This window comes from Triturus cristatus, chromosome 3_1, assembly GCF_964204655.1.
Source record: "Triturus cristatus chromosome 3_1, aTriCri1.1, whole genome shotgun sequence".
In the NCBI taxonomy this organism is placed as follows: domain Eukaryota; kingdom Metazoa; phylum Chordata; class Amphibia; order Caudata; family Salamandridae; genus Triturus; species Triturus cristatus.
The window spans coordinates 875,724,990-876,873,865 of NC_140583.1; the positions used below are offsets into that span (position 1 = coordinate 875,724,990).

Sequence of the window (1,148,876 nt, forward strand, 5' to 3'; positions counted from 1 at the left end):
CATAACACAGTTGAGGCCCAAAAGAGTAGCCATAAAATAAGAAAAATTAAAAAGACACAGAGAACGAATAGCAAAAAATGAGGCATACCAAATTATCAAGCATCAGACATCTTCTATAGAGAGATAAGGAGTATGCTAACGCGCTATTCATAAGTCTTTTTGAATTGTATCTTTTCCAAGTGTACCCTATGATCTATGTGGTAAAAAGGCACCTACAGAAGCATATGTTTCAGAAAAGAAAAACGGTAACAACATCCAACATTTGAAAATTAGTCACAACTCATGTGTCATGGACCGATTCAATGTTTATGTACCACCAGGGAAACAGAGAGACTATTTGCCAACACTAATCGTTCTAAGCTCCTAATTTGATAATACATGTAAAGGGAGCCATACACATTCAATTAGCACCAGAAGGAAGCCATGCCATTACACTATCTTAGTGTGAGGTGGGGACTTTGATACCGAGCAAGATGCATCTACGGTTGACCAAGTGAAGCTGGTGGTCAGGATGCCCCCCCACACCTGAGTGTGGGGGGGCATCCTGAGTGAAGCCCGCCTTGCAGGAAATTGCTCAGCCAAGGCTAATCCTGGTGCTACGCCCCCTCCTACGAGAATCAAAATAGACAACTCCGAATGTACAAAGTTGAAGTAGGCTCTAGATACCACAAAGATGAGGGGAAATCTTTCTGAAATCCCTGGGACAGAAACACAAGTGTGGTACTGTAAATTCTGGACCCGTGCTATAAACATCGTCGTATCATGACGATTTGGGTATAAGCAGACAGAGAATGATTAGAATACTATGCACAAGCATTTTCGTCATATTCAGGTGACGAAATCACCCGAAAATCAGAGTTTCCGTCCTGAACCCTCGGGTTCCATTTGAATGGCAGCCATCTTGTGATTGCCCTCACATAGGCCAATCTTAGGGACACGTACACCTTTGCTGACTCCTCTGTGACCTGGGCAAGCTGACTCCACTGCCTGAAGCCAAACCTGTTCGGCCAGTTCCTTTCCCAGTGGCCGAATGAGATTAGTGTCAAGGCACAACATATCATAAAACCTTTCATCACACACAAACCATGCCTAATCTTACACACACCTGTCCTTGTCCCTCTATTTATGACTTGCTTTACGAGGAGGAGGTGCCCGTTTTTATAGGGAGTCCATCGATATCTGATGAAAGTACTAAGCTTCACCGGGTAATTGATTGAGGGCTGGACAAACTGAAATATGGGCTTGTCATCATGACTCTGCTTTTTCTTTGTAGTGAAAATATGTGAATGGTCAACTGTAAAATAAGGAATGTTTGCCTAAAGCATAATATTTTGTATAAAAGAGAAGGTTGGCTTTGTAAGGTTGAGCAGTCTCCTGAGAATATACACCGTGTTGTACTTCTAGGATACCTGTTACTGGCTGCAGCCAATAAATACGATCTTTGACTTCACCAAGAAGACTCTGTGTTTCTGTAGTCTGAAACAGGAAGGACTCGAAGTCTTTGGGTGTGTTCCCTGGCACCGCTGAGTTCTGAAAAACCCAGTACTTCAGTTGGCGCCCAATGTGGGGCGATTTCAGCGGTACCGGTCCAAGCCAGAGGTTCGTGAGGAGCTTCGTGTGAAAATTCTGGAGGAAGGCCGCCACTTCATCGACCCCTGTATGTCGACGTGGTCTGAAAGTCTTTGCTGCGAGTTTCCCCGCTTCCCGACGGCTACAAAGGACTGCTGCCCTGACTATCGCCCTGTTTTGGACCCTTGATGATTGGTAGAGCGAAACGATAGACGAGTCTTCTGGTGACGTCATCGATACCTCAGTTAAGTATAAGTGGAGTGTCTCCCAGTTCTTAGTTTGGTTCTTAGTTTGGTATCCCCTTGGGATCTTTGATTTGGAACTTGCAAGTACCAAAGCCGAGGGACTCGTGTATTCACGAGACTATCGTATTCGGTAATCCTTTGAAGTTTGAAGCTAGACTAGAGAGCGACGATGCCTGGTCTTAGCAGACTTGGAAATTTGTTTTGTCTTGGTTGTAATAGGGATTCCCGATTGGAGGACTCGTGTCCGGTTCCTCCGATTGGAACTCCAACCTATGAACTATATGTGAAACATGGCATAGGCCCCCTCACATATAATGAAGTATGGATCCGGTACACCAGGAAAGATGGTGTTTTAAAATGGCCCCAATATGGTAGTTTTGACACAGAGATTCTGGATAATTTGGAGGTTAAACTTTTTAAGAAGAAAGCCCGGCCGGCGATGTTTGACTCTTTCCGCCTATGGCGTAAGGAAGCCAAACAGAAGGAAATTAAATTAGCAAAGAGAAATAAGAGAGAAAAGGGTATCACGATAGTGCAAGCTGCTATGCAGTTTAAAGATAATGAAGAAGAACAGATAAGTGAGCAGTTGCACAGGCAACCTAACATGGTGATCGATAAATGTTATCCAGTTTTGCCGCTTCTCCAGCAAGATGCAGCAAAAGAAATTGAGAAAGATCCTTTAATGTCACACTTGTTGAGTTCGCCACCACCTTATGCACAGAGTGCTACAGCACCTCCGCAACGTTTAGTTGTGCAGCCTCCGGTTATTGTGCCTCAGGTTCTTCCACAGCCGCCAGCTCCTCTTCAGTTGGCTCCTACTCCTATGGCGCAGCCCCCTCAAGGGCCGCCGACTTTGCTACCTGCTCCATCTGTACTTCCTACGACTTTGTCTACTACATCGACTGCCTCTCCTGCTGTTCTTTCTGATACTGCCTCTGCGTCTGCACCTGCGTCTGCCTTGTCTCCCTCTGTTTTTCCTCCTTTTCTTTTGTCCACTTCTCCTTCTATCCGACAGAGAATGACTGATACTGTTGCTAGCCTTATATTTCCTCTCTTCGGGTCATCTGGTGTGTCTCCTGATTCGGAGCGTAAGCAGTCACGTAGTCAACTGCCTAATTCTCGAGAGAGAGAAATGTTTGACCGTATGGCGCGTAAATGGGTTACTTACCCTTCAAGATATGATGTGGAGTCTGTTATGGATGTCTTCCGTCAATGGGTAGCACCGAAACAAAGATACGTTTTTGAAAAAATTTGCATTTTCCTTTGTGAGGAATTAGAGGATAATGATTTGGAAACAAATCCGCAGGATTTGTGCCGTGTACGGTTTGAGTTTTCAAAGGGCACGATTGTGGGTCCCGATGTTGAGAAAGCAATTGCGACGTTGTTGTCCTTTAGAAATGAGGATCCTTCTCAGTCACTGTTTGAACATGACTCCTCTGTTAGAAAAAATGTGCGACAGTTCCCAATGAGAGAAGTCCCTCCGGTATGGAAGGACGCCGTTGCGGCTGATGCCGCTAATCAAATTGCTGCTATTCCAGCTCATTTTCAGCGTGTTTGGGTACATGCTCCTTGGAAACTAGCTGAATTTTTAGCCCTTAAGCAGACCTTGCCTGACCCCCGTAAAAACCCTGCAGGGTATTATAAGGAATTATCACAGACTGCAGATTCATGCATTATGAATTTAGCTGACATAGACATGTTATTTGGGAATGTTGTTCCACAGCCTTTGTGGGGATTGATTCGCCATACAGATCATGCGCAAGAATTAGGTGACTCATGGGCTAATATTAGTGCTGCAAATGATAGACAAGTTGGTGGTGCCAAGCCTGAGCCTTTGGTAGCAGAACTTCCTGCTAGGATCATTACTTACATGAAGACTTTAATGCCTGCGATGCGTGTGAATTGGGATAAATTGTCTGCGTGTAAGCAGAAGAAAGATGAAACAGTGTCTGATTTCTTCACCAGGTTTGAGGAAACGTTTATTGACCACAGTGGTCAAGATATGAGTACAGAAAGTGGTCAACGGTTGTTCGTTGACAAGTTTGTGCACAATTTGCTTCCCGAGCTGTGTAAGAAATTGAAAGATTCAGAGAGTTCTCGGGCCGTTTCCTCTTCGGCACAAATACTGGCTACTGCACAGTATTACGAAAATAGGGATAAAGATGAGAAGGATAGAGCAGACAAGAAAACTAAAGAATTAAAGACGAAGGTTCTTTTACAACAGGCGTATCCACCACGTGGTGGTCAGAGTAACTATCAGCAACCTCAACAGTTTCAGAGAAACTCGCAAAGGTTCGAGTATTCTCAACCACGTGTTCCTGTAGGTCCCAATCGGTGTTCATATTGTAAAGAAGAGGGTCATTTCAAGTATAGTTGTCCTATTTTGTTACAGCGTACGAATGGTGCTTCTGGCGCAAGAGGTCGAAGTGTTCAACAAGCTCCTAGAGGTAGAGGACGCGGAAGTCTTCCCCAGAACGCACGTTCCCTTCCGTCTCAAAATTCAATAAATAGTTTTGACCTGCAAAATAACGCGTCTGGTAGGACGGCTCAGTACTATGCTGACGACTACTATGCGGAAGATGAGAATACGGAAGGTAAAAGTTGCTAGGACAGCCATAGACAAAGAGAGGGAGTTGGTTCAGTTCCAGTAGATCAGAGTGGACCTTATGTTAAGGTGATTACATCAGGTGTGTCAAAGCCTTTTCTGTTGGATACTGGTGCTTCAAAGAGTTCTATTATGCACTCAAAACTCCCTGGCGCACCTTTGTCTGGCAAGATGAATGTTTCAGTAGGTTTTTCTGGCGCCCCGGTTAGGAACCCGATTTCTAGTCCTATGTCCCTTTCTGTTGGACCTTGTGAATTGGAAGCACCCCTTATTCTGACAACAGGTTGTGGTGAAAACTTGTTAGGATTGGATTTGTTGAAAAGATTGTATGCGACATTATATTGTTCTCCTTTGGGAGTACAACTTACACTAGGTAGGAAAGTGATCTCTTCAATGTATTTGTCAAAGGATAAACTCCCGGCCGAATTGTCGTTTCTTCCTGATATTCTTTGGGCTACTGGTCCTAATGATGTGGGTCTTTTGGAAATACCGCCATATGGTGTGACATTGAAAGCCAATGTTAGATTGCCACGCATTCCCCAATACAAGATCTCTAGTGAAGGTGAAAAGGCGCTGTTAGCGATCATTTATGATTTGATTGAAAAAGATGTAATTGAAGAGACAAGAGGCAACGTTTGTAATAGTCCTGTTCTGCCTGTTTTGAAACGTACTGACCCTTCTCAGCCACCTGTTTACAGGTTTGTGATTGATCTTAGAGAGGTCAATAAAATAGTTGTGCCACAGTTTCCAGTTGTTCCTGATATCACTGCCCTATTGACTATGATTCCAGCTTCCGCCACCTGGTTCTCGGTGATTGACTTGAAGAATGCTTTCTTCAGCATCCCGATTGCCGAGGAGAGCAGGGATATTTTTGGCTTCAGTTTAGGAGGCCGAAGCTTCCGCTTCAAACGCGCTCCTCAAGGCTACTGTGAAAGTCCATCAATATATAGTCAGGCTTTAAAAACACAGCTTGATGCAATTGTTTTACCTGATGGCGCTACCCTTATTCAGTACGTCGATGATTTACTAATCGCTGCAGATACTGAGGAACTCTGTAAAAAAGCCACCTTGTCGTTGTTGCGTCATTTGTCTGATTTACATCACAAAGTGTCTCTTTCAAAGCTGCAATATTGTCGACAAGAGGTGACCTACTTAGGTCATCTCTTATCGAAGGAAGGAAGGAAACTGACCCCAGAAAGAATTCAGGCAATTGCAAAATTGAGTGTGCCAAGAACACAGAGAGAAGTATGTGCTTTCTTGGGCATTACATCATACTGTAGGCAGTGGATACTGAATTTTTCTTTGCTGGCCAAACCTTTGGTAGCATTGACCTGTAAAGATACACCTAATCCCGTTCCATGGTCTGAAGATTGCCAGAAAAGTTTTTCTGAATTGCGTAATGCATTGTGTTCGGCTCCTGTGTTGGGTACCCCCGACTACAGTAAGCCCTTTACACTGTATGTCCATGAGAAAGAGGGTTGTGCATTGTCAGTGCTGACACAGTCTTTTGGAGACAAGCAGCGTCCTTGCGCGTATTTTTCGTCGACTTTGGATCCGTTAGCTAAAGCATTGCCGAGTTGCTTGAGAGCCACAGCGGCAGCAGCTGTTTCTATTCGACAGTCTGCTGGGTTAGTGATGAAGAATATGGTGATGGTTCCACATGCAGTGGACACGTTGTTAAACAGGACCAAAACACAGCACTTAACTAGTGCTCGATTGTCAGGTTATGAGTTGACACTGTTAGCGAGTCATGTGCACATAAAGAGGTGCAATACGTTGAATCCAGCCACGTTATTGCCGATTTCAGTAGAGACAGATGATGTTGAACAGCATGATTGTTTTCTCAGAACAGAAGAAGAAACAAAAGGGAGAGTAGATCTTAAAGATACTCCTCTTGTAAAGTGTGATGGTACCTTATGGGTGGATGGTTCATGCTTCAAGCTTCCGAATGGTGATACGACTGCAGCATATGCTGTCACCACTTTGCATACGATTGTTGAAGCTGCACGTATATCACATAATTCAGCTCAAGCAGCAGAGTTAATTGCACTTACGAGAGCGTGTGTGTTATCGAAAGGAATGAAAGTGACCATGTATACCGACAGCCAGTATGCGTTTGGTGTGGCTCATAGTTTTGGACGATTGTGGAAAGAACGTGTGTTCCTGACTTTGCATGGAGCTAAGATTCAGCATGGTCAGTTGGTGAATGAGCTTCTTGAGTCACTGACCTTGTCGCTACAAGTCGCGATTGTGAAATGCAGTGCACACAAGAAGGTTACTGATGATGTTGGTCGTGGCAATGCGTTTGCTGACGAAATCGCAAAAGAAACAGCTAAAGATGTGATGAATCGAATGTATGTTGCAGGCCCTGCAAGATGGGTTGGTGATGTTGGAATGTGTGAAGATACGATAGAGAGTGTGAAGTCTCTTCAAGCTGAAGCTTCAGAAAAAGAGTTGAGTGTGTGGAGAGAAAGTACGGGCAAATTGGATGAAAATGGTTGTTGGGTTGACTTGTCAGAACATCAGCGATGGTTGTTACCCGATGCGTATGTGCTTGCAGTGGTGACAATGGCTCGTGGAATGGCCCATATCAGTGTGAAAGGGATTTGTAAGTTGTTGGCTCCAGTATGGCAAAATGCTGGAATTCCTAAATGTGCAGAGAATGTGGTCAAGAATTGCATGGTGTGTCTGAAATACAATCCTGGTAGGGGAACCCCAACTCCAGCTGGTCATTTTGCGCCTCCCACGTATCCGTTCGAGGTTTTGCAGCTAGATTTCATCCACATGGAAAGGTGCAACAATTTGAAATACGTACTCGTTGTTGTTTGTGCCTTTTCAAGATGGGTAGAAGCATATCCCTTAAAAGACAACACTGCCTTATCCACAGCTAAAGCCCTTGCCAAAGAATTCTTCCCTAGGTTTGGAATGCCGAGAATGGTCTGGAGTGATAATGGGAGTGAATTTGTGGGACGAGTGATGAAGAAAGTATGTGATGGGCTAGGAATACAGCAGAAATTCCACGCTGCAAATCACCCCCAATCAGCTGGACTAGTAGAGTGCTATAATGGCACGTTAAAACTGAAATTAGCCAAGATTCAAGCGAGCTCTGGTCTTAAATGGCCTGACGCTCTGCCTCTAGCACTCCTATCAACAAGAATGACTGTGCATTCGTGAGTGGGACTTAGTCCTTATGAAATTGTGTTCGGCCGCCCAGCCAACATATGGGGAGTGCCAAGGCCGACAAAATTCAGTGAGATCGAACACCCTGTACTGCTTGATTATTTGTATGAATTGACGGCTAAATTGCGTGTTTTACACCAACAGGTTCATGATACTCTGCCTCAGGTCTCTGAAACTCCAGGACATCTTATCGATCCTGGATCATGGGTGCTGGTCAAAAACTTCCAGCGGACGAGGAATGACCAGCCCCGTTGGACCGGCCCCCATCTCGTCCTTTTCTCAACAAGATCAGCTGTTCGAGTGACAGGGAAAAAGAGCTGGATCCACGGCGTACACTGCAAGAGGGTCCCTTTGCCTCTACCGTATGACCGGTGGGTCCAGGAGGGGATCGCCGACTCTGAGACTGAGACTGTGCCTCGTTTTCTGCCTTTTAGCGATGCACGTGTAAAAGGAACAATTTCTGTGCAAGAAAGTAACAATATTTTGCAAGAAGCTGTGCCACCGTCAATTCGATTGAACACTACAGAGCCTGAACTTTTGTTCCAGGACCAGACAGTACCTGGAAAAAGCCGTTATAATATGAGGCCGAGAACTATGGACAAATAAAAATTTCTTTTTCTTCACTATTTTTGAAAGTGCAGCTCTCTCATCTGAGAAACTTCTTATTTTTGTTTTTCGAACCGCCATCCGGGTTCAGCTGCAGGGTCGTGGTTGCCCAAGTCTTTGGAGTGCAGCTGAAGACGTTAGGTCGACAGTTCTGGTTGGTCTAAGGGAGTTGCCCTGAACTGACAGAAGCATTCCTCAGCATAGAACACCCTACCACCACGAGCAGCAATTAGAGAGGATGGAGTTTTTCGAGAATGAGAGACCTGCCAAACAGATGAACTTTAAAGCCTGAAAGTGTATAATGGTGACAATGAAACGATTTTTGATATTATGTATTTTCATGTTGCTTAGTGTAATGACATTTTTAATAGGATACATTTTATTCTCTTTTCAAGTGACATTTGCACCCACTACACAGCCCATACCTCCTTCTACTGTTTCCTCGCATTCTTTTTACCCTCTGCCTGAACACGAGTCCGCTAGAAGATTAGAATTTGTCAATAATTCATTCATTCAGCTTCTACACCAACACCAATTAGTAGTGAACACAACTAACTGTTGGGTGTGTGGTCTTATGCCTCATTCTACTGATAAAGGTATCCCTTATCTGGTCCTGCCTTTCAGCCATAATGGTTCTGTATGGGCATATAGAACGATGTTCATATACGCTCATGAGGTCAACCCCCTACGTTCTGTGAAAGATAATGCTAAGAATAGCGCTCTAGTTAAGAGCATAGTAGATATGATTAAGGAAGACATTTCTTATGAGACTATCCCGAGAGATGAGACACTAGCATATATTGGAAGGAACATAACAGGATATGGAGTTACTCTAAGTGAGAACCAGCGAGCAAAGAGATCCTCCCCTATTTGGATTGTACCCCATCAGGGTCACCTATGTCTGCAAGGTAATGGCAAGAATCCCAGAGCTCAGTTAGGGAGAAGTATCTGTACTGAAACATATGTTTTTGCGTCTCAGACTTCCCCTTCGTTCTTAGCAGCTAAGGGTACCTATTTCATCTGCCATAACAGAGCCTATACATAGTTGCCCCCTGACTTCTCAGGCACATGTTTTGTTTCGTTCCTGTTGCCTCCCACCTATACGGCCGCGGCAGATTACCATAAGACAAGAATAGTTAGAGGTGTCATCAGTAGAGAAGACACTACAGGACAAGAACTTGGAGATTTCGTAAAGGGTTTTCTGCCGTTTTCGGGGCCTATGGTTAACAGCAGGAACATAAGGCAATTGACAAGGGTGGTTGAATCCACGGTAGTTGAAACCGCCGGTGCCCTTGGTAATTTGACTGCTGAGCTCCAGTCGGATCGCCTTATGACTCTTCAGAACAGGGTCGCATTAGACGTCATACTTGCAGACCGAGGTGGGGTATGTAAAGTGGTCCAATCAAGTTGCTGTGTTTTCATTCCAGATAACGCTCCGACAGTTTACCAGGCCATTTCCAAACTGCACAAGATTTCCGAATCTATTCACGTGGAGAAAGGAGATTGGTCATTGATGGGGTGGTTCTGGGAACTGATATCTGCCTGGGGATGGAAGATTCTGATAGTCATTGGGATGATCTTAGCCATTCTTTTCCTGTTTTGTCTGTGTGTACAGTGTGCTCCTGCAATGTGTGGCCTCTGTGCTACATTGTGTATAAGGAAACCTGTATCAAGAGACGAGCTAAGTAATAGAATGATGCTACAGCAACATCTCAACGACTTTATGAATATAGACCTGGACTCAGATCTGGACTCAGATTAACGTGAGTTTAGGTTATTGCCTATGTAAGGGCAAAAGGAGGGTCTGTGGTACTGTAAATTCTGGACCCGTGCTATAAACATCGTCGTATCATGACGATTTGGGTATAAGCAGACCGAGAATGATTAGAATACTATGCACAAGCATTTTCGTCATATTCAGGTGACGAAATCACCCGAAAATCAGAGTTTCCGTCCTGAACCCTCGGGTTCCATTTGAATGGCAGCCATCTTGTGATTGCCCTCACATAGGCCAATCTTAGGGACACGTACACCTTTGCTGACTCCTCTGTGACCTGGGCAAGCTGACTCCACTGCCTGAAGCCAAACCTGTTCGGCCAGTTCCTTTCCCAGTGGCCGAATGAGATTAGTATCAAGGCACAACATATCATAAAACCTTTCATCACACACAAACCATGCCTAATCTTACACACACCTGTCCTTGTCCCTCTCTTTATGACTTGCTTTACGAGGAGGAGGTGCCCGTTTTTATTGGGGGTCCATCGATATCTGATGAAAGTACTAAGCTTCACCGGGTAATTGATTGAGGGCTGGACAAACTGAAATATGGGCTTGTCATCATGACTCTGCTTTTTCTTTGTAGTGAAAATATGTGAATGGTCAACTGTAAAATAAGGAATGTTTGCCTAAAGCATAATATTTTGTATAAAAGAGAAGGTTGGCTTTGTAAGGTTTAGCAGTCTCCTGAGAATATACACGTGTTGTACTTCTAGGATACCTGTTACTGGCTGCAGCCAATAAATACGATCTTTGACTTCACCAAGAAGACTCTGTGTTTCTGTAGTCTGAAATAGGAAGGACTCGAAGTCTTTGGGTGTGTTCCCTGGCACCGCTGGGTTCTGAAAAACCCAGTACTTCACAAGTGCCTTATCAAGTTCAAGAAGAGCCATATACATCTCCAAGCTTGGGCAGCCCTTGAAAATCCTCTAAGCTTCCGGAATCTGGTCAATTGGGGAATGCTTCGGCCCAGCTAGAAACCTGGACCCAGTAATTGCAGCCACTGCCTGGGTCAAATACTTCACAGAAATGTATAAAATCACTGCCCACAATATTGTCAATGCAATATCTTGTCTCCTCCCTCGCAGTTCTAGCAACAACTAAAAAATAAATTTAGAAAGTTCTGTAAATGTCCTGGCAGAGGCCCAAAATTTTAGGAGTCTTCTTTGTAAGTTTACAAAAGAAAACGTTTTCGCAGCTATCTAGACCCAAACATCGAACAAGGACTGGGCCCAGACAGAGAGCCCTGCAACGTCTATCGTAATGACTTGTTTAAATGTGCATCAGTGCTAACATCAGTATTCAATGCAGCTTAGGACGCTGATATGGTGCTGGTCTCATGGAAATCCGCAAATATAGTTCCCCTCCACAAAAAGGGTGCACAAAACAATCCAGCTATCTCCCAGTCTCATTGTTAGAAGACACCAGGAAGATCTTTGGAAAAACCTCACTCAGCAGACTGGAATCCTGGGTTGTTAATGTCACCATTTCAGTCTGGATTTAGAACAGCCAATAGCATGATCGATCAAGTAATGAGGCTATACAATATAAGCCAAAAATACTCTTATGTAAAGAATACGACATTGTACATGACCTTTGTCGATCTCAAAACTGCCCTTGATTAAGTTAATAGATCTATTTCGTGGGAAATCCACCTCGAACTGAGTTTACCTTATAAGCAAGTGTATTCTGTGCAACAACAACTACATCACAACAGCACAGCAGCTGTTAGATAACAGACTAAAAGGGAAACTTACTACCAGCTTTGACATAAAAAGTGTGTAAGGCAAGGGTGTGTCCTTGCACCCCTCCTATGTAATCTTTTTAGGTCTGGGATAAGAGACAGCTTTAGCTGTCTCCCCAGGCCTCTTGCATTTAATACATAATTTATTACAAAATATACATAGAGAAGGTCCTTGAAACAGACTTCTTCAGCCAATGCTCTATCATGGTGTCAATCAAATGTAGGTTCAGCCCATGGACGACATACATACAATGGAGAAGTAGGTCAGCCCCCTTCAACCATTGCTCTGTTTGCTGTGTCAATCACATTCTGAATAAGCCCACAGGGCAGGGATTCATTATCTGGAGTGTTGGGCATCCTGAGTGATGGCATTTTGCCCCATCACAAGTCATTCTACGGAAAAGACAAAGTAGTGCTAACACCTCCTGCAACTGCTTCTCATATTTGTCCTGCCTACACATTCACTGTAAGGATCAGGTCTGCAGTGGCGTTGATACTGTGCACTGCCCACAACTGGTACTGTGCAAAGGTCGTCACTGCTATTATTGATTTTTAGGGCTCCCATCAGGCTGCTACCCCGCCTGGTGCTGGTTTACTCCTTCCCCTTATGCTTGCATTGCCATGTCAGAACTGTAGTCTTTTTACCTGTTTACTGTCTGCCACTTGTTCACCTGCAAGGCAGGAGTGCAACTGATGGAGCACTGGGCCTTACAACATAAACTCTTCGTCAAGCCATCAAAGATATTTCGTGAAGCACTGAAATGGAGAACTTGTGAAGCCAATGTGACTTCACGAGCAGGACAATGAATCACTGAATGTAGTTGAATGGTATTTCGAATTAATAATCAATCCAGTATATATGCAAACCAAGAATAAATTCAGTAAATGCAGCACCACAATAGATAAGCTGAAATATCTCAGTAGGTTAAAGCGCAATAGAATTACATATTGAATTGCAATAATCACAATTGTATTAACACAAATTAAAGCATACAGGTGTACTATAAAGAAACTTCCCTTCTCTCTCCTAAACACAGGTCAAATATAGGGTCATCTACCAAGTGTCTCTAAATCAGGAGCATAAAGGAAGGAGAAGTCAGCATGATCAGACTCCAGCTGAAGTCCAAAGAAATGGAAATAAGTGTTTTGCAAAAAGCTTAACACTTGCAAAAATAGGGCAAGCACAGAGGTGTGTACCTCTCTAAGTCTAAAGGGAATCCCTCCTAACTCTAACTATGAAAACACCACTTAAAAGTAAAAAGAGATTCAGAAACATTTTTATCTTCTTCACCCTAACAGGGACCAATCAGAAGACTACTTGAGAGCATCTGCAACATGGCTTCAGGTTCACATCGTATCGAACTGAAACTGCAGTTCTCAACCTTGAACATCTTGCCATCCTGGTACATGATGAACAGGTGGCCTCTTTCGACCATTGTTTCTCCACGTTCACTGCCAAGTTTTCCTTCAAGCCTCTCTATCAACAGTCTAATACAGACAATAACCTTTCTCTAGTTACCATAAATTATGATGAAGAACCTGCAAGGAAAAGAGAAAACATACTGGCAAAGCAAAATGCATTTCGACTGCGACTGTGGCCTATTGTTAGGCTAACCGTATTTAAGCTTTTAATATGCACTTCGAATACATGGTTATACATGCACAGGTGCAAAGTTAGAAATATAAGCAAACCATGAATAAAAGAAAACAAATGTATATATACCAATACAGCGTGAAGTGTAGAATGTGAATAAGAATACATAATTTCATTTTAACTGAACACTGGTGCACACGTATATAAATCTCTAGTTCTACAGTGAATATATTTCACTAATGAGTTTAAATGCATCTCCCACGTTAATAAAGTTAAGGAACACAGTAAATATAATGTCAAATGGACGTAGATAATTGCATTTCTGTGAGGTGTAAGGGTGGAGTCTAAATTGGACTGCTCCACAACTTAAAGATGAACTTTACAAGCGACAACTGCAGCAGCATCACGTTTTTTCAGCTGCAGTGATGGGGGTCGGGCTGAGGCAGCATTTTTGCTTTTCAGGACGAGTACCATCAGGCATGGACTGTACAGGCAAGCTCTACAGCACTGTCTCCATCCCTTCTGTGGGGGTAGATTGAATTAATACATTTTATTTTGATTAACAGTCATTTAAGGTTTTTACTGTAAGGCCTTCACGAAGCATAGGTGAGGCCTGCACTTCAATGTTTAGCAATGATGCACCATTTTTATGACAGAAGATGTTGTGGCGTTCCAGTCAGAGCTGCTGACTTTAGAACTGGAGAACCAGGTTCCTTCTCAGCATCTCTCAACATCTTGGGCAAATCACCTAATATTATCTGCCCACAACTAAAAAGCATAATTTCGGTGCAACTTTATGTTTTGGCAAATTTCCCCTTACATTTTTATTGTTGATGCCTTTAAAAACAAATCTTTTCTGAAACGGTTCCAAATCTTTTCAGTAGTCATCACTCATGTAAAATACAGTTACAGGGTCTTTGAACTTGTTTCTTCAGATCCTGAAACACTTCTGGGACTTTGAAATTTCGCGAGGACACTAGTAACGTTCTCTGAATTGAAAGGGATATGCGCTCCCGATTAAAAACATAAGTGAACTCCATAGCATTTTGAACACAAAAGTGGACAACAAGGATATAGTATGAAATGATTTGCTGTCCAAAGGTCTGGAACCAGTGTGGGGTTGCTGTCTTTCAGATTTGATTTTCTGGCTGCATGGCATACACAGCCTTTGTGCGATGCAAAGGCTCTCACAGCAAGTAGTGACGATACTGGCGCCAAGTAGGAGTATCCCAAAACATGGACATAATGAAGTGTGAAGACTTCTCACCTTGTTGTCTTTAGCCTTCCTGAAATAGCAATTAGGGAAAGACAAAAGAGTGGAATCTACCTAGAAATGTTCCTGTAACAAAAACGGCCCCCAGGGGCCCAAAACCGGATCCCACCCGTGCGGCGCACCGGGGGATTGCCCGGTGCCCGCTACGGCCAGTCCAGCCCTGCCCCAACCCCATTTCCCCCACAAAGAGCCTGGGAATGTGGCGTGACAGTGCCTTAACTATGGAAGCACAGGTAAAAAAACACTCACAGCTTCCTGTTTTAATATGATCAGAGCCCTACAAAAAATTCTTGACCTCTTATCCACTGTCTCTAGGAGAATAGTGGTGCAAGCACTGATCCTGTCTCATCTAGATTCGAGGAACTCCTTGCATCTGGGCGCCCCTCAATACATCATCGAGAGAGTGCAACTGATCCAGAATGCGGCTGCTAAGATGAGTCACAAACTGCTCAAACACCACTCATCAAAAAATGCATTAGCCACATTGCACAGACTGGCAGTAAAAGAGAGAATCAACTTCAAGACACTCTACCTGGCTCATAGAGGAATACATCAGAATGGCCCTTCTTTGATCATGGTCCTTCTGGTTCCTTATACCCCTTCAAGGACTCTAGGATCTTCTAAGGCACAACTGTTAAAGGTGCCTTGAATTCAAAGGACCAGATGGGGCGGCAGGTCCTTTTCATACTTGACCCCAAAATTTTGGAATGCTATGACAGCCAACCAGAGAAACGACACAAATGAGACCCATTTCAGGAAAATTCTTATGACTTGACTATACCCCCAGTAGCTGTTCTGTCCAGTATTGATTCACCATAAGCGGTTATGCCTCACTCAGTGCTGGGAAGCCTTCGGGTATCTATGCGCTTTACAAATCAGCATAGCATAGCATAGAATGTCTCCATCCTCCCTCAGTTTAGTACCTGGGTGTCCTTCCTATGACTTCAGGGATGTAGGTACTAAGCTTCCACTGTCTGGTGGACCTGTATTCCAACCTCCTTCTAGTGTCATGTCAAAACGGGGCCATACAAATTGATTCCACGGGTTTCAGAAATCAGACTTTCATCACAACACGTTCTATCAATCCCAACTTAACTGATTGAATTTACATGAGTGTGGCTGTAGGACCCAAAACATCTAATCATTATTGCCACTGTAAAAAGAGAAAGGCGTCCTACTACCACCACTACATGCCGGCAACCAAAAACACAGACAGTAGTACCATGTCAATATAAAGGGTATTCTTGGTGTACCCCTCAACAACACAGAACGAACCTATCCACTCAATGGCTAATCAATAGCTAATCACTCCTTGAGATCCCCTTGGCAAATGCAATATATATATATATATATATATATATAGAGGAAAGTTCAATGGCCATGTAACTATTAACCACCGTAAGGATAGTAAGATAAAATACAAGCTAATGGTGAGCTCTGTAAATTAACGCAGAAACTTCAAGTCAACAACATCTCAACATTTGAGTGGGGAGCTATGTATTAAAAGAATTTCAGGATGTATGTTTGCAATTCTTGAATTAAACTGTGCCAAATGTGGGAATATTAGGTTCATGATCATTCAATTACTTTATTTTAGTCACAAGCAACCTTAAAAAGTACAATACAGCATAAACAAAAGCCAGATCTTAATAGATCAATTAAAACAAGTTATGAATATGTTAAAATAAGTATAAAAGCAAGTATCACTTGGCCAAGGGCTTTAGAAAGTGCATAAAGCAGATGGAGTCGTTATGTATGAAGTCAAGACATGTGAGAGGCAGTAAGTACAGGTTTTAACAAATAACGCCTAAGGCTAAGAACTGACAATTAGCAACAAGAATACGTAAATTGAGATTACAATGCACATTTTCACAGATGAAAGGCCAGACAGCTCTAAAGTAAATAATACACAGGGTTATAAGTTACAGATTCAACCAATTCTTAAAACAGTGATCATGTAATTATCAGTGGTCAATTGTCATTTTCAATTGCACGCTTGCTCAAATAGAAATTCAGTGGCTCTAAAGTAAATTGTGCAACAAACTGTAAGGTCTCTGGGCCAAGCCTACATCGCGGCTGGCCTAACTGACCAGGCCTTTGTCATTTTCAATTGCACAGTTGCTCAAATAAAACTTCAGTAACTCTAATGTGAATTGAGCAGCCAACAGTAGTGTCTCTGGCCTGGACCTACATCATGGCTTACCTAGCAAACCAGGCCATTATGATTTTTGATTGTACACTTGCCTCCCCAAAAAACAGGTAGCTCTAAGTGAATTGTGAAACCAACTGTGATGTCTCTGGCCTGAGCCTACATCATGGTTTTGGACAACAACTTCTTCCCGTGAAAATGACTAAGGAGTGAGAAACTGAAATAATAATAATAATTATCCACATTTGTAAAGCGCGAACAATCACCCGTAAGGGTCTCTAGGCGCTGGGGGCCGTCGGTAAGATTAAACAAGCTATTGCCCAGAGATTAGCCCAGCACCGTGCTGGGCTAATCTGCCGCCGGCGCCGGGATCGAACCGTGATCCCCAGATTCCAGCGTCAGTCGCCCTGGCCGCGGCGTGAACCAGGGAAGATTCCCTAAAATGAAAGTGTAGAAAGCAATAAAAATATGTGAAGACCTAACTGCTGTACCATCCTGTTTGCTCAGGAAAAAGGTCCACAAGAGCATGACATGAATTGAGAATATTCGCCATATAATCTTTCAAATCAGCAAACATATAACTTTGAATGTGTAACATAAAATACCCAGAAGAAAAAAATATTTTTTTCATAACATGAAGGAACGTATTCGTGAATAAGTGAAATAAAATATGTGGTAAGATTATGCAAATGTCTACTTATTTTTTTTCTTACGTGGTGCACAGGTGGCAACAATTAAAGGTTTCCTATGATTAAAGTGCATCTGTTAATAGAAATATATTTTTCACACCACGCCGGCATCTTTCACAACAGGCCCTTCCTTAGATCGAGAAATGCTGTGTTTCACCTCAAGGAAAATAGAAATTAATTGTCTTTAGGGGTCAATTTCCCACACTGTTGGTTCCAAGCCTATTCCACTCCCCCATCCCACCACTGATCGTGAGTTAGATATGTCATGCTAAATAAATCAAAGCGTGTGAAGTCCCTTCTCAACTTCTGCTTTACCATGTACACAGTCCTGTTGTCACCAATGTGTCTGTGGAGCAGATTCTGAAGGCACATACTAGGTCCACGTATGTCCACGAAAGGGAACTGAAGACTTTACTACAAAGAAAAGATACCTGGTGGGCAGTAAAAGCTGTGGCGTAGCTAGCCCTTTGGCCGCGCGTGGCGGTCCCTGAGTTTACTGCCGTGCAGGGGCTGGAGTGAAGTTGGGGGGTTGGTGCTGGCGAGATCTCCGTTTCGTTTGCTGCCCCACGGTGGCCGATTGAAGAGCAGGCGTAGGTGTGGGAGGGAGGGGTGCCCGCCTGAGACTGCAGCAGGTAAGAGCGGTGGGAGGCTGCCGCCCCCAAAACTCGGGCCGCCTGGGGCGGACCGCCCGTCCCCCCCTTTGCTACCCCACTGAGTAAAAGCAGACATGGAAGTGTGGCAGACATTTTTGAGGCAGTGAGTTTGTGGTCGTTGGTGGATCTGGTGATTTGGCAGATATGGACTTTGTCAGGTGCAGCAGATGTGGCTGGACGGGGATGAGCTGCAACGAGCACTGCTCTCTAGAGTAAAGGCCAGAAGGAGCCATGACACTGGCTTCTTCTGGCTTGATGGTGAATTTTAACATGGATACAAAGCAAGGTTTCTCTAGGGCACAGAGTGAGCTAGGATAGCAAATATTTTTCTTGGGATGCATGAAGCAAATCATGGAGTTCAAGAAGAAGCAAGTATAATGATTAAACAATAACTTTGTAAACAGTGCCTTGTTAACAGTATAAAAGGTTGCCTGGGTTAGTCTAGGAAGCGGATCTGTGCCTGCCTCAGTTGTCAATGTGTAACTCTTGTGATTAGGTTCACCAGCACAGTGCAGAGGTGCTGAAGTGGAACTGATCTAGGTTTAAAGTGTGCCTTCCTGGAATTGGCTTTTGAATTAGTTTTACTGTTTAGTTGCATTCAGTGGAATCTGCATTTCACTTAAACATTGTGTTCCTGTGTGACAGTGAATGTGTCATTTGCTTTCACCAGCCACCATTCTAGTGTGCTTCCTGATTGTCATGTAACTTAAGCTGTGTAGACCAGAGCCTCTTATGTCACGGTGGAATGATGAGGCAGTTTTGACTAGGTCTGGGTCAGTGTGTCAGGTGGTGACTGGAGTGAAAGCAGTAGGTTGTTCTGCACTGATTGTCCTCTCACTTTGCTTTAAATGTGAGGTGCCCCAGGCTCCTGGGCTCACAAACTGAGCTGCTTGATTACCTCAGGACTGAGAGGTACATTCTATCGTTGCCGGATGGGAAGGGTTACCAGGAGACGTATCAGTGATATTGATGGAATGGTTTACCATTGCTGATTGGAGACTAGCAAAGGATAGGGAAGTGGGTGCTGAGTGCGCACAGGCAAATGAAGAGTCTCATTCCCACTGGTAATGTCAGGGGAGACTAAATACAATCTTGCAAAAATTCTGCAATACTGAGGAGCACCCTCACAGAAAGTGGGGTTATTACTCTGAGCAACTGCAGAAGATTAAGACAAACTCTGACCCTACTGGGATACTGACACCTGAGGTCATGTGCCTGAAAAGATGTCATTCCACTCTTTATAGTCCTTGTGAAAAGGCAAAATAGATTATTGATGGTGCTAACATGTCAAAATCCAAATAGTTCATTCATATTCCTTGAGTGTAATAAAACCCCAAAAGATTAAAAATATATGTGTTGTACGACATACAAAATATCTCCAAAACATTATATTCATTCATTTTATAATCAGTAAAGCCCTTCTAGTGATTCAGGTTTAAAAGTGCCTAAGTGAAATGGAGTAATGAGTATTTCCACTCAGTCATTAGAGTACAGATCGTATGAAATGGAGCAATAGATTTTTTAAAGAGTAAGTGCCCGAATTATAGTTTGGCGGAGAGGGTACTCCTTTGCAGCAGCAACGGAGTACCCTCTCCACCAAACTGAAGGGCCGCCCGCCTAATTTGCAGCTGAGCAGACCTTCAGTTTGTTGATGGTGGAGACCACTCTGTCTCCACCGTTGACATACATCTACGAAGGCCAGACACAGTAAGGACCTTCAGAGGTTTGGTTATTGGTCCGCCCACCCAATTTAAAGTGGGGGGGGGCAATGGCCAGTTTTCACTACCTGTCAGTCCTAGGTAAAACCTATTGGTAAGGGACAGTGAAAACTATAAAATGACCCCCAAGCCATGGGGGAAAAGTTCCTAGGCGAGGGGGTAATAGCTTTAATTTTCTAAAAGAAAATTCTGCTTTGGGATTTTCTTTTTTAAAATAAAAAAAACATTGAAAGTTTGCCTCACCGCTCCATCATATTGACAACTCATCTGTCAGAATGTGAATAAATTTACAGGAACCACTGTGAAGGTAGTTTCTGTAAATGCAAAACATGCCCGCTGGGCCTGCGGTCATCTCCAAATTTGCCTTAGGCGGTGGAGTGCTTTACGCTGTCAGAGAGTAAATACCCATCTGCCAAACTCTAAATCAGGCTCAAAGTACGCTTGATGAAAGGTATATTGGAACTTTTTGAATTGGGGTTTATTTGCCTTTGAAAACTATCAGTATTGGAAGAGCGCTTGAAAGAGACATTTTATTTCACATTACTGCACGAGCATAGAGATTTCACCAGATTTCCAGATCTGATGAGATGTTGTACCTAAGATTTTGTTTGTGCAAGGCAACAAAGAGAACTTGGTGGGTTTTATTTCAGCCAATGCACTGGGCAGTGTCTCCATTTTTGGGTTGATTAAACAAATGAATTAATGCAGCCTATGAAGAGCGATGGTGACCTCAGCAGGAGCTCCCCATGCCATGGAAATTGTGACATGCTATAGACTGGTGATGAAACATATTTCCCTTAAGCATCTCTGTATTCTCTTGTGACATCATCAAAACCTTAGTCTCATATTATGCTGTAATGTTTTTGCTGGTGGCAATTTGACACAGGGAAATAAACCTTTTTCCTTATCAGAGTCACACTAGTGTGACCGATTGCCTCCTCTTCTTTTCAGTGACTTATCCTCAATATTTTATATGAGTCTGCTTCCCTGGGAAATTCACACTACTATAGCTGATTTTCTGAGGGGCTTAAGCACCTGTTTCCCACTTTTAGTTCAGATAGCCAGTGCACTATTATTATTTGAATAAAACAATGCAAAGCATAGTTACAGGAGTAAAATATATAGCATAAGGAAGGCTCAGTCTCTGCTCACAGTACTAGTACTGCTCTGACTTATAGAGCACAAAAGCCGAGTTTTCCTTGGTGCGATTCCAAAATTAGCCACCTTGCTGACCATGTGTGTTATTCCAATTAGTACAATTAAAGTCAGTCAAGTGCTCAAGGCCCTGCTGAGATAAGAAATGTGCCAGTGATAGTCACAGAATAACACTAGGTTGGCAATTTGTGATTTGAAACACCTCTTAAAGGGCCATCCAGTGAACAATGTCACAATAGATCTCAAAACCCCAGATGATGTCTCTGACAAATTGTGTTGTGGGTTGGGGGCAGTGAACTCTTCTCAAGCAACAGCCACAATCCTTACCACAGTGAACCACCAAGGGCACTAGACTAACTTGTGCTTAACCCTCTGGTAGCTTGTCACAAAAGTATGCAAACCTTAACTTAGAGACAATGCTAAAATATGTATGCAGCAAACAATCAGTAATACAATGAAAACACAACACAAGAAGAATCCCACATCAATTTCGAGAAAACTTTATTAAATTATTTGACACCAAAACGACAAACATTCAATCAGTAGAACCGTAGATATGCAATATAAAAGATTTAAGTAGTTATAGCGCCTTAAAGCACATGGGACAGCTCGCAGTCATCTGGTCTTGCTAGACCAGGGGAAACTCACACGTTCAGGCCAACTGTGATGGAGCATGGACTGGATACAGTTAGTCCAGCTGAAAACGTTGCCTTCTCAAAGTCCAGCGTGAAGAGTCCAGTTTGTGGTGCAGGAGGCCGCGTGGACCAGGGAGAGCTGGTTGTCGCTATAGCGTGAAGAGCATGCTGGGCATCACCGATGGTCGTTGCTGTAGTGTGGCGATCTGGTTGGGTGTTGCGGATGGTCGTTGCTGGAAGTCCACATTGGTGGTCACTTTGAGCTGTTGATGCTTTAGCGCAAAGTGCAGATCTCGCGTTGCCAGTTGTTCTTGGCAGTCGCTGTAGCATGAAGAGTCGGGTTGGCGGTTGTCACTGGCAGCAAGACCTTGGGGCATTCACAGTCGTGGAGAACCCAAAACTTCAAGATTTCTCCTTTTCTTCCAGGAGGAGGTCACCTGATCCAAAACCAAGGGTCCGGTTCCTGGGAGACACCGCTTAGGAATCAGGAACTACCTCCAGCAGAGGCCAGCAGGGCTCAGGTAGGTCTAGGTGCAGTTCAAGGCAAGGTCAGTGCAGCATGGCAGCTAGGCAGCTGCAGGGAGCCTCTGGAGCTTGTTATGTCCCTGTAGCTCAGAAATGGAAGTCAGTCAGCTGACCCTTGGAGTCACTTCAGGCTGACTGGGATTAAGGGAGCAGGTCCAGTCTTAATTCTCAAACACAGCAGGACATGCCTCAATAGCAGGGTAATCCTTCTTCTCTAGTATCCACAGCTCCAGGAGTGTACTGAAGAGTGGGTCTGAGGGACTTCATTTTATACCAGGTTCCAGTTTAGAAATGTAACAAACTTCTGTAGTACTCCTGCCCCCGCCCCCCTGCAGAAGTGTCTGGAATTTTGTGCCTCCCTGCCCTTGTCCCAGGATGTCTGGAGTCACAAAAAGCTAGTGTGAAGTTGCTTGTGAGTGAGCTGAGGCAGTGTCTTTGAAGTGCATGTGAGGCTGTGCACAGCTTGCCCGCCTCCCCCATCTTGCCAGGATAGCCCATCCTGCCAACAACCAGTCCCCCTATTGTGTGCCTTTCTGAGAGGAAAACACAAAGGAAAACTGCCAACTACACCTAATCATGTGACCCAGGAACAGGTTGCAGACACCAAATGGTTAGGACAAGTAAATGCCAAATTTCTAAATGTGGCATTTTCAAAATTGTGGCTTAAAATCCAACTTAACGATTAAGGAGGATTTTAAACTACAATCCTTTAGACACCAAACGTGACATTCCTATCTGCTTCCAAACAAAAGTCATCACTTATTAAATGTAATAAGGTAACACAATATTATCCTGTGAGAGAGGTAGGCCTCACAGTAGTGAAAGACAAACAGAAGTGTTCAGTATCAGGACATATAAAGCTTAAAAGTACATGACCAGCTTTTGAAATACACTTCGCCATGTCCTATGGGCTGTATAGGGCCTACCTTAGGGGTGACATATATGTATTAAAAAGAGAGTTTGAGGACTCGGAAGGGATTTATATTGCCAGGTTGAATTGAACACTGCACACAGGCTGCAATGGGAGGCCTGAGACATTTTCAAGGGGCTACTTAAGTGGGTGAAACAATAAGTGCTGCAGGCCCACTAGTATAATTTAATTTAACAGCCCTGGGTATATGATATTACTCTTTACTGGGGACTTAGAAGTAAACTAAATATGCCAATCAGGTATAACCAATTTTGCCATGTTTTAGGGAATGAGCGCAAGCACTTTAGCACTGGTTAGCAGTGGTAAACTTCACAGAGTCCTAATGCCATAAACACAGGAGAGGTGAAAGCTAAACGTCATGAGTTTGGTACTTGGCAAGAACAACTTAGCCTTCCATCCTTTCGAATTTATTATAATAGGTACCATTAAACTGGCCAATATTAACACCTGGGGCTGCATTTTACATGGTGCACACTTTCCTTCATTTCGTCCGGATGCACCTTTAAAAAGGTGTGCCCGATACAATGAAGGAAAGTGCGCCGCATTATTGGTCAATACGCTGCCCCCAGGGCAGCTGCAAACTTGTGCTGCCCTGAGGGCAGAGCATTCACATGAAATACGGAGTGGCTGCTTTACAGCCGCTCCGTGTTTCACTGTGCAGGCAGCAACCTGCCTGCACTTTGAAGGGGGTAAGAGAGCCCCTTGCAGGCGGATGCAAGGGGATGTCTAGGGGGTCCATAGGACCCCCTTTCTCTAAGCCAGAGGCCTGCCATGATGGCGCGCACTGACAGTGCGCCACCTTTTAAATGGTGCACTGTTAGTGTGCCTCCTGAGGGCTTCTTTGCCTCTGCGCCTGCATTGGTAATATGGTTGCAGGCGCAGTAGCAAAGGGATTCCCTCATTTGCATGGGTCACACCCCCTGCAGATTACGCTGGCGCTTTATGTGCACCAGCGTAATCGGTATTGCAGAATGAGCCGCACAAGCATAAGCGGCCCCTTCTGTAATATCATAGTGCCCCGGGGGGCGCAAAGCGGGCGCAAATGCCTGTTGCACCCCCGGGGTTGGGAGCTAGGCTAGACCAGGTCTTCTGATAGCCGGGACGACTGCTTATATGCATGTAAAATTTGAGGCATGAGCAGAAAAGAGAGAAAGTGAGGAGAGCAGAGCTGGAGAGGAGGTGGGTGAAAGCAGGACAAAACAAGCATTAGCACATACTGTGCATTTAGTGTGCACGAAAAAGCATTGATGACACAGTGTGTCAAGATGTAACCGTCTGTGGTATACCGGCGCCCTGTATAACTGATGGATGACAGTGCTCGCGAGAAGCAAAAAAGTGAAGACGGCTGTACGAAAAAGGGCAGAGATAGAGGACAGAGGCTAATGGACTGGAACAAAACAGTGTAAAGCATAAGACAATGGAGGAGGAATGGAGGAGAAAAGTAGAATAAGGTGTACTGATACAGCACTAGTTGTATATTTGCTGCATCACATGTATACAGCAGCACAAGCACTCGATGGCACAACATAAAACAATGGGGCCCACCAGGAAAAATTATGAGGGGCACATGAGTCTCCCATATTTCACAGATATTAATTGATACTGGACTGTATGGGGGCCCCTGAAAGTTTGAGGGGTCCCCTGAAGTGTTGGGGGTCCCCATCCACCACAGGGTCTGCAGGGACCTGTGTTAGGTACCTGCTAGCACAGTATGATCTAATTAAAGTATCATGACTGTCGGACCCAGGTTGGGACAGCGATTTGGGGGCAGACAAAAATCTGAATTATAAGGCACCTCTAGATACCCCTCCAGAGCTGATGCATTTATGTGCATACAGGGTGGAATATGTGTCTAATTGAATGTGTCACCATGAAGTTCAGGATAACAGAAAGAAGACCACAAAGTGAAGATAATGGGAATGGGGATTTTAAGAAACTGGGTTATTAGTTGTGCAGGATGTGAGGCCTGCACAAGTAATAGGTCCACATTTTCTCCTTGCTGGAACCAAGCACCTCAATGTAATGCTTGACTCTCTCAGGGTAGAGAAGCCGAGCAGTCCAAGGCCTGCTTAGAGGAGGTGGTGTGGGCTGGTAAACAATATTCGCTGGAAAACAACAATATTACTCAATAAATAATTGTCCAGTCAGTGATGTTTCTATGAAAAATTAAAAGTTGATTTATTACAAAGGCTACTGAATGCTATGCATTAATTTACAAATATATACATCTAGCCAATAGAAATACTTTAGGTGACATTCTGAATTCACATTTGAACCATACTGGGTCATCACCCTCAAAATCACAGTACTCCTCCATTCATATAAGATAGCACGTCACAATTTAAAAAGAGGCCTTACTTTAACTGAAACAGGCCTGTTGGCTTTGTCAAGGAGTCATCACAACAATAATATAAGGCAAGCCCATTGGCTTTATCAAAATCAGTAAAATACCAATATCATCTTTAAAATCATCATAATATCAGTGAACTCAATAACCACTCAATAACCACATTTAAGTGCAATCAATAAACATTAATATGCTTATCAAACATCACTGTCAACTTTATCACTTTCAATAAAGCGTTAAAAGTCAACCTAACATGTGTTTGAATCTTTCATTTACACATTTAGGCCACATAGAATGCAGCCATAGAGCCAACCACTAGAGGTCAATGCACTCCCAAGCTGCAGAATAAAGGTTCCAGCCTTAACAATGCTTCAGAATTAATGAATGAATCCTCCTAGGTCATGTTTCCCTAGACCTTAGAGACGTACAATTCATTTCCAAAAGGTAGTCAGAGGGCTGCTGTGCTCCTGCAGTCCCCAGAGAACTTTTAACTAACATTGGTTGGACCCCTGACAACCTGAAGCCACTACAAACAGAGAAAACCTTATGCAAACTAAGCCCCACTGAGGGCAATATGGGGTGCTCCCTATGTGGAGCATTGGATATATAAACAGAGGCTCAGGCCATTTGGTTTATGTACGTGTGGCCTCACACTGTGTTACTTTTCTTCATTTTTCCATTTTTTTGTTTTCTAACACAAATGCCCCGTCTCACCCATGTCACCCACAAGGCAGGTTTTCTTGTGGAGATTAGAAGGGGAGCCCCAAGGGCACATAATGTTGGCCAGCTACCCTTGCCCAGCTACATGCTGGGCAGGAGCTGGCAATGTCTTTTTTCCTGCTCTCGCCATGCTGGAGCACTTCCCCAGTGTTTCTGTGGCGAGGAGCAGTGTAATTTTTCTGGTTCCTGGGGATAGGTTTGTGGGACCCTGCCTCTGTCTTCTGGGATCCAGGGATAGGGTTCTAGCCCCCCCCCCCCATTTAATGTTGCATGGGCCTGGGTGCATGGAGTCCATGGTCCTAAAGTGAATCTGGGGAAGGGGTCCCAGGGACTCCTCTCCCTGGAATAAAAATAATTAGTTAATCTTGGACTGACCCCCAGGCACTGGTCCATCCCAGGGGTAAGGTTAGAAATAGCAGTGAAACCCCATGAGCTCTGTTTGGAATGTTTGAATAGGCATCTTAAAATGTACATAGCTCGAGCCTAGTTTGGCTGATTTAAAAGATTGTGGGCTCATTTTACTCCTGATGGTGAACTCAGACCACCAGGTGTAGTTTCAGCAGGCCTCACAAGGGGTGCATTGTGCAGAGAGCTGGTTTCACTGGCTCCCTGCACCAGCATTCTCCTCTGCTATCCCCACAGACCCAGTGGCGTAACGAAACCTGAGGGGGGCCCCCTGAAAAGAGCATGGAGGGGCCCCCCTTCCAGACTTACTCAGGAGCTCTCAGGCCAGGGTACTGCTGGAGGGGTCCCCCTAGAGGTGGGGGGGGGGCCCTCCGCACTGCTGCCCCCGCGCACTGCAGGGGCTGCTGGGGCCTTTGTTACGCCACTGATTGGCTTACCCCAGAAAAAGTAACTTCTGATGTATTAGGCATAAGCTTTGCTACAAGCTAAAAAGTGCAATACAAACAGTCTTTTTAGTGGACAAAGTTGGCTCAATCAGATGCTGCCCTCAGAGCAACCAGCAGGTGGGTGGAGCCTTAGCACCTCTCTCAGTAGTAGTCTGAAAGCTCTTTTTTGTTGATAGCATAAAGTAAGGTGACAATTACACTATCAAGCAAGACTTAAAAATCTGTTTAGATTTGTGTCGCCCTGGACTTCACATACTGCTCTCATACACAAAACTGCACTCAGAAGTCTAAAGTTAATAATGGAAGGGAAGGGGCCTACGACTGCAGTAGCATTACTCATGAATGCCCTATTACCATCTGTACTGCTACCAGAGGAAAACAAACACTGTCAATTATTTAGTTATCTAAGACACTTTAACAGTGTTATAATGTCAGGTGTGTGCTCCTGATAGTTCATGCTCTGGCAGCCATATTGCGGCTGGCTCAGGCAGCTGGATAAATAAAATAATCACAGTTGCATGGAGAGGAAGCCCTTTCTTCTGTGGAAGCACACAACTTTTGCCCAATCATAACAAGTACTCCTGCGAGTCCTGCCTAACATGTGTCCGGAGCCAAAGCCATCCTCTCTCTAGTTCAGCTAAAGGTCTTTTTAATATTTTTCACATTACATCTGGCAACAGATGTGCTGTCAATCCTGATCTAAAAAGTAGGTACCTAAAAGTAAGCGGTTAAAGAACGCAAGTCAGCCAACCAAAAGGATGGTGAAGAGATATGCTCCAGGGGAGGGACAAAGACCAGATGGACCAAGACTGACAAGAAAAAACACTAATTAAAAAGCAGGGAAATGACGGTGTCAATAAAGTCAACCAATGGTAATCAATGGGGGGATTTAAGCCTACTGTACGTTCTTGGCAAGCCCACAATAGGTATTTTGCAACCAGACGGCTTCTGCTGTCTGATAGGGCAGATCCAAAAATTAAAACCTCTGCTTCCCCATTACAGTGCCCCTCTCTTTTATTGGTGTGGCTATGTTCAACATTTAGGTGCGGCCAGACCCTGATCAGACACCAGAGATGTGTCCTTTTCCATTCAATTCCTTTTCTACAGATGAACATTGCAGTGGCACATTGGGAACACGCATTGACAAAGCACGAACAGAGCAATTACAGAACATGAACATGAACGCTGCAATGAAAAGCACTAATACTGCAAAAACAAACCAAAAGCACTACCCTGGCAGATCACAAACACTGCAAAGGACTATCATGAACACTGGACAGCCTGATCATTAACATTGCAATGGTACAGAACAAAGACACAATATGATCAGTGAAATAACTCGACCAACACCACTGCAGTGATAAACCAAAAACATTCTAAAATCACAACACAATGCTTGATCATTAACATTCCAAAGACAAATCACAAACACTACAGTGTCAAGTAAAAAAACACCTGCAAAGCCAGATAAAGAAATCTGCAAAGTCACATCGCAACTGCTGCAATCATCGAACACAGATACTGCAGAGACAGTACAAGAACACTGCAAAAGCAGACAAAAAAACAAGACAGCAGATCATGAATACAGAAATTTTAGATCACAAACTTTGCAATGCAGCATCAAGAACTGTGCAATATCAGATAATGACCACAGTATCAGAAACACTGCAAGTGCAGATCACAGGCACTGTAATAACATATTGCGAACATTGCTATGGCAGAACCTAAAACCGCATCAGACACATCACCGACACTTCAAACACTGAATGCAAAAACTGCAATGACAGAACCAAAGCAATGCATAAAACAAAGAAAATAAATACACTGCAATGGCAGAACCCAAGCTATGCATAAAATAAAGCAAATAAACTAGAATGGCAGAAAACAAATAGTTTGGTGGTGGATCACCAACGCAGCAAAGACAGCCAAACAACTCTGAAAATATAGACCCAAAAGCCTTCAATGACAGACTGATTACTACAACAGCCTTCACATGCAGTGTGCTTGCAATTCCAACAGCAGACGTTGAAGGCTGCTCTGACCCATCACTGACACTGAAACAACATACAACACACGCAGCAAGTGAAATAACAGATCACAGCACAGGAAGGAAAGAACGCTGCATTGTGCTGGCACTTAGCACTTTTCAACCTCTTGTGAGCATTCAGATGTAGAATTTGATGCTATACTTGGTATATTTTGCTATACTTTCTCAAATGTTGTGTAATTGTGTTAAGATGAGATGACGTCCAGTGATGCGATGCACAGTCTCTTCCAGGACTAGTTTGATGATGTTCCACCCTATCTATTAAAATTATCGCTGAAGTTTTACATAGTGTGAACTCTCCCTAAGCATCGTAGCGCTTTACATGAGCACCAGTTACATTACAAAAGGTCACATTTATTTTATAGTCACTGAGAGATTAAAGTGATTTGCCTAGAATCACAGGATGTTGAGCTGGCGCCGAGACTAGAACTTAGCTCCCCAGTTCCAAAGTTGACTGCTCCCTAAAAATAGAAAGAGCGGGGGGGAGGTAACTTTCTCTCTCTCTCGAAGGTGTACGGATCACCCACTTTCTATTGCAATCAAGTTATTTGTACTGCACCCAACAGCCTTTCTGCTGTGGGCAGACTGGTAAAAGCATGGATTAGAGGCAGGCGGCGTGACTGATCCGTCTGTAGAGAGTGTCCAGATGGCAGGAGGCTGTTCCTGGACTGCTTTAGTCTCTCCAACACTTCACCATGACTCTCAACTCTCTCCCATGCCCCGATTCCTCATTGTCAGCCTCCCACCCAGTTTCTACCCCTTACCTCTTGGTTCCCAATACCTCTCTTTTCTCTTCCCATTTACTTCCAGCCACAAGCCCAGGCCCAGATGCTCGTAATGCTCTTCAGTGAGATATCAGTGTTTTGGGGACAGCCATGCCACCCACAACACTTTCCCTCTATTCCTACTAGTCACAGATTTTGGAATTTCCTGTGGATTGGGGACATCTTGTAAATTTCCTGCAGATTTTTCGAAATGGTCTAATTTTTTGTATTTAAAGAAGGTGGCAGTCAGCGAAACCATCATAGAGAAGGAGTAATGAACAATGTTAAAGATCCAGGGCCATGGATACAGCTGACAACATCTGACAGTACTTCATATAAACAGAATTAGGTCTGGTTCTCGTCAAGACCTTTTGATCTTACAGAATCTAGAAATAATATGTGTGATATAATTACTTATAGGGCCTTCAGCAGGCCCTCTTTATACATTGGTCTGTTGTTGAGTCATTAACATTTGTATACGCCCGCTATAGCATGCAGCTTGGGGTAATGGGTCAGCCCACTTCATCCATTGGCTGTTTTACCTCAGGTGACGACATTCTTCCCATTCAAAAAAATAACATCCACACACAATGTAGTTCCCTTCGGTGACAGGGACTACTTTGGCTATGTGTGCATTTTGAAAACAAACGCTATTTCTGCTTTTAGCCAATGTTTTTTTTAGACTGAGGAGGGCCTGGCTGATTTCCCAACTATAAAGTTGCACAAAACATGTCAAAACAATCATTGACAAAGCCAAAAGGCTGGCAGTTAACACATGACCTACTGGGTTTGACAATGCTTGTTTTAAGTACTAGCAACTCAGTTTCTTGACATACTAGGCCAAGCAGCGGGTACCTGCGCAGTAACTCTTCGCACAGTAAGCTACTACTTCAGGTGCTGAGTAACATGGCGCGGGCTCACTTCTATCCCTTTACTGATATGACCTAGGTCACCTGCTCTTAGGTACCCATGCGCGCCAAAACGGCTAAGGCAAGAGGTGGGCGTGGAGAGATTCTGGCATCAGTGCACAGAGAGGCTGAAGGGAAATGTCGGTGAGGGGTAGGGAGGCACAGACATCAGGACACACAGATCCATGGCGCTGGGGCAGGAAGCGCCCCTGCTGGGGCCCAATTTTCTTCTTTCCATTAGTCTCCAAGAACCCACTCTGGTCGATTGAACCTTTTTACTTTCCCATATAGCGTGGAGGGAGCAAACACAATTATCAGAGAATATTTTCCGCAATTTGACATCATTAAGGACTCGAACTCGATTTCTATTGCTCTCGGGATTTTATTATCAACAAAAACATCTGCAGATATAGGCACCTTAGCACAAGGCACAACAGGTAAATAGGCACTAACACAAATGCTACTCTACGAAGAATCCGCATTCGACTAAATATAAACAAAAGTACAGCTTCTAAAAGCATGAGGTAGATAACTACCAAGCCAATGTCGATATTAGGAATCATTAAACAAAAGCATCTCAGTCCCTACTCTATTCTAGATGACATCCCTGCTTACCATTCCCTTAAGACCCAAGAAATCGTGAAAAGGTGTCAGAAGTGAGACTTCCTAAGAAGTCTTCACTTGGAGAGCTTGATCTAACTCGCTCCTTCTAGCTCCTCGACCACCTCGTCTCTGCTCAACCCTCGGGGCGCTGTCCCTAATACAAAACCCCAAATCACAGAACACGCCCTCCGGCACACCTCCTTGACCAGGTCTTCTTCCAGTAATTTTCCATCCAGCTCTGTCCATCGTCCATCGTCCATCAGCTTGGCCTTGGGTCCCAGACACCGTCCGCACTAGGAGTTGCGATTGGCACATTCCAAAGTACTCCCATGTCTGGCTTCCCCTATAATTCAACTCTTAGACAAAGACCTTTTCTACTAACGAACCAACTGTCCTTGCACCTGCCGTGAGATCATGGGATGGAAAAATACTTCGCATCTTTAAACTTTACAATTTACTGCAGCCCAAAACCTCTACCAGAATAAATCATTGCGGCCTACCGCATTCAGCTAACATAAGAAATAACAGGCCTTTCTTCTCAACGATATATGTGCATTCGGGCCTCTACTCGGTTAAACACGCTATTAAATCACATTCTAAGCATTAGTGCTTTTACTTTCATATACATGAATAAGCGACCTACATGAGTAATTTTAATCATGTCACACATTTAACCTAATACGTTGCATTGAACGGAAACTAATCGTCATGCATTTTACTGAATACATTCACAATATGTTTTCACATCTCTAACACTTCTATGTTGCGATATAGCTGATACATTTCTTAATACATTTCGCACGACACATCTAAATATACATTGATTATATGCGGGTGCCAACTAACGGTGAATATGATGCACCCCTACAACTTTCAAAACTTTTAGGCGCTACATCAGTTCCCCCCTTTGATGACAACTGTCATCACACCATCATATTCTCATCTCTCCTGGAAGAAGAAGCTGATCTAAACGGTAGTTGTTACCAATCTATTCTGTCGGATCCCTTCCATCCTTTTAAGATTCTGATATTGACGATCCTGCAATCTCGCCATTCTCTGCTCATTCGCTCGGAGGGCTCTTTCGACCCTATTCCCTCTGTACCATTTCCAGGCTTTTACGAGTCCCCACAGACAGATCACACAAACCACAGCAATTATTATTGGCTTCAACACAGATCCAAGAAATCCCATTCCCAAATTTGCAAACCAAGTCCCCACTCCTTGACCAATCTTTTCCCACACATTCTCTTCTGTCAGATCTACTATTTCCTTGTGGATTGTGGTAATGTTGTCTATGTATTTCTCCAGGTCCTCACTATTGTCTGGAATTTACGTGCAACATTCCTGGACCTTCAACAATTTACAGACTCCGCCCTCTTTTGCCAAAAATACATCTAACGCAAGTCGATTCTGCAAAACCATATTCCGTATCGATAACATTTCTCCATTCACCAACAGCAATGACCTCGCCGTATTCATTGACAATTCATCCACCACAGTCGCCAATCTTCTTATTTTTACATCATTCAGGACCACACCCAAACTAGGCATAGTCACTCCGAATATATCACCAATCACTGCTCCTGCATTTACAGCTCTACGCACTTTAGAATGACGTCCCGTCTCTAGTAGATTCAAATCTTCAGTATGATAAATCTTTGGGAAAATGATAGCCAAATAACACGTACCATACCAATTCGCAGGCAATTTCACATATGCATTCCTCCCACATTCATAATACACAGTCGGAATCACCTGTACCGGACCTAGCAAGAAGTTCTTAGCAGAGTCCTCCATGGTAAAGGTATGTTCACACGTACTATGCCCCACTAAAACCTTCTCCTTAGGAGTTTGAGGACGGGCAACACACAGTTTCCCCTTCTGTACTTCCTCTAATGCAATCGGTCCATAACTTCCCTTTGATTTGTGCAATCTCTCCTCATCAGTCCAATCCACTGGACTATCTCCTGTATCTCGTGTCTGGGTCAGTTTTCTATATCTATCCTCTATCTGACCTCTGAACTTCTTTTCCGTTTCTGACAACCAACATGTCAAATTATGTCTATGAGCATAAGCTGTATCTAGCTTCACAGTCTGTATGAAATACTTCCGAAGTCTATCCTCTGACTTGTAATAATCATACTTATTCAAATGCTTGTATGCCGGAACTTCAGGAAGTACTGTATCATAATTTGAAAAGAAATACTCAAACTGTTTCCTTTCATAAAACAAACTAAGCAATAGGCTACAAGAAATCCCATATGTCAATGGGAGATGATGGTATCTAATACCTTCGTCTACTGAAGCAGGCAACTGCATGCACACATAACAATCCTTCACATCCATCACATCCATCACATCAACATACTCATACAACAGCTTCGCATAAGCATTAAGTTTAAAATCAGCTCTAGACAAATCTATATGAAACATACGACTCTCTTCAAGCGTCCGAACTCTCTGATCTCTAATAGTGACCCCTCCCTGTCCTAGAGTGGTAGGTGTGGGTGCTCCCTGAACCTCCCCCTCCTGTCTATGGGGCACCATGTACGAAGTTACTACTACTGCAAATATAACAGCTATCACTACCCCTAACAGTGTGCCTATCACTATTTTGGCTCTACGGTGTGTATTTCCAGGTTCCGCCATCTCTGAAATGTTCTCAATGTTCAGTACAGTCTCTGCTGACACAAGTCTCTTTCTCATCCAGCAATTCAGTTCAGCTGCTCTCTTAAACCGGGGGAAATCCCTAACAAAGTTCAATTTCTCATCTCTTTGGATCAGGAAGACTTCCCTAATTCTTCTTCGCCTTCCAACGGAAAATACCTAAATTTATTCTTCTTCCTCTCGGGCCTAGGTTATCTTCTTTTCAAACTTTATATACAGCAAATTTACGATCAGTCCAGAATAACTGCCGATCCCAACAGCTCTAGGACTCCCTGCAAAATTTCAAGTTTAAGGGTTGTCAGTTCTTGGGGAGCTGGTAAGACTGCAAAGGTTGGGAAGTCCAGCGTTTCCAAAATCAGACCACGGATGATGCTAAAAAATGGCAGATTCGGAATATTGATGGTCAATATTCCTTCGATCTCCAATCCTGGAATCTTCAACAACACTTCCACTCTCGGAAACGGGAAACTGTTGACCAGTGTGATCGATCTCAACCTTCCCGTGTTCAGTAAACTTGGCATCAGTCACTGAGTATGCCCACTCTGGTGAGGCGTAATTTTGGCACAGCACTCTTGTTCTCGTCGACCTTCTCAGAGCACCTTGGGGTCGATCTTCGTCACTTTTCTCTGCTTCTGATTCTTCGGAAACTGGGGCGAGATCTGTTCTTGGTGCCGATCTCAGGTTTACCCGTCTCTGACTCACGGGCCAAACCCTTTCTGCTTCTGTGGCACCTCCACTCTCCCTACTGGTACCCTGTGCACTGCTTTCCCCTTCAGCAGAATTTGACTCGGTACTGCCCACTGCAGCTCTTTCTTCTTCTTCCGAGTCCGTTTCAGTGTTACTTTCACGTTCCCTTTCGGCTTGGTTTAGTGCACAACCAGCTGCGTCAGCAACCCCTACAGCTTGACTTGCCCTCTCAGATGGCTCTGCCACCTCAGCTGGGTTCTCGTTCTCGAGAGGGGCTGTTTCTTCCAAGGGTGCTGGAACTCTACGGGTATGGGAGGCGTGTACCCAGTTCGGCAATCCTCCACACTTCACTGTGGTGTTCGTAACTAGAATGATTTGATGTGGCCCACGCCACCGAGCATCCAGACAACTCTTCCTCACGTGTTTGCGCACCAATACCCAGTCCCCTGGGCACAAGTCGTGGCACAGGTCACTTGCGGCTGGAACCGTTGCTGTCTGCACCTGCTGAGACACAGAACGGACCACATCAGCCAGGCCTTTACAATAGTCCAAAATCATATCATCAGTGATGTTAATCAAAGCAGTGGCAGGTATTGCTGGCAAGCGCATCGCCCTTCCCATAAGAATTTCATGGGGTGACAATCCAGTCCTCCTATCAGGAACACTACGGAGACTCATGAGAACTAAAGGTAATACATCTGGCCACTTCAAAGATGTCGAAGAACACACTTTCGCCATTCGGGCTTTCAAAGTTCCATTAACTTGCTCCACAATCCCAGAAGCCTCTGGTCGGTAACTGCAGTGCAATCTTTGGTCTACATTCAAGGCAGCACAAAGCAGCTTCATGATTTCACTGTGGAAATGCGTTCCTCTATCTGATTCAAAAGAGGTCGGAAAACCGTACCTCGGAATTAGTTCTCTCAATAGTAACTTAGCTACGGTGAGTGTGTCACACCTACGTGTCGGGTATGCCTCTACCCACCTGGAAAAGACACATACTATGGAGTGGTGTGGCTCACTGGTTAGAGGCAGCAGACCCGGAAGCAGAGGACGGCCCGGGACCAGGGTTCAATTCCCGACGCGGCAGGGTCGTGGACCAGGGCCAGCGGACTCGATAATTCTCACCTCGGTGCCTACTCTAACCAGGGATCACACTCGGCAACTCCGGGCATTAGCTTGCCTCATCTCCACAATGGCCCCCCACATTCGCCGGGGATGCCTGGTTTCACCTTGGAGATACCCAGGAGGGACCATCTCACAGGGATAGCCAGGACGGGTTCCCCAGCAGTCTACAGCGCCACGACGCCTCAGGGCAGCAGTGCACTTTACAAGACACATACACACACACATTCACTATGACTAATATGTACCTCAACCCATTACACTTCGGCATTTCAATAAAATCCAACTGCATTCTATTAAAAGGTCCACCTGACCTACCTATGTGACTCAACGTCACAGCGGTCCTCTTTCCTACATTCATCTGTTGACATGTGACACACCTCTGGCACACAGCTTCAGCTACCGTCCGAAACTTCGGATTGTACCATGTCTGGCGAAACACTCGCATCATTGCATCTCTGCCAAGATGTACAGCACCATGTATCAACCTCGCCATGGGATTCAGCAAACATTCTGGTAACACAGCTCGTCCATCATTCGAAACCCATATATCCACATCTCCCTTCTCACATCCCGCTCGTATCCAGCTGTCCCGCTCCTGTTCAGGGACTCCATCTTGCAACTGCTTCAGTTCCTCCCATGAGTCTGCCATAGCTAACATCACATTGTAATCTGTTTTCTCTTCGCTTTTCACAACATGTTTCTCAGTATAATTACATCCCTGTTCTGCACAAAATCGAGCAACTTCATCTGCGTAATTATTACCCAATGACACAAAATCGTTTCCTTTAGTGTGTGCAGAACATTTAACAACAGCAATTTCATCTGGGCTTTGCAATGCTTCCAACAATTGTCGTACATAATCCCCATTTCTGATGGGTGAACCAGAAGATGTCATAAACCCTCTCTGGGACCATAGCTGTCCGAAATCATGAACTACACCAAACCCATATTGACTATCCGTGTAAATCGTTACACGGATCTTATCAGCGGCCAAACAGGCACGGGTCAAGGCAATAAGCTCAGCCACCTGTGCGGAGTGTACTCCTTCTAGACAAGCGGCTTCAACCACCCCTGTGATAGTACACACAGCAAACGCTGCTCTCAGTCGACCAACACTGTCTCTTAAACATGAACCGTCCACAAAGAAAATCTCATCTGAAACTGGGAGCGGTTCATCGACAATGTCAGGTCTCGGTTTGGTGCATAGTTCCGTCACATCGAGACAATCATGGTCCTCACAGTCTTCATCATCATCTACATTTGGAATAGGCAACAATGTAGCAGGATTTAAAACGGAACACCTCTACAGCATCACATTGTCTGCAGCAAGGATGACTTGCTCATAACGAGTCAACCTATTATTTGTGAGGTGCTGTGTTTTAGTCCTAGTCATCAACAATTCAACAGAATGTGGCACATGAACAGTAAGTGGATGACCCATCACAATGCTCTCACATCTTTCGATACTGACACCTGTTGCAGCAACGGATCTGAGACATCCGGGCAACGCAGAAGCTACTGGATCTAAATTAGCTGAGAAATAGGCAACTGGTCTACGGACACCTCCGTGACTCTGAGTCAACACTGCTAATGCGCACCCTTCCGTTTCACAACAGAATAAGGCGAATGCCTTGTTATAATCTGGCATTCCCAAAGCTGGCGCGCTGCATAAAGCTTCTCTCAGCCTCAAAAATGACCTTAAGCAGTCGTCATCCCATGGTACCGATCACTCACATCCTTACGCGTCAGCCGCTGTAAAGGAGTCGAGGGAACCGGCATTCTCAAAATCGCATCAATACGATCTGGAGACACCTTTCTCTTGCCTTTCTCAATTCGGTGCCCCAAATACTGTACCTCGTTCAAACAGTATTGCAGCTTGTTTGGAGACACCTTATGACCATTCTCTCCCAGGTAATTCAACAGAGCAACGGTATCAATTCTGCAGACGTCTTCGGTCTCCGACGCAACAAGCAGATCATCAATGTATTGCACTAAAACAGAGTTTTGTGGCAACACAAGACCTTCAAGGTTTTTCTTCAGGATCTGATTAAAGATAGATGGGCTCTCCGTATACCCCTGTGGGATACGACACCACGTTAACACACGATTTTCCAGCCGAAATGCAAAAAGAAATCGGCTTTCCTTATGTAGAGGAATCGAGAAAAAAGCTTGACACAAGTCAATCACTGTGAACCATTCAGCTTCACATGGGATCTGAAATAGGATCACAGATGGATTCGGTACCACTGGACAACATGGAACAACTATTTCGTTTATTTTTCGCAAATCTTGCACAATCCTAAATTTCCCACTTGGTTTCTGTAGTCCCATAATAGGCGAATTACATGGGCTACCGATAATCTCCATTAGTATTCCCTGCTTGATCATAGACTCAATCACAGGTTTAATTCCTGTGATAGTTTCAGGAGATAACTTATACTGGGGTGTCCTCGGAAACTCTACGTTTGGTTTAATCTGGATTTTCACTGGGTCTACTCCCTTGACTAAACCAATCTCCTCACCACTAAGGTCCCATACGTCAATAGACACTGAGTCCCTCAGATCAAGTGGAAGCTCCTCCACCGTCAATGCTGGGTACATTTCCACACACTCACGCTGATTTGCAACCTTAAAGGTCGCGTCATCATCTCTCGTCTGTACCTCCACTCCTTTCGGGGTACAGTAGATCGTGCAGTTGAGCTTGCACAATAGATCTCTCCCTAACAGGCAAACTGGACTAGAATCGCACACCACGAACTGGTGTCAATCACTGAAATTTCCTATCCTTATTGGAATTGGCTCCGTCAGTGGACTACTCAGTTTCTTATTTGCCACACCAACAACCTGGATACTTTGTCCAGAAAGAGCTAGACCTGGAACCACTGCCGATCTTATAGTCGATCTGGTAGCCCCTGTATCAACCAAAAAGGTTGTAGGGTGACCGTCAAGGTCTGCTTCCACAAAGGGTCCTTTCTGATCTACCTCTAGGATGGCTCTAAGCATGTAATCCTTATCTCTCTTTGAACATGATCGTGCCAACAGGCTTGTATCGTTTTCCTCACTCACTTCAAACATTGGCATTTGCAAATAGGTTCGAGCTCCCTGCTGTACATTCTGTATTCTGGGTGGCTGGGGAACCTGCACCTGCGGAACACCAGTCCCCCCTTTTATCGTTCTGGGTCTAGTCACTGTCGGTACCGCCTCCGCCCCAGGGACCTGAACTACTTCTCCTTCCGGCTGTATCTGATTCCATGGGTTCAGGGGACACTCGCGTCTCCAGTGTCCAACCTGGTGACACTGATGACATGCTGTAGTCTTTTTCAATGTCGCCACATCCATTCCTGTTCTAGGGTCTATTGGTCTTGGCCTTCCCTGCCCCTGAACATTCTGATTTCCCGTCTGATAATTTCCCTGTCTCCTTACCAACGCTCCCCCATTAGGCTGTCCTTTGCATCTGAACAAGCATCAAGTTATCTTTCAACTTCCTGTGTTTGGATTCAATCTCATCTGTGCAATATCGGGCGTACCGTAAAATCTCATCAACAGGCTTGTTTTGCCAACAAATCAAATGCTGTTGTATCATGAGACTAACCTCTGGCCTCAATCCCAACACAAACTTTGAAACAAACTGTCCCATATCTTTCGTGTCCAACGCATCTAGGCCACTGTACTGCTTAAAAGCCTGCAAGAGTCTCTCATAGAATTCATGTACCGTCTCCTTAGGTTCCTGCACTGTCCTGTCTATCTTCACCCAATCGATGTCTTGTGGTGAGACCTTCGACTTCAACCAAGTAATCACTTGCTCGTACTTCCTCATCACTAGCAGTGACGGACCATTCGTGATCGCGTTCCTATCAGGCTCGTAAGTCGGCCATTCAATGGCAATCTTGCATGCTGCCCACAAATCTCCCGGAACCACAATATCAAATAAGGTATTCAGATCGATCCACAATACCTTCGAGATCTTTACAAAGCGGTCAACCTGCTTATACCACTCTGCGGGCTTCTCCCTAAGCCGGGGAAAATCATTGGTAAACGCCGCCAAATCACCCCTGCTCCAGGGTACATGCACGTATCCTCCATTCTGCACTTCCCTTAAAGGGAAATTCCTTATCTCCAACACCCCTCCACCCGGGGGTGGGGTCTCCCCTATCGTTCTCCTAGACCTTTTCTTCTTGGACCATCTTTCTTCCCATTTATCAAGCATCATCCATGCACGCATGGCTGTGATCAGATCTCTGCTGTGGGACCTCAGTCCAGTAACCCTTTTCTCCTCCAGTTCCTGGTCACTGTACTGCAACCTATGACCTCCTTGCAATGTTTTAGTCTTGGACAGATCCACCTCATATCGCTTAGCCAATTCTGACAATTTCTCATGTGCAACTCATGTCTTCCGAGTCACATCCTTCGCTACAAAGAGTAATTCATCTGGTCAATATATTAATATTCTCTAAAGGGGTAAGTTTCCACCTATTATCTCATCCACTTCCGCCTTTAACCTCACTACATCTATCATCCCCCCTTTCAGGGCTCCTCTCAGCACTTCTCGGCAGACTACCCCTTCTCTACCGCTGTCCTCACATTCTTGCTCCTGCGACCTACTCTCTGCTGGTATACCCATTGGAGCGGACCGATCCATGAAAATGACCCGCTCTCTCTCTGCTGTCATCACTCTTGGGCTTTGGTTTCTCACTGGTGGTACCCATGATCGTAAATCTGATCTCGACTCCATCAGAGACCTCGGCCTCTCTGGTCTCTGTTCTCCTTGTCCCCTAGATGAGTCTGACATGGCTGGAAATGGTGTACTCCATTCTATAGGGTTCGGAGTCCGGGCCATTCCACCCACTAGGTCACTTCCTGCGACCTCTCTCCTTACCCCCTCGGCTGTCTGCTCTGGGTTCGCAACCTCCTCTGAATCTGGGTGGTAAATCGAAACAATAGGTCCAATAGTGACCGGTACCTTTAGAGCATCCGGTAACCTCACATCTCTCTCGACCTTTACGCTAGCCACAGACTGGCTCCTTGTACTCTCTGTTCCTATCGAGATCCTTACTTCTACTCTCGTCTCTGGTTGGATCGTTACTCCTCTAGTCTCGTCTATCCAAACCAACGTCTCTTCTGGGACCTCTGGGTTATATGGAGGTGGTCTCTCTGATAACAACCTCTCCAATAGGCTATCATCGTAACACTATCATCCTCACCTTCTGACTTTACGTTCTTTACCCCCTCCGAAGTGATCAATAAGGGATACAGTCTATCTCCCTCTATTGCCTGTACCCTCCATCTTTTCTCCGCTGCATCCCATCTGGCATCCTGAAAAGCCCTGATCGACTTTTTCACCCTTTCCTGATTTCTTCCTCTTTCTCCATCATGCGCTGCTCTAATCCATGCATGTAGTGCTTCAAATTGTGTTGGCCTTGGCAAAGGTCGTAAAGCCGTCATCACAGACTTCAACTGGTACAACACTGCTAACCTGAATGAGCCATACATCGGGAATGCTAATTTTCCTTCATTTTGAGTCATTTTATGCCAATTCTCAAGCCAAATTATCCTATGCAATCCCACATTCTTTGCCATGTAATGTGCTGGAGTATCCTCAGGAGGGGCTTCTTCTCCCTCTCGAGTAACCACATGTTTGTCACCTCTACACAGTTCTCGAAAAACCTTAAAACACTACATGATTGACAAAATTCGATCTCACACACTGTTTACCTCTTGATGTCGAACCCTCCAATAACAGCGCGACTAACACCAACCATCCTATCACAGCGCGACACTCTCTGGCGTCACCTTCCTTCGTTCGCAGCAGTTCCCTTTCCTTACGCTTTACGTCTCACGCCTGCACTCGTCCCATTCATACACTGAAATAACCGTTTGTCCCAAACAAGTTACTTCTCTGGCTGTCCGTCCACAGCCTCTGACTGTTCGTCCACAGTCTCTCGAAATTGTTGACCTCGGTTGGCAACTGTCTGTCCCCGTCCGGCCAGACAGATCGCCTCTGATAGGTTACAAATACTCAAATCCACATACAGCAACCCACGACCAGCGTCGAGTTGTCATGCACTCACACATTTGCTCCCCCTATCTCGGTCCAGGTGATCGATGGTACCTCACGATCTCCTTTGGGTGGTCAACAAAATCTACCATGGGTGTCTTCCACACCACAATTCCCGGGCTGCGCGCGCTCACAGCCTGATCTCACAATCACTCAACATTCACTCCAACTCCGAAAGACATCACACAACGAATCAACACCGCAATCTACAACATCTCATCCTATTCATACTCACTCCACGAACTGCTGCTTCCTGCCGCACTGCTACTCGCCGTCAATGTTCATCATCCGCCGTCGTCTGCTGCTCACCATCTGATGATTCACCATCACTTAACGTCTATGGGTCTCAAGGATCACTTATCCTAGTCTAATCGTCCCTCGCTATCAGAAGTAACCATCCTCTGCTACCAACTGCTGGGGCCCAATTTTCTTGTTTTCCATTAGTCTCCAAGAACCCACTCTGGTCGATTGAACCTTTTTACTTGCCCAATAGCGTGGAGGGAGCAAACACAATTATCAGAGAATATTTTCCGCAATTTGACATCATTAAGGACTCGAACTCGATTTCTATTGCTCTCAGGATTTTATTATCAACAAAAACATCTGCAGATATAGGCACCTTAGCACAAGGCACAACAGGTAAATAGGCACTAACACAAATGCTACTCTATGAAGAATCCGCATTCGACTAAATATAAACAAAAGTACAGCTTCTAAAAGCATGAGGTAGATAACTACCAAGCCAATGTCGATATTAGGAATCAGTAAACAAAAGCATCTCTGTCCCTACTCTATGCTAGATGACATCCCTGCTTACCATTCCCTTAAGACCCAAGAAATCGTGAAAAGGTGTCAGAAGTGAGACTTCCTAATAAGTCTTCACTTGGAGAGCTTGATCTAACTCGCTCCTTCTAGCTCCTCGCCCACCTCGTCTCTGCTCAACCCTCGGGGCGCTGTCCCTAATACAAAACCCCAAATCACAGAACACGCCCTCCGGCACACCTCCTCGACCAGGTCTTCTTCCAGTAATTTTCCATCCAGCTCTGTCCATCCTCCATCGTCCAACAGCTTGGCCTTGGGTCCCAGACACCGTCCGCACTAGGTGTTGCGATTGGCACATTCCAAAGTACTCCCATGTCTGGCTTCCCCCATAATTCAACTCTTAGACAAAGACCTTTTCTACTAACGAACCAACTGTCCTTGCACCTGCGGTGGGATCATGGGATGGAAAAATACTTCGCATCTTTAAACTTTACAATTTACTGCAGCCCAAAACCTCTACCAGAATAAATCATTGCGGCCTACCGCATTCAGCTAACATAAGAAATAACAGGCCTTTCTTCTCAACGATATATGTGCATTCGGGCCTCTACTCGGTTAAACACGCTATTAAATCACATTCTAAGTATTAGTGCTTTTACTTTCATATACATGAATAAGCAACTTACATGTGTAATTTTAATCATGTCACACATTTAACCTAATACATTGCATTGAACGGAAACTAATCGTCATGCATTTTACTGAATACATTCACAATATGTTTTCACATATCTAACACTTCTATGTTGCGATATAGCTGATACATTTCTTAATACATTTCGCATGACACATCTAAATATACATTGATTATATGCGGGTGCCAACTAACGGTGAATATGATGCACCCCTACAACTTTCAAAACCTTTAGGCGCTACATCACCCCCATTAATACATCTTGTAACAGGTTATAATGGGAATGAACAATAAAAGGGTCCTTCAAAAGTTTTGCTCTGGCAGCATCTGTTGTATTTTCAAACACACACTGTCACATATCCCCTTTGCCTTTAGTGAGGTGACACCACTGTCCAGCACCCCACTGTAAACTGCAGAAGCCCTTGTGACGTCCTTGGGCACAGACCCTCCATGCTTCAGTGCGCTCGACAGCCATACATTGAATGTAGACAATACATAAAATACACTGGGTGCAGTTTAATGTAGTTTGGATGATTATGTTTGGCACTGAATTTAGTAAAAAATAATATGACGTCTTACCCAGATTTTTCTAGGGATTTGACTGCTTCCTTTTTTTAGGGGGGAGGGGCGCACTCCAGTTATCCTCGCCCTGTCTTTTTCTCAGACAAAAATCCTGATCGTACTTATAGTTCCGCTTCCAGTAAGACTCCAGATCCAATTCAGTTGCCAGGTGACTTGAATGTCAAATATCTTTTTCACGGGAGGAAATGTGGTCTCTGTTGACGTTACTGACTACAGAAGCAGCAAGCAGCGAGTTCAAATCCCGGCTTGCTGACTTATCACGGTGTGATCCGCAAATCACTTTATCTTGATACACTTGTTAATGCTTAGAAAATGACTGCCCAATTGTATTAATACCTACGTAAAACGGACGCAACTGTAATCAAAGTGCTGCAAACACCGGCTACATACCTCTTCTAGGTCCGGAATGGATGTAATAGTGCGAATTTTGCTTCCCTTCCTTTATTACCAGGAGAGGTCTGTCTTCTGCAGGATTAGCGCCGAGGCCCGACACTGCCTTAAGTTTGCCATCCCCGTGCTAAGTAAGGAAGAGGCTCAGGTGCCCGCGTGTGCGCACTGCGCAGCAGTTGCGCACCATTTAATTTAATGAAGTGCCTCTGAGGCCCGAACGGGGCCCAGGCGTGCGTGCTGTGTGCACCATTTAATTCATGATGAAGTGAGGGGGCCCCTGGAGCGTGGGGGCCCCCCCTCAATGCAGGGGCTGCGGGGGCCTTTGTTACGCCCCAGCACAGACCCCATAGCCTCTGTGTAGTCTTGCAAGGCATCTGAGGGGCAATGGAGTTTCAAGTATTCCCCCAAATGGTCTTCTGGAGATATAAGGGAGCCAGTATCACTGCCCCTGGAGAGACTCATTAGTCCTGGGGTCAGCGGTAGACAAAGTCCTCAGTCTATCAGGCACCTTTAGATACCCCTCCGGAGCTGAGGCATTTCTGTCAAATACAGTAAAGTCGGGATGAAGTTGGTCAACTAGGTTTGTCCTTGCTGGAAATGATGCAGATGACTTTTTCCGGCACTTTTCTTCCTGTTGCTGATCAGGGAGTCCACTTCTTGATCTTTGAAGTGAGGCAAAGTCTTCTCTTTTGAAGCCTTGAGAGTACAGCAGGTGCAATACTTATGAGTGCAATACTCTCTTGGGCAATCCTTCTTCTTCTGATGTAGCCAAGCTACCAAGGGTTGAGCAAGGATTCATTTATTGAGACTTGACTGGACCTTATTTGTGACTGTGGTGTTATTACTAGATGTAGGTACCTACCTGCACCTACTGATAAACCACCTTCCAACCTGCGAAAAATCCTTTTGAAGTGTAATCAGGGCATGGCCCAACTTCTCCCCAGCCATCTTGTAAGAAACACCCACTCCTGTCTACACCCACTCCCTTTTGTGCACTGCCTGGCTCCAATATGCATTTCCCAATGGGAGAGCCATCACCAGCCCAGGCAGCTGGAAACTTGCTGAAATATTAGGCAGAAAAATGCCAACTTTTTAAAAGTTATCCCAACAACCGGGGATGGAGCCTAATATATCAGTAAGGCTAAGCCACCTTAAATATATTTCCGACAAAAATGCCAGTACTGATAACCCTTTACCACACTTATTTTGCTCTGAACACTCTCTTTAATAACAGTGTTTAATTTGTGTATATGTATGTTGGGTGGGTAGCAAAATTATTGTTTGATGTATGAATTGCGCATTTATGTCTGTCTTAATATGTTTTTGTATCTGACAATTTTCCAAATTATTCTTTAAAATGAAAAAATTGATATTTACTGATCACTGTTATTAAAGAGAGTGTTCAGAAATGTATAAGTGTGGTAAAGAGTTATCAGTACTGGCATTATTGTCAAAAATATAACTTTCTAGGTTAGCCCAATGATTTCCTATGGCCGCAGCCAGCCTTGCTACAGTGAAAATCGTTTATGGGGATATATTTCACTGTAAAGACTTGTTCAACATTAATTTCTACATGCCCTACTTTTAAATATCTGCTCTTTGCCTTTATGGTCAATATGGCCTACATATGGATGGCTTATAAATATTTAAAAGGAAGGTGTAGGGCTGCCAAAAGGGTATTTTGATGGCTCAAATGTGCAGTTTAAAACTGCCACAGGCAGGTTACCTGTTTGCATCTTCCAAGCTGCGTATGGTTTAAGTCTCTTTCGTACAGCCTGTACCTGTGCACACATGTTCAGGTGTAACCAGCCCAGTGCCCCTTACCCTAGCTACATTTCTTCAGCCTTGTGAGAAGTTGGCCTGGTATATGATGTTCACTAGTTAAAGTGACCACCTTGTACCATGCCAAGCAACCCTTATGGTGTGGTTGTAAGTCAACCTTTTCGGACTAGCTGCCCTAGTGGTAGCATAGGCTAAGCAGTCTTTGAGGCTAAACTCGTTAAAGCGTGTTAAGCAGGCTGTTTTACCAAATGTAACCCCCCTTTATACCAATGAAAGGACACCACACAGATATATATTCAAAATATATATGTATTTATTACTCAAAGTATCCCCTAGACTCTTTATGAGCACAGGAGCACAAATCGTTAAACAAGACAATGTTATAATATACAGAAGTTGCACTTCATATGGATGGGCCCTGGTGGCCACTCAAACCATATACTAAAATAGTGGTATAAGTACCACGAACAGGAAAGGGAAAAGGCCTAGGGCCTCTAGAATCGCTGGGCCTACAAGGAGTTAACTTCAGTTAGTGACCAGGAGGTCCACGGGTCGCGTGTGCAGTGAGGAAAGTTACACGCGGGCTCCCATAGGTTTTCAATGGGTGCGTAAAAGTTTAAAAGTTACTGCAGAAAGGGTCTTCTGGGTGGACTACGAATTTAAGATTCAAAACACAGACACTAGAGATGTTTCTCTACACTTGGGCACCCGAGTGCCAGCTTTACCTCACCCACAGGAAGCGGGTGCATAGGTCTCGAAGTGCGTCGGGTTTCTTCTATCGATTCAATGGAGCCTGGTGACAAAGATGCTGCAGGCGGTCGGTCCAGAAGAGATGCGTTGGATCCAAGGGTGGATCGGAGTTGTAGAAGACCTGAAAGCAGAGGGGACAGTGTTCACAGTCACTAGCCAGTGACCGGCGTGGCACCAGGTAGGTACCAGGCGATGTTGGGTGCCAACAGGTGATGAGGTGTAGCTTGTCTCCGCAGCCACGTGGCCCCTGAAGGTCAACGACGTCCAGGAGTCGGTTCACCAGCTGTCCCACGCAGGTTCTCGCTGTCGGCGGTGTCGGTGACTCAAAAGAGGCAAACAAGCCTTGGCAAAGGCAGGAGTTGTGGAAACAGAGGAAAGCTGATTGTTCTGACCAGCAAGGTCAGAGGGGCTGCTCCTTTGGAGAGCAGCTAGGGCCAGTCTGGAGCAACCAGACCAGCATCGTTGATTTTAAGTTAGGTCGCCAAAATGGCCACTAGCCAACGGGCCAGGGACCGGGCAGGCGCGTCAAGATGCAAAGTGCAGAGGGGCCTCACGCAGATTGTGGAGATGCTGGAGGGCTCACCTTTGGTGCGGATGCTGCTCGGTGGTTGGGCTTCTCAGGACCCAAAGCACAACTTGGAGGGAGCTTCTGTTGTCGCGCTTGCAGCTTGTCGTCAGTCTTTCAAGATGGCTGGCTCCACGTGTCTCGGTGCCTCCACGGGTTCTTTCTTTGCAGGGACTGTGGATCGGGCTGTGAGAGGTCTGGAGGTCCAGGTCTTGTCGGGCTCTGGGCTCGGGCTCCGGCAGGAGGCGGCGGCAAAGCAGACGTCAAATAGCTGGTTGGTGCTTGCGTTAGCAAGATGGTCACTCCCTGACCATAGGGGAGATTTCCTTCTGTCCTCTGTGCAGCAGAGCATCGAAGTTCCCGTCTTCTTCTTGTGGTTAAGTTGATTCCAGGATGTCTGAAGTCTTAGGACACAGCTCCTACCTTTAAGCGGATTCTAGGGGCCGGACTACCTGCTCGGTCCCTCCCTAAGGGTGGGACCAGGAAGGGGGGTGGTTACACCCCCAATCCTTTGTCCAGCTCGCCCCAGGTCCGGGGCTGGTGTGCCCCAGGACCGGTTTGAACTGGCATATGCACCAAGGCTCCTTGTGAGCCTCAGGCATGTCTGATTCCATTCAAGCCCTACCTGACCAATACACAAAATCCTGTCTGGGGTGGTGCATGCACCTCCCCTGGCTGGAAACCCTTTGTCCACACCTCCCAAGCTGGAAGGACTCCCAGCAGCAGGAGGGTAGACTTGTGTCTGTGGTGGCAGCATCCATTTTGTGGAGCTGAGGCTATGTATGATTTTACCCGGGTTTCAGGTACTGTACATGTCGTGTCCCTCTAGAAGGGTGGAATGCTAACCCCGTCGCCAGAATTGGCGAGGGGTTAGTATTCCAATTCGTATGACACCTTACTCGACATGTTTTGATAAAGCCAAACCAAAGATAGCATTTAACCGCGAGGTTCATAATGCACTTAAGAGTATATGGTATGACGATATCTGGAAACGGTGGAAGGAAGTAGTTCCGACCACTGCAGACAGGTTCAGCTCATGCCAGAGCACCATCTTACATGGAACCAAGCACTCTGCCTTCAGGATTGTCAAGGCCTGCCATAGGAGTGACTTATAGGTTACCAGGTGTCCCATTTAAGGTTAGGTATAGGTATACTACACCTAAGTAAGAGGTGGTTACACCAACTTACCCCAGCTGAGTGATCAGCCAGTTGTGTCAAATTGTTAGGCCAGGCCAGGGGTGGCACAATACATGCTTCAGCCCCTGGTAGGCCTTAGATACACCAATGCCCTGGGTACCTAGTGTACACTGGTACAGGGGCTCACAGGGTGATCCAATTCCAATTGGTTATGCACCTAGGGTGCATAGTGTCAATTTAGTTAGAGAGAACAGCAGGCTGGGGGTCTGATTAGCAGGCCCACAGCCTCAATATGTCAAAAACCAGTGAAGCAAAAAGCAAAAATTTGGGGTGACCATAGGATAGCAGACCCTACTCTCCTACAAGCCTTATCCTAAAAGGCAGACACTGGCTGTAAACATGTAAACACGCATTATCCAATCTACCATGAAATTACAGGGCTCAGGTAAGGAGACTCACACACAATGAAGGTTCAAAAAATCCAAAACACTGGTGATTCACAAGCTGAAAATCTGGGTTTACTAAAGGGGCAGTATCCATTTTTAACATGGTTGATGGCAAGATTTAAAAGACGTTGATTAAAATGGGATGTTTTCCTTAAATGTTTTACAGCTAGCCCTGAAGAAAAGATAATTCTCGAAATGCATTGGGTTAAACTTTTAAGGATGAAATGCATGCTGCCATAAATCATGGAATATATTATCGCGGATTGTCACGTTTTAGACACATTTCAAGGTCAATAAAATATGGAAGCTTTGAATATTCATGTCTCAACTTATTTACATTGAACAAAAGAATCCAGTGGGGCCGTGGAGTCATATGGACCCACGGCCCCACTGGGGCAGAGGACTTGGCCTAACAGCTAGGGTGGTCGGCCTCGAACCAGGGGAACTGGGTTCGCGTCTCGGCAATGACGCTGAACATCCTGTGATTCTGTGCAAATCACTTCATCTCCCCGTGCCTAACAAAAATGAACGTGTGTCCTCATGTAACGTAACTGGTGCTATGTAAAGCAGCTCTGATACCCGATTGAGGTCAATTTCGCGCTTTATAAAATTATAAAACTCTGCAAAAAAAAAAAACTAGGCTGTGCACCCTGCACCTGCTGAACTATATCGTTCCCCAGTTTTGTTAAAGTATCTTGGGAAACGGGCAGAGTGCGAACCAGGAGTTCCACGCTAGAAAATTCAGCTTGAGGGCATTGTTTCAAAATAATGTCAACATTTTGGGCGTGCATTCTCTCACAATGTCAAAGGTGTGCAAAATAACCATGGATTGGGATACGGCCTAGACTAAGTGATCACCAGTAGCTACCTACGCCTAGAATGAGCCAGGATGTTTTCTGAGACGACTGATGTGAGCACAATAGTCTTGGGCCAGGGTGATGAGAAGCTGTTTGGATGTGTGCCAGTGGCTCACGTGGACTTGTTGCTCCGTGCGCCTGAATGGCCTGTTGCTTCCACTCATTTGTGTCTAAACTAAACTGTAATCTAGGACGTTTTTGAGTTCATGCAGTTCATTCCCAAAACGGATCTTGGTTGCAAATGTCTACTCTGTGATGAGTTACCGTATTTGTTGCATTTTTCCGAAAGAACAGCCCACTAGGTATTGCTACAGAGTTTACTCCTGAATTCTGACTAACTGAGCAAGAGCAGCAGGAATTCGAAAAACACATGGTAGTGCTACTCTGGAAACAAGATGCCAGACATGTCCACTAGGTGGCAGCGCTCCTCCATACGACCATAACCGACGTTGACACATTGTAAATACCTAAGGTGCAGTTCATCAAAGTGACTTCTTGCCTGTTATCTTTTTTTTTTGGATTGAAAGACTGGACCTGAAACACAAAAAAAGCAAAACATGATATTGAATGGAACCAGCGATCAAATATTTTAGCTTAAAATTGTTGATGCAAAATCCAAGTGAAGGCATTAAAATACAATTGTTAGTTTTTTAACATGTCATAAAAATAAAAATAAAGTCTGCTTCTATTTCAGACAGTAAAGGGAATGAAGATTTTGTGGAGGAATAAGAGCTAGATTGTGTTTTTGGGTAGCACGAATATGAGGTGTGTAATGGCCTATATGCCAGAGACCTCGTGGCTATCGCGCTGCATCGCGCAGTAAGGCTCTCCGACACACGATGTGGTTTCCAGCGTGGTCCCGACTGCCGATTGCGGGCCACGCCCCTTTATTTATACCTAGCGCATGACGTCATGCGTCAGCGCTCGTTCCTCACCTCCGACGCGGGTAGACTATACCGCTACCCACGTCGGAGGACACTACATTCCTTCTAACCTTTATCAAAACAAACAATAAACATTTTGACCTAGTAGGTCTGTTACCAGTCACTGGAATTCTAGTCCCAGGTCCGTCACACCAGGAGTCAGCCAGCTGGGAGGACGGCGCCGGATTTCTTCTCAGGCTGTATCCGGACTGCTGTCCCCGCACTGCTGGTGTTGTCGGGACCCCTCCTTGCGAGGCTGCGCCCCCTGGGGACCGCTCCTGAGGGCTGGGCAACTTCCCGCCTGGTGTTCCTGGCGGCGACGTCACACTCTGGTCTGGGTGGTCCTCGTGGTCGGAGGGGGTGGGCCCCTGACTCCGTTCTGACCCTCCATCCGCTGGCAGCTGACTCGGCCAGTCGCCCTGGCGTTCCGACGGATGCTGGTCTGAGGCCCCGGGGTGCACTCTTTTGAAGAACGATATGTTCCTGGTTACCTCCTCGGTCCCTCGCCTCGCGGTGACCAGAGTTCCAGTTCGGCGGACTTCTGTCCAAGGTTTGTGTTCAAAGGGGAGCCGGAATTTGCTCCCAGGATACCTGTCCTTGAGATAGACTCTGTCTCCAACTTGAATGGTTGACATCCGGGCTCCCCGGTCGGCACTGGCCTGTTCATTGGTGTAGGTCCTGTTGGCTAGAACCTTCCCCGCGTCGATCTGAGGTGGAATCCAGCTTGGGTGATGCGGGATGGTGTCTCGCACTATTCGGCCCATGCTCGCCGGTCTCTGTCGTGAGATGAGGCGTCAGCCGGTATTCTCTCAGGAAGCAGTAGATGGCCCTCTCGAGCGGCGACCCTTCGGCGTGCGCAATGCGTACCACTTTGTTGAGGGTCCGCATGAACCTCTCCGCTTCCCCATTGGCTTGAGGCCAGCGCGGGGTCACTTTCCGGTGGTGGATTCCCCACTCCTTCAGATAGTCCGCAAATTCTTGCCCTTGGAAGGGTGGGCCGTTGTCCGTCTTGACCACTTCAAATATTCCGTGCGTGGCGATAGTCTTCTCGAACTTTGTGATGACCTCCGCGGCGGTCTGGCTTCCCACCACCTCGACCTCCGGGTACTTTGTGTAGTCGTCGATGATCACCAGGGCATAGCGTCCATCTGGGAGGTGCCCAAAATCTGCGCTCACCTTCTCCCACGGTCGTTGCGGGTTTTCCTCGGTGATGACGGGGTGGGGATGCTCCGGCTGACCTGACGCCTGGCACCAGGAGCATGTTCGGACCGTTCGCTCCACCATAGGGTCCATCCCCGGGAACCATACCTTGGCTCTCAGCCGACTCTTTGTTTTCACCATGCCTTGATGGCCCCGGTGTGCCAGGTCTACTGCTTGCTGGGTCAGACTGGATGGGATCACCAGTCGCGGGCCCCGAAGAAGACACCCGCTGGTGTCAACCGAGAGTTCATCCTTGACCCGCGTGAGCGACTCCAGGATGGCCTTGGCTTGCAGCGTTCGTCTGGCCATGGAGGACTGGATGGGGCGCCAGTCATGTGACTGGACGGCCGTCAGGACTAGTTGCCCGTCGGAGGACACTACAAGGTGAAGGCTTTGAGTCAATGAAGTGGGAAGGATCTTCGTAAGTATTGCAGATTATATTCCTGTTTAGAGGACTCAACAGGTATCTTGCAGTGAAGACTTGCTATAATCCTATATACCCTGCACCAAGAAAGGGTTAATTTCATTTCTTTATATGATCATTAATAAATAATCATAAAAGCACATGGCGAATCAACAGCACATAACAAGCGCAATTTTGCCACACAAAAAATCATACATATTTATTTACAAGAAATATACAAAAATATTATAGCCATAAAAATGTTAACAATAATTAAAAATCATTAAAAATATTGTAATACAAGTTATAACATACAAAAGGCAATAGCCCTATCTTTGATACGGCGCAAACAACGTCATCATTTGATCAGTAGAGGTTGATGTCTGCGCTGAGTGGCGGGGCAGGGTGGAAGGGTTTGGGACTACTACAACGAAATACAAATAAAAAAATCATAAATAATTTACCTGACTGTCCTGCCGCAGCGCTGCATCGCCACTTTTCTCCTTCTTCTTCTCCTCCTCGCCAGCACAGACTCCTAGAATCCCCTGCAGCAGGTCTAATTCACGAGAACAGTGTCAGGATTGGCCTGAGCGCCCTCGATTTGCACTCCCAGGGAGACTAGGAGCCTGTGGCTGCTCTCTCCAACCCACCAATGCAGCTGGGGTTGGAGAGAGCTTCAGTGCGCATGACGCATTGGCCGGCCCGAGAAACCTTCATGCGCACTGAATCACAGTGCTCACCACTCTCCCTCCGTGACTGCCCCTTCCACCACCCCGATTGCCCCCACCCAAGACTCTCCCGGGAGAGAAAAATCAAATAAAAATAGACCTGGTTTATCATGATTTTATTTTTCAATTTTTGCAGCGCTGGAGAGAGGTGATGTTTCTCCGACGTAGCAGAGGAGCTGCCGCTGCATTTGATCATGGACAAATATAGTAACAATGTCAATCACCAGTGCTCAAAGGATTAAAGTATTTCTACACAAGACAGCAAATGTCAAGAAAAAAACACTCTTGTCGGCAAATTGAGCATTTGGGGGGAAAAAAGCTAATGCTGATCTGCGTCTGCTCAATTACATTGTCCTACGTAATGACTATGCATAAATGGCTGGTAGAATTTGCAAAAAAAACCAAAAAGTGTAGCTGAGTCTGGGAAAAGAAATAATCACAGGGAAAACGGCAGATTCCAGCCATTTCAAACTTGCCGAGGAAAAGCAGATTTGCCATCTAATGGCGCCCAGTCTGAATCTAGTCAGGAGTGTCTGTTACCCTGTATGTAGCACCAGGTGAAGGTAGGGCTCCCACAAGCCTGGTACCCGGATTCTAGGTCTAGGAGGGCCATGAACAAGCATGGATGGGCCATGAAAAAGAATGCAAGAATGGGCAAAATGCAAACGTTTCATCTCTCCTCTCAGAGGGTTGGGTGCGTGTTTCCATGAACTGCGCAGTTTTCCCATTCTCTCTAAGTTTGCCTTATTGGGTGCTCATGTCCTCACTCATGTCATGCTCTCGCTTCCACTGTGTAAAGTCAGCAGTAAGTCTTAAGTCATGGCAGTGGCGCTCAGTGCTTAGTTTGCAAAAAAAAGTAAGTGCCAGGGCCCTCGTCAGATTGCCACTGCAGCTTGCACCACCCATTGCCCATGCCAGCGCTGCCAATGACAGTACCTTTGTGTAAATGTGACAATTCAGACTATTTGAGACCCCCAAAACTATAATAATGGCTTGGGCGGCAGGTATTAGTTGTTTTTATTGTATATTGAATTAATAAGTACCTGTTGTTCTGCTGATCGCTAAAAAACACAAACAGCGCCACCATGTGGCAGCTGTCATAAGTGATGGTGTTGATAATTAAGTGCCGAGCACAGGAAACCACCGGCTCCAATTCAGCACTGGTGGTGACACAGTCTCTTTAGACCCCTGGCTGTTGTAATATCAAAATGCTAAAGGATTTAATGAATTAAGCGGGTGACCAGTACCCCCTCTCCCTCCCCCGCTTGTGTCTTAAAAGTGATTTGTGGCTAGTTCCCATTTTTACCATTAGTTCTTACAATTTATTTTTATGAAAAGCTCAACCAAGGCAAACTCTTTCTACCTTTTCTGCTATCCGGTTGAGTGCTCATATCCATGAGCCAGGCAGAACCTTCCCATTCTTTGCGTTGGCCATATTGGGTGTATGCTTCAGCGCTTATTGTGACATGTTCTAGCCCTCAATGTGTAGAGTCAGCAGCTCTTTATTCGTGGCTGTGGTGCCACAGTTTATTTAGACACCTGGCTGTTGTGAAATCAAATTAGTACCGGATCGGACAAATTAGGTGGATGATGAGTCCACCCCCCTGCTTGAGGTCTAAAAAGTGGTGTTTAATTGGTTCTCATTTTTACCATTAATTCTTAAATTTACTTTTGTGAAAGCTTAATCAGTGTAAACTATTTTTACTTTCTTTCTCTGAGCTGCAGAGAATCTGAATGTTCTCTTCCTCCCACCCCCCTAGATGCTGCCCAAATGACCAGTTTTTACCAGCGATCAAAAAACCTGATAACGACGTATTTCACCATCCTATCTATAACGCCAATTAATTACTCATGTTGTTTTCCCATATGATATTCTTTCTGATGCTACCCCTTTGCCTTTTCCATGCCATTTTCTAGGTCATCCCCATGGACAATCTGAAGGCTTTGTTATATAATGTAAGATCAGTAGCAAAACATCCTCTTCAGATTGCTCATCTCTATGAATCTCATAATCATGATCTCTATTGCATGGGACTTGAGCGGAGGCTTGGGTACAGAGATATTTTGATCACACACTGCATGAACTTCACCAGAAAACTATTAGACCTTGAGAGTAGAACAAGCTAAGTAGCCATTATTTATAAGAAGATAATATAGTTTAAATCAAAACATTTTCAAAGAACATTTCAAAAAGAAGCTCTTGCCCTCAAATGCAAAAATAAATTTGCTTTTATTTTATCCCCTCTCCCCCCACCCCACACAATTTTCAGTCTCAGACTCTCCACTTCCAATACAGAAGATATAATCATCTAGAAGCCCGGTTAGGGCAACCATCGCATTTTAAAAGAGCTCAAGATTTACAATTAATACTAATGAACAGTCAACCCACTCATCATTCATGACATCTAGAGGCAGGCAAGTTTACCTCCTCTGACCTAACACTGCACCATATATCCTTGGCTATTGTTATAATAGATCATCACCGAGTCCTTTTTACTCTGGAAACATCCAAAAACCATGAAAACCAATAAAAAGAAGGTCAATAACAACAGACAGATGTTAGAGATGCTTCTCTACCCATGGAGCAAGTGAATTAATTACAACCATCTTTGCCTCCCATTCCATTACGGTTAATTCAAATGACCTGAATTGAACTTTAGCCGCTTTTAATCAAAATCTAACAATTTACTTTGAAAAGACATTACCCATTGACTCGCGTGGATACCTAAAAAATCTTTCTCAAAAGAACAAGCCTTGTTTTACACCTGAACTACACACCTCTTAACTCAAAGCCAGGACAGCAAAAATTGAATGTTGGTCAAATTATACAGAGGAGGCTAAACAACATTATATCATTGCAATAACCTTATTCAAATAACTAACTAAACTACTATTCTACTCACACTATGCTAGCAGCCAACAGATTTAAAGAGATCTTCCAGGTTATTGTAAAATTGGTGTCCTCTCTGACACATGAGAAGCAATTTGAGCCTTGGCAAGCTCTGTTCAACAAACTGTCACATTCCTTGCCACCAAGATCAATAACATCGGAACCCAGATTGAGAAAGAAGCCTCCCTTACTACCACTGTTACATTTTCCCTGGTCTTAGAGCAAACTCATCCCCTATGCAGAGACTTCAACCACGCAAGTATTTAAGATTCCTACCCCACAGGACCCTCAGGCTCTCTGGCTGATATACTCCCAGCTTCCATAATGCAAGTACTAAGTCCGCTGATCATTTCAAGTATAGTCAGTCTGTTTAACCACCCCCTAAATCAGAGAGTCGTCCAGTTAGAGTGGACGGCAGCAATGGTCAAGCCTGTGTTAAAAAAGCTTCCCTTTAAGTTGGGGACCCTAACAACTTCTGTGCACTATTCCTGTTACAGTATCTTGGGAAGCTTTTGGGAAAAGTGGCATTCTCATACTTACACACCTTTATCGAGACCAATAATATTTTGTAACACCTTCAAGCAGGCTTCAGATCGGGTCATAGCACAGGCTTGGTACTTACTTGAATGATCTCCTGAGGTCAGTGGGCCATGGTTTAAATGGGGGAAACATCCTTTAACCCACAGTCACAACAGCAACCTGCCTTTACAGTCATCACTACCCTGACTGCGACATTACCATGTTTTACTTTACCATGTAAATCATTACAATGACTTGCTTGTTGGACTGGTATTGGATTTTAAAGTCCAACACCTTCCCTACTGTTGCAGAGACTGAAGTTGCAATAGTAATTTATACTATTCCAAAGTCCAGCGCCCTCTAAAGCAAGTTGTTGTAACAACTTGCGTGGTAGGGTAATGCTTGGTAACATCGCAGTCAGGGTAGTGATGGTGCTGTAAAGGCATGCGGGGTAAATGCATACAGGGCTTCGTCATACAACCTTTAAAAGGGGCAGTGGTCAGTTTGAACATTTCCGCAGCTTTTGATACTACTGACCAATCATTGTTGCTGTCCATACTGAAGGATGCTGGCCTCAATAATCTTCCCCAAAAATGGCACCACTTTTTTTTTATAGCTTGGGCCCGACCGTTTTCTGCTTTCAAGTCAGTGCTAAATCGGTTTGAACACGAAGTGCCGCACGGTTTATATTTTCCCCTCTATTGTTTAATGTTTACAGAATACTGTTAGCCTCCTTTATATATGCTAAGGGAGCACAGTTTTACATATACACTCCCCAACTAACAACTGCTCAGACCACCCCTTCCACATCTGGTTGCCTGCAGGAGGGTTTAATTGATGCCATAATCTGCATTCACCAGTGGATTGCCTCTAATCTTATCAAATTGAATCCTTTAGAAATGGGAATGCTGATCACAAAAAAATTACATTGCAAGTGGAACTCAACTCTCTGGCCCATGAGGGTGCCCCCCCCCCCCCAACTCCTCCAGCTAAAGTTTGCTGGAATCTGAGAACTCACTTATATGTGGGACTTTTCCCGGAAGTGCAGAGATCCAAGGTAGCCAACTTCAGTGCAAAATCATCCTCTATATTGCACCAAAGCACCACATCCCCGTAGTTACAGCCTTATTCCAGCCACAGATGCACTATGAAAATCCTATCTACTCAGGACTGCCAGAAAAACTTTTAGAAAGCTTCAGCTCGTGCAAAATGTCACCGACCAGCTACTGACTGATGTCAGATTCTTTCTGTAACATCCCTAACTACCTTGTGAAGGGAGATTGCTGCTCCTTTTGTTATAGAGGGAGTGTCTCAAAATACCCTGGTGCTCATGTGTGCTTTCTGGAGGGATGTGATCAAACTGTCTTCATCCCTGCTGCTTTCACACCTGTCCTTAGGCTTTTACATAACCCAAAGAATCCCTTATCTCTCCAGTCAAGCTGAAAGTGAGGTTGTAGGCTCACGCTTCAATAAATACCACCCCATCTCTCTGCTCCTCTTCCCAGCCAAAGTCCTCGAGAAGAACATCAGCCGCCAACTTACAGAGCACCTGGATTTTCACGGTCTGCAGGACACTTCCAAATATGGATTCCACACCAACCACAGCACCGAACCCACACTGATTGCACCCACATGTGACATGAGATCCATCCTCGACCAAGATAAAACGGCAACCCTGATCCTCCTCGATGTCTCAGCAGTGTTCGACACAGTATAACATCATACCCTGAACAGAAGGCTCCACAATATCAGAATCCAAGGGGACGCCCACAATTGGATCGCCTAACTCCACAAAGGCAGAACACAGAGAATCACCCTCCTGCCCTTCACCTCAGAACCTAAGAACATTTGCAGCATCCTTCAAGTCTCATCCCTCAGCTCAACCCTGTTTAGCAGCTACATGACGCCCCTAGACATTGTTGTAAGATCACATGATCTCAACACCATATCCTGTGCCGACGAAACCCAGCTCATCATTGCCTTATCAGAAGACCCCTCCGCTACGCTGAATAAACTTCCACAGATGCATGACGGACATTGATGAATGGATGAGGAATAACTGCCTACAACTCAACATAGACAAGACGGAAGTGCTGATCTTTGGAAACACCTCCCCATGGAATGACGCATGGTGGCCCCCCGAACTAGGACCCGCACCAACACAGACCGACCGACCACACCTGCAACCTCAGCATCATTCTGGACAGCAAGCTCACTATACAAAAACAAATCAACGCAGTCCGATCCGTCTGCTTCATCATCCTCTGCATGCACCGCAAGATTTCTGATGGAGGGCATTTATAGTTCATCAAAGCAGAGGCAAGGGACCACATGGGTTTCCAACAGAGGAGTCTCCACAGGTTCTGCTGTCAGAAACCTTTGACCCAGTAGGCCATTCACTACAGAACCACCAGGTCACAGAGGCAGTCATGTAGAACTATTTAGTAATGTGTGTCTTTTAGCTAATGAGTGAGGTATGGAGGACTTGTACAGGAAATTCAGCAAAGGCCCTTAATAAAGCGCAGAGATAAAACTTCCTGTACAAGATAGCCTTTGTCATTTTGGTGTTCAGAAATACCCCCTACCCCTTTAGGGTCTGTCTCTGTAAATCAAAATAGAGTGCTAAGTGGGTCAAGAAATATAGAATTTCCCCTTTTCATCATACGCTGAATTGGCAGATGTAGTGCAGGTACAGAGATCCCTGCCAGGCTTGCAGGAGTTGTAAATATGAAGTGCGGTCCTCTGCCGCTGCAGGGTGGGCATAAGACCCGGTGGGCTTCAGGGCGTGCACCATATGCTAAATGACCACACCGTTTGAAGAAGGCCAGGCTGAAAGGCTAACAGGAAATTGTCTTTCTAGATTAAAAATAAAGGAAGACTGTTAAAAAAAAAGCCATGAGAGTGGAATCAGCCTTCAAACCAGTGCTTAATTTGTAAAATATTAAGTGCCAGGGCCCTCACAGCTTGCGCCACCCACTGCCACCGCCAGAGCTGCCAACGACAATGCATACACAACTGCTAGCCATCACTTTGCTGTAAGTGTGTCAATTCTGACTGTTCAAGGCCTCCCAAAGTTGAAGGAATGGCTTGGGAGGCAGGTATTAGTTGTTTTAATGTTGATTTGATTAATAAACAACTGTTGTTGTGCTCATCTCTATATTACACAACAGCGCCACCATGTGGCAGCTGTCATAAGTGCTGGAGTTGACAAATAAGTGCTGGTGCTGAGCACCGGAAACTACCAGCTTAAATTAAGCAGTGCATCAAACCATGGTATCTTGAAAGCTTCACAGGTTGGCAGGGTCCGAAAATGTACAGTTTCAACAAGAGGAGGCCAGTGTCAACATTTTTTTACGTGCCTTGGCACATTTCTTTAATATGGGTGGGCACACAATAGGGAGACGCTGACGAAAAGATTTTGAGATAAATTTACCTTTATGTGCAGGATGTTTTTGTAATCATAGTATGCTACTGTTGGTCTTTGATCAACGTGGAGATACTACTCGCTGATCTGTGTTTTAGATTCTTCGAAATTACCTTTTAATTATTAACTTTAGCATCAAGGTAGACACTTAAACTTGTCTTTTCAAGGCCTTCGGCATTCTCTGAGATGAGCTGGCATGGCACACGTACATCATGCAATGATGGACCAGTGTCAAGTTAGGAAAGGCCGGTTACATATTAAAAGTCTGCTGGCTCCCTACCTATGTAGGGTATTCTTCACCAATGTCTGTTGGTTTGTTATGTGATGTGGGTAGCATTGTTCCAAAACAAAAACCATTTTCCCAGTCTTTGAAATCTGATTGCTTTCAATGTGAGGAAATCCTATGTTGCCGGCACAATGGCCTCCTGCACAACTCGGGCCTGAGTAGTGCTTCATTTCTAAAAGAATGAGTGCTGGTGCCCAAAGCTCAACTCAAAAGCTTACGGCCAGCACTGGCACGCGGGATACCAAGGCTGCGCAGACTTGAATCCGTCCTAGGCCCTTTTAATCCACTACCAGAAACTCTTTGTCCCTTTATCTCACTCTTGTGGGTTCCTGCTTGCTTTCGCCTTTTGTGATGGGTTTTTTCCTGTCTTTCTCTTTCTCCTTTCAGCTTTGCATGATTTTCCCTCTCTTGCACTCTGTAAATGGCAGAAGAGTGAAAATAAGTGCTGGTCTCCAAAATGAGTGCAGATACCCATACCGGCAACCACCAGCTCAAATTAAGCATTGGACCTAAGACTTAGGAATTTAAAGCTTGACACCCAGCAGGCGAAATGCAGGCACAGGATGAAGGCTGACCTCAACAGTAGCGTGTCTGGTATTATGGAGTTCACACCAAGTGGCAGCATATTTAGGCCTGCTCTGGATTATTCAGTATCTGTGCATGTATGGTGTACTTTCGTGCAACACTGGCCACTGCACTCCATTATTGACCGTCAATCATGGGGTTCATTTCTAGCTCAGGCCTTCATATAACTTTAAGGCAAGCAGCCAAAGTGACATCTTATATGTGCTCTTCAAAGGTTTTGCAGCGGTATCAGTTTGTATCATGCCACTGCATATAATGTAGATGTCTAATATTGGAGTTCACTGAGAATTCACAAGTGAACTCGACAACAGGAGACAGTGAGGCTCTGTCTCAAAGTACTCTCCACCAAGAACACCCAGGTCCAGGTGAAGAACCATCTAGCTTCTCACACATTATGAGCAACTCGGGCTGTAGTACTGCTGCATCGGCTTGTAGCAGAGTCAATTAGTGGCCTTTTTGTTTATTTCAGGAATTCCCGCCTTTCCAGGGAGAAACGGTTGCAATATCTTTAAACCACAAAACACCCATTACCGGATGTTGCCTGTTTGAAAGCGCGGGTGGGGCAGGGTTGTCCCTGGAGGTCGTGCTGGTGCCGCGCGCCTGGGATATAGATGCAAAGACGGCATAGAGGCCTTTGGCGGGCACCGAGAGGATGCTGTGGGTGGCGGAGACGTTGCATGGTGGCCAAGAGCGAAGCAATGAACAGGGTGCGGCGTCGGAAGAGCTGTGAAATGGATTTATCCGACGTGAAGCGTTGGTGTCACAAACCACTAAACAGCGCACTGCGATTGGTCAGCACGAATGAAACTAGCAAAGTCGGAAAGACACACGCCCACCACCCCTCGATACAGGTCGATTAAAGGCCAGAAGCGTATTATTTCCAAACGTGCATTCCTATTAAGCGTATTTGTGCATTGGCTTCCGGAACTTAGATTGCACCGTGCGCCCAAATGTCTTGTGTTTTTTTTCAACAGAAGATATCTTTCTAGCAGCCTTTGTTTTAAAATGAGAACTAGCTTCTCTCTAACTATGTGGAAGAGCACCCTTATCTAACTAAGCTTTCCTCGTAGATCGTAAGCCTATCAGGAGCCAGAAGGGCTTAATTGTATCTAAAAAGAGAAATACATTTCTTCGGTACTGGAACCTGAGCAGCGATCAGCTCGGAAAATGAATTTTATGTTTTTTTGGTAGAAATACGTGGACAGATTTACTAAGGATTCCAGAAGACAGCAAGAATGCGCCACCCTTACAAAGACATGGTGGATTTCTGCTGTCTCATAGCGCTGGCGCATTGTATACTGCCTAGCGCCAATGGGTTAAGACAATAGAATTCTTAATGTAAAACCCATATATAGTATTCATTTGACACTAACTAGGATATTTCAAATTACAGTACATTGCAAATCGCAAGCCATTCTCTTGAGATAATACTTCCATGTGTAAAAGCACAAATAAAAATAAAAAAAGCTTTACTAAAAAGGACACCCTCTGTATTAATAAAATGTCCTTAAAATCTTTAAAAAAAGAAGAAAAAACAATCTCATTTATCAAATCTATGGCATCTTATTTATAATACAGTAAAAAGCTCATTGTCCACCCTCGTATTCTTAGCGATTCCAAATGTGAGAGAGATTTCCTTCTGGAGATGGCGGATACAATACATGTAGAAATCATGCAGCATATCCAGACTATCTGAGCTTCATGGTAATGGATATATCTTCCAACTTTAAATAGCGGTAATAAAACTGTTTTTCTTAACTCGTTATACAATTTACAAAACAAGATAAGATGCATAGTGAATTGATTTGATATGCCACCACAGGGACATCTAGGCAGCATCTGCCACCAGTCATTCATTTTTGGGAAGACAACCAAAATGTGCCAAATGCCTAGACGTAGTCTGGTCAGATAGATTCTATGTTGCACATTTCGTACGATTAGTAAGTAATTTGATATTCCTTCATGTATTGATCCTGAGAGGTAGATATGGACTGCGTTCTTACTGCTCTCCCAGTTATTCCTTTCTACTTCTTTCCTTCGAATTAAAATAATTGTAATTTACTTCTTACTATAACACAGAATGATGCTAGGATCCTCAACTCTATTATTCTCGTATACCATTTTCAGTAGGCTTTCAATATGGGGCAGCCATGGGATCCTTTTCCCAAACTCCAATGCCAAACAATCTGTTATGATAGCTTTGGTAAATTTTGTTCCCACTTTACCCCATAAGCTATGGAAGAACAAAACAAGGCTTATTTGAACAGCAACCTCTAAAAAAGCTACAGCTAATTCCTTATGCACAATGTAGGATGAACTAGACTTTGGGACCGCCAAAAGTCTATCTAGAAAAAGGTTCTTTTGGGTCTGTAGAGGGGCACTTTCTACCCATTCCCACAGCGGGCCCCATAGTTAACACTTGGGCGACATTTGTGTTTATTTATATAAAATGAAGTCATTCTCTTATAGGTTTATTGCCTACTTTGGCCGAGAATCTAAAAAGAGCTTCTATAGATCTTGAAAATGTCAATTTTCCTGTTTGAACTTGTGCCCCCCATCTTCCATTGCTGGTAAATTGTATACCAAGATATGAGAAACTTTGGTTTTCAACCGGGCCCTCTCCTTCAATATGGTGATGCCTCTTTTTTACCTTCCCCTTTCCACACACCATGGCAAAAGTTTTCTTTAAATTAATGTTCATATATTTTCCTTCCATATAAGTCGCAAAGGCATCCATCAAAAGTTGAAGCCCATTTGCGGTAGTGGAAATCAATAACGCATCATCGGCATATAGTAGGATTGTGAAAGGAAGGTAATAATACCACTTGGTGCGCCTAACTCTACCAAAGTTTTCCAGAGCTTCGCGTGGTTCACCAAGTCAAATGCACTGCTTTACTCTGAAAAGTATAGGTGTACATGGCCCTCTTTAAACTCTAGATGAAAGCACAGACCAGACCACTCACCAGGAAGTAATGGATTCCACAGACATATATTTCCTGTTCATAGATTCTTATTTCTCCGTGTGGTGGTAGGAAGTCTGCAGTTTTTTGTATCTCCTTCAGCTATGCTTTGAATAGCACTGCATACTTCATTTATTTTTCAGGTTCTCTGACTTTGGCCTGGGTGAATGATCTCTAAATTTGTTGCATCAGAGAGGTGAAGTCTGTTAAAAAAAAATCTAATTTTTGTGTTGATAACCATTGCCCTTCTTCCTCAGTACGGGCAGGATGATGGAAGTCCGGGTCATGGTAGTTTGATACTTGAATAATGAATGATCGAAGGGCCTACAAACATGTTTGGAGAACACATCCTATCTACAAATAGAAGATGCAGAGCCTGGTTAGTATCACCTAATCTGAGAGCATTTTGACAGATAAGTGCTGTGTGCAAGCTAGTCACTCCCACTCTCTTCCTCTGCTATGTGCTGGATCACAAGGTTTTCAGAGACACCAAACACTGACCACAGCTAGAACTCTGGTCCCCTGTGTTGCAACCAACATCCTATGTGAATCTGTTTATAGACCAGGCATATCACTTTATATACTACACCTTAATGAAAGGAGAGGCCCTCTGAGCTGAGTTCCCCTGACAAAGAACAAGGTGACATCTATGTTCAAACATGAAAGAAAGAATCGCTGCACCAAGAGCTGTAGCTTTGCGAGAGAGAATCAGCCAGACTATAACAATTCCTAGGTTCCCTTGATGCGTTTCCTTGCACACTTTGACACTATTCTAAAGGCTCTACCACTGTCAAAGACAGTTATGGATCCTTAGATAAGGGCCTTTATTTCAAGACTCTAAACATAAAGCAATGTTGATGGCAGACTTTTAGGTCTACTGAAAATTGTCAGTTATCAAGTCTCTGCGTGCTTCTTTAAAAAGAGGGGGAAAAGAAATGAGTTTGGGTGCTTTATATCAAATGTTCTTTAGTCTGATCCCCGTGCAAGTGAGACAGAAACATTCAAAATATATAGAAGGCAAGAGCCAAGATTACAATCAGACTACCAGAAAAAGCTCTTTCTATGTGCGAAAGCAGTCTAAAGATCTACCTAATGCGAGATACAGCATTGATTTTTGGCCCATAACCTATGTTTAAATTGCACATATTGCAATGGAATTATTAAAGGACCAGGGCCCTGATGTATAAAAGCATAAGGAGTCAGTAAATGGGTGCAAATGGCTTTGCGACTGCTAGAACAGCGATTTGAGATGTACAGAAATGGCTTACGGATTGATTTCTTTATTTTGCACAAAGAACAGACAAAATAAGGAATGTTCTATTTTTTAAGGATTCTTAAGAGCAGAGGGCCTCATTAACAAAGAACTGACGCATCTGCATAGATGCGTCAGTTTACTTGCGCCAGTGCTCAATGTCCTTGCGCCACCATGGATACGCTCTATTTACAATACACTGATCCATGGAACAAGGATTAACAGATGCGTCCGAAATTCTTATGTACAAAACACTTGCAATTAGAAAATATGCTTTATATAGTAACAATCCCTCTGTTAGGACACAATGGTACAATGCTAATGCCAAATATCAAAAAATTATATTAAACTAAACAAAACAATGACCAAATGTTTGTCACATTTATTGTAGAAAAAACATACATACATATATTCCTATTAAAATCAATTGTACATTTCACAGAACATATTAAAATACATTGTTCACACTACTAGAGAATTATCAATCCATGTACACATAACAACCTGTTATGAGCCCGCATAACAGAAAACAACAGAAGACAATGCACTTTGTCATATGTTACACATCCTATTGGGTCATAAATGTATATCCGCAGTTTGTGATATATCAGTCACAATTATATCTACAAAAAAAGGCCACGGTTGTCCCTCGGATTGTGTTTCCAATTGCGTCGACGCGTTTCGATGGTATTTCTTATAAGGCCATCTTTTTCAAGACAGATTATAGGCTTAGATCCTCGTCTATTGTACTCGGACCTATTGGAAGATAAATATTTTTAGTGAACTAGTCTGACGTTCTACTAGCACTCAAGTAAGTGACTTTCACTTTAATATATTTTCTCTTTCTATAATTGTGTTTATTCTATTATATTTACATATCCTATTTTAATACATGTGTGCCAATGCAACTATTAGCCGACAGGTTCACATTCTATATTTCTGCTGGTTTCCCTTTATATACTTCTCAATATCCATCATAGCTGTGTCCATAATTGGTTTCATCCTCACCTGTGTAACTATACTCCGTTTGCTTTAAACTTTACTTCGTCTCTTCTTATTAAGTCTAGTTTTTAAGCTTTGTATGTCCTCATTCGTCTTATGTAGGATTTCTAAATATTATTTACTGTGAAGCAAGTAGCAAGATGTTACCTCTAGAGGATCTCGTTAATCAACGAATCATACACTACTGCAAATGCCTCTCGTTATCAAAAAATCGCTTACTTGGCTGATTTACGGGATCAATTTACTTGGTTTGTGTTTTCAGCTGGGCGGCGGGGGTCCGTTAAGATTCTCCCTCTATACGCGCCACCTATTTTAAAAGATATACGCGGGCATTAGCGCAATTCAATCTTGTCGGTACTTCACAAATTACTCAAACGGCATAAAAACTGCCCAGTTCAATGTTATAACCCTGCAAAGGCTCCCGCTCCACTCTAACCTTATGGCCTCTGTTTTCCTGGCGTCCTGTGCGGAAGTGCTGCTGTCTCGTCTCCCCATATCTTTTCCTATCGCGTCTGCTTATTTGTTAATACAAACGTGGGCCATGATTGGTCCGATTGAACATGTGCCGAATACCACGTGGTGTTCTTATTACGTATGAGAATGTTTCTGTCAATAGTGCCAGATCTAACACGTGTCCCCTCCAGCTGAAATGTGGGGAGAACTACCCTTCCCCTTGGGAGTTCTCATCACTAAGGCAGAAAAATCTGGACAGACCATCAGCATTGGCGTGTTCTGTACAAGGTCGGTGTTCCACCGTAAAGTCCATCCCCTGTAGGGAAATGGACCACCTCAACAACTTTGGGTTCTCACCCCTCATCTGCATCAACCATCTGAGAGGCCTGTGGTCTGTCTGAATCCAGAAGTGAGTCCCAAACAGGTATGGTCTCAACTTCTTCAGTGCCCAGACCACAGCACATGCCTCACGCTCAATTGCACTCCACCTCTGTTCCCATGGAAGTAACCTCCTACTGATGAAGGCTACAGGTTGGTCTAGGCCCTCTTCATTAATCTGTGATAGAACAGCCCCCACACCATGCTCTGAAGCGTCTGTTTGAACAATGAATTCCTTTGAGAAGTTGGGCGCCTGAAGCACGGGTTCTGTGCACATGGCAGTCTTCTGTGCGTCAAAAGCCTTCTGACAGGTGTCAGTCCAGTTCACTTTCTGGGCCTGCTTCCTGGAAGTCAGCTCAGTCAAGGGTGCAACAATGTTGCCATACCCCTTGACAAACCTCCTGTAGTACCCAGTGAGTCCTAAAAAGGCTCTCACCTGTGTCTGAGTCTTTGGAGGTTCCCATGCCAGGATGGTATCAATCTTGGGTTGCAGGGGCGCCACATGGCCGCTCCCTACCTGGTGCCCAAGTACACCACGGAACCCTGCCCTATCTGGCACTTACTCGCCTTGATAGTGAGGCCTGCCTTGCGCAGTGCCATCAACACTTCCCAGAGGTGGCGCAGATGTTCTTCCCAACTGGCGCAGAACACTGCAATGTCATCTAGGTAGGCGGCACTGAAATCTTCCAGTCCAGCTAACACCTGGTTGACCAACCTCTGAAAGATGGCAGGGGCATTCATCATCCCAAAGGGCATAACCCGGAACTGGTAGTGCCCATCTAGTGTAGAAAATGCTGACCTCTCTTTTGCCCCATCAGTTAAGGCGATCTGCCAGTACCCAGACATCAAATCAAATGTGCTGAGGTACCGTGCAGCCCCCAACCGATCAATGAGCTCATCAGCTCAGGGGATGGAGTGCGCGTCAGTCCTGGTGACTGAATTGAGTCCTCGGTAGTCCACACAGAACCTGAGTTCAGGTGTGGCACCAGGCGAGGCAGCCTTTGGGACCAAGACCACTGGGCTGGCCCAAGGACTGTTGGAGGACTCAATCACCCCGAAGGCAAACATCTTGGAGTCTTCCTCCTTGATGTAAGCCCTGACCGTGTCAGTCACTCTGTAAGCCTTGTGCTTCACAGGAGGACTGTCCCCAGCCCACCAGCAGCATTTGATTTACAAGCCCTGGGCACACATGGTGCACTGTAGTAGGGTCTGACAAGTAAATCAAATAACCCAATCATGGAGTCACTAATTAATACATCAATTTAACATAGGGAGCACTGGCACTGTGGTACTGAATAGCAACGGCACAGTGCCCAAAGCATCTAAACCAGCAAAACATGTCAAAAACAGAGGAGGCAATCAGAACAAATTGAAGGGAGACGCACGCCAATGGTACCAGGTCTAACAACATGTTATTAATGCTTTCTGACATTGTAGTAAATCCGTCATACATAGTGTTTTTTAATACACCAAGTTTGCAATTTATTTGACATAGGGCCTTATGTTGTTTCTCCTGAACCTGAAGCATCTTGTTTTCCACTCTTTGGAAATCAGCTGGAGAAGATGTGCCAACTACCACTTGGGTGGTTCTTGTGCTACTCAGACTTCTTTGGAATCTAGTACTTCCAACTGTTGTGACAGCTGTTGAAATAGATGCTGTGGCTGGTGTCAAAATATTAGGTAAACTAGTGGCAAAAATAGCAAATTGAACATTTAGTTATTGTGTTTCGGCTAGCTGATCTTGTAATAAAACTCCACTTTCACACCTTGCTACATGTGAGCGGCTTGTCTCAGGAGCAGAGCTGTTTCCTTCCTCTGTTAGTGCTTTCCAGGGGTGCATTAGGAATAGTATGATCTGAAATGATTAACAGGGAAGACGTCATTGAAATGAGTAAGGACATATACTTAAAGTCCACATTAACAATGAGTAACATGTCTGTTCAAATGCACCATTACTGAATGATGTGAAAGAGCTATAGTCTATTACTAATGTTGACTCATAACTAGATCAGATCTTGGATACGTCAAGTTTCAGCACTGTCTAAATTGACTCTAAGTGTTTGAAATATATAGTTTGAAAAGGAGGCCTTAATATGCAACTTGAGTTATAAAAATGGAAACTACATGGAACACAATGCATTGCAAGTATCACAATAAAACCTACCATGGAGAAAACCTGCATGATCTATTTGTATTTAAAGTGTTTCTAGTAAATATGGACCTTTGACAAAATTACACAAACACCACATAGGCATTAAAACTTACCTTCTGCACTTGTAATGTGTTCTGATCTGTCAATGTTATTGACACCTATCACAGCCTTGGACTGCAGAGTTTTTTCAGTTAGCTATTCAAGTGTTGTTGCTGGAGGTTCTGTACACGGTCCACCTCCAGTACATGGTGCATCTTGTGTTCTTGTCACAAATCTTTCCTAAATGCGTGTCCGTAGGTCGTACCACTGTTTTCGTAATCTTCCACACTGCTGTTTGTCATACCAACTGCATTTATCCCCTGCTAGATGCATAACCATATTTGTCTTTTGGTTGATTCTCTAATAGTAGTAGATGATTTCTCAAATAATTTATCATTTCTTGAATGCATTCTTCTGTTAATATTTCCAATTCCTGGTCACTAACTTTCCTTTTTCACTTCCTACTGCTTTTTTCCTGTGAATTATGGTTAGACATGATGCAGGATGAGGGTGGATGACAATGGATTCTGTCTTCAAACTCCAACAATCAATCAATCAATCAATCAGTCAATCAATAACTCAATCAATCAATCAATCAACTTTGTGGCCTGATATACTCCTCCAGTCTGGAATATAGATCTGTGATGTAATTAGTGCGAGACAGAGCACCATTCACAATTAGAGAATGATAAGGAATCCTTATTTGCAATTCACAGCTCTTAGATAGCTAACCATAATGAATCGCTATAAAAGGAAAAAGCCAAACTGTACATACCATTTTGCGATCTCTTAATACAGATTCAGTACTAATCGGTATTACGAAATCACAAAATGAATAATCTGTACATTAGGGCCCAAATATCTACCATCCAACTTCTGGAAGGATCTATAAAATAAATGCATATGCCACATGTAACTCTTAAGGAATAAAATCAACAATCAACAATGTACCCATCTGTAAATATATCCACTCACATGAACCAACGTGTTGTCTGTCTGTGGCACATAGTACCAACTAAACCATGGTGGATGTGATCCTATAAAAGCCACTTCTTACCATCTTAAGGAAATAGCGCTACAGTCACTATAACCTGTTTTGGTTGGATATGCCCAACCATCATGTACATCCATTGCCCTGGCATTATGTCTTAAGCCTCATTTAAGTGTTGAACGTCATGGTGTGCCAATAGGCACAGTGACAATGCTTTCATATCCACACAAATGCCTACCTGCACAAAATGGATCCTGTGAGCAATGTGATCTACCAACACAGTTTCACATATCCACACGCCTTTCTCTGAGATCCTGACAGCGAGATCAAGCACATATGATAGACTCAATGATTACACTTAAGAGCTACAAAGTTGCCCAAATTATGCATGCACTGACAAAATGCAGATACTAATGCCCAGACTCCTCCTGATTTAGCATCATACCTGTTAGAAATGGGGGTCTCTAGTTGGCAATGGTTTGCACCTTTGTCCAAATAGGGACCCATCTTCCTAGACATGGTAAGGGGGATAGACTGCTAAAATAACCCCTGCTCACCCCCTTGGTAGCTTGGCATGAGCAGAGGAGGTGATGTGTCAGTTCCTTACTGGAGAGGAGGTGATGCGTCGGTTTCTTACTGCTTGGGGAGGTGATGAGTCAGTTTCTTACTGCGTCCCCAACGATGCGACAAACTTGATGCTTCGATGTAATGTGTGATGATCTGGTATGATGCAATGCATGAAGACCTGGGATGCGCTGTGATAACTTCAGCCACGTGCCCTCGATGCGCCGGTTCTTCCACAACAGGGCTTGTGTCAAAATTGGTGCGGTGATCTCGGACGGCAGAGATAGGTGCACAGGATTCATTGCATGGCAGACACTTCAGACGTGAGAAGGCACTGCGTTGATTCTTCGGTGGCGGCGATGCATTGGACAATTCTTCTCGCACCGCTGTGATGTGTCAGAAACAGGCAATTCATCGATTTATACAGTTCTTGTAGTTTCCAGTACCAAAACAGGGGAGGGGGGCTGGGGGTGAAGTCTTTGTGTCCCTGAGACTTCTGAACAGGAGGCAAGCTCTTGGAGATCTTCCTCAAGCAGAGGACACAGCACACAGCAAAGTCCTTCTCCTTCCCTTGGCAGAACATACCCACTGCAGTCCAACCCCAAACAGCAAACAGCACAGGGGAAGTATTCCTCCTCAGTTTCTCCAGCTCTTCTCCTTGGCAAAGGTTCCTCTTGATTCCCAGAAGTGATCTAAAAGTATGGGGTCTGGGCCCCTCTTTTTACAATACAAAATTCTTTGTTCTCTGTGGCAGAGAAGCTCTTTGCCAAGCCAAAACCAGTTCTGTCCTCTCTGGTGCAGATTCCTGGCAGGAGGTAGAGACAGCATTGTCTAAGGCAGACCAAGCCCATTCAGGTGTGAAATAAATCTCCTACCCCTACTCTGAATGCAGCCCAGGTCTATTCAGCCTAGCCCTGACGCACCCTGGAAAGGCAGGACACACATAACACCCCCAAGTGGCTGTTTGAACAGAATGCACATCCCCAGCCCCTATCACTTCTAAGCCAGACAGTCAATACACAACCTAGCTGAGACTCACTGAATTGGTAGGCAAGAAAATACCTACTTTCTAAAAGTGGTATTTTCAAACCCAGAATGTACAAATGACCCTCACTAAAAGATGCATCTTAACATTCTGAGTTCAGGTATATCAAACTTCATTTTCCCATCTTGTTCCCATGGGCAGTTATGCCTATAAGATGTTATAAGCAAACTCCCCATTCCATCCTATGGGACAGATAGCCTTACAATAGTGGAAAATGAAATTGGCAGTATTTCACTATCAGGGAGTGCATGCATATTAATTCCCAAAACAAAAACCTGGATGAAACTAGAGCAGCTCTAACTGATGTTACCGCCTCTGGCTTCCTGCCAATAGCATTGTAGCATCTGAGACAAAAGGAAAGCTAAACTCTTAGATTCAAAACCCTACACCTAGGAGGGGCCCTAATAGTCATTGTGTGGACCTCATCTTGGCATGTGACAGTATTAAGATCGGATTGATTGTAATATCCCCAGAGTGTTACGTTTGGATCTGTGTCTGTCTCGAGACCTAATAGTGTAGTGTAGTTCCTATATTCCTGATAGACTCTGCGCATTGGAATAATATACACTATAGTTTTGACATAGAACTAAGGTCAGTATGTCTCTATTGAGTACATTAAACTTAATTACTTGTGTGTGCTAGCTAACTCAGAGGTCACTAGAAACTTCTCGAATAAACAAGAAGGAATTAGTTTCTGACAACCGCATGAACATGACAACTTTGTTTCCCTTAGAATCGGAACAATCTCAGAATCGTGGAAACAACAGATAACAGTTTCACTTAGTCAATCGTGCATGCTTCGTTTCTACAGAGTTACACAGAAATAGATAGACGGGCGTTTCAATAAAAAGGGTTTATTGAACAGTCCTATTTCTCGTGCAAGAGATATGAACTGCTACAATCGTAAGACAGAATGCGAATTATAATATGTACAGCGTTAGCAGTATGATAAAATATTACTGCAATAGCATGGTTTATAGCTATGACAGATATTCATAAAAATTCATACATAAATAACACAGGCTAAAATGTTAATACTCATCTTATGCTGCTAGCTAGTTCTACCCCAGTGTACCTAACCTAAGTGTAGTACGAGGTAAGAAGTAGGTGCTGTTTGTCTATAGTCTAGTTTAGCTATTGTTGCCAAAATTTGCCAAAAGCCCCTCTAGGTTCTAGTCCGCTCCATACCTTAGAATGAATGAGGTTGAAATCTCTTTCCGAGTCTCAATCTCTAACACCCCGCAAGGGGAGTCAGAAACACTGGAGCTGGATTCTCTGCAAGTAGGATGACAGCGTTTGGTCAGTGCGTCAGGCGGGGACTTGACTTCCTTCCGAACTTGCCATGGCGAGCAGCGTCGTGCAAGTAGGCAGCCGAACCATGGTTTGCCATGGCAAGGGAAGGTATATTTATACCTTGAAGGTGTTTAGGAATGCCAGTATTGACGTAAAAGTCGGGCAGTAGAACATCATGAATGAACCCCTAAGGAATAGATGTTCATGCATAATAAATGAGTTCTTGGAGAAATCAATATCCAAGCAAGGGGAAGTCCTAAAGGCTTAAGAGTCTGGTTTTCTAAGAACTCGTTGTGACGTAGATGAATGGATGTAGGTGATGCCTGTATTTGGTTAGCATGGATAATGCCTAAATAAGGGTAGGATTTCTATACCTAAATATGGGCAATGCGAATTGTGCCTATATAAGGACATAAATCGGGAAACCTATATACGGTATCTAAATCGACACACAACACCCACTCCACTTTTGTATGAACAACATTACTAAATTCTAAACATGCTAAATATATCTAAAATATAGCTACACATGGATGGCTATGAACATGTCTAAAAATACATTGTAGGAATGCATAAAAACTGTTGTCATGCATACAAATGCATTGGTGCTGTACATATTAAAGCAATGTTTCATTCTAAGCATATATTTACATTGAATGCTAAATGAATGAACATACATATATATATATATATATATATATATATATATATATATATATATATATATATATATATATATATATATATATATACATTATGAAATGGCTCGTAAATACGAAAGAAAAAAGGCCGAAACCATTTCATGTCAAGCTACATAAATCAATTGGTATTGACAAGGCGACATAATGTCTCTGAAAGTGTTTCAAAGAAATCTGTTCTCTATGAATAGTTCTACTAGAAGCAGATTACTGTACCATAAAAACAAAAATTCTAATTTGTAGAGCGAAAAAATTAATCAGAGAAAAAAAGTCCCCAGTTTTAGTCTTTGTTTTGAAAAACGAAGGCCAAATTCAGAGCCTTCCCGGTACACTGTGTGCTGAATCAAAAGTCAGTGTATGAGGATGGAGAAAACATGAAATCTTCTAACCCTGTAGACAAAAAGTCGTCTACCTTTGTAGGTGAAGTTTGGATTACCTCGTTTAGAATATTAACCGCACATAGATGAGAAGCATCACCTTCAGCATTGGTCGCATCAGCAATGTTCATATTGGATGTTACCTGCGTGCCTGTTGTTTACTCTCGTACCTCAGCAGTTGCAATTTGCGTCTGTGAGATCTCAATGAATGCCGTCATCAGGATTGGTAGCTGCTGGGGACAACACAGAGCGTGGGCCATTACCGGGTCCAGCAGAGTATCGATATCCGTAGGCATGACTGATGGGAGTGTTAGACAGATGTCTAGCATGCATTCTTCACCGCAAAGCAGGCAGCGTAGAACAGGTAAGATGCAATCTTGCCAGATTGGTCTGAATGACAGAAACCCTGTGGTATTTAATTCTCATAGAGAAGGTGAACCTAAAATTTGGACGATGTGCTCACGACACTCCATTTCCAATAGAGCTCTCTCTATGATGCTGGGAGTGACGCTGGTGATTTGGCTTGCCATATTGGAGCAGAAGAAGCAAATATAGGATCCCTGCAACGAGTCCAAAAAGTAGTGGCAGTCCGCCAAACACAGAGTGCACGAAGTTGGGAATTATTCCGAGGACTGCTTGAAAAGGTGCTAATAGTCCTGAACACACGGTCTTAAATACATGTACAATACTGCTCGTATCAGACATGTTTAAGATACGTTCTAACATTTCTGAGAAATGTATAGGGTAGTTTGTATTCAAAAGGGCTTGTATCTCGGCAGAAGTCCTTGTGACTTGTAGAACATAGGTTTCTTTGGCCGAGGTCAGTGGCACAGTTTGTTGTAAAAGAATGGCTTTCATTCTGCTTAGAGTATCAATTCGTATAGAAGAGGTGTTCAGTGAAGGCCATAGAGGCGACTCCCTGACTGTCTGTATTTGTGGAAACAAGGCTTGCATACAGCAAGTGACCCTGTATGTAACCGTTACTGGATATGGGATACCTGGCAACATGCCACAGCAGCTGTGATCATTCAACATGAGGTAACTTCCATTCAAAAGTAGTCCAAAAATTGGATTAATCACTGCAGCTGGTGAGCCTTGCAGGTGACAGGATAAGTTTGTAGTGGAACCATCGCAGGCCCCGTGTAAATTAATACCCTGACAAAGGAGAGACCCGCTTAGTGCATTTTCACAGTTTGTACCGCTAAGAAACACTTCACTCCCCCCACTCCAACATCTATGTGTGTAAGGTAAATCTCAAGATGACTTGATGTATTCTTTACCCAACGTTTCATATTTGCCTGCTGTTATATGTTTTAGGCAATACTGTAAATGGAAAGTTGTAACAGGCAGAGTAATTTTACCATGTATGATCCACTCAGTAGCTGGTTTTTCTGCCACTGTGAATGGTAATTGCTCCAGTTTTTCAATGCTCAGCACCGTATAGTCTGCTCCCCTTTGTGCCAGATTGATCTGTTTATCAGTGAGATTGAATTCTGAAAACAGTGACGTGTTGATTAAACGCCAAGGCACATAGCCTGTACGCATGTTTTGTAGCGTCCCGCCTAATAGCATAATAGAACGCAGTTGAGACTGACCATGTTGCAACATGACCAAGTCCTGTTCCATGATGTCTATGGCAGAAGACACAATGCTGTCCAATGAATATATCCTGGACGACAGAGTTGTTAACCCATTGTCTACTGCAGAGAGAGATCTCTCTAAATTAATGCGATCAATTTCTCGTATTCGTTCTGCAGTCTCTGCTTGGGTAATCTTCCATATTTCATTATAAGCAGCGTAGATACCGGCATATATGAAACATTTTTGACTTGGTTTTCTTGGTCCTAGCAAGAATTCCCTAAGGTCTGCGCCTTCTGTAAGTAAAGATAAGTGTTGTTTTACATCCTGCAGTGTAGCTTTCTGTAGCCAATCAAGGCAGATTTTTCCTACACTATAAGTTGTTACTACCCCTGGATGCTGTCTTTGAACATAGCGTGGGTCTGGCCTATTGATAGTGAAACCCCGTGTTTTGTTCAGGAATCAATCTTGACAGTTGTTTGTGTCTGTGGGCCAGAGCAACCATTTTTTCCATTCTGGATCTGATCTGTTATGATGTAAAATATTATGCACGTCGACCTTCCCCCATGTAGTGCTATTACTTGCAGGTATTGGTATGATCGGTGTATTAATGTCTTTGATCTTGGCTAATCCAAGGCAAGACGTTTGTTGTACAGTGTCATACAAAAACATAATTTGCTCATTGATGATACAGGCTCTAAACAAAGCTTCTACACCCTGCACTTGCCAATCTTTTGTACCCCAGACAGATTTTGTCTCAATGTTGTCTTTCCAAAAGTCGAAACCCTGTCTAGACAGTTGGGCAATAAAGGCTGCAGAATAAATCTGTTTCATATTGGTTAACATACTTTTCGTTCCTGTCTTATTCACATTCTTAAAATAAAATGATTCTGGATTTGACAAGTTGAACCCTGAAAAATATGGAAACTTCATTGCAAAAGTTTTCGAACTACCCTTCGGAGGTGTAGGACAATGTTCCCATTGGTTATACATAAATACATTTCTAGGTGATGTAGTTTTATGCAAGAAATGATGACCATAGTGTTTATAACAATACATTTGTTTATAGTCTGATGAACCCTCTAAATATTCATGATTTGTGAATACTGCAGACATTTCTAGATCAGACATCATGTTATTAACAGTCTCGAAGTCCCAATCATCAGAAAAAAACTAGAAGTAATAAAGTCACTTAATGAAATTTTAAATAAGTGTGGAATCTTCAAATGATCCAACGGGCCAAAAATGTCACATTCAGTTCTGTCCCAAACTATACCATCTGGTATCGGAACGGCTGTGAAGTTCACTGCTGACAAGTCTCTTGCTTCACGATGGGATGATTTGTGTGGCTGGAGAAGTAAATTCACTCTTTTACTTGTTGTGTCCATTTGAATATATCTTCTGTTTATCAGCATACCCAGAGTTATTACCAGAGCTAACCAAAGTAGAAAGAAGAATATTTCCAAAACAATCCATAGTTCAATCCATGGTGAAACCCAATAAGTCTTTTTCAGGAGATGAAAAAAGTCTGTTGCTTGTTCTTTGAAAGTTCTTTGTGCTGGCGTCATTTCAGGTTCGCTGGGATCCTCAGAAAACGTATCACAGTTAATGAAATAGCCAGAGGCAGTTCTGTCATTGGTTTAAATTGCATCAGGATTTGTTGAATTCGCTGGAACCAGTTGATCACTTGTTACTTCGTTGTAGACATGTTTATCAGGATGAACAGTTATTTGGGTCTCAAGAGGGACGAGTTCCATAGCTTTTTTGCTTAGTCCTTCATTTCTCACTGTAGAATCTTCTAAGGTGATGAGTCTCTCAGTTTGAACCTCTTGGATTTTTTCATTTAGGTCCTGTAAAACAGCCAAACGATCTTTGATATCAAACTTTTTATTTTCCACCACCGTGCCTTTCATGTCAAGGTCCGGAATCAACATTCAAGTTCCAAATAGGACTTCATATGGAGTGACACCCCCTAGAGAACTTCTTGGCAAATTCTTTAATGAGCGTTGGACCCCATAAAGATGTTTGACCCACCCATCACCCGAACCTAATACCCTAGCTGTTATAGACTGCTTTATGTCCCGGTTTTTTCTTTCCACAACAGAATTTCCCTCAGGATGGAATGGAGAAGAATACTGCAATGCTACGCCCAAACTGGCCATGGCTTCTTTGTAAGCTCGAGAGCTAAACGCAGGACCCTGATCAGAATGTAGTGTGCCAATTGTGTATGTGCCGATAAAGACTCGCAAATCTTTTATAACAGTTTGAGCGTCAGCCGAGCGCTGAGGCCACATCCATAGCAACCTTGATTTAGTGTTTGTGGGATTGCATTTGTCCAAGAGGACGCCTGCACGTAGATAGTCTAATACTGTCTAATAATGGTGTCTGAACTGGGCTGGCAATGTTGTAGTCAGGTGTCTGGTGGCGTTCATCTGTTATTGATGAAGATATGAATCCGTCTATTCATTCCTGGCCACCAGTACATCTCTTTCAGTTTAAAAATTGCTTTAGAAGTCCCCTGATGTGTCAGACCCTCTCCCAGATGTGCTTCGTAAATCAAAGCTGCTCTTTGTTCCATGTTTGGTATTACCCTATCCCCCACTCCAGGGATTCGAGCAAATGGAACATTGTTTGCATTAATTATATATGAGTATTTGAGTGGAAACTTTTTAGGTAACGCTGCACCGCTACCTTTGCTTGAAGCATTGCCAGCCAGTTTTATTTCACTGTCTATATTTGTTTTTGAACGAGTGATTGCAGCTACGGAAGCCGTTTGCACAGCCCCTTTCGCGGCTTTATCAGCCAATGAATTCCCTTCAAGGTGAACGCCATCACATTGATGACTCAGCGTGTGTATCACGTGAGTGTTTTGTAGTCCGTTTCGCAACTGAACTACTTGTTCCCAAAGCGTTTTATGCTTGATTGTGCCACCTTTTGCATCTTTGAAACCATTTTGAAGCCAATTCTGTAAATATTCATTGTATGATTGAACACAATAAAAAGAATCGCACACTATGAGTGTGGGGAATACGCGGTCCGTATTTTCAAGTGCCATTTTAAATGCTTGTAGTTCAGCTCGCTGAGCTGTACAATCTCCTAGAGATTGCATTTTTGTGACCATTGGTCTAAATTTGCCATCTTGCATACGACCTTTAACGATCGTGCATGCTGCACTATAAGCTTGCCTACCCCCTCCCCCGTAGAGGGTTGTGCAGATCCGTCAGTATAAATTATATATTCGTACTAGTCAAGAGGGAGAATTTCAGTAGGCAGATGAATTTCGTGTTTGTATTCTAGGAATGCTTGTGTTTTTAAATAAGGATCAAAAACATATTCAACATCAGTTGCAGCAAGAGAATTAACCCATTGTATCCATCTTGGATGTAAAGCTTTTGCATTCGGAATACTCGCTTTTGTAACTGCCCCTGTGCTAGGGCTCTCTCTTTTGCTACAGCGGTTTGAACTGCTGTCAGAATTTTTTCTGTCGATGTAAATTTCATTTCTGCTTACGTATACAAATGTTATTTGTATGCAATTGGTACTTTTTCACCTTCGTTAAAAGTTAAGTAGGTGAATCCGCATTGACCCGGAGCAATTTGGATCACTATGTACTTTCAGCAACGTCGTTGTATGGTTTTCACAGGAATAATCTGTTTGAGTGTGAAGGTAAAAACTCGGTGTGCGGATTGCAACATGCTTTGCTTTGTGACTGAAATTGTGTGTGTTATAGGGTTTAGTGTGTATATGTATTGGAGAAACACTTTCAAGTTATAATCTGTGCTAATAATGTAACAATATACCAATGGGGGGGAGGGTGAGTCTCTAAAGTTTGGAGTGATAAAATGCCAATCTTATAAAAGCATGTAACAACTACTGACTAAAATGGTTGGTCCCTCAGGTGAGAGCTAATGAGCTGAGTTTCTCTTCTGCTCTGAAACTTTCAATTCAACTATAAGGATTGAAGTATGCTTTGTAGTAGCCTCATGAGAACTAAAACCTTCTTGAGTTCGGGCCAAATTAAATTGGAGGAATAGTCTGTGTGCACAGTGATTATGTCATTTTAGGATAAGAACTAGGTTGTTTTGTTATTGTATAGCATTTCACTGCATGTTACTGCATGTTACTGTAACTTGAAACATGTGTACCATATGTACAATACATTGATCTTCACATGTATTTGTTTTACTGTAACTTATAGGGGATTGTTTACCTGTATGCCATGATTCTATCATCGTTGCTGTGGCAAATGAATGTTGAGATTGGTATCCTAAGTACACTGTGGTACCCTGTCCAGGTTCCATTCAAATGTATGTTGATGACTGATGTTCGCCATGTTTGCCAGCATTGTGTTAGACTTTGTGAGTTTCACATTGCAGTATTTATATGCTTTTAATTTAGACAACTTACACCACAGAACAGGTGGGACATCACATTGGTTGCATCTGTCAATGTGGCTACAAACCTAAGTGTATGTCTGTACATGAACTGTCAGTATGGCTGAAACATTTGTATGTTTTGTGCTGTTGACGTCACATTATTATCCAGTATTGGCATTTACCCATATCTGGGGCCTACACTGACATTGCATGTCACACATGGCCTTTCAAAAAACTTCTTCCTGTGCTGCTCCTGACACTTTCATCAACATACAAATATATTGGCATGTGTGACACACATAGTCATTTCCACAATACTTGTTCTCACTCCCTTGAAAGTGTTGAATCTTGACTAATACGGAGAGTAGGTACGGAATTGAGGAGATAGTTAGCTCACTCTTTTCTCTTGTGTTGCCTTTGTACTCATATTGTTTTTTCTAGCCTACCTCATGGTTGAATCGTGATTCCTTACCCTGTGGAGATGATGTGGCTCCATTTATTCACACACGGTGAAATGACACATTAACAGTCACTGATGTTCTATAGTTACTGCCATTGACAGATTAGTGAGTGTATGTCAATGTGGGACATCATTGTGTACACGCCGCAGTGTGTTGGACTCACTATATGCACATGAATAAAGGGCTCAGGTATTTGGGAATGTGTTACCTATTAGCATTGCACTGCATCACTGAGAAAGGGCAGTGGTGGACAGTATTTAGGCCACACAGCACATCATGACTTTTAAACCTGCACTCACGCACAATAGGCTGCCTAGCACAGAAACAGTCACGCTTGCAACATGGTGCTTGTAAGCCTGTATTTCATGTAGAATTGACTTTGTGCAGGAGGGGCCACCTTCCTGCTCAGGATGAACCCTTGGGGGCCTGATAGTGTATGTATGTGTGCCAAGGAATGCAGCACACATAGGTTGCAGGAGTGTATTGGGTGACTTAAGTTATTTGTCCTTGGTACACATGAAGAGCAATTGATTTGGCACATTTCACAGTTTACCTGGTGTGAGATACATGCCATGCCTCATAAACCATGGGAGTTGCATGGGGACACACGCACAACGCAAAAACCAAAGGAAATGATGGACGGAGTGTTGAACATTGCAAGCACTCACCCCCAGTTAACTGATCTGGGTTTAATCCATCACCGTTCTTTAGCCCACTCTGCCACCCCAGTTCAGACATGGCCATATGCAAATCAGTCTGACCCTGTGCCTCATGGGAACAGTCCAGCCCGAACTGCCAAGCCATGTCTTCCCTGGACCGGAAACAAGCTTCCTAGGACCGGTTTCTGACATTTCAGCCGTCTTCAGCCAGGCTTGCTTGAATCCAGTGGCAAAGTGAGCAAGGGACTCACGTCTGAGCATACCCTGCCAACTTATGGCGAACAAAGCAAAAACCAAAGGAAATGATGGACGGAGTGTTGAACATTGCAAGCACTCGCCCCCAGTCAACTGATCTGGGTTTAATCCATCACCGTTCTTTAGCCCACTCTGCCACCCCAGTTCAGACATGGCCATATGCAAATCAGTCTGACCCTGTGCCTCATGGGAACAGTCCAGCCCGAACTGCCAAGCCATGTCTTCCCTGGACCGGAAACAAGCTTCCTAGGACTGGTTTCTGGCATTTCAGCCGTCTTCAGCCAGGCTTGCTTAAATCCAGTGGCAAAGTGAGCAAGGGACTCACGTCTGAGCATACCCTGCCAACATATGGCGAACAAAGTGAAAACCAAAGGAAATGATGGACGGAGTGTTGAACATTGCAAGCACTCACCCCCAGTGAACTGATCTGGGTTTAATCCATCACCGTTCTTTAGCCCACTCTGCCACCCCAGTTCAGACATGGCCATATGCAAATCAGTCTGACCCTGTGCCTCGTGGGAACAGTGCAGCCCGAACTGCCAAGCCATGTCTTCCCTGGACCGGAAACAAGCTTCCTAGGACCGGTTTCTGGCATTTCAGCCGTCTTCAGCCAGGCTTGCTTGAATCCAGTGGCAAAGTGAGCAAGGGACTCATGTCTGAGCATACCCTGCCAACTTATGGCGAACAAAGCAAAAACCAAAGGAAATGATGGACGGAGTGTTGAACATTGCAAGCACTCACCCCCACACACGCACAACGAACATGGAACCCCTACCTTATACACAGTGATGCAATATTGTATTTTTCACAGTGTTGCATTGGATCTTTAAACCATTGAAAGGCACACACAGTGACTTTACCTGTCTAAACATGTGTGACTAGGGAGTTTGAATTGCAAATGTGCCATGATGTATGGTGCACGTATTAGGCACACCTTTTTTTTTTTTCAACAAACTTTATTGGTTTTTCAATGTGCACCCAATTAGGTATCAATTCTTGGTTACAAAAATCACATTCCTTATTACATTCAAACAAAGCTTTATACTGTGACTAGCCCTCCACTACCCACCCACCCATTCTCCCTGAATCCATGGAACCCAACAAAGCAATACACAATAACCTAGCCCAACACAGCTCTGTCTATCGTGTGATACAACATCTCTACTATATAAGCCCATTATAAACACATGAATTCAAGCTAACCCAATAGGTATCCAAAACTCCCCCCCATTCCTCCCCGCCCAGGCATGTCGCTACTAGAATTGCACCTCACTTTCATTATTCTGCAATGTCACACAAGTTGACGTATACCCAGGACCAATATTATGGACATGTGCTTGTGCATGACCCCAATCCCAGCTGCTAATCATGGTCATTGCAAGTGCTTCCCTTTCGTTATTAGTGTGCTTCAGTGTAGCGGTGCTCGGGGCCCTACACAATCGGCGCTGTATCATCATCACTATCAGTATCTGGGCCTTTTAACAATCCCACCAGCCTCTCCCATGCACTCGCCCCCTCCAGTGCCCTCTCACTTCCGGATCTTGTGGCCAATTGGAGCCGCACTACTCCATCACATTCAGCCCATTTCAGAAACTCTTTCTTCCATCTGTTCACTACAGGGGGTATTCTCGCCTTCCAGTGCATTGTGATTTCCCTTTTTGCCAGCAATAATCCCATATCAGTGAACTTACTGGTGATTTTAGTTTGGGCTGTGTGAGGGAACCAGTGTTGAATGCATGTCCCCAAAGCCACATACAGCTCTCTGTCCGTTACTGCATTCAACCGGTCCATCACCTCCATCCAATAATCTGCCAATAGCGGGCATCCCCATATCATATGGGGAAAGTCCGCTCCCTCCCTTCTACAACGCGGGCATTCATCTGTATCTGTGTTAAAATATACTTTGATCTTCGCCGGGGTGAGATAAGCCCTGTGCAGAATATAAAAATGGACCAACTGAAACCTAGCATTTCTAGTGCGCTTCGACGCTCGCACTATTATGTCAGCCCAAGCCCTATCTGGTATCTCAGCACCCACATCCACTTCCCATTTGTGCTTAAGCCCCTCCAAAGGGGCAGCGTCTCCCGGGTCAGTCGCTTATAGAGACACGTGACTGCCTTATACTTCCCTGCAGCGGTCACAACATACTGACAACCCAGAGATGTCCTGGGCTCCGTTTGGCCCTCCTTCCAGTGCACCTGAACAGCCGCCGTAAGGGCTGCATGCAGTAAAAAGTCTTCCCCTCACAAATCAAACCGCTCCTGCAACACATGGAAGGGCAACATAGTCCCGTCCTCATAGAGGTCCCCAATGGTAGTCAACCCTTTCTCCTCCCATTCGCTCAGATCCCGCCATTAATCTCCGTGAGGAAGAGCCTCACAAAAAAGCAAGTGGTATATCGGGAGCATATGGCAATGCCATACCCGCTCGTTTAACACTCCTCCTCCAGCACTGCCTCGCTGTCTTAAGGTCCCCAGGTAGATCCCACAGCCGAATGGGGAGGCCCAAAAGGAGTTGCAATAGCAGTTTCTTCTCTGGCAGTCTCCCTCTCTCCTGTACCGGGCCCCTCAACCTCGCCACCACTATCTGTGTCAGCCATTGCAGTTGCGTAGCTAAGTAATAAGTTTAAAAATCCAGAACCGCCCATCCTCCCTCTAAGCGCGGACGTTGTAATATCGATAAGGCTACCCGACGCCTCCCGGTGCCCCATAAAAATCCGGTGACCATAGATGTAAGTTGTTTAAACACCCGCGCCGGTATCCAGACCGGTACGGTCGTGAAATAATAAAGCAACCGGGGAAGAGCCACCATTTTAGGTACGGCCACTCGCCCCGCCACCGATAATGGCAGCGTGCTCCAAAACTCAAAACTGCCCGTCAGCCCTCTCAATGCTCTCATCACATTCCTCTCTAGCAATTCTGAGCTTTCATGGTAGATCTGAACCCCCAAGTACTGGAGGCATCTGGTTTCCCACCGTACCCCTGTTACACTCTGCAAGTCCCCTCTACTATTGTCAGTTGGGAATAGACAAGATTTGGACCAATTAACTCCAAGGCCGGATACCTCTCCTAGTCCATGTAGTAGTGCCTTCGCCCCTTCCAATGCTTGCTCCGTATCCTCTAGGAACATAAGCAAGTCATCCACGTATAAGGCAATATGGTGGTTCTGGTCCTGCACTTGAAGGCCCCGATAGTACCTCCCAGTTCTAGCCTTCATCGCCAAAGGTTCCATAGCCAGTGTGAACAGGAGTGGAGACAGCGGGTATCCTGTCTCGTACCCCTACCCACTTCGCGGGCTTCAGATATCACCCCGCTCGTCCTAACTCGTGCCGTGGAGGACTTATTGAGTAATGTTGTCCATGATGTAAATGCATCCCCTAATCCGAAATCCGCCATTACTTGGAACAAATACTGCCACTCCAGACTATCGAATGCCTTTTCTATATCAATGGCAAACACCGCAGCAGTGTCTTTCGGGTAGGTGTTCGATTCAAGCACCTGTAGTTAGCGCCGTATATTTAAGGACGTGTTTCGAGCAGGAATAAAGCCCGCCTGGTCCCGAAGGATTAAGGTCGGCATACGCGGTAATAGCAGAGTTGCCAAAATGCGACTTTATATCTTATAGTCCGTATTAAGCATGGAGAGCGGGTGGTATGCTGCTCTCTCCCATCCCGGCTTTCCTGGTTTAAGGAGCGGGCCTCTCTCGTGGAAGTCGGGAAGTGGCCCAGGTGCCTAGCTTCATTATATAATTCTACCAAGCGCGGTGCTAGGAGTTCAGAGTAGGCTAAGTAAAATTCAATTGGGAGGCCATCTGACCCCGGCGTCTTCTTCCGTGCCATGTGTTTAATCGCCGTCAGCACCTCCCTCAATTCAATATCTCCACCCAATGCCTCTGCTTGGTCTTCGTCCAATGGCGGGAACTGAAGCCCGCGCATAAACTCAACTAAATCCTTTTCGGCAGTGGACGTCTTGCTCTTGTAGAGCTCCCTGTAATACTTATAAAACAATCCATTAATGCCCTCTTGAGTAAAACAGGCTTCTCCCTGATCATCCCTGGTCTCCAATATCGGCATCCCTCTCCGCGATGGATTAGCTAACTAGGCCAATAGCGCTCCTGATTTATCCCCCTCTACATGGGTGCGGGCAAGATAAGCCTGATGGTCAAAGCAGCGCAAGCGCTCTACCTGTCCCGCTACTACCTCTTTCGCCTCCAACAGTTCTGCTTGTTTGTCAGGCCTCCCAGGACGGTCCCTTTCTGCCTCTCTTAGTCGCCGCTCCGCCTCTGCTACTTCTGTCAATAGTACCTTCCGTACCCCAACTGTTGCAGCGATACAACAGCCCCGGATCACCGCCTTAAAGGCGTCCCATTCCACCAGGGGCGTGGAAGCAGTCCCTCCATTGTCCTCAAAGTACCACGTGATAGCCTCACCCACAGTCGCGCGATATAGCTGGTCCTCCATCGCCGCTGGGCGCAGGCGCCAGGTCGGAATCTGGGCTCGGTCTCTCCACCACTGCATCCAAAGCAAGACAGGATTATGGTCTGAAAGGGTCCTAGCCAGATACTCCCTCCCTTACACTCCTGCATGTACATCTGGAGAACATAATAACGCATCCAGCCGCACATGAAGGTCATGCAGTGCAGAAAAATAGGAATAATCATGCTCCTCCGGATGTTGAACCCTACAAGTGTCCACCAAGCCCCACCTCTGCTACCAATCATGCCTCGCCTCCGCAATCTTATGTGTGGGGGCTGTTGGAAGCGAGGGGTGTGAGCGATCCAACAATACATCTGACACACAGTTGAAGCCCCTCCCAATAACACAGATCCCGTAAAATAAGGAGCCAATTTCCCGGACAAATGCGAAAGAAACATCGGCTGTTCAGTGTTGGGCACATAAATGCTCCCCATAGCAATATCTCGGCCATCCAGTTTCCCAAGGACCACCACATACCCCACTTCCGGGTCTATGAGCTTTTCCCTGCATAAAAAGGGCACCCCTGCTCTAATCCAAATCAATGTCTCTCGAGCAAAGGCAGAATAGGTTGTGTAAAACAATTGACCTCGCCACCTTCGCTATAATGCCGCACCCTCCTGCGCCTGTAAGTGTGTCTCCTGTAAAAATGCTACTTGCACTCCTCTCTGTATCAGGTAGGCATACAGCTTCTGACAACGCCACATGGAGTGCATATCCCGCACATTCCATGATAAACACTTCAAAGTATTATTGGATCTCGTCCCAGCCATACAAAATAATCAATTTTGAAAGCAAATGCCACGACATGCCCGGCCCCAACGTTCCCTAAAACTAAACAACATCCCCAACTCCCCCTCCCAAGGACAGCTACTCTGAAATGGGTATCCATCCAAACCACACAAACACACAAATTCCTCTGCCAATTACAGAGAATTTGGGGAACGCAGATGACTTGGATCCCTTTTCTCTATAAGCATCAGCCCCCTCGCCATGAAAGCAACCCCAGCCCATATCAGCATCCCCTCATGTTCAATAATCAGACAAGGCTTCTCTGTCCACCCTCAAAAGGTCATCCTCTCATCAGATGAGGTCATCCGCCGTCTGCGGTGTCACCTCTGGCATGCGCCCCTCGCTACCCATTGAGGTGCCCGAATAGGGTGCCCACTGGGTCCCCAGTTGTGCCCACTTCGTCAGTCGATACACCAGTTCCACCTTGCTCCAGGACCGCCACTGCCTGCAGGGCCTCCACCCTTTCCTGCGCCATCTGAGAGGAAGTCTGTAGGTCGTTTCTGGGTTCTATTGCGGGGCCATCTGCGTGAGCCCCTCGGCCTGTTCACGTTCCCATCCTGTGCTCTCTCCGGGTTTTCACCCCTCGGCGTTTCCTTTTTATAGGTCTCCAGCCAGTCCCATGCCTCAGCAGGGGAGTCCATGTAATGCGTAGTTCCATCTAGAATTATGCGAAACCGCGCTGGAAACATCAGAGTACTGAAGACCCTCCTCCCTGAGCGCCTTCTTTACTGCCAGATATGAGGGTCTTTTGCGCTGCACCTCCAACGTGTAGTCGGGAAACAACGCAACCTTAGCATTGTCCACTGCAAATGGACCCCCCAGTATCGCTTTCTGAAGGAGCAAGTCCCTATCCCGAAAGTCGAGCCACCACCGGCCTCGGTGGTCTTCCAGGGGCCAATGGCCTAGCCGGGACTCTGTGCGCCCTTTGAAGTGTATAAAAGGCCGTGAGACCCTCCGGGGCTATGACAGTATGAAACCAATGTACCAGAAAGGCCACGAAATCGTCTCCTTCCGCCCCCTCAGGCACACCCACCACTCGGACGTTGTTTTGGCGATTGCGCCCTTCTGCATCCTCGGCTCTGCGTTCGAGCAAATTCACTCTGTCCGTTAAGGCCTTCAGCTGTCCAGTCACTTCAAGTTGCGCTGGCGCAAGTTCCCCAATGGTGTTTCATTCTTCTTGACCTTCTCTGACAATTTCTTGTGCTCATCCCGTAATAGCCCAAGACCCACAGCCACCGTGCTGATGTCCTGGTGGAGCGTTGCTTTAGTGTCTGCTATTGCCTCTAGTACCTGCAGCTGCTCATCCGAGGGCGCCCGGGTCTGGGAGGCAGCGTCATCGTCCTGCTCCTGGGGCGCGCTGGTCCCCCGACCCCTGGGTTTGCCCATACTGTCAGTGGTCTATTCTGCTCTCTCCGGGCTTCTCCTATCGCTGGCTCCAATTACCCCCCGGTGATGCTTAACCACCGCCTTCCATGTGCCAGCTGCATGGGATTTACCGGCCACCGGGGCCTAGAACCAACTTCGCGAATGAACTAGTGGAGTTGATAGCCCTGCAAACAATAGCGTCCAGCAATTTTATCTTGCTTGGGGACTTTAACTTCCACGGGGAGGCCTCAGAGAATCCTGAGACGGATAATCTCCTAAATAGTTTAAAACAAATCGGCCTCTCCCTCCTCTCAAACGCCCCCACGCATAGAGCAGGCTACGCTCTTGACCTGAACTTTTCTAATTTAGCCCATCTCACCGACCTCCCTCCCCTCCCTTTAACATGGTCGGATCATTTTATGGTCCCTTTCACTATCCGACAACAGCATTCTACTATCTTACTGGAATCCGAATCTCGCTCCTCTCAATTCCGCAGACCCTGGAATAACCTATCTCTAGAAGCCTTTGCGGCTACCTACAATGCCCTGCCTCAGGCGCCCCCACCGTCAGGCTCAGACACGTCAGAGTTGTTGATGACTTTCTCTACCAAACTAACTACAGACTTTGACTCCATAATCCCCATAAAAAAGTTTTGCCCCTCCAAACAACGAAAATCAGCCCCCTGGTATACAGAAGAACTCAGGATGGAAAAATCTAGGTGCAAAGCCTTAGAGAGACACTGGAGAACTAGCCAAACTCCTACGGACCGAAGCACCTACAAACATTCATTGTCAAAATACCATCAGAATATAAAATCAGCAAGAAAATCGTTTATACTAAAACAAATTGACCAGGCTACTAACTCCTCAAAAACCCTTTTTAACATAGTTAAAGACTTTGTCAACCCTCAGGCGTGTAGACTGCCTCAAACGGAGTCACAAGACCTCTGTGACTCTCTGGCAACCCACTTTGAGGAAAAAATCAATCTGATCTACGCAAATTTCTCACCTTTACTAACTCAGATCAAAATCCCCCCCACGAGCCTTGCCGAACCTAACCAACAGTCTTCGGGCAAGCTCAAACAATTTGCACCGTTAACCATTACGGAAGTCCACACCTTGCTATTATTAGCTAAGTCTGGGTCTCCTAGTGACCTGTGCCCTCCGAGAATCATGACCCTTATTGCCCCATGCTGTGCCTCAGAAGTCCGAGCAATATTCAACAGCTCCAAAGAGTCGGGCAACATCCCTCCCATCTGGAAGGAAGCCTATGTTCGCCCTATTCTGAAAAAAACGACTGCAGATCCCTTCACACTTGCTAACTATCGGCCCATATCACTACTTCCCTTGTTGGCCAAATCACTCGAAGCAGCTATAAACAAACAGCTGAGCCATTATCTCAAATCAAACTATCGCTTAGACCAATCGCAATCAGGTTTCCGTCCTGGCTTCAGCACTGAAACTGCGATTCTTGCGGTCACTGACTCACTGAGGCTAGAAATGGATGCAGGAGGATCAGCCATTCTGGTCCTCCTAGATCTCTCCGCAGCTTTCGATACGATATCACACTCTAAGCTGTTAGAGAGATTGAGCTCCTGTGGCATCCAAGGCAAAGCCCTGAAATGGCTTCGAAACTTCCTGGCAGACAGATATCAAACAATTATGCTAGGTCCATTTAGATCAAATAAGCATGGACTGGATAAAGGCGTCCCTCAGTGTTCATGTCTCAGCCCTACCTTGTTCAATCTTTACATGTCCCCGTTGGCCAAAATAGCTGAATCCTGTGGGTTTGAGATCATCTCATACGCGGACGATACCCAGCTTATTTTTAAAATCGACCCAAATGCCTTATCAGAAAATGTACGCTTCGCAGCAGGAATGACCTCTATTTCAAACTGGATGACAGAATTTTCTCCAGCTGAATCCTAGCAAGACAGAGATCTTATTGGTAGGGAAAGCGTCTCTTTCTTGGTCTATGGAATGGTGGCCAAAAGAACTTGGAAGTGCCCCGGTTCCTCAGCAAGTAGTGAAGAACCTGGGGTTTACACTAGATTAGGCCCTTTCGATGAAAGATCATGTAGCTACAATCACCAGCTCCTGTTATTATAGCTTGCGACTTTTGCGTAAGATTCTTCCCTACCTTCCCATTAAGCACCGAAGAACGCTTGTACAGGCAATGGTGATTTGTCGTCTCGATTACGGCAATGCGATGCTCGCCGAACTCAGCCCATCCCTGTTAAAAAAACTACAGGTCATCCAGAACACTGCGGCACGAATGATACTTGATCGCCCGGCGGGCTCGCCTTCAGCCCCCGTCCTATCAGAGCTCCACTGGCTCCCAATCGGGAAGCGTTCCCATTTTAAGACCTGTTGTCTAACCTACAAAGCCTTGAACGGTATAGGTCCCAAATACTTGGCAAACAAACTAATAAAAAGTACCTCCATTCTTAACTTACGGTCCAATGCAATGGAACTTCTGAAGACTCCTAGAATCCGCCGCTCCCACTCAGGGGCGAAGGCCTTCTCTTGTCTCACGCCGCGTTATTGGAACTCGCTTCCTATCGCCCTCCCTCACTGTTTTTAGGAAAAAACTGAAAACATTTCTGTTTCTAACTCCCTAATACCTGACGTAGATGCCTCCTCCCATTCTCCCCTCTCAGCGAACAACGAAGTAGAGCGCCGAGATGCCCCTGGGTGAGTCGCGCGCTATAAAAATATCCCTAACATAACATAACATAACAGCTGCTGCAAGTGGTATCTCGTTCCCAAGGCTCAATATCCATGCCTCCCATTAGGGATAGCCACCCCCAGGTCACCGCACCTGAATTGGCTCAAGAGCAGGGGGTACTCGGCCCACTCCTGGCCCCTTGAGGTCTCCAGTGGGCACTCAACAGAGAGCTGCGCCAAGGGGGGCTACCTAGGTCAGTATCTCACAATTATATATCCGTGTCCCACCTATCAGTAATGGGTCCACAGCTCAGGAAAACTGACCTGTTCAGTCACTTCCCATGATGTACCAAGGCCCCTGCAGCAGTGCACTCTGCGCGCGCTCCGCAGACCTTCACGCTAACACCACAATGAAGTGGGTATCTCCTCTGCTAGCAGCGCAGTCCTGCGCCGGTTCTCCCAGCTCGGATCGGTTGCTGGCATATTGCACCCCCACAGGTATCAGCTCAGTGGGCATCAGCCTGTCCAGACGCCTCTCTCATCACCCCGCAGTCACTGCAGCATGGCCATCTAGATATTGTCCTCAAACCTGCACGCTGTCGACACCTTTCATCCACTTTCGCTCCCAGATGGCCCCAAATCACCGCCTGACCGGGGGTCTCCTCATCAGCCTCAGGCCCCCAGTGGGCCTATCGCGGTGTATAGTGTGTTCACAGTGCTGAGGTACAGGGCGGGGTCATGTGCTCCAAAAGCAGCGGAGCAGTCTGATGCCGGATCCGCCTGATACAGTTCCCACAGATTTGTGCCCCAGTCTGTGCCTCTGTCCTGCCACAGGTGGTCCCTTGATCCCCCGGTCTCTGATGGTGCTCTGGTGGGCGGGGCCCCGCTCACTCATCGAAATACTGAGCGGTTCCGTGTCGGGTCCCCCAGCTCTCGCCGATTAGCCCCGCAGGGCTTTAGTCGCTCAGGCGTCACCTCGCTGTCACCTTCAGTGCAATCGCTGCCTATGGCGCGGCGTTGTTCGGGTTCTACGCAGCCCTCTGATTGCCGCCATCTTGTGCACTGGGCGCCTCGTAGAGTTTTGCTGCCCCTGTCCACCTCCAGTGCAGCTCCGATCAAGCCGCCGGCACGCGGGAACACCCCCCGGGTCCTCGCACCTCTCTGGGATCATCTGCAGGGTGACACCAGGGCCAGGGTGCCAATTAGTACAGGATTACGGCGAGTCAGGTGCGAAGCTCAGCACTCACACATACGCCATCGGCTCCGGTCAAGCCACGCCCCCTCAAGTATGAGGCACACCTATCATACATATAGCTATATCTTGGTCGACAGACACAGAGATGGCTATTTTGTCATACATCATTTACTTTTAGTAGGTCTGTTATGTACTTCAGATTTCCTTACCAACAAGTAGGCCATTTACATATTTCCCATCCCGGGAGCGCTCATTGATGATGGAGTACCTGAAGATGTAGGCATCATGAGCACTCCCAGGGTACTTGGCCAAAGCATTTGTAAACATGTGCATGATTGTCTGGACATTGATGGAGTAGGTGTGCTTTCTATTGCGGAACAGGTATGATGTTGCTGCAAGAGGAACCAGTTGCACATGTGTGCAGTCCATAGCCCCCAGAACATGTGAAAACCCTGCAATGGCCTAGAAGCCTTGCTTGTCCAGCTGCTGCTGTTCTGTCTTGGAGAAAAGGAGGTACTGGAGTGTGAGGCTGATGGTGGCATCCAGGATGTAGGGTAGGAATGCAGATGGCTGTGTTATTTCTGCCACTCTGGCTGTTGTACTCTGGAATGAACCAGGATGTGGAGGACTGCCATCAGTTTGACCTACAGCGGAATGTTGGTTGGCCTGGAAGTTGGTGGCTACAGCCTTGGTGCAATCTGGTTCAGTAGTCCAATGATGGACTCCCTTCTAAGTCTGTAGTATGTGATGACCTCCACATCCTATCTGAGGTCACTGAGGGAAATCTGTATGCAAAAAACACTCTCCCTTCTCCATAAAGCCCAAGTGGTGGTCGTGGTGGTTGCGGTGGTGGAGTTGGTGGTGGTGGTCTCCTCACAACTCTGAGTTGAGGAATGAGCACCTCCATGGCATAATTGAGTTTGACAAACTGCTTTGTGTGTGTTCTCTTTATGTACCAGAGCCACTGCATAATTTCTTACGCCAGGGTTACCAATGCGCAGGAATTATGACACATTTCCAGCTCTGCACATTGCTTTCCGATGATGCGTCACATATTCAAAAAACCATAAACATCACCACGTCAGCTTTATGTTAGAATTAACGAGGTAACGCCTACCTTGCATATTTAAACCTCTGAGTGGCGCAGCTGGATCTGGTGCAGGAATTGTTCGACGCAGGCCTACTAAAACTGACACATTGGGCAGCATATGTCGACTTGTAAATATGGAGTACTGCCTACTCTGCCTTTGTGTCAAAAATAATGATGCACTGTTGGCTCTCATAGATGTGCCCCTTTAAGTGTAAATTAGCCCCTTGGTCATAGCCATGCAGGCAGAATGATACAACAAGAGCCTACAACTAAGGGTGGGCGTAGTGGGCATAGTGGGGCTACGTGAAGTAGCACGTAGTGTGCCCAAATCTACGCACACTACGCGCTTCGCGTAGCCCCACTACGTGCCACCCACCTCCCGCCCGCCCTCCTTTTAAATAATATCAGCAATGTAAAATAAATTAAAGTAAAGAGACTTACCTTAAGCGCGGCGTCTCCGGGGCTCCCTCTTCTTCGTTTCTAATTTCTTCTGACAAATGCGCATGCGCGGACGCCCGCGCATGCGCATTTCTCGCAAGAAATGCGCATGCGCGGGTGTCCGCGCATGTGCATTTGCCAGAAGAAATTAGAAACGAGAAAGAGGGAGCCCCGGAGACGCCGCGCTTAAGGTAAGTCGCTTTACTTTAATTTATTTTTCATTGCTGATATTATTTAAAAGGAGGGCAGGCGGGAGGTGGGTGGCGGGTGGCAGGCAGCTACGCTTCGCCCTCGGCGTGTGCGTAGCGCTGCCCTGCTTCGCCTACTTCGGAAAGTGCGAAGCAGGCAGCGCTACGTACACTACGTGGGCGAAGCGTAGTGCTACGCCCGGGGTTACCTACAACATGAGGTGAAAGGAATAGTCCTGTGAATGGAGATATGCCCATTCTATTTATATTTTAAAGAAATATTAACAATAGGTAATGTTGACAGCTGCGCCGTCAAACCTAACTTACATTTTTTAACTGCTGTCCATTTGCTCTGGATGCCTGCCCGGAGATAGGGCCTTAATAGGTTGCTGAATTTCTTCTAGGTACAGATTGGCTTCTAGAACCCCGACTTGCTCAGCAGATACATTTTGAATAAATTCAAAACATGTTGCTGCCATAGACCATTTTTGGGTTTAGCCTGATTTCCAAAGCCTCCTATTAGAAAGTCACTTATTTCCATTTGCTGTTCCCAGGAGTACTTTTTTGGTCTTGCACCTAGCGATGCAGTGCGCAGCATTGCTCGCGCAGGCGAGAGTCCTTTTGTGGAGGGTTCCAAAACGGACCCAGGAATCGCACACGCTCATGCGTGTGCGATTCCTTTTGGTCCACGCTATTGACGTTTGCGGTCGTCTTTTTCAGAAAGACAGCCCGCAATAGGCCAAAGGCAGTTGCGTTGCTCCGCCCATGGCCTATTGGTGTCTGTTACCCCTACGCCGACATCTGTTTTCAATTATCTTGCCCAGACACGGGCACGATAATTGAAAACAGATCGCGCGCCACTCGTTCTGCTTGTTCTTCTTCTCAGAGTTGTTAAGCTGGTTTTCTTCGTTATCACATATTAGAGCACCTTAAAATATCAGAGTTCCGGGTGAGCTGTACAAAACCTCTCGTGTTTGACTTAATAGACTATAATGTTTCTCCAGTAAACCGCATGTCGTGCGCACATGGCATTTGAGTGGCCTTTTCGTTCAATAATGGCATTGTGGTGGGGAAGGGGTCTCTAAGTTCATGTCAAAAAACAATTACTTGTTTTTTTTATCTTGGCTGGTGCATGTCTTAACTCTTTCCACCCAATGCGTTGCCTTTTCTGCGAGACGATGCTGTCCCCCACCACACCCTTTATCCTTTATCTTGTTAACTTCAAACCAGCGCTCGTACCTACTAACTAAACCCAGCCTCCTTTTGAAACACTCTCCAACGATCTCTCTCTCTCTCTCTCTCTCTCTCTCTCTCTCTCTCTCTCTCTCTCATTTGCTTTCGGAACCTTCCTCCGAAAATTTTATTGGAGGTCATGTTTCCTACCTCGGCACCAAATCGTAGATATGATCATATACATTTTAAAGCTTGGGCAAAGTGGGCAATTGCCTAGGACTCCACCACGCAGCCCCCCCCCCCATCTCCCGCCCTCCGGGAAAGTGAATCTTCTCTCTTTGTGTCGCCTCTACTTCTGTATTTGAACCCATCTGCTTTTCCCTGCCTACCTCTAACTCATTCTCTCTTTAAATTTCTTAAGGATTTCTTGGTGCCCCAGTTTAGGCATGTTTCAGCTGTTTTTTCAGCAACCACAGTTTCGGAAAGTTTATTTGGAACCATACAGCCTTGAATTTGCACAAAATGGTTAATAAAAGTACAAGTTGTACCGCACAGGGATCCCAAAAGTATGTCTTGCTTATGGCCCAAACTTCCTCAAGATGCCACCGGGGAGGATACAAGACATTGACCATTCTAGCTCCAAGCAGGAGTCATTTTGTGTAAAGGAGCTGCGGCGTGGCTGGAGACTGCTGGGCTTTGCAAAGAGTTAACTGTGTGCAAGTGTGCTGCGGTGGGCGTTCAACTCTCTGGTGTCCACAGATGTGACTCTGGGTTCATGGGATTAACTAAGTGAAGTTTTCAGCACAGATGTGTCAGGGTTGAAGCACCGCAGTGCTCTTTCCCTTCCCCAAACCCACCTCTCTTTCTTCTACGCCCCCTCACCCTCCTTTGCTCTTTTCTTCCCTCCTCTCTTTGTGCCTCTTCTCTTTCTCTTTTCTATTTTCACTCATTTTTTTACATCGCTCTCCTTTCACCCACTGAACTCCTTTAGATACTCACGTTCTCACTTCCTCCTTCTTCGCTTCTATAACTCTTCCCCCTCTCCTGTCCAACCTCTCTCCTTCCCTCCCCCCACTAATACAACAGGTTAAAAGTTACATTGTTAATGATCAGAAAAAATCTCGGCTTCCTTGTACTACTAGACTAAATTCACACTCTCTCAGTTCAGTCTCTTAATTTGAAATTGAGAGCCTTTGCAGCGCTTTGAAACCTGCTAACTATAAAAGCCGTCACTATAAAAGCCTCTGGATATAGACGTGCACGGAGGGGCCCCCGCTCTGGATTTTATCCAGAGCGCTCAGACCGGAGTAATGTGCTGAGGGGGCCCCCTGCAACTAAGGGCCCCCCCGCACCGCGGGGGATGCGGGGGCCTGCATTTGCCCCTGTATAGAAATAAACATGGCGAGGAAGGGCTGCATCTCAAGTTGTGGGTGAGCCTTCAACTCGCTTACCTGAGGCTTGCAGCAACCAGGAAGGGGAACTGGCGGCGACGAGGCTGCTCTGGCTTCTTAAGAAGTGGGTGAGTCACATGACCGCACTGAGGCAACACTTTATGGCAACAGTGAAGCTGTAGTTGCTTCACTTTGGGGTGTCCTTAGGGTACAGCCTCCCAATGTTGCAACCAAGAGTTACACGCTTTAGTGAGTGTTCATTGGTTTATGAGGGCTTGCAGATGAAGCTGCGGATAGCGCTTATAATTTGGCCAACCGTAGAAATGTATGAGAAATGCTCTTCTCTAAGGGTGCTTTAGGCGCTATAATCTATCTATCCATCAAAACCTATAAAGCGGAAATCAAATCTGTGCAAGCCACATACTATGAAGAACAAGCATTTGCAATGCAATAGGTCTCACATTTGCGAGAGTTTGAGCTATTTTTATTGTAAATGACATTGCCTTTTATTTATGTTTTGGTTTTTGAAACATAAATAAAAGCCATTGTCATTTACAATGCCAATAGGTCAAACTTGCGTAAACGCGAGACCTATTGCATTGCAAATGCTTGTTCTCAGTTGCAATAACTTTCTCACTCTTCTGACCCATTTCCCAACATTCAACTATGCCTAACATGCACAGCCAAATGATACCTGCAATGTATTGAATGCAGCTTAATTCCTATCAGCCCAAGGTTGTCATTAACCCCTTGCCATATTTTATTCTTCCTCTTCTGTTGTAGGTGTTGATCAAATTTTGAAAGATTTGTTTTGCGAGTAACTACATAGAGCCGAAGACGGCAGACAGAAATGTTTTCCGATCTGTCTTCAGGATTAAAATCAAGCCAAGAATCTTTGTCACGCAGGCACTATCTCTTGCAAACACGAGCACCTCTTCACCTTTCTGTGATCCCGGCTTATCAAGTGTAAACAAAATTGGAATTTCTACATTTAGTTGGAATCCTAACATTTCCTAAATGGAAGAACGTCTTGGCCAGATAACCGCGCCCAGGAGAGGAAAATGCGAAGACAGGGACACTTTGCTTCATCCATACTTTTTATTGCCTTCTTTATTTTCTCACAGCCCAATACAGTGTTTAGGTTTTTTATATATTGTGTTGGAGGTTAATATGCGGTTGGTTGCCTACTAGAATGTTTCTTCACTCAAACATGAGTTCTGACACTGATACAAACATTAAAATGGAAAAAAGGTGCTAAAATTGTGTTATAAATGTATGAATCATATGTAAAACATTATATTCAGAAATTATTTGGGCGCCTGGAGAAATGTTTGCTTTAATTTTCTGTTTGGAAAAGCCTAAGACACACTGATCTAAAGTATTCACAGTTTTTTTTTGTTTATTTCAGCCAGATTTCCTTGAATCAAAGTTCTATGCTCATCAGCCCCATTTGAAATGCATGTTTCCAGCGCATTCCACTCTTCTGTTCGGTTTACAGATGTTTGGTGGATTAGCTGCTCTCCCACTCACCAGCAGACAGCACTTGCCAGGAAGGTGTGTGGAGCAATCAACAAGGAATTGTGCCAGGAAAAAGGACAGCAATGAAGCAAAAGGGGATGCACCGGGCCACAATTATGCTGGACCACGCTACGGACCGGCTGTGGCTTATGTCTCTTGGGCTAGGTTGGTTTGCGTCTGTGTCACATTAATGACTTAGGCGTCCCAAAACACAACAGACGAATTGCTTTAATAGGGATTCCTTTTTGGGACATCTATGAGGTACAATAATACGTAATATTATGAAGTCAGAAATCACTCTGTCTGTTACAGTTCTTCCTAGTGTTAAGTCACCAGGAACCCAAGGAACATTTAGTGCCCTTAAAACTTAATTTCCTCTTTCAGTCCCCATAATAAACAACATAACTCTTCCAGTGGTTCCTGACTCGAGGGATCACTTTAGATCTCGGAGGATGGGTTACTCTGTGACAATGGTGACGGATATCCCATCCTCCAAAATATAAATGCCATATGATATAATGGGATTTATATTTCGGCGGAAGGGATATCTGTCACGGTTGTGACGGAATAATCCGTCTGCCGATATCTAAATCAGGCCCTGAATGTTTGTGAAACTATTGGGACTGTTCAACTTTCCTCTTTCCCAAAGGTTATCAGTCACCGAGGTCCCCACACCATTCCCTTGCTCTTCCTCCCAGATCCATTAGTTGGTTGGCGCATCTCAATTGTATGTGCACCCTCATCGCAACATATTCAGCATCCAGCCATTATAACTTTGCTTTTTGTCTTCTCACCTAAATACAATGGGACAGATTCACAAAATGTTTTGCAGATTTGTAAATACCAGATTTTGAACATTTGCCAATTCACGAAAAGAATTGGAGTATAAAGGAGTGTGCTGCATATGTGCACTTTCTATTTTTGTGAATATGGAGCTTGGTAAAATGCCAGGGCGTGTTACAGATGCAAAATCCACGGTGTCCTTCATTTACATTGTAAGAATTTCGGTTATTAGTTGATCGGTGGAAGCCCCACTCGTATAGTAAGCACAATCCTTGCCAGGCTGAACCACAAAAGTCACTAAATTAACCTGTGCTTAACTGTCTGGTAGCTTGGCACAAAAGCAGTCAGGCTTAGCTTAGAGGCAATGTGTGAAGTATTTATGCATCGCTCAAACAGTAATGAAGTGAAAACACTACACAGTAAAATCCCAACCGACTGTGGAAAATAGAGTAAAATATACTAAATAAAATGATATCAAAATGACTAAAATTCAGTCACTAGAACCGGAGATATTGATTTTTAAAGTTCCAGATGAAAATAGCGCCAAGAAGCTCAACGATCAACTTGTTATCATCTCAGATGGTTGTGCTGGACTGGGAGAAAGTCACAAGTTCAGGCTGACTGAGATGGAGTGTACTTAGCCCATTCTGCAGGGTCATCCCCAAACTTTTTTGCCTTCACCCTTTTGTTTTCTGAACTCATTTATGTTGACTTTTAGGACTCTGTGCACTTTATCACTGCTAACTAGCTAAAGTGTTTGTGCTCTCCCTTTAAACATGGCCTTACACCCAATTGGCAAATTTAATTTGCTTATAAGTCCCTAGTAAAGTGGTACCACATGTACCCAGGCCCTGTAAATTAAATGATGTTACTGGTCCTTCAGCACTCATTGTGCCACCTACTTAAGCAACACTTTAATGTCTCACACCTGCCATTTCAGCCTATGTGTGCAGTTTTCAACTGCCATTTCGACCTGGCAAAATTAACCGTTGCCAGGTATAAACCTTCCTTCTTAGTACATATACATCACTCCTAGGGTAGGCCCTAAATAGCCCATAGGGCAGGGTGGAGCGTATTTAAAAAGTTGGACATGCACTTTTAACTTTTACATGTCCTAGTAGTGAACACCTCTGAAGTTCATTTTTCACTTATGCAAGGCCTACCTCTCCCAGCGGACTGCTGCCCTGACACTGTGGAGAGGGGAGTTGGACATTTACTGGGGTCTGCTCCACACGATCATGCTGTGAATACTTTGTGGGCCTTTCACAAGCAAGATCCTTGTACCCTTTTCACACGGGGACACCTGTAGAGACCCTCATGCCACGGGCAAAGACAAGGGTCATGGGGACTAAACCTAGGTGAAGATGGACAGTTTGTGGTTCAGGCCCCGCCGGTCGCCAACCCTCAGCTGGGCCTCCCCACGACCTTGTCACGTTCAGTTGCTGCCATCATGGACATGGCCACCATCCTCTAAGATTAGTGAGGTCGGAATAGATGTGGTGCTGCTGCACCAAGACTTGGGCAATGTGGTTGACAGGGTCTCGGAAGCAGAAGGTGAGGTCTACACCCTGGAGGACGAAGTGGCTGCTCTTAAACTCTCCGTCGCCAAATTGACAACCACAGCTGCCAACCTGGAAAGCCGTGCCAAAGCCTCTGGAAACCGATCTTGTCGAAACAACTTCTGGTTTTTAGGTTTCCCCAAAAGCGTTGAGGGCCAACAACCTGAAAAGTTCCTGGAGACCTGAGAGGAAACTGTCGCCCTGGTTCATTGTTGAGAGGGTGCACCGCTTCTTGGTGCAGTATCCCCCACGGCCCTTCATAGCCTGAGTCCTCAACTACAGGGATGCAAACCTTCATGAAGCCCGACAGGCAAGTACCATGACCCCTGATTACTGTCACATTATTACCTTCCCTGACTACACAAAGGCTGTCCAACAGCGAGGGGAGTCTATGAAGAAGTGAAACAAAAACCTGAACCATGAACATTCAATACATGCTCATCTTCCCCGCAAGGCTTAAGGTCACCCACTATTCTAAGACCTACTTCTTCGACTGAGAGTGGGCACCTAAATCTTCATGGCAGCCCCCCCTGACGAGGACAAGCGTGCCATACGGGTCTTCTCCTGCGACTCGGGTGCCCTGGAGAACGTTGTCATGCAAGTAGTGGCTGACTACTCATAATCTCTTCGGTGCTTCTGGGGTGGGTGGCGACCGCTCTTGCATCGGAGAATGGCACCAGGAGACGAGCGGCACGAACTGTGATCATCGCTCTGTGTCTCCCCACCTGCCTGATCACTGGGGGTCCAGCCCAGATGTGGATACCTGACCTGGGCTCTGGCAGTGGCACCATGCTTGCTGTAATTCTGTAAAAATATCTATAAACCCTAGACGCTATGCAAGTCCTGCTTAATCCTGCATTGGAGGAGGCCACACGCTACTGTTTCACTCATGATACTGTTGAAATGTTGGTTTTCAGAAACTTTGAGTACGACAGATGCTTCAGGGGGAGAAGTATAGGGTGGTGGGATTGGGTGGTTGGGTTGTTTTATATTTTGCTAATTGCTTTTATAACTCTTTTTGTTTCAGACTGTTTTTGAATGCATTTGCCACATTGGACACCACATGGGGGGATGGCAGCGCTTTCCCCTCTTGCCCTCTGAGATCAGGCTGTCCCTGGGGGTCCCAGTCACGTGCTGCACTATGTGTAAACCGGGGTCCAATGTCACACTTTAAAGTCATGTCATGGAACGCATATGGTCTCCTGGAATTTATTACGCAGAACGCAGTCCACCAATATGCTAGGCACCCCAGACATGATGTTCTTATGCTCCAGGAAACCCATCTTCTAGGCTCTCAATGCCCCTTCCTGGGGCAATTTGAGTATGACAGGGTCTATCATGTGGGCTTCACCGAGGGGTTCTGGGGGTGGCGATACTACTCCCTAGGTTCTTTCCACTGGTGGTGACCTTCACAGTCATCGATATTATGGGCAGCTATGTTTGAGTGGAGGGCCTCCAGGCAGGAAAGCTTTTTAACCTCCTCAGCATGTACATTCCACCCCAAGTCCCAGCCCAGGCCCTCTCTGTCTCAGGGAAGGTGCTCCTCGCATTTTCATCGGGATCCACGATTGTTGGTGCCAATTTTTATGCCTCGCCTGCTGAAGCCTAAAATTGCTCCAGTTCGCCCAACACCCATAAACTCTTTCATGCCTGACTCTACCCTTGTGTATCGATTCCCTGGGCCTGTGTTACGCCTGGCATGTATGGCACCCCAGAACCCGGGAATACACCCATACCTCTACTGCCCACATGACCTTCTCCCGTATTGATTTGCTGCTCTTGCCGGGTCCAGATATCCTCCATGTCATGGATATCGCTATGCTTCCACAGGGTATCTCGAACCACTCTCCAGTTTCTCTCCAGTTTGGGCACCCAAACTGCCTGGTGGATGCCCAATGCATGGAGTTTCTGCCGTCCGAGGCACAAGCCTACTTTGACCCGAATAAGGGTATGGTTGAGTCCCATGGGACCCTGTGGGCGGCGAGCAAGGATACCATTAGGGGTCAGGCTCAGGGCTTCCTTCTGGGAACACTCCCAGGTCTGATGGGTAACCCCTGGAGTACTACTGGAAATATCACAATGTACTTAACTGCTTTGCACTAGCTATGTACTCGGAGGCACACAACAAGGAGCACTTCCTAATGGGGATTGACACTGCCACAATAGTGGTTTTTCCCAAAGCTGGGCAATAGTCAGGGCAGTGCTCTTCATACCGACCAATTTCCTTAATCAGTGCAGAACCCAGATCTACACTAAGATCTTTGCCACCCCTCTGCTGAATATTCTGCCATCCCTGGTCACCATTACCAATTTGGCTTCATTCCCAACTGCAGCACTAGCCACTGTATACAGCGCATTCAGCTGGCCTTGGCCTGTACTGCAGCGCAGGGAGGCCCACGCGCCCTTCTCGTAATTCATTTCGAGAAGGCCTTTGATTCAGTAGGGTGGTCCTTCCTTCTCAAGGTCCTCAAGCAAATGAGGTTCGGCCCCAGGTTCCGATTCTATGTGAGTTTACTATACGCTGCATCAATGACAAATGCAAGTTAATGGAGTCCTTCCCGATGAGTTACCAGCAGGGGTACCCGACAGGGTTGTCTCCTTTCCCTGCTCCTCTTTGCTTACGCCATTGATCCATTGCCATGCCTCATTCACAATGATGTGCAGATCAGAGGATGTCAGTGGGATGATCAGCTTATGGACAGAATCACATTATACTCGGACGACATCCTTATCTTTCTCGAACCCCCACATCTGTTGGGGCCCTGAGTGCTAGAGATCCTTCACCTCTATGAAATGGCCTCTGGTCTGCGAGTTAATCAAAGTAAGTCTCTCTGCTGGTGTCCAACTCTATTATTGGGCACCGCAACTAGTGGCCATCAATGACTGGCCAACTGGGGGCTGGGATGACCCAGCTTATTGACTGGAACTTGCTCGCTTGGGGCTGGACGCGTTTATGGGGTTGCTCAGTGCTAATCCAATACATTTATCCTTTCTTTGCCTGACAGCGGTGGTACTCAACATGTGGCGGGCTACTGTGTGCTTCACAAGATAAGACAAGTCACTCACGCAACTCACCCCCCTTTGGGAGGGACCCTGTCTACACAACACAGAACAACTTGAGTGCTTCAGGGGGTGGGATAGGATTGGGCTCACTACCTTTGGGGACTTCTGGCAAGGAGGTAATCTCTGTTCCTTCCAAGACCTGCAACTGAAGTTCTCCCCTTAGCGTAATCCCAATTCCACAAATACCTACAGTTGCACCACGCCCTGCCCTGCCACTTTCTGGACTCCACTGTCCTTCCTGAATTTGGTCCACTCAAGGCTAAGGTCATCATGGGTCGACTCAATAAAGGGGTGATTCCCTGTATCTATGGCACATTAGTCATTCATGCCCTATAGGACTTTATTTCACTCGAGCAGAAGTGGGAACGATGGGTGGGCCTCCTGGTGGACTGGCGAGACACATGTGCAATACCCAGGAAGATCCCCGTCTCCTCCAGACTGGGTCTCACCCAACTGTATTACTTGCATGCATCTTACCTCACACCCCAGCGTATGTGGCAGGCTGGAGCACTCCCACACCCCATTGGCTTTTGCTGCCCTACACACACATTTCTTCCATGTGGTTTGGTACTGTCCCTGACTGCAGAGATTTCGGTGAGGAGTGGAGGCAACCCTTTCCTAAATCCTGGAGGGAAAGATGGAGCTAACACCGATGGTCAGCCTTTTGAATATCCTGGAGGTTCCCGAGCTGAGTATACCTTGGTGTTGGTGGCTACCCTGGTTGCAAAAAAGGGAGATCACCCATAGGTGGAAGCTGCTCCAAGCTCCCACATTGGCAAAAGGGGGTTGACTGGTGTGCCATGTTGGAACTGCCAGCCAAACAGGAATGAGGATGTCCACAGAAGTACTAGAAGATCTGCGGGAAGTGGTGGGCATACTTTGGATTTGGCATCCCCACGGGTTAACGGTGCCCCCCCCCCCCCATGTACAGCCATGCTGTTATTGTATGCGATCTAATATTGTCTATGCAATGCACTTGGAACACTCTATTTTTTATGTTTTGTCTGTGGAAAAAAAATCAAAAACGTGTTTTCAAAAAATACTGGCTTCCACTTTGTCAGGCAGCCTGTAAATTTTGTTTTTGATCAGCATGATGTCGCCAGTGTCAGTGTCATGGGTAAACTCATTGGTGAGACCAGGGGTTAGCTAGAACAGCAAGTTGAACTGCCCCTGCAAGTGGCCCCAGTCCCTTTGTTGCTCCGGGGTCAGGGTAGGGGAAAGGACAACTCTTTCCACTGACCCATCTTGCTCCTTGGAAGACAGGAGGTCAGGAGGAGGCTTGTTGTGTTCCTCCACACCATTATCTGTCACCAGAAGCATGGTTACCTCATATCTGTCAAAGTGAGGTTTGAGGCGGTTGACATGCAGGACCACCAGGGTGTTCTAGGGGGTCTTGAGGTCCACCTGCTGGATGACCTCCCCCTTGCACTGCTTGGCCTCATTGGGCTTAGTCCACTGGTTCTGCAGGGCCTGGTGCGCCAATGACTCTATTACCCACACTTTCTGACCAGGCTGAAACTCGACCAGAGTGGCCTTTGGGTCATGCCAGAGTTTAATTACTTCTTGGCTGGATTCTAGGTTCTCAGAGGTCTTTTTCCAAAAGTGCCTTATTTGAGTCCAGAGAGCCAACGTGCAGCTGACTACAACTGGGGGGGGGTTGGGAGGGGGTTCCTGGGAGCTTGCTCCCAACCCCCTCCACAAGGCTGAGAGACTTTCTTATGGGGTGGCCACACAGAAGTTCAAAGTAACTGAATACTATACCCCTCTATGGGTGGAAAAGAAGACGTCCCACTTATGCCTCAAGGGTCTGACAGACCAATGATCATGCATTTGAGGCTCTTGTTGAATTTCTCAGCAAGCCCATGAGTATGGGGATGGTTGGAAGTGGAGAACCTGCAAGTAACCCCACTCTCATCCCACATTGACTTCATGTACGCTGACATGAAGTTGGTTCCCCAGGCAAATACGATCTCCTTGGAGAAACCCACCTAGGTAAATATTCCCATAGGCGCCCTGACTACTGCGTGCACAGTCACTGTCTGAGGAGGTAGGCCCCTGGGCACCTGGTGGCATGGTCCACCAAGTCCAGAATGAACCTTTTGCCTAGGGCTGTCTTGGGGTCCAGACACCCTACAATGTCAATGCCCACCCATTTAAAGGGGTGCCTATGACAGGTAGACGAATCAGGGGAGCCTTCTGCTTTACCCCAGACTTACCAATGGCAAGGCAGGTAGGACACGACCTGCCAAAAGCATCTGAGGTCATTCTCATTTGGGCCAATAAAAGTGGGTGACCAGCCTTACACAGGTCTTGGCCTGCCCCAGATGTCCTGCCAGGGGTAAATCATGAGCCAGTCCAAGGAGGAAGGCCTGTAGCACTGGGAGACAACCAATACACGGGTGGCTCCAGGCTCAGGGACCTTAGGATCACTATACAGGGCATCATTCTTCCAGTAGATGATATAATCACCAGAGGTGTGTACATTTGCCTTGGCCTCGGCCTGTTGCTATAGGCCCTCAAGAGTAGAGCACTCCTTCTGTGCTTGGAAGAACTCTGCCCAGGAAAGGGCCTCTTCTGCTTGCCACTCGGCTACCTCAGGTAGGTGTCTCAGAGCAACAATGTTCTACCCTGTAAGTTCTGGGGCATAACCCTCATGCTCAGCTACCTCCCGGACCATGGAAACCTCTGAAGTTCGTCTCCCCCTGCACCTCCTCTTTTGGCAGGCCTCTAGGCCATTTTTCTAGGCTCCAGGTTCTTTTAACTCTCTTCTCAGGCTTCCCTGGACCGTGTGGTCAATCATATCCACTCGTGCAACCATAACATCTCCACATGGAACTGGAGCTAGACCTCGATGTCTAGCTCCAAATCTAGACTCCCTTCCACATGGTGTGCTCCATGTCATTTCCAGGCAGGGCTGGACTCACAGCTACCCTTAGGGAGCCTGAGGCCCACCCCAAATCAAAGGGAACCAGAGCCACAGGACAGTGATTCTCTTGGCTGTCAGCTTTCATAGCTTGGTAGACGACATTGGGAATCACCTGCTCTGAGGACATCAGATGACACCTAACAGTAGTCATGCTGGCTTCTGTGTCTCTCAGAGTCTCCACACTCTGTCCATTGATGGTGACCCACTGCCTGTACGTTTTAGCCTTGCTCGACATGTGAGACTTTGGTACCATCTCTTTCTCACCTAGGAACACTAAGGTAGTCTCTACAAACCCCCCCCCACGCTAAATGGGGCAACCTTATCCCCGAGTAATACACTTGCCATTCCTGGGGCCTGCCCACAAGTGGGGGGCTGCTGCCTTTTTTTGGGGAAATGGGATCCTCTTTAGAGTGCCTATACCTGTAGAACTTGTGGCACTTAAGTGTAAAGTGACCTAAGGGTTTCTTTCCATAGAAACCACCCTTCTTTTGTTCAGGTTGGGACTGGAAATTCTTTCCCTTAGTTGTATTCCTATCTCCCCTCTCTTTCTTCTGGTGGGAAGCCTGTCCAAACCTTTTGTGATCCCCTGTGAGCTTCTTGGACTCTCTAGTGCTGATTCAGAGGTCTGCTCCTTAGCAAGTTCCTTGGGTACTGTGAGCTTGGTATCTATCAAGTGTTGGCCCGACTCTATAAAGCAATTACAGAGTAAGTGCTCTCTTAAAATCAGGTTAAGCCATCCATCAACATCACTTATATTGCTGCTTGTAACTCAACCATTCAGTGCCTTACCGGAGTATTGCACGAAAATCATCCTCAACTGATTAGACCATTTCTCGCTGCCCTTAAATTTTTATCTAAACTTGTTAAGGATGAAACCAAACTTGGTGACAAGGGATGCCTTCATGGGAACATAGGACATCTGTTCAGCAACCTCTAAGCCTAACAAGTTATCCCTCCCAACATTTTGCATATGCTTCCAGAGATTAGCCCCCCAACTCGTCCTCTAGGACCCAATGCATACACAAGGCTCCCTTATATGCGGTAAACCACTAGTCAATATCATCCCAGACTACACAACTAGGAACCAGGTCTTTAGATATGTGGACTCTTTGGTCTCCATTGGCCACCTTGTTCCAGTGGTGACTGGCATGTATTTAGGGTGGTGGGACAGGCAAAATACGGGTGGCATTAAAATAATAATAAAAAAGGCCATCCTCGTCTACACCAGGGACCTATTTGCAGCTGCTTCCTCTCAGGCTGCCTCTGCCTTTTCCTTCCCTGCAGCTAATTTAAGCTTGGCAGCTGCAGTCTGATTTCTCTTTCAGCTCTCCCTTTCTCCAGCTCCTCAGGGGATAGGTTGACACTGCTTCCTGCTCTGGCAGGAAGCTTCACTCCTGGGGCAAGTTGTCCCCCTTCTCTTGCTGTAGCTTGGGCCTGTAGCTAGGCCATCTCCTTCCTCCTCCATTTATCATCCTCCTGTGCTGTAGATTGTAGCAGGTGGACCTCTTCCAGGCCTGGAGGGCTATCTGGAACTCCTTGTTTAGCTCTTTGTCAACAGCAGCCTCCTCTCCCTGCATAGCTTTGTCTGCTCAACCACAGTGTACTCTTTGATGTTGCTCAATATTCGCTCCATTTTCGAAAACAAGTGTCACAGGTGCACAAGTATGAGGAAGGAATGAGTTTGTAAAAAGTAGCCAATCAAGGAGAATTTAGAAAACAGTCAATTTTGATGTCAGATTATTATTAGGGACTTTATGTTTTGTACAAATCACTGAGTGGTACTGCACAAACACAAGTACTGGATCCCACCACTGATCATCAATGTAAGAAATTGGGTTATTAGCCGAGAGGGGTGGATACCCATCTCAAATAATAACCACAATCCTTGTCAGGGTGAACAACAAAAGTCACTAAATTAACCTGTGCCTACCCCTCTGTTAGCTTGTAACAAAATACAAAAGCAGTCAGGCTAACTTATTCAGCACTCAAACAGTAACACAGCACTAATAAAATACCAAACCAATTTAGAGCAAAAAATTACAATTTAAAAAATAGAAGTAAACCAAAATGACAAAAATCTGGTCAGTCGAATTGGAGATATTCATTTTTAAAGTTTCAGGTGCACATAGTGCCTAGAAGCAAAAAGCGCCACTCACAGTTATCTGGACATGCTGGACTAAGGCAAAGTCATAAGTTCAGACCAACCATGATGGAGTACAGGGACCCACTGAAGAGTTTTCACAAAGTGTGCGGAAAGAGTGCCTTTGGAGGGTGCCACAAGGAGGCTGCTGTTAGAGCGAGTAGCAGATCCAGTGGCACGGACTATTGTTGTATTAGTGCATTGAACCAATGGGCACAAAGAGCATCTCCAGTTGGAGCTTCACATTGTCTTTCAATTTTTAGTGTGAAGAGTTTACTTTGTGGTTGCAAGGACCCCAAAACATCTGTATCTTCACCTTTTCTTCAGGTGGAGTTCACACTGATTCCAGGAAAGGGTCCAGACCTGGGGGCACCTATTTGAGATCAGGACTCACTACTGATGAGGCCAGCAGCAGGCCTCAGGCAGGTCCAGTTGGTGCTGGTCAACTGTGCAGTTGTAGGGAGGCCTCTTGAAGCTTATGTCCCTTTGGCTCACACACAAGGCCTACCAACTAACCCTTGGAGTCACTCTGGGTAGCCTCGGATCAAGGCAAACAGGTCCAATCTTCCTTCTTCAGTCAAGTTTTTTTTATCTGCTCCTGGTACGAGCTCTTTCTTCTAAAAAAGGTGAAACCATTTAGTACAGAAAGCATCTTCTGAACTGATGTTCAAGCCCTTGTACTCTGCATTCGGATGGTGGTTCTCCAGCTCTGTGCCATTGTAGAGTCCTCTCTGGCACCGTTAAGGGCCTTTTTCAAACTGCAGCACATTTAATCCAGGGTCTAGAGAAATCTGATCACATCACCCCCATCCTGACTTGAACTTCAGTGGCTCTGCCTGCCAGTGTGCACCATCTTCACAGCTAACTGCATCATTCACAAAGCCATCAAATCTAGCACCCCCACTTATCTAAGAGATGAGCTCACCATCTCTGCTTAGTGTCAGCACACTCACAACAAGGCCCTTAGTCAGACTGCAGACTAAGAAGTATGAAAAGGGAAAATATAGTCCTTTTCAATGTATGCACCTAGGATCTGAAACAACATCCCTGTATCCATCAGGACTGCCCCAACACTGCTCCAATTTAGAAAAGACTTGAGGACGCATCTCTTTAAAGAACATTACATCACAATGCATTGACAGTTCACAAACCAGCTATCTGTATCATCACTCATTGACCTTTTGCCTGTCTTTATCACGGTTCAGCGTTCCTTCTGCCTTTTGCCTAGCTTTTGGCTACTTAAGGCTATGCATTCCATTTGAAAACCTGTCTCCCAAAAGTGGCGATAGCAAGCAGTCTTATTCCAGGAGGAAGTGCAGTGTTTGAAACACAAATATATTATGACTAGTCATCTTAGTTTATTCAGTACCCATTCGAGTTACATTTTGATGATTTGCTTTGGAAGAAAGTAATACAAGTTAAAGCCCAAAACTTTGCTATGCGTCTCATATGCCTGCTTCTTCGCAATAAAAGTCTTTTGGCATCTTTACATGCACAATATTCTTTGAAGAGTGCAAAGTGTCATCAGGTGTGCAAAGTATACTTAAAAATGATAATGGATAGAAAGTCATTGTAAGTGCCACCTCGACTGAGTGCCAGTTACTAAATAGAACACAGACACTGAACAACTATGCACCCGTGATGACCTCTACCAAAGATGGTATTCTCACCTTTCTGTGTTGGGGGGAGTGGCAGCTGAAGGAGGAAATGGCAACACTGTGGCTAGAAGGGACACTAAATAGATGCTGGGGCTGTGGAGGGATGGAAGAATGAAGAGATGGAGAGGCAGTCAAGAGATGGGACATTGGTAAGATTCAGGGTATTTGAAAAAATCTGGTGATATGTTAATATAGTCCATTTGTGATATAAAACCACCACAATGCACTATGCTGTGAATTAAATGCTCGAAAATGGAGTGTTGTGCCCTTGGTGGCATTGAGTCATCTGGTCAACTTAATGATGAGGGGAGTGTCTGTGCTGCTTGGTAATTAAAAATAATTGAAATGTTAGGTTAATAAAACCATAACTTGTTGACTTGAGCCACTGGGTATCCAGCACAGGTTTTACTTAGATCCAAAACATTTTATATACATGGCTGCCATTGGGCCAGTGTGTGAAGAAGTGGGTTGTTAGTTGAATGGGGGTGACCTCTGCTCAAACAATCACAATCACTGGCAGGGTGAACCATAAAAGGCTACTAAATTAAACTGTGCTTAACCCTGGGTAGCTTGGCACAAGAAGCAGTCAGGTATTAACTTAGAGGCAATGTGTAATGTATTTATAGAGCCCACAAACAGTAATAAAGTGAAAACACACACAAGAAAAAATCTAAACCAATTTAGAAACATAGAGTATATTTAGATGAAATATTTGACACCAAACTGACAAAAATCCGATCAGTAGAACCAGAGTTAGTGTATGTTTTTAGTAAAATCTAAGACCTAAAACATCAAAGCACCAACAGCAGACATCTTGTAGCGCAAGAACAAGACAAAATAGAAAAATGTGGCCGACCACAATAGAGCGCAGGCCAGATACAAGAAGTTGATTGGACCTGGTGAGTGCTCAACTTCTGATTTAGAAGATTTTCTTGAGAAAATGTTCTGAGAAGGTAACTTTCAGGGGGACAAGGCTGCAGGTGGTGTCTGAGGAGGGAGCGTCATCGTCGGGGGAGCAGCTGAACGAAGTCGCGGAGAACATTTCTACGTTTGGACTTTTTTGGAAGTCACAAATCTTCAGCAGGACAAACTGGAGGCTGTTGCCAATGAGAGGTCCAGGAGGCTGGATACCCCTTCGCGCCGAGGGACCACTAAACAGGATTTGCTGCTGCAGAGAAGAACGCAGCGGGAGCTGCCACAAGGTCAGTCTGACTGACGATGCACCTTGGATGCATAGACACCAGTTTGGCCCCAGTGTTTGCTCAGTTCTCAGAGCAGTCTTTAGCCAAACAATTTCCAAGTCCCAAGTTTTGGATTTTGGGTATCTAAGCACCTTTAGCGCCACCACCAAGGGTCGAAGGCTGAAGGGGAACTACTTAGGGAGATAGAACTCCCACATGCTGGGTCCAAGTGTGGGTTCAAGATGGTGGGAACCTGTTATGTCTTTGTTGCTCTGAACAGGAGGCCATCGAACTAGCCTTTGGAGTCACTCTGGTAATCCTAGGTTCAGATGAAGTAGCAGGCCTCAAACAGCAGGGCAGGCCTCTGAGGATTCAAATCAGGCTCTGGGCAGCAATGCAGTCTTTCAAGGTGCAGCAAAGCAGTCTTGTGGAGTACACAACATGCCATAGCAGCAGGCAGTCCTTTAAGGGTCCTGCCACAGGTCTAGAAAGTGAACCTAAGAGTGAGTCTGAGGGTCCTATTTTTATACCTGGAGCCTTCTTTGAAGTAGGATAGGTTTTTAGAGGTTTCTCTTTGAAGTGCTTGGAATTTCCTAACTCCCTTGCCCTGGCTCCAGGCTGGCTGCAGGGACAATGCAGCGGTGACAAGTGCTTTGTTTTAAGGCAGGGCACAGCCTATTCAGTTGCAATTGTAGCTGTGCCCAGCTCTGCCCCCCATTCTGCCAGGGATTATGTGTGCCCAGTAAGGCACACATAATCCCTCTATTGTGTGACTGTCTGGGAGGAATTCACAAAGTCTAACTGCCAATTGCACCCAGTCATGTGACCTAAGTCAGGCAGCAGGCACCAAATTGTTAAGGGCCGGAAAATGACAACTTTCTAAAGGTGGCATTTTCATACTTTTTATTCAAATCCAACTTTACCATTAAAAAGGATTTTTAATTACAATGTTATTTATACCAAATATGAAATTTTTATCTGTTCTCAATCAAAAGTCAGTATGCATTAATTCTTATAAGGCAACCCAATGATATCCTATGGGACAGTTGCACCACACAGTAGTGAAAAACAAATGTAGGAGTTTTTCACTACCAGAACATGTCAAACTTGAAAGTACATGTCCAGCCTTTTAATTATAATGCACACTATACTATGGGCTACCTAGGGTCTACCTCAGGTCTGAGGTATATGCAATAAAAGAGGAGTTTCTGGTTTTTGTCATGGAGGTTATATTGCCATGTCGAATTGGCAGTTTAAAACTGCATTCAGGCTGCAATGGCAGGCCTGAAACATGTTTCATGGGGCTACTGAAGTGGGTGGGACAATAAGTGCTGCAGGACCACTAGTAGCATGCAATTTACAGGCCTTGGGTATAAGGCGTACTACTGTGCAAGGGACTAATAAGTAAACGGAGAGGACAAAAGCACGTTTACACTTGTTAGTGGTGTTAAAGTGCGCAGAGCCCTAAGGCCAACAAAAATGAATGTCAGCAAAACAATTGAGGGAAAGAGGCAAAAGGTTTGGGGGAAGACCATCCTAAGACTGACAGATCAAACGCCATGTCACAAGGGTCACAACAGGCAGGTCTGGATTTTGCACACTGGGAGATATATGCCCTCTTGTTGTAATGTAGACAAAGAAGTACATATCTCAGCATCAAAGTACTGTTGATATATGTGGGTGATTGCATGCCTAGGGCTAAGCTGTTCGCAATTTCCCACTGTTGGTGGCCATGCAAGTTTTATATGCGGCCCCTTATGTGCCCCCCCTAAATATCATATATAGAGATTCCACTGAACAGAGCCCTAAAAAGTAAAATAAACTCTCTCAATATTCTCCTTAATCTCCTTTCCTAGCACAAGAAGCAGACAAATATGTATGTGGAAAGTTTTGCTGTTACCCTTAAATGAAATCCCCCATCCTGAAACATGCTAATCATCAGTAGCAACCATACCGGGAGGAGCTTCTGTTAAAAGTGCCTGTACTTTGAAAGCCACACAGAGAAGAACTTGCTACACTGTGCAGTAGCTTCACAGTGCTTGACTTAGACTGGGCAGCCAATGACTAGCAATATGATAACCATGAGCCAATGTTGAGTCAAAACAGCACTGAGAGGAAAACTGTGAATCCAGATGCCAGCACTGGGAGACTTGCATCTCCCCCTTAGGATCATGCCCAAAATATGGGTCAAAATGAAACTTAAAATGGAGGACATGTGCTAGAAGAGTAAGAGTTCATAATAAAGAGAAACAGAGTTTGAATTGAAAAGTTGCCAAAACAGCGTAATTCAGTTGTAAAAACTCTTTCTACATTTTCAGCAAAGAACACAAAAGATAGCACTACAATTACCTTCACACTCACTGGGTATTGTATGAAGAGAATGTAAGAGCTGGCAAAAACAAATGAAATTAATTGCTGTTTAAAACCATTACCAATTGTCATATTTAAGACTGCTAAAATATAGTACAGTGACTATCCCTATTATATACGGAAGAGAAACAGTGGTTATTTAATCTCTGTGCTTACATAAAATTGCATCTTAGAAGTAAAAGATGCAAATATGCAAACAATATCATAGTACCTAAATAGCATTTCAAGTCTTTGATTAATAATTTACAGTTGTTCAGCAACAGGAACCTTAATATTTAATAACAATCCATTTGCACAGTCATAATATTTCAACACTCTCACAATTGAAAAAGTCAGAGACATCCATTGCTGGATTTTTAGTTTAAAAAGATAATTTTATTATAATGCAGTAATTATGTTAATAAAACACTGACTAGAAAAATGATGAGAATAAATAATATTATTAAAATAATGTATAATCAAAAGTTAGAGGCTCCAATGTGAACCTCAATGTCTGGCGTACCTGGGGGTTAAGATATACCATGATCATCCAGATCTCCTAGAAGTCAACATAGACCAGACCATTTGCTCCCTTCGGTCTCATGCAGATTTCTGGAAGACCTTGCCGTTTTCTGTGGCAGGCCGAATAGCTCTGCTAAAGACGGTGGTGCTTCCCTGCCTCTTATACTATTTCAGTACCCTCGGGGTATGGATCCCGCGGGCACTATTTAAAGACCATCATTCATTAATAGTTGCCTTCATAAGGGGAGCGAGCCACAGACGGGTGGCCTCGGCCACAATGCAGTGCTCAACATCGACTGGAGGACTGGCAGTCCCCAACTTTGAAACGTATTACATTGCAGCACTACTGCAATGGTTGGGACACTGGATGGCGAGCAAGGGGAACCTGGATAGACTCCAGAACCCACGTGCGCCGCCCCTTGCTTTTCTTACCAAGGTGTTCCTTAGGGTTAGGCTTGAGACGCCCAGGAACTTCAGGTGGTCGCTGGATGCTGGTACTGCTGCCTACAAAAAATGCATAGCAAGGTCCCATACTCTCTAGATATTCCCCTCACCAAACTGTGAGAATGGCCCCATGGCGCAGACTGGAAGGACTTGCACAGTGGGTGGAAGCAGGGGCGACGAGAGTGGGAGATCTGTTTAGGGATTCTGAAAGGATCCCATTTGAGGAGTTCCGGGAGGAATTCGATCTGCTGCAGTGACCCTTTCTCCTTCATGGGGCAATCACAACGGCACTGCGGAAACATGGGGCGCTGGTCCCTCTGAGACAAGTGCACATCGGAGCTGCCAATATATGGCTCTATCCGTGGGCACCATAAAGGCGGTTTTATGCTTATATAAGGCAATACGGGAGGACCGTCAGCGTCCACTTGAGCACCTGTGCTTGTGATGGTTGGAAGACCCGGGAACCCCCATAGAGGCTAAACAATGGGACACTATCCTAGAGAGAACCATGAAGGTATCCAGAAATGCACACTTCAAGCTTATCAACTATTACGTCCTCCACAAAATGTACTTAACACCAGAGCGCATCATGAGGTATTTTAATATGCCAGACGCAGTTTGCCCCAGATGTGGAGATCAGGGGGCACATGTTTTACATTAGTTCTGTACTTGCCCTCTCTTACCCCATGCTGGGTGACTTTTGAGAGGAGGTTACAGCTACAATCAGATCTGTCATAGAAAAAGAGGTCCCCAGCATCTTGGGCCATTGTCTATTGGGATTGTCTTCCACACAGCTAGAGCTAAGATTACAAACAAATTCCAGGACCTGGAAATTTTGAAATAATGGAAGGTGCACCAGGAAAGGAGTCCAAACGTTAAACAAGAACTCCTTAAAGTTTCTTCTATTCTTTATAGTAAAAAAGCAGTTCAGACATCAGCCAACACGTTTCGTTCTTTACAAAATAACTTCTTCAGGGCTGAAACAATTAGACACAAGACAGCACATAAATATACACAAAAATTCATATATAACCACAATCATAAGAAACATATAATACATATAAAGATACAAATAACATCCGACACATAACAGCAATTACATATATATAAATACATTAAACCATCATTAATAATTTGGTCAAAAACTAATACCATACCAATATACTGCACCAAATACCATGTTGTCATTTAATTGTGTCATTTCTGATGCTTGTGTTACAGTATTACTTGATGCATTATAGGCGGATAGGGTTTGCCTAATAGCAAACCTTGATGCTCACTAATCGTTCTTCTAGATAACATGCATTTTACAACTTGTTACAACACAACCTTTGATGTTCTTCTTTTTAGACATTTGGGGCTGGAAGTGATGAATTGAAACTCCTATTGTGAAGCCTCTAGATGGGATTCCTTGTGACTTTATATTCATATGCTTTGAACTACACCCTGCAAATGAATTGCTTATACTACTTAGTAAGGTGAGAATTCTGGAAATATGCTTTGGGGATTTCTCAATGTTCATCCATTTTTTTTAATACACAGGTAATAATAAAACCTCTAGCGATTGTGTTAAAACAGTCCCAAATGTGAAAATCAATGTCTTCTGAACAATGATCTTGAAAAAATGTACTAAGGAAAGTAGTAAACCATTAGGTTGAGGTAGATTATCTAAGTGTGCAATAACAGGTGCATGAGCAGAAATTAGTATTGAATAGGGGTGGGTGCAACTCGTGGAGTTTCACTCTGCGGAATTCCTCCGTGTTGCATAAAAACTCTGCAAGATTCCATGGGGATGCGTGGTCAGCGTGCTGCTCGCTGAGTTTTAGCGCCGAGAGCTGTAAAATCAGAGCAAACGGTACCATGAGGCATGCCAGATGTCGCTGCTAATTTCTGCCACTCGGGTAGATTTTCTTCCAGAGCTGCAGCTTTTTCAATGTGAGCGGTAGCAACCTGTCTCGAGCGGCCATGATTAGAAATCTCACTGGGAGGTGGTCTAGCTCTCGATTTTTTCGTTTAAGTTGGGGAGCCGCTCATGAGAAAAAAACGTTGCCATTCGACGGTTGGTGGAGTTTTTCCGGAAATCCATGCTGCGCTTGGAGCTCCAAGTGGAGAGTGGAGTGAGCAAAACTCAGCAAACTAGAGTGGAGTGAGCAAAACACAGCGAACTCCTCCTCCGGAGCCGATTTTATCGCCAACCCCTAGTATTAAACCAATATCTGTGAAATTCCAATTTTGAGATACAATATGAGAAATTAAAATATAGTCTATTCTTGACTAAGTGTGATGAACCCGAGAGAAGTAAGCAAACTCTCTTACTCTAAGGGTACATAACCTCCAAGCATCTAATAACAATTTGTTACATAAAGTTATTACGCTGTTTTTTAACCATTTCCTGGGGGAAAGAACACTTCACCTACCAAACCTCTTTTAATTTGTAAAGATTCAGATTCTGTAAAATGTGAGTCTTGTATAAGTGCAATGTCAGCATTAAGTTTGAGTAAGTTTGACAAATGGCAATATTTGTTGTCTATTAATAGGTGAACCTAACCCCTTGTTATTCCCAGAAATTTGTTAAAGGTATATTATAAAGATAACAGGTATCAAATCAGACTGGGCATATTGTAAAATTAGCCATATATATGTTAATTAAAAGAAGAAATACATTAAGAAAGAATCATGCCGATATAGTAGAAAGAAAAGGAAAAGGGGTGAAAAAATGAGGGAAAGGGGGGAACAGAAGAAGTATAAAAGACACAGAAAATAGAAAGATGTCACATCAATAGGACATGAAGGAAGGATAAACAAGAGGAAACATAAAAATATATTTTTCATAAAAGAAAAAAAGATGAGAGTTTTGAGGCCACATAATGGAAGATGACAAACCTGGGCTCCAATGGAGGGATTCATGAGAAACGTTGGTGAACGGGAGGTAAGACAAGCACAGCAAAATTGCTGGGAAATAAGACAAGCCTGCAAAAATAATACAAAATAAATGTAGTGATAATAGCAACTTGTATGGAAAATAACTGCAACAATTATTTTTAAACAAGCCAAAAGTTCATTTTGGATATTGTAAAAAAACATTGTAAGCTGAAACCTTTAAGAAAAATATGTTAAAGAACTTAGATAAATGAAAAAAGTAAATTTTTGTGAATCTGGACATTTCAATTTCTTCAGCTTTACAGTCCTCTAGGAAACACCTTAATCTCTCTAGGTCTTCATATTTTGTTGTTGTATTTTTGTAAGCTACCTTGAAAGGACTATGGTGAAAAAGGCCAAATCTTGCACTGAGGAAATAAAGAGGCAGTCCCATGCTCAAGAATTATTTAAATCTATGAGCAATACCTTTGACAAAGTCTTGCCAAAAATACAGGAAATTACCTCAGCAAGAAATTTGTTTCTTAAGTTTGGCTGCTGCTATGACTTTAAGCAAGTCTGTATATCCCAAGAAGTATAGAATAATTCCTCTAGCCTTATTACATGGTGTGATAGTGGTAAGTCTGTGTCCCAACCTGTGGGCTCTTTGAATGTTGAGTGGTGGCAATTCTTACTGATCCAAGAATTTAGGTAGAAATTTTTGAAAATAAGATTTTGGATCAGTACCTTTGATAAGTCTTATATTTGTAGGTTCATCCTTTTGTTTTGGTCTTCTAAGTCCTGAACTCGTTTTGCAGAAGGGAAATTTCTGACTGACGGAAGTTTACTTTAGATTTGATGCCTTGTAGAGACCTGATGTTTTACCTCCCTGACTCGCTCCTCCTTTCAAGACCATCTGTTATTAAGTCTTTGTAACTTTGTGTTGGTTTCTTCCGTGGAAGGATGCAATGCTTGAATTTCCTCTAGCACTAGTTTCATGGAATTAGATGGATGTGGTTTTGCTGGAGAAGGGGGATGTTTTTTACAGCTTTTGATGGTTTGTCTCGAGGGGTTTACAAAGGTTTTCAAAGCATGTGATTGATAAGAAGAGGAATTAGTTGAGGGCTTCTTCAAAGATGAAGAAACAATTCCTTATTGTTTAGATAGACCTGAGTAATACATTGTGTCAGCAAAATCGTCCGAATGATCTTTTGCCACAAGTTTGTTCACGCAGAGAGTACATTTGGTTTCCTAAATTTCCGCATAAAGGAGGAATAACGTGTAAGAAGTGCACCAGCAAGATGATTTGAGACTGAAAAAAATTACCTAAACAATTTAAAGTTTATTATTAAAGAAAGAATGTAGGCTATTTCCCTATATTCTGCAAAAATATGAAAGTCTGGTAATTATTCAAACAAATGCTTCTTAGTGGGATAAAATCGTACTAGTTGTGGAAAAAAATAAATGTATGTGAGAATGCCATAAAGAACATATGTTGCCTAATTGGAATAGCATTTCTGAAAGAAATGCCATTTGTGTGTAAAAAAAGGGTCATCACAGCTTCCTTACTACCTGAGAGAATGGCATCAGTAAAGGAAAAATGGTAGGCACACAAAGGAAGAATGAACGCATCTTGGGGAGAAGAAAGGTTATGCGATGTCATGACATGTTCAGAGGCCGAGAAGTAGGGTCTTGAGCCTTGCATGCCGCCAACCTGGAATTCTTACTTTTACAGTGCTGCTGTGATGAAAGATGTCAGCGTGGCTTTGTATTGCTCGAGTCACACGCTTAGGCTCAAGCAGGAGCACCATCTCTATTGGGCACCAAGCCATACCCAATCAATTTCTGAATTTAATACCTGACTGCGATACGCCATGTGTTTCTGTATATATATAAGGCATATTGCTAACTACGTTCTCCTGCTTTTCACTTGTGATGGGTGGAACTTCTTCAAACAATGTTCCTGTGCTTCCAATCACTCCCTAAAGGAATCCTGAGCCTCCAAAATACAAGATCTTAAGCAGCATAAAAAGCTCAGTGAGCACATATTTTCTTCTGACTTGCTGGCCTGCAGTTTGTGCTGTACTGTAGTTAAACAATGATCACCAGCTGTGGTGCCCTCTTCGTTTGTTATTCATATCCATTTTAGAAGGAGTTTACTCCGACACCTCTTAATGCTGATGCTCCGTGAAAGTGGGACTCTCCAAAATTATGCTCTTGGTGCTGAGAAAGCTTCCCTGAATGGGGCAGATACGTTTATGGCAATTTGAGTTGTTGAAGGCAAGGAATGGCTTAGGAGGGTAGTAATGAAAGTGAAGATCCTCAAAAAAGTTGTCTGTTCATCCACTCCCAATGTTGTGATTTCAGCATATTTCTGCTTTCCAGATCTTAAATGTTTTTGCTGTGCTCATGATGGAGCAGGTAAAACAACATTGTGTATACCTCCTCTATTTTGCATGAAAATACTATAATAAGATCTTTAGGACTGTAACGTGCTGAGCAAAGAACTTTCGGACTTTGAGCTTTGGTCTGCTTTATTTGGACAATTTAACGGCTAAATTTGGTTATGCAGAGCCAAATGAATTAGGAAAAATCCAGATAGCAAGAATAGGTAAATATGAATGCCATGCGATTTGTGCTGATTGAACAAAACTTCTAAAATTTTGATCGACCAAAAGTGCTAATATTAATTGCAAAACAATATTTAGATAAACAAATATTTGATTAACAGAAATTACGAGTTTGTGGTTTTTCAATGAAAAGAGTAGAGAATTCTGAGTGTTAAATGTGTTTTAGCTGGTTCTAAATCACCATCAACCAGTCCAACTAATTGGTCCGTCGACCAAGTGGTGGAGTGCCTTGATGTTTAAGGTTAGGATTCTATAGGTGGTGATGCTAATGTATATTCTGTAAAATAACTTTTCTTCCCTATAGGTAATAAGGTACTCCCCCACATGTCCAGCGCTTGATCCTATCATCCCTCCTGTGTGCAGACTCGTGAGTGGAGGCGTGTGAGTGTTGGTGTTATGGGCCCCACCAATGAGTGCGTGTGTGAATGAGCTAGTGTGACGTCGGGTCTGCGACGCAGGAAGGGATAGTTGTAAATTTGCCTCCTTCTCTCTTGTTTCCCGGTCTCGCACTGGATCACTCACTTATTAACTCAATTTATTTCTTGGGCACGACCCGGGAGGAACAAAAGATTAATTCTACCAAAATAATGCTGTGGTCAAAGATCTGTACGCCTACGGTCACAGGTAGCAGTGTTTCAGGTACCCAACCAGTTTCTGCCCCAAATGGGTTAACCGTCGTTTGGCTGTTTCAAAACAATACTATTTTGTTCATTAAATCAGTTATCGGCAGAATATGATTGTTGCAGGCCAGGGACCACAGTATTCTATATTTTCAAGACTGGTTCCACATGTTCATTTTGCCTTTCGATTTAAGCAGCACATATATGAATAAGAGGTGCTGTATGTAGCACATGTGGTGCCCATAAATGAAGTCTAAATACTAAATAGTGTTGTTTACTGACAGGTGATTCAAAGAAGGATCAGGTAGCAATAGCATATCACTTACCTTCATTTCATTTAGGCATTTTGGCCAAACATAGCCCTCTAGCTCCCTAATGTAATGTCTAAGCAAGGATATCACCATAGTTATGACAAAAATGGCTTTCAGCAACAAAATATACAATCCCCAGATTTGTCATGTGTTTCTGGTGAAGGGGGCACTGAAGTATCAATAACGGCAATCAGTGAACATTTCTGATACCTCCACAGTGATTTTTACATCTCAACATAAACCATGTATCAGGACTTGACTTTCTTTATTGTTAACTCACTCTCCAGCACTACTACATTAGAACTTGGCATCAAAAAGAATGCAGACTGTATTCCCTAGAACACGTTAATTAAATACAAATAAAAAGTGTTCTGCCAGTAATTGATTGATACAATTTAGCATGTTATGGTTCCAAAATAACAAATCTACAAAAAAGTAATCAGTGAATTTTGACAATCAAAGGACAAAAAAATCCACGAAAATTATGTTCAATTTGAAACAATTAATTCAAAAGATTGATCATCATACTGTAGGCAACCAAAGTAGTTACAATATGTACAAGAGGCCAATATGCATGGAATATAAAACTGAATCAATCACAAACCCAATGATATAGGCATATGAGTTTGAAAGTCCATCAATAAAAGATATCAGTAGGCCCATGGAGTTTCAACGTTTCAACCCCTGTTAAGACCAATCATCCAGGGTCTTCATCTGGACAAAGAATTGGTAACAACCTACAGAGTGAAATACATAGATAGTCTGTCTAGTCTCAGAGAGAAACATAATTGGGTAGGTGATGACAGAAGGCAGATAGATGTATCTTACCTAACCAGGTCAATCTGGGTCAAGTTCTAATCTTAGAATAATAGTTTTATTTATTTATGGATTTATTTAGCGCTTTGAATCACCCCCGAAGGGGTATCTCACGGACCCACAATAAGAAAACTGTCACAAGGATCAAGAGCTAGAACATAGCAGTTTTCGGAGCCTTTCTGAACTGCAAAACATCTGGGCACTGCCTCAATGAAATGGGGAGCTGATTCCAGCAGAGAGGTGCCAGATATGAGAAAGCTTTTCCCCCTGTCCTCAGCTTCTTAACTTTAGATATCTTGAGGAGGGATTTCGAGCCCGAACGGAGATCTCTACTGGAAATGTAGCGGTTGAGTTTCTCTGCCAGGTAAATAGGTCCTATACCTCACAGTGCTTTGTGAGCCATACAGCAAACCTTAAATTGTATTTGTTTGCGTATAGGTAACCAATGGAGCTGCTGGAGAAGGGGGAGTGAGGCAATTCTGTACATGGCATTCAGTGTTAAACGCGCCGCCATATTCTGCACTACCTGTAGGCGATCCATAGAGGACTCATTCGCGGCAATCAGCAAAGAGTTACAATAGTCCAGTCTGCTCAGCACTAAGATTTGGATCAGGGACTTTCATGTGGAATCTGGGAGGAAGGGAATACTCTTCTTAGCAGGCTCATCACATGAAAACATGAGCTAACCGTATGGGTCACATGCTCCTTCATAGTCAGGGTCTGCTCGAGCCGAACTCCTAGATTTTTTACCATTGTCTTTGGTACTGGGACTGTCCCTAGCTCTCTTGGGCACCACTCTGGGATCCACAGCAGTGGGGCCTCTCCAAATACTATAATCTCAGTATTTCCGGCGTTTAGTTGTAAAAAGTTGTTACGCATCCATTGAGAGATGGCCAACATGCCGGAGGAGAAGGTGGTTTGAGCTGTCTGGAGAGATTTCTTGAAAGAGAAGGTAAGTTGGGTGTCATCTGCATATGATATTGGGACAAACCCATGGTTCCTTAAGAGTGCGGCCAAGGGGGCGATATAGATGTTAAATAATGGGGGGCACTCCCTTGGTCAGTTCTTTAGACTTAGATCGATAATAGTTGTAACTTTCTAAATGAAGGGGAGAGAAAAAGAGAAGACTCCTACAATTAATACAGAGGAGATCACTCCCCAAGGAAATATCCAAAAGAGAGGCATGCTGAGGATAGTGCTAGTTTGATTTATTCCTGGGATGTAAATTGGAAAGTGAGGATACATGCACACAGAGAAAAGTGTGCATAAAAACATGCTATGCTTGGTCAAATTGTGCAAAATACAGCAATCACTCAAAATATGCAGTAAAGATGGGCTAAGAAGTACTGAGCAGTCAGGTTCCAGAAGTGCCTGAAAGACGCATGTGCACAGACATGTACAAACTCAGAGTCATGCATGCAGATCCTCAAAAAACAAATACACTCAGGGCTAAGTTACATGCAGCTCATGGAGGGGTTTGTTCGGAATGGTCAGAATGTTAAAAACAAACACCCAGACGGAAAGTCAGGTCTGTGTGGTAAAAATGGAGATAAGCATAGAAACCATGCAGTAAGTAATAAATGCATGTCATGTAATATTGCACAGTGCACAAGCATGGTGTACCAACAACAAGGACCTAACCTGCCTTATCAAGTAGCATAAAGAAATTACTGCGCACTATGCACAAAATGTAAAGACAAAAAACAATTCAGGTAAATGCACTTTCTAAAAACCATGTCCAGTAATTGAGGAACAAAACAGCACCTCTAGTGCGGCAGTGCTCCACATAGTCCATGCCTTCAGAACACGTCAAGATGGCTGAGTCCATAGCACGTGGCCCAATCCGCGCTGAACATCTAACAAAATTAGGCCAAGAGTGGGAGTATTTAAAGAGGCATGATCGCCTTGTGAGCTAGGCAACCAGCCCTATACATGTGGCCTAAACATGAAGTCACAACACCTCCCAGTGAGTGCAATGTGAGCTCGCAAGTACAAGCAACGTGGGAACACTAGACCGCTCGCCTTGATGCAGCCCTGCCACATGATTCCATGTGAGCTTCCACAATGAAAACAAGGAAAAGACTAGACCGCTGGCCCTCTACACCCTAATTACATATGATACTATGTGCCACCATTCGACGCATTTGGCTTAAAAATTTACTCTAAAAATCACAAAGTGTAAATGTCCACCATGTGTCAAGGTCACAATGTAAGCCTCCATTGGCTTTGGGGTAAAATATCAATCAAATATTTGAGAGAATCCAGAGTAGTGAAAGAACACCCTAATGCCGTGGAGGTCCCAAAAACTCCCCTTATTCCAGCGCCCCAAATGGGTGCATCTGACGGGACTTAATGTACCAACATCCCACAACACGAGGCGCTGAGAGTAATAGGGAAAACACTTGATACCAGGGAAATGCCACAATGGGTTCCCCCTCTTTTCTGGTGAACTTGCCTGAAATTGTTCTTAATAGGAACTTCTTCCTTTTCCTTGACACCTACTATTACCAAAGAAAGGGCGTGGCCATGGGAGCAGGCTTTGCCCCATATTTGGCGGATCTGTTTCTGAACGAAAACACACATCTTTACAGCAACACCAATCCTTATAAGTCCGACATTGTTTTCTGAAGTTGATACATCAATGATGTGTTTCTTATCTGAGAGGGCATCAACACAGCACCCCTAGATTTTGTAATGTGGATCAACTCCTGTTCTAAAGATATCCAATTCACCATGGAACATCGTAATTCACGTATCACATTCCTAGATCACACCATCAACACAGAGGATGGGGTTCTATACACATCCCTTCTCAGAAAACCGAGTGAAAGAAATTCCCTTTTGGTGTACTCCACTCACCATCCCAGAGGCCTAATTGACAATCTCCCCTATGACCAGTTTTTGGGAAGGAAGATTTCTTAAGGGAATCTGACCGACTCTTCAACCGTTTGGATGAGAGAGGTAATCCTGCCTGTTTACTCAAAAGATCCAGCAAACAAGCATGGTACACCGATAGGGAACACCTATTGACCCCGAAAACACACACTGAGACAGAGGGATGCATGATTTTTTTGAGTACTTTTGACACTGGCAGGAATGCCATGAGGAACATAATTTTCAAACATTGGTACCTGGCTAGTGACACCATCCAACACAAGGATCTACTGCTTTGTTCCTTCAAAAGGGGTCACAATGTTAGGGACAGATTGGAAAGAGCAGCATTACTCACTTCCACGACCCAAACTATTCAATCACAATGGAGTGTGCTACATATCAGAGGGTATTTCATATGTGGCAATGTGCAGCCTGCAATTTCTGCAATGAAACCATGGTCTTCCCCCATGGGAGTGTGCCACACAACTTGAATGGTTATTCCAACTGTAATTCACAAAAGGTTATCTCTGCATTATGGTGCCCTTGTTCAAAGATCTACATAGGACAGACCACGCAAAAGGTCAAAGCATGCATCCTTCAACACAAGAGCAGGATCAACTACAAGATCATTGGAGGCACCGATAGTGGACCACTACGTGGAACTAGGTCAAACACCAAATCAAATCCACTCGCAAGCTGAAGTCCTGAGACCAGATCAATGGGGTGGAGACCAGACTAACAAACAACTGGAACTCGAATGCCAATGGATTCAGAAAGTCAACTCTATGGTAAATGGACTTCATGACCAGGATGGATGGGGCACTTTATAAAACATGAAAGATGAGGTTGTCCTTTTCCTCCCCCAGGAGTTCATCCTGTCCCCCAACCTCCAGTGGTTCTATATGATCAGTGTTTCTCCTGCCTCTAATGCTCATTAACATGTATTGATGCACATTATACATTCATGACATTCTTATTCCTCCTTCTAGACAATGTTGGCGAACCCACAGGGTCCATCTCTAACAGTTCATTCATTGCTTCCTCTTTTACCTGTTCTTTCATGTGAATGCTCACCACTCCTCCTATATGCAATGCAGGTACACTTTTCACCAGATACACACTACATCAAAGCTCTTTTTTCTACCACTGGACTGAGCGCTATAGGAGACACATGCCCTCATGCCTCTGGTTCCTCTTAGATTGCATTTGCTCTAGAGTGCTCCTGTCATTTTGTGACATGCGTTGGCTTTGATGTGAATTGACTCCTGTTAGACGCACCCTCTTTACATACTGGGGTGTATCCGTCCTAGACCTTGATACATCACATGCAGTGGCCTCTGTACCTTTCATTTTTATTTTATTTTCAAGTATGCACATGCCCCGGTAAGATGCATTGGATGAGAGATAGGGTATCTAGTTATTTGTGTTTGTTTAACGATTTGTCTTATCTCGAGCGCTCTAGTCAAGTTTGGACAGGTGCTTTTTTTGTTATATCTACACTCATTGAATCCCGTCAGATGTACCTAATTGGGGCGGTGGCATAAGGGGAGTTTTTGAGACCTCCACAGCATTACAGTGTTCTTTCACATCTTAACCAAGCATAGCATGTTTTTATGCACACTTTTCTCTGTGTGCATGTATTCTCTCTTTCCAATTTACACCCCAGGCCTTCTTCAAACTAGCACTATCGTCAGCATGCCTTGCTTTTGGATATTTCTTTGGGGATTCATCCCCTCTGTATTAATTGTATGTGTCTTCTCTTTTTCTCTCTCCTTTGTTTAGAAAGTTACCACTCTTATTCTAAGATTAGAACTTGAGCCAGATAGATCTGGTTAGGTAAGATACATCTATATGTCATAACCTGCTCGGTTATGTTTCCTTCTTAGACCAGCCTGACTACCTATGTATCTCACTCTGTAGTTTGCTACTAGTTCTTTGTCCTAAGGAAGAACCCAGATGATTGGTCTTAATAGGTATTGAAACGTCGACACTCCATGGGCCTACCCATATCTTTTATTATTGAACTTTTAAACTAAAATGTCCATATCATTGGGTTTGTGATTGAGTTAGTCTTACTGTCCATGGGTATTGGCCTTTCGTACACATTCGAAATACCTATTGTTTTTGCACTTCTTCTTTTATTTTGTATGGGTTGCTGATTTTCACTTTCACTCTGCCGTCACTTGGAGAACCTTTAGTTGGCTACAGTACAATGATCAGTCTTTTGAATTCACTGTTTCAAATACAAAACTAAACATCCTCATTTTCGTGGATTGTTTTTTGATCTTTGATTGTTAAAAATCACTAATTACTGTTTTGCTTAATTGTTATGTTGGACCCAGCATGTGCTGAGTTGTGTAAAAATATTCCTGGCAGAATTCTTTTAATTCATACAGGAGAACTTCAGCAGAGTGTGATATGGTCTCTGGATCAAAACAGTGGAAGGACTGAAGAATTCCTGGGAGGCAGTACAGCAGTCTTTCCTCCATAGATCCAATCATGTGAAGACTGGTCTTATCACAACTTCATTTCTTCGGTTTTCCCTCTGGCATTAAGAACAAAATGCATCCTTTCACCATGGGCCATCCATCCAGTTATAATGAACCTACGACGCATTGTAGGGCCTAATACCCTTCGATCCCGTGACAGCTACTTTACTCCCCTATCAAATGTAAAAGCCATTTCTGTTCACTCTTTAATTGATTCTGTACCTAATACTTTAAGGGGCATGACATTTCAGAGAAAGCTAAAGCAAGGTACAATATGTATTTGGGTTGTGGCCTACGGTGTGTTGTCCCCCACCTAGAAAGCATTGGATCAGTATGGAGTTGGCTCTGTGAGGCCAGAGGAGTGGGAGTTCAATGTCATAGTAATTCTGCATCAGCCATAAATAACAGCTCACGTCCACCTTCCAAACTTCATGCCTTCTTTGCAGCCCCATTTGAGAAACCTGTATTAAAAGAGGTAGACATCATACAAAATAAAAAGAGGTATTTTGGATGAATTATGACGCAGAAACCCTTTATGAATTTAAAGGAGCTAAGATCAGACAATTCTATCACAAAACAAGTCAAGGGACAAAAGTGCCATAGTCATTCTTGGTACTGATTCATACAGTGCAGAAGTATTCACACAGACTAACAATTCAGAACACTACAGAAGGATAAATACTAACCCAATAAAATACACAACTTAATAACATAGTTACTGGATGAGGGTTCAGAGAATGATGGCTGTTAGAAAAGGAATAGAACTTGTGTATGATTTTAAATCCCAGAACACCAGTTATATACATACTATCCACTACACACAAGGATTTAGCCCCCCCCCCCCGCCCATTCCCGGGAAGATAATGTTGGGTTATGGCTTACTATTAGAAACAATATCTAAATATGTAGATGACCTCATTAACCGAGAACTATGATCAATGTAAATCAACTTAATCTTACTACATTTATTATACCACAACATCTGATTTTTTTCTTGATATACTAGAATCATTGTGTGCATGACTTTCTCATACTTTGACATAGATAGTTTCACAAGATTCATAGTCAATTTTAACTCACCTCGTTATATTTCATATCGGTACCCTAATATAGGTCCAGGGAACATCGTACTCTTTCCTTACATCATCTCCCCTTCATTTCATATGAACGAGCCTTATAAGGACATAACTCCTAATAAGGACAGAATGCCTTATAGGGACAGAATGCCTTATAAGGACTGACGCCTTTTATGGATTAAACCTTTCACCTCGTTCCATGCAGAGTGAGGGTTTTTCCCAATCAATATTGCTGAGACGTCACCCTTAGCACATATGAATAATTTATGAGGACACTACCGAGGGGGTATACTTTACCTCTCTTATCTATGCACAAGGTTTAATCCCCAACGTAATCCTCATGCTAAACAATGGCTAACACACGCACAAGGACTGTCTACAGCACCTCTTGCTATCACTAGGCAGGAGGGAACCGAGACTTCAAAGTCGACACACTGACCAGAGATGCTGATGGTGCTGCATGCAGTTGCTCCAGCTGACAGTGGTCTAAACATCCCTTGCAGGGTGTCCAACTCGAGACAAGGACGAAGTCCCACAGTCTCATTATTCAGGTAATGGGGTTCGACTAAATCCTAGCGGGATTCTTGGCTCTTAGGCTTATTAGCTCTTTCACACCTACTCACATGCTAAGTACACTTAGGTACATCCAGACAGGCATCGTAGGAGTATGTGCTTTATTTTATAAATGCATTTTATATTCATGTATATGTTCATGACTATTGCAAAATGGTAGAACTGTACTATTCCTTTTTATTCACTGTACTGCTAATCCTATATCTCTGCTACTGTGTAATCAGGGTTTGTTGTGTTCTGAGGTTGCCAAAAACTAATCTCTCTGATGAAATGAGATTCTAGTGGCACTGTGAGCTAGCTAATGCAAACTAGGCTAACATACGCGGTGGGGGTGCTCAGAGTCAGTCTACCACCCGACCCACAGTATATGTTGTCCAAAAGCGCAGGTCCTGCAGGGGTACTATAGGAACTACACTACATGGCGCCACCAACGTTTGGTTTGATACTTATTTAACAGCAGAATCTGGGTAGCTCAGTCGTGCTCCTTCTCAGAGACCCCTATTCACAAAAACCAGAGACGTTTGGAGTGGGTGGGCACAAAACTCTGCCACAGCTGAGTAGGCGAGATATCCTATTTATTGGCTGTTGGTTAATCAAGCTTGAAGGACATTTTTCCTAAAATTGTGTAAAACACCTTATCTTAATTTCCTTGGACAGTTATTCAGTGTCTTAAACACAATGACTACCGAAGAAGGAGATTTAGACCCACTGGCACAGGCACTTAATCAGTCAGAAGAGGACGATGCCGATGCAATATATATTGCAGCCAATGTAAGACACACTCTGACAGTCAAACTACTCAAAAATGGGTTACTACCCAGAGGAGGTGTAGTAATATTCATGGTAGAGGCACACAAAGATTTCCAAACAGAGGCATTCTATTCCTGGGTTACATTCCCAGCAGCAAATGCTATCACAAAAACTTTTCATTATTACACACATGAAAAGACCCCAGCGGTCTACACTCCATTTGAGGAGATTGAAATTTCACTTACCTACCAGGAACATATTTTCTGGTTTAATGGCACCCTACCCCACACAAGAAACAGAACAAGACTCAGTCCTTTTGGAAAACATGGCCGATATTAGCGACATATGCACCACATCCTGACATTGACACAATGCCAGTTGATGAATTGCTTGTTCAACACAAAGAGTTGATAAAACTTTACAGAAACATGACACAGTTCGTTATGAGGACACTTTCGGTCCAACAAACAGTAATTACACCAAATGCAGCACCTACACATAGCACAGCTACTGAAATGACTCCACAAACATTCAATCATTCGCATTTATAAAGCGCCCTACTCACCCATAAAGGGTCTCAAGGTGCTGGGGAGGGGGGGGGGGGCAGTGCTCGAAGAGCCAGGTCTTGAGCTGCCTTCTGAAGGAGAGGTGTTCAGGTATGGCGCGAAGGTGGCTGGGCAGAGAGTTCCAGGTCTTCGCTGCCAGGAAAGAGAAGGATCTTCCTCCGGCGGTGGCTCTGCGGATGTGGGGTACGGCTGCCAGGGCCTGTCCGGCGGATCGTAGAGTGCGCGGAGGAGTGTAGAAGGAGACGCGGTTGTTGATGAGTTTGGGTCCGAGGTTGTGAAGGGCTTTGTGTGCGTGGGTGAGGAGTCGGAAGGTGATCCTCTTGTTGACGGAGAGCCAATGGAGTTTTTTCAGGTGTCCTGAGATGTGGTGGTGGCGAGGGATGTCCAGGATGAGTCTTGCGGCAGCGTTCTGGATCCGTTGGAGTTTCCTCAGCAGCTTGGTGGTGATGCCCGCGTACAAGGTGTTCCCGTAGTCCAAGCGACTGGTGACGAGGGCGTGGGTGACGGTCTTTCTGGTGTCTGTGGGGATCCAGCGGAAGATCTTGCGGAGCATGCGGAGGGTGTTGAAGCATGCTGAGGTCACCGAGTTCACCTGTCTGGTCATGGTGAGGGATGAGTCCAGGATGAAGCCGAGGTTGCGTGCGTGGTTGGTGGGTTGGGGAGTGCTGCCTAGGGCGGGGGGCCACCAGGAGTCGTCCCATGCGGTGGGGGTGGGGCCGAGGATGAGGACCTCCGTCTTGTCGGCGTTCAGTTTCAGGCGGCTGTCTGTCATCCAGTTCGCCACTTCCTTCATTCCTTCATGAAGTCTGGTCCTAGCTGAGGTGGGGTTGTTTGTGAGTGATAAGATGAGCTGGGTGTCGTCGGCGTATGATATAAGGTCCAGTCCGTGTTTGCGTGCGATGTTCGGCAGGGTGGTCATGTAGATGTTGAAGAGAGTGGGGCTGAGGGAGGATCCTTGAGGTACGCCGCAGATGATCTCCGTGGCTGTGGATCTGAAGGGGGGCAGGCGGACTCTCTGAGTCCTTCCGGAGAGGAAGGAGATGATCCATTCAAGGGCCTTGCCTCTGATGCCGGCGTTGCTGAGGCGTCGTATCAGGGTGCGGTGGCAGACCGTGTCGAAGGCTGCGGAGAGGTCCAGGAGTATGAGGGCCACGGTCTCACCCTTGTCGGTCAGGGCTCTGATGTCGTCCGTGGCTGCGATGAGGGCGGTTTCGGTGCTGTGGTTGGTCCTGAAACCGAACTGTGTGGGGTCGAGGGAGTCGTTGGTTTCCAGGGCGTTGGAGAGTTGGGTGTTGACAATTTTCTCAATCACTTTGGCGGGGAACGGCAGGAGAGAGATGGGCCGGAAGTTTTTGAGTTCGGTGGGGTCTGCTGTGGGTTTCTTTAAGAGGGCGTTGAGCTCTGCGTGTTTCCAGCTCTCCGGGAAGGTGGCGGTGGTGAGGGAGGCGTTGATGACATCTCGGAGGTGCGGTGCGATGATGTCGTCGGCTTTGTTGTAGATGTGGTGCGGGCAGGGGTCCGATGGGGATCCAGAGTGGATCGAGTTCATGACGCGGGTGGTCTCCTCGGTGGTGGTTGGGCTCCAGGTGAGGATGGTGGTGATGTCGGTAGCGGGTTCCGGGGGGGGTTCGTGTCGGTGGTCGGGAAGCTGTTGTATATGTCGGTGATCTTGTGGTGGAAGAAGGTCGCGAGGGAGTCGCAGAGGTCCTGTGATGGGGGGATGGAGTTGTTTTCTGCGTCCGGGTTGGAGAGCTCTTTGACGATGCCAAATAGTTCCTTGCTGTTGTGGGCGTTGTTGTCAAGTCTGTTCCGGTAGGCTGTTTTTCGTGCGGCGCGGAGGTGTTGGTGGTGTTGGCGGGTGGCGTCCTTGAGAGCTGACATGTTCTCTTCGGTCTGGTTGAGGCGCCACGTCTTCTCGCGGGCGCGGCATTCTTTCTTGGAGTCCTTGAGGTCGGGGTTGAACCAGGAGTTTTTCTTGTGGTTGTTGGTGCTGGCTTGAGTTTTCAGGGGGGGCCAGGAGGTCGGCGCAGTCGGAGATCCAGTTGGTGAGGTTGTTGGCGGCTTCGTTTGGGTCGGTGGTGCTGGTGGGTCGGTTCTGGGAGAGGGTTGATGCGAGCTGATCCGTGGTGATACGAGTCCAGTGTCTTCTTGGTGGTTGCTGGGTGTGGTGGTGCACAGTGGTCTTCTTGAAGATGAAGTGGACGCAGCTGTGGTCCGACCAGGTGAGTTCGGTGGTGTGGCTGAAGGTGATGTGTTTGCTGGAGGAGGAGATGGGGTCGAGCGTGTGTCCGGCGTAGTGGGTGGGTGTGTTGACTAGCTGATTCAGTCCCAGGTTGGTGAGGTTGTCCAGTAAGGCGGTGGTGTTGTTGTCGGTGAGGTTCTCCAGGTGAAAGTTGAGGTCTCCTAGGAGGATGTAGTCGGTGGACGAGAGTGCGTGAGGGTTGACGAAGTCTGCGATGTCTTCGCTGAACTTGGTGCGGTGTCCTGGTGGTCTGTACATGAGGGTGCCTCTGAGGGTGGTCTTGGGGTCGCTGTGGATCGTGAAGTGGAGATGTTCGGCGTCAGGGAGTGAGTTGTCGTTGTTGGTTGAGATGCGGATGGAGTTTTTGTGTGCGATGGCGATGCCTCCTCCGATGCGGTTGGTGCGGTCTTTCCGGATGATGAACATTACACACGTAATGGGTAAATTGCCCACAAAACGTGAACAAATTCCTTTTTGGGTAGCTCAGAAAATAACCCAGTTAGAAGCAATATTCCCAAATACAACACCATTTAAAAAACACAGAATGTTAACAATCTGTTTGCCCATGGGGATAACACCACAGTTAGAGGACTGCACCTCTTGGGGTACAGTTTTTGCTGCCATATATACTAGAACTCATGGTATTCCTTCATTAGCAGTAATACCAGATGTATTAAGACAAATACAAAATGAGTAAGGAGCAGAGCCTGCCCTAAACATTAGGGATGAAGTTATTAAATAATTACGACCAGGTATCAGCCACACTAGTAGCTAACATTAAAGGGGAAGCAGCATCAGTGGCAATCCGCCAACGCCTAAAGGAGTTTTCTCCATAAATTCAGGAGAATGAACTACGCAAAATAATCGAAACTGCATATGCAAAATTAGGCAGGGATAGTTTAGGGGAAAAAGCTTTATAATCTCAACTACTGGGCAGTCCCGAAAAGAACACTTTTAAGCAGACACCTACTTCTTCTAAAAAGAAGTGGGATGATAAAAAACAAAACTCTAAAGACAAGAGATCTCAGTCCCGAGGTAGGTCTCCTCAACAGGAATCCTTTAAAAAGAGGTACAACCTTAGGAATAGGGACAATATTAGGAAACCTGGCAGGTATCAGGATACTGATACACGTTCCTCTCATTCCTTTCAGGGCTCGAAGAAAATCTCCAAAAGAGCAGAACGGTCAGAACATAGAGAGGAGCGCACACAGTCCAGAGACAAGCAGCGCGCTCAAGACTTTACTCCTAAAAAAGAAGATAAGCAAAATTCAAAACCTCAATTTAAGAAACAGAAAGTTGCTGGTCTGAAAATCAGACAAGACCAGAATTCTGAGGACACAACTTCTGAACGGGGAATGGGCTCTGACAATGCTAGACAGTGAGGCAGAAGTAACAATAACTCGCCGGAACCTGAAGGAATTTCTGGAGGCAGCAGAGTTGAATGATTATATCACGGTGGAAACACCAGACACCAGGATGAGCGTCCCACATAAGTTATATGAAATAACACTCCGGATAGAGGGGGACAAGCCCAGGAAGGTGAAAGGTCTTTTTTGGAAGAACTTATCATCTGGTTATGACACCCTATTAGTAGAACAAGATTGTCCGCCAGCATTCGTAATGGAGTGCCCCAGGGGAGAAAGTATAATTTTTCCTGCATTTTCTGATCATGTTCCCGTTCACCTTAAACATACATATGCACAGGAGTAGGCAGTAGCCCAAGCTCCAGCATTGTACAAAAATCATGTTGGGTGGGATGAGGACTCAACCTACCACGTGATCCCATTAAAAGTTTCATCTAATGCCTAGAGGCAATATCCAATAGAGCAAGAAGCTAAAAAATATGTCAGGGATATCTTAGATCAACTTGAATACCAGGAGGTCATTGAAAAATGTACCTCTCCAATGAACAATCCTTTGTTTCCCGTCCCTAAACCTGACAATACATATCGTCTAGTTATAGATTATAGACATTTAAACTCATGCAGAAAGACATTTGCTGTCCAAAATGCACATAGTGCCACATTAATGAATAACATTGTGCGCAAAATATACAAAACAACACTTTGTATCTCAAATGGATTTTTCTGCCAAAATATAGCGCCTGAAAGCAGGTATCTGACCGCATTCAGTGTGTTAGGGTCCCAACAACAATTTTGTTGACTAGCCCAAGGGTATAAGAAGAGCCCCGGGGTATTTTCAACAAGAGCAACAGAGTTACTTCAAAAATTTGATGAAGAAGCGTTGTCCTATGTGGATGATATTTATCTAATGGACGACGACTTAGAGAGGCACTTGATCAGGGTAAGCACCATAATTATGGGATTTGCCACTGAGGGCTACAAATTTAACTTTAAAAAATCAAAAATAGCCCACCTCAATGTCATATTTTTGGGATATGAGCTGTCAAGTGAAGGGAAAATTATGGCAGCAAACGTTTTAGAAAAGTGTGCACTGCTCCAGCCTCCAAAATCATAAAGAAATTTACAATCAATATTGGGATTCCTAAATTTTGGAAGAACATACATTTTAGACTACGCACAAAGGATAAAACCTTTCTACGACTTAATAAAACCTGACTTTTCAGCCAGAAATTGGACACAAGAACATACTAATATTCTTCGTTCACTCCGGGAAGACATGATTGCTTCCAAACACGCGTAAACGTATGCCACTTGGTGATCCGTATAATTGAGGGTCAATGCGGGTATACTTATATAACCTTCAATGAAGGAGAAACAGTACCAATCGCATACAAATCACACCTGTACACAAATGCAGAAATGCGTTTCACTTCAACAGAAAAAATCCTGACAGCTGGTCAGACTGCCGTAGCAAGAGAAAGAGGACTGGCTCAGGGGAAATGCATTATTGTCGTAACCCCGGTACCGGCTTTAGAAGCTGTTACAAAGGCCAGCATTTCAAATGCGAAAGCATTACATCCAAGATGGATACAATGGGCAAATTCTCTTACTGCAACAGACGTTGAACACAGATTTGATCCAAGTTTAAAAACACAAGAATTCCTGCAATACGAACAAGAATATCTCTACCAAATGAAATCTTGCCACTAGATCAGTATGAATATATTATTTATAAAGATGGATCTGCTCAACCGGCCATAGGAAGTAAGCAGCAATACAGTTCGGCGTGTGCTATCGTTAAAGGTCGCATGCGTGATTGCAAGTTCCATCCTAGTTGCACAAAAACGCAATCTCTAGGAGACTGCACGACTCAGTTGGCAGAATTAAAAGCACTGATACTGACACTTGTAAATACGGATCACGAATTCCCCACACTAATCGTGTGTGATTCCTTTTACTGTGTTCAATCGTACAATGAGCACTTATATCATTGGCAAGAAAACGGGTTTAAGGATGGGTAAGGTGGCACAATTAAGCATAAAATGCTATGGGAACAGGTAGCAGAGTTAAAAACCGAGCTACCAAGGAGTCAACAATGTGATGGCGTTCACGCTGTAGGGAATTCATTGGCTGATGAAGCCGCAAAGGGGGCTGTTCGCACGGCTTTCGTAGCTGCACTCACTCGTTCAAAAACGAGAATAGACGGAGATATTATGGTAGCTGTCATCGCATCACGCAATGGCAGCTCAGCAGTACCTAAACAATTTCCACTCAAATACTCCTATAAGTTAGATGCACAAAACATTCCATATGCTCAGATTCCTGGAGTGGGGGAAAGAGTAATACCAAATATAGATCGTAGGCAAGGTTTAATACTAGCTGCACACGAGGGTTTGGGCTCTGCGCACACAGGCGTTACAGTGACTATTTCCTTACTGAAACAGCGCTATTGGTGGCCAGGGTTAACTAAGCAAACTAAAGACTATGTCTTGAATTGCGACATCTGCCAGTAGATCTAAGGCTCCACGATAGCAAAACCTGCGCAGACGCCATTATTAATATCAGACAAACCTCTCGCAAGTGTGTACGTGGACCACTGCGGCCCCTTACAAACGGACGGGGCTTACAAATATATCATGGTTGCAGTGGATTCCTGCTCAAGATTCCTACTAGTATGGCCTCAGCGCTCGGCTGACGCCCAAACTGTCATCAAAGATTTGCGAGTCTTTATCGGCACATACGCAGTTAGCACGTTACGTTATGACCGCAGCCCTGCATTTAGCTCTCGGGATTACAAAGAGCCCATGGAAGGAATGGCCGTAGAAATGCGGTACTCCTCTCCATACCATCCTGAGGGAAATTCGGTTGTGGAGAGGAAAAACCGGGACTTAAAGCAATCTTTAACAGCTAGGGTATTAGGCAAGGGGGGTAGTTGGGCCACACACATTTATGGGGTACAGCGGGCATTAAACATCCAGCCAAGAAACTCTCTAGGGGGTGTCACTCCATATGAAGTCCTCTTTGGGTCACGAATGTGGGTACCTGATCTTGATCGTGAAGGCGCAGTGGCAGATAAAAAAACATTTGATATCCATGATCGTTTGGCTGTCTTACAGGATCTAAATGAATCAAGGACAAAACAAAGCAATGTCCATCAAAAGCAGACCGCCACTGAGGAAGTCAAGGTAGTCACTGCAAGACCTGTCTGGATCCTAAAAGTCAGGGCTCTGGCCAGAGAGAAAATTGCGGACAAAAAGCAATTTGGACGTTCATACAGATAACCTGTACCAGTCCTTGCAGTACACGGAACAAGAAAGGTGCTGCTCCCGCCTCTTGCCGGAAAAATGTTTGTCTCAATCAACTTAATCAAACCACACTATGCGGCGATACTAAACAGTAGGCCTCGTGGACTCCGCTGTAGCAGACACCCTCCTCTAGCTACAATCCAAGAAGTTCAAACAGAAAGACTCATCACGTTTGAAGAGCCACCTGTAAGGAATGAAGGACTAAGCAACAATGCTATGGAACTCGTTCCTCTTGAACCCGAGCTTCAAAATCAAGCTCAAAGCAACACCCAAGTTGCACTTAAACCAAATGCAGAATTCTACATCAACATGCCTCGTCGAGAGGAAAATAACATTTCAACTAATCCCGATGCAATTCCTACAATTGATCGAACTGCTTCTGGCTATTTCATTAACTTTGATACGTTTTCTCTGGATCCAAACGAGCCAGAAACGACGTCAGCCAAAACACCATTCAAGCAACACTTAAAGAACTTTTTTCTCTTTCTTCAAAAGACATACCTGGTATCACCTTGGCTTGAATTCTGGGTAATTTCTGGGATATTCTTTTCCTTTTCTGGCTAGGCTTACTACTAACTTGTAGTATTCTTATTAATGGACACTATGTTCAACAAAGTTCCACAGCCCAAAAGGTCAACATCCTACTGAAGCCACATCGATCATCACATCGTGACCAAAGAGACTTGTCATCAGTGAACATTACAGCAGTTACTATACCGGATGGTATAGATGAGACACGGATGACTTTAACATATTCGGCCCGACCGAACTTTTAAAAATTAATCATGTATTTAAAATTTCATTAAGTGATATCATTACCTCAAGTACATTTTCTGATGATTGGGACACTGAAACAATCAATAACATGTTGTCTGATTTAGAGATACCTGCTGCGTTTTCTAATATTGAAATGTTAGAGGGTTCTTCAGATTATGACACATTGTACTGTTACCAACATTATGGTCATCATTTCCTGCACAAATCCATTTCAGCTAGGAATGATTTTGAGTACCATCAGTGGGAACATTGCCCAACACCACCAAAAAGTAGTTCACAAGCGTTTGCACAGAAATTGTCATACTTTTCAGGGTTTAACACAACAGATCCAGCCTCATATTACTCTAAGGTTGCACCAACATCAGCATTGAAAATTTATCATATAGATTTCGATGCCGGAGTGGGGATCGAGAAGTGTTTCAAACTGCAAGAACGCTTTAAGTGGGTCTCTCATGTGCCAAGATATTGTTTTGCATGGAGCATGTAATGGTTCAATAGCGAATCTGTCTTTCCACATGAAAGGAACTCCAGCTGCAGTGATCACGCCAGTGTTAGAGTTACTTTCAAATGGGAGTTACTTGATGCTGAATTATCAAGGTTGCTGTGGTATGCTTCCGGACATCGCCTATCTGCTCAACGTGAACACCAGGGTTACTTGCTGTATGCAAGTATTGTTCAACCGACAAATACAGTCAGGGAGGAGCCGCTATGGCCTTCACTGAATGTTTCTTTTATACAGTTTGATGCTTTGAGCAGAATGAAAGCCATGCTTTTACAGCAGACCGTACCCTTAACCTCCGCTCGAGAAATTTTTGAACTTCAAATCGCAAGGCCCTTCGACAGAGATACAGGCACTTATACGTACCAACTGCCCCCTACATTTCATGGAAATGGTGAGTCATATCTTTAATATGTCAGATACGAATGGTATTGTACACCTATTTAAGACCATAGGGTCAGGATTCCATAGCACTTTTCAAACAATCCTCGGAGTTATTCCTAACTTTATACACTCCGTATTTGGAAGCATTTTCGGGGGTCTACCTCTGATCCTGCTCGCAATAGCTGGAATCCTGATTGTCATTTACCTGCTACGCAATGGACGGACCAACCACCAGCGAGATGGCAAAAGCTCTCCTGGAGAGATATTACCGTGAGTGCATGGTACAACATCTGGGTGTGCCACGCCTTTGAGAACTAAGTGCTTCTTGGTTCCTATCGTTCAGACCAGTCTTTGAAGACTGCATCGTACCTGTTTTCCGATGCCTGTTTTGCGGAGGAGAATGCGAGTTGGACATCTGTCTGACAACTCTAATGGAGACGCCTGTGGACTTAGACTCCAGGCTGGAACCACTGCGGTCCCATGCTCGACTATGTCCTCAGCGTATTCCCATCTTGACAAATGCATTCCTCGAGGATCCGCGGGTACCCTTTTCAACTGAGTTGAACTTCAGCTCCACCATTGGCACCAAGGTATTGACTACAGCACCGGCTGCCTCTCCAACAGCTGTTGGCAGCACTGAATTTCATCTATGCACCCTTGACGTGCTATGCGAGGTATTACAATGTTTGTCCCCTGCGGCTGCAGGCAGCGATAATGTTGCGTCTCCCAGCCAGGACATTTAATCTAAATCTGGCTCATCGTGTGCTGGGAACGAATTCAGAATTTTTTTTCCCCCTTTCATTTCAACAAAATTCCTCAAATTGACACTTTTAATAACAAAGCATGGCCTTCTAAGTACGCTTACAGTAGTTCAACTTGTGTGATCAAACTCATTTAGGACTGTGAGCTGCGGAACTTTACAACAAATATTCATATTTCAAGAGAACATTTCATTCTCTCCTTGTTTTTTAAACTGTTTTTAAATGATTTTTTAATGTTTTTAGAAACATTTTAAATGACTCATTGATAATCATATACACTGACACCATTATAAATATGAATCTCAAATTGTGTATTATTATTGTTGAGTATTAGGAGGAGAGGGTGTTATATTTCATATCGGTACCATAATATAGGTCCAGGGAACATCGTACTCTTTCCCTACATCATCTCCCCTTCATTTCATATGAACGAGCCTTATAAGGACATAACTCTTAATAAGGACAGAATGCCTTATAGGGCCAGAACGCCTTGTAAGGATTGACACCTTTTATGGACTAAACCTTTCACCTAGTTCCATGCAGAGGGAGGGTATTTCTCAATCCATATTGCTAAGACATCATCCTTAGCACATATGAATAATTTATGAGGACACTACCCAGGGGGTATACTTCACCTCTCTTATCTATGCACAAAGTTTAATCCCCAACATCATCCTCATACTAAACAATGGCTAACACACGCACAAGGACTGTATAAATACAGCACCTCTTGCTATCAGTAGGCAGGAGGGAACCGGGACTTCAAGGCCAACACACTAACCAGAGACGCTGAGGCTCCTTCCTGCAGTCGCTCCAGCTGACAGTGGTCTAAACATCCCTTGTGGGGTGTCTAACTCGAGACCAGAACAAAGTTCCACACTCTCATTATTCAGGTAATGGGGTTCGACTAAATCCTAGCGGGATTCTTGGCTCTTAGACTTATTAGCTCTTTCACACCTACTCACATGCTAGGTACACTTAGGTACATCTAGACAGGCATCGTAGGACTATGTGCTTTATTTTATAAATGCATTTTATATTCATGTATATGTTCATGACTGTTGCAAAATGGTAGAACTGTACTATTCCTTTTTATGCGCTTTACTGCTGATCCTATATCTCTGCTACTGTAACAGTAGTAGCAGCGCATATATTTTACACTAGAAGAACAACAGTCCAATACATTCTTATTGTAAACACGCTCGACTGTTTCTTCCGTGTATCTCTCTGAGACAAAATGAGCAAGCACGAGTGACTGGGTGAAAAGTAGTATATTGTTTCCACGAGTCTGAGGAATCCGGGTTTGTTGTGTTCTGAGGTTGCCAAAAACTAATCTCTCTGATTAAAGGAGATTCTAGTGGCACTGTGAGCTAGCTAATGAAAACTAGGCTAACATACGTGGTGGGGGTGCTCAGAGTCAGTCGACCACCCGACCCACAGTGTATGTTGTCCAAAAGCGCAGGTCCTGCAGGGGTACTATAGGACCTACACTACAACCTTTACTAATCTTCTCACTGGCAGACTGGGACTCATCCACCTCCCCAGGCTACCTTGGGCAGTCATTGAAAAGATCAGTGGCAAAGTCATCTCTTGTGGGGCCCGATGACCTTTGCAGCGCTAGCCCAACGAGGAGCAGGGCCGATGAAGCATGCCACCTCTGGTAGTGTGAGGGCACTTGCTTCTACGAGCAGACACCCCCAGTGACTTCTACCAGATATCAAATTGGTTGTCTAGTCAGTCAATACAGAACAGTATACCCTAACTTGTATTAGATGACTTCATTAAGCCATTTCTTCCAAAAACAATAGCCTACCTGAAAGGCACATCAATTGCTCTCAAAGGCATTGGGAAAGACCAACCCTACTGAAAACAATCAAGAATGGTCACCAAGGATATACATGTATTGTACACAAATGTTTCCCAAAACACAGTCCTCACAATGTGGCCATCAATTTTATTCTAAAGTGAGAAAGGATTTCCATGATTAAAAATCTTTTTTCTGTTTCAAGATCAATACTATATGCATGGGCTGCTGTTTGGCACCTACAATTGAGAACTTTTTCATAGCCAAAACAAGAAGTAGTTGGTGTTTGGAGACAAACCTTTTAACATTACGATTGCCCGATGGCCATATGGAAGTGCTACAGTGATAATGAGGTTTGCATCTGGGACGGCACCACAGAAAAACTAAGAGCTTTTCACAAACGTATCAACATGGATAATACTGCCCCTGTCAGTAGCAGACAGAATAGGCATTATAAAAATCATTGTACTGCTAAAGTCATTAATTTTTCTATAAGACTCACAGGGTATCATTTTGCTTCTCTCAAGTTGCAGCTGAACAGGGTGGATTTGGGTGGCAAACATCTGTGTACACGAAAGGACATACTTACGTTGCCCAACAATAAGGGAGAGTTCGCTCTGCCAGACTTTGAAAAATATGTGTAGGCAGCTCAGGTCACTTCTGCTAACTATACCCTATCTTCAATATACCAGTGGGGGCAGAAAAAGAAAAAAAAGAAAGCATCAACAACCTTCATCATTAGACAACTATGAAGCACTTTCTTGTTTATTATTTTTTGGCTGTTGTAAGTAGAGTCCTAAAGAAATGTTGTATACAAATATATTGCTATATGAAAATTGTTTGTAACTAGACATTTTGACATATGTGCCCTTGATATCATGCGAACATACAAAAAGAGACTCCAATGGTTTGTTTATTTAAATTAAATATTATTAAGACATTTGTCAAATCTACGCAGCAATTATGCCAATCCTTATGCTCCAGGAAATAGTTTAGGATAACGGTAAGAGTCAGAGTGATCCTATTTTTTATTAATTCGTCTTAAAAGAACAGAAACACGGGTCTGATGACCCAACAGTGATACCTGCTCAAACAATGTAGTAGCACTGAATCTGTGGCTGGTGGGGAAATGTTCTTTGTTCCCAGTTCCTAGAAAGCGTGGTTTGGACCACCAAATAGGTCCTGTTTTGCTCTCTGTTCAGGAAGTGCCATCCACATAATGACCAACTCACACTCTCACACTCTCAGATATTGATGGAGTGCAACTGTCACTCATGACTTATGGAGATTTGCCTGTGAACAGGATGAAAGCCATTTCACTGCTGTTCTGAATGGAGGAGCACAAATAGAAAAGAGCGCACCTTTTTGCGTTCCTTGTGAACAGCATTATTTCCAATGTATAGCGTCTTCCCTACGCGGGAGGGTGAAGGGAAGTGTGCAGTGGGCATACATGGATGGATGAAGGGGAGAGTGATTGAGCGTGTGACTTAATGGGTGAGTGAGAATATGATGCATGAATAGGTGAGTAAATACATGAGTGGATGAATTAATGACTATATGGATGGATGAATGAGTGATGACTGACTGACAGCAGGGCTGGATGGTTGCAAAAGTAAAGTGATGAATGAGCTCATGAATGGATGAGGTTAAGATGCTAAAGTTCGGTTGTGGGCAGGGTACGGCTCTGCTCTCACTCTGCTGCTGCTCACACCCACCATGCACTCACTCATCCATTTATCTTTGTTAGAACATTTGTAAGTGTTTGCCTGTCTTACCGTAGCTGTAACCTGCTGTGGCCACATATTCTTGCTCATGCTAGCATTGCTCACCTAATATGTCTGTCTCTGACGCTGAGGCATGCTATATTTCGGCATATTAGATAAGTAGAGTTATGAATTCCTTTACATTGTTGTAACTTTTGAAGACAGTTTTCATAGATCTAATGAGATCAGCTAGACACCTGCTTGCATTCTTTGTGGGAATTCTGCCATGGGAGCAATACTAGAAACCAATGATTATTACTGTGCTCATTTCAGGGGATCATTCTGTGATTCACGGACTATTCTTTTTTATTTTGAAAATATACATTTTCATTCTCAACCAAAACATGAAGTGAAGCCATCTTTGACACGTGCACCCAATAACTCACTCTTTGATCGATCGGCACACTCACTCAGCCATTAACTCATTCTTGCAATCACAAAACTACTCTCCCTTCTAAGCAGACACACACTCAAACTTAGCAATCACTAAAGAAGCACTTTCAGTTATACAAAAAGTGTATCTATTGTCTTTGCCAAATCATGTTTTAAAAAGAACAATAAAATTAGGCTTGGCAAATGGCAAAATAGAAATGAGACTGCAGGAGGTCAGGATGGTTTTAAGAATAAGAATCTTTGGCACTTATAGAGCCTAATGATACTACAGAAGGGGAGAAAGATAGCAAATCTGTTACTCAAATACGAAAATAAATGGTATGTAAAACTGACTCCTGGGTTCTCAAATCAGTGAGAGAAGTCCACTCTTTGGTCATGGAATCCTCAATTGACACTTTATAATCATTTTTGAAACAGAGATTCACAGAAATAATCTGAGACAAAATCCTAAACTTACTACTTTTGGTATTCACAGAAGGCACTTCCGATTTTTGGTATTCACAGAATGCACTTATGACTCCTAACTTTACATCCGCACTCGGGCTAGAATTTCCGTACTCGTGTCCAAATTTCCGCACCCGGAGCGGAAATCCCACACTTGTGCCAGAATTTCCGCTCCCGGGCTGGAATTTCCGCACGCGTGCTGGAATCTCCGTATCCGGGCCGGAATACCTGCACTCTGGCCGTTGATCATTTTCCTCAAGGCTAAACACCTGTCCAAGTGCCTTCCATCCCCCACCATGCATCAGCAGACACACTGCAGCCCAACAGCCAATCCCAACCCTGCAGCATGTGTGAAAGCAGAGCAGACACACACAAACTCTTTCAACATGTCGCTGAATGTGTTTGTTGCTCTGCCCCTTGCCAAGTGGCCAGAAGACTTGTGGAGGAGGAGGAGAGTAGAGAGGATCTTCAGACAAAGGATCAAACTATTTGGGATGTTCAGCCAAGATGTCAGGGCCAGATACCGTTTCCTTCCAGAAGTCATCTTGGAGATCGTATGTGAGTTGGAGCAGGAACTTGATTCTGTGAACTGCAGCTCCCATGCCATTCCAGCCTATCTCAAGATCCTTTCTGCTCTCCATTTCTTTGCGACTGGGTCGTTCCAAAGGGTCTCCAGTGAACTTGTGGGCATCTCTCAGGCAAGCCAGTCGCGGTGCTTGCATCAGTTACTGAGCTGCATCACTGCAAGAGCCCACCACCATGCCCTATACACTGGTCATGAGACAAAGGGCAGCTAGAGATTTCTATCTCATTTCTCACTTCCCACGTGTGCTGGGTGCAATTGATTGTACCCATGTGGCCCTTCAGCCACCCGCCGCATTACACACATCTTCTGCAACAGACACCAATGGCATTTCATCAATGTGCAGGCTGTCTGTGATGCCAGTGGAATATTTATTGATGTGCATGCAGTGTTTCCAGGCAGTACCCATGACAGCTTTGTATTCCGCATGTCACCTCTTGTCCGGCGGATGGCTGAGGGAGAATTTGCCAACATGTGGCTACTGGGTAAGTACCAAGCACTAAAAATTAGTGATATGTCTAAATGAAATGTATGAATGCCACCTTAAATTAACAACCATTGCACAATAAGAATCATAAAGCAACATGCACGGTCTCAACAGACACTGCATGTACCAAAGTATAGATCATGTTCTGTGTAAATTAAAGAGTGAAATGTAACCAATTGTCCTTTTTCCCATCCTCAGTTGATGCTGGGTATGCACCCTCCCCACAACTCCTCACCCCTTACAGACATCCAACTACTGTACCAAGGCGTAGGTACAATAGGGCACACATACGAACTCAAGCCATCATAGAGCGCACTTTTCGTCTGTTGAAGTTGCAATTCAGATGTCTTTACCATACAGGGGTTGTGCTGATGTACTCCCCTGAAGTCGTGTGCAAGATCATATCAGCCTGTTGTGTTTTGCACAATATAGCTTTAACGCATGGCTTACACATTCCTCTTGTACCTCGGATAGCTCTGAATCCAGAAAACCGGGCCATTGCACATAACAGAGGTCAGGGTATGCAAGTCCGTGATCAGCTGGTTGACACGTTTTTCACATGAGCAACCTGTTGTGTCATGGATAAATGTGGTTTGCAGTCTGTTGTCAATGATGAAAGTTGGATAATTACGACTTCCATCCTGAGACTACTTTGCAAGCCACACTAACTGCATGTAAACCACAGCTGTTGACATGAGTCAAAATATTGACCGTGCATCAGGTCATCTGCCGATGTCAGCAATCAGTGTAGTGGATGTCCCTAAGAAATCTACTGACTCAGAGAAAAAGATGTACATGTTCTGAGAGACCTTCCCGGACCTTATGAGGATGGGTTTCTTAATCACAAAAGGGCCTAACTATTGCATTCTCAGAGTTTTTGCCCCCAACAGATTTGACTCCCTCATAAATGACGGGCCCACAACGTGAGTGACGATGTTATGGGTGAATCTGGCACTATGTGTCTGGGATACACAGCACTGCTTCCCCCCAATTTTCCGAAACATAACAGACAACTCTTGTGTTGAGCACTAAATATGGACTACATGTACCATAATGCAAAGGAGGAGAAAACTAAACTGGGGTTTGATGTTGTGTCACCCCTTCCCTTGTCCTTGCCCAAATGTCATTAAATGGTCTGTTCCCCCTTTTGTTACATGTCTATGATTTTCTCTCGCACTGTCATTTCAGGTTTCTCCACTACAGAACAACAGGATGGCAGTGGATTTGATCTGTGATTGTGGATAAATCAGAATGAATACAAAATGGCTGTCAACTACTTCCTGTGATGTATTTCCTGTCTCCCACTTCCTGTATATCATTTCCTGTATGAAATAATGGGTTCCGGTTCAATTTTGGAGATTACGGCCCGAAAACGTAATTTCCGGTTCCTGAGTGTGCACCGCACATGCGGACCCTACGCACCGGAACCGGAAATTCCATTTTTGGGCCGTAATCTCCAAAATTAAACCGGAACCCATTATTTCATATAGGAAATGATATACAGGATGTGGGAAATAGGAAATACATCACAGGAAGTTGTTGACAGCCATTTTGTGTTCATTCTGAGTCATCCTTTCTCACAGATCAGATCCTCTGACATCCTGCTGCTCTTTTCAACCTTATTTCCCCCACAATGGCTGAGGGTTATGAGGAGAAAGCACCTCCTTTCACTGAAAGGGAATTAGACATTTTATCTGAGGGGGTGCTGGCCAATTTCCTCAGCTATATGGGGAGCCAAAGGACCAGCTGAGCAATGCAGCACGGGGCAGACTATGGGCCGACATTGGTGAGCACTGCATTGCAGTGGGCGTTTACACCAGGAAGGCGAGGGCATGCCGCAAGCGCTAGGCAGACATAAAACGCTGGGCCCAGCACAAGGCAGAGGAGCTACTGGGCCGGTCTTCCCAGCACCATGTGCATCGTGCCCGTCTCTCGCCACTGTACAAGAGGAGAATGAGCAGCAGAGACCTGGTAAGTGCATTATATGCAACATGTGTCTGAAAGTATGATGTGAGTGAAGACAGAGCTGTACCATTGTGTGTCCCATGCCTCCATTCACATATTTGGTGTCTATGCAGCAGTCATCATGAAGCAAAAGGCACACCGTAGCACATTGACTGTACAGGGCAGAGTGCATTTTGGGAGTTGTAGTGTCTTCATGACAACTGGGGAATTGAGCCACACATGTGCCTTTGTACAGAGATCTGCACTGCCAACACCACTAACGGTGAGCCAAGGGAATCATAACTAATGTGTGCATTGGATGAGGAATGGTACAGACACTGTCCAGTGTATGTATGAGAGGCCAATGGCTATTGGATGCTGTGACTTGCATTGCATTCGGTGAGTTTGGATTCTGATTGAGACAGATCTTCATGTGCCATGGAGTCAAGACAGACTTTGAGATCCTAGCCTCACTCTTAAGTGTTTCCAATTTTGCCAAGTGTGATCACAGACACACGTCTTACCCTCAGTGGCTTGTATGCCATTCTTCATGTACAAGTAACTGTAACAACGAGCCACTACTATTCACCAGTGCACAGAACTACCTCATCAGTCTCCGAAGCTTATATGTGGCACTGGATTGTCAGCTTTTGTGAGGGAATATCAAAAGGTTAGACTCACAACTTTACAAACCGAATTGCCCAGATCCTGTATGAATATGTGACCCCCAATCGGCATTTGTCTTGTCTCATGCAATGCTACACAGCAGATAACATTTGTCAGGACGTAAAAGTGCTAAGACTCCATATCACAGGCCAATTTCAATACCATCTGGATTCTCTTTGATCTCCTGTTGTAGACTGCCCATGTAGCAGTGACAGGACACACAGATCACAAGAATACCAAAGTTGAGGGTTGGCCAGTACAGATGTGTAAGCCACCAAAAATCTCATGAGATGTCCATGTCAGAGTCTAATCAGGAGATGACAGTGAACATACCCATAATTTAAGCTCATAAACACTAACAACTGTATAGTGTGATCAGAGGAGAACAAAGTCTGACCTTGGCTCATCTAGGTATGTGTCTTGTCCTGACGTATACAACCACTACATAATGATTTGTCTTACATTTCAGTGGGCTAAGCTGGCCAAAAGGAACAACAGCAGGACATGGTTCGGAGCAGGACATCGTTGGTGCGCCGGCGGCTACGACCTCTTTCAACAAGTGAGGAAGAAGAAGATGAGGTGGGACCCTCAACATCAGGAGGCAGGGGGGTTGCGCCAACTCGGACTGACAAGGAAGACATCTCTGGTGCTACGGACCGGGTGGAGGCTGTGGACATTGAAGTGGGGGGAAAGAACTGGACACCTCTGACCTGGGGAGGAAGGAGAGCTACTCTCCCCCGGACCATTCACCAGTTAGTTTTGGTGAGGTGTCCCCGGGGCAGGCCACTACCCAACCTGGGCCTGCCATCATCCCCTCCCTAACTCTAGAGCCCCCATTCCATCGGGGCCTCCAGCTGCATCCCCTGCAACCTGTCCCCCTCATCGTAGCTGCCAGGTCGACACCAACATTGGGTCCGAACCAGAGTCACCACACCCCTTATGTCCTACCCAACCCCTCCCTGTGTTGTCCCTTCTGTGGCTGTACCAGAGGACTTGATGTGGGCATATGAGGGTCAGCCAGACATGTCCTCTCGCATCATGTTGCAGATGTGTCTAGAGATACACATGATGTGAGAGGAAACTGCCCAAGCACTGGCCACCCTCACTGCCAGTGTCAATTCCCTGTCTGTAGCCATGTCGTCTTTCGTATCCCAACCTCCTTCCCACACCACCATCAATGCTTCCCCCGTCCGTTGCGCCATATTGTTTCCCCCATACTCCTCGTGTGTTCTGACCCCGTGTGGTGCCTGTTCCTGCACTGGTCAGCAGGTGCCCGTATCGGACTCAGAGGATCTGCACATTGTGGTACTAGAGGATGACCAGAAGGACACTTGACCTATTGGACAGAATTTTCATCGTGGACAATTATTTACTTTTCCCCTTGTAAAACAATATATTTATGTTGCCCCACCCCAATGCAAGTTCCCTTCTTTTTCTGTAGTAAGAACATCATTTGTTTTCCTTTCTCCCTTCCAAACGGACTGTTTTCAAATCCCACACTTTTTCTTACATAAAATCATATTTTGAATCATACTTTCTCTATCTTGTTTAACTTCATTGTGAATGTCTTTTGGGAGTCATGTGCTCTGCACATTATGGCTTGTTGGAATGATGAGGTTACACTTGTACATGTGTCACACACACATACATCCTCACAACTCTAGGCCACCAACATTGGTATACATTTGCCTATCAGGACATGATACGCAACAGAGTCTTGACTTGTGAAGAGAATTACTTTTTATTTACACATATTCACACTGGTCAAAAAGTTTCTGGGATGTGATCAATGGGGAACATGCTTGCGACTTCGCAATTTCGGAGGTGAAGATCGCTGTGAGTGATCATGTCTGGGTTGTCGCTGAGGTGCAGGTGGGTGTTGTGCATGTGCCTGTACAGGGTGAAGTTCATGTGCAAGAGTGGATGGTGTATGCACAGTTGGTGTTTGTGCATAGACAGGGGCCGTTTGTGCAGGTGTTGGTAGTGCCTGTTCAGGGGGTTGTGGTGGATGTACAGGTGGTGTGAGTGCCTATACAGGGCGCGGTGTTGGGTGTGTACCCTTTGTGGTCCTGTGCAGTTTGTGATACAGGTGTGTGGGTGTGATGTGCTGCAGGCAGATGTGATGTGCTACGCAAACAAATGATGGACGGAATGCTGAATAAATCATACATTCACCCACAGTCAAGAGATCTGGGTTAAATCCATCGTTCTTTTGCTCACCATGTCACCCCAGTTTAGACCCAGACATATGCAAATCAGTCTTGACCCTGTGCCTCATGGGAACAGTCCAGACCAATTGCCAAGATCTATCCATCCTATCCAAAATATGGGTCAGTCTGTCCACCACCTGAGGGATTTGGTACATGTCCTGCAGGGCCTAAGACATGTCTGACAGGGTAGCCCCTATGTCACGAATGTCCTGCCTCACATCTGACTGCTGTTTGAAGAATTCCTGCTCCTACTGACCACCATGGCCATGTGCAGGCCCTCTCTGCAGGGGTCGGCCATGGATGAGACCGCCAGGTCCAAAAGCAGAGGGGAGGGTGGCATGTGGAAGCCTGTGGACAGGAGAATGGTGCCCAGGGGATACCTGCACCACAACAGGGTTGGTACTTCCCTCAGATGGTGGAGAGATTTCCTGGGATACACTCTATAGGGAGGTGTGTGTAGGGAAACCAACATGTCTGTTTCGGATGTGAGGGCTGTGAGGGAGTGATGTCTGGGTTGGGGTGTGTGTGAGCTATGGCTGGTTAGCTCTATGTTGAGCACAGGCAATCTTTTGTTTTGGAGGAGGCAGAGGCACTTTGCTGAGCGGAGGGTGTTAGGCCTTGCAAAATGTGGGTGATGTGGGAAAATTTCAGTCCATGGCATCAGAATCTTCATCCTCTGAGAGGATGAACAGATAGTCACCATCATTGTCCAATCCTTCATCCTCCTCAGGTACTTCCTCCTCCTCCTCTTGCGAAGTGCTTGCAGCCGGCATTACTGCCTGGAGGAGCAGTGGATTTTGCCCTTTGATTGCCCGTCGCCCAACACTTGTCGAAGGTCCATCCTCCTCATTGTCATCATTACCTGGAACACAGAGGTTGCAACAGGATAAGTAATGGACCTAGTATAAGATGTCGTGCAACACAAGGGTTGGCTCTACTGTATTTTGCATCAACAGATGACGCTCTTGTGACCTGGTTTGGGTACCCCTACAAGTGACAGCTCACACCATAGCACTGAGGGTTGAAACAAAGATGTACATTGCACAAGCAAAATCACCAGCTCCAGCCACAGCTTTGTGTCATTTGCGATCCCCCCTGATGTCAACTGCTGAACCATGCTCCTCATAGGTTTTGTTGACAAAGCGTTCCCCAATCCAGTAGCTGTAGAGGGAAGTGACACCATTCTGAATCATCTGCATTACTAATTTACAAACAGGCACATGTGACACTTATGATATGTATTTAACTTTGTAAACACCAACTGCAGGTGGTTCTATGCAGGAGGGGATACTGATCTTTGTCATGGTTTTGATAGGGAAACACTTCACGCCACATTTACCTGATGGACAGGTGCGAGAGGGTTTCACTGCTGCAGCCAGGATGGCTTGCATTCCCAGGGATGGTGTTGTACGCTGCATTGGTGTCATCCTGCCAGCATGTCCATATTTCAGTACACCAGATGGTAGCTATGAGCTAATATGTATATGTCATTCTCAATGACAATTGATAGGATATTCCTGGACAATGTAAAGTTTGTTTACCTCATGGACTTTACATGTGGGCCCATGCTCACATGCAGCAATTGCCAGCTGTTACCTCCACACAGCACTGTCATCAATGAGAAGACACATTAACAGACAAACATGTATAAGAAGGTTACTGATATTTGAAGGAAGGGGATAAATAATCAGGACGCCACCGCATTACATTGATTACACCTTCACCGTTAAGACTAACATGTCTCATGAGTATGATGCTGTCTGTTGACAAGTTGACAAGTTGAAAGGAGTGTACTTCCACAGGCTGACCAGTTTCACATTTGGACATCAGTTCAAACATTGCATTGCAGAGTTCATATGTGAGATGTGCAATAGTCAGGTACATTTTATGTGTCATTTGTGATTCCCTGCCCATGAAATCACAAAGCTCATTTTGGAATGAGAGATCACACATTTGTTATGTCCATCCTTTGAGAGTCCTCTGTTCCCATAATCCATTTCCTACATCATGGTAGAACTAAGCTGACAACGGATGATGTCTTGTACAGCAGACATCCTAACCTCATATATTATACACTCACTTATATAGGTGGATACAGTAGAAGAGGAGGCAAGCAGAATGCAACATTTGACTCGACTGTAGGTAAGTTGCGAAGCTTTGATGGTTGCCGCCTACACTGGATTTGCGTTGTGCCTTTCAGCCAATAGATTTTAAAATTTAACTTCCTGAAGATTCACCTTAGCAGCCCATACATCCATCACAAAAGTACACAACTGGCATCAGTGCGAGCCTCATCCACACCAATTTCAATATGATTTGTCCATTGGAATTTTGATAGGGAGTTTTCATATCAATCCAGTTGTGTCTAGTACACTTCAAATTACACTATATACAATTTTTATGTCCATTCTGCATTCACTTGTCATACATTTTGTGTCATCCTTTCACTAGCCACCATGGTGTGATCTGGTATGTGGTTAAATGCCATATGTAGGCATATTGTGATGCAGGACAACAGGGATGTAAAGCACATACAACATACAGCGGAGATAAAAGACACATTTCTTGGGCATTCAGGTACATTATTCTTATGTTTACTTACCATGGCACCGTACCTGCCCAGTGTGTGGTCTCTGACCAAATGTCACAGCCAACTTTGTGTGTTGGCAACTTTACATTTCTGCTGCCACATGTGATGTACTCAATTTCAGACACAAAGGGTGAGCACAAGCAGTGTGGGCCTACCATTGCAGAAGCGTATAGCACCAATTATCATAAGTGATCACACATTCAACTTATAATGGCCCCACTGCCAAGAAACAATGTCTATCAAATTAACACAACAACAATTCCTGAAGTAAGGTCCACTATCGTGGTTAGTTAATGGCCAAAAAACATGCCATCCGGTGATAACATCTATAACTAGCTGGGTGGACTGGACAATTTCATGTATAGAAAAGACATTCTAAGTTGGACAGTGGGCGCATTCTCAATCCTCATGACAATTGTATCTCACTTCTTGTTCATCATTGTTATATTTGTTAACATTGGATTCCTTGATTTAGTCTACAAAAACAATTACAATCTAGTGAAGGCTCCTTTGTGACTTGTTGTGGCACTTGATTCCAGGATTGAGTTCACAGTTCTGGAACTGTTGGTGGAATATATGTAATGTTCAGAAATCACAAAGGTATGATGAGCCTAGATATGTTACATTTTGTCTTTCGCTATTCACAAACGTCATTTGCTAAAGGTAAATGTCCTTTAAGAATTCCAATAGTTGTAAAGCTAGTTTTTCCTCTCTGGTTACCTTTGAGATTCAGACACTATATGTTCCTCTGTTGTCTGCTGACAATGCATGCATTTTGACAATCTCCTGACCAGTTAGTGAGGGTGGTATGTGTTGCTCTGCATGATGTTGTTTCCTCCCAGAAGATGCAGGGACCTCTGCTACTCTAACTTTCTGTACTCTGGCTGAATGTGTTAATTGGTGAGAAGAGAGAAAAGTCACCAAATGGAAAATGTACATGTGGAACTTGTCAGACATTTCCTCATATCTTCTGCATGCTAACAGTATTGTGAAGTCTTGCCACGGCCGGTGCAGGTAGGAGCAGTGGGGCATTGGGGATGTAATGGCGTGGCAGGGTGGGAAATAGACAACGGAATATGGGAATGAAATATTTTAAAATGCGGATTCTCTCACCTTCTGCTTTGTGATTTTGGCAGGCACAAGGTGAGTTACTTTTAGGATAATTTGTATTTATTTTCCCTATTCCGTTGTCTGTTGATTTTCCTCTGCACCGAACCCCCACCCCCTTACGTTCTTGACTGACCCAGCCGCGCCTGGATAAGTGGAAGGGGCACTTTGACAATTGCTACTTAACAGTGTTATGTATATACGGCAGTAGACCTGGACCCATGTTTTAAATAGTGGTAATAGGATTTGGCATTTAAATACAAAGTATTCTGGGACTTGTGTTGCAACATACAGAGGGAAACACACAAGCCTCTGACTGACTATATTTTAATATGAACTTTGGACAACTTCCTTACTCACAATGGCAGTGCAACACAGACATTCATTTCGTATACTTGTTCTTGTCAACACATTTACCTGGTACCACGTTGTAGACATCCCTCACAGGCAGCCCATGGAGCATGTGGGGGTGGATTTTCGTGAGTACATCCTCCTCAATTGGGATGAGATGTAGGTGGGTTCTAGATTGTGGGACAGGGAGAATCCTGTTCAACTCGATCCTGGAGTACTTCTCCTTCACCCTCGTCTTTTCATCCTGCGGTTCTTCTTGATGTCCTGGACTGTGTGCACATCCTCCCCCAATGCTGTGACAGAAGTGGCAAAATGCTGCCATAGAGCTGCCTTCTGAGTGCCACTGGTGCAGTAAGGTGAGAGACCATATAGGCATTTGTAGTGCCTCACAACTAACTCCACAATCATGGTGGTCTCCTCAGTTGTGAAGTTCTTAATCCTCCTCATTTTGTACATTTTCCAGTAGCGATGAACAGCAAATGAAAACCGGAACTCTCTGTGGCCAAACCTGTTCCTTGATTGTGTGCTGCTTTTATGTGGTTTGTGATGCTGGTCTTGCAGTTAGTGTTAATTGACTTCAGCTGGAGCATGGTGGGAGATGGTAAGCACTTGAAATGATCATCAGACCTATATACGGGTATTCCGGCCCAGATACGGAGATTCCGGCCCGCGTGCTGAAATTCCGGCCCGGGAGCGGAAATTCCAGCGCAAGTGCGGAAGTAAAGTTAGAAGTCGTAAGTGCATTCTGTGAATACCAAAAATCGGAAGTGCCTTCTGTGAATACCAAGAGTAGTAAGTTTAGGATTTTGTCTCAGATTAGTTCTGTGAATCTGCCCCAATTTTATTGAGCTTTTGGGCATACATTTGTGTAAGTCTTAACAATTTAGGACATCGTTACTAAATGCGGATACTTATTTACACGTTCAAACGAATTACAGTTACATATCTAAAGGCAGGGTGGTGTTTTGTGCTAATGGCTTATGTCCTCTACCATCCTCTGTCTCTTAGTAAGTGCTCTGCAAGCTACATCATATATATTCAATATGCTTAGTTCCATTCTAATTGAACTAAACATTCAGAAATAAAGAATTCTTAACACTATAAAACTACCCACAACTGCCCCCCCTACCGTACCTCCCCCCAGACGCGTCGTGTGCATGCAATCTCTTATTTTCCTAATGGGGGGATGTATATCCAATTGCTCCTCTAACTGCCACTATGGGCCCGGGGCTTGTGTCTATCCAGCCACAGGGATTTCTACCGTTGTGCATCTTCTCCCCCGCTCCTCATCTCTTGGTTTCTAAACTGTGGGGCTCAGCTTTCACCTTCATGGGCTTCCCCTATTAGGTCTTCTTCTGCCTCAGTCTCTGGATTCCTCAATAATTCCACCATCACTGCCCCTGCTCTAGCTTCTCCAGAGCTCTTTCACTCTCTGTTTTCTTGGCTTTTTGCACCCGTACTGCCCCTTCACATTCTGCACATTTTATGAATTCTTTTTTCCATCTAAGTATGTTATGGCCCCCTCTTGATTTCCAGTGAATGGTAATGTCTCTTTTTGCCAGTACCAGGCCAAGGTCCTGAAACTTAAGCGTCACTTTATGTTTAGCCATATGGGGGAACCAGTGTAGCAGACAATAGCCAGGTGTTGCTGCCACTTCTTTTTCCGTCACTTCTGCTAAGGTTGTAGCCACTTCTTTCCACAAACCCCCCAGTTTCAGGCAGCTCTAGAACATATGTAGGAATTCTACTCCTTCTACTTTGCAACGTCGGCAAGCTACTGTTTGTATTTTGAAATATCTGTTAATTTTGCCTGGTGTGAGGTGAGCTCTGTACAGAACGTAGAAATGCACCAATTGAAATCTGGCATTCCTGGTACTCTTCCATACCTTTTCCACCCCCCCCCCACGTTTTCTCAGCTATTGGTTCACCTAAATCTTCTTCCCATTTCTGATGCAGTGTTCTCAAGGGAAGGAGCGTCTCATGCGTGAGGCGCCTGTAAAGGCAGGTGACTGCCTTAAAGGTTCTGGCTGAAGTTACCACATATTGACATCCTGCTGATGACTTCGGATCTGTGAGTCCCACCCTCCAGTGTTTTCGTATCGCTGCTGTGAGGGCAGTGTGTAACAGGAAGTCCCCTCCAGGTATACCATACCGCTCACTAAGGTCGTTAAATGGGATCAGGTTGCCTTCTTCATATAAGTTCTCCACTGTGGACACTCCTATCTCTTCCCAGGCCGCCAGTCTGCACCAGTCTCCTCCATGAGGCAACGCCTTGCAAATAATCAGTGGGATCTCCGGGCATAGGGACACCTAGTCTTAGATCTTCGTAAGCTCCTATTCCAACACTTACGCGCGGTTTTCAGTTCTGTGGTCAGATCTCGATCTTGAATAGGGAGTCTCAACACCATTTGCAACAGTAGTTTCAGGCGTGGCGTCGTCTCTCCCTGTGCCACCGTCCCTCTTAATCTACTCGCCATCCACTTTGTAAGTCACTGTAGCTGCGCTGCGAGGTAATAGTATTCAATTTCGGGTAGTGCCAGCCCTCCCACTGCTCTTGGCCTCATAAGTGTGGTGAGTGCTACTCTTCGCCAACTTGTTCCCCATAAGAACGCCGTCATCAGTGTTTTTAGTTGAGTAAATGTTTGTGCCTGGATCCAAATTGACAGCACTCCAAAATAGTATAGGAGCCTTGGTAGAGTCACCATCTTCAATAAAATGACTCTGCCAGCCACTGATATGGGAAGAGTCCCCCAGAAGTCGAACTAGCTTTCACGCCCTTCAGAGCTCTCCCTATGTTGCCTTCCAATAAATCTCCTTGGGTGTGCTATATCTGATTTCCCAGATATGTTAAACACCGGTTCTCCCACTGGACTCCCTCCATCTCCTGGGGTCCTACTCTGCCTTCCTTGGCAAGGAAGAGGCATGATTTTGCCCAGTTCACCCTGAGGCCTGCCACCTTCTCCAACCTTGTTAGGAGTTCCTTGGCCCCTCAAAGGTCCCCCCTGCATCTGCCAAGAACAACAATAGGTCGTCTCCATACAATGCAATATGGTGTGTTTGCCTGATTACTTCTAGTCCTCCATAATGATGTCCTGTCCTAGCTCTGGCTGCCAGCAGCTCCATAGCCAAGGCAAACAGCAGGGGTGACAGTGGGCACACCAGTCATGTTCCCCGCTATACTCAGCAGGGGGAACAACCTTTACAATGCAACTTTTACAACGCACTACACTTACAACACATTTTTTACAACGCACAATCCATTACAACGCATGACATTACAACGCATGACACTACAACGCATTTTTAAAAACTACCTTTACAACGCATTCCATTACAACGCATACTACCATTACAACGCATACTACCATTACAACGCATAATATTACACTACACTATCCAACACTTACCCTACTGTTGCACCCCCTGGAGTTAGAATAGTAATTTTTACCCCTATACTATCCAACACTTACCCTACTGTTGCACCCCCTGGAGTTAGAATAGTAATTTTTACCCCTATACTATCCAACACTTACCCTACTGTTGCACCCCCTGGAGTTAGAATAGTAATTTTTACCCCTATACTATCCAACACTTACCCTACTGTTGCACCCCCTGGAGTTAGAATAGTAATGTTTACCCCTATACTATCCAGCACTTACCCTACTGTTGCACCCCCTGGAGTTAGAATAGTAATTTTAACCCCTATACTATCCAACACTTACCCTACTGTTGCACCCCCTGGAGTTAGAATAGTAATTTTTACCCCTATACTATCCAACACTTACCCTACTGTTGCACCCCCTGGAGTTAGAATAGTAATTTTTACCCCTATACTATCCAACACTTACCCTACTGTTGCACCCCCTGGAGTTAGAATAGTAATTTTTACCCCTATACTATCCAACACTTACCCTACTGTTGCACCCCCTGGAGTTAGAATAGTAATTTTTACCCCTATACTATCCAACACTTACCCTACTGTTGCACCCCCTGGAGTTAGAATAGTACTTTTTACCCCTATACTATCCAACACTTACCCTACTGTTGCACCCCCTGGAGTTAGAATAGTAATTTTTACCCCTATACTATCCAACACTTACCCTACTGTTGCACCCCCTGGAGTTAGAATAGTAATTTTAACCCCTATACTATCCAACACTTTCCCTACTGTTGCACCCCCTGGAGTTAGAATAGTAATTTTTACCCCTATACTATCCAACACTTACCCTACTGTTGCACCCCCTGGAGTTAGAAAAGTAATTTTTACCCCTATACTATCTAATACTTACCTTAAATGCAATTTAATATTATGCGTTGTAATGGTATGCGTTGTAATGGTAGTATGCGTTGTAATGGAATGCGTTGTAAAGGTAGTTTTTAAAAATGCGTTGTAGTGTCATGCATTGTAATGTCATGCGTTGTAATGGATTGTGCGTTGTAAAAAATGCGTTGTAAGTGCATGCGTTGTAAAAGTGTGCGTTGTAACGACATACATCCCTCAGCAGATTAGCCCGCCCGCCTTAACTCTTGCTGTGGAGTCCTTATATAATAGAGCTGTCCACTCTACGAAGTCAGGCCCCAGTCCAAATTTCTTCATCATTTGTAATAGATAATTCTATTTGAGGCTATAAAAGGCCTTCTCAATATCTACTGCAAAGAGGATTGCCTTCTCCCTGCAATAGGAATCGGCCTCAAGAATATACAGTAGCCTTCTGACCTTTAATGCTGTGTTTCTGGTGGGGATAAAGCCTGCCTGGTCTATAAGTGTCATATGTGGGAGAAGGCGAGTAGTCAGAACCCTGCTCAAAAATTTAATAATCTAAATGAAGCATGGAGAGCGATCTATATGCCGTTCTATCACATGCAGGTTTCCCAGGTTTCAGCAGTGGAATAATTACTGCTTCTCTCGTTGAACCAGGGAGTTTCCCTCTTGCTTCGCTTGGTTATATATTTCTACTAGTCTGGGACCCAGCAGTTCATTATACGCGGAGTAAAACTCCACTGGAAGTCCATCTGTCCCTGGCGTCTTATTCCTGGCCATGGCTTTAATGGCCCCCATCACCTCACTCAGCTCTATATTTCTTCCCAGGGCCTCTGCCACCTCCTCTGATACTGCCGGTAACTCAATGTCGCCTATAAATTCTTCAAGTTCCTCATTTGTTGGGGACAGTCTACTTTCGTACAAATGTGTGTAGTGTTCCAGAAATATATCATCAATAACTTGTTTGTCGATGACGCATCACTCCCTCATGCCCCTTCAGTTCTAATATGACGATCCTCTCCTAGCCGGGTTAGCCAGCCAGGCCAGCAGAGCCCTTGGTTTGTCCCTTTCAGAGTGGGCTTGAATCATAGTTTTTATAGTCAAAGCAATGCAGCCTCTGCACCTGCTCAGCTACTGCTTCCTTGGCTTCCAGGAGTTCTTCCTGCCTATGCCTCCTTTCAGGCCACTCTTTCTCTAGGTCTCGGAGTCGCTGCTCAACCGCCAGGGTGTCCCTCATAAGCACCTTCCTTACTCCCACCGCCTCTGAGCTGCATCAACCTCGTATTACGGTTTTAAAGGCCTCCCACTCTATTAGTTTGTTCGTAGCTGTCCCATCATTCTCTTTGAAATATTGCCCGTTAGTGGTGCGTATCATCGCCTGGAAGACTTGGTCCTCCAGCGCTTCAGGTCTCAGGCACCAGGTCGGGATTTTGGGCCTCTCTCGGGACCGGACCAGTCCCAGCAATAAAGGGTGATGATCTGAGATTGTTCTGGCTAGGTACTCGCTCGTCTGTACACCTTCATGTACATCACGGGAACACAGTATAGAGTCTAGCCTGACATGTAACTCATACAGAGCCGAGAAAAATGAATAATCTCTGTCCCGTAGATGTTGCGCCCTCCAGGTATCCACTAATCCTCACCGCTGTTGCCAGTGTCTTCGCGCTTCCGCTATTTTATGCATGTGAGAGTCTGGGAGAGGCGGATGGGAATGATCTAACTCCACATCTGTAATGCAATTAAAGTCCCCCCTAAAATTACAGATCCTGTCAGCGCTGGAGCCAACGTTCTGGAAAGATGAGTCAGAAATGAGGTTTGGTCTGTGTTTGGGCCATAAATGCTACCCAATGTTACGTATTTACCATCTAACTTTCCCGACAATATGACATATCTCCCATCAGGGTCAAGTATTTGCCCGGTACACTGAAATGGTATTCCCGCCCTCACCCAAACCAGGACCCCCCTGGCAAATGCTAAGTAGTTTGTGTAATACACTTGGCCCCTCCATCTACGCTGAAGCGCGGCTCCTTCTTTCGCCATTATAAGTGTCTCCTGCAGCTGAGCAATTTGCACCCCCCTCCTCACTAGGTACATATGTAATCTGTGTTGTCTCAACATGGTGTGCATCCCCTGCACATTCCATGATATACATTTAATGTCTATAGGGGATGCCATTGTATTGGTCTCGCCCCGTCTCCATTGGCTACCCTACCCTTGACACGCCTGGCCCCTAAAAATAAACCCTGAATTAAACAAGAACCCCAAGTCCCCCTCCCAGGACAGGTACAGGTAGTCCAGCTCCCATCCAAACTCTAACAAAGTTACAAGTAAGGTTCCTTGTGATCTTGGGGTTATGTAGCTTACCCACCAGGTCCCGGAGCACCGTCAGGCCATACCCCCCAGTATTATGTCCTAGTCTTCGTCCCTGGCTCACTTGTTGATTATCTTCGTCCTTTCCATTAGGAGTTATGTCCTCAGCTTTACTCCCTCAGTCTCAGGCCGGCGTGCCAGCGGCATATATGACTGCTTCAGCTTCTCGTCTCTTCCCCACTACACAATATCGTTCACCGACTGGGGGGGTAATCTTTGACAGTTCTGATTCTAAATCTTCATTTGCACTTGTAGCCAGCCAGCCATGCGATCTGTCCACTTCTTGTGATCTCTTGTTTGATCTAGGACTAGAGCCTCCTTGGCTAAGCTCCACAACCTCTTGAAGTGCTTTGCGTCTTTCAGATCGGACTTCCGTCGAGAAGTGTACCCATGCCTTATTTTTGCCCATGTCTCTGGTCGTCTGTGTCAGATCCGGTGAGGAATTGCGCCCTTCATGTCCTGCTCCAGATTCCAACCTTTCCCAGGCTTCTTGTGGTGAGTTAAAAAGTCGCACTCCTGTTTTGCCAACTACTCGCAGTCTCGCTGGGAATAACATCGAGTAAGGGGGTCTGTAGTTGCCGCAATTTATTTTTGAGTGCTAGGAACGAATCTCTTTGTCATTGTACTTCCCTAGTGAAGTCTGGAAATATTATTACTTTGCTGTTGTTCATCTGCAGGTCTTGTTTCTGGCGGGCTTGGTGGAGAATGTGGTCCCAATCCCTGTAATGAAGAAGCCGTGCCACTATAGGGCGAGGAGTGGATCCAGGTCTGGGTTGCCTGGCTGGGACCCTGTGAGCCCTTTCAAATGCATTAAAAGGTGAGACACCTTCTGGCACTACTTCAGTTTTGATCTACTCTTCAAGGAATTGCACCATGTTCGTTCCTTCTGTCTTCTCAGACATTCCAACTATCCGTAGGTTATTTCTACAAGACCTCCGCTCACTATCTTCTGCCCTTACTTCGAGAACTTTAACCTTGGCCTCTATGTCTCTAAGCGAGTTTTGTAAGTTGTTACCGTCGTGGGAAGATCACTAAGTGTCTTTTTGGTGGTTGCCACTCTTTCTTTTAATTTGCAGTGGTCATCTTTCATTAGGTTCAGATCTGTTCCAATTGCATCTATTTTCATCTCTAGTGTTTCCCTGGAGGCCGTAATGGCTTGCATGATGTCCATCAAGGTGGGCCGCGTAGTTGTGGAGTCCCTCCCCGACTCCAGGCTTTCGTTGTTGTCATCAACTGGGTTCTGGCTCGCCCCATTCTGAGGACACCGTACCCTTTTCTCTTAGAGATTTTCCCCATCTCTCTTGTTGCATCTTCACCCCCACAGGGTGAGTATTTATTGACAGCGCTGTTGGTTTCCAGGCAGTGCCCACTGTCCCTCAATGTGCCAATTGGCTGCTTTCTGCGTTGTTCCTTGGTGCTCTGCTGAGTGCAGTACTGTGTCCCACAGCAGTAGACTGCCCTGGGCTTATGTCTCGTTGATTGCCTGGCCTATGGATCAGAATGCGCACCAATGGTTACCCACTCGCTTAGTCCTCCTGCCCCCTTGCTCTGTCCTGCTCTATCTTTGACGTCCTCCCTTGGCCACCTCCAGGCCAGTGCTCCTCACCTCAGGTGTTGTAGATCTCATGGGGTTCTCTCACCAGTTAGTACTCGAGCTACCGCCTAGTCGCCAGTGCCCACGCCCCCTGCACTTTCTTTGCCAGTCTGCACTGTAAACTTTTGGAGCCTATCTTGCCGTCCGATGCTGGGTTCCGCTCACCTAAGCCCGCCTTAGTCTTGTCTCATAGTCATTGCTAACTCAGAGGTCCGCACTCCCCTCTGAGTCGCTGCGTCTCGGGCCTTGTAACCCCGGCCTGGCTTCTGACCTTGAAGTTGGTATTCTCCGCCGGAGGATTCTCCGCCACCGCTCGGTTTCACTAACCTCCCGTATCAGCGCTGGGGCAACCGGGTCTCCAGCTTCAGCTTTCACCGGGCGCCCGCCTGAATAGGAGCATCCTCGGCTGTTTTTCCGTCTCCGTTGCGGACTCCTTTACCTCGCGGCGGTGCACTCAGACCGCTCCGGTGCCCCGTAGTGGATCACTCAACTCTGTGTCCATTCCTCTCTGCAGTCGGCTCTTGGGGCAAACCTCCATTGCTTCTGAGGCACTTTTCCTTGTTTCTGTGACGGTGCCAGACGCTTTGGTTTCTCCCCTGGCACGCCGGCCTTCAGGGTTCTCTGCTTCTTCATGTCGCGACCGCTATCTTGCTTTGCACTACGCGGTTCCCTTTTTGTAAAATCAGACAATTTTGCTGCGATTAACGAACGCCGTTCCTGTTTTCTTTGAGGAACCTTGTCCTGGGGACTTTTAGCTCCTCGGCTCATCCAAAATTAGCGTGCTCAAGGCTCAGAATATTTATAAACGGGGGACATGCCGACCAGAGCGCCGCAGACCACTCCTGACTACATCGGCATCAAGGCACACCCCCGACGCTTTTTAATCATATTATATACATTTCAGAAACACTTTTTAATATATATTTGTTGTTTATAAGGCTCCAGGGCTAAATCTTCACCTCTCCATGGTATACTTGCGGATGCTGGAAAACGTGACTATGTAGATCCTTAAAAGACACTTGACCCACAAGCTTCTATATTTCAGTTCAAGTTTTTAACATAAAGAAAGAAATAAGTTACCACAAAACCTCATGATGTGCATTCATATGCTGGAAGTGGTGTTTAAAAGTTTGAAAAAGTAGTTTTTTTCCTACTCGTAAGTAAATACTTGAACTGTAAACAAAAGGCTTCAAAGAATTAAAGTCAGTGTGCCACATTCATGAAAAAGTGCAAAATGTTTAGCTTTACAAAAGCTTAAGCGATCAAATATTTTGAAATATACCAGCCTATGTTTAAATTTTGGGAAACCGTGGACAGTAATTAACCTCAATATTACTTAATCTTAAAAATGGCAACATGCTCTTAGTATGCTTGTAGCCATGCAGAAATTGTCCATTTGAGTAGAATTAAGAATTTGAGTAAGATGTCAAGAAACCTTGCCAATGCACTGCACACCCATTGTCAAAGGGAAATATCTGTCTTGACCTACCACTGCTGAAGTGATTTCTCAAAACCCCCTCCGCCTTTATCTACCCCTCCCCCAGTAACGTTACAGAACTTAATAATTCTTTATGTCGATGTTGAGAATCAATGGATAAGAGGGACCGATGTATGTGAAGGCTTTTTTAATAATAAATCTGTTTTTGAAATAAATCCCAAACAAAATTCTAACAATGCGAGAGCGCATTAAGCACAGGTCAGAAGACCAAGGCCCTGATTCCCACAGATATTGCTGTGACTTACTCTTATAGTAATCCTGGATTACTTCTCAGTTCCAGCAGTAAGCCAGGACCACTCCTGGCTTAGTCCTGAAACTCAGGCGTAAGCCAGGAGCACTACAAGAACAAATTACACCTATTCACAACAAAATCCCATACCCATAAAAGTCCAAAAACGAGTTTTGGGGCCTCCTTCTCAGAGGCGCGGTGAGCTACCAACCAGGTGGGGGCATCTGCATGGGTTGGAAATGGATTTCATGAGGCTGTCCGTGGCACAATGCCTTATCTCAAACCTGATTACGTTAATGTCACGGTATTTACCGACTTTAACTGGATGGTAATTGTTCGTCATAAACGTATCAACAGAGCAGATAAGATCTCGAGCTCTGTTAACCTGCCCACCTCACCTGTGATAGGAGCCAGGTGAGAGAAAAGCCGCTCGCTGCCAGAGGATGCGCGTGGGATGACCCCTGGGGCAGGTCAGAAGAAATAGCAGCAATCAGATATTGTGCTTCGTAGCCAAAGAGCAGACGAGGCTCATTGTACAACACACTGCTGCCTCGACGTCTCCTGCACTGCTAGAAAGCCAACCGTGGTCTTCGAAACACTTCTAGAAAGTCTGCCTTTCTCTGAGAGCAGCAGTTTTCTATCAAAGCCTTCCTGTCCTGCAGCAGGGCGTCATTTTGAGGTGATTTGCTCTCATTAGCGTCTTATCACTTATATATTGTCCCATAAAAGCTTTAGACGAGGGAGTCAAAACAAACACAAGCAGTCCCTTATAAGTGCCTATTAACATAAAATGGAGGAAACAAACTGTTAATTGTTTAAATTGACTTCCCAAAGGCGTCCTCTGTGTGCATAACACTTGTGTGCTCTGTTGCATGTTCTCTTAACTAAATCGATTATTTAGCCTTGCAGCACAGGTCTACACCATTAATCCAAAATAATACTTAGGACAGAAATGACGCACGTGGATGTTTGTGTCAACTAGTCAAGGAAAAAGTTTAGCTAAAAAAAATATGATGGAACCAGCTTCTACTTTATAACTTGGTACCAGCATGTTGATTTTCGGTGTAAAGGGTTTATGCTTCGTGAATATCTGGACAGGGCCAGCTCGAGCGCTGGTGATGCCTGGTGTAACAGTCTTTTTTGGCACACCCTCCCACATGACCTCCTTCTCCAAGAATTCCCTCACTGCCACTCTCCAACAGTGCACCTATAGCCTCTCTCTGACAAGCATTTAATTTTTTTAATCGCTAGTCATAGTTCACTGACACTCAGGGGTTTATTTACAAGCCCTTTGTGCTGCTGGTGCCTCACCTTTTCCCATATTAAAAATGATACACAGGTGGCACAAGGGGCTTGTAAAGAAGACCCTCAGTTCTGTGATCCGCAATGGCACACGTTCTTTGCAGCAGGCACATAACCCTCTGCGCTACTTAACAATGAGTCTAAGCTGCCACTAGACATAATTCCGAGCTCTCATCAGTAGGAACATCAATCACCAGAGTTAAGTTGACATTTTTATTGTTGCCTGAAAACAGCTGGCAGCACAAGGACGTTCATGTGCTTTTAAAACAAAAGTAATTTTTAACCACAGCACCCCCCACCCCCACCCCCGCCCCCACCAAAGTCAGCCCCAGGTGAGGCTGCACCGGTGGCGCCACCCTAAAGCCAGCCTTGTATGTGGAAATGTGTTGGCTAAAGACTGGTATCTGCCAACCGATCCAGGTAACAGGTCATAATTGACCAGTCCCAGGGACGTAGCTTCTATTGGTGCAGCAGGTGCAGTGGCACAGGGCCACTGAGAAGCCTCTGACCCCTGATAATTGCTGTATTTTAGTACCCCAAGAGCAGTCGAAGGGGGCTTTTTCCTGCTTGCTCCAGGGCCCATGGCATTTTTGCTATGCTACTTAGTACTCCCGTTATTTTCATCTTCTTTGTCAACTATGTTTGAAAATCAAAACCAAAATGTTACTGTAAGGACCAGCCTGCATAGGGATTAAATTGAAGGTATGATAATGCTAATTTAAACCAGTTGTACAACATAAATCACAAACGGTAGAGTCTCTTGATGCTTTGATAATAGGCGCACCTGTTATCCATCTCAGGGGCATATTCACAAGGAACTATCTTCGATTTATCTCCACCATAACGCAACAAAAGTGGAGATAAATTTAACACCCCCTTCAGAAGCAAGTGCAAACTGCAGACATCGCCAGTATTCCCACGATAACTGCCCCAAAATCTAACACCACGGTGGACACCACCAACTAACTCTAATGAGATGCAGAGTAGACGTTCCCGTGCAAAAACACATGAAAAAACAACAACACCACTTTCACAACGAACTGACAGGACTGCGAAGCGAACCAAAAACAGGTGATAAGCCGCGGTGGCCGCAGGTATTTAACACCTGCTTCAAGCAGGTGTAAAGACTGACGCCTACCTGCCGTAGGCAACGGAGCCCTGCACACAGCCATACCCGAAGAACAAACAACGCCATGGAGCTATTCATCATGCAACTTGGAGCCCCAACAGGGCCACAACACCGACCGCCACCACCCCCAGGACCCAGACCCGCCCCCACCCCCCCCGGACCACCACAGAGGCTGCGTAGAGTAAGAAAGCAGACCTACTGAAAACGCACCACTCTCACAGACCTAACGCCCACGGAAGTCATTGCCCACTACAGTCTCAAAAGGACAACCATTCTCTGCATCATGACCCACATCACCCACAGGCTGATGGTCCCAACACAGCGGAGAACCAACATCCCACCTCAGACAAAGCTGCTGGCTGTGCTGCACCTGTTGGCCTCTGGGACATTCCAACCAACAACTGCCAGAGTCTGAGGAGTCTCACAGCCAGCCCTATCAAAGTTCATCACACCTGTCCTGGATGCCATCCTCAGGTTCATATCTCAGTACCTTCACTTTCCCAACACTGCGCAGGAACAGCTGGAGACAAAGCAATGCTTCTACGCCATAGCCGGATTTCCGGCTGTGTTGGGGGCAATTGACTGCACACATGTTCCACTTGTGGCCCCTGCGGATACTGCACACCACTACCGCAACAGAAAGCACACGCATTCCATCAATGTGCAGGCAATATTGGACCACCGGGTACTCTTCACCAATGTCGTCGCCAACTACCCAGGCAGTGTGCACGATTCCTTCATCTTCCGACAGTCCATCATCAACCAGCGCTTCCAGGATGGCACATTTGGAACGGGACTGCTCGTTGGTAAGTACCAAATCAATACACCACACATCCCACAGCCACCAACGCACAAAGCACATCTGTGGGGATGCACATGTGACCAGGCCACATTCGACATGTCAGACTACACGACCACCTAACAGACACGACTACACCACTCCATGGCCATCCTGGTCTACCCCTGCACCCAATACAGACATTTCATGGCACCACAGCCACACAAAGGCTGGATGTGTGGAGATGTGGAATGCAGGCACTGCTCTGCCCTCATGACCCTGCCCCATTCTCCCACAGGTTAGCGTCCTGTGGCGGTGGGCCCATGTCGGCCACTGGCCCTGTGCGACTCGAGTCATACCCCCTTGTGGTTCTAAGATTGCATGTCTGAGTGCCTGATGACTGTTGGTGTAGTTGCCAGCACCAGCTACTCCTTACACTGGCTTACACTCACCCCACACACAGCCAGCACAGGCGTCACTGAATTGGTGGGCCTGCCATCACATCCTGCCGAATCAAGTATTGACTCTTTTCTCCCTGCACTGTCACAGGTGATCAAGGATATGCACTCTGCCCTTGGATGATGACACCCCTCCGGGACACGAACACACCTGCCCAGCGGCAGTACAATGCGGCCCACATACGCACCAGTGGCATCGTTGAATGCATATTTGGCGTTTTGAAGTCACGTTGCAGATGCCTGGACTGCACAGGTGGGAAGCTCCTGTACAGCCCGGACGTCGTGTGCAAGATGATCATTGTATGTTGTGTGTTGCACAACATCTGTGTTCGCACCAGGGCCCCATGGATCCCAGTTCTAGAGGTACCGGACGATGATGATGGTGATGGGGCTGGTGGCCCACATCCCACTGCAGCTGCGGCAGGAATGGCCCATAGGAAGTACATCATTGACACCTACTTCTCATGAGCACGTCACATTGTGTCCATCCGTGGCAATCCTAGGACAGTAGTAGATGTCCAATTGCATGTGTGAATAAAACATATTTGCAGGTTACAGGTTGGAATTGTGCATTGTCATGTTACGTATGCCTGGGGTTACAGATGTGATTTGCCTGGTTGTGCACATTTGCCGATCCTTTTGCCTTCTGTTCCCTTCATCGTCCCTCACTGCCCCGCCGCTGCGGCCCCGCCCCCCTGACTGCCCACTGCCCATTTGCTGCCCCCGCCTCCCGCCTCCCAGCTGCTCCTTCCTCCCACCTCCCCATATATGCCGGCTGCCGAAGGAGCGCCTAAGGCAAGCCCGTCTGCGCCCGTCCGTGCCCGTCTGCGACCGCGCCCAGCGCCAGAACCCCTGGCCATCGCACCCGCCACGATGGCCGCCGCCACTATGACACCAGCACTCTGCACGCTCTTAACTCCGGACGGACCCACACCTGCTTTAAGGCCACCCCGAAATGCACACACGGTCCCTTCGCCTGCCGGAACTGCAGCTACACCAGCCTCAGAGCCGACGAACCACCCGCCAAGAAAGACCCCAACCACCTCCGATGCATACTACTGAACACCCGCTCCGCACGCAAACATGCCATCGAGCTCTGGGACCTGCTCAACACAACATCCCCGGACCTCGCCTTCCTGACAGAGATCTGGCTGAACGACTCTTCCGAACCCGACATCCCCATAGCCGTCCCAGACGGCTACAAGATCACCCGCAGAGACCGCACCAATGGAGTCGGAGGAGGAATCGCCATTGTCCACAAGAACAGCATCAGGGTCTTGACTAGCACGGACGACGTGCTCAGCACCGCCGAACACATGCACTTCCAGATCCACACAGACCCTAACTCCACACTCAGAGGCACCCTCGTCTACCGACCACCCGGAACTCGTCCCCAGTTCAGCGACTCCATCGCCGACTTTATCAGCACGCATGCCCTGACCTCCACCGACTACATCCTCCTCGGAGACCTGAACTTTCACCTTGAGAACAACAACGACAATAACTCCACAACCCTGATCGATAACCTCGCCAACCTTGGACTGAAGCAACTCGTCACAACACCCACCCATTCCGCCGGCCACACGCTCGACCCCGTCTTCTCCTCAAGCCCGCACGTCTCCGTCAGCCACACCACCGAACTCCTCTGGACCGACCACCGCTGCATCCACTTCGCCTTCCAGAAACCCACCACACACCACCGCACCCAACAGATCCCCCGCCGCTGCTGGAGCAAAATCACCGAAGACCAACTACATGCAAACCTCGCTCTCAGCCCACCCACAAACCCTCCAACGCTGACGACGCTTCCCACAGCCTCAGAAGCTGGATCGAGGACTGCGCCAACACCCTCACTCCGCTGAAGACACCAGCAAGAGGGCCAGCTGGTTCACCCCAGATCTCCTTGCCTCCAAGCAAGCCTGACGGAAACTAGAGAAGGAATGGTGCAGTGAACAAACTCCGGACAGCCACGCAGCACACAAGGATGCCATCCGGAACCACCACCACCTCATCAGGGTGGCCAAGAGGACCTCCTTCAAAGACCGCCTCGACAACAACACACACAATAGCAAGGAGCTCTTCAACATTGTGAAGGAACTCTCCAACCCCAGCTCCAACACCAACGAAATCCCGCCATCGCAAGCCCTGTGCGACTCCCTCGCCACCTTCTTCCACCACAAGATAGCAGATATCCACGACAGCTTCAACACCCAGACAGCCCCAACAGACAGCAACACAACAGACCCTCTGCACACCATCGATCATGACCCCCTGCTAGCCTGGGACAGCTTGAGCGTCGATGACACCATCAAGACCATGAGCACAATCCACTCCGGCTCTCCCTCAGATCCATTCCTGCACCACGTCTTCAACAAAGCAAGCAGCTCCATCGCACCCCACCTGCGCAACATCATCAACCTCTCCCTCGAGACCGCAACCTTCCCAGAGAGCTGGAAACACGCCAAGATAAACGCCCTACTCAAAAAACCTAAGGCAGACCCAAGAGACCTCAAGAACTTCCGGCCCATCTGTCTGCTCCCCTTCCCGGCCAAGGTCATCGAGAAAATCGTCAACAGGCAGCTAACCCGATACCTCAAAGAAAACAGAATCCTGGACCCTTCCCAGTCAGGGTTCCGCAGCAACCACAGCACCGAGACTGCCCTCATCTCCGCCACCGACAACATCAGGACCCTGCTGGACAACGGTGAGACCGCAGCACTGATCCTCCTAGACCTCTCCGCCGCCTTCGACACCGTCTGCCACCGCACACTACACGCACGCCTCCACACCACAGGGATCCGAGACAAGGCTCTGGAATGGACCACTTCCTTCTTCTCCGGCAGAACCCAGAGCGTCCGCCACCCCCCATTCCATTCCAGAGCCTCCGAGATCATCTGCGGCGTACCCCAGGGATCCTCCCTCAGCCCGACACTGTTCAACATTTACAAGGCCCCGCTCGCACACATCGCCTGACAGCACGACCTCAACCTAATCTCCTACGCAGACGACACTCAACTGATCCTCGCCCTCACCAAGGACCCCATCACTGCCAAAGCCAACCTCCACGAAGGAATGAAGGCTGTCACCGACTGGATGAAGATCAGCCACCTGAAGCTGAACTCGGACAAGATGAGGTCCTCATCCTCGGCTCCAACCTCTCAGCCTGGGACGACTCCTGGTGGCCGACGGCACTGGGGGCAGCCCCGACACCCACCGACCACGCACGCAACCTGGGAATCATCCTCGACTCAACGCTCTCAATGACCAAGCAAGTCAATGCCGTCTCCTCCTCCTGCTTCAACACCCTCCGCAAGATCTACAGATGTATCCTGACAGATACAAGAAAGACAGTCACCCAGGCCCTTGTCAGCAGCAGACTCGACTATGGAAATGCCCTCTACGCGGGAGCCCCGACCAAGCTCATCAAACGACAACAACGCAACCAAAACGCCTCGGCGCGACTGATCCTCGACGTACCACGACACAGCCACATCACCCCCCACTTGAGAACCCTGCACTGGCTCCCCGTCAACAAGAGGATGTCCTTCAAGCTCCTCATCCACGCACACAAAGCACTCCACAAGACCGGCCCAGCTTACCTCAACAGACGGCTCTCCTTCTACATCCCCAACCGCCAGCTACGCTCTGCCAACCTCTCACTCGCCACCAAAGAACAACCACCGGCGGGAGATCCTTCTCCCACCTCACCGACAAGACATGGAACACCCTCCCACTGAGCCTATGACAGACCCAAGACCTGCTGACCTTCAGGAGGATACTCAAGACCTGGCTGTTCGATCAGTAGCGCCCCCCTCAGCGCCTTGAGACCCTCGCGGGTATGTAGTGCGCTTTACAAACGATTGATTGATTGATTAATTGAGTTGTGTCCTGTGTTCAGTTGTGGAGGGGTTGCTGTTTGCACCGGCATGTTGTCAATGTCGGGTGCACTACTGCTTATATGCGTATGCTGCACGGTGGGTGTGTCGCTCCTGCGGATCTGATTTTTCTGACACTGGTCTCTTTCATGCGGTGTGCCTGTCGGTTCTGTCCTTCCATGGTGCTTGGATGTTGTGGTGTGCATGTTGTGCTCTGCAGTTGGCCAGGGTGCATCCGTGGTACTCCACTGTTGCTGTATTTTGTTCAGTGGCATTTTCCGTATGCTGTTCTTGTGCTTGTTCTCGCATTGCGCGTGAGTATTGCTGCCCTCGCGCTGCTTATCCCTGCGTTCCTCATTGCGGAAGGGCTCATTGCAGGTTTTCTGGTGTTGTGGTTTGTGTTTTTATCTCCGTCGGGGTGGTTGTATCACAGACATTGTCTGTGTTTTCGGCAGACTATCGCATGGTACCGCCGTGTTGTGAATTCCACGTTGACACAGGGTTATTTTCCCACGATGGGCTGCGATATTGAAAGTTGCGTTATGTTTATCTTGGGGTAGTTCTCACACATTCTTGTGAGTATGCCCCTCAATGTTATTGTATCATCTTCAAGCGATGAGCAATTGAATGATCCTGCCAGGACATGACCAGGTGACTAGTACTAGTCACAGATTTCAGCAATAGGTATTAAGTCACTGAGCAGTTTAACGAAACACATATAGTTCAACAGAAGCACAGGCTGTCTTTTAAAAAGTACTCTGTACTAGGCCCGAGCGAAATTTCAATTGAACCGACATAACTTGTGCAATTTCATGTATTTCACATTACGAATTTTGAAAACATGAAATTACGCCATTATGCCATGTGGCAGAATTGGGATTGATCGGGTAAAAAATCATATCGTCGGAGCACCGGAACAACCCAGACAGACAGAGAGTAACTCTTGTTTGCAACACTTGTGTTTTTCTCTTATTTGCACTTTTTTATGCACAAAGTGCCTCCTATTGTCAATTTTGGATGTGATGGTACACTTTGTGTTATAAAATTAGCACAAAATACCAGATTGACGTTTTGCGTACTTTTTCTGAATTTCATATATTTACACAAAAGAAAATCACAAAACTCTATCCTCTCTACCCATTTCCACAAGCATTTGGCAACGTGTATATAAAACAGCTGGTAGCATCCTCCTTGATCTGTCGGCAGCATTTCACACATCACAACAAACTGTTATCTCGTCTCACTGAGATTGGTGCCATAAGTTCCCCCTGGGACCTACTCAGATCAATCTTACAATCACGCCAATAGGTGGTCCGTCTGGACAACTATGTATCCATGTCGTTCTTCCTTCCTTGCGGGGTCCCACAGGGATCTTCACTTAGTCCCACGCTCTTTAATATTTACATCACTCCTTGAGAAGCACTTATCAATTCTTTTGACTTTGTCTTTACATCATATGCTGATGACACCCAAATCGTGGTCTCTCTTGGCAGTGAGGGGCCGGATCTAAGCACCCGCTTCCGCAATTTCTTGCGGCAGTCAGCACCTGGCTGTCCGAAAACTGCCTTAGACTAAATTCTAGCGAGACTGAGGTCCTGCTTCTCGGCTCCCAGACTTCTTTCTGGACTCCTGACTGTTCGCCCCATGAATTGGGTACTCCTCCATCACCAATCAGTAAAACCCGCAATCTCTGAGTCATAATGAACGACAAACTTTCCTGCGTCGACCAAGTCAACTCAGTTTCCTCCAAAGTCTTCTATTCGCTAAAACCTTTAAAAAAGATTCTTCATTTTATTCCACCCCAACTTCAGCAATCAGTTGTTCTGTCTCTCGCCATATCCAGACTCGATTATTGCAATGCTCTTTACCTAAAAGCACATAAGTCGGTTCTCAATAAGCTTCAAACACTTCAAAATGCAACATCACATCTTCTTCTCAATATTCCAAAGTATCAGTCTGTGTCGAAACACCTTGAAAGGCCCCACTGGCTGCCTATCAAACACAGAGTTACGTTTAAGGCTCTCTGTATTATTTTTAAAACCTGCCTGACCAAGGTTCTGCATTTCTGAAAAACAGCCTCAGCTGGTATATTCCCAACAGGGCATTAAGATCTGCTTCTGCCAAATTCAAACCCACGGCCTGTGGTGGTCACAGCTTTCTGTTCAGTGCCTCCACTGCTCGGAATAGTCTACCACTCTACACCAAATCATGCACCAATCTTCTCACTTCCAGGAAATCCATTAAGACCTGGCTATTTAACATATTTAAACCATTCACCCTCTTTTTTTTCCTGCACTCTATAGCTAGCGCCTGGATGTGCTTACATAAACAAAAAATAAAAAACATACAGATAATCGTACTGTTCATGACAGTGATTCAAAAGCAGGCTGTATGCTTGGTATAATTCTGCATTTTCTTTATAGTTTCAGTTTATGGTAGTGTTTTTGAGTTACATAATTTCATAATATGCACAGCCTGGATCAATTATGAAAACAAGATGTTTAGGGGCAGACTTACTAACATGTTGTATCATGGATGCGCCACTTTTTTGGTGCAGCCACGATGTAAAATGTTATAAGTGATTTACAAAACCACGCAAATCAGATTTGCATGGCTTGGATTGGGATTTTTTTCCAAATAAGTAATGCACGGCACCTGAATGCCCTGCAAAAGTCACAGGTTAAAATTGAAGCTTAGCTAATTCAGCCTTCCATTCCTTTTCTAGTTAATGCAAGAAGTATAATTGAATTGGTTAATGATAACACCTCTTATTCCAGCACTAAGAGCAGTATTACACACAGTACAATGGGGCGATTGAACCCACATTTTGCATCCGTGGGACATGTTGGTATTACAGAAGAAGCTGCAGTCCCTTGTGTAACTGCTTTGATAATATGGATCACTCTGGCACATAATTTGTGTTGGCGTGATCCCAAAAATGACATTTCCTCATTTGCATGGGTGTGTGGCCCTCTGCAAATAAGGGGACCCTTTGTGCCAATCGCGTATTACAGACGCAAACACAGGAGAGGACAATCTATTGGGAAACACACTGATGGGCACGAATGGGTTCTTGATGTTTTTGGAACTTTCTCCCTTGACTTTCTAACTTGGACTCTTATGCCCCCCGCCATTTTGTGACTTTCTTCTTTGACTCCCCTGTCCCTGTTTCCATCACTCATCACCCCCTCCCCTAGCTCTTCTCTCCCTCACTCTACTATATATGTAAATATGTAATATATAATTATCCAAGCCTAATCGCTGTTAAAATGTAATCCTTAGTGAATTTACTATTTGTATATTTAGAACTCTAACCACTAGTATATGTAGTAGACCATTGTACTAACTACCATTCCTATGTGATTTTAGAGTTTATCTGTGTCCCAGAGGGACTTTACAACTTGTACATGTGCAATTTTTTCCTGTTTATATCTCTTCGTTGAGTGACTTTACAACTTGTACATTTGCAATTTTTTTCTGTTTGTATCTCTTATGCAACTCATGTAATCGAAAGTCCTTATGTAACGCAACCGGTTCTTTTGTAAAGCGCTCTGACACCTTGGGGTAATGTTCGCGCTATATAAAATTGCATTAAATAAATAAATAAAAGTGCATACAAGATTGAGCGGACACAGAGTCGGTGCAGCCCTTGGACTGAGGTACGACAGTCCCAGGGACTCTCGAGGCACCACCACGCGAGTAGGAATATTTGTCGACCTTTATAAAATGAGGCTGGGTCCCATTCCAGTCAAGGATGAGGCTGTAGTTTTAAACTTCAGTTCTGACTTTTTTGTTTCTTTTTTGATGCAGTATTTTATTCAGGTTTTTTTATACCATAAAACAACAGACAGTCATTTCGGGATCCTGCAAACGTATACATTAGCCAATTGCCCCCGGCTCACTATATGCTGTAGTTGTAGGCAGTTGTCTAGCTGAAGCCGTTCAGTGGGCCCATACTCTTCAGAGTGCTTGTGAGTGCACGGATCATAATTGTCAGGATATGGGCTGGGCCTTCCCAGTTTCTTCTCTTGTGGCAATCCCAATGCCACTGTGCAATATTTAGCCCTCCCCTGCCCAGCTGTTCCATATTTTGCCACATTTCTGGGGACGGCCCATACCTTTATATATCACTTTTTCTCTGGCATAACATACATCCATTTTGCGTTATCAATCACGCAGAATTGGAATCCATGCTGCGCCCCAGTTTAATGCAATTTCCTATTTGGCAATTATGAAACTTAGATTAATAAAGAGGTTCTCATGGGTGGTTGCTTTTGAGTCTGTCCATCTCCCCAGCAATACTACAGGTATTTGTGTGTCTATGTGCGTGTCCATTGCTTCCTCTAAGTGAACTGTGGTAAAAGGTGCCCTTCTGTCCACATTGCTGTTGGCACTTGTCATCAGTGGTTTTCTCCATCCTGAAGTGGAGGGTTTGTGTGTAATATAACATATGCAGTATTTTTAATTGAATCCGCTGGTAATGGGCTTTTATCGCCAGTCGCCACCTTTCTGGGGAATTGTAATTCCACCCTCCAATCAATGTAATCTATGTTGCCCAAGTCTGTTTGCCATTGTGCTCTCAGGTGATTTAATTCTCCTTACGTGTTTCTCTTGAATGTGTTGTATGTGAGGGAAATGGCCCTTCAGTAATCTGCGTTCAAGGGGAGAGCTCTCTATGTTCTCTTCCTCTGGAAGCAATACCATCTACAGTGCATGCCTCAGATGGAGGTATATGAACATTTGAGAGGGTGCCATCCTGTATTCCTCCCTGATGTCATCAAACGGAACAATGTCGGTTAGCATCCCAGACCTCCTATCGGGCAGATATTCCAATTGTGTCCCATTTCTTAAATCCGGGAAGCCTCATCACCATGCCAGTTGGGTGCCCAAGCCTGAGGGGGGTCTTCGGTGTGAGCCGTTTGTCCCAATCCATTTCTTTGTTTAATTTATGCCATGTGTGCGCCACCTTTGAGGTTGCTGGTGAGGCGCCCATTGTCATTTTGCCCTGTACAGCTCGTGGAGATATGCTTTTCCCCCAATGCTTCACTATATAACCTGAATGAGGGGTCATCAAGAGGTGCCTACGCCCACTCGCTGATGATGCAAACCTGCACGGCTTCATAATATTTCGGAAAAGTTGGCAGTGCTATGCCCCCTTCATACTTGGAGCGGTCAAGTGTGGATAGTGCTATCTGTGGTTGGCCATTCATCCAGACCAGGTACCTAACTGGAAGAATGAGTTCTGGCGTAGGGGGCGTTTTGAAGTATATACGTGAATTGTGGCAGCACGATCATTTTAAAAATTGCTGTGCAGCCAATCAATGAAAGTGGTAGCATCCGCCAATGTTTCACATCTGCCTCTAAAATGTGTCTTCATTAAGTGATCTTTCAGTCTGTGAAGATCCACAATCCCAGATACTTAAAGTGTTGCTTGTTGATCTTTAGTGGTATAGAGAGGCGGGCGGTTACCACCCATGAACCCATCTGGAATATCAGTGATTTCTCCCAATTTATGCTTAGGGCCAAGTACCTCCCACAAATCTTAAATATTTCACTTATTCTCATCAGGGATTGTTCTGGCTCCACCAAATATAGCAGGACATCATCTGTATATATTGATGTGCGCTCTTCCCACGTGTGGACCTTATCTCCAATCCTCAATTTGGGCATCAACCTGTGCCCATCCTCCAGTGCTTCCAACGCCAGTGCAAAGAGCATTGGTGATAATGGGCAGCCATGTCTAGTTCCTCTGTGTATTGGGAAGTCTCGCAAGAAGGATCCCGTTGACTTTAATCCGTGTCCTGGGGTTAGCATATAGTAATTTTACCCCAGCCTGAAACTTGGGTCTGAAGCCTATTTTCTCTATGAGCACATATGAAAAAGAACATTCCACTAAGACAAACGCTTTAGGTGCATCTAGAGAGCCTAATGCCAGTGGTGATCTCACCTCTTTCGCCTCAGGTATGTTAATATAGGGTCTATGGAAGTTACGCCTGGTCGACCTGTGGCGTATAAACCCATTTAGGTCTGGATTGTCCACAATTGCTCTACTTAGTGGTCTCGCTGTGAATGGGCCCAATTGCAGTTGAAAAGAGCCTAAAAGCTTGATTTAAGAGCCCGCTGAGCCACACCAAGGGTTCAGGACCTGAAGGACCCCAATTGGGGGTCAGGTACTTGCTGAAGAGGGGTCTAGAAGCTGTTGGGGATCCTTCTATCTCCATGAGGCTCAGATCAAGCCAGTTATAGCCTTTTGAGTCACCCGGGGTCCTGGGTTCAAGGTGGTTTGCAGGTCTAGTTTTTCTCCCCAGACAAGAGGGCTGCAGGCAGCAAGTCAGGCCAGCAGGGCAGTAGCAAGCCGGCAGAGTGGCAGGCCTTTCAGTAGCACTGCAGTCTTTCTTCCTGGCAGAGTATCCACAGGTCTAGATGCGTACTGAAGGTGTGGCGTCTGAGGTCCTTCTTTTATGCACAGTTGTGCCTTTGAAGTGGGCAGAAGCTTCTAGAGGCATGCCATTGAAGTACACAATGCCCTGCCTTCCCTGCCCTGGCTCCAGACTAACTACAGGGGGTATGCAGCAGTTTGTGTGGAGGCAAGACACAGCCCATGCAAGTGTAATTAGGGCTGGGACCAGCACCTTCCTCCTATCCTACCAATGATGGGCCATCTAATCACATCTAAGCTCCCCATTGTATGTGGCTGTCTAGGAGGAATAAACAAAGCCCAACTGTCACCCACACCTAGTCATGTAACCAGAGACAGGCTGCAGGTACCAAATGGCTCAGGCAAGAAAATGCCAATTTTCTAAAAGTGGCATTTTCAGAATTGTAATTTAAAATGCGACTTCACCATAAGTTAGGATTTTAAATTAATATTCCGGGGACACCAAACATGAATCTGTTAACTCTTCCCATTTGGAAATTACATGTACAAAATGTAATAAGGCAACTTCAATGTTATGTTATGGGAGAGATAGGCCTTGCAGCAGTGAAGAACAAATGTAAGAGTTTTCACTAACATGTAAAACTTAAAAGTACATGTCCTACATTTTAAATACATTGCACCCCACCCTCAGGGCTGTCTAGGGCCTACCATAAGGGTGACATATGCATGAAAAGGGAAGGTGTGGGACTGGCAAAAGGTTAATTTGGCCAGGTCAACATGACAGGTTAAACTGCACACACAGGCTCTGCAAAAGCAGGCCTGAGACCTGTTTAAAGGGCTACTTAAGTGGGTGGCACAATCAGTGCTGCAGGTCGACTAGTAGCATTTAATGTACAGGCCCTTGGCACATATAGTGCACTTTACCAGGGACTTATAAGTAAATTAAATATGCCAGTTGGGTATAAGCCAATGTTACCATGTTTTAAGGAGAAAGCACAAGCACTTTAGCACTGGTTAGCAGTGGTAAAGTGCGCAAAGTCCTAAGGCCACCAAAAACTAATTGAGGAAAAATTAGGAGGAGGAAGTCAAAAAGTTTGGGAATGACAATGCAGAAAGGGTCAGGTCCAAAAGGTCCCATCTATCCATGGGTTTCCTTGATTTAAGTATGGGTATCACCCTTGCCATGTGCAGGTCTCTAGGTAGAGTCCATGCAGCGGTTAATGATTTTTGCAGACATTGTCTTCATAAATTCTGCCAGTACGCTATATGGGTCCATGGCCTTTCCGGATTGCAACTGGAAGAGTTTGTTTGTACTTCATGCTCAGCAGTCAGTTCTGCCTCGAGCTCTAATGCTTTGTGCATCTCCAATACTCTACGAGGGCAATCACAGACAAATTCCAGCAGGTTGGGGTCCTGGGTGGGCAACTTCTCTATATTATTTGCCATTGTCTCTGCTATTGCCTTGCTCCCCGTAATCCTCTCTTCATTTTGGTTACGAATTTCATGAATATGCGTCATCCCTGTGTCTCTGGTCGCAGGCCACGCCAGGAGTTTAACCTCTTTTTTGCCCTGTTCGTATATCTTTCTGTTTCTGGCTAGGTAGATTTGCTTGACCTCATTGAGGGCTTCTGTGGGATTGTGAGCAAGCATTTCCTCTAGTTTTCAGAGTTCCCCTTCTGCCTACTGGGTTGCTAGCTCCCTCTTTCATTTCTCTCCTACATCGTACATGATTCTCTACCACCATATGGTGGCTGTGTGTGCCTCCCAGAGGGTTAGTGCATCTTGTACCAAGTCGGTGTTTTCTAAGAAGTATAAGTCTGTGGCCTTGTGCAGCCGCTTCACCACCTGTCAATTTAGTAATCACCATGTATCCAGTTGTCAGATACTCCTCTTGCCTTGTACTTAGCTTTTATAAACCTATGGATCGTCAACTGAGGTGTGAAGGAATAATCAATGTGAGTATCTTATTGTGTACACCTCAGAAGTAAGAATACCCTGAACATGGCTGTGCAGTACTCCAGATAGCTCCCATTCCCACCACTTTGATGAAGCTCTCAAGCTTTCCCGTGGGAGCATGTCGCACCTGTCCATTGTGAGTCCTATCTAGGTGTGGGTGTAGTAGCATACTGATGTCCCCTCCCATTACTATTGTTGCTGGTAGGATTTGCATCAGTATAGTTCCCATGCATCGTAGAGCGTCTGTTTGAAGCCCCAGAGGGAAATATACATTTACAAATGCCACTGTCTCCCCTTCCCAATACCCCAACAGCATTGTGTATCTCAAGAGAGTATCCATTTAGAATTTCATAGGTGGAATGCCAGGGTCTTCTTAACAAACATTGCTACCCCTCTGGATCCTATGGTATAACCTGCATGGGCAATCACCCTATATTTTCCCCTGTTTAGTACAGGGACATTTCTCTCTTTCATTTGTATTTCTTGCAGATACACTATGTCTGCTGAGTATCTCGTGAGAGCTCTAGCGACTAGCCCCCACTTGATATTATGTCCCAGTACATTGACGTTCCATGTCAGTAGCATAAGAGTATGTTCAACTATTGTGCATATTGATCAGCCCCTGTCCTGTGGCTTCCATTTTCCATTTAGCATTGTGACCGCGGTGTGTGTCCCTTAGAACTCACTAACATTGTGAACTAAGTAATCTTCCCCCATTGGCTGTCCCTCCGTACCTTACCGTACTGTGGTCTTGGAACTGACTCCACCCCAATTCATGGTACGTCCTTTGCTCAATTAGCATAAAATGAACATTGAACATGAGTTGTTTTTATATTTATGACATTTTGGAGTGGTATGAATGAGTTTATGATAGATATGGTTGTGTATGAATGAAAAGATATTATTCGCATTTTAATATAGTGCACATTACCCTACATACCTATTATTTCATGATGCAGAATGCAGATGACAATCTATGGGAGATGTTTCCACTTTTTTTATGAAGAGAAAAAATAAGTTCGGAGAATACGTATTGATTAAATAAAGTATTAAAGTTTGAAACAAAGTCTTCCTGAGCCTTCACAATCTTATTCAAGTTTAGTACTGTTGTCATTGAATTTGGGAGGTTAGGCGGGGTCTTTACAGGTGTAGAATATACTGTGCTCCCTGCCCCATTGACCTATTTAAAGCAGGGGTCCCTCACTTTTGAATTACATAAAACTTGCATGTCCATTCATTTGTGCACTTTGCCTTTTTAGGTCTCGCGAGATTTAATGACTTGGAGAAGAGGGGCTTGAACCCGACCCTCTTCTCTCCTCTTCTCCATTGGCTGGCCTCTTAAATGCTGGCCAGCCATTGGAGAAGAGGTTTGTCTCGCAAAACAAGCCCCGTCCTTTTCGGATTCGGGGGCGTGTTTTTTGTCGATTTTTCTCTGGGCGTGTTGTTCGAGAAAAACACGCCCCCGAATCCAAAAACGCCGCTGCCTTTCTCCGAGGCATTTCTGCTTTCACCTCGGAGAAAGGCAGTGATGTGCTTGTTTTCTTCTGGGAGTAAGCCTCTCTGTATTCAGATGCTGCCTGTGTGCCTGTTTTCTGCCTCGCCGTGTGCTGGAATCCAGAGTTCGTCCCTCGGGGTCGCGTCCACATCCTTCCCCGTGCCTGAATGGGTGACGTAACCGGCGGTCATGTAAGGCGCTACTAATCTCCCCGTGCCGAGATGTGTAATGAAAAAACGGTGCTATGTGGCGCGCTCCAACACCTTCCAGTCAAGTTCACACTATATCATTGCTTTGGCCGTCGACTAGACTGCCGACTTTTGTGCTGGAGACCGGAGTTCGTCCCTCGGGGTAGCGTCCACATCCTTCCCCGTGCCTGAATGTGTAACGTGACCGGCGCTCATGTAAAGCGCTACAAATCTCCCCGTGCCGAAATGTGTAAGGTAAATACGGTGCTATGTAAAGCGCTCCAACACCTTCCGGGCGAGTTCACGCTATATCATTACTTTGTCCATCGGCTACACTGCCGACTTTTGCGCTGGAAGCCAGAGTTCGTCCCTTGGGGTCGCGTCCACATCCTTCCCCGTGCTTGAATGTGTAACGTAGCCGGCACTCATGCGGGGCGCTCCAAATCTCCCCGTGCCTGAATGTGTAATGTAAATACGGGGTTATGTAAAGCGCTCCAATAACTTCTGGGCGAGTTCGCGCCATATAAATATATAACTCTGCCAGCTGGTGCTTTTGTTCTACAGCTGCCTACATCGGGAGAATAAAGGGGGTTAAGAGTGCTGGTTAAGTGTTGTGTTGAGGGTCGCGTCCACATCCTTCCCCGAATGTGTAACGTAACCGGCACTCATGTAAGGCGCTCCAAATCTCCCCGTGCCTGAATGTGTAATGTAAATACGGGGCCATGTAAAGCGCTCCAATACCTTCCGGACGAGTTCACGCTATATCAATACTTTGTCCGTCGGCTACACTGCCGACTTTTGTGCTGGAAGCCAGAGTTCGTCCCTCGGGGTCGCGTCCACATCCATCCCCGTGCTTGAATGTGTAACGTAGCCGGCACTCGTGCGGGGCGCTCCAAATCTCCCCGTGCCTGAATGTGTAATGTAAATACGGGGTTATGTAAAGCGCTCCAATAACTTCCGGGCGAGTTCGCGCCATATAAATATATAACTCTGCCAGCTGGTGCTTTCGTTCTACTGCTGCCTACATCGGGAGAATAAAGGGGGTTAAGAGTGCTGGTTAAGTGTTGTGTTGAGGGTCGCGTCCACATCCTTCCCCGAATGTGTAACGTAACTGGCACTCATGTAAGGCGCTCCAAATCTCCCCGTCCCTGAATGTGTAATGTAAATACGGGGCCATGTAAAGTGCTCCAATACCTTCCGGGCGAGTTCACGCTATATCATTACTTTGCCCGTCGGCTAGACTGCCGACTTTTGTGCTGGAAGCCAGAGTTCGTCCCTCGGGGTCGCGTCCACATCCTTCCCCGTGCTTGAATGTGTAACGTAGCCGGCACTCATGCGGGGCGCTCCAAATCTCCCCGTGCCTGAATGTGTAATGTAAATACGGGGTTATGTAAAGCGCTCCAATAACTTCCGGGCGAGTTCGTGCCATATAAATATATAACTCTGCCAGCTGGTGCTTTCGTTCTACTGCTGCCTACATCGGGAGAATAAAGGGGGTTAAGAGTGCTGGTTAAGTGTTGTGTTGAAGATTTGTGGTGGGGGTTATGAGCAATGCCAATAGCTCTAACTTTAAAAATACCGAGACCATTGCATTGTAAATGCTTGTATATTGCGGCGATCGGAGTGACACCTGCTAAGAGTGTATCCTATCTGTCACTGGCCGTTTCATGTATGTCTCTTGTTGTCCACTGGGATGGGGACACTTAGATCTTTGGTTATGGAAAGATCCGTCGAAGCTGCCCTTGTTTCACAATGTTTCCCCCGCAGTCATTGGCGTGACCACTGGTGGAGGTAATCCCTCTTAGACCTCTCCCAGGTCTGATTTGTCCTCAATGGAGTCGTCCAGGCTATCCTAAAGGCCTCCCCACCTATTGGTTGTGGAGAGGGTTAGCTCTTTTTGGAGCGCTGCTACCACACTCACTCTTTCAGATTCAGGGTGGTCCTTTGAGAGGGCCTGGTGTGTACGCTTATTTTGCTTGCAGAGCTGTTTGCATTCCTGCCATCCTAGTGACTTTAGGCATCCTCTATCTGCGGTCTGAGGATACTCTCCATCCTCAAACCACTCCCAGACTGCTTCTGGAGTAACGAAAAATTGAGATTTGCCTTGTAGGATGTTAAAAATGGGTTTTCTGGTTGGCTAGTGTTTGCACCTAAGCCAGGCAGAATCCACCACTCTAGTCAGGATAAGGGTATTACACATCTAAAATAACCCCTGCTCACCCCCTTGGTAGCTCAGCACGAGCAGTCAGGCTTATCCCAGAGGCAGTGAAAACACTACAATATGACACCACACCAGTTTTAAAAACAGATCCAATTTTTAGCTGTGTAAAAAACAAAGACCAAAACGATAAAAGGCCGACATACAGTGATCAAAATTCGAATAATTGAAAAAAAGGCTTTATATACAGTTCCTTGAAGTCAATAGCTCCGTCTGGGGCTATCACAGAGTCGTGAACAAACAAATCCAACAGTCCTGGCCGGTCGCAGGGTCGCGGGCCAGCGATGGTGTCAGGGAGACCCGTAAAACAGTACCTTTGGAGAGGCAGGGAGTTGGACCTTGTGGTGAGCTCTGAAGGAGTGGTTTCAGCAGCCGTCGGTTCCGGATGTCGGTGCAAGAGTTGTCGAGCCCTTGAAGTCACACATGTTGCAGCTCGAACTCCATGAGTTTGAAGTCTGGAGTGCCGGCGTTGGGCTGTGGTGTGAAGTGGAGCAGTGCGGTGCCCTAAGGTCTCGGTGCAGGCAGGGGCTCGGTGACGGCCATCCAGCGGCGTCGGTGAGACCAGGGCTGCGGAGCAAAGTGGGGCGGTGCTTGTTACGGTGCTGACAGGTCATGGTGCAGACAGCAGCATCATCGCTGCTGAAGTGTTGTCGTTGGTAGACCCAAGGCTGCGGGGTGAGACCGGACAATGCGGAGTGCAGGGCCCACAGGTCGCGGTACAAGCCTGGCATCGGTTGATGATCTGGAGTCGATAGCACTGGCGTTGGTGGGCCAAGGCTGCGGTATGAGACGGGGCAGTGCATCGAGTAAACTAGGAGCGGTGCCCCAAACCATGGTGCAGGCAGCGGCGTCAATGTCAGCTTGGAGCGTCGTCAACGGTGAGACCAGGGCTGAGGTGTGAAGTGGGACGGTGCTCCGTGTTCTCCTTGAGCAGTGTCCATGTGCAGGCAGTGGCGTCGGTGACAGCGTTGGACGGTGTCATCAGTGAGACCAGGGTTGTGATGTGAAGTGAGGCGGTGCCCACTGCAGTGCCTTCAGGTGACAGCGTTGGGTTACCTTTTCTCCCCTGTGGCAGCTGAAACATCCAGTTCCAGAAGCGGTTACCCAGAAGATGTTGAAGTCTTTGATTTCCCTGAGACTTCCAACAGAAGGCAAGCTCTACATCAAGCCCTTGGAGATACTTAGGATGCAGAAAGCACAGTCCAGTCCTTTCCCTGCCCAAGAGAGAAGCAGCAACTGGAAGTCAACCCAGCAAAGCACACAGCGAAGTGGTGGTCTCTCCTCATAGCTCTTCCAGCCCTTCTTCCCAGGAGGTTCCTTAGTCCTGCAGTAATCTAAAGTTCTGGGGACCGGGCCCCAATATTTATACCACATTTTCCTTTGAAGTTGTACAAACAAAGTTCCTCTGGCACACATAAACCAAGTCAGCCTGGCTCAGGCAGGTTCACCACAGGAGATGGGGATAGCTTTCTGAGAGGCAGCCACAGTCCATTCATGTGCAAGCGACAACTCCTCCCACTACTCTAAATGCAGCCAGGTCTGTTCAGCCTGGCTATGCATCACTCAGGAAAGGCAGGACACACCTCTACCCATGTGTCTGTCTAGTGTGAATGCACATCCCCTGCTCCTGTCACTCTAAACCCAGACAGGAAATACAGAAAAGGCAGAGGCACACAGGATGGTTAGACAAGAACATTCTCACTTTCTAATAGTAGTATTTTTTCAAACACATAATATAAAAATCATCTTTACTAAAAAATGTATTTTTAAATCTTGAGTTCAGGCATACCAAACTTTATTTTTCTATCAGCTTCCACTGCCAAGCTACCTTGGTAAAGTGTTACCAAACAGCTCCTACTTTAACCTATAGGAGAGATAGCCGTTCAACTGTGAAAATGAAATACACAGTATTTCAATATAAGGACATGCAAAAATACACCACTACATGTCCTACCTTTTAAATACATTGCACCCTGCCCATGGGGCTTCCTTGGGCCTACCTTAGGGGTGACTTAGATGTAAGAAAAAGGAAGGGACTGGCAAGTGGGTGCACTTGCCAATTCGACCTGGCAGTTAAAAACTGTGCTCAGACATTGCAGTGGCAGGTCTGAGACACCTTTGAAAAGCTACATATGTGGGTGGTACAACGAGTGCTGCAGGCCCATTAGTAGAATTTGATTTACAAGCCCTGGGCACACACAAGTCCTAGTTCTAGGGACTTACTGGTAAATCAAATATCCCAATCATGGAAAACCAATAATACCCAATTTACATGGAGAGCATATGCACTTTAGCACTGAATAGCAGTGTTAAAGTGCCCTGAGTCCTAAACCCAACAAAAACAAGGTCAAAAACAAGAGGCCAAAAAGCAAAACGTTTGGGGGAGAACCCGCTCAAAAAGCCAAGTACAACATAAGTTAATATATAACTTGACAGGGAAGAACAGTGCATATTTAATCTTGAGTTGTTTTAATTGGCATTTCACCTCTAAGTAAGTTTTCCTTTGTCGTTGCACCTGCTTGGTGCAGGCTGGATAAATATTAGTGGCTGCCCCTTCCACTTGCCAAGGCCCGTGCACCTTCACTGTTAATAAGATTGTGTCTCCATCTCTGTAGTTAAATAGTCTGGCTACTATGGCTCGCGGAGGGGCACCCGGCAATGGCAGTCTTCTCGGCACTCTGTGGGCTCATTCAGTTGTGAACCATTTGGAGTTCTTCCCCCCTAATACTAACGAGGATAGCCAGTCTTCCAAATGGAGTTCCATGCTTGGCCCTACTACGTGCTCTAGGAGCCCCACCACCTGGATGTTGTTACGGCGTGAGCATCCTTCGTCATCATTTACTTTATCTTTCAGCATTGCCATCTCCTTTTAAAAACCTTTGTACGCAGACCTTATGATTGCTCACAGTTGATTGAGCTTGAGCAATTGCTGATTCCAAGTCTGTTACTCTGTCAACTAGTTTCCTATGGTCTGCTAGCAATAGGTTTACCTCCTATGTGACTGCCTCAATCTTTGCCTCCAAACTCACGTTAGTATCCTGAATGGCAGCCAATTTAGTTGCTGTGTGGGTTTCCTGCCCATGGTCCCGAATCATCGTCATTTGGTGGTAGGGCTCACCCAGCAGGTGTGCAGCACTTTCCAGCTGGTGAGGTTTGGTTGGTTTGGTGCGAACCATGACAATTACCCGGTAGATCCTGCCCAGGCCTCTGCCCGTTTACTATTCTAGCGGGGTGAAGATGGTCCTCAGTAGTCTATCTCTTTCTTAGAGGAAGCGGGCTAGTGGTGTTGGGGGAAAGATCCATTACAACGCAGTCATTACATCGTGCTGCTTTTACAACGCAACTGTTACAACACAACTGCCTTTACATTGCATGCCATTACAACGCATGCCAATACAATGCATGTCACTACAATGCATGCCAATACAACGCATACCATTACAATGCATGCCATTAAAAAGCATTATAAGTTAAGTAATGGAGATTTTTTTGTTTTAGGGTGGGTATGGGTTTTGGGGTAGAGAGGAAATAGTAATTTTTACCCCTACACTATCCAACACTTTCCCTAATGTTGCACTCACTGGAGTGGAAATAGTATTTTTTACCCCTACACTATCCAACACTTACCCTACTGTTACCCTAAAAGTATTATGCGTTGTAATGGTATGCGTTTCAATGGTATGCGTTGTAGTAGAATGCGTTGTAATGGTAGTTTTTAAAAATGAGCTGAAATGGCATGCCTTGTAAAGTCATGCGATGTAATGGTAGTTAGCCATGTAAAAACCACGTTGTAAAAGCATGCGTTGTAATTGTTTGCGTTGTAACGTCATATATTCAGTGTTGGACTGCTTTCAATGGGCGCTGTGGCTATGAGCTAGGTCTTCACCCTCTCTGGGGTTCCTTCTCTTCTGGACCACAGAGGGGTCTATTCTGAGTCCATGTTTTCCTCCTGGATCACCACTGTGCCCCGGGCACATGCACCCCATCCCACAATGCAGTGTGCCCCGTATGCAGTCACCACCAATCTCCTCGTTTATTTCCCTGGACGGGCAGCCTCGACATCTCTGGAGATAGCCGGTTCCAGCTCCCCTATGCATTTGGGTGGTTTGGAAGGGAGGGGGATAAACCCGCCACTGCACCGCCCCCAATGTCAGCATCCTGTTGGGCTGATATGACCACCTAATGGGAGCTGGCTTCTTCACCCTGGCTCTGCTGCCCTGTGTAGATCTTCTCTTTCCTGCCACAGACTGTGCGGTGTCCCTGTTGGGATTTGCTGCGGTGCACTGTCTCAGGGGAGAGGGGGGAGGAGGGGTGGTTGCCGCTTGTCTTACCGTTGCAGGCCTCCAATGCGAGTGTGGGTAGTTCCACTGTATTTCCCTTATGGGCCTCATGGGCCATGCCATCCTCAATCCCCTTGGCTGCGGCTACCCAGCTCCAGGGAGTTCTCTGCTTCTGATGTCACAGCTCGGTGCTGGTCCACTGCTAGCCAGGTGGTTCGCTTCCCTCCTTCACTGCACGGAAACATCCGTACCTGGGCACGCAGGTGAGAGGCTCACCTTGCTGCCATCTTGCAGTCACGCCTGTCCTGCCGGTGTAAATTTTTCTGCCCTTGCCTCTTTTCTAGGCCGCTTCCATTTATCTGACTTTGCCAGGTACCCCACCCCCGCCCCCCCCCGCAGCATGACCCCATTCAGCCAGTGCCCAAGGGGCTTGGGGTATCAAGATTAATGCTCTCACGTGGGCCTTGGGTGCTGGAGCTCCGGGGCTATGCTGCCACTGCCATGTTGCCTTGGCAACGCCCCCTCAGTTTCACCTTAAACTGTGTAGATGCACACTGAGTTTGCACTCATGGTAAGGACAGCATTTTTTCTGCAACCGGCTGCACTGCCCTGGTCTGCGTCAGGCACCCCCAATTAACAGAGAGCTGAAGCAAATACCCAGACAGAATGCCCAATCTGTAATTCTGGGCCTGGAAACAATTTAGTTTTGAGACTCTAGCAGAAAAATACTTTTCCTCTGGGCTTTCAGAAACCCTCTGGTTATTCAATCCCCACATTCAGCCACGTGCTCTCAGTTCCACCAGGCTGCCTATCTATCCCTCCTGTACTGCACCTCCACACCGATTAGCATAATGGCAATACGGGCTGAGACCTCACTGAGAGATAGCAAACAGGCAGTTTCAAACAGTTGCATGCATTGGGTGGGGGGTGGGGGCATGAGAGGCAGATCCATGCGCCACCCTCATTGTCGTTATTATCTAGGCAGGGAAGATGGCGTAATGGGTCCAATGTAAGCTGCTGCAGTGTTTAATTGCAAGAAAATAACAGGGCCAAAGATATTTATCAGAAGCCCACTGCAGCTGGCATCAGCCACTGTCCCTGGCAGCGATGTGAAGTGCCAGTACCAACGCTAGCTGCAAACCATCACACTCCTGCAAAAGAGACAACGTGGTGTATTCAAGGTCACACAAAGCTGTTAAAATAGCTTGGGTGCGCTGGTGTTTTTATTTTTTAGCGTCTTAGGCAGAAAGCCCCACCATGCGGTGAAATGCCATATAAATGTGCAAGTGTTAAGAAATGAGTGCCAGTGCTCATCCCCGGCAAACAGCGACACAAATTAAGCACTGAGCTGCTGACCCGATACTGTGCTCTGAAGGTCTTTAATCCAAGGCACATCTGAGGGGCTCATCTTCTGTCTAAGTGGGCAAATAGGTGAAGGAGTTTTCAGGATCTCTAGAATACCTTGATATGATCTAGAACCAATGACATGCCAGGTATGGGGTGTGGTCACCATGAACCACGAGGGGTCCCTGGAAGGGCCTGTGCTGCAATGAATTCCCTGGATATGTCATATATGGGTTCGAGCTCCTGGCTGGTATGGCTTGTTACACTGGGGCAGGGGGGTGGCTGGAAGGGGTGACTGGCCTGCTGGAGGTCCAGACCCTTCAGCTCTTCCTTGGGGCTACCCACAGCTTTGCCAGCAGGGATGTGCTCATTTCTTAATTATCAGATCCCTTAAACAAGGCCTCTGCCTATACCGCCAATGCGCCCTACCGCATAATAATCTATCCTGCACAAGTGAAGTGCAATCACCTGTTTATTCAGTGCTTTAAACGAGCCAGCACTGTCAACTACTGAGTACCTGCACTACTTTATTTTGAGGTTGAGAGTACCTGCACTTTTCAGCGGGGGTGCAGCACGTTAAATTGGAGAGTACCTGCACTTCTCACAAGCAAGTGCTCTGGTATAGGGTACGTGCTCTTCTGTGTTTCAATGTTAAGCACCGTGTTCATTCACTCTTTGGCGCACACAGTCATTCATCTAAATCCGCGTACACACCATTGTCTATCGCACCTTATCACAAACACACCCAAGCGCCTCCGCCCGCCCCCCTCTGACAGACCAGCGGGGCAGACTGTGACCTGTCGGTCCGTCCCCGAAGCACCAGCCGCCCGCCCCGACAGAGGCCAGATGGTGTGATGTGGCGATCAGTTATGGGGCAGAGGTCAGCAGCGCTACAAGCTACTTTCAAGCGTTTTATAATCAGTCTTTTCAGCTGAAATATTACTCGCAGCAGTCCCACGAATTGCTTCACAATCCCGCGCATTATGCTTTCATGAGAAGGCCGGCAGGGCAGGGGCATTAACCCTTCGCTCACAGGATACCGGCTTGGTCTTTTATTGCCCTCCTTTGTATCTCTGATTGGGTTTTCACTTTTCAAACCATCAATCAGTCGTTTCAAACCGAGCAAAAAGACACGTATGCTTCTGTTCGTCCATGGTGTCTCCCTGCGTTTTTGAATTGTTGAATATATTGTTTGTGTTATAAAATCCGTGCAAAATGTGGCTAAGCACCGGACCTGTGGTCTGCATAGGGATGCTCCAGTCACTAGTCCTACCAGTGGTCTAACTTAGAGAAGGTGCAGCGCCAGCCTTGGCAACCTGCAGAATAATGGAAAGTTGAGGAGAAAAACACTCGGGATGTTCTACACTTCTGCTTTGCAGTTTGCATGTAGCTTTTGATACCAGTTTTTAACTTAATGTAAATTGTAATTGTATACCGCTTACTACCCTTGACAAGGCATCGAAGCCCTTTTCTGCGAGTAGCACAGTACTCTGGAACCAAAAGGATTAGCTGTGGATTGGTATAGGGAAATAGGAGTTAATTTGAGCTGGGGACGTGCGAGTCTGTTAGTTGGATTGAATATGATAATGGAGGGGTAGAAGAGGGAAGAGTCTAGACGTGTTATTTGGGAGATCCTAGTTGTAAGATGAGGTTTGGGATGAGTAAAAGGAGAGATGGGGGAGGGAAGAGTCTCTAGAAAGGTATTAGGGAGATCATGGTAGTAAGATTGGTTTGGGATGAGTCAAAAGGAGGGATACATGGGGAAACATTTAGAAAGGGTTGTTTGAAGAGATCCTAGTGGTGGTAGCTTGGTACATAGGCACAGCAATACCAGACAGCGGAGTGTGCTGTGAATAAATGCTGAGTGTAGAAGTGCCTGCACTGGTACATTACAAGAAGGACATTGGGTTCCATTTTGGGAAGCCCAGGCCTGCCTTGTGAAAACATGAGGAGAAGAAGAGTCTCCCCCAGACAGAATGGTATATTGCTGCATTCCTGTAAGCTGGGTAAGACGAGCACTGGGTGAGGGGAAGCCAGGCTCTCCCTGTGCATTTCAAAGGGCTCTTTGATTCAGTGACGGAGTACAAGAAAAGGGCCTGGACACATCTCAGGAAGAGGGAGATGGAGCTGTTGAGAGAGTAGGGCTGAGGGCCCAGGATTAACCTTTGATGCACAGATCACTGTGGCTGACATCCAGGTGTGAACTCTGGTCACTCCCATGAATCTTGATGTGGGTTAATCAGCTTCAGAGTCCTGCCTGCTGTGACATCTTTCAGAAGGAAGGATAAAGGGGAAAGTTGTCCATATCAAAGAAGCAGAACCCCGACATAAAACTTCAAAAGTCCAGACACTAAATCACATTTTGTATCTGGAAAACAACTATATTTAGGGGAGTCTGGGACCCCATACTTTGTCACCTGCTGAGCAGTCAGTCGAGCTGCATGAGGAGGGGAAGCTCTGCAAGACTTCTGCCTGTGACCAGGACTAGGAGCCTAGCCTGCTAGTCTCCCCGCTGGGTGATGGAACATCACCCAGGGAAACCAAGATCACCTGCCCTGGAGTGTGAAGCACCAGTACCTGCCTACTTGCCAAGACCGGTGTGCCCTCGAGAAAGAAGAGTGTGTTGGAGGGAACGAGATCCAGAGTAGAGCCCAGATGTGTGGGGCTCCTGAGCGAGGTGTGCGGAGCTGTGCCCCACCGATCGGGCCATTGCCCATGAGCTGCGTTGTAAAGATTGGCAACTCCGTATGCCAGGAGGCGCAGCCATGTACGAGGACAGTGTCGCATCAATAGGGCTATTGCCCATGTGGAGCATGGTGGACGTTGGCGACCCCATATGCCAGGAGAGGCCTACTTGTGCCGGGAAACTGTCACATTGATCGGGCCTTCGCCCGTGTGTGGGAAGGTGCATTTACTCCGTATGGCAGGAAGGGCCACAGAACAGGTAACCTCAGGCCAGCATGACCGAACCGGGAGGCTCGCAGGGAGGGGCTTCGCAGTGACCCCATATGCCAGGAGGGGATGCTTTAAGCGATGAGGCGAGAGGTCCGGGTTGTTACTCATGACCTAAATTGCTGATACAACAAAGACAAGGGAGGCTTTGTATCCAAGGAGGCCCGAGGACAGAAGAGACACTGTCGGCGTCTCCCCAGAGCAAGAAGACTGCCACCATCCCAGAGCAAGGATGAACAAGACTTGCCATGTGTGGCTGGATCCGGAGCAACTCCGATCGTCAGGAGGCTGGTAAGTGCGGCTCGGGAGAGAGAGCCAGTGCCTGCCAGGAGCTGCACATGCGAACGTGTGCAGCCTGACTTTGCTGATCCGGGTTAGGAACGCACTGTACCGCTGCCAGGGTTCATAACACCATAACGGGTACGCTGAGAACTGGGCCTACTAGACCCTGGGCGATTAACCGCCTTTGTTTTTTTCAATCCTACTTGACTCTAAGTGACTACACTTATTGACCAAATCCAAGAGGGGGAAACCCGCGTGAACTGGGCCTAGTAGTTTACATTCTGTGGATATTATCGCATGTGAGTGGGACATAACAGCACACCAGTCAAATGGGAACTGGGTAGCCCACGGGTGGGCTGACAACTATGAGGGTACCTACCTCAAGGAAGAATGTGTTGTTGCCTATTGAATGTCATTGACCATTGCATATGCAGTAATATAATTAAAATACTTTATTTTTACAAAATATGTATTTGACTAGACATTGAATTATTGTGCGTGCTGCGCACACATTGAGTTATGAATCGTGTTCACTGATCTGTATCTACACTTCCCTCCGAGGGAGCCTTGACTGCTCGAGCTACGCTACTAAGAGTCAGGTGCAGAAGGACCCGGTTAAACAGGATCCATAATAGGGTTGGCCCAGGGACATAAGGAGTAAATGGCATCAACCAACTTGGTTGGGCCCAGTAGGCCCTGCTGCCCCATGGCCCTGTAAATGGGTTTCAGACAATCACAAACAGCTTTTACTCATGTTGTGCAGGTATCAGCCTCCATGTTTTATGCCAGTGACATAATCAGGTACAGAAACTCCAAAAACGCCCACCCCAAATTTTATTTGCCCTCAAGAGTTTTTGGTTTTAAACTATAAAGGAGACAGCAAAGGCAACATCTTGCAAGTGCTGTCTGCTCACGGAAAACTAGGCTCACATGAATGGTGATTTTATGTGGTGTTATTAGAAAAACACTACAAAGTTCTTATTTTGATGTGCACCGCTGCATCCTGTCATCAGCGAGTCACTGACCGACACTAGATACTATGACATATCTGTGGGTGAGTGTCTGTACCGAGAAGTGCAGATCACAGGTTTCATTTCTGGCAGACAAAACTGCGCCTTTCATACTTCTACAGCCACTAAATTGAGTGTTAATATCAAGAACACCTTGGTTCCAGCGCCTAATATCCCATATGTGGTGTGTACCTTGTAAGTACTTAATATAATTTTATTAAAGTGAAATCAGTTAGCAGCAAGCATTTGCAATGCAATAGGTCTCGCATTTGCGAGAATTTAAGCTATATTCGTTGTAAATAACAATGCCTTTTATTTATGTTTTCATTACTTTCTAGCCACCCTTCCCCATGTACACTTATGGCATGGCACCATTGGGCAGGGGCCCTTACAGTTGGGGCCCCTTCAAAGCAGGGGCTCCATTACTGCTTTGGTTGCGGGGTCAAAGGGCTACAACACTGTGCCCTAATGCAAGCCTTCCACGGTGTCCAGGGAGGCCCCGGTCACGCCCAGCTGTTCAGACTCCTAGCCACAATACGAACACTTGTTAAATAGTCCAAATTAACCATTGACTAAATCCTAGACCAGCCTCGGAGCTTGAGCGCCATGCTAAATGGCCCCTTGGTCCACTCTATAGGTCCAGTGCACCAAGAAGAAGAAAAATTCATCTAAATTGATGAGCCTCCTAGTAAGTTCACTTAGGTCATAGAGGCCTTAATGCTTTCCCCTGAATGTAAGACTTATGTATTTGTAAAGGCTGATCTGAGATGTGATTGACAATGTCTGGAAGAATAGTCCCAATCCAAAGAAGTCAATGGATGAAGGAGCATGAATCATAGCGCATGTGTAAAGTACAATATGTTTACCATGAATAATGCGAGTACCATTATAAGTCAAACCTAAAAAGGCCAGTTAAATCTAACCGTTCACATGCCAAGTATTGTTTTCTCAGGTCTGCTGTTCAACATTTGTATGCTCATATAAGCCTTTACAGCAGTACCAGGTTAAATTCCAAATGTACACTGATAACAACCAAACCTATTTCTGGATGTGAAAACATACACGTGAGCACATTTAACATCATCTCTTGCCTAGACTGTGTGTACCACTTTATCAATGAGCACGTCTGCTACATGAACAGAGCCGAATGAAGATTCTGGTATTAGTAGGAAAAGAGACAAATTCACTCCCCTTCGACTAGGCTTCAGATCTACTCCATTAACCTCACTGTGGAAAGCTGGGTGTACTCTGACTCAGCCTGACCATAGGGTGGATGGAGCTTGGGAGTGCCCCTGTCTGGCACAACCTGACTACTGTAAAACCATCTGCAAATTTCTCTAAAAAAACGTATTCCTAACCTCAGAGCCTGCAAAAGTAGACACACAAAATGGCCTTAAACCTTTAAAAGTGTACACGTAGTTTACTGGGGGTATAATCCCGGATTACCTGCAGAATGCATAACATTAATTCAATAACCGCTCACTTGATCAACCAAGGAAGCATCATTGGTCTTAAACTGGGCAGCAGATCCTTGAGAAATCAAGTGAAAAACTGAGGAATTCCCTAAATTCAAACATGAGAGCGGAACCAAAACAACAACTGGTTGAAAGATAATCTGACAACTGAGCTTTTCACACTCACATTCAACTGGATTTCGTACGGAGCAGGGCCATATATGGAGAATATTATACATGGGGCTCACCTTATCTAAATGAAGCATATTTTCTCCTATCACTTCATAAAGCCTTTTTGTGAAATAAAGGAAGTGAGAAGTGACGCATACAGCTATGTAGATCTATTAACTTTTTACACCGTCCAGGAGTGCCAGCACCTCACTAAAGGCTCTCAGTATGAAACAAAAAGACAGTCTTCGTGTGTGCTTAAAGCCTTTACCAGGAAATATGCAGATTATCAGATCAGTTAATGCTTAGCCTTTCTTCTGTAGTGTCCCCCAGTAAACTAGTTAGTTTCTATTTAGGAAAAACATTACCTGCATTTCTTTCTTAGACTCCCCCCTCCTCCTTTTTATAATGGCCTTCTTGCTCCTCTTTCCAAACAAAAGCAGACTGCCTAAATTATTCACCCCAGTTATGGGACAAAACCATTTCCTCATTCTGTTCTTGGATTAGTGGGGCGGCTAATCACTCCTGGGGGGCTCTAGGCACTGTTCCTAGGCACGGGGTGGTTACATGATATGCCCAGAATCACAGGCTATTGAGCAGACACCGAGACTGAAGCCTTGGTTTTAAACTATAAAGGAGACAGCAAAGGCAACATCTTGCAAGTGCTGTCTGCTCACGGAAAACTAGGCTCACATGAATGGTGATTTTATGTGGTGTTATTAGAAAAACACTACAAAGTTCTTATTTTGATGTGCACCACTGCATCCTGTCATCAGCGAGTCACTGACCGACACTAGATACTATGACATATCTGTGGGTGAGTGTCTGTACCGAGAAGTGCAGATCACAGGTTTCATTTCTGGCAGACAAAACTGTGCCTTTCATACTTCTACAGCCACTAAATTGAGTGTTAATATCAAGAACACCTTGGTTCCAGCGCTTAATATCCCATATGTGGTGTGTACCTTGTAAGTACTTAATATAATTTTATTAAAGTGAAATCAGTTAGCAGCAAGCATTTGCAATGCAATAGGTCTCGCATTTGCGAGAATTTAAGCTATTGGCGTTGTAAATAACAATGCCTTTTATTTATGTTTTCATTACTTTCTAGCCACCCTTCCCCATGTACACTTATGGCATGGCACCGTTGGGCTGGGCAGGGGCCCTTACAGTTGGGCCCCTTCAAAGCAGGGGCTCCGTTACTGCTTTGGTTGCGGGGTCAAAGGGCTACAACACTGTGCCCTAATGCAAGCCTTCCACGGTGTTCAGGGAGGCCCCGGTCACGCCCAGCTGTTCAGACTCCTAGCCACAATACGAACACTTGTTAAATAGTCCAAATTAACCATCGACTAAATCCTAGACCAGCCTCGGAGCTCGAGCGCCATGCTAAATGGCCCCTTGGTCCACTCTATAGGTCCAGTGCACCAAGAAGAAGAAAATTTCATCTAAATTGATGAGTCTCCTAGTAAGTTCACTTAGGTCATAGAGGCCTTAATGCTTTCCCCTGAATGTAAGACTTATATATTTGTAAAGGCTGATCTGAGATGTGATTGACAATGTCTGGAAGAATAGTCCCAATCCAAAGAAGTCAATGGATGAAGGAGCATGAATCATAGCGCATGTGTAAAGTACAATATGTTTACCATGAATAATGCGAGTACCATTTTAAGTCAAACCTAAAAAAGCCAGGTAAATCTAACCGTTCACATGCCAAGTATTGTTTTCTCAGGTCTGCTGTTCAACATTTGTATGCCCAAATAAGCCTTTACAGCAGTACCAGGTTAAATTCCAAATGTACACTGATAACAACCAAACCCATTTCTGGATGTGAAAACATACACGTGAGCACATTTAACATCATCTCTTGCCTAGACTGTGTGTACCAATTTATCAATGAGCACGTCTGCTACATGAACAGAGCCGAATGAAGATTCTGGTATTAGTAGGAAAAGAGACAAATTCACTCCCCTTCGACTAGGCTTCAGATCTACTCCATTAACCTCACTGTGGAAAGCTGGGTGTACTCTGACTCAGCCTGACCATAGGGTGGATGGAGCTTGGGAGTGCCCCTGTCTGGCACAACCTGACTACTGTAAAACCATCTGCAAATTTCTCTAAAAAAACGTATTCCTAACCTCAGAGCCTGCAAAAGTAGACACACAAAATGGCCTTAAACCTTTAAAAGTGTACACGTAGTTTACTGGGGGTATAATCCCGGATTACCTGCAGAATGCATAACATTAATTCAATAACCGCTCACTTGATCAACCAAGGAAGCATCATTGGTCTTAAACTGGGCAGCAGATCCTTGAGAAATCAAGTGAAAAACTGAGGAATTCCCTAAATTCAAACATGAGAGCGGAACCAAAACAACAACTGGTTGAAAGATAATCTGACAACTGAGCTTTTCACACTCACATTCAACTGGATTTCGTACGGAGCAGGGCCATATATGGAGAATATTATACATGGGGCTCACCTTATCTAAATGAAGCATATTTTCTCCTATCACTTCATAAAGCCTTTTTGTGAAATAAAGGAAGTGAGAAGTGACGCATACAGCTATGTAGATCTATTAACTTTTTACACCGTCCAGGAGTGCCAGCACCTCACTAAAGGCTCTCAGTATGAAACAAAAAGACAGTCTTCGTGTGTGCTTAAAGCCTTTACCAGGAAATATGCAGATTATCAGATCAGTTAATGCTTAGCCTTTCTTCTGTAGTGTCCCCCAGTAAACTAGTTAGTTTCTATTTAGGCAAAACATTACCTGCATTTCTTTCTTAGACTCCCCCCTCCTCCTTTTTATAATGGCCTTCTTGCTCCTCTTTCCAAACAAAAGCAGACTGCCTAAATTATTCACCCCAGTTATGGGACAAAACCATTTCCATTCTGTTCTTGGATTAGTGGGGCGGCTAATCACTCCTGGGGGGCTCTAGGCACTGTTCCTAGTTTTCAATCTGCTTTTCAGAGCACAACATGCTGGTGGCTAATCTTATGATACCACCAACATTGCTTACATTGAGGCACTACCACAACCCCACCATGAAACTAGAAGTCTCATATGCAGGTTGGTATGTATTATTTGTGTACAGAAGAGTTAATTGCTACTTTACATGCATCTCTTGTTATTATTATATTACGTTTTTAATTGTAATCGTGTAATAACTTTTGCAATATAATTTGCGAATTCAGTTGCAATCCTTTTTGGGAGATGTTCTGTTGTTGCCTCAAATCCATGATCAAAACCAGTAAAAAGAGCTTAGTCAAAACTGGAATCGAGAACGAGCAATGTAATAGATTATTTTACATATACGATACAGCTCTAACTTAAGTCCAATGAGTAGGAGTGTTTACAAAGAACATTTGATGGTAGAAAGAGCTTCTCGGACATTAGTTGATGTGCATGAACAATATGGTGTATGTATAGCCTGATTGTGACCGGATTATAGAAACTAGGGTGGAATTAAAGGGGACTGTTGCTAAAATAGTGCTACGCCACATTATATACTAATTTTTCCCTTCACATTTACAGAATACACAAGTACAGTTTAAAAAGGCGAGGAGAGCATACAGTTGACCCGCACTTACAGTTTTTGTGCAAGTGCCAAAACGGGGATTGGTATCCTGGTTCCATCATTAAAAATTGTGCCATATTTCCACCCTTCAGTGTAGACTTGTGCAGCTCCAAACACATAAAATACTGTGTGAAAAAGTAACTGAGAGTCTAGCAGTGTGCTTTCATCTGATTACGGGATGACAGAAAGCAATCAAAACAATAAATTAAAACTGCGGCGGGCATGAGACAATTAAAACAGGGACGGGCTTGGCAAACACAGCATGGAAGCTGGAGCCCGGTAACTGACTGCAAGGGAGGAGGAGGGGGCGTGAGAGCAGAGAGAGTGGGGTGAAGGAGCAGGGAAAGGGACACAACAACGAAAGCATAACCAGCACGGTTTGCGCTGATAGAACTCATACCTCGAGTTATTCAGGGAGATCAGAGCCAATCCATGACTGGGGCAGCTGCGAGGAGCAGGGCACGCACAAACAGCAGTGACCCCTGCTCTGAGGCAAGCAGCACAGCCTCTGTCTCGTCCGCCTGCCGGCTCTGCTGTGGAGTTGGGAAAACAACCCAACATTGAAAGCGAAACCAGTGCGGCGCTCGTGAAACGGGCACCGCGCTTAGATGGCGCAGAGTGAAAGGGATCAGTGAGACGGAAAAGCAGACCTGTGAAAAGCAAAGAGGTAGAGGGAACGGTTTTGAAACACACACTTGAAGAGAAGAGGAAAGGGGAAAAGACCAGATACAGACACAGGTGCATGAGAAGGCAGGCCTTGGAATCCCAGAGAACCAAATAGTGCTCACCCACCAGACAAGCACCGGTTTGTAGTGGTGCGACATGACGGAAGCCTCTCAGAGAAGGGGGGCTCGAGCGTGAGGCAAGGACACAACGCATGCATGACGAGCAACAGACAACGGGTGGGCCGGGCCTAAGGGAGACAGGGCGTGCACCAACCCCACTTCCAAAGAAGCCGGATAGAAAACCAACGATAATAGATCTCGCAAACAGACGACGGGTGGGCGGGCATAAGGGAGAAAGGGCGTGCACCAACCCCACTTCCAAAGAAGCCGGACAGAAAACCAACGACAATAGATCTTGCAAGCGAGCAGCGCATGCGCTGCAACGCGCAAACAGACAACAGGTGGGCGGGGCCTAAGGGAGACAGGGCGTGCACCAACCCCACTTCCAAAGAAGCCGGACAGAAAACCAACGACAATAGATTTCGCAAGCGTTCAGCGCATGCGCTGCAACGCAGGCGAGACCTAAAAAGCAAAATAGTAACTGTTTTCAAAAGACGAGTAACGCTTTTCATTCTTCACATTTACAAAGGCATACCCAATAAAGACCAAACTTATAAAGGGGTTTCTGTGATTAAGTACAATCCTACTTGTATTTTTAATAGCATCAGGTGTATTTGTCTTTTGGTTGTGACATACTACTCTGAAGGAAGTATCATTAACGATGAACAGGCACAAAGCCGAGATCTATTATTAAGACATGGCACTATTTAGAGCACATACCCATGTGAACACAGCCAAAGGCACCAGAGTGCTGTACAGGGCCATAGGAAAGGATGCAGTCTACATGGGAATTGAGAGGTACCTGGGTTGTGGAATGTCACAGCATCATAATTAGGGCTCCCGGTTTTATGGTATTTATTTTTTTGACTTTTCCGTCTGTTTTTATCCATATTTATTTTTTGCTAATTTTTTTTGTATTTATCCATATTTATTTTCGGTTTCGTGAAAAAATGGAGCTGAAACTAACATATTTCCACATGTATTTAACTGATAAATGTTCACTCATGCTTAAATGCCTGAGAGATTTTAATGATATGAAAATCCACAGACTATAAATCAATGCACTTATATGAAAACATGTGCATATCAGCATCAGCCTTGTGAATATCTACTGCTGTTAAAGCAACTTTACTAACATTCCTTTCGTTTTTTCAACACCCTTGCCTCTCAATTCGCACAGCTATACGCTTGGCAGCCATGACTGACAGCATTTAAAATCACTCAAAAAACAACCCAATTTCCATTTTTATCCACATTTAAAAATAAATACAGACAGGAAAATACATGGGGTTCTGTCTGTAATTATCTGTAAAATTCAGGAAAAACGGAAAACAGGGAGCCTTAATCATAATGTAGTGTTCTTTAAAGAAGTGCATCATCAACTCTTTTCTGAATTGGGGCAGGAATGGGGGTCCTAATGGAAATGGAGGAATGTAGTTCCAGATTCTCTGTTCATAAGTGGACAATGCATGTTGCCTTGTGTTTTTTTTCCTTTTTATGCTTCATTATCTCCAGTCTGAAGTTGTCCTAATTGCATGTGCACCGAGTGCCACTGCAGATGGTGAGCTTGCCAGCCTGGTAGGTAGTCATGCAAGTTGTGATGCAGCCAGGGCTTCAAGTAGATGAAAAAAGTATGTGTTGGGGGCGTCTCCAAAACGGGTGTGGCCTATGTAGTTATAGGTGTGGATTAAACACATACACTGCATTTCTGTGATTCCTTTAGGGTGCCACCGGATTTTAATTTTGGTGTCTCTCTGACCTTTCTGCTGTTGATACAATAAATTGTCCTGAGCACTAAATTAAGTAGAAAAAGTTTTAACATCCAAGAAAGAGTTGTGATGTTTCCATTGTCTTTTTTATTAGTTCCATAAGTGCTCCTTTGTTTCCTTATTTCTTTACAGCAGTTCATGTACAGAAATTATACACTCTACAGAGCCACGTGTTTCGTCATTGTGGTACATTCGCCTCCGACTTCATCAGGGCAGAAGCGTGTCAAAATCAGTCTCTGCCTCCTTATATGGATCAAATGAAAAACATTCTGCAATTACTGTTCGTGTAGGCACATTGTCTGGAATATTCATTAGAGGTCAGGGAGTGCTCCTTCCTCGTGAGTTCTGACCAGAGTTTCTATTATGGCTGTTTTGAATGTATCAAGGTAACTCGGTTCAAAGTATGCACTATATAAGAGTGACATGCTTAGCGAAAAAAATTCTAAAGCACAACATCCTGGGAATAGCTAACACACTAATGGAGTACAAGATTCAGTAAAACGTGAAATACAAACAGGAACTAGATCACTGACATGGATTACCTGAACATTTATTACATTCATCATTCAGAAATTGTCAGTTTTTTACCAGTAAAATTAAGGACATGAACAGAGGGCCTGATGGGGACCTGTTTCAGGTAAGGACGTGAATAGAGGGTGTAGGACTTGGCATTTTTGGCTAAAGTTCCCTAAACTTTTTGCTTTCCCCCTAGACCGTTTTCCTGACCTAGAGATGCCAATTTAGATGCTTTGGGTACTTTGCCACTGCTAATCAGTGTCAAAGTACAAGGGTTCCCTATGTAAAGTATAGTGGCAATTGGTTGGCCATGATTAGTATGTTGGCCTTACTAATAAAGTCCCTAGTGATGTGCACTGTGTGTGCAGGGGCTGGTAATGCAAAGGCGCGCAGAGAAGGGAACTCAGGCCTTCAGTGTAGGGCCTGCGCTCAGAGTGCCAAGTTAGCATGTTGTCCTGACAAGTGCAACCACTTGTCAGGCCTTACTTTCCCTTTTACATACACATGGGGGACCCCTGTAGTAGGTCCTAGGTAGCCCCTGGGCAGGGTGCAGTGTAGGTAAAAGGCAGGACATTTACTGAGGTGTGTGTTATGTCCTGACAGTGAAAAACACTCCATTTCGTTTTTCACTGGTGAAAGGCAATTCTGCCCAGAGGATAGAATGGGGGAGGCTGAGTATTGTGTTTGATAGCCTAGTTTCCTGTAAGTTTATAATGGAGAGGTGAAGTTTAGTATGTATGAACTCACAGTGTCATAACACATCTTTCTGTGAATATAGTTTTGTCCGTGTGTTCATAAACCACTCTTTTAGAAAGTGGCTGAGTTTTGTGCTTTAAGCATTTCTGGGTGTCTCTTTTGAATGTGGACTGACTGTCTGGATCTGTGAGGTGAGAGGATCTGGGAGAGGTCTTGACCCAGGGAGGGGTTGAGATGGCACTAGGCTGCCCTGCATCTGGAGAGTATGGGGAGGAGAAGCCCGGGAGGTGAAAAGGCCTGGGCTGGAGCTATAAACCAATTGACCCATCTCCAGCTGAGTGATTAAGGATCCAGACCCTAGTATCAAAGGGAGAAAGGTGACACTGGGAGGGAGACACCCAGAACTGATTTAGAGAGGGGTCAGGGACACCTGAGCAGAAAGAACTTCAAAGAGATGAAGGAGTATACCTAAGAGAACTGAAACCCCTAGAATTTGGTGTAGTTTTGAGTGGCAAAATGGACAGGTCGAGTCTGCAAAGGCTTTGGCCTCTTTCGTGATCAAGAAGAACCTCTGCCAAGGAAGCAGTTGCTGAAGAGAGGCTGGCCTGCAGTTTGTAGCTTTTACTAAGGAAGAGACTTAAGGGACATTTCAGTTGGTGGTGTCCCCCCCCCTTCTTGAACAGGACTGTGCTTTGTGCTGTGTCCTGAATCCCAAGGGCCTGAGGTGAGTTGGCTCCCTGTTTGGAAACACAGGAACATAAAAGTTTGCGGAGACGCCCCAAGCAATGCGGTGTGCGTGTGCTCTTGCAGCTTGAGACCCTCAGAAGTCGTGCCTTGTGATTGTGGGCACGCGGTAGTAAATTGAGCCGCGGATGTGCAAGGAGCGTATTGTGGTGCAGCCAGGGCGTTGGTGACGAGCACCTGGTTGTTGTGTGCACCGAGCGAGGAAGTGAAACTCGGACGCGCAGGGTGCGTGTCGTGGTGTAGCTAGGGCATTGGTGGGAAGCGCCTGGTCATTGTGTGCACCGGAAGGAGAGAGGAGACTTAGACGCGCATGGTGCGTGTCGTGGTGCAGCCAGGGCATTGTGGAGGAGTGCCTTGTATTTGTGTGAACCGAGAGAAGAAGTGAGTCTCAGATGCACATTGTGCATGTCATGGTGCAGCCAGGGCGTTGGTGAGGAGCGCCTGGTCGCGGTGTGCACCGAGCGAAGAAAGAAGTCTCTGACGCGCATGATGCATGCCGTGGTGCAAGCTGAGGCATTGGTGAAGAGCGCCTGGTCATCGTGTGCACCGGGAGAAGAGGTGAGACTCGGACGCGCAGGGTGCGTGCCGTGGTGGAAGCTGAGGCGTTGGTGAAGAGCGCCTGGTCATCGTGTGCACCAGAGGAGAGGCGAGTCTCGGACGCGCAGAGTGCGTGTTGTGGTGCAACCACCGGCGCTGGTGAGGAGTGCCTGGGTGGTGTGTGTACCGAAATCGAATTAGATCTCCACAGTACTGAGGGTGGGTCTCGGTGTCTACTGAGACTGCCGGAAGGAGGGCCAGATCATCGGGCCCTCGGAGTGAAGCAGTAGCGGCCCGGACCGGCAGCCCCGTAGGAGTTGTGCTGCCGGCCTGAGCTTGCCGTGCCCATCTGACGGAGTTCTGGATCAAGGCCCAAGTCGCTGAAGGAGGAGAGGAGAGTGGGGTCGCACCCCCCCAGGTAACGTGGATCACCACCTGGGGTGGGGTGCGGGCCCGGATGGACACTCTCTGGGCCTCTCGCTTCCGTCAGCTGCGTGAGCTGTTGCTTCAGCTCGGATCTAGGCCCGTGCTGGCCCAAGGAGGGACAGTATAGGGGTCGGAGTGAGAAGTGGTACTTCTGTTTTATCTTTGATCAATGATTGGGGGCAACTGTTAACAGAGCACCTAAAACTGTCGTATTACAATTTGCATTACTGCTGCTAACGAACTATCGAACTGCCTGATCTAATTTGTGCCTGACGAACTACATGCTGGGTGCGCTACGCACTGCGTTATTTTTCCCTTGGAGAGTACATGATTGTAACGTGGCGCCTTGCATTGTTTTTCCATTGCTCAAGCATATGATTGTATCATGACGCATTGCTTTGTTTCTTCCTTGCCCTGGACATGCTGGTAGTGACACGCATTGCATTATTCTTTCTGTTGCAAAGGACATGATTGTGGCGTTACATATGGCATTGTTTCTCTAGTGCACAGTACAGGGGATTATCGTTACGAATTGCAGTAGTTCTTTTCTTTTGCAACGTGTGTGATTCTAGCAAAACGACCTGCCTAACCTTTTGGGAACGGTTAGAAGTAAATATGACTGTTGGTTAGAAGTGGTGGTTGGGATTAGAACCTACCAATTCACCGGAAGGAATAATACCCATTATTATATGTTGGTTTTGTAGCGTGTGGTCATATCGTATATCTTCTTGTATAAAGATTATACTCGTTTAATAAAAACTCTTGTGGAGTCTATTTTTGGTGACATCAGTGGGTTGCTGTGAGTGTGGTTGCACATAAATGTACACTCGTGCCTTGGAGATAAGCCTGGCTGCTCGTGCCAAGCTACTAAGGGGGTGAGCAGGGCTATCTCAGACGGTGTCCTTACTTAGCCTAAGGTTGAAACGAGGGGTCCGGATTTCGCCCCTGGCAACAGCGGTGTGGGACAGGGACTCCCCCCTCCAGCATTCGGTGGCGGCGGTGAGTGACTAGGACCCCCACTTTCAACAGAGGGCCTGACAGGGACCTTTTTTCAATATCCATTCTAAAATACTACTGGGTCTGAGAACCGGAGCGACCCAGTCCACTAAAAGGTCTGGAGGCAGCCGGTTTTGAAGATTGTGCAAGTCGTCAATGGGAGCCAGTGAAGTTCTTGCAGGACGGGGGTGATATGATCATATCTTATTTTTTCAGCCCCAGATAAGACCTGCTATGGTGTGTGGTATGTCCTTTTTCTGTGAAGTATTGTCTGCTGCCCATGCAGCAACTCATAATTTTCAAGTTAAGTGTATGCTCTTTAGATGGAGAAATGTCTTAAAAACAGACTAGCAGCTAAGACCTGCACCAGCACACATATTCATGATATGGCTCTTGGTGTAGTGTGTCTAGGCATCCCTTTTGTTCACCATTTTTTTCGCCATGTGCCCTGCCATATTTTTGTAAATTTAGCATATCTCCATATTTTCCGAGAGGGCCGACTGAACACAGAGGAAGTCAAGTTTTGGTGTGAGTTATCATGTTTTCCAGTGCAGGATTAGTTATCAGTCCTTATTATAAATCGGTGTAATTAATACCAATGATACTGGGTTTAAAATGTGCATTTAATTTCCCTTTAGTGCCTCGCTGTCGGTATTTTTTTATCGTAGTAAGCGCTGTCATGTAAGTCATTTAGTGCCCTTGGGCTTTGGCAAAAGTGTAGTCTTATTTGTATACTTGGGTCAAATCCAGGTTTTGAATTTCAGCCTACCTTGGTGTTAACTGTTCTAATTTAAGTACTCTAGACTGTTTTACATAGATTTCCTTTCACTGATTAATTTGTACAAAGCATGGGTGTATGGGCCCGAAGATCTTCTAAGGATGTTGCCCGCAGTACTACCAATACGACAAAGTTGCTAAAGTACCAAGATTTCCAAATCTTGCTTCCAGCTCTTGCCTCATTCTTGACCACCCTAAACTTCGGTCTCTTTGTCTCACTTTTTCCGGGTCTTTTTCATCCCTGAATTCACCCTTTAGCAGTTTTCCTAGATTTTGCTTGCCTTTGGAATCTTTTGAATTTAAAAATAAAATCTTAAAAGGTGCTTAGAGCCCGCCCACTACTTACCTTTGCTTACCATTGGCTTGTTCCCACGTCACCTTACTTACCATTGGCTAGCTACTATGTCACTCTCTTTTCCTTGCTTACTATTGGCCAGCACATCCTCCTCGCCTTCGTCTTCCTTCCTGGGATTATATCCTTGAGTCTTTGTCTGACCATCCTGTTGTGGAGCCTAAACGAAGTAAAGCTTCTGATGGTCAGTGTCCTTCCACTGGCCAACCACTTGCAGAGATACTTTTTTTTCTTTTTATACTAGCACTCAATAGGAGTGCATGTGTTTGCAAGTCTTCTCTGACACTCCTACACATTGCTTTTCCACGTCCCTCTCACCACCTCCCACTTTGTTATTGTTTCCCCTATTCCTCTTGCGTCATTGTTGCTTCCTCACTCCAAACCACCCCTCCTGCTTGGTAGCTTCTGGCCCCTTGCAGCATTCAGAGCGGGTGTGTTTTTTCATTCCAAATCAATGTTTTTGCCTGTCTTTTTATTCATTAAGAAATACTCCATGAATGTTCCTAGCATTACAACCCATATTGTTAAGCACCTTGAGGTCTCTGTGAGTGCGTCCCTCTTCCCAGTATTGCAACTGTAGAGCAAAGTGCTCCTTTAAATGGGTAGCTTTGAAGATGTTGTGAATGTAAAAAAGGGGGGACACACTTAAATACCACTGGGTCTTCTTATGTGTGAAAAGGGCTGCTTTATTGAAACAGGTGCACTTCACCTAAAGCTTTCTTGGCCCAAAGCCTTACAAAACTAAAACCTCACTATACATCCAATCCCCTACCGTCTCTACATCCCTCCCCAACCCCTTCCTCCCCAACATACATAACCTTTAAACTTTGACATCATGACCTTTTACCTGTCTGCTCATTTCCTTTTAAAATTCCATCCTTATCTAAAATGACTAATTAACCTATGCTCAACTTGCTATTCCTGACTTAATAGTTTATCTCCAGGACTTCCCATGTGGGTTTGTTGAGACCCTCTGTTCTTACCTGCTTATCCTATCTTAATCAAATTAACCTTAAGTTAAGGCCTGCAACCTTGCGGGCCTTTCGCCTAATTATGTGGGGACTGCCACTGTGTCCACCTACCAACAAAATGGTGGAGGACAGCCCCAAAATGCCGGACTATGTATCCTTGGGCTACATTCTGTACTGAATGTAGCCGAAGAAAGCCCAGTCAACCAGACTGTGCCTGCCTTTTCCCAATACCCCCCCCGGGGGATAGACCTCCCTCCGCTCTGCTGTCCCCCAAACCCCTATTAGAATACGTATCCTCCGATGGCAGCACTGCCACAGCTGTCCAGAAATTAGTGTATCTAGCGTATCCTAAGGGCATACATCTATGTGTAGCGTTCACCCTACACTGTCTGTATACTGTTTCCAGATCCCCTGGCACAGCCAAATTGTAAGCTCTAGCAGATGGTTTAAGACTCGAGTCTGCTGCCTTGTTTGCTGCGTTTCGTGGACTAGGAACTTACCATGGAATCTCCTTAGCGTGCCCTCTTCTTTCGTGATTAATGTCCACTATTGCCCTGCATTCGTGCCATACCGGTGCACTTACTGCATGCATTGGCAAAGCCGATGGGTTTCACCTATGCGAGAGTTATTGGCTTTGTCATTATTTTTAGGTCGAGCCTGGACAACGTATGCGCTGCTGCGAGGCATGCAGTATTGGAGTATGGATTTGAAGCCCCACCCACTCTACGCCCATATTTGTCATTTGCTTGTGTCATTGTCCTTCATAAACGCTGGTTTGTGAGTCAATATCAGGCTTGTTAGTCCCTCCTTGGTACCGCCTTGTCTGCATTTGTAACCTTCCATGGCGACTGGCCCTTTTACTTCGGATGTGACACGGTATGCCTTATTTAGTATGCAAGCACTCTTTTCTTTAAAGGCTTCTCCTACTGCAGGCACGACGTACATTCGTTGCCATGCGCGCTTTCACTTTCAAGCCGATTCTTTGAAGTAAGTTATGTCTCACCTTGACAAGCGTTTGAGCTATTGCCATTTTAAATAACAATAGCTTAAACTCTCATAAATGCAAGACCTATTGCATTGCAAATGCTTGTTTTAACATGTTGCACAGGAGTGTGGGCTGCTGTGCAACATAGCTTAAAGGTTTTTTTTGTTAAAGCACTATGAAGCGGACAGCGCTAATGACGCCATGGAGCTTTTCTTTTAAGCCATGTTACACCACAGCCCTTGCTGCCGAGCAATATGTTAAATTAAAAAACTTTGCCAAAGTCAATTGATCTCGCATGGGCAAAAACCTATTGGATTTGCCAGTGCTTGTTCTTTCTCTCTCTGCCCTAATTAAGCACTGCCTTGTGCTGGTGTTGTTTTGTCGGGTGATTTCCAGATTGTATGATGCAGTTTTGCCCTTTTTGCACCACCTAACAAATGCAAAAACAAGATTTTCACTGACTCAATGTAGCAAAAAGAAATAAAAATCTCCAGTTAGTTGCTTCAAATGTTTTATTAATATTCCAGCGATATATATTGTATTTGATGCACCACGTACGTCATACATCTTGACGACGATGAGACACCAATGGATGGGTTGTGACTGCGCCAGTGTTATCACATCATTTTTTAATGTCCCTGAAAATGCAAACATTTGCTAATGTCCCTTTGCAGTGAGACTCTCAGCCAGCTGCCATGTGTCCGTTGTGAAATGACCCGTGACATTTTGAGAATGGGTGTCGACGCCGGTGTCCAGGCCTTCCAAGGCGGGAGGCGTCGGTTTGTAGATGCAAACTATCTCCCCACGATTGCTAAATGTTTAAAAACCCAATCTATCAGTGTGATTGATTAGTTCAACTGCTAAGTAGTCATAAATCATTCACATGCACAGTGAATAATGGAGATTAATTTAAATTCGAGTTTATCCTTCTTTATAGTAACGTGTCGAGAATTGGAACCTGAATGGACACTAGGTGGCGCTTTCGTCCCGATTAAAATCATGTATCGCGTAGAATATCAAAGCAGCTTTTTGGCCCCATGTTGCCATCTCGGCGTACCTATAGTCTTATATTAGAACATATTTAGGAATATGATCAAGGCACAAATTCATTTCTACACCCGAATACAGCTAATGCAAGAGAGCGGACACACATTATACTAATGCGTATGGACCATTCCTTTAGCATGCATCCCAATGTGTATAATGCTTCTTGAAACAAACAAAACAATGTGGGCTATTCACAGACTGCACTTTGCAGTACTTTTAGAAGCACCACAATAGTTCTACTCATTACCTACAAAATGATATTCACAAACCTATGTGCGGAGGTCCATCGCCTCTCATACATTTTCTGTGCAAAGATTTCTTGCCTGAGTGTGAAGATCTCCACGAAGTGTGAAGAATGTAATATATGATTGGAAAATTATTAAGTAGTAATTTTACAGTCATAAATTACCTTTATGCAGACTTCACCCCTGAAGCTGAGGGTGTGAAGACATATAAGTCTGCACTTAAGGGGACTTACACATGAGCAAATCTACAAGTGTAAGTTTACTCTTACACTTTGTAGTAAATGTACTACCTTTGGCTATACATTATTTCAAGTGTAAATTTACCACAAATTGTAAGCCTAACTAATCACACTTAGGTGGAGCGCTCCACCACTGAGCCGGAGATCTCCGTAAAGTACAGGGAAAAGTCTAAAAGTTTATGAAAGTTTTTTTTAAAAGATAGTAAAAATATTTTTACATCAATATTGCTGCAAATGAATTGTAAATATTAATTTAAATGATGAAAAAATAAAAGTAAAAAGGTACAACACTAAATATTTTCAAATTAGATATTAGATGTTTAATTGATTCATTTAAATTAAAATATCTTTAAAGATCTACTTAAAAAAACTAAATTAAAATGTTTATGTATTAATGTATTACAATTAATGTAAAAAATAGTTTAAGTGACTAATTTAAAATATATATATTTATTTTTAAGTTGAAAACGTGTATTAAACTAATTTAAAATAAACTAATATTTCTTTTTAATTGACGTTTATTCTTAGCATTTAATTAGAATTATATATTTAAAAATAAACTCAAAATAAATTAATTTAATTAAACATTATGGGGCTGATTATGATGGCGGACGGACTTAAGTCCGTCCGCCATCGTCCAAGGGATTGGGACCTCCCGCCTATATGGCGGTGGTCCCGCACTTCAAATTACAATGTGGCCGCCACCACGGCGGCCGCAAAAGGCAGTTTTAACATCGCGGCGTGCGCTGCTGGCTGCAGCACCTTCCGCCATGTTAAAAATGCAGGTCTTGCTTTTCCCTGCACTACATGGCAGGCACCTCACAGTGCCTGCCATCTGGTGCAAAGAAATGGTGCCACCCCAGCGCAAAAACCTACTGCCCCAGCACAAGGGGCGCCCGCAACAGGCCCCCGAAGTCAATCCCCGCCAGCCTTTCCATGGCGGGGGAACCACCATGGAAAGGCTGGTGGGGATCCAGCATCCAAATCTGGCGGGCGATGCCTGTTAGGTACCGCCACCATTCTGTGGAAGCGGGGCGGGTCCAACAGGCAATCGTAACGATTGTCTCTGTCGGACCCGTGGCGGATATTTTTTCCGTCCACCGGGCACGTCGCCCGCCATCCTGATCTGGCGGGCGGAAAAAGGCCTTACGATGGCGATGAACGCGCCACCGGCAGCCTGCCAGTGGCGGGTTCACCGCCATCATAATCAAACCCTATGTTCTATAGGAGTGTGTAGCAATACTAGTGGTTGGCCATGTATGGTGCTGAACTTACTCCAGATCTGGGATGCAGTACATTTACTATTCCATTTTTGTCTGTAGTAACTTTAGAAGTGAAGTTTGTGAATAGTAATCGGTTATTCTTTTGGGACGGGCGCGCATCCCTCCCTAAACAACTTCATAACGCTCCCTTAACCTCTCATTCTTCCCTAAACCCTCGCTTGAGTAGTAAGTATCCTTTTTTCAGCAACTCTTCCTGTCCCTCCCAGATTTAATACTAAAACGCAGATGTAGATGGAGACCTCTGCTGTAGGGGCAGATATCTCTGTACAAAAAAAAAAGAGAGGCGGAGGCAGAGACCTTTACATGTACGTTTGCGAAAAGCATTTTGTAGTGCATGCGTAGTACTATTGTAGTATTATAATACTAAAAAATGCAGTTTGAGAATAGGCCCCTTAGTTATAACTTAACACTCAAAAACGAGGAATACCAAAAAGTAGTGAAGTTACTACAAAGTCTAAGAGTAAATTTACACAAATAAATTTACCTTTGTGAATAAGCTTTTAGGGCGGGTTTTAAAAAAATAGACACAACACAGAGCAGCACCCAAAGAGGCTGCGCTGCATTGGGTGACAGGGAAGAAGCAGGAAAGCGCAATATCTTCAGAGACATGGCTCTCTCCTCCCCTCTCCCTAGCGCCGGCACTGATTTCAGCTGCTGAGCACCACGCACACACCTTAGCGCCATAGCGCTAGGGTGTGTGCATGAGTCTAGCATCGGTTTTGTACAGGAAGGATTCCCTTCCTGTACAAAATACCATGGCTAGACAAGTTTAAAAACTGTTTCCACTTTGTATGTGTGCTGCACAGTGCAGCACGCATGCAAAGTCGGAAAAGAAAAGAGAAATAAAACATTTATCCTGTTCGTGCCTCCTTTGAAGTGGCGTTAACTTTTGGCTCTAAACCGGGTCTAGAATTCTTTGTAGATAGGGTTTTGCCTCCAAAGGCATGGGTGGTTGCATGGGAATGCCCATGTACCACCCATGTAATACCCCCTTGGCGCTAAGTAAAGCAATGCAGTGCATTGCGCTGCTTTGCACTACTTTTAGAGCACTTTCCAGAGCAAAACTAATTTTGCGCTGGAAAGTTAAATACCCCAAAAAAAGATTTTGTGCAGGTTAGTGTCACTTTTGTGACACTAACGCAACGTAAAATGTTTGAAAATCTACCACCGAGTTTTTACATTTGTATGCACTACATGTTCACATACCTGCATTAATTTCTTCTGTAAATAGCACGTGATCACTCACTAGCAAATAGGATGTCCTTGACTAAAAGAAAACAAGCATTGGTCATGCACTTTTACTAAATTTCACTGAAGTAATACAAATAAATTGTGGGCAGGACTAGTACAAAGCCCGCTTGTGGAAAGACCAGGACTAATGGCAGAAGCAGCATCAGTGCAAGTTTGTCTCCCATTCCTATAGAATGGGTCTTGAATGTATACAGCAGTTCAGTGCAATCTGAAACATACACACACACAAGTGCACACACATTTGATGCAACATGCGACCATTGAGTGTGTTTGTGTGATGATATAAGAGTGGCAGTTGAGTGTAATTGCGAGTGTATGTGTGAAGTGTGTTAGGGTGTGATACCTATGTCTGATGGGCTTTGAAGTGTCTTATGTAAATGATCACGTTTTGGTGTTATGTGATGATGCGTATGATGGTGAGTGCATGTATGTTTGCGAGAGTGTGATGCTGCAGTCTGTACTGGTAATGTGGTAAGACGATCTGGTGTGTGCAATGATTAAGCCTGGGCGTAGTTCGTGGAGTTCCGCTTGCGGAACTCCGTGAAGTGCAACAAAAACTCTGCCGCTCTACTCGAAGCTCTGCGAGCTGCGAAGTGCGTTAGAGAAATGCCAGTTCACAGTGATTTTCAGTGCCAGGTGCTTGTCCGCACTATGCAATCATCGCGAACGGCAACATGCACAGCGCAAGCGGGCGCTGCTTCCTTTCTGCCACTCGAGTAGATTTTTACTCAAGCTGCAGCTTTTTCAACGCGAACAGACGGTTTCTCAACGTGAGCGGTCGCGAGCATACACGACCACTCGCAATGAGAAATTTGACCGCCTGCGTTGAGAAATCTCGCTGGGAGGCTGACTTTCCACGCTTGCGTTCGCCAACTTGATGTTGATCTCTCAAATGAGGAAAAATCTCATAGGAAGGTGGATTTTCATCGCTCGCACTCGCAAACTTGATGTTGAAGAGCACGAGCGAGGAAAACAACACAGCTATGCAGTGCAAAGCTGAGTTTTTCGGAACTCCGCAAGCTCCGTGTAATGCAGAGTGCAGAAAACTCAGCAAACTCCGCGAGCAGAGCGAAGTTCACCACCCAGACTTAGCAATGATGTGATGCAATGGTGGGTGGGTGTATTTACATATCTACCTGTTGCATAATATGACTTTGAATTAAAATGCATTGCACTAGGTGGATATTTTGGAGGGTTACGTATGGAACATGATCAAGTGGGGTGGGAAGGAACTGGATCGAATAAAGGACCCCTAAAGTTTGGGTCACTTGAAGCTATTAGATAAAAGTAGAAAGTTAAGGACACATATTTCGGAGCTACTGAACAATCGTATTCTGGGACAACCATCAGCATTCGCTAGTCAGAAGCCCATCAATGATGCGGCCGCTTGGGGCAAACATGCAAACACTCTCACTCATGGACACAATGCCAATGGATAGTAGAATTTCTCAATTAAGGTACCAACATGTCTGGATCACCATTTCACTAATGATGACTTTGACGTAGGCCCCTAAATACTAAAAATGCCCCCCTTTTGCAAGAGCCAAAATTATGCCACAAGTTGCCACCATATTGCCAATGTGTTATGGGAATGATATGTTATTGAATCGACATTGTGCTAGGGGAATCATTAGACCATGGCATGCCATCATAATGGCCTGTGCTACCCACAACACATCAGTATCTCTGAAATGACTGATACTATGCCTCCAAAAACTAAGCATCTGAACCCCCAACCCAACCTTGTATAGATGGCATATAAGCACATTCAAACAGATTTATACAGTACACACACACATACAAGGTCATACAGGACAAATGAGAAATCCTTTGCCAATCAAATCAACGTTCCCATGTTTTTAAAGTGTTTCCGCAAAACTAGCTGATTTTGTAAACATTTATTTGCAAAGGCTCCACTTTCCTTGTAACCAACTGGTACTAGTTTAGTACTTAAGGAAATGCAATATTTCAAGGTGCATAGTTAACTGAGAAATTCAATGCACCCAATCACTTTGATCAAACTTTAAGGGCCTCATTTTGATGTCAGTCGGAAAGCCTCCGACCTGCCGTAGGACGATTTCCGACCGACATCTTTGGTTTCACTTTCGACCGCCGTATTACAATGATGGCAGTTGGAAGTGAAACCAGCCGGTCATTCCAGCTGGCTTCTGACGGGGTCAAGGAGCCCATCGGCCAGTCCGAACCTACATGTAATCCCTTATGGACGGTGTTTCTGCAGTCTGGATTACGATGTCAGTTTCCCACAGGCTTTTCCTGTTGGGCTTTGTGACATAAAAAGCCTGTCAATAAGCAACTCCGGGGTCATCTAGCAGATCTCCCTCCTCCGTACAGCCTCCGATTGGGGCAGAGGGGGAACCTACGGTGCCCCCATGTAAATCCCTGCACCATGTGGCAGGCACCCTGAGGCGTCTGCCACACGGTGCAGGGATTTACACAAACTTACATTTTTCTATGACAGCTGGGAGTTTGCGACAGCGCCTAGTGAACACTGACTAAATATTGTGGACCCTATTCCAAAGTTATATTTACTCTTTTTTGCTATTCAGAATTTCCGAGTGCAAAGTTACTTCAAAGTATAGACTGACATATCTTCACCCCATGAAACTAGGAGATAGAGGGGCATATGTATGAAACTCCCGTTTTGCGAATCCCAATTTGCGCTATTTTGCGATTAGCAAATTGAGATTCGCAAAGCGGGATGTAAAAAATAAATCGCAAATGTTTAACGATTTCTTAATAATCGCAAAATATTCTCAGAAACCTAATTTGCGATTTCTTAATTGCAAAATTCGCAAATTAAGAAATCGCAAAAACGGGAATCTGCAATACAGGTGCAACCTGATGACATCACAAACAGGAAACTGGAGGGATTTCCTGCACCTGCTCACCTGAGCCACACCCAGAGGCTGCTTGGAGAGTGTGAGGAGGCATCCCAGGAGAGAGCAAACAGCAATGGAGTCCAACAAACAACAGGAGGGCAAGGATGCAGAGAAGAGGAAGAGGAAACCCAAGTTTTCAGAAAAGGAGCAGGAGGTCCTCATTGAGGAGATGGTGTGCAGCCATGAGCTCCTTTTTGGCAAGAAGGCACTGCGTGTCCCAGAGGTAAGGAAACACAAAATCTGGCTGGACATCCAAAATAAGGTTAATGCAGTGGGAGTGACCAATCGCACCATCGAAGAATTGCGCAAGCGATGGTATGATATGCGCCAGAGGTCGAAGGAGAGGGTGGCAGCCAGACTAAAGGACGCAAACCAGACTGGGGGAGGACCATCCACAGCAGCACAGCCAACACCCCACGAGGAGCTTGTGGAGTCCACTCTCCTGCCTGAGAGCGTCGGTGGTGTGGCTGACATTGACAGCTCCGACCCTGCATCTAGCTGCCAAGGTAAGATGCATGCAAAATCAATCTGCACTGATCCCCAGCCCATGCACACTTCCCCAAATGCGCTAAATATCCTCACAAAATGTAATTCCAGTCCAAGTCTTACAGCACACCCAGCAATGCATCATGGGACTTGTAGTACTATGTCTGACAGTGTGTCCATGAGATAAAGGAAATCTAATGCAACATGTGGGTTAGGGATAAGTGAATGATACAGTGTCAGAGGTTAGCCGATACAAACTGTAGGAACTTTATTGATTGCTAATTTCAGACAAAGACACAAACTCATGTAGTCCCCTTTACATCCACAGCACAATCCAGGGCACGTGAAGACAGTGCAGAGGGAGAGGAGCCTGCACATCCTGAGGACTCCAGTGACGAGACAGAGCTCATACCAATCCAGCGCAGGAAGCGCACACATGTGCCCCCACTGCCTCCATTTGAGGATGAAATACCGGCCACAGGGGAGGACAGTGACAGGAGAGAGGGGAGTCAGGGTGTGTCACACATGCCCATTCAGGACACACCAAGGCCAAGGATTCCACCACAGGACACACGCAGGTCAAGGCCCAGGAGCAGCACTGCCACTGAAGCCGAATAAACCGTTTTTCTGGCCTGGAACACAGCATGCTGCAGGACCAGCGCCTGCAAAGTAAATCACTCAGGTCAATAAATAGGCAGCTATGCCGTATCCACAAGGATCAGAAAAACATGGGGAGGGCATCATGGCCATGGCAGGTGCCATCCGTGACCTATGTGACACTCTGAGGCACAACCAAGCCGCCAGTGAGAGGGCTGGCCGACGTGCCAATGCACGCCTTCACAACTATACCAAGGCCGTGAACCGCCTCTGCACCACCACCAGCACTCTCACACGCAGAAGCGTCACAATGCAGGTGGAAATGGCGCACTGCTGCCAGGACATAGCCAGAGGACTAGCACAGGTCACCAGTGCTGTGGAGCAGCTGTAGACGGCCAACGCAGGTGGCAGCGCTCTCATGGCCTCTGGCGAAAGTGAAGAAACCTCCAGGAGGAGCAGCATCACTCCTACATTGCCTGGAGAAAGACGGTGCAGTACCAGACAGGGAGCAGGACCCCGGAACACCATGGAGGGCACTCATCCTGGACGCAAAACACCATCAATGCGTCACCAAAGGAGGTGAACTGTCTGGTGACTATTAATCCTAAAAGGGTGAAGTAACCCAACTATGCAGATTGCACAGTTACTTGTGCCTTACCTGCATTGTGTGCATAACATGTGCTGGGTACAGCTACACGCTTAATGATTGTGAAGTGTGAATAAACACTGCACACATTATCAAGTTTTTTTGTCTCATGTCATCATTGCTCACCTAGAAGTAGTTTTGTGTGATCTCTGTCCGTCTCTGGCGTCCAGCAGCTGCCCTGACTCCTGACGCAGGTCTGGCAGGGGGAGCAGGGCGATCGTCATCCGATGTGTCTGTATCGGTCACATCAATTGTGGTGCCTTTCCTCATTGCCATGTTATGTAGCATTGCACAGCTTGCCACGATTTTACAGCAGGTCTCAGGGCTGTATTGCAGTGCGCCTCCACTTTTATGCAGGCACCGGAAGCGGCTCTTCAGGATTCCAAAGGTGCGCTCAATTACGCAGCGTGTAGATCTGTGTGCCCTTTTGTATCTCCTCTCACTTGCATTAGCTGGATCCAGATACGGGGTCAGGATGAAGTCCCGCACTGCATAGGCACTGTCACCTGCAGGGATAGACACAATCGGTAAGTCAATGTCCCCACCCTCCAGTGTTGTAGTGGATGTATGGATGTGTGCCATGTATTTACCTAGCAGGTATCCCTCCCCAAACTCTCCAGCACTCAGACGTCTGTGTATTCCACTGTGTCTAAAGATGAAAGAGTCATGTGTACTGCCGGGGTATTTGGGTACAATATTTGTGATGATATACTTTGCATTGCACACAATCTGTATATTGAGGGAATGGTAGCATTTACGGTTTCTGTAGACATATTCAGTTGCTGATGGGGGTGTGATGGCCACATGGGTCCCATCGATGCAGCCAATGACGTGTGGGAAACGTGCAATCTGGTAGAAGTCCAGTTTTGTTTGCTGTAATGCCTGTTGGGTGTTTGGGAAGTATATGTGATGTGGGAGCCTCTGTAGCATTGCATCTAGAAAGGCATGGAAAAAGTGCGAAAGTGCACTCTGTGACACCCCACCAACCTCTGCTATTACCCGTTGAAAACTCCCTGACGCCAGGAGGTGCAGGGAGCACAGGACCTGCACATGTGTGGGAATTGTTTGTGTCCTGCGTGTAGGGTGTTCCAAGTAGGGTTTCAGCTCCTCAATCAGGTCCGTTATGGTGTGTGGGTGCAGCCTGTACTTGTCATAGAAGTCCTCTTCAGTGTGCTGGAACAGAGTGATGCGCAGCCTGAATATACGTTCCTGTCTCCTTCTCCTCAGTGCAAGAGCCCGAATACGCAGCCTCCTGGCTATCACAAACAGTGCTGCCATTGTGGTTGGTTCTGTTGCATTGTGGGGTTGTTTATGTACCTAGCAGTAGTTTACCACCTGCATGCAATTGGTGTTAATAGCGATATCTCATTTAGCGAATCTTGTAAAATCGCAATTAGCGAGGTTTTCATACATTTGTTAGCGATTTCTTAATTTGCGATATCCTCATTGCCATTTTCGCAATTTAAGACTATCGCAAAATAAGTAATCGCAAATTTATTCGCAATTTTTGTGTTTCGCAGCATTAGAAATTGCTAATTTAGCGATTTCTTATTTTTGACTAGGAATGTGTGTCATACATATGAAATAGCGAAATGTTAGTCGCAAACGCTGTTTTTTGCGATTCGCAGCCTTTGCGACTAAATTTTGCTTTCATACATATGCCCCAGAGACATCTAGGACAGAGTTTACGAGTGTAACATCATCACTAGTAACTTTTCACTTGTAGGTGGTGATCTCTGCCACTGGAGCAGAGATTTCCCGATTTACATATGGTAAAGTATAGAAAAAAGAAATAAAGTTTATTAAACTAAAACAAAACAATGAACACTATTTTAATGTAAATTAATAATGTAAAATAATTGCAAATATGTATCTAGAATGTAGAACAAATATAATAAAGTATATAAGCACATTCACTTAAATGTGGATTAAATATTTAATATATTAAACTCAATTTATTTAATTGATACATATTATTTTTTTTAAACAATACAAAAAACACAGCTTGAGTAAAAATGTTAATATATTTAATATACATTGCAATGTATAAAAAATTAATAACAGAATTATTTAAATTACTTTAATATTTGTAGTAAAAGGTTAATTTGTTCTGTCAATATAACTTTGTTAAAAAATTCTATTTATTAATAAAATAATTATGCAAATATAATTGTTAACATTAAGCAATATATATATGGTGATTGCCCCTGGTTAGTTATAGGTAGGTTACTCTTTCCATAGGGAGAGTGTTTTTTTGTTAGCTAATAATTGTGGTCTTGTTTGAAGAATTCCAAAACAAGTTAATCCACCTCAGCTCCTACCTTGAAAGTTTGGGAGTGATCTGCCATGTGGGGGGCCAAGAAAAGAGAGCGTCCCAAAACGCAACTTGCCCATGGAACTTTAAACCCAAACAGCTGAATTGAATCACACCTAATCTGACAGAAAGCTGGATCTTTTCCCAAAAAGTGTGCTTTTTGTGATTTGGTGTAAATGTGTTCAGTAGTTTTTGAGAAATTAGGGTTCAAAATGTATAGTTGTCTGGACAGTTGGATACACAGGACTCCCGCCTGTGTTCCTCGTGCACGCAACTTCAAACAATGGAGCAATCTGATTAGTCCTGAAGGTATTTTTTCCCATCACCCATTCCATCTCCTGCAGGAACAAGAGGCTCCTGCAAGTCCCTCTGGAGTTCACACAACATGGAGAGAAATGTTGCACCCACAATTACAGAGCATGGAGAATCAGTCCAGCGGGAGCACAGGTGCCCATGTTGGCTCCCATGAAAATCCAGCGGGATCCGAAAAACATTTAAAAAAAAGAGGGGACATGAGTGTCTGAGGTGGGTTTGCCCCATAAGGGTAGTTGGCTTTATGGATAACCCACGTTGCACACGGTCAAAGTTGTGTGAGGTAGGGGGGCCTCCTGCAGGGGGATGGGCACAGATCATAGACTCAGGCCAGGCCTTGCAGCCAATCCCACGCTGCCTACAGTTTTAGGCATGTGCCGCTGGTGGTTGGCTGCCCATTGGGACATTGGGGTAAGTGGCCATGCGCTCGGCCTAACCCACACTGAGCATGACCTTGGTGGGTTGGCTGCCCATGGGGTTGGTGCAAGGCATGGCCGCAGGTCAGGCCCTGCGGTGAACCATAGGCTATGCACAGCATTTGGATGTATGGAGCAGTGGGGTGGCTGCCCGCAGGGGGTTGGGCGCAGGGTCTGGACATAAGCTGTGCATAGCACGGGGTTGGTATAGTTACATATCATAATGAAATATCACTTTGCATTGAAAAAAAACCCAGAAATTCACTAAAAAACAAAGGTTAAAGTGACGTTATAGGTAGGTGAAAATGTCAGTTTTTACGTAAAATTTTAAATTATAAAAAGCTGAAATTGACCACATAGGTTTTTTTTTTTTTATATATATATAGCGGGAACTCGACCCAAAGATATCAGGTATCAGTGCGCTTTACATGAGCACCAGTTTTGTTACAGATGGACACAATCATTTTTGTTAGGCAAGGGGAGATTAAGTGATTTGCCCTGAATCACAGGATGTTGCCCGTTGTTGCCGAGACTCGAACCCGGTTCCCCAGCTTTAGCTGTAAGGCTACATCCTAAATGATATTACTGTAACTCGCATTGTCACCACGCACAATGTTGTTGTCAATGATGTAATTTCAGATGTCATATTGATGTTATCAATAATGTCATAAAATATGCCATGGGTGATGTAATATGTGAGGTCATAACGAGTGCATGTCGAGGGAGCGAGTTATAGTGACTTCAGTTAACTATAAGTTTTAATTTTAAATGTTACTTTAAAACTGACATTTACAACTAACTATAAGGTCACTTTACACTTTGTTTTTTATAGATAGATATTATTATTCAAAATAGCTTCATTTAATTAACAAAATTATCTATGAGTTTTTATTTTATTTTCCTGCCTCTATGTTTTCTATGGGAGTGTGTTGCAGTACCTGTGTGTGGTGATGGATGTACGCTAAGACTGAGCTGGAGTACATTTGCTACTGTTTTAGAACATTTTTGGCTGTAGCAACTTCAGAAGTGTTGATTGTAAATAGCAATGGGCTTACCTTCTTGAAGATAGGTGTTTGTCCCACCCTAAACCCCTCCCTACCATTCCATCACTCCCTCCTTCCTCCTCCCTAAACACCTCCCATTTAGGTTTAAGTTCTCCTCATTTTCCAGTCACTTCCACCTGTCCCTCCCACATTTACTACTAAATCATATACTTATGTGTGCAGAAAGCTCAGCTACTGGGGTGAAGATCTCCAAATATAAAAGATGGAAGAGGTGAAGGTCTCCGCCCAAAGGTTTCGGAATAGCATTTTGTAGCACAAGAGTAGCACTACTTTAGTACTACTTTACATACTATATCATGCAGTTTGTGAATCTGCTCCTGTATGTTCACATGAATAATGTCTTTGACAAAAATATCTATGTGGGGAACGGGTATACATTGCTTTGTTGCAAGCTCCAACTGTCTGTTCAAGGTGAAATAATCTCTTGACTCACCCACTAAGGTGTAGTTCGTCTAATTTAAGATAAATGCAAAGACCAACTATACATATGGGGCCAGGTGGTAATAACCATCATCTCAATCACTGAAGGCAACATCAAAATGTGATAAAGCATTCAAAGACCAAGCATGTGAATTTAGAGTGAGCGAACACCTAATGTAGACATGCTACAAACTGGTGCACGAGATGCCAGGATTCAGAACCCTAACTGATCACAAGAAGTGACCCTAAAGACGGTACAGCAGAGCCATTGACCATTTACAGAAATGAGGACAACCCCTCAGGAAGACTACAGAGCACATGCTGAATCATCTAGAGACTATCTAGAGTACATGTTAGCTCCTGAAAAGTGTTGGTACTCTACCATAAAATGTATTATAGCAGATCTGAGAAGTGCAGGTACTCTACATTTCAAATTTAAAAAGTGCAGGTCTCTGTCCTGGACAGTACCTGCCCATTTAAAGCACTGTGTTAGATCACAAAAATCAAATCACAACACCCCCACTTACTTTGACAACTTCTTCTGTTACCACATCAATATCTAAGGCCAGGACCCAGAGCTTGTGATCAGTATTTCAACATTGTCCAACACATGTTTCAGCAATTTAAACCTGAACTCATCGCGTGATAGCTATGGCACAGAGCAGACACGCTTAACTTAAGAAAATGTGTAAAGCTTTTAGAAGTACCAAAACAGTTAAATCAGATACACAACAAAATAAAAATCCATCCCAATTTTTACAAAAAGTGGATATTTTAATGAAAACAATGACACCAATAGGCAGAACCAAAGATATGAATTTCTAAAGTTTTAAATAAAAATAGCACAAAAAAATGCAACCAAAGGCAATCAATCGGGCTAAACCGAGACAAGGGTTAGGTTTGACATCGACTGAGATGGAATGCGAGTCAGATAAGAGATCCTGGTTGGTTCCGGTCAAAGACTTACATTCAGACTTCATATATTTTTCATGAAGGTAGAATCCTCAGTGAGAAAAGGCTGCAGGCTGGATCCGAAGACGACCTTGTTGACAACAGGTTAAAGAAGGAAGAGCTCTCGATCGCGCCTCAAGATGGCACTTGGGGTGGAGCGGACTCGCGTTTTGATGTAGCAGAGCGGGGGCCGCGACATCGGGAGCGGGCCCCCGGAAAACTTCACCGGATTAACGGCGAGTTCTGGGGCTACCCCATCTGCTTCCCTGGTGGGCGCCTGCAGCAGAGGTCAGCAGTTCTACTGAGGGTGCAGCCCTGAACACTGGATCTGCAACCAACGAGATCCAGACATGCGGGAGCCTCCATCCGCTTGTGTGGCCCGGCTACAGCATGTGGAAAGAAACTGCGGCCGCAGCGGACATACAGGACATGTTTTCAGGAGCCCAGAGGCACTTGTAGCTGAAAGCAGAGGTGAGCGCACCCCCCCCAGCATGTGGCAAAAGGGCAGCTCCTACCGCGCTGGCCTGCCGAGAGGGGAGATGCGTCCCGGTGAACTTATAGGGACTGCGTGACTCCCCGATCGCCCATGGACGCCTGGGAGCTCTTGTGACCTTTGAAGAGCAAAGGGAGACTAGCCCATCCTTCCTTGTAAAGTACTGTGAGTACCTGGCATACGTAAGGTGTGGAGATGGGTCCCTGGGGCCACTACATATTTGAAGCTGAGGCCGATGGCTGCCTGACGCTAACATGGCCGGCAGTATCTTCAGACTATAAGCATTTCACTCAGGCAATCCTACCAGCACACGTTGCAGGCCCCATCCCCGATGCTTATCACATGGAGATAGCGCTCGACGAGGGCATAAATAGAGGGGGAAGCCCTCCCACATTGCTCCACCAGTAAGGGCACAAGTTGACATGATAGCAGCAGAGACTTCTCTGAGAATTCCCCTCCCCGTCATATCGATCTGGCCAGGGTGACTTTTTTTTCCGAGCTGAACTTTTCCTTACAGAACCCTCCCAGGACTGTGCCTGACCTCAAGATGGCATCTGGATTTCATTCGGACCATGGTTTCTCACCCCCCCCCGCGATACTCGGACATTCTCTGAGTATACCTGATCACTATCCTGACAGCAGAGTCCGAGCATTATGTCCGACGCCCGGTGGAGCTGCTCTGTTCAGCTATTGAGGAGATCGGCCCTGGTTCATCCCCTCGGCTGTCACCTACCCAGCCGGACATTGGACACAGCTTCTCCCCGTCTCCCTGTCTCTCCCATCCCTCCTCCTCCCATAATCGAATTTCTGTAACTCTGCTCTTTTTCTTTGTTTCCTATGTTTTGATTGCACTTGAACAAATGTAACATGTTAGCCTGTAACTCTGATCCTCATGTAAAGTGCTCTGATACCTCCGGGTCTAGCCAGCGCTATATAAATCTCAAATAAAGAAATAAATAAAAAGATGAAGCAGTCGACAAAGGAGGGAGAAGCACTGGGCGGAACAGTCTGGAGTTTGCGCTCTGGAAGTCATCAACGTTGATCAGATGCTGCTCGGCACAAGGTCCGGTGAAGATTTCTATCTTTGGATAGCTGTAGGATGTAGCCAGAGAGGGTTCAACATCTTTGGTTGCCGGTCAGTATTGTACCCACTGAATCAGATTTGCTGCTGCAGACATGAACGTAGAGGAAGATTCAGCAAAGTCAGACCCACTGGTGAGGCACCCATGATGCATTGGCTGGCAGGTTGGTCCCGGTCCCACTGCGGTCCTCCAGACAGAAATGTAGCAAAAAGTTCCTAAGTCCCAGCTTTTAGGGTTAGGCAGGAGGAGTACACTCTGACACCAGCCAAGGGTTTTAGGACCTCTGCAACAGCACTTGGGGGTTAGGACCGACTCCACAAATGCCACCAGTAGGGTCCAGGGCAGGTCCACTTTGAACTGGTCAGCTGAACTCTTCCAGGAAAGTAGGCTTCTTGCAGCTCTTGTGTCCCTGTAGCTTAGCATGTCAGTCAACTGACCTTTGGAGTCCACTTCTTTGTCAAGGGCACAAGTGGGAGCAGGTCCAGCCCTGAAGGTTCTCCTCACAGATCTTAACAGTGGGTGCAGTCCTTATTCTGCTTTATACAGGTCCAGTAGTGTTCTGAAGAGGTTTCCCAGGGTTGCCACATGTATGTCTGACACTAGCCTATGGGTGGCAGTGACTCCTGGCTCCATTCTAACCAATATGGAAAAAGTTCCCTACTCTATTTTGCATCAATTACTGTGTGCCCCACTGCAAACAATTCCAGAGTGCCTGAAATAAGTATTTGTAAGACTTGTCTTTTTCAGCGGGTTTCCCCCCAGACTTTTCACTTTTTGGCCTTGTGTTTTTGACCTTGTTTTTGTTGGGTTTAGGACTCTGGGCACTTTACCACTGCTATTCAGTGCTAAAGTGCATATGCTTTCCAAGTAAATTGTGTTATGATTGGGTCTCCATCATTGGCTTATTTGATTAACTACTAAGTCCCTAGTACTGTGCACTGTGTGTTCACAGGGCCTGTAAATCAAATGCTGCTACTGGGCCTGCTGCACTAATTTTGCCACCCACACAAGCAGCCCTGTCGACCTGGCAAGTGCACCCACTTTCCAGGCCCTAACTGTCCATTTTCTCATATATAAGACACCCCTAAAGTATGGTGCATGGTACCCCTGTGGGAAGGGTGCTGTGTGGGGGAAAGGTAGGACATGTACTGGTGTTTATTACATGTTCTGATAGTGAAATACTGTTCATTTTGTTTTTCACTATTGAAAGGCTATCTGTTCCATAGGCTAACATGGGAGTTGCTTTGTAACATCTTACAAGCATAACTTTCCATTGGGACAAGATAAAGAAATGGAGTTGAGGCTTCCTGAACTTAGAATATAAAGATATGTTTTTAGTAAAGGGGATTTTTAGGTCTTGCGACCTGCGTTGCACTGCGCAGCAGTGCTCACGCAGGCGTGAGTCCTTTTGTCCGGGTTCAGAAATGGACCCTGGAATCGCACACGCTTGTGCGTTTGTTTTCTGTTTTGGGGTCTGTAATTGGGCTTTGAGTGCGTGTTTTGTTTCAACAGAGCACGCAATAGGCCAAAGGCGGGTGCATTGCTCCGCCCACGGCCTATTGGTGTCTGTTACGTGCACCAAAGCCCATAAGTTTTCAATTATCGTGCCCTGACACGGGTGCGATAATTGAAAACATATGCCTCGCAGTGGCGCGCGCGCACACCACTCGCGGGCGTGTTCTTCAGTGTCGCTTGTATTTTCTTGCACGCGGCTTATGTGTTTTTGTTTTTACAAAATATTGCCATGTACCGTCTTCAGCAGTAGCGTTATATTGCAGAGCGCCTTCTCACTCTTCTGAGCGTCCACACCGAGAAGCTGTTCTGAAAACTGCATATTACCGCTGTCGGAGCAGTGGGCACGAGAGCAGAGCACTGACAAGGGGCGAACCTAACTCTGTTTTAATGTGCGTCCCATGGTTGCTTGGATACCGTCCGTGACCTGGAAACTGCAAGGTCTACTTTCGGACATGGTCATGTTGCATCAGAATTGGCGAACAAGGAACCAGGATAGAATCTGCTGGACAGCAAAGTGAGTGTCGAGCGCGTTTGAAAATGGGGATGGGGGCTTTGGAGTGCTTGAACGGTGTGAATTCAGTGTCACTGGCTGCGAATACCAGGGTCTTTGACGCCTCTTGTACACATAGTATGTAGTGCCACCTGGAATTTACAGGACATCAGGGCACTCTCCTGGTCCCCCCAAGCCCCCCACCACCTCTTAGAGTCAGACGGAGATAGAAGTATGTGTAGTTGGTGAGTTTATAATACCTAAACTGAGGTGCACCAGCACTCTTGGTGGTGCTCTTGGCCCGCTATTTTTTGTAGATCCCAAGATGGAAACCTGAGAACACGGGAGGCTCTCACTCTGTTACTTAATAGTTGATCAGGATGCTTTAGATCATTATGTTTCTAGTTTTTGTTCCATTTATATACTGGCTGTGATTTTCTCACATTCGTGGGAGATGTGGGACTTTTATGTCCCTTAAAGGATCAATGAAATTTTTCCAAGTGTGACGCAGTTTCAGAGTTATCACAGAAAGTGCAGCAGGATCTCTGTCTGGAATCGCCTCACTGTCCTTTAAATTTAAGACCCCTTTCCTACCAATCCTTTTTGGTGAAATGTTCTTTTCTCTCTTTCTGTCCGTTATCTGAAAGAATCTGACATACAAGGGCTTCAAAGATGCAGGGACGCTGACTATTTGATGTTAAATAGTTTTTCCACTAAATTCTTAGGACCAGAGCATTTCCTTGTGTTTTTCATGAGAACCATATATTAACAGCGATGCTAGTCCGCATGCTCAGTTGCTATCTTTACTGAGAGATTTACCCAGCATCTCCTTGAATGGGTTCACACGCTAGGCATCTTTCCTTCGACCTAGACAGGCTTTAGGCAGGGAATAGAATCACTGGACAATGTAGCATACGATGGAGAGAGAGGATGCTTATTGGCCAATATGGCAAGGCCTTCCTGGTTGACTGGAATTCCCAGTGCATTGTAGGAGAATCTCTTTGGCCTAGATACTTGAGCGGGCACTATAGTCAAAAGCCTAGCAAGGCAGCAGGGGAGTGAGTCGAGATTGTGTCATTGCACTGATCCTCTTTGTGATTTATGCAGGTGACCTATCAGTCTAAGTTGATTCCTCACTTCTGAAGTTGAACTGACCTAGAACCTATGGTTTTGGATCTACAAGGAAGTCTGTACCGACTCTAAACACATAATCTCAAGGGAATTACCTGTCTGTAAATCACATGAAGACCAGGCTGCTTTTGGCGTTTGGGGAGCCAAAAACTAGTAGTAGTCAGCCAGTGCAATTTTTTTAATTTTACATTTAATATAGTGTCACTCTACCTGTGAAATGGGGTTAATGCACTTTACAATGAACAAACAACAATTTTCTTTACATTTAATCTTAAGGGAATAAAATAAGGGAATGGAGAATTAATTAAACAATCGTCAAGTACATCATTTGAGTGCAACATCTTCTTCCAAAAAGGTAGGAATGGATAATGAGACATGTGTGGTTGTGCGTGTGGTTATGTATGTGGTTGTGTGTGTGGTTTTGTGTGTGGTTGTGTGTGTAGTTGTGTGTGGTTGTGTGTGTGTGGTTGTGTGGGTGGCTGTGTGTGGGTGGTTGTGTGTGTGGTTGTGGTTGTGTGTGTGGTTGTGTGTGTGTGCTTGTAGTTGTGTGTGTGGTTTTGTGTGTGGTTGTGTGTGACTGTGGTTGGGTGGTTGGGTGTGGTTGTGTGTGTGGTTGTGTGTGTGTTGTGTTTGTGGTTGTGTGTGTGGTTGTGTGTGTGTGGTTGTGTGTGTGGGTGTGTGGTTGTGTGGTTGTGTGTGTGTGTGTGTGTGTAGTTGTGTGTGTGTGTGGTTGTGTGTGTGGTTGTGTGTGTTTGTGGGGTTATGTGTGTGTGATTGTGTGTGTGGTTGTGTGTGTGGTTGTGTGTGTGTGGTTGTGGGTGTGTGGTCGGGTGTGGTTGTGTGTGTGGTTGTGGTTGTGTGTGTGGTGTGTGTGTGGTTGTGTGTGTGGTTGTGTGTGGTTGTGTGTGCATGGTTGTGTGTGTTGTGTTTGTGGTTATGTGTGTGGTTGTGTTTGTGGTTGTGTGTGTTTGGTTGTGTGTGTGTAATTGTGTGTGTCTCTGGTCGTGTGTGTGTGGTTGTGTGTGTGTGTGGTTGTGTGTGTGTGTGTGGTTGTGTGTGTGTGGTTGTGTGTGTGTGTGGTTGAGTTTGTGTATGGTTGTATATGTGGTTGTGTGTGTGGTTGTGTGTGTGGTTGTGTGTGTGGTTGTGTGTGTGTGGTTGTGTGTGTGGTTGTGGTGGTTATGTGTGTGGTTGTGGTGGTTGTGTGTGGTTGTGTGTGTGGTTGTGTGTGTGGTGTGGTTGTGTGTGTGGTTGTGGGTGTGGGTGTGTTGTGTTTGTGGTTGTGTGTGTGGTTGTGTGTGTGTGGTTGTGGGTGTGGTTGTGTGTGGTTGTGTGGTTGGGTGTGGTTGTGTGATTACACATCACATAATTACACTGTACTCAATCCAACATAAATAAACTCCACATACCACTCAGTACAACATAATTGCACGTCACATAATTACTCTCTAATTAATGCAAGATAAATACACTCCACACAATACCACTCTGTGCCACATAATAACACAACACATAATTACACTGTACTCAATGCAACATAAACACACACCTTTCACTCAAGTTCGTGCTATATAAAAAAAACACACAATAAACAATTGCAATGCAATAGGTCTCACATTACTGAATCTTTGAGCTGCTATTGGTGTTGCATTATTATTAGCAATGCCAACAGCTCAAACTTTAATAATGCAAGACCTATTGCATTGAAAATACTTGTTATATTATGTGTTTAAAAATGCCACTTTTAGAAAGTGGGCATTTTCTTGCTTATCCATTCTGTGTGCCTCGGCCTTTTGTGTATTCCTGTCTGGTTTTAGAGTGACAGGAGCAGGGGATGTGCATTCACACTAGACAGACACAAGGGGGGGTTGAGGTGTATCCTGCCTTTCCTGGGTGACTCATAGCCAGGCTAAATAGACATGGCTACATTTAGATTAGTGGGAGGAGTTGTTGCTTGCACCTGAATGGACTGTGGCTGCCTCTCACCAAGTTGTGTCCACCTCCTGTGGTGAACCTGTCCTGAGCCAGACTGAACTGATTTATGTGTGCCAGAGGAACTTTGTTTGTACCAACTTCAAAGGAAAATTTGGTATACATTTTGGAGCCCTGACCCCAGAAATACAGATTACTGCTGGACTAAGGAACCTGCCAGGAAGAAGAGCTGGAAGAGCTGTGAGGAGAGATTACCACTTTGCTGTGTGCTTTGCTAGGTTGGCCTTCCGTTGCTGCCTCTGTCTTGGACAGGGAAAGGACTGGACTGTTCTTTGTGCATACTAAGTATTTCCAAGGGCTTGATGTAGAGCGTGCCTCCTGTTGGAAGTCTCAGGGAAATCAAAGACTTCAACATCTTTGGGATACCAGATTCTGGAACTGTATGTTTCAGCTGCCACAGAGGAAAAAGGTAACCTGACGCCGTCAATGACACCGCTGCCGGCTCCGTGACCTGAAGGCATCACAGAGGGCACTGCAACCCTGGTTTCACCGACGATCCCATCTTTCGCCACCACGAAGCTGCTGCTTGCACCGTGACCTGTGGGCACCGCACTCTGCACTGCCTCGCTTCACACTGCTGCCCTGGTATCCCCGACAACACTGTGATGCCATCACCGACCCCGCTGCCTGCACCGCGACCTGTGGACATCACTCGTGGAGAACACAGAGCACCGCTCTTCTTCACATAGCAGCCCTGGTCTTATTGACGACGACACTCCAAACTGACATTGACCCAGCTGCCTGTAACATGGTTTGGGGGCACCGCTGGTAAGTTACAAGACGCCGCTGCCCATCCCATACCGCAGCCTTCACTCACCGACGCCAGCAACATTGACTCCAGTTTGTCTACTGACGCCGCTGCCTGCACCACAACCTGTGGGCCCAGCACACCCAATTGCCCTGTCTCGCACCGCAGCCTTTGCTCTACCGGCGACAGTGCTTTAGCAAAGATAACACCGCTGCTTGCACCATGACCTGTCAGCACCGCAACGAGCACTGCCTGCTTTGCACCACAGCCCTGGTCTCACCAACGCCGCTGGATGACCATCACGAGCCTCTGCCTGCACCGCGACCTGAGGGCACAGCACTTCACACCACTCCACTTCACACCGCAGCTCGAATGCCCGCCGGCGCTCCTGACTTCAAACTCACAGAGTTCGACCAGCAACGTGTGTGACTTGAAGGGCACGACAACTGCACCAACTTCCAGAACCGGCGCCTGCCGATGTCGCTCCTCCGGAGCTCACCACAAGATCCGACGCCCTGCATATCCAAAGGTACTATTTTATGGGTCTCCCCGACACCGTAGCTGACACGCGACGCCATGAACGGCCGGAACTGCTGGATTTGTTTGTTCACGATGCCGTGATAGCCCCGGACGGAGCTATCGACTTCAAGGAACTGTATAAAAAGCATAGTTTTGCATTATTCGTAATTTGATCACTGTATGTTGGATTTTAATTGTTTTGGTTTTGTTTTACACAGATAAATATTGGATATTTTTCTAACACTGGTGCGGTGTCCATTTGTAGTGTTTTCACTATATTACTGTTTGTTATGTGCAAATGCTGTACACATTGCCTCTGAGATAAGCCTGACTGCTCGTGCCAAGCTACCAAGGGAGGGAGCAGGGGTTATTTTAGACGGGTAATCCTCTTAGCCTGACTAGATTGGTGGATTCAGCGTGACTTAGGTGCATACCCTAGCCAACCGGAAAACCCATTCTAACAGTAGTCAGACTCCATCCTATCCTCATCACCAATATAAAGTAAATAGTCAGACTCAGTAGGATTTGCAGAATATAAAGGTTAATTATAACCTCAAGCACCCATGACACGGCACAGCCATATACATCCTCTTCTCCTAATACCCTGGCAGCAACTGACATACCGGTCACTGCCAGAACCTTAGAAACATTCCCATCGCCCCTTCACATACTACATTCTAATGTTCTTACATTCCTACTGTAACATTCTATACATCATCATCTCACCACAGTACCCATCTCTACCAATATCCAAAATGGCAGAATTGTAATTCCCTCAGCCACCCTAGAGGTGTGGCCAGGGAAATGAGCAACTTCTCCTCTGTGGGCACTCAGAACTGGTTCTGGGGGCAGCTTCTCTCGTACTGAGATTGGAACCTAGCTGGCTAGGAAGATAAAAGGTATGCAGACCCAGGTGTGACTTACATCTGCCAGTGACAGGGTAGGAATCCTTTGAAGATATGCCAGGGGCTGGGCACAGCCCCCAGTCTATCCTGTAAAAGTGAGGTCAAATTCTTCCTTACCCAAAGCCTTTGTCTCAGCTTTGGGAGACAATTCACATCTCATCAAGGAGCCGTTCAGCTCCCGAGTGACAGTTGGAAGCTCAGGAAAATGAGCTTCTAGAGGCTTTAGGCAGATTAAAGGTGACATTTTAAAAGTACCTTTTGTAAAAATACAACTCCGACTTTACCAATGAATTCGATTTGTAACAAATTTTTTAGAAACTCGAAGAATTAACTTTTTATCTGGTGGAGATAAATGTATAAACTTTAATAATGTAAACCAAAGCTTTCCTATAGAACAGCTAAACCTGCTATAGTGTAAATAGCTTTTTAGTGTATTATCACGGTAAGGACATGTTTAACATTAAACTTTTACAGGCCCTACTTTTAAATATCATGCACCCTGCCTTTTAGGTATATAAAAACTTAGAGGAGATGTATTAATATTTAAAAGGAGAGTTTCGACCTGTCAAAAGAAGTTATTTAGACAGGTCAAATTTGCAGTTTTAAAACTGCACAGAAAGCCTACAGCGGTTTGCCTACAGTTATGTTTTGCACTGTCTGCTGTCCACTAGCGACATTTAACATAGGGGTGAGTTGAATTTGTCAAGTTTTACTCTGTGGAATTCTGCAGAGTTGCATTAAAACTCCTTGAGATTCCGCAAAGTTCTGCCAAAAGGCAGTGTTGAGTTGCTCGCGCTGAAATGTAATGCCAGTAGCGCGAGCTGCACTGAAAAATCAGTGCGAAGTGCACCATGCAGAGCCCAAGAGTGAGCAACCATTTGAGTTGATTTTGCTGCTGATCGAGTAGAAGATCTACTCTAGCAGAAGCAAATCTACTCCAGAAGCAGCCCTCTGACCTCCAATGCTCGCGGTTGCCCGCAACCACCTGCATTAAAGAATCACACTAGGGGGACACCAAATCTCGCTTGCATTTCTGGAGCCTTACGGGATAGAATTCCGTCACACAGCGATTGGTGGAATTTGGCTGGAACTCAATTTCCACCACTTCAGCGGGTGGAATGAGGGTCCCTGGTTCACTCTGTACCGTATACTAGGTAATTATAGGCACGTTATGTATGCCAATCAGGGGTATACCAATTAGATATGTTTTTAGGGTTCAGAGCACATGCACTGGACAGTAGTGTCCCAGTATGAAGCGTTAAAAAACCAGCAAAAAAATCTAGCACAGAGTGGGAGCGACCATGCAAAAAAGGGACATTTTCCTATACTATTGGCCCTCACAGCTGGTGCTCATTAATGACTGGTTATTTGGAGACACTCAAGACCTGACATATGGAAATGTATGTATCGTACTCTTGTTTGCTGTGAAATTGCAGTGCTGTTTATTTTATTATTACATCAAACCTACATTCAAAAGAGTTATATATAAAAAAGAATGAAGCCAGAGCTGATGCAATGGGTTGGTATGTTTTGTTATAGGTTTTTATGGGCTTTTCTCACACTGCATCAAGTAGATCAGATGCTTCTGAGTTAGGGCTGCATGCCAGGGCGTTTCTTACAATACTAACAGAGTGGTTGGCACTGGGGTTTACATTTTTTTACACCAAGCAAATAAAACCCAATCTACTCAAATTTTAAAACTAAATGAGCATTACCTCAAAGGGGCCATGAGAGTTATATCAGAATCGATGCCTGGTTCTCGAGGCCCGAAGGTCTGTCAGACTAATATGAAAACAAACTTCATGTTGACCCTTAGAGGTATTGGAAGTAACACCTTATGGTATATGAGGTTTTCAGATGGATTTTTTTTTTTAAAACATTTTCCTGTTTGCACCAAAAGTTTTGGAGGAGGACAATCAACAGGTCGGTCACATTGGCTTCCAGGGAGCAGTCACCACTTAAAAAGGAGTTTGAATTGTTTAAAGGGCAGCAGCACAGTAAGGCTTAGATTTGCCTGATGCCTCGGGAGGTCTAGCTGAGAAACAATGACCTTTGATCATAATAGCCATATGACCATCATCAGGATACTGAATTGCACCCTGCCTGCCATCAGTGACAAACAAAGATGTGCAGAGTCAGGGAAGATGGCGCCATTTTGCAATTTTTATAGAAGTGGTAGGAAGAGGATTCTTGGTTGTTATAGATAGTGGTGCAGAATTCCTTCAGACGGGGTTCCAAGCCAGTGACTGGCTCCTTGCACTGTCATCAAATAGTACATCATGGGCCTCATGTAGGTAAATAAATTTTACCGGTTCTTAAATACCGAGCCGTACCGAATCGGTAAATTAGAACCGGTAAGTTATATGTAGGTAAAAATTCGGTAACAGTTACCGATTCGGTAACAGTCGGTAAATACGAATCGGAATTCACCGAATCGGTAAATACCGAGGTGGTATCCACCGAATCGGTAAATACCGAGGTGGTATCTACCGAATCGGAAAATACCGAGGTGGTATCTACCGAATCGGAAAATACCGAATCGGTACGTACGGATTCGGTAAATAACATCACATGACTTGACGAAACAGCTAATCCTGTGCAACGACAGCCCACCCAACCAGGAACTGCCCACACCCAGGCAGGTGTACACAATTAGCCGAAGTGGCCACACCCAGGCAGGTGTACATAATTAGCCGACCCTGGAGAGGCTTGGAGTGCAGAGGAGAGGCAGGGAGCAGTTGCATGTGCGAGCGGGAAACGAACAGCATGTCCAGCCAGAGAACACAGAAAGACGGAGGGGAAAGGAGGAGGAAGCTCAAATTCAGCCCCAAGGAACTCCAGGTGCTGGTGGAGGAGGTGGTGAAGCAGCACCAGAAGCTGTTTGGGAGGCAATCCCTGCAAGTGCCTGAGGCCGAAAAGCGCAACATATGGCTGGCCATCCAGGCGCAGGTCAATGCTGTGGGAGTGACCCACAGGGACATTGAGGTCCTCAAAAAGCGCTGGTATGACCTGAGGATTGTGACCAAGAGGAAGATGGGCGACATCCAGAAGGAGGCCAGCCAGACCGGAGGTGGAACCAACAGGGCACCTGCCCTCACCGAACTGGAGGAGCTGGTGGCGGCCACACTCGAGCAAGAGAGCGTCGTGGGTCTTGGGGACGCCGACAGCTCTGCCAGAGCCGCAACACACCAAGGTAAGACGAAAGCACAGCAATGTAGCCTCCCCTACCCCTATCCCACATCCCCCATTGTGAAACGAGAATCACACTGCAGTCCACACGTGTCAGTGCAGACAGGCAATGCATTCCGGGAGATGTAGTCAGGGCAACACTAACCATGACGTAAATGTTACAGGGCAACAAGGCATGTCACGCACTCGAGGCACAAGGAGACAGAGGACAGATTGGAATGTGAAATGATTTATTGTGACGCTTGCAATGCAGCCCTTCGGGGACACTGAGCCAATGTTGTTTTTCTGTCCACAGATGTGACATCATGCAGTACAGGGCATGCTGCAGGGGAGACGGCACACCGGCCACAAAAATCACCTCTAGCCAGCACGAGTTCAGACCAGGGAGCAGGCCCACTTGCAGCCGCACCACCTACGCAGCCAGCCTCGCCGCACACAGAGCCAGCATCACCTCACCGAGAGCCAGCATCACCACCACCAGAGCCAGCATCGCCACTCATGTTCGATTCACCGGCCACATCTCCGCTTGCAGGTGTGAGAATGAGGAGGCGTCCAGCAGCCAGGCTACGAGCCTTAGACACCTCGTCAGACGACAGCATGGGCCCAGAAGACCGCACCGGGCCCCAGGAAGGGAGCCATCCCACTGTGCCCCACACCTCACAGGCAGCACAGACGGGAGCAAGAGGGCGCCGCAGGTCGCGTGTCCAGAGTCCACCAGCACCCACTGACGGCCATGGTGTCTTCTTGGGGCTCGAGGGCCAAATGTTGAAGCAACAGCGCCTGCAATCAAAGGCAGTTATGTCAGTCCAGAGGCACATGCGGGTGATGAAGACAAGCTTAGTCAACATGGACACAAACATTGGCGGCATGGCTGCGGGCATTCGGGACATGTCCCAGTCAATCCAGCAGTTGTGCAGCAAATTAGATGCTGACATCGAAGCACGGCGCCGGGAACGCCAGAGAAGGGACACTACCAGCAGGGCACTCAACCGTCTGGCAACTGCGACTTCCCTACTTTGCCGGCGCTCTGTGACGATGCAGGAGGGCCTAACACAGTGCTGCAGCGACCTGTCTCGGGGGATGGTGCAGGTGACAAGTGCACTAGGGGTGCTATTGACTAGTCAGGCGTCGACAACTGCTGCAGGGGATGCTGCGGAGAGCATCGACACCAGCAGCAGCATCACACCCCCCGTCCCCGAAGCACGCAGGAGCAGCAGGCGGCTTGGGGTTGGCTCTAGTGAGGATGCACAGGCCGTGCAATCCACCACTGCAGCGCGTATGCGCAAACATTGATGTGGCCCTGCTTATCCACTTGCCATTGGGTGACGTAACCCTGGACATACTCATTGTATAGATGGCATATTGCCAGATTGGCCTGTTCATGTGTTCATGGCGTGGTGCCACATTAAACTACGTCATGACTTCTCACAACTCGCTGTGTCCCCTCACTTACTCAGAAATAGTTGCATGTGATCTCTGCCCGTCTCTCTCTCCCATCGATTGCAGTTGGCACTCTAGCTGCGCTGCCCTCTGGCTGGCCTGACTCATCCTCGTTGTCCTCAAAATATGTTAGTTCCACATCTGTACCTTTTTTCGTGGCAAGGTTGTGCAGCATTGCACAAGTCGCAATTATCTTGCAGCAGGTGATGGGTTTGTACTGGCGTGCGCCTCCGCTCTTGTGGAGGCAGCGGAACCTGCTCTTCAGTAGTCCAAACGTGCGCTCCACCACATTGCGTGTTGTTTTGTGGGCCACGTTGTATCGTCTCTCACTCTGGGTTGCTGGGTGTAGGTAGGGAGTGAGGATGAATGAACGGCATGCATATGCACTGTCGCCTGGATGAGTAAAAGGGAACCATCAGGTACATGCCTCTATACACTCTGATTTGCAGGTTTCAAGGGGCGTCACTGTTACTTACCCAGCAGGTATCCCTCTCGGAATTCTCCGGCACTCAGTCGTGTGTAGATCCCACTATTCTGGAAGATGTAAGAGTCGTGGGTGCTCCCAGGAAACTTTGCAACAATATCTGTGATGATGTTCCCTGCATCACAGATCACCTGCACATTGATGGAGTGGGTGGACTTCCTGTTCCTGTAGATGTGCTCTGTATCAGCTGGTGGACAGATTGGGATGTGTGTACCATCAATACAGCCGATGACATGGGGGAACTGTGCCATGTGATAAAAGTCTGTTTTTGTTTTCTGCAGTGCAGCCTGTGTGTTTGGGAAGCTTATGTAGTGGTGCATTCTCTGCATCATCGCATCCAGGAACTTCCTGAAGAAACGGGACAGGCAACTCTGGGATACACCACCCACCGCAGCTGTCACCACCTGATAACTGCCGGATGCCAGTAGATGTAGGCTGCAGAGCACCTGCACATGTGGTGGTATGGCGTGCGCCCTTCTTGTTGGCTGGTCCAGGAGTGGGTGCAGGTCCCTTATCAGGTCCATGATGGTTTCGGGGTGTAGCCTGTACCTCTCATGTATCTCTGCATCAGTCAGCTGGAATAGTGTGATGCGCTGTCTGTAGATTTGTTCCTCCCGTCGCCACACCCTCAGTCCTGCTGCCTGTAGACGTAGGCGCCTTGCAATGACGTACATGGCGGCCATGTTGTCCACGCTGTTGCATTTTGGGATTGCTTATGTGCATTGTTGATGGTTACCACCTGCTTTCCATCCGTGTTAATTACCGACTCTTATTTACCGATTTTCCTGGATTTCTTAATTACCGACTGCTCCTACATGTCATTTTAGATTTTTACCACTTCATATTTACCACTTCATATTTACCGATTCGTTAAATGTGTCTTCGGTAAATATGAATCGGTATTTTAGAATTCGGTAACTATGAATCGGTATTTACCGCCTCATATTTACCGAAAAGTGGTTTTTGGACTCCTACATCTCACTTGTCTGAATACCGGTCGGTAACGGCATATTTACCGAAAATCGGCCGTTACCGACCGGTATTTCGCTACCTACATGAGGCCCCATGTGTTTTCTAATTATTCAATAGTTGATTTTCAAACAAAGCGAATAATAAATGCTCTTGAGTGATTCCATTACATTTATTTCACGAAAGGATTTGAAGAGTTAACTCGTGACTCTACAACCTGTAACATAAAACTTCTGGTTAAATCAATTATTCCTTGCCACAAATTTATGTTTTGTTCATTTGACCAGTCATTTTACATTTGAGGTTCTCTATGGTCCCATGAAGGAATCCAATTCACAAAGGTTCTTTTTAAGTGTAACCCACAAGTTCAAAAGAAATTCAAACCTCGACCTGCAGTGAGTAGCACAGAAAAACATGAGCCAGGTCCTTAATCAGCCACTGATGCAGAGGGAGTCCATGTTTGTTGCCAGGGTGGCATGCTGGGTGACTTTCAGAAGTAGTTGGCCAGCTGATTAATTTATTTATGCAGAACATGAGCAGCAATGCTCAATCCATGTTTGGGGTTGGACTTCCAAGATGAACCTTTGCAGTTTGTCAGTGAAGACCAGGCCTGGTGGGTGACAAGCTCTGTGTGGGAGGTGATTTGGGAAATGAACTTAATGCTTCCTAAATGTCTCCTGCCCGGCACTGAGTCAGTTTTCGTATTGGTCTACTCACCAATTGAAACTGCCAATCAGTAGAATTCTTTTGGACTGGAAGAACATGGTATCTTGCATGTATTCTCCAAGAATACAGCAGGGAGTTTTGTTTTTTGACATGCCAGGTTTAAGATGACAGTGCAAGCAAACGCGCTCCATTGATTCCCAGTAGAATACGGACATAACAGAAAGCGCGCCATAGTATGCACTAGGGTCACTGAAGCCAGAGCATGAATACCAGCACAAGGCTTCCCTCATTTCCCCCCTCAATGAATCCCAAATCCGGTCGCACTCGATGATCCACCAGTGGAACCTCAAACAAGTCTAACGCGTGGGCTGATCCAATGAGGTTCATGGGTTCGTTCTCCGGAGCACTCTTGATGATTATTGGAAGCGCAACTAAACCACCTGTAATCAATTGTTTGGTAGCCAAAAAGGGCAATGGCTGTAGATCCTCTGGGTAGCCCCTTCTTTCCTTACACCAGCTGCCACGAGAGGCTCCTGTAATAGAGATCTACTTACATTTTACGATATTTCTTTATTTTTATTGGTAGAACAGCACTTTTAAGTGTTGAGATAGTGACATGTTTTTAACTGCACGAAACAAATGCAATGAATAATTTCACTGTGGTGATACATTTCGAACAGTTTAACGCTCCAGGCTTGGCTTTAAATGCGCCCCTCTCCGGCCGACACCAACTACCGATCATGTCTTTTTTTGGAATGCCTGACAGAGGAACTTTGGTATAGGAATATGGTACAGGCTGGTAGTTTACCTGTGCTTTTTCATTCGGTAGGGCTGAGGAGATTACGCTTGCATTAGTTCGTATACGTCTATATTTCCGCGCTGTTGCTAAATTGATCTTCACGGGTATATCTTCATAGGAAATGTGAAAATGCACTAATGTATTTGGAATTGTGCGCGCGAAATAAGCTCGTCAGCCCTACTAACTGAGACCGATAAGTCTATTAATTATTGCCTCTGGCCGGTGCAGCCCTATTGTCTGTGCCGCCAGCAACCCGCAAGGTGCAAACATCTCATCATGCGGTGGGCGGGGCCTAAAGAAGACAATGGCGCGGCACACATTTCTTAATGTGTTTATCTGATGGTCTGTCATCGGGTAAAGAAAGCATATCACGGCAATTAATTACTCAAACGGGGAGATGGTGGAAGGAGAAGGCGCGGTGGAAACATCTCCCCCCTTCACGCTTCTGCGAAGTAGAAAAGGGTCAATCAAGATGAGGGCAATTTCTTGTCCTGGAAAAGAATGTCGGTGAAGTTTACTGGTTAACATGTTTTTTAATCTAAAGTGTTCGTAGGGCAATCAAGTTGAGAACTAAAGAGACAAAACACGGGTCAAAGTTCAATATAAGCTGGTTCGGCGGGGCTTATACATTAAAAGGACTCTGCACTGCGGCTGAGAGCAAACGATTAATGTTTCACCTGTGCCCATCTTTTCGGGTCTCTTTCGTAAGCGGCTTCTGGGACCCGCATCCAGATGTAGGCACCGAGAGCAGATCTATGAAAAGCTGTGGCAACGCAGCGGAACCACAGCTCTGGGCCTTGTGCAGTGTATGTCAAGAGTGCAGTGGGCCCCAATGCAAGCAGGGGAATGCCGCCCTCCCACAGGGCTGTCAGGGTAGCACAATACAGACATGATCAGGGTTCAGTGAGCCCCTGAGGCCTCTGGGCTCCCATGAGCATGGCACCCGCTGCATACAACTGTGACCTGCAGCAACAAAAACACCAGGGGCAACAGAAAGAGCCAACTCTTGCAAATCCGAACAGTGCTGTATGACAAGGAGGCACAAACTCAGAGAAATATTGCATTACATGGCATAACTTTATGCCCTGCAGGAACATAAAAACAGACATTCTGCTCTGAGGCAGTGGAACCTATCAAAAGGCTCCAGATGTGTTTTCGTGCCTTATGTACACGTCAGTGGACCAATCAAGAATAGCATAAATAACTACAATTTGTCACCCTTGTGCGCACATTCCTGTGACATTTTCCACACTTTGCAATGAGCTGGTGGCAACACGACGTGCAAAACTCCAGTGAGCAGAATTTGCACAATGCTCCTTGTAGATGTTATTGTAAAACGTTCTTAAATTACAGAACTACACAAAACCAAGGCGGCCTAGTCTTGCTGCCACCGCCTCCCGCTTTCTTACACCATCTCGCGCTTCCGGTCTCTTTATCTCACTAATGCAGGTTCTTTTTCATTCTTCCTTCACCCCTTTGTTACTGTTTTCTTATATTTCTCATCCTTATTCTTTCCCACTTTACGCCATTCTGTCTGTTCCTCTGGGCCAAAGTCTGATGATATGTCCCAGTGACCAAAATGTTGGAGGCCACCACCTGCAACCAACGTCATGGCACTGATATTTCATCGCTCACTGTCACACTTGTGGTCCCAGTGAATAGTAAGCACACATCCACACACATGAACACAAGAGAACAAACTGAGACCACATCCTGTTAGAGAAATATTGCTGTAGGTTTATTTAAAAATAGGCAATGCAATGGGATATCCTACAATCTATGTAAGGGCAGCCAGGACGGTAGAACCTGAGCTGCCCACTCCCCTGATTGGCCACTATGAACCAGACTTAGGTGCTTTGACCTGAGTGAGTTCACCCCCACTCTGTACCAATCTGAACTCATGCACATTGAGGAAGCATTACAAAGGGAAGCCCCCAGTTCCTAAGTTTTACAACTGCATTTAGGACCAACGAAATGCCGTCGCTTTCATCTTGGGATCCTGCTGTAAAGACTTCTGGGGAATTGGCATGAAGCAATCCTTTGGGCTCCCACAGGTGGTTACTTTTCTGCTCCAAAATGGTTTGGATCGCCCTGTACCTTGCTTGAGTGTATAGGTGCCTTGCCACTGCCCACCACACCCTAGAAGGGACCTTATGGGTCTCCAGGAATGTATGAAGGAACTCCTCCCACAGAGGTTAGTCATAGGAGGAGGAAAGAAAGGGAGAAGTGTGTGTGGGGTAAAGGAATGTGCTGCTAAGACCCTGCCCATTCACCTGTGCCTCTGTGCGAGACAAATTGAGCATTATTTGACATCTAAAAAAGTAAAACTGGTTTGACCATCTTTTAAAGAATTTTCTGAAGATTAGGCAGTTTGCTGTACTATTAAGAATGAGTTAATGTCAGTACATAGTCTGGTACTGGGTCTGGATATGAATGCTTCAGTGCAATGCAATACAATCATCCTGAATACCCAACCAATTGCAAGGAAATAATTTGGTTCACACGTTTGTGAAACTACTGAGTTTCTGAACATAAAATGATGACAATTTGTTAGGATACTTTGATAAAGCATTACATCAATTACTATCTAGCTCTAAATAGCACAAGATCATTCACATTGAGGCAGAACATGATATAAGATTTCCCCATTTCAGGCTAAGTATTACAGTTTTCGGATTGATATAATATCAGCCATTCTTAAGATTCATCCAGTGCTTGTAACAAAAAAAAAAACAGAACTGTAGGTACCCTGTAGCAGAGCACCTGTTTGTTTCAGAGAAGTGCCGGTACTCTCCAATTAAAGTTTTATGGCTCTCTTGGGAAGCGCAGGTCCTTTCCTTCTCAAAATAAAAAAAGTGCCGGTACCCAGTACCGGACAGTACCAGCCCATTTAAAGCACTAGATTCATATAATATCAACCATTATTACTTGGAGTTTAGGATTGTTCTCCTCTGATTGGGATCACAAGATAGTATTGATTAGTCGGAAAAATAGCAAACTTAAAATTAAAATAAAACTACCCAGTAGCTTAACGTGATGAATAAATTATGCAAGGCTTTCATAAAGAGTGGAATTGTATACCATTATTTAATTGTTTGGAACTGTGTGGTTGTTCTGCGATTAAAACAATACTGAAAGAATTTGCTAGAAAGCAGGCATACTAGGACATCACATTTGGTCTCATGTGTTTTCCTTATAATACTCTCCACTTAAAATGGGAACTAACCACTGGTCCTCTTTAAGAATTTGCTAATAACTTGGATGCAGTTTAACAAATATGCATGTATCTGGAAGACACAATTAGCACATGTGGCTAAGTTTCAGCATGTCTGGATTTGCACAGTACTCTCCAGGAAAAAGTTATAATAGGAAGTGGGGGCGTGAAGGGGGCGTGAGGGGATCATAAACGTTGTGCTTCCTATTCAAGTTCCAAAAGGAATTTTTGATCTTTGGACAACAATGGCAGGCATAAAACTACAACTGTACTTAGATCATGGCATTTTACATGTTTGGTGTAAAGTTGTTCAGCATGTTTTGATATATTTGATTTTAAGAATATGTTGGTGGATTTAAAAGTTTAATCAATTATGTATCTTGACTGCTATAGAACAATTTTATGTTAAATAAAGTGTTTTAGTGTTATTTAGCTAACTCTACTTTTAACTGTAATCATGACACATAGGAGCATACCTTTCCTGCATATAAACCGGTACCTAATTTTACAGTCTAGTTGTTAATTCCTAGTTACCTGTAACACGATAAGGTTAACTGCTTCTTTGTAATAAGTCATTACAGTTGAGTTAAGACGTCACAGTGCTTGCAGCCAAAGCCAGTGGATAGTGTGAAAGGCAGGCCAAGGAGCAGAATTACAACTACTAATAAAACAGAAAAGTGAACTAGCATTTCAGCTCTTTTTAACTGTTTTCCTGATAAGTACAGTTGCTAGCGGAAAGGAGTAGTTTATGGAACCCTTTTTTATTGCTTGGTGATTGTTTACTCATTAAACAAAAGCAGGATGTCTTTTAATATGTTACCACACATTATAAACTGTGGCTTTTTTAGAAAGTGGCTTATATTAAACTAAACATAGGTTTTGAAACCAAATCCTAACAGAATATTTTTGTGTTTAATTTTGTACAACAGATTTCGCATTTATTTCACATATTTGCATCCATATTTGTTCATATGAAGGCGCAAGAGACCAAGAATTTTAGCTTTTTGAGGGAAGAGTGGTATGTGATCATGCGTTATAAGGAATGAAAACCCACCTGTATAAGTTAAACTGAGATTACAAGCCACTTCACAGTTCTATGACCGTACAAAGGAATTCGGCTTTCAACCTGGGTCCTCTTTATGGTCTTGGAACTCCTTGATGACTTGCAATAGCGTCTCATTTTGTGAGTGACTTTTTGTGCACCCTTACCTGCGGACTCTGGGTGGAGGAGCTGGGCTGTTGGGCGCTTGTGGTCTGCCCTGTCGTTGTCCTCCTGCCGCCGCAGCTGCAGTTGCCAGTTGCAGTGGTCGCTGAGCGGAGGTTTCTGCCTACAGCCCCCAGAATTCCCGGCTGTGGTCCGCCCCGAAACAAACACACTTCCGCGCCCGGAGGCGCTAAAAACAGACAAGCTCCCTCGGTGGAGCGGGAGTCTCATTTTGTGAGTGACTTTTTGTGCACCCTTACCTGCGGACTCTGGGTGGAGGAGCTGGGCTGTTGGGCGCTTGTGGTCTGCCCTGTCATTTTCCTCCCGCCGCCGCTGCTGAAGTTGCCAGTTGCAGCGGTCGTTGAGCGAAGGTTTCTGCCTACAGCCCCCAGAATTCCCGGCTGTGGTCCCGCCCCGTAACAAACACACTTCCGCGCCCGGAGGCGCTAAAATCGGACAAGCTCCCTCCGCGTTGCGGGACGCGCGCGCGCGGGCGGCGCCGGGCTAAGCCCGGGCAAAGGGCGGGCCCTCTTAGGCCCTCAGAGGCCGATTGAGGCTGGTCTGGGACTATCCTCTTTCAATTTGTGATTAATATACTGTCCACTTTGTTTCTTGGGGTGGTTTGAGTGTGGGCATTGTTATTTAGAGCTCGTGGGCGTTGCTACTAGGGGGGTCGCTTTATTTATACTCCTTCAACCAACATGACGAAAGGGATTCCCAAAACAAGTATAAGGGCAGCGGCCATTGGGACCATGGATAGCTATCTGAAACAAGCAGAATCAGCCGTCGTTAAAGAAATCGAATCGGTTGAACGAAGACTGTCCTTAGATCCCATTAGGCAAACAGCTTCCTCTTTACCCGCTGTGGATTCCGCCTCTAGTGACGCTCCTTCGAATGGCGTGCATCCCTGTGTGATCTCAAATGGGTCAATTGTTGCCGATAGTCTCACGATTATATCCGCTCCATTACCTACAATCAGTTCAGCCCTTTCTCCTGCAGTTATACGTACAAGACAGTTGAGGGCCAGACCTGATTCGATTACTAGTGGCGGTAAAATTGTTCCTGGGAAAAGAAAGGCTAAGAATAATCCACACGGTAGTCGGCAACAGGTAAAACAACCAAGATCTAGTAACTTTGTATCTGGGTTGGATCAAGTTAAAGCTAGCATCCCCCACTTAGATAGAGAGGACATGAGGGAGGAAATGAATGATCGCATTAATTTGGGTATTGATACTACTAGTGAGAAATCGATGTCAGATCTCATTACGATCCTGGATGCACGTCTTAGATTACTTACCATGCCTTTAATGGCTACCTTGAAGCGAATAGAGGATCGCATCAATATAATTGAATCTCATCTTAACCTTAAGGCCTCAAAGACAGGGCCAAGTATCTCGGTAGCTGACTCACTAAGTGTAGTTACAGCTTCAGTAAATAATCTACTGGATTCCATAATCACCCCACTCCAACAACCAGTACCTCTCGCTACTACTCAGGGTATTGGATTAAGTTCTCCATTTCCAGTACCAAAAGTCTTGGGAACAACTCAGGGAGAGGAAATGTGTTCACAGAATATAGTGGGGAGGTTAGGTTCTCCAGCACAGTCTGTTAAGAGAGATTTTTCATTACACCTACCAGCAGAGGCATGTCCTTACACAATAATCTTAGCTAACGTCCCCAAATTAGAGGGTGGTAAAAAAGAACACTGGACTTCTCTAAAAAATAAGGCTCTCCATTATTTGTCCAATAAAACCGTTCTGGGACAACACCTTGATAGTCACTTCATGATGATCAGAAGGGTTCCGTGGGTGGGTAAAACAATAAGAAAATTAAAGGGAGATTGTATTGTTATACGTTTTAGATCACCCAGGCTGGTCAACGAAATATTGAGGCAGGCTGGGTCAGTGAGAATCCAGAAGGAGTACGTCAATGTTCTCCCATTGGGTTTTTTTACCCCCCATTTCATATTGGGTTAGTTCCTAATGACCAACCCAAGAGTAGTGGTTTTAATGAATATGCTGTCCCAGTTTCCAACAGATTTGACGCTTTTTCCAATCTGGAAGAAAATGAGTGACTAGGGATACAAAGAGAAATTATTATCTCTGATACTCGGGTTGCTGTTCCCGATGTAGTGACATTGGTGAAAAATGACCCTAGCATAGCCGGGCCTGATCAAGGGCCATTTGGTATACCAACAAAATTGGTTACTTGGAATGTAGCTGGCCTGAAAAATAAAATAGATGACCCAGCTTGGAGAGAATTTATAGGTTTGGGAGACATTATAGGTTTACAAGAAACCTGGGATACAGAGAATACCTTGTCCGTTGATGGTTATACGAGTTTTTTTGTGTCGGCGGAACCGTCTAATATGAGGAGGGCCAAGGGCGGGCTGGTCATTCTAATTTCTGCAAGCATTCCCGGCATACAGACTCAATTAGATACGGGATCACGGAACTGCTTGGCAGTACAAATCTCCCTGAGTGGGGGAGGCGATATTTTAATTGTTAATTTCTATAATTCGTACGATAGAGTTGCCACGACTGATCATCTGGTCGCGTTAAATCGTTTCTTGGTCGATTACAAGGAGGCCAACAAAAATTATTGCTTCATCTTAATTATGGGTGATTTTAATATTCATGGATGTCTAGACAAATGTTCGTCTTCAGACCCATTAGGCCCAATAGAGCAAGGGGAGGCTCATTTTGAACATTCAGCACAGGGAGATCTCCTTGAAACAATCTTGGCGGACTATGGTTTGTTACTCCCATCTACGATGGATGAGGAAATACCTACCTTTAAAGGGAATGGCAAACACTCAGTCATTGATTATATTTTTGTTAGTACAGCGCTAGGGGCAAGGATACATGGTTACACGGCTGTTTGGACACACTTTAGTGACTATAACCCTGTGGCCCTTAGCGTGTCGGACTTGTTTATAAAGCCTGATATAGCTCAGAATAGAAGAGATAAATTTGACATCCGCCCTACAGACCAGGATCGCAGGATCAGATGGAATAAAGTAATTCCGGGTGATTTTCATACTAACTTAAAAAGGAAGGTAGGACCCGAGATGAATATGTGCATGGATCTGGAAGCAGGGAACGAGGAGGTCTTAGGGGCGTACTCTGTAATCTGTTCCCAGATCTCAGCAGATCTCAGATGTCCAGGGAAGGTTAAGGATAATGCTGAGTTGGGGTGGTTTGATAAAAACTGTTCATCAGCTAACAGAAAGCTGAAGGCCGCCCTGAACTGCAAACCAGTGAACAGGGCCATTGTTGCCTTGTTAAGAAAAGAATATAATAAAGCCTTGGAAACTAGAAAACAGAAGATCCGGGAGGATGCGTGGGTAGAATTATCTTCCGTGGACGTCCTCAGAAATAGTGCTAAGATTTGGTCTGTGGTAAACAAACCTTTTGTTCGTGACCCTTGTAATGACCAATTAGATTGTGGTATCGGGGAACAGTTGTGGTGCTCTCATTTTCAGTCAGTCTATGAAGAGGAAAATAATGGGGAGCTGAATATGCCTCTCCCCATTGTGAATCCATATACTTTAACGGTTACCAAGACTGAGGTGGCTGAGGCCATCGGAAAGATGACGAGCAATAAGGCTCCGGGTCCCGATGGCGTTCCAGCAGACCTCTTTAAATCAGATCTTGAGACCTGGTCCATAGTTCTAATGAATGTTTTTAACAGGGTATGTGCTGCAAGTATTCCGGACACTTGGTCTGAATCTGTCATCGTACCCATTTTTAAGAAAGGATGCAGGGGGGACCCTAGTTGTTACCGCCCTATCTCCCTTATTGATTCTGCAGTGAAAGTTTTGGGGCGAGTGGTTTTGGGTAAATTAACAGCTTGGTTGGAGGACACTGATACCCTTTCATGTTTACAATATGGGTTTAGAAAGGGATGTGGTACCATAGACCAAAGCCTGAATCTCAACTTACTAATTGGTAAATACACTATTGCCAAAAAAGGGACGTTATATTTAGCCTTTATGGATCTGTCCTCGGCTTTCGACCGAGTGAACGGGTCGAAACTGTGGGGATTGCTCCTTAAGTGTGGCGTCGATGAAAATATTGTGTATTTTCTTGCTGATCTACATAGGGATCTTACCGCTACGGTTATATTTGATCGTTTGGGTAACTGCACGGGTAAGATCGGAATCACTAATGGTGTTAGGCAGGGCTGTATTTTAGCCCCCCTGCTTTTTACGCTCTATATTAATGATTTGGGTGCTGCTTTAACTGGGATGTGCAAAGATATTCCAAGGGCGGGCAAGTATTCCATCCCGGCATTATTATATGCAGATGATGCCGCCTTGTTAGCACGCACAGCAGTGGGGCTGCAACGTCTTTTAGATTCATTCGCTAATTTTATGAAAACTCTTGATCTAAGTGTGAATTTCTCGAAATCGCATGTTATGATTCTGGGTAGTAAACCTAAAAGAGTTATGACTATGCACTGTGAAGGGCATGTTCTATCTCGGGTTACTAGATTCCCATACCTGGGGGTTATTTTTGATGACAAGTCCACCTGGGCCCCTCAATTAGCAGCTAAACGCAATGCCTTTGCCAGGTCTATTTTAGCCGTTTTGGACTTTGCACGCAAACTCGGGGTGAAGCCCATGCAGGCTATGTTGAATATTTATGTTGCTAAATGTACCTCTATAGCAATGTATGGTGCTGATTTGTGGGGAATTAAAAATGTTAGGGATTTACAGGTGGCAGAGGATAAGTTTTTCAAATCTATTCTATCTCTTCCTCGGTCAACCCCTGGCTATATTGTTCATCAAGAATGTGGTATTGAATATCTAGCAGATCGCATAGCTCTAGCCCCATTACTGAAATGGATATCAATATGGTTAAATCCCGAACTGGAGTTGAATCACGAGATCTTAAAGGACTGTTTATCCCTTGAGCATGGTAATGCTATTCCCTGGTTGAACTATGTCAAGAACTTAACCAGAGAAATGGGTCGTCCAGAATTATTTGACCACCCAAGTAATCTATTAAAGGGGGACGCGAAATGGGTGAAAGATATACATAAACAGCGGGTAAATCTAGCAAGAGAAGAAAAGGAGCTACTTAAACCAACAGTAAGGGCTCATCAGTTGATAACCACTTCTAGCAGTTTTGAACCATACTTGGTCATTGTCAATAATATGAATCACCGTTTTTTATTGACCAAGTTTAGATTGAATAAATTCCATCTCCTGCTCACCGAATCCCCAGGGTGGACGAAGGAGAAGGATCTGGAGATTTGTTCTTGTGACAGATTCTCCATCAAAGACACTGTGCACTTTATCTTCTTTTGCAAACATCTGTCCCTTATCCGTAAAAAGTTTATTATCCCTCTTATTAAAGATAAAGGATTTAGACAAGTTAAACCTGCTCTCTTGTATCTCCAGTTGTTGGGCACTACCTGGGAGATATTTAATATAGCCAATTTTTTAGCCATTTCAATGAGATTAAGGAAAAAAATCATGTGGCTATAGTGCAGAAAACGGGTAACTCATGAATTCTGATCAAGTGTTATTTTTAACATGTTTGTAATGTTTGTCTTAAATGTTATTTATAATGTATGTTATTGTCTTTGGTGACTTATGCTTTTATGGTTTTTGATATGAACCGAATAAAGTATTTTTTGACTGACTGACTGACTTGCAATAGTCTTATAATAATCCCATATATATAAAATTACAAGGAAGGGTCAATTTTTATGGAAAGCATTCTATTATTTTCTGGGTAATTTCATTTTGAAAATAATTAATTGTTTTACTGTGGGTAATTTTATATCCAGTGTTCGCCGTATAAAGCAAATGCTTGTACCTGTTATGGTCAAAACAACATAACCTATCTCAGATACATGTACATATAAAGATTCATGGTTTTGGTTTAACAACAAAATAGGAATTGACGGTAAAAGTGTTTTACTACCAAAAGAACATCTCGTATGGCCTGATTTAGAGGTAGGCAATAGTGTCCCTCTCTCTCATCCCTGTGTTATTTAGAGTGCTGTATATGTGGGTTTTCCCAAAAGAAATGCTTCTTTTTTTTTTTGCAGATTTATATAGCGCAAACTCGACCCGAAGGTATTGGATCGCTATACATGAGATCCAGTTATGTTACACAAGAGCACATTCATCTCTTGGTATGCATAGGGAAATTAAGTGATTTTCACAGAATCACAGGAAGCTGAGCTGACGCTGATACTCAAACCTAGTTCCCCAGCTCCAAAGTCGGCAGCTCTGGCCGTAAGGGCACAACCTCTCCCCTATTACCAACTCCTCCAGCTGGTGAACCATTGTGTCTAGTAAATGCCTGTAGAATTGGCTTTGGAGGAGACAGAGGCTAGACCCATTTTAGGGTGCCACCTCAGATGACATGTGCATTGCCTTTTTTCCTGCCTAAACCATCATATTGGCCATGGTGGTAAGGGCAGCAAATCTAAAACACGATAAAGTGATCAGAGGATTTCTTGCAAACAGCCTAAACCTCTGTCAATCCTCTGGGTAGCATCAATTTTTGACGCAGTGTACCAAATTAGACCCAGGATATGCCTATGTTGAGATGAAATATAGTGATAAAATTGCATTTTGTGTAATCACACAGAATTTCAGGCTAGATGTATGAACAGTAGTAATAGCGATTAGCAAAAAGCGATTTTTGGTAATCACTATCACGAATGTGCAAAGAGGTTATCTAGCCCCTATTCCCTAAATAGCAATTTGTAATAGGTCACAATTAGACCTACCTTGAATATTAATTTGGTAGGTCGCACTTTGTGACCCACTAGGATTGGCTGCCATCACATGGATGGTGGCTTGCTGGGATCCACAGACCACCATGATGTCTGTGATTGCTTTTAAATAAAGCAGTAATTTCCCCAGTGCCACTTCAGCATCGTGAATATGCTAAAGCTTAGGTCTGCAGGTTTCCCCTTCAATGGGAATACAACTGTGCCATACCAATCAACCCTGATGCACTTGCACCATTAGGGCACATACATTCATAGTCAGAGAATGGCAAAGAGATAATACAGGAGAGCTTTCTAAATGGGTTGATTCTATGCTGTTCATCTCCAGCAGAGACCTCTCACTTTTTTGTTCTGAAGAAACATTGGTACCTCAGGTGCTGTATCAACTACAAAGGCTTAAATCCATTTCTGATAATGGATTGACATCCTTTAACTCCTATCAAATAAATTCTGGAAACTGTATAAGGAGTAAAAAGCATTCACCAAACTTGATTTACAAGGTGTTTACCACCTTCTCCGTATAAAAGAGGGTGACAAACGGAAAACAGCTCTCCGCACTTGTTTGGACATTTTAAGCATTGGCTAATGTAATTCGAGTTGTACAATGCCCCTTAACGTTCATGGATTCAGTTGTCTCTGATGTCTTGAATCATTTTTTACTGATCTATTTGGACTATATTTAGTTTTTCCTGAAATATTTACTAAACATCAAAAACATGTGACCTTTGTGTTGTCTAGACTTCAGCAACATCAATTTACTTGTAATCCTGAAAAATGTTAAATAGGATATTGATTATTTTGGGTTCAGATTGAATATATATAGTCTGTTCATGGATCCAAAGAAGACATCCTTAAAGGTCCTTCTCCCGCTAATGTCAGAGAAACTCAAAGGGGGAGATTTACTATTTTTTACGTAGCGCACTGCAGCAGCCGCAAATGCACCGATTTGCGTCACTTTTGTGATGCAACCACGGCGCAAACATTTTGTGAATCTCCCCCAAAGTGTCGTTGGATTTGCACATTTTTATTGTTAATTTATCAAGAATTTTACAGATGCAGCTGTTGATGTTACCTGTATCTCAAAGAAGGAATATAGGAAAGCAAGTTTTCATTGGGATTTCCACACTAAAAAAGTATTTAACATGTTTAGAAGAATGTGCACTCAAGCTCCAATCTTGTGCCATCCTGATACCTCTAAAATTTTCGCAATAGATACTGGTGCTTCTGAAAGATCACAAGGGGATTCTCTTGTTACAACTACAAGAAAGTAATGGACAAGGAAACACTGTTTTGTATTTGTACCATATTTTGTCTGAAAGAGTTCTAGAAAGAGAGTTAGGAGCAGTTAAATGGTTTGCACAGAATTTGTATAGAATAGAGACATCTAATGCGGGACACCAGGGAACCCTTTGAAATTCAGAGTGATTATAGAAATGTATAGTGTTTACAAAATCTTCAGTGTAAGAACAGTTGTCAATCCAGATGGACATTTTTCATTTGCCATTACGACTTTACCATAGCATATATTATTTGTAAGCAATCGGGTTATTGGTTGAGGGTGTGGAAGACACACTCAGGCAACAAGCACAATTCTTGTCACACCCGCTAAATTATCCTGTGCTTAACCATCTCTTTGCTTGGCACAAATCAGTCAGGCTTAACTTAGGGGCAAAGTGTAAAGTATTTATGCAGCACACACATAGTAATAAAATGAAAACACAACACAAGAAAAACCCCAAGCCAATTTAATAAATAAAATAATACCAATCCAATTTGTAGAATTGGATGCACATGCAATTGTAAAGGTTTAAGTAGAAATAGCTCAAACGAGCACATAGAGCCATTTACGGTCATCTGGTCATGCTTGACCACGGGAAAGTCACAACTTCAGGCCGACTGCAATGGAGTGTGGGCCAAATACAGGGACCAGGTTAGTCCCGCTAAAATAGTTACCTACTCAAAGCCCATCGCAAACAATTCCATTCATGGTCGAGGAGGCCGCAAGGAGGTAGAGCATTGCGGATGGCCATCACTGCAGCATGAAGAACAGTCCTGGCATTGTGGATGGTCGTTGTAGCATACAAGATCTGGTCAGCCATCACGGATATTAATTGCTAGAGCATCGTGTTGGCGGTCACCACAGGCTGTCGTTGCTGTTAAGCAAAGTGAAAATCTTGAGTTGCTGGTAATCGCTAGCAGTCACTGTAGCGCAAAGGAGATCACCGCAGGCAGCAGAGTGTCAGTGCGAAGGGGCCTGTTCACAGCCACAAAGATCTCAAAGCTTCGGGATTTCACCTTTTCTTTTTGGAGGAGTACACTTTGATGCCAGCCAAAGGTCCAGGGCCTGGAGAGGCATTGTTTGGGGATCAATGACTCACTTTAGCAGAGGCTAGCAGCACTCAGGCTGGTTCAGTTGCAGGTTCATTGAAGGGGGTCAGCTGGGCAGTGGCACGGTGGCCTCTGAAGCTTGCTGTGTTCCTGTAGCTCAGAGCAGGAAGTCAGCCAACTGATGCTTGGAGTCACTTAGGTAACCTGGGATGAAGGAAGCAGGTCCAGTCTTCCATCTCAGAGATCAGGGCAGGCCACACGCAGGTGGGCATTCCTCTGGGGCACGAGGCAGGCCTCAAGCGGCAGGGTAGTCCCCTGGGGAGCAAGACAGTCATTTCTCTTGTAATGCCCTCAGCTCCAGGAGTGTACTAAAGAGTGACTCTGGAGGTCCAATATTTATTCCTTTGGCTAGTCTTTGAAGTGGGTGAGGGGGTCCCCTATACTAGCCCCACATCTTGTTCTGCAAAGTTCTTCTCTTCCGCTTTCATGGCTTCAAGAAGTCTGGAGTGACAAAAGACTAGTGTTAGGTTCCATTTTGTGTGCTGGAAGCAAGCCCCTTTGGAATGTAAGTGGGGAAGGGAACAGTCCTACCCAAAGCAATCCAGGTAGGGGGGCCCATCCTGCCTACTCATAGTCCCCTGTGTCTCACTGTCTGGCAGGAATATACAGACCTCAACAGCAAAGCCATTCACAGTCATGTGACCCAGGACACTGGCAGAAAACACAAATAGGGCAGGAAAATGCCAACTTTCTGAAAGTGGCCTTTTTTATTGTGACTAAAAATCTGACTTTACCATTAACGAGTATTTTAAATTACAATTCAATTGAATGTATATACAGTTTTCTATCTGCTCCTAATAAAAAGATATCACTCATTAAATGTAATACGATAACCCCATGTTAGTTAATAGGAGAGGTAGGCCTTAAAGTAGTGAAAATTACTTTAGGAACTTTTCACTACCAGGACATGTAAAACTTAAACCCACATGACCTACTTTTTAAATACAAGGCATCCTGTCTATTGAGATATTAGGGTCTGTTTTAGGGTTGACTTATATGTATTAAGAGTGAAGGGTTGGGCCTGACAAAAGGTTTTTTTTGCAAGGTCGAAATGGCAGTTTAAAACTTCACTCCAGGCTGCAGTCGCAGGCCAGAGACATGATTTAAAAGGCTACCTTAGTGGGTGGCACAATGACTGCTGCAGGCCCACTAGAAGTATTTAATTTACAGGCCATGAGTACATGAATTACTATTTACTAGGGACTTACCATTAAATTAACTGAGCCAATTAGGTCTAACCCAATTTTACCATGTTTTAGGGAGAGAGCATGAGCAAGTTAGCACAGTTTAGCAGCAGCCTCGGCCCCTGCAGGTAAGAGCTGTGGGGCCTGGTGGGGGGGGGGGTTTTAACAGACGATGACGAGGGAAAATTAAATAAATAAATATATTTCCCTCTTCATTGTCTGTCGAAAGCCCCTCTCCACCCATCGGACCCCACCGCCCCACCGATCTCACCTGCACGGGCCGCTGCTAGTTAGCAGTGTAAAAGTGTGGAGGAATGTCAACAAAAACGGGTTCAGCAACAGAAGGCAGGATTCGCTCTTCCCTTGGAAAATCAAAAAAGAATCAAGAGAAACTTTCACAGAGTGCAGTCCTTGACAGTCATGCCCCTCTCAATATTCAACAATGGCAAGCAACTATACATTACACTCTGCATGTCTCTGTATGTATAGCATATGCATTGTTCTTTTGTCTTCTCTAATTGTATACAGTTATCCTGGGAAGCATTAAAAGCCATACTACTAAAACTCATTCTTGGTAGTATTTAGGAGAATATTAAATATCTTGTATCCTAAATACTACCAAAAATAAAGTTGAGCTCTATTTCTATTATTATCTTCATGATATTTACATACAATTAACGAAGAGAAAGGGTCAATGCGTAATCTACCTTTTTTAACCATGAAAATGTTCATTACCAAATACCTTAATAAACGTTGATATGGTCTTCGGAGATTTCACAGTTTTCGTCGATAAATTGCAGACCTCATTTGGGGTTTAGTAATCTGCTGCATTCATGAAACTAGCAAGTGGACTGAAATATGAAAGAGGTATGATGGATCATTATGGGAATTGCTTGCAATGCTTTATGAAAGATACACCTAAATAAGAAAGGAAAGATTTTCAGAAAATCTTCATTGAAGATATGGTCTCCAGCTAGACTATCAGTTCACCTCCAGATTCAGCTGCTTGGGATTTTTGCCCTGGACCAGCCTACATGATGCGTAGCAAAAATATTCTTCACTTGTCTTTTTCTGAAAGCACATTTTCTAGGATGTATTCTGATGACTGAAGCAGGTGGAAACTCAAAGCAGTGGGCTTGGAGGGAGGCAGAAATATTGCAAGCATCACTACAGAACCCATGCTAGTGTTTTTATACTAACAGTAGGATTGTTTGCTCAGAGTCCTGAACAATAGCAGAGCCATCCTTCCCAGAAGTGCAGGTCCACCAAGGCAAGAAGTGGTCAACAACCATCTCCAGCCACAAGAAAGATTCCGCCTGCAAGCAAGCATGCAATGACTTCCTCCTTACCTCTCTCCTGTCTGCCACTCCAGTAGTGTTAAGCATTGTCAATCATCTGAAAAGGTTGGAAGAAACAAGACAATACAGTGCACTATAGCTATAACTAGAGGTTCAAATCACCTCCTCAGTTGATTATTACAAAACATCATGAAGGCGGGCACCAAGCCAGACTATAAACAGAAGTTGACATCCTTCTGGATAAGAAAGCCGTAAAGATGGTCCAGATTTCCTAAAAAGGAAAGGGAGTTTATTCCTATTCACTTTCTAATAAGAAGAATATTTCAAGTAATAATTCTGTCCTATTCATTCTTGACTTACACTGCAGACAGAACAATGGATATGAAGCAGAATTGTCCTTACCTCCACTGAGAAGACTGAGCGTGCTCCATTGACCTACAAGCTGCACAATTCCACATTGCCATGACACCAAAACCCCTCAAGTTACAAAGTTCATGGTGGTCAATAGTCATTTTCAGTACAACATCCTTTCAATCAGTCCCATAAACCTTTTAAAAATACATGGCACTGGTGGCAGCGCATCAGAGAAGTAGGAACGTTTTTGTTTGTCCATGCCTTGATGACTGACTCATCAAAGGTTAAAACCCACTAACATGACCGTGTTTGGGGCTCCCCACAACTCCCGACTGATAGATGTTCCCTTTTACATTGCCTAAGAGTAAATTTACTTCCTGGGGGTCATCTTAGGCACTCACGAGGCAGGAGTGAGTCCCCTAAGGGAGCGACTATTTTATATCCATGTAAAATGCTGTAATTTTCAAAAGATTGTGCACCCACTTGCCTTGCATGCTGCACGACCTCTGATGTACTCCTCTCTGCGGTCTCCTCGGGCTCCAGTAAATTCCCTTAAGCAATCTTGGTGATGCTCTTGTGCCAGTAACCAGCATGAGAGAAACACCAGGATTGGAGGGAGTGGCCTCTTTCAGTGCTCACAAGAGCACTGGAGGCCTGTGCTTTCTCTAACCCAGCAGTCTTAGGACAGCTGGGTTAGAGAAGTATAAATGCGCATATCTGGCTGGCCGTTACAAGACAGCCGGCCAAATAGACATGTGCACTTTAAACTGAAGAGCACAGCACCCTGATGCCACTCAACAGCAATGGCCCTGCCCTGTCCTGACACTCGGTTTAGGACGGGAGGATGGAAAATTTATTACCATATTATTTTTTATCCCTGAAGGGCATTTTGGGCAGTGGGGTGACACTCCTCCGTCCTAATGAAGAAAATGCTCCTGCCCAACAGCCTGCCAGATTTAATCCCTTCTCGCCTCAATACCATCTTGCATATTTCTAGATCCACACTCATGTTCCAGGAAGGGACTGCTTCAACAGTGCCTGAAGGATCAATGAAGTGAGAGCTCAGTAAGCTGCGAGGGCAAACTGACCGAACAACATCTGCTGTGCAGTTCATTCCACTGTGGTGCCAAGCAAAGATTTTGTTACAAGGGGTGCCATTCTATCAGGATATTCTGTCTGAGACAGTTATGAAAAGTGCTTCTCTGACTGCTTGGGACATCCAGAGGTGACGTGGCAACTTCACTGACTTGGGGAGAGGAGTTGGCCTAACGGTTAGGGCGCTCGACCTCGGACCTGGTGGAACTGGGTTCGAGTCTCGGTAATGACGCTAAAACATCCTGTGATTCTGGGCAAATCCCTTAATATCCCCGTGCCTAACAAAAAAAAAAAAGAATAATAAAACAAAAAAATTTATGTGCGTCCGCATGTAACGTAACTGGTGCTATGTAAAGTGCTCTGATACCCGATTGGATTCGGGCCAAGTTCGCGCTATATAAAAAACCCTGCAAAAAAAACTGACTGATCTCAATGCTTGGCATGAAGCGGGCATACACACAATGGGTGGCCTCTATCTAAATGGCACACAATTGTGTCGTACAATGATCTTACACAAGAGGAAAGATTGCCTCCAGGGCATTTCCTCATGCATGCCTCGTGGATTAGTTTACTACGGCAAAGATGGGGAGACATAATTAAAGAACTGCAGACAAATTTGGTACTTCTGTATATACATGTTATGGGAAAGGGTAAACATCTAACTCGCTGGTTTGCAGATGCATTTCGCCTGCACACAGCACAGGACCTAACTCCACTGCGCACCCAGTGTGAATCTGACCTAGGTCGCCCATGCACGGACACAGAATGGAAGAAAATCCTGGCAAGTCCCACATATGTCCCTCGTAATGTTTGGTTTAGATTAATCCAGTACTTCACAATACACAGAGCATAACTCACCCCGTAGAAACTCAACTGCTATTTTCATAGATAGGACATGAAATGCCCTTGATACTGGTCTCTTACATATGCTATGGTCTTGCCCTAAATTACACCATTATTGGGAGGGGGTGCCGAAATACCTATCTAACTGCACAAATAGACAACTACTGAACACAACGGAGGTATGCATATTGGGATTGTATAAGAGAGAGAAAAAACACAGAGCGTCGCTTTCTAGATCTGGGTCTCGTGATGACTAAACGATTAATAACGAGTCAATGGAAATCTAATGATCCTCCACCTCTGCAGGCCTGGCACTATTCTGTCCTCAGCTGGGCCAAAGCGGAGGGCACATCCCTTCATAGGGAGGATACCCTGGGGCTATGAAAAGTTCCTATCTCAGATAGCTGGAACGAGATTCTGGTGGCTCTTCAAATGGCTGAGCACACTGACCTAGCAGCAGATGATCCATAGAACAAGCTGTCGGCTCTTTGTAGGGGGTTGAGGTTAGGTACTCCTCATTATGGGATAAATATAATGATAAAATCCAGGAAAGGTCCCTTGAATTGGAGTTTGTGACACTCGGAGTTACTGGTCTTACATTCGATCGGCTGCATCTACTGCTTATTTGGGGTGAGGAGCGCCGAGGAGTGGGTGCCTGAGGTTAGATTGGTTTATAGGTTCAAAATTCACTGATCTTTCGAAACTAGCATGTTGTCAGTAATATGTATATTCTGATATTGTATGTTTATCTGCTATGCAACAGAGCATGCAAAAGACACAACACAATTGATGGACAGAATGCAGAACACATCAAACCAATCACCCCCAGTACAGAGATCTGGGTTAAATCCATCATTCTTTTGCTCACCATGCCACCCCAGTTTAGACCTGGCCATATGCAAATCAGTCTTGACCCTGTGCCTCATGGGAACAGTCCATCCCGAACTGCCAAGCCAGTCCTCCCTGGACTGGGAACAAGCATCCTAGGACCGGTTTCGGGATTTCACGCTCATCAGCCAGGATAGCTTGAATGCAGTGGCACAGTGAGCCCGGGGTGAATGTATGACATTGTTCTGCCTTTTGTCCATCAATTGTTCTTTTTGCATTATGCAACAGAGCATGGGCCTCGCCTATTCCTATGTTACATGGTTATATGCTGTAATGGTTTTTTAAATCACCCCAGTGTATACTTGTTTGTATGTATGCATATGCTGTACCTTTGTACGATTTCTTTTTTTTTTGTTTAAGAAATTTTTATTGAATTATCAAGAATGAACAAGAGCAAAAACAATCACAGAATAAAAAACCATATTACAAACAATAATTAATCAATTAATATGGAAGTGCAAAATACAAAACAGAAAAGGGAAAAAGAAAGAAGAGAAAGGAAAGTAGAGGAGGAGTGAGAAGATGAAAAAGGATACGAAATATTCTAAGAACCTTATAAGAGAATAGAGAGAAAATAAATTTAAGGCATAGGAGCACGTGTAGCAAGGTAAGATGTGAATGGTAGCCAAAGGAGGTCAGATTTGATTTTCTGAGATAGACTAGAAGAAGAGACATTAGCAATTCAATGTTCATCACAAATAAAGTTCCACCAAGTCAATGAAGATACTTTGGAATTATCTTTCCAAGCTGACAAAATAACTTTGAACGCTAATGCAAGGTCGAATAATAAAGAAATACAAGTGGAGTCATCAAAGTCAGGTGAGGAGGAATCTAGAAAAATATTTTGTAATGATAATATAATATCACAATTAAAAATTTTCATGCAAGTAGACCAAACAGATTTTAAAAAACTCAGTACATTGGAACATTCATAAAGTTGATGTGACAAAGTGCCGGTGAATTTAGAACAGGACCAGCATAAAGGAGAAGAGGAAGGGGAAAACTTGGATATACAAACAGGGGTAATAACTGCTCTATTGTATATAAAATACAAAGATTGGGTTATACGAGCTGCAGCAGAAACTTTAAATAACTTAAACCATAATTTGTCCCAAGCAGAAATAGAGAGTGACAAAGACAAGTCTGTTTCCCATGCAATTTTAATAGGAGATTTAGGTCTATCAATAACAGGTAATGACAATAATTTATAAACAAGAGCGGCTTTAGGTCTGTGCATCCGAAATAAACTATATAATGGTGAAGGTGGAGTAAGAGAAGGTGCGACACTTGGAAGGTCATGAGAAGCCAATTGTGATTGTAAAGCGGTTGAAATTAAGATGTATTCATTAAGAAATGTATTAGGTAAATGAAAACGTAATTGTAATTCAAGGAAGGGAATGACAGAATTTTGATGAATAAATTGATACACAAAAATAATACCCTTCTCCTCCAAGTGTTTGAATAGAATGATTTACCCTTATATTTGAGGAATTTATTATACCAAATAGTAGAGGATAAAAAACATTGAAACAGAGATAGACCATTAGTGAATATATTATACATTAAATTATGAGAATATTTTAAAATAGGGTTATTGGCTATGAAAGTACAGTTGGACATATATATTACATTATGAAAAGGAAAATCCTTTAATGAGGATCGTTCAAAAACAATCCATCTGGGTATCGGAACATCAGTAAAATCAAAAGATAAAGCAAAGGATTGTTTAATCAAAAAAGCCGAGTGATAGGTTTTAAAATCAGGAAAACGTATGCCACCCTCGGATTTAGGATGTTTAAGTTTTGTGAGTGCAATTCGGGGGTGTTTGTTATTCCATTAAAATTTTGTACAGATGGAATTAATTTGTGAAAAATATGAAATAGGAATTCGAATGGGCAACCTTGATAATGTATAGAGGATGTGGGGTACAATCATCATTTTGATAGTATCTAACCTACCCCACCAGGAAAGATAGAGGGGAGTCCAGGTAAGAAGGAGTGATTGAATTTTAGTAATTAGTGCATTAAACGTGTATCTAATTGTGGTAGACAGAGAAGCGGAGAACCAAATACCAAGGTATTTTATTTTTGTGGGGCACCAAGCAAAATTAGTGTCATTAAACATATATTGATAGCATAAAGAGTTCAGAGGTAGAACTTCTGTTTTGGAGAGATTAAATTTATAACCAGAAATACTGGAATATAAACGAACCTCATCCAAAAATGGAGGAAGTGAAGTGTGAGGATTGGACATATATATTAATATATCATCGGCATATGCTGATATTTTGGTTTTGATGGAGTTGTGCGTGAAGCTAGAAATATGTGAATTAACACGGATGCGTTCAAGGAAGGGTTCAAGGCATAAAACAAATAACAGGGGGGAAAGGGGACAACCATGACGAGTACCTCTAGATAAAGAAAAAAATCTGGAGAAATTATTATTTACAAAAATACTGGCACGGGGCTGGAATATAATAATTTAATATCGGAAATGAAAGTGGGGCCAAAACCAAACCATTGGAGAGTTCTAAACATATACTGCCAATTAATACGATCAAAAGCCTATTCTGCATCCAGAGACAGCGCTGCAAGAGGAGACTGAAACTTTTTACCACAAGAAATAACATTTGCAAACATTCGAGCATTATCTGCAGCCAACCTGATCAGTCTTAACCAAAGATGGAATAATACTTTCAAGTCGAGAAGCAAGAATTTTAGCAAAAATTTTACAGTCATAGTTAATTAATGAGATAGGGCGGTAGTTTTTACACAGGGAGTGATCTTTTTCAGGTTTAGGAATGAGAATTATTAAGGCGTCCATAAAGGAACCAAAAGCTTTAGCTTCATCAATAAAGGAATTAAAAAGATCCAAAAGTTTGGGAACAAAAATGGAGGAAAAGGTAGAATAAAATTCAACAGATAGACCATCTGGTCCTGGTCCTTTTAATTTTTTTAAAGATTTAATGGCATTATTTATTTCTTGAACAGTAACCTCTCCCTCTAATGATTCAAATTCAACTGGCATGGAAGGAGGGGTGGGAAGGCCAGTGAAAAGAGTATCTAGATTTTGATTAGAGGGATTTGTATCATCAGAGTAGAGTGTTTGATAATATTCATGAAAGATATTAGCAATATCTTTGTCTGAGGACGCTAAACTTTTAGTGGACTCATTTAAGATGGGTCCAATATTTTTACGTTCAGATTTGATTTTCAAGTAATTGGCTAACATCTTACCAGCTTTATTTTGTCTTCCATGGTACTTAGATTTAATCTTAAGGAGGATATTGCATGCTTCGACTGTAGCAAGTTTGTTAAGTTCAGATTTGGCCCTAATCAGCTCATGAAGAGCCAAAGATGATTTAGTAGTGAAATAATTATGCTCCAATAATTTGAGCTGTTGTAATAGAGCTGCGTATTTATTTCGGGTAATTTTCTTTTTCTTTGCAACATACGAAATAGTGAAGGCACGAAAAGAAGCCTTGAAGGCATCCCAGTTATTGGAAATGGAGGTGTCAGAGGGAATATTGAACTGAAAAAATTCATTAATAAAAGCAGCGGCTTCTGTAATAAACACATTATCTGATAATAAAGAATGATTAAGCTTCCACCGGTTGAATTTTGAGGAGCTTAAGGAAAAGTCCAAAACAGTAAGAACTGGTGCATGGTCGGAGACAAAAATAGATCCAATCTTCGATGATTGAATGGAGGGGAATAGTGATTTACTAACCAAAATATAATCAATCCTGGAACGTGTTTGATGAGCATCAGAAAAAAAAGTCAACTCGAGAGAGTCAGGATTAGAAGTCTTTCAAACATCATATAATGAACGAGAGGCAATGGCCGACTGGAATGCCTTATGGGATTTATCAGGGTTAAACTTACACTTAGATTGTCTGTCAGAAAAGGGGTCCAACCATTGGTTAAAATCACCAGCAATAATAATATTAGGACATTCAATGGAGGAATGTAAAATCTTAATGTCATTCCAAAAATCAGGATCTGGTCTGACCGGGCCATAAATATTCAATAAAACCAGTTCTTTGTTTTGTAAAACAACCCTGGCCATTACCCATCGTCCATCAGCATGATTTTGCGTAGATAAAATGTGTACAGACAATGACTTATGAAACAATATAGCAACACCCCCTTTTTTACTTGAGGCAGGAGAGTAAACAACTTGACCCACCCACTGTTGTTTTAACTTAAGCGATTCCGCTTCATTAGAATGCGTTTCTTGAATAAAAGATACCTGAGAGTTTAGTTTAGATAAGTGAAAAAGTACCTTTTGACGTTTGACGGGATTTCCAAGACCACAAACATTCCACGTAACAATATTACACATGATGAGGGATTAGGGGGGTAATACAAATAAAACGTTGATACACCTCAGGGAAACAACTAGAAAGAAAAAAATACCAGGGATGAGATAAATAAAAGAAATACATTATAGAACAACAGTCAGCACTAATGGACACATGCAATAAATTGAACAACATCGAATAGAAAGAACAGATAAACAGAAAAAAGAAAGAAGAGAAAAAAGAAAAGAGGGAGAGGTAAAAAAGAAAGAAAAGATAAATCAAGGAAAGACACCCAGATCTAAGCGACAACAACAGTAACTGATGCATGGGGCGCAACAGTACTGACGAGAGATGAAACAACGGAGAAAAAGGTAAAAAAGAATAGAATTATGAAACAGCCGAATAAGTATGATATAGAAAAGAGGCAAGGACTCAAGGACGATAAGGAGAATCAGTTGCAGAATTTGTAGAAAGGGTCTGGAGAAAAGACCTCAATTTAAGAGGATCCTCAAAAGAGCGTGTGGAACCATCGTGAGTAATTTTACATAAACACGGATGAAGAATACCATTTTGAATGTTCAATTGTCTCATTTGAAGACGAAGAACCAAAAATTCTTTCCTTCGTGCATTAGTGGCGTTAGAGAGATTTGTGATAAGAAGATGTAGTGACCAGACCATTTGAGATGACGTTTCGCTCTGGCAGCAGCAAGAACTCGCATTAAATCAGTAAATTTCAGAAACAACATAATAATTCCTCTAGGTTTGGAAGCATGAGGTTGAAGACGTCCAAGTCGATGTGCTCGTTGAATATTTAATGAAGGATCCGGTGGAAGGTCTAAAAGTTCTGACAAGAATTTCTTTAGGAAGAGAAGCAAATCCGGACCTTCAAAATTTTCTGGCAGGCCATAAAGACGTAGGTTGTTGCGTCTATTACGATTTTCAAGGTCCTCAGTGTGGAGCTTGAGAAGATGAATTTCCTGTTCTAAAAACTGAATTTTGGTAGAGACATCATGAAGATCACTGATACGATGTTCCATATATAACACCTTGGCTTCCATAGTAATCCATCTATCTTCTATTTGCAGAAGTTTCTCGTTAGTCGTGGACATAAAAGACTTAAGTCCCCTCACCTCATCTAAAATGCTGTCAAGAACAGGGTTTTGAGAGGATAAGATGGGTAAGGGGGGTCATTTTTGTCTCTCTTGGGTTTGGTACCTGAAGACGAGGCTTTAACCGAGATTGGAGCTTCATTAGCCATTTTTAAATGATGTGGAGGGCGAGAAGTGGTTTTCAATAAAGATTTCAATCTGCCCATATGCTTAATGAAGACACATCATTAATTAGTGTGGTAGACAAAAAATTGCAACACTCTCCGTCAGCACTCGGTTAACATAAAAAACGACCTATATTATGTGAGGTAAAAATGTCCAGTTAACAAGAGGCTAGGTGGTACTGCTAGACTGTAGCAAAAAAAACTAAAATTAAGATAGTCAGTTGTGAAGCAAAAAGGTTAGAAGCTCAAAAAGGTAGAGAGCAGCATCATTCTGAGAAATATCAATGCATTTTAAATAAAGAAGGAGATATGCATGTTGGTATTAACTGATGCAGGATAGAAAACAGGCAAAATGTAGCAAGCCATTAACAGAGCTTCATTTTTTTTTTAATAAAGAAGAAAGTCTTAAGCAATATTCCAGGAAGAGAAGATGAAGAAAACAATGGTGCCGCGCATTTCAACGAAAGAAACGCCGGTTTACCTTATTGAGGAGCAGCCGATGCAAAATGGCTGCTGCCTCTCGCATTTCAAAACACCACAGCGGCCGCTGGTTCAAAGAATGCAGGAAACGCGGTCAGAGCGGTCTCAATCACCGCTCCGACCCTTCATCTGCTGGTATTCTGCATTGAATGCCTCGCGGAAGGCAGAAATCCGTCTGAAATCCTCGAACCGGCTCCGCATTAAAGCGGAGTTCAGCGACGAGCCGCCATCTTCCTCGCGGCACGAGACCACACCCCCTTTGTACGATTTCTAATGCAAAAGTCAATAAACATCAAACAAACAAAAATGAAAGGTGGAACTCTGATAGTCTGGGGAACCAACATGGATCATTTTACAGTATAAAGAACATGCTCCCAAAAGGAGACATCCTTTCGCATGAGCCTTCTGGAGAACAGAGTGGTACACACACTGACAAAATCCTTCCTTCTTGCATTCACCTTGAATTTGCTGTTGATTGATACAGACGGTACAATAGCAATGTGATACATGAACAAATGGGAAGTGGCGAGTTTCCTGGTCTTATCCCTGGAGGACTAAACCATCTTCAGATGGGTGGTAGCCACAAACTTATAGCTCACCACAATCAGTCCCCCAGTGGTAGACAATGCAGAAGTGGAGACTTTGAGCAGGTTGTTCCAAAAAAGTTCAACGTGACAAAGTGCTGCATCACTACTTCTACAAGTGGGGCTTGTCACTAATTGACTTGTTTAGACCGGAAGAGAGAGCAATTGTCCAAATATGGCTTCAGTGTACCACCAGTTCTCTGGTACATGATGTACCTATTAAAATGGGGCAGCGATTAAGGTATACTTTCCAGTTATTACTGTCTATAGAAAGTGACATTCACATACTGTCTTTAAACCACTTATAAGGGCAGCTTTCGAGTAATCATCACTTTGGCCCATAGAATTAGTGAAATACAAACATTCGACTCTCACAAACTATAAAGTGCTCTATAAAAACAAAGCGGTCATGATTTTAACAGAGCTATACCAATGTGCTCAGACTATGATGAAATATGGTAGGTATACCCTTGCATGACCACTTACACAACCTTTTTCACAGGATTTTACAGACCTGCTGCAATGTCCGCTTGAATGTACCCATGCATAACAGGTTTCTGGACATTGTACCTTGAAATTGTGGCCCCATCTGCCTGACAACACCGCAATACATCAGCGTTTTATCGCTCACTCTGTTTGTTTCAAACTTACGCATGGTCGCTGTGACAAACACAAGATAAGCGCACAACTCTAGTCCTCATGTACGACATCTCTACTACCCAAAACAGGAAAGAGAGTGAGGATCAAAAGTGTCCTTCCCTCCCCCTAGATACTTATAGCAAACAACAAGAACGAGATAGGTACCATGTCAATCAGCCTGCATCAAGTGTGCATTTAACAAATAAACAAATACCAGCTCCGCTGTATTCAGGCGTCCCAGCTCACCTAGGATGCATTCGGCACCATAGGTGGGTGTGGGTTCTTTTAAAAACCTAGTGGGTTTTTTTCCAGAGAGACTACTGAATGTACACTTGATGCAGACTGAATAACATGGTATCCAGCTCTTTCTTTTTGTATGACACCTCTACTACCCACATAGGCCTAAAACACATTCACTGTTCCATCCACGGCACTCCAGTGGAGCTGCACGCTACCCATCCACAAAGATCCTCAGCACCACATCAGGGTAGGGTGCACTATATGAAAATGGTAATAGTGCAACATGATACAAGATGAACTGCTGACTATTGAGCTCTCTTTTTGGTTTTAGTTATATCCTACTAAGACATTATCAAATAACGTAATATAATTGTATTTATGTTCATTTGAATTTTAGACCAAATACCGCATCACACTGCACCTGCCAAATTACAAATGGCAAAAGATGCATATATTCAAAGACAGAATGTGTTGACTATTGTTTGCTAAGATATATATTATATCAGTATAAGTCCCAGCAGGGTTTATTCCCCTCATATTATTTAAAAGGGTGTTTTTGTCATCATTCCTGAAAAGCCACAAGCCTAGGCAATTTCATCACCACTCGAGATATTTGTGAGCTTTTTAATAAAGTTCACCACCAAGATGGCCACCGTTGTTCACGTTCTAGCGTCTTCAAGCTAATGTGCCATTTTAAATATCCCGCCCCCGCAACCATACCTCACGGGAACCAGAGCTGGGGTAGGAACACGGCTAGTTGCCACGCCGCCTTTCGTGAGTATGCGTTCTTTAACGAAGCTGCCGATCATTACCAAGAGCTCCCGGTAAGACCAAAACAACTAAATGTTATTAATTGCCTGCCTTTAACATACCCTTATTCTGTTGCAGGTTGTGAGCAACGAGGTGCTCTGTTAAAAAGCTCCCATCAGCCTAGACCTACTTATTAAGGGGTGAGTGTTTATCCAGCAGTCCGGTTCGGACAACACTAAGTATGTGTTCATTTTGTTAATTTTATCCCCACCTGCCCACCACTATGAGATATTTTCCTGACAAAAAAATTTGCTAATTGCTTGCACCACGAGTGTGTAAATATGGGTGCACTTGTCTGTTACAGAACCTATGGGTTAGGTGGCTACCCCCGTTTTTGCACATAGACAAGTTCGAACATATACTGCAACAACTTAGTTGCTTCCTCCCACCATTTGTGTTTGTGTGTCTCGTTTGTGTTAGCATGTTCGGCTCCTCAATAAATTTACTATTGGAGTAATTCTCGCACTGTGTAGGGACACGGACATCAGTTATATTGTACGGATTACTTAATCATGCTGACATTGATTTCCTCAACTGCATGCCGAAAACGCTAAATCACAAGAAAAATAGGAATGAGTTCCCCTTTTGGTCAACAAGTATCTCACTTGTGCCTGATCCACACTGGGTTCATTTTGACAACGAAGCGCCATCGGAATTCTGCCTCACCTTTTTTAAAACTGGTTTTATTATCACTCTCTTTCAGGTCACAGAACACTAGGTTAATCGGACCTGGTGTTCACATGCAAGCTGGTAACTACTGCATCTCGCCATTTCCTGAACCAGCATTGCAGTAGTGTTAGAGTTGAGACACTTTCTCTAATTACTCTTAGTCCTGACGAATTGCCACTAGACCTGTTAGGGGCTACTATAGGTAAGAAACATGTTGACCTTTTGCACCACACATGCCCTTTGGGACCATTGCATACATTTAGGGCTTCCTGCTTTTAGTTAGATTAGTGCACACTAGGAATAAAATGTAGGCAATAGGGTTGCCCTAGACCTATTTTAAAACAGCACCTCGCACTCACTGCACTACTTGGTCCACACACCCACATGCACCTAACGGCTTCATCAAAAAAAGATCTCCACTAAAGAGCCCCTTCGCGGGTGCACGTTGGGCATTGCAGCACCGGCCCGATGAGGAGCAGACGCAATGAAGAAGCATGACATCCTTCGGGGAGTGTGAGGGCACTTCTTCACAGACCTGAACACTGCCACCCACACTTAGGAACTGCACACCAGTCAGTTATACTATTATATCACTATTGCAGTCCCCACCAACAGTAAGAAAGAACAAACTAAAGAGCAATCAATGGCCTTACAGTTAGGCCGTGGGATCATATTATATAAAGTTTCGTATTGGTGCAGAAATTAGGACAGTTACATTTTGCGCCATGTATGCTTATTGCTTGCTAAGGAATTTAGCGAACATTATTTGTGCCGTGGTAAAGATTTGAAAAGGGCCAAAAGTGGACTAAAATTATTTTGAACAATTTGTGTTGGGTTTAAATAATACCAAATGGACAAAGTAGATTATCCCCACTTTTGAAGTCTGCAATAGTGGATTAAGTTTAACAAAAAATAATTTGCTCCTTTTTCTATGTAATTATGTGACAACAAAAACATTTTGCCCCATTTTTGTTACAATGTTTTTCAAATGGACCTTAGTGTTAAACTCTTTGTAGGAAACTGGCTCTATATATACTACACCAAAATGAGGTATAGTGTGTATAGAGTCCAGATGTCCCCAGAGGTAGGCAAAGGTTAAAGTTAGATAGAACCTTACTCTCTATTTGTGGACGAGCAGTAAGGCAGTATCAGAGGACAGTGTTCAGCATTTGACGTACACACTCAGTCAGCGAATGAATTCACACACTCAAGAACTGAACTCTACGCCAATTGTTTTTGTATAAAAAAAATATACTGTTGTTTTATTTTAGAACAAAGCAAGCCTGGCACATGTAAGCATTACATACTTTACAGTAATAAGTTGCTGGATGTAGAACAGTTTTAAAATGCAATAGGAATTGTACTTTGCTTGATTTACAGGGGATGCAGTAGATTGCAATACTCAGCAAATACAGTATATTGTAATAAATAGGCTTTTTCAGTATATTACAGGTAAGTTACTTTTTACGTTTCTTTTCTAACTCAGTGCTGGATACCTAGATTTAGCACAGGGACATTTCCTGCACACAGGTAAGTAAATACGTTTTGGTTATTTGTGCGAATTTTAAAGAATATTTTTAGATTTCAAAACTCCACACCTGGAAACTTATTGGAAGAAAATTGTCAATGTTATCCTATGGAGGAAAAACAAGTTATCAGCTCAGAGGTAAGTTATTGACTGTGGTAGTTAAGGTTCTGGATTTAGACTCAGGGGTCCCCCAGGGTCAGTGATGCACTCTTGTTACACCCTCAGCGGCAGTAGGGCGGCTAGGTGCAGAGTGTTGAGGCCCAATATTATCCAGTGGGGGATAGGGGGCCTCTGGTTGGTGGCTGCTGGCAAGCAGGCCACTGGGTTGTGGGAGCAAAGCTCCTAGGGTTTAGGTCAGGGCAAATGGGGAAACAAAATAGCACAAAAGGTGCACCCTCAGTGGCACTGAGGCGGCCGGGTGCAGAGTGCTGTTTTGACGTCGGGCGCCCTGTTGTTTTCAATGGAGAATCTCCGGTTTGCAAAAGCACTGCAGGCAGGGAGACGAAGGACTTCTGGGTGCGAACACCACTATGAGAGGTAAGTTGGGAAGTTAAGGGTTGGTTAGGCACCATTGGTGTGGGCACACAAGGCTGTGGGGCGTCGGGTGCAGGGGTGCCTTTTGGGGTCGGATCTTCTTACCAGCTCCTGGTCGGGGTTAGGGGACCTTCTGGATTTAGGCTGCAGGCGTCGGCTGGAGGCTTGAGGCAGGTCAGGGGTCGCCGGATCTCGGTGCAGGATCGATGGGGTGACCTCCTCGTGGTGTTTTTTCACTTGAGCTCGGGCCGGGTTCGGGGGTGCAGAGTGGGCTGTATTCGTGGTTTCCGACTGCTGGCAGAGGTTGCAGCTGAACAAATCCGGTGTTCACGGGAGAAGCAGTCTTTGGAAGTGAAGGCAGGCAGGTCCTCCAGGGTTTTTGAGGTTGCTGGCTGCAGGACACACCGGGATTTTGCAGGAGCAGGTTCGCGGGGAGACAGGCCTGTAGGGCCAAGTCAGTGGGCGTCTTCCTCTTCTCTTGTTAGCTGGCTGCACGGCTGTTCGGTCCTTCTTCTTTTCTTCTTGTCATTTCTGGATCTGAGGAAGCAAGGTTCAGTGTTCTCCCTAAATACTAAATTTAGGGGCATTACTGGTAGGCAAAGGGCAGAGAACAATGGGTCCCTTCCCTGGGGTGGGTACACCTCTATTGTGGCCCCTACAGTGGGAGGGGGGCAGGAGCCTGTCCCTGGTTGGTTGAGTCCCCCTGTCCTCAAGATGGCGTGGAATCAGAGTTGTGCTTCACCTCGCCCCCACCCACCTGTGGGGTGGGGTTGGCAGAGGTGGGCACACCTCTCTCCCTCACTTGTTTTTCCCGACGTCTCTTCTGCCCAAAGTGGGGGGTAGAACCAGTGGGGACCAGTTGCTGAAAGCAGCAAATGGTCTGGAGAGGCTCACAAAGGCATCATGCTTTTGAAGCTTCACCTTCTAGAACCCTGCCCATCCGGGGGGAGGAGGCTTGGCACCTCGTCCCAGGATGTGCATTGTTTCAAGCCCCAGAGAGCAGCAGACTCTCGACACAGGGGTCCAGAAACATGTCTGGTGGTGGCAGCTGAAAGCAGCCACTCAGCCTGGACACTAGTGGTGGGTTAGTTTTCAGGGAGCATCTCTGAGATGCCCTCTGTGTGTATTTTTCATTAAATCCCACACTGGCATCAGTGTGGGTTTAATGTGCTGAGAAGTTGGATACCAAACTTCTGTTTTCAGTGTACCCATTAGGGTGCTGTGGAGTTCGTAATAACAAGCTCCCCGCACCATATACTCTCAATGGCAACACTGCACTTACAATGACTGAGAATGGACTTAGACACTGTAGGCTACAGGACTCATGCATGTGTACCCTCACCACTGGCATAGGGCACCCAGCTAGAGGGGTGACTTATCTATGCCAGGGCAGTGGGTTGTAGGCATGGCACACAGGGATGTGTGCCATGTCCACTCTTCACTTTGTTATGCACCAAAACATGCAGCCTGCAAATGCAGTGTGTGTGTGTAAAGGTACAGGGCCTCTAAGGGTGGCACAATAAGTGCTGCAGCCCTTAGAGGTCTTCCCTGGTCACAGTGCCCTGGGTACCTGTGGTACCATTTACAAGGGGCTGACCTGTGGCCAGAAAATGCCAATTGGGTTATTTCTGAGGAAAGAACACAGGCCCTGGGAACCTACTTGGCAGGGGCCCAGGGCACACCAAGAAAAAGTGCATCAGTAGTCTGGCAAAAAGTGGGGGGTTGCTGCAACAGAAACCCACTTTCCTACACTCAGTCGCGGCTCCTCGAGGGACTGCTGCGGGGCGGCGCAATGTAATTCGTTTTATTTATTTATGTACTTAACTCCGGTCGGCCGCATGCCGGTGTTTACAACCCCCCACCCTGCCCCTCCCCCGCCCCGCCCCACAGCACTCCCTTGAGGAGCCGCGACTGCCTACACTCTATTATATATGTAACATAATTTAGAATCCCTACATGTCATTTATTTGAAAACAGTTTCACAAACAGTTTCAGAGTGGTCTATGGCACCAAAATCTAAAGGTAACAGGAGCTGAAAGAAAATCAGTTGGTTACATCCATTAAACAAGCAGGCTGATATCACCTGGCCAGCGCCAAGTTAACATAATATGGTTTACTTGAAAGGAAACAGTGTGAATGGGGGCAGCAGGTGATGCCCTGGAATGTCAGTGTGCCATTTATTACATCTGGGTGCCAAGATTTGATCGCTGTGTTATGTTGTGTTATATTGATTTGTATAGCGCACTAATCACTCGGGAGGGTGTCCAGGCCCTTGTGAGTCTGTGCCTGCGTGTGTCCTGACATGTCTGGCAAGGCCCGACTGGGGACCCAAGAGCAGCTCAGGCAAAAATGCGAACTCCGCCCTGCTCCCTTCGTTTCCTCACGCTAGATGTCTCTTTCCATCCACCCATTCTCTCTATCTCCTTTTCTTCCCTCTCTTTTCTCCCTCTCTCATCCCTTTCTCTCTACCTCCCCCTCGTTCTCTTTCAGGCCTGAAGCGTCCCTGTGCCTGCTGCAATTCACCTCAGGGAGCTTGGGAAGTGACCGAGGCACCAGCAGCAGCCCTGGGCTTTCAAGACCGGCCTCCGGGACACCGGGGAAATGCCCGGTGGAATAAAAGGCCTATCCAGCCCTGATGCCTGGGCACATACATCAATCACGTAGTACCTCTATGCAACCCTAGGACGCTTCAAGGCGCGTAGGGGCGTGGTTTGCAGCCATAAATCACTAAACTGCTGACACCGGTTTGTTTTCAGTTTCTCTCCGTCCCGGTCTGTAGTTTTCCTCTCCCTCGGGAAGGATGGGTTTCACTAGACCGTGGAAGCGCTTTCTATCATTTTCCAGGCATCGTGATTGGATTAGGGCGGCTTCTCCCATCTCCATACACACCAGAAAGGCTGGCCTGGTCCATGCTGTGAAACCACGACAGGAATGCCGCTAAATTGGCATCCCTGAAACACAAAAAAGACACAACAATGAAGAAAGGCCTTCCGCAGCAGAAAGGAATGTCTCCGTCCCGCTCACTCCTACGGTGACAGCAGGCAGGGGGAAGGCGGGATGTCAGAGACAGTTTGTGCTCGCGCCCCCTCTTGAGATAGCATCTCTGGGGTACCCGCGGCTCATTGCATATTCTAATCTCCGTGTTCCTACCGGGGCTGTGCAGTACTAGGCCGGCGGGCTGTCCGGAACTTGCATGATTCACGCCGAGTCACGGCTAGTCAGCAGGCCGAGTTTGCAACCCTTCGCATCACTTGTCTTTTGGAACGCATAGACGTGCGGCGTCACTGTATTGTTTCCGAATTGCTAATGAAAAGTGCAGGTCCCTAATGTGAGGCACACACGACGTACGTCCTCATCCGTAACAACGCTACCACACCTACGTGTACACACAACGCTTTAAATGGTCCGGTACTGCCCGCTACAGAGAACCGGCAGGTTTTTAACTTGAGAGGGAAAGTACCAGACCTTCACAAGAGAAATACAGTACTGTTAATTAGAGAGTTCGGCACTTCTCAGAAAGAAGCAGGTACTCCAGTACAGAGTACCTGCACTTCTATTTTTCCATTTCAAGCAGTACCCTTCACAGGAGCGCGAGCTTCCCGCCATTCAAACTCACACAAACCCCAATCATCACTCATTATCCCTGTTACCCCTCCCTTGTTTCCCAACACACACAGCCCCGCAGTGCGCCTCAAATGCACAGGCAGGCCCCTGTTATCACACAAAGTACAAAAATTAATGTACAAATCATCCCTTCTCCCCTCACGCGAAGCTTACAGAGCCCCTCCTCTCGCGACAGGTCCATCAAACATACATCATTTACGTCCTACTCCGCTCAACGCACACAGATGCTTCTCGAGCCCCCACATCTCGCACACACGTCCTCTTGCCCCCAAATGGCACTAACCACACAACTAAACCTCGATCCTCACCTCCCTTGATGCGCACATCCTTTTATCCCCTCACACACACCACTCTTCCCACTAACACACATTCACGATATCTAACCTCCCTCACAAAAACTGACAGACCTCCTTCCCACCACAGACACACACAAATAAACACACAGACATGTAAACATCAGTGCCTTCGTCTCATACCCTAAGCACATTAATCCCTCACAAACGATCCCTCACAAAAACTGACAGACCTTCTTCCCACCACAGACACACACAAATAAACACACAGACAGGTAAACATCAGTGCCTTCCTCTCATACCCTAAGCACATTAATCCCTCACACACGAACACAGAAACCCTCCACTCCTCAAGTACACACAAACCCACATTCATTGTCTCCTGTCCCTCCAATCTCAAATCTTCCTACACACAGAGACCCTGATGTTCCCTCAAACACATGCAGACCACTCAATCCCCCACACAGACAGCCCACCTCCTGCCCGCAAACCCATCTTCTCTCAGATACACAAGCAACTGCAGACACCTTCAAGTTTTAACACATTTAAGAAATGCACACAAACAAACATGTTCGCAGTATCTGCATAGAGAGACTGTGCAAGGCTAGGCCCATAGTGGGTGTGGGTGACATTAAACTTTGCCTGTGGTCGGCCGAAGTCAGAAACAGTTGCTATGACCATGACAGATAAAGATTTCCAGAAGTACCTTAGCTTCAGTGGACCCCTGATCTCGGCAGCAGGATGTCCATCTAAAATGGAGGGCGCTTCAGGCTTTGCGTAGCTATGTTTGTGGACGTGCCGTCAACGCACACCCCTCTAAACAAGACTTGGCATTACAACTGGGGAAGCATTGGAGACCTGAGATTTACTAAAAATAGAGCTCTCTCTCGCTTTTTTTGAGTCTCAGTAACGCTACTGACTACACCCCTCACGACACACTTCTGTGGCCTTCTTGGACATTAAAATCCCTCTTACTGTTGGGGGCAATTGGCTGTGTTTGAACACATTTGATTGGAGTTTGCATAATGGTCAATGTCTCCCATCTCACATCGAAGTGTGAAATGTAATTCTTCATGGCATACCTAATTCTCTTAGGCCCCAGGCAAACCATTTTTTTTCTTGGCTTCTCAACCTTGTTGCAGGACAAAAATTAAATCCCATAACAGGCGTGTACTACCTTATAACATTGTTCTATCCATTACAAAGCCTTGAACTTGGAATGGTCCATCCCTATAAAAGAAAGCTGTCGCTGGCAAATAGTTCAAAAAGTACAAGGAACAAATTAAATTTCTCATTTGATATTCCTCAGTCTAGGACGTCAAGTATATTACTCATTCATTCTCGTGCTTTGCATAAGACTCAGGAACAACCTACCTGAGAAAAACGTAAACCCTGAACGTACATATCTTCCTTTAACAACTCAAAACTTGCTTTTTTTGTTCCATACCTCAGCATCTAAATATGTCTTTCAATGTATTTCCTTACAAATGTAGCCCCTATAAAAATACAATTTTGTAGTACAATAGATAAAGGCTTTGGAAAACTGGATAATGCAACAGTAATTTTTTTCTGCTACACACCTCATGCATTTCACTGCCTGTTGCGTATAAAAAATAAAACAAATAGGCCAACAGTCTTTAAAATCGCTGCACAAAACGGGCAATTCTGCATCAGGTGGTGTTAGGTAGTTAACTAGTTACTATTCAGCTGTTGATTGCTCTAAATGTGTATTTATACAGGTTGAAGTTGTGCCCAGATAATGTAATTATTCTCAGTTGAAGGGGTTTTCACCTGGAGTAGGAATTAAAAACCTTAAATACCTGAATTTAACACAAACAGGGTGGAAAGAATGGTCACTCCTTGTCAAGAAGTGTTCTGCTTCACTATTCACACAAATGATTACTTGCATCACCGCAGCAGTGTTATCAAACTAGCAGCTATTTCGAGAGGGTACTACCATTTTTAAAAGAATTCCAGCCATGTTGTATATCTTTTTGGGATTTGATGGTTTGAATCCTAAAGTAACTCTTAGCGGGATCGAGAAATCCTAAATACAAATGAAAAAAAGCCCTACAGTGAGAATTACATGGGAAAATAAAAAATGAAATTAAAGATAAGTATGAGAACATAGTTGTGACGTGCTGAATAAATAATACAAGAAGTGCTTAGATATAGTCTTGCTTACATGATTTGCACCATTTATTTTACTTTAGAAGGTACAAAGGGACAGTGTTAAAGACAATATGTTCCTGTGCTTTCATGAAAAACAGCATTTTTAATTGCTGGTGAATAGCGTTGTGAATAGGAAATGGTGAATGAATATGCCTTTCCTTCCTCTACACTGTATTTAGGCCTCCAGAAATATTTGGTCTTCCACTACTGGATAATTGCAGTGACCTTGAGATTACATCGAATACATTTCTCATTGCATACAAAGTTGCATCACAAGGACAATAAAATGTGTGCAGGGCGACTATTTTCTAATCACAAAATCATTTACATTTGCTGAAAAAATATATAAAAATAATTTTGGGAAATTAAATCAATTAAACGCAGTTGTCTTGTGTATGCTTTTTTCACATTTACCGTGCTGTTCATTTGAAGAAGATCTAACAGTGCTCGCGAAAGAGATACCACCTTATCATGGGTAACTTTTGAATAAGTCTCTGGAAGTGTTATAGGCTTGTTGTCTTGATTAATGCTGAAGTTTACATGAGATTGGAGATGTTTCCCTATAGAAGGTGAAAGTGTATGGAAACTGCAATAAAAACTGTTGCGAAATGGTGGTTCAAATTCAGGATAAGTTAAGGAAGTCATCCTACTGTCCATTGGAATTATAGTTAGCCCTGAAGAAGCGATTGATTTTTTACTGAGAAACATGTTAGCTATCTTTTACCTTTTTCGAATAATATGCACCTCTTCTTAAATCTAGCACATTAAACCAGTGAGGAAGTGGAGTGAGCAATTAGATCGATAAAGGCTGAATATTTCCTTTATAAATGAGGGGCCAAACTGATGTAGGACTCAGTGGACCATGCAAATAAACTTAAACTTAATCCCGCAACTTGCTGGCAAAGACTTCAAAGTTGTAGGAGTGTGTTTATGTCATTTGAGGCACAATAGTGAGTTGTTAGAAGCATTTGGCAGGTGCCATCACACTTGAGTTCAGCACTCTGAAAGGCAATATCAATATTATTCATCAAATCAAATCAAGATTTGAACAATACTATTATCATTTACATCCTAAAACAAAAGCATATTTTTATATGAATTTTGCATGTCAGACAATAGATCAAAATATCACCTTACATTATAATTGTAGTCCAAAAATCACATACACAACTATTGCTCCATTAGGTAATTATTTGCTATTAGTACCTGCAATGGGGTGATATTTTAGTTAATAATATTTTATCAGACGATTTTTAGTCCACAATATTCTAATAGTGTACAATACACAAAGATGTTTAAGTGTTAAAAACCAATTTTAACCATTTGGCAAATTTAGTGGCGCAAAGACACTTCAGAATTGAAAATGATGCTCACATTTTTCACATCCAAGATAAGAGTTTGGTTCAGTCCCAGTTACTTAGCCAAATATCTGGTGGACAAACCCTGTTTTAAAATCACAGCAATCATAATCTCTGCTTCTTTGGCTACTGTACAAGATTTAAAAAAAATCTCAAATTTCCATAATTACGTTTTGAATTCTTGGAAAGTTATGTGGATATTAAAATGCGTTTTTAAACAGTTAGGTGATGGGTGAAACGTATCTTGTGTAAATGGTACCAAAAGTAGTGAAAACAAATATCGAGACATTTCCAGTTCCTCTTGATGATCTGAGGAGGTTTGCTTGGTGGTTGTGATTGGCTTCATAGTTGGGTTTCATGTTTAATGACAAAGTCATCAGTGTAGAGTAGGACCCTATGGGATTCTTTTACTCTAATCCTAGCATCCGAATTAATTACACCGTGGCAGAACCAGGAGTGCCCGACTAGAAGTCGGCGGTCCCGCTGCCCGCATTACGATACGACTACCTTCACGGCTGTCGCAATGTGTATATTTTGCATTGCAGTGGGTGCTGCGGGCTGCAGCACACACCACAATACAAAATGTACACATTTAAACATCCCTGACCCATGTGGCTGGCACCATGCTGTGCCTGCCACATGGTGCAGGGATGTTTAGTGGGGCACCTTAGGTGCCTCTCAGGCCCCATAGTGTAGGGCCAGGGGACCCCGCTAGGGGCCCCCAAAGTCACTTTCCACCTGCCTTTTCATGGCAGGTGTAGTGCCATGAAAGTGCAGGTGAAAAGGGACATCCTAATCCCTACGGTGGTGCCTGAGCAGGCACCACCCTCTTTGCAGGGAATAGGAGTCCAACCACCACCCCCACAGGATTCCTGATCCTGTTGGACACGGCGGTCTTGCCCCCGACAGCCGAGCTCCGACCGCCTGCATCCTAAGGTGGCGGTCGGATCAATGGGCTGGATGGCCGTGGGACCACCACCGACGACCTGGCAGTGGCGGTCCCACAGCCATCGTAATCAGACCCTAAGCGACTATTACATCAAAATCTAAGTGTCTAGTAGACTTGTTTGATGCTGAAATCAAAGCCACATAGTATTGAAATTTTATTGCAAGAGAGTGAAACTGGTCAGTTTGTAACTGTCATTTCCCCCAAGGTTTGATCAACAATAACATTTTGATGAAGATGGCTTTCCAAATCTGTGTGCGATGGCATATCAAATCAACGATGATGGCATTCCAGGTCTGTTCATGATCCATACAAAACTTGGAATGAACAGCGACCATGGCCGAGTTCTAGCGTCATTTGTAGCTGAATATATCAACCAAGCTCCGCCTTAGAGTACGTACGTGATACGTGTACAATGAAACAGATTTGGGGAGATGTTCTGAGTTGCAGGTGCAGTAAGAATGGAATTAGAGTATATATGGAAATGAATAAATAAATAGCTGATAATAAATATGCTATAAAATACTTAACTTGCACTGTTAATTTGACTTTGCAGTGCTAAAGATAGCAGGGTTTGGACAGTACAAGCAAGTAGAACTAATGTTATTAGCCTATGGGTGACAAAAGCCCGAGCCACGCCCCTGGATTTAAAATGTGTTTAGCAGATTGCAAGGAATTGAAATTATGAAGAACACTGTTATGTTTTGGCAAGCAGGTACTTGAACTATTTGGGCATAATACTGAATGAAATAAAAAACATAAGGTGTAACTGCACCTTTGCCAGTAAACTCTGCTCATCTATGCGTTTACTACAGTGATGATCTTGCAGCTACTCAGCAAAAAACATACAAGTAGCCAGAAATCCTTATTCAGATGTGACTGTTAGTTTGTTGGTCACTGGTAGCATGCCGAAAGCATGGATACTGGTGAAGAGCATGTACGTCCGTGACATTATGAGCTGCAACATCGGACAGGATTACACTCACTGCCTTGCACGTTTCATTGAGCAAATTTGCTCTTGTGAATGGGCAAATTTGCACCACCATCTGCATTTATTGGCCTGTGCAAAAAATGTCATTTACACTACATGATCTGTGAAAGAATGACATTTCCACAAAAAGAAAGTTGCATTTTTGCACTGGTAGATCGGTGCAAATTCTGAAGCAAAATAACCACGTCAAAGAAGCAAAGTTGCTTGTCACTGGTGCAGTTCATGAACTTTAGGTGTGGATCCGTAGCATACATTTCTCACGGTGCTCCAGTGAGCTGATACTCACAACTCAAATTCAATGCATGCGGCATCTGCACATCTGAAAAATATGGAAGGCAATGCAGGTTGTAAGGTTTGGATAACTCCGGGTAATACTCGCTGTTACTAGTCCGGTCTTCGTCATTTCCTTTGATACAAACAGAGGCTGCCGACTTCCTTGGATGAAGTACTTGTCTTCATCCACAGAAGCCTTTTCGCCATATTACTCTTCCCCTCGTGTGAGGCTCCACCCCCGACTGTCTCCTTTAGCATCCAGAGTTTGAAGGGACACTTCCTGTATCTTCACCGTGAAACCACACCACAAATGCGTGGGGCAGGCGTAGGGCAAGTCATAAAGGGAATCAGTAAGAGAAGATTAGGCATAGCTGGGATCACCCTAAATGATCTAACATCGCCGCAAAATAAGCGTTAATGACACCACTCCCAGAGCAAGCGGGCGCTGCTTCTTTCTGTCGATCGAGTAGATATTCTACGTAAGCGGCAGCTTCCTCAACGTGAACGGAAGGTTTCTCAACGTGACTGGTAGCGACCATTCGCGACCGCCTGCGTTGAGAAATCTCGCCGGGAGTTGGTCTAGAGTAAGATTTTCCTCACTCGCGCTCGCCAACTTAACGTCGGAGAGCATGAGTGAGGAACAAACTCCGCTCCGCAGAGTTTTTCGGAACTGTGCGCTCTACGCGGAGCATGGGGCTGGAAAAACTCAGCAAATTCCGCGAGCGGAGAGCAATTTCACACCCAGGCCTAGCCAACTTGGGAAAGAAAGCTTCAGGTGATGAAGCGAGGGGCTTCAGAGGTCTATCCATAAGGTGGCTGCTTCCCTTGGTAATGAAGGGGATTTGGAAAAGAATGATGTGGCAATAAATTTACTTTACAAAAAGTCATGATTGCTTAAAATGAAAGCAGTTAGCAGGGACATCATCTTTTAAGTCTGTCTCGGCAGTGCAGCTGTCTGCAATACATATTGCTACCAATTCTTTAAAATGTCGAAAGTGTGGCCTTTGAGTCAGCCATGGGGAGTGTATTCTCTTTCCTCGTGCTATTGACTGTTTCGTAAACCATTCAGCTTCCTATGGAGTGTTTGCATTGCAATGCATGAGCGACTGTTTTACATTTCAAAAGTTAATCTCCTAGGCTCGGGCTGAAATGCACATAGATTTAGCATTGTTCCTCCTATTAATGGGATAAAAATTAGTAAAAACAGATAAATGATGCACAAATTATTCTAAGTACCTCGAAAGAGCATATTCTTTTATACTGATCGATGTCCTATGTACACGTTGGATATGCCTTAAATTATGCTTGCCACCACCTGCTACAGTAATGATAATTGTTATGCCCTTAGGAGCACAGAACGAAAACACTTTTAAAATAATGTAATTATATTGTGGAGGTGGGCCGAAGAGATGGGCACCCGGAGGGCAGACGGGGCAAGCAGTGCTGGAATGCACCCACAGCAGAATCCTGCCTCGCCATGTCTGTCTGTCCGTCCGTCCGGTGGGGGGTGAGTAGAACAGGCATGAATGAGTCATGCTGGTTCCGGGGCCGGGCGGCTGTAAGAGCTTTATGCCCTGTCTGGGGGCGGGAGGGTGTTAGAACTGCGATGTCTCAGCCCCAGGACACGCCTCCCAGATTGCAAGTAGCGGGATAAGAAAACACCCCGTGGGACCCGGGAAGTGCAGATCCCGGGAGCGACTCTCTCGGATCAGCTGCTCGCTCCCACCTGGCTGCTGGACCAGTGGTGAGGCGGAGATGCCCCCCCTGCTGCCTGGGATGGACCGACCGGCTGCTGCTGCTGTCCTTTGCCTGGGGGTCTTCCTCGGAGTCTGCACGGTCCTCACCGACGGCCAGGGTAAGATGTCTCGTCTCTCCGCCCGCTCCGCGAGCATCAGGCACCTGTTAGTGCACAGAAAGCCGGGGGGTTAGCAGAGGCGATCACAATGGGACCCCCGCAATGTGGGGGCGCCCTGTCTTCATGAAAGCAGCCTCACACTCCCAAACTTCCCCAGGGAGTTTAGAGACCCCCAGGACTATATTGTATTTTGCATGGTTTTGGTTTTGCGTTAATCCAACCGTTTAAAAGTTAAAAGACCGGTGAAGCCTTTACTTTCTGATGATGTGACTGTATTAGAAAATGCATCTTTGTCACACAAGGAAACGTTTATTTTAGCTGACACGCTGGCTGCAGCCTTGGCCGTTAGCAGGCGAGGTTACGCATTTTGCATTTATGGTCCTGACAATAATTTCTGAACAAATTGCACTTTAAAATAACTTTGAAGCGTGCTCTGATCAACACGGGCAAAGTATCTCATAAAATTATGAAAACATTGCATTTTCTCCTGTTTCGACATTTAATGACCCACGTCTCTAAAGACACATACATTCATACATTTGTTTTAAACGGTGCTGTATTCTCACTCAGATCTAGAACTAACTGTGTTCCTAATCGCATTTTTACTTGTTAATGTATGGGCAGTTTTACTGTTTGGGATTTTCTCACAGTTGTATGGATTTTGCTTCTGATACCCACCTTCTAACAGTACAAGTGCGATAGATGGATGCCCTTTGGGAATGCTATAGGAGTTGGGAAGGAAAGAGTTTATTTCTGTGTGAGTTTTGGCCACCGTACTTAGAGACACTCTTTGGCCCTGGACACAGACGTGTGGTCTGCGGGAGCACAAAGCCTCTCAGGGGGCTGCACAGACCCAGACTTCCCCCAGAGCAACTTTTTTTCCTGGGCTTTGCCGTTGCCGGGGCAACGGGGCAGCATGTGACTGGCGCCCAGCGCTGGGAGTGCAGTGCTGTGCGGCTAATCTAGGCCCGGTGCAGCCTTCCACGCACCCTCACTGACGCTGCGGCGGGCAAACCTCCCCCATTCCCTCGTGTGCCTTCAACAACTTAATTGTCATACAATGAAAACGAGGCCCCCATTGTGGCAGGCTTACTGGACGCGAGGATGACTGTCTAGGGCCACATACTCAGTGGCACGGCCCGTGTACCCTGTTACGTCGACACGTATTCAAATTCTAATCTCCTGCCTATGCTGAACTCCCTGGGTAAGCTTCTTAGAGGGATTCAAGTAAGGTAATCATACAGTTAGTGCTGCTAAAAACACCCGTTTTTGACACGAAAAACAGCCCGGGGCTCATAGCCAAGAACACATGATGAGTGCATGAGGGCAGTGCCATGACGCCGCAAGTCACGGAGCTGTTACTGCAAATACACCGGGTTCCTAACGCTGCAGCAGGTGCTGGGGGTAGCTCGTCACTGCCTGACCAAACGGTTTACAGCAATTCCATTTACATTAATTTAGGATAGGTTGAAATTTAGCACTTAGTGTCCTTGGCGGATTCATTTTGGGAATTGTATGCAATATGAATGCGTGCGTGCATCAATAACGTCACACCTGTGCTGGTAATCTATTTATTTATTTCCTATCCGTCATCCCCACAGCCAGCCAGCCGGCTACAAAACTTGATCTTAGCCAAAAGGCCGAGAAGCGCTTGGTAATCTATTACAATAACATAACTCTGGGCGTAGTTTGCGTATTAGCGCTACGCGTAGCTACGCGAAGTGCACTTCGCACTACGCACGCTACGCGTAGGCACGCAAGCTGCCTAGTGCGGTAGGGAAATGCTGTTCGCACTGATTGCACAGTGCCGGATGCTTGTCCACACTGTGCAATCATTGCAAACGGCATCTTGCACAGTGCAAGCGGTTGTTTTCTGCCGCTTGAGTAGATTTGTATACGAGCGGCAGCTTTCTCAACGCGGACTGGTAGTTTCTCATCGTGAGCCGTCGCGAGCATACGCGACCACTCGCAATGAGAAGCCTGACCTCCCCGCGTTGAGAATCTCACCGGGAGGTTTATTTTCCACGCTCGCGATCGGCAACTTGATGTTGCTGATCGCGAACGAGGAAAAAGTCTAGCCAGGATGTTGATTTTGCTCGCTCGCGGTCGCCAACTTGACGTTGAGGACCGCGAGCAAGCAAAAAATGCCCGCTATGCTACGCGTTTTTGCACTGTGCTACGTGCAATTCCCGTAGTGCGTCGTAGCGCAAACTACGCACGCTCCGCGAGCGCAGCGTAGTACTACGTCCAGGGTTAATATATATACCTGTTATATATGTATGCAGCTAATTTAAATGGTGACAGTACAGTCATGACGTCACATTTGCACTGTTATAACAATTATGCTACAGAAGGTGTCATTATTTCTATTGCATCGCAATTCCTTCTCTGGTTTGCGCTTTACTGACCTCCGTTCTCTGAGGAGTATTATGTTGCATGGCCGCTTTAAGAGTTATTACTGATTTAAATCAGTCATGTGAAGAAAGGGATTATGGGAAAGTGCCACAAGGCAACCTTTTTAAGAAAAACGGGAACCTCACTTATCTCTATAAAGTCAAAGGCTTTTCAAACACAAAAAAGTCACTGATGAAACTCTTTGCACTTCTGGTGCTAAAAAAAACCCCACACAACTCTACAATATAAGGACACACAAACCTACCCCAGATATGTTGTGTTATCAGTTAGGGCTCATCCGGTGGTCACACCACCTGCAGGCCCACAGAACTTCACAACACCGTGACACAACTTTAAATTAAGACAGCAACAGGTATTTTATTCTACATTGGGTTCTGGAGTTGGGTGCTACCTGCCGTAATGCACCTCAGCGCCTAATTAGTGGTAGTAGGCGCTATATAGATGCAAATACAACACAGTGCCAACTCTGCTGATGGCCTCTAATACAGCAGAGAAGCACTTTGAAGCCAGAGAGACCCTTAAGCTGGAAACTACTAAGTGAAAGCAGCAAGATCACGTGGCTGAAACACAAAAGTGTGTGTGAGCACAGGTAGTAGTACTGCTACAGGAGTACTCTTTTATGTACTCTTACACACCTTTGTCACTCTACCCGAAACTTCCATCTCCCTACTATTAAAAGTGCAACTAGGGCATAGTTCTTGCTATTTGTGCTAACTGTATGCGAGTTTTCCATGAATATAGTAATTTTAATTCTGTTTTAGATGTTTTAGGCCAGTTCATAAAGGCGCGTATTTAAGAGTATGTAAAAGAATATTACAGAAGTACTCATTTACGTACCCCAGAATACCTTCGTGAATAGTCCCCTAAATGTTTACGTGTTCTGCTACTTTCAGTATAGCTCATATTGATTCATGTTACTGGCCTGCCCTGACCCAGTACTGATGTTCAGTCCCACCAGAGAATGAGTGCAAACCCTGCCCAAGCTAACTGCACTGACCTGAGATACAACCATTTGTACCGTGATTAAAAAGCCACAAGTGTAAATATTATTTAATTATGCAAATATTGTACTGGCACTTAGCAACATCTTCAACATGAGACGTGTATTCATTTATGAGGATGGGGTAAATAATTTTCCTCATGGTGTGCTTGTCTAGCATCATTTTGCGAAGGGATTTTAATCCACAAATAGTTGTTTAGGATTCTTGCGAACCTTCAAGATAGTTAAGTTCACATAAGTGCCACAGTTGGACAGTGGCATATGATGTGCTGAGTGTAAAGGATTATTTGGGATTGAGGCGAAACAGCAAAATACTCTGAAAGGGAGATTTCCTCTCCCGAGTAGGGGGCAGAGATTTGTGAGGTGCAAGTTTCCAAATTCTGCAGGTGGCTTTGAGGAAAAGTCTGGCTGTTGAGGTAGCTCCTGTTATGGTATAGTACTTAAAAAGTGTGAGAGTTTTGCACTTTTTCTGAAGCATTAACATTTGCGTCCTCTATTCTAAAAGTGCACTTGTAAGCCATCAATACATACGTCAGAAAATGAATCTTAACAGTGCTGTTCAACACGCATGATTGCCCTGCCCCTGCCCCTTTATATCTGCTGAGTGGACATCCCTGTACTTCCTGCTCAGAAAGGCTTGGAGTTCCCACTAGAGCGGATGCTACATTAAGGTGGCTGTGCTCACCTGCCTTAAGGCCCACCCCTGGAGACCACCAGAGGGTACCAGATTGCAACAAATGCCCAGGTTAAGGTGGAAGCCCAGATGCCAAAATGCAATTTTGCCTGCACTTCTTGAATCCTTGTACATTAGATGGCTCCACATATCTGGTTGAAGCCTTCTCATTGGGGCAGGTACGCCAAGTCTTGGCATTCCTTCCAAACCGCATAGTAAATATTCAGGGCCTTCGTTGTTTAAGACTTGAATGGATACCTCCATTTCATTCCAGTATTGAGAGAGCAGGCACAGTTTATGTTGTGCTTCAGGTGGATATCAAGTGGTTTCACTTTTAAGGAAGATCTTGAACCCCTCTGTTATTGCATCGATATTGCCATGCACATTTTATTCAAGTGTTTTTTCTACAACCTTGTACATTGGGGCAGAATTACTAAAATATAGAAGAGCATAGCGCAGCAGCCTAAGTTTCCGTACATTAGTTGTGCAAGGGGAGAGAGTAGCACATGACATATTTACTAAAAATGGAGCTTCTGGTCTCTTTAACTGCGCTCGTGGACAAACAGGCTGCCTAGTGCCACACACACAACTTTCCACCACGGTGTATAGGTGAGTGTGTGATGTCTAGCATAGGTTGTATACTGGAAATATATCAATCTAGTACACAATCCTATGTCTATACAATTTGTAACTCATTTCTCATCTTCAATGTGTCCTGTACAGTGCTGTACAATGTGTGCATTGATTGGAGAAATAAATATATTTCTCTGACTTTGGGGCTGCCTCTGGGAGCAGTTAAGTTCTGATGCACAGCCTGGTCGTTTTGCACTGGTAAATACCCGTACAAGACTTTTCCATCAACTGTGTCACTGTGTTTGACTTTGCAGCGGCGAAGGTCTTGGTAAATCTGCCCTATTGTCTCTTTACTCCTTTGAGTGGTTTTGGTTCACGGAGTCACTTGCGGCCACTATGGTTCTATTCGAAGACTTGCTGCTTTGAGTGGTTTTGGTTCACGGAGTCACTTGCGGCCACTATGGTTGTATTCCAAGACTTGCTGCTTTGAGTGGTTTTGGTTCACGGAGTCACTTGCGGCCACTATGGTTCTATTCGAAGGCTTGCTGCTTTGAGTGGTTTTGGTTCACGGAGTCACTTGCGGCCACTATGGTTCTATTCCAAGACTTGCTGCTTTGAGTGGTTTTGGTTCACGGAGTCACTTGCGGCCACTATGGTTCTATTCGAAGACTTGCTGCTTTGAGTGGTTTTGGTTCACGGAGTCACTTGCGGCCACTATGGTTGTATTCCAAGACTTGCTGCTTTGAGTGGTTTTGGTTCACGGAGTCACTTGCGGCCACTATGGTTCTATTCCAAGACTTGCTGCTTTGAGTGGTTTTGGTTCACGGAGTCACTTGCGGCCACTATGGTTCTATTCGAAGACTTGCTGCTTTGAGTGGTTTTGGTTCACGGAGTCTCTTGCGGCCACTATGGTTCTATTCCAAGACTTGCTGCTTTGAGTGGTTTTGGTTCACGGAGTCACTTGCGGCCACTATGGTTGTATTCCAAGACTTGCTGCTTTGAGTGGTTTTGGTTCACGGAGTCACTTGCGGCCACTATGGTTCCATTCGAAGACTTGCTGCTTTGAGTGGTTTTGGTTCACAGAGTCACTTGCGGCCACTATGGTTCTATTCCAAGACTTGCTACTTTGAGTGCTTTTGGTTCAGGGAGTCACATGCAGTCTCTGTGGTTCTATCTGATGAGTATCAGACAGGCTATCCAGATACGAAATATCGAAGGTAAGTGCATATAGGGAAGGATAGATTTACAGTTTGTAACTCCACAACTTATGTACCTTAAAGACCCATATCACCAAATTACATATATGTGGAGTTAGATATAGAAAATTTAGACTTACTAAGCTGTTTATATTTTATTTTTCAATATTTTGCCCTCGATATTGCGTGCCATCGATATTGTGGTGCCAATAGTCAGGGTACAGGCCAACTGAGCGAGTTGATTCCCGGCTCCATCATTTCAAAGCAAAGCTTTTTCTCATGCAGTTTTAAGGAGCCAAAGTGCTCTACTGCCTATTAGAGTTGATTCCAACTTCTGAAGAGGATGAAAATGGACTCCTTACAATTCCAATTATGTCTTGCCACACTTGCTACATTTGTAGTACATACTCTTTCTAGGAAGAATAGGACATACTGAGATTTCTGTTTGCAAAGGCCTTGCACTATGTGAATGTTGGCCTTTATGTTTTCTGTATCACTTTTACTTGGCACAAAAGATTCTCCAGGAGAGAGGGAACTTGGATGGTTGGAGAGCCCATATAACTGCCTGACAAGAGCGGCTGGTTAGGAAAGAGCGGCGTAAGCTTTTCTAACCGCTCGCGGGTCAGAATCCGCCACAGATCTGTTAATATGTTGTGCGTGGTTCTTGAGGGAACTGAAGTGACTTTGTCTTGCCCGCTGTCCTCTGCCAGACTGGGCTAGACAAACGCCCTTCCAGTTTGCAACACCTTCTAAAAAGTAGCCAGTTCATCAGCCCAGTTTAGGGAAAGTCACTGCTGTTAATGTCTGATAGATGTGGTGTGTGGGGTGGGGTGGGGTGAGGTGAGGGGATCTGGGTGTGAGCGAAGAGTGGTAAGTAATTAGAAGATTTTGCAATCCTGGAGTCAGGCACTGTGTGTTGACTTTCCAAAAAATGATAGAAAAAGTGTTGACTGGAACAGATTGAACATTAGTGCTAAATGACACAGTACTTGTGTCCCCGTGAATATCTGGGCCCTTCAGATAGTATTACTGCTGCTACTACAAATAATAAAATATTAACTTGTTTTAATAAACAGTGCTTCGTGTCACATTTTTGCTGTAAATAGCAGGTGTTACTATTACCCCTTTTAGTGGTACTCAGTTTTCCAACCTCCGAAGGATGGATCTCTGAGTTGGCCTGGCCAGGATGTGAAACTGACAAGTACGTCAATGTAGATATGAGCGGAGGGCATATAACACGTTGTGCCATCTTGGTGGCTAGAATTGAGAAAATAATCCAAGCCTCAGGCCCTTTACACACTGGCTCATTGTTTTTAAAAAAAATATATTATTTTTATTAAGCAGTTACTTGAGAACCACAGATCATTAACGGGCCGTTTAGCAAAAACATTGTTGGCCAATCGCAGGGGGCCTGGACATCGCCAATTGTCAGTGTGTTACCCAGTCCCCTATCCCGAGAGCAACATATTGCATTGTATGACCCATTTACCTCCCTACCTCCATTCTCCTCCTGTTAAATTAGCTCCCCTGTATTGCATCCACGGTCCCCAGATCTTTTCAAATTTGCAAGGGCAGCCCCTCTCCTGGTATGTTTCAGTTCAGCTAGTTGACACCAGTCGTGGTCTTCCTCCCAGTCTTGGAACGTGGGAGGCCTATTCGCTCCCCAGAGTCTAGCCAGGTTGCGCTTTGCCACCCTGTGGCGGTGTTAACCAGGTGTATGAGTTATTTGGGCCACTTGTCTTCCCCCGTTGTGCCCAGCAACAGCCACTTGGCCTCCAGTGGGATTAAGAGACCTGTTACTTTCTTCATCACTTCTATCACCCCAGTCCAGAAATCATTTTGAACCAGGGGGCAAGCTCAGAGTGTGTGGTAAAAAGGGCCTGTGCTGTCGCAGCCCCTGGTGCATTCAGCCAACTCGCTGCGGCCCATCTTGTGTATTCTGGACCTAGAGAGATACGGCCTAAGTAACACCCAAAGCTGCCCCAGGGAGCACACTGGCTCATTGTTGATAAATAAAACTTTACTCCTGCGCTTTGGCTACTCATCCAAAAACTGAGATTGCCTGAAAACAGTGGAGTCTGTGAAGTGACGTCCCATTTTACTTCGCAATGTGCCCATGTTTCTAAGCACTATCCCTTGTACAAGATGCATTCTCTCGCCTGATATAAGAGCACTCTTTTGAATAGAAGATGTGGTATAGGTATTGTACTCTGGTCTGGCCCTATTATTAGGTATGGTGTTAACCAAGACCTTTTGATTCGACTATTATTGGACATATTAAATACCCACATATAAGGGCCTTCCGCCCACACTCTTCATCCACCGGGTGTTGCAGTGTCATTCACATTTTATTTCTGCCCGTTACAGCACACAGCCTCAGACAGTAGGCAGGCCCACTACTACCACTGGCTTACTTCACTGTGACTGACAGCATTCTCCTCTTTTACACAAGCAATTTTTACGCACATAAAGTAGTTTCTTTCAGGGGCAGAGACTGCTATGGAATTTTTGGAGACCAAAACATATTTTTGCTTTTAGAGAACTTTTAATGCATTGCTAAGGGCCAGCTGCTCAAACACATAAAATTTGTAGAAACCTTCCAAAATAAAGCATGCATTGAGAAAGCCAAAAGACTGGCAGCCAACGCCAGACCTATTGGCTTTGCCAATGCATTGTGATAATGCTGCCATATCCTATTTATTCAGCAGGTGGTGTATAGTTTCGGTGCCTAACTACTGAGGCCTGAGGGCTTTGCATATCTTCCAGGATGGTGGGCATGCCTTTTGCTTGGCAGATAGACATGTGTGTGGCATTCCTTGGTGGTGAGTCAGTGCCATAACGAAATTCAAGCCCCCCCCCCCTGCAGAGTACATGGAGGGGGACCCCATGCTCTGGTTCCAGTCCAGAGATCTGAGGCCAGGGGCCCCCTGGTGCTCAGGGGCCCCACACCTCGGGGACTATTGCTATGCCACTGTGGCGAGTGTTGTTGGGTACTATGCAATTCAGCTCCATGGTACATCAGGGCTGTGTGGGATTCTGTCTGGTTTGTCCTGTCTGCTGTTGGTGTGGTGTGTCATGATGGGAAGTGTTGTTGTGAGCCCACAAGCAGCTTCAGTATCCTTAGGCCATGCCCCCTGAGTAAAGCAGGCAACCAAATATATTTATTGAAAGACCAATCACTAGTTCAATGCCTTTTGGATCATTTTTTAAGTAAAATTCATACTCCATCATTACTCCTCCCAGCTTACATAAATTATTTTACCACATTAGGTTCCGGAGTAGCATGCTACTTGCCGAACAGATCTGCGACGCCTTGTCAGAGGTAGTAAGCGCTATATAAATACAATTACAATTGATCCTGATTGGAAGGTGGGTAGCGAGGAAAATCTCAGTGAATGTTCCAATTCAAGCTAAATCCACAGGTTAAACCATGAAGTTCCTCCACCATAAGCAGGTATGGCGGAGTAATTTCTTGCAGGGGATTCCCCACTGGTTTTTGCCATCTTGAAATCTGAGGACTTTTCGTTACCCTGAATTGTAAATCAAGCACTGTGTCTTTAAATTTCTATTGCGTTTCTTGTATGAATATCCCCTACATTGTTAACGTTTATGTACGTGCCGAGCAATGACTAGCGCCAGAGGGCACATGGTAGTGAAACGCTTTAATAGGTCCAGCAAATCTACAACCTCTGCTTCATCTCTGGATCAGGTGAACTCTGATGGTCTTTGGGGTTACCCTTCAGGTGGCTTTTTGCTAAGTGGTTTACTTAAATGTATGCCGGTTTCCATACATTTTGTGATTTACATTTCTGCCAGACTGGTGTCCAGAGGAAAAAAGGCTAACCATATAATCTCTTTAGTAATGAAAATGAGTATTAGACTCCCTTATGCCCCCCCCCCCATCAGCGACCCTATGTGTCTCTTCAAAATAATTACAAGATGTGTGAAAGCAGACCCAAGAAAATGCTGGGTAACTTAGAACAGCCTTCAAGCCCAGGGCCAACTGGCCATCCTGCCACTCGGGCCCCAACCAAACCATTCTCACAAGGCACCATTTTGGCCACCTTTTGCATCGTGGGACTGACGTGATCATTTTTGCCAAGGCTTATTTTGTTTCCCGGACCAGGCCTGTCTCTGCCACGTGCAAGGCAACCAAGGAGAGGAACAACCTCCCAGGAGGGTTAGGCCTCTAGCCAGACAAGGGGCATTTTGGAAAGAATTGCAAATTCTGCTCTTAGAAACATTTCTAGCCACAACCTTGGCAGGATGAATTACTGTTACACTCTGACTTACCCAAGACAACCAACTTCAATTCAGTCTTAGGACTGTTGTGGCAGATGGGTAAGATTTTGAAAGATTGCTCAGTGCCCTAATGCCTAAATTTTGGGTGTGCTTTGCTTTAAAAAGCACAAGTAGACAAGCAGAGGAATGTTAGTTTAAAGGAATCACAAAAAGGGAACGAGGGTCAACAGGTCCGCGTCATCCTTTTTAAGTAAGTAAGGTTTTCTGTATATAAATCTTGACATAACCAGCTACGGAGATGTCCCTATAATGCCTTCTGTTGTTGAGAAACTGATGTTTTTTTAAAGTGGACTATGTACGCTCTTTCCTCATTTTATTTTTAATAATTGACTCTTGCATAATCATGGGCAGTGACCCTCATCAGGAATGTGCCATTTAATCACACATTGATCTCAGAAAACAAGACACCCTGGCCAAAATCTGTTAAAAATTTAGGGACGTAGACACCTGGCCATTGTTAGGTTACTTACTTTTTGAAAAAGAGTTAAGGTATTAGGATTCAAAGTTCAAGCAGAGTAAAAACAGTGCAAGGCGAGATGGGACGCGGAAGAGTAGCGCAGTACGTGCTAGACGTTTAGTCCCATGTAAGGCAATCCCAGAGTGCTCTCAGCAAAGCTCAAGGGAAATTTGAGCAACAAAATCCCACTTTAATCCTGATTAAGTTTTCATGTGTTTTGGAGGAAATGACTACAAGATTCGTTTGTGGCTCTTTGAATGCAGTTTCATTTAAACCTTTCAAATCTCTTCCGCTTGGGCCTCCTGGATTTACACACAATCGCTCAGACCATCTCTGGCCTCCTACATTCTTTTTAGTTTAGGCTGTTGACAAGTTAAAGAAACGAGGTTTATTTTACTTCTTTGTACAGTGCTCAGACATTTAACTTTGTTGGGGATTTGGTTAGCGCGGATACTGCAGGTTGCAGTGATTTAGTAACTTGCGGCTTCGGTTAGAACCGGCCAATGATCCGTGCTCACATTTCTGGTTTTGCGCCCATTAGAGCAGGAAATTGCTCTTGCTTTGGTTTTTGCATCGGCTTTCACCAGGGGCTACTAGCTGGCGGTAACTGTCAGCTCAAAATGGGATAAAAATACAAGTGAAATGGGCATGAACACTGTTTGCACAACAAATTGAAAAAAATCACTCCACCAATTATAAACCACTGAATACGGTTTTCAACTCAGTTGATCTCTGATACACAATGTTTTCAAATTATTTGATCTCTGGTACAAAATATGTGCATAATTGTGAAGTTAGTGCCTACCAACTTTGCAGGGTTTAAAACAAAATGGGGCAACTTGAATGGTCTTTCAGTGAAGCAGCAAACAGTCCCCCCTCCAGTGTAGGGACAGACAAAACATTGGTGTACTACCACCACTCAGAAACTGTCTCTCATCCTCTGGTAGAAGCCACCACCCTAGGCAAAGCCCTGAGGCCTGCATTGTGCCCTATGGTCTGTTTTGTGCTTGTTCTTTAATACCAATCCCAGTTGCCCCCATTGTGGCACATCACCCATGCTATCTATCTCCGTCCCATCCCCCCTCCTTGTACCTGCACTGGAAGGTTTGCGTTGGCCAAAACAGGATTTCCTGGCGGGTGACGTCACACCTATGGCACAACCTGCCCCCTGAAATCATGGCCTGCAATGATGGAGGGCGATGCTGGCTCCATTTTGCTTTGGGCAAAGTCAGCAAAGTTCACTCACATTCATGAAGGTCAGGTTTCATGACTTTGTGAACCAAGGATAAGTCCTCATTGGCCTGGAGTTTTTTCTTTGTCTACACTGGCACGTATTGGAGAGGGGCTCAACAGCCGCTCACCCAAATGTTGAAGGGGGCGAGTCTTACCAGATGGGGATTGCTGTTCCAAATCAGGGTGCTACAGTCTAACAATTCATGTAACATGCAAAACAGGTGCAGATACCGTTTGGATACATTATTCATAATTGATTGGCGCATAGATGAGATTCAGGTGCGAAAACTCCTCTTATAAGAAATGTTATCTGGACCGGGGGTGTTTCTGCTCCTGTCGCATGCACCATGGTTTACACTATACCCAGGGCGTGCTTTGCAATTCAGTGTATCTTTGGCCATTGAGTCATTCTGCACTAACCTTTTTCACTGATATTAGCTATGTTTTTTCTGTACATTCTGGTCACTCAACCATGTTTCTTGTTTTGCTGGGCAATCTATATTTGTAGAATGCCTTCCTTAAAATAAAATTAATTTTCCTGAAACTAAGGAGTTATGCTTTCATTTATAATCTCCATTCTGGCGAAAAACAACAGTGACTGATTGTATGTGCAACTTGAAGGTTGTGCGCTTCGAGAACATTCTTCAAATGTTCGCTTGTTCCTCTTAAGGTAATGATCCACGCACGTACACCTGAAAAATAGGAAACATGATGTTTTCTCAAAGGTGTTAGTCAACAGGGCTTGCTTAGGTATGGGAATCGGATAGCTTAAGACAGTCACCAGGCTGGCAATGGTTAACGTCGCATCTGTTAAATAAATAAACCATGTAATAGAAATGTTCCTTTCACAGCAAAAAAAAACCTGCGTGTTTGCCCCGGTCTCTTCCTCCACAGAGAAGCGAGGCTCGAGTCTTTTGTGCGGAGAGAGGACGGGGCCACATTCAAATGAAGACGAGGCCTACATGAGATAGTTCATTTGTGTGTGAATAGTTTCTGTCCCTCACTTTCACGGCCCCGTGCGATGAGATGTCACGCTTGGGCACTCCATTGTTTCTGCAGCGCTGCATACTCAGAGCTGCCGGGACAAAGGGGCATAACGAGTTAACATGTAAATATTCAAGTAAGCTCGGAGGGGCCTATCACAGCCGACAATAGGGCGCGCGAGTGCCAGGACGCGGTGCGCTAACATCTTTCATTTGTGGAACATCAACTCCCTGCAGATCATAGAAGCGGCCTTTCGCTTGTCTGCCAGCCCGGGGCCCTCTTGTGAGATGGAAAGGGTGGCGCTTCTGTCTGAGCGGGGTGCAGCCCACGGTGGCCAATTATCCTGGGGTTTACTTCTGCCTTGTCAGAGGGCACTGCCCCCTTCCAAAGCTACTCTGCTGGCATGTGTTCTCAGAGAATGTAGGGGAGTTGGACAGCCAGTCAGAAAACAAGCGCTGCTGGATATGAGGAGGCCTTCTGTTTTTGCCTGTTTGAGGCTAACATAGCGTAAAGCAATGAATTACAGATACATATTGTAATTTTATTTAAAAATATGCGAATGTTCAGCGCCTAAACACTGATTCTGCTCCTTTGTTGTTTTTTCCAAACGCTGCTTATTTGTCCCTAAATTGGGGCGGCTCCTCCATTAGGACGGGGGAGCGTCGCCCCACTGCTTTCTCGCAGTGTGAGAAGCAGAAACATAAAATGGTATTTTAAATACCATTTTTTGTTTCTGCTTCCCGCACTGCAAGAAAGCAGAAGAGTATGCCAAGTTTGGGGCGGTGGGTGGGTGGGGGAGGAGTGGCTTGCCCAATGCTGTGGACCCTGACTGGTTGGCCCCCAGAGAAAATGGCCTCCCCATAGGCTCCCAGCTGGGCGCCATCCCCACCAATCACAACGCTGCCATTACCGCGTTGTGGTTGGGTTAGGGGAGGGGAGGGAGGCTGCCTGTGGCTGCTTCCTGTTCAGTAGAGCAGCGCGACCCCCTCACCCACCCCCCCACCGCGAGTCATGCTGGCCACGACTGCCCTAACTTGCAGGGTAAGCGCAACAGTTTGATAGAACCACTTTGCGTTTTCTTGCTGCCCTTTAATTCAGATCCACCTTCACATACACCTGCGGTGCTGTCCCTCAAAATATTTTTGACCATGATTACATTTTTTATATGGAATTACATGTTGTTCAGTTATTTACCACATGGTGGTTGTTTCATAGTGCTGCTAATAATGGAGGCAAAGCTTCAAACCACTTTCCAATTTTCTTACTACCAAATTATAACCACTAATTGGTCTTGCACGTTGTCACCACTCCTCACTGCTTAGAATTCCCTAGTCAGCCAAAATCTATTTCAGTTCTAGCGAAGAAGGTCGTTGCAACTCAAAACTAGCTACACCTGGAGGCCAGGCTAGAACTCAAGATCCGCCATTAGGAGGAGGTTCAGACCAGCCCACACTGCAGGAGACCTCAACTAGAATGAGGCCATGGTTGGTGCACAGCGCCACATTGTTTACTGAAAAGAACCCCTAGGCCTGCAGCCTACTGGGAGATTGCCCAGTGGTAGTATGGCCAGTCTGGCCATGCATGGTGAGTCATAGTCTTGTTTTCTTCTCCTGAAAAAAAAAAGTCAAAGAGAGCCGTATCAGGGCCTCGTTTAGAATCCTGTAGGAATACCAGGTGGTGATCACTCAGAAGAAAATCTGTCACCACAGCTCAATATTTTACAGCAGGGTCATTTTAGTGTCCCAATCTGAGATTTTCTTGATGGAGTCAGACTAGAGCATTATCTAGTTTTTTCACACACTCAAAATCCCCACATTTTCTCCCTTACTGACTTTTTTTCTCTTGCAAACTTCTCCAGACAGAACCTGGAGGAATTTGTGTAGCATCAAACTCTGGGGTTGCAATAATTCTGCACAACATAGAGTGAGAAATCAGGATGCACGTTTCACCCAATGGGTAAACAAAGAAAGGCACTTCCCCCTAGCACCTAAACATCTTTTGTAGTTAACAATGGAGAGGAGAAGGACACAATTTGAGAAAATGTATGTTTTAGAAGGGAACATAACCAAATTGGAGAGACTTGAGAGCCTGAGGTTGACCCCCCACCGCCTATAAGGATGAGGTTGAAAATAGGTCTTGGCTATACTACACACACTCACAAAAAAGTTCTATGAAGTGGGGAACAAAGCAGGTTGACTCTTGGCGTGACCCAATAGAAGGGAGGAGGAAGCCAAGTGCATTGAATAAGTCATTAATAGCAGGGGGAACAGGGCATTGTATACAGAAAAGGAAGCACAAGGATTAGAGCATTCATCCACCTTTACGAAGAATTTATGAACCCCTAAACTATCTGGGATGGATATTGAAGCCCTACATAGTGATATAACGCTTACAAAATAATTGACACTATTCAGCAGCTACCGTGCAGAGCGGTGCTGGGTTGAAAGGCATTGTTGCTGAATTCTTAAAAAGTAGCGTCTAGACTGGGGCGCCACCGACTGGGCATGTTCCAGGAAACCTGGGGAACTAGCTGATGACCGTAGGCATGCCACGATAATGGTTATACATAAAAAGGACAAGCCTAGGCCTCGATGCTCCTCTTACCATCTGAATTCATTCCTTAACCTTGAGACAAATATTACTAAAATTATAACAGGTAGACTCCTAAATGTCATAACAACTCTGATACATCCAGATCAAACATGTTTCATGACTAGAAGGTCTCTAATACCTAACCATTGTAGACTTCACAACTGTCTGGACAGGACAAGAAACGATGACGACCCATTGGCAACTCTTTCATTAGGGGCTTTGAAGGCCTTTGATTCTATTGAATTGTGTTTTCCTGTCCGAAGACCTTGAGTGCTTTGGAATGGGCACAGTGTTCATATTCAGGCTGAACTTCTTATAGAAGTCCCGAAACGTACGATAGGGGTGAACCTAGTGATATCCAACCCTTTTGAACTGGGGAGAGGTACGAAGCAGGTATGTTCAATCACTTAATTTTTATTCGCAGTGGAAATTGAACCTCTGGCTTGTTGGATTAGATATGCAAATGATTTGGTTCACGAGGGAAGATAGTACAGAGAATAGACTCTACCTTTATGCAGACAACACTCTTCTGTATTTAGGTGAACCATTGTGGACTCGCCCTTACCTGGACCTTTGGTGCAGAATCCGGGTACCAGCTCATTGAGATAAGTCTACAACATTGATAATATATGGGTGGGATGAGGATGCACTCCCATTGCGGGGCATACAAGTAATTGTGGATAGATTTGAATACCTGGGAATAGAAGTAATCTTAAATAAAGATCAGTTTCTTGCTCGTAAAAAGGACACTGTGCTTTCCAATTTCAGATCAGATGCGACGAGGTGGCAGAAACTGCCAATTTCACTGCGTGGCTGGGCTTAGGGCCGGACAGGGAGCCCAAAGCAGCCTTGGCAATTTTGTAAGACCAGCCACGCGGGATGGGGTGGGGGTGCAATTGTGAAGCACTGCTGCTTTTGTTACTGGGGGCCGATAATGCAGCATCACTGCACAACTGGCCCCCAGTAACAAAAAACGGGCCCCACTGCTGCAAAACCAGCCCCCACCCTTCCAGCCTCCCGGGAAAATGCCTGATGCCCGCTACGGCCAGTCCGGCCCTGGCTGGGCTTCCATCTGCAAGATGACAACATTACTCAAATTAGTATGTGTAATACAGAATACATCTTACCTTAGTAGTGAGAAGGCGAATCCCCACTAATTGCTCCAAACACATTATAGAACCGTCTGTGCAGGTGGCATTGTACCGCTAATATTCACCTCTAATACTGGGCCTCTCAACTCCTTGTACTTAATGACTAAATGCATGCCCTAAGCAGCCGCAGCCGGCACAGGTAAGCGCAGTGAGGTAGGGGGTGAAGTCGACAGATGACAGAATAGGTATAATTAAATAAATAAATAATACCTTTTCTGTCGTCTGTCGGCTTCCCCCCCTGCCCCGCCCCACTGCGCTTACCTGTGCCTGCCATGGGAGGCTTAAGTGATGATCCTTCAATGTACCTGGACAGGGTGGCCATGCGAGAAACCACTCACTTAAACTACATATATGGGAAATATTGAGCAGACTGGTGCAAGCAATGCAGGTGGTGCTAAAGATACAGAATAAAAGTCGATGTGAGGTCCTTGAACTCTAGTGGGCCATTAAACACTGATCCCTTGTAAACCCCAGTTTGGCCAGACATCAGGATTCCAATATGTTGCTGTCATTACCACTCTTCCACAATAAACCCATAGTAAATTTCTGCAAGTCAAACTGGCTAAGATTTACTGGGTGAAAACAGGCATTAAATTCTAATACATGCAGAATTTGTTGTGATAATAATCAATTTTTGCATGTAATGTCTCATTTGTACAAGGAAAAATCAAATGAGTAGGTATTTACTGGACCTGCACCCCTCAGTATCGGTATTTACAGAGTGCAGTGAAAACCTCACCTCCATCTGGCCCACATTTAATTGAGAGGTAAGACTTTAGTGATCCAGAGATTTGATAAAGAAAGAATTGGGTGGGAGTGAGGAATTTTAGGAGGCAGAAATAGCTGGGCACTGCACCTGCAACCTTTTTCTAGAGCTCTCTTTTCAGCACCTGCTTCCAGTCTGTTCATGTTGAATGGCGCGGAGAGAAGGACATTGAAATAATGACAAAGAAACGGAATGTGGCTTCCTACAAGTAGAAATGTGTCACAGGAATTTGCAGCCCTCTTTCACACAGAGACACATGACCCCTATGTTGACTCAGAGGTTAGCAAGATGGCACGGGCAGAGCAGGAGTGGCATAAATAGAAGATGCAGGCTAGCGGACATGATGCATAGAAGTTGAGGTGAGGCGTCTCTTGGAAACGAGGTGACTGCATGGCTCTGATGCAACTCAGCGTGCCGGGCCTGACCCGAGCCGTTGAGCAATTATTCGTATCCTGAATGAGAGTGGCACAGGAGTTGACACAGAACGAGAGTGGGACAGGACTGGAGTGGGCGCATAGTCTGGAGAGGGAGATCTTAGTAGATTCTACTGCATGAAAAGAGGCGTTGGCAGGGTGGCAAAAGATGGAACAGGATTTGTCGCTCCCAAATTATTTTCAGTGCATTGGAAGAAGCCTTATCTTACCAACAGAGATCTTCAGATATATTAATTTCACTGACATAGAAGGGATGATGGGTAAACCTAGGAGTAAAAAGTATGAATGCCTTACACCGTTCCCTTCCACCAGACATGGTGTGCACTACACATCTGGCAGGAGAAGAGAACCCAAAGATGATACAGCTCTGTGCATGGAGGTGATCTTGGATTAGAAGATCACCTCCTGTTACACTGAGGCAAAAGTAATTTTAAGGCAGTATATATTTGGATTGGATCTCTGAGTGCCAGATTTGAAAAACATGAAAGTGTGAATGAGGTGGCACCAATGTATGTGTTATAGGATAGACAACCTGAACAAAGATGCTGCCCACTTGTTTTTGATTCCATTGTGCAGCCTGGGTCTAAGGTTGAGTTGGAAGATATTACTGGAGCCTCAAATAAGTGCTTCCTTCGGGTCCCTGCTCTGACGGAGTGAGGTGATCAGAAGTGATTTGGGTACTTTTATGCGATCAGACATGATGCCCAACAATAGGCCCATGCTGGGGGCAGTGATGAAGAAAACATATTTTTGAGGCATGTGGATAGCTTTCTATTTCTGGATCTGAGAAAAAGTAGGCAGCGGGGGAGCAACGATTTTCAGTCGATCTGGCATGAATTCTGAACTTTATTTTTGAGGTTTTGGTCTGGCAGCTTGATTTAGAGTGGTACTTGCTCATAGAACCCACAAGTTCTCAGAGGTAGAGACCTTCTGGGGAGTGTGAAGACTGAAAAGATGGTGTTGGCTCTCTGGGGACTAATGTAACTTTCTCGGTTTTCCAAGATTAACTCTTCATGCGTTATGTTGAGTGCTTTCTAAATTTTGTGCAACTATGAGTTGAGGAGAGAAGTCTGTGTATAGTCAAATGACTGTCTGAAATAGGTACCAGTGGCTTAACTCAACCTCCATTTGAACTCACACGCTTTGTTGTTTCTGAGCCTTTGAGAGTACAACACATGTATGTGGTTGATTCTACTTAATAAAATATTCAAGCAAAAGAATACAAGAATAGTCCGTTTTCTGTGGCTCCCTCTATCCTGTAAATCTCCCTGCCTAAAGAAAGTTGGACCACCAAGGACCAAGTGATGTTTAAAAAGTGGTGTGGAGCTATTTTATCATAAATGTATCTTCTTCGGCGTACATGACCCTACACAGTTTCTAGCACCAAGGTGCCACTTGCAATAATTAAGCCCTTCGCAAACCAGTTAACATAACCTCGCATAATGTAAGTTTATACTATGTTGTATTCTGTACTCTGTATTTGTATAATGCGCGCCTGCCATGGACATGGCCTCGGAGCTGCTGGAGCTGTCCACAGCATGGTTTTCCATTTTGCTGTGAGGTCCTGTCTCTGTGATGCTGTCAGCTTCTCCCTGTCTTAGTGCAGGGGTCAGTGTCTTCCCGCCCGACTGACAATGTCCATGTCTCCCTGTGCTAGTATTCATTCCTGTACCACCTTGCCTTGGTCTCAGGTTTATCCGATACCTTTCTGGGTCTGCACGTCCCACTGTGAGAGCCCAGATCACCCCCTCCATGTCTTCCTGTCCTATCGTCAATGTAAATGTCTGTTTGTCCATGTCTCCCTGTCTGTATCTTCTAGTTTTGTGTGGAGAGCCGCATGGGCTCACCTGGTCACCTCATTCAAGGTCGTCAAGGGCAGTTTCTGTCTTGGGCTGCCAGTTGACCACTTACTGTATTCTGGCTGTTGTAGTTTGTGTTTGCTTCGGTTTTGGTGATTCAAGTAACGCACCTGATACGAATGATTTGTGAATGAAAGTTCAGGATTGGAAACAGTGTCCATGACGACATGGAGCGAGGTGATAACCCACGCACGGGCAGACTATGGAACATATATACACTTTTTAGGACCTCTTTCAGTATAGTGCCCTGCAGGGCTTCAGTTGTAAACATTTGTAAATAAAAATAATGAAAGGACGCAAATGTTTTCCTCTGAGATTGCCGCCATTTGTTCAGAATACTGGGGTTGCGGAATACAAAGTCTGCCTAGTTTTCTTTCCACGTCTTACCTCTTTCTTCCACCTTTATGTACTATCTCTCTTTTTAGCTAAATCTTGTTGCTTTTGTTGTCCCCCATTCATTCCCTCTTTGTCACTGTTTTCTTATGTTTCTCGTCCTCATTCTTTCTCCTTTTTTCTAACTTTCTCTGTCTTGCTCTGGGTTGAAGTCTACACAATCTGCACAAAAGAAGCACGGATACCTTGTGACCCGTAAGCCGTGGGCAGGATTCCCCACTAAACACAGAGCCAACATTTCTGGACCACCCTGACGACATGTCTATGTACACTAGATCAATGGATCACAGACAGCTCTGATTGGCTGGATTAGTTTCTTGGCAAGCACCTGCTCCTGTGGTCCAGAACCTGTAACCAAAACGTAAAACCTCAGTATATATGCTTGGGTTATCTTCTCCCATTATCTTGCTTAATTAAAGTTTTATCATTGGGGAGCCCTAACGCCAACACGCCAGTCATGATTAAGGTGACAGGATCAGGAAGAATCAACACAGATAGACAGAAGGCACACGAAGTGTGGTAAATCAGTGCCTCTGAGTAATCTCTGGGCGTGATGGGATCCCAAGAGGTGGAAAGCATCTTTCCACCTGCTTGTCATTCCTAAAGAAAGTGCATAGATATTAAGTGCCAAGAGGCTGTGTAACTGGAGAATGCTGCATTATGCACATATCCAGTAACATAATCTAACAACAAATCACATAGAATCGATTATATTATATTATATTATATTAAAGTATATTATGTTATGTCATTCATATTATGTCATATCATATCATATTATGTCATGTTATAGTATGTTATATTGTGTTATAATATATTATATTAAATGATATCATGTTATGTCATTCATATCATGTCATATTCTACTATATTATATTATGCTATTCATTACCAAAATAATACTGTTAAACCCAATGTGCTGCTACCTGCCAACAGGGATGCACTGCATGGGAAAGATAATGAATACCGGTCCACCCGCGACACCATCACTTGCTAAGTCATAACCTGCACTCCCAGCTCAGCAGTCTTTCATGTATGTCACACCGTAGACCTGGATCTGAGCAATGTGCTGCTTTGCCAAGTGGTTTACAATGAATCCTAATGTGGCCATATTGTCACACTAGAGATTGGGGAACATTAAAAATGGGTGTAACAATAGTACATTATGTGCTGGGTAAACATGATATTGGTGTGCGAATAGTACTTTACGTTAAGCGGGAAATGTAGAATTTGGGATGACAGCATGTTTTGCATACTGGGGCAATGTAGAAACATTTACAGCAAAAGGGCTTCAATTATGGACAACTGTGGTAAGTGGCATGGTGATAGATTTTTTATACACTGAGGACAGTTTGTAAACTAGCATATCTATGTGTGTTGTTGACAGTGGCAACATGACAATATTCATGACCTAATCGATGACTCTACTTATACTCTTCGAATGATGACCCTGTATGATCAGTCTTAGCACATTGAGCGTCATCCCGAGCATCCGCCTGCGCCAATAGACAGTTTCTTGGCACAAGAGGGAATATAGTTCTACATTGCCTCTTTGAGCATCGCTGAGCACCTCTAATAGGCATGTATATGTAGCATTCGTCTTGTAACTACATTAGCCATGATCCCATGGAACATGTCACCGCCAACTCACTGTGGAGAGCAAAGCAATTCCTCCCAAAGCTATTGGCTCCTGTGGTCATATCTTTGTGTCCGCTTAGCTAGACTTGATTTCCCCTGTAACTAAATTTAGCAAGATGCAAAGGTTTCGTGTCTTTCTCTAGTCATCCCTTCCACTCCCACAACCACTAAATTATAGAAGGGTGAGCCCCAGATCCGCACAGTTTTTCTCATCAAACTGCACCAGGTAAAACATTTATTGTAGCTAATGTCATGCAGCAATATATCAACTCTTAGAGGAAGTAAACATTTCCAAGGTCACTTGCTAAGATGTTTTACTCACACATACAAGAATATGTGGGATTTCAACCTACTTACATTGCTTAATTTGTGTCGGAGTTTGCCGGTGCTCAGCACTGGCACCTTTTTCTAAACACCTGCTCCTATTTATTCCCCACACGGTGGCGCTGTGTGTCTATTTCTTAGCAGAATTCCTCAGTGGCAATTTAAACAAGTATGTAGGGATTAGCTGTCACTGTAGTGGCCGGAGCTGCCGTGTGCTAGCTGCAGTGGACTCCCGATAAATGTTATTGGCCCTAGCACTCGATTATTTACAAATTAAACACTGCCTAAGGATTGCAAAGTATGAGCTCCTCTCTGCAAAATCACTGAATCTGTAGCGCTAACCAATGCCTGTCTGCTTCATCACTAGCCCAGGAGAATTCTGTGTTCACTCTGGTGAGATCTTGAGAAATTCGCACAGGGTGGACTGGTTCGAGCTAAAAATCTCTCAGAGGCATGGTAAAACTGTGGCAAAGATATCTTTTTTCCTCAAACCAGTCTTCTGGTAGCATCTCGTGTGACTTTTAAATGCAATAAATGCCCTTGCGTTCTATTTTCACCTGTGATTCCTGACACATACATTTCACAAAATTTCTCAAAAATTAAATTCTGTAATTTCGCTCATTCCTTAATGATTACTTCTCATGATGCTGCTGCATTATATATCGTTCACAATGAACAAACATGAAGCAGCAGATTTGAGAATAACAGCAACAGTCACTCTACTGTACCTCCTCAATCGCAGGATATAGAAGGAAGTGACGTCTTATGCACTATACTTATAATACAATATGTAATAAATAGCTCTCGGAGGTGTCATATAGCCGTCTGTCCCTGACCTTAAAGTTACTAATATTCAGAGTGGAAGGGACACTTTTAGTCTCTCATCGCTCATTCTCAGGCGAGAGGATAAAGTCGGAGCAAGGACCTCTGTCCTCCGGTGTAAAATGATGTGCATTATTTTGTGACCGCCCTGCACATGGTGCATTATAGATAAGGCTCCCTGTTTTCCGTTTTTACTGAATTTTACAGATAATTACAGACAGAACCCCATGTATTTTCCTCTCTGTATTTATTTTTAAATGTGGATAAAAACGGAAATTGGGTTGTTTTTTGAGTGATTCTAAATGCTGTCAGTCATGGCTGCCAAGCGTACAGCTGGGCGGATTGACAGGCAAGGTGTTAAAAAAACAAAAGGAATGTTCGTAAAGTTGCTTTAACAGCAGTAGATATGCACAAGGTTGATGCTGATATGCACATGTTTTCATATAAGTGCATTGATTTATTGTCTGTGGATTTTCATATCATTAAAATCTCTCAGGCATTTAAGCATGACTGAACATTTATCGGTTAAATACATGAGGAAATATATTAGTTTCAGCTCCATTTTTTCACGAAACCCAAAACAAATATGGATAAATACAGAAACAAATAGCAAAAAATACATATGGATAAATACAGACGGAAAAGTCAAAAAAAGAAATACCATAAAACCAGGAGCCCTAATTATAGGGCAGCAACTGTCATGGCGGACGGTTTAAGAGTTGGTCCCTACAATGAATTTTCTTAACAATGACTTTTTTTATTTGTAGATTTTTTTTCTAGCTCAAACTCTACCTGAAAGCAACAGAGTGCTTCATAGTGATGACATAGTAGTACTTAAGTGATTTACATAATACCTATTGGGCTAGACATACAGGTAAAATGGCAATACGTATGCAGAACATATGAAGGTATTAGGATCAGTAACTGATACAATTATTGAGGTAGAAACAGCTTATAAATGTAGATATTATTTTAGCAATGGGGTGGGCATAGAGACATAATGGCAGTACAAAAGCGAAATATATAAGGTATTTTTGAGATAGAGACAGTTTATAAATAAAGATGTTGTTTTAAACTGCGCTGTAATGTTGACCATGCCGTTCGTCACCCACATTTCTTAATGGATGGCAGTGTAGATATTGTCTGGGACAAGGCTCTTCTTTTAGGAAAAGCATTTTGTGTCACATCTGACATACATTTTAGGTTTTGGAACTTTTAAGGAATCACCCCATCCTAGAGTTTATCAAGGGCGAAGGTGGTTTGTGGCAGACCACAGCAGGGCATACAAGAAAAATATTTTATATATTACCTCAGTTTCACTCCAGTGGGGTCTGTTTGCTTTTTACAATGCTTTCAGCCGCGGCCCGTGGAGGGAGTTCCGTGGGGCGGTAAGGCGGGGTGGGGGAGGGGCAGGGTGGGGGGTTCTAAAAAACGGAATATGGATAAATAAAGTTCAATAAATAAATAAATAAATAAAACGAATTCCGTAGCGCGCGCTACGAAATTCGTTTTATTTATTTGATTGTTACTTACCTGCAATTATCCATATTCCGTTTTTTAGAACCCCCCACCCTGCCCCTCCCCCGACCCGCCTTACCGCCCCACGGTACTCCCTCCACGGGCCGCGGCTGCTTAACATCCTGCTTGTCGCACTTGTGGTTTTACCCATATGGGCCACTGTTGCAACATGCAGGGAAACTGAAATGACCATGGCTGCAATAATCTACTATGGCCAGTGAATTCACCCCTGCACAGTGCAATTTCATGTTTCTATCCGCAGTATGGGGAATAGCCAATCCAACCTGGCATTACCGGGTTTCTTTCTGCATGGCCGTCCCTGACAAGTGGTAAACAGGAGCTGTCTGTGCAGGCTGTGGCCTGGCTGAGGGTGCGCTGCATGGCTCCCTGGCTGGTGGGGGTCGGTGGGGCGCCACCCTTGCCTGGTTCCACATGCGATGATACAGCAGGGCTTTAAGTAGGATGAAAAAACTGTTGGGTCTCTCAAAGGGGCGTGGCCAATGTAATTAAAACACGTAAGCTAAAAATCTGTGTTTAGCTTAGTGTGCCACCCAACTTGTATTTTGCTATTTCTGTCACGGCATATATATGATACAAGTAACATCATACCTACAAGAAGTCAGGACTATTGGCTTTGTCAATGGTTGTTAGTTGCATAAGATAAATAAGCAGCAACTATGGCTTGTATATAATATTGAAAAAGCTTCCACTTAAAGCTCTGGTGACACTACGACAGTGTTGCTGCTACTGAGTTTCAGAAAGAGAAGGGAAATCCAGAGAGAAAATGACTCTCTTTAAAGGATTTCCCTCCCCCTACAAAGCTCATTTGGCATGACGTCATGCAGTAACGTCTCAACTAGTGAGAAGTGAGCAGTGTGAGCAGCGCACATGATGTGCCTGCTGTCACTGCAGTCCGGGAAAGAACGGACCCTCTGTGCCAGGGCACAAAACTGAGCCGATAGAGACCCGTTTCGAGGCCCCCTTTAAAATACTGTGCTCAGCACCGATGAGACCCGGCCCACTTAAAGCCCTGTGTTACAGGGTGCATTTCTACACCTGGTAAATCCGGGCCATGGGCGACTGAGGTAAAATGTAGCTTTCTCAAGTAAAAGTAACATGAATTTCTCAAGTTTCTTACTGAGCCAAAAGTATTTGTTCCCGTTGTGCTCCGCACATGTGCAATTTTTACTTCGAATGTTGGTTATATATATAGAATATTTGGTGAAGAACAAATGATTTTTACAACTGTGAAATTTACAAAGTTTAAAAGACCTTTCATAATCCTTTATGAATCCCAGCAGGTGTCAAAAAACTTCAAGTTATAAAAAGCTGACGTTTTTTACCGGAGCACATTTAAAGAGCTGTGTTTCGGTAATGCAGAGTGCTTGAAAACACAGTTTGCCAGTGGTTTAATTAAATGTAACCACTGAACAACTATGAACAGACACAAGACTACAGGAGAAAATAATGTAAAGGGCCTTATTATGACCCAAACTCTTCTTGAAATCACTCAGGGTTTTCTGGGGGTGCAGCAGCACCTGCCACACACCTGCTTCCTGAGCACCAATTTGAGATGAATTTGACTTTACCATTTAAACCAGAAACAAAGTGGGCAGTAGTTCCTTTCAAATGAATCTTTTTAAAGTTCAGATGCTAGTGGGAGGGCGGCCCTCGTCCCCTTTCTCATGCTCAGCACATTGGTGTTCCTGAAAGTGAACAGCGGCGGCGCTGCAGCCTTCCTTCTCTTCGGTGCTCTTACCACAGTGTCAGAGAGCGAAGGGCACTGCCTGGCTTTTGTTCTTTTCAGTGACGTCACTGCCTTATATTTCCATTCCCGAGTACCACCCCTAGACCCTAGCATGCTCAGGTCAGGCGTGTCCATTGTTAGCCCAGGAGAACCGGTTACATGCAAGATTTCCAAGCTAATCACTGGGGCCTAAATTACCCAAGAATTCCCGCCATGCAGTGCAGCGAGGCTAGTCGCTGCACAGTGATGCGTGAATGGCAGAGAGCCTTATTTACGAAGATATGACGCTCTTCAGCTCTCTTCCAGCACTGGCGCACTTATGGCTGCCTAGCGCCAACGCAGGAACCCTTGAGCCATGCTGCAAGGATGCCTGCGTTACGGACAGGATTGCTTTTGTACAGGAAGAGATACCTTTCCGCACAAAAAACAACGCAAACAGACACTTTCCTCTTTCTATTTGTGATGTAGAATGCTTCATGTATGGAAAGAGGAAGTAATGTGGAGAAATAAAGTTATTTCACCTCGTCACGCCTCAGGCGTAGCATTTGGACGCATCCGCAGGTTTACTAGCTTTAGTAAATCTGGGACTGCCCCAACTCCATGGATGGAGGCATGGGCACGCCCATGCTCCACTAATGGAACGCCTCACAGACGCAACGCAGCTCAAGGGGCTGTGTTGCCTTACATTTTCTTTACGAAGCCATGCAAGGCGACGCAAGTGAGCCTTAAGGGTCTTAGTAAATACCAGTTAACATTTCACATTGTGGCTGTGCCACAAAAGTGGCGCAGCCATGACGTAAAACGTTATTAAATCTGGGTCTAGGTGAATGACTCATTGCATTGTAATCACTTAGTGTATATCCTGAAATTCCAATGTTGGACACCCCTGTTCATTGCTTTCCAGGTTAGTGTAATCAATATGGTCACTCTATCTATCTGTCTGTCTGTCTGTCTGTCTGTCTGTCTGTCTGTCTGTCTGTCTGTCTGTCTGCCTGTCTGTCTGTCTGTCTGTCTGCCTGCCTGCCTGTCTGTCTGTCAGTCTGCCTGCCTGCCTGTCTGTCTGTCTGTCTGCCTGCCTGCCTATCTCTGTCTGTCTTATGTGAAAGCCAATTCCAACCTAATCTAACAAACTATTTGAATGTTCATGCTTCTGAAATTGTATTAACATATTATAGAAACACAGGTGGACCGTCCAATCTCATGGTGCAATCGATTCAATTTATCAAAATAATATTGCACACTGGAATTCGTTAAATCTTGATATTGACGCTAACAAATCTTTAATAGATCGTCCTAGCCTTACGTCTAGGTGCACATTCCGAGACATGTTAAGGGGGCTCACCTGTGATCGGCTAAGATTCACCACTTACAATTGTAACCTAAACCCGAGAGAACTGGAGTGTGTGAACTACCTACAGCGTGATGACACAGCCAGAGGGGGGATTGCAGCACCCACACGAGGAAGCGTGCACATCCGCAATGAAAGCCTCCTGCTAGAAAGGCGAGCTTTGTGTAGGGCCGGAAGGACAGGTACAGACACTGGCTCGCAGCGCAGATACCTCAGATTCTGGCACACGCGTCCAAACAAGCCGGTCTTTTAAGTCTTGTTACTCATACCACACGACAGAGATCACTGAAGAAGGTGGAAGAGCAGTAGGGGCAGCACCGTTCACTACTTCTGTGCAGACCAGACGGTTTCATAACAAGTTTACTAAATCACATCTTTCTGTAGGGCAAACCTGTGCTCCCTGGCAGGGACATCTTAGGAACAGGGCAGCCCATGCAATGCCATGGGTGTGGTGGCAGAAACATTAGAGCAAGGAAACCCACTCAGGGCACCATCTTGAGAGGGTTCTGCCCTGCACCAGCAATTTCAAGCATCTAGCGCTTCCTGCCCCTAACGAGGTGCCAAAGCACTATATGGTGAGAAAAATGGTACTCTGGAACTCGTTTTTGGTGGTTAATCCAGTGGCTATTGGTTAGTGTTATTAATCTTGAGCTGTAACTACCCACATATATTCAAAATTGTTTGTGGTCGACAAAAGCAATAGGACGGAGGTCCGATCATTAGCAGGGGGTGTAACTGATGAGTGGGATGAAAGGATAAGCTAGAGGGCATTAGCTATTGTTGGGTTGCGTGGATACAGCTTCAAAGAAGGACAGGTTGTGATCTAGGAAATGAGTTGCGGACAGTGTTCAGCAATATAGTAATGGGCAGGCGGCATGTGATTTAGAGGGGGCTATACTCTGAGAGAGGAGGTATGCGGAGGATGGAAAGTAAGGAGAGGGTCATTCAAAGGAAAGAAAGGAGCGGGAGCAACCAAGAGTTTCATGCGAAGGGCAATTCGTCATGCAGGGTTTAAGGGATATAGCGGGAGGAGGCTTTTGAGATAGCATGCAATTTGAGGATGTAAAACTGTAGAAAGAAACATTCGTTGCATGTGAGATAGTGCTATAGTAAGGTCGTCTGATAAGGTACGGTAATAGATTATGGAAAACTGAAGCACCACTGAACAATAAAGCACAAGGCGCTTACCCCCAAACTCCTCCGGCCGCCCCCACAAGCTCCAAAGTAATGAAAGTGAGATCCTGGCTCTTTCCCGAGAGTCATCCAGCGGTTGTAGGTGTCCAATCAATGCTCAGCACATTGACAGAGCGGATCTTCAGAAGACGTTCATTTCTGGATTACAACTACAACATTCATTTCTAAATAAATTGGCAACTAAGCATGTATATGTGCACTTTTCGCTTTGGCATCATCATATTTATTCAAATATAGAGAAATTAATTTGACATATTCACAATTTGACATTTTTCATTGCTCTTGTCTATATCTGAAAAACAACACTACATTCTTTTACAATACCAAGGCAGCTGGCTCTTTCTCTTCCACTTTATGGTAATTTTAACATTTTTCAGGGGCTTTCAGCCATTTTTAATCAGCAGATACTAAGATATTTGCACTAAATACCTCACGACAACTCAATTAAAAATAAACCTCTGGTTAACTTAGGATGTCCATTCAGAGGATTCAGTGCCATAGAATAGCTGACATTCCTCTCAGTATGTTTTGGTTTGTCTGTTGGCACAAGCATGGAGCATGCATGCCTGAGGGTGCAAACCCACGGAGGGCACACACAGGGCGTCCTTGAGCTGGCTTTCTGCAAGCAGGCCAGAGCGTTAGTACGCTGTAATAATAGATCTGGGAGCGCCAACAATAAAACGCGGACACTGCAGTGCAACAGAGTTACATTTTCTCAGCGAAATTCAAGGTGCCAGATTGTGTGCAACAACTGTGTGCTTGTTTTTGAGAAGTTAGGCACACACATTTCATACTTTCCAGAGGAACATTTTACCAATGCATGGGTATTAATATTTGTGGAAAACAAAACATTTGCACATTGCACTGGTTATGTTTATAAATGTAGGGACCCTCTGTGTAATCACGTGGGGTCTGTGGAGTTTTTTCATGCCAGGAAGGTTTTTGCAGTTTCGTCAGCTTTTGAAGTTCATGATGTTTGAGAAATGTCCTGGTTTGTTTGACTTCACCTGTAGATTTGTTTGACTTCACCTGTAGACAGCTTTTCTGCACATTGCACGTTCATTTTCAATGCACTGCAAGCTAGTGTTCACTGTTATCAAACCAAGGCAAGATAGAAACAATTTGCAATACTTTTTCCTTCAAATTTGCAGAGTTTTTCTATGCACGGTGATAGTCTATGCTAATATGTTCACTGTAAATTTGCCTTTTGTAACGTAAATTTTCCACAAGAGATATACATTTCACGCAATTGTTTGAAAGCAAAGAACTTTGCAACTTAATGAAGTTTGCTGTTTTTTCTAGAGAACTTTGTGATGGTTGCAAGAAATAAATTGCACCTATGCACGAGCACAGCTGCCATCAGTCCATTTCAAATCAAGGTCTAACTTTCCACTTAGTAATATGTGTGCAAGGAGGAGAATCCCTAGAGATACATGACTATTGGGTGGGTTCCATATCACTTATGTAAGGTTCGGGTTTTCACCTATTGGTTCTGCTGCGGCTGGTGGAATTTGAATAATGCAAATTGTTGGTGCAAACTCAAGTGCGAGCTGCACTCGAACGGATGGACCTTTAGTCCCGGGCACAGGTTTAACATCAATAAATCAACAATACATCAATGACAGTGAAGCCCATTAGGCCCCAAGGAAGACAGAGACTAGTAAATCTACAAATCCTGAAGGTGTATTAGCAGAGTAGCAAAATTACAACCTAAAATCATTTAAAGTTATCAAAGACAAATATTCAGTACATTAAAATTTATTATGTGATTTAAATTGATTCAAAATTAGCAAGTACAATACAAAATGCTTATAGTTATCATAGATCAAAATCCAGAAAATTCAGTTTCCCATGAAGTGAATATTCCCTGATATGGTAAACTAAAGAGTCGGGCGAGTAGGGGAGAAGTCAAGCGGAAGGTGTCAGCAAGTAAAGCATGTAAAAAGCAGAATCAAATGAAGATTCAGGTAGGTGAGTGAGAACGTATTTCCTCAGGAGTCTTACTCTTACGGCAGGAGCAAAGGGATGTCTAGTCTCAAGAGGTTTGAAAGATGTATCTGAATCTAACTAGCTCAGCAATGAACACTTCAATCATGCACTTCTTTGTAGTGAAGAACAACGCCCTACGGTTCCCATGAAGAAACCAGTCAAAATCTATCATTTCACAATAAGACATCTTCAGTCCTATTCCCAGACATCTCACAATGGAGGTCTTCTGCTGCATGGTCTTCAGGAGATACCTCATAGCAGGGTGATGCATCACGGTCAACCCGTCCTCAGAACCAGTGCTTTATTGTCAGCACTGGCCCTAGGGACAGTCCACCAAATGGGGCGTGTCTGAGATGTGCACCACAACTGTGTTTATTAAGTCAAATAGCATTGAAAATGAATAATCCCAGCCTCTCACGCTATAATTACTGCTGTGTGTGGCCTGAAATAGTGTCACACTTGTAGGGGTGAGCTGGTTAGCTGTTCTCTTGGTACTCTCATTGGCAGCGTTGCAGGCGCAATGAGTGGTACAGGCTGCAGTGGCCTTCCTAGTAGGACCCTGGCACCTCATTTTTTACATTATTCTGCTCTCTGTGAAACACATACAGATAAACAATTGTCACAGAAGCCAAAATATTTTGTTTCAAGCTAATTGATGTGAACTACTGCAGCTTGGCTCCTGAAATGAGACACAGTGAAAAATGCCTGGCAAGCACAGAACATTTTGGTTTAACATGAGCTACTCTAACTGAGGTCTACTGTAATTTAACATGACATTTATTGCAGATTAATGGACATTATGCAAAACATGAAATAGCGACAGAGCGTCACCAGTTCCTAATCATCCTAGAAACAAGCAGCGATTAATCCAGACTCCAGCAGTAAGAGACCAATGCTGTAAGGCTGAGTAACTGAATGAACGCCCTGCCTGGGTCAGCCAGTCAAAAATAAATACAGTATAACCATGCCAAATCAGTTTGTAGCCTCTATTCCCTTCACTTATTTACTGTTGGGTGAGATAAGAGACAATTTCAGAGATTAATTAGATTCCACTTTTATGAGCTCTTCATCAAACATCGTACTAGAGTTTTAGCCTTTTGCAGGTTCAAAACACATATGTGAGTATGTAAAACAAGCCTGTTGGGTGGGTGTTTGTGTAAATGAAAGGAACCAAAACAGGGGATAGTTTTGTCTTCACTTCTTGTTTTTGTTTTCTTTTCTTGATGACAACTCAAAGATTCAGAACATAACAAGGGGCAGATTTACAAACCCCTTGTGACACTTTTGCGCTGTCATTGCATCACTTTTATTGGTGCGGCGGCGGAGTAAACAATGCGCCACATTAAGGCCCATTTACAACGTGACGCAGCTAGGGAGAAGCGCCATGTTGTAAAGACCTGCACCACATTATACCTGCGTCAGGTATAATGTATGCAGGGTGGGCGATCCCACGCAAAAAGCCATGTAGAACTGACGCAGTGAAATTTGCAATATTTCAAAGCGTCAATCTACGCCTTCACTGCATCAAAATCCCTACCCCTGCTAAGACCAGGCGTAAGGAATGACGCAGGGCTTTTTGAATGGGACTCACCTATCTGTTGTGGCGCAGTGCTGGAGTTGCGTCACTTTAATAAGCAACTCCAGCAATGTGTCTCTTTTGTGCCTACAGATGCGTTAGAATTTCTGGTGCATCTGTTAATGCTTGCGCCATGGAGCACAGTATTGTAAATACAGCGCATCCATGGTGCTGCAAGGACATTTGGCGCTGGTGCAAGGAAACTGACGCATCTATGCAGATGTGTCAGTTCCTTGTAAATGAGGCCCCATGTATATTACAGTACTACAGTAGCAATAAAACATTTCGTTAATACAAGGAGGACGTTTATATGGAGTGTGTGAATCGGAGTTTTTTACTGGAGTTTTTTGTGAGTTTTATGCATTCCAAATGTGTGATTTAGCAGAACTTGTTCACTTGTTTGAGGTATGAGTCTGTATATACTCTGAATAGCTGAACTGCGGCTGTGACACGTCCCACCATCAAAGGCATCGAGGGACAGTTTTTCTATCTCTTTGCGATCAATGACTGGAGGAGTTTAAACAGGGGAGCATCACATCATCAGATCCTATGGTGGGCACAGCCCCACCTGATACCTGACCAAAGGAAATCTCTGACAGTTTGCTTAGGACCTATACTGTGTACGTCTCCAAGGGTAAATGCCTTGGAAGGCTGACTGATGCAAATTTATCCCTGATATCCTTATTTTCTACTCAAAGCTCTTTCACTGTGTCTTTCCTTTTCATGCACACACAAATAAAGTCCATTTAATTCCAGCACGATTGATGTCAACAACTGACTATGCAAAATGAAATGACATTGTCCTCTTGTAATACTTGATACTCCATCTCTAGCTCTGCCTAATGCCTGCTGACAATCTAATGGTTCTGCATGTGGGCCACAGAGATCAGGTTCAGTGCCACGATGTCCATCCGAGGAATTTATGAGCCATATCATGATTTCTGTCATGTTAAATTTTTTATTGTACAACTCTATTTGGATCTTACAGAGATGTGGATTAATGCAGTTACGCTTTTATGGCCAAAGATGGAAAAGATTTGGAAAAGGGAAGAGCCAGTGCTGTACAAAGAGGGTCTTGACCCTTCATCAAAGAGCAAACCTGATCAAAGTATGTTCTTGGGATTTTTATTTTAGCATCTGGCTATGTAAGAGAGAGAGTACAGGGGACACAAGCAAGCCTACATTAAATTGAAAGTGTCCAGCAACATCCCATGAGATACCATACTACCGTCTTATACAGAATACAACCCATGGATCAGAAGTAACAGAATCTGGAAATAGCTGAGGTGTAGGAAGTCACATATGACTTCAATCCCAGTATGACTCCCATCTCGTTTTACGCAGTGATGTACAGGCGCCTGTAGAACTCCGCAGACGCCAAAGGATTTCAGTGGAAAAACGAATTGGGATGGAAACCCCTCCTGACTGGTAAAGCTACATCAACTCTTGAATCTGGAACTCAGTTTACTTTGCAAGTATTAGTCATGTCCAGCACATCCACACATACAGCTCCCGATCATCAACTTGTGCGTGGCTCCTGCTTCCCATTCGATAAAATGGCAACAGGAACAGAGTCACCTCATTGATTACATCACAAGGACCAGTGTCATGCTTGTGGACTGAAAACATTCAGGGAATAAAGACCTTTCTAGAAGCTAGAAAAGTGGCATGGCCAAGTAGCCTATCTGACATGGGCAACCACGAACAGAACACCTGGAGGGTGCTTGAGAGAATCTTTATTCAAAGCGGTATTCCGTAAGGTGATAGAGCTAATGGGTATACTACAGCAAGCAACCCCAAACACATAAAACAACACCCGTGTCTCCAGCCGTGCAAGCAGTATCCAACATGTGACGAAGGCCACCAGATACACTGGGGCAACTAGTATGCCTAACCTCATTATGAAGACTCTTTTGTTATTATCCATGAGATACACATACATGTAACACTGCTCTGTCATTCTGGCAAACAGCACTACAGAAAAGCATATGAGATGCTGAATGCTGGAGATTATATGAACAGACTCAACTGAAGATCAAGTGCCACCAGACCAGAAAGATGATAAGTACAATGACTTGTTCAGAGATGATCTCAGACCTCCGGTGACACAACGGAACAGAGAGATATGCCATCTGAACTCACACATGTACTAACTAGAGGAGTTGTCAGAGCTGAGGTTGTCTAGTCAACTGTTGATGGCTTTGTTCTGGAGCATGAAATAGACCTGTAGCAGGTCCTCTGCCTACAGTGACACTACTTGGATCCAACATATCTCTTGATGATGCATTGGAATAATTTGAGCACTTTAAAGGCCCAGTTAATGGAACATTATGTCCGGACCTATGTCTTGTAGTGCTTCTTCTGTTCCCAGTTTGCCGGCTAGTGGTACGTTGCCATCAGTCATATCTCTCAGGATGTCCAATGTCATCTGTGTGGAGATAGTGATTGTGTCTCCAGTGACTCCTTGTAAAAACCAGCAGCATACTGTCATAGTGCACAGAGTCCTGCAGGTGTAGTCATGCTTGAGGCTTATATTTCATCGTTGGATTCTGAGGCATGATGAGGAGTTGGGTTCACTGGTGGTGTCGTATCTGAGTTCGAATCTCTTTATGCATTTGCTGTTGGTGAAGTCATGATGTGTTCCCTTCAGGTGTGTGTTCCAGGTGAAGGTGCATATCTATGAAACTGTAGCCTTCTTGTAGATTGTTTGCATTGCTGTAGTCCACAGCATGAAGTTTAGCTTTTGGCGAGAAATGGCAAGAAGTAAGTTTCAGTGCTAATGCCTGTGCCTTAATAGTGGTTGCATTTGTGTTTTCAGACTGTCGTTTGGAATATACTAAGTAGTGCATTGATTGTAAAGCCTCAAAAGTCTACATTTTGCAGCTGTGTGTTCCTTTGGTTTGTCCTTTTACTTTCTTGCAGTGCTCATTTGTTTTAGATTTTGGCTTTATGTACATGCTGCGCACACAACCTATATTTTCATACCATGTCAGTGTATGTTTTTGAATTTTAATTTAGAATTGCAGTATGTGTTTTTCTTCTCGGATGGATGAGTGTCCTAAACCTGATTTAAAGGTGGGCTTCCGCCCTTTTGATTTTTAGGCTCCGCCGGGTGGGCCAGGCCCCTGGGGTTAGCACATAAAACAATTTAATAGAGGGGCCTGTGCGGTCCCCCTAAGTGAGCCTTTTCTTGGCCCTAGAGACCCATCTCCTGGGGAAAATTAATTTGGTTTGGGGAGAAGGATGTGCAGGCCCCCTTCCTGAGCCTTTGTAAGGTCTTGAGGAACCCTACCCGTGGGGCTAAATTCATCTTTTTGTTGAAGGGGTCATGTGCCCCCCCAGAGGCTCCCCCAGGGAGGCCCTGGTGATCCCATCCTTTGGGGCCCGTAGACAGAAGTGTTCCGGGCATCGGAGGGCTGAAGGGAGTGCAGGTTCAAGTCCTAGTCCTATGCTAAAAAACGTTGCTAGAAAAACAGACATTTGAGGTGGGCAGATTCAGTGTGTGGCTGGTGTTGTAGGGTGCTCTATGCAAGATCTGCTCTGCCTAAACTTGGAAACTCCCCAGAATTTCCTGTTTCTTTTTGACATATTTATGTGGCACTCTAAACCTGACAGGGTATTTTTTTTATTGACATATCTATCACAAAATATATATATCCTCCAAAGTTGCTCCAGAGCTCAAGGACGCCACTCCTGCGGAAGAGAGTTCAACAGAACTTTTTATTAAAAAAACAGCACACGCTTTCGCAATTAATTTAACAGTCCCTGACGCGTTTCGGTAACACTTCACCTTAATCATAGGGCGGGGCAAAAGCAAACCATGGAGAACACACTGCAAACATATTGTGCCATTAGCATGCACTCTCCAGTGAATAGCATGCTGGGTGTTGCAGTGCGGATATTTCCCTCAGTAGGGTCCATGTATTTGTCCAAAGTTACAACATTCCCAATGGCGTCCTTGAGCTCTGGGGCAACTTTGGAGGATATATATATATATATATATATATATATATATATATATATATATATATATATATTCACTGAAAAAACCATAGGTTTCACACATGTTATAGTTAGCTGTACATTTCACTCGTAAAAAACCAATGAAATTCCCCCGTTATAGTTAGTGCAGGCAACTATAACTCACGCTACCGCAATCTTCTGCTGATGACATATGTGTCTTTATGAAAAAAAAATATTTGTAATATATGTATAGCTAAAATTTAATGGAAGAAGACATGGGCAAATAAGTGTCTAAATACAGTATTAGCATCAGCAGAGGATTGCGGTCGCGTGAGTTATAGTTGCCTGCACTAACTATAACGGGGGAATTTCATTGGTTTTTTACGAGTGAAATGTACAGCTAACTATAACATGTGTGAAACCTATGGTTTTTTCAGTGAATTTGCAAGGTTTTTTAAATGCTAATTCCTAACTGTAACGTGTGTGAAACCTATGGTTTTTTCAGTGAATTTGTACGGTTTTTTAAATGCTAAGTTACTTTACGCCATTTGTGGCGTGCGCGCCCACTTAACGCAGTTCGTTCCGTGCGCGCACGGTGCACTTCGCGCACCGCGTGCCCACGTTACGCTAGATGGGCCATGGACGCACGATGCGCTTCGCGCACCGTGCGCACATGGAGGTCATATGATGAGCATCGTTGTGACAGGTAAAATATATGTTTTGTTTATCTCTGATGAGCCATGCACAATAGGTGCCCTTCGGGCACCTTTTGCACACGGGGTGGGGAGAATGTGGATATATTTTTTTATTTTTTATTATTTCTTACCGTACGCGTACGGTAAGCGTAATCGGCGAAATTTTTGAAAAAATTAAACTTGCCTTTTTTCACTTGGGGGATCGTTGGGGACTCCCTCGACATGGCTAGGTGCTTGGGAGCTGTGTAAACAGCCCCTTTACATGATTTGCACTTTGTTTTTCAACCCCCTGTCAGAGTGCGAGAGAGAAAATGGCGGCCGCCGCTTCCTGGTTTCGACCGATTCGAATGTTTACTAAGATCTAAGGGCCAATCAGAATCGCGCTCGCGCACGCCACCGTACGCTTACGGTAAGCGTACGGTAAGCGTACCGTAAGCGGGCTCAGATATATATATTGATTTAAAGGCTATTTTCTCAGAATCTACTGAACAGATTTACACCAAACCTACAAAAGGCACTTCCTTGACCTAGGGACTACCTCTCTGCCAAATTTCGAGTAATTCTGTTCAGCCGTTCGGGCTGTAGCTCGTTCTAAAGGTCCTATGGAAAAATGCATGGGGAAAACGCGTTTTGGGACCCCCCTTTTATCTCAGCCCCCGCTTGACGGATCCCCCCGAGACTTTCAGGGTAGGAGCGGAGCGTAGCGCCCCACCTATTTTGAGAAATTCGCAAGGATTCATCGACCGGCGCCAAAGTTATTCAAAATAGAATGTTGAGGTTTTCCTATGGAAAAGGGGTCCTAACTATAACTACCTACTGGCGACCGCCAGTAGGTAATATATATATATATATATATATATATATATATATATATATATATATATATATATATATATATATATATATATATATATATATATATATATATATATATATATATATATATATATATTTATATATATATATATATGCCACATCCTGCCTAGTAGTGAGTGCCTTGTGTAGATCACTTTCCATCGCCAATTAAACTGCGGTTTCTATGGCTATGTTGACCATAGCCCTTGTATATGCACTAATGTTGGCAATTTAGACTTGAGTAGATTGGGTCCATTAATTCTGAGGTACATTACTGGCTTGAAAATAAAGAGTAGTTGGAGTTTTGTCACATTCTTATTTGAGAGAAGGCACTGCCAGCACTTTTATCAATATTTTTAGTCATGCACAAGCACAGGCTTCGAACAGTACATGCCATTCTGCGACACTGGCCGTTCCCCGGTAGACCGCAGCCTAAGAGGTTGCTTTCAGAGTTGGATGGACTGCCGTGACGCTATTATGAAAGCCCCCAAGGACCCTTCCCACTTGGTTTTTCAGGCAATGTGGGGCTGGGTTGACAAAGATTGAAATTTATTTCAGGGCTGATTCTAGTTTCCAGTCCGGAACAGGTTTCTGAGCTGGTAGAAGGGTGGCACACTGGTCTCAACAGTCAGAGTGACTCAGATCAGAGCTGGTTGGTGCAGGTGGGGCCTACTAACACTCATTTTAAGGGACTGACACTTATTTTTAGTTATTAGATTTTAACTCAGAGAAGGAAAAACACAAAGGGGGAGGGAGGCGGGGGGAGAAAGAGGAAAGGTAAAAAAACGTTGCAAAGGGAGAAAGCTGGAACCTACAAGAGAGAGATAAAGGGCCAGAGGGTGTCTGGCGATGGGTGAAAGAGGTGAGAATTGGAATCGAGACCAAGCAGCCTTGGTGTTTGGAACTCCGATGTTTGACAGCGTCCGACGTGGGCATCTGAATGAAACTTTAAGCACCGGCACTAACTCTTTTACAAGTTAAACACTGCATGGTGAAGTGAAAGGTAAAGGACAAATCCTGGAGGGACCACAACGCTCCAAGAGAGAGCAGCCAGGCGCAGGCCACAAAAAATCTGTTGAAAGGAAGAGACAATAAGTCTTGAAAAATGTACATAAATAGAAGGATGACTGTGGTCTGTAGCGGTGCTAGCACATACACAGTTTCAGGAAATTATTTGTAGCATCCATACAAACAAGTGTGCTCACTGAAGACAGGTTACACTATGTCATCCCAATAGTGTCAAGTATACGGGAGGAAACCCCATATATACAATAAGTATTAAAAAAAAGTCCAGAGCACAACCTCAATGAGAAATAAAAAGTCCGTCACTCTAGCGGTTCCGTTACAGTAGGATAAACATAAAGTAGGCACAGAAAGCCGATCTGCAAAGTATAGCCAACAATACTTATACGCGGAGTTCTGATCGGGCATTCAGTGATTTTCATGCATTGTGTTACAGAGACCTGGAGTTATCATGGTCTATGCTGTCTATGAGAGCATCTTTTCTCTAGCCCCCGGGGCTCCGAGGGCCAGGACTCTGTTTTTTTTTAAACTTTAATTTGGATGAATCAGAAATACCATTCAGAGCCTTGAAAAAGTCATTGAGTACGACGAAACACGTGCCGGCTGTTGTTTGGAAATATTTGCACAAGAATATGGAATAAAAACGAATTATCGGCTTTCTGTACCTAATTTATGTTTATTGAAGTTTATCCTACTGTAACGGAACCGCTAGAGTGACGGACCTTTTATTTCTCACTGTGGTTGTGCTCTGGACATTTTTTTGATAAGTATAGAAAAATGAACGAACCCTACTATTTGTTTGGGATTCTATACCTGTGGCACAGAAATGCAAACCTAAACAGTGCATCTTACTTTATTACCATATTATAAAAGAGTGATGTCCAACTGTAGAGAAATCAATACTCTAGAATGCCGAAAATGTAACTAATTGATAAGTTGCCTTTCGAATTCACTCAGCTTTTTGTAGATCTTTAAAGAAAAAAAAACATATTTTTTAAATAGAAAAACAAACGCGTGAAGAAAGAACAGTCTGTAATCTCGTGTGGTAGTGCAGTGCTCCGCACAGCATCCTTCCCAGAACAAGCTCCGGATTCCAGGGCCAGTGCTCGGCATCGCTGCAGCACGCGCGCAAGGGAGGTGGTTGTGTTTCGGAGGTGCTTGATAAGAAGCCTGCACCACCAACCTGAGGCCTGCACCACCACCTACGACCAACATACATCAGCCTCGAAGGTATTCGGGCTTAGCACACTCCTGTACCACTCAGTACCACCGCTTCCTTCATGCCATGCCCATTCCCTGGCTGCACCATAAATCAGAGTGTCACAGCTCCGCATCAGATTTGCACATTCCAGCTACAAAGCGGCTTCCTCGAGAGCAGATAAACAAGATCACACATTCTGTGTGAGTGACAGAGTTGATGTGCCGGGGAGAACTGGAGTTAGGAATTCATTTTCGCGAGTTTCTGGCAGTGTGATCTCAACCACAAGCCTCTGCTTTTTAGAGCCTATGAACAAGCTTTGTTACCTCTTTGAGCCGCTCCAAATGCATCCAGTTAATTAGCATTAATTAACTGATTGATAATGCATGTTTAAAGGAAACTTTTAGAAGGTCTCTTTTTCCGTATGTGGGCCACACCACTGATAACCTCCGACTCCAGCAAATAATTTAAAAAATGGATCCAACTTTAGCATTCATTTGTATGTCAGATTTACGAGATTAATGATGGATTACTCTATTGCATTATGTTCATCAAGCCAATTATTCTCAAAGCGTGCCACATACATTTAGGTGAACCTGCTGATTTTTTTTCACGAAATTTCACAGAATTTCATGGTCATTTTGTGAAATGACTCTGTTAGCGTGAAAAATGATTTGGTGGTGTTTTTCATGACTTTTTTTTCCACACAAAGACATATTTAGCATAAATAAAGTCATGCAAGATTCTGGATGGAGACTGGTTCCAGCAGATAATGCCTCTTAGTGAGACATTGTATGTAGGTAAAGGATTTTTTACCCCATCTTTTACTTGACATGCCATTGATATTGTATGACAGGTGAGAAAACTGGATCACACCCCGGGGCACATTTACAAACCCCTTGCGACAACTTTACGCCGCTGTTGCGTCACTTCTGTGATGCAGTGGCATCGTAAACAATGCGCCACTTTGCGACATATTTACAACATGACGAATCTAGGGAAATGCGTCACGTTGTAAAGCCCTGCGCTTCATTATACCTGCGTCAGGGAAAATGTATGCAGGGTGGGCGTTCCCACGCAGGAAAGCCTCAAAAAAGTGATGCAGTGAAATCTACAAGATTTCATGGAGTCACTTTTACGACGCCACTGCGTCAAAACCTTTTGCCTGCTTGAAACAAGTGTAAGAAGAGACGCAGCATGTTAGGAATAGGCATTCCTAACCATTGCTGGATTTGCGGCGTTCTTGCGACACGACTCCAGCAAGGCGCTGCCCTTACGCCAAACAGATGCATCACTCATCTGTCTATCCTTGCGCCACGGTGCGCCACATTGTAAATGCGGCTCATCCATGGTGGCGCAAGGGTTTTTTTACGTGTCGCAAATGAACTGGCGCATCCATGCTAATATGCACGGATGCACCAGTTCTTTTAAATCTGCAAAAGATGGATGAATATGATTAGCAATTCTTCATCATTTGCTAGACCTTGTAATAAATCACTCTGAAGACAAAAAGTGTAGTCCAGTTACTTAATAGACCTGGCATTCTTGTTGAGAGAAAGGGAAAGCAAATTGATCTAATGTAGAGGTGACCAGCATAAGACCAAAAGTAGTATATCTAGACTATATTTTCAGGACATTGACATAGGATAAATGAATATATGACATTGTCACTATTATTAGAGGAAGGTTGTGCAGCTGCTTATGGGTAAAGATATATCATCATTCAATTGGTGCACTAGAAACACAATGTAGTTCTTATTTGAACAACCTTCAAAGGGGTAGTGGTGCTAAGTGATACATTTGGGAAAGGGGCTTGTCCTTTTTAGGTCTGGCCTACAGACATCTTTTTCTGTCTCACCAGCCTCACTTTTGCCCAAAAACTCAGAATAAAAACACATAAAAAGAGAGGGGCTTTAGCTCAGCCCTCTTCATCCATTGGTCTGTTTAGCTGTCATTCACAAATTGCTTTCTTCGTATCCCAGCCTAGTGCATGGGGAATGGCTCAATTTTCTTCAGCCATTGGCTCTGTTCTCTATGAGTGTTGGTGTTAGACCTGGCACCTTGGCGTGAGTTTCCCTTCCACTTTTTGATGGTGTGCCTCGATTGTTTTGCTGGTGTTGTCCGCTCAGGGCCCTGCGCCACGGCTAATCCGTGCCGCAGTGCAAGTGCTCCCTAGGTAAAGTGTACCTGTAATTGATGTTCATGATTGGTTTATTGGATTCACTGTCAGTCCCCAGTAGAGTGCACCAGGGGTGCCAGGGCTTGTGAATGCCAATGCTGCTGGTGGGCTTGCAGCGCTGGTTGCGCCACCCACAGGAAGCGGCCTTGTAAAATGTGTCTAGGGTCTGCCACCGCAGACCCTGTGCACGGTCCGGGACCTTTGCGCTGACTGCGCAAGTGCCCCCACTTGCCAGTCCCTAAACCTTCCCTTACCTACATATTAGCCACCCCTCTGGTAGGCCCAAGGGCAGGGTGCATTGTAGGCATAAGGTAGGACATGCCCTGATGTGTGTGGCATGTCTTAGTAGTGAATTACAGCCATTTTCGTTCTTCACTATTGAAGGCTACCTGCTCTCCATAGGCCAGAATGGGCTGCTGGGATCACGCCAACGCGGTGACCCCAGTGGACTCAGAGAGCATGGTAGAGTGTCAAGTTTAGTATGCCTGAACTCAGAATAATAAAATACTTCTTGTAGTCAAGTTTATTTTAATATCCTGGGTTTGTAAATACTACTTTTAGAAAGTTAGTATTTACTGACCTGACCATCTCAGTCCGCCTCTGCTGTGTGTATGTGTTCTGCCTGGCAACAGTAAGGAGCAGGGTTGGGGAATCCCCAGAGACAGGTTGGCTGCCAGGTGGTGGGTAGAGAGATTACACCTGGATGGGTGGGAGGAGTACACCTTGACTCTTGAATAGACCTGTGCTCTGCCACCACAAAGCCGGCGCCACCCCCTGTGGGGCGGCTGATGTCTCTGCCCTGCTGCTGAAAGGAAAGAGCAGAGTCACCATAACAAAGTGCTCCAGAACTGGACTGAGCCAGGCCTAGGCCCCCTGGCGCTAAAGAACAAAAGAATCATGGTATAAAAGTAGGAGCCTGGCTCCTAAAAAATCAGAATCCTGTTTACCACAAAGAACCTCTGCCCGACTAGAAGGAGAAGAAGACGCTGGAGGAGCTGGCCTGCTGCTTGCCTTGCTGAGAAAGGAGAGGAAGAGACTTACTGAAAAGACTTTGCTACTTTGTGCTTGAACATTCTCCAAGGGCTTGATCTGAGCTTGCCCCCTGAACTGAACCCCAGGACCAGTGGGTTCTCTGTGCTTCTTGCTCATCCTCCAATTCGAGCCGTGTGGGCATCCCGCTGGAAAAGAGACTGCGCCCCTCATCGCCCCTCCTAGGGCCGTGACACTCAGAAGCTCGCCTGCCTCCAACCCGTGAGAGCCCCGCTCCGTCCCGAGCCGCTCTCTGTTCCCGGGCCAGGCCGCCTGCATCCCTGTCACCGCCTGCCATTGGAGTGCGCTGAACGCGCTATCACCCCTCCTGCCGGAAGCCGTCCGACGACTGTGATCTACGCCGGGTCATCCAGCTGCACTAACCGTGCCCTGCGACCCCGCTTCGCTATCCCCGGACACCTCAGGCCGCGCCGCCCCCGCTGTGGAGACCCTCCTGCACCGCCGTGCTAAAGGGTCGCGGGCCGCGCCTGCCTACTTGCCCACACCTGCTGATTGAGGACCCAAGAACACGTCCCAAGCTGAGAGTCGCACCGACCTGTGCCGACTCTCCTAATCACGGAAGAAGTCCAGTATCGGGCTCGGGGCCCGCAACGCCTTATTTCCCCGTTCGCAGGAGCCGATCCCTGTGAGTACTGGAACCACAAGTAACATTTGCAAGAGACTACAAACTATACATTTGAAACTACGAACCAAGAACATTTGCCTGCTGTATAACCTGGTGGCATAGCGAAAACGTTATTGGTCTTGTGATAAGTCTGCTGAGATATATATACCTTATTTTTACATAAAGAATCGTATTTTTATATATATCCAAATCTGGTGTCCGTTTCTGGGGGGATTAATGTATTTACTGTGTATGATTGTAAGTGCTTAACCAACAACGCCTGAGGAATCGCCTTGGCTGCTCACGCCACGCACCTAGAGGGTGAGCAAGGGTCATTCGCGAGGGGTTATCCTGCGCCCTGACGTGGAGGAGAGGGTTCCTGCTTGACACAAGGGCAACCTTGCGCCAACCAGAGATCCCCGACTCTAACATTGTTGGCAGCGGTTGGGATTTCGGATTTGCACTTGTAATTTGCATACAGTGAATTATTAATCGCCAGATAGTGAGAGCAGACCAAATAACGCAGCCACAGGTTTGTAATTGTTGAACTTTGTTGAGACATCTGCCATTACTGCAACCATGCCTGGCTCGCACTCCGCTGGAAGAGCACTCTCTGTGATTTCTGGAATAGATGAGGTGGATTGGGAGAGACTGGAAGGCTACACGATGGAGCAATTGAAAGGCTACAGTGTAAAATTCAGAGTCCCCCATGCTGGATGCAAGAAGAAGCCCCAGTACACCAAGGCGTTGAGAGCCTGGAAGGAGTCACGAGACCTACGGAATGCGGGGGACATCGTTCCACCCGACAACCTTGAGGAGCCCAGCAGAGTCCGGTCGCCAGAGGAGCTGGCAGACAGGGCAGCAGACAGGGCGCATGCAATGGAGATGGCAAAGTTGGCCGGACAAATGGAAATGGAAAAGCAGAAGTTGGCCCTGGAGGCACAACAACGCCAAATGGATCATGATATCAGATTGAAGGAGTTGGAGCTGAAGGCGAAAAGTTTGGACACCGCTCCTTCTGGTGGCAGCACTCCACCAGCGCAGGTAGAGTCCAAGGTGTACATCCCCAAAGATGTAGTAAAGGAGTATTTTAGAAAGGATGACATAGGGCAGTGGTTTAGAGCCTACGAGGTGGCCATGTCCTCACACTGGGTCCCTGAGAAAGACTGGGGAGCGGGGTTGTGGGGAAGGTTCCTTGCGGAAGGGCGGGACACACTGTTAGATTTGCCCTTAGAAGTCCAGACCTCATACCCCCATATGAAGGAAGCTTTAATGACCAGGTATGGGTTAACTCCTGAGCTATATAGACAGAGGTTCAGGGAGACCAAGAAGATCCCTGAGAGTACGTATGTGGAGTATGTGACCTTTTTCTGCAGAGCGCTGGATGGTTGGGTGAAGGGTAGCAAAGTGAATGATTATCAAGCGCTACTTGATTTAATTGCATGGGAGCACTTGTCCAGTCAATGTTTTCCTGAGCTACGCCAGCACCTGATAGATAGCAAGCTGTCCAACCCGAGGAAGCTTGCTGAGGAGGCGGACCGCTGGCTCAGCACCAGGGTCCACAAGGGTCAAGTGGGAGACTCCGCCAAAGGTGGGCAGGGTCCCCAGCAGAAGAGTGGGGGGGACAAGGGTAAACAGAAGGGGTTCCAAAAACGCCCCCAAAGTAATTCCCAAGGGAACCAGCAGAAGGGTTCTCAGCCTCCCCCCCCCCGCAGCAGAACGGGGCCCCGACAGGTAGACCTGTTCCAAAGGGGCCCTTCAATTGTTATAAGTGTGGTGACCCGGGTCACATTGCCTCTGATCCTAAGTGTCGCCTGTTTGGTAAGACCGCACCCACTGGTGCTCCACCCCGGCAAGTAGCTAGTGTTAACTTTGGGGAGGAGGTAGCAGTCCAGGAGGGTGGGGGTCCCGGGCAGATGACCCTAGTCTCGCTAGGAGACAGTGAGATGGTCCCTGTAACCTACCTGCCCTCTAACACTAAGAAATATGGGCAGGTGGTGACCATCAATGGAAAGAAGGTTGAGGCTCTTAGAGATACAAGAGCCAGCGTGACCTCGGTGAGGCAACACCTGGTGTCTCAAGAGCAAATTGTACCCAATGCCTACTGTAGGGTTGTCAATGCTGACAACGTAGAGAGTCGTTGTCCAATGGCTCAAGTTCCCTTTGAGTGGGGGGAGGTCTCTGGTACTCTACAAGTCGCTGTGAGAACTGACATGCCTGTAGACTGTCTGCTAGGGAACGACCTGGAGAGTTCCCCTTGGGAAAAGGTGGAGAAGACCACGCATCTGAGGATGGTGGGTCTACCCGACTGGGCGTGCGTGACCACCCGGTCCATGGCAGCCAGTAGGGGTGTTGAGAGGGTCCTGGAGCCTGAGGGAGAGGTCCAGGAACCGGCCTTAGGGAGAAGGCGCAGGAGGCGCGGGAAACCGGCCCCCGAAGTTCCCACGGCCCGGGAGGAAGTAGACCCTGAGGGGGATGCTCTGGAGCCTACCGGGGAACAGATTGCCGAACTGGGAGATCTGCCTGAGCTGACCCATTGGCAGCAAGAAGGAGGTCCCTCCAGGGAGGAATTCTGCAGGGAGCAGAAAGAATGCCCTTCTCTCGTGGGTATGCGGCAACAGGCTGCAGACCAGGCCAATGGTGTTCAGGCCAAAACACACTACGTGTACTGGGAGAGTGACCTCCTGTATTCCGAGCCTAAGGCTGCTGAACCTGGGTCAGCCCGTGTGCTGGTGGTACCCCAGAAGTTCAGAACCTTCCTACTGGGGCTGGCTCATGATGTGCCTTTAGCAGGACATTTGGGGATGGACAAGACCTATGACAGGCTTGTCACCCACTTTTACTGGCCCCAAATGCACAAGAATTCCGATTCCTACTGCAGAACCTGTCAGACTTGCCAGGCAAGTGGTAAGAGCGGAGGGAAGCACAAGGCTCCTCTGCAACCTTTCCCTGTGGTCGGTACGCCATTCCAACGAGTGGGTATTGATATTGTGGGGCCTCTGGACCCCAAGACAGCCCTGGGCAACAGGTTCATCCTGGTCTTGGTGGACCATGCCACCCGGTACCCTGAAGCCATCCCTCTGAGGACAGTGACGGCCCCCGTGGTGGGACGGGCACTGATGGGAATTTTTTCCCGAGTGGGGTTCCCTCTAGAGGTGGTGAGCGACAGGGGGACCAATTTCATATCCACGTATATGAAATCCCTGTGGAAGGAGTGTGGGGTAACTTACAAGTTCACCACTCCTTACCACCCCCAAGGAAATGGGTTGGTTGAGAGATTCAACCGAACCCTCAAAGGCATGATCATGGGCCTGGACGGTCCAATGAGGCGTAAGTGGGACGTCCTCTTGCCATGCCTGCTCTTCGCTTACCGAGAGGTGCCGCAGAAGTCTCTAGGGTTCAGCCCCTTTGAGCTTCTGTATGGTCACCCGGTAAGAGGACCTCTGAGTTTGGTAAAGGAAGGCTGGGAGCAATCTCCCAGGAAACCTCCCCAGAATGTATATAGTTACATGCTGGCCTTCCGAAACCAGACTCGGCGTTTCAGGCAACTTGCTGAGGCAAATCTGGAAGCCAGCCAGGAGGAGATGAAGCGGTGGTACGACCGGAATGCCACTCTGGTAGAGCTTCAACCTGGACAAAAGGTGTGGGTCTTGGCCCCAGTGGAGCCGTGTGCACTTCAGGATAAGTGGACAGGTCCATTTGAGGTTGTGGAGCGCAAAAGTCCTATCACCTACTTGGTGGACATGCAGACTCCCAGGAACCCTTTGAGGGTCCTACATGTTAACCGCCTTAAGCCCCACTTAGAGAGGACCGAAGTGGGCATGCTGCTGGCCACTGATGATGGAATGGAAGAGGAGACCGAGCCTCTTCCTGACCTCTTAGTGGCCTCTGAGAAAGATGGGTCAGTGGATGGAGTTAACCTCTCACCCACCCTGACGCCCGAACAACAGGAAGATTGCCGCCACTTGCTGGGACAGTTTTCCGACCGATTCTCCCTGGTTCCTGGTGTCACAGATTGGTGCGTCCATGATGTGGACACAGGAGACAGCCTACCTGTAAAGCACAAGGCTTACCGGGTAACTGACAGGGTCAGAGCTTGCATTAAGGAGGAGGTCTCCAAAATGCTTGCGCTAGGGGTGGTTGAGTCCTCCAGCAGTCCTTGGTCCAGCCCCGTGGTCTTGGTCCCAAAGGCTGCTGCGCCGGGAGCCACACCTGAACTCCGGTTCTGTGTGGACTACAGAGGACTCAATTCAGTCACGAAGACTGACGCGCACCCCATCCCCAGAGCTGATGAGCTCATTGATCGGCTGGGGGCTGCCCGGTTCCTCAGTACGTTTGATTTAACGTCTGGGTACTGGCAGATCGCCTTGACCGATGGGGCCAAAGAGAGGTCCGCATTCTCTACACCAGATGGGCACTTCCAGTTCCGAGTCATGCCATTTGGGATGAAGAATGCCCCTGCCACCTTTCAGAGGTTGGTCAACCAGGTACTGGTTGGGCTGGATGCGTTCAGTGCCGCCTACCTGGATGACATCGCAGTGTTCAGTGCCACCTGGCCTGAACACCTGCGCCACCTCTGGGAAGTGTTGATGGCGCTGCGCCGAGCAGGCCTCACGATCAAGGCAAGCAAGTGCCAGATCGGGCAGGGTTCCGTGAGGTACTTGGGACACCAAGTGGGGAGTGGCAAGGTGGCACCCTTGCAACCCAAAATTGAGACCATCCTGGCTTGGGAACCCCCCAAGACGCAGACCGCAGTGAGGGCCTTCCTGGGGCTCACTGGGTACTACAGGAGGTTTGTCAAGGGCTATGGAACGATTGTTGCCCCCTTGACAGAGCTGACTTCCAAGAAGCAGCCCAGGAACGTGATTTGGACGGACACCTGTCAGAAAGCTTTCGACACCCTGAAGACTGCCATGTGCATGGCGCCCGTGCTCTTGGCCCCTGACTTCTCCAAAGAATTCCTAGTGCAGACAGACGCTTCAGAGCATGGTGTAGGGGCTGTTCTCTCACAGATGACTGAGGAGGGCTGGGACCAACCCGTAGCCTTCATCAGTAGGAGGTTACTTCCACGGGAAAGTAGGTGGAGTGCAATTGAGCGAGAAGCATTTGCTGTGGTCTGGGCGCTGAAGAAGCTAAGACCCTACTTGTTTGGGTCTCACTTCCGGGTTCAGACGGACCACAGGCCCCTCAGATGGTTGATGCAAATGAGGGGTGAGAACCCGAAGCTGTTGAGGTGGTCCATCTCCCTACAGGGTATGGACTTTACGGTGGAACACCGTCCTGGTACAGATCACGCCAACGCTGACGGTCTGTCCAGGTATTTCCGCCTTAGTGACGAGGAACCCCCTGGGCAAGGGTAGTTCTCCCCACATTTCAGCTGGAGGGGACACGTGTTAGACCTGGCACCTTGGCGTGAGTTTCCCTTCCACTTTTTGATGGTGTGCCTCGATTGTTTTGCTGGTGTTGTCCGCTCAGGGCCCTGCGCCACGGCTAATCCGTGCCGCAGTGCAAGTGCTCCCTAGGTAAAGTGTACCTGTAATTGATGTTCATGATTGGTTTATTGGATTCACTGTCAGTCCCCAGTAGAGTGCACCAGGGGTGCCAGGGCTTGTGAATGCCAATGCTGCTGGTGGGCTTGCAGCGCTGGTTGCGCCACCCACAGGAAGCGGCCTTGTAAAATGTGTCTAGGGTCTGCCACCGCAGACCCTGTGCGCGGTCCGGGACCGTCGCGCTGACTGCGCAAGTGCCCCCACTTGCCAGTCCCTAAACCTTCCCTTACCTACATATTAGCCACCCCTCTGGTAGGCCCAAGGGCAGGGTGCATTGTAGGCATAAGGTAGGACATGCCCTGATGTGTGTGGCATGTCTTAGTAGTGAATTACAGCCATTTTCGTTCTTCACTATTGAAGGCTACCTGCTCTCCATAGGCCAGAATGGGCTGCTGGGATCACGCCAACGCGGTGACCCCAGTGGACTCAGAGAGCATGGTAGAGTGTCAAGTTTAGTATGCCTGAACTCAGAATAATAAAATACTTCTTGTAGTCAAGTTTATTTTAATATCCTGGGTTTGTAAATACTACTTTTAGAAAGTTAGTATTTACTGACCTGACCATCTCAGTCCGCCTCTGCTGTGTGTATGTGTTCTGCCTGGCAACAGTAAGGAGCAGGGTTGGGGAATCCCCAGAGACAGGTTGGCTGCCAGGTGGTGGGTAGAGAGATTACACCTGGATGGGTGGGAGGAGTACACCTTGACTCTTGAATAGACCTGTGCTCTGCCACCACAAAGCCGGCGCCACCCCCTGAGGGGCGGCTGATGTCTCTGCCCTGCTGCTGAAAGGAAAGAGCAGAGTCATCATAACAAAGTGCTCCAGAACTGGACTGAGCCAGGCCTAGGCCCCCTGGCGCTAAAGAACAAAAGAATCATGGTATAAAAGTAGGAGCCTGGCTCCTAAGAAATCAGAATCCTGTTTACCACAAAGAACCTCTGCCCGACTAGAAGGAGAAGAAGACGCTGGAGGAGCTGGCCTGCTGCTTGCCTTGCTGAGAAAGGAGAGGAAGAGACTTACTGAAAAGACTTTGCTACTTTGTGCTTGAACATTCTCCAAGGGCTTGATCTGAGCTTGCCCCCTGAACTGAACCCCAGGACCAGTGGGTTCTCTGTGCTTCTTGCTCATCCTCCAATTCGAGCCGTGTGGGCATCCCGCTGGAAAAGAGACTGCGCCCCTCATCGCCCCTCCTAGGGCCGTGACACTCAGAAGCTCGCCTGCCTCCAACCCGTGAGAGCCCCGCTCCGTCCCGAGCCGCTCTCTGTTCCCGGGCCAGGCCGCCTGCATCCCTGTCACCGCCTGCCATTGGAGTGCGCTGAACGCGCTATCACCCCTCCTGCCGGAAGCCGTCCGACGACTGTGATCTACGCCGGGTCATCCAGCTGCACTAACCGTGCCCTGCGACCCCGCTTCGCTATCCCCGGACACCTCAGGCCGCGCCGCCCCCGCTGTGGAGACCCTCCTGCACCGCCGTGCTAAAGGGTCGCGGGCCGCGCCTGCCTACTTGCCCACACCTGCTGATTGAGGACCCAAGAACACGTCCCAAGCTGAGAGTCGCACCGACCTGTGCCGACTCTCCTAATCACGGAAGAAGTCCAGTATCGGGCTCGGGGCCCGCAACGCCTTATTTCCCCGTTCGCAGGAGCCGATCTCTGTGAGTACTGGAACCACAAGTAACATTTGCAAGAGACTACAAACTATCCATTTGAAACTACGAACCAAGAACATTTGCCTGCTGTATAACCTGGTGGCATAGCGAAAACGTTATTGGTCTTGTGATAAGTCTGCTGAGATATATATACCTTATTTTTACATAAAGAATCGTATTTTTATATATATCCAAATCTGGTGTCCGTTTCTGGGGGGATTAATGTATTTACTGTGTATGATTGTAAGTGCTTAACCAACAACGCCTGAGGAATCGCCTTGGCTGCTCACGCCACGCACCTAGAGGGTGAGCAAGGGTCATTCGCGAGGGGTTATCCTGCGCCCTGACGTGGAGGAGAGGGTTCCTGCTTGACACAAGGGCAACCTTGCGCCAACCAGAGATCCCCGACTCTAACAGTTGGCATTTTATTCTTGCACATGTGCACATCTGCCAAAAATGTAGAACACATCGGTTACAGGACTGGTTGGCCAATTTCTGCTTGAATTTAATGTTTTATTTTTTATTTTTCACTCACGGTTTTGACAGCATATTCACACCACGTGAAACAGTATTTTTGCATTTTATGACCTTAATACTTTTAGTATCTATTGTACATGCATGTGTGTAAAAAAGAACAAGATCACAGATTTGCCAAGGCCTAATCTATCTGCTTTGCCAATGCCTGTTTAACATGCCAGTTACAGAATGTGCGGTTTGAAGCTCACTGGTGTCACATATAGCACAGTTTGTCTTCTTGCAGCGTGGTGCAGTCACAGTGGGGATGGTGGTGAATAAAACACTATTCCAGAGTCTGACTTGCACCCTCCTCTGACAAACCATCTCTGCATGTCTATGCATCACCTCGATTTCCTCATATTGCTATATGTTTGCTGTGGACGTGATATACCCTCTGGTGGTGGTGGAGAATTCCACTGCTGGGCATCCTCCTCTTTCACGTTTATCTCTGTGCCACTTTTGATTCCATGGATTCTTTCAGTGGAGGAGCTAGCACCTTGGCTTCCCGTGGCGGGCAGCGTGTTTGCTGCCCCGCTGAGGCCGCATCACAGAGCCGGGGGAAGGGGGTGCTGGTAAGATTCTTTCCATTTGCCGACCCTCGGTGGTAGATGGAAGACCGCGGGGGGGGTGGGGGGGGGTTTGGGGCTGCGATTGCTTCTCTGAGATGGGAGGTAAGGGCGGGGTGAGGCTGCCGCACCAAAAACTTGTGCAGCCCGGGGCAGACCTAGGGAGACCAGAATTGTAAAGCCAAAAACCGGGATATTTCACAAAAATAGAAGAAGGACTACAGTTTTACTTCAAGCGAGCGCACAGAATGACAGCACTCCTCAGCAGAGAATTACAGAACAGGTAGTTATAACTCACAAAAAATTCAATTTTTAAACCCAAAAGCTTGCCAGTTAATTAAATTGCTTTCTGAAACAACTGATAACCATCCCTGCTTTGTAAAACATAAAAAACACCTCCCGCCGTTTCAGTCGACCCTCTCTAAAAACCTGAAATCTGCTGGGACAGCTGGTGAAAAACCGGGACCGTCCGGGCAAATCCGGGACACCTGGTCACCCTAGGCCAGGGGTACTCACAAACTTTCTGTCGGGGGCCAAAATTACAGTGTGGTTAGTGGCCGAGGGCCGCACTGGTAGGGGTGGAGTCAGTGAGGGCGGGATCAGTGGGGGACAGAGCTAGAGTAAAAAAAAAAACCTTTCAAAACATTAGACAATGCTGTATTTCACAATCAGATGCAACTACAAAGAGCACATTTTGATAATACATTTTTATTTGAAGGCATTTAGTGAAAGTAGAACAGCAAGTACAAAGGCAAACATAATGGGGGAAAAGTCTTTCCCAAGGCACAGAGTTTATCCACTAATTTTACATTTCATGTCCGCAATTAACTTCTTGTATTCTGGAACCTTTTCAGAGAGTGCAAGTCTCATGAGGTGATCCAGATGTGCATCAGTCAGTTTGTTTCTTAGTTTATTTTTTATAGCACCCATTGTAGAAAAGGAATACTCGCATACAAATGTGGAGCCAAACATGCAAAGTATTCTCTGTGCCAAGGTAAAAAGAAGAGGGAATTTTTCAGGTGGCACACTTTGCCAGAAATCTTCTGGTTCCTTCCTTAAGAAAGAGGACTCAAGCACAGAGCTGAATTGCATGTCAATTAGTTCCATCTCAGCTTGTGCCCTTTTCAAACCAAGAAGTTCAACAGCTTCAAGATTCCTTGCACTAACCATCCATGGATTTTCTACAAGCCTGAAAAGTGGGGTGAGAACTCTGAACTGAGAAAATCGCCTCTTAATGTCCCCAGACATTTCCTCCAGATACGTATACAGATTGAGACTGAACAACATTTCCTGAGCTTTTTCAACCCTCTGTGTTAAAGCCTGCAACTTAGGAAAGTGTGTGAGATCACCATCGTTCATCTGCTCTCGGAACAGCTCGAGTTTACTTTCGAAGGAGTATATGGCACTCATCATTGAGGACACAAGTTTCTGTCTACCTTGAAGAGCCAGATTGAGTGTGTTGAAATGTGAGAAGATGTCACACAGAAAATGGAGAATGGTGAGCCATTGCAAGTCATATAATTCTGGGAAGGACCGCCCTCGGCTGATTACAAATTGTTCAATTTCTGGAAGCAAACTAATAAATCTTTCTAGCACTCTACCTTTGCTCAACCACCTAACCTCAGTATGCAACAACAGATCTGCATATTCACTTTCCGCATCCCTCAGCAATAATTTAAAAAGTCTGTGGTTGAGTGCTTTTGCCCGAATATAAATAACAATTTTAACGACTTGCTTCATAACATCATTTAGTTGTCCTTGTTTTATTTTCACGCATAATGCTTCCTGATGGATTATACAATGATAATCAATTAAAGTGGATGATTGAAGTTTTTTTCTTAACAGAGATACAAAGCCCTTCTCATGTCCAATCATGGAGGGTGCCCCATCTGTAGTGACACTTACAAGATTGTTCAATGGCAGGTGATGAGATTCAAAGAAATGACACATGCTGGCCAATACATCCTCTCCTCTTGTGTGACCATGCAATGGCAAAAGGCAGAGAAGCTCTTCCTTTGGAATGATTCCTTGTTCCAAATACCTCACCCAAATCATTAACTGTGCCACATCACCTACATCTGTTGACTCATCCACAGCAATGCTAAAGAAAGGGGACAGCTTGACTGCATTGATGACCTGTGCTAGAACATTGTCACCCATTGACTCGATTCGACGTGTGCATGTGGAATCTGACAGTTGCAATGCACCTATTTCCTTCATAATGTTTGATTTATTAGGATAGTTGGCAAATAAAATGTCTGCTGCCGAGAGAAAACATTTCTTAACCAGCTCTGCTTCTGTAAATGGCTTTTTATGTTTGGCAAGTAAGTAGCAAATTTGGAAGGATGCCTCGGTTACTGCCTCGGATTCTTTCATCTGGCACAGAAAGAGCTTTTGTTGGGATAGAAGGGCTTCCTTTAGTGACGCCACCTTCGTAGAACGCAGTTTGGAGTTCAGTGGAAAGTTTGTAGTGTATCCAGAGTGCCGCGTTTTCTAGTGCCGTTCCAGATTATACCTCTTAAGCACATTTACTTTCTCTTTGCAAAGCAAACAAGTGGCTTTTTCTTTTGGGCATTCCACAAACAAGTACTCTTCTTCCCATGCTTCTTGGAAGGTCCTGTGTTTGCTCTGGATCGATCTGGGTCATTTGCAAGGCTTGGAAACTGGACTGTAGGCCATTGCAGAGCTATCCAGCTAGTTTGTTACTACACAATAAGTAACAAGGACCCGGAATCGGATTTTCCGCCCGACAGCACCCTACGACTGATAGATCGACACACCCCACGACCGATACTGCGTCACGACCGATGGACCAACACCACTTCTCGCAACAGATCTGTGAGCAACATCAAAGTAATGTTTTGTTTAAACATACAACATAATGGGTAAACCTGCACATGTCACTCAATAGGGATTTGAAATAAATGGCATGCACACACACACGTATCTAAAAGCCCAAGTTCACACGCAGGTATCTTGGCGCTAAATAACAGATGTTTGTTGCTAACCAACTCATTTTATCGACTTCAGATGGATGAAGGGCAGGACCCGCCGGGATTTGAACCTGTGACCATGAGGTAGAACACAGGCCCCTGTGGACAAGGGGAGGGCCCTGGTTTCAGGTGGGGATTAGTATGGTATGCAGTTTCTGTCATCAGTACTTCTCATCCCTTTCCCCACAGGAGCAGTTTAAACATGCATGAGAAAATATCCTAGTTTGCAAGTCTTTTCCACACCATTATGGCCCTGCCATATTTGACACATACTACATCGTCTGTTGCTTAATCTGACAATTTTAACAAAACATTGTAGCTCAACTTTGCCCTCTATGCCAGCTGATATCTATGCTTGATGCCAAACCCGATCAATCCACCAATCAATCCCCTACTTCGTGCAAATTTGTTCCCGCGCAAAGCTACTTTAAAACAGAGCCAACCGAATCTCACATAAATAATAACGCTATATTGAAAAATAAAGAAAAAAAAAACATACCTGTGCAGGTGAAGAGACGCTGAAGATTTTCCGGGCACCAGGCTGCTGTGAAGGTTCTCCGGGGCTGCGGGCTGGAAGGACGTCGTCAACAGGGACACAGGAAGCTCACCAAAAGGTCCTTTAAAAGTCAGCTGTAACTAGCGCTAGTTATAGCTGACTTTTAAAGGGCCTGAGCTTCGCGCCCGGGTCCGTGTGTGATGTCAGAGGCAGGCAGGCCAATCAGAGGCAAGCAGTAAGCAGAGACGACGGCCGCAGGAGGAAACGTTGTGAATACATATTCAAGCGTATTCACAACATTTGCTCCTGCGGCCATCTTCCCTGTTTACTCCAAGGAAGGAACTACGGCATAGTGTAATCGAACAAGGTCCGCGGGCCGCCAATGAAGGTCGGGCGGGCCGCCCCCGCGGGCCGTACTATGAGTAACCGTGCCCTAGGTGGACCTCCTCCCCTCTCCTTGCTACGCCACTGGCTTCTTTCCTCTGAAGAACTGAAACCTACACTCCACCTTCCCCTGTGGCTTAATTTCCTCCTGCAAACCTTATCAGGCTGTCTCTGAAACTCTTCAAATAACAACAGCAACAAGGTGTGCCTCACACTTGTTGAAGGCTGCAGTTATTTTAATGTTGACATCATATAGTGCTATGAAGTGTGCTACTCCCTCCTTGGGTTCTCGTGCACTTGTCTTGGTGCCTGATTTTCTCTGTTGCTGCTGCTTGTATTTCTGCAGTTTGTCAGTGTTCTTTATTTTTGATCTGATCCCAGTAATGTACTGATAAAGGCATGCATGGCATTGTTTTTCTTTCAAAGTATTTTTATAGAATTTTGTATGCAATGGACAAACAAGTACAGCACTGCATGTACAATAACATTTTGGTACTCAATTGGCGCCCACGTGTGCTGGGGATGTGATGGGACTTCAATGCATCTATCGATAAGCATAAAGGCATACCCTACAGCAGCATACTGACAATCAGGTTTCATTGTAGTTGTATATCCAACAACAAGTCTTATACTGAACATTAACCAGATCCAGTTGATTAGCATCCAATTGCAACAATTTATAGGCCTCAGTACACTCCCTGCTTGTGATACTGTCATGGCATGGGGGTAGCACAGGTGATGTCTCTTAAAATGCTTACTCAGCATTTGAGCATGGGGCTCTGTGTCATGGTGGCCTTTCCACTACATCATGCCGCTGGAGTGAGTAGAGGCTGTATCGGGGCTTCATGTCCTCTCAGTGCTTGGAAGGCTGTAGGTACCTCCATTCATTGGTTCACCAGGGACGCTCTACGGAGGTCCCTGGTCTCTTCCATTTTAAGTTTCGCCCCTCAGCTGACAGCCAGCTCTCCACCTCTGTCTTCCACTGATCGTGCGGTGGGCGCTCTGGGGACCGCCACGCAGCATGCATGGCATGGTTATTGTTAATTTGTACTTGTGTAGAGCGAGCACAATCTACAGGAAGCATTCAGCCCCCTTTGGTAGTTCTGAGTATGACTTTCCAAAAATGCTTTATTTATTTTTCCCTTTACTGTATTTATAGAGCAGAGCCACAGCTGAGGAATAGCTTAGTGCATACACATAACATTTCAATAAGTAAGACATTAATAACATTAGCCTCAACTACTATCTATCACTAACTACGGATACCTTCATAATGGACTAGCTGTACGAGAAGAGAGAAACTAGTTAGAAAGCTTGAAAAGGCGTGTCTTTAGGTTTTGACGGAGTGTCAGGAGATTTGCACTTATAGATTCAGGGATCTGGTTCCATTGTCTGGGCCAGGCAGGACCAGGCTTGTCTTGGTTTTCATATTGGGACCTCCAGATTGTCTTTTTGTTCCTGTTGCTAGTTTATCTTTCCCTGTGGCATGTCATTAGGTCTCGCCTGGCCCAGCGCATGCACTGGTCTGGCGAGACTTATTGAGAGGGCTCCAAAAAGTGCTACCAGGCCAGTCTAAAGCTACAGTGCATGAGCGCGGGCGCGCGCACCGCGCTTTACCGCGATTACTTTCACTTTCGCGGCTGTACGGCCACTTGGCATAGCCAATAGGTCTCGCTTTTGGGACCTTATAAGTATTTAGTTATGCAACTGTTGCATGGCTAAACACTTATAAGGTCCCAAAGGCGAGACCTATTGGCTATGCCAATGCTTGTTTTTTCTTGGAGGTAGCCTGGGATCAAAGAGCTTCCCGCCTTGTTTTGTGGAAGCGATTTTGAAATTGATGCCAGCTTCTAATAGCAGCCAGTACAGGTGCTTTAAGATGGGTGTTATATGATCTGATTTCTTTGCATTTGCTAGTAACCCTGCTGCAGCAGTTGCCTCACTGAGTGGCGTCTGATTTAGGTTTGTGGATGTTTTCTCTCTGGGGATTCAGAACATTGACCACCAGTGTTCAATGAGTTCCAAAGGTACCAAACACCAGTCCGCAAGGACAATCTGTGGACTAAAGGAATCTAGCTTCCAAGTGGTGCACTGCACACACACACGTGAGCCTATTTGAAAAACCCTCGGAGTGTCAGTCGTGTTAAGCAATTCATTTGGAGGTTGCTCTTTTCCACATAGTAGTTGATATACATACCTATGTAGTTGTTATAGTATTGAGTATGTATGCACTGAGTGAAGCCACAGGAGCAATGTGCAATAGTCATTAAACAATTGTTACTAACACTACCTAGGCAGCCAGGTGCACTACAGGTAGGCACAATTGTAATGGAAGATCTTTTACAAAATGTGGGCCTGGTCACCAAAGAATGCTGCGTGCATCAAATGAGGGAGCAAGCTGAGATCAATTCTATATTGCTATTGCGATTAAAACAATAATATTTGTCGATTCATAGATCATCAGTGGGATCCATTAACCTATGAAGCAAACCTTGATCCTTTATGGGGAAGACATTCCTTTAGCTGTACTTGAGTGTAGCTCAGTAAATATGTTTAATGTACACTTAATGAGAATATATGCAGTACGTCTCCTTGGCATAGATATGTTCTTTAAAAAGATAAATGTTGTGCAGGATATTAGGTAGGTATTCAATTCATTTTTCATCATGATCCAGAATATGAAGGCTTCCAAGCACTAGCTTCAGGGCCGGACTGGGAACCAAAACCGGCCCTGGCAAAGTGCTCGGCCGGGGCTTGGGGGTGCCGCGAGCTCTTTGCCAGGGCTGGTTTTCGACTGATTTTGTTACAGGGACGATTTTGCAGCTATGCCACAAAACCGGCCCTGTAACAAAAACGGCCCCCAGGGGCCCAAAACCGGCCCCCACCCATGCGGTGCACCGGGGGATTGCCCGGTGCCCGCTAAGGCCAGTCCGGCCCTGACTAGCTTAGACGTTATAAAAAGATGGAGTATATAATAGAACTATTGACAAATGCAGGGTGGAAGAATTGAGGTCTATCTAAAATGATGGGCAAAGCAGAGGGGCTCTTTTCCAGTGATACTTGACCAATGATTAATTTGTAGCACAATAAGTGCCAGAGCCCAAAGGTTTGTTGAGAAGCCCTCGACCGGCGGTATTGAAGATCAGGAAGCCAAATACCAAACCTGCGTAGCCTTGATTCCGCCTCTTGGTTCTTTTATCCACCACCAGATGCTCTCTACTTCTTTATCTCATTTTGCAGGTTCTTTTTCATCCCTGCATAGCCACTCTTTTTCTGTCTTCCTCTTCTGTCTTCTTTTCACCTCTTCTGTTTTTCTCTCCTGATCTGGATCAACGTTTTCAGAGTAAACAGAGGGATCAGTTCCCAAAAAAAGTGTCTCAGTTTGCTTTGATCCTAATAAAATATTTGTTTCCATCGGACTCTAGAAAGTGCTTCATTTGTGCTTTGCTGCCCACTGATAATTTTTGAAATATTTGTACAGCTCAAGTTTTCTTGTGAGTTAGAAAAACAAATTGCATCCTACAGCCTTTCCCTTCACACTCAGCAAGATTGTCATATAGTTCACATTCTAAAATCCTCTCACCTCACGTTACTGTCAGAGAAAGAAAAGTAAAATAACAAGCTCCATATCAAAAGAATAAGCAGCATTTTCGAGAAGATAGAGCTTGACATTTGACCTCTATAACAAGATCAAATTAAAAGGCTTCTTTATTGCTCTTTCAACAGGTTTGTTTTGGAGGTGCTGCAGCACCCTGCTTCCAGCGCCTGTTTGCCAGTGGGACCTAGTTGCACCCATTGGCTCAAATTAAGCAATGTGCGTGAACTCATAAGAGTTTGAGCTTTCTTTGAAATTGAATGAGGTCATCACTAACCCATATGTGGTCTCCCTAAAATATGCATTGCCATGATCAGTACACACGAATGTGCTCCCTTTTATATATAGTAGGTATTGAATGTAGACATGTAAGAAGATCTCCATGTCATCAGTTTCTTGGTATGTATGGAAAGGCGTTCAATGTAAACTGGGGGCCCGATTCACAGAACTAACTTAAGACAAAATCCTAAACGTACTACTTTTGCTATACACAGAAGTTAGGATTTTGTCTTAAGTTTGTCTTAAGACAAACTTAAGACAGACTTAAGACAGACTTAAGACAAACTTAAGACACATTTAAGACAGACTTAAGACAAACTTAAGACAGACTTAAGACAGACTTAAGTTAGGATTTTGTCTTAAGTTTGTCTTAAGTCTGTCTTAAGTCTGTCTTAAGTCTGTCTTAAGTTTGTCTTAAGTCTGTCTTAAATTTGTCTTAAGTCTGTCTTAAGTCTGTCTTAAGTCTGTCTTAAGTTTGTCTTAAGACAAACTTAAGACAAAATCCTAACTTCTGTGAATACCAAAAGTAGTAAGTTTAGGATTTTGTCTTAAGTTAGTTCTGTGAATCGGCCCCTATGTGTTGCTACTACCATGGTTGACTACTTTTCAGCATATCAGGGAATGGTACGGTGTCAATTCCAATCTGGTGTGGAGGTGCTCAGTATCGGTGGGAAAACACGCTGGGATTTGGAAGAAGTTAGGTGCCTAAAAGGATTGCGCTCTCTACCACCCTCTACCATGATACAGGCTATTAGGACAAAAATTGGACTGACCACATGGAGCTATTTAGAATCTGCAGAGACCTTAAAACTTTGGACAAGGATGGATAGTGATGAGTGCTTCAAAATATTTTTAGTTTTTATTTTTAGTAGACTATTTGTGGTCTTTAGCCCAACAGAAGATGCTATTGAGGCAAATTTTACAAAAATAGGGCATCAGAGAAAGGGAGCAAGCAATTAGTGTATTTTTTAACATGTAGCATTTGAATGTAGGTTGTGCTATAGGGCGATTTTTATCAACGATAAATGAAGCTTTATTATCTGTAAATGAGGTTTTAGTGAAGAATTTAGTATTTTGACATATATACGGAATTTTACTCTTTATCAATTTTGTTGGATTTTATTGAAACACTTGTATGATGTATGAAAATTAATATGAGGGATTTTTATTGCACACGTTGAAAGACCAAGGTCTAAATAAACTTCTAATATGACTCTGACTGACACCAAGATTTGTCTTAACAAATTTTCGTTTTCTTTGATGAAGGGCTTCTGAGTGAAGTCATAACTCTGCTGTAATTTCAAGACAGTCTTAGTTTGCTGACACATCTTAAAGTGGTTTGTTCATATGCCTACTAAACATTTATTACTGTAGCAAGGTTCCAGTGATCTTAAATGTCAAGCAATCATTTTTTGTATTTTGGTGCCTGCAAGGTGTTGTGAGGTGTGTTTGTCACCGAACAATTTACAAAGTTATATTAAGGGTTGGCATCCAGTAAAGGATAGGTAAAAAATATTTGCTACTATAGAAATTAAGCTGCGGCGTGGTCATTACCAATTACCGAAATGTCATGCAAACTCCAGGTGGCTTCTGATGTTAATGGAATCAATCAGCGTACCCATAAGTCAAGAGTTTTATTGAATGTTCTCATTCCCTTATGTTTCAGGTTGTAGCAGTTCACAGTTTCGATGTGGGAACGGGCGCTGTATTCCTGCTAGCTGGAGATGTGATGGAACTGGGGACTGCTCGGATAACACGGATGAAGCGGGCTGTCGTAAGTTAAAGGCAGTGATACTTATATGAGTGATCCAAACAGTTTTCAACCGTTGGAACGCTTCCACTAATGACCTAGAAAGTGGCTCCTCAGGAGGTCCTTACGTGTATGTTTATTGTGTTGTTTTTATGTTGGTGAACCATGGTAGCGGGAGCGATTGTCATTTACCAAAGGAGCTTCCATATTTATTTTTTTAAACCTAAACCTAAATTAACTTTGGACATCTCTGTATCAATCTCTTTACTAACTAATCGAGTCAATGTTCCAGATTTCGCATTTTGCCTGGTGCTTGCCTTCCTTCTGTAGATACGTATTCACGCAGTCGGGCTGCTTAGTGGCTGCTAGGGGTTAATCTATGCGAAGGCAATACAAATTTGCTAACAGTAGCAACCACTTTCTACATCCAGAGAGGCAGATCACAGTAAAGAACACGTTTATTTATCATTGTACATTTTTCAGGCATTGCACAAAATGGAACAGTAATGGTGAAGTCAAAGTTTGCACTGGGACAGTATATAGTGCCGAAGGGCTGGCACTAGTCTATTTACCTACAGAACCATTTGGTAGAAGTGGCTAGTAGGAAGCCTGGACATGACTGTGATGGTGTGAGAATGGTGAAGAAGCAGAAAAAGCTGATTTTGTGGGCTAGTTCCTATGGGTGAACTATCTCATAAGGGAAAAGAAAACACAAAAAAAGAATGTTTGGTGGCTCCAGGGCTATTGGCAAGTTTGAGGCTTCTCAGAATTCTATTCTAAAGTGTAGCAACCGTGCCTACGTGTTTTAAACTTTGTACTTGCCCCTACAGAAGGAGCAAAAGAAATGAGTTGCTATGAGGAGAGAAGGATAATGTTTTCAAAATTGAGTCACAGGACCATCGCATGCCCTGACTCATTTACTCTTCTAATAGATTAAATTCAAAGATAAATTCCTTATTTTTGATAAATCCATTGAACTTTACTGGGACTTAATGCAGCATCATTTGTTATAATTCATTGTTCTATTAATAATTAGGAGGATACAAAGTACACCATCATCAATTAGCTGGCTCACCGGAATCTCACTGGCAAATAACCCCCCTTTTATAAAAATTCAGTGCTTGAGTTCTTGAATTGAAATTTATCCTGATGATGACTCATAATTGGTGAGCAGGTCGAAACGCCATGATATTTACGTTTTGTCTGACATTCTCTATAGTCTCCAAAACGTGCTTCAGTGTCTGATGCCAGATAATGATGATACCCACTTTTGCAATTCCTACACTATGTGATCCTTTTTTTGGTCTGAGCACTTGTGAAATATTGGAAACAATATTGTTTTAAATTGTATGCATTATAATAAGAGAAAGTCTATCTAACTATATACAACATGGCAGCCCGTGCTTTTGTTTCGAAATGAGTTATCTTCTAGTGTAATTTGTTTCATTTCAGTAACTGTCATTAGGGTTAATGTAATGCCCCCTTTTAGATCACTCAAAACATTTGAAAATATTATCCTGCAACTGAAACATTGTTGATGTTCCTATAGATTTCCCTCATTTTCACCGAGATATTTAGGACAGGATCCTGCTACTGCTTTACTTATTATAAGAGTAGCAATTTTAAATCCAACATATTGCTGATAGAATTCTTTCTTGAAGAGAGAAGTTTAAACTTTAGATGAAACAATGTCTCTGATCCTGCCGGGTATTGGAATCTTCAATGAATCTGTATTGGGGTTGCAGCTGTCTGATCAAAACACCTTTTTAGTAAGAAATGATGAGTGCAGGATAAAGTGTGGCTGCTGCCAAAAGAGACACCACAGGGGCAACCCTAACCCCCCACATTTCTGTCACCAGGTTTGGCCTGAATGGAATACTAACAGTTTCCTGAAAGATCAGGACACTGTAGTGTGTCCCTGTCTCATGGGCCTTAGTCACTGGTACTCATTGTGCATTAAGGGAGGAAAATAGGCCTGTTATTTCCAGAAGCTCCCCTGAGGATAGAAAATTTGTCCCAACCGGGTTGATTGGTACTATGAACTTGAAGAATGCAAGGATTGTAAATATAAGCTGGAGCTCTCTAACGACGTATACCAACACGGACCCGCGTGGGCTGATACCTGAATGTGAGTTTGCATAGTGTAGATTGCTTTAAGGCTAAAAATAAGTATGATGCTGTTCTGAAGTTTTGCTGGCCTGACATTCTGCCAGGAGTTCAGGGAATCCAGCACAGAGTGCAAAGAACCGAAAAGTGCAGGTGACTTGGGTTTGGTCTTGTTTCCTGAGTATACTCTTTCCTTTTGCTATTTTTTACATTTGTGTTTTTCTTCATCTTTGTGGTTCCTCCCTGCTTGCCCTTTTCCAGTACTGCTGGTCTCCACCTTGCATGCTCTGAGCACAGGGTCTTCACCAGCATACAAGGCCTGGAAGTCGAAAGAAGTACAGCCAAGCTTCTGGATCCCCTTACCCAGCCTTGCGGTGTAGTGTTCTGGCACTCAGTTGGCTTTTGTGCTAGCAGGATCCAGATAGGATCAAATAGGTCCTGTGTGATTCCTGGTGTGTACCTTTGTGTCAGGGAGCTCACACATAGATCCCTGTCGGTTCGAAAGCCGTCTCTGCTCCTCATCAGTACCTGGAGGTACCCTGATTGCAAAGAAAGTCACCCTACTATCCCTAGGGCATGAGATATTCATTTTTTAATACACTGGCAGACCCTGACACTAAACCACAAGTTAAAAGTGTATTGCCTATGCCACAACTCCCAATATTAGACTTTGAGACCTTGGAGTTTGCGATCAGTTTGTGACTTTGAGTGGTGTTTAGAGAGTTGCTGTGATGTGGGTGGAAAATCTTGCTCTTCCATGGCCACTTTACTCGACCAACAGCTCAGTGTTCACTGATTGTGAAAAATGCATACTGTGTGTGGCTGGGTGGCAAGCAGTGCAACAGCATTGACTTGTGTTATTTTTTTGCTTATCCGATTTGCGTGCTTTTCATCATGGGCCAATATTTTCACAGTGGGAGCAGTTATATAGTTTGGGATATTGTCTGTTGCCTCAAGTATCGTCTCTGGCTGCACATCCTCGTCTTTATTGCCTCTGTGATGATTGTGTTGTGCGTTACCTGGACTAAACATTCACAACAATCCCTTTGAGCTAGGCCTTTAATCCTCAACCAAGCATATTTTTGCATTCTTGTTTAAGAGCATTAAGTAGTGCTTCTGCATGAGAGGGCATATGGGCACTGTGAATATAATTCAATAAATTACATGATAAAACATTAAAGAGAGGAATAGTGGAGGATACAGATAGTGAGCAATAATGAAGGAGCAGAGTGAGCAAAGATAATACAACTGGAAGGAAACCGAGATTCAGAAATGTAGTTGTGGCATGAGTTTAGAGTCATCGATAATTCAGGGAAAAAGTGGAAGAGGTGAATTGTTATGTGCTTTTTGAAGGTAGGGAAGGTGTGTTGAGCTCAGATGCCAGGAATTTGTGGCTTCAGACAAGAGATTATGTTATAACCTTGTAGATATATTAGCTTGTTAGGAATGGTGCTTCTATGATGTACCCTTAGATCCTTACTGTCATCATCTAGAATCATGAGACGTCATGGTGCTGGCGTTGATCTAAAGGATTATCCTGTAAGAAGGTTTGGATAATTACCACTAGGATTACGTCCTACCAGTATTGTGAACTTCTTTTATGTCTTTGTGAGATTATATATTTTTGTTGAATGCATTAATTTCCTTCTAGCGCTTACCATTGTTTATATCCTTTAATAATTGTTGTGTTTATTTCCTTTAATAATTGTTTGCATTTGTATCCTATATTAAGTTATTCTACAATTGATTTTAATGCATATTATACTTTCTTTGATAACACAAATTTATTTTCATTTTGTTTCTCTAGTAGTTGTATTTAATGCAGTTTGCTTCCATTGTTATAGGGATTGTCTCGTTCTAGTTTCCACCCTTTAGTTTTCCCAGCACTTATTTTTATCGAAGATAAAAAACACAATATGCAATTTAGGGGGAAGCTGTGTTATAACCTTGTAGGTATCTAAGCTTGTTGTTAGGAATGCTGCCTCTATGATGTACCCTTAGAGCCTTACTGTCATCATCTAGAATCCTGAGACGTCGTGGTGCTGGCCTTGATAGTTGGCTTTAAGAGAAGACGAAGACAGGCTGTGCTGTTGCGTGGGTGCAAGAAAGAAGGCTTGAGAGATAATTACCGGAGTACCTCTTTCTTAATAGATTACTTCTTAGTTAAGGGATGTTCTGTATTGGGAGTTACAGTCTCGTAGGCTATAGATACCAATGTTCTGCTGTAGATCGAGTATCCCATGCCCTGGTTGGGGGAGAACATGTTCCATCTTAGCTTTGAGATTAATAGCCAGTCCAAGTGACTACAGAACTGGGGGCTGAAGAGAAAAATCTGAGAGTAGGCAATTAGATTTTGGGCCTGCACGCTCAGAAAACTGCTTTATATCTGTTACTCATTTTGAAGAAGACCTGCTATTTGCATGAAGTATGGTGTACAAGAGGGGCACGGCTTCTTTAAGTATCTTGTACACTTATTCCAGAGCGCCTTAAGCATGATGTGGATGGCAGTAGTAAATAGAGTACAATTGTAGCATGACCAGAAATCTGGTCAGTTTTACTTTGTTGCGTCTCCACATCAGTAGCATGATCTCGTTAGGTATGGATACTTGGAATTTAGTTGCTTAGACTAATGCATTCATTTTATGGGGGGAAAAGAGAAGATCCGGATCACAAATTGCACTCTGTTTAAAATTTTCTACGAGGCTGGAGCTGTGCCTGGAGATAGGGCACATAAATAAAACTGCCTTAATCAATGGGTTATCTAACAGTAGCATAGTAGATGTATTTTGCCATCATTAAGCCTCACAAAATTCCCCTGACCCAAATGACCGGTTAGTCCAGTGATACTCTGGGGCTGTCTGCGGCCATCCTTACCTTCAGATGCGGCCCCTGAATTAAATTACTTCAGAGAGTGCTAACATTCAAACAGATGTTAAATAAATGGGGAATCTTTAATTACAAGCCAACTGAAGTAAAGGAAAATAATCTAATAAAGTATCCTGCAACATTTGACTACCCACAAAACCCCACTCCCATTCTGCTAGCCTCAATGTGACCCTCGCACTCACCACAGACCATACTTTGTGACCCAATGGAAAATGTTTGTGGGTATCTACAGGTTAGTCCATGCTGGTCTGTAATGTTAACCTGGCTTCAAGCAACATAGATGGTCACTCGGAATCACCACAAAATTACATAAACTATCTCAGCTTTTTAATGCAAAGCTGAGACCACTGGCATCTGAGGATGCAGCTAGTGTCCTTCATCCAAGGGTGTATGGAAGATATTAAACTCTAGAATTTTTCCTCTTTCATTAGTTTAAAATTTGATTGCTGGACATTGAAGTTATTCTGTTGCTCCACATATTCCTGAAAGGGTCTTGTGGCTGCCACCAACTTCCAATTGCTAGGCAATCGGTGGCAGCCACTTATTATAGCCTTATAGCCCGCCGTAGCGGACTACACCGGCTATTAAAGGCCCGCTGCAGCGTTAAAGGCCCGAGCCGAAGGCGAGGGACTTTAACAAAAGCAGCGGGACTTTAATAGCGGTATAGCCCTGCTACGAAGGGCTATAAGGCTATTAGAACATTCTGCCACTAGAGGGCAGAATGTTCTTACAAATTAAACAAAGGCTTCTCGAAGCTCGAGGAGATTTATATCCCCTCGAGCTTCGAGAGGCTTTTGTAAAACATTGGAATGTTGCTCTGCGGGCCTTTACCGGCCCGTAGAAGCACGGAGCACTCCATTGTCTACAATGGAGTGCTCCACATTCCAATGTTCTAATTGTGTTTAAAAAAACACTCATTAATGTGTAATAATCTTCTGACTATTTATAAGGGTGCTGACCTGTTATATCTCTTGGCAGGTACCAATTCAGGGGCTTATTTACAAGCCCCTTGCGCCACCGGTGTATCACTTTTTGTGGCGCAATGGGGGCGCATTTTGCTGCCCCATATTTACCAGGACCCTGCACGACAAAAAAGTAAGCAGAAACCATGCCAAGGATTCCTGGTCTAACAAGCCAACATTAGTGTTGTGTGCTGTCGACTACATTTCAAACTCGTGAAAATGTGAAGTTCATTTCAGGACAATAGGATGATTACTGTATATTCTTCCCCAAGGTTCCACCCATCTAACTGTCAGAAGGGAGAAAAGGGAGGAAAGGGCCTTGGGTGTGGCGGTTCTAAGCTCACCTCCTGAGAAATATGTCCTGGGGGATTGTACTCAGCCTTCCTGAGCTTCAAAGGGTAGCGTCAGGGCTTTCTGGCTTCTAAGGGCTGCCTGCCCTGCCATTGACAAATGCAGCTCACACCTAGGCCTGCCTACCCTTTGCTATCCTACAATGTTTGGAGCCAAATCGAGGAAAGTGGGTGAGACGAAGGGGGCATCCCCAGCCACAGCCTGGCACTGGGGATGGTGCCTTCAGAACCTCTCGTTGGAGCACTCCTAGACCTGCAAAAGATTCAGAAGAAGAATTGCCCTGCTGTCTGAAGAAGTAAGACGACTGGACCTGCTTACCATTTGCCCAGGCTCCAAAGATCAGTTGACTGACCTCTTATTTGAGCTACAGGGACAGCCCAAGCTTGCAAAGGCCTCCTTGCAACAGCTTAGTTGACCAGCCCAAACTGGACCTGCCTGGCCCTACTTGAGCCCTGATACTGGCCTCTTCAGTTGTCAGTCCTGGTCCCCAAGAGCTCCCCTAGGTCCTGGACCTTTGACTGGCATCAGAGTACATTACTCGTAAACTCAAGTTGATAATCCAGAAAATGTGCGTTCCTTGCAACTGTGAACTGGACTTTTCAAGCCAAAAGAACGATTGTCCAAGACACCCACCTTCTCAAATCTCCAGCTATGACTTGCTCTTCGTGTCAGCTCTGGGGCCCAGTGCCAGCGGTGACAGTCCATGTCGACCACCAATGTGAACCTCCAGCCATAACCCTATGTGCCAAACAGTGCCCTATTCTGACACACCTGACCTGGTCCTCGCAACCACCATCTGCAGCTCCTTGGGCAGACTTGGGCATGAGAAGGTAACAGCAGGGCCAGCACAGGTAAACATGGTGGGACGGTGCGGGGTGGGGGCAAGTTGACTGACAACAGAATTGGTATAATTAAATAAATAATACCTATTCCGTCATCTGTCGGCTTGTTCCCGGCCACACCCTGCCCCGCCTTACCACGCTTACCTGTGCTGGCCGCCGCTGGAAGGTAAAACTCTTTAGGGGGACGAACCTGGACTTTGTATCTGACCCATGCTGCATCACGGTGGGCCTGAATTTGTGAGTTTACCCTGGTGACCGGATGAGTATGAGTGGCACTTTGTGGTTTTTGGTGCAATTTTCACCTAAAACTTAAAAAATTCATAACTCCATTTCTATTGGATGGCTGACATTTTGATGTCATTGTATTTATAAAAATTAGATCTATTGATTTAAATTGATTTAGGATTTTTCTTGAGTTGTGTTTTCACTTTATTACTGTCTGAGTACTTCATAAATAATTAACACGTTGCCTTCAACTTAAATTTGTCTGCTTTTGTGCCAAGCTACCAGAGGGTTAAGAACAGGTTTATTAGTGATTTCTGTGGTTCATCCTGACAAGGATTGTGTTTATCAATTGAGTCACGCTTTCAACCCTCCCAACTAATAACCCGATTTCTTTTATCTGCTCCTTATAATTGTTGTACTATTCTTTTGTTTTGCTTCTGTAATTTTTATAATTTTATCATGCATTTGAAAATTTGTCATTAAATGAAAATGTCATATAAATCAACAGTGCCATCGAATTGCAGTAGAGTTCTTTAAAGAAAATCAATATACATTTTCTTTAAGAGGAGCACAACCAGTGCTTCCGTCCTCGTTTTTTATTTGAAATAAGTTTCAATGGAATGTGTGGTCACATATGTAACTTCAAGAGTACATAGGGTACAAAATAACTTTGCGAGTTATCCCTATTTTACCAATCTGTTTACTAAAAATAGTAAAGCAATTTCTCAATTTAACATTTCGTATGGCACTTGTGTATGAGGAAGACATTTGTATGGTCATATTGGGTCTGACAAATGAAGACACAGGAGAGATAGCTCGAATTAATGAAAGAAACAGGCAGTGGCGTAGCTAGCCCTACTGCCACCCAGGGCAGACCCTAAGTTTGCTGCCTGGTGCAGGTAAGAGCTTGTTCCCTTGGGGTTTGGGGGTCCCGGCAGCCCACGTACAACTTGTTCTCGGGGGGCGAGGGGTGGTAGTAGTCGACAGACAGGACTTGCTCACCTCCGCCGCCTCCAAAAACAGCCCCCCCACCCTCAGCTATGCCACTGGAAACAGGTCTACTTTGGTGTTGACAGCATCATTTAAATTTATTTTCTATTTCATTTTTATCTGTAGCTCCATCTACCTGCGAAGCAAATGAATTTCGGTGTGCGAGCGACGGAGACTGCATCCCTCGATCATGGGTTTGTGACAGTGAAGAAGATTGTGACGATGGATCTGATGAACGTCAGCAGTGCTGTAAGTCATTTGTGGGGCTACTTTTTGCCAGACCCTCTTCTGCGACAGGAACACATATCTTTGGCATTTTCTGCTCCATACTTGGCTGTTATATAAAGACAGCATCACAGTAGACATCTCTGTAAAATGTCGATCTGCTCCCATTCACTGCCCTACTTCAATTGTTACAGTTTAAAATATTTTTTAAATGTTCATTTTGCCATAGTGAATAATCTCATATAATAATTAGGATACCATATGAGAAGGCCTAAGCCAATCAGAAAATAGAAATTGTTAGTGACAGCGATGCATGTTATGTTATGAATTAAGCATACGTACGCTGAAGTTTGTTGGGGGTGATCATAAGATTGAATGAAAACGGAAGCTAGCGCTACAGCTTAGAGGAGGTGGGTTTTTAAAGGTGGGTTTTTAAAGGTGGGTTTTTAAAGGTTTTCTAAAGAGAAAGCAAGCATAAGTGTACTGTTGTGTTTTCAGCTTCTTCAACTACTGCCTCTTCCCAGCACAAAAGCATTGGTCTTTGCCAGATTTTTAAACTGACTGGGCTACTGAAGCGCATTATGCATCATATATATTCTATAGTCAGGCTTATAGAAAACTACTTGACAGGAAAACACAGACTTTGGTGTTTAGGATCACATGCCAGCTGCCTGGGACGGGCAGAATCTTATCAAGGCACATATCATCATACATAAAAGCCGCAAGAAAAGTATCCAGCTTGTACCATGCATCCTTTGCTAGGGCTGGGCATTTAGTTACTCACCATCTTTCAATGCCAACACACTCTACAGAGCTTATTTGGGGTCTGACCCGCGTATAGGAAACACAATTCAGCATCAGTTCGTAAACATGATTAATGTAAAAAATATAGGCAAGTGCATAAATCTCACCTTCTTGCAACCATTTTTGCAAATAATTTGCTAATAATTGTTATAGCATTATATTTAGAGTTGAATTGGGAAGAACAGCGTACAGCCCGCCATAGTTTCATTAAATATATTCTTTTCTTGCCTTTCCATTGGCCACACATCTTCACATTTAGAACTGCTCAAAGTTCTCAGTATCCTTCCATGAGCCATTACCGGTGCTTAATTTGTGAAAAAATAAGTGCCAGGGTCCTTGTCAGGCGTCCAATGTAGCTTGCACCACCTATTGTCCCTGCCATGGCTGCAAACATAACTACTGACCATCACACTCCTACAGGTGTGACAATTCAACTAGTCCAGGCCTCCAAAGCTATACGAATGGCTTGGGCAGCAGGTATTAGTCATTTTTATGTATGGTGAATTAATAAACAACTGTTGGTGTGCTCATCTTTAAATTAGTGGCAGACTGTCAAGTAATGGTGCTCAGCACCGGAAACCACTAGCTCAAATTAAGCACTGGGCATTATACTGCTATAAAATATCACATTAATTCAGAAAAAAATATTCAGACCTCTGCAGCAGTTAGCTACTCGATCCTGCAGAACAGTCAGCTATAACAATCAAAGTACAACAGCAACTTGCAATGTTGCAAAGAAAGCCGCTTGTGTCAACACACTGCAGTTTACAGTGACTGGTACCCACTTCCGTAATTGCCTCTCTGATAACTGAGGACCTAGCAGAGGAGATTGTTTTGAGCCACATACGCAGTAAGGCGCTAGGAATTTGAGGAGGTGTGGACTGGCTCGGAATCCGTCAGCTGATTCTTGAAGGATACACTTTGAAAAAAGATGAAGGCGCTCAAATCTTGGCACCGACTACTTTGCCCAGTGGGGCTCACCCGGCGAAGCTGATTATTATTTAAAAAAGGACCACCGTTGACCTGGCAGCCATTGTGCGCACGAGCCAAGGTCTCACAGACTCCACAGGCAGCGCTTTGATGTGGCAAAGAGCTAGTGGATTTAATTTCCCAATGAAATGAATGACAGCGAGGGAAATTGTGATGGGAATTACACCCGCAATGTGCTCAATCTTTCATTCACGCTTTACTCCTTTATCGTTACCATGCATTCTTATGTACTCGTTATGTTCCTCATGTTGTCCGGTTGTGCTCACTCTGTATAGCGCTCTGACACCTTCGGGTCATGTTAGCGCTATATAAAACTTCTCAAATAAATAAATAAATCTTGGAGTTTTCCTTTACCAGACTCCACTTTCTTTAGAGAAAGGTATCCTGTTTTTCTTGTGTCTTGTAAAACTCATCAAAAATACCCACACCACCTGAGAGCAGGATTCACAGTTAAGACCTTCAGGCCAAATACCAAGTAGAGCAATATATGAATAATTTATGATTCTATTCTATTTATTGTTTTTCTACAGCACTAACACTGGTCGGACCATTTCAGAACACCTAAAAAAGACATGGTATACCTTGAGTGACCACCACACTCTGGGTCATTATGGACACTTACTTCAGTCCTCAACCATTTATCTACAAATCAGAGATTTTAGGTGGGTTAGTCTAATTAGCTCAGTGGAAGCAAAACAGGACTAACAAGAGTACCAACACCCAGAATGCATTAGGATAGCCCACTACAGACTAAGACTGGAAACAATGGCCGTAATGAACTGGAGGGGTGAGGTCACCTTTGGTATGCCCAGAACTCAAAGTGCTGGCTTTTTTATATAGAAAAAATGTCAACAATGCAAAAATATTTAACTGGAAAAAATGAGAAGTGGCCCAAGATACACTTCAGAAGTTGAACAAATGAGCCCAGGAAAAAAGATGTGTGATATGTGAATGTTTCTGTCTGGCCGGCAGCTTTACAAAGAAGCATAGTGAAGAAGTGGTGGTACCTTGGCTGCGCTCCACAGCCGGCTGCCGATCCACTTGTAGCCCTCAAGTTCTTCTCTCTGAGATGTTTGGGGCTCACCTGGAAGAAAGTAACTGCCTTTTCCTTCCTCGTATGGGATAAGAATATTTCAGTTTAGGAGCAGTGCTTTCGAAACATCCCTTCTAGTTTATAATTTTTTTAATTTACGATTAATATTGAGAGCTACATACCACATTTCAGCTGTGTCACAACGCTAAGTGTGGTCATGCAAGGAATGTAACATATGATAGTGTTATCAGGTGCTGAAGGATTACTGCCAATGACGTGTTGCAACACTAGAGACCATGTGGGCATTGAGCAGCGTGGATCAGAGATTGAGTGCCAATTTGCCAGGCGCCTTGCCAATTGAAGGACGGAATGCTTTTGTTCTTTAAAGTGGCAAGGGATACTATACAATGACCCCAGGTAGCATCTATTCAACTTGATTCTGGCTAATCCCTGGCACATAGTGGTGAGCCATGTGTGGAGAAATGGGCCATGCTTGACAACATATTAGATGCTGTTGGGTAGTAGGTGGAAGAGTGAAAGTCAGACCTGAAACTTTACATTTTGAGGTTTCTCTGCAGCTCCAAAGAGCAGCAACACTGCATAATGTAATAGAAGTATTTCTTCCAATGTACTGGGATTAGGGATACATCCCAGTTCAGTTCATCCTATCCGCTGCCGATATCATTGTCTGTGCCTCAGTCTACCAATATAAATAGCTTTGTAAGCACTGAGTGACATTTCAAGTGAACTCTGTATCGGACAGAAACAGGTTTTCTAAAGTATGGTATGAAAACATCACAATGACCCCACGAGTTGTGGTTGGGAAGAGGAGGTCTGATGTGATCAGAGGAAGAACCGCGAGGGCAAGAAAGAACAGAGGGTGGTGGTAATTCAGCAGCATTAAATACACCCTTGGGCCTTCCGCTTGGCCATGGACAGGAGGGGAGGAAGGTTCTGTCTGATAGGTATCATCACATCCTACATCTGGAAGCCTTTGAGTGCATGTTTACGCCTGTAGTATTGCACAGACTTTGGCCTATCAACATGCTTTACCCACTCTCTATTGTGAATCTTTATTTTTACCAAGTTAGTCCGTCGTTCTTTGTCACAATCAAACAGGGGGTGCAGCACCTCGATTCGCTTTGTGACGCAGAGAGTGGTTTGAGCGTTTGGAAGCCATGTGCAGTCTTATGGTTGTAGATGTCACGGTTGATCAAGTGAGGAGGAGTGCAGGACCTCTGCAGTCGCAACATGACCATGGGATTCTTCTAGGAGGATTTGCAAATGATGCCTGATGGGGTCATCTAAATTTGTAGCACTTAGAGGGCTCGGCAGGGTGGCTGCTAGCCCTGACCATGCATGACTCTATCAATGGTAAATTGAGCGAAGCATGATCAAAGAGTAAAGAAAAAGATGCCAACATCTATAAAACATAATGGTACCTACAACTATTGTCATCCTACCCAATCAGCAAACCCACCACCCCTTCCTTCACCTTTGAAGTCTAGAATGTGTAAAAATAACAAAAAATGTAATCATGTGTTGTATATTTTACAGCGGCGGGGACCTGTTCAAGTCAGCAAATCACCTGCTCCGATGGAGTGTGCGTACCGCAGAGTTACCGCTGTGATCGCGTCAGGGACTGCTCCGACGGAGCTGACGAAAGGGGCTGCCGTGAGTTTCTCTTTTATACGTTAACACCAGCTTTGATTTCACCCTCTGCTTTCTTTGGCATTTTAATCAATTTGTAAGATTAAGGGGCTCGTTGACAGACATCAATGGTCACAATATGCTTCTTGTTATCAGCATTTCGCTGCAGATTCTTTCGCGGATTAGCGCTGATGTCCTCCTGATGGAGTTATATGATTGTGGTGAAGCCTTACTGGCCTCATTGTGCTGCAGAGGGATATTCATGCCTAAATTTGCAGCATTCAAAATTTGTGAAACTGAAGATAGCAGAAAACCTCAATAAAAATGCTTCAGCAGTACTTAGATGTGAAACACTGTTGGTGCAATGCACAATAAATGAGTAAATCTTCACCACCAGGAGGTTACAGCCTTGCATGTGTGTAGCCGTACTCCTTTTATGAATTCACAAAGGATTTCCAGGTTATGCCTCCAAACCTGCAACTGTTGTAGCAAATTTTTGTGCATATGCAATTGCAGCCATGCGGAAGCATTTCTACAGGCACAATTGTACATAATTCACAATTATTCATGAGGAAATGGCCCCTACACAATAACCAATTATTGTGCTCTATTTCCCTTCCTTCCAGGAAAGGATCTGACTCCTGCAGTTTGCAGGAGTAAATCTCCAAGCATTTCCATAGTGGGAATGGGTCAGTTAGTACATGTTAATACACACCAACACTCCAAATAATGGTTATTCCCAAACTTTCTAGGGAAAACCCAACCCTGGAAGGCACATCCCCTACTACATTGAGTGGAATTTGCTCACACACAATATCACTTGATTATGGGGTAATATTGCACAAGAATAAATGGATTTATGAGTCTAAGTCACTTTACCTGGTATATCTGGCACTCTTTAAATTGAGTCATTTGCTTATCTGAGTGGACTTAGACCTGAAATGACTTTGTGAATCGGTCCTCCTAGGTCTGCTTTTTGATATCATTTTGATCCTAAATACTGGAGACTCCGGGGTAAATAACATTGTGTACTTCTAAAGTTAAATGAAAGAATATTTGAAAACGAGGTTTTCATGTATGGTATATTTGAGTAGCAAAATTACAGCATGTACATATTGATTAAATACTTCACTTTTATAGTTTTATATTGACAAGGGATGATGTCAGAAAGGTGTCACAGAGAGTTAGGGTCTTAGGGCCTCATTTAGAGTATAGCGGATAGGATTCTCCGTCACAAACGTGCTGGATATCCCATCTACCGTTATGCAATTGGAATATAGCGGACAAGATATCCAACCGTGTTCGTTATGAAGCATTCCATCCCCCAAACTCTAAATGAGGCCCTTACTGTTGATACCTGTGTATGACTTTCAGGTGCACCGAAGAGTAACACCCAAAGCATATAATATTAGCATTGGAAACTTTATTTCCATGACTGGTTTTACTCAATGGCGGCCATATAAAGGCCTGGCCTCCTGGTTCTTCTATTTGCTTCTGAGGATACATCTGACGGGTTTGCTCAGCGGGGATCCTTCTCTATTTGGCCTACTTTAGTGACTCAAAATTTCCAATGCACAGTTAATGAAGAAGCTCTTCACACAGCGTTGATGGAGGAGTTTTCAAAATTAAACATTTAAGCAAAAGTGGCACTTCACAACTTAGAATATTTTCTAAAATGTCCTATCATTTTGAACATCCTTTTTCATGGTTGACGACGTAAATGTGGCTAATAAGATTTAATTTTATTTTGCCATTTAAGTATTGATTATATATCACCTATATTTTTGAATGCTTACAGATAACATTTTACCATTTTATATTAACATTCGTTCAAAGTATTTTTCAACCGACCAACCCCCTCTGCATCTCCACAACTGGACCTTCTATGGAATGTTTTATGATCTTCTGGCTGAAATGTGCACAAAGGTATCAGATGATTCCATGTCCTTTAGGACACCATTTTTCAGTCCAGGGGTTTCCTCTAACTATCTAATGCATTCTGGGAGTTGAAGTCGTGGTACATTTCAACTTAGTAAAGCAGACTTACACACCCTTAACCAAAGATTTGCAAAAGGAAAGCCCTGGACTGGATCCTCGTGACTCTGAGGACATGGAGTCTCCCCTAGTGACCCTGAGGAATGGCTTCTAAACCCTGATCTGCCTTCTTGGGGCATGATCCATGGAAAGCACACAGGCACCCGCCATGAGTGCGAAAGAAACAGACAAGGATGCAGATCACTTTATTTCCATTGCCTTGGCTTCCCAAAATTAGGATCTCTTGGAAAAGTGTGGTTTCTTCTGTCACCCCATGGCATGGTCTGCAAATGAGTAGAAAAACAAAGAATGGAATTTTGCTGGCTAATATAAAATAAAGAGATATGTCTTTAAACACTAATGAATAGTACATTAGAAGCCAGTAACAATACATAACGGGAACGGCAATCATGACGTAAGCCAAATGATATATGGGCTTGAAAACCTTGCTCTCAGATATGCTCAAGAACAACGGGGGACATTTACAAGAAAAGGCCGGAGCGCAGTGTTACGGCAAATTTGGCAACGCCACTCTCTGACATTTTCAAAACGAAGGGATGCACCCTATTTCAGAAAATGCGTTCCCCCTAGTGCAGGCACCCTTGCGGCATGTTGCAAAGGTGCCTGCGCTGCAGGGGCGATTGTTTATGTGCAGGAAGGAACACATTCCTGCACATGAATAATCAATACCAGCGATTTTATGGAAAGAATTTAAAAAAAGGAGAAATTAATAATTTCTCCTCGTATTGCCATTCCAAGACCAGGTTTTGCCTGGCTTTCGTTCTGGAGCTGCCCCATCCTTGTAAATCTGGGGCAGCATCAAAAAGCAACAGGGGTTGTGGCGGAACACCCACTGCAACACCCATTACCCGGCTCTTTGCCACAGCAGACCACGGCGGTAAGGGGCATACATATAAAGCAACACCACCGGAGCGTCAAAACAAGGGACGCTCCTGTGGCTTTAAGGCTTGTAAATACGCCCGGCGTGTTTAAAAGGTGCACTTAGCAGGGAATGGCGGGCAATGTGAAGGAGAAAAGAATCAACCCAGCTAGCTGGAGCCAGCAGGGCAATGCAGCGTTGGAAGAAGAAAGAATAGCTCGGTGTGTGTGCATGTGGTGTGTGTTTGCATTTGTAGGTGTGTGGCATGCGTCTGCGCCTGCATGTGTGTGTAGACCCTTGGTGCATGTGTGTGCATGCATGTATTTATGTGCTCGTAAGTTTTGTTTGTGGGGGGCGCACAGGCGAAATTTGACAATTCTGCAGTGGGTGCACAAAAACATTGTATTTGCAACAGAAACCCGAGTTCGGACTCCATCTATGTGACGTACTGCAGGTGATCTGACAGACCACTCAACTGTAAAACACCTCAAGTACTGATTAGCTGAGCAATTTCGTAATTAACACATGGACACAGGCTGTTTCTCACACTGATTCAATGTAGTTAATAATTGGATTAACAGCAGATAACATTGGTGCGCTGTCGGATTTTCCTTCCACATGAAACATAGATATTATGCAATTTACATAAAGCTGATCTAGACAGCATAAGTGGAAAAAAAGCATCCCCTCAGGAACATGTCAATGGGAGCACATGTGGGACTTCTGGGCGCAATCTGAGACGCCCTATTCATGGGAATATCTTTTGCTAGGACCTGCCTTGAACACATAGATTTCATTTTGAAAGATGCTGCTGTGGTTTATCAGATAGGCATGTGTTGACCAGCTGTCCCCCTGTATCCCACCCTTCCTCATAGTATTATATGCTATCACCTGATCTACTGAAATTATGCGGCAGGGGAGGGCGGAAAAATCCACAGGGTTCACTAACACAGGCAGCAAATGAATGCGACAAAGAAAGGCAAATTAGAAATAACATTATGTAGTCAAAGGCAAATTGTACAGCAGATTATGTTACAATTCGTCCAAACAGTTTTATATATGTGCTCATAGTGATAAGACGCGTGTGTTTTGTATGAGGACCAAAATTGAACCATTTGGGTGCTAGTTGTTGCTTGTTTTTGTGACCATTCCCCTCTTTTGAAGTAAATAAAAATGCCATCCAATGTCTACTTAGTTTGAAAGTGGTGTGAGATATGAAGGGCTCTGCTTAGTACTTCTCACGTGGTGTGGCAGCCCTAACACCAACATTAACCGAGGGAACGGATGCACCATATGTTTGTATCTCAGCTGCAAATGTTATGCAAGTTGATGTGATATTGTCCAATTTATTCCGAAAACATTCTTTTTGTAGAATACCCTGTCTGTGACCAATTGTCCTGTGCAAATGGAGCGTGTTATAACACAAGCCAGCGCTGTGATGGCAGAACGGACTGCAGAGATCTGTCTGACGAAAGCAACTGCAGTAAGTACACCCTTACATCTGTTTGTGACGTGGGTGACCCTGATATGACGTTGTTGTTGTGTTTTATCCAGTAGCTCACGCCCATACGTATTGCTTCAGGAGGGCTGTGTCTGTGTAAGGGGTTCGGTTGCCAGTGCACTCTGGCAAAGACACTGCATCTTTGCCAGCACAATTGGGAACAAGTTGCGGGTCTGTTTGCAGTGGCACAAACTCTATTTTCCTGGCCGGGCAATCAGATGTGATCCTCCAAATGCTGTGAACTTTTTCAGCGACTGCCTCAAACGATGACGCTGCATTTCTATTCGTATCCTGATGTACAATTGACTGTAGTGCGCAGGAAGCTGACCACATGACAACAGTAGCTCACAAAACACACTGGGGCATATTTACAATAAAATGTGGGAGCGCGGAGCTGCGCCAAATTTGGCAGCTCCGCCATTTTCAAAATGCAGGGATGAGCTGTATTCACAAGAATACGGCTCACGCCTGTGTTTCCCCTAGTGCAAAAAAAGCTGCCTCGCGCCAGCGCAGGCCCCCTGCCGCCATGTTGCAAGGGTGTTGTGTGGCGTTATGCCATGCAGAGTGGCTCAGCGCCACCTTGTAAATATGAAAAATGGTGTCGCACCACTGGAGCATCAAAAAAGTGATGATCCGGTGGCAGGGAGGGCTTATAAATATGCCCCTGTATTTGCCACCTGAACAGATACCTCGTGTAATCGAGGCTTTGTGTTACTTTAGTACTGACACTTCTTTACCATCGCCTCTCTAAATTTAGTTTCAAGCACCTGGGTTGTTTGCAGCAGTCTCAAATCCCCCACTACTGAGGAAGGATTAACTTCTCCTTCTTTTACTTGTAATCTGTTTCAAACGTTCTGCAGGAAGCGGCCCTGTGTGTGAGGGCACATCTTTTATGGTCCTGCTGCGACTGTAGGAATGCGCCTTTTGAATGTCGTAGGAGACACTATGCTAGACTTGCAAATACCCCGGTCCTAAAGCTGTGCTGCAACTCTACCTTTCTTCTCAGGTTCTCTGAAACGGACACATATTTGAAGAATAAAACATAGCTGTTGCATTAGGTTCAGCACCTTCAATACATTTATAAAAAGAATAATCATTTTTTCCAAACTGATATTCATAGAGATTCACCAAATTTGTAGCACCTACTTCAGCTAACAGTGACAAGTAGCGCTAGATGTGATGGTAGGTATGACGAGATGCACTTTGTTTTATTTATAAATTCACTCAAAGCGAGATTGCAAGTCTCTCTGACCAATTCTTAAGCGATACTGATGTGGGTCTGATCTAAAGGTCCAAGACCCTCTACCCATGGACATTCTATTCAGACACCCGGTGTTGTAATAACCTTACCTTTTTGTTCTAGGCGTGTTCTTTCTTCGCAGCCACTCTAGTCTGTAATTCTGTACTTGCTAATGTACTTGTACTAATACACATTCCCCTCCTGTTTTGTAGCTCGAAGATGTCTCAGCGACCAGTTTCAGTGCGGCAATGAAGAGTGCATCCCTCGGTCCTACATCTGTGACCATGATGATGACTGTGGCGACGGCACCGACGAGCGAAACTGCAGTACTGTGGTTTTATTTACTTTCTGCTCTAGTTTATCACTTGGGTTGGAGTTGGTTACTCTCCATGCTTCTTGTATACAGCTGGAGACCAGGATAATGACAATTGAGCAGATCCCTCAGCGTGTTAATGCGATGGGCTTGAGCATTATTTAAGAAGAAGGCTCCTTGGCGTGTTTGCACATTTGACCCCTACCGAGAATGCATGAACACAGCATTTATACGTATTATGCTGCGTTGCCCAGCGTCTCTATGTATGTGTGTAAGCATGTGTTTGTATTTATGTAGCATGACTTTAGCTGAGAGCAATAGAGTACTGTGCATTGAAGAATCAGTGGCAGAGATCTGGCAGGGAAAACACAACTCTGTGTACATAGGTATGGGAGGTGTAGGCATTTCTTACCTGTCCCGGCTACCACGACGATGGGTGCCTTTATTTGTTGATTCGATGCTCTTTGAGGAGACGTGTCCTCATATCTGGCCTGAATGAAGGAACAATGGGACATGCTTACTTTGTGTCACGGTTAACCATGTAATGCTTGCCATTACTCATAGGGTAAAGTGTCAAGATTGCTGCAATTTTGATCAATAGCTTGCTATTTTGAAGAATTTGTGAAGCAACATTGATATTTCATAGAGCAGAGCTGACTATTTCTTTTACCTTTATGAGTAAAATGTTGCCAGGCCAATAGCTCCAAGACCTGGCTTCAAGACAGAGCCAGCCTTTGAGACATGAAGGGCCTGATTTAGAGTTTGGCAGAGACGGTACGCCATCGTAAGGTGGACAGACTTTAAGTGTGTCAGAGAGGGAGTTCCATGGCTGGCATACTCCTGTGACGGCTTGACAGAGTATGGGCAGCTGGAGGTTTACATATGCCTAACAACTAACAGGAGATGCTCAGTCCGTTCGCGGAGAACAGAAAACCACTGGATGCTGTGAAAAATGCTAAGAAACCCCTTCAGATAGTTTGCTCATCACCTGGCCAGAGTTAAGAGTCCATCGGCCCACCCTTACTGGCGGAGCTTCGTCATATGGAACTCTATGAGATCTAGATCTAGGGCCACAGTCTTAAGCCACCAGGCCCTACTGGGTACCTGACCTTATGCTCCTGAGAAAAACTCTTGCCAAGGTGTATGCTCAAACTACATGAACTCTAGTGACAGGCAGTGCTCTAGTGTAAGTGAAAATTAAAAATGGCTACCTGGGCAAAAAATGTGTTTATTAAGAATTATTATCCAAGTGTCATGCTTAAAATAACCTAATAGTCTTAAAAAAATTGACTATTTCCTGTCTAAGTTTAGTACGGTCGACATGTACTCATGATGATTCTTAATGTCGTCATATGATAGAATGTCTACACACTGGTCAATTGGAAGGGGATTTAAGACGGTCAGAAATGGTTTCAGATAGAGGCCCATGGTATACTATCATTAAGGCCCTGAATGTCAGTTTTCATTCTAAAAATCCACCTCTGCTCTTTTAAGAACAGAAGTCTTGAGCCTACTTCTCAATCTAAATCATACCCTATATTTTGAATTGATTGCCCCTTTCAGTAATGGATGAACAGAAGAACCAATGTGGCCATTTCTCTGGTGTATGGATTGGCTACTTCTGTTGTGTTGAGCCAAACTGTATTCTCTCTTTCAGGTTACCCAACTTGTAGAGGCAACTACTTCACATGCGGCAGCGGCCGCTGCATCCACCAGAGCTGGATTTGCGATGGAGATCTTGATTGCGATGATTCTTCTGATGAGGACGGATGTGGTATGGCCAAAGACAACGCCTTTTAAATGTATATTTAACAAGCAATGCCTTTTGGCGATGCTGCTTTGCCAGGTGCTGCATCTCTTGAAGGTGCAGTACCACTTCAACTTGATTGACAAGTAAATACATTTCCAGAGCTATATTGATTCCAATTTCGCTCTCGTTGTGAATCTCTTTTCCATTTAGAACTGTACTTCTTCCTGTGTGCTAATGTGTCGCGTGGAAATACCATGCTTTTTTCACAAAGCTACAAAATGTAAAACCACCTCGCTTTTAAATTTTCACAAGTTCACACCAAGTTTTTTTCTTCGGGTTATTATTAAATTGAGAACCTCAGCAGCACTCTTGGCTGTTGTTAGAGGGCAGACAAAAGATTTGCAATGGCAAAAATGGAATGCTTCAGTTAGTAGCAAACTAATTTTATCTCTACAGAATGGGATGACTGAGGGTAGATATGCACTTTATAAGTGTTGACTAGAATAGAATAGATTAGAATAGAAGGTTGAGCATGATGCAAAATGTGGTGTGATGGCAGCGTCTGTGCACTATCAGGGCAAACTGCCAAAGCCACATCTTCTCCAACAAAATGGGGTTGTATTGGGCATACAACATACAAATCAGATCCCCCTATGTAAGAGCTATAATTCTGCCGTGAATTACAGAGCAAATGTTGACAGCGAGAAATATGTCAAACGGAAGACCATTGGTTTGCTGGTCTTAAACCAGGCTTTTTGGAGAAATATATGGGTGGGCAACCCTGGACCTTCCGACTTCTGAGTTAGGAGATTGTGGGGGGTCCCTCCCACAAGAGAATTGTCAGTGGAGTAGCAAGGGGGGAGGGGCGGTTAGTCCCAGGCGGTATGAGTTTTGGGGGAGGCAGTCCCACCCGCTCTTCAATTGATCAGTGCGGGGCGGCAAATGGAACGGAGTAATCTCTCCAGCAGCCCCACCCTCTTCAATGTAGGAGCCGCAGAGCGGCAGATGAAATGGAGTAATCTCGCCAAGACCGCCCCGCCCGCTCTTCAATGCGGCTGCCACTTGGCGGCAAACGCAGTGACCTCCACAGGCGGCCAAAGGGCTAGCTACGCCACAGAGGAAGTGCCAAACACTTTTCCTCCACGCCACACCACTTCCATTCTGCAGTACACCACCTATTTTTTCTCAGTTAAAATGAGACCCACTAATGTTCCACTGACTGTCGGCACGATTTACACCACCTACAAGTAAAACAGAGGCAAGGGCCTTGTTTACCGTTTGAAGGAGAGAGCTTTTTTTGTTTAGTCCCTTTCTGGCTCCCATGCCACCCGGCCTTTCACAGCTGAAGGGAGCGTGACTTTAAACACCGTTATAGCCCCTGAAAAGAAAGAAAACAACTAGCATGCTGTTATTTCCACTGTGACTTACTATTTGCTTGCATCTTTTTATGTTTTGGTAATAATGCTGCTATTAAGATTGTTATTTCTGAATTATGAGACTAAGGGCCAGATTTACCAAAGTGTCACCCAACGCAGCACAGCAGCATAAAATGCCGCACTGTGTTGCGTGGCAGGGAGAGAGCAGGAGAGCACCATAACTACAGCGATATGGACCTCTCCTCCCCTTTTTAGCGCATCGCTGTCGCAGAATGTTGTTGCTGAGCTCCACCTACACAGGCGCCAAAGTGAAATATGAGGGCATGAGTCTAGCATAGACTTGTACTGGAAGTGTTCCCTTCCACTACAAAATACAATACTTAGACAACTTTTAAAACTGTTCCTACATTGTATGTGTGCTGTACAGTGCAATACACATGCAAAGTCGGAAAAGAAAGGAGAAATGAAAAACATTTCTCCTTTTAATGTTTGTTTTCAAGTGGCTTTCATTTTTGACAAGAAACCATGTCTACTAGTTTTAGTATATCGGTTTTTGTAGCAAAAACCAAGGGTGGCTGCATGGGAACGCACATATATACCACCTATGGAATGCCTCCTTGACGCTAAGTAGAGCAAAGCCATGCTTTGCGCTGGTGTACTTTACTTTCAAACTACCTTCCAGAGCAAAACTAACTTTGCACTGGAAAGTAAATTACAGAAAAATAGATTTGTGCTGGGTTGCGTCACTTTTGTGACACAAAGCCAGCGCAAAATATTAGTAAAACTGCCTCCAAGAACCTGAGTGGCACTAACTGCAGTGGGGCGAAGAGTTACCTAGAGCCTAATTTTGTTGTTACAGAAAAGTCCTCTTTTTGAAGTGTGCTATAATAGTATTTTCCCTAGTATTAAATATGCGTATGATATAAATATGTCCTCTAGAAAATATGCACAACTTTTCAATGGGAATGCTTAAAACTATAGTTGTGCATATTTTGTCTTGGACTATACAGTAACCAAACCTTGAGGTTTATTTAATGGATGTAATGTAACGATGGATACAGACAATTTAAGAAGTATCCTATGTAATACAATGTTATTCTCATTTTTTGGAGGTAAATCATTGCTATTGTGTTATATTAGGAAAACACGAAAGTCATTGGACCACGCCCTACAAAGACAAATGTAGTTCAGCATCTTCTGCAGCTCTGGTACCCAGTTTCTAAGCACACACACATACAAAATACCACCTTACAAACATCATCATCAAATGTTGGATCATCTCCTGCCATTTTATAAATTTGCTTTTAAAAGTCACCACTGCACAGGAAGTGAATGTTCACCTAATGTGACTTCTGTTTCCCCTTCCAGAAAGTGGCCGCCGAGAGTGCTTCCCAGGTGAATGGGCCTGTCCTACATCTGGACGCTGCATTCCCATTGAAAAGTTGTGTGATGGGACAGCGGACTGTCCTACCGGGGAGGATGAAACTAATAGTACTGCCCTCAGGAACTGCAGTAAGTGCCAAAAGTGTCAAATGTGCCAGAAGAATGAATGTACCAAATTAGAGCTTCTGTTGTTCTAGGGAGATGAAAACACGTTTAAAAATATAGGAGAAAGCAGCTAGGTTATACGTGAGTGCACAGCCTAAAGATGAAAACACATTTATGCATAGTTAGGGCCGCTAGGATTATGCGACAGTCGAAGACCAACATATGTGGTGGTGCTTACTCACTAATGCAACAAAAATAGGCAAATTGTACAGCATTTTGGAGCATATTCTGTGGCAGTTTTACTTCACTATTTTGTCAATTTATCACAGATTACATTGACTGGACAAATATTTAACTTTTTTAATACGTTTAGTATTTGACCGTATGAATCACCTAACTAATGGTGACCAGTTAGCCTTTGCAAAATGATCTTCCACTGAGTATCACCATGTGAGGTAGTGTTTTTTTTTTATAACTTTTGATCCGATTGAGCTAGAAACCATTTTTTTGCTAAAAATCTCTAGATAAAGTAGCATTTGGTAGATAATGTGGCAAGTTGATTGTGGAGACAAGGCTGCATAATTCCAGTGGTCCAATGTGAAGTTCATACATCATGCAAGTGCCACTGTCATTCAGTAGGTCATACTTTGTCATTGTTGGGGGCAGGATGGCCATTGGGGTACAACCAGCAGCTTTAGCAGTGGAATTTGAAACTTCCTTAACTTGAAAATTACAGAAATCACCAAAGTGAAGCACACACTTTTGACTCTGTGGTTTATGCTGTGTTCAATAAAACTGCATAACACATATTTTCATTACGGCCCTCCTAAAAAAGGAAACTTGACATACTCCGTCGTAATTCACAACCAAACAAAAGAATGAAGAGCCTCTTATACGCTGAATACACACATCAACTGCCCATCTCTTGCAACAAAAAAATCTGATTTTCAATTTTTAAAAAGTTGTCATTTTCTAGTGGATTTTTCTTCTTTTCTATCCCAAAAATGCTCAAAGTGTTTGAGTGGGAACTTGAATGGATGTAATCCAGTCTGTCCCTTTCTTCAAGTTTTTAATGCTTGGAGCTGGCAACATTTAAAGGACATCAGAATAGATCATTATTTTGGAGGGTCACAGACATAACCTGCTGTTGTATTTACATACAATAACAGCTGCAGCATGAAAATGAATACGAACTGAGACTAAACAGACTAGATAGATGTCACTAGAACCAGCACGGTGATGTCAAGTTTTCATTTTTTAGGTCGAGCCTATGTAGCGCGCATGCACTGTCTGCAAGACCTGTTGTATTCAATAAAATGACTTTGGTCCTGCCTGCTGCTTTCTATAGGTTCACTTCAGTGTCGCTCTACTTTTCTGCCTCCTAACTCGTTTGCGCAACCAATACCTCACTTCCATTCAAGGCTGAGGAGCACCGTCCAAGTACACTTTTCTTGCGTTTTCAGCCTTTATCTTTTGTTTGGGAGAACTCTTTTTTCTAATTGTTGCTTTTGGCGCAGTTTCCCTACTTGTGTTCTTTAGACATATCTTTTATTGGCATTATTCTTTTGAAAGGGTGGTACTCAAATCAAACTGTACTATTGGTTACCTTGTAACAGCACGTGGGGCAAGAGTCTTTTTTGCACGTAAACAGCCACGCGCGAGATAACTCAACAGAGCAGAAGAGGAATGGGAAAATGAACTTGTGCACATTGCTGCAGGGATTGCTAACCATACTTTTTACTACATTGAAGATGCAGAAACGCTTTCTATGTTTGTCATTTTAGATAACATGCCCCTTAAGCCCCGCAATGATAAAGAGGTATCAAACGTTGGTGTAAAATACTAACTGTGATTCCAACAGCAGTATCTGCAGCGAGTTATTGCATATCATAGCTAGGAGTGGGCGTAACTCGCGTAATTTCACGTAGTGCAATCATACAAAATTGTCTAAGGATTCTGTGAGATTACGCTGAATTATGCGAGAAGAGTCAGTCATGTGTGTAGCGCTACTTTTTAGTGCAAAAATGTCCCCTCGCATCCAAACTGAATAAAAAGATGTATTTTGTGCTAAGAAACAGCAGTAAATGCAACAGAACACAAATACTGAGCGCAAGTCAATACTCACACTCAATAAACCTGTCCCACTTACTACCAGCATTTTGCACCATATTTGTTTATCATAAAATGCGCCCTCACGTCCAAAATGAATGCAAGGATATATTTTGTGCTAGGAAACAGAGCTAAATGCAGCAAAACATGAATAGCAAGAATGAGCAATTGCTGGTGCTTGTTAAATGTGTTCTCGCTGTACGATTTTTCCCACAAATTACTCTTACTTATTTAAGCAGGATAAATTGAGTAATAATCAGAAAATCTGCGTCAAAGAGTAACACAGATTTTCTGAAATTACTCTGATTACTAGGCCTAATCATAACAATTATCAATGAAAATAATAATTTCCTATTAAATGTATTAATCTTCCATCCTAAGGGTATAATGAACTGCATTTATTACAAAAGAGAAAAACTATTCCTGGATTATCTACCAATGTGAATATTTTCCTTCGTGCTGTATGTTTAATCTTTCTGGTTATGTTTCATTGATAATTTTGTAGGTATAGCTCTGTGTGCTGCGTTGAGCTGTCAGCACCGATGTCACCCTTCACCTACTGGCGGTGCCTGTTATTGCCCATCTGGTTATGTGATCAACCCCAATGACAACAGGACATGCATTGGTAAGTGACCAAAATATGCTGGGAATAAATGAGGTGATGTTCCGAGTGATGACCAGAAAAAAAGAATGTTACTTTCACATCACCTCACTGATAAAGCACAAGTTATTTCTCTCTGAAATATGATATGACAAACACCTGCATCGAACATCTGCAATCGCTGTGCTAATGGATAATATCGATTGGAAGAGAAAGGGTCATAATTCGGTATCACAACCCTTTTCGCCTGCTGTCACTTTTGAACATATTCAGAAAGCAGGACATGACAACAACCGAGTGTTACATTATCTAGCGATTGGGAGCGCTAATGGAGAGAGCTAAAGACAGTCATAGTGAAGGTGTGGGCATTCAAGTAGTTCACCCACCCACCTCTGATAGCCATCACTCAGTGTCCATCTGCTGAGGGCAGATGTTTCTCTGTATAGCCACTTTACCATGGCACAGTCTCCTACAGGCAACTTCAGAATACTTAGTCCTCCCCACAAATACTTGAAAATGGAAGAGATTGAAAGATATTGTGGGGGATGAGAACCTCTCGCTTGACACCAGAGGACTTCCAAGACACTTTGGGACTCATTTACTGTTGGGCTAGAGACCAGCAGCCAGGTGAGTCAGTGGTGGTTCCTTGCCACCGCCCTGCAGTGGTGGACTGCCCATCATATCCAAAGATCCTTACATGGTTGGCAGGGATCACTGTCATGAAAGTGCATTCACTGGTGTCACTGATGCACTTTCATCGCTTGATGAATATGGTATGGGCAACTATATTTTTTCAGCTGGCTTGTCTTTCTCCTTTAGTTTTCAGCAACAAACTTCAAAGTAGGAGTTGTTATTGAAAGCAAAGGTAAAGTGTCCTTGATTAGCAAGAAGTTTTCTCCCTGGTTGTCAGGGATACTTTTATGTTTTCCTTCCAGGGACTACCTAAGGAAGAAAAAAATAAGTGGCAGTAGCCCGACCCAAACTAATGCAAGCTCACCACCAATGTGACCTGGCGATCCAGTAGTAGTCTGAACTTGCCACCACCTGCACTCAAACAAACTAGTAGCACTGCCACTGTAACCGCCTAGTTAATAAAGGCATAGCTGCTACGTCTGTTGTGCTAATGGGAACGTTCCAGCTCTATTATTCTTGTGCAGCGATCAAGAGAGGATTCTGAATTGGTTCAATCAATGCGTAACACTCCTAGCAGCAGTCACAACAGTGTGAGTGTACAAACAAATGCCATACTCATAAGCATGGTGGCTCTTTGCCCTGGGTGGGTAAAGTAAGGTGTGGTTCGCTGCAGTGTCTGGGTAGCAGCGGTTATCTGATGAGAGAGCAGGATAGCGTCAGAACCTGCAGAGCACCGATTGTTCACCACTTGGGTAATTCCTACAGAGTAGAATAACTACAGCAGGAGAACCATCCAGAGTTAGGAGTGCCATCAAGAGACACTGAATGTTTATAAAGGGTAGGGTAAGGTTTAATCAAGTATGGGGGTCAGACCTTTGTAAGAAACAAATAAACCATTAGTGGCGGCCGGCACAGGTAAGAGCGATGAGGCAGTGGGGTGGGGGCAGGACGGGGTGGGGGTCGGGGGGGTCAACATACGACGGAATACGTTTAAAAAAAACAATTACCTTGCGCTCGCCGCATTGCCGAGTTGGCAGTGCGGTGAGCGCAAGGTAAGTGTTTTTTTAATTTTTTATTTAATTACCCCGTCGTATGTCGACTTCCCCGACACCCACCCTGCCATGCCCACCACTCCACTACTCTTACCTGTGCTAGCCACGACTGTAAACCATGCAATATATAATATTACCTTTATGAAGTGGGTATGTTACCAGAATATCATCTGACATAAATGTTAGGTCCTAAATATCGCTCAAATGTTGCCATATTGGAGTTGATAGAAAAACGACAGCCAAAGGGACAATATGTTTCTAAATGATATTTATGAATGATAAATGAATGATGTTTATGTCATGCGATATTTATGCATATGATATTCTGACATACAACCAGGGAGAGGCCATTGGCCTCCTGGGGTAACCCAGTCTGTAAACTATATCTGCGCGAACACTGTACTGAAGTCAATCAAAAGTGGAGAAAACACCCTAGCAAAGCGCAGCTGCACAGCCGGTGCGTGAATTAGAATGGCAGGTCACAGATAGAAATCCTAGTGCCATTTTAACTGCTAAAACATCTCATACACAAGAAAATTAACCAAACTTACATTACAACACTGTGAGGTAGTCTACACAACAGAAGTGAAAGATGAGAGTATCCTCTAAGTATCCAATGTGCAAAGAAGCCATTTGCAGGCGGGGCAGCCCTTTATATGTTAATTTCTTGTTGCAGAACTGGAACTGATAATATTCGGTAGTTCACTTGTATATCTATTAGGACCTCTACCATGTTTATGCTTCTTGACTGTGCATCTCTCTATCTCCCTCTTCCAGTCCCTTTCCCTCTGGTTCTCTGGGGCTCCATACCGTTTGGTACCTGAATGTTTTCTGAATAGTTTTCATTACCATTAGTCTGCTAAAGAAAATGACCATTTTGCCAAACAATACCGCAATCATTATGACACATACTGTATCATATGGTACTTTTGAAAGAGAATTGTGATTCTCCTATTACCATGACTAGAGAATCTGGATTTCATTAAAGACACGGAGGCTAACATTATGCTTTCCTCTTCCACCCCTTCAACGCGTTTAAACCGATCATGCAAGTGAGCTCTTTGACAGTTGCTCGCTCGTAGATCGACTGACTCCTTCAATAACGCTTCCTTTCAAGACTTTGCCTTAATTTGTCAACCATTGTGAGAAAAAGATTTGTGACAAAGAACTGGGCAATTGGTGATAGAAGTATGTTTAATGGTAAAAGGATGCCCTGCAGGTGAACTGGATTATTCGTGTGAGTGGTCATTGGGCATTGTTGGTTTGATGACGTGTTTTGAGTGGGAAACCAGGACTGCAAAAAGATACATTTTTGGGCTCAAGGTTTATACCTTTGTGCATAGTAGGGGTGTGGCTCCGTAGGCTGTTTGCATTTTTTATTACTTGCTCAATGGGTTCCAGTGCCTTATTTGTAATAATATAAGTGCGAGTGCCTAAAGCTCTGCTAAGAAACCTGCAGCCGGTAGTATTAAACGTCGGTGACCCGAACACCAAGGCTGTGTAGTCTTGAATCGACCTCCCGTCTCTACCACTATCAGACACTCCCTGTCCCTTTATGCCACTCGTGTAGGTTCCTGCTTTCTCACTTTGTGACATTTGCTCCGTCTTTCTCTTCTGACTTCTTCACTGTCTTGCTTGCGGTCAATGTCTAATGAGGAAAAAGCAGTGCTGGTCCCCAAAAATGCGATCCACTCAAGTTAAGCACTGATTGGCTCTAATTGGAGGTTTGCAAAGTGATTTTAACTTGAGCTGTGAGGGAGGATTGAAAATCCCAAATTAATTTAATTTGTACCATTAGACACAGATATACAAACAGAAGTCACTGTAGAAACCAGTTCCACTAGAAGGATAGCTCGGGGAACAAAAGGATTGCTTGTCCGTCGTTTTACTGGGTCATCATTAATCTGAAGCATGCCAGTGAGCTGAAACTACTGGAAGCACTGGTTTAATGCTTTGCACATGAGCCAGCATTTCCCAGACTTTTTAATAAACAGTCACTCAGTAGGCAACAAACCACCCAATTCTCATCCTACACGGTAAGTGTCCTTGCCAATGACTTACAAAGGTCCGATGCACAAGTACACAAAAGAATTTAGAAGATTCTATCTTGTGGCTGAATTGTCTTTGGAGGTCAGCGATGGAAACATATAGCAGCTTTGAGGGTTCCGTCGCATCAGTGGTGTAATGAAACTTGAGGGGGGGGCCCTGTAAGGTACATGGAGGGGCCCCCTCCGGGCTCAATCAAGAGGTCTCAGGCCAGGGTACTGTGCTGAGGGGTCGCCCTGGAGCTCGGGTCCCCCTACACCACAGGGGCTGCGGGGGCCTTTGTTACACCACTGGTCGCAATGTGTGGCTTCTGGAACTGCAGGAGTGCAGTATCCTTGCGAATTGATTTAGGACATGTAAGGAACAACTCGTGTGACTGTTGCTACCTGAAGCTTTGGAGGTCTTTGTTTGTTTAGAAGCTAAAGAGTTGAGGTGAATGAGCGCTCCTTTCTTTCTTTGCAGAAGTGAGGAAGGTGAGGAAGATGGAGGTACAGGACTAGGGAAAGTGTTCAGTGTTCTGGAGGCATAGAGATCACCCCAGGGCTGGATTTGATCTTCTAGTTTGGTGGGCGATAGTCTGGCCGGGTGGTCAAGGAGATGACCTCTGCCACCCTGCCGGCAGCGGGCTGTGTGTCAGGGTCTAAATCAGGCCCTTAGTTGGCCACTTGTGTTGTATGCCTAAATGTTTTATATTTTCTTTTCCAATATAAGTGTAGCAGAAACCTATAACCATATTTCCTCTGCCATTGTCCTAGATTTCGATGACTGCAAGATGTGGGGAATCTGCGACCAGATATGTGAAGACCGCGTGGGCAGTCACCACTGCAGCTGTGTAGAAGGGTACACTCTAGAGCACCACAGGCACTGTCGTGCCAACTCCTCATGTAAGAACTTAGCCTTGGGCTGCTTGTACCATACCCGATGTCTGCCGTCAAATGTAATCAGTATTATTTGAAAGCCAATATAATCCTTTGCACAGAGGCACGCTTTATAGCAAGTAAACTGGTATCATCTGCTACTAGCAGATAAGTATATGCAAGCAGTAGGTACATTGTATTTTGTCTCAGAGCATAGCAGAGGCCCACTGATAATCAAAACCTTTGTATTTTTCCCATTATAATGTATTTGAGATCATAGAAAATGTCTGCTTGAATATGAGTTTATCATTGGTTTTTTGTGTTTTTGTTATTTGAGCAAACTTTGACCATAACATAGGATCCTGAAAATAGTTTTCATGTGTGACAAATATAACATGATATTGACAGAAACAAGTAGCAAATTAATAGTTAAAAATAGAAAGAGTGATGTTGAGACTAACATAAATAGCTGTATGCTCTAGAAAAGTTAAATACTTCCCTGGCAGAATAGAAAACAAAGAGATATTTCAGACACTTGACATCCACGCTCAATGAAACCGTCTTCATGGAATTCCAGGAATGTTTTTGGTGGGGTCTGGAGAGTGATGGGGGATTCATGTTAATTTGGCAAAAAACTCTAATTAATGCATTTAGTGCTTGGAGGTTTGAAACTTGGCACACATCTTAGAGCTCGATAAGCAAATACATTTGTGCAACTCAAACTTTTTAATATCTTTGACACCTCTAGGAGTGTAGCATTGAATTTTCATAAACCAGTACAAACATTTTTGCCGGTGGTAGACGACATTCTTTTCTTTTTGTGGAAGAGCAAAAGAGTCAGATTAGGGGTGAAATCTTTTAATACACTGCAGCAAAACATTAAATTGAGATAACTGAGGCACTGAGGAGACTGAGCGCCATCTTGATTTTAGGAAACAGTTGTAGATCTTTCTTTTAGCCTACTGAGTAATCGGTAGCTGGAAAAGGTAAATTCCTACTGCTACATGATTGAAAGAACATCACATAGCATAACATATGTCTTTAAGAAGAACCTGAGAGGGGTAGATTAATCTTAGCTGTTCCTTTCCCAGTATATTCTTGATTTGGATCCTAATTCTGACATGAGCTGGGCTTCTTGTGTCCCATTGACTTGCCTGACGGTCACGGTGCGGTGTGGGACTCATGCAGTCCGCGTGGGGAAGAGCCACATCCTAGTTCCACACTTTACCCTGCACATTTCAAATTTGCACCACCACGTTTATAAATCTAAGGGATAGTTTGCTTATCTTCAGGAGCTTCTGGTACACCTACATTTTGAGATACCACTGACAGACCCTATGTGTTTTTTCAGCTGGCACGCCATCGATAATCTTCTCCAACGGCCAGGATTTGGTGATTGGGGATGTGCACGGGCGAAACCTCCGCACACTGGTGCAATCCCGCAATCGAGGGGTGGCCGTTGGTGTGGACTTTCATTACCAGCTCCGCAGAATCTTCTGGTCAGACACAGTGCAAAACAAGGTAGGAGAAAGCTTCAAGTGAAATGGATTTTTGTGAATTTAAGTCCCAGGAAGCATGATGGCCATATTTGTAAGTCGAGTAGACAATCATAAACTAGGTATTTATAAAGCGCAAACTAATCACCCCTAAGGGTCTCAGGGCACTGGGGCGGTCGGGAAGATTAAGCGAGCAATTGCCCAGAGTCACATGGTGCTGAGCTGAGCTGCCGCCAGCGATCGAACCGTGAGCCCTGTGCTCCGATGTCAACCGCCCTGACCGCTGCACCACACCTCTCCCAGAGGGAAGGTTCCTGTCTTTCCACAACAAAATAGTTTCGAAACACCGGATTGTACTGTTACAGAGGATACATTAAACAAAGCATGCTTTTATGGGATTCTGTGGTAAGCTACTTTTAATTTTACCCTCAACGGCGTCCACATTCCTAATCACGCGAATACTAGACATTCTTTCCAAACTAGTCGGATTTTTGTCAGCAATTTTTTGAAACCTGATCTTTTCAGTTGTGAAAGCTGCCTTACCATGCTGGATGATAAAAATCTGATTTCTCCAGCATGACCCTAATGGGATGGTAATTGGGCCATGGATAACAAATATTGTCAGCATTGTTCAGAGAGAGAAGCTCTTTGGTTTCACTGCTTTTTTTCTAAGAAACAAAATGGGTAGATTTTCCAACGACTAAGGACTTACTTCGAAAGTACTTCATTCAAGCAGTGTAGAATATTTTTCTACATTGATACCTCATTTTGCTGCGTTTTTAAAAATATGTACAATGGATTTTTTATGTTCTGCCTCATGAGATAAACTTAAAAAAACAATATCCAATGTATCACAGCAGCATGACGTCTGTCTCTTTAAGAATTTTCAAAAAATCAAATGGTGAAATGCTATATTTCTAAAAGTGTTGTTTATATCAAAATATGACCGACTTTTAATAACCAACTCAGATAAATCAAAGTGTTGTGGTTGTAATCCCGATAGCACAATAAGTATCCGCATCTGGATTCCCATGGACACTTTTAGTCACCCGGAAGGGGGACAATATAGCAGAGAACATTTGGGCCCTCAGTACACGGGGCACGGTTAATTGTTGTATGTGGTAACTCCTGTTACCCCACATATTGCAATTATGAGTTTTGTAATAAATACAGTTAGGTCAAACCTGCAGATATTTATGTTGGGAGAAATGCCTGGTTTTTCCCGGTGCATGCAAATTTTGGTGCAATAAAAAACAAAAGCTGCACGTTATTCCCCAAAAACCCATAATTCGGTGGTATTTATCCCACATGAATTTCAACTCAGCAGAGTCGACTTTTATCAAGTGCCATAAATATCGCACCAAATACTTGTCCACTTATAACGAGGGCCTTAGTTGCAATGTCAGATGCAAACCCTGTTCAGGTGTTTAGTGCTTCTGCGTCTCCGCCAGTGAGAGGACGAGTGTGGCTGAACACAGCATAGAGCCGCGCAGGGCCGTAGAAGGATTACTTTACTTTGGTGCAGAACCTGCAAGAGGATAGAAAATGGTTGATTTTATGGCTTTCCTTGTTATAAAAACCCCAGACTGCTTTTACCCTTAAGGGCCGTTATGTTTGTCAAAGGGCTTCTATCTGAAGCACATGTAAGGAGGGCTTTGGGGGTTTAATTTTAGCCCTGTAGATTGATGAAAAAAGAGTGATAAAATGTCACTAGAGGTGTGTAGGTAATCCATCCATAAAGCCAGTAAGATGACATCAATGTGAAATTGTCATTACATCACAAAAAGTTGCCTTTACATGAAAATTACACTGTTTCTACAGTCTTCTGATTGCTATTCAGGGGTAGGTGAAGGGCAATAGGTGTAAGTTACAGAAAGTTACTAGGGTTCTTTTCACTCATTTCAAGACCTGTGAGGCCAGGGCCAGCCAGAGGTACCAAAGGACAAGTCAGGAGAAGCAGCTGCTACCCTTATCTACACCTAATTGACTTTCATCCAAGCAACATTAAGCACACATTTTCCTCCAATGGGTAAATACAAGTGTTCTCCGATTGGCCAACTATTTCCCCATAGAAACTGCATGACATTATTTCACATTTAGATTTAAAGTTTCCCTAAAATGAGGATAAATGGGTTGAAAATAGCATAAAATTAACGGCAAAGCCAGCATATCAATTATTTGTGTGGAGTTGTCTCAAGAAACTGTTACTAACTGGTCCCCCAGGCAGACATAGCGTTGCATCTATAACCTGGCCTATTTTTTCCAGACCTGAGGAGAGAGAGAGAGAGGGACACCATTGTGAAACAATAGACAGGGTCTACCCTAATCAGGTGCGGTAGGGGATGTTTGATTTCTAATTGAGGGCGCCACATGACAGGCTTCTTGGCCATCTTTTCACCATATCCCATGATGAAAGGAATGACTAAGTGCCGGCAGTTGCTCTCTAACCATTTGTGGTTAATACAACACATGCAGCTCAGCAGTCCTGTTCCTTTTATGGCTGTTTTGACACAATGATTGGAGACCAGGTACAGTTAACAGATTAGGTTGACCTCTCTAAGTAAACCCACCACGCTTCACTTTTTCTACGCTGTGCTGCTCCAACATGGGTTGCATCACCCTTAGGTTGGCGATTCACACAGGTGGAGTGATTTACCCCTAGGTTCACTCAGGACTGTAGCTCGCTCCTGTGCCCTAAAAGTATCTGTTTCTGTGTATGGAATTACAACATAACCGAGAAAAGTAAGAACATTACTGACCCCAGTGCTTAATTTGAGCCAGTGATATACAGTGCCCAGCACCGGCACTTTATTGTCAGTATCAGTACTTATAACAGTCTGCCACATGGTGGCACTGTTTGTCTAATTTTGTGATGAGCACAGCAACAGTTGTTGTTTAATAATTCAATATAGATTAAAATGACTAATACCTACCACCGAAAGCTATTAGAGTAGCTCGGATGGCAGGTACTAGTCATTTGTAGGAGTGTGATGGTAAGTTGTGTTGGTACTGTCTTTGGCAACACTTGCGAGGGCTATGGGTGATGCAAGTTGCAGTGCTCTCCTGACAAGGGCCGTGGCACATATTTATTCAGAAATTAAGCACTGACTTAAAACTTAAACCAACCTTTTCAATTACGGTGGTGTAGACTTTTCGTTTAGTACTAAGAGTTTTTTTGTCCATTAGTCTGCAGGTTCTAATCATTGCCACATAACACACACCCTACTCTTCATAGTAGGCAGTCTCATCTCTGTTGTCTGACGATCATCAAAATGTATTCCTCATATGCGTAGGTTCCAAATTCTTAACCTGACACACTACACTTAGTCATTCATCCATGGTTCAGATCATTATATTTTTTAATTTATTTGGGCATTTCTGAAGCACTGCGTGTCAAGTGTTTCTGCTGCATGAGGATGCTTTGAGGAGGGAAAAAGTGCGTGGGTGGTGGAAGGGTAACATTCTGGTAGGACGTCATCATCAGAATCTGTTTTGAGGTCTGAGTGGAGATAAATTGCGTCCAGAGGATCAAACCGCGCACAAGTCCTTTAATTCCTCTAAGTCCCAAGGCATAAAATGGTAAACCTTATAGTGGGGCCAAGAACACAGGATCTTTATGCACTATATTTAGAAACTCTACCCTTCATCTACTGTCACAACTTCCTTTTGTAGTGCTTCACACACCATACAAAATACTACCTGCTATATACTTCAATGTTTTATATCGTGGTTTTATGTGCTATTCTGTTTCTCATTGGTTGAAAATGTGTGGTTCACAGGAAATAATAGGTGTTTAAACTATTGCTGTTTGTGAAGTAAAACATTTTAATCATGCGATGTAAACACAAACACAGGCATATGTTTATACTAGAAATATGTATTCCAAAGATGAATTCTATTCTTCCTATAGTGTTCTAACCAAAAAGCATGCATTGCCTTGCCATTTGGTTTGCTGTTAATATTTCTACTTTACCCGCTAGGTTTTTTCTGCAGACATCAGTGGATCTGACGTTCGTGAGGTATTAAGTGTTTCAGTTGAAAACCCAGAGAACTTAGCAGTGGACTGGATCAGTAACAAGCTCTATGTAGTGGAGACCAGTGTGAACAGAATAGATGTGGCAGATTTAGATGGAAGCAACCGCGTGACCCTCATTGCCGAAAATTTGGGTGTTCCCAGAGGGATAGCACTGGATCCAACAGTTGGGTAAGTAACTGTGAGGCTGAGGACCACTCATCCTTTAAGGGAATGCTGGTAGATTCACTCTATCTATCTATCTATCTATCTATCTATCTATCTATCTATCTGTCTGTCTGTCTGTCTGTCTGTCTGTCTGTCTGTCTGTCTGTCTGTCTGTCTGTCTGTCTGTCTGTCTGTCTGTCTGTCTGTCTATCGCCATCTAGCTGTTTATGACTATGTCCAGACACCGCCATAGTGATTTTATTGCACTGTTGGTATATGTGGGTAAGGTGTGCAAGTGAGGATATTGGCGGTGAGGCAGATGCCAGCTGTTAAACCATAAGTATACTGAGGGTACTATGAAGATGACCATCGGAGCAGTGAAATGGGAATGCAAAAGACAGGTAGTGGAGGAGCTGACCATTTAGCCATCAGGGTGGGGAGGAAGTAAGAGTGGAGTACACAACCTGATGGCCAAAAGCTGGAAGGTAAGCCATAAGCATTCAAGAGAATGTTGGGGGTAGGTGGAAGGAGCAGTCAACAAGAGAACTGGCAATGAAGCCATCAGTGTAGCTATCAATTGTGTACAGTAGGGCAGAAGGGAGGGTAGTGCATGCAGACAGTTTAGCAGTAAGCACATTGGGTATGGAACAGAGATTAGGATTCTACTCTATATGGCCATGAGCAAATATTTACCCTCCCAGGGGTAGGCAAGGGTGACCCACGGCAGAGTTAGCAGTTTGGCAACTGAAATAAGTGGGAGCATTTTAGATGTTGGTATTGAGTGGTGACCCTATGGTAGCAGACAGTTCAGCCAAATGCATTCATTCGAGATTTTGGGCCTGATGTACCTACACATTTTCCCGTAGACACAGAATGGGTAAATCGCTTTTTTCAACACCTAGCCCTTAGTGAGGAGAAGGCGGCATGGAAATATAAAGGCGGGAGGGCAGTGTGCAGTCTCGATAATTTCTAGCAGTTAGGCTAGAATCATTCTCAGTGAAACAGTTCAGTTGTGGCACACATGTTAAGTAGCATGAACGCTAGATGTGGGTGAGAGGGAGCTCATAGGAGGCAGTTGTCTAGCTCAGGGCCGGACTGGGAACACAAACCAGCCCTGGCAATTTAGTTGGACATACCCCGGAGCGTGGGGCGGCGCTAGTGAGAAGCACCACTGCTGCTTTTGTTGCAGGGGGGCAATATTGCAGCACTGCTGCAAAACCGACCCCCAGGAACAAAAACGTCCCCACCACTCAAAAAACAGCCCCCACCCTTCTGGCCCACCAGGAAAATGCCCGGTGCCTGCTACGGCCAGTCCGGCCCAGGTCTTGATACTTTATTCATTCTCATCAGGTATTAGAACTCCTTGCCGGCAGCACGTACCTTTGTTAATGTGATGCCTTGAATTCAGCTATTTGGATGCACATGCCTGTGGCTTAAATTACACTTAGGCACTTTGTGGCCAGTCAGCAGTCTTCCTCCACTTGAACTTCTCTCTCTTGTCTTCTCAGTGCTTCACACTTATTGAAGGTCAGTACACCTGCTCAAATCACGCTTGAGTAGAATTTAATCTTATCACCTAGGGCATAAGGACCGTACTTTGTGGCCGTCATTTATGCGGTTCCCTCAACTGCCTGCCCAAAGAACTAGGTCCAGAGTCTGACTGGGACAACAAATTAGACCCAGACACCAAAATAAAAAATGACCCGATTAGTGAACCAGATAGCTAAAAAAGTGGTCTACCTTTGCAAATCAGGCCAGTTTTGACCTTGTAAATTCACATCTCAAGAGAATTGTACAAGGTGTTGGAGACTGTATGAAATTGTGTTTGCCACAAGCACTGTTTGTGTTAATGTCAGGGAAATAAACAGTAAAACCCAGCCCACCTACCCGTAAAACAAGCCCACATACTTCTAAAATAAACAGCCGAAGCACTGCCTGATTGCCCTAAAGGCCGGTCCGACTCTGGCTAGTGCTCTTAGTCTAGATTGTCTCATGGCAATTGCAGATTAAGTCTATTCTTAGATCATGTTTCAATACATTTCTTTTTTTTAAATTTATTGTATTTAATAGTTTTTATGATAAAAAAACATACAATACAAACAGTTAAAACAAAATATAAACAGAACCACAGTTAGTCACAGCGTTTATGAGTATACACCAAAGAATATTACTGGTAGGGCAATGCATGATAAAGGGATTGATTTACCAGAGTGATACATATGCACTTTTGGAATCTAATTTTCTCATAGAGCTTCTACTATTATGCCCAGTAGGGATGACCAGTGAAACCCGATATGCGGATAATAATTCAGACTGCGTATTGCAAAATAACATATCTCTAGACCATTGCATCAGAGTGCGGGGTGAACCTCGTGCCCAATGCATAGCCACCACTCGCTTCGCTATCAATAACCCAATGTCAAAAAGGCGTCTTATATCTTTACGAACCCATTTAGAAAAGCCCAAGAGAGCTAACAGTGGATCTGGTGTCAGGGGTTCTCCGGTTATATCACTTAATTTTGAGAATATTGAAATCCAGAAGTTAGCTATTGAGGGGCATGGCCATGCTAAGTGTATGAAGCCAGCTGACTCTTCACCAAACCTTTTCGCATTTATCAGAATCCCGCAGACCGAAACTAATGTTTCAATACTTTTCATCTGCGGAAATATTACTTCCCATTCTATAGTCTCTGTTTGCGTATTATCTAGAAATGACTACGATAACAACGTATATATACCTAGGCCTACCTGCCTATTTTCTTGCACTGTCCAACGAATACAAAATGATGCAGCCAGAGTTGGTAAAGGTTTCCACAAATTTGATCATGTCTGAAAGACCTTGAGAGAACCGCAAAATGACTGGTGGTGGGGCAAAGGGTGCAGTTTGAATGCCTCTGACAGACCTCAGAGCTTTTTTTCATCAGAAAATATCTGATCTGTCCAACGGTACTCAACAGCCCGGTCTTTGCCAGCTGAAAATGTACAATGGCGAAGCACCCCACACTTTAGGAAAGCCCACACAAGAGGTTGCTCCATTCACTACCTTAAACCTAGGTTCCAAAATACACCTTCTTTAAAACTAGGGTCAATGGAAAACCACCTTTTGTGTCATAGAATATTGAACACAGTCCACTGTCGAATTCCTTTTCTCCACCCCGTCTGCTGTCACTATTGGATTGGTTTTGTTCGCACCTTTTCCCTAATTCTTCCGTGTTTTGGACATCTGAACTTTTTTTTAAAGTTGATTTTTCATCTTACTTGTCTCAGGAGTCTGGTTATGTTACTGGATGTACAGTACAGTCGTATTGCTTTAATATTTGATCTGTTGTCATCAAGAGGACCCTTCAATGCTCTGAACGTTTGCACTCAACTGTCTCAGTTGCTTTATGCTGTTTTCATGTCTCCTACAATCCACTCTCCATGCTAGTAATCCACTTAGAAACTACTTTTATGATGGCAGAAAAATTATAATCCAGCAGCACTTTGAAGGATGAAAAAGATTGACTTAATGTTCCTAAGATACCAAATAACATTTACTATAATGTTCATTTATGAAAAAACAGAACGAATTTCATATAACCAAATGCCCACAGTACATTTACTGCTAAAATATTTTCAACATCCAACCAAGTACTATCTGTACTTATTACAATACAGTGTTTAGCAGTTTTATTTGTTTTTATCCGTGGTGTAGTTGTGCAGTGCTTATTGCTAGCTGGTACCCAAGTATAGATTTGTTGCTAACTTTGGAAGCCTGTGTTACACTGTAGAGTCTAAACAACTAATGCATTGTTGGCTCATTGCGCAACTTCCCCAACACATATTCCACAAAAGAATCTGGCCGCATTCTACCAATTCTAGGCTTCCAACTCCTGGTGGAACAATGGAATTTTCCATCCAAGTGACAGACTCGATCCTCGTGAAGGGGCTTAGCAAAGTTCTATTGTATTTGCCAATAATATGTTCCATTCTTGGCCTCTTCTATTTTGACCATTAGACACGGAATTCAACGGTGGGATGACAAAAAAACACAAAGAAATTCATCTCATTTTGCAATCTGTTTAGCCCACCCTCTTGCCTGTGATCCTGAAACAAAATGTTTCTCAGCAGGGAAATATTAACCTCATATCCGTTATGTGGATAATGTGTAGGAAATGTGGAAGTGGCTCACTGGCACATAACATTGTCTTTTGAGTGGAACCATCAAAAGCAGCAGCAATGCGAAACACAGGCCATTTAATCTATATAGTGCTTAGGCGTGTATATTTAACTTCTAGTTATATTATGGAGAAGTGTGGCTCAATGGTTAGAACGGCAGACCCTGATGCAGAGATCTGGCCCGGGACCAGGGTTCAATTCCCGCCTCGGTTGGTCTTGGGCTCAATTTCCTCTGACCTGATAATTCTTGCCTTGGTGCCTACTCTAATCATGGGTCCCACTCTGCAACTCTGGGCAATAGCTGGCTTAATCTCCACAATGGCCCCAACTGCGCTGGGGATGCTTGGCTTCACCTTGGGGGTGCCCAGGAGTGGACATTTCACAGGGAAAGCCAGGAATGGTTCCACAGTGGTATGAGTACAAGCGCCAGGACGCCCCGTTGCTGGGGCAGCAGTGCGCTATACAAGTACAACATTTCATTTCATTTTTCATTTTTCATTACCTAGCACTCACTATAGACTCATGTTTCAGTGGACAGTTGTGAACATCACAAAGCACACCTTTGTGGTGAATCAGGGGAGGGCTTTGGAAGTTTTCCTTTGAATAAATGGTTAGGAGATTTCCTGTGGTGGATCATGGACAGAAGGCGGGGAGTGGGTTATGAACAAGTAAGTAGATTTGGGACCGACAACAGAGAATCACGAAAAATTATGGTAAATCAGAAAAAATTTGCATATTAAGAATAGACATGCAAGGCAATGAGGCAGGAATTGGAAACTCAGACTTCATGTAAATTCCTCAAAAGGCAATGAGTTAGGTTATTGCTTTAAGTCAAGTTAACATATACTTTGTAAAATATTTGGATCAAATTGGACTATGGCATGAAATCTTAAATGTATGTTTAGATAGCCACTCCTTTGGCTTCTGAATTTGAAGCAGTACAATTGTTAAGAGGCTGTTTAAGAGCAACTTCATTTTGAATAGAAAATATTACCAGCAGTTAGTTTTGGTTAACTATGCATCGTTGACCAATTCCAGTGTTATGCCCAGCAAACAAAAAATCAAAGAAATAGTTATTTTTATTATGCGAATAATTATGTTTAAAAAGTAGTCGAAACATGTCGATGTTCTTCCTTCATTCCGTAGGTATTTATTTTTCTCTGCTTTGGACCGGGTTTCTGGAGAGCCGAAGTTGGAAAGGGCTTTCATGGATGGCACGCACCGCCAAGATTTGATTAAAACCAAGCTAGGATGGCCGGCTGGAATAACTCTGGACATTGTGGCCAAGAGGGTTTACTGGGCTGATAATCGATATGACTACATTGAGACTGCAACGTATGATGGTCTTCAAAGGTAGGATTAAGCACTTGCATTTGACAATGGTTACAGTCCCTAACCATGTGTGCTCATGTTAATTTCAGTGAATATCACTATTAGTGTGTTAGATCAGCCTTTGACGCTGTTGCATATCAAGATCAGGACAAGAAGGCCATTTTGATTTTACAACTTAGAGTTTTTATGGTGGGATTCGAAGAGTAGTGAGCGCAGTTGTACTCTACTTACAGAAATTTTAATGAAATGGGGTAGCTTCTAAAAATGTTGCTGGCAGCCGCTTTACTAGGATAGCAGTGTTGTGTTGACTTGCCTCGGTGATAAAAAGCCAAGGTGCTGCGGAGGAACGTCTGACTAAATGAAAAGAAAACAACAGAACAAACTTGTGAAAGTGCAATCCTGAGCCAACATTAAATGGTGCCAACCTAAACAAGAGAAGAAACTATAAAAGGAACATATGGCAAATATTTTTGATTAAATTGGCACCAGAAAAGGCACTTCCTTTTATTGTAGATCCTTGGCACAGTACCACTGTCTAGTCAAATGAGATCCCTTTCAATTATGGAAAGACTTTGAATAAAAGTATTGTCTTGCAAAAGTACAGTGGAGTGGCAGAATGCCTGGTGTTATTTATATTTTTTGGTTTCTGTAGACTGTCTTTAACGTCTGCACACACTGGGTTGTATTTACCAAAAAGCACTCATAAAAATTCATCTAGGAACAAGTGCAGATTTACAACTTTTTGGCATTCCTAAGTACACCTGCAACGCAGTACCAGGTATACTTTGGGAAATGTCACGTGTCTTTTTGTAAACGTTCCTGTTCCCACTGAGCAGAACACTCCACAGCGTAGAACATCACAGGGGGCGAGCGGGGCCTCCTGTACAAATCCACAAAAATATTGTTCCCTGTGGAGACAACCTTCCCCTTACACCCCAGGCCAGTCTTTGATTGACGCGTTCCCCTCTCGGTCCTGGAGGGGGCGCTGCTGCTGGCTCGAATACAGTATATCTGAGTCAATTTCCAGGCTATAAGGGGACGAATAGGAGTTTGGCCATGAATGAAATGGAGCTTTTAAAGCTCAGCTGCTGCTTGATAAGAAGCGTCCTGGCGCTGGCAATGTCAACAAATGCACATGTTGATTGAACAACGCTTTACGGTAAACCACAACTTTAAATGTCCTTTTCCCACCTCTTGAGTGGGATTTACTGCTGTAGATTTCTCTGCACTCGTCCACAGTATTAAATGGATTTATGCTCAACAGAAATCCCTTTGTGGATCCCTGGCAGGCTTAAAAATGGGAATGTATTTGTAAACTTAGTTTTATGACCCAATTTACCTTTGTGCATATGGCCCAATGCTCTTAGTGTTTTTGTAAGGGAATGAAGAATTGGAAAATAGGTGTTGTATGGTGAGAACTATTGCGCCCCATTCACTAAGCTCACTGACGAGTAGTACATTTTTGTGGAGTGTCCGCACACGGGGCAGAATCTTCGCACTGCAGAGAGCGTGCAGAGTGGAGATTCTGCCCCGAGTGTGGAGACTACGCCCCTGGGGCAGAGACTCCGCACTCATAAATTTACTACCCATAAGTTACCTTCGTTAATTGGGCCCATTGAGTTTATCAACAGAAAGGTATGTTAAGCAGAGCGCTACCACATCAGAAGAATTTAGGCACATGTGCTCTAAATAAAACACATTATTGTAGTACGTGTGGAATGCTGAATGGCAGGAATGGCATGGAATGGCAGGAAATTAGGAATTTTAAGGTGAAAAATAGAAACTTCTTTTGTTTCGCAGGAAGACGGTCCTTCACGGTGGTTCGTTGATCCCGCATCCTTTCTCAATCAGCCTATTCGAACATCACGTATATTTCACTGATTGGACAAGACTTGCAGTAATGAGGTCCAACAAGTTCAATGAAACAAGTCCACAGGTGGTTTTCCAGTTCCCAATGAGGCCTTATGGTCTGACAGTCTACCACAGTCTCAGGCAGCCATACGGTAAGAGAAACATTGCGTGAGCTCGAGTCACATATCTACAGTGGGGCCACAGTCAGTATGTTTGTGGCAGAGGTGAAGGACTGAAACGGGATGATTATGGTTTGCTTAGAAATACTGGCTGTACACAAACCTAACACTGATACCTAAATACTGTGCTCTGTCTTCTCTCCACTTCCCTCAGGAGTTCTGACCTATGTACCTCATCCATTTCTGCCTTTCACTGTCCTCACCCTTCCCCTCACCCCCTTGCTCTCTTAACCAGTCTCTCCTCATATCTTTATCCATCTTTTTCCTCTTTCACCCCCACACCTCCTCCTCCCCATTGGTCCTCAGAGGTGGAGAAGGCCTCAATGAATAGCACAAACCATCAGAATGTGGTTAAACCCAAGCTAGGATGTCCATCCGGAATAACTTTGGACATTCTGGTTATTAATTTCATCACCAACCAATCAATATCGTATTGATCTTTCTGGGCTGCAGCCTCATTCCCAGCTTTCGGCTTGTCATTTAACTGGTGGACAAGGATCATCTGATGCTAGAAATCTCTACTGTGCTTCATTTAATAGGAGATTCCCAGAGCCCTGCTGTTGCTGCCATTGCTGGACATTCATTATTTAGTGCATTTCTCACTATGTCATAAGCCCTCCCAATACTATATCTGTAAGTGATTTGATTTTCTCCACTTCTTAAATCCACATCTTCAGGCGATAGCAGTCTTTATAGATGCACTGAATGCTTTTGACTCCCTGGAACAGCCCTACTTAGCAAACCTGCTGAGGAGGATTGGTTTTAGCCCATCCTTTCTCTAGTAAGTTTAACTACTCTACAAAGAACCAATTGCGCAGCTGCATATCCATGATGTGATCCCTGTCCTGTTCCCCAGTCGTAGAGGAACGCGACTGGGCTGCCTTTGTCTCTGCTATAGCCACAGAGCTGCTTGCAGCTCACCTACAGCAACACCAGGCAGAAAGAGCCCAAACTACGCTGACTTATTTCTTATTTCTTCTTTTCTTACGTAAGCCCTACCTCTCCTACCTGCTCAGTGTTGTTCTTCCCTCAGCTTCCACTCTGCATCTCCATCGTTCCCTCGCTCTATATTCCCTTGGCATTTTAGTTTTCTGCTCTAACTTTTCAAAGGACCAGTCAGCTGAAATATGGTCCTGGGCCACTCCTTCCTATGCAATGTGCTGTTGTGCACCTTTTCTTGTATACTTTTTAATCTACTGTGCTAAAACATGCATCTGATGTCTTGGAACGAGACATAAAAACAAGCCAAAATGACTGTAGCGGTTGGGTGATGTATGTTCACACACATTATCAAACTGCGCAACAAGCACTGACAAAGTTAGAAGGTCCGTTAATGTCTTTGAAAGGAAACACCTATTGGTTTTGCCAATACTTTTTTCCTTCTCCATACCATAAAAAACATGTGAAAAGCTTTGCTTCTGTTGGGAGGATTGGAATGTTCCCCACTTGTGAGTCAGGAAGATGTATATTATGAAAAACATTCACCTGAAAACGTGACTTGATCTTGGGTGATAAAGTTATCTTGGTTGAATTCATGTTTGCTTTTTCTAGTAAGAAATCCATGTGGAAGCAATAATGGCGGATGTGAACAGATCTGCATTCTAAGCCACAGAACAGACAATGATGGACTAGGCTATCGCTGCAGGTGCAGGCTGGGCTATGACTTGCAACCTGATGGAAAGCGTTGTACCGGTAAGAGGGCTTTATTGCCAATTAAAGGAGAGGTTGATGTGCGCTGTAAATTTGTTATAGAGGCCTGTCTTGAATAGAAATTCCTCTTAGCTCATTTTGGGAGAAAAAACTGAAATAGTTCTTGCTATATAAGGATCTGTAGATTCACACTTCTAGGAAAAGAGAACCAAGAAGAGAATCCTAATAGTAAGGGGTTGTTGGTAAATTAGAATTAAAGTTAAAGTTTGTAGATTCATATAGCGCGGCTTATCACTTGTGAGAGTATCCAGGTGCTGTCCATGGGCACGGGGAGGGTAAGTGATTTGCCCAGAATCACAGGATCTTGCCCAGAAGCTGAGACACGAACCCGGATGCCGACCTCCTAAGTCGGCAGCTTCAACTGGTCATGTTTTGAGAACATATTGAATAGCCTGGGATTCATTGATAGAGTACAGGTCCAAGCAGTATTTCTTACTGAAGACAAAGTAATATATCAAGGGCTTCTTTTGCAATTCACATTGAAGGGCCATCACCTAAAAATATTAGATTTACAGAGCTAAAGCCCTGCTCTGTAAGCCCAGCTCTGAGAGTACAAGACAAATGATGGTTGAACACGTTTGCAGCAGAACTTAATACAAGTAGTCCATCTTAATATAACTTACTTTACTTTGAAGCAGCTTCCTATTTTCGAAGACAATTGGAATAACTTACTCTAGGATAACTAGATGCGATGTAAAAGTGACCTTTGACTCAAGTATGCAGAATATGTGGCATGTCAGACAATCAAACTATCAGAAACATTTATCATTATAAAGTTGTCTTTCAAGATGGAAAGTGTCATTTATGCTTCGGCTTCCGATGAGCCCTGAGTAGTATAGATAGGATGGTGTACATTTCTAGTGTAGGTTCAGGGTGCCTAACTGAAGTGAATTGAATTAAGTGTTTAACAATAACAGACCAGACTGGCAGCTTAAGTAAAGAAGGCCACTTTGGCTTGTTGCAGTAGGCCTTGCATGTTGGCAAATACACTTCTAGAGAAGGGCATCAAAGACCTGAATAGCCGCTACATAGCGAAGTAAATTCGCATATATATCATGCTCAGAAACGTTTTCATTTGTAGGCACAACTTGTTTTAGTTGAAGGTCTTCTGGTCTTTTTATAACATTCATGCAGGCCAGATGAACAGAGGGTGCAATCATTTGGGTAATATGTAAAGGTAACTGGTTAATTAAAAGATCCCAGACTGTGAGGCCTTATCTCGACGTGTATGTTGGACAAGAGAGAACTCTCATTAGATTTGCTGTGAGGTTAAATTTCAAGAACTTTGGAAAGGTGAAGAAGGTACCAGCTCAACCTTGCCCAGGTCAGAAACATGAAAATCATATTTGATGTGAGCATTGTGAATTTTGAGGAAAAGCATTTGATGGGATAAACTGAACTGAGCTAAATCGTATTTGTGAAAGGGTATATCTTCTGGTAGTAAGTGTTTACACTCCTACCTTGCCTATCTAGGAAGCTCCGAAGAAAGGAAAGTTTTGAAAATGTAAAAACGTATTAGGGGCTCATGTAGATATCAGAATAAGGATTTTACTCCATGAGGGCTACACAGTAAAACACTTTTTTGTCCTTTCGGACTAACTGCACTCTTTAGAAATGTCTGCTACCCCCAAGGACATCTCTTACATTGGCAGGAACTGCTGTCAAAGTGGTTCTTGTCAATGCATTGAAAGTGTACCGTGTGATTCCATCAACATGGCATTGCAGTCGGCACACTTCCAACATCTTTTTTTTATTTTTAAAAACAAAATCCCACAGCCAGATTATCTTTTTGAAAATGAAAAAAGAAAATTATTGCCATGGAAGTTTTCTACCAAGGCATGGGAAGTCATTAAATTTTTTTTTGCTTCTACTTACTGCCAAATTTGGGATGGTCGTGTGTGAAAGTGAAAATTGGTCATTTGTCCGCTGTTAGAAATGGGGGTCTCTAATTGGCAGAGGTATGCACCTTTGTCCAAGTAGGGATCTTTGCTTCGAGTGAGGGTATGGGGGATACACAGTTTAGATAACCCCTGCTCACCAGGTGCGTGGCACGAGCAGACGTGCGTATCCCAAAGGCAATGTGTAAAGTATTTGTACTCAAAACACACAGTAACACAGTGAAAGCACCACAAATGGACACACACCAGTTAAGAAAAATAAAGTATCTTTATCTAAACCAAACAAGACCAAAAGACAGAAATCCAACATACATGTATCAAATTATGACTTTAGACCAGTTATTTCACAAATAGAACTTGTAGAAACAACCTAGTTCCGCCTGGGGCTATTATAATGTTGTGACAGGCATAAATCCAAAGTTCGGCGCTGACCGCAAGGTGCGTGGCCTGTAGCGTGGAGTCACACAGACCCCCAAACAACAGTCCCTTGGAAAACAAAGTCTATGGATGGTGCATGGCGTCATGGAGTTGAAGCATAAGTGCCGAGGTTGAGGCCGGTTCCCTGGTTGCCACTGTGGAGGAGAAGCATCGAGTCCATGAAGAGGCGAGGCATTGAATCCAGGACAGGGGAAGTCGGCAGCGTCGGCGTGAGGTGTCAGTTCCAGTGAGGCGATGCGAAGTTGAAGAGCTTGTGAAGTTACTCCTGTCGGTTATTGGCTCCGCAATAAAGGAATGCAAGCATTAGTGGTGACGGTGTCAGTGCGAGCGCTGGCTTCTGGAAGGCCGATAACTGCAGGCATCGGCAGGCGTGGAAGGGTGTTGGAGTTGTGGTGTAGGCGGGGCAGTGTGTTGTGCACTTCACGAGTGGTGCCCCGGGCCTCTGTACAAGTCGCGGCATCACTGGTGGCATCGCTGACGGCATCAGAGTTGTTTTTCTTGCTTTGCAGAACCAGCCACATACTTTTCAGGGCCTAGGAACTGGAATTGGCACCCTTGTGAATGCAGGAGTCCACATGGGAGTCCAGATGTTGGTCAGTGGGTTGCAGGTGAAGTATTTGTGTCCCTAAGACTTCAGAATAAGAGGCCAGCACACACATGCCCTTGGAGATTCTTCTTCAAGGAGGTTCATAGGAAAGTTCCAGTCTTTGTCCTTCCCTTGGCAGAAGCACCAACTCCATGCCAACCCAGTAAAGCACACAGCAAAGGGGCAGTACTACTCCTTATAGATCTCCAGCTCTTCTCCTTGGCAAAAGGTTCCTCTTGAGGCCAGAAGTCATCTAATTCTCTGGGGTTTAATGTCCACTGTTTATACCCCAGTTTGTCTTTGTTTTCTTTCTGGCAAGGGTCTAGGAGTCCAGTCCAAACCAGTTCTGCCCTCTCTGGTCCAACTTCACTACAGGATGTGGACACAGCATTGTTCAGGTGCTTATTCAGGTTCAATTGAAAGTCCTCCAACCACTCTTAATGAAGCCAAGGTCTATTCAGCTCAGCTATGAGTCACCGAGTAAAGGCAGGACACACCTCTACCCCACTACAGTGAATGCACATCCCCAACCCTGTCACTCCAAACCCAGACAGTCAATACACAAAATAGCAGAGGCACACAGAATGGTTAAGTAAGAAAATGCCTACTTTCTAGAAGTGCAAAAAGAACAATTAATGGACAGAATGCAGAACAATGTCATACATTCACCCCAGTACAGAGATCTGGGCTAAATCCATAGTTTTTTTGCTCACCGTGCCTTTCCAGTTTGGACCCAGCCATATGCAAATCCGTCTTGACCCTGCGCCCAATGGGAACAGTCCAGCCCGAACTGCCAGGCCAGGTCCTCCCTGGACTGGAAACAAGCATCCTAGGACCGGTTTCGGGGTTTCACCCCTCATCAACCAGGATAGCTTGACTCCAGTGGCACGGAGAGCACGGGACCCACGTCTGGGCATACTTTGTGTTTGCTTTGTTTGCCCTAAATTGGCATGGTATACCCAGACGTGGGTCTCTTGCTCACTTTGCCACTGGATTCAAGCTAGCCCAGCTGATGAGGGGTGGTGCACCGAAACCGGCCCCAGGATGCTTGTTTCCGGTCCAGGGAATACCTGGCTTGGCAGTTCGGTCTGGACTGTTCCCATGAGGCACAGGGTCAAGACTGATTTGCATATAGCTGGGTCTGAACTGGGGTGGCAAAGTGAGTTAAAGAATGATGATGGATTCAGCCCAGATCTGTGACTGGGGTGAGGGCCTGAAAAGTTTCAGCACTCCGTCCATCATCTCCTTGTGTGTACTTTCTAGAAGTGGCATTTTCAAACACACAATTTAAAAACCCTCTCTCTGAAAAGATGTGTTATTAAATTCTGAGTTCAGAGAGCCTAAACTCTATTTCTCTATTTGGTCCCAGTGGAAAGTTATACTTGTAAGATGTTACAAAGTAAACCCATGTTAACCTATAGGACAGATAGCCTTTCAATAGTGAAAAAACTACATTGGCAGTATTTCACTATCAGGACATGTAAAGCACACCAGCACATGTCCTACCTTATACCTACAGTGCACCCTGCCCACAGGTGTACCTGGGCCTACCTGAGGGGTGCCTTACATGTAAGATATGGGAAGGTGGGGGTCTGGCAAATGTGTGCACTTGCCAAGTTGGCATGGTAGTTTAAAACTCTGCACAGACACTGCAGTGACAGGTCTGAGATACCTTTGCTGGGATACTCATGTGGGTGGCACAATCAGTGCTGCAGGCCCACTAGTAGCATTTGATTTATAGGCCCTGGCACACTCAGTGCACTTTATTAGGGACTAACCAGTAAGTCAAATATGCCAATCAGTGATAGTCAATCAGAATAACAATTTACACAGGAAGTACTTGCACTTTGACACTGATCAGCAGTGGCAAAGTGCCCAAAGTATCCAAGCCAGCAAAAACGAAATCCAGCACAGCATTAAAAATGCAGGAGATAGAGGCAAAAAGTCAGGGGAAACCATGCCAAAGATGCCAAGTCTAACATCCGCCCACTCTAAATAAGGCAGGCGGACAAATGGCCAAACCTCCCACTGCCCTTACTCTTCCGGGCCATCAGAGGACTATGTCAGCAGCGGAGCAAGAGCAGGCTCCATTTCTGACCTGCATACGTTTCGTCCGTTCTAAATGCGGCGGGCAGAACTTCAGTTTGGTGGAGAAGGCATTCTGATGAATACATCTTACCACAGGTTCCTCGCCTTACAAAGCCTGGAAGGAGTATTTTTAAAGTGGGATATCTGCAGGAAATTTAGGAACCTTTTATGGAGGCACCTGAATTACCAAAAGTGAGTAACCTTTCCTTCTGATGGATTCCAGATCTTTCCACATATCCCTCACTTTATGAATTCTCCCTCCAGGTTTATAAGGTAAGGAATCTGTGGGGAGATTATGTATCCACCAGAATATTGTTGCCAAAGGTAAGTAATTGTATGATATGCACACATTGGAGAAAATCTACGGAAAGGCTGAGGTTAGTAAAGTACATTTTCCTTTACTTAAAAGACTTTGTTTTCACGTTTTTCAGTACTTGTTAAATGTATTCTTGTTTTATTCTCACACGTTCTATCCATTAAGAGTCATGCTTTTCTTCCAGAGAGTTGACTTTCATGTTTATCCACCTTTCTGTTTCATTTAAACTGTTATTTATTTCAATCAACCCTCCGTCGGCTGTGTGGGACTCAATTTATGTTTTTGGTTTCATTCTTATACTTTTTCCAGTCCATGGCCTCTCAGCTATTGGCTGCAGACTGTTTCTACAAACCCTTTGACATTCTTCAAGACCTCCATGCCTAAAATACCTGTTTGGACCTCTTTTCTGTTGCAGCTGTGAGGCAGTTCTTGCTGTTCTCGTCTCAGTTGGCGGTTCGTGGCATCCCGTTCAACCTCTCCACGCAGGAAGACGTCATCCTTCCACTGACAGGAGTACCATCCAACTTCATTGGGATTGACTTTGATGCTCAGGAAAATACCATTTTCTTCTCTGACACCGCCAGAGACATTATTTACAAACAAAAGACTGATGGTACAGGTGAGCAGCAGTCCATTGTCTTTTGCTTTCTCTCTACCTTCTGTTTATGAAGGCGTTTTCCTTCCCACTTCCTATTGTCATGCTCATGAAATGTTGAGCCATATACTGAAAAATAGCCTTTCTCAAACTTGTAGGCTGGTGTTGTGTTTTGCCTGCAGACTTCCCACCAGTTAAAGGAATATACATATCTTACAAGATTTGTGGTGGCCGTCCCACTGCATTTTCAGTTCTACACCATCGCCCAAAGCGCACACTTTGCCCTTTCCATACATTAAATCAACGCGTTGCCTATATTTTGAGTGATTATCATTTTCTATGTCTTTTTATCGATGAACACATCCCTAACTAAATGCATTGAAAACCTGATTCCTCAGTTAAAATACTTATATTATACATTCTGGAAGACGTCTTAAAACTAAACTATCACATTTAAAGGTGCATAACTACTACACTAACAGCAGCATGTCTTCCTCCTCGCGCGTGCCTCTAAAAACAAAAATATTTTATTCTACGAAATTCAGATCGTTAAATAAAAAATATGAAAGCATTTAATAAATAATATATCACTAACGTCTAACATCCCCCCAGCAGAGTGAAACCCATTTAATAGCGTGCAGGGGAATCACTGAGCCTGTGGAGCCCTTCACACTAGAAAGGGTTCGGGAAGGATGCACCTGCTTTAAAAAAAAAATTCTGCGCGGTCTTTCTATGCAGGGACCTCACTCCCGTTCGAGATTTTTCAAATCGCTTTGAGTTGTAAAAATGCGGGGTTGGGGCCCTGGCAGTGAGCAACGGCGTAAAACGCGCAAGGTGTTGATGTGCCCCTGTGAAAGGTGAGGAGGGTTGACCGGTGTGAGAGCGCGCGAGGGAAGTATGTGTGGGCAGCCTGCCTCGCTGGTACGCGCCGGTGCCACCTCGGCAGGCTGCTGCGTGACGCGCGCGCTCAGCTTTGTTTTCGCCTCCTCCATCAGGGAGAGCGATGTCTCGGGCGAGCCGGACTGAAATAGTGTTACATCCCCGCACACTAATAGTGCGCGCCCTGATAAGAGTCTTATCTGCCTCTCTGTTATTGCAGTATTTTGGTTTAAAATGGTTCCAGTGAGTGCGGAGGATGAGGTATTACGGAAGGTCTGAATTCTCTCGGTGGGATAGGTCTCTCTCACCGTGCCGTATTTCTTGCTCTTGTGCAAACCATGGCATTTAAAAGTGTATAGCCATTTATCATTGCTAGGATCAGTCAGTGGTGGGTGAGCAAGGGTGTACACCTTAATATTTCTTTTACATCATTGCCACATAAGTAGAGCCACTGAAATTATGCGGCAGTGGTAGGACCAAATTATGTGGCAGGGTTTACTGAATTACGCGTCAAGAAAAAGAAAATTATGCAGCATAACGTGGCACATTTTGTGATAGTTTTACCTCATTATTGTGTAAACATTTTATTTATTTATTTATTTTTTATTTTATAGGTTTATAGACCCGTGAGGGTATCAGAGCGCTTTACAGTAATAAGGGTAGTGTACAAAGCGATGGGAAGGGAGGGATCAATTGGGTAAAATAGGGGATACATGATGCAAGAAAAACACGTAGTCTAAAGTCCCGGCTACATGTGGGAAGAAATCAAAACAGGTAGATACATTGTACAAGAAGGCACATAGTCTCACTCTTGGGGGATGCCCCGGAGCGCAGAAATAGGTATCGCCCATGGAAAGGTAATAATGTACCGTGTTCATTAGGTGAGGTATTTACACATTAAGAAGGTTTTGGTCTCCTTCTTAAAGTGTTGCAAGGACGGAAGTCTTCTGGTAGCGGGTGGGAGAGAGTTCCAAATCCTCGGCGCAGTTTTTGTGCGAGAAATGAAGGGGAGTTGTTATAAAGAACTTTGTGAGTAATGCAGGCCAGTTTAAATTGGATTCTGGCCTCTAGGGGAAGCCAGTTTAGTGCTCTGAGGTGGGGAGAGATGTGGTCGAATTTCTTTGAGCCGGTTAGTAGTCTGGCGGCGGTGTTGAGGCAGGCTTTCAGTGGGGCCAGAGTTTTCTTGGGTAGCCCTGCAAGAGTAGAGCATCCATATTCTAATCTGGAGATAACTAGTGGCTGTACTGCCGTTTTAAGGTCGGACACATCGAGGAAGGGTTTTAGGTTTCTTAGGTAACTCAGGTGGAATCTGGCCGTTTTGTCCATCGAGTTTATATGGCCACGCATGTTCAGGCTGCCGTCCATGGTTATTCCAAGAGATTTCGCCAAGTCAACAATGGTAGGAGGGCAGTTTAGTGCTGAGATGGTCTTGATCCATTCCTGGATGTCTGGATTGGGTTTGGGGAAAGGTTTCGCCTCATTTGTACCAGTCTGACTCCCAAGTACAGCAATGAGCAGCAGAAAGATGACCAATCAAGTTTTGTAAAGGCATCCTCCCCACCCAGCAACGCATGTTGCTGTGTTTATAGTAACATTTGATTGTTTTAGGTAGAAACCATTTTTTTGTTAATATTTGCAGATTATGCAGCAAATGATGGATTATATGGCAAATGCTGCAAATATATAACAAAGCGAATAGGACAATGACATTATGCAGGACCACTGGATTTATATAGCGGTGTAGAGCCAAATTATGCAGCCAGGGCTGACGAAATAATGTAGCAGAAAAAGGCACATTATGCAACATAATGCAACACGCTCTGTCACAGTATTATTTCACTATTTTGTAATTTCAAAATCTGCATATAATGTCTGGGCAAAGTTACACCTCATTAGTACGAATTTAACACCTGAAAACACCAATCAACTGAAAGGTCATTAGTTAACCTTTACAAACATACCTACTTATGCTATACTGTCATGGTTTGATGGACACTTCTTTTAGTAACTTTTGATCCATTTCAGCTAGAAACTCATTTGTTTTTGCAAAATTTGCCATTTATGCAACAGAAGGCGGATTGTGTGGGAAATGCAACAAATGCATAAGTATGCAGAAAAAGCCAAAGTAGTAGCATCATATTTCCAGAGTTCCACTGTATGGGGCCCGTGAGTATCATATGGTGGATACCAGGCCCATGTGTATACTCTGTGCAGGATATGCAAGCCTGTGTTTTATCTACTACAGTTATGACTGCAGAGATAGTGACTAACTGGAGGTCTTTTGGACCTATAGATGCACCCTGATTTGATGATGTGAATGATTGTGTATGAGACCATTTGATGTCTGATCGATTGGTGTTTATTAGTCCCAGGCTTGTATTCTTGGTTCATGTAATCTGTTTGATTGAAAGAGAGTTGTTTTGGACGTTGTTCGAGTGAATGACCAAGCATAATATACAGAAAAGGGCCTTACATCCGATGTGATGCACTCTTGCCTCCAAAATGGCAAACTCTTAATATGGCTCTTGGTCCTCCTTTTTGAGGGGACCCCCCAGGGTCCCTCTTGTAATGCCTGCTACCTCCGCCGCCCTGCTATTAGTAACCCGTGGGGGTAAGGAATTAGCGGGTACAAAGCTGGGCTGTTAGAATGAGGCCCTTGGTCACTTGCAGGACTGCTTCATAGGTAAATGCCTAAAAAATGTTTTGCCTAAAATTTTTACCAAAATGTTTTTTTTTTATTCTCCCTAATGATATTTTAATCTCTGACGTTTGTAAATTGCAACTTTCAGGAAGAGAAACTATTACAGCCCAAAGGGTGGAAAATGTGGAATCCCTGGCCTTTGACTGGATCTCGAAGAACCTCTACTGGACAGACCCAAGATACCGAAGCATCAGCGTCATGAAAATTGCCGATAAGTCAAGACGAGCCATTGTACAGAATTTAAATAACCCTCGCTCCATAGTGGTGCATCCGGTCATTGGGTAAATATAGCTTCCCCCTCTCTTGATATCTTGAAGTGCTTGTTTTCCTTCTCAGCTCAAATAATGCAGCATTCGTTCACTTCACAGAGCATCTCGCTAGGCAGCGTCTGCATCATCGGTGACATTGTTTTTTTCTTTTCTCATTAGCACCTCACTCTGTCGTAATGAATATCTTTTAATCCGTCAGAAATAGCTGAATAAAGTGTGAGATAATTCCAATTTCATTACGACAGGGAGGTAACATAGTTGTATCTTTTGAAGAATACTTTCAGTATCCTTAAGTTCCTAAAATGATGTCATGCTTCAGCACAGCACTGATTTGATTAGAATCTTTACTCAGTATCTTTCACAATTTCAACACAATTGTAATTTGTGGACACTACCTTACACATACTACGGGCCGTGTTAGAAAAGGTGCCCCAGGGGCTCAATGGGCATTGCTCACACTTCTTGTGCCCCGGGCCCACATTTTTATTCTAGAAAAGGCGGCAGATGCTTGTGCAGCCCCTTCTGTAATATGGATCACACTGGCACACCTTATGCAATCACAATGGGGCACTCTCACATTTGCTTGGGGGTGTGGCCCCATGCAAATGAGGGAAGTTTTACTCCACGCCCACACTGTATTATAGGTGCGGGCCCAAAGGCAAATAAGCTGTCGGGAGACACTGACTGTGCCCCACATAGAGGTAGCGCACAGTCAGTGCACCCCTGGTGGTATCCCTAGGGAGCGGTTCATGGGAGTCAGTATGGCCCCCTCCAGGTATGTCTGTCATCAAACATACATTTGATCGTATCATATTTGATGCTGATGTATTGGCACGGCATACTATGACATGTCTCAGGAAGTTATTCCATGTATTTTTGGGCTAAACCTGATTGCATTCAAAGAGTTTGCCACCCTAGAGTGTCTTTGGCCTATTCCTTTTTTTCTAAATTGTTGTATGAGCTGCTCATGGGTTTCAGCGTCAATACAGGCAATGGAACCTAAGAAAATGTTCAAGTTTAAAGTTTTGCATGTTTTGCATGATAACTAATGTGATATCCAGTGTTCTGATTTGACATGGAAGCACCAGCCTGCAAATCTCTCTGGGTTAGCATGAGCCAAGAGCAACTTGTCTGAGAGGGGCTTCAGGAAGCAAGTACGAGACTTTCCAACATTTATGTGACTGATGCCCTTTGCTCTTCATTAAGCCACGGGTTTCCAGATTTTCAAAACCACAAACCGTGATAGACCACAGACATGGAAGTAGGACAAACAGTTGGTGTTTCCCAAGGGCCCAGACCTACGCAGGAGCTTTCTGTCAGAGATTAGCACTATAATTCCGTTGGACTATAGATACACAAGGTGTATAAATGGGAGTTTCAACCTTCTGTGACTTTTAGTTGTTATTATTACCAAATGATTGTCTGGCTAGTAGCCTGGATTCTGGGCACGATGGTCCCGATGACCTGATGAATTGCTGCCCTGTGTGAATGAGTAACGCAGCCCAGCAGCCGTGTTTTAAAGGAGGCAGTGGAAGCGAGCATGTGCAGCGTTTTCCTTTGAGTGTCCATGCTCAAGCAGCCCTCTTTCCAACAATAGGACATGACTAATTTATTGAGAAGCGTGAGGGTGCTTTCCTCACGCACAGAAAAGATATAGGGGCTCATTACAATGGCGGACGGACTTAAGTCCGTCCGCCATCGTCACAGGAATTGGGACCACCCGGCCAGATGGCGGTGGTTCCGCACATGCAATTATAATGCGACCGCCACTGTGGCGGTCGCATTGTGCATGTTCACCATTGCGGCAGGTGCTGCTGACTGCAGCACCTGCCACAATGTCAAAAATGCATGTTGTGCATTTCACTGCACTACGTGGCAGGCACCACGCGGTGCCTGCCACCTGGTGCAGGGAACTGTAGGGGGGCACCATAGTGCACAATTGCATTGCCCCTGCACAAGAGGGACCCAAAATGGGGCCCCTCAAAGTACATCCCTGGCAGCCTTTGAATGGCGGTAGAACCGCCATTCAAATGCTAGTGGGGATGCAGCATCCAAATCTGGTGGGTGGTGCCTGCTAGGCACCGCCACCATTTTGTGGATGCGGGGTGGGTCCGAAAGGAAATTGTAATGATTGCTTGTGTTGGACCCGTGGTGGACGGGCTTCCAGTCCGCCAGCACTCCGCCCGCCATCCTTATCTGGCGGGCAAATAACGGCCACACGATGGAGGTGAACCCGCCACCGGCAGACTGCTGGTGGCGGTTTCACCGATATCATAATCAGGCCCTTGGTGTTGACAGATGGTATTATCTGTTTAATTCTCACTCTCACAGCGAACAGGATCGGCCGGGGCTATTTTCAAGCTAAATTCAGGGCACTGGTAACTTTCAAGCTAAATTTAAGCAGACCAACAACTTTACCAGAATCAACTGCACAAGCTTCCCCGACACAGATATTGGCTGTGCAAGCTTCCCTTTCACAGAGAACATGCACAGCACTAGAAGTGGCAGTTTAATCTTCCTTAATCCATATAGGGCAGGAACTGCACCAAAATCAGCTGTACACACACTCCTCACACACAGCACAGGCATATCAGAAGCAACAGTGCAAAACTCTTCCACACACAAAACAGATGCAGGGCGGGTAAGTTAAGTGCAAGCGCCTGTCATACCAAGAGGAGGTACTGACCATGAAAAGGTAATATCTGCCTAGGTACATCTAGTTCCCTTGTGTCTGTGTTTTTCTACATAATGCAATATCATATTTAGCCTCAACACAAACCTCTTCAGTGGAGGCACACACAGATTCCTTTGCATTATCAGGACGGGCAAGCCAGCAATTGTCAACTGGATTTTAATATTGTTTTTAGTGACCTCCTCCTATGCAAACTTGATGGTCAAGAATCTACAACTTCTATTCCGGGGAGATTTAATTATATTAGCAAAGAAGAAGTAACATTATTTAACCTTGATAATCCAGCTATTTATACAGCTGTTGCATTAAGCAAATTGGCAGGTATGAATTGGGTTTTTGCTGCAAATTAGCTTTAAGTATTGTCAAATATGAAGGAATCGAATGCATGATTTGTCTCATATGCAATGAGTAATACAGCTGTCAGTTTGAACTAACAAGGAGCCAAATCCCATGGCCTGGTGAGCCCACCCTAAACTGAAGCCTCCCAAAGATCACAGTGCAAACAGTGATAGTCAAAGGCATCGCAGCTCTGCATCAACGATCGACGCAATGATACTCTCCTCCACAGAGCATGGATAGGAGCCCAGGTCTTTAAACAGGGGTGCCTGAAGTGATGTCGGGCGGAGGGGTGGGGGGGGGGGGGGGGGTGGGCATTGACCAAGGGGAGCATCATACAGAAAACAGTACTGTATTTTTCAAGGGAAAAAACAGCGTAGGTGTGGTCCACTCTATAAGAGGCCACAAGTACCATTTTTGCCACTCATTCCGTGGGTGGGAATAGGAGTCAAAAGAGGGTTGGGCAAATTACCCCTCCCCCACATTTGTGATAAAGTGCCAAACTGTGAGTATTTGTACACTTTGGGGAGACCTGGCTGTCCATAGCATGTGGCAATCATGTATTTGATTGCAATTTTAAAGGGATAACTGCATGTATCTGCAATGTTTGAACAGTTAACTATGTTTAGAGCTGCCAATGTGACGGACAAATTGTGCAAAAAAGTATCATTCTGGGGGCGCGGGTAGCCCAATGAAAGTTTTTCTCATGGAGAGTACGTCATTAAAATGTTTGAAGACTATGATGAAATGTGCGATTCACTCCAGTATGGGTGGGCATGTCCTCCCAGGTGTGGTGGTATAGTTGTTTTGATTCAGTCGAAAGTGTGAAGGGTAAACAAAGAAGATGAGAATGGCTTTACTAATCTCCAAAATGTTCCTGCTGTAATGCAGAGGTTAATAAAATACAGAAAACATTTCCACAGAACTTAAAGTTTTCTATTGCTCAGAAGTACTTGGGGCAGCAATTACAGTCATTTAGAACCACAACTAGAGGTATAGCACAGAAACTGTACCGCCTATTCACAAACTGCATTGTATAGTAAGTTAAGTTTAGTAGTAGTAAAAAAGTGCTACTAACGCACTACAAAATGCTATTCACATACCTTTAGTGAGCTACTTTACACCAAGCACTTTGGTCTCCATTCACAACCTTTGAGTTCACATAGACACGTCACTCTCGTGATCATCTGCATTGGATTGTCTGCTTTGGCATTCCTTGTCAAAAAGAGCCATGTTTAAACCACTATGTATAGTCTGTATAGCCTTCCGTCAGACTGGTCCTCGGTTCTTACAGAACAAATTCAAACGTTAACTGCCTCAGAGAACTCACAGTTCAACCAATGCAAATCAGCTCGCCGCTCCAGTGTCTAAAAATGCACGCGTGTGAGGGGACGTTTTGTTGTTCAGGCTACCCGCTTGAGGAACTAGCTATCCCCCCTAACTTTTTTAAACTGAAGATCTACTTGCTGTCAGGAGTGTGCTGAAAACTTGGCTTTACTCCCTTTAGTGGGCGATCTGCCTGCCCCTTCAGATACCCAGAACCGGGATGCCTTTTTAGGATATAATTGAGCCCTACAAAATAAATAATTATAATAACTCAGTTAAATGGGTCCAAACAGATCTGCCAACGTGTAAAACCACAACAAACAGCCTCTTTGAGGAAACTATCAATACATAATGTGTATTTAATTACTTGTGCCCTTATATAGATGCAGTGGTATTGCGTTTGAAGAGTATAGGCTTGTAAATTAAAAACATGTAAATGCTTTAGAAATCTGGTCGAAATGAGATTCACCCGATTAAAAGCATTACGAGACAGTCAAACCACTACTACATTTTAAAAATGATTGATATAGACTTTAAATAAGATATACTGGAAATTGACAACATAAGCTAACTATGAATGTTATTTTGAAACTGGAAGCATTATAAGAAACATTAAGAACTCCCAATTGTATCATCAAGAAGACACTTCTTACAAGGAAGTCTGAAAAGTATCGGCTACATCCCGAATCCAAGATTTTTTGAATGCTTGATAACAATGAACTTCTTGTAGTGGAGAATCAACTTTTAACTAGCTTCACTTCCAAAACAAACATTTTAGTTTTTATTTCATACTGTTAAATCGGAACTTGCAGCCAGTTTTTGTATGTGTCAGTCGAAAGTCTTTAAAAAGTATTTCATATAAAGGTGCATGCACTCATATTTCCTCATTTCGTTTACCTCACACAAGAAGGTCATATTGTGCTTTCCATACATTTATGCTGGATTTTCTAAACGTTTGCATTGCTGTGGACAAAATACTTTGATTGTCAAAGCTCCCTCCCCTCCTCCCTCCCCTTTTTTTATTCTGCGATTTTGAATGACAAATTTTGAGATTGAAATTTCTGAACTTTGTCTTGAATTTGCTGAATGCAGAAACATCTGGCCAAACTGTCTTTTCTGCGCTTTTAAATTCCATGAAATTAGTATGACTTCCAGCGAATACTCGTTTGCTTAATTCCACAAATTTAAACCACAGGTGAAAATGGCTCCAGCAGTTAAAACTTTTACCCCAGTGTTTCTACTTGCTCCTCATGTAGACCCCCATGTGGACTGCTTTGTAATCCCTTAATTGTACCCCATCTGATCAGTGATCTTTTAAATATAAGTGCGCCACTAGCATTTTATCAATTTCAGTAGCTGTTTATTTTACCTCTTATAAACAACTGTTTATTAATTTTTTCAGCTTTGAATTCTTAGTAAAAGGTTTTACACAAGCATTAGCAATGGCAATAGGTATGGCTTTAAAGGAATAGGAGAAACGTATTTATGTGGAAGCAAAGAAATGTAATAATATTGGTGTAGTTTAAAACAGCAGGGGAAAGTTGTACTGTCAATACAGATCCAAATATCCATGGAGGTTATGACTGCACACTTCCCAACTGTGCTGCTGTGGCAGAAAATTATCATAAATTATCTAGTTATCCAAGAAGCGTTATTAGCATTCCAATGTGTGCGCCATTGAAAGTTCAAACTGTAGGAAGCTGGATAAATAAACAAAATTATCACAGCTATATGGAGGCCAAGCACTTCTTTGTGGAAGCACACAACTTCTGCCCAATCTAAACATGCACTCCTGGCTTCCAGCACGTGGGACCAGCCAAAGCCCCTCTCTAGTGATGCTCACCTTATTGTCTAGTGACAGCTGCGCTGCCAAGCCAGACCTTAAAAAGAATCATTCACACTGAGCTGCTCTTGGGGTAAAATGTCATGCAATGCCACTTTCTGTGATACCATTATAGTCAAACAGTGTGTGTGGCATCTCTTCTACTACACCTGATATCCGTAAAAAGGCAGAATTGGAAAAACACATTCAAATAAATTAAGCAGCTAGGTAGTGTGTATATTTGTAAACACTTGTTTAAGAGAAGTATACACATTCTTTGTTAACTGAAAAAATAAGGTGAAATAGTTTGATGTGGCTGAATCTATGTATACACTGGGACGCAATGACAAATTTTGTAAGTTAAATGATTGTGCACAATAAATGTAAATGTAATTATTAATTACATTTCTCTTATGAAAAAAGAATCTTCCTAACTCTAATCTTTAACTAGTTTTATATACAGTCTATTTTTATCATCTTTAGGTATATTTTTTGGACAGATTGGTTCCGTCCAGCTAAGGTTATGAGAGCATGGTGCGATGGATCGCATGCACTACCAATTGTGAACGCAACTCTTGGCTGGCCAAATGGATTAGCTATTGACTGGAGGTAAGCAAACTTTGATTTGAAAGTTTTATTCAAACAACATTTTAAGTTCTTATGAGCCCCAAGGTATTGCACTTTTTAAAATAACCATTTGGTCCCACATTACCTAAGAGGTGGTAGATTATATCTCATCAAAATCCTACTGCTTCCTCTACCATGCTGGACTGATCCACGCAATCTGGCTAGCTCTAAGGATCTCACAGTATACATAGTGCCCTCCCGCTCCAACGTTACTGGAGTATGACATATTTTTTTAAATGTCTGTAAGCTGATAAAAAGAAATGCATATACATTATTCAGAACATTTAGGTGGCACTTGATGTGCCATGCATTCATTTGAATTCATATTCTTCTAATGTATGGCAGATGCATTTACAGAACTGGCAATTGCGAGAGGGGCACAATATGCTTTTTGGGCAAAGCTGATCATACTCAAATCTCTGACATTTATTTTAAGAAAGACTAGCATTTTTCTCACCTTCTGAGCACACTGATCACCCCCTCCTTCTAACAGGGTGGCATGTAGAGATTGGTTGTGAGCCCAGCCAAACATCATCCTTTCTCCAGCCTCTACCATTGTTGTCAATAGGTGTTCACTTACTGCCACAAGGCAGCAGGTGTAGTTGACATTTTCTGGTTTACTTTATTTTTACGTTCTTACTTTTACCTGGTGCTCAACTAGAGATTCAAATGGAAAAGACTTGGGAAAGTAGCATAGCTAAAGTGCTATATGGGTCTCAATACAAGCAGGACAAGTTAGGTCCCATACACCCTGCTTTGTCCGTAAAAGGACACCATGCTTGGCATTAACAGCCCGATCACACTCTTGCGCCTCGGTGCAACTGCGTCTCCTGCACTAATGATAAATATGCCCTTGCATGAGCTGTAAAATGGACTGATTGTTCCTTCTCCTTCCGTGGCAGCTTTTAACATTCAATGGTATAATTTTTCGTCTGTTGCAGTTGGATCATACATTTGATGTAATAAGGACCTAATGTTCCTCAAAACTGTGTATAATGTGCAATACAATGCAGCATTAAGTAAATGCAGACATGCGTTTCTGAGCCAGATTGAGAAATTGTATTTGTGCTAATTAATCAATTTGCTTGGACATCCTTAAATCCGACGCAGACTTCAGGTAAATGCTGACCTTCTGGGGAAAAATAAGTTTGTAAGATTAGTTTGTCTAGTGAACTCAAGTGTCACACTTTGCAGCTCATAAACGTGTTGTGTGCTGAGATTTGGGCACTGGAGAATTGAAATATCAGGGCACAAATAAAGGAGGATATTGATGAGATGTACCAAGTTTTATGAACCCTGTTGGGTTGGGAGGGAAGGAGCATTTCTGATTCTCTGTCACATATATAATGTTTTAAATAAGTCAAGAAAATATGAATTTTGTACAAACCCACAGTTACTTTTCTCAATTCCTTTTTAGTTCCTTACGACTTTACTGGGTGGACGCCTTTTTTGATAAAATTGAGCACAGTACCTTTGATGGTGCAGACAGGCGCACTCTTGATCGCATTAGCCAAATGACTCATCCCTTTGGCCTTACAATCTTTGGAGGTGAGTTGTAAATGAATGTGCTTCTTTAGTGCCCAAACACAGTTTTCGCCATTGTTCAGTGCAAGAAGTACTATTTTGTATAATTGACCTAGATCGTCTTGCCTGTCCCTTGATGATGATTGAATGTATCACCCATCAACTCTAAACTTGTGCATTGTTTGTTTGTTTTGGATTTTATGAGGTATATTTTATGTTGATGATTTAACATTGTACTGCTCAATTGTAAATATTTGACACTTGAAATTGCTGATCCTCAAATACACATTTGCCATATAAATTGGCAACCAGGAATCATTCACCATATTACCTAATTACTATTATAACACATACGCGAAGGCTTCAAAACAGTTTGGACCAAAGTGGACTTCGATCTGGTTTCTGAACATCAAAAATTGATATATTTGATCCTTTTCGAAAACAGATTTTATCTTAGCTGTGTCCCTCAGATAGTCGATTCCAATGAACCGGGCTGACTAGTGCCATATTAAAGTTGTACAGATTAATCAAGGGCATATTGCTCCTTAAGATTAGAAGGCTCAATAGTAGTTGCAAAATTGTACAAAGTGCAGCAAGTGAGTTAGTATCTGAATGAACGAGGAGCAGCATTTTGAAACAGTTCTTGCCGAGAGACTAGTAGCAGAAGGATAGTATGGAAAAACACAGCTGCGTGTGCTCCTGGCACCGTGGGGTGGTGGTCTGACACAGTCTGAAAGAATGTTTTATAAGTAAACGGCATTGGCAATGACTTTTCACACATTTAAGGCAAAAATGGTTTTATGTGTCTCTGGTGGTAATTGGTGATATTGGGTGTAGAAAGCTGGACTTCTCATCAGCGTTAAGAGGCTTTTGGATGGCAGATGATATCCCAGAAACATCTCACAGGTTCTTGAGTTTTCCATCTTTGGGGAGTTAAGTAATTTTATTCCAAAGAAAGAGGCGGGTACCTATAGCAGGTATTGGAAAAATATACATTGGATTGCTGATGGTTCTGACATTGCCTAATGTTAGGCATTCCTGTGTATCTACATCTATGATTTTAACATATTATTTAAAGAAAGGTTTGTCATAGGCCAATCAGACGCATGTCAATTGAGGGTCAATACAGAGCATTATTAGCGTGCGCCACGTTTATCGTTGCTGTAACATATCATTACAGTGCTTCTTGATTAAGAATGTGGTTCTTTAACAAAACACTTTTCCCAAACTATGGCAAATGGAAAGGAGGTTCGCTGAATATATTTTAAACAATTCAAATACGATGCCATTTAGTGTCTTTATATTTCACCCACATTATGAGATCAAAACATTCTAGGCTGGAGTTGGCTTTTCTGGCGGTTTCCAGTAGCCTTGCCATTCGGCCCTCTGAGCATAAGAGGAGCCTTGCTGCCTCCTGGGGTCTGCTAATCCTGAAGCTGAATCCACTGGTGTTCTTTGTTGTTATTCCTGCCATGAGTTACCTGAGACACTTGTGATTCCCACCTACTCCCACAATGGAGGCAGCTAGCTGAAAAGCAGAGGAGAGGTGGGTCAAAAGGTGGTTACAGGTAGCCATACGACGAGATGGTGGCTACAAGGAGAGAGTAATCATTAGTTCTGTGCAGTCAGAAAAGTGAGCTGTGGGAATGATGTGAACAGAGTTCCTGAAATTGGCACAGATATAGATGGGACAGAAGACTCCCTAAGGGTTAAAACGGGACCACAAAATTGAGCTCAATTAGCCCTCCACAAATTATGTTCATCATCCCCTTCTACTCTAGCATCTCTCGAAGGTACTTTTCCACCCACCACCGACAGCGATGTTATAATACATTCCCTTCTCATCCACATAGGACTCAAACAATATCCCTACCAACCTGATAACACAACAACTTCATTTTTATTGTTAGACCTGACATCCTTGGCGTGGTATTCCCCCAGATGTTTTGTCCTCGCTCCCTGATTTTTGCTGAACTTGTTTTTTGTTGGCATAAGGACTCTGCACTTACCCTTGCTAACCAGTGCTACAATTATTGTGCTCTCTCTTTGAAGCATGGTAACATTGGCCTATACCTAATTGACACATTTAATTACTACCTGTAACCAGGGCCTGTCCAGTAAATGCTACTAATGAACAGCAGCACTCATTGTGCCACCAACTAAATTAGCACTGTACAACATGTCTCAGGCATGCCACGACAGCCTGTCACGCAGTTTTAAATTGCCATTTCGAACTGGCAAAAAAAACTTTTTGCTAGACCTGATCCCTAATACTTTTATGTCACCACTTTGGTAGGTCCTAACCACCCCTAGGGCGGGGTGCATGATATTTAAAAAGAAAAAGTAGGGCTTTTGGGTCCTAGGTTTACAAGTCCTGGCAATGAACAACTCCTAAAGTTATTTTTCGCTGTTGTAACACCTAGCGTGCCCATGGACTAACACTGGGTTAGCTTATTAAACTTAATAAGTGCAAACTTTAAATTGGGCGTAGATAAAGCAATAATGTTTACACTTAAATGAATTGTAATTTGAAAGTCTCTTTAATGGCGATGTCGGATACTAAACTACAACTTTAAAAATGCCACTTTTAGAAAGCTGGCATTTTTCTGCCCAAACCAAATGTGTCTTTCTGCTCTTGTCCTAGGACACATGACAGGGAATGGCACTGCTATTGTGGGTTGTACCTTGCTTCCAGACATTGAGACAAAGGAAGCCTAGGTGTGAGGCGAGACAGTCTCTTGCCTTCCCCTGATTAGACATCAAAGGACCCTGCCTGCAACACACACAAAGGAACTTAACTCCAGGGCTGTCCTTTAAACACTATGGAGCCTGGATCAGGGGAATGGGAAGTACTGGCTAGATGAAAAGAGAGATGGGCCTGCACACCTCAATTTAATTAGTAAACAAAAATCAATTTATATATGTAGTAGTGATGTTTTTTAGTGTGCTATCACGTTGAAGGAGTCTGAGCCTTAGCTCCTTTAGCTAGAATGTGAATGAAGTGGGGGGTCGGAGTTATCCAAACCTGCGTGATGCACAACAGTGGACCATAGGTCTTCATCAAAAGTTCATAAACAAGTTCTTAAAATTAAATAAACAACAGTATTCTTGTAAACAAAAATTGACTTGTATTTAACAACAAAGTCAGTCCCTTAGTTCAAAACAGAAGCGTTAAAGATGCGTTTTTGTTGTTACATTGTAAAATACTGAAATCCGTTTTACAATTTCAAATGCAATGAAAACAAAAGTCCCAATTTCAAGTACTGGCTAGAACCATTTTTGATGGTGGGTAGGGAATTCCCCCACACAAATGCAGGTACTGGGTATAAAAGTGGGAACTTCAGAACCCTTTTATTGGAACATTCCTCAACCTGCGGAAGATTGAAAAGAAGGACTGCCTTGCTGTCTGATGGAGAAGTACTGCCCAGCTGACTGAACAATGGTTAGACCTGCTTATCTTGAACCCAGGCTACTCAGAGTGACTCAAAGGATGTCCTGTATTCGCCCTACATTGCATGCCACCTGCCCTATTTTCCTCTCAATCTTTTTCTCGTACAATTTCTATCCCAGGTAAGGTCTCCAAAAGTATGATCACTTGGTTCGGACAAAAAAATGTCATATGAAAATGTGTCTGGATCACTCCCCGTTTGTCCTTCTACTCTTTCATTGATAGGTTCTTGTATCTGAAGCTCTTGTATCTGACTGATCCTGGTAACTGTTTTATTTTTGTTTTTCATTGTTTTTATGAAACATGTAATTTAGTTGTTTCTTCCATGTGCATGCAAATGGTCTGTCAGCTGAATAATTGTAAACAAGCTTAGTTCAGAGAGATTTTAGAATTTCTATTTGGAGGCCTCAGTAAGCAGTAAACACATAGTAACTCTATGAATATTTTCCAATTGACACCCTTAATGGCAAACACTTGTTCCAACATAAATATGATATTCAGCCACATTCACCTAGTGCCCTTCATCTTAGTGCAGTTGCCTCTAGACAGTGCTAAGTATGTCCAGAGTGTATTGCTTTGACTTCAAGAGGCCATCCGGTAAATGCTGTCATAATCGGTCTTAAAACCAGCCAGGTATCAGAACTGTGATGTAAAGACATTAAATTGTGGAGTGCAGCAGGGATCAGCATTGGCTCCCAGTCTTGTTAATATTTATATGTCCCTCCTCGCTTTCTTAAAATCAAAATTGTCTCATATTCAGACAACACTCAGTTACTGCTGTTTACACGGATAAGTCGGCCGCAGCTAAGGAGACTTTTTCACGATGTATAAAGGCAGTGGTTAAGAGACAATAACCTTCAATATAATACAGACAAGACAAAAATTCTGCTGTTCCAACCCACTACCAGGATGGTCTGGTTGCTGGCCAAGTGAATGTTCACCCCCCGCCCCCTACAGAAGTGGCAAGGTAACTGGGGGTGCTATTCGACAGTCATCTTTCTTTTAAAGCCCAGATTTCTTCTGTGGTGCAATTCTGTTTCTGGATCCTAAATCTTTTTTTTAAAGTTTCTATACTTTCTCCCGTGGGGAGCTCAGAAAATAGTGGCCGAACACTAACTCTATCCAGGTTGGGCTACTCCAATGCTCTTTACTTAGGCCCACCGGAGTATTTAATACACCGGTTCCAAGTGAAACAGAATACTGCAGTCCACCCTCTGTGCAGACTCACGAAGAGGATATCCATGTCTCTATTCCAAAGGTAGATGCACTGGTTGCTGGTGAGCAAAAGAATCACATTTAAAGCGCTAACAATTGTTTATCGAGCATTCCACGTATAGGGACCTAAATCCCCAATCCCAGAATCAGAGAATATTGCTTGGTTACACATGCTTCCTTTACAGAAATGTCTAGGCAAAAAAAGCCAAAGGCAAATGGGGGCAGAGAGGATCTTGTGTTCAAGGAGCCCAGTGGTCAGCACAAACTGCAATGGCAGAGAAAGAAAGCTTATAACTTGATTGTACAACAGCCGTAGGTGATTTTCAGCACAGGCCCATCCATCTCAATTTGGAAAGCTCACAAGGGTGACCTCATCATTTAGGGTCAGTGGTCTCCACCAGAACAGTTGCTTCATCAATGTGTCAGATCTCATGGCAGTACAACTTGATCTTTGAGCTTCTCAAACCAGACACTGAAATAAAGTGGTCCTGATGTGAATAGACAATATGATGCCTTGGCATTACATACAGAAACAAGGGCGCACAAACTCTGAACAATTATCCAGGCCAGCCTAAACAGTTTGGTATTGGGTGCTACATCATCACACGCACCTGCTAGTGGAGTTTATCCCAGGATGGTCAACAACTTGGATGATCTCTTCAGCAGGACGCAACTGGAGATGAACTCCCAAATTCCTAAACACTACTTCAACTACCAGGGAACCCTAGTATGGGCTTGTTTACCATCCACACAAATGCAACATGTCAAAGCTTTGCTTCAAGGTAACCACCCTCTGGTTCCCTATGCAGTTCCCAAATGTATAAACAAGTCAGGGATAGTTGCCCAAATGTTCCCCCTGCTGCTACTAATTTCTTATGTAATATGGAAAAGGGAGAAGGCACAATGACACTTATCCTCAATGCTCCAACATGGGGTCCTCAGCAATGTTTCTTGTTACTATTAGAGATTTCCATTCATCCACATTAAGAATTAATGCCCTATCCTGAGCAAAAATCAAGGGCAGTTATTGCATCCCCACCCCTTGCCCCTGAATCTTGTGATTTGGCACCTTTGATTTTAGCTTTCAGATATTCTATGCAAAAGCCAAATGCATGCCACATGATACACTCAAAGCATGTTCTATTTGCCAAACCGTGGCCATTCTGGTTATCCTGGCTAATACTCCACTAGCAGACATTTATAATGCTATTAAGTGGAATTTGTTAAGTTTAGTAAGCATTCCTTTGTGGACGTTCAGGCTCGATATTGATAGCAAGTCAGGCACCCTGTATTTAAAACATTGTCCCCAAATGCAGGGATGACTGAAGATAAAAAGGGGCCGATTTCAGATCAAGGCATGGAGTTCCCTTAATATGTCTGGGCACACATTCCAATGTACTTCACAAATTCCAATAAAATAACAGCAGACAAATAAATACTGCAAATGACCTAATGAAAAATCATTAATTAATTACTAGCACAGTCAGAGCACCCGGGGTGGGAGCAAGGCTTAATATGAATGCTTCCAGCCTGCCTTTGGCCGAAGCTGTGGGCTTCAAACTCTCCCTCTCTCTCATGGCATGGGGAAGGCCTCCCCACGGAGCAGGGGTCCCTTTCAGCTGAAAGGAATGAAACACCTTGATGCCGCCACTGCCCAACCATCTTCCATTTCTCCTTGTAAGTTACCACAGTAGGTGTTTCTGTATTGGTTTTCAGTCAATGCACAGCATGTGACAAACAGCTACACATGCTGCAGATATAAAAAGTTACTTAAATGTAACAATCAGGTTCCGATCTCTAAATCTATAGATTCACATGCACCCTACCCAACTCCCCGAAAGTGAGTTCATGGTAAGTTGTATGGGCATAGTCACTATTCATATGCACTCTAGTAAATTGCATGTTTTGTCTCAAGTATACAGACATTATAACTATGATCTTCTCCACGCATATACTTACCCTTGAGAGAAACACACAATCTGTGGCGGTGTCTGGTTTTCGAAGGAGGTACCATGCGTCACCTCGAAACTGAAACTCCAAATTTAGACATAAAAAACGTGTAAGGTCACGGGTCCAACACTAGATGGCAGGAGTATGCACAGCATGTCAATCTACAGCACTGTGCTGCAAGCCAGTTGTTAGAGGTTTGTAATGTTCTCCTATCTTCTGTTTGCTCGATGGTGCTTTTATAGAGAAGAAAGAATTTTCCCGGTCTACGGATATTTTCTTGTAACCGCGACTTCTGTTTCTTGATTTTTGACTGCTGGTTGTCTGTCTTCTTCCCTTCGACCTAGGTTTTGCATATGTTACTGACTGGCGCCTTGGTGGAATTATAAGAGTGAGGAAAACAGATGGAGGAGAGATGACTGTAATTCGACGAGGCATCAGCAACATCAAGCACGTGAAATCATTTGATGCAAATTCCCAGATCGGTAAGATTGTTATCTATGGAAAAAAATTACAATCAGATAGATCTGGGTCTTCTTGGGGATTTTCTGGCGCCAGCCTAATAAATTCGATTCAGAGCGAGTTTATATCAGTTAAAAAGCAAAACTATGTAAACAATGTAGCAAATGGCGTTTCATCAAAAAGATCCAATGAAAAGCCGGTCATTTAGGTCCCCCACAGCAGGTTGGCAGTCTGCCTAGACAACAGAGGACCACTCACTACTTCCAGAAACCCATGTTGGTTTAGCAGCCATCATTTGTGGTGAAAGTGTCCCATCTCCACAGCAAGGACATCTTTGACGAAAATGTAAAGCCAGCCTGGCACCTGTCATGGCAGCCTGCAGGCTTTTTGAATGCAGAAACATACCCCTAAAAACCCTGGTGTGTTTCTGCCTATCAAAAAGCAAGACCCCTGAAGTGAAAGGAGTTTTCTCATTACGCATGAGGGGCCAATACTGATTTGTCAGGCTTGGGCCCACAATGCATTGAGGGCCCAGTTCCATTTACAATGGACGAGTAGAGAGGCTTTCCACATTCATTGTATTTAATTGTCTCTCTTTTCACAAGCTGAATATACAGTGGGCGCTGGGGGAGAATGGGGTGATCCTCCCTTGTTGTAAATTTTCATCATATTTTCCAAATATTTTGGGGTTAAAACGTAGGTTTTACAGGCTGCTCTGAAAAACGTTTTGTGAATTCTATCATGTTCTGGTACAGTACCTGGGAGCATCCTTACATCAAACTATACATGTGCCTAAAAGAGAAATACAACTTTTGTTTGAGGCTGAATGAGTCCTGAAATTAGCTCACTATTCTACACCCCACCAGAAGTTCGCTGTCAGGCCTGTATGCCCATTCCAGTGCTGCTGGTCATCCGATCATATGTACTGTATTCAGAACTAATTGAGCGCAGTGTCTCACTTGGGTGGCGTGCAAAGGCGAGGGAGGGTGGTGGATGGCGGGAAAGTGTGGGAAGGGGGAATGACAGAGGCAGCAGCTGTCACCCTTGCTTGGATTATCTTGTAAATAGAATAAAGAAGTGTCAATACTGAGAGCCCCTTCTTTGTTTCTGTGCTTCCTTTCAAGGTTCTAATTATTGCAATCGGCAAGCCAATCCCAATGGCGACTGCAGCCATTTCTGCTACCCCGTGCCTAACATGCAGCGGGTTTGTGGCTGTCCATACGGCATGAAGCTGGGCTCCAATCAATTGACGTGTGTTGATGACCCATCAAGCGAGCCACCCACCATGCAGTGCGGTTCCTTTTCTTTCCCGTGCGCTAATGGGAAATGCGTGCCAACATACTTCCGCTGCGACGGCGTTGACGATTGCCATGACAACAGCGATGAGCTGGGCTGTGGATCACTAAGTAAGTAGTAAAGCACGGGGCGAGCTTTGTTCCTCACGGTCACAATTGTAGCCGGGGAATATTGAAGACCATCAAAGGGGTCGGTCTGCTTTGCATTTTTGGCACCATCCTCACTTCTTCAGTTGCCCACGATTTTAATTCAGCAAACGCCAATCACGTTTTGTGTGGTCTGAAAGACCCCAGCATGCTGAAGTACAACATCAACCTGACTCTTTATGCACACCCACAAAATAAATCATCTCTGTCGACATTAAAACATAGAAAGCAGTTAAAAGAAGTAAAACGTAACTGTTTTTGTTAAAAGAGGGGTGAGTACTCATTGTGTTTCACGACAACACTTACTGTTGCACACAGATATGGTTAAGTAATGCTCTGACTGGTGATAGTAGAGTACAGCTATTCAAGCCATTGCTCTTACATTATTTACAGTGTTTTCTCAGTGATGTTTATCATACTGTATTCAGCTATCTAGTGTGAATTTATTGCTCTCGTAGAAAATAACATTTATAGGTACAGCTCATAACTGGTAAAAACATACTTATTTAAAAGACGATACTAAATAAACCAATCGAATATATGCAGGGCTACTGTAGTTATGCAATAGTGTGGATGCAGCTTTTTTCGCATAATTATAGATTTGCCACATTTGCCACATAATCCATCATCTGCTGCGTAATCTGCAGATTTTAATAAAAAAAGATTCTATCTGAAACATTTTCAAAGGTTACTGATGCGCAGTGGAAGGCCCTTTGCAAAGGTACGGACAGTGCCGACAAGTGTTGAAATGACAAAACAATGAAGTAATGCTATCACAAAATGTGCTGTATTACGCCGCATAATTTGCCTTTTCTTGCCATATAATTTAGCCAGCCCTGACACATAATTTGGCCATCCCATCCCACGCTGTATAATTCCAGTGGCTCTGAATATGTACAATTTAAGTGTTCCCAAAATATCTCATCATACATCCTACTTGCACAGTACTGTACAAAGTGTGATATACACCTGCCTGCCTACATAGAATTCATTTGTTTGTTGGGGGCAATTCTGGGTGAAAATGATAAATTCTAAAGTTGAATTATTTCATCATATTCTCTACTAGGTGGAGGAATTGAACCTGTGCATTCTACTATGCATTTAGCATTTCTTCCAAAATCTGTAACTTTTTTAAATTGAACTCCAAACCAGCCACTAAGCTTACTTTGAATACTAGACTAATGTCAGTAACCAGCCCAGGTATAATACAGGTGTATCACCCATGCTATAAAAAGCCTTAGTAGGTATAATCTAGTAACAGTGAGGAGTAATGTGGAGTTATATGTCATTTGTTCCTTGTTCCAGTATTATTCTATTAGGAATGTAGAAAGCACATGTTATAAATTAACAACATTGTTATGGCATTGGACAGAATTGCTTAGATGGTGTCTTCCCCTGAAAGCCTTGGTGGCGTGCATGATTTACTAACAAGTTCTGCAGCTTTCTCAAAGATTGAACCTCTGCGGTAGCCTTTCGTTCCTAGAAAGCGGTGAATCAGAAGAAAATGAATTGGCTGAAATTTCTCACCATCTACTTTACCATGTCAATGTGCGGATCTATAGTCCACATTAACTGAAGTTTTGCAAGGGTATTCAAGTGAACCAACACAACGCAAGAAATAGTGTCAATTTACTTACTGTTTTAAAGGCTTGTGTGCATATCGGTAAATTGTGGTGAGTTGCACGAGTATCTGTGCAACTCTAAAGAATGTAGACATGTCTGTCTGGTCACAATTAATGTTTAGGAAATCTGAAATCTATGGTTCACAGATGGAGACCTATGATTTGTAGGGATTTCAGACTTTCTGGTGGAATCAAAAAAATCCCAACCTCTTTGCATGGAAATCAACACACATCACACAACTGCATGCTTAATTCTTTGCTTTCATACATATTCCCGTGGATTGACCATACTTCCATCTTTTTTTCTCCACTTTTAAAATAGTTGGCCTGGTCAAGAAAACTATTCACTTATACTCTGTTGAAATATGGGGAAGTTTGAGTAGAGAAAACCTCTCACCTACTCACGGTTGAAATATAGAAGTTTGGGTGGAAAAATCTATGTACCCAAGATCTGGAACAACATCCCCGTATCCATAAGGACTACCCCAACGCTGCTCCAGTTTAGGAAAGAGTTGAAGACACAACTCTTTAAAAAACAGCACATCGCAATGCAACACCCACCTTAACTCTAGCCATTCCTCCGATCACTCAGTGACCTTATGCTTGTCTTTGACAGTGTACAGCGCTCCAATGTTTTTTTGGCCAAGTTTGCAAGTTAGAAATACCATATACAAACATATATACAAATCCTTTACACATGCTACATTGAAATATGGGAATGTTTGGGTGTTCTTGAGTGTGATAAATCAGGAAGAGTAACCAGTCCATTCCATGTTCCTAAAACAATACGGATCCTTCTCTCCATTTTGTATTGACATGGTATTATTGTCAATAAGGTTCAGAATAGTAAAACCATGAAGAATATTATACATTCTCCTGCTTAGCTAGCATGACTTGAAAGAAAGGAGCAACTGAAGGATGCTGTTTTTTATAATGTACACTCGACCGTCCCAACCCATACCCAGTTATGTAGGCCCAATAACAAGATATAAATAAAAATAAGATTTTAAGGCAGCAGTTACCAGAAGTCACTACATCGTTGCTTGGACCGTTGTATAACAACATCTATTAGGCAACTCGTCAGATGTATTGTTGGAAAAAGCTAGAAGACGATGGTGAGTTCCCCCAAATCCAGGAGATGGTTTGTGCAATATCTAATACTTTAAATTAAATTAAATTAAATTGAACCCAGGGCATGTATTCCGATAGATGGGACAAGCGGAGTGGCGTCAAACGTGCAGTCCATTTCAAATTAGATTATGTTCCTTGAGTGAAACCTGTCAGGGGCGTTCTAGGCAATTAAAAGAATTTGTTATGCAGAAGAACAATCTTTATCCTTTATTCCATGTTTTGTGTGCTCTCAACATTTTTAACATTTTTGCTGAAGTGGCTTACATCCATTATCAAAACAAGCTGATTTGAGGCTTCTGAGTGTCTCTCTCATGGTAGGAAGTGGCGGGGTGGTATTCATGGAACACAAAGCTTCAACAGTTACCACTGACTTTATAAAAATGTTCAAATGTTATAGTCGGCCAAGCGCATCTGCAATGCAAATGCAGTCCTACAGGGACATAGTTATAATTAGGGCAGCAGGTGCCCTGGCAACAGTGAGCCATGGCTGTGAGGGGCACACTGCACCCCAATTGTATTATAATCCATTGTAGAACCCCGAGGCGGGTTCTACAGATTTCGGGGGAAGTATATGGCTCAAAAATCTTTTAACTGGAACTGAGTAAATTTATTGGTAAAAAATAAAATTTTTGATTCCCTTCATTTAATCATCCTATCTAGACATTCATGTAGTGATACTTCACTAAGGACTACGAAAATTGATTTTTTACAAACAGATATGACAATATCAGCACATACAAACATCACACACAAAAGACCGATTGATAGAATTCAATTTAAATCAATTGTTTAATGTGCAGATCGATGCAATATCCTTAAACTTCCTGATAACAGACAACAGTCAAACAAGAGATACCAACACTTGTTTCACGCTATTACAACAAGACGAAGTGCATCTTCAGGGCAAGGGCATCAATGACTGGATGTGTTCTTATTCTAAGGTCCCGGAATCTTAAAGTTAGTGTCCTGGTAATACTTGCCCTCAAATAGACACTACTAAAATGCCAAAATATATTTTCAAGCAGTAATCCATGCTCAGGAATCGTTTTACCAATCCACCACCATGATAATGTTACTCTAAAATGGTCTTCCTTCATTCCAGTTACCACTCTCTTGAAAATATTGGATTCTGGTCATCTCTTATGGATTCTTCACACTATTGCACAGCCATATCAAGGTGACAAACCAAAAGCAGATCTTGTCCCTCCGTAACGGTTGCTATCGCACGCCCATACTGATTTTGTCTCCTCTGACAATAAAAACACCAACTATTTTTTACTTTTTACTACCTAACCAGGTGGCAGATGTCTCCATTGTACTTGCTTATAGCCCATGCCTACCTTTGCTACTGCGTACATCTTTACTAATTCTTAATTAAAGGCCCCCTTCCTTGTTAAAGGCCCTCCCGGATGCCGTTAGAGCCTGCTACGGGGCCCTCTAAAGCTATATGAACAATCATTGGCAAAGCCCATAAGTCTGGACTTGGCAAACTGCTGCAATGTTCATTTTTGCAGTGTTTTATTGCAAGCTTATGCCATAAAACTCCATAGAAAAAACCATACCTTAAACATGGCTGCCATATGCCTACGATAAAAAATTAAAAATTAAAAAAAATCACTGATGTGCCATTTCCTATAGACTTGTTTTCAAATAACAATCCTTTCAGCGGCACCTTGGATTTTATTATAGTTCCAATTATTATTATTAGCATTATTTGTGAAAGAGACAAGAACAAACCACGCATAACCAAGCACTGAAATTGCAGGCAGCCACAATGTTGGAATGTCACAAAAACATTTTATAATACCAACTTTAAAAAGGAGACAGAACACAATTGACCATGTAATTGGGCAACCTTAGTGCGGGCAAAATCAGTAGTCAGCGTTTGAAGTTAGTATACAAAATGTAAAAAATAAAAACTATTTGAACAGGATTTGTTTTTTAAGAGAAGGAAACTATTTTAGGTGCATTAGAACATTGATCTCAGGCTTTGTACAGTCACTCAAAGTGCAAAGAACCAATGGCTAAAGTGGGCGGACCCATATAGTATGCAGGGGTGGATTGAAGCAAAATGTGAATGGAAATTGAACAGACCAATGTGTGAAGCCCACAGGACAAAAGTCCCTCTATATATGTTTATTTTGTAAGAATGAATTGGAAAATATTAGTCTAGGGAGACAGAAAAGCTGTCTCGAATGCCAGACCTAAAAACTGGACACCCTTAACAGTGCTAGACCATGTGACCCAATGGCAAGAAGTGATCGACTCACCATGATAAGATTACCAGCTGCCTCAGGTTAACTTCTCATAGCAATATATCTGTGAACTCTAGGAGATCACTCTCCACGCAAGAGTCCACTTTCTATAACAATCGAGTGCACTGACAACAGGAAACATAAAAAACTGTTATGGACTTAAAACCACAAGCACATAGGCCTTGACTCTGGTCTAACCAATATGATACTATTATCTGACTTCTAACCCTCATCTTTGCATCCACCTGGTGCAAGGGCCTGGTGCTTCTTCAAAAAGGGGTCTGCACTACACAAGCCCTCTCTCCCGAATATAACTAACTAAGAAGGTGCAAGAAGAAACTCTAGAATGCTCTTAACTTAGCACCTTCCTTGATCACATGCACATCAATCTACGAGAGTTACTGAAGAACATGTTTCTTGAGGGTTCGAAGGAGAATGGGTAACACGCTGCTGGAAGCAAAGAGCTGAGCTTCGACCAGCTGGTTCAGTTTTCTAAAGACAATTTCGTTTTTCGAGTTTGAGGGGGCATTAAGGGAAGCAGTTGTCTCTTCAGCTTCTTTGTGTGACAGACTCTGATCCCCTCTGCACTGATTCATACTTTCATACTTCCAGGGTTGAAGTGGTTGGTCATTACTAGTAGACAGGCTTCACACTTTGGAGGGATCATTGCGTGCCGTATAAATTAGCATGGTACAGAATCCTCACCAAAATAACATCTGACAGAAGCATTGTTTACAAAAATATCGCACTTTTAGATTTAATAAAATAAAATCAATACAGTTTGAGACACTATTTTTGTTAACGTATTTGGTATTTATTTCTGCCTCACTATACTTCTGCTAATGATATTCTGACATAGAACCAGCATAACTATTAATATCTTTCTCAATATAATCAGTATAGTGCATAGACGTCTGTCGATATGCCCATTCATACCTCCAATGACACTTTACCTTCCAGTAACACATGGCTTCTTGTTTTATTACATTTCAGACAACACTTGCTCTGTTATGGCATTTACATGCGGCAATGGGCGGTGCATCCCATTGCGCTGGCGCTGTGATCAACACAATGACTGCACGGATGGCAGTGACGAGCGGAATTGTCCCACTCAAGGTCCCTCAAGCTGCTCTGCTAGCATGTTCACATGTGCCAACAACAGGTGCATCCCTCGCAATTGGCAATGCGACACAGACAACGACTGCGGCGATGGATCGGATGAAGTAGGCTGTGGTAAGCAGGGCTCTAATTGGGGTTAAAAAAGTAGGGGCTTCTCTAAAAGGGGCGTGGCTTAAACACAAATAATATTTCCGTGATTCCCATAGTGAGCCACCCTACCACTATTTTGGTGCCTCTCTGAGCTTTCTGTTATTGTTTTCAGATATATAACGCAGCAGCTGACATACTCCTAAAACTAGCCAGGACTATTGGCTTTGTCGATTGTTGTTAGCTGTTTAAGATGAATGAGTAACAACAATGATTTTGTTTTAAATAATTAGTATTGAATATGTTTAAATTCTGATATTGTGAGACTGTGAATTTAACATGACTGAGGCCTGTGGATGAGATGGTGGTCTTCAGTGTCTCAATCACTTCGTTCATGCTCACTCAGTGTTACACATATGCGCCCTTTTTCTCTCCACATTTCCTCCATCTACATATCACACGCCTCATCTTTCCTCTTCATCACCCTCTCATCATTCTATCCTGAATGCACTTCCTGTCATCTCCTTCACATCACCACCCCCAAACATACAACGCCCTCACTCACCTGCACTATATTTTCCTTTACTTCTGCCAAATATTTACAGCTATGTTCTTCATTCACACCTGCAAAGAATCACAATTGCACCTGAAATACGTGACCACTACTTTGTGCGCTCTGCTGAGAGGCCAAGTATTTGGATGATCATGTATTCTGAATACCTTCCTGACCCATTGTGAGAAGCTCGCCTTGTCTTTAGTCTCAACTCCAGAGTGCGCTCAGTGGCCCGTTATGAATACATGGAGGTGACTCAGTTCAAAGTTTGTGCTCAGGACCGGATTGGCCGTAGCGGGCATCAGGCGATTCCCTGAGAGGGTGGGGGACAGTTTTGCACAGGTGCGGACGGTTTTGTTACTGGGGCCGGTTTTGCAGTGGGCTGCGGTATTGGCCCCCAGTAAGAAAAGCAGAAGTGCTTCCACTTCCACCGCCCCCTCCCCTCCTTCGAGGCCACTGGCGTAACGAAAATTGAGCAGCGATGGCCCGTATAGGGCGTGTTACCGGGGCGGTGACGTGGGGCAGAGGAGGGGCAGGGTGGGGGGTTGCAAAATGCGGCATACGGCCGATTGCAGGTAAGTTAAGAAAAAAATAAAGAAAACTAATTTTGTTGCGCGCGCTGCATCGCATTTGGCGATGCTGCGCGCGCAACGAAACCCCTCCTCTGCCCCTCCTCTGCCCCACGTCACCGCCCCGGTAACACGCCCTATACGGGCCGTCGCTGAAATTGAGGGGGCCTCCTTGCAAGGAACGTGAAGGGGCCCCCTCCGAGCTCAATCAAGAGCTCTCCGACAAGAGTGCTGTGCTGAGGGCCCCCCCCCCCAGTACCAGCTTGGGGCCCCCCGCACCGCGGGGGCTGCGGGGGCCTGTGTTACGCCCCTGTTCGAGGCAGGTCCGGCAAAATTGCCTGGACTGCTTTGGATTCCCAGTCCGAGCCTGTATGTGCTACATAAGTGAAATATTCTGAACGAAAAAAATATACAGAAACACAATAGCCTGGAAATAGCAAACACTGTTGGGGAATGCAATAGGAAGCAAAACGTGTGAAATGTAAACGGAAATCAAATCACAGACATGACTTGCCTAAACGTTTTTTTTACATTCATTGTTAAAAAACAATAGATCAGGTGTTTTTGCTGTTGCAGTATAGGACATGAATACAGTGTCAGCTAGGGACATTTTAATTACTGCGGGTCTGAGAGCCTGGCCCACTTAAGGCCTGGCGGTAAGTAACTATGCACTAGATTCCAATTGGGAATTGTCACTGTTGGGTATGAAGTAATTAATAACCACAAGCTGAAGAAGAAGTTATTGTGAAACATTATTTCTGCTGGAAGTAGAACACTCTGTGCTCGAAGATGTAGGGGAAGATGGGTTTAACCAGACATGAGATATAACATAATCAAAAGCTCTGCTATTCAGTTTTCAGTTTTTATTGAGAATTTGGCCTAATTTAGGCTTTTACTTATACAATATTAAGAAACGTTTTAAATAAAGTAAACAGCTCTGTGGAGGCAAATGGAATCTCCCATTTAATATTGCTTGAGATATTCCTTCAGTTTGAATGAGGTGTCCTTGGCTTCTGGTTGATGGAGCTGGCCTTGGAAACAGTCTGAACTAGTGGACTCATTCCTAGGATTGTTACAATAGCTAGACTTAGATTACATGTTTGTATCTCTTATTCTGTCGTAGGACTTTTAATATGATTCAGCATGTGTCCTTTTGGAAATACGCAAGCCTTCTTTTTCCCGTCTCTTTCTATTTTATGTGTAATTAGTTTAAAATAGTGCCTATTTTAATGTACACATAAGTCACAATTCTGAACAATATTTAAGCCTTTAAAACTAAGGTAGATTTAATCTACACTCACCAAGGCCAAACATATAACTCAGTGAAGACTACAAACTACATCAGTAGACTTCACGTAGCGCAGGGCTGTGTTCCTTGCATCCTGGATAGTCAGCAGACGACTGCCTTGTAATGTAAACTGAGTCCTGCATTCGGGGACTACTTTACGCGGTATAAGTTCCTGTTGTATATCCACCTTCCATGCATGCCTTTTCCACGCGGCCATTACACCGCGTGCCTATGCCATGCAGATGCTATTACCATGCATGGCTTTAACAAGCATGGTAAATATAATAAGGTAATAACCCACACACACACACACACACATATATATGTATATTTATACAGACACACATAAATATATAGGAAAATCATTTTGTGGTTTGCTTTGGTGCTGTTTGACGAATTTTCACAAAACTTTAAAAAAAAATGTTTTTCCATCTTAGCTCCTTCCTGAAAAGTGTTGGGGTGAATCATCAAGCGGGGGCTGAGAAAAAGGGGAGTCTCAAAATTAATTTTCCGCATTAGTTTTACCACAGAAAATCAGACACAGCTACAGCTAAATCGGCTGAATGGAATTGCACCAATTTGGACCAGAAAGTGTGCCTTTTATGATTTGGTGTAAATACATTCATTAGTTGTTGAGAAATTAAAGCTAAAAAAAAAATAGATATTTCACGCTGCGGAGGATGTGCAGAGCCAACAGATCTCTAGATAAGATGCGATTGGTTGCCACCACATCAACAAAGATATGGGGACAGCCATATTAGGACTCAGGGCCTGAGTCCCCTGTCCTGGAAATAAATGTTAAAAATAAGGCTGTGCGGCCCTCCTCCCCAAGCCTTTGTAAAGCCTCTGGAACCCCATCTCCCGGGCTGCTACCTTCATAATATAGGGAAGGAAGGGTTGCACAATCCCTCTCCCTGAGCCTCAACCAGGCCCCGGGGATCCCACCCACTAGGGCTGATATGTAAAAAAAAAAAAAAAGGGGGGCATGAGGCTTCCCTCCCGCGCTGTAGATTAGCCCGGGGGACCTCATCCCCTGAGGCCGTATCTAAGCAGTGTCCCAACGACACTGCGGTTTTCTGCCCAGAACAGTGTGGGCATATAATGCCCGCACTCTCCTGGGCAAAAAACACAACATTGCTCTCGCCTGGTGGGAGCCTGGGGAGAGCAAAGTTAGTGAGCCGGCTCCTGCAAGCACCAATCTGAGTGCTGGCCTGGGAGCCGGCAGGGGCCCCTGGGGCTCTGGTGCCTCCACTCCCCCAGCCTTCACCAAAAGTTGGGGAAAAAAGTGACTGGCTCTCATTAGTGGAGCCATCAGGGGCTAAGGCGGCTCTGAGGCTCTCCCCACCGCCCCTAATGAAAATAAAATGTATGGGTGTCCCAAGTGGGCACCAGGACACCAAAAATTATATTTAAAAAATAAAGAAATAATAAATATGCACCAGAAGCCACCCATTTATTATTTACCGTTCCAGCAAGGAGCACCCTACTGGTTGGTTTAATGATTACACTTTTTGGGCTGAAAAAAGTTTTTGAAAAAGGCTCAAACACACGTTAATGTTTTTTTTAAAAGGGCTTTATTGATAACTTTGTATCCCAAGCACACTGAATATACATTTGATTCTCATTATTAGTAATTTTGTTACACAGCCAATAGTTCTACTTTATATGTCAATGTACTGACCCTTTGATTATTATTTTGTTTTTGAGCATGTTGCAAAGCCAGTAGGACTGCTTTACTTAAAATGACACCTTTAAATTGTTACATGATACAGCAAGTAATGCGCCCGGGAGGGGGCTTAGTTGGCGCAGGGCCTTGCCACCCACCAGGCCCTGTGCCCAATCTCATGACATGCATGCATAGCAATGGACAGCTTACCTTCTGTTAAAAAACATGGAGATTCATGAAAAAGCAAAGGTTAAAGTGACAGTTATAGTTAGGTATTTTAAAAATAAAGGTTAAAGGTTCATTATAGTTAGGTGAAAATGTCTGTTAAAACATATTGTTTCAAATGAAAAAAACAATAAAATTCAGTTCACCTGTTATAATTAGGGGTGGGCAGTATTTTTTATTCTGCCGGTGGAATAAGAAGAATTTAGTAATACTGTGTTACTCATGTAACACGCAATTACTAATGAATTCTGCTGCTGAGCCTGGGGAATTATTCTGCATTGTAATTGGTTTTTGAACAGGTCTAGAAGAGGGAGCAGTCCCTCTATGTTTAAAAACCACTGCAGATTAAACCTTAATCTGAAGTGATTTAAACATAGAGGGACTGCTCCCTCTTCTGGCCCTGCTTAAACTAGTGCAGTGCATACCCCTCGATGCCCTTAGATAAGTATGCAAGGGCACTGAGAAGTACGCACTGGAGTGGATACCCCTTGGCGCCCTTACATACTTATGTAACGGCACCAAGGGATATGCACTGCAGTGCAGCACATACCCCTCGTTGCTCTTAACTTGTCTAAACGTCTGTGTCCCGTGATCTACTCATCCAGTCCCTATTTTTCATTTTGGACATTCATATAGCGCGATCCCGACCCGAAGGTATCAGAGCGCTTTACAAGAGCACCAGTTGCGTTACAGATGGACTTTTATCGAGACTAAACGGCTATGCCTGTTTATGGAATCTTTCTGGGGAACTTAGTTATTCCGAATCCTGGACAGTTACATGTATGTTTTCAAATGTGACTGTGCATGGTTAAAATCATATCCAATCTGCAATTTTTTAAAGCAAATCAGCGGTACACCCCTGACATCCAATGTTACTTTACAAAGTTCTTCTTGCCCAACCTGTTTTGACATATCTTAAAGACCGGGATAAGTCCAGTACAATAACAACCACTTTATTTCCTGCTAGTAGCTGCGGACAAAATTTAGATATTTTGTTTTGCCTCCACTAGTGACTGACCTCTCTGTTTCAATGCCAGCTGCAACACAATATTCCAGACCAGAAATCGTTTCTTCGTTATGTTTTTCTTGCAAGCCTCCTGATCCAATTTCTAAGGTATAGATCGCTCTTAATTGGAGTACATCTTCACTTGCCAGAATTGATAAAAGCTGAGGTGCAACAGTTTTTTCCTTTGATTTTCTTGAATTGCAAAATATTTCTTTAGTTGCAATTTTCTACAGTATATTTACAGGTTGATCTTTGCAGTTGCTAAATCCATCCCAACACTTGTGCAAAATGTCAGAGCTTTGTTTAAGAGATTCTTATGTTTCTCATCCAGTTGTTTTGACAAGAGATTTATTACTAACTCATCCATTTGAGTGAATCCCATGATCTCTTTGTTTTTCTGACCCCTCATCCTTTTCCTGCACCTCCTAGTTCTTTTAGATTTTCCATATTGGGGCCCCCTCTGCCCCTTCCTTCTTCTGGTTGTCACTTATCTTACCATTACATACCATCTGTGGCACAAATACCTGCTTGGTAAAGGCATGTGTGGTAAAGGCATTGTATGGTAAAGGCATTGTTGCAAAGACTGTTTCCCCATGAAGTCTAGCTGTGCACTAGTGGAAGGCGCCCACGCTCGTTGGGTACTTTAGCACCTCATGATGGTCCGGCGCTTGGTGTGTGTCTCAGACATGTACTGCAGCTGTATGTTCAACCTACTTTGTGTCCAAGCCCTGCCCTCCACTGAATGAGACTCCCTCCTCCAGTGGCCTAAAAAAAGCATTCCAGGAGGGTTCCACAGCTGTACTCCCCACATTAGCCTATACTTTAAGGACAGTGGAAATGTTCTCGTTTACTTGTGGAATATCCCTATAGAAATACAAATAGCAAAATCGTAACAATTTTTTCAGTTTCTTAGGAGAGGAGTCTGTTGGGCACATTTGGGGCATTAGATGGTTTTAAAATGCACTTTCTTTAATGGCACAGTTTACTGAATGCAAAGACAGGATCAATGGAGGGTTGTTCTGATTTCTCAATTAGTGTACTTAATAGGAGAGGGCTCACTGCCTTCTTTTTGTAGATTTGGTGGTGGGGGGTTTGCTGGTATTCCAGTGATGACAGCTGAGAATAACCTAAACTGTAACTGTATCATGCAAATAGCTAATTCAGAGTTTCCATGTTTACAAAGTTCAAACAGAGGCCATGTGAATGCCTCGTGACTGACATGCTCGAACCCTCCCAATATAATGTGAGGGGTGAAATGGACTTTGAAAGGTACAAAGCAAGACCTTGAATGAAGCAGGTCATTTTTGGATCGCAAATGAGTCATTGTCCATTCTGATGAGGGACAGTTGGCAGCTTAGGTGGATTCAAGTTTTTCAAATTTTACTCAGTACAATGTTTCTTTGTCTCCTAATATTTTAACAAGACCATAATTTGTTTGACGCAATTCCAACTTTGCATGCAGTTCACCTGGCAGCAAATCAAAATAAAGCATTTGGAAAGTAAGGAACCAGCCAGCAACCTCTATTGCTAGATGCCTGACGAGTGACTTATAAGGTCCACACGGGGTTCTGGAGAATCAATCAAAGCCTATGAAGGCGGGTGCACAAAACGGAACAATAAGGGCATTTTATAGGCACTTAGTATCTTTCTCTGTTGTCTGAACGATGCTTGCATGTTTTTTTCTCAATGGCCTACTAGAGTAACAGGGTTGCTTAGCAGGGTGCTGTTTATGAGTGCAAGGCATATGCCATTACCGATTCATCCGCAATGAGGTGAGATTTGTTTACCTTGAACTGTGTCATGGCCACTGAAGTCATCAAAGTTATTATTGCACAGTGTCTTTAGTAATTCTAATGTGTCGTGCATGAAGTCCTGGTGGTACCATTGCTTTCTAATGAATATTCATCGTAGTGTATACCTTGCAGAAGTCAGCCAAACTCCAACTTCTTTCTTTGCATCTATTTTAATTTAGCATATTCCCAAAGTTAGACATTACATAAGACCTTGATCAACAGTTCGTAAAGCATAGAAACCAACGTAATTGGGCAGTCTCTAATATCAAGTGATAGGTGTATCTTAATCCATGTGTTATGGACCATCCATAATCCAATGTTTTTTCATGGCAGATGGAGAGCCCCTCAGTTTGAAAATCCCACCAGTTTCAAGTTCTAGCTATCAATATCTGATTATATATAATAGTTGATGCTGGATTTGCATAGGGGCATATCAGTGTTCTACTATAATATCAATTTCTAAACATAATCCTGCCAAAATATTGTATAAAGAACATCAACTACTACAATATTGTGGAGATAAGTTGGAATAAAGCTCAATTGGAGAAGTAGGAGAATGCTAATTTTAGAATATTATTTTTGTATGTTTCCCCTCTCTTTTGCTAAAATCATACTGCAACGTAGGTTTCTATTATGAAGCTTCATTTGGTTTACTACCCCACTCCTGAGCCCTGTTACGGAGAGTATTAGAACTATAGCTGAATAATTCCACGATCTGCTATTCAATTCCTGCAATTTAAGCATAATGGGACATATTTACCTACAAGTCATGCAGCAAATCACCTTGCTGCGCTGCACTGTGTGAAAAGGGCAGGAATGCACTGTATTTAGCATAATATGGCGAACTCCTGTCTTTCCCTAATGTTTGCACACAATATGCTGCATAGTGCCAGCGCAGGCACCCTTCACCACAGTGTAAGGTTGCCTGCGTTGTAAGCAGGATCCTTTTTGTTCATAAAGGGACACCTTCCTGCACAAAATCAATCCCCTGAGGCATTTTCTTCTTTCTATGTGTGCTGTGGAATGCCAGGATGCAGAATGTCAGAGGCCAGGTCCTACAGCCAACCCCACTCCATGACCTCCCCAAGCACTGATTATGGTCTCACATATTACATCACGCATGACATCGACTATGAATGACCCCATTGATAACATCACTGTAACACAAGAAATGACATCATTGATGACAACATTGTGCATTACGCTGGTGTGAGTTATAGTTACTTGAGATAATGAACTGGTGAACTTCAGTAGTTTTGTTAGTTTGAAACAGTATGTTTTAACTGACGTTTTCACCTAACTGTAACATTGTCTACTTTTATTTTCTGGGTTTGGGTGGCTAATATGACCCACCCCAAAACCAAAGACAAAATTTAAATTAATGTTGTGCTTTTGGGTGTTTTTGTTAGATTTTTCAGGGACGTGCCAACCAGGTCAGTTCCAGTGCCCCGACCATCGCTGCATTGATCCATCATACGTCTGTGATGGGGACAGAGATTGTGTGGATGGAGCTGATGAAAATGGATGCCGTATGTGTCTTCATATTCTTTCAATACTAGCTAAATTATCTTATTTTTCAATGAAGACTAACCCTGTGGCCCTCTGTTTCAGGCTATAACTGCACTGGCACTCAGTTTAAATGTGCAAGTGGAGATCAGTGTGTGAACAACTATTACCGGTGCGATGGAGTGTTTGACTGCAATGATCACTCAGATGAGACTGGTTGCCGTAAGTACGATATATATAACAATATAAAATGTGATCAAAACACTAAGACATGCATGTAAAAATACACAGTTGCTTGGATTATATTCATTTAGAATGAGTTCTATGGCTGGAATTCTCGGGTGTGAGATGTAAAGTACAACCCTTTATTTGTGTGCTGTGGATGAGCTGTTACAACGCATGATGTGCAGTTGAGCTAAAACCACAGTGGTAATTAAGCCATTGTAACTTATGTAACCATTGATAAACTGAAACTGAATTAGGTGCAGCAGTTAATATCTAACAATTAGGAGAACGTAAACTTCTCTAATTTTTAGGTCGAGCCTGGGCAGCGCCTGCGCTGCTCTGCGTCATGCTGTATTGGAGTATTGAATTCTAGCACCGCCCACTCTCCGGCCATATTTGCCATTGGCTTGTGACATTGTCCTTCGTAAATGCTGGCTTCTGATTTGTTAATTGGCTTGTTAGTCCCTTCTTAGTACAGCTTTGTCTTCATTTGTAATCTCCCATGAAGACCGGCCTTTTACTTTGGTTGTTTTATGTCTTTAAGCACTATTTTCTTTAATGCGTTTCTCGTACTGCAGGCACGACATGCTTTCCTGCAACATTCAGTGCGACATGCGTGCTTTTAATTTCCGAGCAGCCGGGACAATGGCGGCCGCATCTTTGAATACGTCTTGCATTTAGAAGAGTTTGAGCTATTGGCATTGTAAATGACAATGCCTTTTATTTATGTGTTACTTAGCAAATAAATAAAAGGCATTGTCATTTACAATGCCAATAGCTTAAACGCTCGCAAATGGGAGACCTATTGCATTGCAAATGCATGTTAAAACATGGTCTGCACTTCCTGAACCATGGAATTCTTGAATTATCAGCACTTTTGCCAGTTAGTAGGACAATAAAATAGCACTCAAAACAGTAGCTTCATATTTGAAATATATAGTGAATAAGGTATTTAGGAGAACTGTCTGTTATTGTTAGTTTTAGTGCAAGAAAGCTAACCAAGAACAACTTCCTAGCATAAAGCGCCAAAAGACAATGTAATATCTTATTAATTTCAGCTCCGTACAACACATAGTGCAAACAAGTAAACTAAAGACTATATGCTGAGTTTTTCTATCTCATCAGATTTGTTATGTAAGCCCTTTTTCTGCCTTTGTTGGCGTACCCCCTGTTTGCTAAAGCAGAGGGGACTGCTGGGGCTCTGTTCAGTACTTGAGTATTGCAGTGGTGCCATGTCTGAAGTTTTTCCAGTGATATTTCCTATTTAAGTGCACATTTGCCAACTGAGCCATTTCTACACCACTGAGTTATGCTACTTTTCTCCCATTTGTTCATTAGGGCGAATTTTGTTTGCAAGTGCACTTCCCAAAAACTGAGCCTTAGGTACCCTGTTGATGGCGATACTAAACTGAACTGTGGGCTGCCAACATTTATTTTGTTAAAGTGGTCAAAGTGACAGAGCTGGTCTAGATTGCACATTGTACTATGTTATTAAATTATAGGGTTACAAATAAAAAAGGCTCATCAAATACAAACTGCTTGACTTCGAAGACATGTAGTGTCTGTGATTAGAAGGAGGGGTCTATTGAACAGATTATTGTTCTATGTCCTGGACTATTGGACTTGAGGACAAAAAATAATTAAAGTCGGCATTTGTTTTTGCTAATTGCAGGACCATAAGGGTAGCTATTATGTACTCCAAATTACTCACAATTCATTGGAAAACCTTTAGATCTTACGCACTGACACCTTTTGAAAAAAGTAAGCAGGAACGCTATATTTATTAATGTTTTACATAGTATTGTAATCATTAATGTATCTCAGTCCATGTGTAGTTGTAAGGATTCTTATAAACTTTATACTGCCAGATTTTAAAAAACACAAAGGCAAGAGGCAGAAAGTAATATTACTATATGTGAGCACTTTCTATTCCTTTCTGATATCTGCCCATTTCTTGTACACATTAACATATCTGGCCTTCCCAAAATGGCTTCTTGAATTTTAAATTTTTAAAAAAATTAATTTGAAATACATTTAAAGAAATCCTAAATCCTCTAGACATATTTTGAAGTAAATCCAACTTGTACTGAACAACAAATGACAGAAGATCAACAATATATCCATATTCGTATCTTGTTTCAAAAGTTTAGCCAAAGTTGACAAATTGTGGCTTTAGGTACACACAGTAAGTCCTCAAGCTCCTACTTGAAATTGAATTAACCCTTCTTGTAGTTTTTATCAATACAATTGTGATTTTAATTGTGAATTGAAAAATTCTAAATATACATTTTCAATGAAACTGAACCCTTTCGTTCTAGCCACCAGACCTCCAGGAATGTGCCACCACAATGAGCTCCAGTGCCAATCTGATGGTGCTTGTATCCCTGCCATCTGGGAATGTGATGGCCACCCTGACTGCATTGATGGATCTGATGAGCATCATACCTGTCCTAGCAGGACCTGCCCAGCCACCCGCTTCCGTTGTGATAATGGCAACTGTATATTTCGATCATGGATCTGCGATGGTGACAATGACTGCAGGGACATGAGTGATGAGAGAGATTGCCCGGCCCCACCGTTCCGCTGTCCCAGCTGGCAGTGGCAGTGCCCTGGTCAAAACGTGTGTTTGCCCCTGAGTAAAGTGTGTGATAACACCCCTGACTGTTCGAACGGAGCTGATGAGTCTCCACTATGCAGTAAGTAATTCATTCACATGTTAGTGGCAACATGGTTGACACTTGATATCTAGTAACCGGAAAACAAATGTCATTACTTTCTACAAAATGTCCTACATATCTCTATGCAGACTTGTCCGAATTATAGATGCTTTTCTTGTGGGTGTTAGTTCTCTGCATCACTTCTTCAAATCCAGCTCAGTTTAAAATGCTGATCTATTCTCATTCGACAATAGTTTTTGCACAAACAGTAGTATTTTATGCAATTATATATGTGTCAACCTGAGATCACATCAATACTATTGATACTAGGGTTATGGTAGTCTTTTGATGAGTCCTATTAATAATGTTTTAAATTTAGAGAAGTCCTTTCTGGAGTTTTGTTGTTTTTAGGTGTATATGCATGCCGCAGTAAATGATATGGAAATCTATCTATTTTCATTATTTATTTGTTTCAATGTTATTTTGTATACTTTGAGTTACGATCATGATGTGGCAATATCACGTAGGGGCATATTAGCAAGAAGTTGCGATATTTATCGCAAAACGAGCTTAGTGCGTTCATTGTTATCGCTGCCTATCGCTGGATATTTTAGCGGTGAAAACATGCAATTATCAACGTTTTTCTCCATTGTGCTAAAATATCCAGCGATTGCGGCGAAATGCGTGAATATCGCTGGAAATCCAGCGATATTCACGCATTAACGCCAATGGGGACTTAACCTGAAGATCCACCTCCCATTGGATAAACAGGTAAGTCATGTTTTTAGCAGGCGTTAGGTTATAGCGATAATCGAGCTTAGCGCGATTTTTTTTATCGCTACACCTGCCTTGCTAATAGGAGATAGCTGTGTTAGCGACTGCTTTCAGTCGCTAACAGTTTGGGTACGCCCAGTTTGCATGTCGTTAGCGATAAATATCGCTGACATGCAAAGCGGGCCCCAAACCGGTCGCTATCGCCTAAAAGCTGTCGCTAACTGCTGTTAGCGACAGCTTGCTAATAGGGCAATAGAAATATCACCACTTTAGCGGCAAAAAGTGCCGCTAAAGCGGCGATATTGCCCTTGCTAATATGCTCCCAAATGCTTCTCTGTTTGTGTTTTCTTAACTCTAGTCCTTTTCTGACAATAATCACACAATCCAAGAAACAAATCAAGGTGGTGGGGATTTTCTGATTGTTTTGATTACGCTACTGATTGATTTCACTTAATTATAACTCTTTTCTTTCTTTCCTCTTTTTAATCAATGCCTATTTTCAGATGAACTCAAACCAGGTATTGTACACTGGTGAAAAGTATGTGTGCATGTAAAAGTAGACTGTCTCACATAGACTACTGCTTGCTAACTAGTTTAGCTTGGATTCACTCCTTTGTAATTTATTAGATGGCTATGTAGTCTTTGGGATTGTGCTGCTACTGTGCATGTTTACTTTTTCGACTTCTTGTTTTGTAGTTACTATATCGAAGATTTACAATATAAATAGGCTGTACCCTATCCACTATCATTTTTTAACATATTCACTAACCCACTGTGCAATTTTCCTGTAGAATCTGATTGTTCAGTTCCTTATCATTGCTGAGAAAAGCCAGTTTCATATTGACATCTCTGGACATCATACCCTGGAGCTTGCTGAATTCTTACATAACACATAGAGTTCTCACTATGGCCTATAACAATACACAAGAACCCTGACATAGGAAAAACATGCACACACACATCTTACTTGTTCACTCACAAAAAACAGGATTTACAGGGCTTACTTGATAATAAGGAGTATCACTTTCTAAAACCTATCAGTGATAAATCTATTCATTAAAAGCTTACAGTATATCACATAAAAGATAATACATGCCAACACCCTGGTTGTCTATACAGTTGCATGAATACACAGATTATTGTTTATTTAGCATAGTTACAGAGTAGTCTAGTCATGGTACCCCTAAATATGGCGATGCAGATGCCACTATGATCTGGCTAGAGGTCGCTATTACCTGGCAGCCCTGTGGCTTATATGTCACGAGGGGAAGGTGTTTACCCTGGTGGAGCTAGCTGAGGCTCGAGTTGTAGGAACCTTGTGGTTTCCATATCGCCCTACAAACTACAAGGTTGTTGGAGTGCGGAAACGTCAAAGGATTCTACCAATTGTAGGGAATACTACAGCGTTAAGTATACCTCTCATGGCCTTCAATCTAACATCAATTAATTTTTCATTTATTTTTTAGCATGCTTCATTAGTGCATCACACTAAATCGCTTTTCAAAGTGATATCAAGAGAGGGTATTCCAAGAGTGGGCTGTTTTGTATTTATTTGTGGGTAGGTCTTAATTTCAGGCCATCTCACTGTGGTACATGTGACCACAGGCCCCTTTATATGCTCCAGAGCTAATAGGCCTCTTTCTGTTGTTCACCCCTGGGCTCCCCTCTATGAATAACCTTTCTATAGAGTACTCTCTGCAGAGTGGTCGCCAGCAGGTCCTGCTTGTACAGCACTCTCCCATTGACTCTTTCTGAAGGGCATTCTGTCTATTCTGTCTCTGCAAATTGCTCATCCATTGACTTCACTCTGTGAAGCACCCTTATATTTTTACCCCATTGTGGAGCAACCTTCCATGGGTGTCTCTCTCTAGAATTCTCTTCTATATGTGACTGTGTACAACCTGTCTATAGGGTATACTCTAAAATCCAGCCATGTAGACACTTCTTCCTGAAAAACTTTTGTTAAATAGTTCCTTTTTTTACAGCAATCTCCCACAAAAACATGGTGGGTAACTTTTGGTCCATCAACCTTCCCTGAATACTGCTATATGAAGTGCTCAATGTCCCAGGAGCCTCTCTCATGTGGCGCTTGTGAACAATGGGCTCCTTTTTGTGCAACACAAATGCCTGAACACTTCTTTGTGGTGCATAAGTGCATAAGCTCTTGTCTGTACCCTTTTCTTCTTAGTGCTGCTTTACATGCGGGACCAATCATGGCTCCGAACTCTGAAGCACCTGCCACAAGCTCATTTTTGTGTGATTTGCTTCAATGTGTACTTATCTGGCACAACGATACATGGATCATTAAAACCACATAAACTTATTTAGTGCTTTCAACATAAAACCCAATATTCAAATCACACTCGCTATGTATTACATTCCATGGTGCCTTTGTCCCCTTACATTTTTAGAAGTGCTTAGATGACCTCAGAGCTAGATACGTTAATAACAATAAATATGTATTAACACGACCACTTGTTGTTCTAAATAAATACATTGTTTTTGGTCAGGTATGATCCGAAAAAACAAAAAATTTTGAAATATCTTGCATACATTTTTCAATTTTGTTTCTTTAAAGAGAGACACTTGAAAGGCCAGCACCTAGAAACAGCTTCAACTTCTGAGCTGAAATTATTAAACTGCTCCACTTGCAACTTTTTGCACAAATGAAAAATCTTGAGTCTGAAAACGGACAATGAAGTAGTAAATTTATAATAAAGAGAAAACATCAATAGGAGCATTCTGTACTGAGAAGTAATTGTGGTATCTCATTCCGCACCAGATGAAGAAAGCTGCTCTGACAACAATGCTGGCTGCACTCATACCTGCATCCAGGGCCCTTTTGGGGCACAGTGTTCCTGCCCTGTTGGGTACCAGCTCACCAATGATTCGAAGACCTGTGAAGACATTGACGAATGCCAGCCTCCTGGTACCTGCAGCCAACGCTGCTTCAATGAACGAGGTTCCTACAGGTGCTACTGTGAAGATGGCTACATACTGGAACCCAACGGGAGAACTTGTAAAACTGCAGGTGAGAAACCCTCAAAGACAATGTTGTTTTTATCTGATGTGGATCAGTTGTAAATGTGGAGCAGAGCATTGTGCCAACTGAACGTTGGCAAAAGTGACGTTCTGGTGGCGCAATCGCCTTGTACATATATCCTTTTGTCTGAAAATTGAGTGGGTATTAAAGAGCTTTACATATATTGTTGCCAGTCAGGTAGTATAATAACTCCTGTTGAAACAGAAACCTGCATGCTTGTGTTGTAGGTCAAAATACCATAATCAAAAATATCGTTTGACATAAATATTGTGTCCTAAATTTTATATAGAAAAACATCCCATCGGGTGTAGATTTTCTATTATTAACGCCAACTGGGTGATGTTTTGTAAACAATATTTCGGGCATGACATTTATGTAAGACAATATTCTGACCACAGTGTACTGGTACCACGCCATACAGTGGGCACATATGGGCCAGGGGACTAACGATATGAGTTCGCTTCCGGTACAGCAGAGGGTTCAACTGTTACAAAGCATCGGCGATGCCGGTCCCCGCGCAAGAACCGTGTAGGACTGGAAGAGCTCTGGAAGCACACGCTGAATAATTATAATTTTTTTTAACTTTAGGTAGGCTGTCATTGTGCTTTTGCAGGAGATCTACTTGTACCGTGAGGAAGTATATATATTAAAAATAATTTGAGAGGTCTTGAGGTGCATACACCCACAGTTAGAAAACATAGAGGTAATTGGATCTTGTTTGCTGAAAAGCTGTTTCTCAAAATCCTGTCCTCAACTAGAAGGATATTAGGACGAGACGGCCCATAGGTAAACTACTTGAAAATGCCAGAGACAGCGGGGCACTCACTGGAAAGACAGATTTGCGATTGGTAGACTTTTGAAGATTAATAAATCTAACAGTTAGAGATTGTACCTTAGTGCACACCTTCTTTTTGAGGATCCATTATTTTAATTGACAGTTCTGTGGTGGAATCATTTCGGAATGTATCCATGGGTTCCATTTCTCGCCTATTCACAAATGGGAAGTCTGGTTTATTTTGATGTCACCCCTCTATTGTAGAACTATCCAAAATGTATTTAATCTGTCAGGACAGGACTCAGGAGGTAAAAATAAGGAACTCGGAATTAAAGATCGTGTAATAAGCTTATGATATGCTGCAAAGCCTTTTGGGGCCTGACCAGTCTATTCCTTATGTGTTGTGTTTCATTGATTCTTTTGTTCATGTTCTGGGTACAAGACATATTTGGTGAAGTTCAACATCTCACTGTTTTCCAAGGATGTATTTAACATTAACTATGAACAGTTTAATTTTGTTTGGAGACGGAAATAGCAAATGTTAAAGAAATTGAATCCCATTGGATTTGACAAATTCTGACCTTAAATTTGTATCATTTTATAATTCACAATAAAATACTTTTAGATGAATGTGCTAGTTCTTTACAAGATAGTAGTTAGATGTCGTTCTAAGTAAAAGCAGATACGGAAAGGAATTGTATTGTTTAGGGACAGAATGTTAAAACTAAAATCTTTTTCCAAAGTCATAGATAACTGCTTCTAGTGGCGGTTTTGGTTTTTAGTATAGGTGTGTATATTTTTATAGGCACCTGTAGAGTCAGGTAAAACTCTGAAATTTGGGCCTGTGGGTAGTAAATGGAGTTTTTCTAATTTTCACACCTAAGATACGCATAGTTTCAAAATGTACTGCTCCAGAGCTCCAGGAAATGGTGAATGGATTAGGCAAAACAAACTTTGGGCTGCCCCAGCCCGTGTGCTATCCCAGTTACTACCATTAACCAGGGGCGGCTCCTCCACAATGGCGGAGGAGCGTCTTCCCACTGAGAATGAGAAATAAAATGATAATAAAATAATTTTATTATCATTTTATTTTTCACTGCCAGCCTATGCTGCCGAATCTAAGGTGGGCCTGGCAATCTTTTCAACACTAGCCAGGGACTGGGAGGAGTAGTGGAGGGCATAAGTGCACCTCCCAATTTGGCTGGCCGTCACCCAAACAGACTTGCGCACTTAGAATTTCTCCACCCTGCTGTATTGTACAGCTGGGTGGGGAAATGGCACAGGCTCGTAGTCCCTTCCTGAGTGCCTAACCAGGCTGCACAGACAAATCCAGGCGCTGCTCTCACAGCATGGGAGTAGCACCTGGATTGGATAGGGAGGCTGGGAGCCTGTGCTGGCCCAAGGACTTCCAGAAGAAAGGACCACCGAGGCGTCCAGCAGACGTAACAGCCACTGTAGAAGCAGGTAAGTGATTTTATTTTAATTTGTCCCCACACTGCCCCACAATTTTATTTTGACAGCAGCCACTGCTGCCATTACCAGCAGCAAACAATGCACATGGTAGGGTACTGCCTGTCCCAAATACTTCTATTGTCTTTCCAGAGTTGTCTCTGTTGCTAGTCATCCATTCCTGGTGTATTCCATCTTACCAATTGTATATTTTAGTCTCTTCCTGAAAACCTTTACAATGAACTTCATTTTTGGAATGTTTCTAGAGTACCAAAACTGGATTCCAATCGCCAACCGTTTACCAAACACAGAAATGTGCATTACGGTAGAGAATATATTTACTGATGGAATACGGCAGAATTCAGCTAGCTCATTGAAGTTGTCTAGCCAAATGCCAGCACCCGGCCAAAACTTGCCAGAAATCGCCTATGTCATCTGCTTTCATTACAAAACCATGTTGCACTTGTCACCTGTGGCAATAACGTGGGCACTTTAAGTATTGTAAAGTTTTTTTTTAAGTTTAATAAGCTTTATTGAATCATGAAAATCAATACCATACATTAAAGGCCTAAAAAGGAAAAACTAAAAATATAAAAGATAACTTGTAAACAAAGTAGAGTAGGCAACAGAATCATAATAGAAAGCTATTTACATTTTAGGGAAAATAGGGGATAGGAGAGAGGGGGAAGAGGAAAAGAAGGGGTACTAAATATATGTATAAGTACTATGTAACTGTTAAAACATTATGCTCCTAAGGATTATACAATATAAAGAGCAAGTTAACTGTTGAGTAAAATCTCAGCCTAGTATTAGAAGAAGAGAAAGATAGGTCAAAGAGGAAGGAATTCAAGGGGGTTGGAAATTTTCAGAACGATAATGAGAAACATTGTTAATAGAAACTGTGTTTAAATAATTAGTTAATGGCAACCAAAATATATCTCTATTTACATATGGATTACATTGGGAGGCAAAAGCAACATCCAACCTATGATATTTGCATAAAGTATTCGACCATGACTTAATTGAAAGTTTGGTCAAACATTTCCAGTTCATCGTAATTTGTGAAAACGCTAAAGCCAACATAAGATCACATAAACTTTTGTCAAAGGATGGTAAAGAAGGAGAATAGTGGACATGGGAGTGTGGATCTGAAAAATGGTAGATAGACAAGCCCAGATTTGTGTCCAAAAAGAAATTACAGGGGGACATGAAAAAAGGAGGTGTGAAAGGTCTGCTGATGGAAAATCACAGGACCAACATTTCTTATAATTTGTGTGTGAAATTGGCTATAGAAGTAGGAGTGAAATATAATCTGTGATATAGAAAAAACATAGATTGAGTGGCAGAAGCAGATCTTGAAATCTTCAGCGACGGAGCCCAAATCCTATTCCATATATCAGTGCTCCACTAAGAATTTAAGTCAGATTCCCAAGTAAGTTCAATCTTAGTTTTACCACGTTCTGGGTTCTAAATTAAGGAAGCTTTTGGGATTGATGTTAACATTTTTTAAAGTGAGTCCTGAGTGAATGAAGTTTCATCAGAAGGAAGGGAATAAAATATACTGAGAAGTAATTCCATAAGTATGGAAAATGTATATAGAAAAGAACGAGGACAGTTGAATGTAGTCTGAAAAGCAGGAAAAGAACAAGGAGAAGTACCATCAAACAAATCTTTAACCCAGGCATTACCCCTTGTTCTACATGAGGACCAGTTCAAAGGTCTATTATTAATGGATATGAGACAATTATGCCACAGAGGAGAGTGCAAAAAAGCATTTATGGATATTATTTTTGGCTGAGAATGAGGTCTTAACAACGAGCAATGGTGTGTTTAAACAATGGAAGGGATGTGAGGGCATTTTTAGCAGTAAAAGAAAGAACTTCCTTGGTCGAGAAAGGGGTGAGCAAACAACGTTCAATATTGACAAATAATGGAGTAAAAGGAAAGGATTCTGTGGGAAGCCGGTTAGAAGCTTGTTTTAGGCTGAAGGCCTTATGATATAATTTAACATCTGGAAAATATACCCCACCCACAAGTCTTGGTTTCCTGAGATTAATTAAAGAAATTCTGGACTTTTTATTTTTCCATAGAAATTTAGAAAGAAGAGAGTCTATTTTTTTTTAAAGAAGGTGACAGGGATATGTATTGGAAAAATTGAAATGTAGTATACTAGTATGGGAGTAATCATCATCTTAATGAAGTCAAGACGGCCCCACCAGGAGTGAAAAAGAGGATTCCAGGAAGTGAAGGGTTTAGAGAAATGGTCCAAAGCTACATTGAGGTTTATTTTAACCGATTCGGTAATAGAATTCGAAAAACAAATGCCAAGATATTTGATTTTAGAGCTGTTCCAATAAAAGCCAGTTGACTCAAACTGCTGCTTGAGGCAGAATTTGGTAAGTGGTAAAACATCTGTCTTATCAGAGTTAATCTTATAGCCTGATACCGCTGAGAAATCGGATATCTCTTGTAATAATGAAGGGATAGAGGAATCTGGATTGGAAATAAAATGCAAAATATCATCAGCATAAGCAGATAATTTTAGATGATGATCCCCATGAAGTCAAGACGGCCCCACCAGGAGTGAAAAAGAGGATTCCAGGAAGTGAAGAGTTTAGAGATATGGTCCAAAGCTACATTGAGGTTTATTTTAACCGATTCGGTAATAGAATTCGAAAACCAAATGCCAAGATATTTGATTTTAGAGCTGTTCCAATAAAAGCCAGTTGACTCAAACTGCTGCTTGAAGCAGAATTTGGTAAGTGGTAAAACATCTGTCTTATCAGAGTTAATCTTATAGCCTGATACCGCTGAGAAATCGGATATCTCTTGTAATAATGAAGGGATAGAGGAATCTGGATTGGAAATAAAAAGCAAAATATCATCAGCATAAGCAGATAATTTTAGATGATGATCCCGATATGGAAAACCAAAAATAGAAGGATTTTGACGAGTACGAGAAAGAAAAGGTTCAAGAGAGAGAACAAACAGAAGAGGGGATAATGGACAACCTTGCCTAACACAACGATGGAGTGAGAAATGCTGCGAGATTTAACCATTAACAATGATAGAAGCAGAAGGGGTAGAGTACAGGAGAGAGATAAGAGAAATTAATTTAGAACCAAAACCATGCCATCAAAGGGATTTAAACAAAAAGGACAAATCTACACTATCGAATGCTTTTTCTGCATCAATGGAGATCGCCGCAAGAGGGAAAGATAAAGAAGAAACTTTATTAAGAAAATTGACAACTCTCGGCTATTTTTCAGAGGTTAGCCTACCTTTAACGAATCCACATTGCTCGGGACCAATTAAATGAGGAAGAAAGGATTCTAGTCATGAATCTAAAGTTTAGCATACATTTTATAATCAACATTTATCAAGGAGATGGGGCGATAAATTTTACAAAATTTGGCCTCTTTGCCATCTTTATGATTAGGACAGATAGAAGCTTCTAGAAAAGTACCACTTGCTGCACCTGTGGAACAGAAATGTTGGAAGAGGTTAAAAAGTTTTGGTAATAACAAATTGGAAAAATGAAGATAAAATTCTACAGAAAAGCCATCAGGGCCGGGGGATTTATTCTTCTTTAAAGAGTTCAAAGAGGAGGAGATTTCCTGTAATGAAAGATCCATGTCTAAAGAGCTGAAATCTAGAACAGAAGAGGAAGGAGGAGGAATAGTATGAAGATAGCCATCAATGAGTGAATCGGGTGGGGGTGACTCAGGAGTATATAAAATGTCGTAAATTCGGCTAATATATCCTGATCTTTGAAAAGAAGTTTACCATCGGTTGAGTGAATGGATTCAATTAATGTCTTTTCTTTCCTCGATTTTAAATAATTATCAAGAAGTGAGCCAACTTTATTTCGACCTCCATAGTATCGGGCACTGCTCCGAAGAAAAGTGAAGGAAGCATTTTCAGTAGACATTTTATTAAATTCCATCTTAGCACATATAAGTTCCTGCAAAGTAGAGTCTGATGAGGAAGTATAGAACTGATGCTGTAAGCGTTTAATGGAAGTCAATAAGGCTTTATGTTTATTGGAGGACTGTTTCTTTTTCTTAGAGACAAAGTGTATAATAAAACCACGAGCTGTTGCTTTAAAGTTATCCCATACCATAACAGTAGATATAGAGGAATCGTCATTAATAGAAAAACATTCTTCAGCAAAGGACATGAAAGAAGAGGAAAAAACTGGATCCTGTAAGAGATAATTATTAAATCTCCATCTAGACGTTTTAGAGTGGGGAGGAAGTAAATCAAAGTCAGTGATTACTGGAGCATGATCTGAAATCAAAATGGGCTCGATCGAGGAAGAAATGAGGTTCTGGGCCAAGGATTTAGAGGAAAAAATTTGATCAATCCGTGATAGAGATCCATGTGGAGGGGGAAAGAGGGAGAATTCTGATTGATCTGGATTGCATAGTCTCCAGGCGTCAACTAGTTGAGTGTGTGCAATAGTGTGAAGACATTTTTGTGAGTTTTATGGGGAATAAAACGTACCTGGGATTTGCGATCAATAAAAGGGTCTATAACTTGGTTGCAATCCCCTCCTAGTATAAAAAATGTGTCTTTATATTGAAAAAACGTATCCGTAATAGCAGGCCAAAAAGTGGGATCGGGTTGAGTTGGACCATAAATATTAAACACAGTGAGAGGGACATTATTAGTTAGTAGTTTAACTAAAATCCACCTACCATCAGAGTCGATATCTTGCGTTACAACAGAGCATTTCAATCTTTTATGACATGGGATAACAACCCCATTCTTTTTTGTATCAGAGGGAGATACCAAGACTGAGCCAACCCAATTACCCTTAGGTTTGAGAGCTCCAGCCTCAGATAGATGAGTTTCTTAGAGCAAAACTAAATCGGGTTTATATGATGCTAGATGTGAAAGAATTCTCTGCCTCTTTTATTAAAACCGCTTACATTCCATGTGATAACTCCATGTGATAACTCTGAATGAAAAAGATTAACATCATATAACAACAGTATAAATTTGAAAAATACTAATGAGCATAAAATGAAAAATGAGCATATAAAAAAAATGGAGAGCAATAGGTGATAGGAATAAAACAATATGACGAAGAAAGGAGAAAGAGGGAAAATGAAGATAGGCTAAGGAAACAAGAGAGTCGTCCAACAACTGTGTAAAAAAAGCATAAAGTAGAAGGAGAAAAGAAAACAGTATATAAAGAAGGGAGGGTCAGGCAGAAACAGAAAAGAGAAGAATATATCCAGTAGAAAAAGGGAGGAAAGCAGGAAAAAAGGAAGAATGGAGAGAGAAAGGAAAAGCAAGAGGAGACAGTACATACCCAACAAGGATGACTGAAAAAACATACCTGAAGGGGACAAATAAGATACAATGGGGCGGGAACGACACACGAAAAGACGAGATGCCCGAACCTGGGGAGTCCGGACCGCATCGGGATGAGGGAGAAAAAGGGAACGAACCACCCGAATTGAAAATACACAAACGAGCCTGTAGGGATACAAAAGAAACAATTAACGTTAAATAATTACAGAGGATAGTATAAGACTGACATACAAATGACAAAAAATATGACAAACATGAACAATATATGAAACTTTCAATGAGCAATATAATGAAACTTCGAATGAACAATAGTAGAAGAAATAATCAAAATAACTCATACACTGAAAATACTATAAATAGACAATTAGTTAACCCAAAGAAGGATCCACGGAATCATGACATGACCAGGAAATTCTAAAAGCTGTTACAATAAGCAATTAGGAGAGTCAACCAGTAGAAGTGCCAGCAGTGTCCATATCACTAGTAGTATGGGAGTGAATACATTTCCTGAGTTCGACAGGATCTTGAAAGGTCCGAGTCTGGTTCTGAAAAGTCACCTTAAATATGCAGGGATGGAAAAGACTATATCTAGCACCAAGAGAGCATTAGGGTGCTCGAGGATTCAGGAACTCCTTCCTTCTGGCTGCTGTAGCATTAGACTCATCTTGAGAGAGATACACCCTCTGACCAAGCCAAGAAATTTGTCTTTTGGCTCTAGCTGTAGAGAGGATTGAAATGATGACTCCTCTTGGCCTGGCCAGAGACATAGAGATTGAAGGATGTGGGCCAAGTCTGTGGGCTCTCTGAATGCTAATGGATGTAGAAGAAGGCATATCCAAGAGCTTCGGTATGAAGGAGGAAAAGAAGGAGACAGGGTCATCACCTTCGAGAGCTTCAGGCAATCCGTAAATACGTAGATTATTCCTTCTATTCCTGTTTTCCATATCCTCAGTATACTGTTGAATAATATGAACTTCTTTTTCTAAAGAAGAAAGCCTTTGAGAATCAACTTGGACCGTTGAAAGTTGCTGTTCCATTGAAGAAACTCTGCTTTCCATTGTAGACCACTTTTACTCCAAGAATTGCATCTTACTGTTAGTTTCCTCTACAAAGGGGCGCAAGGCGCAAATTTCCTCCAATAACAGCTCCAAGGAGATAGGAGATGGCGACATGTCAGGAGAGGAAGGGTCATGTTTTAGACATTTAGAAGACGAAGAAGGAGGAGAAGTTTTAGTACTGGTAGACTGCGATGAAGAATGGCGATTAGGAGGAACACCTGCCATCATTTCCGCTGTATGGGATGAAGTCAGCACTGAAGAAGGAGTTTGTGTTAATGAAGAAGAGTGTTTTTTAGGTACAAAAACAAACTGTGATTTGAGCAGTCTTCCCATGAATAGAAATTACTCAGAACACAGAGACTGTTGCACCCCCTAAACATCAGCCGCAACTTGCGAATGCCACAAAAAGAATAGTGTAGAGCTGTCACTTGAGGTATTCAAAAATTCCATGAGTAACTTGTTTAAAAATATGGCAAGAAGAAACATTTGCAGCAATAATCAAAGAAGACGGTCATGGGAGTTCCAAAAAAGCCGTCACAGCGTAAGGCCTGCTGTGTAAAACATGACATTGCATTTGGGACATAGAGACCGCTTGAGAAAAACAAAATGGTGGATGTTCTGAAGTGAGGAGAAATATCATATATAATGACCACAGCTTCACATAACAAAGGGTAGAGAAATCTACACTATATCCAGGCTTGTTGCAAGTGGTAGAATAGTTGTTCAGCATGGAGTTTAAGTAGAGAAAGAAGAGTGGCAGTTCATGCTTGTTATTTTGAGGGAGCTGGTAGTCACCTAAAATGGCAGACGCGCTGAAGAGAAACTATCAGCTGCAAAAAGAAACTTGAGCGCAACGGGGTATAACCATAAAAGCATCTCACCAGGGTCCTGGCATGTTCCGATTTGGATGCGGGTGATTTTCGGGTGAAAATGTGTATGGGAAGCGCACCTTCGAAATAAAAAAGAATCCCGATGCGGTGGAGCTTCCTCGGCAGGCGGCCTTCTTTACCGGCGCCGTAGCCACGCCCCATGTATTGCGAAGTTTGATGTTGGTCGTTCCACAAAAACATGGATGTTAAAATCATAGCATCAAAAATGTCCCCCCTGCCCCAGGCATGTTCCATACAAACATAGCATTATAATAATCACATACCTGACCAACATCAAAGCCTGTGCATGTAATAGAGCCTGTCTAACTCAAGTGTATCTCTGTCAAACATAATGGTTTCTTCCATGTCAAACCTTTTAATTAGACTGGCCTTTGAATAGATTTAACCCATCCTTTTTTTCTTCATGATCTTATGACCCAAAGCTGAATGACTTCTGGTTCAATGAAGTGTCATGTGGATGAAGTGCCTTTTGCACCAGAACAAGAAAAATGACAAGACCCTATGATTAGATGTATGCACTATGAAGGTGAAACACTGAGCTCTGAAGCTGCCCCTGGTTGGAATGAGATGCTACACAAGAGGGCAATTCATTAAATTCTTGCAGCAACACATCACTACCAGGAAGAGCTTTAGACCTTTTTGTCGACTCATGTACGTTCCAAGGCCCACACAACACTTCTGCCTTTTATTTAAAAACAACACTACTTTTAGTTTCCTGTGCTTCACCATTTCTTCTCTGAGTAATAGTCTTTCCTCCGGTTCCACCTAATATTTTAAGAAAAAAAAAATCAGTTTAGCATTTTAATTTAAACTTTGGAAAAGTTGCTGTCATAACAAACATCTCCTCAGCGTTTTTTTAAATGTAGGTGTATATAGCGAAAATTTGGCCCAAGGGTGTTAAAGTGCTTTATTTGAGGACTGCTAGAAGTGGAAGGGGTGACCCACCATCATTTCTGCAGTTACCTTTGTGAAACATCCTCAAGGAAAAGGTGACAGACTTGCACAACGTGTTGGGAACATGGCGGGAAGCGCCTCTAGCTGGTTGGGGGGGCGGGGGAGTTAGTTTATATGTGAGCCCTGGCCATGCACTCACACGTTAGAGGTTGATTTCCAGTGCTTACAAGTGCTGGCAAATTCTACAAATGGCTTATCCAATGGCAAATTCAGCCATTTTTGTGAGGAACTTAAGCCATCCTTGCAGAGAGCTCAAAATATGGCGGATATTCCTCAGCCACCGTGGTGGTGGAGGTACATTTTCTGCAGCGGTGAACAGAATTCTTCGAGGCAAAATGTAAATCAATACTTTAATCATTTAGTAAAGTTACTTTCAAAATAATTGTAGACATTTTGGCAAGTAAATGAAAAATGGGAAAAGAGGAGTTTTTTAATATATACATTAGCGCTCTGATGTTATTTGTCTAAACCCACCACTCGACCAGTGTTTTGTATTGCACCTCAACCACATCAGGCTGATGAATCATTAGTAGGTCAACTAGAAGCAAAGAATCACACAAACCAAGGGTGTTATCGCATCGACTTGGAGCATGATTTATTTTGAACTGTCTGAGCTGTTAAATTCTCAAGCAATGCTTCTGTATGATTCTTTTTCTATTAGCAATGGTCTAGTTATACTCGTGTTCAGTTTTGAAGTCATCAGTTTTCTCATTCCTTTCTAGACTCTCAGAATTTTCTGCTGATGGTTGCAAGTCGCAGTCAAATCGTTGCTGTGAACATCACTTCTCAAGGGCGCAGTATCTCTAGTGTGGTCCAAGACGGAAGAAACATAGTGGCTATTGATTTCGATTCAGTTACAAATCGGATTTACTGGTCTGATACCAACCAAGATAAAATTTGGAGCTCTCTTCAAAATGGAACAGACAGAAAAGTGGTAAACCTTTCCGAATTGTTTTCAGCCACCTTGCTCTTTAAAAAAAATCTATTTATTTATTCTCCTGTAACAAAATGCAGAAATGGCAAATGCAGTATTGTTTGATGAGACGGTTTGCTACCTCCAGATGAATTTGTGTGCCATAACCTTTTAAAACTTGAATTGAAAGTTCTTTGTACATTGTCTTATAACAAATATTTTCTTCAAAAATGTGTTGTTCTCAGTAGAGTACTAAATCAAATAAATTAAAATTGATTGATTGATTGAATGATGAGACGGGTTGCTACCGCTCTGACCTTGTGAGAAGTCGCCACCTTTTAGCTGAACTAAGAAAGGATATTTTACACTTGGCTTAAAAGCATGTCCAATGCCAGGTTCACCTGCATTACAGATTAGACATACCGCCACTGTTGTCATTGTACAATAATGCAATTTCCAAAGAGGAATTCATATGTTATCTATAATATGTCTTTTAAAAGGATATTTAGGTATTTGTAATGTATTTGTACTATCTAACTGCAACACTGATGCTTTGCTTTCAGAAATAGACAAAAATAATATATGCTGCAATGGACTAGTATTTAACGCAATATTGCAACTGTTCTATAATAGCAGTGACATTGCCCATATCTGGGTATTCCTGGGGCCCTGAGAACCTCTGGCACTCTCCCAGCATTCTCTTGGGCAGCCGTGGTACTCACATGTGCCCAATGATTGTGGACCAATGTCAGGGCCGGCTTTACTGCAGCCGCACTGGGCGCTGACCTGGGTAGAGGGCACTGACCTCAGGGGGGCGCTGATGCCGATAGGACTGAGGCCTCAAAGCAGATAAGACGCCACTTCAATTAGCACGGACTGACGAGTGCTGTATGGGACCATTCCCTGCCCAAATCTTACTTATTACGCCCTGAGGAAGCCCCAGGCCGGATGGCCATGTAGAGGGCGAAACACGTGTTGGCTGTCACCTTTCTTGATCTTAACACTGAAAACTCGACTAGGAGTTATTTCAAATAAAAACTTTTTCCAAACAATCGTTTAAATTGGATTTCTGCAACAAATCAAGACAATATCCTACTTGTCCTGACTTTCTCCTAAAACTTTTGTTTCCAATGGGAAGGGGGTCTCCCATTGTCAAGGACAAGTACCTCACCCAGACTCTACTCAATTAAATACGGTCAGTACGGGATTGGGACCTATAACCCCTTCTTACCCTACATACATTTTAAAAGCACCTGCTGCAGAGTTCCTTGTGCGTCCAGCTTTCAGGCACCAATAAAAATGCCATCATAACTCTTGTGATTAATGTTCCTGTTAGAGAGAGAGATTGGAGTTTGATCTAGTGGCGGTTTTGACTCGCCATAAAGTAGCACAGATGGTTACTATGCCTGCTACATAGAGCAGATCTGTATTTAATGTTGATAGCTGAGTGGATTAATAAACCTAGCCTTTACCAGTGCTTTAAAACAAATGAACTGTATTTGAGAGAGGGGCTATGGAGAGATATGGGGCACTTTTGCTGGGTGGTAGTGAGGGAATCCAAGGAAGAGGTCATAAGTCGCGCCGGGCGCCACTAGCGCTAAAGCCAGCCCTGATCTTTGTGGTCCACGTACTCATGAGGGTTTTTCTGACACCTGTCATGGGCCCTTCTAGATCCATTCTATTCAGAGTTGATGAAAAGACAATATGTAGACTGGTGGTCCATTCCTTAACACATTTCTATTTTTATTTTCAAACAGATCTTCGATAGCGGTGTCACTGTCACTGAAAGCCTAGCAGTGGATTGGGTGGGACGGAATCTTTACTGGACTGACTACGTTCTCGAAACAATTGAAGTCTCTAAACTGGATGGAACCCATAGGACGGTTCTCATAAGCGAAAATGTAACAAACCCACGCGGACTAGCACTGGATCCCCGAGACAAGTAGGATTTGTTTTTCTTCTGATGTTGAATTACTATTTCTTGGAAATTTGCAGCCAGTGGCAAACGAATATCAACGATAGATTAAAGACTGAATGTATTTCCAGCTTATTTAGTTACATGTGTAGCTGTCTTACTTATTTGATGTTCATGGCTTAAGCATGTTCTAATGGCAAAGAGTGTGGAGGGGAGTTACTTTAAATATCATAAAGTAAGTGCAGAGCAGCAAGGTAAGATGAAATCAAGGATTTCTGAAAAACTGAAATAATGCATTAATTTACATATATTAAATGACCCTAATCAAAAACTAGAAAAATAATTCTGATAAGCAATGGCCCCAAGATAGGAAAACAGCATCTCATGATACAAAGTAAGCACGAGGATGGTATCTGCACAAATAATCTGTACACTGAGCATGGCTTGAAGGCTGAAGGAAACCTTGGTGATTGTATGCTGTAGGAATGCTCTTGTAAGGTTACCACACCAAAACTAGACAATCTTGGGAAAGCAGTCAATTTCTGAAAACTAAAATAAATATAATACAAATATATCTGCATGCCTTAGATCAAGAGGGGGAGCCTGTTTGTTTGTCAACCTGGTCCCCAAACTGTGAAACTCTTTACCGATTGGATTAACTAACTGGACCAAGAACTACATTTTAGAAAGGCTCTGAAAACCTGGCTGTTTATGAATTAGCCCCTTCCCATTCCTTTCGCAGATTGGCTGGTGCCGCGTTGGTTCTAGCACTAGGAAGCCTTCAGGCAGCCATGCGATTTACAATTCTAACAAAATAGAATAGAATAGGTACATGCGTACCTTCCGAAGAGCAACAGAAACTTCATTCATATTTATGCTTAACTGCCCTGTCTACCTCTGATCACTGTTTACCACAAAAAGCTGCTCCTAGTGAGGCGTGACCCTAGTACAGTTATAAAACCATTGTGAGTGGGGACATCTCACAAAAAGTAACGGACTGGTCTCACACACCACCTGGTGTCATGCTTCATCATCGGCCAGTCCTCGCCCTCTAAAACCTTCGTTTGATAGAGGGCGGGCATACACCTGAAGACAGGGATGCACTTCTAAACTAAGGAGTGGGGGCCCGTGAAATGGAAAGTGGAGTTAAAAATCATTATAGTTACCAGAAAGTCGGTTTTAATGTGGCTAATAACTATATGATACTAAAAACATAGGACGGTGAGTGGGGTGTTTAGTGTCCCCCAACCGTCTCGTGAATGGTCAACATGTTTCTGCCATGAAGGCCCGAGTGGGTCCAGAGCATTCATCAGGACCTAAGTCTAAACTGGGGGCTCCGTTCTTACCAACAGGTGGCAAGAAAGTACCACTGTGCGGGTGTGGCAAAGGCCGCACTCCGCTTCCTAAATGGCTTCCAAGCGTCAAGCCCTAGTTGTAACAACTACTTGCCACATGGGGGGAGGGGAGGGGAAACTCCTGTTCATTTGTCTCAGGAAAAGAATCCCACGTTCGTCCTATGTTGCTGCTCCCGGTCCTCCCGAACGGTCCTCTGATCACTGACAGAAATGTTATACATATATATGTGTATTTCTATTTACACATATCATTATGCACAGCTGCACATTAGCATATATAAAATATGTGTGACTGAGAATGAAGGTGCAAGATTACCCAGTGGTAGAGTGATTTTTAGAATAAAGTGTGTTTAAAATAAGATGGCTTGGATTTTTTCTCCCCAGCTGTAGATAGTTAGGTAAGATGTTAGTTGGAGGAAAAGAGTATCAGAGTGGTGGCCCTGCAAATCAGTAGTCACCTAATACACATGTGCTCAATGCACAGCATGAGTGTTGGTGAGCATTCATTAATTTATATCTTAAATTAGGTATAGAAATAAAAACTAGATTTTTTCCTGATTTAGCCCTTAAAGGGCCAGCTAAGGAAACACACTCACTGAGCCAACTGGGTGGATTAGCAGGGACCTGCTGACCTCTAATGGCTCTTGTATATCATCTAAGTTGGTTGAAGGTACAGTAAAGCCAATGTATACTAAAGTGGGTTGTGCATGTGGGATCTTTTGATGAAAGAAGGAACAGTTGTGTAACACGTGTGCTTCATTCTCAGTTCGGGCAGGTTCCATTTGTGATTCGTGGTCTTCCTGTAGGAAAAATCATCAAGCTAATATAGGATGGACACATCGCTCATCTTTCATTTACAGCTCACTATGCTGGCTCGGTCTCTCTGTGTTTTTATAGGTGCAATGGGCGTGTGAAATATTTGATGTACTTATTAACTAAAATGCTTGCACAGGGGACAAAGTAGGATAAAAGGGAGCATCATAAACCTATTTATTCAATAAAATAGCTAACCAAATTGGCCCGGTTCACAAAGAGAATCCTAAATCTGCACTTATAAAAGCAACCAAGTGCACCGGTGCAGATTCACGATTCTGTGTAATTTGCAAATTTTGCAAGAAGTACGATAGGAAACCAGTCACAGCTTTCCATTCACTGTTGTGACCGTCTTGTGACTTTTTAGACATTGCTATTACCACAGTGCAGTCATTTGTGCAGGGTCGGGTTAAATGCAACACGTATGAAACAGCAAATTTTTTCCATAGTGGAACTTTTTCTCCCCTGTGGAGAAACACCTTCCCCTGCAAAAACCCAACGTTCGGGGTGTTCCTTTGGCCTTCCCCCCTAGAAGAGGATTAACACCAGCCCTTTACAGAAGTAAATCTCTGATCCCTTCCAGGTTGGGAATCGTCAGAGAGAACTTTGTGAATGCTCACAAAAAGATGCATTTGTGTGTGTTCACACACTCATTTGGCAAACTACATTTTGTTATGCCCTCTTCCCACCTCCTATTTTCTGCCATTAACGTACATTTTAAATTGAAAATGCTTATGTGAGCCAACCCCATTATCAATTACATTAAAGTGACATGTCCCTGTTCAACGTCTTAGAAAGAATGGATAGGAGCAGTCTGTTCCCATTTGGTTTAGCAAATATTGGAGTTTACACAACACATTTTCAAGATTTTATACTATTAGAGATAGAAAGAGCATTCAATATTTGTTGTTGAGTTTACAATGTTCTAATGTGTGAGTGTTAGAAATGTTGTTTTTGGTTGAGGAGGTGAGAACCCTTCTCAAGCAGAAACCACAATCCCTGTCAAGGTGAACCACAAAAGTCACTAAATTATCCTGTGCTTTAACTCTCTAGTAACTTGGCACAAAAGCAATCAGGCTTAACTTAGAGGCAATGTGTTAAGTATTTATGCCGCACACAAAAATGACAAAAATCCAATCAGTAGAACCGGAGTTATGAATTTTTAGTTATGGAGTTTTTTAAGGAAAACTAGCGCCTAAAAGATCAAACTGCCAACCGCAGACATCTAGTGGCATGAGACCAGGGCAAAGTTGAAAGTTATGGCTGATGGCGATGGAGCGCGGTCTGGATACACGAGGTGGATTGGGTCTTCGCTTGCCTTTCGACTTCGATGAAATTGTGAAAACAAATGCCTGATAAAAGTTCAGAGGGGCAAGTCAGCTTGGGGTGTCTAAGGAGGAGATGTCATTGCAGGAGAGCTGCTGGGTGAAGTTGGGGTGAAGATTTTTACGTTCGGATTTTGTCACTTTTTTGGAAGTCGGAAATCTCCAGCAGAATGAAGCTGCAGGTTGTAGCCAACAAAGGCTCCATGGGCAAAATATCCCTTCCGCGAGGAACTGCAGAACAAGATTTACTCCTGCAGAGAACAATGTTGTGGGCACTACCGCAAAGTCAGGCCGACCGGTTATGCACCATGGGTGAATCAGTGAGCAGGTAGGTCCCATGCTCCTGCCAGTTCTCAAAACAGCTTTTGGTTTGAACATTTTCTTTAAGTTCCAAGTTTTTGATTTTGGCTGTTTGGGGTCATTTAGCGCCACTTTCTAGGGTACAGGACTGAGTGGGCACCACCTGAAGGGTAGGACTCACTTCAGGCAGATGGAGGTTTTTGTTCACCTGTAGCTCAGAAAAGGAGGCCATCCAACTAGCTTTGGAGCCTCTCTAGTAGTCCTGCGTTTAAGTAGCAAGGCAGTCTGCAAGCAGCAGGGCAGTCTTCTGAGGATTCAAGACAGGCTTCAAGCATCTGGGTTGTCCACTGGGAGCAGCAATGCAGCCGTCTGAAGTACATAACAGGCCTCAAGCAGCAGGATAGTCCTCTGAAGTACAAGGCAGGCCTTCTGAGGGTCATCCAAGGTCCAAGAGTGAACTCAAGTATGGGAATGAGGGGCCTATTTTATACCTGGTGCCAGCTCTGAAGTGAAAGAAACTTCAAGAGTTTTTCCCCCACATAGCGTTCTGGAATTTCCTTCCTTCCTGCCCAGGCTCCAAAGAGGTATGGTGTGACAAAAGTCTGGTGTGAAGCTCTTTGTGAGTGTGCTGAGGCAGTTCCTTTTAATCTGAGCAGGGCAGGCCACAGCTCCTCCCCACATATCAGTCAGGATGGCCCCTCCTGCCAAAATCTAATACCCCTTTCCCTCTCTCTCTGGGAGAATACACAAAGGCCAACTGCCATGACAATCATATCCATGTGACCCAGAACAAATTTTCAGAATTGTGACTTAAAATCCAACTTTACCATTAAAGAGGATTTTTAATTGAAATCTTTTATAGTCCAAACATGATATTTGTACCTGTGCTTAAACAAAAGTTATCAATTATTGAATGTAATAAGGGAACCCAATGTTATCCTATAGGAGAGGTAGGCCTCACAGTAGTGAAAAATGAATTTCGGAGCTTTTCACTACCAGGACATGTAAAACTTAAAAGTACATCTCCAACTTTTTAAATACACTGCATCCTTCCCTATGGGCTGTTTAAAACCTATCTTAGCGGTGACTTGTATATATTAAAAAGGTGGTTTAGGCCTTGCAAAAGGTTTATTTTTCTAAGTTGAATTGGCAGTTTAAATCTGCACATAGGTTGCAGTGACATACCTGAGCCATGTTGTAAAAGGCTACTTAAGTGGGTGGCACAATAAATACAGCAGGCCCACCAGTGGCATTTATTTCACAGGCCCTGGATACATGTCTTCAACTTTACTAAGAACGTATAAGTAAATTAAATATGCCAATCAGGTGTAAGCCAATTTTACCATATTTTAAGGAGTGAGCACACACCCCTTAGCACTGGTTAGCAGTGGTAAAGTAAAAATAGTCCTAAAGCCAACAAAACTAATTTAAACAAACAGGAGGGGGTAGGCACACATTTTGGGGAACGACCACCCTTAGGCTTACAGGTCCAACAGTGGTCTGTTTGCTGGAACACATCGTATAAGAGTCTGCAAGGGGACAACGTCTTTACTGAAATTGCCAATCATGAATGCATATTACATTTTATATTGAGTTTTGTGTTTGTGTGTTTTGTAAAAGACAGAAATAAATTAATCATTTCTTATAAATCCATTGGTAAGGCATCGTTAAGATGGATGTTTTCTTAGACAATTTTAGAAAATTGGATCTGAAAGTTGAGTATGATCTGCTAACCATTGTGATAAGTGTGGCAGACATAGTTATTTTATTGAGTTCCCCTTCATGAAAGGTACTGTTGGACTTCATTCGGTGTTTTAAATTAGCCAGAATACATTTGTTATAGCTAAGAGCCCACAAAATTGCAATGTTTAGCAAAGATAGCAAACTTATGATGTATGCCCTTTTAAGAGCTGTGCTACATATTTTGCAAATTTAGATACACTAAGGCTATGGCATATTACCACATGGATGGGTTTCACAGAATATTTCAGGTAATGCTCCGTAGGATATCTGGCAGTACTACTCCTTAATGTGGATGGATCACTCTGGCCACCATCATTACCAGACGGGCTCTCCTACTACTCTAAGCTCCACATCCACCCAGCAGCTTATGGACACACTAGTATTTCTCTTTGACAGACCTACAATGAGAACCAGTACATCTCTGTTTTTAATTACAATGAGAATCCACAACCCAACCTGTTATGCAATTTGGAAAAGTTGGTGGTGTTAGGCATGGTGATGGATGGAAATTAAATTATTAATTTGACCATATCAATGATATTTTACAGTTGATGATAATTATAATAGTTCTTATTCGAGAACCATGGATAGTCATGTGAGAGATGCCCAAGCTTAATAGATGGTTAGAGAATCCTTATCGCCTTTATATTTTTTCCTGGAATGCTTGGCCCACATGCTGAAATAAGACATATGGTAAGACTGTACCTTAACATATGTGACTACCATAACCAACAATGTTTCTAATTCAGCAAATGACAAAATAGGTAGTCTATATGAAACATACAAATAGTAATTGTATTTATTTAGATGCCCTCTGTCAATTTTAGGGTTAGGGAAAAAGGGAAATGCCGTTGTTGACGTTTCACACTCTTGTCCTTCATTCCAGTGTGCTGATGGATTCTAAATTATGTGTTAAATTATTAAGAAACTTACCATAAGACAGGCTTATTGTAGGACAACATTGGAATCTTACTCAGCTTTATCCCTCAATGATACACACATTATGAAGTGATTTCATGCCTCTGTTGTTACAGAAAACATGTAGATTTACTTCAAAAATGCTTTGCAGTACCTGTTTTCACCAAATGCATTGTCTTTATCAGATGCATTAAGATTTTGTGTCTCATGTAATATTGCACTACAAAGAATATATGGCAACTTCAAATCACTTCAAGGAATTCCAGTAACTATGATCTTCTTCTGATACACATGGAGACAGATGAATGCAGGGAGATTTGGAATCCAAGAAGAAATTTAAGAATCTCCAGTATCTATTTACTTAAATATATATGTAAAACACACGTATTCTCCGAAGTGTCCAGCAACTGCAATTTGTTTTAAAGAGACGGGGAGCTAAGAGATCTTTCAGGTTTCCAATGTGTGGAAGTCAGTTATAAGACAGGAAGGGTTAGTTATTTCTTTAACCTGATCCAGTCCCTGCTAATCACCTCAGAGCTATCTGGGGCCAATAATTACTTCAACAGTGTACAACTTTAAATTATTTCCATGGAAAAGCCATGAATCACTTTATAGAGGCTATTGACAATAAATGATTTTAAAGGTGTCTAGCATCTAGATTAATGCCAAAGTTATTAAGAAATCAAGAATTACCTTGACATTGACCAAGTACTAATAACTTTGAACACTTCTGAGCATCATGAATCAGTTCAAAACTCTCACAAACATAAAGATTAGAGGTGGGCAATAAATTCCGCTGTGCCTGCAGAGTTCACAGAGTTTTGGGCACTCTGTGTTATGCTTGTAACGTGGAGTTCTGGCTAAACTCTGCCAAACACTGCGTGGCTGACTTTTTTCCCGAACGTGACTCACCAATGGTAAGTTGGTGGGCGCCAGCAAGAATTAGCTTCCCTTAGCTTAATTTTCTGGTGCTAGGAGGGCATCCGGAGAGATTTTATCAACTTGGGTAGTCGCAACTGTTCACGATGCGAAAGCTGCCACTCAAGTAGAAAATCTACTCGAGCGGCAGCAAAAATGCAGTGCCCTCTGGCAAGCCACGCAATGCATTCACACTGGACAAGCTAGTGGGAATTAAAATCAGCGCGAGCAGTGCAACATGCTAATATCTGCCCGTTTGTGGAACTCAATGGAATCTCGCAGAGTTTTCATGTAACTCGACGAAATTCCATGGAGTGAAACTCCACAAGTTGAGTCCACCCCTTATAAAGATGCTATTTTTGTCTTTTAGAAATGTATGATTCATTTTGTGAAAGGTCACAGCGGGCAATCATAGATTAATTGAATTTTTTATGCTTTGTTGAAAATGTTATGAAAAATATAACATAGGAAACATCCTTATATTACAATGAGTGAAAGAGGATCCTTGGAGCCTAGTTATGTGTCTGAATTTATTATCCTGGACATCATACGCGAACAGTTATGTGTAGTGCTGTGACTCGACTTAATACATCACTCACAATGTACACTAATACATCAGTGAGTGCCTCCATACTCAGAGGTAGACTAATCAAATTTTAAAAACTCAACAAATTATCAACAAATTGTACATGGACATGAGAGCACACGAGTACCTGCACATGCAGCATATTTAGGAAAAGCACAGCAACCAAGTTAAGCCTGCTCAGCATCTTACCATTAAAAGTTAAATATAATAATTCCTTTTTCTATTTTTGGTTGTTAAATACGTTTTCCATTTGTTTTACAAGGGAACATGTAGTTAGGAATACTAAATGACAGCAGACGGACATAGTGCACCACTTTGGGCAACAGAGCCATAAATGTAACATTAACCTTTCATTGTTACCTCCATTGATGTTGTATTGTTGTAGCTAAAATACAAAAAATACAAAATGCTTACTGCTGCAGTGTGCATCAACCAAACTAGTCAACCAACCTTGCCTTGGTGAACAATGGCTTTCAATCCTATTTGAAGAAACATACTCTTTAAACTTAATTTACCTATCCTTAAAAAAATGTACCATTTGTCAATTTATTTTTATGTGTAAAAGCATTAAGTGATGATAATGAGACATGTAATGACCAAACCTTAAGGTGATTACATAATCTCCTGCAATATTGCTATTATGTAGTCTCTTATGATCACAGATGTGTTCTATTTCTAGGTGACACTTTTGAAGAATTGCTGAATATGTAAGAATCTTCTTCGAGTCTCCTTTGGCTGTTGCTTAGTGGGCGTTTTTGCCTGCATTGCTAAACCTAAATAAACCATAAGTTTGAAATGCATTTAGCTCATCCAAACTTACAAAATTAATAATTCAATAATACAAAAAACTAGAATGTATCCTACAATTAGTTTGACTTTACGGTTATGACATTAAAGGTCCATGTTATATGAAAATAACAAATCACATGAATAGATATATAATTAATTCAACAAACACATTCATAATGCCGAAATTTACTTAACGGTTATGACATTAAAGGTCCATGTTCTATGCAGAAAAAACAAATCACACATATAGATAGATAAATCATTTAGCAAACAAACTCTTAATGCCAAAATCATCTACTCAACCAGAGAGGCCAAAATACAAATTTTAATCATATGCAATATTTTCTTTCTATGTTCAGTTTTTACCAGGTGTATGAAATATGAATTATGATACCTTGATGCATGATAATATGTCAAACATGATTTGTAAAAGTGTTCTGAAAAACTGACATCCAAAGTTCATGGAGAGGAAATACAATCTTTAAAGTCAGTGGACCCAGAAAATTTAATAATATTTACATTGAAGGAATATTACCAAGAAAATACTGTAATGCTTATGCTTTATCATGCACTTGAAATCCGATTTGTTTAACTGACTGCAATTTTTGACACCCTCCAATGAAGTAAGGCAACAGCAGCTATTTGCACAATATTCTGTTAGATACCTACATAGGTACATAGATTAATAGATGCTCAGAAACAGATTCAGAGGTAAAGTAGACTGATAGTGAGATAGTTGTTGATTGATTTATAGATAGCATGTATACCTAAATTGATGTGAGCTTAATCATGTACTGAAATAATTAGTGTAAAAGTGTAAATTGTGCTGATGAAAACTGATCTCCTTTTTTGTAGTGCTCATGTGATGTTCTGGACAGACTGGGGCAGAAATCCCCGAATTGAAAAAGCCAGCATGGATGGCAAGCAGCGAACTGTCATTGTCAGTGAGAAGATTTATTGGCCCAATGGTCTTTCGATAGACTACCCAAATAGACTACTCTACTTTGCGGATGCATATTTGGATTACATCGATTTGTGTGATTACAATGGAAACAACCGGCGTCAGGTTTTGGCCAGTGACTTGGTAAGGTCACAGTTTATTTCAGAAAAGGGTCAAATGATATTTAGATCAAGAAATATACTTTACATAGATTTACATGTTTCTAAACATATGTTAATGCATATTTCACTTTTAATAGTGAATCTTTACATGACTTTCTGTTGAAAAGAAGAGAATTTTGCAGCGTGAATCTTTCTGGATTCTCTCTAAAGATGTACCATTTCTCTATGGAGGTGGTATACAATACAATTTGTAAAGAGTGGTTTGGATCCTCTTGCACAAAAAAATGATTTCCCTTTACGTCCCATGATTGCCGTTCATGGAAACCACCAATTGTATTTTTACTGTACATAGTTGACATTTTCAGCTCTCCTCCTTTGTCCATGATCCCTTATGCATGAAGAATATTGTAACAAAATCTACAGTGGAAATTTTGAATTGCTCTCAATGATCTCTGTCGGAATAGATGAGTCAGTTTGCAGCTAAATATATAAATCTACTTAATCAATATGTCATTTATATTTTTTGTGAAAGGTTTTACGACATCCTCATGCAATAACTGTCTATGAGGACTTTGTATATTGGAGTGACCGCCACACTAATCGAATTATTCGAGCAAACAAGTGGAATGGAAGAAATCAAACAGTCATTATATATAATATTCCACAGCCAATGGGTATTTCCTCTGTACATCCGATAAAGCAACCACCTGGTAAGTTTAACAATATTTCTATGCAAACCCAAATGACAAAGCTCTAAAATATAGTTTATGCTCTAAATCGTTTTTATTGTGGAAATGAGGTAAGGGAAAGCAATAAATACATGCCATCGTGCAACAGATCACAGCATATGTCAAATGTGTGCTTGTGTGCCCAACCTGGGAGTTCATTGTCTAAATTGTGCCCTCTTGTGAAGTTTTGATCACATTTTTAGAACTCAAGATTGTGCTGCATGATCCTAAATAAAACTTGGGTGCGGGCTAATGCCCTGTTCAATCTTCTCGTGGTGCTTACTTTCTAAGGAAAGAAGAACCGTCTTTTCATCCATATCTATCCTAGCAGGTTGCCCAAATAGTGGGAGGCAAATGTAATAAACCTTAAAATGCAATTTTTTTAGATTAATGTTAGTATTGACTACTGCTATGTTTATAAAATGTGTTCTTCTCTGATATTCAGCTTTTTTGATGTATCTCATAATTCCCGAATCTGCTTCTGACTGATGATCCATCACCTTGCATAGTGATACCTAGAAGGACTCTTGCTGAAATACACTAAGTAGTATATATATTTATTATGCCCTAATGGTGATTACTTTCTATTAGCATCTGTACAATTCAGACTTGCTCACATTTGTGTAATTTGCAATAGAAACAAACATAAAGGCAAAAAATCACTTCACTTTGTGCATTATATTTTGCAAACAATCTGTGTTTAGTTATATGTGTAAACTATCTTTGCTTTAGTGTCTTATTGTTACCATTTTAACCACGACATATGCTAAATTTTCTGTTGTCAAACTAAGGAAAAATTGATAAACTTGCTTAGTAAATTAATCTCTCTCTCTCTCTCTCTCTATATATATATATATATATATATATATATATATATATATATATATATATATATATATATATATATATAACTGAAGCCTTTTGTTAGGTGTGCCCTGACAGCTGACAGTAACTTACTATTTTTTCTGTTTCTTAGGGGTCAATTCATGTGCATCAGCTCCATGCAGTCATTTGTGTTTACTTTCTTCATCTGGCCCAAGGTTCTACTCCTGCGCTTGCCCTTCTGGGTGGTCTCTTGATTCGGATTCTGTTAGTTGCAGACAAGGTAGATCACCCAATTCTGTTGCTATTGTTTTGTTGTTGACTATAAGATGACAAATTTTAAAAATTAAGTTATATTTTAGAGCTCTCTCATGCATGGAATAACAGCTAATCATGGCAGGGAAATATGCCTGTTTTGTTAGATTTTGATTCCCTACAACACTTGACATCACAACATGGCTGTGCTCAACCAACTTATTCAGTGTACCCATAGTAAATGTGGCTGGGGAAAGTGAGGTGGAAGCCTCTAGGAAGGCATCATATAAGGTAGTTTAATATATGTTATAAAGTAAGTGGGATGGTTGGACTCCTTAAATATAGGACTTAATTAAGAGTTTGCCATACAGGACACTGTCAAAAAAGTGACAGATATCCCATCCACTGTATTTCAAGTGCATCATACCGTATGGCACTTGTCATGCAAAAGACAGAATATCTGTCATGTTTTGACAGAATATATCATCCTCCCAAACTATAAATAAGGATCTTAGGGGCATATTTACAAGCCCCTGTTGCCACAGGAGCATCACTTTTTTTGATGTTCCTGTGGCGCTATGGTCTTCGCCCGATTTACAAGGCTGTGTGGCACCCTTTCACACTATACTTAGCGTGAAAGGGGAGGGTAATGGATGTTGCAGTGGGCGTTTAGCTGCAACATCCATTGATTTTGATGCTGCCCCATATTTACAAGCGTGCCGTAAATATGGAGACAAAAAAAACCTGGTCTTACTGGTGAAACGAGGAGAAATGCTTTATTTCTCCTTGTTTTTGTTGTTCCTATGCATTGTGCAGCACACATAGAAGCAGCAAAACGCCACGCATGATTGTTTATGTGCAGGAAGGTGTCCCTTCCTGCACATAAATAATCCTTTTAAAAATGATGAGTTGCAACTTCTATAAGTGGGAAAGTGTTGCCATATGTTCAGGGAATGAGGGAAAAACCAGTGGCATCTGATGTGGGACTATGTTAAAAAGGTTCATAGTAATGGACAGTAGCACAATGCCACAGAGTCCATAAATTGTCTGCACCATTCTTCCGAGATGGAGATGTACATGTTCCTCTGTTGTAGCTTCCTAATTTAACATTTTAGAACAGCCTCAGGATTAACAATAGCTTGAATGTTGAACACAATATTAGGCCTCTCAATAGATGAAGTGCAGGAAAGAACAGCGTAGAGCACAATACAGGTGTTCAAAGTCACCTACTCAGGGAATGTTCCTCATGTGGACTCAGACTGAAGACTGGATTGGGGTAATCTTTGTAACCTAAGTCACTAATGGACGCCTTCAGCATACAACATACTGCAGCACGTCTTTTATGCATGCATAGCTAAGTTACAGAAACTAACCATAACACCATTGGAAAAATATCCCCTTGCATTTTTATTGTAATACACACCTGAAGACTAACACATTCCTTTTTTTCCTGGTCATTCTTTTATTATTTAATCTGTCCATTTAAAATCAAAGATTTCAGGAAGTGCATCTCTCAGTTGTTTTCCCCCTGGACTCGGAGTAGTTCATATCTTATCATAAAAGAAGTACTTTAGGGCACTGTCTGATATTAGGCACACTGAAGATTTAATTATCGCTAATGAATGGAAAACATGGGCCGCTTGCCTCTCCTCCCTCGCATTTTATTTTGAACTTAATCCTTTCTCACATTGTTTATTTTTACATGCTAGCACTAACTTTCAGCAGTAAGATTACTTTTAGCCAATCAGAGCGTGTGCTTATTGTAGTCTTTTCAACACGGCAATATGTTCCTCCTCGGCCTCGGAAATTGCTGTAGCTAAGGTTTCCTGAATCAAGGTTGATTGAAAAGTGTTACTTTCTGGATTTTACCTTGTCATTGCTTACTTTTGACACAATGAATTGCATTCATAACACACCTCTACTTCTCGGAGTTAAAAAAGATGACAATTCTTTTTTTAATGCTTTTTTATCTAAAGTCGAGTAAATACGTGCATTCTCCCCAGTTAGCAATATGCAGAGAAGGCTGCAAATGCTAATGCATGTGTAACAGAAATACAAATATTTATTTAAGGCATTTGTGTAGTGCAGACTAGCCATATGGGCAACGGAGAGCTTTACGAGCAGAAGGAAACATCAGTGATGTAACAATAGAGAATATTGGTTGAGATGTATAAAATTATTCAGCAGTAGCAAACATTCCAATTTGCAAAATTGGATTGTTTGCAACTGCTAAAATCTTATTATCAATGTCCTAAACTGAGTTTAGTTGTCAATAAAATTTTACTGACTCTTAAAATGGGTTTCCATATAGATTTCAAATCGTAAATTCGAGGGGGCGGGTTGTCAGCGTCCTTTCCAAATTGCTATTAGAGTGGTAAATCCCCTGCGAAAGAGTAGAGGTCCTCTTTGGACTCCTCCCATTTATGAATTGCGATGGTTGCCATTTTCAGTGGTCCAGGAAACTGCTGCTGACTTGCACTAAACGTTTACAAAAGGGAAAACGTTTTCTTTTTAAAGCAGCCCCATTTCTTTCAGGGAAATCAGGCTGCTTTAAAAAAAAAGTTATTTTTTAAAAGTGCTGGCATTGCCCTCTCTGCAGGGTCCCCCCCCGCCCCCCAAACGTTTTGCCTTCTCCCTTCTGTTTTCTGAACCTGTTCTGGTTGGCTTTTAGGACTGAGTGCACTTTACAACTGATAACCAGTCTTAAGGGTTTATCCTCACTCCCTAAAACATGCTAATCTTGGACTAGACCTGATTGCCATATTTAATTTACTTAAACATCCCTGGTAAAGTGGTATACCTTATACCCAGGGCCAGTAAATTAAATTATACTATTGGTCCTACAGCACTTTTTGTGCCACAGATTTAAGTAGCCATTTCAAACATGTCTCAGGCCTGCTATTGCAGCCTGTGTGCAGTTTAAATTGCCAACTGGTCTTGGCAACACAAACCCCTTGCTAGGCCAAATATTCCCTTTTAATACACATAAGTCACCTCAAAAGTAGGTCCTAAGCAGCCGTTAGGGCATGGTGTATTGAACATAAAATGTTGGGCATGTACTTTTACTTTTTATATGTCCTAGTAGTGAAAAACTCACAAATTAATTTTTTACAATTGTGAGGTTTATCTCTCCCATGTGATAACATTAGGTCACCTTATCACATTTAATAAGTGATAACTTTTGTTTTGGGAATAGGTTCAAATGTAATGTTCTGTGTCTAAGGAATTGTAATTTAAAATCCTCTTTAAAGGTAAAATCGAATGTTAAGTCACAATTCTGAAAATAAAATCTTTAGAAAGTTGGCATTTTCTTGTCGTAACCATTTTGTGCCTGCATCCTTTTCTTAGGCTGCATAACTAGGTGTAGTTGGTAGTTGGCCATTGTGTATGCCTCCTAGACAGCTACAAAATAGAGGGACTGGGTGTTGGCAGGATGGACCTTTCTAGCTGGATGAGGGGGCGGAGCTGTACACAGCCCCATTTGCACTTCAAAAACACTGCCTCAGCTCACACACAAAGAGCTTCACACTAGCTTATTGTGACTGCAGACAGCTTGGGTCCAGGACAGGGAGACAGGAAATTCCAGACACTTCTGTGGGGGGAAGCTCCAGAGGTTTCTTCCATTTCAAAGCTGTCTCCAGGTATAAAATTAGGACCCTCAGATCCACTCTTCAGTTTACTTCTGGAATTGAAGAAGAACTCAGAGAGGACTACCCTGTTACCCGTGGATTGCTGTGTACTTCATAGGACTTCCCGTTGCACTAAGGGGACTGCCCTGTTGCCTGAAGCCTGCCTTGTGCCCTCAGAGGACTAGAAACCCCAGACTTCAAGAGTGACACAAGGGCTAGTTGGCTGGCTCCTGATCGGAGCATCTGGGACAGAAAAGGCTCCCACCATCCTGAACCCACACCTGGACCCAGCCTGATTGAGTTGTGGCCCTCCAAATGGTACCCCTCCAGTCCTGGACCCTTGAAAGTGGTGCTAAAGGTGCCATGATATCCCAAATCCAATACTGGGGACTTGAAAACATTTCTGTCAAAAGTTGCTCTGAGAACCAACTGGAGACCGAAACCTACCTGCTTGCCGGTCTACCCAGGATGCATTGTTTGTCAGTCTGACTTTGCAGCAGCTCCCGCCACATTCTTCTCCACAGCAGAAAATCCTGTTCAGCGGCTCTTTGCAGGAGGTGTATCTGGCCTTGTGAAACCCTCATCAGCTACAGCCTGCAGCTTCGCCCCGCTGAAGATTTTCGACTTTCATAAAAGAGACTAAGGGCCCGATTTAGAGTTCAGCAGATGAGATACTACTTCACAAATGTGGTGGATATCCCATCCACCACATCACAAGTGCAATAGAATATAATGCAGTTGTAATGCGGGGAATGAGATATCCATCACGTTTGAGGCAGAGTAAACCATGTGCTGAACTTTAAATCAGACCCAAAGTCCGAACATAGAAATCTTCACTGCAATTATGCCCATCAGCTCCCCGACAACAACACCTCGTCCTTCTTGGACACCACCAGCTGCCTTTCCCCGCTGAACATTTCTTTCGACCAGCGCTTGTTCGCAATCAGCCATAACTTTTGACTTTGACCCAGTCTTGCGCGACTACATATCAGCGGTTGGCGCTTTGTTCTTTTAGATGTTAGTTTTCACCTTAAACATTAGAAATTCATAACTTCTGTCCTACTGATTAGATTTTTGACCTGTTGGTGCCAAATATTTTATTACCTTTGAGTCTATTTTTCTAAATTGGCGTGGGATCTTTCTTGTGGTGTGTTTTCACTTCATTGCTGTTTAAGTGCTGCATAAATACTTTTCACATTGCCTCTAAGTTAAGCCTGACTGCTTTTGTGTCAAGCTACCAGAAAGTTAAGCACAGGTTAATTTAGTGATGTTTATGGTTCACCCTGATAAGGATTGTGGCTATTGCTTGATAAGGACTCACTCCCCTCTCAACCAACAACCCACTTTCCCACAAACAGTAATATCGGATAGGTGGTCTGCTGACCCCTGCAGGTGATTGTAGCCAATTGCAGCGAGTCACAAGTTGTGGCCTGCCTAATTAATTTTCTTAGGAAGGTCACTCTGTGCCTCACTATGATTTGGTATTTTGTGAACCGACCTAATAACACATAGGTCAGTTTTAATAAACAGATATTGGTTGCAAAATGAAGAGTCACAGTTTGGGACCACGTTTTGTGACTGCTATCATAGTACATCTGGCCCTTAGTAAAGAGAACATTTTTAGGTATTTTCAGAATAGCTGATAGAACAGTTTTTTTGTTTACTGCATGAATTCAGCTGCTTCTAGGCACTCTCAGTCATGGAGGGGTAAGAGAACTGAGCCACATCTAAATACATTTTAAGTGCACAAAAAGGCTACTTTTCAAACATTATATTCAATTTCTTCTCAACAGAATCAGGATTTAAGGGATTTTCCACTTGGAAGGTTGATTTACACATGTACACAAAGAACATGTGTACCAAATGAGCTTCGATGTGGGAGCAGTGTGAGCACAGTGGTGCATTTTGGAACACGTCCCACATAAATGACTAAAGCAAGGTTTCCCTGGGTAGTGCCATTTACAGAGAGCACATTTTCCATTAAAATAACATCTTGAAGTGTCCTCTAAATTATCATAAGAAATGCAGCTTTACTGCTAAATATATATGGCACACAAATGTGTGAAAATCAGATTTTTGTGTGTATTTAATTTTTGTGCATCACTCAAGTAAAGTGTCTTGGTTTGTTTTGACCCCATTAAAGTTTTGGTTTTCATCACTCTTCAGAATTACACAAAACAACAAAGTACCTCATTTGTACTTTCTTTCCTGTTTAAATATTTTGATACATTTGTAGTACTAGTAGACGTATTTAAATTATGTTACGTGTTAGAAAACATTTGACATCCTGCAGCCTTTCCTTTCACCCTTCCTGAACCCCAGCAGGGTTGTCACTTCATTCACATTACAAAATTCCAAAAGCAAAATCAAGCAGTTTATTAGAAGATATTGCCTGACCTCTGCTTTGCACTAACAGCAAATGGGAAATTGCAAAACAATATTTAATAGCCTCTTTTTTGTTCATTTGCCTTTTTAACTCCTGCAGGTTATCTTGGGGCTGCTGCAGCCCCTATCTAGGGGGTGCTGCAGCCACACCCCTCTCCCCTATGTCGAGCGCCCTTGGTCACTTTAGCACTTTATGATGAAGTGAAGTATTCTAATGTGCACTGGAGCTCCTTAGTACTAAATAAATTAACCCCTTCGCCGCAGGGGTAATTCCCCCGCGGCGCGGGGGGGGGGGTGGGGGGCGGCGGGGGCGCTGTGCTCATGACGAGCTGAGCTTGTCACGACTCCGCCCACTGATTGATTCTCCTGCATAGGCGGTGAATCAATCACGCGTGGGCGGAGCGCGACCGCTATGACGAGCCCAGCTCGTCATGAGCACAGCTCCACTGTGCCTCATGACGAGCTGGGCTCGTCATAAGCACACAACGGGTTAAATGAGATAGTATCTGTATTATTGTTATGCATCTTGATATACCTATATATGAACTTTCATAATCACTGTAAATGCTGGAAAGATAGAAACATCTTTGGCATTGAACTGTTTTTGTGCTAACGTCTAGTGATTTGTTTTGTTTCATTAAACAGACTTCAGAAGCAATACATGTCCCCTGTTTTGCTATAATATTCCATACTGCATGCCAAATTGATATTATTTTGTTTTGCAGATTCCCAGCCCTTCCTCATTGCTGTGAGAGACAGCATCATTTATGGGATGTCACTAAACCCAAATGAGAAAACCAATGATGCCATGGTGCCAATAGCCGGGCTTTACAGTGGGTATGATGTTGACTTTGATGACACACAGCAGATGATCTACTGGGTTGAATACACCGTAAGTAAAGAGTGATAGCTATTAGAAGCTAGCCATTGGAGGTCCGTGAATTAATATAAATAACATTGGAACTGAGGTCCTTTCTTCACAATGTATCTCAAGCGGTACTACTGGAAGTCAGAGTAAATTGACCATTTCTATCCTGAACTGCACTCATCCACGCGTTTAGCCCCAAACGCTATGGCCTCATTTACACCCTCATTTATACCCTTGTAAACAGCACTCAGAATGCCCACTCGACGAAAGCCGTGGCCTTCGATCACCTGACAGAAGCAGCACGTGCCATATTTTGAGAGACTCGACTGTCTGGTGGGATCTCACTACAGTGCAGTGCAGAAGATGCATTGTAGGCTGAGCAGGCCAAAAATGGACACCACGCATACATTATTGTTTTACTCAAACTCTCAGAGCAGGAGTTTTTTCAGTAAATTGAAAAGCAATGGCCCGGACATGCCATGCCTCCCCATGGCTGGTCCGGGCAAGAAAATCCATGGACAGTCACACTGTCTTAAATAGGGAAGGGAGACCATCACTCTGTGGCGGTGGCCCAGTGGCAGACTGGAAGTCAGATCAAGGGTTTTCAATAGCAGAACTGTGTGAGGCTCTGCCTTTGGAAACCCTGCAGTTCCCTGACCTCTAAGTGAGGATGGGGAAACATGATGTGTGCGGGAAACGGCCACTACAACGCGGCCGTTTCCACGCATAACCATAACCACGCATGCATTACAACGCATGCGTGGTTACAACGAAAAGCCTTTACTACGCATACCTTTACTACAAAATTCGTAATGAAGGCATGTGTGCTAAAGTTAAAAGAAAAAAAAGGGGGGGTTGGTGGGTCTCCCCCCCCCCAAAAAAATGGGATTAAAAAAGAGGGCTTGGGGGGGCACCCCCAAAAATAAAATATAAAAAAACCATACCTGATTCCGTCAATTAAAGAGAGATATGGAGGCAATCCACGTCGTTAGAGGAAACGGAAGGACACTTTCGCTTCCTCTTAACGACGTGGAACGTCACCAAGGAAGTTTGAGGAGAGGAGAGGTAAGGGGGAATGAGGGGGTGGTGTCGCGCAAGGGAAAAATTTAAAGAGTAGATAATAAGTGCAATATCCTTTAACAAGAAAATGCCATTAACATGCATAATTTATGAAAATCGTTGTAAAATTATGCGTGTTAAAGGCATTTTTGTGGTAAAGGATATTCGTGGTGATGGCATTCCCGTTGTAACGCATGCGTGGTAAAGGCATGCGTTACAACGGAATGCGTTGTAATGTCATACATTCGATGTTTGCAGGACTTCTGTCCATGTAATTTAACAAAAACACAAAGTGACATATAAAACTAAAATGTTATATTAGTTTAAACTTGCAGTGAATTCTGTGAATAGAATTGTTTAACTGGTTTATCATTGTAACCCTAATGCCCTTAAATATTCCTCATCTTTTCCCTGCATCAAACCGTTAATGAACCTAGCACTTCTGACAGCTCTGGGACATTTGCAGGTAGAAAGGAGCCTGTAAGAGAACCTGGGGTACTCCCAACTAAGGGGCCGATTACGATGGCGGAAGGACCGCCACCGCCAGCCATGCGGTGGCGGTCCTTCCACCATCAGACCGCGATTTTCCCCCCACCACATTACGATGGCGGGGGAATCGCTTTCGGACTGCCGCGGATGCAAAGACCGTCTGCCGCAGAACCACCACAGGCAATCGTTCTGATTGCCTGGCGGTTCGGTGTGCATCCATGAAATGGAGCGGTGCCTAGCAGGCACCGTCCGCCAAATTACGATGCTGTCTCCAGCCAGCCTTTCCGTGGCGGGTAAACTGCCATTGAAAGGCTGGTGGAGATTGGTTACTGGGCCCATTGCAGGCCCCCCTTGTGTTGGGGGAGGTGTGGGTGCACTGGGGGGTACCCATGGTATCCCCCTACATTTCACTGCACCAAGTGGCAGGCACCGTGTGGTGCCTGCCACATAGTGCAGTGAAATGCACATCCTGCTATTTTAACATTGCAGCCGGCAGCAGCCGCCGCAGTGCTAAAATGCAAAATGTGACCGCCATGGTGGCGGTCGCATCCTAATTGGGTGTGCGGAACCGCCGCATGTATTGTGGACGGTCTCGGTCACCACTACGATGGCAGACGGACTCCAGTCCGTCCGCCATCGTAATCGGCCCCTAAGTGTTTGGTAGCTTGGACAAACTCAAGGCTTAAAGCCTGAAAGAAGAAATAGAGAATGCATATCAATCTCCAATATTATTCAAATCGGCTTCACAGAGCGTTGGGCCAGTTTCCAAACAAGGGTAATTCTAAACGTAGCTAGTAATAAATATTACTTAAGGCAAAATAGAACTCTAGGGTCCCGATTAAGAATGTGCTGGATTTCCATGCGAGTGTACCAATGGCCAGAATAAAAATTTGCAGTTGATATCCTAGCACTTAAATCTCGCTGTTCTGGAATTTTGCCCCCACATTGAGGAATAACACGAGGTCCCAGAATTAACAGAACCAGATCTGCATGTGTAGCCTCCATTCCGTGGACAGATCTGTTTCCATTTTTAAAATGCATTTTCTTGATAGTTTATTCCAAGGGCATGGTGAACACCAATAGATGGTATCATCATGCTGTGGATGGCAGACCCAGACGGACAAAACAGTTGTTGACATGGCATTGGACCACCCATCCAAGATCCTTCCTAGCAACATTTCAGCAAACAGTTGAGTGGTGGTTGTGTGGCGCAGAAGGTAATTGTGGAGCAGGCTGTGGTTGTTGCTCTGTTAAAGCTCTACATGAGACCCATGGCCTGCCTAATGAGGCTAGTTTGAAGTGGTTTTGATTTGAATATTTATCAGATAAAATGGGATGCTTCTAGATAGGGTATCCACTTCACTCCAGGTCTTTATCAACGTAGTCTCCAGTCCTGAAATTTTCACTTACAAATCATTGTTTTCAGGTGTGCTGGCTAATTAGTTCAATTGAAGCTAAACCAGACTACAAACCAAGACTGCATTAGGTTATCTTTAAAACGTTTGAGGCTGGATACCATGCCTGTAATAAGGAGTTGGTCACTCTACCTGTAGACCAGAAAAGTCCCCATTAAGGCAAATCAAAATGCAGCAGTACTATTCCTAGATATTTCTGTTGCTAATGTCCCTAACATTATTAGATCTATGAGGCTAATAGTGCAATAATCTTAAGCAAATGTGTAGCTCAAACAGTGTGCAGTTCAGGAAAAAGATCTGGAAATCAATAGTGAATAAAGTGTATTGTGCGGCACATCCTCGGCAAATGTGTCTATATTGTGAGCTATCCTTGTTTTAAAATGTGCTCATCGTATATGGAGTGAATGGGAAGATTAGACCATTCATGTTTATTTCAGACTTACAGCCATAGTCATATTTGATTTAATGATCAAGAATGCGGTGCTCATTCTTCATGCATTGGTGACTGGGGTTTCTGTTTTATGTTTATAATTGTTTAATTACTTTTCACCAATTATAACATTCCGAACATGGCAATAAATTTATATTTGTTAATTAAAAAACTTACTAGACATACAATTTGAGAAAGATTATATATATTTTTACAGAAATATATATCAAAGTTGCTGTAGGGGTTGCCTAAAATTATGCTGATTTCTTTCCAAAAATGTATGCAATCTTTTTTTGCTCCCCTTCCTTCTAAGGGGGAAATTCACAGAGTGAAGTCAGATGGAACGAACAGGACAGTCTTTGCGCCAGCTGTAATCATGGGGTCTCCTATTGGCCTAGCTGTAGACTGGATCTCAGGAAACCTTTACTACACCAACCCTGCAACGCAGTCAATTGAGGTATGTACATCAACATTTAAAGTTAATATAAACATACATTTTGCTACTACCTGTAAGTAGGTGCTGGGGAACTGTATAAAGCTAATATCTTTTGATTTTTCAGTGACAATCAAGTGTACAGTTCGTAATAGATAGTGGGAATTTTAGTGTGGTTGATGGCCTATAAATAAATCAAGTAAATAGGTTACTTTAGCAAAACTTTTTCAAGATTCTCATTTTGAGTACCTCTTTTTAACAGCTATGCAAAGGCCATCGGGTAACATAAATGTTATAGTTGCAGGGGCTTCAGTTTATAAGAGTCTTAGTGTATAGCTTGATACATATGCAAGGGCTTGAGGTGTGCTGTGGTAGCATCCCATACCTGGGTGGATTTTTTGGTGAGCTTTGAACAGCACTTTGATTACCTGTGAAACCTGTACCAAAAGCCTATAAAGCCTAACTCCAACTGTACCTATGCAGGTGTTAACATTACGTAGTGAAGTTCAGCGCAGAAAGACTCTGATCACTAACGATGGGTCGCCTACGGCCACTGGAAGGCCAATTGGAATTGCTGTTGATCCAGCCCGAGGGTGAGTGCCCTGTATAATGTTCTCTATCATATCTGAATATGTGCGTTTTTAGAAGTCTACCAAAAGCTCTTGAAAAATAAATATTTATCTGACTACAAGAAAGGTTGTAGAGCTATATGAAGTTAATGAAGCAAACATGACTTGTATTAAGGTACAGTGTTCTTGAAAGTCTCAAACAATTGTAATGTAAAGGTGAACTTCAGCCCTTCCAAACTTATATAAATACTTTAAGTCCCCAGTAGTATACACGTGTAAGTGGATATTTATTTGTTCTTAGAAGCACTGTATATGTTTGTAAATAACCTTAAAGTTCCAGTCACAATTCCTGTATAATAAAGTGTAGGTCCAAGTTACAGGCCCACCTCACCATCATGCCTGCACAATTCATAGTGTAGGTGCAGTGTGATTATCAACTTGGGGCAACACTTCAGGAAGCACATCAAGTTGCAACACCTTATCACTGCATATTCAATGGAAATGTAAAGTCCTCTTTTCGGGCTCTACATAAACATGCCTTGGTAAAACCTAAAATCTCCCTGTTAGGGACAGCTGGTAATTTTTAAACAATAATCCGACTGAAAGGGAGTTTAGGAGAATAAAAACTGTCCCTAAAGCAGATTCTATGACTAAAACCAGCAGTCAGTAACTGGGCTCAGCAAGAATGATGACTTCTCACAGTAACCAAAACTTTGCACTGTAGAGCAGCCTGTGCACAATATTTTGCTTCAGAATTAAAGGAGTCATAGAGTAAAAAAAAGGTCAAAGAGTTAAGAGTAACATTTGATTTTCCATACACATAAAAAATACATTAATAAGTTGTTTTCATTAATGTAAATCAGTGGTTCGTAACCTGTGGTCCGGGGATGCTTGGAGGTCTGCAATATATATATATTTCTGCTCCTTTATCACAAACGAGGTCGGCACTCACAAGGATGAATTAATCCAATTCTTTTCATGGAAAATGCACAACATACAAAATAAACGACTCTCCGCTGTTGCCTTTCTCAATGTTAACTGGCGCGCCAATAGCAGCATCATTATATACGTCATCACTTGTATCGTTTCCTTGGAAATCAACAATGGCATGGGTTAAAATGATTGATTCCTTGTGTGAGGACAGGCACCATCTTGGCATGTATCACCATTGTACCATCATAGAAGTCTGAGTATAACAGTAAGAACAGGACAAAAGAGAGACAAAGCAGAATATAATAAAAGAAAGAGATAAAGGAATGAAGAAGTAATCAATTGAACAGTAAATGAAATTAGAAAGAGAGAGCAGCAGATCAAGAGGAAGAACTCAGATCTGAAAAGGAAACAAATCAAACAAGTGTAATACCGACATGACAACAAGAGAAAAGGGACCAATCGAAAAATAGGGATTAAGACATAACAGCACCAAGGATTCATATAAAAGCAATACAATTAAATAGATTTTACAATTAACATGTTCATAGCAATTGAGCTGTTTTTAATGCTATAGTCTATGAGGTGGGCTGGAGATTTGTAGATGATCTTTAAATAAAATGGATAAACGATGCACTATCTAATATTTAATCAAGGAAGAGTTAGGCTCAGCGAAAGTAACGCCTTCCTTCTGGCATTAGTCGCATTAGAAATTTTCCTAGAGTTGAGAGTTTCATGACATGCCCATATAAAGGTTCTTCTTATTGGCTGCTCTAATTGTATGCAGCATGTCAGTGTAGTCCAGGAATAGCATGATGATTTCACATGGTTTAGATAAGAAAGCAATAGATATCAATCCGCACAGTCTATAGCCCTATTTATATTAAGAGGAGGAGATCCTGATGATAAATCCAATTCAAGAAGGAACATTTTTAGAAATGCCAATGGGTCATGACCCTTGAAGCCCTGTGGTAAACCTCTTAAATTGTTATGCCTGTTGTGAATCTCCAAGTCCTATGTGTGTCTTTCTGAAAGTAAACATCTAACGCCAAACCTGCTATTTTTTTTATGTCAGTTCTTTTGCATCACCAATGTGTTGCTCCATCTCCACTAGTCTATTCTTCTGGGATGCCCATCTATCTTCAGTCATCTGCGATGTATGATTGGTGGCTTTCATGAAGCACTGTAAAACTCTAATGTAATTGAAAATTGTGTCCACAATACAGTTGTCAGAAAACACAAGAGATGATGAGTCATTCCTAACATGCTTCAGTTTAGCACCAGAAGAAACAAGTAGGGGGATATATTAAAGCAGGCACTTTTGGGTTTGAGAGTTGCGAAATTTGTTTAAATCTTCAATATAGTGAACCAGAGAAAGTTGAAAGTGTCAGGACATATAATGTTCAGGTAACTGGATGTTGATATTTCTCTGAAAGGAGCCTAGAAGCATTTAGGAACCAAGGATAGCAGCAGCACATAATATCAACCCAAATTAATACCCACAAAATTAAAGGCAGGTTTGAGCAAAAGACAGTTTTGCAACATTTCAAAACTGAAATACAGGTTTGTCAAGTGAAATAAAAAAATAAATCACTACATAAAACATACTGCAGCAAATGGAGATAACTATTGAAGATTTACTATATGATGATGACATAAAGAGAGCTTTGAGTTTGAGCACTGACTGAAATCACAATTGAGGGCACGTTCACGTTGAGAAAATTCCCTGGAGTGCTGAAGAAAAATGTGGTTAAAACTGCAGCATAATGCCATTATTCAAGGCTCAAATTTCATGCTGAGCAAGTTAAAAAGAATTGCCTTCTGTATATGGATGACGAAGAAGTTGAATGGTGCATACATTTTGTAAAACTCTGCTGACATGAGGAGCTCTACAGTTCGACCCCCATCTTGTCAGGTGCAGAGTCACACCCTAGTCTCTCATCTTCCGACGCTCAGAACAATTAGCTTGAGTAATATTATTTGCAACTCTATAAATTATTTGACAGCTTTACACAAAGAACAAGTTATTGATATTGTCATGATTTGCTTTGTAAATGTTCATTTAGATGTATTTTGATCCATTATGTCTTATGGCTCTTGTCACTGTATGTCTCTGTGAATGACAAGATCTTCTCTACTGCAGCAAAATGTACTGGACAGACCAAGGGACTGAGAGTGGGATACAGGCAAAAATCGCCAGTGCTGACATGGATGGCGCCAATGCTGCAGTCCTGGTCGTCAATAATCTTGACCATGTGGAGTTTATTGCAATTGACATCAAGGAACAAAAACTGTACTGGGGTGTGACCGGCAGTGGTGTGGTAAATGAACCATGTGATTCTTTTCTTGAAATGTGTTAAGCATGTTCAATGTTTTTTGAATTTGAACAATTGACACTCCACATCCTTTTCAAAGACTTACTCCTTCAGAGGAAACCTGGGGTCCGCTAACCTCTAAAATGGGCAGGCAGACTGAGAGTTTTAATATGGCTTGGTGAGGGGGGCTGCTGCTCGATCTCCTCCCCTTTTTTCTTGGTTTTGGCCCTATAGGATGGGTTCTCCAGGGTTTAAAAAGGCTCTGGGAGGGCACCCGCCCCTTTTGTATGCAATACAGCCCTGGAAGATGGGTTTCCCGAGTCCTATTAAGGCCTTGCGCAGGGGACCCCGCAGCCCCCTCCCCTTTTTAATTGAATTTGGCCCTGGGCAGTGGGGTCCCTGTGCCTAAAGATGCTCAGGGAGGGGGCTGCGCACCCTCCTCCACATAATATGTGTTGCTTAGTGGGTGCCGCTGACGGGCACCATGGCACCCCCTTGTAATTTAGAGAGGTCCAGGGGGTGGGGTCTCCTAGGCCACAATAGGCTTGGGAAGGGGGGGACACAAGGTCCACTCTACCTTTTTAATGAAATTCAGCCTTGGAGGATGGGGCCGCCAGGGCTTATTTAGGCCCAGGGTAGGGGGGGTCACACGGCCTCTCCTCTTTTTAATGGAATTGGCACTGGGGTTGGGGTTCCCGGTGCCCAAGAAGGATTGGGAGAGGGGCCACATGGCGCCCTCCCCTTAATTATAGCATTTGGCCCTGAGGGAGGGGGTCCCTAGGGCCTATTAAGGCTTGAGGAGAGGGTCCCCACTACCCCCAAAAAAGGCCCAGCGGAAAGGAGTATCCATGGCACAAAGGCCAATCATACGCCGCCCGAGCCTGCGGAGAGTTAGCTGCCTTCAAGGAGTTGGCCTTAGGGCCTGGCTGCAGGCCAGAACTGAGGCCAACCCCTCGCCGCACATGGGCAAAGACTGTCCCCAGCTAGGGGTTGGCTGCCTTCTGGGCTGTTGTACATGCCAGGCCCTGTGGCCAACAACAACACCGGCTGTACACGGCCAAAGGCTGTGCGTAGCATGGGTTTGGCTGCCTGCAGGGGGTTGTACACAGCCCACACCATGCACAACCAAAGGCTGTGCGTGGCGTGGGATTGACTTTATGTATGGTAACAAAATATTACTTTACGTAAAAAAAGCCCCTCAAAATTAACTGAAAAAACACAAAGGTTAAGATGACGTTATATTTATGAATTGCTATTATATTTTACTTTACCTTAAAGAAAACCTTAGAAATTCACTGAAAAAAAAGGTTAAAGGGACACTGTAGTTAGGTGAATATGTCAGTGTCAACATAACGTTTTGAACTAAAAAATCACCAGTTATAGTTAGCAGAGCTAATGCACTGCTTATGACCTCACATATGATATCACTCAGGACATGTTCTATTACATCAAATAAATAAAAAAATCATGTCCCTATATTTATAATGGTAAGTACAAAAATATCGGCAAAAAAACAATCATTGACACTAATTTTGTCAAAAAATAGACAAAAATATTGTTTTTAAATATAAATAGAGTTTAAAGTAGTGAATATTAAATATTTCAATATATGAATGTAACATAATGTAAATCTAATGTATTCCATTCAAATGTAATACTTTATATAAATATATACTTTTATAAAGAGACAAACATGCATCTATTTGTGTATTTATATATATATATATATATATATATATATATATATATATATATATATATATATATATATATATATATATATATATATATATATATATATTTATTTATTTATGGAAAGAAAGAGGGTGTCCCCAGGTGAGCCGCACTCACAGCAGGTAAGTGAAGATTAGAGAGAGGTAGGCTGTGCTGATAGCGTCTGCAAACAGTCCTGACGCGTTTCGAGCATGCGCTCTTTTTCAAAGGTGCCCCACACAAGACCAGCAGCATTATGGATTTCCAGATTCTTCCCGCTTTATTTAACAACACAAGCACGCTCAGGTGAGCACATCTATGCAAGGTATTATGGGACTGGAAGTCCGTTAACAAATGAAACCCCAGTGGGTTGCTGCCAGAATGCAGGGTTTTGCGAAAACGTTCCAGTTCACAGACCGGGTCTCCCCCCAGTGCCAACGATCTCCTCCTGTTCCGTATAGCGTCGTGAAAGCACAAGCAACGGACCCGCATTCTCAGCGGCGGTGCAGCTCGCGACCGGGCAGGCCGGACAGGAGGACTGGCTTGTCTGACAATGCATGTCAGTCAACATGACGCCGGACCACCCACGGACCGACGTCATGCTGACTGACATTAGTAAACTAAGTTCAGAGACACCGAGGAGGGAGCTGCGGGCGCGGGCGGGTGCAGGGGCGGGGGGGCAACGCCCCAACGCCCCAATGGACGCACCGCGCCTGCCGGTAACACGTGCGCCGGAGGGAGAGCCAGTTTTGATACTGGGGGCCGGTTTTGCAGCAGTGCTGCAATATCGGCCACCTGTAACAAAAGCAGGAGCGGTGCTTCTAACTAGCACCACGCCACCTCCCCCCAATTCGCTCCCGGGCAGGTCTGAGCAGCAACCTGCCATGGTTCATTGATGTTCCCAGTCCGGCCCTGCGTTTCAATGAATGTATTTGGGCACAGAGGCCAGAAGACCTGGTACTGCAGCACTGTCGCTTTCTTTGGACCCTTCACTACTGCAGTGGGAAGTCAACATCTCTATTCACTCACTGTCCGTGGCTTAACACAGTTACTCAGTACCTGCTAACTTTTTAATTTTTAATAAACAAATTTAAACCTAAAGAAGGAATTCAGATAGGACAGAAACAGTCTTGTGTCCTGCTCTATAGCTATATTGTCAGCTTAAGATAAGCAAATGAGCAAAGATAAGTACAGGTCTTCCCTACCATGCCCTGGCACGAATAAAGAAACATTGGCAAAGCTTAAAGGTGTCAACATATGGCTAAAATCCATTCACATTAACAACGCCAAAAGCTCGTAGCTCGGCCATTGCCGCTAACTATTGGCTTTGCCAATGCATGTTCCTCTTATGTAGTTGCACGATCCCAGAAGTTGTTTAGTGGAACAAAAATCAGTGATGCGCTCTGTTACACATTTTTGAAAATCGATTCCTTTGTGTGTTGATATCTTTGTGCACATACTCAAACTAATAAAATGCTGTTTTATGTACTACTACCTAATACAAAACCTGTCAGTTGGAATTGTGTAAGTTCTCTTTCTGATTGCTTTGCTTTCTATTTTTTCCCTTATAACAAATGACTCACGTGTAACCTTTCAGTGAGAACACAAACAAGAAGAAGTCGTGTGTTACATTTTGTAGTGTTTAATGTAGAGTTGAAAAAAGGGTCGGACTTTGTGACGTTTACACCAATAAACCTGCTGCCCAGCGTACGTGATGCTAACAGATTTTGTGCCTGCCCTCATAGATCGAAAGAGCAAACGTGGACGGAACAAACCGTATCATTGTGGTCAACCACCTCTCCCACCCTTGGGGCATTGCTGTCCACGAGTCCTTCCTCTATTACACTGATCGCGATTATGAGGTCATCGAGCGGGTTGACAAGGCCACCGGCGCAAACAAGGTGGTGATGAGAGACAACATTTCAGGGCTCAAGTGCCTGCGCGTCCATTACAGAGACAGTGAGTATTTTGTGTCGCCGTTCAATGAGCCCTGTTACTGAAGGAAATTGCTATGTGAAGCATTTGTGGGTCAAAGGCGTTTCTTTTCTCAGCGTTTATTGAACGCTTTTACAAAATAACTGTTTTCGACCAGAATATTATCTGGAACTGTAGCAACATAAGAGGTCTGAAACTTGAATAAATCCTGCAGAATTGAAATCAATTTGAATCAATTTACTGCCAACAAAATGACAAACTGTAATGTATGGCCAATACACTCCAGCCAAGAGAATGTGGTAAAAGTGGACATGTGCTTTTTCAGGCTAAATTTATTGTTTGTAAGGCGACGCGTGTGATGGCTGCCACTGCGAGTGAAAACGATATTGCGACATAACCTGTGTTTTATGGGTGTTAAGTATTCAATTCATAGCACGACTACTACAGCAGCAAGGCACTGCTTAGAAGGGGTCTGGTGTTTTCTGAAATGCCTGTTTTGTTGGGAATCCAATGTGCTGGAATTTACCGCTCTTCATTGCATTTTGGCAGGTCAAACCTGCAGGAATTTAACAAGGGAAAACGCTACGTTCTTAACCGTTACAGGTGGATTTTGGTGCATTACACACCCCAATCTTCATTTTATGACCTCAAAATTGAGAATAATTCCATTTTATTGGACCTGAGACATGCTAAACTGTAGCGAGTTGGATTTTATCGGGTGCCATAGGTGCACAAACCCTACGAGGGCACTTGGAATCAGGGCCTAAGAGTTACTTAAAATGACTTGCTATTATATAGTGGTTCCTCTGAAAGTTTTTCTGTCTCTGTGTGCTGTAAATAATGGGTGTTACTTTTACCTTATTTAATAGTTTTCAGTTTACGGGCCTCAAAAAGATGGTAAAATGGTTTAAAACAAGAGTTGAGAAATAGAGACACTAATATTGGTGTGGTAAACTTTACTCGATTTTCTATTATTTTTTATTGACATTTTTGATAGCACCGCATGTCACCTGGGCCAATTTAGGACCCTAGAACAAGAAAGAGAATAAACATACAAAGTTCTGAATATCAGTAAGTGAGAGGATAACCGGTTGGGATGGGACTAGATGCGGCATTCGTCGGTCTTTCCCAAGCTGAAGTTGGAATTTTACTTGAAAGCCTGTTTGATTGCCAGTTTCATGTCTATAGTTGAAGTGCAGTCATTGGTTACTTGTTATGGATCTCCCATTTGCAGCCAAGAATTAGTTGATTTCACCCCAGAATCTGTGCACGATCTCACTTTTTTTTAGCTTTTATGATTTGATGCTGGTACTAACATCCCATTCTTAAGACAGTGTTACTTTACCACCAACAGTTTTACAAAGGACTTCTACAGTCATTGGAGTGTTTGTCTGGGAAGATGCCCGTGAGCAGCTTGTCCTTATGACTTCATCCTGGGGCGAAGCCTCTTGAAGAAGTCTGCATGCCTAAAGAGTGTGTCTGCGGAATACCATGCATGTATTAATTAGTGCCGTACATTTCTACCACACAATGCAGGCAATGAGTGATTGCTTCCAGTCGTTCTAGAATAAGAAGGAAATACTGAATGGAATTAATTTTCCAAGCACATAGCTGCAGCTCAAGAGATCCTTGGTAAATGATCATGCAACACATGCACAGCAGAGGTTGTGTCACCAGCAGACTTTGAGCTGTGTAGCAAGCATCTCATTATTAAACATCACAGTCAAGGCTGTGCATGGTTACAGTGAGGCGGGAGTTACACATGTCCGTGTCCCCTAAAGGGCTTTGGAGACAAGAAGGAAGAGCGGGGTGCCCCTTCACGTTCACATTTTACCAGAGCGAGTTGAAATGTCATTTCTCACTTGCAAAGGTACTGTTCGCACATTTCCTTTTTGTGGTAGCAAAACCTGCGATTTTGTGAATTACAGGGCTTTGTGACCAGAAAAGAAAGTTTGTACTTCAGGCTCATACTTCTTCTCAGGGCAAACATGATTTAGATCCTGGATGAAGAGAGCTCTATTATTGTTAGCCCCTAGTGCCAGTCTGGGGCTATATCTAATTAATATCTTCATCTTCCAGTATGTTTCCACTTCTATAGAGAAACACCCAGGCAGAATATAAATTATTTATAATTACCACAGATATTTAAAGATACTAAATGCATTTATTGGGTAAAAATTGACACGGCCAGAAGAAATTACAAACAAAGCACTTATTGTTAAAAGTGGTTTTAGTCTAACTCATGTACAGAAGATTTTCTTTGAAAATTGCAGAATTGGGGTGACATATTTACAGCAATTCAATTTCATGATGAGGGCAAGGCATACATCAACCCAGGGTAATACATTTATGTAAAAGAACACATTCAGCATAAAAGGATGGCCACAAAATAAACTCTCTTGTGCCTGGGAGGTGTTTAGTGTTTCTGTTTTTTACCCTTTGGCTGTTCTCGTCTCATGTATATAGGTCACTCATATATTGAAAGATGTTTCTACCTCAACACTAGAGGTGCAGTTTTTGAAACAGCAGCAAGAACGTGGTCATACTTCACAACACCAAAACATAGACTATCAGTATTCAGGACCGCTAGAAGTATGTTACAGTGGAGGAGGACAATATACAGCAGGGTCACTAAATGATGCCACTCATAAAGCCCTTCCATATTTTTTGGTTTATAATAACTGACAATTATTTGTCATCGGGCTGAATGCTGCCAGGATAGAACGTGTTTGGCACAATCAGTACAGTAATAGAACCAATCTTTCGTAACAGTATGAACAGTATGACCATTGTCCCTTTTTTTTGCTCTACATTAACTAGCTAGGGGGCATATTATCAAGCACGGCGTTAAAATTATCGCCGCTTTAGCGGCAGAAAACTGCTGCTAAAGCGGCGATAATGGGCTTGATAATATGCCACAGAGAATTCCCATAGAAGCCCATGTTGACACCAGAACATGGGCTTCTATGGGAATTCTCAAGGGCATATTATCAAGCCCATTTTCTGCTGCTAAAGTGGCGATAATTTTAACGCTGTTTCTTGATAATATGCCCCTTAAGGTTTAAAAACATATCTGCTGCTCTCGGAAATTGCAGCATAATCCCTGGTGTCATCACTTAAGTTGCATGTTTCCAGTCTTTCAATCAATCAATCAATCAATCAATCAATCAATCAATCAAGCAATCAATCATGGTTTGTAAAGTGCAGCTAATCACCCACGAGGGTATCCAGGCACTGAGAACACTGCTGCAGGTGAGGGTTTGGGTGAATAGCCAGGTTCTGAGTTTCCTCCTGAATTCCAGCAGCGAGGTTGAGGTGCAGAGGTGAAGAGGGAGGTCAATCCACTACTTTGCGGCGAGGTAGGAGAAGAAGCATCCTCCACTGTTGCTGAGACGGATGCGAGGTGTGTGCACGAGCAAAAGGGAGCATCTGGAGGTTAGGGGGAAGTTCAGACGATGGTTGTTGTATGCTGGTCCTTGATTGTGTAGGGCCTTGAAGGTGTGGATCAACATCTTCAAATGATGTCTTCTGAATGGGGAGATATTGAAGCTTCTTGAGGTTAGGGGTGATGTGTGTCTGCCTTGGGAAGTCTAGGATGAGTCTGGCTTCTGAATTCTGTATGGTCTGCAGTCTATTGAGGAGTCTCAAAGTGATTCCTATGCCAAGTGCATTGCCTTAATCCAGTTTGCTGGTGACAAGAACTTGGCTGAAACTCCGTCTGGTGTCGATGGTGAGCCACTTGAATATCTTACGGAGCATGCGAAGGGCGAGGAAGCAGGCGGATGAGACTGCGTTGATCTGTCTTTTTATAGTGAGCTTACGGTTCAGGATGATACCGAAGTTGTGGGTGTGGTCGGTCGGGGTGAGTGGGGATCCTAGGTTGGGAGGCCACCAGGGGCATTGTTCCCAGAGATAAGTACTTCTATCTTGTCTGTGGTTTCTGTTGTAATACAATGGATAGAATTTTTCAGAATTCTTTATGATTGATGTTTTTCCTACTCCAGATTCTGCTGGTTCCGACAATGGCTGTAGTAACAATCCGAATACATGTCAACAGATATGCCTACCTAAACCGCGGGGCCAGTTCTCCTGCGCATGTTCAACTGGATTTCAGCTGGATGCCAATAACAGGACCTGTTCTCCCTACAATTCCTTCGTAGTTGTTTCCATGCTAACTGCAGTGAAAGGCTTTAGCTTAGAGGCAGCTGATCATTCCGAAGCAATGGTTCCATTGGCAGGAAGAGGTAAGTTAAAAGTACTTTATGTTTTCACAGCCCACATTTCAGTTTGTTTGATTGCGCTTTCTAAACTACCTAAAGTAATCCAAACATTTTAGCAACAAGCTATTTGCATATAACTCATTGGGAACTGTTGCATATCCATTACCTCTCCCTCCGTCCTACCTCCACCACTTCTGTGTACACATGAGGCTTCTGCCTATTATCAGATGTATTTGTAAAGCCAAGGAGTTTTAAAGTCCTTCCTTCAAGTTAACCTTTTTCAGCCGATCTCTTCTTGGCAAGTGCCGTATAAGGGACCCATACCTTGTGAGCTTCCTCTGTTTTATTTAAGCATATTCCCTCACTCCCCACTTCAGCCCCGTAAGAAATCAAGGAATGGTACGACGAATAATGGAGACAAGCTTTACCTCTCCTTCTTTTTTTTCTTGTACCCATCCTGCATTTCAGTGATGAAATACCCAAGTCAGTGGTTGAAGAAGTAACAAAATCAGATATATATCAACACAATACATGAGAAACCAATGTAATTCCCAGAGAAAACAAAAACATCCATTAGTCAAAAAACGCATTTGGCGATGCAGTGCACGCAACGAAATTCGTTTTATTAATTTATATGTTTACCTACCTGTAAACCTCCGTAATCCATAGTTTACTACCCCCCACCCTGCCCCTCCCCCTGCCCACGTCACCGCCCTGCAGGAACTCCTACTACCGTCCGCGGCTGCCCCCTACTGATAGTTGGAAGCCAGGGATGGGCTGAAAGGGATCTTTGTGCACTTCTAAGGGCTCTTTTGAAGTCACCTCCTTTATCAAAGGCATTTTTGAGTATAAGTACTGGGGCTCTGAGCCTCATCTAATCAGACACTGCGTGGGACTTGTAACCAGATGCTGCTTTCTCTATATCTGCACATTGCCAGGAGGACTGCTGTACTGCCAGGAGCAACCACCATTCTTGCTAACTGCTTTGCTGTGTTGGCAACATGCCTGCTGATTGCTGGCTGCATGAGGGACTGCCACTTTTCAACTTATCTGGATGAGCTGGCCTGCTGCTAGCTACCTGCTTTCATGCCCCCAAGTGTGCTCCAAGGGCTTGTTGGCTTGCCCCCTGGTTTGCAAACTCGGGACCAACAAAGATTTTGTCTAAGCACCGCTGCTGTGGGACTCTGTCCCTCATCAGTCCGGCAGCGCCGTTCTGACTAAGGAGCCATGACCGACTGCTCCTTCTTTTACATTTTTCCAAAGTCAGCGTGTTGAGTTCTTTGCCTGCTCCAAAGAACAGCGCTTGCAGACTGCCTCATATTTCCCCAGAGCAGCATGTGCCTCTAGCTCTTCGTGCTCCCTCCAGTGCTGCACTCTCCGATGGGAGAGAGATGCCACAGCGCCGGTGCAAGCCCCCGCTTTTTTGCCTAGCAACACAGAGAAACTCTGCCGATGTCATGCTGTTGGCTGTGCCCGGCTGACAGAAGAAGATCGTCGTGCCGACACACCAACTGATTTCTACGTTCTGTGCAGATATTACCCGCTCTCCTGTGCCCCGAGGAGTATCGTGGCTGGTGACACCTCCAGCCTGCCCATTAGGCCCAATGCCACACTGCCATGCTCTTCTTGGGAACCCCAGTGGCACGGATTCCAGGAGCATAGCCTTCATCCCCACACAACGCTGGATTAGGAAGGTACTGGGATCCTGCAGCTGCACCGTGCGCTCGCGGGCAGCTGGAATTGTGGACTAAGAGAGGTCTCTCACTTTCCCCTTCCTCCTTCTTTGGACTGGATTTGGGGGACATTGTTCCTTGCTCTAAATGGTAGGGGTGAAACCTCTAGGGAGGACCCAAAGAGTGGTATAGAGCTCCTAGTAAAGACCGAACGGCTTGAGGACTTGGGCCCACACAAGATTACCGTTTAAAGTTTAGTAGGCACGCAGGTGCTCCTGTGCCCTATGTTTTTTCTGAATGTAATCAATTACGATTTTCTGGCAAATGTATGAGATTCTCTCTAATCCTGCATTACTTGCACTAATCATGTCATTCATGCCGTTTTGGTCTTCTTGTGTTATTCATAATATAGAAAGGTATTTTTTATATAAGCCAGTTTGGAGTTTCTTTTGTAGAGTATTCATTGAGTTACTGTGTGAATGTGTTTCACCAATGGTTTACGCATTGCCTCTGTAGATATCTGTAGATAAGCCTGCCTGCTCTAAGCCAAGCTACCAGAGGGTTGGCACAGTTTATATTTGGTGTGTAACTGACTTACTCTGACTAGAGTGGTGGGTTCTGCCTCGCTTGGGTGCCTACCGGAGACAACCAGAAACCCCATTTCTAACACGTGTCCAAACTTTAGAATATCTTCCTGATTCACATTTAGAATAACAAAAGTAATTCTGTCCTTAAAGACCTACTTGTTGATTTTCTTTTTCCTAGATAGTGGACTTTCTTACGTTTCGCCCTTTGATTACAGGTTGCTAATCTCATATTTTTTTTGTGCCAAGCGGACCTACAAGATGGGTATGGCATTGTATGAATACACACATCAAATCACACTAAATAAAAGATGCTCTAGGGGCCAATTAAAAAACGTTTTGCCTAATGTTGACGTTGCGGCCGGCATTAATTGCGGGTGGGGTGTTAGCACGGGGAGGGTCACGCGGGGAGGAGGGTGTGGGTTGTTAATTCAATAATTTTAAAAACGTACCTGTTTCCCGACCAGGTCCCACATTTTCTCGGCGCCTGCTCAGGAACAGGAAGCAGGCAGCCTCCCTCCCCTCTCCTAAGCAATCACAACACTGCAATGGCAGCGTTGTAATTGATGGGAACGCTGCCCAGCCAGGAGCTTACGGGGAGGTCATTTTCTCCATGGAGGCTGCGTTGCAGCCTCCATGGAGAAAAGGCAGAATGCGCATGCCTGGTTTGGGCGGCCCCAGAGTGCCGACCAAACAGTCATTGCACCCTCAGGAGTGGGCACACCACTCCTCCCCTGCTCGCAGAGCAGCCCGGCCCACCCGCAACCAAACCCTTCTACTTTCTCTCAGTGTGCGAAGCAGAGACATAAAATGGTTATTGTCATTTTATGTTTCTGCTTCTAGGACTGCAAGAAAGCAGTGGGGCGGCGCTACTCTGCCCTAGTGGAGGAGCCACCCCAGTAATGTTGGATGTAAGACGTCTGTATTATGCAATACCTCTGATGCTTCTTTCCTTACCATGCATGGGCTGTGAATCGATAATATAATACACTGTTGAACACCATTCAATTTAACTTGTTTTTTAAACATAGTATTAATTTTCTGCATCTGTATGTAAATATAGCTTTTATTTTAAAAAACATTTCTTAATGGTATTATTGTTTCAGGTCGAAATGTGCTTCATGTAGATGTCCACATGCCTTCTGGTTTTATATACTGGTGTGACTTCAGCAGCAATGTGGCTGCACAAAATGGAATCCGCCGGATTAAACCAGATGGCTCGTCCTTCAGAACCATTGTTGGGAATGGAATAGGGCGGAATGGAATCCGTGGAATTGCCATTGACTGGGTCGCGGGTATGTAAATCAGTCAATGATGTGGAAGTCAGCACATGCCTTTTTAGTATCTTCGCCTGTGTATCTCTTTGCAATGCTGTAAATGCATTTTCAACATATTTGTTCCTAAGTGATGTTCCGAAGATCTTTTTTTATATAACTGTAGTTTTACATTTAGTTTAGAATGATGTTGCATACTTTATTAGCCAAATTGGCATGAAATTAGGTGTCACACTAAACTTGATTTGAGCATTCTTTTTCACTCATGATGAACGAGAGTGATAGGCCTTATTAATTATGATAGAAGCAGCTAAATACAGTTACAAGTAGGATAAATTTGTCAAACATGATCTGAGCAGTATGTTTATGGCTATGGGATAACTTTCTCAGATATATACTATTAAATTCCAGGCTTTGTGCCTCTGGAGAAAAAGATAAGTGGCAGATATTATACATTTTTCTATGAAAGCAATATGCAAATATTGTTTTTTTGTGTGTTTTTTCTTTTCAAATATTTTTAACAATTTTTTAATGTTAGTTTTTATGGAGCTCAAGAGAGAATTATTTAAAAAGTGCTTTCCAGTAGAAGTAAAACACATTGGTGGAATAAGAATGAGAACTACTGCTTATAACCATTTCATTATCATTTTTGCAGGAAACCTTTACTTTACTAATGCTTTCCTGACAGAGACCTTCATTGAAGTTTTACGTTTGAACACCTCATATCGCCGTGTTCTGCTTAAAACCACAGTTGACATGCCCAGGCATATTGTGGTAGATCCAAAGAATCGATTCATCTTTTGGGCAGACTACGGACAAAATCCCAAGATTGAGCGAGCGTTCCTTGATGGTACTAATAGGACAGTGCTTGTGTCTGAGGGCATCATTACACCCAGAGGATTATCAGTAGACCACAACAATGGTTACATTTATTGGGTTGATGATACCCTCGATATGATTGCCAGAATTCGACCCGAGGGGGGTGAAAGTGAAATAGTGCGATATGGAAGCCGTTATCCCACGCCGTATGGCATTACAATTTTCGAAAACTCTATAATATGGGTGGACCGCAACCTGAAAAAAGTCTTCCAAGCCAGTAAAGAGCCAGGAAACACAGAGCAACCAACTGTCATTAGAGATAATATCAACTTTCTAAGGGATGTCACAGTATATGATCAGCGTTTTCAGCCGCGGTCACCTCAAGCAGTAAACAACAATCCTTGTTTGATAAACAACGGAGGTTGCTCTCATTTGTGTTTTGCCAAACCTGGATTGCAAACATCCACTTGTGGGTGTGCATATGGACAGCTGGACCCTACTGGAAAAATGTGTTTAATTTCAACAGACAATTATCTTATTTTTGCGCTTGAGACTTCTGTTAGAAGTTTGCACCTGGATCCTGAGAACCACAGTCCTCCATTTGCCCCCATCAATGTCTTCAGAACCGCAATTGCCCTTGACTATGACAGTGCAGATAATCGAATCTACTACACACAAAGCTCTGGTGCTGGGCGCAGCAGAATCAGTTACTTCAGCCTTTCGTCATCTTCCAGAATGTCTACTACAGTGGCATCAGGTAAATACATTCATTTAAGTATACACTGTGATTTAGACGGAGAAAGCGTTCATTTGAACTGGATTGAAGTATTGGACTTTCCATAAAACCATGCCGTCTTGCAGAATATAATAGAGCACTTAGAAATGATTGAAGGTAATACTATTTCATTTCACCTAATTTTTATTAGAACATTAGAATGTTGAGCACTTCATTACAGACAATGGAGTGCTCCGGGCTTCTACGGGCCGATAGAAGCCCACAGAGCAACATTCGAATGTTTTTTTTCATTCACAGCTGCTGCTGTGAACAAAGAACTCTCGGAACCCAAGGGGATTTAATTCCCCTTGGACTCCGTGAGGCCATTGTTTTATTTGTTAGAACATTCTGGCCTCTAGTGACAGAATGTTCTAATCGCCTTATAGCCCTCCGTAGCTGTGCTATACGAGCCATTAAAGTCCCTCTCCCTTGTTAAACGCTGAAGCGGGCCTTTAATGGCTGGTATAGCCTGCTATGGCAGGCTATAAGGCTATATTAAATTAATCAGTTTCAGTAATGTGCCTTATGTTAATAAAAGGGCATTCAAAAATGATGTGCAGTCCCAAAAGCTAGAGAAGGTATGTAAGCAAAGATACCTTGAGATATGTAACATGAGATATTCTCTTAATTTGTATATGTACAGTTCAGTATGCTTCATCTGCAAGTTTGATATGTGCAAATGTACAACATCTTCCAAACTTATTATAGCAACTTGCATTCTGCATTTGTACAATTATATTTATATTCACAAGTGGGTTCCCGTTGGTTTATTTTGTAAAATTTTACACTGAATTACACCTGGATAGAAAAGGTGTGTGTTAAGAGTGCACGCCACACAAATCTCTTTCCTGTCACCATGTTGGTAAAAGTGGACTCCACAAGTTGTGGCATTGATTGTATTCTGTAAATACATCTGCACATTTTGCATTATTATACAACTAGTCTCTAGGGACAGAGTGTTATTCTTTAAGCTGTTTGCATGTGCAACTTAGGAGAATGTGCACAAATATGTTCTTTAAAGAGTAACTTCATTAACAAGTGCAAAACTACTTTTTAAAATCAGAAAAATGGTTTTTACACTCATAAATGAATTTACCCACATGAAATCTTCAGTAACCCTGCTCTTGAACATGGGGAGCCTGTACTCACCCATAATCTTGCACATGAATAGAGTTTCTCCACATAAAAAAATCAGCAGGTGCATTTTCATATGCTCGCTTTCTTTTCATGCATGCAACAATATATATATCTATAATCTTGCAGGCAAAAAAGAATCCTCAAAACCTTGCTGCAGTCACACCTGAAAAGCAGTAACTGGCACAGGTTTTCAGGAGTAACCTTGAAAGCTTTTGTGAATTCTTGAAATTAGGAAATCTACACTCAGGTGAGGACGTACATCTCATTGCGGAGTTAATCTCTTATTTATGAAAGAAACCCTGTTTGCCGAAGACCTCCACAACCCCTCCTGATCCCAGTACGGCACAGTTCGTTTCTATTGCAGAAATTCGTTTTAGTAAAAACTGAGACTGAAGATTGTTAGTTTTGATTTTTTGAGCTTCCAACTTCCAACAAGATACATGTTTCATTAACTGGAAAAAGCAATGCACAATAACACAAAAACAATTTGTGTGGTGGATCTTAATATTTAGTTTACTATCAACCTCATATGTATCTATACCCTGCTCCTATAAATGTGGATGGAGATTGTGAGCAGCTGTCTGTGAAGCAGATATTAGGATGTGAAAGACACTAAGACAATGGTTAATTTGTAAAAAAATAAGTGCCGGGGCTCTCGTCAGGAGGCAGCTTGCACCAGTCCATTTCTTTGGTTAGTGCCACCTAAAACAGAACCAACCCGTAACCATGAAAGTGGAGAGAGGATGTGTCGTAATGGCCAGAGCTGCCGACTTCGGAGTTGGGGAATCAGGTCTGATTCTCAGCGTCGGCTCAACATCCTGTGATTCTTGGCAATCATTTAACAAACATAAATGTACCTAACTGGTGCTCATGAAAAGTGCAGGTGTTGATAATTAAGTGCCAGTGCTGAGCACCGGAAACCACCTGCTCAAATTAAGCACTGAGCTAAGCACTCCGATGAAATCAAAACCCTTCAGCATTCCAGAGGCTGCACATATTTGTACATTAATGAGCTAAAGAAGTACACAAGTGCCTGTGCACAACAATTCTTTATGGATAGGTGTTTTAAAGAACTTGCTGGTTTCTGATTTACATTTTACTTCACCTGGTTTTTGCTGTTCATCTTAAAAACAGCATCTCATGTGAGATGCCATGAAATGTTACTTGCTTTGTACAGTTTGGATAAATCATTTCCATTAAGTAGCCTGAACACCATTAGACGTCAAATAACACCAAGGTAAGCAAGTTGATATGAGGCCACATGTGGGTCATTTTGTTCCACCCAGTTAACACTCTTAACTGGCCCACAACACTTTCAAAACCTATGGTCAGACACTTATTTTCCTCTCTTTGTGGTTTTGTTTGTGTTTTGTAGACCTGGGTGCGCCAGATGGCATAGCCTTTGATTGGATCAATAAAAGGATTTATTACAGCGACTACCTCAACCATTCAATCAGCTCCATGGCCACAGATGGGTCTAACCGTACTGTGATTGCCCAGGTTCCACGACCTAGAGCGATCACGTTGGATCCTTGCAGAGGGTATGTCTTTCTAGTTTTTAAATGATGCTATTATTTAAGTATCCAATACAAAAATAGGAAAACCACTTTTTTCAAATCAAATATGTTACGTACTGCATATATCAGTTTGGAAATATCTTTACAAATATTTGTATTTTTTCATGTAACAAAAAAACCTCATGAAAAGTTTGCAACATTGTATTCTAACTGTAACTGAGATGCAGCATCCCTTGAAATAGTTTAATAAATTAAGCACTCCAAGCTACAGCTGATTTACCGCAGTATTGAGCATTGGGGAATTGGTAAAGATCATGTGCTGTTTCAAGGGGCTAAGTCAGATTTTTGCTTCAAGATAGCCTGTTGCAGTGATCACCAGAGCACATAATATATTTGTGGTGACCACATAAACCACACATTTTGGGGAATCCATACTCATCCCTTATATAAGATGAACCAGAAGTTCCTCAGTCTCGCATCAAGCACATCTTCATTACGCACCCGATTGACCCGAGTAAGATATCATTGCGGCCTAAATCAGACTTTGATAGCGCCAAGACGCCTCAGGGTATGAGTTGCGCACTATAAGCTAAATTACATTGCATTACAATCACATGACATTACATTACAATGGCCCTACAAAATGTCTTCCTGTATGATTTAGGTTAGATTGGCACCTCTGTGTGTTGGGGAAATCCTACACTAGAGGAATCATAGACTGTCTTAACTTAGGTTTCAACCTGCACTATTCCAGTCGAGGCTAACCGGCACTGCATCAGCTCTTCACTGCGAATTCATGAACGTTGATCAACTAAGCTTATGTTGAGTTGGCATACGATTACCCTGCAGTACCCTTGGTAATCCAAAAAAAGGCTTGCGGTTGAGTTCATGATCACAGTTCCCACATTGGGGAAAAGGTGCCATGGAACACCTTAGGGAAAATCCCACATCACTCACCCCCCGGAATGAGCTCAAGAATTCCAGAAGATTTTAATAATAAAAATGTGCATTTCCTACTCAAGGTGTAATTCCTTGTGAGTCCAATGTTGTTTCGGCTTCAAAATGTGCCCACTCATATTTAGGTTTTAGCACAGAGTTTACTATGAAATGAAAAGGTGGAGTAAGTTTGCGCTCTACACCTCTCTATTCAACTTGACCTATAATAATATTTATGAAAGACTACTTAAATATTTATTTTCAAATGGTTCAAATGATACTTTTTCATTTTGACGTTAGTATTCTTTTGTTTCATGTTCACACATCTTCTTACTGACATGAATAGCTAAGTCCACAGGGAGGAGCAAGGCTATCTTTTCAATTTTGCAATTTATTCTAATGAATTTGGTGACCTGCAGTATCGTAACACAAAAAGTAATTGTGCCATTTCATGAATAAACAAAGGCAACAGGTTGAGCTAGAGGAATCCTGACATTTGGAGATATCAATCATCTGCGTCTCAGGAAACACCTGATGTTTGCCTTGTGTTGACAAGTATTCAAGACCAATAAACATTACCAGATTAGATAACTGGAGGCTGCAAGCTACTGACTCAACCGGCTACTGGCTGCAAGCTACTGACTCAAACAGACCATGCTGCAAAATTAATTGTTGGCGCTACTTTTTCGCTGATTTCCAGTTGCAGCTTATCTAATGTTGATGTATCCCTAATTTGTTTTCGGTAACCCATTTTGTTTGGCAAGAGACATATGAAGTTGTCTAGAAGCAACACAATTGATGTGATATAAAATTCTTTATTCAAATAAATGATTGCACTTACATTGATCTTTAACCATAGAACCTTAAATGTTAACTGAAAAATTGAAACATGGTTGCAGATAATTTCCCCACTATCACCATATAATTGAGTAGGCATTTTGTATTGGATAATAGTCAGTGGTATCACACTTCAATCTTGTTACATAATTCCAATAAATATGCACAGTGTGGTGTGCAGTAGAAAGTAAAAACTAGCCTTATTGCTTTGGGGGACCTTTATGTGGAAAGAATGAATGTCTATTCCACAAAGAAATAATTTTTTACTTTGATTAATCTATAGGTACATGTACTGGACCGATTGGGGCACCAATGCTAAAATAGAGCGTGCTACACTTGGAGGAAACTTCAGAACAGACATTGTGAACACCAGCTTAATTTGGCCAAATGGACTTACTCTAGACTATGATGAGCAGCGTCTCTACTGGGCAGATGCAAGCATGTAAGTCTTTTGACTTGATTCTTTTGTATGAGTGTGTTCATTGGAGCCCCCATTTTCAATTTGCCAAAAGTACACACTAAGATTTTGTTTATACTCAAAGATGATAAAATACTTGTAGCATTTATTCCTACATTTAACTAACAGTATCTCCTCGACCAATTCATTTTGCCAAAGTTGTACGGGATTACTAAAGAGTTGACTTTGTACTCATAGAATGACTGAATGCAGTCTGAATAGTCTTATTAGACATGCTTTATCCTGGGTAAGTTGCGACCAACAGCAGAGATGAAGGGAACAAAACTTTCAATTGAAAACCACCTGGAGAATTGCAGCAAGGGTCCCCATGGAGAGTATGGAGGGTCTGTGTGTGAGGAGCTGGCACATCTGTGTGGACTGAATGGGTCTGATAGTCCTTGTGTTAGCAATTTGTGTGTTTATATCAATAACAAAGAAGTGTCTCATCCAGAACAAAAAGAGGCATCGGTTGAAGGAATAGACAAGTACTTTTATGAGTGAAGAGAGTCAAATTTAAATAATATCATATGCTTAGAAATGCAATTTAATATGTTGATCAATCCTAGAAAGAAGATTGAACGCTGCAGCTTAACCGGAACAAATCGTGAAGTCATTGTTAGCACTGCTGTGTATCCTTTTGCCATGACTCTCTTTGACCAGCACATCTACTGGACAGACTGGAACACCCGGAGTGTGTACAGAGCCAACAAGCATGATGGGTCCGATCAGATTATCATGATACAGAATCTTCCACAGCGGCCGATGGATATCCATGTTCTCGCCAACAGTAAACAGCAGCAGTGCAGCAACCCATGTGACCAGTTCAATGGTGGCTGCAGTCACATCTGTGCTCCAGGTAAGATACCATTTGTGTGATGAATCTGTGCAGGAGAAGTTGTTGAACTGTGGAAACATAAAAGAGGACATCCAAACGTATGTCTGAGCTTGAGATCAGCCTGCCCCTCAGGGAATGAAGTATTTTCCTATTGGCACAAAGAGAATAGATATCAATTATCAGTTTCACTAGATTATTAGTAATTTGACTTAGCTTATTTCTTACATATATTTTAGATTTAAAATGTACAATTATTTTCTGTTCTATATTGAATAAATGTTTAGCTACTATTGCATTGCAATTGTAACTTAACTATTGCATCATCATTCTTTTCTGCCTGATGGTCCCAAACAGGAAAAAGGATTAATGACTGCCAAGTGTGGGAAGAATCTCTCAGTTAATCAGGGCCATTATTCTTTTGTTTTTCAACAACAAATGCCTGCTTTGGGTTTTGATTCTGAAAAAGAAAAAACTTTAAGCAGTATACATGGCATCCACACGACAAGCTTCAGTGCCTTTGGTGGAGAGGCCATGCCGGCAACTCTGCTGAACGCACAGAGATCTCTGGCTGCCTAGCGAGGATCTATAAATAAGGTGGCGGCTACTCCACTAGGAAATTACATCCCTCTGCTGACCTGGCACACCTTTTAAATAAGCCACTAAATCTGAAAATTAATTAGATGTGAAAAAAGAAGGAATAGTGAAGAATGGTATGTGACTGTAGAAAGAGCAAAAGAACCACAATATCCCTAGAAAATTAAGAATCCGAGCAAGAACACTATGCTTGACGTCCAAATTCTTCAAGGAGGCTCAGTAATAGAAGACTGTCTGCAGGTCTCTGTATATTTCAGACTTAAGAACTTTGGTCTCATTTGCAGTGCAGACATAAGGGAGAGGGTAATGCAGATATGTTGTAATGAACAATGGTTCTAAACCACCAGCCTTCTTTGCAAATTATGGAAAATATATAAACAATCCAAACAAAGGGACTCTCAAATCAAGATATTTTCTTATAATTGGCAAAGAGATCCTTTTAAGAATCTTTACATGGTTACAATGCCTCATGTGGTAAAGACTCAAAATACCACTAAGCCATGTTCCATGAAATACCAGATCTTGAATTAGTGGATTGATGGGTGCATTATATTTACACGGTGCACTCTGCATTACATGTTCTGGAGCAGAAGTGTTGAGAAGCCAGAAAGCCCTGTGAGGTAGATTGATAGCTAAGCAGTTGGTCAATTAAAGAGAAGGTTTTTATGGAGGAGCGAAAGTTGAGTCATTGGCTTTCCCTTTGGATATTGTTGGGTAGATCATTCGAAGCAGGTAGCCCCCCAAGTGAGAAACATTTCTTACTCCTTTTTCTTTAAGCAAACACAAACCTGTGCCTTAAGCGACAGGAGTTTTTAATCATGGAGCCTCCCTTTTGCCGTTGGAGATCCTGTCATTGTCATTTAGGTGAGTGTAAAGCCCTAGTCACTTATTATATTTAAAATAAATAAGTGCTGGTGCACAAACGTTTCCATAGGAGGTCACCAGCCACTTCCACCACTGGTATGGTCATCTTCAATCACTGGAGTAGGCCTTTAATTCATAGAAACATCATCTATCATGACCAAGGTAGTTCTTTGGTTGTGCCTTTTTCCAAGGCACCTAAGACAAAAGATCCACAAAGTAACATTTAAGATATAATGTATGGAGCTTCCTATTAATACGTATTAATTAATGTTTACTGTGTGGTGGTACATTTGTTTTTTTCTACGCTGCACTTTTAATTCTGTCAGAAGGTGATGCAAGGCTATCACATGTTGGTGATTACATATAGCCATTGAATAACCAAACCAAATGTACCAGTGCTGTTTATTCACTTCAGGAAGCTTTGTTTATTCTTAACGTTTAATAATTAGGTCTTTCGCCCATGGGGCAAATACAAATATCTATGTCCCCTAAAATAAGTGCCAGCGGTGCCCACCGGCAACTTTCAGCTCAAACTGTCCATATCATCCTGAGCAATAGGACTACATTTGCAAAGACAAAGGCTTTCTCAGGATTGTGGACACAGTGAAGCTTACTGTTGAATCATCCTTTTATGGCACATAAAGGTTGCTTGTATAATCCAGTCTTGAGGTGATAATTGGGCCTATACTAAGGTGATGGTACTAGGAAAAGATTACATTAATTTAGTTTTATAGTTGAAATAGTTGCAAAAAAGTGGTTCATACCGTGCCCCCCACTTCTTGTCTCAGGATATATTCAGAATCTATTTTGACTCCCATGATGAGCAGAGTGTTTATTTTGTTGTGAACAAGCCAAAAACAGAGAGCGTCAATCCCTACTTACTGTTTCTGGCACTCAGCTCATAATATTTTTTTGTAATCGATTTTATTGAGTTTTCAGAACAGCATCATACAACAGGCCATTAAGTGTAAGTATACACTATGCCATTAAAACATACCCACCAACATTGTCCCACATCTCCCCAACCAACTGCCCAAATCGCGCCATCATTTAAAAAAAATTATTTGTCCCACTCGGCCAACTAAGAATAGGATTTAGCCATACCTCATGTCGCTAGGCCAGAGCAATGGGGTCATCCATAACAAGGTTCGCAGCCACACCAGCATTTCTAATCAGGGGCCTGAGCCATCGGACTACCAGGAGATGCCACCTGTGATGGGGGTTTAGAGTTTTTCAAACAGGCCACTAATGCTTCCCAGGCCCTAGGCACTTCTAGTGAACCACAACCCCTTCTTGCCTCCCGGAGCAGCACTTCACAGTCATACCCTGCCCACCTCTCAAGCTCCCTGCACCAATCTTTGATCTGGGAGGACCATTTCAATAAAGTTGCCCAGTCGCCCTCGGGTATTGGAACTCCTAAGTCCTCCCCCGATGGGGAAAGCAAGGCGTCTAGCGGCATCATCGTGTCTTCCCTGATCGCCGTGTATAAGCAGGAAACCACTTCGAAAGTACCTGAGGACATGACCATGTATTGTCAGCTCCTGTGATGTGGTCTTTCCGACATGCCCACACCCCACTGTTTCCTAACTGCTGCTGTCACCCGCCTGTGGAGCTGAAAGTGCCCCCGAGGCAAAGTGAATTCTAGACGATCATCCTCGAATGGGAGGAGCTCCTCGGCTCGAAACAGATCCCCTACCTGTGTTACACCCACACTAACCTAGTCCCATAGCCCCCGCCACTCTCCTCCATGCAGCAGCAGCTCTAAAACCCCTAAGGGCATGTCAGGTGAGTACGGGGCTTGCGTCTGCGTCTTTTCCAAGCACCTGCTCAACAGCGCCTCAGCACTTGGAATTCAGTTGTATCCCCATTGAGGTGACATCCTGCAGTCAGTAGCACTCTAAACAGCTGCTTGAACTCAGGGTTTAACTGTCCCATCTCGTGCCCTGGGGTCACCCTACTTGCCAACCACTGGGTGAGCCATTAAAGCTGCGCGCAGTATAATCCGTCTCGAACTCAGGGACTGCTAGGCCTCCCTCTCCCACAGGGCGCTGCAAGAATGTCAAAGCTACTCTCCTGCGACTCATGCAGCCCTAGATGAAAGTAACAATGAGCGAGTCTAGCTCCTGGAAGAGCGCTCGGGGGATCCATACAGGCAAGACCACAAAACAATACAATAGCCAGGGGAGAGCTACAGTTTTATGTGTCCCGCTACTGATAAGGGGAACGTCTTCCAGAAGTCAGTATTCACTCTAAGTGCTCGAACCGGCATCCCTACATTCCCTTCCAATAAGTCAGCGTGGTCATGAAATATTTTAACCCCCAGACATCGGGCTCCGCCTGCAACATCTCTAGCTTCTCACGAGGCCTACGGTTCGCGTGCAATGGGAACAGTCGCGATTTCTTGGCACTCGGCTCATTATGATACATCCCCTTATTTATAACTACATCCATAGGGTCAAGTATTTCATAAACAATGCAGTAGCTGAACCCTTGATGAATTGTAATGTGAGCCTGCTCCTGAGATAAAAAAAACGAATGATGTCCGTCTTAGTCCCATTTCTCAGCCACCTCACAGCAGTACTGTACCGTTTTCACAGACACTATGACAACGAGTGCAGTCAAAGGCAATAGACACTTTTCTTTCATTGGAGGTAAAACTTGGAATTACATCGTGAAGTCTGTACACATTTCCAGTTTCAGTACGTGATGATTGATTCGCAGTGTAAGATTTAAAAATGTACAATTCAGTTGAAGTAGTCATGCAAGTACATTAGAGGCTTAGTGGAGATGTGAAATAGGGTTGTGGTTAGCAGGAAAGGCAGGGTCAAAACCTATTTTTACTAATGCCTATTAAGGGAGCCTGTTTAAAGGTAAAGATATAAGAGGTTAAGTTTTCTGGTAGAAACCACAGAAAAAGAAGAGAGGACACATCATGTTTTCTAAATGACAGTAGACATGGTGATGCATTTATATCTGTATAGCCAGTGGTGAATGGGTCTATAATAAAAAGTTGATATGATACCTTTACTAAAACTTGCCATTTAGTGCACTGTCCCTTTCCCATTGTTGTACCATCTGGATATAATATTCTTAAGAACATGTCTTTAGATTCTACGATGACTTCCTCACAAATAGGTTTGTATAGAGATATTTAAATTAGTTTCTTCCAAGAACTTTGCAGATTTTCTCTGGGCTGGAAAATAAAACTAATGGTCCATCACCGAATTTAGACTCGAATGCACTGGGACCCAGATTTGCAAAGAGTTGGCATCAGGGTGTGTTAGTTTTTTAACGCAAACCGCATGCAAAAGTGTGTAACAAAAAGTAGCACAGCTCAGAAATTGCATTACTTTGCATCTGAGACGCACTCCATGGATTTTGATGCAAATCCATGTCTACAAAGACTGATAGACATGGATTTACACAATAATCTTGCGCCTCCCTGAGGCTGGCTTAGCAAGGAGAAAGGCCTTTATTAGGTCTCGCCTGACCCAGCGCATGCGCTGGTCTGGTGAGACATTTTGTGAGGGCTCCAAAAAATGCTACCAGGCCAGCCTAGAGCTACAGTGCATGTGGGCGGGCGCGCGCATCGCGCTTTACCACGATTACTTTCACTTTCGCGGCCCCACGGCCGCTTTGATGTTTGATCGCGATCACTTTCGCGGCCGCTTTGATGTTCTCCGTGTGGCTTCAATAGATTGCAGCAGTTAAAACAAGCATTGGCATAGCCAATAGGTCTCGCTTTTGGGACCTTAAAAGTGTTTAGTTATGCAACTGTTGCATGGCTAAACACTTGCATTTCATTATTTATTTGTATATCTGGGCCTTCGTCTTTGAAGCAAGATAACACTGAGTCTAAATGTAACTGTCAGGGGAAATTAAGATAACAGGCTTGGTCTTTATGCCATGGACTACAGGTAATTAAACACAATACTTAAAAATGTATTGATCTATTGATTGGTTAGCAGCAGGAACATTTCCATCAAAAATTTACATAGCCACATTTGCGATACATAGGTGACAGATGTATAATGTTTAACAGTCAGGTTTGAATAAAGATATTGAATTGCAAGGATCTGAATGGCCATTGAAGCTCAATTATTCTAATATCTTTGGAAAAAAGGGGAGTTTAGAGACTGGCTGTTTTTTGATAGTTAGCATGAGAGAATGGATCCCCAATAGTTTCTTTTTTGGAGGGGTGTTTACAGGACATATTCCTGGTGTGAGGAAATGGTTGAAAAGAATGGTCAGAGTGTAGCATTTGATGTGTTAAAAAGAGGTTTGATGGTCTGAGGGTTGAAGGGTCAGATGGTGCACAACATTGATTAGAGGCTTTGATTATTGGACCGTGTTCATTTGGAGATGTTTATTCAAAAAGAGTGTTGACAATGAACGAGGTTCCAGAGGTGTGTAGGAGTAGTGAATATTGTTGGTAGGATGGCCCTAATAGTAGTGATCTTTGAGGAGAAATATGTGTGCAAAACAGTTTGCTGTCAGGCGTTGGATGGTCATAGGTGGGCATTGGAGGGAGAGTCGGTTGTCAGGGTCTGAAAGTATGACGAGCTAGCAGTGTCAGAGTGTTGAATGGTGTATTTAGCCTGCTTCTATTCCTCGCGGTTTGGGGTGGACGTTTTCCTGCATCATTTGCATAGAAGTGTCTCATTTTAGTTGTGAGATTCAATGTTTACAAGCGTGAGGGAGTGGGAGAAGAGTACATAGTACATACTGTGAGTTCAAGGTTCAATTCTTAGTGCTGTTAAAAATGTTGAATTATTTATTGCATAGGACTGGAGCAAGTTTGTTGTGAATTTAGCTTCAGAGAGGTGGTAGATGGTGATTATATTTTTGTTGATTGGGGTAGCGACCAAAGTGCAGTGAAATTTGACAGGAGAAGGGGAGGAGGCTGGTGTTCAAGTCCTTCTGACAATTATGTAACATTTGATGACTTTATTAAAGGGTGAGGGGCACCCACACGTTTACAATAAGTGCATAAGTATCTTGAATGGTGGAGCAACGGAAATTTGCAATGGCTGTTGTTTCATTTCTCGAGCAGGGCCTGATGGTGCAGAGTGTCAGTGCCCAACTGGAGGAAGCTGGTACTTGGCTAACAACAACAAACACTGCATTGTGGACAATGGGACCAGGTGTGACTCTGGCATGTTCACCTGCCTGAATGGTCGATGTACCCAAGAGCGATGGAAATGCGATAATGATAATGACTGCGGGGATAACTCTGATGAGCTGGAAAGTGTCTGCGGTAAGAATTTGAATCCCTGTTCTAATTGAATGAGGCAAATGTCCTGCCACAGAATATGCATAGAGAATTGTATCCAAAGAAATGGAAGGCTACGTCTGTGCACTAAAAATGTGTGTTACAATGAAAGATTTTAAACATTGGCTTAACTGAGTTTGGTAATCTGAACATTGCAGTTATCCAGTATGCCACAACAATGACTTCACTGCTACAATCTTGAGCTGGCTCAGTTGGGCATTTTCTGACTATGTGGTACTCCGCTTCACTAGAGCGCGTGCACCCTACTTTCTGGCCTGACTGGCCTGACTCCTAAGGTCAGCCTCCCAGGAGCTGCTGACAATCCATCGCCAAAGTATTACATCCTTCTGCTGAATGCCTTCTGTACAATCCCCACCCTGAGCCTCTCTACCAAAGTAGCATCTTCTTGAGCCTGACACACTTTTTCATGGACTTTCTCACCATATGCTACCTGCTGGACTCCCTCCTCAGCCGAACAGAGTTCAGCTTTACCCCTACAATGTGGGCTGCGCTACAATCTTTCAGTTTGGTTTCTCCATGGTTATTTCTGTTAAATCTGAAGAAAGTATTTAGACTTGCTTCAGAATGACTCAAAGAGATATTTGAATGTGTAAAAGCAGATGTTTGTGACTAATTTAAATGTGTATTTTGCTTTTCATGCAGTCCGTTTTGCGGCAGTTTTTGCTCTGGCAGGTAAAACAGAAGTGTGCAACTATAATGTGCTTCATTCGTTTGGTCTTAAAGGTAATTTGTGTTCCTTTCATGACATGATCTCGTTGCTTTTTGTTGGTAGCCTTCCATACGTGTCTCCCAACGGCGTTCACATGTGGTAATGGCCGGTGTGTCCCGTATCATTATCGATGCGATCACTACAACGACTGCGGGGACAGTAGCGATGAGGCAGGATGCGTCTTTCGGACATGTGACTCTGCAACAGAATTCACTTGCAACAATAGACGGTGCATCAACCTTCAGTATGTGTGCAATGGGGTCAACAATTGCTATGACAATGGCACGTCAGATGAGCAAAACTGTCGTAAGTTCCTCCTAGCTGTATATTTAAATAGCTTAATTGCATAAATCAAAGATAAATCTGACATTGTCACTTAGAAGTTTTCTCCTTGAATTTAACATTTAACTTAACTTGGTGCCCAAGGTGACCACAAAGCTCGGCTATATATATCGCCTACATTAGCGCCTGGATAACCTCGCGGGTGATGAGCCACACTCCACAAATCCAAGTTGGTTGATTGATTGATTGATGTATATATGGATGGGTCACTGCTGCTGTGGATTGCGAGTTTCGTAAAGGCATTTTTTCACACGCCGATAATTCTATATCATTGCTTAAATGTAAACACCCTCATGTGCCTTTATTTGCTTGCCTAGTTAACAATGTGATTGCAAAACAACAAATGTTAAAATAATTATTTAAATGACACTAGAGATTGAACAAGGCCCCCTGCTCTCTAAAAGGAGGCCACAACAAATAGTTTTTTGCGTGTAATAAAATTGTGATTAGTAGATATTATGACAAAAGCCTTAGATACGGCAAATGTACCAATTTTTGGTTTCTTAAGATGGACCTTGAGTGGTATGTATGAGCAGAATGTGTCACAATAGGATACTTGGGGCACTCGCCCAGGTGCCAGATCACAATAAACGAGGCGTGGTTGGAGTGACAAGGGAGCTTAAGATCACTGAAGGATCATGGGTAGACCACTCTGTCATAGTAAAAGGCCAAATTTGTCCAACAAACACTTCAGCCTTTACACTCTTTTCTTCCTGACCTGAGAACCAATAATACACTAGTTGAGTAGGTCGAAGTTTATTTTGAGAGCATTAACAGTTTGAATCCTCGGTCTCGTAAAGAAAATTATTGTGTAGAACTTTTTGTTCGAAATGCGCCTTCACGCTTGAAGTCGGTTAATGGTTCAGAGCAAAGGGGGCACTGCTGTTTACATTGTTGGGGGCAAGTTGGCTCGTGAGAAAAGCCCCCCGTTCAATATTGAGATTGTGAAGTGAGGGTTATAGTCTTTACGAAAGTAACACTGTGCAGCAAGGGATGCTGGGGGATATGTCTGTGCAGAGACTGGAAGTAGTAGAAACAGGACATCAGAGCTGCTGCCCTAAAAGATGGCATCTATTTATGAATGGGCACAGTGACAAGGCTGTGCTTTGGGTCATTGGCTTGAGAATAGTTTCGCAGAGAGCCAGTGAAGGTGATGAAGGACGCAATAACAAGACAATATGTGAGACAGTACATTAAAAACGAATTGAGAGAGTACAGTCTCCCAATTATAGACGCTGATGATTTCTTTCTCAGGTGCACTCTGCCATCAGAGCAGGTCCTATAATAAGATTCCATCACTAGTCGCTCGTAGTAACTCATTACAAACAAGTAGTGAAATAACCACACTGGCTTGTCGTGCTATGTGCAGTCTGGCTGAAGGGCTCACCTCCTCCCATTGGTGATTTCCCCATTTGAGGAGGCCAAAGTCTGCCTGTCACCTGCACTGTCTCGGGTTGTGTTACAAGTGTAGCTGACGCTGATGGCTAGCTATAGACTTGTGCTGTGACTGTGCAGGGTAGGGGCGGGTCTCATCCTTGTCCTCTGCGACTTTGCCCCTGAAGAAGGGAAAACTCAACCCTGTCACATCTTTCGACGGCAGCATAGCTTCTCAAACTACTCTGCACATGGCAGCCCAATTCTGCTACCTCGATGACCTCATGGGTTGGCTCTCCCACTGAAAGAATGTTATATATTGGCAAAAGGGCACCGCCAGCACAGGTGCGGTTACCCTCCAGACCCTACATTTGTATTTGAGAGCATCAGACCATCTTAACCCATCTCGAGGCCCTCGCCACTGCCTGCTCACAGCTTGTCGCTTCCTGTGAATAGCAAAGGACACGGGTAGGCCTTCATTACAGAGGTGGTGGCCATTTAAAAGGTGTGCCCATCTCATCCAGACCTACTATTTGCTCTGCATTCAAAGACCTTGAATACTTACTTTGTTTTTGCAACAACCTGCCTGTACCAGAATCCAAAAATTAAAACAGCAGTGGGTATGCCTTTTCTTGGTCGACCAGGGAGCTCTGTAGAGGAAGCAGAACGGGGGGAAAGGGAGCGGGGGGGATGGGTATGATCCAATTATAAGAAATAATGTGTCTCAAACTGCACAATAAATAGGATATTGCAAGCTTCCTTCGAAATCACCGAACTCCTGGGTGACCTGCAGTGCCTCTTTCATGTATGGTGTGGGATGCATTATGTCTATATGTCCCTTATAAAGCAAGACAAGAAACACATTTGTATAATCTAACACAGAGATGAAGTGATTTACAAAGATCACAAGCGTGTCAGTCAAGCACCAATGCCCAAATTACAACCCAGGTGGCCATGGGCAAAGGTCAGCAGTTTACCCACTAAGCCATACCCCCGAATCCTATGAAAGGTTTCAGAAATGCGTGATTGGAATTGGAAGGAAACAAGGAGCGGGCTTGTAGCCTCCTATTCAGCGGGTAATGTTACTATTATGAAAACTGCTGGAGTTCAATGCCAGTCATTTAGGTAGGTTGGCGACAGAATGCCTTCGAAGCAATGGGCGAAGCAGGCTCACAGGCACTCATTCGTCTGTCGAGCAAGATGTAGATGTAGGTGTTAATGACACATTCTCGAAAGATGGCACTGCTGCTTCTTAACCTTGGTGCAAGAGGCTTGGTGTACACACGCAGAGGAGGAGGCAGAGAGCAGCTGAGTGGGACAACGGATGAGGTTTGCCTCCTGGGTTGATGATCTTGTTGTTCGTTTTAAATAAGTGTCTTTTGAGCAGCACATGTTGTTCCACTAAGGAGTATTTTCATCTTGGCAGACACAGTAGCACAAACCCCTGTTTACCTACAATATCCATCAGGACTTTGATTTTTCTTTAGATGGAGAATAATGTTAAAAATAGCTATAAAGGGCCAAATTTCTAGATATGTATTTGTCTTTGTTTAGCTTGTTTAAATTCCCTTTAGCTCTGGTCTCAGGAGCAGAAAATAACTCTACCCTCACCCTCTGGTTTCAACTCTTTTGAAGACAAAGAGCTCTAGTTATCTGGTATTAATGGAAGCCCTAACTGTGCTAGATGAAAGCCATGCTGATGATGTCAAAAGAAAAATGTTCCATTCAATTCTGTCTCTTTCTTTCTTTTTAAAGCTGACCGCACTTGTCAACCAGGCTTCACGAAATGCCAGAGCACAAACATCTGCATTCCTCGGACTTACCTTTGTGACGGCGATAATGACTGCGGGGACATGAGCGATGAAAGCGCCACTCACTGCCGTAAGTTGATAGGCCTCCAGGCCGTGTTCTGGCACTCTCCTGGCTCACAGACTCATATCTCTTCTCAACGCACAGGCTAGTGAACATCCAGAGATAAAACCAGGGCTCTGATTAAAAAAACATTCAATGTTGGATTTTTCCTGTGATAATATTAGAAGTTATGTTGCAATCACGGAGAAGGACAATCAGGCAAACCGGTGACTGAAACCAGTGGCGTAGCATGGGGGGGGGGTCCACAGGGGCAGTTGCCCTGGGTGCAAAATTCTGAGGGGCACAACATTGTAAAAGAAAGTATTGCGCCCGTAACCCGAGGACCGTTAGCACTTCCTGAGTTAACAGTCCACGGGTTAGGGGGTGCAACACTTTCTTTTAAAATGTTGCCCCGGGCGCTGTGGCAAACCACGGTACGCCGCTGACTGAAACTAATCTGCTCAAACATTTTTGGGACATTGCAATTTTGAGCACATATATGTATATTTTAAAGTTGGAAATCTGTGTGTACAACAATTTCGATCACAGTGGTTGAAGTTCAATAATTCATGTTTCAGCCTAGGGGAGGGGGACCAAGGAAGGCCCTGAAGGACTGGATCCGTGCTGGGTGTTGCAGATAACTAATTTGGATTTCTGGGCCAGATTAATGCATTAAAAATGTATGTTTATGGCTTAAATACCTCATTTACTCACTATCAGGAATTCACAAAAGGATTCCTGAAGGTGGAAATAGATGTAATACTTCAAATCTCTCTGCCATCAGTATGGAAAATCCCCGGAAGTAAATTCCACACGAGAGGCGGGATGTGGGCACCACAAGGCGTGGTTTGCCTTGCAAGTTTCTAAACTCGCACAAGCGCATGTTTTTGGGAATTCATAAACTGAAATCGAACCTTTTGCCATCCTGGAGGAGTTGTAAAGTTACTCCATGAAAGGGCATGTGGATAGCATCTAATTCTGAGTTGCAATGCCGCTGCAACCACTGCTACAGATTTTTTCATATCATTTACACTTGCAGGAACATTGAACACGAGTGTCTCTGAACATTATTTTCTGTCCATTCATTTTGAGTGGTGTGTATAGTACAGACTTGAACCCATGGTCAGTCAATATTCTTAGATTGACTCTCAACATGCAAATATGAACAGTGGCGGCTGCCACAGAGTAGTCCGGGGGGGATATAAAACCGTAATGCGCACTTAAGTGGCCCAACCCCCCTTCCCCCAGCTGGCTGTGACGACAGCCTCGCCCGCCTCGTAAAACTGCCTCGAAATAATAAAATGATATTAAACTTATGTTATTATCATTTTATTTTTCCTTTTTCCACTGCTCAAAGAGCATTGGGGCAGCTCTCCTCCACCTTAGCAGAAGAGCCGCAGCTGAACATGAATCAATAGTTGTGTGATAATGCAAGAACATGTTTTTAAATGTTTCCAAGTGTATTCACTCCACAAACCCATATTACTCAGTAGCCAGAACTCCACCTTCTTACCTTAAATGACAAGAGCTACTGCAATGCAACAAATCAAGACAGACATATCAAGCTTCTTTTCACAATGTTATATCAGCCTAGCATGCCCAAGTACCTCCGCTATAAGTACATTCCAACGACGAAGGTGTTACTACAGCTTACCGGGAGCCATATTTTGATTAAATGCCCAGGAGGTCAGTTATTCCACAGAGGAACAGCCTGCTGCAGCAAGGACGTCTTTTCATTGTGTGTGGCTTTCATTGTGTTTTCATGGCTATTGTTTCTCTTGGTGCTTTATGCAGAAGGGTAGGCATGCTTTGCCTTGACATTGCAACCCTAAGAGCCATTTATCTCTCAAAAATGCATTGTGAGGGGCGTAGTTTCCATTCGTTGTACCTTAGAGACATTATTTCTCTTGCTATAGTGATCGGAGGCTCAGAGTTTCCATTCCATTATATGCTGAGAGGCATTATTTCTGTTGATGCAGTGGTCTAAGTGGTAAAGTTCTTCTTGCATTCCATTCGGGGAAACATTATTTCTGTTGATGCAGTGTTCTAAGTGGTAAAGTTCTTCTTGCATTCCATTCAGGGGAACATTATTTCTGTTGATGCAGTGTTCTAAGTGGTAAAGTTCTTCTTGCATTCCATTCAGGGGAACATTATTTCTGTTGATGCAGTGTTCTAAGTGGTAAAGTTCTTCTTGCATTCCATTCAGGGGAACATTATTTCTGTTGATGCAGTGTTCTAAGTGGTAAAGTTCTTCTTGCATCCCATTCGGGGGAACATTATTTCTTTTGACTCAGTGTTCTAACTTAGTGGCATAGTTCTTCTTGCATCTCATTCAGGGGAACATTATTTCTGTTGATGCAATGTTCTGAGGGCCAGAGTTTACCTTCTGTTATATACTCATGATTTTATGTATTAGACTAACCTGCAAAATCACTGCGAAGATCTCACAAGTATCATTACGAAAAACACATGGGACCCTTCCCTGTCCACTCCTTGAAATTTGTTTTTCTCCAGATTTATGTTATAGATTAATAGACCGTAAAAACTTTCAGAGAATGAAATAAAATGGTGTGGAACTAAAGATCTCCCAGACAATTCCTGGAGAAAAAGAACACATTTTTCACAACTTAAGTTCAAGTCAAAATACATAAATTAACAGCTGCGAATGGAACTAGAGATAGTGGAACGATACGCTAATTGGATATCTTTGGCTACCTGAGCTTGACTTTTTCTGACATCCTCGGGTTTCCTAAGCCCCTGTCTATTTCTGATGCTGGGACATCTGGCCAAAGGGTATTCTGACTGGCATTGATCCTTTCTGATTTAGTTTATATCCTACGGCCTTCTTCCATTCCCCTTATGTCCAGTGATTTTGTACTATTTGATGTAATATACTGTAATCAGGTAAATGCACTTGAACTTCCTCTCCAAAGCCAATATTTTAATTCACAATAGACAAACAAGCAGAATAAGTAGTTGAAAAAAAATGACTAATCTTTTCTATTTTTGTTCCAGTTTCTATGACATGCACAGACCGTGAGTTTCGCTGTACATCCGGACGCTGTATCCCTTCTCACTGGTACTGTGACCGTGGGGTGGACTGTGCTGATGGCTCGGATGAACCACCGTCTTGTGGTAAGTAGCTTTCTAAATTTAAAAACTGGTTCAGATATGAAGTACAGGTGTATAAAATGGCCACATAATTCCATCAATATTATTTTAAAAGCTGTCTAAATTTCTGCCTCTGGGTTCTCAACAAGGTCTTCCAAACTCGGTCAGTTGTACCAGGCTTTCATGCAGGAATCGCAACTGGAATTAGAAGGCATAATGATGAGCTGTAGCTTTTGGCCACAGTCCACCTTCAGATCATTGTTTGGTCCAGTGTTTTGCTTTCTGACCTTTCTAACATTGCTGGTCCTTCCCAAAGTCTTCCATTTTTGTGGAGGAAAGACAGTTTCGTTTTAGACAAATTAACCCAAATAATAAATGGGGTGGATCAGGTCAACAATATGGTTAGATACCAAAGTTCCCAAGCAAGAGCCCTGCTCCTAAGTGCAGAGTTTAGTTAATAATGCAGTGCAGTTAAGCAACTTCCTTAGAATTAAATCAATGGGAGGTAGTTATAACATTAAGGACCGAATCATTTGGCCCAGCTGCGGGTTTAGTGTTCTGATCGGGGGTTGAAAGGATTATGTTCTGAATCTCACATACATATTTATCCACATTTTTGTTTGTAGATATTTTTTATGGTACAATGTGTCTTCTGGCTGGTCTGATCCAGCTCATCTCCTATGATATACTGTCAGCTTTGAAGGCATTAAATACCTTGTACGAGCTGCGCGTGAACTCAAGCATCTCTGTTATGGTTTACACATTCAGTAACAGAAGGCAGCCAATCATCTTTTTATGTGATAGCCTTATGGCTGATTTGAAATTTCATACTACTGAAGGCCATGTCATTTTTCTTTTCCAGAACCATATTTCCTTTAATTTTACTCAGATATATAGAATAATGATGCATTTACAATGTTGATAATGTAATAGAGCTGTATGAATGCATCTGGTCGCAGCTAGGAATAATGCGTCCTTGTAATAGTGGCCTGGTGCTAAGTATATCTGAACAGGAAATCTATTCGTAAGGCTGTTTTTACTCCTAACTTCAGACTGCTTTAGCTGTTCTCCTTCCTCATGCAATAGAAAAATTCATAAATAAAAATGCATTCAAAGTTTCTTACCTAAAAGGTATCCCTTCAAACATTGGTCTGCTCAAATGTCACTCACATTTTGCTTCTGCCCACCAGAGCTTGCAGTGCAGGACAGTCAGTCCCCCCACTTCAGCAAATGCCTCTCTTGCCTTTATGACCGAGAGCATTTTACCAGCTCACGTGCACATCCACCTAAGAAGAAGTTCATTTCAGTGCCGGGCTGTCGGGCCATCAGCTTCTTTGGACAATACTATGTTTCTGCCCGTTCTTTGGGCATTTAACAATTTTAATTGTTCAGTCATCCTGGTGTGTTTAAACTATGTCTTCAGTTTACATTAATGTAAAGCGAACAGTAACTTTTTTTAGTGTGTGTCATTAGGAAATATATTTTTCTGTGATGTGCATAAAACCTCAGTAGGGTTTCAATGCCTGTTATAATTAGACCTGCCTGTTGGAAAGCACTGCACTACTCTATTAAAATTAAATGTAATGCAATGGTTAATATGTTTTAAAAAGAGAACATTTATTGCAAGCAGGCACCTTTCACGTTTAGATAGCTTCATGTTTTATTTATTTTTTATTTTTATATTTGTGACATATTCTTGCAATAAAAATCGCGATAGCTTCAGCTTGCTTGGAGCAGCTCTCTTGGATGTGTCAATGCTAGTTATCCTGGGGATGTATCAATGAATCTATAGCCTATAATAACGATTGAAATGATTGTGTTCATTTCAAAGCTGCTCATGTGCAGACCTGTTCGAGTGAGCAGTTCAGGTGTGATGATGGCCGCTGCATCCCCGGGGCGTGGATCTGCGATGGGGACAACGACTGCGGCGACATGAGTGATGAGGACCAGAGACATAACTGCGGTGAGTATGTTAGAAAAAGATGTCTAAAGGTGGCAGATGCAGAGAAAGGGATAAGTGAAAGCCAGTCTTGTCCAGCACCTAGTTCTAGCAGTGCTTAATTTGAGCCTATAGTTTCCGGGTCTCGGCACCAGCACTTAATTGTCAGCACCGGCACTTACGACAGTCTGCACATGGTGGCACTGTCAGTCGAATTGAGAGATTAGGACAACAGCTGATTATTAATTCAATAAACAATAACTATGACTAATACCTACCAACCCAGGCCGTTTGTATATCTTTGGGGGCTTGGAATTGTCACTCTCGTGAGTGTGATGATTAGTAGTGTGTTGGCGCTGTCATTGGCACCTCTGACAGAGGCAATAGGTGGTGTAAGCTGCAAGGACCTCCTGACGAGGGCCCTGGCACTTACTATAATTTTTGTGTGCAAATTAAATACTAATGTAATGTTCTAGAACAAGTTTTCTGCTTCCGAAGTGTTGTCATTTATATTTCATTTCCCACCACCTCATAAAGTCTCACATAAAATGTGAGACTAAAATTGTGTCTGAATGGGGCATTCTCCCATAGTGCAGAGTCATGTTGGGTAGAGTCATACAGCTGTTGACATCAGCGTGTCCTTGATTTTGAATTTCTAATCAGGTTTTCACAATTGGAAGTTATAGACAATGCTGTGATCTGAGTTCATAAATCCGCATTATTTGTCGAAAGTTAGCTAGAGTTGTCAAGTGAGCGCTGTGGCATGAATTCTCCTAGTCCAAGTATGATCAACCACTGTCCTGGCTGTCTGTCTGTCTTTATTTTGATTTGGATGTTAAGAATTCAGAGCTCATGACAAAAACCTGATCATTTCTGATTAATGAAGATAGTTGTTAAACCACTTATATACTTTTTATGAAACTGGAACAGTGTACTTGAGCATCTTTGTTGGTTACATGCCGTGGCTTCACGTTACTGACCTCTTTCTATAAACACACACACACACACACACACACACACACACCATTGCACATACACAGTACCAAATGAGGCTCTGCCAGACATAAATTAGCATTGAGCATGTGCATCTATATTAAGACGGCCATATATATTAGTGACAACTTTGTAGTATCAGCTGGTTGTGTGTAGGCTATTCTTACACATAATTACAACAAACATCCAGTGTGGCTTCATTGGAGCTAATGTCTAAGTATGCAATAGTGAGATGGTGCTACAAAGTACTGACAATCCTCAGCCACACCTATTCACTAGGTGCAAAGTAAGGGAGTAACTGTGTCATTGCTATTGTGAACTTTTGTGGTTTCCTATGTATAAACCGAAGAAAGGTTTATAATGAATGCAATAATGAATGAGTAAGGGAGTTGGTCAGTGGCTGCGGTCATTTACATACAAAACATACATAAAATAACATACAATGTAAAGGGTTTGAGATACATAAATACTTCTTGCTTGTGAACATCTGATTTGCTGCTAATTTGTTCATTGGTCTTTAGCGAGTCGAAACTGCACAGGATCTGAGTTCACTTGCGTGAACAACAGACCCCCCATGCGGAGGTGCATCCCTCAAGGGTGGGTCTGTGACGGGGATGCTGACTGCGCTGATGCCTACGATGAACATCAGAACTGTACCCGAAGATCGTGCGGTGAAAATGAGTTTACCTGCAACAACGGACTGTGTGTCCGCAATTCTTACAGGTTAGTGACAAAACTAGTAGTGCCCAGAAGCTCTGGCAACACGACAGGTGGTTTGTCCAATATTTTCAGCTTCAGAGTTTTTTGCTTTGGAGCAAAAACTCTCGGTATTTTTGTTTGTAAATGAGAATTTTGCTTAAGTGTGGTAGTCCAGAGTGGGTTAGGACCCTTATTCTTTATTGCTTGCAACAAACTGGGGACTGCTTTGTAGCCCTTTCTCTTAAAAAAACAACTTTAAAAGCAAATATGCCTTAAGGTTTTGCTCGTTTTCATTGATGGATGTTTCATGCATGACAATAGATTTGATTCATATGGAAGACTCCCTTTTTTAAGCTAAAATTGCTTTATTTCGGGTGTCTCCTTCCTAAAATTGCCCCCATAGGGAAAATACATTCCCTCTGAATTCTTTCAAAATATCCCACTTTTATCAGTCATTACTTAGTAACGTTTTGAAGGATCGAACTTCCAATAAAGAATGCTTCAAAAACACAATGGCCTCTCATCAGCGTGGGAGGTCCTGTGATGCCACTTCACTTGATGTCACCGTGGGTCTAAGAGCATGAGATCCCAACCCTATTTGTGGGATGACACCTCTTATTTAAATCAGTTAAGTGTTGAGCTGAGAGAAAGGCCATTTCCCTTAAATGAGACACCATTGTTTTACTTCAGATACATTTTGTAAATGGTACAGAGAATGGAAAGTGGATTGACCAGCCTTCGGGGCTCGATTTCCTTCCTGAATCAGAAATTTTGAGTTTCGCTGTAAAACCTGCACCTTAGGATTTTTTTACTGCCGTATTTGAGCAATGGAAGCCCGGTGGACTATTTCCATGGAAAAGTGCCTGACATGTTGGAAAACCCAATAGAATTCGGTGTGAAAACACAGATTCGCTCCATTATACCCCATTCCATAGGTAAAAGCTTATAGAGGTGATATAATACCGCACTTGGGGCCTCATGTAGGAAGCCTAATACCGGCCGGTAACGGCCGATTTTCTGTAAATATACCGTTACCGACCGGTATTTAGGCTTTTGAGATGTAGGGGGATCATTTCATGATTCGGTATTTACCGAATCGGTAAAATTACCGAATCGGTAAATACCGAATCATGAAATGAGATGTAGGGGGAGTGTGTGGTGGGTGTGGGGATTCGTTATTTACCACCAACTAAAGGTTGGTGGTAAATAACGAATAGGTGTAAAAAAGCATTTTTGTGCACGTTTAAGTGTGCAATGTGGCAGACATACATGCCCTTAGGGCATGTATGTGCGCCACATGTGCACACATGGCCGAATCAGGGGTGCAACAGGGTGTCAATGTGACACCCTGCCACCCTTGCATGTGCTCCCCCCATTACCGAATCGGTATTTACCGAATCGGTAATGAGGCATACCTTCCCATCAATGGGAAGGTATGCCTCATTACCGAATCGGTAAATACCGATTCGGTAATTACCGAATTTCTACGAATCGGTAATTTTTACCGCATAAATACCCTACATAGCATTTACCACTTCATAAATACCGAATCGGTATGATTCGGTATTTATGAAGTGGTAAATGCCAGGCCACCTACATGAGGCCCTTGGTATTTGTAATACTGCGTGCTGTCAATACATGGGTGTGGTATTTCTGCGGCTTCCCACTCCCTCCCTTGACAAGCCCTTGTAACAGAGTGATACCTAGCCCACTCGTTGTTAATGTCTCATCCCTGATGTTATTAAATTCACTGCTAACTCAACAAGCCAGAGAAAAGAGTATTGAAATGTTGTGTCAGAGTGCATATGCCACTAGTCCTAGCTCATTGCTCTTTTATTACCTTCCTGGGAGCTTTCAACATTCTCTTGTTCTATTTCAATATTATTGGAGTCTGGTGATGTTTTTTTTCTTCTATTGCTTTTTCACACTGCAGTTATGACCCAAGTGAGAGTGATTAGTGAAAATGATTCATGATTACCAACTGTTAATGCATAGCAGCCTCTTTGCAATAACACTCTTCATCCATCATCCACCTATATTGTTCAGACGTGGGTGGACAGACACACAACATATCATATCTAAATTTATGAGGACTGGTTATGTAATTGACTGTAATAGAGTCTGTATTTACTGTTTTAACTACACACCCTACGTCTTCATACTGGGGCAGGTTATAAAGCGGACCAAAGCAAACCTAACCACGCTTTTAGTGTTTTTGATACACTGCTCGAAGTAACTAAACACACAGTCCTCACCGTATAGGTTAAACTTGGGCCACTCACACTCATACACACAGACACCCACACATGCACATGCTACACCTGGATCGTACCTAATCCTGCGGGTTATTTCTAGGTGTGACAGACGCAATGACTGTGGTGACAGTAGTGACGAGCGTGGCTGCACTTACCCAACCTGCCAGCAGAATCAATTCACCTGTCAAAATGGCCGCTGCATTACTAAGGCATTCGTCTGTGATGGAGATAATGACTGTGGCGATGAGTCGGATGAGCTGGAACACCTTTGCAGCACTCCTGAAGCAACGTGTGCTCCACAGCACTTCCAGTGTGACAATGGGCATTGTATAGAAGCAGTGAAAATTTGTAATCGCCTCGATGACTGCTCTGATAATAGCGACGAAAAAGGATGCGGTACGTACAGCTTCATTTTGGATAGGGTCCTGACAGGGAAAGTAGGTCATACTAAACTGATATTTGTATTGACTCTGATGTGTTTATGACAAACTATGTCTTCGGTAGTGTTTATCCAGACTTTCCTCTGCACTAGATTGAACCTATGGAGTTACAATTTTATTTACTTATAAAATACTAATCTTTCTAATGCAGCCATTTCTGTGTTTATATACTTGCATCACTCTTTTTCTTACATTAGTTTAATGTTAAACATTTGATTTAACACCCAAAGAACTTATTTTTCAATATCGTCCACCTAGTTAAGTGTATGATTCTCCATCCGACTAGAAAACTTATACCAACTTGGCCTAGTCATTCTATAAGAACTCCACCAGACAGGGTGAGGGCCAGGAAGGCCATACTCTTGAGGGAGCTGTCACTGAGCTTACCCCAGTGTTAAAAAAAGAGGACCCTGAGAGACAAAGAGGTTTCAATGAGTTCAACATTGATTAACATTTGCTAGGTTGGCCTGAGCAGCAAAGCGGCTTTCAGATCAAATATGAAGGTGTTATGTTTACCTTACCAATCAAATGATTATTCAGTAAAAGATAAATAGCTTGCAGTATATACAATTTTAAATAAAAGTATACTTTAAAAAAAATAAAAATGGTAAGAGGAAATTGATAACAAGTAACCCTTCAAGAGATAATTATTCTGGCACCTTTTTGGCCGCAAATCGGTTAATTTTTTAAAATAAACGTTACCAAAGACTCAATAGGCAAAGTCTTTTTGGGGTAAACATTCACGAGCAGTTTCTAGTCAGGAGAATCGAAAGGATAGAATATTTAGCTCCAAGAAAAAAGTCTGTGATCATAAAAGACTTATAGTCAGCAACAGTACCTAAAATAATCCCCCAAAATACAAAGCCCAATGTCATTTCAGATGATGCTATGACTGGGGCTGGGTCTTTTAACTGAGCACTGAAGCTTTCAAATAGGTGGGAAAGGTGAAGGCTTTGGGAATGCAGGCTGAGAAGTTTGTAGGCAGTTGTAAATGCTGGTAACATCTGGAATGGCCTTCAGTAACAAAGGCTTCTTGCAGAAGTGGTTGGTGAGTCCCCTCTACTGGAACCAAGTCTACAAAATTTCTCCCAGTCCAACATCTGACTGGAAGAATGTTGCACAAGAAGACCCATCAGCTGAAAGCAGTTTAGGTGCCCCCAGTAGGTGGTGTAAATATGGTCCCCTGACCAGAAGCTCCCTCTCGATACACAGAACTATCTTCCAGCACACAGCGTCCAGGTACTAGTTTTCCAGCAAGTAAAGTGCTCCTTTCACAAGAGCCATGGGCCTGACTATTCCTCGATTTCAAATCCCAATTGGCTGTTCTCTTTGTACTTCAGTCAATGACACTACTAGTGAAGAGGCCTCTCCATGATTGCTACCTTTTTGAATGATAAAATGAGTATATGTGTGGGTTAATTCCACTGCCTTGACTATGATGCCTGCACTGACAAATTTGCAGTCATCTAGATTATATTTTGTTACTGTGGTGACCAGGGTCATCCCGTGGGCAACGACAAAAGTGGGAGAGTCCCTCAAAGAATGCATAGGTGCCATAAAATGCTTATGGTGATAGAGTTGACTTGGTGAAAATATTCAGATCAGAGCCAAACACTTGCACTACATTTATCACATTCTGGGGCATATTTATTACAGATTTGCGTCACCCTTGTGCCATGCAGTGGGGGAGGAGGGTGACACAAAACCTACATTGGCATTTATCAAGCTACGCAAAGCCACCTTGCATGGCCCTGCGTGGCTTGGTAAATGTGGAGCAAAGCAGGGCACCGCAATTTGCTGCCTTATGTTACTGTGCTCCAGCAGGATGTTCCATATGCGGAGCATGGCGCATTCCCAGATTTACTATTAATGCATTGGTGCTAGGCAGCAGGTTGTGTGCCAACTCAGACAGCAAGAATGCTTCATATTCCTGCCTTCTCCCTTTGACGCAACGAGGCAAGGTGGGTTGCTGTGTTGCAAGAATATTTAATAAATATGCCGCTCTATGTATTTTAAGGTGCGGTTCCACTAATGGTGATCAGATGAAGTGGAGAGCAGCGTTGACATCTAGGCCCAAGTCATTTCCCAAGATGTATTGAGATATCCATGCCACTTTTAGATTTAATTAATTCAATACTAAATCAAAGTGCCAATCCCAAAATGTTGCTTATGTTTTCACATGCAAAACACAGGTTTTCATCTATAACCCTCAAACATTCTAGCAATTTCGTCAGTATATGACAAAAGAAATGGTCTGAGTAATCCTTTTTTTATCGTGTCCAGGACCTTTATTTCTAATTAGGCAAAGTGACAAAATGGGGATCTGTAAAGTGGTGGGCAGTCCTCAGTTGGTAGGTTAAAGGGGGGCCTCCACTCACCGAGTGGGCCCAGCATGCCGCCCTCCCACTCCCCGAACCACCCTTATGTGCTTATAAGTAAAATCTATGAGGGGTTGTTTCCACCATAAGTTAGATGGTATACTCTAAGCCAAACACACCTTTCATATATTAAGCAAACAAAATTAATTTTATAATGAAAACAAAAGGTGATTGGGGAGCTCTCTCCATTTCCATGCGCTCATCCAAGGGTTACATGAAATATACTCATTCACTGTTATCATTGACAAGGAGCAATTTAGATAACTGCTGCTGTACGAGTCTTAAGGATGTAATGTATCTCAGAACCTTAATGTACATATTGTGCATCTGTGAGTGGAGGATACTTTTTTACTATTAGTTAAAAATTAGTGAATTCATTTTTGCCATTTTAAATAATAATAATAATAATAATAATAAAGCGTTTTATAAAGCGCATGGCTGCACAACTGTGTATCCCCGCGCTGATTGCTGACAAAAACTCCTTACAGCTCACCGAGACAGAGAGACAGGGAAATGTTAATAAGGGAAGAGATGAGTTTTTAGTTTAGCTCTAAAGAGGATTTCTGATGGTTCCATTCTCAGATGAACTGGCAGGGCATTCCAGTGCTTTGCTCCAAGAAAACTAAAGGAGCGACCGCCTAGTCTTGCTCTATTGATCCGGGGAAGTTTGAATTGTGACATACCCGAGGATCTGAGGTTTCTGGTAGGGCGGTGGATAGTAAGAAGATTTCTCAAATAAGTGGGTCCTTTGTTGTGTGCAATTCTGTGGGCATAGCAGAGAGCCTTAAATCTGATTCTTTCTCTAACTGGAAGCCAGTGAAGCTTGGATAAGGTTGCTGTAGCGGATGTTCTTTTTGGTAAACCTAGTACCATGCGGGCGGCCGCATTTTGAATGCATTGAAGCTGGTGCAGTTGTTTTTGGTTCGCACCTAAAAGGAGAACGTTTCCATAATCCAGGTGGGGCGTTATCAATGCATGCACTAATGTTTTCCTTGCTTCCATGGGAACAAGATCAATAGTCTTACGCAGGATTTTTAACGTACCCATACATTTGCCAATTGTTTTATTGACTTGTGTTCTTCCCGACAAATCCGAGTCAATCATTATTCCTAGGTTTTTGACCATTTCGACTGGGTGAGGACAATCGCCCAGTGTAGTAGGCCACCAAGCCTGGGACCATATGGAGGTTTTTTTCCTACCACTAGCACCTCCGTTTTGTCGCCATTCAAACGGAGGCAGTTATTATCCATCCAGGTGGCGACCGCTGCCATACAGCTAGAAAAATTGGTGGCAAATTTTTCGCTGTCTGGGGTGAGTTTGAACATGAGCTGGGTGTCGTCAGCATAACTGACAATGCCCACCCCAAAATTCTCTACGACTCGAGCTAGGGGTTCCATATAGATGTTAAACAGGGTAGGGCTCAAACTAGAGCCCTGTGGGACCCCATAGCTGATGTCGCGAGAAGATGACTTGAAGGGTGGGCAGTGTATTTGGAAAGATCTTTTGGAGAGAAAAGATTTAAACCAGGCAAGGGCATGATCCCTTACTCCAATGTCTGATAGTCGGGACAACAGGGTGTCATGAAGCACAGTGTCGAAAGCTGCACTTAAGTCAAGCATGACAAGTGCAGCTGTCTCCCCCTCATCTACCATCTTGCGAATGCACTCCGTGGAGTAAAGAACCGCGGACTCCGTGGAGTATCCAGGTCTAAAACCAGATTGTGTCGGATGAAGTATGTTTCCTTCTTCTAGAAAAGTCATCAGTTGTTTATTGACTATTTTTTCTATAATCTTAGCGCATTGTGGCAAGAGGGAGATGGGTCTAAGATTTTGATATTGAGTAACCGGAATGTTTGGTTTTTTTTTGAGAGGGATGACTTGTGCTGTCTTCCATGCTTCTGGGACGTAGCATTCTTGAAAGGACAAAGTGATCAAGTGTCTGATATGATCAATAAGACCGTTGTTCATAATGTCTTTAATTTTACCTAAAGGGCACACATCGTTAGGGGATCCTGAGTGGATACTAATGATAATGCTGATCAACTTTTCTTTGTCAGGAGTGATAAAACGTGTGAGCGTGGTTTTTTGGATAGGGAGTGGTTCATTCCCTTCTATGACATGGTTTGAAAAAGTGGCATGTATTTTCTCGACTTTATTGACAAAGAAGTCAGCTATCTGATCGCATATGTCATCAGAATATGTGTCCTGCATATCTAGGGTAGTGGTGTTTGTAAGTTCCTTATAAATGCTAAAAAGTTCTTTCATGGGGTTAGTTGCCTCTTCAATTCTTGTCTGGTAAAAGGAACTTTTCTCCTCTCTAACCATTTTCTGGTATGATTTTAACTCTAGTTTATATAGTTCCTTAAGCTCGGGAGAGTAATTTTTCCTCCACTTGCGTTCTGTCACTTTACAGTGTATTTTCGCAAGTTTTAATTTTTCTGTATACCAGGGTTCAGATTTGGTTCTTCTAACGGGGGGTTTAGACGTCCACGGTGCAATAGTATCGAGTGCCTTGCTCAGCCATGTTTCATAATTCTTCCAGGTATCTTGTAAGGAGAGTCCTATTGGCGGGGTGTGTTTCTGTAATTCACTGATCATACGTTCCGGGGTGTAGTTTTTCCAGTTTCGTCGTTTAGTGAACAGGGGTTTATTGGGGGCTAGCTTACTCTTGTTAATGGGAATATAAAAGGTGATCAGGTGGTGGTCAGACCATATGATAGGTGTAGGGGGGAGCATTTCAATATCCTCCCAGGTAGAAAAGACTGGGTCAAGAAGATGTCCCTGTTGATGCGTGGGGGAGTTTGATAGCAGTGTTACTCCTATCGCCTGTAAAGCAGTTCTAAGTATTTGGGCTTCTTTAGCATTATTATCTTCCAGATGAAGATTCAGATCACCTAAAATCATGAAGTTATGATGTTTTATCGCTAATTGAGTAGCTGATTCTATAAGCTGGTTACAGAAAGAAGTAGCGTTTCCAGGGGGACGATATATAAGAAGGCCGGTAATGGTCATCAATGGGGTCATTTTTATTGAGAAGGTCCCACATTCGCTATGGGTATTAGCAGTGTCAGTAAGTGTGCATTGTAATTCCTTTTTGCAAATTAATGCAATTCCACCTCCACGTAGTTTAGGTCTGTCGATTCTTAAAAGGCTATAACTCAAAGGTATCGCCTCTACGATGTCAGGGGCTGAAGAATCGTCTAACCATGTTTCTGTGAGAAACAGCACATCATAATCTTGTGATTGTAGTATCTCTCGCAATTCCGTCTTGTGTTTTACCATCGATCTACAATTTAGCAGCAACATTTTAAGTTTGGGTGTAGGGGCCTTATATAGAGGAGCCTTGCTGAAGGAATAGTTACATATGTGACAGTGTTGTGGGATACAGTTGGGGTCAATGGCATGTAAACAAAGTTTGTTGGCGGTCCTACCCAAATTGTGCAGAGTCGCGCTAGAGTAGCAGAATCTCAGCTGGTCCACTCTCTTAGCAGAACCTATATCGATGGTAGAGGAGCTAGAGTGTCCTGCCCCGCGCCCCGGTCGTTCGCGGACGGGCGCAGACGGGCTTGCCTTCGGCGCGCCATCGTCGCGCCCGCTGCGCTCGTCCGCTGCGCTTCCGGTGGGGACACATGCTATATAGCAGAGGGGTCCTGGGGGGGCGTGGCTACGGAGGTGGGCGTGGCCTAGCGACCGGCCAATCCCGTCGTTTCAGCAGGGAAAATTGAGCCTACGTCAGCAAGCACTCTGCTGAGTAGGTGAAGGTTAAAAATGCGGCGCAAAGTAAAGGAAACCAAGACAATTTAAACCCAATAGTTTTAAAATGGGCTGTCAGTGCCCTGCTCCCGGCTGTGCCTCAAGAGCTGTATGTGGTACAAGCAAACGCAGCGCTCGAGAACAGCGTGCGTTTATGTCGGAGGGGGCGTGGCTACGGAGGTGGGCGTGGCCTAGCGACCGGCCAATCCCGTCGTTTCAGCAGGGAAAATTGAGCCTACGTCAGCAGGCACTCTGCTGAGTAGGTGAAGGTTAAAAAATGCGGCGCAAAGTAAAGGAAACCAAGACAATTTAAACCCAATAGTTTTAAAATGGGCTGTCAGTGCCCTGCTCCCGGCTGTGCCTCAAGAGCTGTATGTGGTGCAAGCAAACGCAGCGCTCGAGAACAGCGTGCGTTTATGTCGGAGGGGGCGTGGCTACGGAGGTGGGCGTGGCCTAGCGACCGGCCAATCCCGTCGTTTCAGCAGGGAAAATTGAGCCTACGTCAGCAAGCACTCTGCTGAGTAGGTGAAGGTTAAAAATGCGGCGCAAAGTAAAGGAAACCAAGACAATTTAAACCCAATAGTTTTAAAATGGGCTGTCAGTGCCCTGCTCCCGGCTGTGCCTCAAGAGCTGTATGTGGTACAAGCAAACGCAGCGCTCGAGAACAGCGTGCGTTTATGTCGGAGGGGGCGTGGCTACGGAGGTGGGCGTGGCCTAGCGACCGGCCAATCCCGTCGTTTCAGCAGGGAAAATTGAGCCTACGTCAGCAAGCACTCTGCTGAGTAGGTGAAGGTTAAAAATGCGGCGCAAAGTAAAGGAAACCAAGACAATTTAAACCCAATAGTTTTAAAATGGGCTGTCAGTGCCCTGCTCCCGGCTGTGCCTCAAGAGCTGTATGTGGTGCAAGCAAATAAATTACCTTCCCACTCTCATATTTCATTTTTAAATGAGTAGGACATTATTTGTATTACTTATGAACCAGTAATTATTGTGAACATATTTTTCGCTCACTATGTCATGCCTCTCACATCCATTCTAATATTCAACTTCCTTTGTAAAACGTGTTTTTGCAAAGTTTGGTGACTAAAGACTTTTTTTGCCTACATTTTCTACTAGTCATAAAATATAATTCCCATAAATATTTAGATGTAACCTTCACCATATTTACCATGAGTAGCGTTAAAAGAGTAAGATGAAATACAAGAATATTGTGTGTGTGAATGATGGTCAGCCTGTCATTGATATTAAACCAGGCATTTATGTACAAAATACATTTTAAAACTTTCAGTAGTGTTGATTCTTCAGTTCACTCATCATTCAAAAGGCGACTTACATATTTCTGTTGTGTTTTCAGGCATTAATGAGTGTGCCAACCCTTCTCTTAGTGGTTGTGACCACAACTGCACAGACACTCAAACAAGTTTCTTCTGTTCCTGTCGCCCGGGATACCGGCTCATGTCAGACAAGCGGACCTGCGATGACGTTGACGAATGCACTGACAACCCATCTGTCTGTAGCCAGGCCTGTGAGAACATTGCAGGCTCATACGTATGTAAATGTGCCCCAGGCTACATCCGGGAGCCCAATGGGCGACAATGTCGTCAGAACAGCAACATCTCACCCTACCTCATATTTAGCAATCGCTACTACCTAAGAAACCTAACCGCTGATGGCCTTTCCTACTCCCTTATCTTACAAGGGCTCAGCAATGCTGTGGCTCTGGACTTTGACAGGGTAGAAAGGAGGTTGTACTGGATTGATGTGGGCAGAAGAGTCATTGAAAGGATGTTCCTGAATGGCACAAACCGGGAGACAATCATCAGCTATGATGTGCCCAATGGAGAAGGGCTGGCCATTGACTGGGTTGCAAGGTAAGAAACATGTAGGACTCGTGGACTGGTGCTGTGTGCCCAAGTAGGTTTGTTCCTCATGTCTTCAGTGCCAGAGTGAATGTGATGAGTGCTTTGAAACTGGTGGGTAAGATACATGAGAGGGTTCTTATATTAAGCGGTAAATATATTTAGCATATTTATTTTCACAATAAAGATATTTAGTGGTTTATTAAATTTTCGAATTTGTCTTGTTGTGCGCAAATACATCATCACTAGAATTTCTGAGTCATCAAGTTGTTTCACCTTAAACACACCCTATAGAACTGTGAAGGTACATTTGTGTGTTAAACTGGGTGCTCTAAAACCCAAAGATATGCCTTTGTCTTGTTCCTGTTTCGGTTCCACATATGAGAATTACGTCTAACGATGAACTCTAACTTTACTAGCAAATGTGCCAAATCGAGAAAGTCTAAGGTGCTCTAGGACATTACAGCCAATAGTCATTGGAAGAATTAATAGATCACAAACACATTACATGTCCTTTGTTAGTACAATGGTTTTATCGAGATTTTAAAGGGGAAATAATACAGCGAAATTCGCAGTAAGAATAAAATAATAAATAACAATGGAAAAATAAAAATAATAGTTAAAAAAGCTCAAAATAAAAATAACAATACAAGTTGATACAGTTCTCTTGCATAATTCCCTAGAGCACAGATGTTATTGATATTGAACCTGAAAGAGGAGAGTGTAGCTTTATCAGAACTAAAGGTCTGGGTCACTTGATGTGCAAGCATGCTACATAACAGAGACCCCGAGGAAGAAGTTTTTCCCATATATACAGTAAATACAAAACTGGGTTTTTGAAATAAATCACTTTTGCCTGACCCTCCATTGCATTTTGTGTTTAGAATTGTGCTACCATTGTGCTCAGGAGGTTTGTTTTATTCTGTCATGCCTTAAAGAGTGATTGATGATGCACCAAACTATAATGCAATGGAATTTACTTTGCTTGAGTGTTCTCTGCACCTGCTGTTGCAGGGAATTAGAAGTAGAGGATAGAGCTGGAGGCTGGCAACTGCTGATGGTGATTGTTGGTACCAACTTACCTTGTGATCAGTAACTGTAATAATAAAGCATATGTTCTAGTCGTGGCTGAAGGTGATTTTGAAACACCCCAGACATCAGTGCAGCATATGTTTTTTTCAAGAGAGGGAACTGGTCTAATAAGCTCTGCTCCTCTTTCAGTTCTCAAGAAAGAGAAATGACGCGGTGCCCACCAGTGCTAGGGATAGATAGACTCTCAGGGGTTTAATTTCAAATAATAAGCAATTTTCAGCAACAGGTAACCCCGACACCTGGATAAATGTGTTGCACTGCAAGTCCTTCTTTGTCCTGCACTAGGGATTGACAGAAGGGGGAGATGTTCCAATGGCCAATGTCCTCTGTTCGGAAAGAGAATAAGGACCATAGGACTTTAACTCATTGTCTCGATATTCCTCTCATCTATCTTAAAAATGGAAAATGTGTTTTATTTCCTCTGTCTCTTTAATTATATGTTGGTGTGTGTGATGGCTGGACAGGCAGCTTCTGGCACAACTTCAAAGAACTGGTCATATGTGTAAGTTGTCCCCACCTCTACCATTCACTTGGACGCTGTTGTGAGATGCCATAAACTGATATGTTGACTGACCCCCACCTATTGTATTAGAAGTTAGCATTTCCATCTGAACTAGTTGAAACTTGATTGCATTTAGTTCATAATCTGTTGCTGGAGGCACAAGTAAGAGTTATGCTTCAGTTACATACCACAGAATCTATGCAGCACTTTTGGCATAATGGAAAATGTGACCCTCAAATATATTCTAAAAAACACATATCAAAACTCTTATTTGTCTTTATGGATTTTAGGAAACTCTACTGGGTGGATGCAACCAGGGATTCTCTGAATGTTGCTGAGCTGGATGGCAGATTTCGGAAAAGACTGGCTGATCGCTGTATGGATGGAAACAACACTTTCTGCTTTCAGAACCCTAGAGCAATAGTGGTTCATCCGAAATATGGGTATGATGGCTTCAAAAATATATTTTCAACCAGATTTATGTTTAGGCCTTTAGTTTGAACCCACAAACACTCAGTATGCAATATTTTCCCATACATGAATGTGTTTTACATTCCATACTTTTTATCCTCTTGTTTCTAAACTATTGTTGATTGTTCTGAAAGAATAAATATAGAATGGAATGAAAATGGCCCATTAGAGTGCATTATTATCACAGCATAACATTTTATCTTTTCCTCATCATATTCAGACATTACATAACACGTTCTCTTACTTGCTTGTCTTGGGAGAATCCATAAACATTTTAAACTAATATTCTTTATTATTTGAACAGTTTTACAAAACTCGATGGCTGCTTTCTTTCGTCACTATTCAGGATGACATGGGCTTTCTCGGTGAGAAAATGCTCCAGCTCACATGAACACAAATACTAATTAAGACAAAGCAAGGGAGCTTAATATCTTAATGGAACCCTATCCACATAATATGGACAACTAAATGCATGTTAAACCTCCCCCCAGATTGACCCATTTGGAATCCAAATGAGTATACTATGGAAATCGTCTCAAATTGTAGCTTTCTAGACAGACATAGTCAATTACACATACTCTAGAGGATTATGGGCATGACAGACAATCTTCTGGCATATGCATAGCAGAAAATATGCATTTTTCTCTAAGGGGGGATTTCTTTCCAGATTTGAGATTCTGCTAATGTTATTCTCCCATGAAGTGTGGGGGTTTATCCAATCATTTCTCCCCTTGGAAACTGACTTATTCCTTCCCTTTCTATGGGTATCTTTTCATGGTAAGAAAGATGCTGAAAATTTTTCTGAATACAAATAAATTTGCATGTTTGTGGATATTTACAAACTTTTTGCTGGGCGATGGCCCAGCAATGCCTCTTATCCGCCCTTGGCCAGCAATGTACTAATGTACAATCTGCAGAGTTGTAGACTGCCAGCTGAAGTAAACCCCATCTACTGCCACAACTTTCTGTCACTCCTGATTCTGTGAAGAAATCTCAGGGAAATGTCAATCCTTAGTGAATTGCACACATGGTTCCTACTAGTGCCTTTTGTAATGATTTGGCATTTATACATTTTGAAAAGGACATCAGAAGGTCCCAAATAACTCCAAACAAAGTAGTTTACTCTCTTGGCAACATTTCATCGATACCGTACACAAATAATAAAAGACAGCTGAATACTTATGCCTCTTTCTAGCCAAGGGGTTCTCTCGCTTTCAGATATATTTTCTGAAATAGTTGACTATACCTCTGTTTTGGTTTTCAATGTAGGTAACTTCTATGAAGTACACTAATATCTCCACTGTCATACTAATGTTACTGACTGTCTTATGGTGTTGATTGGTGAAAGTGTTCTGTCAGGTTGGCCGAATTTGGTGAGTATGACTTAAGGTGTTGAGGGAGGTAAAGGAGCTGCCTGTCTAAAGGCCCATAAGTAACCATAAGACAGGCACCGCTCAACACGTTCCTGCATGGTACGGCATGCACCATGTGGCGCATGCCGCACCATGTAGAAACTGGGGTGCACATTTGCAGGGGGCAAAACACTTGCCCATCTGCATCCACCCCTAGCCCCTGGATTGGCAGGGGACCCTATTAGGGCCCCCTTTGTTGCCTCACCACCAGCCTTTCCATGGTGGGCTCACCACCATGGAAAGACTAGTGGTGAGGCAACTCGTAGTATTCTCGGCGGTGTCGCAGCGGCACCGCCAGCATATTACTCAGCCTAACCGCTGCGCCACGGGATCCAGGATCCCTGGCAGCTGCAGCAGTCCAGTGGCAGTCCAAACACGGAATACCGCAGTCTGGCAGTCCGTGGACCACCATGGGTTCAGCCATCCAATAGACTGCCCAATTCATAATCACCCTCTATGTCATTGGGAGATATGGACATCCCTTCCCTGTAACCGTTTGGTTCAACTCAGTTTTTACTGTGGGAAAGTGACCTGAAAATGCTATTTTTAAATGGAAATAACATAGAACTGGTGCCACACTTCTCAGATTAACTATTGTGAGATTAGGAAGGGCCTGAGGACATAAGAACATTTATGGCAATGGGGTAGTGACGGAAGGGAGTGAGACTGGCTGGGAGAAAGAACAGGGACATATTGCAGTGCTCATGACAAGGATCCCCTTGAAATTATGCATGGCTAGATTAATCAAGAATGTTTTTACTCTGATAATGTTTTGAGTGTGTTGTATACAGTAAGAGCTCTGTTCTCATTGATTATAACAAGTACACTTCATGATTTGAATATGAAGAATTTGTTGAGTCTCTAAGTCTAAAGCAATACAATATCACTTGTATGCTGTTTAGGTTCAGGGTTAAGGTGATAGGTAGCATATGACTACTGTTGTGATATCACACTGGTTTAATATCTGGTTTGAAAGCTGCTCTCTGATAGTGTAGCATTACCAAACTAGAGAGGGACTGTCTCTGATGCTTCAGACTAGGTGTACATTGGCCATTTCTCCTGTTATCTGAACAGATGCATCATGTCAAAGAACCTACTAGGATTGTTGTTGTACTTCAGAGTCCATAACAATAAGAACTTTTCATCCACTTGGGTCAGTATTCTGACATACTCATAGTTGAGGAAGCTATGATTATATGCTACAACTGCTGCATGTAAGGAAGCGTGTCAGTCATGACGCCCTAGCTTATCATAACTTGTCTTGAGACACACTACGCACTCACTATTTTCATATCTGCTGGTACAAGACCATTAAGTTGATGCAATTGATAGAGAGATTGACAGCACATGGTGAGAAAAGTGTCCCTAAATGTAGTTCTCTTTGCTGAGGAAGGCAAAGTGTGAGAGCCTGAAATGTGGTAGGGCTCGAATGAAGCACAAGGTAATGTGCAGTGCCTTAGCTAGGCCTTTTGCTGCCTGTGGCAGTCCTAGACTTTACCACCCCATGTGTGCTCTAAGAACGGGGCGGATAACACCACACTTCCTCCGCTACGCCACTGGTAATGTGTAATATTTTCTAGTCACTGCATGCTTTTCTCCTATTTTCTTCTTGAGCTCTCCCTACTTATAAATAGGAAGATACATCTTCTGGATCAGAGGCAAGGGGAAAATAAGGAGACCCTACAGAATGTACAGATCATAGTTATAGAAAATAAGGGCAATTTTCTGTACTCAACATTTGTTACACCTCTACCTTTTTCAAATTATTTCTGGCATCACTGGGAACTGGCTGTGCAGACCATCTGCATTCCTGATTGTTGTACATTCTGAAATCTGTGTGCAAATGTTACACATGATTGGATTATGTGTCCAGTGGAAAAAATAGGGAACTTTCAATCTAAACGTAGGCACTTATTACGAGTGGCCTCTCAATTCTTATGAGGCTGTTAAGTACTTACCAGTTCCTATGGAATTATGAGATCTGCATCGGCACAATGGATCGCTTTACTTCTGAAAATAGCCAAAATCTGTGTGTGAAAGTATGGAGAATATTGAGGTATTACTAAGGGAATCATACCCAAAAATAACAATTGACCTGGCCTCTCAGGGTCCAACTTGTAGTGGACTGGAATTTCTCCTCCCTTGGATTTAGTGGCACTGCCAGAATCGGTAACTACATTAGCAAGGAAAATCTGGCCTATTTATTGGGCCACTCATAATGAGGACCTTAAATTTACTTAGGTTGCAGAGTAGCAACATGCTTTCCTTAACTTTTTAGTAAAAGGTACTGCTGCAGTTTATGCAATATGTATGTGGTGACAGTGTGGTCTGTTGCTATAAAAGTTTGCCACTTATAACATAGCCAACACTACAAAGGTTTTTCTATATTGTTGTTTTATCAATAATTACGTAGCGATTGCATTATTTTGTATATGTAGTACATTGATGTGTGCATCATTATCCGCTACCGACTTCCGGTGTGCAGTATATAAAAGGATTTGCTATACGTTATTATGTTGCTCTATTATCAATGAAAGGTTTTCTGCGTTTCCTTTATGACCTGAACACTTGAGTCTGTATTCCAGCAAATGTAATATATATGCATACATTTGTATTATTTCTACAATGTTGCTATTCGATTACTTAACATTCCTTTTTATGTAAATAGACACGTATACTGGACAGACTGGGGAGACAGAGCATTCATTGGCCGCGTTGGCATGGATGGCAAGAACAAGACAGTGATAATATCCACCAAAATTGAGTGGCCTAATGGACTCACAATTGACTACACCAATGACAACCTGTACTGGGCCGATGCCCACCTGAACTACATCGAGTAAGTGCACAGAGAAGAATAAAGCAACACAATAACTGTTGATATGAAACATTTACCAAATCATTTTGATTGAAAAGTGAGTCACTGGTTTTACCATGGTGTGCAGGAAGGTTAAGAAATACAGAAGCACTCTCAGTTCTTGACATCTGTTCACATCTCCTGTCTCACACTCCTTCACCAGTAGTACATACATTCAGTGACATAACGCAAAATTATGGGGGCTCCCATGCAGAATGTGAAGAGGGACCTCTGAAACACCCATATCCCACAGATATTCATTGGCCTTTGGCTGTATGGGGGCCTCCAGAAGGGTTGGAGCCAGTGCCTGTGTCGCAAGGGAATGTGCTACGACCCTGCATACATTAGCGAAGGCTGCCTCAAGTGCACCGTACCCAGAAGGGTAAAGAAAGAAGGAAAATCTTTGCATTTCACCTGAAATCCTTTGGCAGGGAAACAAGTCTGGTGTCCAGAATCAGATTTTCCATACACCCTCTTGTTTTCTGTTAATTTCCCACTTTTGTGTAGCAGAATTAGTAGGGCACCAGTCTTATAGTCCAAGCAGCGTAGTAAGTTTTGATGGATTTTCAAATGGAGGCCAGCTTTTAGAAACCATTAGAAACAGAAATATCAAAGGTTTTATGTAGAATACAGAGAACTTTCAGATTCATCACAGGTTCCGGGCTTAAACCACTTTGTCACCAGAGCCTGAACAATCTGAAAAACATACAAATTTGCTGCCTTGCCTTTGCAGATGATACAAAGAATGTCTAGATACCTTATCTGGAGTCTTCGCCGCCCTAAATCCTGCACTTTTCATCCCAGTGCATGTGAGAAGCAACTATCTTTGCGACTTAGAATTATTTTTCAGCAACAGGTTTTGACCTAGACAAGAGAGAAAAAGGGAGAAAGAGAGAGGGAAGAAGAGGAAAAGAAAGGTAGGAAAACAGAGAGAAATTGAGACATCAGGTATTAAAAAGAACTTGCAAAAGTAAAAAAAAGAAGGCAGCAGTCCAGATATTCAACAAACAGTGCATTCAACAGTGCCTTAAAACTGGCATCCAGAAAAAAAACTTTGAGCCGTTCTCTTATATATAAAGTTTTGCTTTAAGACTTTGAAATGCATCTTCTCCCATAGCGAAGTTCTCTGCTGCCAGCTGTTCACTGGAACTCTGATTAAAAAATAGTTCCCTAATCCTGTGCTTTTCTTAATGCTGTCTTTCTTCTGAACTTACTTCAATGGGCTATCCTAGGAAAGAAGGCCCTCACTTCCACCTCCGCGTTAGTTTAGCATTGGTCTCAAAGAGGTTAAGATCCCTCTCTGAAAGCTTTATCAAAAAGATCCCTAATAAAGAAAAATATTAGCCAGGATGCACACTCCTTCCTGAGAAGGAAGGTCCTATATGGATAGATCTGGCCCTTTAAGTGACACCACCATATTGTTCAAATGTTACCTTTTTCCTACCTTTCACAAGTTTACACTCAAGGACAATGGTGTCCTTGAAAATGATGAAAAACTCAAGAGACTGAGATTATTTTACACCAGAGAGGCAGGGAATAATCAAGTTTCTCAAAATCCTTTTTAAGCAGGATACCTTGCTGGCCACCTAACAAGCAATGATCCATAAAGAGAAGCTTAGGTGAAACATTAATTGCACAAATTCTGCATTCAAGTTTCAAGTTCATATGAGCATTTTACCGCACTTCACATGCCTAAATACGAGGGATGAAAGCTGCACAATAAAGCTTTTTAAATACTAAATGTGTCCTCTTCGCACTCAGGTTATGTGAAAGTCAAAAGGGTCTGGAAGTCTAAAACGAGTGAGTCTGACAGCTATATTTACTGGTCTTCTTGGGTTGTGGTGATACAGCATTTTCTGGGCCCACTTGCTTACCATTGGTCTTTCGGCAGACCTTTCTATCTGACTCAGAGATGATTGGTGTTAGCATTAGCATCAAACACATTAATTCAACAGTGCAGTCCATTTGGCTACACAATCAGGACCAGGAATCGGTGACTTGGGTTAAGGAGAATTATTACAAATTCAAACTTAAGTACAAATAGTTGACTCTCAACACCATGCTATAAAGGTAAAGTATAACAACTGGGAAACCCAAAAGAAATTTAGGCGCATCAGTATTAAACAACATAGAAATTCGGTAAGAGCTATGCAAAATATAAAAAAAGGGATTGAAGCTCAGAGAAAGTCTCAAGTTTGGTTGTCTATTCATAAGTAAATCTAGAGTCACAGAACTCAATCAAAGTTCAATCAAAGAGGATCGGTCAGTTAACCTAAAGAGTTTCAAAATTCAGGATAATCCATAAAGGACATCAGTGTTGAGCAAGGATATTTTAGTTTTGAAGGTGTCAGTATCGTAGTAGCTTGGTCAAGAGTCTTTTATGGGTCAGAGATCAAGTGTTAGCCTAAGACACACTTAGGAAGGGATCAGACAGGCATTGAGGTCTAAACCTCATAGGTGTCAAGGGAAAATGCTTTACACATTCAAGGTCTGCAAAGAAGGTGTCTGGAAGGCTCCAAGAGAGAAAAGGGACTGACTCCTAAGAATGCTGGAAGAGGATCTGAATCTCTAACAATGTTAGCAGTATGTTATAACAAACAACGTCTATTCCTAACAACCCCCTTTGTATGCCACATCAAATGGTAACATTTGCTCAATAGCCCTTTCAGTTGACGCTCTGGTTCCCCATGTTTCTTCATCAAGGTCTCCTTCCCAGGCACTTACTCTATCTCTTGTACAGTAATGTATCTATTCTACAACTAACAATGCATGTGAATACCACCAAGAAGTGTAAAGTTAGCAAAAAATAAAATATATTTTTTATGCAGCATGGTGAAATTAGGGCTACTTAGGAAAACTTAAATGTTAACTCAATAGTGTGCATTTAATTTGCGTGTGCACATTTAAACACCAATGAATATAAATTTCTAATGCATTAGGTTTCACATTATATGTTGATTTTCAATAAATCATTAATCAACTATAAGTATGACTGAGAGCTACCTTTAAATGCATATACGTGTAGCATTGGTGCACATATTCCTTAAATGTTATTGTTTCAAGTAAGATCACATTCTATATAGGTTAGGGTGGTTTCTATTTAGTTTACAAATGATTAAGTTAGTTTATGAAAGTCAAAGTTGATCTTCATAGTAAGTACATTATCTACTGAATGAGGAGTTTGATTAATGGGACAATCAGTTATGATAAAACATATAATGTGAGTAAATTCTCTAGTCCTTCAGTGAATACACGCTCTAATAATGATGTACAGTGCAACACGGTAATTAGTTCATTAAACCATACAAGAAACATGTGCTAAGTGCACTTTCATGTCCCATATCTATTAAGTATCTCTGATGTATTTGTGACGTGTGAAGTGTGGGCAATTGTTGCACCGCACCAGTAGTCACCGTTGTGCTAGATGTTAAAACCATACCTGTGTCTACACAGGATGTAGATGTATAAAGCAAGCCTTGGTGAACGGAGATTTCTTAGTGGTGTCAAGGGTGGGCAGATAAATGAGTAAACAAGACCCACCTGGCATTCCCTATTTGCTTTCAAGTTCTCTATTTCTGAAAATGAATATGCTTTTCCTACAACTGTACTTGCAAATTAATACACACACGCCTGCAATCCCAGCATACAAGTCAATCTCTAATCCAGTCCCCTGTACTAAGAAAATGACATAACACCCTTACTTTAATAAATCATTATAGATGAGTTGTGTTGTCATAATATCATAATGTCTTGTGCCAGAGAAAGCAGCCGAGGGGAAATGCCTGTCCCAGAGCATCATTACAGCTGGCATTTAAAGACTTTTCATTCGCAGGATCTGTTCTAAAAAGAACAGTGTTCAGCACCAGATTTACGGCAGCATGTTTAGTTTTTGCCTGGCATAGATCATTACTGAAAAGAAAGATCTGACTGCCCTTTTCTAAATCTAATTTACATTAAACTGATTCTGAGAATGTCTTTGCAACAAATTACTAACTGCTGTGTGGCATTTTCAAATTTACACTACAGATTTTGCTTTTATTTCTCTTGTCTACATACAACCATACTATCTCTTGAACATGAGGAACCAATACACCAAGGACATAAGCAGTTTGTAGGATGGGTGATAGTGTGAGCATGTATTATTAGGAATAAAATGCCCTCTGGTCTATGTTAAAAGATCACTTCGAAGTTCGATGACCTTAGAAAAAAACTCCTGATGTAACTTGCAATATCCCTATAATGTATGGCAGTGGTATAACATTTTGTTTGCTGACCATGCTTGCTATAAAAGCCTAACAGTTTTTGTGCGCTCATGCAGATACTGTGACCTGGAGGGACGGCACCGACACAATGTATACGATGGAACTTTGCCCCATCCGTTTGCCATCAGTGTTTTTGAAGACACCATCTACTGGACTGACTGGAACACCCGTACAGTAGAAAAGGGAAACAAGTATACTGGATTGGATAGAACAGTTTTGGTCAACACAACACACAGGCCCTTTGATATCCATGTCTATCATCCGTATAGACAGCCTATACGTAAGTTGACATCATGCTGCCGTCTTGTGCAATGCCTAAGCCAGTTATCACACGTTTTGCAGGTTATGACTAATAGTTATTACAAAATTTCATATGTGTGTATTTGTTTGTCTATGCATGACCCTTCTAGGTTCGTTCTATCTTTGTAGGGATTTTTTGATTATCAGGATTGATTCTTATACATTTGAAACACCTAAGAAGTGTGCGTTTCAAAGTTGTTTTTGTGCAGAATCATTTTCTTTAGCTCAATTTCTGCATTTCCTGGAAATCGAAGAAGACCTGGACTCTAAACTAGTGGCTGCACTCTTCACTGAATGTTGTAGTAGTCATCATAAAGAGAGATGCGATTTGTGCGAGTCGGAGATGTATTTGAGTGAAATAAAGAAAAAGACAAAAGAGGGTGAAACAAAAGTGGAAATAAAGAGTGTAAGATAGACATAACTAGAGAAGAAAGATTGAAGTTCGTTTGGAATCATAAACTGATCCCCACAGGTATGTAGGTATGCCTGTGTGGGTGTGCGTTAATGTGTTTGTGCATGTGTGAGAGGTTTGGATTTGTTTGGCAATGTATACTTGTATTTTTATTTACTTTATTGCCTACTCTGAATGGATGTACAAGAGATCGAAATATAGGGGAATAGGACAGCAAAGAGGTATTTTGCTCTGTGCTAGGATACAAGCTTTTGTTTGCATTGATACTCTGTCGTCAGAAAAAGTTTCAAAAGTCACTCCATGGTTTTAATACAGTAAAGAATTTTCATGTTTTAATTTGAGGGGCTGTGAATGACTGATGTTGTTCTATTTCTTTTACAGTAAGTAACCCCTGTGGAACCAACAATGGTGGCTGCTCCCACCTCTGCCTCATCAAAGCTGGTGGTCAGGGTTACACCTGCCAGTGTCCAGACAACTTTCTGACGATTCAGCTTGGTGCCATCGCTCGCTGTCTGCCTACGTGTTCAAGCTCACAGTTCCTATGTGCAGATAGTGAAAGGTAAGCTGCATGGCAAGTCAAATATCGCTGCCAAAATATTCCTCGACGCAATTTGTGGTTTTCCTCACGGATAGACAATTTAATATCACAACACAGGAGCAGACAAAAATTACCAAAAAAGGTGGATCCTTTTTAGTTGCCTTGTATTTTCTTAGTCAGTCAATGTGAGAAGCTGTGTAAGTGAGGAAACAAAAATAACTTGACCCCTAATGTTTTGTACAACTTACATTTTAGGGCAAAGCACTTAATTGAAATCCTTAATGTAATCTACCAATAGTAAATAGCCATAAATATTTTATTGTTACTGTTTCATTACAAAGAGACATATCCCGAAATTTGCCTTTTTGAAGATTAATTTCAAGGAAGAACTTTGAGTCACAATCAGTGTCTGCCAGATTTACCCTGCCTATTGGCTGACACGCTGGTAGAAATGTGATTTATCCTACCGTCATTGGACTCCTCTCTGCCATATAGTTATATAGGATATTAAACTCTGTCCTGCATGAGCGTTTCTCTTCTCAAATGATCACCTGGCTATTGTTCACACTATTTCACTGTATTTCAAATAATATTTATGTTAATTTGTATTATTGAGCCTTGCGCATATTGTCTTTAGAGATAACAACATTCACACAACCGAGGGACAAAATTTGGTCTCACAATTGAGACTACCATTCTAGAAAAGGAACAGTTTGAAACTATGTAGACATGCATAATTCATGAATATTACTCAAATGGATACAGTTTGAATCAGACTACGTTAAAAGAAGAGTTGTCGTGGTCCTCTGATGAAACATAAAATATTTGTGGCCAGCGAAGAAAGTTTGCCGGCAAAGATGTACTCATCTTCTGACTTTGCCACAAACCCCACAATAAATTGACTGCAAATTGATCACATAAGCCTCCAAATTTTCTTTTAAGGTGCATACCCATCTGGTGGAAATGTGACGGACAAAGGGACTGCAGAGATGGGTCAGATGAGCCTTCTCTCTGTCCCCATCGCTACTGCCCAGTGGGACAATTCCAGTGTAATGACGGCAACTGTACGAGCTCCCATTTCCTGTGCAACACTGTGCCCGATTGCCCAGATGGCTCCGATGAGGATCAGGTGCTGTGTGGTATGTTGCAGAACTTTCACTTTATCTCATCATGTTTATGTCATCTGTTCCAGTGCAGGAGCACATGGCTGTAATCATTGTTTTCTGTTTTAGCCTTAAATTGTGAACTACAAATGTGATCGTTTCAATATCTCTATCTCGAAAGTATTGAGAATCATGCCTTCAAATAATAGAATCATTAGCAGCTGCTACCAGGGTGGTGTGGCGAGGGGTGGGGGACAAAAAAAGAAAGCCAAAACAGAAAATAAAAAAGAAAGCCTAAACAAAAAAAAACACTTACCTGAAACGCCCGCCACCTCCGAGCTTCGTCCTCCATCCCTCTGACATCTTCCTGCACTCCCGGCCAGCAGCAGGAAGCACCCTCCCATCCAGCCTCCCCATAACCAATCACAACTCTGCAATGCAGTGTTGTGATTGGTCCGAGTGCCCTGGATCGGCGCTCATATGGGGACTGGAAAGGTTTGCATGTTCCTCACCCGGCTGTGTAATGCAGCCTGGTGGGGGACATGCAAAGTGTGCAGAACTGCAAGAGGTGGCCCCAGAGGGCCAGCCAAGCCGTCTTGCACACTTTAGGAGTGAAAACCACTCCTATCCCTACTCCGCCAGCCCCCCCCCCCCCACCCGAGAGCCACTGACGAATATAGGAAAAATAAAATGACAATAAAAATAGTTATTAGCATTTTATTTTTCCTTCTTTTCAGTGGCCTTGTATGTGGAAAAAAGTCCCCGTCACAGTGTGTTGAACATTTTAAGAATAGAGGTGCCAGGCCGCTAGGTATGTGGGCATGTAGCCACTTTAACCCTGCAGTGTCCCCTAATCTCTTCTGGCACCTGAATATACGTCCTGGATCAGTGAGTGTGCAGTGTGAATCCTAACAACTGTCAAACACGGGTGCAGGAAAGAGCGCATGTAGGAGAGGGTGTGTGACATTAGGAGGCTATGTCTTCTCTCTCTGCTGGCTTGTGACTGGGCAAGTTAAGGCAGAAACAATTGCAGGGGGAAGGCCAAGATCTTGCTTTCCTTACATCATGGTCCTAGGACCAGTGGTCCTAGGCCAGTGTCCAAGATAGCAATGACAGTTACCTACATAGAGGAGTTGAATGGGAACAAAGCTTGATATAAATCAGGGTAGGCTATTGGTAATTGAACGTAGGCGTGGCTAAACAATTCCCAAACTAGCTATACGGCAAGTGGTGGCACAAAGTAATTTTTTGACAAACATCCCTACAATGGGCACTTGGCGAAAGGGACTGATTACAAGTTGCATGGTACTGGGGCATGGTAATATCACATACAATTTTATTGTTATCATGCTGCAATCCCACCTCAATACCATGCAATGACCCCTTGGAATGAGGAGTTACTATGTGGGACCAATTTTGTTATAGTTGTACAACCATACCGAATTCCCATTTCCATAGGTTTGAATTCATACGTGTTCCGCCTGCTCTGAGCAGGCTTGTAATGCTTTCAGATATGTCTGGGTGAGGTGGAGGGTGATGGAGGGAGGTTACTTTTTAAAATAATGCCAGTAGACCTAGTGGGTCTTCTTGGGAATCTGCTGGATGGACCTCGTATAATGTCTGATGTTGTTATCCAGGTTATTCAGTGATATGCAAGTTTTTTTGAATTCCCAGTTCTCTGGTTAATTATATCAAGCTCTCTACTATTTCTATTATGCCTCAGACAACTATAAATGCACGGACTGATTCACAAAGCTAAATGTACATCCTTGTGTAAGTTCACTCTTTTTCAATATTCACAAAACTGCAATTAATAGTAAGTTTACGAGTACGGAGACTCCGGAGTCGGCTGGAGAACTCCGCACCTAAAAGGATAGGTCTGTCCTACCTTTTTATGTACGGTGTCTCTGCACTCGTACACTTACTATTAAATTACATTTTTGTGAATACTGAAAAACAGTAGACTTATACAAACGTGAAAGTTTACCTTTGTGAATCAGGCCCGCAGACTCTAAGTAGATGACGTCTATGAAACCTTGATCCTTACTTGTATTGAATGAGCAACATATGGGAAGCATTCATCTTTCTTGAAAGTGTCATATTTTGTGTATTGCGTGCTCTTTGTGCAGCCAACCATCAATGTGAGGCTCACCAGTGGCAGTGTACCAATAAGCGATGTATCCCTGAGGCCTGGCAGTGTGATGGAGACAACGACTGTGGAGATAACTCGGACGAAGAAAGCTCCCACTGTGCCGGCCGGACCTGTAATCCAGGACAGTTCAAATGCAACAATGGCCGCTGCATTCCACAGAGCTGGAAGTGTGACGTGGATGACGACTGTGGGGATCACTCAGACGAGCCCCATGATGAATGCAGTGAGTAGCAGAAAGGGCAGGGGGGAAATGGCGCTTAGTTCAGAAGTTAAAATATGAGTAGTCCTACTACTTTGGCTGGCCTGCAAGTTCATCTTCATTTGCCATTTAAGTTCTTGGGAAATTAACATTATTGGAAAAAAAATCTTTCTATCTCTTGCAGTGATAAAATATGGAATGCACACAGACAAAACATATAATTTGAAATCCTTCTCTAGCGCTTTGTTGTTTATGCAGACGATAAAAATGTGTTAGTCACACTCATAAAATGTAGTATTGTCTAGCATCAGTAACTGATTCCAGGCCATGGAGAAAATTCCAGTGACTTAGTTAAGCTGTGGCCCTCATGACGAACAGGCTGTGAAATTCTGGTATGTGTTGTAACTCTTGTTAACACACCTACCGGAATTCCATGTTTTGTGACAAACACCACACTCTTGCAGTTTTCTCCAAGCAAATTTCAGCTCAGGACATGCAGATTTTGGTGTGGTAAGCATCGCAGTCCCCATGGTATGCCCTATTTTACTGGTCTTAACTTATAATAGACAATATTTATCAAAACTATTAAATTTCAATCCCCGGGGTACCAGATTTTAACAGGTGCAATAATTATCGGAGCCGGGCCACTTCTAATGAGGGTCTGTAGGTCTAAAAAATCACTCTGCGTAGAATGCAAAAACTTCTTTATCGTACTGCAAATTTTGGGCCAGATTTATCAAGCCTTTGCGTATCCCTTGCAGCATGCATGGGGCACTAGGGCGACGCAAAACCGAAGTGAGATTTATCAAGCCACGCAAAGACATCTTGGCTGGCCCTGAATGGCTTGATAAATCTAGAGTAACGCAGGCATCTCAAATCGCTGCCTTGCGTTATTCTTCGGCAGAGAGGCGTTCCATGGGTGGAGCGTGGGTCCACCCATGGATTTTGGCACATTCCCAGATTTACCATTAGCGGTAGACCTGGGAATGCATCAAAATGCTACGCTTCCCAGGTGAGGCGTAACGAGGAGAAATATATTTATTTCTCCTCGTTTTTCCTCTTTCTATGTGTGCTAAATTCTGCAGTATACACACTAAGAGGGAAATGTCTCTCAGAATTCAATGTCTCTCAGACAATCATACCTACAACGCAGGCACCCTTGACACAAGGGTGCCTGCCTTGATGCTAGTCAGCCAAATGTGCGTCAGCCCAGGAAAGGAGAGGAATGCGTAGTATAATGATAAATACGGCACCTTCCTGCCCTTTCCCTTTCACGCAGAGCAGCGCAGCGCAGCAAGGCGGATTGCTGCGTGGCGCTTTGTGAAAGAATGATAAATCTGACCCCCTATTTGTCATCACTTTAACACATACCAACTATGCTGTTTTATTATTCATCTCCTTTAAGCAGCTAAAGCAAATAATGTGCACTAGAATCTATTGGCTACGTTTAGCCAATCTACAGGTTTGCTAGGTCATATGTATCATTTCTCAAGCTGCGCATAAATCCAATACTAAGGCATTGTTTTTAAGATCTATTGCAGAATGCATAGCAACCATTACAAATGTCTCAATTATTTTGATTCAAAATGTACTTGTTTGTGTTTTTAGTGGGACCTGCTTACCGCTGCGATAATCACACAGATTTTGACTGCAGAACAAACTATCGCTGTGTGCCGCAGTGGGCCGTGTGCAACGGCTATGATGACTGCAGGGACAACAGCGATGAGCAAGGCTGCGGTAAGTTTTGAGGAAAGATCAGTATTGCATAAACCGACAGCTTGGAAAAGAATCATGGTTGTGTGTGATTGCACTTGTGAACATTTGACCCAGACTTTATAACTGTATTTTACAGTGTAATATGCTAAGGTAGGACAGGGAGTTTCAAAGCCCAGCATCAAGTGCCCTGCCCTCCGCAAAACACTAGTCACCCTCCAGTATGTGTGAGCTTCTTTAATGCAAAAAATATTCTTCAACAATAAGCAATCAACATCATGAAAATTGTTGACAACATTTAGTGGTTATTACTCAGAAGAACACAGCGGATAATGCATTTCACATTACTATATTCCTTTCTGGAGTCCCAATGGCAGAAAAGTGTAAGCAACAAGTAATTTGTTATATATGACTTTTGTAGTAGAAGTTTCTTCTTTGTGTTGAAATGGTAGTTTTGTTGGTGGAATAAATTGCAAGGCCGTGAAGGTTTTCTGAAAGGGATGTGCTTAAAATGCTCTAAAGACGCGGGGAGGGGCACAACGGAGGAAGGCGCAAGATCTGGAGGGAGGGGCAGGTGTTGGTTCAACCAGCCATACTTTACCATACCTTGTTTCTTTTTTAGAGGTATTGACTTGTGATCCTTTGGGGGATTTCCGTTGTGACAACCATCGGTGCATCCCTCTACGATGGAAGTGTGATGGCGATAACGACTGTGGTGATGAATCCGATGAGCGCAACTGCAGTGAGTTCCAATTCATTTCTGTGTTTTTTAACCAATGTACATTCCTTCAAGATTTTATTTGATTGGTGGTGTCACGCTAAACTGTTCTGATGGACAGGTTATCCAACCACTACGGGTGAGACAATGAATACCCTGTCAATCGGTATGCTCATTCCTTCCCTGCGTTGCTGATACCGGGGCCTAACATGCTTGAGTCATTGGTTTCCCCTAGTGTTACACCAGGCAATTTGGCCGCTTTGCTACAACTTTTAACATCAATGCAAGTGGTAACTCCTCTTGCCAGCCTCATCAAGATTACCAGAATGACTGAGAATGTTGCCCTCAGTATTATTCTACGTATGTAATATGAGCTGCGATATTTCTAGCCACGCCATCTATATTCCAAGCACTACTGGTGTGCTGATCGACTGCCCAGGAACCTATGATTCGTCAGCACTGCGTCATCTACCATTCGGCTGCAGCCAGTTCTTGCTCTATCACATGAAGGAGATATTCAGGCTCTTTCCAGAACATGTATAATAGTGTGGCGCTAATGGAAGCTGAGTAAGAAATGACAGCATTAGGTGTAGGTGCTAGTTTGCATTTTGCATAATGCAGAACCACTTCAATGCCTTTACTCCCTGCTCTGTCACCCCTGTGTCCTTAATGTGCTTTATCTAGAGATTATTACAATAGGCATGAAGGAGGGCAATATTCATGTCTCCTGTTGCACCAGAGAGAAGCCCCTTATTGAAGACAAAGGACTCATTAAACCTCCAAAGTTCCCATTTGATAAGTTTCCAACAGTGCTGGGAGTGCACCCTAATGTCCCTGAGAGAGCTGCCATGGCAAATGTGTGAGGAAAAGATCTTGCACAGGACATGCTCAATGTTGCACTCAGAGCTTCTGAGGCAAACTGGCCCTGCAAAGAAGACACCTCTGTAATCTAAGATGCACTGGTAGGGGTCTTCGGGCATTTCAGCAAAGAAAATGGCCACAGCATCAATTCTGTAATTTCTGCTGCCATGATCTGCTTGCCATTTGTTAGGATGTTTTAGAATCCCTTAGCACAGCTACAAAACTTTCTTTTGTGTTGAAGTTATTAATTCTCGTATTAGTATCCAAATGTCACCTCACACAAGGACGGTCTGATCTTGCTATCACTGTCTTCAAAATATCATCTTGAGCCGGTTATCAAGAAAAAAATCTCAGTTTGATAGGGCCTCACCCTTAAAGGTGGGCAAGCCATCGAAAGCTTGAACCAGGCTAGATCCAGATGCTTGGCCCTGGCTCAACTCACAATCCTGTAGGACCATCGAGCCCAAAACGAGCCAAGCTTTCATGTGGCTTCGGCCTGCCACCCAGACACTGCCCGCATGTGCAGAGAATGAAAGAAAATATTTTAACCTTTGATGTAAAACATGAGAGGGAAAGAACTAGCCATCTAGTAGCTTAATGACACAATGTGAAAGCAGAAGAACTGAGATTTTGCTGGCTTTCCTGTTTGAACAATGTTAGAAATGGGATTTCTGGTTGGCTAGGGCATGCGCCTAAGCCAGACAGAAACCACCACTCTAGTCAGGGCAAGGGAGTTACACACCAAAGATAACTCCTGCTCACCCCCTTGGTAGCTTGGCAGAGCAGTCTGGCTTATCCCAGAGGCAATGTGTAATGCGTTTGCGCAAAACACACACACACAGCAGCGACACACTAGGCACACCACAAAAGAAACTCCACTCAAGGTTATATAAAAAATAGCCTTTGTATTACTCATAAAACACATTAGAACGTAATCGCATATATACACTATGCCACCTGGCACTTAGTATGACTTCACAGGGGATTATATCCACTTACAGGGCCAACCGAACCACTGTCAGAACCTCACGTCACAAGTAGTGAAAACAGCCAGTAACTACTGGTAACCTTGTACTTAGCACAAATACATTAGGCACACATTACCATAGCACAAACCACTATGCAGACATCTTAGTATTACTTAGCATATGATGAAAAATATAATCAGCAGAAAGGTAGTACATCATAACAACACATCATGCCCACCATCATCAGTGCCCCCCCTAGGAAACACTTGTAAGGGGTGCACCTATCCTTTCCCCTCTTAAGCAGAAACTGCACAATAGGTGATCGTTACACCAATCCACCTAATCACATTAGACCCCACCTAAACATAGGGGCGACCATCAGGCCGGCTGGCCTTAACCTTGGGGCCCGTCTTGGGTTTCCTCACAATGCCCTTTGTCCCACAAAGTCAGGGCTCTCTCTTAGTATGGGGTCTTCCAACTGGCAAACTGCCTGATGCAGCAGAGGAATGGCCCCAACAGGCCTGTACTAAAATGGGGGCAAGGGTGCTACTCACCCTTGTCTCTCCTTAGACACAAATTGCCCCCGACGTTGCAGCTGCCTGCAATCTGGCGACGCCGCTGTGAGAATACACCGGCACACATAGTGTGCCTTCTAAACCCCACTCACTGGGGCCTCTCCTCTTTACAGGGCGAATCGAGCCGAGTTCTGGAGCACCCAGTGGGCTCCCGCCATAGACTTCCCCCCCGGGTTCCTCAGGGACTCACCCGCGGCCCAGGTGAACTCGGAATCCTGCGTCTGCGGCATCTCTCCTCTTGCCTCCTCAACAGCTACGGAGCCCGCGAGGCTCCAGATCGACCTTGGCAATTCGCGGGGCTCTCACCAGCAACGCGGGAGCCCAGCCCACACTCAGGCACACACTTGCCTGACTTCCGGCTCTGGTGCTATTTCCTCTGGTCGGTCACGCCCCCTGTCAGGCTCTCCTCGCCCGACATCCTGTTTTGGAGCTCGGAGCGAGCAGAGATTGAGCCCTCTTCTTTGGGGCTCAGGAACATGCACTACGGAGTGCCCCTCACGCCCTTACACAGCCAAAGTTGGAGCCCTCTTCCTCGGGCTCTGGAAACACGTAGGGCTCTACTTGTCACCACAGGGAGCTCGCCCCCAACCAGGCAACGGCCGCCTGGCTTCCTGTTGTGCGGCTCTTCTGTGCTACCAGTGCTGCTGGATTTGTCAGCAGCGTTTGACACTATATCCCATTCCATCCTACTCAACAGACTAAGAAATGTTGGAATCCACAGCCCTGCCTTCCAGTGGTTGTCATGCTTCTTAACTCACCACACTCAAAACATCAACCTCGGTGCCTTCCAATCTCAAACTTCGGAGTTGACTAAAGGAGTACCTCAGGGATCCTGTCTCAGTCCCACTCTGTTTAACATTTATGTGGCTCCTCTAGCGGACTTTCTCAGGGATCTGGGCTTCATTCCAATTTCCTACGCTGATGACAGCCAGCTCCTAATGGCTTCTGATAAAAACTCTCCCAATATCCTATTGACCTTTTCCGAAGGCATGATAGCCATTTTGGCTTGGATGAGGAACAATTTCCTGCAGCTCAATGCAGGTAAAACGAAGATTATGTTATTTGGAGAAGCTCCTCTACTGTGGTCCCCAGATTGGTGGCCTACTGACCTGGGTGCTGCTCCGGTCCCCAAAGCAGTAGTAAAAAACTTAGGAGTACACTTGGACCAGAAACGTACGATGAAGGAGCAAGTCACTACCACCGTGGGCTCCTACTTATACGCGTTAAGCCTCTTGAGGAGGGTTTTCACTTTTCTCCCCATGACAGTCTGTAAATCCCTCCTTCAGGCATTAGTAATAATGCAGGCACAGTCCTATTCAGGCCCAGTGCTACTCCTCCCACCACTCCAAATGCAGATTGGCTTATTCAGCCTAGCACTGACTCACCCAGCCCCTCTGGAGCCACTGCACCTCCCCAGCCCCTGTCATCCGGAGCCAGACATGCAATACACAACAGGCTGGCACAAAGATACATAGCACACAGAAATGTCCAATTGTAAAAGTGGCATTTCTAAAATAGTGATAATAAATCTGCAAACACCATTACGCAGCATTTGATACCACTATTGCAAAATTACCAAACTTGACCACGCTACTCCTCTCATGTCAGGAATTACCACTGAAATACATATCAGGGAATCCTCAATGCATTCCTATGAGAGGGCAGCTTCACAGTAGTGAGAAACCAAAATGGCTGTTTGTCACTACTAGGACATGCCACAAAGTTAAGCCACATGTCCTACCTTTTACCTATAGCACACCCTGCCCATTGGGCTAGCTAGGGCCTACCTTAGGGGTGACTGTTATGTAGTAAAAGGGGAGTCACAGACGTGGCACCCACTTCATGTGCTACGTTAGAGTGGCAGTAAACTGTGCGCACAGGCCCTGCATCGGCAGAGGCCTGAGACAGGTTTGAAAGACTACTTTGATGGGTGGCGCAAGCAGCGCTGAAAGCCCACCAGTAGCATTTAATTTACTGGCCCTGGATATCTGAGATACCACTTTACAATTAAATTAAATACACCAAACAGGTGTAGACCAATCTTACCACGTTTACCATAGAGAGCCCATGCACTTTACACTAGACAGCAGTGATAAAGTGCCCAGAATCCTAAAACCCCCAACACCAGGTCAGAATAAATACCAGAAGGAAGGCAAAAAGTTCAGGGATGACCCTGCAAAAAAGGCCAAGTCTAACAACCATATTTTGTGATCCTGGCCAAATATTTGATTTCATTTTTGATCGTTATTGCATTTGAGAGCACTTTGCAATACATGAGTTCAGGTTGCATGCTATACAAACACCTGTCTTGTGTCTGATTTAAATAGACTCTAATGTTGCTCCATGTAAGACTCTAGGGCACAAATGGCATGCACACTACAAGTGACTTGCATCTTAATTCACTAATGGAATTGTCATCATGGCGCGGTGAAAGGGCTGGAATAATTTAATCTAATGTTAAAAAAGTGTCACTTTTAATAAATGCCTCTCAATGGAGTTATGTAATCTGATGTACTAAGCTGAAACACTTCTGCATGTTAAAGAAAAACACTTTTTTGAATCTTGAACCCTTTATCATATTTATATTCCGTGTTTTTGCACTATTTAAGTGCAAACCTTTCCAGGGATCGGCTAATGCATGGGTTCTTAAAGCCCATCCACACTATTGGCTCAGCTCTGGCTCACCTCTCTCTGTTATTTTGTTGGCTCGCTCACCTCTACTCACCCTAACTGTGAAAGTGTTGATATCGTCTGCTCTTAAGGTCCTCGTGATTGTACAGAAAGTGAGCATCGTTGTGACAACCTCCGCTGCATTCCTAACCGCTGGGTTTGTGACCACGATAACGACTGTGAAGACAATTCAGATGAACGCGACTGTGGTATGTTTGCTCAGTTTGTTCAAATAAAGCTTGTGGAGAATAAGTTAGACATGAAGTGGCATCTCCCACTAAAACCATGATTAGCACTGTGACACTGTTTCCTTTCCCTAGAACTGAGAACCTGTCACCCTGAGTATTTTCAGTGCACCAGCGGCCACTGTGTCGCAGAGCGATTTCGATGTGATGGAAGTGCGGACTGCCTCGATTTCTCTGATGAGTCAACTTGCCGTGAGTTAAAAACTGTTACTGAATGTTTTTAACTTGGAATATGTTAAGCAAACAAGTCAGATGCTATACATCTTCATGTATATTTCTAACATAAAGAACACAGTTATTTGATCATGTGAAAGGTTTGACACATATGTAATATCCCGGCACACATTGTGGTGCTACTGGCCCTGTTTCCAGAAGGAATTTGAACCTGGTGTTCCCATACATGTTCTTGGCCATCTACATGCCCAGACTAACCACCTCCATGTCCTATTCCTATTATATTTGGCAGTGTGGATAGCTGAGGCCTCTGGGCTCTTGAAGGCTCCTATAATTGTGTGGGAGGAAATCCTATTCTGCTACAGAAAAAAATGAACCTATTGGACCCGCCTTACAATTGCAGACACAGGGTAGTTTTTGTTTTTGTATGGTATGGCAGCATTTATATAGAACTTTTTACCCCTACGTGGAGCACTGAAGCTCTTGCCCAAATGGTCAGCAAGCTACCCTGTGTAGGGTGTGTTTTTGCAATGGTGTTGTCTTTGTTTTTGATCCTATGTGGGAAGTGTTTCCAAGTAGCGTGTGATGACCACTGAGCTGCAGTTATCGTGTTATGGGATGCACCACTTAGCAGTGTGGTGGATAATGAGATGCAAGAGTCAGACACACAGTTTTTGGTTTTCATAAGCTGGCAGCTTTTAGCAGTCCTGCAGGTCCCAATATGTAATTATGTTATTGCTCACAAGCATAGTCTGCTTAGCTGGTTACTGTACTTGGTTGTCCAACCTGATTGATTTTTGATTTACATTTGTTTTGGTTCTGAGCAGGCACAGTTTGAGACAGAAGTAGGGTAATGCCTGGTGGGATGGGCGTTGTTACTATCATCCCATATTTGAATATCTTTGTGAACTCCAAAGAAGTGGTCATAGTGTCTAGTTAGTTGGGACCGACAGTGGTGAACTAGATCAGAGTCCTCCAGTTTGACAGCTGTATGTGGAAGATCTCTTCTGGACAAGACCTATAGCACATCTGTCTGATGTGAGTGTAGGAGGATTAGGTTACAGGCCTTAGAGTGGTATGGTTTTAGTTTTTTGGGTGGACCAGAAACTTTTTATGTGAATTGACATTACTGTATAATATTAAGGCTTACCATAGGTGAGCACTTCTTGCTTACCTGATGTAGAAGTTGGGTACTAGCTGGGTTGTTCAACATCTGAGTTCTGTAAACTGCAGATTGTCATTTTAGCTGTGACTATCTTTCCGGGTTTTATCCCAGCGTTGTGGGATTAAGTAGTTATCTTGGAAATAGCAACGCTTCAATTGGCCTCCGAAGTGTATAATCTTGGCTGATAGCAAATTCCAGAGCTTGACAGCCTGTACTGTGAAATCAGTGCCTCTCTGGAGTTTGGAAAAGAGGTATGATGATCTGGGGTGCAAGCCTGGAGCACAGTGTTCGGTTTTAAATGTACTGCTTGAATTTAACTTGTTTGTGTACTACTACCCCCTAATGGCCAAGATATAGATTGCTAAAAAATCCCATTCCATAAGTCAGAGTGATATTATGAAGAATGGGGCCTCAAGAGTTTCCATTTCATTGACAGTTTATCATATATCTACAACTGTTTATGTTTGTATGAAATGCACCTTTAAAGAAAAACCCAATAATTCATGAGATTGTAAATCTCATCAGTTGTTTAGCATACATTTTTAATATAGCAGAAACAATATTATTTTAAACTTGAAACCTATCTTGCTTTTCTGTGACCAGCAACCCGCTATCCAAATGGGACCTATTGCCCCCCCTGGATGTTTGAGTGCAAGAACCACATCTGTATCCAGCCATTGTGGAAGTGCGATGGAGACAATGACTGTGGAGACGGGTCTGATGAAGAACTTCACCTGTGTTGTAAGTGACTGTTACAATATTTGGAGCCATTTTTTCATTATGTCTCCCCAAAAATACAAAACTGTGTGACTCATTGCTTTTGGACATTTTACAGTAACTTGTTCCATTTTGCTCTGTGTTCCATTTTAATGTATACAAGAAATTGTTTGCTAAAGTACATGACCTATTTTTTATTTTTTGTGTGCATATTTACAATGTGCAGACTTCCCTTATGCAATGTTTCTTTTGTTATCGGTCCCAGCTTACGACTTTAACCAACAGCACTTGAGCAGACCTTTAACATATGGAATATCCCTCAAAAGTGGATTAAAATGTTACAGCTTTGTTCAATAGAGTTGTTCTGTGTGGATAACAGCAGTATATATTACATTTCAGTGGACATTCCCTGTGATCCGCCATTCCGCTTCCGCTGCGAAAACACCCGCTGCATCTACAGTCACGAGTTATGCAATCACGTCGATGATTGTGGAGATGGAAGCGATGAGAAGGAAGAGAATTGTAAGTCTTCTCAGCTCTTAAAAGCATTTTTAAACTCGTTTTTGGTGCTGATGATAGAGGATTGTATTACTTAATATAATACAGTAATTACATGATGCAAATATCAATATTAAAAAGAACATTTTATTTCATCTATTCTACAACTGAACACTTCGTCTTATAAATACTTAGAATGAGATGAGATGACTAGCAAAATATTGATTCTGACAGACAAGAAGTGACATTGAGGTACTGGACATCTAGGAGTAGTGTTTTACTACAGATAATATGGCAACCCCACTTTACAAGTAAAGCCACAATTATTTGTTTTAGTGGTCTTTTTAAAAAATGAGTTTGATATAATTGACACAATGGTTGATTTTGTAATTAACAATTGTACCGAAGTATTATGGAAAATTTTCCCAAATAAACAAATGATTCCCTATGATTGTTGCTTGCCAGAATGGCACCATCACCCCAATCATAACACTGTTTGTTTTTTAAAGAGAAGGTGTATGAAATTATTTCAACACAGGAGAGCAGAATCATTTGGTTACATCACAAGTTGTTTCATATTAATAGCTAATTCTTGTTAAAACACCTTAGAGTATGTTTTTTTTCCCCTACTGTAATGGCATTTATATAGCGCTTTTCATACTACTTGCGAGGCAGGAAGCTCTTTCTGTAACATATACCTCTCCCTCAGAGTATTCCATTTATTTATATATTTTTCCATTTATTTGTTTAGATATGGTTTTCGTTAGCCTGGAAAAAGACTCAAGCAGGCATTTGCGAGATATGCTTTTTGTTTAGGAGCACACACCAGCAACAGTGACGGAGAATTCACACTGCAAACATAATGGTCTGCCCACCCTATTTAATTGCGGGCAGAAGATAGGTTTGGCAACAGCGGTGACTACTCCATCACCGCCATAGCCAAACCTCTCTGACGGCCTGATGGCCTAAGCACTGCTAAGGCCAGGTATCTGCCTCTGCTTTGTTTTTACTTCAACAGTTACTGTTTTGTTTTTGTGTTTACGCGACACGCTGCTCATTACCTGATGTGTCATTTGCGCCGCTCGCTTTAATCCTTTTAAAATGTCTGCAGTTTTAACTTTACTACTCCTACTTGTGTTGTTCTCACCACACCCCCTTGCTCTCCAGTCCACCACACCCTTGCTATTTGCTACGGAGAGAGCCTCCCTGAGCATTTCCCTACTTCCTTTTAACTACTAGACTGCTGCCCTCTTGGGAAGGTCAGCAGTCTAGACTTTTGGGCTGTCAGCAGGGTAGTGTATATAAGGAGCTGTAGCAAGCCCGTCTGCATCCATCCGCGCCTGGACGACCCCATGACCCCTGCACCTTTCCCTATTCCTCCCATGCCCTCAGCCCATGGTAAGCATAGCTATGAATCTAACTCAGCAGTATTTCCCCACTGAGCTAAAACACATTCACATGGCTTTCATGAAACTAATAAAGAGGTGATATGCTGCACTCAGCCCTTCCCAGGTCTAGAAGGGCCAGCAGCATGTACACAATTTAGATTCTCCTGCTTAGACACCTTGCCTGTGTCGGAAAGTGATAAAATGCTAACCTCGATGACTTTGCCTTCTACCCTTCTTACATTGCCTCCCTCGAAGGCTCATAAGCGGAAGAGACACTCCTCCTCCTCTCCACATAATAATAACACAGCAAAAATAGATAGCCTCTTTTTCAATGTTAGGTCCATGGTAAAGCATGCTATAGAAATATGGGACCTTATCTCCACCCTCCACTCTCTGCTCTAAGCTCTGTTTTTTTCCCCAAGACCTGGGTCTGCAGCACAGATCTCCCCTGCATCCCCATTGCCATCGCTGAACATTACTCTCTAGTCAAACTAGACAGAGAAGAGCGTCTGGGAGGGGGTGTCGCTACTGCCTTTCACAACTCCATAAAATTCGAACTAGTTGACACCCTTCTCTCAGCTTAAATTGAGATGTGTATTTTAAAAATCACAATCTCTGCCACTGAGGTCTGGAGAGGTGTTCTGATCTATCGCCCACCAGGCAGCAGTACAGACTCTAATTGATTATATTGCACCTCATGTTCTGGCCACTGATACATTTCTACTTCTGAGCGATTTTAACTATCACGGCGAGGAAAATGATGACCCCAGCGTGACACAACTACTAGCTGACATGGAGAATGTTGGGCTCAAACGAGTTGTAATGGGCCCAACACACAGAACTGGAAATATAGTGGAAGCAACATGCAATCTTCTCTTGCCCATTTCCTGGTCTGATCATCACCGAATTGCGTTTTCTATCGCATGAAACAATGCCTTAAGTAAGTTCAACAACGAGGACCTTAGACCGCACCTCTCTTAGAAAATGTTCTTCCCTACCCCCTTCTCAGAGACTTTTAAGGCCCCCCACTCTGTCACTTAATTTGGACATGAATATTGCCCCGGCTGTCTACAACGTCTCGCTTGTCAGTACCTTTGAGCATCCAGCCCCTATCAAAAAATCTAAATCTGTTGCTCCTAGAAACCACACTCCTTGGTACACAGACACTGTACAGCAAGAAAAATACAAATTTAAGTGCTTGGAGCTCAGATGGTGTTCCACAAAATCCCCATGGACAAGATAACATACCAGGCTATGCTCAGGAGCTATCATAAGTTGATTAAAGCGGCTTTAAGGGTGCACCTAACTTCCACCATAGCACAAGCCGACAACTCCTCTAAGGAATTTTTATAAAGCGCTAAGCTCTTTTCAGAAGCCACACACTTGCATGAACACTATCCTAGCATCCCAAAAACTCTGCGGCTCTTTAGCAGATTTTTTTAAAGAAAAAATCAACACATCTTTAAGATCTTCCCCCCTAGCCTTGTGCGCTTAGGGATGCTTAGGGATGGAAGCCGATTAGGACCATCAGCACCCCAATGCTACTGCCAGCTTAGGTAACTTCGATCGCTGTCGCTGTTGCACGGAATTGGTGTTGAAGGTGTAAGCCCTTCGCAAAATCCAGCTCACCCAATGATCTCCTAGGGTCATGTCTAGTCTTGCCACCTATCTAGTGCCATCCATAACAATATTAGTCAACCTTTCTCTGGACTCTGCAAACGTGCCAACCAAATGGAATTGTGCGCAAGTATCTATCTCCTCTCCTCAAGAAACCCTCACTTAATCCTGAGGTCTTATCAAACCATAGACCAATTTCACTGCTTTCCCTGCTTGCAAAAGTTTTAGAAAGTTTTATTAACAAACCACTGATATCCTTTTTCGAAACCCTAAAGACCTTTGATTCTCCTTAGTCAGGTTTTAGAGCACTACAAAGCACGGAGATGCCCTTACTGGCAGTCACAGATAGCATCCGCCTCTCCTTGGGAATAGGGACTCCAGTCATGCTTGTATTGCTGGATCTTTACGCCGCGTTTGACACGGTCTCCTACTCCTTTCTAATTTGCAGACTACATGAAGCAGGCATCCATGGCAAAGCGCTACACTGGATTTTGGACTTCCTTGACAATCACAAACAAAACGTTTCTCTGCTCTTTTAAATCAAGAACAACTTACATCAATAAAGGGGTCCCTCACGGCTCATGTTTGAGTCCAACTCAATTCCAAGTCTATGTGGCTGCTTTGGCCCAGCTTGTGAGAGCATGTGGAGTGGAGTTTGTGTCATATGCAGACAACACCCAATTCCTTTTTTCCTTTCGTCCTCATCTCGACAAAGTGAAAACTCAATTTGTGCACTGTATGTCTGAAATTACCATTGGATGGCCAACAACCACCTCCAACTTAACAGTGAAAAAACTGAGATCTTGCTTTTTGCCAAAGCACAAAGGCTATGGTTAGCAGACTGGTGCCCCCCCCCCCCGATCTTGACCCAGCTCCCTCCCATAAGCAGGTGGAAGTAAAGATTGACCACACACTGTCCATGAGGGATCTAGTTAATAGCACTTGTGACATGTGCTTTGCCACAATGTGGTCATTAAAGAAAGTATTCCCCTGGCTTCCTTCTACTGCCAGGAAAACCCTCTTCCAGGCTCTTATAGTCAGTCACCTGGACTATGGCAATGCCCTTTTGGTATCTGCCAACAACAACTTGCTGGCCAAACTGCAGTTTGTGCAGAATGCAGCCACTCGGCTTATCTGTAATCTTCCTGCACGGACTCCATCTGCCCCTTTATTAATGACATTCTATTGGCTGCCCATCAGGAAAAGAAGCGTCTTCAAGCTATGCTGTCTGACACACAAAACCTTCTATAAATCCTCTGCTGCTCTCCTCTACTCCAGACTCGGATACTATCAGCCCTCAAGATATTTAAGGTCTGCCAATAAAGCCCTTCTGCAGACCCCCTGCATTCGGTTGGTCAGGTATGGTGGCATGTCCTTTTTGTACCTAGCCCCCTATCATTGGAATAAGCTGCCCTTTTATATCTGTACCTACCCAGATTTCCAGAATTCTAAGAAGTTGCCGAAAACATGACTGTTCTGAATCTCACTATGCTTTGGCCTACAGCCCAAGCGCCAAGATACTCCTTTTGGAACGATGTGTGCGCTATACTAAGTACATAGAAGAAAAGAAAATGCAAAAATAAATAATCAGAATGGGCAGACATGTATCCACTTTTTTATTGTCCTTCAATGCCAAACAGACCCTAGCAGTGAGGTTCCGTAAACTGCAAATGATGCCTTCCACCATGGGAGATGACTCCTTTGGTGAGAGGAGCATTAGTTTTTTTTTATTTTCGATACGAACATCTACTTTCAGGATTTTCTTTTTGAAATAAAAAAAGAAAACTGTTTGTGGCAGTGTTTTGTCATGCTAACGCAGCCCTGCACCAAACAGCTAGATCGATTGACAGAAACACCGCGTCGGCGTTCCTGCGAATGCATTATAAATAAGTTTGTTCCGCGATCATTTATGAATTTGACGGGCAGTCCCACCGTCATGGGGACTGAGTAGTTTACTCTTCCCCTATGATGGAATGGCGGGCCGTCTGTCAATATATAAATCTGGCCTTTAGTTTTGAAGTGACTTCCATCCAAGATAACTGTTTTTCTATTTTTAACTAAGTGCTTGGAGAGGTATTTAGTTTGGTTTATTTTGTGTTGTTATATGGTATACTTGGTTTGGTTTGAATTTTTGAGTGTTTTCGTGCACATTCCCTCAAAATTTGAACAATAATTATTTATGCGCACAATAAATGACATTTTCTGCATCACACAAAAATGCAAAACTGAAAAGCAACTTACATATTTCTATTGAGCTGAACATATTGACCTGTGGATCATGTTTTTCATAGGTAGAGCACCGACTCGTGCACCGTGCACTACTGAAGAATATAAGTGTGCCAATGGACACTGCGTAGCTCTGCACAGTGTATGTGATAACTACGACGACTGCGGGGACCACACAGATGAACTTGGTTGCAGTAAGTTCACCCTTCATTGTACCAGCACCATTCGTGGTGGTAGAACTGAATGTAATAGAGTGACTTTAGTATTATAGCTCCACAATATCCAGGTTGTATTGAACCTTTGCACTTCTGGTTTAAAGAGACTTTATCTAGCTACATAAGCCTAATGGGCATAGTTCATAAAGTGGCACTTGGGTTGGTTGTCTGGTGATTGTATATTTTAAAGTAGCAATTTCCAGAGAGGATATCCCACAGAGTACTTGATGCAACACAATGGAAATGTCATAAGGCACAAGGCCTGTGTACTTTCATGTATGACACACTGCCTTCAAGATGTTTTCAATCTTCCCCAGATCCTGGAGCAGGCCGGACATGCTCTGAAAATAAATGTGAGCATAACTGCACCGACCTGAATGAAGGCGGGTTCATCTGTTCCTGCCACGTTGGGTACAGAGCCAGCGACAGTGACCGCAACTCCTGCGAAGGTAAAGAGCCAACTCACTGTTTGTGGGACACGTTGCCTGCTACAGGGCTTTAGTGTGTCCACACTAAGTGCTGCATTGTAATGCACTTCTTAGGTTGCAAGACTTTGTTTTAAGAGACGAAATAGGGAGGAGAGTACCTTGTTTTTTTATTTAGCGCTCAGATGCTATTAATAACGTGTGTTATTCAGCGGTTAATTCGTAAACAATTAAGTGCCGGGGCTCTCGTCAGGATGCACATTGCACTAGTCCATTTCTCCTGTTAGTGCCGCCTAAAACAGAACCAACTTCTAACCATGAAAGTGGCGAGAAGATGTGGTGTAAAGGCCAGAGCTGCAAGCTTCGGCACTGGGGAACAAGGTTCGAGCCTTGGTGTCGGATCAATATCCTGTGATTCTGCGCAATTTACTTTATCTCCTGGTGCCCACCATATGTCCTTAATTAGTGTCCATAAAAAGCATCAAGGTTGATAAATAAGGGGCTGATTAGGACTGTCGGCGGTCTCACCATAGGCATTAGGATGCGACTGCGACCACAGCGGGGTTGCATTGCCTATGTTTTGCATTGCGGCGGGTGCTGCTGGCTGCAGCACACGCCACAGTGCAAAAAGGGGACACTTAACATACTATGCACTACGTGGCAGGCACCGGTGCCTGCCACATGGTGCAGGGATATGTTGGGGGCACCATAGATACCCCTCAAAAACACACAACTGAGGGCCAGGGGGAAAGGAGGGCCCGCTATGGGCCCCAAAGTCCCTTTTTGTCTGCCTCTTCATAGCGGGTTAACCGCCATGAAAAGGCAGGCGGAAAGGGACATTGTAATCCATTCCCAGCACTGTGCCAAACAATTGCAACTTACACAGTATCAAGAAATAAAGACGAAAAATAACGCACCGTTTGATCTTCTCTTTTCTAGATATTGATGAATGTCAAATCTATGGCACGTGTCCGCAAGACTGCAAGAACTCAAAGGGAAGCTATGAGTGTCTGTGTGCCGAGGGATTTAAGTCGGTTGGTGATCATGAGGGCAGACAATGCGCAGCGGATGGTAAGTTTGTCAACAGCGTGCAAAGCATCTCCTGTTCAGATAGCCACAGTGACCTCTAGAGTGACCTTCAGGCCTCCTGCTGATTACTGTATTATTAAGATGGCGCTTTCATAAGCACTTCATGAGAGCAGATTATCAGAACCTCACTGTCTCAGAACACAAAGCCAGAATTTGGGATGAATTGAAAGATGAGGGCCTCACTTAGAGGAGAACAATAACGGGGAATTCGTCAAAAATGAGTGAAAGCCCCTTCTGGCAATCTCTCTTATCCCCACCTCCTTTCCTGTGCACGGCACCAGGGTTTTTGTGTTAGTGGAGCTGCCCCAGCAAATATAGACTGATGATGATAATGAAAATCAGGATGACAAGCCTAACAATATCACAGTGGGCCATGTTGATATTTCTTCCCAGTGCTATTGACCTCGTAGATTTTTTTTTTTAAATGCTCATTATTAGACCTCACAAAGAGTAAAAGCCAGAGGCTAGGAAAAACAATGAGGATAAGGGACAACTAATGTAACTGACCAGTTTCAGAGTCAATAACGGAGAAAACACGTTTGCACCACTTGCCTGCTTTTCCAACAAGGTTTGAGGAAATAGATTTTACTGCGGCCAATGTTATATAAAGATTTTTCGCCAGAGAAAATGTTTTTTTGTTTGCATAGGAACCAGAGTAAAGTGATTTGCCTCATATTTTGTGCAATGTTTCATCATTTTAAAAAAATGGAAATACATCTGTTTTCTTTGCATAAGCATTTTAAAAGCAAAAACCAATACAGAATGTTTGCTGTAGTGCAGCTCTTCAGGTTGCGAGACTCAGAAGAAACTTAGAGAATAACCTGTTCGCTGCATTCCTTATTTTGAACTGCAAACAATTTGCAAAATAAATGTGCTCGCTAATTTTGATCAATGTCCAACTTTTCTAAATTTGGCATTTAGTCTCTCAATTACTATTAAATGCTAGATCGGAAGACAAAAAGCGCAGCACAAGTCTGATTGTATCTTTCCCGATTAATTGTTTATCTTTGACAGATAAAGCTGGTCTTAAAAGGCATCTTTTCGCAGTAAATTTGCTCCACACTTAGGGGCCCAATAGGATGGCGGGCGGACTACCCTAGCATTGCTGGGACTGGCCGCCAGCGGTGCGGCGGTCCCACGCCGCCAATTAGGATGCGACTGCCGCCCTGGTGGTCGCATTTCGCATCTTTGACATTGCGGCGGGTGCTGCTGTAAGCAACACCCACCGCAATGCCAAAGAGGCATGTTGTGCATTGCCATACACAACGTGGCAGGCACCGCGCGATGCCTGCCACCTTGTGCATGGCAATGAAGGGGGGTACCATAGGTACCCCCCAAGTGCAGCCCCCCATGCTCCGGGGGCTTGCAACGGGCCCCCAAAGCAATTCCCCGCCAGCCTTTCCATGGCGGCGAATCCGCCATGGAAAGGCCTGTGAAACCCCAAATCATAATATGGACAGGGGTGTAACACATGGCTCCTGCAGCCCCCGCGGTGCGGGAGGGCCCAAGCTCCAGGGGTCCCCTCAGCACAGCCCTCTGGCTGCAGGGCTCCTGATTGAGCACAGAGGGGGCCCCCCAGGTGCCTTGCAGGGAGGCCCCCTCAAGGTTTGTTACGCCAGTGAATATGGAGGCGGTGCCTTCTAGGCACGCCACCATATTATGCCCCAGCTCCGCATGGCCGGCAATCGGAATGATTGCCAACTGGCGGAAAAGCAGCCGACGGACTTTCCGCCCGCCGCGATACCCCCGCCATAATAATATGACGGGGGGGAAAACAAGTTGGGATGGCAGGTGGATCGTCGAGCTAGCGGTGGTGATCTGCCTGCCATCATAATGACACCCTTAGTGCTCTTCCTGCATTATGAGATTAGCAGTATTAGGAGTATTTCACCTGTAGACTCCAGATACTGCAAGCTGGCGAAGTCCTTAGATCAAATAGTGTGCAAAACATACAGTAATCATTATTCAGTATGGGTGGGCGTAACTGGCGTAATCCTCTCTAGCATAATTACTTGTAATTGCCACAAAATTACACTTAAATATGCATAGTTACGAGGGAAACGTAATCCAACATTTAGCTCAATTTACTTACTGCAAAATGCTTCGTCTTGTCCAAAATGGAACCGAGGATGCACGTTGCACTAAGAAAAGAGCACTAAATGCTACCGGACATGAACAGCAGTAGCCAGCAGCCTCTTCCTCTCTCTTAGTTCGTTGTTCCTGTGGCAAGGTTTACGCCACACATTGCTCTTAATTCCTCAACCTGGCGTAATTGGTTAATTTCGGTAATGTCACATCAGAAGACTAATGGGTAGTTACTGAAATTTCTGCAGTTACTCAGGCATCAATAACATTTCACCCAGGCCTAGTAATTAGTGCGAAAGCACCAGTACCCAGATGTTATTCCTCTAAAGCATGGAAATGTGAGTATTTGTCCCTCCCTCTCGGAGTTACAGATGCATCTGATATCGGTAACTTCAGGAAGGGGGGGGTACGACTCGGCAATTTTCTGATTGACCTGTAATGGGCCATTCAGTGTTTTTGCTGCAAATCTTAATATTTGCACAATTCAGGTTTCAATGCGACTCTGGCATTTTTAATCACATGGAAGTGGCCGATTAGCAAAAGCATTTATGAGTACAGGAATTAGTGCCACAGGGGTGCTCTTACACACCTTTCTGAATCAGCCCCAAAACGTCCATCTTTCTATTAGTAAAAGTGAAAAGAGAACACATTTTATTTCTATTAATTGTACACTGAATATTCCCTTTTCTTCCCATTTTAGATGTGTTTGGGCATCTTTATAAAGAAATGTGCTAGTAGGCAAAAGAGTACTACAGGAGTGCTACTTTAAATACTCCTAAATGGCTCTGTATATCGGGGCCTATGTGAAGGCTTCAATGCCCTATCCAGAATTGAAATAGAGCCCAAGATGTCATTTCACCCTTCCTTATTTGGAAATGAGCAAACATAAACACCAAGGGCCTGATTACGAGTTTGGCGGATGGGATACTCTATCACAAATGTGTGGATATGCCGCCTGCTTTATTACAAGATCCATGGGATATAATGGAACTTGTAAGATGGAGGACGGGATATCCGTCATGTTTGTGATGGAGTATCCCATCCGCCAAACTCCTAATCAGCCCCCAACTGATTTCAACCTTCTGTGGCATAGTTTAAATTTGCACACCCCTGGAACAGTGAGAGATGGTTTGGCTCCAGGAGCAACGACATTCATTTTTGATCAGTGGTGCTCCCTACTTCAGCAAAGGAGCTGTATAGGCATCTTACAGATGCAGTAGCGCACTGATTTCCAACCCCACTGATGGCTTGTGGATACGACCTCTGGATTAGGTTAGAACAGTCTCTTAAAATTGTTTACGCTACCTGCTTATCAATATATTGAGGAGACATAACATTATACGTGAAATGGCTTCTTTCTAATGGTTCTGTTTATTAGGACCCACTTTAAAAATGCGAGTATACTTTAAAATTGTCCATCCGAAGCGCTATATATTATTGTTGTGTGTAACTGAAAAGGTAGAAAACAGAGTTTCTTTCATCTGCAGTTGGACATTGTAAAGTATGTCTCGAGAGCCCTAATTTAAGGTGTCTTCTTGCATTCACTTCCAAATAACCCATCATCAAAGGCTGCTTGTGATATTCTTGTCAGCAGAAAGAAATTAGTAGAGGTCGCTCTCCTTCCCTCAGAAGTCCAGGGGTGAGGTAGCCCTGAAGATTAAAGGATGAGATGTTTGGGAACAAAGGTGGAATCTTGGCGGCGATCCACCTTCTTGGTTAATGCCCAGTCTGAAGTGCAGCGGCCCGTGGAGGTGTGGACATTTCGCTCTGAAAAGGAAAGCCGCAGAGCGGACGTTTAGGAAAGCGAGTCCCGCGAGGGCGTGAAAGATATGTCGCGCGAGCAATATCCCTAAGAAGGGATCAGAATTGTTGAGTGACTGGCCTTTTAATTCAGGAATTAATGCAGAAACCAAATCATAGACTAGAGACAAAAAGGAATCTGGCAAAAAAGAATATTAGGTGTAGTCTACTGAAACTGGATGTATTTAGTTTATATTTGGAGCACTTCTAGGCCTTTTGAGGCATGACCTACAGAACATATAATATATGTATACCTTTGGACGTCTGACATATCACATACCCTGTCCTTCTGAGTTATTTGAATGCTCAGTGTGTATGTCTAAGATTGTATGACCTGCAGCAAATCCATTTCTCAATATTCTGATATCAGAAACCGCTGGGGATCCATCGCAGTCGCACACCTAACTCTTAAATGCTGATCAGCAACGTTTCTCAGGGATTTATGACTTTTAGCAAGACTTTTGGAGAGCCTAGGACTCATGTGATCCAAACCTGTTTTTTACCAATATTCTTACAGAAATGATTAATTCTCACATATCCACACTTATGAACACCATCTAATGCTCAGTGCATAAAGATCTGCATTTTAGCAATTTGTTTTTCCACTGTGCGTGACAGCACAGGTTTTGCCATTCCTAGGCCCAATCAATAAAAGGTGATGCTTTTACTGAATTTAATGTTATTAGGCTTATCGATCTCAAAAGAATGAAAACCTGTATTGGCCTCAGAAATGGAAGAAGTGTACGGGGCGCTACATAAAAGCGACTAGCTACTTACGTTGCCAGGATTCAACGTAACACAGGCCCCCGCAGCCCCTGCGGAGCGGGGGGGCCCCCTCAGCACAGCTCTCTGGCTGCAGAACTCCTGATTGAGCCAGGAGGGGCCCCTCCACGTGCCTTGCAGGGAGGCCCCCTTGAGTTTTGTTACGCTAGTGGCAAAGTTGTTCACCAGGTGAAATGTTTTGCCTGTGTGGTGGAACTAACATATCGTGGGTTTAGTTAGAACACTGGGCAGAACAAGTGCCTTCATTGGGAAAGTCCCCTTCCAGTTTCTGAGCAAATTAATAACGTGTATTACTTGTATCTAATAGTGCCCGATTACTAAATCTAAAACGAAAAAAACCCACCAGGAATCAAATGTAGCCCGCTCATATCTCTGCGGCAGGAAAACTTGCAGTGTGTATTTTCAACCGGCTTATGTGACCTCACCACACCTGGAGACAAGCACACACAATAGAGTGTTTTTCATATATCACATCTGTTGGGGCTTAAAATTGTCCTTGCCCTGCAATGGATGACACATTAATGCGTTTGCAACTTTACAAGCAGTCACTTGTTTGATCTATTAAACTTATGTGAAGGCATCTTGCAACCCAGTGAGAAGGAGCAACTCGTCAAGACATTAAATGTGAGAACTTTATACTTCTTTTTTAGATAGTTATCTTTAGTATCTGTCTCTTCCATATACTGTTGGGATAGTTAAAGATGTTTACTCTTGTTGCCAAATCTTTAGAATATACAAAGAGTAGGTTTGGCTCCGTCCATGGAACTGCATCTCTCACCTCATGCTATTGGCTAGCTGGTTTATCATTCCGTCTTCCAGGAAGTGCTTCCTTTAAAATGCACGAGGAACTATTTTGACTCTGTAAAAGCACACAATCATCACACTCTGTCAAATTCAATTAATTTCCTCCTGTATGCATTTTATACACAAAGCAAACCTTTTTGTTACTGTTCTTTGGCAGGCTTAAGGCCTGGTCTTATTAAATAAATAGAACATGCAGCACATGTAGACATAATTTGTTAATGCCAGATGTTAGATGCGTTGACACATTAAAGGCAGATCTATTGGCTTTGGCAATGTTTGTGATTGTTTTAACAACATCCAGATTTTGTAAAAAGCCTCCATATTTAGAGGAGTGCAAGGCGGTTCAAAGTCGCTCAGATGTTGCGTGCTTGAATGTGTGATCAAGAGTTATAACCAGTGGTACTTCTTTGTCCTCCGCAGGAAACTCTCCGCTGCTGTTGCTCCCGGACAGTGTGCGCATCCGCCAGTACAACCTCTCCTCGGAGCAGTACTCGGACTACATCGATAACCAGGAGCACATCCACGCCCTGGACTATGACTGGGATCCAGAGGGGGTGGGGCTCAGTAAGTACAGCACTGTGGACGTCACTTACACGTCATGGCCACTCCCCCTGGTGGGCCACCCTGGGTCTCTTTTCAAGTCTTTAGACACACATTATCACTGGGAAGGCAGCAGGGGCATATAGGATTTAACGTAAGGAAAGAAGATGCCCCCAGCACCTAGTTTAGTAGCAAAGGCGCCTATAATTGGGATGAGGAAAGTACCTCACACCCCTGAACCCCAGTGCTACTGCACGTGCTGCATTACAGATAGCAACGCCCCTGTTTATCACCCGTACTTTGACACTCGTTTTGAAAAGAATGATATCACATATAACGTTCAATACACGTTATTATTTATTTTAATGGGGAGGGTAGAATGAGGAGCCCTATTTAATGTTAAAATGAAGAGGAAATAAAACATATTTGAGCATTGCTGTCTTTGTTTGTATGTGCTATTTGCTGTTGCATAAACCTTGCTGTACTTTCCTTTCGTTTCTCGTGGATGCTTAAGGGGAAAGGCTGCTGGCTTCATTTGTCACGTTCTATATGTTTTCAGTCGGTGATTGGCCTCTGTACTCTCTCCCTCCCTGTATTGTTAGTGGTGTTCTACCATACAGGCTTCTTTGTATTTGTATGTGTTTGCTCAACCTTACCCCTCCCGTTATAAGCCAACGTTCAGCTGCAAAGTCATTATTTTGTGTTGTTGTGCCGGTGTCTATACATCAGTGTATACAATCCCTCTGGCAGTCTCCATCCTTTGTGCCTCTGATCCTGGAGCCCTCTTGCTTCTGGAACAGAAAGGTTTGGTGTCTAGTTTTACCGCAACCGGTCATTTAAAACATTCAAGCTTTTATAACCATTCAGTCATCGATCAGGGTTATATACTGAGGTACCATCAGTTAGAAATTAACAGCATTACTAATCCAAATGGGGTATTCATAGGAGATATGAGTAACAAACGTCTACTATGATTCTCTGATAAAGAAGGGAAGTTCCTGTAGCTCAATTTAGGAAGTGAATTAAATATGGCGGCCTGCTGGCATGTGAACAATTGTTTCTTGTATGAAGATTAGTGATAGAGATTTTGAATTGGTGGAGTTTGAACACTCTAGCTACTATTGCACTATGTGTCTTGATCAGGGTATATGGATAACCTATCAAAAGTGAATGTTCTGGCCCCTCTCAAGCGCCTAGATTTAGGAATACTAACATAGCTCTTGAGATGTTGAAACAAAAACCGACTTCGGGGTTTTTCTTGAGTTGTGTGGGTGGTTGCATGTGGAAAGCATCAGAACTCCTTTTTGGGACCGGGATTTATTCTTTGTCTTCGGACTTTGACCCAGGGCGAGTGAGAGAAAGACAGAAAAGGGAGGAAGAGGAGAAAGCAAATTAGAGGAAAACAACGACCAAGACAGAAAGCTGTGGTGGAAAAGAACCTACAGGAGTGAACTAAAGAGGCAGGAAGTGTGGGGTGGTGGTAGAAAGAGGCACGAGATGGAATCAAGACCAGGCAACCTTAACATTCAATGATGTTTCGACAGTGCTGATGGCAGGTTTCTAAGGCAAATTATGTGCAGATGAACTTAGTTTCTTAAAAGTATTTCTATTTTTTTTCTTTTCCAAATTAAACGCTACTAAGCACCACAGTTTTCTGAATCTTTGTAAGTTTATGGGAAAAGGGACCGAGATTTTTTAAATTGCATAATTATAAGGCGCATTCCATTTTAAAAAGTATTACTGTTCATATAATAGATTATTTTTCAGGGTATTAGGAAGGTAAAATGTGGTGTACGGCCCTGGATTGAGTGCGAGTTAACATTACTAGTTCTTCTAGGACTGTTATTGTTCCAGCCTGTCTCTCACTCGTCTCTCTCCCTCTCTCTCTCTCTCTCTCTCTCTCTCTACATATATATATATATATATATATATATATATATATATATATATATATATATATATATATATATTCCTCCAAACGTTAGAGTGATGAACAAAAACGTGGCGCACACACTTCAAAGATACTTATGTGTTTTTATTCCGCTCCAATGGCAGACAAACGCGTTTCGGCCATGCTGGCCTTTGGCAATGTCCAAAGAAATACCATAAAAATAAATAAAATATATATATATATATATATATATATATATATATATATATATATATATATATATATATATATATATATACACACACACATATATATATGTATATGTATATATATATATTTGCATATATATATATTTACACATGTATATATATACTCAGTGCTCGCTTTGTGCACATGAAAATATAATATTTAGACAAATATTAACAGCCATATTTTTTTCCTAAAAGAGAAATTACAAAAATGTCCTCTTTATAATACATCCTGCACATGGGATTCACACTGTGCTTATAAAAATAACATTTTGCTTTTGTCTACCTACAGGCATTGTGTACTACAGCATTCAAGGGCGTGGCGCTTCCTACGGTGCCATCAAGCGAGCATACTTACCCAATGTCAGTGGCAACAACCCTGTAAAAGAAGTTGACTTGAATCTGCGCTACATTACAAAACCCGAGGGCATAGCTGTGGACTGGGTGGGAAGGTAAGCGGACTCAACATGCATCCCTAGCAAAGCAAAAAGAAAAGTTAGTTATATATATGCAGCGCATAGTGTATTCAGTTTCCTCATAAAAGAAGTACTTTGTCCAGGCCTACTATTTAACTCAAGAATTCCATTTGGCTCTTTGGCTCATTTATATATGAGTAATTTGCATTAAGACCCCATTTACATCTCCCTCAGTATTTGTAGAATGGCAATACCACCGATATTGGGGGTATCAGGAATTTAGGTTTGATGTATTACCATAAGGTTGAAACTTTAAGACCATTATGGGAAAATGCATGTGGAAATCAGTGTAAGGGAGGAACCAAAATGTAAAAGGAAGTTAATAGTTATAAAGACAGAGGGGCAGATTTACAAGCCCCTTGCGCCACTTTTGCGTCACTTTTCACACAAAAGTGGCGCAAGGGGCTTGTAAATCTGCCCCTCTGAATGTTGGGCAAAAACCCCCCAAACATGCGCTGTCTTGAAGGCGCGGCTGAAGACGCTATCGTTAGGCCGTCTCTAAATTGCTTGAAGGTCCACACAAGGCGCTGCATTGCTTCTGAAAGAAAGGAACAACAGATGGTCTTCCATTCCTGTCTGAGGTGTATTGTCTATGGTTTCTCCGAGGCAGTCAGTTCTAAATACAACCTAGACTCGATGTTACTCTATCTGGCAAGAGGTTATTGGGTGAGAACTAAGGGGCAGATTTACAAGCCCCATGCGCCACTTTTGCGTTACTTTTATGATGGGAAAAGTGACGCAAAAGTGGCGCAAGGGGCTTGTAAATCTGCCCCTAAGGGTACAAGATCTTCGCTGGCAGAACTTGAATCCAGTGGCAACTAGATTCTGCCTCCTTTGAAATTTAGGTTGACGTTTTCATGCAGCCAGGAGTAAGGATATCAGTGGCCAGGTAGTTTGTGGAGAATGAGCAATGATTTTCAGAAAAAAAGTAATATTCATTTCAGTTAATATGATTAAATGTATTAAAGACATAAACAAAGTATAGTTAATAGTTCAATAGCATTTTTACAAAGATATTCTGCATTTAAAATCCATATATTAAATTATATGAAATTAAAATGTAACAATCAAAAATGTTTTTTGTTTTTTTAAAACGTTAAATATTTTCCTATTCTTTACCATAAGGAGATTGTGGATATCTATCTCCGTCAAGTGAGCCAAACAGCAAACATCGTTGTAAAGTCATTACTAGTATTAACTTGATGGCCGGATTTGATTTTTTACTGACATAAAAGTGGGAGTAACTTTACACATGTAGATGTATACATGTGTAAAGTCATCTTTGTGAATAGTCCCTTAATATCCTGATAAATGCATAGCCCAACAGCAAGATTGTATTATCAAAAAGCTACAAAAGTCAATACAGAACATTAGTACCTAAATCAAGATAAAGGTTTTTGTAGCAAGCCATCATAAACATTTGTGCAGTCGAAAACTGCCTCAAAAAAAGCCGAAACCTGATTTAATAGTTAACAGTGGCATGATCTAGGGTTGAAGCAGAAAGCCATGAGATAGCCGGCAGAAAAGGGGACATTCATCAACGAAAGGGACACCAAAACCTAAATGTTTTGTGAAAATAGTCTCCCCGGTGAGGGGATGATGATGCTCACCATGCGAGGGGACAGTATCTTTTACATTCAGAGGTTTGAGCAAAACCAGTAGAGTTGGTATTGAATATGCTAATCTGAAGGTAAGACACACTGGGGCATATTTACAAGTCCCTATCGCCTACTGAGCATCACTTTTTTTGACACTCTGGTGATATAGCGGCATCCCCCATATTTACAAGATGGATCTAACCAATTTAACTTGGCTTAACGCCACCTTGTAAATATGCCCCTTTCCTCTGCAGTCCTCTGCGATAGAGGGGTATGCAATGACTGTTGCGGTGGGTGTTCCACCGCAACACCTATTGCTTTTTGACGATGTCCCAGATTTACACAGCTGGGGCAGCGCCGAAAACTAAGACCAGGGAATGGTCTTAGAATGGCGCTACGATGAGAAATCATTAATTTGTCCTCGTTTTTTGCTCCTCCTATAAAGAGCAAATCGCCATTATTGATTGTTTATGTGCTGTGTCCCTTCCTGCACATAAACAATTGCCCCTGCAGTGCTGGCATCCTTGCAACATGGCTCCAGGGTGCCTGCGCTGGCGCTAGGCAGCTTTTTTAGCGCCGGCGAAAACACAGGGGTGCAGCGCATTGTTGTAAATAAGGCACATCCCTGAGTTTAAAAAATGTCAGAAATGACATTTCCTTCCCTAAGTGCTTCTAAGAGCAGCAGATAGGTTCCCTGGCATGTACAGTGTTCTTACCTCTGGGTCTATGGGTGCGATTTTGCAGAAGCAATCCCACACACTCCTGCCCTTACAGTCTCTTCATGGTGAGAGAACAAGTCGGAGGACAAAATAGCTGGCTTTGGTTTTATTGTTCTTTTCTGCTGGTTTATTCCAGCCGGTAAGATGTCACGCCATCCCTTTTGTGCGCTCTTTTCTTGGTCCAGGCCCATTATGCGTGGGCAGAAAGTTTACAGCAGATCTTTCCTATTAATAATTTAAGTAATATGCTCTGCGTGCGCATAAACAGTCATCAGTGATATTGACGACATTTGTCATCTTAAGAGTGGATTTCCAATTGCAATATTTAAGAGCATTATTTCATAGCTTAGTAATAGGTATGGTTATATACAACAATAAAGTGAAAAGGAATAGATAGTACAGCAGCTGTTCCCTAAACAGCGTGCAATGTCCACACGGTGGCGCTAAAACATTGGCATACGACAAATCAGTGCAGACTGTAAAGCGGTCCCTTTGAGGACTCACGTTTGCTGAGAATACAAATAAGGTGGTTCGTTGTTGTGAATTGAAGAAATCGGGAACAGTTGTGCCTTTGATGATACTATGATGCACGGGGTTCGATGACACCATGGTGTTCTTTCATTTTATTTTTTGCCATCACAACCACACAATTTCTCATAAACGGGGGGCCCATCACATAAATAGAGAACGTGGATTGAATCTAAAAACATTTTTTGCATATCTTTGGGGGTTCAGCCACCAGAAATCGCGCGAAAGGGTCGACTGGCTTTCTTCAGGACCAGAATTATAGATCCCTAGCCACTGTGCCTCACTGACCATACACTCTTTGCGTCAGTGAAACATATTCATGTTGTGCCCTTTTTGCATGCCTTACAAACCATTAGTGGTACATAGCCCCTGTGGAGTATCTGCAAAAATAAATGAATGCAGACTGGATTATTACTGGAATGCTTTTTCATTTTGGACAAATGTCCTATTTGAGAGATTTGTAATATTCACTGCACTTCTAAATAACGGTAAGATCTATACACAAGTGTTGGTGTAAAGAACTTTTTGATAATTATAATATGAGAAAACCGAGTGACACACAGTGCCCCATGTTGAAGTGAGAACCGTAAAGTCAGAAAGATGGTGTAATACACAATTCTGCTTAGCCACATGCCGTTTTTGTGAAACATACGACCGTACTTTTCTTGGAAAACTCTATAAAGTCTTGGAGCTGGGCAGACCCTATAGTCACACTCTGTTAAACAAGGATAGAAACTCAAATATAAAACCCCATTTGGGGTTTATCATCCTCTTCACGCTTTACAATTATAGATTGTTTTGCAAAGAAGCTCTCAAAAGCATCCCCGAGACCCCCTTCACCTGACTTACTTCACTAAGAGTACACACCCTCTGGGGACCAAGTCGTGCCCTCTGAGCCCTGCATCTTGCTGGTTACTGGCGCTGGGTCGTATCAAAAGCAAATGGGTCTTGTGATGCATCAGCGCACGTGCCAACATTATCACGCCGGGGACATGTGAAACGATGCAATTCGCATCATTTTCAGAGGTGTGTGAGAAGCCGTCAGTTCATATAGCCCTAAAAAAGAAAGGGGTAATTCGTGTCATTATGTGTAAAAAAGGTCTGATTATTTATGTTGTGTCTAGAGCCAAACGTGGGCCACAAACTGTGTATTATGCACAAGGTGTTTATATCCAGATGGTAATTCTCTTTTAACATAAAGAATACACCAGTATGATAATTGTCTCTCGCTGTATTACACTGGAATACATGGTCAGTATGACAACTCTTGTTATGTTAGTATGATATTGCCCCTTGGGATCTGTGTTGTTATATCTAGAAGACCTTCTCCTAGGACATGGACGCTCGGCACATTTCAGCTGTGTACCCGTGTCCACAGTCGCAGCCGGCATGGCGTGTGGGTGGGCAAGTCATGCGGGTGGGGATAGGGTCACGCATATTTAAATTAAAATAAATAAATAAATAAATAAACATACTGTTGCGCAGAGTTGCTACTGCTCTTCTCAGGACGGAAGCACAGGCAGGCGGCCCACTAACCAATCACAACGCTGTAATGCAGCATTGTGATTGGTAGGCACAAAGGCTCCCCTGACCAATCACAATGCTGCAATTCAGCATTGTGATTGGTTTTGAACATCCTGGTTGGACGCTCAACCAGGGAATAGGAGCCTGGCTTTGTTCTCCATGCAGGCTGTAATGCAGCCTGCATGGAGAATGGGAAAGGTGCCCATGACTTGTATGGGCGGCCCAAGAGGGCTGACTATACAGTCACTGCGCACATAGGAGTGAGCAAACTGCTCCTCCCCTGCCCCGTGAGCAGAGCAGCCCCTCCTACCCGCCCACCCGCATAGTAGAAGAACACGTCACAGAGTATAAAATTAAATGATAATAATTTGAAGTTATTATTATTTTATGCTTCTTTGCACTCCTTAAAAGCAGTGGGGGGCGACGCTCCTCCGCCACAGCGGAGGAACTGCCATTGCGTGTCCATATGTAAATCATCATCAAACCATCTTTCTAACTCAGATCTGGCGACTTTGATCTGTAATCAATCTATTAAACTCCAGTGCTGTTAAATAGGTTATAAACCTTGCCTAGTGTCATGAATTGTCAGTGATCATGGCTTATTATAGATACTGCCTTGGAGGATGTTATCATTTAATCCTTCCTTGTGGGCTGACAATCTCAAGAGGATGTTATCATTTAATCCGTCATTGTGGGTTGACAAGCTTTTGGGTTGACAATCGTTGCTCCTTTTCAAAAAGTGTACATTCAAATTTTTCGTTTCATTACCCAGCTGCTCAATCACAACCCATCTTAAGTCATTAGTGTTATGCCCCTTGATTATGAGGTGTTCTGCCATTTTTGTTGTGTTTTTTATTATATAAAAATGTCTATTTTATAAAAGTGTAGTATATTACAATGATGTTTGAAAATTCTTGTCTTTACCTTTCTTCCTGTCATTCCGATGTATCGTAGGCCATAATCAAGTTTAAATAACCTGTTTTGAATTACAATTCATTTGTTTTCTCATAGTCCATACTGAAGATAACCACAAGTCAATTGTTCGCGTTGTAGTCATCGGATAGCAAACACTGCAGTGGCCACACGGATAGTGTCCTGTTACTTACTTTAAGGAGGCCCAGGTGGCTATGTAAAGTGTCATGATCAGTAATAGTTTCCATGGGTATTATGTAAATGTAAATGTCCAGTATTTGTAAAGTGCAAACAATTACCCGAAGGTGTCAAGGCGCTGGGGGCCATCGGGAAGATTAAGCGAGCTATTGCCCAGAGTTGCATGTTGCTGGGCTGATCTGCCGCCGGTGCTGGGGATCGAACCATGAGCCCCCAGGTTCCGAAGTCAGTCGTCCTGGCCGCTGCACCCACCTCTTCTCTGTCTGTCTTTGTGGACCAAGGCATCCCTTAAACTCCTGAGTCATTTATGTAGGAACATCGGTAGCTCCTATGTACGGGACCCTGTATTCACAATGTGCCAATTCTTCTTGATGATCTTTTTAACCAAACTGGAAGCTATATTAGGGGTTGTTACACAAATCAGTCTATCGTCCAATGGAATCTCTTGAGATCATTTCTACCAATGCTTCTCTGTTTTGACTTCTGGCCCTCTTTTAACATATTTGTATGACTTTTTCTGGATAGTTATGAGTCCTTATTTTTTCGGATAGATTTTCTGCTTGTGTTTTGAAATCTGAGACTTTACTATAGTTTCTTTGAAGGCATTACAATGACGTGGAGGAAAACTGGCACATTTCTGTCTATAGGTTTATGGCATCCATGTGTAGAGTCCTCTCACTGAGAATACCTTTGGACCGTGTGCAGTAGAGGTTTGAACGCTTGGCCTGCCCTGTACTCAATCTCCCTTGAATGACCAGCATCCACCACACACAGCATTTTTGACCAACCATCCAGATAGCACTAACTTTTGAACTTTAATTTTCCCCAAAACATGCTGAATGGATTTACACCAAATCACAAAAAGCAAGCTTTTGGAGTGAAGATATAGCTTTCTGCCAAATTTGGTGTAATTCTACTGTTTGTTTTTCCTAAAACACTTCCTAAAATTCCTATGGGAAATTGCATGAGGAAAACTTGTTTTGGAACCTCCCTTTTTCCCAGCCTCCGCTTGATGGATCACCCTGAGACTTTCCAGGAAGGAGATCAAATGTATGAGTGTTTGTTTTTGGAAAGATTCACCAAACAGTGCCAAAGTTATTAGCTAAACAAAAATCATTCTTCCTACTAAATCTGTGACCTACACAGTCGCGACCGCTACTGTTTAAGTAATATATTACCTACTGTCAGTCTCCAGTAGGTAGTTATAGTTACGAAATAGTTTCCACAGGAACCTCGTTTTTTGTTTTGACAACATCTTTGGCGACGTTTGATGATCTTCACAACATTTTCACAATTAGTATGATGCTCACATCAGAAACAGTCTTGAAAGTTTCGGGGTGAATAATCAAGGGGGGACCAAGAAAAAGGGGGGTCCCACAACACATTTTCCTCATGCAATTTCCCAAAGGGATTTTAGACATGACTGCAGCCCGAACCGCTGAACAGAATTACACCACATATAGCAGAAAGGTAGCTGTTGGTCCAGAAAGCGACCTTTTTGTAAATTGATGTAAATCCATTCAGCAGCTGTGGAGTTAATAAATAAAAAACTAATTTGGATATCTAGGAATGCGAAGGCTTGAAAAACCCTCCCGAACTCGTCCTGAGATCTGATTGGCTGCCAACACTTCAACCAGGAAGTGTTGGCAGCCATCTTGTGACTCAACTTCATCCAAGTCCCTTAAAGAATTTAGAAAAAAAAGAAAAGGTGGCAGGGTATGAATACCCTAAACCCGTAGCTTTGGTCCTGGGAACAAAGGGGACCCCGGAGGCGCAAAAAAGCATAAATTTTTTTTTGCTGAAAATCATAGTGGATCTGTGACTCTGGCGAAAAGAAAAAAAAATGTGCAGAATCCCATGCTTGTTTTGAAAAAAAGCCCCCGTGCATGCCAGGGCCTACGGGCATTATTTGTGTAAAGCAGGGGAGCTCACGGAGCCTCCCTCCTGAGCTTCCTAGAAGCCGTGGGTCCACCACCTTCCCCGGGCTTTATATTTTAAAATGGAGGGGAGCCTTGTGGACCCCTCTCCTTGGCTCCCTATAAGCACTGGGCACCACCACCTACCCGGGGCTAAATAACGGCTAAAGGGAGTGACCGTGGACCCCCCAGCGCCCAGGGATCTCTACCTCCCCGGGGCCAAATACTTTTTAAACAATGGGAGAGGGTCTGTGAAGCTCCCATAATGAAGCCATATATGGCCCTGGGAACTCTCACACCCCTGAGCCAGCTCCTGCTATGTCCAGTGGTGCCCATTGCTGGTACATAGCTGTTTGCTTTTGCTTGGCGAGAGCTCACAGCTCCCACCAAGCAAAAGCAAGCACTCTGCTTCTAGATATGGGGGCTGTCAAAGTGCTGTCACTTGCTGAAAGTGGAGGTTTCATCTGTTTCCCTGACATGCAGACAGCAAAAGAGATGAAACTATTGCTCATGCACACTGGTAGCTGCATTTCCAGCAGTTTCCTGTGTGAAATAGCAATGCCGGCTCCGACAGGAGGCGGGAGCTGGCTGGGATCACAGGGGCAATGGTGAAAGAGCGTCACCTCACTGACTCAGAGCCAGCAGCTGAAAAATCAAATGACATTTGATTAACATTTTATTTTTCAGCTGCTTGTTGAGCCAGCGTGTGTCGGGAGGAGTGGGGCCGTTCCATGGGAGGGCGGAGGAATGGAGTGCTATGTGCACTTCTAAGTACACATGTCTGTTTGGCTGTCCGTCTTAGGTCTGCCAAAGAAAGAGACATGCGCTCTTAGGTTTCTCTACAGGTATTCTACAGCCAGGTGGAGAAGCGGCACAGACACACTGTGCCTAATTGGAGCTTCAAACCAGCCCGCTCTGGCAAATCCCAGTGCTGCTTTCATTGTATGAGACCAGCTTCTGGATTGGAAGGGGAGTCTGTCCCAGGGACTGCTGGGAGCAGCAGGAGAACAGAGTAGCACTGAAGCACGAGGCGGCCGTAGGATTAGGTACGTTTTCTAATTTTAATTTTTAAATTCAAACCCCTGCAGCTGCTCTGCCACCAAGCCACTGTATATTGGCAGCAGCTGTGACTGAATTGAGGCTCCCTCTGCGGTCTCCATCCTGCACATTGGGTGAGCTCCAGGGCACCCAGGAGACATGGCCGGGCCCTAGGGGATGGGGTCCCTCATTCAGTTAATGCTGGGCCCTGGGGATATGGGCCTGGGGGCTGAATCAGTCCAGGGAGGGGCACCGCTGGGCCCCCTCCCCTGTGCAGAGGAGGACAAAACAGAGTACAGAAGAATGAACCGAAAAGGCAAAAGGGAGGGCAGAAAATAGAACAGGAAGGACTAAACAGAAGGCAGAAAAAAGAGCAGTGAATGCAAAATAGAGGGTAGAAAAATTAGCAGAAAAAGCCAAAACAAAGGGCAGAAAAATTTGCAGAAAATGCAAAACAGATGGCAAAAAACAAGAAGGAAAGTCAAAACAGAGGGCAGAAAAACAAACAGAAAAGGCAAAACAGAGCAGAAGAGGGCAAAACAGCACTCAGACACTCACAGACCCCCTCAGAAACTTACACACTCACTCACAGACCCACTGAGACACTCATGCACCCACTCAAAGGCCAACTTAGACACTCATTCACCCACTCACAGACCCACTCAGATACTCACACACCTTCTCACTGACCCACTCAGATTCACACACCCACTCACAGACCCACTTAGAGACTCACGCACTCACTCACAGATCCAGTCAGATTCATGCACTCATTCACAGACCCACTGATAGACTCATGCACTCGCTCACAGACCCACTCAGGGACTCATGCACCCACTCACAGACCCACTCAGACACTCACACACCCACTCACAGATCCACTTAGACACTCACACCATCACTCCCAGACCCACTCAGAGACTCACTCACCCACTATGTATGTATGGGCGGCCCAAGAGGGCTGACTATACAGTCACTGCGCACATAGGAGTGAGCAAACTGCTCCTCCCCTGCCCCGTGAGCAGAGCAGCCCCTCCTACCCGCCCACCCGCATAGTAGAAGAACACGTCACAGAGTATAAAATTAAATGATAATAATTTGAAGTTATTATTATTTTATGCTTCTTTGCACTCCTTAAAAGCAGTGGGGGGCGACGCTCCTCCGCCACAGCGGAGGAACTGCCATTGCGTGTCCATATGTAAATCATCATCAAACCATCTTTCTAACTCAGATCTGGCGACTTTGATCTGTAATCAATCTATTAAACTCCAGTGCTGTTAAATAGGTTATAAACCTTGCCTAGTGTCATGAATTGTCAGTGATCATGGCTTATTATAGATACTGCCTTGGAGGATGTTATCATTTAATCCTGCCTTGTGGGCTGACAATCTCAAGAGGATGTTATCATTTAATCCGTCATTGTGGGTTGACAAGCTTTTGGGTTGACAATCGTTGCTCCTTTTCAAAAAGTGTACATTCAAATTTTTCGTTTCATTACCCAGCTGCTCAATCACAACCCATCTTAAGTCATTAGTGTTATGCCCCTTGATTATGAGGTGTTCTGCCATTTTTGTTGTGTTTTTTATTATATAAAAATGTCTATTTTATAAAAGTGTAGTATATTACAATGATGTTTGAAAATTCTTGTCTTTACCTTTCTTCCTGTCATTCCGATGTATCGTAGGCCATAATCAAGTTTAAATAACCTGTTTTGAATTACAATTCATTTGTTTTCTCATAGTCCATACTGAAGATAACCACAAGTCAATTGTTCGCGTTGTAGTCATCGGATAGCAAACACTGCAGTGGCCACACGGATAGTGTCCTGTTACTTACTTTAAGGAGGCCCAGGTGGCTATGTAAAGTGTCATGATCAGTAATAGTTTCCATGGGTATTATGTAAATGTAAATGTCCAGTATTTGTAAAGTGCAAACAATTACCCGAAGGTGTCAAGGAGCTGGGGGCCATCGGGAAGATTAAGCGAGCTATTGCCCAGAGTTGCATGTTGCTGGGCTGATCTGCCGCCGGTGCTGGGGATCGAACCATGAGCCCCCAGGTTCCGAAGTCAGTCGTCCTGGCCGCTGCACCCACCTCTTCTCTGTCTGTCTTTGTGGACCAAGGCATCCCTTAAACTCCTGAGTCATTTATGTAGGAACATCGGTAGCTCCTATGTACGGGACCCTGTATTCACAATGTGCCAATTCTTCTTGATGATCTTTTTAACCAAACTGGAAGCTATATTAGGGGTTGTTACACAAATCAGTCTATCGTCCAATGGAATCTCTTGAGATCATTTCTACCAATGCTTCTCTGTTTTGACTTCTGGCCCTCTTTTAACATATTTGTATGACTTTTTCTGGATAGTTATGAGTCCTTATTTTTTCGGATAGATTTTCTGCTTGTGTTTTGAAATCTGAGACTTTACTATAGTTTCTTTGAAAGCATTACAATGACGTGGAGGAAAACTGGCACATTTCTGTCTATAGGTTTATGGCATCCATGTGTAGAGTCCTCTCACTGAGAATACCTTTGGACCGTGTGCAGTAGAGGTTTGAACGCTTGGCCTGCCCTGTACTCAATCTCCCTTGAATGACCAGCATCCACCACACACAGCATTTTTGACCAACCATCCAGATAGCACTAACTTTTGAACTTTAATTTTCCCCAAAACATGCTGAATGGATTTACACCAAATCACAAAAAGCAAGCTTTTGGAGTGAAGATATAGCTTTCTGCCAAATTTGGTGTAATTCTACTGTTTGTTTTTCCTAAAACACTTCCTAAAATTCCTATGGGAAATTGCATGAGGAAAACTTGTTTTGGAACCTCCCTTTTTCCCAGCCTCCGCTTGATGGATCACCCTGAGACTTTCCAGGAAGGAGATCAAATGTATGAGTGTTTGTTTTTGGAAAGATTCACCAAACAGTGCCAAAGTTATTAGCTAAACAAAAATCATTCTTCCTACTAAATCTGTGACCTACACAGTCGCGACCGCTACTGTTTAAGTAATATATTACCTACTGTCAGTCTCCAGTAGGAAGTTATAGTTACGAAATAGTTTCCACAGGAACCTCGTTTTTTGTTTTGACAACATCTTTGGCGACGTTTGATGATCTTCACAACATTTTCACAATTAGTATGATGCTCACATCAGAAACAGTCTTGAAAGTTTCGGGGTGAATAATCAAGGGGGGACCAAGAAAAAGGGGGGTCCCACAACACATTTTCCTCATGCAATTTCCCAAAGGGATTTTAGACATGACTGCAGCCCGAACCGCTGAACAGAATTACACCACATATAGCAGAAAGGTAGCTGTTGGTCCAGAAAGCGACCTTTTTGTAAATTGATGTAAATCCATTCAGCAGCTGTGGAGTTAATAAATAAAAAACTAATTTGGATATCTAGGAATGCGAAGGCTTGAAAAACCCTCCCGAACTCGTCCTGAGATCTGATTGGCTGCCAACACTTCAACCAGGAAGTGTTGGCAGCCATCTTGTGACTCAACTTCATCCAAGTCCCTTAAAGAATTTAGAAAAAAAAGAAAAGGTGGCAGGGTATGAATACCCTAAACCCGTAGCTTTGGTCCTGGGAACAAAGGGGACCCCGGAGGGGCAAAAAAGCATAAACATTTTTTTTGCTGAAAATCATAGTGGATCTGTGACTCTGGCGAAAAGAAAAAAAAATGTGCAGAATCCCATGCTTGTTTTGAAAAAAAGCCCCCGTGCATGCCAGGGCCTACGGGCATTATTTGTGTAAAGCAGGGGAGCTCACGGAGCCTCCCTCCTGAGCTTCCTAGAAGCCGTGGGTCCACCACCTTCCCCGGGCTTTATATTTTAAAATGGAGGGGAGCCTTGTGGACCCCTCTCCTTGGCTCCCTATAAGCACTGGGCACCACCACCTACCCGGGGCTAAATAACGGCTAAAGGGAGGGACCGTGGACCCCCCAGCGCCCAGGGACCTCTACCTCCCCGGGGCCAAATACTTTTTAAACAATGGAAGAGGGTCTGTGAAGCTCCCATAATGAAGCCATATATGGCCCTGGGAACTCTCACACCCCTGAGCCAGCTCCTGCTATGTCCAGTGGTGCCCATTGCTGGTACATAGCTGTTTGCTTTTGCTTGGCGAGAGCTCACAGCTCCCACCAAGCAAAAGCAAGCACTCTGCTTCTAGATATGGGGGCTGTCAAAGTGCTGTCACTTGCTGAAAGTGGAGGTTTCATCTCTTTCCCTGACATGCAGACAGCAAAAGAGATGAAACTATTGCTCATGCACACTGGTAGCTGCATTTCCAGCAGTTTCCTGTGTGAAATAGCAATGCCGGCTCCGACAGGAGGCGGGAGCTGGCTGGGATCACAGGGGCAATGGTGAAAGAGCGTCACCTCACTGACTCAGAGCCAGCAGCTGAAAAATCAAATGACATTTGATTAACATTTTATTTTTCAGCTGCTTGTTGAGCCAGCGTGTGTCGGGAGGAGTGGGGCCATTCCATGGGAGGGCGGAGGAATGGAGTGCTATGTGCACTTCTAATTACACATGTCTGTTTGGCTGTCCGTCTTAGGTCTGCCAAAGAAAGAGACATGCGCTCTTAGGTTTCTCTACAGGTATTCTACAGCCAGGTGGAGAAGCGGCACAGACACACTGTGCCTAATTGGAGCTTCAAACCAGCCCGCTCAGGCAAATCCCAGTGCTGCTTTCATTGTATGAGACCAGCTTCTGGATTGGAAGGGGAGTCTGTCCCAGGGACTGCTGGGAGCAGCAGGAGAACAGAGTAGCACTGAAGCACGAGGCGGCCGTAGGATTAGGTACGTTTTCTAATTTTAATTTTTAAATTCAAACCCCTGCAGCTGCTCTGCCACCAAGCCACTGTATATTGGCAGCAGCTGTGACTGAATTGAGGCTCCCTCTGCGGTCTCCATCCTGCACATTGGGTGAGCTCCAGGGCACCCAGGAGACATGGCCGGGCCCTAGGGGATGGGGTCCCTCATTCAGTTAATGCTGGGCCTTGGGGATATGGGCCTGGGGGCTGAATCAGTCCAGGGAGGGGCACCGCTGGGCCCCCTCCCCTGTGCAGAGGAGGACAAAACAGAGTACAGAAGAATGAACAGAAAAGGCAAAAGGGAGGGCAGAAAATAGAAGAGGAAGGACTAAACAGAAGGCAGAAAAAAGAGCAGTGAATGCAAAATAGAGGGTAGAAAAATTAGCAGAAAAAGCCAAAACAAAGGGCAGAAAAATTTGCAGAAAATGCAAAACAGATGGCAAAAAACAAGAAGGAAAGTCAAAACAGAGGGCAGAAAAACAAACAGAAAAGGCAAAACAGAGCAGAAGAGGGCAAAACAGCACTCAGACACTCACAGACCCCCTCAGAAACTTACACACTCACTCACAGACCCACTGAGACACTCTTACACCCACTCACAAACCAACTCAGAGACTCATTCACCCACTCACAAACTCCCTCAGACACTCATGCACCCACTCAAAGGCCAACTTAGACACTCATGCACCCACTCACAGACCCACTCAGATACTCACACACCTTCTCACTGACCCACTCAGATTCACACACCCACTCACAGACCCACTTAGAGACTCACGCACTCACTCACAGATCCAGTCAGATTCATGCACTCATTCACAGACCCACTGATAGACTCATGCACTCGCTCACAGACCCACTCAGGGAGTCATGCACCCACTCACAGACCCACTCAGACACTCACACACCCACTCACAGATCCACTTAGACACTCACACCATCACTCCCAGACCCACTCAGAGACTCACTCACCCACTCAGAGACTCATGCACCCACTGACAGACCCACTCAGAGACTCACACACTCACTCACAGACCTCCTCAGAGACCCACTAAGAGACTCATACACTCACTCACAGACCCATTCAGAGAGTCATGTACTCACTCACAGACCCACTCACAGACTCACACACCCACTCACTGACTTACTCAGAGACTCTCGCACCCGCTTACAGATGCACTCAGACACTTATGCACTCACTCACTGACTGAAACTCACTCAAACACTCTGAAACCCACTTACAGGCCCACTCAGACAATCACACACCCACTCAGACACCTATGCATCCACTTAGAAACTCATCCACCCACTCCCAGGCCCACTCAGGCACTCACACACCCACTCCCACACCCAGTGAGACACTTATGCAGCATCTCCCAGACCCACTCAAACCCTCACACACCCACTGACAGACCCACTCAGATACATTCACATCCACTCACAGACCTACTGAGACACTCATGCACTCACTCACACACTCACTGTCAAAAGCTACTTGTGACAGTTAGGAAATAAAATTAATAAAAACCGTAGAAATCCACTTAAAAAAACAAAGGTTACAGCGATGTTATAGTTAGGAAATAACATGAAAAACCATAGAAATTCACTAAAAAAACAAAAGTTACAGGGACAGTATAGTTAGAAAACAGAATTTAAAAAAACCTTAGTCATTCACGGGAGCACCAAAGGTTACAGGGATGTTATGGTATGTGAGTGGTTGTGTGGGTGTGCGGATGGGTGAATTAGAGGTTGTATAGGGGTGTGTGTGGTTTTGTGGATGATGTCATCAGTGATGTCATTTGAGGTGTCATCAGTGATGTCACTGACCCTGTCAATAGTGATGTAATATGTGAGGTCATAAGCAGTGCACTGCGGAGGCGTAAGTTATAGTTTGCTCAGGTAACTATAACTGCTGAATTTCTATGGTTTTATACGAGTGAAATCTGAGCCTAACTGTAACGCCTCTGTAACCTTTGTTTTTTTAGTTAAACAAATAATATATATATATTAATAATTACCCACTTATGAGAAACTATTTTTCCACTGTGGTCCAAAACTTGAGCTGAACAGAAATTTAAGGAACAACTGTAAAAAAATTGTATAAGTACGATCAATGAGGTAATGAGATGTCTCGTTTGAAGTGCATTAATGAAATTGTGAATATACAATCTTAGAGTATGCCCATACAGGGCTTTATTTTCACCTAATATGATGGAAGGAGATGCCTCATTGAGAAATAAGTTATCAATTGTACAACATGCAATTTAAAGTTAAGAAATCTAATGAATTATAAGTTTAATTTGATTACAAAGAATGTATACTATGAATGAATTGTGATTTTGCATGTTCAAAGATGGCGACCAAGTTAGAGAGTACTGGTCCCTCTTTCATGTTTACAGAATGAGTTAAAATCAATTTCCGTTTTGAACGCGAGCCGACACTGACGAAAGCTACGGCTGAAACGCGTCTGTTTGCATGCACTAATAAATCCGAACTGGGATTGAATCTAACCGGAGTGCTGGTCCTTTGTTCTGGTTGTGGAACTTTTGGAGCGTTATATATATATATATATATATATATATATAGCTATCTTTCTTTTTGTACAGCACAATGCACCTTGGCTTGTGAAAATAAAGTAAACTTCTATGGAAACTTACCAGAACTGTGCCCCATCTCCTGTTTAAGCCATGTATATTTATTTATACACACGCACACACACGCACACACACACACACACATACACATAGACACAGACACACACACACGCACACACACGCACCATCGAGCTGTTAAGAGACTTTGGCTATTTTTTAGCTCCTTTAAAAATATATTGGCCTAAAAGTCCTTAAAACCTATACCTCCCCTCGTGTTTTAAACCCGCTGGTTTCATACCAGCATGAAACTCACTCCACAGCCATGCACATTGTTTTCATCAAAGATGTAATTTTAAATTTCATGAGTAATGTTATCAGTGATGTCCTAGAACATGTCATGAGTGACGTAATAGGTGAAGGCATAAGCAGTGCATGGTGAGGACGCAAGTTATAGTTACTTCAGTTAACATGGAAATTTCAGTCGTCTTTTTGAGTTTAAAACATTACAGCCAGCCGCAAACTGTGCATGGCCGACATCTGAGAACACATCTATGGGACTGACTCGTTCCATGCTGGATTTCTTGGAGCCAGCTACTTGACCTTCGATCCCGAACATATGGAGATGAACCTTGGGCTACAGCATATTTACTTTCTTTTTTATTAGTTTTACATGGTTATGGTATTTTAATGTCTTTTGCATATGTTTGCAAAATAAATACCCAAATCATCCAATGCTCTGCTTGTGAGATGTTCTACACATTCATGTGGGGGTATGTTATAAAATACTGTAACAAAGGTGAAGGACTGTCCCATGTTCATTGGTGGTGTGATTGTTCCTTGATTTATGTTTTTTGGCTTTATATGAGCTGTTATTTATCTGTCACACTTGCATTTCACCTCTGTCTAGTAAGCATGCCTTACTGTGATGTTATTGTCTGTATTGCACGTGCTGTTAATACATTTCGGTCGCTCTTCCTTGATGTACATTTCTTTTTTGCTGACATAGGGACTAACCATGCTAGCCCAGTGAAAGCAAATATGTCTGTCCATTAATGTACCAGGGGTTCATTTTGCAGAATTGCATGCTATTATTATTAAACTACTCAGCAGGTCAAAATAGGATTCTCCTTTCCTGCCAAAAGCAACACACGCTAGGCTAGCAAGCAAGGAAGCAGCAGGGCACAGACTGTCTGTATGACGCCATTTCAGGGATGAACAATCATTTACTTCAGTTAAGTTACATACAAACATGGACGTCAATTCACCAAAATGCCAGGGGTAGCGAAAGTGACTAAACATGCCCCTTAACATTCACTTTCACGCATACATACATATGCTTGTACATACACAAGCATTCACACATACACACACACACTGCCTACACAAGCACACACATTCACACATACACACACTCTCTCTTACTAAACACACTCAAAACTGCAGGCATGTATAACAACATACATACATTTAAAAGCCTTTTTTTTAATTAGCACAGCTGCCAGGGAAAGTCATATTCCAGCTATTTGTACTCCATTTTGTATTAAACTAATAGCAAATAATGTAATATTATTCACTGTTAGTATATAAAAAAAAAGACAAAAAATGAGGTGGGTGAAGCCCCCGCTGACGTCCATAAGACGAGCTGCTTCTCTTCCTGCCGCTGATTTGCTACTGCTGATGCTAGTGGTGGCAAAGGCAGTGCCAGGAGTCACACGGGCCATGCCAGGGGTCGCAGCAGCGACCCCTGGTCACCCCTAAATAACGTCCATGCATTCAAATGAGACCGAAGCCCCTTTGAATGATTCATGACACTAAATTCGATTATTAAATTGTCCTTGATTAATTGCTACACCCTTCTGGAACACCAGTAAACAAAACCGTGCCATTGTATTTGTCCTTGAATTGCCCTCGACAAATCATGTTCAGGGCAGCGATGATGCCTTGTTGTTTATAATGGTTGTTGTAGAAAACTGATATGACCTCAGAACTTCCTGCCCATTCGTGTTCAATGCCTTCAGCGATCAGGTGTCTCCAGCGCATGGGCTGGGCGGGACCTGGTGCAGATTTCTAGGACATGTGCAAGAAGAGGTCATCCTGAAAGTCAGATACAGATGATTTCTCTGGAAACTTTGTTGAATGCCCCTGATGTCTTCCGAAAGATAAAAGTGCCCGAATAATAACGCTTGATTTTTGTTCCCAACAAAATCGGAATTTAGAGGAATTTTTGCATAATGACAAATGGGATTGAATTGCAAATTCAAAATAACTATTGCGGCCACATTGTAGTTCTCGTTTCAATTGGATTGTTAATACTGCAAGATTATGATCCTGAAATTAAAGATAAAGACAAGCGAGAAATAGATACAACCACTCCACTGTACTTGACGTTAATATTTAATCTTTAATAAATGAGGTTGGATTCTGTAATTTTGTATAGTTGATTTTTTAACTGAGAAAAAAACGACACTATAAATGAGTTACTATATTTTCTGATAAGTATATAGCCGCATGAAAGCAGAAATTCGGTGGAAAAGGTTTAAAGGCTTCACGAAATTATGTGCTGAAATATTTATTCATATTTACCGAAAGAAGGAGAGAGATTAAATGGAATTTTGTATTTTAATCCCCAAAATGCAGGCATCTGTACTGGACTGATGCAGGGACAAACCGAATAGAGGTGGCCTTGCTGGACGGAAGATACAGGAAATGGCTCGTTTCATCTGAACTGGACCAGCCGGCGGCGATAGCTGTGAATCCTAAACTTGGGTAAGAATTGTGCTCATCCGCATGTGGGCTATGTATGACAGGGCAGCAAAAACTCAACTAACAACAGTTCTGAACCAAGCAACTTCAAAGCAATTGGGTCTGGGGTTGCATTTTCAGTCCTGACGAAAACATTAAATAAAATCCTGCTGCTCTGAAAAAACAAACAAATAACAATTGCTTTTTTAAAGTACAAACTAGAGAATATAATGCATCTATGAGATGATTTCATGTAGTATTGAGATGTAAAATAGTCCCTCACGCATTGCAATACAAACACTCTTTAGGAGGCGTAATGACACACCAAAGAGTCAATAGCATGAAATGGGAAAGCAACAGTCCTCTGCATCGAGTCAAAATCCACTCTTTACTTTAAAATAAATGGGAACGATAGGTTCACTGAGAAGTGCACCGTCCAGCCAGACCTAAAACCAAAGTTGGGAGGCCACTGTAAAATCATCGTGCCCCAGATAAAGGTAGCAGATGTGAGCTTACCCCGTAGCAACAGTCTTTGTAGTTTTAGTGATAAACAAGAGTTTGCAAACCACCATCTGACACTCTAGATATCAAATACGTTTTCAATTCAGTAGCTTTTGGAGAAATTGCAAAGATGTTGTTTAAATGCCATATGTGAAGACTCATCTTTTCACCCAAACCAGAGGTTCAGAGGGTCCATTCAGTCACGACTTCGGTCTAACAAAGGCCCTCGGTGGTATGCAATGACAGAGTTCAAGGTACAAACTAAGGACTCTGAAAACAGGCCCTAGACTTTTTCAAATGTTTCAGAACCATGGCTTAATCTGGACAGCCTTGTTAGCATGCATACATCTGTAATCAATAAACACATCCCAGCACCCCATCCCCACCCAGTAATGTAGCAAGGATGCCATGCACTCTGATGCATGCAAGGGAAATGAACATTTACCTGCTGTTGGGGTAGTAAAAGTGTTGTAATTGTCAGAGTCCGGTGGACACCTGCACCTGCTGTACCAATGGCAGATACGCCTCTGTCCCCACCTGCTCATGCCTTGAAAAGGAGAATACTGTTCTCATTTTGCCATGAACACAGAGGGTCCGGTAACATGCCAACTCTGGCTGGCGCTTGAATTCTCGAGGGCCTCAGTTTTCAATGGGATTCAAGATTACTGCCGTTCCCCACCCAGTCTTATAAAGTTAGCAGTACAGCACACCAGCAGTTCACTTTCACCCTTGTAAAAAGACTAGCATTTTAGAAGTAGAAGTACTTTCAAAATCTACAGGAGGTCATGGAGGCCCCTACCGTAACATAGGTCATAAGAAGGAGTGATTAGAGCGGCAGCCTCTTCTCTAAACTGAGCCAAATCTACTACTGCATGCATAGATGAACAGTAGGTACCGATGGGGGTTCAGGAGTCATTCAGCAAGAATTAATCAAAAGCTGTTCAATACCTGAAGAAAGTACCTACAAGATTCCATTTTATCCTTCTTCAATGCACTGCTTAATGTAGATAACTCATAGAATTGAAAGTGAAATGCATTTGTTCTGTGTCGCTGAACATAAAAACAGTGATCGGTAGAAAGAATAAAATGACCTCAGTCACTGGTAATCGCTTTGGGCTGCATTCAACCCCATTGTTATATTTGCTCACTGCGCCACTACAGGCATGTAGCGACCATATCCAAATCAGCCTTGGTCCCACTCCAGGAGGTACAGTCCTGCCTTATTACTGGTCCACTCAGCTCCTCCACCCCCCACAACCAGGAAAAAAAGCCACCACAGGCTGGTTTTGGCTTTGCTTCGCCTCATCAGCTTTAGTTCTGTGGTACAGTAAGATTTTATGTTCTCTTGCAGTCATCATTACATCTTCTACAGAGTTTATGGAAGGATCACTGCCATAGTTCAAGCATTTGCCCAAAGTCCACCTGTTATAATCATGAGGACTATTTAAAGCAATGGCATTGTTCAGACCATCCCAATAATATTGATGTTTCCTCATTTACCAATACCCTATTCGATGAATTGCCCAGTTTATAGTCTAGCAAACCTATCAGTAGTCTTTGCTTGTGAGCTGTATAACTGTGCGAATCGCATCTTGAACTTTGAAGTTGAAAGCTTATCCTTCTCTCTGTTGTGATTGCAGGCTCATGTACTGGACTGACTGGGGAAGGCAGCCGAAGATTGAATGTGCCTGGATGGATGGTCAGCAAAGGCGAGCTCTGATCTCAGAAGACCTCGGCTGGCCGACGGGCCTTACAATTGATTATTTAAACAATGACAGGATCTACTGGAGTGACTCTAAAGAAAATATCGTCGAAACCATGAAGTACGATGGTACTGAAAGGAGAACTGTTTTAATTGGAGGTAAAGATACAGGGCCTGAATTGAAATCCTAAATAGGATTTTAGCTTCTCATCTTAGACACCATTCAAACATCACTTTCAGGAGACAAATTACAGCAGAAATAGGCAAATCCACATTGGCAAAGCCTGCTGCCTACTTCCAAATCAACAGGTGTTCTCTCTTTGGAGTCTAACGTGTCCGCCATATATTCAGTTATGAGCATACATTTGTCACATTCATGTGTAGCAGCAGCACACTTGCAGAGAATAGTAAGTGAGTCTGAGGGAATTTCATTTGCAGTCTTGAAAGTTCTTGTTGTCTTCAGAAAATCCACCCACTTTACTTCTCTGGTTTGCCATCTGCCTTAGGTCATTCATTCATGTGCTCAAGATAAGATAAGAATTGTAGTTATATAATTACCTTGAGGATGCAGTGGTACACAGTGAGGATGCTATATTATGGTAGGTCGATATTTCAACTGCGTTATGGTTATATATACCCATTAGTGCAGCCTCTGCAGTTGTACTAATGGCAGGGTTATGGCGGGCCCACTGACCAACTCCTAGGTCTCTCTTTTACTATCCAATAAAATAACGGGGACTACTTTCTTTACCTGAATTAGGGACAATGGTGCACTTGATAACCCTCTGTGTGGAGTGTTACAAAGGAATAACATTTCCTAAGGGCATACCTATACAATTATTTGTGTCCATCTGCATGTGGAGCTTGGCGCGTTATTGTTTTTAATGAATTTGGTACTTTTTCCAGTTTTAATTTGTCTAAAGATCAGTTCACCAAGTTTCAAGGTAGCCACCACTTCCTTCCTTTTGCAGATTCCATTTGCAGAAATCTGCCAGTGTGTCATCTGGGCATCTCTGCACACAGGCACCAAGGGTTAAATGTGGGCATACGTCATTCCTATGCCCAAGGGAGAATAGATCATCCATTAAAGCAAGGCTCGTGAATAGCAATCTCACACGTGTTTGTAAATTTGGCACATATGACTTTGTGCCATACAATTTAAAGTGTGATTATATCTTAAAACACATCATTAAAACACCCGATGTAACCCTAGAATACATGGTCAAAGGTTGTACACTATAACATCTGAACAGACATTTGCAATGTAGGAACTAAACTCAAGTACATATGATTTGCTTTGGAACAGCCTTGTTTGTTTTCATTAATTTTAAGTTTCGCAGACTTTACTGATAATGTTTGTTGCTACATATGAGTTTGTGCTTGCAGAAAGTAGATCACTGTCAGGCTGCGAAGTGGAAACAGAGTTGGCATTTTATCATGCATTTTTAGTAGTTACTTACATTTTGGTGCCTCACGTGTTTTTTTGTGTTTGATAAGACCTCGGAAATCCTTATAGCCTTGATGTCTTTGAAAGCCATCTCTACTGGACAACGAAGGAGAAGGGAGAAGTGTGGAAAGAGGATAAGTTTGGGAATGGAGGAAAAACCAAAGTGCTGACCGTAAACCCGTGGCTCACGCAAGTGCGAGTCTACCATCAACACAGACACAACCATTCAAGTAAGTTCCTTTGATTCACAATGTGATGCAATCTGAAGGAGAACAGAAAATATTTAAGCTACAACATTGTTCTGAGGCATAGGGATTTAAAAATATGAACCTATAAACTGAACATTTAAATAAACACACTCAACAAAAACGTCCTGTGAAAAGCAAATAACAAGGCGTGAAGTAGCAGTCATAAAACAATGCAACTAAAAGCACAACAACAAGTGAGAACCAATAAAATAGCTGAAATACTGCGGGCAAAATGTAGGCAAAATCCATGACACAATTCACTTAAAATGGGGAGTAACAGGCAATTGTAGGCCTACATCTAAGATTAGAAAACATGACCACATATTTTAAATTCTCAAAGCCCACAGGCACTCTACTTAGAACTATATGAGTTTTCCCTATTTCCAGATGTATGCCCAGATGTGGTACTGCACAAATTTCACAGAAAGAGAGTTTGGCGAGAGGTGAATTTTGTTCCTTTTTTTCCTTTTATGGTCCACGTCGATAAAATGTTTTCATTTGTTTAAATCCTTTTGTCTGCATCCCTTGAAAAAGATGAAAATGTCAAGGGCACTTTCCCACTTTAATTGCACACCAACAAAGTTTAATTGCAAGACCAAATTTAGGCATCCATGTTTCTGGCTCTGGAAGTCAATAGAAAATCGATTCAACTGGTGTATAATCCGCCATAGTATAAAACATCTCCACTTGCAAAGACTCAGGAGTTCCTTATTCTGCAAGTCAAAATGTGTCATTTGCGAGTCCAGGTAAACCTTTTTGGGTATTTATAGTCACTTGAGCGCATCCATTTGTTTTTAGAATTTGCTCTTATGTTTTGAGGACGATGTCCATATCCAGTGATATAAAATAGTCCAAATTAGTTTGTCCACTAGGTTCAATAAAATCAATTTGTGTGATTCAGGGAGTGAAATCATAAGAACAAGTACAGTCAACCAGAATTAAAGTTTTCAAAAGCCAGAAACAGCCCTCTTCCAACTTTGTAAACCAAAGACCATTCAAGTTGAATTTTTCAGGCAAAACAAGTATGATCTCTTTATTAGCAAGAAAGCTCCTGAAAATAAATTTCCAAACATGAGTAGCCATGTCATTCCCTTGCCCTCTTGAGGGATCATGCTGTTCTATCAGTTTCAGGCTCAGCCTTTCAGTGGAATAAGATCGAGGGGAAACTAATACCAAACCAAGCCAACTGAAATGTGCAATGAAAAAATGTGTGTAAGGCAAAATATTTTGAAGTATTTGTGTACTGACATTTGATTGAATGATTTATTTTCCAGTTTCCAACCCCTGTAAGGATGTCTGTTCCCACCTGTGCTTGCTTCGACCAAGAGGATACTCGTGCTCCTGTCCACAGAGCTCACGGTTTATTGAAGGCAGTGACACACAATGCGACGCAGGTAGATCTACCATCAAAGTGCAGACATCTAATGAGGATTATCATTTTTGGTATCATTTAGACATGGAATCTTGTGATGGTGGGAAGTATGATTTGTTTGATAGCGGTGGTTACAGTTTTATACTTTAGGTGGCATTTCACACATTCGCATAATAAGCGTTTATCACATACATGACTAACGTCACTCTCTCATTACTTATGGCAGTCTGAGAAATACCTACACCAATTGAGTTCAAATATAAATATTTGGCAGATTGCAAAAATTGAAGACTCACAAATGCGTGAGTGGAAAAAAAAGTCTTATTTGTTTGTGACTGATGTATCTGATTTATCATTGATTCCAAACACTTATGTTTATCATTTTTTCCTGAGTCAGATGAAATCATAGAAATTTAGGCCGTACTTCTTAAAACTGTTCCTCAGAATTCCACGCAGAGAATTATCCATACGGATGCCTTGAAGCTTTTCTCACTTTGTGATGCGGTGTCTGCTAGAATCCTTTGTTGTATATTTTATAGGGTTTCTTTCTCCTAGTCCTTCTAACGCATCCCTTGGCCTTTTCTTCTCCAGATGTTTCCATTTTTTACCCCATGTTCTGTACCTTACCTTTCCTCTCCCTCCTTACTGTTCCCTTCACTTCCTGCACCTTTACACCTTTCTCTTCCCTCACATACCTTCCATTGGTTAGCCCAAAATCACTTTTAACTCACCTCATCTAATCCTTGTCCCACCTTTCCTTGTCTCTTCCAATACTTAGTATTCCCATTTCTCATATCTTCCCTTACTTAGGTACCCTTTTCCCCTCTCACTCCTTCCATTACTTGTTCACCCTTTTCTTCTTTCTCATTCATTTCATAACCCACTTCTTACACAGTGTCCAATGCTAACAAACTAGTGTCTTCATACTCAGACCTTTATTAATTGCCTAATTTTCCCTGTTCTCTCCCTCTTTCATTTAGTGCTTCACAAAACTCTGCAGAAGAGGTTAATAAAGTAGTACATGTTGCAGATGTCAATTCTTATATAATTTTAAATACTTCACACCGTTGTCAACTAAGTTAATGCCTGAAGTTTAGAAAGCAACATAGTTAGATTATTCATTGTAACCTGGAAACGTTTCTTTTAATGGTTTATACACAGCTTTTTACACCAGTGAAATCTTGAACGTCCCTAATTGGCACTATTGCCCACATGCATGCAGAGTCTGTTTTCACTCTAGCATAAGTGATGAAAGCATGATCCGTATTTCTTTTAGCTTTTTTTGCTTTGAGGCGCAGTCACAATAAAAAGTATCTCTAGCTGCTCAGTGCTGCAGTGTGCATCAGCAGACACGTACCTTATGTTTCATCTTAGAATGACATTGCAGGGGTCACAAATACATTGGGAACAAAGGGGCACATTACAATACTGGTGGGACCCGGTGCAAGGATTTTTGAAGAATGCCTTTTTTTCGACTGTAGCTTGTGCTGTGGCCCTTTTCCGGGCCGCAGCACAGGAAGCAGTCAAAAAAGGCATTTTATGACCGCCTACACTGCGGTTTGATCAAAATATGGCGGATGGGGCAACCAAATCCTTCTCGCCCGTATTACTCCTGCTTCGATGGCGGGTGGATGAAATGAGCCCCAATGTAATGAATTGTAACCTTGGCCAATGGTGTGGCGGAGGAAGTACGGAGTCAACATTTGATGACTATATACAATTCTACAAGTTATACTAGTCTTAGAACATCTGAAAGCAGAGCAAATGAAGTTTGAAAATATTGTCCAGTAAAATTATTTTTTACGCATTCCATAGAAGCAGTGATGTCTCAGCTGACTCCAGTGTTGCAAATGTGTGCCATGCAGCCTCCAATGCATAATAATAATCCACACAGACCTGGTCCTGATGAATAGACCTAGTGATTTAGATTTAGGTGATACCCTTTATTGTTTCTGTATTTTATAATGTTCAACATATTGTAAGAACAGGTGTTGAATTGTATGATATTTCATTAAACTGCTCACAGTTGGGTAGAAGTAATTTTCTTTGTATCTAATTAGTGCAAATCTTATCATATGTTACTTACTGTGGGCAATTGAAAGTTAAAAGAAACATATAAACCCTATTGAATACAGTAACTGCAATTTTTTTATGTTCAGTGCAAAAATGTTGAAGTACTCCAGAATGTAATGCAAAATAGCATTTATCCTGATGAATTGCAAAGAAATAGGGGAAGGGAGTTGATAAATTGTACCAAAAGTATAAAAAAGGGGGACGGAAGGCAAAACTCCATAAATGAAGGTGCGGGCAAAGTCACTTTCACCTCCCTGCACTTTCACAGCAAGATGCAAACAGAATGACCTTGGCTGCATGTATTTTGCTTTTCTCATTTTTATGTTATTGTATCATTAACCGAGGTATGGTGTGTCCCTGTTATATATTTATCATGTAAACGAATGGCTTGCTGTTGGTCAGGCATGAATGTTTCATATACCCTAGCATGTACTCAGAAAGCCTCAGGTCTTCCACTCCTTGCATTAAAAGTACAAAATGCATGTCTTGCTTTGCCAAATGGGCCCATTTAACATGTGCATGGCTTCCCATTTCCTCAGCCATCGAACCTCCCCCTACAATGCCACCAGCATGCAGGTGTATGCATGGAGGAACGTGCTCCATTGATGGTGATCTCCCGAAGTGCAAGTAAGTCCGACAGCTGCGATATTGCCATTAAATGACCCAGTAAGCATTGACGGCCAGCAGTGGAAACCATTCCCAATGTATTGTTCTGTGTGAGCATGGTATTGGACAAAATATCGAGGTGTAAATATCGAGACATATATATCAGAAAAAAATATTGTGACACAAAAATATTGTGATGCAAAAATACTGTTATCAATATGAAGAGGAAGAGGTAATGTAGGTGCGGGCTCATCCTCCTCAGAAATCATAAATTATACTCTAACTGAAGAGCCTTACCCTCTCAACTTGGCTGAACAGGAATACTGTACCAGGAAAGCAAGTCAAGCTTTTTATACGTAAACCCTTACCCACCAGGGTTGCCCCTTGGTGGCATGCTTAATCATTAGGTTCCTACCCGTTCTTCTGCAGAAAGAGGCATGTTGCCACCTGTGAACTGCACGGGAGCACTAGATGGTATTCAACCAATGTATCAAGTAAAATAGGATGAAGCATGCTGAACTAAGAACTAGTTAATCATCAAGGGATTGGCAGCCCTTGGTCCACCATGAATGATAGTCAATCCTAATGCAGCTGTGTTCAGAAAATAACAGAGAAAAAGTAGTAAAAGGTTCAGATTGTCAGATAAAAAATAAGGTTATGACTTACCCCATGGTATGCACGTTATTGTGGCGTTTGTCTTTACAGTTGTGTTCCTGGCTACTCTGGAAGCTACTGTGAAATCGGATACTCTCGGGGTGTCCCTCCTGGAACAGGTAAGTCAAGACACCATGTTACAAGAAGCACTGTCATGTGCAGCACACTTGCATCATAGTTAGTGGTCACATTCCCCACGTTAGAGTGCTTTCAACCTTTTATGTTGTGTGTTTTCCCTTACAGCAGCGGTAGCAGTGTTGCTCACAGTGATTGTCATCATAGTCATCGCAACTCTTGCCATTGGCTCTTTCTTCAACTACAGAAAAACTGGCTCTCTTTTACCACCACTACCCAAGTTACCGAGGTAGGTCTGACATGTATACTTCTCTGAGGAGAAAATTATCAACATTTTCCACATATTATTGTTATTGCTTAGAGGAAGACTGTTTTTAAGGTCATGTGAGCTTTATAGCTTGAGAACCTCAAAAATATTACCTAGAAAAAGGTACCTTTGTGTCAGACAGTATGGAGGAAGGACAGAACAGTCACCGAAGAAGGGTTAACTTTTTTCAGTCAATGAGAACCCGCTTGAATATTGTCTCCCATCTAGTGTTCAGGACCTGTGTGGTGCATTGGTTCGGGTCAAAATGGGACCAGACAGGCATAGCCTGACAGTATTTTCCAGACAACGCAATGGCTTAGGTATTAATAGTTGTTCACGGCTATGAAGTGATTTAAATCAATTGGTGGCTAATTACCAATTTGCTTGCGAAGGATTATACAAATTTGCACACAAGATATGCTATATGACCTAGTCTTATGATTACCCTATTTTTTTAAGGATAAGTCAGCAACTATCTGATGATAAATTAAGATATAGTAAAGAATGCATGAAAGAGCTGCAATAGGCGCCTGGAATATATGACAGTAAAGTTTTTGTTTGCACATGCACAGCTGTGTGTGCTTTTGATGGACTAAAACCAAAGTCTGATGCGCTCAAGAATTATTGACCAAAGGAGGAGATGGATACTTTATCTTTATCCACATCCTATTGTGCTCTGTTGTATTAGGCGAGAAAGTGCTCTCTGCATATGCCATACCTTGCAGATACTGCCATGTTCTTCTTTTGATGATCTAATTCCTACTTTTGGATGGGAACATTTGCTAAGTTTTACACATTGAAACCTTAATCATTTGTTTCTGTCAGCTGTGCAAACCACAAAGCAGGTGAAGTTAAAAAACAAATGCTGGCAACAAAGGGGCTGTGTGCTGTGGGGGGAATGTTCCCACTGCAGTGCAGTCCCTGAATGTGTCCCTGCGTTTATTTCCCTTCAGCTGGGCAGCACGTCCCTCTTTTCGCAGCGTCCAGAGTCCTCAGGAAAGGTAGACCAACAAGGGGCTCTTGTGTTACCCCACTGCTACCCAGGCATTAGCAAGGAAGTACAATTACCTATACCCACTGTACCACCCAAAATGGAATGTACATCCAAATGCAGTGAATGTTGGTGGTGAAGTAAAACTATACATCGGGCAACGTCAGGGAAATTCACCGACTACACCCAGGTTTCCAGGAGTAGGGAATCACTTTGCTCTATCATGTTTGGTATTAAATCACAATTCCAAAAAGCCCTGTATTTTGTGATATTTTATTTCCTGAGACAATATGAGTTTACTCTGGTAGTGGGAGAGGATTGTACTGTATCAGTCTCACTCCACTCCCCCAATGCTCTGCATATTTCATAATCTTTCTTGACTTCCACTCCAGAGTTCCCCCAGATATGTGCTAGTTGTCCATGTGAAAGAGCAAAAGCTGACTGAAACCCACTGCAAGGTTGATTTGAATACATTCCCAATTTACCATTTGTAGTGATAGTTTGATTTATGGTAAAACCAGCATGTGCAGAGTAACCTATATCTCTGATGTGATAACATTGGCCCACAGCATGCAAAAACGTGTGGCATTACCACAAACAGAAGGCTGGAGGTAATCAAGCTAAAATGTGTAAATGGGTTGTAACTCCCTTACAGCTCATTATGACAACTAAATTATGAGGGAAAGCCCTGTCGGGTGGTATTTGCACCACAGGTTTTCATGCTTTATCATCAAAAGCTATATAAGTGTCTGCAGCTTGCTGCATAGCAAAAGCATAATATTCACAAAGAAGAGGTTGTTTCTCTAGAAACTAGGCACAAGTTTGGTATCAAGGTTGTTTTTCTTTACCACAATCTGTAATTTGTATGTGTGTATGGTCATGCCTGCATGCTTGCATATAGTGTTTTTATGGTCTAGCTTGACAGCACAGCTGTCACCAGACAATTATGTGAGCACAAATAAATATTCACAGCTGCTGGAGGGCAAGCACTGTTTTTGTGGAAGGACGCAACGTCTGCCCAATCAACACATGTACTCCTGGCTCCCAACATGTGGGTGGAGCCAAAGCCCACTGTCCCGGTGGTTCTCACATAATTGTCTGGTGACAGCTGCGCTTTCAAGCCAGACCATAAAAAGTGGAGTTCAAGTAAACAAACAGCAGCATTCGGACACTAAAAGAGCACAAAGTCTTCTTCGCCATTTTTTAGAGTTGTAGCAAGTATGCATGAAAGTAGTGAGTCGTCTGCTTTCAGCTACTTCATCAAGTTTCCTCAACTTTCTGATGTTGAAGAAGGTGAATTTGGATAAATTTGCAGATCATTACTTGATATGCCATCCAAGTATTTCTGTTCCCCATATGGAAAATGCTCTATGCAATACCATGATTGCTAAAGTTATTTATTGTTTATTCTTAAGTTTAAGCAGTTTGGTGAAGTCGACAGAGAACAGCAGCAGTAATGGGGTTACCTTCCGATCTGGCACAGACATTACTATGGATGTTGGCATGTCAGGCTTTGGTGCAGACTCAACCATAGACAGAGCAATGCAACTGGTAGGTTGCAATCTGCAAATACATGTTTGGTTTTTATGTGTTTCTCTAGGAAGAATAAAGCATATATTAAAATGTAAGTAACATCTCAAATTTTTAGAATGCTTTTGTAGAGTAACATGGTTTATACCTCCAAATAATGTGTGCATACACAGATTGCATTCCTAGAGTGACCACGTCACTCCAGGCCATTACAGACACTGTTTCCATTTCTAAACTTTTCAATTACAAATCAGTGTTTTCAAGTGCTTTAGTGTAATTTGTTCAGCGGAAGCTAAATAAGACTAGACTACAGCTCCCAGAATACATTAGACTGTCTCACAAAATTCCAGGACTAGATATAGTATCAGACATGACATGGAAGGGGGTGGTTATCCTCGGTGTACCCCAAATAATAATTCATTAATCAAGTCAAAATCAGTTTAGAGGTAGTCTGGCTCTTGCATTGCATTTGGCAAGACATATCCTAATTTAAATGTTTTAACAGTTCAAACATGTTTCAAGCCAGAAATAATGTCATATTTGATCATTTTGCAATATAAAGAAAACAAGTCTTTCTTTCTTTAATGTGACATTTTTAAAGGTGGAATTTCTGAGAATATTTTCTCATTCTCCTACTGTCTTAGCAGAGTCCAACAGAAGTCCAAGAAGTACAAATCCAGAGTTCTTTCACCCCATACAGGCATTCATCAGTAAGCTAGGCCCTCTATCTTATTCAATTTCTCCTATTTGTCTCAAATTTTCTTCCATTGTGCAAGGGTTTAAAAATGGAGAGTTATAGAAAGTGGGAGCATCTACTCAGTCCAAGAATGCAACATCATTGATCCATCCCTTATTGACTCTTCCTTTGGCTGTACAAACCTCCTTTGATGTATTCTAGATATTTCAAAGAAGGGGATTTTAACTATGGTTGAGAAGAACATATCAGCTGAGATTACCTCCCGCAGCCAGAGTTGGTTTCTTCCCTCCAAGATTTAAAGGGAGCTCACCAGCGACTGGTGCCAGAGGTCTACCTGCTCTTTATTTACCTCTGTATAAATCACCATTTCGAGGCTTATTAGAGATAGGCCCTTCTCCTCCCAGGATAAGGCTACTCCCACCTAATGGGCCTATTTCTCTGAGGAAGGCTTTGATCTACCAGCTGCCCAGCAAAGTAATTAACTTGTCCCAGCACTGTAGTTCAAAACCTGGATCTCAAGGTAGACACAGGACATTTTAACGAAATTAAAACACAAGAGTGAACTTGTTTAGGCAAAAAATGGCACGGAATAAGGGTATGTTCCAGAAAAATGTTAGGAAAAATATGCCAGCAGCTTTTCTACATTGAGGGTCATTACCATGACATGGACACACTTTCCACATAGACTCAGAGCAAAGACAATACATGTCCAGCCACATATTAACGTGATGTAGTATTCCACCCCTGTACATAAGTGCTTCAGTGAGCCACATAGTCGCAGGAAGTGCAATACCAATGCTATAATACAGTGCATTACAATAAACTGTAGGTTCAAACTGTGAACAAATATAGTCCGGGCCAATACTCACATATGTATTTTGATGTTTCTTCTGAACTTCAATAATCACTGCATGATGAAGTCTGATGTTTATTATGACTCAAAGTTTGAATATTCAAGTGTGTGTTAAGCACTGACACTGCTTACTAGTGATCACCTGATAGTTACATCATTCCCTTCAGATGGTACTCACAATCAGACAATTTTAAGGGTCACATCAGGTGAATTAGTTCTTTTTATATGAAATACAGATATTGCAATCCAGATATTGCTATGAACCAAAGAATTCTGAAACAATGTAGAGGGTATTTGAATCCCTTTTGAAGATCAAGGAACTCTGAATAACAAGGATTGCTCACACTAATGCTTATTATCCCATGGACGTTAGAGGAAAACCAATCCCGCACATATCGTTAAAGCCCATCAATGTCCTTTCTTGGACTCTAGGATACATATCTGTTATCATGCCTATGCACTCTACTAACCATTCCTTGCTCTTTATGAGAGGTAACATTTGCAAATTTTATATTATCATCTCTGATTCTGATATCCCCTTAAGACACTTTAGCTCAGATATTTCCGTACTTTGCTCACTTTTTCCTAATGTTTGCCAGTTAACTCCTCCCTGTGCACTATCATGGTACTTTATCACTCACACAATTAATCTAGGATTGATTTACAATCTCCTCCATGTAACTTAAGGTCTCTTTTAAGCGTTATCTATTCATACTCCTTAGCTGACTCATCAAAACAAGAATAACATGATGGAGTAGAGTCTTAAATGCTAACCACACTTCACTCTTCTAAGCACCTTTAAGCATAGTAATTCCTTTGGCAACTGAGATTAAAGCCAACGTAAGAAAAGCACACATGTTTTGCTGTCTATTCGACACATAGCAGTAGTATCAGCTTATGAAATATCAAAAATATACTTTTACTATGTTAAGCCGATCTTCAAAATTGGCTGAGTAAACAATAAATGATTTGATGATTAGGAAACATCCATACAAAATACTGAATTAACCAATACTGCTTTCAATCAATGTATGATATATATTCTTTATTTTACTGATTTCTAAATGCGTATTCTGTTAGCTACAATTGACACTTTGCTACGTGGAGTTGTGCTGAAAGCAAACTTGCTTACTCATACATTCACTCAGTGTCTTACTCACTCACTCCATCACTCCCGCTATACCCACTCACTCCAGTACCCTAGAAAACATGGACTTTTGTGTAGATTTATGTTTAATATTTAAATTTTTGTATTGGCCAAAATGTTTGTGGGAGTTGGAAAATCAGATAAAATGGTACATGTAACTAAGTGACACTAACTAGTTTTGTTCTTCTTGTTTCCTTTTTCTTAGAGTGATAGTTTCACTGTAGATCCAGGAAAGCAACCCATTACATTTGAAAATCCACTGTACTTAACTAGCAGAGAAGGCAACATTAGTGTTGTGACAGTGGACCAGCCGCCCAAGGTGAGAAAGAATTTGCAACTGAAATTTAAAGCAATTTATTTCTGTGCTGTATCTCATCATTCAACAAACATTGAGGCCCTTTACGGCAGTCTTTGTCTGCCTTACAGTGTTTGATCTGTCATTGTCACCTTTCCCCCTCTTTTATGTCATGGAGTGACATGCTCTTCAGGTATTAAGTAGTCTCGGCAGGAAGGACAGTGGCAGACACATTCATGTTTGTGGAGCAGTGCAGCAGACCAATGCAGCCCCTATTGGAAAAGCCTCAAAACTGTTAACGTTCTGAAGGGTCGCGGTACATGGATGTAGATTTACCAAGTAGTGTAGTGAAAGTATCATTACCCACTCTTTGATTGCTGGTAATATCACATTGTTGACCAACATTGTTCTACCCTTAGACCTTCAATGGCCTCTTATTTTTAGCCGTGGGGTTAGTGAAATGGTAAAGTCTGAAAACAAAAGAGAGTAAATGTGGCTGCTTACCTTCTATTTCTGTCACTACCTTTGTGACTCTTTAAACCAATGGTATCAAGTGGCATGTTTAAGGAGCAAATGATACATAGAGGATAACCTGCTGATTCAGTTAACTGATGTCCATGCAAAACCACCATTTTCAAAGTAATGTTTTTACAAATAATAGGGGCAATAAGACAACATATCAATCACCACTGCTGCTTTTGCTGCTGGTCTTGTACCCAGCATAAGAAGACAAAACTTTTTCCAGCGTGGAGTGTGTTACATTGTGTTTGACAATCTTTTTGGAATCTTCAGTAGTGGCAAAGTCACATGTGAAATGTTAATCATCTGCAATAGAAAGCGAAAAGAATAATTGAAAATAGAGACAATATTTTGTAAACTATCATCTTGTGTTGTCAAGATCTGAGTGTTGTCAGCATGACATTTAAATTTTAAACCAAAAGAGCAAAGCCAAAGTGCACACATATAGATTGGAGAGAGTAGGGCTAATCAAGGAGCCCTGAGGATCACCCTGAGATGAAAATTTGCACTCTAAATTTTGAACGCTTAGAAAATCTACTTGAGTGGCAGCAAAATCAACTCGAGTAGCTTCGCCCTTTTGTCCACTGCGTGGAGCCATTCACTCTGATTTCTCAGCGCGGAACACGCTAAGGGCGCTACATCACAGCGCAAGCAGCGCAACATGCCTATTTCTGCCCATTGGCAGAACTCTGCTGAATCTCACAGAGTTTTATGTAACTCCATAGAATTCCGCAGAGTTAAATTCAAGGAGTTCCACCCACTCCCACAATAATACAGCAGAAAGAAGGTGGAAAAATAGCCCTGGTCTGCAGAAGTCACAGATCATTGAGGACCGACACTAAAGGGTCTCAGTACCATGAGAATGAAGGAACCCCGTTTGGACCTCCTTGGGAATCCTATGGCTTTCCAAAAAGGAATACCATTGTTTACTGATGACCTCCAGTAATAATGTGGTGGATTTTGTTTCCTGTGCAGTGATAGGGCCCGATTCACAGAACTAACTTAAGACAAAATCCTAAACTTACTACCATTTTGGTATTCACAGAAGGCACTTACTCATTTTGGTATTCACAGAAGACACTTACTCACTTCGGTATTCACAGAAGTTAGGAGTCCTAACTTTAGGACTCCTAAATGCCTTCTGTGAATACCGAAAGTCTTAAAATTAGGATTTTTCTCAGTTTAGGAGTCCTAAAGTTAGGACTCCTAACTTTACTACTACTAAACTGAGAAAAATTGTAATTTTAAGGCTTTCGGTATTCACAAAATGCATTTAGGAGTCCTAAAGTTAGGAGTCCTAACTTTACTACTACAAAATTGAGACAAATCCTAATTTTAAGACTTTCGGTATTCACAGAAGGCATTTAGGAGTCCTAAAGTTAGGACTCCTAACTTCTGTGAATACCGAAATGAGTAAGTGCCTTCTGTGAATACCAAAATGAGTAAGTGCCTTCTGTGAATTACCAAAATGGTAGTAAGTTTAGGATTTTGTCTTAAGTTAGTTCTGTGAATCGGGCCCATAGTATTTGGAGTATTAATGTTTTATATACTTATTATGTGTGTGAGTCATAACTCAGAATTAGAAGAAAAGCCTAGCACGCATTGTGCTGCTTCTCCCTTAACAATGGTAACAAATACCATTTAACATTCTTTTTAAAGATAATTAACTAAAACCAGGATGCAAGGGATTACATTTATGCAGTACGGTAAAATCACATTGAACTATAAATGGAGTGTATCCATGGGTAAAGCACTTCTAATATGCAATCTGTGAGGCAGTAAATAGTGATTTCCTCTTGTCAAGTTTGCTCTACTGCAGTAATAAATTGAAATGTAACCTTGGTACTGCAGCAATAAATGTGTGAATGTTTGTTTAGTAGTACAGTTACTCTAACGTGTTATTGGGCCATATTTAATTTCACAGTCATGGCATGTGCACATGTGTGTGTGTTTGTTTGTGTGTGAATGTGGTCCATCAACACATTATCATATAGCAAGTGTTCCAACATATGCATATTCATAAATTCATTAAAATAGTGCAATGGTTAAAATAATTGTTGTATCAACGGTACAGGGTAGCTGACTCGAGCCTGATTAATTTCTCACAGTATGCATGGTATGAAGGCTTGACAGAGGACTGCTCAGTGTGATTTTTTTCTCAATGTATGAATTTAATCTTTTTTCTCTTGCTTCTGGTTTTAGACCTTTAGTTATCACTAATATGCATGACAAACTAGCATAACTCATTACTCAAGATAATTAGACCCGAACTGAAAGTCTCACCTCCATGTCAGGTCTTTTTTGGGACAGTTTGCCGCAAGCAGAGAGTCCACAGACTTTAAATACAGAAAAGGATCTTTTCTAAATGTATCAACACATTATTTTGGCCTGATAATAAGTGCCCATGGTGATAAAAGTTAGGTCCATTGCCCTGCACACTGATGTCAGTGTGCGTCTGGTTTCTGGGAAGGATGAAGCCCACTGAACATTTGGGAGGGCAACTGGACTCACAAACGCTTTGCACAACGGGAGATGACTTTGATTCAGATGAATTTATGTTTTCTTTCAGGCATAGTGCATGTTTCTTTGAAAGAATACCCTGAGTAAGTCCATTGTGAATATTCTATCTTCACGAATGTAGGCTACACCATTTAGGGAAGCAGCACAACCTCTGACTGCACATAAGGCTCTGCATAGGCACTCCTGAGCCACCGTTAGAGGGTTGCCTACGTGGGTGGCACTTAGAACCAGTAGGAGAATTTAATTTACAGACCCATGGCACATGTAGTTCACTTTACTAGGGACTTATAAATAAATTAAATATGCCATTTGGAGATGAGTCAATATATCCATGTTTAGGGGAGAGAGCACAAGCAATTTAGCACTGATTAGTAGTGGTAAAGTGTACAGAATACTAAAGCCAGCAAAAAATAGTTTAGAAAAGTGGAAGAGGTAGGCAAAATGTTTGAGGAAAGACCACTCTAAGGCTGTCAGGTCTAACACTTGCAAAGTATGGAAGGAAGTCTGAGAAATTCAGAAGAGAACTGCTCAGTCCATCTTATTTTATTTCTTTCAATAAACAATTTAGTTTACATTGCCTAAGAACCTCTTATTTTTAAATCTGGAATATTAATGAAAACAGTGTGTAATCATTGAATGATTATTGATGCTAGGAGCATACTTCTTCCAGAAGCCAGGGCTTGTCTGCAGGTTGTTGTCTTATGTGAGGCCCTACCCGCAACCCAGAGGTGGCCAAGCCACACTGCACCCAGTTTGGCTCAGAGGTGGTTTTCTGCCTAGTGAGTTGAGTTCCAGGTCTGAACAAAGGCTAAAACAAAGCAATCACCTCTATGCAGGTGCAGCTTCGAGATTGCCACATGGCCAACTTCTCTTTGCAAGGCATTCAGCAATATGTAACATAGCAAGGCAAAGTCCAGGGCACACGTAATGAGTATTGTTAGACCTGTCAGCCCTTTGGGTGGTCCCTCCTCATCATTATTTATTTTGTCCCACTTTTGCCTCAAACCCTGTTTGAATTTTTCCTTTTTGGGAACCACCAGACTTTTTCGTGTTGCTACAGATTCAGGGAGCCATTTTATCTACCCCTGAAACTTCTGTCTGAGGGCCTGGAGCACAAAATGGTGGCCACCTGTGACATCACCAGCATCCACTGGAACCTACCAGCACCTTCCAGAACATTCCAGGAGCTTCCAGACCCCTGTGACCGTTGGAGGCGGTTTAGAATGTTGGGAGGATAAGAGAGGCAGTTGGCAGTTGGAGCTGGCAGTTGGCACCTGACTGGTGAAGAGAGAGGAGCACAACAGTGAAGGAGGAAGGAGTGAAGCAGCAGGGGTGGAAACTTGTGCCTGGAGTGGGGTCCATAAACCCACCCTTGATACTTGTCCCTACTGATGGATCCCAGCCTATAGCCCTGTGTGGGAAGAAGACAGAAGAAAACCATCCTAAGGACCTGGACAGCAGGAACAGGCCTTAGAACCAAGAAAACAGCAAGATCCTGACCTGGAAACTGGTTTCCCTGGAGTCCGGCGTCGAGTAGCCTGAGACCTGGAGCCCGAGGTGGAGAAGCGGCGCTGACTGAAGTAGCAGACGTCGTACCCGGAGCCGCCTGAGGTCGTGAGAGGGCGCCGACGGGGGTCGAGAGGAATACCAGAGGTCGAGGAGGAAGTGAACCGAGGTCGAGCGAGCGGCGTCATCGGAGGAGTGAAGTCCGCCCTCCGGAGTCGTCGGAGACCGAGGTAGAGGAGCACCGGAGGTCGGGAGTGAGGATCGCACTCCGGAGTCGCCCGGAGCCTGTGAGGAGGAGCACCGGAGGTCGGGGGTGAGGATCGCACCCCGGAGTCGCCGGAAGTCGACATCGAGGCCAGGCCGGCCGACGTCATCGGAGCCGAGAGCGCCATCGGACCGGAGCCGCCCGAAGTCGACATCGTGAAGAGACTGCCTGACGCCGTCGAATCGGAGGTCGAGATCGAACCGAGGCCACCGACATCGGACCGGAACCGCCTGCCGGCGTCGTCAAAGAACTGACATTGTGCCGAGGCCGCCGAGACCGAACCGGAACCGCCTCCCGGCGTCGACACGACTCCAGCGGCGTCGGAACATCAGAAAAAGGGCAGTAAGTGGAGTAGAGGGCGCCTAAGGCCCTGTGGAGACCTGAGAGACTGCTCTAAGGGGCTAGGGAGGTGCTGAAACCCATCTGACTGTGCCTGGGGTGAACTGGGACTAACCTAGAGAGGTTGTGTGGAGAAGGAAAGCCAGGGCATTGGTATTTCCCCCCTTTGATCTACCTCAGTTTAGGCCTCAGCCTTGTCCCAGCCAGGGAGTAGCCTCCCCCCTCAAGCCTTCCACAACCCTACAAGCTGTGCCTGGGCCAAATCAGCCCTTAAGAAGTGAAGTGTCATCTGATTATATGAGGGGTGCTGTATACTTGTAATTATTTATTGGGGATACTGTATTTATTGAATTTTTATCTATTTATTGCTGCACTATATTTATAGGTCCACAGGACTTGTTGGTGTACAATATTTATTGGTACAGTATTTATTGCCTCAAAGTATTTAATTGTCTGTATATATTGCACTTGTATTTATGCCCTGTTATTTATGATCACCCCTATTTATTTCATCAAACAGCCAATATTTATTTGACCTGCACTAATTGAAACTTGTATATTGTGATTGACTTATTTATTTTTCCAATCAGCAACTAAGAGAAAAAGATAAAGAAAGAATATTTTCATAATTTTTACGGTGTAGAGTCGTTTTTGGAACGGATGCACGCATGGTTATTGTATGGGTATATTGTATGCTTAGCACTGCGCCTGTTTCCTGACCACTCGAGCCAAGCTACCCCATTGTGTTGGGAAGGTCCACCACCACCCTGCGGAGTGGGAGTGGGGCTGTTTCCAACATAAATTGGTGTTCAGTGGTGGGATAGAGCTGTGCCTACATATACTCAACAATAACTGTGGGTAGTCCATAGGCCTACACCGGGAGTTTTCTCACAGCGGCCTTCCCAATTGTGGGTTTTTGTTTTTTCCAAATTTACTCTGGTGGTGGGAGGAGGTATTACTAAAGGTACCCCCCTGCATTGTTACTGCACAAAACCTGTCCTCTAACCTGAGTGGGCAAGATGGAGTTTGTACTGGAAGATTTAGAAACGTACACTGTGGCCCAACTCAGGGAGTTTTGCCAGCGGGAGGGGGTGTACTGTCCCCCAGGAGCAAAGAAGGGTGCACTCCAAACCAGCTTAAGGGCTTGGGGGGAGGCACGCCGAGAAAGCAAGGCTGAGGAGGAAGACAGGGATGGAGAGCCTAACCCCGAGGGGGCTGAGATGTACCAACCTGAGGTGGGGAACCTGTCAGCAGGGCCCAGGACACTTTCTAGGAAGGGCAGCACTGTCTCTAGCGGGGGCTTATCCAGCGTGGAGTTAGCAGATCGGAGAGAGAAAAGACAGCTCACATGGGATTTAGCAAAGCTGGAGAAGGAGAAGGAGGAACAGAGGTTGGCTCATGAGACGGAGAAAGAGAGGATGGCTCATGAGATAAGACTGAAAGAGATAGAGCTTCAGATCCTAAGAATAGGGGCACAACCTGTTCCTAATGGTGGCAGCCAAAACCAAGAGGTCACCAGGGAATCCAAACCTTACCTGCCAAAGGACATAGTAGCTAGCTATGGGGCGGGTGACGACATCGCCAAGTGGCTAGCAGCCTATGAGGTCTCGTTGAGGGCCCATGGGGTTCCAGTGAAGTATTGGGGAGGAGGATTGTATAGGTACATGCCTCCAGCTGGTAGGGATGCTTTATTGGCCCTCGAAGAGGATGAGCAGACCCACTTCCCCACCATGAAACTGGCGCTCATCAGAAAGTTTGGACTAACACCTGAAAAGTACAGACAGAAGTTCAGGGGTAGTCACAAGCTGGGCACACAGAATTGGGTGGACTTCCTGGACTATGCAAAGAAGGCACTGGAAGGTTGGATTCAGGGCAGTGAAGTAAGGAACTACGAGGAGCTGTTTGACCTAGTACTGAAGGAACACCTACTCGAGAAATGTTTCCCTGAACTGCGGCAACACCTGGTGGATAGCAAGCTGACCAGCCCCCGGAAGCTTGCTGAGGAGGCGGACATTTGGGCTAGTACCCGGGTGTCCACAAGGGGGACTGGAGGGGATACTCAAAAGGCCGGACAGGGCGCCCCCCAGAAGAAAGAAGGAGGGGAAAAGAAAAAGGAGTTCTCCAAAGGCCCCCAAAATAACTTCCAAGGGAAGGGAACAGGATTCACCTCTAAGGCTAACCCACCCAGAAACCCTAATCCTGGCCAGAGTCAGCAGCCAAGGGTTGTCCATTGCTACGAGTGCGGTGGCGTTGGACACTATAAAGGAGATCCGAAGTGTCAGAAACGATCACCCCCTCCCACTGGAGGAAAGCCCCCCGGAGTAGCTAGTGTAGTGCTCGGGGAGGAGATGCCCTTAACTAAGGGAAGGGAGTGGGCGGGTGTCACTTTAGTGTCCCTGGGAGAACGGGAGATGGTTCCTAAGATCCAGGTGCCCGCAAATACCGCAAAGTATGGGCAGTGGATCACCATCAACGGCCAAAGAGGGGAGGCTCTGAGAGACACAGGAGCCAGTATGACTATGGTGCGTAGCCAGCTGGTGTCTCCAGAGCAGGTAATTCCCGATGTACTCCACCCAGCCGCGATGGCTGACGGCAGAACAGGTCACTATCCAGTGGCCGAGGTTCCCTTTGAATGGGGGGGGGTTGCAGGTTCACTTCGAGTTGCCGTAAGCCCTGCCGTGCCAGTCGATTGTCTGCTGGGCAATGACATGGAGCACAACGCTTGGAAGGAGGTGGAATACCGGACTCACACCGAGATGCTGGGTACACCTGACTGGGCCTGTGTTAGCACAAGGTCCGTGACTACCCGAAGAGGGAGTTCATTCCGGCTGGAGCCTGGAACAAAGGCCCAGCCAGCTGCCAGTCAAGGGAAGAACCGAGGACAGGAGGAGCCTGCCTCGGCGTCTCCACCCCGTAGGACGGATAGGCCACCGGAGGTGGTGGACCAGGAGTCTGCGGAGGGGGACGTTACCAACCTGGAGGACCTACCCATCCCGGCCGAGTGGCACGTGGAGGGAGGCCCGTCCAGGGAGGAATTCTGCCAGGGCCAGAGGGAGTGCCCTACCCTTGAGGGGCTGAGGCGACAGGCCGAAGCCCAGGCAGCAGGGAACGTTGAAGGGAACTACAGTGTTTACTGGGAGGATGGCCTCCTCTACAGTGAACCCAAGGCACCCCTACATGGATCGTCACGAGCCTTGGTAGTTCCTCAACGTTATCGAGCCTTCCTTTTAGAGTTGGCTCACGAGATACCATTGGCAGGACACCTGGGGCAAGACAAGACCTTCGCCCGTCTTGTCCCACACTTTTATTGGCCTCAGATGAAAGTGTCGTCCGATACCTACTGCCGGACATGTGTGTCTTGCCAAGCCAGTGGGAAAACAGGGGTGAAGCTGAAAGCTCCCCTGGAACCACTTCCTGTCGTTAGCACCCCCTTTGAAAGGGTGGGCATCGACATTGTGGGTCCATTAGATCCACCGACTACAGCTGGTCACAGGTTTATCCTGGTTCTGGTGGATCATGCCACACGGTACCCAGAGGCAATACCTCTGAGGACCATAACAGCACCTGTTGTGGCTAGGGCCCTGATGGGAATCTTTACCCGAGTGGGTTTTCCCAAGGAAGTTGTGTCCGACAGGGGGACCAACTTCATGTCAGCGTATATGCGGGCAATGTGGAAGGAGTGTGGAGTGACCTACCGGTTCACAACTCCTTACCACCCCCAGACCAATGGTCTGGTGGAGAGGTTTAACAAAACCTTAAAAGGCATGATCAGAAGTCTGCCTGAAAGCCTGCGGAGGAAATGGGACGTCCTCCTACCCTGTTTACTTTTTTCCTACAGGGAAGTGCCACAGAAGGGAGTGGGCTTCAGCCCCTTCGAGCTTCTGTATGGGCACCCTGTACGCGGACCTCTTAACCTGGTGAGAGACGGATGGGAAAGAACTCCCAGAAAGCTCCCCCAGGATGTGGTGAGCTACATGCTGGCCTTCCGGAGCCAAATGGCTAAGTTGTGGAAGCAAGCTTCTGACAACTTGGAAGCCAGCCAAGCAGTAATGAAGGCGTGGTATGACCACAACGCTCACCCGGTGGAGTTGGAGCCTGGCCAGAAGGTGTGGGTGATCGAACCAGGAGAGCTTAGTGCCCTCCAGGATCGCTGGTCAGGACCCTTTGAGGTGTTGGAGAAGAAGGGTAAGGCTACCTACTTGGTGGACCTGAAGACCCCTCGTCAGCCCCTGCGGGTGCTGCATGCCAACCGCCTCAAACCCCACCACGAGAGGCCCGAAGTCATCTTGATGATGGTGACTGACGGAGGAGAGGACGTGGAAAGCGAGCCTCTCCCTGATCTGTTTGCGTCTCAGGAAAAGGATGGGTCGGTGGAGGGAGTGATTCTCTCCCCATCTCTAACTCCTGAACAGCAGGAGGACTGTCGCCAGGTCCTGGGGCAGTACTCTTCGTTGTTCTCCCTTGTCCCGGGTAGGACTCACCTGTGCGTCCATGACGTGGACACAGGAGACAGCCCACCTGTGAAGTCCAAGATCTACCGGATGTCAGACAAGGTGAAGGCCAGCATTCATAGTGAAGTCACTAAGATGCTGGAGCTAGGAGTGATTGAACCTTCTAGCAGCCCCTGGTCTAGTCCGGTGGTGTTAGTACCGAAAGCTGCACCACCGGGTGCCCAACCAGAACTGAGGTTCTGTGTGGACTACCGGGGACTGAATTCAGTGACAAAGACTGATGCACATCCGATCCCTAGGGCGGATGAATTGATTGACCGGCTGGGAGCTGCCCAATATCTAAGTACCTTTGACCTTACTTCAGGGTACTGGCAGATCTCGTTGACTGATGGAGCAAGGGAAAGGTCAGCCTTCTCCACGCCCATTGGCCACTACCAGTTCTGTGTGATGCCCTTTGGGCTCAAGAACGCACCTGCCACGTTTCAGCGCCTGGTAAACCAGATCCTCACCGGAATGGAGAGTTTCTCTGCTGCTTATCTGGATGACATAGCCGTCTTCAGTAACAGCTGGGAGGATCACTTGCATCACCTGCAAGCTGTTCTCCAGGCCCTGAGACAAGCTGGATTGACGATCAAGGCCAGCAAGTGCCAGATCGGGCAGGGGTCGGTAGTGTACCTTGGACACTTGGTGGGTAGGGGAACGGTGCAACCCCTCCAGGCGAAGATCGAGGCCATCATGGCCTGGGAACCCCCCAAGACACAGACTGAGGTCCGAGCATTTTTGGGCCTCACGGGATACTATCGCCGCTTCGTGAAGGGGTACGGTACCATCGTAGCCCCTCTCACGGAGCTCACGTCCAAGAAACAACCTCGACGGGTAGTCTGGGCGGAGGCTTGTCAGCAAGCCTTTGAGAAATTGAAGAAAGCCTTGTGCGAGGCCCCGGTCTTAAGGGCCCCAGACTTTTCCAAGAAGTTCATTGTCCAGACAGATGCATCAGAACATGGCATTGGGGCAGTGTTATCGCAACTCAACGAAGAGGGTCTGGATCAACCCGTGGTCTTCCTATCCAGGAGACTACTTCCCAGGGAACAGAAGTGGAGTGCAATAGAGCGTGAAGCCTTTGCAGTGGTATGGGCTCTGAAGAAGTTGCGGCCATACCTGTTTGGATCGCACTTCCTCGTTCAGACCGACCACAGACCCCTTCGTTGGCTGATGCAAATGAAGGGGGAGAATCCCAAGTTGTTGAGGTGGTCTATTTCCCTACAGGGGATGGACTTTCAGGTGGAACATCGGCCTGGAGTGGACCACGCCAATGCAGACGGTCTCTCAAGGTATTTCCGCCTTAGTGATGAGAACTCCCAAGGGGTTGGGTAGCTCTCCCCACTTTCAGCTGGGGGGGACGCGTGTTAGACCTGTCAGCCCTTTGGGTGGTCCCTCCTCATCATTATTTATTTTGTCCCACTTTTGCCTCAAACCCTGTTTGAATTTTTCCTTTTTGGGAACCACCAGACTTTTTCGTGTTGCTACAGATTCAGGGAGCCATTTTATCTACCCCTGAAACTTCTGTCTGAGGGCCTGGAGCACAAAATGGTGGCCACCTGTGACATCACCAGCATCCACTGGAACCTACCAGCACCTTCCAGAACATTCCAGGAGCTTCCAGACCCCTGTGACCGTTGGAGGCGGTTTAGAATGTTGGGAGGATAAGAGAGGCAGTTGGCAGTTGGAGCTGGCAGTTGGCACCTGACTGGTGAAGAGAGAGGAGCACAACAGTGAAGGAGGAAGGAGTGAAGCAGCAGGGGTGGAAACTTGTGCCTGGAGTGGGGTCCATAAACCCACCCTTGATACTTGTCCCTACTGATGGATCCCAGCCTATAGCCCTGTGTGGGAAGAAGACAGAAGAAAACCATCCTAAGGACCTGGACAGCAGGAACAGGCCTTAGAACCAAGAAAACAGCAAGATCCTGACCTGGAAACTGGTTTCCCTGGAGTCCGGCGTCGAGTAGCCTGAGACCTGGAGCCCGAGGTGGAGAAGCGGCGCTGACTGAAGTAGCAGACGTCGTACCCGGAGCCGCCTGAGGTCGTGAGAGGGCGCCGACGGGGGTCGAGAGGAATACCAGAGGTCGAGGAGGAAGTGAACCGAGGTCGAGCGAGCGGCGTCATCGGAGGAGTGAAGTCCGCCCTCCGGAGTCGTCGGAGACCGAGGTAGAGGAGCACCGGAGGTCGGGAGTGAGGATCGCACTCCGGAGTCGCCCGGAGCCTGTGAGGAGGAGCACCGGAGGTCGGGGGTGAGGATCGCACCCCGGAGTCGCCGGAAGTCGACATCGAGGCCAGGCCGGCCGACGTCATCGGAGCCGAGAGCGCCATCGGACCGGAGCCGCCCGAAGTCGACATCGTGAAGAGACTGCCTGACGCCGTCGAATCGGAGGTCGAGATCGAACCGAGGCCACCGACATCGGACCGGAACCGCCTGCCGGCGTCGTCAAAGAACTGACATTGTGCCGAGGCCGCCGAGACCGAACCGGAACCGCCTCCCGGCGTCGACACGACTCCAGCGGCGTCGGAACATCAGAAAAAGGGCAGTAAGTGGAGTAGAGGGCGCCTAAGGCCCTGTGGAGACCTGAGAGACTGCTCTAAGGGGCTAGGGAGGTGCTGAAACCCATCTGACTGTGCCTGGGGTGAACTGGGACTAACCTAGAGAGGTTGTGTGGAGAAGGAAAGCCAGGGCATTGGTATTTCCCCCCTTTGATCTACCTCAGTTTAGGCCTCAGCCTTGTCCCAGCCAGGGAGTAGCCTCCCCCCTCAAGCCTTCCACAACCCTACAAGCTGTGCCTGGGCCAAATCAGCCCTTAAGAAGTGAAGTGTCATCTGATTATATGAGGGGTGCTGTATACTTGTAATTATTTATTGGGGATACTGTATTTATTGAATTTTTATCTATTTATTGCTGCACTATATTTATAGGTCCACAGGACTTGTTGGTGTACAATATTTATTGGTACAGTATTTATTGCCTCAAAGTATTTAATTGTCTGTATATATTGCACTTGTATTTATGCCCTGTTATTTATGATCACCCCTATTTATTTCATCAAACAGCCAATATTTATTTGACCTGCACTAATTGAAACTTGTATATTGTGATTGACTTATTTATTTTTCCAATCAGCAACTAAGAGAAAAAGATAAAGAAAGAATATTTTCATAATTTTTACGGTGTAGAGTCGTTTTTGGAACGGATGCACGCATGGTTATTGTATGGGTATATTGTATGCTTAGCACTGCGCCTGTTTCCTGACCACTCGAGCCAAGCTACCCCATTGTGTTGGGAAGGTCCACCACCACCCTGCGGAGTGGGAGTGGGGCTGTTTCCAACAAGTATCAAAATGGTTCCGTATGATTTAGTGTTCAAAACAGGATATTTGATCCACACCAGATGAGTAGTTTCACGTTTGATTAATCAAAGAGGAAATGTGAGAGCAACCAGCCGACACGTGTGTCGTCACATGTGGGAGTAAGCTTCCGGCAAGCGAGACGGCACCAGTGTTCCTGCGGTTCAGCTTCTCCTCATTAGGATTCGCCTCGGCAATGGTGTACCTGCCTGCCACTCCCGAATACTGGACTGCTCCTGCATAATCCACTTTGCGGAACCCCGCAGGACCGCACAAGTACTTTAGCCTACGCACCGTTTAGGTCAGCGTACCAACGCCCACATATCCTTCTAGCTCCTCTGGAGCGCATCATCCAGCCGGATTGGAATTATCACCGCCACTGGGTTGGCTCGACACGCACCCACCCATCCTTCCTACTCCTTATCCGGAGCACATGACCCAGCCGGGATGGAATTTTCACCGGCTACTTGACTTTTGATCCCAACCACGCTACTTTTAGCCCTGAAGAAGTGACGGGATTACTCCCACATGTGATTAAACACGTGTCGGCTGGTTGCTCTCACATTTTGCAAAAACAACAGTTGATGGACAGAATGAAGAACAATGTCATACATTCACCCCAGTACAGCGATCTGGGCCTAAATCCATTGTTGTTTTGCTCACCATGCCGTTCCAGTTTGAACCCAGCCATATGCAAATCAGTCTTGACCCTGTGCCTCATGGGAACAGTCCAGCCCAAACTGCCAAGCCAGGTCCTCCCTGGACTGGAAACAAACATCCTAGCACCGGTTTCGGGGTTTCACCCCTCTTTAGCCAGGATAGCTTGATTCCAGTGGAATGGAGAGCACGGGACCCACGTCTGGGCATACCCTTCCCACTCGGGGTGACAAATGCAAAAACAACAGTTGATGGACAGAATGCAGAACAATGTCATACATTCACCCCAGTACAGAGATCTGGGCCTAAATCCATCGTTTTTTTGCTCACCATGCCGTTCCAGTTTGAACCCAGCCATATGCAAATCAGTCTTGACCCTGTGCCTCCTGGGAACAGTCCAGTCCAACATTTCCTCATTGATTAAACAAATGTGAAAGTACTCATCTGGTGTGGATCAAATATCCTGTTTTGAACACTAAATTGTACAGAACCATTTTGATACTCATTATGTGTGCCCTGGACTTTGCCTTGCTTAGAAATTGTGGGTTTCTGGAGTCACATCTATATGGGGGTTTCAAGGCGTTTTCCCTCGACCGGTTGGCACCGTACACATACGCAGCTCATCATACAGACGCATATCTCAGCTTGAGCACCACTCTTCCTGCACAACACAAAAACCTTATATCGACACAATATGTAACATGGGATGGTGGCTTGGTTAGTAGGTCACAGTGTCAGACCAGAGGCTAGGCATTAAAACACCACCTGTGCAGGCCCTACAGCTAACACCCACATGGTTGATGCCTGCTTCACAGGCCTTCCGCTTGTGTAGCATAGGTTGACAGCTGGTCAAGGAAAGAACTTTCCCAATCAATCAATCTTCAGGATTTATAAAAGCATGGCTAATCACCCGATAGGGCATCTAGGCACTTGCAGGCCCCGGAAGCTTATTCGAACAGCCAGGTCTTGAGGGCCATTCAGAATTCTGGAAGCGAGATGATAGTCTGAAGGTGCTTGGGGAGGCTGTTCCAGGTCTTTGCTGCAATGTGGGAGAAGGAGCGTCCTTCACTTCTGCTTCAGTAGATGAGGAAAGTATGGGCAAGGGAAAGGGAGGCAGAACATAGTCGTCTCGATGGTTGGTAGAAGTTCAGGCGGTGGTTAATGTAGGTGGTCCTTGGTTGTGTAGAGCCTTCTGTGCGTGGGTCAGCAGCTTGAATTGCCATCTCTTCTGTATGGGGAGCCAGTGGTGTTTCCTGAGGTAAGGTGAGGTGTGATGTGGGTGCATCGGGGAAGGCTGAGGATGGGTCCGGCTGTGACTTTCTGTATAGTCTGAAGTCTCTGTAGAAGGTGTGAGGCGAATCCTACGTAGAGGGCATTGCCATAGTCCAGTTGGCTGGTGACAAGGGCTTGTGTGACGGCGCAGCTCATGTGTAGGGGTAGCCACTTGAAAATCCTAAGTAGCATGTGCAGAGTGAGGAAGCAGGTGAAGGAGATGGTGTTGACCTGTGATTTCATGGTGAGCTTGTCAATGATGATTCTGAGGTTTCTGGCGTAGTTAGAGGGAGTGGGTGTGGGTCCTAGGTTTGATGGCTACCAGTCATTCCATGTGTTGCTGCTGTTGCCAAAGACCAGTACTTCCGTCTTGTCTGTGTTCAGCTGTAGACAGTTGTTCTTCATCTAGTCAGCGATGTTTGCCATGTATCTGTGGAAGTTTGTTGTGGTGGCGGTGGGGTCATCGTTGAGTGAGAGGATGAGTTGGGTGTCATCCTGCGTAGGGAATTATGTTGAGACTGTGGGATATGACGATGTTGCCCAGCGGGGTAATATATGCTTTGAAGAGCGTGAGGCTGATGGATGAGCCCTGAGGGACACCACAGGTGATCTCCTTGGGTTCAGCGGTGAAAGTTGGGAGATGGATCCTCTGGGTTCTTCCGATGAGGAAGGAGGTGAACCATCTGAGTTCGTCTCCTTGGATGTCTGACTTCGACGTGTTTCCAGGTGTCGGGAAATGTTGCGGTGGTGATAGAGGTGTTGAGTAGGGTGATGAGTTCCTGTCCGAGACTTTGGTTTCCGAGGTGGTGCGGGCATGGGTCTGTGGGAGCTCCCTAGGGAATGGATTTCATGGTGGAGGCGGTGTCTTGGGTGAAGATGATGTTCCAGGTGGTCAGTGTGTGGTACGTGTCATGTACAATGGTGGTGTATCTACCGAGGAAGTCCATAGGTGTGGGTTGGGGATCACAGTTTCTGTATATGGTAGAGATCTTGTGGAAGAAGTAGGCATGGTTGTCGCACAGCTCCTGTGAGGGTGTTATGTTATTTTCACTGGCAGCCGGGTTGGAGAATTCCTTAACAATGTTGAAAAGTTCCTTGGTGTTGGCCCTGGTTTTGATGCGTGCGGCAAGGGCTGTGGTTTTTATTGCCCTCAGCAGGCGGTGGTAGAGGTTGAGGGAGGTCTTGAAGACTGCCCCGTCGGAGGTGTCCTTACTGGTGCTGCATCTCCTTTCCAACTGTTTCGCTGTTCTGTGTTCTTGGGTGTACCAACTAGTCTTTTTTGAGTATTTTCTCTGGATGTTGCTCTTGATGAGTTTTTCACTCCCCGTTCGAGGTTGGTGGCAGTAGCAGGGTTGTAGGTGTTGAGTACGTTCACCTAACTGGTCTCTGAGATTTTGTTCCACCTTCCGTGGGGGGTCGCTGGTCATCCTGGGAGTGGTGGTGTGGGGGCTGGAGATGCTGAAGTTGATGATGGATTGATCCGTCCATGTGAGCTCTGTAACATGGCTGTATTTGATGCGATTGGTGGAGGTAAAAATTGGGTCCAGTGTCTGTCCTCCGGTGTGTTTAGGAATGGGGACGATCTGGGTTAAATCCTACAGTGCCAATACTGTTGAGGAGGTGTGCGGCGTTTCTGTTGTTGGGCTCATCGACGTGGAAATGTAGGTCGCCAAAGAAGATGTGGTCCTTAGAGTTTAAGGCCGGGGCACAATGAAGTCTACAATGGTGTTGCAGAAGCTGGAGTGCAGGCCTGGTGGTTGGTTTGTGAGTGTGACTCTGATGGTTGCCTTGTCGTCTGTGCGGAGCTTGAAGTTGAGATGTTCCATGGGGATGATGGTGTTGTTGGTGGTGGTGGTACACTGTATGATCTCTTTGTGGTTGATGGCTATTCCTCCTCCCTGTTTGTTAGTGCTGTCCATACCACCCAACAGCCAGCCACTGCTCAGCAGGGCTTTTGACATTATGCATTGGAGTTGGCCACAGGACCTGGTCTTCAGCAAAGCCCAGCACCCAAAGTCCTGTACAGGTCTTTCCCACTGCACACGTTCTTTTGTTGTGCATATTGCTGGTCAGCCACAGGGTCTGGCCATAGCCCTTTGCCCAAGGATGGAGAGTGAGGGTTGGACGTAGGTCCTGTTCCCAATCAACTGCATGAGCAACATCCAAATTGCAAGGTGTATGGCAGCGTGCATTGGGAATTTTGTTACCTGAGGCCAGGGCCTGAAACAAATTATTGTGAAAATCAATTCCACACAGGCCGCCAGTCCTCACAGCACATGGCATTTGGCCATCCACAGCAGAGGATGGCTGCAGAAGAACATGACCTGTGCCCAAGACACCATGCCACTGCTCAAACTGGTCCATGCAGAAGTGTGTTTATTAAAATATTTCCTGGCCCACGTGCCGGCTGGCAGGTCCTTTGGTCAAAAAACCTTGCCTGGGGACAATGAGCATTGCAAGAAAATTATTTTTATTTGAGTTTTTAGGGTACTGCGTGTTCTTTTGGAGCCCCCACATGAAACCATTGGTTAGAACATTTACCCTCTGCACCTTTGAAGCCTCTTCAACAGGCATCACAATTTAAGCAAACAAAAAATGCCTTTTCAGTAGAATCTGACACTTGTTACGTAAGAAATAATTTATGGACATGAAATAATTTCTTTGATTAATGCCTCAAAATTCACAGAGATGCGTGAGAGATCACTGGCTCTGAAACCATTGGAAAACGCAGACTAAAAACCACGTGGTTGTTTTTATATATTTCAATAAATCTCATCGACAAGCACTAGAATACACACTGTACATATTCTTTATTAATACAGAGGATTTGGTTTTTTTTCTGCAGCACTTTTCTCCATGAAAAATGCAGCATTTGAAATTAGAAATGTCTTTGCTGTACTACTGTTGACATAAAACACAGAGTGGCTGCATATCACAAGCTTGCAATACAAAAATCTGTCAAATAAAAATGAATAGAATAGATAACACAGCATCATAAAATAGAAAACACTAATTTTGACAAAAAATACTGATGTTAGGGTCACTAAATTATCACATTTGCAATTTATCACAGTTACAGTGCATGTTTATGGAGCCAATGATGACTCTGCTTTGCCATTTATGAGCTAATGCCTCTTTGCTTTTCTTTTCCAGACAACAGTCACAAATACTGGAGACGCAGCAGGAGGAAGTTTTGAGAATCCTTTTTATGCTACTCTAGAATCTTTCGCTCCACCGAAACCTTCCCCAGACAGTGTACAGGTAACAACACACCCATTCATTTTGTTTACCTGATAAATGAATGTATGGAAATGGTCTTATGAACTAAAATACCCACAGTTACTTCTGTCTCACTGGGGAGTTTCATTGATCTGTGAAGGTACAATAGATATGAGGCAGAGTGGAGTTTGAAGGACCACATTCTGTAACGTAGTCTGGCTGTAGTCGCTGTGCATGTATACTCTTGCAATTATAGAAACATACACTTAAAAAATAATGGCAGAAGCAGACAGCCCATGCTATTCCGGCTGCCAATCTCTGCCCATGCTGTGGACCCTTTGAAGGTACATAGGGCCCTATTCATCAAAGGTTTGAGCCACCTTTGAGCCACGCAAGGTAACGCAAGGGCACTTAAAACCTAAACGACATTTACTAAGCCACGCAAGGCCAGCTTGCATGGCCCTGTGTGCTTAGTAAATCTGGAGTAAAGAAAGGCAGTGCAAGTCGCTGCCTTTAGTTACTCTGCCCCAGGGAGGCGTTTCATGAGTGGAGTGTGAGTGTTCCCATGCATCCACTGGTGGATTTTGGTACATTCCTAGATTCACCATGGATGGTAGTCCTGAGAATCCGTCAAAATGCTATGCCTACCCAGGGGAGGTGTAATGGAGAGAAATATGTCTATTTCTCCTCGTTGTTTCCTATTTCTACGTGTACTGCATTTTGCAGCACACGTAGAAAGAGGAAAAAGCCTCAAATGATTGTTTGTGTGCAGGAAGGGGCCCCTGCCTGCACAAAAACAATCCTGCCTGCAACACTGGCACCCTTGCTTGGTGCAAGAGTGCCTGCATTGGCGCTAGGCAGCACATAGTATGCCAATGAAAGGAGGGGACAGGAATGCGCCACATATTTTCAAATATGGAGCATTCTTGCCCTCTCCCTATCACGCAACGCAGCGTGACAAGGTGGCTTGTTGCTGTGAGTTGCATGACATTTCGATAAATATGCCCCTATGTCTTCATTGAACTTAGATGTACTGCTCATGTTTGTCTGAAAGGTAAACCATTTGAACATCGAGTTCTAAATATTGGGGTGTCAAAATATCATGTCTAAATATTGATCAAACCAAGATATTGTGAAGGGAAGTTTAGATTTTCCGTTGTTAACTCTATGTGCATGTACCTTGACGATATATATTGTCTAGGTACATAAATGTGGAGTTTCGAATAGCAAATTTATACTTAATAATATATACTTACTTTCACAATATTTTAGTTCTCGATATTTAGGCCACAATATTTTGGCACCACAATATTTTTGTACTTGTTATTCTGACATACAACTGTCTAACATGACCATTTGGATTTATTTTTCCGGGTTTGTCTCCACCGCTTTTTTCGTAGGCAGTATCTTTTTGTCATCACCATCTTATCCATAAAAACATATATTATTCTTTTTAGCCTATATCTAACCAGCCCTACTTCTGTAAATGCTAGTCTTCTTTACAGTAGTACTTTTACTGCTCTACCTATTCCCTCTCTCCTTCAAGGGCAGGAAGAAATACGGTCGACCTTTGTCTCGCGCATGGCCATTGCCAATAAGATGCAGGAGAGACCAGGTCACTAGAACGCCATCCTTGTCCAGGCTTGATGGTTGACCTTATTACTTGTAATAGTAAATATTATCTGGAAAAAATATTAGAATAAAAAAAAAATATATAGAGCCTAAATTTAAATATCTTTCTTGGGTGCAAGTGTGGTATTTTTTAAAATCCAAGATTCCTGCAACGAGATGTCCCTTCAAACCAATTGCATAGTTACTGACTAGCCTGTTATGAACTTTTGCCTTATACAGAGTTTGATTTATGTGTAGTAACCTTTTATTCGAAAAGCCTTGCCAATTTCCTAATCTCGTGCTAAGGTGCCTTTTTATCTTGCAGGAGTCAAAGTGGAGTTTCTTTAAGAGGAAATTGAAACAAAGCACTAACTTTGAAAACCCAATATACGGAGAGGTAATGCTTCTCTCTTTTTATTTTCTTTGGAGCTTTGCATTTTCAGTAATTGTCTGTGATCCTTGCTTCTGACTAAGCAGCTGACCTGATACCACAGATGGATACCTACTATTCCCATCCTCCTCCTTCTCATTCGCTTTCTTCTTCTTAGTATTATTTGTAGTAGTATCATTATCCCAATAATAATAGCACAACAACGATCATAGCAATAACAATAAGAAAATAATAATAATAATAATAACAACAACAGTAATAATAATAATAATTTAGGTAAATATAATGGCCGCACAGTTACTGCTTTGAAGAATGCACAATGTTCAGCCACCCTGGCCTTCAGGCTTATTATTATAAAAGTGGACCATATTACTCATTGTAGACAACTGATGAAAAGAGCCTCAGAGGTAAAGGCTTCAAGTTTGAGAAAAGGGTTGCCCTTGAGATTCTCACATCGACTCGAGTGGTCCATCTGGATATGGAACGTGTGAATTATAGTTGCAGTATGGGACCACCTCTGTTTTCTCTGAATGAAGGCGCGTTATCTTCCGCTTTGAGGGTTGTATTTGAAAGACACTGCTGAAAACAGTTTATATTGACCATAAATGTTGCTTTTGCACTCAAGACCATTTTATAATCTCTCATTTCTATTGATACTTTTGGAGGCACCAAAGTTGCTTCAGATGTAGATATATCTTAAATATGTTTGGCCAGCCCATGGGAGAGCTGAGAATCATATTCACGGCTGGTGCTTAATATGGCACTCGCATTACCAGTTATATAAAGCGCTGACAGCCCCCTTTGGGAGGCAGAATGCTTTACATGACAATGGTTTTTCATGAGCGGTTAAGCCTATGAGAATTTTCCATAAAGCGGAAAAGGCTGCATATAGTGAAGTAACATATGTACAGTGACAAAGGATTATGTTATCAAAGGAGGTGGAAGCAGCAACTGTAGGTGAGAGAATAAAAAGTGTATTTATAGAAAGAGTAGCAACAAAGAAATAGCTACAATTTATAAGATTAACAAAATGGATAATAATTATGAATACTAAGGAATAACAATAGCACGTCAAGATAAAAGAGGGGGTAGCGAAGTAAAAGAGGGAGAAGGTAGGTTGTAACTAAAACCCAAAGATTAAAAACAATATCATACAGGACAGCGCAACATGAGAAAGTTAGATTGGGTCAGTACCTAATGGCCCATGATGGTCCATTTATGGGAGAAAGTGACATATGAGGTTCTGCAATTCTCTTTTGAATGCTTCTTAGGATGAGGGTATCCTGATGATCAGTGGAGTGTTATTGCTTTGTTAAGGGCTAGAATCTCAGAAAATCTTAATTTATGGACTCAAATACTGGGCAGATTTTTAGCTATAATTATTGCAGCATGTTCAGTTGCACAAGGTCAAAGGGGTAATAGGGGCCCATGAAACCTCAGTTATGTTGTCTTTTACTTACCAGCCTGGAATCAGGGTAGCCTACTTTCCTTGTTTTAATTAAGGTCCATGGTGCCCTGGCCATGCCACTGAAGCCGAGTGAGTGGCAGCGGGTGGGTTTAAAATAGGCTGTATTGGACTGTATGATGTTGCAGTAGTCATGCTGATCTTCACAATAGCATCTACTGTTGTGTTTTGTGTTTGCTTCTGTCATCTCTCTCCCTTTCTCTCTTCCTGTCTCTACACGGTCAAACCCCTCTATGCATAAAGCTTAGACCACACACATTGTCCTTTGGTCAGGTCGTGTTTTGTATTATTTCATCCATTGTTTTGGATTCATAGATCCTTATTTCGTTATGTGGTACCATGAATCCATGACAAACTTCAAGTCTGGGTACTGCAAACTCAGGGCAAGCTTCTCTGACCCATGCGGCTGCTTTAGAGTGATCATGGCTCCGAAACCCTATCCGTAAATTTTTTATTAGGTGATGCATGGGTATTGAAAGCTAGCCATGAGTTAGGCTTCCTCGAGAAAAATTGCAACTGCTTTTCAGGATTCAAGCATCCTCAATATTTAAAATGATTCCCGATGTCTGTGCTGCTTATCTTGATACCACAAATCTTTGCTGTCATTTTAGGTGTCAGAGAACTGTGAAACATGCATAGGATCCGCAAAGATTGTGACTCTTTAGTTTTTCAATTTACACCAAAGGGGGTCCATTGAGGGTGCCCTGCTATGACTTGGAAGTAAGAGTAAGCACACCCTTACCCTTTTTTGGCCTGTTAACTTTTCTCCAGGACACAGCACCATGTCCCCCCTTCTGAAATGACGGCCGCAACAGAAATATTTCTTTGGTGCCTAGACAATTACATCACTCAGATCAGCGATTCCAACTCTAAAACCACGAATCAGAAATGGCCTATTGTCCAATTTTATTATTTTTATTCATAATGTTTGGATTTGATGATCTGGAATGGCCAAGACATTCACAATTATTAAGCCTTTAAATTCCACTACCCTTCTATACTTTTATATCTTAAAATCTACTGAATAGATGTAAACCAAACAAAGGCATGCGTTCTGAGTAAAGTTCTATAGTCATGCCATGTTTCAAGCAAACATGTTCAGTGGTTTCGGCTGTCTGCATGTGCAAAATGTCCTGTGGGATATAAAATGAGAAAATATATATTTTCATTCCCCCTTAACTTATTTTCCTATGCACAAATCCGTGCAATAATTTGGCATGCCCAACCTCAGCTGACTATGCCAAGCAACTGGCCAATTGGGTGCAGAACTGTCCATGGGGTGAAAAGTCATAGGCAAATTAAAAAAAAATGTTTTAAGGGTACGTGCAACTGTGCCATAACTATACACTGTGTATGCATTTACACAAACACAGTGGTGGGTGGCACTGTGTAGTTCTAGTTAGGAGTGAGTTTCCGTGGGAAGATCGTTTTTTGTTTTGCTAATTTCTTTGGTGCTGTTTGTCAGATCCCCACAAAACCTTTGAAGAAAAGTGAATCCACCTCAGCTCCTCATTTCTGCAAAGTTTCGGGCGATCATCAAGCCGGAGCCGAGAAAGATGAGGGATCCCTAAACATTGTTTTCCCATTTTAATTCTCATAGGAAATTTTGGGAGGCAATGCAGAAAAAATGGCTTAACAGAATGACACCAAATTTGGCAGACAGTTAGAACTTTACTCAGAAAGCATGCTTTATGTTATTTGGTGTAAATTCGCTCAGCCATTTTCATTAAATGTGTGTTTAAATTGGCCCTTTTGGTGGTCATGACGGGGTTAAAATTACAGTGGTATCTGAATTATTAGACCCGTGGGAGTGCTACAGTACCATAATTTTTAAAAAATAGAGTGCTCTGATTGGCAGAAAGGAGATTTTTTTCTTGTTGGTCAATTCAGTCCTGCTGGACCGAGCACTCCGCCGAGATTGGAGGGAATGAAGAACAGATCAAAACAGTCACCCCCAGTCAAGATATCTGGGTTAAATCCATCATTCTTTTGCTCACCATGCCACCCCAGTTTAGACCTGGCCATCTACAAATCAGTCTTGACCCTGTGCCCCATGGGAACAGTCCAGCCCGAACTGCCAAGCCAGGTCCTCCCTGAACCAGAAACAAACATCCTAGGACCGGTTTCTGGGCACTCCGACATTTTTCTTCATGTTGCACCCAGCAAATCAGATTGCTCAGTCCAGCGGGACTGAAGTGACCAACAAGATAAAAACTCAACTACAATAAGTTATAACAGTCGAGTTCTGACGTCACAATGTCTGCTGCCATAACCAGAAGCCAAAGTGAAAGGCAGGTTAGGGGTTAGGTCACAGAGCAGCTGTTTAAAGCAACCAAAATGAAACATTGATTTTTTTCTTCTGCTCTATTTTTCTAGCTGAAAGCAACTGACAGAAAGAATATGTTTATTTTTTTCATTCCTAGATTAATACAGAAAAGTTTGAATCTTTTGTTTCTCCACATTCCAAACAACTGTAGCTTTTTTTTATTTAACCTGACTTTTGAACTGTTTCTAATACCCTTTTTCAACAAATATCTAAAATTGTTATTCTTTTTTTTCTTCATGTTTGCAAATGAAAGAGCTATGCACCAAGGTTTTAAGTGGTTTGTTGGAAAGATGATGGTGTGACCATGTATTATATGGGATAAAGTACCCCCTCTCGTACAGGATAAGGATATTGCAATTCACCTTGGAGTTCCATAACCTTATACAGGAACTCGGTCTTTGGCCTTGTTCTTCTATTTGGTTATGGAACTCCTCAGTGACTTGTAATATCTTTATAGTGTACAATAGGAAAAACTTTATCCCTTATATTACAAGTACGTTATATCCTATGGCACTTGTAATAAAGCAGATGGTCTATCTGTCATGTTTTGTAGTCCTTTGTGTGATTTGGTGAACAAAAACAAATTAGAGGATATATGAAATGGCAATGACACACAATAACAATTAAGCTAAAGTCTCTTAAGACTGGAATCCAAACAAATGTATAAAAAAAGAACTTTGCATATTTGAATGGCCTCTATGAATACTTAAAAGAATAGATGTTGAACTCTGTTACATATATCACAAAATATAGAGCTCAACTAAAAAAGCCTTTATGAGTTTGCTTTGCTTATCAGGATTATTACCTTGGACACCTGCTCTATATAGAGGAAATGTCCTAATATGTATCCCCTTGAAGATGTCACTACATTAATCACTGTCTCCAAAAAGTGCAAGAAACAGCCTGGCTCACTCACAGGACACATTTCAAGAGCAGCATTGACACCCATGGTTATTGATTCATGCACATGCTCTAACCCTTTTATTATTTTTCTGCAGTTAAAAATGAGGACATTACTACAACTTATGTTTTTGTCTGTTTAATTCTATTGCCTTTATACATTTTACAGATGGACAAAGAACAAAAAGGTGGCATAGAAGATGGTCCTGACCAATCAACATCCTCGCCACAAGCGAAACCCCCACTAGGAATAGACCAACAGCACGCTTATGTGCCGACAGAAGACACATTCAAAGACACAGCCACCCTTGTAAAGGAGGACTCTGATGTATAACCATAGCATCCATTAGGGAAGAAGTAAAAAAAAAAAACATTTGCACATATTTTTGTAAAAAACAGATGAAATAAGAGGTTAACATTCCATGCTTTAAAATTCCTCTGACCCCATTGGGTAAGAGGTCTCTTGAAGCTATGCCTTGTGTTTAACAACTTACTCTATGCCAATCCTTGTGTTTATGAACAATGATCACTGTGTACTATATGTATATCTTTGCACTGAAGCTGTCTGAAAATAATGTTATAAATATATTGTATATTTGTAAATTTGTTAAAAAAATAATTATCTCGCTCTTGTTGCTGCTGACAAAAATGTTAGCAGATTTTGTGGTTGCCTCGGTAGGGGATGATAAAAAATTTCAACCTCAAAAATTTTGTGTTCTGTATGTAATGTGGTAACTCAGTTACAGATACTTTGGAAGTCAAATCCACACACACACACACACACACACACACACACACACACACAAAGAGGCCACTAGGCCAACGGTAGGTCCTAGCCGCCCTTGTTCGTGTCGTCCTCATCATACTCCTTTGCTCACTTTTGGACTGGTTAGGTGGAATGCAGCGCTAAGGTATTAGTTACAAGTGCCACTGGGGTATACAAAGCTACAGAACAAGCTAGTGCATCAGCCCTCTCAGTAATCTTTATGATTAAAACTTCTCAAATCGTCATCAGCTGTGTTTATTGATTGATTGAGTGATGTAAATGCAAGCCTCAAACATCCACTCCAATGGCATTGTTCGCTCTGCACAATCTCTTTTCCCAGTTTATTGGTGAAAGTGACATTAATAACAGTGTCTTCTAGTGTTTTCAATCCAGTACATACATCTCAGACCCTAAGGATTCTAGGCCTTAATTAACCTTTGCTACTATACATACATACAAAATATGCTTGTGAACACACCTTCACATTAAAATGAATGTATTTTGTCTATGTGCTCTTGCCTTTCCTTTGCCTCTTCTCTATACAGGCACATTCATAGATAATATATATAAGTAAAGGGCGTTTTCTTATAATATATGGAATTATGCAATCCATATATAAACACCTGTCTCTTACATTGACAGGCAACAAGAATGTTTATTTTTTGCACTTCGGAAATATTTATGGAAAAGTTAGAATTTTTCTGCTTGTTTCTACACATTCTGCGCTACTGCAGCTTTTTTTAAAAAGCTGACCCGTATTGAACTGTTTCTGATATATTTTTACAACAACTATCTAACAGGTTTTTGATGTGTTTAATTTTGCACTAGAGGTTCTATTTTTATTTATCATGGTTGCAAACATGCTCTCTCTTTCATATGAAAGCGCTACCCACCAAGGGTTTAAGTCATTTATGGAAAAGATGATGGTGTGACCATATATTTTACAGGATAAAATACCCTCTGCCGTACAAGATAAGGATATTGCAAGTCACCTCGGAATTCCATAACCTTATAAAGGAACTCAGCCTTCGGCCTTGTTCCTCTATATGGTTATGGAACTCCTTGGTGACTTGCAATATCCTTATAATTTATGGCAGAGGATACTTCCTCCCTTATCTAATGCTATGTTTTGAGCCAAATGATGGTTATCTAGTGAAGCGCACACTTTTGCATCACTTGCACAATAGACATGTTGATAGGTTGAATGTGATGTCTTACAAATGGAAGCTATCTCATATAGCTTTGTAGGCCACCATAGCAGGCTATACCGGCCTTTAAAAGCCCACTCCAGCATTAGGGGCCTGAGCCAAAGGCGGGGGCCTTTAAGAAGGGAGCGGGCCTTTAACTTTAATGGACGGTGTAGCCCAGCTACGGCGGGATATAAAGCTATTAGAACATTCTGCCCTGATGGGCAGAATGTTCTAATTAGTAAAACAAAGGCCTCACGGAGCCCGAGGGGGTTGAAATCCTCTCGGTTCCGAAGCCTTTGTTTATAGCTGTTGCGTTAAATGTTCTACAGCTAAAGGTGGCGTGCAATGCCACGGCTGTTAGCTTTTGAGCATTCACAGCAAGAGCTGTGAAAAGGGGCTGACGTCAGCTTCTGGTTCTCCCTGGCTTGGCTGAACTGCTTTTTGTTGTTTAACCAAGCCAGGGAGACCCAGGAGCTGAGCAGCATTCCTCCTGCCTTCCATCTGAAGCCCCAATGGGCCTGAGCTACAGGAGGAGGGAAGGTTGAAGGCTGCGTGTCCTCCTGCACGTCCTCCGCCTTCCTTTTTTCTCTGCATAATTTATATATTTTTGCCAGGCAGGGGAAAGAGAAAGGCAGATGCTGTGTATTACAACATAGAAATGTTGAGAGCAGCGGGCCTATACCAGTTAATATAGGCCGCTGCTGCTCCATTGTCTTCAATGGAGCTCTCAACATTCTAATGTTCTATTTACAAATATATATTTGCAAAGTATATTCTTATGCACATGTATACCTCAAAAAATACTTGTAGCTGGAGATTTCCTAAAATATGCATAATCCAGCACCATTTTCTGCCTCTGCATGGCTGCATAAGAAACAAAATAAAGTCCACTTGTAATAGAAGTGTAACACACTCTCTTCTGGTCGTTAAGAAAAATTACTGATCAGCCCTTTTTGTAAATACTCACAGCATTCGCCTCTGTGTAGAAGTCAGATGAAGTTGGAACTAGTGAAAAAATATTTTCGCTGTTTTTATCTTTACGGATTAGGGGCATATTATCAAGACAGGCGATACAAATGAAGCCCAGGTTAGATGTCCTTCACATCTAACATGGGCTTCAATTGGAATTCCATAGAGCATATTATCAAGCCCATTATCGCCGTTTTAGCAGCAGTTTTCTGCCGCTAAAGCAGCGATAATTTTATCGCCTGTCTTGATAATATGCCTCATAGTTTCACTATTTTTGCAACAATTTCCACAGTTCCAATGCATTCCTTTCAGTTGTTAAAGATTTAATCTTCTTCTTATCGGTACTTGGAACTCGATGAAGCTCCCTGCTTTACTTGTGACTGAATGATATATGCCGAGGAGACTTCAAAAAGAGTAGAGTGTTTCCAGGAACTCACTACTTGCTCCACTCCAGCCATTCACTACCGCACATTTCTTTTATCTTACAACACCGAACACGCAATTTAGCCACACAATGCTGCACTTGGCTTTGGCTGGTATACACGGACATAAAACAAAAGGAGCCACAATAGTCTGACACCAGTTTTATGGTGTGTTCTATTTTCCCAGCTGTTTCCCCATTTCCAATTCTTTTCGCATTTCCCATTCTTGTACTGCTAACCTCTGTTGAGCTCAGGCTAGAGGTCTGCATGATCTATTGATCTAATTAATGGATATCTGGAAGTGTCTGGTGGAAAGTGCTTCGAATGTAAAACAGTCACTTATTACAACGTGATACAGGAACTTTCACTTGCAGAACACATTCATTTATTGAGATATAGGACCTGCTGCTTAAGTTCCAAATTAAATTTACTCATCACATTCTCGCTGGCCATCGTATTATAAAATGTCCTGAATCTCAGCGATACCCGAACCTGCAGCCACACATTTTGACACACATAAGATGTATTTCTCTATTATCTGCACCATGTAACATTAATTTTGCTCTTTCAGGGGCAGATTTACAAGCCCCTTGCGACACTTTTGCACCTCCGTTGCGTCTAGGAAGATGCATCACGTTGTATAGCCCTGCATCACATTACACCTTCGTCACGTATAATGTATGCAGGGTGGGCGTTCGTAAAAGTGATGCAGTGAAATCTACAAGTTTTCTCTGCACCACTTCTAGGGCGCCATTACTTCAAGACCTTACGCCTGCTTGAAGCAGGCATAAGGAGTGACGCAGTACAATAAAATGCATTGCTGGACTTGCGTCGTGCTAGACATGACTCTAGCAATGTGTCACTTTTGGGACAACAAATGCGTCAGAATTTCGGCGGCACCTGTCAATCCTTGCTAAATGGATGCGCCGTATTGTAAATACGGCACATCCATGGTGGCGCAAGGTCATCGCAGGCTGGTGCAGGGAAACTGATGCATCTCTACAGATGCGTCAGTTTCTTGTAAATCAGCCCCAATGGGCCTCGTTTATAGTATGGCGTCGCCCAAACTCTAATTAGTGATGCTCACCTCTTCAGTGGACTGAGGATAGGCCATCAGGACGGGGGAGATCAGTGGGCTAAACTGAACTTTGCCAGTGTAATCCCAGCTTTTCCCCCGAGCAAGTTTGGTGGTGTGGAAGTTCCTGCTCTGCCAATCTCTAAATGACCCCTAATGTGTTCATTTATGTTACTGCCACCCTTTTCGGAATCACCTTCAATACCCGAGGCAGTGGATAAATCCTACACGAACAGAGCTTCAAAACAAACGGGATGCTTTAAAATGAATCTATAATGTCGTCATTCATCACGAGTTACTTATTCGCTAAGGTTTAAATACCTTTATCGGGAAGAGAAACAATAGCTTCTATAAGAAGTATCACACTGAAAATCTGAGTGCGAAGGTCTGAACTGTGAGGTCACCGTGTCACGTGACAGCCAGAGAGCTGTTGCTTCACTTGCAGATCATGCTATGCGGATGGGTGGATGAGGTTTCTGCTGCTGAATGTTTCGTACTTCTGGTCACAGAGAACTATGGCAAACACATTTACATCGATCTTTGTAATTATATCGAAATGTAATCTGATCAGAGATGATAACTGGAAAAGTATGTTCCTTAATCCATTGAATAAATGTGATATTTTATCATATATTTATGAAACCATTTGTGGACAATAATTCACTGGCAATTTGCAAAGCTAGGCAACAACATTATCTACTTTTATATATGGTAAGAAAAAAACAATGGAAAGGCAACAGGTCTTCCTTTTCCGGATGCAACCATTGTGACAGCTAGAGGGTGTTTCAGCTGCAACTGGTAGTGGGAAAGTGACTAAAGAATATGACAATTTGCTAATACACTGGTTACCAATCCATCCATTTTTAGCACTCTCTGACAGTGCAGCTGTCTGGACGACCCACTGTTCCCAATGCCTTTAAATAATCACAGAGTGGGCTTTGACTCTCCTTAAAGGATTTTTTCACTCATTCTATTGGTTGTTTGGTATACTCTTCCGGCTCCCAAAGTGCTTACTGAAATGCCCAAGGAACTATTTTACAAATCTAAGTAACTCTGCATCAAAAATGTATTCCTTTATCTCATGGAGGCATTGTATACAGGAATTCATTTGTTGTTTTATATTTTTACTGTAACAGTTTTTTTAATGCTTTAGTCTGTGCTCACAATGCAAGCCAGGTGAGTAGGCGTTCCCACTGCTTCTTTTGGTTATCGTCACATTGTTATCCGTGTATTTACTCTGAATGTTGTGCTCAAGCATACATTGACATTCAGAATGCTTTAGTTCTGCATGCCAATTCTGATGGCCATTTTTCCTTGCCACTGTCCTCCACATTGCATCACAGGTTCCCATTAAATTCCCATTCTGTAAAACTGCTACATCCAGAAGTCTGCATTAGGCCATCCACGGAGGATAGTAACCATGCTGGAAGAATATGAAAAAACTGTCACTATCTGAGGTAGTGGTGGAGTCATGCACACAAATCATGCTTTCTCCTCATAAGGTGTTTACATTGTTCTATCACCTGCATCCAAAATATATGCTTCCAATATGGAAGCACGTAGGGTGTTAATGTTGTTTTAGCACCTGCATCCAAAATGTCTGCCTGTTATATGAAAGCAGAGTACTCTTTTATAGCAGGAGACAGTGAGCAGGAGACAGCAGTGCTTATGTTTTTTAAAGAATACGTTCTGGGGCCCAATTGTTTCTCAAAAGCCTGTTGGCACCACTGGCCAAGTCCAGGGTTTGCAAATACCAAGGCTGTAAAGTCTTGATCCAAACTCATCCTCCTTTCTTCAACCAACACACTGTCACTGCCACTTCATCTCACTTTTGCACGTTGTTGTTCATGCCTACTTTCAACCGTTGCCACAGTGTTTCTATCCTTTTCTTACTCCTCCTTCCTCCCTTTGCTGCTTTTCTCTCCTTTGTTCTGGGTGAAAGTTTGATTATTAAAAATAAGTGCTGGTCCCTGAAAAATAGTGCTGATGGGTTCCCCCGACAATCACCAGCTCAAATTAAGCACTCAGAGCCAGTGACACACAGTCATTATCTCTCCTTGGCTCAACTCACCATCCTTTGGGATAGACAGCATCACGCATGGCCACAAAGTTCCACTAATATTTTATTTAGCAAGGCTGTGAGCCATGCAGTGGAACTCTGTCTTGCAGATACTTGCCTACACGTGTTCAGTGTGATTCAGCCACACATAGGAAGGTCACGACTGACATGGGAAAGAAGATGTGAAGTTGAAGAATGGGAAAATGGAATGGGACGTAGAGGAACCCCAAAATGAAATTGAACACAAGCGAAAGGAAAGAGCACAGGGTGAAAAAGATAGATAGGAAAGGAGGAGCAACATAATAAACATGGAAACCAGCTGAAACATAAAGCCTGAGACGTAGCTTCAGGGGGATGTTTGTAGTGTGGCATCCCTCAAGAAAAGCATTCTTAGCCTTGTAGTTGGGTTTGGGGGCCCTGAGTTGGGTCTGCTATGACTGTTGGTTTTTCTCATCATCCTTATTTTGCACAGAGGTTTTCACTTGTTCATTATTTTGGGCCAGAAACTTAAATATATATAGTGAACAGTTTACTACAAGTAGCAAATTTGCACCCATAGAAGTACTCATTGAACAGATGCAAATGTATTACTTTTTAGAATTCACAAATATTGGCAGTAGTAGGCTTGGAAATCTGTGCAAGTCCCAGGTTTCTACGTATACTACTGACAATCAAACATCCAAAAGGTGATTCGGTTAATGCTTGTAAATAGTCTAACCACTGACAATCCCTTGGGGTAGCATTCCAGCCCATTGAATTTTGCCCATTGTGCCACTCTAGACAGCCTGATTTAGGATTTAGCTGACGAGTAAAGGCAGACAGGCTGCCATTGGAATTGACATCTGACAGCCCTGCAGACATCTCTTTATATTGGCAGCAACTGCTGCTGTGTCAGCTCCTGTTAGAGTACAATACGTTTGAATAATGACTTCATCAAACATGATGGCTCTCAAACGTTCCCAATTTTTGGCACATACACCCAAAGTGGGAGTTTGACTCCATCAAATATGATGACTATCTGTGTTACTTTCCCCATTTTGTTTTTTACAGACACAAACACCCAAAGTGGGAGTCTCTTTGAAAAAAAAAACTAAATAACACCTATACCATGGGAGTTTTCTCCCAAGGTTTCAGGGTCATTTTTTTCCCTCTCCCTCACCACCAGGATATGCCTGGCAGTAACAATGAGCCACCCCCTCACTAAGCTCTTACTTTAAAGTTAAACAGAATCTCCCAAATGCCCCCTAGGAGAACAGTAGGGAAAGAGAGAAGGCTTAAATATGATAGTCCAGGAGAAGGGATACACCTTAACAGCAACAGATACCAGGTTTTAGCTATAGAGGAGGAAATTGCGGGGGTCATTCAACAAGAGGTAGGGTCAACTCTCTCAGAAGAACACAGAGGAACGGAAAAGATGATTGAGTCTCTAATTCTAGAGATGTGGGCAATTCTCGCTTCTTCAGAAAAAAAACCAAGCTAAAATACAAGGGGCATGCGGAATTTTGGAGGCAAAATTAATACCTTGATAGAGCAAATTACCATAGTGGAATCAAATGTGGACGAACTGGAGAGGAAAGTAGAGATAAATAAAGAGGAAATACAGACTAAAAGCAAACTAGAAAGACCTCAGAGGAAAAATTGATTCTCTGGAAAACCAGGCAAGGTGGAATCATTTGAGGATTCTGAATGTCCAGGAGGGGCAGGAAGGTGAGAACATTAAAAGTTTCGTGATCGATCTCCTGGAGGAGTTTTTTCCATGGTCAGAGCCGGAGGTACTGGGAGAAGACATACAGAGGGTGCATAGGCACCTGTATGGGAAAGGAAAACCGAGATAAAACCCAAGGAAAATTCTGATAAATTTTAGAACATATGCCTTGAAGGAGAGAATTTTAAGTTAGGCAATAAAAGCAGGGTCCTATATAAAAGGTGAATGGGCATTTAGAATAAGATCCAACATCTCTAAAATGCAGGATAGGCAGTGAGAGATGGGGCAGCACATGCAAGAGCTGAGGACCTTGGGGGCATCAGTCCAAATGCGTTTCCCAGCATCATTGAGAATAATGTGGGGGAATCAAATGCACAACCTAAGGAATACCAAGGAGGTGGAGTCTCTAATAAGTCGGAACAAAGCGCAACAAATAAAATGAATGATGCCTAGAGAGTAGGGATCTCGAAATGGGTGAGAGTGTCACGCCACAAAAAGAAAGGGAGGGTTCTCCAAGGGAGGGCAAGGGACGGTGGGGGGGCGTTATAAGAGTGTTTTATGAAAATTTCACAATGGGTGTGGGAGCATATGGGAAAAAAAGAAAAAAACGATTTCTCCAATTTGTGAGAAGCTAAGAGAGTTCAGACCTAAGGAGGGGAGCATCTGGAATGGTATAACCCAGTCTAATGTCAACTAATATCTTAACCTGGAATGTAAATGGTCTTCGGGTCAGGAGTAGAAGACAAAAGATCTTAGAGTATTTGAAATTGACAATGACAAAAAATGAAATAATAATCCTACAGGAAGCACATCTTCTAGAAGCAGAATGGGGGGAAATAATGAAGAAACAAAGCTAGGTGGATACATATATTTGCCCTGATCAGTCATGCTGCGTGAAAGGGGTTATTGTTTAAGAAAGCAATAAATGCAACAATAGAAATCGCTAGTTGTGACCCAAAGGGGGGATGGATCATAGTGAAGGTTAGAATGTTTGACAGAATATATGTCCTAGCAGGCTATTATGGTCCCAATTTGGATGATCCTGCCACCCTACAGGCTCTATATACCCACCTTTTGGATGTCTCAGCCCCTGTAATTCTTGGCGGAGATTTTAACCTGATTATAGCCCCAGAGAAGGATAGATTAACAGTGAGGAATACTTTAAACTTGCCCAGAATGAGGGAATGGCTGAAACATTATTTTGAGGACCTAGGATTGGTGGATGTATGGAAAAGGAAGGGGGTTAAAGCACATAAATTCACCTTCAAGCATAAAAAACATGGCCATGCCTCTAGGATAGACTTTTTCTAGTGGACAAGGCCTTATGCAATAGTGTTAAGAGAGTAGAGCATTTGCCTGCATACCTGTCTGATCATTCTGCAGTCCAGATGGAAGTATGTCTTGAAAAGGTTTGGACTATACCAAGATGGACACTGGATCGGTCTTTGCTCTTAGACCATCAGGTTAAAGAAAGGTTAAGAATTGAGGCAGAACACTTCTTCTCAGCAAATAAAATCGGGGCTTCATTACTGATCACATGGGATACATATAAAGCAGTGATAAGGGGGAAGCTCACAAGTATAGCAGCATTTAGGGATGGATCCCTCCCTCAGCTACGTTGGCCACACGAAGAAAATCGCGGCCTGTTGCTTTGGTATCTTACGGTCGCTTCGCCCTGTTTTGAAGTTCTTTGACCATCGCACCAGGCAGCTGATAGTCCAGGCTACAGTGTTATCTCGCCTGGACTATGCCAGCTCTCTTCTGGTAGGGTCCAATGTGGCTGAGGTTACCCGCCTCCAACGTGTCCAGAACGCTGCGGCGAGTGCCATTGTTGGCCTACCCCGTACCTGTTCTGCCTCCAGCACATTGAGATCACTGCACTGGCTGCCTATCAGGGCCAGAATTCAGTTTAAAGTGCTGTGTATGGCGTTCAAGATTCTGAGGGGGGTAGGTCCCCCTATTCTTGCGGACCTTTTGTCTTGGTATGTGCCTACTCGGCCCCTGAGATCCATGGGTCATGCACTCACTGTGATTCCCCGATACAGGCTGTGTCGGGTCGGTGGCCGTTCTTTCCGGGTCAGAGCAGCCGAGCTCTGGAACTCCCTTCCTGTAGAGTTGCGACTGCTAGATGATCTTTTAGTCTTTCGTAAAGCCTTAAAAACCTTTTTGTTTTAATAAATTCACTTTCCTCCTTTCTGTTGTGTTTCCTGTGGTGTTGCATTTTTACCTGCCATGCGCCTGGACGCCCCTTAGCTGGGGCAGCAGTGCGCATTACAAATGTATGTAACATAACATAACATAACATAACAGAATACCAGGACAAAGATTAGCCATTTAGAGAAGGAACTATAATGCTTAGGTAGGAGGGCGGAGGAAGTCAAAACCCCTCAGGAGGTAGTCATGGTAGAAAAGGAGATAAATAGCAAAAAAGAAGAATTAACTAGCGTATTGGAATCTATAACTAGGGGTAAGTGGGAGTCAAGAAAGCTCTCACGTTATGAGTATAGGGAAGGTTGTGGCAAAATGTTCGCTTGGAAAATAAAACCAGAACAAAATTGAAATAAGATTTCGTGTATCCAAGGGGAAAATCAGACAGAACCTAGTACAGAAGATATGGAGATTGAAAGTGCTTTTAATAAATATTTCCAAGAACTCTACTCAGGATACAGTGACTCAAGGGGAACAAATAGATGGCTATCCCAAAAACTCAATAGTATTATCTTTAACAGAGGATCAGAAGAGTGAACTAAGCACCAAAATTACAATAGAAGAAGTAGCGAGGGTGATAAAAGAACTAAAAAAGGCAAAAGCAGCAGGCCAGAAGCAATACCCAATGAAATATACATTTCTTTAGTGGAAGAACTGGCACCCCCCCGACGGAGGTATTTAGTGTGGTCTTTCTAAGTGGACAAGAATTGCCTAAGTCTTGGGAAAAAGCAATTGTATTTATACTACTGAAGCCAGGGAAAGATCCAAAGAGGTGTGAATCATATAGGCCTATATCATTATTAAATAGTGATTGTAAAATCTATACCCAAATTCAGGCCAAGAGACTGGGAAGGGTTGCTGACAACTAATACATCAAGATCAGAAAGGCTTTATTAGGGGTAGACAAATTCAAGAATTAACACACAAATTGGTGGGACCAATAGACGTGGCTGTTCAGGAAAGGATCCCCCTGTCTGTGATTACATTCGGAACAGCAAAGGCTTTCGCCAGAGTTAGATGGCCTTTTCTACATAAAGTAATTGAAGCATATAACTTGGGGAGTGCTTTTTCAGGGGTAGTAAAGTCTCTGTATAAAAATACAACAGCAAGGGTTCTGGTCAACTGAAACCTCACAGAGAAGGTGACTATTAGAAGGGGTACTAGGCAGAGATGCCCACTTTCCCCACTTCTTTTCAACCTATATATTGAACCATTGGCTAATGTCCTCAGAGCTAACCATAAGATAACTCCTTTTAAGTTTAAGGGAAGGGAGAAGAAAGTTGCCCTCTATGCGGACGACCTAATGGTCTTTACCGACAACCTTGCAGGCTCGCTTTCGATAATAACTGAAACATTGGAGCAGTTTGGAAATGTCTCATGTTATCAAGTAAATCAACAAAAGACAGAAATTATGGAGTGGAACTCCCAAAGCAATAATCCTTTAGTAAAGGAGCAGATACAATATCTGGGTATACAGATAGTGAGAGATATAGGCAAAATTGCCCATTTAAATTTTAACAAAGTACTATCAGAAACCAGAAAGCTTTTCAAAGTATGAGAAAGCCTCCCTTTATCTTTCATGGGCCGTTCTAATGTCTTGAAGGTGGCGGTTCTCCAAACGTTCACATATCTTTTTAATACCATTCCATTGGAAGTTAGGAGAGAATGGTTTAACAAGCTACAAGGAGATCTAAGTAGCTTTATATGGACATCAAAAGGTGTCAGAGTAGCATGGACAAAGATAAGAAGAAAGAAGGAATATAGAGGGATTGCTAGTCCAGATTTGATCAGTATTATAGAGCTTTTCATTTTAAGAACATTAGACCATTATTCAAAGAACATCAGACTTATCCCTTATGTCTGCAGGCTACGACCCGTTTGGAAGGCAGTTGTTTTCTATTCAAATTTGGACATCCAATTTTTTTTTCAAAAGAGAAGCTAAAGATGTTATTGTCAGCCGCCAGATTATGGTACCAAATTAGGCACCTGTTACAAATTCAATACTATAGTGACTACGCCCCAATTTGGCTTTCTCCAGGAACACCGGAATGTCTGAAAGATAGGTTATCAGCACCTCTGAGAGATGAAGGGATAACGAAATGGGGCCAGCTGATAAAAGAAAATAAATAATAGGATGGAACCAGTTATCAATATTGACTAAAGGTACACTCTCCAAATTGAAGTATTATCAACTTGTGAGCTCCATAAGGTCCCTAGGGAAGGACGGGTCAGGAAACAGCGACTTCGAGAGGAAAATACAAGGGGACGCAGTAATAAAGAAAGAGGTTTCAAGTTGGTATTGGTCTTTCATTTCAGCAGGAGAGGCGGATTTTGTCTTACCCACGGAGATCTGTGAATTTGGACTACTACAAAATAGTTTGGGCATGAGTGGCTGCGGGTACTGCGCATGGGCTGGAGAGAGGAGGGGGGATTTTATGAGTTCAATCAATCAATCAATCAAAGCATTTATATAGCGCACTACTCACCCAGAGGGTCTCAAGGCGCTAGGGGAGGGGGGTCCGCTACTGCTCGAACAGCCAGGTCTTGAGTTGCTTCCTGAAGGCGAGGTGGTCCTGGGTCAGGCGGAGGTGGGTTGGGAGGGAGTTCCACGTCCTGGCGGCGAGGAAGGAGAAGGACCGCTAGGGCAACTTCATGTTTTCTGTGGTTAATGAGGGTTCTTTATTTGCTTGCTTGCATCTGGGCGAAAGCCACAGTTGCTATGCGAATGCAAAAAGCAACTTCATAAATCACACGACTCTAAGGGTCGATTGCACTGTTCCATTTCTCATAACAAAATAAAACATTTGATTCTCAATTCAAGAATGAAACCAGAAATATATTTTTGAATGCAGAAATTATTAAATATACAGTTTTACATCACAATGATTTGAATTCAATATCAATGTTCAAGTAAAATATATATCCACATAGAACGTCGACCTAATGAAATTAAAAATGCAAAAACACTAAATATTTAACGTTTTTTAATTTTTTTTGTTATTCGACTTTTTGTTTAGAAAAGTGGGATATTAAGGTGTGGTACTCTTCAGCCTTACAGAGTAGTGCCTTTGTCAAATAGGTTTTGCTGCTCTTAACCTTTATATTTGTCATACATTTCATGAAACTATCCGTCTGTAAGATCTTCAATCCTGGTTATCAACCTGCATTCAATGATTTTACACATCAACCTGGTTTCTAGACATTGCTTTCTTGCTTGCTGCCGGCGATGGTAAAAGCATCTTCAACATTATATCAGCTACAAAGGCTGGGGCATAGGAGAGGGGAAGCCAGAAGAACTTGGCGTCCCACCCAGCGCCGTACCGCGTCCTGGGGTATTTTGCTGTCAAGGCGTGTTCCATGCACCAGGTAACTTTGGAAATGTCTCCATCGCACAAGGTGTTCATTGACAGCCTTTGAGCTTTCAAATCTGGAGAAATACAGTAGAAAGGAGTATCAGTCAATGCAGCTGTTACAAGAAACTAGTTCACATGCCTTCTCTTAGTTTCCCGCTTAATTCAGTGTCACTATAGTATCTACAACAACATAATACAAATATTGATATAAAACAAGGTATCATGAAAATAACCCACAGATTTGTTTTGCTGAAAGACTAAAGTGGAAACTGTACCTGGTGATAGATCATTATTACTTTTAGTGACTATAGCTCATATCTATGTTATAAATCTATACTTGTCTACTTATGGAAATTGATAATGTAGAAGAAGGACTACGAACAGAAATAAGTTGTAAAACTTAGAAGGGTTTCTAATAGTCTAAGGACATTTAGGATATCATCATGAATAAATGTAGGATATAATTTGTGGCAGTTTGTCATGTTAAAGTACTTTACAAGGACAACTATTTGGTAGAACATTATTTTGATGGATTGCTGCCTTCTATTTGGACTGCTGATAATTTTAGCTTTGAATTTGCGTAAATGGTGCATGTTAAAATCAGACTTTGTTTTTGTGTTGAATTAATTATAACTAATAGCCTACAAGCGGTGTGCACCTCCCTCATGATTCAAAATGCACATTGCTGACCTTCACAACTACTTAAAAAGACCAAACTCATATTTTCTAAAAAAAAAAGACCTTCTTTCGTTATTGAGACTTTATACTACGTTGGCAATATAGTGCTCCTGCACTTAAATGTTATGGGTTATGTAATCACATCCGAGTCTTACTGTAGATAGAATAGTTTAAAACATAACAGAGGCACTGTATCCAATTAAATATGCATGCATTTGGGAGTGTTTACTGATAAAACCTTGGCAAGAATGATAGGCATCTGATAGAAAATATATTTTCTTACTATAGGTGAGAATCGTTATGCTTTTTATTTAAACTTCAGAAAGGTAATTTAAATAACATATTTAAATTAATTAAATATTTAGTTCAAAATTAATTTTACAGTGCTACAGCATTTTTAGGTCTCGCTTACGCAGTGTGCATGCGCTGCATAGGAGAGACCTTTTAGAATCGATTCAGTTTTTGCCCTAAAAACGTGCACACGTTGCATTGCTTTCAATGGCAACGCATGCATGTTTGGCAATTCCCTTGCGGGAGCGAGCTTTGACACCATATGTTTATAATTAACTTGCAAACATATGGTGCCCATGCTCGCTCCCGCAAGGGAAACGCAAGGGAAACAGGCGCAGGCCACCTCTCTCCCCTCCCCCTGCTGCCTCTCGTCAAACGTTTTATTTATTTTTTACATGGAGCGCGAGGCGCGCGCGCTTGTTCTGCCTGGTTGTCTCTCTCATACCCCACGTGGATTGTCCTGCAGCCTGCTCTTTTCATTCAGGCTGGCTTTTCACTTCTCAAGTGAGCCATATAGCCGCCGCCAAGTGGCCTGTGTCTTCTGTTACGCTTTCAGCTCTTCGTAGCTATACATCCAGCAGCGCTGCGCATGCTGGAATTGCGGAGCCTCTTGCTTATAGTGTTATAAAGCAAACCACACACGTCACAGAATGAAATGGACCAGACTTGAAGAGACTGAGAGTGTCACACCTGTCAAGGAGCCACCCGCATCTCGGCGCAGCCGGGCGAATCCGAGCGCCTTGCTGTTCTGCCTCTCCGGCCCTCACCCACAGCTCCGACTCCTCCTCGTACATAATTTAAATCAACGATTCCAGTGTTTCAGAAAGAGCTTACATTGGAAGAGGAGCAGCAAGAGGGGGGTCAATGGAGAAGCCTCGTGACATGGAGCAGACGCCTGTGTCTTTTATGGTATTCGCGTTTTCGCCTGGGCTGTGAAAGACGTACTTTGGTTTCCTCAGTATGGAATCTTTGATGCCTGCTATGATCTGACACAGTTTGAATGGAGAGATTTCTTAGAAATATTCTTTGGGGGTTCTCAGAGGTGCATCCCTGCCAACCCTGTGACGTGGTCTTGCACAAAAAAGCTGGTAGACAAGAGCCATAAGCTTTTTGATGCGGCGTGCGCCACTCCGCCTAAGATTTGATGAAGCTTAAAAAAGACATCATTAGTCTTCTTGGATGGTAGCAAGGGGCTCCGTTCCCATTCCTCCCTGCCAGCTGGGCAGGTTGATACACGGCATGTGTATTATGCAAAGATGGTCAAGATATGACAGGCGAATCTGCCCTCATCGCCTTCATCCAGGTCCCCCTGCCTTTCAGAAATGAATCCCCATAGGATTATTTTTATTTTTGCAGTTTTATATAGTGTGGACTCGACACAAAGGTATCAGAGCGCTTTACTAGAGCACCAGTTGCATTATAGACCGACACATTCATTAAAAAAAAAAAAAGTTTTAGACACTGGGAGGTTAAGTGATTTGCTCAGAATCGCAGGTTGTTTGAGGCTTCCAGAGACTCGAACTTGGTTCTTTAAAAACTGGTGGAACTCTCTCTCTCTCTCACAGTGTCAGTCTGCATGACAGGCCAGCTCAAGATCGCACATTCAGGGGAGGGTAAACCGCCACCTTTCTAAAAACAAGCATTGGCATAGCCAATAGGTCTCACCTTTGGGACCTTATAAGTGTTTAGTTATTCAGCACAATATCCTTGGTGCAACAACATCAAGTGTTACATGGCTAAACACTTATAAGGTCCCAAAGGCGAGACCTATTGGCTATGCCAATGCTTGTTTATTTTGTTCTAGATTTCAAATAAATATATAACATTTATTTACATTAATATTTACCATAAAAATATTTTCCTTTTTTCATAGTCTAATAAAGAGTTTTTACATTTAACTATACTTTACTATTGGAAGATCTCAGCCACCTGTAAAGATATCTTTGGCAGGGTGTACCACCTCTTTCTTGAGGGGCAGCTGGATATGTTACAGCATTTGGGAAATCGATGGTTGAACATAATTTGTTAAACGATGACGGATGATGAAATAGGTAAAAACAGTGTCTTAGGGCTCAAAATTCTTAATGTCTCTCACCTTAAGGTTCATAATTTCAAATGCATTCAGTTGTCTATTACACACCTAAAAGGTTATAGGCTGGGGCTATCTTCATAACTCTTAATGTTTCAGGTGCCCTACCTCAGCCACTGGTATAACCGTATTAAAATTCAGGTTGATTGTACTCTTGCCTTCCAGGAGCTGAGTACATTACTTAATATTTCCCTTCGTCCATCAGCTACGTTGACATTTCTCAGTTTTTTCATCAGATATCCCGTCTAAGCATGTGGGCGTTATGTCTTTTGCCATTGTGATGGCAAGACTGTAGTACTCGATTATGGGTGGATTGTAACCTTCTCTCTCATGCTTCAAGAGTGGGCTCTAGACTTCTGGATGTATGTGGGCCTATCACACAAAATAATGTTGAACATTGTCATTTGAGGAGAATCTGGGATCCAGTAATTTCCTGGATGCAGTCACTTAGTGCATCGGACACTTTGTTTGATCTTATGCTTTTTCTCTGTCACTTTTTAGATATTCAATCAAATTAATTAAGCATGTTTTTTACACTATGTAAACCATATATTTTTTGCTCTTGGTGCTTTTATAGATCATGTTTTTTTGTTTCATCTTTTCCCCCAAAATGAATACAGAAACCTTGACTTGGACAAATTAAAATTATCTCAGCGCAGGACCCAGGGATCCACTGTAGGCATTAGCATATTTAGCAGTCTACAAGGGTCTCATTCGGGTACACTTTCCTTTATGTATTCAAGAGTGTGCCCTAAAATAAGAAAAGATAATGCCGTTGGAGGGTGTTTATGAAAATACCTATTATTTCTAGGTTTCGTAACATCAACTAAATCCAAGATATCACGTTTTTTGAAAAATGTCACTATTCACATTTGACTCTTATCAATCAGCTGTCTAACTTCCTGTGTGCAAATGATGCATCTTGGCCCAAAAAACTGCCAAGTTTAATTTCAGAGCAAATCTATGTTCATAGGCAATATAAGAAAGGTAGTCAAGATCCATAGCCTTCAGTAGTACTTCAGCAAATAATATGCAATTCAATCCTAAAAGTGTTTTAATAACTCAAACTGGGCCAGATTCTTCCATAGCAATTGAGGAGCCTGGAATTTATTACCTGCCCGTGTGTTATCAGAACTGTAGACAATGTGGGTTGAAAATGTGAATATCAACAAACATTTCGCTCTATCTTTCACTGCCGTACTGTGCCCAATAAGTAGTTTTAAAACAACAGGAGTCAGGTTTATTTCCAATGTAGTCTCTACAAAGCACAATCTAGCCAGACAGCCAATATTGGATGAGTTGAAAAAAAAGTTTAGTATAACTATTTCAATCCTCATAACTAAAACAAACAATGAAATTAAGACATCTCTGAAGTACACGATAATCAAGGCACTCAATCAATCATTCATTATTTATAAACGCAGCTCTTCACCCCTGTGGCTATCCCGGCGCTGAAGTTTAGCTGGTCTTAGTAAAAAATCCGGGTCTTGAGTCCCTTTCTGAATTCCGCCAGGGAAGGTGATATTCATAGGTGATGGGATAGATCGTTCCAGACTTTGGTGGTGAGGTAGCAGAAGGAACAACCTCCACTGGCTTCAGTGAATGCGGGGTTGTGTGTGAGGGCTAGGGAGGCGGAGCACAGATGTCTGGAGGGCTGGTGAAAATTCAGGCAGTGGTTGATTTATGCTGGTCCCTGGTCGTGTAGGGTCTTGTAGGTGTGTGTCAGGATCTTGAACTGACATCTCTTCTTGATGGGAAGACAATGGAGGTTTCTGAGGTAGGGGGTGATGCGGGTTCATTTGGAGAGGGTGAGGATGAGTCTGGCTGCTAGTTTCTGTATGGTCTGGAGACTCTTGAGGAGTTGAGCGGTGATACTGGTGTAGAGCTCGTTTCCATAGTCTAGCCGGCTGTTGACAAGGCCCTGAGTGATGATCTTTCTGGTGTTGACAGGGATCCATCTGAAGATTTTTTGGAGCATGCGAGGGTGTGGAAACTGCATTGATTTGGCGCTGCATGGTGAGTTTGCCAAGATTACGGCCTGGTCTGTTGCTCTGGGTCGGAGCTTGGGGGGCCACCAGGTGTTATCCCACGGGGAGGTGTTCTTCCTGGAGATCAGCACTTCTTTCTTGTCCAGTTTGAGCTTCCGGCAGTTGATCCTCAGCCAGTTGGCGACACTGGTCATGGTGTTGCGGAAGTTTGTTCTAGTAGTTAAGGGGTCTTCGGTAAGTGAGAGGATGAGTTTGGTGTCGTCTGCATAGGATATGATATTGAGTCCGTGGGTTCTGACGATGTCGGTGAGGGGTGTCATGTAGGTGTTGAACAGGGTGGGGCTGAGGGACAATCCTTGGGGTACACTGCAGTTGATGCTTTTGGGTTTTTAGGTGAAGGGTGGTAGGCGGGTTCTTTGAGTTCGTCCTACGAGGAAGGATGCGATCCATTTGAGGGGGCCCCCCTCGACCCCGATACGGTTGAGCTTTTTAAACAGGGTGTGGTGGGACACAGTGTTGAATGCCTCTGAGAGGTCAAGGAGGATTAGAGCTGCTGTTTTATCCCGTTGAGGTGGGATCTGATGTCGTCAGTGATGACGATCAGGGCAGCCTCAGTGCTGCGGTCAGCAAGTTGTTCTTTTCTAAGTGTTCGGTGAGATGGTGGTTGTTCACCTTTCTTGAGGACTTTGGCAGGGAACGGGAGCAGTGAGAAGGGGCAGTGATTTTTAAGTTTTTATGGGGTCAGCAGAGGGTTTCTTCAGGATGGGTCTGACCTCTGCAAGTTTTCATCTGTCGGGGAAGGTAGCAGTGGTGATGAAAGTGTTGAGGATATTGTTGAGTTCTGTGCTGATTTCTTTGGTTCCAAGTTTGAAGAGATGGTGGGGGCAGGGGTCCATGGGTGGTCCGCAATGGATGGTGGACATGGATAATTACAACAATGGTGGTATTATATTACAATAGGGAAAGCGCTCCTGGATAATTTCACTCCAAATATCTATTAGGGATGAGTTTTGGGTGTGGTGCTAAAAGGGGAGCGGAGAACCACCAAACTCTTCCAACAAGACCGTGGCTAGGCTACAGTCAGCACATGAATACAAAACCCCTAGCACACAGCAAAAAATAATAACATAGTGTTCTTCATATCAGGATTACAACAACACCAATTCTGAAAGAATTTTTTGATGCAAGACTTGTTCTTTTTGGTTGTCTTCTAGGTCCTCTTTAATAACCCGAACTGTGATTCGGTCGAAAAGCCAATGCCAAATGCCAACACGTGTTTCGTCGCCTTCTCAATTCACATGCGACTTTTTCAAGGCTGTATTGGCTTCAATATATGCAATAAACGTGTGGTGTTAATTCCGACCCACACGATCCTGCGGCGTGAGTAGTAAAACTTAAAAGGATATTGGTATAGTATGCAGTCATGTATCGTGTCGGTAACGCGTCCTCATCTGGAATGGAAGGAAAAGTTTGCGCTACATGGCACCTTGGAAAATGCATATTTTGCGCATTTTCAAAAATTGCACATGGTTACCATCGACTTGGAGTTGATGGTAATAGCATTTCCTAAATGCAAAGGTAGCATTTAGAAAATGCTTGGTACATGTGCTCAGAGAATTGCAAATTGTGATTCCCTATTTGTAGTCGCAATTTTAGGTAATCATAAAAAATTGCAATTACCTAAAATGCCCTTCCAGAGCCTTTCATACATCTTGAAAGGCTATTTTGCATTCGCAAACGGGCAAATATAGCATATTTGCACTGTTTGTGAATGCAAAATGGAATGATACATACGGCCTACTATCTTTTGGAGAAGTACCAGGAAATCAGCGTTTGCCTCTGGGATGGTAATGTATGAGAAATAAAAAGAGACACAAGAAGATCGGAAGAAATGGGAGATTAAAAGCAAAAATAAATATCGTAGGTGCAGTTCAAAAGGAAAATATTAAGATAGCTGTAAAATTGTCAATGGAAAGACATTGAAAGTGTGTTTGCCTATTTCTCATTCACAATGTATCAGGATACAGCTCATGCATTGGCCAGACTGTGTATTAAAGACATACATCCCACTGTCACCTCTGTGATAAAGGCATTCAAAGCCTGTTATGGTCAAGTCTATAGGATGACTTCCAAGGGAAAAGGGGTAGAGGAGAGAAAAGATAGATACTACTGCTGCGGGCAACTCCTGAATGGATCTTGGTGTCTGGAAGGCCAGAAGCATGGCAGACATTAGGAGAGCGCATGTGAAGTATAACCATACAAGTAAAAAAATGCATAATAAAGGCATACACACATGCACAGACTGCATTCCCACCAACAGGAAAAGCATGCTTGTGACTAGCCCCCCACATACAGTTGAAGGACACAAGACGAGAAAGGAGGGACTCGCTGCTGAGACAAAAGACACTGTTGACCCTGATGGAAAGAAGCGAAGTGGTGAAGCTTCTTCTACAGGGCCCAGAGGACAGAAGTGGGAGAGAGGAAAAAATAAAAATGCAGGGCTGCAAATCAGTGGTGGAACTGCACTGAGTGAAAGTAACCCACCAATAGCTGTTGCCAGACAAGGATGCTCTAGGGACTGGGCCTCCGATCCTGTCTCTACTCCACCTACAGAAGAGCTCTCATGGGGAACAGCCATTACAACGCGGTTTTTACCACGCGCAGCTTTTACATCGCATGCATTACAACGCATGCGATGTTACAACGCAATGCCATTACAACGCAAGTCTTTACATCGACTTGCGCTAGATGGCGTGCTAACATTACAAATAGTGTAGTTTACTATCTCAACACCTTCCCTACTGTTAAGTGGACTGGAGTTGGAATAGTAAATTACACTTTTCTAATGTTAGCACGCCATCTAGAGCAAGTCGATGTAAAGACTTGCGTTGTAATGGCATAGCGTTGTAACATCACATGCGTTGTAACGCATGCGATGTAACTGTACGCGTTGTAATGACACGCGTTGTAATGTCATACATCCAGCTCTCATACCTAGAGTGCTCTTCCTAACTTGCCCTGGAAGCAGCTGTGGCTCCTGCGCTAAGGCAGAGGAGCGTCGCCCCACTGCTCTGCGAGCTGTTAAAAAAGGAAAAATAAAATGATAATAACGCAATGTTATTATCATTTTATTTTTCTGTTCCTGCTTAATTGCGGGGCGGGCTAGACTGGCCAGAGCAGGGGCCATGGGGAGGTATGGTGAGCACACTCTAAGTGTTTATGAGGTTTGGGCCGGCCAAACAGTCATGCGCACTTTGCATGTTTTCCACCAGCTGTATTGCACAGCCTGGGTGGAGAACAAGCACAGGCTCATATTACCTGTCTGTGAGCTAAACCACGGCGCTCAGACCAATCACGACGCTGCTGTCATGTTGGTGACAGCAGCTTCGTGATTGGCTAGAGGAGCCAGTGTGCTTCCTGCATGTCGACCGAAGTCCGAAGAGGACTGGGAGGCAGCGGACGGCCTGCAGGTAAGTGGATTTTTAAAAATTTTTTGCAAATGCTTTGTTGGCCCAGTAACCTATTTTTAATACACTATGAGGAAGGCCAGCTCTTTGCATGGCAGTGCAACATTTCCTTTCCCACTTCTAATATGCCTATAAAGTGGGAGACCTCCTTTACAAGCAGAGTGGACTATTTTGCATATAGGTGAATATAATTTAGACACAATCCTCTATCAATTATTTCTGTGACGCAAAAAGTACATGTTCTAGGCCTCCCACTTCAAAGAAATAACCGAAAATTATATGCATAATGCACCTTCCCATTAAAGGAATCTTATTCTGTCTACTCGGCCTATTAACAAGGAAGCCTGGCACTGGGAATCCCAGATCATAAACATAAAGCCCTGACTCCTATGACTATTAAAGGGGAGGGGGTTAGGACACAAGCCTCCCTCTTCATAAGAGTAAAGTCCGTGAGTGGCTGTCGTGGAGGGCTCTAAAACATTGACGAGAAATAAAACTTGGAAGGCGAAAGACAAATGGGTGTAAGATTGTCATACTTACACTGGTCAAAGTATTTATCTCCATAGGCACATCTTACTTCTGGAGTGAGGCGTTCCCAAAGACGTATCAGATCTTTCTCAATAAGCTCTAAGCTGGTGACTCCAGTCTTGAAGAATCCTGGCTCAATAATACTAACTTTCACTCCAAAATGTTGCATGTCTCTCCTTAAAAATAAAGCACAGGCAACTATGAAACGGACATGACTTATTACATATTATATTAATAATAATGTTATGCAAGGTCTGGTATGTGAAACATCTTATGCAAAAAGAAATTATGAATTTAGGAGAAATACTTGGCAAGATATTGTAATATTAGCTTTTTCAAGATATCCTAATCGATTCCTGCAAAAAATCATAAAGACATACAAATTAAATCCTAGCAAAAATACAAACATAACCAGTGAACTTTTGGATCAAATGGTTGGTCACTCATTTCAACGATTTGTAAAGTCCATAACAGGTGAAGTTTTCTATACATGGCAATGATGACTCAGAGGTGTGGACTATGTCCAGAGTTCTGAGACCTCTATCCTTGTATTTAGCTGCATTATGAGATATACCCATTAATGTTGAATTATGGTATGTGGTTTGTAAATTTCACTGTTGCCCAGGTAAGAGGTTACTGGCACTAGATTACTGAGAAACAGACTGGTAAGTGGGAGAAAATAACTCAGGGCGAGGGGATAACCATGTTTCCAGCTTTTATTTGAACTATTGAAAACCGGTTTCGAGGTGAACATGGAGTGGGAGGACATTCAATTTTTTTTGAGTGAGGTAGGAATAGGCGCGGCCTCAACACCGACAGCAACAAATGAATGGCACAGAAAATAGTTCAGCATTCGTTGAATGAAGCAGCCTATCAAGGTGGTGTGGCTGGATCTTGTTCTGAAGATATTTAGTGTCTAAGCCAATCAAAGCTCTTTGAGTCAAGCGGAAAGTTTTGAAGGTAGCTCTCCTTGCTATAGGAAACCAGTGCAGATTCCAGAGAAATGGGCATATGTGGACATGTTGAGGCAGATTAAGGCTCAATCTGGCAGTTTAGTTCTGTATTATTTGCAGTTGCACAAGCAATTCTAGGGAAATACCAAGATACAGTGAGTTACCATATTCTAGCCTTGAAATAATGAGCGAATCAATGATGGGTTTGCACAAATCCATTGGAAGGATTCTAAATATCTGTCTAATCATTTTCTGGATGACAATGCAGATGGTCATAATTTGTCATCCTTTTTGAGCCACAGACAATTCATTAGTGAGTATGAAGCCTAGATTTCTTAACGACTGAACCTGAGTGGGGGTTGCACCTAGCACCGTCGCATACCATTCATTTGACAATAGGTGGGCTTGTATAACTACGAGAAGTACTTCAGTTTTATCTGAGTTAAGCTTTGGGACGTTCCAGTGCATCCAAAAAGAAACAGCACAAATACCTGCTTGGAAATTGGTTTTGGTGATAACGAGGTTATCCAAGATAGTGTCAATTTGAGTGTAGTCATCTTAAAATAAGCTGCAAAAGCCAAAAAGAACACCCTAATTTGGCTAGCGACAACAAATATACATTAAACAGCTTGGGACTCAGTGATGAGCTAAGAAAGACTCCCTTTTTAGGCAAGTAGCTGCAGGTTTGTAGGAGGAAGTGCTTACAACCTGGGTTCCATCTGCTAGGAGGGAAGCTAGTCATTTGAGAGTATTTTGGCAGATACTGATTTGAAAGATTCTTTCCAGAAGGACACAGTACATAGAATACACTGCTGACAGATGAAGAAGGACCAAGGATGCTGAGCCACCCTAGTCTGTAATCATTCTGAGACTGTCCATTGCAGCATTAAGAGCAGAGTCTGTGCTGTGATTGGCATGGAAACGGGGCTGAGAGGTGTCAAGAATTTAATTAGTTTCTAAGAAATTGGTGAGTTGTTTATTGATAATTTTCTCTAGAACTTTGGCAGGTAGAAAGAGTTGTGAGATAGGGTGGTAGTTAGCAGAAGTCTGAGGACTAGCCAAGATTGTATTTAGTATGGGAATAGCACGGACATGTTTCTAGCAATCTGGAACTCCGGCAAATTTTATGGAAGTGCTACAGAGTGCTAAAAGATGGGACCCAAGTAAGTCGCAAACTCAAATAAGGATACTAAGTGGACAAGGGTCTGAGAGAGTTCCCTATTTGGTAGACAGTAACAACATCTCTATTTCGGGTTCTGCTGATGAAATAAGGAAAGTGATGTGCCATTTGTGGCAGCAGAGATCTTATATTTGTACTTGCTCAGAGTAGCCATAGCATGGGACTCAAAGTAACTATAAATATTGTTTATTTATCATCATCAGGAGTAATAGGTGATCAGATGAGAGATCCATCTTTCACAACCCCCAGGTGAGTTTGAACTAGTCGCGTCACTGCTTGCGATGGTGTTGCAATGCAGTGGTTAAGTAGGAAGCATTGAAAGCAAGACTAATCGGTACCTCATAGTAGTCCGTCCAAGATAGCCGAATAAGTATTGTAGAACGTATGTAGGCGATGTTAAAATTAATCGTCCCACAGTGTGCACAGGTTACAATGACATGAGTCCCAGAGAGGCCAGCTCTTAAAATAAGGCGGAACAAAAAGGGTTGCATGAATCATCAAGATAATGGGTGAGGTCACCCAGTGAAATAAAAATCGCATTCAGGCCATAAGCAATAGGATTGGCAAATCTGAAGCTGATAGCTGTCTTGATAGTGAAACGTTTTTGAATCTGTGGCACAATGATGATTTTTAGTATCTTAAAAATCATGTAATCAACATCCTCGATGGTGGGAGAGGAAACAATGTACATGCGAAGCATGATGAGTACATTACGGACACACCTTCACTTCATTTAACGGGGTGGTATCAATGGATTATGGAAAAACCTTCAGGAATTGCAAGTGTAATATCAGGATGTTTTCTTGCTTGGAGCTACATCTCAGTGATTAAAGGGGCATCAGGGTTATCGGTGTTTAGAATATTCCATATGCCCGAGTAATACCTGGGAAAAGATCTGACACTGATAGTAGAGCCATAGGAGTTAGAGGACAAGAGCAGGGGTTGTAGGCAGGGAGAAATCAAAAGTGAACTTGCATGCCCAACTGGAGGCAGGGCCAAAGGAAAGTACTGATTGCTTAAAATTACGCATTTTACCAGCAAGGTTGAAATCACCTAAACGAGGAGAGTAAATAAGCTAATTTGTCATGAGTTTTGCAGAAAGACCAAAGTATCTGGTGCAGAGTGCAGTCTGGGTAAGGTGAAGCTCCCTAGGCTTGCCTGAGGTGTGCCTTTGGTGTGCTGTCAGCACACACATGACACCCACCCGCTGCATGGAAGCACTTTAGGGCTAGAAGAGTATGACACATTTAACAAGCATTGAAAATGCAATAGGTCTCGCCCTCGTTTAAGTTAAAGCAATTCTGTTTGTAATTAGGTGGCTTTTTAGCTTTGCTTTTATTAGTGTCTTTCAAACTTTCATGTGCATAACATGCATATGTATGCATATATGTATATGTATGCATGCATTTATATTTGTATTTATATAGATATGCAGATGTATATATATGTTTATATATTTATGTATGTATATATATATATACACATACATATATATAAATGCATATGCATATATTACCTACTGGCGATAGCCAGTAGGTAGTTATAGTTAGGACCACGTTTCCATAGGAAAACCTCAACATTCTATTTTGAATAACTTTGGCGCCGGTCGACGAATCCTCGCAAATTTTTCAAAATAGGTGGGGCGCTACGCTCCGCTCCTACCCTGAAAGTTTCGGGGGGATCCGTCAAGCGGGGGCTGAGATAAAAGGGGGGTCCCAAAACGCGTTTTTCCCATGCATTTTTCCATAGGACCTTTAGAACGAGCTACAGCCCGAACGGCTGAACAGAATTACTCAAAATTTGGCAGAGAGGTAGTCCCTAGGTCAAGGAAGTGCCTTTTGTAGGTTTGGTGTAAATCTGTTCAGTAGATTCTGAGAAAATAGCCTTTAAATCAATATATATATCTGAGCCAGCTTACGGTACGCTTACCGTACGCTTACGGTAAGCGTACGGTGGCGTGCGCGAGCGCGATTCTGATTGGCTCTTAGATCTTAGTAAACATTCGAATCGGCCGAAACCAGGAAGCGGCGGCCGCCATTTTGTCTCTCGCACTGAGAGTGATTTTTAAAATATCAAGCCCAAAAACATGTAAAGGGGCTGTTTTGACAACTCCCTCCCACATAGTCATGTTGAGGGAGTCCCCAAACATCCCCCAAGTGCAAAAACGGTTTTATTTTTTTTTCGGCAATTTCGCGGGGTACGCTTACCGTACGCTTACCGTAAGCGTACGGTAAAAAAATAAAAATAAAAAAAACACTATCCACACTTACCCCACCCCCTGTGCTTTTGGTGGCCGAAGGCCACCAAAAGCACAGGGCTTTTGTTAAGGGCAAAACACACTATCCACACTTACCCCACCCCCTGTGCTTTTGGTGGCCGAAGGCCACCAAATGTACAGGGCTTATTATAAGGGAAAAAAACTTAGCATTTAAAAAACCGTACTAATTCACTGAAAAAACCATAGGTTTCACACACGTTATAGTTAGGAATTAGCATTTAAAAAACCTTGCAAATTCACTGAAAAAACCATAGGTTTCACACATGTTATAGTTAGCGGAAATTTTACTGATAAAAAACCAGTGAAATTCCCCCGTTATAGTTAGCGCAGGCAACTATAACTCACGCGACTGCAATCTTCTGCTGATGACATATGTGTCTTTATGAAAAAAATATATTTGTAATATATGTATAGCTAAAAATGTATGGAAGAAGACATGGGCAAATAAGTGTCTAAATACAGTATTAGCATCAGCAGAGGATTGCAGTCGCGTGAGTTATAGTTGCCTGCGCTAACTATAACGGGGGAATTTCACTGGTTTTTTATCAGTAAAATTTCCGCTAACTATAACATGTGTGAAACCTATGGTTTTTTCAGTGAATATACATATATATATGTGCATATGTGTGCGCGTAGAGAGGTAGAGGTAGAGAGGTAGAAGTAGAGAGGCAGAGAGAAGAGAGTAGTAGAGAGAGAGGCAGAGAGAGAGGTAGAGTGAGAGGTAGAGCGAGAGGTAATGTGAGAGGTAGAGAGGTAAGAGGGAGAGAGGAGAAAGTGAGTAGTAGAGTGAGTAGTAGAGAGTAGAGTGAGTAGTAGAGAGTAGAGAGTGAGTAGTAGACAGAAGAGTGAGTAGTAGCTAGAGAGTGAGTAGTAGAGTAGCAGAGAGCGAGTAGTAGAGAGTAGTAGAGTGAGTAGTAGAGAGTCAGTAGTAGAGAGTAGAGAGTGAGTAGTAGAGAGTAGAGTGAGAATGTAGAGAGTAGTAGAGAGTGAGTAGGAGAGAGTGGAGTGAGTAGTAGAGAGTAGTAGAAAGTGAGTAGTAGAGAGTGAGTAGAGAGCAGTAGAGAGTAGTAGAGAGTATAGAGTAGTAGAGAGTGAATAGTAGAGAGTGAGTAGTAGAGTAGTAGAGGGAGCAGTAGAGTAGTAGAGAGTGAGTAGTTGAGAGTGAGTAGTAGAGAGTGAATAGTAGAGAGTGAGTAGAGAGTAGTAGAGAGTGTGTAGTAGAGTAGTAGAGTGAGTAGTAGAGAGTAGTAGAGTGAATAGAGTGTAGTAGAGTGTAGTAGAGAGTAGTAGAGAGTGTAGTAGAGAGTGTAGTAGAGAGTGTAGTAGAGAGTGAGTAATAGAGAGTGAGTAGTAGAGAGTAGTAGAGTAGTGGAGTGACAGTGTCACACACACAGTGTCACACACACACACACAGTCTCTCACACACACACAGTCTCACACACACACACACACGCAGTTTCACACACACACAGTTTGTTGCAGACCTGTTGTTGTAAAACAGGCTTTTCCCTATAACTGGGGCGGAGTGAAATAATTGCGTTGTCTATGCATCATTAGTACATCCAGTACAAAATATTTCCGCATTATATTACGGATGCAACTTTTATGTATATGGCCACAAGATCAATTTATGGATTTAAAAAACCTTATTTCTGCTCGCACATTCTTGTATTGACCCTGGTTTTGAGTTGGCTGCATAAGCAGAGGTCAGAAAGAAGCCAGCGTTCTTTTGTTGGCTATCTTCTTGCAACTCGGCCAATCAAATGTATGTCTCATTGCTTACTTCTGTCACCTATTATGTTTTTAGGGAACTGCAATAACCATTGAGCATAAACACTGACATCCTCTGCTCTGCCAAGATGTGGGTTTGCCATAGTGAGCAATGTGCTTCCCCCCTCGCCTAAGGACGGTACAATCTTTATTTCATAAAACGCCAGAAATACATCATGCTGCCATGGAGATGGCCTTGGTTACAGCGCTGGCGGTGGAGTTACAGCTATTTTAATGCTAATTGGGGGCTGTATTGATTTTTGAATAGGAAAACACATAGTTCCATGCCTGTCACTTAGCGCAATGAGTAGAACTGCAATCAATCAACTTGGACAGAAGAGCATGGTGAAAAGCTGATTCACATTTGAAAATTGGATAAAAAATCGCCTTAAATATGAATAGACTCACAGATCGGACAGGTCTATGTTATTTGATACAGTTACATTCAAAATTGTGTCTGCACAGAAGAGCAATGCGTGGCAGAAACAACACCAAAATGTTGATTGTGTAAAACAGGGCTCTTTGACATGTCAATGTTTTCCACAGAGAAAAGTACAGGGCTTTTTATAGCTTTGAATTGGAACATAGTCATGGCTATAGACTGCATCACTTTCACTTTTTAATTTATCAGCACCCTCTACCTGTTCGATGATAATACTTGGCATAAGCGTAGTGTCAGCCACTGAGACATTTAGGGGGCATTGAGAGTTTTTGAAATTGATGAACCACCCCGAGTCCCCAGCCCTCGTACTTCAACTCCCTCATTGAGAGGAGAGGGAACCTCACGCCTCGAGGAGCTGGGGTGAAGGCCAGAAGGTCTCCTTCCGTGAGGACGGGCCTTCTTATGCATATTTTTCCTGCCCCGGGTCACCATATAAGGCCTAAATAAATCATTAGTTAGCCTTATACAGAATGAGAAAAGTCATTACAGGGCGGGGTCATTGAATTTTTTTTGTATTTTAGACATCAATCAGTGTTTTGGAGGGTTTGTCTCTTAAATATAAAAACAATGCCCACAGTAGCCACCTCATGGACGCCAGCTGACGTTAATGAAAGTGCTCCAATCACGTTGGCAGAAGCAGGTAGGAACATGTTCCTTGTCAAGCCACGAAGAATCGCTTGATTAGGCGTTTGGTAAGAGACTGGCCTCCACCACATTGGTGATCTGGCAGGTTGGCCGCCATGAAATCACTGACTCATAGAATGTAGAAAAAGCCTGCGGAAATGTAACTCAAAACAATGCGCCTTCCCAACCCTAAAATGTGTTGCCCTATGCAAAGGCGTGAGCGCGTGAGCTGAGCTGACAGTGGGGGATGTGGTACTCAAGTAAAATCGGTGGTGCAGTAGCCATTCCAACTACAGCAATAACTCACTAAAGATATCATTTACGTTTTTTTTACAGTGGACCAGTTAGGTGAAGATGCCACCGCTGCCACACTAGCAGAGGAAGATCCAACATAGCAAAAAAATAATTCCAAGGCACAACGTGTTTTGTCCCAAAACAGTTTCTGCTGCTACTAAGGAAGTCACCTTCAGGGGACAAACTCTGTGCCTATTTCTCTCTGCTCATGCCACGTGCTGAAATGACTTCATCACATCTAGGTAATAGAAATCACCCACAAAGTGGGAGTCCAACACCAGTACCCACATGACAATTACCACGATTTAAAGGGAATTTACATTATTTATTGATCAGCACATTACAGATCGATTTTACCATACACAAGTTAAACACAATTACTTTTGTTGCATGGTACAGGAAAGATTAATAAAGCTGTTTTATTTTATATTGCCAAAGCTCATTTAAAGGGACAGTTTTTGCAGTAAATAAACGTGCCCTGGTGCTCGCAAGGGTCAAACACCGAAGCTGTGTATTTTATATCTCTGGGCACTCGCCCGCAAAATGTGTCTCTTTAGAAAATGTGATATGTGATGTTAATAACGTGTGGATAGTATTTATGTTGCAGCAGTGAATAATTAAAATTATAAACTGGCTGAAAGCTTGATAACAAAGTGAACAAAAACCTTTAAGAATAGTTCTGTAAATTGTCACAAGATGCACCAGAGGTATTTGGACATGCAATATTGTCACCCTATGAGTCATATTGCGTGTTATGAAAACTATGCTTAACTGATGTCGATTTACCAAATCGTTATTATGATGATAAGTCTATTGTGCAAAGTCTTCACTAATTTGGCATCAAGTACTCAATTCTCAGGAATAGGCACGCACCGTGAAGCCGTTGTAGCTAAACCTAAAATCTGTTTCCTCATTTAACGCCAGTGTTGCGGTGGCATCACAGGATCATGGAAACTTCCTAATATATAAGGGGAGGGATGGGGGGTGGGGGGAACTGCCAGAGGACAGGCGACAAACGAGGTCTTTTGAAATACGTAAGTGCCGGGAGAGATGCGTATATGAGGTTTGTCCGGCGCTACAAATACAGATCAGATGGTTTATAGAAAAGAAAAAGGAAATGCTGCACCGCTGAGGCAGCAAATGTTGAATCTGATCGTATGTTCAAGTCAAACTACCTTGTTCTAAAGAAATTAATTCTGAAATCACTGGAACCTCCGAGGTAAACAAACCAAAGCCGTAAATGCGCATGAGTGAACCCACCACCTAGTCCGAGAACACACAAATATTGAGAATGTGGCAAGCATAAAACTACGACTCATAACATGTACGTTCTGTCTGAAGCCACCCTGCAGTGTGCCTGCTGTGTCATGTCAGACGGGTCTCGAGGCAGAGTGGCTGGGCCCGATTCACAGAACTTTCTCAGTTTAGGACTCCTAAGGTTAGGACTCCTAACTTTACAACTACTAAACTGAGAAAAAACCGAATTTTAAGGCTTTCGGTATTCACAGAAGGCATTTAGGAGTCCTAAAGTTAGGAGTCCTAAATTTAGGACTACTAAATTGAGAAAAATCCTAATTTTAAGAATTTCGGTATTCACAGAAGGCATTTAGGAGTCCTAAAGTCAGGAGTCCTAACTATACTACTACTAAACTGAGAAAAATCCTAATTTTAAGACTTTCGGTATTCACAGAAGGCATTTAGGAGTCCTAAAGTTAGGACTCCTAACTTCTGAGAATACCGAAATGAGTAAGTGTCTTCTGTGAATACCAAAATGAGTAAGTGCCTTCTGTGAATACCAAAATGGTAGTAAGTTTAGGATTTTGTCTTAAGTTAGTTCTGTGAATCGGGCCCGCTGTGTCCAGGTCTGCTCCAGTGGATGCTCCGTGCACGTTGCACTGCACAGTACTGCAACAGCCTCTGTGACGTGCGACAGAGTATCAGGTCATGCTGGGGTGGCTCTAAAAACATAGAAGTGATAGCAGACTGGGACAAATGGCCTCTTTCCCGTAACTCACAGGAACTCAGCGATAACTTTTCAGTGAAAGGTGAAACTGGGTCTGCAGCCCATGTGCGTAAGCAGCTGCTCCGGATCCCCTGCCCACGTGTAAACTGGTTGTGTAACTCGCATGCTAACAAAGACATCACATGGGTCAGGCTCGGGAAAGAGCTGTGTTTTAATGACGGCTAACTTGCGTCTCCTTGTGTGCTTGTTGATCGGGTTTTATTTTCATAGAATGGCTACAGAACGCGTACACTGTGTCAGGGGCCCAAAGTAACATTGGTGTGTTTATCGGGGGCTACGGAAAGTTCACCAATTCTCTCTCGAAAACATGGACTTTTCGAAATTGTACAGAAATAACAGCGCTAGCAGTGAAGGGCCAGTGAGGGACACTAATAAAACTTGATGAATGTAAACGTTGCCCACGCACCGCCGAAAGAAAACGAAGAGCAAGCGCTGCCCAATTAGAAGGCAGCAACAAGCGCTTGCCATGACGTATACGTTTCTCTTTTTCTGCCGTCCCACTTGGACGGCCTCGCCTGCTTTCCTTCTGAAGAAAAAGGTTTCTTATCTTTATGGGGCCATGTGTTTGGCCCCATAAAGTTAAGGAACCTTTTACTTCAGAAGGAAAGCAGGCGAGGCCGTCCAAGTGGGACGGCAGAAAAAGCCAAACGAAAACGTCACTACCAACTCTTTTTTAATGGCTGGCCATCGTTTAGCATAAACGGTGACGCCAGCCAATGGAAAAGAGGGACGGGGCTTAATGCCCTTTACACAAAATACCCCATATCATTAAATTTCTCCAGCCAGACTGCGCATGTGCGCAGCCTACGCCAGGCGAGACATGAAAAGGGGAATGCTCCCAAGCACTTTGCAGTCTCCCTTGTAAGTGTTAGTATTAGGAAACAAAATGTGAGGAGAACAAACTTCGCTAGTTGCGATGGGAGGTGCCAGGCACCTCCTTACACATATAAGGAAATAAAAGGACTGCAGTTCTCAGTAGTCACTAGGGAGTGGAAGGCAGAAATCCTTCTAGAGACTCATAGGTCAATTCAGTCATCATTTCAGGAATATGATGAGGGCTATTCTTTAACACTGAAGAATTATTAGACAACTTACAATAAACAGTATTCACTCACAGAATCGATTTGGTACAATATAGTCTTGGTGATAAATTAGCCATTAAAAGCAAATTTTGACTACTTTAATATAAACTGGTGATATGCTAGGTAGCCGATATCAATGCAACTTTCCAGTATCTCACAATTTTAGAAATATTTACTGAGATATTACAGATGAATTTGACACCAATTGTTGAAACACCAGTATGAGTTTGTATAAACATCACACGTCATCAGCATGTAAAGGAGGTTTTGTGGTGTCTGTGAGGACATCAAGTGCATATCAAGTTCGGGAAGTCTATGCTTCATTCAACATCAATGGAATTCTTTAGATAAATTGAGGTTGTGGGCAGTTTTGCCAATTAGTACAAAGACAGAAGTAATTTGAGTACAGCCTGCCCTAAAGACCATAAAACATTTTGTAAGAAGATCTCATTTCAATTGAATATTTATTGGTGGATATTTTGCTTTGGCATCATCATAAAGATGTTAAGGGTGAAATAATTTGAAGTTCAGATAGGACAATGAGTAGATACAACCACCTCAGACTGAAATGTTTGCTTGATGGAACACATGCTTATAAAATTGCAGGAGGAGCAGCATTATATAGGAACTACGTACCAATGGATATATGCATCTAGTGGCCTTCTGTATTAGAGGATTGGTGGTGGTGAGGGGAAGACTGGTCTGAGCCTCTGCTCAGGAGTGGCCTAGGGACCCAAGCGCTCCACTAGTTTTACTGCATGCTTCTTCACAACATGTAAACCAGGCTATGTGTTCCTGCACCAATTAATCTTGATTGCAAGAACACTGTGCCACTTTGAATGGCCAGAACAGTATACCTGCCAGAGCTACTGCTTTGGCCAAGTCATTATGAGGGCCTTACTCAACGCTCTGTTCTTCTGATTAGTAATTTGTTACTTTACTGATTGCAAATCATAAACAATCTGAACCCCTTCCCCCTAATATGTAACTCTTCAATTGCCAGGTATGGTAAAAGTGCAGACTTTTCTTGCGAAATATTGGGGATAACTTGATTAACGTGTTTAATGTTTTAGAAACGCACTAATCTAAGGGATTTTTGTAAGAGGCCCTAATACTGAACACTTAAGATTTTTGTTTTCCTTCAACCACTTTCTGGAACTGCGTAAGACAAGTAGAATACTTTACGCTTATTCATTAAAGCATTTTGAGTGTGGTAAGTAGTAGTCCTGTGGTACTACTTTACAGACTCACAAATGCTGTTAAAAAATCCGCGGGTGGAGCTTTCTGCCTACACCTGCCCGTCTCTTGTGTACGGGGTTACAACCACAAATGGGCATTTCTCAGCACATGGAGATATATATTTTAATGTATGACGTTACTATGCCATCTATTACCCCGCAGTAGGTTACAACACGGACGTTACATCTTCCGTGTTGTTACCATGCATGGCTTTACATCGCAAGTTGTTTCTACAACTTGCGCTGGAAGGCGCGCTGGACTTAGGAATAGTATAAATTACTATTCCTACTCCAGTGAGCGCAACAGCAGGAAATGTGTTGAAACGACTTGCGATGTAATGCTATGCGTGGTAACAACGCGGACGATGTAACGACCGCGTTGTAACCTACGCGCGTGGTATTATCGGCGTTGTAAACGCCGTTTCCCATATATTTATTGTATAAGTGGGATGGAAAAGGAGGAGGGGTTGGAAAATGAAGAATAACTACTATTACTAAATTAGTAGGTAGTGGGAAATCTATGGAGATGTTTAGGAAGGCACATATGAAATAAAATGAAAACAAATTTACGAGGGCACAAATACCAAATGGCGTCAAGGTGCTAGAGGGACTGGAACAACCTAAACTAGGAGCAGGAAACAACCATACGTGATCCAGGGGAAATCGAAGCGCTATGTAGTAGAAATCCTGTTTTTAAGAACCTTTCTAATTCTAGTTATGTGACGTGGAAGAGTGTTCCACAGCTTAGCTGGTGCCACCGAAAAATATCTTCCTCCCCACCTTACCTTCTGAAATTTCTGAACAAAGTTATGCTTGGCAGAATGAAGTGGCCTGCATGGAAGGTACCAGTGGAATTTGGCTCTGATAGCTGGAGGTCCTGAGTAGTACAAGGCTTTATGAGCAATGCATAAGGCTTTAAAATGAATTTGCTTCCTAACTGAAAGCCAGTGCAGCTTAGCAAGCTCCGTAGAGACTGACTGATACTTGGGGATTTCTAGAATGAGCCTTGCTGCTGCATTCTGAGAGGGTTGGAGTATATTCAATGAATATTTAGATAGAGGGCATTGCAATAATCAGTCCTAGAGGAGATCAGTGCCAAAACTGCTGTTTTGCGTGCTGATTGTGGAATGTATGTAAAACCTTTTCTCAATATTCTGACCATATTAAAACTGGATGATATTGTCTGGCTCACCTGTAGATCAAAGGAAAGCAGATGCTCATCCATGACCCCAAGATGTTTTGCAGATTTCATCAGAGCGGGCAGATTACCCAACTCATCTGTCCACCAGTTGCTGTTTTTAAACTGAGGCCAACCTCCAAACCTAATACCCTCGGTTTTATCAGCATTTAACTTTAGGCAATTGTCTCTCATACAGACAGAGATTGCCTTCACACAATTACTGAAATCGACAGCTAATGTGTGCCTATCATCTGCAATCCATGCTATGATTTGCGTCATCATAATAAGAAAACTGCTGAAGACCAAAGGATCGAATTAACTTCGCTAACGGGGAAACATATAAATTGAGCAATGTGGGACTTAGTGAGGAACCTGCAGTACCCCACAAGGAAGAGAAAAGGGTTTAGATTTCAGCAGACCACAGACAACAGCACAGGAATCAATGTATACCATTACTTTATATATGCAAAATATTAATTATTTGTTTGCCAAACACAAAAATCAATTATGTGACACTAAATGGTAATTTGTCAATCATGGGTCCTGATGAGGCCTGTAATTCTAGAAAGACCGAAACGTGTCAACCAAATTAGCCTTTGGAGGAGCCAACAGAAAATTAACTTCCATCATTTTTCATGCTGGAGAAGTGTGCAATTTGACACAAAAAGAAGCTACTTGTTTATTTCCCTTGCTACCTCCAGATGAATTATGGACTTTTTGAAGGACATTTACAACACCATTTATTATTTTCAAAAGTTGTGGTTAGGATAGGCAAGGAATGACCACAGAATGTGACTATGTCCTTTGTGACTATATGTTAATTTATTTGTAAACATTTAGGGGCAGATTTTCAATAACTGGCGCATCCCTGCATATTAGCAGGGATGCGCCAGTTATTTTGCGTGACTAAAAAAAACCCTTGCACCACCATGGATGCGCCACATTTACAATGCGGCGCACCGTGGTGCAGGGATAGACAGATGCGTGACGCATCTGTCGGCGTAAGGGTGACGCAGTGCTGGAGTTGTGTCACAAGCGCAACGCAACTCCAGCACTGCTCAGGGGTGCCCTATACCTAATATGCTGCGTCATTCCTTACGCCTGCTTCAAGCAGGCATAAGGATTTGACGCAGCGGGGACGTAAAAGTGACTCAGTGAAATCTTGTAGATTTCACTGCGTCACTTTTACAGGGCTTCCTTGCAATGAACGCCCACCCTGCATACATTATACCTGACGCAGGGATAATGTAGCGCAGGGCTTTACAACGTGACGCACCTCACTAGATGCGTCACGTTGTAAATATGTTGCATAGTGGCGCACTGTAGTAGCTAAGAGCAATGATGTGTTGTGTCAGCAGAAAATGAAGGGGGCGGGGCACAAACTAAAAACACACTGGAGTCCAGAAACTCCAATTTGCTCCCAAAACATACATATAAGTTCTAAAACATCCACAAAAGAGTATAAAAAATGCTATTTATAAACATTACCCTTACCCCTAAATCTACTACAGTATCACTAGTATTGAAAAAATAAGCTCAAATCTACTCTTTAAAATACTTGGAGTAAGTTGAGTACCATGTATGGCTAATCACTGGCGCTGCAATGTTCTGTCATAGAAATTAAGAGTGGCAGCAAATAATATTAACACCATATGAGATACATAAAAAAATGAAAAATTGTAATTGTTCAAATATGTTTTGTAACAAATTACATTTTTGAAGATATTTTTTTCATGTAAAATCAGTTTAAAACTCATATTGCACCCATGCTTAAAACTCATTCAGCACACCTAACACTTCAAGGGGCGAACGGAATGATCACTCAAGATCATGTCACACCCATCAACAACTGAAAGTCACTGAGGCACCCATTCAGCACTCCAGCCATCCCACCACAGGTGACATCAAGCCTGCAACAGACAGTACTGGCACTTCATCAACAAGCAAGCTGCCTGTGATTCCAGGGGTTGCTTCATTGGTGTGTACTCTTTCTTTTCTGGAAGTACAAGTGACAATCACATCTTCCGACAGTCACCTCCTGCATGCCAGGTGGTGATTAGGTTTTGATTAACTCACAGTGGGGCTGCTTGTTTACCTAAGGAATGCCATATAAAATATAGTCACTCTTAACATAACGCTATAACTATGCACATCCTTGTGATTAACACTGTATCCATGTGTGTATAGCATGTCAGCGGTCTCTACAATGAAAGTACATTTAAAAAAAGCATAACAAGCCTTTGTTACTGATGGACCCTGTCTCCCCAGTTACTCACCCAGTTCTGGTGTCCAACAAAACAGTCTCAACTGAGGTACAACAAAGCTCACACACTTACATGATCCATCTCTGAGTGCACGTTTGACATCTTGAAATCACACTTCTAATGACTTGACCATACATGGGGCATGCTCAAGTACATCCCCAGAAGTTGTCTGTCAGATTGCTGTAGTTTTTTGTGTGTTGCATACCATCACCATGTAATGCCACACTGTCGCCCACTCAGCTCCACTAAGAATGTGTGGAGACCATGCCGTTTTCTATGGTGTTCTACAACAAAAGAAACTACATGTTCTGTCTCCTCCACAGTGAAGTCCTTCTTCCTCTTAAGTGTTGTGGGTAGCATCCTGCAAGCTATGGCATGTTTGAGGGGCTCTGGCAGTCTATAAGATCATGCATTCCTGGAGGAAGAGGGCTAAGCCAATGGTGTGGGCTGTATTTGTTTGTTTGGTTAATATGTGTCAGATGTGTGTGTTTGAACTCAAATTAATAATGTTTCCCATCCTCTGACATTCAGAGCTCTCTGACATACATGAAGACATCTCTGCCACAGGGCACAATTCTCTGGATAAGTGGAAAAGAACACTGTCTAAAGGTGCAACATCTGAATTGGCCATGAAGTTGGCACTAATAATATTCTGGTTGTAATGTAAGTAATAAGATCTCCACCAAGTCATGTAAAGGGAGGAGACTAATACAACCTAATATTAATCTAAGATTCTTGCCAAAAGTTGGTGAATGGCCTGTGGGCAGGGATTTCCACCTAGGTATAAATAAAAATCTATTTTTGTGGACATTTGTGAATAACCCCTATGTGTTGTGTTTGAAGGATAAAACAAGTCACATTTACTATACACTTGTTCTACATTGTTAGGATCTTAGTAGCTGACAGGCCCTGACATAGAATAACGTGTGTTATTGTTTTCCCCAAAAGAATGCAGTTTATTACGTTCTATCAGATGTATTCAAGTGAGTTCAAAGGAGCCTGCAGGCCATGTCTACTTTATAGTTTATGTTAAAAGCCAGAAATGGAATTGCTTTTAAAAAGGTTCTTGATTTAGTGGTATTCGGTGTCAAACCTTGCACACCATTAAACAATTATTATATAAGTCATAATTCAAATTGCAAGCACTGTATTATGAAATATACAATTAGATTGTCCAGCTTTGACAAAATATACTGGCAGGTCATGCTAAAGGTGCTGTACAAATACGAACACTCTTCAGACCGCCAAAATCAATCCAGGTATGCTTGGTAGGATGTAGGTAAATGTGAAAACCTAGGTTGAGTACATTTGAACCCGACCTAGTTCAGGACACTAGTTCCATCTCTGGTAACTGAAGCTGGCCAGGCAGCAGCCCTGCCTCTATGGTACTACCTATGAGCACCCATGCCTTTAAATCTCTGTGCATTTCAGCTAAAAATGGAACCAATGCCACATAAACCCCAATCCTAATAGGTGAGACTTCAGATTGGAGGGTTTACATGGTCCAATACACTAGATAAATCCAAAAAAGCTAAAGGAAGTGGGCACTTCTTTGTATTGTATATGTGCTAATCCTCAAATTCAAACACTGTTCAGTGGTACCAAGGGCTCCCGGAGCCCAGACTGACCAATATTCATAATATTCTCATTCGTGAAATCCCAATACGACCGGGACAAAAATCCTAACCAAAGTGTGGATCAGAGATATCGGCCTCTAGCTGGGTTGGAGTCTATTTCCCTTCTTAAATATTGGTACAATAACAGAAGCTGAGCATGAGGGGGGGGACTTAACATTGCAAAAATGGGTTGAAGAGATTTGTATAAAGAGACGCTGAGAGCTCCAAGTTATATTTAAAAGGACCATTGGAACGCCATCCGGCCCGGGTGGTTTGTTAGCCGATTTATGAGTTGTAGGTAGAACTATTTCCCTCACGCTAAAGTTAACTGTAGAGCCAGACGAACTTGAACATGTATCAAATAAATATTTAAATTCCTCATCATAGCTGTACATTTTCATAAAATGTGAAACCCAGTGAAACTATTTAATATGGCTACTAATAATAGATGAAATTGAATCGTGATTTTTATTATAATTAATGGTCTCCAAGAATATTTTGGGATTTTTCTTCCTTTTTCTCATTTTCAGAGTTCTTTTATATGCTATGGGTAGCCTAGTGACTTTGATCCCACCCCTTGGACTTTTTTCTCTTTTTGTTAATACTTTGTGTAAGTTTCAAAACGTATTCCTTTATACAACCACACAATAAAATAAAAGATCCAATGACCTCACCAGGCCTGCCCTCATCTATCAGACCATGTAAAAAAGACTCAAGTTAAGTTTTATAATCTTTTTTTAAAAAGTGTGTGGTGTTTGCTACGTGCCATACAAGCCTATGAGAGTTTTGTGGGCCATTACCTGATGCTTGTAAAGTGTTCCTTAGAAACTATGGGGCACATTTATCAAGTAGTTGCGTCACCCTTGCTCAAGGGTGACCCAACTACTAAGTAAGGTTTATTAAGCCATGCAAGGACACCTTGCATGACCTTACATGGGTTGATGAATCTAGAGTAACAAAAAGCAGCACAAATCGTGGCGTTGCGTTACTCTGACCCAGGGAGGAGTTCCATGGGTGGAGCGTGGGTGTTCCCAGGCATACACCCATGGATTTTGATGTTTCACAGACTTACCATTACTGGTAGACCGGGATTGTGTCAAAATGCTACGCTACTCATTTTGCAGCACACATAGAAAGACGAAAATGCCTCAGAGGATTGTTTTTGTACAGGAAGGTGTCCTTTCCTGCACAAAAACAATCCTGCTAACAGCGCAGGCACCCTTGCACCGTGGTGCAAGGGTACCTGCATTGGTGCTAGGCAGCCAATTGTGTGCCAGTGCAGAAAAAAGACAGGAATGTACTGTATAATGATAGATGAGGTGCATTCCTGCCCTTCCCCTATCAGGCAACGCAGTGCACCAAGGTGACGCTGTGCTGCGCTATTTTTTATAAATATGTCCCCATATGTGGCAGGCATAGGTAGTAATTAGGGTATTATGGTGCCCGAGTTTTGTATCTAAAATATTACTATTTATGAAAGATCTTTGGAGATTATATGAGAAAAAGACGCAGTAAATAATAGAAGCACATCCACGGCCAAAGTAAGTAGGCAGGCATGACTCTGATGCATTATTATTTGACTCGTGCATTAATTTGATCATAATTTAACAGAGCGTCACACAGCCGTTTTGCTCTATGATCAGTATGCTCATAAACTGCAGGCATACATTGTTTCTCGAAGAGATATATGGGTCAAATGAGCTTCTGCAAACTGATACTGGAGTACTAGTTGTTGCTGATGCTCTGCTTCACACTGTGGTAGGTCTTTGTACCTTTTTGTTGGCCTACTTATTAAAAAAATTATGCAATACAAACAAATCTCCACATATAATTAAGTTGACAACCTTATTCTTATGAAACAAAGTACTCACATAGATAAATAATACAAAAAATCTGGGATTTTCACAGCTAGTGAAGTCATTAGTGTAAAAGTAACTATATAAAGTGGAAAGGTATTATGAAAGTTTTACTATATCGCTTAACATATATTACATTGAAGTCATTTTTGCATTCAGAGTATGCTAAATAAGCCTGGGCAAAGCACTATGCTACGCTCGCGTAGTTTGCGAAGTTTGCGCTACTTCGCACTACGCGAATTGCACGTAGCACAGTGCAAACACGCGTAGCGTAGTGCAGCGGTCATTTTTTGCTTGCTCGCGGCCCTCAACGTCAAGTTGGCGACCGCGAGCAAGCAAAATGACATCCCGGCGAGACTTTTTCCTCGTTTGCGATCAGCAACGTTGCCGATCGCGAGCGTGGAAAATAAACCTCCCAGTGGGATTTTCAACGCGGGGAGGTCAGGTTTCTCGTTGCGAGTGGTCGCGTATGCTCGCGACAGCTCATGATGAGAAATTACCAGTCCGCGTTGAGAAAGCTGCCACTCGAGTAAAAATCTACTCGAGCGGCAGGAAACTACAGCTCGCACTGTGCAAGATGCCGTTTTCAATGATTGCACAGTGCCGGATGCTTGTCCGCACTGTGCAATCATTGAAAACGGCATCTTCCACAGTGCGAACATGGTACTACGCAGTTCGCGAAGTGCTACGCAAAGCTCGCGAACTACGCCCAGGGTTATTACTAAACCAGATAACCCACCCTTGACACTTTAGATAAGTCTTCTTAGTTAATCTTCACAAATTTAACATGACAGAAAAAAAGTAGCAAAATCAGCGAACCAGTGTGGCTGGCTATGGGGGCAACACCATGGACTTGTTTGTTAAAGCCTTTATACATTGGGTACGTTGGTATATGATATTCTACCATGTTCACATTTACACATCAACATACGTATGGGACGGTAGTACTTTACTACCGTGGTACATTTATAATAATTTGAATTTTGTCAACTTGGAATGAGGGCCTTTTATTCTGTATACCAAGCTTACAGGGCCATTATACCATCGTGATAAACCTGGATTGCTTTGCAATATACATGGTCAATATTGCTACTAGATCATGGACCTGATCAACGGATAAGCCCTTTTCACATACTATTAACAGGCACCATTGTTTATTCCCCTATTGTTCTCTTTTTTGAGCCTTGCTTAGTAATTTTATATACATTCATTTAATATCTCCCACTTGAGCGGTTGCAAATTTAGCCATACATACAGTATGTTTCAGCTTTTTGCACGTTCTAGGATGACCGACACAGAATTCCCTGGGTAGGCGTCCCTTTAATCAGGTTGCCTATGACTCACCCATCTGTATCCAATTGACTTCTAGCCCCGCCTCAGCCAGGAACCGGGGGATATTTTAAACGTCCCTACGTAGTTGGACACCACCGACCGGTTCCGGCGATGTGAGGGTAGGTCCACAGTACGGAAACCACTGCAAACAAGGGGAGGCTTAGGAAAGCACGAGCGGTCTCAGCCCGTACTGTCAGTGACACTGGAGGTAATAGGATGGGCTGTGAGACGGTTGATCTAGTACTGTCGGCACGTTATACCCCACGGAGTCAGCTACATGTTGAGCTGGTTATGGACACGGGACACGCTTCTCCCCCGGCCGCTAGGTTCACTCACTAATTTTTGGGTTCTCCTTGGCAGACCCATGGGGGAGAGACATGTCTTCCAGTGTTACTGTGCTCACTTAAATCCTTCCTCGTTGAATTCAACATGCGTGGATAAGTGCCAGATTAGGCAACTACCTTCCCTGTTACCTACCACTGGTATGTCCTGAGCAATAGGGTGGTGTAGACTCCTTTTGATAAATTCAATTATCTGATTTTCCGGCCATTATTCTGTTCTCTAGGACACACCATCATGTGTGTCCTTGATCAGCCGGCAACTGCTGAGGCATAACTCTTTTAAAGACTAGGTGAGTCCTTTTGCCTTCCCCTTCGCCATTTTGTGTTTTTCTGTGAGTCCCGTTTTTATGATATTTGACTATGTGCTCATTTGAACCTTTCCACTTAAGCCATTACTATAGTTTCGTGTTGATGACATTATTACAGTTGAGTGATGTTATTATGCACATCTGTGCACACTATGGGTTATAGATATACAGTTCATGGTGTTGAGAGAGCCTTGTACTGCCATTATGTTTATACGGTACTAACCTACTTGGGCTTGAGTATGATTTTTTTCTCTTTCCAGATTGTCCTCTATACCTGTGGGTAAATGTTTTTCCCGCGGTCTCTTCATGTGATAGGTAGGTGTTTCCACCTGATCACAGTGTGTAGATAGTTTTCACCATGGTCCTGAAGAATTGCCACTGATCCCCCTGACAATTAGTCATGAAACATGTTGACCTCGATAGCAAGAGTAGGGCGCAAACATTTTTGATCCACTATGGTCATATAGTTGCCGTACACTCTCTATTTTTTAATCAGGTAGGGAGCCCAACACGGAAAAGGGTTTCGCACTGGACTTCCTGACCTGTTTTAACCTCTGCACTCACTAGCACATCACATCTACACTTTATAGGTCCCTCACCCCCACGACACCATACGGCATGGAACAAAAGATCTCCGCCAAAGAGCCCCTCATTGGGTGCCCGTTGGGTATTGCAGCGCCGACCCAACGAGGAGCAGGCCCAATGATGAAGCATGACACCCGCTGGCTGGGTGTGTGAGGGCCCTAGTTCCACAGGAAACAATTTTCCTGCAGTATAACATCAGCGGGATTACCTGTATTCGTAGTGGCTCTTGTACATAGCACTTTATTCCCCTTCTGTTCTATGACCCATTTTAGGAACAACGTACCTTCTTTTGTTACAGACTATTTGGGGCACGTACGTTGGACCTGTTAAGCCCTGAGAACTCCCCCCTCTTTTGATATATTACATGTACGGGTAACCCCCGTGGGACAATAGTAGGTTACCAGAGAGGCAAAATTGCTTCTCCTGGCCCATTTTAGTTGTATGTATAAAATGTATACATACTTTTAATAATAATTGTTTTTTTCCAATCTAACAATTGGAATACCAAAACACATAGTAGCAAAATCAGCGAACCGGTGTGGCTGGCTATTGGGGCAACACCATGGACTTGTTTCTTAAAGCCTTTATACATTGGGTACGTTGGTATATGATATTCTGCCATGTTCACATTTACACATCAACATACGTATGGGACGGTAGTACTTTACTACCGTGGTACATTTATAATAATTTGAATTTTGTCAACTTGGAATGAGTGCCTTTTATTCTGTCGGCACGTTATACCCCACGGAGTCAGCTACATGTTGAGCTGGTTATGGACACGGGACACGCTTCTCCCCCGGCCGCTAGGTTCACTCACTAATGTTTGGGTTCTCCTTGGCAGACCCATGAGGGAGAGACATGTCTTCCAGTGTTACTGTGCTCACTTAAATACTTCCTCGTTGAATTCAACATGCGTGGATAAGTGCCAGATTAGACAACTACCTTCCCTGTTACCTACCACTGGTATGTCCTGAGCAATAGGGTGGTGTAGACTCCTTTTGATAAATTCAATTATCTGATTTTCCGGCCATTATTCTGTTCTTTAGGACACTCCATCATGTGTGTCCTTGATCAGCCGGCAACTGCTGAGGCATAACTCTTTTAAAGACTAGGTGAGTCCTTTTGCCTTCCCCTTCGCCATTTTGTGTTTTTCTGTGAGTCCCGTTTTTATGATATTTGACTATGTGCTCATTTGAACCTTTCCACTTAAGCCATTACTATAGTTTTGTGTTGATGACATTATTACAGTTGAGTGATGTTATTATGCACATCTGTGCACACTATGGGTTATAGTTATACAGTTCATGGTGTTGAGAGAGCCTTGTACTGCCATTATGTTTATACGGTACTAACCTACTTGGGTTTGAGTATGATTTTTTTCTCTTTCCAGATTGTCCTCTATACCTGTGGGTAAATGTTTTTGCCGCAGTCTCTTCATGTGATAGGTAGGTGTTTCCACCTGATCACAGTGTGTAGATAGTTTTCACCATGGTCCTGAAGAATTGCCACTGATCCCCCTGACAATTAGGCATGAAACATGTTGACCTCGATAGCAAGAGTAGGGCGCAAACATTTTTGATCCACTGTGGTCATATAGCTGCCATACACTCTCTATTTTTTAATCAGGTAGGGAGCCCAACACGGAAAAGGGTTTCGCACTGGACTTCCTGACCTGTTTTAACCTCTGCACTCACTAGCACATCACATCTACACTTTATAGGTCCCTCACCCCCACGACACCATACGGTATGGAACAAAAGATCTCCGCCAAAGAGCCCCTCATTGGGTGCCCGTTGGGTAATGCTGCGCCGACCCGAGGAGGAGCAGGCCCAATGATGAAGCATGACACCCGCTGGCTGGGTGTGTGAGGGCCCTAGTTCCAAAGGAATCAATTTTCCTGCAGTATAACATCAGCGGGATTACCTGTATTTGTAGTGGCTCTTGTACATAGCACTTTATTCCCCTTCTGTTCTATGACCCATTTTAGGAACAACGTACCTTCTTTTGTTACAGACTATTTGGGGCACGTACGTTGGACCTGTTAAGCCCTGAGAACTCCCCCCTTTTTTGATATAGAAAAAAAGATAGTACAGTGATATAATATAGACCTGTATTTATTATTTAGTGTTTCTTCAGTTTCTCTTCCTTTACAAAGTTTATCTAAAACAGGCACAGCTGACGTCTGTTTCGTCCTATGTGACTGATCTACATAGAGATTTTGCTAGGCTTCAAATCACTGTTAGGTTACACATAAGTTGGAATGAGTTTGTTGTGGCCTCAAGATCAGTCAAAGAACAGTGCAGATGACAAAAGCCTGGTTCACCGCCCTCAAATATTCCTGCCGCCCTGCCAAATGAATTACTCTCATGCCACAGAGTTCCTGTGGTCCTGGTCATAGGGTAGTAAATGTAGTGTGTTTTTACTAATTACATCTTAAAATTATTCAATTTAACACTAGAAAAGTCACCATAAGAAATCACTCAACATGTATTGAGGCTCTTTCACCCTGCACTCCAACACTTATCAACCTTCATTCATGCACCACTCACCCTGTACAGAGAGCACTCACACCATTCTCCCTGTACTCTTACACTGCCCCCACACCTCTTAAAGTACTAACAATCCCATAGGTGAAATCGAATTTATTCATCAGTACTTGTTTATTTAAGTCCACAAATGAGAGCCATTAGCATGAATGACTGGATTATACAGCCAGTAATTCACTGCTATAACATAAAGCCGGTGGTACATCATAAAGGAATTCCATGGTTACGCTCTTGCTGGTTTCTCTGAGAGGCTGTCACAGTAGTTTTGGAAGGCAGGAAGCACAGCTTCTGAATGGAAGGGAGAGAAACTCATAGGGAGTGGTGGGTGTGGATGGCAGGGGGCATGTTATTGGGACAGGGAGGAAAGCTCATGTTATCTATGTCTTTCCCATTATTCAAGGTGATGAATGAAATCATAGACATATTGAGCTTTGCTCTCTTCTATTTGATGTCAGTGGGAACCCCTCTGTAAAAACATCCCCACAATTTTAACACTATATATAGTTAGGTGATATGAACACAGAACAAACAGCCACCAATGTGAATACTGAGCATGTCATGTAGAAAGCCACTATGCAGTGCAAATGTTTGGAAATTAGTTTAAAAATATTCAAATCATTATCATCAATATTTTGCAACAGATGAATGCTGCAGGTGAATGCATCAATACTGGGTGTATCCTGGTTACTGCAGTTATTCCATATTTTTACGTCTGACTAACAAAATGAAGTAGAAACTGCATGCACACATGGTGTAATGGCTTCCGGGCATCGCAAGCTTAATTTGTTGGTGGGTTGTAAATGGTCTTAGAAATAATACTTTTTTTGTCACAGAAATTCACAGTTTTGTTCCAATCAATATGTCTTTCTTCCACCACAGCGAGTGAAAACTATTATGATGGTATTGCAGTACTATCATTACATCGCAGGCAGTACATCAGCAGTCAATAAATATCAGGAGTCTTTACATTGCAGGTAAGTTTTGCTGCAATGTCATCAGGAGTTACTGCATTATGTGGCACATTACAGTAGGTAGAGGTAAGTTATTTAAAACCTATATATATGTATGACTGTATATTTATTTATATAAAAGTATGCATATACATGTAAATATTTATATACCAATGTATATAATAATATACAAGAAAAAGTACAAGTAAGTAAAATTAAAGTAAAATAATTAGCAAAAAATATAATTACATAATATTGTTAGCAGAACAATGAGAAATGTATTTAACAAAGTAAAGAAATATTGTAAAGGGTGGATATGTTCAAACAAGTATAAATATGGATAAATATCTATTCATTGTTTTATGTATGATTGTATATGTATATATACACACACACACATAAATATATCACACACAAAGGTTGCCCCGAGAGAAGCCAAACGCGTTTCAGACAGTTCTCTCTGTCCTTGTCCACTGGCAAAGTCCAAGTAACAGTTGCCATCAGTGGAACTCCTATTTGAAACAACTAAGTCCCGCCGCAGCGGGCGTGTGCTCTACTGCCTCATGGTACTTTGAGTTTCCACAATGTTTATCCCCAGTGGTTGCTGCCGCACTTTTAAAATAAAAATATTGTTTCCCAAGTGGGTCGAGGAAAAATGAAAAACTGCAGCTCCTGCCATTACCAAGTCCTGCAATTGTGAACTCTCCCTTCACGCAGCGTTGCATTTCAAGCACCGCTGAGCTGCACATAAGCAGCGGGGTGGCTTCGCAGCCGGACGAGCCGCTAAATACCACACACAAAGGTTGCCCCAAGAGAAGATGCCTCACACAAGAGAGCTTAGCTTCATATTTAATTGCAGGCTGCAGTGGCAACAGCTTATCACTTCCATCAGGTTTCTATAGCCAAACGTGTTTCAGACAGTTCTCTCTGTCCTTGTTCACTGGCAAAGTCCAAGTAACAGCTGCCATCAGTGGAACTCCTATTTGAAACAACTAAGTCCCGCCCCAGTGGGCGTGTGCTCTACTGCCTCATGGTTCTTTTTTGTTTCCACAACGTTTATCCCCAGTGGTTGCTGCCGTACTTTTAAAATAAAAATATAGTTTCCCAAGTGGGTCGAGGAAAGATGAAAAACTGCAGCTCCTGCCATTACCAAGTCACGCAATCGTGAACTCTCCCTTCACGCGGCATTGCATTTCAAGCGCCGCTGAACCGCACATAAGCAGCGGGGTGTCTTCACGGACGGAAGAACCGCTAAATACCACACACATAAATATATATATATACTTGTCAAACGGCGCCAAAGATATTGGCAAAAGAAAAAAAGATTTTTTAATACAAACAAGGTCCTAACTATCACTACCTATGTATATGTGTATATATATATATATATATATATATATATATATATATATATATATATATTCCCCCACGTTAGCTCCACTTGTCAGGTTCTTAGCGCTCCATACCCGTGCGGTATCCTTACGGTCGAGCCTGACCGTTACGTATTCCACCAATTCCTTCCAAAAAAGGCACTCCGCAAGAAGATTAGTAATGTGAAGTATTTTATTTCATTTTTTTTAGCTCATTGGTGTTTGTGAAAAGCCATAAATCGACGCGTTTCGGTCTTGGCACAAGACCTAGATCACGATAATGCTACGCACCCAATTCCAAACATTTGAATACTTTTTTTGAAAACAGACATCATTTCCTGTCATGTGGTTAGGTAAAGCATTATGGGATTTCTAGTCCTAAAAAGAAAAAGTTCCACTTCTGTGAAACCATTAGTGAAACAAAACATGATGAATTTATATACATGTGTAATTATTAACTAAGAATAACAAATCATAATTTAAAAACATATTTTTCTTTTAGTATTGGTGCATAACATTGAATTTAATGCTTTTTCTGTTTCGCTTTTTTCTTGTTTACATTTTCCCATTATTTTAAGGAGATTTCAAAATTCTTGTATATGTATATAAGTACAAAACCTTTACTTTTTATTCCAAAAAGCATTAAGGTCCCTCTGGTGGGGTATCATTATCGTTCTCATATATATCTCCTTTGTTCATTCAATTCATTTCTTGTATGGGTTTGCACCAATAAGACTGTAATACGAGAAGTCAAAAAAGAAATGAAAAAAAGCAAACCTGTTGCATAAAATTTTAAAGTCATTTCCTTCAGAGGTGACTTTACAATTCCTCACTCTGGTTGAGGCCATTAGGTGTCATTGTCCTAAGTTTAATAATGTACCGTGATTCTTTTTGACGCAGAATCTTTTCTCTATTGCCCCCTCTGATGTTTGGTGGAATTGTTTCAATACCATAAAATTTCAAAAGCTTCCAATTGCTCATGTGGGCTTGTTCCATATGTCTGGCCACGGCATTTGTTTTGTCCTTGTTTGTTGTCGCCCGTGCATGCTCTAATATGCGCTTTTTTAGTTCGCAAGTAGTGCTCCCCACATATTTCAATTTACATGGACATTCAATGACATAGATCATAAATTTACATTTGCATGAGATAAGTTCTTTAATTTGCCAGTTTTTATCGTTGGCTAGTTTGAATTCCTTTGTCGGTTTTGCAATTTCGCACACTTTGCAATTGTGGCATTTGATGAAGCCACTGGTTTTTAACCATTGAGTGCTTTTTTTTCCTCCTTTGTAGTGGCTATGCACTAATCGATCTTTCAAATTTCTGGCGCTACGATAAGTTATCGTCGGATGATTCCCTATGATTTTACTCACAGTTTCATCCATTTGCAAAATCTTCCAATTTTTTCTTAGTATTTTACTTATCTTTTTAGCGTCATTAGAATAATCCATAATCATTCTTATGGGTTCAGGTTTTTCTGATTTTGTCTCTTGTTTGGGTTTTAAACAATCCTCTCTTGATCTTTCATCCGCTCTTTTCCAACATTTTCTGATCATGGTTTTGTTATATTTTCTTTGTTCAAATCTTTTTGCCGTTGCTTCACTCTGATTCTTCCATTCCTCTTCTTCTGTACAAATACTACGGATTCTTAGGAATTCCCCATAGGGTATACTTGCAATGAGAGAGGGTTGATGAAAACTTGTTGCTTTCAATGTAGCATTTGTAGCTGTGATTTTCCGATGCAGTGTTGTTTCAATCTGGCCATTTTTGATTTAAATTTCCGTGTCCAGAAAGATTACCTTCTCATTGCTTATCTCATAGGTGAATTTGAGTTTTGTCATACTGGAATTTAGAATCTGAAAATATTCCATGAATTCTGCTTTGGTACCATCCCAAATTATTAGTAGATCATCTATGAAGCGGCTCCACATTATTATTTTGTTTACGTAATGATCATGTTGTGGATGCCAGGCTACTTCTTTCTCCCACCAGCCCATCACTAAGCAGGCGTAAGTTGGGCTGAAGGAAAAACCCATGGCCGTACCCATGTTTTGGCGGTAGATTTCTTCCCCAAAGACAAAGATGTTTTGCGTGAGGCAAATTGATATCAATTCTAGCACCATCTTGTTGTGATCACTGTAATCAGTAGCGGTGCGTGGAGGGAGTTCGGTGGGGCAGAGAGGCGGGGCGGGGGTATGTAAATAAATAAAACAAATTTCGTTGCGCGCGCTGCATCGCATTTTGCGATGCAGCTCGCGCAAAGGAATTCGTTTTATTTCTTTAAATGTGTACTTACCTCCGTTCATCAATATTCCGGTGTTTACATTTCCCCACCCTGCCTCTCCCCCGCCCCGCCTCTCTGCCCACCGAACTCCCTCCACGGACCGCTACTGACTGTAATGTATATTTCTTTCCTTTAGAAATGATTCACACGCCTTTATGCCCATTCCATTTTCAATGTTGGTATATAGGGCTATGACATCCATTGTGATGAGATGATAGCTTTCTTGCCAGGGTGTGTTTTGCAAATTTCTCAACAAATGTGTTGTGTCCTTTATGTATGAGTTTAACTTACATACGTATGGTGCTAGAAAGAAATCAATATACTTTGCTATGGGCTCCAGCAAGGAACCTTTTGTAGATAAGATTGGTCTTCCCGGTGGTCTTTTGGGATCTTTGTGTAATTTAGGAAGGAAATAGAGTGTTGCTGTTATGGGAAATTGAACTGTGAGGTACTTTACTTCATCCTCATCTATTAAGTTGTATCTGGCCCATGTTGAAAGTTTTTTGTCCAAGTGTCTTTTTATGTCTGCCGTTGGATTAGATTTCAATTTTTCATAATATTCAACATCTTACAGCTGACGATGTGCTTCTATTACATAGGCGCTGCGATCCCAAATCCCTATATCGCCTCCTTTGTCTGCAATTTTTATTTCAATTTGATTATTCTCTGTGAGGCATGTGAGTGCTTCCCTTTCTGCTTTTGTCAAATTATCCACATATTTTGTTGTTTTAATTTTGTATATATCCTGTACAACTGCTTCCTGAAATATATCGACCTCGTTCCCTGGTGTCAATTGGGGATAGTATTTCGATTTAGGTTTTTTCTCACTCAAGCCTGCTCCCATTTGGGTGCAAGCTGTTTGTAGGGAAATGTTTTCATCCTCATTCTCAATATTTAGGTTTAATAGGGTCACAAAACTTTCAGAATCCTTTGCTTTCAGAGTAGATACTGGTTTTAACATTGTTTTTTCCTTATTCCATGTGTTTTGATTTTCTTGAAAGATTTTCGCCAATTTGATTTTTCTGACGTATTTGTAGAAATCAATTCTAAGTTGCGCAATATCTATCTGTTGTGTCGGCCAGAAATTTATTCCGCGTTTTAAAAATGAAATTTCAGCATCCATAATTTTTCTTTTTGATAGGTTGATTACTTGTAATTCATCCATTGGATTTAATGGTTCTTCTTCTGTCGCATACTTCTCGTCTGGGCCCCTATCTTTTCTGTTGTTTCGTTTAGTTCTCTTGCTTCTTCTCTTTGATTTCTCGGTCTCCAAGTGAGTCCTCTTCCCCTGCCTCTGTAACTCTGTTGACTTGTTCGATTTTCAGAAAACATTTTCAGGCGACAACAAACAAGGACAAAACAAATGCCGTGGCCAGACATATGGAACAAGCCCACATGAGCAATTGGAAGCTTTTGAAATTTTATGGTATTGAAACAATTCCACCAAACATCAGAGGGGGCAATAGAGAAAAGATTCTGCGTCAAAAAGAATCACGGTACATTATTAAACTTAGGACAATGACACCTAATGGCCTCAACCAAAGTGAGGAATTGTACAGTCACCTCTGAAGGAAATGACTTTAAAATTTAATGAAACAGGGTTGCTTTTTTTCATTTCTTTTTTGACTTCTCGTATTACAGTCTTATTGGTGTAAACTCATACAAGAAATGAATTAAATGAACAAAGGAGATATATATGAGAATAATAATGATACCCCACCAGAGGGACCTTAATGCTTTTTGGAATAAAAAGTAAAGGCTTTGTTCATATATACATATACAAGAATTTTGAAATCTCCTTAAAATAATGGGAAAATGTAAACAAGAAAAAAGCGAAACAGAAAAAGCATTAAATTCAATGTTATGCACCAATACTAAAAGAAAAATATGTTTTTAAATTATGATTTGTTATTCTTAGTTAATAATTACACATGTATATAAACTCATCACGTTTTGTTTCACTAATGGTTTCACAGAAGTGGAACTTTTTCTTTTTAGGACTACAAAGCCCATAATGCTTTACCTAACCACATGACATGAAATGATGTCTGTTTTCAAAAAAAGTATTCAAATGTTGGGAATTGGGTGAGTAGCATTATCGTGATCAAGGTCTTGTGCCAAGACCGAAACGCGTCGATTTATGGATTTTCACAAACAACAATGAGCTAAAAAAATGAAATAAAATACCTCACATTACAAATCTTCTTGCGGAGTGCGACCCTGTGCTTTTTTTGGAAGGAACTGGTGGAATATATATATATATTTTTTCACTGATAAAAAAACAAAGGGGTTACAGAGCCGTTATAGTGAGGAAATAGAATTTTAAAAAACCCTAGAAATTTACTGAAAAAAACAAAGGTTACAGGAATGTTATAGTTAGGCTGACATTTCACTTGTACAAAACCAGAGAAATTTAGCAGTATAACTCGTGCCCCGCAATGCACTGCTTATGATCTCACATATTACATCACTCATGGCATGGTCAGTGACACCATTGATGACATCACTGATGACATCTCAAATGACATCACGAATGACATCATCCACAGAATCTCTGACACACCCACTCACACCCCATGTAACCTTTCATACACCCACTCCAACTTCCACACTACCATTCTCAAAACCATTGACACACTCATACCAGTACTTACATACCTCAAATTAGCCACTAAACATCTGGGGTGGGACAAGAAACTAATGCCATGAACCCTCCTTTTAGACAGAAGTATACTGGTAGAAGTGGGGAAACTCACTGGATTTATGAAAGGGGGAAAACTGGAAACAGCACTCTGGGAGACATTTGGAATGGGGGTTCCAATCCCATGGGAAACACTAGGGACTAAATATGAATGATCAAACACAGATGCCTTCAGATACTGGCAGGTCAGACATGCACTGCAAACACACAGATTAAGGTACAGAGATAGACAAGCCCTCCCCGGTAGAGGACAGTGTGCTCTCAGAGCCTCTATGGAAACATGCCATCTCATTAACATTTAGAAAAATGATGAATGGATGAATGGATGGAAAAGGAAGAGCAGGAGGTGTCCCTGAGGTCCCAGTGAGAAGTCTAGATTCTGTTTAGTGCAATTATGCATACTGCATAGATCCCACTACAGCAGAATCACACTTTTCCAAATGGCATAAATCATCTCAGAAAGAGGATGCAGTCAGAGAGGTACACTCCCACATTGGGAACCTTGTGGGTGGGTGTTTGAGCATGCTTGGGCCAGGTCACAGGACTACAGGTATCAGACTTGGATAAGGTAGCCCTATTGAGTGTCCGGAATTGTTAATCATCGTGGGATTACTGGTTGGAAAAGGAAATATCACTTGTCAGTGAGGTGCACCCTGCCCACCAGAACTGGGAAAGTGGAATAAATACATGGACTGCTCAAAAATGGCTGAAAGACAAGTTTATGAATGGGGAGGTTGCCCTAATAAATGGACTAAAATAACGAAAAATTGGCAGGCTTGCAGAGTACTGTGAGCAATAATGCAGTCTCACTAGGAAGCGGTTTGGGGGAGGGGGTTCAGCCTGAAAACCCTCACGTTTGTGATATGTCACTAATGTAACCAAGTGTACCTGGAGAATGAATACTGGGCACTTAAGAAATCCTGCTGTTATGTGACATTGGCCATGTGCTTAAGACAAAATGTTATAAAATGTTCTTTTTTAAAACATGGCTGTTGATTTTCAGTAGTATTTTTTTTCTTAAAACATCACAAAATTAGTGATATTTTTACCTAACTAGAACATCACTTTAACCTTTAGTATTTGCAGTGACTATCAAGTGTTTTTTAACATAAAATGAAATATTATTTTGTGATTTAGTATTAATGTAAATTTTAACTGTAAGATTACAATTGAATTGTATAATTGTAAAATATAATATAGGATGTGTAGACTACTTTTTTTCTCTTTATTACGATGTCGTGGCACATCCATGAGACTCAGCACGGGCCCATGTGAACTCCTGCAGGAGTCCAGAGGGAGCAACTCGCAAGCATCAAGCGGTGAAGCTGACTATTGACTCCAGTGGCATAAGGGAGCAGCCTGTCCGCAAACACCAATGTAGAACGCTGCGCATAGTAGGGTTTGGTGGAAGACTGGCGTGTCATAAACACCTTCGTGCAGAGTGAAGGCTGTGTGTAATAGAGTCAAGTGAGGGATTGGCCTCTCCACAAATACCTCTGTATAGGGCAACTGCTGAGTATAGTTTAGTGAAGGACTGGCTTGTCTGCAAAGAATTATGTACAGAGCAAAGGCTGTGAGTAGTACGGTTTGGTGATGTACTGGCCTATCAGCAAAGACCTCCGTAGAGGTTAAGGGCTGTGAGAGTGTAGGGTTCTTTGAGTGGGCTCTGTGCAGATCAGGCTGTACCTTGTAGGGTTTGGTGGGGGACTAGCCTGCCTGCAAACACAACTGTACAAGGTGAAGGCTCTATATAACAGGGTTTGATGAGGGACTGGCCTCTCTGCAATGACCTCTGTACCGGGAGAAATCTGTGCAAGTAGGGTTCGATGAGGCACTGGCCTCTCCACAAAGACTGCGGTACAGGTTGAAGGCTGTGTATAGTAGAGTTTGGTGATGGATTAGCCTGTCCACAAAAACCTTGAACATAGAAATGGCTCAACATAGCAGGGTATAGTGAGGGACTGACCTGTCCACAAAGACCTCTGTACAAGGTAATCGTTGTGCTTTTTCGTGATTGTTTTGAATTATACTCCAAGTTTTATAGTTTGGATTAATTACATTATGGTTTCAGATCTCCGAGTATGCCATCAAGTTGTTTACTATGTAACTATTGTACACACTTGCCATACAAACAACTTGTAGCAGTTTACCAGATCTTTTTCCATTGGTTATATTTAATACATGTAATTGAGATATGGTTTAATTGTTGAGATTACCTTTACAGATGCATCTTGTGATCAAGATTTATACTGTTCATTTGTTTTCTGACAACCAATGTGCTAAGTATTGCATAGGTATGGTTAAATAAGAAATAGTGTGCTTCTTTCCCTTTATAACCTTACAACATCTTTTTTAACTGGGTGTTCTTAACTGGGATTGTATACTCTGATGCAACCTCATGTGATGCTTTTGCCACACTTTCTTGACTTTATCTATTACACATTTGTGAGGTTTTTGGTCTGTTTACGTGTATCATAAACTTTTTTTCTGTGAGCTTTGCACATAAGTAGCAGTAACCATGAATATGATAGAGGTAGTGAAGTATTTACTGTGGATTTAGCATCTTGGGGAAGCTAACTTGCGCTTTTTTCTTTATTTATGTTCCCATATTTAACAGATCAATAAATCATCATGGTATTGTAGTTTTAATTTTTGCCACTTTGTCTCTCTCCGTATGTAGCGTGCTTGATGCACCTTCTACGAGTCTTGGCTTTTCTAAACATATGATGAACAGTGTCTCCTTGTTTCGTCCTTGTTTCCTCCTCTAAGTAGCATGTCTAACACATTTGCTAAGATGATATGTTTAGCTGAACAATTGATGATCTTTTTTATCCAACTAATCAGTACCTTTTTATTAGTTAATATGTTACAATCTTTTCTTTTCTTTCTTTCTTTCCCCATCCTGTACTGTTAAATCTAGCGATTCTACTTCGCTTTTTAAAACCACATCAGTAGTGATGCATTCTTTCGGCCCTGATATAGCGACATGTTGTCATGAAACATGTGTTAGCCTATGAAGTCTACTTTGGAATCTACTTGATTCTTGATCAAAGAATAAACATCCTATGTTGTGAAATCCTTAATCGTCCGACTATAGAGTATCATTCTTTGAATTTAAAGACCTCAAACCACAGTATTTTTTTTAAACTGTGCATTGTAGGGTTTATTGAGGGACTGGACTGTCCGCAAACACCTCTCTACAGGGCTAAAGCTGTGCATAGTAGGGTTGGGTGAGGGACTTTCCTGTCCACAAAGACTTCTGTACAGGGTGAAGTCTGTCTGTAGTACCTCTTTACAAGGTTAACATTCTGTGTAGTAGTATTTTTCTGAGGAACTAGTTCGTTCGCAAAGACCTCTGTACAGGGCAAAGGCTGTGCAAAGTAAGGGTTGATGAGGAACTGACCTGTCCACATAGTCCTCTGTACAGGGTAAGGGCTAAGCTTAATAGGGTTGTGTGAGGGACCGGCTTGTCTGCACAGACCTCTGTGCAGGGCTAAGACTATACCCAGTGGGGTTTGGTGAAGGGCTGTCTTTTCATAAAAGCCTCTGTACAGAGGAAACACTGTGTGTAGTAGGGTTTGGTGAGGGACTGGAGCGTCCACAAACACCTCTGTACAAGGTAAATGGTGTGCATAGTAGGGTTTCCTGAAAGACTGGCCTATTCGTGAATGCCTCAAGACAGGGTAAAGGCTATACATTGAAGGGTTTGGTGAGGCTTTGGACTGTTCAGAAAGACCTCTCTACAACGTAAACACTCTGCGTTATAAGGTTTGGCAAGGGAAAGTCCTCTGTGCAGGATAAAGGCTGTATATAGTAGAGTTTGGTGAGGGACCGGACTATCCACAAAGACCTCTATACACGGCGAAGGATGTGCTTAGTAGGGTTTAGTAGAGGACTGCCCTGTCCACAAACAACTCTAATAGGGCAAGGGCTGTGCATGGTAAGATCCAGCGAGCGACTGCCTTGTCCACAAAACCTCTGTACAGCTCAAAGGCTTTGCATAGTAGGGCATGGTGAGGGACTGGCCTCTCTGCAAAGACCTCTGTACAGGGTGAAGGATATACATAGTGAATCCATGCCCTCATAAAGGGATTGTATCTATTTCTGCCAGCAAGGGCTGGAAGCTCCTGTGACAGTCCCACAGAATCATCGAATGGAGGAAAAAGATAGTTAATAAAATTTGGCCCGGGGGGGTCCCGCTATGACTACCCCACAAGTTCTGGGGTGTTCGGGTAACCCTACCCTGCCCCATTCTATATGATGTATGCAGCAAGCATAGGATACAGGGGCTAAGTCACCCTGTCCTAAGATAGCAGCCGCAATATTTCTGAAACTGTTGCGTCCAGCAAATCACAGCACAAGCTCCTGCTGAACTACTGAACAGGTTTCCACTAAACCACAAAAAGCATGCTTTCTGCTTAAAGATCTATCTTTCTGACAATTTTGTGGTAATTCTGTTCAACCATTTTGGCTATAGTGCCTTCTTAAATTCCCTATGGAAATTTTATAGGGAAAACATGTTTTGCGCTCCCTTCCCTTTCTCAGACCTAGCTTGGTGGATCATCTTTTTCCAAGCAGGAGACTGAGGTGGATGAACTTTTTTGGGGAAAGTTTTGTGAAGAGTCATCAAAAAGTGCCAAACGTATTAATGAAAAAAAAAATGATCTTCCCATGGAAAGTCTGACTTAACTATAACTACACAAAGGCGACCGCTACTGTGCAATATGGAAATCATTATAAACTTACATATTCCAAATGTAGTGGCCATGAAATAATATCTCCCGACATAATACCTATTAGCTATATTGGGGCACATAAACCTAATTACTCATTGGCAAGGACTTATTTCATCAATATTTTCAAACCTTATGTTTTGGATAGAAAATGGATAACTCACCGTAAGCTGTCTGAGAATGATTCCACACCACATTTTGACAAGCAGTAGCCACCTCCTGCAAATGCCAGTCTCCCCATGACGCTTGCCACATTGATTATTCGCCCTCTGGCTCGCTTCACAAGTGGAAGAAATTTTAAAGTAACATCAATCAGTCCAATAAGGTTCACGTCCAAGACTTTGTGAAAGTCTCCCATATCCAGCCAGTCTGTGGGCCCAATTGGAGTTGCTCTGCCAGCATTGTTAACCAAGCCAAACAGCCCTGTAAATGAGCATCACCAAATTTGTTAGTAACATGCAATGCACCCGTTCTTTAAACATCTGTCCCGATTAGTGACACGAGAAAAACAAAAATTATAGATAATATATGTATGTATATAGATATATATATATATATATATGTATATATATATATATACATATATATAGCTTATTTATAAACCACAAGGAAATGGACAAAATGACATAGTATGAGAGAGATAACAAGTAAAGATCTTTGGTGACTAATATGTGTACTACATGCCCCACAATGCCTCATCATGGGCAGGAGTGGGCGAGGACTATACAAGTGAAAGTAATGATGGACTCACATGGCCGTGAACAAGACCCGTGGAGGTTGAAACACGACGTTGGTGGTAATGGGTAAAATTTGCACATTTGCAAACAAATTGTCTAAAGATTGATATACAAATACTGCTGCTCTTTGTAAATGCGATGATAGTTCAATTCAAGACACTGCACACTTTATTCTATTTAGCAATTACTATGTAGAAAGTAGAAAGAAGTACATTTTACCACTGTTTTATGGGAAAGGTTTTTATCAGGTTAAACCTGCTCTGATGTACTTGCAACTACTTGATTGCCCATGGATTATTTTTAATACTGCTAGTTTTTTGATTGCTGCAGTGCGGACAAGTAAAAACTTGATGCCCAGCCTGGTTCATGATCTCAATGTTTTATTCATTATTCCGGATGATCTCTATAGGGACTGTTTATTATACTGTATTTTATAATGTATTTAATTATGTGTATGAACTATTGTGATGTACTTTTATGATTTTAATTAATCGATTAAAGTGGTTTTGACTGACTGACTGATATAGAAATACCCTGGTGTGCGGGAAATCCTTACGGAAGCTTTTGGTGTGGAATTTATATATGAGGGTCAGTCCACCCTCAACACCAGCACCCCCTGTGAAAGAGAGCGCACTACCAAGAACTGATTGGTAGAAATATATATATATATATATATATATATATATATATATATATATATATATATATATATATATATACACACATATATATATATATATATATATATATATATATATATATATATATATATATATATATACATATACATATATATGTATATATCTATAATGGCTCCAACTGCACCTAATGATAAACAGGAACACAGTGAATTTGGAGTTTAGTGGAGAAATCAGCTCTAAAACCATAAATTTTTTGGATCTTAAAGTAAGCATTGACAATAACACCATAAATATGTCACTGTATCGCAAACCCACGGCCGGGAACTCCCTTTTACATGCGGCAAGTAACCACCCACCAGGACTAGTCAAGAGTATCCCCTACGGGGAATTTTTAAGACTCAAACGGAATAGCACTAGGGAAGTGGACTTTGAAAAAGCCGCACAAGCCAGTGTCTCCAGATTCCTGATTAGAGGTTACAATAGGGATCTTCTGGATATAACCCTTAACAAGGTTAGACATGTATCTAGAGAAGACCTTTTTACCAAGGAGAAAGTTAGCAAGGAAGGAATAGGATTGAATACATTCAGAATGATCACTACTTTTTCGAGTGATGCTAATGAATTAAGAACAATCATGAGAAAAAATTGGCACATTTTAAAAACAGATAGTGTCATTGGCTCAGATATCCCACCTAACCCTCTACTAACTTTCAGAAAGGCTAGATCTTTAAAAGACAGCCTTGTCCAAAGCCAATTTTGTCCGAAACTTCCCAAGGGGGGGACCTTAAGGGAGCTTAGGGGTTTCTTCCCTTGTGGGAAATGTAAGGCTTGTGTGAACAGTAGAAGAACATTCACGTATAGGGTCATTGGCCTTAAGAAGCCTAAAGCCATAACTAAGTTTCTGACATGCAGCAGCGCCTATGTAGTGTACTGCCTGGAATGCCCATGTGGTCTGCGTTATATCGGCAGCACTATCCATCCAGTTAAAGTAAGAATCTTGGAGCACATGAGAGCAATAGCGAAAAATGATGCCACCTATTCTGTGGCAAGACATTTTACTGACAAACATGAAAGTAACAGGGAGCTGCTGCGTTTCTATGGGCTAGATCAGATCCCCTTGAACATCAGGGGAGGGGACAGGATTAAACAGCTACGTAGACTGGAATCGAGATACATTATAGACCTAGGCACGAAGATACCCCAAGGGATGAATATAGGGGAAGAATTAGCAGTGCATCTAGGAGATTAGTCTTTCTCATTCTTGAAGTCTTTTAGGTACTATTGTGTTACTATAAAATCATGTTGAATTCAGTTTTATGTACTCCTTAAGGTAAACTTTCCTTTTTTTAAACATTTTTTTAAACGTTGTTTGGTCTAGAATTATGTGTGGAGAGAATTTGATAAAAGCCGATACACGACGTAATAAGAATACCACCTCGGATTTATGCCAATACACGGCATGATTGTGTTAATTAGCAACAAGTTACAGTTGATGTTATTTTATACATAATATGGTTCACACATTTGTGGTAAACATATATACTGTATGCTGTTAATTATTCAGCGGAATTGTTGCTTTATGATGTTCCAATGGGGGTCTATCTACTCCAATATGGCGCTTGTTTACGGACTTATGGTGGGCCTTTTTTGCTCTCCATACGTTGATGTATCACGTGACCTTTGACGCTTTGTTAAAATGTCGTTCGTTTCTCGGCGCGAAATCTAAAAACATCAGATTAAGGCGCAAGCCGAAACGCGTCATGTTTTAAAGCGGTCCAAATAAAGAATACGAAAGATAACCCCTGTGAGTGCTTTCCTTAATCCGGATGGTGAAAAAGGAGTGAGCGAATGTATATATCTATATATAAATATTATCTACTGGCGGTCGCCAGTAGATAGTTATAGTTAGGACCGTGTTTCCATAGGAAATCCGCAACATTCTATTTGGAATAACTTTGGCGCCGGTCGACGAATCCTCGCGAAATTTTCAAAACTAATGGGGCGCTCCGCTCCTACCCTGAAAGTCTTGGGGGGATTCGTCAAGCGGGGGCTGAGAAAAAAGGGGGGTCCCAAAACGCGTTTTCCCCATGCATTTTTCCATAGGACCTTTAGACACAGCTACAGCCCGAACGGCTGAACAGAATTACTTGAAATTTGGCAGAGAGGTAGTCCTCAGGTCAAGGATGTGCCTTTTGTAGGTCTGGTGTAAATCTGTTCAGTAGGTCCTGAGAAAATAGCATTTAAATCAATATATATATCTATAAGCGCGCTCCATGCGCTTACCGTAAGCTTACTGTACGCGTACGGTGCCGTGCGCGAGCTCAATTCTGATTGGTGGTTACATGACTGTAAACATTCGAATCGGTCGAAATCAGGAAGTGTCGGCCGCCATTTTCTGTCTCTCGCACTGAGAAACAAAGGTGGGGAACGTGAAACGGGGGCAACGAAGAGAGTTGCAGACCCCCTAGTGTTTGTCAGGGGGTCCAAGAAGGACCCAAAAGTACGAAAAATAAATTTATTAATTTAAAAACAAATCGTGGGGTACGCGTACGGTAAGCTTACCGTACGCGCACGGCAAAAAAAATTTAAAAAAATAAATAAAGAAGTAACAATCACATTTATTAAATAAATTAAAGGACCCACACGGGAGAAAAAAACAAATGTTACTGCATAAAAAAAGGTGAGGCGCGCACGGCATGGACTGTGCAACGTGGGTGCTCGGTGCGCGAAGCGCACCGTGTGCCCACAGCGCGCGCACGGTGCGCGAAGTGCACCGTGCACGCAGGGGGTGTACATAGTGAAAAACCAGAAAAAAAAAAAAAAAAAAATACATAACTTAGCATTTAAAAAACCGTACAAATTCACTGAAAAAAACATAGGTTTCACACATGTTATAGTTAGGAATTATCATTTACAAAACCTTGCAAATTCACTTAAAAAACCATAGGTTTCACACATGTTATAGTTAGCTGTACATTTCACTCGTAAAAAACCAATGAAATTCCACGTTATAGTTAGATCAGGTAACTATAACTTGCGCGACCGCAATCCACAATGTGTAATTCCAGATGTCATCATTGATGTCATGAGTGATGTCACTGACCATGTCATGAGTGATGTACTATGTGACGTCATCAGCAGTTTATTGTGGGCGCGCAAGTTATAGTTACCCGATCTAACTATAACGTGGAATTTCATTGGTTTTTTACGAGTGAAATGTACAGCTAACTAAAACATGTGTGAAACCTATGGTTTTTTAAGTGATATAGATATACACATACCTACATGTATGTTTATTCACTAATTCCGTGCAGCCCCACGATGGAGCAGTTACAGGACTTCTAAACCCAGTATCCATTGCGACACCTGAAGACCCATTAGGGCGGGGTTAATGATTTAAAAGTCCACAAGGCTGGCGGGACTATTGAAATGCCAGTGAACAAGGGCATGGAGCCCGAAATGCATTTGGCGCTGAGTGGGGGAGAATTGAAGTGGTGCCTGTAGCCTCAAATAAAGCAAGGAGTTACTTACCTGTTGTGCTGGCGTTCCTTCAAGGGCAACCTTCTCATTTTTTGCAATTAAATGCGGCGCGCCTCGTCGCAGGAACGCCCTGCCGCACTGACAGCGGACCTCCGGCACTCGGACTTCTGTTGCCGTAGAGGAGCAGGTAAATTCCAGCATTTTTGGCGTGAACAGTATTGGACACTCATGGTGGTTCTCCCCCAACTAACCCACATGGGGAGTGTATGTTTATTCACTAATTCCGTGCAGCACCCACGATGGAGCAGTTACAGGACTTCTAAACCCAGTATCCATTGCGACACCTGAAGACCCATTAGGGCGGGGTTAATGATTTAAAAGTCCACAAGGCTGGCGGGACTATTGAAATGCCAGTGAACAAGGGCATGGAGCCCAAAATGCATTTGGCGCTGAGTGGGGGAGAATTGAAGTGGTGCCTGTAGCCTCAAATAAAGCAAGGAGTTACTTACCTGTTGTGCTGGCGTTCCTTCAAGGGCAACCTTCTCGTTTTTTGCAATTAAATGCGGCGCGCCTCGTCGCAGGAACGCCCTGCCGCACTGACAGCGGACCTCCGGCACTCGGACTTCTGTTGCCGTAGAGGAGCAGGTAAATTCCAGCATTTTTGGCGGTAACAGTATTGGACACTCATGGTGGTTCTCCCCCAACTAACCCACATGGGGAGTGTATGTGTATTCACTAATTCCGTGCAGCACCCACGATGGAGCAGTTACAGGACTTCTAAACCCAGTATCCATTGCGACACCTGAAGACCCATTAGGGCGGGGTTAATGATTTAAAAGTCCACAAGGCTGGCGGGACTATTGAAATGCCAGTGAACAAGGGCATGGAGACCGAAATGCATTTGGCACTGAGTGGGGGAGAATTGAAGTGGTGCCTGTAGCCTCAAACAAAGCAAGGAGTTACTTACCTGTTGTGCTGGCGTTCCTTCAAGGGCAACCTTCTCGTTTTTTGCAATTAAATGCGGCGCGCCTCGTCGCAGGAACGCCCTGCCGCACTGACAGCGGACCTCCGGCACTCGGACTTCTGTTGCCGTAGAGGAGCAGGTAAATTCCAGCATTTTTGGCGTGAACAGTATTGGACACTCATGGTGGTTCTCCCCCAACTAACCCACATGGGGAGTGTATGTTTATTCACTAATTCCGTGCAGCACCCACGATGGAGCAGTTACAGGACTTCTAAACCCAGTATCCATTGCGACACCTGAAGACCCATTAGGGCGGGGTTAATGATTTAAAAGTCCACAAGGCTGGCGGGACTATTGAAATGCCAGTGAACAAGGGCATGGAGCCCGAAATGCATTTGGCGCTGAGTGGGGGAGAATTGAAGTGGTGCCTGTAGCCTCAAATAAAGCAAGGAGTTACTTACCTGTTGTGCTGGCGTTCCTTCAAGGGCAACCTTCTCGTTTTTTGCAATTAAATGCAGCGCGCCTCGTCGCAGGAACGCCCTGCCGCACTGACAGCGGACCTCCGGCACTCGGACTTCTGTTGCCGTAGAGGAGCAGGTAAATTCCAGCATTTTTGGCGTGAACAGTATTGGACACTCATGGTGGTTCTCCCCCAACTAACCCACATGGGGAGTGTATGTTTATTCACTAATTCCGTGCAGCACCCACGATGGAGCAGTTACAGGACTTCTAAACCCAGTATCCATTGCGACACCTGAAGACCCATTAGGGCAGGGTTAATGATTTAAAAGTCCACAAGGCTGGCGGGACTATTGAAATGCCAGTGAACAAGGGCATGGAGCCCGAAATGCATTTGGCGCTGAGTGGGGGAGAATTGAAGTGGTGCCTGTAGCCTCAAATAAAGCAAGGAGTTACTTACCTGTTGTGCTGGCGTTCCTTCAAGGGCAACCTTCTCGTTTTTTGCAATTAAATGCGGCGCGCCTCGTCGCAGGAACGCCCTGCCGCACTGACAGAGGACCTCCGGCACTCGGATTTCTGTTGCCGTAGAGGAGCAGGTAAATTCCAGCATTTTTGGCGTGAACAGTATTGGACACTCATGGTGGTTCTCCCCCAACTAACCCACATGGGGAGTGTATGTTTATTCACTAATTCCGTGCAGCACCCACGATGGAGCAGTTACAGGACTTCTAAACCCAGTATCCATTGCGACACCTGAAGACCCATTAGGGCGGGGTTAATGATTTAAAAGTCCACAAGGCTGGCGGGACTATTGAAATGCCAGTGAACAAGGGCATGGAGCCCGAAATGCATTTGGCGCTGAGTGGGGGAGAATTGAAGTGGTGCCTGTAGCCTCAAATAAAGCAAATAAAGCAAGGAGTTACTTACCTGTTGTGCTGGCGTTCCTTCAAGGGCAACCTTCTCGTTTTTTGCATACCTACATATATATATATATATATATATATATATATATATATATATATATATATATATATATATATATATATATATATATCCAACCAAAGGTGCCTCTGATCTTAGGAACGCCACTCCACACAGAACAGGTTTCCAACCCTTTAATTACTGGCATCTGCATTCAAAGGTTCGGTAATTTTGTCCCCTACGCGTTTCGAAGCAACATGCTTCTTCTTCATGGGGTGGGCAGCAAATGACGAAACCGGCCACAACGTCATTTCCCCTTTTAATGTATGCTAACTCCAGTGATGCATATTGGGCGTTGTAGTCGCACAAATTAATCCCTTCAGGTAGGGTTCGTCAAAGAGCCTTATTTTCACTTTTAGCCTCTCTTGTTTTTTTTCACAGCCCTCCAGTCGGCCACAAACCTCCAAATGCCGGTGCCCCAGATTTAAAAGTTCATGTGCGCTGTCCCTGGACTGAGAGTTCACAGCCAAGCAGACCCATTTGAAGTGTTGGGCGGTGCATTCCCCGCGGCTGAGGCCGCCGCGTCACAAATCCAACCAAAGGTGCCTCTGATCTTAGGAACGCCACTCCACACAGAACAGGTTTCCAACCCTTTAATTACTGGCATCTGCATTCAAAGGTTCGGTAATTTTGTCCCCTACGCGTTTCGAAGCAACATGCTTCTTCTTCATGGGGTGGGCAGCAAATGACGAAACCGGCCACAACGTCATTTCCCCTTTTAATGTATGCTAACTCCAGTGATGCATATTGGGCGTTGTAGTCGCACAAATTAATCCCTTCAGGTAGGGTTCGTCAAAGAGCCTTATTTTCACTTTTAGCCTCTCTTGTTATTTTTCACAGCCCTCCAGTCGGCCCCAAACCTCCAAATGCCGGTGCCCCAGATTTAAAAGTTCATGTGCGCTGTCCCTGGACTGAGAGTTCACAGCCAAGCAGACCCATTTGAAGTGTTGGGCGGTGCATTCCCCGCGGCTGAGGCCGCCGCGTCACAAATCCAACCAAAGGTGCCTCTGATCTTAGGAACGCCACTCCTCACAGTGAAAAATAACAAGAGAGGCTAAAAGTGAAAATAAGGCTCTTTGACGAACCCTACCTGAAGGGATTAATTTGTGCGACTACAACGCCCAGTATGCATCACTGGAGTTAGCATACATTAAAAGGGGAAAGGACGTTGTGGCCGGTTTCGTCATTTGCTGCCCACCCCATGAAGAAGAAGCAATTTGCTTCGAAACGCGTAGGGGACAAAATTACCGAACCTTTGAATGCAGATGCCAGTAATTAAAGGGTTGGAAACCTGTTCTGTGTGGAGTGGCGTTCCTAAGATCAGAGGCACCTTTGGTTGGATTTGTGACGCGGCGGCCTCAGCCGCGGGGAATGCACCGCCCAACACTTCAAATGGGTCTGCTTGGCTGTGAACTCTCAGTCCAGGGACAGCGCACATGAACTTTTAAATCTGGGGCACCGGCATTTGGAGGTTTGTGGCCGACTGGAGGGCTGTGAAAAATAACAAGAGAGGCTAAAAGTGAAAATAAGGCTCTTTGATGAACCCTACCTGAAGGGATTAATTTGTGCGACTACAACGCCCAGTATGCATCACTGGAGTTAGCATACATTAAAAGGGGAAATGACGTTGTGGCCGGTTTCGTCATTTGCTGCCCACCCCATGAAGAAGAAGCATGTTGCTTCGAAACGCGTAGGGGACAAAATTACCGAACCTTTGAATGCAGATGCCAGTAATTAAAGGGTTGGAAACCTGTTCTGTGTGGAGTGGCGTTCCTAAGATCAGAGGCACCTTTGGTTGGATTTGTGACGCGGCGGCCTCAGCCGCGGGGAATGCACCGCCCAACACTTCAAATGGGTCTGCTTGGCTGTGAACTCTCAGTCCAGGGACAGCGCACATGAACTTTTAAATCTGGGGCACCGGCATTTGGAGGTTTGGGGCCGACTGGAGGGCTGTGAAAAATAACAAGAGAGGCTAAAAGTGAAAATAAGGCTCTTTGACGAACCCTACCTGAAGGGATTAATTTGTGCGACTACAACGCCCAGTATGCATCACTGGAGTTAGCATACATTAAAAGGGGAAATGACGTTGTGGCCGGTTTCGTCATTTGCTGCCCACCCCATGAAGAAGAAGCATGTTGCTTCGAAACGCGTAGGGGACAAAATTACCGAACCTTTGAATGCAGATGCCAGTAATTAAAGGGTTGGAAACCTGTTCTGTGTGGAGTGGCGTTCCTAAGATCAGAGGCACCTTTGGTTGGATTTGTGACGCGGCGGCCTCAGCCGCGGGGAATGCACCGCCCAACACTTCAAATGGGTCAGCTTGGCTGTGAACTCTCAGTCCAGGGACAGCGCACATGAACTTTTAAATCTGGGGCACCGGCATTTGGAGGTTTGGGGCCGACTGGAGGGCTGTGAAAAGTAACAAGAGAGGCTAAAAGTGAAAATAAGGCTCTTTGACGAACCCTACCTGAAGGGATTAATTTGTGCGACTACAACGCCCAGTATGCATCACTGGAGTTAGCATACATTAAAAGGGGAAATGACGTTGTGGCCGGTTTCGTCATTTGCTGCCCACCCCATGAAGAAGAAGCATGTTGCTTCGAAACGCGTAGGGGACAAAATTACCGAACCTTTGAATGCAGATGCCAGTAATTAAAGGGTTGGAAACCTGTTCTGTGTGGAGTGGCGTTCCTAATATCAGAGGCACCTTTGGTTGGATTTGTGACGCGGCGGCCTCAGCCGCGGGGAATGCACCGCCCAACACTTCAAATGGGTCTGCTTGGCTGTGAACTCTCAGTCCAGGAACAGCGCACATGAACTTTTAAATCTGGGGCGCCGGCATTTGGAGGTTTGGGGCCGACTGGAGGGCTGTGAAAAATAACAAGAGAGGCTAAAAGTGAAAATAAGGCTCTTTGACGAACCCTACCTGAAGGGATTAATTTGTGCGACTACAACGCCCAGTATGCATCACTGGAGTTAGCATACATTAAAAGGGGAAATGACGTTGTGGCCAGTTTCGTCATTTGCTGCCCACCCCATGAAGAAGAAGCATGTTGCTTTGAAACGCGTAGGGGACAAAATTACCGAACCTTTGAATGCAGATGCCAGTAATTAAAGGGTTGGAAACCTGTTCTGTGTGGAGTGGCGTTCCTAAGATCAGAGGCACCTTTGGTTGGATATATATATATATATATATATATATATATATATATATATATATATATTCACTGAAAAAAACATAGGTTTCAGGGGCGTTATAGTTAGCTGGACTTTTCACTCATACAAAACCATAGAAATTCCCCCGTTATAGTTAGTTCAGCTAACTATAACTCGCGCGCCCGCAATGCACTGCTGATGACGTCACATATTACATCACTCATGACATGGTCAGTGACGTCACTCATGACATCACTGATGACATCTCAAATGACATCACTGATGACATCACTGATGACATCATCCAGTGAATGTGTGTTTTTCTGAAAATTACATATGTTTTATATATGTATATCTCAAGGTCGATGGAAGAATAAATGGGTATATAAGTGTCTAAATGGATGATTTGATTTTGAAAAATTGATTGTATAACTGACTAAGTGTATCTTAGTGAATACATGGCTTAGTGAGTAATGTTTAAATATGTAAATATCTGTATCAGTCTCTCACTTTGTGTATAAGTGGCTGCATGGGTTGGTGAGTAGCTACATGAGTGTCTATATAGGTTATTAGTTGGTTTTTTGAGTATCAGTATAAGTGTCTGATGTCTGTATGGTTCGGTGGGGGGTATCACGTAGTGCATAGGTGCATGAATGAGTGACTCACTGTTTGTATGTGTTGAAGACAGCATGTGTGCAGGACGGTATGGGTGGATGAGTGTGTGCATGGGTGTGTTAGTGAGTGAACGACTGTCTCAATAGTGTCTCTATGAGTAACTACATATGTTTAAAACTAGTATATGTGACTATTGGTGTATATAAGTGAGTATATGTGAGAGTGAGAGATTGAAAGAGTTCCTGTATGAATAAGTATGTGTTTCTATAAGGGATTGTTAAAAAGACTAAGTATGTATAAGTTTCTGTAGAAGTAAGTGTGGTGGTGTGTGTATAACTGTATATGCAGGTAAACGGATGTTTGATTCTTTATTAGCATGAGTGACTATGTGTGTGAGTAACTTTATGGATGAGTGGCGTTGTGTAACAGGATGTATAGGTGTATGAGTACATATGATGAGTGAGTACATGTATGAGTGACTGTATAGGACTGTTGGTGAATGAGTGGATGTGGATGTGGATCTTACAATTACTGAATAGGTTGTTGTAACTGGTATTGGTATGTCCATTGTTTTGAAAATTTGAATTTCTATTTTTGAATGTGTGTATCAAAGGTTATATTAGGGGGAGAGGAGGTCTGCCACTCTATCACAAGGATGATGTCATCAGTGATGTCATGAGTGATGTCACTGACCATGTCATGAGTGATGTAATATGTGACGTCATCAGCAGTGCATTGCGGGCGCGCTAGTTATAGTTAGCTGAACTAACTATAACGGGGGAATTTCTATGGTTTTGTACGAGTGAAAAGTCCAGCTAAGTATAACGCCCCTGAAACCTATGTTTTTTTCAGTGAATTTCTAAGGTTTTTTAAATGCTAATTCCTAGCTATAACGTGCCTGAAACCTATGCTTTCTTCAGTGAATTTCAAAGGTTTTTTAAATGCTATTTTCTAGCTATGCCTACAGAGATAGGACATGTGAAGAAAGAAGGAAAAACGCACAGAAAGAAAAAAAAGAAATGCAGTAAGAAGCAACAGAAGTCCTCAAAGACGAAGAAAAGTGCAGGAAGAAGTATAACGTGCAGAAAGAACAAACAGAAGAGTAGAAACAAGCCTTGTTGCAAAATCATCCTGTACGCTCAACTTTTTCAGACGGATACTGGTGGTAACTGAGTCTGACTAACCGGTCCTAGAGCCAGTGCTATGTTAAAAGACACTCAGAATACAGTGAAAACACCTACATACACTAGGGCACACTATGTGTTGGGGTCCCCCTGTGATTAGCATGACCTCCTCTGTAAGCCCCTAGTATATAATAGGGCAGGGGATTAAAACTACCTCTTAAAACGCACCACAGGGCGTGTTTGAACACGTCACCTCAAGCCCCGTCCCCTCCCTTCCCCACTGTGTAAACACGCCCTGTAGCCGTTTTAAGTTGGGAGATTAAGTCCCCTTGAATCCTGAGGGTCCCTAGGGTCCAACTAGACCACTAGGTACCTCCAGTAAGCGCCACACAGCTGCTTTGCAGAGAGGTGTAAAAAGTGGCACAGCCTGCACCACCTCTCTGCAACGCAGAGCAGTGGTGCTTACTGGAAGCACCTGGTGGGCTAGTTGGACCCCAGGGTCCCTCAGGATTGAAAGGGCGTTCTGAGTTGAGAGATTAAGTCCCCTTGAATACTAAGGGTCCCTAGGGTCAAACTAGCCCACTAGATACCTCCAGTAAGCGCCACAGAGCTGCGTTGCATGGAGGTGTAAAAAGGGGCGTGGCCTCAGAACACTTGTCTGCAACACAGCTCCCTGGCGCATACTGGAGATACCTGTTGGGCTAGTTGGCCCTCAGGGACCCTTAGTATTGAAGGGTAATTAATTCCTCAACTTACAACTGGCCAGGGGGCGCGTTTGCAGAGTGCTGCAAGGAGGGGGCGTGGCCTCCGGCGCGATGCCGGTCTTTTATTTATTTATTTTTAAGAAGGAGGGCTGTGTGGCCCCCTTTCTTTTTCTAATTTATTAGTCCTGGGGACCCCATCCCCCAGGGCCTGCACCCTAATTTTTTTTTGTTGAAAAAACTTAATTTGGCCCTCCCAAGGCCTTAATCGGCCCCGGGGACCCCAACCCCCAGGTCATGGCCTTTTTTTAATTTTTTCATTCTTTAGGAGGGGGGCTGTGTTGCCCCCCTCCTCAGGCCACTTATGGCCCCGGGGACTCCATCCCCCGGGGCCGGCCTTTGTTTTTTATTTAACAAAAAATATATATATTTATAGAAACACCTAGGACATGCTGGACAAACCATATGTACCTATCACCATGACGATTTGCGTGATATTAATTAAAAGGCGACTATGCATACAATGAATCCACGTAGAATGTATTCACACCGCTAGTGAAGCTCTGACATGTCTGACACCCTACCGTGCCTAATCCCGGCGCCCCCGCTGGTGGGTACTCTCCAAGTAGACACCCTTGTCGTTTATTTATACAAACATGGGTAGCTATTGACGGGCACATTTAATACACATGCACACCAAGCCATTCAAAGGGGATTCGACAAAAATTCGACCAAACTCTGCAAGAAACCCCCTCACGGTTAATAAAACACACATCCACCGCCAGATGTGTAATACTTTTTATTTTACTCTCTGGAAAGGAGACAAACCTCACTTGACAGTCACAGCGTGCTCCTGGCTGAGCCCAATGCTGTGTTACACCCACCAGTGCCCGCCGAGTGCCACACACCTCTGTGTTGTATTCCACCAGCTAGTGCCTATGCTATGACACTCTCTAGCCCATGTGCACTGTAACACCACCCCGTGAATATGTCATGCCACACTTGCCTTCACACGGGTTATATTGCCCCATCTAACGTGCCTTCCTTGATGCCTATGTTATAAAGCACAGCGCTATGCCATACATATTACAATCTGGGATCCATATCTTTGTCACAGTGCATATGCAATGTTACACTACCCAGCACATATTTTATATTACAACTTTAGAGACTACTTAGGTTACACAACACTGCCCTGTGCATATTACACTCCAAGGCGCATATCACATAGCAAGCGCTAGTGCCTGTGCTATCTCGCGCTCTCCAATGAATCTGTCATTGCGCACAATGTATTGCATATTATATTTCACGCCCGGTTCATCTTATATCACACTTTTTGGTGCATAGTTTATACCATATACTATATCTAGTTTTCATTTTCAATCGTGCTCTCAGGACTATGTTCTATATAACACTGCGTCCACCTACCCTTTTTACGGGCATTACATTTTGCGATGGGGGGTGGAGGGTCAGGGGATGTTTCTGCCAAGTGAGCCCGGAGTCCCAGTCCCAAACGTCCTCTTCTTCCTGAATCAAAGTGAGATTATGCTGCATACTTGTTCATATTTTAAGTAGTTCGCACAGACACACATTTTAAAAACAATAAAGTTCCTAATACCCACCTTCTATGAACAGTTAGCTTGCTGCCCCATCCACCTCCTCCCTATCCTCTGTTGTCTGAATCCATGGACTAGCCTCCTCCCTCCTGCCATGCATGGTCTGATGTGCTGCCACTGCCCTGCATTTAGCATGATGTACCAGTCCACTCATCCTGCCCTCCATTGTCCAATTCTATGGCCCATCATTGACCTCCTGCTTAGCCTCTGTGCTTTGCTTGCTGCCCCTATTCTCCTTCCCCCTGCTCTCCGATGTCTTTGTGCATGCCCCTGCTCCATCCTTTTTGACCACCATGTTCCATGGACCTGCCACTCCTATCTACTCTGAGTGTTCTGTTGAGCTGCCACTCCCCTACCACCTGCCTAGCATTGTCAGATGACTGTAACCTGTCCCTGCCACCTCCACCCTGCCTGTCCACATGCCATGCCCCTATCCCCTTCCTCCTGTCCTCCATGGTCCATATTACTGCCACACCCTTCTGCCCTCCCTGGTCTGTTGTGCTGCAACTGCTCCGCCTGCCTGCCCCGCTCGGTCTGTTGTGAGGCCCCTTCCCCTGAAGTCTCTTGTCTGTGCCCAGGTCCTGACCCTCCCTTCTATCCTCCATGGTCCTTTGTGCATGCCCCTGCACCCTCCTTCTTGCCCATCATAGCCATTGTGCTGCCACTAACCCTCCCGCTTGCCATGCATGGTCTTCTGTGCTGCCATGGCCCCTCCCACCTTCCCTGTGTTGTCAGCTAGCTGCTCCTGACCCCCTCCCACCTTCCCTCCATGGTCTGTGTGTATGCCATCATAGTGAAAGGAGAGGAAGCGCACTCGTTTTCAATCTGTGTACTCTTAGTAAACAAAGTTTGGGTGCAGACGAGTAGATCCCCCTGAGTAGGGATGAGAAAACTATGCAAAGCACGTTCTGGTAGGAAGCGTGTCACTCGAGTTGCACTCCGGTGAAGAAATTAATCAAGCGAAGGTTGTATTCTATAATTCATAAATTTATTCAGTTCACATGAGATTAATCATTCCTTTAGAAGATATGTGGTTGTCACTGAAGATTATACATCACAAACGAGTATATTAAGATTCATAACTCGATGTAGCCCAATGCATTTCGGGCCTATGTGGCCCTTCGTCAGGGGCAGCACTAAAAGGGAGGATACAAGGGAACAGCTATTACTCAATATGATAATGTAATCATTGTAAAAAGCAAGATACAGGAAACATCAATTCACATTTCAAAAAAATAAGTTTAACTGTGAGACCAGCGAACAGGGGTGTCTGCTAAGTATAAGAAATGAAAAATAAATTAAAACGGTAGGTGCGTGAACACATGCATTGTTTTATGTAAAAGAATTGTGATGAATGAGCTGGATTGACTGGATGCACCAGCGTGGGTGATAAATGGTGTGAAAACTGTCAAATATTAGAACTGGATTGCGTGCGAATAGAAAGAATCTTAAACAAGAAACCATGTGAAGGAAGTCGAACAACGTACGTGCAACGTCACGAGTGTACAAGGTCGGGATGCGATGGGTATAAGAACAGAAAACTATACAAGGATAGCGCGAGAGTCCAAGGATGAGAAAGTGAAAAAGAACACCAAAAGTATGTGAGTAAAGAAAGTGAACGCAGAACAGCACGAATATCTGGGAGCGTAACAGAGTATCAAGTGGCGTGCATTACTTACATGAAGATAGTCGATTCGAGCAGAACGGTCAAACAGGCCGGCTTCTCAACGGGTTAGTAGACTGTGAATAGCGCGCGGTTTTTAAGGAGAGAGTGTCAGGTGATAATTATCACTAATCAGGTGTGTAAGGCTTCATAGCCAATCATATGCATCGCTACTCGTTAATGTGTCATCTAACGTGTGTAAAACCGATAGGTTGATAGTAGAAGGAAAAGACCAATCAAAGCGGGAGAATGTAAGCCTGTTTACGTAGTGCAAGCGACTACGTAGCGCGTGTAAAGAGTTACGTGGAAGGTAAAAACTGTGTCTAAATTCAAGACGTAATGGTAAATAAAGTCAAAGGGAAAAAAGAGATGTAAAAAGGAATATATATAAAAAAGGGGAGAGTGCACAGATGCAGGTATACAAAGAGGACGTACCGTGTGACGAAAACGTGGGTGTTAATGTCTTAATCCAGTTAATGGCAAAGAAATGTCAAGTGAATGTGTGAGAGTGTATGCAAGGTAAAATGCGGAAATAAAATTTAAAATGTGACACATGATTCAATGGTAGTTACAAACACGCAGTAAATTGAAATGTGCTAACATACAATGCTAGTAAATAATAATTGCTAGTGCAACAAATAGTTGGCAAAAATAAACAAATAAGGTAAAACATCAGGAATTGCAAGGTTGTAGGGTTCCGGGTCTCATGGGTGTGTCCCCAATGATTCATATCAAAGTGTATTCTGAAAACTGGAAAACAGTTCGGAATCAGAGAACATTACAAAAAGCAACCTAGATCAAAGCGATCATTGAGTCCTTTAGGATGAATCGAATCAAGTTTGTTGATCCAAAAAACTTCACGTTGTAATAGATGTTGGGTGTTGTTTCGTCCTTTTATAATCGGTACTTGTTCGAGAATCAAGAAACGTAGTTGGCAAATGTTGTGTTGTAAACGATCAAAATGATTAGCAATAGGAGATTTTGACTGGTGAGTACGTATGTTGCTCTTGTGTTCGTTCAGACGGATACGTATTTTTCTTTCTGTCTTGCCAACGTAAACAAGCCCGCAGGGGCATTTGAGTAAGTAGATGACGTTTTGTGTGTTACACGTGGCTGTTACAGATAAGTTTATAGGAAAACCTTTATGAGGGTGTGCAATCTAATTACCCTTGATGATAGAATTGCAGTTTCCGCAGTTCAAGCAGGGGATGGTACCTTTGAAATCGCTGGTATGGACTTTTTTGGGCATGGATAAAAGTTGTTTCAAATTTTGAGATCTTTGGTATGCAAATCTCGGTTGTGAATCAAAAATATGTTGGAAATCTGGTTCACTGCTCAATATCGGCCAATACCTTAATACAATTTTCTTGATTTGGTAACTTCTCGTTGAATATTTGGAGATGAACACTGATCTAGTTTCTTGTTGGACCTGTGGTTTAGGTTGAAGTAAATCCTGTCTGGTAGGAATATTGGCTTTGGTAATAGCGTTATCCAAGATTGTAAGAGGATAATTACGTTGTTTGAATTTGTCTATACAAGAAGTTTTACTGGATTCGTAAAGTTCATCAGAGCTGGTAATTCTTTTGAGTCGTAACAGTTGTGAGTACGGTAGGTGTTTTTTAAGGGAAGGCTGATGGAAACTGTCATAATGTAATAAGTTATTCCTGTCAGTAGGTTTGGTATATACTTGTGTGGTAAGTTGATTTCCAGTGTTGGTGACAAGAGTATCCAAAAAAGTTACTGACTCATGACTAATGTTGTGAGTGAATTCGATTCGATGATCCACTGTGTTGAGAATTTCAATCAGTTGAACCAGAAGGGTAGTCGGTCCTTTCCAAATGATAAAGATATCATCTATGTACCTTTTGTAAAGAATCAAATTATTTGTCCAATCATTATTACAGAGGATGTGGTCCAGTTCAAAACGATACATGTAGAGATTGGCGTACGTTGGTGCTGCACAATTGCCCATAGATGTGCCTGAGCATTGCATATAGTACGTTCCGGACCATTCAAAGTAACTGTGGTAGAGTGAAAAGTGAATGAGTTCCATGAGAAATATATTCAAGTTATTGGGTTTGTCAGTCTGGAGTAGAAATGATTCAATGGCTTCAAGTCCTTTGTCATGCGGAATTGATGTGTATAATGACTTTACATCAATTGTAACCAGTGTAATTTCAGGGGTGATTTGATTCTGTATTGACTGTAAGATATTCAGGAAATCGGTGGTGTCCTTGATGTATGTTGACATCGATTGGACTAACGGTTGTAAATGTTTGTCCAAGTATCTTCCCACTGGTTCATGAATTGAGTTGACTGTCGATACAATGGGTCTGAACGGAGGTTTGGTTGCGTGTTTGTGGATTTTAGGTAGCATGTATATATATGGAATTGCCGGATCTTCCTTGATTAAATATCTCTTGTCTTCGTCTTTAATGGTGCCCTTTTCATGAGCATTGTTCACAATAGTCTTGAGAATGTTTGTAAATTCCTTGGTAGGATCCGATGATATTGGCATGTAAATATCAGAATTCTGAACGTGTTCGTTGACGTTGTCATGGTAAAAGGTGGAGTCCATGATCACTAGGGCGCCCCCTTTATCAGCTTCTTTGAAGGTAATTTCAGGTTTGTTAGCCAGGTATTTAAGAGTATCGTATTCTTTACGTGACAAATTAGCAAAAGTACTTTTAGTGTGATAAGTAATCTTCGAGAGATCTTTTTTGACAATTGTTTCAAAAGCATCTAGTGCCTTGTGGCTGGATGGAGCCATGAAAGTACTCTTATTCCTTAAACCAAGTAACGTATTCTCACGAGGTGTATCCGGTGTTTGGATAATATTGTGGAAGAAGTGTTTCAATCTTAGAGATCTCATGAATTTAAAAAGACGCTCCCAGATATTCGTGCTGTTCTGCGTTCACTTTCTTTACTCACATACTTTTGGTGTTCTTTTTCACTTTCTCATCCTTGGACTCTCGCGCTATCCTTGTATAGTTTTCTGTTCTTATACCCATCGCATCCCGACCTTGTACACTCGTGACGTTGCACGTACGTTGTTCGACTTCCTTCACATGGTTTCTTGTTTAAGATTCTTTCTATTCGCACGCAATCCAGTTCTAATATTTGACAGTTTTCACACCATTTATCACCCACGCTGGTGCATCCAGTCAATCCAGCTCATTCATCACAATTCTTTTACATAAAACAATGCATGTGTTCACGCACCTACCGTTTTAATTTATTTTTCATTTCTTATACTTAGCAGACACCCCTGTTCGCTGGTCTCACAGTTAAACTTAATTTTTTGAAATGTGAATTGATGTTTCCTGTATCTTGCTTTTTACAATGATTACATTATCATATTGAGTAATAGCTGTTCCCTTGTATCCTCCCTTTTAGTGCTGCCCCTGACGAAGGGCCACATAGGCCCGAAATGCATTGGGCTACATCGAGTTATGAATCTTAATATACTCGTTTGTGATGTATAATCTTCAGTGACAACCACATATCTTCTAAAGGAATGATTAATCTCATGTGAAATGAATAAATTTATGAATTATAGAATACAACCTTCGCTTGATTAATTTCTTCACCGGAGTGCAACTCGAGTGACACGCTTCCTACCAGAACGTGCTTTGCATATGCCATCATAGTCTCACTGTTGCTCTCCATGGTGTGTCTTGTTTCTAGTGCCCATCCTGCCTGACCTCCATGGTCACTTGCTGCTCCTGCCCTGCCCCCTTGCCCCCAGCCCTCTGTTTCCATGTGCAGACCCCTATTACCTCCCTCCTGGCTTGTCGGTTCCATTGTAATGCCCCTGATCCGTCCCTCCTGCCCTTTATGGTCTGTTATGCTGCAGCTTTCTCTCCTGTCTGTCCATTATGGTCAGCTAGCTACCATTGCCTCTTTCCCCTCTGTTGTCTGTTGTCCATGTGCATGGTCCTGTCCCCTCCCTATTGCTTTCTATGGATTGTTGTGCTGCACTCCCGTCCCGCATGCCCTGTGTGGTGTATTGTGCTGCTGCAAACCCTGATGCCTGCCCTGTAGGGTCAGTTTGGTGCACCTCTCAATGTCCCTCCTGTCCTCTGTTATCCGAGTCCATGTCCCTACCCCAATTCCTCCTGCCTACCATGATCCAATGTACCATACTTGCGAACATTTTGAACTTGGTAAGAGGGAGATTTTGAAATAAAACTGGGGTATTGATTTTCCCCTTTGAGTTACATTGAAAAAGAGAAGATTGTAGACAGGAAACAGATCAAGTAAAGCCCATTTGAGCTTAAAAACATTGGACGTTTCCAGGCTGAAACGGGTCTGTTGGCATGTATGGTTGTATGACCACTGCCTCTTCCTTCTGCCCACAATGGTCTATTATATTGCCACAGCCTCTCTTGCCAGTCCTGTATTGTTGGTTTGTTGCCCCTGCCCCCCTTTCCACTGCCCTCCATAGTCTGTTGTGCTGCCACTGCCCTTCCTGCCTGCCTATTGTGGTCAAATTGTTGCCTCTGCACTCTCCTACCTGCCTTCAATCTTCAGAGTCCGTGCCCCTGGCCTCTGCCTCTCAACAGTATCCCAATGAACAACTAGATTGCTAACATTCTATATTTATTACAAAAGTGTGGAATGCCTGACGTCATCTTGATGTAATCAAAACTGTAATGCCTAGAGCATTTCCTTTAGAAATTACATATATGAGAGGGTCTTATTTGCATCAAAATTATGGTTAGTCCTCTAAAAAACTAAAATGAGGACATATTTTCTGAGTTTTCAAATAGCGACAAAGAACTTTTAAATTATTTGTAATCTTAGTTTTTTTATCCAGTTGACCACTTGATTAAATGTTGCATCCAAGGGGAGAGGGTGTGGTGTTACTTCCAGAGCTGCAGACTTTGCAACTGGGGAACCAGGTTGGAGTTTCTGCTTCAGCTCAACATTCTGTGATTCTGGTCAAATCACTTAATCTCCCCATGTCTACAACCAAAATGAATTTGATCTTGTGTGATGTAACCAATGTTCATGTAAAGCACTCCAATACCTGACAAGTCTGCACTATATAAAACTGCAAATACACAAAAAATAAGTGTTTTGCACACTTCTGTCATTGGGCTACATTTGGGCTACATCTGGGTGATATTTGGGCTACATTTGGGCTCTTTTGTCTCTGGTGGCCATTTTAGGAGATTTATTTGTTATGAAGTTTCCTAATTTCCTCATTTACTGCAGTCTCCTCAGTAGGAAATACTTTCAGTTTTTTACTTTGATTCCATCAAGAAGGCATTCAGATGTGTCACACATTTTCCATAAATTCTGAATGTTAGCACTCTAGTTGCTTATTAGATCACTGTAGTAAAGCTACTGCTCACCAGGCAAGTCTGCTGCTGGTATTCAAAGTGCATGTTTCAGTCTGCATGTCAGAATGTTTTTATGAAATAAAAGAGGATTTCAGAAGTCAAAATGTGCCCTAGTTTTTCTTTCTGCAGCACTAATAATAATTTATATGGCAAAATGAACCCCCTCATTTTGTTCCTTTGTAAATTAAATGTTTTAAGTGTTACCACTTTATTCCAATCAAGATGGCTTCAGGTGTGCCATACTTTTGTCATAAGTAAGACTGTTAGCGCTCTAGTTGTTCTTTAGAGCACTCTGGGAAGCTGCAGTAGAACACAAAGGAATCAACTGACAGTCTCTGACCTTGTTGGATGTACATGTTTTACTGAGAATGTCAGACTTCATTCTTACATGACTGAGAAAGATAATTTGAATTTACAGAAAATATGCTCTCAGTTTAGCTTATAGATCACCTTCCAAACCTCTGTGGGAAAAGTATGAGAAAATAGTTTTCTCTCAAACATGGTTCGTGATATCACAGCAGAAGGCTTTTTCACATGGTAAAATCACCTTAGAACACACCACAATTCCTAAAATGAGTATGGTACCATCAACAAATGATTTATAATGTAACTAAAGTCTTAAAACCTTCTATTAACTGCAATGCTTTTTAATGAGGTGCTATCATGTATATTGGTCCCAAGATGGCTGCCAACACTTCTTGGATGAAGTACTGACAGCCAATCAGATCTCACGATGAGATGTGTGGTTAGGCTCTGCCCAGATATGTATGTGATTTTACTTTAGATTTTCTCAGGAACTACTGAACAGATTGACACCATATATGCAAAAGGCACATGCCTGACCTGAGGACTACCTCTTTGCCAAATTTCAAGTAATTCTGTTCAGCCGTTCGGGCTGTACCTTGGACTAAAGGTCCCTATGGAAAATTGCATGGGGAAATCGCGTTTTGGGACCCCTTTTTTCTCAGCATCCGCTTGACGAATCCCCCCGAGACTTTCAGGGTAGGAGCGGAGCGGAGCGCCCCACCTATTTTGAAAATTTTGCGAGGATTCGTCAACCGGCGCCAAAGTTATTCCAAATAGAATGTTGCGGATTTCCTATGGAAACACGGTCCTAACTATAACTATCTACTGGCGACCGCCAGTAGATAACATATATATATATATATATATATATATATATTATCTACTGGCGGTCGCCAGTAGATAGTTATAGTTAGGACCTATTTTCCATATGAAATCCGCAACATTCTATTTGGAATAACGTTAGCGCCGGTTGACGAATCCTCGCGAAAGTTTCCAAACTTTTGGCCAGCTCCGCTCCGCTCCTACCCTGAAAGTTTTGCGGTGATCCGTCAAGCAGGGGCCGAGAAAAAAGGGGGGTCCCAAAACGCATTTCCCCATGCAATTTCCTATAGGATCTGTTGTCGCAGCTACAGCCCGAACCGCTGAACGGAATGACACCAAATTTGGCAAAGAGGTAGTCCTCAGTTCGGACTCGTGCCTTTTGCATATATGGTGTGAATCTGTTCAGTAGTTCCTGAGAAAATTAGGGTAAAAAGTTAGTGATATCTATGGCCGCGGAGGAACCGCGGACCCTACCCGCACCGTAAGCGCACCCTCCCCGAACCGAGCGCGCACCCTCCCCGAACCGAGCGCGCACCTTCCCGATGAATGCTAATTGGCTGTCGAGTGTCTCTCTACATTCGAAACCAGCAACTGTTGGTGGCCATTTTCTGCCTCGGTAGAAGCGAGGCTGAAGATGAAAGGGGAAAAAGTGTGTAAAACATATAAAGGGGGCAGAGTGGAAATACTCTGACCCTCTAGAGGTGCTTAGGGGGTCCCAGAAGGACCCCCTGGGGCCCCCTTTTTAAAAAAAAAAACACAGGGAATTGCACGCACGGTGCGCGCATCCTATCACGTTGGATGCACGAATTCTCTCGAGGTGGGTGTGCGGATCCACGGCAACATTTTTTGAAAAACGATAAGAAATCATTGATTGTATGACAACTTTCTACACTGAAAGGTAGGGTGTATATTTCTTTTTTTTAAAGGTATTATTGTTATTGGTTAACAAAAACAGATTGTAAGCAACATAATATATGATAAGCTGATATGTTGAAAAGTCAAGCACACTTCCTGTCTTGTGTAGGAACATTGTGTGCTGAACTTGTGACCTGTGAGCTCAGTGCAGTGTTCCATGACCTGTTTCTATGGTAACAGGCAGAAGGCAGATTGGGGGAAGGGTTGAAATGTATTTCAGTTGGAAAGGGTTGAAATGTTTAACCAATAGAAATGTGTGTTTGCTTTTGAGTTTATGTGCGAAGGATTGTGATTTGATGTTTACATGTATATGTGTGGAAAATGAAAGGGAAACTTTTTCATTCTTTGCTTTTGCTGAGAGGTGCATGGTGCAGAGATTCTGTAAAAGAAAATATGGTGAGTGATTGATTTACTTCTTAATCTACAAAAGAACTTGAAAGATGAGTTATTTAATTGTGAGGGGATGTATGTAGACAATTTTGATTTTAATCAGACTAATGTATTTTTCCTGCTAAAGTGTAGGCATTATTTTTTTTCTCTACAATGTGTGTGCATGTAGAAACCATTCTGTGATAAGCATTTGTGTTTTTCATGTGTTTGTAAACAGATAACTGTGCAGTTTTTATATTTTGGTAGAATTAGAAACCAGTCATTGTTTATGAATTTGTGAAATGAGTTATGTTATGTTTCATAGTAAAATGTAGTACTACTTCTAGATGAAGAAATGTGTTTTGGTATAGTGCAAGGGATAGTGTTGTTTGTCTAGAATCACACAGTGAGTCTGTGTGCATTTGGGAACCACTGTGAGAGAAGCATTTGGTAACAGCGTGAATTTGCTGACATATAACTGTTTTAACTTGTCATGTTGTGAAGTTTTAGTAGCATTAGAAGACATTTATAGCTTATGATTTGATTAAATGAGTCAGGCTTTGACAGAAAAGTGCAGTCCTGAAATATGTACATTGTGTACAGTTCCCTTACCAGTTGCACTGTAGTGAATGAGTTTTGATAAACTCCTAGGGATAGTGGTGCATGTCTAGAATCACAGTGTGAGTTAGTGTGTATTTGGGATCAGTGTGAGATATCATGTATTTGCTTACAGATAACTTTTTTAAAACCTGTCATGTTGTGAAGTTTTAGTAGCATTAGAGTAGCAGCAGAGTCATGCTTTGACACTGATGTGCTATACTTAAATATGTAGATTGTGTTCAGTACCATTAACTCTTCTAGACTAGTGAATGAGTTTTGGTAAACTCCTAGGATAGTGTTGATTGTCTAAAATCACACTGTGAGTCTGTGTGCATTTGGGTAAGGATTGTGAGAGAAGCATTTGGTAATATCGTGTATTTGCTGACAGATAACTGTTTTAAAACCGGTCATGTTGTCAAGTTTTAGTAGCATTAGAAGCCAGTCTTTGTTTATGCTTTGATTAAATGAGTCAGGCTTTGACACAAAAGTGCAGTCCAGAAATATGTAGATTGTGTGCAGTTCACTTACCACTTGCACTGTAGTGAATGAGTCATGGTAAACTCATAGGGATAGTGGTGCTTGTCTAGAATCACACTGTGAGTTAGTGTGTATTTGGGATCAGTGTGAGAGAATCATTTGGTAACATCATGTATTTGCTGACAGATAACTGTTTTGAAATCTGTCATGTTGTGAAGTTTTAGTAGCATTATAATCCAGTCTTTGCTTATATGTTGATTAAATGAGTCATGCTTTGACACTGATGTGCTGTACTTAAATATGTAGATTGTGTGCAGTCCCCTTACCCCTTCCACAGTAGTGATTGAGTTTTGGTAAAGTCCTAGGATAGTGTTGATTGTCTAAAATCACACTGTGAGTCTGTGTGCATTTGGCTAAGGATTGTGAGAGAAGCATTTGGTAACATCATGTATTTGCTGACAGATAACTGTTTTGAAATCTGTGATGTTGTGAAGTTTTAGTAGCATTAGAATCCAGTCTTTGCTTATATGTTGATTAAACGAGTCATGCCTTGACACTGATGTGCTGTACTTAAATATGTAGATTGTGTGCAGTTCCTTTACCACTTCCACTGTAGTGAATGAGTTTTGGAAAACTCCTAGGGATAGTGTTGTTTGTCTAGAATCACACTGTGAGTCTGTGTGCATTTGGGAACCACTGTGAGAGAAGTGTTTGGTAACATCGTGTATTTGCTGACAGATAAGTGTTGTAAAACATGTCATGTTGTCAAGTTTTAGTAGGACTAGAAGACAGTTATGGCTTATGCTTTCATTATATGAGTGAGGCATTGACATTAAAGTGTAGTCGTGAAATATGTATATTGTGTGCAGTTCCTTTACCACTTCCACTGTAGTGAATGAGTTTTGGTAAACTCCTAGGGATAGTGTTGTTTGTCTAGAATCACACTGTGAGTTAGTGTGTATTTGGGGTCACTGTGAGAGAAGCATTTGGTAACATCATGTATTTGCTGACAGATAACTGTTTTAAAACCTGTCATGTTGTGAAGTTTTAGTAGGATTAGAATCCAGTCTTTGCTTATGCGTTGATTAAATGAGTCATGCTTTGACACTGATGTGGAGTACTTAAATATGTAGATTGTGTGCAGTACCATTAACTCTTCCAGAGTAGTGAATGAGTTTTGGTAAATTCATAGGGATAGTGGTGCTTGTCTAGAATCACACTGTTTGTTAGTGTGTATTTGGGATCAGTGTGAGAGAATCATTTGGTAACATCATGTATTTGCTGATAGATAACTGTTTTGAAATCTGTCATGTTGTGAAGTTTTAGTAGCATTAGAATCCAGTCTTTGCTTATATGTTGATTAAATGAGTCATGCCTTGACACTGATGTGCTGTACCTAAATATGTAGATAGTGTGCAGTCCCCTTACCCCTTCTACAGTAGTGAATGAGTTTTGGTAAAGTCCTAGGATAGTGTTTATTGTCTAAAATCACACTGTGAGTCTGTGTGCATTTGGGTAAGGATTGTGAGAGAAGCATTTGGTAACATCATGTATTTGCTGACAGATAACTGTTTTGAAATCTGTGATGTTGTGAAGTTTTAGTAGCATTAGAATCCAGTCTTTGCTTATATGTTGATTAAATGAGTCATGCCTTGACACTGATGTGCTGTACTTAAATATGTAGATTGTGTGCAGTTCCTTTACCACTTCCACTGTAGTGAATGAGTTTTGGAAAACTCCTAGGGATAGTGTTGTTTGTCTAGAATCACACTGTGAGTCTGTGTGCATTTGGGAACCAGTGTGAGAGAAGTGTTTGGTAACATCGTGTATTTGCTGACAGATAAGTGTTGTAAAACATGTCATGTTGTCAAGTTTTAGCAGCATTAGAAGACAGTTATGGCTTATGCTTTCATTATATGAGTCAGGCATTGACAGTAAATTTCAGTTGTGAAATATGTAGATTGTGTGCAGTTCCCTTACCACTTGCACTGTAGTGAATGAGTTTTGGTAAACTCATAGGCATAGTGGGGCTTGTCTAGAATCACACTGTGAGTCTGTGTGCATTTGGGTAAGGATTGTGAGAGAAGCATTTGGTACATCGTGTATTTGCTGACATATACCTGTTTTAAAACCGGTCATGTTGTGAAGTTTTAGTAGCATTAGAAGCCAGTGTTTGCTTATGCTTTGATTATATGAGTCAGGCTTTGACATAAAAGTGCAGTCCTGAAATATGAAGATTGTGTGCAGTTCGCTTACCACTTCCACAATAGTGAATGATTTTTGATAAACTCCTAGGTATAGTGGTTGTTGTCTAGAATCACACTGTGAGTCTGTGTGTGTTAGACCTGACATCCTTGGCGTGGGTTTTTCCCCTATCTTTTGCCTCTACTACCTGGATTTTTGATGCTGTGCTGGATTTCGTTTTTGCTGGTTTAGATGCTTTGGACACTCTGTGTTAGACCTGTCAGCCCTTTGGGTGGTCCCTCCTCATCATTATTTACTTTGTCCCACTTTTGCCTCAAACCCTGTTAGTATTTTTCCTTTTTGGGAACCACCAGACTTTTTAGTGTTGATGCAGGGTCAGGGAGCCATTTTCCCTACCCCTGGAACTTCTGTCTGAGGGCCTGAAACACAAAATGGTGGCCACCCATTGTCACCTGAGACATAGCTGGAACCTACTAGTACCTTCCAGAACATTCTAGAACCCTGTGACAGTGTGAGGCAGGTTTAGAATGTTGGGAAGCCAGCTCAGAGTTGGCAGTTGGAGTAGGCAGTTGGCACCTGACTGGAGAGGAGAGAGGACAGAGAAACAGAAGGAGGAAGGAGTAAGGCAGCAGGGGTGGAAACTTGTGCCTGGAGTGGGGTCCAGAAACCCACCCTTGATACTAGTCCCTACTGACCAAGCCCAGCCTAAAGCCCTGTGTGGGATAAAGACCAGAAAATCATCTTAAGGACCTGAACAGCCGGAACAGGCCTTAAAGGAGAAGAACAGCAAGTTCCTGACATGTTTGGTGGAATCCTCCTGGAGACCCGACGTCGAGTAGCCTGGAGACCTGGAGCCAGAGGTGGAGAAGCGGCGCTGACAGAAGGCAGACGTCGTACCCGGAGCCGCTAGAGGTCTAGTGAGGGCGCCGACGGAGGTCGTGGAGAGACACCGGAGGTCGAATAGAAGTCACCTGAGGTCGAGGTGAGGCGTCGACAGGGGAGTGAAGTCCGCCCTCCGGAGTCGCCGGAAGCTGAAGTAAAGCGCGCAGGAGGTCGGGAGTGGAGATCGCACTCCGGAGTCGCCGGAACCCGAGGTGGAGCCGACGGAGGTCGGGAGTGGAGGTCGCACTCCGGAGTCGCCCGGAAGCGGGGGAACCGTGACCCTGTGACGCCGGAACACGACATCGAGCCGAGGCCGCCCAGCGACATCCATCCGGAGCCGCCTCACGGCATCTACCCGGCGTCAGGTAAAACAGATCGACGCAACATCGAACCGAGGCCGGCCAGCGACATCAATCCGGAGCCGCCTCACGGCATCGACACGGCGTCAAGTGGAACAGATCGACGCGACATCGAACCGAAGCCGCCCAGCGACGTCGACCCGGCGCCGAGCGGAGCCGATCTTCGTGAAAAGGGCAGTAAGTGGTAGAAAGGGCATCTGAGGCCCTGTGGAGCCCTAAAAGACCATTCTTGGGGCTAGAGGGGTGTTAGGACCAACCTGAGAGTGCTAGGGGGTGAACTGAGACTGGTGCAGGGACCTGTGTGAGGGACTGTGTAGTTGGAAGAATCAGAACCTTAGGTTTCCCTCATTCTACCTCAGCTTAGGTCCCAGCCTTGACCACTCTAGGTGGGACATCCCCAGGCCACCCCAGTGACCATAAGCTGTACTTGGGCATGGTAAAATCAATCTACCTCATAAATGTGATCTGATTCGCAATTGTTTGATTGCTTATATTATTTATTGAAGATGTTTTATTTATTGTCTGACCGTATTTATTCCTGCCTTGTATTTATTGTCTGACAGTATTTATTTGCCCTATGTATTTATCGCACCTCTATTTATTCATTGTGTATTTATGACCTAATCCTATTTATTGCACCTGCAAAGTGTTATTATTTAATTGACCTGCTATTTCTGAAGAAAATCCTTTTGTATTGTATTTGTGTCATAACCCTGCAACTAAGAGAAAAATTAAGATAAACACAAAGAGATTCTTTCATAAATTTTTACGGTGTAGAGTCGTTTTTGGAACGGATGAACGCATGGTTATTGTGAGGGTGTGACGTACGCTTAGCACGGTGCCTGACCCCCAACCGCTCGAGCCAAGCTACCCCTTGTGTTGGGAAAAACCGGGTGACTGCTAATCCGGTTGCCCGGGGTTTTCTAACATAATTGGTGTTCAGCGGTGGGATAGAGCTGTGCTTGCGTCCACTCGACAATAACTGTGGGTAGTCCATAGGCCTACACCGGGAGTTTTCTCAAAGCGGACTTCCTAATTCTGAGTTTTGTTTTTTTCCAAATTTACTCTGGTGGTGGGAGGAGGTATTACAAAAGGTACCCCCCTGCATAGCTTCTGTAAACACCTGTCTTCTATTCTGAGTGGGCAAAATGGAGTTTGTGTTGGAAGATTTGGAAACTTACACTGTGGCCCAACTCAGAGAGTTTTGTCAGCGAGAGGGGGTGTATTGTCCCCCAGGTGCCAAGAAGGCTGAACTCCAGACCAGCTTGAGGGCTTGGGGGGAGGCACGACGGGAAAGTAAGGCTGAGCAGGAGGACAGGGATGGAGAGCCTGTTAGCGAGGGGGCTGGGTTGTACCAACCTGAGGTGGGGAACCTGTTAGCGGGGCCCAGAACACTTTCCAGGAAGGGCAGCACTGTCTCTAGCGGTGGCTTATCAGAAGTAGAATTAACTGAACGGAGGGAGAAAAGACAGCTCACATGGAAGTTGGCGGAGCTGGAGAAAGAGAAGGAGGGACAGAGAATGGCTCGGGAGTTGAGGCTGAGGGAAATAGATCTCCTGATCCTACAAGTCGGGGCACACACTGTTCCTAATGGTGGCAGCAAAGACAAAGAAATCACCAGGGAACCCAAACCCTATCTGCCAAAAGACATAGTAGCTAGCTATAGTGCAGGAGATGATATTGCCAAGTGGCTAGCGGCCTATGAGGTCTCCTTAAGGGCCCATGGGGTGCCAGAGAAGTACTGGGGAGGGGGATTGTACAAATACATGCCTCCAGCTGGTAGGGATGCATTATTGGCCCTAGAGCAGGATGAGCAGACCCACTACCCCACCATGAAAGTGGCGCTCGTAAGAAAGTTTGGACTAACACCCGAGAAGTACAGACAGAAGTTCCGGGGTAGCCACAAACTGGGCACACAGAATTGGGTGGATTTCCTGGACTATGCAAAGAAGGCATTAGAGGGTTGGATTCAGGGCAGTGAGGTGAGGGACTACGAGGGGTTGTTTGATTTAATGTTGAAGGAACACCTGCTCGAAAAATGTTTCCCTGAACTGCGTCAACACCTGGTGGATAGCAAGCTGACCAATCCCCGGAAGCTTGCTGAGGAGGCGGACATTTGGGCTAGTACCCGGGTGTCCACAAGGGGGACTGGAGGGGATACTCAAAAGGCCGGACAGGGCGCCCCCCCAGAAGAAAGAGGGAGGGGAAAAGAAAAAGGAGTTCTCTAAAGGCCCCCAAAATAACTTCCAAGGAAAGGGAACAGGATTCACCCCTAGGGCTAACCCACCCAGAAACCCTAATCCTGGCCAGAGTCAGCAGCCAAGGGTTGTCCATTGCTTCGAGTGCAGTGGCGTCGGACACTATAAGGGAGATGCGAAGTGCCCGAAAAGACCACCCCCTCCCATTGGAGGAAAGGCCCCCGGAGTAGCTAGTGTAGTGCTCGGGGAGGAGATGCCCTTAACTGAGGGAAGGGAGTGGGCGGGTGTCACTTTAGTGTCCCTGGGAGAACGGGAGATGGTTCCTAAGATCCAGGTGCCCGCAAATACCATAAAGTATGGGCAGTGGGTCACCATCAACGGCCAAAGAGGGGAGGCTCTGAGAGACACAGGAGCCAGTATGACTATGGTACGTAGCCAACTGGTGTCTCCAGAGCAGGTAATTCCCGATGTACTCCACCCAGCCGCGATGGCTGACGGCAGAACCGGCCACTATCCGGTGGCCGAGGTTCCCTTTGAATGGGAGGGGGTTGCAGGTTCACTTCGAGTTGCCGTAAGCCCTGCCATGCTGGTCGATTGTCTACTGGGGAATGACATGGAGCACAATGCTTGGAAGGAGGTGGAATACCGGATTCATGCTGAGATGCTGGGTACACCTGACTGGGCCTGTGTTAGCACAGGGTCCGCGACTACCCGGAGAGGGAGTTTGTTTCGACTGGAGCCTGGAACAAAGGCACAGCCGGCTGCCGACCAAGGGAAGAACCGAGGACAGGAGGAGCCTGCCTCGGCATCCGCGCCCCGTGTGACGGATAGGCCACCGGAGGTGATGGACCAGGAGTCCGCGGTGGGGGATGTTACCAAACTGGAGGACCTACCCATCCCGGCCGAGTGGCACGTGGAAGGAGGGCCGACCAGGGAGGAATTCTGCAAGGGCCAGAGGGAGTGCCCTACCCTTAAGGGACTGAGGCGACAGGCCGAAGCCCAGGCAGCAGGGAACGTTGAGGGGAACTACAACCTTTACTGGGAGGATGGCCTCCTCTACAGTGAACCCAAGGCACCCCTACATGGATCGTCACGAGCCTTAGTAGTCCCTCAACGTTACCGAGCCTTCCTACTGGAATTGGCTCACGAGATCCCCTTGGCAGGACATCTGGGGCAAGACAAGACCTTCGCCCGTCTTGTCCCACACTTTTATTGGCCTCAAAAGAAAGTGTCGTCCGACACCTACTGCCGGACATGTGTGTCTTGCCAAGCCAGTGGGAAAACAGGGGTGAAGCTGAAAGCTCCCCTGGAACCACTTCCTGTCGTTAGCACCCCCTTTGAAAGGGTGGGCATCGACATTGTGGGTCCATTAGATCCGCCTACTACAGCTGGTCACAGGTTTATCCTGGTTCTGGTGGATCATGCCACACGGTACCCAGAGGCTATACCTCTAAGGACCATTACAGCACCTGTTGTGGCTAGGGCCCTGATGGGAATCTTTACCCGAGTGGGTTTTCCCAAGGAAGTTGTGTCCGACAGGGGGACCAACTTCATGTCAGCATACATGCGGGCCATGTGGAAGGAGTGTGGAGTGACCTACCGGTTCACAACTCCTTACCACCCCCAGACCAATGGTATGGTGGAAAGGTTTAACAAAACCTTGAAAGGCATGATCAGAAGTCTGCCTGAAAGCCTGCGGAGGAAATGGGACGTCCTCCTACCCTGTCTATTGTTTTCCTACAGGGAAGTGCCACAGAAGGGAGTGGGCTTCAGCCCCTTCGAGCTTTTGTATGGGCACCCTGTGCGTGGACCTCTCAGCCTGGTGAGAGACGGATGGGAAAGAACTCCCAGAAAGCTTCCCCAGGACGTGGTGAGCTACATGCTGGCCTTCCGGAGCCAGATGGCTAAGTTGTGGAAGCAAGCTTCTGACAACTTGGAGGCCAGCCAAGCAGTAATGAAGGCGTGGTATGACCACAACGCTCACCCGGTGGAATTGGAGCCTGGCCAGAAGGTGTGGGTGATCGAACCAGGAGAGCTTAGCGCCCTCCAGGATCGCTGGTCAGGACCCTTTGAGGTATTGGAGAAGAAGGGTAAGGCTACCTACTTGGTGGATCTTAAGACCCCTCGTCAGCCCCTACGGGTGCTGCATGCCAACTGCCTCAAACCCCACCACGAGAGGCCCGAAGTCATTTTGATGATGGTGACTGACGGAGCAGAGGACGTGGAAAGCGAGCCTCTCCCCGATTTGTTTGCGTCTCAAGAGAAGGATGGGTCGGTGGAGGGAGTGATTCTCTCCCCATCTCTAACTCCTGAACAGCAGGAGGACTGCCGCCAGGTCCTGGGACAGTACTCTTCGTTGTTCTCCATTGTTCCGGGTAGGACTCACCTGTGCGTCCATGATGTGGACACAGGAGACAGCCCACCTGTGAAGTCCAAGATCTACCGGATGTCAGACAAGGTGAAGGCCAGCATTCACAGTGAAGTCACTAAGATGCTGGAGCTAGGAGTGATCGAACCTTCCAGCAGCCCCTGGTCCAGTCCGGTGGTGCTAGTACCAAAAGCCGCACCACCGGGTGCCCAACCGGAACTGAGGTTCTGTGTGGACTACCGGGGACTGAACTCAGTAACCAAGACTGATGCTCATCCGATCCCAAGGGCGGATGAATTGATTGACTGGCTGGGAGCTGCCCAATATCTAAGTACCTTTGACCTTACTTCTGGGTACTGGCAGATCTCTCTGACTGACGGAGCTAGGGAAAGGTCAGCCTTCTCCACGCCCAAAGGCCACTACCAGTTCTGTGTGATGCCCTTTGGGCTCAAGAACGCACCTGCCACGTTTCAGCGTCTGGTGAACCAGATCCTCACTGGAATGGAGAGTTTCTCTGCTGCTTATCTGGATGACATAGCCGTCTTCAGTAACAGCTGGGAGGATCACTTGCGTCACCTGCAAGCTGTTCTCCAGGCCCTGAGACAAGCTGGTTTAACGATCAAGGCCAGCAAGTGCCAGATCGGGCAGGGGTCGGTAGTGTACCTTGGACACTTGGTGGGTAGGGGAGCGGTGCAACCCCTCCAGGCGAAGATCGAGACCATCATGGCCTGGGAACCCCCCAAGACTCAGACTGAGGTCGGAGCTTTTCTGGGCCTCACCGGATATTACCGCCGCTTTGTGAAGGGATACGGTACCATTGTGGCCCCCCTCACGGAGCTTACGTCCAAGAAACAACCTCGACGGGTAGTCTGGACGGAGGCTTGTCAGCAGGCCTTTGTAAAACTGAAGCAAGCCATGTGCGAGGCCCCGGTCCTACGGGCCCCAGACTTTTCCAAGGAGTTCATTGTCCAGACGGATGCATCGGAACATGGCATTGGGGCAGTGTTATCGCAACTCAATGAAGAGGGTCTGGATCAACCCGTGGTCCTCCTATCCCGGAGACTACTTCCCAGGGAACAGAAGTGGAGTGCAATAGAGCGTGAAGCCTTTGCAGTGGTATGGGCTCTGAAGAAGCTGCGGCCATACCTGTTTGGCACGCACTTCCTAGTTCAGACCGACCACAGACCCCTTCGTTGGCTGATGCAGATGAAGGGGGAGAATCCCAAGTTGCTAAGGTGGTCTATCTCCCTACAGGGAATGGACTTTCAGGTGGAACATCGGCCTGGAGTGGACCACGCCAATGCAGACGGTCTCTCAAGGTATTTCGGCCTTAGTGATGAGAACCCCCAAGGGGTTGGGTAGCTCTCCCCACTTTCAGCTGGGGGGGACGCGTGTTAGACCTGTCAGCCCTTTGGGTGGTCCCTCCTCATCATTATTTATTTTGTCCCACTTTTGCCTCAAACCCTGTTAGTATTTTTCCTTTTTGGGAACCACCAGACTTTTTAGTGTTGATGCAGGGTCAGGGAGCCATTTTCCCTACTCCTGGAACTTCTGTCTGAGGGCCTGAAACACAAAATGGTGGCCACCCATTGTCACCTGAGACATAGCTGGAACCTACTAGTACCTTCCAGAACATTCTAGAACCCTGTGACAGTGTGAGGCAGGTTTAGAATGTTGGGAAGCCAGCTCAGAGTTGGCAGTTGGAGTAGGCAGTTGGCACCTGACTGGAGAGGAGAGAGGACAGAGAAACAGAAGGAGGAAGGAGTAAGGCAGCAGGGGTGGAAACTTGTGCCTGGAGTGGGGTCCAGAAACCCACCCTTGATACTAGTCCCTACTGACCAAGCCCAGCCTAAAGCCCTGTGTGGGATTTATAAAGACCAGAAAATCATCTTAAGGACCTGAACAGCCGGAACAGGCCTTAAAGGAGAAGAACAGCAAGTTCCTGACCTGTTTGGTGGAATCCTCCTGGAGACCCGACGTCGAGTAGCCTGGAGACCTGGAGCCCGAGGTGGAGAAGCGGCGCTGACAGAAGGCAGACGTCGTACCCGGAGCCGCTAGAGGTCGAGTGAGGGTGCCGACGGAGGTCGTGGAGAGACACCGGAGGTCGAGTAGAAGTCACCTGAGGTCGAGGTGAGGCGTCGACGGGGGAGTGAAGTCCGCCCTCCGGAGTCGCCGGAAGCTGAAGTAAAGCACGCAGGAGGTCGGGAGTGGAGATCGCACTCCGGAGTCGCCGGAACCCGAGGTGGAGCCGACGGAGGTCGGGAGTGGAGGTCGCACTCCGGAGTCGCCCGGAAGCGGGGGAACCGTGACCCTGTGACGCCGGAACACGACATCGAGCCGAGGCCGCCCAGCGACATCCATCCGGAGCCGCCTCACGGCATCGACCCGGCGTCAGGTAAAACAGATCGACGCGACATCGAACCGGAGCCGCCCAGCGACCTCGACCCGGCGCCGAGCGGAGCCGATCTTCGTGAAAAGGGCAGTAAGTGGTAGAAAGGGCATCTGAGGCCCTGTGGAGCCTTAAAAGACCATTCTTGGGGCTAGAGGGGTGTTAGGACCAACCTGAGAGTGCTAGGGGGTGAACTGAGACTGGTGCAGGGACCTGTGTGAGGGACTGTGTAGTTGGAAGAATCAGAACCTTAGGTTTCCCTCATTCTACCTCAGCTTAGGCCCCAGCCTTGACCACTCTAGGTGGGACATCCCCAGGCCACCCCAGTGACCATAAGCTGTACTTGGGCATGGTAAAATCAATCTACCTCATAAATGTGATCTGATTCGCAATTGTTTGATTGCTTATATTATTTATTGAAGGTGTTTTATTTATTTTCTGACCGTATTTATTCCTGCCTTGTATTTATTGTCTGACAGTATTTATTTGCCCTATGTATTTATCGCACCTCTATTTATTCCTTGTGTATTTATGACCTAATCCTATTTATTGCACCTGCAAAGTGTTATTATTTAATTGACCTGCTATTTCTGAAGAAAATCCTTTTGTATTGTATTTGTGTCATAACCCTGCAACTAAGAGAAAAATTAAGATAAACACAAAGAGATTCTTTCATAAATTTTTACGGTGTAGAGTCGTTTTTGGAACGGATGAACGCATGGTTATTGTGAGGGTGTGACGTACGCTTAACACGGTGCCTGACCCCCGACCGCTCGAGCCAAGCTACCCCTTGTGTTGGGAAAAACCGGGTGACTGCTAACCCGGTTGCCCGGGGTGTTCTAACACTCTGCCACTGCTAATCAGTGCCAGAGTGTGAGTGCTCCCTGTGTAAAATATCATATTGATTGGATATACCTGATTGGCATATTTGTATCACCCTGAAGTCCCTAGTAAAGTGCACTGTGTGTGCCAGGGCTGGTGATGACAGATGCTACTAGTGGGCCTGCAGCGCTGATTGCGCCACCCACATGAGTAGCCCTAAAATGGTGTCTCAGGCCTGCCACCGCAGGCCTGCCTGCAGTCCCCGGACTGCCATGTCACCCTGGTCAGTGTCCCCACTGACTAGGCCTAACCCTTCCCTTTTTGTGCACATCAGTCATCCCTATGGAATGCCCAAGGTTCCCCCCTGGGCAGGGTGCAGTGTATGTAAAAGGTAGAGCATGTACTAGTGCAGGTACCATGCTCTGGTAGTGAACAGCGGCCATTTTATGTGTTCACTGCTGCAAGGTTATCTTGCTCCATAGGCTAACATGGGGGAGGCTGGTGCCCATGGCTATCAGCCTAGCTTCTCATAGGAACAAGATAAGACATGAGTGTTTGATATCCCTGAGCTCAGCATTTAATAACACATCTTTTAGGGGAGGTTGTTTTTAAATCCTGAGTTGGAGAATAGTACTTTTTAGAGAGTAGCTGTTCTCTTGTCTGACCCTTCTGTGTGCCTGGGCATGCTTGTGGATTGACTGTCTGGTTTGAGAGTGACAGGGGCTGGGGATCCCCCAGGAGGTTGGCTGAGTCAGACCTTGCTGAATGACGACATTTGCAAGTAGAGTGGAGGGAGGAGATAGCACCTGGGAGTGAATAGGGCTGTGCCTGCCTGCCACACTGCTGGCTCCACCTCCTGCTGGGCGGCTGACGACTCTGCCCCTCACTCTGAAAAGAAAGCAGAAGCCAGGAAAACAAAGTGCTCCAGCAACACCCAGAACTGGATCAGACCGGGCTCAGGACCCACTTGCACAAAGACTTCAAAGACTTTTAGGGGTATAAGTACAGGACCCCTGACAACAGATTTTTAGATTCTACAATCAAGAGGAACCTCTGCTGAAAGACGGACTGCTGAAGGACTAAAGGAAGATTGCCTTGCTGTGTGCTCTAAGGGCTGACCTGTTCTGCTGTGCAACTGAAGCTGAGGAGGAGAAGGGGCCTTGCTGTGTGCTGTGACCCTGCCTGCTTGACCTGACAAGACTTTGCTGTGTGCTGTGTCTTCAACTCTGAATCTCCAAGGGCCTGAGAAGAGCTGGCCTCCTGTTTGGCAACCCAGGGATATAAAGGTTGCCGAGACTTCAAGACTCTGCTGTGTCCCGTGAAGTGCGCTGTCTGCTCTCTGCTTTACTTGAGAGAGCGGCGCTGATTAGTGCCTGAAATCGGCTGCGGCGCTGAGAAGATCGACGTGCTTTGAAATATCCTGCCCGTAATTCACCGCCACGGCCCTGGGGCCCGAGATCGTCCAGGAGCTGTGCCTCTCCGGTCCACAGACTGCGAAGAACGAAGTGAGGAGGTCGCGACCTGATTGGTTGAAGGCGGAGGCCTGGCCGGAGGAACTGCGCTACGATTGGCGGAGGCCTGGTGACGTCTGACGTCGTCCCTGGAGGCTCGTCGAGGGAGCCGCGACCTGATTGGCCGCCGTCCGTGAGCTACGGGAACACTGTCCCGAGGAAGGGCTCCGACGCGCTGAGTCCTTGCGCCCCGACCCGCAGCCTGGTGAGTCCGTGCAGGGAGAGGGAGCATCGGTAACTGTTGTGACAGCCCGCTTAACCCCCGAACGTCCCGCATAGCTTGTGGGGCCCGGAGACCAACGCCCGGGGTGCATTTGCTTGGAGGAGCAGCCGGAGAGGAGCGCTTCAATTATAAGCGCAGGGGCATAGCTAAAAAGGTGTTTTCAGTGCTGAGAGTCTAAAGACATATTCTTTTCGACACCTAACGCTCACAAGAGACTAGAGACTAATTATTTTGCGTACCTAGCGATCCAAGAAAGCTAAAAGAGAAACAGAAGATTAATGTGCAATGCGATGATAATAGATTTTTACTGCTGAAGCTAGATAAAGCTATATTTTTGATATACTCACCTGTGTGGTCTAAGTTTGTGGTGTACTAGGGGGGTCATTGTGGTGATTACGTGCAAATACTTTACACATTGCCTTGGGGATAAGCCTGTCTGCTCGAGCCAAGCTACCTAGAGGGTGAGCAGGGGTTATCTACCGTGTGTGTCCCTGTACCCTGACTAGAAGCAAGGGTCCCTATTTGGTCTAAGGTACTTACCTCTGCCAACTAGAGACCCCCAGATCTAACAGTGTGCATTTGAGAACCACTGTGAGAGAAGCATTTGGTAACATCGTGTATTTGCTGACAGATAACTAATTTAAAACCTCTCATGTTGTCAAGTTTTAGTAGCATTAGAAGCTAGTCTTTGCTTATGCATTGATAAAATGAGTCAGGGTTTGACAATAAGGTGCAGTACCATGTACTATTCTGTTCACTGTGGCAGAACTGAAAATTTAAAAGTTTTACCTAAGCACTGTCCTAGAAGTAGTCTGATTATTTAGTCAGTTTCTAAGTACCAAATAGACTGCTTCAAATGTCTATGCAGTATGCATGTAGTGTTCTAACATACTATACACTTGTCTTTTACACCTTCAATTCCCTAGTCAGTATCCATACACTTCCAGGAAATATCCTGCCTTTGCAGTCCTCTAGAGACCCATTCAACAGCATGTACTAATCCATTCACTGTCCCAAAACCCAAACACTTATAAATTCACCAAGACACTCTCTTTCCAGTACTCTAATGATTCAGTCACTGCCTAAGCATTCATGCACAGAGCCAGGTCTTAGCATATGGACTTCTTAAAACCCCTATCCACTATGCATGCAGTCCTCTAAGCACCTACACACTTGTCTTTCACACCTTCAATTCCCCAGTCAGTATCCGTTCACTTCCAGCAAACACCCTGTCACTCCATTTGCACTCCTCTAGTGACCCATTCAGCATCATGTACTAATCCATTCACTGCGTCAAACCCTAATAAATTCACCCAGGCACTCTCCTTGCAGTACTCTAATCATTCAGTCAGTATCCAAGTACTCATCCAGTGACCCAGGCCTTAGTATATGGACTGCTTCAAACCCTTATCCACTATGCATGCAGTCCTCTAACCACCTACACAATTGTCTTTCTCACCTTCAATTCCCTAGTCAGTATCCATACACTTCCAGGAAATACCCTGTCACTCCCTTTGCAGTCCTCTAGTCACCCATTCAGCACCATGTACTAATCCATTCACTGTGCTAAAACCCAAACACTTATAAATTCACCAAGATACTATCTTTGCAGTACTCTAATCATTCAGTCAGTGCCTAAGTATTCATACACTGAGCCAGGCCTTAGCACATGGACTGCTTTAAATGCCTATGCAGTATTGATGCAGTCCTCTAATCACCTACACAGTTGTGTTTCACACCTTCAATTCCCTAGTTAGTATTCATACTCTTCTAGCAAACACCCTGTCACTCACCCAGTGTGTCTCCTTATAGTACTGTAATCATTTAGTCAGTTAGCATGTAGTCTTTTAGTGAGGTAGGCTTTAGGGCATGAACTGCTTCAAAGTAGTATGCACTATGCATGTAGTGTTTTAACGATCGTCACACTTGTGGTTCAGGACTATAGTTTCTTAGTCAGTTTTATATAAAATGTGTTTGTACAGCAATGGAATAGTATAAATTTGAAAGTTATTAATATACATTTATTTGTGATTCTTTTTTACAGATACAGAACAGGAGTGTTTCTCATCTGTTTGCACTCTTCTCGTGCAAGATTGTTTGGATGAAGGGTCCTTAGGTGTTTCATCATACTTGCTGTGCCGCACGAGTATTTTTTGTTAGGATCCCCTCGTAACAGAACTCTTTGGCAAATCTTGCGAATGAAGAAGGTGGCATTGGTCTTTGTTTGCCCCTTGGAAAAAGTTAAAAATTTCTTCACCACTGAAGAAAAACATTGTGGGCGTGGTGCCTTCTGCAAAAAAAATTCCTCAGATTCGGTAAATATTTTAAAGCGGCAACATTTACAGTTTTTGTAAGTTAAACTTAGAAAATTTTGTTAGCTGTATACATTTTATATATCTGTGATTTGTTTCTTGTGGTATTTTGTTGAGAATACCATGTTGTTGTTTTTTTAACAATCTTTTTGATTTTCCAGGTCTGTTGTCGACATCCGTGGTTCCCACAGGAGTGTTCCGCTTAGTTGTTTTGTATTATTGTTGTTACATTTTGTTTATTAGTTTATTGTTTATATTTATGTTAATAAAAAAATAAAGTTTGAAAATAGTTTATCGTTTATATATTTATTATTATAAAAAATAAAGTTTGAAAAAAAAATTAATAATGGTTTTGGTTGTTCTCTTAACTGCTGTGTGACTCTTTCTTGTTCTTATTACTGTTATTTGATGGAGTCCACCATGGTGTTAAATTTTGGGGCACTTATCGCTGGAATACTAGTGATATCTGCAGTTTGCTCCAACTTCTGAATAGTGTTTTAGATTTATCTCAACTTTACTTCCGTTAAAGTGCTGATAATGAAATGGAGAGTAGCCGTTCCCGTGCAAAAAGACATGAGGTGCACCTTTGCGATTTATTCTAAATACTAAAATCCTGTATTGTGTTGCTCTGAGGTATTGGCTGCACTTACAGTGTACACACGAAATCTATTACGAAATCTCATTGTATTTATATTGATTGGGAATAGTGCATCAGGTGGTGGATCTTGACGAGATACACTGCTCAGTTCGTATATTGTTGTGCACACGAAAAAAATCACATCACAACTTTCACACCAATTGCAATGCGAAACAAATTCCGGTGATAAGACATGTTAGCACCAGGGATTTTGCACCTGCTTTCTGTTGGTGTTAAGCAGGACAACTACCTGCACCATGAAAGGGAACACAGCCAAAAGCCACACCAGAACATCCACAGGTGCCATAGAGTGAATGAGCATGATACAGGGATACCCATGAGGGCCAGAAGACTCATCTCAACAACTCCAGGACCGCCAATGCCCCCCAAACCCACATCTTAGTAAGTGTGTCCCTGTGGTCATTGTCTTAGCATGATAGGCACGAGCCCTGCAACATCATAGTGTGCTGTCACCTCAGCGTTGGCAGTGAGCCTGGATGTGTAGCTACGTACGCATCCTCCTGCATGCACAACTGGCGTGTGCTGGTCTGGGGTTCGCAGGTCAGTGCAGGGGTGTGCCTATCCGGCAAGGGGAACGGGGTTTCTCGGTCCGTGTACAGGAAGTGCGGTAAGTGTGTCTCTGTGTTCTGGTGTGGCCTGTTACAAGAGCCGCAGCAGTTGATGTTGTAAAGTGGCATGCACCACCTCCAAACGGCACTGTGATGTTGTTGTTGGATTGTAGCAGGACATGCGCAAATAGGCATTACAATGGCGTGCCGTACGAGTGCACGAGATACAACAGCTCACCGTACAAAAGTGTGGGGGCTCGTGGGAGGGAGGAGCAGCCGTTTGGCAACATAACACACAGTGAACTCGACCATGTGCCACATGCTGGGCATCTCATCCATGATGACCACGGTCGCAGACATCCCACAACAGCAACGACTGGCCTTTGTACACATCCTGTATGAATGCAGCGTGGTTTTCAGTTCTATGCTCGTTCAGTGGTGTGATGTTGGCAGGTTGTGTGACTTGTGCTCCTTGTTGGTGTGTTTCATTTTGGCCATTTGCCATTGTTAGTCTATATGTGTGTTGTACTTAATTGTGCATGTGTGCCATTCTGCCCATCTCCCCCCCTCCCCCCACTCCCTGCTTCTTCCTCTTCCTAGTGCTGTTGTGTCTATAATTTTGTTGCTGCACACATAAATACATGTAAAGAATACATTAGAATAGTTCCTTGATTATTTTAGGTTTCAAAACTTCTCTATTGGTTTCTTTTTAATTTTCCATATGAACCGTTTTTTTAAATATTCAACAACACATAGAAGTCAGAAGTGCAACGTATTCTATCAACACACTTTCTAGAACATTCTACAATACGTGCAGGTTAAAAGTTCATCAGTTTTATAAAACTTTATGATATTTTTTTGTAACATTTAAAAGTTGAGGATTGTTTTAAGTTCGAACAGTGCCTTCCAAATGCAAGTAGCAGGTTCACCCTACTTTTAAAAAAGAATGCTTTTCATGATATCTTCAGAAATAAGTTATAGATAGGAATTAGCATTTAAAAAACATTTGAAATTCACTGAAAAAACCATAGGTTTCATGCACGTTATAGTTAGGAATTGGCATTTAAAAAACCTTTGAAATTCACTGAAAAAACCATAGGTTTCAGGGGTGTTATAGTTAGCTGTACATTTCCCTCGTACAAAACCCTAGAAATTCCCCTGTTATAGTTAGTTCAGCTAACTATAACTCGCGCCCCCGCAATGCACTGCTGATGACGTCACATATTACATCACTCATGACATGGTCAGTGACATCACTGATGACATCACTGATGACATCTCAAATGACATCACTGATGACATCACTGATGACGTCATCCATGTGATAAATTAGTGCATCTTCTCACACCCTAATATAACCTTTGATACACCGACTCAAAATTTCAGACGGCCATTTTGACAACCATAGATACTCCAATACCAATAACTACTCACCCACTCATTTACTTTTAGGTCTACATACATCTCCACTCACCCACCTGTACAGTCACTCATACTTACAGTCACTCTGTGCATTTATACAGCTATATAGACACTCACACACCGCCAATCATCCATTGAGGTACTGATACATCTAGTCAGTCATGCAAATAATTAATCACAGTAAAATTTACTCACCTATACAGTTAAAAACACTCAAGTTCACTTACTCATAAAAATACTAACAAATTCTGTGTCTTCCTGCAGAACAACAAACAGCACATGACACAGTGTCATGATTCTCCATTGCTCCTCCGTTTTATTAATGTACTTAGTGTACTTAGATCTACTTTGCCTTTCAAGCTCTATTTATTGTTCTGAAAGATTTTAGCGCTTGCGCTGTTTTAACCACATCATAGCGCATATGCCTTTTTATTTTTATTTTGTGACGAATGCCTTGGTTCAAGTATTTTTATAAAGTTTTCCACACTAACAAATGAAAGTGTTCCACACTAACAAATGTGCCCCAACATGTTGTTAATCAAAGTTAAACATTACGAACTAAGCGCACTATTTGTTAACATTCTTGCATAAACCTTTTGTCCTGAACGGATTTCCGTAGACACGCACGATGCTATAAATAGCAGCCCCACCCTTATGCATGTGCGGGTAATTGAGGTTTCCTTGCTCGAGTTCGGAACCTTGCTGATCTCGGAGCTTTCCCTGGCCTCAGTCCGTATTATTTTGGCAGGTGCTGGGTATTGGAGTTATTTCCTGTCTTCAGCTACATCGTGGTAGGGAGTATTATTTCTGATTAAGTCTTTAATTAATGTCAACTGCTTCTAAAACTCTCGTATCAGAATCCATCAGTCTAGTTCTAGGTGGAATGTTGCTTTCACGCGCACTGTCATTTTACATACTGTGACTAAGTGAATAGTTTGCTTTTTTCGCGCGCATTTTTATTTGACATATTGTGACTTAGCGAAGAGTTCCCTTTTCGCGAGCTGCTAATTTTGCATGATATTATTCAAAGGAGAGTTTCAAGTCGTGATTTAATGTGGTTATAGTAAATCATGTTCAGAGAGTGTGTTTCTAAAGAATATTTCACAATATAGAGCAAATCATGTTTTTAAGATTGTGCAAGCTGTGACGTTTATTGCCAGAATTCACATTACAGTTAATAATCCAATATTGACAACCCTTCTAGAGGTTACAGAAATTCTAATTAGTCAAGTATTGTTCATTTGTGGAAATTCATTGTTTGAGAGAATTACAAACTACGTTGAACTATATTGAAAATGCTTTTGCATAGTTTTAGTTTGCATTATTTTGCCTAACTTGCTTTCCATTACAGATTTCGTTCCTAGCAGTACCCTCCCTAATTTCCCTTCCCCTCGTCTGGCCATCTTGATCCTCTGTTACTATTTGTACGGAGTCATGGCTGCCGGAAGGTGGGCCTCTTGAGGGTGCTGCTCCCGAGGAACTTGGATCTGACACACAGATATATATCCTTGCACTATGGCGCATACAGCCACTCCCAAAATCACACACTCTCACATATAGATAGTTATATACTCTTACACACATATACACTGCGTTTCACATATGCAGTTACTGACACATGTACAACTGAGATATACATTCAATCACTAACACACCCATACATACACTCACCCAACCATACAGTCCATCACAGATGCACTCTTAAAAACATGCACCCACTGAATCACCCACTCACACATCTAGTCACAGAGTCACACACACCCTACCCACACAAACACTCAGGCACCCATACAGATACTCAGACAACCAATCAATAACCCATATAGACACTCATATAGCTATTCACAAAACCATGCAGCCACTTATACACCAACACACAGACACATACAGACATTCACACAGTTTAGTCACTAGTCTGCAGTAAGATACATTTAATGACTCACTTATAGACTCAGTTACGCACCTAGAAAATCATCCATTCACACACTTGTACACCCACTTATTTTTCAACAGGCCTTTCCCTATATATATTAAACATAATAAAACTGTTCAGAAACACATACTCAATGGATGACGTCATGAGTGATGTCATCAGTGATGTCATTTGAGATGTCATCAGTGATGTCATCAGTGATGTCACTGACCATGTCATGAGTGATGTAATATGTGACGTCATCAGCAGTGCATTGCGGGGTCGCGAGTTATAGTTAGCTGAACTAACTATAACAGGGGAATTTCTAGGGTTTTGTACGAGGGAAATGTCCAGCTAACTATAACACCCCTGAAACCTATGGTTTTTTCAGTGAATTTCTAAGGTTTTTTAAATGCCAATTCCTAACTATAACGCCCCTGAAACCTTTGGTTTTTTCAGTGATATATATATATATATATATATATATATAAAATTCACTGAAAAAACCATAGGTTTCACACATGTTATAGTTAGCGGAAATTTTACTGATAAAAAACCAATGAAATTGCCCCGTTATAGTTAGTGCTGGCAACTATAACTCACGCGACCGCAATCCTCTGCTGATGCTAATACTGTATTTAGACACTTATTTGCCCATGTCTTCTTCCATACATTTTTAGCTATACATATATTACAAATATTTTTTTTTCATAAAGACACATATGTCATCAGCAGAAGATTGCGGTCGCGTGAGTTATAGTTGCCAGCACTAACTATAACGGGGCAATTTCATTGGTTTTTTATCAGTAAAATTTCCGCTAACTATAACATGTGTGAAACCTATGGTTTTTTCAGTGAATTTGCAAGGTTTTTTAAATGCTAATTCCTAACTATAACGTGTGTGAAACCTATGGTTTTTTCAGTGAATTTGTACGGTTTTTTAAATGCTAAGTGACTTTACGCCATTCGTGGCGTGCGCGCCCACTTAACGCAGTTCGTTCCGTGCGCGCACGGTGCGCTTCGCACACCGTGCGCGCACAGTGAGCACGCGGTGCGCTTCGCGCACCGCGCACCCACTTTACGCAGTTAGTGCCGTGCCCACGTTACGCTAGATGGGCCATGTACGCATGATGCGCTTCGCGCACCGTGCGCACATGGAGGACATATTATGCGCCTCCTTGTGATAGGTAATCTGTTGAAATTTTTTGGGAAATTTCTGTGCTCTGATAAGCCATGCAGAAATGGTGGCCTTCGGCCACCATTTGCACAAGGGGTGGAGAAAGTGTGGATAGTGTTTTTTTAATTTTTATTTTTTTACCGTACGCTTACGGTAAGCGTACGGTAAGCGTACCCCGCGAAATTGCCGAAAAAAAAATAATGCCGTTTTTGCTCTTGGGGGATGTTTGGGGACTCCCTCAACATGACTATGTGAGAGGGAGTTGTCAAAACATCCCCGTAACATGTTTTTGGCCATCATGTTTGATACATAACACTCAGTGCGGTAGACAAAATGGCGGACGCCGCTTCCTGGTTTCTGCCGATTCGAATGTTTACTAAGATCTAAGAGCCAATCAGAATCGCGCTCGCGCACGCCACCGTACGCTTACCGTAAGCGTACGGTAAGCGTACCGTAAGCGGGCTCAGATATATATATTGATTTAAAGGCTATTTTCTCAGAATCTACTGAACAGATTTACACCAAACCTACAAAAGGCACTTCCTTGACCTAGGGACTACCTCTCTGCCAAATTTCTAGTAATTCTGTTCAGCCGTTCGGGCTGTAGCTCGTTCTAAAGGTCCTATGGAAAAATGCATGGGAAAAACGCGTTTTGGGACCCCCCTTTTATCTCAGCCCCCGCTTGACGAATCCCCCCGAGACTTTCAGGGTAGGAGCGGAGCGTAGCGCCCCACCTATTTTGAGAAATTCGCGAGGATTCGTCGACCGGCGCCAAAGTTATTCAAAATAGAATGTTGAGGTTTTCCTATGGAAACGTGGTCCTAACTATAACTACCTACTGGCGACCGCCAGTAGGTAATATATATATATATATATATATATATATATATATATATATATATATATTCTGATTGGCTGTTAGATCTTAGTAAACATTCGAATCGGTCGAAACCAGGAAGCGGCGGCCGCCATTTTCTCTCTCGCAGTCTGAGAGGGGGTTAAAAAACAAAGGCCAAAAACATGTAAAGGGGCTGTTTAGACAGCTCCTAAGCACCTAGCCATGTTGAGGGAGTCCTCAAAGATCCCCCAAGGCCAAAAACGGAATTTTAATTTTTTCGATAATTTCGCCGATTACGCTTACCGTACGCGTACGGTAAAAATTAATTAAAAAAAAATAATAATATCCATACTCTCCCCACCCCATGTGCAAATGGTGCCCGAAGGGCATCATTTGGGCATGGCATATTTTTTAATGAGAAAAATTAAAATATTACCTTTCACAACGAAGCGCATCATATGTCCTCCATGTGCGCACGGTGCGCGAAGCGCATCGTGCATACATGGCCCATCTAGCGTAACGTGGGCACGCGGTGCGCGTAGCGCACCGCGTGCCCACCGTGCGTGCACGGCACTAACTGCGTAAAGTGGGCACGCGGTGCGCGAAGCGCACCGCGTGCTCACTGTGTGCGCACGGAACGAACTGCGTTAAGTGGGCAAAACGAACTGCGTTAAGTGGGCAAAACGTTTAAAAAAACGTACAAATTCACTGAAAAAACCAAAGGTTTCACACACGTTATAGTTAGGAATTAGCATTTAAAAAACCTTGCAAATTCAGTGAAAAAACCATAGGTTTCACACATGTTATAGTTAGCTGGAAATTTTACTGATAAAAAAACAATGAAATTCCCCCGTTATAGTTAGTGCAGGCAACTATAACTCACGCGACCGCAATCTTCTGCTGATGCTAATACTGTATTTAGACACTTATTTGCCCATGTCTTCTTCCATTAAATTTTAGCTATACATATATTACAAATATTTTTTTTTCATAAAAACACATATGTCATCAGCAGAGGATTGCGGTCGCGTGAGTTATAGTTGCCTGCACTAACTATAACAGGGGAATTTCATTGGTTTTTTATCAGTAACATTTCCAGCTAACTATAACATGTGTGAAACCTATGGTTTTTTCACTGAATATATATATATATATATATATATATATATAATATATATATATATATATATATATATATATATATATATATATATATATATATATATATCCAGAACAAAGTTTTACCCATTGAGGAGGGCCACACGCTTAGGCAGGTATATTATCGTTTTAATTGTAGAAGCTGCATCGTAGTAAAAAGGAAACTTGCCAAAAGTTTAGCAGCCTGACGCGTTTCATGCTTAACAGCATTTCATCAGAGGCAGTTCGTTATGATTCTCCGTGCAGCAAAATGGCAGTACTTATCTCTCCAGCCACCCACCTCAGAGGGCATCGGCTCCCGCTGAGCCTGATGGTCTCTGTAGTGCCATAAATACAAACTCCAGTGAGCTGCTTGCACGAAGAAAATTAAAACGTTCAAAAACCCCAGTGGGTATGGAAAAGTGTCCTTTTCATAGTTCGTGCATCTTATAACTCCCACATAACGACCTCCCGTCCGCTTTGCTGGTTGTCGGTTGACTCCAACGCGGTCCACTACACTGTGGCAGGGCTTCTCCCACGACCGGGACCAGCCGTTTTAAATCCAGAACAAAGTTTTATCCATTTAGGAGAGCCGCACACTTAGACAGGTATATTATCGTTTTAATTGTAGAAGCTGCATCGTAGTAGAAAGGAAACTTGCCAAAAGATTAGCAGCCTGACGCGTTTCATGCCTAACAGCATTTCATCAGAGGCAGTTTGTTATGATTCTCCGTGCAGCAAAATGGCAGTACTTATCTCTCCAGCCACCCGCCTCAGTGGGCGTCGGCTCCTGCTGAGCCTGATATATATATATATATTCACTGAAAAAAACATAAGTTTCAGGCACGTTATAGTTAGAACTTAGCATTTAAAAAACCTTAGAAATTCACAGAAAAAAACATAGGTTTCAGGGACGTTATTGTTAGTTGGGCATTTCACTCATACAAAACCAGAGAAATTCCGCCGTTATACTTAGTTCAGCTAACTATAACTCGCGCCCCCGAAATGTACTACTGATGACGTCACATATTACATCATTCATAACATGGTCAGTGACATCACTGATGACATCACTGATGACATCTCAAATGACATCACTGATGACATTATCCAGTGACTGTGTGTTTCTGTAAAGCTTAAATATGTTTTATAAATATGCCAAGGTGTATTGAAGAATGAGTGGGTGTATAAGTGTCTGGATGGAGGATTTAGTAGGTGCGTGACTGACCGTATAAGTGAGTGATTAAATGTGTCTTACTGAATGCATGGGTTAGTGACTAAACTGTGTGAATGTCTGTATCAGTCTGTCTGTTGTTGTGTAAGCTGCTGCATGGGTTGGTCAGTAGCTACATGAGTGTCTATATGGGTTATTGATTGGTTGCCTGAGTATTTGTACGGGAGACTGAGTGTGTGTGTGGGTCGGTGGGAGGTGTGTGACTCTGTGCATAGATGTGTGAGTAGTTGATTCACTGGGTGTATGGGTTCAAGAGTGCATGTGGAAACAGCTGTGCGGGTGGGTGAGTGTGTGTATGGGTGTGTTGGTTAGTGAATGGATGCCTCAGTGGTACATGTCCAAGTAACTACATATGTAAAAGGCAGTGTATGTGAGAGTTGGAGTATATAAATGACTATACATGAGAGTCAGTGATTGTGAGAGTGGCTGTATGGATGAGTGTGTACTTGCATCAGTGATTATATAAGAGAGTAAGTATGTGTTAGTATCTGTATGCATAACTGAGGTGGTGTGTGTTTAAGTGTATAGGTGAGTAAATGGGAGTGTGATTGATTCTTTGCATGACTGACTAGGTGTGTGAGTAACTCCATGGATGAGTGGTGGTGTGTGAGTGTCTGTATAGGTGTATGAGTGCATATGATAGTGTTGTATTGATGAGTGACTGCATGTTTGAGTGATTGTATGGGTGAATGAGTAGATGTGTGTGTAGACCTAGGAATAAGTGAGTGCGTATGTAGTAACTGTTATTGGTGTGTCGATGGTTTCAAAATTGGTAGTCTGTATTTTGCAGTGGGTGTATCAAAGGTTATATTATAGTATGAGGAGGTGCATCAGATTTTCACTTGGATGATGTCATCAGTGATGTCATTTGAGATGTCATTAGTGATGTCACTGACCATGTCATGAATGATGTAATATGTGACATCATCAGCAGTGGATTGCGGCTGCGCGAGTTATAGTTAGCAGAACTAACTATAACGGAGGAATTGCAATGGTTTTGTACAAGTGAAATGTCCAGCTAACTATAACAACACTGAAATCTCTGTTTTTTTTCAGTGTATATATATATACATAAATATATATATATATACATATATATATATATATATATATATATATATATATATATATATAGTCACTGAAAAAACCATAGATTTCAGGCACGTTATAGTTAGAAATTAGCATTTAAAAAACCTTAGAAATTCACTGAACAAACCATAGGTTTCAGGGATGTTATAGTTAGTTGGACATTTCACTTGTGTTTTTTCGGTGAATTTCTAAGGTTTTTTAAATGCTAATTTCTAACTATAACGTGCCTGAAACCTATGTTTATTTCAGTGAATTTCAAAGGTTTTTTAAATGCTAATTTCTAACTATGCCTACAAAGGTAGGACATGTGAAGAAAGAGGAAGAAAGGTGCAGAAAGAAGCAAGACAAATGCTGAAAGTTTCAACATAAGTCCAGAAAGACTAACAAAAGTGCAGGAAGAAGCAAGAGATGTGCAGAAAGAACCAACAGCAGAGCAGAAAGTCCTCCTGTGCCCCCAACTTTTTACTGACGGGTACTGGTGGTATCTGACTCAGACTAACCAGGAACGGAGCCAGTGCTATGCTAAAAGACTCTTAGAATACAGTGAAAACACCTACATACACTAGGGAACACTGTGCATTGGCGTACCCCTGTGATTAGCATGAGCTCCTCTTGCCATGAGTTAGCGCCTGGGTCATTGCATGAGTACATGGGTACTGAGTGGATGATTAGAGTACTGCAATGAGAGTGCATGGTGAATTTATAAGTGCTTGGGTTTTGGCAGAGTGATTGGATAAGTACATGGTGCTGGCTGGGTGATTGGAGGAGTGCATGGGTAGTGACAAGGAGATGGTTGGACTGCACCAGTAGTGCCCAGGGGATTGTAGCAGTGCATGTGTTAGTGCCTGGGGTATTGCATGAGTACATGGGTAGTGACAGGATGATTAGAGTGCTGCAAGGACAGTGCATTGTGCTTTTATAACTGCTTGGGTTTTGGTGGAGTGATTGGATAAGTACATGATGCTGGATGGGTGATTTGAGGAGTGCATGGGTAGTGCCAGAGGGATTTCTGGACTGCATGGGTACAACCTGGGTAATTGAAGGAGTGAATCAGTACTGTGTAGGTGGTTAGAGGTCTGCATGGGTAGTGCACAGGGGATTGTAGCAGTGCATGTGTTAGTGCCGGGGTCATTCCATGAGTACATGGGTACTGACTGGAAGATTAGAGTACTGCAAGGAGAGTGCATGGTGAATTTATAAGTGCTTTGGTTTTGGTGGAGTAATTGGATAAGTACATGGTGCTGGCTGGGTGATTGAAAGAGTGCATGGGTGCTGACAGGGCGATGGCTGGACTGTATGGGTAGTGCTCAGAGGATTGTAGCAGTGCATGTGTTAGTGTCTGGGTCATTGCATAAGTACATGGGTACTGATTGGATGATTAGAGTACTGCAAGGACAGTGCATGTTGAATGTATAAGTGCTTTGGTTTTGGTGGACTGATTGCATAAGTACACACATGTCACATCAGGCTCCGCCCCCTCCCTTCACCACTGTGCAAACGCGCCTCCTGGCAGGTTTTATGTTGGGGGATTAATTCCCCTTGAATCCTGAGGGTCCCTGGAGGCCAATTAGCCCACCAGATACGTCCAGTAAGCACCATAGAGCTGCGTTGCAGAGAGGTGGTCTGGGGCCACGCCCCTTTATACACCTCTCTGCAACGCAGCGCCCTGGCGCATACTGGAGGTACCTGGTGGTCTAGTTGGCCCGCATGGACCCTTAGGATTCAAGGGGACTTAATCCCCCAACGTAAAACGCGCTACAGGGCACGTTTGCACACTTGTCACATCAGGCCACACCCCCCTCCCTGCATCACTGTGCAAATGCACCCCCTGGTGCGTTATAAATTGAGGGATTAAGTCCCCTTGAGTCCTGAGAGTCCCTGGGGGCCAACTAGCTAACCAGCTACCTCCAGTAAGCGCCACAGAGCTGCGTTGCAGAGACGTGTAAAAAGGGGCGTGGCCTCTCAACACCTCTCTGCAACGCAGCTTCCTGGCTCATACTGGAAGTACCGGGTGGGCTAGTTCACCCCCAGGGACCCTCAGGATTGAAGGGGACTTAATCCCCCAATTTACAATGTGCCAGGGGGTGTGTATGCACACTTGCTATGTCAGGCCCTGCCCCCTCCCATCATCACTTTGCAAACACCCCCCCGGGGCGTTTTAATTTGGGGGATTAATTCCCCTTGAGCCCTGATGATCCCTGGGGTCCAACTAGCCCACCAGGTACCAACAGTAAGCGCCAAAGAGCTGTCTTGCAGAGAGATGTGAAAAGGGGCGTGGCCTCTGAACACCTCTCTGCAACGCAGCTCCCTGGCGCATACTGGAGGTACCTGCTAGGCTAGTTGGCCCCCAGGGACCGTCAGGATTCCAGGGGACTTAATCCCCCAACTTAAAACACGCCACAGGGCTCATTTGCACACTTGTCACATCAGGCCATGCCCCCTAACTGCACCACTGTGCAAACGTACCCCCTGGAGCATTGTATTTGGAGGATTAAATCCCCTTGAGTCCTGAGGGTCCCTGGGGGCCAACTAGCCCACCAGCTACCTCCAGTAAGCGCCACAGAGCTGCGTTGCAGAGACGTGTAAAAAGGGGCGTGGCCTCTCAACACCTCTCTGCAAAGCAGCTTCCTGGCTCATACTGGAAATACCTGGAGGGCTAGTTCGCCCCCAGGGACCCTCAGGATTGAAGGGGACTTAATCCCCCAATTTACAATTTGCCAGGGGGTGAGTATGCACACTTGCTATGTCAGGCCCCGCCCCCTCCCCTCACCACTGTGCAAACGCGCCCCCTGGTGCGTTTTAAATTGGGGGATTTATTCCCCTTGAGTCCTAATGGTCCCTGGGGGCCAACTAGCCCACCAGGTACCTCCAATTAGCACCAGAGAGCTGCTTTGCAGAGAGGTGTAAAAAGGGACCATCAGGACTCAAGGGGAATTAATTCCCCAACTTAAAACGCGCCACAGGGCCCATTTGCACACTTGTCACATCAGGCCACGCCCCCTCCCTGCACCACTGTGCAAACGCACCCCAGTGGTGCATTGTAAATTGAGGGATTAAGTCCCCTTGAGTCCTGAGGGTCCCTGGGGGCCAACTAGCCCACCAGCTACCTCCAGAAAGCGCCACAGAGCTGCGTTGCTGTGAGGTGTAAAAAGGGGCGTGGCCTATCAACACCTCTCAACAACGCATACTGGAAGTACCTGGTGGGTAGTTGGCCCCCAGGCACCCTCAGGATTGAAGGAGACTTAATTCCCCAATTTACAATGTGCCAGGGGGTGCATTTCCACACTTACTATGTCAGGCCCCGCCCCTCCCTTCACCACTGTTCAAACTCACCGCCTGGCGCGATTTAAATTGGGGGATTAACTCCCCTTGAGTCCTGAGGGTCCCTGGGGGCCAACTAGCCCACCAGCTACCTCCAGTAAGCGTCACAGAGCAGCTCCCAGGCGCTTACTGGAGGTACCTGGTGGGCTAGTTGGCCCCCAGGGACCCTCAGGATTCAAGGGGACTTAATCCCCCAACTTAAAATGTGCCACAGGGTGCGTTTGCACACTTGGCACATATGGCCACGCCCCCTCCCTGCCCCACTGTGCAAACGCACCCCCTGGAGCGTTGTACATTGGGAGATTACATCCCCTTGATTCCTGAGGGTCCCTGGGGGCCAACTAGCCCACCAGCTACCTCCAGTAAGCGCCACAGAGCTGCGTTGCAGAGAGGTGCAAAAAGGGGTGTGGATTCTCAACACCTCTCTGCACCGCAGCTCCCTGGCACATACTGGAAGTACCTGGTGGGATAGTGCACCCCCAGGGACCCTCAGGATTGAAGGGGGCTTAATCCCCCAATTTCCAATGTTCCAGGGGGTGCGTATGCACACTTGCTATGTCTGGCCCCACCTCCTCCCTTCACCACTGTGGAAATTCGCCTCCTGGTGCGTTTTAAGTTGGGGGATTAATTCCCCTTGAGTCCTGATGGTCCCTGAGGGCCAACTAGCCACCAGGTACCTACAGTTAGCCTCACAGAGCTGTGTTGCAGAGAGGTGTAAAAAGGGGCGTAGCCTCTGAACACCTCTCTGCAACACAGCTCCCTGGCGCATACTGGAGGTACCTGGTGGGCTAGTTGGCCCCCAGGGACTCTCAGGATTCAAGGGGACTTAATCCCCCAATTTACAATGTGCCGGGGTTGCGTTTGCACACTTGCTATGTCAGGCCCCGCCCCCTCCCTGCACCACTGTGCAAACGTGCTGAAATTTAAAAAAGTATTTTGTGGGCCCTGGGGGTCCTTCTGGGACTCCCTGAGCAGGCCTAGGGGGTCAGGGTGTTTCTACCCTGCCCCCTTCTCTTGTTTTATACCTTTGTTTCTCTGTTTTCTAGTGACTTGCTTCTACCGAGCCACAAGATGGCCGCCAACACTTCCTGGTTTGGAGTGTTGGCAGCCAATCTCAGTGAAGCTCGTGCACAGGACTTAGGTTTCGGACAGATATCAAAAACTTTAATTTTTCTAATTTCTCTGCAACTACTGAACGGATTTACACCATTTAAAAAAAAAGGTTGCTTTCTGAACCAAGCTCTACCTCTCTGCCAAATTTGGGGTAATTCCGTTCAGCAGTTCGGGCTGTAGCTCGTCGCAAAATTTCCTATGGAAATTAACATGGAGAAAACGTGTTTTGGGACCCCCCTTTTTCTCAGCCCCCGCTTGACAAATCACCCTCAAACTTTCAGGATGGGGGCTGAACTGGATAGACTTTTGTTTTGGAGAGATTTGTCAAACGACGCCAAAGTTATTAGCAAATCAAAAAATGCTTTTCCTATGGAAACTATGGGCTCGATTCACAGAATGAACTTAAGACAAAATCCTAAACTCACTACTTTTGGTATTCACAGAATGCACTTACTACTTTTGGTATTCACAGAATGCACTTACTACTTTTGGTATTCACAGAATGGATTTACGACTACTAACTTTACGTCCGCACTCGGGCCGGAAATTCCGTCCCGGAGGCGAAGCTTCCGGCCCAGAGGCGGGGCTTCTGGCCCGGAGGCGGAGCTTCGGGCCCAGAGGTGGGGATTCCGGCCAGTGGCGGAGATTTAGCCATGGCCAAAATCTCCACCTCCGGGCCGGAAGCTCCGCCTCCGGCCGGAAGCTCCGCCTGCGGGCCGGAAGCTCCGCCTCCAGCCCGGAATTTCCGGCCCGAGTGCAGACGTAAAGTTAGTAGTCGTAAATCCATTCTGTGAATACCAAAAGTAGTAAGTGCATTCTGTGAATACCAAAAGTAGTAAGTGCATTCTGTGAATACCAAAAGTAGTAAGTTCAGGATTTTGTCTTAAATTCATTCTGTGAATCGGGCCCAATATATATATATATATATATATATTACCTACTGGTGGTCGCCAGTATGTAGTTATAGTTAGGACCAAGTTTCCATAGGAAGAGCATTTTTTGTTTTGCTTATAACTTTGGCGTCGTTTGATGAATCTTCATGAAATTTTCCAAACGAATTCTATGTTCTTATCAGCTCCTATGTTGAAATGTTTGGGGGTGATTCATCAAGGGGGGGCTGAGAAAAACGGGGAGTCCCAAAACATGTTTTCTCCATGCAATTTCCATAGGAAACTTTAGACAAGGCTACAGGTCGAACAGGTGAATGGAATTACCCCAAATTTGGCAGGGAGAAGGGTCTTGGTCTAGAAAGCACGCTTTTGTTTATTTGGTGTAAATCCGTTCAGTAGTTTTGGAGAGATATCAAAATTTACAGATATTGATATTTGGGAATTCTGCCATCTGATTGGCTGGGGCGTTACGAGCCCAAGCTTGCTGCTTATTGGCTGCGAGAGGTGTGAGCGGTTGCAACTAGGAAGTGCTGGCAGACATTTTGTGATTCGGTTGAAGCGAGTAAGGGGGAAAAAGGGTGAAAAAAGTAGGAAAGAGGAGGGTAGGAGCACTGTAACCTCTGTGGGGTGTTTAGGGTGTGCTATACAGTGGGTGCAAAGCGAACACTCATCCCAACCGGTCTGAAAGTGCTGGGCTACTGAAATTAAGTGAGGTATTGCCTAGAGTCTGATGCTGCTAAGGTGAGCTGCTGCGGGACTCGGGGATTAAAGCGTGAGCCCAAACTGTGTGTCTTATGCTGTGAAATCATGTGCCCTCTCCGTTGCACCACACCTGTGGAAGTAGTGTCAGCAGTTGTTTATACCTACTAGGACAAACTACTGACCCCTACTGGTCTGAAAGTGGTGGGGTATGGAAAATATGTGAGGTATTGTCTAGAGTCTCATGCTGCTAATCTGAGCTGCTGCCGGACTCGGGGATGAAAGCGTGAGTCCAAACTGTGTGTCATTTGCTGTGAAGTCATGTGCTCTGGCCGTTGTGCCACATCTGCCCAAGTAGTGTCAGCATGTAGTTATACCTACTCGGAGAAACTTTTGTTTCGAACATTGTAACTTGTGTATGGTGCTTAGGGGGTGTTATACAGGGAGTGCGAAGGTAAATTCACGCGTATCAAATCAATTCGGTATTTGTAAAGTGCAAACTACTCACTCGTACGGGTCTGATGGTGCTGGGCGCGTAAGCTGAGCTGCTTCTGGACTCGGGATAAAGTCGCTGAACTACTGACCCCTACCGGTCCGAAAGTGCGGGGTACGGAAATTAAGTGAGGTATTGCCTAGAGTGTCATGCTGCTAAATTGAGCTGCTGCTGGACTTGGGGATGAAAACGTGAGCCCAAACTGTGTGTCCTATGCTGTGAAGTCATGTGCTTTGGGCGCTGTGCCACACCTGTCCAAGTAGTGTCAGCAATATTTTATACGTAGTAGGAGGAAGTTTTGTTTGGAACACGGTAACTTGTATATGGTGCTTAGGTGGTGTTATACAGGGAGGGTGAAGGTAAATCAATACGGTATTTTTAAAGGGTAAACTACTCACCCCTATGGGTCTGAAGGCCCTGGAGGCCGGCGTGGAAATTATGTGAGCTATTAAGTGAGCTATTGCCCAGAGTCACATGGTGCTGCGCTGACCTGTGTATGCCGGACCAGCACACGCCGCTTGTGCATGCAGGAGGATGCGTGTATAGCTACATCTCCAGGATCACTGCCAACGCTGAGGTGACATGGTAACGTCTGCTGAAGACAGCACACTGTGATGTTGCAGTGCCCGTGCCTATCATGCTAACACAATGACCACACGGACACACTTGCTCAGATGCGGGTTCGGGGGGCGTTGGTGGTCCTGGGGTTGTTGCGATGAGTGCTATGGCCCTCATGGGTATCCGTGTATCATGCTCATTGACTCTATGGCACCTGTGGGTGTTCAGGTGTGGCTCTTGGCTGTGTTCTCTTTCATGCTGCAGGTAGTCGTCCTGCTTAACACCAGCAGAAAGCAGGTGTAAAATCTCTGGTGCTAACGCGGCTTATCGCCGGAATTTGTTTCGCATCGTAGTTTTTGCCTTTCGTTGTGAAAGTTGTGATGTGGTTTTTTCGTGTACAGAAAAATAAATGTACTGGGTAGTGTATCCCATCAAGATCCAGCACCTGACCCACTATTCCCAATCAATATAAATACTATGAGATTTCTTAATTGATTTTGTGTGTACACTGTAAATGCACCCACTGCCACAGCGCAATTCAATACAGGATTTAAGTATTTAGAGTAAATCGCAAAGGTGCACCGTGACCTTGTATGTTTTTGCACGGGAACGCCTACTCTGCATCTCATTATCAACACTTTAATGCAACTACAGTTAAGATACATCTAACACACTATTCAGAAGCTGGTGCAAACTGCAGACATCACCAGTATTCCCACGATAACTGTCCCAAAATTTAACACTATGGTGGACACCACCAAATAACAGCAATAAGAAATAAAAAGAGTCACACAGCACCTAAGTAACAACCAAAAACTTTATTGAATTATTTTTTTTCCCCACATTTTATTTTTTTATAAACCTATATAGGATAAACTAAATTTAACAACATGAACACAAAACAACAAGACCGAAGATTCCTGTCGGGGCCATGAATGTCGATGACACAGCCTGGAAAATAAAGCACAAAATAAGGACGTGTGTAATGCGCATATCAAAGGAGTGAGACACAGAGTAGGAAAATAAAAGCCAGAGAGAAAAAGAGAGGGAAGGAAAGAAGGAGAGTGAGAAAGGGAGAAGGGAGATAGAGAAAGAGAAGGAAAAGAAGGAAGAGAGTGAGAGAGAGAGTGAAGAGAGGGAAGTGAGAGAGAGAGAGAGAGAGAGAGATATACTGCCGCCCCTGCGCATCCATGACCAAATAATGACCTGCTGCCACCGGAGTGTCTACCAGTGGGCACTCCACGTGCCCGTCAAAGCTCCGTGGCCCGGCAGATCTCAGAGATGTCGCTGAGTCCTGAGTCATGAATGGTGGAGACCAAATCAGCTTCTCCGCGGCCCGGCAGATCTCACACATGTCGCTGTGTCCTGAGTCATCAATGGTGGAGACCACATCAGCTTTTGGTGCCGCTAACCCTGTGCAATGCAAGTCAGTGCCACTTGGTGGTAGGCCGCTGACGGCCATACAACTTAGGGTGCGACTAACCCTGTGCAACTCAAGTCCGTGCCACGTGGTGGTAGGCCCCTGACAGCCACATCAGTTTCAGGTGGCACTAACCCTGTGCAAGTCAAGTCTGCGCCACGTGGTAGTAGGCCCCTGACGGCCATACAGCTCTGCGACTAAACCTCTGCGCAACTTTTCATGGACTCTTTATGACTGAGACCTGTGGAGCGTCCGCCATCCAGTCACCACCGACAATAAAGGATGTGACGTTGTTGATGCATTATATTTGCGTGGTCACATGGCCTGTGACGCATGTGCCGGATGGGTGTGGTGTGTGAGCAAACCTGCCGACAGGGAGTGGCCGTGATATGTTGACAACTAGACCACTGACCTGCACTCCAACAGCGAGTACGCCTGCGACAGGTAGCTATGTGGGGGTTTGAAAACGTGTTTTCTCAATGGATTTTCCATAGGAAACTTTGGACAAGGCTACAGGTCAAACTGCTGAATGGGATTACGCCAAATTTGGTAGGGAGAAAGGTCATGGTCCAGAAAGCGCGCTTTCTTGCATCGAGTGAAAATATAAAAGAAAGGTCCCGGGGGCAATTTAATATACTGTAGCTCTGTGCGAGATAACCCTTTCACGCTCTCTCTTCCCAACATCACCACTTCGCAGCAATAGCGATAGAAGCCAGTCCGTCGGCTCGCAGCTCTCTACCTTCGCGAGCTAGTACGCTGCTGTGCCTGTATTTCTGCGAGCTACTGCGCTGCTGTTCCTTAGGGAGTGGACGGCTCGTAGTACTGCGTCTGTGAGTCGAGCAGACGGGCCGCAGTTTTCCCTCTGCGAGCATGGGTGCGAACTGTTCACAAGTCACACTACATAAGCATTGAAAAGCCATTTTGTGATTCAGTCCGTCAACTGGCATCTGTCCGAGGCATCTCTGTAAACATACCGGAGTTCTTTCTGTGAGAGATACCCCTTTCACGCTGCCTCTCCCCACATCAGCAGGTAACGCACCCTCTTCCCACATTACCAACATACCCCCAACAACCTTCTTGGGCCCAGAATTGTCCCTGTGCGGTTGGACAAACAAGAATCTTAGTCATGTATAGATTTACATATAAAACATTTTGGGCCATATGTAGGTAATTTATATTTACCGATTCGTAAATACCGAATTTTACAGATTCGGTATTTATAAATCAGTAAATATAATGTAGGTAAAAAATCGGTAAATTTTACCGATTCGGTAATATTCGGTATTACTGATTCAGTATTAACCGAATCGGTAATAAGGAATACCTTCCTATTCATTCCTATGGGCCTGGAGGCCCATAGGAATGAATAGGAAGCCATTGACTATTACCGATTCGGTAAATACCGATTCGGTAATAGGGGGAGCAGATGCAAGGGTGGCAGGGTGTCACATTGACACCCTGTTGCACCCCTGAATCGTGCATGTGTGCACATGTGGCGCACATACATGCCCTAAGGGCATGTATGTCTGCCACATGGCATATCTAGAAAAGCACAAAAGTGCTTTTTAACAGGTATTCAGTATTTACCACCAACCTGTAGTTGGTGGTAACCACGCGGCTTTTGTATAGCCGCCCCACGGCCCGATTGCGTATCAATGGCACGCTGTCCTGTCCCTTCTCTTTAACGCGTGGTACGCGGCAGGGCTGTCCACTCTCACCGCTACTGTTCATTTTGGCCATGGACCCCTTGATCCGACATTTCCAGGAGCGCCATCTCCACAGGGGTCTCCAGTTCCGGACGGGTCCCTTGCTTGCGTCCCTCTACGCAGATGACACCATACTGTATGTAAGAGAACCGCAGGTCAACCTAGCCCCCCTGATACGGGAGATTCTTCGTTTCGGCGCACACTCCGGGCTGGGCATCAACTGGCATAAGTCCGTAATCTTCCCATTAACCAGCAGCACCTCCCCATGGCAGTGCGAGTACCCGTTGGAGTGGTGCTCTGACTCGGTTCGGTACCTGGGCATACAGATCCATCTTAACACGGACGAACTTATCCGCCTCAACTATGGCCGCGCTTTGGACAGGCTGGAGACACAGGTGGAGGGATGGTTGAGGCTCCCACTGTCCATGTCGGCCAGAATTGCAATCATAAAAATGATAGTTCTCCCTAGATTTTTATACCTCTTCAATAATATCCCTGTCCCTATCACCCGGGCCTTCTTCTCCGCGCTGCGATCCCAGCTGATCAGGCTGGTATGGGGCGGGAAGCACCCCCGGATCGGTTGGAAGACCCTCACGCTCCCTCCTGATAGGGGCGGCCTCGGGGTACCGGATCTGTATTTGTACTATCTGGTTGCGCAATGTGCGCACGCCTATGCCTGGTACCACCCTGACGCTCGTATTCCGTTCCTGCGTCCCGAGGCGGATTTCGTTCTCCCGGGCCGTTTGGCGGCTGTGTTGCCAAAGGGGGTTCCCCGGGACCCAGTTGATATTCAAACGGTGTCCACCACAAGCTGGGCGTGGCATCGTCTTACTCACTATCTAGCCCAGCCTCTCCTCTACTCCTCTTCTCTTCCACTTCCCAACCCCGGATTGCTGTCCGGCACGGGGGAGGCGCTGGTTCAGCGTACTTTGACCAAGTTTCACCTTACTAAGATCGGAGACCTCTACCCTGGGGGCCACATATTTTCGGTCTCGGAGGAGGAGCGCTTCAGTGAGGCCACGTTCATGGACAAATTTGTCCTGCGCCGGCTTTATTGTGCAGCTCGTTCAGACATTGCGGGATTCCCTCTCGAGCCAGCATCCTTCGAGCCTCTAACTCTCCTCATTGACAAGGACTCGGGTACCCATATGGTTTCTAAGCTTTATAAGGCATGCGCGGCGCTGGTTCCATGTGAGGATGGCCGATTGAGAGCGGCCTGGGAGGCAGATTTGGGTAGGCCGATCACAGATGACCAATGGACCGCTTGTTGCAAAGTCACTAACGCGATATCGCTCAATAGTCGACATAAGCTCCTCCATTATAAATTTCTTCGCCGCTGCTACATGACCCCAGCTAGGCTCCACGCCATTGACCCTGCGCGCCCGCACACATGTTGGAAATGCGCTGCACCACACGCTGACTTTGCACATCTGTCCTGGACGTGCCCCAGACTGCAATCATACTGGACGCAGATACATGAGATCCTTGGCGTTATGTTGGAGCTCACGCTGGTTCCCACTCCGGAGGTTGCGTTATTGGGCTACACAGTGAACTTCCCCAAGAACGTCCACAGGCTAGCCTCCCTGGGCCTGCTACTCGCCAAGCGTGAGGTGGCAAAACATTGGGGCGGTAGAACGGCCCCCACGGCCGGGACATGGCTCACGTCTATGGCTTATTGCAGCACAAATAGCGAGATCTACGCCAGTCTCCTCCCTGCAGTGGCGCGTCCCAAAGATATCTGGGGCCCCTACAAGTCCTATATCGCTGGCCTCCCGAGCTCTTCCCCACCGCGACCCAGTTCCGGAATAGTGCCTACGGGAGTGGGGTAGCTCTGGTAGTCCTCCCTGTTGGGTATTGGGGGGATGTGCGCTCTCGGGGCGGGCTGCATTGGGGGAGCTGAGCCGAAGATGGGGGTGCCCGCTGCACATGGTTGGTGTGTCCTGACTGCGTCATTCCCCTTTAGTGGACACGAGCGGATGAGACGGGTGGGCTCTGGATGGGGGGTCTTTCTATGGTCTGCTGCCATGATGTTGAACTGCTGTTTGTATATGAGGGGGGAGTGTAATGATGTATCTCCGCACTTGTTCCTAAAAGTCTGCACAGCCGATTTTCTCGCATTGTTATGTTTTTCAAAACTAAATAAAAAGTTTAAAAAAAAAAAAAAAAAACCTGTAGTTGGTGGTAAATAACGAATCCTTGAAACAAAAAAGCACTCATTTGAGTGCTCCCTACATAGGATTTGAGGATTCGGTAATTTACCGAATCGGTATTTTACCGATTTCTTAAAATACCGATTCGGTAAATTACCGAATCCTTAAAACCTGCCTCCTACATTGGAAAGGGCTAAATACCGGTCGGTAACGGGAAAATTACCGATTTTCGGCCGTTACCGACCGGTATTTAGCTATCTACATATGGCCCTTTATTTAAACAAAACAACAACAAATAAAACTGAAGGGAGTCCGGTGCTGTGGTCGGTGCCACGAAGTTGGGGTTACTGTCATTCAGGACTCAGGACTCAGTTCTACATGTGGGATCGGCTTTTATTGAACAGGGTTAGTGGCACCATGTGTTGCGCCTTGTGTTGTACAGGGTTAGTGGCACCACTTGTCGCCGGCCTTGCATATGGAAATATGCCTGACTGATCAAAGGGAGTCTTCTGCTGTGGTTGCTGTCACGAAGTTGGGGTCACTGCCATTCAGGACTCAGGACACAGTTCCACATGTGGGATCGGCTTGTGTTGAACTGGGTTAGTGGCACCACGTGTCGCGGCTTGTGTTGAACAGGGTCAGTGGCACTACGTGTCAAAAATTCGAATTGCGAGCTCTGCTGCCCGCAGTGTAGACTGTTATTGAGTGTTTGCTTGCACTTGAAAGTGATTTTGGTGAATGTACTAAAGCTATAATTGATATAAAAAAAGTTCTTGAAGCAAGGATACTAAAAGGATATTATGTAGGTTTTAAGCCTGTGATAGTTACTTGCCTAGTGGACTCTGTAATTAATTAATCAACATTTAATTTGAATTTTGAGCCCTACTTACCGCAGTGTAGGCATATCATGAATAGATGAAATAGGTATAGAATACACTGTCGAAGTGTATGAGCCTGTGATGCTGCTTGGTGCGGACGGGCCGCACTGGGAGCAATGTCTCTTGCCTACTGCATCTTCTGCAATCGCAACTGTATCTGAATTGTGAGCCCTGCTGACCGCAGTGTAGGCCAGAGGAAGCGGTGAGCAAAGGTCCACAGCCACATGCATAGGTTGGTGGCCCCACTGGCCTGCGTAGTTTAGGTTCAGTGGCACCATGTGCCGCCGGCCTTACATATGCAAATACGCGTCACTAATCGAAGGGAGTCTGGTGCTGTGGTCGCTGCCACGAAGTTGGGGTCTCTGCCATTCAGGACTCAGGACACAGTTCCACATGTGGGATCGGCTTGTGTTGAACAGGGTTAGTGGCACTACTTGTCACGCCTTGTATATTGTATTGTATAGGATTCTTGTATAGGATTCTTGTATAGCGCGGCTGTCACCCAACGGGTATCCTGGCGCTTGGAGACCACGATGGATTAGGTCAACGAGAACCGGCTGAACTATTAATCAGGTGTATTACTTCCTATTCCTGGCAAATAGCCAGGTCTTGAGACTCTTCCTGAAACCCATCAGGGAGTCTGCTTGTCTAATGTTTTGAGGTAACTCATTCCAGAGACATGATGCTGCTGTACCAAAAGCCCTGCTTCCCATCCTGTCCAACTTGACTCTGGCAATGGATACCAGGCTTTGAATAGTAGATCGAAGAAGTCTTTTGGGCTTGTACAGGAGAATCTCTCTTGCAGGGCTATCGGGCCTATGTTATGTAGTGCTCTATATACCATGCATAGAGACAGTCAGTGGAGGTCCCTCAGGGCCAGGGTAGCAGAAGAGCTATGCTGTCTATTAAGAGCTAATTTGGCTGCCATGGACTTGACTCTTTGCAGCCCATGCAAGATGTACGGAGGGGCACCCAAATACAGTGAATTGCAATAGTCCAGTCTACTCAGGATTATGCTTCTAATCACCAGGGGTCTAGCCTCGCTGGGTAGAAGAGGTAGAATCTGCCGAAGAGCTCTTAGCAGGATGAAGCAGATGCTGATTGTTTTATTGGCCTGAGATTGCATCTGAAGGTCCTCATCCACCATAACACCCAGGTTGCGAACCGTTTTTGTTGCCACAAGGGGATCGTCCTCCGGCCTAAGCCTGAACTCACATGATAGGGGTTTGGACATTCTTCCTGCAGAGTAGTACAGCAGCTCTGTCTTCCCCCCATTGAACTGCAAGGAGTTAGCCTTCAGCCAATCCGACTCCTGGCACATCCACTCCTGAAAGGTGTCCATAGACACCGCGTGCTTCCCTTCCAGGGAAAACACCAGTAGGGTGTCGTCGGCATAATTCACCAGGTCGATCCCATGCGATTTTATAATGGGGATCAGAGGGCGTAGATAGACATTAAAGAGGATTGGACTTATTGCCGAGCCCTGAGGCACTCCATAGCGGACCAGAGACTTTGGGGAGGCGAATGGCGCCATGGTTACCACCTGTTGTCTATTTGACAAATAGCCTTGTGTTGCACAGGGTTAGTGGCACCACGTGTCGCTGACCTTGCATATGGAAATATTCCTAACTGAACAAAGGGAGTCTGGTGCTGTGGTCGCTGCCACGGACTTGGGGTCACTGCCATTCAGGACTCAGGACACAGTTCCACATGTGAGATCGGCTTGTGTTGAACAGGGTTAGTGGCACCACGTGTTGCCGGCTTCTGTTGTACAGGGTTAGTGGCACCACGTGTCGCCAGCCTTGTATATGGAAATATTCCTAACTGATCAAAGGGTGTCTGGTGCAGTGGTCGCTGCCACGGACTTGGGATCACTGCCATTCAGGACTCAGGACACAGTTCCACATGTGGGATCGGCTTGTGTTGAACAGGGTTAGTGGCACCACGTGTCACGCCTTGTGTTGTACAGGGTTAGTGGCACCAAGTGTTGCTGGCCTTGCATATGGAAATATTCCTAACTGATCAAAGGGAGTCTGGTGCTGTGGTCGCTGCCACGGACTTGGGGTCACTACCATTCAGGACTCAGGACACAGTTCCACATGTGGGATCGGCTTGTGTTGAACAGGGTTAGTGGCACCACGTGTCACCGGCTTCTGTTGAACAGGGATAGTGGCACCACGTGTTGCGGCTTGTGTTGAACAGGGTTAGTGGCACCAAGTGTCGCGACTTGTGTTCAACAGGGTTAGTGGCACCGCATGTCACCGGCTTGTGTTTAACAGGGTTAGTGGCACCATGTGTTGCGGCTTGCGTTGAATTCTGCCTCAATAAGGCCACATGGCGATGACTTGTGGTGCAGTGAGTTAGAAGTACCTTTGTCGCTGAGCGTGTATGTACCCTGCGATGGTGCGTGGTCCGGGGGGGGCGCTCTTGGACCAATGTCTTGTGTCTATTCAATTCTGCCTCAATAAGGCCACGTGGCATTGACTTGTGGTGCACTGAGTTAGTGGCACCTGAAGCACTCAGCGTGTGTGCACCCTGCGATGATGCGTCGTCCGAGCGGGCTGCACTGGTAGAAATGTCCTTTGCCTACTGAATTCTGCCTTAAAAAGTCCACGTGGCGATGTCTTGTGGTGCAGTGAGTTAGTGGCACCTGAAGCACTCAGCGTGTGCGCACCCTGCGATGATGCGTGGTCTGGGCGGGCCTCACTGGTAGCAATTTCTTTACATGCTTTGAAAGAATCTTCATAGCAGTCAAAATCTCCAAGTAATTCCATTTCAGTCCTGCAAGGTTTGAAGAGTTGCAGAAGAGCTAAATAGAAAAATTCTCTCTTATCTGGAGTATCACAACTTAATTTCCTGTGATTAATCAAATTTCCTTTGGCATCCTTTAAGAAACATCCCTCAGATTCAATTACAGCATATTTCCCTTCGTTTATTTTTTCTGTAACATTTTTTCTAAAACTATAATGTTGCAGTATTTCATATAGACATGTTTTCGAGGTATGTACTTCTATTTGGATAGTAGGACTTCTATTTGGATAGTATGCGAGGAACAGTAATTGAGTTATCTGCAACATATTGTATGTCCATATTTGCATTCCACATTTTCAAAATTACTGGAATCATTAATGTACTTCGATTCTTCTGTTCTTTTTATATTATAAGTTTTATTGGGGGATTTTTGAGTGCTAGTATGCCTCACTGCTGCCATAAAACTGTTCACTCTTCCTTGCGATGACTTATGGTGCACTGAGTTAGTAGTACCTTTGGCGCTCAGCGTGTACGTACCCTGCGATGATGAGTGGTCCAGGGGGCAGCACTCGAAGAAATGTCTTTTGTCTATTGAATTCTGCCTCAGTAAGGCCACGTGTCGATGACTTGTGGTGCACTGAGTTAGTGGTACCTTTGGCGCTCAGCGTGTGCGCACCCTGCCATGATGCGTGGTCCGAGAGGGCCGCACTGGGAGCAATGTATCTCGAATACTGGACTGCGTCATGTGCAATCGCTACTCCATGTGAATTGTGATGCCTGCTGTCCGCAGTGTAGATCGAAGGCAGTAGTCTGTACAGACATATGTTTGCGTTGCTGTGCCGCTGGGTTCGCAGGGGGCCTGTGTCGAGGAGACCCGCGGTCAAGGCGGCAGCCTCGTGGCAGGGTGAGGCATGCTGCTCTGGCACAGTCGTTTGTCTTCACAGTTCACAAGTGAACCACACCCAGAGCCCCGGCCTATTTATTCACACTCCTATGCTGAAGTGGCATACGTCGGACCAGCCCACTCCGGTTACGCTTATGCTTACAGGGGGGACGATACAGCTACATGACTGAGATTGTCCCTAGTGTTTGACGTAACATGGTTGGGTCCACTGTCCACAACACTACAAGCACCAGTAGTATTTGTGCACATGGAGAGGTGTGTGTTCTGCATACTGAGATGTGGACAGTGCATCACCGCTACACTTTGCATTGTTATTCATGGGTGAATTGCTTCCTTCACATATAGTTTGTTCACACCTGTCCCAATATTCAGCTATTGTGTGGCTGAGGGGCCATGCTGTTTTTGGAAAGTTCGCTGTCTTGTTCTGCGCTGGTTCGGTGGTGGGGGGGTCCTGGGGGTGGTGGTGGGTGTTGTGGCGTTCTTGGGTGTTGGAGCTACTTGGTCAGTAGGTCTATGACATGTGTTGGTCTTCAGATGTGGCTCTGGGCTGGGCTCCATTTCATACTGTATGTAGTTGTTTAAAATTTAAAAAACAAGAAGACATTAAATAATAAATAGAAAAAATACAAAAACAATTTTTAGGATATTAAAGTTACAAAATATCACATTTTTTTTCAAAATTATTGAGAAAAACATAGGTTTTATGAACATTATAATTAAAAATGAGTATTTAAATAACCTTTGAAATTCACAAAAAACATAGGTCTCAAGAACATTAAAGTTAGAAATTGGCATTTAAAAAAAAATTCAAATTTACTTAAAAAATGACTGCCACATTTCCCAACATTGAGCTATTATATGGCTATGGGACCATGCCGTTTTTGGAAGGGTTCGCTGTCCTGTTCTGCACTGCCTTGGTGGTAGTAGGGTTGTACGGGGGGGAGGTCCTAAGGGTTGTGTCAGTGGGTGTTGTGTCCTTCTTGGGTGTCGGAAAAAACTATAAGTTAAATGAACATTATAATTAGAAGTTAGCATTAAAAAAACATTGAAATTCACTGAAAAAAATAGGTTTCAGGCACGTTATAGATAGAAATTAGCATTTAAAAAACCTTTGAAATTCACTGAAAAAACCATAGGTTTCAGGCACGTTATAGTGAGAAATTAGCATTTAAAAAACCTTTAAAATTCACTGAAAAAACCATAGGTTTCAGGCACGTTATATTTAGATTTTAGCATTTAAAAAACCTTTGAAATTTACTGAAAAAAACATAGGTTTCAGGCACGTTATAGTTAGAAATTAGCATTTAAAAAACCTTAGAAATTCACTGAAAAAAACATAGGTTTCAGGCACGTTATATTTAGATTTTAGCATTTAAAAAACCTTTGAAATTCACTGAAAAAACCATAGGTTTCAGGCACGTTATAGTTAGAATTTAGCATTTAAAAAACCTTAGAAATTCACTGAAAAAAACATAGGTTTCAGACATGTTATAGTTAGTTGGACATTTGACTCATATAAAACCAGAGAAATTCGCCCCTTATAGTTAGTTGATCTAACTATAACTTGCACGCCCGCAATGCACTGGTGATGACGTCACATATTACATCACACATGACATGGTCAGTGACATCACTCATGACATCACTGATGACATCTCAAATGACATCACTGATGACATCATCCACGTGATAGTCTGACACAACTCCTCACACACTAATATAACTTTTGATACGCGTACTCTAAAATACAGACTACCATTTTCGAAACGATAGACACATCAATACCAGATACTAGATACCCATACACTGATTCCTATCTATATATTGTGAGGTAGACATACACTCATACAGTCACTCATACATGCTGTCACTCATCATTACCTCAGTATAATATCCACTCATACACCTATACATACATTCACACAGTGCTACTGATCCACAGAGTTACTCACACATCTAATCAGTCATGCCAAAAATCAAGCGCACACCCATGTACTCACCTATGCAGATATATACACACCACCTAACTTATTTATACACACACACCACCTCCCTTATTTATATAGATACTAACAGATACTTACTCTCTTATACAATCACTAATACAAGTACACATTCATGTATGTAGACACTCTTGCAATCACTCTCTCTCACATATAGTCAATTATACACCCCAACACTCACATATACTGTCTAAAACATATCTAGTTACTCACATAGATACAACTGAGACATCAATTCACTAATCAACACACCTGTACACACAGTCAGCTACCCATACAGCCCTTCCGAGATGCACTTTTGAATCTATACAACCAGTAAATCAGCCATTCAGACATGTATGCACAGAGTCAGACACCCCCCACCCACATAGACACTCAGACACCCATAAAGATTCTCATACAATCAATCAATAACCCATAAAGATACTGATGTAGCTACTCACCAACCCATGCATCTGCTTACACACCAACTGAGAGACTAATGTAGACATTCACACAGTTTAGTCACTAACCCATGCATTTAGTAACATACGTTCAATCGGTGACTTATGCAGTCAGTAATGCATCTACTATTTAATCCATTCAGGCACTTCTACATCCACTCATTCTTCAATAGACCTTGGCATAGATATATATGAAAAATATTTTAACTTTACAGAAACACACATTTACTGGATGATGTCATCAGTGATGTCATTTGAGATGTCATCAGTGATGTCATGGGTGATGTCACTGACCATGTCAAGAGTGATGTAATATGTGACGTCATCACCAGTGCATTGCGAGCGCATGAGTTATAGTTAGCTCAACTAACTATAACGGGGAAATTTCTCTGGTTTTATATGAGTCAAATGTCCAACTAACTATAACATGTCTGAAACCTATGGTTTTTTCAGTGAATATATATAATATATATATATGTGTATATATATATATATATATATATATACATATATCAACACAAAAAGATGATGGACGGACTGCTGACCATTGCCAAACACCCACCCCAGTGCAGAGATCTGGGCCTAAATTAACAGTTTGTTTTGCTCACCATGCCATTCCAGTTTGGACTCAGTCATATGCAAATCAGTCGCAACCCTTCTCCCCATGGGAACAGTCCAGACCTAACTGCCATGCCGGGTCCTCCTGGACCGGAAACAATCATCCTAAGCAAGCATCCTATTACTTTTTTTGTGGTATCACTCCTCATCAGCCCAGCTAGCTTAAATCCAATCGCATAGTGATATAGTAACTTAATTAATAAAAATATTTACTATAGATTATATGAGTTTTTAAATATTTTAGATGTATATATATATATATATATTCACTGAAAAAACCATAGGTTTCACACATGTTATAGTTAGCGGAAATTTTACTGATAAAAAACCAGTGAAATTCCCCCGTTATAGTTAGTGCAGGCAACTATAACTTACGCGACCGCAATCCTCTGCTGATGCTAATACTGTATTTAGACACTTATTTGCCCATGTCTTCTTCCATACATTTTTAGCTATACATATATTACAAATATTTTTTTTTCATAAAGACACATATGTCATCAGCAGAAGATTGCGGTCGCGTAAGTTATAGTTGCCTGCACTAACTATAACGGGGGAATTTCACTGGTTTTTTATCAGTAAAATTTCCGCTAACTATAACGTGTGAAACCTATGGTTTTTTCAGTGAATTTGCAAGGTTTTTTAAATGCTAATTCCTAACTATAACGTGTGTGAAACCTATGGTTTTTTCAGTGAATTTGTACGGTTTTTTAAATGCTAAGTTACTTTATGCCATTCGTGGCGTGCGCGCCCACTTAACGCAGTTCGTTCCGTGCGCGCACGGTGCGCTTCGCACACCGTGCGCGCACAGTGAGCACGCGGTGCGCTTCGCGCACCGCGCGCCCACTTTACGCAGTTAGTGCCATGCACGCACGGTGGGCACGCGGTGCGATGACAAAGCAAGAAAGCACGTCAACAAATCTGTTTCTGCTTTCCTCCGTGACTATGGTATGGGTGCCATTTACCACAACAACTTGCGTTATGACATGCAAGACATTTATAGAGGAGATGGTGTGCACTTCAATGATGAAGGGAACAGAGTCTTCCTCTTGAACCTTAGACTCTGCATCGGTACTTACTTGTAGGTACCACTAAAAAATCATTTCATAAACACAACGGCTCTTTTTAGAGCCCCCTAATATCTAAACACTTAAATCTGATTCTCTTTTTTTTTTTTTTGTTTTTTCTACCGTACGCTTACCGTAAGCTTACCGTACGCGTACCCCGTGATTTTTTTTAAAATCAATAAATGTTTTCTTTGTACTTTACAGTCCTTCTTTGACCCCCTCACAAATGTAAGGGGGTCTGTAACTCTCCTCATTGCCCCCTTTTCTTGTTTTCACTCTTTTTTTTCTGAGTGAAATACACAAAATGGCGGCCGCCGCTTCCTGGTTTCGGCCGATTCGAATGTTTACTAAGATCTAAGAGCCAATCAGAATCGCGCTCGCGCACGCCACCGTACGCTTACGGTAAGCGTACGGTAAGCGTACCGTAAGCGGGCTCAGATATATATATTGATTTAAAGGCTATTTTCTCAGAATCTACTGAACAGATTTACACCAAACCTACAAAAGGCACTTCCTTGACCTAGGGACTACCTCTCTGCCAAATTACGAGTAATTCTGTTCAGCCGTTCGGGCTGTAGCTCGTTCTAAAGGTCCTATGGAAAAATGCATGGGGAAAACGCGTTTTGGGACCCCCCTTTTATCTCAGCCCCCGCTTGACGGATCCCCCCGAGACTTTCAGGGTAGGAGCGGAGCGTAGCGCCCCACCTATTTTGAGAAATTCGCGAGGATTCATCGACCGGCGCCAAAGTTATTCAAAATAGAATGTTGAGGTTTTCCTATGGAAAAGGGGTCCTAACTATAACTACCTACTGGCGACCGCCAGTAGGTAATATATATATATATATATATATATATATATATATATATATATATATATATATATATATATATATATATCATACAAACGAGGTTGCCCCCAGGTGAATTGCACTCATCGTCGGTCTCATTCGAGGATTATTGAAATAAAAGATGGACTATGTATCCGTTAGTGCATTTGTCAACTTTACCACAGGATGCCTCTGATGAGGGCGGAGGCTTTCTTGATGAAGGAGACCGACGATGAGTGCAATTCACCTGGGGGCAACCTCGTTTGTATGATATATATATATATATCTATATATATATATATATATATATATATATATATATATATATATATTCACTGAAAAAACAATAGGTTTCAGGGGTGTTATAGTTAGCTGGACATTTCCCTCGTACAAAACCCTAGAAATTCCCCTGTTATAGTTAGTTCAGCTAACTATAACTCGCGCCCCCGCAATGCACTGCTGATGACGTCACATATTACATCACTCATGACATGGTCAGTGACATCACTGATGACATCACTGATGACATCTCAAATGACATCACTGATGACATCACTGATGATGTCATCCATGTGACATCATCAGTGATGTCACATGGATGTCACATTCTCTCACAATCCTTACCCAAATGCACACAGACTCACAGTGTGATTTTAGACAAGCAACACTATCCTAGGAGTTTACCAAAACTCATTCACTACTCTGGAAGAGTTAATGGTACTGCACACAATCTACATATTTAAGTGCACCACATCAGTGTCAAAGCATGACTCATTTAATCAACGCATAAGCAAAGAATGGATTCTAATCCTACTAAAACTTCACAACATGACAGGTTTTAAAACAGTTATCTGTCAGCAAATACATGATGTTACCAAATGCTTCTCTCACAGTGATCCCAAATACACACTAACTCACAGTGTGATTCTAGACAAGCACCACTATCCCTATCAGTTTACCAAAACTCATTCACTACAGTGCAAGTGGTAAGGGAACTGCACACAATCTACATATTTCACAACTGCAATTTACTGTCAATCCCTGACTCATATAATGAAAGCATAAGCCATAACTGTCTTCTAATGCTACTAAAACTTGACAACATGACATGTTTTACAACACTTATCTGTCAGCAAATACACGATGTTACCAAACACTTCTCTCACAGTGGTTCCCAAATGCACACAGACTCACAGTGTGATTGTAGACAAACAACACTATCCCTAGGAGTTTACCAAAACTCATTCACTACAGTGGAAGTGGTAAAGGAACTGCACACATTCTACATATTTCACGACTACACTTTAATGTCAATGCCTGACTAATATAATCAACGCATAAGCAAGGACTGGCTTCTAATGCTACTAAAACTTGACATGACAGCTTTTAAAACAGTTATCTGTCAGTAAATACACGATGTTACCAAATGCTTCACTCACAATCCTTACCCAAATGCACACAGACTCACAGTGTGATTTTAGACAATCAACACTATCCTAGGACTTTACCAAAACTCATTCACTACTGTGGAAGGGGTAAGGGGACTGCACACAATCTACATATTTAAGTACAGCACATCAGTGTCAAAGCATGACTCATTTAATCAACATATAAGCAAAGACTGGATTATAATGCAACTAAAACTTCACAACATGACAGATTTTAAAACAGTTATCTGTCATCAAATACATGATGTTACCAAATGATTCTCTCACACTGATCCCAAATACACACTAACTCACAGTGTGATTCTAGACAAGCACCACTATCCCTATGAGCGTACCAAAACTCATTCACTACAGTGCAAGTGGTAAGGGAACTGCACACAATCTACATATTTCACGACTGCAATTTACTGTCAATGCCTGACTCATTTAATGAAAGCATAAGCCATAACTGTCTTCTAATGCTACTAAAACTTGACAACCTGACTGGTTTTAAAACAGTTATCTGTCAGCAAATACACAATGTTACCAAATGCTTCTCTCACAATCCTTACCCAAATGCACACAGACTCACAGTGTGATTTTAGACAATCAACACTATCCTAGGAGTTTACCAAAACTCATTCACTAGTCTGGAAGAGTTAATGGTACTGAACACAATCTACATATTTAAGTATAGCACATCAGTGTCAAAGCATGACTCATTTAATCAACGCATAAGCAAAGACTGGATTCTAATGCTACTAAAACTTCACAACATGACAGGTTTTAAAAAAGTTATCTGTAAGCAAATACACGATATCACCAAATGCTTCTCTCACACTGATCCCAAATACACACTAACTCACACTGTGATTCTAGACATGCACCACTATCCCTAGGAGTTTACCAAAACTCATTCACTACAGTGCAACTAGTAAGGGAACTGCACACAATCTACATATTTCAGGACTGCACTTTTCTTTCAAAGCCTGACTCATTTAATAAAATCATAAGCTATAACTGTCTTCTAATGCTACTAAAACTTCACAACATGACAAGTTAAAACAGTTATCTGTCAGCAAATACAGGATGTTACCAAATCAACAACAAACAACAAACAACACTATCCCTTGCACTATACCAAAACACATTTCTTCATCTAGAAGTATTACTACATTTTAGTATAGAAACATAACATAACTCATTTCACAAATTCATAAACAATGACTGGTTTCTAATTCTACCAAAATATAAAAACTGCAAAGTTACCTGTTTACAAACACATGAAAAACACAAATGCTTATCACAGAATGGTTTCTACATGCACACACATTGTAGAGAAAAAAAGTACTCCCTATACTTTAGCAGGAAAAATACATTAGTCTGATTAAAATCAAAATAGTCTACATACATCCCCTCCCAATTAAATAACTCATCTTTCAAGTTCTTTTGTAGATTAAGAAGTATATCAATCACTCACCATATTTTCTTTTACAGAATCTCTGCACTGTGCACCTCTCAGCAAAAGCAAAGAATGAAAAAGTTTCCCTTTCATTTTCCACACATATACATGTAAACATCAAATAACAATCCTTCGCACATAAACTCAAAAGCAAACATACATTTCTATTGGTTAAACATTTCAACCCTTTCCAACTGAAATACATTTCAACCCTTCCCCCAATCTGCCTTCTGCCTGTTACCATAGAAACAGGTCATGGAACACTGCACTGAGCTCACAGGTCACAAGTTCAGCACACAATGTTCCTACACAAGACAGGAAGTGTGCTTGACTTTTCAACATATCAGCTTATCATATATAATGTTCCTTACAATCTGTTTTTGTTAACCAATAACAATCATACCTTTAAAAAACTGAAATATACACCCTACCTTTCAGTGTAGAAAGTTGTCATACAACCAATGATTTCTTGTCGTTTTTCAAAAAACGTTGCCGTGGATCCGCGCACCCACCGCGAGAGAATCCGTGCATCCAACGCGATAGGATGCGCGAACCGTGCGCGCATTTCCCCGTGTTTTTTTTTTTAAAAAGGGGGCCCATGGGGTCCATCTGGGACCCCCTAAGCACCTCTAGAGGGTCAGTGTATTTCCACTCTGCCCCCTTTATATGTTTTACATACTTATTCCCCTTCCATCTTCTGCCTCGCTTCTACCGAGGCAGAAAATGGCCGCCAACAGTTCCTGGTTTCGAATGTAGAGGGACACTCGACAGCCAATTAGCATTCAGCGCGCGATCGGGAAGGTGCGCGCTCGGTTCGGGGAGGGTGCGCTTACGGTGCGTGTAGGGTCCGCGGATCCTCCCCGGCCATAGATATCACTAACTTTTTTACCCTAATTTTCTCAGGAACTACTGGACAGATTCACACCATATATGCAAAAGGCATGAGTCCGAACTGAGGACTACCTCTTTGCCAAATTTGGTGTCATTCCGTTCAGCGGTTCGGGCTGTAGCTGCGACAACAGATCCTATGGGAAATTGCTTGGAGAAAACGTGTTTTGGGACCCCCCTTTTTTCTCGGCCCCCGCTTGACGGATCACTGCAAAACTTTCAGGGAAGGAGCGGAGCAGAGCTGGCCAAAAGTTTGGAAAATTTCGCGAAGATTCATCAACCGGCGCCAAAGATACTCCCAATAGAATGTTGCGACCGCCAGTAGATAATATATATATATATATATATATATATTTGTAGTAATACATTTAAAATATAATATCTTATATTGTAAAATACATACTTGCATTAATTATGTTACACTTTACATATATCTATGTATTCAACATACATGTTGAAAAAACACTTTTACAAAAAACTATAAACATTAAAATAAATGTAAAAATAAAAGCAAATAATATAATTTAAAAAAACAAACAATTAATGCTATAAAATGTAGAATAATATTAAATATACTATTCCCACCCCAGTCTACACAACAGTAGGGAAAGTGTTGGCCTTTGGAGTGGTTGAATTTACTATACCCACTCCAAACAATGCAACAGTATGGAAAGCATTAGATTTCGGAGGGGAGAGATTTACTGTTTCCACTCCAGTCAGGACAACAGTAGGGAAAGTGTTGGATTTCAGAGGTGTAATGTTCACTACTCCTAATCCTGTCTGTGCACCATTAGGGAAAGTGTTCCATATTGGAGGAGTTAGATTTACTATTCCTACTCCAGTCAGTTCATCAGTAGAGAAAGCATTGAAGTTTGGAGGGGGGAAATGTACTATTCCCATTCCAGTCTACATCACTGTAGGGAAAGTGTTGGACGTTGGAGGGGTTACATTTATAATTCACACTCCAAACAATGCAATGGTATGGAAAGCGTTTGATTTCGAAGGGGTGAAATTTACTATTCCCACTCCAAACAGCCCAATAGTAGGGAAAGTGTTGGACTTTGTAGGGTTAAAATTTACTATTCCCACTCAAGTCTGTGCATAAGTAGGGAAAGTGTTGGATTTTGGAGGGGTGGAATGCACTATTCCAAGTCCAGTCAGCACAACATTAGGGAAAGTGTTGAACTGTGAAAAACCTAATTTTACTATTCATACTGCAGTCTAAGAAAGAGTAGGGAAAATACTTCACTTCAAACACATTACATATATGAGTGACCCCATGACTGCAGTAAAATTATTAAACTCTTAATTAAAAAAATATGAATTAACATAAAATTCATATATTTATCTTAAAAACAAAAAACAAATTAATCAATTTACATCATTAATATTAAAACAGATCAATTAATAAATATTTGCTTTTCAATTAATTAACTTCCCACACTGCACCCCTACAAACCTATCAGCCCACACCTAAAATATCCCAGAAACAATAACTGTTCCATAAGATACATATTTAAAATAAGTTAAATCGTTAATTAAAACATGATTCTGCCCATTTTGTATAAGTGAGACCCCTTGTATTGGTCTAAAATCTTGGTATCTCTCTACAAACAGATACTGAAGAATGAAACAATTCTGGAGCCCTGAAAGGGATCAATAATTTCCCCTATTTATAAACAGGTCGATAAGGGCAATGCAAAAAACTACCGCCTTGTCACCCTGATTGACAATGACGCCAAGTACTATGGAGGAGTAATCCTGGAAGAACTTACATCATGGACCACAACTAAGTATATTATACCAATAAATCAGACCGGCTTCTGCAAGTACATGGGAACAACTACCAACATCAACCTACTAGTAAAGGAGAAATTCCTAAGACACTGCCTAGGCATACTTCAAACCTTCCTCACCTATATCCCTGGAAGAGCAATCAAGGAGCTATCAATTGTTTATTCTGTGGAAATGGAATGGATGATCTTCTTCACATAATAAGTACTTGTACAAGTCTACTGAAAGACCAACGCTTATTGTTCCGTCACATTTTCAACCATGATGCAGACAGGTGGTGCTGGCCTGCTTTGATCCAACCGCTATGCAATTAAACCACCGCTTCACACGATTTCTCACCCCAATAGACAGGAGACTGGCCCAATTTTCACCTTGTCATCAAAGAAAAGGCGAGAAAACTGATAAAACTGACAAAACACTGCATTGCTACACCTGATTAATTGGCAAGGACTTATACCCCAATGATGAATCTGAACAGGCGGCTACAATTCCTGCTTTCTTTAAACACTATGCACTTCGCACTCAATTAGAGAATTACAAAATGCTTCTTTACCCGTCAAGCTTGCACAAGAGACTTTTATCTATTACTTTCTTTAAACCATTCTTTTAAAGGCCAATATTGTACAGCGGAAATTGCACCACATAAGTCCACACATGATGCATTGCCACTTTAACAAGAAGAACGTTGCATCCACATATCAATGATGGATAAGTTCTGGGGCAACTCACAACAACTGAAGCAATATTGGAACAAGAACAATCCTAGTATACACTGACTGATAATCCCTTTCTTCAGAACTGAACACAAACTTAGGAGGAAAACTGTCTTCTTATATACACACTTTTAAAATGTTTTATCTTCGTACTACAATGACATTACTGGTCGAATATAATAAGGAATGACTGCACAAAAAAACTGCTACCACTGATTCATATCAGTATTAGCTTGAAAGCTCAAAGTTTTATCCCCAGTGACCTGCACCTCATGCAGCTTTAATTGTGTTTTTAAAAAAAAATATTATGCCTAAATAATGTTAAGGAATGAATATAATGTCATGAGTATGCAAAAGTTTTTATTAATAATGCATAGTAAACTTACTTACTAACACTACCAAGACATGTAAAACTTAAGTACGTATGTTCTATGTTTTAAATACCATGCACTCTGTCCTATGAACCAGTCATGCACACTTTACCCCTTCTCCATGCAGGCTGCATTACATTTTCAGGTAATTATTCCCTTGGTAAACATGAGGACACCCTAATATAGATCATATTTACAATGCACATTTGCCTGTGTTGTTTTCTTCTATTAATCATTCAGTTGTTATAGAACTTCAGCGATGTTAATCTTTGTGATGTTCTTAGGCTTACGGTTATGTGGAAGATTTACAGTCAAAGTTCATATTATCTCACTTCCTGTGATTTCATTCAGGTCAAAGGGTGTGTGATGTCACTTCTGCTACCCCTAACATTTTGGTGAATCGATGTCCATGTGTGGGTCACCTTGCTGTAGGAGCTGTAGGGGCCTGTGTCACGCCCCTGTTACTTGTGTTGGTCCAATAAAATATTCTCAGCATGTTCATAAAACTTAGACTGTTTTCGCCTATCTAAGATAATTTTCTCCAACTAGATTGTGTAATTGTGTTATTTAAATACAAATGCATATTTTACCTTCATTTCCAGTCTCTGCTGCAACAAATGCCACAGCCTGGTCGATGCTTCGCGGGTTTGTCACATTCAGTATTACTGTCTTCAGTGTGGGCGATGAGCAAGCTTGTAAGTCTTGGCTTCCCTTTTCTGTCAGGCATGCAGCAATGACTCCAACTCCTTTTTTGTCAAGTTGTCTTGCCAGAAGGTTTCCAAAGCCACTGTCACAGCCTGTTATGAATACATGCTTCTTCTGCATATCACTGACTCGGAGACTGTCTTTGATGAACCAGCATATGGTAAAGAAACAAAATGTAACTAAAAAGCCTGTCAGCTCGGGTTTCATCAGGAAAAACTGCAAGCAAACAAATGAGAAGTTAGTTTTTTTTTATTCTAAATCTTTCATCTGACATTTATTTTGTTGATCGATTCACGCTTTCTTTTTGAATTGAGAAAAAGTTGAAGTCTAAGGAACATCTCCAGTTGGCAAATATTAGCTGAGTCTGGTGAACTTTCTGGGCTAAATACGGGGAGGAAATTTTTAATCACCAGAGGAACTAGGAATAGGATCACCAAATCCCCTGGTAAATTCTCATTTCAGGAACCATAAGAAATAGCAGGTGACTAACCCCTCCATTGTTGGTAACTCTGCCAAGCAAGATAACGGATACACCTTGTCAGACCCCTTTCAGCAGTCCACAGGGCCAATAGGGGCTTCATAGCCATAATCGTGGATATTGAGTCCTTTTACCACTGCTGTCCTGGGGCCTGCACTATTCTGGTTCTTCAAACTGGGACAAATACAACTGTTTCTGCACTTGACTCTCAGTAGTAGCAAGGGCGGACAGTCACAGGCATTTCAGGGAGGCTACAGCGGGGATTACTCAATGCCACCCCTGGAGCAGCTCAATAAGATAAATGTTAAGCCCACCTCTTTTCTCTGTAGAAAAGACAAATACTTTATTACATGGAAAACATAGACTTCCAATACACGATCAAATATGAATGATTGCGAGTCTTTGTGCTCATTGCATTTCTGCTGACTAGCCGTCTACCTGCCTCTTATGGATAACCCTGTCTCTCGACTCCCCTCAGGTTTAACGTTTCAATGTGGCAACGTCCACATTGAAGTCCCCTCCTATTAAAATCATGCTAGATGGTAAGTCAGCTAGTATAGTGGTAAGAGTTCTCAGTGTGTTGTCAAGGAAAGTGGGAGGGGAGTATACACACAACGATGACCATCTTTGACTGTGCACGAAGCCTGTGACCAAATCCTATCTTCCCTATGGGTCTTCCTTGGATTGATCTACAATGAGGGGGAAGGACCTGTAGATCATTTTTGCTACACCCTGAGAGAGAGAGATGTAAACCCTACATGGTGAATCCTGTCATATCCGTAATGGCCTAGGAACCTACATTTGGTGCCCAGGAGATGAGTTTCTTGTAGGAAAAGAATGCCCATAGTTTGTCTCTTAACAAACTGCATGACTGCCCCTCTTTTGATCTTATCATTAAGTCAATTAGTGTTCCGGATCAAAATTTTGAATGAAATGGGGTGTGATGCCTCTTTTTGATGATGTTGTGTAAATATCTGTTACTTTGTGTAACCTATCATGAACTGCAGAGAACACCCCCCCTCCCTGAACAAAACCTGAACTTCACTATCTCTTGCCCATATCAACCTGTAAAGTAAAATAGGTTTACTATAAAAAAAAACTGCATTTATGCACAGTTCAAACTAGGATCCATGTGTAGCAAGAAAGCAGTTCCACCACAGTGCCCTATGCTAATGTTTTATCTCATGACTTTCGTATTTAAAATGACATCACAACTTGTCTGTCCATTTCCACATTTCTACCTTCCAGTGAATACAAATGCTGCTGAAGGACTGCTCCTTCCTACAGTGGTAGATCACAGAAAATGAGGAAGGACCACACTCCCTCAGTCGAACTTCACCACAGCAAGCTGCCTCACACAGCAAGGGCACAAATCCATTAAAGAACTGATCAGCTTGCTGTGCCCCTGCACCTCTCCTCCCCACACATTCTGAACAGCCCCTCTCTGGTGCCGTGGGCAAAAAAAGCACTCCATGTTGCTCCACAGGAGGCAAAGGGGAATACCATTTGTCTTGTAACCTGAATTATCCTCTGGCTCAGCAACTTGAAAAATGGGAACTCTGCACTGTAAATAAAAAGCCAGAACGATGCCATTGTTACGCCCGCTCCGTTTGTGGCCAGATAACAAAGTCCACCATAAAAGACTCACCGACCACCCAATGCTCGCACCGGTACAGATCTGTGTGCCGCAGACTGCCCTTGTGAAGCCCAGCTTCTTGTTGAGAGACCAGGGAACCATGACTATGGGCTACATCTCTAGATTCAAGATTCTCCTCGCAAGATGCAGCATCTTGTTGTAGCTCTGTCGATCGCTGCTATTTTTCTATTGACAATCCTGCTCATGCTAGTTCTTTCAAAGGTGAGCAACTAACATCATTGTGCACAAAATCCCCCAATCAGAACTTACTGCTTCCCCCCATGACATCCACCTTGATAAATAGAATCTGTATATATATTCCTATTACGCGGACGCCTTTGCTACTGTACCCGTTTACCTTTGTTGGCTCTATGCACATGGTCTCATTGTGATAACCACAATTGAATTTTTTTATTTTTACTTAAAATGTCCATATCGCTTTGTAATTGTAACAGCTTACTTCTGGTTGCCTGATACTCGTGATTATTACGCGGACGCCTTTGCCACTGTACCCGTTTACCTTTGTTGGCTCTATGCACATGGTCTCATTGTGATTACCACATTTTTTCCTTTTACTTAAAATGTCTATATCGCTTTATTAGTGTAACAGTTTACTTCTGGTTGCTTTATACTCGTGATTATTACAGATTACCCTCTGTTACTATATATTCATCTAACACATCTATGTTAACTTCTCCCTCCCCATCCCCTCACTATCCCTTTTCATACTTTGTTTCTATCTCTCTCGTCCTTCACTTTTCCATTTCTCTCCCACCCTGCCCCGCCCCCTCCCGTCTTCACCCTGTCGTCTATACTTGGCTTCCATCACATCACTCTCTGACTTTTAACGACTAATCGTCCACTAATAACTATCCTCTGACCTCTTATTCTGTGACCTCCACACTTTCTATATCTCCTATGATACTGTCATCACCCTTAATCGCCTTCCATTCTAACTTTCAACTGTTTAGCCTTGAAAAAGCCCACGGTCAATGGACCACTAGGGCGAAACACGTGTCGGCTATCTTTCAATATTCTGTTTCTCATCTTCACGAAAAAAGTCTAATAAAAACCATGCACGAATAACATAAGAAGACGTTTGATGATTTATCCAGTCTCATTTTGACATATTAAGAGGGCACAATCCTCCATCCCTCTATATACCTATTTTCACAATGGCTCTTGGGTGTAGCCATTTACGAGGAATGTGCCACCTATAAACCATGGGCATTTAAAGCTGTAGTACCAGAAATCCAGAGACTTCCACCCACACAGCTACTCATACCCCCATGACTTCTACCCTCACAATGGCCCCCACTGCCCGCTCCTTGCACTGGTTATTCTCCCTTAACTCCGGGTTGGTGATATCCAGCTTTGTCCCCCAACTGTGTCCTGGAATCGGGGTTTTGCTGCTCATAGACGCTCTCTTATGCCTCCCATCTGGAGACTCCCTGCATTGTGTTTCTTCTATGCCTGACAAGTACATCTACTATTATTTTATTCCTATACTGTTGTGTCTTTAACTCTACACGGTTAGCCTATACTGTTATGGTATGCCTATATGGTGTGTGTATGGTGATACGTGTATATTGAGTCTCTATGACTACAATGTTAGTCTACACTGCTATTTTTGCATACAGTGATTTTTTTGCTCATTCTTCAAAAACACTGTATTTGATGCCTATGCTGGTATCTTAAGGTGTCACACCATCGTATGCAATTTATCCTACTCTGTGCATTTAGGAATGAGTTTGCCTCTCATGTCTGGAAGTTTTATGATGCCTTTGATATCCCACCTACGTTGTGAGCACATTTACTGTACATTTATGCCTATACTGTTATCCGAGGCAGTGCACCCATCGCATGCTACTAATCTTACCTTTCATGTATAGGAAGGAACCTGCTTCTCAATGCATGCTAGTCCATGCTGTCTCTGATATCCTACCTATGCTTGGGGGCTTCTAAATCCTAACATTGGTTACCTCCAGAAACAACCTCCGAGTATCATATCAAGTTCGGGACCCTACAGCTGGGTCAATATCCTGCAGCATCACAGTCATGGAAAGATATGGCCCTAACGCATACTGCATCAAATTTCTGATGAACCTCTCCAAACAGGCTACAAAAAACTTCAAATATCTCCTCAAAGAGCATCCAGAGACACTAATAGACATCTAGACAGTTCCTCACATGGAGGCCATAAAAATGACTTTATCTTCTACACTAAGAAACCTGCCAAATGGAGAGTGAACTTCCTACAACACCTTTATGTGACAACTACCACCAACATCCCTTACGGATCTAAATTCTCTATATCCCCATCACAGAAATTAAGTGGTGAACTATGCATAACTGTCTACAGAAACGGGAACATCCTAAGACAAACCTCAGAACAAAACCTATCCATCTTTGATCACCACTTCCCTGCTGTCTGCGCCTCCATGTTAGCCGCTCCCATCACCAGCCCCACCCCCTCCCAGAGAACCCACCCCAGCACCACCTCCAATTCTAACTCAACCATCCCATGCACCACCTCCTCCCCGACCCTTCCTATTGCCCCCCATCCTCAAATGCTCCGAAGTTTCAGCTACGGCTCCAGAATTACTTTCCACCCCTCCATAGCACACTCACGCTGACCAGCTTGTTTCCACAACACAACACACTGGACTCTACCTTAGCCTCTACCCAAGACTCAGAGGAGTTCCAGCTTGCTCCCCTCCCCACAAAAGACCCAACGGTCTCCCAACTGATCCCTATAATAGCCAGTCTAGAACACACAATCAACCCTATTTTGGAAGATACTGTGTCACTACGTATGGACACAATGATTAGCCACAATTTACCCCAACCTCACGCATCTATGGTAAACACCAATCCTGCGACAAACTATCAATCTGACCCCCATCCCTCACCCCTAGCCAAACTACATTCATCACCACCTCAAACCTAGAAGCACTTTGACTGGAATGTTTCAACAGGAAGCTGAAATGCTGAGCAACACCTATGAGAATGCCCCCAGCCAACCCAGTCACCACAAGATCCCAGTCATCCTTGGCATAAATAGGACCTTGAACACCACTTGCCCTCCCAGGCCGCCGGTCCAACTAATTACCATCCAAACCAGTCAGCCTGATCCAAGATCACTACTTACGCTTTGCTGTATGCTGCTAAACTGTCGTTCAGCAATCAGGCATGCCACTGAAATATCTGAAACTATCTTTAATTACAATATTGACATCTGCTTTCTAACTGAAACCTGGCTAAATGGCAAATTATCCCCTCACATCGACCTTCTCACCCCACCGGTAATCTCAATCATTCGCAGCAACAGCAAGGATCCCTCTACTCTATCCTACCATTCAAATGGACTGATAACCATCTAATTCTTTTTGATCTCATTACCATGCATCCAAAGGCCCACCCCCAATTTAGCATCAAATTCTCCAGGTAGAGTTAGAAGGATTAGTTCCCAAATCTAACCTCCACCCAACTTCTCCTCCACCGATTACCTTACCGACCACTACAACTTAAAAATGGCAGAACTCACAGAAGCAGTCAGTCCTCTGAAACTCAAGAAATAAAAACAATCAATCAACAAGTTCCTGGTTTAATAGTGACCTTAACAATGAGAGGCGAAAACTCTGACTGGCAGAAAGAAATACAAAAACCAATTTTTTAGAGAACAAACCTCTGTTTTCTGAGATCAACTGGACCAGTCAAGGAACAGACCCAAAGACCTCTTAAACATCATCAAGCATCACACCTCCTCTTTCCCCCAGCACTCAACTAATGACTCCACTAACCACTGTGAAAAATTCACAATTTTTTTCTCAGAAAAAATATCTAACATTGAACTCTCTCTTGAGCCACTCACTTCACCCTGCACCAAGGATACTCCCCCTGACGAAAAGGGTTCACCTAAACCCCTACATTCAAATGATGGCTGTCTCCCCCCCTTCAGCAACACAAGTCACCAACCTCAACCCCCTTACAGTTAAAAATAATGCAACCTGAACAAAATTCAACCACATCCTTGAAGAAGAAGTCCTTACATTACTTGCTAGTATGAAACATACATCACACATCTCTGACCCCATCCCGGTGACACTTGTTAAATATCTCAATCACATCATCTCTCCTCTATGGACCAACATCACTAACTCCTCCCTATTGAGTGGCTCCTTGTCGGCCCCCCTCAAACTCAGCCAAGTAACGCTCCTCATCAAAAAACCAGACGCTGACCAGAATTATCTTAATAACTACAGACCTATAACTAACCTCCCTCTACTTGCCAAAACCTTCGAAAAAGGTGTACTTGCACAACTCCAAAACCACATTGAAAAATAAATCTTGCACAACAACTTCCAATCTGGGTTCAGGAAAGGCTGCAGTCCAGAGACTGCAATGTTGAACATCATAGATAACATACACAGATCTCTGGATGATGGCCAGGCATGCCTCTTAGTCCTACTTAGACTCCTCGGCTGTCTTTGATACTGTCAACCATGACATCCTCCTAAACACCCTTTCGCAGTGTGCAGGCATCAATCGAACTGTCCTTCTTTCCTGAACCAGTGCTCACAGCTAATCAAGCTTAATAACTTGACCTCAAAAGCAGCGCCAGTCTCACAAGGAGTCCCTCAAGGGTCAATGCAGATGACACCCAACTCTATATGAGAATCTCATCAGTCAAAGACATCCAGGGCCTCATTTACGAAAAGTGACGCATCACTGCGTGAAAACAGCGATGCGTCACTTTTCATTGTGCTCTCCTTGCGACGTGGTGGATGCGTCATATTTACAGTATGATGCATCATCTCGCAAGGAGTTACAGATACATCAGTATTTCTGACGTCTCTGTAGGCGCAAAAATGATGCATTGCTGGAGTGTGTCACAAAAGTGACGCAACTCCAGCAATGGGTCATTTCACATGGGCAAGTCCCATTTCAAATGTCCCTGCGTCAGTCCTACGCGTAAGATATTGACGCATTTGTGTCCTAGAAGTGGCGCAGTGAAATCTCATAGATTTCACTGCGTCACTTCTATGAGATTTACTTGCGGCAGAACGCCCACCCTGCATACGTTATACCTGGCGCAGGTATAATGTGGCGCAGGGGTATACAAAGTGACGCATCTACCTAGATGCGTCACTTTGTAAATGTGACGCAACATGGTGCAAAAAGTGACGTACTGTCAGAGCAAAAGTGACGCAATGGCTCATAAATAAGCCCCATCCAGCACTTAAAGAGTACTCTGACCACAGTACATTCTCGGCTAACCAGCAACCATCTTAAGCTCAACCCCAACAATACTGAACTACTTTTCATCCAACCCAAAGATAAATCCTTTCCCGTAGATCTCTGGGTAGATCATCTCACTGCATTAATCTGCACACTATCCATCTCCAACTCTGTTAAATTCCTGAGGATTACACTTGATAGACACCTAAACATGAAAGAGCATATTAATGCTTCTGCTAAAAGTGCCATCTACACACTGAAACACCTTATAAAATTCAAACCCTTCATTCTCATGGTAGACCTAAAGGCTGTGGTGCTAGCCCAAGTCCTCCCCAAGCTAGAGTACAGTAACAGAATGGCACTTCCATAAGTAAAGAGCTAGGTCATTCGCACTAAGCAGATACCACAGACCAGTGGTGGTATAATAGCTATTGTCTCTGAAGTTCTTGAATAATTGGCAGGATATCCAAACTTTTTGTTTCTTGGCGATATCATGCGTGTTACTTTTACTGTTGGCACCAGCGTGGAGATGTGACTATGTTACCTCATGCTGTGCCTACTCTTCTTTACGTGACCTCCCGCTGATTTTGCTCCAGGGGGTTGATAGCAAGCTATGTGTATTGAATTCTATTAGTCTTGTTCATTAACCATTACATGTTACGCTCTGGTTACTCATTTAACTGAACAGATTCATTTCAAGCACGATTTGCTCATACGGAGGATCTACTTACTTATTGGATACGCTTTCATGGAGTTTGAACTCAGCTGCTACAATGATTGAAATTCTCTCTTAAAGCATCCTGTACTCTTATTGCCTTGAAAAAGTCATTGTACTCAACATGTACAGACGAAACACGTGTTGGCTGTTATCCTTATTCAACCTATACTGAAGAATAATAAAAGCAACAACATACTCAGGAGTGTGGTAGATTCTCATTTCATCACTTGGAACTTGTTTGGATATCCTGCCAATTATTCAAGAACTTCAGAAACAATAGCTATTATACCACCACTGGTCTGTGGTATCTGCTTAGTGCGAATGACCTAGCTCTTTACTTATGGGAGTGCTGTTCAAGCCAACCTTTTCTGTTAACTTTCAATTTGCTCATGGCACTTTAGGGTAGTAAGTGCCTCGGCTTACTAAGCACCCCTCTAGACCTATATATATCTTTCAAGACATACGCCTCTTGCTTGGTTTTTTGACACTTGTTTGAAGTGCGGTCCATTCCCATTTTGGGAACACTACTACCTTTCTGTATAAATAATTACAGTAACAGAATGATTATGGTCGCCCCAAAAACACACCTAGCCCCTTTCAAAGCCACACCTCACGTAGCAGGTAGACTACTGTTGGAGGAGAGTCACTCCGACCATATCACTCCCACCCTCAATAAATTTAACTGGCTATCAATCGAGGCAAGATTCATACTCAAAACTGCTTGCATAGCTCTCTGCTTGAAAAAAACTGTCTATCTCACAAATAAATGGGCAAAAGAGACCTCTTAGATGATCACACAGTCTACTCTTTATTCAGCCAACATTTAAAAAAGAGAGCTCCCGTACCCACTCATTCTCAGGGAATGCTCCCAGAATCTGGGACTCGCTGCCTCAAGACTTAAGTGACAATAACTCATTCCCTCACTTCAGAAGGAACTGAAACTTCTTCTCCTCAACAAATATCTAAACCCTCCCCCCAGACCATCTAACTGGTCTGTTTGCCCTCACCTTCTAAATACAATGAGCTTCAGTACCTTGAGCCTCTACACTCCTCACCTTCCCAACACTCTACCTTAGCTACCTCATAAGCTACAAATGTTCCTCTATACTACTGCCTTCGTAAATTTCCTTCATGTATTGTTATCATGTTATTTTATTTACTCCACAGATGTCTTGTGCATTTGCTGCTGTGATAACTCTGTAAAGTGCTTTATATATTTATACTGTATCTACCTCAAAACTGTATTGTCAACATATCCTAAAGTCTTTGTATGCTTCGTTTACATACTGTCACTATGCATCTATATTTAATCCAAATGTAATTCATGTAATTGCTGCTATGCCAACTCTGTGAAGTGCTTTGATACTTTCTGGTCTAAACTTGATAAATAAAATAAATAGGTACATTTATCCCAACTTGTCACAACCCTGGTGCCAGTGGTTATGTATTAATCCCTTCCCCCTGTTAAGTATAGGAAGATGGGCTCCTCTTTGACGGCAATCCAGAGAGCAATGTGTAGTAAAGTCTGCATTGCTTATTCGGTGGAGAGACAACTCATGGTTTCCGATGGATGCCCATGGGCAAACCACTGTGTCATTGTGCTCAGGGAGACCATTGTAACGTGCCTCATGACAGATGAAATTGGGGATAGGGTAGTTACCTGAGATTGGGCAGCATCAGAGCTTATTCATTTCTTCCAGCCAGTATCAAATGCACTCAGAAGCATCAAAGAAATTAGATTCCCGATTGTGGATTACCTTCTGTGGGACAGGGAAAATCAAAATATGTGTCAGCTACATGGCTTTGAGCTTTTGTTTAACTTCAGAGAACGATCTCTGTTGTTGCTGAACCTTGATAGAATAATTCCGGAATGCCCTTCTTCCTGACCACCTGGAGGACAGCATCCCAATCTCTATAATTGAGGAGGTGGATTATGAGGGTTCATGTGTTGGGCACCTGCCACCAAAGACCGGTGTGCTCTCTCTACAACAACGCACTGGGCTAGGCTCTCCACTGGAACCCAGGACTGGAGTCATGAAGTAATAAATTGGGTAGGTTGAGATCCCTATGTCCCCTCAGGCACCCCAACCACATGGATGTTGTTCCACAGGGATTGTCCTTTAGTCTCCTCCACCTGGTTCTCAAGCTCTTTGGTCATTTAGAGGAGCTTGGTGACCTGACCTTGAGAAGTACACAAAATGTCTCTGAAATCCTACTTTCTGCCTCTGTTGCCCTGTCAACTACATTGCAGAGGTCCCAGGGAAGGAGAGAGAGAATCTAAACTTGTGTAACTTTTTTTGTCTCTAATGAGAAGAGGGCATGCAGAATGGGGAGACACTCCCTCTTTGCCACAAAGAGCCATAGCTGAGTGTGCTGTTTTGGCAAGATGGGCCCAACTTGTCTTATCCCTGTCCTTTCACTCAGTAATACTGGAGCAAGGAAGCAGTGCAGGGCCCACGAGTGACATAGGGCCTGATGTCGAATAAGGTTACTCCATCACAAACGTGACGGATATCATTTCTGCTGAATTACAATTCCATTATATCCTATGTCCCCAAGTGTGGCAGACGTTAGAATCCAAACAGTAACTTAAAGCTGTAGGTTATGGAGCCCTCAGAGAATTCAATCAATCAATCAATCATATCACTTGTATAGCGCGCTACTCACCCGGAAGGGTCTCAAGGCGCTAGGGGGAAGGGGGCCGCTACTGCTCGAACAGCCAGGTCTTGAGTTGTCTCCTGAAGGCGAGGTGGTCCTGGGTCAGCCGTAGGTGGATGGGGAGGGAGTTCCATGTCTTGGCCGCCAGGTAGGAGAAGGATCTGCCTCCGGCGGTGGCTCTTCGGATGCGTGGTACGGCGGCGAGGGCGAGGCTAGCGGATCGTAGCTGGCGGGTGGGCGTGTGGAAGATCAGGCGGTCGTTGAGGTACTTGGGGCCCAGGTTGTGGAGAGACTTGTGTGCGTGGGTGAGGAGCCTGAACGTGATCCTCTTGTTGACGGGGAGCCAGTGCAGGTTCCTCAGGTGGCCGGAGATGTGGCTGCGTCAAGGGATGTCTAGGATGAGTCGGGCGGAGGCGTTCTGGATGCGTTGTAGTCTTTTCTGTAGCTTGGCTGTGGTTCCGGTGTAGAGGGTGTTTCCGTAGTCCAGCCGGCTGGTGACGAGGGCCTGGGTGACCGTCTTCCTGGTTTCGATCGGGATCCATCGGAAGATCTTGCGGAGCATGCGGAGGGTGTGAAAGCATGAAGAGGAGACGGCGTTGACTTGTCTGGTCATGGAGAGGGAGGAGTCCAGGATGAAGCCCAGGTTGCGTGCGTGGTCTGTCGGTTTGGGGGCGGTGCCCAGGGCAGGGGGCCACCAGGAGTCGTCCCAGGTGGAGGGTGATGGTCCAAGGATGAGGACTTCCGTCTTGTCTGAGTTCAGTTTCAAGCGGCTGTTCTTCATCCACTCGGTGACGTCTTTCATCCCTTCGTGGAGGCTGGTTCTGGCGGTGTCGGGGTCTCTGGTGAGGGAGAGGATCAGCTGGGTGTCGTCGGCGTAGGAGATGATGTTGAGGTTGTGTTGGCGTGTGATGGCTGCGAGGGGTCTCATTTAGACATTGAAGAGGGTGGGGCTGAGTGATGATCCTTGCGGGACGCCGCAGATGACTTCGGTGGCCTCAGAACGAAACGGGGGGAGGCGGACTCTCTGTGTTCTTCCAGCTAGGAACGAGATGATCCACTTCAGTGCCTTCTCTTGGATGCCGGTGTTGCTGAGGCATTGGACTAAGGTGCGGTGGCACACAGTGTCGAACGCAGCGGAGAGGTCCAGGAGGATGAGTGTCGCTGTTTCCCCGTTGTCGAGAACGGCTCGGATGTCGTCGGTGGCTGCGATGAGGGCGGTCTCGTGCTGTGCTTGGCTCCGAAACCGGACTGCGAGGGGTCGAGGGATCCATTCGTCTCGAGGAAGGCGGCAAGGTGTCTGTTGGCGATCTTCTCGATGACTTTGGCAGGAAAAGGGAGGAGCGAGATGGGGCGGAAGTTCTTGAGTTCGGTGGGGTCCGCTGTTGGTTTCTTCAGTAGGGCGCTGAGCTCGGCATGCTTCCAGCTCTCCGGGAAGGTGGTGGTGTCGAAGGAGGTGTTGATGACATCTTGGAGTTGGGGTGCGATGGTGGAGTCGGCCTTGTTGAAGATGTGGTGGGGGCAGGGGTCAGTCGGAGATCCGGAGTGGATGGTGTTCATCGTGCGGGCTGTGTCTTCGGTGGTCACTGCGGTCCAGGTGCGGAGGGTGGCAGTGGGGTGCGTTGGTTCGACGGTAGGGTGCGAGGATGGTGTGTCGAAGCTGTTGTGGATGTCGGCAATCTTGCGGTGGAAGAACGAGGCGAGGGAGTCGCAGAGATCTTGTGAAGGGGTGATGTCTTTGTTGCCGGTGCTGGGGTTGGAGAACTCCTTGACGATGCTGAAGAGTTCCTTGCTGTCGTGGGCGTTGTTGTCCAGTCGATCCTTCAGTGATTTCTTCTTGGTGGTGCGGATGAGCTGGTGGTGCGTGCGGGTCGCATGTTTGAGGGCGGTCATGTTGTCAGTGGTCCGGTCGAGGTGCCAGGCTTTCTCGAGGGTGCGGCAGGTCTTCTTGGAGTCCTTGAGTTCTTCGGTGAACCAGGCGGCCTTCTTGCTTCTGGGTTTGCTGGGGGGGTTCTTCAGTGGTGCGAGGTCGTCGGCGCAGGTGGTCAGCCATTGCGTGAAGTTGCGGGCTGCTTCGTTGGGGTCCGGTGTGCTGGCAGGTGGGTTCTGGCTGAGGGAGGCAGTGAGCTGGTCAGCGGTGATCTTGCTCCAGCCCCTGTGAGGAACCTGTTGCGGGTGGTGGTTTTGCTGAAGCTGAAGTGGACGCAGCTGTGGTCGGTCCAGTGAAGTTCGGTGGAGTGGCTGAAGGCGATGTGCTTGCTGGATGAGAAGACGGGGTCAAGCGTGTGGCCGGCGTAGTGGGTGGGGGTGTTGACCAGTTGCTTGAGTCCGAGGTTGGCGAGGTTGTCCAGCAGGGTGACGGTGTTGCGGTCCTTGTTGTTCTCCAGGTGGAAGTTGAGGTCCCCTAGGAGGATGTAGTCGGCGGAGCGGAGGGCGTGTGGGCTGATGAAGTCCGTGATGTCTTCGCTGAATTGTGTGCGTGGTACCGGGGGTCTGTAGATGAGGGTTCCTCTGAGGGTCGTCTTTGGGTCAGTGAGGATCTGGAAGTGGAGGTGTTCGGTGGTGGTGTGGGTGTCGTCGGCGTCGGTCGAGATGCGGATGGTGTTCTTGTGGACGATGGCGATGCCTCCTCCGTTCTGGTTGACGCGGTCCTTCCTGATGATCTTGTATCCATCTGGGATGGCGATGTCAGGGGCTGAGGAGGCGTTCATCCATGTTTCATTGAGGAAGGCGACGTCTGGTGATATTGTGTCGAGGAGGTTCCAGAGTTCGACGGCGTGTCTGTGGACGGAGCGGGTGTTGAGCAGGATGCACTTGAGGTCGCTGCTGGGATTTGTCTTGGCGGGCGCGGTACATGTTCGGAGGCAGGTAAACTTGCAGGTTGTGCAGGTGAAAGGTCCGTGGAAGCGTTTCGGGGCGGCCCGGCAGCAGGTGGGGTTCTGGCCGGCATTGAGTGCGTTGAGGGCGGCGGCGTCGTAGGTCTGTCGGGTCGTCTTGCGTCAGTGGGGACCAGGGGGTCTGGCGCTGGGCGCGGACGGGCGCAGACGGGCTTACCTTTGGCGCGCCTTCGGCGCACAATCGGCGCTCCCGCTGCGCGTGACCGCTGCGCGTACGCGCGGTCGCCATTTATGGCGAAGTGGGAGGGAGGGAGGAGCAACTGGGAGGCGGGAGTGGGGAGGGCACAAAACAAAAGGGGGCGTGGCCACTTGGACGGCGGCAGGAAGCGGGGAGCGGGGCGGGCACAGGGGGACACAACAGCAAAGAAGCCTGGCAGTGGCACAATACAGAAAGGAAATAAAAGCAGTTAAAGGAGGAAATAAACAATGTTACACAGGGAATTCACACTAATAGTACAACACACGCTTGAGAAATGCTGCGGAGGGTCTGGGAGCAGAGAGGCAGTCCCAACGAGGCTGCGGGCAGCAGAGGGCGAGGGGCACACACACAGCTGGTGGCCGTGCGGCGCGGGGGTGTCCTGGGACAGGAAATCCCTTGAGTAGTGTACAACTCTAGATGACTTGGGAAGGCCTAGTTTAGTTCAAAGTTAGGGTGACTTCAGGGTACCTTGTGCTCCTTTGTCCCAAAGCTGCTGAGGCCCAGGCATGCCCCATAGGGATAGCCACTGCGGAGCATTTCAATTCAGCCATGTGGTTTAATCGAGGAGGCCAGTATGATGGAGGTGGCTCCTAGCCATCCACAGCATCGCTATCAGCCTCAATGCAGGGTTTCTTTTGGCCTAGGCAGCCTGTTGTCTGCGGGGCAGTATCAGGTTTCCTTCCCTGGAGGTCCATTTCCCAACTTCCTTACCTCCCTCAGCTTCTATGGCCTTCATGTGAGATCCAATTTGCGACCTCTGGCAACTCCTGTAAGTAGCATAAGCCATGAGGGGGGAGGGAGGGCAGGGGTTCTGCATCTCCAGGGTGCCCTTCACCAAGCTTCACGTGGTGCAATGCCGCTGGGCTATTACCATATGGACTGGTTGCCAGGTGCTCTGTGCAGATGTTACATGCCTCCAACCTCTGGCCCACCCTCAGAGGGGCGTGCTACCTCCCCTTCACAGGAAGTCACTCAGGGTGATGGCCAAAAAGGCGAGATTCAAAGGAGAAGCCGACTATGGTGGGTAAATGGTGAACTCACTCATGTAGGGCTGTCCCTTTGTTCAGGCAGGCAGTCTGTCTGCAGGAGCTGAGAGGGGAGACCAGTGGCCATACTAGTTTTCCGGTGGGCACGTAGGCCATAGGGAGCAACAGGTCTAGGGGGACAAACCAAGCTTCTAACATCCAAGGAGGAGTTCTGACATCTTGAGAGTGGGCCGAATAATGCACTCCTGTATTTCTAGATGCCACACATTGCCGGAGGTCGTCACAAAATGGGAGCAATCCTGGTAGCCCTTTCGCTAGTGACCGCATAATCCCTCAGGGCACTTTCTGGGCTTAGATGTGGCACCCTCTGGCACCTTGAAACTCAGGTCACACCAGAACTGAAGAAAGGACCGAAGAAGGACTGCCACTGGACCTGGCAAGAGAAGCTACACTGACTGCTGGACTGCACCTGCTGCACATTGTACTAGCAAAGACAGGACTGTGCCTGAGGCTCCTGGGTTGTGGAAAAGTGCTTCCGAAACCCCAGACCAAAGAAGTGACTCCAAGGGTCAGTCAGCTGACCCCCTGGTACCAGCATCAGGTCCATCAATGCTGAAGTAACCCCTTCCGGCAAGTCTATTCACATTCTCTGAACTGCCGCTGACCACCGACGGGCCTCCCAAGAAACCGAACCTCAAAGGCCAAAAGTTGCACCCAAATCTGATGGACTGGAAAGAGTCATTAAAGTCCAGAATTGCCATCAAAGATGGACACCAACCTTTGCCAAAGCAACCTATTTGGCCCACTGTGTCTGGAGATCGGTAGCCCAGATGCCACCGGACTTCTACTGGCTTAAAGAGGACTTAGAGGGACTCTGACCCACCTTACCAGTGGACTGAGGAATAACCCCAGGAAGGGCCCCATCAACCGCACAGCACCCAGAGCATCCTTCGTCATCCTCAGCCTCCTGCATTCCCAGCATCAGGACCACTCCATTGAAGTCTATGGCTGTCTTGATGTACAGTGTAGAACCAGACTTGAGACTGCTTTGGTGGCCCCCTTGACCTTCCTCCTTTCAGAGTTAGTCGCCCAACTCAGGCCAGAGTACTCAAACACAACTCTTTCAAACTTTTCAAAAGTTTGTAAATGTTAGGGTTACCAATGCTTGTTTGCACTTTGGACTAAAAAGCAGAGATTTATGTTTTACTTGAAATTTTGTATCTCCAGAACCCTGTGTATTTTTCTCCTCTTGCTGTCTAAAAATCCATGAAAATATAATCTATTGTAATAAATTGGTATTGGATTTCTTTCATGTTGAGCTAGAGGTTTCACAAAGGAGCCTCACTGGACTAGAGATGGTTTTGGGGGAGTATTACACTGTAAGGTTGCACAACCATACCATAAAAAAACCCTCAATCCTCACAACCCCTCACTGTGTAACTGCTGGAGGGCTTATACAAATTAGCCTCCAGGAGCTTCAGGCAGTGAGAGGCTAACTTTCTAAAAGTGAATTGGGCTTATAATTATGAAAAGTAGTTGTTTAATTATTTTTCTAGCTGGGCTCTAACTGGCGATAGCAAATGAATATGTAGTATTGCTTCCCAGTGTTTCTAGTTGGGAGCGACCCTTTGAGCAAGGATGTTTCGGCCCACCTGGGGACTAATTAGGCTGTTTTTTTCTGCCAATATGCACCAGTGGAGGGGGGGCTTAAATCCTCTAGATGCAAGGGATTATATTTTTTAGGAAATTGCGAGGAGTGACCCCATGGGCAACGGTCGCTTCCCTTGGAGGGGGGCAGGGGCTATATATTTTTTTCATTCATCCCCAAGAGTAGATCAGACTTTTTAGTCCCACTAGACACTAGTGATTCTGTTTTGAAGGGTGGTGTTCCCTAGGGACCATATATTGTTTTTATTTTGCCCTGCCCTGGGAACAGATTGGGAGTTTTTAGGCCGATCTGCCCTCTTGGGGGGTGATGGAAGCCCCCTATCCACCAGGGATTTTGTATGTGAGCATGCCCTTGGGCAAGGGTCACACTCATCGAGGGCCATATTATTTTTCATACCACCCTCCCTGTTGAGGGCAGATTTTTTAGTTTTTTTGTGGTTTTGGCCCCATGATGGCTGGTAACATTTCAGTCGTCAGGGAATAAGGTTATGTATGTGGTGGGGATCTGCCTGTGGGGTAAGGTTTGCTTCCATCTGGTGGTGTCTTTTTGCTTTTGTCACACCTCCTTTCGGGGTAATATCAGTGTCTTTTGGTTGATATTTTCTAATAATTTTTATTTGCGTTTTAATTCTCTTTTTTATGTAGAGCCAATTGGTTCCTTTGTCTTGGTGATGAATCCTGTTTGAGGGTGCAGCTTTGGCAGATCTGTAGTTTGTGGAGTTGTGGTTGGTAAGCAACTAATTTTGTAACCTTTTCATCTAATGTGTATCCTTGCCCTGAGTGTCCTAACCCTGGGCTACGTGTGCCTGCATGTTTTAAATTGTACCACGCATGACTCCAGTATTGGGAGCAACCATGAGAGTAAAAGTGAACTGACTAGTTTGTATAATTTTATATTTATTGTCATCTTCCCGGTTGGTGGTTGATTGATGTATTTAGTTAGACCGGTTGTGTTTGTAATCATAGTTGGTTTTTCATCTCTTTCAAATTGGTTTATTAAAAAAATGTGATGGCGGGGTGTGTAGACTGTCCCTTGGCTTGTGGAGTGTGAGGAGTGGCATTTCTCTGGCTGGTGGTGTGTGTAGAGTGGCGCTTGTCTGGTGTTGTGTGTAGAGTGGCGGGGTGTGTAGACAGGCACTTGGCTGGTGGTGTGTGTGGACGGGCACTTGGCTGACAGTGTGTGTAGACTGGTGCTTGTTTTGGGGTGTGCATGGGCAGGCGCTTGGCTGGCAGTGTGTTTAGACTGGCGCTTTGCCTGCCAGTGTGTGTGTGTGAACAGCAGCAAGCCACTACAAACACACACTGCTACCGAAATGAGAGCACCCATATTCCACCAGCTTCCAGGTGGCGTGACTGTTCTGTTGGAACTGGCATCTGGTTGGTTGTGTGTGCGCTGGCAGTGCGTGTGTTAGGCCTCCAGCTGGCGGTGCGAGTGAGCTGGCATTTGGCTGGTGGTGTATGTGTAGTGACTTGCTGCTGGTCACTACACACACATTGCCAGCCAAATAGCAGCCAACTCACTTTGGGCCATATGTATCAAGCCTTTTTCCCGTTTGCAAACAGGCAGATTCTCAGAATCGGCCCATATGCGAATGGGAAAAATCCTTTTGGGATGTATCATCCCAAAAGGCCATCACAAAATAGAGAATTGCAAAATTTGCGATTCTCTATTTTGCGAATGCAGATAAGGAATTGCAAATTGCGATTCCTTAAATGCAATTCTGGAAGCATCAGAAATTTGCTATTTAGCCTTAAGGAATTGCAAATTACCACCAACTTCAAGTTGGTGGTAATTTGCGATTTTCTTTAAAAAAGCACTTTTTTAAAAGTGCCATATGTCGCACATACATGCATTTAGGGCATGTATGTGCGCAAAATGTGCATACATGCATATTTCAGGGGTGCAATAGGGTGTCCTTTTGGCACCCTTGCAACCTTGAAATTGCATTCTCAATTTGCGATTCTCAAAATGATAATTGCAAATTGAGAATGTCTTCCCATTCATTTCTATGGTCCTCCTAGCCCATAAGAATGAATGGGAAGGTATTCCTTATTTGCAAATTTCAATCTGCGATTCGCAAATAAGGAATATGTAGGATTCGCAAAATGTTTTGCAAATCCTACATACATTGCATTTTGCGATTCTCTAAAAATCGCAATTTGAGAATTGCAAAACTCTTTTTTGATACATATGGCCCTTTGTCAGCTGCCATGTGGTGTGATTGCTGCGGTGTATTTGAGTGATGGGCACTTGAATGGTGCTGTTTATTGATGTGAGAGTTTTAATGGCTGGGCCCGCGGCTAGCGGTGTGAATGGTTTGTGTTTGTCACGCATGAAAGGTGTGTGAATTGCCTGTAAAGCGGTTGGGGCCTTGATGTGGCTTCACAGCTCCTGATTTGTGAATTATTGATTTGGCATTCTGAAACTTCAATTATTAACAGTGAATTTCATTTTTGTGAAATCTTTTCTTAATAAAATTGACATTTTGAACTTCTCATTCACCCTCGTGCCAAATCCAACCAGTATGTGTGTGTAATTGAGGAGTAGATGGTTGTGCAGTAATATTTGCCTTTTCTGTTTTTCTCTGCCAGGGTATGTATTGCCTCTAGGGAAAATCTACCAACTCTAGATATTTTCATAAATTAGACACCAGAGGAATTCTGGTGTAGCTCGCATGGATCCCTCAATGGACTGGAACATGCTGGGAGCCTCAAACTTCCTTCCATAAAATGGTACCTCACCTGTATGGAGGGACCTAGGGCCTGCAAAAGAGCAGGGTCCAAGACGCAATGTGGCAACATCAACAAAAGGGATAGCTGCATGTTTTGGGCCTGAGTTCGGTGGCCACAAAGGAAAACCTACTAAACACAGGCATTTCAGAAAACTAGACACCCAGGGGAGTACAGGGTGGTGTGCCTTTTGTGGCTCTCACAGAGTTTTCTGTCTCTCACTGCCCTGCAAACCTCAAAATATGACTAAAATAGCACATGTTCCTTGCATTTCTGTGATTTATTCTTTCAGAATCAGAAGGAATCCACAAAATTCCAACCAACTAACATTTCCTTATTTATTTCAATACAAATATTGCCCCACTTGTGTGGCTGGGCCGAGTGCTTGTGACAGGATCGGATTAATGAGAGTCCTCGCAAAGGGATACTCATTGACATTGATTTGATCTGTTTCTGTCACAGGCACTAGGCCCAGTCATACAAGTGGGGCAGCATTTTTATTGGGATAAGTGGGAGAATGCTGGCTGAAAGGAATTTGGGGATTTCTCCTGATTCCAGAAGTTTATATCACAGAAATGCAAGGAAAATGGGCAATATTTCTCAAAGTTTGAGGTTAGCAAGTGATTCTGGGTAAGAAAACCTGGTGAGAGCCAAGCAAGTCACCCCACCCTAGATTCCCCCAGGTGTCTAGCTTTCAAAATTGTGCAGCTTTTCTAGGTTTCCTGTTGGACCTGGCCCTTTTTGCAGGGTAGTCCCTAAACCTTTTGCCTTCTTCCTCCTATTTTTCTGGCCCTCTTTTTGTGGTTTTTAGGACTCTGGGCACTTTACCACTGCTACTCAGTGCTAAAGTACATGAGCTCTCTCCTTTAAACATGGTTTGATTTACACCTGTTTGGCATATTTAATTTACAGGTAAGTCCCTAGTATAGTGGTATCCCCTATACCCAGGGTCTGTAAATGAAATGCTACTAGTGGGTCTGCAGTGCTGATTGCGCCACCCACAGAAGTAGTCTTTCAAACCTATCTCAGGCCCACCACTGCAAGGATTGCGTGTGCAGTTTACTGCCACTTTAACATAGCATTTAAAAGTACTTGCCAAGCCTTAAACACCCCTTTTACTACATATAGGTCACCCCTAAGGTAGGTAGGCTCTATGATTCCTTATGGGCATAGTGCTCTAGAAAAAGGTAGGACATGTGACTTTATTGTGTGGCATGTCCTGGTAGTGACAAACACCCTATTTCGTTTTGCTCATTGGGAATTGGCACAATATGGGAACATGGCAACGCTACTCCTTTCAGATTAGAAATTGACACATACAAACAAATAACCTTATTTGTTTGTAGGTGGTAATTTGTGATCTGAAAGGAGTACCATTGGCATGTTTGGTATGTTTAGAACTATACTGAAAAATCTTGCTTACTGGCACCGGCGTAGCTAGAGCTTGTGGTGCCCGGGACTATCCCTCAGATTGCCGCCCCAATGGGGGGAGGGGGAGGCGGGGGGGGGTTCTGGGGAAAAAGGACGGCAAGCACTTGAAAGAGGGCCGAGAGACACGTAGTATCTCCGCTAATAGTTACCTCGATCATGCAAGTTACATGCACATACATGACACGGTCCAAGGCTACACAGTTGAATACACCGGTGACTGGCAGTGACTGGCAGTACAAAAGAGAACACACAGACTGCATGATCTATCTGGGGACTCAGAAAAACTGCATGTGACAACCATCAGAGAGCTGTGTGAACAATTACCTGGTAATCCCCTCAGCACAATGCAAACATGCACATACATAACACTGTTCAGGGATCCATCATCTACAGCTGACATTAAATGACCATTCATCATGGTCCTCCCATTAAAGCAGTGCACTTTGTGATCTGCATGGTACATGTTCTTTGCAGCAGGCATATTAATCCTCTGTGCTACCTTTCCAGGAGTCAACCCTTCCACTAGACAAAACTCGGATAGCTCTCTAGGAAGAACATTAATCACCGAAGTTATCATTACATTTTTATTGTTTCTGAAAATTGCTGGAGGCCAGGAAGGTGGCAGCAAGTTTTTTTTAAACCATAATATACTTGCAAACACTACGCACCCACCCGAAATAGGTACCCAGTGCGGTCACACCGTTTGCACCGCCCTAAACTGCTCAAGGTTCAAGTGACCTCAGTGACAGAGTCACAGTGACTGGATCACTGTTGCTCTAGGGTATGCTGCTTCGTAGGCCTGCCTGCAAGACTGGAGATGAACTTCAAAATGGATTGTGGTGGACAGGCCTTCAAGGTTAACTCACAATTGACACCACTAGGCTACACCTGCTTGTGCTAAGACATCAAGCCTTCTAAGGTCTAGTGGGGCCTTGTAAGGTCTAGCATGGGAATATGCTCCCTCAGTAGAGTGGTCTGGTGGACTGGTCATGAAGGCTGAACCCAGTTCCCCAGTTCCAAATTCGACAGCTCTGGCCATAGTGCCACATCCTCTCCCCCACTGAACACCATACTGCCCCACTGAGAGAAACTCGCACTGCCTTCAGCTACAACCCAACTGTGGCCCGCTATAAACACTTGGACGTGGCTCAATTCAAATTATGCACTTGATAAGAGTAATATGCTGCCTAAAAAACAAAGTGAAAGCAAACACTCATAGGGAATGCAAGATTAAGTAAAGCATGTGAAATGTAAGCAGAAACAACTTGGTTACCTTAACGATCTCTCACTCGCTATTCAGAAATCAGCGAGTGGTTTTACCTGAAAAGTTAAGGACATGACTACAGGGCCCTGAAGGGAACCGTTTCAATGTCCATTGCTTATATCCTTAATAAACGTAAGCAGTATGGTTTAAAAAGACCACATCCATAAACAGAGCCATAGTACACATTTTGTTTTCCAATTCATCCATCAACCAGGTATTGGAGTCCCTCCAGGAATGGTACACTTTCTCACCTGGTGACAACAATGCTGTTCAAAGAAAGACGAGAAAACAAAAGTAGCTTCACTGCAAAGTCTGTAAAGTGAGGCTGATGTGTTTGGATGTGAATAAAACCAATCTGGCCACTTTGCAACCACTCTGTCTTGCTTTATTTAGTAATGTATTTATTTTTCATATTTAAAACCTTCTATTTCTCTCCATCCCGCTGCACTTTGGAATAGAAAAATGTCAGAAAAAGGGCATTTCCCGCAAGAGTGTTTTTCTTTTTTGGATCCATTTCACAGGGAAGCAACTAAATGAAAGAAGGAAAGAGGTTGTGAACCGTTTCTTCAAGTTACGGTTTTCAGTAAGTGAGGAGCAAGACAGAAAGAGAGGGAATAATAGGAAGAGAGGGGTGTTCAGCTGCCAGCACAAAAAAGAAGAGGACATTGCCCGAGTCCTATTCCTTCTCTGCCCGTCCCCGAAGGTCCACGGAAGCAAGCCGAGCCTTATCTGAATGCCCCCAAAATAGTGTCGCCTGGGGCGGACCGCCCCCCACTGTTCCCCCCCCTAGCTACACCCGTGCTTACTGGTGTAGGTGGATTTTTTATTACTATTTTAGAAATGCCACATTTAGAAAGTGAACATTTCTCTGTGGATATAACTCTTGGGCTTATTGACAAGCTCCGTGCGCTGCCAGTCCTTCACTATTATTATGGGAAAAAGTGATGTACCGGTGGCACAAGGGGCTTGCAAATAAGCTCCCTAGTGCTTTGCAGCCTGACTTCTAGGGCAAAGTGACAGATACACTTTGTCCATACTTTCCAGACAGCAATCACACAGGAGGGGCTGGGTGCAGTTGCATACTGAATAATCTTCCCAGGCTGGGAGAGAGGGAGGCGAGGTGCACTTACATTTGTATAGCATGTGTCCTGCCCTCACACAAAGGGGTTGTTTACCCCCCTACTGTACTTCTGGAGCCAGGGCTGGCTTGAAAGGAGGTTTAATAGATATTCCGGTTAACGTGCACTGACTAGCACGTCGTTCTCTATAGCCGGGCACGATCTAAATCCATGTTCAAACCTACTACCAATGTATAATCAATCATATAATCACCCAGGCACACTAGCGATTATATTCAGCAGAACAGCCTTCGCACCACCTTTTAAAATCTTCTTCTTGCCCTAGCTCATGAGTAACACAGGCACCGCCGAACGCGGCAAAATTCTAAAAACAAATATGCCTAACTAAACCCAATACTCCCTTTTCACCCTCCCCTGTTCTTCTCATTCCATAAATCCTAATGCTGAACATGGAATGCGATCGCCCACCTACTATGACAGTATGTAAGTATAACAACATTTTCATGAAATGACTGATGTATGACCTCAAACAAATGTATATCATGATACATCATATGTTTTTGGTATATATGTTCTTTGGTATACTGTAAATATTATCCCCCTTTACTCATATGTGTTACTCATGTGAACTAATGAAACACGTGTGATTTGGCGCTATAATTTATAATGTGATGTATTGCTCCACCAAACTTTACACTGCTTCTTAACAATACTGTTTACAACGACTATTGCCTATACCGGTACCTACCAAAACTCTTTCTCTACATGCCTCCTTTACTGCTCGGGCGCACTTTATACCATAACAACCCTCCCTCTCTTGCCTTGTCCCCCTCGTGCTCTCATCCCCTTTCTTTTTCGCCCCCTCTATCTCCCTCCTCACTAACCCCCCTTGGCCTCACGACTTATATACACTACCATACATCCCTCTCCACCTTGGGCTTTACTTCAATACTACATCGTATCTCGATCATGCACTCCTCTTCTGCCCTAATCACCTATTCCCTTCCAACCCTCTCACATCTACCATGCGCACTTCTTCCGATTCCAACCTCCTACTCCCTCCCCACTCTCTCCTCCCTCTACAAACTGTTCCAACCTATGTCATGCCTCTGTGATACCATACCCACCATGACACAAACTCATTATCACATATATCCTCTACCTGCTGGGTCTTCTGTCATGACCTCTTATTCCTTAAATTGCTTACACGATATAATCACTGTATATATTGTATATACACCGCACCTATCATGCTTCTATCACTGAATTGTTCACCCTCTTTCACCACATGTTCCCCACCATATGATGTTCAATATCATTTATACAGCCCTGAGGAAGCCCCAGGTCGGATGGCCATGTAAAAGGGGCGATACACATGTTGGCTGTCACTCTTCTCTTTCCCCTGTGACCCAAAGCTGTACAAATGAGTCGCAAACACGAAAACATCATCAATTAAATATTTTCACCCTGCACACCTTGTTTTGGAATTTACTCCAGAACAAAAGGCAAAAAAAACCTAAAGCTTGTCCAGACATTCATTTGGAACCATTTTTTGAACTAGGGTTTCAGTGGTCTCCCCCTGTCACAGACAAGCATCATCAACACTATTTGCTCTATTTAAACGGCTAGTAAGGGTTTGGGACAGATTACCCCTCTGTTTCTTACAGTTCAGTGCAGATGGTGATTTGAGACGGCACGTCTAAGGGGAATTGCGGGCACCTTCGGTCAAGAATCCCCCTAGTGCGTAGAAAGTGCTCGTCCTTGATCAAGTTGGGGAGTGCTGGTGTTTCAAGATTGGATATCAGCACCGCAACACCTCTCAAGTGAATCCACTTTTTCCTCTGGAGGGGCGTTGCCTGGTCAATGTGGAAGACGCTGGCCGACGGCAGTGCTGCTTTGTTCATCACCCCTCTGTGGTCCGAGACTCACATGATCCAACTGCTGCTGACAAACTCTAGAATCCCAGCAGGAGAAGCCTCAAGAAGGACCAGACATGGCGTGCTGGTGGTTCCCCCCCCTAGCGCCTTGAGACCCTCATGGGTGAGTAGCGCGCTCTATAAATGGAAATGATTGATTGAGAAACCTTGAGTTCTTAAAAAACCTACAATCCCTGTATGTCCCCGCAACCAGAAGGGTCTAGCAGATGTAATGGTTTATTGATTTTGTAAATCGGCCAGCGTGTCATGAAGTTACAAATGAAAACATTGTCACAAACACAAATGGACGTTTTTTCCTACTAATTATCAATATTTTTTCATTTGAACAGTTTGCTTCCTTGGGATAACCTTGAGACAGTTACATAAATGACTCCTTAGTAAATTTGGAATTTTGTCTACTTTTCAGAAATATTTAGCTCTCTAGGATCACTGATGGGTTTCATAGCCGTTTTCACCACAAACTGGAAGTAGGTTGAAATAAAAATGAAAAATGGGCTACCTCTTTGAAAAATACCAAAATTGTGGTAAAAAAAATGTTTTTTTTATTCAGCTTTGCATGATCCTGAAAGATGAAAAATTGTGACGTCAGCACAGCAAAACTTTTGTTGATTCCATTTTTAGAGAAAAAAACTTTTGCAGAGCACTTTTTTCCTATTTTTCTGCCAAATCTTTTTTTGCTATAGTTTGCCTATTTTTTTAGTCCCGTCCAGGGGAGTCCACAAACCTTGGGTACCAGGATGTTCAAATAAATGACAAAAACGGGGTGTGGAAAGCTTATACTGAAAAAAACGCTTGGAGGCCTAAGCGTGAGATATCTCAAATAGTCAAAAAAAGGCTCAGCACTGGAAGGGAAAGGGCCTAGCAGCAAAAGGGTTACTAGATATAAAAAAATAACCTTTTATGTAAAACAATTATTTGAAATAAACCTAAAGCATATACATATATTACATCACCAAAATATTGACCATTCACCCCAATAAATTATAGAACTATAATTATAACAATACAACCCAAAAGGAACATTGTCATTAAATACAAACATTTAGCCAGCAACCTATATATGTACACACACACACACACACACACACACACACACGCACGCACGCACATACACACACACACACACACACACACACACACACATTATTATTCAAAGCTATGAAACTAGATATTCTACATTGCAATCTAAATTAGAGTTTACCATAGTAGGACATAACTGCTAAAAAAAAATCCAAACTAAAACTAAACCAACCAATAAAATAAATGTATAAACAACTTTAACCAATGAAAACAGACAAACAATTAAATCAACAATATAAAAGGCACTCTAATTTAAACAACTAACTACTTCAAAAATGACAAACGCTGTAAGATGAGGAAACTCTGCCAGTTTCTCTGACCAGACCATTAAAGAAGAGATATAAAAATTTCTACAACTACCTAACCAATTAAATAAAACGTATATTTAAACTAAAACGTACTTGTTAATAAACTTAATAATGTCAAATAGCAACTAATTTCTACTCTTTACATAGACTTCCTAAATGAATTAACTACAATTTGGAAAAACAATAAACTGCCAGAAAAAAACAACAGTCTCAAACCAGCAAAAAGATATAAGAAAGTAAGCATAAATAAATTATTAAAAAACTATAAACTCACCCAAATGGCGAGTAAAAATAAATCTAATGACCTCAATCTCTATAAACTACCAATAGATTAACATTTAAAAACGAAACTGACTGTTTTTTTCATCCAACAGAAAAGAAAGCATCAGCTCCACATTAGAAGACCCTTAATGGAAAAGCTAAAAAACAATTTGAAACATCGCAGCAGAAAATGCATTTTAGTATACAAATAGAAGGAGCAGCAGAACTTTACATGTAAATAACAAACGTACAAACTTTATAATATTGTATATATTTAAACTATAACACTACTTTTAGATACAATGTGAGAGGCAGCAAAATACATTACATTGCAGAAACGAAAGCAGTTACTAAATCACACGAGCTACTCCTAAAGCCAAGAAAGTTCATCAACAGAAAATATAAATTGTAAATGTGATAAATATTATTCTAATTAATTCTATTGGAGGTCAACTACAAAAAATATGATGTTGTAGTACTTGTAAGAGAGCGCAACCACCCCCCAAATATAACAGAAATAGAAGTAAGGGAAACAATGCAGGATATAAGAGGCAATCATTAGCTACCCAAACTCACAACTAAAATTCTGAAGGATGTACTGCCTAAGGTCTCTGAACACATCACAAATCAACTACCACTTACACCAAATTTAAAACGCTTATTTGCACCAACTAAAAAAGCCACCAGCAATACTCCTCCTGCCCCTGAGAAGATACCACGACAAAGAAATACCTGAACATCTAACAATGACACATAATAAGGTCTCTTTCCTTTTACATGACAGCCAAAGCAATTAGAAAATGAGTCTAATATACTTTACAACAAATAACTTACTAAATCTAAGTCATTGTCAAACCTACATGAGGTATGGGACCTTCAAAATGTGTCCCAAACTATTCACTCAGATATACACCATAGTTGCATGACAGTACCACACATGCTTAAACCACTTGTGCCTTAACAATGCAGTCTAAACAATGACTGCATCGTTACCACGTGTTCCTTTAGCACGCAACTCTTTACAACGTATTGCCTCAGGGAAATGGTGGACTTTGAAATAGAATAATTTACTATTCCAACTCCACTCTGTGTATCAGTAGGTAAGGTGTTGAACTTAAAATCCAACACCAGTCCAACACTGTGTTCCCTAAAGCAAGTTGTTGTAAAGACTTGAGTGCTAAAGGCACGTGCGATAAAGACACAGTTGGTGTTTCGACTACGTGGTAAAGGCACTGCGTGGTAAATGATCATTCCCATACACCATGTATGGTGAATATCAAACCTCAAATATCCCTTTTATTTATGCCCTACTACAACCTCTTGAATCACATTAAACACAAAACAAATATTTACCACCACCAAAACATAATCATAGAGTTTGGGCAAACCATGATTTAAACCATTTGAAAAATGTACCCCCACAAAGCCATACAAGGCTTTTACTATTATTTCAATCAAAGCATATTTAGACACGTTCCACAACCTGCTCCAAGTGTAGATTATTCTGCAAACAGCCAATTTGCTTTTGAAAATAAAAACAATGAGAGCAGTAGCCTATGTGCTTGGCACAGAGGTAGCTAACCACTGCAGTTTACTAATAGGAATCCCATTCAACTAACAAAATGAGGACATACTAAGTCCCCCTAATGAATTATTTTGAAGACACTTGGGTTGTCAGACTGCATTGCTCTGGACACAGATGCCAACCCAAATTACAAATGCCATGGTGGAATGTCTATTACAGCACCTTGGCACAGGAAGCTAAAACAAACAATGCTGTGGAAGGATAGCATGATGTCTTATACTCCACATTAGGCAGAACCAACAGACACTCTATACATTTACAGAAGCATTATAAAAAGAGCAAAGCTACCAACAACTATGAATGGAGCAGTCTGTTAGCCAAATTGCCCCAAACTTACCATACAAACCAAAAGAATGTACGACATGCTACAATTTAAAGTCAAGCTCTTCATAAATAACAAAGGAGTAGATTACTTAGAAATTATAGTCAAAAGCATATCATATTATATATATTTAGAGAAGAAGGTACTGAAGCACACAATTAAGTCCAGACAATTCTTATAAACACACAGTCCAAAGATGTATCAGCAGTACAAATGAACAAGGGATTGTTTTCACTTTTTTCTCCAAGTCTTTGTATTATGTACAACATATCTATGAAACGGCAGCCGCTGCGTGTTTTAACTACAAGGCTTTTTCAAGGCTGAAAATGATATACATAGAAAGCTCACATTATTGTGACTATGAATGACAACAAAGAAAGACCAAGAAACCTCTATAGAGTTTTACTACAGTCGGGATGCAAAAGAAAGATGGCTCAGCCATGAAAGAGGAAGGTAAGAAACACACATGTGAGAAGTGGAAATTCTGCCTAAACCTTTTCAGATGAGAGAGCATGCAGTAAGAGACTCATGCTGTGTCCAATGTGTGATAAGTGCTAATTGTGACATAGTGCCAGTGTTCACCAAATAAAAAATTTAGCCTATGGTGCAGCTCTAAGAAATTTGGGACCCTGAGATAACCATGTGAAGAAACACAACCGAGATCATGTGTGAATCCCTGTGACAATGTCCGACCAATCTGTGTGATATATACCTGTAAAATAATGTGAAGTCCTTTGTCCGTGTGGTACGAAAATTAAGCAGAAAAGTCTGCTGAAAATTACACAAAAGTACACCAGAGTAGAGTGAGAATATGTAGCTAAACTAATCAGCCAATGTTTTACAGTCACATATTTAACTCAAATGACACATGTAGTGTCCTGTTTATATCAACAAAGAGAATAGTATCAACAGGTCCTCACCGGTGCCACTCCAATTGTGAGTCCTAATGTATGTTGTTTAAAGGCAATCATGTGAATTGTACCGGCTGCCATCCCAAAACCCGGTGGTCAAGCAAAAGTGACAATGGCTGTCTCTGGGAGTCCCCAGAGAAGTAATATGCCTGGAATATAGGAAAGAGATAACTCTGTGAACAAAAGGTGGCATATTGGGTATATTAGCACGTCAAATCAAGCCAGTAATACCTGGAGCAAAAGTAATACATTTATACATACTTACACAAGTATGCATAAATATTTATTTTTACTTTGAAGTATGTATATTTAAAAATGTGAAAATATACATTAAATAAACTTTGAAAACATAAATAAAATGAGTAAAATGTGTTACGTCTTTATCCTTAAAAATTTACCTAATGATAGGATTGCTTACAAACATACAACTTACTATTTTGTATTATATTTCTAAACACTAATGAAATAAAAAACTATTTCTACTGCATACAAGTTTCAAGTTTATTTTATTTGCATAGTTTGTTCAAACCATTACAACACAAAAATATTTCATTTCAAAACAATATATACGTATATAACTCCATACCTCTGAAAGCATTATATTTAAAATACTTTTAAAAACTGTACTATAATTATGCAAATTTACAAATCCAGTGTCAAATTCTTAGCCACATTCTGTCCGACTGTGCACATCTTATTATTATCTAAGGTATCTGATTTAAGTCTGTACATTCCTTTATATATCAAAAACTAATACGTGCAAATAAGGTGCTTACAGCTCAAAATAGGGCTCATTTGTGCTTAACAACGAGCTCCTCCTGATCCTGCATTTTTTCCATGTGGCTGAGTTGAGTGTGAGGTTTGATTTTTTTAATAACTATGTTTCCGGCATTTTCTTTTCGCATATCCTCAACAACTTTACCAAGGAACAGTTCAGTTGTGGGTCGCTAGGTGTAAAACATGCCAGAACTGCCTGCCTCCTGGTTCAAACCCCTTGCTGATTAAATTTACCTTTCAGTAGTTGTTTCCGTTCTTGTAAAAGTTCTTTGCAGGAGCATAGTAGATGCAGCAGATCTTCTGGTGCTGAACCGCATAAGCAGCACATAGGCCCCCCTTCTTTAGCCAGGGTGGGAGATGCTGTATGCAGGGTAGCAGACCAAGTCTATACTTCATAAAGCAAATTTTTATATTCTTGGCATAGCCCAAATCCAAGTACTTTTGAGCGACTGGCTCACTGTAGGTATTCAGAGTCATCCATCCGTAAGACCTTTCTGAGAGTGAGGCTTTATTCTCAAGCCATGAAAGATATTTGACTGTTTTCCAAACCAGTTCTTGAGCACGCTGGTAGTTGTAGGTGTTTCCCAAAGTTGGTTCAATCCCAATTTGAGTAAGCCATCTTTAAGATAACTCGCGGCAGGTGAAGCGGTATGGGGTTCTATCTCCTTTCATAGATGTTCATTTAAAGTTCCCTGAGGGGCTTTTCGCACTTTATCCCAGGTAATGATGTATGCCCCATGTCTTGCGATAGATTGCTTCTGTATGCCAAACTCAAGTCTGATTTGTGAGGGTGAAGTATATTTATGCAGCCCAAATATGACCCTATAAGTAGTTGATACTGTGGAGTCAAGTATTTTGGCATCTCTTCCTTTCTGCGCCTCACTGCCATAAGTAATTGTTGGCAGTACCTTTGCACGAACCACCTGCACTATAGGCAGAATCGATGGGCCTTTATGCCTAATGCTGTTCCTCTGTGCAAGAAATCGGCTACCTTTGTCTATCTTCACACCAAGATATTTATATTCCAATGTGTCCTCAATTCAGGCCTCCCCCCAGAACCATGCGGCAAATGTTTTCCTTTTTTTACTGACCGTCATGGTTCTTGTTTTGTCCAGATTTATCGTTAGGCCATTTGCTTTGGAATAGTCCTGTGTAGCGTTTATAAGATGTTGAAGGTCTACTTTCGTTTGGCTAATAAGGACTATATTGTCCGATAGGAGACATGGCATTAAGATGTCTCCCAATTTTGGAGCATGTGAGTTACAGGCATTTAATATCTGTACAAGATCAGCTATAAACAAGTTCAAGAGTGTAGGTGCTAAAACACATCCTTGTTTAAGCCCTTTGTCCGTTGATATGCATCTCGACAGGAATGATCCATAACCCAACTTAATCTGAACCCATGTGTCGGTATGTAGATTTATCAGCAAGTTTAAAAGGGACTGGGGGAGCCCCCGGCTATGCTGTTTGGACCATAGTCTGTTGCGATTAACGTGATCAAAGGCTGCTTTATAATCGATAAAACATAGATGCAGGGGCCTCCTTGCAGTTTCAGCCATATCAAAAAGCTTTGCCATTGTTATTATATTTGTAGTTGTTCCCACTGCTTTCGCAAATCCAGTCTGGTTTAATGGAATTGCAGATTACTCTTTCGTGCTCCTCTAGTAGCATTTCAGCAAAAATGTTTGCCTCATCCATTAATGCCACTAGCCGATAGTTCTGTGGAGTTGACTTGTCCCCTGACTTGTGAATTGGTGAAATAATAGATCCTCTCCAAGAGTCTGGCAAGATGTTTGTCCTCCTTATTTCCCTGAACAGTGGTTCTAGCGCTTCTGCCCAAAAAGTTGACTCTTGCTTGTAGAATACCGGTGGTATTCCATGTGGGCCGGGTGCCCCTTCTCTCCTGCCCTTGCCTATTTGCCTTTTAATGATCTTAATTCATCTCATTGGCAAATCCTCAGTTAAGAAGTCTTCTTCCGATTTCCCAAGTGTGGTCTGGTTACTTGTTGAACACGCCATGCTGATGGTATGACCTTCCGATACATCCGGGAATTCTTTCCCCTTTTCACTAAACTCTATGTCTTGATGGAAATGAGACCTAAGATATTTTACCCGTACTTCCTCTGAAATATTCGAAGAAATCCCCATCGTGGTTCGGATGAATACATTGATTTATGGTTCTCCAAAAACGAGCGCTGTTATTTTGTTTGTTGTTGGCATGTCATTTTGCCCAGAGGTCGTTCTCTACTTCTCTGTTTATATTCCTTTTTTGTTTTTTCAATAGTGCCTTGTTCTTTTGTAGTAAGTTTAATTGTATTGTATCAAGTGGCTTACACCAAAGCTCTCTCAATGAGCAATAGATGGAATTTTTAGTAAGCTTGATTTTTTTCTTCGCGGTTTGTTATATGGACTTCACTCCGCCAAATCTCTGCTGGGTTTGGAGTTTGATCCTAGTGGCATAAACTGACATAGTTTTAGTGAAATGTTCCCATTTCCTGACTTTGTCTTGTCCAGCCCTCAAATCAAAGTGTTCTTTTGCAGTTTCCAGCATTCTGCAATCTGCGGCAGTCCTGACTTTGAGTCTTTTGAGGTCAATGGTGAAATCTGATCCTCGAGGAGCCCGGCACCGCTCGAACATAGAAATAATTGTTCTGAGCTCGATTTCTTGTGTCCGATGATCGCTATCTCATTTGTCACCCAACTGAAATGAGATAATTTGCTGGAACAACTCTAGGGAGACAAAAGTGTAGTCCGGTATCGTGTTCGTTCTTGTTGAGCTGTGTGTTGTTACTGGAGGATTTTCTCCTCTTGATCTGCCATTTAGTGCTCTTAAGTTTAGATGTTCCAGTTCCTCCAGGGCCAACTGTCCAGCCTAAGTTTGTTTGCATGGATGCAGTTTCCATTGCATTGGGATGTTCCAAATTGTAGTTTGTAAGGACACTTCTTCATCCAAGGAGGAACCCATTAGATTTAAGTTTAGATCCCCTGTAAGAATAAGGTCAGTTGTAGGCCCTTCTCTAATACATGTTTCTACAAAATTACACATTTCTTTTACTAGTTTCCTTTCTCGTTTTCGTTGAATATAAACATTTATTATTATGATGTTGGTGTCCATTACATGTGTTGATGTTGGGGAGAATAAGTTTACAGCTAGAGTGCTGGTGATGTAGGACCAAATTCAAGGCGATAAGATTGATTGTACTTGCAACATATAGGACCAGACCTCCTTGGAGGTGTCTGTACTTTGCCCCTGTTAGTGCACTTGCGTGGAAACACAGGAATCCTTGCATATGAGGAGGATCAATCAGCCAGGTCTTGTAGCGCCACAATATCAAATGCCCTGGTATGGGTGACAAAGTCCAGATCTGATAATTTATTTGCTAGTCCATTCACATTCCATGAGCATATCCGAATAGACCCTTTCGTGCCGGACCTTTGCAGTGGACCAGGAAGTTGTCAATCTTTTTTATTGTTATTTGTTGTTCTCAAGATCCATCTTATGTCAGAATCCCAATTCTGCAGTGTAATGGAGTCACAATAGGTTTCAGGTTCTGCTGGAGAGCTTCCCATTCATTTTACAGTGCCCCATGGCTCCTTTCAGCACCAATGCAGTAGGCCTGTTTGCGGTCACCTCGTATTCCCCTGTGTGCTTTGGCATTAACAGGTCGGGTTATCCTAGATTGATGTATGGGGTAGTAGTTATCATCCAGGTCTTAAAAATGTTGCTTTCTAGAAATAAGTCAACAAAAAGAAGGGGGACCAGGAGCATGTTTAGGTCCAATGTCCGTGCTCCACAAAGTACCGTTAAATCATTAAGGACATTGTTCCGAGTTGGAGGTGGAAAATCTCACCTGCTCAACGGGGGGGATTAAGAGTAGAATAGAAAGCGAGAGAAGAATGAAAAAGAGAGAGACAGAGGTTTATCCCTGGTATCAAGGATCCAGTCCCGAAGGGGAGGGCCAAGTCTTACCTCTCAGTTGCCCTCACACACCCCAAAGGATGTCATGCTTCATCATCGGGCTTTTGCTCCTTGTCGGGCCGGCGCTGCAATGCCCGACTGTCCCCTAATGGGGCACTTTCGCGGAGATCTTTTAAAGAGAAAAGCCGTTTGGTGAGTGCGGGTGTGTGGGGTGGATCCAGATAAATGGTAGTGGAGTGCGTGCAGGAGTGAGTGAATAAAAATACCTAGGGGTATCCAAAGGAAATATTTTAATAGTGCGGTGCCCCTGGTAGATTAATAAACCAGAAGGTTGGTGAGTTACTGTAGGGCTCAATGTGCCCGTGTAACTAATAAAAGGTCGACATGTTTCACGCCTGGTTAGTCTGCGAGATCAGTGGCGTTTCTTCAGGACCTAGCTGATGTGATAGTTGTGCACGATAAAAGTGGGGTTCCGGAGTAAAGTTGGTAACCCACATAAGTGTAAGGGGACTTTGGTGTGACCACAGGGCTAGATTGTCTAACCTGTGGTGCGTATCTCGACTTTGTAGATCTACCCAAGGCTCAAAGATACCCTCACGTATTTTGTTTTCTGGAGTTATGTTGCTTATATTGCTTGTCTTTTTAATATCTGGAGTCAATTCAATTATAGCGTCAGGTTTCTGTATAGCAGGTCCAATTTTTGCCTTTGGTTCGCCCACTGTACCAGCAGATGTTTTCAGCTTCCTTTTGCGCTTACTGATGTTATTTGTAGATGTAGACCCTCCACGCACACGTCCTGACCTCATGTTTTGCAGTGCTGTGACTGGCTTTTTATGGTTTTATGGCTTTTGTGACTTTGCAGTTCACTTACACCTCATTTCTTATATTTGTAAATTTGTAAAAATTGTATATTTATTATAAAAAGTTTAAGTCCTTTAAGTGATACTCCAAGTGGTGACCCCAGTCCCCAGTGTACAACGGCCAATACTCAAGACTGCAGGCCGCGAATAGCAGTCAACAGCAGGAGTCAGCAGGAGTCAGCAGGCAGGCAGGCTGCACCAACTAATGCCTCACCGCCTGCCAAACCGATGCCATCCACCCTCTGCCCTCCGTACGTCACTCTGCTTCTTTACTCCCCTTTCCTCCAGGAGTATTTCCCAGAAGCCATAAAGCCCCTGCAGTGAACCCCCTACTTTAACCCCCAGAAATAACAGTCACTGGCATGTCTTCCCGCAGGCTTGGCTTGCTTTTGTGGCTTTTGTAGCAGCTCCCAGTTCCTGGTTCCTGGTTCTGAGCTGGGCTGGGGATCGTGGGTGAGTCCAGGTTCCACTTGTCTCGCCTTTTGAGTCATCTGGGTCCCCTAACTCCTTGAGGGGGGCCACTAGCTGGTTTGGAGTACTGTGCGGGCTGTATGTGCTGTGCTAGCAGTCCCAGCACCCTCCAAGCACCCTCCAAGAACCCGCCAAAGTAGGCAAGGCAGGGACAGGAAGTCAGCAAAATGGCAAAGGACCGCAGGAGGCCTCAATGGTAGCTCAGCAGAGCTCAGCAGGGTGGAGTGGGGGGGCCTCAATGGAGACAACGGAGCTCAAACCTAGCCCCAGGCTAAAGACAACAAGGCGCAGCGCAGGGCAGCACGTGAGGAGCAGCATGGCGTCTCCTCGATCACAGTGCAGCAGCTTGCCGGCGGCGTTGGCGGCGTCTCTCCTCTCATTGCTTCCGCTCGCAGCTCCCGCTCACAGTGCACAGTGCAGGAGCTGCGGCAATCTCGAAAACGCGGTCAGGCACAATTTGTCTGCATACAAATGCAATTAAAGCAAAGGGTTTTGGACTGAAATTTTAAAATTAAATAGTCACACTCCAACGTACACTATTTTTTAGAAAGTGTTGGATACTAAAAGGGTGTCATTTACTATTCCCACTCCGACCTATACCAATTTGGGAAAGTTATTGGACTCTAAAAGTGTTAACAATTGCTATTCCTTACCTCTTTGGCCACCCTCATAAAATCATGGGGCGTGAAGGTAATTTCCTATGCGGATGAAACGCAGCTGGTGTTTTCCTTTAGAGGACACTCCTTTGCGGCCTTCCATAAGTTCAAGGAGTGCCGGAAAGATATTTCTAATTGGATGAATGGTAATTATCTGAAACTTAATGCTGATAAGACTGTTCTTTAGTCAGGCGTTACCTCCCCCATCGCAACTTTGGTGGCCTGCTGAGCTGAATCCGCCACATATCCTGGATGCCTCAGCGAGAAAGCTGGTAATAAGGTTGCATACTGATCTCTCTTTTACACCACAAATCCAGCAGGTCTCTTCATCCTGTTTCTTGAAGTTAAGATCTATCAGGAAATTCATACGTTTCTGCCAGAGGAGAGCTGCAAGGTCACTGTCCACATTCTGGTGACATTAGTTGGATTATGCCAACAGTCTATACCTAGGGCTTCCAGCTTATCTGATTCCCAGATTGTAGATAATTCAGAATGTGATGGTGAGGATAATTTGATGGGTTCCCTTCCGGCACCATATTTCTCCACATTTGAGGCAGCTACACTGGCTCCCTGTGGTCAGGAGGATAGAGTTTAAGGCTCTAACTTTTGCCTTCAGAGGCTTAAGGGGCATTGGTCCATGTTATCTCAATCAGAGGCTCGGCTTATACCAACTGGAGCGGATCCTGAGATCCAATCATCTGTGACTCCTTTGTGTCCTAATATATGCCAAAACATGACAAGGTGGCAGGTCCTTCTCGGTAAGGACGGCTAAACTTTGGAACTCACTGCCTATCCATCTTCGCCTGGTAAAGACAGAATAGCGTTTTCGGTAGGACTTAAAAACTTTTCTCATAAGGTAGGTGTAGTCTAAACGGCTGGCCATTTATTTAGTCTCGCTTCCAGCGCCGGGACACCTCTACTGAGATAGCTCTGCACTCTATAAATGACTTTTGATTGATTAATTGATATTTGCAATCCAATCTATAGCAATTTGAAGAAGGAATGGGACACTAAAGGGGTGAAAATGCTATTCCCACTCCAATCTAAACCAATTTGGGACACTCTTAGGCATCAAAAGGGTAACATCTACTATGTCCACACCAATCTAATCCAATTTGGATAAAATGTTAAACAGTAACAGGGTGTCATTTACTATTTCCAATCCAATCTTTACCAATTTGGGGAAGGTGTTGGACACTAAAAGAGTAACAGGGTGTCATTTACTATTCCTACTCCAAGCTTTACCAAATTGAAGAATATTTCGGACACTACAGTGGTACAAAATGCTATTCCCACTCCAATCCAAACCAATTTGAGGACAGTGTTGGACACTAAAGGAGTCACATATACTACTCCCACTCCAATTTAAACCAATTTGGAGAAATTGGTGGAAATTAATGGGGTGACATTCACCATTCCCTCTCCAATCCAAACCAATTTGGGGAATTTGGGGAAGGCATTCCCACTCTAACCTATACCAATTTATACTCATGGTGGCACAGCAGTGGCGGATCCAGCCATCATCGCACTGAAGTCCACAGCTTGATTACAATTTGGGCACTAGGACCGCCGGCTCTGCTAGGGAATCGCCACTCCTACGTCAAAGGCAGCCATATGCTTGGTGGGACCAGCACTGTCTCGCCAAGGATATTACAAGTTGCCTCTCAGACAGGCTTTTCATGGCAGCGAGAAAACAAAGGTGACCCTACAGGGCCCCCCTGTGCCTCAAACATATGTGGATGCACACAGGGAGGCATAACATGTACTTCCCTGAGGGCATGCACATAGGATCCTGCACAGCATGGATTTTTGAGTCTATGCTGTGCAGAGAATTTGTGAGGCGTTCCTAGTGTGGGGACCTTTTAAAAGGCATTGCTGCCTTTTAAAGGGCACTGCGGGGGAAACTGCCACACCACCTGCCCGCCAAACCACTGTAAAGTTGTAATCTGGCGGGGGTGTCAGCGACCTTCGGTGGAGTGGTGGCATGGCAGTTTGCACTGCTGCGCCACCGCTCTGTTGTAAGGTCATAATTAGGCCCTAAAAGGGTAACATTTACCATTGCCACTCCAACCTATACCAATTTGAAGAAGGTGTTGGACACGAAAAGGATAATATTCACTGTTCTCACTCCAATCTAACCATATTGGGGGAAGGTCTTGGACACTAAAGGAGTTACATTTACTATTCCTACTCCAATATAACCATAATGGGAGAAGATGAGGAAACAAAAGGGGTAAAATGTACTATTTCCACTATAATCTAAAACATTTTAAACACGATATTACAAATTAAACATTTTATGAACACAATCAATAAGCCATACTAACACACATTTTAAACTATAAAATAAACTAATATTTAATCTAAAAACACAACATAAACTGCAACATATAATCATATTTAAAAATCAACAGATAAAAAACTATCAATAATTAATGTGTTCGAAAGATTTTCTACAATTCCTAACTTTAAACAATGAGAAAACACATAAAATCGTTACCCAAACTTATACAGCACCAATTTTGTATTTGAAAAAATTGAAACATTTATTTCAATATAAATTAAAAAATGTATATAGAAATACTAGAATATTTGTAATATTTACACTTATTTTTCACATAAATGATAAAGTGTAGAACTTTATATAAAAAATTCTAATTATATCACTTTACTAAATACATTGTTATATATTTTTTATTTTTTAATTATTTTATCATTTAAATATTTTTTAAATATATATTTTTTTAATTTAATACCATTAATATGTTTTAATTATTTTTTAAATAAAATGTATTATAACTGGTAATGTAAAAAAATACATTTAGAAAATATACAATATTAATTTGCATATCATTAAAATAACATCCCGCTGCTAAAAAAGTACAAAACCATTATTTACATACAGTCATACAACTAAAAATAAAAATGTCAGCAATTTCATAACTAATAAATTACCTTACTACAAACACAAATAAGAAAATTAATAAACATATAGAATCAAACACACTACAATAAATGGCATACTACTTAACGCAAATGATATTACATACACCAATATTTTCTACATTGATTTTTTTACAACGATAGTAACGACAACACTAAAAAAATATATGGGGCTTATTTATGAACCCCTTGCGCTGCCGTAGAGTCACTTTTTGTGGCTTTGAAAGGCCTCATTAATATGTAGTAAGGCAAGGCAGCGCAAACCGCTGCATTGCCTAAGTCTGTGCTCAGGAGACGGTCCATGGGTGTTACGGTGGGTGTTTTCATGCAACACCCATGGATTGTTCTGCTTCCTCAGGTTTACAACAACATGTAAACCTGGGAATGTGCTAAAACCTTACACCTCCCAAGGTGAGGCGTAAAGAGGAGAAATAACTTTATTTCTTCTTGTTTATTCCTCTTTCCATGTGTGCTGCCGTGGAAAGAGGAAAACGCCTCTCAGGATTGTCTTTGTGCGGGAAGGTGCCCCTTTCTGCACAAAAACAATCCTGCCGACAGCACAGGCACCCTTGCACCACAGTGCAATGGTGCCTGCATTGGCGCTAGGCTGCAGAACGCGCCAGTGCAGGGGGAAAGGAGAGGAATGGATAAATACAGTGCATTCCGCCCCCTTTCACCTTGAAGGGCAGCGCAGCAAGGTGGCTTGCTGCTCTGCCCTACGCCAAAACCCCATAAATGAGGCCTTATATTTTCACCTTTGATATTCCTGTCGACTATATTTTTGACATCCCAATATTCTTAGCAAGAATGCCAGGTTTGGACAAGCCCCTGCCTGGCTGACAGGCGCACTTAACTTCGAAACTGTTAAGTTACTCTTCAAATCTCAAACAATCTCATTCAATGCATTTCATTGACATCAGAGTCAAGGATCATTCATCGTCTTTTACTTTAATTAGTTATTCATATTGATGCTTGTAATTGCTTTTTCATATATGTTTCCAATTAAAGACTGAAATGTTTCGTTTCTAAAACCCAATGCATTTCGGGTCATTCAGGACCCTTCCCTGGGGTCTCAAAAGAACAGTCTGTAAATGAAATGAAACAAAAAGTAGCTTAATACAGCCCTCTGCGTACACCAGGATATTCATAACAGAACATTATGACACCCTTTGTTACCCAACCGTGATGTTGACACGATGAACCAACCGACGCTTAGCAATTGCCTGAGCTCGGTGAAGTTGAGTGCACTCAAATGAAATTAATCCGCAAGTCTCTGCTATAAAATGAGTTTGTGAACAAAAATCGAAAATAAGTGAACAACTTTAAGTGACTTAAGCGTTAAACTGAAAGTGTGCTCAATAGAGGAGGCCTCCATGTAATCGTGTGAGTGAAATGCAAGCAGCTAATCATTGTGCAATTCATCGTTAAATGTAACCACAACCGGTAATAAACTCTCCAACATGCAATACTCTTTCACCAATGCGCTTACCAGAAAGAACTGATGTGTTATATATTTCCACTTCAAGATTTCAAACACTCACATATGAGCCAGCTCGCATATAAACATATACATGACATACCCACAAAGTACATGCTTAAAGAAATAGTCACCAGCATGCAGGTGCCCCAATCTGTGTAATGTCGAACACTTTAAAATCAATAAAGATTCACAAAGAAATATTTAAAAGAAAACAGGAAAAGCAGATTAATAGTGTCAAAATTACCAAGTGCTTACTTGTAAAACTTCCCCATGCAAGAAGCAGTAGCCCAAAATATAGGTGGAGCCACATCAACTACACGAATTGATACAAGTTGCAGTGATGCAATATAGCAAATGTTAAAGAAAGCAATTGAATTCCAACATTTCATTCATCCCATGCGGTTGCATGGCATTAGGTTTTTTTATCCAAAAGAATTCAGATCTTCCTAAAAGTTTCTGATGATCCACGTCAGGTCTGGGCTTCATGGCTTCCAAAATAATAAAACGTAATTGCGCTATGTTATGTCCAGCTTGCTGCCAATGCATTGCCACAGTGGATTTCATATTATGGTTCCTGATGTTGCTTTTATGCTCTGATATACGGATTTTGATCTTGTGTTCTGTTCTCCCAACATAAAGTTTAACACGCTGACATTTCAGTGCATAAATGACATTCGATGTATCACACATGCTGGAATGTTTTAACAGGATGATGAAGCCTTTGGTCGGAAGTGTAAAACAATTGCCAGTGATTAAATTATTGCAGTGTACGCAATTGGCACACCTTTGCATCCCTTTATGCATGACGGTTTCAGTTTCTCTCTTTGTTGTTAACGGTTCTTTGAGGTTTCTGGATCATTGGAAAGCGAAGGTAGGTTTTTGAATAAACAGGTGCTCTAGATCTGCTTCAGTTTGAATGATCGCCCAATGTTTCATTATGCTGGATTTAATTAAATGAGCTTTAGTAGAATGTTTTAGTGCACATATTATGGAACTTGCTTTGGTAGGTTGAGTCTTCTGTAGCAACAACCATCTGTCCAATGTTGATACTTGTTCAATAGATTAGTCAATAATGTTTCTCGGATATCCACGCTGTGTGAATCTTGTGGCAAAACAATTGATGGTGTTTGCTGCTTCTATCGAATCCGATGGTATACTTTTCAACCTGATAAATTGAGAGTAAAGTAAATGACGCTTCAATGAATATTGATAAAAACTTTTGAAATGTAGAGAGTTATTCCTGTCTGTTTTCTTTGTGTATACAGTGATCTTAATGCCTTGTGTATCCCTTTGTACTAAAAGATCCAGAAATGTGCTTTTGTGGTTGTCAATCTGGTGTGTGAATTTGATATGGTTGTGGGACTGATTCAGCACAAGGATGCAGTCTGCTAACAATTATCGATCACCCTTCCAAATTATAAAGATATCATCAATATATCTTTTGTAAACAACCAAATGTTCTTGCCATGTTTCATTGCTCAATATGTGATCATGCTCGAATTTTGACATGAAGATATTCGCGTAGGATGGTGCTCCAGTAAAACCCATAGATGTCCCATTACATTGAGCATAGAAATTCCCTTTCCATTGGAAGTAACTGTAAAACAGCACAGAATGTAGAAGTTCTAGAACAGTGTTTCCCAAACTGGGGTCCGAGGACCCCCAGGGGTTCGTGGCACATTCCCAGGGGGTCCGCAGGCTGCAGTTTAAAAGCACTGCAAAGTTCCTTGTAAAATTAGCAGTTTTCGAGCAACAATAAAAGTGTCAAGAAAATGCCAGTGATTAATGTACCTGCTGGAAAGAGATGAGAGTTTTGTCTAGTGGCAGCTTTGACTTATCTAATGTGACACAGAGGGTTAATATGCCTACTGCAAAGAACGTGTACAATGCATTTTAAAAAACAGTATTTTATGTGCATAGGTCAGTGGGCTACTGATTTTGTCGAAGAGATTCTTTTGCCACTGTGCAATTCATAAGGGACAATCGTAATCTAGCACAGTGTCCTATAAACTGTCAAAGAGCTGCTTGCAAACAGCATGGTAAAAGTTAGCAACATATGTTTATTCCCAGTCTATCATTATCTTGATGCTGCTATGTCCCCACTTCCTGCACATGAACAATTTTGTAATGCCTTTTTGTCACTTCTATGTGTGCTGCCTAATGCAGCACACATGGATGTTACAAAACGTCATTTTTATTAAAGATTGTTTATGTGCAGGAAGGGTCACCATCCTCAACATAAACAATCAAAGATGTTTTGCTTTTTCCGTTGGAAAAAGCAAAAACGAGGAGAAATAAGGCATTTCTCCTCATTTCGCCAAGTTAAGACCAGGTTTTTCATGGTCTTAATTCTGGTGCTGTCTCCTATTTAAGCTGACCTTGTAAATAGAGGGCAGCGTCAAAATCAATGGGTGTTGGAGTGAAACGCCCACTGCAGCTCCCACTGCCCACCTTTTTCACGCTAAGTATTGCGTGAAAGGGGTCCTTATTTACAAGGCAGCGTTAAGCCACAATAAGTGGCTTAACGCTGCCTTGTGAATAAGGCAAAGCCCCTATTGCCACAGGAACATCGCAAAAAGTGACGTTCCGATGGCAATAGGGACTTGTAAATATGACCCTAAAATCCTTAGTAATTTGAGTATTTGTTTTGTGTGGACAAGTTTTTTTTTCTTTTTTTCGCATTACTGTTTTAATGTTTGAAATTTAAATCCTACAAATTGTTTGGGGGTCCCCGGCTTCCAGTGGTGACTCAATGGGGGTCCTCAGGTGTCAAAAGTTTGGGAACCACTGTTCTAGAAGAAAGATTTACTAGTTCCGATGGTTTCTTGTTTCAGAAGAGCCCATTTCATGGCTTCCAGGCCTTCAGAGTGAGGAATGGAATTATATAGTGCAGTAACGTCAATGGTGCACAGCCACCAATTCTCTATGTCAACGGTGTCCAAGGTAGTGAGGGTGTTCAAGAATGCAATAGTGTTCTTGACGTGTGTCTCCCATTGTTGCACAATCGGTTAGAGGAAAAAATCAAAATATTTACCAATTGATTCTGAAATGGATCCGCATGTAGATACGATAGGTCTGAACTGAGGATTTGCCAAATTTGTATGTATTTTAGGCAACATATATAGTTGCAGCCGATGTGGATGTTCCATATATAAAAACTTCATTGTGTTCTCATTAATCCAGTCCATGGTGTATGCTCTTTCCTGTATATGCCTCAAAATGTGTTGATATGTGCTAGCACACTCGATTAATAGAATTCAGTATCCATTACTTCGAGAGCACCTCCCTGATCGGCTTTTTCAAAAGTCAATAGCTTGTTGTTGGCCAATGTAGACAGAGTACTCCATTCATTTGATAAAAGTTAGTGGCTCTTGCTTCAAAAAATGTGATTTTGTTCACATCTGACTTAATAAGACGTTCAAAAGCATCAATGGATTTATGTAAGATTGGAGAAGAGAAAGTGCTCTTGATTTTAAATTCCCTATATTCTGGTTCTTCACATGGAATGCTAGTTGGAACACCTTTGATGCTTCCTCAGATTTACAACAGCATATAAACCTGGGGATGCGCCAAAACCTTACCCCTCCCAAGGGGAGGCATAAGGAGGAGAAATAGCTTTATTTCTCCTTGTTTATTCCTCTTTCCTTGTTTGCTGCCCTGGAAACAGGAAAACGCTTCTCAGGATTGTTTTTGTGCAGGAAGGCGCCCCTTTCTACACAAACACAATCCTGCCGATAACACAGGCACCCTTGCACCATGGTGCTAGGGGGCCTGCATTGGGGCTAGGCTGCGAAATGGCGCCAGGGCAGGGGGAAAAAACAGGAATGGATAAATACAGTGCATTCCTGGCCTTTCACTTTGTTGTAGGGCAGCGCATCAAGGTGACTTGCTGCTCTGCCCTACGCCAAAACCCCATAAATGTGGCCTTATATTTTTACCTTTGATATTTCTGTAAACTATATTTTTGACATCCCAATATTCTTGACGCGATATTTCATATGACAATATTTTTTTCCGACATTTTTTTCAAACACCTACAGCAGTGGACCTACAAGTCTGAAAGTCCTGCCCTACTAATCTGAGAGGAAGGAACTTGCTCAGCTAGGCACAGAGTCAGCACTGTTATACCTAGTAATAAAAGACAGATAAGGTAAACAGTAATAATATAAATTAATCTTACAGATTAATGGTTTAAACACATTAATTTAAAGAGATGTATGATTAGGAGCAATAAATATGTTTCAAGCAATAAATATCCACAGCCCTTAAGTCAATCAACTCTAAAAAAATCTTAATGTGGCACTCTTTCAATTTGTGCTTTAATACCAAATCAGGACAAAGCAAATTTAATTGCCAGGGTATCCTGGAATAGACAAAACTCCAGACTAATCCTGTGAGCTGGAGTTAGGTAATCTGAATAATCTGAGCAAGCCACATGGTTCAGTGCTGAACCACTTTGTGGGTTTACTTTGCCATTACTTTGCAGCGCAAGGCAAAGTGCACAGAAATATGGCCCTTGCTGCATATGGGATTGGCTTTGCTGTTGGGCCTTCAAGGTGAGCAAACAATGTGTGCAACACATATATGTGAGAAACAACTTTCAGGTTCAGCGATACTTGTTGATCATGATGACCGCCCTTTTGGTTCAACCAGACCAGGGTATCTGCAAGCTGTTAATTTGATAAATGCTTGACTAGTCATACACCTCCACCCTGGTTTCTTGACGTTTCTACCTAATACTGAAACATTTGTGTTTGTTGTTTTCACTTCTGTCTTGTTGTTTTTGTTCTTCATATGATGTGCACTTAATTGATGCTGGAGTCTGATACTAATTCCGTTCTATATGGTTGTGTCAGCTGCGTACTGTAATACTGGGGTCCAGTTCCACTCCTGCTTTGGGGATCAAGATCTATAATTAGCCAAAGGAGCCTCTAAGTCTGCTCCATAGAGTCTGAGCTGGAGAAGGGGGAGCACACAGCCTTGCTACACCCGCTTATTAATGTAGATCCTACGGGAGAAAGCTGGGCCCGGCTAAGCTTTACTTGAACCAAAGCTCTACTGTATAGCTGCTGGATAGCTTCTAAAGGATGGAACTCCCCAGATATTACATTTATTGGACAATATGCTTCTACAAACTCCAACCAATGTTGTTTCGAAGTCCAAGAAGCAAGCATACAGTGTTCCCAAGCATTAAAATATTAGCGACCATAGACAGTGCTAACATTGTGTGTGATGTACCATTCAAACAAGCCTTTTGAAAGATTGGCAAAAGATTTTGGTGTGCAACCCACGTTTCTACTTCATGTAAATAACTTCAAAATCAAGTAGTCCCATCAGTCAGTAGTTTGATGGCTCTGTGTGGTAGGTTGTTTTATATAGAGGTCGTTGCAATGCCCCTCTTCCATGTAGACAGTACACATTTGTTGTTTTTTGCCTGCTTCCACCATGCACCTCCCTGGCCCACTCAGGTGCTTTCATGGCCCTCACAGTTTGAGAATCATGGAGCCGGGTCTTTCTGCATCTGCATCATGGGAGATTGCCGGGCTTGTCCAGTGGACACCTACTGGCTTATTTACAAGCCCCTTGCGCCGCCAGTACTTCACTTTTTCCCATATTAAAAGTGACGCACCAGCTCAGGGGGCTTTTAAATAAGCCCCCTAGTGTTGCCCTTGCTGCAGTTGGTGTCAGATTTCACAAAGGCAGCAACGGGAAGCGAACAGACTTTCGCTACCCTTGGCATTTCGAGGAATTGGCGTCCATGCATGAACTTGGGCGACATGAGTTACTTTTCATTGTAGGTAAATGGCTCTGTTTTTAGTCACACGCTACTGTGATATGCACGCGAGCAACTGCAGCAAATGCCTACTCACATCCTGAATGTGAAGACAGGAATGTCTTCCCTGTAGAGCACGTTATTCTACTTTAATACATATTTTCTTTTAAACAACATGCGGCAACTGTTATTCTTATTCATAATTATGTTGCTATATGCATCTATTATATTGGCTTACCTCCAAACCTCTCTCAAATACATTTTCGTCGTCGGTGCCCTTAGGAAAAAAAAAGTTACAGGAATCATTACATTGCAGTATCTGAGGCGTAGTATTGTACACTATGGTTTCAAAATACAATGCACAGATGAATACGACCAAAATAAGCTACTGTTTTGTTTTTACGTAACTGGTCGGCCTGAAACGTTTCTGAGGGCAGAGAGTGGGCAAAGAGAGAGAGAGAGAGAGAGAGAGAGAGAGTTTGTGTGTGTCTTCTTGGGTGATTTTGTGAGTGTGTGCTTGTACTTGTGTGTTAGTGAGAGAGAGAGTGTGTGTGTGCTTGGGTGAGTCTGCGTGTGCATGCTTGTACTTTCGTGTTTGTGAGAGACTGAGAATGAGTGTGTATGCTTGGGTGAGTTTGTGTGTGAATCCTGAACTTTCGTGTTTGTGAGAGAGAGAATGTGTGTGCTTGAGTGAGTGTGTGTGTGCTTGTATTTGTTTGTGTGAGAGAGAGAGTGTGTGTGTGTGTGTTTGGGTGAATTTGTGTATGTGTGCTTGTGTGATTGTGAGAGAGAGAGAGAGAGTTTGTGTGTGTGTGCATGTCTGGATGAGTTTACTTGTGTGTTTGTGAGAGAGACGACTGCCCAAGGATGAATTGTCGTATTTAATGCTTCACAGGACCATTTCACACTCATCATTTTCCAAAACTGTAAACCAAAAGTGTCAGTCATTCAACACATACTCGGTACCAGTTACTTATGAAAATATGGATTTTTGGTTTTAACCCCTTTGTTCTTTTTCAGTTTCCTGATGTTCAAGTCTGTCTCTGATGTTTGACAATCTATGGTTGTAATTTTGTAAGTCGGTGGGCTCTTGAAATTGGAGTCCTTCTTCTTTACCCAAGAATCAACACAAGGAATTGCATCTTATAGATGTGAAAATTGTACCACTTATTAAGTCTAAGTTGTCTAAACAGTGGTTGTTAGGATTGCTTGTGACCGGCACCAATAATTCTTAAGATGGCACTGCCTGTGAACAGGTCAAAAAGGTTGTGAATGAGCTGAAGGTAGACAATCAATTCAAAATGTTCGTAACAGGGGGCCCCCAAAATAGGTGTGGCTGAGGGGCCCCCAAAATAGGTGTGGCTGAGGGCCCCCAATTCCTTAGAATGCCCCTGCTCACGCTGATGCACGGTGTAGACAATCCTTTGGGCAAACAAACAGCTTCAGGCAGCAGGTAATGCTACTCTGGTAAGAATGACACTGAGGATGTTGCACGCACCATATGTAATGGCAGAATGCAAGTATTATTATAGTACCAAGCTTACAACCCAGCACAGTGGACCGCCGCTCCATAAGTGGAAAATGTGCTGTGCCATGGTATGCAGGGATGCAGAGTCCAGTTAACATATTTGGTGAGCTAGCCTTGAGAAGGAGCAATGCAGGTTTAGTGATACTGTGAGGCAATGACAGCCTGGTGATGATATATATTATATATGTGATTATTAATAACTTATTTTTCTAAGTTGTAGATGGCTGAGCAGTTGTGCAATACAAGTTAAAGAAACTTCGTAAAAGTGTTCTGACTTGTTTACTGAGAAAGGCAATATAATGTAAACACTTCATAAGACCAGAAATTCTAAAATCCAGCATACTTACCATTTAAATTCCAGATATTTGCAGCCCAGTAGAGCGGTAGAAAGGAAAAAATGTAGCCTTGTAAACTTGGTGCTTCATTGGGAGTAGCCCGGGATTCCCGGTGGGGCCATAGCAGAGTTACCCCATCAGGAATTGGAAAGTCTGTACAAGTTTCATGGACGTGTTATGCTCCCCCAGAGATTTTGGACTACTGAAAGAAACCGAAATATCCGGGGACACTCAGAAGAGCACGAGGAATTACCCAAGGCATCAGAACTTTACGGTGTTAAACAGAAAGCAGAAGCTGGGAGTGCACACCGTAACTTTAAAAAAAGTATGAACAATCATAGGAGGGTGTGGCTTAACCGCCAGAGCTGCCCACTTGGAAACTGGGGGACCACGTTTGAGTTTCGGCGTTGGCTCAACATCCTGTGATTCTGGGTAAATCACTTAATCTCCACGTGCCTACAAAACATGCATGTGTCCTTGTTTTCAAACTTACAGTGTTTACTCTCAGCTGCTGCTGCTTTAACATCGTAAAGTTAATTAATCAAACAATATTAGCATCAATGTTACACAGACCAGCTGTGAAAGAATTACAAAACAGCAACTTTCTGAGAACGAATGATTGCATCTCCCGCATGACGTGTGACTTACTAAAACAAGGCAACATCCTGAGAGGTGGCCATATTAAAGTCAGACTTTTTGAACACGATGAAGAGGACGATAATAATAATAATAATAAAAGAGCCAGCATGAAACTGACCAGGCACATGCAATTTGTATGAGATGGGGGCAGCTTTCAGAGTTGTTGGATATGCATGAAAGGCCGGTGCAGGTAAAACATCAAAAAAAGTTCAGCTTCAAAAGCGGATGGAAACAGTAATTTGGCCCAGGAAATTGATAAGAGCAAACACAAAAAGAAGAACAGGAAATAGCATGCTACAGCCAATAGAAATGGAGGAAAAGCAAGTGATGTAACAAGTTAAGTAAAAGGAATTAAATCAATGTCAAAGGGGGTCGCTTAGACCCTGACTAGTAGTCAACTAAACCCAGAGAGTTTGGAGGAGGCCCCGCCTTCGCCATCCCATGGCAGACTACCCACTCTATTGACGGTTTGTTACGAAACACAGTATTCATTTCTGACAAAACTGCTTCCACTCACAGGAAAGGAGCATTTTTGTGAGAAATGGGTGGCGGATAGGCAAAAAATGGACAGAGTGAGGAAGGAATGGACAAAACAAGGAAGAGGAAGGAAGACATAGAGCTAGGAACAGAGCAATGAAAGGATATGAACTCAGTGGTTCGCACTTCATAAAGATCGAGTAATTGAAAGGTAAAGATGATCTTGTGGAGCTTTAGTTCAGAAATCACACAAACTTATGCTGCAAGTGCCACACATAGATATTATGAAGGAATAAAGGCAGGAAGGAAGATACAGCATTCAACATTGGCACCTAGGATTTTGGCTAAAATAAAAGTAGGAAAGAAGTTGGATGGGACAAAAGTGAGATAAGCTGGAAGAAAAAACAGTGACAGAGAGAGGAAGCGGGACAGAGTGACAGGTGATTAGAAGGGAGGGAGAGAATTGTAATATTAATTTCATAGGATTGAAAGGCATTTGTTAGGAAACGAAAGCCACTATACAAAAGAAGTGATTCAATGTGTCTACTTAGAGGCCATTTGCATCATCTATCCATCTCTAGTTGTGTGTAATTTGCTCAACTACAGGACACTTAGCTGAGCAAAACATTAGTGAATTGGGCCCACAAAGAACTCATTAATATAACTATAAATTAATGATCACCTCCTTACAGACTGACCGGTGCAAAGACTCTTGGTGACCTGACGACAACCTCTCAGTGTCATATAATTACATCTTAAAGCCTCTAACATCACACTGCATTAGACATGAGAGTGCCATCTTGGAAAAAAAGGCTCTGAAATCCTATTAAAGGTTTTGGGATTAAGCAGAGGCAATTTACAGAGCAAGGAGTATTTTATCACTGTGATTCCTCATGTTTCCAAGGAAACCTTGTGTGGAATCTTGCTGCATTGCGGTACACTTGATATATCAATCGACTCAGGGCCACACGAGGTGGCCATGCGGGGCTTGGTAAATCACATCTTAAGTGTTGAACCGCTTTTGCACCCCATTGCATGGTGCAAAAGAGACACAACCCTTGATAAATACGGCCCCTAATTTATAGTGCAATGCATCACAGCAACTCTTAAAGGAGAGAGAGCAGAGCAGGGCAGTGCTAATATATGGCACTGCTGTTCTCCATCCCAGTGCTGGCTCTCTCTCATGCTGCCTAGTGTGACCATACATGTCCCTGCCTGGGGTCTACCATTGTTAATAGATCTGACACAAATCAAGCAGGAGAATTCTCAGGTACCACACGTGCGACTCACTTTAATGCAAAGTCCTGCTAACCTCTATTTGCGTTAATTTTAGGAATATTTTCAAGTACAAAAAAGGTTTTGCGCTTCAAAGTAATTCCTGTATCAAAACGTTTTGCATTACTTTTTTACTTTTTGCTAATTTTTTCACTGCTGCAAAGTGTTGATAAATCTGCATCATGCGCATTTTAAACTCTGGTGTTATGGAGTTCGCTGGATTGAATAAATGACAGCAGATCCTTCAAGGGACACATAGTCGAGGCTTAAGAGTTAAAGTCACCAGTTTGGAGTTAGACTCTATATATAACTGAAGAAAGGTTAATACCCTGAAACGCGTCTGGCTGACAAAGAATTTTTGATGCCTTTTCCTCACGGGGTGCCTGCTTGAGATGTGTCATCGTGAATAAAGGGAATACTTTACTACCTGTTTTGGCGTCTCCCATGGGGGTTACCTTTTGCGATGGATATATATATATATATATATATATATATATATATATATATTTCCCACAAAGTGATCCAAATGATCCTGCGCGATCAATCACGGGTGCTCTGTGTGGGGGCCGGATCCTGACCCAAATTCATTCATTTTTCACCAAATAACACGGCAATTTTGAAAGTAGCATTCAGACCAACACGTTTCAGCCTTCCTGGCTTTGTTCACGGTCAGTGAGCCCTCTTCAGTTTCTACTATTTATCCCATATCTGCCATAATAATAGTTCATCTCACAAAGTGCAATATTTACATATTTACAAGAGGATATTTACAGGCAACTTGTTATTATATACATAACAGTTATCGACATTGTTTTTCAGCGCTTTTAGTCTCGCACAGCATTGATGAATATACATCTGAATAACCTTGATATTTCTCATGTTATTATTGGGTATAGTACCCATAGAATATTGAAAGACTCATCTTTTTCCTTATATGTCAAGGTGCAGTTTTGTATAGTCATTTAGCCATTGTAACCGGGTATAGTACCCCAATATTATAAACTTTAATAGTTTACACATACGGTTTGCTGTTTTAGTGACTGTTAATTTTGATTATAACACTCTTGGTTGTAATCAACACTTTTATTTAGTCCAAATGTACATACAGTTCCTCATCGTTGTTCATCCCTCTTAGAGTCTTTGTTTTCAATCGGATGATGAACCTTGATTTTATTTGTCGAAGTATTTTCATTCTATTTCCTCCATGTTAATTTTGCTGTACCATGTGGATTCCAAAATAGCTCATTGCTCTCCAGTCACTTTTTTGACGGGATGGCATGTGTTTAGCTGTTGCATAAGTCATGTCTTTGTTCTTGACTGCTCTAATATGTTCAAGAATTCGCTTTTTTAACATACATACAGTGCTCCCAATTTATTGCATCCCACATTTACAATCAATTATGTAAACCACATGTGTTGATGTACATAAGATTTTCTGTTCAATTTTGAAAACTTTGCCATTGGGTTCATTGAATGAGCTTTTGTTCTAACCAATTTTGCATGCCTTACACACACTGCATCTTTTGAATCCTTTTTGTTGACTATTTAGCCAACTTTCTTGTTCCTATTCTTTAACCCCTTCGCTGCTGCGGACATTCCGCTGCAGCGCTGGGGGGGGCAGGGGGGCAGCGCGGCGGGCCTGTGCTCATGACGGAGCCACTCCGTCATGAGCCACAGTTGAGCTGTGCTCATGACGGAACGGTTCCGTCATGACTCCGCCCATTTGCGTTGTCGCCCCGCACAGGCGGGGAAACAGCGCCGCGCAGGCGGAGCGGCCGCCGACAGGATTGTCATGACGGAACCGTTCCGTCATGAGCACACGGCAACCGTGGCTCATGACGGAACGGTTCCGTCATGAGCAGGGAAGGGGTTAAAGTGACTTGATATCAGAGCGTCTCTAAGTGACCTTGTTCTCCTATATGTTACCATTGGTCTTTTTCCTAATGATTTTCCTATATCTGGGTCCCCAGAAATTAGGTGCCAGTATTTTTTTATCTTAGTCAGGATTTGGCAACTCTCCTTGCTGTATGTTGTAACAAAACGTAGTATGTCATTTTTTTCCTGTGATTTATTTTTTGATGTTAATATTTCAGCTCTTGATTTTTTGTCAATTCTTTTCTTACTTTTTTGTAGATTTCTCTCCTTATAACCTCTTGCTCTTAATCTGTTCATTGATTCTTGAACTTTGTCCTCTGCGTCGTTTGGCTTTGAACAGTTACGCTTCATGCAAGTAAATTCTCCATACAGGATACTGGCTATTAAGCTCGTTGGATGGGAACTTGTCCTGTGAAGTACACTGTTCGTAGCGGTCTTTTTGCGAAATAGTGTAGAATGAATCTGATCTTCTTCGATGTAGATCTTTGTATCCAAGAAATCAATTTCCTTTTGACTTGTGGTACATGTAAAGGACAGGCCGGTGTTGTTGTTACATAACTTCAAGTAATATTTATCGAAACTCTGCGATGGTCCATTCCATATTAGAGATAAATTGTCTATGTATCGGACCCATAATATTATCCTATCCAGATCTTCTTGGTTTTCAGAGTTCCAAGCCATCATTCTTTGCCTCCATCCCATGGTTATATTTGCATAGTTTGGTGAAAAAGATATGCCCATGGCAGTACCACACTGTTGTCTGTACATTTGTTTGTTGAAGAGAAACACATTGTTGGTCAAGCACATTTCAATCATTTGGAGGAGCATTCTTGTATGTTGTAATTCTGTGATATTTATTTGCTGTAAGAAATATCCACATGCTTCCAATCCTACTTCATGTCTAACAGACGTGTAAAGGGATACCACGTCGATAGTAATTAGGAGATATTCTGTACTCCAAGTGATTCCATTATGGATTCGAAGGAAGTCTCCTGTGTATTGTATATACAAACTTATTGATTTAGCAAATGGTGGCAAGAATTTGTCGACATACTGTGAAACCTTTTCATATAATGATTCACAGGACGAGACTATTGGTCTCCAAGGTGGGTTGATTAAAGTCTTATGAATTTTCGGTAAGAAATATATTGTTGGTATCACTGGGATGTCTCTTGAGAGAAACTTGAGTTCTTCTTTGCTCAATAGATTTTTGTCATGACATTGTTGTACATAGGTATTTAGTTCCACTGTCATTTTTTTGATTGGATTGTTCTCTATTTTACAGTAGTTGTTGGTGTTATTAAGTTGGCGTAGAGCTTCCTTGACATAGTCTTTCGTATCCATAAGAACAATGTTTCCCCCTTTATCGGCGGGTTTAATAGTGAGGTTGTTGTTTTCCATTAGATTTCTTATAGCTTCCCTTTCCTTTTTTGTTAAGTTTTCTTTTTATTTGTCATTTCTTATTTTTGGCATTTTTTCAAGCTCTTCTGTGATGGCATCTGAGAATAAATCAAATGTATTTCCTGGTGAAAGAGTAGGGCAGTATCTTGACTTTCTTTTTAGACCACTATTTACCCTCTTGTCTGTGTTTACATTCAGATGTTCCATTAGTTGTGTTTCTGTCACTTCTTCGCCATTTTGATTGTACATTAAGACGAACATGTTTTGAAGTTCCGGTATTTCTTCTTTTGTCCATTCCGAGTTATTTTGTTCACTTGATGACACTGTTTCCACTGGTTTTGTTGTTAGCTTATTTGCGTGTATTTTCGCTAATTTCAATTTCCGGACATATTTATATAGGTCAATCCTGACCTGTGTGTAATTAAAATGGTTTTCTGGACAAAAAGGCAATCCTTTATTTAGTAATGATCACTCATCTTTGGTAAGTACATGATGTGACAGATTCACAATTAAATTCTCTATTTGCAATTTCTTAATGGGTAGTATCTTTTTTCTTTTTGCTCTTCTTGTTTTTCTTGTCCTTGGCTTTGCACATTGTTCTTTATTCCTCTCCCTTGCCCTCGATTTGGCATTTTTCCGCGACCCCCTCCTCTGGTCAATGTCTTGACCAGATTCATGAGTCGCATCTCTTCTAAAGAATTCCTCGGAGCCATTCCTCCTGTGGCACTGGATAATTCACCATCACTTATATCTGACTCACTGGTGGTTGCAGGAGTTTCTAACTGCTGTTGAGTTGGAAAGTTCTTTTTTAATGTGTCAAAGCGTCTGGCGAACGTCAGTATCCTGCCTTGTGCATAATCTTATTTGTCCCTTTTAAATTTGCACTGTTTTCGTTCTTCAATTTCAGTTTCATATTTCTCTAGTCTACCATCCATTTCTTTGCATAATTTTACAGCGTCATCATTATTCGTTTGTTGCTTAATGAGTTCCTCAATTTCCTCTATTTTATTTGTGATCCCCACTACATCTGCTTTCACATGTTTCATTAATATGCGCATCATATTTAATGATAACATCAAACACTTTGAAACAATTGTTTAATCAAGCAGAAACATTTATAAAAAGGAAACAAACAAAAGTTGGGAAATGATTGCCTTGGAAAATTATATAGAAGTCAAACGAATACCAAGAGGTTTACGAATCTTCACAATGCCCACACACCCAGAAACAAAAGCGGAATTATTGGAGGAGTGGGTAGAAAACAATCTTCAATGCTCATTAAATATGATGCGCATATTGATAAAACATGCGAAAGCGGATGTAGTGGAGGGTTTGATCACAGAGCAAGCCCAATGATTGCCTTTTGCCTCTAGATGTTGTAATACAGTTGCTGCCAAAGAGGCGGGTGCCTCAGGGGCTGATCATGATGTTGGTGGGTCAGTTGGAGCTATTGGTTGCGCCTCAGGGAACTCTGTGCTAGACGGTCAGAGCCCGTTCTACCTCCCGAGAATATGGTTATGGCTGTGAGAACCCCTAACCAACCAGTTTTTACCACCATATCTGATAGTGGTGAAGATGCCTTTAGAGTAAATCTGGACCTGCCTCCGGCTGCTACACCACTTGTTATAGTTCTGGTTAATGCTCCTTTGTTGAAGCAAGGTATTGGATGCCTTGAGTCTTAACTGTAGGTTGGAACAGAATGATTTTGGATCCCCAAGTGTGTTAGTGGTACGATTGTCCGTTACTAAGTTGAGTCAGCTATTGGTTATTACTTTTTTAAGGCCAACAGTGCCATGCTTACAGGGGACTCTGTCAAACTATTACGCAATCTTCTCATCAGGCATCCTAATTCAATTGTAGGCCACTTTGCAGCTTTAATAATGGGTGATTTTAATGTTCATTTGTGTCATGGTCGCACTATGAGTTAAACTGAGACTTATTTTTCTCTAATATCAGCAGATTCTCACTTTGGGATTTCCACTCGGGTGAGCGTATCATTTCTTGAATATATGATTTTAACTTGTCAATGATTAGTAAAAGTTCTATTGGGTCTGGCATGATTATGGATTTGTCTATATTTACGGGGAGAGGTGCTTCTACAGTGACTAATTATATTTTTGTGTCATCTTTTTTAGTTTCTTCGTTACTTAACTTTATCATTTTTGGGGGATTCCAGGAGCGATCATAACCTCTTGACTGCTTCTTTTTAATGGACCAATACCATGACATCTACACAGCATTTGTTTTATGAGGCAGTGATAATGTTGGATCAGGGTCAGAGACTCAAATGGAAGAATTTTGACATCTATACATTTTATTATTCCATGATTGGAGCTTGCTGTGATGTTCTAGACAGATGACTGGTCGTCAGGTGATAGTATTATTATTTATTTTAATGAAATCAGTAAATTTGTTAGGTCCTTTTTATCAATCACTTGGAAAACTATTGTCAGGTCTACTAGTCACTAACCCCGCCAGGATTTTCTTGGACAATCCACAGTTTAAGGAGGAATGGTCGCTGATCACGTGGTGATGTACACGCGATTGGCTCATCCTTATAATAAACACAGCTAAACAATTGTCAGAGGCATTACTAGTGAAAATAAAAATTAGTGAGGATGCTCTGATGATGGAGATCAAAATAACTCTGTTCAAAAAGAAACTGTACGAGGTAAATAAAGTGGTTAGTGAGCATAAGGAGTTTCTCATGCAGAGTAAAATAAACAAACTCTAGAAGGAGCTCAAAAAGTTCGTTCATGAGAAGGTCTACCCTTATATCAAGGATGACTATAAGGGACAACAAGACTCAGACACTGGCTCCTCATACCAGGGTGATTCAGGTACATCAGACTCAGATCGATACGAATGGTCCAGTGACATTTCATCTAAGAGCTGGAGAGGAAAATCCAAAAGACCACGCAGAGGCGGCTTCAATCAGGCATACCAGTCACAACAGATGCACCCCTGGCCAGGTCCATTTGTCCCAATTACATTCCAAGGACCCCCTCAATACCAGGCAGCACCCTTCTTCCAGCCTAATTTCAACAAGAACCATTTTTTAGGCCAAGGTGGGAGGAGAGGAAGACACCGGAAAAGAGGAAACAGGAGGGTCCAGTGGGAAGACGACAGGACAATCATGAACACGAGGAGCCAGACCCGAGGCCAACAGCCTAGCACAAGCACAACAAGGGATTAGTGGTTAACCTAACGGACACTACATTAAGCCCAGAAGAACTGATGGTTCTAAATAAAGGTTTAGAATTCATTCCAAATTCTTTTCTGGATAAGTTCCAGTTAAGATGCGAACTGAGCGAATTCTTTCAAAAAATCCGAATAAAAGTATTTTTTGCAAAGAAAAACCTGAAAATGATAGCAGCCATACCACACTCCACTTGAAATCTTCCTTTTGTCCACCTTCATCACTAATACCACCAGAGGTCATAGCGTTTGAGGAAACCGTGTCCAAGGAGGTCGAACAGCTCCAATCACTGGCGTAACGAATCTTGAGGGGGCCTCTCTGCAAGGGCCCCGTGGAGCTTGGGGCGCACCGCGGGGACTGCAGGGGCCTGTGTTACGCCCCTGGCTCCAACCCAAAAGGGATGTATACAATAATTTGAGCAGGAAGGAACGTGAGGCCTTGAAAACACTAAGCACCAGAGAAGATATAGTCATAAAACCAGCAGATAAGGGCGGGGCAACTGTAATACAAAGCACCAGTACTTACAGAGAAGTCTGCTTGGTCCTCTTGGCCGATGATAACATTACAAAAAGATCCAAATGGACCATACGGTACGTCTCAAAAAAACAATAGTGACTTTGACAACAGAAGCTCTCGAAAAAAATTGGATTATTAAAAAGGAACGTGACTTTCTTGTCTCAGAAGACCCAAGGGTACCCTTGTTTTATACCGTACCAAAAATACATAAAGGAAAAATCCCAGCCCCTGGCAGACCTTTTGTATCTGGCATTGGTTCACTTCTTGAACCTTTGTCAAAGTATACAGACTGATTTCTTAGACCCCTTGTCACGCGGATAAAATCTTATGTGCAGGACACTAAACATCTGTTGAACCTCCTTACAGACCTAGAATATAATCCAGCAGAAAACACATTGTTGTGTTTAGACGTAAAGGCATTGTACACCAGTATTCCCCAGGACGAAAGTCTCAGAGTCATCGAGGGACTCCTATAACAGGAAGAATGGCAATGGGAGGCACCAGTAAGATGGGTAATCACTCTTATGCGCTTGGCCTTAACTGAAAATGTCTTCAAATTTGAAGATCAACTATTCCTACAGGTCCAGTGGACTTCGATGGGCAGCACGTTCGCGCCTAGCATTGCATGTCTGTACATGGGCCAATTCGAGGACCAACACATCAAGCAAGCCAACCCGTTTTCTGACAAAATTCACAAGTCGTACAGATATATAGACGACATTCTTGCCGTCTGGAAAGAAGACAAGCAAAGCCTTTTAGATTTCGCAGAGTGGATTAATCAACTTAATCCACACCTACATTTTACTGTGACTACTAACAATGAGACAGTATCCTTCCTTGACATAAATTTAACAGCAAAGGGAGACACTCTGGTCAGCTCTTGATATACAAAACCCACAGACAAGAACAGTCTGTTGCACTTCGACAGTGCTCACCCACGAGCCTTGAAGGAGAATCTGCCTGTTGGACAGTTCCTTAGGATTCGAAGTAACTGTGCCAACCTAGAGGACTACAAAAAGGAAGCCAAAGTATTGACTAACAAGTTAGAACGTAGGGCCTATCCGAAAAGGATCATAGATAAAGCACAGAAAAGGTCGAGGAACACCCCAATGACAGCCCTTTTAGAAACCCACCAGAGGCCAGACACAGATGCACTAATATGCATCACAACATACAATTCCTCATTTAACGAGGTTAAGAAGATCATAAACGAAAAATGGCCAATCCTGACCTCAAGTAAACTTACATTTGAGAGACCAATGTTTTCCTTTAAAAGAAGTAAAAGCCTTAAGGACACACTGGTACACACAGACACACATAAACCCAAAAGATCCAACCAACTCACTCTGTGGAACCAACCCCCAGTCATGGTCCATTACCCATGTGGGTCATGTGTAGTGTGTACCCTTACTGAACGGTATACTTGATCCGGTGCCCATGTCAACTCATGTATGTAGGAATGACTAGTAGGAAAATAAAAGTACGGATAAACGAACATCGTAGCACAATCAGGCGAGCCTTTTCAGCAACCCGACTTACGGCTCACTATCTGGAGAAGGGCCACAATGATGGGGACATAAAGTGGACCATTATTGAGAAAATCAAGGGCAGTGGGAACTTGACGAAAAGGCTGTTAGAACATGAACAGCGTTGAGTCTATTGGTGTTAGACCCACGAGAATGGGCTAAATGACTCCATCCCCTGGAATCAATTGAGTCCAAAATGAACCAACATAGAAAATGGACTCACAGACATCCCCCACCTCTGTTAGTAACATCCGTCATAAGGTTTTTCCCTTTGGTTGAACACTAGAACTTACGTAATTTTCATTATCATGAAATAAAGTAACATGAGTGCATGCCATAAATGCTGAAATGAAGTAACTCACACAATACATCTACACTCCGTTTCAAAACAGGATTGATAACTAATGATGTTCATATCGTATATTTACATCTCATATTAGGTATTATCAGGGCTAATCGAATATCTTTTAGCAAACATATAAATACTTGAAAGTTTTTTAATAAATGCTAAATGTATGTGGCTTTTAAACATTTACATATAATAAGTACTACCTTTATTGGCCACGAACACTACTGGAATTAGCATGTAGATTACACCGACATTTAGAGTACTACAGACACTAACGATGATTTGTAGTTCGATTTTTACTTCAAATCCCAGAATCCCGGTACGTTGTGTGACACCCAAGTCTGGTTTTCATGCTTCTGGGAGGATTCACATCCCCGTAGGTGTGGCTTTCAGAAACACTGTCTTTTTAAGATGAGTCCTCACTGTCTCCAACGCGCAAGCCTGGGAACACGGACCAAATAGGTGCGGTTGCAGGGCAGGACCCTTGACGGTGTAAGTAAAAGCGAGTGGGCAGATATGCATTACAACAAGTATGTTTTCGACCCGCGTTTGCTAAACAAGTCAATTGCGGCACAAGCGATGCAATTATTTCTCCTTTTTATTTCCCTTACCGATCCTCGATGATTCCGTTTGGCAAATTGGACATGCTCAGTGTTTGACTAAAGGGCTACCCTATATCTACCGATGTCCCCTGTGTTGTAGATATTCTCCCAAAGTGGGGTAAGGGAGAATGTTATGAGTGACATGAGGGTGTGAGTATGACACTTGGGTGAACGAGTATAGTACTGTATGGTTAGAAGAGAGTGACACTGGGATGGTTGTTGTGACTCCACATGCACAATAGCTTCAAAAGTAGAGATATGCAATATATATAGCCACAACACTATATATACCACTGAGCCAATTGTGGCATTGATATATAGTACTTTAATGGCATACCAAGTTGGTGCGAACAGTGATGGCGTCCACACACCCTATCTGGTTGATAAGCATCGGTGTATTCGATTGCACATCACGAATGGGAAGAGTTGATTTCATGACAATAATGTTGAACTATGATCTCTTTTCTCTGTCTTTCAATATCATTTCAGATGGAGTAAAAGAATTTTAGAAGCGAAAACTTTTTTTGTTTCTAGCTTTTTAAAGGAGCAGCTATCTGCCCTTTTGAGGAACCAGAGAGGAACCCCCCTTTTCTGCCCTAAAGTCCTGGACCACAAAGACCATTAGTGGACTGAAACATGTTGGCACTAGGGTCAGAGTGCCATAATATTCCAGGTGACCCCCCTAGTTTAATATTTTAATATCCCTGACTGTTCCACATTTAAAGGGATACTGGGATCTGACTGAGGATTTTTAATCTTTAAATACCCCCTTGGCCATATCTTTGCAAGAGTTCCCTAGGATACGGTTGAACCCACCCTGACTTTAAGGGGTCAGCGTGACCTGATGATGAAGCATGACACTACTAGAATGTGTGAGGTAATAAAAACAAAAGGAATGATTTTCTTCCCCATCATCTAGTGGGTAACAACTATCAGCCTCATGCATCAACCCAAAATCCAGTCGGTAAAATACTGATTCGCTAATAGCTCCCGGTATTAAGTTAAAAATACCCAATCCCAATGCATCAACCCAAAAGCAGAAATCGCGATTTAAGGAATCCTTAAATAGCGATTCTTTAAATAGGGATTCCTTAAATACCGATTCCTTAAATAGGGATTCCTTAAATACCGATTCCTTAAATAGCGATTGCATTTAAGGAATCCCAAAGTGAGATTCCTTAAATGCAATGCATCAAAGTTAAAAAATTAGCGATTTCGCTAATAGGGGGAGCAAATTACCATGAAGATGAACTGCATGGTAATTTGCAAAAACTTAGAAAAATGCACTTTTGTGCATTTTTCAAAGTTTCATGTTGCGCACACACATGCCCTTAGAGCATGTGTGTGTGCAACATATGTGCACTTATCATTTTCAGGGGTGCTATAGGGTTTCATTTTGACACCCTTGCACCCTTGAAATTGCATGAGCAATTAGCGAGAACCTACTGGTACTTGCTATTTGCTCATGCAATCTCCGAATCATTCCTATGGGCCTGGAGGCCCATAGGAATCATTGTCTAGTAATAAAGCTGTGGACCCTGATTCCATACCTTTGGATTTATTCAAGTCCAGTGTTAATTTCTGGGATCCTTCATGTAGTCTATACAAAAATACGACCTTAAGACATTGTTTTCGACCTTCTTGATCTAAGTCAGTTCTGATACCTGTTTTGAATAAGGGGGCACAAGACCCTCCTTGCTGTTATAGACCCCTCTTGTTGATCGACTCAAATGTCAAGGTGTTGAGGAGATTGGTCCTGACAAGACTGATGACCTGGGTCAATCATCATCAAATTCTTTCCGACATTCAGTTCCGCCCAAGTCAAGGAACAGAGGATCAATGCTTAAATGTTTATCTTTTGATCAACAATTAGACTGTGGACCGATCAAGCACATTACATCTCGCGTTTATGGACCTGAGTTCTGCTTTCGATGGGGTCAGCAGGGTCAAGCTCTGGTCCATCATGTTGGAGATGGGAGTCAACAGAGATATTGGTGCCGATTACGATCCGGCAAAAACCGGGTACGAACCGTCGGATGGAGCATATTCTCCGTCCGACGCGTACCCGGTCGTCAAAATTTACAAACATGGAATTACGATTCGCACGGGAACACCATTTCCGTACGAATCGTAAAAAAGCCCGACCGAACAAAATAAACCTACAAATGCGATCCGGGAAAGCGCCGACCTGACGTCGGGACGCTCGCAGCCTGCCATTCACGAACCAGGAATTACGATTCGCACCGACGTCATCCCGCTGCCAAAAACTGCCGGGAAATCAGGACGACGCGAACAAGGACCACCAGTACGCGATGAACAGACAGGACGACGCGAACAAGGAGGACCAGTACGCGACAGGACGACGCGAACAAGGAGTACCAGTACGCGACGGACAGACAGGACGACGCGATCAAGGAGGACCAGTACGCGACGGACAGACAGGACGACGTGAACAAGGAGGACCCGTACGCGACGGACAGACATGGACCCGAACCTACGTGTCATCCCGGCCCTCATAGCAGTCGACCTCCTCTACAGGTTCGGACGCAGCCGCCGCAGAAGGTCAGAACAACTAAGGGAGGGGGGAAAGTGGGGTGGGGTGGGGGTGGCAGGACCGGGGCAAGCCACAAACCCCCCACCAAAGTCACACGGCACACATGCCCAGGACATACCTGACTCCCATGCCCTGGTCACTACGAGGGGGTGGGGGCGTGTCCAGCCAAGCCAGCGACCGCCACAACGGAAGTCCGTCACGACGCGAACCGGCAACACAACCAGACAGGTACGTCCCGTACCCACGCCTGAAGAGCGTGGGTACGAGTCGTACAACGCCCACACCCACGTCACCCCAACAATGGCGGGACGGATCGTACTCACGTGGCAAAGGCCTGGGTACGGCCCGCACAAGCATCACATAGCGTGGGGACGGATATGTACGGACCCTACCCCCACCCCGTATGCATGGAGCGTACCCCCACCCCAACAGTGTAAGTACGACCCGTACCCCCACCCGCGTACGTATGCAGCGTACCCCCACCCCAACAGTGTAAGTACGACCCGTACCCACACCCGCGTACGTATGGAGCGTACCCCCACCCCAACAGTGTAAGTACGACCCGTACCCACACCCGCGTACGTATGGAGCGCACCCCCACCCCAACAGTGTAAGTACGACCCGTACCCACACCCGCGTACGTATGGAGCGTACCCCCACCCCAACAGAGTAAGTACGACCCGTACCCACACCCGCGTACGTATGGAGCGTACCCCCACCCCAACAGTGTAAGTACGACCCGTACCCACACCCGCGTACGTATGGAGCGTACCCCCACCCCAACAGTGTAAGTATGACCCGTACCCACACCCGCGTACGTATGGAGCGTACCCCCACCCCAACAGTGTAAGTACGACCCGTACCCACACCCGCGTATGTATGGAGCGTACCCCCACCCCAACAGTGTAAGTACGACCCGTACCCCCACCCGCGTACGTATGCAGCGTACCCCCACCCCAACAGTGTAAGTACGACCCGTACCCACACCCGTGTACGTATGGAGCGTACCCCCACCCCAACAGTGTAAGTACGACACGTACCCCCACCTCGAATGCACAGGAGGGGTGTGTGCAGAGGCCTCCCAGCAGTGCCCTGAGACAGGAGGGGTGGGTGCAGAGTCCTCCCAGCAGTGCCCTGAGACAGGAGGGGTGGGGGCCTATCACTCCCAGCAGTGCCCTGAGACAGGAGGGGTGGGTGCAGAGTCCTCCCAGCAGTGCCCTGAGACAGGAGGGGTGGGTGCAGAGTCCTCCCAGCAGTGCCCTGAGACAGGAGGGGTGGGGGCCTATCACTCCCAGCAGTGCCCTGAGAAAGGAGGGGTGGGGGCCTATCACTCCCAGCAGTGCCCTGAGACAGGAGGGGTGGGTGCAGAGTCCTCCCAGCAGTGCCCTGAGACAGGAGGGGAGTGTGCAGAGTCCTCCCAGCAGTGCCCAGACACAGGAGGGGTGTGTGCAGAGTCCTCCCAGCAGTGCCCTGAGACAGGAGGGGTGGGTGCCTATCACTCCCAGCAGTGCCCTGAGACAGGAGGGGTGGGTGCAGAGGCCTCCCAGCAGTGCCCTGAGACAGGAGGGGTGGGTGCCTATCACTCCCAGCAGTGCCCAGACACAGGAGGGGTGTGTGTAGAGGCCTCCCAGCAGTGCCCTGAGACAGGAGGGGTGGGTGCAGAGTCCTCCCAGCAGTGCCCTGAGACAGGAGGGGTGGGGGCCTATCACTCCCAGCAGTGCCCTGAGACAGGAGGGGTGGGTGCAGAGTCCTCCCAGCAGTGCCCTGAGACAGGAGGGGTGGGTGCAGAGTCCTCCCAGCAGTGCCCTGAGACAGGAGGGGTGGGGGCCTATCACTCCCAGCAGTGCCCTGAGAAAAGAGGGGTGGGGGCCTATCACTCCCAGCAGTGCCCTGAGACAGGAGGGGTGGGTGCAGAGTCCTCCCAGCAGTGCCCTGAGACAGGAGGGGAGTGTGCAGATTCCTCCCAGCAGTGCCCAGACACAGGAGGGGTGTGTGCAGAGTCCTCCCAGCAGTGCCCTGAGACAGGAGGGGTGGGTGCCTATCACTCCCAGCAGTGCCCTGAGACAGGAGGGGTGGGTGCAGAGGCCTCCCAGCAGTGCCCTGAGACAGGAGGGGTGGGTGCCTATCACTCCCAGCAGTGCCCAGACACAGGAGGGGTGTGTGCAGAGGCCTCCCAGCAGTGCCCTGAGACAGGAGGGGTGGGTGCAGAGTCCTCCAAGCAGTGCCCTGAGACAGGAGGGGTGGGGGCCTATCACTCACACCAGTGCCCTGAGACAGGAGGGGTGGGGGCCTATCACTCCCAGCAGTGCCCTGAGACAGGAGGGGTGGGGGCCTATCACTCCCAGCAGTGCCCTGAGACAGGAGGGGTGGGTGCAGAGTCCTCCCAGCAGTGCCCTGAGACAGGAGGGGAGTGTGCAGAGTCCTCCCAGCAGTGCCCTGAGACAGGAGGGGTGGGTGCAGAGTCCTCCCAGCAGTGCCCAGACACAGGAGGGGTGTGTGCAGAGGCCTCCCAGCAGTGCCCTGAGACAGGAGGGGTGGGTGCAGAGTCCTCCCAGCAGTGCCCTGAGACAGGAGGGGTGGGTGCAGAGTCCTCCCAGCAGTGCCCTGAGACAGGAGGGGTGGGGGCCTATCACTCCCAGCAGTGCCCATGGAACGCAAAGGGTGGAGTAGTCACAGATACCATGCCCACAAATGTCCGTCAGGTGCACAAAGACCCTGCAGTACATGTACCACATGTGTGCGAGGCTGGGAGTATACGCATGCATAGCGCAGAAAAGAAAACATGTACACATGAAGTCATGTCAATAGGCCACATACACAAGTACAATGACTACCAAGGATGCCACGAATGATGCAGGTGGAGACATCTCTCAGCATGAATGTGCAAAGGTGAAGGACTACGTCACACACCCAGCTAATGGGCACACAGCTCTGTGCTAAAGTCAGGGGACACCCTGCAGGGAAGAAGTCAGGGTACACAGAGGAAGGAATACACCTTGGGACAATTGCAACATGCAGCAACTGCTTACATGAATGGAGAAAGGTAGCTAACACCGTGTGATGGCACACAGATCCCAGGGTCCCCCCTATGAGCAGCACACCACTACATTACCCACACACCCAACACATGACCAACACCCACAACCATGTAGCAGCCCCACCAACAGCAATGCCAGCAATGCAGGAGTGTTCCAAGGCCAAAAAATAAATAGCTTTATTCAGCATGAGCAAAAAACTAGTATGACGTAAGTCCAAGATTAACAAAGGCCACAGGGCAGTCCAGGAGTCCCAGCTGGATGGGGGACACAGTGGGATGCGTGTCCCCTAGCTTGCCTGCACAGTTACAATCCATTGTCTTCCACAGGGGTCAGGGCATCATGTGGGGGGGAAGAAACAGGCACCGCAGGGACAGGAGGGTGAAGGGTAGGCGTCGTGGGTGCAGGGATGGAGGACTCCACCACAGGGGGTGGGGCAGGGCCAAAGGTGGATTCTAGGAGCGCGCTGCACACCTCGGCAAGGTCCTCCAGGGACTCCCCTGCACCCGAAGGAACCACAGGCCCCAAGGAGGGGGGGGGGGTCAGAGGGATGGGTCGCAGCGCCACTGGGGGAGGGTGTGGACAGGGGGGGGGACTCAACCACCCTGACCGGGGACCTCCTTGACCGCGTGCGGGGTGGTGTCACTGTGGGGCTCAGGGACAGAGCGGCCATGAAGGAGTCTTTGGGGGAGATGTGGCCAGGAGAGCTGAGGGGAGGGGATTTGGAGGGAGTGGATTGTGTGGAATGCGGACTCCCACTCTGGCTGCGTGTCACACGTTTGCCCCCCGACCCAGTGGGTGTGCCTACTTCACCCTGTGTGTGCGTGTCAGGGGGTGTTCGGCGGACCTTCCCTGCTGGTGTGGTGCCTGTGTCTGTTGTGGTGGGTGCATGCTTACGTCTGGGTGTATGTGGGACAGGCATGGGAGTGGGAATTGTGGAAGGAGCAGGGGTAGGGGGTGGGACGTAGCTCTGCAGGAGACCCACTGCTGCAGTCAGTGTGGAGTCTATGGACCTTAGCAAGTTGCGTTGGTCAGCCTGCGATGAATGAATGCCCTCCAAGTATGCCTCCATGTTGTTGAGGACCTGGCTGTGGCCATGGAGGACATTAAGGATCGCAGTCTGACCAATCTGCAACTGCCGCTGGATGTCCACAGACTCAGCATTGGCGGCAGCAGTGGAGACAGGGGCAGGGGGTGCGGTGCCTGGCAGGAAGGTGACCGGGCACGTTGGGAAGGGACACGACCACGTGGGAGGCGGCTGATGCCAATGGAGGGGGCGGTGCCAGATGTAGGGCTGCTGTCAGATGGTGGTGCAGCCACCGCCCACTCGGAGAGATCATCCTCGGACCCGTCAGCTTCATACTCTGTTGTGCCAGTCGACAGGTCCCCGGGTTCACTCTCCTCCGCATCTGTCCCACTCGAAGTGCCAGCCCCGATGTCACCGCTGGCACTGGTGCTCGGTCCCTCCGCGCCGTCTGTGTCCATGTCTCCCTCCGTGTCCCCCGACGATGCTGTGGGCAGGGTGAAGAGACAGAAGGTAATCATACACCTGTATACATATGTCACATGAGTACAATCTACGTAGGTTACAGTGCATAGCCTGAAACAAAGGATGAGTTACAACTACAAAACAAGGTACATACGTAGGCCCTGCAAGACACAGTTGTGTGACCCACCATGCCATGGAAAAACTATGGAGAGCATGACACAATAGCAAATGAGATGACATGCTATTCTGACTGAGGAGCAAGGCCCTGGGGACAATACAGCACTGCATCTGCACCACACAGCGTGGCAGGAAATTGGGATGAGCAGGGACCAAATCCAGGAACTAGAGGCACATGCAGCATAGGTAATACTGAGAACATGCCCACCCTGACTGGCACACTGCACCTTGAGTGTATGTCCAGACAAACATCACACACTGGCCAGTCCGAGCAAGGAGATGACAGGTCTTGACATGTAGGCCATGGCCGCCCCACCCACCCCCTACATGAGACAAATCTGTGGAGACACAGGAAGCACTTACTTCTCTTAGTCTGGGTGAAATACACATGGGATGCAATAATTCAAGATTGCACACCAAATACCCAAGGTGCGCCTGTCCAAAGAATCATGTGCAAATGGGCATCATCAGATGATTGCTACAAGACACACAGGCAATGGCCACCGTGAGTATGTACTTGGAAAATCAGCTCAGGCTGGACAGTGGACACTTGTAATACATCTCACGTCAAGAAACATGGTGCCAGGGGACAATGGCACAGAGCACAACCTATGCTGTAGACACAGAGATTGTCGACATTCTCGGATTACACACATGATACCTAGGAAAAGATGCCCCTGGGGACAGTAGTGGCCACACAACTCCATGCTCCTGAATGGGAATGACTGCAACACACGCTAACATCCCTGCACTATGCGTAACGCACACTCATGCACATCATGTCACAGGCCACCACATGGGACATGCCTGCTGGAAGGCCTCGCACTCAAGAGATTAACTCCCATGTCTGAAATCAGCATTAGTGCCAACTGACATGGAACCCACAAGTCCAGAACTGGACAGGGCACAGGCAAGGTCACTAAACCTGTTACACACCACCCCCACACATGATGCTGCAGGCATTGTACACTTGGAGAAGGTGTCAGGCTACATAACTTTGTGATGGAGTGACTACACAGAGACCAGGGAACACATTGCAAGGTGGGGAAGGGAGGCAGGAGAGGCCTGCAACACTGTGGGTAACAGGATCTGCACAGCACCATAAACCCTGGAAGTGTATCCATGGAACAGTGCACTTACAAATGCTGGTGAAACACAACAAACACACACATGTACCTACCCCCTTCCGGCTGCTGCATGGCCTGTAGACGCCTGTCCAAGTCAGGAAAGACCACCGCCAGCACACGTTTCTGGATGTGGGAGAGACGGCGGCGCCCGCGGTTCTTGTGGCTCTCAGGTGAGTCCCCCAGCAGGAGCCGTGCGATCCTCCGCGTCCAGCACCGGATATCCTGCCAGCGTTTCCTCACCTGGGACAGGTGCCGCCTCCGACCATCCGCACTCCTCAAGGCGCTGACGGCGTCCAGCCATATCTGCTCCTTGGCAGAGGCGTCTACCTGTGAGGATGAACAAGTGACACTACATCAATACACCTTGCACATGTCACGGGGACACAGATTAGAACACATTTGCTGTTTACAACAAGGCATAGTATGCATCCAACGCATTGCACCTTTGTCATAGGGACATGATCCTGTGGGGGAAGGCCAAAAACAGTACGTGCCATTGAAAGGACACAGGTGGAATGAGGGCAACTACACAATCAATGATCCAGGCTCACACTGTGCATCACACCCACCCCTCCTGTCTCAGGGCACTGCTGGGAGTGATAGGCCCCCACCCCTCCTGTCTCAGGGCACTGCTGGGAGTGATAGGCCCCCACCCCTCCTGTCTCAGGGCACTGCTGGGAGGACTCTGCACCCACCCCTCCTGTCTCAGGGCACTGCTGGGAGGACTCTGCACCCACCCCTCCTGTCTCAGGGCACTGCTGGGAGGACTCTGCACCCACCCCTCCTGTCTCAGGGCACTGCTGGGAGTGATAGGCCCCCACCCCTCCTGTCTCAGGGCACTGCTTGGAGGACTCTGCACCCACCCCTCCTGTCTCAGGGCACTGCTGGGAGTGATAGGCCCCCACCCCTCCTGTCTCAGGGCACTGCTGGGAGTGATAGGCCCCCACCCCTCCTGTCTCAGGGCACTGCTGGGAGGACTCTGAACCCACCCCTCCTGTCTCAGGGCACTGCTGGGAGGACTCTGCACCCACCCCTCCTGTCTCAGGGCACTGCTGGGAGTGATAGGCCCCCACCCCTCCTGTCTCAGGGCACTGCTGGGAGTGATAGGCCCCACCCCTCCTGTCTCAGGGCACTGCTGGGAGGACTCTGCACCCACCCCTCCTGTCTCAGGGCACTGCTGGGAGGACTCTGCACCCACCCCTCCTGTCTCAGGGCACTGCTGGGAGGACTCTGCACCCACCCCTCCTGTCTCAGGGCACTGCTGGGTGTGATAGGCCCCCACCCCTCCTGTCTCAGGGCACTGCTGGGAGACATCAGGCATTCCCCCCTGGGTCCCCCCTACAGTACATAGCATGTGTGTCACACCTGGACACAATGGCAGAAGTCACAGTCACAAAAAAGGGACACAGTCTGTGCCAGTGGACACTGAACTCACCTGATACCCTGGTCGCCCATACAGCATGGGGTACCGTGGGAGGATCACATCCACCAAAGCCATGTTCTCCTCCAGGGTGAATGGCTGTGACCTCTCCACAGCCCTTGACATGGTTCCAGGGAATCAGTAGCAGCAGCTGGGTCGTGGAATACAAAGATGTGCATGCAAGTACTCCCTCATGGGACCTGGCTGCCTTATATCTGCCTTGCTGGCCCATCTCATGCACAGGAGTACAGAGTGATTGGTCACTCACATTTGCATCCTATGTTTCCTCCAATCCCTTCAAACCTAGCAGTCTGTGTGTTCTCTATCGGTTTCATTCTCCTGCATGATGTCAGCCCCACAAACACATTGCAACAAAGTAGATTAATTCCAACTGACTTCTGCTGTGCACCTTCCAGAACAAATTCAAATTTTGAACTTGGTCTCCATGACAACCAGCATGTATGTAGGCCTTAATACTTGTCCCTCATGTGTCCCCTATGTAATTTGGAGGTTCACACACAGGTACGGTGCGTTCCGGGGCCCTAGGGCACCCCAAATGCATTGCAACGGCCCGTACACGCGTGCCTACGTTCACTATCACTATGGGTGGCCTCGCATATGCGTACTCGTAGTGGTACGGGCCGTACACACGCCTGTACGCTCCCTATCACTATGGGTGGCCTCGCGTATGCGTACTCGTATTGGTACGGGCCGTACACACGCCTGTACGCTCACTATCACTATGGGTGTTCTCGCGTATGCGTACACGTTGTGATAGGGAGCGTACTGGCGTGTGTACGGCCCGTACCACTACGAGTACGCATACGCGAGGCCACCCATAGTAATAGGGAGCGTACAGGCGTGTGTACAGCCCGTACCACTACGAGTACGCATACGCGAGGCCACCCATAGTGATAGGGAGCGTACAGGCGTGTGTACGGCCCGTACCACTACGAGTACGCATACGCGAGGCCACCCATAATGATAGGGAGCGTACAGGCGAGTGTACGGCCCGTACCACTACGAGTACGCATACGCGAGGCCACCCATAGTGATAGGGAGCATACAGGCGTGTGTACGGCCCGTACCACTACGAGTACGCATACGCGAGGCCACCCATAGTGATAGGGAGCGTACAGGCGTGTGTACGGCCCGTACCACTACGAGTACGCATACGCGAGGCCACCCATAGTGATAGGGAGCGTACAGGCGTGTGTACGGCCCGTACCACTACGAGTACGCATACGCGAGGCCACCCATAGTGATAGGGAGCGTACAGGCGTGCGTACGGCCCTACCACTATGGGTGTTCTTGCGTATGCGTACTCGTAGTGGTACGGGCCGTACACATGCCTGTACGCTCGCCATCACGATGGGTACACATACGGCAGCACTCCCATAGTGATATGGGAACGTACACAGGCCCTCTTCGCAGCAGTACAGCGGTTTTCACACATCACAGTGGTGACAGGCGGCACACAGGTAGGGATAGGGCGGACATACTTGTCCATGGATGGACATACTTGTCCATGGATGGACATACTTGTCCATGGATGGACATACTTGTCCATTAATTGACATCAAGGCATCGTCTGTGCATTACTACATGTGTGGGGCACAGGTGTGACGGCCTGTGATGTGGAACATTACTCCTGAGTCGAGAAAGCACCAGATGTATGATGAGATGTGTACAGATGTACTGTGTGATGGTGCAATGTGTGCCAGGCATGCCCTTGACTCCTTTGACATGTGTGCATGTCGTACTGCACACTTGGGGTGAGCGTCACTGGCATGGCACGGACACCAACTCACGGAAGTGTCCCCTGATGCCCGGTACAGGGGTTACCACACCTGACTTGTCACTACCAACGGTGCACAATGTGACAATGTCATGTATGTGTGGGGGCCTCCCATCAGGTTGATGTTGGAGCACCCTCAAAAGCTGCAGCCGTTGCAGCAACCAACATGTGTCTGTGTGTAGATTGACATTGCACACTGTTCCGCACACCATGCCACATGTGGTAGCGGATGTGAGGTGCACATGTATGCATGGGACACGGAGTACTGTGACAAGGACATGTCTGCATCCTCACAATGAATGTGTGGAGAGTCATGACATGTGCACCTTCATGGCAAGGTGTGTGGGCTGTCCTAGTTTAATGTCATGTGACCTGTGGCTCTAGTGTTCCGCTACCAGTCTCTGCAATCGGCATCCTACTTCTGCTGATGTGTGGGCGTATGTCACTCCTGTCTTGCGTCTGGCTGTTCACTTGCACTGGGACACAGCTATTCCCATGGCATGGCATGGGGAGGTTCTCAATCTCCGTGTGTAGCTGGGTCTTGGTAGGGGTGTCACCTTGCATCCATACGTGTCCTGGGCATGTAGCACATACCTGACTCCCTATGTAGCATATGTGTATTGACAGATTAACATGTGCTCAGTACATATGAATTGTTGTCGTAGTGCACTCACTCTATCTTGTCACTTCCAAATTACTGCAGAGCGCTGCCTCTTGCCCGAGCAATTCCGGACTTGGCTGACATGCGGGAGAATGACAGCATCCGGCTCTACCGCTTCCCCCAACCGTTGATTCTGGAGTTGACGGCGAGACTGGCACCACACCTGCAACCGCAGCACAGGTATCCTACGGCACTGACACCCCAGCTGAAGGTAATGGCTGCCCTACATTTTCTTGCCACGGGTACCTTTCAATATACCATAGCTCATGTTGGTGGCATGTCCCAGAGCATGTTCTGCCGTGTGCTGCATGATTTCTTAGAGGCCATGTTGATTCACCTGGATGACTTCATCAAGTTCCCAACCCCTGAACAGTTGACTGCGGTCAAGCGTGGATTCTATGCCCTGGGAGGGATGCCCCATGTCATTGGGTCCATAGATGGGACACATGTAGCTTTGGTACCACCACACGCATGGGAGGTGGCGTACCGCAATCGGAAGCACTACCACTCCATCAATGCCCTTGTGGTGTGTCAGTCCAACATGGTGATTTCACATGTCTGTGCTCGTTTTCCAGGATCAGCACACGATGCCTACATCATGAGGCGTAGCAGGATGCCTGAAATGATGATGCAGCTGCGCAACGAAAGAGCATGTGTTGTTGGTGGGTACAGTCTGTCTGTCCTGTATTTTGCATAGCCTACCAGCACGACCGCTGCACCACTTCTAACGATGTCAATGTGCTTCCCATGTAGGGGACGCTGGCTATCCCAACATGCCATGGCTGCTCACACCTCTCCGCAACCCCATCACGCCGGCCCAGCTCCGCTACAACACCGCCCATGGCCGGACAAGGCGAGTGATAGAGAGGACGTTTGGCCTGCTGAAGAGCCGATTTCAGTGCCTCCACAAGACCGGCGGCGCGCTCCCATATGCCCCTGCGAAGGTCTGCAAAATCTTCATGGTCTGCTGCATGCTGCACAACATGGCAGTTGAGAGAGCTGTGCCACTCATCCTGGATCAACATGACGAGGACCATCCACCCGTGGAGGACGAAGGGCTTGGCAATGGGGCTAGTGATGTGGAGGATGTGGAGCCGCAAGAGGACATCCGGACTCGGCTCATATGCGACTTCTTTGCTTAGTGGTGAGTACCAGTGTCTGAGTGTGCACGCATTGGTCCCCGTGTGGCATGTGTTGTGATGTGTGTCTCCACCTGCATGTATGGCACGTGAGTCAGAGGTGTGTGTGGGTGTGTCACTGGAGTGATGGTGGCAGTGATGGTTGTATTTCCCCAGTCATAATTGTGACCTAGCATGTTGTCATCCATACATGTGTCGAGTAAATGCACATGCAAGTGGCTGTGCTTTTTGTGGCTGACTTCTTGTGTGTCTCTCTACCCCAGGTACTTGCGCATGCCGTCTGCTGCTTGCATTGTTGTGGCACTGCTATTCCTCATGGACACGTCATCGTGGGCTGACTCAGCGTTACAGGCACGGACACGTTTGGAAGTCTCCATAGGGTAAGGGATGCATCAGGGGTGTATTGGGTGTGGCAGTTGTTCACGATGTATGCACACTGGCCCTGTCGATGTTTGGTTCCTCTGCATGTCGCATCACCATGGTGCACATGACATGCAGCTGGGTACACCGGAATAGATGGTCAGACTTGTTGACAGTCATCTGTAATGGGATAGTGGATTGTGAGGACGGCATCAATGTGTGTAACACTGCCCTCGGACACATGCGGTTAGCATTGGGTTGACATGCTGTGGGACTTCCACATCAGCTGATCAATGGTGTATGGCAGTCTCTCCGTGAGCAGCTGTGGGTGTTTAGCTGTTAGCCGACAATTGTGTGCCAGTTCCATGGCTAACACGCATTTGTGCTGCAGAAGGGGGGTGCCAGTGTTGGACCCACATGTTACTCCACAAGATGTGTTCATGTGTACTTCAAGTTGCCTCTGCAATCCCGAATACATGACTAATAAAGGTGTCCCTATGCCTCCAAGGTGCCTCTTCTCCGTCAATGCTGGTGTGTTGCCACGGTGCATCCAGCATGTCTGGCATGGTTCTCCCTGATGGTGGCTATGTGTCGATGTGTCGAGTAGCAAGATGCAAGCTGTGTGTGTGGGCTGAGACTGTGTATTGGGCATGATGTCCATGACTGTGTGGGTATTGTGACATGTGCCATCCCCATGCATCCAACGTTGGCCAGGCCCCCATTCTCTGCATCCACCGGACTCAAGCTTGCAGGACATGGTTCTGCCACCTGTCTACACATACCTGGGTGCCCCCCAGGACCCTGGACATGATCCCTGACCTCTGCGCATGACTGTTGCTGTACTCAATGTGTCTGTCAGCACGGTTGTGCGGCCACCCCCTCAGCTGGTTGGGCCCATCACGGGTGTGTATGGTGCTCCATGTCTGTCTTGCCTAATACACTGTGACCCGTGTGTCCTGTGCCAGACTCAGGCCCCAGGGTGTGGATGGTTGGAGTCAAAAGGGAGCTCAGGCATGTTTCGACTTTACAACACACATGTAAGGTAATAATGCAACCAGCAGGCATCTTCTCTTCATGGTGTGAATTTTTATTTTGGGGGGGGGGGGAGATAAAGTGAGGGGCTTTCCGGGAGTTTGGAATCCAAAGTTCAGTAAGGGAGTTGGTGTCCTTGCCATTTGAAATCATCAGAGTCCATGCCACAGTCTTTGTTAACATTGGTCAGACAGTGTCCAGCAGGGCCATGTGGCAGAGAATGTCTCTTGATGCTGTGATGCTGTTGCTCCAGTGGGCCAGGTGCCAGGCCAGGTGTCCTGGGAGATGGTGATGTTGCGCCGATCCTCACGGTCTTTTCCGTGGACGACCCGCCCTCCTGCGGGGACCCTCAGAAGCAGGCCGTGACGACGTCTGGGATGCTCCATCGGATGTTTCCTCCTCCTCCTCCTGATCCCTCCCTGTGGGTGGTGATGTTCTCCGCCTTCTGGCACAGGGAGGGTCGGCCATGTTGTCGGCCATCCGACGGAGTGTATCGTGAATCCCCTGGAACACCGTCACTTGCTCAGCCTGTCTGTCCTCCATCCTCCGTTGGTGTTGCAGTAGACAGGCATGTTGCTGGGCCTGCTGGGTCTTCATCTCATCGAGGGTCCCCTTGATCTCATTGAGGGTGGACACAACCTGGGCCATGCCCGTGGTGTCCTGCCGGTATGTGTCCATGATGTTACGGACATGGGAAAATACCGGTTCCCCAGCCAACTGGTCAGGCTCGCGCCTCCGCCGTCCTCCACTCCCACCACCCCTGCCCACTTGCACCTGGCCTGCCCTTGTGGGTACATCGGGTCTCCGGGACCCCTGAGGGGTGGCATTGGCGTTGTCGCCTGCCTCCTCCTGGGTGCCCGGGACACCGTGTCCCTCCTGGCCAGCCTGGCTGCATTGTGGTGGTGGGGCAGGGATCCGGGGTGTCTCCTGGGATGTGGCAGGAGTGGGGGTGGCGGTTGGCCCAGTTGTACCTGACGCAGGTGCTGCAGGTGGTTGGACACCAGAGGGGCCAGGTCGGTCGGGGTCGTCCACAGAGTGGTGAGAGTCGTCGCTGCCGGTGGGATCGGGCTCCCGCAGATCCGGGTCCTGTGAGTCTTCCCCCCCAGTGTTGGGGGGTGAACCATGACATTGACCTGTGTGTGAGAGAGACAATGTTAATTTTGGTCCATGCAACATCCATGTTTCATCAGTTTCAAAATTGGCACTTTTCCTCTTGGAATTAGGATCTGTCTTGCATTCCACTCACAGTGCACTTGTGCATGGGTGTGTCCCTTGGACACCACTTTGGCCCCTTTAAATATGTGTGGCACAGTCTTACTTGCTGCGTCAAGTGTGACTGCAGTCAGCAGTGGAGTGGGCAGGTGTGGCGAGCCATGCATTGGCGCCTTCCGTGTAGCACTGTACATGTGCACATGGAGTGGATCCACACACTTATATAATGCAGGTAGCTGTCGTTGTGCTCGTGAACAGGTTGTGACATGGGCCTGTGTTTTGCCATGGTGAAGAGGGGGGGTTCTGGCACTGGCCACCCTTGGCTACATGCACGCAGTCTACCTGCTGACGAGCAGACATTCCCACACACCACACGGCTGATTTGCTCTCCCTGTGTCTCCCTCCCTCTCTGTCCCCCTCTCCCTCCCTCTGTGTGTCAGCCTCCTCCCTCTGTCCGTGTCCCTGTGTCTCCCTCCCTCTCTGTCCCCCTCTCCCTCCCTCCGTGTGTCAGCCTCCTCCCTCTGTCCGTGTCCCTGTGTCTCCCTCCCTCTCTGTCCCCCTCTCCCTCCCTCTGTGTGTCAGCCTCCTCCCTCTCTCCGTGTTCCTGTGTCTCCCTCCCTCCCTCTCTGTCCCCCTCTCCCTCCCTCTCTGTCCCCCTCTCCCTCCCTCTCTGTCCCCCTCTCCCTCCCTCCGTGTGTCTGCCTCCTCCCTCTGTCCGTGTACCTGTGTCTCCCTCCCTCTTTGTCCCCCTCTCCCTCCCTCTCTGTTCCCCTCTCCCTCCCTCTCCCTCCCTCTCTGTCCCCCTCTCCCTCCCTCCGTGTGTCAGCCTCCTCCCTCTGTCCGTGTCCCTGTGTCTCCCTCCCTCTCTGTCCCACTCTCCCTCCCTCTCTGTCCCCCTCTCCCTCCCTCTCTGTCCCCCTCTCTCTCCCTCTCTGTCCCCCTCTCCCTCCCTCCGTGTGTCTGCCTCCTCCCTCTGTCCTTGTCCCTGTGTCTCCCTCCCTCTCTGTCCCCCTCTCCCTCCCTCTCTGTCCCCCTCTCCCTCCCTCTCTGTCCCCCTCTCCCTCCCTCTGTGTGTAACCCTCTGTCACCTCAGCCCAGCTTCCTAGACACACACTTTTTCCAGTCCTTTGAATGGCCCTTGGCTTGTTGCTGTGAGTTTGTTTGTGATCTCCAGGCACCCATTGGGTGTAGTGTCTCTGTGTGCGCTGCTGCTGTGGTTGTGTGTGCTGCCACTCTTTCACAGTGTTGGCTGTTCATTAGCTGCTGTCATGTGCCAAACAGTGCCTTCACCCCCATGTGTTGATGCAAGGCGTCCGCCATTTGCTGGCGAGTCTTTCCTGTGTGGGGACACACTGTTTGTCTGGCTGTGACCTGGGCCATATGGGCAGAGGGCATTGTTGTCTGCTTCTGAGTTGCACTATGTGATTTTTGGGGCCCACCCTCCCGCCATCTGGGTTACCGTGTCATGTGTTGGTGTCTTCTGTGGCCTGTGACTTGACATTGTCCAGCTGGGTGCATGGGGCATGGTGGCGGCAGTGGCATGTGCGTGTTCATGGAGTGTGGTTGAGTCATGCGATAGGTTGGGGTGGTTGCGTGGCTGTTAGTGATTTTGGTTGTGGATGAGGTCCCCCCCATGTGAGGTGCGTTGTTCGTGTACTCACCCGGGTCTCGGAGTCCTCCTAATCCTTCGACTGCCTCCACCGGCTGTATGGCCATCACCCTCTCCTCCCAGGGCTGGTAGTGTACGGGTCTGCGGGAGGGCCCTCCTCCGGTGGCGTTGGCCTGGTTGTGTTCCTCCAGCATCTTGGCTCGGACCCTCCTCCGCAGATCGTACCACCTGGCTTGGCATTCCTGCCTGGTCCTTCTGGTGTCCGCAACAGCATTCACAGCATCGACGATGGTCTGCCACATGGCTGTTTTTGCTGCAATGCTGGTCTGTCTGACCAATGTTCCAAAGAGCTGTGGCTCGACTCTGAGGATTTCATCAACAAGGACCTCCAACTCTCGGTTACTGAACTTTGGATTCTTGTTGGTGGGCATGGTGAGGGGTGTGGGTGTGGATGGTGGGGGGTGTGTGTGGATGGTTGTGGGTGTGTGGGTGTGGTTGTGCAGGTGTGTGTGTGTGAATGTGATGAGAGGGTGTTTGTGGAGGTGGTTGTGTGGAGGTTTGCAAGTGTAAGGTGTGGTGAGGCTTGTAGTATGGTTCTGTGGTGTCTGGCAGCAGTGAGTCTGTTGCAAAGGCTCATGGTTTGTGTATGTGGGCCCTTTTTATTGGTCCATGGGTGGGTGTGGCTGTGTTTGAAGTTTGGGTGGGTGTGTTATAAGGAGGGGTGGTGTTTTGGGCCTCTGTTTGTTTTTGGCAGTTGCAGGTCAGTGGATGTGTTTTTTTTGTGTTTGTGGGCCATGTTTAGTGGCTTTGTGCCATTCGAATAGTGTATTCTTGTGTTGTTTGGTTTTGTCCTCGTTGTGTACGTGCGTTTTTAGCGTGTGTACGGTGTGTACATGGGCCATTTGGTTGTACGGTGCTGTCCTTGTGTGTGGCTTGGTACGACTCGTACATGCGGTTGTGATGTTGGGGCCTGGGGTGCGCTCCGTACTTAGGAGGTTGTGTTGGGGGTGCGACGGGAACGTACTGGGGTGTACATTGACGGTGGTACGACACGTACAGGGGTGGGGGTTCGACTCGAACGTACTGGGGTGTACATACATGGGGGTCGGACACGTACAGGGGTGGGGGTTCGACTCGAACGTACTGGGGTGTACATGGACGTTGGTACGACACGTACATGGGTGGGGGTTCGACTCGAATGTACTGGGGTGTACATAGACGGTGGTACGACACGTACAGGGGTGGGGGTTCGACTCGAACGTACTGGGGTGTACATAGACGGTGGTACGACACGTACAGGGGTGGGGGTTCGACTCAAACGTACTGGGGTGTACATGGACGTTGGTACGACACGTACAGGGGTGGGGGTTTGACTCGAACGTACTGGGGTGTACATAGACGGTGGTACGACACGTACAGGGGTGGGGGTTCGACTCGAACGTACTGGGGTGTACATAGATGGTGGTACAACACGTACAGGGGTGGGGGTTCGACTCGAACGTACTGGGGTGTACATGGACGTTGGTACGACACGTACAGGGGTTGGGGTTCGACTCGAACATACTGGGGTGTACATAGACGGTGGTACGAAACGTACAGGGGTGGGGGTTCGACTCGAACGTACTGGGGTGTACATAAATTGGGGTCGGACACGTACAGGGGTGGGGGTTCGACTCGAACGTACTGGGGTGTACATAGACGGTGGTACGACACGTACAGGGGTGGGGGTTCGACTCGAACGTACTGGGGTGTACATGGACAGTGGTACGACACGTACAGGGGTGGGGGTTCGACTCGAATGTACTGGGGTGTACATGGACGTTGGTACGACACGTACAGGGGTGGGGGTTCGACTCGAACGTACTGGGGTGTACATAGACGGTGGTACGACACGTACAGGGGTGGGGGTTCAACTCGAACGTACTGGGGTGTACATGGACGTTGGTACGACACGTACAGGGGTGGGGGTTCGACTCAAACGTACTGGGGTGTACATAGATGGTGGTACGACACGTACAGGGGTGGGGGTTCGACTCGAACGTACTGGGGTGTACATACATGGGGGTCGGACACGTACAGGGGTGGGGGTTCGACTCGAACGTACTGGGGTGTACATAGACGGTGGTACGACACGTACAGGGGTGGGGGTTCGACTCGAACGTACTGGGGTGTACATGGACGTTGGTACGACACGTACAGGGGTGGGGGTTCGACTCGAATGTACTGGGGTGTACATAGATGGTGGTACGACACGTACAGGGGTGGGGGTTCGACTCGAACGTACTGGGGTGTACATACATGGGGGTCGGACACGTACAGGGGTGGGGGTTCGACTCGAACGTACTGGAGTGTACATAGACGGTGGTACGACACGTACAGGGGTGGGGGTTCGACTCGAACGTACTGGGGTGTACATAGACGGTGGTACGACACGTACAGGGGTGGGGGTTCGACTCGAACGTACTGGGGTGTACATAGACGGTGGTATGACACGTACAGGGGTGGGGGTTCGACTCAAACGTACTGGGGTGTACATGGACGTTGGTACGACACGTACAGGGGTGGGGGTTCGACTCGAACGTACTGGGGTGTACATACATGGGGGTCGGACACGTACAGGGGTGGGGGTTCGACTCGAACGTACTGGAGTGTACATAGACGGTGGTACGACACGTACATGGGTGGGGGTTCGACTCGAACGTACTGGGGTGTACATAGACGGTGGTACGACACGTACAGGGGTGGGGGTTCGACTCGAACGTACTGGGGTGTACATAGACGGTGGTATGACACGTACAGGGGTGGGGGTTCGACTCAAACGTACTGGGGTGTACATGGACGTTGGTACGACACGTACAGGGGTGGGGGTTCGACTCGAACGTACTGGGATGTACATAGACGGTGGTACGACACGTACAGGGGTGGGGGTTCGACTCAAAAGTACTGGGGTGTACATACATGGGGGTCGGACACGTACAGGGGTGGGGGGTTCGACTCAAACGTACTGGGGTGTACATGGACGTTGGTACGACATGTACAGGGGTGGGGGTTCGACTCGAACGTACTGGGGTGTACATAGACGGTGGTACAACACGTACAGGGGTGGGGGTTCGACTCGAACGTACTGGGGTGTACATAGACGGTGGTACGACACGTACAGGGGTGGGGGTTCGACTCGAACGTACTGGGGTGTACATGGACGTTGGTACGACACGTACAGGGGTGGGGGTTCGACTCGAACGTACTGGGGTGTACATAGACGGTGGTACGACACGTACATGGGTGGGGGTTCGACTCGAACGTACTGGGGTGTACATAGACGGTGGTACGACACGTACAGGGGTGGGGGTTCGACTCGAACGTACTGGGGTGTACATGGACGTTGGTACGACACGTACAGGGGTGGGGGTTCGACTCGAACATACTGGGGTGTACATAGACGGTGGTACGACACGTACAGGGGTGGGGGTTCGACTCGAACGTACTGGGGTGTACATAAATGGGGGTCGGACACGTACAGGGGTGGGGGTTCGACTCGAACGTACTGGGGTGTACATAGACGGTGGTACGACACGTACAGGGGTGGGGGTTCGACTCAAACGTACTGGGGTGTACATGGACGGTGGTACGACACGTACAGGGGTGGGGGTTCGACTCGAACGTACTGGGGTGTACATGGACGTTGGTACGACACGTACAGGGGTGGGGGTTCGACTCGAACGTACTGGGGTGTACATAGACGGTGGTACGACACGTTCAGGGGTGGGGGTTCAACTCGAACGTACTGGGGTGTACATACATGGGGGTCGGACACGTACAGGGGTGGGGGTTCGACTCGAACGTACTGGGGTGTACATAGACGGTGGTACGACACGTACAGGGGTGGGGGTTCAACTCAAACGTACTTGGTGTACATACATGGGGGTCGGACACGTACAGGGGTGGGGGTTCGACTCGAACGTACTGGGGTGTACATGGACGTTGGTACGACACGTACAGGGGTGGGGGTTCGACTCGAACGTACTGGGGTGTACATAGACGGTGGTACGACACGTACAGGGGTGGGGGTTCGACTCGAACGTACTGGGGTGTACATACATGGGGGTCGGACACGTACAGGGGTGGGGGTTCGACTCGAACGTACTGGGGTGTACATAGACGGTGGTACGACACGTACAGGGGTGGGGGTTCGACTCGAACGTACTGGGGTGTACATGGACGTTGGTACGACACGTACAGGGGTGGGGGTTCGACTCGAACGTACTGGGGTGTACATAGACGGTGGTACGACACGTACAGGGGTGGGGGTTCGACTCGAACGTACTGGGGTGTACATACATGGGGGTCGGACACGTACAGGGGTGGGGGTTCGACTCGAACGTACTGGGGTGTACATAGACGGTGGTACGACACGTACATGGGTGGGGGTTCGACTCGAACGTACTGGGGTGTACATAGATGGTGGTACGACATGTACAGGGGTGGGGGTTCGACTCGAACGTACTGGGGTGTACATAGACGGTGGTACGACACGTACAGGGGTGGGGGTTTGACTCAAACGTACTGGGGTGTACATGGACGTTGGTACGACACGTACAGGGGTGGGGGTTCGACTCGAACGTACTGGGATGTACATAGACGGTGGTACGACACGTACAGGGGTGGGGGTTCGACTCGAACGTACTGGGGTGTACATACATGGGGGTCGGACACGTACAGGGGTGGGGGTTCGACTCGAACGTACTGGGGTGTACATAGACGGTGGTACGACACGTACAGGGGTGGGGGTTCGACTCGAACGTACTGGGGTGTACATGGACGTTGGTACGACACGTACAGGGGTGGGGGTTCGACTCGAACGTACTGGGGTGTACATAGACGGTGGTACGACACGTACAGTGGTGGGGGTTCGACTCGAACTTACTGGGGTGTACATAGACGGTGGTACGACACGTACAGGGGTGGGGGTTCGACTCGAACGTACTGGGGTGTACATACATGGGGGTCGGACACGTACAGGGGTGGGGGTTCGACTCGAACGTACTGGGGTGTACATACATGGGGGTCGGACACGTACAGGGGTGGGGGTTCGACTCGAACGTACTGGGGTGTACATACATGGGGGTCGGACACGTACTGGGGTGGGGGTTCGACTCGAACGTACTGGGGTGTACATAGACGGTGGTATGACACGTACAGGGGTGGGGGTTCGACTCAAACGTACTGGGGTGTACATACACGGGTGGGGGTGTACATACACGGGGGGTACGTCTCGGACGTACGGGGGCGGGGGAGGAGTGTTGGGCGCATATGCGGGCACATGTCTCCATGGTTGTTATGGGAGTTCGGTGCGGACGGTGTTTTTTCCATACGGTTGTCACATCGGACGCACGGGATGGATCGTGATTCCTCGGTCGGACTTTACCTTTCACATTTGTACGGTAAATCGTCCGAGGACGTGTCGGACACATTTTCCGACCCGAGGACGTGTGGGAAATCATTCCCGATGCGGTTCGTATGGACTTTTTACCATGCGAATCGTGATTGCCAGTTCGTAAGGCACTTGTACGATTCGTACGGTAAAAAGACCGGATACGAGTCGTACGGGAATTTTTTTTACCGGATCGTAATCGGCACCATTGTCTTTTTTTCAGGATTTATACCACAGTTTGACTGCTGTTGTTAGGTATGGTCAAATGCGCAGGGTCTTTCTCCCCGAATTGCGGGGTGAGACAGGGTTGCATTATTGCTTCGTTCTTGTTCACACTTTGTTAATAAATGGAAGCAGGTTTTGATTGAAGGGTGGCATAGTTTGCCTATGATGGGTGGCCAGCTCATCCTGGCTTTACTATATGCATCAAGAAATGCCCAGGGCTTACAGTACTTGCTAGATTCATTTTGTAATTTCATGGTGTTAGACCTGGCATCCTTGGCATGGTTCCTCCCTGACTTTGTGCCTTCAGACCTCCTGGTTATGTTGACTTTATTTTGCTTGCCTTAGGGCTCTGCACACTTTACCACTGCTAACTAGAACTAAAGTGCTTGTACTCTTCCCCCAAATCATGGTAACATGCTTACATCGGCATATTTAATTTACTTGTAAGTCCCCAGTAAAGTAGATTATATGTGCCCAGAGCCTGCAAATTAAATGCTACTAGTTTCCTTTTTAATATATATAAGTCACCCCTAAGGTAGACCCTGGCAGTGCCAAGGGCAGACTTAAGTGTGTTTAAAAGGTTGGATGTGCACTTTAAAAATTTACATGTCTTGGTGGTGAAACCTCTTAAATTCGTTTTTCACTACTGCAAGGCCCAACCTTCCCATAGGATAACATTGCCTTATTACATGTTATAAGCGTAATTTCTAAATGGGAAGAGATGACTGGCTCATGTTTGATGTCTCTGAAACCCTATTTTAAAATCCTAACTTATGGTGAAGTCGGATTTTAAATTACTATTCTGAAAATGCCACTATTAGAAGATTTACATTGTCTTGCCTTAGCCATTTGGTGCCTGCAGCCTGACTCTGGTCACATGACTGGGTGTAGTTTAGAGTTGGACTTTGTGTATTCCTCCTAGACAGTCAACACAATGGGAGCTCAGGTGTGTCTGGATGGGCCATCACTGGCAGGATAGGAGGGAGGAGCTGGGCGAAGCCTCACTTCTAGTGAATAGGCTGTGTCCTGTCTTCACACAAAGGGCCTAGCGACCCTGCATTGTCACTTCGACCAGCTTGGAACCAAGGCAGTAGAAGTAAGGCATCTGTGGACTTCAAAGGCATACCTCTAGAACAGGGCTGGACTGGCCGTAGCGGGCACCGGGTGTTTCCCTGTTGGGCCGCCAGTGTGCGGGATGGTTTTAGGCCCCTGGGGGCTGTTTTTGTTACAGTGCCGTTTTTGCATCATAGCTGCAATATCGGCCAATGTAACAAAATCACCAAAACTGGCCTTGGCAAACAACCCGGCCGCACCCCCAATACCCCGGGGGGCTGGCCGAGCACTTGGCCAGGGCCGGTTATGTTTCCTAGTCCGGCCCTGCTCTAGAAGCTTCTCCCCACTTCAAAAGCACAACTGTGAATAAAAGAAGGACCTCAGACACCACCAATCCAGTACACTTCTGGACTTGTGGATGCTCTGCCAGGAAGAAGGACTGCTGCTATAAGGACTGTCATTCTGCTGGACTGCTGCTCTTTAAGAATTGCTGCCTGCTTTGCTGACATGCTGCCCTCTCGCCTGGAAAAGAAGAACTGGACCTGCAGCTCCATCTTGAAATCAGGACCCCTGAGTGACTCAAAGGGCTTGTCTGCTGGCCTCCTGATCTGAGCTCATGGTCATAATAGACTCCCCAACAGCTCCTGGACCTGTCTTTATCTTGTTCTGAAGCCCCAAGAGGCACCTTTCAGGTCCTGGGTCCTTGGTGTGGCACTCGAGCTCTTTAATACAAGCTTTTGGGTTCTTTGTGACCACAAACAGGCTTGCTCACACCAGAACCGTGCCTCTTGCAGGAAAAATCAGCTGAAGCTGTCTCTTTTCACAGCCAGCATCGATCGCCTATTTGGACAACCAACGCAAAGCTTTAGCCTGCCCATCAGAGATGCCCGGCCTGCTCCTCCCATCACGCTGACCACTTCCAGCGACGCTGTTCTTGCTGCCGGCGATCTTCTTCCATGCTAACAGGACTCTTGGCACAAAACTTGAAAAGGTAAACCATCAGCTGAGCTAATCAGGGACCGTATACGACCCACACTCCATCACAGTCAGCTTGAACTTTTGAAGTGCGACCAGATATCCCACATTGGCGCTTTATGCTTTTTAGGCGCTATTTTACAGTTTATTCTTTAAAAGTTCCTAACTCCGGCTCTACTGATTGGATTTTTCTTCTTTTGGCCTTGTTTTATTTATCAAATTAAGCTCCAATTGTCTAGTATGGGGGATCTTTTTGTATTGTGTTTTTACTGTTTTGCAGTTGGAAGTGCTGCACAAATACTTTGCATACTGCCTCTAAATTAAGGCTGATTCCTCTGTGCCAAGCTACCAGGGGGTTGAACACAGGTTAATTTGGGGTTTGCTTGTGCCTTACCCTGACTAGGGTTGTGATTGCTGCTTTACTGGGGCTCATACCACAGTCAACCAGTAACCCAATTTATAACACATGGACTACTTAGATTTAAGTATTAATGCTGCTAAGACTCACATTATGATTATCGTGCCTAAGTCCATTAAATGCAGAACCCATTTCACCAGAAGCAATGTCATAAGGTGAACTAATTCCCATACCTAGGTGTTTTTATTTACTCTCTTGTCAGCTGGACTACTCCGGTTAGAATGAGGAGACAATAAAGACACTATTCAACTTAGACCACTGTTGTTATGGTTGTCTCTTAGGCTAAAGCCAGAACTGCAGCTTAGTCATTTGTTACTTAAAGCTGTTTGTCCCTTGATTATGTTTATCGTATTTCTTGGATTGGATGTGTTTCGACAACCTTCTTAATGCTGGGTAAGGCTGATTTGTTCTTAAAGTCAGAGTGTATGATTAAAGATGGCATCATTTGGGTTAAACATGTTTTTAATCATACAAACAGGATGAGAGGGAGTTGTCTGCCCTCTCACCAACCTCAGATCTCATGGTTTCTTAAAAACTACTTTTTCAGCAGAACCTTAACTGTTGCTCCCAATGTCTAGTAGCCATTGATTCTTACTTACTGCTTTTAGGTTAAACTTATTTCATCACTTGCTGATTGTTCCCAAGGGGGTGGTCTAATGGAGATGATTGCCTACCATGTTCATGTGATTCTATTTCTGAACACAACACTATGCACTTCATTCTGATTTGCCCTTTTTATCAAAACGTGCGCATTCACTTCTTAAAACCTTTTTTATGTGATCAAAATGTTACACAGGCCAGACCAGCATTGAACTATTAGCAATTATTGCAGGATACTCACATCTGCTGGAAGGTTGCCTGTTTCTTAAATTGTGCCATAAGTTTGTGGAACCGTATGTTTCCTGGATGAGGTGATATTATGATTAGTTGAAACTATTTTTTTCATTGCATTACGCTTTCTGGAATTTGTTGTTATGTGATATTGATTTGTTTTAATGTATTTTATGATTATTATGGCTTTATTGTTCTAAAACCGAATAAAGTTACTTTGACTTTGTGTCACTGGAAAATAAATTAGTTACTGCATTGTGTTGTGCTGTACTGTAACATTTGTATTAGGCAGTAGCGGCTCCTGGAGGGAGTGCTGCGGAGCGGTGAGGCGGGGCGGGGGAGGTGCAGGGTGGGGGGTAGTAAACTACGGCATACGCCCGAACAGAGGTAAGTAAATAAATAAATAAATAACTAAATAAATAAAACTAATTACATTGCGCAAGCTGCATCGCCAATTGGTGTTGCAGCGTGCGCAATATAATTTGTTTTATTTATTTATTTATGTACTTACCTCCGTTCGGCCATATGCCGTAGTTTACTACCCCCCTCCCTGCGCCTCCCCCGCCCTGCCCCACCGCCCCGCAGCACTCCCTCCAGGAGCCGCTACTGGTATTAGGGATCTGCATATTTAAATTCATAAATATCCCAGCTTCTTCCCTAGGAGCCACTCTTGTGAGCAGTGCAGGGGGTCTTATTAAAGACTTTCTCAATCAGATCTCGTACCTTAAAACAATAAACTCCCTCAAACACCCTGATAGCATGATGGGGTGGATGCAAATTATGGATTAGTCGATTTATTTGCCCTCATAACAGGGTGGCATAATTTCCTGCTTTGTTAATTCTGTTATCCATGTTATTGGAAGGTGAGTGTGTGAGAGACTGCAGATTATTATAAAGAAGAAATACATGGTATGCTCTTCCATCCTAGATAATAATGCAGAGCTTTTCTAAACAAACAAGAGGTTTTAATGAGAGTTCTGTGCTTACCATGGGTATCTTTTGCACAAAGCAAAAGGCTTTTTTCAGAAGAAAGAAAACAACAATTATTTGGCACAAAGAGATTACGGTATTATGAATTTTTGTCTATTGGTCTGGGTGGCTCAGCCCTAGGAGCCTTTTCAGACTCATCACTATGGAGCGCAGGTTGGCTAGACCTAGCAGGATGTTCCTATTACCTTTTTACTAAGCGCCTTTTTTACGAGATTTTGGCCCAGGAGAAGCGGGGCAAAGAATCTTGCTAGGCTGCCCTACATCAAAAGAAAAGGGCAGGATCACCGTATCAACGAGATACAATGCATTCCTGTCCTTTTACCCTTCTCTGGCGCATAATGGGCTGCCATGCGCCAATGCAGGTGCCCTTGTGCCATGGTGCATGGGTGTATGCGTTGTACGGGTGATTGTTTTTGTGCAGGAAGGGATACCATCCAGCATATTTACAAGGCCATGAAAAGCCACATAAAGTGGCTTCGCGTGGCCTTGTAAATATGCTGCAGCACATTGTGCCGCCAGAGCTTCATAAAAGTGATGCTCTGGCAAGACAAAAGTGCCGCTAGTGGCCTCCTAAATGAGGCCCTTAGTTTTCAAGTTAGTTCTCCACTGGGGCAAAGGAGCAGACTGGTCAGTGAGGTCAGTGAGAGCTCCATGAAGCTGGATACATTGAAGTCAAAATCCTGCTGACACCTGAAGATTGCAATTGCCAAAGCTACATTGCCCTGACTTCACCTTGCTTCCTTTTCCTGATGGACTCCTCCACCTTGGGACTTAATGTCTCATTTATAGTTTGGTGGGTGGCCCAATAGGTTGGGGGAGCTTTGGCCACCACTTCTCTGATGGGGGACCACTTGCTATATTTAGAGACCCGGGAATGACTAGCAGGAATAACTGAACAGCAGACAGTCAATTAACCAAGCCTGCAGGATGCAGGACCTGAAGCACTTCCTTGACGTGGTCATCCTAACTTTAACTGTAAACAACAATGCATCAATGCAACACTGACATTATCAAGTCCAGAACTCGTTTTACCGGCCTTTTGAAGGAAGTGGGGACATTTTTCAAGCCAAAGGACATCACATTGAATGGAAAATAGCCCACTAGCTTCTCTTTTGCACCGTCTGTTAGGGAAATCTAACAGTAACCAGAAGTTAAAGCACCTCCAAAAGTATATAAGAACTTGGCAGACCCCACTCTGTCAATGAGCTCATCAGCTCGCAGTATGAGATGTACCTTTTTTTTCGTAACTGAATTGAGCACCCTGTAATCAAAACAGAGCATCAGTTCTGAGATTACCCCTTGCATGTGTCTTTGCTACCAAAGCCACTGGACTGAACCAAGGACTACTGTAAGGCGTAATGACTACCAGAGAGAACATCTTATAAATAAGGCTCCCTGTTTTCCGTTTTTATGGATTTTTACAGATAAATACAGACAGAAAACATTGTGTTTTCTGTCTGCATTTATTTTTAAAAGTGGATACATTAAGAAAATGTGCTTCTTTTAAGTGACTCTTCGTGCTGTCTTTCATGAATTAAAGCTCATCAGCTGAGCAGATAGAAAGCCTGGGAAATTAAAAAAACAGAATGAAATTTCTTTAAATACTTGCATGTGTCAACATACATTTGAGGTAAATTTTAAATGCAGAACAAAAATTAAATATGCATAAATACAGATAAAATAGCCCAAATAGTTATGGATAAATACAGACTGAAATGTTATAAAAATAAATACCATAAAACTGGGAGCCCTACTTATAAACCAGCTCCTTCATGATGGGTCTTGACATTTCTACAAAAGCATTGTTTGATTAGCTCTAGACTGACCTCCAAACTCTTGTTGGACTTCTTTATATACACAGCCATCTTAAATCTTATTCTGAATACACAGTACACAGCATCCTGTGTGGGCTTCTTGGGAGGTTTCTCCTTTCACTCTAACACATGCTTCAAATGACCTCTGACAGCGTGCTAAGACAGAAACTCAAATTGCTGAAGCCCACTCCTTTCTGGGGAACCTCAGTGTAGAAAAGAGGCATAGTAACGGTAACCACCTTCTTCTGTGGAGTTCTTCCACACCTATGGTCGTGCTTTTTAGGGTCTTGTTAAGTCTTTCAGTAAGCATATTGGTCTGGGGTGACAACGTGTTTAGAATTTATAACTTGTTATAATTATTGCGTTTATTTGGGAAATCGATTTGTATTTTCTTTCTGAATAATGTGTTATTTATATAGCTTGTGGCTTATCTTTGGTTGGTATTTTTGATAATGTAATTTAAATTAAAATGTCAATTTTTAACATTAATGTAATAATGTTATTAATTTGTTTTTTTTGTTTGTTTAAGATTGTTTTCATTATGGTTTTTGAACGTTTCATAACAACCAATATGCATGTTATACACCATAATTTGCATAATACTGCTGTACAAATCAGTGCATTTGTGGCGTATTACATCATGGCCGATGGTGCTAAATTTTAAGTCCAATATGCAGTTAAATGACGTAATGTATAATGTTATTAATTTGTTAATGAATATAAAAAAATGATATGTACAAATGTGAAAGGGTCCTTTTCACACATGGTTTATGTGTGTCAGAGTATAAACATAAAATAAATGATAAAATTATGGGTAAGAGTTTTGATTAAGGAACTGGGCAGGTCATGCTCTATTATAAGCTTAGTTTTATTAATTTATTTTAGTTGGTTCACTTGTAATAATTTTCTTTTCTGGTAACAATTTTCCTTAGAAGGATTGTGAGGCATATGTTTGGGAGAATATCATGTTTATTTGAAATTATTAAGGTTAATTTACTTTTCCTTACATCACAATATTTTGGGTGATTTTCTTTTTTAGGGTTAATTGTGTTTATTAAAAATGTACCTAGGGTGTTGCAAAGTGCAGTGGAGTTTTTGAGATAGAATACTCCTCAGTTTTTATTGGATAGCTTTCTGTTTCCATCTCGAGTTTTCCCTCCCATGGAGCATTGACTCCTTGCCATCCTCTTGGCAGACCTACCTGTCTTCCAATACTCACTTTTGGGGAACTTCTTTTTCTTTTAGCACTCCATCATAGTGCAGGTGTTTTCTAGCTCTCCTTCACTTTTGTTTCTTAGCTCCATCCACTCGTCCTCCCCTGTGTGCTTCATGTTGCACTCTCCTATGTGCTTCTGCCTCCGCCCCATGTGCTTCCCCCCGCTTCCTATTACTGTCTCCCTCATGTTTATATCTCCTTCCCTGCCTTCATTTTTAAGTTATTCCTCCCTTCCACTTTTCAGTGGTCCCTTTTCTACTTTTTCCCTCAGCCCTGCATTGTTTCCTTAATCAATCAGTAATCAATCAAGGGTTTATAAAGCATGACTACTCACCTGTGAAGGTCTCAAGACGCTGGGAGGGGAGGGGGCTGCTTGTCCCTCTAGGTGTGGAGGATCATTAGAAAAGCCAGGTCTTGTGGTTCTTCTTGAATTGGGTCAGCAAAGCGGATTGCCTGAGGTGGAGGGGCAGGGTACTGCAGGTCCAGAAAATGAACTTCCTCCGGTTCTGGTCTCATGGATCCTGGGGATGGAGGCTAGGGTGTATTGGGCGAAACTGAGTTGTCTGTCAGGTAGGTGGAATGTGGGGCGGTGGCTCAGGTATGCTGGTCCTATGTTGTGGAGAGATAGACATGTGTGAGGTGCTTGAAGGTGATTTTCTTGTTGACCAGGAGCCAGTGGAATTGTGGGAGGTGTTGCGTGATGTGACTGCGGCGGGGGATGTTGAGGACCAGTCTAGCACTGGCGCTTTGAACATTAGCAGGCACATCTAGACTCGTGGACGGCGCGAATTAACCAGCTGGCTTTCTTACCCCCTCAGTTCTTTATTTTGTTTTAAACATATGTTTTTGGGGGGAAGGCCAGCTACAAATTGCAACAGGCCCTCCACAAAAAGATGCTTTTTTGCACTTAAAACATCTTTTTTTGATTGAAGTGGTGCCTATCATCGTACATCGGTCAATAAAAAATAAAACAAAATGATGCACGTGGCGTTTTGTAGGCACAGATATGCATAGTGATGTATGTGTGTGCCTACAGAATGGTGTGACCACCAACAGCGGCTGTATCGTCACACCTTTTGTGGGGTTTTTGACTATGCTAAATATAATTGGGAAAAGTATTGCGCTTTTTGGCTGATCCCGTTCAGATACCCCAAAAAGCATTGGCAAAGTCAGTAGATTCCGAAAGTGAGATGTGTTGGCTTTGCCAGTGCTTGTTTTTAACTAAGCCATACATTTAATTTACTTTATGAATTAAACATTTAAAAATGTATTCTTGTATTATTTTTAATAAATAGTAAAAAGTTTGTATTCAATTGAATTTGAATTGTAATTATAAAGAAATATAAAATCCATTAAGCATAATATACAATTACATTCTTTTAAGTTATATATGAAATGAAATGTTACACATTTTATAAATAAAAAATAGGTTTATTTTCAATATTAATATTCATTAGCTGTGATGAAGTTATTAGATAAACAATTCATGTCGTTTAAAAAGAAATAAAATATAAAGTTAGTGTAAGAAATTGGGTTGTTGGTTGACTGGGACGCATGTCCTTCTCAACAGTTTGGGATTTTCACCCCTGATCTGTATTAGCCTTCTGAGGGATATGCAGACCATTTGAACTCTGAAGTAAGCACCAAACAGGTATGGCGTCAGCTTCTTCAGTGCCCAAACCACTGCAAAGGCTTCTCTTTCTATTGCACTCCACCTCTGTTCCCGGGGAAGTAACCTCTATTGATGAAGGCTACAGGTTGATCCAGGCCCTCTTCGTTCAGCTGTGAGAGCACAACTCCTATGCCATGCTCTGAGGCACCCATCTGCACAACGACTCCATTGAAGAAATCCGGCGGCTTAAGCATGGGTGCTGTGTGCATGGCCTCCTTCAGGGTACCAAAAGCATTCTGGCATGCCTCCATTCAGATCACCTGTCTAAGCTGTGTCTTGGAAGTCAGCTCTGTCAAGGGTGACACAATGGTGCCATACCCCTTGACGAATCTCCTGCAATAACCAGTAAAGCCCAAAATGTCTCTCACTTGTGTGTGGGTCTTAGGGGGCAGTAGCGGCCAGTAATTTTGGCGGGGAGGAGGATGGGCAGGCCACACATGCACACACACCCATGCATTCACAAACGTGCACACACACCCATTCACAACACTCACTCACAATTTCATCCATTTATACATACACGGATTCATACAACAGGCATTCGAAAACATAAAATGTACCTGCCTGGAAGCTCTGGGAGAAGAAAGCCACGGAGGTCCCAGGAGGGTTGCGACTGCTGCGTTCCTTCATTGGCTGAACTTAGGTCTGCCAATGAGGGAAGGCAGCAAACCCTCAGTCGTCAAGAGTGGGATGGTGTCAGTGAGACTGCTGATCCTACTCCACTCTGTGACACTCAGCCCTGGGCACTTAATGGATAAAAACTGAAGCCCCCAGGTCTGGGGCAATCAGTGACACTCCCCCTTGTCTTGAGGGGGAGGACCTCAAGGCACATTTGACAGGCTAAAAATATCACGCCCACAGGGCTGTGACTACCTCAGCCTGGCAATGTTCAGCTTAGGCAGCCAGGAGCCATCACATTTACTGTACGTCTAGCTCCTGGCTGCCTGACCTGAAAATAAAGAGTGTCTGTTAGGCTGACCGTCGCTCAGCCCGACAGACACTCTTCTTCTCTCGATGAAGGTGAGGGAGACTGCCATTTTCACCTATATGGATAGGCCATGGCTGTTTGGGAATTCCCAAGCCAGAAACGTTTGGATTTTGGCCTGGAGGGGCTGCACCATACACTTAACCCAAGAAGACCACTGAACCCTGCCCTATCTGACGCTTATTGGTCTTGATAGTCATGCCTGCCCTCTGCAGAGCCTGCAGTACTTCCCAGAGGTGGTACAGGTGGTCCTCCTAGCTAGAGTTAAAGACCACAATGTTGTCTAGATAGAGGCAGCACTGCAGTTCTCCAACCCAACCCAGACCTGGTTGACCGACCTTTGGAGGGTGGCAGGGGCATTCCTCAATCCCAAGGGCATCACCCGGACCCAGAACTGCCCTTCTGGGGTAGAGAATATGAACCTCAATTTGGCCACCTCGGTCAAAGCAATATGCCAGTACCCAAACATTGAGTCAAACATGCCAAGGGACGGGGCAGCTCCTAACTGATTTATGAGCTTATCAGGTCTGGCAATTGGGTGCGTGTCAGTCTTGGCGACTGCATTGAGCCCTGGTAATCCACACAGAACTGAAGTTCTGGGGTGGTACCTGGAGGAGCAGCCTTGGGGACCAGAACCACTGGGCTGGATAATGGGCTGTCTGAGGGTTTAATAACCTCTAACTCCATCATAATGGAGACCTTCTCAATGTTGGCTCTGACCTTATCAGACATACAGTAGATTTTACTCCACACAGGCATGCTGACCTCAGTATCAGTATCATGGGTGATTCCTGGGGTAAAGGAGAAGAGCGAGGTAAAGTGCCCTAACAGCTGGCAGCAGTCTCTGTTGATCTAGTGCTAGGGTAGGGGAGAGACTGTCACCCTTCACTGACCCATCTTGCTCCTTCAAAGAAAGGAGGTCAGAGAGAGGTTCAATCTCTTCCTCCACTCCATCATCCGTGACCATAAGCATGGTTACATCAGATCTCTCAAAGTGTGGATTGAGGCGATAGACATTCAAAACATTCAAAGTCAGAAGTCTTGAGGTCCACCAGGTAGGTGACCTCACTCTTGCGCTCTTTTCCTACATAGGGCCCAGACCAGTGGTATTGCAAGGCCCTGTTCTCCAAAGGCTCCATAAACCTCACTTTTTGGCCAGGCTGAAGGTCAACCAGAGTCGCCTTCTATTCATACCATTGAATCACAACCTCCTGGCTGGCTTCTAGATTCTACTTGGCTTTCTTCCAGAAATGCTTCATCTGGGTACAGAGTGCCAGCATGGAGCTGACCGCATCCTGAAGGCCCTTCGGGGAGCTTGCTCCTTGCCCTCCTTCCTTCACCAGACTGAGAGGTCCTCTCACAGGGCACCCGTACAGAAGTTCAAAGGGGATGAAGCCAATCTCTTCTGTGGTACATCCCTGTAGGCGAACAACAAGCATAGTCGGAGGACGTCCTACTTCAGCCCCAAGGGGTCTGACAGGCCCATGATCATGCTTTTTCGGGCCTTCTTCAACCTCTCAATGAACCCTTTGGTTTGAGGGGGGTAAGGAGTAGAGAACTTGTAGGTTACCCCGCACTCATTTCACATAGACTTCATGTACATGAAGTTGATACCATGGTCAGATACCACCTCCTTGCGGAACCTCACACAGGTAAATATTTCAGTCAGTGCCCTTGCCAACGTGGGTGCAGCCACTGTCCTCAGAGGTATAGCCTCTGAGTACTGAGGGGCACGATCCACTGAGATCAGTATGAACCTGTAGCCAAGGTCTGACTTGGGGTCCAGAGGCCCAACACTGTCAATGTCCACCTGTTCAAAGGGCGGGTCACAGACAGGGAAAGGCTGCAGGGGAGCCTTGCACTTCACTCCTGACTTGCCACTGGCCTGGCAGGGAGGACATGACCTGCAGAACGCATCTGAGGCCATCCTCATTCACGGGCAATAAAAGTGGATGACATGCCTTTCAAAGGTCCTGTCCTACCCTAGAGGACCTGCCAGGGGTACATCATAAGCCAGCTCCAGTAGGAAGGCCCTGTACCACTGGAAGACCACCAACACACAGGCTCACTATACAGGAGACCATTCTCCTAATAAATCAGGTGTTCACCACAGGTGTTACCAGCTGCTTGGGCTTCGGCCTGCTGCAGTAGGTGCTCAAGAGTATGGCACTACATCTGTGTCTTGCAGGACTTTTCCCTGGTGGGACCTCCTTCCTAATGCCAGTAAATCAGCTCAGGGTAGGTTCCCCAGTGTGGCAACATTGTCTTCCCTGTAGGCTCTGGGGCATCACCCTAAGGTTCAGCCTCCTCCCAGGCCGTGGGAGTCTCAGAGTGGGTTTTTTAAGTCCCTTGCCCTTCCTCTTTTTGGCAGGCACCTGGGTCATTCTTTCAGCCTCCATGTCTTCCTGACTGCCCATGCGGGTGGCCATGGACCCTGTGGGTCAGGCACACCTACTCAGGCAACCGTAACATCTCCAAGCAAGTGCGACCTGAGCTCCACCTCCTTCCAGATGGTGTGCTTTAGGTCATTGCCAAGCAGACAATCCACAGGCATGGACAGACTCACAGCTAACCTCAAGGAACGTGAACCCGCAACCGCTCAACGGGGACAAAAGCCTCTGAACATTGACTCTCATGGTTGTCAGGTGCAACAACTTGGTGGAATGTATTAAGGACTACCTGCTCTGATGTCACTAAATGACATCTGAGAGTTATGCTTGCCTCAGTGTCTCTCAGAGCCAACCAACCTCTGATAATTGATGATGACCCACTGCCTGTGTTTCCTAGTGTTACTATGCATATGAGTTCTCTGCACCATCTCTCAGTTACTCAGGGACATTAGGGTAACCTCTATGCAATCTCCCATACTAGCTGGGGGTAATCTCCTCCCCAAGCGCTTCACTAACAAACCCAAGTGTGTGCCCACCAGTGGGGGGCTGTGCCCACTTGGGACAATTGGCATTGCCTTTGTAGTACCCAAACTGTTCATTATCATAGCACTTAGGGGTGCCTTCCCTGAGGACTTACTGTCAGGGAACAATTTCTTCTTCTGCTCAGGTGCGGATTGGGAGTCCTGACACTTAGAACTAGTTCAGAATCTTGGTGACCTCCTTGTTGTTATGTTTGTCCCTCCCCCTTCTTCTGGTGGAGACCCTGCCTATCCATGTGGTGATTAACCCCATATACCTTCTTGTGACCCTGTTCCGCTTCCTTAGCAAATTTCATGGGGTCAGTGAGCTTACTGTCAATAAGGTGCTGGTGCAGATCTACAAACAACGGCTGAACATGTGTTCTCTTGCAATAAAATGGTAAAGTCTCTGATATTCCTTTACTCTATCGCCCTTCACCCAACCATCCAGTGCCTTCAAAAGGAATCCACACAATTCAATCTGGACTTCTGGGGCAGCTCCAGGCTGTCCCTAAACATCTGCCTGTACTTCTCAGGGGTAAGGCCATACTTTCTGACTAGGGTTTCTTTCACAGGGGGATACCTCATCCTGTCTTCCTTATCTAGGGACAGTAGGGCATCCCTCCCTTTGCTAAGGTTGTGCTGCCAGAGGCTAGCTCCCCAATACTCCCTAGGGATCCTATGCATCTACAAAGCTACCTCATACGCTTCAACCTACCTGTCAATGTCACCCCTCACAACAAAGTCATGTACCAGACCTTTGGGAATATGGACCCTCTTGTCTCCAGAGAGCACTGTAGAAATGCTGCCATCATCACTGCCAGACTTGAGGTCCAGCTCCTTCAGACTCAGTCCATGAGATAGTAACATTTTTTCTCAGCCTTTTTTCCTCCAGGGCCAGTTTTCACTCTTCCAATCTCAACTGGACCATCTGTAGCTTAAACTCCCTCTCTGCCTTCCTTTCCACCAACCCCTCTCGGGATACAATTCTCCCTGTTCTGGAGGGGAATTCCAACTCGAAGGTCCAATTATCACCCTCAGCTGAAGGCTGCATCTCAGGGAGGTCCTCTCCTTGTCCTTCCATCTCATCATCTCCTTCTGTAGCTTGAAGCAATGACTGGTGAGGGGGTCGTGGCTTAGATGGCATGGAGTGAGCACCTGGATCCCACCGGCTCCCATCTGACCGCAGTAACTGCCAGTTTAGCCAGCACCCAGCACACCGCACTGCCGGAGGATACTGCCTTCGGAGGCCCAGCACCATTGAGGAGTGATCGGGTGGGGTAACTAGTCGACAGAGGGCCGTAAACTGCCATGCTTGCTGCCTGGGAGCTCTGGTCAACCGCACCCAAAATAGCAGCCCTACACTGCCAAACTTGGATGGCCACTGTGGGGAGCGGCTGAGGAGGAGGCGTGTGGTGCAGGATGCCCTGATATAGTGGTTGCCCTGGGGAATCCTGGAAGCTACTTGCCTGCGCTCATGGTTACTGGGGCCATCGAGGTTGCGGAGATGGCCTGAAGCAGGTGCTGTGGTGGGATGAGGCGAGGCCGGGTGCTCCTCGTGACTGAGGCCCCAAGAGGTGTGGACCTGAACTGAAGCTAGTGCTGCGGTGGGGCAAAGTAGGGCCCTCGTGGAACACCTGTCCTCCTGGTGAGTGTCGCAGCAAGGTAGGCAGTGGGGTCAGAGTTGTGCTTCACCCCTGACTCCCAAATAGTCCTGATAACGGAGAGGTCTGCCTTGCAGATTTTGACAGCCCCCAGCCAGATCGGAGTACCACCTTCTGCCATAGATGGCCCCCTTCGATGGACACCTCCTACTGAACTACTACGGTGCAGCGGGCCCCTCTTGCAGTTAGGACAGAGTCACAAGGGAGGTCTGCCTGACACTGACTAAGCGGAACATTGATCCCTGAGGCGTGGACATGATAAGTGTGCACCAGAGCGGTAAGCAGAGTGGAGCAGGGAGCTGATCACTTGCTTTCGGAGAGAGCACACAGCAGGCCGGACCTAGAAGATCAACAGCTGGCTGATCTCTGCGACCCACCAGATAAGCTTGATGAAATCCTGGCTGCCATCGGAAGCTCTAGGAAGACCATGCAGGCGAATATAGATTTGGTGGTGGCAGGCTTGTGACTTCTGCGGCAAGATTAGCAGAATCAGGCTGAAAAGTTACGGCAATACAGCACAGACCTGGCAGAGCTACTGCCCTGTGTCTGTCTCAAAAAGTAAAAAACTGCAGTCAACGACTCTGAAGACACAGGTGGGTGGAGGGGCACAACTGCAGGAATAATATAAGCATTATGGGTATGCCTGAAGAGACAAAGGGCCGTAACATGGTGAAGTGCTTAGAGACTTGGTTGGAGGAGGTGGGAGCCCATCAGCTGCTGAATACGTTTTTTGCCCTGGATGCATTGGGTCCCCAAACGTTGTCTTCAGCCAAGTGCCCCTCAGAGGCCAGTGATGACTCAATTATTGCACTACTAAAGACAGAGGGACCGATTCACAAAAGTAATCTAAGACAAAATCCTAACTTTACGGCTTTCGGTATTCACAAAAGGCATTTAGTAGTAGCAAAGTTTTGATTTCTAACTTTACTACTCCTAAATGCCTTTTGTGAATACCGAAAGTCGTAAAGTTAGGATTTTGTTTCAGTTTAGTAGTAGTCTGTGAACATCAAAAGTAGTACGTTTAGGATTTTGTCTCAGATTAGTTCTGTGAATTGGCCCCAGAGACATTATCCTGAAGTAAGCCCTGCTAAATGGTCCCTTCACAATAGTCAGTCACAGGGTGTCTATCTATCCAGATTACACCTTAGCTGTGCAAAAGCAAAGAATGTCCTTTGTTACTGTGAAATGAGCCCTGCAAGATCAAGGCATCACATGTGCACTGCTATACGCAGCCACTGTGAAAGTCATGCTAGATTGCAAAACTGCATTCTTCTGATGTCGCATCGGCATTGGAGTGGTAAGAAGATTACAAAACAGAGACATCCAGGGCACTCTGGCTTTCTACAAAGGTGCCCAAGAGACAACTGACCCGGAGCACAGGAAATGACACACCCAATTACCAACAAAGAAGCAGAGGGAGGAAGAAAGGGAGGCGGAGCTGGCAGCAGCAATCGACAATCGACTTCCACAGAGGCCACTGGGGACTGCTCATTTAACAAATTGGAAACAGTGGACATCTCTGCTCTGCCTGCCCTCATGCTTCAACTGGCGGACGACTTGTGACACAGAAGGCAAGAGCTGCAGCTAGGAAAAATACGTTACAGTTTCATCCCCCTGCGCTACTACCTGGGACATGGCACGTGAACAAAACGTAAGGCCTGAGTGTACACGATCAAAGCCGGGTGCTAGGTGCTGACAATGATTTAAAAACAAGTCAGGAGATGGGTGGTCAGGCAGAATAGTATGAGATACATTCAGTGGTTTACACCATACCTCCACTCCTTCTTCCATTCTGTGTGGAGAAGCATACACATTATTCACCTTCTGAAAGAACTGATAATGGATGGGTGGCCATTGCTGCCTGTCCTGGGGTTTGTGAGTTGTGGGAATTGTTCTACAGTTGATGTCAGATTCGCCACACAGGATCGATTGGGTAGATCATTAAAGCAATTTGGGGACACACCCACACACAGGGCTAACTATAAGAGGCCAGGGGTCCCTTTAGAGGTTTCAGAGAGAAAACACCTACCCGCAGATGCCAGGGTAAACATCACTTAATACACATTTTAGAGGACTGGGGTCAGCACTCAAGTGATTTAAGGTCCATGCCCATTTAAAGAGGAAGGGGGCTCAAATAGTGTTTCCTGAAGAAACTTATTTGACAGTTTGGGAGGCTCTCAGATGGCAAAACGCTGCAAGTGTCAGGTGTATGCAACCGGCTACTCCTCGTATGCCAGGGATGTTCTGATATGGGTGAGGCCATCGTCCCCTTTCAGGTCATGGAGGCTGACAAGGACCCAACAAGATAGGGTCACATGGATGCTGGACGGTCAGGTCATGGTCCTCGGTAGCCTATATGCTCTAATACTGATCGAGCTGTTTTCTTTGAATGACTAACGAAGAGGCCGGAAGCTAGTACTGCAGCACCAGAGTTCCTGAGAGGTGATGCCATTTGTGTATTGGACATGGGGTTGTATAGCTCACACCCACGCCTGCCATTGGCCCCGGCGGCATAGGTAGCGCAGATATTTGCTAGGTGGCTTCCATACCTGAGTCAAAAGGACGTGTGGAGGACATGTCTCATGACCTCCATGTCCGTATAGATAGGTTTCTGGCCTCCAGACTGCTGTACCCCCAAGGTCAAACATGCAGAATATCTATGGTTGAACATTGTCAGACTATAATTCTTTGCTGATACATGTGCAATGGGGCAGGCCCCATCTCCTGGTGCCAGCATTGAGACTCCAGAGTGCTTTGCTCTTGGAGGAGGTTTTCCAAGAAGAGTTGAAGCAGGTAGTTATAAATTATTTTGAAGAAAATCAAGGCAGGGTCTCCTCCCCAGGGTTTGAATCGGAGTTGTTCAAGGTGGTGGTCAGACATCACTGTAATTGGGTGGTGGTGGGTGTTCGAACAACATTGGAGAGGTAATTGACGGCAATGGAGCATACCCTAAGGCAGTTGGGGAGAGAGGTGGTCCCTACTTCAGACCACAATGACAACACTTACTAGAGAGGTAGGACTATGCCAGCCAAGTGGAGCAGTTACAGACCTTTAGTTATAGAGACGACCTGGCACAGAAGCACGCAGAGACTGACAAGCCTGGGAAACTGCTGGCATGGCTTGTGGGCTCGATCGGAGAGGGGTATAATTGCGCAAATCCAAGACGCTCATGGGCGCCTCAAGCATTGCAGTATGATATAAACAGAGTATTCCCTGACTATGGGGGGAGGGAGCACACTACCTCTCATCTCAGCACAGTTCACCCCACTGCATTCTGGTAAATGCAGTACGCTTATTTCAAAGTTGCTGTCGTTTTTCACCAAAGTTGGCGCAGGTAGTGCTGTTATCTCTAGACACATGTTTCTAGGTTTATCCCTTCATCAGTAGATAGCAGAAGCAGTATAGATAAGAGAAAAGTCATCTGGGGCTGCTGAAATGCTGTCCAAGTCTTCACCAGTCACAGTACTACTTCCCAGGCACACAGATGTATTCAAGGTGAGCTCATCAACTCCTTGGCTCGTGGGAGCCTTATAAACACAAGGGGGAAGGGAGCACACTGCCACCCATCGCAGCACAGTTCACTCCATTGCATTCTGGTAAATACAGTATCCTTACTTCAAAGTTACAGTAGATTTTCACCGAAGTTGGTGCACTGAGTGCTTTTATCTCTAGATATGTGTTTCTGGGTTTAGCCCTACATCAGTAGAGAGCAGAAGTAGTATAGAGCAGAGAAAAGTAATCTGGGATTGCTGAAATGCTGCCCAAGCCTTCACAGGTCACAGTACCACTCCACAGGCACACAAGTGAACTCATCAGCTTGCTGGCACGAGAGAGCCTTTTAAATACAAGGGGGAGAGCACACTGCCTCTTATCCACAATTCATCTCATTGCATTATGGCAAATACAGTACGCGTACTTCAAAGTTGTTGTAGTATTTCACCAAAGTTGGTGCAGGTTGTACTGTTATCTCTAGACACACGTGTATGGGTTCAGCCATTCATCAGTAGAGGGAAGAAATAGTAGAGAGCAGAGAAACGTCATCTGGGCTTCCTGAAATTCTGCCCAAGTCTTCACAGGTCATAGTACCACTCCACAGGCACATAGGTGACTATTATCGGTCCCCAAATGAGTAGGGCCTGCTCACTCCAGATGATGTTATCAATGCCTTCTTCTCCTAATGTGAGCTCCCACTGGCTATGAATGAGCAAAGAGATAGCCTAGGGGAGCCTATCATGGAGCAGGAGATTAGGGCCGCCATAGAAATCTTGGTGACGAACAAGAGCCGGTGCCTAGATGGGCTGCCAGTTGATTTATAAGATCTATGCCAACCTTCTTGACCCTTGCCTAACTAAAGTGTTTGCAGTCGCTAAAGAGGAGGGTCTACTGTCCTCAACTCTGAGAGAGGTGCTGGTGATGTCACTCCCAAAACCCAGACAGCGATCCCACAGATGTGCCCTCCTACCGCCCAGTATCTATGCTTATTCTCAATTATAAAATATTGAGCAAGGTGCTGGCTTGTCGGTTTCTGACCATTATGCCCCTGCTGGCCCGTTCAGACCAATGTGGGTTTACACCGGGCAGCAGCACCTCTGGAAATATCAGACACCTCTTCCGCATCTTAGAAGAAACCCTGGTGGAAGACCGGCAGTCGGTCATTGCATTATCTATAGATTTGGAGAAGGCATTTAACACACTGAGCTCAGATAAACTCAGTGGTCTCCGCCTGCTTCTTCCACTTGCAAAGAATTCGAAAAAATTAGCAGATTTCTGTCCACAGAGACGCTGATCCAAGTCATTCTTGCCCTTGTTATGTCGCTTATTGACTACGCCAACTCTCTGTACTCCGGCATCCCGGCTTACCAATCACGCCGGTTACAACTGGTGCAGAACCAAGCCGCAAGGCTTGTTTATGGCCAGCCAAAATCCCACCACGTGAAACCATTGCACAATCTACAAAGCCTTTTCATCTCACGGACCAGTCTTCATCGCCACCAAAATACAGAGATATGTCCCCTCACGAAAGCTTCGCTCCTCCAAAATGAACCTACTGACCCCCTGCCCATTCAAACAGAAAAAACACGGCGGTCTAAGATTCTCGACTCTAGCACCACAATTCTGGAATTCCCTTCCTCCTGAATTGCGTCTAACCCCCTCCTATTCTAAGTTCAGGAAATCTCTTAAAACATGGCTCTTTGCCCTGGTCTACAATTAATTATTCACTGTGACTGTCTAGCATTCATCTCTGCTTAGCGCCAAGAAACCACTGGTGAACGTGTACTTTAGAAATTATTTTAACATAACATAATATAAAATACAACCATAGCACCGCCTGGGTCCGTACCGGTAAGATAGTGTTGGGACCCGATTTCATTAGCAGGGGTACACAACGGGGCTGCTCACTGTCATACATGCTCTTTGCACTGACAGTGGGACCTTTCACCAGTATAGTTCAGACGGAGCTCGCAGGGAGGGAGGTGGAGCTGGCAGATGGTGTACACTCTGTTTTCTTTTGTGCAGATGACATGATATTACATCTCAGAGATGGTGAGTCGGACATGGCAGTGGTGCTGCCATTACTCGAAGACCTGGGGAGAGTCACAGGACTTCCCACAAACTGGTAGAAGACCGTTGCATTCCTGTTTAGCCCCCGGGGAGAGGAAGCGCTGGAGGAAATGGGTGAGAGGAGCATTAGTTGGTGAGGATGCACCATCCGCTATCTAGGTATTAAGATATAGCAAATTGATGACAATCTTCGGGAGGGCAATATGGGGGTGGAGTTACGCTCCCTGAGAGGTAAGATAGAATTCTGGCAGAAACTCCCCTGTCAGTGTTGGGCAGGATAGCTTTGACTAAAATGATTATGTTACTGCTTTTTATGTTATTTTGCCAATCTACCAGTATGGGTGCGACCTGTTTTGTTCCAAGACCTTGATAAAATTGTGCAGGATTTTATCTGGGGAAATGGTAGACACAGAGTCGCCTTGTCAACATTGAAGGCCCCAATTGATGGTGGCAGATGAAGGTACTAGATTTTGAGGCATATTATTTGGCCTCCCGACTGCAATGGGCATCTAGATGGCTAGAGGGGCAGAATGTATCAGACCTGGTGGCATCGCAGAGTGGAACGATGCTAATGGATCTGCTGTCCAAGCTGCTGGGACGGAGTCGAGAAATGAGCAACCTTCCGAGGTTGGGAGTTATTGTGGTGCAGGTGTAGGTATAGAACAAAAGGGGTAAAACTTTATACTCCAACCATCCCGCTCAGAGACTTGCTGCTGTCCTGGTCTAGGGTCCTGGAGACTCCAGAGGTGGTAGGCAGAGTTAGATGACCTCACTATTGGTGACTGTTACAGAGAAGGGACACTCCGGAGATAGGGCAGGAGATGATGGAAGACCTGCGTCTACCAGCACACATTTTTATTTTAATGGGAAAATATTGGGTATGTTGCGAGAGCTGTGGGGAACTAGACACTTTAAACCAGCCACGCATGAAGCCCTGTAGTTACTCTTCACTATGAGAGGAGGGGGAAGATTGATTTCCTGGTTTCATAAGACACTCCTGGATATGTTCACACCCTCTTCTCACTCCTTCAGGATCCCATGGGAGACCCGCCTCCAAACACATCTTACAAATAAGCAAGGGTTGAAGGTACTGATGAGTACACAGAAGGCATCTCGTTATGTGAGGCTTAAATACACACAGTTTAATTATCTCAATGCTACCTACTTAACCCATAAGAGGTTAGCGAAAATGTTCCCCACCATTGTCCAAACTTGTCCCAGATGTGCCCGAGCCAATGCCGATTTCATGCATAGGGTATGGGAATGTGCGGAGGTGGAGTCGTTTTGGAAGGAGATCTTGGTGTGCTTGGGCAGTTGGCTGGGGCGCGAGATTTCACGGCTGCCTGAAGTTTGCTTACTAGGGCTTGCACAACGGACCACAAAGCAAAGGGTGGGTTTTAGGTTTCTGATGTTGGCTCTGACAGTGGCTATGAGATGCTTAGCCCTGTACTGGAAGGTCAATGTGGCCCGTCTTCCGCACAGTGGAGAAGAGATGTGATCCAATGGGCAAGGAGTGAGCACATGGCACTGAAACTTGAGGGAATGTTGGAAATATCCCAAAAGAATAAACTGTGGCAGAAAAGTCTGTGATCGATGTATTGGAATGGGACCCAAGCAATCAAAAAGATTGTGTTGGTGGGTGAACAGTTTAGGATTTACAAATTGTTCTGTTTCTGTTGTTGTATAGTACATCATGATCTGTGGAACTGCCAAATCTGTGTTGTGTTGCAATATACTGCATTTCATGAAATATATGACTATTGTACACATAAATGAGACTGGTATCACGATGTGTTTGAATATACAATGATAGATGTACAAATGTGCTTTGTTAATGAAGGTGTATATTATCGAGAACAATTCTGCCAAGGCCCTAAGCGCCTTTTGGATATCCACCTCCCTGGTGGTAATATTGGCTGGAAGTCCCTTCTCTTTGCAAAAATCTTTAGTTGGGTCACAGTGTAAGCATCCATGTTGAAAAACTCAAATTTCATCCTTGTAGTTGTGGTTTCAGACACAACAGTCACAGGAAGAATTTATAAAAAAACTAAAAGAAGCCAATCGAAAAGAATTTAAACTCAAATTGGTATTAAATATGGGATGCTAGTGTACACAAATCACTATATGGCATTGCACAAATACAAGTCCTGATCTACACTGCTGATCACTAATGTAAAAAATTGGATTGTTGGTTAACTGGGGTGCAAGCCCTGGTCAAGCAGCAACCACAATACCTGTAAGGGTGAAGTACAAGCCAACTTAAAATAACCTGTGCTCAACCCTCTAGTAGCTTGGCAAACAACAGTCAGGTTTAACTTAGAGGCAATGTGTAAAGTATGTGTGAAACATTTTATACACTAATTAAGTGAAATACACCACACAAAAAGGGTCCCACACCTCATTAGAAAAGAGAGTAATTTTTAATTAATAAAACAAGACCAAAATTACAAAAAGCTAATCACTAGGACAAAGATATATGCATTGTTAAAGATTTCAGTGAAAATAGCGTAAAAAAGCACAAAGTACCAACTGTGGATATCTGGTTGCGCTGGACCTGGACAAAGTGACAAGTTCAGGCCAACTATGATGGATTGCGGGCATGCTTTATGGACCCAGTTAGGCCCACTGAACAAAGTACCTTAAATTCTGGTTCGCGGAGCGCTGTGAGGATCCATGTCGAAGATGCGTTGTGTGGCCAAGGTGATGCATTAATTCTGAGTTTTGACGAGGCTGCGGTGTGAGGCCCTGCATCATTGTTGAGGAACCTGTCGATGAGGCCATCTGATGTGTAGTCCTGCACCGAGTATGTGTCACGCAGTCGGGGTAATGCATCGTTCTGAGGATCTGAGAAGTTGTGATGTGGAGTAAGACGTCATCGTTGAGGCTGCTGTTGACGAATGATGCGAGGGCCTGCACTGAGGATGCGTCATACAGAGGCAGTTCAGATGAGGACAATGAGCTGCTCTGCAATGCTATGCAGGCATTTGCGGCGGTTCCGATCCACAGTAGTGGTGATGCATCAGTTCTCCTCTGGGTTGCGCTGTGCAGCAGAGGAGATGCATCAGTTCCATTGCAACCCCTCAGGCTGGAAAAGCACCTTAGGCCAACTTCCAAGGGTCCAGGACTGGGGTGGCACCACCTGGAGGATAGACTTACAGATAGCAGAGTCCGAGTGTAGGTGCAAGGTTAATGGAAGCCTATTGTGTTCTTGAGGCCTCAGATCAGGAGACTAGTCAACTAACCTTTGGAGTCCCTCTGGGGTTGTGGATTCAAGAGATGCAGGTCCAGTCCTTCCCACCCAGGCAAGAGGGCAGCAGGCAGCAGGTCAGCCCAGTAATGCAGTAGTTCTTCAGAGCAGCAGTCCAGCAGCATGGCAGTCCTGTGAGCAACACAGCTGTCCTTCTTCCTGGCAGAGTATCCACAGGTCCAGAAGCGTACAGAAGAGTTGGTGTCTGAAGTCCAGTATTTATACCCAATTGTGCCTTTGAAGTGGGAAGAAGCTTCTAGATGCAGGCCTTTGAAGTGCACAGGTACCCTGCCTTCCTGGCCCTGGCTTCAGACTAACTACACGGGGTATGCAGCCCTTTGTGTGGAGGCAGGACTAGAATAGGGCGGGCTGGGTCCAGCTTCTCCTTCCCATCCTGCCAGTGATGGCCTATCCAGGCGCACTTAAGCTCCCATTGTGCATTTTTTAAAGACATTTTTATTTAGAAAGTTTTATATAGCGCGAACGTGACCCAGGTAGGTATCAGAGCGCTTTACAGATAGGATAGGTGGGGTAAGGACAAGCATAACTAGAGTATACATAAAACAAACAGGATGGGAGTACATCACATATAGGGTAGGGTGGATACAGTGCTTGTAGAAGAGCATTCAATACATAGGTGGGCATAGCAGGCGAGTGCTGTGAAATAAAAATGTGCAATTATCTGGTAGTCAATCATTAGGTAGCCAGTCAACAATGGGGCCCGGGCCGTTTAAGGTAAGAACTTAGTCATTAGGAGTTTATTTACTTCCGTTTTGAAGGAAGCGGTTAAAGAAATTCGTCGGACTTCCGGTGGGAGAGAGTTCTAAATCTTTGGTGCCACACCTGAGAAGGCTCTGTGACTCGTTCTTGTTTTGTGAAAGATCTGTGGTTTTAGGAGCAATGAGCTTGCACTTCTTGAATGTCTGCATTCTCCATATAGTTCTAGTTTTTGAGCCAGATAAATAGGAGTCCTGTATGGCTTTGTGTGTCATGCAGGCTATCTTTAGCTGTATTCTTGCTTCGTATGGCAGCCAGTTTAGGGATTTGAGGGCTGGGGAGATGTGGTCATTTCTTTGTGTACCTGTGACCAGCCTGGCTGCGGCATTAATGGATGCTCTTAGTGGGGCTAAGTTATGTTTGGGAAGTCCACATAGCATGGAGCTACCATAGTCTAGCCTGGGCAGTACCAGAGCTTGTACCACCATCTTGAAATACTCCTGTGGAAGGAATGATTTGAGGTTCCTTCGTTACTTCATCTGGTGTGTAGTAATCTTGCTTACATTGCCGATATGAGTCTGCATGTTCAAGTGCTTATCTAGTGTGATTCCGAGGGATTCTGCAGAATTGGGGGGAGTGCAGTTGAAGACCGTAAGGTGTTTTAGCCAGTGGTCGATCTTGGGTGTGTGGTTAGGTGGAGCAATGAGAAGGAATTCTGTTTAAAGGTGTTGAGCATGAGGTGGTTATCAGTTAGCTAGTTTTGAGTATTCATAAGGGTAGAGTTGAGTGAGATGAAGTCTTCAGGGGAGTTGATTTTCAGATAAAGTTGAGTGTCATCTGCGTACATATGAAAGAGAATGTTTGCGGAATTCAGAGTATTTGCTAACGGTTCAAGGAATTGGTGATAATGCAGACCCCTATGGTACCCCCATAGTGACTGAGGAGGGTTTAGAAAGGGCTTGTTTTATCTTGATTCTTTGTGATCTATTGTGGAGGAAGGAACCAAACCATTGTAATACCAGTCCTGAAAAGCCCATCTTGTGTCCTAGGATGGAAAGGAGATTAAAGGGGTTGACAGTGTCAAAAGCAGAGGAAAGGTCAAGGAGGATCAGGAGGCATGATTCGTTTCGGTCTAGATTCTAGAGTGCAGTGAATATTATGGCATTAACTCTCAGCTGAGCTGGGAGAGCCACTGCTGCTTGAGGAATGTTTTGATATTGGATACTATAATATTCACTGCACTCTAGAATCTCGTCCCATAATGCTTTGCAGGGCCTTTGGTTGGGATTATATTTTTGCCCATAAATGTGCTTGGGGTGGTCCTAGGGGGATGTAACCACCACCGAATCGTTCAGCATGATGTGCTCTTTGTGTTCAAGGCATCTGCTTGGTTCTCTCCCTAGGTTAGGGAGGACCCCAAAATCATCACCTCTCTCACTGCTTGCTATATTTTCATTTTCACTTTTATGAGATGACTATATGCATTTTAGCATGTAAAGATAGAGTTACTTGTTGTTTTACCAAGGGTATGTGAGGTTTCTGTTTTATTAATTGGGATGAGACGGAACGGAGTTACTGAGCAGAGTTTTTCAGTAGAATTCCGCGTAGTGGTACTCCGCCAATGTCGCCCACCCTTAGTTTATTTAGCAAGATCAAAATGGCAGTTTGCAACACAAATGCAGCAATGGCTGGCCTGAGACATGTTTAACATTTTACTTAAGTGGGTGGCACAATCAGTGTTGTGAATAATTTACAGGTCCTGGGCACCGATAGTGCCAGTTTATGAGAGACTTACAAGTAAACAAAGTATGCCAAATGGGTATAAGCCAATTCTACCATTTCTTGAGGAAAGGGTAAAAGCACTTTCACACTGGTTAGCAGTGGTAATGTGCGCTGAGTACTAAGGCCAATAAAAACAAAGTCAGCAAAACAGGAGCTTTGAAGGCAAAAAGTTAGGGGAAAACCACACCAAGGATGCCAGGTATAACAGTTAGGTATGCATATTTAGTTTGTTTTAAATTAATGAAAAATGGAAAGCTATTAATTCACATTCAATTAGCCAGCAGTAGACTTTAAGCAAATCTAAATTATGTTTTAAAGTTAGGACCCTATTTCTTTTTTACATTTCTGGGTAATTATCATGTGGATTATCAGAGACCTGGCTTAGGTGGTAGACTATGTAATATCACCATGCGATGGAAGGCAAAAGGGGCCAGGAGGAATGCCATATCTGAATCTTCCAAAACTCCCAAAGTGGGATCATAGATATTTTTTACTATCCTTTGAGTATAACGTTTATTGTGCTTTTCCAAAAACATGTATCACTATTTAAGTATTTTATCATAACACATGCTTTGTTAAAATTAATTATATAAAAGTAAATGTACTACATTTTTATTTGCATATTAAATGGAGATCCTCATGTTTATTTAATTTTGAAATGGTTTTATATGGAATTGCTGTGGTTATGCACAGTTTCTATGGTGTGCACTATATTTGCAGTGTATGTTGTATTGTAAAACATTTTTGTTTGTAAATTTTTAAGTACTTTATTCAGTATTTGATTTTTTTTTTCCCCCATACTGGGACATGTAATTTTTATTGTAAGCAAATATAAAATGTGTATCTACCAGAATGTCATGAAACAAACTGTACAGGTCAGTTACTATAAGTAAATGTAAACAAATATCAAGGTTCGAGTTTTATTAGTAGAATTTTAGTTTAGTATGGTTGGCTATTGTTGCTTTTTGTGGTTCAACTTAGAAGGTTCTTGTTCGCTATGACTCCTCATAATCTCACCCTTTGGATGTTTTCAGACAACTGCATTTTTTAGTTAGCATGTTGTACAAAATTGGTAAAGGGTTTGGTAGTGTCTCCTAACGGTCCTCTGAAAAGAGCTATGCCATCCTTCAATATTATTGTTTGTTTTTTCTTCTTTGTTTGATGTACTTATGAAGACAATCCACAGCGGGCTGTGGAACATGCCCTGCACCTCTGATCTAAACAGTGCATACAACAAATGAGGTGTCTTCAAAATAGTGTAGGAAAAGAGCGAGCTTTTCTTTGTTTTGTTTTGCATAATGTTGACTCTCTCATTAGGTGGTAATGTGTAACTACTTCAGTGAGAGATATGAAAAGTAGAGCAGTAATCTTTTTTAAATCTAAAACAAATTTGCCATTTATGAAGTATTCCACAGTTAGAGACTAATTATTAAAAGCAATTATGAGTATGAGAAGTAGAACTACAGGAGTAGTATTTTCTATACTCATACATGGCTTTGTGAATCAGTCCCAAAATGTTCAACTCCCTATTAGTAATAGTGCAAAGAAAGCACATTTCTTTCTGCTTGTACTAATTGAACATGAATAGCTCCTGCATGTTCCCATTTGGTCCCCATTTGAGATGCTTCAGAGCTAATTCGCAAAGGCGTAAAAGAGTACCTAAAAAATAACTCCTGCGGTACTACTTTCAATGCTCATAAATGCTTTTGTGACATGGTCCCTCCTAGTTTTTCTTTATTAAGTTATCAAATATATCGGTAAAACCATTCAGAGTTAGTAGTATCATTGAGCGCATAAGAAGGAAGGGAATTCACAGCATACATCCTTTGTTGTTACATTGATGTAAATCTAATAATAAGCCAGAGTGTATGCTATAACTCAACATTAACCATATAACAAACCACCCACACAAAGTTTGCCCGACTCACCATGTACAATACAGTATCCTGCAGATCCATATACACTGAAAGTAAATGAAAGGAAGCTCTTTTAGCAATGGGACGTTCCTAATATAATCAATAGTAGGAAAGCGACTTTGGGTTTCTTGTGCAGATCTGTTCATCTCCTCAGTGCAGGGGCAGGCCTCTCCATTGAGAAGACTGTCATAAGGGCCTCATCAAACACTTTCTCAAGTAGCCTCAGCATTTAATCCTTCATAGTGTTCTAAGATACCACTCAGGCAGATAATGTTCCACCTGGAATGTCCCTCTGCATCCTCAGCACAATATTGGAGGTGTGCGGATTACATTTTGAAGTGCTTCACTTGAGATTGCAGATGGAGCACCGAGGGTGGTAGAGAAGTCAATGAAGTTTTGATTTCTTTGACACTCTCAGCTAGTTTTCTGTGATCTGCTCTCAACCTCTGTGCCTACTGAGGCGATCGTCTGCTCCAATGTAGCTTCAGTGTCAAGTGTCCAGTATTGCTTGTAGTATCTGGTTGAATTTTTCACCATGCCTTCCATATTTATAACAGAGTGCAAAGCCACCATGTCTTTGGCTGGCAGCCATTTCACTGCCTTAAGTTTAACCACTGTCCTGTGTTCCATTCTAGGGGAAAAATGGGTTGTTACAGGCTTTCCGACCTGGAGTCAATCATTCATGGGAAAGCCAGTCCATATTCTCCAGACTGTAAAGTACTGTATCACTTTTGTTCTCCCTAGAAGGCAGGGGTCCACCTTAAGGCAATGACCCACCAGAGGGCACACCAATATCTGTTATGATCCTTACACAGAGCAACTCAAGAGCTACACACATCTTCCTCCTTTGTGCACCTTAGTATGGTACAGGGCCTGGTCAAAGATGCTGTGGGCGCCCCAGGTCTGGAACATTCAACATTGGTGGTTTATAGCTTTTGTCAAACATAAGTCATTCTTCTGGCTCCAACCCTGTTGTGTTGCCAATCACATAGTGAGGATAAACAGTTCAGACATACACGTGAGCCCAAACTAAGAGTCTGATACTGATATGAAGTGCATCAACTCAGGTCACTTCCCATACCACCCTGGACATACCAGTGACCTCTCACTTTACCCTTTTGTGGTGTTTGATTCATGTGAAGGGCGCTACTATCCTATTTCTTCCTGCAGTAGGTCTCATTCGCTCATTGAGTGGCACCACTGCTCTGCATGGCACACGTGGCCTTCAGACCAAACCGGCTGCTCTCACAGTACTGCCGGGTGCTCACACAGTGCGTGCCCTACTCCACAATCACACAGACCTCAGCCACAGCCCTCTGGTCGCTCATAACCAACTCCGTATCACAGCCATGAAGACACTGTGCTCAACCAGGTATGGCAGAGGAGCTCCCACAAGATGATTCTGGCTATCGCCTTCCGGGTCTTCAGAATCATGTTCGCTGCTCAATTTGCCTGTGCTGCCCCATTTGGATAAGCCTAGGCCATGCTGCAGACTTGCCTATTTATTTTGTTAATTCTACAGGTTGCCTGTCACAGATGTTCTCCCGTGTAAGCAGGGAGAGTTCAATTGCTGTGGATTTAGTTCTATTTGCGATGGATACCCATGTTACAACCAGGATATTGGGTTAATCTTAGGACCCCCAAGAGCTACCCTAGAGAGTATCCTCCCACATCTTGCACTAATCCATACCTCTATCGACCACTTGTTGATTTTGTGAGAACTGCCATATAGCTTGATTGATTTGAAAGTAGCAGCCATGAAAGTGGATTTTAGTGTAGAGTTTGTTTATGGTGTTAATCATATAAAAAGTTGATTATTACTTTAAGAGATGTATACTTATCGTTTCTGATGTATTGCTGACATAAATTAATGGTAGATTGAAGCTTGTTTGGTAGAAGGATATTGGCCAAGATTTTTCCATTGCTGTGATATTATTCATGTATGGTGTACATTTGGCTAAATGAAGGGCATCATTGAAAAAGGTCCATTGATTGGGTAGAGGTTAATACATTACCCTGAGTGGAAAAATAATGTTTTTCTTAGTTATTGCTGTAGAGGATGAACACATCCTTACTGTGGGTGAGTGTAAAGGTTATGGCTTACATTCATCCCTTCTTTTTTGGTTTAGGTTTTGTATTGGTATCACTCAGCTAAATTTGTTGCCCTGGGATTTGGTGAACATAGTCTTTGATCACTGTGCCAGCAAACACTGGCTTAGGTTAATCAACAACAGCTTTCAAGTCACAGACTAGGCCTCTCATTTCTATTTTTGCCATTTAAGGCAGATGGGTGTGCTCTCCATGGCTGCATTAATTGTGGGAGCATACCCATAGCAACCAGTAAAGTAATATGTATTAGACTTCCAACGTGTTAGTTCATTTGCAGTGTTGTCTTTGGAGTAGGTTTATCTCAGATAAATAACCATGGTTTCTCCTTGGTGATGTAGTATATAAATATTGGTTCCATTGAGATCACGGGGCTTGTAAATCATAAAATGTTAAATAAAATAGATATATTGGTGGCGATGTTACCATTCATTTTGTTTTTAGTGTCCGTGTGAAAAGTGGATTATCACGTGGTGTGTTTGTGAGACCATACCATATGAAAATGTCACAATTTCTTACAGGTCCAGTTAGATTTTTTTAGCAAAACCTTTAGCTCAGTTCAGTGTAACTGTGGCACAGGGCAGTCAAGCTTAGTCAAAGGAACACGTGTAGAGCATTTAGAGGTACCAAAACAGCACATACATATAAACAGACACAATTAAAATCTAACATCAAATTATCAATATTAAGTGAATTTTTAACAACCATTAGCTACTAAAATAACAAAAATGTATAAAGAGGAACCAGTGATATGATTTTTAAAATGGAAGTCGATTCTTTTAACTTTCAATTCAATCTTTTTGATCAGCTTTGTGGTTCCTGAGCCGACAGCTAGAATAACTAATCCTCTCTTGAACAAGCCACAATGGTTTGGGAGCCAGTCACAGGAACTACTTTGGTCGAAGGAGACAGTTACTTGTTGGGTCAAGCAGTTTCAGAGTCATCACAGCAGAATTCACTGGAATTGTGGTTCAAGCTAGGAAGGGGTCCTGATGCTGGGGATATAGAAGGGTGAGGATCCTGAGAAGATGCCCAGGATGCCGAACGATGCTGGTGCTGTGGAACAGAAGTGGTGAGTGTTCTTCGTGCCACATCGGGGGCCACAAACTTCAGGGGTTGTCTCAGGCATCAGGACTCAATCTTCCACAATGTCCAAATGAGGTACAGTGCAGATCCAGTTGCCACTTGTCGAATGGTCTTCCTTACAACAGTCTTCAGCGGTTGTCGACAGTGAGTGTCTCTTTCAGGAGGACCAGGGTCCATTTTCATGATGGCCATGGGTCTCATGGACTTGGGGACACCTCAGGCCGGTCAGGACTCGGTCTACCAGCAGGCACTTCAGGATCCAGTGGGGGGCAGGTAATCCTGTGCAACTGGCCTCTCACAAGTGCAGACCTCCTTCTGTTTCTGGCCCCTAGTGCTGAATAGGGGCTAGTCACCTATCCCATGGAGTCACTTCTGTCCTGGCACCAGTAGATAATTATTCCACAAATGGTCAAGCAGGGACAGGTTTTTTTGCAGGTCCCTTGAGTTCAGCAGGTGCGTCTTTCCTTGGTTCAGTCTCAATTTGCTGGGTCTAGTGGACAGGAGGGCAGTCCATATTCTGTCTTCTTGTCAGTCCAGCAGTGATCTGAGGATTGTGGGTCTGGGGTACCACTTTTATTTTACCTTCTCATTTGTGGGATTGGAAGACTCGCTTGTTAATGGGGCAATGACTCCCATAAGGCTGCCCATGCCACTTTATGTTACTTCCTGGGGATTTCACCCAAAACAATCCCTGGATACCATGCTCTACCCTACACCAAGATGATGCAAGCCTTCTTACCATGTGAGGAGCCATGGGCACATACTTGGGGTTCACACAGCGTAATGCACCACTCCTCCAGGAAAATCAGTCCTGCAACAGGTTCCCTTCTGGGGGAGATGCCAGCCCGTCTGTCTACACAGAGGGAGGAGCGGGCAGCCAAAGGAATGATTGCCATTTGCTTCACTGAGGCGGTAAACTCTTTGAAACCGGGCCATCTGTGGCCACCACCCGGTAATCATCCTTCTGGAGGTGACACACTTCCTCTTTGTAACAATTCTCTTTGTGCACTGTTCTTGGGAGTGCTTCACACTTCCAGCAGGGAGTCAGCTTGTTGTATCTAGTGACAAATGCTACAGATAAACAGGAAAGGCTGCCAAGTGTTTGGGCAACAAAGTGATGGCTTTCTAAAGACACCTTTTTATTAAAGGCTATTTAAGGTTACCCTAAAACCAATCTCAGAAATGAGTCTGGTTTAATGTAACCACTAATTTGATAGTGAAAGTCTATGTTATCGAATGGGACCACCAGCCAGTGAAAATGGCAGTTTTGAGTTTTCAATGTCAATGCATGTTAAATACAAAATATATATGCCCATCTTTTTAATATTAAGTGCCGTGTCTGGCGTGCTATCCAGGCCTTTCCTAAGGGTGGTTTACTAATAATAAAATGGAAGGCTGTGACCTTGCAAAAGTTAATGTTTTACCATGTTGAGTTGGCAGATATAAAGCTGCCAGACTAGGCTGCAGTGGCAGGCCTAGAGACTAATTTTCACCTTGTCACTGTAGTGGGAGCACGATTAAGTGCTGCAGCTGCGAGTAATATTTAAATTACTAGCCCTGGGTACCTCTTGTAGTATATAGTAGTGACCTATAAAAACATTAAATGAGCCAATCAAGTATTAGCCAATTGTATGTGTAATTTGTGAGTCAGAGCACAAGCACCGGGGCCTGGACAATAGCGCCTAGTGCACTACAGAGTTAAATAAATAGCAGTCCAAAAACTCAGGGGTATGATCACACAAAAAGAGGAACTTCTTTACAGTCTGATTAAAAAATATATATTTAATTTACTTGTTATCTTCTTTTAGATGTGCAATTGTAAATTTTCAGCACAATTGTGTAAGTATTGTAACTGTTTTAGTGTGTTTTTATTTTATAAATATAATTTAATAATAGATGTAGGTATTTGTATTTTTTATGTTTAAGAAATACCTGTACACTTAATTTAGTTTGGTTTGTAATGACTTCTTTAATGCAGAATGGCAGTCTCCTCCCAACTCAGGCAGGTTTGACGCCATCTTTGATTGTTTGTAGTATCTTTATACTAATTACAAAATCAATAAATAATATTGGTTTTCTTTTCGTTAACCATCATGGTTTTCAATGTGATTGATTCAGCACTTATTTGTATTTTTTTACATTGGACCATCATGTAAATATTGCATTTATTATTTATGTTTCAAAGTTGGTATTTTTGAGCATGATATAAATAAAACATTATTTTGGGTGATACATTTATTTGTGTGGGTTTCTAATATATTTTAAAGGAATTTTTCTTCAGGATATTTATAATGTTATTTTGTCTCATTATTTTGTTAAAAACTAAGTATTGGTATTCTTTATTTCTGTATTCAATATTAGTGCTTTAACAATATTTTGTAGCATTTATTTTTGTTGTCAATATTATTGTATTTTACAATGGATGTTTACAAAGTCAATACTAGTGTATTCAATAATTAGGCAACAATATTTTTGTGGTTGAAACAGTGACATTCAACTGCGCAAAGGGGTAATAAAGCATGTAAATAATATTATAGCCAATTGTGCATGCACTATTACTGCATTTTCGCACTTTTGCAGTCAGCTTTACAATCATCTGAAAGCTGGGGGTGAAAATGAGTACAAAACATGAGTGATCTTAGTTAGCCACAGTTTGTAGGTCAATGCTGAACTCTAAAGGAATCTAGAACTGACATGCATAACAATGTCTTGGTTGACAGTCTCCTGCATCTCCCATTTTAGATCTTTTAGTTCTCTGATATAAAATAATTTTCTGTTACAGTTCTCTTGGCAGAGGATGTGCATTTTATGAATTGTGTAACACTAAGAAGCCTTTCACAACCAGCAATATTATAAATGGGGAGAGGTTTATAGAGACTGTTCATTTAATCCAGCACATCAATACACCTCCATTCAGGCATATCAGTTTCCTGGGACTCTAGACAACCTTGGTTATTAAATCATCAGATACATTATTGGAATTGTAAATTACATATTACTCAAAGACACTATGAGGAAATCTTATCATATTATAATATCACCTGTATCTCCATTAAATGCACAATCTCATTTCCAATCTTTCAGTTTAAGGCAACTGCCAGACAGCTGCATGGACAAGGCAAGTCTAGATCCAACACAATCTTAAGTAGCATATACAAACTCTATGTCTTTGGAAAATTACACTCTTTTGATTAACTCTGAATCTGATCTTAGGATTTTACTGTTCAAGACCCACAGTTCAGGATTTCAATTTCTCAAAATGTTTTAAACTCAATCGGGTCAAATTATATTTTCATTCTGAAAACAATGCTTAAATCAGGACTCTGAAGGGAACCCAATAATTACATTCAAGTTTAAGGATTTAATTTTTACTTGTTAAATAATGTATTTATGTATTGATTTGTTTATCTAACAACATTATATAATGCTGTAGGTCACATTTTTTTAATGAGAACTGGATAGTACAAAAGAGTTTGCAACAAGACAAATCAGTTAAAGGGACAACCCCATTATATGTGAGATGACAAATCCCCTCCAATATTCCTGACTCTCCAGTATGAGCTCTTTCACATTACACATTAATTTGGAATACAGTCAAAGCATTTTTGCTTTCACAAGTTTCTCGATGTGGAAGTTGTTAGGTGGTGGCCTCAGGGAATTCTAGAGTCTAAGACCATGGATTCTGAATAAACTGCCTCATGGTTTAACTGCTTGCCATATAGTTGCATAGCCAAATGTCTAGTGACCGAATGCAGTTTCTTCGCTTTTACATAATTAGAAACTAGTTTATGCATGAACACTAGCAATTTGCTGATGCTGGCTTTTCGTGCGGAATACAGAACTTAAAATGTTTTCTTAAATTCAAATCATTCTCCCTCTCACCAAACATGCATTACCACACTCATATCCAACATAAATCACTACTTTGGTACCTTCAGTCATATATAACACCCAAACATAAATAGCAGAGTACACAAAATCTATATAGTAGTGAAGTCACTAACACAATTTCTGAAGGTATATATAGTTTTCACAAAGACAGTCATCATGCTGATATTTTTGAGAGTACATACATTTCCATGGATATGTTATATTCAATCTTCTTGTGGCTTTTTATCTACACAGTTTTCGGCACAGCACAAGAAAGCCACCTTCAAGTAAGAATTATAATGGGTACCTACAAGTATATGACGTAATTATGTAGCGCCCTAAACTTGAATAGAATTACTTAGCTAAAAGTACGGTTTTTATCCAGTGGTCTAACACCGTCACCATAACCATAACCAGATGTACATACAAAACCCTGCACTGTGAGGATAAAGTATTGTGCAAATAGTCCCACCGGCAAGAAGATTGCTCCTGATTGTAAGTGTAGATGCCCAGAATGATGAGTCTACAAAGAGGCTGCATGCTTCATGGAACTTAGTTAAAAGGAAAGAAGAAGCACTAGATATAAGGGTGGAATGAGATGTAAGATAATACTGATCTGCATGTACAAATTACCATAGCTGGATAGCGAACACAAGAGTGCAAAGAGTGGGCTCTAAGGTAGATGCCCATTGCGAATACTAAAAAGGAATGTGCAAAGATGTTAATAAACAAGGAGTAATATGATAGGAGGACATTTTGGTTTGACCATGAACAATCTGAGAATGATTTACAAAGTAGAGTCTACATATAAATTCATGCCTAGGCATAAACTTAAATATTCACCTAAATTCAACTCATTAACTCTAGGTGAAGATCTACATTTAGTATTATGAAGATGTGTCCATTTCTTATTGTACGAGGGGTTGCGAGACATGAAAAACTCAAAATATGACTGTAACGTTACTAATAGTAACTTTACAGGCATGTTTAGATGTTTATCAGTCAAAATGTACTTCTACATTAAATACATTGGGCTCTCCTTTTAACTTTATGTATGAATATGAATTCAAAAGAATAAGGGCCTATGCAAAGTTTTAGGAAAATATTACACAACTGACAAGCATTGCTACTGGGAGTTCATAAATAGAGCCCACACCCTAGTCTTTTCCACCTCCCTCTTGTACTGTGAGATGTTCTTGAGTCAGGCACCTACTACAGTTGTGTTGTGTGTCATTGTATGTGTTTGTTTAGGACATGAAGTATGGTTGGATGCCTCTATGAGTAGGTGTAGTGTAGTGTTGAGAGATTAGTCATGAATTTTACTTTTAAAACATGAATAATGTGCATATTTATAATTTTTTACATATGTGAACTTGTTGATTAAACATTTTTATAAACTAATTTGTAAGGAGCCTGCAATGTTCACAGTATGTAATATTTTTGCATGAATTTTATTTTGTATTTTCTTTAATTTATTTTTTAACGTGATTTAAATATACTTACAATACAGCATATACGGGTGTCTACATTCTATAAAATAACTGACCCTTTTTCATGTTTTTGTAAGTGTATGATTTTGATGTGGTAATCTTATTTCTTGTCTCTATTGATTTGATGATTCCCTTACAGTACCAGTACACAGTTTTGAAAGGTGTTTGATCATGATTGAGCTATAATATTAATGGACTATATGTGGATATAAGTTTAGAAAACTGTAATTTCTTACACTTTTATGTTCTTTAACATTTCCAAGTCCCTCCGTGTGCCCCGCCTTAATTTTAACCTTCCTCCTTACAGTTAGTAGTAGATTGTCCACAATTTTCCAGCCTCTTTTCCCTTTGACGCCTAAAAAACTTAGGAATTATTGTGTGGAGCTTTAAGCACTCACAACAGAACACCCTATACATATGAAGTGTAGGCAAAGATTTCCGCCTGTGCCTTAGTGTTGGACTTGGCCCACTCTGCAGGATCACCCCAAAATGTTTTGCCTTCACTCAATATTAATTATATATTTTTTAATAATACATTTGCTGAATTCATTTTTGCTGGCCCCAGGTCTCTGTGGATTTTGCCATTACTAACCAGTGCTAAAGTGCTTGGGCTGTCACTCCCTAAACATGGTGAAATTGTCTTACACCCAATTGGCACATGGCACCATAGTGCAAGAGTGCCTGCTTTGGTAATAGGCTACACTGTGCGCACCGCAGGGGGAGAGCAGGAATGCATCATATCTTAATAGATAAGGCGCATTCCTGCACTCTACATGTGATGCAGCACTGCAAGTTGTCTTGCTGCGTTGTGCAGCATCACATCTTTTTAAATCCGGCCCTTAATTTACATATGCGTCCCTAGTAAAGTGGTACTGCATGTAGCCAGGACCTGTAAATTAAATTCTACAAGTGGGTCTGTAGAATTAATTGTGCCACCCACTTAAGGAGCCCTTTAAACATGTTTCATGCCTGCCACTGCAGCCTGTGTTGTGTGTATGTGTGCAGTTTTAAGTTGCCATTTCAATCTGGTAAAATAAAACTTTTTCCAGGCCTAAATCTTCCCTTTTAATATATCTAAGTCACCCAAGGGGTAGGACAGCTCACAGGTCAGGGTGCAATGTATTCAAAATGTTGGACATGTGTTTTTTAAGTTTTACATATCCTGGTAGTAAAAAACTCTCAAATACATTTTTCACGATTCCAAGGCCAACTTCTCCCATAGGATAACATTTGGTTACCTCATTACATTTAATAAATGATAAATGTTAAGTGGGAGCAGATGGGAAAGTCCTGTTTGGTGTCTGAGGAATTGTAATTTAAAACCCTCTTTTATGGTCAGATTTTACATCACAATTCTAAAAATGCCACTTTTAAGTTGGCATTTTCTTGTACAACCTATTTGGTGCCTGCAGCCTGTTTCTGGGTCACACGACTAGGTGTAGTTGGCAGTTGGCATTTGTGTATTCCTCCCAGACAGTATCACAATAGAGGGTCTGGGGTGTTTGAAGAATGGGCCATCTCTGACAGGATGGGGTAAGAGTTTTCATTTACCGCAAACGCACTTCAAAGGCAATGGCTCCGCTCACAGACAAAGACTTCACCCAAGCCTACTGTGACCCCGAAAAAATTGGGACTAGGACAGGGAGATAGGAAGTTCCAGAGACCTTTGTAGGTGGAAAACTCCAGAAGCTTCTCCTAATTTAAAGTGGGAAACCAGGTATGAAAAGGGGCCCTCAGACCCACTCTTCAGGACACTCGTGGACATTTGGGTAATACCGAGGAAGGACACCCTGCTACTCTGCCTTTTGAGGCCTACCCTGCTTGCTGAGAAGGAAGGCTGGACCTGAATCCTTTACCCAAGGCTGAAGTGACAAGGGTCAACTGATTGACCTCCTGTTCTGAGCTATAGGGACAACACAGGTACAGAGGCCTCTCTGCAACTGCCCACCTGACCTTGCTGCACTGGACCTGCAACTAAACTTGCCTGAGTCCTGCTGGCCTCTGCTGGAGTGTGTTCCTGATCCCCAAGTGGTGCCTCCCCAGTACCTGGGCTCTTGGCTCGTATCAGCGAAAACTCCTCATGGCCAAATTAAAGTGTCCCCCAAATCTGGCAAAACGTGACACAAAGCTCCACAAAGCCTTGCCGTACAGCTGCAAGGCTAATCAGAATCTGTGCTGAGCAACGCAAAGCTCCTCATTGCCTCATTGCACAGGTGCCAACTTCATTGGAAATTGGAACTCATGTTGAGTGATGCAAAGCCCCACAAAACCTCGCCACACAGCCTCAGCAGAACCGATGGAAAACAACGCAAATTCTTCCAAAGCAACGCTGTGCACCAAGAACATAAGGTACAATTCTCAATGGGCCAAACTTGGTCCTGTGCCCGGCCTGTTCTCCATTTTGGTCGGCCTAATAGCCTAACCAGATTCCCTCAGTTAGTGCTTTCCAGCTTTTGAAATTAATTTTAACTAAACCTTTAAATCTGCATATCTCCTGTTCTACTGATTGGATTTTTGTCATTTTGGTGGTAATTTATTATATTTTACTCTACTTTTCTAGATTGCTGTGGGACTTTTATTGTGTTGTGTTTTCACTTTATTACTGTTTAGGTACTGCATTAATACTTAACAAATTTACTCTAACTTAAACCAACCACTTTTGTGCCAAGCTACCAGGGGTTAGCACAGGTTTATATAGTGACTTTGTGGTTCAACCTTAAAAGGACTTTGGCTGTTGCTTGAGAATGGCTCACACCCCCCTCAACCAACAACCCAATTTCTCACACTTACTGAGTTGCATTTGTGACTACATGAAGAAGTACTAAATGAGTACTATTTCACATTTTAGGTCTTCAATGAATTGTAAACTTACTTATTATTATTGTTGGGGTCAACTGTTAGGGTTGCTTATTGTAGAAAATCTCACTTTCCTTCATGATTACTCAACATTTTTGCCTTTTGCTGGAACCTATGTATTTGCTGGCTTTAAAACTCTGCATACATTACCCCTGCATAAGCAGTAGTAAAGTGTCTGTGCTCCCTCTTCATGAATGGCTGCATTGGTCTATTCCAAATTGGTATATTTAACTTGCCTACATGTCCCTACTATATGCACCAAGAGCACCAAGAGGAATATTTACACGGCCCCTGCGCCACCGGAGCATCACTTTTTTTGCGGCGTTTTTTAATGGCCTTGTAAATATGGCCCCCTTTCACACATCACTCTGCTTGAAAGGGGCATCCAAGGGTGTTTCTGTGGGTGTTCCCATGCAACACTCATTGATTCTGAAGCATTCTCAGATTTAAAAGATTTCGTATACCAGGGAATGCATCAGATTCTAACGCCTCCCCTGGGGAGGTATAAAAGTGGTGCAACAAGGAGAAATGCCTTTATATCTCCTTGTTTTTTTTGTCTTCCTATGTGTGCTGGATTGTGCAGCACACATGGAATGAGGAAAATTACATCAATTGTATTTGCTAAGGAAGGTGTCCCTTCCAGCGCAAAAATAACCATCCCTGCAATGCAGGCACCTTTGCATCATGGCACAAGAGTGCCTGCATTGGCGCTAGGCAGCCAATTGTACACCAGCGCAGAAGAAAGCAAAGGGATGAGTTGTGTTGTTGTAAATATGATGCATTGCTGCACTTTCCCAATGACACAGCTCAGTGCAGCGAGATTACTTGCAGGTCTGCACTGCTTCATTGTCTTGTAAATATGCCCCCAAGTGTACACAGAGCCGGGAAGTTAAATTCCACCAGTGAATGACTGCACCTATTATGCCACCCACTACACTGCAAAGCAAACATGGATTCAAGCCTACCCTGTGTAGGCAAATAATTGCAGTGTAAAATCAACCCTGTAACCTATCAAGATATCAAGAAAACCTTGCTTTTAAATAGTAATAAGTCACCCTAATGTAGCCAAAAAGGTAGGATGGACTTATGGAAAGTTAATGTTACTATGTCCCTACAGTGACAGCGCCCAGAAAGCTATTTTCACTGTGGCAGGCCTTGCTGTCCTATATATAAACCTGAGAACAGATTAAAATACTAATACCGTTCATCAGGAATGGCACCAGCTAGAAAAATAGTAAAACAACTATTTGTAATGGTTTTTGAAAATCCTATTCAATGGTGACGGATCACTGACATAATATCGACTACAAAAATATAGACTTACAAAAATATCGATGCCAAAATATAGAATACCAAAATATCGAATCCCTATCTCCAAACAGGAAAGTACAAAAATATAGAATCCAAAATATCGTTGTAAATAATATAGTTAGTCAAAATATCGAATGTTTTAAATGTTTTAAAAGTAATGTAAAATTAATGAAATAATACATATAATTAACTGACACATACTTAAAAATACTTAAATAACATTACAATTAATAAATAATTAATGTAAGTAAAAAAAATAATTAATATATATATATTAACTTAATATTACTTAAAAATATTCAATATTTTCTGCGTAGGATAGCGGGCGGGTAACATTTACTATTACCACTCCAGTAAGTGCAATAGTGGGGAAAGCGTTGGATAGCGGGAGGGTAAAAATTACTATTCCCACTGCAGAGAATGCAACAGTAGGGAAAGCGTTGGATAGCGGGAGAGTAAAAATTACTATTCCCACTCCAGAGAGTGCAATAATAGGTAAAGCATTGGATAGCGTAGGGGTAAAAACTACTATTCCCACTCCAGAGAGTGCAACAGTAGGGAAAGCGTTGGATAGCGGGAGGGTAAAAATTACTATTCCCACTCCAGAGAATGCAACAGTAGGGAAAGCGTTGGATAGCGGGAGGGAAAAAATTACTATTCCCACTCCAGAGAGTGCAATAATAGGGAAAGCATTGGATAACGTAGGGGTAAAAATTACTATTCCCACTCCAGAGAGTGCAACAGTAGGGAAAGTGTTGGATAGCGGGAGGGAAAAAATTACTATTCCCACTCCAGAGAGTGCAATAATAGGGAAAGCATTGGATAACGTAGGGGTAAAAATTACTATTCCCACTCCAGAGAGTGCAACAGTAGGGAAAGTGTTGGATAGCGGGAGAGTAAAATTTACTATTCCCACTCCAGTGAGTGCAACAGTAGGGAAAGCGTTGGATAGCGTAGGGGTAAAAATTACTATTCCCACTCCAGTGAGTGCAACAGTAGGGAAAGCATTGGATAGCGTAGGGGTAAAAATTACTATTCCCACTCCAGAGAGTGCAACAGTAGGGAAAGCGTTGGATAGCGGAAGGGTAAAAATTACTATTCCCACTCCAAAGAGTGCAACAGTAGGGAAAGCATTGGATAGAGTAGGGATAACAATTACTAATCCCACTCCAGAGAGTGCAACAGTAGGGAAAGCGTTGGATAGCGTAGAGATAAAAATTACTATTCCCACTCCAGAGAGTGCAACAGTAGGGAAAGCGTTGGATAGCGGGAGTTCAAAATTTACTATTCCCACTCCAGTGATTACAACAGTAGAGAAAACGTCAAATGGCGTAGGGGTAAAAATTACTATTCCCACACCAGAGAGTGCAACAGTAGGGAAAGCATTGGATAGCGTAGGGATAAAATTACTTTTCCCACTCCAGAGAGTGCAACAGTAGGGAAAGCGTTGGATAGCGTAGGGGTAAAAATTACTGTTCCCACTCCAGAGAGTGCAACAGTAGGAAAAGCATTGGATAGCGTAGGGATACCAATTACTATTCCTACTCCAGAGAGTGCAACAGTAGGGAAAGCGTTGGATAGCGGGAGGGTCAAATTTACTATTCCTACTTCAGTGAGTGCAACAGTAGGGAAAGCGTTGGATAGCGGTAGGGTAAAAATTACTATTCCCACTCCAGAGAATGCAACAGTAGGGAAAGCGTTGGATAGCGGGAGGGTAAAAATTACTATTCCCACTCCAGAGAGTGCAATAATAGGGAAAGGATTTGGATAGCGTAGGGGTAAAAATTACTATTCTCACTCAAGTAAGTGCAATAGTAGGGAAAATAATAAATTAATATTTTTTAAAAAAATTAATTAATTATTAATACCAAAACAAGTATTACAATTAATTACCAATCACACAAGATTTAATAATTGATTATTTATAAATACCAATACATTTTTGTTTAATTAATTACCTATTAATAATTAATTAACAACCAATTGTTTTTCAATAACAAACATTAATAAATGCAAATAATACCAATTATTAATTAATTAATAATATATTGATTAACGATATACACAAATTATTTAAATAATTAATTTTTTACAATTATATTACTTCCCACCATATTCCCCTATAAACACACTACCCGCTACAAATATTAAAGGAATACAATTAACATAATTATCAATTAAACAATTAATACAAATTAATTTCCAATTAATACAAATTATTTACCAATTATTAATTAATCAACAACCAATTAATTTTCAATACCAATTAATAATTAACTAATAACAATTAAATTACTTCCCACCCTATTCCCCTATAAACCCACAACCCGCTACAGAAGTAAAACGCAAAATTTTATTAAAAATAATTAATAATTACTATAAATTATTATTTAATGTACTATAATTAAATTACTTCCCACCCTACTCCCCTATAAACCCACAACCCGCTACGGAATTAAATTACACAAAAAAAAATAACATAAAATTCATTACTTTAAAAATATTCTAACATACATTCCAATATTAATACATACTTTTAACACATATACTAACACTTAAAACACTATAAAAAATTCGATATTTTTAACAACTATATTATGACTGTCGATATTACTTACTTCTATATTATTGAATTCGATATTTCTTACCTGATTTTCGATATTCTTCACCACTATATTTTGGCAATTCGATATTCTGTCCATTCTATATTAAAAACTCGATATTCTGTCCACTCGATATTTTTTTTCGATATTATGTCTATTTACCAATGGTGACATTGGACTTTTAATAAATATTAAGGAAAATTAACTTTTAAAAAGTTACCCTTCACCTGCTGGAACTTTCAAAAGGCTAGCTACAATAAACCCCTGCCAGCCCTCAGCCTGTGCGCAGCCTTGAATAGGTGTGAAATAGCTGTGAAATGCCTCCCATAAGCAAAGAACAGGCCGAAAAATCAGAGATGACTCTCTGAGCCCTACAGAATATTCAGAGTGGAGGCTGTGGGCATCCTATTTAACACCCTGCTTGACGAGTTTGTTGAGACACATATAACAAATTTGGGCACACTTGAAAGGAAGAAAACAGGATGCCAAGAAAATTCTTGTGGATCCCCTGTCTGGTTGCTGAAGCACCCTACTTTTGTCCTACCAGACTTCAGTCTCTGGGTTTGTTGTAAGTTCAGTGTATGCCTCAATTTGATTTATTGCTAGATGTAGCAGGACACTAGGATTACAATAGTGCACTCCTTACCCTCACTCCCAGCCCTCATAGTCCACGTTTTGTGTGGCAGAAGAGTTTAGCCATCTTGCAAATATCTTGATATGCCATTGTGGGCATGTGTGCTGTAAGACAAAGAGAAAATACTGGAAAAGTGGGTAGGGTTGGCCCCAGAACCTTTTATCCCCATTGCTTAGGGCATGCCTGGGAGTCATTTCCACCCACTAGTCAGTGCCAGGAATAAATGTGATACTTCCAAGCACCCACTTCGGACTACTCTCTGGACCTGTGGAAGATCAGAAGAGGACTGAACCTGATGTCTGTGACCTGAGACGAGCCCTGAAGGACTCAACCTTCTCTTGTACCCAGGACAACAAAGTAGACTCCAAGGGTTAGTTGGTTGATCTCCAGTGTGGCCATAGGGAGGCAGAAGGCTGAAAGAGGCCTTTTCCTGGCAGTACCCATTTTACCCATGACAACTCAACTTGGACTGGACCCTGCTGTTGGCCTCTGCCTGACAGACACTCTGTGAGTCTCTTAGTGTCTCTCATGAGGCAATCCTGTGGTTGAGTAGGACTTAAAAGATTAAGTCAGAAAATAAAACCTTTGACCGGGACAATCCTAGTTGGTGTATCTAAAACACGCTTCATCATGGTTTGCCTAAAATTGTGCCTAGATTTTGGACTATCATTGGCACCTAGTGCTTTTTGGTGCTGTTGACCCTTAAATATTTGAAAATTCATATCTCCTGCTACTCTTTTTAGATTTTTAACATTTTGTCTTTTTAATGTTTTGCATTTTACCTTAATTATTGGTTTGGGGCTGCATCACTACTTTACACACTGCACTAAGATAAGCCCGTGTGCTATGTGCCATAGCTACCAGGTTTAGCTCAGGTTAATTTAGTCACTTTGAGGGTTCAACCTGACAAGAGCTGTGTCTTTAAAATAAATACTTTAAAATAAAGGGTATTTGAGGTGATTTATTCGTGTATCTAATAACTTATTATCAACATGGTATTTCTTACATGACATGATTTTTAACTCTTTTGTTTCAAAAGGTTACCTTTTTTGTGAAGTTACCAAAGATGATAAGATTTCTCAAAAAGTTCTGAAAAGTGCAAATGTGGATATTGCACACATTGTTTTAAAATATTCATTTTAAATTGCTTTGTAAAACAAGAAATGATATTCAGTATTTCAGAAAGTATCTAATTATTCACCTAATGTCTCTTTTTGCTACTTTTCGAAACCTAATTTTTCACTTCTTCAAGAAGCTGAGGCAGAAGTCTATGTAGCTATGAGAGTATGTTTTGCTACTTTTCGAAACGTAATTTTTTTACTTTTTCAAGCAGCTGAGGCAGGCGTCTATGTAGCTGTGAGAGTAAAAGTGTGAGTTTGCTGAACGAAGGAATCATTTTGCAGATTTGGATATTGTTCTTTTTACTCAAAACATCTATATAATACAGTATTCTGGTCCTCATGAATAATTCAGCACAAAAGGTTATTTTGAGATTTCTGATTTATTACAGAAGTTGATACCTTTTGAAAGACTTGAATGGACACAATTGAAGGACAGTGTCTAAGGAATATGGTCCCATTAATTTGACTAGAGCTTTATGGGGCCCTGCTATACCCCTAAGTAGTTTGGGTTATTAATGGATTTGAGAATGCATTATTGTAAATAAAGACAGATTACTTCTCCCTCAAAGGAACGACAATCACAATAATGTCATTTTGCTCCTTAAAACACTGCAATTATTATTACAATTATTACAAGTTAAAACACTGACTGTGGAGTAGCATACACAATTCTTGTTTCACCAATATTCAGCATGAGTTATCCATTAGAGAATGTCACTGTTCTCTTTTTAAGTCAACCTAAAATGTAACTTCAACATAATACAGTTTAGCCCTGATTGAAGACTCAGATTTTGTTGTTGGACCGGGACTCAGTGTGTGTGCTTTAATTGAGCCTCATGAAACCCATGACCCACAAGTCCCCCAGCTGAGTCTCATAGAGAACATATTGATTGATTACTATAGACAACGTGTTTGGGCAATATGAATCCCATTTCTATTCTGTGTGAATGGATAATCATTTAAAAAAAACTTTAATAAAGATAACCTTCATCAGGCCGAAGGGTGCAGAAATACGGTTACCTAACTATGCAATCTTGCTTGAGTTTCTTTTTCTTTGCCAGTAAAAAATAGATGTGGTAAAGCTTAAAAGCATTAGGCACCATTGCAGCCTGCAATATGGCACCATTTGCCATAATTTACCAGAATCTGGACAACCTATAAACTCACCATCTCTGGCTCCATGTTCTCGGTTAAGCTCTTCTTCCCAGAACTTTTGTGGTGGAAGATAAGCTCTTAAGAAGTTATTTGACGGTAGACTCCTTATGCAACACAGTTGTCTTCTTGCCCTTACAAAAGAGAAATGAAGAATGCTCACATAATAAGGGTACATGGATGATCTTGTTTGTATAATTTAGTATGTATAGTATCAAGAAAAGCTGAACATGGATAAGCAGGAGTTGACTAAATACTATCTTTTTGGTGGCAGGGGTGCCAGTGTGCTTTATTCCAAGATGGGCAAACTTCTGTGTGGCTCCTTGTATTGTGGTAAACATCCACCACCATCTTGATTAAACTGGACTTGTAAATCCTCAGCATGATTCAGCCTGGAGACATTGTGTGCCCTATTATCAGCTTGTGGGGCTGTGTTGCCACTTTGGAGCCTCCTGCAGTGTAATTTGGCCAATGTGGTTTGGCCTGTGACAGTAAGCATGCTGGTGAGCGACTCTGCCAGGTGAAGGCAGAGAATGGGCCACGAGGTCTACATGATGCTCCGTAGGTGCTGCCTGGGAGCTTTAGGGACTGGTACCCCCAGTGGCACTATGCGATAAACAAGCCCTTCAACATATAGTGCCCACTGTGGGGACATCTGTGCTGGATTAAAGGCGTGTGTGGCCACCCACTGTCTGCGCTCACATTGAATGTTACTGGGGGCATTGATGGTGATTCTTCCTCTTCCACCATCTGTTCAGGATCAGGACTTGGTGCATAGCAGAATGGGATGACTAGCCGGCTCAAGCTCCCCGGTACTTTTCTGCTGCTGGAGGCGGGCAGAGGGTGACTGCCCCCTCGCGGGACTGGCTGGGCCAGAAGGAGACATAATCATGGTCATGAGCAATATTTTGCTGGAAGCTGGGGCCTAGAGACCACCCAATTCAATAATAAGGAGTGGAGCTACTTCAGGCATTGGATCCAGACAATATCATCTGTATCTATGATGACCTATGCTATGGTTGTTCAGATACAACATGCAACTAGTTGAATATGGCCATAAGTAATTATTAGCACCAAGCAGTTGGTCAAGCACACCTGATAAGAAACTAAAGACCTCTGGGGACTTCTGATAATAGCCTCTCGAGGATTGATTTATTTGGCTACTACATTACATACTTGGTAATATTGATAGTCCCTACATCTTGTAATCTATATCAAGTGAGCCCCACTAGCTGCATTTACATGGGTAAACATGGCCCCAAGCAGTCCTAGCTCACATTTGAAACTATAGGCACCCCAAAGACCTCTTCCACAGATAGACCAGGGGTGTTGCAGGAGATTACTACTGATGCATGAGTCCCAGATATGAAGGTGTTGCTCCTTGACATGCCAGTCAGTGATAACTTTATTTCGGCGATTAGACCATAAAAGTGCACATAAGTACATCAACAAATACAATAAGACAATAAATAATTTTACAATTTAAAAAAGAATTAAACAACACGTTATCATGCGAAAAGTAAATACGAAGATTAATTTAAAAAGATTCGTCTCCTGCGCCACATGCCATGTAAATAACGAGATACGGCAAATACAATAGGGGGGTGGGTATCATAAGTTAGGGACCTAAGGGCCTGCTTAAAATGACGAAATCCCAAATTCCTGCAGATGGGAATTAACCAACATTTTCTAATTGCAGAATATGCAGGACAGAAGAACAACACATGTGAGACAGTCTCCAATTTGTAATTACATGCGGGACAACTTTCCTGATTCTGCGTCTGCCACTTAGCTGAAAAGGACCTGACTGGTAAAGTGCCATGTCTTAGCTGAATGTATAATTTTCGAGCAAGCGGGGGTTCGATTTGATCCATGAATTCCTCAAATTTTGAGTCAGATTTAACTGTGAGGAACTCAGAAGTCAATCTACCCACTGTTATAGAGCTCGAAAGTATTTGGAGATTCCGTGTACATATCAATGAAGATAGTTCTTTCTTTGCTAATCCGGTACAAAAGGTTTCTGGGGAATCCCAGAATTCCGGGAGTCCTAGACAGGCACTGGCAGCTTTGATATGTTGGAGCCAGGGGATCTTTTTAGATTTAAGGAGAGGCCAGATCGCGGTGAATTCAGCTCTGTATGAGGCCAGTTCAGGAACCGACCACAACCTTTTCCAATATAAGATTGGTCTGGCACTTACAATCTCATCTATTGAGACTAGGCCAAAATCAAATTTCAAGGGAGTCAGAGGCGTGCTGGGGGGAGCCCTACAAGTGTTCTTAAGAAGGACTGCTCAACCTTAGTAAGGGTCTCTGTTTGCTTATGTCCCCACAAATCAGCCCCGTAAATTACGGCCGCTCTTGCCTGTCGACAAAAAATCTCCAAAACAGGTGACACTGGTTTATAGGTCGATTTTTTAAAAACTTTAGTAAGACCCCCCGCCAACTGGGAAAGCTTAAGCGTCGACTTGGCAATCTGCTTATCCCAGTTAAATTTCTCAGTCAGGGTGAGGCCTAGGTAGACAAAAGTTTTAACCCTTTCAAGGGGAGTGCCGTATAGAATTGGGTTTGGACGTACCCGGTTAGGGGGATTGAAAATCATAAATTTTGTTTTCCCCAGGTTGATTTCCAATCCCCGCTGCTCACAGAACTTTACAAAACCATCAAGTGTGTTTTGAATGCCCGATGATGTTCTAGACAACAACAGAGTGTCGTCTGCGAACATCAGAGCGGGCACTCGTCCTGTTACCAGTTTTGGGGCATCGTTGTTTACAACACAATTCAAATGGTCGACGAGACCATTGATGTAAAGACTAAATAGTGTGGGAGCCAACACACACCCTTGGCGGACACCTTTGAGAACAGGAAATCGATCAGTGAGGTCACCATGTTTGCCACATCTCACCTGAGCAAAATTATTTTCATGGAGCCTAAATAAGACTGCTAACAAATAGGGCGGGAGGCCCAAATCAGCTAGAACCTGCCACAGTTTAGCTCGTGGAACTAAGTCGAAAGCTGCCCGCAGGTCCACAAACACAAGGTAGAGGCTGCCACCCTCCACCTTGGCTGTTTTCCAATACAGGACCTGCAGGCAAAAAATCTGATCGACAGTAGAAATACCAGCCCTAAAACCTGCCTGGAAGGTAGAAAGGATCCCTTTCTCTTCAATCCACTCCAGGACCCTATCCAGCAGAATCCTCCCCATTAGTTTTTGGGAGGTATCAATTAGGCTGATGGGCCTGTAGTTGGAAGGGGTCAATGGGCAACCCTTTTTTAGGATAGGGACAATTTCAGCTCCAAGCCAAGTTGGAGGCACATTGTCCCCCTGTAAAATGCAGTTAAATAGGGTAACCAGATAAGGGGCCCATATCTTTGGTTGTGCCCTAAACAAATCTCCAGGCAATTTATCAAGGCCGGGAGCCTTATTGGGGAGCATCTTTCCTATTGCTGTTTCCACTTCAGTCAAGGTAAAACAATCAGCTAAATCACAGCAACCGGGTAATGGTAAAAGTTCGGAAGTACAGGTAGTTAAACTGTCCTGTTCGGGCATACCATATAAGTCACCAAAATGACTTTCCCAGATTGGGGAGGCAATATTAGGTGTAGGAACATGGTGTTGCCCACCAACTCCAGTTGCTACAATGTACCAAAAAGATTTGGCATCATTTCGGCTAAGTGCCAAACCCAGTTCTTCCCACATTACAACCTCCCTTTCCTTCTTCGCGTCACTGATTGCTTTTTTATACAGGGAGCGATTTACCCTGATGACTTCTCTGTCGTTGGTTTTAATGGCCAACAACAGAGCCTTTTTGGCCATGCGACAGGTCGTGTTAAACCAGCGAGCAGTTGTGGTCTGGAACTGAGTTACCTTCTTTACCGGAAACAATGTGTCTTTTAGAGCCATAACCAGTTGGCCATGTATATCAATTGGACTGGTCGATAGGCCAATTTTCCCCATTTCCTCAAGAAATGGTATGATAATCTCGTAAAGTTCCGCAAGTTTACTGTCAGACGTTAAGAATTTAGGCCATTTGACCCTCCTTCTGCAATTTGCAATAATCAGTGGACTAGTATCTTTGTTTACAATCGGTGAGGGATTTTTTAGACCAAAGCTCCCTGGTTTAAGGGTCAATGCTAGGGCATTGTGGTCACTATCAAACCTCTCGATGACCTCAAATTTATAAATCCTATCCCAGAACCTAACTTCCAAAAAGATATAATCGATTATTGAGGTATGATTTGGTCGGTTAAATGTTGCCTTCCCAGGTCTATCTGGATTCACCCTGCCATTGCATGCTCGTAATGATGCCGCTAGGGCCAGCGACTGCAATTGCAAAACAGGGGGAGTCCAGACCTTAACCAACGGTATCAACGGATCAGGGATATTCCATAATAAATCTACTTCGTCAGCATCTCCTAAATTTGGGTCCCAAAGAGGCTCAAAGTGACAATTAAAGTCCCCACCCAGTAGTATCACAGTGGAGGGGTCGAGAAACTGTATAAGTTTAGACAGTTCGACAATGGTCTCGGATTCATGGCCCCGCTTGTTTGGCCTTGCATAAACATTTATCAGTGCAATTTTAGGGCCATTTACTGGATCCAATAAAACGAGTTGTACATCCCGAGAGTTGGTTTGGATTTCCACTGCCTTTACTCCTAGGCATGTACCAACCCATATGGACAGGCCACCCGAAGGTCTACCCCTAGTGCCCATACTTGCCAAAATATCATATGTAGCAAAGCCCAAAACCACACTCTCATTAAGCAGCCAGGTTTCCTGGAACAAACAGATATCAAAAGTGGCAATAAACGCACCCCACTCAGCAATAGGAAGCTTATTTTTAAGACCCGCCACATTCCACGAAAGGATTCTAACATGGTCAGCAGCCATAGCATTCTTAGATAATACCAGGTCCAGAGAACCAATAGAATTGCTCAACATAGGTAAACCAACACCAGCCCCTTCGACAGGTATAGAATTTATGGGGAGGCAAAGAGTAGAAAAAGGGATAGGAAGGGATTCAACAAGGGGTTCTAAAATCTGGGTCTCCGTACACTGCACAGATCGTTCACTTGGGTCAGGTTTGCCAATATCCAATGGTCTAAAGATGTCATTTGGATTAGATTGGGCAAGAACAGGGGGTGAGTTAGTCAGTGACCACGTATGTCAGTCACATCCGTCGAGGCCAGAAAGAGCTTCATATCTATTAACAGCCTCGAACGGCGTGAATGGCATCAGGTGGTCCATCCTCCTGCTTCTATTCCCATAATTCCTATGCGGTATGGTATCCCACCTTGGGGCATTATCCAGAGCTTTTGGAATATAGTTTGGCTCTAGTAATGTATAGCCACCATCAGAGGGTGCACGTAGGTTAATCTGGGGAAAATCACAAACTACAGGGTACCCAACTCTGGTCTCTTGGGTTCTGGGATAGAAATATGTAAGTTCAAGGGGGACAATAAAATTGCCAGGGTTCCCTACTGGCCAATTTAGGATGTGTCTAACAGCCTTGGGATCTCTAAAATTTATAACGATTAAGTCCCCCTTGATATCCTTCACCCTGCTTCCTAGCCAAGAGAGTCGGCGTACATGGAGGATCTCACCATTGATGTTATAAGGAAGGGGACGATTCTGTCTTAACCAGTATACTGTTTTGTTTTTAAGTTGATAGAACCCTTCCCTCCTGCCTTCTGGTAGTTTAGGAACTCCCGCTAGTACAACTACGTAAGGGACAGATTCTGGAGGTAATTCCACTTGGGGCTCCTTACATTTTATATCCTTAACAGTACTAGAACTCCTATCGACACCCATATTTCCCACACCCTGATTTTTTTCGGCCCTAGATGTCGTGCTGGGAGCGGGTGGGACTGAATGCCTTACAGGTTTGGGAGATGTAGGCCTCTGTTGCCTGGGATCTGAAATCATACTACCTACAGTTGGACATTCACTTAAGGCAGGAATAGACGAAGGCGTGATAGCTACAGGGGGATGGGCTAGAACCGATAGGTCCTTAGCCTGCCCTACTTTACTACAAGTTGCCAACTCTAGATTCCGTAGCCCTTCCTCAACCCTCTTTAACCTCTCAATAATTGGTAAAGTAAATGACCTTATGAGCTGTTCAATATTTGCCAACTGGTCAATATGCTGTGTTTCCTTAAGTGGGCAATGTGAGGTAGCAACCAATTCCACTGATATCGGAGCTGTGTTAGAGGCAACCTTTGGGGTAGGTGTATTTACTATAGTGGCCTTAAGAGTGGGGGCATCCAAGTTAATGGCATTATTATTTTTTTTTTTCCCAAAGTCACTATGGCTAGTCCTAAGTCTGCTTGGATCTCCCCCCTTTTTCCTCCTTTTAATTGGAGGAGGACCAGGAACTTTAGAAGACACTAATTTCCTAGTCTTCTTTTTGGCTATCACCGCGTTTGGCAAAGGAGAATTTACTATCTCTTCTATGTCCACTGGAGAATTAGCGTGGGTGGAGATAGAGTTCGTATAGACAATATCGTGCGGGTTGGGTGGAAGACTTCGGGGGGATAACTCCCGCAAGAGTACAGGAATGCTATCTGTAGACAACAAGTCATCACTTTCATTAAGAGGGCTGGCATCAGGCAAGGTAACTTGTTGGCTTAAATCTAAGAAGGGCCTATTCTTCATGTATTCCACTGACTGGCGACGCTCAGCCCGTCGCCCAGCTAAAGTGTCTTCCTTCCCTCCATCTATGAGAACCTTACTGAAATAGCGATCTAATGTACCTTTCATGGGACCCCCTGCCTTACTCAATGTCACAATATCGTGACTCTCGGCCATAATTGACAAATAATATGGTGTACAGCGTATGACCCTCACGCCGGACAGAGTATGACCCCCGCCCGGCCTCCTCTGGCCTCTGAGGGCCTCAAAGGGTCCACCTTTTGCCCGCCTGCGTTCCGCTCACGCAAAAGAGGAAGGGAGTAAAATAGGGAAGATAATTGATAGGGGAGGTCGGGAAGAGGACCAGGTGCGACAAATCAGTCAAACAACAAAGCGCCCTGCTCCTCGCAGTCCCGCGATGGCAAATAATACAAGTCTATCCCTTTAGCTCCTCAAACGAAAGGAGAGTTCATCACATCTGCCCCAAACAGAAAGAGTCACGGTCCAAAACCTCGAGTGGCGCCCGCAAAGCGGGGGCCAGGAAGCACTTTATGCAGGCAAAGGGAAAAGTCGGGAAGAGGACCAGGTGCAGCAAATCAGTCAAACAGCAAAGTGCCCTGGTCCTCGCAGTCCCGCGATGGCAAATAATACAAGTCTATCCCTGTAGCTCCTCAAACGGAAGGGGAGTTCACCACATCTGCCCCAAACAGAAAGTGACACAGTCCAAAACCTCAAGTTGGAATAGCAGTACAGCAGTACTGCAAAGGGGTAACAATGTCAGTTACAGTTAAAAATAGGAAGTGAGTGGTGCTCACCTGGCGAGTAACCTCTAGCTGTCCTCAGTTGTCAGGGGTATAGCCCAGACCAGACTCCTCCGGGCTCTGACGGGCAAAAACGGGCCCGCCCTTGGCCCGGGCTTCGCCCGGGCGCTGCCCGCGCGCGTCCCGCGCTGCGGGAGGCGCACCGGCCTTAAAAAGGCTAACCCGCCTCAGCTGGCGATGTGGGCGTGTCCAACCCAGAGGGTCGCTGGGTATGGTAGTTCGATGCAATACACGCCGTTCCCCTCACGGCTTGCTGACAAAGTGGAGGTGAGTGTAACCAACAGGAACACAGCCGTTCCCCTCACGGCAGGATTCAAACTGCTCCAAGCGCGTCCCGGACTGCGGGAGGCGCACCGGCCTTAAAAAGGCTAACCCGCCTCAGCTGGCGATGTGGGCGTGTCCAACCCAGAGGGTCGCTGGGTATGGTAGTTCGATGCAATACACGCCGTTCCCCTCACGGCTTGCTGACAAAGTGGAGGTGAGTGTAACCAACAGGAACACAGCCGTTCCCCTCACGGCAGGATTCAAACTGCTCCAAGCGCGTCCCGGACTGCGGGAGGCGCACCGGCCTTAAAAAGGCTAACCCGCCTCAGCTGGCGATGTGGGCGTGTCCAACCCAGAGGGTCGCTGGGTATGGTAGTTCGATGCAATACACGCCGTTCCCCTCACGGCTTGCTGACAAAGTGGAGGTGAGTGTAACCAACAGGAACACAGCCGTTCCCCTCACGGCAGGATTCAAACTGCTCCAAGCGCGTCCTTACTTCTGTCAATAATGAACTAGACACTCTCAGATCTAGAGTTGACCAAATGACAAGGACACTTGGCCAACAGGAAAAGAGACTAACTGCTGCTGAGGCACATATTTTACAGGGACCGTCAAACAAACTCGATCTGTAGGTGAGATCCTGGTGCAACAATCTTCACCTGGTTGGTATTCCTGAATAGACAAACACTGGTAATTTGGTCACCTATGTCGAATCATCATTCAAAACTACATTTGTGTTGCTCGAATATGAATTTACCTCAAATAAATTAAAAGACAAGAGGTGTTTGGCAAAACAGGAACAGGTTGTTTCAATTAACCGCAGCAGCCGTGAGAGTATCGACAAAGGCGCATCTGAAGAGAATCTAGGAGTGCAGAAGTTTTGGCTGCACATATACACATTATGTGGGTACAATAGAACACTTGGAAATTCTTTGAAAAGCATCATAGTCATAAACAACAAGTACAACCATCTGAGAAGTGGGCACAGATGGCTCTCAACCCTGGGGAGAGCTAGTGTGGGCCAGTGTGTGTATGTCCAGATGTCCGGTGTGATGAGCCTGCGATTTCCCCGTGCGGTGTACATGCTGTGTCCTGATTGGCTGAGTGTTCCTAACTAGATATGGCATCTAACTTTGTGGTATTTCAGGAACATGCTCCTTTGGCCAAATGTGTTTTATTGGAATCAATCAGATTTTTCCGTAGATGCTCGGTTGTCTTTGGCTAAGTATAACCCCACCTGTGACCTTTCAATGAGTGAACTTAGGTTTGGATCGCAGGGCCTGTCTGGCCACTTAAGTCTGACTTGGAGTTGCTGGGGAGGTAATCTCTAATGAATCCAACAGCTATGATACAAGTTTGTGAGTGCGCGCCAGTGTAATATGGCGGTCATTGATATATTTACTGATATTCTCATTATTATACATACAGCTGTTACATCGTACATCAACATTGCATTGACTGATATTGACGTCATTTTGCGTGCATAAGGTACGGAGTACATCAACACTGGAATTACTGGGATTGACATAAGTGTGCTTGAATAGGTTGCAGCATATATCAATATTGTATTTATTGGTACTACCGCTGCTATGCATGCATACATCAGGGTGTATATTGCTATTGTATTTATCAATCACAACATTTGGTACAGATAGTTTTCCTCAGTTCTCCCAGACCACCTCCTGGCACGGCCCCATATCTGATCCGGATTAGATTGTTTAATTTTAGTGATTGCATATAGTGCTTAGACCGACACATGAGGAAACAACATAATCACATGACAGAATCAACATATTGATCTATCCTGACTTTTCATTAGCCGTCTGGGAGGTTCGTAGAGAATATCTGTGCCTGAAGTGGAAATTGAGACAGGCTGGTGTACCATATGCAATGATATATCCTGCACAGTTAAAGATTGTGCATCACAACAAGCCCCACATATTTTCGACACCGCAGTGTCAGACTTTCTGTCAAACAAATATTGGTTAGACCTAAGGAGGGCTCCTCTATGGGCTCACATCCCCTTTTTACATTCTTAAAAGGGTAGAGTAATTATATTATGGAGTGGCATTGATTTCCAGGGCTAGTAGTTTGCTTGATATGATGTGCTTTGCTGTTAGTGCAATGCCCTAGTCTGTAGGATGGCATACTTTCTGTAAGTCACAGTAACTTCAGCAACTAACCTCAAACTTGACATACCTTATCTAGATGCTTACACATGAAATATTTGACTGGAACTTTTAGAAAATACTAGACATTGCTTCTATCACTGGTGGAGTACTGCACCCCTTATTGAAAGGGGATTTAGGCCGTGGCACAAGGAGATTGGTTAGTCCTCTGATGGTTTGCATCTACCATGATAAGATATTCATGTATCATTACTCATGTGATCTTCAGGCTCTCAAAGCTAGTACAATGTCTGTGTTGTCATAATTAGCATTTTACCAGGCAAACACTCCCTGTGAGGAGGTGATAAGTACTTGGCACTTATGTCTCACCTTGGGGGAATCCCTAAACCATTTTTGTTATCCAGTGTGTTGGGTTTAAACTGCGCCATTGTTGGTTGAGCTTTTTTTGGTGGGTGGTATTCACTGGCGTGTTGGGGGTGCTGGTGTGGATGGTACTTTGAGGGCGATCAGACTTATTTTGGACAGGATTCTGATTTTGAAAATGGATATCCACCTGATTTCGACTTGCCCAAAAACTTTTGTTATGCTTGGCAGCGTGGCACAATACATATCCATAGACTGGATTTCTCTAGTTCACAATGAGTATGAGGGGGACTAAGATTAATTTTCTCACCTAGAATGAAAAAGGGCTCAATAGCACTTGGAAAATGCAACAGATACTTGTTTATTTTGAACACCACAAGATAGATGTGGAACTTCATCAAGAAACACACCTTACAGCCCACACAGCATCTACATTTCCATTCAAATGGAGTAGATATCCTTCACTTGCTATATTCTCCTCCTATGCTATGTACAGCTATCCATATAGAATGTAACACTCCATTTATGTTCCTCCAAGAAGTAAATGACACACAGGGGTGTTACAGCCTGCTCCAGGGGGCGATGTACGGCAAACATATAACTATTTTAAACATGTACGGCCCTAATGTTGATATTGCCATCTTTCCTAGCACATATGGAACAACTGTATGGTTTTGGTATCACAAACTATCATATGAGGAAGAGTTTTACAAGACTTAATCTCAGCCCCCAGACTCATGTAATTGTACAAAGAGGTACTGGATGCTGTGTCCTTCCCCCAGCAATCCAGGAACTATTACTAGTTACTAGATAGTGATTTCTGAAAGTTTCATCGATTGCATCAGACTTCTCAATATGGAACCCTTCACAAGGATAAAGATGCATGGGTTAGTATCAGATCCCATTCCTTTTAGGAGAGCCACCCACCCAGGGTGCCCCTCTTTAGCCTCTTTTTATGCTATTGCCCTGCTACTGCTTGGCTTGCATAGTTCGTCTACTGCTCATTAGAAGAGGCCTCAATTTTATGGTGCGTAACATTATCATATCATTATACGCAGACAACATTACTTTATATCTGTGTAAACATGTGAGAAATCATTGTCCAGTTACCAAGGAATTTACACTGTCATAATACCATCTGGGATAAATACTAACTGGAATAAGTCCACTGTTTTTCTGTAACCCCCACTGCACGCCCTTGTAATTTAGAATATCCACTTCCTTTCGTGTCAGACTTTGGTTAAATACTTGGGTAGTTGGATTAGCCACGACGAGACACTATCATATCAGAAAACTATGTGGTAGCAAAGTCCATATTAAAAGAATAAGTCAAGTACTGTAATACATTTCTTTTATAATTGACAGCCAGAATCTCCCCAATGAAAATTATTATTCTGCCCAATCTGCTTCATTTTATTACAAATATTCCTACTCCTTAAAATTTAATTTTTTCAGAAACGTAAGATCTCATCTGATTACACTGGCTTGGGCTGGCAAACATCCTAGATTCAAGTGGGAGACTCTTGTCCTCCTGCACAAACAGGGCGATCTGGCAGCACAAGATTTTGGACTTTATTATTAATGTGCACAAGCACAATTTGCTTAATATTGGCTGCATCCCCCATCACATGAGACTGGCCTGGCGGTTAAATGTGATACCATGGACCCCATCCCACTGCATGCTTTAACAGGGCAGCCTCCATGATGCAGTTATACAGAGATTAACTCAATCGCTTGCACACTACTTGCTTGGGAGAGGCTCCATAGAAGTGTGACATGCCCAATACTATACACTCTGGAACAGCCACTTTTCATTATCCCTTTCATCAGTTTACTAAAAGTAGATTGTTTCTTCATAAACTACAGGCCCAGAGGATCACTATATTCAGCGGCGGCCGGCTCAGGTAAGTGCGGTGAGGTATTATTTTTTTTTAATGATTCCTATTCCATCGTCTGTTGACTCCCCCCTCCCACCCCTCCCCCACCGCGTTTTACCTGTGCCAGCTGCTGCTGACTATACTAGAAGATGTTTTCCCTAATAGCCATTTTCTTGACTATTGACTAGCTGTAAGTTACACTGAAGATTCCTTAGTCTATTCTCAGTAACAGGCAACATGCAAGGTGAACCACTCATTTTTTTCTCAAGAGCCTAAACGATGAAAGGCACTAGCCCAGACTATTACTCTTCCACCCAACATTCATCGAGTCACTAGACTATGGGCCTTGTTTTATATCCTGGTGAATGGCCCGTGGGTCCTCCAGGACAACAAATACATTACTCCGTTGCTCTGGTGGAAGGACCGGCCACCATATTTACAAATGACTGCCTAGATGGTGATGATTTATGAAGCATTCAGTAGGAACCGCATTCACTGAGGTTTCTGTCAATGCATTTTACTGTTTGCTTCAGATCTGCATCGGAAGGATGCAGCCCTGCAACGAACTGTATTATTTTTTTTCTTTTCAAAAAGAAATTCCCGAAACGTGATTTGCTTTTTGAAAAGAAAATAAGTAATGCTCCTCTCTCCAGGGGATGCTTCTTCCATGGTGGGGGGAACATTATACTGATTTTACGGTTCCTTTCCGCCAGAATGCACCCAGCGGTAAGGAACAGTAAAAAATGACTACATGTTCACCCATATAATTGAGCGGGTAAAAATGTTGCCATCTCTCCGATAGCACTTACTCCCCAGGGCAGTCGACGAAGTTAGGCAATGGCGGAGACAGAGTAGTCTCAGCTGTGGCCCAACTGAAGGTACGCCTGCATTTTCATCGGGCCGGAGGACCTTCATATTGGTGGAATGGATACTCCATCGCTGTTTCGATGGAGTATATACACTGCCAATATATAAATCTGGCCCCCTATAATGCCATGCAAACAGAGGCGCCTGTTATACAGCATAACCTCAGAACTAGACAGTAAACCGATTTAGAACATGCCATGAATAGCTGCACCCAAACTAAGTTGTTGGCACCTAATGGTCCTCTCTATAATTTCTTGCATCACGTCTCGAATACTTCTCTGAAGGTCTTGCAATACCATTTAAATATTGATTTCTTTTGTGCCCGATGCAAAGCCGAGGAGGTAGGTTTTATACATTTAGCCAGCAACTGTCCGGCAATAAGTGGACACTGTTGCAAGGTCTTTAACGTGCACTCTACTGTGATCGAAATAACCATCACACCACTGTCTCTGGTGACCCTACTGGGTTGCACTTTTGGCCTACGACAGTCAGTGAGAGGGTTCACCCTCATTGTCCTGCTGCTAGCAAAGCGAGTGGTGGCTTGCGTATGGGGGGACTTAGGTGTCCACCTGCAGATTTAATAAGCTGTAATGATCAATTGGAAATATACTAATCCTTCACCCCTAGACCCAAACATTTTTCGTAACCATTACAGACATAACTTAGTACTCAGGTTACATCAACTTAATCTTGTTGTACTGCTTCTTAAAACAATTTCTTGGATGAACATTGTTTATGTATATGTCAGATTTGAATTGCATTTAGATCATATGATGATACCCACTTTTCTGCACCGCCCTTTACAGTGCACTACCCCTCCAGAACTAGTATGTCGGTCATGCTATCAATATTGTCATATTGCTATTCCGTTTAGATTGTAACAACAGTAGACTGATATGATTAAACTTTTTTGTACGTCCTGTCCAATGTCTATTGATATGTTATTGCTAGATACACATAATGGATGCTAAATTTGTAAACCTTAATAAATATATTAAATTAAGATAAGCAGGCGTTGGTTTAGCAAAACTAAACAATTTAGCAAAGTAGAACATCAGCAAACTCGTACGCCAATTTGTGACCCAATATATGCTGCAGCAAAAACACGATACAGTTCCATGTACATTTGGACACACTGTTGATGATGATAAGCATGCTTTATGTGGGTATTTTTTATAATTTAAAAAACCTTGCCTGAAAGTGTTGTGTTATTCTTGACTCATTGGATTTGACTCTGAATTTTGCCAAACAAAACTCGTAATTTTAACAAGTGCTTGAATCATGAAGAATAAGAGGGTAATACAAATAATAATATAAACTTTTTTTTAGATGAAAAGTAATTTCGGCATTTATTGACTCATGCGACAAACCTTGACTTCATGATCAGTGAACATACTGTCTTCGAGATTTTGTTCAAAAACATTTGTTTTATTTGCACTTGTACCTTGTCAATGCTAAAAAAAACAAAAAGTGAATCTATAATAATTCGTTGAAACATAATTCACAGGGATTTAGCATACCAATTAGTTTCCAATTTGTATTTTAAGTGAATGCAGACAATATTTTAAATGATATGCTTGCCATTAATTTTACTGAGGTGTCCTAAATGATTCAAATAATAAGATTTAAAAACTAACTAATCAAAGACAGTATAAATCAAACTGCAATGTAAAATTTTAGTGCATGCTTTTAAAAATAAAGGGGAAATGATTTAATAGGCTTAAAATGTATATGTTTGATATTTTGTGCATATTGATTGCTATTACTGCACTTTAACATATATCACATATCAGTGTATGTTTACTATAGTTCTGTGATGGACCTCCTGTTCCGCAATGCTATGCAAAACATAGTGTCTATTTAATATACATTAAAAAGGCCCACAAGCGAAGCTCAAACTGAAATGTGCAGCACACATGTAGGTAAATATGCTAAGGGGCATATTTATGAAATTGTAATTCAATGTAGCTCAGCAAATCACCTTGCTGCGTTGCACTGCATGACAGGAAAAGGGCAGAATGTGCCATATTTAAGTCAATACTAGCATTCCTGCCTTTTCACTTATGCTGGAGGCCTTTTGGCAGCCTAGCACCAACGCAGGCACACTTGCACCATAGTGCAAGGATGCCTACGCTGCATGCAGGATTGCTGCAGAATGGAACGCCTTGTGTTGCTTCACTCCAGATTTATGGAGCCACTCATGGCCCCGCAAAGTGGCCTTCCGTGGCTTTATAAATCTCACTAGAGGTTTGCATCGTACATGTACCACACTGCGTGGTGCAGACGCGACGCAAACCGGGTCACAAATATACCCCTATATATACCACAACATTGCAGCAAGATATGTCCTTGTCAAATAATTTTGAAAACTAACATTTTAGCATAGATGATAAACAGGTTTGTTTAAAAATTTCACAAATACACATGGAGATATATAAAATAAACAACTAATTTACTTACATTTAGACGAGACATCCGGATGACAGCTTAAGCAGGGTGATGTGAGCCGCGTCTGGCAACGTTTGACGTGAAGACTGACGGGCGCCTCCTTGTATCAGTCGCGCGAGACTTTGACAGAACCAAACATTCACATAAGGACAGCAGCATGCCGAGTAAGTGGTCGAGCTCTGTAACAGCACTGAACCCCTTTTAGAAGTACAATTCTTTCATAATAGCCATCATTGATGACCCGCCGATGCTCGGCTCCACACCAGCGCTAATCTGTCTGTGTTAATACCCAGTAGATGTTCCGTTGTTGCTAGTAATGATTTAATCTCAGTCAGCAGAGGTCAAGTCTTAGTAAGGAAATCTAATTAGATTACAAAACACTTTTCTAGTTATTGCAACCAGTAGGGGAACTCTGAACTCTTTCTTCGCTGAAAACCTTAGACAGCATTTTTAAAAAGACAAGGCCGTTTTACATAATTTAAAAATCAAATGTTTATGAAAATAATAGTGATAAATCCTGAAGCACACGCCAAAAGCTGAATTGTAAGTGAACTTTCACAGATTCATTTTTTTTAATTGCTTATCATAATAGCAGTTATTTTATTTACACTGGAGTGATGAAAGGCACAGCACTATTTGAAACTGTAGCTCTTGCCACCTATGGTACACTTTCTGCTATCTCAGTAAACTTAGTGGCTCCAAAAGTCTGCTTCAGTTAACAAATGCATGTTAGTTTTATTTTAAGCATCTGTGACTTGGTCAGTGTGTGATCACTCTCACAATATCTTAGTAAATAACATCGCTGTCATCGTTGTTATCTTAGTAAACAGCATCGTTGACAAAAATATTGGGACATATTTACAAGGGGGTTGCGCCACTGAAATGTCACTTTCACCGGCATTCCAGTGGCGCAATGCCCTGCACCATATTTACAAACTGGTGTCAAGCCACTTTTTGTGGTTAAATGCTGCTTTGACAATATGGAACCCTTTCACGCAGATATCTGTGTGAAAGAGGCTTGCAGTGGGTATTGCTGTGGGTATTCCACCGCACCACCCATTCCTTTTTGAGGCTGCCCCAGATTTACAAGGATGTGGGCAATGGCAAAAACTAACACCATGCAATAGCAAGCATTAGAATGGCGCAACAAGGAGAAATACTTTTATTTCTCCTCGTGTTTGCTTTTTCCATGTGTTCTGCAGCAGCACACATAGAAACAGCAAAAGGCCATTAATGATTGTTTATGTGCAGTAAGGTGTCCCTTCCTGAATCATTCATTTATCAATATAATCTTGAAGTGAGATAGCTTCCCACCATATTGAATATTTCTGTTCAGCACAAACCCTTTTTGCCAGAGCACCAGGCAAAGGACATGCAGTTACAGACTTTACCAAAAATTAATCATCATTAACTGATAAACTCAAGAAACTGGAGAAGTTAAGCAAAACAAAAATATGAAGCTATCTCACTTCAAGATTATATCAATAAAGAAATGGTGCCCAGTGGGTTGACAATCTACATTACTCCTTAGGGATCCCCCAACCACCAGATGCTGGAAGAATGGGCCACAAACTCAGCCAGGAATTCCAAATGCATGATGGACATTTTGGTCAAATATTCCTGGCAAGATAGAGAAACTAACATCAATGAAATCAAATATATTAAAGATGAACTGAGTAAAAGAAGCGAGCAAGAAACCATTGCTAAGTTCATGGATGAAACGAAAAATCGTAAGACAAAATATGAGGAGTATTTCAAAGCAAGAAAACAGAGGAAACAGCACAGAGACTGTGCTGATTACGAGAGTGGCCGAATTTAAACGTACAGCCATAAGTATGACCACCTGTACACAGTCCCTATTCTGGGAACAGCACATACATGTGCAGCACCAAAGATACCAGACAATGAACGGGCCACCTCCAGTGTTGTCAACACCGACACATTGGTCACATCGAGGAGGTCTGCTTCCGGCAGTGACCGTAATACGAAGTCTACAACTTTTTTAGACAAATACCGGCTCCCTTGCAGGGGCCGGCAAGCAACAAGAACCACTCCGGAACCAAAGAACAAGACAAGAGGAACTGGCAAAAAGGGAAGAAGTAGGGGTAGAGGCGGGGATACATAAAAAAAGGAGAAAGAGACTCAAACAGAGATGGGAGAAGAGGGAGAGGCAAGGGGCGAACGGGAAACGAATCACCAAGCTCTAAAACAGTGCCATGATGGATGATGATATGGTAAACAAAACCATAATAAACTTTATGGACAGACCACTTAGTGATCTAGAGAAAATAACTTTATGCCTAGGCCTTTCTGCCCCTCTCAGCCATTCAACTAAGCTGATACCGTGATCGATCTATTTAAATTCTTTCGGAAGTTGAAACTGAAAAAATGGCAAAAGCTCAAATCTGACATTACCAAGGAAAGCAATAGCATCCATAAGTTTGGTCTCAACAATAAATTGAACATAGGGGACATTGACATGCTTCTCACACTTCACGAACTTTAGCGTGAGGGGACTGGCAATGCTACTGACCTGTACATGGTATTAGACAAGCTAGATATAATTTATGAGAAAGCAGCTTCCACTGACTTCAAACCTCACTCCATTTTCCTCCCTAACATGCCACTCGACAATATTGATATTTTCCAGGACAGTGTGACCAAACAACTTACCAGATTCAGGTAGAAAACTTGGTTCAAAAAGCCCAACAGTACACAACACAATCTATCCCTTGCACAGAAAAAGGCTATTACATCCTTAGCAGAGGACACGTGTATTATCATACGCCTGACTGACAAAGGGGGCAACATTGTTCTACTCAATAGAGAGATGTACACCGAAGAAGCATTGAGACAACTGAGTGATCCTCTCTTTTATACCAGTACTAACAAGGAATGCTACACTAAAAGCATAACTAACATATGGAGAAAACTGACAGACTGGAGGGACAAGGATCTTCTTCGGTGGGAGAAATATTGTTTCCTCAGACGTGATTATCCCAAATTACCCATTCTATATCTCCTTCCTAAGGTCCACAAAGTGCTACAATAATCCCCCAGGCAAACCTATTGTGTCCTCGAGAGGTAGCGCCCTCAAGAATATTTCAAGGTATGTAGACCATTTTCTCTGTGACCAGGTAATCACATTACCATCGTATGTGAGGGACACCAAGGATTTTTTAGCCAAAATCAGTGACATCCAGTGGCGCTGTGATTACTTACTGATTACCCTGGATGTCAACTCACTATATACTATCATTGAACACGAGCAAGGCTGCTCCAAGTATCTTTCTAGGAGACCTGTACGACACTTAGAACACATGAACATGATTTTAGATATGATGAGGCATTGCTTAAACTACAACATATTCATGTACAATGGTAACATATATACAGACAGATTCTTGGGACTGCCATGGGAACTTGTTTTGCCCCCAGTTTTGCTAACCTGTTCCTGGGGGCATGGGAGGAACAAATCCTCAATGGCAGTAACAACTTTTCGGATTGTGAGCAGGTGGCCCTATGGCTTCGTTTCATAGATGACCTGTTCTTAGTTTGGAAAGGCACTGAGGATGAGGTTGATCACTACATCAGTAAGCTTAATCACAATCTTACGTTTACCAGCAACATGAGCAGGCAGTCCCTTGATTTTCTAGACGTCAAGGTCGAGATCATCGACAATGAAATGCATACTCGCCACTTTAGTAAAGCCACAGCTGGCAATAGTTTGCTACATACTATGAACAGCCCTCCTGACAAATTTAAATCGACATACAAAAAATCTTGATAGAAATCTGTGACATATTGACCAACGATCTGGTCTTCAGCAGTTCTATACCTCGCAGACCAAGAATCACTTACAGGAAGGGATGCAACCTCAGAGACATACTAGTACGGGGTGACATTACTACAATTGAACAAACCAGAGGATACAGTCTGCAAGGTTTCGTCCCTTGCGGCCACTGCAAAGCTTGCCGCAGTAGCCGCATGAAGAAAGAATATTCTACTCCCAAAAGTAACACAAATAGAATAATTTTGCAGTTCCTCCTTTGTGGTGTACATTTTAGAGTGCCCCTGCAACATTAGATATGTAGGAAGTACCACATTCATGTTCAAGAAGAGGGTTCTTGAACGCATGAAAGCCATAAAAAACAGAGACCAACAGTATCCAATAGCGAGGCATTTCAAAACTCACCACTTCTTTGACAGTTCTTAACCTAGGTATTTTGAACAAGTACACCCCTGAATCCAGAGAGAGTAACAGGGAACTTAAGCTCAGGAAGAGAGAATCCAGATACATTGTAGATCTTGGAACAACATACTCGGGTGGACACAATATGGATGAGGAAATAAGTATACATCTTCATGAAGACAAACCTATTTTCCCAACTTTCATCCTTGATGATTCTTACTGTATTGTTTTCTATTATATATCTTACTGTTTTTTTATATTTCTGTCTACTCTTTTACCCCTTTGTACACCTCTATTTAGGAGTACAGAAGAATAGTACTCAGCATATTAACTAATGCTGTTGCATGTGTCTGTCTTTACAAGAGGAAAGGAAGGAACCCACTGGATCAAGCAGCTAACTTTCACAAGGGCTCCCTACCCTTTTCTTAATGAAACATTCATCTGGTGTTCCATGTGCATGAGATGAGAAGTTTTTTCCCATTTTTCACATTGATTATTTTATAATTTCGATAGTCATGTTGATTAAGTATTCGTTATGTTAGTGTTTTTTGTTATGGGCCCCACTATACCTGTCTCATGTATGGACAAACAGTAACTTTGTATCCTCACAGTTACTCTGCCTACCCACTTTGGTGTGTATTCATGCCATCCCACATCAGGAACTTGTCCCTTGTCTCTCATATTTTTCTTGACCACTTCATGCACTTCATGCACTAGTCTCAATACACCAGCTCAGTGGCCATGCCTGTAGCAGCCATGTTTTCTATTCCAGTGTACGGGCAACATATGACACAGGGCTGGCACATTATCTTCCATACAAAATAACCCACGCCACCACCAGGTGGTGTGATAGTACCATGACATTATGTCATTTATCTTCTGGCACTGCGTCATTCTTACCTGGTATTCACATGGAGACTGTACTACATTCCAACGTGGCATCCACGTTCCATCTTTGATTAGACCATATTATGGCAGGAGTCCCTACTATGTTTGTTTGAGGCCAGGCTATACATGGCTGACAACCATATACACGGCCCATTGCATTAAAATTTCATAACACAAAAAAAAAAACATTTATGCTAGATAGACGTATGGTCATTTAATTTCTCCTGGCTTTATTATGTTTTGCTATACACTTGACTTACAATACCACAGTCCAAGATGGCAACCACTGTCTGTTTCAAGTGACATCGGATACATTGTGTAGTCCTTCTACTATGTTCTTTAAGACTATGTAATGACGCCCAACTATGTGTATCGTTGTGTGATTAAGACCGCTGGTCGGTCGAAATGTGTTACAGATTTATGAAGTAATACATTAATTTCTGCATTTGGATCTCTCGCCTGAGTGTGCCCTTTAATGATTTGTGGCAATATATAAATATATATGTATATAATACATATATTAGCAGTAATACATTAAGAATATTCATAATTTTAACATAATGTATGTAAAGTAAGATAAATAATTGTATTAATTACGTTACTATATATGTATATCTATATCTATATTCACTGAAAAAACCATAGGTTTCACACATGTTATAGTTAGCGGAAATTTTACTGATAAAAAACCAATGAAATTCCCCCGTTATAGTTAGTGCAGGCAACTATAACTCACGCGACCGCAATCCTCTGCTGATGACATATGTGTCTTTATGAAAAAAAAATATTTGTAATATATGTATAGCTAAAACTTATGGAAGAAGACATGGGCAAATAAGTGTCTGAATACAGTATTAGCATCAGCAGAGGATTGCGGTCGCGTGAGTTATAGTTGCCTGCACTAACTATAACGGGGGAATTTCATTGGTTTTTTATCAGTAAAATTTCCGCTAACTATAACATGTGTGAAACCTATGGTTTTTTCAGTGAATTTGCAAGGTTTTTTAAATGCTAATTCCTAACTATAACGTGTGTGAAACCTATGGTTTTTTCAGTGAATTTGTACGTTTTTTTAAATGCTAAGTTACTTTACGCCATTCGTGGCGTGCGCGCCCACTTAACGCAGTTCGTTCCGTGTGCGCACGGTGTGCTTTGCGCACCGTGCGCGCACAGTGAGCACGCGGTGCGCTTCGCGCACCGTGCGCTCACTTTACGCAGTTAGTGCCGTGCACGCACGGTGGGCACGCGGTGCGCTACGTGCACCGCGTGCCCACGTTACGCTAGATGGGCCATGTACGTACGATGCGCTTCGCGCACCGTGCGCACATGGAGGACATATGATGCGCATCGTTGTGAAAGGTAATATTTTAATTTTTGCCAATATAACAAAAGCCATGCACAATTGGTGCACTTCGGGCACCAATTGCACATGGGGTGGGGAGAGTGTGGATATTTTGTTTTTTTTAATAATTTTTAACGTACGCGTACGGTAAGCGTAATCGGCGAAATTATCGAAAAAATGAAAATTCCGTTTTTGGCTTTAGGGGAACTTTGGGGACTCCCTCAACATGGCTAGGTGCTTAGGAGCTGTCTAAACAGCCCCTTTACATGTTTTTGCTCTTTGTTTTTTAACCCCCTCTCAGAGTGCGAGAGAGAAAATGGCGGCCGCCACTTCCTGGTTTCGACCGATTTGAATGTTTACTAAGATCTAACAGCCAATCAGAATCGCGCTCGCGCACGTCACCGTACGCGTACGGTAAGCGCACCGTAAGCGCACCGTAAGCTTGCTCAGATATATATATTGATTTAAAGGCTATTTTCTCAGAATCTACTGAACAGATTTACACCAAACCTACAAAAGGCACTTCCTTGACCTGTAGACTACCTCTCTGCCAAATTTCAAGGAACTCTGTTCAGCCGTTCGGGCTGTAGCTGTGTCTAAAGGTCCTATGGAAAAATGCATGGGAAAAACGCGTTTTGGGACCCCCCTTTTATCTCAGCCCCCGCTTGACGAATCCCCCCGAGACTTTCAGGGTAGGAGCGGAGCGTAGCGCCCCATTAGTTTTGAAAATTTCGCGAGGATTCGTCGACCGGCGCCAAAGTTATTCAAAATAGAATGTTGCGGTTTTCCTATGGAAACAGGGTCCTAACTAGAACTACCTACTGGCGACCGCCAGTAGGTAATGTATATCTATATTATCTACTGGCAGTCGCCAGTAGATAGTTATAGTTAGAACCTATTTTCCATAGGAAATCTGCAACATTCTATTGGGAATAACTTTGGCGCTGGTTGACGAATCTTCGCGAAATTTTCCAAACTTTTGGCCAGCTCCGCTCCGCTCCTACCCTGAAAGTTTTGTTGTGATTCGTCAAGCGGGGGCTGAGAAAAAAGGTTCCCCATGCAATTTCCCATAGGATCTGTTGTCGCAGCTACAGCCCGAACCGCTGAACGGAATGACACCAAATTTGGCAAAGAGGTAGTCCTCAGTTCAGACTCGTGCTTTTGCATAAATAGTGTGAATCTGTTCAGTAGTTCCTGAGAAAATTAGAGTTAAAAGTACATATATACCTATGGCCGGGGAGGATCCGCGCACCCTATGCGCACCCTGAGCGCACCCTCCCCGAACCGAGCGCGCACCCTCCCGATCGCGCGCTGAATGCTAATTGGCTGTCGAGTGTCTGTCTACATTCGAAACCAGGAACTGTTGGCAGCCATTTTCTGCCTCGGTGGAAGCAAGGCTGAAGAAGCAAGGGGAATAAGTGTGTAAAACATATACAGGGGGCAGAGTGGAAATACTCTGACCCTCTAGAGGTGCTTAGGGGTCCCAGAAGGACCCCCAGGGGCCCCCCTTTAAAAAAAAAAACGTCGAAATGCGCGCAGGGTGCGGGCATCCTACCGGGTTTGGTGCACGGATCCTCTCGCGTTGGGTGCACGGATCCAAGGAAAAAAAAATTGAAAAAAGACAAGAAATCATTGGTTGTATGACAGCTTTCTACACTGAAAGGTAGGGTGTATATTTCTGTTTTTTAAACGCATGATTCTTATTGGTTAACAAAAACTGATTGTAAGGAACATTATATATGATAAGCTGATATGTTGAAAAGTCAAGCACACTTGCTGTCTTGTTTAGCAACATTGTGTGCTGAACTTGTGACCTGTGTGCTCAGTACAGTGTTTCATGACCTGTTTCTATGGTAACAGGCAGAAGGCAGTGGGGGAAGGGTTGAAATGTATTTCATTTGGAAAGGGTTGAAATGTTTAACCAATAGAAATGTGTGTTTGCTTTTGAATTTATGTGTGAAGGATTGTGATTTGATGTTTACAAGTATATGTGTGGAAAATGAAAGGGAAACTTTGCCATTCTTTGTTTTTGCTGAGAGGTGCACAGTGCAGAGATTCTGTATAAGAAAATCTGGTGTGTGACTGATATCTGGTGTGTGACTGATATACTTCTTAATCTACAAAACAACTTGAAAGGTGATTTATTTAATTGTGAGGGGATGTATGTGGACTATTTTGATTTTAATCAGACTAATGTATTTCTCCTGCTAAAGTGTAGGGAGTACTTTTTTCTCTACAATCTTATTGACAGTGTGTGTGCATGTAGAAACCATTCTGTGATAAGCATTTGTGTTTTTCATGTGTTTGCAGACAGATAACTGTGCTGTTTTTATATTTTGGTAGAATTAGAAACCAGTCATTGTTTATGAATTTGTGAAATGAGTTATGTTTCTATACTAAAATGTAGTACTCCTTCTAGATGAAGAAATGTGTTTTGGTATAGTGCAAGGGATAGTGTTGTTTGTCTAGAATCACACAGTGAGTATGTGTGCATTTGTGAACCACTGTGAGAGAAGCATTTGGTAACATCGTGTATTTGCTGACAGATAACTGTTTTAAAACCTGTCATGTTGTCAAGTTTTAGTAGCATTAGAAGCCAGTCTTTGTTTATGCATTGATAAAATAAGTCATGCTTTGACACTAATGTGCTGTACTTTAATATGTAGATTGTGTGTAGTCTCCTTACCCCTTGCACAGTAGTGAATGAGTTTTTGTAAGCTGCTAGGGATAGTGTTGCTTGTCTAGAATCACACTGTGAGTCTGTGTGCATTTGGGAACCACTGTGAGAGAAGTATTTGGTAACATTGTGTATTTGCTGACAGATAACCGTTTTAAAACCTGTCATGTTGTCAAGTTTTAGTAGCATTAGAAGCCAGTCTTTGCTTATGCGTTGATTAAATGAGTTAGGCTTTGACACAAAAGTGCAGTCCTGAAATATGTAGATTGTGTGCAGTTCCCTTACCACTTCCACAGTAGTGAATGATTTTTGATAAACTCCTAGGTATAGTGGTTGTTGTCTAGAATCACACTGTGAGTTTGTGTGCATTTGGGAACCACTGTGAGAGAAGCATTTGGTAACATCGTGTATTTTCTGGCAGATAACTCTTTTAAAACCTGTCATGTTGTCAAGTTTTAGTAGCATTGGAAGCCAGTCTTTGCTTATGCGTTGATTAAATGAGTCATGCTTTGACACTAATGTGCTGTACTTAAATATGTAGATTGTGTGCAGTACACTTACCCCTTCCAGACTAGTGAGTGTGTTTTGGTAAACTCCTCGGATAGTGTTGCTTGTCTAAAATCACACTGTGAGTCTGTGTGCATTTGGGTAAGGATTGTGATAGAAGCATTTGGTAACATCGTGTATTTGCTGACAGATAACTGTTTTAAAACCGGTCATGTTGTCAAGTTTTAGTAGCTTTAGAAGTTATTCTTTGCTTATGGATTGATTAAATGAGTCAGGGTTTCACACTAAAGTGCAGTACCATGTACTATTCTCTTCACTGTGCCAGAACTGAAAATGTAAAAGTTTTACCCAGGCACTGTCCTAGCAGTAGTCTGATGATTTAGTCAGTTTCCAAGTACTCATGTTGTGAACCATACATTACCACATAGACTGCTTCAAATGTCTATGCAGTATGCATGCAGTCTTCTAACATACTATACACTTGTCTTTCACACCTTCAATTCCCTAGTCGGTATCCATACAGTCCAGCAAACATCCTGTCACTCCCTCTGCACTCCTCTAGTGACCCATTCAGTACCAAGTACTAATCCATTCACTGCGCCAAAAGCCAACCACTTATAAATTCACTCAGGCACGCTACTTGCTGTACTCTAATCATTCCGTCAGTACCCAAGTACTCATGCAGTGAGCCAGGCCTTAGCACATAGACTGCTTCAAATGCCTATTCACTATGGATGCAGTCCTCTAATCACCTACACAGTTGTCTTTCACACCTTCAATTCCCCAATCAGTATTCATACACTTCTAGCAAACACCCTGTCACTCACCCAGTGTGTCTCCTTATAGTACTGTAATCATTAAGTCAGTAAGCATGTAGTCTTTTAGTGAGGTAGGCTTTAGGGCATGAACTGCTTCAAAGTAGTATGCACTATGCATGTAGTGTTTTAACCATCGTCACACTTGTGGTTCAGGGCTATAGTTTCTTAGTCAGTTTTTATATAAAATGTGTTTGTACAGTAATGGAATAGTATAAATTTGAAAGTTGTTAATATACATTTATTTGTATAATGAGGTAGTAGTGTTCCCCAAAATGGGTAAAGAACCATACATCAAATGAACACAGTTATCAAGAACAGTAAAACAGTTATGTATTGGCGTAGGCAATATAATGTTGATATGGCGGGGTGCTGGTAAAGCTATAGCACTTACTACCCAAAAGTGCTGTTGGCAAGTCGACGAATCGACTAGTCCGTACAAATATTGAGAAAGAATCAGCTTTAAAGCACACCCTAAATACAAAATACGTATAAGAGTCCATTCAATAGGTCTAAGTACCAATTCCTTGAGATAAGTGTACAAATCATATACGAGAAAGTCTCTGAAGAATTCACAAATAGAAATGACCGGACAGGATGCAGAAGTTGGCAGAATTTTCCAAAATACTCCTCTTTATTAAATGAGGCAGCCAACACGTGTTTCGTCTGTATTACTTTTGTATTACTTTTCATCGTGTGTTATTCGCGTTATCTTTACTTGACATGACTATGGGTCCCATTTTTAATGGAGTTTGTATTGACCACCTATTGAATGGACTCTTATACGTATTTTGTATTTAGGGTGTGCTTTAAAGCTGATTCTTTCTCATACATTTATTTGTGATTCTTTTTTACAGATACTGTTTTTCAACGTAAAAATAGAGAAATCATGCCAGAAAAAAAAAGAAAAAGAAAAGATGTGATGTCATCAGTGATGTCATTTGAGATGTCATCAGTGATGTCATCAGTGATGTCACTGACCATAGACTTCAATGAGACCTATGTGTATTCCTCCTGAGTCCAGCCGGACAAAGGAACATTTATTTTAAAATCTTTGAAAAAAGTTGAAATAGGGAAATGAAGAGTGATGAAACAAGGGCACAATCCTGTACCAAGTTTTCAAAAAGAGAAGGGAAAGTCAGATTAAAGTAGAAAGAAATGGCAGGCAAAAGGCTTTAGGAGCAAACAAGGGGGCTTACAATGCAATAATCGACTTAAGTAAGCACAACCCAGCAGAAACCACAAAACATTTTCACAGTGGATAAAATGTGGTACTGTTCTAGAAAGTCGACGACGTTTCGATCCCTAGCTCCTAGTGCATTGGGATCATCATCAGGACTAAAATTTGAGAAGGAGTTGCCTGGTATAAATTACAATGCCTGTTGACATAAATAAGGGAAGGAAGGGGAAGAAAACAAACAAAATTGTTCAGCATTTCAACTTGTGACGTACAAAGCAACAACAGTTGTGAGGTCCTAGGACATGCCTCATGCATTTGGTGAGTTTTGGCGCTCTTGGAACTGTGAACGTTTTGTGAACGCGGGTGTGGAGGGAACATCCATGTGGAGTGCCAGCCGCAGCCACTGAGAAGCTTTGAGTACGAGGCTGTGACTCTGGTGAATGGTCGTGAAGGTAGTGGTTAGCGTGCGTGGCCAGGTTGAGCTCATGTGGTTAGAGGATGATCATGCGCGGAGCTTCTTAAGGTGAGATCATGCCTTTAGATTGTACATCACGAGAATGTGAGGTAATCATTTGGATAGGACTTGGCCGGAGAAGTTGTTCGTCCATGGCAAGGTTTTGGCTTGTGACGTGAAACTTCTAATGCGGGATGGTGCCCTTCTTACAAAACAAGACGCAGTTAAAATAAACCAATTACCTGTGAGTGTCGGCGAGAGAAGCTAATCAAATTCGCGGCAAGGCTTGAGTGAGCAGAGCGGTCAGTAGCTCAAGGAGAACACTGTGGGAGGGAGGGAGGAGGGACGTTTTAGGGATATAGCACTCGAGGAGATGAAGAAGCCGAGAGTGAGAAGTTGTCGGCTTACCGTTGCAACACCTTGAATTGTGTTCCATCGGAACACAATTAGAAGTTTCACGTCACAAGCCAAAACCTTGCCATGGACGAACAACTTCGTCCATGGCAAGGTTTTGGCTTGTGACGTGAAAGGGGTTAAATTTACTATTCTCACTTCAGTCTCCACAACAGTAGGGAAAGCATCGGATTTTGGTGGGGTGAAATGTACTATTCCCACTTCAAACAGTGCAACAGTAGGAAAAGTGCTGGACTTTCAAATATATAAAATTAACTATTCCCACTCCAGTCTGGGCAGCAGTAGGGAAAGCTTTGGGTTTCGGAGGGGTGGCATTTACTATTCCCACTCCAAACAGTGCAAAGCAGGGAAAGTCTTAACTGCAAAGAGTTTAATTTTAATATTCCTACTGCAGTGTAAGGAAGAGTAGAGAAAATACTTCCCTTCAAACATATTACATATATGAGTAACCCCATGAATGTAGACAAAATATGAAACTCTTAATATAAAGCATATTAATGTGTACATACATACATATATTTAAAATAAATTAAATACTCAATTAACAATGAATAATACATTGCTAATTATTTTTACTTAATTTCCCAGTCTAGATGTCTACAAACCTAGCATCTCACAGATAAAATAAAATGAACGAAAAAAGTATTCCACAATTTACATATTTAAAATTCAGTGAAATAATTAAGTTACAAATAATAATAAATAGTTAATTTATTATTACTTAATTAACTTCACATGCAGCCCACAAGTAAAGTATAAGAAAAATAAATAAGTATTCCATAAATTACATAATTAAAAGTCAATTAAATAGTTAATTTACAATTAATAATTAATTCAACTCAACACTATAAATTCCTATTAAAAATGAATAAAACATTAAAAATCACTTAAAATTACAAGCTATATTTTAAAAGCAACTAATAGCATTTTTATTAACAAAAGTAACTCACAAAATTAATATAGCAGCTAAAACACATTAAAATAATTCAACAGCAATATTTGTGCCCACTATATCAGTAAAAACAAGATTAACAACATCAATATTATTTACAGCAATATTACTCACTTAAAAAAATGATATTCTTGTGCATCACCAAATTTGTGTGTCTCAATATTTAATTTCTGATATTTCTCTCTCCCAATATTTTTAAATCGATACTTTGTTAAAGCACTGTCAGTGTGAACCTCTCAATGGTAAGGGTTCTATTCACAAAGGTAAATTTGGTCTTAAATGTACGTAAAGATTGAATTGACCTTTTTAACACGTACTAGAAATTCACAAAGGTGTTCCTGGCAGGCTTAAGTTCACTAGCTATGAGTGCAGGGTTCCCCCTGCCTGCAAATCTCACTCAAGGGGTAGAAATATGGGCTTTCCAAGGTGTGCTTAGCTTTAACTATTTTTGTCAGCATTAAAATGCACTTTTTTTCCACAGGCAAATATTTTTCCCAGTAGAGAAACTTCTTTCCCTACACACTCATAAAAATCAAGGGGTAATTCATGCCTCTTCCCACCCTGGTAGAGGATTTATGCCAGCACTGAACCTATTCTAGGTTGAAAGGGGGCAGATGGAGTTTTGTGAGTACTCACAAACGTAGGGACTGATTGCGATTTCAGGTGGATCGCTGCGGTCTCGGATCCGACCGACACCGCCATTACAATGCGACCGCACATGGTGAGGTCACAAACTCCAATTTCTGTATGGGAGCTTGTGCTGCCGCCGTAAAACGGCTGTAGCACAAGCTCCCATGGAGAAATGGCAGATTCAGTTAATCCCTGCACCATGTGGCAGGCACCTCAAGGTGCCTGCTATGTGGTGCAGGGATTAACATAGGGGCACAATAGGTGCCCCCTCGGCTCCCAACCGAGAACGTGGAGAATTGAGGTCCTGTTAGGGGCCCTGTAGGAAAGTAGGATCTGCTTTCATGGTCACCCCCCACTTTTTGCTGGTGTCATTATGTTTTTCTGACTAGTCTGACTGGGATTCTGCTAGTCAGGACCCCAGTTTCTGTGCGTCTCCCCTAAATTGGACATAGTGGGTACTTAGGTACCCCCCAGATTGGATTCTGATGTACCCTTATAGGTCCCTAGTATATGGTACTAAGGTACCCAGGGCACAGGCACACCTGGGGTCTCCGATGGGCTGAAGCATATATTATGCCCCCCATAGAAGACCACTCAAATTGTGTCTACAGGCCTGCCATTGCAGCCTGTGTAAGCTGGTGCTAGCACCACTTACGACAGATATAGGTTTACCTATATCTGAGGTCACTGCACTTCAAACCTATAAGTCACCACTAAGGCAGGGCTTACTATCCTGAAGGAAGGGTGCTTGGCTGCGCGAGCAGGGCACCCCTACAACGCTCGCTAAGTGCTTCAGCCATTATGATACATGGCGTGGCCATGCGTCAATACACGATGGCTAACTGCAAATTGGCTTTACCGATCCCTGGCATGCTTGGTATCAAATATGTTGGAATCATACACCAACACCATTAACGGTTTTGGAGGCATGATTCAATGCCCTGTAAAGCTTCTCCGGGAGGCCTTCAGTACACTCAGTACCAGGCTTCTAGACTCAGACAGCAAACTATGGCTGCTGCTGACCAGAGACACGATTCTGCCCTCCTGCACATGAGCCAAGCTTGAGCAGAGGAAGTTAGGACAATAGGTTTCCTGTCACAGGGAGGTGTGACCACCTCCCAGACAGGATTTAGTGTATTGGGCTAGGGTGGGGGCACTTGCCAGCACTACTTGACTGCTTTGAAGGGCATATTTGGTGCCCTCCTTGCATACTCCAGTTGGAACAAAGTTCAGGGAGCCGTTGCCTCCCGCTTTGACACAAAACTGGACAAAGGGCACTGTCCAGCCCATCCTCTGGGAGGGGCCCCTGAATCGCCCCAACCCTTTTGTTAGGGTACTTACGGGCTCACATGTGGGTGGGTCCATAGATTCATCTTGGGACACGATTCAGATCCGAAACCACTTCATCTTCAACCGTCTGGGCACTTTTCACTTTGCTGGATTTCGCTTTGGGAACCAAGACTGCAATTGGAAAACTCCTTGTCTCATCGTCCTGCCAGTCTTCTGCATCGTCTGTGCCTGTGCTCCATACAGGTTCTTCTACAGGCTTGTGGACATCCAAGACACTCAAAGGAATCTCCCTTGGAGTGAAGGAGTCACTCCCCTGCATCTGCAGGCACTGCAACAAAGCTGACCGGTCTGCTGATCCTGGGCTCCCACGGACACCAAAAGGCTCAGCAACATAGGTGGTGGTTCTGCTACTCCTTCGAGGCCTACACTGTCTTCACAGCAAGTTTGAAGCTAGTATTCCTCATCAGAACCGCTGGAGCAGTACCCCTGTGCACCACACTGACTTGCCATTGCCAAGACTTGTTGACTCTCTCCTCCAGAGATCTTTGGGCTCCAAGAAGCTCCAGCCTCAAGATCTTCATCCTCATTGCATCCTCTGCACCGTGGGCCTTCATCATTGGTGAGCTGCTCGAGTTCCTCTTACAACACCCCTGCCTTCCGCCTGCAGGTGCTCTAGAGGGTCTTCTTTGACTCCAGTGGGCTCCCCTGTTTGCTCGGGCCTACTCTGACTTGCCTGCTTGTGGTGAGTACCTTGGACCTTGCTGGTCCCGACATTGCACCTTTATTGTCTGCCCCATTTGTTGCCGTTGTCAAGGCTTGTTGGTGCTCCTGACGGACATCGACCCCCTGGCTCTTGACATCCGATGTGGGATAGCTCTTGAATGGCTCCTGGGCTTCTATAGCATCCCCTGGTCTGCACAGCTTCAGCGCCAAGGTCACAGTCAACTCTCCTGCATCTACCGACATCTGTGGGCATTCACTTTTTGTGCCTCCTGGTCACCCCTGAGTGGCATAGACTCTGTCCCCTCTGCTTGCAGATACTTCTCATCCTGAATCCAGCCTTGGATTCCACGGGACTCTTTCCTCTTCTTCGCCAGCGGCCTCTTTGCTGAAGTCCTCCATGTGGTGTACGGCAGTTTCCACCGTCACTTCGCACCTTTGCACCCGGCTTTCTTGGTGTAGGGAGTCTGGTTCCTGGGGTATCCACAGGAGTGGGTGACTCTCCAACCTTCCACCTTCCACATGGTTTCTTGAGGGTCCTCTGGGAAGGGTCCTTCTACTTGAAAACTGCAACAGCGACTTCCCCATTGACTTGTGTTGATCACGCGGTCGTGTTCCCACTCTGCACACAGCCTACGTGGGGTTCCTGGGTACTAACCTTGGGTGGTTCCTTGGGTGTCTAAGACTTTTACGTCTTCTGGGGCCAGTCTCGACTTTGGTCGTGGGTCGCATTCCATTTTCTTAGTATATGATTTGGTCTCCCCCTGGAGATCACTGTGTATGTGTGCTACTTATGTGTTATGTTATTGAAGAATTGTGTGTATTGTGATTATATCTCGGGGAGGAGATATTGCAATGTGTTTGTGAGTGTTTATAATTAATACATATTTTAATAACTACACTGTGCGGTTCTTTTTCCCTTAACCTACACCCTATTATTAAGTTCTTGTAAAACAAGCTGATTTACACTCCTTCTGGACTAAGCCTGAAGGCTGCTCTCCACAGCTACCACTTAGAGAGCTTTCTATGGTTGTTTAAGACCACTAAAATCACCATAAGGGTTGTCTGGATTAATACAAGGTGCTTCACTTAAATAAGTGTGCACCATATACTAAGCCAGCCAAAGTCGCTTTCCGACAGGTTTTCCATGTCGGAAAGCCTGTCATGGAAAGACTGTCAGAAACAGACATCGTAATCCCAATGTGGGAAACACCATCCTCAGGGATTACGTTGGGGCCATTGGAATCCCGCCAGAATGACTGTCCTTTACGATACATTGTTATTAGGGGGTCGGAATTGAAACCGGAGATGTCGGTTGAAAAGCTTTCCAACCGACATCATAATCGCCCCCTTAGTTGTTCATCAGCATTCCTAAACTTTCGAGGCAACGCCCATAGTCCTTTTCCTTGAGTGGGGTTTACGGGTACAGAGAACACATTTGTGGCAGAGATCTCTGCACATTCAAATGGGCTTACACGTGTCTTGAATCCCCTTGTAAAATTACTTTGTGAATTCCTGGTGAGAGGAAAAATGGTAAATTCAGTCAAAAACCGTACATTTATGACCAAATTTAACATTATGCCCAGGACCCCTATTCTTTAATCTAGCTACCATTATTAACTCTATATGTAACTGAGGCTTGCATGGAAACTAAATTCATCTTGGCAATTTAATTGAGTGGAAACATATGCTTCCTGTACCCAGCAACCATTTAGGAAATGTTAGTGATATGGATGATATGCATCTAGGGTACCATTCACAAAAGCTGTACTGTAGTATGTAAAGTAGTACTACTTTATATACTGTAAAATGCAATTCACTAACCTCCGGCTGGTGTTCTCTCCTTCCGCCTCACCTATCTATCTAATACACAGATCTCTGCCATGGTGGCATAGATCTCTGCACACATAGGTATAGGATTCAGCAATAAATGTCATAGCGACAAACCATAAGAGATCAGAAGTTGTAGGTAGGTCTCACCTTCCCCGTAGAGGAAGGAAGAAAAATCACACAAAACAATCCTTGACCCTGATAGTGTCCACAACCTCACCCAACATTTTTTTTGCTCCATGTTTTGCTGGGATTTCCACATAGAAAGAGATGCAATCTATATACCTCTCTGAATTTTTTACAAGCTTGCAAAAGAGGTGAACAAAAATATATTACAATATGAACACAATCAATAGTATCAACTCTATGGGGATCTAGGGCTGAACAGTAAGCATACACATAAAAGTCACAACATTTCTGTGAAACACCCAACTGTACGGGTCCTGCCACCCTTCACTGGGAGTCAATCCCTCTGCCCCCCCTTGCAATTCAAGGGTCTATTAGGTGAACAAACAGTCCACATACATCCTCAAACTTTGTGAATTGATCCTGTACTTTAAATATACTTTTCTCATAGGTGGCCAATATAAATAGTGCTGATGTCCATCCTGAGAATGTGGGCACCTTAGACGTTCGCCAATGGTGCAGAATACAGATCTTCGCTACAGTCAGAGCCATGGACATCCACCTCTTCCAGGGGGTATTACCTCTTCCACACTTGATAAATCATACAAGAGTTATAGCTTCACTGAGTCTATGAAGGGGAAAAGACTGATATTGTGGAGCGTGTGCCAAATGTCCCCCCATTAAGTGGCAAGATGCGGACAAAGCCATGGGGTATTTGTATTTGTATTTGTAGAGCACAACATTCATCCTGACGGATATCACGGCGCTGTCTAGCGGAACGTGTAGTAGGTTATGTTGGGGGTCCTCCACTGCTCATGCCTATGTCATCGGAAAAAGGTGAGTTTTTAGCTTTCTTCTGAACGTTGCATAGTTCTCAGAAAGGCGCAGGTCCAGAGGCAATTCATTCCAGTATTTAGCCGCCAGGTACGAGAATGATCGGCCGCCTGTTCTGACATTCTTTATACGCTTAGGCCTAGCTAATGCTTGGTGTCGTGATCTCAAGCACCTTGTAGGGTGCAGTGCCTTGTGCACATGACTCAACAGTTTGAACCTTGCTCTTTGCCCCATAGGTAGCCAGTGGAGCTGTTTCATGCACGCGGACGCTGAGCTGAATCTGCCTTTATTGCTTACAAGTTTACCGGCCGCATTTTGCAGCACTTGTAAGCGTGAGAAAAGGTAGTCTGCCATGCCTACGTACAGGGCGTTGCCATAGTCTAATCTGCTAGTGAGTAATGCCTGTTTAACCGTCCTTCTACATTCTAAAGGGATCCATGGAAAAAGCCTTCTTAGGAGTTTTAGAATTGCAAAACCTCTTCCACACAGAACCCGCAAATGATCTTGCATGGACAGGGTATTGTCAATGGTTATACCCAGGTTTTTTGCACATTGTTTGGGCGCCGGGGCATCTCCCAAGGATTGTGGCCACCATGTGGTGTCCCAAATTAGATGAGCTCCACCGAAGAGCAATATCTCAGATTTCCCTGCGTTTAGCTTAAGGCAGTGTTCGGTCATCCATATTGCCATCTCTGAGAGACAGTTGCTTAACTTGACCCTGGCATCCTCATGCCTATCTTCTATGGTTATCATCAGCTGTGTGTCATCCGCATAGGAGCAGATGCTGAGGCCCCATTTCCTACTTATTGATGCCAAAGACGACACATAGGCATTGAAAAGTGTTGGGCTCAGGGAGGCTACTTGGGGGACACCACAGCTGATGTTTTTTGGTTTCGAGGAGAACTGGCCCATTTGTACCATCTGGGTTCTGTTACTCAGAAAGGAGTTGAGCCATTGGAGAGCTTTGGCATAAATACCCTTTTCATGGAGGATTTTCAACAAAAGGTCGTGTGAGACTGTGTCGAACGCCGCCAACAGGTCCAATAAGATCAGGGCAACGGCTTTTCCTTGATCCGTCGATGATCTTATGTTGTCGAGGACGGCTAGAAGGGTGGCCTCTGTGCTGTTGGTGGCTCTAAAGCCAGTTTGGGAACAGTATAGATGTTCATTAACCTCCAAGTAATTGGCCAGTTGTCTGTTTACCAGTTTTTCCAAGACCTTGGAAAGGTATGGGAGCTGGGAGAGGGGCCGATAGTTTTCTGGATTATAGACATTTGTTCTGGCTTTCTTGAGCAGGGGAGTCACTACAGCCTGCTTCCATACTTCTGGGAATGCTGTTGTATCCAGTGATCTATTAAGAAGGTGAGTGACATAAGGGCATATTATCGGAGTGATCTGGGAAAATATGTAGTGGGGGCATGGATCAAGGGGGGGATCCTGATTTTACTTCCGACATGGCTCTCTCGACCTTTAGTTCTGTAAGAGGGGCGAAGTTGCCCATCTGTGTTGCAACCTCTGGATGTGGAGGTGAGTGTTCCCAGTTGGTCAGGGCTAGAGAGGAGTCATTGTTAAATGAGGAGTAGATTGTGCTTATCTTGTCGGCGAAAAACTCGCTTATCTTTTCACAGTTTTCCACAGAAGGAGGCAAGGTTTGAGACAGACTAGCTGGTTTGCAAAGCTCCTTCACTACTCTGAAAAGTTCTTTGTCCGAATTACAGTTTTCTTTTATCCGGGTAGAAAAACAAGACTTCTTTGCTTTTTTAATGGTTTTGTTGTAGATCCTAAACTCAGTCCTATAGCTTGTTCTATCTGTTTCCAGTTTAGACAGTCTCCAGGAGTGTTCTAATGATTTACACTTCCTTTTCAGTATCTTGAGATCCTGTGAATACCACTTCTCAGATAGAGGCTTGCTTCTGGGTTTAGATGTAAATTTGGGGGCAAAAGTATCTAGGGTCCTGGTAATTTCAGCTTCAAGGTTTATTGCTTCCGCATTGGCTGGAAGAAAATCTTGGGTAGTTAGGTTATCTGGGGAAAAGTGGGCTTGGAACCGGTCCTGAGTGACCAGTTTCCAGGCTCTGTTTGCCACTCGTGCAGTTTTGAGGGGTTTGGTAGCATTCACCGGCAAGTTAAAAGTAAACAATACGAGTGAGTGATCTGTCCAGGTTACAGGAGTGATCTCCTGGATCCTTGTTGACTCTATGTTGGAGAATAGTAAGTCCAGAGTATGCCCAGCACTATGTGTGGGGCCTATTATCCATTGCTTGAGCTGGAGAATCTGCATATCTCTTTCCAGGTGCCTAGCTGCGGTGCTATATGCTTCCTCAAAGTGTACATTTGAGTCTCCTATGACTAGGTATTGTTTGTATTTCAGGCATAAAGGAAAAAGTTGAGTGAAGAGTTTGGCGCTCAGCTCAATTTGAGGGCCTGGAGGATTGTAAATTACTGCTCCCCCAAGCAGCGTGTGGTCTTTACCAGAGACCTGAAACGTTAGTACTTCATGCTCTCCCATAGGCACCACTTCAGAATGGAGACAGGTGAGGTGGTCTTTAAATAGGATGGCCAGCCCACCTCCCTTCCATCCCTGCTTATCTTGTTTCAGAATTTTATATTTAGGGGCCATGTCTCGGTTACAAAAACCAGGTCGGGGTTTCTCTCATTGAGGATATCCCAAATGTCAATAGTATGTTTTGGTATTGACCTGATATTGAAGTATAGGCATCTAAGAGTGTGCTGGTCATCTACCTTTGTGTAGGGGTTGCCTGAGGACGCTAGGCTATGCCATTTGCAGCCATGACAGGAAAACGGTCCTTCGGTGTTTCCTGGACAGGCTTTCACACATAGCGTTTTGTTGTAGCTTGACAGGTTTAGTGATATCGCTAGCAGGGACTCCCTTGAATATTGTGTGATTGGTTTTGCGATTGTCTTTGCGGGGTTAGTCGGGGTAGGATGCAGATCTCCATCTTGTTGCGCACACCTCCAACATCTGTCATCTGGGGCGAGTCTCGTTGTCTTTAGTTTTTATGGGGCCAGTACCAGCTACCAGCTACCAGCTATGCAAAATATTAAAGTAAGTAAATATAAGGCTGGATTCCCTCAGAGAATGATCGTGCGAGTCAATGAGCTATCTACAGAACTTGTCTCGAATCATAAACCTAACCGGTCCTGCTGTAGGCTTTGGTCTCAGTCCGTGTAGTAGCGGAGTACAAGTGGTCAATTAGTATTAGGTGTAGGCTAGTAACCAACCCTCCGGCCATGTCTCAAGCCTGTATATATTTATGAACTGGGGAGCCCTGCTGTCAGAAGCTGTGTCGGAATTCCCACGGAGGCAGAACGCTGCTAGCTCCCAATGCCCACCTCCCGGAACGCACTGTTGAATACAATGGCTCCAGGCAGGGGGAAAGGGGAATGGGACAAGAAGAGACACTCGAGCTTTTCTGGACTCCTTTTCTTTCTGTTCTTGATATTGTTGTCTGGAGTACCTAATGCACAGAGGGAGAAATCACTTAACTCTTATGGACTCTAAATACCTGACTGCTTGTGTTTTCGCTTGTTGTTACCTTCCCTACCCAGGTTTGCTGGAGTTTGAGCTCCTCTTCTGATTCAGCTGACTACTTCTGACTTGTGTTTCTATCAACCTAATGCACAAAGAGATATTATTCAGTCAGGTGATTACCTATTCCCTCCTCAGGTCTCTTACTCCTTCGCCTCCCCTTCTATTCTCTTACCTTGTGTAGTCTGACTGAATGATTATCAAGGGGGTTCTATAATTAGCGAAGACTGCTCTGCTCTTGGTGATTAGTGGGATGATCACAGAGTCTAAATGGACTATAGTTCTGCTTCTGGTGATGTAATCCACAGGCAATTCTTGGCATTCAAATGGAAGCGCGCAAAAAGGTAAGTAAAAGGTAAGTTAGGAAGGAGAGAATAGGGAAGAACGCAAGCGGGGGGGATTCGAAGGGGGGAAGTTCGCCTGGCAGCGTGGTCTCTTACTTTCAGCAAATGAGTACAAGTTCTAGTCTTTTACAGCTGACCTTACTTGTTTCTGGAAGTCTGGACTTGAATTCTTAAACTCCCTCAAACTCGACGATTTTCCGCAGAGCAGGAGGGCTGCTAAGTTCTTCTGGAAATATTACTGCTTCTTTCTCTTCTGGAAATTATTTATCTCTTCTCTCACTGAAGATTCTCGGACGCACTGTGAAGGAATATTCCTATATGACTGGAACTCGGAATTTCACTCTTCTGAGTTTACGAAAGAATTCGCCACAACCTGTGACGCACACTGGAATTCACTCAAATACTACGGAGTTCACCCAAAACACAACTTCTCTCACTGAGGACTAAATTGAAGTGCGCATGAGAACGCTCTTCGCTGACGCACGAAACCTCATATCTCGCGAGATCCCGTGCGTCAAACAGTACTTAAATTGTTCTGATGAGTCAAGCGGCCATCTTGAAATGGTGCGCTTGATCTCTAATAGGCATTTGTCCAAACATTACAGCAGGAGGGTTTAACCGTCACTCGAGATCTTTTCTGAGGCAAATTGAGGGTAGCGACGGTTCTTGCTTCCCTGACACCTGCAACATGATCTGGTAGAGTCCTAGCATGCACCTTAAACAGTGTCAGATCTGTCCATATTTCCAGAGCTGAGTTGCGGGGAGGGCACATTCTGTACAAAGGACTAGAAAGGGCTTGAACACACAGACGGCCTATAGGTCATCAATTATAGTCACGCTCCCCTGCATCCAGGAATGCCATCTAATTGAATGGTGCCCTACCTGTATGCTGTCATTAGACCAGAAGCGCGCTCCTGTGTGAAGAGACGGCTGGATCCCCAGTAATTTATGCGCATATCTCGATAACATCCACATTGTCCTCATTGGGGGTGGGCAGTTTGCAACGTCCATGGCTCCAAGACCATTGAGTATACCTAATCCCAGTTTGGCTCCAGCAAGTGACCTCTATATGTTCACCTACTCTGTTGTGCCAAGTAGTACATATACATGTAGGGCAAACATAGGCCTCCTGCTTTTGTGTCTGCCACTGAACATCCACTCCTTGGAAAACCTGTCTACCTTCCGGAAGGCCATCAAGACCCACCTGTTCCCCTCCCCCTAGGCCACCTCTTCCCCTCTCTTCCCATCCTCAGTAGAGTATCTGTAGTTCCTTAGCGCCGGGACGCCTCTTTGCTGGGGCAGTTGTTTGCGCTTTACCAAACTATAACATAACATAACATAGAGTTTGTCAGGGTTCAAGAGCAGCTTACGCCCTGCCCAGATAAAAGTTTTTATGCACTTATTGAGTGGTCGCAATATGCCTTTAGCGATAGGAAGTGACAGCATACGCAGAACATAATTGCAGTGCGAGTTTACCATTTTCACAACCGGCACTCTTCCCCAAAGGGAAAGTTGGAGGGACGCCCATTAGGTAACATCAGTGTCCATCTTGAACAACAGAGGCTGTAGATTTTTAATGACCATGTTTGCTAGTCTTTTATTCACCAGTACCCCCAAGTATTTCAGCCTGAAATTTTTCCACTAGAACCCAAAAGCTCCATCAGGCCACTTGGGTTGGTGGTCCGTGATGGAAAGAGCCTCAATCTTAACCAGGTTGACCCTATATGCTAAGAAAATGGAGAAGGAATCAATCAGGGACATCAGTGCAGGGACAGAAGTATCAGGGGCTGAAATCATGAGGAGGATATCATCCGTATACAACAGGATCTGATAGTTGCTGCCAGGGGCTCCAGGGCTAGAAAGAAGAGCAGTGGGGACATCGGGCAGCTCTATGAGGCCCCCCTGGAAATCTCAAATGTTGATGACATAAATCCCCCACAGTTTATTTGAGCTGAGGGATTCGAGTATACCCAGCGAAATTAGCCAGAAAACCCAGACCTAGTCTCCCCCCAACATGCAGAACAGGTATCCCTATTCCACGTGATTATACACCATTTTGGCTTTGAGCGAGAGCAGTAGTTTCTCATCCATATCATTGTGCACTTGTCACAACACGTGCTAACCTGCGCATATGGTTCCTGGAGGACCGGCCTGAGACAGTCCCACCTGAGAGTGATGTATCAGACTAGGAAATACCTTCTTGGGGTGGGTTGAAAGCACGTTAGTCAAAATCCTCATATCCGTTTTGAGGAGCATGATTGGGCGGTAGCTAGCGCAATCAGTGGGGCTCTTCTTTGCTTTAAGTATGAGGCAAACAATGACTCTGTTGTATTCCGTGGGGAAGCTACCACATTCATCAACCTCCTGAAGACTCAACACAGGAGCAGAGCCACTAATTGTGCATTTTACTCATAAAACTCCATGGTAAATTCATCATCTCCTTGATCCTTGTTGTATGGCATCTCTGAGATAGCTGTCACTATCTTTTTCTCTGAGATGTCCCCATCAAGCTGTTGTCTGCAATCCAGCAGGACTGTCAAAGAGGCATGGTCCACAAGGAAATAGTCCATCCTGTGTATTCCCTGCCTCAATGGTGTAGAAGTCGCCAGGGGTCTGTGAGGCCATAATCAGACATGACGTCCCTCAGTAGTGCACAGTATCTTGCATTCGCTCTACCATATCCTCCCGCCCTACCTATGTATGGGCCCAGGGCCAGTTACCAATCCCTACCCACAAACAGTCAGGAGTTTCCAAATTCCACAAAAAGTTAAAACAGAGAAGACAGGAAGTCTGCTCTGTCGGTAATTTGGTAAATATATTGAGCCCACCACCAGGTCTCGGTAGTACACAAGACCCTGTCTTTCCCTGCCCTGGCTCCAGACACATTATAGGGGGGAGTGGAGACAACTTTGTGTGAGGACAGGTACAGCCCTATTCAGCTGTCATTATCAGATCCTCCCTCCTCCCTCCACCCTCCCTCCACTCTAGCTCAGGAAGACCCATCAGGCTGGTGATGGGCCATCAGGATATGTAGGACACGCCTCAACTCCCTTTGTTTGACTGTCTAGAGTGAACGCACAAACAGCCCAACTGTCATCCTAACCCAGCCGTGTATTCAGTAGACAGGAAGAGTCTCAGAATGGTTAAACAAGAAAATGCCTACATTCTAAAAGTGGCATTTTCAGACCAGCAATTTTAAAAACAACTTTATCAAAACATTTATTTTCAAATTGTGTGTCCAGAGGCCTCTAACTCCAAATCTCTATCAATTCCCAATTGGAAGATACACTTGTAAAATGTTACAAAGCAGCTCCAATGCTAACCTATGAGAGGGAAAGGCCTTGCTTTAGTGAAAAACGAAATTGGCAGTATTTCACTACCAGGACATATAAAACACAACAGTACGCACCCTGTCCATGGGGCTACCTTCGGCCTACCTTAGGGGTGCCTTACATGTAATAAAAGGGAAGGTTTCAGCCTGGCAAATTGATGCACTTTCCAGGTGGAAATTACAGTTTAAAACTGCACACAGACACTGTAGTGGTAGGCCTGAGACATGTTTGCAGTGCTACTCATGTGGGTGGCACAATCAGTGCTGCGGCATGCTCGTGGCATTTGATTTATAGGCCCTGAGCACACATGGTGCCCCTTACTAGGGACTCACTAGTAAATAAAATATTCCAATCATGGATAATCTAATCACCAATACAATTTAGACAGGTAGCACTTGCACTTTAACACTGGTCAGCAGTGGTAAAGTACCAGAGGTCAGAGGCAAAAAGACTGGGGAAACCATGCCAAAACATGCCACATCTAAAACATGTTCTCCCAGCTGAAATTGGCCATCGCACTCAGGCCAAATTGCATGTCGACCTGATACTACCCGTTTTTAATTTACAGAAATTGAACGCCTTACAGGGAGGACAATTTACTTTTTTCCCGTGGCTAAAAACAAAGACTTCAGCTACAACTTTAAAATCAATGCTTTCAGGACAACGTCAGTCCCTGATTTTCATCAGATAAGACCGCGATTTTAACTCACCCCACGGCTTTATTTGATGAATTGTCCATACAAATAGGTATTTTAATCTTCCTCTCTGCATTCTGCTTTAGGCAACCATTAGCCTCAACTGGAAGAGGTTACCCGAGACTGTTAAACAAGACCTCAGTTACATTGCCATAACCGCGACTTGCAGGACAACGTTGGTCCCTGATTCTCATCAGGTAAGACCACAATTCTTGCTATGGCTCTACGAGATGAATCGTCATCATGAATGGGTAGATTAATCTTCCCCTCCCCTAGTCCTTTAGGCACCTGCTAGCCTCGATTTGAAGAGGTTACCATGAGGGATTTCATACCTCAATTTGGGTGAGTAACTCACCTTGACGGTGTTGCCAAATGGCCAATTGACACTGTAGTTCTGGAACACACGCCCTGATAGAATCTTTTTATTTTTAGGCTGTCTACTACCCCCTAGCCTTGAAGAAGACCCGCCATGACATCAATGAATTAGGCAGGGTCGAAACGGCGGCATTACACGTTGGCTCAGCTACACCAAGTCTCATGGTCTAGAATAATGAGCACTGATACTGGAGACATTGATTTAATTTGTTCTGACCTTTTTCCCTCAATTGTAAATCCAGTCTGATCGTTTGTAAATAACTTATACCCACACCTGTATATAATGCGTTCACATCACCACAGTCACTGAGCACTTACTGTACTATATATCACTGCTTGTTTTGACAGCCTTAGAAACTAAAATAAACACTCCGATTGTACCTTTAGTTAAAAGAGTAACTGACATTTATGAAGTGAACTTTCGTTTGAATTCTTGGTTTGGTTTGTGTTCTTTTGGTATCAAAATTGAATGATACTATCTAAATTGCTTATGCTTATGCGAAGAAATCATTCTTGTACCCTACGGAACCGCTGTAGTTTTGCTGTGGTCCGGGAGGACGAGCATGGGAACTAGTGGGTGGAGCCTATTAGCGATCAACTTCGCTAGGATTTTGGCGTCGATATTGATAATGGAGAGAGGCCTGTAGGAATCACACCCATTAGCTGCCTTGTCAGACTTCAATAGTGTCACAAGGAGAGCCTCTTTAAGTGTGGGAGGAAGTTGTCCCGTATCAAAAGCCTCTACATAAACGTCCAGGAGCCTAGGAGCCAGATCGTCCACATAAGCTTTGTAGATCTCACTGGGGAGCCCTTCCAGGCCCACTGCCTAGCAATCTTGACGTCCTCGACATCAAAGTGGTGCGTAAGATATTCCCTCTGTCTCACAGACAGCCACCCAAGTGCAATATCCTCTATGTAGGTGTGTATGTCAGGTGCCTGCGCCTGTGCCCTGTCGCCATAGAGTTTGGTGTAAATGTTCAGTACCACCTCACTGATCTTGGGAGTAGTATAGTGTGCCGCCCCCTCACTGTCCAGCATTTTTGTAACATACTCCTGGCATCTGGGCGCCGCCAACTTCTGGGCCAACGGGCGACTGGGTCTGCAGACCCTCTCCATAGTAGCGAGCCACACTATGTCGAGACCTGTGCACCATCTCCTGGTCCACCATATTGTTATGCTCAGACACAAGGTCTCGGATCACAGAAAGCGTCTGGGGTAGGGTTCTGCTCATACTCCCGTTCTAGCAAAGATAGCTCAGTTGCTAGTTTACGCATTCGATGCCGCAAGTCCCTCAAGATTCTGGCTTGCGCGCCGGTTCAAACACCACGGATAGTAACTTTAAATGCCTCCCACAAGACCCCAGCGCTATCCACAGTGCCCTCATTTTCCCTGAAGAAGTTACAAATTGCCTCGCCAATGGAATGCTTGAAAACAGGGTCTGTCAAGGAAGCCTGCTGTAAACGCCACATAAAAGGGGGCTGCTCACATGTGGGGACCCGCATCTCAAGGACAACCGGGGAGCGATCTGAGAGCGTCCTGGCTAAGTGGCTAACACTAACCACCCACGTGCAGCCACTTCAGAGCCAAGCCAATAATCTAAGCGGGCCACGTCCCATGCACCGAGGATATAAAGGTACTTTCCCATGCCCCAGAATGTTGTAGGCGCCAAACGTCAAGGATATTCCCCGCCTCTAACAGTCCAAGTAATACATCTGTGGCCTGCTTCTGGCGCACTGTTCCACTCCCAATTGATCCATGGTCGCATCTAAGCAGGTATTAAAATCACCACCCCAGATTATTTCCGCAGAAGGGTACATAGAGATTCGGCGCCGTACGTAAAAGGATGGATCATCGATATTTGGGCCGTGCACATTGACCAGCAAGACCCCCACTCTACCCAGCTTGCCCTGGACTAGCACCACCCTGCCCTGCTCATCTGTCTCTGAGCTGGTTACAGTAAATGGGACCCCCTTCTTCACAAGGATCATCACCCCTCTAGAGTAGGTAGAATAAGAGGAAGCCACCCTGACCCCAGCGCATCGTGCACCAACGTTTTTCTCTGAGATCCTGGTGAGATGTGTCTCTTGTAAAAAGGCTATCTGGACATCCAACCTGTCCAGATAAGCCATAACAGACCGAATTTTCTTGGGGGTGTTTAAACCACGCACATTCCAGGTTAGGAACTTCACATTACCACCCATTCAGGCAGCTCAGCAATAGACATGCAAAACAGTGTTCGCCAACTTTAGTAAAATGCATCAAGGATTCAGCTGCAGAACCAAAGAACAGTGCCAAACGACCCATTCCCACCCCTCCCCGCCAACCCTCCACCCACTTCAGCGGACTCAACTTGCTAAAGCCATCCCTTCCCCGGCTAAACATTCCCCATCAACTACAGTGAACAAAGGGATACTTGTGGGGTTCTCCCATATGGGGAGCGTCAGAGTGCTACTAGCCTCCTACTGGGTAGGAGGGGGCCGATCAGGTCTAGCTCCTGTGCCAGGATAAAGTGACTCTTCAGTCAAAGCATGTGCATCAAATTAATCTCCCAAGGACGGGGAAACCCAACGACTCTGTCCAGCAATAGAGAGAGAGAGAGAGAGAAAAAAAAAGACAGCATGCAGTTGCTAGAGTACATGCCCATAAGAGGGTAACTGGCACGAGCCCAGTCGGGCCCACACTGCCACCTTACTGCTCCTCATCTTCCCGTTCAGTTGAGGACACATGCCGTTGCCGCTTCAGTTGCTTCGCATGTTCCATCGCCGCTTTTGGGTTGGTAAATATTTTAGAGTCCCCACCCTGTCCGATACGCAGTTGAGCAGGATACAACATGGCATAGAGGATGCCCTCCAACTGCAGGAACTTCTTCACCGTGCTGAACTCTCTCCTCGCCGTCTGCACAGTGACCGCAAAGTCGGGTAAGAACGCCAATGAGTTGTCCTGATGTTCAATGGTACCCTTGTCCCTAGCCATCCGCAAAATGGCATCGAGGTCCCTATAATTTAAGAGTCTCGCAATGATAGGGCGAGGAGGAGCACCCGGGATGGGTCTCGCTGCAAGAGATCGTGAGCCCGCTCAATAATAAACATGGTGGACAGGTGCTCTGTGCCGAAGATGTCCTTTATCAAGTTCTCGATGAAGGTCTCCATCCTGCCAACATTGGTAGACTCAGGCAGTCCCTTAATTCTAATAATAATTTGCAGGCATCGGGCCTCTAAGTCCTCATTCTTCGCTTGTATAAGCGCCAGGACTTTCTCCATGTTGAGTGTTTTCCCAGAGCCCTCACTGAGGCCATCCTCCATGGCAGGTTCCCGTTGTTCGACCTCTCCCAGTCTGGCATTCTGCTTTTCCAGTTGTGATGACATGTGGTCCAGGCGGTGGTTCACAGCTGCCATGGTTCCCTCAATGGATTGAAGGCTGCACTGCATTGCCAACAGGGTTGACCCAAGCGTGGATGGGGCATCTCCCTGGGCGTATACCTCCGAGTCCAGGCCGCTTTCTGTTGCGCTTTATTGGACATTTGCGCCTCAAATGTGAGACACGTCTGGGATTTGTCTGTCTTCTTCATCTTGAATAGTGGGCCAGGCAAGGCTACTCCCACAGCCGAGATATATAGCAAGGGCAGGCGCGGGTAGGCACACCGCTATCCGCTAACAGCTAGGCTCAAGAGGAAGATTGCTGCTTTCCAAAGGGTCCCGCCAGGCCAACGTCTCTGATTCCTCCACAGGCCACACACCGCTCGTGTGCTGGAACAGGGGGTGCCCACCACTCTACCTCAGGTACATGTAGGGGCATACGGGACCAAAAGGGTAGGCCACAAGGCAGTTATTGGGCCTCCTCCCTGCCCCTCCCTGCCCCTCTGAAATCTCCGTTGTAGTGTAGAGGTAGAACAATGGCGTGGTCTCGTTATCCCCCAGGCCGGCTCCTCATGGAGCCAGGGACTATGCTTTTAGTGCTCCACCCTGGTGGGCGTTGGAAGGTCCAGTCGCGGCGATAACGAGTGCAGGGATGAAGCTCCTGCACACAGGTCGCTGCCCCCCTGCACTCGCTCACTCCAGTCGTGGCTTGCAGGCCGCGGACCCTTGCCTAGGCCAGGCCGCGCCCCCACGCACCGCAACCGGTTCCCAGCAAGGCAGTCTCTCTCCGGGGGCGGATAGTTGCAGATTAGTTCCGCCTCTGGATGGTCTCTGAGCGTCACCCCAGCACCGCTGTCAGCCTCACAGGTGTTCGGGGGGGACCAGCCTCTCTTCTGCCAGATTTGACGGCTTGACAGCCTCCAATGAACCGGCGGGGAAATTAGCAGTCCACAGGCCTCAGGTGAAGCGCCTCTCCGTCAGTGCAGGTACTGCGACAATTTCAGCCGCACAGCCCGATAGCCCAGCTTACTGTTGTACCACAGCTCTATGGTGGCCACCATTTGGCGGTGGTGCCACCAGGCTTCCAGCAGCAGTTTTCAGCCCTTAGAAGTGACTCCGGCGGTATTCAGCGCTGCCGCCCCAATCCAAGGTGTCTCAGCAGTCAGGACAGCAGATTAGCACACAGTGATGCAGCAATTATAAGGCAGATATTGGGCGGATTGTGGATCAGCTGGGCAGAGCTGCACTACGGCGCAGCCATCTTGCCGTGCGCCCTCTAGCGACCCCACCCGCCTAGGAGGAGTTGGAGCTCAGGTCACACTTAGAGATTTGGGGATTGCTGGAGTTGCCATGCCTGACCACATGGTCCATGGCAGCCAGACAGGGTGATCAGAAGAACCTGGAGCCTGAAACAGTGGCCCAGGTGCCTGCCAGGATGAGAAGAGTAGGGGGCACTGGAAACCAGCTCCAGAAATTCCTACAGTTTGGGAGAAAGCTGAACCTGAGGGTGATGCCCTGGAACCTACAGGGGAAAATGTCGCTGAACTGGGGGATGTGCCTGAGCTGACCAATTGGCAGCAGGAAGGAGGCCCCACCATGGAGGAATTCTGTGTTGCATAGAAAGAGTGCTCCACTCTTGTGGGTCTTTGGAAACGGGCAGAGGACCCGGCAGCTGGTAATGCCTCAGGATCTCATCTAATTTATTGGGAAAATGGTCTCCTGTATATAGAGTGTAAGGCTGGCTTCAACCTGCAGATCTGCCCTTTAGACTGCAGGACATGCCTGAGGGTGTTGTTTCCCACAGGGATTGCCGCTGATGCCGGCTGGCTGCAATGTGGGCTGGTTCTGCCCTCGGTCATGAAGTTCAGCGGCTGAGAACTTGAGACTGCAGCTGCCGTCCATCACTCCCTTGTGTGTGATTGCCGGGAAGCAAGGAGCATTGAACATTCAGGAGACGGGCACGCAAGCAGCCAAAAGGTTCCTCTGGCTCCCCGGGAACAATGTTGTCTAGTCTCCACTGTAGCGGCTGCCTTGGAGCCTCAGTACAAGCCTCTCGGTGGCAGGGCAAACAGGAGCCTCTGTGGATGCCTGCCATCTTCGTTGTCGGCTAGGCTCCTCCCCTCACCCAACATTTAGGTGTATAGATTATTATGAAGTCCACTAACTAAGCCATCCTTATATGTCAATATATTAGATCCAAAATCAATATGTTCTGTAGTTAATTCAACCTCTGTAGAGACTTATCCAGATGGAGTAAAGAGGCACAACTACAGATCAACTAAGACAATTAATATTATTATTAAGGAGACTAAGCCAATTCGTTTTTAACATTTGCTAAATGGGATTTCTATTAACATCAGTAACAAAAAAAATGTGAAACTCCAAAAGCCAGCAGCATTTTTCTTCTAAAACAATAATAGAATGTATCTTCTTTTTTTAAAGAAATAATCAATCCGAAAATCAAAATAGTCTTTAAAAGTGTATTTTTTATTTTAACTCTTTCAGTTCAGTTTATTCAGTTCATATTCTTAAACTACACAGTTCAAACAGATTGTTTAATGTTAGACTTTTCTCTTAAGGCTACATGTGTCAAAGCTCCATTTTGCATTCCCTAAATAGTGATTTTTAGGTAATCACTATTTAGGGAATGCAAAATGGTATGTAAGAAAATAGCAATTCTCTAATGGCGATTCCTACAGAGACTCAATCACAATTAGGGAATCGCTATTAGGAAATGTTACTCTATTTACTCCTATGCGTCTAAGGGCCCATAGGTGCGCATGTTTTTGAATTACCTAGTTTGCTATTACCCAATTGGTAATCACAAATTGGGAAATACAAAACCAAGGGTGCCGGGGGCCTAAGGCCTCCCTGAAGCGCTCCAAAAAATATTACATGCACATGTAAAGCGCACACATGCCCTAGGAACATGTGTATGCTACCTGACACGTTGAAACATTCATTTTTTGTGCACTTTCATAAATTGCACATGGTTACCATCAACTTGGAGTGAATGATAATGGCATTTTCTAAATGCCCAGTTTGCATTTAGGAAATGCTTGGATAATGTGCTTAGGGAATTGCAAATTACGATTCCCTATTTGGAGTTGCAATTTTAGGTAATTTCAAACAGTTACGAATACCTAAAATGCACTGCCAAGCCTTTCATACATCTTGAAAGGCTATTTTGCATTCACAAATGGTCAAATTTAGCAATTTGCACCGTTTACGAATGCAAAATAGGTTGATACATGTGGCCCTAAGACTTCAAGGTGGCTCTTTTTTTTTCATCTGCCAGGGTTTTCATTTGCAGATTCTCTTTATTGCCTTTTGTGTCTCCTCTCCTGAATCTTAACTTGTGACTACTGTTGTATCTTCTCCACTCACTGATGGACGTTACCTTTAATAAGCATCTTCTAGGAGGTCCTTTAATTCACTCAAAAAGACAGTATTAGAGTTAGCAAGAAACACTTGACATTTTCTGTATTTTCAACAGAATTTTCATTGGATTCATTTTGCTCTGTTTCTTGAATCATGATTTGTTCATTTGATTGCACAGCTTCAAGTGCACAGTATCTCACTGCCTGGTCAGCATATTTATATCCAAGCTTGACCATATTGTTTTTAGCTTGACCAATGACACTTTTTGTGGCTGCTGTATTTCTTCCAACAAATCAGGAATATAGCAACTTTTCCTAATGGGAGCTCCAGGGAATGTCATAAAATCTCTTTGTACCCGCCACAGTCCAAAAGTATGGACCACTCTAAACCCGTCTGTATAGATCATTACATTCAAACGTTTTGCGAGGCAACAAGCTTTTGTCATTGCAATCCACTCTTCCATTTGTGAAATGAAATGAAAAGAAGTTTTTAAAGCGCACTAAATCTGAGGTTATCAAAGCACTGAGCCAATCTAAAGACATACCACTACTGCAATAGGTAGATCACCCCTGAAGAGGAAAACTAAGAGAAAAAAAGCCAAGTTTTAAGGTTTTTATGAAAAACAGGCTGTGACTTAATGCTGGAGATGTGAACCGGTAAGGTATTCTACAGTTGCGCAGCAGCAACAGAGAAGGAGCGTCCTCCCCATCTTGTCTAACTTCCGGCTATATGCTGATCTAGGTGTACACATACCATTAACCTACCATGTGTATTTGTAAAGCGCACGTTCACCCAGAATTGTATCATTGGCATTGAATATCAGATGTTTATTGTTACCCAACTCAATGGTTCTCATTTTATCAGCCTCAGAAGGATGAAGGGCTGAGTGGACCCATCTGGATTTGAACCTGTGACTGAGAGGTCGAACAGAGGTCCCTACAGTGGATGCATTAATCAACTAAGCCACCAGACCCAGCAACATACCACTGAATAGATGATCTAATGAGCCTGGGTCCCTTTTGATGAAGTGCTAGATAAACTGTATAAGAGCTTCAAAAATCACTGGCTTCCACACTGGGAGCAAGTAGAGGACCCGAAGGCCTTCTCTGACAGAAAGGTGTTTAGGAATGTTCAGAATTAGACTTGCTCTAGCGTTTTGGATGACCTAAAGCTTGTTCAATGAAAAGCCATTGATATTCAGATAAAGTGCATTACAGTAGTCTAAACGGGATGGGAGCAAGGCCATGGCCACTGACATTTTTTTCAAGTTTCTAATGATAGAGAAGCAGGTATTTGTACTACGATTTACCTGCATATTAAAGTCCAAAGAATTGTTAATAAGAACTGAATTTGTGCTGAAATTATGTTCAGCAGGTATGATGCTTCAAGAATTTCAGAAATGGCAGCCTTCCGTGCTCTCTCAAACAAGAACCATCCACAAACAAAATGAAATCAACCATTTCAAGGAGACTCTCTTTAATATCAGGTCTCGGTTAAGGGGACAGTTGGGGTAATTGCCCCCATCCACCCTCCAGGGGTGGCAGAAAGACTGTCTCTGCGCTTTCCAGTTGGGGGCATGGCCCTGCCCAAGGGGGGCAGCCCACACCCTTATATTTGTTTCCTAACATGTTTCCCTGGTGTATAGTGGGGTTTCCAGTTCCCCGGAGGGGGGTGGGGGCAGATTGGAGTTATTCACTCCCATCCACCCCTGGGGGGGCAAAAAGGTTTAAACTTTTCAGAGGGTGGGGGAGCACAAACCCTTGCCTAAGGGGCTGTTTCCCCAACTCCCTGGTGTCTAGTGGGTGGATCCCTGCTTGGGGATCGCTCTCTTGTGGCAATCCCCATGCAGGGATCCACTGGGCAGAGATACCAATGGAAATGAGAGACTCTTTTCTTTTAAATGATACCTCTCCCAAGAGAATCAGTGCTTAGGGGTTGAGATACGCCCCTCATAGCAATGATGCAGTGAAAGCAAAATGAGCCCATCAGCTCCTTTTACTTTTACTTTACATGTAATGACATCTGTGTGCCTTGCACACTGATCGTCAATACAAAAACAAAACAAACTTGGGCTACTCAGATGGTCCTTTATACCCCTCCCTAGAAAATGCCAATGGCCGACAGGCACACTGGGGAAGGAGTCGGCCCGCCCTCAAAAACGAGGGGTTTTACACATTATTTTTGCAATGAAAAATTACTAAAACTGCAGATCCATTGTGGTATAATCAAAAGTGTTACTTCTCCGCAAATCTGAGCACAGTTGCATTAGGAATCGAACTGCCTTAGCACCTAAGCACTATCCCACAACATGAATATTGATTTATTCGGAGATGGTGGTACAAACTAGATACATAAACATCAGATAGATATTTTGAAAGACTATTGCACAGTGAGCTAGTGGAAGGACCTTGAAGTACATTTACAGTTTTTTGACTTGCCCGGAAAGATTCAGCGAGAACAACATGAACAATGACGATGGAAACTAACAAACATGACTCTGCTTGACTGTGTGCCGCAGAAATAACAGTGAAATGTGCAGGGGAGGATAGGGAAGACATCTATTTTGGAAAACATGGCTGCTAGGCCCAAGTTGATGCCTAGTTATCAAGGGTCAGGAACACACACTTCAACAGATTATAGGAAATTTATTTAAAAAAACATATAAGTGTGCAATCAAGTGAAATACCACATTCTGCACTATATTATGAATATGCAAACATAAAAAGGCACAGAAATCTCGGACAGGTCGGCATGGAAACCATGTCAGAAACTGTGATTGTAATCTCAAGGGTGGACAGGCCCGCCCTTGAGATTACTAGCCGGCTTCTGACTGGCAGACCGGCTCTCCATGCCCATCAGAAGCCAGCCGTAATGACTGGCAGGTTTACTTTTAGACCGCCTCCTACATAATGAAGTGGTTGGAAAGTAAACCGACCGGCTGATTACGATGCAGCCCTAAAAGCTGTGACCAAAGGTCAGAGCCTTTATGGGCTGTATCGTAATTGGCCCCTAAGTGTTAAGCACAATGGAAGATTGAGGAGTTACATAACTAGAAACAAGAAATCAGAAACCTATGAAATGAAATGGAAAAAGACAACTCTCCCCAATAACTTTCTGCATCCTCAAACAAGGAAGGAGATCATACAAGAAAAACATTTACAGTAAAGACTCCTTCTTCAGCCCTCAAATAGCCAAGGTAAAGCAGACCACGAAAACTCTTCAATATGCTCAGAAAAGATATGGTACAACTAACTGAACAATGTAAGGTTTCTAAAGGCAACTGCTTTATAATGACCAACTTCTTCTTGCAAAAAAAATCTTCAGCATTGGAAAAGCTTTCAATGCCCAAAATCCCAAACAACAACTGCTGGAATTCTTGCTAATATCATAAATGCCTTTTTTGAGAACCTAGCATCAAAACAGACATGTTAAGCCACATCATTAAAAACCTGATAGTTCCCCCTTAGATACTACTACCTATAGACTTCTCACCAGCCTTCCATCAGCAGCCGAACTCCTGGAAAATTATATAGCAAACAATTTTTAAAAGGACATGCAGACATTCACTTTGTAGGTGACTTCCAGTCAGGTTCCAGATCCGGCTGCAGTATAGAAAATGCTACCTTTCACAGAATTGACAAAGCCTTCAATTTCCATAGAGAGTCTTCTCTTTTTGCCTTGCTGGATCTCTCCCTGGCCTTCAAACCATTCCCCTAAGCATTCTGTTATATACTCTGCTGAAGAGACTTGGAGTTGAGCATGTGGTTTTGACATGGTTCATGTAGTGCTTTTCCAATAGGAAAATATAATAAGCCAGCTTTGTGTCGGACAGTTTGAGATGTCATTAGTGATGTCATCAGTGATGTCATTTAACATGTCATGAGTGATGTAATATGTGAAGTCATAAGTATAACATGACTGGGAACAAGTTATAGTTAGGTGAATAAACTGTAACTGGCAAATTTCAGTGGTGTTTTGGTGGTGGTGTTTTGGACCAACCGTCGGTGGCGGTTGGTCTAACATCAAGGCCATCAGTCTGACTGCCGCCTTATGATGCAGGCGGTCAAAGCGTAGTAGTCAGGGGGAAAGACCGTCAGGGTGGTGGTTGGTTGGAATTCTAACCCTTCAATGAAGGCAATACCTGCGCAGCCAATGCCATAGGGATTAGGATGTCCCTTTCCAAAAGCCTTTCATGGTGGTCTGACCCAAGCAGGGGACACTGCTAAGTTGCCATGGGGGCATATATTGTGCCCCCCAGACATCAATGCACAGTGTGCCTTGTGTCTGGCATACAGTGTATGGATGTGCACAAAGTGCTTTTTTCTACTGCGGCTTGTGCTGCAGCCCTTTTCCTGTGCCGCAGCACAAGCCGCAGTAGAAAAAAGCACTTTCTGACTGCTTTTCTGGTGGTCTTATCGTAATAGGGCGCATGGGACCGCTGACTCATTGTCAGACGGTCTCCTGCCTGATGCGATTGCGGTCGGCATTCCGACCGGCCGCCATTGTAATTAGGGCCTTCGTTCTTGTCTCATTCCATCACCTAACTTTAACGTTACTTTAACCTTTGATTTCTTCAGTGAATTTCTAGGGTTTTTTGATCACATTCAAAATGTAGCATGTGGAGAAAAAAAAATTCAGTTCAGCAACCCTACTGCATATGGCATACAACCATACATATTGAGCATCCAACCTGACCTCCTCTTCACATAAGTAACATAACCTCTAGTTGGGTGCAGAGGAGATTGAGCATGTTCGAAAATCTGATATTTTTTGTGTTATTTTTTAAGGTTTTGTTTATATTATTAACCTGTTTTTGGTTTTAAAGTTTAAAAAAAAACTTATTTAACAGTGTTCAACTTTTGCATTTTTGTAACTTTGCAATTTAAAAAAAATGTATGCAATGTATTTTTTTTCTTATTTCTTTGTATAACGTTTTGTGTTCTTTTTGAGATGGTTCTGCATGGCTTTTGAGAAAAGTATTTTATTTGTCTCACCAGAAACTACAACTGTGAGACAGTGTTCACAGTATGCAGCAAAATGCTGCCTATTGTCGTCATCCTGATGTTGCATGCCCTATATGTCCAGTGGTGCAATTTATACTGCTCCCTGTTGCGTTCTTTCACACTATGCATAAGATATGTGGATACGATACATAGATCGAAGGTGCTTCTACAACGCACTTGCACCCATAGAATACTGCCAGTTTTGGCCCTATGGAGCACATGTTTGTCTAAGGTGTATGTAAGGTCTTGTGCACGTTTTTTAAGCAGCTGGAAAAGAAAGAATTTCTACACCACTGATTTGATTTATTTTTGGGCCTAGATGATTGTACAGATGCACGTTGATAGCCACACATTGAGGTCATCATCCTTTGATGATCCTGCTCTGAAAGTGACAGCGCATGGTGTGGTCAGTTGCTGCTTCTCGGCAACGTTCCCTGATTCCACTGTACACTCCAGCTGTCTGCACACCTATCTGCCTCTGTAAAACACGAATGTGCTAAAGGTGCTCAGGAAATTGATATGAGCTTTTCTCTAAAGTCTGTGGGCTTACTTTTTCAGTAGCGTACCCTCAGTGGCCAATTAGAGGACTGTTTTAATTTATTTTATTTTTTAAATCGGTGTCTCATCGGTACCGCAGTTTTACCACAGGACCCTATCACCAATGATAGAATGCTGCATCATTCTCACAAGGCCTTTATTTCTTTTTTTTTTTTTTGTCCAGTTGTAGTACCGGGGACCTGGAAGTTTAAAAACATGTTTAGTTTTCTATGAAGTGATTCTTTTTTCAAATTTGAGGTAATGGTTTGCGGACAGTACTACAAAACTAAGACATTTTATAGTTTTTAATATAATGTCTGCATTTTGAGGTGTTGTATCAAGGTACCTAAATATGGTGCTGAAGTACCTGTAAAACCACATCTGTTTGGTCAATGTGGCTCTATTCATGCACTTTGAACTAGTTACAGCCCCATTTGCGTTTCCTGCACTAAAGATTTAATCTCACTTGGGTCAAACCCTGTGCAATTTATCTTCAGTGTTTTTGAGGCCCCCCGGAATCCATAGTTTCTGAGTTTTTTACAATTCCACCTGGCATGAAGAAGGTCTCTGTCAAGAAAGTCACATGCAAAATCTGTGACACTGAGTTCTGCTGACGAAAGAACTACTTCGGTAGTTCAGGAATCTATAAACATCTGAATGCACCAAATTGAACGCTGTAAATAGGGGAAAGCAGAAGAAGCAGGAGGCATCGACATCTGATGCCTCCTTCCAGTGTGTTGTAGCTCCTGGAGGCACACTTTCACCTCATGTCCTAGTGGCCCATCAGCAGGTCTATTATCCGTGTTTTGCCAGAGCTGAGATATTTTATCTGCAGTGCAGTAAAGTTATCATGTCGTGAGCAGAGTGCCACTGCTTAGAAGAACCAGCTGGTAGCTCATCAGGTCACCTGCAAAAAATATTTTGTTATTTCTCTTTCCAAGTTTAGACACTATGGGGTAAATTTACAAGGGGATTCTGCAGCACACATAGAAAGCGCCATTAACGATTGTTTATGTGCAGGAAGAGACACCTTCCTGCACTTAAACAATCATTCCCTGCAATGCAGGCATCCTTGCACTAAGGTGCAAGAGTGCTTGCATTGACGCTAGGCAGCTAATTTTAGCGCAAGGGAAAACACAGAGTTGCACCGTATTATTGTATATATGGCGAATCCCGGCGTTTGTGAAATGTCGGAGAGTGGCGCTGCCAAATTAGGCGCAGCTTTGTGCTCTGACATTTTCTTATAAATGTTTTTTAGTTATTTTTATTTTAAAAGTCCAGAATTTTTTTATTTTTAGAACCACCTTTATTGGTTTAAAAACTGAAAATAATGATGCTATATATATGTCATGTCTATCCATATTGTGCATGTTACTATATCCCTGTGTATAGAAGTAGTAATGTTGGATTTGGAAAAAGCGGTTGCAATATTGCCATCAACTTTTGCAAATCCATTGCTTTATTTGGAACCAACCTCAATATTAAAAGGTTCTGCCTGTGGCCAGTCCCTGTTCCCAACCAACTGCGAGGCGCTGCTGTGTATGGCTCCCCGTGTGTAGTGGAGGTTGGACGTAGGACAGGGCGAGGCCAGGCCCTGCACCTAACCGACCACAGGACTTCGGCTCTCAGCCATATACACTGGAGTGTAGAAAGAAGAGATGCAGTCAACACCCGGGAAGGCAACCAACCCCTGCTGCGCGCTGCCCTTGTCTATGTGCAGCCAGATTTGGCTGCGCACGCCCCAGAAAAATCAGTTATGATTCATGCTCAAACATGCAAAAACACAGTTACAGTTCAGTTACTAATGCACAGAACACGTCATAACTTGTGCCAAACACTATGTTGTTGTCTGTAGCTATTTTCTGTGTTTATGTATCATTGACAAATTTATGTTTTGAGCCTGGTGGGTGACATGGTGAGGACCAATGGATTCATATGATTCTGTGCTTGCAGCATTTACAGCATGGTTCCAGATTTACTTCATTTGCCACAAAAGTTGCAGAATTAGAAGATTTTACAAAAAGTGTTGTTTCTAGCTAAATCAGGCGAATGTAATACAGATTGAGACTGTGCTACATAAGTTTTTGTTTTACAAATAATTTTGGTAACTTTCCTGCATACTTTGATTCTCCATGGCATGTAGTTCAATTCAAGTTTTGGTTAAACTCTGAAATAACACGTCTGTATTTCTGTGAACTGTTACTATGCGTTAGGAGTCTTAACAACTTAAAAGAATAGAAGCCTGACCCACCTTCTTCATTGCTTTACTTTGAACTACGCTTTGTATCATTTCAGAATATGTACTGGCCTCTTCCAAGAAACGAGTGGTTATTTATCTAATCTTATTATTGCTGAGAGCCCTGGTTTATTCTAACATTAGATCAATATTGTAGATAACATTTTAGGCTATTTATTATTACACATGGTCACTCTGATGCATGGGTAGGGTCAAAGGAAACTAGAGGTGCTTGTCCACTGACTGTAACCCTCAATGGCCTTATGCAGTGGTCTATTTTATCTCTATTTTATTTATATCCCGTTCGCTGGTAACTCAGTGTCAAGAACGGAGAACCGCATTATCAAGACTCAGCAAAAAAATTGATTGGAAAATGTGGATTTTGGGACTTTCCATGTTTGTCAAATGTAGCTGAGGATTTGAACTCTTTTTTCGTTAGGACTTCAGTGATTGGATGCTGGAACCAATGGGACTTGGTCAAATGAATGCAATCTGGAGCATGTTCACCATAGATTTGTTTGCGAGTCAACTCAAAACTCAGTTGAATCGCTTTTTCATTTGATGAGTGGCCTCAGAGGCAGTAGCTCTGGATCTTTTTCTCCAGTTTGTGCTGAAGACAGGAGTTATAATTTTCCATTTTTTTAAATGATACCTTGAGGGGTGTTACAGGTGATAGGACCTCAGACCACATCAGTTATGGTTACTCCATTGGACGTCTTTCGTTCTGAGTCTGTTGCAGATGTCAGTAAAATAACCAGTATTTCTAGATTAATTAGTGAGCCTTTTGGAAGAAAGTCACAGTCTGTTCTATCAATCTGTTGCATGGAACATTTCAGCAAGACCTCATTTGCCCCAGGATTTTAGAAGCAGGATAGGGAAAAGATTTGCTTACCAGTTTGGATTTAATAGTGCCTGATAAGTGGTCTTGATCCCAGTTAGGTTTGAGTTAGGGCACGAGTTATGGTTAATTGAGATAATTATAACTGGTAAATGTAGTGGTTTGGTAAATTTAAAACGACATTTTTTAACTGACATTTTAACCTAATTTTAATGTCATTTTAACTTTAGTGTTTTTCAGTGAATTTCTAGGATTTTTTTTTAATGTAAAGTAATATTTTATTACCATAGGTCAAGCAAATCCTCTGCCGCCCATGACCTTGGACATGCACAGTGGGGGTTTGGCAGCAGGGCCTACTGGGCTGTGACCAGGGCCTGTGTCCAACCACTAACAAGCAGTCAACCTAAGCCACGCATGGCCAAATGGCATGACCAGGTCTAGGCTAAACTCAGGTCGACTTCCTGACTTTGCCAAAGAATCAAAAACACCAACATTTTAAAAGTAACCCTAATGTCATCTTTCTTCAAAAATCACTAATATTTGTATTCTAGTGTGCATTTCAGTAATTCACACAATGCAATGTTAAGTGCAAATGATTATTATAAAAATGTTCAATAAACTTATATTAAAAAAAGAAACGTTTGTGAGTCTTTTTTTAACATTTTATTATTGCACTTTGTGGGCTGAAAAATGTAAAAAGAAAGACTCAGACATTATCTAAACAAAATAGAGCAACATGTCTCTGAGTTTTTCTTTTAACAATTTGTAACCAACAACTTGTAATCAATAAACCATCCACAAGTGGGCCTTGCCTTCCTGCCAGCTGAAGAGCATAGAGCTCTAGCTAGGATTGCTTTTAAAACATATATTAAGATCTCCTGGGGTCATGGTTATAATGACAGAGGAGACTTACTTTTTTATGTTGCTGGGATGCCGTTTCAATTCCTTCAGTCCCGTCTCTCCTGCTAATGAAAAATAAATGCTTGGTGGTGCCCCTCCCTATTCTAAGGGCCCCACCAAGCTTACATTATGGGTGCTCCACGCTGGAGCAATGAATAATAAATCAGTGGTTCCTAAATGATAAATTATCATTTCTTATTCAATTTGATGTCCCAGTGCCCACTTCGGACACCATTTGTTTAACCCCTTCAGTGCCCATGACGAGCTGGACTCGTCATGGGCTGCGGTGGCGCTGTGCCCATGACGAGTCCAGCTCGTCATGAACTCCGCCCGCTAATACAAAGCGCGGCACTGGGCGGGGAAAGGGGCGGGCATGCAAGGGGTTAAAAGAAATTATTGCGCAGCCCTCTCTCTGAGCCTTTCTGGCTCTGGGTACCCCAGACCCAGGACCTATTTTATAAAATAAAGGAAGGGAGCATGGGGGTCCCCCTCCTCGACTTCCCTTGAGCTCCGGTGACCCTATCCCCCAGGTCCTATTTAAGAAGTAAAGGGAAGGGGGCACGCGTCCCCCTTCTGTGAGCCTTTATGACCCTAGTGATCCCATCCTCCCAGGGCAGAGGTGGGGGCCCAGGTGCCCACCCAAGGCACCCAAAAACCACTAATTGAACTTTTCAGAGGGAGCCCCAGGGTCCATGTGGCCCTAGCCGGCTCCCTGCATGCACCCATCCATGTGCAACCAGAGCTGGCCTTGCTCCTACCCTAAGCCAGCAGATGTTTCTGCTTACTCCCTCTGTGTGGGAGCAAATAGAGTTCCCTGCCCGCTAGAGCTAGCAGGAGCATTTTCAAAGCTCACACAGGGTGGGAACAGACTTCTGTTTCCCTGCCTGCGCTCTTGCTCGCAATGAAACGATTGTGTCCCAGTGGTGGTCTCCATAGAACACAGTGTGTGAGCCACCCCTAGGGGATGGGGTCCTCAGGGCCTTAATAAGCTCAGGGAGGGGGGCCATGTGGCCAGCTTCCCCTTATGTAAAACTTTTGCCCCTTTGAGATGGGGTTCATGGGGCCTATTAAGGCTCGGGTGGATGTGGCTACTCTGATCTTTTTTGTGGAATTTGGTCTTAGGGGATGGGGTACCCAGATCCTATGAAGGCTTCGGGAGGGAGGCCACACCCTCTCCCCTTATTTTATAAAACCCGGGCCCCCTCATCGATTTTGTGCTATCCCCGGGCTCTGGCCGACCCCAGGCAGCGGGAATCCCTTAACAGCACAAGAGCGCCTGCTTATAATTTGCCATTGATCTGTGGATTCTTTGTGTATATGCTGCAAACATTTGGTCCATGGCCTTGTGCCCCTGGGACTCCACCAACAAGTCTAGAGTGTGATGGAGCAACGACTTGTATAAAAGAGACTTGCTCAGAAGTAATCTTCTCAAATAACTTTTAATACCGTAATAATTGTGTTCGTAAATACTAATATTGCATCAGAAAATGCGTACACTTAAGCTTCAGGGAAACTTGCCTATGTGTCGTACTAACAAGTAACCCAAGTGTGATTATAATGGCTGCTAACGCAGGAATTTTCAATGCGCATGCGTCAACTACATCTACGTAGTAATGACGTACCTATGCTTTGGAGGGAAATCTTTGCAGCTGCGCAATCGCTTCCAAAATGGCCGCTTGGAACTCACATGTTAATACGCATGCTTAAGCTGAAACTAAAACCTGCAAATTTAATAAAATGCTAACGCGAAAGATTTATATAAGTAAAAGGGGGTTAAAGTAGAGATAGGTGGTATACAGTGACATCATTTTTATTTGAATTTAATATGTCTCTTTCTGACTTCTTTATTAGTTCGCATTTTGGGCCTCAAAGGATGGCAGATGTCCATGCCCCCTTGTCTTCTGCACATGCATATTTGCAACCCGCAGGAACCATGATGAAAGAAGTAAAACTCATCCAAGGCCGCGACCTCTGTTTGTCCTGGAAACAGAATCATCCTCATGTACGATGAATGGAGATGTTATTAAATAGTATATATTCGATTGATAAAAATGTGAACTCGGGTGGGAAATAAAGCATGGGAAAGTAACATTAAGGGGCGGGAACATAGAACAATGAGCTTAAGAAAAATATTAAAGTTAGCATGGAGTGATGATCATCTCCCCTACCTGTCCAATCAGAGTTAGGAGTTTCATAAATTCGAAACATTTAGGGGTGGTACATGCCATTAGAAAGGTATAAAAGAGGTAGTTTATTTAGATTAGTTACCACAGCGAGACAGAGAATGCTGAGAGACCGAGATGCTGTCCGAGAATTAAGAAAATACTGAAGTAGATCCAATTCCAGACGTAGAACTTTTGAGCCAATTAATTAGTAGAACATCGCGGAAGAATGGAGGAGGCACATAATAGAAGAAGATCGCAAAAGAATCGAGGAGGAAGATAGTGTCAGAGAGAGGTGCGATGCAGGAGTCGTATCTAGAAGAGGTCATCTATCCTGTCCTGAATCCTGTCCTGAGCCTTTGTCACCTGATCTGTTCCAGGGGGCCCTTTCCAATTCCTAGGCCAAGGGGTTGGTTTCCACACCATTATAGGTAACTATAATTCGGTGTAGTATGTCATTGTGCTGCTCTCTCTGTTTCCTTCCTATTCAAGTTCTGTCATCGTAATAACTTGTTTAAAGATTAATCTAATCAAATGTTATTCCCTTCCTCTCTTTGAAGAAAACGGTGTTCTAACTGTATATTGGTTCTTGGCTCACATGAATTTACTAGATAAACATTTAACACTCTCCAGAGTCTGTGGTTATTTCATAAAGGTTTATTATATGTAATTTTTTATCTATTTAGTTAACTAAAAGGTCCATTGACCAGAGGAAAATACATTGGGACAAAAGGTTTGGTAAGAAAAAATTAGATAAATTAATCTTACAGGTATTAGCACAATAAATTGACCCCAGCGGCATCTACTAGCCTATATGAATAAGTGTGTGTTTATGGGCCCAAGTGAGTATATAGTAATTGATTACCTGAGGTTGGCAATCCACTGGATCAAGTGTCACGGTATCCCTACCCTTCCCACTTATATCTTTTTGTTTTTATCTTTTATTAAGCCCTGAGTCTTAATATGGCTGCCACCACATCCTTGTTGATGTGTGACAGCCCATCAGATCTCTGGAGATCTGTTGGCCCCACAGATCTTCCATGGAGTGAAATATACAAAGTTTTGTGCATTAATTGCCAAAAACTACTGAACAGATTTACACCAAATCACAAAAAGCAGCTCCTACTACATTCACTTGCCACCTAAGAGACAGTTCTGAGCAGATAGTCCTGTAGTAGGTGATAAGATTACAGTGAGCTCTGTGCTGTATGTCTCTCAATTGTGCCTCCTTTTTACTTTTATTTACTTTAAATGGTATTTTATTAAGTATATTGAAGTTTACTGGATGATGTCATCAGTGATGTCATTTGAGATGTTATCAGTGATGTCACTGACCATGTCATAAGTGACCTACAGCCTCATGCATCAAGCCAAAATCCAGTCGGTAAAATACCGAATCGCAAAAATCACCCGTTAGCGATTAAAAAATATCTACTTCAAATGCATGAACCCAAAACGTGAGCAAATAACGAATCGCAAAAAATAAATCCGCCAAAATACCGAATTGCTAATAACCAAAATGCAAAATTACCGAATCGCTAAATACCGAATTAGCAGATACCGAAATCACTATTAGCTCCCGGAAAGTGCCAATAGCAAATAACGATTCGCACCCCAATGCAACAACAGTCGCTAATAACGAAAATCCCAAAAATCGCTATTTTGCCAGAGCTGAATAAGGGGAATCAAAACCTGGAGATAAAGTTTAAAAAAAAATACGCAAATCCCAAAAAAAAAATTCAACATGTGCAAATGATTGAGGCAATCACAAAACCCTTAAATGTGGCCCAGGAGACCCTGTTGGCTCCCACAAAATGGCTGCCCTCTACGTGCTTGCAAGGAGGATGCGTATCAATGCAGCAGGACAGCGCAGGAGAAGGGTCCAGGAGCGAGTTTTCAGACTGCGCATAACCTTGCTCGGGCAGAATGAGGACGAGGTGTACGAGAAGTATCGCCTCAATCGTGCAATGATCATGCGCCTGATTGCAGACCTGGAACCATTACTGCAGCACCAGACACACCGGACCAATGCAATCCCTGCGCACGTTCAGGTCCTATGCAGCCTGCACCTACTGGCCTCAGGGAGTTTCCAGGGGGTAATTGCGGTGGCCGGAGGCGTATCGCAAAGCGCACTGTCACGCTTCTTCAAGAAATTCCTAGATGCCATGCTGACAATGCTACACACCCACATCAGCTTCCCCACAACCCCACAGCAGTTGGACCGCACCAAACAGGCATTCTACCAGGTGGCACGATTCCCACATGTGATTGGATGCATCGACTGTACGCATATCCCCATATGTCCACCCGCAGCAAATGAGTACATATTCCGGAACCGCAAGTCGTACCACTCAATCAACGTGCAGGTTGTGTGCGATGCCAATAACATCATAACGGACCTAGTGGCACAATTCCCGGGGAGCACACACGACTCCTACATCTTCCGCCACAGTGGAATGCACAGGCGACTAATCAACGGAGAATTTGGAGAGGGACTCCTGCTAGGTACGTAAAAATTACGCTTCCCCACACCAACACCACACATGTATGTACATCACCAATGCTAAGTCTATGCTTATATCTTCTAGGTGACAGTGCTTACGCCCTGCGTGAATACATACTCACCCCATACATCAATCCCACAGGAACATCGCTACAACGCTGCACACATCAGCACTAGGAATGTCATAGAGAGGACATTTGGGATTCTGAAGAGTCGCTTCAGAATCCTACATAAGACTGGCGGCGCCTTGCTATACAAACCTGAAACATGCTGCCGGATAATTGCTGTATGTGCAATGCTGCACAACATTGCGACCAGAAGGGGGATACCCATAGAGGTGGACAGGAATGACGACCACCGGGATGACCAACCACCCGCCCAACAACGACAGGCACACGTCCCTAACACAGCAGAGGGCCATAGGAGGCGGACATACATCATGCAAAATCATTTTTGAAACATGTGAGAATGAAACATTACAAGTTTGTTTGGGGTGCAACTGTTTAATGCACAGTAGCACTGAGGTTTGTGCAACAAAACTAGCTATGTAAATCATGCTCCAATTGCATAAAGTAAAATAAAATGTGCCTTAAAGTCACGCCTGTGCATACTCAGTAAGTGGATGTCCATGGTTGCCCCACCATGGTCCTGTATGCATGTCCAACTGTCTAGTGGTGCTTGCCACGTACCCCAAGCCTCCGCTCAGGTGTCTCCAATGCCTCACCACGGCCTGTCCCCGTGGATGCCCGCGAACTGCGGCGCCTGGTGCTGGCCTCTGCCAGTGACACGCTGCTGACACTGGAGGCAGCCTCACTAGCGTCATCCTCCCCCAAAGCTGCAGCACTGCATGTGCTGCTCTGGAAGTGTTCCACAGCAGTGGTCAACTGCCCCAGTGCCTTTGCCACATCCCCGCAGAAGTGCCCAAGGTCGACCTGCAAGGACACAGTGCGGCGTGCCAACACTGCGGTACTGTTGCTGTGGCGCGTGATAGCCTTAGTAGCGGCAGCGGAACGCAACAATTGCTGTCGGTGCCTCCTCTTCTGGCACTCATGGCCCTCCCTCATGGCACTCATGAGCTCTTATATATCTTCCCTGAGGTGAGCATTGCCCTCTGCCACCACAGTGCTCATGTCCCTGACCGCCGTGCCCATGGCCGTTACTGCGGCAGTCATGGCTCGCATTTCACGAACAAGGTGCACGATGTTGGTGCTGATGGTTGCCATGTGGCGGCTCTGCACGCGCTGTACAGACAGCATCCTCTCCTCAATGCCAGGAGTGTGTTGGAGATCCAGGTTGCCTGAGGAGACCGAACGTTGGCGAGACTTGCGCCGCTGTGTTAGCCTGGCGCGGACAGGTGGTGCATCAGGTGGTGTGATGGCGCGCTGACCGTGTCCCGTTTGTGTGGTGGGTGTTTCCATCACCGGCAAGGGCGCAACCTGGGACCTGCGCCGCGGCGCTTTGGTGGCTGTCGTGGCAGCAGCTGGTGTGGCTGGTGCTGGTGCTGGTGGTGCTGGTGTTGCTGGTGCTGGTGTTGCTGGTGCTGGTGGTGCTGGTGGGGTGGCAGGTGTAGGTGATGTGAGGGCATCCTGCGCTGTCTCAAGGTCTGATTCAACCGGTGTTTCGGAGATTATCAGCTGGCCGCTGTCATCTGAATCCCCAGGTGATGCATCTGTGTGTGAAACAGTGCATGGTTAGTGGGATAGTTAGACCTACGTAGTGTTGTACACATACATGTCCCTCTGTGATCCACTAAATATACTGTCTATACCCAGCTTCTACTGATCTGGTGAATGGTTATTGCATTTACCCCTGTACATGCACACTTGCCTGAGTAGACTACAACTCCCATGATGCACTAGTGTTAGGAGTAAAGCTGTGTGTTGCAAAGCTGCATGCACACTCAGATCCTGCTGGGGGCCTGGAATGGGATTTACGCTATGCTGGGTATGGCAACAGGCATGCATCTTACCTTGGGCACTTGTGGCTGCGCCGGACGTGTCCATCTGGGTCACTCCCACGACGGCTTCCCGCTCAATTGTTCCTTCCACCAGCTCCTCCAGGGCAGTGTTAGCCTGGACCGTCGAAGGGCCGCCTCCCGTTCTGCTTGCGTCCCGGAGCCTCTCTGCTATCCTCTCCTTCGCACGCTTCCGCAGGTCGTACCACCTTTTTTTTAGGTCGTCGATGCTGCGGGGCGTCACACCTACTGCATTCACCCTCTCGCAGATGCGCAGCCATATGCGGCGCTTCTCCGCCTCAGGCACCTTGAGGGACAGCTTGCCGAAGAGGCGATCATGCTTGCTCGAGACTCCCTCAATTAGGTGCTCCAGCTCCCTGTCGGAGAACTTGCGCTTGCGCTTGCGCGCAGCCTCAGCGCTGGATGGGGTTTCCTTCTCCATGGATGGTGTATTTTAGCAGATGGAACAGTCTGTGTGGCTTCAGTCTGCACAGGCAGTCTGCAGTCAGTGCTCCTGTTTGCTCCTCTGTCGATGCAATGAGGGTGGGGCTGCTGTATTTCCTGGTTGGTGATGTCATCTGCACGTTCCCGGTGCGACGCGGTCATTTGCGATTTCGCTAATACCGAATTCGCTATTTGCTAATTCGGAATTACCGAACTCGCTATTAGCTAATCGGAGTTTGCATGCCCCGCTATTGTATATTCGGTAAAAATAGCGATTTTTAAGGAATCGCTAATAATTACCGAATCTGTTGATGCATGCCCAAAAGCGATTCCTTAATAACGATTCCTTATTTCTCGCTATTAAGGAATCGCTTTTGGTTTGCTTGATGCATGTGCACCCTAGTCTGTAAGGTAATAAGCAGTGCATTGCAGGGGTGTAAGTTATAGTTAGCTTACGTAACTATAACTGCTGAATTTCTATGATGTGTTTGTAAAATCTGAACCTAACTATAATGTACCTGTATCATTTGTTTTTTTCAGTGAATTTCTAAGATTTTTTCTTCAATTTAATTTCCTAACAATAACATCCCTGTAACCTTTGCTTTTTTTGCGAATTTCAATTTTTTAATGGTATTTCTCAATTATAATGTCCATGTAATCTTTAGTTTTTTGTGAATTTCGATGTTTTTTTAGTGGTATTTCCTGACTATAATATGCCTAGAGCCTTTGGTTTTTTTTTTAACTGAATTTAATTGTTTTGTTTAAAAAAAAAAGACATATTAATAAAACACACCTAACTATAACATTACTTAAACATTACATTTTTTTAGGAGAATTGAATCAAAAAATATTTTAGGCAAAAAAAGATATAAAAATATTAAATTACATAAGTTTAATTCTTTTAAAAATGAAATATTATGTTTTCCTTTTTGATGGCTTATTAGGATTTTCGGATCCGCCACGAGCCATCCAGATGCATACTTTCTGTTCAGGCTCTGCAGCGGATTCGGCATGTTTTTTAAAACTTAAGTGAAGACTATAAAATTGATGTTTAAGGTAAGTGATTTACTAAAATTACATAGAAACTTATATTCCAATAAGTAATTCTAATTTATAAGTTTGTTTTCATAAATATTTCTGGATTCGTGGTGCCATTGCGGCATCACTACGACTGATCCGCAAATCCCATGTGAAACAGAAACAAATGGATTTGATTGGTTAAAACACCTGCCAACCTCTTCTAAAGGAAGTTCCTACCTATGCTTTCTTCTTTGGGTGTGTCTCTTTAGAAATCAAACCTTTGCAACAGACTTGTTGGAGCTTCTTGTTTTTTCTTGGTGTTTTTCACATATTTTGGGAAAATGGCATCTGGACAAGACAGAGAACAGAAGGAACAGGAGAGAGAACAACCAGAAGATGAAGAAGAACCCCCAAAGAAGAAAGAATCCATTGCTTGGAGATTCTTCTCCATTCTTTCTGGAGAGAAAAAGGTAGTTGTCAAGGACGAAAAATACAACCTCTGCAACAAGGAACTGTTAAAGGGGACAAATGGGAAATATTCACATGGCATCAGCAGCATGCTGAAGCACATCTGCAGTATACATCCTAGTCACCATGCAAGGGCCGAAATAGAGAGGGATGCATCGCACGCCTCGCCATCTGCTGTGGCGCTTGTTGCTCCTAGGGACCCAATGCCAGGAGATTTTACAGCAAATCTACCTACAGTCATACCAGAAATGCTGAAGGTTAAATCGTTTTGCACAATGCAAAACAAGATTTTACCTGTTGGCGAGAAGTCTATACCTGCATTTATACAGCCTGTGAAAAGCTACAAATGTTGGGTTTTTTGGCACATGTTCTGTACGTTTCTGGACTTTATTTTTATAGTTATAGTTGGGAAAAACAATAAATACAAAAAACCACAAAAGGTTCCAAAAACAAAACAAGTTCCAAAAACACAAAAATAGTTATTTTTAGAACTGTCTATTCTGGTTTAAAGAAAGAAAAACCATGTGTTACATGTTTATTTGCCAATGTCTGAATATCTGCTACTATATGTCTACATATGACAATGTGCCTGGGTGTGTTAGTGTTTATATGGGTGTGAGAGTGGTTGTCTAAGTGGCTGTGTAAGTCTTATAATGGATGTCTAAGTGTGTGAATGTAAATGGGTATGTGACTGGGTGTGTAAGTGACTGTGTGAGTCTGTCAGAACGTGTGGTAGTGGTTCTGTAAGTGTACATGTGGACATGTGGGGTGTGAATGAGTGTTTGACTAGGTGTGTCCCTGTGTGAGTGGGTATGTCATTGTGTAATTGGGTATGTTAGTGTGAGAATAGATGTGTTAGTGGGTATGTCAGTGTATGAATCAATGTGTGAGTGGTTGTGTGAGGAGGTGAGCTAGTGGTTTTCTGGGTGTGTCAGTGGATGTGTCAGTGTGCGAATGGGTGTATGAGTGGGTATCTGAGTGTCTGAATGATGTCTGAGTAAATTAGTTACTGTGTCTATGGGTGTCTAAGTAGGTGTCTCAGTCTGTGAATAGATGTCTAAGTGGCTGTGTGAGTATGTTAGTGGGTGTTGTAGTGGTTATATGGGTTTGTGATTGAGAGTGTGCCAATGGGTGTGTGACTGGGTGGATACATGCCTGTGTAGGTGTGGCACTAGGTGTTTAGTTGTTTTGTGGGTGTGCAAGTAAATGTGTAAGTATACGAATGGGGGTGTGAATGGATATGTGTGTGAATGGGTCTGTGAGTGGATGTGTGAGTTTCTCTGTGAGTCTGTGAGGAAGCTGCAGTAGTGGGTTTGTGAGTGTGTGAGTAGGTTTGTGTCTCTGATTGAGAGTGTGAGTGGGGTTGTCTATGCGTGAATTAGTGTATGAGTGGGTGTTTGAATAGGATGTGTTAGTGGGATTGCAAGTATGTGAATAGATGTGGCTGTGTGGGTATGTGTGGAGATACAGTAATGGTTTTCTGGATAAGTGAGTGGATATGTGAGTGAGTGAATAGGTATGTCAGTGGGTGTCTGAGTGTGTGAAGGGGTGTATGATTGGGTGTGTGACTGTGAATGGGTGTATGAGTGGGTGTGTAAGTGGCTGCGTGGATATGTCTGTAGCTGTGTGAGTGACTCTTTGGCTGTTTAGTGGGGATGTAAATATCTGTGTGGGTTTGTAAGAAGGTGTATGAGTGCATGAGTTGGTGTGTGAGTGGCTGTGTAGGTATGAGAGTGGGTGTGAGAATAGCTGGATGGGGTTGTGAACAGGGGCAGTTCCTCTGTTACAGCAGTGGAGCATCGCCCCACTGATCCGTGCCAGGAGATTTAAAAAAGACAATACAACTATTTATTATCATTTCCTGTTTTTTGTGGTCACTGCTGAGTGGCCTGAGTCTATGGAGGGCGGGGTGGGGTCATTGTCTTTGGCGATAGCAGGCTGAGCAGGGAGGAGGAGAGTGGCATACTGACAGTATGCATGTCGGTTTGGCTGGCCTTCTTAGGCCGGCCAAACAGACATGCGGACTTGGGTTTCTCCAACCCAGCTGCATTGCTCAGCCGGTTTGGAGAAATGCCACAGACTCCCAGGCACTGTCTGAGAAGCAAACCAGGCCACTCAGACAAATTCTGGTGCTGCTGTCATGCTACTTATAGCATGAGAGCAGCACCAGATTAGGTGGGGAGTCTGGCAGCTTTGTGCAGTGCGCACAAGGAAGAAGACGGCCTTTGCCAGTAGCAGGGCACAGTAAGTCCTGTTTTTATAGATTATCCCCCTCGTTGCCCCACCACTTGCTTTCAGTAGGAGCCGCTACTGCATGTGAGTGGCTCTGTAAGGGTGTGAGTTGGTTTATATTTTCCTGTATGGGTGTTTTGGTGGTTGTGTAAGTGAGTGTGTCAATGTGTGACTAGCTGTGCTTGTGTCTTTATGGGTTTGCAAGTGGGTCTTTTAATGACTTTTTAGGTATGTGAGATGTGACTATCTGTATAGTTGTTTGAGTGGGTGTATTCGTAGTTGTATGTAAGTATAGGTTGGTGTCTGACTCTGTAAGTGGGTCTATGTTCTTTGTTTTTAAAATTGTAGTCTGAAACACCCTGGCAATGTAATCAAATGGAACAACACTGGAAGAACTAATTTGTAAACCACATTAATCTAATACTTGGTGCCATCCATCTGTATACAAAATTTAGAAAATATTAAATAGTATTTCCATTTATAAAATTAGAAATTAATTAGAAATAAAGTAGAAATATTATGATACATAACTATATCAAGCAATAATTCAGTACAGATTAATTATACTGTAATGCTGTGTTATAATAAAAATCAACATTTAATTTTCCCTTTTTTTATTGTTCTCAGATTTTATACTCATACAGCATAAATGAAGTACTATTTAAAGAATCACCCTTGAACAGTAGGGAAAAAGCAATCATATAGACTGTATAAAAAAAACAGAACTGCACAGTATATCACTGCAAATAAGTCACATATCGCGTTCCACGCGCTACAATTTTTTAAACAATCATTTATTCTAATCATGCAATACTAATCCTAAGAAATATATGATGAAAATTAGTAGCTCATCATTATAGGAGCTACAGTAACACTACTAGATAGATAAGACAAAGCAAAGCCTTATAAAGACATTATAGTGGCTCAATGGTTAGAGCAGCAGACCCTGATGCAGAGGTCTGGCCCGGGACCAGGGTTCAATTCCCCGCCTCAGCGGGTCTTGGGCTCAAAATTCCACGGACCTGATCATTCTCGCCTCGATGCCTATTCCAATCATGGAGTCCCACTCTGCAACTCTGGGCAATAGCTTGCTTAATCTCCACAACGGCCCCCACAACGCTAAGGATGCCTGGCCTCCACCCTGGGGGTGCCCAGGAGTGGACACCTCACATGGAAAGCCAGGATGGGTTCCACAGTGGTATTCGTACAAGCGCCTTGAGACCCTTGCGGGTGAATAGTGCGCTATACAAGTATCAATTTACAATTTACAATTACAATTTACAATTTACCTTTGGTAGGCTGCTTGATGTCATAAATCCTGATAATGCATCTACAACAAGTAGACTATTCCACTTTTCCAGCTGTAATCCTCCTTAGAACTCTGGTTCGAAAAACAAAAGATAGGAATTTGGCAGCTTCAAAGTTAGTAATCTTAGTTTCTAATTTAGTGCCATCTGCTCTGCATCGTTGTAGCATAAAAATAATATACTTGTCACTTCTTGCTACACATAAAGTTGACACAAGATCTGTTCGACAATTTGGGCATTCTTTGGTTTGTGTATTTTTTTCTCAGCAATCTGTCAAAAGTCACACTTTTGCAGTCTGGAAACATTAAATAAATAATACACTCCTCATCTAATCTGTAATTGATATTTGCCATTCATGGTTCCATGAGTAACTAAGTCCAAATAATTCATCAATAGGTATTTGCTCTTCTTCTAAAACAGCAAACATCACCATTAGAAACTCCTGCGACTCCTCTTGAGTGTTTGGAGTAGACTGCACAGATCCACTACATATATCTGCAACTTCTCAAATGTGTGACCCGAAATGTGTTTTAGTTCTGTCACTGTGCAGACATTGCAACAAAACACACAATGACTTCTGTTGTTTCTCTTCAATTGCATCTACAACATGAGGTAATGCAAACAATAGGTGTAGCACATCATTAGGATTGCATTTCACACCAGAGGGGTTTGACAATTGATAACCAGCAATATCGCCCTTATTTAAAACATTTTGTTTCTTAACAACTTCATTCTTCTCTTTCATTTACTTCTTTTCAACACCATCACAACACTGCTTTGAAGCTTTGAGCTTTTGACAGATGGAACATGTCTCATAAATTGGATACTGTCCTAAATGTGGGGCATAAAGACTTCTTAGACAGTTGTATTCTTTTACACAAATTGAATCAGCATTTACCCTGAAGTCATCAAATGCAACTAGATACAAACCAAACAATGTCTTAACTTGAGACAAAGCTACATATGATATGCCTTCCTTGAACACTGTACTACCAATGTTGATAAATGCTGCATCTATACTTAAACCTTGTGATTTATGAATAGTAGCAGCATATGCTATAAAAACTGAAAACTGTTTTCATCTAAAATATAAAACTTTCACAAGCATAAAACATGTTGTAAATGTCCAATTTGCTTTGCGTTGTCAATCTGATCAAACTTATTGACAAGCTATTCTACGTCATTCCTATTTGGAAAATTAATAAAATAAACAACTTTACCCACGGCACCTTTAACCAAATCTTCTTCCACATTAAAAATTCGGGTCAAAATAACTCTACAGTCTTTGCATACACTGAAACCTTTCTCCAATCCTGCAGTTCATGAAGCCTATTTTTCAAATAAATCCAGTTTGTTTGTAATGTTTCATTTAGCAATACAGTGACACCCTGGTGTTCCATTTCATCTATTGCCTTCAGTTGCAAAATGTCTTCTTTCTTCCCTCTTTTTAAAGAACACCGCTCTAATATCTTTCAGAATATCACCATATTCAATGTCAGATGCTTGTCTCATATTCCTAATTAATTCTTTGTATTCTAAATTTAACCAAATGTTCACATTTCCAATACTTCCCAAAGAATTCTTAGTTTCATCATGGAGCAGTGTTTTGAACATAGGCTGATCCTTCACAGGTATAAGTTGCAGTTGATCTCCAAAATCAAATGATTTCTTCCAAATAGGCCATCAGAATCCAGTCTCAAGAATTCTAGCATTCTCGAATGCATGTATGCAAGCATTAAATTTGAGACAATGCTCACCTCATTGATGATTATAAGTTTAACTTTTTTTTAACACACGACATTTTAGGACAAGCTTCACCACATAACATTTGGTATTCCAGTTTGATGTCATGTTCCACAGGCAGCATCAAAAGATGAAGTAAAGTAATATCTTTGATATTGTGTGCAGCTAATCCAGTAGGTGATGTAACTACACATGATAAATTATTTTCTGTAGAACAGCTCTAAGAATTTGTATTAAGAAACTTTTACCAGTACCAGCTTGACCGCCGACATACAACAGTATAGACTTAAATGTTGAACATGCACAGTCTTTCTTGTCTCAACTGTAGCTTTCACTTCCATCTATATGTCCATTTGCTCATCATTTAGTTGTCCAACTAAATCTGCCAAATCAATTGTTTCCTGTCTTGCTTGCTCCATTGCAGCCTCCACCTCATTCATTGCAATAGCAGTTTCATTCTGAATTATTGGTTGTCCAAGTGAGTCCTGACTTTGATTACCTGAACTTTGGCTGCTTTGCCAACTCTCCATAGCTACCTCATCAGCAATTGTATATGCCTGTTGAATTTCACCATTCAACATTTGCAAGTAGTTTGGAACTACTGAGCACTCAATGTTATCTTTTGCAGCATTGAAAGAGTCCTAATAGCAGTCAAACTCTTCTAGCAATTCTGATTGAGAACAACAGCGGCAATAGTGCCAAATAGAAAAATTCGCTTTTTTCAGCAGTTTGGCAACTCAGTTTGTTATGGTTAATTTGCCTGGCCTTGCTATGTAGCACCAAACACCCATTGCAACCAACTACTGCAAATGTACCTTCATCTACATTTTCTGTCACATTTTTGTATATGTGTAGTACTGGAGTACTTCATATATACAGCCATTTTCTAGATGTGCACTCCTTTTTGAATAGTAAGTGTCCATCATGTTTGTTTTCACAATGTCTGTACTATATGGCTCAGATTCTGCAAGATATTCAAGTTCAGGAAAAGATGTCAAAACTCTGTTTCAACTTGATGCTAGCCCTAGGCCCACCCAAACTATCCCTTTCAACTTAAAATGTAAACTAGCAGAACTCAACTGATCATAGGATCCAATTTCTCTGTGCAAAAGCATCTTCAAACTGAAGCTGAACAATTCTTTGCTAGAGACTTTTCAGCAGAAATCTCTTCATACTCATCTTTCATCTCTGTCTTGTTCATATTGGGTAATGTATGAAGTACAATAATGAGCAACAGCTATAGAGATGTCTGCCACAAATTAAATATCCATATTGGCATTCTACATTTTTGAAATCACAGGAGTGTAGTCATTAATATATTTTGAAGCCTCTGTCCTCCTGAAGTTGTACGTGTTTTTGGAGATTTACGGGCAAGTGTATGTCTCACTGCAGACATAAAACTGTTCACTCTACCATTTAAAATACCAGGTCTTGGAAATTCAAAATGACATTTTGTATAAAAATGTTCCTTTTGCTCTTTACTTCCTCCAACAGTACTTCCCACATCTATGTGATTAGAAGCGCAACACTTGCTGCTTTAGGCCATTTTCCTCAGTTTCTTTTGGAATGCCACATGTAATATACTCCTCTATGGAAGAAAGAACAGACTCATCTGTGTCTGTTCCAAATTAGGTGCATCTTTTACGTACAGCGGCATGTGAATATGAGGAGCACCTCTTGCTTGGTACTCTTTTCACGAAAAGAAAACAGTAACTTCTCGAAGAGGTGGATTTCTTTTGTTGCAGATGAAGGACATTGTAGCTTGAAATCTACGGTTAAAATACCTGAAAATATTTGCAGGATCCAAAGAGCAAAGTTCTCCTGGTGTTTTCAATTCTTTGCCTTTAATGTTCGAGTTTGCTTCTCTCAAAAAGACATGTAAATCATCCCATGCATACTCTGCACAACTCAAGGTTACAAATCAATTTGGTGCACCTAGATTTTGCAACATACAGTTCAGCTCACCATGGCGACTGTACCAGTACTCATTGGTCCCACATTTGCATGCCATCCAATTTATCAAATTGAACTCCAGCTTCTCATCTTTTCTATGAATTTTGTTCACAAAGTCTTTAGCAGACATATTTTTTTATAATAATTCCTGTTTTAAGAATATGGTTCACAGCATATGACAATCCAGGCAAATCACTTTCAAATAAGAGATTGAATGCATACAGAATTCTTTGTCAATATCTAGGGTCCTCTGAATATAATGTTGTTGACTTAAACTCAGCTGCAGGTACTTGCACAGGGCAGTCATTATTCCATCGACCTATTAAAGTTGGAAATAGTTGAGGAAAACATCTTGCTTCTAAACTTTTCTCCCACACATTCATTGGAGCTGCTCTTGTTTGTTTTATCTGATACAGTTGAATAGCACCCCCATAATCAGTTTTGAATGCAGTGGATGGATACTGTGGTGCTCGTATATTTCTTCAGATCTACTTCTATTCACTTTTTTAAACTGTCCACTTGAAGGCAACTCTCATGTGCGACAGCATCTACATCTTTATAGTACATATTATTCTCTTCAAGATAGAAAGTAGCTTTCTTCACCTTATTTACATCCACTCACTTCTGCCAGATTTGTTTGTTTTTTGTGGGCACACCATTCACTAGAATATTAAACAGTTCTTCCAAATCTCTCTTTACACCTACAGTTTCAATATTGCGTTTAAGATCTTTACCTTAATGCCTTTCTGAAGCTCAGGGGATGGCAGTTTCCCAGTCTTAGGTTCTGTTAGACCCGGGATCCCCGGTTGGCCGAGGTAGGTACCTTAGGTCAAGTAGGGACCCGTGTTCCAACGTCAGGGAAAGGAAGGTCCCCTTTTTAGATAGCCCCGCTCACCCCCTCAGTAGCTTGGCAAGAGCAGCCAGGCTTATCTTCAAGGCAAATGTGCAAAGTATTCACAACCACACTCACAATAATTCAATGATGAAACCACAAATAGACTCCACACGAGTTTTGTAAAAACGAGTATAAACTTTATGTAAAAAGATATACGGTAAGACCACACAATATAAAACTAACATATGAGGTTGTGTAATATTTCTCCCAGCCGGTTGTTAGGCCAGCCAGCCCTTGTAAGTTCTGGCGATGTCAATGAGCACTTCTAAACATTCTCCTGTACTCCTAATCACATGTCATAGAGTTCATAATGCTAGAATCAGGTACTTTTGCAATGTAAAAATACTGTAATGCTTAATGTAGGAATCAGGCACTCTGCAATGAAAAGAATGCAATGCGTAACGCAACAATCAGGCACTTTGCACGGTAAAACAATGCAATGCGTAACTCAACCACCAAATAGGTTGTTCTGCAATAATGAGGCAATGCGTATACACTTAATCAGGTAATTCGTTATGCAGGAATAATACAATGCGCAATACGCTAATCAGGTAGTTTGTTATGCAAGAACAAGGCAATGCGTCATATGACAATCAAGTAGTTCGTTATACAGAAATGTTGCAATGTGTGATACGTCAGTCGAGTACTCCGCTCACAGAAATGGAATACTACATAGTACACTCAGGCCCCGATCACCGGGCCTAAGGCGGTCTCTCCGCCTCCTCTTCTGACCTTCCTTCAGCCTCTCACAGTTGCCCCCAACACAGTTCGATGTAATTCCAAAGTGCAGCTTTGCACTCCGGCCCCGATACCGCCACTCCCTTTGGCAATACGGGATGCAATACGAGCCGAAGCAGAGGCTTGCGCTGCCAACACGAGCGAGAGGCCGAGAGCATCTCCTACCGAACCCGCGCCCCGCCCCAGAAGTCGACACACGTTACCTGGGGGTGCAAACCCACTCTCCTCTCCTCGTCCTGCGGCTGGGCCTCCAAGCAGCTATGTGTAATGGCAACAGCGGCTCGGGCCGGCAACTCAGCTCCTCCAGGACTGCCGGTCTGGGCCGCTTCACTTACGAAGATCTCAGGCTTTCACAAAGTACACGCACACAGCGTCGCTGAAACTTCCTTCACTCCGAGTGCACGATCACTGGGCACTCCACACACGAGTCTCCGGCTGCACGAAGATCACATGCACAGCGTCTCTGAGACTCACTTTACTCTGGTGCACACGATAACACAGCAAATCCTCATGAAAATCTCACGGTGCACAACGCACCCGCACACAGCGGCGTTGAGACTCACTTGGATTCTGGTGCACACGATGACAAGGCCAATCCTCACGAAGGTCTTATGGTGCACAACGCACCTGCACACAACAGCGTTGAGACTCACTTGGATTCCGGTGCACACAATAATAAGGCGACTCCTTCGAGGGTCTCAGGCTAGACAGAGCACACGCACACAGCGTCTCTGAGACACACTAGGACTCCAGGTGCCATAATCACAGGGCACGCCTTACGAAGGTCCCAGGCTAGACAGAGCACACACACATGGCATCTCTGAGAGTCTTCTCTGGAAACGTTTGTGTTCCTGTGTTTTTCCGAAGAGGGAGCCAGCTCACCTCAGGCCCTTGGGGATAGTTACTTCAGGTCATCGCACACCGCAAAGTCCTTCAAGCAGGGGGACACAGCACTCCGCAAAATACCTTTAGCCTTTCCTTGGTTGAAACAGCAAACTTGAGTCCAGCCCCAGATCACACAGCAAGAGTAGTCCTATCCATCAGTCTCTTCAGTTGTTACTTCCTTGACAAAGATCCTCTTGACCACAATGTAGCTCCAGTCTTGTTAACACTTGATCAAGCCATTCTCAAAAGTTCAGGGGCGTCAGTTCTCTTAGCTATACCCCTCAATGACTTTGAAGTCTTTGTGCTTCAGGGGCACTGGCCCCTGCTCAAACCAGTTCTGGGTGCCTCCCTGCCAGTGACACCTTCTTCCTTTGATTAGTGGGGGGTCTGGATTCTCAATCACTCAGCAGGAGATGGGACAATTGTTTTATAGCAGCAGCCCAGGGCTATTCACCTCTCGGGGCTTCTCCTCCCCCTACACTCCAGATGCAGGTCAGCCTGTTGCTGTCTCACTTCCTCCCCTGGGTCAAGACATTCCCCAGATCCTATCGCTTTCAAATACAGACAGTCAATACACAGCCAGGCAGAGACACACAAATGTCAGAGCACAAAAACGAAGCCACTTTTAAAAGAGTGGCTTCTGAACACACAATGCAAAAACTACCTACATCAAAAGATGTTTTATTACATTGTGAGTTCAGGCATACTATCCTTCACCTTTCCACCTTAAGCCTTTGGGAGGAGAGCGTGGAAAACATATTACACAGCCCTCCCATTCTGTCCTATGGGCAAGATGGCCTTTCAACAGTGAAAAATGAAATGGTGATTATTTCACTGTCAGGACATGACACACACCTTAGTACATGTCCTACCTTTCACATGTACTACACCCTGTCCAGGGGGGGACCCCAGACCTACCATAGGGGTGTCTTAGGTGCGGGGTAAGATCTGTCAAGTGAGTGCACTTGACAGAACACATGGCAGTTTCACAAACTGCGCGCAGGCCCTACAATGGCAGGCCTGAGTTCCCTTTTTAAGGCTACTTGTGTGGGTGGCACAAATAGTGCTGCAGGCTCACTAGTAGCATTTGCATTACCAGCCCTGGCACCCATAGTGCACTTTACTAGGGATCTTACTAGCAAGGCAACAATACCAATCTTGGATAACCAATTACCATTACTTTATACAGGGAACACTTACACTTTGACACTGATTAGCAGTGGCAAAGTGTCCAAAGCATCTAAGTTGGCAACACAATGTCAGAAAAAGGTCTAGGGGGAAAGCAAAATGTTTAGGGACTTTAGCCAAAAAGGGCCAAGTCCTACACAACCCCCTCCCAGCCAAAAGCCAGGGTAGACCAATCAACTACCTTGATGGACTTCCTTGCTTAGGGCGATAGAACATGGACGCAGGCCCGCTACCACAGGGACAGCCTATGGTTCTATGTCTTTCTGGCCCCAGGGGATTCTCTTGGTCACTACTCCCTGGGCCAACTATGCCACTCCATGGGTACTTCCAGACAGTTTGTGCCTCTCTAGGGGTGCTGGCTCCTTGCCAACCACCACCTAGAGCGGTATCCCTGGAAGACCCATGAGTCAGGACACTGTTCCCAGTTATCCTGTTCTCCAGGTTATATGTGGGTGTACCCTGGTCACTCCAAGGGGACCCAGCCCCACTGGCTGTACACAGTCCATCGGGTTTTCCCACTGAGGTACACTTCCCTCTCTTAACCTTCCAATTAGATTTATGTGCCTGCCATTTAGGAATGGCACCCACAAACTTCAGGACTGGGGGAGCTCTGGTGACAGATGCCCTACACCCTCCTGACACTAGGTGTTCTTCCTCGTACAGCTGGCAAGTAGGCACTAGGCCTCCCACTGGGTGCTCCTGTAAGGGACCCTCCAGTCTCTGGGGTGGGGTGGTGAACCCCTGGGGACTCTGCTCCAACTCCCTCCCACTCCTTTGAGACAGGGCACTAGCCCACACCCCCCACTACTCTGGGACCTATTGGTTCTACTTCGCCTCTCTTCCCTCTCTAGGGCCCTTTCAGGCCCTTGGACCCATGACCCGGGGTCCGGCTCTTGTGCCAGCTCCTGAGAATCAAAGAGCTTGCACCCTAACACAGGTTGGTGCAATCCTGGAAAATAATAACTGAGCCTAGGCTCCCTAGGGGTAAGGTTGAGCACCCCTTCAAATCATTTGCCATGCTCACCAATACCCAGTCATCCAGTGCACGCTTGTACTCATCAACACTTGGCACTGGCTGTACGCTGCCACCATTTAAACTGGACTCTGTCTGCTTAACCTTAATGTCCAGTTCCCTTATGCTTAACTCATGAGCTAAGAGAATCTTTTTCTCTTCCAGGGCGAGAGCATTCCTGCTCTCCTCTGCTCGCTTTTTGCTTTCAAATAGCAGCTTCTTTTCCTCTGCCTGAGTTTTAAGTTTCAACACCTCCAACTCATGCTCTTTGACCCTTTGGTTTTACTCCAACTCCTCTGGTGAAAAACTCCTCCCTGAATGGCTACTACTGGTCCCTCCACTGGCAAATCCTGTGGACCAAATCCATTCCTTGGGTCATCCTTATCCACCTCAACATCACCCGCCTCCTGAGTCCCTTTGGCTTCTCACCAGGCCCTCAAGGCCACTTGCAGCTCCTCCTTCTTGGTGCTACTCTTCATGGGACATCCCAAAACCTTGCAGAATTGCCTCAACTGATCAACCTTGTAGGTAAGCACTGCCTTAATGTTGAACTCTAATTCTGCAGCCTCCCTAACTCCTCTGCGACATGATGTATGGCTTAAAGGTTGCTCAAAACAAAACCAACTAGAACTAACAAAAGAAGAACACAATATGTGGTTGCGTCGTGGTCTGCGCTATTTATGATGTACACCAATCACTGTGAGTGAATTTGCGAGTACACATTCAAATCCCACACCGCTGACCACCAAATGTTAGACCCGGGATCCCTGGTAGGCCGAGGTAGGTATCTTAGGCCAAATAGGGACCCGCGTTCCTACGTCAGGGAAAGGAAGGTCACCTTTTTAGTTAGTTCCGCTTGCCCCCTCAGAGGCTTGGCACGAACAGCCAGGCTTATCTTCAAGGCAAATGTGTAAAGTATTCGCAACCACACTCACAATAATCCAATGATGACACCAGAAATAGACTCCACATGAGTTTCGTAAAAAGGAGTATAAACTTTATGTAAAAAGATATATGGTAAGACCACACGATATAAAACCAACATATGAGGTTGTGTAATATTTCTCCTGGCCGGTTGTTAGGACAGCCAGCCCTTGTAAGTTCTGGCGATGTCAATGAGCACTTCTAAACATTCTCCTGTACTCCTAATAACATGTCATACAGTTCGTAATGCTAGAATCAGGTAATTTTGCAATGTAAAAATACTGTATTGTGTAACGTAGCAATCAGATGCGTAACTCAACAATTAGGCACTTTGCACGGTAAAACAATGCAATGCGTAACCCAACCACCAGATATGTTGTTCTGCAATAATGAGGCAATGTGTATACACTTAATCAGATAATTAATTATGCAGGAATAATGCAATGCTCAATACGCTAATCAGGTAGTTCGTTATGCAGGAACAAGGCAATGCTGCATACGACAATCAAGTAGTTTGTTATACCGAAATGTTGCAATGTGTAATACGATCAGTCGAGTACTCCGCTCACAGAAATGGAATACTACGTAGTACACCCAGGCTCCAATCACCAGGCCTTAGGTGGTCTCTCCGCCTCCTCTTCTGACCTTCCGTCAGCCTCTTACAGTTGCCCCCAACACAGTACGATGTAATTCCAAACTACAGCTTCGTACTCCGGCCCCGGTACCACCACTCCCTTTGGCAATACGGGCTGCAATACGAGCCGGAGCTGAGGCTCACGCTGCCAACACGAGCGAGAGGCTGACAGCGTCTACCTTGAGCCCGCGGCCCGCCCCAGGAGTCGACACACGTTACCTGGGGGGTGCGAACCCACTCTCCTCTCCTTGTTCAGCGGCTGGGCCTCCAAGCAGCTTAGTGGAATGGCAACGGCTGCTCGGGCCGGCAACTCAGCTCCTCCGGGACTGCAGGTCCGGGCCGCTTCACTTACGAAGATCTCAGGCTGTCAAAAAGCAAACGCACACAGCGTCACTGAATCTTCCTTCACTCCGAGTGCACGATCACTGGGCACTACACACACGAGTCTCCAGCTTCACAAAGATCACACACAGCATCGCTGAGACTCACTTTACTCTGGTGCACACGATAACACGGCAAATACTCACGAAAGTCTCATGGTGCACAACGCACCCGCACACAACGGCGTTGAGACTCACTTGGATTCGGGTGCACACGATGACAAGGCCAATCCTCACAAAAGTCTTGCGGTGCACAACACACCCGCACACAACGGCGTTGAGACTCACTTGGCTTCTGGCTCACACGATGAAAAGGCAAATCCTCACGAAGGACTCATGGTGCACAACGCACCTGCACACAACGGCGTTGAGACTCACTTGGATTCCGGTGCACACAATAATATGGCGACTCCTTCGAGGGTCTCAGGCTAGACAGAGCACACACACACACAGCGTCTCTGAGAGTCTGGAAACTTTTGTCTTCCTGTGTTTCCGAACAGGGAGCCAGCTCACCTCAGGCCCTTGGGAATAGTTGCTTCAGAACACCGCACACCGCAAAGTCCTTCAAGCAGGGGGACACAGCACACAGCAAAATCCCTTTAGCCTTTCCTTGGTTGAAACAGCAAACTGCAGGCCAGCCCAGGATCACACAGCAAGAGCAGTTCTATACATCAGTCTCTTCAGTTGTTTCTTCCTTGGCAAAAGTCCTCTTGACCACGAAGTAGCTCCATTCTTGTTCACACTTGATCAAGCCATTCTCCAAAGTTCAGGGGCTTCAGTTCTCTTAGTTATACCCCTCATTGGCTTTGAAGTCTTTGTGCTTCAGAGGGCACTGACCCCTGCTCAAATCAGTTCTGGGTGCCTCCCTGCCAGTGACATTTTCTTCCTTTGATAAGTGGGGGTCTGGATTCTCAATCACTCAGCAGGAGATGGGACAATTGTTTTATAGCAGCAGCCCAGGCCTCTTCACCTCTAGGGGCTTCTCCTCCCCCTACACTCCAGATGCAGGCCAGCCTGTTGCTGTCTCACCTCCACCCCTGGGTCAAGACATTCCCCAGATCCTATCACTTTCAAATCCAGAGATACAGTCCACAGCCAGGTAGAGACACACACAAAGCACACAAACGCAGCCACTTTTAAAAGAGTGGCTTCTGAACACACAATACAAAAAACACCTTCATCAAAAGATGTATTATTACATTGTGAGTTCAGGCATACTAAACTTCACCTTTCCATCTTAAGCCTTTGGGAGGACAGGCAGGAAAACAAATTACACAGCCCTCCCATTCTGTCCTATGGGCAAGTGGCCTTTCAACAGTGAAAAACAAAATTGTGATTATTTCACTGTCAGGACATGACACACACCTTAGTACATGTCCGACCTTTCACATGCACTATACCCTGTCCAGGGGGACCCCAGACCTACCATAAGGGTGTCTTAGGTGCACAGAAAGGGAAGGGTAAGATCTGGCAAGTGAGTGTACTTGACAGAACAACATGGCTGTTTCACAAACGGCGCGCAGGCCCTGCAATGGCAGGCCTGAGTTCCCTTTTTAAGGCTACTTGTGTGGGTGGCATAAATAGTGCTGCAGGCCCACTAGTAGCATTTGCGTTACCAGCCCTGGCACCTATAGTGCTCTTTATAAGGGACCTTACTAGCAAGGCACAGATACCAATCATGGACAATGAATTACCATTACTTTATACAGGGAACACTTACACTTTGACACTGGTTATCAGTGGCAAAGTGTCCAAAGCATCTAAGTTGGCAACACAATGTCAGAAAAAGGTCTAGGGGGAAAGCAAAAAGTTTAGGGACTTTAGCCAAAAAGGGCCAAGACCTATAGGTTCCATACGAGCTATTGCTTGAAAAGGATGTATAGATTGTAACAGTATTGTTTCATAAACATTTAGATGTCAAAGTTGCTCTGGAATTCTAGCCACCTCTAACTTATTGTGTATGATTCTGGCAAGCATTTTGTTGTCTTCTAATTTGTTATAGCAAAACTTGCAGATGATCGGGCGTGTTGACAAATCAAAGTGTTTTTCCACAAATAAATAAGAGAACGGATCAGACAACACAGGACTGTATCGTAGACTCCCACTGAATCGGGGCCAGACAAGCCAGGGACCATTAAAAGCCAGCTTGAAGAGGTGCAGCGACAGATAACTAAGGGGCAATACACCGGGGCTCCAGGGACAAATGGGATCCCCCGAGCAATCTATAAAACCCACCCGGCTAAATGGGCAGAAGCAATGTGGCCACTCTTCAATTACAACCTAAATGAGGGATAAATCCCCCCTCCTGGTGAGGTTCCATCATCTCACATATTTTCAAAAGAGGAAATAAACTTGCCCCAGGAAACTATAGGCTGATAGCCCTGGTTGACAATGAGGCCAAATATTATGCCAGAGTCCTACTTTAGCACCTCAGGGACTGGGCCAACTCGAACTCTGTCATTCCCCACAACCAAACAGGGTAAACCAGTAACACTGGGACTATAACAAACATAAAGACCCTCTCGCTCATACTCAACCACTCTAGAGCTTCAAAGCTCCCCCTTTACCTATGTTACATCGACTTTCATGCTGCTTTTGATCGAGTGGACTGGCACAGGCTATAGGAAAAACTGAAGCCCTTGCAAATCCCACCCTACCTCCTGTGAGTGATAGAAACCCTATATTCCAACACTTGGTTAAGGATCAAACTGGGGAATGGAGACAATCTTTAAAGGGCCATCCCGATAACCAGAGGGCTTAAACAAGGGTGCTTATTAGCACCGCTGATATTCAAGTTATTACTAGTTGATCTTCCGTCAGTACTTTCTTCCAACAATTTACATGCCCAGAAACTAGGGTCTGCTCAGTTATCTACTGTACTCTGTGCCGATGATCTGGTAAGTAAGTAGAATACGAGTCGGGATGCAGCGTCTCATGAAAGCGACGGAGGAGTTCGTTGAGATCAACGGAATGAAAATAAACGGTAAAAAACTAAAATAATATCTGAGAGAATGGCCCTCAAAGGGAAGACCAGCTGGCACCTCGGGGTATCAGAATAGACGAAACAGACAGCTACAAATATCGTGGCCTAACCTTTGACAGTGACGGCTCTTTCAAGTCTCAAAAAGAGGAGATCGAAAAGAAAGGGATGGCCTGGCAGGGCTGTTCAGACATCTAAATGGGCCCTCCTACATCCCGATTCTTGAAGCCACCAAAGCAAGAATAGTACCAACCCTAGCTTATGGGTGTGAAGCGCTGAAGGCAGAAACACCTTGATCCTGGACAAAACCTCAGATCGCATATACAGGTGAATCTTTCATCTCCCCCAAAGTACTTCACCAGCACAAATCAGGCTTGAGTTTGGGATAATAAAGCAGTCTCACGCAAGAGGAGCAGCCTTTGCCACTCTGTGCTATAAGCTAAAAAACTTGGAACCCAACTCCATCAACTACTATGTTTGGGAGGAGATTGCAAAAAAGCCATGTTCGCCTTTTCAAAAATACCTCAATTATACTATTGAACTGCTAGGCCTGGTGGAATTGTGGCTGATGTCAGAAAGCCTAGACCAATTCAAAAAGGCGGTATCAAAATCCTCTAAAATTTCAGCATCGTTAGAGGACAGGACAGCCCTAGCGAAACACCAACACGCCTGGGTTGTACTGAACAGCTACTCATCCCTGAGACCTCATTAGTACCTCGTGGAAGCTCTAAACCCCAAGACAAAAAACAATTTCTGTCTTGCCGACTGGGCGGTTTCCCTTCGCTACCATTTATCAAGCCCTGGATGAGGACAGCAAGAGACACGGCCTGCAAGCTATGTGGCTGGGCAGTCCAAAACCTGGTCCGCAATATCTGCCTTTGCCCCACCACACTAGAAATTCACCAGAAACTTCTGCGCCCCCTTTGGAAACAGCAAGGGGTGCGCACCTGCAGGTATGCTATCTGGACCTGCTTCAACTCATCAGACGCAAGCTCCATTGCCAGAACAGTCAAGTACATACATGGTGTAGAAAAGGCACTCATAAAGGCAGCAAAACATCACCAGGGGCTAATACATCAACCTGCCCTAACAACAGACTGATAATAGCTCCCTGACTGAGGAAATAGTCACCTCTTTGGACAGTGGCAATAAAACACCCCATATCCTTTTTGCCTCACCATTCTCTAAGGCCTTCTTGACTAAATAATTTTACCTCCTTGTTTTCTTATTGATGTACACTTTTTTTTAAATACTGCTGATCATGTAAAGTATACAACTTTATTGATATTTTAAACAACTAGTATTCATGTTGTACTTTTATTGCTTTTTATTGTAAAGATTTTAAATAATCAAACAATACACATACTTACTTAAATAAATTCACTGCAAATTCTAGCCACATTTCTCTGTTTTCATCTTCAGTTTTCAAAGGTACAACAACATTTTGAATTTGGCCTTTGTAGTGGGTGCACTGACAACAAATACAAACATAGTTTAGTTTTTCTGTAGAAACTGCACTACATATTGCTATTTCTTGTCTAAACATATTAGTACTAATATGTGTGCTTTGTTCCTCTATACCTGAACATACCAACTCCTCATTTTGGCCAGACTGTACTTCAGGACCAAAGAATTGTTAGTGAATATCTGCACAGATATTCTCAACCTGTGATACTGTACCATACTGAAGTGCTTTGTTCATGTCTCTTAAATGCAATGCGGGACGTTTTGGGCTTTTTTTCTTCATAGATAGCACTGTTTTATCCAGTGTTCTCATTCTGTTTAGTATCAACATAAATAACTTCACGGCAAATGCTTTATCAACCACACTCTCAATATATTGCTTTTGTTTCACTGTTGCCCTTCTCCTCTTATACTGCTTTATGTTTTGTACCAAATTCGGCATTACCCTACTTCTAAACATTCTAAATTGAATGTCTTTTAATTCCTTCTACCTCCTTGTTTTCTTGTAAAATGTTTCACTTTCAATGTGACTGACTCCTTGTTTCTGGGTTGATTTCAAACCTCACTTTTGATTTGAAAGTTTGTCCACATTTTGCATTTTTGCACATACTAATTTAAGAAACTCCTTAGTTCTCTTAGCAGCAGCTCATTCTTTTTTCCAGTACATTCTCCACATCATGTGCTTTTTAACTCTCACATTCAAGCAGATTGTACAGCTTCCTCTGTTTTTTCTCCTTTCTATCTTTCTTACATTATAAATCCTCCTTTTCGAGCAGAAGTATAAATCTGAAAAGCAAATATAGAATACATGTGACTTTATACTATGTACTACTTAATTTCGTACTATAAGCAAATTAGTAGCTATATAAATATTTATCTCAGTTTGTCACATGCTCTCTCAGTGTCTAACTATAAGTGTATAAATCTGTATATAAGTGGCTCTACGGGTGGGTGAATGGACGTGTCACTGGTTGAGTGCATATGTGAGTAAGTGTATCAGTGCCTCTGTGTGTGGTTCACTGGATGTATAAGAGACTGTTTGGGTGTATCACTAAGTCTCTTTGTGACTATATAGCTGTCTAAATCAGTATATAAGTAACTGCATGGATTAGTAACTGGCTGTGTTAGCGTGTTTGTGAGTGTAACTCTGTGTGCACGTTAGTCTGTTAGTAGTGCATACATAATATCTGTGTAAGTGTGTCAGTGGATGTGTAACTGCCTCTGTCACTATCTGACTGGGTGTCTGACTGGCTGTATAGCTTTGTAAATAGGTATGACAGTGGCTGTATAAACGGATCACTTGGTTATAATAGGGTGTATGCGTGTATAATTGCATATGTAAATGACTGTTTGACTGCTAGGTACATGACTGCCTGTATAAGTGTGTAAATGGGTGTGACAGTGCCTGTATGGGTGTGTGAATGACTATGTAAGTGGATATATTGGTGAGTAAATGAGGTTGTGAATGGTTTTATTGATGTGTGACTTAGTATGTCACTGAATGTCTGGCTCTATGAGTAGAGAGTACATAAGCACTTTTCTGGCAGTGTAACTGGGTGTGTAACTGCCTGACTGACTGTGACTGCATGCAAATTATATACTATTAAATTAAGCAAGTGCCCACATTTAATTCCAAACACATTCATTGATACAGGCTTGATAAAATTACTATATTTTCAAGCATAGCAATTCCTCTTTCTCCTTTGCTGCTCACTATATTTTTTGGATAATGTTCTCATCTAACCTCCCTTTTATTTTGTCTTTTACCATATTGTCTACAAACTACACATTTTCCTTTGACTTCTATTCACTCATGAGTTTTGTTTTTAAATATACTTTTTTAACCCTTTCTGTGTTTCCTGTAAAGAAGTTCACTTTGGTAGGCTTTTTGGGTGTGTTGGAATTGGGCCTTTTGCTGGGCCATCCCTGAACTTTTTGCCTTCCTCCTAGTCTTTTTTCTGACATGGTGTTGGTGGTTTTAGGACTCTGGGCACTTTAGCACTGCTGTCCAGTGTAAAGTGTGTGCGCTCTCTGTGGTAAACATGGTACGATTGGTCTACACCTGTTTGGCGTATTTAATTTACCTGTCAGTACCTTGTAAAGTGGTATCTCAGATACCGAGGGCCAGTAAATTAAATGCTACTGGTGGGCTTGCAGAGCTGATTGTGCCACCCACCAAAGTAGCCTTTCAAACCTGCCTCAGGCCTCCGCCGTTACAGGGCCTGTATGTGCAGTGTTACTGCCGCTGTGACGTGACGCCTAAAGTGTATGCCATGTCTGTGATCACCCCTTTTACTGCATGTCAGTCACCCCTAAGGTAGGCCCTAGCTAGCCCTATGGGCAGGGTGCATTGTAGGTAAAAGGTAGGACATGTACCTTAGGTGTGTGACATATCCTGGTAGTGACAAACAGCCATTTTTGGTTTCTCTCTGCCGTGAGGCTGCCCTCTAATAGGAATGCATTGGGGATTCCTTGATAAGTGTTTCAGTGGTAATTCCTGATATGAGAGGAGCAGCATGGTCAAGTTTGGTATGTTTGGAATAGTAATAATAAATGCTGCGCAATGGTGTGCGCAGAGTTATTATCACTATTTTAGAAATGCCACTTTTAGAAGTTGGCATTTATTTGTGCTACGTGTCTGCCTGCCTGAAGTGTATTGCATGTCTGGCTCTGGAGTGATAGGGGCTGGTGAGGTGTGTGGCTCCAGGGAGGGCAGGGTGAGTCAGCGCTAGGCTGAATAGGAGATATGCATTAGGAGTAGTCCCCTGACCCTGAATAGGTCTGTGCCTGCCTGGGTGAATGCTGGCTCCACCACCCTGTGATGTGTCTTATGACCGAGCCCAACCTGACAAAGAAGGGTGGAAGCCTGGTAAACAGAGTGCTTCAACACCCCCAGAACCAGTTGAGGCTGGTTCCCCAAGCCCTGTGCCAGGGCAGAACAAAGAAGAAATGCAGTATAAATATTGGGGCTGTGCCCCCATGTGAGGTGTGCTTTTTTGTGGGTGCCGTTTGGCTCCTACTTGCGGCCGGCAGGCTGCCGGGCTGCCAGGAGGAACCGCCGCCTGGAACCAGGCTGTTACCTGCTGGTGGGGGGGGCTGGAGGGACTGCCCCCCTGCTTAGGGTCCCTGCATACTGGCCTGCCTGCTGTTCCAGTGCCCAGCTCCTCCTCAGTGACCTCGGGCCGGGGATCCTGGCCTGCAGTGGCAGACTTAGCGATACGAAAGCACTGGATTTATTGGAGGTGCTCTGCCTTGGAGGAAACTGTCTTAGTTTGCCCAAACCTGTGGGCATTGCGCCTCTTGCAACTGAAAAGGGGAGAGTTAAACTTGCAGGGGAAGTCTGCAGGAAGGCTGGACTCCAGTGAGAACAGCACTTGGTGAGCACGTCATTGCCTTTCCAAGTAGGCAACCGGGGCTCTGCTACAGGGCCCCCGGCTGCAAGGGAAAGGCCGGAATCCAGAGGAATCCCGGTTTGGATTACAGGAGCCTACCCCGTGTTGCTGTGTCCAAGGGACGCAGGACCCAGCCACAGAAAAGAACCAGATACTGCCGTCCGGCGGAGACATCGCTCCGGGATCCGCAGCTGAAACTTGCGCGGCCGCAGGAAACCGGGCAGTGGTTGCCTCACGTTGGGCGGAACTTCCTGCCGCCGAGAGAGGAAGCCAGGAAGACGGAGCCTGGCTGCAGGCGGGCGGGCTCCCCGTGAGAGAAGGAAGAAGCCCCGTGTGTGTCCCAGGCCACCGTCCAGGAGGTTGCAGCCTACGTGGAGGGGGGCTGCTGGAGGCACGAGGAGAGCCTCACGAGCCCCCCAGAGACCAGAAGGACCCGACTGGCCATGGGCAGGCCACAGGAAGTTCGAGGGTAGCCGGCTGCAGCCGACGGTTGCTGTCCACCTGGCTCAGCCACCAAGGTGGAGAGTGGGGCTGGGAAAGCACAGTTGGTGCCAAGTGAGTGGTACCAGGAGGAGTCCAATGAACGGGGCTCCATAGGCACTGTTAGTGCCAGTGATTGTTTGGCTTTCACAGCTGCACCGCGAGAGAGCGGGCAACTGCAATGAGGGGGCATGTTGTAAGAGTCCTGGAGTGGGGCTTGAGAGGCAGGGTTGTGCCAGTGTTCCTTTTACACCAGATGCACCGCGAGAGTGCAGGCAGCTGCAATTGTGGGGCATTCCTTTGGGTTCTTCAGGAGGAGGGGGTGAGACGCACCCCACACCACAGTGCATTCTGAACATTGTTTTTTTTGCTGCCAAGGCCGCCGGAGGGCCAGTTGGAAGGCCTCAGTTAGAGCCCTGACTTTTGGGACAGAGGGCTTTTGGGCCCCAGAGAAGGCCTGTTGGCCTGGGGTCATTTGGTGTCCTGGTGTGGCGAAAGTCCCCCAGGAGATGTGTGCACCTTCCTAGTGATACTGGGGTGCACTGCTGGTTATTAGGATGTATGCCTAATATGATGGTTGCATAATGTGTTTATGCTGATGATGATGCCGAATGTCATGCTATGATGTTTATGCTTGGGATGATGCCTAATGCTAATGTGATACAATGCTAAGTACAGTATTTCTACCAGTAGTTGCTGATTGCCTTGTGCTTTGTGATGGTTTTGAGTGTGGCCCAATTGGCCCTGTCATGTATATAATCCCCCTTGAAGTATTGCCTAGTGCCAGGTGGCACACTGTACATTTGAGATTATGATTCTAATGTGTTTATGATAATACAAAGGCTATTTTGTTATATAACCATGTGTGCAGTTTCTTTTGTGGTGTGCCTAGTGTGTCGCTGCTGTATGTGTGTGAGTGCTGCGCAAACACTTTACACATTGGGTGTGGAGGATAAAAAGGCTTTATTGGCACAGGAGTTGAGACTCAAGGAGCTGGTCCTTAAAGAGAAAAGGCTAGAGACTGAGAGGGTCTTAGCACAGGAGAGGATGGCGGAGGCAGAGAGACCTTCGCCAGAGAAAAGCCTACTCGTGAGGATATGTCCCCTGAGTGTAGTTTTAGTGGTCTGGATTCACCAGTGAGCGTGGGGTCCAGTTGTGGCAGCAATAGAGTGCCCAGTGTGGAAGCGTCCACTCCTAGAGCCCAGAGTATGGTACATAGTTCCCAGGAAGAGGGTGTCACACCTGAAGAGTATAGGTTGAGGTTCAGGGGCAGTAGGAAACTGTCTCACCAGTCTTGGGGGGAGTTTGTGGATGAATGTTGTGATGCACTGGAAGGTTGGGTGATGGGTAGCACGGCAAATGATTTTGAAGGGATGTTCAGTCTGGTTGTCAGAGACCACATGTTCAGTAATTGTTTTCTAGGGTTACGCCAATACCTGTTGTAGTGTGAGTTCTCTGATCCCAGGGAGCTTGCACGGGAGGCAGACCTCTGGGTGAGTGCCAGAGGGTCTGAGGAGGCATTGGGGAGTGACCCTAAAAGGAGTAGCTCAGTTATCTTCCAGCCCAGAGTGGTGGGAGAGGGTCAGAGTAGCCCAGCTAGGTGTGGTGGAAGGGGTGTAGAGGCTCATGTCCTGTCTCAGCGGAGAAATAGTGAGGGTGGGCTGTGTCCCAAGGTGCCCGAAACCCAGTCTCAGGGCCTGGAGGGTTCCCTAAGGGAACACCAGGTGGGGAGCCTAGGTTGTACTAGTAGACCATTTGAGGGGGATCTCCTAGTGTCATGAGAACCTGGAGCATCTGTAAACGGAGCTCAAGCGGTTCTGGTATCTGGCGGTGCCGCTCCTAAGTGGAGGGTGCAGACGTCCAGATGGAGGGGTGAGAGGGGGACAGAGTCCCCAGTAGAAGGACCAGTGGGTCAGGGGCCAGCCAGAAGGGCTGAGTCTCCTAGGAGTGACCACGGTGACACCACTTCTGTCATGGGGGTCTTCACGCACTGTCAGATGGACAGGGGTCGGGAGATCAGCGTCAGGAAGACTGTCACGCAACACATGAGGTATGTGTTACCCTCGGGGGAAGCTGTGTGCGCCACCGGATGTCCTGGTCTGCCAGGCAAGTGCTCAGCCACAGAGTTTAGTCCCTGGGTTGGGAGGCCAGGTTCAGGTTCTGCCTGACCTGGAGGTAAGGACATCTGTAAACAGTGTCCCTACCGTTTTGTCTTCTGGGGGTACAGAACTCTGGAAGGGGGTACAGAGGGAGGTAATCCTCGCCTCTGACCCTGGTGCAACCTGAGGGTTTGGACCCTGGGTTGGGAGATCAGTTGCTGGAGAGAGGTCCTGAACTGGTGGGAGAGTTGTGTTCTGAGGGTGCCTATCCAAGGAAGAGAGTGCGGAACCCTAGAAGGAGAGGTAGGGGAGGACAGCCTCACCCGTGAATTCTGGACAGCCTGAGGGTGCAGACCCTGGGTTGGAGGATCAGTGGCAGATTAGAACTGCACTGATGAGAGGTAGAGTGGAGAATGGTTACTATGTACCAGGGGCTACCGCCCCCCACTCTGTGTGATGGCAAGGGCCAGAGACATCTGGATGGCCTGGGGCCTGGTCCTGGCCACGGACAGCTAGGGAGTCTCAGTGGGGTAGCTTAGTTGGTCCTGGGAGCTTTGACAGAGGGACCCACATGGGTTCAGATTGGCTTAGAACTGGAGTGTGCCCCTGCAGTTGTGGGCCTGCATCCGTATTCTATCGCCCCAAGTAGGGAGGCCCATCAAAGTAATGATTGGTCTACCTTGGCTTTTGGCTGGAAGGGGGTTGTGTTGGAATTGCCCCTTTTTGCAGGGTCATCCCTGAACTTTTTGCCTTCCTCCTAGTCTTTTTTCTGACATAGTGTTGGTGGTTTTAGACTCTAGGGCAATTTAGCACTGCTGTCCAGTGTAAAGTGCATGTGCTCTCTGTGTTAAACGTGGTAAGATTGGTCTACAAGTGGTGGCAATGATCTAGGCACAATTCCTTGGGTAGGACTGGAAATCCTAATGAAGGATAGCTTTGGTAAATTAATGACACTTTTCCCACATACTGCCTTGGTTTTCTCCAATATTTACCAAAGACAAAAGTGGCAGTGGTCAACCGAACTTTGGCCACAGATCGAGAAATCCAGAAAATATATCATCAATAAAACAGTTTTTACATTCCTCCGAGACCACAAAATGGGCTCCTTATACCATAACAACTTACGGTAGATATGGACGGCATATATAAAAAAGACAGAGTCCATTTCATGGATGGAGGCAACAGGGTGTTTCTCAGTAACTTAATAGACTGCATTCTGTTCTATGTGTAATTATCATCTACACATCACAAACACAAAGGCTCTTTTCAGAGCCAGCCCTTTTGCCAAACACTGGTTCTTTTTGTTTTCAAATCCTTTTCCTTTATTTGTCACTGGGATCCATGGATCCTTGGCCAGATAAGGGCTCTGCTTGCTATATAGCAGGTGGACGAAGGCAACCACTCTTTGGAACTTTCTACCTTTAGCCATCAAACGCTGTTCTGACTATCTGACTTTTCGGATAGAAGTCAAAACCTGACTTTTCCCTCACTGAAAACTAAGAATCGTTCCGTCCAGGCCTCACTCTCCCCCTGCCTGCGTCAGTGCCAAGGTGCCCCTGGGCATTTGAGTGCTATATAAAACCTAAAATCTAAATCAAACCAAAAGCACACATTCAATACCAAACAAGAACACACATAATACAGTTGGTATGCCTGTGTGTATTGAGTGTGTGAGTGAGTGGTTTTATGGGTCTGTCAGTGGTTATGTGGGTCTGTCAGTGGGTGTGTGAGTGGCTCTATGGGTGTTTGAGTGGGTGTGTGATGGGCTGTATGGGTTTGTGAAAGGGTAAGTGAGTGGTTTTGAGTGTCTCTGAGTGGGTGTGTGAGTGGCTGTGTGGGTGTGTCACTGGGTATTTGAGTGACTTTATGAGTGTGTGAGTGGCTGTGTGAGTGGTTGTATGAGTTTGTAAGAGGGTGATTGAGTGTTTTGTAGGTCTGTATGAGACTGTCAGTGAGTGTGTGAGTGGATGCATGGGTATGTGAGTGGCTGTATGGGTTTGTGAGTGAGTGAGTGGTTTTGTGGGTCTGTGAGTGGGTGTATGAGTGATTGTGTGGCTCTGTTAGTGGGTATGTCAGAGATTGCATGGATGTGTGAGTGGCTGTGTGAATGGCTGTATGGATTTGTGAGTGGGTGAGTGAGTGGTTTTGTGGGTCTATGAGTGGGTGTGTGAGTGGCTGTGTGGCTCTGTCAAAAGGGGTGTGAGTGGCCGTATGGAGTTGTGAGTAGCTGTAGGGGTTTTGAGTGGGTGAATGAGTGGTTTTGTGGGTCTGTGAGTGGGTGTGTGAGTGGCTGTGTGGGTGTGTGCATGTATTTGTGGGTCTGTGAGTGCCTCTGTAGGTCTTTGAGTGGGTTTGTGAGTGGTTCTCTGGGTCTCTGAGTAGGCGTGTGAGTGGCTGTATGAGTGTGTAAGTGGGTATGTGTGTGGTTTTCTGGGTATGAAAAAGTGTGTGACTCTGAATGAATATGTGAGTGGGAGTTTTTTTCCATTCAGCTCTAGATCTACTGATCTGTCATGGATTCACACGTGGGTGGCTCTGAGCATCACTGTGGCTCTGCAGATTCTCGTGTGTGTTAAAAAGATTTTGGGTGAAATATTTTGCCCATGAGAGGTCCCTCAGAGACTGTTCTATCAGACCATGGGTTTAGGGTACCTCTACTCTGAATCCCTTCTATCACATTTCCATTTTATTTTCAGTCCCTGGGACCGTGACCCATTATATAAAATGGCAGTTGCAACTTTCCTCTCAGGTTGCAGCCAGCCAATCACAACATTGCTGTTAGCATGTGGATCCGCAGAACCACCATTGTGGATCTGCATTACATACATAAATCTTTTTTTCTTTAATAATTCCAAAAATACTGAACAGATTTACAACATATAACAAACATCTTCCTGGGCCAAGATCCACCTTTCTGACAAATTTAGTGTAATTCTGTTCAGTGGTTTGGGCTGTAGTCGTGTTCATAATTTCTATAGGAAATTGCGTAGGGGAAAACTTGCCTTGGGACCTCCCCTTTTTCTCTGCCTCCGCTTGATGAATCACCCTGAAACTTTCTGAACAGCAGCTGACATGAGTGGTAAACTAGTTTTGAAGCTTTTGTGGAGATTCATCAAACGACACCAAAGTAATTAGCAAAACAAAAAAAAGCTGTTGCTATGGTAAGTAGGTCATAACTATAACCACCTATAAGCTACCTCATACTTCAGGCTTCTTGTCTCTCCCTTCCAAATTCTCAGGTCTCTCTGTACACTTTTCCTCAATTACTTTCTATGGAGAGGGAAGGTTGAGGTGCTGTGGCACCTTTAGTAGCTGCACTAACAATAACAATGTCTCTGTAAAACATATGTTTGAAAGGCAGGCCACTGTAACCAATTCTGCTTCCTCCTTTTTTCCAAACGTGTTCCATGCAAGGCCAGATGGCTTTGACCTGGTAATCACTACAAGTAGTTCTCTAGACAGCAGAATGGAAGATTTCTCTCTGCTGTGTTTCTGTTATTTTTGTCAGCTTGGTGTTGAAATATTATGGCAATTTTGCACACTATGTTAGCAAGCATGACCATTCAATATATTATTTTTCTAGGCTCTAAGTCTTAAATACATTCACTCTAAAGATATAGTGCTCCTCATCCTGACATACAATTAGGCCTGGCTTTTTTGCAAAGTATTAAAAAACTGTAAGGCTACGAGTCAGAACTGTGGAGCGAAGGCCAGCGGGGCTACCCAAAATACCGTGGCGCTGACCTGGATGGTTGCTGCTGTTCTAGTTTCCTGAAGCTGGGACTCCCTCAAACTGTCTGTCACCTGCTACCTGGATCGAAGAACAGTTTTGCGCCCGGCTGCACTGTCTCACAGACTACTGGACGCTAGACACCAGTTTTTATTTGAAGGAGGGCCTACCTTGGTTAACGCCTGCATGTGAGACAGCCCGGAGGTCCTGGGGGGAGCCCATTAGCCATGCCTGGTTCCCGGTTTGAGAGTGCCTTGTCCTGCTATGTTGTGGTCCCCTACTGAAAGTCGGCAGGGGTAAGGTGGACAGGGAACAGCCCAAGCTCTCCTTCGACCCAAAAAGGTTGAAGTCGCAAGATGCCACTGCGGAGGGAGCGGAGCAGATGCAGAGTAGTGCCACGTTAGAGGATCCAAGTCCAGATCTCCGCGAGATGCTGGTGGCTGGTGGCTATGGAAAATGGAAAATTAAGATGGATGCCCTTTCCTACCACATGGACAGAATGGCGGAGCACCTAGACAAACATGCGGAGCGATTGGCTATGTCTGAGCAGAGATTAACGGAGGTGGAGGAAGCACATACCACATTGGATATGGAGCATAAGCAACTGGGGAGAGTTCTGCGCATTCTCCAAGGCAAAACAGAGGATTTGGAAGCGCGCTCCCGTCGCTGTAACCTCCGAATCACGGGTCTGCCGGAGACCACACCTACTGGAAACATGGAACACTTTGTTGAAAAGTTGCTGATCACACTGTTGGGTGAAGGAGTTTTCTATACCATGTTTGTGGTGGAGAGAGCGCACCGCTCTCTGGGACCTCACCCATCTCCGGGAGCACCTCGTTCGATCATCGATAAGCTGCTTAACTACCGGGACAGGGATACAGCCCTAAGATTGGCGAGGGAGAAACGCTCCTTGCAGTACGAAGGCTCTGAAATAGCCTTGTTCCCAGATTTTACTATGTGGGTGCAGGAAGCTCGTCACCAGTTTGTTCCCATGAAAAAGCAACTTCACGGCTTGGGCATTGACTACGCTATGCTGTATCCTGCAAAACTCTGTGTCAATAGACAAGGGCGTTCCCACATCTTCACGGATCCCAAAGCCTTACAGAAGGCCCTAAAAGGCTGGTCCAAGGAGCGGAGCCACAGTCCGGAGCGACACCTGGAGACAGAGGCGTCTGGGGGTTCGCTTGATGATCAGGACTGATGGAGCGGACTGCGAATGTACGATAAGTATGGTCTTCCGACATGTGAAATGTGGTTATGCGGGTGGTTACGTGTCCTCTTAGGATGATGTCAGTGAGGGGGTGTGGCTTTCTGTCTCATCTGGTGTGGGGGGAGGAGCTCTGGACCATTACTTCAAGCGCCTCATGGAACGGACAGAGGGCCCGGGGGTTATATGCTGCTTGGGGTCGGGGGGGATGATGGTGGGAGCGGGAGGGTGTAGGTTTGGCAGTGAATGCGACGGAATTCCTCACGGCCGAAGATATGGAACTGTAATTTTTGTGTCCTGAGCGAAGGGGATCTATGGTCTGGCTTGAGCAGATTGACAGTTATGGTTTACATCTATTTGTTCTGGGAGACTGTACATTTTTTGGGGGGTGATGCGTGGGGGTGGACTGTTTACAGTGCTTTTGAAGAAGTATACTGTAGAGCGAGCACCCTCCGCCCTCGAGTGAAGCACGCAAGGGAGTGAATATTGTTTATTTTTTTTGGGTGGGTTGAGGGGGGTGGGTGAGTGTTTAAAAGGATGAGCCACGACCAAGTTGGGGGAGGTCTGATGTGGGTGGGGGGTGGGCTGCTGAAGGGGACATTGTTGTTGTTAAAGTTATACGAAGCTTTGCGTCTAAATGTACATGATGTAAATTCCAGTTCTTTGTGGTGTTGATTGGGTCACATAATGCGCTATATTACACATGGTGGCGGGACATGGTGAGGCTCACACGTTAGAGTCCCTAGGCACACTGCGAGTTATCACACGGAACGTACGGGTGCTGAATGACCACCGGAAGCTACGCAAAGTGCTGAATTATCTTCACAGGCATAATATTGATGTAGCCCTGCTACAGGAAACGCATCTGCCCCTGTGCAGTCCATTGCTGCGCAGTAGAGGCCTACAAGGCAACATTAGCACGTCGAGATTCACTACGCATGCTAGAGGGGTGCTGACGTGGGTGAACACTAGGTCGGATATTACAATGGTCCAACTTGAATCAGATGGCTATGGTCGATTTGTACTTTCCAGGTGTCAAGGGAAAGGAGCTGATTTTATTGTTGTAAACGTCTATGGCCCTAATTACGATTGCCCGGAGTTTTATGATAACCTTGCTAGCGCTCTCTAGAAATACCCTGAGTCACGCTTCCTTGGGGGGGGGGGGATTTTCATCTTGTTAGAAACCTGGATTTAGACAGGTCGGGGGGACCGACGAGGCGCCCATCGGCGGCAGCTAAGGCACTTGAGAGTGTGTTGTTGGGCTTGGATCTGTGTGATGTCTGGCGCTCGAGACACCAGGAAAGAGGGGGTTTCACGCATTTCTCAGCTTACCACAATTTACACACTCGTATAGATTATTGGTTGATATCTTTCTCTCTTTTGTGTTACACTCGGGAATGTGAGATACTCCCACGTACATTATCGGATCATTCTCCCTTACTGCTGGTACTGAGTGTGCCAAGGAAGGCTGTCCCGCCGTTCACCTAGTGGTTTCCACCCTTATTAGACCCTGTCTTCAAAGAAGGTATAGCTGAAGCCGTTGACACTTTCTTTACGATGAATGTGGGATCCGTGGACAGCTTTCAGGTGGTCTGGGAGACCTTTAAGGTCTACACCCGGGGGGTGGCCATCTCAAAGCACTTGGGTGTACTGCACTCTATTCGTCAGAGGCTAGCGGATCTCGAGCGTAAGCTAACCACCCTAGAATGGCGACAACTGGAGTGTAACGACGAGGAGTTCAGGCGTGAACTCAGAGAGCTACTGGGCGAGTATCAGGATGCAGAAGACAGGGAAGTTAAACATTTAGGTAAATACACTACGGCCCGAGTATACGGTGAAGGGGATAGGCCAGGCTCTGTCTTAGCACGTATATTGAAGGCCAAACATGGTAGAACGCAGGTCTCGGAACTTAAATAGGCCGATGGTGCGATTTTAACGGAAGAGGTGGACATAGCGGACAGCTTCAGGCAATTCTACTCGGAACTGTATTTGGCACGATCGTCCGTATTGGAGGCAGAAATGCTTCACTAACTAGAACATATTCAACTACCTTTTCTCACTAACTCTCACCGTGAATTTCTTATGTGACCGATTGAAAAAGATGAGATTGTCTTAGCCCTGACTAGTATGAGGGACACGAGTGCTCCTGGGTCAGATGGCCTTACCGTCGGCTTTTATAAAAATGTTCTTGATTTACTTCTACCGCATCTTTCAACACTTTTTGATGATATGTGTGTATCGGGCACGATGCCACCGACGATGAGAGAGGCGATAATCGTCGCCATCCCTAAGCTGGATAAACCATTGGACGAGTGTGGCTCATACCGTCCTCTATCTCTGCTAAATGTCAATACTAAGTTGTTTGCTAAGATTCTTGCTAACCGGCTTGTACCTCTGGCACCAGTACTGATAGCCCCGGAACAGGCGGGGTTTGTTCCGGATAGGCACCTTACCTACAATCTCCGCACGGTGTTCGGTGCTATTCAACATACTAATCCGGACTCTAGGACGATCACGGTTTTCCTTGACATGGAAAAGGCCTTCGATTCTGTAGAATGGCCTTTCATGCGACAGGTCTTAACCAGGATGGGACTGGGCCCCGTCTTCCTTCAATTGATTGGGGTTTTGTATAACTCCCCTACGGCTCGTATTAAAATAGGCGACTTAGTAACCGAAGCTATCACGATCAGTAGAGGGACGAGGCAGGGATGCCCGCTGTCCCCAATCTTATACACCTTGGTGGCGGAACCTCTTGTGTGCGCGTTAAGGGAATACCACAGTGTCTGTTACCCAACTTATAAGATTATTGTATCTACCTATGCTGACGACACGTTATTTTATGTCCGTGAACCAGAACACAACCTCCCCTCAGTGCTACGGCAGGTGGTACACTTCAGTGCACTTTCGGGCCTGCGTGTCAGTTGGTCCAAATCAATAATTTTCCCGCTCACTCCAATCACGCATCCCTTTGAGCCGGATTACCCTTTGCAATGGTCCACTGAGGCAATTAGCTATCTTGGTATTCGTATACACTCGGACTCAGAAACTGTGTTCTGGGAAAACTATGGCACCGCAGTCAGTAGACTGAAGGATTCCGTAGAAACCTGGATCAGACTGCCACTGTCTTTACTTGGTCAGATATCAATCATGAAGATGGTGGTTCTGCCGCGTTTTTTGTTTCTTTTTACTAACATACCCTTGGTTTTACCCTGCTCTTTCTTTCAGAGAGTCAACACATTAATTAAATTGGCTTGGGCTTGCAAGCAGGCTAGGGTGTGTTAGCGGACACTTACGCTACCATATCATTTCAGGGGGTTAGGTGCGCCAGATTTAAACTTGTATTATAGGGCGGCACAGGGAGCTCTAGCATACTATTGGATACACCGCGCCTGACATTCCGTTTATTCGTATGGAGAAACTCTTTGCGGATCCCCTCCCTCTCCCGGCTACACTTTTCGAACCTGTGGATCGCAGGACGGGGATTTTGGACTCTGTCAACTCTACCCGACATGCATGGCATAATATGTTGCAATTACAGGCGTGGGCGTTGCTATACGCCCCTTCCATGCCCATTGAATGGACTCACTGGTTGGCCCCGTGTAGAGATAAAGGGGTAGTCCGCACGTTGCACTCATTGAATATACGGACGGCAGGAGATTTATTTAGGGATGGCACAGCTATGTCTTGGGAAGAGGTGGAGGACCCAGCTGTACCTAGCTCTCTGTTACAACGGTTCCAATTCCATAGAGTGCGGAGAGCGTTGGGAGGCATTTTGGGAGAAGACCTTCTCGAACCTCCTGAAGTTTTGGAATTGTCGTATATAATCAAAGCTAAGTCGCCTCATAAAATGATTACTAATATATATAAAGTAGCAATGTCCCATAGAGCACACCAGTTCACTAAAGCTCAGTTAGCCTGGCAACGGGATTTTCAACAAACTATTGATGATCCAACGTGGACATACTGCTGCTCCAGCACTCGACGTATTTCCCTGCACGGCAGACACAGATTAATACACTTCAAGTTTGTCAATAGAGTTTACTATACCCCAGAGAGACTACAACGATATGGGTTAAGGGACACCTTGGCTTGTGAGAGATGCAGAGCACAGCCGGTGGATTTTATACATTCTGCGTGGCACTGCCCAGGGGTGTGCAAATTCTGGGAGTCTATCTTTCAAGAATTGGGGAACATAGTCGAGACAGTGATCACCCCAGATCTGCTTTTGGCTTTGTTGGGGTACTCTAAACCGCTGCCTAAACTAATACGTAGACTAGTGGACATGGGTCTTCTTATAACTAAGCGACGTGTTGCAATGTGCTGGTCGAGAGTCCCCTTGCCCACAATAGCACAATGGGCGCACAATATGCTTTATTGTAGCACACAAACAGAGACTTTTAGTGAGCTCCTTCCTCCCAGAAGTAGACCCAAGAACTTCTGGGTACTTTACACCTCATTCCTGCTAGCCAGAGCGGAGGACACTAATTCTGAGTTGCCCGTGGACCAGGAAAGCACGGCGATTACTGTGTCTGCCTAGCCCACGGTGGGTGGTGATCACTGCTGAAGTTACGCTATGGGTCAAGGTGGGTTTGCGCTTTGGTTGCTCTCCTCCCCCTACTCCCTCCCCACTAGGGTCAACGTGAGGTTTGCACACAGGGGACGTGGATACTGCCAGAACATGCTAGATAGGTTACGTCCTCCACCGTGCATTGATGTTTACCGACCTTCCACTGCTTTAAACATATGGGATTGATACTTTAGCGACGCAAGCTAAGTATGTTTTGTTAGGGTTTTTTGGGTAGCGTTTTAAGTTTCCCTTACGCATACTGTTCTTCAGAGTTATGTGTTCAAGGTCGCTGCCTGCCCCCAGAGGTTGTTGGCTTAATAGCTGTGTATCGCTGTTCCTAAAGATATGCTGTCGGCCCCAGGGTTGTAGGCTGGAAGCTGTGTCTAACCGTGAAGTATGCAATAACATTTATAAAAATAAAAAAAGGCTACGAGTCAGAAGACGTCAACATGTTTGATCCCTCTCCCCCAAAGAACATTCATCAATGTACAGAATGATCCACCATTCAGAGTTATGTCACATGCTTAGTGTTCTGCTTAGATTTACACTTATCTAAAAAGTGTGATACTGCATAAATTGCTGTTCAAATAATCTGTGAACAAAAGTGTCATCAATGTAATCCGCGGTGCAAATTTTAGAAGCAGGAAACGGTGCAAAGTTATACATCTACACGTGCTACCTTATGCTCCCTCCAAAGAAAGCAAAGTTTCCGAAATGAAGAACCTTTGTGGAAGTTTTTTTTTTCTCCATATTTTTATTAATTGAAAACAAAACATCATCTACAGGTTGAATTTTCCCGGAAGCATATGATAAAGATTATCTAATTCTAGAGACAACTAGAGAAGCAATCGATTATTGGGTATACACATAGATCGTATTATCATTTAGTATTTATAAAAAAAACCTTCAAATCATTTTTATCCCCGCTGGCACCCGCCCTCTCAAGGTGCTGTTTCGAGTCATAGTCTCCAAATGTCCAATGATAAATCTATGGAAAAAGAACAAAAAACGTTCCCCCCTCCCTTAACTAAACTCCCCCTCCCTTCCATGTCTGGTTGTACACTTCACACATATCACTCTCGTTTTCCCACATCTGCAGTCATGCACTGACTGGGGTTCCAGGGGAAGGTATCTTACTATCCCTGTAAATCCCCACCTGATAATTCGCAACATCCCCAGTTTGGGGTGTACCACGGGATTCTTCACTTTGCAAATCTCTCAGCATTGCCATCCATGCTTGTAAATCATCCTCTAGATTCTCATCACGCCTAGTTTGCTGCATTTGCACCACCTCAGCCGTCCCCCATACGTTCATATCCCGCACCCATTGTGCCACTCGGGGTGGTCTGCGGTTCAACCACCATATGGCTATCTAATATTTTGCCAGTACCAACCCCAGAAGAACGAATCTTCTACCGAACTTTTTGTTTTTAGGTCAGGGCAAAAAGCCCAGCAGCACTACCCAGATCTCCCTTATTATTGTCCACCCCGTTGCCTCGCACAAAGCAGTCAGGACCTCCGTCCAATAAGTCTGTAATTCTGAGCAGGACCATACCATATGTATAAAAATAGCATCGTCTTCCCCGCATCTGGGACAGTGCCCGACCGTTCTGGGTAAATTCTATGTAGTATCTTGGGGGTGAGATAAGTCTGATGAACAAAATTAAAATATATTAATTTGAAGTAGGTGTTTGAGCTCACTTGTTTAACCCCTTCATGAATCTTAATCCAGTCTTTGTTCGTTATGGGGTCCTCTATCAAGTCGTCCCACCTCGTCTGAATCGGGAGTGCCTGGACCGTCCTGTTTTCTTGGATTGCCCAGTGTAAGTGTGACACCAGTCTTCGTCCCTTAGCCATAACTATCATTGCCTGTAACACGTGAGAGGCTGAAGGCTACTCCAGGAAACTGGGCCACAACTCCCTGGAGACCTGGGCTATTTTCCCATACTGTAGGAATTGTCCCGGGCCCAAACCAAAAGTTTCCATTGCCTGTTTATGGGTGATATACTGTTTATTGACATTTAAGTCCCCCATGGCCAAACAGCCCCCTCCTGCCATCTGCGCACAGACATAGATGCAGAGATCTGACGAAAGGGATGAACCACCCATAAGGGCATGTCCGGGGCATAAGGAGCCCTCCGCAATACCCTCCTAATTACGAGTTCCCATATCTCCGCCACATGTCGAATGATGTACGGGCATGTCCGAGGTACACGTGTTCCCATCATTAACAGCGCTGGGAGTGTGCTTTCTCCAAAGGTCCCCGCCAGCAGATCCTTTTCCCAGTTACTATCATCCTCCATCCAATACACAGCGTGTTGTAGCTGTGAGGTCATATAGAAATATTCCAAATAGGGAACCTCCAGTCCCCCATTTTGCCAGGTTCTCTGAAGAGTGGTCAGGCTAACCCTTTTATGCATGCTGCCCCATAATAAATGTATTAGAAGACTATCTAGCTTTTTAAAACATCGTCAAGAGATCCTAAAGAAAGAATGCTGCATCGTGTATAAGCACCTGGGTAGGACAATCATTTTAATTATAGCAATTCTACCTATAAGGGATAAGGGCAGCTCCTGTCAAAATTGCACCGATCCATGGAGTCCCTCGATTAATCTCCAAATGTTAAGCTCCAAGTACTGTTCAGCTTTCCCCGCTAACCTAACCCAGGGTATCTAGGTGTTCCCCCCACCCAGGGGAAACCCACCTCTCGTAGTCCCTCTATCGGGTCGAGGCTAAGCTCACCAACGGAAGCAGTTTTGATTTTCCGGATTTAATCCGCAACCCCTACACCTCTCCGAACTTTCCAAGAATGTCCAATAATATCAGTATTGCTCGGACTGTTTGCCGTAGGTATACAAGTGTGTCGTCTGCATACATGGACACCATATGATTGACCTCTCCCAACGTGATCCCGAAGGCCGCCATTTCCCTTCTGAGGGCCGCCGCCAAGGGCTCCATCGCCATGGCGAAAAGGAGTGGCGATAACAGGCATCCCTGTCTGGTGCCACGTTGTAATCCAAAGGCCCTCGAGACCAACTTTCCCAGTCTGACTCTAGCATAGGGTTCTGCGTACAGGAGCTGCACCCATTTGAGAAATTGCGGTCCCACGCTCATTGCTCGAAGTACCTCCCAAAGATATGCCCAGCCGACTGAATCAAATTCTTGTTATATCCAATAGCACCATGCACACTCCTCCTGACGCAAAAAGGGGGAGTGCCGCACATGCACCAGTCTCCTCAAGTTATGGGTTGTATTGCATTTGGGGAGGAATCCTGCTTGATCCGTGTGAATTAATTGTTGCATATACGGCTGCAGTCATTACGCCATGATCCAACTAAGAATTTTCATATCTATGTTTAACAGGGATATCGGCCTATACGACCCTGGCATCTGAGTATCTCTATCCAGCTTAGCTATCATGACCACCAACGCTTCATTCATTGAGGATGGTAGTTTTTGGTTTTGGAACGCTTCGTTTTATACCTCTAAGAGGCGATCTATCAAGATAGGTGCACATTTTTGGTAAAACTCTGCTGGTAGGCCGTCACTTCCTGGGCTTTTTGCAGTGTTCAGTGCCTTAATGCCACCTAAAATTTCCTCTTTGGAGATTGGTTCGTCTAAGAATTGACTATCCTCCCTTTCTAGACAGCTTAGACCCAATGCAGAGATGAATCCCAACGTTTCTTCCGGGCTTAATCCCGGGCGACCCGCATATACCTTTGCCAGATGATCTGCCAGAATTTCTAGGATTTTCGCTTGATTATATACTATACTCCCCTCAGTAGAATGCATCTGCGCTATGGGGGACAGCACTTTCTCATTCTTAATCAATCTGGCAAGTAAAGCCCTGAACAATCTCCCTCCGCATGCAATCGATGCCGATGCGCAGTATAGTGAAACTTCTCTAACCCCAGTTTGTAGCAAAGTAACCAGTGAGCTAATTTTCCAATTTTTTAGCAAATGGTGGGTCATTAAGCACTTCAGTTTGGAGCCTCCACGTCGGGATCACTGCTCTGGGCCCTCCAGTGGTCAAAGACATCAACATGGAGGAATGATCGGAGATATATCTTGGAAGGTACACCATCTCTTCGACCCAGGGTATCAGGGACTCTGAGATAAGAAACTGATTCAGTCTGCTAAATGTTTTCATTGCGGGTGTGTGACAGGAGAAGGTTCGAGTACCCGGATGTCTCCTCCTCCATGCATCCGTTAACCCCAAATCCCTCATAACATTCATCAACGCATCGGTCATACCCGGCTTAGTATTTACTCGGGGGGTTCCCGGTCCAGTGTCCCATCCAAAACACAATTACCGTTGCCCAGCATTATAATATCTCCCCCCAGATACGGGGTTGCCGCGGTCATCACCTCATAAAAAAAACTATGGGAGTCAGCTTTAGGAGCATACACATTAATTAAACATAATTCCTTGCCGTTTTGTCTACCGTATAAAATCACATATCGTCCCTCTGGGTCAAGGACATGATGGATGTGTTGGAATGGAGTCCCCAGGGGCTACCCATATAAGTGAACCTCGTGCAAACCCTGAAAATGATGCAGCATACAGCTGCTCTCTCTCTCTGCGACGAATGCATTTTAATGTATCTCCCCACATGTGTGTTTCTTGCAGGCCGGCAATAGCAATCTTATAGCGTCGCAAATAGGAGTATACCCTTCCACGCTTATCCCTCCGTGCCATGCCACGCACATTCCAGGTAAGTAATTTCGTCGCACGAGGAGCCATAGGGGCAAATGGCCGGTTTTCATTTTACTTTCCCATCCCGGCTTTTTAGTGTGGAAGCGAGCAACTTGCAAAGATTTACAACGAGTATATGGATCCCCCAAACATCCGATCAAACCATACAAAACAAACAGATCAAATTGTCTCCCCAGAACCCTTCCCCTTCCCGTGGGCTGTGAAACAGGTCTATTCCTCCCAGCATTGCAGAGAGCCAACAATCCTATACCCCGCCCTATACCACCCCCTCCAAATTCTTCAACAGTGTAACAGTGCCCAGTATTGATGTTCGCTTTTGAGTTACATAAGTTAAATCTCCCCCAACTGAGCATAATTCAAAACCCTCTAAGTAGCTACATTGCAAGAGACTGGGCCCTCACTAGGGTGCGAGGACAGGGCCTCCCCAGACATTACTGAGGGGCGTGTCCCTCCAAGCGCGGAATATACAAACTGTATCACCCCCCACTAAATACCAAAAGATAAGAGGAAGAGAAAAAGATACAAGCAAACATCTGTGATACATCATGTGTCCACTTATCTGAATGTCCAGAGCCCCTCACTGGCTCTTCTGCACAGCCCTTGGATCTCAGGATACATTAGTGTCCGGTATAACCTCCGAAGAGGTCAAGTCAGAGTCCGACATTCTCTCCACCACCTGGAAAGTTCCATCTTTGCACACTCTCACTCGTGTCCTGTTGCCAGTCTTCTCCGGATAGTCGACGCTGCCTCATTGCTGAATCCATTGGTCCTGTAGCTATCTTCGAGTTAGTCTGTGACTTTCTTCTGGTTTCGCTGACTCCCGTGGTATCCACAGGATCCAAAGCTTCCTCCGCTGATCCGAAGATCAGCGCTCAACCTTTGCATTCCAATCAGAGCTTGAAGGGGTAAAGGAGGCTATATTTCAGTCCAGCCGCTCTCATGCATCTCTTCACCGCCAGAAAAGTGCGTCGTTGAGCTTGCACTCGTTGTGTATAATCAGGGGAAATGGCAATGTTATGTCCCTCATATTGTAAACCCAACTTGGCGCGTGTGAACTGTAGAATCAAATCTCGATCTTGGTAATTGAAGAACCGGCCTATGATTGCTCTAGTTGGAGCCCCCGGACATGGGGGGGACCAGGGCCCTGTGTGCCCTCTCAATGTTAAAAAACGTTGAAGTTTTCCCTGGTACGAGCACTTTTGTGATCCAATTCTCCAAGAACAGCTCCGTCAAGGGTCCCTCCGCTCTCTCCGGGAAACCCACGAAGCGTAGGCTGTACCTCCGTGATCGGCCCTCCTGGTCCTGGGCGCGTTCATCCAATCTGATCGTATTCTTCTGAAGCTCCACAACCGTTTCCCACAAGGACTTGACCTTGACTTGAAACACATCCACATTTTGTTCTGGTGTAATGACCCTTTCGATACATGTGAACTGTAGAATCAAATCTCGATCTTGGTAATTGAAGAACCGGCCTATGATTGCTCTAGTTGGAGCCCCTGGACATGGGGGAGGGACCAGGGCCCTGTGTGCCCTCTCAATGTTAAAAAACTTTGACGTTTTCCCTGGTATGAGCACTTTTGTGATCCAATTCTCCAAGAACAGCTCCGTCAAGGGTCCCTCAGCTCACTCCGGGAAACCCACGAAGTGTAGGTTGTTACTCCATGAGCGACCCTCCTGGTCCTTGGCGCGTTCTTCCAATCTGATCGTATTCTTCTGAAGCTCCACAACCGTTTCCCACAAGGACTTGACCTTGACTTGAAGCACATCCACATTTTGTTCTGGTGTAGTGACCCTTTCGGAAACCCTGCGTAGGTCACAGCGGAGGAGATTGACATCAATCGCAACTGCGTCTATCCTGGTCACCATTTCATCTCTGGCAGTCTGGACGGCCATAAGGATATCGCTCAGACAGGGGTCTTGTTGTCCTTCCTCTAGCACCCCTGTGCCGCCATCGTCTCCTTGCACGTCTCTGTGGTTGGGCCCCTGGGGCATGGGTTGCGCATAATTTGAAATTTTATTGGACTGTGCTCTGGCGCCTCTATCCTTACCCATGATGAATGGCAGTAAGCTAGGACTCCAACGCCACCTGTACGGGGGCCACCCTGGCCTTACGTTCACAATATTCTCCGGCAACCCACTATCTCTGGTGTCCTCCGTGTTCTGTACCCCCTTCTGGGGTCCTCGCCTCCTCTTATGGTTAGGCTTCGTTGTGTTGAATCGTGTACCTCACTGGTCTAGTCCACCCTTTCCAGCTTAAAAACTCAGCATCCAGCGTTTAGGATAAATTGTACTCAGATCCAAAGAGCATCTTCGGGTGCTTCCTATTTCCGTAGCTAAACCCCTCTGTCTCTACCTGTTCTTGCCAGGATTCACCATCCATCAGTCAAAAATCCATGCGCAACTCCACTCCGCCTCTACATTCCCTCTCCAGGGAGTCCTTCTTATTTTCAGGCTGCTACTCAGCTCTTTATTTATAAGATGCAGGATATCAGGATCAAATGCTGTATACAGTGAGGCCACACGCACAGTGAAATATATAGGCCCCTGGTAGAAAATCCACTGCTTTCGTTTCACTTTCTGCGATGTGTGTGGGCCTCACGGCAGCCCAGGCCACCGAGGCATCCCTCAAATATCAGCACCAACGATGGCGGAGCCCCCGCATCGCGTTTTAGGCAGTATGCTTCACCTCTGGCAACCCCCAGATCCGCCCTTCCTACTTACATCGGTGGACTTGCGGGAGTCCCCAGGGCCAGTATCTTCTTCCTCGTGCCGCCTCTCAAGTCGTCAGGACCCCGTCGCAGGAGATCACATCTCTCACTTTCCTTCCCCGCATGATTTCAAAAAGAAATTATCCCATTATACGGTTGAGTGTAGTGTGGTATGCCCACACTAATATCCTCACAGCACCCCTCCCCTGGTTACCTTGACTTAATGCCAATTGTAAACCCTCTTTGAGAGTTTGGTTCCATCTCTCAACAAGACCATTACTCTTGGGGCAATATACTAATGATCTTATGTGTTCCACACCCTTGATTTAAAACAAATCCTTAATTTCAAAGGAGACAAAGTGCACCCCACTGATATCTGAATGGTGACAGATCTGTAAATTTGACCTCTCTCCATCTTTAAAAATAGTCGATGACTACCAACGCATATTTGGGGTACGACCCCAGCACTCTATAAGGGCAAGAAATATTCAACCCAATTTTTTTCCACGGGACATCTGCTTTGTCATTATCCATGGGTGGATATTCCATAATTCTTTATGATTTATTTCTCTAGGCACATGGCACACAATCTGAACCAGTCTTTCTACATCCCTAACTAATCCTGGCTAGCAGTATTCCATCCTTATTCTACTCTTGGTAGCATTCAACCCAGTGTGTCTTTCATGCGCCAACCTAAGTATGTGGTCCCTTAATGCTTCAGGCACAACCAATAGTTCTCTTCTCAATATCACCTCCCTGGCCACAGAACTCCATACTCACATTACGGAAGATTATGCTTCATCTGATGTCTTCCCTTTGGCTGGCAATCCTCCTGACAAGTATCCTTTAATTTCCTGTAAAATGCCATCTTCCTTAACATCCTTGGCCCACTCCTCACGGGATATTCGCCCCTCCGTGAGTACACTTATACTTGCTAAAAGCCACTCATCTTTACTCTCACCTACCTCACCAGGATTACCTACTAATAATCGTGACAGGCAGTCTGCCACCACATTCTTCTTGTCAGGGACATACTCTATCCTGAAAGTGAACTCCAACATTTTTAAAACCCATCACATGATCCTAGATGAAATCTGGCACGTACTTTTGCTAGTGAAAACATCTGCCAACAGACGATGATCAGTGTGAACAAGGTAATCGGTCCCACACTCAAACTTACTGAAGTGAATTACTCCCTACCAGCAAGCCAGACCCTCTCTATCTATCTTAGATTATGATAACTCTTCCCCCCTCAAAGGTTGTGAAGTGTATGCAGTGGTTACCTCCTTACCATCCCTGTACTGCATTAAGACTGCCCCTAATCCAACATTGCTGGCATCAGTACAAATTCATGCTTTTGCTATGTGTGACTTTAAGGATGTTTGACCAGCCAGTGACCCAAATACTCAACCCCTCTTGTCCCAGTTTTACACTTGCCTAACTTAAGAGTCAAACCATGCTTCTGCATTGTTTCCGAGACAGAGTGTAAGGTCTTATCATGCTCTTCCTCACTGTCACCAAATACCAGAATGTCATCCTGGAAATAGGTCACTTTTCACTTCCTTAAATAGTTGGTGAATGACCCTTTGAAACACTGCTGCCAATCCAAACAGCATACATCTGAATTGATAGAAACCCCTAGACATGATAAATGATGTAAGGGCCTCGACTCAGAGTGTAAAGTGCAGAATTAATTTTTGCCCCCTTGATTGTCAACAGCATATCACCAATGTTGGTCAAGCGATCACGATCCACCCAAATGGCTTTCTTGAGATCACGGAGATCCATACCAAACCGTAGATCCCCGCTGCCCTTCCTTGCCAGAACAACCAGGGCCATCCATTCGAGCAAGCACACTCTGCCCGTTGGATCCTGCCCCCTTAACAGTGCACGCCCCACTGTGGGAGACAAGTTGCTGTGGCACCTACAACCCCTCCACTCCATCTACATTGAGAACTGCACTTTACCATACCATGATGGTGAAACCCAAGGCCTCCCAACCTCTGTCGCAAGAGGTTATCGGCCCGGTGCCCTCTCTCGCTCCAGCAGATCTAACCTTGAATGCTCTGAGTCACCTGGAGCCCATCCTACAAAGACACTCTAATCAGTTTGAGAAGGTAGTACAAGTGAATCTGGACACTAAAACGTTGCTGGAATCTAAGATTGATACAGTTTCCCTGGATGTCTACCTCCACCGGGCTGACCAGCGCAAACTATCTTACCGGGTGGATGAAAATTAGCCTTCCCTGAGCAGCTTGAGGCCTACGGTGCAGTAACTGCAAGATCAAATAAAATCACTGAGTGCACAGGTGTCTTCTCTGCATCGCAGAGCAGAGGATGCAGAGGGGCGGTTCGGGAGCAACAACATCTTCCTCCTAGGATTCCCTGAATGATCGGAATGCCCCAGTACTGAACTCTTTGACGAAAAATGGTTGATGGACATGGTGTTGGCTGGCAAAATACCTAAGCTCTTCTGGGTGGAGAGGGTGCACCAGATACCTAGCTGGCTGCACCCCCGAGAGCTCAACCATGACCCATTATTGCCTGACTTCTCAACTTCAGAGGTATTTGGTGGTCAAGTGTTACAGAGCAAATGGCCCTGGACTTCAGAGCGGAAGTGCAGCGCCTGCGAGGATCACATGCCAAAGTCAAACAATGTCTCCCGGAAAAGAACTTTCAGTATGCCCTCTTGTTCCCAGTGAAACTCAGAGTGGTGGATGGAAATGCAAATCTATGCCAGCACACCCATGCCGTCTGAATCAGACTAGAACTCTTCTATGGAAAACAAGTGCGATCAGATAGATAGGTGTGTATGCCTGTTGCAACCAGTCTCACCCGTGCGGCTGCCCGTTCAGTGCTCGGGGTGTAGTAGCCACTGCAGCTACACTACAGCATATTATAGCTCAAAGTTAGGCAAGCCTAGACCTCCCTCAAACAATGGTCATTGTGTTATGGCTAGAGCCACACATCAATGACCTGTTCCCCACATTAAATCCAATAATAAACCGTTTACTTCATGAAATAAATGTCTAGGGATCATGATTGGGAGTGCGGAAAAGAACTATAGCAGCCTAGGGAGCACCAATGTCTTGGCTATTGACACTCGTCCGAGTGGAAATAAGGGTAGCAAACACCAGAAGGGGGGGATCGATGTATAGACTGTAGCACCAGATACACATTGTCCGCTTTGAGGGCTATGTCGGTATGGTATATTTGGATACCCAAATACTTGAATGTCTTGTAGTAGCATTTGAGCTGGTACTCCGAAGAAGTGACTATGAGGGGCTAAGGGGTCGGCGAGAGGGAACAAGCAGGAATTAGGCCAGTCTACTCTGAGGCCAGAAACAACTCCAAAAGCATCCAGCTAGTGCATCAATTCTGGGAGAGGCACTAACTTCATTAGTAAAAAGCTCCAGCTGAGGGTGTCAAAGGCTTTCTTGATATCTGGAGATACTGCAACCCTTCGGTATGCCATGGTGTGTCATGGATGATCCGCAAGAGTCGCCTTGTATCGAGGACAGCGAGCTGGTGTGAATCCCGACTTTAGTTTTGAATCATTGCCTCTTGGCAGACTCGGAGTGCTGTGGAGTTCGAGTGAGGAGGATTCAGGAGTGTCGATGTAAGGGATGGTGGGCCTACCCTGCAGTCTGCTTCTGTTGCACGTGAAAGTCTCTAGATGCCCAGCAGGTTTATTAAGGTACGATTAGTGGTTGAAGTGTCCACTTCACCTGCTCTGCCGCTGTCAGCTGCCCCCTCTCTTTCTTCCTCTTCTCCCCTCTCTTTCTGTCTCTCTCTCGCTCCTCCCCACTTGCTGAAAACTGTGACTTCAATAAATGTCTCTTGCCCTCTGTTTCCCCTACTTTCCTTCATTTGTTCCCCAGTGAAATGGATCCAAAAAAGTAAAAAACACTTTTGCTGGAAATGTTGTCTTTTTATGACATTTTTCTCTTCCAAAGTGCAGCCTCAGGATGAAGAGGAAAAAAAGGTTCTGAATACGAAAAATAAATAAATAACTTAATAAAGCATGACAGAGCAGTTGCAAAGTGGCCAAATTGTGTTTATTCACACCCAGTGCTTAATTTGTAAAAACATAAGTGGCAGGGCTCTCATCCGGAGGCCACTGCAGCTTGCACCACACATTGCCCCATCATGCTGCTATGTTGTGGTCCCCTACTGAAAGTCGGAAGGGGTAAGGTGGACAGGGAACAGCCCAAGCTCTCCTTCGACCCAAAAAGGTTGAAGTCGCAAGATGCCACTGCGGAGGGAGCGGAGCAGATGCAGAGTAGTGCCACGTTAGAGGATCCAAGTCCAGATCTCCGCGAGATGCTGGTGGCTGGTGGCTATGGAAAATGGAAAATTAAGATGGATGCCCTTTCCTACCACATGGACAGAATGGCGGAGCACCTAGACAAACATGCGGAGCGATTGGATATGTCTGAGCAGAGATTAACGGAGGTGGAGGAAGCACATACCACATTGGATATGGAGCATAAGCAACTGGGGAGAGTTCTGTGCATTCTCCAAGGCAAAACAGAGGATTTGGAAGCGCGCTCCCGTCGCTGTAACCTCCGAATCACGGGTCTGCCGGAGACCACACCTACTGGAAACATGGAACACTTTGTTGAAAAGTTGCTGATCACACTGTTGGGTGAAGGAGTTTTCTATACCATGTTTGTGGTGGAGAGAGCGCACCGCTCTCTGGGACCTCACCCATCTCCGGTAGCACCTCGTTCGATCATCGATAAGCTGCTTAACTACCGGGACAGGGATACAGCCCTAAGATTGGCGAGGGAGAAACGCTCCTTGCAGTACGAAGGCTCTGAAATAGCCTTGTTCTCAGATTTTACTATGCGGGTGCAGGAATCTCGTCACCAGTTTGTTCCCATGAAAAAGCAACTTCGCGGCTTGGGCATTGACTACGCTATGCTGTATCCTGCAAAACTCTGTGTCAATAGACAAGGGCGTTCCCACATCTTCACGGATCCCAAAGCCTTACAGAAGGCCCTAAAAGGCTGGTCCAAGGAGCGGAGCCACAGTCCGGAGCGACACCTGGAGACAGAGGCGTCTGGGGGTTCGCTTGATGATCAGGACTGATGGAGCGGACTGCGAATGTACGATAAGTATGGTCTTCCGACATGTGAAATGTGGTTATGCGGGTGGTTACGTTCCCTCTTAGGATGATGTCAGTGAGGGGGTGTGGCTTTCTGTCTCATCTGGTGTGGGGGGAGGAGCTCTGGACCATTACTTCAAGCGCCTCATGGAACGGACAGAGGGCCCGGGGGTTATATGCTGCTTGGGGTCGGGGGGATGATGGTGGGAGCGGGAGGGTGTAGGTTTGGCAGTGAATGCGACGGAATTCCTCACGGCTGAAGATATGGAACTGTAATTTTTGTGTCCTGAGCGAAGGGGATCTATGGTCTGGCTTGAGCAGATTGACAGTTATGGTTTACATCTATTTGTTCTGGGAGACTGTACATTTTTTGGGGGGCGATGCGTGGGGGTGGACTGTTTACAGTGCTTTTGAAGAAGTATACTGTAGAGCGAGCACCCTCCGCCCTCGAGTGAAGCACGCAAGGGAGTGAATATTGTTTATTTTTTTTGGGTGGGTTGAGGGGGGTGGGTGAGTGTTTAAAAGGATGAGCCACGACCAAGTTGGGGGAGGTCTGATGTGGGTGCGGGGTGGGCTGCTGAAGGGGACATTGTTGTTGTTAAAGTTATACGAAGCTTTGCGTCTAAATGTACATGATGTAAATTCCAGTTCTTTGTGGTGTTGATTGGGTCACATAATGCGCTATATTACACATGGTGGCGGGACATGGTGAGGCTCACACGTTAGAGTCCCTAGGCACACTGCGAGTTATCACATGGAACGTACGGGTGCTGAATGACCACCGGAAGCTACGCAAAGTGCTGAATTATCTTCACAGGCATAATATTGATGTAGCCCTGCTACAGGAAACGCATCTGCCCCTGTGCAGTCCATTGCTGCGCAGTAGAGGCCTACAAGGCAACATTAGCACGTCGAGATTCACTACGCATGCTAGAGGGGTGCTGACGTGGGTGAACACTAGGTCGGATATTACAATGGTCCAACTTGAATCAGATGGCTATGGTCGATTTGTACTTTCCAGGTGTCAAGGGAAAGGAGCTGATTTTATTGTTGTAAACGTCTATGGCCCTAATTACGATTGCCCGGAGTTTTATGATAACCTTGCTAGCGCTCTCTATAAATACCCTGAGTAACGCTTCCTTGGGGGGGGGGGATTTTAATCTTGTTAGAAACCTGGATTTAGACAGGTCGGGGGGGACCGACGAGGCGCCCATCGGCGGCAGCTAAGGCACTTGAGAGTGTGTTGTTGGGCTTGGATCTGTGTGATGTCTGGCGCTCGAGACACCAGGAAAGAGGGGGTTTCACGCATTTCTCAGCTTACCATAATTTACACACTCGTATAGATTATTGGTTGATATCTTTCTCTCTTTTGTGTTACACTCGGGAATGTGAGATACTCCCACGTACATTATCGGATCATTCTCCCTTACTGCTGGTACTGAGTGTGCCAAGGAAGGCTGGCCCGCCGTTCACCTGGTGGTTTCCACCCTTATTAGACCCTGTCTTCAAAGAAGGTATAGCTGAAGCCGTTGACACTTTCTTTACGATGAATGTGGGATCCGTGGACAGCTTTCAGGTGGTCTGGGAGACCTTTAAGGTCTACACCCGGGGGGTGGCCATCTCAAAGCACTTGGGTGTACTGCGCTCTATTCGTCAGAGTCTAGCGGATCTCGAGCGTAAGCTAACCACCCTAGAATGGCGACAACTGGAGTGTAACGACGAGGAGTTCAGGCGTGAACTCAGAGAGCTACTGGGCGAGTATCAGGATGCAGCAGACAGTGAAGTTAAACATTTAGGTAAATACACTACGGCCCGAGTATATGGTGAAGGGGATAGGCCAGGCTCTGTCTTAGCACGTATATTGAAGGCCAAACATGGTAGAACGCAGGTCTCGGAACTTAAATAGGCCGATGGTGCGATTTTAACGGAAGAGGTGGACATAGCGGACAGCTTCAGGCAATGCTACTCGGAACTGTATTTGGCACGATCGTCCGTATTGGAGGCAGAAATGCTTCACTAACTAGAACATATTCAACTACCTTTTCTCACTAACTCTCACCATGAATTTCTTATGTGACCGATTGAAAAAGATGAGATTGTCTTAGCCCTGACTATTATGAGGGACACGAGTGCTCCTGGGTCAGATGGCCTTACCGTCGGCTTTTATAAAAATGTTCTTGATTTACTTCTACCGCATCTTTCAACACTTTTTGATGATATGTGTGTATCGGGCACGATGCCACCGACGATGAGAGAGGCGATAATCGTCGCCATCCCTAAGCTGGATAAACCATTGGACGAGTGTGGCTCATACCGTCCTCTATCTCTGCTAAATGTCAATACTAAGTTGTTTGCTAAGATTCTTGCTAACCGGCTTGTACCTCTGGCACCAGTACTGATAGCCCCGGAACAGGCGGGGTTTGTTCCGGATAGGCACCTTACCTACAATCTCCGCACGGTGTTCGGTGCTATTCAACATACTAATCCGGACTCTAGGACGATCACGGTTTTCCTTGACATGGAAAAGGCCTTCGATTCTGTAGAATGGCCTTTCATGCGACAGGTCTTAACCAGGATGGGACTGGGCCCCGTCTTCCTTCAATTGATTGGGGTTTTGTATAACTCCCCTACGGCTCGTATTAAAATAGGCGACTTAGTAACCGAAGCTATCACGATCAGTAGAGGGACGAGGCAGGGATGCCCGCTGTCCCCAATCTTATACACCTTGGTGGCAGAACCTCTTGTGTGCGCGTTAAGGGAATACCACAGTGTCTGTTACCCAATTTATAAGATTATTTTATCTACCTATGCTGACGACACGTTATTGTATGTCCGTGAACCAGAACACAACCTCCCCTCAGTGCTACGGGAGGTGGTACACTTCAGTGCACTTTCGGGCCTGCGTGTCAGTTGGTCCAAATCAATAATTTTCCCGCTCACTCCAATCACGCATCCCTTTGAGCCGGATTACCCTTTGCAATGGTCCACTGAGGCAATTAGCTATCTTGGTATTCGTATACACTCGGACTCAGAAACTGTGTTCTGGGAAAACTATGGCACCGCAGTCAGTAGACTGAAGGATTCTGTAGAAACCTGGATCAGACTGCCACTGTCTTTACTTGGTCAGATATCAATCATGAAGATGGTGGTTCTGCCGCGTTTTTTGTTTCTTTTTACTAACATACCCTTGGTTTTACCCTGCTCTTTCTTTCAGAGAGTCAACACATTAATTAAATTGGCTTGGGCTTGCAAGCAGGCTAGGGTGTGTTAGCGGACACTTACGCTACCATATCATTTCAGGGGGTTAGGTGCGCCAGATTTAAACTTGTATTATAGGGCGGCACAGGGAGCTCTAGCATACTATTGGATACACCGCGCCTGACATTCCGTTTATTCGTATGGAGAAACTCTTTGCGGATCCCCTCCCTCTCCCGGCTACACTTTTCGAACCTGTGGATCGCAGGACGGGGATTTTGGACTCTGTCAACTCTACCCGACATGCATGGCATAATATTTTGCAATTACAGGCGTGGGCGTTGCTATACGCCCCTTCCATGCCCATTGAATGGACTCACTGGTTGGCCCCGTGTAGAGATAAAGGGGTAGTCCGCGCGTTGCACTCATTGAATATACGGACGGCAGGAGATTTATTTATGGATGGCACAGCTATGTCTTGGGAAGAGGTGGAGGACCCAGCTGTACCTAGCTCTCTGTTACAACGGTTCCAATTCCATAGAGTGCGGAGAGCGTTGGGAGGCATTTTGGGAGAAGACCTTCTCGAACCTCCTGAAGTTTTGGAATTGTCGTATATAATCAAAGCTAAGTCGCCTCATAAAATGATTACTAATATATATAAAGTAGCAATGTCCCATAGAGCACACCAGTTCACTAAAGCTCAGTTAGCCTGGCAACTGGATTTTCAACAAACTATTGATGATCCAACGTGGACATACTGCTGCTCCAGCACTCGACGTATTTCCCTGCACGGCAGACACAGATTAATACACTTCAAGTTTGTCAATAGAGTTTACTATACCCCAGAGAGACTACAACGATATGGGTTAAGGGACACCTTGGCTTGTGAGAGATGCAGAGCACAGCCGGTGGATTTTATCCATTCTGCGTGGCACTGCCCAGGGGTGTGCAAATTCTGGGAGTCTATCTTTCAAGAATTGGGGAACATAGTCGAGACAGTGATCACCCCAGATCTGCTTTTGGCTTTGTTGGGGTACTCTAAACCGCTGCCTAAACTAATACGTAGACTAGTGGACATGGGTCTTCTTATAGCTAAGCGACGTGTTGCAATGTGCTGGTCGAGAGTCCCCTTGCCCACAATAGCACAATGGGCGCACAATATGCTTTATTGTAGCACACAAATAGAGACTTTTAGTGAGCTCCTTCCTCCCAGAAGTAGACCCAAGAACTTCTGGGTACTTTACACCTCATTCCTGCTAGCCAGAGCGGAGGACACTAATTCTGAGTTGCCCGTGGACCAGGAAAGCACGGCGATTACTGTGTCTGCCTAGCCCACGGTGGGTGGTGATCACTGCTGAAGTTACGCTATGGGTCAAGGTGGGTTTGCGCTTTGGTTGCTCTCCTCCCCCTACTCCCTCCCCACTAGGGTCAACGTGAGGTTTGCACACAGGGGACGTGGATACTGCCAGGACATGCTAGATAGGTTACGTCCTCCACCGTACATTGATGTTTACCGACCTTCCACTGCTTTATACATATGGGATTGATACTTTAGCGACGTAAGCTAAGTATGTTTTGTTTTGTTTTTTTGGGTAGCTTTTAAGTTTCCCTTACGCATAAGGTTCTTCAGAGTTATGTGTTCAAGGTCGCTGCCTGCCCCCAGAGGTTGTTGGCTTAATAGCTGCGTATCGCTGTTCCTAAAGATATGCTGTCGGCCCCAGGGTTGTAGGCTGGAAGCTGTGTCTAACCGTGAAGTATGCAATAAAATGTATTTAAAAAAAAGAAGGCTACGAGTCAGAAGACGTCAACATGTTTGATCCCTCTCCCCCAAAGAACATTCATCAATGTACAGAATGATCCACCATTCAGAGTTATGTCACATGCTTAGTGTTCTGCTTAGATTTACACTTATCTAAACAGTGTGATACTGCATAAATTGCTGTTCAAATAATCTGTGAACAAAAGTGTCATCAATGTAATCCGTGGTGCAAACTTTAGAAGCAGGAAACGGTGCAAAGTTATACATCTACACGTGCTACCTTATGCTCCCTCCAAAGAAAGCAAAGTTTCCGAAATGAAGAACCTTTGTGGAAGTTTTTTTTTCTCCATATTTTTATTAATTGAAAACAAAACATCATCTACAGGTTGAATTTTCCCGGAAGCATATGATAAAGATTATCTAATTCTAGAGACAACTAGAGAAGCAATCGATTATTGGGTATACACATAGATCGTATTATCATTTAGTATTTATAAAAAAAACCTTCAAATCATTTTTATCCCCGCTGGCACCCGCCCTCTCAAGGTGCTGTTTCGAGTCATAGTCTCCAAATGTCCAATGATAAATCTATGGAAAAAGAACAAAAAACGTTCCCCCCTCCCTTAACTAAACTCCCCCTCCCTTCCATGTCTGGTTGTACACTTCACACATATCACTCTCGTTTTCCCACATCTGCAGTCATGCACTGACTGGGGTTCCAGGGGAAGGTATCTTACTATTCCTGTAAATCCCCACCTGATAATTCGCAACATCCCCAGTTTGGGGTGTACCACGGGATTCTTCACTTTGCAAATCTCTCAGCATTGCCATCCATGCTTGTAAATCATCCTCTAGATTCTCATCACGCCTAGTTTGCTGCATTTGCACCACCTCAGCCGTCCCCCATACGTTCATATCCCGCACCCATTGTGCCACTCGGGGTGGTCTGCGTTTCTACCACTATACGGCTCTCCAATATTTTGCCAGTACCAACCCCAGAAGAATGAATCTTCTACTGAACTTTTTGTTTTTAGGTCAGGGCAAAAAGCCCAGCAGCACTACCCAGATCTCCCTTATTATTGTCCACCCCGTTGCCTCGCACAAAGCAGTCAGGACCTCCGTCCAATAAGTCTGTAATTCTGAGCAGGACCATACCATATGTATAAAAATAGCATCGTCTTCCCCGCATCTGGGACAGTGCCCGACCGTTCTGGGTAAATTCTATGTAGTATCTTGGGGGTGAGATAAGTCTGATGAACAAAATTAAAATATATTAATTTGAAGTAGGTGTTTGAGCTCACTTGTTTAACCCCTTCATGAATCTTAATCCAGTCTTTGTTCGTTATGGGGTCCTCTATCAAGTCGTCCCACCTCGTCTGAATCGGGAGTGCCTGGACCGTCCTGTTTTCTTGGATTGCCCAGTGTAAGTGTGACACCAGTCTTCGTCCCTTAGCCATAACTATCATTGCCTGTAACACGTGAGAGGCTGAAGGCTACTCCAGGAAACTGGGCCACAACTCCCTGGAGACCTGGGCTATTTTCCCATACTGTAGGAATTGTCCCGGGCCCATACCAAAAGTTTCTATTGCCTGTTTATGGGTGATATACTGTTTATTGACATTTAAGTCCCCCATGGCCAAACAGCCCCTCCTGCCATCTGCGCACAGACATAGATGCAGAGATCTGACGAAAGGGACGAACCACCCATAAGGGCATGTCCGGGGCATAAGGAGCCCTCCGCAATACCCTCCTAATTACGAGTTCCCATATCTCCGCCACATGTCGAATGATGTACGGGCATGTCCGAGGTACACGTGTTCCCATCATTAACAGCGCTGGGAGTGTGCTTTCTCCAAAGGTCCCCGCCAGCAGATCCTTTTCCCAGTTACTATCATCCTCCATCCAATACACAGCGTGTTGTAGCTGTGAGGTCATATAGAAATATTCCAAATAGGGAACCTCCAGTCCCCCATTTTGCCAGGTTCTCTGAAGAGTGGTCAGGCTAACCCTTTTATGCATGCTGCCCCATAATAAATGTATTAGAAGACTATCTAGCTTTTTAAAACATCGTCAAGAGATCCTAAAGAAAGAATGCTGCATCGTGTATAAGCACCTGGGTAGGACAATCATTTTAATTATAGCAATTCTACCTATAAGGGATAAGGGCAGCTCCTGTCAAAATTGCACCGATCCATGGAGTCCCTCGATTACTCTCCAAATGTTAAGCTCCAAGTACTGTTCAGCTTTCCCCGCTAACCTAACCCAGGGTATCTAGGTGTTCCCCCCACCCAGGGGAAACCCACCTCTCGTAGTCCCTCTATCGGGTCGAGGCTAAGCTCACCAACGGAAGCAGTTTTGATTTTCCGGATTTAATCCGCAACCCCTACACCTCTCCGAACTTTCCAAGAATGTCCAATAATATCAGTATTGCTCGGACTGTTTGCCGTAGGTATACAAGTGTGTCGTCTGCATACATGGACACCATATGATTGACCTCTCCCAACGTGATCCTGAAGGCCGCCATTTCCCTTCTGAGGGCCGCCGCCAAGGGCTCCATCGCCATGGCGAAAAGGAGTGGCGATAACAGGCATCCCTGTCTGGTGCCACGTTGTAATCCAAAGGCCCTCGAGACCAACTTTCCCAGTCTGACTCTAGCATAGGGTTCTGCGTACAGGAGCTGCACCCATTTGAGAAATTGCGGTCCCACGCTCATTGCTCGAAGTACCTCCCAAAGATATGCCCAGCCGACTGAATCAAATTCTTGTTATATCCAATAGCACCATGCACACTCCTCCTGACGCAGAAAGGGGAAGTGCCGCACATGCACCAGTCTCCTCAAGTTATGGGTTGTATTGCATTTGGGGAGGAATCCTGCTTGATCCGTGTGAATTAATTGTTGCATATACGGCTGCAGTCATTACACCATGATCCAACTAAGAATTTTCATATCTATGTTTAACGTGGATATCGGCCTATACGACCCTGGCATCTGAGTATCTCTATCCAGCTTAGTTATCATGACCACCAACGCTTCATTCATTGAGGATGGTAGTTTTTGGTTTTGGAACGCTTCGTTTTATACCTCTAAGAGGCGATCTATCAAGATAGGTGCACATTTTTGGTAAAACTCTGCTGGTAGGCCGTCACTTCCTGGGCTTTTTGCAGTGTTCAGTGCCTTAATGCCACCTAAAATTTCCTCTTTGGAGATTGGTTCGTCTAAGAATTGACTATCCTCCCTTTCTAGACAGCTTAGACCCAATGCAGATATGAATCCCAACGTTTCTTCCGGGCTTAATCCCGGGCGACCCGCATATACCTTTGCCAGATGATCTGCCAGAATTTCTAGGATTTTCGCTTGATTATATACTATACTCCCCTCAGTAGAATGCATCTGCGCTATGGGGGACAGCACTTTCTCATTCTTAATCAATTTGGCAAGTAAAGCCCCGAACAATCTCCCTCCGCATGCAATCGTTGCCGATGCGCAGTATAGTGAAACTTCTCTAACCCCAGTTTGTAGCAAAGTAACCAGTGAGCTAATTTTCAAATTTTTTAGCAAATGGTGGGTCATTAAGCACTTCAGTTTGGAGCCTCCACGTCGGGATCACTGCTCTGGGCCCTCCAGTGGTCAAAGACATCAACATGGAGGAATGATCGGAGATATATCTTGGAAGGTACACCATCTCTTCGACCCAGGGTATCAGGGACTCTGAGATAAGAAACTGATTCAGTCTGCTAAATGTTTTCATTGCGGGTGTGTGACAGGAGAAGGTTCGAGTACCCGGATGTCTCCTCCTCCATGCATCCGTGAACCCCAAATCCCTCATAACATTCATCAACGCATCGGTCATACCCGGCTTAGTATTTACTCGGGGGGTTCCCGGTCCAGTGTCCCATCCAAAACACAATTACCGTTGCCCAGCATTATAATATCTCCCCCCAGATACGGGGTTGCCGCGGTCATCACCTCATAAAAAAAACTATGGGAGTCAGCTTTAGGAGCATACACATTAATTAAACATAATTCCTTGCCGTTTTGTCTACCGTATAAAATCACATATCGTCCCTCTGGGTCAAGGACATGATGGATGTGTTGGAATGGAGTCCCCAGGGGCTACCCATATAAGTGAACCTCGTGCAAACCCTGAAAATGATGCAGCATACAGCTGCTCTCTCTCTCTGCGACGAATGCATTTTAATGTATCTCCCCACATGTGTGTTTCTTGCAGGCCGGCAATAGCAATCTTATAGCGTCGCAAATAGGAGTATACCCTTCCACGCTTATCCCTCCGTGCCATGCCACTCACATTCCAGGTAAGTAATTTCGTCGCACGAGGAGCGATAGGGGCAAATGGCCGGTTTTCATTTTACTTTCCCATCCCGGCTTTTTAGTGTGGAAGCGAGCAACTTGCAAAGATTTACAACGAGTATATGGATCCCCCAAACATCCGATCAAACCATACAAAACAAACAGATCAAATTGTCTCCCCAGAACCCTTCCCCTTCCCGTGGGCTGTGAAACAGGTCTATTCCTCCCAGCATTACAGAGAGCCAACAATCCTATACCCCGCCCTATACCACCCCCTCAAAAATTCTTCAACAGTGTAACAGTGCCCAGTATTGATGTTCGCTTTTGAGTTACATAAGTTAAATCTCCCCCAACTGAGCATAATTCAAAACCCTCTAAGTAGCTACATTGCAAGAGACTGGGCCCTCACTAGGGTGCGAGGACAGGGCCTCCCCAGACATTACTGAGGGGCGTGTCCCTCCAAGCGCGGAATATACAAACTGTATCACCCCCCACTAAATACCAAAAGATAAGAGGAAGAGAAAAAGATACAAGCAAACATCTGTGATACATCATGTGTCCACTTATCTGAATGTCCAGAGCCCCTCACTGGCTCTTCTGCACAGCCCTTGGATCTCAGGATACATTAGTGTCCGGTATAACCTCCGAAGAGGTCAAGTCAGAGTCCGACATTCTCTCCACCACCTGGAAAGTTCCATCTTTGCACACTCTCACTCGTGTCCTGTTGCCAGTCTTCTCCGGATAGTCGACTGTTAGACCTGGCGATTTCTGGTTGGCTAAGGCTTGCGCCAAAGTCAGGCAGAAACCACCACTCTAGTCAGGGCAAGGAAGTTACACGCCAAAGATAACCCCTGCTCACCCCCTTGGTAGCTTGGCACGAGCAGTCAGGCTTATCTCTGAGGCGATGTGTAAAGCGTTTGCGCGCGCACCCAGCAACAACACCCAAGGCCCACCACAAAGGAAACTCCACACAAGGTATTCTATAAAAATAACCTTTGTATTATACACAACACATTAGATAAAAACACACACTTTACAATGTGCCAACAGGCACGGGCAGAATTTACAAGGGATTATGTACAAGACAGGGCCACCTGGACCACTGTCAGGAATTAGCACTTTTTAGATATTTAGCACATAAAATATATAAAATCACTGTAGCACAAAAATAATCTGTATAGCACACAACCAGTACTTACTGGTATCGGGGAAGTACCACCTACGTAACCCTAACTACCGTAGGAGACTGTCACGCAGGGAACTAGAACCTCACTAGCACCACCTGTACTAGGAGAAAGCAACCAACCACCTACGTATTACAATACCTGTAGGGGTAATAGAACGTTACACATGATGCATCACATTCAGAGGTATAGGGAAGGAAAACACATGATGCCTAAAAACATTCAGAGGTGTAAAGCAATGGCACATGACGCATCAAAACACATTCAGAGGTGCAAGGAAGGGACACACATGAGGCATAAAACATTCAGAGGTGTAAAGCAATGGCACATGATGCATCAGCACACATTCAGAGGTGCAAGTAGGAACAATTGCGCAAAACTCCTATGCCACCACCTGTGGCAGTCCCTGGGCCAACTGGCCTGGAAGGGGCTAGGACGCCCTGCGTTCAGTCAAGCTGCGCCAGCCAGAATGTCAATTATCCCCACCTAAACGTTGCAGCTGCCCACTAAGTGCTGGGCAGCTGTAGAACTGAGCGTGGGCACCACTGTGCCCTCCAACGCAAATCTCTCGCTCTCGTGGAGCCCCTCTGGGCTCTTAAAACAGTTGAAGTGCCCCCTAGAGCCTCGCGGGCTCTAAATAATATCGTGCTCCTTCGTTGGAGCGCTCCGGGCGCTCTGAACACCAGGCAATACCCCCAACCACGTGGGGGCGGCCCACTGCCTTCCGGGGCCGCCCGGTACTTTTAGCGCCTCGTTGGAGCCACGGGGCTCTAGAACCAATGCCCCCTCTGGTGGAGCCTCACGGGGCTCGACAACACTGCTCCCGCACGTACGGAGTCCCCCAGCCCTTCACCACTTACCGGGCTCTTCCCTGGGGACTCCGGCGTCAGGACGGCTCTCTCTCGCGGCGGGGCAGGCACCGACAATGTGCCTCGGGGCCCCGCCGCCTCAGCAGTCCTTCTCTCCTGGGGGAAGCGCGGGGTAGGCTCCCGCCCGCTTCCTCCCACGACGTCCTCGCTTCACCCGGGCACTACGCAGGAGCGCGGGGTAGGCTCCCGCCTGCTTCCTGCTTCGAAGCCCCGCCCCCGTCTCAACGAAGGCTGCCTGACTTCCGGGTTTCCCCGGACCGGGCTGCAGCGGTGATCGGAAACCTCAGTAATAAGAGGGGTAGGCTCCCTCGTCATAAACGCCAATAAGCGGGGTGGGCACCCGCAAGCAGAAACAAAGCGCTCACAGCGCTGTAAAGCCACGCACAGCGCTCCCAGCGCTATAAAGCCCCACAAGCGCTCCCAGGCGCTACAAAGATAGCAGGTCCAGGAAAACAGCGCGCACAGCGCTACAAAGTCCAGAAAGCGCTCCCAGGCGCTATAAGCAATGTCCAGCAACCAAAAAGGTCCTTCAGAGAGCAGGGGGCAAAGGCTGGGCCCAGAGCCAGCTCACAGGGCCCTCCAGCAGGGAGGCAGTCCCCAGTGGCGGTCTCTCCTGGCGCCCAGCAGCAGCAGGCCCCCCCTCAAGTGGATCCTGCAAGAGAACACCAATGTAAGGGGACACAGCCCCTTTTTATACAGTATAAGGCTTTGTCTAAGGTGCAGGGAAGGGGCGAACCAGTTCCAACAGGTTCCTGAGCACTTTGTTTTGCTCAGCCCCTCTCCCTATTCACTGGCAGGGCTAGGGTCATTAGACGCACCACAGGGGCCGGCGCCAGCATTGTGTGGGGGAAGCCCTGTCCTATTCAGGACCCAGGTACACTCCTCCCCAGCCATCAACATGCTAACTCCCCATTCACCACTGGGTGACTCCTCCTGACTCTGGGGAATTCCCTAGTCCGTCACCTGACCTCACCAGCCAATCGCCAGACAAGCCACACATTTCATACTGCACACTGAAGTGCCCACTTCTAGAAGTGGCACTTCCACACTAGGTACATGCACGCCGCACACATCAACGCGCAGCATTCACTCACACGAGTCCGCACATACCAAACACGGGCCTGCACACCCCATGCATCAGGAACTACCGGGACACATACATTCCCCCATGCATTCCTATGGGAGGGCAGGCCAACCTCACAACACGCACGCACTTTACCCTGGGACACAGCGGTAAAGTGCGCCGAAGTCCATAAAATCACTAAACCAAGTCACCATATTAAGCAAAAAGTTTCGGGGTGAACCGGCCAGAAGGGCCAAGTCCAACACAACCCCCTTCCAGCCAAAACGCAGGGTAGACCAATCACCTCCGTGATGGACTTCCCTGCTTGGGGCGATAGAACACGGACGCGGGCCCGCAACTGCTGGGACACCCTCCTGTTCTACGCCACGGTGAACCCATGGGGTTTCTTCTCAACCCACTCTCCGGACCAACTGGGCTACCCCACTGGTACTCCCAAGCTGTCCGCGGCCAAGACCAGGCCCTAGGCCACCCAGGTGCCACTGGTCCTTGCCTAACCACAGAGTGGGGGGTAGTAACCCCTGGCACATAGCAGCCATTCTCCACTCTACCCCTCATCAGGGCAGTTCTAAACTGCCACTGATCTTCCAGCCTAGGGTCTGTACCCTCAAGCTGATCAAACGTCACGGGTGAGGCTCTCCTCCCCCTACCTCTTCTTCTAGGGTTCCGTCCTCTCCTCCTCTGAGAGGCACCCTCGTAACATAACTCACCAACCAGCTCAGGACCCTTCCCTGAGAACTGGTCTACCAACCTAGGGTTTAACCCCTCAGGTTGCACCGGGGTCAGAGGTGGGCTCTCCCACCCTCTGCACCCCCTTCCAGAGTCCTGCTCCCTACCAACTGGGGGGGTCCCTCTGGAAGAAGAACCGGTCAGGACACTGGTTACAGTAGTCAGACCCTTCAGGTCAGGCTGCTCCTGAACCTGGCCTCCCAACCTCTGGTCTAGAACCTTCGGTGGAATAATTGCCTGGCACTCCAGGACTTCTGGGGACTTACACGCCATCCCCCTGAGGCTGACACATGACCCATGTGTCGTGTGACTGTCTGTCTGGCGCAGATCTCCCGTCCCCTGTCCACCTGACAGTGCGCAAAGACCCCCCAGAACAGAAGTGGCGCCACCCGGGTCCCCCCAAGAAGATCTAGCCCAACTGGCTAGTCCCTGGTCCGCTGGTGCATCCACTGGGAAACTCATCCCCCAACCACTCCTCACGCTGGACTCCTGTACCCTCCCTACCGGAGCGGTACTGCCAGACTCTAGAACCACAGGAGCCCTGCTTACAGGCGCTCCAGGTCCTCTACTCACTAGGTGATCCTCCTCAAATGGGCTAACAGGACAGCCTAGGTCCCCAACTTGGTGTTCCCTCACGAAACCATCCAAGTCCTGAGGCAGGGTTTCGTACGTCTGGGGACCCTCGGTCACCCACTTACTCCCGCTCCACTGAGCCAGGCCGTAAGCCCCTACACTCTCATCGCTATCCTGGGACCTAGCTGGGCTACACGGAGCCTCTTCCACCACGCTGGGCTGGAAGGTACCTGAACCACTTCTTGAGTCACTAGTGTGGGAAGAACTATCCCATTCCTCATCATAACTCGGGGCCCGTTCCCATCGGTCTGCTTCCGTTGCCAGCTCCCATGGATCAGTGCGCCCCCATGCTAACAGGTGTTGGCGCAACTCGGGATAAAAACTACTGGATAGCTGCTCTCTGATGAGCAGATCATACAGTTTTTCAAAATCCTCCTTCGTGCTAACCACTACCCAATCAAACAGTGCATCCTCGCATTCCTCCACAAACTTCTCCCAAGACAGGTGAGGCAGCTTCTTCCTGCCCCTGAATTTCAACCGACATTCCTCCTCTTGGGAAACAGGTACCAGACTGGGGGAACTGGGAATGGGACTCTCTGCACTGGTCTCTCTATTGCTGCCACCACTGGACTCAACCCTCCCTGGGGAGCCCAGAAAACTACCACTGCGCTCTGGGGACAACTTACCCTCCAGAGCTAATCTCTCCCTGGCGAAGGCCCTCTCAGCCTCCGCCATCCTCTCCTGCGCTAAGACCCTCTCGGTCTCCAGCTTTTTCTCTTCTATAGTCAGCTGCGCCATCCCCCGGGCATGCTCTAACCTGAGCTTCTCCATGGCCAGCTGATGCTCCCTCTCTTCCCTCCTATCTCTCCACTCCTCTGGGGACAGGGAAAGGGATGGGGTGCTGCTCCTGACACTGGCACAAAGCAAGGGACTCCCTATCTATGGGGTATTCTCTCTCTACTGGTGTCCCTGTCAGGTAATCCTCCTCCTCTTCAGATTCCTCAGGGCTCCCCTCAGACCCACCACCCTCTCGGCGTGCGGCCCGGGCCCTATCTTCCCCCCTGCGCTCCCGCTCCCACTCCTCCTTTTGCCAAAGGATCAGGCTGTCCCTCAGTTTGGACTGGGCATCTAACTCACCCACCTCTATGCCCCTCTCCTCACAGAACCTTACCAGCTCCAACCTACTGTACCTAAACAGACTACAGAAGTTAAAAGCAGGCTCCATTTTGGCGGACGTTCCTGAGAAGAGTTCAACACAAGGAACCTGGGGGTCGGAGCTACACAGGAGTACACAATTCACAAAAGGTTTCAGTGAGCTCTCTATCCTGGAGAACTCACACTCACTGTCTAGTGCCACACACACCATCCACACACAACCCTCCCCTCGGACTGGTAAGGCAGTTTCTACCACCCCTGATCCCTCAACCTGACCACCACGTGACACAGGTACCAACTCTGGGCGCAGGGCGGGGGACAAATGTACTGGACACAATTACACAATGATACCTTCAGGAGAAGAAAAAAAAGGAACTTCAAAACAATAATCCCTAAAATGTGATTTATCTAATGCAGAGTTTTGCAGTGTAGCCAGTCGCTGCTGCGGTACAGCGCAAACGCAAGTCCAAATCCCACCGCTGATCACCAATGTTAGACCTGGCGATTTCTGGTTGGCTAAGGCTTGCGCCAAAGTCAGGCAGAAACCACCACTCTAGTCAGGGCAAGGAAGTTACACGCCAAAGATAACCCCTGCTCACCCCCTTGGTAGCTTGGCACGAGCAGTCAGGCTTATCTCTGAGGCGATGTGTAAAGCGTTTGCGCGCCCACCCAGCAACAACACCCAAGGCCCACCACAAAGGAAACTCCACACAAGGTATTATATAAAAATAACCTTTGTATTATACACAACACATTAGATAAAAACACACACTTTACAATGTGCCAACAGGCACGGGCAGAATTTACAAGGGATTATGTACAAGACAGGGCCACCTGGACCACTGTCAGGAATTAGCACTTTTTGGATATTTAGCACATAAAATATATAAAATCACTGTAGCACAAAAATAATCTGTATAGCACACAACCAGTACTTACTGGTATCGGGGAAGTACCACCTACGTAACCCTAACTACCGTAGGAGACTGTCACGCAGGGAACTAGAACCTCACTAGCACCACCTGTACTAGGAGAAAGCAACCAACCACCTACGTATTACAATACCTGTAGGGGTAATAGAACGTTACACATGATGCATCACATTCAGAGGTGTAGGGAAGGAAAACACATGATGCCTAAAAACATTCAGAGGTGTAAAGCAATGGCACATGACGCATCAAAACACATTCAGAGGTGCAAGGAAGGGACACACATGAGGCATAAAACATTCAGAGGTGTAAAGCAATGGCACATGATGCATCAGCACACATTCAGAGGTGCAAGTAGGAACAATTGCGCAAAACTCCTATGCCACCACCTGTGGCAGTCCCTGGGCCAACTGGCCTGGAAGGGGCTAGGACGCCCTGCGTTCAGTCAAGCTGCGCCAGCCAGAATGTCAATTATCCCCACCTAAACGTTGCAGCTGCCCACTAAGTGCTGGGCAGCTGTAGAACTGAGCGTGGGCACCACTGTGCCCTCCAACGCAAATCTCTCGCTCTCGTGGAGCCCCTCTGGGCTCTTAAAACAGTTGAAGTGCCCCCTAGAGCCTCGCGGGCTCTAAATAATATCGTGCTCCTTTGTTGGAGCGCTCCGGGCGCTCTGAACACCAGGCAATACCCCCAACCACGTGGGGGCGGCCCACTGCCTTCCGGGGCCGCCCGGTACTTTTAGCGCCTCGTTGGAGCCACGGGGCTCTAGAACCAATGCCCCCTCTGGTGGAGCCTCACGGGGCTCGACAACACTGCTCCCGCACGTACGGAGTCCCCCAGCCCTTCACCACTTACCGGGCTCTTCCCTGGGGACTCCGGCGTCAGGACGGCTCTCTCTCGCGGCGGGGCAGGCACCGACAATGTGCCTCGGGGCCCCGCCGCCTCAGCAGTCCTTCTCTCCTGGGGGAAGCGCGGGGTAGGCTCCCGCCCGCTTCCTCCCACGACGTCCTCGCTTCACCCGGGCACTAGGCAGGAGCGCGGGGTAGGCTCCCGCCTGCTTCCTGCTTCGAAGCCCCGCCCCCGTCTCAACGAAGGCTGCCTGACTTCCGGGTTTCCCCGGACCGGGCTGCAGCGGTGATCGGAAACCTCAGTAATAAGAGGGGTAGGCTCCCTCGTCATAAACGCCAATAAGCGGGGTGGGCACCCGCAAGCAGAAACAAAGCGCTCACAGCGCTGTAAAGCCACGCACAGCGCTCCCAGCGCTATAAAGCCCCACAAGCGCTCCCAGGCGCTACAAACATAGCAGGTCCAGGAAAACAGCGCGCACAGCGCTACAAAGTCCAGAAAGCGCTCCCAGGCGCTATAAGCAATGTCCAGCAACCAAAAAGGTCCTTCAGAGAGCAGGGGGCAAAGGCTGGGCCCAGAGCCAGCTCACAGGGCCCTCCAGCAGGGAGGCAGTCCCCAGTGGCGGTCTCTCCTGGCGCCCAGCAGCAGCAGGCCCCCCCTCAAGTGGATCCTGCAAGAGAACACCAATGTAAGGGGACACAGCCCCTTTTTATACAGTATAAGGCTTTGTCTAAGGTGCAGGGAAGGGGCGAACCAATTCCAACAGGTTCCTGAGCACTTTGTTTTGCTCAGCCCCTCTCCCTATTCACTGGCAGGGCTAGGGTCATTAGACGCACCACAGGGGCCGGCGCCAGCATTGTGTGGGGGAAGCCCTGTCCTATTCAGGACCCAGGTACACTCCTTCCCAGCCATCAACATGCTAACTCCCCATTCACCACTGGGTGACTCCTCCTGACTCTGGGGAATTCCCTAGTCCGTCACCTGACCTCACCAGCCAATCGCCAGACAAGCCACACATTTCATACTGCACACTGAAGTGCCCACTTCTAGAAGTGGCACTTCCACACTAGGTACATGCACGCCGCACACATCAACGCGCAGCATTCACTCACACGAGTCCGCACATACCAAACACGGGCCTGCACACCCCACGCATCAGGAACTACCGGGACACATACATTCCCCCATGCATTCCTATGGGAGGGCAGGCCAACCTCACAACACGCACGCACTTTACCCTGGGACACAGCGGTAAAGTGCGCCAAAGTCCATAAAATCTCTAAACCAAGTCACCATATTAAGCAAAAAGTTTCGGGGTGAACCGGCCAGAAGGGCCAAGTCCAACATCGACGCTGCTTCATTGCTGAATCCATTGGTCCTGTAGCTATCTTCGAGTTAGTCTGTGACTTTCTTCTGGTTTCGCTGACTCCCGTGGTATCCATAGGATCCAAAGCTTCCTCCGCTGATCCGAAGATCAGCGCTCAACCTTTGCATTCCAATCAGAGCTTGAAGGGGTAAAGGAGGCTATATTTCAGTCCAGCCGCTCTCATGCATCTCTTCACCGCCAGAAAAGTGCGTCGTTGAGCCTGCACTCATTGTGTATAATCAGGGGAAATGGCAATGTTATGTCCCTCATATTGTAAACCCGTCTTGGCGCGTGTGAACTGTAGAATCAAATCTCGATCTTGGTAATTTAAGAACCGGCCTATGATTGCTCTAGTTGGAGCCCCCGGACATGGGGGGGACCAGGGCCCTGTGTGCCCTCTCAATGTTAAAAAACGTTGAAGTTTTCCCTGGTACGAGCACTTTTGTGATCCAATTCTCCAAGAACAGCTCCGTCAAGGGTCCCTCAGCTCTCTCCGGGAAACCCACGAAGCGTAGGCTGTTCCTCTGTGATCGGCCCTCCTGGTCCTGGGCGCGTTCATCCAATCTGATCGTATTCTTCTGAAGCTCCACAACCGTTTCCCACAAGGACTTGACCTTGACTTGAAACACATCCACATTTTGTTCTGGTGTAATGACCCTTTCGATACATGTGAACTGTAGAATCAAATCTCGATCTTGGTAATTGAAGAACCGGCCTATGATTGCTCTAGTTGGAGCCCCTGGACATGGGGGAGGGACCAGGGCCCTGTGTGCCCTCTCAATGTTAAAAAACTTTGACGTTTTCCCTGGTATGAGCACTTTTGTGATCCAATTCTCCAAGAACAGCTCCGTCCTGGTCCTTGGCGCGTTCATCCAATCTGATCGTATTCTTCTGAAGCTCCACAACCGTTTCCCACAAGGACTTGACCTTGACTTGAAGCACATCCACATTTTGTTCTGGTGTAGTGACCCTTTCGGAAACCCTGCGTAGGTCACAGCGGAGGAGATTGACATCAATCGCAATTGCGTCTATCCTGGTCACCATTTCATCTCTGGCAGTCTGGACGGCCATAAGGATATCGCTCAGACAGGGGTCTTGTTGTCCTTCCTCTAGCACCCCTAAAAGTATGACAATTCAGACTATTTCAGTCCCCCAAAGCTATAAGAATGACTTGGGCGGCAGGTAATATTCATTTTTTAAAGTATATTGCATTAATAATTAGCTGTTGTTGTGGTCATCTCTAAATTAGCCAGAGAGGGCCACCTTGTTGAAGGCTGTCACAAGCGCCGGTGCTGACAAATGAATGCTGGTGCCGAGCACCAGAAACCACTGGCTCAAATTAAGCACGGTTCACACCCAAACACATTAGCGCCACTTTACGAGGTTTGCCAGTGAAGCGCTACTTTTGTTCTCTCATCTTTCTTTGAACAGCATTGTTTTCCCAGGGTGGGGAAGTGCCCCATTTCTGGAGGTACTGCAATACCTGGTTGATGACTGGAGTGGAAAACATTTAATGTGATCCTTATTAGCTGTTTTCCTTATTTTACTATAGAAAATGTGTACTGCGGCTCTGTTCAGGGATGTGTTTTTTTAAAATCATACTGCTCACGTTTTGTAAGGATAGAAGCAATGGACATCGAAACAGGTCCCTTCTGGGGCCTGTAGTCATGTCCTTTACTTTTCAGGCAAAAACACTAATTGATTTCTTAATAATGAGTAAAAAAGTGTTGAGGTAATCATGTTGTTCTACTTTAATTTCACATGCTTTACTTAATCTTGCTTTCCCTATGAGGGTTTTCTTTTTCTAGGGTGCTCCTTTTTTTAGGCAGCATATTACTCTTGTTTAGTGCATAATTTGAATTGAGTCGCATCCATGTGTTTATAGCGTGGCACAATTGGGTTGTAGCTGAAGCTAGTGTGAGTTACTCTCAGTGGGACAGTATGGTGTTCATGGGGAGAGGATGTGGCACTATGAACAGAGCTGCCAAATTTGGAACTGGGGGACCAGTATCGGCCTTCAGGAACAGTAACAGTCCACCAGACCACTGTCTGGAGGGAGCACATTCCCATGCTAGACCTTAGAAGGCCCCGCTAGACCTTAGAAGCCCTGGTGTCTTACCACCTTGAAGGCATGTCCACCACAATTCATACTGAAGTACACCTCCAGTCTTGCTGGCAGGCCTACGAAGCAGCACACCCTAGAGCAACAGTGACTCTGTCACTGAGGTCACGGGACCCTTGAGGCCAGTCTGCCTCACCCATTGGTACCTCCATTGGCCTGTTTCAGCAGTAGTAGTGCAACTCACCATGGGGATCGGCAATGCAGGATTTGCAGACACACCAAACTAAGGGGCATATTTACAAGGGAATTGCGAAGTGTGACTTTAAGCAAACATTGCTAATGCCTCTGCCATTCTGAAAACGCAGGGATGCTCCGTATTTACAATAATATGGCAGATCCCTGCGTTTTTCCCTAGCGATGGCGCTAAACACAGCTTCCTAGCACCAATTCAGGTACCCTTGCACAATTGTGCACGGGTGCCTGCCTGGTGTTCCTTCCTGCACATAAACAATCCAAAATGGTGAATTGTAATTTCTATGTGTGCTGGATTGTGTAGCACATATAGAAGTTGCACATTTTTATTTTTTAAATGATTGTTTATATGCAGAAAGGGACACCTTCCTGCACATGTGTCATGATCGTGACCACACAGTCATCCTTAACTTGTTGTCATGCTAAGGTGTCTAAAGTAATGTAAGAAGACAGCATATCAGTATATAATGGGCAAGAGAGTAAAAATAGATTTGTAGTAACTGTGTTATAGCAATTTGGTGTAGGTGGAAAAGCATTACAACAAACAATGTGCAGGAGAAAACATCTATTTGTATAAACTGTTTAACATCACATGTGCATAGAATCTCTTTTTGCAAGTATCAACACTTTTCATATGGACACAGTGAACATGGAGCACATGGTGCACACGTGTGGCCTTTCACTGTACTCTCTTCGACACAACTTGTTTTCAGCGTGCCTTCATTGTAATTAGAGGCATGCGTCCCAACCACTTGCACCGCTTGCTATTTAAAGCGTACGGCGGCATTGCTCAGTGCTTTCCCTCACCTGTTCTGGCCCCCACTTACCTGGGGGCATATCATCAAGGGGAAGCGATATAATTATCACCGCTTTAGCATCCATTTTCTGGCGAAAAGCAGCGATAATTCCATCGCACTATCAGCAAGGACATGCTAACGCGTGTTCCTGTGCCTCAGCGCCGGTTTCCGTAACGCCCATCTTTGCAACGCCAATGATATGCAAAGTGAGCGCACCTTATTAAAATAACGTGGAAAATGTCGCTAACAGACATTTCTCCAATTATCAAGCAAATCGCTAACCTGTGTAGCAACGAGAAAAGTAGCGCTAACCGCGATTATTGCAGGTTTCATTACGCCTGCTTTTAAACTGCCTAAGCCATTATAGCCTATGGGTGGTGGATTCTTAGGATGAGACCACCTGCCCTATCATCAACGTATCACCTATCGCTGTGCGATTATCGCTGGATTTCCAGCGATAATCGCACATTTAGCAGCTATCGCTGGATTTTTTACCGCATTGGCGATCTCTGCGATAAAATCCAGTGATAGCCGGCGATAATTATCTTCGCGCTAAGCGTGCTTAGCGATAATTATCACCGTCTGTTGCTAATATGCCCTCTGGCTCCTTCAGCTTTGGTCAGCGATCTGGATTCTTCCTTCTCGGCGGAGTGCGGCTCTTCATGACTTCTTCCTGCGAGACGAGCGGCTCTTCATGGCTGTTCCAGAGACATCTCGTCCTTCGGCCTGGCTGGGTGTTGTCTACCAACAACAAAAGTGACAACAACAGGTATTTTTTTCTCTCGCTTTCAGTCTGCTGCATTTACAGGTACAATTCAACAATTGATTTCATTTTTATTTAACAAATACGAAGGAAAAATAACTTGCGTAATGACTTTAAAAGAAGAAAGACATGATGACAAGAAAACATTGTTTATTTTGATGAATCCCTGAATACTGATCGACGAGAACTTTTGCTTTTCTTCCAATTCTCGATATTCAAGAAACTGAGTGACATCTGAAGACTTACCAAAACGTTATTGGAAACAGAAATAGTTTTACATGTAACCAAATCTTGTTTTGTTATTTGCTTTACATACAATACTCGGTTGAGCGTTATTGTTTTCCAAGGGTTGTCCAACTTCCAGAAAATGAAGTTATGCATAGTTAGTAGGAGTTATTTCTACGACAAAAATCCCTGGTAATTACTATTGCAGAAATAAACATTCAATTTATAAATGTTAAAATAAAGATATTACTAGGACCTTGATTGTATGTACCACTGTTTGCATTACAGATACATGATTAATGAGGTCATTTTAAGAAGCAGCACGTTGTTGAACATTGCACATTTAGTCCTGTATTCTGGTTGTACGCTCCTAGTTATTATCACATATTTATGCTTTCCATGGCCTCACATTGATGAAGGGCATTCTGAACTAATAAGGGTATTCTCTTTCAGCACAGTATGAGCATTCCTATTACCAACTATCTAGTGGGTGTGAATAGAATCAGAAGTAACCACGAACAGGTGTTGCCGCATCATATCATCGTAGGTGCTTAGTGCACGAACAGTTCCTATGAAAAGCAGTTCCTGCTACAACCAGTGTTTCTTTTTTCTGTTTCTTTTTGTTGTTCGTTGTCGCATCCCCCTTACCCCCCAGGGAATCATCAGTGGGCAGTGTTCACTTAATTGCGCCCTGGTGAGTCTTCATCGGGAATTGGGCAATATCCTCATACAAACCAACCTTGTAAATAGGGGGCAGCGTCAAAATCAATGGGTGTTGCAGCGGAACAAAGGCCAGCGTGACAGACAGTCTTCTTCTTCAGGTCAGGCAGGCAGGCACTGCACATGTGCTAAATGCGCAGATACCGGTTGCCTGAGCTGAGCTTTGCCAGTCTGAAGATTTCACAGCGTTGTGGGCGTGACCTCCTCAGTCTGGCAAAGTGTCTCGAGGCCCTCCCTTGTGATGAAGGGAAGCATCAATTGCCTCGGACCTGGCCTCTTCGGTTTTAAGCCCTAAAGTGCATATAGCAGAGGGTCAATCAGTAGCACCTAGTCACAGAGTGGAGTAGGGTCAGCAGTCTCACTAACCCCATCCCACTCTGTGACTAGGTTGGGACTTCTGCCTTCCAATCAGCCAATGAGGGAAAGCAGGAGTCCCAACCCTCCTGGGACCTCTGAGGCTTCCCTCTCTGAGAGCTGCAGTTAAGGTAAGTTTAATTAATTTTTTATGTTTCGTGCATGTTTGTAATAATGTATGCGTATCTAGCTAGCACTATATAAAACACTCAAATAAAGTAATTTGTTAGTGTTGCGAATGGGTGTGTGTGCATGTGTGAATGCACAGGTGTAAGTGAGGTGTATGTGTGGATGCATGCCCACCGCCCCCCTCCCTGTTAAAATTACCGTCCGCCACTGCTTTTAAAACAGAGATCCGTTTATTATTTGCAGCTAATATGTCACAATCCTTCTAATCTAGCACTGTGTGGTATGACCAGACATCAAGGAACTGCATGCAAACTGAAAGGCATTACTTTAGAACCTTGTTTTTATCCTCAATCTTTTGTAATTCTCATGTTGTTTAAAAGGGTTACTTTGGATAATAAAGACTTACTAGCACACTCAATAACTGCATAGCGTTTTAATCCTGACGGTGTTTCTGCAGACCAAGTGTTCTTAATATATAATGCGACTAGTGTGCATGATATGACTCCTACACATTGTATACCTCATTGTGGACTTGCATAGTAGTGCTTTAATTTACAATTGCCATTTATATAACCATTGCTTTATGCGCTCTCCTCAGAGGCCAAGGATAGAATGTGAATTTATTCTTAATGACCCTGTGGCAGGCACTGTCAGAAAGCAGTACTGAATTCAGCCTCGGGACTCTCAATCGTGCCCATCATAAATGTCTACTTGCAACCTGAACTCGCCCAGACCTAAAGGTGACTCACAATTTGCACTATATAAGTACGTTTTGTGAAAATGAAACTAGAGAAACACATCATCTGGATAAAGTAAATATACTTTTAGAGAACACTGCATGAAGTAAAACACATGAAATGTAAACATGGACTGCTTTGCTGGCATGGATTACCTTAGGGTGTTTACAGTCATTGCTGCAAATTTAAAGTTAAGAGCATGACTATTTAAATCCCTGGCTGGGTGATAGGAGTAAAGTAATTATTACAACTAAATCGGCATAGTATGAATTAAAGATCAAGGAGGCTGTGAACATTCAAAAAGATACTTTTAGAGTATTGAAAGAGCTGAGCCACAAGAAAGAACATAGGGCAGCCATCAGTTAGGATGACTGTGAGAAAATTCAAGATTTCTTCCTAGTTAAGGTCCAAGACATCATCAGGGAAATAGGTGGCACCCGCCTAAGCCCTTGTCCCTTTCCACTTTTAGACCTACCAGACTTTCAGGGTGGCACACTCTCGGTCTTCCCTGCCCTTGATCCCCTTGAGCCTATATAACAGCTAAAGTTAAATCGGGGTCTACAGAGGATCCCTGTCCTCCAGGAGTGTTGAAAATGACCCTTCCAGTAATTGGGCCAGAGGTGCTGTCCCTATTAAACCTGTCCTTGACTACAGGGAAAGTCCCGCACAAGTTCAAAGAAGCAATGGTGATTCCTCTATTAAAGAAACCAGGGGCATACACTAAGAATTTAAAACATTTTAGACCTATTTCGAGGTTTCCTTTTTTGGCTAAGGTTCTCGAACAACAAGTGCTCCGAGTGCTTTCATCCTTTTTGGAAGATCACCAGCTGCTACGTGCCCGGGTTCAGGGCTCATAATAGTACTGAGCTGGTGATGCTTTCGGTGTTAGATGAGCTAAGGCTCACGACGGATAAGAAAAGCCCTGCTGCATTGATCCTATTGGACCTCTCAGCCGCATTCGACACGGTGAACCACGCATTACTGGTAACCCGTGTTCGACGGCTGGGAGTGACCGGGACAGTCCTCAAGTGGATTATCTACTTCCTGGAGGATCGGTCCCAAAAAGTCCAATTGGGTGATTGTACATCTAGGTATGGCGCTCTGCCTTGTGGGGTCCCGCAGGGTTCGGCACTGTAACCACTGCTTTTTAATATCTACCTTCAGCCTTTGGTAGAAGCACTGGCAAAACTGGACTGTCAGGTGTTTAATTACGCCGATGACACCCAGCTAATTGTGTGCATAGATAACTCTGCCCAGGCACAGTTAAATGTACAGAATATCCTCCGGTTCACTATGAACTGGATGACCCACAACTTGCTCAGGGTAAATCCAGATAAGACTGAGGTGTTGGTCCTTGGTACAAGGGCTACCCCATGGTCCAGTCTTTTCTGGCCACAAGAGCTCGGCACCACTTCGACACCGGTGCCAGTTGTGAAGAGCCTGGGCATCAGGTTAGACACCAAACTAACAATGAACAATCAGGTAGCGGCGGTTGTCGAGAGCTGCGCGAATCTGATAAGACAACTTAGGAAATTGGTTCCTTTGCTGTCATTTTCCACCATGTGTACCATTGTGTCCGCATTAATCTTATCCCGTTTGGATTATGGCAGCGCAGTCTACATTGGGCTCCCTGAGAAACTCCTGGGGAAACTTCAGGTGACACTAAATGATGCGGCAAGACTAATTTTTAAGCTGCCAAGAAGATCTAGCGCCACACCCCTGCTGCAACAATTACATTGGCTCCTGATTAAGCAGAGGGTCAGGTTTAAGGGCCTGTGTATTGCACACAAAGCTCAGTATGGAGCAGCTCCCAGCTATATAAAAGATCGACTGAAGCCGTACACTCCAAGTCGGTGTTTCCGCTCACTTGGGAGAAATCTGTTGACTTGTCTGCACTTTAACAGAGCTTCGTTGGGAGGGCGGTCTTTCTCCGTGGTAATTCCTCAGCTCTGGAATAAGCTACCGGAGAGCCTACGTGGAGAAACTACGTTACTTCCTTTTAGGAAGAAGTTGAAGACCATCCTGTTTATTGAGGCATTTGGATAAGCTTCCCCACCTTTGTTTGATCAGCTGATAGTAGGGGGCATTTGGGTTCTGGGTCAATGTGTTAGCGCTTAGAGACCATTGGTGATTTGGCGCTTTATAAATAAATATTAACATAACATAAAGGAGCCTCATGAGAGGTCCAGGCCAATGGTGGTATGGGAGTGGGACCATGCTAATGATGAAGGAAGGGGAATGGAGTGGGATAGAACATGAACAGTATGACAGTATCTGCAGAGTTGAGAGAGTGTCAGTGTTGAGGGTGTCACTTCTGGGAAATTGGGTCATTTTCATTTCTGCCCCAACAGCCTTGCATTCACCTGTACCCCAAACAAACCCATCTGCTGCTTGCCAAGACTAGGAGCTTTAGTCGATTGCCTGCTGCAACACAATCAAAACAACAATGTCCTCTATATCTTTTAGTGGCATAGTAAGTGGTCACTGTGAAGGACTTTGGAACGGAGGACAGGGAATCGGTCAGAGAAGGTGTCTGTCTCTTTTCTGGCCTCTCCTCATATTTTAACTGGAACAGTGTGGAACTCTCGTCTTACTGTAGCAACCCTCAGCTTTCACACTCTTGCTTCACATTTACGTACACTTGTTTTGCATGAAAACAGTGTTTCAGATTTGTCTGCTGTGATGTTCATTTTTGCTATTGTCCCATACTGTCATTGGAAAAGAGTTTTTTTGGTTGAATATCTTCAGACAAGTACATAGAGCCGTGCCAAACAAGATGTGTTGCAATTACTTTAATACAAGGGGATGTTTCTTAATATGTAGATCAGTGTGTGGTGTTAATTCTGCATAACCTTCTCAGTATTCTTTTTTGGAGACACATTTTTGAAATAGCATTGAAATTCCTATTCATAGACATAAAGGGCCAGATGTATCAACACTTTTTGCGATTGCAAACGGGCCAATTCTCAGAGTCTATTGGGTACTGGGTACTCGCAAATTGCGCATGCAATTCCCATTCATTCCTATGGGCCTCTAGGAATTCCTTAATAGCGAATCGCAATTTGCGACTCACTATTTAGGAATACGTAGGAATCGCAAAATATTTGCCGAAACCTACATACATTGCATTTTGCGAGTCTATGATAGCGAATCGGTAAAATTCGCTATTATAGACTCGCAAAATGTAATCTTGATACATCTAGCCCAAAGTGGTTTATAATCTGCTTTTTGTAGAGGTAATTCATGAATGCCAGGTTTGGTGAAAAGCCAAAGTGGGGACTAGTCTTGAAAATGAGTAGTTATTAACACCTCTGGTCTGGGTCAAACTCTCTCCCCAGCAGCTCTGCTGTTCCGTCACCGGGCTGCAGTCTCTCTGCCTCCTCCTAGTGAGGTTCGCCCCTGGTGCCTGCTCCGCAGCCGATCCTGCCTGCCTGCCTGACGTCCTACCCCGCGCTACAGCCCTCAGCCATCGACTAATTTAATTATTATTTTGCTCCATTCTCACGCCTCATTTTATATTTAATTTAGCTAACTTGTAGCTCATCAGCTTACTTGCCCGTTTCCTGCTGCTGCTGCCCATGCAGCCCCTACCCCGGACAACCCCCTCTCCTGCATCCCAGCCTCTCGTCCTCCCCCCTCCCCTACTTAATGGTGGCAGCTGGCGCGCCTTATGCGTGCCTAGGGCAGCCCGTCTCCTCCCATCCGTAACCCAACCGCGACCAGCGCCAGAGGCCCTGCATCTCGACCCACCACTGCTACAGCACAGCCGCCCTCCATGCACTCAACCCCGGAAGACTCAGAGACTGCCAACAAGCCACGCAAAACACGACCCATGGACAGTTCTCCTGCCTCCACTGCCGCCAGACCTTCACCACCACCCCGGCCTCCAACACTGCTGAAACCAACACCGGCAACACCCTAAGATGCATTGTCCTCAACGTGCGCTCCATGCACAAACACGACATGGAGATCCGGAATCTGCTCGACTCGCTCTCGCCCGACATCGCCTTCTTCACGGAGACCTGGACCAATGCCGACATCAACACCGGCATCGCGGACGGATACAAGATCCAGAGGAAGGACCACCCCAACCAGCAGAGAGGGGGCCTCGCCATCGCCCACAAGAACACCCTCCGGCTCACCACCTCCAGTGAAACCTTCCCCTCCGTGGAACACCTCCACTCCCAGATCCAGACCAGTCCCAACTCCCCGCTCCGCGGGACACTCGTCCACAGACCCCCCAGCCCCTTGGCTCCCTTCACCTCCACCATCACCGACCTCATCGCACCCCACGCCATCGCCACAATGAACTACATACTCATCAGAGACCTGAACTTCCACCTCAAAAACACCAGCATCCCCAACTCCACCACCCTTCATGACAACCTCGCCAACATCAGACTCAAACAACTGGTCTCCTCACCGACCCACAGGGCAGGACACACCCTCGACCCCATCTTCGCAGCAGGTAACAACGTTCACTTCAGCCACACAACGCAACCCCCATGGACCGACCACTACTGCGAAGACTTCACATCGACAAACCCAGGGCACCCAAACCAGCCCTATGCCCACCATATAGGAACTGGAGCAAGATCACCGGTGACCAACTCAATGCCGCCCTCACCCACACTTTGGCATACAATGCCAACATCGCAGCCACAGAACTCCACACTTGGGTCTCCAATTGCGCGGACGACCTCACCCCGCTACGCAACCCTGACAAACAGCACCCCAAGAAAGCCGCCTGGTTCACCACCGATCTCCAAGAAACCAGATGCACCTGCAGAGGCCTGGAGAAGAACTGGAGAAACACCAAGACACCCGAAAACCACACCACCTACAAGGATGCTATGACGAACTACCACAACCAAATCAGAACCACCAAGAGGACCTTCATCTACAACAAAATCCTCGCCAACTCCACCAACTCCAAGGAACTCTTCACTGTCATCCAGGAATTCACCACCCCTCGCAGCGAAGCAACAGATATCACCCCATCCCAAGACCTTTTGCGACAAGCTTGGAACCTACTTGTAGCTCAAGATCAAAAACCTCTACGACAACTTCGTCGACCTTCCACCTGACGACACAGCCGGCCCGCCCCCAGACACACCAGCCAGCCCACCATCACCATATGGACGCCGATCACAGCTGAAGACCACCTTAACCATGAAAGGCATCCACCGATCCCGGCCCCCCCCACACATCTACCATAGAGCTGCCATCGCACCCAAACTACAACGCACCATCAACACCACCTTCGAAACAGGCACCTTCCCAGATGACTGGAAACACGCAGAAGTCAGGCCCCTTCTCAAGAAGCCCACAGCTCACCCCACCGACCTCAAGAACTACCGGCCCATCTCGCTCCTCCCCTTCACGGCCAAAGTCGCAGAGAAAACAGTCAACAGGGAACTGACACGATTCATCGAAGACAATGCCATCCTCGACCCGTCCCAATCTGGATTCCGAAGCAACCACAGCACAGAGACCACCTTACTCGCCGCCACAGATGATATCCACACCCTCCTTGACCAAGGCCACTCTGCAGCCCTCATCCTACTCGACCTATCAGCAGCCTTCGACACCATCTCAAACCGCACACTCATCGGCAGACTACACAATGCTGGCATTCAAGGAATAGCCCTAGACTGGATCCGATCATTTCTCACTGGAAGAAGCCAAAGAATCAGACTGCCGCCATTCCTCTCCGGTCCCAAGGAAATCACCTGCGGAGTCCCACATGGATCATCACTGAGCCCGACCCTCTTCAACATCTACATGGCCCCCCTCGCCACCATCATCCGACAACACAGCCTCAACATCGTCTCCTATGCTGACGACACGCAACTCATCCTCTCCCTGACAAAAGACTCCACCACCACCAGACTCAACTTCCAGAAAGGAATGCAGGAGGTTGCAGTCTGGATGACCAACAGCTGCCTAAAGCTCAACGCAGAGAAAACAGAAGTCCTCGTCCTTGGAACCACCCTTCAGAATGGGACAACACCTGGTGGCTTTGGCATTGTACTCGCCATGAACCGACAGATCAACGCCGTCACCTCCAGCTGCTTCAACACTCTCTGCATCCTCCGCAAGACCTTCAAATGGATCCCACCGGAGTCAAGGAGGACAGTCACCTATGCATTCATCACCAGCAGACTGGACTACGGACACGCACTATATGCCGGCATAAACAAGTCCCTACTCCGAAAACTCCAGACGATACAGAATTTCACCGCCTGACTCGTCCACGGCATCCCCGGCACGAACACATCAGCCAACACCTACGAAGGCTCCACTGGCTCCCTGTGGAGAAAAGAGTCACCTTCAAAATCCTTACCCACGCCTACAAATGCCTACACAAAGCTGGACCCAAATACCTCAACGACAAAATCAACTTCCACGTACCCAAAAGAAACCTCCGATCTTCCAACCTCACACTGGTCAAAACCCTGCGCATCCGCAGAGCCAGAGCAGGTGGAAGATCCTTCTCTCACATTGCGGCCAAAACCTGGAACGAGCTCCCGGCAGACATCAGACTTGCCCCCTCCCTGAACACCTTCAGGAAGGCCCTCAAGACCTGGCTCTTCAGCTAACGGATCTGCTAACGCCTCCTCAGCGCCTGGCGACCCTCACAGGTGAGTAGCACGCTTAATAACACCTGATTGATTGAGGTGCCAAGTTAACCTTCTCCCACTATCTGTATATTGAATAGAATTTAGATTAATCTTTAAAATGTTTTCTGAAGACTATTTTTGCAAAAAGTGAGCGTTTTGACTTTGGGCTTGTTTTTGGGCTGACACTGGTCTGCGTTGGGCTAAATTTGGGATAATACTTGAGCGTCTTTGGGCTTGGGTCTTGTCTCAAAATCTGACAACTCTGGTTCTTGTGCGGTCCATCATCAGCGTCACAGTTTCCACCCGCCGAGTACAGCCTCAACACCATGCACTTACTCCCTGTCCCGGGATATGTTGCAGCTGCAAATGCCTTGACACTGTTGGGTCCAGGCGCTGCTCTCCTCTCTGTTGCCACCTTTGCCTCCTCGTCGCCAGTGAAATGAAAACACAACAGTTCCCATATTCCCACAAAGTACTGTTAAAATCATGTCCAAGCAAAACAAACACTGGCAAAGCTAATGGATCTAGCTTTGACACACATAAAAATTGAAATGAACACACAAATTATCCTACCAGCCCTGCAACTTAAGTAGACTGCTTTTTAGATGTGTATTCACGTGTATTATAGCAAAGTGTGAAGACACACAATGGCTGAAGTGGGCTGATCCATTGCCCCTTGCTGTTTGTTATGGTGGGTGAAAATAAAATGTAAATGGCACTTGAATATTCCAATGAATGAAGAAGTGTTACCGAAAGCCCGCTATGTACATTTATATGTATCTATTTTCCGTGTATTTTTTGGGGAAAAGATGAGGCTGATGGGACAGCTCTCTGTAGGTCAGACTTGGTACTTGATGCACAATCGAAGATTAAGTTGTATTGCGTCACTCTTTTAACAATGTACAAACACCGATCCTCAAAAGAATTTGAAGCCCCTGCAAAGTGATGCTGAAATCCGCCGCAAGCAAAATATGATCAATAAAGCATCTGTCCCACAAACCAGATGCAGGTGGAGTCATAACAAACTCTGAACAAACTGGCAAAATACTAGTTTGTCCACAAAATGCTCACTCAGATTCATTTGGAAAGAGTTTAGTAACAATATGTGAATAGCACAGCATCAGGTGGAAAAGTCAAACTGCATAAACTTAACATCAGGAAATACCCTTTCCTTTACAAATTACAAACCTGCCCCAAACTATGATGGAAATAAGTAGAAGCATATCAGAAGCGTAATCTGATCAATGGAGTATTTGTCACAAAAGTACCAAGAACAGGATGCGTAAGCCCCAATGTTTTATGTTATTAAAGCCACAATTCAACCATCCACCAAAGTGCGGATCAAATTAAGTCGATGCAGAAAGTATAATTAGTGTAGCACCTTGTTCACAAGTAGCCGTTATTTTAGCACATATCTCGCAACCTTCCAACATCTGACTTACTCCACACAATGGGATCCCATTGAAGCCGAGCACAAGGAAAAAACAATCAGTGTAGAAAATGGCACACAATCTAAAAGCAGACAGTGAAAAGTTACTAACTTTAAGACTTTTAAAAATATGCTTTCCATCAAGTAAGGTAAAGCTCCTAAAAAGTGTGATCGAAATCAATATGTGCTAAACAGTGATCAAGATAGCCAGTGGTGCACAATAAACTGGTGTTACTGTGTCAAATAGTTAATGACCGGCCAACATCCGCCATCCTTCATCCTTCAAACAGATGTTCCTACAGTGATGTTCAAATCAAGTGAACATTAAAGAATAATCAGGTAGAGACTTATAATATCAACATACATTTGGGTCAACACTTTATTCCAAGATTTTATAGAGTGAAATTCATGAAAGAACAAAATTCCCTCTGCATTTGTTTAGACAGAGAAGAGAATGTTTCTACATTAGTGAGAAGTGAACAAAAGCTTTTAAAGTAAATAATACTCCTTTTAGTACACAAGAAAATATCAAACTTGACAAAAAGGAACCACATATGTATACTGATATATTCTCAATATTTATCAATCAATCAGGGAATTGTGACACGCGCTACTCCCCCGTGAGGGTCTCAAGGCGCTGGGGGAGAGGGGGGTGTAGCTCCGGATCAGTCAAAGAGCCAGATCTTGAGGCTTTTCCTGAAGGTGTGCAGAGTGGGGGCGCATCTGATGTTGTCGTTTAGTTCCTATAGTACCCATGCAGGACCTATATGTTTGGAGAACATAAACTGTGCGATTGGTGGCAGACTGGTTCCGTACACCTCCACCGAGAAATGTTAGCCTATTTGCATTTAAGCTAGCTCACAGTGCCACTAGTGTCTCCTCTTATCGGGGAGAGATTAGTTTCTTGCAACCTTAGAACATGACAGCCCTGATCCCCCAAGATCGTGGAAACAATGTACTACTTTTCGCTCAGTCACTCGTGCTCTTTTAGTTTATCTCAGAGATACACAGAATAAACAGTCTGGGCGTTTCAATAAGGGTTTATTGACCTGTTGTTATCCTCATGTAAAATATATGAACTGCAACAACCATTAGACAGTAGCAGAGATATATGATAAACAGTACAGTGAATATAAAAGAATAGTACAGTTCTACCATCTTACAAAAAGCATGAATAAATACATGAATATAAAATGCATGATAAAAGTGCACGTACTCCTACGATGCCTATCTAGATGTACCTGAGTGTACCTAGCATGTGAGTAGATGCAAGGCTAAGAATCCCTCTAGGTTTTAGTCGAACCCCATTACCTGAAGGGTGGGAATGTAGGAGCCCTTCTTGGTCTCGAGTTGGGCAACCCGCGAGGGATGCTCAGACCACTGTCAGCTGGAGCGACTGCATGCAGGAGCCTCAGTGTCTCTAGTCAGTGTGTCGGCCTGGAAGTCTTGGTTCCCTCTAAGTAACACTAGCAAGAGGTGCTGTATTTATACCGAAAGTATCTAAGGTTCCTTTGTCCCTTGTTACTTGTATTAGCCATTGTTGGGTTTGAGGAAGATGTATGGGATTAACCATGTACGTAGATATGGGGAGGAAGGTGGTGTAGCCCCAGCCTGGTTTCTAAGAACTCTTATGAATATTCATTCATACTGTGTGAGTCTATTGATGAAGCTATAGGACTCTATTGTTTAGGAGAAACCCTCTTTCTGCACCCAGGACTAGAACTAGGTAAAAGGTCCAATCCTAAAAAGGCTTGTTACACTGTAGTTTAGGGGAGGTAATGTAGGTGAAGGGGTATGATGTTACCTGGGCCTATATTAGGGTACCTATGTGAAACATAACAATATTGATAGGGAGCTCGTTCCAGGTCTTTGCCTTGATGTAGGAGAAGGCTCTTCCTCCTGTCCTGGAACTGCAGATGCGTGGGGTTTCGGGGAGGGTGAGGTTGGCGGATCGTAGGTTTCTCTTGGGTACGTGGAAGGAGATTCTTTTGTTGAGATATTGTGGTCTGGTGTTGTGGAGGCATTTGTAGGTGTGGGTGAGTATCTTGAAGGTTACTCTTTTCTCGACGGGGAGCCAGTGGAGGGTTTGCAGGTGTTAGGTGATGTGCTCATGTCAAGGGATGCCGAGGACGAGTCTGGCTGCTGTGTTCTGAAGGGTCTGGAGCTTGCAGAGCAGGGATTTGTTGATTCCGGCATAGAGAGCATTTCCATAGTCCAGTCTGCTGGTTATGAGTGCATGGGTGACGTTCTTTCTGGATTCGGGGGGGGTATCCATTTGAAGGTCTTGCGAAGGGTTTTGAAACAGGTGGAGGTGACAGCTTTGATCTGTCAGTTCATACTGAGGGAGGAGTCGAGTATGATTCCGAGGTTCTGAGCGTGGTCCGTGGGGGTGAGGGGGTGCTGAGGTAGTGGGCCACCAGGTGTTATCCCATGCAGAGGGGGAGGGTCCGAGGATTTCTGTCTTGTCCGATTTGAGCTTCAGACAGCTACTGCTCATCCAGAATGTGACGTCCTTCATTCCTTCCTGGAAGGTGAGTCTGGTGGTGTGGGAGTCCTTGGTGAGGGAGAGGATGAGCTGGGTGTTGTCAGCGTAGGATACTATTCTGAGTCCATGTTGTCTGACGATGGTGGCGAGGGGGGCCACGTAGATGTTGAAGAGCGTGGGACTGAGTGATGATCCCTGGGGCACTCCGCAGTTGATCTCTGTTGGTTCGGAGAGGAAGGGTGGGTGTATGATTCTTTAGGTTCTGCCAGTGAGGAAGGAGTGGAGGCAGGAGTGTCGTGGAGTCTGGCAGTAAGAGGGCGGTGAGAGACAGGGTCTAAGGCAGCAGAGAGGTCAAGCAGGATCAGGGCTGTGGTGTAGCCTTGGTCGAGGAGAGTTCGGATGTCATCTGTGGCGGCGATTAGGATGGTGTCGGTGCTGTGGTTGCTGCGGAATCCGGATTGGGAGGGGTCGAGGAAGGAGTTCTCTTCGATGAAGTTCGTTAGTTGGGCACTGACAATCTTCTTGGTGACTTTGGCCGCGAAAGGGAGGAGAGAGATGGGTCGGTAGTTCTTGAGGTCTGTCGGATCTGCTGAGGGCTTCTTGAGGAGGGGCTTGACTTCTGCACATTTCCAGTCAAAGGGGAATGTGCCTGCTTCGAAGGTGGCATTGATGGTGTGTCGTAGCTCAGGTGCTATGGCGGCAGCGGCTCTGTGGAAAATGTACGGAGGGCAGGAGTCCATGGGGGCTCCTGAGTGAATGCTTTTCACGGTTCAATCGGTGTCTTCGGTGGTGACTGGGGTCCAGGAGAAGATGGTAGGCTCCAAAACAGAATATTTGGAAGGTGCACTTGTTTCAAAGTCAGTGAAGTAACGTGATTCAGTTATTCCATTGCTTACTGCTGGTTATCATGCCATACGAGCCACTTTTCCTCATCGCCTAAGTCTTGATTGTCTGAAGTACGGTGGATTGAAGAAGCATGACTCACAGTTGATGCTATTTATCCTATGGACATCACTTTCGCTTCTCTTGGTAAATTGTAAAGGAGAGATATTTTCTTTCACTAAATATAAGTGAGTGGTTAAGGCTATACAAAGCATTCGACCGGGACTTTTGACCCTGAGAGAGCTCAGCATAGGCTCTACATTTTTTAGGCCAAATTGTGACTTACTACATAGGAGCCCTGACGTAGTTCCCTCTGGCAAAGAATCGGGAACGAAACGCGTTGGCTGTGTGCCAGTTCTGAATAATTTATTGAATAAAAGGACTTTTTGTATAGAATAACTGAATCACGTTACTTCACTGACTTTGAAACGAGTGCACCTTCCAAATATTCTGTTTTGGCTTCTATATAACACCCTTGGACGGCGGGTGTGGGAAGAGTTTCTACCACCATACGAATTGGTAGTATACATGGACTGGAAGTGCTTGGGCTTGGTCTGCCGTTTGTTCTTTTCTCGTAGGAGATGGTAGGCTGGCTGCCATTTCTGGGGGGTGGAAAGGGTTCGGTGTCTGGGGTCTGTTTATTGAAGTTGCAGTAGAGGGATCTTCAGGTGGAAGTAGGAGCCGAGTTTGTTGCAGAGGTCCTGGGAGGGTGTGACGTTCGTGGCTTCACTGGGGGGCTTGGTGAATTCCTGGATGATACTGAAGACTTCCTTAGAGTTGCTGGCATTGGCGTAGAATTTGTTTCGGATGAAGGTCCTTTTGGAGGATCTGATGATTGGTGGTATTCTGTTAAGGCGTTCTTGTAGGTGGTACGGTCTTCTGAGGTTTGGCTGTTTTTCCATAGCTTTTTGAGATGTCTGCAGATTCTTGGAAGTCGGCGGTGAACCACGTGGCCTTCCTGGGGCACTGTCCATCGGGGTTGCAGAGTGGGGTGAACTTGTCTGCGCAGTTGGTGATCCTTCTGTGAAGTTCTTCAGCTGCGGAGTTGGCATCGGTCGAGGTGGGTGGGGGATCTTGGATGAGGGTGGAGTTGAGGTGCTCCTCGTGACCTTGCTGAAGTTCTTTCGCGGAGGGCATGGTGTACATTTGGGGGCAGTGGCTTTGTCGAGGAGAAGTGTACGCAGTGGTGGTCCATCCAGGGTGGTTGTGTGGTGTGGTTGAAGGGGATGTTGTTACCTCCTGCGAAGGTGGGGTCAAGGGTGTGACCTGCCTTGTGGGTAGGGGTGGTGATGAGCTGTTTCAGTCTGAGGTTGGCAAGGTTGTCCGGTAGGGTGGCGGAGTTGGGGTTGCTGAGGTGGAATTCAGATTTCCGATGAGTATGTAGTCCATGGAGGTGATGGCGTGGGGTGCGATGAGGTCGGCAATGGTAGTGGTGAAAGCGGGTCAAGGTCTGAGGGGTCTGTAAGCAAGGGTGCCACATAAAGTTGTTCTGGGGCTGGTCTGGATCTGGTAATGGAGGTGTTCGGTGGTGGGTGGCCAGCAGTGCGGCCGTACAGCAGCCACCATTAAAAAGGGGGAAGGGAAGCACAGCTAGTAGACAGGAGCTGGAACTCGCAGGGGGGAGGGGCCATGGGGGCAGCAGCGGCGGAATAGAACGGCGAAACGGGCATGGAGGACACAACAACGGCACAGGTAGAATGAAAAAATTTAAAACAGGCAAAATAAACAGAATACAGAAATTACAATTACAAAGGAACAAATAACAAAAAAGACAGACAAAAGACAATAAACGGGCACAAACACAAGACAGACAACAGCGGACCAGCAGAAGAGCAAGGCTCTCCCACTGGACCACTAGGGATGAGGCGCAGGCAGGAGACTGCGGGTGGAGGAGGGCCTCGAACACCTACCAACTCAGAGAGGTGTAAGGGGCAGTGGCACAACAGCGTAGCTGCTGAGGTGGAGAGCAGAGTCCCTGTCCAGGAGGTCAGAGGTTTATGTCCCTATTTATATATTCAAGACATCAAAAAATTGTAAACCAAAATAGTGCAATGGCACTCTGATCAGTATATGGTGAAAACATGTATGGATATTTAAAATTAAATCAAACAAAATACAATTGTATAAACAAGTTACATAATTGTATATATCATAGAATTTCTCATTAATTAAGAATTGTTTCTGAGTTTTCAACTCCAAGGTTTGAAATTGATCTGGCCTTTCCCAGGACAGTAGTACTTTGTAATATGTTGCAGCTACCAATTGGATCGGTTTGGTCAAGGAGAATGTATTAAGCATTGCATAGAAAAATAACGAAATAAACTGGTGCACCAGTTAAGGGAAGGTTTTTTACAAGGGAAATATATCACATTTGCAGTTGTCATAGGATTCCAAAGCTCTGATTTAGCAGGACTTTGCCACCACAAAATCAGGTAAAGTCACGCAAAGTGGTGCCAAGTCTTAATAGGATATTCACTTTCAAGTCCAAAACTTTTTTTGCACTGGAAAAGTACCCTTTTAAAAAAAATATAAATAGAACTTTGTGCTACTTTGTATCAAGGGCCCTTCCATGGGTGGGGCCCACAGACATGCGGGGAGGGAAAAAGATGAAAGTATTACTCTTGTACTCAGGGAGCTGCATTTCTAACAGCTCCCTGCATTCAAGAGCAATGCCGGCTCCCTGAGGAGGCGGAGAGCCAGCTGGGAGCACGCAGCCCTAGGGCACCCAGGGAGACATGGCCTGGGGCCCCAGGGGATGGGGTGTTTGCACCAAAATTTACCGGGGTAGAGGAGGCAGCATAGCCCTCCTCCTCCGTAATTTTTCTGGCGGTGCTCAATATGCACATACCCTTGTTTGGTAGTGATTCAACTCTTTGTAGTCTTGTCATCTTCTCTATAAAAGGATTTATGTTATCACAGATTTCTGTATGAAGACGCTTGAGGACCAATCACTTTGCCAAACTTACACGCATAGAAGGTGACTGGAGACATTACCTCGTGGGCCTTACCACAGCTGTAGTGTAGAACATGCACTAGACATTTACCCAATGTGGTAGCACCTACTAATCATCTAATAGAAAGTACTCCAGTTGGGTAGACATTTTGTGCAAAACTGTGGCCTCTTCTTAGATAAAAAGGCAGGTGTGGTTGCATTCTGGCTCTGATGCTCATTTTACAAAAATGTACCTCTACCGAAAGGACTTACAAATATAAAATTAGCAGGATCCCCAGTTGAAGCTCCACTTCGGTAAAGGACAAATTATACTAACTTCTTGGGGTTGGCGAAGGCAAAGCAAGTGTGTTTTCTCTGCAATTCCACTTTGAAAAACAACCTAAAATCCTGGATGGAGGTGAATGTATTGTTAATGTATCAGAGCACAATCTCTTCTGTATTGACTGTGATGAGGTGTTTCCTCTTGTCGTCTCCTGATGAAAGCAGAGTTCATTGTTCTCCCTTTTAAATATGCTAAGTATTCTAATACCCAGAATCAAAAAGCACCACTCACACCCTCACTCACTTAAAACACACAGGCCCTCACACACCCTCTGTGATAAGCCTGACTGCTTTGTGCCAAGCTACCCAGGGGGTAAGCAGGGGTGTGTAATCCCCTTATTCTGACTAGAAGGAAGGATCCCTATTTGGACAGGGTGCAAGCCACTGCCAACTAGAGACCCCTATTTCAAACAGTCACCCATACAGCTACTCACTCACCCATGCAGTCACCTATACAGCCACTCACTCACCCGTAAAGTTACTCACACACCCACTCACTTACTCATACAGATACTAACACATGTAGTTACTCACCCATACAGTCACTCACAAACCGACTCACTCACCCATACACCACTTATGCACCCACTCACTCACCCATACAGCCAATACAGCCAATCACACACCCCCTCACTCACCTATACAGCCTCTCACATACCCACTAACTTACCTATAGACCTCTGACACACTCACTCATCCACAGTCACGCACACAGTCACTCATATAGCCACTCACGCACCCACTTGTATATCAGTACAGCCACTCACACAGCCACTCATTCAACTATACAACCACCCACACATCCATAGGGACACTCAGACACCTACTCACAAATGGATACACACAGTAACACAGCCACTCACATAATATGTGTTACAATTAGTATCACTCTTTAGTAGTACACAAAGTATACTAATTTAACTTTTGTAGTATCTTATTATATATCTTTAACACTCAGAAACAGTTACAAAACACTCACAATCACTGGATGATATCATAAGTGAAGTAATTTGAGATGTCATCATTGATGTCACTGACCATGTCATGAGTGATGTAATATGTGAGGTCAAAAGCAGTGCATTGCAAGGGGGAAGTTAAAGTTAGCCCAGGTAATTATAACTTCTGGATTTCTATGGTTTTGTACAAGTGATATCTGAGCCTAAGAATAACGTCCCTGTAGCTTAATTTTAACATCCCTGTAACATTTGTTTTTTTCAGTGAATATATAAAATGCACTGCTTATGACCTCACATATTACATCACTCATGCCATGGTCAGTGACAGCACTGACGACATCACTGATGACATCTCAAATGACATCACTGATGATGTCATCCAGTGAGTGTAAGCATTTTATAAATGTTTCTGAGACTTAAAGATATATACTATTCTACTGCAAAAGTTAAATTACTATCTTAGTGCAACTAATGAGTGATAATGTTTCTGATTTATGTTGTTTGAGTGGCATTGAGATTGTCTGTATCAGTGTGGGAGTGGGTGCCTAAGTGGTTGTATGGATGTGTGAGTGAGTGTGTGAGTGACTGTATGGGTGAATAAGTAAGTGTGTAGCTGTATGGGTGAGTGAGTGAGGGACTGTATTGGTGAGTGAATGGGTATGTGAGTGGCTACATTGGTGGGTGAGTGGCTGTTTGGGTGGTTGAGTGTGTGTGTTAGTGTATGTATGGGTGACTGAGTGGCTGTTTGAATGGCTCTATGGTTGAGTGACTGGGTATGTAAGTGGATGTATGGGTAAGTGAGTGGCTGTTTGAGTGGGTGTATGGATAAGCTAGGGTATGTGTGAGCGGCTTTTTTGCACAGTAAGTATCTGTGTGAGTGACTGTATAGTTGAGTGAGTGGGTGTGTGAGCGCTTGTCTCGATGTGTGAATGGGTATGTAAGTGGTTTTGTGGATGAGTGAATGGATGTGTGAATAGCTGCATAGGTGAGAGTGTAGCTCTGTTAGTAGATGTAGTTGTGCGAAGTGGCTGTATGGGTGAGTGAGTATGTGAGTGACTGTGTGGATGTGTGAGTGGGTATATCAGTGGTTGTATGGGTGTATGAGTGAATGTATGGGTCTGTGAATGGGGGTGTGAGTGGTTTTGTGTGTGTTAGTAGCTGTGTGGGTCTGTGAGTGGGTGTGTGAGTGGCTATATGGGTGAGTGAGTGGTTGTCTGAGTGACTGTATGAGTGAGTGAGTGTGTGTATATGTGTCAGTAGTTGTATGGGTTTGTGAATGGGTATGTGAGTGGTTGTTTGTGTGTGAGTGGGTTTATGAGAGGTTGTATGGGGTGTGAGTAGGTGCGTGAGTTGTGCTGTGCATGGTCATCAGTGATGTCATTTGAGATGTCATCAGTGATGTTATCAGTGATATCACAGATCATGTCATGAGTGATGTAATATGTGAGGTCCTAAGCTGTGCATTGTTGGGCGTCAGCTACAGTTAGCTCAGGTAACTATAACTGGTGGATTTCTATGGTTTTATACGAGTGAAATCTGAGCCTAACTATAACATCCCTATAACCGTTGTTTTTTTCAGTGAATATAGATATATATGTCCTGAGTGTGCGTTCACAGTTCGGAAGTTTGGTTATGTTTGGTGCCGGCACGCTTTGCTGCCATCAGGCAACACCCCTCATGGGTCTTGGGCCCCAGAAGATGCCTCGTTGCGTGTGTGTGAGCTGTCTGTCTTTACAACACCTTGAGGCAATTGCATTTTTTGTAGTAAAAACTAAGAAATGGAGGTGATGGGGTAGCAGAGGTTTTCGCTCTTGCTTTGGGTAGATTGTACTGTACTATTCAGTGGTACTCTACACAGGAGGTCAGGGCTCTTTCATTGAAATATTTCCTATTAACATTGGGGCTTTGCTGCACATCTCGGATAGTGAGCTTTTAAAATGCCTCTGCCATTGAGCCTACATGTTTCCGCTGTCTTTACCTGGAGATTATCAATTTTGTCATTTGGTTAACTTCAGTGAATTTCATGCCGGAGTCCTAGCCCCGAATCTGTTGCCTCTGAGACACTGTCAATACAAATGTCCCTAGAGAAACAGCAAGTACATTTTTCAGGTTACAGTGACATTTTACCAGTTTGCTCAAGGGCAAACAAGGGTGAATGACATATTTTCTGTTGACTTTTTTGCAAATTGATCATCTGTTAAAAACAAGTGTTCTTTGTAAAGTCAGAGGCACACATGCAGCACAGTGCAAACTATTTACAGCGAAGAGGCTCCGAAAAAATATTCAAAAAGTGGGATATTCTAGTGAAACCGATGTTAATTAAAGCCACATCCCTTGAAATAATATAGTATATTATTAGGCTATAGTGGCTGTGTAAAAATTGTGAATGTTCACCCTGTTCACCACGGATGTTCTCATTATATGTGCCCTCAGGTTGAAAATGCCCTGTGCTCTTCTGTGTAGCCCAATGTGTCCAGGCCCAGAATTACTGGGTCCACAAATGTTGGATTTGGTAAATCCCGGGCAGGAAACTATTGATCTAGACCTTAGGTGATCACCCATCTGTAATTTAAACGGACAGTCCGTTATTGAGGATGAAGGCCCGTTGTCCATAGCTACCTCTTTATCAGACGCCATTTGACTGTAGTTTGAAAAATTCTGATAGATAACCAGTGGCGGATGCCACAAACAAAAGGTAGAGGGATGAGGGGCCGCACAGGGGAGAATGAAAAATAAAATAAAACTTACCTTAAGTTGATGGCCGCGTCCCTCGTCGTGGTAGGTGCTTCCTCTTCATGCCCCAGCATGCACAGAGGCTACATCAGACTCCCTGTCCAATTCCCGTGCTGCCGAGCAGTGTGGGGATTGGTCTGAACAGGCTAGAAAAGATGCCTGCTCAGACCAGGGAGTCTGTAGGTTTTTTCCAGCCGGTTACTCAATGCAGCCGGGCTGGAGAAACCTAAGTGTGCATGTGTGTTTTGGTCGGCCTGAGACGGCCGGACAAACACACGTAGTGCACATAGTACTCCTCCTAATCACCCATCCCATGCACCGGCCCTGCTGGGTGAGCCAGCTGCTTAAAGATAAAACGGTAATCAAATATTGTTTCATTTTTTCTGCTAGTGGGGCGATGCTCCTCCGCCATTGCGAAGGAGCCGCCCCTGTGATACCACTGCAGCATGACCGGGCCACCGCCTGCCTGTCACAAGAAACGTTAAATACTTTCAGACAGCGTGCATCACTTACCCCAGCAGGGTTAATTTTTCTTTCATTGTTAAAAAAAAGTTGCCTTGGTTCTCGTTGGATAGGAGTGGCAATGCAGCAGTTCTGATTCTGTGGAAGTAGTTGATTTTCACGTTCTGCCAGTAGCTTTATTGCTTATATTAATGTCTAGAAGTCCATGCGTTGCTGACGCCTCTGGCAGACGATGCAGAAATCAGTTGTCCTGCTTGTCTTTCACCTGCTAGACGCTAGAACCAAGATCAGCGCATCGCGACAAATGTATTGCATACAACCAATATATTATGAGGTAGCTTCGTACACAGAGGCAGCAGAAATATAGGTAGGCATCACAGATCACGCTGTGGCGTTCACTTCCTAATTAAAATAGCCGTACAATCAAGCTTCAGATTCCAAGGGGCATATTAACAAGCCAGGCGATAAAATTATCGCCGCTTTAGCGGCAGAAACCTGCCGTTAAAACGGCGATAATGGGCTTGATAATATGCTCTATGGAATTCCAATTGAAGCCCATGTTAAATGTGAAGGACATCTAACATGGGCTTCAATTGGAATTCCATAGAGCATATTATCAAGCCCATTATCGCCGTTTTAGCGGCAGTTTTCTGCCGCCAAAGCGGCGATAAATTTATCACCTGGATTGTTGATATGCCCCCAAATGCTTCTGCCCCGCTCCATCTTGGAGCAGTGAACACATGCTACATGAAAGGGAAAATATTACTGTCCGCGCGGACTTTGAAACTGCTGAATATATTCCTCCATTTTACAGGAATGATGCCACTGACTTGAAAATGGAGTGGTAATTTTTCATGTCACACCAGCGTGTGGTGTGTGCAGTGAGTGTTTGTATGTGCCACTAGCACGTGGTAGGTTCGTGTGTGTAAACTGTGAAATTACTTCCTTACCAGCCTCTTGTCAGGAATCATAATATTTGCGTGTCAACAGTAACAGTCCCTCTGACTTTTTTCCTCTGTGTGCCAATGAAGGGATGTATGCACTACACTCAAGGATATGAACTTAAAACGTGACCATTGACTATATCAGGAAAAGCAGAGAACAAAAAATATATGCGCAGTGTTTCTGCATACACCACTCCCTCTCTAAATGCACATTTATATGTCAGTGAAGTGGCACGATTCCATAAACTGACATCACTCAAATCTCTCCTTTGTTCTCAATTCTTTGCATTGATGAATATCGACTAATTTCCTCAAGTTACAGCCTCTCACATCCAAAATTCTTTTGACGCAAGCAGATTCCCCATTGTGGGATGCCAAACGCAAGACCATATTTATCGGACCTGTCCTCCACCTGGCTGGCAGGTAGACAGCTGGGCATCTAAGGGGACTTGAATCTTTCCCTAGTGCTACAATCAGTTGCATACACCAATAGATGTTTTTTCTAACTCTCCATTTTGCATTGATGCACCTTTTTCGGATGTTCAATACTCCAGTTCAGTCAAAAAACTCATTCTTCTGCTGTAGTGCTTTTGATCAATAAGAAAAAACACAGGGGCAGATTTACAAGCCCCTTGCGCCACTTTTGCGTCACGTTTAACATGGGAAAATTGACGTAGAAGTGACGCAAGGGGCTTGTAAATCTGCCCCACAATTTTTAGGACTTTCACAGCTACTTGGTACAATCAAGTGGTAGTAGGGTCTCCTCGCCTTATGTCTTGTTCCGAATACACTACTCCATGTTCTAGATGCACCCTCAGATGGCCGTAAAGTGACATGCTTGGCACACATGGGAATAAGGCAACTCTAACCTTTGTTCTAAATGCAATACATTGGCACATTTTTTTTCGTACTTTTCCATTGAATAAGTAAATAATACTAGTTGTCCATTTAAATAGTCAATGTATATAGGATACAACTATAATTATAATGTTTCATTACTCAGAAAAATCATAAATGACACATAAGACAGCCAATATGAATAAGAACTAGCGCGTATATGAAAGAGGAGGAAAATAGGGATGGGAACAATGGGGGAGCATGGTATCATAATATAATGCACAACTAAGCAATGACACGTTTTAAATAGCTAAAGTACGACAAAAGATCACTAATGCTAGTATTTACAGAATACCAAGACAAGTTTCCAGTAGCATCTTTGAGTTTATCATATTGTCTCGAAAAATAAGGAATTGACTATTTATGCTGCAGCTGACAATACATTCATAAAACATTTTCAAATAATTGATGCACTCAGGATATATCGTTACCATTCTATTCTGTCAAGAATAACCGTCATTTAATAATTGTAATTCACGTATTTTACCAAATATGAGACGGGATAAAACTAGACCTGGTAGAAACTTCAATTACGCTGAAGTAAGTAACTGGAGTAATTTTGGTAATTCTGTAATATTCATTATTTTTGTGATACAGCTATCACACAATTACGCCTGTTTGAGTAATTAAGATTAATTTAGCCTTTAGTGTTATTATGTTAGCACAAATGCATCCTCTGGTCCATTTTGGATACAAGCATGCATTTTGCGCTCATACAAAAGTGCTAAATGCTGGAATACGTCCCTCATGTAATTACAAGTAATTACGTGTAGTTACTCTAGAGGCAATTACGTGAGTTAAACCCACCCCTAGATAAATCTATCTCTGTTTGAAGAGTAATGCAAAACATAAGATAAGATTAGTTTACACTTATTCTTTAAAATAGGGTGGTAACACAAAGCAGGTCTCTGGCATAAGCATAACAAATATTTTAACCCCTTCAGCGCGGCACGGATTTCCGCGCCACGCTGAAGATTCCGTGCGCGGGCGGGGCCATGACGGAACGGTTCCGTCATAAGCACAGCCCAACCGACGTGCATGACGGAACCGTTCCGTCAAGCGCGTCGAAGGGGTTAAATACAAAAATAGGTCAATAATCCTCTTTCTAAAGTGACGCAAATTGGTATTTCAATAGCCTAAAATGATCTTAACCAACTGCAATCTAGTCTAAGAAAAAAAGTTGTACGATATTGGGAAAAGTTGGGAAAAAAGCTCACCTTCTTCTTTAGATGTCCTTAATCTATAAAAAGAAATGTGTGTCTTTTTTATTATTCCAAACGAGTGTAAACAATAAAATATCAATAGATTAAAATATAATTTGGGTAAATTACCTGTTCACATAGAAAATGAATGCAAGATTTTTAGGGTATGAGAAATTGGGTCATTGGTTGGGGGGGGGGGTTGAAACCCTGTCCAGGCAAGAGCCACAATGCTTGGCAGAGTGAAACACAAAGTTACTAAATTAATCTGTGCTTAACCCTCTGGTAGCTTGGAGTAGTCAGGCTTAACTTAGAGGTAATATGCAAAGTATTTTTGCAGCACACAAACAGTTATAAAGTGAAAATATGACATAAGAACAATCCCAAACCAATTTAGAAAAATTTGGCAAATGTAATGGATTATTTGACACCAAAAGTAAATTAAATGTGGCAATTGGTGTAGCTCAAGTGTTAATTACGGAGAGGTGCAAGTGCGAAATCTTGCTTCGGAGCAACCTACCCATGCAGCTATTGCTGACAATTTTCAATCAATTCTTAATGTTTTCTGGTAATCCAGTAACAATATCTTAATGCTGCTAATTAATTTTAAACACACAATTTTAAATGAATATCATGGTTTTCAAACTGACATTTTAATCAATTGTTACACATCACAATTATGTCATATTTTTTTCAATGATACAGATATCAGATATTGAACAAATTCAAGTTCGCCCAATGCATTTCGGGCCTCTTTGTGGCCCTTCTTCAGGGGAAGATCTAAAAAACAAATCAAAGAAATGCAAACATTTAAACAGCGGTGTGCGGGAAAACTACACTTCGCAATACAATCATTTATGTGAATAAACTTGACTTATTATATGAATCGTGAAAAATGTCCATCATCTGAATCATACTACGTAAGAAAATGAAAAACAGACCCTTGAGGAGCCTAGCGCGCACCCAAGATGGCCGCGTAGGTGCGAGGCTCCCGAGGACCTCCGCGACCTCCTGCATAAATCCTGACCGAATCCTGTCCTAGATGAGGGGACTGTGTTTGTGAACCCGAACTGAGGTGACGCCCGTTTTCCGTTTTCAATTCGGACTTCGGACACCGGCGGGAGCACCGATTAAGGTTTGCGGCCTTCTCCACACCGGCCCCCCGTACTGGAGTTGAGGGGCGATCCGGCGACAAAGTGAATAACAGCGGCGGGCAAGGCTGGGCGACTCGCGCACCCCGCACTTTCGCTTTCGCTTTTGCGCCCTCCTTGCTGCCAGGCGAGGTAGGGTTGCGGGGCGGTGTGAGGTGGTGTGGCCTCGTTGGGGTGCCCTGCCGGCCCGCCGGCTGCGGTCCGTCCTGCGGAGCGGTGGTCGCCCCCCCCGGAGCCCTTGAACGGGATTGTCTACCCCCCTTTTTGAGGAGATTGGCTCGATTTGGGGACCATGGCCACAAAACAAGATGGCGACCGGGCTAAGGTGAAGTCGACCCGTCGTGGCGCGGCCCATCAATCCAACAACATGGATCGCTACACCCTCCAGAAGGGGTCTCCGGAGGCGCTGCGTAGGTCCCCTACGGGCCCGACTGATGCTCCTGCTCGGCCCACGGACCTGACCCTCCGAGACGTCATGGGCGCCATCGCCGAGATGAAGGCCTCGGTGGACCAGCGCTTTGACACTCTGGCGCAGAAGATCGACTCGGTCCTCGTGGACGTGGGCCTCGTGAGAGCCGATCTGTCAAAAACAAATGACCGGGTCGATTCTTTGGCCCACTCTACCTCGGGCCTCACATCTGACGTGGCGGCCCTCCAACAGGAGGTGCGCAGGCTTGGCCAGGCGAGCGCCCTGATGCATCGTCGACTGGAGGATTCCGAGGGTCGGGCCCGGAGAAACAACGTCCGCATTATTGGGGTGCCGGAAGGACGCGAGGCAGAGGCAGCGGACCTGTTTGTGGAGGACTTGGTCCTCACCCATCTCCAGCCTCGGGGGCTGAGTAAATTCTTTGCAGTGGAACGTGCCCACAGGGTCCCCGGGGGTAGGCCTAAGACCGGAGCCCCTCCGAGGCCTCTCATCGCCCGGATTTTCAATTTTCGGGACAGGGACGCTATCCTGCAGACTTCCAGGCTACAAGGGCCGGTCAGACTTGATAATATGGATATAAATTTCTATCCTGACTTTACTCCGGCGGTCCAAAAGCAGAGACTGAGCTTTCTCGTTGTCAAACGTCGCCTACGGGACCTGAATCTCAAATATGCGATGCTTTTTCCGGCTAAGCTGAGGGTGGAGGTGGATGGCCGCACGCACTTTTTTGATCGTCCCGAAGCGGCCGGGGACTGGCTGGATACTTTGCCCGGAGATCGGGGCCGGGGGGGTGGGGGGGGAGCGGTTGGTGGGGAGGGCCCGCCGGATCAGGACTGAGGGTCTAATGGTAGGCCCTGCTCTGGACTGTGTTATTGTCACCATTGACTGTTAGGGTAAGTTCCCCTCCTGTGGAGGTCGTGTGGGGTCTCTTGGGGGATCTCCCTCCTCCTCTGGGGGACTAGTTAGTTTTCTTTCTATGGGGCGACAGGCACACTGCACTTTGGGGGGGCTGTTTGGGCTCATGCAGGGGTGCAGGGTGGGGGGAGTTCTGTTGGGATGGGTGGGTTGGGGTGGGGTGTGGTTCGTTTCTACCGCAAGGCAAACCCTTCGTTGTATTGGTGTTTTTGAGATGCTCTCGGGGGGACAAAGGATGGCTTCTGTATGTGATGGGGGGTAGGGACCTGACTTTGTTGTCCTGGAACGTTAACGGACTGGGTGATAGGATTAAGCGGGGTGTGGTCCTGCAATATCTGAAACGGATTTCGCCTGATGTGGTCTTTTTGCAGGAGGCACACCTCATTGGTAACTCCTTTTGTGCCATGAATCGGCGTGGCTATCGTTTGGTGGCCCACTCGGGCTTTACATCAGGCTCACGAGGGGTGGGCATTATGGTCAAGACCTCGCTCCCGCTAGAAATAGACGAGGTGCGCCATGATGAGAGGGGACGCTACACTGTCTTGGTGGGGAGAATGGAGGGCAAAGTAGTCGTCTTTGTCTCAGTGTACGTCCCACCGGGGTTACAGTCCACCACCTTTGCGGACCTGGGACGCCTCCTGCTTGACCTTCCGGGGGGGCTTCTGGTGGTTGGGGGGGACTTCAATGCTGTGGCCTCTGGGACTATGGATCGCTATCCCCCTAGGGACCTCCCCCGGGCACAAGCGTGGCTGTCTGGCCTTTTGGACACACTGGGATTGGTGGACTGTTGGCGTCTAAAGCATCCCACTCAGCTGCAATACACCTTCCATTCGGGGGCCCATGGTAGCCTTTCGCGGCTTGATCATGTCCTTGTCCCTGCGGCCTATGCCGGGAGAGTGGGGGAGGTGCGCCATCTGGCGCGGGGTATTTCAGATCATTCCCCACTCCTGTTGCACTTTGATGTCTTCCCGAGGGGGGAGGGCAGGGTAGCTCCAATCAATGCCTGGTACCTGCGCGACCCCACGATTCGTGCGGACTTGATTAAATCCTTGCAACGGTATTTTGAGGAGAATGTGGGGTCTGTCCCGTCGGCCATCTCCCTGTGGGAGGCTTTCAAGACAGTGCTTAGAGGGGAGGCCCTCTCCTTTATTTCCCAAGCCCGGAGGCGCGCCCAGGAGGAGGTGACCCGGGTGGAGGCCGAAATTACTGAACTGGAGGGTGATCTGGGGAGTGGGGTGACTGACGCTGCGCTGCACGTTCTACACCTTAAGCAGGCGGCCTATAGGTCCCTCGTCACGGAGGCGGCCAGGGGCCTCAGCAGGGAGCAACAGGGGCGATTGTATGATGTGGGTGATAAGGCTGGCAAGTTGATTGCGTGGTTGGATAAGAAGGAGAGAGCTAGTCGTGTGGTCCCGCTGATTGAGAGAATGGATGGTGTACGTGTTACTGAGCCGGAAGTCATTGTCTCTTGCTTTGCAGATTATTTCCGTGAGGTATATTCCCCGGTTTCTCCCTGCCCGGAGGAGGATTCCCATGCCCTGCTGCGTGACATCGCGCTGCCCTCCCTCTCAATGGAGGACAGGGAGTTGATGGATGCCGCCCCCACCTCGGACGAAATTGCCCTCGCCATCCGCTCGGTCGCTTCTGGCAAGGCCATGGGCCCGAACGGCATTCCTATCGAGTTGTATAAACTGCGACCGGATGTACTGGCGCCCCACCTCCGCGCAATGTTCCTTGCGGCCCACTCGCGGGGCTCCCTCCCGCCGGACCAGCGTCTGGCTACCATCGTGGTTATCCACAAGGAGGGGAGACCGCGAGACCGGGTCACATCCTACCGGCCTATCTCGCTCTTGAACGCGGAGCCTAAAATCCTCGCCAAGGTGCTCGCCAACCGGCTGGTCGGCGTGGTGGGCGATTTGGTCCACCAAGACCAGTCCGGCTTTATTCCCCATCGCAATACGGCCCTTAATCTGCGGCGCTTGCACGGGGTGCTCGCGCGTGTTCCGTTCGTGCGGGAGCCGGCCATCTTGGCGTCCTTGGACGCCACCATGGCGTTCGACACGCTCGAATGGCCCTACATCTGGGCGATGCTGGCGAAATTTGGATTTGGCCCGGGATTCATCAGTTGGGTTAAATTGTTGTACTCGGACCCATTGGCACAGGTGGTGGTGAATGGTCGAGTCTCGGCCCCATTCGTGCTGGGACGGGGCACGCGACAGGGTTGTCCCCTGTCGCCGCTCCTTTTTGCACTGGCCTTGGAACCCCTGGCGGAGTGGCTGCGGTGGCACCCTTCTATCCGTGGTCTCCGTTGGACCCCCGAGTATGAGGACCGCGTGTCCCTCTACGCTGACGATATCCTTTTGTACTTAGCCTCCCCGCGCAAGTCACTGATTGTCCTGGTCGATGTTTTGCGCTCCTTTGGCCGTAATTCAGGCCTTGTCATCAACTGGGCTAAATCCTGTATCTATGTGCTTTCCGGGGAGGCTCCTGTCCTCCCTCGGGGCTGTCCGATCCAGATTGCCTTGCAGGGATTTCGATACCTGGGGGTCTATATTACGCTGGACCCGGTGGCCCGCTACGAGCGAAATTTGCTTCCCCCCCTCCAGCGCTTGAGGGAGGACGTCGTGCGCTGGCGGCGCTTGCCGCTTTCGCCGCTCGGTCGGGCGGCGTTGTTCAAGATGATGTCATTGCCGCGCTTTCTGTACGCTCTCCAGAACACTATGGACTTGGTCCCGGCGCGCTATTTCCGTGAGGTGGAAGGCTTACAGCGCCGTCTGTTTTGGGACGGGAGGCCGCGTATAGCTCTGGCAAAATTGACGCTCCCGTGGTACGACGGAGGGATTGCCCTCCCGGATATTAAGCGGTATTACTGGGCCTCCCAGTTAGCTGCAATTAATCACGGTTTCTATGGGCCCGCCCTAAACCCGGCATTTGAAATGGACAAAATGCTCCTGCCCGGTGGCGACTACAATCGAGCGCTCTACACTAGCGTGCCCGATTCCCGCTTGACGGGACCCACGCGTGTCATGGTGCGAGTATGGCACGCGGCCAATGCAGCTATGGGATGGAAGGACCGTTTGACCCGAGCGTCACCGTTGTATGCGTCGGAGAGGCTGGGCTCTTTGTGGACCTCGAAGGGCTTCGAGCGGTGGGACATGATAGGCATCAGTACAGTGGGAGATCTCTGGACGAGGGGAGGATTCAAAACATTCGAGACGCTGCAGGCGGAGTTTCAGCTGCAGGGCAGTGAATACTTTCGCTACCTGCAGGTCCGTCACGCACTAGGTACCGTCTTCCCAGACGTGGCCTCCATCCCGGAGTCCTCCCCCCTGGAGGATAGAGTGCTAGATGGCCACGTTCCGGACAGCACGATCTCCCTCATTTACAAGAAATTGATAAATGACCGCTCGGGCTTACTGACTGGTCTCCGCGAGGCTTGGGTTGCCGATGGACTGGAGTTGGACGACGAGGACTGGACCTCCGCGGTGGCCTCGCCGAAGGAGGTGGCCATCCCGGCTCGCCTTCGCTTCGTCCAGCTTAAGATACTCCACCGGGTGTATATGACGGGGCCAAGGCTTCTGCGTATGGGCTATGCCGAGGATGGATTGTGTAAGCGTGGGTGTGGTGCTTTGGCGACTTTTTTGCACATTCTGTGGGAATGTCCGAGGGTGGAGCGATTCTGGCGTGGTGTGCATGAGGTCCTGCGAGCGGTTACGCATGTCGCGCTGTTGCCTGAAGCGAGGAGATGCTTGCTGAATGTGTGGGAACCGACCGATTACTCGGTTCCGCAGACGCGATGGGTGACTCTGGGATATATGATAGCTAAACGTGACATTGCTCAACTGTGGGGATCCCAGAGACCCCCGGCGGTGTCGGCCTGGAAAGAACACATGGATTGGTGCATGTTCCGAGAAAAGGTGGTGTATGTGGCGCGGGGTAAGCCTGGGGCATGGGTGAAGATATGGGGCCCCTGGAACGCCTACCGCGGGGGTATTTGCGAGCCGCCGTTGTTGCCTCCCGTTTCACCAGCTCCATCCCCCTAGTTGACCCCCTCCCTCAGCCCCGGACACATTGTTCTCCCAGTCCCGGATCTGTCTCCCTTCCCCTCTCTGGATTTCTTTGGATGGTTGGGGTCCCCCACTGGAGGAGCACGTGTTGTCATTTTCGATCGCGAGTTGCCTTGCGGGTGTGGTTTTATGTTGTTGTGTTGTATAAAACGAAACCGTATTGTGGGCTCAGAGTCATGTGGCCCACGTTGTTGATACCTCCTGTTTTATCGTCTCTGCAAAGTCAAGTGCCTTATTGTATATATGTCATTTGCTTCTGTCACTTTAGCGGCCGGCCGGAAGGTTGTAGGCCCATGCCTGTATATATTTGAGATTGCAATAAACGGTTTCAAAAAAAAAAAAAAAAAGAAAAACAGACCCTTTGTGAACCAATCACCCGGTGTGATAGAAATATAGCGTGAGAACATGAAAAACAAACCGAAACCGGAAGTACCTGATCATCATGTATTCAACTGTACTGTGAATAGGAAAGAGAAAATGAATATGCATCTTTAGCGTGAACTGTCCTTCGAAAACTTAAATAAATGGACATAACTAAACAAATATCTCCCATGAAAACTGACCTGTGATGTAATACGAATCCCCGTGTACTGAAACAACCTCACGGGATCAACTGTAAGAAATAAAAGGAAAGAGCGAATTGCCTCCCCGTTGATAAACTCAATGCCTATAAACCAGCTCAAAATTTCACAAAGAGCGACCGCTCACCTTTATCAAAAGACTCCTGTGGCCCAACAAAGTCACCGATACCGAGCTGAACGGGTTCCCCTCTTTCGTTCGAGAAAATCAAAGCAGCGTCTGCCTTATACGGAAAAAGCGTCACTCCTATAGAAAGAGGACTGAAAACGTATCATTCTAGAATATACATGCCCGCCATGTTAGGGAAGGTTAAAACAGTCTCGTGACCGGACCAACGAGTTCTATATATATAAAAGAACCGAAGGCTGACCGTAGAAAGGCTAGAAAGTGTGTGTTTGTGAAAAAAATAAATGAAAATCAAAGAATATTAGAAAAAAAGAAACGGAAAGAAGTGAACATAAATGTACACGACACAAGTATACTTCATAATAAAATCATGGACATTCGTATAACTTCAGTCAACATGTCTCCAGCATAGTGAATAACATCAATTTAGAGAAAGCATCCTAGATCTGCTTTGTCATTGATCCCAAAAGGATCTTGTGTGTTTAACCTCCTGATCCAAAATATCTCCCTCTGTAAGAGTGTTTTTGTTAAGTTTCTGCCAGGGGTTGGGGCCATTTTTTCAATCACTTGAAACTTAAGTTGAGATATGGAATGTTTACATGTGTTCCAATGTACTGCTAGACTGCTTTTAGGGTTGGTGTTTCGAATCGTGCTTTTGTGCTCAGAGATTCCGGTTTTAATCTTTCTTTCTGTTTTACCTCTATAAAGGAGTCCGCATGGACATTTTATAGCGTAAATCAAATTGGTGGAATCACAAGTGGAGTTATGTCGTATTTGATAGTTTCACCCGTCGAAGGGTGATGTACTACATTCCCTATGATTACATTGTTGCAATGTACGCAATTGGAACATCGTTGCGTCCCTTTAAATTCAATGACATTGGTCTTAGGAGTGGAAGCCAGAATTTCTTTGATGTTCCTTGATCTTTTATAGGCAAATAAAGGTTTTTCTTGAAAAAGATCTTTAAAGTCTTCCTCACTTTGTAACATGTCCCATCTATTCACGATGATCTGTTTGATTTGTCTGGAACTCGTGGAATATTTGGTCACAAAAACTTGTCTGGTAGAACGTTTTTTGGATGGAGATTGCAATAGACTTTCTCTGGTTCTTTGTTCGGTCTTCTTCATGGCATCTCTCAGAATATCTTGCGGGTATCCTTTGGATGAATACCTTTTCTTCATGCAATCGATATTGGTTTGAAACGTTTGTTCAGAAGAACAGATTCTTTTGGCACGTAAAAATTGCGAAAACTGAAGATTCTGTAGTAAATTTTGTGGGTGGAAACTTGTGAATGTCAAGGCATTATTTTTGTCAGTTGGTTTGTGGTGGATTTCTGTGTGGATGATGCCATCTGTTATTTTGATCAGTACATCCAAAAATGATAGTGAATACTCACTGATGGTGTTGGTGAATTGAATGTGTTCATCTTTATGATTGAGTTGAGATATCTTCCTTTCCAACAATTCAGAACTGTTTTTCCAAATTAAAAAAATGTCATCTATGTATATCACATACAATAAGATATTTTCCATCCACTCTTCGTCGCGATAGATGTGCTGGTCTTCAAAATGAGCCATGTAGGTATTCGCATACGCGGGTGCCCCCGCAAAACCCATAGATGTACCTTTGATTTGTAAATAAAACTTGTTGTTCCACTCAAAGTAGCTATGGTGCAAACAAAAGTGTAACATTTCTAACACAAAAATGTTGTCTGCTCTCAAGGTAGTTTGTCTTAATAATGCCCATTCCACAGCTTCCAACCCTCCCATGTGGGGGATGGAAGTGTATAAGGATTTCACATCCAATGTACAAAGTAAAATTTCGTTTGTGATCTTGACCTTTTGTAGTTTCTGCAAAAATTGAGAAGTGTGTTTGATAGAGGAAGTCCATTCCTGAACAAAAGGTTGTAAAAAATGGTCGATGTATTTACCAATGGGTTCAAAAATGGTCCCGCACCCAGTGACTATGGGTCTGAATGGTGGATCCAAAAGATCTTTGTGGATCTTGGGTAGCATGTATAATCCAGGTGTACTCGGATTTTCTTGGGTTAAAAACAGACAAGTATTATCTGTGATCCATCCCATTTCCTTTGCTTTAGTAAGAATGATGTTTAAAGTGGCTGTAAGTTGATCAATAGGGTCACCATCAAGGATATCGATTGCATGAAGAAAAGGTATTCATCCAAAGTATACCCGGAAGATATTCTGAGAGATGCCATGAAGAAGACCGAACAAAGAACCAGAGAAAGTCTATTGCAATCTCCATCCAAAAAACGTTCTACCAGACAAGTTTTTGTGTTGAAATATTCCACGAGTTCCAGACAAATCAAACAGATCATCGTGAATAGATGGGACATGTTACAAAGTGAGGAAGACTTTAAAGATCTTTTTCAAGAAAAACCTTTATTTGCCTATAAAAGATCAAGGAACATCAAAGAAATTCTGTCTTCCACTCCTAAGACCAATGTCATTGAATTTAAAGGGACGCAACGATGTTCCAATTGCGTACATTGCAACAATGTAATCATAGGGAATGTAGTACATCACCCTTCGACGGGTGAAACTATCAAATTGCGACATAACTCCACTTGTGATTCCACCAATTTGATTTACGCTATATAATGTCCATGCGGACTCCTTTATATAGGTAAAACAGAAAGAAAGATTAAAACCCGAATCTCTGAGCACAAAAGCACGATTCGAAACACCAACCCTAAAAGCAGTCTAGCAGTACATTGGAACACATGTAAACATTCCATATCTCAACTTAAATTTCAAGTGATTGGAAAAATGGCCCCAACCCCTGGCAGAAACTTAACAAAAACACTCTTACAGAGGGAGATATTTTGGATCAGGAGGTTAAACACGCAAGATCCTTTTGGGATCAATGACAAAGCAGATCTAGGATGCTTTCTCTAAATTGATGTTATTCACTATGCTGGAGATATGTTGACTGAAGTTATACGAATGTCCATGATTTTATTATGAAGTATACTTGTGTCGTGTACATTTATGTTCACTTCTTTCCGTTTCTTTTTTTCTAATATTCTTTGATTTTCATTTATTTTTTTCACAAACACACACTTTCTAACCTTTCTACGGTCAGCCTTCGGTTCTTTTATATGTATAGAAGTCGTTGGTCCGGTCACGAGACTGTTTTAACCTTCCCTAACATGGCGGGCATGTATATTCTAGAATGATACGTTTTCAGTCCTCTTTCTATAGTAGTGACGCTTCTTCCGTATAAGGCAGACGCTGCCTTGATTTTCTCGAACGAAAGAGGGGAACCCGTTCAGCTCGGTATCGGTGACTTTGTTGGGCCACGGGAGTCTTTTGATAAAGGTGAGCGGTCGCTCTTTGTGAAATTTTGAGCTGGTTTATAGGCATTGAGTTTATCAACGGGGAGGCAATTCGCTCTTTCCTTTTATTTCTTACAGTTGATCCCGTGAGGCTGTTTCAGTACACGGGGATTCGTATTACATCACAGGTCAGTTTTCATGGGAGATATTTGTTTAGTTATGTCCGTTTATTTAAGTTTTTGAAGGACAGTTCACGCTAAAGATGCGTATTCAATTTCTCTTTTCTATTCACAGTACAGTTGAATACATATCAGGTACTTCCGGTTTCGGTTGGTTTTTCATGTTCTCACGCTATATTTCTATCACACCAGGTGATTGGTTCACAAAGGGGCTGTTTTTCATTTTCTTACGTAGTATGATTCAGATGATGGACATTTTTCACGATTCATATAATAAGTCAAGTTTATTCACATAAATGATTGTATTGCGAAGTGTAGTTTTCCCGCACCCCGCTGTTTAAATGTTTGCATTTCTTTGATTTGTTCTTTAGATCTGCCCCTGAAGAAGGGCCACAAAGAGGCCCGAAATGCATTGGGCGAACTTGAATTTGTTCAATAGCTGATATCTGTATCATTGAAAAAAATATGACATAATTGTGATGTGTAACAATTGATTAAAATGTCAGTTTGAAAACCATGATATTCATTTAAAATTGTGTGTTTAAAATTAATTAGCAGCATTAAGATATTGTTACTGGATTACCAGAAAACATTAAGAATTGATTGAAAATTGTCAGCAATAGCTGCATGGGTAGGTTGCTCCGAAGCAAGATTTCGCACTTGCACCACTCCGTAATTAATTCTAGGGTCTGTCCCGACAGTCAGCCCCCTTTCGGAAGCACCCCTTGATTAAAATCATCAAAGTAGTATAACTACCAGTGTGCCTTTCTTACACTCTAACTGTAACCCAAGTCTACCATGTTTAAAGGAGAGAGCAGAAGCACTTAGGGGTATCTTAGCAAGGGCATTTACGCCGCTTTAGCAGCACTTTCTGCCGCTAAAGCGGTGATATTATTATCGCCCAATTAACAAGCTGTCGCTAACAGCTGTTAGCGACAGCTTTCCAGTGACAGTGACCGTTTCCCTAGCCACTTTGCATGTCAGCGATATTTATCGCTAATGACATGCAAAGTAGGCGTGCCCCACGAAAATAACAGGAATCCACTCGAAAACACACCTACCTCCTATCAGCAATGCCGCCCTGGGACCCTGTTAGCGACGATGAAAGTCGCGCTAACCGCAGTTATCACAGGTTTTTTACACCTGCTCAAAACTTGACTTGTCCATTCAACTCAATGGGGGGGGAGGAATGTGTGGCTGAGACCACCATGGCCTATCAGCAACGACCCCGCTAACGCTGGGTTAGTATCGCTGTAATTCATACGATAATCCCGCTTTTTGCCGCTATCGCTGGATTTTTCATCGGAATGGGGATAGCCGTTGCTGATAACGTGCTATCTCGGCGATGGAATCCAGCGATAGCCGGCGGTGAAAAAATACTCGCTAAGTGCGCTTGGCGATATTTATCACAAAGCATTGCTAATATGCCCATTAGAACTGGTTAGTAGTGGTAAAGTGCACAGAATCCTAAAGGTCAATGGGTTCAGAAACAGGAGGGGTAAAGGTAAAATGTTTGGGGGTGACCCTTCAGAGAGGGCAAAGTCCACCACAGATTGAGTACCATCTTTACAGAATATAAGCATCCTCACCATGACAGATTAAGTCTTAATTAAATACTCAGGCTTTTCTTTGATCTATTGTAAATTGAAACTAATGGTGCCTCTAACAGTGTAGAAAAACTGCACTCCGAAATATTACATTTTTGTACAATTCCAAATTATATTTATTTAAAATGTTTTGTGTAGCGCAAACATGACCCTAGAGGGTATCGGAGTTCTTTACAGAAAATTGCAATACACACACACAAGGAGACAATTGTGGCAAAACAGCATCAATAGACAAAAATAAAAACAGGTATGTAACGCCTTTATAGTGGAGGGTATCAGAACCGCAACATCGCAAGATATCATAAGTAAGGGGAGGAGAATGACAAGGAAGGCAGAAGAATATGTAAGTAGAATACAGCAAGAAGAGTTGTCATGACAATAGATGAGGTGGAGCAGACCGTTGGGCTCGGAGGATCCTCCGGACCTAGGCCGATATGACGAAAGGCCGAGGCTAAACTTTTAATTCAGAAAAGTACTCATCAGTAAAGCTTTCATTTCCTTGTAGAAGGCCACTGTTGATTCAATCAGTCTAGTTTCCATAGTTAGGAAGCTCCAGATTCTCGGGGCAATACCTGAGAAGACTTGATTGTAAGTTTTAATTTGTAATTTTTTTTGGGTTTAAGCAACAAGGTACTGGAGGTCCTGGAGGAACGGGCATCGCCTGAAAGCTCTAGCTTTTTTGCGAGATACAGAGGGGTGTTGAAATAAAGGGCTTTATGGGTCATGCAGGCAAGTTTTAGTTGTATCCTTGCCTCGAAAGGTAACCAATTTAGCAATTTCAAATCCAGGGAGATGTGGTTGCTTTTCTTGGAGCCTGTGATGAGCCTGGCAGCAGCATTCAGTGAAGCCCTGAGAGGGGCCAGTCTGTACTTCGGTAGCCCGCAGAGGGTTGCACTGCTATATTCTAGCCATGAGATGACTAATGCTTGCACAGTGGACTTTAAGTCATCGGTGGGAAGGAAGGGTTTTAATTTCCTTAGGATGCTCAATTGGAAGTTCGCTCCTTTGGTAGATGTGCTGATGTGATTCTGCATGTTCAGGTTCTTATCCAACACAATTCCCAGAGATCTCGTAGAGCCTATAATATGTGGTGTGCAGTTGAGAGCAGATAGATTTTTCGTATATTTCTCCAAGATGGGGGCTTGCTTGGGCGGGGAGATAAGGAGGAATTCCATTTTGAGGGTATTCATTTTGAGATGGTTCGAGGTTAACCAGTTTTGGGTTTTGTGCACGGTTCTGATGTGTGTCTTGATATAATCAGAGAAGAGATTTTCATGTACAACTGGGTGTCATCCACATACATGTGAAACTGGATGTTAGATACTTTGAGGATTTCAGTAACTAGTTTAATGAAAAGGTTGAAAAGTGTGGGTGAGAGAGAGGACCCTTGGGGAACCCCCAGATTGCAAGGACTGGAATTGGAGAGGGTTTGATTTGTTTTAACTCTCAGTCTTCTGTTATGGAGAAAAGATGCAAACCATTTTAGTACTGAGCTGGAGAGCCCCATCCAACGTTCCAGAAGTGTGAGGAGATTGTCATGTTTGATAGTGTGAAAAGCTGATGAGAGGTCAAGTAGGACTACTAGGCAGGATTTGTTCCGGTCAACCATTGTAGGAGCGTCATCGACTATATGAGTGATGGCTGTTTTGGTGCTATGGCCCTGACGGAAGCACCATTGGAATTGATCAAGAAGCTGGAATTCCTCAATGTGGTTACACAGCTTTACATGAACACATTTCTCAAGGAGCTTTGCCAGAGTAGGGATGTTTGTGATTGGTTAGAAGTTATTCTGATCCTTTGGATCTGCTGTAGGTTTTAGGAGAATAGGCAAAACCAGACCGGACTTTAAGTAGTCAGGGATCTCACCTTAAAGTAGGGAGGCATTAACAATCTTGGTCCAGAGTGGAACAAGGGACCTTAACATCTGTTTAAAGAAATTGGACAGAAGGAGGATCGTTGAAGTGATTTGAGGGTTTCAGGGTAGAAAGAATATTGAGAATAGATGTATCATTGAAGGTTGAGAATTGACTTCAAAGAGCATTGTTTTTACGGGCGTGACATGCAGCAAGATGGGTTCTGGGAGAAAGGGGGAGTCTGGTAAGAATGATAGATCGTTCAGGCCAGATCTTAGACCAGATTCGATCTTGTTAGACGTTCCAAGGAAGAAGGCGGCAAAGTCCTCGCAGTTGGGTTGTGGACTGGAGATGAATGGTGATTGAATGGGAGTGTTATTGGATTGAAATTTAATCAGATCAAACAGCATTTTGGGGCGATTTCTGGCTTTGTCCAGTTGGCTTCTGAAGAAGGTCGCATTTGCAGTTCTGATGTTTGTTGTACAGACTCCTCAATCTCAAAAGCTTAAGGAGTTCAATAGATGGAGAGCATCTCCATGAGCGTTATAGTCTTTAAACAAATTCTTAAGACAATATATATTTAAGGGAAGTATTTCAGACTTTGCTAATATTTCATTTATGTCCAGATACTCTAGAGTGCTTAGCAACTGCCTCAAAGTGTATATAAAAGATTGTCATCTGCGTATGTAGAATACATTATTCCACACTGAAATCCTTTAATATTTGGATTTAACTGAAATTTTGCCAAGAAAGGTTCTAACTAAAGAATAAATAGTAGAGGGGATAAAGGACAACCTTATATAACACCACTTTTAATATCAAAGTAAGATGCTTAAATGTTGTTGATAAAAACTGGAGCCTTTGGGGATTTATATACTATAAATAAAAGGTTTAGACATTTAGGTCCAATACCATGCGAAGGTAAGACCTTTTCAATAATACTCCTATCAAAGCAATCAAATATTATCTAAAACAATGGTTGCAAAGGGCACTTTAAGTGCTGGAGCTTTTGCTTTAAATTATTTTTGCTTTGTTACTCAGCATTCCCTCTTTAACAATCCATTACTGATCATTTTTAATTAACTTTTAGGACAAAAGATTCCAGTTTTATAACTAAAATATTTGCAAATATCTTACAATCATTATTGATGAGAAATATAGGACAGCAATTTATACAAAGAATATCAGCTTTTCTAGACTTTGGTATTAAAAAATTCATTGCTTTGAAAAATATACCTGGACTTCACCTGTTTTATGAAAGGGCTCATACAATTTAAATAACTCAGGTGCTAAAGTGTGTAAGAATTAAAAAATAGAATTCGGAAGAAAAAGCATCATGCCCTGGTGCCTTACCATTTTCACCTAGGGCCCGATGACGATGTCAGGCGGACCGCAACCAACCGACTGCCGTTTGAGGTCTGCCCAACATCTGCCATTGCGGTCGGCCTGCTGCATTACAATGCGGTGGGCAGGGCATCAGGTAGAGGGACCATCTGCTGTGCTTCAGATGGCCTCAAGGACCCTGTTAGAGCGTCAGTAACACACATAATACCATAAGGATGACGAAGCCAGCCTCAGCTTCGCCGTCGGGATTATGATGTCACTTTCTGACATGGAAAGGCTGTCAGAAAGTGACTGTTGGGGGCACCTAGCAGGGCCCATGTCCCCCCTGGCCCTCCGCTATAGGGTCCGGGGGGTACACATCCCTTCACAATGTGGCAAATGGTGCAGGGATGTTTAAATCCTTGTTTAAAGCCTTTTCTGCCCGACACACAAGCTGCCACTGAAAAATGATTGTTTCCAACCGCATCCAAATTGTGCGGTCAGAGCCACTGACCTATGGTTGGGCGGTTCCATTCCGCAACGGTGTCGTCTGCCCGACATCGTAATCAGGTCCTTAATGTGATCGCATTAGGAATCTCATTAATAGCCAATCCCTTTTCCAATTGAGAGCGATCAAGGGATTCATAAGACTTTCTGGGAATATCTTTGAATTAATTAGTAATGACCTAAAATATAGGAGTTAATTATGGAGAATACAAAGCTTAGTAGAATCTTCAAATAACAAGCACAATATCAGAATGAGCAATTTTTACATGCCATTTTCATCAAGTATTAATTTAATAAATGATCTTTCTGTCTTTCACCTTAAATAGTTGGCTAAAAGTTGGCCCTTTTTATTTCTTCCTCCAAAATACTTAATTTTTTCTTGATAAATAAATTCACAAAATTCAAAAGCTTTCTCTGTAGTATATGTATTAAAGTCCATCTTGGCTTGGCTTAAATTATTTGAGTGAACTTTGTGATTTGGGTGAGAAATGTTGATCTTATGAAGATCTAATATTTGCATAAATATTCTTGGAAATACTCTCAGAGACTTTCTTTCTTCTATGAATAAAATGGAAAGAACACTGCTGCTCTTACACAAACCCAGTTGCACCAGCCCCGGAGCTATATAAAAGAAAGCCTGTAAGCAGTGTCCTTTATCGGGCAAAGCTCTGGGGCCCTGAAAAACTGAGCGACCGAATAGCAACTGACAACAAGTTTCTCAGGAATTTACTGTTCCTTCCACCGAGTACACCACTCTGCCCCCTAAAACTGGATATGAGCATAAAACCAGTTAAGGAGTTAGTGAAGCTCCGACTGCTTCTATTCTGGCAGAGGCTTGTATCTACCCCTGAATTGTCCCCGTACGCAGCCCCTTTAGACGAGGTTTGTTAATTAGTTACATCAAACAAAATAGGTTGAATTAAAAACATTAGAAACCTCATCACCAATATTGGGCTAAGAGGGCACAGCATAAACTGCCCAGCCCCATTTACCAAGAAACAAATGAAAGTACTGTATTGGGACTGGGTAGTGCAGATTGAAATCAGGGTTAGCAAGCGGGGCAGACTAACTGAGGAATTCACAGATTTTAAACCAAATTATTCCCTGGAAGGCTATTTTGACCCCATCAAGGTGCAAGCCGATAGAAAACTATATGTACAATTCAGGCACAGCTCCTTGCCGGTAAATTCATTCACAAATTCTTGGTCATGTAACGCTGCCCAGACTAAAGGCTGTCCATGCTGCTCTGCCTTGACTGAATCAATTGGCCATGTCCTCTTTGCTTGATCTGCATACTCCAGACCCAGGGCAAAATGGTTTACCCCCATTTGTAAGCAGCTTGGAACCCGTGACTTTGAAGCAGCTTTGCGCATACTAAAATCACACACTAGACCATCATTGGTGTTTGCAACTGCGAAGTTCCTGGGCCACCTGTGGGGAATAGGGAGGAAGGCCCAGTGCCCAACCTTGATCCTACCCTAATATGCCCAGACTTTGATGTTGGGAGAACTGAGCTTGAACATGTTGGCATCCTATTATTGAGCGAACCATTGGGCACTGATCCTATGTTCCCTGATGTTAGTGGAAGCACAATTACAATAGTTTATTTGCACCACCTTTAGCAATACAGTCCTAAATAGTTGTTCCACTCATGCACTAAGCAATCCCAAACTGTATAGTTGCCAGTTTGTATCGTAATTACTGCACTGTTATTAAGATTTATGTTTATAATGGTTGTTGTGTTTTTATGCTTACGATGGCTTTTAACATTTTAAAATTATTTGGGCTGTACATATGTATTTTGCACTTTTACGATCTGATGACCGAATAAAGTTTATTGATGATGCTGATGCTAAAAATGCTAACTAAATATAGTGCGGCAGCTTTAGAGGTGTTCCAGTTATTGTAATTTGAAATATCAGAGGATATGTTGAATTAATAAAAATCTGAAGTGAAGGACTGAAATTCTGCTTTGATTTGACTGTCCTTCAGATCAAAGGTGTTGAATCTCCATCTGTCATTACCTTTCATAGAAGACACCCCTTAAAATCAGATACCACTGGTGCATGGTCAGAACCAAGAGTCAAACTAATTTCAGAATGTAATAAAATGGCAGTTAAGTTTTGGATTGAAATAGCGTAATCTATTCTTGACTGAGAATCATTGACTAGAGAATGAAATGTGAATTCTTGTAGATGAGGTGTGCAAAACCTCCAAGTATCAGAAAGAGTTCTTTGAGTAACTACTTTTTAAAATAACATTTGCATCTTCTTTGGAAAATACCTATTATCCAAAAAGGGAGCAAATATTTCATCAAAATGTCCTCTTTTTGTCAAGTTGTCACATGAGAGTTGCAGTAACATACCACTATTATTATTTCAGAAATCTTAATTAGTATTATTTGGGTCATATACATTAAAAAATAGATCAATTATTGTTCAACAAAACATCATCCTTCATCTGAATCAATATCTTGGCAAAATACCATCCGCGTTTAAAGATTTATGCACTAGGATAACAACTCATTTTTTTAACATAGAACAGGAGAGGCAAACACAATCTGAATCAACATTTCCTAAACTTACTAACTTCAAAATCTGAAAAATGACTCTCCTGAAGTAGAGCGACACTGGGTTTTACCTGGATATGTTAGAGCGCACTCTCCACCTCTAAATAGGATGGCAAATGCCTTTGAAATTCCAATACATTTTTCATAACATAAATTATTGTAAGCACACGTTCACCCAAGCGTATCGTGGTGCTGAATAAGAGATGTTTATTGTTACCCAACTCAATGGTACTAATTTTATCAACCTCAGAAGGATGAAAGTCTGCGTGGACCCACCAAGATTTGAACCTGTAACCATGAGGTCGAACACTGGCACCTACAGTGAACGTGTTAGTCCACTAAGCCACAGGACCTGGCTCATAAAATCATAAATGATCATAATATGGGTAACTACTTCATTGTTTTAAAACATGAAACATTTTTAAACCAACACCATAAATAGAGAAAAAGAAACGTAGAGAAAGAAGACGAGGAATAACTAGGTATAAACTAGAGGTAGTAGTGAAGTAGTAGTAGTGAAGTAGTAGTAGAAGTAGTAGTAGAAGGATACAGCTTATTGATAGGTGGTGAGGTATAACCTGCGCAAGATTTTAGTGGTTAAAGCAGTAAGAGAACAAAATTGTCACAACTATGCATCAAGGGAAAAAAAAACAGCCACCACCCAACGCTGTTAGCTTACAATTGAAACAATTGTAAATATTCAAAAAGATAATGATTCCCTGAGCATTCTTCAAAAGAGTAAGTCTTCAATCACAGATAATATAAGTTTCTCAAACCCAAAAGATTTTATATAATAAATGGAAATATTGTCCAATCTTCATCCACAGTCTTTATTACAGCTTCTGTTAATATCCTTAGAAGACTTGTTTAAGCAAGAGCTTGATTTTCAAGACAACCAATTTTCGAAATCCAGACGTAAAAAAAGGTTTCTTAGAATCACTTGTGTTGAGCAAAGGTTTTGTTCTTAATTCACTCAATCTTAAAAGCATACAGCCAACACGTGTTTCGTCTATGGTAAATTTTCCAAAAGACTTCCTCAGGGCTGTAATAAACAGATATACAATACCGTTACCAACTATTACCTATCTCAAACTAAGTGTGTTTTAGACCTCCACCAAACAGAAGAAAGGCATATATAAGAAACCGAAAAGACCCAAAAGGTTAAGAAAGAAATCAAAATAGACCGAAAAAGTGTCAGAATCACCAAAACCACCACAATTAAGTTAGTTAAAAGCCACCAGAGATAATGCCAGCTTTATAAACAAAAAAGAAAACTATCAAAATTTAGATAATACCCAAAAGAGAAATGCCTTAGGCTCTATTCATCATAGCAGGGGAAAGTATCACCCCCCATAAAGTACCTCATAATATAAAACCAAAGTAAAACAGAGCGCTAACCATAAACAACTCCTATATATAATATAAGAGACAAAAAGTCACAGCACGCCGCTTCATTTAGGCCATTAATCACTCACCAAAATTCGAAGTAGCAATTCTTATTAATAGAGCATTGAAAGGTGGGTTATCAAATAGTGTAACAGCCAGCTCGACAAAAATCTTCGTTTTTGACAGGCTCCTGACCTAGAAAACATATATATATCTAATGTTATTCTAAAATTCATTTATAAAACGGTATAGTCCTAATCCTGACCCCAACAACAGCATCGAAACTAGTTAAAGAAATATAAAGTACAAAAGGATCTTTATCATTATAATCAAACATTAGCTTCTAATCATTTAATGCTAAAAAACGTCCCATACGAAATAAATAACTAATGCATAAAACAAAGGGAGGTGCATAAAGGTACTCGTAACCTAATTATCTAGTCCTTACCTCCAAATTTGAGGCAGAACGTGGAAGCGTATCCTGCCACACTGTACTGGCGTCTAGCAACAGCGCCATGTTTTTCTTTCTATTTATTAGAAGCAAACACTCTTCGGAACAAAAGAAGGACTAACGAGAAAGCTCACACCTCTAACAGTTCGTTAATCAGCGCCATTTTGAAATGGGTTCACTTAATAGGTACTACTAAGTCCAGATTGTTAGTTTCAGTCTGATCCATCATGAAGCGAGTAAATATCTACCACAATTATAACCCAGAATCCATTACCCACAATAAAACCATTACATTGCATATTTATAGCAACAAATATCAGTGATTGTTGTAAACAACAGTCACTTGCACAAAAACCCAACCCGTTGGTTTACGTCAAAGGGATTTTTTTATATTATTAAGCCCTTAATTCAATCAAAACTAAAACAACTTTCCTACTTACTGGTTATTTACTTTGATAATCTTGCTATTCTAATCATTTATTTATACAGAATCCTGGAATAGCTGCTTCAGATAGCACCCGGGTGCGAGATGACTCATAGATAGAGCAATGTTAACAAACACAAGAAGGATCAGAGTGGAACACAGGAGGAGAGAGAAGTCAGGGAGATAGAGAGAAGCTGAGCTAGCTAATACAATAATGCCGAAAAACACATAATTTGTATTTAAGGATTGGTATAAGCCAGACAGTAAATTACAGTAGCATATGACATACCATATTGGGTAACGCCCAAGTAGTCTGCATTTGTAATAAACATAGATTCATGAACCATACATGGCACAATTAGCAATGAAATTGTCAACTATGGACCCCTTAAGAACCATAACAAAGAGTTATCCCTATAGTTCATAGGGTCCAAATCGATAACAAGACAGATTTAGTAATAGACACAACAACCTTAGCAGCCCAGAAAGTATTGCAGCTCCGAGTCAACATTGAGACCCAGTTCCACGGCCCGCAATTTTAAAACCCATTTTGCCTCACATTGGCGGACTCTAAGTTCTCTATTACCACCACGATTATCAAACAGTATATTCTCAATGCCATGAAATGAGAAAGAAAAGCTACCTTTCTGGCCTGAGCAGTTCTTGGCATGGTTAGCAAGGGGATACCTAAGGTCTACGTTCTTTAAGGCTCTAAAATGTTCAGCCATTCTTTCCTTAAGGCATCTAATAGTGCTACCAATGTATATCTTCAAACATTTACATCAAATAGCATATACCACAAATTTGGTTGAACAATCAATATGTTGTAATATTTTGTATTTGGCTGAACCATTATATTCAAATTCCTTGGTGTCATGCGCTGCAAACCTGCACATACTACAGTGTCCACACTTGAAGAATCCTATACTGAGTTTATGCAACCAAGTGCGGTCAGATGTAGTATTTCTGGGATAGCTTGGGCTAATCAGATTGCGAATAGTAGTACCTCTCCTATATACAATACTAGGTTTACCGCTTAAGTGGGCACATAAGGCATATTGACCTCTGATTCTGCAAGTGTGGACACTGTAGTATGCAATACTTTCTGGGTTGCTAAGGTTGTTGTGTCTATTACTAAATCTGTCTTGTTATCGATTTGGACCCTATGAACTATAGGGATAACTCTTTGTTATGGTTCATAAGGGGTCCATAGTTGACAATTTCATTGCTAATTGTGCCATGTATGGTTCATGAATCTATGTTTATAACAAATGCAGACTACTTGGGCGTTACCCAATATGGTATGTCATATGCTACTGTAATTTACTGTCTGGCTTATACCAATCCTTAAATACAAATTATGTGTTTTTCAGCGTTATTGTATTAGCTAGCTCAGCTTCTCTCTATCTCCCTGACTTCTCTCTCCTCCTGTGTTCCACTCTGATCCTTCTTGTGTTTGTTAACATTGCTCTATCTATCTACCCGGGTGCTATCTGAAGCAGCTATTCCAGGATTCTGTATAAATAAATGATTAGAATAGCAAGATTATCAAAGTAAATAACCAGTAAGTAGGGAAGTTGTTTTAGTTTTGATTGAATTAAGGGCTTAATAATATTAAAAAATCCCTTTGACGTAAACCCACGGGTTGGATTTTTGTGCAAGTGACTGTTGTTTACAACAATCACTGATATTTGTTGCTATAAATATGCAATGTAATGGTTTTATTGTGGGTAATGGATTCTGGGTTATATTTGTGGTAGATATTTACTCGCTTCATGATGGATCAGACTGAAACTAACAATCTGGACATAGTAGTACCTATTACGTGAACCCATTTCAAAATGGCGCTGATTAACGAACTGTTAGAGGTGTGAGCTTTCTCGTTAGTCCTTCTTTTGTTCCGAAGAGTGTTTGCTTCTAATAAATAGAAAGAAAAACATGGCGCTGTTGCTAGACGCCAGTACAGCGTGGCAGGATACGCTTCCACGTTCTGCCTCAAATTTGGAGGTAAGGACTAGATAATTAGGTTCTGAGTACCTTAAAGCTCCTTCCTTTGTTTTATGCATTAGTTATTTATTTCGTATGGGACGTTTTTTAGCATTAAATGATTAGAAGCTAATGTTTGATTATAATGATAAAGATCCTTTTGTACTTTATATTTCTTTAACTAGTTTTGATGCTGTCGTTGGGGTCAGGATTAGGACTATACCGTTTTATAAATGAATTTTAGAAGAACATTAGATATATATATGTTTTCTAGGTCAGGAGCCTGTCAAAAACGAAGAGTTTTTGTCGAGCTGGCTGTTATACTATTTGCCAACCCGCCTTTCAATGCTCTATTAATAAGAATTGCTACTTGGAATTTTGGTGAGTGATTAATGGCCTAAATGAAGGGGCGTGCTGTGACTTTTTGTCTCTTATATTATATATAGGAGTTGTTTATGGTTAGCGCTCTGTTTTACTTTGGTTCTATATTATGAGGTACTTTATGGGGAGTGATACTTTCCCGTGCTATGATGAATAGAGCCTAAGGCATTTCTCTTTTGGGTATTATCTAAATTTTGATGGTTTTCTTTTTTGTTTATAAAGCTGGCATTATCTCTGGTGGCTTTTAACTAACTTAATCGTGGTGGTTTTGGTGATTCTGACACTTTTTCGGTCTATTTTGATTTCTTTCTTAACCTTTTGGGTCTTTTCGGTTTCTTATATATGCCTTTCTTCTGTTTGGTGGAGGTCTAAAACACACTTAGTTTGAGATAGGTAATAGTTGGTAACGGTATTGTATATCTGTTTATTACAGCCCTGAGGAAGTCTTTTGGAAAATTTACCATAGACGAAACATGTGTTGGCTGTATGCTTTTAAGATTGAATGAATTAAGAACAGAACCTTTGCTCAACACAAGTGATTCTAAGAAACCTTTTTTTACATCTGGATTTCGAAAATTGGTCGTCTTGAAAATGAAGCTCTTGCTTAAACAAGTCTTCTAAGGATATTAACAGAAGCTGTAATAAAGACTGTGGATGAAGATTGGACAATATTTCCATTTATTATATAAAAACTTTTGGGTTTGAGAAACTTATATTATCTGTGATTGAAGACTTACTCTTTTGAACAATGCTCAGGGAATCATTATCTAGTAGTAGAAGGATAGTGACTACCTAGAGTTATCAGACAAAGTGACTTGGGACATGACAAACATTAATAGTCTTAAGAGCTGGTCTTAGATCCCAAAATAATTTTCATCTTTCTGCAGTTGCTTTTGCTACATCCTGTGAAATAAAGATTTGTTACTAGACTAGGTGTGTTGTTTTTTACTTTGGAAGCCACGATTATTTTTATAAGATCTGTATGATCAAAAAAGGAAATGATGATACCTCAGGACTAGGCTGGTTTCCCTAGAAAGATAGGTTCCTTCCTGAATTGATTGTCTCTCTGAATATAGATGTTTGCAAGATCTAGTAACTCAGGAATCTTAGAGATGAAAGTTTTCAATAATGATATCAGATCATTTCCTCCAGCCCTGTCTGGTATGCCACACACTCTTAAATTGTTCCTATGTTTGCTTTTCACATACTTACAGGTGAGGCACCATGATCACAGGGTGAATCTTCTACATGACTCTTTAAGTCTGCAACTTTAACTTCTTATTCGGAGACTTTTGAAACAACATCTTCTGCATTATTGGCTCTCTGTTCCACATCGGAAACTCTTTTCAATAATGGACCACTTATCATCCATGATCTGCAGATTTTCATTAGTTTACATCATACATGGTCTCAGCGATCTGATTTCTTCCAGCAGAGTCTACTAAGTTAGACACGAAGATTACTTAATTGGAGAAAGCGTACCCTTTTTAATTCTTTTATCAGCAGAGGTGATCTTGTCAGAGAGATCTGTTCTGTTCCCATTAGAAGGAGAAACATGAGTGATTGGTTTAGGAAGGTAGCTGAAACAATATCAGCAATCGATGCATCAACATTAGACGCTTCCAAGGTCTGATCAGAGTCTGTGTTAATTAATGTAGAGAAATCAGAATATGTATTCTTCTATTGACATATTTTTAGACAAGATGTTACATTTCTTCGTCCTCACCATAGGAAGTAAGTTGAGAAGATTCAACAATATTTTTCTAGATTTGCAACACCATCAGCCAGGAGTTGCCATATGCTCATAGCCTGGAATTGTTAAAAAACAATGGGGTATATTCTCAAGAACGTGTGATAACCATCGGAAAAGTTACTTAACGCAACCCTCAACATCGCAGTCCATTGCGGGAAATTTATGCCGTGTTAACCAGGTATTCACAATAGGGCGGTACCATGCAATATTCCCCAGATAACGCATCAACTAACCGTGATAAAATCAACGCCATGCCGCAAAAATGCGAAACGCGAACGCAAAAAAAGCTGTGATGAGGCGAATCGCGGTACAAAAATCTGCAAAAACCAGCTACAGGCCTACAATTCACACGTGTCAGGCGGAAACAATCACGATAAAAGTAGAAAAAAATCCAGACAAACAAATGCCAAACAACAGCGAAGCACAATGGACGTTGCCGGAGCAAGTACGTTGGAGAACCAGAACCCCACAAGGCCCCCGGAGGGCCTGCCTGGGACCTCGGGTTCAGGGAAGGGCAAGGAGAAGAAGAGTAGGAAGAAGCGCTTCAGTCCGCAGGAAAACAGAATCCTGATAACAGAGGTGATCGAACACCATCAACTACTGTTCGTCACTTCCACTGTGCCATTGATAACAAGAAATGGACTATGGCAGTCCATCGTGGACAAGGTGAATGCAGTCGGAGTGCTGAAGAGTGCAATGGAAGAGGTCAAGAGGCGCTGGAATGACGTCAAGCGCAAAACAAAGCTGAAACTCGCCATCAACCGGAAGGCAGCAATGCAGACTGGAGGTGGAAGTCCTACACCATAGTAGAAGCTGGACGACATGGAGGCAATGGTGTCCACAGTCATCAGTGGGGAGACGGTGGCTGGAGTCGGGGGACCGGACACTGCTCAACGGGACCGGACACAAAAGCACCAGGGTGAATAACGACCAGGGACTGAGGGGACAGGGGGAAATGGGCACAATGGCACATATGCACAATTGAGCTGAGCACATCTGCGGACAAACAATGCCCCAGACCCCAACTCCCACCAAGAGAACAATGTACCCAAGTATGCTACATGTCAGCACTGTACAAGCACAGAAGTCAAAGGCACACCGCATGAAAGGGATAAGGGGCAGCAGAACAGAGCAGCAGGGGCCACCCCCCCAATGCAGCACACACACATAACATGCAGAGCACATCAACACTGACAACCAAGTGGCACAAACCGCAACAAGTCCACAACAGAACACAGGACACAACTGGCACCCACTGAGTGTAGACACTGGCCAATCACAAGTGGCATTGCAGGGAAATGTGAGTAGACAATGCACAAGTTCCAACACACATCCGTGATGTTGTCGAAATGTCCACTGTCCTGCAGCAAATAGGCAGCCCCTCTAAAACAGCCACGATGTACACAGTCATGCAGTCGGTATGTGAATATGTACAATCTGACAACACACATGTGAGCACATTGTCAAACTGCATCTCCCCTTCACATTGCAGAGGGACAGTCAACACCTCCTACAGAGCAGCCCGAACCTCTCTTCTCTGATGACGAAGAGGACCACCACAGCTTCGACTCCGACGCCCTCCAAGAGTTCATTGACAGTCTCCACAGCCCACCTCCAGGAGCAGGGTAGCCCAGCTGCAACAGAGACACCCCACCCCCTGCACAGACCACACAGCAGGCAGCACCCACCATCACAGCTGCCTCCTAGGACCTCCACGAAGAACACATGGCCTTCCAACGCCGTGTGTTGGGATGACAGGAGCAGCTGGCTGAACAGGTGCGGGTGGGCTTCGACCGCATGGCAGACAAACTAGATGCCATACGTGGGTGTCTAAGTCCCATCAGGGACCACTCACAGTCCCTAACGGACACCCACAGTTCGCTCCATGCACTCCAATGAACCATGGCTGACATCGCCAGAATCCTGACTCTGAGACAGGAATGACTGTCTAGTCAGAGTGGCTCCAGCGAGCTCACCCGGGAGTTGGGACTCATGCGGAGGCTCATGGAGAACATGGAGCGGGCCAATGTGGAAAGAGCGGCTGCCATGGCTGCACACCCGCAAGAGGTAGCTGGGTTCCACAATGACCTCAAAACCATCCTCATGGCATTGCTGTCACAAGGCCTGGCGCTGATGCATGCTGCTGCTACCACTACATCCACATCTCCACCCCCTGAAGTGTCAGTGCCACACAGTGCAGCAGACATTCCACCTCCGGCCCCTGAGGTGTCACTGCTACACAGTGCTGGAGAAAGGCCAGGACCACCCACACGTGAGGCACATGACACAGCAGAGGACGAAGATGCGGATAAAACCACCTTACTGGTACCGAGAAAACTGTTGCATTCATCTCCGCCACATGGCCGGTTTCAGCTTGATTCTGCCCTCTGCATCATCACTTTCCACTGTCCCCCGATACACTCTGCGACACTCACCTTGGACCTTGCAATGGACTGCCATTTTCTGTATGATCGCCAATGACACAGCTATCAGTCTGCACACTGAACTCTTCCTCTTCCTTTGGACTTGTCATTTCCTGAAGGACTCTGGCTGGCCCTCGACGGGCCAACATTTTAAAGTGGGGTTTACATGGACCTGTACTGCTCCAGATGCAACACTCCACTGAATGTTCATTAAACGTTCTGAATCACACTGATGTGTTGTGTCTATGGTCTTTCAAGTGTGGTAGTATGAATGAATGCAGGGTCAGTGAATTCCTCTTACGTCCATGTGGCTCATGTCGTTGGATTTGGGTCACAGGGTGACACATTGCTGAATGTTGTCAGGGTGGCACCGACGCAACAACAGCAACACACGCATTTGTTGCTTCCTTCTCCAGCCCCGTACAGAACAACGCCCAGAGCTCCGAGGTCATTGTTCAAACACTTAAGCTGGACTGGCATACGCCAGGCCAGCCCACTCCGCTGACACTCACAGGGGACAATGACAACGCTTCCCTGTAGGGATCTGCTGGTCACAGGTCTAGTTCTCAGCATGCCACAGCCACTCCCTCAAGGCTGGTGTACACCCACACCACACCCATCCAGCACACGCGTCACAGCCTATGTGACCCTGCCAATAAAAAGGGCCAGGCGCACGTGCTCGATGCCATTTCCAACTTCTCTCGGGGTGTATCCGTGTGGTGTGCATGTAGGCATGGGGGCCCAGAGGCCTTCAACATCCCATTCCACCACGATACCCAATCATAGAGGGTCCATGACTGGCGGGGCACAGACTTGGTGGGAACGGATACGCTGCGGCCAGCACAGGCACACTGCCACGGGACGGTTACTTTCGGTGCACTAAGGTAGGGGCACCTTAAGTGCTGAGCGGGTGTGCAGCCTGCGCTGATGCCCCGTCCCGGCGGTCTGGACTGCTCAGGTTTTGTGTGCCCTGCTGGACCGCAGTGTAAGCGTGAGCCAGCGGCCAGCGGGGGCCTACCACCACGTGGCGTGGCCTCGCGGGTCACAGAGTTAGTCGCACCTCAAGGGCTGAGCGGGTGTGCAGCCTGCAATGAGGCCAGGTGCACTGGTATGTCCTCTGCCATGGCAAAATCAAGACCCAGCACCAAAAGTGAGACCTAGTGGCCTGCGGAGCGGGGCTGCATGATGTGGAGGGTGCCATGTCCACGGGCCCCAGGCTGGTGGCTTGCAGTGGCACGTGGTGGGCCCTCATTGCTACACGCCAAGGGCAGAAGGGAAGCAGTGAGGCCTGGGTGCGCAGGGGCAGACATGCACTGCTGGGCAGCGGGAGGGGCTGGGGTGCAGCTGCCTGGGTGCGTAGGGGCGGGCATGCACCACTGGGTGGCGGGAGGGGCTGGGGTGCAGCTGCCTGGGTGCAGAGGGGTGGACAGGTGATGATGTTGTGTGCAATTGTATGTACTGTGCCATTCACGTATCTGGACTCTGTTACAGATGACAGGTCTGTCTCAGATGTGGGACCTGGTGAACTGAACTACATACCGACATGTGGTTGGAGACACACCTGTGGCAGCAGGTGAGCAGTGTGACCTGGGTGCTCAGTGTCGGCACTCTCTCTCCCTGTCCCTCTCTTCTTTTCTCTCTCTCTCTCTCTCTCTCTGTCCATCTCTCTCTCTCTCTCCCTCTCTGTCTGTCTATCTCTCTCTCCCCCTCTCTGTCCGTCTATCTCTCTTTCCCCCTCTCTGTCTGTCTATCTCTCTCTCCCTCCCTTTCTATATCTCACCTTCGCTCTCTCACTGTCACTTGATGTGCGCAGGACACACCTTCTCATCACGATTTTTGTCTTGCAGGCTGTGACCTACTGAATGTCCCGAGGGGAGTCGCCATGTATCTTCATTTCTGTTGTTGTGTGTTTATTTTAATACATTTTAAATTGTTGCTTCGAAGGTGAATGTGTGATGCTCGTTTTTTGTGACGACACGTGCATGTCACCAGATGTGACTGTGCAACATCAGACGGATTATTTGGTAAATGAGTCCGTGTAGTTGATTAGTTGTTGTCACATGTCTTTGGCCGGGGGGGAGGGGGCGGGAAGGGGGGGGTCCTGGGGGTGGTGGCGGTGGGTGTCTGTCCAGCATGCATGTTCAGTGGCTCCATGGCATCTGTTGTTCTTCAGGTGTGGCTCTGGGCTGGGCTCCCTTTTCTGTTGCAGGCTGTCATCCAACTTTGCACCAGGTCAGAGCAGGTGTTAATTTTCTGCTGGTAACGCGCCTTATTGCATGTTTCATGGTCTTTTCACCAATCTGGCTGGTCGTTGAGAATGTTGTGGAGTGGTGTTGTCGCAGCTTTTTGCACGGGAACGCCTACTCTGCATCTCATTAGTGATAGTTGCCGGGGTCATCTGTGGCAATGTTTTTTGCGGCTGCTATCGCAGGTAAACTGGTGCTATGGGCTGTTAGCACCAGCTTGTGAATGGGGTGATACATTTATTGCGAGTTTGGCGTGCTGTTAACTCGACGATAGCTCCTTGAGAATATGGCCCAATGAAATTACATTCCTCTCTATTGCAAGAATGTTAGAGCCCCATATGGTGTGGTACATTACAAAATACACCTGTTCATTGATCTAATGGTATCTTCCTCAAACTGTTGAAACTGTCGAAACTTGACAGCAAAAGCAACTGATACTCATTTCATGAGTGATGTTATATTAACTTCTTCCAAAATACCACAAACAGTACACATAGCCATATATCTTCAGGACGAAGTTATAAATTCTTATGACTGAAAATATGTCAACTATATGATTTTTTACATTCAAGATGTAGCTAGTCACAAACATATCCATTTATTTATAGATACATATTTTTACATGTACAAACACACATATATATATATATATATATATATATATATATATATAGATATATTATCTACTGGCGGTCGCCAGTAGATAGTTATAGTTAGGACCGTGTTTCCATAGGAAATCTCAAAATTCTATTTTGAATAACTTTGGCGCCGGTTGATGAATCCTCGCGAAATTTTCAAAACTAATGGGGTGCTCCGTTCAGCTCCTACCCTGAAAGTCTCGGGGTGATTCGTCAAGCGGGGGCCGAGAAAAAATGGGGGTCCCAAAACACGTTTTCCCCATGCATTTTTCCATAGGACCTTTAGACGCAGCTACAGCCCGAACGGCTGAACAGAATTACTTGAAATTTGGCAGAGAGGTAGCCATAAGGTCAAGGAAGTGCCTTTTGCAGGTCTGGTGTAAATCTGTTCAGTATTTCCTGAGAAAATAGCATTTAAAAGCATACCAATATCTATACGCGCGCAGGGTGCGCGCACCGTGCGAGCACCCTAACGTGCGCGAGCGTAATTCTGATTGGTGGTTACATGTTAGTCAACATTCGAATCGGTCGAAATCAGGAAGCGTCGGCCGCCATTTTGTTTGTTTTCAGTGCGAGAGTGAAAAAGGAAGGTGGCGAACGTGAAAAGGGGGCAGGGTACAGAGTTCCTGACCCCCCCCCGAAGGCAGACATTTTTTTTTTTTTTTTTTTAAATCGCGGGGTTGCGCGCACCGTGCGCGCACGGTGAAAACCAAAGAGAAAAACAAAAAAAATTTAATACGTAGTTTATTGTAAAATAAATATAGAAAAAAAATTATACATAAATAAATTAGCATTTAAAAAACCGTACAAATTCACTGAAAAAACCATAGGTTTCACACATGTTATAGTTAGGAATTAGCATTTAAAAAACCTTGCAAATTCACTTAAAAAACCATAGGTTTCACACATGTTATAGTTAGGTGGATATTTCACTCGTAAAAAACCAATGAAATTCCCCCGTTATAGTAAGTTCAGATAACTATAACTCGCGCGACCGCCACTCTATCACAAGGATGATGTCATCAGTGATGTCATGAGTGATGCCACTGACCATATCATGAGTGATGTAATATGTGACGTCATGAGCAGTGGATTGCGGGCGCGCGAGTTATAGTTATCTGAACTAACTATAACGGGGGAATTTCATTGGTTTTTTACGAGTGAAGTATCCACCTAACTATAACATGTGTGAAACCTATGGTTTTTTAAGTGAATTTGCAAGGTTTTTTAATGCTAATTCCTAACTGTAACGTGTGTGAAACCTATGGTTTTTTCAGTGAATATATATATATATATATATATATATATATATATATATATATATATATATATGTATACGTATTATGTATTTGCTTTACTTGTACACATACTGGAGACATTCACTTTTCCAGCTCTTCCGACCTTAATGTAAGTTATTTAAATGTATAAATTATTTTTTCTCAACATATCCATTGTATTTGAAAACATGTGTAATACTTAGCTTCCACTAGATGGCAGCGTAGCCCACTCATCAAAATCACCTTCTTTCAACTGAAGAAATCATATAGGGAAGATATTTACAAGTATCGCAGTGGCGTGAGCTTTATCTTATGAGCCAAGAAAGGGAGAAAACGAGACAATGCTTTGTTTCCAGAGTACAACATGGATACTACTTAGGGCAGCAGATGCTCCGACTTCTTTTTCCCGATGATAAAATAAAATGCAGCATCCGGTAAAAGTTAAGGAGGACTGCTCCCTCTGTCGCTCCAAGTGAAGACCAGGATTCAGAGATCGCTGGGCAACTAGGAAGCCCCGCCCCTCCGCGCCCGCCTCATTCATGACGAGGAGTGCTTCTAGCCAGCAGCGGTCCGTGGTGGGAGTTCCGTGGGGCGGAAAGGCGGGGCGGGGGAGGGGCAGGGTGGGGGGTACTAAACACCGGAATATGGATAATTGGAGGTAAGTAAACAATTAAATAAATAAAACGAATTTCGTAGCGTGCGCTGCACCGCATTCTGTGATGCAGGGCGCGCTACGAAATTCGTTTTATTTATTTAATTGTTTACTTACCTCCAATTATCCATGTTCCGGTGTTTAGTACCCCCCACCCTGCCCCTCCCCCGCCCTGCCTTTCCGCCGCACGGAACTCCCTCCAAGGACCGCTGCTGCTTCTAGCACTCCGCTCATAGAGCCCCCCCAAGCCTTTGACAGTCCTCAGGGCAACTGCCTCCCAATCCCATCCTCGCAGCATTACCCTGGCTGCAATTTACCACGTGCTCCAAGAAGAGGATAAGTTGGAGTGGGAAAAGACCCCGAATCAGGAGTATTTGCTGGAAAAAACTAGGGGGCAAATTTACAAGACCCTTGCGCCACCCGTACGTCACTTTTCCTGTGTTAAAAATGACGTAAAATTGGCGCAAGGCGCTGGTAAATAGGCCCGAGGTCTCCCTGTTATTTCTCATCGGCCATTTGGTGCAGGGATACTTGCCGGGTTTGGAGATGCTGACCCCCCACTATCCAAGCACCAATCAGCGCATTGCTCATAATGAGCCTCTGTAGTATCTGCCTGTCACTGTCTTACCTTTTTTTTTCTCCCTCTTCTTTTTCCAAATTCTTTATTTTTCTCCCTCTTCTTTTTCCTAATTCTGTATTTTCTCTTCTCTTGATTTAGTAACTACAGGCAATTGTTTTCAGGCACTATATCTTGAAAGTCCTGATGATGATCCTAAATCTCTTGGTTAAGGATCGAGACACGGTCGACAAAATTGTCAACCTTACACACAGTGATTTGTATGTTATATTATGTGTAAAGGTGACCTTTCTGCATTTGTTGTTTGTTTTATTGTGATTACCCGATACAGACAACTACATGCTGCCTCAGCCTTTTTCCAATGTCCCTTGTTATGTGAGTTCATGGATACAGGCGTGTGTCCCACTGTAATTAATTCACATGTTTTGTTTATTTCATTTATTTGCGTATTAAATTGCCCTTATCCGGCTGGATAACGGCTAAAATATAGTGCCGATTGGGGCTATATTGATTTCCTCTCTGCTCTTTGCTTACTCAGGGACCACTGTCTCTCACAATACGTGTGAAGTTTTACAGCGCAAGCAGCGTGCTGCGGAGGAGTGGTGGTCGCCACTCGCTCCTTGACGCTGACTCTGTCTGTGGGGTTTTTGACACATTCTTCAATAAAAAGATCTAACTAACATTCGCGTCCGCCCAATCATTACAGCCTCATATTGAGAAATGTTATCCCTGGCAGGGCAGGACTTGGACCCCAAGCAGCCCTGGTAAAATATGTTAGACCAGGCCCCATACGGTACATAGCGAGCGAGCGCAGCAAGTGAGCCTGACCACTACAAGGGACCTTGGAGGGGATCTTCCCCAAGAAAATGTAGGAAAAAATGGTACATTCTACAACACATTTTTCATAATATATTCAATTGTATTAGTTTTTAAAGCAAAGTAAATGATAACCTTACACTGCACCAGGAGACAGCAATCTTTTTGGAGGCTCTTCAATGATTCCCTCACTATCACCCTCCAACAGTGCCTCTCATCTCTCCATAGCCTCTCTCACATGTATTTAATTTGTTTTATAGCACCTCTCATACCAGTGTACGGTTTTGCAGCATTTTACATCACACAAATACACAGAGACAATGAATCATGTGTAAATCAGTGCATAGAAAATTTTACATAGACAAAAGGGACAACAAGGTGTAGGATTCACATGTCATCCATGCTGGTAGGCATTTTTTTAAGAGTCCTTGGTCTGGGGAAGCACAAATTCAGGATAACACAGTGGTTAAGATTGACTTTACTAATAAGAAGTGATTTCAGCTCAAACAAACCCTTATTAGCAAAATTAGAATAATGAAAGACTAGGAAAAAACATAACTTTCTAACCTAGATTAAGATTGTAATTTCTGAACTGCACAGTGACAGAAGGATCTCAGTGACAAAAACAGTAAACCACTGAGCTATGTACATAAAAGACTGTTCTGTGATCTGCATAGTACATGCTCTGTGCAACAGGCATATTAACCCTCTGCACTACCTTAGATAGTCAAAAGCGCTACTAGACAAAACTAATCTCTCTATAGTAGGTATATTAATCATCAGAGTTATCTAGGTACCTTTATTGTTGCACTGCTACAAAACGGGCCCCCCAGTAACAAAAGCGGCCCCACCCTTCCAGCCTCCCGGGGAAACGCCTCATGCCTGGTATGGCGAGTCTGACCTTGATCCCTGGTAATGTGAAGATTTGCATACCGTGTTTTATACTGCTTGTATGTAATTTATACAGTGAAACATAGGCAGAAATGTGCAAAAGCAATATGAAATGTATCCAGTTGACTCTGAGGGTACAACAGATAATAGTGAATAGTTTTTTTGTGTGATGTTTTGTGCAGCTCCTGTGCTATGTGTTGTGTTGCTTCATGTGCTATGACATTTGAAGTGCTGCTGACAGGTAGGCTTCATCCAGAATAAATATCTGCATACTACATGCATGCCAACTCACACTGTCGCACTGTGTGAGTCATTCGTCAGATTTATCAAGGGCTTGCATTGTCCTTGCGTCACACAAGGCAAAGCAAGGCAACACAAGCCCTTAAGTCAGAATTAGTATGCCATACAGACCCACCTTACATGGCTCTGCGTGGCATAGTAAATCTGGAGTAACTAAAGGGAGGCGCAAGTCACTGGCTTGTGCTACTCTGCGTGGAGAAGGCGTTCCATGGGTGGAGCGTGGGTGTTTCCGTGCATTCAACCGCGATTTTTGGGGCAGTCCCAGACTAGTAAACCTGGAAATGCATCTAAATGCTATGCCTTCCCAGGTGAGGAGTGACAAGGAGAAGTGTGTTTATTTCTCATTATTTCCTCTTCTAGATGTGCTGCATTCTGCAGAAACGAATAAAGAGGAAAATGCCTCTGGGTATTTTTTTGCAGGAAGGTATTCCATGTTTCAAGGGTGCCTGCATTGGCCATGGCAGCGCAGAGAGAGAGCAGGAATGTGCTACGTTAGTTATTATGGCACATTTCTGCTCTCTTTATTTGAAGCAGCGCAGGAAGTGGTCGTGCTGATTTGCGTTGCGCCAAATGATGATTATTCTGGCCCATGGTTTCTTCATTCATCACATCGCAACAGTAAAGAGCCACTATTGTAAGGTGATCTAGAAACCCTTGCACAGAGTAGCTTTCCAGCTCTCATGTGAATGTTCTTCACAGCTTGGCTTTAATTAAAATCTCTCTAGTACATAGGAGGTGGGTCCAGTTACTAGATTTGGGGGAGGGTAAGTGTGACTGTGGAGGCAGTGCAAAGAATTCAAACTCCACTTTATGACTGGCATAAATTTGGTTTCCAGTTGGCAGAGGATACACACTATCCAAGCAGGAAGCACAATCATAGTCAGGGTAAGTCAGATACACACTATAAATTAACCTGTGCTCACCCTCTGGTAGCTTGGAACAGAGCAGTCAGGCTTAACTTAAGAGGTAGTGTATAAAGTATTTGTGCAACACTTCAAACAGTAACACGGTAACAAGACCACAAAAAGACTCCACACCAGTTTAGCATATATTTTTATGAACAAAACAAGACCAAAACAACAAGAACCCAATAAGTATACCTGGAGTTATGAATTTTTAAAGAATAAATGAAAATATCATGCATAAAAGCTTAATGCTTTCGCTGCTAGGCCTTTCCCCCCCCCTGTGCTGAGCCTTTTGGGGTAGATTGTGCTCAGGCCCCTGTAACTTTCTGTCCATATAAGGTACCAACGCCAAATTTGCACACTCTTCTTCCAACATCATGAAGGGGGCCCAAAATACAGCTAAATTTAGTTTTGGGGGGGGGGGGGGAAACAGGGAAAACACGGTGTAGAAGAAAGTATCTGGTGTTCCCCTCCAAATGGTATCAACAAAGGGTTTGTGGTGCTGAAATCATCATCTTCCCAGCTTTCAGGGACAAAGTAGACTTTTGTCAGAAAACCAAAGGTTTTTACAGAGTTTTGACATTTTACTGGGACATAATAGGCGGATAGTGGATCACCCGAGTTCGAGGTGCCACGCTGCTGCGCTGCTCATGTATCGATTTTTTAATCTGATTGCATTTTAACTAATTTTCAAATAGAAATCAGTACCTTATTTTGGATGTGTTACATTTGGCGATTTGAATCTTTTTAAAACAAAGTAAATAGTAATATATTACAGTGCTGCTTTTAATTTTTTGTCTTACTTTTTGGGGGTCCTTTTTCTTTACCTTGTCACTTGGGGGGATTACAGGGTCTTTTTTGCTCCTTCCCCGGTCCACCACGGCTTCACGATTGATGTGGAGGGAAGTGAGTAGTCTTTTTGGATTTCCTGTCTAGGGACTCGGGCGGCGCTCTAGTCTTTTTCCGGTCCCAGCTATTTAACCACCATGCTGGGCGGGACGCACGCAGCGGAAGCACTGTCGGTGTGCCAAAGGCTTGCCAAAGGTAAGCTTTGCGCTAGAAACCCTGGCCAATTTTCTCCCTACTCTGACAAATCCCATGTCTATTTGAGGGAACAGCTCCTGGAGTTTCGATCTCAAGAGCAGGGCCATTGTAGTCCTATGGACCTAGAGTATTTGGAGGATGGTCTGAGGTTTAAATGTGTTCACTGTGAGGCATCTTTCTTACTGGGCACTGCTCTCTATCCCGCTGAGGATAATTGCGAGCTTAAACCCCTGCCCCATACACATTCTTTTTTGGGATATCTTCTTAATGCCAGATCCGTTATTAAACACGCTATTGAATTTAATGACTTCGTGTCCCTTCGAAAACCCGATTGGGTCTTCATTACTGAAATGTGGGCCAGAGAGAGCTCTGATCCTGATTTAGTGGAGGCTATCCCTTGTGGGTATTTGTTTGATAGACTTGATAGAGAAGGGAAGGTGGGTGGGGGTTTAGGGGTAATGTATAAAGACATCTACTCCTGTTCCACCGAAGTCCTCACCTCTCCCTCAGATTCCTATCAGGCCCTATATTTCTCTTTGAAGGTTCTTCCTACTAAAAGTTTTAGTGGTGTGGTTACATACCGGCCTCCTGGACCTAGAGCTCCGTTTGTTCAGAGTTTCAGTAGCCGAATAGAGCCTTATCTAGCTAGCTCAAAGGTCACGTTTCTGGGTGATTTTAACTTCCACCTGGAGAAAATTCTTTGTCCCGAAACGCAGGCCTTGCTGGAAGTCATGGATTCCTGTGGTTTCCCTCAGCTGGTGAAGAGTCCTACACACACAACGGGACATACCCTGGACGGTATTTTTTCTAATGATCCCAGGATAAGGGTCATGGACTCTATTCCCCTTTCTTGGTCTGACCATTTTGCTATCCCCTTTACCCTTGAGATGTTAGTATCCCACCAGGACCCCAATTTTAAGAATAGGGTGGAGTTGAAAAGAAACCTCAGATTGATTAGTAAGGAGGATCTGCTTGTTAAACTCAGCAATTATAGCTGCCCCCCTCATGCTGATGTTAATGCCGTCTACGACGACTTTACCAACTGGCTAATAACAGCCTTGGACTCCCTTGCCCCCTTAAGAAGCACTATGTGGCAAGAAAGCGCCCTTCAGCCCCATGGTTTTCTGAGGGGTTGAGAAAGCTTAGACAGGTTTGCCGACAGCAAGAAAGAAAATGGCGCCTGGACCCTACTATAGCTGAAAGGGATCTGCACAACCTTAGGTTAAGGGAATATAAGGAAGCCATTAATAATGAAAAAGGTCTCCTACTATACTAGAATGATGCAATCTTTTAGATCCCCCAGGGAACTTTTCACTATGATCAGTTCCCTTTTAGCCCCCTCAACTACTGCTAAAACAGAGGTCTCCCAGGACCTTTGTGATAAAATGGCAGACTATTTCCATGCCAAAATTAAGGACATTTACTCCTTTTTGGAGAAGTCAAACTCTGTGGGAGCTAAAACTAATCTCCTATCTGATTTTCGGTTAGTACCCCTGAAGGATTGCCATTTGCGCTCCTTTCCCCCCATTTCTCAAGAGGATACGGAGCTGTTGTTAAGTGGGATTGGATCTGGCTCCCCCCTTGAATCCTGTCCTCTTAAGATTTTGAAATTAGGAAGTGAGGCCATTTTACCTCCCTTGACCACTATTATTAATACTGTTATTTCTTCTGGCCAACTTCCCACTATATGGAAAACGGCAGTGGTAAAACCTCTGCTTAAGAAGGCCTCTCTTGATTCGACAGAATTAAAAAACTTTCGGCCCATTTCCCTGCTGCCCGTTCCAGCTAAGGTCTTGGAAAAACATCTTAATTGCCACCTTAGTTTCTACTTGGAGGAACATCAACTGCTAGATGGCTCACAGCAAGGTTTCAGGAGTGAACACAGTACGGAGACAGCCTTAACCATTGTACTTAATAACATCCGACAACAGGTTGACGCTGGTCATTCCGTCCTACTGATCCTCCTGGATCTGACGGCAGCTTTTGATACCATCTTTCCTTGTAGACTGTTGGGCAGGCCTCGGGAAATTGGGATAGAGGATTCTGCACTTAATTTGCTCTCCTCGTTTCTCTTGAATCGAACACAAAGAGTTAAGATGGGCCAATTTCTTTTTGACCCTAAACAATTGTCTTGTGGAGTCCCTCAGGGATCCTCATTGAGTCCCACCCTTTTCAATATCTATGTAGCCCCGCTCGCTATTGTGGTAAGGTCTTTTGGCCTAGAAGTGCTTTCCTATGCTGATGACACTCAGATTTTGATTTCCATCACTGAGAGTGTCTCTGCTTCAGCACTTGATTTCAAAAACTACATGCGGGCAGTGGCTGCATGGGTGGTTGAGAACTATTTAAGACTCAATGGGGATAAAACGGAGGTCCTAATTTTCGGAGGCAAGATTGATATCTGGTCAGAGGCCTGGTGGCCTGATTCTCTTGAATCTTGCCCCAGCCCTTGTCTTATTGCCAAGATTGTAGGCATTATTGTGGTCTCCACGCTCTCCCTGGGCTTTCAAATAAATAGGACAGTCTCTACCTCCTTTGGGATGATACAGACTTTCAGGAATATTTTCTGTTTTTTGTCCCTTTCCTCGCGCAAACAGGCAGTGCTGGCACTTGTGGTGTCTAGGTTAGACTACTGCAATGCTCTCTACTTGGGGATTAACAAGGGACTTCTTCATCGACTTCAATTGGTGCAGAATGCCGCCGCCAGGCTGGTGATGGGTCTCCCTAAATTCCACTCAGTCTCATCCACTATCATAAGCTTGCATTGGCTCCCGTCGGGTAGGAGAATTGTGTTTAAAGCCTTATGTCTGGTTCACAAGACTGTTCACAATAAGGGGTCAGAAGGCATCAATAAAATGTTCCAAATATATTGTCCTGGTAAGGGCCTGAGATCTGCAAGCAAGAACCAGGTTATAGTTCCCAGGGCTAGGAAAGCCAGATGGGGGGGTGGTCTTTCTCTTTGATAGGGGCCAATCTGTGAAATTCCTTCCCTTCCCCTATCTCCACTTTGGAAACACATTCAGTTTTTCGAAAGTCCTTGAAGACCTGGCTTTTTACCTGTCCTAATTCTTTTTCCAACCTTAACCTTTAAGTGCTGACTTTGTCAGACATCTCCTACTATGATCCTGTTCCACAGCGCCTTGACACCCCTGGGTTAAGTTTGCGCTCTATAAAAATTATATTCATTCATTCATTCATTCATTCATTCATAACCTATTTTTGCCACTTTTTGTGCTTTCAACCTCCTTCAAGTTAGTGGTAGAAATGGGTGTGAAAGCAATAATGGATCCCAGAGAGCTTTACATTTCTGAAAATTGGACACAATTCTTAATTCAGCAAGTGCATTCATTTGTGTAGATCCTTCAAGGTTCTGTTATAGAAACTAACAGTTGACAATTTGAAAAATTCAACGTTTTCACCTGTCACTGCTTCTATGTATGATAGATTTTTTAAAGCAATATACCATTAAATTTGCTGGACCCTTCTGGTTGTGGGGATATGTAGGACTTGTAGGTTCACCAAGAACCCGAGGAACCAAGAGCCAATAACTGAGCAGCGTCTAGCAGTGTTTTTTAATTGTGTACCGGGTATATAGCAACTCATTTGGTAAAATATAAAGAGCGAAAAATAGGTATCAAAGACACCTATGTATTTCTGAAATGGGAACAAAATATAGAGTTTAGAAACAGTAGCTATTTGCACATCTCCGAAATTTAGGGTACCCATACTAGCATGTGAATTGTAGGACATTTTTCAAAGTGACTTCTTTTTTACACATTGTCTTACATTTGGAAGGCAGAAATGCATAGAAAGTCAATAGGTAATAACAGTTGCTCTACAATTCTGAGTTCCCCTAAGTCTCCCTATAAAAATGGTACCTCACTTGTGTGGGTAGGCCTAGGGCCCGCGACAGGTAACGGCCCAAAACGCAACGTAGACACACCACATTTTTACAGTGAAAACTAACCCTTCTTTTGCAAAGTACCTAGCTGTGGATTTTGAACCCTAGCTCTGCCAGCACGTAGGGAAATTAGCAAATCTATACATTTTTGAAAAGTAGACACCCAGGGAAATCCAGGAGGGGGTGACTTGTGAGGCTCTCACCAGGTTCTGTTGCCCAGAATCCCTTACAAACCTCAAACTTTGTAAAAAAACAACATTTCCTCATATTTCTGTGATGGAAAGTTCTGGAATCTGCGTGGATCCAGAAACTTCCACCCACCCCGCATTCCCCAAAGTCTTCCAATAAAAAAGGTACCTCACTCCTCTGGGTTGGCAACGTACCCACGACAGGCAAGGGCCCAAAACGTATTGAGGAGACATCAAAATGACCTATCACAAAACAACCTGGTTTTGCAAGGGGATAACCTGGGTTTTTGGCCCCGGGCTCGGCAGCCAACTAGGGAAACCTACCAAACCCACACATTTCTGAAAACTAGAGACCCGGGGGAGTGCAGGGAGATATGGCTTGCATGGATCCCCCAATATTTTCCTATCCACAATCCCCGTAAACCTCAAATTTAGCTGAAAAAACTCACACCGGCTGGTAATTGACATAGTGTGTGCAGTAGTATTTGGCTAGCAGAGTGTGTAATGACCAGCAGCAAGTCACTACTCACACACCGCCAGCCAAGCACCAGCCCACACACACCACCAGCCAAGCACCAGCCCACCCACACCGCCAGCCAAGCTCCAGCCCACGCACACTCCCAGGAAAGCACCAGCCCACCCACACCGCCAGCCAAGCCCCTGCCCATGCACACCACCTGTCAAGCACCAGCCCACCCACACTGCCAGCCAAGCGTAAGCCCATGCACACTGCCAGCTAAGCACCAGCCCACCCACACTGCCACCAGCCACGCACACCACCAGCCAAGTGCCAGCCAACACACACTTCCAGCCAAGCATCAGCCCACGCACACCGCCAGCCAAGCGCAAGTCCATGCACACCACCAGCCAAGCGCCAGTCCACGCACAGTCATCAAATTGTTTTTAACAAGAAAGAAAACACAAACCAATTGAAACTTCTAAATACAAAACTATAACTACAAACACAACAGCGGTAACTAAAGATGTCATTCTAATGCCAACCGTGAAACTGAACAATAAATAAAAAACCATACAATCCAGGCATTACGCTATTAGACTCACGTTGCTCCCAAAATCTCTTTTGAGTGTGATACAATCTGAAACATGTGGACACACACAGCCCAGGTTTAGAAGGACAATCAGCACAGTACACAAGACTTTCCTTCCGCATACCTCTTGGCAAACAGACTCTACATCTCTTACAGGGATTTGTTTTTTTGGGCGTCGTAGGAATTAAATCGGGAAAGTGGCGATCTTTCAATCTAGCCACTTCCCCCACCACTTCAACTCTAGGAACACTTGCCTATTCCACTACAACAAGGTTGCCTATCATAGACTCCTGAAACTGAACAAAAGTCATCTTTGACGCTTGTGAACACTCTTTGAACACAACAAAAGCATTAAATGTTGCTAGATTGAAAAGATGGATGGGCAACTTTGTATACCAAATGTGAGCCTTAGGAATAGCAGTGTAAGGTTCCGACCTCTGATCTACTCTATCTACACCACCCATGTGCTTACTGTGGTCTACAATGTACACAGGTTTGCGCAATTCAGCAACCTGACCCCAAACAGCCACAGGTGATGTACTTTTATCATGGATGTTAGTCAGCATGTACACATCCCTCCTGTCCACAAATTTCATAGCTAGAAGTTCATCACTACGCAAGGCAGAGCACTGTCCCCTCTGAAGCTTTGTGCAAACAAACTCTTTTGGGTAAACTTTACGGTTAGAGCAGATTGTGCCACAACCAAGAGTGTCCACTTTGAACAATTCCTTAAACAATTGCCCAGCAGTGTAGAAGTTATCTAGGTACAAATGGTGAGCTTTGTTAAAAAGTCCTTTAGCAAGTTCCAACACAATTTTCTCTGAAACTCCTAAAGTGGTCGGACAACCAGGGAGGACAATAGCGGAATCCCTACCGGTGTACACCCAGAAATTATAGACATATTCTGTCCTACACTCAGACAACACATACATCTTTATTCCATAATGTGCCCCCTTGCTAGGAATGTATGTTTAAATACCAAACGCCCCTTGAACAGGACCAAAGACTCATCAACAGCTTTTTCTTTCCCTGGAGTATAGATTTCTGAAAATCGATCTACAAAGTGATCATGAACAGGCCACATCTTAAAAAGACGGTCACAGTCAGGGTGATCTTGTGGCAAAGCCGAAGCGTTATCAACAAAATGCAGCATCCAAAGCCCAAGTAAATACCGATCATGACTCATAATTGCAGGAAATATGGCTGTTGCCATCAATGGACTGGTAGATCAGTATGAAGCCAATGACAGCTTTCTTATCAAGCCCATCAAAAAAGTCAATCCCAAAAACTTCTCCATCTCATCCAGATTTGTGGGAGTCCACCGGGTAGCTCTAAAGTGGGGCCTAAGCCTGTCACTGTTGTCCCTCAAATACTGTTCAGCATATAAATTAGTCTGCTCAATAATCTCAGCCAAAAATACATCATCCATAAACAACTAAAAAAACTGTATAGGCAAGAAAGTTTCATAATTCACTCTACACTCGGCATCACCACAAAGGCAGGCAACACTGGCTGCACCATGTTTGGATCAACCCAGAGTTCAGCACTTCCAATGGAAGCCTTGTAGCTCCAGGCTGCAATCCAGATGCCTCTTGCTGCACCATCGACACATCAGGGTCCGCCTCTAAAACAGGCACTTTATCCGCACTGAGAGTAGATTCATCCACACTTATAGTAGCTTCATCATCAGATGATTCCTTGTGGACAGAAAACTCACTGCCAGAATATTGCACTTCCTCCTCTCCCTCAGACTCATAATCATGGTCAGAGGAAGATTCAAAAAGCATACCAACCACCTGCTGAGCAGCAATTCCTTGGCCAGCCATAATCCTTACTAACAAAGGTAACTTGTCAAACAAGTCACCAACATCAAACACTTTGTAGAATAAGTAATAAACAAAATGTGGCTTTATCACAAAGACCTATATACTCCAAAACTATACCACTCAATTGTCAGAAGCAGCTAGACTCACCACCATCTCCTCTACACAGACACAACATGGACCAACAGTATTCCACTAAAAAAGAAAAAGAGAAGAAAATTACACATAAGACAACGCAAAAGACATCGCAAAGAATTTCACGCTCCAAACACAAACTAAATATGCTGGTGTTATGACACCACTTACAATAAATTCACTCATGCATGACAATAATACTTATTTGGAGTAAACACAATAAAAAATGTTTTTCTTACCAAATAAATGTAACTACGCAAAACTGCAGATCAACCACTGCTGAAACCGCAAACAAGAACTAAAAGCTTTGCACTAGAATAAAAGGGAGAAATAAAACATTACAATCACATATGCAAATAATAAACCATTCCACACACAATCCACCTGTCAGGATGGGGTAGGTGGGCCAAAAAGCACAAGGCCGATCTGCCCCTAAGGGGGGTCAAAACAGCCAAAATATTTACCCCCACTCCCAAACAACATTTAAAAAAAACCCTGGTGTCTAGTGACTTCTGCCCCCCTTTGGGATGGGTGGGCCTGAAAACATATAGCCTATCTGCACCCAAAGCGAGGCAGAAGAGCCACAATATTCATCCCCATAAAGGGGAGCGAACTTTGCCCAAGGGACCACTCCCCACAAACATTTATATTTAAAAAAATCCCTGGTGGCCTAGTAGGCCATCTAAAATATTTTTGGGCCGACCTGCCCCCCCCCCCCATGGGCACAGAAACAGCCACACAAAATGCGCACCATAGGAGAGCTACCCTTGCCCAAGGGGCCGCTTCCCACAAACATTTATTTAAAAAAAAAAAACCCTGGTGGCCTTGTGGGCCATTTGAATTAATTTTGGGCCGATCTGCCCCACAAGGGGGGCAGAAAATGCCATACAAAATGCCCCACAAAGGGGAGCGAACCTTGCCCAAGGGGCCGCTCTCCACAAACATTTATATAAAAATAAATCCCTGGTAACCTAGTGGGCCATTTAAATATTTTTGGTCTGATCTGCCCCCCCGGGGCGCAGAAACAGCCACACAAAATGCACCCCAAAGGGGATCGACCCTTTGTCCAAAGGGGCCGCTTCCCACAAACATTTTTTTTTTAAAAAAAGTCCCTGGTGGCCTAGTGGGCCATTTGAAATAATTTTGGGCTGATCTGCCCCCCAGGGGGGTAGAAAAGGCCATACAAAATGCCCCACAAAGGGGAGCGACCCTTGCCCAAGGGACCACTCCCTGCATGCATTAGATATATAAAAAAAAACGAAAACAAAAAAAATCCCTGGTGGCTAAGTGGGCCATCAAAAATCATTTTAGGCCTATCTGCCCCACAAAATGTCCCTCAAAGGGGAGCAATTCTTGCCCAAGGGGCCGCTCTCCGCATGTATAACAAATCAAGAAAAACACAAAAAAAATCCCTGGTGTCTAGTGGGCATTCCTGCCGCACGATCACACAATTGTGCAGCAGGAATGCTCAAAGAGGCATCCAGTTTCATCTAATATTGTTGGCGTATGATGTGTGCTGACATCATTAGATGAAGTGGAGGGGGGCGGGAGGGTATATGGGGCAGCGGAAGGGCTTCCGCTGTCCTCCCCACTGGGGGCAGCATGAAAGGCGGCCCACGGTGGGAGCGCCAGTTCTTCCCCCGTGGGTGGGTGCTAGGACGGCCAGGAGCCATCCTGAGCACACGCCCACTGTTGCTCAGGATGGCTCCCGGCTGTCCTGAGCACTAAAGGGGTTAAAGAGCCAACTGGGAGATTTGATCACACTTGACTAGGGTAAATCCAAAAGTTCATGTCGACCACAATAGTGTGCGGGTTGGATAGAGGGACCAACCATGGTCTGCTGAAAAGTACCTGGGATGCTCGTTAACAGCGTCCAGATGCTAGAATCAAAGAGGTGGATGCATTGGTGTCAAACTGCGGGATTGAAGGCTATGTGTTGTCGTTAAGCAAATTGTAGGTGCGTCGTTGTTAAGCCGCAGGATGTAGGCAATGTGTCAGGAAATGGAGATGTAGTGCTGCACTGTTGGTGATGTGAGGTCCACGGTCCATGCAGCAGAGGGATGCATCGAGGGAGATGCGCCGGTTTCAATTGGCGCAATGTCATTGATGCATAGATTTTAGCAGTTGCAGCACTTTATACCCACTTCCAAGGGTCCAGGCCTGGATCGGCACCACTTGGCAGGGCAACACTTGTAGGAAGCAATGTCCAGGTGCTGTTGCGAGTTGATGAGAAGTCTTTGATGTTCGTGACACTTAGAACAGGGGGAAAGCCAGCATGCCCTTGGAGTCACTCTGGGTTCAAGTGAGATGGGCCTAGTTCTTCATCAGCAGGGCAGAGGGTAGGAGGCAGTTTTTCCAGAGCAGCAGTCCAGCAGAGTGGCAATCCTTGTAGCTGCACAGCAGTCCTTCTTCCTGGCAGAGTTCTTCTCAGGTCCAGTAGTGTCCCCTTTTGTGTGGTCAGAGATCCAGTACTTATACCCAGGTATGCAGACCTTTGTGTGGAAACAGGACACAGCCTATTCGGTCAACTTCTCTCTCCCATCCTGCCCATGATGGCCCATCAGGATGTGGACGGCCACTCAGTCACATCTAAGCTCCCTTTGTGGGTGGCTGTCTAGAGGGAATGCACAAAGCCCAGCTGTCACCCACTCCAGATGTGTACTGGAGACATGCTGCAGACACACAGAGCTAAGAGCAGAAAAATGCTATCTTTCTAAAACTGGACATTTTTAAAAGTGATAAATTCATCTTTACCATTAAAGAGGATCTATCATTACCATTCCTATGATATGAAACATGACAGGGCTACGCCTTCTCACTCAGGAATTACAGCTTATATGTGTAAGAAGGAATTCCCAATCTGAACCTATGAGAGGAATAGGCTTCACACTAGTGAAAAACGAATGTGGGTGTTTTTCTCTACCAGGATATGCAAACTGTATCAGTACATGTCCTACCTTTTGATTACAGAGCATCCAGCCCTATGGACTACCTAGGGCTTACCTTGGTAGTGACTTATATATAATAAAGGGGGAGTTTAAGGTTCAGCAAGGGGTTTTAAATGCCAAGTGTAAACTGCACACACAGGCTCTGTACTGGCAGACTTGAGATATGTTTAAAGTGCTACTTGTGTGGGTGGCACAATCAGCGCTGCAGGCCCACAAGTAGCATGCAATTTACAGGCCTGGTCATATCTACTAGGGGGCATATAGGTAAATAAATATGTAAATTGTGGATAAGTCACTCACACCATGTTTTAGGGGAGAAGGGCATGCACTTTAGCACTGGTTGGCAGTCCTAAGGCCAACAAACAAAACTGATTCAGCAAAATTGGAGGCAAGCAGGCAAAAAGTTTAGGAGAAGACCATCCTAAGGCCGTCAGTGACCCTTGACCCGGTCACTCCACTCCGCACGGCCCCCGTGTGCCCAGACTCTGCTGCTGTTGCCTTCTTGGCCTCTCTTGCTGCCGCCTCTCCTTAAGGCCTCTGCTCTCCAGGCTTGCCCAGGCTTGCCCTTGCTCTCCTGCTCCGTCTTCCCGCTCTTTCCACCCCCCTTCCGCTCCCCGCCGCTGCTCTCCTGTGGCCCCGCCCCCTTCTCTTGGCACCCGCTCCCCATTCGCCGCCCCGCTCCCGCCTCCCAGCTGCTCCTCCCTCCCACTTCGCCATATATGGCGGGGACCGCGTGTACGCGCAGCGGCTACGGGCAGCAGCCACGCGCAGCGGGGGCGCCGATTGCGTGCCAAAGGCGCGCCAAAGGCAAGCCCGTTTACGCCCGTCCACGCCTGGACCGCGCCCAGCGCCAGAACCCCTGGACCCCGCCGGAGTCAGCCAACCTGACAGAGATACGACGCCGCCACCCTCCACGCACTCAACACCGGCCGACAGCCAGCCTGCTACCAAGCCAACCCGAAACGCACCCACGGAGCATTCACCTGCCACGCCTGCAACTTCACCTGCACCCGATCCTGCACCGCACCCACCAAGCCAGGCTCCAGCAACGACCAGCTCAAGTGCATCTTGCTCAACACCCGCTCCATCCACAGGCACGCCGTCGAACTCTGGAACCGTCTCGACACAACATCACCAGACGTCGCCTTCCTTACAGAAACATGGATGAACGCCTCCTCAGCTCCCGACATCGCCATAGCCATCCCGGATGGCTACAAGATCGCCCGGAAGGACCGCGTCAACCAAGCCGGAGGAGGCATCGCCATCGTCCACAGAAACACCATCCGAATCACGACCAACTCCGACGACACCCTCACCGCCGCCGAACACCTTCACTTCCAGATACACACCGACCCCAAGACCACCCTCAGAGGAACCCTCATCTACAGACCCCCGGGACCACGCACACAATTCAGCGAAGCCATTGCAGACTTCGTCAGCCCGCACGCCCTTACCTCCTCAGACTACATCCTCCTAGGAGACCTCAACTTCCACCTGGAGAACAACAATGACAGCAACACCGCCACCCTGCTGGACAACCTCGCCAACCTCGGACTCAAGCACCTGGTGAACACCCCCACCCACATCGCCGGCCACACGCTTGACGCCATCTTCTCCTCCAGCAAGCACATCTCCTTCAGCCACTCCACCGGACTGCACTGGACAGACCACAGCTGTGTCCACTTCAACTTCAGGAGGACCACGACCCACAACCACCCTCAACAGGTTCCCCGCAGAAGCTGGAGCAACATCACCGCCGACCATCTCACCACCTCCCTCAGCCAGAACCCCCCACCAACACGACGGACCCCAACGAAGCAGCCCGCAACCTCACACAGTGGCTCACCAACTGCGCCAATGACCTCGCACCACTGAAGAACCCCCCCAGCAGACACGGCAGCAAGAAAGCCTCCTGGTTCACCAATGACCTCAAAAACTCCAAGAAAACCTGCCGTACCCTCGAGAAAGCCTGGCGCCACGACCAGACTACAGAAAACATGACAGTCCTCAAGAACGCCACCCGCAAACACCACCAACTGATCCGCACCACCAAAAGGACCACATTCAAAGAACGACTGGACAACAACTCCCACAACAGCAAGGAACTCTTCAGCATCGTCAAAGAGCTCTCCAGCCCCAGCGCCTGCAACAACGACATCACACCCTCGCAGGACCTCTGCGACTCACTCGCCTCGTTCTTTCACCGCAAGATTGCCGACATACACAACAGTTTTGGCGCACAGACAGCGCACCCTACCACCGATCCGGCGCCCCCCACCCCCACCCTCCGCACCTGGACGACGGTCAGCACCGAAGATACCACCCACATGATGAACACCATCCACTCCGGCTCCCCAACCGACCCCTGCCCACACCACATCTTCAAAAAAGCCGACTCCATCATCGCACCCCAACTCCGGAACATCATCAACAGCTCCTTCGCATCCGCCACCCTCCCAGAGAGCTGGAAACACGCCGAGCTCAGCACCCTCCTGAAGAAACCCACTGCGGACCCCATGGACCTCAAGAACTTCCGCTCCATTTCACTCATCCCCTTTCCGGCCCAAGTCATCGAGAAGATCGTCAACAAACAACTCTCCGCCTTCCTCGAGACCAATGGATCCCTCGACCCCTCGCAGTCCGGCTTCCGAGCAAACCACAGCACCGAGATCGCCCTCATCGCAGCCACCGATGACATCAGGTCCCTGCTCGACAACGGGGAAACAGCTGCCCTCATCCTCCTGGACCTCTCGGCAGCCTTCGACACCGTATGCCACCGCACCCTGATACAGCGCGGCAGCAACATCGGAATCCAAGGAAAGGCCTTGGAATGGATCATCTCGTTCCTCGCCGGCAGAACCCAGAGAGTCCGCCTTCCCCCGTTCCGGTCCGTGGCCACCGAAGTCATCTGCGGCGTCCCACAAGGATCCTCGCTCAGCCCCACCCTCTTCAACGTCTACATGAGCCCCCTCGCAGCCATCGCACGCCAACACAACCTCGACATCATCTCCTACGCCGACGACACCCAGCTGATCCTCTCCCTCACCAACGACACCGCCACAGCCAGAGCCAACCTCCAGGTAGGAATGAAAGACGTCGCGGAATGGATGAAGCTCAGCCGGCTGAAACTGAACTCAGATAAGACGGAAGTCCTCATCCTGGGAACATCCCCCTCTGCCTGGGACGACTCCTGGTGGCCCCCTGCCCTGGGCTCCGCTCCAAAGCCAACGGACCATGCTCGCAACCTGGGCTTCATCCTGGACTCCTCCCTCATGATGACCAAGCAAGTCAACGCCGTCTCGTCATCCTGCTTCAACACCCTACGCATGCTCCGAAAGATCTTCCGGTGGATCCCCACCGGCACCAGGAAGACAGTCACCCAGGCCCTCATCACCAGCCGACTGGACTACGGAAACACCCTCTACGCTGGAACCACAGCCAAACTACAGAAAAGACTCCAGCGCATACAGAACGCCTCTGCACGGCTTATCCTGGACACCCCCCGCTTCAGCCACATCTCTCCCCAGCTGAGAGACCTGCACTGGCTCCCCATCAGCAAGAGGATCATGTTCAGACTCCTCACCCACGCACACAAGGCTCTCCACGACATGGGACCCACATACCTCAACAACCGCCTCCCATTCTACACACCGACCCGCCACCTCCGCTCCGCCAGCCTCGCCCTCGCCACTGTCCCGCGCATACGCAAGACCACCGCCGGAGGAAGATCCTTCTCCTACCTGGCGGCCAAGACATGGAACTCCCTCCCCACCTACCTACGACTGACCCAGAACCATCTCTCCTTCAGGAAACAGCTCAAGACCTGGCTCTTCGAGCAGTAGAGGATCCCCCTCCCCCCAGCGCCTTGAGACCCTACGGGTGAGTAGCGCGCTTTACAAATTCTTTGATTGATTGATTGATTGAGTTCTAAAAATGGCCTTCCCCTTTCCAAAGCCCTACCCTCTTTTCCATGTACAATCACATGGTGAAAAGTATTCTAAGGTTGCTGGGTCTGAAAATGATGAATGGGCACTTTAATAGCACATTTATTGAGCATGACTCTAAAAATCTACAAATCTAGCAGGATGCCTAACTTGATTGTGACAAGAACTTCACAAATGATACACAGTTTTTTTGTTAATGTTAATTAGATTTGGTGTTGTATTAGTTTCTGCTATTTTCCTGCAATACCTTTCTAATATTACATATGGCCAATACTGTATAAGGTGTTTCTTAATAGCAAACTCTGGGGCATATTTACAAGGGCTTATCACTACCAGAATGTCACTTTTTTTGATGTCCTGGTGGCAATAACCCCTTCACCTTATTTACAAGGCGGCGTTAAGCCACTTAACATGGCTTAATGTCACCTTGTAAATAATGTCCCTTTCACGCAGCACTTAGCGTGAAAGAGGTGGGCAATGGGTGCAACACCCATTGCTTTTTGACGCTGCCCCCTATTTACAAGATGCAGTGCCAAAAATAAGACCAGGGAAAACCTGGTATTAAACTGGCGCAACGAGAAGAAATTATTAATTTCTTCTTGTTTTTTGTGATTTATATGTGTGCTGAATATACAGCTTACATTGAAGGAGCAAAACTAATTTCTTGCACATGAACAATCATTAAATAGGGACGAGTTGCAACTTCTATATGTGCTGCACTCTGCAGCACACTTAGAAGTTACAAATGGCCATAAGTGATAGTTTATGTGCAGGAAGAGACACCTTCCTGCACATAAACAATTATTTCCTGACACACAGGCATCCTTGAACTATGGTGCAAGGGTGCCTGCATTGGCACTAAAAAAAACACACAAGATGATGGACGGAATGTTGCACAATGGCAAAACATTCACCCCCAGTCACAGATCTGGGTTTAATCCATCGTTATTTTGCTCACCACACCACCCCAGTTCAGACATGGCCATATGCAAATCAGTCTTGACCCTGTGCCTCATGGGAACAGTCCAGCCCGAACTGCCAAGCCATGTCTTCCTTGGACCGGAATCAAGCATCCTAGGACCGGTTTCTGGCTATCAGCCGTCATCAGCCAGGATAGCTTGATTCCAGTGGCGTAGTGAGCACGGGACCCACGTCTGGGCATACCCTTCCCACATAGGGTGAACAGCAAAACACACAAGATGATGGACGGAATGTTGCACAATGGCAAAACATTCACCCCCAGTCACAGATCTGGGTTTAATCCATCGTTATTTTGCTCACCACACCACCCCAGTTCAGACATGGCCATATGCAAATCAGTCTTGACCCTGTGCCTCATGGGAACAGTCCAGCCCGAACTGCCAAGCCATGTCTTCCTTGGACCGGAATCAAGCATCCTAGGACCGGTTTCTGGCTATCAGCCGTCATCAGCCAGGATAGCTTGATTCCAGTGGCGTAGTGAGCACGGGACCCACGTCTGGGCATACCCTTCCCACATAGGGTGAACAGCAAAACACACAAGATGATGGACGGAATGTTGCACAATGGCAAAACATTCACCCCCAGTCACAGATCTGGGTTTAATCCATCGTTATTTTGCTCACCACACCACCCCAGTTCAGACATGGCCATATGCAAATCAGTCTTGACCCTGTGCCTCATGGGAACAGTCCAGCCCGAACTGCCAAGCCATGTCTTCCTTGGACCGGAATCAAGCATCCTAGGACCGGTTTCTGGCTAACAGCCGTCATCAGCCAAGATAGCTTGATTCCAGTGGCGTAGTGAGCACGGGACCCACGTCTGGGCATACCCTTCCCACATAGGGTGAACAGCAAAACACACAAGATGATGGACGGAATGTTGCACAATGGCAAAACATTCACCCCCAGTCACAGATCTGGGTTTAATCCATCGTTATTTTGCTCACCACACCACCCCAGTTCAGACATGGCCATATGCAAATCAGTCTTGACCCTGTGCCTCATGGGAACAGTCCAGCCCGAACTGCCAAGCCATGTCTTCCTTGGACCGGAATCAGGCATCCTAGGACCGGTTTCTGGCTATCAGCCGTCATCAGCCAGGATAGCTTGATTCCAGTGGCGTAGTGAGCACTGGACCCACGTCTGGGCATACCCTTCCCACATAGGGTGAACAGCAAAACACACAAGATGATGGACGGAATGTTGCACAATGGCAAAACATTCACCCCCAGTCACAGATCTGGGTTTAATCCATCGTTATTTTGCTCACCACACCACCCCAGTTCAGACATGGCCATATGCAAATCAGTCTTGACCCTGTGCCTCATGGGAACAGTCCAGCCCGAACTGCCAAGCCATGTCTTCCTTGGACCGGAATCAAGCATCCTAGGACCGGTTTCTGGCTATCAGCCGTCATCAGCCAGGATAGCTTGATTCCAGTGGCGTAGTGAGCACGGGACCCACGTCTGGGCATACCCTTCCCACATAGGGTGAACAGCAAAACACACAAGATGATGGACGGAATGTTGCACAATGGCAAAACATTCACCCCCAGTCACAGATCTGGGTTTAATCCATCGTTATTTTGCTCACCACACCACCCCAGTTCAGACATGGCCATATGCAAATCAGTCTTGACCCTGTGCCTCATGGGAACAGTCCAGCCCGAACTGCCAAGCCATGTCTTCCTTGGACCGGAATCAAGCATCCTAGGACCGGTTTCTGGCTATCAGCCGTCATCAGCCAGGATAGCTTGATTCCAGTGGCGTAGTGAGCACGGGACCCACGTCTGGGCATACCCTTCCCACATAGGGTGAACAGCAAAACACACAAGATGATGGACGGAATGTTGCACAATGGCAAAACATTCACCCCCAGTCACAGATCTGGGTTTAATCCATCGTTATTTTGCTCACCACACCACCCCAGTTCAGACATGGCCATATGCAAATCAGTCTTGACCCTGTGCCTCATTGGAACAGTCCAGCCCGAACTGCCAAGCCATGTCTTCCTTGGACCGGAATCAAGCATCCTAGGACCGGTTTCTGGCTATCAGCCGTCATCAGCCAGGATAGCTTGATTCCAGTGGCGTAGTGAGCACGGGACCCACGTCTGGGCATACCCTTCCCACATAGGGTGAACAGCAAAACACACAAGATGATGGACGGAATGTTGCACAATGGCAAAACATTCACCCCCAGTCACAGATCTGGGTTTAATCCATCGTTATTTTGCTCACCACACCACCCCAGTTCAGACATGGCCATATGCAAATCAGTCTTGACCCTGTGCCTCATGGGAACAGTCCAGCCCGAACTGCCAAGCCATGTCTTCCTTGGACCGGAATCAAGCATCCTTGGACCGGTTTCTGGCTATCAGCCGTCATCAGCCAGGATAGCTTGATTCCAGTGGCGTAGTGAGCACGGGACCCACGTCTGGGCATACCCTTCCCACATAGGGTGAACAGCAAAACACACAAGATGATGGACGGAATGTTGCACAATGGCAAAACATTCACCCCCAGTCACAGATCTGGGTTTAATCCATCGTTATTTCGCTCACCACACCACCCCAGTTCAGACATGGCCATATGCAAATCAGTCTTGACCCTGTGCCTCATGGGAACAGTCCAGCCCGAACTGCCAAGCCATGTCTTCCTTGGACCGGAATCAAGCATCCTAGGACCGGTTTCTGGCTATCAGCCGTCATCAGCCAGGATAGCTTGATTCCAGTGGCGTAGTGAGCACGGGACCCACGTCTGGGCATACCCTTCCCACATAGGGTGAACAGTTAAACACACAAGATGATGGACGGAATGTTGCACAATGGCAAAACATTCACCCCCAGTCACAGATCTGGGTTTAATCCATCGTTATTTTGCTCACCACACCACCCCAGTTCAGACATGGCCATATGCAAATCAGTCTTGACCCTGTGCCTCATGGGAACAGTCCAGCCCGAACTGCCAAGCCATGTCTTCCTTGGACCGGAATCAAGCATCCTAGGACCGGTTTCTGGCTATCAGCCGTCATCAGCCAGGATAGCTTGATTCCAGTGGCGTAGTGAGCACGGGACCCACGTCTGGGCATACCCTTCCCACATAGGGTGAACAGCAAAACACACAAGATGATGGACGGAATGTTGCACAATGGCAAAACATTCACCCCCAGTCACAGATCTGGGTTTAATCCATCGTTATTTTGCTCACCACACCACCCCAGTTCAGACATGGCCATATGCAAATCAGTCTTGACCCTGTGCCTCATGGGAACAGTCCAGCCCGAACTGCCAAGCACTAGGCAGCTAAATTTAGCACCAGTGCTTGGGGAAACGCAGGGGTACATCGTATTTTTGTAAAATGGCGCATCCCTGCATTTTGAAAATGTCGGAGCGCAGTGTTGCCAAATTTGGCGTAACACCACGGTCCCACATTTTCTTGTACATATCCCCTCTGTTCTTGTCCTGTTCTTGTTCTAGCCCCTGCTGGGTTGACCTGGAATCCAGCTTCAATCTCATTGAGCAATAGAGAATGCAGCTTTAAGGACTATGTAACATATCGCGTTCTAACCTCCCTAATTTGAGATTGTTGTAATTTTTCCTTCAATAATATAAATGTGTAAAAATCGAAACACTGGAGGCGTGCCAGGTCATTGCCGAAATTCTAAAGTATTATTTAAGCCTTTTCTTGTTATTCCTTATCATTTGGCCTTGTATGCCTCTCTCTGAAGTAGTCCAGTCATGCATTCTTCCTTGCCCTTTGTACAACCCTACGTGCCTGGTTTCGGTCCTCCCACGGGATTGTCAATAAAATATTAAAAGGGCGTGACACAATGACATCTGCTCCCACGCAGGAAGGCTCATTGTTACCTTCTAACCTGCCATTTGTGGAGCTTTGGCAATTATTTTGTGTTTATGTTTGGATGTTATGTTCCACTAAATATAGAACTGATATGAGACTCAGAGACAGTGATAGGGGAATGAGCCTCGCTGCCTGCTTCCTGTTCCTGAAATTGGAAGCAGGAGAGCAGGAACAGCGATTGCGGGACCGGGCGGCGGTAAGGTAAGTGATTAAAAAAAAAAAAATCCATTCCTCCCTCAATCACGCCCCCCCCCCCCCACTTTCAAGACCCCCCCCACCCCCCCACCCCTGCCCCCTTATCCGCGAATCATGCCGGCCGCTGCTGTACTAAGACAGGTTAGAACCAACAATTCCCGGCTTTTAAAATTCAGACAGAAGTGATTATTGTTATGCGTGGGCTGCAGGTTAACCAACCGGAGTCGATTCGCAAGAGCATTTATGAGAAAGAAAAGTAGTTCTGAAAGAACACTTTTTTATATGCCTTTGTGGATCAGTCCTGAAACGTCCCACTCCCTGACGATATTAAAAGTTCAAAGAGGCCACAGGCCTTTCTAGTTGTACTAATTGTAGAGAAACATTCCCTTTACTTACTTCAAAATGCCTCGGCCAATAGGCCGCACCGCGTGCTCTCTGCCATCACTGCAGGTTCAGTGACCGCAAGGGTATTGCTTTTCCTTATCTCAAATAGACAAAAAGCGTCACCAGTTATTAGAACTGCTGATGATTTAAAAAACAATGATAAGACCTTCCAGCTCTTGAAATAATCTCTATTTACAGCTTCATGGGCTGCAGAGATATTAATAATTTGAGAACCTTTCTGACTCTCCTGTTTGGGGCTCTGCTTATTTTCCTGTTTGGAATTCACACGGTTTACACTCACTGTGAAGAAACATCTAAATTATCATTAAATATGAGAAGCAAAAGCTCTTCATAATATAACAGGAGAGACGGTTTTTCTTAGTGTGAAGAAGACATGCTTAAATAATAGTTTGATTTGGAAGGGGTTCCTTGCATCAGGCCCAAAGGAAGGTATAGTGTGTGCATCTTCTGGTGACCTCATAGGGGCCTGACGAACCTATATGTCCATTGCGAATTTCGTTGCGTGCACTGCATCGCATTTGGGGATGCAGTGCACGCAACGAAATTCGTTTTATTAATTTATATGTTTACTTACCTGTAAACCTCCGTAATCCATAGTTTACTACCCCCCACCCTGCCCCTCCCCCTCCCGACGTCACCGCCCTGCAGGAACTCCTACTACCGACCGCGGCTGGTCCATTGCAAAAAGACCTTGATGCCTGATTTGATAACACGTCAGCCTAGGCCCAATGCTGTTGTACATGCTTCAGTAATATGACTGTGCTGTGAGACACAAGGGGGCAAATTTATGGGAAAGGTGGCGCAGGCACAAGGAAAGGGCAGGAATGCACTGTATTTATCCAACACGGTGCATTCCCATCGGTTCCCCCTGCGCTGGCGCCATTTCGGCAGCCTAGTGCCAATGCAGACAATCTCGCACCATGATGTAACGGTGCCTGTGTTGTAGGCAGGATTGTTTTTGTGCAGGGAGGGGCACGGTCCTGCACAAAAACAATCCATAGAATCGTTCTCCTCTTTCTTTGTGTGCTGAAGAATGCAGCACACATAGAAAGAGGAAAAACAAGGAGAAATAGAGATATTTCTCCTTGTTATGCCTCACCTGGGAGGCTGATATTTTTGACGCGTTCCCAGGTTTACCAGGTTCTGGAACGCATCAAAAACCATGGGGTTTGAGTGGGAACACCCACCACAATGCCCATGGAACGCCTTCCTTGCTCAGATTAATGGAACACAGCGATTTGCGCTGCTTTATATTTCTCCATACTTATGAAGCCATTCAAACTCAAAGCCATGTGAAGTGGCTTTGTCTGGTTTCCTAAATATGATGTGGGGCTTTGCATTAGGCATGTATCACGTTGCGTGGTGTGAGCATGATGCAAGACCCTTCTAAATCTGCCCCAAGGGATTCATGCTGTTCAAACTCTGTGCCAAGAAGGGAATGCCAGTATTTGAATTTACAGTCTGTCCAAAAAAGCAAGTGTGCATTTTGCATTCAAGAAGAGGCATCGAGGCCCCTTTGATAATGTCTTCCTTCATCTGCATTTCCTAAATTTTGCTTCTTACCACTATTTCTCGTGGCCCGGATCTGCATAAAAGGAAGCAATTTATCCAGTGAAGCAATAATCCTAAATAATATTCGATTCTGTAGGCCCTTCAACTTTCAAAGTTCAGCCTATGCTGATTTGACTCTAGTGTCTACAACTCAGCAATACATGTCCACTAATGCATTAACCACAGCTTTTGTGACTCCGTCAGCTGCCTTAAAGCAAACACTGGAAAACACTATTTGTTAAGGGGGTTACTTCACTTCTACACTACGCAATGAGGTGCATGTGCGACGCAACCCCAAAATGCGATTCATCAAGCCACGGAAGGCCATTTTGCGTGGCCCTGAGTGGCTTGATAAATCAGGAGTAGCGCAATGCAGAGCAGATTTCTGTGTTGCGTTACTCTGTCCCAGGGAGTTGTTCCATTGGTATTGTGTGGGTGTCCCCACACAACTCCCATCGATTTTGACGAATTCCCAGATTTACTAATACTTGATGACTTGGCATCTTTGCCGTGGTTTCCTCTGATTTATTGCCACTACCACCTGTATTTCTGATGCCGTGCTGGATTTAGTTTTTGCTGGCTTCGATGCTTTGGGCACTTTGCAACTGCTGATCAGTGTCAAAGTGCAAGTGCTCTCTGTATAAATTACTATTGTGATTGGTTATCTATGACTGGCATATTTGATTTACTGGTAAGCCCCTAGTAAAGTGCACTGAGTGTGCCAGGGCCTGTAAATCAAATGCTACCAGTAGGCCTGCAGCACTGATTGTACCACCCACGTGAGTAACCCTGCAAATGTAACTCAGACCTGCCCCAACAGTGTCTGCGCGCTGTTTTGAACTGCCATGTCAACCTGGCAAGTACACCCATTTACCAGGCCCTAACCTTTCCATTGCTTACATGTAAGACACCCCTCAGGTAGGCCCAAGGTACCCACACGAACAGGGTGCAGTGTATGTGACAGGTAGGACATGTGCCGGTGTGTGTGACATGTCCTGATAGTGAAATACAGCGTATTTCATTTTTCACTATTGAAAGGCTATCTGCCCCTTAGGCTAACATGGGAGATACTTGGTGACATCTTACAAGTATAACTTCCCATTGGGACAAGAGAAATGAAGTTTAGGCTCTCTGAATTCAGAATTTTATAACACATCTTTTAGTAAAGATGTTTTTTAATTTGTGTGTTTGAAAATGCCACTTTTAGAAAGTAGGCATTTTCTTGTTTAACCATTCTGCCTGTTTGTGGATGGACTGTCTGGTTTTGGAGTGACAAGGGCTGGGGATGTGCATTCACTGTAGACGGCCACTGGGGGTGTTGTGGTGTGCCTGGCCCTTCCTGGATGACTCAGAGCTAAGCTGAATAGGCATTTGCTGCATTTAGAGAAGTGGGGGGGAGTTTTCCTTGCACCTGAATAGGGTCTGTTTCCTGTGCACAATGATATTTCCACCCCCTGTGGGCATACTGCACCAGTCAGGACAGAACTGGTTTGGACTGGGCTCAGAGACCCTTGCACAAAGAAGAACAAAGACAAAATGGGGTATATTCAGTGGACCATAAACCCCAGAACTTTAGATCACTTCTGGATTAAAGAGGAACCTTTGCCAATGAGAAGACCTGGAGAGCTTTGAGGAGGAGTACTGCCCCTTTGCTGTGTGCTGTGTGGGGTTGGCATGCAGCTGCTGCTTCTGCAAAGGAAAGGGACAAAGACTGGAACTTTGCTGAGAAGCCTGCTTGAAGAAAAATCTCCAAGGGCTTGTGTGTGCTGGCCTCCTGTTTTGAAGTCTCAGCAGGGACACAAAGACTTCCCGACCAGCTCAAGTGAACTCCATTGCTGGAAGTTCTGACCTACCAGGAGGTGCCTATTCAAGTTTTGGGCCTCTAGAGGTTGTTCCTGCTGTTGGGATCTGGAAGAAACCTAAGAAAAGCAATAAAAGCGATCTCCGACGCCGTCAGCGATACCGCTGTGATGCCGCGACCTGCATCAAGGCCAAGGGCACTGCTCATGAATAGCACGACGCACCGCCCGGCCTGCACCGCAGCTCGGACGCCCTTTGACGACTGCCGATGCCTGCAGTTATCGGCTTTCCCGATGCCAGCAATTGCACTGACTCCGTCACCGGCAGCGCCTGCATTCAGTTATTGCTGGCCCAATAATCTCTGAGGGTAACTCCACGAATTTGCGAACTTCGTGTTGCCTCACTGGAACCGATGCCTCACCGCCAACGCAACCGACTTCCTCTTTCTTGGATTCGGCAAGTCGCCTCCTCGCGGACACAACGCCTTGCCTCCCAGTGGCAGCCTGGGAGCCTGTCACAACCTCGGCTCTGACGCCTCACCTCCACGACGCTGTGCATCGTCATAGACATCATTTTCCAAGGTACTGTTTGTTTGGCGATCCATGCGACTCCGTGCCCGACACCGCGCACCTTGCAGTCGGCACCATACTTTGGATTTATTGCTGTCACAATGTCGTAATAGTCCCAGGTGGATCTATTTGTTTTTTACAAGCTTTATTTTGGAAATGATTGTTTTAAGTGCTATTTTACTACATGTATGTTGGATTTTTGTCGTTTTGGTCTTGTTATGTTTAGATCAAGATACTTATTTTTCTAAACTAGTGTGGTGTCCATTTGTGGTGTTTTCACTATATAACTGTGTGTCTTCAGTACAAATACTTTACACATTGCCTTTGGGATAAGCCTGTCTGCCCGTGCCAAGCTACCAAGGGGGCGAGCAGGGGTTATCTAAAGTGTCTATCCCTCTTACCATGACTAGAAGCAAGGGTCCCTACCTAGACAAAGGTACCTACCTCAGCCAATTAGAGACCCCCAGTTCTAACACCTGGGAATATGCTAAAATGCTGCATAACGAAGAGAAATATCTTTTATTCTCCTTGTTACTTCCTCTTTCTTTGTGTGCTGCATTCTGTAGTACCCATAGATAGAGGAAAGTGCATCCGGGGATTATTTCTGTGCAGGAAGGTGCACCTTTCTGCGCAAAAACAATCCTGCATACAACACAGGCACTATTGTGCGCCAGTGCTGGGAAAAGGACAGAGATGTGCTGTATTGTGATAAATACGCCTCATTGCTGCCCTTTCCCTGTAACGCAGCTCAGCAAGGTGACTTGATGCGCTGCATAACTTTTAGATAACCATGCCCCAGAATCTATTTACTTTGTCAGAACAACAGATAGCCACATCGATATGTAATTTCCTCCTCTAGGGAATATCTGAACTATGTAAAAATGGATGCCATTTGTGTCTCAAGCCACCATCATAGGACAACCAGACTGGCCCACACTTCAGCCATCTCACACGATTATCACCTCTCTGTGTATGCTAGCCGCTCCAGAGAATTGTGTGTCTGTCCTCGTATACATACATTTGTCCATTCTGTAATGCTTCTGATATTGTGTGGCCTGCCAATGGTGCGACCACAATGAGATTTGCCCCCAAGTAATCTGTGTAGCACTCATCCCATTACCTATTTAAATGCATTCAAGCTAACTTCAAATCTTAAAAAAGGATAACTTTCTTTGCCATCCGGTGCCAACATCATCACCCATTTTTGTTTTAATAGGCCATAGACCTTAAACTACAAAATCAATAACTTCCAATTGTGCCTTACGCGTGCCATTATATGATGTCAAAGCAATATAAATTCCCCAATCACTCATTCTTCAATAATGAAAAATTGTCATTCTAATAAATTGGCATTTGAGATTCATTCATAATAATGGAAGCACAAACTGACAGCAATAACCAGACAATAAACATTAAAAATATAACATTGCCACTCTTGATGACCAATGATAATTGAAGTATTTGTGCTACATAGTCAGGTTTTTCCATAATAATATTTTAAAGGCATGCAGAAGCCAGGATGGTTTCTGTAGCAAAATATAATTTTCTGTCTGGCCATCCATTTCTTTTGCCTTTTTCTGGAGCCTTATTATTCTTTCTTAGGACTACGTGCACTGCAAAACTACTGTTCATTGATACTGTGATTTGGGCCAATTGGTCCATTTAACCTTCCTCTAAGGCCATGGTAAATAGCGCAAAAATGTCACCAGTGGTGTAGAAGGGAAATGTTCCATGTGGGCTGCAGTGTGTATTTAAGCAACCCACATATATAACAACAATGTATGGCTACAAGGGACAGCACTGCGCTCTAGATGGGCTGCAGTTTAGAGGCATTACAATGACACATGGAAAGAAAAAGTGCCTTGGCCACACAAGGAAACCCATTTTTACATTTATTAATATATCGCTTTTAAAGAGTAACTTGTAATCCTACAGGGCAGGAAGTCTAATATATGATATTTAACAAGTGTGCCCTCACATTGACTGAATGTCTAAATGCTAGTTCCACTCTGTAGATTCACCTACATTCTCTATGACAAAAGGCACAGCTGTGAATAAAATATTTATTTGCCATATTCACTATGGTAAAATATAGAGAAATATTCCAAAGTTAGTTAACAACTTAATTTTCAAAATCTGATTTAATGTTGAAATCAGATCTTTTTTGTAACTTTAGTGGAAAGTAGTCTCTGAGAGGGGTGCAGGACAATTTACATTTTTGGCTTGCTGCTCAAAATAGGGATGATATTCCCAATGCTCTCTTAGACCCATTGGCTCCACCCTCAGCTGGAGAGAGAACCATTTTTGTCAGAGGGGAAGACAGTGGCTAAGGAGCAAGAAAAAGGCCTGCCTGATGACAAAATGGTTCTGCTATTTTGAAAAAGAGATTCCTGGGTAATTTACAGTGAGGTGAAGGGGAATTGGTGCAAATGGAGGTGTGTATAGAATGAGAAAGTAGACATGATTACATAGGGAAAAGTCACTTGCTAGTGCACTGTATAAGACTTGTGCCTCACCACCACCTCCTCAGAACATTCCTGGACCTGGGAAGACGCCATCTGGGGAAAAAAGCCCTTCTGTAAGAAGGAATATGTCCTGATTCCTTCTGGAAGAAGGAAGACTGAAGGAGTCATGGACTCACACAGGGACTGGAGTTGCTCTAAAATAATCAAGTTGATGGCCTCCTATTAACCTTCTCCAGAGACAAAAAAAGCGCGTTCATCCAGCGCTTTGAGACTTTCTCAATCATGATTTGGATAAGCACTGAGGAGTGCACATTGCTCAGCGCATGCTATTGGCGCTCTGACAGATCATTTTATTTCTGAGTAACAGCCCGTCCCTTGCCAAAGTGGGGGGCGGGCTAGGCCGGAGTAGGGAAGAGGGAGGTGGGGAGGAGGGAGGCGGGAGGTGGGGAGGGTTCAGGGACTGGGGAAAAAAAAAAAAGGTTACCTTATCACCACCGTCTCCCGCATTAGCTCTTTCTGCTTCTGGCTCTGGGCACAGGCTCCCACCCTGCCCTGCGGCCAATCCTAAAGCTGCTCTTGAATGAGAGCAGCTTCAGGATTGGCCTGAGCGCCGGCAACTTGCATTCCTAGGCAGACTGGGAACCTGTGCCTTATCTCTCCAGCCCCAGCAAAGCAACTGGGGTTGGAGAGAGCTTCACTGCGCAAGAGGTGCTTGGCCAGCCTGAGACGGCTGGCCAAACACTCCATGTGCAGTGAAGGGAGTGCCCACCACTCCCCCACCAACAGTGTCATCTCCTCGACCCGCCCCCAAGACTCATTAGAGTCCTGTGGGCGGGTCCAGAGGATTAAAATAAAACGATAATAAAACTTGTTTAAAACCCGTTTTATTATTGTTTCATTTGCTGGTGATGGCAGGGGAGGGCGGGGCTCCTCCGCCCTAATGGGGAAGCCACCACGGCTATTTCCTATGATGTGTTTGAATTGTGTTGCATGGTTTGCATTGTTTTAAGCATGTGACACAGACTTTTTGTGTAGAAAATGCATCTTAGAACTAAAGCTTTATCATCTGATAGCCAATGGTTCGGCACTATACGCAAACACTTACTTGCCATTTAAAATATATATATATATGTAAATGCTCTCATGCAGGGTCGAATTTGTCAGGTGTTTTTTAAGCTAATCAGTTGCAAACGCTATAAAACAATAAATAAAAAGATTCCCTTTGAAAATAAACTTAACAAATACAATGCGTTATTTACATACAACAGTATTCTTGAAGTAAGCAAGCACGTAGTCTCCATTGCAATATGTATTGGTCTGCAATGCATCATATGTGTGGTTATGCAATGAGCATCAAGATGTAAGTAGCACACAACGGAGACTGACTCTAGTGGCCCACCATGCCTCTCCACCCTACTTGGGGCTGCCAGTACATGTATAGCATTCCTAGCTCCTACCTAGTATGGCATGTCTGTGCAGGTTTCTAGCTCCCCTACTCCTAGGCATGTAATAGATCAAGAGTTTGCTACAGAAGCCACTTCCATTGAGCAGGGGCTTTGCTAAAAGTGCACTGAAATGCGGAGCAACAACTTCTCTTTACATACATCATGAACAAGTGACTGGCAGCGTGATGAGCTCTGGTTACACTTTCAGCCCAAGTGAAACCACAGCACGTCTTTCTGGCAGTCACACACTCATACACTGTGACAGGGAGTACCATTTTGTTTTAATGTGTGCACTTTGTTAATTCGAGGAGTGCCAAGGGTTTGGGTTTGGGTTTGGCTAGGTGCCACCACAAGCAGTGAAGCTCTGGTGGGGATGGAGCTGTGTGTGGGCATTCACTGGTGGGGTGCAGGGTATGGACGTTTCCTATTTTGTTAAAGTTTCTCTCTCTTGTCTCCAGTCTCCATCCTCATCCCTTGTCTCTCTCTCCAACACTTCCTATCTCTTTCTCGGAGTTTCCACTGACTTTTCTAGCCTCGCTCCCTTTCTCTCTCCTCACTAGCTATTTTTTTCAAAGTCTTTTCTCTTCGTCTGCTCTCTCATTCATGCACCTGATCTGATACAAGTGACTGCCCTCTCTGTATAGCAGAAAGGTATCTAAACCATGCTGAAGTTTTCAATAACTAATACTCAGTGACGCACTAAACCACTCTGTTTTATGTGTCGAGTGATGGAGAAAAGTGTGTTGGTTCAATTCCCTCAGACAGCTCATTCAAATGTGGGCCTTGCCAAAGCTGTACAGCTGTTGAATGAGAATTTGGGGAATGTATTTTAGCTGTACTCTTATTACAGTGGTAGTCTGCTACAACAAACGTTCATTTATTAATAAACATTTTACGAGGTATCATATGCATATATCCAATAATAATTTAAATGTGGTTCTCACCCTCAGCAATATTTCAGTAGACCCAAGACACTTACACAGAGGTCCTGCCAAATACCCAAAAAGTTCAAATCAAAAGGGTTAATGCTGTAAAAATATATTTTTTATTGTGTGATAAGTTCAAACATAAATGCACATGACCATTTACCCCCTCAGTCATGAAAGCCCAACACCGAAAGATTCTTGTCTATGAGTAATAGCAATAAAAAAAGATAAGGGACGGAGTGCAGAACATTGTCAAACATTCACCCCTAGGCACAGATCTGGGTTAAATCCATCGTTCTTTAGCTCACTTTGCCACCCCAGTTTTGACCCAACCATATGCAAATCATTCTTGACCCTACTCCCCATGGGAACCGTCCAACCTGAACTGCCAAGCCAGGTCCTCCCTCGACCAGAACACAAGCATCCTGGGACCGGTTTCAGGGTATCACCCCTCATCAGCCAGGCTAGCTTGAATCCAGTGTCATAGCGATGTGTCATGGCATTCCACCTAACATTTTGCCTTTACCCCCTAATTTTTATTAAACTCGTCTTTGTTGGCATAGGACTCTATGCGCTTTATAGCTGCTAACCAGTGCTAAAGCGCTTGTGCTTTTGCCTCCAAATATAGTAAAATTGAACCGCACCTAGGGCCTTATTAAAGGTAAACTACACTTTTGTGTAAGTTTACGATTGTTTGGTATTCACAAAATGATCTACAAGTAGAATCCCTATGAGGGCTGAGTCTCCGCATATAGAAATATAGGACAGAATAGCTGAAGACACACTGTGTACGTACCTAATAATGGACAGTCTTAGTCTTGACACAAAATTAGAACAATTATTGCGATATGGAATTCTCTTCTTGTATTTCTGAGCTTTACCAGTCAGCTTTCCCTAATGAAGCTAATCAAAGACTGCGTAGCTAATGAGCTAGTATTTCCATGTACTTACTTTCAAAACCCTCTGCGAAATGAAAGCTGGGTGGTCTCCCTATCCATTAACCCCAAACGTAATCATTTATCCCGCATCATATACTCAACCAGCTGCGTTTACTGTGAATCTCAAGCACCAGATAGACCCAAGGGAACAGAATGTGAGCCATTCCTCCTGAAGCACATAGTGCTTGCAGACACTTACCCTCTGGTCTGAAACCCTGCATCTGGCCACCCTACTATTGGACCCAGATTATGCACATAGTACAACCTTTTAGCATTTATACACAGGTTTGTAAGGTAGACTAGTCCACCTTCTTGAGGTGCTGTGGGCTACACACTCCGAACTTCACAGAGCATACAATAACACTGAAATTCATGTCCAGTTATCATCATCACCATATATCTTTATTTCGGATGCACATAAGCAACCCATAAATGAACAATGGACTTCTAAACAAAATTATGCAAATACAGCAAAACTCACATTCATGTTAACTAAGGAAATCAATCCTAAAGGTAAAATGAAAATAAATACAACCAAAATTCATCTTGGGACATCCATCCTATTTCTTCACTTCATAGCTGCATTTATAACACTTATGTTGGACTTGCCCTTTTTGGCCAAAGTTCTCTAAACTTTTTGCCTTCCCCCTAGACCTTTTTTCTGACATGGTGTTGCCAACTTAGATGTTTTGGGCACTTTGCCGCTGCTGATCAGTGTCAAAGTGCAAGTGCTCCCTGTGTAAAGTGTAATGGTAATTGGTTGTCCATAATTTACATGTTTGTCTTACTAGTAAAGTCCCTAGTAAAGTGCACTATGTGTGCTAGGGCTGGTAATAAAAATGCTACTAGTGGGCCTGTAGCACTAATTGTGCCACCCACACAAGTCGCCCTAAAGAGAGATCTCAGGCCTGCCACTGCAGTGCCTACGCGCAGTTTGTTAACTGTCATGTTGTCCTGACAAGTGCACCCACTATGGTAGGTCCAAGGTACCCCCCGGGGCAGGGTGCAGTGTATGTGAAAGGTAGGACAGGTACTGAGGTGTGTACCATGTCCTGACAGTGAAATACTCTCCATTTAGTTTTTCACTGTTGAAAGGACATCTTGTCTATAGGACAGAATGGAGGAGGCTGTGTAATATGTCCCAGCCTATCTTCCTATAGGCTTAAGATGGAGAGGTGAAGTTTAGTGTGCCTGAATTCACAATTTAATAACACATTTTTTTGTGAAGGTGGTTTTTGCATTGTGTGTTTAGAATCCACTCTTTTCCAAGTGGCTGGGTTTTTGTGCTCTAACATTTGTGTGTGTCTCTGTATGGTTGTGGATTGACTGTCTAGATTTGAATGTGATAGGCTCTGGGGAATGTCTTGACCCAGGGGAGGAGGTGAGACAGCAACAGGCTGACCTGCATCTGGAGTGTAGGGGGGAGGAGTAGCCCCTGGAGGTGAAGAGGCCTGGGTTGCTGCCATGAAACAATGGCTCCATCTCCTGCTGAGTGATTAAGGCTCCAGACCCCATTATCAAAGGAAGAAGGTGTCACTGGCAGGAAGACACCCAGAACTGGTTAGGACAAGGGTCAGTGCCCCTGAACACAAATACTTCAAAGACATTTAGGGGTATAACTATGAGACCTGAAACCCCTGAACGTTGGAATGGAACTGTTCAAGACTGTAAAGGATTGAAACTACTTTGTGGTCAAGAGGAACCTCTGCTAAGGAAGAAACAGCTGAAGAGATTGAAGGAAAGGACTGACCCTTGCTGTGTGTTCTGGGGCTGGCCTGCAGTTTGCTGATTGAAATGACTTTGCTGTGTCCTGAAGTAACTTATCCCCAAGGGCCCGAGGAAAGCTGGATCTCTGTTGTGGAAACTCAGGAACACAAAAGTTTCCAGGTATGTCTCAGCGACGCTGTGTGCGTGTGCTTTTTGCACACTGAGACCCTCGTAAGAATTGCCCTGTGATCATGAGCACCTGGAGTTCAAGTGATTCTCAGAGACGCTGTGTGTGTGTGTGCTTTGTGAAGCCTGAGACCTTCATGAGGATTGTCCTGTGATCGTGTGCACCCGGAATCCAAGTGTGTCTCAGTGACACTGTGTGCGTGTGCTTTGTGCAGCCTGAGACCTTCGTGAGGATTGCACGGTGACCGTGGACACCCGGAGTCCAAGTTGAGGATTGTGATGTGATCGTGTGCACCCGGAATCCCAGTGAGTCTCTGCGACGCTGTGTGCGTGTGCTTTGTGCAGCCTGAGACCTTCGTGAGGATTGCCCTGTGACCGTGGACACCCGGAGTCCAAGTGAGTGTCAGCAACGCTGTGTGTGTGTGCTTTGTGCAGCCTGAGACCTTCGTGAGGATTGCCCTGTGATCGTGTGCACCTGGAACTCAAGTGAGTCTCAGCGATGCTGGGTGCATGTGCTTCATGCAGCCTGAGACCTTCGTGAGGACTGCCCTGTGACCATGCACACCCGGATTTCAAGTGAGTCTCAGCGACGCTGTGTGCGTGTGCCCTGTTGCAGCCTGAGACCTTCGTCATTGCCATCAGCCCGGACCGGCATCCCCAGAGGAGTTGTGCCGCCGGCCATAGCCTGCCTTTGCCAATGAGGGACCTCCAATCATCCCCGTTGGGGTGGGGCCCGAGTTCCACTGCCCAAAATCAACGAAGATGCATCGGAGGCCCAAATCGCGAGAAGAAGAGAGGAGAGTGAGGTCGCACCCCCCAGGTAACGCTCAGCGAGCGTGTGTGTGTTGCCGCCTGGGGCAGGCTGCAGGCTCCGAGAGGAACGCTCTCGGCCTTTCCCATTCTCCCAGCGCGAGCCTCCGCTCAAGCTCATATCACGGCCCGTACTTGCCAAGGAGTGGCAGTACCGGGGCCGGAGTGTGGAGCTGCACGTTGTTTTCCACCATACTCGTCTTGGGGGAAATTTTTTGCCAGAAGCTGACCGTGAATCAGTAAGAGTGGCATAGAGACCGTTCAGAGCACCGTGATCGGTGCCGGAGTACATTATTGTTGCATTATTTTTGCATTACGAACTGCCTGATTGTTGCATTACGCATAGCATTATTTTTGCATAATGAACTGCCTGATTGTTGCATTACGCATTGCATTATTTTTGCATTACGCACTGCCTGATAGTTGCATTACGCATTGCATTATTTTTGCATAATGAACTGCCTGATTGTTGCATTACGAGTTGCATTATTTTGGCATTATGAACTGCCTGATTGTTGCATAACAAACTGCATTATTTTGACATTACAAAGTGCCTGATTCTTGCATTACGAACTGCATAGCATTGCATTAGGACTGCATTGGATCATAGAGAATTGCTCATTAATACTGCAAGAACCTACAAGGGCTTGCGGGCCTAATAACCAGCAAGGTGAAATATCCCGAATACGCATATGTTGGATTTTTATTGTGTGGTCTCATCGTATATCTTTTTATATAGACATATAAAAACAATTTATGAAACTCGTGTGGAGTCCCTTTGTGGTGTTACCATTGGGTTACTGAGAGCGTGGTTGCAAATGCTTTACACATTTGCCTTGAAGATAAGCCTGGCTGCTCGTCCCAAGCTACCGAGGGGGTGAGCAGGGGCTATCTGAGAAGGTGTTATTCCTTTCCCTGACTTAGAAGCAAGGGTCTCTATTTGAACTACCTCAGCTAACTAGAGAACCCCAGTTCTAACAACTTACAATAGAGAAGCAGATAAATTCATTATGGAACACTTGTAAAAACAAAATGACAGGGTGAGCTTGGGAAAAACCTTGACCCTTCAGTAATGGTTTGATAAAACATATTCAGGAAAGTCTAAAAAAAACACAAAACATAATTATACAAAATGTATCCTGTGGAGACAAACAGTTGAAGCCACAGGGACCTATATTCTTAACAAGATTCCACCCCTTTTGTACTGCCAAAAGGCATAGCAGATGTATTCAATACCGAGGCAACAAGTATGGAAAATTGGTGTTGGTAACAATGTTAAATACGGTCCTGTGCACTGTGTGATCTTTAAATGGCCAACAACCATTACAACGCACTACATTTATAACGCAGTCATTACAACGTAACATCCTTTACATCACATGCCATTACAACACTGCCATTACAACGCATGTCACTACAATGCATGCCATTACAACGCATTATAAGTAGGGCTCCCGGTTTTGCCGTATTTTTTAGTTTTATTACATTTCCCTCTGTATTTATCCATATTTATTTTTTGCTCATCTTATTGGTATTTAGCCATATTTCTTTTGTGTTTTGCAAATATATGGAGTCATAATATGGTATATTTCCACATTTATTTCACTGATAAACATGCACTCATACTTTGCTGCTTGTCGTTTTTTAGCAAATTAAGTAGCCAAATATAGCAAAACACTACACCTTCAGGTAAATTTGAGCATTATAATACAAATACAAATATATATTACCATAAACCTGCATTTAGCGAAATCTCAAACTATTTTTAACTTCCCATGCTGCCTTTCTGCGCAGCTGCTGTCCTAGAAATCACGAAAAACAGCACCCACAAGAAGCACACTTTTATGCATTTGTCTGCTTTTAAAATGAAACACAGTCAGGAAACACTTTGTTTTCTGTCTGTAATTAGCTGTAAAAATCTGAAAAAACTGAAAACCAGGAGCCTTAATTATAAGGTAAGTAATGGGGAATAGTCATTTTTAACCCTACACTATCCAACACTTACCCTACTGTTGCAGTAAATGGAGTGGTAACAATAATTTAACCCCTACATCATCCAACACTTACCCTACTGCTGCACTCACTGGAGTTGGAATAGTAATTTATACCCCTATACTATCCAACACTTACCCTACTGTTGCCCTAAAAGTATTATGCGTTGTAATGGTATGCATTGTAATGGTATGCGTTGTAATGGAATGCGTTGTAAATGTAGTTTCTAAAAATGCGTTATGACGGCATGCGTTGTAAAATCATGCGTTGTAATGGATGTCGCAATGTAAAAACCGCATTGTAAAGGCATGCGTTGTAAATGTTTGCGTTGTAACGTGTCCTATTCCTTCAAACGTGCATACCCCATGACTGTGCAGTATTGTAATTCTAGTTCCTCACTATCTAGTTCTCTGAAAGTAATAAAAGCTTTTTCGTTCCAATCTTTCCTGGCTAAGTGCTCTGGACAAGAAAACAAAGCGGGTAGGCTCAAGGCATTAAATGTGGCCTCAACATAATTCAGCCGCGGCCATGCCCCTCCAACTTCTCTGCCGACAAGAAGTGTGTCTGTCAGGCTGAGCAAAGGTCAGCCTGACAGACACTCTTCTTGTTCAGGTTAGGGAGTTAGGAGATGACATTCGGGAAATGGGCAAGTGCCTAGCTGCCAGGCTGAGGATTTATCAGCCCTGTGGGTGTGACCACTTCAGCCTGGTAAAAGTGCCTCAAGGCCCTGCCCCTTGTGACGAGGGGTAGTGTCACTGATTGTCTCGGACCTGGGCGCATCAGTTTTAAGTCTTGAAGTGCCCACGGCTGAGTGTTAATCAGTAACACCTTGTGACAGAGTGAGGTGGAGTCAGCAGCTTCACTGACTGCATCCCATTTTGTCATGAATGAGGGACTGCTGCTTCTACTTATTGGCTGACCTACAGTCAGCCAATGAGCAAAGGCAGGACTCCCAACCCTCCTGGAACCTATGAGGCTTGAGACCTCCCTCCCGAGGTGCAACACAGGTAATTTTTATGTTTTTGAATGTTTGGTAAATGCGTTAGTGTGTGTATGAGTGGATACATTTACGAGTGAGTGTTGTGATTGGGTGTGCATGTGAGCATGTGTGAATGCATAAGTGTGAGCGAGTGTGTATGTGTGTGTGTATGGCCCACCCATCTCCCTGTTAAAATTACCATCCGCCATAGACATAATTTGACCAAAGAATATTCACAGCCCTATCTAAACTCTGGCAATTCCTCAGAACAGCCAGAAAAAAAAATCTGATTCTTTTTTAGTTCAAACAGAAATTCACTTAACAAGTGGAGGAAGTGCAAACATATTGAGAGGTTCCCAAGCCCCAACTCATGAGAAATATTGGCAAGTATTAGCAGACTTCTGGTGAAGTGTTTTTTTCACCAAATGAAGAGTAGAGAGATCCTTATATCCTCAAATATCTTTTCTATAGGCGGCGGAAGACATTCACTTGGCCAGCTATATCTACAACATGGCTTTCACCAGCCTATTACCTACTTTGGAAGCAAAGTAAAAGACCAAGGCACTTGCCTTCAACAGGTGATTTTATTTTGCTACTAAAAGGGAGGACTATGAGCCCGGCACTGTCAAACCGATCCTTCAGATAGGATAAGGAATTCACCCTAGAAATGACTTTACCTTAGGATAAAATTATTTAGTCTTAGTGGACCTATGGCCAGCAACCATGACAAAGAATTTTCAATAATTGGTAAAAAAGTCCAACAAATTCATAAAATTACCAAAATTACCCAACTGCTGTTGCAGACCAGATGTTGTTCTTTCCCGCAGAACTGCATCAACTGCATAAAGTAATGCTGGAATAAAACAGCTCTTAGCACGCGAAAATTCTACACTATGCACCAATAAAAACGATTCAAAATTATTTATAGAGAGAGTAAATAAAAAATGAGCAAGAATGCAACCTTGTCTCACTACATGCTTCATTGGGAAAGCCTCAGTGCAACAGCCGTGATTATTGTGTCTTGCTACAGCAGATATGTTAGTATAAAGACCCAGTAAAAATTGTAAATGTCCATTTCAACACCCATGTTCAATAGGATCTTCCATAATTTCTCCCAGTTCGCTTGATTGAACGCATAGGTAAGGTCCATAAAGGTCAAATGAATGGACCCAGATTTACCCACAGTGTGCTTATTAATCAGGAAATATAGATTTAGGAACTGATAATTAGTGCCCAGGCATAGCCTGAACCCATATTTCAAGTCTGAGAAGATCTTGTTTTCATCAACTCAGGTCATTACCTATTTGATTGACCCACCCTATGACCTTAATTACCAAGTCAATAATGGAGAAATGTCTGTAACAATAAGGATTGCTTCTAACCCCCTTTTTGAAGATTGAAATAATGGTAGATCTAGACCACTAGGCTGGCATTCCTACTTTAAGAGAAGGATTTATGACATCAGTAAGCAAAGTACCCAGACCATAGATTCTGAAGCTTATAAGCCATGAGGATCCTGTTAGGACCAGGGGCTTTGTTTTTAGCCAGCCACAATATAGCATTGTTCACTTCATCTTGTGAAGAAAAGATATTAGACGCTCTATTCGGCAGAGTCAGGATATCTGTGTAGTTGTCGTGCGAGGTATCTTCATAAATTGCTGTGAAATATTTAACCCATAAATCTGGGGGAATATGAAAATAAAAAGTCCCTTCATCAGCTTGAACAAATAGGAGTCAAACAATACCCTCTCAGATTAATGAACTATTTGAGAGACAACTGATTTGAAGCAGTTTGTCTCAGGCATCATCTTTCAAAAGTTTTTTCACAGTGTTTGACCACAGATTTCGATCTCTGCAAGCAGAAGGAGACCAAATGTCTATCCCTAGGGAAGACATCAAGAGCCTTCTGTAGCTTACAATGGGCCCTTGAGCAGTTGCTGTCAAACCACCTGGGATAGACGTTAGAGAAAGTAGAGCATGGAGCAGTCAAGACATCACCCACCCCAACAGATATTGTGTTGAAGGTCCTTAGTACCTTCTTCCTTACTGACCCCTCACTAAGGCAGATCAGAAGATCACTGACACTATTAAAGACAAGTTTATGCAGGAAGTCTTGCAGTGCCACCTTGGACCACTACAATCTCTGCCTCTGAACAATGAATATCAAATGACCACACTCACTCCTGAAGAGGATCTGGATTGCTCTACTCCATCTCAAGGTAATGAAAGTTGGGGTATAGTCACTAAATCCTGGGCACAGAATCTATATATCCCTTATAACACTGAAAAGAGGGGCCAAAGCAAAAATAAAAATTGACAACTTACAAAGATCCATATGTGTATCCAGTGCTCAGTTTGCCACTGAATCGAAGCTATACTTGGCTGATTAGCCATAATAAGGGTGAAAGCGGGCCTGGGTTGCTTGTGTGCCAGTTAAGGAAGCACCTGGCCTGGCAGTTAGTGCTGGACTGCCCCCATTGGAGCAGGGTCAAGACTAATTTGCACATATGTGGGTGCAAACTGTGGAGGTATTGTGGGCAAAAAATAATGGATTGAGATGAAGCCCTGAGTGCCTGAGATTAATTTAAGCATTCCATCTATCATCTTGTTGTTGCAGTTGATGCCCTATGTGCAACGGGTATGCCCAGTCATGGATCCTGCGCTCACTGTGCCAGTGGAACCAAGCTATGCCTGGCTGATGAGTCCTAATAAGAGTGAAACCGGTCCTGAATTTCTTGTGTTCCAGTTCAAGGAGGACATGGCATGGCAGATTTTGCTGGATTGCTGTTAATGGACAGGGCCAAGACTGATTTGCTTATGCTTGGGTCCAAACTAGGGTGATATGGTTGACAAAAAAGTAATGGATTGAGATGTGGCCCGAGTGATTGGCAGTGCCTGAGATGAATTCAAGCATTCCATTCATCATCTCGTTGTTGCAGCTGATGCTCTAAGTTCGACAGGTATAAGAGTCAAATCAGTAGTAGGTTGCTTTTGTTCTTTAGGGAGAGCCTGGCCTTGCAATTCGGGCTGGATTGTTTCCATTGGAGCAGGGTCAAGACTGATTTGCATATGGCTGGGTCTAAAGTGAGATGGTTGGTGGGCAAAATACAATGTATTGGGATACGGCCTGATTTCCAGCAACTGAAATTAATTCAAGCACTCCATCCATTATCTTGGTGTAGTTGCAGCTGACACCCTAAGGGCGATGGTAATGTTCAGACATGGGTCCTGTGCTCACTGTGCCACTGGAACCAAACTATACCTGGCTAATTAGCCCTAATAAGGGGGATACCAGTCCTGGGGTGCTTGTGGTCTGATTCATGGAGGACCTGGCCTGGCAGTTCGTGCCTGACTGTGGCCATTGGAGCTGGGTCAACAGTTGTGACGGGTGTGCTAGACAAACTGGAGGGCAGGTGAGTTTGGTGGTGTGGGGGCTTTGGAGTCTCAGGTGATAAAAATAAATATATCATAAAAATAAACATTGACATGCAGCTGGCCGCGTCGTGCTCTTCTGCTCCACTACTCCAGGCGACACATGCTCCCAGAAGGCCTTGTGCCAACCCTGAAGTTGCTCTCATGCATGAGAGCATCTTCAGGATTGGCCTGAGTGCCCTCGATTTGCATGCCAGAGAGTCTGTGCCTGCTCTCTTCAACCCAGCTGTGTTGCTGGGTTAAGAATGCTTTCACTGCGCATGTTGGTTTGGTCAGCCAAACTGTCATGCGCACTGAAGGGAGTACACTACCACTCCCCTCAGTGCCTGTCACCCTCCCCCAGGCTCCGTCCCCAAGACTTGGCAGGAAAGGATAAATAAAACAAGTGTTTATTATCGTTTTATTTTCCTGCCATTTTTGGGGTGGATGGGACGCTCCTCCGCCATAGCGGAGAAGCACCTACTGTGGGTCAAGACTGATTTGCATATTGCTGGGTCCAGATTGAGGTGGTATGGTGGGCGAAAAATGGTGGTTTGGAATGCGGCCCGAGTAATTTCCAGTGGCTGAGATTAATTCAAGCATTCCATCCATCATCTTGTTGTTGTTGGGACAAGTGCAGGCCAGTAGAGTGAGAGCTATTTTAACAAGTGAATTATACATATAAATGTTCTTCAATGTTATTTCTTTATGGTTTTGGTTAATCAATATAGTAAAAATGTATGCTACTACTACTAATAGAATCAACATGTTTGTAAATACACACAAACTTACAAACTTGTTAGTGTTTACTCAGGGGCATAGCTCTCAATGGTGTTGCCGGTACAGTGGCACCTGATTATAACTGTATATTGCTGTTCCTACAGCTATAAGAAGACCCATTTTTACATCATGTCTCTGAGAAACCACTGACTGATTCTCCAGACAATTACTTTTTCAAAATATCTTACATAATATGCCTCCACAGATTTGTTTCTAGTCAGGAGGCTTCATCCATTAGTTTGTTAAATTGCCATTCACATTTTGCTTCCACCTAACATGGCACAAAGCGTGGGCTGATGGGTCAGTCCACGTTACCAGTGGCTCCCTTCACTTTGAATGACTGTGAAAAATGTTCACAGCCGCCTAAAATAGTACTTTTCTCTTCAGTCATAATCCTGGTTCCAAGTGTGATTTTTCATTATATTTATTACAATATATTATCTTCAAATCGCTTCTATTTATTTTGCCTGCTGTTTGAATGACCAGTAAGATGTTGATTAATTTTCTGTCTTCTTATTTAAGTTATAAAGTGTCTAGAATATATTGTAAAATTGTAACTGCCTGCAATTTGACTGCTTAGTGCCAGTGATTTCTTCCTGATTTCTTTCAAATGATAATAAAATGCAAGGTACAGCTGAAAGTCTTTTATATAAAAAGAATAATCATTACTGCAATGGCCCCATCACTTGTTTACATTTAAAAATAAATTATCCATCGAAATTTGCAATCCAAAGCCAAACCTATTGACTTTGCCAATGCTTTTCTTGCATCATATGGGATTCATGGCACCCTTGCAGTGCCATTGTTTTACCTACATTTTGCATGGCCACCCCAGGCCTGCACTGGCTCCTTTGATATGCCTCCGGAATATTGCGATAAGAATCTCTATGGCACCAAATATTTGATCACAAAATCAATGGACAAAATTTTGAAAGGTATTGATTGTCCATCTCTAATCCACATGTATGCACCTTGAAGGTGCATAGATGTGGACTTAAGAACAGTAAATCTATACTGCCTCTATCTGCACATAGCTTTCAATATTTTGTCCCTCAATATTCTGTCCGCGACATTAGTGTATCACAATATTCCTGTCCTTCATATTCTACAGTTCAATCCGCCTTTCCTTCCTAATACACCAGACGTACAATGATGGAAACATCCAACTTACAGGTACCTATACTACCAATGTAAAATCGCTTTGCACTTTGAAATGCCCGCAAATCTTCTGCCATGAGCCCCACTACTTGGGGGGCACACCTGGATAGATTGTCTTAGCCTCAAAAGGAATTACACTTAGTTCATCCTCTTTAGAGAAAAGGAGAACAGGCAGGTGTCTCTCACTCTTCACTGAAAGATAGGGAGCATTAGGAGAGTGACTGTCATCTGCAGGGGGACAGTTTTATGTAGATTTAGAGCCCCACCCTGGCCACTAGCAATTGTAGGCACACAGAGTAGTTGGTAATTTACAATAAATGATTACACATTATCCATATTCGTCCATACATTTTATGTATCAAAATGATGGTAATTATTTTGGTAACATCAACAATCAGAATTTAAAATACATTTCTTACTACAAATACCTCAAATATTTTACATTACGCCCCTACTTTCTCTATTAGATTAGTCAAGTCCCTGCCTAATATTTACATGTTATCAGACTCATGAAAAATGTATTAACTGATTGGTTGTTAGAAATTCATAATTATGTATATGCAACAATATGTTCCGAAAACAAATGCTAGCTTCAGACAAGGTCTGTGCCACCATGCTGGGCTGACTGTTGTATTAAAGAGCGGAAGAGCTGGAACAGCACTATTTTACCACGTTTGACGAGTTAGGAAAGATTGCTTGTCACAGAAACTTTAAATATCACATAAAAGTGGTCCACTGTAGACTTATTTGTCGCAAGAGTACTTTGTTAATTCTAGGGATGCACATTCATCCACTGTAAAACATATTAAATGACTATGTAAACATGAAAATCTATATTCTTGGAACTGCAAACCAACCCAAATCAAATAGGTACTTAATACAGTTTGTTTTCATACAGAAAAATTCAAATCACTGAATAAGAAGTATAGTGCTCAGACAGTGATAACACGGTGCAGAAGTGTTGAAAGAGAGACCGGTGCACATAGAAATAAAAGAGGCTTGACTACTGACTTCAATAGTTATTTGCAAGGGCCAGGTCAATAGACTCAGCATAACTTCTGTAATCAATGGTGTTGCAACCTCTGGGTTACTAAGGGGTCATCATCAGGACAGTCAAGCACAAAATAAGGACAACAATTCCTAGTAGGTATAGAGATCAGTAAGTTACTCACGGTGAGCAAATACGGGTCATGTATGTCACAGAGACTCACTCAGTAAATGGTCAGGATCCAAGATACCCCAAAGAAGTGGTCTGGAAGTCATTCGAAAGTTGGGACGACTAGCTAGCAGAGATCAGCCCCAGTGTGGGTGTTGCAATTCCATTCATCTACATGTTCGTGTTTCTTTTAATTGAATATGTTTTACTGTGGATGAATGTGCATCCCTCCATTTGACAACGTGCTCTTGTGACAAATACTGGACACAAAACAACAAAACAGTAAAAACAGAGCGCAACACAACAAACATAGTACAACAAAATATCACATTGAAATAATGCACCACTAAAGACACACCATCACAAAAAAAACAGAAAGCATTATCCCAACAAAAAGTCACACCTCAAATGTGCAACTTTTTTTGGCACATATTACTATCTCCAGGAATCTAATGTCATACTAAAGTGGCCAAAGGTGTTTGCACCACGCACGCCCTTAATTTACCACCGAGGGCATGAAGTAGTGCCAGTCAAAATTATTTTGTGCCTGGTTATGCTTTAAATGTGTTGCTATATTGCTTTGCCTACGTTGCTGTCTATTTTATTGTGTTGTGTTCTATTGCTTACTTTTTATTTGTCAACAAATAATGCTACATTTGTAGCCGAAAGCAGCACATGCCTTTAAAGTCCATGTGACATCCAACCATTTACCACTATGTAAAGTGATAAAATGGAAATAGTGCTGTTGTAGCTCTTCAACCATTTATGACAAGAGTCTTCCCAAAACTGCGGCAGAGACTGTCTCCTAAATTAGCACTTGCAGTAATCACTTAAGGTAACACCGCCCGGGACTTTAATTTTAGCAATAAATAATTCAGAAGTGGCACAGATCACAGAAGTTAATGGATAACTTCCCCCATCCGTTCCTCCCACGATTGAAAGCTGAAACTGAAAACAAACACTGCAGCCAATCAATACAGCTATTTGATTCTCAGAAAAAAATGCACACTGAACGAAAATTAAGCCTACTGCGAAGAGGAGAGCTATAACTGCCGTGGAGTTTTGCATTACAACTTCCAAACAAATCGCCACTTGCTAAAGTCATGTTTACAGAACAATTGTCTAACCACAACAAGATGTAATACTTTTTTTAATTCACTACTTTACAGAATACCTTTCAAATGCACAATAAGCAGACACCCTTTTAAAATATTGAAAAAGCATTTTTTCAGTTACCCAGACCAAAGGTAAACTGATTTAATTAAATGAACATACTGTCTGTGTCAATGAGACCTGTTTGACTTGGCTGGTTGCAAAAGGAAAATCAGCAAAGAATTGGAATCAATTGAAGAAACAATTTAAAAACCATTTACCTGATGTACTTCTAGGCAGGCATTCGGTTTCATTTTTCATGTTTGTTTGTTCCATGAGACATCACTTTGCATAGCCCTAAATAATTTCCCATGTTAATTTCCGACTGAATACACTACACGAGGCCACGTTTAGAGATGAGCTACTGCTATCAAAAAAAGTAAAATCACTTTAGAGAATAACATTTTTGTGGTTACATCCACGCACTCTAAATTCACAGCAATCCATTTTACTGTTCATCTAACCACAGGGTCCACAGGGTCCTCTACGTCTAACTCCAAAACCCATTGATACATCTGTCAACCTTCATAAAATTGTGTGAATGTGCATTTTGTTGTTGGGAAACCATGTCTTCTTAAAGATCATTTTAAGATTAACTCATGAAAAATTGGCAAACAACTCCAGTTTCTGAGCTGTTACATCAAATCACATAAACTGATTATGCTAATCTGAAAACTTAAACTTGCATTTTTATGGCTAAAATCCCTATTTTTTAAAATTTGTTATTAATGTTGGCAGCTTTTCAAGAAAATGGAAGGCTAGGGATGTGCAATAGGAGCAGATTGATGCAATGAAAGCATGCTGGGTAGGGGGTGGGTGTGTTAATTGTACTTGGGAAACAATTGAGTATATTTCGCTGGCAGTAGCCAGGACTTGGAAATGCTGTCTCTGTGAAGAGAAGTGATCATAGGGCTAACACAGAACAGACAAATGCCGCAAAAATAGGGCCAGATTTATCAAACTTTGATGTCATATTTACCATGATATGGCACATTCCTGCTCTGTCCTTGCCCTGGCGCATTAATGACTGCCTAGTGCTAACGCAGGTATCCTTGCGCCATGGTGCAAGGGTGTCTGCTTTGCAGGCAAGATTATTTTTGCGCTGGAAGGGACACCTTCCTGTACAGAAACAATCTGTGGAGGCATTTTCCTCTTTCTTAGTGTGCTGTAGGATGCAGCACACCTAGAAAAAGGCAGCAACGTGGAGAAATAAAGATATTTTTCCTCATTGTGCCTCTGTCGGGAAGGTGTACAATTTTGACGCATTCCCAGGTAAATCTGGGAATGCGCCAAAATCCGTGGGTTATGCGTGCAACACCTATACTCCACCCATGTAGCGCCTTCCCTGCGCCAAGTAAAGCATGGCTGCAACATGCGCTGCCTTGGGTTACTCAAGATTTACCAAGCAAACTCAGTGACACGCAAAGTGGCCTTGCTTGGCGTGGTAAATCTCACTTAAGGATTGTGTTGCCCTTGCATCACCTTGTGTGACGCAGGGGCTATGAAATTCTTTGATAAATCTGGCCCTAAGTGTTTGGTCCATGCTCCATTGCTTCTGTGAATAATTCTTCCAAGGGAATGGCTAGTTTTTCATCTGCATTGCGTTAGAAGGGTGCTGTGTGGCAGATTCATATTTTCATGTGTTTTTGCTTCCTGTTAACCTAGATTATTAGCATTCTTGATCTATGGCTGTTGAGGCTTCCAAACAGCCCTTACTGTATGTGCAATTTCACTTTCGCCGAGTAACCATTTTCGACATGCTAATTGACATATTTGACTGTTATGTAAGTATGTTATTCATACACAAAAAATGAGCAACTTGATAAAAATACAAATACACACCATGAGCCTTATCATGTCTCTCCCTACACATAACTGGGGCTAAACATAATAAATGACTCTAAAGGAGTCATGCCACACTTTTGCCTCGTGGTCTTTGCTGTACTATGAATTAACACCTGTTTGTGATATTTAAAAAGTCTCACAGTAAGTAAATCCGCTCTAAGTGTGCTTTGAAAGAACAAGATCCTGCAATATAAGGCACACATTTAATATATTTAAGCTGCTAATGTATCAGTCTGTGTAGGTTTAAAAAGCCCTTATTTTATAAGTTGTGCAAGGAAGCACCTGAAAACACCATTCTAGTGATATTTGACTATTTACTGAAACTATATCTCTTTGGTAATCATACGCTTGATTTATGAATATCTCAAGAAAGGTTAGTTATATGGAAGCTGGTACCTTACTGCTTTCTTTGAAGAAGTTTTAGAATAATCTTGCCACATGTTACTTCTTGTTGGACCGTCTGCTGTGGATTAATTAGATTATGTCATGCTTTTCTCCAGCACAGGCTGCAAGGTTTAGGTATCAATGTACCATATAAGCGTTGCTGTTCGGAGACAATGGTCTTCCTAAGCCTAGCTTCCACCTGGAATGACAACGGTCAGACATCAATAGATATACATGATGAAAGTGTTGGACAAAGAAGAGATGGCCGGCATCTGCATCCAAGCTTTTCTCGCTCCTAGCAGAGGAGCGATAGATGCTTATTATAGTTCAGCTACTGTTTGACTTGGCCTTTTTTGCAGGGTCATCCCAGGACATTTTGCCTTCCTCCTGTTTTTTTTCTGACCTGTCGTTGGGGGTTTATGACTCTATCACTTCAGATCAGTGCTAAAGTGCATGTGCTCTCTCTTATAAACTTGGTTACATTGATATACACCTGTTTGGCCTATTTAATTTACCTGTCAGTCCCTTGTACAGTGGTATCCATATATCCAGGGCCAGTAAATGAAATGCTACTGGTGGGCTTGCAGCGCTGCTTGTGCCACCCTCCTAAGTAGCCTTTCAGGCCTGTCTCAGGCATCTGCCACTGCAGGGTCTCCACGCACAGTTTACTGCCGCTGTGATGTGGCACATAAAGTGGTTACCTCGTCTGCAACTCCCCTTTTACTACATATCAGTCACCCCTAAGGTAGGCCCTAGCTTATTATTACTATTTTAGAAATGCCACTTTTAGAAGTGGGCATTTCTGTGTGCTTATGTGTCTTTGTGTCTGCCTGATGTGTATAGCCCATCTGTTTCTGACAGGAGAGAGGGGATGGGCATTCACTCCAGTCAGGCCCTGGGAGGTTGAGGTGTGTCCTGCCCTGTCTGGGTGACTCAGCTCTAGACTGAATAGACCTTGGCTGAATTTAGAGTAGCGAGAGGAGTTTCCCCTGGCACCTGAATAGGGCTGTGCCTGCCTTCCACAATGATGGCTCCGCCCCGCTGTGATGTGTGTCTGGGGCCAAGACTTACACTAAGAACGGAGGTTGTTGTACACTTTTAAAGATATTCTAAAGTGCCCTCAGAACTGGTTTGGACTGAGGTGAGAGGTGAGAGCCCTGTGCCAGGGAAGAACAAAGATATATGGACTAGAAGTACTGGGGCTGTGACTCTATGTTTGTTGAACTGGAAAAGAGAAGACACTGTGTAGGACGTGTGACCGGCAAGCTGCTGGACTGCCAGGAGGAACTGCCTTGGGACTGACCTATACATGGGGGCTAAGATAAGTATTGCCCCTGTGCCCTGGAACCCTTGTACTGGCCTGCCTGGCTGAACCCTGCTATAACATCCCAAGTGCTCTCCCAGGAGAGGATACTTGCACATGTGTATTCATAAGGGCTCATGGCCCTAAACTGAAGCTTAGAGGGCGCACTGTGAGCAGTTTGCCTGAGTCCCAAGTGTAGGCTCCAGCTGCAGCAAAGTGTGTGGAGCGCTTCCTATTTTCTGTACTACAAAGTGCAGTGCCCCCACACCAGAAGCGCATGGGGGGCGCTTTCCCGTTTGTCTTCTGAGCCCGAGAAGTGGGCTCCAACCTTGAGTGCGGCAAATGCAGTCACGCCATGAAGGGGAAGCCGACGCAACCAGAAGCCAGGGAGAGGCTCAGCCTGGTTGTGGGCGGGGCTCCCATGAGGAAGAGAAGCAGCCCGAGTTGGACAAGCGCCTTCCTCCCCGCCACTGGACATCAGCAGAGGGAGGGCTGTGCGTCACACTGAGAGGGAATCCCCTCATCGTGGCCAGCATCCGACAGGGTGCCCTTAGCAGCTGAGCCGCAGGTTAGAGGCAGCCACCAGGTCGGTGGGGCGTGGAGACCGGTGAAGGTCTCCCTTGGGTGGGGGAGTGAGCCTTGCTTTACTGCTGGGGGGTATTTTGATTGCCGTCATTTCTGGAGGGCCTGGGCTCCCGTTGGCCTGGGTAGAGTAGGGCAAGGTCCGCCCTCTACTGTACTGGTTTTCTGCAGCTGCACCATGTGTCTGTTGGCATCTGCCTTGCACTATTGGGGGACTTGTTCTTTGGTGGCATTGCGGGGCGAGCCTCAGACGGGCCCCCACTTAGCAATGTGCTGCCTTGCGGACAACGTCACTGGGAATATGGTAATCCCAGTTGTGGGTGCGCAGATGCTGTTGTGCCCAACCTCTGTGTGAGGAGTACCATGTCCTAGGTAAAAGGAGTGCAGGAACACTATCGTACGTTTCTCCTGCTGATAGTGTTTATGTCTCCTGTATGGTGCTGAGGGCAATCTTACCAGTAGTTACTGGTTGCCCTAACTGTGATATTTTATGACAGTGGCCCTTTTGGTCTAATGATTTATGTAAATCCCTGTGAAGTCATGACAAGTGTCTAGTGGCACAGTGGTATATATGTGATTGGGTTCTAATGTGTTTTTATGGATCATACAAAGGATATTTTTATATAACCTTGTGTGGAGTTTCTTTTGTGGTTTGCCTAGTGTGTCGCTGTTGTGTGAGTGTGTATCGCAAACGCCTTACACATTGCCCCTGGGATAGGCCTAACTGTTCGTGCCAAGGCGGTGAGCAGGGGTTATCTTCGGCGTGTAACTCCCTTACCCCGACTAGAGTGGTGGGTTCTGCCTGGCTTAGGTGCATACCCTAGCCAGCCAGAAACCCCCTTTCTAACAGCTACATGCAAAGAGTATCTTGCCTTTTGTTTTGGCACTTACATGCCAATGGAGAACAGAATCAGTGGGGCGTATTGAAGTAACAGGATCCCACAGCTATCCAGACACCTGACTCTATGGGGGAGATGGAAGCAGGGTGACTGGGGGGGTGGGCTGTTTTCTCTTACTCAAAATATGGCTGGTTGATGCAAGAGTTAAGAAATCCAGAGGCGAACATTTACTCAAGCCTCTCTATAGCCATTTTTAACACTCGGAATATGGATTATTTTTTTCTTCAAAACACTGGAAAATCTGGTTATTGTATGGAAATTTCTCTGAGGTGGATATACGGAAATTCACCAATCATTATTGGGTTAGTGCTATAAAAATGTGCTCTTGCTTCATGGTCTGGTTCAGACTGACATGGGCCTGTTTGTTCATAAACTCTAGACAGTCACGCAAAGGGAGTTGAGGTGTGCCCTGCATATTTTGATTTTATTTATTTTATTTATAAAGTTTTATATAGCGCAAACAAGATCCAGAAGGATATCAGAGCGCTTTACAAAGGATGGAGGCTGGTAATAAGAGTAATATCAGCATTAGATAAGAATAACAAAACAAAACATTTACATGACAGAGGGGTCAGAGGAGAGAAATACCAAAACTGTTACATAGCATGCACAGTGGGGAGCACACGGTAGGGTCAAGAAAGTAGCCTCCAAAGAAGGCCTCAATGTTGTAAAGTCAATGACTTAGAGAAGAAGATCCTATCCCATTTAAGGTAGGAACTTGTTCATCATGAATCTTTTAGCTTCCAATTTGAAAGCAACCGTGGAGGACATTCTGCATATTTCCGGTGGAAGAGAGTTACAGATCTTGGGGGCAGCGCCGGAGAAGGCTCGGTGGCAAGTTCTCTTTTTGCTAAAGATCCGTGCTTTCAGGAGAAAAGAGTTAGCACTTCTTGAGGATCTACCACCTCCGGATAGCTTGAGCGTTTGTGCTAGTTAACTGGGGGTTTTGAAATGGAGGGCTTTGTGCGACAGACAAACAATCTTCAGCTGAATTCGTGCTTCGTAGGGCAACCACTTAAGGGATTTTAGGACTGGGGATATGTGCGCATTTCTCTTGGTACCCGTCACCAATCTTGCAGCAGCGTACAGTGATGCCCTTAATGGAGCCAAGGTGTATTTGGGGAGGCCACAGAGCGTAGCACTACTATAGTCTAGTCTCGGCAACACAAGCGCTTGGACCCCCTGCCTGAAGTCAGCTTGTGGAAGGAATGGTTTGATATTTCTGAGTATCCTCATCAAGTGATTAGTTCCCTTACAGACGTTGCTGATGTGATTCTGCATGTTCAGGTGCTTGTCCAGGGTGATTCTGAGAGATTCGGCTGAGTCTATAATGAGGGGGGAGCAGTTGAAGGCAGTGAAGTGATTCAACCACCAGTCTAGCTTGGGGATGGGATTCGGAGGGGAGATGAGAAGGAATTCAGTTTTGGAGGTGTTGAGCAGGATGTGGTTCTCGGTTAACCCATTTTGAGTAGATGTTAGGGTAGTGTTGAGTGAGATGATGTTATCCGGGGAGGAGATTTTCAGATAAAGTTGCGTATCATCAGCATACATATGGAAGAGAATGTTCGTGGAAGTTAGTGCATTAGCTAATGGTTCCAAGAACAGGTTGAAGAGTATAGGAGATAGGGCGAACACTTGGGGGAGCCCCATGGATACTGGAGAGGGCTGAGAGAGAAGTTTGCCTTGACTCTTTGTGTTCTGCGGTGGAGGAAGGACGAGAACCATTGTAGCACCCGACCAGAGAGGCCCATCCTGATCTTCAAAATGGATGGGAGGTTGTCGTGATTGACCGCGTCGAAAGCAGAGGATAGGTCAAGGAGGATTAGGAGCCAGGATTCATTTTGGTCAAGCATTTTTAAAATGTCATTCATAACGTGAGTAAGAGCGGTTTCAGTGCTGTGCCCACTACAAAAGCCAGATTGATGCTGGTCCAGGAGTTGGAAATTCTCTATGTGAGCACGGAGTTGGGATTGGATGCATTTTTCTAGGAGTTGTGCTAGTGTGGGGATGTTAGAAATAGGGCGGAAGTTGTTAAGGTCGGTACTATCTGCATTAGGTTTTTTTAGTACAGGTGAAACCTGAGCTGCTTTTAGGCAATTTGGGATCATGCCTTGTGAGAGTTAAGCGTTTACAATCTTTGTCCAGATTGGGATGATGACATTCTTGATTTCTATGAAGATGGAAGGAGGCAAAGGGTCGCTAAAGTGATTATATGGGTTGATATTCTGAAGAATCTTGTTGATGTCTCTTTCACTGAGGGGAGTAAAGGTGTTCCATGATGCATTGTTCTTGGTGCTCAGGTTGATAAGATTGAGCTTCTCTAAGAGGGCAGGGAGTGGTGCGGACCCAGAGGATGGCAGTAGAGCCTTCTTAGCGGCGAGTTCGATGTTGATAAGTCTTGATTTCTCCATGATGAAAGCAGCCAGATCGTCGCATGTGGGTCGGCTGACTCCAGAGTCAGAGTGGTTTGGAGCTTCCACCGATTGCTGTTTAACCAGTTCGAAACGTTTCTTGGAACGGTTAGCGGCTTGATCAAGTTGGGATCTGAAGTAGTCTGCCTTTGTGCTCTTGATTTGTTTGCTGTAGGAGCTCCTAACCTCTTTAAGGCGTTTTAGTTGATCCAAGGAGGGTTTGGATCTCCAAGATCGTTCAACTGCTCTAAGGTTGTGGCGTTCTGAGTTTGAAATGTCGTTGAACCAGGGCTTGGATATTTTTGTTGAGGCATTTTTTTGTTGGAGTGGTGCAATGGCATGCATGATGTTGGAGATGGTAGAGTTGTAAAAGTAAGTAAATACCTGAACCTCTGACATATCAGCTTAGGAGGAGAGGAACAATTTACAGTGAGCTGCTACTTCATCTATATTGATAGATCTGAGGTCCCTTTTCCATATCTTCGATTTTGTAGGTTGAGCCTTCCTCGCTGACACTTCCCTGTTAACGTAGAAGAGGATGCAGTGGTGGTCGGACCAATTGCAAGGCGTAATGGTATCCAATGTGCTAGTGTGTTCCTTGGAGATGATGAGGTCTAGAGTTTCTCCTTTATTATGGGTTGGTTGGTCACAATGCTGAATCAATTCTTGATTACTTAGGAATGATTTAAGGCAAGTTACAGCCAGGTCGTTGGGGTTAGAACAGTGAAGGTTGAATATGGGCCAATACCGAGTCAACATTGCCAGAGATGATTTCCATTAGGTAATCGATGAAGGGGAGATTATCCACCGGGGGGGTGATAAAAAGTGTGAAGTTTGCACGCTGGAAGGTTATTACTTGAAATGTTGAGGCACAAGTACTCGCAGGAGGATGGCGTAGAGGACTCCGAGTGGGACACCAAGAGTGTATTCCGATGAATACAGGCTAGGCCACCACCCAGCTTCAAAGCTCTGTCTAGAAAAATTATGTCATGAGTAGGAGGTACTAGGAGGTCTAGGATAGGAGTGGAGGCAGGATTTATCCAAGTTTCAGTGAGGATGATGATGTCTAACTCATTGTGTTCGATGAGGTCGAAGATATCACAGGCGTGTTTACTAGCTGACCTGCAATTGAGTAGTACGCATTTAAGTCGTAGTGGGATAGGGGGTAAGGAGTCTGAATGACAGGTTGTCATTATTAATGACTCTCAGATTGTGTGGCGGTTTTCTGTTCAGGTTAGAGTGAATGGTTTGGATTTGCCCTGGAGGGGTCGGGTTGGTATCAAGTCTATGCGAGTAAAAGTTGAGTGGGTCTTTGATGTCATTAGTCATCAGGTAGGCCTTTCATCTTCTGGGGCGGGAGGGGGCATTAGGTAGGCGTATGGTTTGTGAGACAGAAGGGGGGGCAGGCTGGCTCATGGGATATCTAATCCTAGGGGGCAAATTTGCAGAGGAGAGGGGAAATGAACATTTGAGAGGGCTTTCATGTCATGTAGTTCGACAGTGAGAAGGTGCAACTGAAGAGATATATCATCAAGGAGAGCAGAGAGGGCGGTGTTGTGTGTCTGTTGCCTCTGAGCTGACGGCTTTGATCAGGAGGGTCCGGTGTGTGGGTCTGCCCTCCCCCAGTGGGCAAGAGCCGGAAACTTCTGCGAGGGCTCCAGAACCGACGACTGCCTTCTCTGACCTAAGGAAGTGGAGAGCGAGGGAAGAGCAGGCCCCCTAGGCACGATACCCGGAGGCACCCGGGGGACCAAGGAGGCCGCTGTGGCCTGACGTGAGAAGAGAGAAACAGCAGGGGGAAATCGGGGATCTTGCGGGGTGGCCATTTCGGGCCCGATTACGCCCCCGGCCCATCGCTGCTCAGCGGTCCCATCTGGCCACAAGGAAGGAGAGAGCAAGTGCCGGAGCAGGTCCAGGACTCTGTTGGGACGTGTGGGAGGACAACTTCACTCGTGCAGCGAGAGACGGTGAGCTGGTTCTGTGGGGGGAGAGGACCCCTACATCTCCTAGATTACCAGGATGCACCCCGAGAGGCTACCGGAGAAGCCCTGGCCACTACGGCACCATTGAAGAAGAGGTGAGTGTTTTATATGTGAAGTGGCGGATGCCCTTTAGAAAGGAGGGAGGCCATACCACTCTTCATCCACGGGTTGCCGATTGGCAGCGACCCATGAGCCCACAACCTGCCGTTTAACTACACGGACTGGTCAGTCCATGGTCAAGGGGACTGGCCAAATGGAACACGAGGGGCAGAATCTCTTGCCTTACCCCGAGATGGCCGCCACAGTAGTCCTTTAACACGATGAGTTACAACTCTCACATTGGTGAGATGACCCACAGGCTTATTCCGAATAGAACACCAGGGGCACCATTTGTTTGCTGACTGTTGCACAGACTGTTGCACTGTACCGGCCATTCACGGCGTTCGGTCCTGAGATGGTGCCTGTTCCTGCCTGACTCTAAAATCGTGGCCGCAATTTCCCCATCCGTACCTCGCCTGCACTCACCCCGAGATGGAGGACGAGGCGGACGGCGCCTCTCAGTAACACCAGGACTGATGCCTTCTATTGAACTGTGATGATGCCCCACGGGCTGAAATTTTAACTGTTTTTACTTACCGCGGAGCCGGAGTACCCTTGGCCGCTACCCGGTGGAGCTGTCCTGTGCAGCTCTAGCGGAGTCTGGCTCTGGGTCACCCCCTCAGCCATCACCAACCCAGCCAGACATCCGACATTGTCACGGCTCATTACAGTTTTATCTGTCTCTCCCCTCGACTGCTTTTACTGCTTTGTTCCCCCTGGAGTACTTTCGCCCTTCAGATCTACCTGACTTGATAAATAAGGGGCACCACCAGGTCCGAGTGCTAGGAGAGGGGTAAAGGATGTGTAGGGAGATCTGGCGGAAAGAGAGTGGGATGGTCTTTGACCTGTGAGTCAGGGATGATCATTCAGGATTGAATGGGTTTGGCCGATCATGGTCCATGGAGAGCCAATGCCAGGTCTTCGTCGTAGTGGGTGGTGTAGAAAGAGGATGAGGGAAGGGGGATCTTTCCTTGAGAGCAGTGGCAGTCTGTCGCTAGAGAATCTCTCCGCTCGAGAGTCGGTCAGTGTCGGACTGGAGAGCAGTGAGCAGAACGGACCTGTACTATCGCTCTCCTTCTGCGTCAGGGGTCTAGAGGGTTGGGCCAATTCTACCAGAGACAGGCTGATCACCAGGCTGATGGGCCTTCCTGAGCTAGAGTGGTGGGAGGAGTTGTCACATACATCTGAACAGGGCTGTGCCTGGAGTGTGTCTGGAGCCAAGACCAGCCAGGACATGAACTTGTGCACAACAAAGATTCTCCTTTGAGGTATGCCTACTTCAAAGGCCAAAAGGGGTATAAGTATTAGACCTAAAATCCCTGACTTTCAGAACACTTCTGGATCAAGACAAGACTCTGCCAAGAGCTGAAGAGCTGTAAGGAGGAATTCTGCCCCTTTGCTGTGTGTGTTGCTTTGTTGGGTTGGCTTGGAGTTGCTGCTTCTGCTTTCAAGAGAAAAAAGGACTGGACTTTGCTGTGTATCATGCTTGTGAAGTCTCTGAAAGGGCTTCTGTGTGCTTGCCTTCTGTCAAGAAGTCTCATGGCCATCAAAGACTTCACCTGCAGCATCCCTGAATTCTGCTGGTGGGAGGTCTGACCTGCCAAGTGGTGCTAATTTCAATTCTGGGCTCTTGGAGGTGGTTCCTGCTACAAAAAGCTACAAAACACCTGAAAATCGATGCTTCGCCATTTCAGCGCCTGGTTTTCCGATGCAGCACCATTGTGTGGGAAAAGTTTCCATGCACCACCACCGTAGAAATCGACACAGTGCCTGTCTGCAGCTGAAGAAACCGCCGCAGCCCGAGTTCAATGCCCCATGTCTCTGAAGTCCAAGACCAATGCTCTGACTCCGATGCAGGCCCTGATGTACGGCTGAAAGACTCAATGCATAGTGGGATTGCTGCTGAAGAAACCGACGGAGCGCTGTTTGCTGCCGTTGCATTAATCTCCAGTGCCTCCAGATTTCTACGCCCCACACCTGTGCGCCACGTTTTCCATGGTATCACCTGCAGACCAGAACCGTCTTGGATTTCAACAGATAGCTTCACCTTACAGTACAGATTTGACGCGACACTTCTCCTGCGTGCAGCAGAACTGATGCATCACCTACTCAGGGATTCAGGAATAGAAGCATTGCTGTGTTTTCTGACGCTTCCCTCCTTTGCGGCTGTTTTTCTTTGTGGATTTGACACATCTACAAATACTTTAAACATTGCCTCTGAGATAGGCCTGACTGCTCGTGCCAAGCTACCAAGGGGATGAGCAGGGGTTACCTTGAGTGTGTTACTCCCTACTCGAGATCACCATTTCTAACGGACACCAATATAGGCATCATGTTCGTATGTAGGTATTTATTTTTATCTTATTGGGATCTTTTTCAAAATACCACTAAGAGTTACCTTCACGGTGCTTGGCATACTAGGCATCCCTTGTATAATGTGGTCATCAATGACAGGAGATGGTGATATATATCGGCATGCCAGGCAGAAGCTATACACTCGCTGGAGTAGTGCATAAGAAAATAAGATTTTGTGTAGAGGAATTGAGATTATTTCCATGAATTGAAAAGCATGTTTTTAATGGCAGTAGTGCATATGCGGTTTTTATAAACTGACAAGCTACAGTTTGAAGGAAAATCGTCTGATTTTTAAACATTTATCAATAGCAGATATTTTAGTGATTATTCAGCAGTGATGTCTAGTACTATAATCAGTGTTAGCTTTTTGTAACCTACGTGTCAATACTGCTGTATGAGCTTTTAAAATCTGCTTGATTTACTAAAGGAACCCTTCACCACTTTTAGTATCTTAATTCCACCCTTGGTATCTAGGAGCCACCTCTAACATCTGATGCCGACCATTTGAATAAGGCTTACATCTTGCAGAAGGTTCCATTCCTGGCACAATATGGGTGTCCAAGGCATATTATGACCTTCATTGATCTACTAGTGACCATCCCTGTGTCAAAGAATTGTGATCGTCACCGAAATAATGGTGACCATCTACAGCATGTTTTTGCAATCCCTAGGGTATTGAGGCCACTGTAACCACATGTAGACCATCCATGGCATGTGAAGGCTACTCCCTGGTCAAATGAAGGTGCTCCTGGTAAATGGCGTGTCTGCATAACAAAGACAGCATCATAGACTAGTGGCCATCACTGACACCTGAACCCACCCCTGGCCAGAGGAGGAGGGGTATAAACTCAAACTCCATTTCTATCTTTTACAATATTTTGGCTTTGGCTACATTAAACAGATGAAACACTTCTTCATTCAATAGAAGATATGATTAATGCATGAGATGATTGCCTTATGTTCTGGGTCACTCACCAGCCCAAAGCGGATGTAAGAATGGAAGGGGCATATGGTGGATTGAATGAGCTCCAACATGTGTGCTTTGCAAGTTAAATGGATGCTGCAGGGTTTGCCAGGGCATAAAGTAACTTAATTATGGATTTGTTTTAGGTAAAAGGTTTTAGTGGCCCAATATGGCTAATCAAGTTGCGAGGTTGGCAAGGGAGTTTCAGGCATGTGGTCTTAGTTGTGTCACATGATAAACAGCAGCAATGCAAATTGCACAGTGTACTCTGAAGACGTGGAAAATGTTTCTTTGCTGATAATGGGTCTTGCTGATACCCATTTTAGAAATAGTCCATTTCTCTGTGGACATATATTTGTAAGCATTGCAAATGCAGCTTTCAGCTCCATAATTAATTTCAACTTGCTCTATGAACAAATAATTTACTGCTTACACCCTATTTAAAACATGCCAGCAATGATTATCATAAAAAAGAAAAATGTAACTTTTCAGTTTAATTTTTTAAGGGCAGGCAGTGGTCCCTGGGACCACTGCCTCCTCTTAAAAAATATTTGCGCATCCATTCACAAAGGGGAAGGGGTCCCCTGGGGACCCCTTCCTGTTTGCGAGTGCCTTACCACCCTTCTGGGAAGGGTGGTAAACTGCAAATGTTTTGCGACCACTGTCGCAAAACAATCATACATTGGGTAAGGACTCGCTATTAGGAAGGGACGCACTTGGCATGCCCCTTCCTAATATCGAGTCGCTGACCCTATTTTGCAGTAGCTAATAGGTTAGGACCTATTTTGCGGTCGCAAAGGGGCTGAAATCCCCTTTGCAACCACAAATAACGGTCGTACATCTGGCCCATAGTTATGTATTAATTTAATGCTTTCACATTTTCGCAAAGTGCAACTCATGCAAAAGGGTACTAGCAAACTATACATCAGACCAACATGGGCATTGCACTACCACCCCTTTATGAGTGCTAGCATGTGGGCAAGGTAGAACAGTCAGGTACTAATAAATAACAATTTGATTATAGTCTCTGCATGAAACACTGATGCATATGCAGCAGACAGTAACATGTTTGGTGATGAGCACAAGAGGCTGTTAATACAAAATAGAAGGATTTGGGGTATGAAGATGTGCGTTAGGAACGTCAAATAAAAACAGATGTGACCCTGAAGATGATGGAAGGGGGAGGTGTGGACTTACGTGTGAGTTGGCATGAAAAACAATAGAGGGAGTAAGAGAGAAGAGATGCAAGGGAAGTTTTTGGTTAGGGATGAAAGGACTTAGGGAGAGTGGGGAGGACTCAAGGAAAGAAGGCAAAGAAATGTAGAGGATGTGGCGTAATAGTCAGAGATGACAACTTTGGAGCTGGGAAACCAGATTGGAGTCTCAGAGTCAGCTTAACATCCTGTGATTCTGGTCAAATCACTAAATCTTCTTGTGCCTACAAAAAAATGAAGGTGCCCTTGTGTAATGTAAATGGTGCTTCTGTAAAGCACTTCAATACCTGTGGATCAAGTCACACTATATAAAACTACAAAAAAATAGGGTTCTAGGAAAAGTAGAGGAAGGGATATGGAAGGGCAGAAAGGTAGTCTAGAAAGGGTGGGAAATTTGAAGAACAGAGCGTGACAGACAGAAGGGATGAATCATAGCCTAAAAGTAGGCTAAAGTGAGGTAGCAAAATTACAGATTGGTTGGTTAACTGTGGATGAGTGTGGAGATGGAAAAGAGGAAGGGGAGGAAAGAAGTAAAACAGGGATGGAAAAATCTATGATAGAAAAAATTAAGGAAGATAAAAAAGCGTGGGACAGAAAGAGAAGCATTCGAAGGGATGAAGGGACACAAGCTTAAGTTAACAAGGTGAGGAGACAGAGACAGCAATGCATTGAAAGATTAACTGGGGGTATGGTCCAATGACTGCTCTATAAATTTGACCAGAAGATTGAAAGTCAAAGGGATTCAGAGGATATGCTTGAGAGAGGAACGAATAAGTGCAACCAAAGATAAATAAATATAGGGGAAGAGTGAAAAATATTAGTCTAGATATAGTTTGAACTGTTATGTGTGAACATATTATTGACAGTTAGATGGTTAAAAAACTACAGAGCACAAGTTCTGATACCGTCTCAATCCTTGATGTTCTATAATGAACATTAGATGCCAATGGCTTTGGGCCCGATTTCTTTTTCTCTAACTACTGCTCTCAAAACTGTCAACTATAGCATTCTGATTATAAGCTTGTGAGAGGTTGAAATCTACAAAGTAGACCTGGACAATATGAATTGCCTCATCTAAAAATTGGAGGGAATCCACCTGCTGAACAACACCAATAATATTGTTGTACAAATATCAAGGGACAAAATATCAAAAGGTAAGTGCAGATAGGGAAGTATAGATCTACTATTCTTAACTGCACATCTACATATCTTGAAGATATATGTACCACATAGGTATGTAAGTGTGAAGTTAGGTTTAAAAAATGTAGACTTGCTTACTTGTCGATATATATTTTTGGGCTATTGTTTGCTTGATATTTTATCCCGAATCAACAAAGCCAGTGTACAATAATTTGAAACAAGGGGCACTCTAGTTAATGCGATACATTAAACAAACGAGCAAAGAGCCACAGATTCCCTGTGAACCGTTATGTTCAGGGAAAGCAAGTTTGGCCGCTATGGAACAATACCCAGTGGGTATGAAAAAGCCCTCACTCGCCAACCTGGTTGGTGACATGCTTCATCATTGGGCTTCCACTGGGACGACCGAATGTCATCCCAGTGTGCTGCGACGCCAGGTTACTGCGGAGCGGGGTTTGTTGTGTGGGGAAAGTGAATTTAAAATATCCAATCAAGTCAAAAAGAAACTTTAATAATTTTGCTTAATTGGAAAGGAGTAAAAAGGAGTGAGGGTCAAAAAAAAAAAGACCTGGTTCACTCCGTGGCGGTCAACATGTTTCTGCCTCATGGAGTGTTAATCCGGCATTCGTCAGGACCAGAGGGGGATGTGCGCAGCCCCGGTGGTGTGAACTCGCTAAGGTCCACCCAACCGTTGGCTGTTTGTGTGAAAAAACAAAAAAACACTGAATAGTGTGAACTCCGCCAGATAAATTAATTAATTATGGGGAGAGGAACGAGTTTACTCTGATGATACAAAGAGACAAACAAACAGGAAGACAAAACATAAAGAGAGGTATCAGTGTTTGTCACAAACATCGTGCTCTACAAATCAGGAATTAGGAACTGATGTGCTCGAAGGACAGGTGAGTGCCTCTAGAACTACCTCAGGTGCCAAAAATGTGAGAAGCTGTGCACCTAGGTATAGTCAAATATCGGTGTAAAGATAACAGACGTTATCCTCTCAAAGGTGACTAGTAGTCAAATCTCGGAACGCATGTGAAATGTAACAGTGACACTCAAATGCGGAGAAATCGGGCTAGGGACTAATAAAACTGCACGCGATGCTCAGTGTGCAGAAAAAGGAATGGATCTTACAGAGAGGCCAGTCCGTTAGAAGCCTCATGGATCCCGGGAGGGGGGTGGGAGCAAAATGGCACACCCTGCATCAGGAAGAAATAAAAATAAAACGAAGTTCGTGTGAATATCACGAACGGAGGAGAAAGCGAAGGCTCGCTTACCTTGTTGGGCGAGGAGCGGATAATATTACTTACGCCCTTGCTGCTCTACACCCGCGATATGCCTAAACAGCCTCTTGCTGCCGGGTCCAGATAGTAGTGAACCTGGGCCGGAGGTATGCATATGAAGGCCACTCGGCGTGTCCCTGGTCAGGCTCTCTAACAGAGCTTCTACCTGATTGGGTAGAAAGCTCTAACTCGAACGCTGATTGGCCTAGAGGGAGCCAATCGGTGCGAAGATAATAAAAGACGAGGTTGTTCGTTGCGCTAGGCAACGCTTAACAACGAAGGGGGGAAAAAAAGGGAGGTTTTAACAAAACTTTAATGGCACGAGACCATGGGAGCGTAGACAAACCAACACAGAGCACACGAGAGTGTGCATCAGGGCCTGGAGAAAAGCATGGTACTGCGAGAAGGGACTATGAGGCAGATTCGCGCACTGGGTCAAGGAGACCTGGCTTGTATGTAAATAGGGCACGAATAGACCAAAGTCATAATAGCTGGAAAAGAAACAAACCGGACAACCAGCCTGGGTGTCTGGAGTTCCTAATATGCAGAATAGTTATCGTTATAACAGGGAAGATGAGATGAACCCATCGACTAATTAGAGTCAAAGAGAGTGGTATCAGGGGATTTATTTGTAAATGATGATATTCATATAGGATGAGAGTGTTCAAAGGATATTAACCCAAGGGACATTGTCATTCAACCCATGGTGGTTAGTCCCCAGACGGTAGACCCACCTCTGTTCCCTTTCAAAAAGCACTTTAGGGATGTTTCTACCACTTGAGATCTCTTCTATCACTGTCCACCTTAAGTCGTTGGTTGTGTGGTTGACAGAAAGAAAGTGTTCACTCATTTTGGTAGTTGTGCGTTTGCACCTAATGTTGCTCCGGTGTTCGCATATCCGGAGTCTGACCTTCCTCGTCGTCATCCCCACGTATCGTAGACCGCAGGGGCATGTAATGAGGTAAACCACATTCGTAGTGTTACAATTCGTGTGGCCTCTTTGGGTCCAGATCTTGTTGGGTTCAAGGTTGAGGGTTTTGGTATGTGAGGTCAGATGGCATACACTGCAGTCAGAACAGGTAAAATGCCCAGTGATTTTGGGGAGGCCCCAAGCTTCCGTTATAGATCTCTGTGGGGTCTCTCGTGGCATCAGTGGTCGTGTGTGTACCAGATTGTTGCGGAGGCTTTGTGCGCGTTTGAATGAAAAGAGGGGTTTTTCCCAGTTGCGATTAGCGCTGTTGATTATACCCCAATGTTTATTGATAGTCTTTTTAAGTTGGTTAGAAAGGGTACAGTAGGTGGTGACACAGGTAAGGGGGATAGACGCAGTATCCTTTGGGTAGTCCGTTAAGAGTACATCCCTTGGTTGATTCCTCGCACGTTTGTAACTTCTGGAAAGGAGGGGGGCAGGGTACCCTCTCAAACTCAGTTTTGTTGTTAAATCCTGAGATTGGCTCTTGAAATCGCTCAAGGTGGTGCAATTTCGTCGTAGGCGGAGGTATTGTCCGTAGGGTAAATTTTCCCTCAGGGGACGTGGGTGAAAACTGGTAAACTCGAGGAGATTGTTCCTCGAGGTTGGCTTGTAATAGGTCCTAGTTTGAAAGGACCCTCGTACCTTAGTTATCACCACATCAAGAAATATAACCTCAGAGTCATCATATGTATGCGTGAAATTCAGGTGCGGGTTCAAAGTATTGATCCATGTGAGGAAAGACTGGAGGGTGTTGTTACTACTTTGCCAGATCAGGAGCACATCATCTATATATCGCTTCCATAAGGCTATGGAAGAGCGGTAGGGGTTTGAAGTCGGGAGGATGAACTTCTGTTCGAAAGCATAGACGTACAGTCCAGCTACACTGGGAGCAAAGGTACTCCCCATGGAAGTACCTGTGGTTTGGAGATACAATTGTCCCTGGAACTCAAAGAAGTTTCTCTTCAAGGCCAAGGTGGCACATTGTATCACGAACTCTTTAGTGGTTCTGTATTCCCAGGGAGTGGAGTCAAGGGATTCTTCCAGGACCCTGATGGTTTCGTCCTGGGGAATGCTCGTATACAAGCTTTCTATATCCAATGTTGCCAGTCCTTCGAGCACATCAGTTCCTAATTCCTGATTTGTAGAGCACGATGTTTGTGACAAACACTGATACCTCTCTTTATGTTTTGTCTTCCTGTTTGTTTGTCTCTTTGTATCATCAGAGTAAACTCGTTCCTCTCCCCATAATTAATTAATTTATCTGGCGGAGTTCACACTATTCAGTGTTTTTTTGTTTTTTCACACAAACAGCCAACGGTTGGGTGGACCTTAGCGAGTTCACACCTGAGTTTGAGAGGGTACCCTGCCCCCCTCCTTTCCAGAAGTTACAAACGTGCGAGGAATCAACCAAGGGATGTACTCTTAACGGACTACCCAAAGGATACTGCGTCTATCCCCCTTACCTGTGTCACCACCTACTGTACCCTTTCTAACCAACTTAAAAAGACTATCAATAAACATTGGGGTATAATCAACAGCGCTAATCGCAACTGGGAAAAACCCCTCTTTTCATTCAAACGCGCACAAAGCCTCCGCAACAATCTGGTACACACACGACCACTGATGCCACGAGAGACCCCACAGAGATCTATAACGGAAGCTTGGGGCCTCCCCAAAATCACTGGGCATTTTCCCTGTTCTGACTGCAGTGTATGCCATCTGACCTCACATACCAAAACCCTCAACCTTGAACCCAACAAGATCTGGACCCAAAGAGGCCACACGAATTGTAACACTACGAATGTGGTTTACCTCATTACATGCCCCTGCGGTCTACGATACGTGGGGATGACGACGAGGAAGGTCAGACTCCGGATATGCGAACACCGGAGCAACATTAGGTGCAAACGCACAACTACCAAAATGAGTGAACACTTTCTTTCTGTCAACCACACAACCAACGACTTAAGGTGGACAGTGATAGAAGAGATCTCAAGTGGTAGAAACATCCCTAAAGTGCTTTTTGAAAGGGAACAGAGGTGGGTCTACCGTCTGGGGACTAACCACCATGGGTTGAATGACAATGTCCCTTGGGTTAATATCCTTTGAACACTCTCATCCTATATGAATATCATCATTTACAAATAAATCCCCTGATACCACTCTCTTTGACTCTAATTAGTCGATGGGTTCATCTCATCTTCCCTGTTATAACGATAACTATTCTGCATATTAGGAACTCCAGACACCCAGGCTGGTTGTCCGGTTTGTTTCTTTTCCAGCTATTATGACTTTGGTCTATTCGTGCCCTATTTACATACAAGCCAGGTCTCCTTGACCCAGTGCGCGAATCTGCCTCATAGTCCCTTCTCGCAGTACCATGCTTTTCTCCAGGCCCTGATGCACACTCTCGTGTGCTCTGTGTTGGTTTGTCTACGCTCCCATGGTCTCGTGCCATTAAAGTTTTGTTAAAACCTCCCTTTTTTTCCCCCCTTCGTTGTTAAGCGTTGCCTAGCGCAACGAACAACCTCGTCTTTTATTATCTTCGCACCGATTGGCTCCCTCTAGGCCAATCAGCGTTCGAGTTAGAGCTTTCTACCCAATCAGGTAGAAGCTCTGTTAGAGAGCCTGACCAGGGACACGCCGAGTGGCCTTCATATGCATACCTCCGGCCCAGGTTCACTACTATCTGGACCCGGCAGCAAGAGGCTGTTTAGGCATATCGCGGGTGTAGAGCAGCAAGGGCGTAAGTAATATTATCCGCTCCTCGCCCAACAAGGTAAGCGAGCCTTCGCTTTCTCCTCCGTTCGTGATATTCACACGAACTTCGTTTTCTTTTTATTTCTTCCTGATGCAGGGTGTGCCATTTTGCTCCCACCCCCCTCCCGGGATCCATGAGGCTTCTAACGGACTGGCCTCTCTGTAAGATCCATTCCTTTTTCTGCACACTGAGCATCGCGTGCAGTTTTATTAGTCCCTAGCCCGATTTCTCCGCATTTGAGTGTCACTGTTACATTTCACATGCGTTCCGAGATTTGACTACTAGTCACCTTTGAGAGGATAACGTCTGTTATCTTTACACCGATATTTGACTATACCTAGGTGCACAGCTTCTCACATTTTTGGCACCTGAGGTAGTTCTAGAGGCACTCACCTGTCCTTCGAGCACATCAGTTCCTAATTCCTGATTTGTAGAGCACGATGTTTGTGACAAACACTGATACCTCTCTTTATGTTTTGTCTTCCTGTTTGTTTGTCTCTTTGTATCATCAGAGTAAACTCGTTCCTCTCCCCATAATTAATTAATTTATCTGGCGGAGTTCACACTATTCAGTGTTTTTTTGTTTTTTCACACAAACAGCCAACGGTTGGGTGGACCTTAGCGAGTTCACACCACCGGGGCTGCGCACATCCCCCTCTGGTCCGCTGCGCACATCCCCCTCTGGTCCTGACGAATGCCGGATTAACACTCCATGAGGCAGAAACATGTTGACCGCCACGGAGTGAACCAGGTCTTTTATTTTTTTGACCCTCACTCCTTTTTACTCCTTTCCAATTAAGCAAAATTATTAAAGTTTCTTTTTGACTTGATTGGATATTTTAAATTCGCTTTCCCCACACAACAAACCCCGCTCCGCAGTAACCTGGCGTCGCAGCACACTGGGATGACATTCGGTCGTCCCAGTGGAAGCCCAATGATGAAGCATGTCACCAACCAGGTTGGCGAGTGAGGGCTTTTTCATACCCACTGGGTATTGTTCCATAGCGGCCAAACTTGCTTTCCCTGAACATAACGGTTCACAGGGAATCTGTGGCTCTTTGCTCGTTTGTTTAATGTATCGCAT

General features: G+C 44.3%; 3 protein-coding genes across 3 annotated transcripts; 2 read left to right on the forward strand and 1 right to left on the reverse strand.

The window, feature by feature from the left end:
• Positions 1-1,983: 1,983 nt before the first annotated feature.
• Positions 1,984-4,422, forward strand: LOC146861225 (uncharacterized). The gene has a single exon (XM_085646217.1). It carries the CDS (start codon positions 1,984-1,986, stop codon positions 4,420-4,422), a length of 2,439 nt encoding a protein of 812 aa, XP_085502343.1.
• A 275,486-nt stretch (positions 4,423-279,908) lies between these two features.
• On the forward strand, positions 279,909-622,362 carry LRP2 (LDL receptor related protein 2). Its single transcript, XM_085645360.1, has 79 exons — positions 279,909-280,162; positions 341,603-341,710; positions 350,175-350,297; positions 354,658-354,774; positions 359,037-359,147; positions 360,618-360,731; positions 362,376-362,492; positions 365,213-365,356; positions 367,947-368,066; positions 372,529-372,657; positions 373,982-374,151; positions 378,107-378,330; positions 383,611-383,817; positions 385,597-385,799; positions 387,378-387,518; positions 393,278-393,481; positions 397,126-397,318; positions 403,966-404,091; positions 405,527-405,657; positions 412,591-412,728; positions 413,830-414,111; positions 420,149-420,388; positions 428,871-428,990; positions 429,073-429,189; positions 431,511-431,888; positions 435,406-435,654; positions 446,837-447,048; positions 448,785-448,969; positions 458,545-458,773; positions 459,284-459,461; positions 460,456-460,584; positions 467,296-467,462; positions 471,145-471,288; positions 471,748-471,857; positions 474,907-475,084; positions 478,537-478,750; positions 482,731-482,970; positions 486,310-486,498; positions 487,133-488,053; positions 490,584-490,749; positions 492,782-492,940; positions 493,522-493,811; positions 500,302-500,505; positions 501,314-501,556; positions 504,722-504,847; positions 507,833-507,952; positions 509,760-509,891; positions 511,382-511,583; positions 513,915-514,210; positions 521,739-522,255; positions 524,128-524,280; positions 528,389-528,559; positions 532,896-533,119; positions 533,933-534,110; positions 535,032-535,228; positions 537,322-537,567; positions 539,152-539,280; positions 539,879-539,998; positions 545,141-545,257; positions 545,369-545,485; positions 547,236-547,373; positions 547,749-547,871; positions 553,144-553,272; positions 553,611-553,742; positions 554,658-554,789; positions 560,700-560,843; positions 563,251-563,410; positions 581,916-582,044; positions 584,162-584,382; positions 585,721-585,900; positions 587,193-587,312; positions 589,903-589,990; positions 590,675-590,742; positions 590,867-590,987; positions 593,412-593,547; positions 596,429-596,542; positions 614,593-614,700; positions 616,595-616,666; positions 621,521-622,362. Exons 1-79 carry the CDS (start codon positions 280,063-280,065, stop codon positions 621,683-621,685), a joined length of 13,989 nt encoding a protein of 4,662 aa, XP_085501486.1. The 5' UTR covers positions 279,909-280,062; the 3' UTR covers positions 621,686-622,362.
• A 12,431-nt stretch (positions 622,363-634,793) lies between these two features.
• On the reverse strand, positions 634,794-904,341 carry LOC146861227 (retinol dehydrogenase 7-like). Its single transcript, XM_085645361.1, has 7 exons — positions 904,195-904,341; positions 888,800-888,918; positions 806,053-806,091; positions 759,435-759,765; positions 680,255-680,513; positions 644,152-644,315; positions 634,794-635,172 (listed from the first exon to the last, which is right to left on the reverse strand). Exons 2-7 carry the CDS (start codon positions 888,812-888,814, stop codon positions 634,922-634,924), a joined length of 1,059 nt encoding a protein of 352 aa, XP_085501487.1. The 5' UTR covers positions 888,815-888,918; positions 904,195-904,341; the 3' UTR covers positions 634,794-634,921.
• Positions 904,342-1,148,876: the final 244,535 nt, after the last annotated feature.

Excerpts from the sequence above, each read along its gene's own strand:
- LOC146861225 (XM_085646217.1), top strand. The coding sequence starts at position 1,984 with ATGCCTGGTCTTAGCAGACTTGGAAATTTGTTTTGTCTTGGTTGTAAT.
- LRP2 (XM_085645360.1), top strand. The coding sequence starts at position 280,063 with ATGCCCCCCCTGCTGCCTGGGATGGACCGACCGGCTGCTGCTGCTGTC. Across the intron at positions 539,281-539,878 it reads CAGCGATGAGCAAGGCTGCG|AGGTATTGACTTGTGATCCT; the intron begins GTAAGTTTTGAG and ends TTTCTTTTTTAG. Across the intron at positions 547,872-553,143 it reads CGATGAGAAGGAAGAGAATT|GTAGAGCACCGACTCGTGCA; the intron begins GTAAGTCTTCTC and ends TGTTTTTCATAG.
- LOC146861227 (XM_085645361.1), bottom strand. Across the intron at positions 644,316-680,254 it reads TCATTCTCAGACAGCTTACG|GAGAGACATGCAACATTTTG; the intron begins GTGAGTTATCCA and ends TTTATTTTTAAG. Across the intron at positions 635,173-644,151 it reads AGATAAATACTTTGACCAGT|ATTTGAAAGCTCAAAGGCTG; the intron begins GTAAGTATGACA and ends GTATTTCTCCAG.